At 39.2% G+C, this 1,063,967-nt stretch overlaps 9 protein-coding genes, 1 long non-coding RNA gene, 1 other non-coding gene and 5 pseudogenes across 47 annotated transcripts; 12 read left to right on the forward strand and 4 right to left on the reverse strand.

Moving 5' to 3' along the window:
- Positions 1-9,800: 9,800 nt before the first annotated feature.
- Positions 9,801-51,025, forward strand: PIK3CG (phosphatidylinositol-4,5-bisphosphate 3-kinase catalytic subunit gamma). Of its 3 annotated transcripts, none has more exons than XM_055283609.2 (11): positions 9,801-10,415; positions 12,652-14,658; positions 17,643-17,708; positions 17,819-18,044; positions 19,819-19,922; positions 24,372-24,518; positions 26,971-27,061; positions 27,885-28,015; positions 28,998-29,109; positions 30,961-31,118; positions 50,312-51,025. In XM_055283609.2, the coding sequence occupies exons 2-11, from the start codon at positions 12,664-12,666 to the stop codon at positions 50,588-50,590; spliced, it is 3,309 nt and encodes a 1,102-aa protein (XP_055139584.1). In that variant the 5' UTR covers positions 9,801-10,415; positions 12,652-12,663; the 3' UTR covers positions 50,591-51,025. The 3 variants fall into 3 exon arrangements, with proteins under 3 accessions (XP_055139584.1, XP_055139583.1, XP_063498169.1); XM_055283608.2 differs by lacking the exon at positions 9,801-10,415 and adding an exon at positions 10,418-10,769; XM_063642099.1 differs by lacking the exon at positions 9,801-10,415 and adding an exon at positions 10,438-10,608.
- A 156,876-nt stretch (positions 51,026-207,901) lies between these two features.
- Positions 207,902-328,225, forward strand: PRKAR2B (protein kinase cAMP-dependent type II regulatory subunit beta). The gene is made up of 11 exons (XM_055283637.2): positions 207,902-208,474; positions 235,232-235,267; positions 288,488-288,540; positions 294,711-294,794; positions 307,252-307,358; positions 312,669-312,822; positions 317,643-317,744; positions 319,967-320,041; positions 323,776-323,841; positions 323,978-324,116; positions 326,175-328,225. Exons 1-11 carry the CDS (start codon positions 208,168-208,170, stop codon positions 326,306-326,308), a joined length of 1,257 nt encoding a protein of 418 aa, XP_055139612.1. The 5' UTR covers positions 207,902-208,167; the 3' UTR covers positions 326,309-328,225.
- LOC134737033 (uncharacterized) lies at positions 231,344-233,438 on the reverse strand. 3 transcript variants are annotated; one of them, XR_010121571.1, is made up of 5 exons: positions 233,169-233,438; positions 232,590-232,699; positions 232,344-232,411; positions 232,080-232,199; positions 231,344-231,863 (listed from the first exon to the last, which is right to left on the reverse strand). It is a non-coding gene; the product is annotated as an uncharacterized lncRNA (long non-coding RNA). The 3 variants fall into 3 exon arrangements; XR_010121570.1 differs by having other exon boundaries at positions 232,080-232,268; XR_010121569.1 differs by having other exon boundaries at positions 232,080-232,268; positions 232,590-233,438.
- A 7,652-nt stretch (positions 328,226-335,877) lies between the features above and the next one.
- Positions 335,878-369,825, forward strand: HBP1 (HMG-box transcription factor 1). Of its 5 annotated transcripts, none has more exons than XM_055283619.2 (11): positions 335,878-335,940; positions 346,601-346,784; positions 349,127-349,355; positions 352,564-352,705; positions 353,095-353,206; positions 353,296-353,408; positions 356,024-356,180; positions 356,897-357,041; positions 362,545-362,862; positions 367,217-367,358; positions 368,771-369,825. In XM_055283619.2, exons 1-11 carry the CDS (start codon positions 335,926-335,928, stop codon positions 368,786-368,788), a joined length of 1,575 nt encoding a protein of 524 aa, XP_055139594.1. In that variant the 5' UTR covers positions 335,878-335,925; the 3' UTR covers positions 368,789-369,825. The 5 variants fall into 5 exon arrangements, with proteins under 5 accessions (XP_055139594.1, XP_055139595.1, XP_055139600.1 ...); XM_055283620.2 differs by lacking the exon at positions 335,878-335,940 and adding an exon at positions 335,968-336,098 and having other exon boundaries at positions 368,771-369,064; XM_055283625.2 differs by lacking the exon at positions 335,878-335,940 and adding an exon at positions 336,885-337,042 and having other exon boundaries at positions 368,771-369,064.
- Positions 369,826-369,885: 60 nt separating this feature from the next.
- On the reverse strand, positions 369,886-743,569 carry COG5 (component of oligomeric golgi complex 5). 8 transcript variants are annotated; one of them, XM_055283610.1, is made up of 22 exons: positions 743,383-743,569; positions 737,803-737,942; positions 734,101-734,158; positions 728,864-728,918; positions 728,692-728,761; positions 707,539-707,659; positions 597,699-597,829; positions 548,996-549,161; positions 538,860-538,972; positions 538,585-538,662; positions 498,336-498,417; positions 471,787-471,991; positions 457,268-457,429; positions 454,990-455,089; positions 431,982-432,092; positions 430,445-430,507; positions 421,884-421,987; positions 409,622-409,859; positions 403,764-403,840; positions 378,406-378,532; positions 377,835-377,914; positions 369,886-370,918 (listed from the first exon to the last, which is right to left on the reverse strand). In XM_055283610.1, exons 1-22 carry the CDS (start codon positions 743,567-743,569, stop codon positions 370,804-370,806), a joined length of 2,583 nt encoding a protein of 860 aa, XP_055139585.1. In that variant the 3' UTR covers positions 369,886-370,803. The 8 variants fall into 8 exon arrangements, with proteins under 8 accessions (XP_055139585.1, XP_055139587.1, XP_055139586.1 ...); XM_055283612.1 differs by lacking the exon at positions 457,268-457,429; XM_055283611.1 differs by lacking the exon at positions 430,445-430,507.
- On the forward strand, positions 631,776-635,451 carry LOC134736977 (large ribosomal subunit protein eL43-like; annotated as a pseudogene).
- On the forward strand, positions 656,060-662,304 carry GPR22 (G protein-coupled receptor 22). Of its 2 annotated transcripts, XM_055283636.2 has the most exons (3): positions 656,060-656,573; positions 657,498-658,423; positions 660,145-662,304. In XM_055283636.2, exon 3 carries the CDS (start codon positions 660,171-660,173, stop codon positions 661,470-661,472), a length of 1,302 nt encoding a protein of 433 aa, XP_055139611.1. In that variant the 5' UTR covers positions 656,060-656,573; positions 657,498-658,423; positions 660,145-660,170; the 3' UTR covers positions 661,473-662,304. The 2 variants fall into 2 exon arrangements, with proteins under 2 accessions (XP_055139611.1, XP_055139610.1); XM_055283635.2 differs by lacking the exons at positions 656,060-656,573; positions 657,498-658,423 and adding an exon at positions 658,436-658,520.
- Positions 743,521-802,614, forward strand: LOC129484879 (tRNA-dihydrouridine(20a/20b) synthase [NAD(P)+]-like). Of its 15 annotated transcripts, XM_063642103.1 has the most exons (16): positions 743,651-743,788; positions 744,165-744,253; positions 746,139-746,247; positions 746,632-746,768; positions 750,750-750,871; positions 753,311-753,428; positions 754,789-754,911; positions 755,967-756,193; positions 759,545-759,550; positions 760,389-760,488; positions 763,507-763,607; positions 773,574-773,724; positions 775,482-775,617; positions 779,709-779,817; positions 792,548-792,648; positions 797,545-798,641. In XM_063642103.1, exons 4-16 carry the CDS (start codon positions 746,653-746,655, stop codon positions 797,578-797,580), a joined length of 1,446 nt encoding a protein of 481 aa, XP_063498173.1. In that variant the 5' UTR covers positions 743,651-743,788; positions 744,165-744,253; positions 746,139-746,247; positions 746,632-746,652; the 3' UTR covers positions 797,581-798,641. The 15 variants fall into 15 exon arrangements, with proteins under 15 accessions (XP_063498175.1, XP_063498174.1, XP_063498176.1 ...); XM_063642105.1 differs by lacking the exons at positions 759,545-759,550; positions 760,389-760,488; positions 763,507-763,607; ... (3 more) ...; positions 792,548-792,648; positions 797,545-798,641 and adding an exon at positions 756,914-758,050 and having other exon boundaries at positions 743,521-743,830; XM_063642104.1 differs by lacking the exons at positions 759,545-759,550; positions 760,389-760,488; positions 763,507-763,607; ... (3 more) ...; positions 792,548-792,648; positions 797,545-798,641 and adding an exon at positions 756,914-758,050 and having other exon boundaries at positions 743,521-743,788.
- Positions 782,673-782,815, forward strand: LOC129485616 (small nucleolar RNA U109). Its single transcript, XR_008658746.1, has one exon. It is a non-coding gene; the product is annotated as a small nucleolar RNA U109 (small nucleolar RNA).
- Positions 802,615-810,385: 7,771 nt separating the features above from the next.
- LOC129484008 (WW domain binding protein 1-like) lies at positions 810,386-813,060 on the forward strand (annotated as a pseudogene).
- Positions 813,061-825,491: 12,431 nt separating this feature from the next.
- LOC129484883 (barrier-to-autointegration factor-like) lies at positions 825,492-839,072 on the reverse strand (annotated as a pseudogene).
- On the forward strand, positions 837,811-894,022 carry SLC26A4 (solute carrier family 26 member 4). Its single transcript, XM_063642114.1, has 21 exons — positions 837,811-837,856; positions 838,467-838,633; positions 840,119-840,258; positions 848,931-849,041; positions 850,970-851,154; positions 851,751-851,915; positions 861,194-861,346; positions 861,447-861,529; positions 867,061-867,208; positions 868,128-868,241; positions 872,482-872,559; positions 872,700-872,795; positions 874,011-874,117; positions 876,140-876,209; positions 878,173-878,265; positions 879,220-879,315; positions 879,937-880,167; positions 882,443-882,497; positions 888,160-888,305; positions 890,656-890,739; positions 893,833-894,022. Exons 2-21 carry the CDS (start codon positions 838,470-838,472, stop codon positions 893,854-893,856), a joined length of 2,343 nt encoding a protein of 780 aa, XP_063498184.1. The 5' UTR covers positions 837,811-837,856; positions 838,467-838,469; the 3' UTR covers positions 893,857-894,022.
- A 19,693-nt stretch (positions 894,023-913,715) lies between these two features.
- On the forward strand, positions 913,716-918,993 carry LOC129485410 (uncharacterized; annotated as a pseudogene).
- A 4,870-nt stretch (positions 918,994-923,863) lies between these two features.
- CBLL1 (Cbl proto-oncogene like 1) lies at positions 923,864-942,369 on the forward strand. Of its 7 annotated transcripts, none has more exons than XM_063642115.1 (6): positions 923,864-924,144; positions 929,458-929,625; positions 934,014-934,114; positions 934,485-934,568; positions 936,018-936,091; positions 938,732-942,369. In XM_063642115.1, exons 1-6 carry the CDS (start codon positions 924,012-924,014, stop codon positions 939,765-939,767), a joined length of 1,596 nt encoding a protein of 531 aa, XP_063498185.1. In that variant the 5' UTR covers positions 923,864-924,011; the 3' UTR covers positions 939,768-942,369. The 7 variants fall into 7 exon arrangements, with proteins under 7 accessions (XP_063498185.1, XP_063498187.1, XP_055139616.1 ...); XM_063642117.1 differs by having other exon boundaries at positions 923,869-924,045; XM_055283641.2 differs by having other exon boundaries at positions 923,895-924,821.
- A 3,576-nt stretch (positions 942,370-945,945) lies between these two features.
- On the reverse strand, positions 945,946-984,453 carry SLC26A3 (solute carrier family 26 member 3). The gene is made up of 21 exons (XM_055283640.2): positions 984,278-984,453; positions 975,235-975,453; positions 974,598-974,737; positions 972,693-972,803; positions 971,939-972,111; positions 970,413-970,577; positions 968,270-968,422; positions 967,740-967,822; positions 964,139-964,286; positions 963,914-964,027; positions 963,731-963,808; positions 960,592-960,687; positions 959,093-959,199; positions 957,555-957,624; positions 957,370-957,462; positions 955,696-955,791; positions 954,837-955,070; positions 952,986-953,040; positions 948,233-948,375; positions 948,042-948,107; positions 945,946-946,353 (listed from the first exon to the last, which is right to left on the reverse strand). The coding sequence occupies exons 2-21, from the start codon at positions 975,363-975,365 to the stop codon at positions 946,330-946,332; spliced, it is 2,280 nt and encodes a 759-aa protein (XP_055139615.1). The 5' UTR covers positions 975,366-975,453; positions 984,278-984,453; the 3' UTR covers positions 945,946-946,329.
- LOC129485411 (phosphatidylinositol N-acetylglucosaminyltransferase subunit C-like) lies at positions 976,458-990,716 on the forward strand (annotated as a pseudogene).
- Positions 990,717-1,063,967: the final 73,251 nt, after the last annotated feature.

A 1,063,967-nucleotide genomic window follows, 5' to 3' on the forward strand; every position in this document is an offset into this window, starting at 1 on the left:
GCAGTGAGCCAAGATCATGCCATTGCACTCCAGCCTGGGTGACAAGAGCTAAACTCTATCTCAAAAAAAAAAAAAGAGAAGTTGGCAGCCTGGCTGTGACAGAGATGACTAGTTATTCACCAAAGACCGGCCCTCTGTCTCCACCCCATCCCCACCCCCACCATAGGTAGAGTCACTGCTGAACTGCAGCAGGAGCTGTATTTCTCTGACCCCCATTCTCACAATAGTCAATGAAATGTTGATGGAAGTGGCATTTCCCATGTTAGACCCAGCCCTAAACCTCCTGCACCATCCTCCATTCTCATCTTCTGGCCTGGTATTGATGCCTGAGGCTTTCTTGAAAGCCACGTGTTGAAGAAGGCAGAGCCCCTGTCATCCCAGTCTCCAAATGACTACATCACACAGACCTTCCACCAGTCTCCCTCCCTGCTGACAGTACATATAAACCTATTACGAAAAATAGTTTCATTTTTAAAGTTCACGAAAATAAACTTTTATTATGGTAAACTTTCATAGTGATGGGGTAGAAGAATAAATTGACAAAACACTTCAAAAGTGTGAATTTAAAAAGTTTCTGGGGGCTGGGCACGGTGGCTCGTGGCTATAATCCTAGCACTTTGGGAGGCTGAAGCAGGCGGATCACTTGAGGTAAGGAGTTCGAGACCAGCTTGGCTAACATGGTGAAACCTTGTCTCTACTAAAAATACAAAAATTAGCCAGGCGTGGTGGCAGGCACCCGTAGTCCCAGCTACTTGGAAGTCTAAGATCTGAGAATCGCTTGAACCTGGGAGGAGGAGGTTGCAGTGAGCCAAGATGGCACCACTGCACTCCAACCTGGGCAACAGAACAAGACTCTGTCTCAAAAAAAAAAAAAAAGAAAGAAAAATTTCTGGGGTTTGCCTTGACAATGACAAGTTCTAACAATGTAATCCCGTAGCTACCTATTAATCTCTCTTCATGTTATGTGCACCGTCTGATTAGAACAGAATTTCCTGGTGAGTGAAGGAAGAACTGCATCGTTATAGAACAGTTTGGAAAAGGCAACAGGGTTAGGACTGCCAGTTTCTAGTTTTGTAAAACCCTTTATTTATCACTTCCACTCAACATAGAGACAAGATATAATCATGACATCAATGATTGTCTAATGCTGGAAGGCTATAATTCTAAGTGTCTCATGATAGAAGTAATTCATAACACATGAAATTAGATGTAGGATAGTACTTAAATTTTATCATATTCATAAAGTTCTATTATGTATAGTATTTTCTTGGCAAACATAATGCTATGGGCTTGCCAAACCTATTTTCTTTTCTCTCTAGTCACATAGATAGGCTGTATTTCCCAGCCAATCCCATAGTTAGATGGGTCATGGTGACAGAGTTCTGGCCAATGGAAAATGGGCACAAAAATGTGAGCCATTCTCAGACTGAATGGAGGACTCAAGGCCCAAGGGAAAATCAGAACCACCCACTAGAAGGAGGCAGGTTCAGAATGAATGATTAGAACAGCTCCTCTCCATCCAACCTGCATGGGACTATAGGGTGAAAAAGAAACATGCCACTGAGATTTTGTTACAGCGATCAGCACAGTTAGCATAACCTAATGAATATGTTAAGACTATTTCATTTGTCTCAGAGAACTATGTCAAAGATTAAAACTGGCAGGGGTGGGGGTGGAATGTTAAGTATACTGAATAAAGCCATGATTTTAAAAAGAAAGCAGGGGGTCTTTAGAGATGTACTGCATCCCCTCTTCTACTCCCACTTCCACCCTGTTCAATTTGGTTCTTCGTAATTTTTTTTTTTTTTTTTTTTTTTTTTTTTTTTTTTTTTTTGAGATGGAGTCTCGCTCTGTCGCCCAGGCTGGAGTGCAGTGGCGCGATCTCGGCTCACTGCAAGCTCCGCCTCCCAGGTTCACGCCATTCTCCTGCCTCAGCCTCTCCGAGTAGCTGGGACTACAGGCGCCCGCCACCACGCCCGGCTAATTATTTTTTTGTATTTTTAGTAGAGACGGGGTTTCACCGTGGTCTCGATCTCCTGACCTCGTGATCCGCCCGCCTCGGCCTCCCAAAGTGCTGGGATTACAAGCGTGAGCCACCGCGCCCGGCCCCGGTTCTTCGTAATTATTTACCAATGTCTACAAATGAAGGCCATGTTTCTTGCCATGGCCTTCTCAGGAACACCATGGCTTGACCACAGCCCACCCTCCTTGGGCCTCCTCTCCCATTCAAGGCTACTTAAGTGAATGAATTTCACTCTTCTGAACTTTGGCTGCCTTACACTATTCCCTCTCTGGAATGCTCTTTCCCCTCACCCCTGCCTACCTGAATTGCGCTGTTCTCCCTGCCACTTCTACTGCGGCCTTTCTGCTGAAAGGCTCAGTTGGAAAGGGCAGCATCCTGCTGTGACTCCTGCAGCCCTTTCCCTGTACAGCCCAGAGGACACTTCTTACATGCCATGCTTTGTGATGATGACAAGTGCACATCTTCTCTGCCCTGCTAAGTTTCAAGTTCCGTGCACACAGAAACTCCATGTGCCATTACATAAGATATTCAATAACAAATGCTTAATGAATGCATGAACACAATGCACTCATGGCATTCATTTATTGCATAAGTCAATGAATAATTGAATGGAATGCCACAACATCAGCTCGAATGGGAGACCTCTTTCCCTCCAAATGAGTCTGAATTACCCGTGGCCCCCAGCTAATATAAAGATGGAGCCCCTATGCCAAGGGCAGAGCTTGTGAGAGGCAAACCCAACAATTCCGATCTAGGCTCCACTTGAAACATCAAGGTTCACATGGAAAGGAGTCTGCAAGAATGTAGCAGGAAAAGGAGGGCGGGGTGGGCGAGAAACACTCTTAATTGTTTAAGAAAGTATGGCCAGGTACAGTGGCTTATGCCTGTAATCCCAGCACTTTGGGAGGCAAAGGCTGGAGGATTGCTTGAGACCAGCAGTTCAAGACCAGCCTGGGCAACATAGCGAGACCCATCTCTATGACAAATTTAAAAATTAGCCATGCATGGTGGTGTACCACCTCCAGTCCCAGCTACTTGGGAGGCTGAGGTGGGAGAATTGCTTGAGCCAGGGAGATGGAGGCTTCAATAAGCCCTGTTTGCTTCACTGCACTCTAGCCTGGGAGACACAGTGAGAACCTGTCTCCAAAAAAAAAAAAAAAAAAAAGGTATGGAGAGTAGCTTAAATCTTTAGATAAAACTAATTTTTGACATTCACATACAGAAAAGTGATCACTGAGTGCACAAGCTTTTTATGTGCCAAGCTTCATGAACTTCCACAAACTGATCATAAGCTAGGCCGGCACCCCATCAAGAAACTACCAGCAACCTAGAAGCTCCTCCCCTTCAGGTTGTACATACTATTTTAAAAGAAAAGGAGGCAAGAGGGGAGGAGGAGAGAATGAAAAAGGCTCGAGGAATGGAGACTGCCCAGGCATCTATTTGAAAAGAAAATGAGAAATGCTATGGCAGCAGAGGGGCACACCCGGGGGAACTCGAGCCCTCACTGAGACACACCCTGCAAGGCATTTCCCAATCTGCAGAAAATTCTCACGTGATTCAACAGACACACATGATGGGTAATTCCAGAAAATGCAGGCCAAGCTTTGGAGGCAAAAAGATTCCTCCTAGGTACAGAGCAAGGCAGGTAGAGATCCCTCCCTGTCCCACCCCAGGTCCCTGCAGGAGCAAGTGCCGTTGTCCGCAAGGTCCTTGTCTACCCGTCAGGGAAGAAAGCAGTGCAGAGGCCACTGGAATAAAGTTGATTTTTGCTTGAAAAGAAGAAGAAGGAGGTGCAGGGCTCTGGCCTCACAGCGACCCGGCTCACCCTCCTGGGGGCCAGGAAAGCACTTGGCTCCTGGCCAGCCCCACCACCCGCTTCCCAGCCCCAGCCTGCTTTGCTCCTGTGCCCTTTTTCTGAACCTGGAGAGGCGGGGCACCCTCTTGGCTTCCTTCCAGCTGGATGTGACTCCTGCCAGACTCAAAGCTGAGAACCCAGGGCTTTGGAAGGAACAATGTTCCCTAAGAAGGCCTGAGAAGCAGCTCCTATTATAATCTCCCTTCCAGCCTCAGGACCAGGGATTTGAGAGCAGACTCCAACCAAGCTGGTCTACTCAGTCTTCCTCTCTCCTAGGACCCTCTGCTATGCTCTTGAACAGGGAAAATCCTATGAAGCAAGGAAACAGACTTGGTTCAGAAACTACTCCCTTATTGCAATCAGCTTTGTCTCTGTCAGAATCACGGTGTGTGAGTGAGAGGTGGATGAGACAGTTAGGCAGGTGATTAGATAGGTAGATAAAATTCCTTAGCAGCAAGCAGGTAATTCTGAAGGCAGGGACTCAGGGATGGGTCTGAATATCCATTCTATGGGAGGATTTCTTGCTCACAGGACATGGTACCAATGGTCTTTGGTCTTATATTTCAGTCAATATTAGGAATGGAACAAAGAAAACTACTAAATTGGACCAAATAAGAGCTATAAAGGAGATGTTTCTAAAGCATTGTGGTTCCTTATAATGTCAAACTAGGTTCCCTCCTAAGTTCCACACTCTGCAGACCATTTTCCTCCCAAGTTTCACATTGCAAGGTTTGAAGAGGAGGCAGATTGGAGAGTTTTATGTTACGTGGTTACATGGAAGGGAGGGGCTGTCTGGGTTTTGGTTAGTCTGGGAGGCTTTGGGAATATCACTCAGTACTCCCATTGCTTCTGTAAATACAAAGGAATCCAATGGCTTCCAAAAAGAGAGACTCTATACAAACTAACCATTCCACCAACATTTATCAAGGCCCTAGCTTTGTATGTGGCAAGCACTGTATTAAGCTCTGGGGAATACAGTGAGTGAATACAGAGCAGTCACTCAAAGAACCCAGTCTGGTAGAGGAGGCAGCCCAGTCACCAGCTATCCTCACCCAGGAGAAGTGCTATGATGTCTGCCACTTACCACCTATGGCACCAAGGGCAAGCCACTCAACTTCTCTGTGCCTTGCTTTTAGCACCTGTAAGTGGAGATAATAGCAGTGCCTCTCTCCTTGGAAGGGTGTGAGGATTCAATGAATGAATGTACTAAAGTTCTTAGATCAACGTAAGACTCAAAGAAAGTGCCATAAAAAGAGTTAGTGAGCCAGGCACAGTGGTTCATGCCTGTAATCTCAACACTTTGGGAGGCCAAGGCAGGCAGATCACTTGAACCCAGGCATTCCAGACCAGCCAGGGCAACATGGCGATATCTCATCTCTAGTAAATATACAAAAAATTAGCCAGGTGTGGAGGCTCACACCTGTAGTTCCAGCTACTGGGGAGGCTGAGATGGGAGGATCACTTGAGCCCGGGAGGTCAAGGCTGCAGTGAGCTGAGATTGCACTACTGTACTCCAGCCTGAGCAACAGAGTGAAACCCTTCCCTAAAAAAGAGTTTCCACTTATTGGTGGTGATATTGTTATTGTGGTGGTTACTATTGGGAGAAAGCTTCCCTAACCCTATGCTTTCCTGACCAGAAAGCCCTCTCAGTGGAGGTTACTCACTCTGAATACCAATGAAGCAGGAGCTGGTCAAATGGCTGAGGGGATGAGAGAAGGGGGAGGGAGAGGAGAGAGAATGAGGGGAGGGGATAGGACACAGGGAGTGGCACACAGAGGCACAGAGGTGTGGTGGAACACAGAAGGTATGAGAGTAGAAATTGGTGGAATTCAATCATGGAAGGGAATTGGAAGACGAGAATCTGGAAGAGAGAGTTAAGGATAGTTCATAAGAGATAAATCATAAAAGGTCTAACGTATTATGCAGGCTGGGTGTGGTGGCTCACACCTGTAATCTCAGCACTTTTGGAGGCTGTGGCAGGTGGATAACTTGAGGTCAGAAGTTCAAGTCCAGGCTGGCCAATATGGTGAAACCCAGTCTATACTAAAAATACAAAAATTAGTTGGGCATGGTGGCACATGCCTATAATCCCAGCTACTCAAGAGGCTGAGGCAGGAGAATCACTTGAACCTGGCAAGTGGAGGTTGCAGTGAGTTGAGATCACACCACTGCACTCCAGCCTGGGAGATAGAGCTAGACTCTGTCTCAAAAATAAAAAATAAAATAAAAATAAAGTATCGTGGCTGGGCGCAGTGGCTCACGCTTGTAATCCCAGCACTTTGGGAGGCCGAGGCGGGGGGATCACGAGGTCACCAGATCGAGACCACGGTGAAACCCCGTCTCTACTAAAAATACAAAAAAATAGCCGGGCGTGGTGGCAGGCGCCTGTAGTCCCAGCTACTCGGAGAGGCTGAGGCAGGAGAATGGCGTGAACCCGGGAGGCGGAGCTTGCAGTGAGCCGAGATTGCGCCACTGCACTCCAGCCTGGGCGACAGAGCGAGACGCCATCTCAAAAAAAAATAAATAAATAAAATAAAGTATCACGCAAAGGATTTTGGATTTTTAAAAACCAATTTATAGAAAAATATTTTCCAGAAATTTGTGAAGTGCTTACTACTATGTATTGGCAAAGTTTAACTAAACAAGGAAACAAAAATGCGCTCAATGGTCAGTTTCTGATACTAAGAATGGAGAACGAAGTGGAAGGTCCCATAGGGACCTAGATCTGGCTGTAGGTCCATGTAGTTGTGTTGACTGTGACTGATTTCCCATAGCTTCTTTTCTCAGAACCTGAAGTGGCTCCCCCCCACCCACACGGCATAATAATAGCCTACATTCCTAATGGCATCAAGACTGTAGTACAGTCTCCTACAATCCTCCCTAATCCCATTTGTCCTTACAGTCAGAGCCCTGACATTTGATTCTGGTGTCCACTACTCTCTAGCCAGCCAGGAACTCAGGGGACAAATCCTGATTAGCTTAAACCATTCACATAATTCTATCCCCTTTCCTACTGATTGGCTAAGGTATCGATGGGCCCTAGCCACAGTTCTGGCCAGAGACATAAGGGGACCCAGAAGACCTTTGGGAAAGTCTTCCTCTCTCTGAAAAAGAAACACACAAGATGGCATGGACTCTTCTTCCTCTGTGTGTCGTGTTGGTGTTTGATACCTGGAATTCTGTACCTTCTAGAGTCATCTAACATAATATCTTACATAGTACAGTGAGATAAGTTTTTGTTCCATTGAAAACTGAAGATTTATAACAACTTCCTATGAAATATGTAGGGTGGTTGTTATCCTTTGGTAGATTAGGAAGCCAAAAGAAATGAAGGGGCATATATGAGGCCTAAAGAATGTGCAGGAAAAAACCTAGGTCTCATGAATGTGTGTGTTTCTACAATACCAGGATGCTTCTCTTAAATCTTACCAAATACAGACCAAAAAATATCAGGCACAGCTTCATAAAGGTTTGCCTTTGTGCTCGGACAACAAAGCAAGGTATGAAGGTAAACTAAACTGTCAGATTAGATTAAAATGCCTTTTTGCATTTTTATCACAATGTATAAACCATCTGAAGCTGAGCTAAAAAAAATACGAAAAGATGATCATGTTTTTTCAAGATGAAAGATTCCCTCGAGTCTGAGTGACACAGCTACTCCAACAGTAACTAACCAATAACAGAGTTCCCAGCCAGTATGCCCAAAGCAGTGAGGCCCTTGGGGATGCACCCGTTGTCTCACGCTTTGAGGAGCTTCCTCAGTTCACCCCAGTGTGCCATACACATGTCACCACTATTTACATGTGGCAACACATGAAATACGTATGGGAAGCACACACTTGTCTGGCCATGTCTCTCCCGGTCTCTCGCACTGCTCTCTTTCTCAGACTCTCCATTTCAGTGAACTGATCTGTTCACTGTCCCACAGTTGCCTTCTGGCTTGAGGACTTGCCCCTGTGATTCCTCTTGCCTTGAATCCTGGACCTTCCCCTGCATATTTAAAACAAAAATTTTCAAATCTCACCCAAAGTGAACTCCTCCAGTAAACTGTTGGCTTGCATAATGAAAGTTACATCACACAGTTAAACCGCTTGGACTGCATATGCTAACGCATTGCACATGTTATTCTTTCCTCTGCATGTTCTGTCTCTCCAAGTAGACCATAAATAATCTCTCTGAAGGCCATTGCAAAGAGCCTTCCTCATAACAATTAATTTTTAATGTCTATTAATCAGATACTTCCTACTGTGTTCTTATTTTCTAAACTGTTCTATCTTGTCATTGCTGTGACCACTGATATGATATAGAAGGTCAGAACCTTTGACTGTGTTTTTTTTTTCCCAACCAAAATGATTTCTATGTCCACAGATTCACAGAAGGGAAAAATAATATATTATTAAAACACGATATTAATGAGGACTGAAGGTCTTCTAAATATTCTGGGGATATAAAATATTCTTACTCATAAAGGATGCCTCTGCATGGAGGAAGTATCCACAGAGGAAGGAAATCTTTGCCATTACTTCTGCCTGGGAACATTTACTACAGATAGTCAAATTTTAGTGGCTATATTAAGATTTAGGGAAAAGCAGGGTACTTTTAATCTCAAGCCACCAATAAACCTGACGTATTTGCATGTTTAGTCATAAAACAGAAAATCCTTTGCCTAATCAAACTTAGCTGAATAGTTCCTTCAGAAGCAGGCAGGGCCAAGAGGCTGAGTCTCGTGTTTCTGGAATAATGTGGCGTGTGTGTGTATGTGCAGTGCCAGATTGGGACTTGGCCCCCTGGAAGTGACTGAGCCAGGACAGGGAATGGATCTATTGAATGGTCTGGGGAACACAGCTGGCCTAGCTCATGGTCCCTCTGAGGTCAGCCCTCCGATCCTCAAACCTCCTCCCACTCCACCCACCCCCAGGAACCCTCCCACACACTCTGGGTAAAACACAGCTTGGCAAGCTCTCACATCATGGCTTGGTGGCTACAGCGTGTTGATCTTCCCTCAGGACCAACCAAGAAAGCCAGCCTTGGTGCTTCTAAAGCTGCCAGCCTCCTAAGGGAGTATTCCTATGTAGGAATGTACTTTGAGAAGCTCATAAGCCCCCTCTAAATATTTGGGAGGCAGCCTTTGAATTAAATTATATGCCTGCTGATGTCAACTATTAGAGTGCTATTTACAAGTTAAAACCCAAGAGGCATATGTAAAAGGAGATAAGTCAAATCAATCATTTATCTCGATATCAGAGTAAATCAGAGGAACTCTGAATTATATACCTCCAAGAGACTTGTGAAGTCAGCTCCTTTCTATCTGCTGCCCTTGAAGCTCAGCTGGAGTCCCTCAACACCCCGATTGGAGGATGAACTCTAGCATAGGGAATTCTGAGATGGAGGGAGGGGGCACTGGTTCAGGATGCTTGGAGGTTCTGGAAAGAACTGAGGTCACCTGGAAGATACAACGCTACTCTAAAAATGATTCAGGATGGCTTTTCTATGCATTCTCTACCCCCATAGGAATCAGGACCCAACTCCCAGGATGGAATCTGCCTGATGCTATAACAGTGTTCAGCTCCCCAATTTCCCCATGATACCAGGCAACCTCCTTCTATTTTGTCTACAGTCAATTAATCAATATTGCTGACAGTAAGGCTCCATTGTCAACACAGGATATTTTCTGAAGCATTAATTTTTGTTTCAATAGTTGATCCTTCTTTGGAATATAATGTGTTACAATGTAGTAGTACTTAGTATTAAAATCAAAATACCTTTTTATTCATCTTTCAATTTTAATACTTTCAGCATTTCAACCATTATTTGAAGGGTTACTTACTGCAGTATGTCACATTTATATACACACATGCACATACTGCAGTGCTTTCAGTTTGAGCCAGTGATATTTTAGGCCCCAAACGCTCTGAAAAAATAGAGAAAGCTCTCACCAAGCTAAGGAAGTGAGCTCCCAGACCATGCCTTTAAAAATTTTCAGCTTGATAACTTAGTCCTCAAGATTACTAGGTTTCTCTTCCCCCACCCCTCAGTTAGTGTGTGCGAACAAGAATTCTTTTGAATTCCCAGGAGGAGAATGAGTTTGACTGGTAAAAGTTTTCCTAATAGGATACCTAATACTGTGGCTCTTAGAACTAGCTACAAAGATATTTCATATGTTTATGTCTAATAATGGGTAATTTTGGTTTGGATTTATGTCATTTTGTCTCAGCATCACAATTTTTGAAAAATTAGTTCAAAGAGAAAAAAAAAAAAGAAAAACCATGGTAAACATTGCTCAGTCTCATACTCCTACCCTCTCTATGCTAAAACAGGAAATGCATTTCTGACACTTAAAACGAGCAATCGCACGTATAATCAACTTGGTTAAAACTTCCTTCCTGGTAACTGCAACACTTCCTCTGCATCTGGATATGAAGGGAGCCCCAGAAAAGCGGAAGAATTTAGACGCACACTGGATAGGTTTGAATTTGTTTTGTTTTCAAAAATTAAACAAATGATCCTTCAGCATCATCGCCTCTGCTGCTTTATCAGGTATTGCTTCCTTCTATTTTTTGCTCTTTGTGGGGTCTGACTCGGAATAGTGGCACTTCCTTCTCGGCTAGATTATTTTTATCTGAAACTGTTGTCGGTTCTCGAGATGATACTACCACCGAATGTCTGTGTTTCATTGTCTAGTCCAACCTGTATTGTGGATATCCACAAGGTTCCGGCAATAGTTTTGCAGGTGCATCAGATTTTTGTTTTCATTTTGGGAGGAAAAGGGAGGGCACGGCAGCCAGGCTTCATATTCCTACAAGTGCATGCTTCAAGATTACTGTACTTAGTGTTTCCAACATCTTCTCATAAAAGGGAAAAGCTTCATAGCCTCAACCATGAAGGAAACCAGTGAGTATTAGTCAGCCTGTTTTCCTCTGCATCTTATAAGATCGTTTGGTATCACTGAGGCAGAAGTTATTGCTGTGTATTTATATGCTGCCTAAATTTGGACATGTTTTATTTCAAGTTAGTGTCAATATCAATGTATCTTACAGTTGTCTTCTTTGTTAGTTATTCTATAATGTAGCAAAAGACCAAAATGAATGTTTTAAGCCACAAGAGACAGTTCTTTGGGACAGTTGGTTTCACTTACTAAGTATAACTTCATATTTTAAGAGAGGGAATATTGGTTTTAAAAGTTAAGCCAAGATTTGAACATAAGTTTGGATCAAATGAAATTTTTCTTTCTTATCTTTTTATCAAGCTCTCCTTTTTTGTATACATCAAATGCTCCACTATTTCTTAAGGAAATAATGTAGTTTTAAGTCTAACATTAGTTATTTAAGAGAGTAAATGATATTTTCTGAAACATTAATTTTTTGTTTCAATAATTGATTCTTGTTTAGAATATAATGTATTACAATGTAGTGATACTAAATATTGAAAGCAAAATACCTATTCATCTTTCAGTGTTAATACCTTTCAAATTTCAATTACTATTTGAAGGATTTCATATTGCAGTATGTCCCATTTATACTTAAGTGCTTTGTGAAGGGTAGGTACTTACTGAATTTTGTGGAAAGAGTGAGTAGGTTAATGAGAATAAATTTGTGAATTTGTGTTACAAAAATGAAAATATTAGAGCAAAAAAGAAGTTAAATGATTGGGGGTCTTTTTTTTGAGTTTTTTTTTTTTTTATTATACTTTAGGTTTTAGGATACATGTGCACAATGTGCAGGTTTGTTACATATGTATCCATGTGCCATGTTGGATTGGGGGTCTTAACAGAAGGTCACTGGAGTCCAGAAATCCTGCCTTCCATCCTGTGGCTCCTCCACTATTAAGTAGAGACAGATCAAATTAACTTAATTAATTAAACAATGTTAAAATTACGTAAATGTTCCTATTGGGAGAGTACAGCCTTGGGTGACTCTTCTAAGATACTGCCCTAATATAGCAATGACAGCCAGAATGCTGACAAATTCCATGATTCAAAATTTTACATATATGCAAACGGTTTTGACTGCAACTTTACTAATTCCGACATGTTTTAGCTTTACAAATGAAACGACTTGCTTTCCTAATTAGAAAGAAAAAATGAAACCAAGAGACAGGAAATTTACTAGGGAGTAGATCCTGGGTCCAGGCAGTTTGAAAACAGGCAACGTGAAGCAAGGTTGGGTGAGGTGTCTGGGTTCCAAGAAGTGTGAGACTTAACAAAAAGGAAGTAAGTTAAAGGCCTGTTTTCAAAGTGAGGTTTTTTGGCATCTCGTGTTGCACCTTGTAAACTGGGACTTGATCCTTAACTGTACTATTTTAGACATCTATATGTTTCAGTGTGTTTAAGAACAATTTCCATTCTGAGCCATTATAATGTGTCATGCGCTGTGCTGGATGAGTGTTTTACCTACCTCTTTAAAATTTTCAAAGTATACAAAAGTAGAACGACCAATAAGCCCCCATATACCTGTCACCCATATTGAACAAGTATTACTTTATTTAACTCTCCCTCTAGGGCATTCATTACTAACCCGTTTGAGAGATGAGAAACAGGCTCAGAGATTAAACAGCCCAAATCACCCAGAAAGTAAGTGGCTGGGCCAGAACTCACGGGCCCGACTCCAAAGCCCATGCTCTGAAGGGCTGTAGTGCTTCCAGTTTAAAATATTTGGTTCCTCTGGGTCCCTGTGCACATGTACGCCGCCTATACCTCCTCTTCCCTCATCTCACCATAAAATATAAGGGGAAAGTGCCTTTCTTGTGACAAATCCCTGTGTCCCTCCGCTCCCAGGTCGCATAGGGCATGGAGCTGGAGAACTATGAACAGCCCGTGGTGCTGAGAGAGGACAACTGCCGCAGGCGCCGGAGGATGAAGCCGCGCAGTGCTGCGGCCAGCCTGTCCTCCATGGAGCTCATCCCCATCGAATTCGTGCTGCCCACCAGCCAGCGCAAATGCAAGAGCCCCGAAACGGCGCTGCTGCACGTGGCCGGCCACGGCAACGTGGAGCAGATGAAGGCCCAGGTGTGGCTGCGAGCGCTGGAGACCAGCGTGGCGGCGGACTTCTACCACCGGCTGGGCCCGGACCACTTCCTCCTGCTCTATCAGAAGAAGGGGCAGTGGTACGAGATCTACGACAAGTACCAGGTGGTGCAGACTCTGGACTGCCTGCGCTACTGGAAGGCCACGCACCGGAGCCCGGGTCAGATCCACCTGGTGCAGCGGCGTCCGCCCTCCGAGGAGTCGCAAGCGTTCCAGCAGCAGCTCACCGCGCTGATCGGCTATGACGTCACTGACGTCAGCAACGTGCACGACGACGAGCTGGAGTTCACGCGCCGTGGCCTGGTGACCCCGCGCATGGCAGAGGTGGCCAGCCGCGACCCCAAGCTCTACGCCATGCACCCCTGGGTGACGTCCAAGCCCCTCCCGGAGTACCTGTGGAAGAAGATTGCCAACAACTGCATCTTCATCGTCATTCACCGCAGCACCACCAGCCAGACCATTAAGGTCTCGCCCGACGACACCCCCGGCGACATCCTGCAGAGTTTCTTCACCAAGATGGCCAAGAAGAAATCTCTGATGGATATTCCCGAAAGCCAAAGCGAACAGGATTTTGTGCTGCGCGTCTGTGGCCGGGATGAGTATCTGGTGGGCGAAACGCCCATCAAAAACTTCCAGTGGGTGAGGCACTGCCTCAAGAACAGAGAAGAGATTCACCTGGTGCTGGACACGCCTCCAGACCCGGCCCTAGACGAGGTGAGGAAGGAAGAGTGGCCGCTGGTGGACGACTGCACGGGAGTCACCGGCTACCATGAGCAGCTTACCATCCACGGCAAGGACCACGAGAGTGTGTTCACCGTGTCCCTGTGGGACTGCGACCGCAAGTTCAGGGTCAAGATCAGAGGCATTGATATCCCCGTCCTGCCCCGGAACACCGACCTCACGGTTTTTGTAGAGGCAAACATCCAGCATGGGCAACAAGTCCTTTGCCAAAGGAGAACCAGCCCCAAACCCTTCACAGAGGAGGTGCTGTGGAATGTGTGGCTTGAGTTCAGTATCAAAATCAAAGACTTGCCCAAAGGGGCTCTACTGAACCTCCAGATCTACTGCGGTAAATCTCCAGCACTGTCCAGCAAGGCCTCTGCAGAGTCCCCCAGTTCTGAGTCCAGGGGCAAAGTTCAGCTTCTCTATTATGTGAACCTGCTGCTGATAGACCACCGTTTCCTCCTGCGCCGTGGAGAATACGTCCTCCACATGTGGCAGATATCAGGGAAGGGAGAAGACCAAGGAAGCTTCAATGCTGACAAACTCACGTCTGCAACTAACCCAGACAAGGAGAACTCAATGTCCATCTCCATTCTTCTGGACAATTACTGCCACCCGATAGCCCTGCCTAAGCATCAGCCCACCCCTGACCCGGAAGGGGACCGGGTTCGAGCAGAAATGCCCAACCAGCTTCGCAAGCAATTGGAGGCGATCATAGCCACTGATCCACTTAACCCTCTCACAGCAGAGGACAAAGAATTGCTCTGGCATTTTAGATATGAAAGCCTTAAGCACCCAAAAGCATATCCTAAGCTATTTAGTTCAGTGAAATGGGGACAGCAAGAAATTGTGGCCAAAACATACCAATTGTTGGCCAGAAGAGAAGTCTGGGATCAAAGTGCTTTGGATGTTGGGTTAACAATGCAACTCCTGGACTGCAACTTCTCAGATGAAAATGTAAGAGCCATTGCAGTTCAGAAACTGGAGAGCTTGGAGGACGATGATGTTCTGCATTACCTTCTACAGTTGGTCCAGGTAGGGGATGTTGGTGTTATCAATGGAAGCCTTCTCAAAAGGAATTTATTTGCATATGCACAGGCACTCCATTCAGTTGTCATCAGATGCCCTTTGTTCAGAGCTTCATCATCGGCAAAAGTAGATCTGATGAAGCTGCCTCAAAAAGTAGTAAACTGTTCCATGTACATTTTTACTGTCTTGGAGGGTTTGCTGACAAGCGTTTTGCAGACATTAGTACTTCACGTTTTTAGGAGAATTGGCCATGTGGGAATACTTTGCTCTCATTTACTATTTTAATGATAGATTCCACTTACTGAATGCTTCCTTGTGCCAAGGCTCCAAGTGACTGACGTGCTTTCAGTGTATTATCTCATTTAACTCTTCCAATAACTATGACGGAGGTCAGATTAACATTTGCGCTTTGTACATGAGGAAACTGAGGTACAAAGAGGCTAAGTAATGTGCCCAAGGTCACATACTTTGAAAGAGGTAGACCAGGATTCAAAGCCAGGAGGTCTGCCTCCAGATCCTGCTCTTTTCACTACCCCAAATCCTTCACAAATCCACCACCATATCCTTCATCAGTCTGGTGTCAGGATTCTGGGGCTAGAGATATAGGTCTTACTCTCTGTCTATGTCTGTTACAGTTCACAGAATAGTATCTCATATCTGGGTAGAATCTTGAAAGCTCCTCTCTGCAGATAGGTACAGGACTGTAGGTATTTCTACTCCGTTTCTCATGATGTTCCCTGGGGTCCTGAGAGAAGTGATTTTTCTAAGGTTTAGCTAAGAAGTTAAAGAAAGAAGGGGGAACAATTCCCCTGCTCACTTTAGCAGTTCTCAACTTACATTGTACTGCTTGACAAGGGAAAGGAAGTAAAGGAATTTGAATAGAAATGCTATTTTAGAGCAAAGACCTATTCATTCATTAATTCAACAACATGTACTGAGAAGACTGGCATTAAATGAGTACACACACAAATAGATGTTTAATACCAAATTGTGACACATACTTTAGGGAAAACTATACCGTATTATGAGAAAACAGTCCAGGGGTCCAAGGGACACTTAATTTTGATTAAGAGACCCAGTCACAGTTCTGAGTAAGTGACGTTTGACCTGAGGTCTTTAGGATTAGGCAGACTAAATTTTACACACTAAACTGTCTAATCACTATATGTATTTATAGGAAGTTCTGGAGTTTTCTGATAAGCATTTTGGATAGCCTCAACTTTAACTCTCAATCTTCACCTTCCTGTTAGTCAGATACTTAAAACATTACATTTGGCTTTGTTTTCATCCATTAAATATATTCAGTAGTTTTTTCACTGGTTCAGATATTTGTATAACACTAAAGAATTTTAGAATAATTAAAGAATCTTCAGTTTTCTAGCTCTCCATAACGAAAACAACATGAAAAAAACTTGGATGAGCTCTATTGCAAATCCCAAGGCTAATAGGAATTATTTTTCATTGTCATGTTCACAAGTAAACTTTAAAGAGCTGGAAAATAAATAATGTTCTTTTTAGAAATGTGTTAAATGAAAGAGGTCAATACATAATATTAACATTGAATTTGTGGTCTTAAATCTGAAGAAGAATAGTCATTTGTAAAACTACTTGAGACATTTTCAGCTATGGCTAAATGACTCATTCCTGATCAAAATGGTCTCCTACTTGAGATCTGCACTGTCTTTACAGAAGTGAAACCTGAAGAAGGTCAGAAAGACTCACATCTGGGTTAGAAACTTAAAACATTGCGAAAATGGGTACCGGTGGCTAAAAGACCACATTCTCAGAATTAAGGCCTTTGATGCAGCTACAGTGGCACCTATTTGACCATACTTTTGAAAAGCATTTTTGTAAACACTTGTATAATTGAAACATGATGAAGCCACTAGTGATCATGTCCAAACTGGAAAACGAGAGGAAGAATTATAAATCCTTCCAAGAAGCCTCCAGTTCCTAAAATATAAACTAGAATGTGAATTTCTTCTGTTCCTTAGGAAAAAAGGATACACCGTTTCTATTCATAAAGTGTATACTCTGAGATATTTAATATTAAGTCTCTCTTCATGTTTACATATGATATCTATCCTCTAACTTTATATATGCTTTTATAATAATCTGAATGTTTGTTAGTGTTGCTGCTTTTAAAATTATGAACTATTTCAAACTTACAGAAAAGCACAGAGAACAATGAAACACCTATGCACTCACAGGATTTAATTGTGTTTTTTACATTTTATCGGTTCTTCCCCATCAGTAATGGAGCTGTACTAAGTCAATATTCTCTAACATCAGCCAAGTGATATGAAAATTACTAAACACTAAAAATGAAGATCAAATTATACTTAAGAAAACATAAAATCAGGGACTTTTGGACAGAAAGTTCTGTACACACCACAGTGTGGCAGGGGGTAGTGATTGCTCTGTGTGGATTGATCTAGAGCCACTGTTTACTTGTAGTTAAGGACCTGTGAGACAGTTCAGTGACTTGCCAGTGAGATGCCAAAAAGGGAAACTATAGGGCTTTTAGGACCTTTTCATCTAACAAATATCTTTCTCCTTACGTGTATTATACTATATCTCCACTGTCCATTTTCTTTCTCACATTCTCTCTTACCTTCCACTTTATAGATTGGTTACAGTGTCTCCATCTTTCCCCTCTACCCCTCCAACAAAACCAATAAGACCTAATTAGAGAAAATTCCCTCACCTCTTCACCTTTGAATATATCAACAGCACATGACTGTGAGTCAAGAGTTTCAGCCTCTAATCCCACTTATGTCATCGGCTGCTCTATGATCTTAAGCAAGTGGTTCAGTCTGGTCCTAAGTGTCCTCTAAAAGACAGGGTTAAACTTAAGTGACTGTTAAGATTTTCATCTTTCTAGCCATGAAGACCCAGTAAAGCAGAGCACCAGTTCTTCTCCATTTCCTTTTCCCTGATTCAACAACATAGAGTACAGTCCTACAAATGCCAATGTGTTCTTCCTTTAGGCTGTGAAATTTGAACCATACCACGATAGCGCCCTTGCCAGATTTCTGCTGAAGCGTGGTTTGAGAGTAAGTACTTCCATTTTGATAATAGCATGAAATTTTAAGTTGCCAAGAATTAACTGGTAGACCTAAAGCATTAGTCATAATAATTTCAACTTTCTTGTACCTGCCCTCAGAACAAAAGAATTGGTCACTTTTTGTTTTGGTTCTTGAGAAGTGAGATAGCCCAGTCCAGACACTATCAGCAGAGGTTCGCTGTGATTCTGGAAGCCTATTTGAGGGGCTGTGGCACAGCCATGCTGCATGACTTTACCCAACAAGTCCAAGTAATCGAGATGTTACAAAAAGTCACCCTTGATATTAAATCGCTCTCTGCTGAAAAGTATGACGTCAGTTCCCAAGGTATGGTGGCTATATTTTCTTGGTTCTCTTTCCAAATGCCTTCATCTCCAAATGCCCTTGTTCCTACAATTCTTTTTCTTCCTGGAATCCAAGTTGCATCCTCCTGAAGGCACCAAGAACACATTTTTGAGTCTTCTGTCTGCATGGAGTAAACAAATTTAAAGTTCTCCTTTTACAAGTTCATAATTTTTAACTATATATTTACATATTCTTAACTCTGAAAAATTAAGTAGCATTATGCAGATGTAAGATGTAGTTTTTAAGAACAGTTGCATACACAAAGATTAGATATTTCCAAATCTTTACCTTTTTCTTCACATCTCTGAATATGCACATACAGTTTTCAAGTTTTCAGTCTTATAAAAAGATGAAGTTTTGAGAGGCTATTTTAATTTTTTGGCATTTCTTCGTCTATATATCTCAGAGTAATATATAGAGATACATTCATTCTTCCCTATCTGGGGTCCTACATCGTAAATTCAACCAAGCATGGATGGAAAACATTTGGAAAAAAAATTGCATCTGCATTGAGCATGTACAGACTTTTTTTCCTGTCATTATTCCCTAAACAGTACAGTGTAACAACTATTTACATAGCATTTACATTGTATCAGATATTACAGGTATCTAGAGATGATTTACAGTATATGGGAGGAAGTGCATAGGTTATATGCAAATACTACACCATTTTATATCAGGGGCTTGAGCATTCATGGATTATGATATCTGCAGGAGGTCCTGGAACCAATCCTTACAGAGACCAAGAGACGACTCTGTATCTGTGTGTGTGTGTGTGTGTGCGTGTGTGTGTAAAGGTAATAAACACACACACACACACACACTACCTTCTCTCTCAAGCCGTTTCCAATATCTTATTCCTACCCTAAGAAAACCTGCCTCTGCCCTAGGAAAATTAATCACTCCTTCTCTGTATTTCTGTAGATTTTGGTTGATACTACATTAAATTAAAGTCTTTAACATATCATCCTGGTCTGGTAAACTGTATAAACCTTGAATCTAGAGAATATCTCTTTTTCATTTTTATATACCTAGACCTAGCACTATGGCTCATTACGTAGACACTTCATGTACTCAACCAGTATTTTAAACTCCTGAATATTTAAAATTTCTTTCTCCCTTTGATTCTTACAATGTTTCCTCCTAAAAATGATAATGGTAATAATAATATTTTATTTGTATTTTAAGAAAGGAAAACATTTGTACTGACCCTCATTCTGTCAGTTATCCAGTAATTTTTAATTCACATACTTTGCCTTTAGAATTTTAAGGCTGTCACATCCATCTTCTCTACTTCTCTACAGAACCTAACTTCCTCTTCTGAAAAGAAATTACAGAACCCTAACCAAATTCCATGTATTATTTTCTTCAAATGTCTGTTCCTCAAATCAGATGGTAGTTTAAAGTTTAACGTGCCAGAAAGAAAACTACAGTATTAATTCCTTAGCATCACCCTCAGAGCATCCTTCTCTACTTGGATTGTGTAGGTGTCTATGTGTTATCCCACATATATTCACATATTTCTGTCCCCTGTTGTAGTATGTGTACATGGTTATGTTGCTCACCTTAAGCCCAATGTATCTTGCCACCTCATATGGTTAGTTCCTCAAAGGCAGGGCCCACCCACTTTTCTCCTGCTCTACACCAGAACAAATACATAGAATGCTATGAATAAGTGTGTTCTCAGGAAATGTAATAGATAATATTGATGATTTCTGGAACTCACATAACTCTTGTATACTTTTGACAATTACAGTTATTTCACAACTTAAACAAAAGCTTGAAAACCTGCAGAATTCTCAACTCCCCAAAAGCTTTAGAGTTCCATATGATCCTGGACTGAAAGCAGGAGCGCTGGCAGTAGGTATCACTTGGATGTCTCCGTGTGGTCTTTATGTCTTGAAGATGTCTAACATGCTTGCTGGGGCCCAGTACTTAAAAGCTAATGTTTATGCAGAGACAGGGAAGCTGGAGAGTCTCTAGATGGGTTTCTCATAAGCCCTTGTCTAATCACTGGTTATGAAAGCCTCAATACTGGATAATTTCCCTTCCATATTTTTTAAAATCTGCTTGAGATATTCTTTGTATACAATAAAAATTGTCCATTTAAAATGTAGAATTCAGGGAACAAGCACGGTAGCTCACGCCTGTAATCCCAGCACTTTGGGAGGCTGAGGCGGGCAGATCACGAGGTCAGGAGTTCAAGACCAGCCTGGCCAACATGGTGAAACCCCGTCTCTACTAAAAAATACAAAAGAAAATTAGCCGGGCATGGTGGTGCATTCCTGTAATCCCAGCAACTCGGGAGGCTGAGGCAGGAGAATTGCTTGAACTAGGACCTAGGAGGCAGAGGTTGCAGTGAGCCGAGATCATGCCACTACACTCCAGCCTGGGCGACAGAGCAAGACTCCATCTCAAAAAAAAAAAAAAAAAAAAAAAAAAAAAAAAGTAGAATTCAGTGAGTTTTGAGAAATGTATACAATTATATAACCACCACCACAATCAAGATCTAGAACATTTCCATAGACGTTATAGAAAAAGTTCTGTCATGTCCCATTGCAGTTAGTCCTTCTTCTCCTCCCATTCTCTCTGCTAATGCAACAGATCTACTTTCTATTATAAAATGCCTTTTCTAGACTTTTATTAAGAGGAATCATATAGTACATAGTTTTATATCTGAATTATTTTACTTTCCATAATGCTTTTAATATTCATTCATGTTATTGTATGTATCAGTAATTTGTTTCTTTTTATGACTTAGTAGTAGTCCCTTGTATGGATATACCACAGTTTGTTTTCCATTCATTTTTTGAGTAAATGTTTAACAGTGGGGTAGTTGGGTCAGATGGTGTGTGTGTGTAATTTTACAAGATACCATTTTTCCAAAGTGGTTATACCATTTAAATTCCTAAAAATATACTTCTGTTTACTTAAAAAAAAAAAAAAAATTCCAGCAATGTATGCAATGAGTTCTAGTTGTTCCACATCCTAGCAAGCACTTGTTATTATCAGTCTTTTTAATCTTAGCCATTCAAATGAGTATGAAGTGGTATCTCACTATTGTTTTTATTTACATTTCCATAATAAGGTTGAGTGTCTTTCTATGTGCTCATTTTCCATTAGAGTACATTCTTCTGAAAATTTTCTATTCAAATATTTCACCAGTTTTTTAGGTGGGTTGCCTTCTTTTTTTTTTTTTTTTTAGATGGAGTCTCACTCTGTCACCCAGGGTGGAGTGCAGTGGCACGATCTCGGCTCACTGCAAGCTCCGCCTCCCAGGTTCATGCCATTCTCCTGCCTCAGCCTCCCAAGTAGCTGGGACTACAGGTGCCCACCACCATGCCCAGCTAATTTTTTTTTTGTATTTTTAGTTGAGACAGGGTTTCAGTGTGTTAGCCAGGATGGTCTCAAGCTCCTGACCTCGTGATCCACCTGCCTGGGCCTCCCAAAGTGCTGAGATTACAGGCGTGAGCCACCACACCTGGACCTTAGTTTTATTTATGAGAGTTACTTATATAAACTGGATATAAATTCTTTATCAGATATACATTTTACAGATATTTTCTGTTAGTCTGTGGCTTGCCTTTTTATTTTCTTAGAGGTGTCTTTCAAAGAGCAGAAGCTTTAAATTTTGATTAAGTCAAATTTGCAACTTTTTCTTAAATGGTTTGTGCTTTTGGTGTCTTATCTAAGAAATCTGTCTAGAACTAGCACAGTGTCTCACACCTGTAATTCCAGCACCGTGGGAAGCCAAGGCGGGAGGATCACTTGAGGCAAGGAATACGAGACCAGACTGGGCAACATGGCGAGACTCCATCTCTACAAAAAATAAAAAAGAAATAGCTGGGCATGGTGGCACATGCCATAGTCCCCACTACTTGGAAGGCTGTGGTGGGAGGATCACTTGAGCTCAGGAGTTTGATACTGCAGTGAGCTGTGTTTGTGCCACTGCATTCCAACCTGGGCTACAGAGCGAGACCCTGTTTCAAAAAAAATGAAAAAGAAATCTATCTAATCCAGTGCCTCAGCCTGGGGTAATCCCTCTGTCTGCCAAGGGACATTTGGCAATGTCTGAAGACATTCTTGATGGTTATAACTGGGAGAATGCTATTGGCATATAGTGGGTAGAGGCCAGGGATGCTGCTAAATACCCTGCAGGGTACAGGATAGTCCCCCAGAACAAACACTATCCACCCCAAAATGGCAACAGTGCCAAGCTTAAGAAATTCTGGTTTAACTCAATGTGGCAGATATTTTTTCTTAGAAGGGTTATGGTTTTAATTCTTACATTGAAGTCTGCAATCCAATTTGAGTTAATTTTTGTGTACAGTGTGAGGTGAAGGTCAGAGTTCATTTTTTAATATGAATATCCAGATTTTTCAGCACCATGTGTTGAAAAGACTGTTTTGTTTTGTTTTGGTTTGTTTTGTTTTTCCTGGAGAACTACCTTGGCACCTTTGTCAAGTATCGACTGACGATATGTGTGGGTCTACACCTAGATTCTCTGTTCTGTTTCACTGATCTAAATGTCTGTCCTTACATCAATACCACACATTCTTGATTATGTTTAAATAACAAAGCACTTCATATACGTGTGCTTATACAGGCAACAGTATACTTCCATTAACCCCCGCATCCTTTGCATTATTTTTATTATGATTTTAACTTCTACATATGTTATAAATGGCACAATAAGTTACTATTTTTGCCCTAAGCAGTTAAAAAATAGACTTAACAGACTTAATAGATGAAATAATTTTTAACTGTTCACCTTCATATTTACCATTTTTGGTACTCTTTATTGCCTTATATCGGTCCACATTTCCTTGAGCTTCTAACATCTTTTCTATGCAAGTTTGCTGACAATAAATTCTTTCAGCTTTTGTTTATCTGAAACACTTTATTCTGCTTTCATTTTTGAAAAATATTTTCCCTGAATATGGAATTCTAGATTGACTGGTTTTTTTCTTGCAGTAACATTTTTTTCTGGCTTGCATATTTTCTGATGATGAGTCTTATCTTTGATTCTGTCTGCATAATGTCTTTTTTTTCCCCAGGCTGTTTTTAAGATTCTTTTTTATTTCTGGTTTTCAGCAATTTGATTATGATGTACCTTGGTATGGGTTTCCTTTGTGTTTAGCCTGCTGGAGTCTATGGAGCTCCTTGAATCTGTGAGTTTATAGTCTATCAAATTTGGAAATTTTTCAACCAATTTTTTATGTTGTCTCTTTTCTCTCCTCTCTGAGACTTCAGTTACAGTAATTTAGACTGCTGGACTCTGGGCTCAGTCTGGATTTCCTTCCTCTGTGCTGTAGCCTAGAAACAGCCCCCAGGCAGTAATCTGGGGCAATTACAGGGCTCACTTCATTTGTCTTCCTTTTCTCGGGGATCACGGACCTACACTGCCTGTTCAATGTCTGAAAAGAGTTTTATATATTTTGCATAGTTTTCTGGTTGTTTATGGCAGAACGGCAACTCCTGTAGCAGTGAAGCCACATGAAAAGATGAGGAAGTTCTTCCCCTGAATGTTTAACTTTATATACAATTACCAGCAAACTGGCCCTATAGCAAAAGCACACACTGTCCAGTGTCCATTATTTAGAGATTGGTAGGAATTATGACATATTAATACAGTTTCAAATTGTGTTTGCTTCTTTAAACGACTATATCACAATTTTGATCTGTGGTGAACTCACCTTTGCCTGAAACACCTACCTTTTTTATGTTTAAGTGAGTAACTGCCAAGCCACATTTCCCCTGCCTTGAATTTATTTAGATGTATGAGGTTTAGGGGGAGGGCATGTTGTACCTAAATGCCAGATTTTCCATTTATTTCTGTTAAATTTCATCTTCTTAGATGTAGCCTATTGCATCTGATTCTGCAATAATAGTGGTTTTTTTTTGACATTGTGGTAGCATTAGAATTCTTTTTTCAAATTAAATCTCAGAAGGCGGACAAATATAATAGCCAGGTTGCTGTCTATTAAAGAGGATGTGGGAGTGTCAGAGCTCTGTGTGCGTGGGGAGGGTGAGATCTGCCATACCTCTTAGGCACTTCCAAAGACTCTTGTGGTTCTTTGGAGCACAGTTTGAGAGGTACTGGTTTAAGAGTTGTGAATTCGCTCTCACATGGCATTTACAGATTTGGTGAAAACAACTTCTGTATTTTTACCCGAATATTGAAAATCATTTTCCAACTAGGACTTTGTCCTTGTTGTTTATAGTGATGTTTTGCAAGAGAATTTGTGTCTCCACCATGTATATTCATTATTCATTGTGTGTGGGGAACATGTGACTGCCTCCTTACAGATTGAAAAATGTAAAGTAATGGCCTCCAAGAAAAAACCGCTGTGGCTTGAGTTTAAATGTGCTGATCCTACAGCCCTATCAAATGAAACAATTGGAATTATCTTTAAACACGGTGATGATCTGCGCCAAGACATGCTTATTTTACAGGTATGCTAATTTTAAGATTGTTTTCAATTATCTGAAAACAATTCTATATTCCATCAAAAACATGCTTTCTCCTACTGGCTCTATTCCCACTCTCTTCTTTCATATGATGAATTGTGATCAAATATTACATCATGGAGAGTTTTCACTTGGGGAATATGGCTGCAGACTATAAGATATGCAATCTAATGAGCATTATGGTTCTGTCCAAGTTGCATATCTAACACTCCCAAGTAGCCAGATATACCTCCCTCACCTGATGTCTTTTTTATACACCCCATTCGAAGCTTGATAACATACAAAATAGCCATATTTATCCCCAGAACTCACTTCATTCCTGCCCATAGACATGTCTGCACATCTCTAGGCATTCTTTTAGATACATCTCCTCTGATGCACATAAACAAATCAAGCAAATGATTTGATGGGAAGGAGAAAGATGAACAAGTAGGTCACCACAGAAATCCTGCAGGTAAGTGACAAGAGTGAAGTACTGTTAGGGCAGAAGGTGAATGGTCAATGTATCAGTGCTAATTATTTTCATATTTTCTAACATTTCCAGATAAACTTTAGCTTCACAAGTCTGTAAAGTAATATTCTCCAGATTCTAGTTGGTCAGTGTTGTAGAGGTAATAATTTCTAATACTTAATATGGTTTATTTGAAGTAGACAAATCACATTGATTTCAAGGTAGCCTGTTTAAAACTGGTCATGTTTCCAATCCTAAGTTTCTGTTTTTACTTATTTCTAATATAGAAACAGGAATACCTTTGCTTTGCCTTTGCTTTGCTTTCAAGAATGGTCTATGTTTTGTCCAGGAGGTACCTTAGAAAAGAAAAAGAGAAATCCTTCAAACTTTTTGCAAGTTTATTAAATTTCAAATAAATCTGTAGAATATTTTGAATTGTTTGAAGATGGACACTTTAAAAACACAAAAATTACCCTGTTGGTCCTCTCATTCTGAGTGAAAGTTTGCCTTTGCCCTTTATGTACTTCGTGGTTTGGTTTTGTTTTTTTTTAATTTTTTAAGGTGAGGTCTTGCTTTATTGCCCAGGTTGGAGTACAGTGGCACGATCACAGCCCACTGCAGCCTCAAACTCCTAGGCTCAAGCAATCCTCCTGCCTTAGCCTCTGAAGTAGCTAGGACTATAGGTGTGCACCACCATACCTGGCAAATTATATTTTTTGTAGAGATGGGGTCTTGCCATGTTACCCATGCTGGCCTTAAACTCCTCGGCTCAATGAATCCTCCCACCTCAGCCTCCCAGACAACTTTCACATTCTTCTCCTTTTCTTTCTGTTCCTCATAAGGAAACCAACAGTGTGGACCTGGAAAATAGCTCTCTGGTCAAAAAAAACCTCTCTGCCCTTCACTCAACAAAAATACAGCCTTTCCTTCTCTGGGCCAGGCACTAGCCCACAATCTCCATTAGACTCTTCATCCTTCTATAGGAATGATCAAGATTGTGAAAGACACCATGACAATTGCCAGAATTACTGGGATTCTAGGCATGAGCCAGATAATCACCAAAATTGCTGGGATTCTAGGTGTGAGCCATCATGCCCAGCCTGTCTTGTTTATTTGTTGGGGCACATAGTTTGGCAGCTAAGGGCAAGTTATTTAAGCTCTTTAAGGCTTTGTTCCTTCACCTGTAGAATGGGAATAATAATCCTATCCACATTATAGGGCAATGCAAGGATCATACATAAAGCAGCAATCAGTATATATTCACTATCATTATCATCATTGTAGTTACTGCTGCTTTGGTTGTTGCCTTAGAGTGATAAATATGTGTAAGGATGTTAGAGTTTTGTGGTAAAATAGACACAAGTAGAGCAGAACATTTGAACAGAGAGGTGATGAACCACAGCTAAAACCCACTCCAAAAGAAAAGTATTGGCCAAGCATGGTGGCTCACGCCTGTAATCCCAGCACTTTGGGAGGCCGAGGTGGGTGGATCACTTGAGGTCAGGAGTTTGAGACCAGCCTGGCCAACATGGTGAAACCCCATCTCTACTAAAAATACAAAAAAAAATTAGCGGGCATCATGGCGCACACCTGTAATCCCAGCTACTCAGGAGGCTGAGGCAGGAGAATCACTTGAACCTGGGAGGCGGAGGTTGCAGTGACCTAAGATCACACCACTGCACTCCAGCCTGGGCGACAGAGCAAGATTCCATCTACAAAACAAAAACAAAAACAAAACAAAACAAAACAAGAAATTTATTTATCCTCTTCCCCAAGGTACATTTCGAAACCAAAATTAACAAGCTCACAAAGAAGAGAAACTTTAGAGTACCAGATTGACCAATAAACGTACAGTTGTTACTTATATGTTTTACATTTACTTTTATATTTTGTGTTACTAGATATGATTGCTATTTTTAAGGGAGAAGAAAAATATATTAAGTTAATATATATATAATATAAACATATCTGTGTTTCGATGCCCAGATTCTACGAATCATGGAGTCTATTTGGGAGACTGAATCTTTGGATCTGTGCCTCCTGCCATATGGTTGCATTTCAACTGGTGACAAAATAGGTATGTAGTTACCTCAGGAGATGAATAGACCACTCAGCTCATTTGAAAAGATTATAATTCCTTCAGTGTAGACATTTAATAACTGAAAAATCATAATCTTAATCTGTATAAAAAGGAAGAAAACATTTCCATGCTGGTGAATGTGACTCTCAATTTAATGTGGATATATTGAAAATACATGAATGCATGATTCAAATCCCTGTGACTATACATGGAAATGATTTTAGTAAGAACTTGTTCCCTCCTCTTTCCTTCTCCATCTCTAAACTTTAACTCATTTCATTACACATTAAACTTTTCTCTCACAAATAACATTTAAAAATAGATGGAAAGATCTGTCACTTATTTTAGTATTCCAGAATTCACATTATCAAAGTTATTACACACTCTACTATCAGGTATTTTTATAGACATTCAGCATTAGTTTCAATCAAACATATGTTTATTCAAGTTTCTGATCTGAGAACTCTACAAAACCATTTACATTTAACCCTGTAATTTAAAAAAGGAAAACGCACAGATTGCCATCTGAGGAAGGATATGCTCAGCATATAAATGCTTTTATTTATTACTATTCAAAACCAGCCCTTTCCTCTTGTCATTCTGGGATATTGAAAACATATCCCACACAACTTCCATATCCTCCTTCTTTCCTTTCTATTCCTCATAAGAAAACCAATAGCATAGACCTGGAAAATAACTCTCTGGTCAAAAAAAAAAAAAAAAAACCCTCTGCCCTTCACTCAACAAAGACATAGCCTTTCCTCCTCTGGGCCAGGCACTGACCCCCAATCTCCATCAGACTCTGTGCATCCTTCTATAGGAATGATCGAGATTGTGAAAGATGCCACGACAATTGCCAAAATTCAGCAAAGCACAGTGGGCAACACGGGAGCATTTAAAGATGAAGTCCTGAATCACTGGCTCAAAGAAAAATCCCCTACTGAAGAAAAGGTGAGCTCATGCTTTTTCCCAGTCTAATGGTTCCTTACAAGTTGTCATTTATATAGCAATAGTGGCTTCACGTTTTCAGAGAATCTGCCAGTGTCTTGCCTCCTGACATATTAGTGAAGTTTTTTACTTGTGAAATAATGGAGGTTTTAAGTACCCTCCCATGGTGACAGCATATCTCTGTGAAACAGAGGCATTCAGTTCAGGACTCCATGAGCATTTGCTTCTCTTTTGATTATCAGGCATGCTTTGCTTAAAATTTGGTTCTGTAAAATAATCTGTTAGTACTTTTTATGGCTATTTTTGTTGTTCAGCCAAAATATTTAGTTACCATGTATAAATTCTTATGTACCTGGGAAATACAACATACACAACAAAGTAATTTATAATTTACTGCTGAACTCTAATCTAAATGGTAAATCATGGATGCTGAAAATGTCACTTCCACCATTCCTTGGAAGTGCATATGCTCAGTCCTTCACAAGCTGTGTGTTAGCTGTTTGGCTGTCATTTAAATTTCTGCTGCACAGGATTAGCACTTCTCATTTGCATGGTGAGCAGCCTTTTAGGGAGGAAATATAATGAGTAGCACTTATTAATCTGTTATACATGTGGATCTGTGAACCCAAGCATACTCTTAGTGGTCACAAGCAAAACATGTTCACAAATGAAGGAGAAATTACCATGGGTTCTGTATAGTTGTTGGCAAGTGATGCATGGAGAGGAAATGAACCCTTTGATTAAATTGCTGTTGCCCTTTGACTCCTGTTTCTTCCTCATGCCATTGTGATTCACTGAATCTTCACCTAAAATATAAGCAATGAGAAAGGTGGCAATTCGTAGATATAACGCTAATGAAATCAGGCACAAATAACTTGCTCTCTGAAAATGGTTTCCAGAGTAGTCTCTTTTTAGAAGTCATTTGTAGATTCATGATGTTTTTTGTAGTTAGAAGACAACTAATATTCAAATGCATTTTAATTAGTTTCAGGCAGCAGTGGAGAGATTTGTTTATTCCTGTGCAGGCTACTGTGTGGCAACCTTTGTTCTTGGAATAGGCGACAGACACAATGACAATATTATGATCACCGAGACAGGTGAGTTTATTTAGTGCAGAATAAACTTTTATTGTGGTAAAATATATATAACATAACATTTACTATTTTAGCTGTAATTAACTGTAAGTGTTCAGTTCAGTGGCATTACATATGTTCACCTTGTTGTACAACCATCATTACCATTCCTCCCCAGAATTTTTCCATTTTCCCCAGCTGAAACTCTGTACCCATTAAACACTAACTCCCCATGCCCCGCTCCTTTCAGAACGGAGTAGTCTTTAAATGGAGTTTAAGACTAGAGCACATATTTAGAAGTCATTGTGTAGGGACACTGGTGCTTCAGTTACTCTAGAGCAGTGGCCCCCAACCTCTTTGGCACCAGGGACCGGTTTCTTGGAAGACACCTTTTCCACAAGCAAGGATGGTTTCAAGATCCTTCAAGAGCATTACGTTTATTGCGCACTTTTTTTTCAACTCACTTGCCACTATAAAGCCTGCCACCAGATGCAGCTCAATTTTCACTTGTCACTCACTGAGAGGGTTTTGTTATGTAAGGAATTGATTTATTATGGTCTCTGTGCAGTGAAACCTCTCTGCTAATGTTAATCTGTATTTACAGCCACTCCCCAGTGCTAGCATCACCACCTCAGCTCCACCTCAGATCATCAGGCATTAGATTCTCATAAGGGGTGCACAGTCTAGATCTTCCTTGTGCACAGTTCACAATAGGGTTTGCGTTCCTATGAGAATCTAATACCACCACTGATGTGACAGGAGGCGGAGCTCAGGCAGTACTTCAGGTGATGGGGAGCAGCTGTAAATACAGATGAAGTTGCTCACTTGTCCATCGCTCACCTGCTGTGTGGCCCAGTTCCTAACAGGCCATGGACCTGTCCATGGCCCAGGGGTTGGGGAACTCTGCTCTAGAGAGACCACCTCACTTGAGGACTAAGGTGTGAGTGAAGGAAGAAGAGGCAGGAAATGAGTCTTAAGAAGGCAAAGTTAGAGGGACCGCTGGGAAACTAGGAGAGGGTCATATCCCAGAAGCTGGCGAAGGTCGGAGTGATCACCAGTGACAGATGTTGCAGAGAAAGAACAGAAAGAACTAATAGATATCCTTAAATCTCCCTAACCCACTCCACTTTAGTGGTTCACTGTCCACTCTGACAGTAGTCAGTAGTGGCCACCAAAGCATGAGATTTTTCTCTATGAATTTGGGCCATTTTAAGAGTAGAGTCTGGAAAAAGCATCAGATGGGGACAGATTGCTTACTTCCTATGAGAATTAAAAGAGAAAATGTATTTATGGACAATAGAAATGATAAAGGGATAAACAAATAAGATGATGATTATTGTGGTGGTGATAGTGGTAGTGGTAGAAATTGACCCAACGGAGACTCAAAATGATTTGCTTCTATCATGCTGCCCAAGTTTCTGAGATCAGACAAGCTTAGATACATTCAGGATGGTATGGCCATAGATGGCTACTCAAAAGGAAAAGGTGAGTAACCCCTGCCCCCAAGCAGAGTAAAACATCAGTCTATCCTGAGTTACATAAAGAGCATGAGAGAGTCTTAGGGATAATGATGACATACTGGCCAGAGAGTTTGATTTATGTTTCTAAGAATAATTTTGAGATGAGAATTTTATAGTGGCATCTGGCTGTCATCTAAAGAACACCAGAAGGATATCAAAAACATACTTGGTTCAAAGAATGTTTTGTGGCTATGACTTTCACACACCTGCTAAGACGAAAAATATCACAAACTGACAAACATTGTAAAAAATGCTTTCAACACAAGATAGCTCATTTTTAGGCAACTCAAAGAAATATTTTAAGGAGCAAAGTGCTGTGCCACTGTAATGATGTCAGATACTTTCTTCTCTTAAGGAAATCTATTTCATATTGACTTCGGGCACATTCTTGGGAATTACAAAAGTTTCCTGGGCATTAATAAAGAGAGAGTGCCATTTGTGCTAACCCCTGACTTCCTCTTTGTGATGGGAACTTCTGGAAAGAAGACAAGCCCACACTTCCAGAAATTTCAGGTAAGTCACCTCTTTCTTCATCGCCTGCTGAGAATAGCACCCAAGCAGACAGTGCCTGCAGCGCACCGCAGCCCTCACCTCTCACTCAGCATGGAGGCCGGTCCAGCCTCTACCCCTACCCTCTTCTGGCATGGCCAACCCTACCTCCTCCCTTTCACTTCCATTCATTCCTTTCCCAGGTGCAAAATGACACTTCTCAGTAATCCTCCCACCTAAAACCAAACAGAAGTAGAAATATTGCATAAGCAGTGGGATGGGCAAATGTGGAACACCAGGATGATGCTGGCACTAAAGAGGGCTTTCAGGAAGGGTGACTGCTGAGCAGGTTAGCCACTAGATATTTGTCTATTCAAGACCTTAGCTAGAAGACTCAAATTTTACACATATTTTTCAGAACTCACAAAAGTTGTGAGCTTCTCTTGGTTTTTGCTATAGGTGAATTCTTGATGTGCCAACTGGGCTTATCTCATTTTTATAAGAGAGAATACCAAATATTTCATTTGAAATCTTGTTGGTCTGATCACAGGTTCTGCTAAGACCTCTAGCTTTTCCTGCTTACCTGTAAACAAGCTCTTACATGAGTCTGTCTGTCTCCCTGAGAGTGTGTAGATCAGGGGAGTCCAATCTTTTGGCTTCCCTGGGCCACATTGGAAGAATTGTCTTAGGCAACACATAAAATACACTAGATAGCTGATGATCTAAAAAAAAAAATCACAAAAAAGCCTCACAATGTTTTAAGAAAGTTTACGAATTTGTGTTGGGCCACATTAAAAGCCATCCTGGGTTACATTCGGGTTGGACAAGCTTGGTGTAGATTCTACTGGCTTTCCATTCCTTCCTGGTCTGTAACTAGTTTTGACTATCAAATACTTCAAATACCCAAGAGAATTAAACACTGGCAAAATTAATAACTGTTAATGAACATAATTCATAAGAGTTGTAACTACTACTGTAATATACCTATGTTATAGCAATACAAACACCAAACAAAGACAAAGAATAATTACTTTATATGTACATTTGCCTTGGGTGCCCTTTAAATAGCCACCTCCCTTAGTACATCTTAAACATGATTTGCTTTGCATTTCACATCTCAGACTTGCTGTCTTTTCCCTGAGTCTCTTCTTGAGTCCAAGGTTACCCTTGGGAGACGACATGACCCTTGAAGTTCAGTAGAACAGGAAGTAGGATACACTGTTTTGAAACCTGTCTGTTCTTGTTTGTTCTCCTGACTGATTTTCAATTTGGTGATTACAAGACTTACCCTCCCACAGTTCCAGTGGTGTTGTCAGAGAAACTGAGATCTCTGTGGCCAGATGGTCTTGTGATTTTTAGTGTGTGTTTTTCTGCATAAACTCAATTGAGTTTCAGGCTATTTCCAGGGACTTGACACATTTCAGTCCTGTTTTTCTTTAAAGTTAAAAATCACATGTTTTGACAACTTCCTGGAACAGAAAAATGGTTCCAAAAAAAAAAAAAACCCTGGAAGAATTTCACCATTTAAAGGGGAGAAAACACTCATGTCTTCTCTCCTCTCAGTGGGGTTCATCTGTTTGTCTGTTTGCTTCGGACAAACAGAGCAGCAATAAACTGCAACTTAAAGAATCAGACATACACAAGGAATTTGGCCTCATTGACGGCTCTTTTTTTGTTTTTTTTTGTTTGTTTGTTTTGTTTTTTTTTTTTGAGACGGAGTCCTCCCTGTCGCCCAGGCTAGAGTGCAGTGGCGTGATCTCAGCTCACTGCAGCCACCACCTCCCAGGTTCAAGCATCAAGCAATTCTCCTGCCTCAGCCTCCAGAGTAGCTGGGACTACAGGTGCGTGCCACCATGCCTGGCTAATTTTTGTATTTTTAGTAGAGACAGGGTTTCACCATGTTGGCCAGGATGGTCTCGATCTCTTGACCTTGTGATCCGCCTGCCTCGGCCTCCCAAAGTGCTGGGATTACAGGCGTGAGCCACTGTGCCCAGCCGGCTCTCCTTCTTTTTGTATATATGTTCTCTTCCTTTTTGCCAGTAATTTTTCCTAGAATGACTGCACATCTGTCCTGTTGCTGACAACATTCCCATAGACCCTCTGGTGCCCATGTCACCCTGTCAGATCCCAGCAGTACTTCTCTTTCTTTGCTGTTGTTGCTATTTTTAACTTTCAAAATATTCTTTCACAAAAAGATTTGCAGTATGGGGAGGCCAAGGAGAGGTTTCTTCCCACTATCGGCATCTTCCACCCAAAGCAACAAACCTTTGTGGTGAGCCTTTGTGCAGTCTGTCCTCTCAGTCTGGAATATTTCTCCATCCTTGGTGACCAAAGTTTGTTTCTCAAGCCATTAAAACCTTTTTTGCTAAAGCAACGTTTAAGCAGTGTGCTCCACTAAAAACACACTTTGGTACATTTGTTGTACTTGTGTGTGTCTGTGTTTTGGAGTACTGTTAAACATACGTGTTAAGCATACATGTTAAATGCCTGTGAATCTGTGCACGTTGAGCCTTAAGCACACATATAGCATAACATGGTGGTTGAAAGGATGGGCTTCGTAGCAGAGAAACTTGAGTTTGAATGCTGGACCTGCTACTTAATAACCACATATATGATGATTATTCATCCTTTCATAACATCAGTTTCTTCATCTGTAAAGTGGGAATAATAAGACCTACTTCTTGTGCTTTTTCTAGGGATTACTTAAATGAAATATTCAGAATGCTTAGCCCAGTGCCTAGATCATAGCAGAAAATCAATAAATGGTAGCCGCCATTGTTGTAGTCATCACAGTGTGTCTTCAAACTTTGAAAACTTTTAAGTTGAGAAACCATTTTTGAAATGAGATCTCAGGTAATATATAAAACAAAGTAGCATGCTCTGCTTAAAGAGTAAGTGGAGGCCGGGCGCGGTGACTCACGCATGTAATCCCAGCACTTTGGGAGGCCGAGGCGGGCGGATCACGAGGTCAGGAGATCGAGACCATGGTGAAACTCCGTCTCTACTAAAAATAGAAAAAATTAGCCGGGCATTGTGGCGGGCACCTGTAGTCCCAGCTACTCGGAGAGGCTGAGGCAGGAGAATGGCGTGAACCCGGGAGGCGGAGCTTGCAGTGAGCCGAGATCGCGCCACTGCACTCCAGCCTGGGCGACAGAGCGAGACTCCGTCTCAAAAAAATAAAAATAAAAAAAAGAGTAAGTGGAGTTCCAACTCCACCTGTTCTGCTTCGCCTTCCCCACCCCCTCTCTGCACACCCTCTCCCTGTGTTCCCTCATCCTTCACAACAGGAAAAAAACCTGAACACCACAGCTTTAACTTACATATATGCAGAATTTCCAAAGTTTACAGCATGAAAAAGATGGACGGCAGATTTTTTCATCATTTGATTCTGACCTTGTGGCAATTTTTTTTTCTTTTACATACTGCTGAGCCTTCCAAAAAGATTTTCTGTTTCTTGGTTTTATGTTGTCTTTTAGAATCAAAGTTCTTCAAGATCAGGGACCACATCTCTAAATTCTCCAAATAGTGTCTCAGAATCTTGTATAATAAAGGCTGCCATTTTTAGGGAAGCTGGGAAATGTATACATTTGCATTTTGAATTAAAGGTGTCCTCATTTCCAGTGAATCGCTTATTTTGAATTGATAAGGTTAACTAATACATGCTGTGTATTTGAATAACCTGTTAGGAACAACGGAGAAAAATTGACCCACTTTTTTGTTAAGGGTGAGGTGAGCCTGGTCCACAAAGAAAAGCATACCTAACTAGTGGCTTGAGCATGGAAGTAAGAGGAACTGAAATAAGCTCTACTGCATCCCACCTCTCTGCTTCCCAAGGGAGCTACTTTAGCCTAGGACCATAGTCACAATTACTTCTAGAATAGGGAAGAGTTCAGGAACAAGCTATAATTAGATAGAGAAACACAAAACCAAGGCCCAGCATTTGAACCCAGGAGTATTTGTTAGCCATTGGAGCAGCATCCTACACACAGGTGCTAAACAAACACATTTCAAAGGTGACGATTTTGATAAATTCTCCACAGAAAAATCTCCCTTATGGGAGGAATAAAAAGGAAAACAGTGTTTTTACTCATTGGTAATTTATTCTAGACCACGTCATTTTAAATTTCACTGAACAGTTATAGAATATATATAATAAACAAATATATTTATATCATTGGCAAATGAAATTTGGCTTCTAAGTTTTTTTAAATGTCAAAATGTGTTTTTTGTTGTTCTTGTTTTGTTTTGTTTTGTTTTGTTTTGTTTTGTTTGAGACGGAGTCTCGCTGTGTTGCCCAGGCTGGAATGCAGTGGTGTGATCTCGGCTCACTGCAACCTCCGCCTCCTGGGTTCACACCACTCTCCTGCCTCAGCCTTCCAAGTAGCTGGGACTACAGGCGCCCACCACCACACCCAGCTAATTTTTTGTATTTTTAGTAGAGATAGGGTTTCACCTTGTTAACCAGGGTGGTCTCAATCTCCTGACCTCGTGGTCCAGCTGCCTCAGCCTCCCAAAGTGCTGGGATTACAGGCGTAAGCCAGCGCACCCAGCCCCAAATGTGTTGTTTTTTAAAATTTTAAAACTAGTAAATGTTGTTTATTAAAATCAAGAGCCAGCAAAATATTGAAAATACCAAAAGACATAAAAATTCATTATCCTGCTTTCCAAAGATAATACTGTCAACATGTTAAAGTTTCTCCTTCATTCAATTAATTGTTTAGTCTTTTTAGAAGATTGTAAATTAATCAGAATTTGCTTAAAAACTGAACTTAAGAAATAGATATGTTCGTCTCTTCAAATTGAGTAAGGCTGATTAACATCCATGAGATAGTAGTTTGTCATTTTGAATAAAATCTAAATATCCAGGCTTGGCCTGCTAGGCCCTGTGTGAGGAGGCCCCTGCCCCTCCAGCCTCATGCCACACTGTTCCCCTCATCTGCTCCCTCATCACTGTGGCCTTCCTCCACATCTTTCCCCATCCCAGCTACCCACTGCTTTCTTCCCAGAATGCTCTGTGCTGCCCTGTGGTCTCAGCATAAATGTCATTCTGCAGAGCAGTCTTCTAAGTCAGTTCCCTCCTGTTACCCTTTGCCACAGTCCCTTGCCAGGTCCTTCATTGCATGTATCACAAAATACATTTATTTGTACTGGTTTGCTGTTTGTCTTTCCCTATCCCAACTGTGAGCTCTGTGCAGCGGGGCCACATGTGTCCTGTGTCCCTCACAAGGGGCTGAGCCACAGTAAGCACTCGGTAGGTGTTTGCTGGGTGGAGTAGTGGAGGGACAGCACCTCATAGGGGAGGAGCTGGATGAAACTGGATAACCTCTGGGGTGTCTTCCTTCCATATCATACATTGCATTCTGTGAGTTTCACAGTAACTCAGGACCAGATTGACAGACCACCATCACATGGAAGGTAATAAGCCTTCAGGAGGCAGGTTAAACATGCATACATTGGATGAGGAACTAAATCCAACTGTGAAATTTAATGTTTCATTAAATAATACAAATATGTGAGTGTATTATGGTACATATTCACATTTTTGTAGAGATTTCCTTATTGACATAAATCTTAAATATTTCTTTCCAGTCAGAGCTGTACCTTTTGCCAAGAGAACAGGGCATGGAGTGTATACACATAGTGTACATTCAATACAGGACAGTGGTTAAAGGGCAGGAACAACTTGTTCTTTTATAAACAAGCATTTTGGAGATGCTCTGTGCACACAGTAGGCACCAAACAAATCTGAAGCCATCAAGGAGCCAAATAACACGTCCACAGACAAATCTATGCAAAGCAGGTCATTTGAGGAGTGTCTTTAAAAGGCACTTGCCCCTAGATGTCACTCTTAAGAAGCATTTTACAGGAGAAAAGCCTGGAGCCCATTCGTTGTGTTATTTTAATCTAGGATGACTGTGGAAATTTTGTTGCCAGTTTTATCAGGCCCGCCCTGTTTCCAGTTCCGCAGTCTCATCCCCATGCCAGCGTATACCCAAGCCTCCAACCTGGAGGCTCAGCCACATGCCCAGTCTCTATGCAGGGTCCTGACTCAGGAGGTTTTTAAGAACCTTTGTTCAGAGTCCATCTCTTGTGTGGTCTAGCTCTACTCTTGGGTCCCACGTTGGTTTAACTGCTTCTCTTTCAGTTTCTCCACCAGAGGTCCCTCTGTTTGTTACCCAGCTGCTAGAACCAGGGCCCCAATCCCTCCTGTCATTTTTCTTCTGGAGACTCGAGTATTCTCCCAAGCCCAGCCACAGGGACCACAGAGACCTTGTGATCTGACATTCTTCCGAGGGCTGCGGCCATCTCAGCATCATTTCCGGTCACTATTCTCTACCTCCCCTTCCTTTGTGTGGTAGCCCTCATCCTTGTCTATACTTATAACCTCCTAGGCTGGATTTTCTCAGCCTCCTGCTCTAGCCTGTTGTAGTTACCAGGCCTTATTCACCATATCCAAAATAGGACACTAATTCAACGCACACTGACTAAATACATACTACATCTTAGGCACCGTGCCAGGCATAAAGAAGGGTCAGGTACCGCCTTTGGCAAGGCATGATATTTTCCCAGTTTGGTCCCTTTCAAATACAATTGTTCCCTAATTCATCCTGATTTTAAAGTAGTGAATCTTGTCCAATATTGAACTTGGCTTCTGAACATTAAGCATTCATCCATCTTATATATGCAGATTATCTGTAGTGTATGGGCACAGGTGAGACAACAGAGCATGGTCCCAGAACATGGCAAGAAAGCTACTTACATACAATACTTTGTGCTAAGAGTGTCCACAGTGGTTTGCAGAGGGAGCAATTAATCCTGCCCTAGAGGATAGAAAAGGGCTGTTCAGAGAAGCATGTGTTTTTCTCAGGCCTTAAGGGATGCGTTCAGTTTCATTTTTCCAGGCAGATACAGGGAAGGGAGGGAACATCCAGACAGAAAGAACAACACGAGCAAGTGCATGAAGTTAGAAAAGTACATACAATCAGTATTTAGGAACAAGAAGTATATTTACCTGGTATGGCTAGAAAGTGGGTATTTCTGGAAGTGTGTAGTCGAATTTGAGTCAAGAAAGGAAATTTGGGTCCAACTTGAAGCAGTACATAGGCTGGATTACAGGGGTGGAGGGTAGAGCAGAGCAAAGAAGTCATTTGGAGCTCATTCGATTAATCACAAATAACCATAATTAAGGTCTATTACAGGTCAAGCGGGAGATGACCAGTTCATCTGTCACCCATAATGTACTGAGCTGATAAAGGATTCCGTCTTGGGATCTGCACCCTGACCCACTGACTAGGCCAGGCTCAGCCCCCTCTGTCTTAGTGTGAAGACTTTCAGTACTCACTATCTCTCCATATTATGCATTGGCAGATATCCTCAAAGAAGGGTCTGATTTCAGCCATTTGTAGGAGTTTGAATATGTTGGTGTGATATCTCCCCCATATGCAGACTTGTGGGGCTTGTCAAACTATTAGGACTTTATTAAGCTTGTCAAATTTAAATTACTATTCTGGAAAATATATGAATCCAAAACTGGAAAGATAATAACCTTTTAATTGACATTATTCTCTCAATATTTAGTTTCTTTCAGAACATTTTGTCTAACATAGAATATTGTCAAGGACATTGTTTACCATATTACAAAACATACTCTATAAAGATCTTCTTGTGAAAATTCTATTGGTCTTAGTTTCTAGAAAAGCTGTGCTTCTCCTAAATAGAGATGTTTTCTTTTAAATTTTCTGAACATTGACTAGAGTAACAGATTATGTCCTTTTAGCTAGAGATATATTTGAAGACTTCCTGTAGCAAGTACTCTCATGCATTGCTTAACAGTGGGGATACATACAGAGAAATGCATCATTAGGCAATTTCGTCATTGTGTAAACACCAGAGTGAACTTACACAAACCTAGATGGTAGTCTTCCACACACCTAGGCTATATGATATAGCCTATTGCTCCCAGGCTCCAAACCTGTACAGCATGTTACTTACTGAATACTGTAGGCAGTTGTGACACAATGTTATGCACTTGTGTATCTAAACACATCTGAACAGAAAAGGTACAGTAAAAATATGGAATTATAATCTTATGGAACAACTATGATATATGCAGTCCATGGTTGACCAAAACATTGTTATGCAGTACATGACTGTATATAGGACTTGTGATGTACAGTTTTAAATTAGCCTCCTTCCCCAACCCATTGTGGATTGTTTCCTTTCCTTTTTTCAGCCAGTTCTAACTAATGTTATTTTGACTTTTGTATCTCCAAATAGCCCACCTTAAATCCTTTTTGGAACAAGGCTGAAAGATAAATCATACACACACACACAGACACACACACACACCCCTACGTGCACGCTATCAGAATATTGACTAAAGTAGAATAGCTTATTGTAACATTTAGGTTTCTAATGCACTTCTAGCTAAATATTCGAGAAGATAGCAGTACAGCCCTTCCCCTGGTAAACAGAGCTAGTCTGAGAATCATTTTTCAAGTACTTATAGATAAAAATCCTAATTCAAACTCATCAGAAGCATGGCCAAGTACCAGACACACTCCTCTTTCAGGTTTACCAGAAAGTGTGCTCTCATGCACTATTAGGTCTAATAATCAGTGACCTTCTCTGTTTTGCCAAAATAATTCCTAAAGACTGGCTAGCCAGTGCATTGATTTTTATTAAAAAAACAAAAAACAAAATAAAATTCTCTGCCTTTGACTGGAATGATTTTTATCCATTGTCTCCTTCCTCTAGCAGAGGCAACATTACTATTTAGGAAAAGTAAGTGGAGGTTCCACTTCATTTCTAGATGAAAATGGAGGATTTTGATCTTAAGAAAAGTATTTCATGTGACCTCAGACAGTCTGTAGCAGCCACAGCTCATCAGTGGTTAATAAATTAGTAGATTGTATATAGAAGTAGTTTGTTTTCAGTTTAGTGAACTGATAGTTGGGGCAGTTAGCAAATCAAGTAAAAGTTTGGGCCCTGAAATGATAATGAATTCCTTTGTTCCCAAGACTTCTGAGGGCGGTAGCTTTGTAAAAACAATTCTTTCTGTTAGTACTAGATGCTATAATTAAGGCATTTGAATCAACAATGAAATTGAGAGCAGATGTACTACGTAGGCTCAATCTATTTATTAGCTACTAATGGAGAATGTTCTAGCTAATGGCATTAATAATAATGTAGTGTTCCCCACATTTGTACTCATTAACAAGTGCATTAAACCAAGTCCTCGAAGTCAGATTTTTCCCTTACTCTTCTTCTCTCAATAATACAAATCCTTCAACAGTCAGTTAAGAAGGAGAGAATGAGGATGTTTGAGGTCAAGGAGAGGCAGCCCTGGCAGAAAGGAAAATTACAGCCAGTAACTTCTGTGTTCTGTGTTTTCCCCTGAGCTCTCCAGGCCACATCCTCATAGTCCCTGAAACCACAGGCCTCTAGGCCAAGGTAGTATCAGAACACTCCCACAGACCCTGTGGCTGAGTCCAAAAGGCAGAAATGAAACTTCTGGGGCTGAGTGGGCAGGGCAGGTGCTCAGCTGTGCCCCCCAAGGTGAGAGAACCACCTGCAGGAAGCCAGTGTTGCTGTATGCTTCCATCCTGCCCACCTCAGTGGGCCAGCACCATGACAGCCTCCCTTTGACACTGGTTGGAGTGAGGCTTATCCCTGACTCCAACCTACCTCACCCCCTAGGCCTTTACTAAGAGACCTTGTGGGCAGATGGTCTAGAGGGACAGTGAGCCCCTTAGCATTGAACAGTATGTGTATTCAATAATGCAGCTCCTCGTGGTATTGATTAGTAATCATAGCCAACTACTTATGTAGCACTTAAATCTCACCACAACAACATGAAATGGGTATCATTCTTAATCTATATTTAAAAGAGGTTAAGTGACTTCTCCAGTGATATATAGTTTACCAGTAATAAAGCCAAAATTAGAATTCATTCAGCTTGATGTGAATCTATGTTGTTAACCACCACAACACACTGCCTTTCAGCAAAGGGTGATTAAAGCTGCACCAAGTCTCTAAGTGTGTACAGCCCGTCAGAATCTCGACACTGTGTTTGACAAGCATGGGACATGCAGTTAAACTGGGGAAGAAATTTCTTTCTCATAGAAGAGATCCTTGTGTGTGAAAATTAGAACTATCTGAATAAATTAGAATCAACAGAAATTCTTTATATGAGTGAAGTAGGCTTCGAGTCAACAGAAATTCTTTATGTGAGTGAAGTAGGCTTCGAGAAAAGCAGGGCAGTTATTTCCTTTAACGCATCTCCTTGGGTGCAGCAGGGATAGGTGAATTCCTGCGTCACTGCTTAACGAGTATTTACTGAGCACCAGTGGATTGGTGTTATAATAACTTGGCCTCAGTTTAATTTCCCTCCTTGAAAATTTTCTATTAAAAAGAGTTTGACCACACAGTGGGTTCACACAGCAGGGGATTTGTGTGGATCCCCCAGTGTATGGAAGGATAGAAAATAATTAAAAATCAGAATGTACTCTAATTCAAAACCAAAAGGCGTCCCCATCTATGTCCTTGTGAAAATTGTGCAAGTTGGCAAATTAATGAAGCTGTTGCCTGGGGTGAAGTCTGCACTTAGCCTGTGTAATTACTAAGAAATGAGAGAGACCTCAGTGGGTCCTACGGATGAGCAAAATAAAATAATTTCCGGACATAAGTGGAGTCATTAAGAATGCAAGAGCACTAATGCACTGGGGCCACTTCCAGGGGACAAGTGATGGCTGGGCAGCAGCAGCAACAGCCCACACAAGTCTCCCACTTCTTGGTGAACAGGGAGGAGATGCAGAGTGGATGGTAGGCAAGGGAGAGGACTGACATTTATTGAGCCTTCACTAGGTACCGGCCTCCATGCTGGGCGCTTTATGTATACTGTCTCACTTAGAAAATGCCAGAATATTCCATGGGTTTTGTATCGCATAGGATGATGTGTACACTGCCCAGCCTTGACATACAGAATGACACAAGCCTGACCTTAATTATCATTGCAGTTACCCTGCCACACACAAATGTCACAGACAATATCAGCTAAAAGCAAAAGAAAGCTCACTATTAATTTTTGTCCTATAAATTTATATTCTTTTTTCTATAGAAATATTTTGTGTTAATTTACCAAAATGGGATGCATTGTTTTATACCTACTTCTTAAACACTTTTACATGTTTATTAAATATCCTTCTACAGTATCTTTCTAGTAGTTCCAGGACATGCAATTTTAAGTACTTTTTGTGAATCTTTATTTATCAGTACCCTATTGTAGGACATTATTAATAGACTGCTTTCAAGTTTCCACAATTTTAAACCATGTTCTAATGAACATCCTTATAGATAAATCACTGCAAAATTATTCCGTATTTTTAAAGGTAGATTCCTAGCATGGAAGTTGCTGGGTAAAAGGATATAGATGTTTTTAAAGCCAAGTTTATTGAGGTATGTTTCACATAGAGTAAAAATCACCCTTTCTTTTATTTTTGGCTTGGGGTACACATGAAGGTTTGTTACATAGGTAAACACATGTCACAGGGGTTTGTTATACACATCATTTCGTCACCTAGGCGTTAAGCCCAGTACCCAATAGTTATCTTTTTTGCTCCTCTCCCTCTTCTCATTCTCTCCTCTCAAGTAGATCCCAGTGTCTGTTGTTTGCTTCCTTGTGTTCATAAGTTCTTATCATTTAGCTCCCACTTATAAGGGAGAACATGCGGTATGTGGTTTTCTGTCTCTGCGTTTTTGCTAAAGATAATAGCCCCCAGCTCCATCCATGTTCCCACAAAAGACATGATCTCATTCTTTTTTATGGCTGCATAGTATTCCATGGTATATATGTACCACATTTTCTTTAATCAGCCTATCATCGATGGGCATTTAGGTTGATTCTGTGTCTTTGCTATTGTGAATAGTGCTGCAGTGAATTTTTCTGTACATGCATTTTTATGGTAGAATGATTTCTGTTCCTCTGGGTATATACCCAGTAATGGGATTGCTGGATCAAAATGGTAGTCATGCTTTTAGCTCTTTGAAGAATCGCCACATTGCTTTCCAACATGGTTGAACTAATTTACACTCCTACCAACAATGTATAAGTGTTCCTTTTTCTCCACAACCTCAACAGCATGTTATTTTTTGACTTTTTAATAATAGCCATTCTGGGTGGTGGGAGATGGTATCTCATTGTGCTTTTGATTTGCATTTCTCTAATGATCAATGATGTTAAGCTTTCTTCATATGCTTATTGGCTGCATGTATGTCTTCTTTTGAGAAGTATCTGTTTGAGTCCTTTGCCCACTTCTTAATGGGATTGTTTTTCTCTTGTAAATTTGTTTAAGTTCTTTATAGATGCTGGATATTAAACCTTTGTCAGATGCATAGTTTGTAAATATTTTCTCCCATTCTGTAGGTTGTCTGTTCACTCTCTTGATAATTTATTTTGCTGTGCAGAAGCTCTTAAGTTTAATTAGATCCCACTTGTCAATTTTTCCTTTTGTTGCAGTTGCTTTTGGTGTCTTTGTCATGAAATCTTTGCCCATTCCTACAACCAGGATGGTACTGCCTAGGTTGTCTTCTAGGGTTTCTATAGTTTTGAGTTTTACATGTAAGTCTTTAATCCATCTTGAGTTGATGTTTGTATATGGTATAAGGAAGGGGTCCAGCTTCAATCTTCTGCATATGGCTAGCCAGTTATCCCAGCACCATTTATTAAATAGGGAGTCTTTTCCTTGTTGCTTGTTTTTGTCAGCTTTGTCAAAGATTAGACAGTCATAGATGTGTGGTCTTATTTCTGGGCTCTCTGTTCTGCTCCTTTGGTCTCTGTGCCTGTTTTTGCACCATTACCATGCTGTTTTTGTAGCCTTGTAATATAGTTTAAAGTCAGGTAACATGATGCCTGCAGATTTGTTCTTTTTGCTTAGGATTGCCTTGGCTATTTGGGCTCTTTTTTGGTTCTATATGAATTTTAAAATAGTTTTTTCTAGTTCTGTGAAGAATGTCATTTGTAATTTGATAGGAATAGCATTGAATTCCATTGGGCAGTATAGCCATTTTAATGATATTGACTCTTCCTATCCATGAGCATGGTATGTTTTTCCATTTGTTGGTGTCTTCTCTGATTTCTTAGAGCAGTGTTTTATAATTCTCATTGTAGACATCTTTCACTTCCCTGGTTGGCTGTATTCCTAAGTATTTTATTCTTTTTGTGGCAATTGTGAATGGGATTGCCTTTCCGATTTGGCTCTTGGTTTGGCTGTTGTTGGTGTATAGGAATGCTAGTGATTTTTTACACTGATTTTGGATCCTACAACTTTGCTGCAGTTGTTTATCTAGCTGGAGGAGCTTTTAGGCAGAGACTATGGGGTTTTCTAGATATAAAATCATGTCGTCTGCAAACAAAGATAGTTTGACTTCCTCTCTTCCTATTTAGATGTTCTTTATTTCTTCCTCTTGCCTGATTCCTCTGGCCAGGACTTCCAATACTATGTTGAATAGAAGTGGTGAGAGAGGGGTTCCTTGTCTTGTGCCAGTTTTCAAGGGGAATGCTTCCAGCTTTTGCCCATTCAGTATAATGTTGGCTGTGGGTTTGCATAAATGGCTCTTATTATTTTGAGATATGTTCCTTCAATACCTAGTTTATTGAGAGTTTTTAACATGAAAGAGTGTTGAATTTTATTGAAAGCCTTTCCTGTGTCTATGGAGATAATCGTGTGGTTTTTGTCTTTAGTTCTTTGTATGTGAGAATCACATTTATTGATTTGCATATGTTGAACCAACCTTACATCCTGGGGATGAAGCCTACTTGATCATGGTGGATTAGCTTTTTGATGTGCTGCTGGATTCAGTTTGCAAGTATTTAGTTGAAGATTTTTGTATTGATGTTCACCAAGGATATTGGCCTGAAGTTTTCCTTTTTTTGTGTCTCTGCCAGGTTTTGGTATCAAGATGATGCTGGTCTCATAGAACAAGTTGGGGAGGAGTCTCTCCTCAATTTTTAGAATAGCTTATATAGGAAGGGTACCAGCTCTTCTTTGTACACCTGGTAGAATTCAGCTGTGAATTGATCAGGTCCTGGGCTTTTTTTGGTTGGTAGGCTATTTATTACTGATTCAATTTTGGAGCTCATTATTGGTCTGTTCAGGGAATCAGTTTCTTCCTGGCTCAGTCTTGGGAGGGTGTATGTGTCCAGGAATGTATCCATCTTTCTAGGTTTTCTAGTTTGTGTGCATATTTGTAGTAGTTTCTGATGGTTGTTTTTATTTCTGTGGGGTCAGTAATAACATTCCCTTCTTCATTTCTAATTGTGTTTATTTGGATTATATATATATATGTATATTAGGCTACTTTATATATATATTAAGGATAGTTAAGTCTTCTTGTTGAATTGAACCCATTACCATTATGTAATGCCATTCTTTGTCTTTTTTGATCTTTGTTAGTTTGAAATCTGTTTTGTCTGAAATTAGGACAAACCCCTGCTTTTTTTCTGTTTTCTATTTGCTTGGTATATTTTCCTCCATCTCTTTATTTTGAGCCTATGAGTGTCATTACTCATGAGATGGGTCTCTTAAAGACAGCATTACCATTGGGTCTTGCTTTTTTATTCAACTTGCCGCTCTGTCTTTTAAGTGGGGCATTTAGCCCATTTACATTCGAGGTCAGTATTGATATGTATGGATTTGATCCTGTCATTGTGCTATTAGCTGGTTACTATGTTAGCTTGTTTGTGTGGTTGCTTTACAGTGACACTGGTCTGTGTGTTTAAGTGTGTTTTTTGTATTAGCTGATAGCAGTCTTTCCTTTCTATATTTAGTGCTCCTTTGAAGGTCTCTTGTAAGGCAGGTCTGGTGGGAATGAATTCCCTCAACATTTGCTTATCTGAAAAGGATCTTAAGTCTCCTTCACTTAGGAAGCTTAGTTTGGCTGGATATGAAATTCTTGGTTGAAGATTTTTTCTTTAAGAATGTTGAATATAGGCCCCAAATCCCTTCTGGCTTGTAGGGTTTCAGTGGAGAGGTCTGCTGTTAGCCTAATGGGGTTCCCTTGTAGGTTACCTGCCCTTTCTCTCTAGCTACCTTTAACATTCTTTCCTTCATTTCAACCTTGGAAAATCTGATGATTATGTATCTTGGGGATGATCTTCTTGTGTAGAATCTTGCAGTTCTCTGTATTTCCTGAATTTGACTGTCAGCCTCCTTAGCAAACTTGGGGAAGTTTTCATGGACGATATCCTGAAATGTGTTTCCAAGTTCTTTGCTTTATCCTCCTCCCTTTCAGGGATGCCAGTGATTTGTAGATTTGGCCTTTTTACATAATCCCATACTTCTCAGAGGTTTTTGTTTTTTTTTCATTTCCTTTTATTCTTTTTTCTTTATTTTTGTCTGACTGTCTTATTTCAGAGAACCAGTCTTCAAGTTCTGAGATTCTTTTCTCAGCTTGGCTTATTCTGCTATTAATACTTGTGATTGCATTGTAAAATTCTTATATCGTGTTATTCAGCTCTGTCAGACCCATTAGGTTCATTTTTATACCAACTATTTCATTCTTCAGTTCCTGCATCACTTTATTATGATTCTTATTTTCCTTGGATTGGGTTTTGCCATCCTCCTGAATCTCGATGATCTTTGTTCCTGTCCATATTCTGAATTCTGTGTCTGTCATTCCAGCCAGTTCAGCCTGGTTAAGAACTCTTGTTGGAGAACTGGTGTGGTTGTTTGGAGGACATACGACAATTTGGCCATTTGAGTCACGAGAATTCTTCTGTTGGTCCTTTCTCATCTCTGCATGTGGGTGCTCCTTTAACCAGTTGTAGATTGAGTACAGTCAACAGAATTCTTTTCTGGATGTTTTCACCAGGCCAAGGCTTTGTGCAGGGTCTTTATTTGAAGCTGACTTCTTGTCCCTGGTTTCAGAGGGAGGTATGTTAGTGAGGTATTTTTGGTGTTGAAGCTTTGGGGTATGATCCAGCAGGTGGCACTTAGGCTTATTGGTCAGTTGGTAGACTCTTGCTTGGTTGTGGGGCTCCCCCATGTTACCTCACAGTTGCAGCCATGTTCTCTCTCAATGCTCTGAAAGTGTGGGTTTCTCTCTCCCTTGAGTGCTGTCTGTAGATCATGACTTGGCACTCCTTGGATGCCCACTGCAGCTCTCGGGTAATCTCAGTGTTTATGTTCCTTCCCCAACTTGGAGGCAGCAGAGGAAGGGACTTTGGTATTGGTTGTGGCCAAGTGTCATTTCCTTGTCACCTGGGGACTCCACCCAGAGAGATGCAGGTCAGCAGTGGCTCAGTGCAAGCATCCCAGGATGGAGAGTCTGTGCTGTGGGCCCAAGCCAGGGGTTTCCTGTCTTGTGTCAAGCAGTGCGGGGGGTGTGTGGGATGCACAGGAGACAGACTGGCCTCCTCTCCTTGGGTCAGCTGCAGCTTGCTGGAGGTGTAAAATCACCCTTTCTGCTGGAGGTGTACAGTTCTATGAATTTTGACAAATGCATCAGTCATGTAACCACCATCACAATTAAGTTATATAACATTTATAAGCACTTTAATGCTTCTGATGCATGTTAATCAAATTATCTGCTGGTAACATTATATGTATTCCTATCTACCATCAGCTTATAAAATGTGAACATTGGGTATTGTCCTTAAAAGACTAAAAAAAAAATTCCAGTTTGTAGGTAAATTTTCCATCTCAAGTTACATTTTTTAATATTAATGAGATTGCATTTTTTTCATAGGTTTATCTGTTTTTATGTCTTACAGTGTGAATTTTTTTTATGTTTTTGGCCTGTATTTCTAGCCAACTATCTCTTTCTTATTGATTTTTAAGAACTATTGGGGGCTAGGGTTGAAAGAGTGATCTGTCATGTCACAAATACATTTTCTTTTGTCATTAAGCCTCTTTTAATATTATGTATAGCTTTTTTTCTCTCGAAAGTTTTAAGTTCCTGTAGTCTTACCATCTTTTCCTCATAGAGTCCACCATGGAAGTCATCTTCATAAAGTCCTTTCCCACTCCGTGATTATTTAAATATTTTCCCTTTTTACATTTAATTCATGTGGAATTTATTTTTGGTATATCACATGGAGTAGAATTTTATTTTCTCCCCCAAATGATGAACCACTTGTCCTGGTCCCATTTATCAAATAATAGATCTTTTCCCCACCAATTTGAAAAGTCACCTGTATTATATGTCATATTTATGTACTTAAGTATGTCTCTGAACTTTCCCTTCTGTTCCACAAAATTCCTTGTCTTTTTGGGAGAAGAATACATACTGGTTCACACTGTTTTTAATAATGTAGTTTTATAAAATGATTTAATATCTGGTTTGGCAAGCACTACTTCTCATTATTATAGTTTTTCAAAATGTTCTCTCAGGCCCTAATTATTTCAGATGAACTTTAAACCATATCTGAATTTAAACACCCAATAAGAATTTGTATTGAAATTTTATGTTTATAGATTAATCTAACAATAATTTATATCACTATAAGCAGTCTCGTCACTGAGGGATGTTCAAAAACTGACTCATTGCTCTTCAGAGATTAAAGTTTTATAATTTCTTAAGAGTATAAAAATTATAAATTATAAAAATTATAAAAACATAGGTTCTACATGTTTTATGTGTTCATCCTAGGAATCATGTTATTGTTGTTACCATTGATTTTAGCATCTGTTTTTGCATTTTACTTTCCAACTTGTGGATCCTACTTACAGCATTCTATTTATTAATTTTTATAAAAAGCTAGTTTATTAAAAACTAGTTACAATAATACTTGATTTTTTAAAGACAATTAGGTCATTTGTAAATAATAAGTTTACCTTCACTTTTCTGATTTTATTTTATTTTATTTATTTATTTATTTAGAGACAGAGTCTCACTCTGTTGCCTAGTTTGGAGTGCAGTGGTGTGATCTCAGCTCACTGCAACCTCTACCTCCCGGGTTCAAGCAATTCTCTTGCCTCAGCCTCCTGAGTAACTGGGATTACAGACCCATGCCACCACACCCAGCTAATTTTTTTGTATTTTTAGTAGAGATGGGGTTTCATCATGTTGGCCAGGCTGGTCTTGAACTCTTGACCTCAAGTGATCCACCCACATTGGCCTCCCAAAGTGCTGGGATTACAGGTGTGAGCCACCACACCAGGCCCACTTTTCTGATTTAATACTTCACTTCTTTTTCTGGTATTTCCTTATTTAGAATTATTTTTATAATTTCAAATAATTCTTCACATTGTTATATTTTAATGACATATGAAGTCATATATTTTTTAAATCAAAAATAGATGTTAATACAGTACCTTATGGTGAATTAATCCCTCAGCTTTAGAATAAACCTTATTTGGCTATGGTGTATTAATCTTTTAACATTATGCTCAATATTATTTGAAATATATATATATAAAATCACTAACTTTAGTTTTCTTTAATATACTATCTTTGTCAAGTTATGGTATTAAGGTTGGATTATTCTCATGTTGTAAAATTGAGACTCTTGCATTTTTCTATGCTTTGGAACAATTTAAATGGCATAATCATACCTGTTGCTTAATAAGCAGACTTAACTCACCTGTATCACCTGCTCCAAAGCTTTTTGGGGGACCATGAGCCATAGCATTTTTTAAAGCCCTCTCTCTCACTCAGTGTTCAGAATTTGTATTAAAATTTCAAAGTTCATTTAACAATTTTGATTATCCGAAAGTGAAAAGCTAATTCATCTGTTTTCTTAGACTTGAACAGAGTATAAAATAAACATGAAAACTAAATCTCAAACATTTCCATCAGTTCTTTGGATTTCATTAGTTCTTGGCAAACATTATTTACACTTACATAAAGTTTATTGATTACAGTATGATGTTCAAAAGCTGACTCATTGCTCTTCAGAAATTACAGAAATGTCTAGCCTCAATCTCTTGGGAAAGAAACTGAATTAAAAAGGTAGCATAAGAAATAAGATGAAACTTGTCTGTATCAATTAGTTTTCCTTGAGCACTCCCTGGATATATGCAACTACACGAAAGTATTTAAGAGATTATAAAAACAGTTTCTCATCAAGTTTTTCATCTGAGGCAGGGACCTACTTTGTGATGGTTTCTTCTCATGGACAGGTAACGCTATGTATATTTCAGTACATCCCTGTAATCTTCAGCCTACTTGTTAGTTACCATAACAACAGTAACAGCATTTTCTTCTCCTTTATCCAGGACATCTGTGTAAAGGCTTATCTAGCCCTTCGTCATCACACAAACCTACTGATCATCCTGTTCTCCATGATGCTGATGACGGGAATGCCCCAGTTAACAAGCAAAGAAGACATTGAATATATCCGGGATGCCCTCACAGTGGGGAAAAATGAGGAGGATGCTAAAAAGTATTTTCTTGATCAGATCGAAGTTTGCAGAGACAAAGGATGGACTGTGCAGTTTAATTGGTTTCTACATCTTGTTCTTGGCATCAAACAAGGAGAGAAACATTCAGCCTAATACTTTAGGCTAGAATCAAAAACAAGTTAGTGTTCTATGGTTTAAATTAGCACAGCAATCATCGAACTTGGATTTCAAATGCAATAGACCATTGCGAAAGCTGGCATTTCAGAAGTATAGCTCTTTTCCTACCTGAACTCTTCCCTGGAGAAAAGATGTTGGCATTGCTGATTGTTTGGTTAAGCAATGTCCAGTGCTAGGATTATTTGCAGCTTTGGTTTTTTCTCATTTGTCGGTGGCATTGGAGAATATTCTCGGTTTAAACAGACTAATGACTTCCTTATTGTCCCTGATATTTTGACTGTCTTACTATTGAGTGCTTCTGGAAATTGTTTGGAATAATTGATGACATCTATTTTCATCTGGGTTTAGTCTCAATTTTGGTTATCTTTGTGTTCCTCGAGCTCTTTAAAGAAAAAGATGTAATCATTGTAACCTTTGTCTCATTCCTTAAATGATGCTTCCAAACAGCTCCTTAGTGTCTGCAGGTGTTAGTGGTGTGCTAAAAGCAAGGAAAGTGAGTTAGTCTTTTCAGTGTCTTTTGCAATTCAATTCTTTTGTCATGTATAACTGAGACACACAAACACAGCAGGAGAAATCCGAACCGTTGTGACTTGACCTTCCTCTGCTGGTCTTGTTCCAGGGTTATGAATATGAAAAAACAGAGATGAGACTTTTTGTGTCAACTCTGTCTACAAGAGTGAGTTATCTAGTATGATTAGTATAGCTTTCTCCAGCATGGCAGCAGGAAGTAACTACAGGGCCTCTTTTATGCCTGACATTTCTTCCCTTCCTATTTCCCTGCCTCCCTTTTTCATCAATTGCGATGCTCCCACAACTCTTTACAGACTTGTGAAATCTTCAAGAACACCTTTACTCTACTCTAGAACTCAAAAATTAGTTGAAAAATAATTACTTCTCAAGGATTATTAGAATCTTAGGTACTTATTTGTAAAGACATTTAGTGACTTTTTTTTCAAGTGTCTTATTAAAGGAGGCATTCTAGAAAATATGAATTAGTTTCCAAATGCCTTAATTTTAAACTTTGGCCTGAACAGTTTTTTCTTTTTTTGATAGAAGAAGATATTTAATATCTTAAAAATATTCCAAGTTAGGAAGAACACTACTTGCCTTATCCATTTCCCATTTAAAGGACTTTTAAACTTTGACACATCCTTCAGATTTCCTAAAAATAATTGAAATATCTTACTTTAGAAATATTTTCATCTCTTAAATATCTCGTTATTTATTGGAGGTATTGTTTAACCTTAGAGAGACCATTAAATTATTTATAAAATATTTTGTAATTACCTTTAGTTAATACATTACATAGAAAAAAACTCTATGTTAACAGTGTCTATGTTTAAGTATAATCAGATATAAATATATACTTAATTTTTTAATTTTAAAAATAGATACCTGTTTGACTTTGAGGTAGTCCAGACCTTTTTTTTTTTTTTTTTTAAATGTGTGCAAAAGCCCAATGGTTCCTAAGCCTGGCTGCAAGGAAGAATCAACAGGGACACTTTTTAAAAACACTCATCAGCCTGGGCAACACAGTGAGACCCCATCTCTTAAAAAAAATTAGCTGGGTATAGTGGTGTGTGCCTGTGGTCCCAGGTACTCGGGAGGCTGAGGCAGGAGGATTTCCTGAGCCCAAGAGGTGGAAACTGCCGAGAGTCATGATCGCGTCCTTACACTCCAGCTTGGATAACAGAGCGAGAACCTGTCTCAAAAAAATAAAATAAAAAATAAAAACACCCTTGCCTGCACTCCATTCCCAGGTTATAATTTAATTACTGTGGGATGAGGCCCAGACATCAATATTTGTCTAGATTCTTTAGGTGATTCTAATTCACAGCCAGAGTTGGAAGCCCTGCATGGCCTTTGAAGGTCTAGATGATTGTTCTTCCTTGCCCTTTGAGGTTTTCCCCATCTCACAAGTATCTAGAAAAAAACTCCGCTTCTTTGGCAACCTGTCCTTTTAAAATCACACTCTACCTGCCTGTACAGAGGACCATGCCCTATAATGAAATGTTTATTCCTCTCTATAAATGTAGGATAAACATTTTGTGGCACTTCTGGACCAACTATTCCCTACTATTCTTTTGAAGAAAGGCAGGAAGAGTACTTTCTAATTCAGAAGAGGATGTTTTCACTATTCTGATAAACAATAGCCAAGTTCAGACCTTGTACAGATTCTTCTTTTTATTTGAATTGCTGGAATAATTTCTTGATGATGAAAAAAAGATTAGAGAGGAATATATTTATATTTAGCTTATTGGCACATGTGCATACATATTTCCTCTTCAAATGAACCAGTTCTTTCATTTCATTATGCTAATATATATCACATATATGTGCTAATATATATATATCACATATATATGCTAGTATATATATATGAGATATATATATATATATCACAGTTGGGCTTGATTCTTCCATATTCCAAAGAGCATAATTTCAGTTCTATAGACTTACACATAAATAAAAATCATCTTTGTGGGCTTCCTTCCTTTACTGTTCCCAGTGAATTACATGACCCACAACTTCTATACCTTTGAAAATGTTCTAGAACTAGAATCATCCTGCTACTGGGAACTACCCACAGCTCTATCTTCAATGCCAGATGAAAACACAGATCACAAGTCAGATGAATCAGGCCAAAGCAACTTTTATGTATATCTAGGACTGGCGACGTAATTTGCAGAGCCCAGTGAAAAATGAAAATGCAGGCCCATCATTCAAAAATTATTAAGAAATTCAAGATGGCAACAGCAGTTGTCACACCAAGCACAGTGCCTTTCTGAGCATGAGGCTCTGTGTGACTGCATGGGTTCATGAGACCAGCACTGTGTGCGTCTGAATGATGGCTTTGGTGTTCAGTTTAGCACACACAGTCTACCACGTCTGCATGAGTGGTAAATATAGTGCCTGGGTCAAAATGTTGCTTCTGTTCAAATTGAAATACCTCATCTCTATGGCTGTACATTAGGACCTAGAACAGTGGCCCATTGCTCTTAGACTGGAACCATGTCCACTAAAATAAACCTAAGCAGATGTTGTAGACCTAGCCCCAAAGGACTGCATTTGACTGCTTCAGTGATACTTTGATGAAAGTATGGAGAAGTGGAGACATTATAGATAAAATATATCACTTCCCAAAGAAAACTCTTGACTTAAAAACTTAACTGTAGTAAATATATCTTTTTCAGGTGATGAATTATTGTTTTAAAAAAGGTTACATATAGGAATTCTGCAGTATATTTTGGAGGCTATTAGTGCTATATTAATGGAAATTAATTATTTTTTAATAAATAATAAAAAATAATCTAGAAAGCAAGTTTCCAGAGCAAATCTGACCTAGCATTTGGTATGCTAGGCTCTGCTTTTCATGATTTTGAAATAAATCATAATTAGACTTAACAATATGAAGAAAATAAACTTCTATTTTTAAGTGTTCTGTTGGCTTATTTTCTGTTTCATCCAACCCAATAATTCTGGTAAATAAATTTGGTTCTAGTTTGGTGCTTGTCTGTATATTCTCAAAGATTCATTTCAGGACAGGTATCTGGGGAACATAAAACACACACCTTGGCCAGGCATGGTGGCTCATGCCTGTAATCCCAGCACTTTGGGAGGCCAAGATGGGCGGATCACTTGAGCCCAGGAGTTCTAGACCAGCCTAGGAAACAACATGGTGAAATACTGTACAAAAAATCTCTACAAAAAATACAAAAATTAGCCAGGTGTAGTGGCACATGCCTGTAGTCCCAGGTACTCAGGAGGCTGAAGTGGGAGGATTGCTTGAGCCCAGAGGCTCGAGGCTGGAGTGAGGCATGATTACACCACTACACTCCAGCCTGGGCAACAGGGCAAGACCCTGTCTCAAAAGAAAAATATCACTATTGAGGGCTCACCACCTACCAGACACTGTGCTAAGTACTGGGGATTCAAATACGGAGCAAGATTGACCTAGTCCCAGTTCTTACCATGTTTATAATATGTTAGCGACAGCTGATACTTCATAATGGGTGCATGTTTGTTGTAGGTTGAACTTTGTCCCCCAAAAAGATATGTTGAAGTCTCAACCCTGGTGCCTGTGAATGTAACCTTATTTGGAAATAGTTTCCAAATAAGGTTATAACAGATATAATCAAGTTAAGGCAAAGTTATGAGAGTGGCCCCAATCCAAGGTGAGTGCCATGTGATGGAGGCAGAGATGCGTCTACAAGCCAGGGAACAACCTGGGGCTACTAACAGCTGGAAGAGGCAAGGAAGGATCCGCCCCTAGAAGCCTCCAAGGGCTCATGCCCTGCCAGTGCTTTGATTTTGGACTTCTAGCCTCTGGAAGTGAAAGAATATGTTTCTATTGTTTTAAGCCACCAGTTTGCAGCACTTTATTATGGATCTCTAGGGAACCAAAATAGTGTCAATACCCAATTTTGTGGAGGCTTTTATTTTTTAGTAGGGGGATCACAGAGGTTATGTAAGTACATCTCTTTTCTGCTGTTAACAAAAGATTTAATTGCATGCAAAATATTTGAAGGGCTAATATTCTTAATATATAAAAAGGTCTAATAATTCAATAAGTAAAAGATAAATACCTTATCAGAAAATAATTCACAAGAAAAGAAGTATGTGTGGCCAATAAACATATGACCACAAACCCCAAGTCATGATTGATTAAACAAATGCAAATTAAAGTAAGTTTATTCTCCCTATCAGCTTAGTAAAGACTGGTAAAGTCCAGAGTGAGTACTAATTTTAGAGAAAGGGCACTCTATCAAACTGTTGAAAGCAGTGCAAGTTGGGAAATTCATGCATGGCATTTTGACAAAACTTATCAAAATCAAGGTATCTATTCTCTGACCCAGCAAGTCCATATTTAAGAATGTATCCTTCAGGAATTATTGCACAAGTGTGGGAAGACTTATGGTCAAAAATAAGTTGTCAACATTCTTTATAATAACCAAATTTCAAAATAGCCTAAAAGTCCTTCAGTAGGGGACTGAAATCACATTGAAATTACATCCATACAGTGGACTCACAATGAAGCCTTTGAAAAGATAAATTAGATCAAAATGTATTGAGATCTATGTAGACAGATCTATGACACACTGAGGAGTGAAAAAGGTGGTTACAGGACTGTATTATGCTATGATTATATTTGAGTTAAAATGTAGGCTTATATATGCATGAAAAGGCTGGGAGGATGTTTTTACACCACACTGTTAATAGTAATTTTTTTTTTTTTTGAGATGGAGTCTCACTCTGTTGCCAAGGCTGGAGTACAGTGGCACTGTGTAGGCTCACTGGAATCTCCATTTGGGTTCAAGCAATTATCCTGCCTCAGCCTCCGGAGTAGCTGGGATTACAGGTGCCCACCACCATGCCTGGTTAGTTTCTATATTTTTAGTAGAGATGGAGTTTCACCACATTGGCCAGGCTAGTCTTGAACTCCTGACCTCAGGTGATCCACCCGCCTCAACCTCCCAAAGTGCTGGGATTACAGGCATGAGCCACCGTGCCCGGCAAATAGTGATTTTTTTTTTTTTTTACCTCACATTTATTTTTTTCCATTGAGTTTTAGGAAATGACTTTCTATTATTTGAATTTCTTTATAAGGGGAAAAAGTTATATCTTTTCATTTTGAAAAACAACACAGTCTGCATAATAATTATATCCTTTAGCTTACATCATGACTCATTTAAAGCTCAGAAAATTTGGTTTCTCAAAAGAAAAAAAATTATGTGAAGTCAATAATTATTAAGTAGCAGCATCAAAGCTATTGTCAGAACTTCTTGGTGTAAAAATGTCCATGTAAAAGTTTCCTGCTTTACCAGCCACACCTGGTTTTGATCTGTTGTACTGCTAAGGCTGGCCTTGATTTCTCCCCTAAAATAGCAATGCTTTTGGAGAAGGGCCTCTAAGGATGTTGTCTATTAATCAGTGAGGGATGCCTTGGCTGGTGCAGCTCTTCTCAGCTCTGCAGACCTCATGCAGCCAGTTGGCCATGCTGAGCTCTCTAGCTCACATCTGAGGTCCCCCTTGGAGGTGCAGACAGCCTCATTTTCACTTTTCATGAATGTCAGATTCTTTTCTAAGCATTTGCTCATTAGTATGAGTAAAGCTCATTGCCTGCTGCTTGGGTAAGAATTTTCTCTCTGGGGCTGGACTCTGAGTCTGCATCCATAATGCACTTGGCATCTCTCTTGGGGACTGTAATGGGGCACAGGGATATACCAAGGAATGCAGAGTCCATTTGCAGCACCTCAGTGGCAATTCTCTACCTCTCGCAGCAGACGGACAGCCATCTGAGAAGTTTTATACTCAGAGAATCAAACTCAGAATCTTTTGATTACATGTAAGAGTTAAAATGGGTCCTTACTACCTGGCAGAGATCCACCCATCATTATCACCACTGTGTGCAAGGTCTGTAGCTACACAGCACCTTCCATCACCAGATGTGTATGGTGGCCAAAGCTATGCTGGTCCCCAGCACCCTCCACTCTGCACCTCTCCTTTGCATCACTAAGCACCCTGTTCTACAAAAACAACAACAACAACAACAAAAACAAAAAGAAGAAAAACAGCCCTGTTACTACTGAGGGCTTCCTCCAGTCAAATCCCATGGCCACACATCACTGCCAAATCCCTGACCTCTCCCAGGATCTGCTCTCCCCAATCTATGGTTCAGAGAAGACAGTTCCTCATTTTTGAAGCAACTCCTTGCTCAGGCACTACCTGCTCAAAGTGGCAGGGCACATTCTACAGGCTTTCAGCAGGTAGACGGATTTGATTACTTTAATCTGTGCAGATTTAAAGGCGTATGAGACTCGTGAGATCCTGGAGAAAATGCAGAGTGAGCATGTGTGGCTGTGGACACAAGGTGACCTTAAGCCAGCAATTCGGGAATAATCTATTTTAGAGCCTGAGCAAGACACTGCAGGGGCAGTTAATATGTAAGATAGAAGTAAAGAGTGGTTTAAGTGGCTTTGGCATTAGATCATTCCAAATTCAGGTACCAATTGTCACTTGAACAAGTTGCCAAGTTTCAGCCCTCTCCTCTGTAAACTAGGGAGGACAGTATAGTACCTGCTTTACAGAATTACTGTGCTGATTAATTGAAATAATGAAAATGAAGCATTAAGTAGAATTCTGGCCAAGAGGTAATGCTCAATAAGTGATCACTATCATTTCTATATTCTTTTTAAAGAAGGCTAAAAAATCTCAAGAAATTAAAGCCAAAAGTTCAATGGCATCACCCTTGGAGTGTGACTTTTAGGAGTACTTTAAATGATGAAAATCTTAACAATTTTCTAAGTACAGTATCTTCTCAGTAGGACTTCAAAGGAAAAATAATTTCCATTCTCTGTCAACATCAGATACCAAGGAATCTTCTAAACAGCAACCTTCTCTGATGAGTTATTCTAATCAATGCAAATTAGTTCCTGGGTCTGGGCTTAAAGAAAAATAGAGAAGCTAGAATCAATTGACAATGCTACCAACTCCCATTTGCTTTTTGAATCAGCTTTATGGAACATTGCATGAATAAATTTCACCAATTTTCAATGTAGAATTTGATGAGTTTTAATAAATATATAAACCCATGCACCTACCACTATGTTCAAGATAAAGAACAATTCCATCACTCCAGAAAGTTCTCTCATACCTCTTTGCAGCCAATTCTAACCCCTAAGAACCACTGAATTGCTTTCTATCACTATAGTTTTGCATTTTCTAGGATTTTATATAAATGGAATCCTACAATATGTGGTCTTTTGTGCCCAGCTTCTTTCACATAGCATAATGCTTTTGAGATTCATCTATGTTGCCTAAATAAAACATAATTTAGGAAGGCTCAGTTTCTGGACAGATTTGCTGCAGTTCATTCTAGAGCCAAATGCCAAGTTTCATTTTTAATTGTCTGCTGTGTATGATTATCCATACCAGTGGCTCCTGCTCCATTTTAGAGTATTAAGAGACCTCATTATTATTATACTTACATTGTTGCTATTTATACAAGATACTAATAGTAGGTGATAAGAAGCTTTCATTTCAGAGGCTTTATTTTCTCGGATTTGGTTTGGTTTGGTTTGGTTTGAGATAGGGTCTTGCTCCAACCCAGGCTGGAGTGCAGTGGTGTGATCACGGCTCACTGCAGCCTTGACCACCTGGGCTCAAGCAGTCCTCCCACCTCAGCCTCCCAAGTAGTTGGGACAGAAGCATGCACCACCACACTCGGCTAATTTTTTTTATCTTTTGTAGAGATGAGGTCTCACTGTGTTGTCCAGGCTGGTCTCAAACTCCTGGGCTCAAGTGATCCTTTCACCTTGGCCTCTCAAAGTGCCAGGATTACAGGCATGAGCCGCGATGCCTGGCTCTGCTCTGGTTTTAAAATAGTGTAGGAATAGAACACATTCTTCACTACTGCTAAAAAAAAATCCCCTCACGGGGCCAGCAGACAGAAGAGTACAGGAACACTTGAAGTCAGCAGAGAACCTTAAAGAGACCTTATGGAGCAGTTTCTCAAATTTCATCATGCACATGTATCACCTGGGGTTGCAGACTCTGATTCCACAGGTCTAGGGTGGGCCCTGAGGTTCTACATTTCCAACAAGCTCCCAGGTGAAGCCAATGCTGGCAGTCCCCAGGCCACACTTTGCACAGCAAGGCTCTGTAGGACATTGAGGCAGATTCAGTGAATGAGGAAAATCAAATCAACAAGAGGGCTGAAAATATGTACCAATCTGTGCTTGTGCAATACTACTCGGAGACATGAATTGTCATCATACATGATGAACTACACACATACATGCATCATCAATCTCTTTTTTCAAATGGTGCCTCAATTTTCTCAGCTGTAAAAGAGGCCTGATAATACCTAGCCCTGTGGGAGGTAGACCCCTAATATGGTCCTCATGATCTTAGCCTCCTGGTTCTCATGCCTTTGTGTGATCCCCTTCCTTTGAGTATGAACTGGACCTGTCAACTTGCTTCTAACAAATAAAACATGACAAAGGCGGTACAATTTCACTTCCAAGATTAGGTTATAAAAAGCCTGTGACTTGCATCTTGCAGGCATTCTCTAGCTCTCTTTTGAACCTGCTCAGCTTGATGAAGGCCCTTGCCATGTAGTGAGATGCTCTGTGGAAAGGTCTATGTGGCAAGGAACCCAGGGAGGTCTCCAGCCAACAGCTCGTGAGGAATAGAATTCTGCCAGCACCCGCACTAGTGAGTCAGGGTGGGTATCCTTTCAAGTCAAGCCTTGGGAGAGACCCAGAGCTATATCACCCTGCTAAGCCATCCCTGGATTCCTGATGTATGGAAACTATGAGATAATACTGTGGTTTTAGGCCACCAAGTTTGGGGATAATTTGTTATGTGGCAATAGATAACTAATACATTTCAGAGTTGTCATGAAGATTAAAGAAGACAAACACATTAATGTATGGGAAAGAACTTAGCATAGCGCCTAGCACAGGGTAGTTACTCGATGATGTCAGTCAAATCTAAAAACAGCCAAGTCACAAACATCACCAGTACTTGTAAACAGCACCAGCAGCCAGTAAACTAAGGATAATCCATGTGTATAAAGTTTGCTAGTTTCCCCTTGTCAGGAAACTTTCAGACCCAAAAGTCTAATACACATAAGTACAAAGAAACAACTAAATGTCCACAGGTGTGTTACATATATGTAGACAAACCCACTTTTTTTTTTTTTTTTTTCTTGAGACGGAGTCTCGCTCTGTTGCCCAGGCTGGAGTGCAGTGGCGCAATCTCGGCTCACTGCAAGCTCCACCTCCCGGGTTCACGCCATTCTCCTGCCTCAGCCTCTCCGAGTAGCTGGGACTACAGGCGCCCGCCACCACGCCCGGCTAATTTTTTTCTATTTTTAGTAGAGACGGGGTTTCACCATGGTCTCGATCTCCTGACCTCGTGATCCGCCCGCCTCGGCCTCCCAGACAAACCCACTTTTTTTTTTTTTTTTTTTTGAGACGGAGTCTTGCTCTGTCGAGAAACCCACTTTTAAAATGTAAGATTGGGCCAGGTGTGGTGGCTCATGCCTGTAATCCCAGCACTTTGGGAGGCCAAGGTGGGCAGATCACCTGAGGTCAGGAGTTCGAGACCAGCCTAGCCAACATAGTGAAACCCCGTCTCTACTAAAACAAAAAAAAAACACAAAAAATTAGCCAGGCTGGTGGCAGATGCCAGTAATCCCAGCTACTCGAGAGGCTGAGGCAGGAGACTCGATTGAACCCGGAGGCGGGGGTTGCAGTGAGCCAAGATCGCGCCATTGCACTACAGCCTGGGGGACAAGAGTGAGACTTTATCTCAAAAATAAAATAAAATAAATAAAATAAAAATAAAATAAAATAAAATAAAATGTAAGATTGTTTTTTTTTCCCCTAGATCTTACAGCAGGATCAAGTACCCCAGCAGGTACTCAGGCAATGATGATAATGATGATAATGATGATGATGAAGGTGGAAGGGGAGCTCCCACTCAGCTGTGTTTTGTGAAATGATGATCCCACTTTTTCTTCTTATTTCCCCTCTCCTAACTTCTAGTTTATTCAAAGAAGCAAGTTCAATCGCAAGCATCAAGCCAAATGGAAACTATCAAGAAACATTTAAGGGAAGTCAGTCCCAGGCTTAAAGCTGCTACTCTCTTAACAGCAGTAACAGCCATTCATCCTCAGCTAGAAAGAAAGAAAAGGATCAGCATTCAGACAGCTCATGCAGAAGCCCTCCAAAGGCCTGAATAATTGTTAGCCATGCTTTTGCTTCTGCCTTCATTTAAATTTTAGCAAACACTGCCACAGATCACTCAGAGGTAGCTAAAACTGGCTAGGGTGGCTAATAAGATGGTGCTGAGCGCTGGAGTAAAGTCACAGATGAGAGCATTGAAACCAGTGGTTGAAACTGGCTCAGTACCACCAAAACCTCTATGAAAATCACTGTGAAAGCCTCTAAAACCAAATCCACATTCAGCAGACATTTATTCAGCGTCTATTATGCATGTGGCCCTCACCCATACTAGATCATCCTGTGGAAACAAAAATAAGTCAGGCACTGTCTGGTGGAGGGAACAGGCTCATGCACACTGACTATAATAGAAGAAAATCTGTGATAAATCATGATCTACTGATGCCCATTCTGTTCTAGGCTTGAGCATGGGGGCAGGAATAGAAACAAGACCTCTTGACTAGGAACACATGACAGATTGTGACACGTTATATTCAAAGTATAAATAAAGAGCTCTTACGAAGGTGGTAAGAGCTTTTCCAACTAAGGGACCAGGAAAGGCTTTCTAGAGAAAGTGACATTTGAGGTAGGTCTTGAGGTATAAGTAGGATCTCAACATGTGGGTCAGAGCATTCCAAATGCGGTGAGAATGAGAGCAGCAAGACAAAGACAGCAAGGGGCGAACATGCAAGGTGAGTCAAGAAATACCAATAGAGCACTATGGAAGGAATGCCAACTTAATGTTGAAAAGCAGAAGCAGAGGTTACAAGGGTCTTGAAACTGAGGAGAGGAGGCTGGATTTATTCTGCAATAAATAGAAAGGCATTAATAACTTAAGAACGATAGTGATATGGCCGTTCATTAGTAAGAACACTTTAGGTTGCTAGTAACTGAAACCTAATTCAAATTGGCTTAAGCAACAAAGAATGTATTGGTTCATTTAACTGGGAAGTTCAAAGATGCATCTGGCTTCAGGCTCAACTGATGCCAAGGAATAAAATGATGTCATCTCTTGGCTCTGCTTTCCTCTTCTTGATTTCTTTCTCAAGGGAGTTCTTGCCAAAGATGTGGCAAAGATGGCAAATCAAATCAGCTTGAGGCTTATATCCTAATAGCTTGGATTCCCTTGGGAGAAGAGATTGATTCTTCCCCAATAGTTTCAAGATCCTGGGCTGAGTCTCATGTGATAACTTTGGTCACCCAGTACAAATATGAACACCACGGCCAGGGGAATACATTGCTTACCCTTGGAGACAGAGTAGGGTCAGCACCATCCAAGCCTCATTAACTCATTTACAGCGGAAGGGGGGTGTTACTTAAAGGAAAGTCTAAGTGCTGTTTTCAAAAGAAGAAATGATTGCAAATCTGGCAAAAGAAACTGTTCATTAAAAAATAGAAAAAAACTATTCCAGCAGTAATCTGTTGAAGAAAATTGAGAGAGAGGTCAGGCGTGGTGGCTCATGCCTGCAGTCCCAGCACTTTGGGAGGCTGAAGTAGGTGGATGACCTGAGGTCAGGAGTTCGAGACCAGCCTGGCCAACATGGTGAAACCCTGTCTCTACTAAAAATACAGAAAATTAGCAGGGCATAGTGGCACGTGCTTATAATCCCAGGTACTGGGGAGGCTGGGGCAGGAGAATCACTTGAACCTGGGAGGCAGAGGTTGCAGTGAGCCAAGATCACGCCACTGCACTCCAGCCTGGGTGACAGAGCAAGACTTTGTCTCAAAAAAAAAAAAAAAAAATAGAGAGAGAAGAGTATCCCAGAGGCAAGGAAAACTCTACAATAGAGTAGACAAGAGACAAAATGGTGTGAATCAGGACAGGATCATGGGCATGGCATGGACCAAATAGTTGTTCAGGACTTCACACAGAGTGTCTAGGGATCAAGAGAGAAGTAGATTTGGGAATCGTCTTTGTAATAAATATGGTCTGGGGGGCAATATGGTACAAAGTCAAAACTTGATTTCTTCTACATAGCATGTTTCTACCCATGTTAAATAAGTTCAGGTGACCTTAATGGGTTATCATGGTTTACCGGATATCAGAACAAGCACAACCTAAGACAACTTGGGTTGAAGTCAGACAAACACTATGTACACAGGTCTACTGAAACAAAAAAAATTATTCTTTCATATTGCCTGTGGATTCACATTTCTCTTCAATTTGCTTTAAAAAGAAATGACTTAAATTTCAACACTAGGATTATAAAATCTATAGCCATATATGTGACATAAGAACTCTATTCTATATATTACTACCATAGCCCCAAATGGAAGAATGCGGGATTCTCTTTTCATCAAGAAAGTACTAGAAGCAGATGGGATGGGGAGAGAATCTGGGACATGGGGAGTCCTGGCTCCACCCTGGGGCAAGACATGCCAGCCTCCTGGGCTCCCTGATTCTTATCTGGACAAAGAAGTAGAGCTGGACTTTGCCAAAGGTCCCTTTCTTGTCTACCATTTTATGATCCTAAAACCAAAAGTTCCCCAAACCTAGGAGTTTCCTTCACAGGGAAAACTTTGAATCTCCCTGACTCTGTTTCCCTAGCCAACCTGCTCTGTGTCAGTTCTACAAAAAGCCCCATGGTCACTGTCATCAGAAAAATATAATACCACATGGTTGGGGAGCAGCATTCCTGGATAGGTCAACAGCCACCTTCAGTGTGAAGAGCATGGCCACAGTCATGCCACCCACCCCTCAGATGGCCAGTGCAGGAGGACGTCATCCTTGCAGTCCTATAACATAGAACATGGAGCACAGCACAGCTTAGTTCAGAAATGGCAGGCCCAACAACCAGCAAGCCCTGACCATTTGGAAAGAAATGGGGTAAAGGACGGGTCTAGCAAAGCTCAGTGTTTTTATGAGGGGCCTTTTGGTTGGAAATAACGGAAAATCACTCTCATGAAGAACAAAGTTGGGGCACTGGCTTCCAAGATGGCTGAATAGGAAGAGCTCCAGTCTACAGCTCCCAGCGAGATCGACGCAGAAGACAGATGATTTCTGCATTTCCAACTGAGGTACCTGGTTCATCACATTGGGACTGGTTGGACACTGGGTGCAGCCCATGGAGGGCGAGCTGAAGCAGGGCAGGGCGTCGCCTCACCCGGGAATTGCAAGGGGTCAGGGGATTTCCTTTCCTAGCCAAGGGAAGCCATGACAGACTGTACCTGGAGAAAGGGTACACTCCTGACCAAATACTGCACTTTTCCCACAGTCTTAGCAACCAGCAGACCAGGAGATACCCTCCCATGCCTGGCTCAGCGGGTCCCACACCCACTGATAGTGCAACAGTCTGAGATCAACCTGCAACGCTGCAGATTGGCGGAGGGAGGGGCATCCACCATTGCTGAGGCTTGAGTAGCTCACAGTGTAAACAAAGACGCCAGGAAGCACGAACTGGGCAGAGCTCACCACAGCTCAGTAAGGCCTACTGCCTCTATAAAGTCCACCTCTGAGGGCAGGGCATAGTAGAACAAAAGGCAGCAGACAGCTTCTGCAGACTTAAACGTCCCTGTCTGACAGCTCTGAAGAGAGCAGTGTTCTCTCAGCATGGCGTTCAAGCTTGGAGAATGGACAGACTGCCTCCTCAATTGGGTCCCTGACCCCCATGTAGCCTGACTGGGAAACACCTCCCAGTGGGGGCTGACAGACACCTCAAACAGATGGGTACCCCTCTGGGACAAAGCTTCCAGAGGAAGGATCAGGCAGCAATATTTGCCATTCTGCAGCCTCCACTGGTGATATCCAGGCAAACAGGGTCTGGGGTGGACCTCCAGCAAACTCCAACAGACCTGCAGCTGAGGGGTCTGACTGTTAGAAAAAAAACTAACGAACAGTAAAGGAATAACATCAACATCAACAAAAAGGACATCCACACCAAAACCCCATCTGTAGGTCACCAACATCAAGACCAAAGATATATAAAGCCACAAAGATGGGGAGAAACCAGAGCAAGAAAGCTGAAAATTCCAAAAAAGAGAACACCTCTTCTCCTCCAAAGGATCACAGCTCCTTGCCAGCAAGGGAACAAAACTGGACAGAGAATGAGTTTGATGAGTTGACAGAAGTAGGCTTCAGAAGGTCGGTAATAACAAACCTCCCCGAGCTAAAGGAGCATGTTCTAACCCATCACAAGGAAGATAAAAACCTTGAAAAAAGGATAGACGAATGGCTAACTGGAATAAACAGTGTAGAGAAGACCTTAAATGACCTGATGGAGCTGAAAACCACGGCTCGAGAACTTTGTAATGCACGCACAAGCTTCAATAGCTGATTGGATCAAGGGGAAGAAAAGATATCAGTGATTGAAGATCAAATTAATGAAATAAAGCAAGAAGACAACATTAGAGAAAAAAGAGTGAAAAGAAATGAACAAAGCCTCCAAGAAATATGGAACTATGTGAAAAGACCAAATATACATTTGATTGGTGTACTGGAAAATGACGGGCAGAATGGAACCAAGTTAGAAAACACTCCTCAGGATATTGTCCAGGAGAACTTCCCCAACCTAGCAAGGCAGGCCAACATTCAACTTCAGGAAATACAGAGAACACCACAAAGATACTCCTTAAGAAGAGCAACCCCAAGACACATAACTGTCAGATTCACCAAGGTTGAAATGAAGGCAAAAATATTAAGGGCAGCCAGAGAGAAAGGTCGGGTTACCCACAAAGGGAAGCCCATCAGACTAACAGTGAATCTCTTGGCAGAAACCCTAAAAGCCAGAAGAGAGTGGAGGCCAACATTCAACATTCTTAAAGAAAAGAACTTTCAACCCAGAATCTCATATCCAGCCAAATTAAGCTTCATAAGTGAAGGAGAAATAAAATCCTTTACAGACAAGCAAATGCTGAGAGATTTTGTCACCACCAGGCCTGCCATACAAGAGCTCCTGAAGGAAAGAGTAAACATGGAAAGGAACAACCGGTACCAACCACTGCAAAAACATACCAAATGGTAAAGACCATTGATGCTATGAAGAAACTGCATCAATTAATGGGAAAAATAACCAACTAACATCATAATGACAGGATCAAATTCGCAAATAACAATATAACCCTTAAATGCAAATGGGCTAAATGCCCCAATTAAAAGACACAGACTGGCAAATTGGATAAAGAGTCAAGACCCATTGGTATGCTGTATTCAGGAGACCCCTCTCACATGCAAAAATGCACATAGGCTCAAAATAAAGGGATGGTGGAAGATCTACCAAGCAAATGGAAAAAAAAAAAAAAGCAGGGATTGCAATCCTAGTTTCTGATAAAACAGACTTTAAACCAACAAAGATCAACAGAGATAAAGAAGGCCACTATATAATGGTAAAGGGATCAATTCAACAAGAGCTAACTATCCTAAATATATATGCACCCAATACAGGAGCACCCAGATTCATAAAGCAAGCCCTTAGAGACCAACAAAGAGACTTAGACTCCTACACAATAATAATGGGAGACTTTAACACCCCACTGTCAATATTAGACAGATCAACGAGGCAGAAAATTAACAAGGATATCCAGGAATTGAACTCAGCTCTGCACCAAGCAGACCTAATAGACATCTACAGAACTCTCCACCCCAAATCAACAGAATATACATTCTTCTCAGCACCACATCACACTTATTGTAAAATTGACCACATAATTGGTAGTAAAAAACTCCACAGCAAATGTAAAAGAACAGAAATCAAAACAAACTGTCTCTCAGACCACGGTGCAATCAAATTAGAACTCGGGATTAAGAAACTCACTCAAAACTGCACAACTACATGGAAACCAAGCAACCTGCTCCTGAATGACTACTGGGTAAATAATGAAATTAAGCCAGAAATAAAGATGTTCTTGGAAACCAACTAGAACAAAGAAACAACATACCAGAATCTCTGGGACACATTTAAAGCACTGTGTAGAGGGAAATTTATATACTAAATGCCCACAAGAGAAAGCAGGAAAGATCTAAAATTGACACCCTAACATCACAATTAAAAGAACTAGAGAAGCAAGAGCAAACAAATTCAAAAGCCAGCAGAAGGCAAGAAATAACTAGGATCAGAGCAGAACTGAAGGAGATAGAGATAAAAAATGCCCTTCAAAAAATCAATGAATCCGGAAGCTGATTTTTTGAAAAGATCAACAAAATAGACCACTAGCAAGACTAATAAAGAAGAAAAAGAGAAGAATCAAATAGACGCAATAAAAAATGATAAGGGGATATCACCACCGATCCCAGAGAAATATAAACTACCATCAGAGAATACTATAAACACATCTACTCAAATAAATTAGAAAATCTAGAAGAAATGGATAAATTCCTGGACACATACACCCTCCCAAGACTAAACCAGGAAGAAGTTTAACCTCTGAATAGACCAATAACGGGTTCTGAAATTGAGGCAATAATTAACAGCCTACCAACCAAAAAAAAGTCCAGGACTAGACGGATTCACAGCCCGAATTTTAGCAGAGGTACAAAGAGGAGCGGGTACCATTCCATCTGAAACTATTTCGATCAATAGAAAAAGAGGGAATCCTCCCTAACTCATTTTATGGGGCTAGCATCATCCTGATACCAAAGTCTGGTAGAGACACAACAAAAAAAGAGAATTTTAGGCCAATATCTCTGATGAACATCGATGCGAAAATCCTCAATAAAATACTGGCAAACCGAATCCAGCAGCAAAAATCCGGCAAACCGAATCAAAAAGCTTATCCACCACGATCAAGTTGGCTTCATCCCTGGGATGCAAGGCTGTCTCAACATATGCAAATCAGTAAGTGTAATCCATCACATAAACATAACCAATGACAAAAACCACATGATTATTTCAATAGATGCAGAAAAGGCCTTTGACAAAATTCAACAGCCCTTCATGCTAAAAACTCTCAATAAACTAGGTATTGATGGAATGTATCTCAAAATAAGAGGAGCTATTTATGACAAACTCACAGCCAATATCATACTGAATGGGCAAAAACTGGAAGCATTCCCTTTGAAAACTGGCACAAGACAGGGATGCCCTCTCTCACCACTCCTTTTCAACATAGTGTTGGAAGTTCTGGCCAGGGCAATCAGGCAGGAGAAGGAAATAAAGGGTATTCAATTAGGAAAAGAGGAAGTCAAATTGTCCCTGTTTGCAGATGACATGATTGTATATTTAGAAAACCCCATTGTCTCAGCCCAAAAACTCCTTAAGCTGATAAGCAACTTCAGCAAAGTCTCAGCATACAAAATCAACGTGCAAAAATCACAAGCATTCCTATACACCAATAATAAACAGAGAGCCAAATGATGAGTGAACTCCCATTCACAATTGCTTCAAAGAGAATGAAATACCTAGGAATCCAACTTACAAGGGATGCGAAGGACCTCTTCAAGGAGAACTACAAACCACTGTTCAGTGAAATGAAAGAGGACACAAACAAATGGAAGAATATTCCATGCTCATGGATAGGAAGAATCAATATCGTGAAAATGGCCATACTGTCCAAGGTAATTTATAGATTCAATGGTACCCCCATAAAGCTACCACTGACTTTCTTCACAGAATTGGAAAAAACTACTTTAAAGTTCATATGGAACCAAAAGAGAGCCCGCATAGCCAAGACAATCCTAAACAAAGAGAACAAAGCTGGAGGCATCACGCTACCTGACTTCAAACTATACTACAAGGCTACAGTAACCAAAACAGCATAGTACTGGTACGAAAACAGATATATAGACCAATGGAACAGAACAGAGGCCTCAGAAATAACACCACACATCTACAACCATCTGATATTTGAAAAACCTGACAAAAACAAGCAATGGGGAAAGGATTCCCTATTTTATAAATGGTACTGGAAAAACTGGCTAGCCATATGTAGAAAGCTGAAACTGGATCCCTTCTTTACACTGTATACAAAAGTTAACTCAAGATGGATTAACGACTTAAATGTAAGACCTAACATCATAAAAATCCTAGAAGAAAACCTAGGCAGTATCATTCAGGACATAGGCATGGGCAAAGACTTCATGACTAAAACACCAAAAGCAATGGCAACAAAAGCCAAAATAGACAAATGCAATCGAAGTAAACTAAAGAGCTTCTGCACAGCAAAAGAAACTATCATCCGAGTGAACATGCAACCTATAGAATGAGAGAGAATCTTTGCAACCTACCCATCTGACAAAGTGCTAATATCCAGAATCTACAAAGAACTTAAATAAATTTAGAAGAAAAAAACAAACAACCCCATCAAAAAGTGGGCAAAGGATATGAACAGCCACTTCTCAAAAGAAGACATTTATGCAGCCCACAGACATATGAAAAAATGCTCATCATCACTGGTCATCAGAGAAATGCAAAACAAACCACGATGAGATACCATCTCACACCAGTTAGAATGGCGATCATTAAAATGTCAGGAAACAACAGATAGTAGAAAGGACGTGGAGATATAGGAACACTTTTACACTGTTGGTGGGAGTGTAAACTAGTTCAACCATTGTGGAAGACAGTGTGGCAATTCCTCAAGGATCTAGAACTAGAAATACCATCTGATCCAGCCATCCCATTACTGGCTATATACCCAAAGGATTATAAATCATGCTACTATAAAGACACATGCACATGTATGTTTATTGTGGCACTGTTCACAATAGCAAAGACTTAGAACCAACCCAAATGTCCATCAGTGATAGACTGGATTAAGAAAATGTGGCACATATACACCATGGAATACTATGCAGCCATAAAAAAGGATGAGTTCATGTCCTTTGTAGGGACATGGATGAAGCTGGAAACCATCATTCTAAGCAAACTGTCACAAGGACAGAAAACCAAACACCACATGTTCTCACTCACTGGTGGCAGTTGAACAACGAGAACACATGGACACAGGGTGGGGAACATCACACACCAGCGACTGTCACGGGGTGGGGGGCTCGGGGAGGGATAGCAGTAGGAGAAATACCTAATGTAAATGACAAATTGATGGGTGTAGCAAACCAACATGGCACATGTATACCTATGTAACAAACCTGCACACTGTGCACATGTACCCTAGAACTTAAAGTATAATAAAAAAAAAAAGTTGCAAAAAATACCTAGAAAAATCATCAAAAAAAAAGAATGAAGTTGCATTTATTTTGAGGATATCAATCTGTCTCACAAAATCTTGCAAAAGAGAGTACACCCAGGCTTCCCAGGCAAAGAAACAGGAACTAGAAAGCCAACACAAGTTCTTCCAATCTCTCTTTTCTCTCTCTCCTTCCCTCTGCTGTATCTTTCTCTGTGTGGATTCTAATCTTTCTCTCCCTGCATATCAGCTTTCCTTCTTTGAGTGAGTAGGTGGTTAAGCAGGGATGCCTCTCAGCTCTCCTCTGATTTGATTACTTAGTTTAAACTTCCAGAATCTTTTGTTCGACTTCAAATGGCATTGGCTGAGCTTTTGGTCAAGAGTCCACATCAGGGCCCATCAGTTATGATCAGGGATGTGGGATCGCATGGTGGAGACGTGGCTGCTGGGATCTACCCCATGACACTGGAAACATGGCAGAGTAAGCATAGTTGACCCTTGAATAACATGGGTTTGAATTGCATGGGGCCACTTATATGGAGCTTTTTTTCAACAAAACAATATTCACAAATGCAAAATCCCATATACAGAAGGCTGACTCCCCACGTATCCAGGTTCTGCAAGGCTGATTGTAGAACTTGAACATGTGCAAATTTTGGTTTATGCAGGGGGTCCTGCAGGTACCAAGGGATGGCTATATCTCAAATTCTTTGGTCATTAATGCAGATGTGTAGATATAGAAATATTTCAGCCTAATTTTCTATAATTTTTCTGATTCAAATATTTATTTGCATATTAAATATTCAAATAAATACTTCTTATTCAAATATTTATTTGCATATTTAAAAATGTACATCAGATGGTTCATGCCAGTAATCCCAATACTTTGGTAGGCAGAGGCAAGTGGATTGCCTGAGACCAGGAGTTTGAGATCAAACTGGGCAACATAGTAAGACCCTGTCTCTACAAAAAAATTTCTAGGCCAGGCACGGTGGCTCACACCTGTAATCCCAGCACTTAGGGAGGCCGAGGTGGGTGGATCACGAGGTCAGGAGATCAAGACCATGGTGAAACCCCATCTCTACTAAAAATACAAAAAATTAGCCGGGCGCGGTGGTGGGCGCCTGTAGTCCCAGCTACTCCAGAGGCTGAGGCAGGAGAATGGCATGAACCCGGGAGGCGGAGCTTGCAGTGAGCCGAGATCGCGCCACTGCACTCCAGCCTGGGTGACAGAGTGAGACTCCATCTCAAAAAAAAAAAAAATTTCTAATAATTAGCTGATTACGGTGGTGCACAACTGTGGTCCCAGCTACTCAGGAGGCCGAGGTAGGAGGATCACTTATGCCCAGGAGGTTGAGGGTGTAGTGAGCTGTGATCACCACTGTACTCTAATTTGTGTGACAGAGTGAGGCCTTGTCTAAAAAAAAAACTGTACATCAAGATATTCTCAGGCGCTAGCGGCAGTGGCTCATGCCTATTCCTAGCACTTTGGGAGGCCAAGGCAGGAGGACTGCTTGAGGCCAGGAGTTGAGACCAGCCAGACTCCATCTTTACAAAAAAAAATTTAATAGCATGGTAGCACACACCTGCATTCCTAGCCACTCAAGTGGCTAGGCTGGAAGGATCACTTGAGCCCAGGTGTTCAAGGCTGCACTGAGCTATGATATCACCACTGCACTCCGGCCTGCGTGGCAGAGTAAGATCTTATCTCTGAATAAATAAACAAAAAGCCCAAAGCAATATACAGATTCAATGCTATTCCTATCAAACTACCAACATCATTTTTCACAGAACTGGAAAAAGCTACTCTAAAATTCATATGGAACCAAAAAAGAGCCTGAGTAGCCAAAGCAATACTAAACAAAAAGAACAAAGCCAGAAGCATCACATCACCCAATTTCAAACTACATTACAAGGCTATGGTAACCAAAACAGCATAGTACTGTTACAAAAACAGACACATAGACCAATGCAACAGAATAGGGAAACCAGGAAAAAAGCTGCACATCTACACTCATCTGCTCTTCAACAAAGTTGACAAAACTAAGCAATAGGGAAAAGACTCCCTGTTCAATAAATGGTGCTGGGATAGCTGGCTAGCCATATGCAAAAGAATGAAGCTGGACTCCACCTTTCACCATATGCAAAAATTAACTCAAGAAGGATTAAATATTTAAATGTAAGACCTCAAACTATAAGAATCCTAGGCCAGGCACAGTGACTCACACCTGTAATCCCAGAAATTTGGGGGGCCTATGTGAAGGATTGCTTGAGGCCAGGATTTAGAGACCAGCCTGGCCAACATGAGGAAATCCTGTCTCTACAAAAAATACAAAAAAAATTAGCTGGTGCACTGACACACCTGCAGTCCCAGCTACTCAGGAGGCTGAGGCATGCTCAATGAAATAAAAGACGACACAAACAAATGGAAGAACATTCCATGCTCATGGGTAGGAAGAATCAATATCGTGAAAATGGCCATACTGCCCAATGTAATTTATAGATTCAATGCCATCCCCATCAAGCTACCAATGACTTTCTTCACAGAATTGGAAAAAAAACTACTTTAAAGTTCATATGGGCCGGGCGCGGTGGCTCACGCCTGTAATCCCAGCACTTTGGGAGGCCGAGGCGGGCGGATCACGAGGTCAGGAGATCGAGACCATCCTGGCTAACACGGTGAAACCCCGTCTCTACTAAAAATACAAAAAAATTAGCCGGGCGAGGTAGCGGGCGCCTGTAGTCCCAGCTACTCGGGAGGCTGAGGCAGGAGAATGGCGTGAACCCTGGGGGGTGGAGCCTGCAGTGAGCCGAGATCGCGCCACTGCACTCCAGCCTGGGTGAAAGTGCGAGACTCCTTCTCAAAAAAAATAAAAAAATAAAAAAAATAAAGTTCATATGGAACCAAAAAAGAGCCCGCATCGCGAAGTCAATCCTAAGCCAAAAGAACAAAGCTGGAGGCATCATGCTACCTGACTTCAAACTATACTACAAGGCTACAGTAACCAAAACAGCATGGTATTGGTACCAAAACAGAGATATAGATCAATGGAACAGAGCAGAGCCCTCAGAAATAATGCCGCATATCTACAACCATCTGATCTTTGACAAACCTGACAAAAACAAGAAATGGGGAAAGGATTCCCTATTTAATAAATGGTGCTGGGAAAACTGGCTAGCCATATATAGAAAGCTGAAACTGGATCCCTTCCTTACACCTTATACAAAAATTAATTCAAGATGGATTAAAGACTTAAATGTTAGACCTAAAACCATAAAAACCCTAGAAGAAAACCTAGGCAATACCATTCAGGACATAGGCATGGGCAAGGACTTCATGTCTAAAACACCAAAAGCAATGGCAACAAAAGCCAAAATTGACAAATGGGATCTAATTAAACTAAAGAGCTTCTGCACAGCAAAAGAAACTACCATTGGAGTGAACAGGCAACCTACAAAATGGGAGAAAATTTTCACAACCTACTCATCTGACAAAGGGCTAATATCCAGAATGTACAAAGAACTCAAACAAATTTATAAGAACAAAACAACCCCATCAAAAAGTGGGTGAAGGATATGAACAGACACTTCTCAAAAGAAGACATTTATGCAGCCAAAAAACACATGAAAAAATGCTCATCATCACTGGCCATCAGAGAAATACAAATCAAAACCACAATGAGATACCATCTCACACCAGTTGGAATGGCGATCATTAAAAAGTCAGGAAACAACGGGTGCTGGAGAGGATGTGGAGAAATAGGAACACTTTTACACTGTTGGTGGGACTGGAAACTAGTTCAACCATTGTGGAAGTCAGTGTGGCGATTCCTCAGGGATCTAGAACTAGAAATACCATTTGACCCAGCCATCCCATTACTGGGTATATACCCAAAGGACTATAAATCATGCTGCTATAAAGACACATGCACACGTATGTTTATTGCAGCACTATCCACAATAGCAAAGACTTGAAACCAACCCAAATGTCCAACAACGATAGACTGGATTAAGAAAATGTGGCACATATACACCATGGAATACTATGCAGCCATAAAAAATGATGAGTTCATGTCCTCTGTAGGGACATGGATGAAACTGGAAACCATCATTCTCAGCAAACTATCGCAAGGACAAAAAACCAAACACCGCATGCTCTGACTCATAGGTGGGAACTGAACAATGAGAACACATGGACACAGGAAGGGGAACTTCACACTCTGGGGACTGTTGTGGGGTGGGGGGAGGGGGGAGGGATAGCATTAGGAGATATACCTAATGCTAAATGATGAGTTAATGGGTGCAGCACACCAACATGGCACATGAATACATATGTAACAAACATGTACATTGTGCACATGTACCCTAAAACTTAAAGTATAATAATAATAAAATAAAATTTAAAAAAAAAGAGTCCAGGCGTGGTGGCTCAAGCCTGTAATCCCAGCACTTTGGGAGGCCGAGGCGGGCGGATCACAAGGTCAGGAGATCGAGACCATCCTGGCTAACATGGTGAAACCCCGTCTCTACTAAAAATACAAAAAATTAGCCGGGCGTGATGGCGGGCACCTGTAGTCCCAGCTACGCAGGAGGCTGAGGCAGGAGAATGGCGTGAACCTGGGAGGTGGAGCTTGCAGTGAGCCGAGATCGTGCCACTGCACTCCAGCCTGGGCGACAGAGCAAGACTCCGTCTCAAAAAAAAAAAAAAATTGCTTGATCCTGGGAGGCAGAGGTTGCAATGAGCCGAGATCACACCACTGCACTCCAGTCTGGTTGACAGAGGGAGACTCTCAAAAAATAAAAATAAAAAAGAATCCTAAAGGAAACACCATTCTAGACATCAGGCTTGGGAAAGAATTTATGACTAAGTCCTCAAAAGCAATTGCAACAGAAACAAAAATTGAAGAGTAGGATCTATTAAACTAAAGAGCTTCTGCACAGCAAAAGAAACTGTCAAGGTGGGCGGATCACCTGAGGTCAGGACCAGCCTGACCAGTCTTGAACGACCAGCCTGGCCAACATGGTGAAACCCTGTCTCTACTAAAAATACAAAAATTAGTCAGGCGTGGTGGTGGGTGCCTGTAATCCCAACTACTCAGGAGGCTGAGGCAAGAGAATCACTGGAGCCCGGGAGGCAGAGGTTGTAGTGAGCTGAGATCACACCATTGCACTCCAGCTTGGGTGACAGAGTGAGGCTCCACCTCAAAAAAAAAAAAAAGAAACTATCAACAGAGTAAATACACAACCTACAGAATGGGAGAAGATATTCACAAACTAGGCATCAGACAAAGATCTAATATCCAGAATCTAGAAGGAATTTAAACAATTTAACAAGCATAAAACAAATAATGTGATTAAAAGTTGGGCAAAAGACATGAACAGACACTCTCCAAAGAAGACATATAAGCGACCAACAAACCTGAAAAACTGTTCATCATCACTAATCATCAGAGAAATGCAAATCAAAACCACAATGAAATACCATCTCACACCAGTCAGAATGGCTGTTACTAAAGACTCAAAAAACAACAGATGCTGGTGAGGCAGAGAAAAGGAAACACACAGTGTTGGTAAGAATATAAATTAGTTCAGCCACTATGGAAAGCTGTTTGGAGATTTCTCAAAGAACTTAAGCTAGAACTACCATTTGACCCAGCAATCCCGTGACTGGGTATATAAGAAAACAAATTGTTCTACCTAAAAGACTCATGCACTCACGTGGTCATCACAGCACTGTTCACAATTGCAAAGATATGGTATCAACCTAGGTACTCAATAATAGTGGATTGGAAAAAAAAAATGGTACATATACAGCATGGAATACTATGCAGCCATGGAAAAGAATGAAATTGTTTCCTTTGCAGCAGCATGGATACAGGTGGAGGCTATTCTCCTAAGTGAATTACACACAGGTACAGAAAACCGAATACTGCATGTTCTTACTTATAAGTGAGAGCTAAAAATCGGGTGCTTATGGACATAAAGATGGCAACAGTAGAAACGAGGGACTACCAGAGAAGGGAGTTGAGGGAGGGTTGAAAAACTCATTGTTGGGTAGTATGCTCAGTACCTGGGTGATGGAATAATTTATACCCCAAACCTTTGCAACATGCAATATACTCAGGTAACAAACCTGCACATGTACCCTCTGAATCTAAAATAAACATTGAAAAAAAACACATTCTCTGGTATTCACGTTTTCTGAATAGCCTAGGTACATAGGGTCTCACTGGAAAGACACCACTGCTCAAACTGAACATCACTATCATTCATTAATAGCCATCACAACGACACGAAAGAAGAGCAATTCATCTAACAGAAGTTAATCCTCCTTTCTTTCACCCTTTAAGTGAACTCGGGTCATTAGTTCTCCCCAGTGGAGTATGCAGCTGACATTTAGTGAAGGAAGCATAAAAATGATTTCTGGATATGTGGGTGTGTTTCATGCAAACGCTTTTCTTCAGCAGCTTCTGACTTCAAATGAGAACTCCAGGCACTAGCAGGCACGTTTAGCGCTTAATAAATTTCAGAAAAGAAGAATACAAGTTATATGGTTTCCCTGGAAACCTTTTCTAAAGAGCTTGCACATGCACCTTCTCAAGAAGCAGGTGCTGCAGCTTGAGGACTCTTCCCTGCCCTAGGCTATCCACTAAAGGGTCAAGGCCAGGGTTCCTCAGTTGTAGTTCCAGGAACAGTGGTTGGGCTTATTTTGCTTAAGGTTATTTAATGTCAAGTCTCTCTTTAGCAGCTTGTTCAGTGAGAAAAACATGCTCAGGTAGCTTTTGACATCTTTTGAAGGATTTGCAAGTTCTGGCTTATCAAAGAGAAGCAGAGGAAGTCCTATAGTGTATATCAGAATGGGTGATGAGGATTTCTCAGGGAACAAGAGGAGATAGTTTACTGATTATTAAAAATTATTTGAATCTGAATTCTTAATGCAGTCATGTTCAGACCTCATTGCAGATTAGAATAAAAGTAACCCGGAAAAGGGCAGGTCTCTCAGGGCCTTTTCTAATAGCTGTGACCTTACAGAGTCTTGGGTAAGGTAAGAAAGAGAGAGAGAGAGAGACAGGAGGGAGTGAGGGAGGGAGGGAGGGAGAGAGAGAGGGAGGGAGAAAGACAGACAAAGAAAAGAGAAGAAAAGAAAGAGGGCTGAATGTGGCAGCTCATGCCTGTAATCCCAGCACTTTGGGAGGTTGAGGCGGGCAGACCACTTGAGGTCAGGAGTTCGAGACCAGCCCGGCCAACATAGTGAAACCCTGTCTCTACCAAAAAATACAAAAATTAGCCGGGCTTGGTGGCACGTACCTGTAGTCCCAGCTACTCAGGAGACTGAGGTATGAGAATTGCTTGAACCTGGGAGGCAGAGGTTGCAGTGAGCCAAGCTTGCACCACTCCACTCCAGCCTGGGTGACAGAGTGAGACCCTGTCTGAAACAAAGAAGGAAAAGAAAGAAGAAAAGAAGAGAAGAGAAGAGGAAAGAGAGAGAGAGGGAGGAAGGGGCAAAGAACTATCAAGTTTGCAGAATTTCAGAGATTATTGATTCCTTAATTCCCAAAGTGCCAAGGAAGCTAGGTTGAGAATGATTCTTATGTGGCATAAGGGGATATATTATAGACAGCCAGGCTTATATAAGCATCTAAGTCCATTTGGGCTGATATAACAAAATACCATAGACTGTGTAGCTTATAAACAACAGAAATTTATTTGTTACTGTTGAAAGGCTGGGAAGTCCAAGAACAAGGCACCAGCAGATTCAGTGTCAGGTGAGGGCCCATTTCATAAACGGTAACTTCTTGCTGTGTCCTCACGTGGCAGAAGGGACAAGGGGTCTCTCTTGGGCCTCTTTTATAAGGGCATTAATTCCATTCATGCGGGCTGCACTCTCATGGCCTAATTATGCCCCAAGGGCTTCTCCAAAATCATCACGTGGGGATTAGGGTTTCAAAATATGAATTTTGGAAAGACATAAACATTTAGATCATAGCATTAAGGACCCCTCCTTCCACTGCAATATTTCAGTCATCTTCCTGTTTCTTCTTCACTTCCATCTCCTTAACACCCAGGGTTTTTATCGGGAAGAAATCAGCCTGCCTCTGTGATCTTAGCCTCTAATATAAAGATGCTTATCTTGGAAGCTCCATGTTATTTCTTCCTTGGAAACTCTTGATATGTTTTTTTTATTATTATTATTATACTTTAAGTTTTAGGGTACATGTGCACAATGTACAGGTTTATTACATATGTATACATGTGCCATGTTGGTGTGCTGCACCCATTAACTCGTCATTTAGCATTAGGTATATCTCCTAATGCTATCCCTCCCCGCTTCCCGCACCCCACAACAGGCCCCGGTGTGTGATGTTCCCCTTCCTGTGTCCATGTGTTCTCATTGTTCAATTCCCACCTATGAGTGAGAACATGAGGTGTTTGGTTTTTTGTCCTTGTGATAGTTTGCCGAAATGATGGTTTCCAGATTCATCCATGCCCCTACAAAGGACATGAACTCATAATTTTTTATGGCTGCATAGTATTCCATGGTGTATATGTGCCACATTTTCTTGATCCAGGGCACTATTCACAACAGCAAAAACTTGGAACCAAGCCAAATGTCCAACAAGGAAACTCTTGATATTTTAAGGCATGAGTCCTATATCTTGGTATCAAGGTCTTCTCCCATGTCCAACATCAATACAGCAGATGAAAATCACATAGGACAAGGGAGTATCATTCTAAGATATGGAAGAGACTGCATGACTCCATTTAATAGATCAGAACAGGCAGTACAACTATAACACTGACAAGTCTTGAATAGGCAAGGGAAAGAAATAATAGCCCAAGCAGTGCTTACTCCAGTCTCCCTTACTAATCAAAGCCTCCAAAACAGCATCCCTCTTTCTACTTGAAACCATCCTCAACACTTAGGATGCCAGGAGGTCAAAGCTGAAACTACCCAATCTACTTTCAGGATAATGTCCCTTCTCTTTCAATATGATTTTCAAACATTTCTGTGCCAGACACCATGGAATATTTGGAACTCAGAATAACACACAATTTCTTCAGAGATAGGGTAATTTTATGTCTTCTACCTGTATCTTTTCCTGGCTCACTTTTAGGAAAAATTTAATCATGTTCCCTAATTAGTCTGGATGAACTGTTATTTAGGAAAAACTTTCTCATATAAACTTGGCTTTCTAAATTTTTCTAAAACACAAGAGCTCAAGTTCTTCCAATGTTTATCACTGATGAATGATTCTTATCCTTCCTGGCCTTTGCTCTTCTTAGCCCTAAAGTGAAGCCAGCAATCCAAATGAACATAGGATTTGTGTGAGCAAGAACTGCCATCAACTCTCCTGCAAAGATCAGTGAGGGCTTATCATTCTGTTAGTGGCTCTGCCCTCTAAATTCACTGCTCTGTGTCTGCAAATCACAAATTTAAAATGTGTTGGTTCATAACTAAAAGCTGCATTCCCTTTTTCTCGAAATTTCCAGAATGCTCCGAAAATGTTCTATTTATGGTAAGGCAAATATGTAAGGCAATTTTGAATACTTGGAATATTTTGTCTTTACTAAGTACTTTTTTAAAGATTTTTTGTTCTGTTTTGTTTTTTGTTTGTTTTTGAGACGGAGTCTTGCTCTGTCGCCCAGGCTCGTGTACAGTGGTGTTATCTCGGCTCACTGCAAGCTCTGCCTGCCAGGTTCACGCCATTCTCCTGCCTTAGTAGCTGGGACTACAGGCGCCCGGCTAATTTTGTTTTTTTATTTTTAGTAGAGACAAGGTTTCACCTTGTTAGCCAGGGTGGTCTCGATCTTCTGACCTCATGATCCGCCCGCCTCGGCCTCCAAAACTGCTGGGATTACAGGCGTGAGCCACCGTGCCTGGCCAGGTTTTTTTAATCTATTTATTTATTTTTAAGACAGCTTTTGACTCTGTCACCCAGAGTGGAGTGCAGTGGCACGATCTTGGCTCACTGCAACCTCTGCCTCTAGGGCTCAAACTATCCTCCCATCTCAGCCTCCTGAGTAGCTGGAACACAGGTGTGTGCCACCAGACCTGGCTAATTTTTTCGTACTGTTTTGCAGAGATGGGATCTCACTCTGTTGCCCAGGATGGTCTCGAACTCCTGAGCCTGAGGATTACAGGTGTCAGCCACTGTACCTGGCTTACTAAGCATTTGAATTGACTTGAGAATATTTTGAAGTTACACAGATCTAGATGCAGAAACTATGAAATAGAATGAAAGATTTCTGGGTGTGTAATTAATTGGACTAAATAATCAAATGATTAATATTATTATGACAATTAGAATTACTAGAATCTAAATGTATGTAGATTTTTAAAAACCTTTCATTAACATCTCTGAGACAACCACAAAGTATAGCATAGACACTTGCAGATCTAACAACCAAGAACCCAACTAGTGAAGAGCAAATCTGAAGGTTTGTTAGTACTAATTGATCATTTTTTGTAAGAAACTAACTTAGAATCCAGGCTTTGAGGCTGATGTGAGGGTTGAAGCACTTAGCTAATAGGTGAGTTGACCCATCATATTCATATCTCTACAATTCCTTTTTTTTTTTTTTTGAGACGGAGTCTCGTTCTGTCACCCAGGCTGGAGTGCAGTGGTGTGATCTGGGCTCACTGCAAGCTCCGCCTCCCAGGTTCACGCCATTCTCCTGCCTCAGCCTCCCGAGTAGCTGGGACTATAGGCGCCAGCCACCATGCCCGGCTAATTTTTTGTATTTTTAGTAGAGACGAGGTTTCACCGTGTTAGCCAGGATGGTCTCGATCTCCTGACCTCGTGATCCACCCGCTTTGGCCTCCCAAAGTGCTGGGATTACAGGCATGAGCCACTGGGCCGGGCCCTCATATCTCTACAATTCTTTAGAGTGTACATCAGTCCTCATGAAGTAATGTCTTTTAATTGGGTTTTGTAAAGTTAAAAATTGCCACCTAAAGAATATCAAACACTAGTGCTTGAGGTGAGGAGTAAAAAGTAAAGAGGACTTAAGTAGTGATGGTTCTCATCCAAAATTATAGATACAGATATAAAATTAAATTTAGCATTGGATCAGATATGTGATATGAACAAGTCCATGGCTATATTCGATATTCCACTATTTAAACCTGAATGTGCCAAGGACCTAGCTCTCCCTTGTATTATAGAGGCAAGGTTTCTTTTAGAGGCTTCTAGTTGTAACTCAAATGTTTTCAGATTACTTAATGTGATGATGAATGAGTCAAGTAATATGTAAACTTAGGCTGTGATAAATTGATAGGCTTGTTTACACTCTGTGGGAGAGAGAGACAATAAACAAACCAGATAATTATGGATTGTAATAAGTGTCATTAAAGAAATAGATGATGTGTTACCAAGTAAATACAGGAAGGCAACCATATATAGGTGAGTCAGGAAAGGCCTTCTGGGGAATTGACATCTGAGTTGAGACTTGAAAGGAGAGCATTAGAGTGCCAGTAGTTAAATTATTAACTGCTGCTGGTGAAAATTATGTAAATACAGAAACAGACGATGCTATTCACATATTCTGGGGTACTTGAGCATTAAAAGCTATCTATGGGACTGCTATGATATATTTAAATGCCTTTGCATTATGTATCTGCTTTTTAATTAGGTATTTTCATCCTTAGGACAAAACGAAGCTACTGTTTATGCTATAATATTCTATTTCACAGATTCTATTTCATAGATTCTATAATAATCTATTTAGAACATATTTCTTGCAGCTAGATTTTCTGTTACCAGATTAATTATTACCTTAAAGCAAAAGTAAATCAAATAACAAAAATCAATTGTATTTCTATAGACTTTGCAATGTATAATCTGAAAATGAAATTTTTTAAAAATGAGATTTAAAAAAAATTTTACTTACAATCACAAAAAGAATAAAATACTTAATAATAAATTTAACAAAAAACGTGCAAAACTTATATTCTGCAAAATACCAAACATTATTGAAATAAATTAAAGACCTAAATAAATGAAAAGACGTTCATTTACATGGATCACAGACTCAAAAAGATTCTACATAATCTACATTTTAAAAATCCCAGCTGAAGCGGAGCTTGCAGTGAGCCGAGATCGCGCCACTGCACTCCAGTCTGGGTGACAAAGCGAGACTCTGTCTCAAAAAAAAAAAAAAAAAAAAATCCCAGCTGGTTTCATTGCAGAAATTGACACGCTGATCCTAATAAGGAAATGCAAGGGACCCAGAATAACCAAAACATATTCAAAAACAAAAAACAAAGTTGGAGGATTCAAACTTCCCAATTCCAAAACTTATTTTTAAGGTATGGTAACCAAGACCACGTGGTCCTGGTATAAGGACAGACACATAGATGAATAAACTAGAATTGAGAGTCCAGAAATAAGTGATCACATTTATTTATTTTTATTTTATTTTTTTGAGACTGAGTCTTGTTCTGTCTCCCAGGCTGGAGTGCAGTGGCTGGAACTACAGGTGTGTGCCACCACACCCAGCTAAGTTTTGTACTTTTAGTAGAGACAGGGCTTCACCATGTTGTCAGGCTAGTCTTGAACTCCTTGCCTCAGGTGATCCACCCACCTCAGCCTCCCAAAGTGCTGGGATTACAGGCTTGAGCCACCGCACCTGGACAATGCTCACATTTATGTTCGGGTGGTTTTCAACACGGGTGCAAAGACAATTCCATGAGGAAAGAACAGTCTTTTCAACTAACTATGCTGGGACAACTGGATATCCACAAGCAAAAAAGTAAAGTTGGACTCTACCTCATACCATATGCAAAAATTAACTCAAAATGACTCCAAGATCTAAATCTAAGTGCTAAAATTATAAAACTCTTAGAAGGAATCTTAGATATAATCTTCATGACATTGGATTAGGCAATGGGTTTTTTGGATATGATACCAAAAGAACAAGCAACAGAAGAAAAAAATAAATTGAATTTCATCAAAATTAAGAACTTTTGTGCTTCTGAGGATACCATCAAGAACACTAAAAAAACAACACACGGCCGGGCGCAGTGGCTCACGCCTGTAATCCCAGCACTTTGGGAGGCCGAGGCGGGCGGATCACGAGGTCAGGAGACCGAGACCATCCTGGCTAACATGGTGAAACCCCGTCTCTATTAAAAATACAAAAAATTAGGCCGGGCGCGGTGACTCACGCTTGTAACCCCAGCACTTTGGGAGGCCGAGGCGGGCGGATCATGAGGTCAGGAGATCGAGACCACGGTGAAACCCCGTCTCTACTAAAAATACAAAAAAATTAGCCGGGCGTGGTGGCAGGCGCCTGTAGTCCCAGCTACTCGGAGAGGCTGAGGCAGGAGAATGGCGTGAACCCGGGAGGAGGAGCTTGCAGTGAGCCGAGATCGCGCCACTGCACTCCAGCCTGGGCGACAGAGCGAGACTCCATCTCAAAAGAAAAAAAAAAAAAAAATACAAAAAATTAGCCGGGCGTGGTGGCGGGCGCCTGTAGTCCCAGCTACTCGGAGAGGCTGAGGCAGGAGAATGGCGTGAACCCCGGGGGGCGGAGCCTGCAGTGAGCCGAGATCGCGCCACTGCACTCCAGCCTGGGTGACAGAGCGAGACTCCGTCTCAAGAAAAAAACAAAAAAAACAAAAACACACAGGGCCAAGCGCGGTGGCTCACACCTGTAATCCCACCACTTTGGGAGGCCGAGGCGGGCAGATCACGAGGTCAGGAGATGGAGACCATCCTGGCTAACACGGTGAAACCCCATCTCTAGTAAAAATACAAAAAATTTGCCGGTGTGGTGGCAGTTGCCTGTAGTCCCAGCTACTTGGGGGGCTGAGGCAGGAGAATGGCGTGAAACCAGGAGAGGAGGTTGCAGTGAGCCAAGATCGCACCTCTGCACTCCAGCCTGGGCAACAGAGTGAGACTCTGTCTCAAACTAAATAAATAAATAAAATAAAACCCACACAGAATGGAAAAAATTATTTTCAAATTATATATCTGATAAGACACTTGTATCTAGGATGAATAAAAAACTCTTATAACTCAATAATAAAAACAGAAATAAAGCCAGGTGCAGCGGCTCACACCTGTAATCCCAGCACTTTGGGAGACCAAGGCAGGAGGATTGCTTGAGGCCAGGAGTTCAAGACCAGCCTGGGCAACATAGTGAGACACCCCTACCGCTACAAAAAATAATTTTTTTTAAATTAGCCAGGCATGGTGGCACACACCTGTAGTCCCAGCTACTCGGGAGGCTGAGGCGGAGGATTACTTCAGCCCAGGAAGTCAAGGCTGCAGTAAGCCATGATCATGCCACTGCACTCCAGCCTGGGTGACAGAGCAAGATACTGTCTCTAAAATTAAAAAAGAAAAAAGAGAGAAAAATAATTCAATTTTGACAAGGGCAAAGGATTTAAATAGACATTTCTCCATAGAAAGTATTAAATAAGCACATGAAAGTTTGCTCAACAACATAAGCCATAAGGGAAATATAAATCAACCCCTCAATGACATACCACTTCATACCTACTGAGATGGCTATAATCAAACAGAGAACAATGAGTGTTGGCAAAGATATAGAGAAACTGGGATCCTCATACACTGCTGGTGGGAATGTAAAATGGCACAGCTTCTTTGGAAAACAGTCTGGCAGTTCCTCAAAAGATTAAACATCAAGTTATTATGTGACCCAATTATTCCACTCTTAAATATATACCAAGAGAAATGAAAACCTATGTCCACACAAAAACTGGTACAGTAATAGCAGCATTATTCATAATAGACATAAGCTGGAAGCAACCCAAATGTCCAACTGATGAATGGGTAAATAAAATATAATGTAGTCATACAATGAAATATTAATTAATAAAAGGAACTAGGTACTAATACATGCTACAACATGGATGAACCTTGAAAATATATGCTAAGTAAAAGAAGCCAGTCACAGAAGACCACATATTGTATGACTCAACTTACATTAAATGTCCAGAATTGGTAAATCTATAGAGACAGAAAATATATTAGAGCTTGCCTAGGCCTGGCACTGGGATGATTGAAAGGAAATGGGGAGTGACTGTTAATGGTTATGGGGTTTGTTTTAGGGGTGATACAAATGTTCTAAAATTGATTGTGATGGTTACACAACTGTGTGAATATACTAAAACTCTTCACTTTAAATGAAGATTGGTATGTGAATTATATCTTAAAACTTTTCTACTGAATGTAAATCAGAGACAATACCAGGAAATACCAATTCTTCTATCATTGAACCCTAAGATCAGAAGACTCACCAAGAATTAAATTAACTTATCTATGCTGCTTTCAGCTACAACCTCTGTGTAATAACACTAGATGAAAATCTGCTGTTTGCAGGCCCTTAAGAAAAAGTGAATCCATCAGGTCTTCATTCCAATTCTAACAACTCCCTTAATCAACCCAGTCTTCCCTAAGATGAACCTCGTGTTAGATTTTAAGCTAAGATTAATTGCCCCTGAGGAGAAAACATTAATATAGTAATTACTGTTGCCTATTTTTCTGGGTATTTTTCTTTCTATTCTAAAACTAAGACCCTGGTATTAATATGCTTCTGTTCCCCTGGTCTTATCCTACTGTAAGTATTGATTCAGTCTCACATCTTAATTTAGGACAAAAGTGATGCTATACAAATGAATTAATTTCACCCTGCTTTCATCTCTCCCTACTGTGATTTCTAAAATGAAATCACCTGATCCTATCAATTTCACGGGCTACTGTGTGGTAACTATGTTCATGTACAAAAAGAAAGGTATTGCTCAATATCAACAGCATCTTTTTCAAAAATGGTATGATAGGCCAGATGGGATGTGGTGGCTCACACCTGTAATCCCAGCACTTTGAGAGGCCAAGGTGGGTGGATCAACTGATGTCAGGAGTTCAAGACCAGCTTGGCCAACATGGTGAAACCCTGTCTCTACTAAAAATATAAAAACTAACCAAGTATGGTGGTGCACACCTGTAGCCCCAGCTATTCAAAGGGCTGAGACAGGAGAACTGCTTGAACCCAGGAGGTGGAGGTTGCAGTGAGCCAAGATCATGCCACTGCACTCCAGCCTGGATGACAGAGCAGGACTCTATCTCAAAAAAAAACAGTATGATATTGATTACTATTTTACAATATTGCCAAACCCAAAAGGTCCTTTTCTTCTGTCCGTGGGTGCTTTCATGTGCCTTAATTTAAAGGCATTAACTTCTTGTTGACTGATGCCTTTAGCACTTTGGTACCAGCAGATTTTTAAATACTACAGCCATTTTTTTTTTTTTGAGACAGATTCTCACTCTGTCGCCAGGCTGGAATGCAGTGTCGTGATCTCGGCTCACTGCAACCTCCGCCTCCCGGGTTCATGCGATTCTCCTGCCTTAGCCTCCCGAGTAGCTGGGACTACAGGCGCCCACCACCACGCCCAACTAATTTTTGTATTTTTAGTAGAGATGAGGTTTCACCACGTTGGCCAGGATTGTCTCGATCTCTTGACCTCATGATCCGCCCGCCTTGGCCTCCCAGAGTGCTGGGATTACAGGCATGAGTCACCGCAGCCAGCCTTTAAATACCACAGCTTTCCTGCAGTAACCAAAACAGCATGGTACTGGTACCAAAACAGACACATAGACCAATGGAACAGAACAGAGCCCTCAGAAATAATACCACACATCTACAACCATCTGATCTTTGACAAACCTGACAAAAACAAGAAATGGGGAAAGGATTCCCTATTTAATAAATGATGCTGGGATAACTGGCTAGCCATATGTAGAAACTGAAACTGGATCCCTTCCTTACACCTTATACAAAAATTAATTCAAGATGGACTAAAGACTTAAATGTTAGACCTAAAGCCATAAAAACCCTAGAAGAAAACCTAGCTATTACCATTCAGGACATAGGCATGGGCAAGGACTTCATGTCTGAAACACCAAAAGCAACGGCAACAAAAGCCAAAATTGACAAATGGGATTTAATTAAACTAAAGAGCTTCTGCACAGCAAAAGAAACTACCAGCAGAGTGAACAGGCAACCTACAGAATGGGAGAAAATTTTTGCAATCTTTCCATCTGACAAAAGGCTAATATCCAGAATCTACAAAAAACTTAAACAAATTTACAAGAAAAAAATCAAACAACCCCATCAACAAGTGGGCAAAAGATATGAACAGACACTTCTCAAAAGAAGACATTTGTGCAGCCAACAGACACATGAAGAAATGCTCATCATCACTAGCCATCAGAGAAATGCAAATCAAAACCACAGTGAGACACGATCTCACATGAGTTAGAATGGCGATCATTAAAAAGTCAGGAAACAACAGGTGCTGGAGAGGATGTGGAGAAATAGGAACACTTTTACACTGTTGGTGGGACTGTAAGCTACTTTAATCATCGTGGAAGACAGTGTGGTGATTCCTCAAGGATCTGGAACTAGAAATACCATTTGTCCCAGCCATCCCATTACTGGGTATATACCCAAAGGATTATAAATCATGCTGCTATAAAGACACATGCCCACATATGTTTATTGCAGCACTATGCACAATAGCAAAGACTTGGAACCAACCCAAATGTTCATCAATGATAGACTGGATTAAGAAAATGTGACACATATATACCATAAAATACTATGCAGCCATAAAAAAGGATGAGTTCATGTCCTTTGCAGGGACATGGATGAAGCTGGAAACCATCATTCTCAGCAAACTATCGCAAGGACAGAAAACCAAACACCGCATGTTCCCACTTATAGGTGAGAATTGAACAATGAGAACACCTGGACACAGGAAGGGGAACATCACACACTGGGGCCTGTCATGGGGTGGGGGGAGTGGGGAGGGATAGCATTAGGAGATATACCTAATGTAAATGATGAGTTAATGGGTGCAGCACACCAACATGGCACATGTATACATATGTAACAAACCTGCATGTTGTACACATGTACCCTAGAACTTAAAGTATAATAATTAATAAATAAATACATACATACATACATACATACATACATACCACAGCCTTCTAAAAATCTGAAACCAGTCACTGGAGGGTGTGAAGAAAAGAGCTACAAAGATAGCTTTCCATGGGTAAGAGAAGCTCTCCAAGAAGATAGAAAGAAGAGCAGACTGGAGGAGAAACACTAATATGTGATTTTAAATTTTAAAATTTAAATTTAGATTGGGGTTCTATCAGTTTTTCTCTCTTCTACCCAGCATATTTAGATGGTAGCCTGCTCTCAGGCCAAACTTTTTATTAGATTGTCTCAAAAGCTCTTATAGAAAGTTCTGGCTGAGATATCCCTCTATCTAGAAAAGTTCAATAATGGATAATGGAATAATTGAATTATTTTAATGCAATAAGAGCTCAGCACACTAAGGCTTTTCCCCACTTATATTTAATTTGTGCTTTTTTCATATTTCCATGCTGATGGGATTCTAGTTTCCTTAAGATGGTGAAATTTGTGTTTTTAAATGAAATTTCATTTTGGCACAATGATTACTGAATATTATATGCAGTATGGTGGGGGTTAAGAAGTGATTCAGATACAAATCCCAAGGATCTTAGTCTAATGAGCGGATAAAGGGCATAAATGACTATGTTTTTTGGTTTTTTTGTTTGTTTGGTTGATTGGTTGGTTGATTGGGTTGTTTGTTTGTTTGTTTTAGAGTCTCACTGTGTCACCCAGGCTGGAGTGCCATGATGCAGTGCTGCAATTGTGGCTCGCTGCAGCCTTGACTTCCTGGGCTCAAGCAATCCTTCCACCTCAGCCTCCCAAGTAGCTGGGACTACAGGTGCAAGTCACCAGGCCCAGCTAATTTTTGGTACTTTTGTAGAAATAGGGTTTCGCCATGTTGTCCAGGTTGGTCTTAAACTACTAGGCTCAAGCAACCTGCCCACCTCAGTCTCCCAGAGTGCCGGGATTACAGGTGTAAGCTACCACTCCCAGCTACAAATAACTTTGCTATACCACAGTCTGTGACAAATATCATCCATTAGCATTGGTATTTAGTTGATGATTTCCCAAAGCTTTTCTCATGTTTAATATTCCCAGTAGCTCCTAAGAATTTGAACAAAATACAATTATCGAGCAATCAGCCCTATACAAGGTCTTCTACTCACTGTTACAGATCATTTCCTCCTGTTCGCTGACCCAGTTAAAACAATATTGAAGCCCTAAATATCTTTTCAGTGGAGATTTGTGTCCTCCAAAAGAAAGAACAATGAAAAGCCAGAAAAGCAGGGGAAGCTTGGAAAATAAACCAGAGAGTCTGTTGGAAAATTATTTAATTCTTTATGATCTTAAAACATCTGGGTGTTTTGGCCGGGCGCGGTGGCTCACGCCTGTAATCCCAGCCACTTTGGGAGGCCGAGGGGGGTAGATCACGAGGTCAAGAGATCGAGACCATCCTGGCTAACACGGTGAAACCCCATCTCTACTAAAATTACAAAAAATCAGCCGGGTGTGGTGGTGGGTGCCTGTAGTCCCAGCTACTTGGGAGGCTGAGGCAAGAGAATGGCGTGAACCCGGGAGGTGGAGCTTGCAGTGAGCCTAGATCGTGCCACTACACTCCAGCCTGGACGACAGAGTGAGACTCTGTCTCAAAAAAAAAAAAAAAAAATTCTGGGTGTTTTTAGATTCCCTCAACAGTTGGATTTTTCTTTAAATACCTCTCCACATAATACCAACACCTTAAAATCCACCAATGTAATACATAAACAGTTGAGACACTCACAGACAAATGTAAGATTCCAACTTCCTTTCTGCACCACAGGATTAATGAAGTGTTCTCTTAAGGCAAACAATGAGGTTTCTCTGTGACAATTACAGAAAAACATTGTCTTGTAGAACACAATTGTATATTATTCTAAATAAATGCCTTAATCCTCTAGCTGTGAATGCCATCTATTTTCAACAACGTCAGATCCATTATATTTTCCCACTTTCCTCTAAAGCTTCAGCTACTTACCCTAACATCATACTCATTTTACTTCTTTTTTTTTTTTGAGACAGGGTCTCACTGTATTGCCCATACTGGAGTGCAGTGGCACAATCACGGTTCACTGTTCACTGCAGCTTCAACCTCCTGGGCTCAGGAGATCCTCTCACCTTGGTCTCCCAAGTAGCTAGAACTACAGGTACAAGCCACTACACCCAGCTAATTTTTTTTATTTTTTGTAGAGATAGGTTTCATCATGTTGCCCAGGCTGGCCTCAAACTCCTGAACTCAAGTGATTCGCCCACCTCAGCCTCCCTAAGTGCTGGCATTACAGGCATGAGCTTCTGCATCTGGCCCCCACTTTTTATTAACCCTGAAAGTTAGTCTTTGATAGGCCAACTAGATACAGCTTACTGGTTAGTTTGACTGTCCGGAAAATCTAATGACCCTTTTAAATATTTTTTAGTTAGCAAATAGGGAGAAATATTTGCAACACAAATTAAAGTCTAGGGACTAATTTACATAAAACACAAAGAGCAATTAAAAATAGTAAGTGGGAGGTCAGGCGCAGTGGCTCACGCCTGTAATCCCAACACTTTGGGAGGCTGAGGCAGGTGGATCACAAGGTCAGGAGTTCGAGACCAGCCTAGCCAAGACGGTGAAACCCCTTCTCTACTAAAAATACAAAAAATTAGCCAGGCGTGGTGGCAGGTGTCTGTAATCTCAGCTACTCAGGAGGCTGAGGCATGAGAATCGCTTGAACCCAGGAGACGGAGGTTGCAGTGAGCCGAGATCATACCACTGCACTCCAGCCTGGGCAACAGAGTGAGACTCTGCCTAAAAAGAAAAAAAAAGTAAGTGGCCAGGTGTGGTGGCTCACGCCTGTAATCCCAGCAGTTTGGGAGGCTGAGATGGGTAGATCACCTGAGGTCAGGAGTTTGAGACCAGCCTGGCCAACATGGTAAAACGCTGTCTCTACTAAAAATACAAAAAATTAGCTGGGCATGGTGGTGTGTGCATGCCTGTAATCCCAGCTGCTCAGGAGGCTGAGGCAGAAGAATCGCTTGAACCCAGGAGGCAGAGGTTACAGTGAGCCGAAATTGCACCACTGCACTCCAGTCTGGGCGACAAAACAAGACTCCATCTCAAAAAAAAAAAAAAATCAGTAAGAAAAGACTTGACCCTTCAATGAGAAACATGGACAAAAAAAAAATCAGTAAGAAAAGACTTGACCCGGGGGGAGGGGGGAGGGACAGCATTAGGAGATACACCTAATGCTAAATGACGAGTTAATGGGTGCAGCAAACCAACATGGCACGTGGATACATATGTAACAAACCTGCACATTGTGCACATGTACCCTAAAACCTAAAGTATAATAATAAAAAAAAAAGAAATTCATCATGAAAAAAAAAGACTTGACCCTTCAATGAGAAAAATGGACAAAAGACATATAAATGACTAATAAATATGAGAAATATTCTATTTCTTTACTATTAAATAAATGTAAATTTTAAAGAACAATTAAATATCACTTTTCAACTACCAGATTAACTAAGACATAAATCACAATAATCAGTGTTGCTGAGGATATGGGATAAACAGTTTGATTTACTGTAGGTGGGAACATAGGTGCAGTGGCGATTTGAAAGGCAATTTGGTTATATATACATATATACACAAATTAATATATATGTGTGTGTGTATACATTTATGTGTGTGTGTGTATACTTTTTTTTTTTTTTTAAGATAGAGTCTTGCTCTGTTGTCAGGCTGGAGTGCAGTGGTATGATCTCAGCTCACTGCAACCTCCGCCTCCTGGGTTCAAGTGATCCTCATGCCTCAGCCTCCAGGGTAGCTGGGACTACAGGTGCGCACAACCACATCCAGCTAATTTTTGTATTTTTAGTAGAAATCGGGTTTTACCATGTCAACCAGGATGGTCTCCATCTCCTGACCTCGTGATCCACCTGCCTCGGCCTCCCAAAGTGCTGGGATTACGGGCATGAGCCACCATGCCTGGCCCACATTTTTTTTTTTTTTTTGAGACAGAGTCTCGCTCTATTGCCCAGGCTGGAGTGCAGTGGCACAATCTCAGCTCACTGCAAGCTCCGCCTCCCTGGTTCACACCATTCTCCTGGCTCAGCCTCCCTAGTAGCTGGGACTACAGGCGCCCACCACCTCGACCAGCTAATTTTTTGTATTTTTAGTAGAGACGGGGTTTCACCGTGTTAGCCAGGATGGTCTCGATCTCCTGACCTCGTGATCCACCTGCCTCGGACTCCCAAAATGCTGGGATTACAGGTGTGAGCCACCGCGCCCAGCCCCTGGCCCACATTTTTTTGTAAGAGACAGGGTAGTATTCTGTCACCCAAGCTACAATGCAGTGATGCAATCATAGCTCATGGCTGCCTCAAACTCATGGGCTCAAGTGATCTTCCACCTCAGCCAACCAAGTAGCTAGGACTACAGGCATGCACCACCATTCCCAACTAATTTTTTTAAAATTTTCCTGTAGAGATGGGATCTTGCAGTGTTGTTCAGGCTCAGGCTGGTCTAATTTCCTGGCCTCAAGCAATCCTCCTGCCTTGGCCTCCCAAAGTGCTGGGATTACAGGTATGAGCCACCATCAGTGGTCTGATCATGTATTTTCAATTAGGAAGGTGCATTCCCTTTTACCTAACAATTTTAAATACTTAGTCAAAAATGCATGACTATGTACAAAGTTGTTTTTTGTTGTTGTTTTGTTTTTCTTTTTGGAGATGGAGTCTCGCTCTGTTGCCCAGGCTGGAGTGCAGTGGCACGATCTTGGCTCACTGCAGCCTCCATCTCCCAGGTTCAAGCAATTCTCCTGCCTCAGCCTCTGAGTAGCTGGGATTACAGGCATCTGCCACCATGCCCGGCTAATTTTTGTATTTTTTGTAGAGGCAGGGTTTCATCATGTTGGCCAGGCTGGCCTCAAACTGCTGACCTCAGGTGATCCACCCACCTCGGCCTCCCAAAGTGCTGGGATTACAGGCATGAACCAGCACACCCGGCCTGTATAAAGTTATTAACTGAAACATTGCTCATCAGAACAAAATGCTGGAAACAGTCTAAATGCCCCTTAATAAGGCACTAGTTAAATAAAATCCATACCCTAGAATACTATATAGCCATTAATAAGATTAAGATAGATGCATATATTTATATGTATTGACATGGAAAATGTCCAAGACGTATTTTTAGTGGAAAAAAGAAAGTTACAGAAGAGAATGTTTAATATGAACCCATTTATGTATTTATGTATATAAATATGCATAATATGACCCTATTTGTGTATCTGTATGTACTTTATATATAAATACATAAATGGGGTATAGTATGCATATATAGATAATAAATGAGTCTTATACACAACAGAGCATGTGCATATGTGTTGTTTGTACACACTTGAGGAATGTCGGTGGGGGTACCAAACTGCTAACCTGTGGAGAGTGGGATGGGAGGAGAGGTAGTCTAGAAGGAGGTTGAGAACCTTGATTTTACTGTTGTCTTTAAATTTATGTACTGTTAGAATGTTTTTATGATGAATGTATATTATTTTTATAATTTAAAAAACTCATAAAAATTAGTATCTTCTTAAAAATCCTACTATGGCTCCCTGTGGCCAAAAAATAAAGCCCAATCTCCTTAGCTACCAAAGGCTGCCATGATTTGTTTCTGATCTACCCCTCCCTTGCAGCCTCATTTCCTGAATCTCAACTGCCCTGCCCTCCTTCTTTTGCTCCCCTCATCCACTTGGTGGTAATTTGCTTGTTTGCTCTCACATCCACTCCCTGCCCTTCTCCCTTTGCTCTGTACCCCAGAAACTACACTTCCCAAGCTCGCTTTCCCTCTCTCTAGCTTTGGAGTAGCGTTGGCCAGCGGGTGCTGCGGCAGGAGACTGGACGGCAGGAGTCAGGGAAAGGCCGGAATCCTGCCCCTCGCTCTGCTTCAGGTCAGCATCTTTAACGCTGACCTCCTCCCCTGGCTTGTTCCCAGTTCCCATGCAACATTGTCTTCCTTCATAGACCCCATTCCCTTAAGGAAGGTCTACTGTGATTCCCACTTCCACAAGATGGCCCCAGAACCTGGGCTGTGGTAGCACCACCTTCTTTCCCTCCAGTCCTAGAGGAAGCAGCAGCTCCCTGGTACAGCTGAACTCTGAGCTGCCTCACCGCCTCTGTTTGACTTCTTAGCCCTTCCATCACTTACATACCCTATTCTCTGCATTACATTTCCTCTTCTTGAAATACCTAAAGTGCTGCGTGTTTTTGGGCTAAACTGACAAAGATGCACCACTCCCTCTTCCCACAGTGACAAAAAACTTACACAATAAAAGCATACTTCAATACCTCGAGGCTTCTGTTCAAGTCGTTCTCTCAGCCGGGAATATTATTCTTTCTTTTGTCTGTCAAAACCTTACTTGTTTCTATCTTCTCCAGGAATCTTTCTCTAATTCCCATACATATTCACCCCTAGTCTGCATTCCAACCACTTCTAGGGAGCAAATGGACTACCCCAATGCACTTTGTGTCAAGTGTTGAATAAAATACTCCAAGGACAAGCAACATCTTGAGCCAATCAACTAACATCCTGTTGGCCGTAGGGTTATCTTTTTTTTCTATTTTGAAAAGCTGACAATAGTCACCTTATCATAGAGCCTTCCCAGACCACCCTGTATCAAGTTTCCCTCCTTCCCCCAACTCCCACTTCACCTCTATCTCTTTCCATCCACATATCCAGCTTTCACATCGAGCATTATAAAAGACAGTAATCAAATCAATGTCCCGGGGTTTACTACAATGTAAGAGCCATATGAGCAGGAATTTTGTCTGTTTGGTTCTCTCTCCGATTCTGAGCAGTTGGAATAGTGCCTACACATTGACAGAATAAATGAATGATTGACAACACACTGTGCTTTGGGTCACGGAAGGTGCAGAGCGAGACTGAAATGATAGGTAAGAAGATACCAATTCCAGCCTCATCCTACTTTCTCTCCTCTATCTTACAAAACTCCAACTAGCCTTTCTCAGATTCTGGGACCCACTAAGATCTTGCCCAACTCAAGCTCCTTTTCATCTTTAAAGCCCAGTTTAAATATTTCCCATTTTTTTCTTTCCCTTGTCTGTTTCCCAAATAATGTCCATCAAGATGTGTAGTCATTATTTTATTCTCTCATTAGAATATTCATTTCACTAGGATTAGGACCAAGTATCCCTAGTACCTATGCCTGACACATAATAGGTGTTTGTTTATTTATTTATTTATTTATTTATTTATTTATTTATTGAGACAGGGCCCTACTCTGTCACCCAGGCTGGAGCGCAGTGGCACGATCCATGCTCACTGCACCCTCCATCTCCTGGGCTCAAGCAATCTTCCCACCTCAGCCTCCTGGGTGTCTGGGACTACAGGCACGCACTACCACGCCTGACTAATTTTTGTATTTTTTCTAGAGTCAGGGTTTTGCCCTATTGTCCAGGCTGATCTCGAACTCCTAAGCTCAAGTGATCCACCCGCCTCAGCCTCCCAAAGTGCTGGGATTACAGGCGTGAGCCATCGTGCCTGGCCTACGTGCTCAAAAAAAAAAAAGCTTAAAAGAGTGTTGATGAACAGACCAAGGACAAATTTTGCCTCACAATTTTGATTAAGATCTACTGGGTTGCCCACCATTTAATTTCTGGGGTCAAACCAGAAAACAACATTTTCTAGTAGAAATACTCGAAGCCTTCCACTTGGCCACAGTTGTATTAGGACTAGAAGGTTTCCCTACCTCTACCCTATTTGCACAAATGAGACCCTACTCATCAAATGCCACTGCATAGAAACAGTTCTATGCTATAGCCAGTTCTATCAATCAATGGCTGAATAGTTGAAATAATGGGGAAAGTATTCTTTGAGAATTTTTAGAAGATGCTCTTGAGCAAAATCTCTCTTTCACATGATCTGTATTTTGTGGTGATATTAAAGACCTTCAGGAATTTCAACTAACTAGTTTTTTATTTTATTTTGGGGACTTGGCATTAGCAGCAATTCAACTCTGAGTCTTTCAGAAACCTACAGATTTAGCAAACCGAGGGCCTATTCTCCACTATGAGGTATTAGGACAAATGAGAAAAATACTGAATCCCTTGCAGCCTTAGTCTCATATGCTGAATCTTTTTTCATTCTCACACTTATCGTGCCTTTTTAAAATAAAATTATAAGTGAAGATTCCTACCTTTACTAATTCCATCTATTACCAATATAAGCTTCCCCAGAGCTAAATGGCACCATCCTACTCTCTCTTGTTACATGGGCCATGTAACAATACATTTGCATATACCTGGCACATATTTGATGCTTTAATGAAAGAGGTACTGTAGGGCCGGGTGCGGTGGCTCACGCCTGTAATCCCAGCATTTTGGGAGGCCAAGGCACGTGGATCACCTGAGGTCAGGAGTTCTAGACCAGCCTCGCCAACCTGGTGAAACTACATCTCTACTGAGAATACAAAAATTAGCTGAGCATGGTGGCAAGGGCCTGTAATCCCAGCTACTCAGGAGGCTGACACAGGAGAATCACTTGAACCTGGGAGGCAGAAGTTGCAGTGAGCTAAGATCACACCATTGCACTCCAGCTTCGACAACAGAGCGAGAATCCGCCAAAAAAAAGAAAGGAAAGAAAGAAAGAAAGAAAGAAAGAAAGAAAGAAAGAAAGAAAGAAAGAAAGGGAAAGAGGTACTGTGATTTACCAGTTTTTGTCTTTACGAAGAAAATTGACAAACAATGACATTTTATGATTTTGTAAATAATGCATCCTTTTCTGGGTAATTATTATTGCCAGTACATTATGAAGTCCTTTGTTTTGTTTTATTTTTTAAATGAGTTCACTTTTGCATTTAAGTGCCTCGTAATACCACTTTTTCTCTTCAATTTGGTAATAAATGGGTCCACATTCTTGCTTCAGTTCAGTGAAGGTTCTTTTTTAAAAGCAGTACCAGCCAGTTTATAGTAATGCATGTCCTGCCTTCATGTTGAAGTAGATGCGTTTGCAGAAACCAACCCCCAGGGGTCAGAATTAACCAACTAGAAGTGGCCTTAGGGGTTTTAGTCATTAGCTCAAGAACCCTCAGCTCTATTTCTCTGGAGAGTATCCTCTTATCTGTTGTGAGAGAATTGAAATTTTCTCCAAAGAACTTTCTTACATCTCTTTACCTGAAGATATCAGAGTAGGTCTGGATGACAAAAAGAAGAGGCAATGTCAAATCATTGTGAGTAGGCTAATGAACCCTTTGTATATTGCACAAAAATGTTCCTGACTTGACAATTTAGATAACTATTTTAAGTCTTTCCCAATCCTTTAGCAAGAAATAATGTTCTTTGCTGGTTTTCCAACTTAGACCAAATAGCTTCTATTTTCACGCTGATATAATTCTTCCTCCTTGTCTTGAAACCACTGTATGTATCTTTTTAGAAAAAAAATACATTATGTATATATATAAATTATAATTCACAAAAACTTTTCAGAAAACCATTTCACAGAAGCACATTTGTATCTGACCTCAGATGTAGAGTATGGCAAAGGCAAAAACTAAGAACTAATGTTTAAAATGTTTATGGTGTTAAAATGTCAGGTTAACACTTAATTTTGGGGGATATTCCTATCAGAATTCCTTATGTTACAGTCAAAATTACTTTCTTAAGAGAAAACAAATATCCCAAAGTTTCTTGCAGCCCAGTTGTTTTCACTTTTGTCCTGTGGAAGGACAAAGAAAAGGAAAGGCCACCATTCATGGGTAATGACCAAGCTTGAGCACCAGCATGAACTTAACTTTTGTCAGAATTCCAGTAACACCTCCATCATCCTTGAACACAGTTATCATCTATCCCCTTCCCTATTCTGCTCCCAAAATCCAATTTTCCACAATTTTCCTCCTTCATTCTTATTATCATCTGGATTCCCCATTTGGTGGTAAACAAACTTCTTTATTATTCTCAACCTATTCAAATAAATTCCCTGCTCTCTACTCTCCTTGCATAGAGGGAAGCTCTGCAGTCCCTGTGACACCACATTTCTGCAGTCCTCTGGGACTGGAGTAAGAGCTGTTCTGTATTTTGAAGCTCTGTTTGTGTGTATTGCAAGGAAGGTTGCAGAATTCTCCTGTTCTGCTTCCAAACTATTAATACTTCCTTTAGTCACTCGTTGTCATTCTCATCTCTGACCTCACTACACATTCAACATAAACTCGGCCAATTGGGTCACTACTTCCACCTGGAGGACTTTAAATCTCCATGCATAAGCCACCTTAGGCTTACAGTACCTTGACTCTCATGACCACATCTTGAGTTTAATTACTCCCCAGAATTGCTCCATCTTGGAAATCTTAGACTCCAATACCACTTCCACCTCCACCACCACATTCTGTTCTTCTAGATCATCACAATACAGCCACCATTCAACCAGACTGCTACCGCCAGTTCTGAATCCCACCTAGGACTGGAGGCAGCAGTTTCCTTTACTCTTTTCCATCCTAGATTCCATGCTCACTTCAATCCCTTGTACTCTACCATCTCCAATTTCTCACTAGGTGGACTTCTTTTCTTTTTTTTTTTTTTTTTTTTTGAGACGGAGTCTCGCCCTTTCACCCAGGCTGGAGTGCAGTGGCGCGATCTCGGCTCGCTGCAGGCTCCGCCCCCCGGGGTTCACGCCATTCTCCTGCCTCAGCCTCCCGCGTAGCTGGGACTACAGGCGCCTGCCACCTCGCCCGGCTAATTTTTGTATTTTTAGTAGAGACGGGGTTTCACCGTGTTAGCCAGGATGGTCTCGATCTCCTGACCTCGTGATCCGCCCGCCTCGGCCTCCCAAAGTGCTGGGATTACAGGCGTGAGCCACCGCGCCCGGCCGGTGGACTTCTTTTCTCTTCCCAGCTCTTCTCTCTCCTGTTTTCATATTACATACTCTCCCTGAGTGACTTCATCTACTCCCACAGCTTCAGCTGCTACTAATAAGCTGATGCTTTCCAAATTTCCATCTCCAGCCAGATCTTTTTCCTAAATTCTGGACATAACCGAGTATCTATTGGACATTTCCATAAGCACTTTAAACTCAGCTTGTCAAAACTGAATTACTCATCCCTCCCCGACAGTGGGAGTGGGAAATGTGATCCTCCTCCAATATCCTTCATCTTAGTGAATGGTGCATCATCTACCCAGTCTCAAATCTAAAAACCAAGAGTCATTCTTGACTCCTCTCTCCCTTGGCCACTTGGCCACATGCATTCTTTCTATCACCAAGTTCAGTCAGTTGTACTTATTCCTAAGTATCTATGGAATGGACCCATCCCATATGGACTCTATTCATTTCTTCCTTGAATCTTTTATCAGGATTTTTTGTTGCAAACAACAGAAACTAGTTCTGGAAAACTGGTTATAAGAAAAAAAAAAAATACACAAACACACACACACATATCAGAAAGACACTGGGTAGCTCCCCGAAACTGAAGAAAAACTGACTAACTAGACCTCTCCCTGAGCAACTTCATCCTCAGGAAGGATAGAGGAACAAATGGCTTACAGAGGTAAGAAACCTTCTAAGGTTTACCATTAGCTGATTCAGCTCCAGTCATCTCATGTGCTTATGTACCTCCTAGTTAATCTTGTCTTAACCACCCCCATACCACCTTGACAATCCAGTCTACACACAGTAGCCAATAAGCTTTATATTTTATTTTATTTTTTTTTTTTTTTGAGACTGATTCTCGCTCTGTCACCCAGGCTGGAGTGCAGTGGTGCGATCTCGGCTCACTGCAAGCTCCACCTCCCAGGTTCACGCCATTCTCCTGCCTCAGCCTCCCAAGTAGCTGGGACTACAGGCACCCGCCACCACACCTGGCTAATTTTTTGTATTTTTAGTGGAGACAGGGTTTCACCATGTTAGCCAGGATGGTCTCGATCTCCTGAGCTCGTGATCCACCCGCCTGGGCCTCCCAAAGTGTTGGGATTACAAGCGTGAGCCACCGTGCCCAGCCAGCTTTCCTTCTAAAGTAGAAATCTAACGATGTCTCTCTCTTGCTTAAAATCCTTCAATGGCTAATCAGAGCTTTCAGAATAAAAATCTCCAGCATTCGTGAGTTGGCGTCTTTCAGCCCCATCCCTAACCATTCATCTATCCTCCCTCCACCTCACACCCTATACTTGGGTCCTACTTACTACATATAGTTCCCTGCATATGCAGAAATCCCTGTTGTTCTGGTGCCTGTATCAATAACAGCAGTCCTGGCAGAAATAGAACTCACCTAAGGTGGTTCAAATGAAGACACTTGAATGAAAGAACCACTTTCAGAGGCGTGGGAAGAGTTAAGTGAATCAACAAAGGAAGATGGTGTGCCCATAGATTAGCAATGGTAGGAAACCACCACCACACCAGGAATGAAGAGACAAGGGGAGGAAATAATATCAGAGCCCAGGGAGAGCTGGAGCCATGGGGAGAAAGAGAGTGTCAAGCATTTAAAAGTGTAATTGTTGGGAGATGCCGTTGCTGCCTAGAGGATTAGAACGTCCACACATAAACCCAAGGATTCCCATGCTATCTTGTATAATGCTCCATCATATAATTTTTTGCACATTTTCTGGTTTCCACATAAGCCTGCAAGCTTCCAGAGAACAAAGACTCCTTGCCTCAGCGTACCCGAAGCATACATAATACAGTGTCTGGCATGGAGAGAGTGCTCAAGAAACATTTGCTGAATTAATGGACAAATAATTGATCCAATTGTTTTCACAGTTTTTCAAAGTGAAATCTGAAATGAATAGGTTTACAGGCAGTCTAACAACAATGAAGTGAACATTTCAGGCAGGGTTTAGAGAAGTGTTTTTTTTTTTTTTTTTTTGAGATGGAGTCTCGCTCTGTCGCCCAGGCTGGAGTGCAGTGGCGCAATCTCAGCTCACTGCAAGCTCCGCCTCCCGGGTTCACGCCATTCTCCTGCCTCAGCCTCTCCGAGTAGCTGGGACTACAGGCGCCCGCCACCACACCCGGCTAATTTTTTTTGTATTTTTAGTAGAGACGGGGTTTTACCGTGGTCTCGATCTCCTGACCTCATGATCCGCCCGCCTCGGCCTCCCAAAGTGCTGGGATTACAAGCGTGAGCCACCGCGCCCGGCCGAGAAGTGTTTATTGAGGTAAGAATGTTATCACTGTGTTAGATTCCTTCTGTCTCCAAGATTAGTCTCCCAAAAGAAAGTGTTATTAAATTAAAATGGAAATAAGTTTCCTGAGTCTGATTTTTCATGGAAACAATGAGTAAGAACCCTATATTAACACAATGCAGAAGGTGAGATATAGCATCTGTCTTCCCTGCCGCAAGAAATGAAGAATCTGTGAATATCGACGAAATTACCAAAATAGGATAATTGGAGCAAAAAGAGGAAAAGTCAGCTTAACTGAGAGTAAACAGACCTCTCTTGGCCCTATAAGTGGTACGTGGAAGTGACAGTGAGATGTTCCGTAAGAAACAGAAGTAAGATGGCTCTCTGAGAGTAAATATAAATCAGCACTTAATAGATGAGATTGGAGGTATAGGAAGTTACTAGCTCTTAGAACTGCAACATTTGACCGTAATATGTTTAACTTATCTTAAAAAATGTGCAACCTTGGAGCTTGGATAGGATGTGTCAGCAACCAATACCTGATCATCTCTGGATCATAGACAGGGCTGAACTGAGCTTGTGAGACTTCAGGTCTGAGGACTGGCCAGCCCTTGGGCCAGAGTTAATTCACTAAGATGTATAATGTGTTAGAAGTCAAGCTGATATCTCCTAAGCACCCCCAATATCAACTTAGACTCTGTATTTGAACTTGTATACTCTACTCCAAAACAGTAAGTTTTCTTATGCAAAATTCAGAATCATAATTGAAGGCCAATATTGAAGTTAGATGACCCTTGATGAGCCAGCCAACCTCTGTGATCCTCCATTTCCTCCTCTGTAAAATGGGGATGATAATTCCCACACTGCCAGCCTCATATCATTGTCGTCGTTGTTGTGACAATCAAATGCATGAGAACACACTCTGCAAACGTGCAACCATCCCATGATCGGGCCCCTGCCTCTCACTTTAACCCAGAAGAGAACTGCACATTAAAATATTGGTCCCTAATTTTTTGTTTATTTTCTTTTTAACAAGAACAAAAAGTTAGTATAATTTTTTGGTTGGAATAATTAAATGGGGAAGGGCTCAGAGCAGCAGGAAAATGTCAGGCTGACTTTGCAGGGGAAGTCTCAAGTCAGTCCAGGAAAGAAACTTGGAAAATAACTAAGACAGGGAAAGGAAGAGTAAAACAAATGTGCAGCCTAAAGAAGAAGAGCCAAAAAAACTTTGGCTTCTCTTCCAAAGGCAAGAGTCTATCCCAAAAGTAAATGCCCCTTCCAAGAGCAAGAGCGAGAGGTTCTTAAAGGATAGCATCTTCTGTGGCAGTGTGGGTGGTGAGAGGGAACTGTCTATTTGAAGTCCAAGGGAAGACAAATCACTTGCATGGAGTGTTGGTAAAAATGAAAGAGACAATGAGAGGAAAATGGCTAACAGGCTGAACTTCGGCTAAAGTAAATTCCGTCAAACATGATTAAATACACACAATGCATAGAGCAAAAGCAGGAGCTCAAGTTCGCACATTAGCCAAAAACCCGGTCTCTGGCCAGTGGAGCCAAGACACAAACATGATCACATTGTGAGCTTGCCCAGAGAGCTGGAGGGAAGGGATGTCAGATCGGAGGGCCCAGCGACCTGATCTGCCCACCTGCAGAATTGGTAGGGCCAAATCCAAGGCACTGGAGAGAGAAACAAAAATGAAAAGTGAGCAAATGCCAAACAACTTAAAGTCAGCATGTGTCCAACTCACAGCACTACCACCTACAAGTCCAGACTCTTAGATGATTCATTTCACCTTTGCAAACCCCAGGTTTCTTCCCTATAAAATGGAATTGCTCATATTGGCTCAACTTCCCTTCCAGACTTCTTGTGAGAATCCAAAGAGTTAAAAGGTAAAGTATTTCTTAAAATGGGAATGAGGCACACGAATAATTGGGAATTTATCTAGGTATTTTCACAAAGCCTATATTCCCTCCTCCTGAAGCAGTTTTGTGGGGTTCAATAAGAGCTTGTCTGGAGACCTCAGCTCTGGTCACATGAGCAACACACCACTTTCTTCCTGCTGAGCTTGAGCCATGGCCCCGCTGTGGCCGTGGTGACAGTGACCAGAATGATGACTAGGGCTGTGCTTTTCTTTCCTTTCTTCCCTTTTCTCAGAGCCCTGCCCAGCAACAGCAAAATACAAATCCTCTAGACTCCTGCACTCTCCACCCACTTCCTCCTGCTCAGATTCCTCATCTCCCTGCTTCCCCATAAATGGCATTACTGGTGAAAAACGGGCCTGCTGCAGGATCTGCTGCACACTCCACCCGCCTCTACCTTTGAGTACAAGGAGAAGATGCCCCTCCTTCCTCCTGCCAGTATGGGAGAAATGTGCTGGCCTCAGCAAGGATGGTAAGGATGGGAGGAGGGAGTGGGGATTTTTCTGTGATGGTATAGACAAGCACATCAGGTCCTTAGAGAACTTTTGGGGGCCCTCAGGGAGCTCCCTTAGGGGAGCAAAAGCAGCTAGGTTGTTGCGTGGTATCTCAGAGGAGGCCTAGTCCTGTCTGCATTCTCTCTCCACCCACTCAAGCTGCAGCCCCTTGGCATCCCCATTTCACCTAGCCCCATCCTGGGAAGGCTCGCCCTTGTCCCTGGCCTCCCATGGGCTCCAGTGCACTGACCTGTCCTTGCATTGGTCTCAGCTTTCTCTCAGAAAGAGAGTTTCCAGGCCGGGCGCGGTGGCTAACACACCTGTAATCCCAGCACTTTGGGAGGCCAAGGCAGGCAGATCACTTGAGGTCAGAAGTTCAAGACCAGCCTGGCCAACATGGTGAAACCCTGTCTCTACTTAAAAAAAAAAAAAAAAAAAAAAAAAAAAAGAGGTGGCCAGGCGCAGTGGCTCATGCCTATAATCCCAGTACTTTGGGAGGCCGAGGCGGGTGAATCACCTGAGGTGGGGAGTTCGAGACCAGCCTGACCAACACGGAGAAACCCCGTCTCTATTAAAAATACAAAAAATTTGCCAGGGGTGGTGGTGCATGCCTGTAATCCCAGCTACCCAGGAGGCTGAGGCAGGAGTATCACTTGAATCCAGGAGGCGGAGGTTGCAGTGAGCTGAGATCACACCATTGCACGCCAGGCTGGGCAACAAGAGTGAAACTCCGTCTCAAAAAAAAAAAAAAAAGACAAAAATTAGCCAGGCATAGTGGCGGGTGCCTGTAATCCCAGCTACTCAGGAGGATGAGGCAGGAAAATTGCTTGAACCTGGGAGGCAGAGGTTGCAGTAAGCAGAGATCACACCACTGCACTCCAGCCAGGGTGACAAAGCGAGACTCTGTCTAAAAAAAAAAGTAAGAGAGTTTCGAGCCGTCACAGGAGCTCAGGATTCCAATGAATCCAGCCATGCCGGGCTCATTTTGTTTTCTATCCTTTTATCCCCTTTGTTGGAAAAAAAATTTCACTCTGTCCTCACCATCCAGTTTGGCAGCATCATATTTTGTAAATATGTTTACAAAGAGATTTACTAATCTACAGGTTTGCTCCTGACCCTTTGTTGTTTGAGCCCCCAAACTCCTGGGACAGAGATGGGTTCCAATCTAATGGGGTGATGTCTAAGCACTCAAAAGAAAAGAGGGACTTGAGGCCACTCCATAATAATATAATGAATGTTTCTGTTGAACTTCACAATTTGCAGCGCCCTTTCATGAACACATTGTTTTATTGGAACCTCATAACAATCATTTAGGAAAGTTGTTGAGATTAGAAATATGGAACTCACAGGCCAGGCGCGGTGGCTCATACCTGTAATTCCAGCATTTTGGGAGGCCAAGGCAGGTGGATCACTTGAGGTCAGGAGTTCCAGACCAGCTTGGCCAACAAGTGAAACCCCGTCTCTACTAAAAATACAAAAATTAGCCAGGCGTGGTGGCATGCGCCTGTAGTCCCATCTACTTGGGAGGCTGTGAATCTCTTGAACCTAAGAGGTGGAGGTTGCGGTGAGCTGAGATCTCACCACTGAACTCCAGTTTGGGTGACAGAGTGAGATTCTGTCTCCAAAAAAAGAAGAAGAAATATGGACCTCACAAATAATCAAATACTAGAGCTGATAGGAGATAGTCCTGAAGCCTTAGCCCACTTTCTATGACTAGTTACCCTGCCCACATCGCCTTGCTGTGGTTTCTGCTGGCTTCCCTCTCATGCCTTCCAACCTAGACAAATATTAGCACAGACTACTGCTCTGGAGGAACAGACTCAGCCTGCTCCAGAAGTGGCTGCCCATGGCCACAAAGCCAAACAGGCAGTAATGGCAGATATCAGATCAGTGTAAAGGCAGGGGAATGCCTCTGATGAACTCCTGCTAGATCAGGGATTCCCTCAACTCTGAAAGCAGGCTACTATGGTCCAAAATTCAGATGTTGAGACCCAACCCCCAAGGTAATGGTATTAGGAGTTAGGGCCTTTGGCAAGTGATTAGGTCATGGGATTAATGCCCTTACCAAAAAAAAAAAAAAAAAAGTTGAAGAGAGCTCCCTTGCCCCTTCTGTCATATGAGGACACAGCAAGAAAGTGCCATCTTGGAAGCAGAATGCAAGCCCTCACCGGACACTGAATCTGCTGGCACCTTGATTTTGGACTTCCTATCCTCCAGAACTGTAAACAATAAATTTCTGCTGTTTATAGATTGCCCAGTCTAAGATTTTTTGTAACAGCAACATGAACGGACTAAGACACAGGCTTTCTCCAAGATGTGTAGAAGACTGCATCTTGCTGGCTCCTGTATGACAGCCTACAGAAAGTTTCCTTGGAGGTGATGGAGAGGTGACTCCAACTCAGTGCTCCTTAACCTTGTGCACATTAGAATCACCCGGACACCTTTCTTTGACTTTTATTTCAAGTTCAGGGGTACACATGCAGGTTTGTTATATAGGTAAACTTGTGTCATGGGGGTTTGTTGTATAGATTATTTCATCACCCAGATATTAAGCCTAGTACTCATTAGTTATTTTTCCTGATCCTCTCCTTCTTCCCATCCTCCATCCTCTGATATGTCCCAGTGTGGGTTGTTCCCCTCTTTGTGTCCATGTGTTCTCATCATTTAGCTTCCACTTATAAGTGAGAATGTACAATATTTGGTTTTCTGTTCCTATATTAGTTCGTTAAGGCTAATGGCCTCCAACTCCATCCAAATCCCTGCAAAGTACATGATCTCATTCTTTTTTAGGGCTGCATAGTATTCCATGGTGTATATGCACCACATTTTCTTTATCCAGTCTATTATTGATGGGCTAAATTTAGGTTGATTCCATGTCTTTGCTATTGTGAATAATGCTGCAATCAACATATGTGTTCATGTGTCTTTATAACAGAAAAACCTATATTCTTTTGGGTATATACCCAGTAATGGGATTGCTGGGTTGAATGGTATTTCTGTTTTTAGGTGTGTGAGGAATCACCACACTGTCTTCCACAATGGTTGAACTAATTTACCCTCCCACTAACAGTGTATAAGTGCTGCACTTATATTTCTCTACAACCTCACCAGCATCTGTTATTTTTTGTCTTTTTATTAATAGTCATTCCGACTGGTGTGAGATGGTATCTCATTGCGGTTTTGATTTGCATTTCTTCAATGATCAGTGATTCTCCAGTGATCATTTCTCCAATGATCTCATTGTGGTTTTGATTTGCATTTCTCCAATGATCAGATTACTTTATGATTATCATAAAATAATCTTTTATATGACTGTTGGCCACATGTATGTCTTCTTTTAAAAGTATCTGTTCATGTCCCTTGCCCACTTTTGCAATCACAACTCACTGCAGCCTCAACCTCCCAGGCCCAGGTGATCCCCCAACCTCAGCCTCCCAAGTAGCTGAGACCACAGGCAGGTACCTCTATGCCAGCTATTTTTTTTTTATTATTTTTGTAGAGATAGGGTCTCCCTATGTTGGTCAGGCATGGTGGCTCATGCCTGTAATCCCAGCTCTTTGAGAGGCCTAGATGAGTGGATCACTTGAACCCAAGAATTCAAGACCATCCTGGGCAACATAGGGAAACTGTGTCTCCACAAAGATTAAAAAAAAAAAAAAAGCTGGCATAGTGGCACCTGCCTATGGTCGCAGCTACTTGGGAGGCTGAAATTGGGGGATCACTGGGGCTCACGAGGTTGAGGCAGCAGTGAGCTGTGTGACAACACTGCCCTCCAGCCTGGGTAACAGGCAAGACCCTGGGAAGAAAGAAAGAAAGAGAGAAAGAAAGAGAGAGAGAGAGAGAGAGAGGGAGGGAGGAAGGGAGGAAGGGAAGGAGGGAGAAAGAGAGAAAGGAGAGAGAGAGAGGATGAGGAAGGGAAGGAAAAAAGGAAGGAATACTTACTGCCAGGACCCCACCCTAGGGGAATCAGAATCACTGAGAGAAGGGCCTAGGAATCTGTATATTTAAAGGTTCCCCAGGTGATTCTGCTACACAGGGGTGACTTAGAATTACTGCTCCAAGGCTGGGCGCGGTGGCTCATGCCTGTAATCCCAGCACTTTGGGAGGCCGAGGTGGGCGGATCACGAGGTCATGAGTTCGAGACTAGCCTGACCAACATGATGAACCCCGTCTCTACTAAAAATACAAAAATTAGCCAGGTGTGGTGGCATGTGCCTGCAATCCCAGGCTGAGACAATTCAGGAGGCTGAGGCAGGAGAATCACTTGAACCTGGGAGGCAGAGGTTGCAGTGGGCCAAGAACACGCCACTACACTCCAGCCTGGGTGACAGAGCGAGACTCCATCTAAAAAACAAAAGAACTACTGCTCCAGGTGCTCAAACAAGAGAGGCAGACCTGTGATGATAAGAGGGGTGGATCACAGTAGAGGTACCCCCAAAACCAAACCAGTGTGCTGTTACTTCTTTTCTCCAGTCTTTCCCAAACCATTCCCTTTTTGCCTGAATTTCTGGATCTTTCCAGGGTTCTTCCTAAATGTCCTAAGAAAGGCGTTTTCCTTCTGGTGTTTTCAAGGCCTCTCCTTTCTACCATACCCTACCGCCCAGCCTGGATTCTCAGTGCCAAGAAGTCTCCCTCTCTGCAGCTCAGATTAGAGCCACAGAGCCTGCAAGTTGCCTGAGGCTATGTGAAAAACACTCCTCTTATTCCAGAGGGTCACTCACTGGTGGTGAGTAGTGGCAAGGAGAAATGGTGACTGGCTAGGCCAGAGAAGTGAGGCAATAAGATGAGGAACTGGCTGTGCTGGGACACCAGCTAAGACTTAACACTTTTGGCTGGAGACCAAGGGGTCTCATCATGTCAGTTACAGTCACTTATCAGCTTTCCTTTCAGGCCTTTATCTAAAAACACTATCCAAGCTTCCCCCAGACACCCACTGCATATTGTTCACCCTGGGGCTCAGCAGGTGAAGCAGGTAGGCACCTTACACAGCACCCCAGCCACAGGCACCCCCAAGAACTCAGTCAAAACTCCTGCCACCCCAGAAAGCCCTGCTCCCAGACATATCACAGGAACAAGGAGACTAGAAACATTCCTGCGGAGTGGCTGGAGAGCAAGGTATTTCCTGAACTAATGGAGTCCTCTATGAAGCATATACAGTGCAAAGGGGGAGGTAGATGCTTTTATAAGCTGTTTCATTTGCCCTTACCACAACACGTAAGATAGCAATTAGTATGTCTCATTTACAGCTCGACAACAGCCCAATGGGGATAAATACCCAGGATCTAGAAGGCAATAAAAGTAAAAGCATTTGTATACAGGCATCAAGCTTAGGGGATGGAGGTATAGACTGCTAATGGATGGCAAATCTGTGTGGAAAGTAGGGTGAAGCCTCATCACAGAGGTCTTACAGAAATCCACTGATCCCTGCTGCTAACTAAATCCAGAGGGACCACCCAGTGTGGTGGCTCACATCTGTAATCCCAGCACTTTGGGAGGCCAAGGTGGGAGGATCACTTGAGCCCAGGAGGTTAAGACCAGCCTGGGCAACATAGCGAGAGCTTGTCTGTACAAAAAATAAATAAAATTAGCCAGGCATGGTGGTGTGTGCCTGGAGTTTCAACTACTTGGGAGGCTGGGGCAGGAGGATTGCTTGGGCCTGGGAGGTCGAGGCTGCAATGAGCTATGATCATACCACTGCACTCCATCCTGGGTGACAGAGACTCTGTCTCAAAAAATAAAAATAAAATAAAATAAGATAAATCCAAGGGGAATGTTATTCAGCCATAACAAAGGAAGGAAGTACTAATACATGCTACAATGTGAATGAACCTTGAAAACATTATGCAAAATGAAAGAAACCAGTCACAAAAGGACACATATTCTATGATTCCATTTATATGAAATGTCCAGAATAGACAAATTCACAAAAAGTAGTTTCATAATTGCTGGGGCTGGGGGCAGGAGCAAATGTGGAGAGATTGACAATGTATATGAGTTTTTTTGGGGTGTCTGGGATGAGATATTAGTGATGGTTGTACAACCTTATGAATAGAAGAACCACTGAATTGTACACTTTAAAATGTTGAATTTTATGGTATGTGAATTATATCTTCAAATATATATATTTGCATATATATGTCCAAAGGTGGGGGTTTCAAAATCCAAAAGCTGCCCAGGGTTCCCCGAGGCTTCTAGGAGAGCCTGAGAATAACAGAATAACTTTTGCAAGGTCTCTCAGTTAAAAAGTGGCAAAGGTAAAGCCGGGCGCAGTGGCTCAAGCCTGTAATCCCAGCACTTTGGGAGGCCGAGGCGGGCGGATCACGAGGTCAGGAGATCAAGACCATCCTGGCTAACATGGTGAAACCCCGTCTCTACTAAAAATACAAAAAATTAGCCGGGTGTGCTGGCGGGCACCTGTAGTCCCAGCTACTCGGGAGGCTGAGGCAGGAGAATGGCGTGAACCTGGGAGGCGGATCTTGCAGTGAGCCGAGATCGTGCCACTGCACTCCAGCCTGGGGGACAGAGCAAGACTCCGTCTAAAAAAAAAAAAAAAAAAAAGTGGCAAAGGTGAAATGTAAACCAAAATCTGTCTGACCTTGAATATTCTGCTTTTCTACCATCTAAATGCCAAGTGTAGTCAGTCCCATAACTCATCAGCTTACACAGCACCCCAGCCACAGGCACTTCCAGGAATTCAGTCAAAACTCCTGCCACCCCAGAAAGCCCTGGGTTGTTAGCTCAGGTTGGTTGCTTCCCTCCTAACCTCTCATTGAGATCCTCTGCATTGAGGAGTTGGGGTTGGGATTGAACAAGATAGGACTAGAAGAGGATACCGGCAATTTGGGTCCATGAAGCCTTTTAGGAGGTTGAGGAAGCCAGAGTGGTGCTACAGAGAAAGGTTTCAGAAATATTGGAGGCAGGGAGAGAAGCAGGTCAGCATCTTTGTATGACTCCAGTACCTGGCAGTGTCCCACCCACAGCCTCCTGAGTCTCAGCCCATAAACCTGCAACACCAGCTCCAGCCTCTAGAGTGGCAGCTGCTGTGAGCACCAGTGCAGTGTGCCTTAGGAGCTGCAGCCCCACTTCATCTCAGAGACCCTCAGGACTGGCTCACGGTGCCTCACATCCCTGCTTAGTCACCCCAGAGGTCCAGGTCCCCCAGATACTCATTACCAGAGTCTCATGTCCTACTTTCCGGCCTTTGTACTGGCTGTTCAGTCTACTTGGACCCCTTTCCCCAGTTACCTGTAAGGCTAAACCCCTCACCTTCAATCTCACTGCTATTATTTAAGCGTCCCCTCCAAAACTCATGTTGAAATTTAATTGCCATTGTGATGGTATTAAGAGGTAAAACTATTAAAAGGTTATTAATCCATGAGGGCTCCATCCTCATGAGTGGATTAATGGCATTATCATAACAGTGGGTTCATCATCTCAAGACTGTGCTATTATAAAGACAAGTTTAGCCCTCTCTGTCTCTCACTCTCACCCTCACTTACCCTCTGCCTTCCACCATGGGACAACATGGCACAAATGTCCTTACCAGATGCGAAGACCATGCTCTTAAACTTCCCAGCTTCCTGAACTGTGAGCCAAATAAATTTTTGTTCATTATATATCATCCAGTCTGTGGTATTCTGCAATAGCAACATAAAATGGACTAAGACACTCCCTTCTGACGTGGCCTATGCTGACCATTCTATTTTAAATTAATTACACACAAACATATGTACAATGTGTGTGCAGATACCTTTACCCCTGGCACTCCCAATTCCTTCTTACCTTAATTTACCTTGTCTTATTTTTTTTGATAGCACTTAACACCTTCCAATATTGGACATAATTTTCTTGCATGTTACTTTTGTTAGCTGTTTTCTATTTCCTCCAGCTAGAACACAAGCTCCAGAGTGGAAATCTTTGTTTTGTTTGTTAATGTAGTCCAAGCACTCAGAATAGTACATGACCTATTATAATACTCCATAAACTTGTGGAGTGAAAGAATGACTTAATGAATTAGCATTGTGTTCTGTATACACCTGATCTGCCAGGAACCCAAGGACCCACCCCATATACATATTTCCCTGAGTCCTCTGGGGTGTATGCTCTGAGCCCAGCACCAGCATCATAATCTCAGCCTTTTTCAAAGAACTTTTACCTCCTCATCTCAACCCAAGCCTGGCTCATTGTTAAAAACATCACCTTGCCCACAATTACCTCGCAAAGAGGCAGTCTTTTCTCAGCTTAGGGTCCCACCCATAGCAGCCCCTTCCCTGACCACCCTATCTATTGCAGTACCCCAACTCTCTGATCCACTGTTCTCTTCCTTCAGCCCGTTCGTTCTTTCTTTTTACTAAAACACTTATTACAACATAAAATTGCTTCTTTGTCCATTTCCTTGTTTATGATCATTCTCCCTCTAGAATATGAGTGTCTTGAGGGCAGGACCATGTTTATCTGCTTCATTGTGTGTCATTAGCACTTAGCACACAGGATAGGTACTCAATGGACATATGAAGAAGGGATGAAGAGATTAAGAGGTGAGGGGTTGGAGGCATCAAGGAGAGCTGGATTTTTCCTTGTTTATTCCAAACCCTTCTGCTTTATTCAACTGCACAGGAAGAAATGATTCCATTGAGACATAGAGTCCCCTGATTTCTTTTTAGATAGTAAAAAGAGCTTGACAATAAATGGCTAAATGGCAGATCTTTTTTTTTTTTTTGAGATGGAGTCTCGCTCTGTTGCCCATGCTGGAGTGCAGTGGTGCCATCTTGGCTCACTACAATCTCCACCTCCCAGGTCCAAGTAATTCTCCAGCCTCAGCCTTCTGAGTAGCTGGGATTACAGGCACACGCCACCATGCCCAGCTAATTTGTGTGTGTGTGTGTGTGTGTGTGTGTGTGTGTGTGTGTGTGTGTGTGTGTTTAGTAGAGATGGGTTCTTACCATGTTGGCCAGGCTGGTCTAGAACTCCTGACCTCAAGTGATCCACCCACCTCAGCCTCCCAAAGTGCTGGGATTACAGGCCTGAGCCACTGTACCTGGCCCTAAATGGCAGTTCTTAATATTGAAGAGGCAAGCCACAAGATCTGATAAAGAGATCCGATCATGGAACCTGGGTGTGGAGGAAAGGGGATCTTGGTCGGAAGGAAACAAATGGCTAGCACCAAATTCAACTCTATTGACATGCTTGCTCCCACTTGCTTGTTTAAGGGATTCACAGGGGCTGATTTGAGCATCCATCCCATGAACACAAGATGGCAACCAGAAAGCCAACTCTTCTAGTCCAAATCAGTGATAGCATTGTCTCCCTGATCTTCCAAATAAATCTAGGAGTGTCCACTGAGTTATCACTCCATTGAATAGCACATCCAGAATAGCAAATGTGTACTGGGCCCTGGCTAAGTGCTGGCCCTCCACTAAAGGCAGCTTGTATAATTCTTCCCAGCTCTCATTATTCCCATTTTACAGATGAGGAGCCTGTTGAGAATGCAGTACAGCATGGATTAGTACTCAGGCATCCTGGTTCACAAACTTGCAGGTTTCATCATCACATTTTACTGCTTCTTTTCTCTGCCACTTTCAAAGTAGAGCAACTCCATGTTGTATTTCATTTGACATGGATAATAACTCAGCACCTCTGCACTCACCCCTAAACTGTGACTTGTTTACAAAGCTGGCCCTGTAGTTATTGATGCAAGGGAGGTTCTAGTTCACAACAATGAGTAGAGGTTAAAAAATAAAATAAAAATAAAAGCGGTTGCCAACAATTGCCTACATATTGCAATGGAAATCAGTCATTTTGTTCTCATTTTGTGAAAATGGGAAAAGCTACCAAGTTACCAGCAATACAAGCAGTCATAGTCAACAGGTACTTGCTGTGATTTGGAGCTCTTCCTGAGTCACCTGCTGTAAAGAAAGTGAAGTAATTGAGGATGCTTTCCTATAGAAAGGAGTTTTTACATTGCAAATATCTATCAGGGCATCACTTCTCTTTTCCAAAAATAGGACTTTCATTCCAATCTACTTTGTTCTCCTTCAAAGAGAAACTGCATTTGAATAAAAGCTCAAGTACCACCTGCAGCGCTTTGGCACACGCACGCTGAAGTTATTTCTGAAATGGGGGACGGTGGGGGTTGGGGCAGGAGCAAAGTGTACTTAAGATGCTCTGAATTTAAACTTAAGCCACCATGTGTGATTCCTGTGTACCTTAAATGCCAACTCTGTGGGAAGGTTTCCTAGATGTACCATAGTCTTTTCCAAGGCCATCCCCGGAGGCAAGTGCCTGCAGTAGTCTGTATCTAACAAACACAGTATGTTTAAAAGAGGCATCAGCACAACCTAGACACTAAAAGAGTGGGGAGAGACTTTATCTTAGAACATCTAAAGCCTAGGAGGCTGAAAAATTGAAAGATGAAGGAAGAGAGATTACTACAGGAGGTCATCTTCAAGGTGTGGGGCTCACAGCTTTTTTAAGCATCAGCAAGAAAAGGAATCAAAGAGATGCCTTCTTCTCCCTCCTACAGCTTTGAAGCACCAGCCTTCCTAAAGCTGAAGCCCACACTGACCTTTATGAGAAAGGTAGAGCATGGTTTAGTACTTGATCTTTGTTTTGCCCTTGGAAGTAACAGCCCCACCTGCCTGTTTTCTGAAGCTGGCCTGGTCCTGCCATGGGAATAGTTTCTTGTCTTTTCTATAGATGAGAAAGCAGATGTTAGATACTGCTCTGAGGGAGCCCTGAAAATGAGTTATAATGATCCGAGCCTCAGAAGCAAATCTAACACTCAGGCCTATCCTAAAATGACTTTGCCACCTAACTAAAGCCATATGGCCTGAGTATATTCAAACTAGATTCTTTGCCAGAGAAATTCCTTGAGATTCAACTGTTCTCTTTAAAATCATAAGCTTCTTTAAAATTATGAAGGGGACAGTGTCCAATTCTCTCCTCTTCTGGATTATTTGGAGAGTATCCAAAATAAGGTGTCCCTGACATATTGTCTTGGGACCATCTGTAACTGAATAAACTATGATACCTGTTAAAAATTCAGTCCTCCTCCAGGCGCAGTGGCTTGCGCCTGTAATCCCAGCACTTTGGGAGGCCAAGGCGGGCAGATCACGGGGTCAGGAGATCGAGACCATCCTGCCTAACACGGTGAAACCCTTTCTCTCCTAAAAATACAAAAAATAAGCTGGATGGGGTGGCAGGCGCCTATAGTCCCAGCTACTCGGGAGGCTGAGGCAGGAGAATGGGGTGAACCTGGAAGGCAGAGCTTGCAGTGAGCTGAGATCACGCCACTGCACTCCAGCCTGGCGACACAGCAAGACTCTGTCTCAAAAAAAAAAATCAGCCGGGCGCGGTGGCTCACGCTTGTAATCCCAGCACTTTGGGAGGCCGAGGCGGGCGGATCACGAGGTCAGGAGATCGAGACCACGGTGAAACCCCGTCTCTACTAAAAATACAAAAAAATTAGCCGGGCGTGGTGGCGGGCGCCTGTAGTCCCAGCTACTCAGAGAGGCTGAGGCAGGAGAATGGCGTGAACCCGGGAGGCAGAGCTTGCAGTGAGCCGAGAATGCGCCACTGCACTCTAGCCTGGGCGACAGAGCGAGACTCCATCTCAAAAAAAAAAAAAAAAAAAAAAAAAAATCGGTCCTCAGCTCCACCTCAAACCTGTCCCCCATCTCAGACCTACTAAGTCAGATTCTCTGGAGGTAGGGCCTGGGAATTTTTGGAAATTTAAGGGATTCTGAAACATACTACTGTTTGGGAATCACTGGATATGAGAATTAAACACTACCACTTTCTCAGAAAAATTTGGCCCAGGTGAGATCACAAACATTTTTTTCTAGCACCCTCATGCTATTATGTCAACAAGACACTAGGGAGTTACAGATCCATTACAGAACAAAAGATCTGAACACAGAATGGTGTGAACCAGTTTCCTTAAATGCCTCTGCCTTGCTGATAGTACTGGTTGCGGCTTAATGATAGTTTGCTATGAACAAAAGGAGCAGAGACTGGATGTGCAGGTGAATCTGCAATTGCCATGGAAACAGCAGCCATTATCACCAGAGAGGATCCCCTCTGAGGCAATCCTGCCATTCCGTTCAAAAACCCCAGCTTCTCCTTACTTTAGATTAGAAATCATGCTTTCTTGAGGCATGCTTCTGAGGGCTTATAAATGTGTATCCAAGAAAAGAAGTAAATAGAGAATCATACTGTTTTCTTCTCTTACGTATCTTCCAAAAGCATTCCAGCATAATCCAAACAGGATGGAAATTCTCATCTCTTGGCACAAATCTCATGTCATCCCTTGCATGTAGGGGAATAGGAGGGGTTGAGTTTGGGGTTGAAATAATTCATTTGCCTTCCTCCTTCCCCTACTTAATTAGTAGACCTAGTAATAAATGCATCTGCACTAGGATTTTAATTAAGTTAAAATTTTAAAACATTGTTTATTTTATACTGAGTTTAGAGGAATTTTTAAAAATGTGACTGTGATGGAAACAATGCCACACTTATGTTCTAGAAACCTAGATGTTAATATGGAGCATATCATGCACAGTAAACACTGGATCTTACATTATGCATTGAATATTTTATCTTTGCCTAAAATGGAAAAATAACAGCAACTTGAAGCATATGTGCTTATCACATAGGAAATAAAGCTCAGTAGGCTGTGTCCTCACCAGGAGAACTTTCCACATTCCTGAGCCAGGTTTTCTTCCTTCCAGGCTCAGAAACCCAAGTGCTCTCAAAGTATATGAACCCTCCTCAAGGACAGACTCATATTCACTAAGTCCCCAAAACGGAATACCAGATTATTTATTTATAATGAGAAGCACCTCTCCCAGGAACAGAACACTCATGGATTGTATAACCAGCCCTTCCTCCCCAGGCTGGTGGACCTACAGGGCAGGCCAAATAATATAGTGGTCAAAATGCCATTTTGTTCTTTTACAGTCAGAAAAAGAAAACTATTGTAAGAAATGGAATACTAAAAGCCCTTGTAACAGATCCATTTCTGTAGGCAAAATGACAGAGGAAGTCAGATAATAATCAAAGATTGCCTGGAGAGCAGGAAATCAGAACAAAGAGAGTTCTCCAGATAAATCCAATGCTAATGGCATCAGGCTGAGATGGCCTGAGGCTTCACCTACGTGATGGGATTGGTCCGGCCAATAGAAGGGGGATTATTTCATCTCTGGACAATGGTTTGGAGGGTCCTGCCAACTGTTCCTTATATTTTCTATTCTATCGGGGGAACTGCCCCAATAATCACTTAGGTTCTTTTCTATTTTCCTTAGCGTCGGCTGGCTTGAGAAATAAAGGGACAGAGTACAAAAGAGAGAAAGTTTAAAGCTGGGCGTCCGGGGGAGACATGACACATTGGTAGGATCCGTGATGCCCCACAAGCCACAAAAACCAGCAAGTTTTTATTAGGGAGTTTCAAAAGGGGAAGGAGTATACGAATAGGTGTGGGTGACAGACATCAAGTACTTAACAGGGTAATAGAATATCACAAGGCAAGTGGAGGCAGGGCAAGATCACATGACCGAGGCGAAATTAAAATTGCTAATGAAGTTTTGGGCTCCACTGTCATTGATAACATCTTATCAGGAGACAGGGTTTTGAGATCAACCGGTCTGACCAAAGTTTATTAGGTGGGAATTTCCTCTTCCTAATAAGCCTGGGAGCGCTATGGGAGACGAGTTTATTTCACCCCTGCAGTCTCGACCATAAGAGACAGTACACCCCGGGGGGGCCAGTTCAGAGACCTCCCCCTAGGTGCGCATTCTCTTTCTCAGGGATATCCCATGCTGAGAAAACGAATTCAGCAATATTTCTCCCATTTGCTTTTGAAAGAAGAGAAATATGGCTCTGTTCTGCCCGGCTCACTGGTGGTCAGAGGTTAAGGTTATCTCTCTTATTCCCTGAACAATTGCTGTTATCCTGTTCTTTTTTCAGGGTGCCCACATTTCATATTGCTCAAACACACATGCTGTACAATTTTTGTAGTTAACGCAATTATTACAGGGTCCTGGAACGATATACATCCTCCTCAAGTGACAAGATTAAGAGATTAAAGACAGGCATAGGAAATCACAAGGGTATTGACTGGGGAAGTGAAAAGTGTCCATGAAGTCTTTACAATTTATGTTTAGAGATTGCAATAAAGACAGGCGTAAGAAATTACAAAAGTATTAATTTGGGGAACTAATAAATGTCCATAAAATCTTCACAATCCACGTTCTTCTGCCATGGCTTCAGCCGGTCCCTCCGTTTGGGGTCCCTGACTTCCCGCAACACTATTCCTTGTGATTCTAATCTCCAAGCTGACCACCATGCTCCTGATTTTCACATTATTTCTTTAGCTATGCTTAATATTAGTCAGTTTACTGTCTTGCAGGCTGAAGAACATTGTCTTTGTAACGGCTTTGCATATTCCACATTCCGTATTCTATTCTGTACCATTTCGTGTGGAGTTCATAGTTTAATTCTGTGCCACCTCCTTCATTTTAATTTTTTGAGAACATCCTTTCTAAAGCTCCAGATAGGTGGGCAACATAGCTGCATACAATGTTGTATTTCTTCTGATTTGCAAGTGACTCCAGCAAGTATTTGAAACGATAGTAATAAATTCCCACTTTGTCTCTTTCTTAGCATGGATTTGGTTCAGACTGAGCTATGCTGAGCCACCTTCGAATGCCATTGCAAGGATGTCAGTGGTTCCTTGAGAGATGCTGTCCTCCTTATTGCTTGCCTTCTCCAGTTACTGTTCATTCATCACCAGTTACTCATTAGGTGAATGCTTGTATCTTAAACTGAGAGGGCTAGGGGTGAAAGAGGAGAGTTCCCTTATGCCCCTCTCAGGATGTGCAACAAGGGTGTGGCTCGCTCCTTCAGTAGTCCCACTGCTCAAACTCCTAGGGGGGCAGTACAGAGGCAGTAGGGAGCACTTTTGGGCTCCAGCCCCTCGGCAGTGTCTATGGGTGGGTGTCTGTGACTTCCGAAGCCCCAACAGGTGTGTGTTACAGTGTGCTCTTTCAGCTTAGCCATCTGCAGATGGCTTGTGCTAATCAGTTCAATAAACCCTCTGCCTTATCGCAAGGGCAGGGGGACAATGTGACAGCCTTCTGTATCCCGAGTTCTTGCCCAGTGTATCAGAGAATTAGATCACATGTGGGCTGGAAGGATGAGTGAAAGGTTTTATGGAGTGGTAGAGGTGGCTCTCAGCAAGATGGATAGGGAGAGAGAAGCAGGGGATGGAGTGGGGAGAGTGGTCTTCCTCTGGAGCTGGGCTGCCCAGTGGCTGACTCTTCTCTGACTGCTCCGGGCTGAATTCCCCTAGGCCTCCAGGCATCCTTCCTCTTCTCTGTTTCTCTGCCGCCTTGTTCCGTTGTCACTGGTCTGCTGGTTCCGACATTCAGCCACTTGTGTCTGTGCCCGCTAAGGTCTCAGGTTTATATGGGCACAGTATGGGGGTGCATGGTGGGCAAAGTGGTCTTGGAAAATGCAATATTTGGGCATGAAAACAGGAGTGCCTGTTCTCACTTAGGTCTGCATGCACAGGCCGGAGGGTGGAGCCCTTCCAGGGATCCCACCCTTCTCTACCCAGCACTTCCCTGCCTTCCTCCTGTATCAGGGGCAGAGGGGAATGGGGCAGGGCAGATGGGAATAGGGCAAAGCAAAGCCTGAGCAAGGGAGTGCGGATGGGGACACAGATCTCCAGGACTACAGAAAAGAGGCCGTTAGAGAGTTTTTATTTCAATTTGTTTTATTAAATTTTTTATTTGTTGGACTGAACATCTATTGCATGAATATACCTAATTTTGCACATAATTTATTCATTGTCAGATACATTCTAGCTGTAAAAAGTAAAGCAGAGGTTCCTCTTCAAAGACTTTCCTCCCCATTTAATTAGGAATAAATAGTAACTTCTCTTAGAAGCAAAATGTATTCAAAGACCTGTGCTAACATTCTTAAACATCTGCTAGTCATGGTACAGAAATCAATGTACTTTATGTTCTTAGCTCCCACAATTTAGCCTAAATATTTGCCCTGGCAGGCTTATACTGGTCCAAGAAAGCATTGGGTCATAGCCTGTTCTTCTTCCCTATTTGAAGGTATTTTTACCTTTCTTAGCATTCCACAAGTTTCTTCCTCCTTCCTTTGTTCTCCTCTGCCTTTGCCTCTATTAAAAAGTTCAGGACAAATACAGAATGTGAGGTCCCATTCCAGTCAACGGAAACTGGACACAGCAGTAGGGTGGACGCGTCAGGTTATAAATGACCCTGTCTCCTTTGTTCGGTGTACTCTCGTGGCAAAACTGCTGGCAAGTGTACCCTTTCTGCAGGAAGTAAAAATGGCCTTGCTGAGGAAATTAAATTTATGTTCAAGTGCTATTTCTTTACGGCACTGGGGAACAGGCATTTCAAACATAGCAAAACAGAAGGAAGAACACTTCATATAATCCCTGCGGACCGAATGCCTTCTTTATGTTACTGAGGGAAAGGAGCTTGGGAGTTAAGTTCTTCTGAAAGCTTCATCCTGGAATGAAGCTACCTCCCAGAAATGAAGACCAAAAAATAGAAATAAAATAGTAAACAAACAGGGTCACTCATTCTCTAGATTCCAAAAGATATTTGGGAAATGAGGGGCATGAAGGAGTAGGAACCTATTTGAGAAGTCCAGACCCCACTCCCCACTGCCCTTTGACCCCTTCTCTACTTTTAGCATATGAATCAACTTCACTTTGTGAAGCAGCGCCTGCTAGTTCTTGGCTGCCGGGCCTTCCTTAGGGTTTCTGCAAGGAAAGTGTGAGCACAGCATTCAGCATTCACCCTAGGAGACAGCAGACTTCTGGAGTGGCCATAGCTTTCTCTGTGGAGTATTTGTGGGCCTTGCAGCAATCTAAATGCACAGGAGAATTCCAGCCTGGGCTTCTACTATCTCCAGAAAATTGGAGGTCCGACTTGAATGAGGATGACAAAGGAGTCTTAGGGTTTTGCTGAAAAAGTCTAGGGTTGTTCAACATTATTCACTCTCTGTACTGAGAGCTGTTTTGGTCCAGTCTATACAGGAAGGAAACAACCCCAGAGACTACTCATCAGGTTCCACGGTGACAAGAGAAGGAAAACATATCATGTGCCTCAGGATCTAGCCAGAGTTAAAGCCTACGAATTAAGTAGAGGCAACTCAGACAGACAAAAAGACAGTCTACCAATTTTAGGTCAAAATATGAAGATCCTGCAGTCTTCACAATCTAGAAACAAAATGATGCTGAATAGGCTTCAGGATTCGCATAATGGATGATAAAAAAGTTGAATTGAGGGTCGGGTGCGTGGCTCACGCCTGTAATCCCAGCACTTTGGGAGACTGAGGTGGGTGAATCACGAGATCAGGAGATTAAGACCATCCTGGCCAACATGGTGAAACCCCGTCTCCACTAAAATACAAAAAATTAGCTGGGCGTGGTGGTGTACACCTGTAGTCCCAGCTACTCGGGAGGCTGAGGCAGGGGAATCTCTTGAACCCAGGAGGCGGAGGTTGCAGTGAGCTGAGATTGCGCCACTGCACTCCAGCCTGGCAACAGAGCGAGACTCCGTCTCAAAAAAAAAAAAAAGTTGAATTGAGTACATATTTTCTGAATGATTATTAAACTTCTATGTAGGAGGGAAGGAGAAAGTAAGAAAAAGTGGAAAGACTGGGGAATATTTTATCATTTGGATGTACCAGAGTACTTTCAATTCTTTTTTAATAGAACCATAGAACCATTGGAGCTACCAAATCTACATTGACTGATTGGTGGAGATACACACACACACACACACACACACACACACACACATCTCCTGCAAATTTAGAGAATTTACATATAAATATATGCATTCATATTAATAATGTAAATAAAAATAAATTTATGTATATATACATATATATATATTTAAGTTGAAGGATATAACAAGGCTAGCCTACTGACATATACCATAAAACAACATCCAAATAAAGATGGAAGGTGGGCCAGGCGCAGTGGCTCATGCCTGTAATCCTAGCACTTTGGGAGACTGAGGCAGGTGGATCACCTGAGGTCAGAAGTTTGAGACCAGCATGGCCAACATGGCAAAACCCTGTCTCTACTAAAGATACAAAAATTAGCTGGGCATGGTGGTGCATGCCTGTAATCCCAGCTACTTGGGAAGCTAAGGCAGGAAAATTGCTTGAATCTGGGAGGCAGAGATTGCAGTGAGCCAAGATTGCACCATTGAACTCCAGTCTGGATGACAGAGCAAAACTCCCTCTCAAAAAAAAAAAAAAAAGAATTGGCAGGTGGAAATAACTCCATAATTTGAGTTCAATTGCTTGTAAAATGTCTACCTCAATAGTAGTAGAAGCCCAATATGTAGATAAATCCTTCTTTCTTTAAATAAATCAGTTATAGTGTTGAATTCATCCCTACATCTACATACTCCACTTGTGAAATAGTTCCTATTGCAAGTAAATTCATATTCAAAATTTAGAGAATGGGCCAGGCATGGTGGCTCACACCTGTAATCCCAGCCCTTTGGGAGGCAGAGGAGGGCAGATCACTTGAGGTCAGGAGTTTCACATCAGGCTGGGCAACATGATGAAACCCTGTCTCTACTAAAAATACAAACATTAGCCAGGTGTGGTGGTGGGAGCCTGTAATCCCAGCTACTTGGGAGGCTGAGGCAGGAGAATCACTTGAACCCAGAAAGCAGAGGTTGCAGTGAGCTGAGATTTCACCACTGCACTCCAGCCTGGATGCCAGAGTAAGACTGTCACAAAAACAAAACAAAACAAAATGTAGAGAATGTTTTCAATTCCATTAAAAGAATACAAACAGTTTGTGGCTCCCTAAATTAAAACAAAGCATCAACACTGGAAAAATTCCAAAGGTATCTATTGTATTTTCAAACTTGATCTGTTTGAATCATCCATCCAACTCCACATGAACTAATTGGCAAAACTTAGGTTTCTAGGGTGGACAATGGTGTCCCTGAATAAAGTCCTTTTCATTCATTTGCTTGGAAGGATACCTAGCCTGATAGCCAACCCTTACCTTGCTCACCTGAGAGCAAAGCCTATCATCCCACAGCCCTGCCTGCTTACCCCTTGCAGAATCTCAATCTGAAGAGTTTACAACAAAAGGAAGACAAAAGAAAGCCACATTAGCTACTCAGGCTCTCCTTACACGCGAATAGATAAATTAGGACTGTTCTCTTCCAATGAAGAGAACCAGCAACAAGAGATACCAAGATAAATCATCAGAAACACTGAAATAATTGGGGAAACAAAGCAATTGTAATTAAAATACTCAAATGATATTCATAATCAAGGATATGTTTCTATTAAAAAGGAGCAATCAGAAAACAGAAGAAACCATTAGAAATTATTGACATAAAAAACACACTAGAAGAATGGAAAACTCAAGGAAATTTCTCAGACGTTAGAACAAAAAGACAAAGAGATATGAAGGCAGGGGGTGAGATATAAGTGAAGAGACAATTTAATGTTTTGTATATTTTGCCACAATATTTAAAAACTAAGAGACAAACCAATTCGGCATTAGTCTAACATTAGAGAAATCAAATTTCAAGAAAGGACAGAAATAATGAAGAAGACAAAATTATCAAAGAAATAATGAAAATATATAAAGCCTCTTGTTCACAAATGTTCAGATTGAAAGGATCTATTAAATGCCCAGTTCACAAATTTAAAAATACCTACTGCTAGACACATTACTATGAAATTTCAGAGCACTAAACATATAGAGACTACCTCAAAATCTTTCAGAAAGTAAAACCAAGTCAGACACAAAAGAACAAGCCAGATCGGCATCTGATTTCTCATTGGTTAACAGTGGGTGCTGAAAAAAGTGGACTTATACTTTCAAAAGTCTAAGGAAAAATAATATTCCACCAGTTGTGGTGGGATTATATCTTGAAACATTAATCATGTTTCCCGTGTGTTTCTTTCCCTCTTTACACCCCTAGGTGTAAAATAGATTTATAGATTTAAAGCTAAATAGAGGTGGGAAGACAATTTTTTTTTCCCACTTGCACCCCAGGGTCTTTTTATTCTTCCATTCAGTTCTACTCAGATAGGAATAAGTCACCCACTTTGGAAGCAGTAACAGAGACTATGAAATTAAAAGGGTGAGATATTTAGCCAAAGGATATGTCTGCGCAGAGTTAGTTTTTCCACTCTAAAGACTACATAGGCTGGGCCAGGTGCCATGGCTCATACCTGTAATCCCAGCGCTTTGGGAGGCTGAGGTGGGTGGACCATGAGATCAGAAGATCGAGACCATCCTGGCTAACACAGTGAAACCCCGTCTCTACTAAAAATACAAAAAAATTAGCCAGGCATGGTGGCAGCCGCCTGTAGTCCCAGTTTCTTGGGAGACTGAGACAGGAGAATGGCGTGAACCTGGGAGGCAGAGCTTGCAGTGAGCCAAGATGGTGCCACTGTACTCCAGCCTGGGCAACAGAGCAAGCCTCTATCTCAAAAAAAAAAAAAAAAAAAAAAAAAAAAAAGTCTACATAGGCTGGTGGCAGTGGCTCACGCCTGTGATCTCAGCACTTTGGAAGCCGAGGGAGCAGATCACTTGAGGTCAGGAGCTTGAGACCAACTGGGCCAACATAGTGAAACCTCATCTCTGCTAAAAATACAAAAATTAGCCAGGTGTGTTGGCATATGCCTGTAATCCCAGCTTCTTGGGAGGCTGAGGCGGGAAAATCACTTGAATCTGGGAGGCAGTTCCAGCCATGATGTCTTCTTTATTCCTGTCTCAAAGTGGTCTTGTTACCGGCGGTCTTTGTTCTTGGAGCTCCCAAGATGGTGGCGAGTGGCTCCCAAGATGGCAGCAAGCCTTTTGCTCTCTGACCTGGGGTTCTTGGCCTCACGGATTCTAAGGAATGCAACCTTGGGCCATGCAGTGAGTGTTATAGCTCTATTAGAAGCTGTGGGTCACAGAAGAGAATGGTGGAACCCAGCGACTAGTGTTCAGCTCGATTAGGACGAACCCCAGCACTTAGCTGTGCAGCAACAATGGCGAGCCTTTAGCCCGATCTGGAGCGGCAACGGGTGCCTCTCTGGATCAGGAGCTCAGCGGACACCTGGACAGATCCGAAAGGGTGAAAGTCAATGGCGGGTCTGCAACGGCGGCGACCAGCAGTGGTGGCAACCAGCAGTGGTAGATGGCAAGCAAAAGCTCAGCTTGAGCTGGAACAAACGTGGACCAGAAGAGTGTGCATTTGCAAGATTTAATAGAGAGAAAACAGAGCTCCCATACAACAGGAGGGACCCAAAGGGGGCTGCCCACTCCCGGCTCAAATGCCTGGTGTTTATATCTCAATCATTGTCCTTCCCCCTGTGTTCGCAGGTGATATATGATTTGACTATTTCTTTACCTCCTGCTTTTAGCCTAACTTGTATTTTAGTGAGCCCTCTTTACTACCTGATTGGTCGGGTGTGAGCTGAGTTACAAGCTGCTTGTTTAAAGGTGGGTGTGGTCACTTTCCCCAGCTAGGCTTAGGAATTCTTGGTCGGCCTAGGAAATCCAGCTAGTCCTGTCTCTGTCTCTCTGCCTTTTTCTTCCCTCTGCAATCCAAATTTTATCTAGTGTTTTGTTTGTTTGTTTGTTTGTTTGTTTTAGAGAAAGTCTTGCTGTGTCGCCTGGGCTGGAATGCAGTGGCATGATCTTGGCTCACTGCAGTCTGCCTCCTGGGTTCAAGCAGTTCTCATGCCTCAGCCTCCTGAGGAGCTGAGATTACAGGTGTACACCACCACACCCAGCTAATTTTTTGTACTTTTAGTAGAAACAGGGTTTCACCATGTTGGCCCAGCTGGTCTCAAACTCCTGGCCTCAAGTGATCTGCCTGCCATGGCCTCCCAAAGTGTTGAAATTACAGGCGTGAGCCACCCCACCTGGCCTAAAAAGGTGATATTGATGGAAAAGATGAAATAATCTAACAGATGATATGATGGAAAGGATTTGTTGAAGCCAGGGCTTTAAGAAGAAAACAGAGAGGAGTACATTTAGAAACTTCAAAATAAAACTCGACAAGAAAAAGAAATCTAAATATGTAGCAAGCTCAAATGCATAATTGTTTTAAGACATTTTTTAATTGTAAGAAAAGAAAATTCATTTGACCTTGAGGAAAAGAAATTGTCCTACTGATCCTGAGTGTATCATTTGGACCAGTAAAGAAGTAAAGTGTTTCTAGCATATAACTTGAGCCAGCATTTGCACAGGCCTAATAACACAAAAGCTGCTTTTTTGGCTTGCAAGGAAGACTAGACTGTGGTAGCAGAGCAGAATACAAATAGGTAATCTTGATCATGCAAAAAGGTAATTGACAAAAAAAAAAGGTGGGGGTAGCATAGAAGAAGAAGGAAAGCTAGAAAAAAGAATGGGGGCACCAACATCTTTTTCTTAAGCTAAGACTCAATAGAAAATGCTTAGAGTTGATGGCACAAGAAATAGAGGCATAAATTATTCATACTCACAAAGGTAATCAGTGGAAAAGCTGAAAGAAAAATATGGCACAAGATAGACATCCAGCATTGAAAGGAGTAAAGGAGAACATCAAATATGAGAACAGTTACAACAGAAATCTTTTTTGAATGTTGATTTAGGCAGTTCAGGCTGCTATAACCAGCTACCATAGACTGGGTGCCTTAAACAACAAACATTTATCTCTCAACAGTTTTGGAGGCTAGGAAGTACAAGATCAAGGGGCTCGTAGATCCCATATCTGGTGACAGCCTTCTTCTGGGTTTGAAGAGGGCCATCTTATCATGGCGAAGGCAGAGAGAGGGGAAGCAAGCTGTCTCATGTCTCTTCTTGTAAGAGCATGAATCCCATCATGAGAGCTCCACCCCCACAACTTAGTCACCTCCCAAAGGCCCCATCTCCAAACAGCATCCCACTGGGGACTAGGGTTTCAACACAGGAATTTTGGAAGAATACAAATATTTGCTCCATACCATTGACTATGGAAAATAGATTTGAGGCTAGACAGAGGTGGGAAGAATTTTTTTTTTTTTTTTTTTTTTTTTTGAGACAGAGTCTCACTCTGTTGCCCAGGCTGGAGTGTAGTGGTACGATCTCAGCTCACTGCAACCTCCGCCTCCTGAGTTCAAGCAATTCTCGTGCCTCAAGCAGCTGGGATTACAGGCACGTGCTACCACGTCTGTATAATTTTTTTGTATTTTTAGTAAAGATGGGGTTTCACCATGTTGGCCAGGCTAGTCTCAAACTCCTGACCTCAGGTGATCCACCCACCTCAGACTCCCAAAGTGCTGGGATTACAGGCATGAGCCATTGTGCCCTGCCTATTATTTTTAATTAAAAACTCCTCTATGTTCTTTGATTTGTTTTCTTTTTTTTTTTTTTGAGACGGAGTCTCGCTCTGTTGCCCAGGCTGGAGTGCAGTGGCGCAATCTCGGCTCACTGCAAGCTCCGCCTCCCGGGTTCACGCCATTCTCCTGCCTCAGCCTCTCTGAGTAGCTGGGACTACAGGCGCCTGCCACCACGCCCGGCTAATTTTTTTGTATTTTTAGTAGAGACGGGGTTTCACCGTGGTCTCGATCTCCTGACCTCATGATCCGCCCGCCTCGGCCTCCCAAAGTGCTGGGATTACAAGCGTGAGCCACTGCGTCCAGCCTGATTTGTTTTCTTGAATATATACTTTTTCGACTAAAAAATTGTAAGATGTATTTCAGAAATCATCTCTTCTGTGAAACCTTCTCTGATGTCCCTTCCCCTGCTCCCACCAGCAGCACAGGGCACTTGCTTTTATTTATTTATTTTTTTATTTTTTATTTTTGGAGACAGAGTCTCGCTCTGTTGCCCAGGCTGGAGTGCAGTGGTACCATCTCGGCTCATTGCAACCTCCGCCTCATGGGCTCAAGTGATTCTCCTGCCTCAGCCTCCCAAGTAGCTGGGACTACAGACGCCCGCCATGGTGCCTGGCTAATTTTTGTATTTTTAGTAGAGACGGGGTTTCACCATGTTGGCCAGGCTGGTCACAAACTCCTGACCTCAGGTGATCCGCCCACCTCGGCCTCCCAAAGTGCTGGGATTACAGGCGTGAGCCACTATGCCTGGCTGAGCAGGGTACTTTCATTTATGCCCTAGTTGTACTTATATCAGATGCTATGGACTGAATTTTGTCCCACTCACCCCACCCCCAAATTCATATGTTGAAGCTCTAATACTCACTTCCATGTGACTGTATTGGAGATAGGGCCTTCGGGGAGTGGGGGGTGGATTAAGGGTAAATGAGGGCATAAGGGTAGAGCCTTGATCTGTTAGAACTGGTGCCCTTATAAGAAGAGGAAGAGACACCAGAACTGTCTCTCTACCATGTGAGGACACAGTGAGATGGTAGGTGTCTGCCAGCCAGAAAAAGAGCCCTCACCAGAACCTGACAGTGCTGGCACCATGATCTCAGACTTCTCAAAACTCTGAGAAAATTAATTTCTACTGTTTAAGAAATACCCAGTCTATGATATTTTGTTATGGTGGCCTGAGCCAACTAAGGCACCAGGTTCTACTGCCATGATTTAATATATCTATCTCCCCTTCTAGATTCTAGACTCCTTGAGAGCAAAGGCCCATAATAATATTAATAGAACTGCCATATAGTGAGGGCCTACTATGTGTCAGACACTGCACTAGGCTCTCACAACTATCTTGGGTGACAGAGCGAGACTCCGTCTCAAAAAAAAAAAAAATTCTTCCAACTTCTTAATGTCAGAACTATTATCCTCACTTTACAGGTAAGAAACTAAGGCCATAGAAGGAGGCCTTTTTTTCTTACAGGTAAGGAAAAAAAAAAGGGCCATGGAAGGAGGAGGAAAGCTTAAAAAAAAATGGGGGCACCAACATCTTTTTATTAAGCTGAGGCTTAATAGGTAATGCTGAAAGTTGATGGCACAGGCCGGGCGCGGTGGCTCACGCTTGTAATCCCAGCACTTTGGGAGGCCGAGGTGGGTGGATCACGAGGTCAGGAGATCGATACCACGGTGAAACCCCGTCTCTACTAAAAAATACAAAAAAAATTAGCCGGGCGTGGTGGCGGGCGCCTGTAGTCCCAGCTACTCGGAGAGGCTGAGGCAGGAGAATGGCGTGAACCCGGGAGGCGGAGCTTGCAGTGAGCTGAGATTACGCCACTGCACTCCAGCCTGGGCAACAGAGCGAGACTCCGTCTCAAAAAAAAAAAAAAAAAAGAAAGTTGATGGCACAAGAAACAGAGGCATAAATAAGAGGAGAAATTATGTGATTTGTCTAAGTTCATTAAAATCCATTTATACCTGGCTCCACACCACCATACTGCCCTCCTTATCATCTGTATTTTCTTGCCTCCTAGCAGTTCACACACAGCTGGTTTTCAGAATTTGTTTCTTAATTTTCTGAATAAGTGGAATCCCTATCTCAACAAGGGAAAAAGATGCTGTTTCTCTTTACAGTAATGAAATTCCTGAACTAACATTTTTGAACACTCTTCACCTCCCACAATAATAAATTTTTAAATCCCTCTTTTAGACAGGCCCAGCCACATAATTTGTAGATCTCAGTGCAAAATGAAATTGCAGGACTTACTGTTCAAAAATTGTTAAGAATTTCAAGATGGCAGCAACAGAGTGTTAAACCAAGTACAGGACCCTCACAGGCATAGGCTGCGTGCCCAAGAAGCCAGCCCTCCCCACCATGACATTTTCCTCCATGCCTTTTGAGGTCAACTCTTAGTCTCTAATCATTACATATGACATTGTTATTTCAGGTGGGATGAGAGACAGTGTGGCTGGGAGTGCATCACACGCCTATTTTTCCTTTGTTTCTCTGTTTCCTAGAAATGATCCATTAGCCAGATCAAGAACTAACACTTGAGAGAGAATTCTCAACAGACACACAGAGTTGTGCTCCTAAACAACAAAAGCATTCGTGGAATGTGCAAAGGAGGCTGAGTGCCTATGATCCAAGTTTTGCTCCAGAAAGGGAAAACACATAAAACTCCACATAAATGTATCATAAAATGAGAAGATATCGTGATCATAGGAGATTAAAACACTTGGCCCATTGCCTTGCAATCAAAGTAATCTTTGAATACATTCAAGAGTTAGCACCAACATTGCCAGCCCTAGTAGAATTGTTCCATAAGGAATGCTGCATTCTCAGCTAGTGGCTGTGAAGCTTTAAACCAAGAATTGTAAATCCAGTGCCCTTAGGAGCCAGACAGGTACTGTACATGAGTGAGGTTGGACACGTGCGGACTTGGGCAACTGGAGAGCACATCTGGCTCTCTAGGTGCAGCTCTTCCCCTACCCTAGTCCAGTCCATCTGATTCTATTTTTTTTTTTTTTTTTTTTGAGACAGCTTCTCGCTCTCTTGCCCAGGCCGGAATACGATAGGATAATCAAGCCATCCCCCTACCCCAGCCTCCGAAGTAGCTGGGACTGCAGGCATGAGCCACCACGCCAGACTAATTTTATTTTTTGTAGAGATGAGCTTTCACTATGTTGCCCAGGCTGGTCTTGAACTCCTGGACTCAAGTGATCCACCCACCTTGGCCTCCCAAAGTGCTGGGGTTACATTCATGAGCCACCACGCTCAGAACCGATTCATAGGAGTGTGGGCCCATGTGATCGGATCTTCTGAATTTTCAGGAAAATTTTAAAAATGGATATATCTCAAGTTGCAAATGTTAGCAACTAATTTTAATAATGAACCAAATCTGTTCTGGTCAAATAAAAGTTGTCGGGGGGGGGGGGGGGGGTTGGTAATGGTCACGTGCCCTTAGTTTAAGCTCTAAGTGACAAAGAAAACCCTCATTTTATCATATAGCTTCCTAAGAAAACTAAGTTTGGAGGCTGGGTGTGGTGGCTTATGCCTGTAATCCCAGAACTTTGAGAGGCTGAGGCGGGTGGATCACAAGGTCAGGAGTTCGAGACCAGCCTGGCCAACATAGTGAAACCCCCATCTCTACTACAAATATAAAAACGCACCTGTAGTCCTAGCTACTTGGGAGACTGAGGCAGGAGAATCGCTTGAACCCAGGAGGTGGAGGTTGTGGTAGGCCAAGATCGCACCACTGCCCTCCAGTCTGGGCAACAGAGTGAGACCCTGTCTCAAAAAGAAAAAAAAGAAAGAAAGAAAAGAAAAATAAGTTTGGGACAAGAGCCCCATATACAAATTCATCACAAGAATGCTCGGGTGGCCAGGACATTTGAGTTGGGAAGGACAAAGATTCTAAGGCATTGGTTCTCAAATCCACCACTCCAGGAGATATTTTTGGTTGTCACAAGTGGGAGGAGGATGAAAACGTTAGTGGTATCTCGTGGGGAGAGGCTAGCAGTGCTGTTAAACATCCTACAATGCAGACAACAGCCCTCACAACAAATATCATCTAACCATAATGGTAATAGTGCTGAGGTTGAGAAACTGTGCTCTAAGGTAATGATTTGTCTTCAGAATGCAGTCCTCAGGCCACAGATTAATGCAGATCCTTGATACCCAACCCAGCCTACTGAATCATATACTCTGTAGGTAACACCAGATGTGTGCATTTTAGAAGTCTTCCCAGGTGATGTAAATGCATGCTGAAATTTGAGAGGCATTGAACTGAAACATCAGAATCGAAGGAACTCATTTAAATCTACAGAACATCCATTATGTGTTTAGCAAGGATGCATGTTCAATGATAACAGAGAGAACTTTTACTTTTAAGCTGCAAAATACTGCACAGCCAAAGCAATGATATCAGAATAGTCCGCCCACAGTCACAGCCTGTTCCAAAAAGATAGGGGGAGTTAGAAAGAAGAAAAACTGTCATCACGTCTTTAGCCTCCGAGTACAGAAAGTCATGTCTTAGACTACTGATGGCATTTTTAAAAGTTTATCAACATGAAAACCAAAACAGCTACAAAAAATCACAATTTTAAAGGCAACCTATATTCCTCAATGTTGGAAATCCAGGCATTTGTAATTAACATACATAAAATTAAAGAGAATACATTATAGACATCCTTACTACGACCTTTAGTATGCCTCGTAGCAATTGGAAATCAGTTTAAGCTAAATAAAGTCACCTGTTGTGCCAGTTTATTTTGTTATTTTTCATTAGCACCAAAAATACATATTTTAAAGGGAACATGGCCTGGAGCCCTCCCTCTTTTGTGGAGTGTATTAGAAGCTTCTTTTCTCCAGAATTGCTGTTACTCTTGTCTTTCCGTTTGCTGTGTGAAGTCACCACCAGAATGGGCAGCCATTACTGACAGAAGTGTGTCCGACCCCTGGAAAGATCTGAATGCATAGTGGGCCATTGTCCCTAGTGGACGTAAATGGAACACTCACCCCAGAAGCATAAGCTAAGTGAGACTTTTTTCCCAGAGCCTATGCAATAAGAATTTCCAGGCTGTAAACCCAGACAGATGTGAGAGATATAGCTTCCTGGGTAGTAAAATCATAGTCTTGTATGCTAGTGTATGTTTTTTTCTGACTTGGAGCATAAAAGGCATCTTTGAAGGGCTGGCAAGGTCATGGAACTCCAGAAAGGCCTCCCTAAAATAAAAGGGAGGCAACGGGGAGCCTTTCCATGCTTCCGTGAACTTATCTTGTTTATATCCTTTTTACTGTTTTTTGTTTTTTGTTTTTTGTTTTCCCCATGGCTTTAGGAGAAAGCCAAAGTAAAATCAGTTACGTCTAGGACACATTGTCATGATTGCCTGTGGCCTGGCTCAGAGTGGGGAAAAGTTTGAGAAATATTGCTTAACCTGGCTGCCAGGGTCATAGGGAAGTCACTCTCAGAAGCAGCTTTATTCCCACAGGTCCACAGGGGAGCTAGAGCAATCAAAGGCCCCCGGACAGAAGCCACAACCCTCGGGGACTTTCCCTCCCCTCCCCTCCCCTCCTCTCCCAGCATCATCCTTACCGTGTCCTTGGTAATCACAAAGGGTCAGCCAGCCCTGTGTTAGTCCTTGGGACTAGCATATCCCTCATATCTTCCAAGGCTCTCTACCTCCCTCCCTAAAGATAGAGATTTAGGGCTCGTTTTGCCCAGCTATTTCAAATAGAGGAGGCTGATGTGATAAAACTCACTAATGTGTAAAAAACGTAATGTGTTCCTTCCTTCCAGAAAGTATTTACATTTTAGAAGATGTTAAGAAAGGCAATACTCAATCTAAAGCAATTAATCTCTAAAGGTTAATAGGGATTTTTTTTCTTCCAAATGAAGCAGATCTTAAACCCCTCCAATCATCTTGTGTAGTCAGAATGCGAACCATTGAGAGAGGGGAGGGGAGGCTTATCAGACCTTGTAAATGCAGATCAGCTGCTGAGTGGCCAGTTCTTCATCTTTCAGATCCATCAAGAAATGGAGATGCCCTTGCCCTAATTTCTGGTAGAAAACAGAAAAGTTGGATAGCATTCTACCTCGAGCCTGTAGCGTAAATTCCATTATCTTCAAAAACAACAATGGCAAATTCCCAAAGAGAGTACACACTGAACTGAAAAAGCACTCAGTCATTTCCCATTGCCTTTGCAGGGAATGAGGGGAAGTAAGAGAGATTGTATCTCACTCAGCCTCTTGCTGAATCAACTGGCTCATCAGTAAAGCTGAACTGCTCCTACACAGACATCAGTGGTCTTGATAACTAATTGTACCTCTACTAATAATAACGATGGTTTTAAAGCAGGCTGTTACATAAGGAAGAGATTTTTTGTTATAATAAATATCAAGTCACAGGTCTGAGAAATGTGGCAAAGTCTTTTCAAAATCACAAAGAAAAGGGACATCAGTGGGAAAAAGCTGATGTCCCTTCAGAGTGGAACCGTGGCTGAAATGGTTCAGCCACGGTTCAGCTTCTCCTGCTCTACCTGGCATTTCCTGCCCTTCAGCTTGCGTAGTTCCAGCCAAGATAGGGAAAGGTAGGTTGAACACCCTTAACAGTTGTAGAGGCTCAACAGAGAAGAATCTGGGGTGGCTGGGAGTAGTGAGTCAATGACAAATCTTGAGCCCAATGACTCATAAGAAAATTTAGCCATGTGACATTGTTTGAATCTGTGTCCCCATCCAAATCTCATGTTGAATTGTAATCCCCAATGTTGGAAGTGGGGCCTGGTGGGAGATGATTGGATAATGGGGGCAGATTTCTCATGAATGGTTTAGCACCATCCCCCTTGGTACTGTCCTCTCTATAGTGAGTGAGTTCTCCTGAGATCTGGTCATTTAAAACTGGGTAGCACCTCCCCCCAGCGCTCTCTCTTGCTCCTGCTTTTGCTATGTGACACACCTGCTCCCCTTGCGCCTTCTGCCATGATTGTAAGCTTCCTGGCAAAGGTTGGCACCATGCTTCCTGCAAAGCCTGTAGAACCATGAATCAATTAAGCCTCTTTTCTTCCTCAATTACCCAGCCTCAGTTATTTCTTTTGTGGATGTTGTTGTTGTTATTGTTGTTGTTGTTGTTGTTTGAGACAGAGTATCGCTCTGTCACCCAGGCTGGAGTGCAGGGGCGCGATCTTGGCCCACTGCAATCTCTGCCTCCCAGGTTCAAGCGATTCTCCTGCCTCAGCCTCCCGAGTAGCTGGAAATATAGGCGCATGCCACCATGCCTGGCTAATTTTTTGTATTTTTAGTAGAGACGGGGTTTCACCATGTTAGCCAGGATGGTCTCGATCTCCTGACCTCCTGATCTGCCTGCCTCGGCCTCCCAAAGTGAGGTATTTCTTTTTGTTTTTGTTTTTTTTTTTTTGAGACGGAGTCTTGCTCTTTTGCCCAGGCTGGAGTGCAGTGGCACGATCTCGGCTCAATGCAAGCTCTGCCTCCTGGGTTCACGCCATTCTCCTGCCTCAGCCTCCTGAGTAGCAGGAACTACAGGTGCCCGCCACTATGCCCGGCTAATTTTTTTGTATTTTTAGTAGAGACGGGGTTTCACCATGTTAGCCAGGATGGTCTCGATTTCCTGACCTCGTGATCCGCCCATCTCGGCCTTCCAAGTGCTGGGATTACAGGTGTAAGCCACTGCGCCCAAAGTGAGACATTTCTTTATGCAATGCAAGAACGGCCTAGTACACCATGAGATATAGAATGAGTCCTATGTCTGCCATTAGGGAAACAGGTATAGAAAAAGGACTGTTTTAGAAATAAAGAGATGTAGAGTTGTGTCCCAGCTCTATCACTAATTTGCGACTCTCTGAAAGGTAAGCTGTATGTGAGCAGGGATTTTCTTTTGTCTCTTTTATCACTGCTATGCACCCCGCACCGGAACAATGTGCGGCACATATTAGAAACTCAATACATGTTTGCCTAATGAACACGTGAATGATTGTAGTCTTGGACAAGTCAAATGGCCCTTAGGGACTATTTGTTCATTGATTATTTTCCCAACTGCGTCACAACATGGCTGCTGTGTTGGAAAGCGTAAACTGCTCATGAGTGGCAGGTGTGAAGAAGAGAGGCTGACGGAGTGAACGGTGATGAGGCACAGGAGGAAAGTTGCAAGGTGTGAGGCGTGGACGGGGAAGTTGGGTAGCAGGTGGGCTGGGCAGAAGGTGAAAGATGGTGGAAGCTAACTTATCAGCAGAGATACTCAGAAGCTGGAAGAAAAAAGGAGAGTTGTAAGCACAACAGCAGTAGCAGCTGGCCAGTGGGAGTTTGTTTTAAACAGAGTAGAAAAATTATTTAAGCCTCATTATTTTCTTCTGACTTGGGCCAAGGGGGTAACGAGGGTTAGCTGTCAGCTGCAAATGAAACCACTGAAGGAGAGAGAGTGCAAAGGGAATTTGAAGAATTAAAGCAGACTGGTCAAAAAAAAAAAAAAAAAAAAAAGCAAGCTGATACTGGACTAGCCATTTTGTCTTCCATTTGAAAGAATAAAAGAGGGACAGATAGCTCAAATAACAGAAGACAATCTTATCCCCAAATTAGACATCCTGGATTTTCCATGATTATCCCAATTTTGTGTGATTTTATTGTTTTCACTGAAGACATCTTAGCCTGGGTTCTCTCAGAAATAGAGCCTTTGGGCCAGTCGCGATGGTTCACACCTGTAATCCCAGCACTTTCCGAGGCCGAGGCAGGCGGATCACCTGAGGTCAGGAGTTCGAGACCAGCCTGGCCAACATGGTGACACCCCTGTCTCTACTAAAAATACAAAATTGCCGGGCGCGGTGGCTCATGCTTGTAACCCCAGCACTTTGGGAGGCCGAGGTGGGCGGATCACGAGGTCAGGAGATCGAGAACACGGTGAAACCCCGTCTCTACTAAAAATACAAAAAAATTAGCCGGGCGTGGTGGCGGGCGCCTGAAGTCCCAGCTACTCGGAGAGGCTGAGGCAGGAGAATGGCGTGAACCTGGGAGGCGGAGCTTGCAGTGAGCCGAGATCGCGCCACTGCACTCCAGCCTGGCCAACAGAGCGAGACTCCGTCTCAAAAAAAAAAAAAAATACAAAACTTAGTTTTGTGGTGCATGCCTGTAATTCCAGCTACTCGGGAGGCTGAGGCAGGAGAATCGCTTGAACCCAGGAGGCAGAGGTTGCAGCGAGCCGAGATTGTGCCACTGCACTTCAGGCTGGGTGATAGAGTGAGACTCTTGTCTCAAAAAAAACAAAAACAAAAACAAAAACAAAACAGGAGCCTTTGGAACTTGTGAGCAAGTCATTATTCAGAAATGTGATTCCAGGAGCAGTAGTACAGGATAGTAGGAGGAAAACAAAGGAGGGCAAAGCGACACAAGGATGTGTAACTGAGCTGGCCTTTGCCAAGGGCGTCTCATGGTCCATCCTGCCTGGACCTCTCGAAGAGCTGATGAAAAACTTCCCTGAATTTTTTGTTTGTTTGTTTTGAGACAGTCTCGCTCTGTCACCCATACTGTTTTAACACCACATTGTTTAATGACTACATCTTTATAGTATATTTTGAAATCAGAAAGTGTGGTGCCTCCAGCTTTGTTCTTGCTCAAGATTTCTTTAGCTATTCATGATCTTCTGTGGTTCCATACAAATTTTAGGGTTATTTTTTCTATTTCTGTGAAAAATGATATAGGAATTTCAATAGATATCATTGAATCTGTAGATTGCTTTGAGTAACAAATCACATACGAAAAAAATTGTTCAGGAATTCTTACTTGTTCACAAGAAAAACATTGGTTATTGACTGGTTACATGGTTGACCTATCAGGTAAGAGTTCTATTTGGAACTCTATTCGAGTAGTGTGGACATTTTAACGATATTGATTCTTTTAATCCATGAACACAGGATATATTTTCATTTGTTTGTGTCTTCTATAATTTTATAAATTTCATAGTTGTCTATGTATGATCTTACTCCTCTTTGGTTAAATTTATTCGTAAGTGTGTATGTAAGTATATGTATATACCCAGGCTGGAGTGCAATAGCACGATCATGGCTCACTGCAACCTCTGCCTCCTGGGTACAAGTGATTCTCATGCCTCAGCCTCCTGAATAGCTAGAGCATGGAGCACCATTCAGACCTGGCTCCTGTCTGATCTGCCATGTCTTCCTTCTAGGAAATCCAGTCTGTCACAGAGTTCCCTCAAGGCAATCACTAGTTGCAATCTTTACAAGGATTTAATACAAAAGAGTAGTGGGACAAGCCAAAGCTAGTGTCTAGACTGTTATTGATATGTAATACTTCCTCCTTTTGCACATTAAAACCACCCATGCAGCTTTTAAAAATCCTGATGCCAACCGGGTGCGGTGGCTCACGCCTGTAATCCCAGTGCTTTGGGAGGCGGAGGCAGGTGGATCACGAGATCAAGAGATAGAGACCATCCTGGCCAACATGGTGAAACCCCGTCTCTACTAAAAATACAAAAATTAGCTGGGCGTGGTGGTGGGCACCTGTAATCCCAGCTACTCGGGAGGCTGAGGCAGGAGAATCACTTGAACCCGGGAGGCGGAGGTTGCAGTGAGCCGAGATCACACCACTGCACTCCAGCCTGGTGACAGAGCAAGACTCCATCTGAAAAAAAAAAAAAAAAAAAAATCCTGATGCCTAGGCTATTTTTTTTTTTTTTTTTTTTTTTGAGACGGAGTCTCTCTCTGTCGCCCAGGCTGGAGTGCAGTGGCGCAATTCGGCTCACTGCAAGCTCCGCCTCCCGGGTTCACGTCATTCTCCTGCCTCAGCCTCTCCGAGTAGCTGGGACTACAGGCGCCCGCCACCACACCCGGCTAATTTTTTTGTATTTGTAGTAGAGACGGGGTTTCACCGTGGTCTCGATCTCCTGACCTCGTGATCCGCCCGCCTCGGCCTCCCAAAGTGCTGGGATTACAAGCGTGAGCCACTGCGCCCGGCCCATGCCTAGGCTATTAACTCAGACAATAAATCAGGGCAGTGATCTAAATTAGAAAATTAACTTTGATAGAATAATACTACCTAATTTACAGGCCTTACTCAAATTTCACCACTTGTCCTCTGTCCCTTTCCTGTCTGGAATCCCATCCTGGGTTATGTGCATTTAGTTGTCCTGTCTCCCTCGTCTCCTTCAGTCTGTAATTGTTGCTCAGTCTTTCTTCATGTTTCATGACCCTGACATTTCTGAAGAGTACTGGTCAGTTATTTTGCAGACTGTTCCTCAGTTTGGGTTTATCTGATGATTTCTCATGACTAGATTGAGGTTGTACATTTTTGTCAAGAACATCAGAGAAGGGATGTTGTTCATTTCTCAGTGCATAACCACAGCGTGGTTATGTGATACTGATGGGTCTTCGTGGTGATGTTGACCTTGATCACTTCTAGGATTCGCCACTGTAGAGTTACAATTTTCCCTCTTCATAGTGAATAAATATCTTGTGGGGAGATTCTGTGAAATTATGCAAATATCCTGTTTCTCATTGGACTTTGTCCACTAATTCTAGCATTCATTAGTGGTTTTTTTTTGCAACAGTTATTACTATGGTGTTTGCCTAATGTTGAATTTTAATATTATTTACTCCTTCTGCATTTATTAATTGGAAGAGTAATCTAAGGAAGAGCTGTGTGACTTGCCTTTAAACAACAATGAAAATTTAACAGCCCTCCATAAAGGGCCTGGTTTGAGGCTTCAACTGGAGAATAAGTGAGAAATAGAACTGTTGGCATGAAACTTAACAAAATTAAATAATTGCTGTGGTTTTCATTAGGGATTGATAATTTTACTTGAGATAGGGAGCAGCTGGAGATGAGGCAGCCCTAAACCACCAGAGTGAAATGTGTAGTCAGGGCCGGGTGTGGTGGCTCATGCCTGTAATGCCAGCACTTTAGGAGGCTGAGACAGGCGGATCACTTGTGGTCAGGAGTTCGAGACCAGCCTGGTCAACATGGAGAAACCCTATCTCTACTAAAACTACAAAAATTAGCTGGGTGTTATGGCAGGCCCCTGTAACTCCACCAGCCTGGCCAACATGGAGAAACCCTGTCTCTACTAAAACTACAAAAATTAGCTGGGTGTGGTGGCAGGCACCTGTAATCCCAGCTACTCCGGAGGCTGAGACCAGAGAATCACTTGAGCCCAGGAGGCTGCGGCTGCAGTGAACTGAGATCACACCACTGTACTCCAGCCTGGGCGACAAAGCGAGACTCCATCTCAAAGAAAAAAAAAGTGTAGTCAGGAAGTGTTTTGGATATGAAACATAGCAGAGAAGTGTCTTCTGTATTAAAAAAAAAAAAGTTGGCAGGATATAAGGGGGCTGGTATGTAACATTCCTGTCAAAAAGAAACACATTTATGCAAATGACTCAAGATTAAGATCTGAAGAAAATAAAGACGTAAGGGAACCAGCTGCAGAACAAAGAGTAAAAACTGAGCTGGTTACATCTGCTCAAAGGAAAACGTGGAAGTTGATTGAGGTGATTATAAGGGAGACGGACATTGGAGGGCTGTTGAGAAGAGACTTTGGAAGAAATGAGGAAATAAAGATTGTGGGTCACAGTTGGTCAATACAACAAAGGAAACCAGGAATATTAGCTACAGATGGAAAACTCCTGAACCAAGCCAAGAAGAGAGACAGGTCCTGCAGAAGAGTCTGGCAGTCCCGATTCAGACCAAGGGCCTCATCACACAGGGGCCTGGACAGAGCGGAGTCCAAGGGCAGGAAGGAAAGGGAAAAGAACAAATTTAGTATATAGGGCATATTAGCCATGATTCTTTCAGTTACAATGACAGTAACTCAACTCAAACTACCTTAAGCACAAAAGAGACTCTTCCGATTTCCAAACTGGGAAGTTCTTTGTAAGAGCTGGCTGAGGGTTGCCAGCCCCCAAAACTCAGAGTCATAAGGCCTCTGTCTCTCTCTCTCCTCCCCACCCTATCCCACAACCTCTCCGTTCTTTCTTTTGTGTATTGGCATTACTGCTTCCCATCTCAGATGGGCTTCCTCTTTGTGCAGACAGGGAAGATGGCTGCCTCTATCACAAAACTTTCATTATCTCAGCTTAGCAGCCCTGGCAGACAGATTGACTATTTTAAGCCACATCTGCCTGTCACTGCCAAAGAAGAATTCTGATTGGCCCTCCTTGGATTCCAGGCCCACACTTTGAAACAATAACTGCTGCTAAAGGAATGAAGAACCATAGGATTGTCCCTGCTTGGGTCAAATGCCGATCTGTATGCCCTGGCAACTGAGTAGGACCAGGACTAATGAAACCATGTAGAATGATAGTTCCCCAGAGTAAGGGAATGTGTTATTACCAGAACAAGGGAGGGTAGGCATGCTATGCACACCAACAGATGCTCACTATTGAAGACTCCTACGAAGAATTTCTGGAAATAATAATAGTCCATTTTTCTTTCTTTCTTTCTTTATTTTTTGAAATGGAGTCTCACTCTGTCACCCAGGCTGGAGTGCAGTGGCACGATCTCGGCTCACTGCAAGTTCCACCCCCCAGGTTCACGCCATTCTCCTGCCTCAGCCTCCTGAGTAGCTGGGGCTACAGGTGCCCACCTCCACGCCTGGCTAATTTTTTGTATTTTCAGTAGAGACGGGGTTTCACCGTGTTAGCCAGGATGGTCTCCATCTCCTGACCTCGTGATCTGCCCGCCTCGGCCTCCAGAAGTGCTGGGATTACAGGCGTGAGCCACCGCATCTGGCCATAATAGTCAATTTTTCTATAATAATAGCTAACATTCATTGAGTGCTTACTATGTCACAGGCACTGTCCTAAGCCCTTTACATGTATTAAATAATTTAAACCTCAAAACAATCCTAGATACTGTTATCATCATCATTGTATTACCAAAATGTCAAGGGTTCTCTCTGAATCCTGCGGCTTGTGGCATAGAAAGCCGTTCACTGAAACAATGAATATTGCCAAGGAAGAAAGCTTGAATCAGGTGCTATAGCTGAGGAGTTGGGAGATCAGTCTGAAATCCATTTCCCTGGTCTACTAAAATTAGGGGTGTATATAGCAGAATGTTTATATAACAGAAATGTAACCAAACGTGGGAAAACAGGAATTAGGGAGGGGTAAGGAAGAGGAGTTGGTCAACAGGAAGCAGTTGATCAGCTAGGGCCTAATTGTTAGGCAATCATGAGGGTGAAGGGTCTGGCATCTCGTCCTGGTGTGGTGATCTAGTAAGTTTCAGTTCCTTGATTCTATCTGGGAAGTCTGACTGTTGGTTTTCTGAGAAAGGAACTCAGATAAGAAAAATGTAACTTTGTCGGCCGGGCGCGGTGGCTCACGCTTGTAATCCCAGCACTTCGGGAGGCCGAGGCGGGCGGATCACGAGGTCAGGAGATCGAGACCACGGTGAAACCCTGTCTCTACTAAAAATGCAAAAAAATTAGTCGGGCGTGGTGGCGGGCGCCTGTAGTCCCAGATACTCGGAGAGGCTGAGGCAGGAGAATGGCGTGAACCCAGGAGGCGGAGGTTGCAGTGAGCCGAGATTGCACCCCTGCACTCCAGCCTGGGCGACAGAGCGAGACTCCATCTCAAAAAAAAAAAAAAGAAAAATGTAACTTTCTCAAGTTTCAAAGCTGAGAGGGTCAATTTCAATGTTTATTCAGAAGAAACCATAAACATGCCTGTAAGTCTAGCACTTTAGGAGGCTGAGGCAGGTGGATTGCTTGAGCCTACGGGGTTGAGACCAGCCTGAGCAACATGGTGAAATCCTGTTTTTACAAAAAAAATACAAAAAATACAAAAAACTAACCAGGCGTGGTGGCGTAAGCCTGTAGTCCCAGCTACATGGGAGGCTGAGGTGGGAGGATCACCTGAACCCAGGTGGTTGAGGCTACAGTGAGCTGTAATCACACCACTGCATTCAAGCCTAGGCGACAGAGTGAGACCCTGTCTCAAAAAAAAAAAAAAAAAGAAGAAAGAAAAGGAAAGAAAAAAGCAAGAGAAAGAAGAAAAGAAAAAGGAAAAAGAACCATCAACATTGGCTCTATGGGACAACTGGGCCAGTTTGTCGTATAGAGAAGAAGGCAGAAACAGGTAGGTTAAGTCTTATGCCCATGAGGCCCACAGAAAATAATCAGTAGAGGAAGAATTCAATCCAGGCAGTCTGAATGGAGAGCCTGTGCCCTCAACCACTGACACATGATCTGAGACAGGTAGACATGTGAGACATAAAGTCAAATGGAAAAGGAGAGAGAGTGCAGAAAGCCACAAAGGAGAAACAGTTAAATATCCACAAACGGTGTAAAATCATCACAACCTGGGATATCATAGCACTTACAGGCACTTGGAACTTACATGGCTGAAAACACTGCTTGGAGAAGTCTGAAGGTAAGTTACTGAAAAGGAAAGAAGAGTGGAAAACTTGAGACGGCCATTCTATTGTGTCCATGGGGATGTCAAATGAAGCTATTGAGCTGTTGTTCAGTGGTCCAGAATAGGGAAGAGTGTACAAGATGTTATTGCACTAGAAATAAGAATAAATAGACCTTCAGCCATGTTTTTCCTTGGATTTGCCTCACCTTAAATTAATTGCAATAGGCCAAAAATGGAAGGAAACAAAAACACTAACACTAAACCAGAGCACCCTATGACACACGTAGGTGGCTTGGGTGACATGTATGTCTTTATAATCAACCTGAGAGCATGAGAAGAGTGAATATCTATCCAAAGCCTTTGCAGACATTTACAGTGGTGAAGACGGGCCAAGTATTACCACTCTTCTCGGAAATCAACTGCTTGAAGACTGCTTCAGAAAGTACAATTCAGGGCCGGGCGCAGTGGCTCATGCCTGTAATCCCAGCACTTTGGGAGGCCGAGGCAGGCAGATCACCTGAGGTCAGAAGTTCGAGACGAGCCTGGCCAACATGGTGAAACCGTGTCTCTACTAAAAATACAAAAAAAGGCCGGGCGCGGTGGCTCACGCTTGTAATCCCAGCACTTTGGGAGGCCGAGGCGGGCGGATCACGAGGTCAGGAGATCGAGACCACGGTGAAACCCCGTCTCTACTAAAAAATACAAAAAATTAGCCGGGCGCGGTGGCGGGCGCCTGTAGTCCCAGCTACTCGGAGGCTGAGGCAGGAGAATGGCGTGAACCCGGGAGGCGGAGCTTGCAGTGAGCCGAGATTGCGCCACTGCACTCCAGCCCGGGCAACAGAGAGAGACTCTGTCTCAAAAAAAAAAAAAAAAAAAAAAAAAAAAAAAATTAGCCGGGCGTGGTGGGGGGTGCCTGTAGTCCCAGCTACTGGGGAGGCTGAGGCAGGAGAATCGCTTGAACCCAGGAGGCAGAGGTTGCAGTGAGCTGAGGTTGCGCCACTGAACTCCGGCCTGGGTGACAGAGCGAGACTCCATTTCAAAAGAAAAAAAAAAAGTACAATTCAGAAGAGTCAGCCCAGGAGCCTGTCAGCTGGGCAGCAGCGGCCCCAGGAGGTTCTGCCCCAGCTGTCATTCTCTGGACACTGCCCTCTGCCTTTACCACCAGTGGCTTAGAACCCCATTACTCTTTGCCCCTAGTAGTATGTTGCAAGATAACTCAGATGTACATGTGCCCTCCATCTCTCCATGCTGTTTCCACAGTTTTGAACTTGCACCCAATTTGCCCTTGCATTTGTCATCTGTAAATTTCCCTTGGTATTTTCTCTGTCTCCTCTAGCCCCAAGGCCTCTTTGACCTACTTATGGGCCATTACATTTTCTACAAAGGCCCAGAGGAATGTTTGGGTAGGCACACTACATTCTGCCAAGCATACCGCTCTTCACTTTAGCAATTTGCCCTGAGAAAGACCTTTAAACTTTCATTCAGTCCAGTCTTTTACCTTTTTCTTTTCTGAATATAGACATTAGGGCTGAGACTGAGCATAACCTGTCCCTTTTCTCAACCTATTTCATTATAAATGAAGAATGTCCCATTTAATGACATCTGAAGGCATTTCTCACATTCAGCTATGTTCAGCAACGCTCAGAGAAAATTTCATTATATTCTCTTCTAATTCCATATGTTAAAGTGTGTCTGCTATTTATTGAATCAGAGATTTCTGGCTGCATTCCAATATCTTTTCTCCCCCTTTTATAATGATAGAACCTTTTTTTGGTAGACATTTCCATGGAGGTTTGCTATAAAGACTGCACTGTTAGCCAGGTGCAGTGGTGTACACTTGTAGTCCCAGCCACTCAGGAGGCTGAGAAGGGAGGATTGCTTAAGCCCAGGAGTTCAAGCCCAGCCTGAGTAACATAGCAAGATCCCATGTCGAAAAAAAAATAATAAAGATTGCACTGTTCAGCCTCCCTTACAGTTAAGTGTGGCCACGTCACTAAGAGCTGGTCAATTGCATGTGATGGGAAGTAAAATGTTTAACTTCTGGGATGTGTCATAATGAAAGGGGCATTTCCATCATGCCTCCATTTTCTTTTTTCCTTTTTTTTCTTTTTTCTTTCTTTCTTTTTTTTTTTTTTTTGAGACAGAGTCTCACTCTGTCACCAGGCTGGAGTGCAGTGGCACGATCTCGGCTCACTACAACCTCTACCTCCTGGGTTCAAGTGATTCTCCTGCCTCAGCCTCTTGAGTAGCTGGGATTACAGGCATGTGCCACCACGCATGGCTAATTTTTGTATTTTTAGTAGAGATGGGCTTTCACTATGTTGGTCAGGCTGTTCTCAAACTCCTGACCTCGTGACCTGCCCACCTTGGCCTCCCGAAGTGCTGGGATTACAGGCATGAGCCACCATGCCCGGCCCCATGCCTCCATTTTCTATCCTGCTGCTTGGAACATGGAGATGGATATGATGGTGCACAATATTGGACCATGGAGGTAAGGGCAATATGCTAAATATTGTAGAATAATAAGAAGACACTTGGATCCCTGAATGACCTCATGAAATAAAACCTCCACACCATCTCTCTTACCATCTACTTCTTACTGTAACATAAGAAAGAATTAAATTTTCATCTTATTTAAAACAGTTATTTGGAGTATCTATTACATGTAGCAGAACCTGTATAATAATATATACATTTTTATTTCTGCATGTGAGTTTTATATTTTTTATTAATTATATTATTATTATCCTTGAGACAGAGTCTCACTCTGTTGCCTAAGCTGAAGTGCAGTGGTGATGCTGCAGGATAATTAAGGAATCAGAGAGACCGAGGGGTTGAGGAGGAATTATTTAATTATTTAGGTGCACCGACCCAGTTGGATTAACATCCAAAGGACTGAGCTCGGAACAGAGAGTCAAGCTACCTTTTAAGCATTTTGTGGGGCAGGGGGAGATCTGTGCAGGGGGAAGCATATTACAGAAGCGAGAAACAAAGACAGTTATTCAATTGAGATGCATTACATTATTTCTTACCTTTTAAGGAACAACATGTTTTACGACTTCAGATTATCTGTCTAGCGACCTTGCAGCTGCACAGCTAGAGAAACAGTCTTCACAATGCCTGGGAAAGGGAGAGATAAGGCTCACTAGCCACAGAAAAACAGGCAGTTAGTTTTAAAGGACTCCAACTCTTTCTCTTCCTCAGGGGGAATTGGGTTTTCTTACATACAACTGAGTTTTTGCTTATACATTCTTTAATTTCTTTTAATTTCTGTTTCAGCACAATCTCGGCTCACTGCAAATTCTGCCTCCCGGGTTCAAACGATTCTCATGCCTCAACCTCCCGAGCAGCTGGGATTACAGGCACGCACCATCATGCCTGGCTAATTTTTGTATTTTTAGTAGAGTCAGGGTTTCACCATGTTGGCCAGGCTGGTCTTGAACTCTTGACCTGAAGTGATCTGCCCACCTTGGCCTCCCAAAGTGTTGGGATTACAGGCGTGAGCCACTACGCCCCACCCTGCATTTTCTCTTAAGGCCAAATCACATCTATTCTTTTGACTCTCTCAAAATAAATCTCTAATTTTCGTTGTCCTTGTGACTTTGTAGTAAACTATCCAGGTACTCTCTATTTTTCTTTTTGGGTGAACCCAATCCCTCAAAATTACAAATTGTGATAAAACAATTAGCTTCCAAACTACATGCTCTACCATTTTTCTTTCTTTCCTTCCTTCCTTCCATTTCTTTCCTTCTTTTCTTCCTGTCTGTCTGCAACAAATAGTTTCCATGATGCTACTGGATATCTGGCCGTAGGCTGGATATTTTGAGAGGGTACTAAGGTGCCAATATGTATCAAAATGTATCAATCAGAGTTTTAGTTCCCAGAGGCCTACTCTGGTTTATTTAAAAGAAATACATCATTGGCCAGGCACAGTGGCTCACGCTTGTAATTCCAGCACTTTGGGAGGCCAAGATGGGCGGATCATGAGGTCAGGAGATGGAGACCATCCTGGCTAATGCGGTGAAACCCCGTCTCTACTAAAAATACAAAGAATTAGCCAGGCGTGGTGGTGGGCGCCTGTAGTCCCAGGTACTCGAGAGGCTGAGGCAGGAGAATGGTGTGAACCTGGGAGGCAGAGCTTGCAGTGAGCTGAGATTGTGCCACTGCACTCCAGCCTGGGCAGCAGAGCGAGACTCCGTCTCAAAAAAAAGAGAAAAAGAAAAAGAAAAGAAACAGATTATTAAAAGAGCACTGGGTATCAGAATCACCAGAATGATTGGACAATTAAGATCATGGTTATGCAGCCAGGAAAACCATTTAAAATCATACTGCAGAACTGGCTTACAGAGGACACCTCTTGACCAGTACCAAACATTGGACACCTGTACCACTAACGCCACTGACCCTCAGCACATGGGGCAGCCACCAGTATTATCACCTCTACTGCCCCGCTGCCAGAGAGCCTTCCTCACCATCCCCATCAGTGTCCCCAGCTCCCAGTCCAAGGTCTGGGCAGGCACATCTGGTTGTGGTGTCTACATCATGTGCCCAAGACACATCTGTAATGGAAGCTAAGAAGGGATGTATGCTGAATTTTCAGCTTGTCAAATATTACCAACCTGTGCATCACAGTAAAGCACACAGTGAAGATTTCTGTACAAAGTAAAGAATTCTTGTTTGCAGATATAAGAAGGAAATTCAGAAGCTGGGCTACAAAAACTGAAACAAACATTCACTATTTCTATCCAGACAGACTTAATGTACTCTCCGCATATCTAATGGACTATTAAATTTTAATGCATCAAGAAGCATGTGTTTTCCAGTTCTGTGCCTTTTTAGGAGGTGAAACTCTAAATAAATAGAGATGTTTGCTTCTTCACTTGTAGAATAATATAATGACTTTTAGGAAAAGCTATCTCTTCTCTTCCCACCTCTGGACTGGTAGAGATGATCCTCGGTATGCCAGATGTGGTAGAAATTTGTAGGGAATTTGAAGGGGCCCTTTCTTATGTTTAGGGGAGTTCCGTATTGCATAGGTCTTTGTGGAAGAGTCCGATCCTTAATTTCAACATCCCTGGAAATTTGGGCCCAGGTGCAAAATCAGCTACTCCTCCCTAAAACTTTAAATCTAGAAAAAAAATGAAGCAAAGAAGCTGTGATGCTCAAGAATTCATCTGTGCCTTATGAAGCCAACAGGGACATCCAGCATTGACTGACAATAACAGGCATGTCCCATCTTCTGTTTTGTGGCATAATTTGGGCTCTTATTCCCACCTGAGTCTTGAGCCTGGCTTTCCTGGAAATTCTGTGACTTGTCCAAGTTCCTTTCAATAAATTGCTTTTTTGCTTAAATTAGAATTTTTATTGTTTGCAAGTAAGAATGCTAACCCACAGATAAGAGCTACCCCTGAATTAAATTGTAGATGGTTTTTCATTTACAATCGTTTCACCTTAATAACATATTCACATACAAACCACCAAAAACTACTGAATGTTTTTCAGCCCTGACTATCATATTCATATGGTTTTTCTTCATCGTCATACTCTTAAAGACGAAGACTAGAAGGAACTCTGGGCTCTATCTAGGCCACTTCCCTCAATGTGGGGAAATTGACACTCAAAGAGGTGATTTCTCATTCCAGCAAATGAATCTCATTTCTAAGGATGATTTCTGGTAACTTCTCCTACTAAATCTAAACCATCCCAAATTGAAGGCCTATCGCTTCTCATGCTGAAAATTTATTTTGGAAATGTTAAAAGTTACCTTTCTATTCCACTATGCAAACCACCAAAGGAAATAAGAATACTGAGCCTAAAACCAATTCTATGCAAACATCACTAGTTTTGTTTGTTATTCTGCCCAGGTTTGGCATCTGTTTATCCATTTACTTAATCAAAACCATATTTTCTGAATTTGTTAATGAGCATGTTGATGGGAAGGAAGAAATCAAAAGACTTAAAGAGGCATCTGGTATGAGAGAAGGAAGTAGCTCACACTTCCTTCACAAGCTGGTGCTAAAAATGTTTAAAAATCTCATGAACCAACATTCCTTACAGCCCCTCCCCACGTCCCCAGTATCACTAATGCACATGAATGGAGAATACCCATCTGAATCCAAACACATGCCGTGGTGTGTGGATTCAAACAAAAAATTCCTCTCCCCACCCTCAGCCCCCCACATAGCCTGTGGTTTCACTTATATGACAGTGACTGCTGGGAGGGATTGCATGCCAAGTGTACTGGAGATTTGTAAGGTATCTGAAGGGCCTCTTTCCTATGTTTATGATATTCCCCCTCATATAGGTCTTAGTGGAAGAACCTGATCCTTGATTTACCATCCCTGGAAGTTTTGGCTCATGTGTGTAACTCAATCTTGGCCAATCAGATGCTCCTGCCTAAGATTTTAAATCTGGTATGAGTGAAGCAAAAAAGCTGGAATGGTCAAGCGGCATGGGAGAGCACAGCTTATAAGTGCCCCTCAGGGCATTCCTATTCATACGTGTTAAAAACACACATGGTTTTTGAGTTCACCTAAAATTATCTCCAGTTCCTTGGCAAATATGTTAGTCACCCTGAAATTATATATATATATATTTTTTTAAGATGGGGTCTCGCTCTGTCGCCCAGGCTGGAGTGCAGTGGCAGGATCTCAGCTCACTGCAAGCTCCGCCTCCCAGGTTCACGCCATTCTCCTGCCTCAGCCTCCCGAGTAGCTGGGACTACAGGCGCCCGCGACCACGCCCGGCTAATTCGTGTGTGTGTGTGTGTGTGTGTGTGTTTAGTAGAGATGGGGTTTCACTGTATTAGCCAGGATGGTCTCAATCTCCTGACCTCATGATCTGCCACCTTGGCCTCCCAAAGTGTTGGGATTACAGGCATGAGCCACTATGCCTGGCCAACCTGAAATATTTTTAAGTGGACAAATACATTGAGTTTTCCTCTCTTTCTTCCTTCCTTCCTTTCTTTCTTTCTTCTTTCTCTCTTTCTTGAGACAGGGTCTTACTCTGCCACCTAGGCTGGAGTGCAGTGGTGTGATCACAGCTCATTGCAGCCTCAACACTTTGGTCTAAGCCACTGTTATTTGGGGATTTTCTGTTTCTTACAGTTGAACCTAATCCTAAATAACATAGAAGAGCTGTATACATTTGGGGATATGAGTATCAACTTTGTCATGACAGCTTCATCTCAGTGATCTGGAAGTACAAGGAAGCAGGAAATCATTAACAAACTGAAATAACTTTATGGAGAAGACATATCCAGAGGCTCAAACGATCCTCCCACCTCAGCCTCCAAGGTAGCTGGGACCACAGACCACAGTGGTAGCTTGGACGCACCACTGTGCTCAGCTAATTTTTTAATTTTTTTTTTTTAGAGATGGGGTCTCAGTATGTTGCCCAGGCTTCCTCTCTTTCTTGAGCTGCTCTAGGATATGTCTTCTCCATAAAGTTATTTCAGTTTGTTAATGATTTCCCGCTTCCTTGTACTTCCATATCACTGAGATGAAGCTGTCATGACAAAGTTGATACTCATATCCCCAAATGTATACAGCTTTTCTATGTTATTTAGGATTAGGTTCAACTGTAAGAAACAGAAAATCCCCAAATAACAGTGGCTTAGACCAAAGTGTAAATGTGTTACCTTCTCACATTTTTAAATGGAGTCCGGAGGCAGCTGCCCAAGGTGGGTATGGCACCTCCCTGATCGTCAAGACTGGGGCTCCATTTGTATTACTACTCCTCCACCTTAGCATGCTCCCTCATGTTTCAGAATGGCTGCTTGAGTGCCAGTGATCACATCTGCATGGCGTTCAGCAGAAGAGATAAAGAGCTCTGTCTTTAAGGACACTTCATTTTAAATTTTTTGACGTCCTTGAGTCATAAAGGACATCTTTAAAAGTTACACAGTACTCCTCCTTACACCTCATTGGACAAGGCATGGTCAAACCTCCTCAGTAAAATGGAGACTATAACACCTACTTCATAGTGTTATTATACAGATTAAATGAGATTTTAAAAAATATATGGCAGATTAAAGTCAGCTACAAATTCTTTCATGTCCTTCCCATTGAGAGGTGAGGACTGTGTCCGTTCCTCGACCCTGGATGAACTCTACGACTGCTTCGACTAGTAGACTACGGCAGAAGTGATGCTGTGGTCCCCACTCAACACTACTTAATGCTGGAGGACAACCCAGTCACCCTTTGTTGAGTGACTTTCTGAGGCTTAATATTACAACACAAGTTTGAATTATTCTTCCTTTCTTGTAATTTCTTAGACTGAGTTAGAAAAATATCCATATTTATACTCGATTTCCACTCTTGGAACACTTGCTTTTGGAAGCCAGCTGCCATCTACAAAGTATGACTACCCTGAAACCACCATGCTGTGAGGCACCCGAGCCATGTAGAGACTGCGGCCAAGAAGCACCGAGGTGCCAAACGTGTGAGTGAAGAAACCATCTTGGAACTCCATCATCTAGCAGCTGTCTTAGTGGATACCATGCAGATCCTAGACAAATTGCCCAGCTAAGATCTTTCCAAATTCCTGACCCACCAAATCATGAGCAAAATAAAACAGTTGTTTGAAGTCACTGAGTTTGGGGGCCAGTTTGTTCTGCAGCAATAGGTGACAGAACATTATACTAAGCGTGTGGTGGGCACCCAGCTGTGGCGCTGGCCCTGACTCGGGGTTAGCAGGAGCACTCCCATGAATCTTGGGGAGCTCTGCAGCAGGCACATGCCTCCTGTGAAGAACAATGGACATTAATAAGGAAACACATCTATTACGCTATCAAAATTTTAGATTGTAATTATTTTCATAAATTTGATTTAATCAGCTTCCTTTATAACACTGTATTTTACTTTATCCAGTTGAAAACCTCATGCTGAGATAGGGTCCACAGACTTCACTAAACTTCCAAGAAAATTCATAACAAAAGAAAGGAATCAGAAAAAAAAAAAAGAAATTAGGAATCCCTGCTGGGGATGTCAGAGCCACTCGATGAAAGGAACCTGGATCCCTGGATAATCGCATAAAGCAGGGTCCCCTCCCTACAGTACTCCCTACCTACTTATAGTGGACTGTGATGTGAGTTTATAATACACTTTTATTCTATTAAGTCACTGAGATTTTGGAATTATATGATTTAGCCTACTCTTCCTAGTGCAGTGTGTCTAATTATAGAAGAATACATTTATACCCACCCAAAAAAGCCTACCAAAAAGCCGAATACGAGAACAGAAGTTTAGCTATGTTCATATAAAAAGACAAGAGTGGCTCTGGAAGACAGACTGTAACCTGTCTCATAGACGACCTAAGCCTGAGGCTGTGCTGCTCCAGAGTCCCTCCTGGCCCTGGCTGCACTCTCTCCCCTGATGCAGTCTCTTGGGCTCCTGATCTGTTCCTTGCAGCTGACCCTTTGCCTCTTCTAGGCGTCTTCCAGGTTCTCAGAGGGCCACTACTGCTCAGTGTTGAGCCCTCACTGCCTTCAAGCACTGGCATCTGTCCCTCTTTGGCTCTGGTTGGTCTCCTTGGCTTCACCCTGAGCCTCATTCTTGGCCATGGCCAAGCTTTCCTGGTCTGGCTCCTATCCAGCACCCAGTGCTCCCTGCCCAACATCGCCTGATGCTTGGCATAACCCAGTCACCTTTGGTTGAATGACCTTCTGAGGGTTAGTACAATGCTAGTTTGAATTATTTTTCCTTTCCCCTAATTTCTTTGAGCAGACTAGGTTAGAAAAATATCCATATGTAAGCTGGGGGCGGTGGCTCACGCCTGTAATCCCAGCACTTTGGGAGGTTGAGGCGGGCAGATCACAAGGTCAGGAGATCGAGACCATCCTGACTAACACAGTGAAACCCCGTCTCTACGAAAAATACAAAAAAAAAATTAGCCAGGTGTGGTGATGGGTGCCTGTAATCCCAGCTACTCAGGAGGCTGAGGCAGGAGAATGGTGTGAATCCGGGAGGCGGAGCTTGCAGTGAGCTGAGATCTCGCCACTGCACTCCAGCCTGGGCGACAGTGTGAGACTCCGTCTCAAAAAAAAAGAAAAAGAAAAATATCCATATGTATATTCTCACCTATGCATGTTATCTATCATATATTACATGAAAGAAAAAAGACTAATATTTATAGATACCTTAATATGTAAATATTATAAATGTAGTATCATATATAATTGACACTATAAATACAGTAAGTCAGACAGTGTGTTAAACACTTTTTCATTTCATGTAATACCCTTTGAGGGAGGATTTGTAGTTGCACATTTCCAAAGGAGAGAAAACATGAGACTCTGTAAGATTAAGTTATTGCCTAAGGTCACCTACCTACTGAGAAACAGAGCTGGGAGTCTGAAATAGGTTTCTCACCCAAAGCCCATTCTCTTTTTGCTCTGAAACATTGACTCTGACCACCCTAAACTGGGCTATGATTATTCAAATAGGCATGTAGAGTTCTAGGTGAGCCTGGGAGAAATACAAAATTTGAATGTACAGGATCTGTTCTGAGATTAGAATGTTTAAAATTTCTCTTGACAACTTGAATCATGGAACATACATGTGTTCATCATTTGCCAATGACATTAACTTGAGCAGTGGTCAAAAATAATGATGATGACATTTAGTAATGACAAAACTTCTAAAGAAAAAATGCAAATACAAACTTTAGAGGGCTAATTCTAGTAAGCTTGGCTAAAAATATTTTCACCTTCATGGTAGGCAGCAAGTTAATTGTGACTCAGCAGAACAGCCCTAATATTACATTCTGATGTTGGTGAGTGTTGAATATTGTTTTCTTGTTTTTTAAAAGTATGAATCCAGGAGTTAGTTAGCAAAAGCATGACATGAGGAAACCATGACATCATTTTTTCATCTTTCCATTCTTTTCAGCCCTGGTCAGGACTTCATCAGATTATGTGGCCATTTTGGAGCCACTCATTGTAAGTAATATGTGAAGATCTTGGGCATAGTCCAGGGCAAAGCAATAAAAATGATTAGCTTTGGGTGAAGAGCCACAAGAACAAAGTCCAGGGGAGCAGATTTATGGAGAAGCAGAAAAGGTAAGTGATGAGGATGAAAAGTCAGGAACTTCAGTCCAGTAGCAGTAGTCACATGTGGACTAGAGATCATCTGCATCAGCATCACCTGAGATGCATGTGTGAATGTAGATCTGTGAGAAAATCCCACATCTACGAAACCAAATTTCTTTGGGGTGGTGGACAGGTGGAAGCAAGCCCCCCAAGGATAATGCACACTGAAATTGAGAACCTTTGTGCCTCAGCTGCACTTTGAAATCACCTGAAGACCCACCTCAGTGACTGATTAATTGGTCTGGGATGACCCCAGGGAATCAGACTTTTAAAAGATCCGCAAGTGATTCTAATCTTCAGCTGACGTTGAGATGCTCTGCTCTGTGCTATCAGCAAGCAGCTATCCAACTTCCATTGAATATTCGAGAAATGGTCTTATTCTATTTGTGAAACACTTTAATTAGATAATTCCCTAGCATTCATAGTGAGTCACCTTTCCAAGATAAATGTATTTTATTTTTATAACAGTGATTTGTCTGCTCTGGCAATCAGGACCTGAGTCTCAGAGTCACTGTGAACAAAAGTGTTATTATTTTCTCTAGATTCCGGAGACCACACTGTCCCTTTCAGTCTGGCTTTTCTCACAAGGTGGCTGTGAGGGATGACAAAAATTATAATTATGACTAATTATAGAGTGCTTGTAAACAATGGTGTATGTCAGACCTGACATATGAATGAATGACTTGAGCCCCTTGGTCATAACTAGGTTTTCATTTTCAGCATCTTCATCCCAGGTGCAAAACCTGGTCATTGGGATTGAAGGCTATGACTGCAAGTTTATTTGAGAAACGTTTGATTAGGCTTAAGAGAATGGATACTTTCCCTGATGGGGAAATGCCCTGATAGGGTAACTATTCCACAGCACAAGAGGGGAGATTACTGCTGCAGATATTAGTCATTTGTGCCTTAGATTAAATTTAAATCCATGACTGGGGATCTTTGCATTCTGAACCTTTTCTGATTGTGTAACAATATTAACTGGCCCCTGAAAGTATTCAACTGAGTTTGTGGTAGAAGTTCTTTCCTTACACTCTTGAAACTATACTTAAATAGTTGTATTCTTTCTCTAGGGATGCATGATCTTGTACATTAGTTTTTTGTAAATTGTGGTAAAATACACACAAAATTTACTATCTTTACCATTTTTAAGTGTGAAATTCAGTGGTGTTTTGTACATTCACATTGTTTTGCAACCAATCTCCAGGGCTGTTTTCATCTTGCAAAACTGAAACTCTATACCCATTAAACAATCCCCATTTCTCTTCCTCTCAGCTGCACATTAGCTTTTGAACATGAGAGTTATCAGTTTAATATACTCTTTAGAAAGTTTCCTAAAACTTATATGCCTACAAAGTTTTACTCTGGTGTTAGCTGCCTTTGCCAATCCAGTCTTAAAGTATTTTATTTTTTTTCCCACAGGTCCACATATCACTGCGTTAAGACAACATGTATGTCAAAAACAAGTATACTCTGGTTTGCTTTAGTTAAAATGCCCATCCATTGGCCGGGCGTGGTGGCTCATGCCTGTAATCTCAGTACTTTGGGAGGCTGAGGCGGGCGGATCACGAAGTCAGAAGATGGAGACCATCTTGGCTAACACGGTGAAACCCCGTCTCTACTAAAAATAGAAAAAATTAGACGGGCATGGTGGTGGGCGCCTGTAGCCCCAGCTACTCGGGAGGCTGAGGCAACAGAATGGCGTGAACCCGGGAGGCGGAGCTTGCAGTGAGCCGAGACTGCGCCACTGCACTCCAGCCTGGGCAACAGATGGAGACTCCGTCTCAAAAAAAAAAAAAAAAAAAAAAAGTCCATCCATTAAAAAAAAAAGAATTAAATGAGAGTACTCTAAACTCAAGAGAATTTCTGTTGAGTAAAAATTTAAAATTTGATAATACCTCATCTAGAGAAACAGTAACTCTCAAATACTGTCAGTGGGAGAGAAATCTCACTCAACAAACTGGATAATATCTATAAAATTTTAAAATGTTGACATTTCTTTACAGCTATTCAACTGCTAAGTCTTAATGGATATTCTCACAAAAGTTAGAAACAACTTGAATGTTAGTCAATAGAGAACTGATTATATATTTATGGCACACTGTTTAATGAACTATTTTACAGCTGTTCAAAATAATCTGCCATAAAAATCAAGTCTTTAAAAAATGATGTAATAGCTTTGTGTATGCTGATATGGGAAGATCTGTAAATATATTATTAAATATATAATATTAAATGAAAAAATCAATATACAATGGAATAGCATACCCTTCGTGAAAAAAAAAAATCTCACACACACACACACACACACACACACACAACCCAGCATATATCTTAGGGTATATGCTGATATCCTGAGACATATTCCCTTTTATGCAAGGATAAACAGCAATTGTTAACAATTTCTCCTTTGGAGAAATAGTTTGGTCGTTAAGCAGAGGTAAGGGGAGGGGAGGAACACATCTTTTTTCATTTACACCTCTCAGAACTTACTAATATTTGAATTTTTAAAAATATGTGTTTGTATTACTTTTAATTTTAAAAATATTGACTGGGCACGGTGGTTCACGCTTGTAATCCCAGCACTTCGGGAGGCCGAAGCAGGCAGATCATGAGGTCAGGAGATGGAGACCATCCTGGCTAACACGGTGAAACCCCGTCTCTACTAAAAATACAAAAAATTAGCCGGGTGTGGTGGCGGGTGCCTGTAGTCCCAGCTACTCCGGAGGCTGAAGCAGGAGAATGGTGTGAACCTGGGAGGCAGAGCTTGCAGTGAGCCACAGGGCGAGACTGTCTCAAAAAAATAATAATAATAAAAATAAATAAATAAATAAAAATAATAAAAATAGCAACAGAGTTATCTAGCCAATGGAATTGTGGACCATTTACGTTTTACTCTTTATCATTTTCTCTATATAAAAGGTACATTTTAAAAGAAAATCTCTGTCCATTTGAAAGGCTAAACGAAACATAAAATTTTATTTCATGCCTCACATGTTTGGGCAAATAACTATTCTCATGGCTAGTTTAGGTCACACAGTCTTCTGTGGTCTGTATCTCTACCATAGAAAACCAAACCAAACAAAGAAACCCGCTTTATTTTCTTTTCTGACAAAAGAATAAATGACATTTACTAAAAATCCCCTCCGTTTTCTTTCTGGTGTTCTTTTCTACAGTCTTTGTAGGAGCTTTGTAATTTTATTTCCATGTTTGTTTTAAGCTTTAGTGAAGGATTCATCATTTTCTGTAGATTTTGCTTCAACAGTTTTGCTCAAAGATTCTGTTGTTCCACTGAATAAAATATAACATCTATGAATCCTTCAGGGTCTGAGACACATGAAGGTTCTGTCTTGTAATAAGATTGCCTCTTTTTTTCTTCCAGTCCTGGGAGTTAAGCTTTGCTGCAAGCGAAAACATTCTGCTTTTCTTGGGTTAAACAGACACAGTTTTAATATTTCATATTCTGACACCCCGTGCAGTAGAGCAAGAGGTCTTCCCACCTCTGGGAACAAGCTCAAGCTTTCCATATAAATCATGCTCCAAAAGTTAGGTAAGAAAATATTTCCGTTTTTGTGTTGAATAGAAGGACAAGTGATATTAATTTTCTAGTTATTGTTGTTAACATAATGTTATCTGCTGGTTAGCTCTGTGCATGAACAGACATTAAGCGGTTATACCGTTCAAAGCTGTGGTATAGTCAACAGATAAGACACATTGCTGTAACAAACCAGTTCTTAATGACTTTTATAAAACTTGTTTTTGTCCGAGCACGGTGGCTCACACCTATAACCCTAGCATTTTGGGAGGCCGAGGCGGGCAGATTATTTGAGGTCAGGAGTTTGAGACCAGCCTGACCAGCATGGTGAAACCCCATCTCCGCTAAAAATACAAAAAACCTAGCCGGGCGTGGTGGCACATGCCTCTAGTCCCAGCTACTCTGGAAGCTGAGGCAGGAGAATTGCTTGAACCCGGGAGGTGGAGATTGCAGTGCGATGAGATTTGCCGCTGCACTCCAGCCTGGGGGACAGAGCAAGACTCTTGTCTAAAAAAAAAATAAATAAAAGGTTGTCTTTGTTTAAAATGTATTACTTTGAAAAACAGTAAGCAAAACCCTAACTTACTTTTAGTTAGCAGCAAGTTAGACTTAGAAAAAAGTTCAGGCTACATCATATAATTAAAAAATGGATGTTCCTAATTGAACTCACCCCTACTATGTCCCAGTATGAAAAAGCAGAATGTACTTACTTAGAATTGAGTAATATTCATTGGAAAATAAACTTCTGGCAAATGTACAAACTATGTGTGGTTCCCATAGAATTAAGCAAAAATAGATCTGGTTCAAAATAACAATAAAAATCCCCTGGGTCTGACTAATAAAAGATGGCTGGCACAATTTAAATTCCATTGCAAAGGCTAAAGTAAAATTTTGAAACCTGATAGAGGCTGAGCCAGGAGGTTCGCTTGAGGCAAGAAGTTCGAGACCAGCCTGGGAAACATGGTGAGACCCCCATTTCTAAAAAAACTTTTTACAAAATTAGGTGGGCATGGTGGTGGTCACCTGCAGTCCTAGCTACTCGAGAGGCTGAGGCAGGAGGATTGCTGGACCCCAGGAGTTTGAGGCTGCAGTGAGTTGTGATTGTACCACGGCACTCCAGCCCTGGCAACAAAGCAAGATCTTGTCTCTCAAAGAAAAAAACGAAACCAAAAAATTATAGTAGCAAAGTAGAATCATTTCTCATTCTTTGTAGCTATGGCAGCCTTCTTCGAACTGCCCTGGTGACCATGGCTTTGAATAAGAATTTAGGCTACTGACCACAATGGAGAAAACAAAGTTTGCTTCTTCTTCTTCTGTATTTTGGGGTTTTAAAAACCAGCAGTGGGCTGGCCAGATAGCACAGTTATTAGGCATTGTGCTGATCACAGCAGAATCAAACTTTACATACAACTTCTTATTTAATTTGTGCTAATGTTTCTAAAATGCCGTCACATTGATCAGAAGTTTTTTTTCGCGGTGGCTCAAGCCTGTAATCCCAGCACTTTGGGAGGCCGAGGCGGGCGGATCACGAGGTCAGGAGATCGAGACCATCCTGGCTAACACAGTGAAACCCCATCTCTACTAAAAATACAAAAAAAAAATTAGCCGGACGTGTTGGCAGGCGCCTGTAGTCCCAGCTACTCGGGAGGCTGAGGCAGGAGAATGGCATGAACCCGGGAGGCGGAGCTTGCAGTGAGCCGAGATCGCGCCATTGCACTCCCACCTGGGAGACAGAGCAAGACTCCGTCTCAAAAAAAAAAAAAAAGAAGTTTTTTTTCTTGCTATCAGATCCTAAAATAAGAATAATATAAGAATATATATATATATATTTTTTGAGGCGGAGTCTCGCTCTGTCGCCCAGGCTGGAGTGCAGTGGCGCAATCTCGGCTCACTGCAAGCTCTGCCTCCCAGGTTCACGCCATTCTCCTGCCTCAGCCTCCCGAGTAGCTGGGACTACAGGCGCCCGCCACCACACCCGGCTAATTTTTTGTATTTTTAGTAGAGATAGGGTTTCACTGTGTTAGCCAGGATGGTCTCAAGAATATATTGTTCTTTAAATTTGTTCACACAAGGATCCCATTTTAAGGTTTTTAATTTATTTTGTATCCTAAAATACAGCATAGTCCCAAAGTACTTCCACTTTTCTGTAATTTTTACTCTTTTTAATATGAGAATTTGATTTAAAAACCATAGCTAAATGGCTATACAATTTTCATATCTTTATAAGAATTTTTATATAATAAACTCAGTAATCAGGAAAAAATTATTCAGAATGTGTGTCTTAGAAAATATAGTCATTTTAGGCCAGGCGCAGTGGCTCACACCAGCAATCCTAGTACCTTGGGAGGCTGGGGCAGGAGGATGGCTTGAGGTTAGGAGTTCAAGACCAGCCTGGGCAAAATGATGAAACCCTGTCTCTACTAAAAATATAAAAAATTAGCCGGGTGTGGTGTTACATGCCTGTAGTCCCAGCCACTCGAGAGGCTGAGGCACAAGAATCGCTTGAACTCGGGAGGTGGAGGTTGCAGTGAGCCAAGATCACATCACAGCACTCCAGCTTGGGTGACAGAGCTAGACTCCGTCTCAAAAAGAAAAAAAAAAATATATATATATATGTACATATATATAGTCATTTTAAATATAGTAAAGATTCCAATGTGCCTATTTATTCTCAGAGAAGAGTCTCCTAAGAGACATTCAAAGAAAATGGTTCTAGTAAAGAAGGCATGAAATGTTAGTAGCTGGTGTGCTGATAAGAATGGTTGGATGGAGTTATTCTTCACTCCCCAACCCTTTCTAAAAGAGACAGAGAGAGAGAGAGAGAGACAGAGAGACAGAGAGAGAAAGCCCTGCTAGTTGCTGGTTCTAGGTCAAGATCCTCGCCTCAATGGACTTTGAATGGCCACAGAGGTATCACAGAGTCATGGCTGGTGTCAAGGAAATTGTCTCATTAAAAGTATCACAATTGTTTTGACATCGCTATATTATGTTTTCAGAATGGCATTGTTGGTTGAGCACGGTGGCTCACGCCTGTAATCCCAGCACTTTGGGAGGTCAAGGGGGGCGGATCACGAGGTCAGGAGATCAAGACCAGCCTGGCTAACACGGTGAAACCCTGTCTCTACTAAAAATACAAAAAATTAGCCGGGCGTGGTGGCACGTGCCTGTAGTCCCAGCTACTTGGGAGGCTGAGGGAGAAGAATGGCTTGAACCCAGGAGGTGGAGGTTGCAGTGAGCCAAGATCACACTGCTGTGCTCCAGCCTGGGTAACAGAATGAGACTCTGTCTAAGAAACACACACACACACACACACACACAAACAAAAAAAACAGCATTGTTGCTGAGATGCGATGTGACAGGGTAGAAAGAACATGGCTTTTGATATTAGACAGATCCAAACTCATACTTTGGGTCTGCTTTTTTTCCAGCCATATCACCTTCTGCAAGTCATTTTCTCTGTCTAACCCTCTATTTCTGCATCTGTTAAAAAAAAAAAGTGTATTTGAACCTTTTCAATTCTAAATTACTAAAAATGTGCCAGTATTTCAAAAAGCCAAAATTCACCTTCAAAAAAGCTTATGTAACATATTTCAACACCCATAACCAATGCCAAGACATATTGGCAATTTCAACACACAGAGCAATACCTTTACTGCTGCTCACTACTATTTATCAGGAAACAGATTAGTGCTTCTTTTTTTTTTTTTTTTTTTTTGAGATGGAGTCTCGCTGTCGCCCAGGCTGGAGTGCAGTGGCGCGATCTCGGCTCACTGCAGGCTCCGCCTCCTGGGGTTCACGCCATTCTCCTGCCTCAGCCTCCCGAGTAGCTGGGACTACAGGCGCCCGCCACCTCGCCCGGCTAATTTTTTTTTGTATTTTTAGTAGAGACAGGGTTTCACCATGTTAGCCAGGATGGTCTCGATCTCCTGACCTCGTGATCCGCCCGCCTCGGCCTCCCAAATCCCAAAGTGCTGGGATTACAGGCGTGAGCCACCTCGCCCAGCCACAGATTAGTGCTTCTATGCATTTGTTTATATTTGAAGTTTTCCTATGAAACTTGTGATACACTAATATCATCACCCTCATTATACAGGTGAAGCAGGTGAGACAAAGAAGGTTAATAAATGCCTTCCTGAAAGTTCATTATTCAATCAACAGCAACATTGGCAGAGAATTATCTCCTACTCTCCTCCCCCATTTGAAACAGAACATTTCTGTCTCAAAATGAAGGACTAGTGTACATTGAATAAATAGTAGCTACCATTATTATTGTTACTGTCAATATAATTTCCTCCCCCTTAGAGTTGATTATTTCCTTCTTTCCGTTCCAAAAACATTTTATTCAAATGTCTCTAATGGCATTTATTGTAAACCATATTCCCTCAAAAACAATGTGACTTCTAATTTTTCAACCTGAAGCATCCAAAGTGTCAGTTACGGGGTAAGATTATAACATTAGAAAGAACAAGTGTCCTTGATTGTTAGATTTGTCAGGGAAATAGAGAAACAGGTGTGCAGAGATTCTGATACAACGACTCCATGCAATCTGCACACTCCTTTTGGGGGGCTCCCTCTGATGTTAGTTGACAAGCTTCACAAGGATGCAAAGTAAGACAAATTAGTCCATGATACACAATTAGGGGGGACATTACTATGAAGACAGTCTTGTATTTTATGAATAAATGGAGGGAGGGCAGTTTCATATTTAATGTTGCATTGGTATTCCTTACTATAATCTATGTAATAAAATTTTTTATTTGCTTTCCTTTTTCTTTGAGATAGAGTCTCGCTCTGTCCCCTAGGTTGGAGTAGAGTGGCGCTATCTCGGGTCACTGCAAACCTCTGCCTCCCAGGTTCAAGCGATTCTCGTGCCTCAGCCTCCCAAGTAGCTGGGACTACAGGCATGCACCACCACACCTGGCTAATTTTTGCATTTTTAGTAGAGACAGGGTTTCGCCATGTTGACCAGGCTGGTCTCGAACTCCTGACCTCAAATGATCCACCCACCTCAGCCTCCCAAAGTGCTGGGATTACAGGCATAAGCCACTGCACCCAGCCTATTTGCTTTCTTTATAGCTATCATTCTGAGGAAAGGCAGAGTCCCTCTTCGTCAAGGACCTCTCTCCCAGGTATGATGCCTCCACCCGCTCCAAAGGTAGGCTTCAGCTTGGAAACTGTTATATAATTGCTGTAAAGTCATATTGGCCCCCAACTCTTTTTTTTTTTTTTTTTGAGACGGAGTCTTGCTCTGTCGCCCAGGCTGGAGTGCAGTGGCGCAATCTCGGCTCACTGCAAGCTCTGCCTCCCAGGTTCACGCCATTCTCCTGCCTCAGCCTCTCCGAGTAGCTGGGACTACAGGCGCCCGCCACCACGCCCGGCTAATTTTTTGTATTTTTAGTAGATACAGGGTTTCACCGTGGTCTCGATCTCCTGACCTCGTGATGCGCCCGCCTCGGCCTGGGATTACAAGCGTGAGCCACCGCACCCGGCCTTGGCCCCCAACTCTTAAGAGACAGAGAGGGCATTAGGAAATGCCTCCTCCACTCAGCCATTTATCCTGACACATAACGTAGACATCCAACCGTGATTTCTTTCTTTTTTTTTTTTTCTGAGACGGAGTCTCACTCTGTCACCCAGGCTGGAGTGCAGTGGCATGATCTCGGCTCACTACAGCCTCTGCCTCGTAGGTTCAAGCAATTTTCTGCCGCAGCCTCCCGAGTGGCTGGGATTACAGGTGCCTGCCACCACGCCTGGCTAATTTTTTGTATTTTTAGTGGAGATAGGGTTTCACCATCTTGGCCAGGCTGGTCTTGAACTCCTGACCTCACGATGCACCCACCTCGGCCTCCCAAAGTTCTGGGATTACAGGTGTTAGCCACTGCACCTGGCCCCAGCGGTGATTTCTGAAGGGGCTGTAAGAGAGATGTCTACCATGTTAGCAGGAACCCTTCAGGTCTACCATGTTATGAGGGAGCGGGACGGCTGGGCTCGGTGGCTCACACCTGTAATCCCAGCACTTTGGGAGGCTGAGGTGGGTGGATCACGAGGTCAGGAGATCGAGACCATCCTGGCTAATGCGGTGAAACCCCATCTCTGCTAAAAATATATATATAAAAAAAAAAATTAGACCAGCATGGTGGCGGGCGCCTGCAGTCTCAGCTACTTGGGAGGCTGAGGCAAGGGAATGGCGTGAACCTGGGAGGCGGAGCTTGCAGTGAGCCAAGCCTGGGTGATAGAGTGAGACTCCGTCTCAAAAAAAGTAAATAAAAATAAAAAATAAAAAGGAGAGGGACAATTATGTAGAATGGGCAACGTTTGGCTTGCTGCCCAAATACCTCCCCACTGGGCTAGCTGATGCTTGCAATTCTGTATGCAGTGTTTCATTCCTTAGTCCCTTAATAAAAATGCCCCTGAGAAAGAAAGCACATGGAACCTTTTTCATTATTTGCTTTTTCTGCTTCTTTGGAGAAACGAGTTGATTAAATTATTTCTTGACAACAGTTTTAAAGAGAATAAAGACTATTGAGTAAGAAGAAAACATAAGAAGGAAAAATCACTAGCTAGCTTCTCTTGAGCCATGTGTTGTAGCTAGGTCTCTCAGCCCTGAAAATGTCCTCACTGTGAACAGAAAAGCATTCTATGAGTCCTTCAAAGGAATTCGTGTGTTAGCTAGATGTGGAGATAAAAGGTCATTTTCTGCAAGTCCCTCATAACTGAAGGTTAGTAAATGCCTTCCTGAAAGTTCACTATTCAGTCAACTGTCTTTTCCTAAAAATTCTGACAATGACTCACATCTTAGAGGCTTTGGACAGATATCCCTATGAGATGTCTTAAATTCTTAGTGTGGTCATTCTACCTGAGATAAGAGTGGAAGCTGTTTTTGCTAGAAACACTGGAGATATGAGACCAGTTCATCTTCCATAACATTGTTCTTAAAAAAGTTTTCTGATAAATCCTTCAGAGCTGCTATTTTTCTCTCCTGATGGTAGAGCCAGGGCTTTAAGGCCCAGAATCTCAGGCTGGCCTGCTTCCCCTTGTCTTTATCAGCGCAACTGCAGCAGCAGTTACAACAGTGGCAGCTTTGATAGCCTTCCCTATCTCGGTCCTTCTTCCCCTACTTCTAAACTTGGATGTGATCACAGCTTTTACTTTCAGAGACAACTATGGGAACATGACAGCTCAGGGTGTTATTTTACTGTAATGTAAAACTCATTCAGTGATACTTCCAGCGGTAAGGAAAAACAGTATTGCAATAGTTCCATCATATTTGAAATTTCCATGCAGCTATGTGAGAAAGACCACAAAAATGAAGGTGATACTTGCTTTAAAAAAAAAAAAAAAAACCTGGCTACTTATACATTGTTGGGAGTCAAAAAAATAAAAATAAAAAGGGAATTCAGTTTGTGTTTGAATCATGGTCCATGTGAGATGTTCTGGGTTATAATCTTTAGCTAAAATATTTTTCTCATTTTGCTCAATATCTGTATATAAACTAAGTTGACATGGTTCACAGAACATCTGGAATCTTTTATCTAGTTCTCAGCCTCCATTTAATCTAGAACTGGCCTCCATTTTCCATGGGAACCAAGGAATGCTATGAATACTATGCAGCCTGACAGCTTCATACTGTCACGGGAAGCATGGCAGCTCAGGAAGCCCATGCAACTCCAGCCCACATTTCTCAGGGCTCCTTTCAAGTTCCCCTGCCTTGACGCCTATTGAGCTCTCTCCTCGAGTCACCCATCTTATTCTACCTTGGCTCTCTAGAAACAGACACTTTCATGTATGACCCAGCTATCTCTAGATACTCTAAAAACTTTTTTTTTTTTTTTCATTTTAGACAGAGTTTCTCTTTTGTCACCCAGGCTGGAGTGCAATAGCACAATCTCGGCTCACTGCAAGCTCCGCCTCCCCTGTTCAAGCGATTCTCCTGCCTCAGCCTCCCAAGTAGCTGGGATTACAGGTGTGCACCACTACGCCCAGCTAATTTTTTTGTATTTTTAGTAGCGACGCGGTTTCACCATGTCGGCCAGGCTGGTCTCAAACTCCTGACCTCAGGTAATCCGCCCGGCTTGGCCTCCCAAAGTGCTGGGATCACAGGCGTGAGCCACAGTGCCCGACCACTCTAAGAGCTTTATAGACATTTTCTTTCTTTCTTTTTTTTTCTGCGGCGGAGTTTCTCTTTCTTACCCAGGCTGGAGTGCAGTGGTGCGATCTCAGCTCACTGCAACCTCTGCTTCCTGAGTTCAAGTGATTCTTCTACCTCACCCTCCCTAGTAGCTGGGACCACAGGCGTATGCTACCATGCCCGGCTAATTTTTGTATTTTTGGTAGAGATTGGGTTTCACCTTCTTGGCCAGGCTGGTCTCGAACTCCTGACCTCAGGTGATCCAATCGCCTTGGCCTCCCAAAGTGCTGGGATTACAGGCATGAGCCACTGCGCCCCGCCCTTTATAGACATTTTCTTATTCAATCTACAGCACCTCTAATAGACCCATGGGAAACACAGTTCCATTATTACCACAAAGAAAACTAGGTGCACATAGTCTAAAATATTTGCACATAGCAAGCTGATAAAGCCACTGAGACAAGGAATCAAAGCCTAATCCATTAAAATATAATTACGTTTTTTTGAGGCCTCAAGATTTCTTTTGCTGTGCTGTGGTGAAAGTATGGGTAAATGCGGCCCGGCACAGTGGCTCACGCCTGTAATTTCAACACTTTGGGAGGCCGAGGCAGGTGGATCACGAGGTCAGGAGATCAAGACCATCCTGGCTAACATGGTGAAACCCCCGGCTCTACAAAAAATACAAAAAATTAGCGTGGCGTGGCGGCGGGCACCTGTAGTCCCAGCTACTTGGGAGGCTGAGGCAGGAGAATGGCGTGAACCCAGGAGTCGGAGCTTGCAGTAGGCTGAGATCACGCCACTGCACTCCAGCCTGGGCAACAGAGTGAGACTCCGTCTCCAAAAAAAAAAAAAAAAAAAAATGCTACCAAGGGAATGGAAAAAAGGACTTTAACCTTTCTAAGAAAATTCAGCAAGCATTAGATTGTCACAATTAGAATTGGTTGTCTTTTCCAAATTTAGGTGACCTTTTTTAAGTGGAGCAAGTGAAATCTAATTAAACACAAAGAAGTTGAGGTTTCACTCAAAAACCAATTTCTTTTTTTTTTTTTAGCCAGAGTCTCTCTCTGTCGTCCAGGCTGGAGTGCAGCGGTGTGATCTGGGCTCGCTGCAAGCTCCGCCTCCCGGGTTCACGCCGTTCTCCTGCCTCAGCCTCCCGAGTAGCTGGGACTACAGGCGCCCGCCACCACGCCCGGCTAATTTTTCGTGCTTTTAGTAGAGACAGGGTTTCACCGTGTTAGCCAGGATGGTCTCGATTTCCTGACCTCGTGATCTGCCCGCCTCGGCCTCCCAAAGTGCTGGGATTACAGGCGTGAGCCACTGCGCCCGGCCAAGAACCAATTTCTAAGTTCAGAGATCATTTCAATGCCAAGCTCCTGATTACTTTAAACTGAAAAAATAATTAACAGAGGATTTTTAAAATGTTGGATGTGCATGCTAAAGTGTTTGATATATTCTCATCAAGTGTATCTTCAGTGATTTTATTAGCTACTTTTAGATGTCAAATAAGTATACAAACTTGAAAAATAAAGTCATTGACAATGAATGCTGCAATCAACTTTTTCCTCGCAGAACAAGTCATCAGATTATACAGGGAGATAAAAAGGTTCAGTACCAGATTGTACTTTTCATTTACGACAAAAGAAGGGGTGCTGATCAACAACTGGCTTTATAGCCAATGTCAACACCAAGAACTCCACAGAGAGGATTAGCATAAGAAGATCTGTGAAGGATCCAGCATGTTCTTTTCCCTAGCCTGATAGAAGCAAATGAAAAACAAAACAACAAAACAAAAAACCTCCAGGCCTGGTGCGTCCCTGTTTGCCTCAATGCCTCATAATAAGGAGGGTTTAGGCATAAAAATAAAAACAATTCTTTAACTTACATGAAGCATAAAGTGTTTTCAAAGCACTTTCGTATCCATTCTCATTTTGTCCTCATCCATCCCTATTGACCATTATCTCCATTTTCCAAATGCAAACACAACTCAGTCTCTCTGAAATTCAGACTGCAACTACTCTTCAACACCACAGGATGCATGTTGAGATACAATCCGGATCTGGGGCAGATGGAAGAAAAATACCCTTGGCCCTAAAAAGACAAGAGTCACCAGCATGACGCATTTTTTTTTTTGCACTCTGTCGCCCAGGCTGGAGTGCAGTGGCATGATATTGGCTCACTGCAACCTCCACCTCCCAGGTTGAAGCGATTCTCTTGCCTCAACCTCCCAAGTAGCTGGGATTACAGGCGTGCGCCATGATATCAAGTTAATTTTTGTATTTTTTAGCAGAGACAAAGTTGCACCATGTTGGTCAGGCTGGCCTCAAGTGATCCGCCCGCCTCAGCCTCCCAAAGTGCTGGGATTACAGGCGTGAGCACCACGCCCAGTCCACCATGAGGCTTTTATAAGGATGGACAGACTACTGACTTCTGGGTGGGGATTAAAGACAGGATTCTGTGCCGTCCTGCCCCCAAATCCCTCCTCTACAGACTGAGTCACTGTATCCGATTAAGCAGAATGTGCACTGTTGTGAAATAGGTCCCATGAAAGATGCAAACCTTCCAGTTTTACGCCTCAACTGCCCAAGTGCACGCAATCAAAACCACTGTAGAGAATGTTAGATGACAATCATCATATCTTATAGTGGATCTGTTGAGGTACACAGAATCCATTATGAGGTCTACCATGAGAAACTTTATATTCTGACTTAAAAATGTCCCTTAGTGGGCCAGGTGCGGTAGCTCACGCCTGTAATCTCAGCACTTTGGGAGGCCGAGGCGGGCGGATCACAAGGGCAGGAGATCGAGACCATCCTGGCTAACACGGTGAAACCCTGTCTCTACTAAAAATATAAAAAATTAGCTGGGCATGGTGGCGGGCGCCTGTAGTCCCAGCTACTGGGAAGGCTGAGGCAGGAGAATGGCTTGAACCTGAGAGGCGGAGATTGCAGTGAGCCGAGATCATGCCACTGCACTCCAGCCTGGGCAACAGAGTGAGACTCCATCTCAAACAAACAAACAAAAAGTCCCTTAGTGATTAGTTCCTCCCTGACCTCATTAAGTTAAAACGAGACACATTCAACATTTTCCAAGAAATGAAGCATGAGTCCATTTTACACAGCAAAGAATGCCAAGAAAACTAGGCAGCGGGTTTCAGAGAAATATGCCTCCATTTTGAAATTGAGCCAGAATTCATACCTTATGCTCCTGAAAAAGATTATTTTTACCAAAACTACATGAAGAACTGTTTTGATTTTATTTGGAAAATTCCCAATTTTGTGTTGCAGTGGTTATGTGTGAAACCTAAATGTCTATTGCAAAGAGTAACTTGCTTTATAAACTATGTTGGTAAACCAATATGGTTTGTTGTTTTTTTTTTGTTTTTGTTTTTTTTGGGGGGGATACAGATTCTCACTCTGTCACCCAGGCTGGAGTGCACTGGCATTATCTCAACTCATTGCAACCTCCGCCTCCCAAGTTCAATAGATTCTTCTGCCTCAGCCTCCCAAGTAGCTGGGACTACAGGTGCCCGCCACCACACCCGGCTAATTTTTGTATTTTTATAGAGACGGGGTTTCACCCTATTGGCCAGACTGGTCTCAAACTCCTGACCTTGAGATCCTCCCGCCTTGGCCTCCCAAAGTGCTGGGATTACAGGTGTGAGCCACTGTGTTTTTTGTTTTTTGTTTTGAGGCAGGGTCTTGCTCTCTTGCCCAGGCTGGAGTGCAGTGGTGCTGTCACAGCTCACTGCAGCCTTAACCTCCTGGTCTCAAGTGATTCTCCTGCCTCAGCCTCTTGAGTAGCTGGGTCCACAATATGCCTGGCTAATTTTATTTTTTAGTTTTTAAAGAGACAACATCTTACCGTGTTGCCCAGGCTGGTCTTAAACTCCTGAGCTCCAGTGGTCCTCCCTCCTCAGCCTCCCAGAATGTTGGGATTACAGGCATGAGCCACGGTGCCTGGCCACCAATTTGTTTAGTAATCATGTCGGGGGCAGCATCATGTCTCCAACATGCCCCAAAGGAAGTGTTTTCGTGTTTTATGTACAGGTGTAGATTTCTGCCTATCACTGTAGCATTTTTCATGTTAAAGTTTCAGAACACTTTGATATACTATTGTTTGCCCATTTTTTACAAAAAGGGAAACTGAAGCATAAAAAGATCACACAGTAATTAGAGACAGTTTAGAGCAGCGTAATTGAAGTATTATGGATGGATCATGGGTAGGTCTAAAATATGTCAGCTAAATTAGTATGAGGTCTCACACTGACACATGAATTGATTTTAATTAAAAGGCAATTCAGGACACAATCTAATGTTTAATAATTGTGAATTGCTTCAATAAATTGTGACATCCTCATGATGCTATATTCAGCCAATTATGTTCTGGAAAAATTTTAATGACCTGGAAAACTGCTCACAAATCAAAAAGCAGGTTACAAAACAATATTTGAAAAAATATAAGTATAGAAAAACGATGAGAAGGCTATAAACCAAAATGTTAATATTGATCATTTCTGGATGATGATAATTATTATATTTTTGTGTTTTTTTGTATATTTAAAGTTTCTCCAAATAATAGTAACAATAATATTACAACAAATTTGTTTTTGGTAGCACTGCCTAACATTTCCCATTTTCTTCAGATGGTTGAAAGTTGGAGCCATCTCTTCCTAGACAAGCCATACCCATTGACTCCTCCCTGGTTTTAATACATAGTCCCAGGAAGCCATTCTCTTCCTTCCCCTTACACAGGTTATGGAAGCATTCTGTATTGGTTTTGAACTCAGCAGCTCCAGGGCGTGCTAACTGATTTTATTCTGTGAATTTAGAATTAGGTGGTTTGGAGCAGAATGATGAACTCTCCTTGAAATAATGAATGCAAATTAATGTGAAAGTAGATCCCCAGGATTTCCTGTAAGAATTTTTTATTACCGTGTCAGTTAGGAGTTGTTACACATACTTATAATTTATTGCCTCCAGTGGCATGCTAGATACTTTACATGACTGTTACCATGGGAACATCAATGTTCCTATACGGTGTAATTCTATTCCCAGAAGCTGAAATGAAAGTTGGCATTATCTTAATGTTACAGACGTGAACATTTAGGCATTCAGAAGCTAAGTAGCTGGCCCAAATGCAACAACAAATCAGAGGAAGAGGCGCTGGAATTAGTCTGCTGATACCCAAGCCAGGATACTTGTGGCTAGAGCTGCAAGACTCATCAAATCATGTGCAATGTGAGCTTAGTTTGGCACAGACTCCTCTATAATAGGGTGATACCAGGACAGCCTATCACAAGCTCAGGGTGGGCACTGAGAGTCGTGTTACCTGGAAGTAGTTTACAGGAGAAAGAAGAGGGTGCGACTCCTGGGCCCAGAATTACCCTTAGGAGCGAATGTCAACAAGCCAAGCCATTGAGTAAGTTCCTGCTAGCCAGTGATCTTTACTGAAAGGAAAGTCGGGAAATAATAAGGGTGCATGAATGAGGGAAAGTCCTAAGAACCATTTAGACAAATAAAAGGAGGACTGTTGGCCAGGTGCAGTGCCTTGGTGCCTGTAATCCCAGCACTTTGGGAGGCCAAGACGGGTGGATCACCTGAGGTCAGGAGTTCGAGACCAGCCTGACCAACATGGAGAAACCTCATCTCTACTAAAAATACAAAAAATTAATCGGGTGTGGTGGCACGTGCCTGTAATCCCAGCTACTCAGCAGGCTGAGGCAGGAGAATCACTTGAACCTGGGAGGCAGAGGTTGCAGTGAACTGAGATCGTGCCATTGCCCTCCAGCCTGGGCAACAAGAGGGAAACTCTGTCTCAAAAAAAATAAAAATAAAAAATAAAAGGAGGACTGTTTTGTTTTAATAAATATGGCACAAAGAAGAAACGTAGAGTACATTTAGGAATTTTTAAGTAGTAAAGGCCAAAGGGCATGAGTAATGGCAAATTAACTTCTCTTCTTCTTCCCCCCATCATAGCTTTTCTGGGTCATCTTCTAATCCTCCATAGTAGGTACAGGAAAAAAGAAATAGAAAAACCCCAGAAAAGTTTTATAGAGGAGGTCTATATTGTTTTATTTTCCTTTTTCTTTTTATGAGACGGAGTCTCACTCCGTCACCTAGCCTGGAGTGCAGTGGCATGATCTCAGCTCTCTGCAACCTCTGCCTCCTGGGTTCAAGCGATTCTCATGCCTCAGCCTCCTGAGTAGCTGGGACTACAGGCGCGCACTGCCACACCTGGCTAATTTTTTGGATTTTAGTAGAGACGGCGTTTTGCCATATTGCCCAGGCTGGTCTCAAACGCCTAAGCTTAAGCAATCCACCCACTCGACTTCCCAAAGTGCCAGGATTACTGGCAGGAGCCACTGTGCCGGGCCTGGAAGGTCCATATTTTATGTGGCGGTTGTAGTCAAGGAAAACAAGTTATAGTCAAGTGACTTACAAAAGAAATTCTTTTCTTTTCTTTTTTTTTTTTTTTTTTTTTGAGACGGAGTCTCGCTGTCGCCCAGGCTGGAGTGCAGTGCCACGATCTCGGCTCACTGCAGGCTCTGCCCCCCGGGGTTCATGCCATTCTCCTGCCTCAGCCTCCAGCGTAGCTGGGACTGCAGGCGCCCGCCACCTCGCCCGGCTAATTTTTTGTATTTTTAGTAGAGACGGGGTTTCACCGTGTTAGCCAGGATGGTCTCGATCTCCTGACCTCGTGATCCGCCCGCCTCGGCCTCCGAAAGTGCTGGGATTACAGGCGTGAGCCACCGCGCCCGGCCAAGAAATTATTTTCTTACAAAATTGATATAAAAAGTCTACCCTCCCACTATCAGTCACTTTTTATTCTTCAATACTGTTTAACAATCTTAGTCAATAATAATAATATTTTACATTAATAACAAATTATTAATAAAAATATATTCTAATAGGCATAGGATTAAACCATTTACTCCGGTCTTGATGAATGGCACAGGTCACTCTAAACCAGGAGTCCGCAAATATTTTCTGTAAAGGGCCAATAGTAAATATTTTAGGCTTTGCAGGCTACATAGGACCTCCTTACAATGTAAAATCATCCTTAGCTCAGCTGTACAACAACATACCTTTCTACTCCCCACGCTAAACTACAGCACCAAGGATAAGGGCCAAAAATGGCAGGAAGGTAGGAGGGCAGCGTGGAGGAATCATTCATATTCTTCTGGTTCTTCCCACACACTTGGATTGTCTTGTTCACACTGTATCTCCAGCCCCTAGAACACTGTGTGGCATAGATTAGGCCTGAATATACAATTGCGGATTTAGTGAATGATAGCTAGATTCGGATGGCTGAAAAGAGGTCACAATTTACTGAAAGTCTGTGGGTCCTCCCCTCTTCATCATTGTCGGATAAAAGTGCAAAATAATTTGGTGTTGATTCTTTTCTACAATGAGTCCTTGTGTTGATAATCCACAGTCACTGGCCTTTGCTCTCTCCTGGCCAAACAGAGTCATATCAATAAAGAAATGACTGAGTATTAACAACTTGTAGCACAATACGTTCTGCATGTACGAGCATCTAAATGTAAAACAGTATTTAAAGGGAGTTAACATCTTAGTAGAGTCCTTTTTAAGGTGCAAATCATTATGGATAGAGGAACCTAGGTATTTCCTGGTGGAGTGGAAGGAAACTAACAGTTGCTGAGGAAACTTTGTGCTAATGTGTTCAGTATATTATTTAATATAATCCACATATGTCATTATGAAGTAGAGGATATTCATTTTATGGATAGAAAACTGAGGCTCAAGGAGGCTGAATCATTTGCTCAAGTTCCAAAAATTAGTAAGTAACAAATCAGGATTTAAATCCAAGTCTATCTGTTTGGGCTCTTCATATATACCTGACTGTGGTCCAGGTTGTATTTCTAGCTCTGGCAACAATTTGCCCGTGACCTTTGAGATGATCACTTCACTGCATTCATCAAACTTAAATATCAATAGCTACCTACCTCTCAGAGAGTTGAAAGAATTCATGAATGTTACAAAGAATAGCACATCGTACTACCTTGTACAGCAAATAAGTATTTGCTGAATTCTAATTTTATTGTATATCTGAATTGGCTGACACCTATGAGAAAGGAGAGAGGAGTATGTGGAAGAGACGCCTGATTTATCATCCCCAAGTGACTACAAGAGAGAAAAAAAAAAGTATGAAAGGCAATTAAATGATTGTGTAGTTGGGGATGTAAATATGGCCAAAATAGAATGCAAAGCAGGATTTAGAAAGTAGAAGTTGGGTTTCTGGGAGAACTAACATGAGTGTTGTGTCAATGATTTCCAAAAATTTTTGTTTTTGCTTTTGTTAGCAACAGAGAGATCCTTTCTTCGGAAGCCTTATTTTGAAGCCCAGTACGGAAAATAAATTCAGAACTATTCTTAGCCCAGCTTTCTTATTTCATCGTGGCTCCAAAGGAACTTTTATGGGGCCCCTCAGGCCAGCTCAGGGCATGGCTTGAAACTTCTTACTCTTATATCTGCCTCATCCCATAACGCCCAATCAAATACAGTGTTTACATTTTATGAAGGTAGATGTTCTGTTTCTCTTCATAACAGGGATCTACTCTGTAGAATGCTTTCCTGTTGATGGCTTTCACGTTCAGAGGTTGAGGTGACTTTAGGCACGGTTTGATCCGTCCTTTAATTTACAGGGTCAGGAGTATTTATTTTTCCATTTCTTAATACTGCATCCTCTGTGAGAGCTCCATTCATTGTCAAGCAGGCTCTTTCCACATGTGGCAGAGATGGCCACCGGCAGCTTCAGGTTTACCTCATCCTTGGTACCTGCAATTTCAAGAGTAACTTGCTTGATAGCACAAGTTTCTTAAAGGATTTGATTGGTTCATCATCAGTCATGTAGCCATCCTGATGCAATCACTATGGCTGAAGTAATTGCCATTGGCTAGGCCTGGTTATGTGTCCACTTCCAGCGCAGGGGGTAAGGCCAGTTCCACCAGAACACATGGATTGAGAATGATAAGTGTGAAGGGTAATGCCCCAAAGTGATACTGATCACACAAAAATGTATGTCTACTCTAGCAGTCAGAGACATGAAGTAGTAAGTAAGCCCAAGACAGGAAGATTTGAAGACCAGGTTGACTGAAGTGATGGAACAAGTAAAGGTAAAAGAATTCAGCAACAAAAGAAAAAAGGTGTGGACTTGTGTTTCTACAAGGAGAAGGAAAAGACTCAGTCCCTGGAGGAAAGAATAGACTATGAAGCCTTCTGAAGGACTATTTGTCATCAAGATAAGATGAAAAGCAGTCAACAAGTGCTTGCATGAGGATATTGTGTGGGAACCCAAATTATAAAGTCACTGGGGAAGACTTCAAGAGACATTTTTTTTTTCCTTTTTTTTTTTTTTTTATTATACTTTAGGGTTTTAGGGTACATGTGCACAATGTGCAGGTTTGTTACATATGTATCCATGTGCCATGTTGATTTCCTGCACCCATTAACTCGTCATTTAGCATTAGGTGTATCTCCTAATGCTGTCCCTCCCCCCTCCCCCCACCCCACAACAGTCCCAGGAGCGTGATGTTCCCCTTCCTGTGTCCATGAGTTCTCATTGTTCAATTCCCACCTATGAGTGAGAATATGCGGTGTTTGGTTTTTTGTCCTTGCAATAGTTTACTGAGAATGATGTTTTCCAGTTTCATCCATGTCCCTACAAAGGACACGAACTCATCATTTTTTATGGCTGCATAGTATTCCATGGTGTATATGTGCCACATTTTCTTAATCCAGTCTATCGTTGTTGGACATTTGGGTTGGTTCCAACTCTTTGCTATTGTGAATAGTGCCGCAATAAACATACGTGTGCATGTGTCTTTATAGCAGCATGATTTATAGTCCTTTGGGTATATACCCAGTAATGGGATGGCTGGGTCAAATGGTATTTCTAGTTCGAGATCCCTGAGGAATCGCCACACTGACTTCCACAATGGTTGAACTAGTTTACAGTCCCACCAACAGTGTAAAAGTGTTCCTATTTCTCCACATCCTCTCCAGCACCTGTTGTTTCCTGATTTTTTAATGATGGCCATTCTAACTGGTGTGAGATGGTATCTCACTGTGGTTTTGATTTGCATTTCTCTGATGGCCAGTGATGAGGAGCATTTCTTCATGTGTTTTTTGGCTGCATAAATGTCTTCTTTTGAGAAGTGTCTGTTCATGTCCTCTGCCCACTTTTTGATGGGGTTGTTTGTTTTTTTCTTGTAAATTTGTTTGAGTTCATTGTAGGTTCTGGATATTAGCCCTTTGTCAGATGAGTAGGTTGCAAAAATTTTCTCCCATTGTGTAGGTTGCCTGTTCACTCTGATGATAGTTTCTTTTGCTGTGCAGAAGCTCTTTAGTTTAATGAGATCCCATTTGTCGATTTTGGCTTTTGTTGCCATTGCTTTTGGTGTTTTAGACATGAAGTCCTTGCCCACGCCTATGTCCTGAATGGTATTGCCTAGGTTTTCTTGTAGGATTTTAATGGTTTTAGGTCTAACATATAAGTCTTTAATCCATCTTGAATTAATTTTTGTATAAGGTGTAAGGAAGGGATCCAGTTGCAGCTTTCTACATATGGCTAGCCAGTTTTCCCAGCACCATTTATTAAATAGGGAATCCTTTCCCCATTTCCTGTTTTTGTCAGGTTTGTCAAAGATCAGATAGTTGTAGCCATGCGGCATCATTTCTGAGGGCTCTGTTCTGTTCCATTGATCTATGTCTCTGTTGTGGTACCAGTACCATGCTGTTTTGGTTACTGTAGCCTTGTAGTATAGTTTAAAGTCAGGTAGCGTGATGCCTCCAGCTTTGTTCTTTTGGCTTAGGATTGACTTGGCGATGCGGGCTCTTTTTTGGTTCCATATGAACTTTAAAGTAGTTTTTTCCAATTCTGTGAAGAAAGTCATTGGTAGCTTGATGGGGATGGCATTGAATCTATAAATTACCTTGGGCAGTATGGCCATTTTCACGATATTGATTCTTCCAACCCATGAGCATGGAATGTTCTTCCATTTGTTTGTATCCTCTTTTATTTCATTGAGCAGTAGTTTGTAGTTCTCCTTGAAGAGGTCCTTCACATCCCTTGTAAGTTGGATTCCTAGGTATTTTATTCTCTTTGAAGCAATTGTGAATGGGAGTTCACTCATGATTTGGCTCTCTGTTTGTCTGTGATTGGTGTACAAGAATGCTTGTGATTTTTGTACATTAATTTTGTATCCTGAGACTTTGCTGAAGTTGCTAATCAGCTTAAGGAGATTTTGGGCTGAGACAATGGGGTTTTCTAGATATACAATCATGTCATCTGCAAACAGGGACAATTTGACTTCCTCTTTTCCTAATTGAATACCCTTTATTTCCTTCTCCTGCCTGATTGCTCTGGCCAGAACTTCCAGCACTATGTTGAATAGGAGCGGTGAGAGAGGGCATCCCTGTCTTGTGCCAGTTTTCGGAGGGAATGCTTCCAGTTTTTGCCCATTCAGTATGATATTGGCTGTGGGTTTGTTGTAGATAGCTCTTATTATTTTGAGATACATCCCATCAATACCTAATTTATTGAGAGTTTTTAGCATGAAGGGTTGTTGAATTTTGTCAAAGGCCTTTTCTGCATCTATTGAGATAATCATGTGGTTTTTGTCTTTGGTTCTGTTTATATGCTGGATTACATTTATTGATTTGCGTATGTTGAACCAGCCTTGCATCCCAGGGATGAAGCCCACTTGATCATGGTGGATAAGCTTTTTGATGTGCTGCTGGATTCGGTTTGCCAGTATTTTATTGAGGATTTTTGCATCAATGTTCATCAAGGATATTGGTCTGAAATTCTCTTTTTTGGTTATGTCTCTGCCAGGTTTTGGTATCAGGACGATGCTGGCTTCGTAAAATGTGTTAGGGAGGATTCCCTCTTTTTCTATCGATTGGAATAGTTTCAGAAGGAATGGTACCAGTTCCTCCTTGTACCTCTGGTAGAATTCAGCTGTGAATCCATCAGGTCCTGGACTCTTTTTGGTTGGTAAGCTATTGATTATTGCCACAATTTCAGAACCTGTTATTGGTCTATTCAGAGATTCAACTTCTTCCTGGTTTAGTCTTGGGAGGGTGTATTTGTCGAGGAATTTATCCATTTCTTCCAGATTTTCTAGTTTATTTGCATAGAGGTGTTTGTAGTATTCTCTGATGGTAGATTGTATTTCTGTGGGATCGGTGGTGATATCCCCTTTTTCGTTTTTTATTGCATCTATTTGATTCTTCTCTCTTTTCTTCTTTATTAGTCTTGCTAGCGGTCCATCAATTTTGTTGATCTTTTCAAAAAACCAGCTCCTGGATTCATTAATTTTTTGAAGGGTTTTTTGTGTCTCTATTTCCTTCAGTTCTGCTCTGATTTTAGTTATTTCTAGCCTTCTGCTAGCTTTTGAATGTGTTTGCTCTTGCTTTTCTAGTTCTTTTAATTGTGATGTTAGGGTGTCAATTTTGGATCTTTCCTGCTTTCTCTTGTGGGCATTTAGTGCTATAAATTTCCCTCTACACACTGCTTTGAACGTGTCCCAGAGATTCTGGTATGTTGTGTCTTTGTTCTCGTTGGTTTCAAAGAACATCTTTATTTCTGCCTTCATTTCATTATGTACCCAATAGTCATTCAGGAGCAGGTTGTTCAGTTTCCATGTAGTTGAGCGGTTTTGACTGAGTTTCTTAATCCTGAGTTCTAGTTTGATTGCACTGTGGTCTGAGAGACAGTTTGTTATAATCTCTGTTCTTTTACATTTGCTGAGAAGAGCTTTACTTCCAACTATGTGGTCAATTTTGGAATAGGTGTGGTGTGGTGCTGAAAAAAATGTATATTCTGTTGATTTGGGGTGGAGAGTTCTGTAGATGTCTATTAGGTCCACTTTATGTAGAGCTGAGTTCAATTCCTGGATATCCTTGTTAACTTTCTGTCTCGTTGATCTGTCTAATGCTGACAGTGGGGTGTTAAAATCTCCCATTATTATTGTGTGGGAGTTTAAGTCCCTTTGTAGGTCACTGAGGACTTGCTTTATGAATCTGGGTGCTCCTGTGTTGGGTGCATATATATTTAGGATAGTTAGCTCTTCTTGTTGAATTGATCCCTTTACCATTATGTAATGGCCTTCTTTGTCTCTTTTGATCTTTGTTGGTTTAAAGTCTATTTTATCAGAGACTAGGATTGCAACCCCTGCCTTTTTTTGTTTTCCAGTTGCTTGATAGATCTTCCTCCATCCCTTTATTTTGAGTCTATGTGTGTCTCTGCACGTGAGATGGGTTTCCTGAATACAGCACACTGATGGGTCCTGACTCCTTATCCAGTTTGCCAGTCTGTGTCTTTTGATTGGAGCATTTAGCCCATTTACATTTAACGTGAATATTGTTATGTGTGAATCTGATCCTGTCATTATGATGTTAGTTGGTTATTTTGCTCGTTAGTTGCTATAGTTTCTTCCTAGCCTCGATGGTCTTTACAATTTGGCATGTTTTTGCAGGGGCTGGTACTGGTTGTTCCTTTCCATGTTTAGTGCTTCCTTCAGGAGCTCTTTTAGGGCAGGCCTGGTGGTGACAAAATCACTCAGCGTTTGCTTGTCTGTAAAGTATTTTATTTCTCCTTCACTTATGAAGCTTAGTTTGGCGGGATAGGAAATTCTGGGTTGAAAATTCTTTTCTTTAAGAATGTTGAATATCGGCCCCCACTCTCTTCTGGCTTGTAGAGTTTCTGCTGAGAGATCAGCTGTTAGTCTGATGGGCTTCCCTTTGTGGGTAACCCGACCTTTCTCTCTGGCTGCCCTTAACATTTTTTCCTTCATTTCCACTTTGGTGAATCTGACAATTATGTGTCTTGGAGTTGCCCTTCTCGAGGAGTATCTTTGTGGCGTTCTCTGTATTTCCTGAATCTGAATGCTGGCCTGCCTTGCTAGATTGGGGAAGTTCTCCTGGATAATATCTTGCAGAGTGTTTTCCAACTTGGTTCCATTCTCCCCATCATTTTCAGGTACACCAATCAGACGTAGGTTTGGTCTTTTCACATAGTCCCAAATTTCTTGGAGGCTTTGTTCATTTCTTTTTATTCTTTTTTCTCTAAACTTCCCTTCTCTCTTCATTTCATTCATTTCATCTTCTATCAGCGATACCCTTTCTTCCAGTTGATCGCATCTGCTACTGAGGCTTCTGCATTCTTCGCGTAGTTCTCGAAACTTGGCTTTCAGCTCCATCATCTCCTTTAAGCCCTTCTCTCCATTGGTTATTCTAGTTATCCATTCTTCTAATTTTTTTTCAAAGTTTTTAACTTCTTTGCTATTGTTTTGAATTTCCTCTCGTAGCTCAGAGTAGTTTGATCGTCTGAAGCCTTCTTCTCTCAACTCATCAAAGTCATCCTCCATCCAGCTTTGTTCCGTTGCTGGTGAGGAACTGCGTTCCTTTGGAGGAGGAGAGGTGCTCTGTTTTTTAGAGTTTCCAGTTTTTTTGGTCTGTTTTTTCCCCATCTTTGTGGTTTTGTCTACTTTTTGTCTTCGATGATGGTGATGTACAGATGGGTTTTTGGTGTGGATGTCCTTTCTGTTTGTTAATTTTCCTTCTACCAGACAAGACCCTCAGCTGCAGGTCTGTTGGAGTTTACTAGAGGTCCACTCCAGACCCTGTTTGGCTGGGTGTCAGCACCGGTGGCTGCAGAACAGCGGATTTTCGTGAGACCACAAATTCAGCTGTCTGATAGTTCCTCTGAAAGTTTTGTCTCAGGGGAGTACCCGGTTGAATGAGGTGTCAGTCTGTCCCTACTGGGGGGGTGCCTCCCAGTTAGGCTGTTCAGGGGTGAGGGACCCACTTTAGGAGGCAGTCTGTCCGTTCTCAGATCTCCAGCTGCGTGCTGGGAGAACCACTACTCTCTTCAAAGCTGTCAGTCAGACAGGGACATTTAAGGCTGTGGAGGTTCTCGCTGAGTTTTTGGTTGTCTGTGCCCTGCCCCCAGAGGTGGAGCCTACAGAGGCAGGCAGGCCTCCTTGAGCTGTGGTGGGCTCCCCCCAGTTCGAGCTTCCTGGCTGCTTTGTTTACCTAAGCAAGCCTGGGCAATGGCGGGCGCCCCTCCCCCAGCCTCATTGCCGCCTTGCAGCGTGATCTCAGACTGCTGTGCTAGCAATCAGCAAGACTCTGTGGGCATAGGACCCTCCGAGCCAGGTGCGGGACACAATCTCCTAGTGTGCCGTTTTCCAGGCCCGTTGGAAAAGTGCAGTATTAGGACGGGACTGACCCGATATTCCAGGTGCCGTCTGTTTCCCCTTTCTTTGACTAGGAAAGGGAACTCCCTGACCCCTTGCGCTTCCCGAGTGAGGCAATGCCTCGCCCTGCTTCGGCTCGCGCACAGTGCGCTTCACCGACTGTCCTGAACCCACTGTTAGGCACTCCCTAGTGAGATGAAACCGGTACCTCAAGCAGAAATGCAGAAATCACCCGTCTTCTGTGTCGCTGGGGCTGGGAGCTGGAGACCGGAGCTGTTCCTATTCGGCCATCTTGGCTCCACCCTCGATGCAAAGGAACTTCTATTGAGATTAGGGGTCCTGGTAAAGCCTGTAGTCCACAGATACAGCTATCCTACCCTGGGGAATTTGTGGAGTCGAAGACTAAATTGCACAGGTTTTAAAGAATTTCCTCCAGTCTTTGAACAGCTCCAGGGAGACAGCCTAAGCTCCAGTTCAGTCTGTAGAAGGGTAAGTAAGGGAGGGCCCCGCGCCGAGAGGTCTGGAGGAAGCCGCGCGGCTGGGAAGGAGGCGGTACTCTTCAAGAGACATTTTTGCAGTGATTCCATTGCCAAGGGTGAAAGAGCAAAAAGAGCATGGCTTAAGCTTTAGAAGTAGAGTGATTTCTTATTTATTTTGGACAAAGTTTCTAGAGAGAAAATTTAGAGCTATTGGCTGGACACAAATAGCACTAAGCCAACCAAAGATAAAGACCACTTCCATGGTACTAAGCATAGTGGCTAGATGCTCTAGTTCAGGAATCAAATAGATCTAGGTTTAAATACTGACTCCTTTACTGATTGGTGATATGATCTTGACAAGTTATTTATTCTCCCTGTATCTTGACTGACTTTCTTTCTTCCTCCCTCCCTCCCTTCCTTCTTTCCTTCCTTCCTTCCTTCCTTCCTTCCTTCCTTCCTTCCTTTCTTTCTTTCACAGAGTCTTGCTCTGTTGCCCAGGCTGGAGTGCAGTGGCACAATTTCGGCTCACTGCAAACTCCACCTCCCAGGTTCAAGAGATTCTCCTGCCTCAGCCTCCTGAGTAGCTGGGATTACAGGGGTGCACCACCAAGCCTGGCTAATTTTTATATTTTTAGTAGAAATGGGGTTTCACCATGTTGGTCAGGCTAGTCTCGAACTCCTGACCTCATGATCCGCCTGCCTCGGGCTCCCAAAGTTGACTTTCTTATCTGGAAAATGGAGATAATACAGTTTCCAGTTCATGGGGTTTTGCAATTTAGGATTAATAGAGATAGCATCTGCGAAGGACTTTGTACACTGCCTGGCACATAAGTGCTACATTGTTGGTAAGTATATTATTTAGAGACCAAATGATTGCTATATAGAATGCAGATATTATATCAATGATGATATCAAAACACATAACCTATATCAACTAAGTGAGAAACTGCATTTTTTTCTTTTCTTTTTTTTTTTGAGACGAAGTCTCACTCTGTCACCAGGCTGGAGTGCAGTGGCGCGGTCTTGGCTCACTGCAACCTCCACCTCCCGGGTTCAAGCGATTCTCTTGCCTCAGCCTCCCAAGTAGCTGGGACTACAGGTGCCCTCCACCACACCCGGCTAATTTTTGTATTTTTAGTAGAGACGGGGTTTCACCATGTTGGCCAGGATGGTCTTGATCTCTTGACCTCGTGATCCGCCCGCCTCAGCCTCCCAAAGTTCTGGGATTATAGTCATGAGCTACTGTGCCCAGCCAAGAAACTGCATTTCTTCAGAGAAAAAAGTTGGAAATTAGATAAAGGAGAGTAGACCATTGCAGAGAGGTGACCAGAATAGCTGAATTTTTAAACTTGAAATAGAGATGTCATTGCAGCACAGTTTTTTATTCATTCATTCATTCATTCATTCAACAATGTCTTTGTGAAGGGCCATTAAGTGTCACGCACTGTGTGCCAGGTGCTAGGGATGAAGAAGATAAAACTGCTACCATTAAAGAGTTCATAGTCAAGAAGTGGAGAGAGAAGAAAATTTGTATCAGAACAGCGTGCTGAGAACTCTCCAGAGATTTGTTCAGAGTGTATGAAGGGAGCAGGCAGTCAACTCTACCTGGATATTCCATGGTTCAGGAGGGCATCTGATTATGATCTGCTTCCTACTTGCGGGTTGAAGGCATAGAGACTAGTAGCTTAGTAAGGCAAAAATCTTAGAAGGTCACATCTAGAAACTGGCAAATGTTAATCATGGCTGAAGCTGACAGGAGTTCTATTATTCCCTCCACTTTTATTTATCTTTGAAAATTCGCACTATAAAACCTTTTTTTAGTAGCATATCAAATGAATTTCTCAGATCCAGGAAAGAGCAGTGAGGCATAAAACCACTGGCAGCAGCCGTAACCAGGAACATACAGGCTCTTCGAAAAAAGGGAAGAATCAGATCTCACTTGATATGGATGGAGGAGCAAGTCGAAGCAAAGAAGGGGGAAGGGCCTGGGAAACACAATTCAAGGCAATGAGAGCAAGGGGGAAAGGAATAGAAATGGAAAGAAAATCAAGAGCAAAAAAAGGGGAAACAAAACCCAGAAATTCTGAGCACCTAGTTACTACAAAAAAAGGCAGAAAGAATGGAATAAAAAGAGAAAATATGATCAAAGCAGGCCTAGTTAAGAGCATTATGGGGAAGTGAAATGAAAAAGGCTAAGGCACAAGCGAAAACTATTGTCAGAGATGAAAACGGATTAGGACTTAGCTCCAAATGAGGAATGGTGAAAGATAAAGCAGAAGGATGCTCTATGAGGAAGCCAAGTTCAAGAGAGAATAAGAGCTCCAAATGAGCCACATAGCAGGATGTTAATTTAAGGTGCTGGAGTTTAAATAAAATTTGCAGAATGATTGTTTCCTATCAGGGGTTAAAAAAATGCACAATGAGGTTAGGTAACTTTTGGGAAGATCTGCAAACATACTTTGACAAGTTCATTTGTTCTTTTATTCATTCACTTCAATAAATAGTTATTAACATGGTCTTTGTCCTCACAGAGCTTAGGGCCTAGCAATGGAAACAGACAACTAAACAAGCAATTATAATAAACCATGACAGGCCGGGCATGGTGGCGCATGCCTGTAGTCCCAGCTACTCAGGAGGCCGAGGCAGGAGAATCGCTTGAACCTGTGGGGGCGGAGGTTGCAGTGAGCCGAGGTTGCACCACTGCCCTCCAGCCTGGCCGACAGAGCGAGACTCTGTCCAAACAAACAAACAAACAAACAAACTGTGACAGGTGCCAAGACAGGGTAAGTGCAGGGGCTGGGAAGCACATGGCAGGCACTCACAGGCCGACTTGGATTCCATGCTGGTTGTTCCCTCAATCCAGAGGCTGCCTCTGGGGCTTTGTAGGAGCAGAAATCTGATCTGTTCCCCCATCCATGTATGCCTCTTAGGGATGGACACACCTTAGCCAAGCTCACAATGGCACAACCACCAGAAGAGCAATCTGTTGACTTATATTGAAAAAAAAAAAAGCAATTCTGAAAGATTTGGCTATTTGGATTCTCTGATCAGCACATTCTTACATAATAGACAAATCTAAGTGGGAGCCAGGTTGCCATCAATGGCTTATTCAAAGAGAATGGATCATAAGATTGGTGGTGAGCGACATGATTTTTTTTTTTTTTTTTTGAGACGGTGTCTGGCTCTGTCACCCAGGCTGGAGTGCAGTGGCGCAATCTCGGCTCACTGCAAGCTCTGCCTCCCGGGTTCACGCCATTCTCCTGCCTCAGCCTCTCCAAGTAGCTGGGACTACAGGCGCCCGCCACCATGCCCGGCTAATTTTTTTTTTTTTTGTATTTTTAGTAGAGACGGGGTTTCACTGTGGTCTCGATCTCCTGACCTCGTGATCCACCCGCCTCGGCCTCCGAAAGTGCTGGGATTACAAGCGTGAGCCACCGCGCCCGGCAAGCTACATGATCTTAATGCAGTGTCACCAAGCAGTAATAGCTCAGTGCAATAATCTGCACTGTACAACCATTATCTGCCTCACAGAAGATAGCTGTGTTCATGGCTCAAGGCACTGTCCCTCTGGGCACTGAAAGAGGGACTATCACAGTCCCTCTTTCTCAATATCCATTTTGTAGACCCCCCTACTTACATTTACATATTCATTTTCCAGACAGAGTACAATATAATGAACTAAATATAATTTCTCTTAGGTATAATTACAATTCGTCAATCTCGTCCCCCTAAGGTGGCACACAGATAGATCCTCCAGATTACCTGTGGGTACTCACAACCTATTGGGCCCTCCCTATGTAAGTCTGATTTTATTTATCATGTTTTAATTATTTCTATGTTTATGTTCAAAGTGTAATTTTAACCTTGTTTTGCAGGTGTGCTGCCTATTTTCCATGTACTAGATCTATTCTTTAGGCAGCCAAAGTTGAGTTTGGCCAATCAATGGGATGTCAGAGGTGAAAGGAAAGGAGGAAAATGTCAAGATACTTAATACCTCAGTTCCCTCCTTATGTGATCACTACAAACAGGTTACATCTCCAGACCGAAGATTACAGCTTTTGTCATTAGGGCCCTCTTTGTTTCTGAGTTTCAGTAATAGTTCTCTTCCTTTTCCAGTTTGGGCCTCAGAGTGGTAATATTTCCTTGGTGTTACAGCCTGACGATATTGCAGTGTCCCTTGTTGGTCTCCCTGAACCCTGTCCATATCATTGTAAATAATGTCTTTATTAAAATCTTCTCAATATCTACTTCGCTGTTGCCATCTCTTTCCTGTTGGGACCCTGATATAGGTAGAATATTGATTTTAGACTCATATATCATCATTGGGAGGTAAAGCCAAATAAGACTGGAACACAGTATGTGACTAATTGGATTATATAGTGACTGAGACCCAAAGAACTAGAAATTTCATTTCAGGGGCTCTGAGAGAACAAATTTTAAGTAATACTTCCCTGCAAAATAAGTATAGGATGTAAAATAGAATTTTGGATTTAAAAGGACTCTTAAAGAGGGTCTAGATCTTAACAATGAATACAATTGAGGCAGATAAGGTGAAGTGGTTCACCCAAAATCACAAAGTTCCTTAACTACAGAACTGAGGGTAAATTTGGCCTTCTGGTTCCTAATTCTCTGCTACTGTGTTTCCTCTGGGGACATTATCTTTATTTCTAGAAGAAGAAAGCAGTATGGGTGTTGTCTTACCCCAGTTTTTTTTCATCAAACAAGAATTCCCATAAAGGGAGGGAAAAGAAGGTAGGTGTGGTGATTTTTTAATGTGTAAACCATTTCTTTAATAATTATTTCTCCAGGCCAGGTGCGGTGGCTCACGCCAGTAATCCCAGCACTTTGGGAGGCCGAGGTGGGCAGATCATGAGGTCAGGAGATGGAGACCATCCTGGCTAATGCGGTGAAACCCCGTCTCTACTAAAAAATACAAAAAATTAGCCAGGCGTGGTGGCAGGTGCCTATAGTCCCAGCTACTGGGAAGGCTGAGGCTGGAGAATCACTTGAACCTGGGAGGCAGAGCTTGCAGTGAGCTGACTTCGTGCCACTGCACTCCAGCCTCTGTGACAGTGCGAGACTCCATCTCAAAAAAAAAAAAAAAAAAATTTATTTCTCCAGAGGTGGAGCTGGATTCCTCTTCTTTTGAATATAGGTTGGATTTAATAACTTGCTTCTAATGAACAGTATGTGGTAGAAGAGATGGTGTGTCACTTCCTAAATTAGGGGAGAAAAGGAAATAAGATTTTCTCCTTAGTCGGTCTCTCTCTCTGTCAAACACCTGCTCTGGGGAAAGCCAGCAGCCATGTTGTGAGAACACAAAAGTAAAACTCCGAGCAATGCTGTGGAGAGGAACTAAGGACTGCTACCCACAGCCTTTTGAGTGAGCCATCTTGGAAGCAGATCTTCCAGCCCCAGTCCAGCTTTCAGATGAACACAGCCATGGAAGACAGTTTGACTTTGATTCAGAGCCAGAACAACCTCTCTTATATGCTCCTGAATTCCTAACCCACAGAGACTGTGAGATAATAAATGTTTGTTGTTTTAAATAGCTAAGTTTGAGGGTAATCTGTTATGGAGCAAAAGTTAATTAAGATGGCAAGGAAGGGAAAGAAAGAAAAAAAAAAAAAAGAGAAAAAGTCATTAGAAAAAAAATACTGCTTGTAGAACATTCTTGCACACCACTGCCAAAAACTGTTAAGAGAATAACTAGATAACACAAAAGGCTGATGAGTTGAGGAACTGCCAAATCAACATATTTGGAGCACAGAATGTCATGGTTTTTGTAAGAATCCAAAAAAAAATGTTTTACAATTTAAACACTTGCAAAATGCCACTCTGGTCAGATTATGGTCTATAGAAGCCCAATATTCTATTTATGAAGATGGAAAAAATTTTGTGAGAGAACATGGTTATGCTTTATGCTACTGAGCTTTGAAATCAAGAGCCTTTGGCAGGGCGCGGTGGCTCATGCTTGTAATCCCAGCACTTTGGGAGGCCGAGGCGGGTGGATCACGAGGTCAGGAGATCGAGACCATGGTGAAACCCTGTCTCTACTAAAAATATAAAAAAATTAGCCGGGCGTGGTGGTGGGCACCTGTAGTCCCAGCTACTCGGAGAGGCTGAGGCAGGAGAATGGCGTGAACCCGGGAGGCGGAGCTTGCGGTGAGCTGAGATCGCGCCACTGCACTCCAGCCTGGGCCACAGAGCGAGACTCCGTCTCAAAAAAAAAAAAAAAAGAAATCAAGAGCCTTCACCATTCCTAATTTCAACTCTCACACACACACATACACATACACACACATACAATTTATAGACTTTAGAAAAAAATGCTGACCTCTATCATCTTTTTTTATACTAAAACTGCCTCCAAGCTCCAAGAGTTGATCCTTCCACGTAGAATTCTTGTGACAGTCTTTGCAGGAAGTTCAGGGAGCCTAGAGGCTAAAGGAAGCTCTTCTGGTTCAGTGTCAATATTTGGGGTGGAGATGGCTATCAGAGACCAGTAAATCTCCATAAAATAACCAAAGTTACAGTCACTAACCACCACAACAAAAGTTTTCATTTCAATCAAGAGTAGCTGTACACTTTGTGAAACAATTATTCCTGTGGTTTGAGCCTTCATGAAACACACACACACACACACACACACACACCGCATACACATAGTCCTGCTTGCCAAGTATAGATGTCTCCCTATGAACCCCTCTTTTGTGGCCTCATATTATATTTAATACAGGATGAAGGAGTCCTCTGAAGTTCCTGCTGAAAGGCCCCTAGTTGTTCATGCTGATATTTGGTGGCTATCATTCATTCTAAATGTAGACTTTAAAAAAAATGCTCTTTGATTCCTTTTCCATTCAGCTTTCATCTTCTCACTCTCAATGAACAAACATTAAAAGAGAAAAGTAAAACTAAAGAAGTGTGAAAATCATACCAAGTAAGGAATTTTCTGAACAATGTAGTGTGAAAGATAATAGTGAGAGTAGCTGCTCCTTGTGCTTGCAATCAGAAGAGTTGCTGAGGAAAATGCCTTAGAGTATGCGAAATTGGTGAGGCATGTCAGATCATGAGATAGAGATGGCAATGTGGGGGAAGGCAGGCTGGGGAGGGGGTGATCTGTGTGTGAAACCAAGGGGGCAGCCAAAAGAAGGGGAAGGTATCAGAGAGAAAAAAAAATCGCTGAAATTAAAGAAGAAATGGGCAAACACATTTATGAAAGGTGAAAAATGGCACTGACTCAAGTAAAAGCTTTATTCAGAGATATACTAAAAGATGTAAATCAGATAAAGGAGAAAATGTTTATTTATTTACATAAATAAATATCAGTTAAAAAAAAAAGATGAGGCTAGTGTGGTAACTCACACCTGTAATCCCAGCACTTTGGGAAGCCAAAACAGGAGAATCACTTGAGCTCAGGAGCTTGAGACCAGCCTGGGCAACAAAGTTAAACCCCAAACCCACAAAAAATAAAAAAAATTAGCTGAGTGTGGTGGCGCATGCCTGTAGTCCTAGCTACTCAGGAGGCTAAGGTGGGAGAATCACTTGAGCCCAGAAGTTGGAGGTTGCAGCGAGCTATGATCGTGCCACTGCACTCCAGTCTTGGCTAGAGAGAGACCCTGTCTCTAAAACAAACAAACAAACAAAAAACAAAAGATGAGTCAGCAATTTCTGTGAGTGACCCCAAGACTTCTACAGAATGATGAATGTCCACACCGTCCAGCTCTGCAAGACAGCCTCTTATGATTATGCAAGTAATCTTAAAGCAGGATGAAATAAGATTCCTTCTAATGCTCTGGGATTGTACTGTTTTTATTTTCATAATGGGAGACTGGATTTTAAGTGGCAGAGGCAAACAGCTGAGAGTTAGAAAGCATAATAAAGTTCATGAGGAAAAAGAGAGTTCCTGGAACAGATTGGCTTACCACTGCATTTGCAAATAATTCCCCTACTGTTAAAATAAGCCTTTGCCAGATACATTCTGTTTGATTTTGGGAAAAAGGAAACAATAAAATCCATGACACTCGTGCTTTTTGCTATCTCATTTAAGGAAACTAACAAAAGAATAGTAGAAATTAGAGGCACTCAACATTTTACAATTCAGACTAAAATTTTTTTCATCATTTAACTGCAAAGACTAGTGGTAGCCAGTGACAGGATAATACCTCAGGCCTAAATTATATTACAAGAAGATGACAGACTAGAATTTCCAGTATTTTGAAACCAATAACAGAATGACTTAAAAGAGCTTGAACTAGCGCTTTTGTCTCAGGAGACAGTAGTCAATACAATCAGGCATAAATCATTTAAAAACAGAGCCAGCATATGGGTTGCCTTCTAACTGTGTGAAATATACAAAAATGCTAGGCAAAATGTGATTAGCATTCCGATACATTATGGATAGAGCTTGAAATAAGGCAAGAATATTCATGCAGTCCTCAGCGATATGAATAACAATAGAAACTGAAAATATACTGCATGAGAAAAATGCTAATGAAACATTAATAAGCAAAAATTTCTGTGCATAATCAGTGAAACTGAAGGGTTATTACAGCTTAGGAATCTATTGTTTATGGAAAAGTGAAGGTATATAAATAAAAAGGGGACAGAATTAAAAATGGTAGAGGCAGTCTATTTTGTGTATCTAAGCATCAGGAGAAAAATATAAAATATGATTCCAAATTTATTTTTAAAAAATAACAGTTGTTGTCTCTGAATATTGGGACTATGCAAAATTTCTTGTTTTTCAAATAATTCTGTGATCAACTTTATTATTATTTTAAATATTATTTTTAAAAATTGGACTTCGGGTTTAAGGCCAGTACTGTATATAACTAGAGAAAAGAGCACATGTAAGTTGTAGCCTACAAAAATAATATTATTATAAGGATGACAGGAACAGATGGATTCTATTTTCATTTTGGTGACAAATATGTAGGTCTAGATTCAGTATAAACAACTATAGAGTGATGGAGGCAGGAAAGAGGAAAAAATTTTTTAAAGAATGAGAAAAGAAAAATTAATTTCATTAGAATCTTAATTATCCGATTTTCTGAAAAGATAAAAATGGTGCAAAACAAAAACTGTAAGGGATATTAAAGAGAATATTGAATAAAGTTGACTTCCTGCAGAGTTTAAAATTATGGATATGTACATTGTATTGAATGTGAGGTATTTCTATAGAGACATAAATAGAATCATAGATCTCTAGGCCTAAAAGGAGTCTTAGAGATTATCCGGTATCCAATTCCTTCATTTTACAGAAAAAAACTGAGACCCAGAGAGTCCCAAATCTTGTAAGAGAGAGTTTGAGATTTGAACACAAGACTTCAGTGCTCCTTCTGTCTGATTTCATTGTAATTTATGCTGTATGTGAGCATCACAGTCAACTACATACCATAACTTTCCCAAAGGAGAAGGAACATTCATTAGGGCTGGAACAAGAGATAATAAATGCAATATTTTAGGCCAGTCTCAGTGGCTCACATCTATAATCCCAGCACTTTTGGAGGCCAAGGCGGGTAGATCACCTGAGGTCAGGAGTTTGAGACAAGCCTTGCCAACATGGTGAAACCCCGTCCCTACTACAAATACAAAAATTAGCCAGGCTTGGTGGTGGGCACCTGTAGTCCCAGCTACTTGGGAAGCTGAGGCACGAGAATTGTTTGAACCCAGGAGGTTGAGATTGCAGTGAGTGGAGATCACGCCACTGCACTACAGCTTGGGCAACAGAGCAAGACTTTGTCTCAAAAAAAAAAGCAGTATTTTAAAATGTTATGTCCAATCTGTCTAAAACTGAAAAGTGTTGGGTAACTAAAGGGGAAGGAAGGAAAGAGGTCAGCTAATTTTAAGGTTGAATGGAGGAAATGGGAGTGGTAGGGTGGGTATAGGGGCTGTCAATGAACCCAAACACAACTTGGAAGGCATGAGTAAAAGAGATTAGCCAATTGAGACTGATCTTGACTCAAGGGAGGGAAAAGATAGAATGGGATAGCTCTCTGTAGAGAATTTCCTATAGTGATAGTGAATGAAAATAACGAAACTAGGTATTTAGGTCTAAGTTTGTAGAAAGACTACAGACTCAGAAGTGATTTTTTTTTTAAGGAAAGCCAAATAACAAAGATTTCTGGAAGTTATGAATAGAGAACAGAGGATTAATAGAGTTCTGTTCAGGAACTGTTACTCAAAGAAAAAGCAAGAAGTAAGCTGGGTATGGTGGTACACGCCTATAACACCAGCTACTCAGGAGGCCAATGAGGGAGGATCGCTGGAGCTCAGGAGTTTGAGATCAGCCTGAGCAACACAGCAAGACTCTGTTTCCGGAAAAAAAAAAAAAAAAAAAGGAAGAAGAAGTAGAAAGTAGAAAGAGGATAGATGTGGCTGAGTGCAGTGGCTCACACCTGTAATCCCAGCACTTTGGGAGGCCGAGACGGGAGGATCATGAGGTCAGGAGATCGAGACCATCCTGGCTAACATGGTGAAACCCCATCTCTACTAAAAATACAAAAAATTAGCCAGGCGTGGTGGCGGGCGCCTGTAGTCCCAGCTACTCTGGAGGCTGAGGCAGGAGAATGGCGTGAACCCAGGAGGCGGAGCTTGCAGTGAGCTGAGATTGCACCACTGCACTCCAACCTGGGTGACAAAGCGAGACTCCGTCTCAAAGAAAAGAAAAGAGGGTAAATGCAATCGGGAGACAGGAGTGACAGAGAATGTAACACAAGAACACAGAAATAATTGGATTTTTAAGGAATTATTTGACACAAAATAGTGCAACCAGATTTTAGGAAGAAACTCTCTTTAAGGAGTAAAAATAAAAGTTCACAACAAAAAATACATAAAGAGTAGGTTGAGGATATTTATATTTAGGTTCCCGTTATATTAACAATAAATGCAAACTACAAAAATGAGTAGAAGAAGCCCATCAATAAATAATGAAAAGAGAAAAGATTGGCTTTTGATAAATACATTGCAAATGTTTCAAGTTTTTTCTTTTATTTATCACCCAGAAAAATTTGTTTTAAACGTATTTATGAAGTTTTATGAACACAGCATTGCCAGCTTAAGAGTAAAACAAACAAACAAAAAAGATTGTCAAGTATATTTTTCATGACTAATGCCGACCTGTCTGTCCCACTTCCGCTAGAATCAGAGGCTCCCGCAATTATGCAATAAAGCCAGCTGGGAGGATCAGACAGGGCCCTGCACACTGTGGGGAGATAGATGTGTTTTAGGGAAGGCAACCCTATGGAAAATGGCCACATCTTGCCAACTGCTGTCTCGGGGGCTTTGTCTCTAAACCAAGGATCTGCATAATGGTATCAGCTGCTCTCCTTATTGCAGCCCTGCTGATAACATTCTCAGGCTCTATTTAATAGCAATGATGCGTTTCTGCCCAATACCAGCAAATCGGTAAAAAGGACGCATATCCACTCACCTCTGAATTAAGTATCCCAGTTTATAGGCTCTCAGACCATCCTATATTTCTTCATAATTATGTAATTTGTTTCCTATTTTTGTTTAATGTCAGTTTCTCCAACCAAGATATAAGGACGGGAACAGTTTGCCTCTATCCTAATTGTCCTTTGGTGTAACCATAACTTCTAGCATGGTGCCTTGCACAGAGTAAGTGCTATAAATAATGTTGAGTTCATGGATGAACTCTCTCTCAGACAGTCACTGCAGCTATTAAAGGATATGTTCCTTAATCTATGTCAAACAGGTAACTTTCTACATTTTTAAATCCTGGAGAATGGTTGCATTTCAAATATCTTCGAAGGCTTATTCTTATTCATTTGCTTACTGCAACTCTCAGTGTTAAATGTTTTTGATTCATTGGGATGTGCTCCAAAAATAGAATGTCTAATCTAAGTACATAAATTGGCCCAGGATTGCATCCTGGACATATTATTATTATTGTTGATGATAAACTCAGGTTTCAACTCTCTTCCCAATAGCTTTCCATCCTCCCTGGATTATTTTATGCCAAAAAAGGCATGCTTTATAGAGCTCTTAGTTCCTTAATTGGCAGGTTCTATTTAAATACATAGATAAGCGTTGTCAGGCTGTGCTGCTAAGAGTGAACTACTACTGGAAAGTAACATTACAGTAAAAACAATACTGTTGGAAGCTTTCTATATTTCTTCCATCCTTCCTTGTTTTTTTGAAAACTTGAGAAGGGCCTGGTTTAAAAGAAATTCCAAAGAAGAATAATTCAAAACCTAGCAATAGCTAGAAATGTCATTATAGGCCAGGCGCGGTGGCTCACGCTTGTAATCCCAGCACTTTGGGAGGCCGAGGCGGGCGGATCACGAGGTCAGGAGATCGAGACCACAGTGAAACCCCGTCTCTACTAAAAATACAAAAAATTAGCCGGGCGTGGTGGGGGGCGCCTGTAGTCCCAGCTACTCGGAGAGGCTGAGGCAGAATGGCGTGAACCTGGGAGGCGGAGCTTGCAGTGAGCCGAGATTGCGCCACTGCACTCCAGCCTGGGCGACAGAGCAAGACTCTGTCTCAAAAAAAAAAAAAAAAAGTCATTATAACATTAACTTTATCATATATGCAAGCATATGCAAGCAGTAGATATATTTGATATTATAACTATTGCATGATCTTACTTTAACATAGCCCCTGAGAAATTCTGGGGAATTGCTCAAATCTTCTCTCAGTGCTTGTTTATATTTTAAAGAGTTTACGGCCGGGCGCGGTGGCTCACGCTTGTAATCCCAGCACTTTGGGAGGCCGAGGCGGGCGTATCACGAGGTCAGGAGATCGAGACCACGGTGAAACCCCGTCTCTGCTAAAAATACAAAAAAAATTAGCCGGGCATGGCGGCGGGCGCCTGTAGTCCCAGCTACTCGGAGAGGCTGAGGCAGGAGAATGGCGTGAACCCGGGAGGCGGAGCTTGCAGTGAGCCGAGATCGCGCCACTGCACTCCAGCCTGGGCGACAGAGCGAGACGCCGTCTCAAAAAAAAAAATTAAATAAATAAAGAGTTTATGTGACTTTTTTCTTTTCCTTCTTTTTTTTTTTTTTTTTGAGACAGAGTCTCTCTCTGTCACCCAGGCTGGAGTGCAGTGGCACAATCTTGGCTCACTGCAATCTCTGCCTCCTGGGTTCAAGTGATTCTGCTGCCTCAGCCTCCCGAGTAGCTGGGACTTCAGGTGTGTGCCACCACACGCGGCTAACTTTTGTATTTTTAGTTGAAACAGGGTTTTGCCACGTTGGCCAGGCTCGTCTTGAACTCCTGGCCTCAAGCCATCTACTCACCCTCAGCCTCCCAAAGTGTTGGGATTACAGGCATGAGCCACAGCGAAGGCCTGTGAGGTGTGTTTTTTTTTTTTTTAATTTATTTATTTTTTTTAGCTTATGTCCAATCTTTTAAAACAACACCCTTATTCTATTAGGATCCATGATGAGTAGCACATTTCTTGGGAAAATGAAATTTTTCATAGTTTTGAAGTACCAATGGTGCCTATAAGAAATGATTTAACAAAATTTAACCGTAGGTGTCCTCACTGAGTTACGATGATTTCTTTCTTAATTTTCCCAGTGGCAGGGTAATGTCTTAGAAAAGAATGAGGTCTCTAAGCTGCTCTACAAACAGCTCATTCTAGTTGATATGGTTTATGTATATTCTGCTGACTCTGTTTCTGCTAGTAAATGGTTGGGAAACCTTGGGGTTGTCATTTTTAACCTCCATATGGCCTCGCTTCTCTCAACTACAAACCGAAGGAATTGAATAAGATCAATGGTTTAGAATATTTAGCAACAAAATTCTTTCTTCAAATGAAATATTTTGTCAAAGCCTGAAGTATGGAATAGAATATGGCTCCAATTAATGTAGCTTGAAAATCACTAATCTAAATACTATCTTATGTCATTTGATTATGAATATTATCATTTCCATTAATTGATTCATATCATATTCAGTGAGTATTAATAAATACTCACTGAATGCCTGCTAGGTACCCCTAAGGACCGCTAAGGATCCTGCTGTATCATGTATGCAAGCCAGGTATTTTCCAATACATTATTTCCAAAGGGAGACCAAGTAATTCCCCAAAGAAACAAAAAGTTACAAGTACCAAAGAATGTACAACATAGAGAGCAGTTACTTCTGGCCAAGGGGTGAAATAAGTCTTCATGAGGGGGTGGCACTTGAGCAGGAGGTAGGATTTTTGACTGGGGAGGATGGGTATGGATTTCCAAGTGGGGCAAACATAGTAAGTGAAGGTACGGAGACAGGACATTGAAAGGTATGTTCAGAGAAAGACAAGTGTTCCCGTTTGGTTATAGTATAAATGGTAAGACGGAGACTTTGAGCTAAAGCTGAGAAATTAGGTTGGAATCAGATTATGGAAGTCCTCAGATTTCATGATAATGAGGTTTGCTTTTATTCTCCAGGAAATAGAAAGCCATTGGAGATTTTTTGTTTTATTTTTAGCAGAAAGTGACATAAACAGAAATGTACCCAGAAAAGATTTCTCAAGTAATAATGTGTAACTAGAAATGGGAAAGACTGGAGACAGGATGGTTAATTGGGAGACAACAGTCCTGATGAGAAGTGATGAAGACCCAGCCTAGGATGGTGCTATGGACTGAATTGTGTCCCTTGCTCCAAATTCATATGTTGAAGTCCTAACCCCCAATGTGACCGCATTTGGAAACAGGGCTTTTAGGAGGTAATTAAGGTTAGATTAGGTCATAAGGGTGGACCTTGTAGGACTGGTGGCCTGATAAGAAGAGGAAGAGACAACAGAGCCCTGTCTCCATGCACACACACCAAGAAAAGGCCATGTGAACACACAGTGAGAAGGTGGCCATCTACAAGCCAGGAAGAGAGCTGTCACCAGACCTCAACCACATTGGCACCCTGATCTTGGACCTCCATCCAAATAAATTTCTGTTGTTTAAGCCACCAGTCTATGGTGCTTTGTTATGGCAGCCAGAGCAAACTAAGACAGACAGTGACATTAGAAATGGCAGGAAGAAGACAAACGTCAGCAAGATACCACAGAAGTAGAATTGACAGGACTTGACAACCAAGCTACTTTGGGACAGGAGAGATTTTGGGGCTCAGAAAACAATACCCTAAAACGAACGCTTCAGAAGCGAAAGTGTTCTCTGGTCTCTCCTGTCCTGTCTCTCAGTCCCATTGTCTCCCGAAGCCAGCCATAGAAACTAGAATCCCTCTTCTCCAAGGTAGGTCATAGAAACCAGAACCCCTTTTCCCCCAAGATAGGCATAAAACCTAAAAATATTACTCTAACTTTCACTCTGCCTTTCTGTGTAAAAACTTGCTATAAAGAAAATTATCTGACCTTATTTGACTATAGGTCATAAGACCCCCATTCCACAGAGGGTCTTGCCCTCTACCCAGAAGGAAAGAATGCACGCTCAGGGGCCAGGAAGAATCTAGACAGATAGGCCTTGCTGAGGTTCCCCATTCTGTCTATTCTCATCAGATTCTAATCTTTTTGTCCAGTCATATTTCTATATGGCTGTCCATACTTTGTTGAATTGAACCTAAGCATAAAAATGGACAATTTCTCCTGTATCTGTGGGTCTTCCTTCTGAAAGCTTCCATGTATACATGTTAAGTAAATTTGTATGCCATTTCTGCTATTAATCTGCCTTTTGTGAGCTGAGTTTTTTTCAGTGAACTTTCAGAGGGCCAAGGGGTACTTTCTCCTTTGGCCCCTGCAGACGCAAAAGTCAACTGTGGCTCTGAGAGTCTAAGCTGGTGACTAGAAGGTGTTATGACACCACTTACAGAGATAGAGAATGATAACGGGGAAGAACAATTCTGAGAGCACAGAGCTAGGTTTTTGTTTGTTTGTTTGTTTTGTGTTTTTTTTTTGAGACGGTGTCTCACTCTGTCACCCAGGCTGGAGCGCAGTGACGCGATCTTGGTTCACTGCAAGAGAGCTAGGTTTTTTTTCCTGACAAGTTTGGTTATTGAATTTGAGGTGTTGGCAATGTACCCATATGCAGAGTCTTCTAGGAGGTAAATGAAATTGTGGCTTGGTCATTAAGAGGGAAGATTGAATGAAAAATTTCATTTATTTTGGAGTCATCTGTAGAGGGATAACACCAAAGACTTCTCATTGATGAAAAAAAACATTAATTAATGCACAATATGCTACAGATAGAAAAAGATCTATACATTCACTACAAATCATACCCCTCTCTATGTCTACTAGGTAGGCCTAGCTTATGTGTGATTTTACAAGTTCTAGAACTCACACAGTAAAAGAATTGGAAAATGTAGAATGTCTACCTTTATTTTTTATTTATTTATTTATTTTTTTTGAGACGGAGTCTCGCTCTGTCGCCCAGGCTGGAGTGCAGTGGCGCGATCTCGGCTCACTGCAAGCTCCGCCTCCCGGGTTCACGCCATTCTCCTGCCTCAGCCTCTCCGAGTAGCTGGGACTACAGGTGCCCGCCACCACGCCCGGCTAATTTTTTGTATTTTTAGTAGAGACGGGGTTTCACCGTGGTCTCGATTTCCTGACCTCGTGATCCGCCCGCCTCGGCCTCCCAAAGTGCTGGGATTACAAGCGTGAGCCACCGCGCCCGGCAGAATGTCTACCTTTAAAATGGTAAATAAAATGTACTTTAAACACCCGAAAGTATTCCCTTGTGCTTTGATACATGTACAATCTGTTTCTGTTGGCAAGAGAAAGACTAAACAGAATTTAGCAAACCATACAGTTCAACAAACAAAAGATACTATGACCCTGAAGTAGGGTAAATGGTAAACTGTTCTTCAAATAAAGCACACATTTGCTCTAGGAGGACTGAAAGCAAAAATAGAACAGTCTATGCCATAGGGAGGCTGATTAGCAAAAGAATTCTACACCTGGGAATCTTGCTTCTTCAATTTCACAAGTGACAATGGAGTAACTAAGTTGGAGAGAGAAAATGAGGATCAAGGGAAAAAAATCACAGAAACAGAACAAAACAATATAAAACAAAGACAATAAATAGAGTATTTAGGGAACACTCTGAAGACTTTTCCCTGTAAAAAGTGGCTCTTTGTCTTAAGGGCCTCTGATTTCTAAAACTCACAAAACTTGAAGATGCAGGTTTGGAATTTCCCACTAAATGTTTAACCCACTAAATAGGAACTGGAAAATTTCAGCTATGTGGACCCTTATGCCCAGAAATAAAGGAAAGAGTTGTAAGAAATGCTGAGGCACCTGTAACCTAGTACCTGCTATAGAAATCCATACTCCTCAACTTAAAGTGTTGTGTGCATATCATTCCCATTTCTCAAAGGCACCTTCACTTATGTAAGTGATTTCTCTTGCTATTTAATGACATATTTCTAAATAATACATATGTTTTTATTTCTTGATTCATTTAGAATTTCCATTGACTTCCTGTTACGGAATATCAGAATTAGTGACCCCAGAACATATACACAGATACACACACACAGAAAAATACACACAGTCACACAGACATATGCAATCTTCCCCTTCTCTTTTCTGCTCCTAAATCATACCACACTTCTTTGGTTGTATCGATACTTGTTTTCATTGTTGTGACTACATAAATATTGCTTATTGCTAAGCCACATCGTGTTCTATGACTTTATTTCCGTTTTTTTCAACTTTTGTTTTCCCTGAAGTAGACTGCAATATTTTCAATTGCCTAGTTTTCTTTTCATTTCTTTTTTTTTTTTTTTTTGAGATGGAGTCTCACTCTGTCATCCAGGCTGGAGTGCAATGGTGCCATCTCCAACTTAGTTACTCCATTGTCACTTGTGAAATTGAAGAAGCAAGATTCCCAGGTGTAGAATTCTCTTGCTAATCAGCATCCCTATGGCATAGACTGTTCTAATTAGACAGAGTCTCGTTCTGTTACCCAGGCTGGAGTGCAGTGGCGTGATCTTGGCTCACTGCAATCTCTGCCTCCCAGGTTCAAGCCATTCTCCTGCCTCAGCCTCCAGAGTAGCTGGAACTACAGGCACCTGCCACCACGCCTGGCTAATTTTTTTTTTTTTTTTTTTTTTTTTTTTTTTTTTTTTGAGACGGAGTCTTGCTCTGTCGCCCAGGCTGGAGTGCAGTGGCGCAGTCTCGGCTCACTGCAAGCTCCGCCTCCCAGGTTCACGCCATTCTCCTGCTTCAGCCTCTCCGAGTAGCTGGGACTACAGGCGCCCGCCACCACGCCCGGCTAATTTTTTGTATTTTTTTAGTAGAGACGGGGTTTCACTGTGGTCTCGATCTCCTGACCTCGTGATCCGCCCCCCTCGGCCTCCCAAAGTGCTGGGATTACAAGCGTGAGCCACCGCGCCCGGCCTTACGCCTGGCTAATTTTTTGTATTTTTAGTAGAGACGGGGTTTCACCATGTTAGCCAGGATGGTCTCGATCTCCTGACCTCGTGATCCCCACCCTTGGCCTCCTAAAGTGCTGGAATTACAGGCGTGAGCCACCGCGCCCAGCCGTCAATCGCCTAGTTTTCTCTGAACTATAATTTATTTATTCCCCAAAGTCTCTGCCAGAGGTGTAGTTTTTCTCAATATAATCAAACACGTGAGATAATTTATGAGTTTCTTTCCTTTTTCTTGGGGACTTCCATCTGTATGTCTTTGATTTCCTCTTCCAGTTGGACCTGGATGATCTCTAGACCTGCTGAACCACAGCTATCCCAGGTCCTTCATCATTATCCTGAGAATTATCAGTATATAAATAGAATTTAAAGCCACTAGACTTGATGAGATCACCGAGGGAGTGAGTGCAGAGAAAGATGTCTGGAGTGCTTCAACATTGAGAGGTCAGGAAGAGGAGTCATATTCAGTAAAGAAGATGACAAGATGTGGCCAGGGAGATAGGAGGAGAGCTAAGAAAAGGTGGAATCATGAAAGCTAAGTGAAGAAAGTATTTCACATGGGCTTTTTCAACATGGCTGATTACTTCATCAAACCAGCAAGGAGAATCCCTTCTTAAAAGGGCTTTCCCCTGATTAAGTCAGGACCTGGATAATCTGTCTTTTGATTAACAAAAGAAAAAAAAGGCCGGGCGCGGTGGCTCACGCTTGTAATCCCAGCACTTTGGGAGGCCGAGGTGGGTGGATCACGAGGTCAGGAGATCGAGACCACGGTGAAACCCCGTCTCTACTAAAAATACAAAAAAATTAGCCGGGCGTGGTGGCGGGCGCCTGTAGTCCCAGCTACTCAGATAGGCTGAAGCAGGAGAATGGCGTGAACCCGGGAGGCAGAGCTTGCAGTGAGCCGAGATTGCGCCACTGCACTCCAGCCTGGGCGACAGAGAGACTCCATTTCAAACAAACAAACAAACAAACAAAAACTGCTTTGATACTGCAATTCATTTAATTCATCTGCAAAATCCCTTCAACTTTATTCTTTTTTTACTGGCTAGAACAAAGTTACAGGTATCACTCATGCTCAAGAGAGAAGATTGTGGCCAGGCACAGTGGCTCATAACTGTAGTCCCAGCACTTTGGGAGGCCAAGGTGGGTGGATCGCTTGAGGCCAGGAGTTTGAGAACAGCCTGGCCAACATGGTGAAACCCCGTCCCTATTAAAATACAAAAATTAGCTGGGCGTGTTGGCGGGCACATGTAATCCCAACTACTAGGGAGGCTGAGGTAGGAGAATTGCTTGAACCTAGGAGGCGGAGGTTGCAGTGAACCGAGATCGTGCCACTGCACTCCAGCCTGGGCAACAGAGCAAGACTCAGTCTCAAAAAAACAAAAAAAAAGAAAGGGGATTGCACAGGACCTGAATAGCAGGGAGAAAGCAGTCACCCAAGAGTGTGTTTGCCACAGAGTGGCTCAATTGAAGAGAAACATTGATGACACAGAAGAGAGAGGTGACAACTGCAGGAGCAATTTCCTTGAGTAGGTCAGAGGGAATGAATGGAGTACAGGTAGACAGAACATTAACAGACAGAAAATGAAGTATGTGGGAACAGGTTCGGGTAGGCTACTTGATGTCATGGTGGGAGCATGTCTCAGTTCCCTTCTGCTTACTGGAGCTTATATATTCTTGTTTCTCAGTTTGTCTCCTCGTTTTGGTAAAACTTAGATTCCTGACAAAGGGAAATGGGAATCTATATTATGTAAAACTGACATGTCTGACAATATCTTCAGTTTACCTTTATTTTGCTGAATATAGAATTTTGGTTTGAAAATAGTTTTCCCCCAGCATTTTGAGGATATTAGTTCTATTGTCTTGCAGCTTCCAGTGCCATGTTGAGGAGTCTGATGATGTTCTGATACCTGAGCTTTCAGATGTGATTTGTTCTGGTTTTGTCTCTTTTTGTCTTGTTTTGTTTTTCCTCTGTCTGAAAGCTTCTATACTCTTCTATTTATGATAGTGTTCTGAAATTTCAGCATTCTGGACTTAATAAGGATATTTTTATTTATTGTCCCATAAGCCTGTCCATGGGCCCCTCCAATCTGGAAATTCATATCATTCAATTCTAGGAAAAGAGACTGTATGATTTCTTTAATAATTTTCTCCATTTCTCATTGTCTTCTTTCTTGAACTATTATTTCAATGTTAAAAATTAAATCCTTTAATTTTCTTATTTTTCTCTGCTATTTTCTAGATTTTTTATTTTGTTCTACTTTCTGGTAATTTCTTCAGCTTTATCTTGGATCCTTTTATAATTATATATCTACTGTCATAGTTTTAATTTCTAAAAGTTCTTTCTTATTTCTTTAAAATATAGCACAGTGGCCCTAGAGCCAGACTGGGTCCCATCCCAGTACCATTTGCTAGCTATGTGATCTTGGGCAAATTACTTAACGTCTCTGTGCCTTGGTTTATCCATCTGTAGTGTAATATATCTATCTCTTAGAGTTCTTGTAAAAATTAAATGAGTCAATAGACATAAACTATCTGGAACAGTATCTAATAAATGAATGTTGGGAATTATTGTTATCATTACTGTATGTTAGAGAAAAATGCCTTTTTGACTTTTTCTTCTGTTCACACTTCAGTTTTTACTTCTTTGAATTTATGTATTTAATTCATTTATCTTGATTCTAGTCTTTCATATGAATAACTTTTCTTGGAAGTCAGGATTCTTACATAATTTCATACTTGTAAAGTATGCGGAGGGAAGGTGGTTACCGACCAGTGGACTTCACAATGGAGTGAAAACACAGAGACCTGAGTTTTTCAATGGCGACCCTCCAATGTCAGCAACTGTAGGTCTTGTCTCTTGGGCTGGTCAGTTCCCTAAAAAGGAATTCTCTAATTTCCTGCCTAAGAGGGTATAAATCTGTCTGTCCAAAATTTGGGGAGTCCAGAGGGGAAGGAGGCCACCAGTAAGTAGTTCACCAATCAGGATCAATCTTCCTCTTTTTAGTATAGAACCTCATCCCCACAGTAACCTGTGTAAACTTCTCTAGAAAATAAATTCCTCCACTTCCCGCTGGGAATGAAGAAGAGCAATTACTCGCCTACATAAGGTAGAGAAGGGGCTGGAGGGTGGACAGTGTTATCAGCTCTTTCTACAGCCATTTAACCAATCCTCACCCCTTACCACCACCCCAGAGACACCCAGTGTCTTCAGACTCTGTGCTCCGTAATACAGATGTGATCTTGCTTCTTGTTGGCTTACTCTCACTGACCCTTCACCCAGGCTTAGGTTCCAGCATTCTTCAGTTTGTTGTTAGTTCCAAAATTCTAGTAGACAACTCTCATCTGTTCTTGTCTCTTTTCTTATTCTTTTTTTTAATTAAAGAACTAAATTTCTTTTTAAAATTTGTGATAAAGTACACATACCATGAAGTTTACTATCTTTATCATTTTAAATGTACAGTTTAGTAGTGTTATATATACTCACATTGTTGTGCAACCAGTCCCAGAACTTTTTCATCTTGCAAAACCAAAGCTCTTTACCCATTAAACAGCTTCCTATTCTTCCCTCCCCAGTCAGCCACTGGCAACCACTATTCTACTTTCTCTTTCTATAAATTTTGACTTTTCTAGATACTTCATATAAGTGGAATCATATAGTATTTGTCTTTCTGTGACTGACATTTCACTTAGCATAATGTCTTCTAGCATGTGTCAGAAATTCCTTCCTTTTAATCAAAAAAGGAATAATCAAAAAAATTTTTGATTATTCAAAATTCAAAAAAATTTTGATTATTCAAAATTCAAAAAAATAAAAAAATTTTTTTTGAATAATTAAAAAAATTATTTTAAATTTTTATTGTGGTTCTCCTGTTCTTTTTGTTGTTTAAGTTATCCTTTGTTCCTTTAGCCATTATTTTAGTGGAGTAGAGATAAACTTCTGTGTCCAACCTGGTCCTTAATAGAAAACCCATATTCTATTTATGAAATGTGATGTTTAAGGACATATTCTTTGTTGCTTTTTAAGAATCTCTTTAACTTTGCAAGATTCCTTAAAGGAGAATAATGAGTATACATTTCATCCTGATTTAGCCAAAGAAAAACTTATGCTTTGATATTAAGCAAAAAAAGTTGCTTCAAGCAGCTTCCTATTCAGCATGAATATAAGCTCTTCCTTAGTGAATCTAGCATAGTGGATCTCAAAGTGTGGTCCCCAGACCTACAGCCTAAGTATCACCTGAGTATTTGATAGACAAATTCTCAGGCCCCACCTCAGACTTACTGAATCTGCAACTCTGGGGGTGGGGCCCAGCAACTGTGCTTTAAGTAGCTTTGCAGGTGATTCAGATGCTTGGTAAAATTTGAGAGTCACTAGTTTTCTAGTGGCAACCCTTTTGCAAAGTTGCCCGTAGAGATTAAACATTTTACTCACTCTTAGTCCAAATGTCTGTAAGATTTTCAGGCTATGAGGTGACCATCTTTTAGCAGGCATGTTGTGAAGTATCTGTACCACATCTATAACATTGGGACTATTCCCAATATTCGGGACTTTCCTCTGCTGAAGTGGCAGGCCTTACCATGTATTTACACTACCTGACCACTTCCTTATCTGGCACCCTACTGGCCACACTTACTAGACCACCTCAGTCAAGGCCAGGCAATCTACTAGATGATTCTCTCTTGAGAATATGAATCAGAGACACCAAAACTGTAGTCAGTGTTGAAATGCTAAACGTATGTAAAACTGAGGCTGATGATCATAGTCAGCCTTGGGCAAGAACAGGCCCTGTATCCTCTCAATTGCCTCCTTTTTTTTCCTTGAGTGGGTATATATTTCTTGCACTCCAGAGACTTGATCAGGAAACACCTTAACTATTGACAGGAAATGCTGCATGATTGATTGGTCATAGTGATTATTCTGTACTGCTTGCCCAAGCCATTGACTTTGTTTTTTGGCAGTTACATATAAGCAAGTTGATGTCTCTGTTTAATTTCCCGGTGTGAAAACAATTTGGTAGCACTCTTTTCATTTCAATGCTGAGCTCTCAGAGTTCATTTGCCATTGCTTCCAGTCTGATTCTCTGAGAAATTGGTGTAAATTGCTTTGTAAATCCACAACCAAAGAATCAATATCAGTGATGTTCTTTTAAAGAATATGAGATACATAGTTCCCGTAGCCACTGTTCAAAAGGCTCAAAATGAAATATTCTGAAAATGAAAGCAAAAGAAATCATACAATATTACCAAAAAGGTTATGTGGTAGTGAATAAAAGCCAGAATATGATTTGAGAAGTGAACATTTGTTCTGAGAACAATGCTAACGTAACGGGAATATCAGGACCAAGCTTTACTTTTTCAGGTCATGGTTATTGATTTAAGAACTGATGCAAATGAAAATTACCAAAGAGCTGTTTGCAAAGATGTTTCAAGTCCAATAAGTCTTGTTTTAGTATTATACTATTGTAAATCTCTCAGGATGAAAGAGACTATGTAGGTCATTTAATCCAATTACGCATTTCATGCTTGAAATCATTTCTATATTCCTAAAGAAATGAGAACCACACAGCCTTGGCATTGTGGTTGATGACAGAGAGCTGTCTACCATGCTTCACATAATAAATCTACAAAAAGAAATAAATGAATTTGGAAACACAAAATGGCATTAACAAGAAATGGCTCTTATTAATGTTTGGGAAAGTAGTGCTTTTTTTATTTTGTCATTCCTGGGGAAAAGGAGTTAGACATCGCGGCAGAGATTGATAATTATCTCCAGACTTTTTTTTTTTTTTGAGGCAAGGTCTTACTCTATCACCCAGGCCGGAATACAGTGGCACAACCACAGCTCACTGCAGCCTTGACCTCCCTGGGCTTAGGCGCTCATCCCACCTCAGCCTCCCGAAGTTAGGACCACATGTGTACCACCAAGCCTGGCCAATTTTTGTATTTTTTTTGTAGAGATGGAGTCTCCCTATGTTGCCCAGGCTGGTCTCCAACCCCTGGGCTCAAGCGATCCACCCTCTTTGGCCCTCCAAAGTGTTGGGATTACAGGAGTGAGCCACTGTTCCCGTCCAGACTTGGTTCTTTTTAATCCCCAAATGTTTACTTGGCACATGACTGCTCAAAATAAATATTACATTTCCAAACTTTTCTAATAGCCATGGGTTTCAGTTGCTATTGCTGTGTAACAGATTATCTCAAAACCTGGAGGCCTACAACAACATTTTTATTATGCTCACAGATTCTGTGGAACAAGACTTCAGCTAGGGCATCTGGCACAGGGCTGGTTTCTTCTGTCATGCTGACTTGACTTTTATAATGCTCTATTGGTCAAAGAAATCACAAGCACATTCAGATTCAAGGGGAGGGGAAATAAGACTTCAATTCATTAGTGGGTAGTGGCCACACCACACTGTAGGAGATATTGTTGTAGTCATCTTTGGAAAATGCAATCTGCCACACCAAAGGTGTGGCCATGTTGACTAAGTTCTAGCCAAGAGGATAGAAGAGGAATTGTGTTTAACTTCCTAGAAGTGTCTTTAAAGGGTATGTGTTGCAGGGAGGGGAGGGGAGCTTCCCTTCTCTTTTTCACTTTCCTCTTAGCTAAAATATGACTGGCCCCGGAGCAGCCATTTTGGACCATAAACTGGATCACAGAGCAATGAGCTGGAGGGAGCCTGGGTCCCTGATGATCATGGAGCACCATACCAACCCTGAACTGCCCACATTTAGATTCCAGAGAAATAAATCTTAAGCTATTGTATTTTGCATTTTCTGCCACATGTGAGCAGTGTTAATCATAATTAATACAAATATTATCACAAATTTAGACAGGTGATAACACATGCATCTTAGATTACCAGATCTATAAAAATAATAATGCTTACACGGTAGAGTAGTACTAACATTGTGCTCCAACCGGTGACATGTGAGGCTCACCATATTTTATAAAAGTTTAATTCTTTTTTTTCTTTTTTTTTTTTTTGAGACGAAGTCTCACTCTTGTCCCCCAGCCTGGAGTGCAATGGCATGATCTCGGTTCACTGCAACCTCTGCCTCCCGGGTTCAAGCGATTCTCCTGCCTCAGCCTCCTCAGCTGGGATTACAGGCGCCTGCCACCATGCCCGGCTAATTTTTGTATCTTTAGTAGAGATGGGGTTTCACCATGTTGGCCAGGCTGGTCTTGAACTCCTGACCTCAGCTGATCCGCCCACCTCGGCCTCCCAAAGTGTTGAGATTACAGGCATGAGCCACTGCACCCGATCAAAAGTTTAATTCTTAAAATGTTTGACACAATTAGAAGCACTTAACTACTGTATATTTAAAAACAACGTAACATTATTACTATAAAGTTGTTAAGAAATGAAAATAGAGAAATACATTGGCTCATGGAGTAAATACAGGATGCATCAGTAACAAAGGGTTAACATCAAGATCCATTTTTACCAAAGGGACTAGTTTGTTACATCTCTGATTTCTAGTCTTGGAGTTTCCCCAGTCATGTGTTTACTCCTCCGTGGGTGGGAAGATAAACCAGAATAACCAAGTGAGCTTGCTCTTGAACTATTTTATTTACAATGATATGATAATTGTAGAAAATGAAGTATGCATACTTAAATAGCATTTAATTGACAAAAGACAATTTTCTCTACTTCAAAATTGTAAACATTTGCAAAGTAAGCCTCATTTCAAAGTCAAAGCCTTCTACTTTAAAAGCATACATTAGTAATTCTATTTTTCTTTATACTGAAGTATTTCAATTTTTGGAGATACAAGTCAAAATCATTCAAAGCATAAAGGAAAGTTTCAAAATAATAAGCGCCTCATCCTGCACTATCCTATTTGAAGGAGATCAACTAACTTTGATAGGTGCCTCACAGTAAATGGTGCCTTTGTCTCAATAAATAGTAAATGCGTGTAGTGCACAACGGAATAGCATCAGTAAGAGGAAACATAATCAACAGGATGGATCGGGAAAGGCTGGATAAAATGTGGTAGAAGAAAAAGAAAGACGTCACAAAGATGGGGTAGCATTTCTTTGTCCAAAAGAGAACCAGTACCACCATAAGACTTTAAACAAAGGACATTAACAACACTTATCATGCAACTAGATTCTAGAAGGAAAATAAAATGCCACTACTAAGGTGGAGGCTGAAGTTTCAGGACAAATCTTGTGGCACCACCTCTGCGAGGGTTCACCATGGCGAATGACGCCTGGGAAGCGGGGAGAGTGGCCAGCCCGCTCCCGGACGCGCGGACAGGTGGACACGAAGGCGGCCTCTCTGGGCCTTCCTCCGCCTCACCCAGCTCGGGCGCGCAGCCAGCCAGCGCATTCCACCCTGCGGTGGTCTGACAGGCGGGTGCGCGGCGCCAGCCAGCGGAGGTTGCCATGGTTTCCGGGGGTCACGTGGGCGCGCTCTCCTGCGCCCCCTCCCGCGCACCGCGGCGGGGCGGGGGCGGGGCGCCCGGGCGGGGGAGAGGCGCGGCCGCGGCGGGAGCGGGAGGAGCAGGAGATGTTGCCAGCCCTCCCGGGGCCGCGCTCGCTCAGCCGCTGCCACCGCACGGAGCAGACGCGCGCCGGGAGCTGCGGGCCGGGCCAGCCGGGCCGCCGGGGCCCAGTGCGCCGCGCTCGCAGCCGGTAGCGCCGCCAGCGCCGTCGGCGCTCGCTCGGCAGCCGCGGGGCCCTAGGCCGTGCCGGGGAAGGGGCGAGGGCGGCGCCCAGGCGCCTGCCGCCCCGGAGGCAGGATGAGCATCGAGATCCCGGCGGGACTGACGGAGCTGCTGCAGGGCTTCACGGTGGAGGTGCTGAGGCACCAGCCCGCGGACCTGCTGGAGTTCGCGCTGCAGCACTTCACGCGCCTGCAGCAGGAGAACGAGCGCAAAGGCACCGCGCGCTTCGGCCATGAGGGCAGGACCTGGGGGGACGTGGGCGCCGCTGCCGGGGGCGGCACCCCCAGCAAGGGGGTCAACTTCGCCGAGGAGCCCATGCACTCGGACTCCGAGAACGGGGAGGAGGAGGAGGCGGCGCCCGCAGACACAGGGGCGTTCAATGGTGAGGACGAGACCCCCCCCTCGCGCCCCCGGATCCCCTCGGTGCCCCCCACCGCTTCCCGCTGTGCTCTCGGATCCTACCGCTTTGCGCACGCACCTCTCCTCGCATTCTCCACCTTTTCCTACCTTCCCATCTCGCCCACCCCCTCAGCATCCATTTCTGTCTCTCCCACTCGCCCACCTTCCTACTCCGCTCTCTGTCATACCCTCTTCCCTTTCTCTGGAGGTGGGAGAGCTGGGTTGTTACGCTTCCCTCTTCCCCTTTGCCCCCTCTGACTGGGCCGGTTGGGGTGGGCATCTGCTAGAAAGACAACTTTCGCTGTGGTTGGAGGTATTTCGCTTGGAGGATACCATTGTGCATAAAGAAACTGGCCCACTTGGCGTCTTCTTTCAGCCCTTGTATTTATTAATGGAATGTCGAAAGAGAAAAGGAGAACGGTGTTTAATATGATTGGCTTTACTGTTGTTACGACGGTAGATTCACTAAAAGAAGCATGACATTGGACTCACTGGGGCAGAACAAAATTTATGGCCAGTAGCTCTGACATTCTTGGAAATAAGAGTTATCTATTATTTTCCAATTTACCAATATCGTGTTGTGTTATTTTTGGATACGTAACAAAGGATTCTATTTAGTCTGAAACCCACGGGGGTCTTTGGAACGAGGAAATGGGTTAATGGTTTGCTTTTTGTATAAAAGACATATTGAATGATTTGGTGCTTTATTTTTTTAAAAGTATATGAGAAAAACACTGTAGGAAGTTCTGAAAGCTTGTTGGTTGTCTTTAGAATGAAAAGCCAGTGAGTAATTGTAAGGATTGTGCCAGACAGTAGAGCTAGAAAGAATGAATGGGAAAGAAAAAGGAATTTTCTCAAATAGCTGCTCCTGGCAAGTCCCACCCCTTCTGCTTACAACCCTCTTTCCCTAACACACCCAGACACACACCCTCATTTGCAGCCCCCTGTATTACACAACATGCCCAAATCTCATTTTTATGGCAACCCAAGCTAAAATACCATGGAATGCAATGTGCAAGTGTTTTCTCTTTGTGGTGTAAGGCAAACATGCATGCAGCATTGCACCAGCTTTTATTTATTTACACTGCTTGTGGTTTGTGTGTCCGCAGTGTATTTCATAAAATGAAAACAGTTAAAAGTATCATTTCATTTCCTTGTGTATGCTCCTAGGAAGATGTTTCTTTTCTTTGCAGGATTACATGTTGAAACGGATTATAAAATTATGTATTTTTAGTTTGTCCAAAACAATCCCAGAAACCCTGGAAATTAGTGCTCTGTGAAGATAAAAGTGAAGCTTGTTACTTACAATTTTAATTTTGGACTTTTAAATGTTTCCCCAAGAGGATAAACATAGTCTTAATAATTCTTTTTGCACAAGAATCGAATCAAATACTTTTCCTACCAGAAACGAGAAAGAGAAAAGAATGCATGTTTTAAATAGGTAAGAAGCAGCAGCCAGTAACGGATGACAGAAAGGGCAGAAATAGATCCAATACTTCTTTTATGCTCCTGACATGTTCATGCACACATACAAAGGGGAAAAAAAGGACTCTTACCAGGTTAGAGAAAACTAAGAACTAAGGGGCTTGGTAAAGACCATATATATATATTCTGTATGATATGTTGTTAATATAATGAAAATATTTTGTTTGTATAATGCATTTGTTGAAGTACTTTGCATGGATGATTCCATTTTCTGCTTATAACAATGTATTGCGCACAGAAGAGATTCCATTTTCATTTTGTAGTGAAGAAATAAACCTTTAACTTCCGAACAGCAGGGGTCATTTTATATGGCTTTATATTCTCCAAGGCACCTTTGCTGTAAAAATTGCTCAATGTGACTTAAACAAGTTAAACTTGTTAAACAATTGCACTGTTTACTCCCTAGCCTCACCCCTAAGGACTTTAAAACTTTTTGACTGCAACCAAATACAATTTGATCATTATCCAGGAGGCACATAAATGTGTATAACAGAAACTTTGGCAATAGTACAGGTACTTCCTTCTGTCAGATGCAGTGCTTTTTGATATTTCCTATTCGAATCAATTATTTCTCCCTATTGTAAATTGTTGTTGAGACCTGCGGTTGAAAAACATTTAATTATATGCTACAAAGTGATTGGCAAGGTTTCTTATAAAGGGTCGGATAGTAAATGTTTTAGACTTAGGGCAACATGTAGTCTTGATCACTTCTTCTTCATTTTTTTTTTAAACTCGTACACCTTCTGAGGGTTGGGGTTGTACAAAATTAGCTGCAGATCAAGGCCATAGCTTGCTGACCCCTGGTTAGAAGAAAATAAAAGTCAAAATAGTACCACTGGGGGAAAAAACAGGAGTGATCCTAAAAAGTATGAGCCTATCAGTTTGACATCTATGTCCAGAAATGTGTCTCATTAGAAAAGAACCCCAGATACTGTGCAATTCTGGCATAGTAAAGAATAAGGATTGGAAAACAAGTCTTAATTTACTATGATACAGCACAAGACTTGCTGGGTCAATAATTCTGAAATTTTCATCGATACCTCAAGGAAGTTTGATTCAGAAATGACCATTACCCTGTACCATTTTTGGAGAGCTTTTTTTAATAGGTTGAGATGGGACATGATATCCTTTTCTTCCCCCTCAGTAGACATCCCACCCAGGTCATTCTGATATCGGTAGTTCCATGACTGTACTTTGGAAAACATTAACAGATAGTGATAATACTATCTTCTTCTTAACAAAACATGATTGCCATTAGTTGACAATTGCTGTGTGCTGTCTAAATGCTTTAATTTTTTTGTCTCAGCTTTATGAGAATGATAAGGCCATCACTTGCCCAGTGTTTCACGTGAGCTGCAAAATCAAGATTGGGATACAGGTGGACCTGGCTTCATCCCTGTGCTCTTGACTGCCATATTCTATCTCTACATGGGGCTGGGGATAGCATAACCTGAGTATCCCTTATATGTCAAGCTCTATTTGGGACCCTTAATGTGTTTTATTCTTAAAGCTCTGAAAAATTAACTTGTCCAAGGTCACACATAAAACGAGTAAGTAGTGAAGCCTGAAGTCTTACTCTTATGTATCTAACCTTGAAGCCCGGGATGATCAGGGAGTTCTTAAATGGAATTTGTTCTGTGGGCTGACTCACAAGTCAGGTTTTCCTGGTTATTTTTTAGTAATGGTGATGGATTTGCATCGTTGGTTCATATCCTCTCTTGTGAATGTCTTTAACGTAAGTAATGGTATTTATGAGAGGTAGGAGTTAAAAGGCAAGTTTTTGACCATGCAACTTTTGCCCATTGACGAACGTAGAGATCAAGCATATTACCTTGACCTCATAATGTCGTGGTTTAATCAAATAAGCCAGGCACCTGCAGTTAGCTGGAAAAATGTTGTCTGGCCAGGGATGGGTGATTTTTGAGGCTCAGGTGGCATGGCCGTAGGTGGCGCTAGAGCAGTCAGATGGGTGAAGGTGGTCTTCTTTCCTACCTTTCCAAAGGATCCCTTCCTCTTCTAATAGCTCTCCTTTCCCTCTCCTATTCTCTTCCAGTCTTATCAATTCTAACTGTTACTTTCCATTTGCTGTCAATTCTGGTCGAAAGAGCAAGCTTTAGGTGTTAGAATGATAGTGGCTTATGGTGACTCTTTCTAGGGAAACTCTCAAAGGCCAGAAAGAAGCCATAGTGGAAACCTCTTGGCATCTATTCTGTCTCCCTCTTCCCCGTCCTAGAGAAAGCAAATACAGTTTGACCTGTCATATCTGAAAGGGCAGCGTCCCTAGGCCTTGAATTTCTTAGAAGGTTTATGGTAGGCTATAGCATTGCATCAGTACTAGTTTGGAGTACAATCTGTGGTAATTCATGATTTTATATAGGCATCGTCAGGAGATCTTGTGTTGCCCAATAATTTCTTCAGTGGAATTGCTGAAACAAAAAATGAAGTAAATACCATTCAGATTACTCTGATAAATGGACAAGTGGTCAGAAACAAAATTAACTACACATGGGCACATGCAGAGCAGTCAACCTGGGAGAAAAAATAACTACTGTGATAGAAAATAAAGAGCTGATTTTCTATATTATAGAAGAAAAAGATCTAGAGTTCAAAGTAGATACACATACCAAAAATATAGAATCATACCCCATAAGACAAGCATATCAAATGTAATAAATAGAAATTTACCATGTAATAACTCTGGCTTAATCCTCTTAACTCTGTCCCATGTCCAGTCTTGTTGGAATCTTACCTACCTTTTGGTTTTTACAATTCAGAGGGAATTTGGAGAATTTACAAAACATCCTTAAGGTCAAGCAAAATATTGTAAAGTTTATATCATTGATATAAAATCTTACACAGTTATAAATTTTTTTTTTTTTTTTTTTTTTGAGACAGAGTCTCGCTCTGTCGCCCAGGCTGGAGTGCAGTGGCGTGATCTCGGCTCACTGCAAGCTCCGCCTCCCGGGTTCACGCCATTCTCCTGCCTCAGCCTCTCCGAGTAGCTGGGACTACAGGCGCCCGCCACCACGCCTGGCTAATTTTTTTGTATTTTTAGTAGAGACGGGGTTTCACCGTGGTCTCGATCTCCTGACCTCGTGATCCGCCCGCCTCGGCCTCCCAAAGTGCTGGGATTACAAGTGTGAGCCACCGCGCCCGGCCTATAAATTTTTTTTTTTTGCAGAATAGCAATTTCATTGCATTTTATGGAAATGAATCCAGTATTGCACTTCTTGGTGAGATGAAGTGGGGAATGAGCTTATGTGGCAGTTTTACTTAGGATTTAATGTTATACAGTAATAAAATCCATATCCTTTCAACTCATAATTTGTAGCTAAGAGCTCCAGGATTTTGTAATTAATGAGACTTTATAGTTTTTGGCTATTAGAGATTTACATGGTGGTTTTAAATCCTCCTGAAATGGATTAAATCATTCATGACAATGGCTAAAATATTGAAGCCATTATTTTAGTTATGAGCATAAAACAATAGTGTCAGAAAAGATAATAAAAATTATTTTGAGTTAGAGATGGTGATTGTGATTTTCAAAGCAGAAGTTAAGAACATTATTCATTTTACTAGTAATAGTAAGTGGATTGCTTTAGGGGTTGAAATTGGGAAACTAAAAAACTTGAAATAGTGTCCTTTCTTCTCTTACTATCTATTACTTTCGGCTTTGGAAGAAGGGCAGTAGAGGGAGAAAGATAATGAAGTCAGGAGGGAAAGGGGGAGGGAGAGAGCAAGAGAGAAATAAAACCAGTTGTGAAGGCTTGCTTGAGTAACTTATACTTTGAAGACATACAGTGGAAACACCTAAACACAAATTGAAGCATTAGTACTTTAATTTTTCTACCTATCAAAAACCAAACCATTTAGCTATTATTTTAGATAAGACAGTTACCAGCTTTTTTTTTTTTTTTTTTTTTTTTTTTTTGTGGATGCACATAAACTGATGTGCTGTGTCTGGGTAGAACAGGAGTGAATATTGAATGGTTATTTTATTATTGCAAATCTCATTCCATGGATTCCAGTACATTTCCAGCCGTAAAGATTTTGTTAACAGCTATGTTGAAAAACAATTGTATTTTTTTTTTTCAGTTGTGCAAATCCAAACAGGGGACCTATGAATCCATCAATTTGGGGTTTATTTTTGACCCATTAAGAAAATCGTTTGTCAGTAGTAGTAGTAATAAAGTCCTACAGTGGAGGTTGGGAAATGATGGAATATTTTAAGGTGAAAGATTCAGTGAAGAAGACTGAAGTGACTAATTGCAGGGTCTACTTTAGAAGTGTGGAGAATCACAGAAAGTGCTGAGATCTGGGATGGCCTATTAGAAGGAATGTGTGAAAGTTGGAAGGTAGGATATTTCTTATTTTAAGAAAAAAGAAATGATTAGTCTTACATTTACTCTCTTTAGACTTCATTTTTTTCTGTTTTTGTTTGTTTGTTTTTTGGTAGAGATGGGTCTTGCTTTCTTGCCCAGGCTGGTCTTGAACTCCTGGCTTCAAGCAGTCCTTTTGCCTCAGCCTCCAAAAGTGTTGGAATTAGAGGCGTGAGCCAGTGCTCCCTGCCTAGACTTAAGACACCATCCTTTTGTCAGAGATGGCCTCATAGATAGTATGTGTGATCAATTTTGTTAATAGATGGGGCAGGTGAGAGACAGAGAAGTTCCTTATCCAAATTTGGTAGGTTTTGACCTTGTAAATTTGATTTTGTTCATAGAACTGTTGTCAACATTTTGTGCACTATTTTTTTTTTTTTTTTTGAGACGGAGTCTCGCTCTGTCGCCCAGGCTGGAGTGCAGTGGCGCAGTCTCGGCTCACTGCAAGCTCCACCTCCCGGGTTCATGCCATTCTCCTGCCTCAGCCTCTCCGAGTAGCTGGGACTACAGGCGCCCGCCACCACGCCCGGCTAATTTTTTGTATTTTTAGTAGAGACGGGGTTTCACCGTGGTCTCGATCTCCTGACCTCGTGATCTGCCCGCCTCGGCCTCCCAAAGTGCTGGGATTACAAGCATGAGCCACCGCGCCCGGCTTGTGCACTATTTATATTAACTTACATCATAAGAATTTTTTCTGTCTTCCGTCAATGATAGATAAGGTTTTAAAAGGATGAGCTAAAGAAAAGTACTTTTGTCTTCAGAATTTCCAGGTTTTTTTGTTCTTTGATGCTTTTTCAATGAAGTGAAATCTGATATTAGACTGTATTTTCTTATCACTTGCTTAAGAAGAGACAATGGAAAAGAAACAAGAATGCAGTGATTTTTCTGAGCTGGATGAATTGTTACTGTGTTCTCGATCCTGTTCTTGTCCTTCCTGTCTTATCTATATCATCTAGTTGTGGTTGGGACAGTCACAAAATCCTACTATAAAAACCTCACTGTGATGCTTGTCATTATTTTATGGGAGTGAATTTTGTGCTTCACAAATTCAAAATGACTCAGACTGTTTCATTATGTAATTATTTTATGGAAAGAATTTGAGCTAAAATTTTCAGGTCATGGCTTACATGACAACAAAACAATCAAATAAGAAAATCGGAACTATAAACAGTTGGTGTAACATTTATAAATGTTTTAGCAATAGGCTCTGCCATGTGTAGCTTAATATGTTTGGAAACTAAAAAAAAAGTCTTTCCAGTTGCTGCTGTTTAAAAATGTTTCTTAATTTAAAAAAAGACAAAAGGTCAAAATGTAAACACATGTTCCACATAAAAGTGAAGCCAAGAAGATATACTGTATACAGCTATTCCTGTATTTGTTTGACTAAGGATGACATTGTTTAATTTACATTAGCTGTTCCAAGACAAAATAGTCCATGGGAGTGATGTTGAGGGGAATTTGGGGGGTAAAAAAAGAAGGAAAAAAGCTGTTTGTTCCATTTGTTCTAATACATTTGAGTTACACCCAAAAAGCATCTTTTTCAAAGGTCATGTTGAATTAAAACATGATTCGGCTGTTTTGTTCTCATTATTATAGAAAACTAATGTCTTATAAATGGTGTCCTTTTAGGCCGGGCACGGTGGCTCATGCCTATAATTCCCAGCACTCTGGGAGGCCGAGGCGGGCGGATCACCTGAGGTCAGGAGTATGAGACCAGCCTGGCCAACATGGTGAAACCCCATCTCTACTAAAAATACAAAAATTAGCCAGGCGTGGTAGCGGGCGCCTTAATCCCAGCTGCTTGGGAGGCTGAGGCAGGAGAATCGCTTGAACCCTGGAGGCAGAGTTTGCAGTGAGCCGAGACTGTGCCACTGCACTCCAGCCTGGGCGACAGAGGTATACTCTGTCTCAAAAAAATAAATAAATGGTGTCCTTTTTATTTAATACTATTTATTATTAACATTTTTGACTACTGATGTATCAGATGTGTAACAGTGCTTTACACATTGTCATCTGAACAGATGCTTTACGCATAAGTGATTTAGTCTTCCCCAGAGTAATTGGTGGCATCGAGGTTTGAACCTGGTAATCTGAGTTCAGGGTCTTCCTCTTCAACCACAGTTTATGCACTTCATTTCGGTAATTCTTTTAGCAGTAACGTGGTTGAAAATAACCACATATCAAAAAATAAGCTACCTACTTTTCCCTCTAGAAGTTTGCAGGCTAGCCCTGCATTGATCTCTGCCTTTTACAATTTGCATTCTCCGTCTATTCAACCCAAATTAGCATTTCATGTACCTTCGAAACTCAGTACATTTATTTTATTTTATTTTATTTTGTTTTTGACAGAGTCTTGCTCTGTTGCCCCGGCTGGAGTGCAGTGGTGCCATCTTGGCTCACTGCAGCCTCTGCCTCTGGGTTCAAGTGATTCTCCTGCCTCAGCTTCGTGAGTAGCTGGGATTACAGGTGTGTGCCACCATGTCTGCCTAATTTTTGTATTTTTGGTAGAGACGAGATTTTTCCATGTCGGCAAGGCTGTTCTGGAACTCCTGGCCTCAAGTGATCCCACCTGCCTCAGCCTCCCAAAGTGCTGGGATTATAGGCATGAGCCACCACACCCAGGCTTACATTTATTTATTTTAGAAATAATCATCTCATGTACTGAGCTGCTTAATTCTCTAAATTTATTTTATTATATGCCTTTATTAGCAAAATATATTTGAGTGTACACCCCCAGTATATGTTGATAAATTTTATACATGTGGCAATATATTGACTTATATGTATGCTAAAGCTTCCTACAATATAAATTTTGAAAGGAGGAAGTAAAAAGAAATTCTAAGCAAGTTGTAATTTTCATCCCAACATATAGCCTTATATACTTGTTTTGGCATACATGAACCCCATTTTGGAGACTACAGCTCTAAACAATACCACTTAAATTGATACTCTAGTAATATATAAAGTAGCCATGATCAATTTTGATTCCTTGATTCAAGTTTCTAGATTATAAAGAGCCTGTGTGTGTGTGTGTCTTTTTTAAAAGACAGTCACTCGCTAAATTAATTGACTCAACAGAAGTTGGCAGAATACAGAGGAAAATTCTATCTTATAAAAAGGAAATAAAACTACGTTACCTGAAGGGGAAAATCCAGGCTTTTTCTTTTAAAACCTGTTTTCCTGTATATACTTTGAATTCCAATTGTATAGTAGTAATGTTTTTGGTGCAACATTTGTGGATGGGACAAAGAGAATCATACAGTTTTCTGGTTAGGAATCAGTAAATCATGGAAATACCGGTCAGAATTAGAAGAAAGTCTAAAGTTTAAAATAGTTGAAAAGAAATTTCGTAGAGTATTTTAGGTTATTTGGTTAGGAGAGAGATCGTTCACTATTTGCTTTCTTGTAACTTTTGAAAAAATGTTTAGCATGTGCTTGGATTACCTACTAAAGAAGTGCAAAAATACATGAAAGAAAGGCAATTCTTTTGTAAATATCCATTAAGTAGTAAATAAAACACAGTAGGCTGGGCGTGGTGGCTTACAGCCTGTAATCTCAGCACTTTGGGAGACCCAGGCGGGCGGATCACGAGGTCAGGAGATCGAGACCATCCTGGCTAAGTTGGTGAAACCCCGTCTCTACTAAAAATACACACACACAAAATTAGCCGGGTGTGGTGGAGGTTGCCTGTAGTCTCAGCTACTCGGGAGGCTGAGGCAGGAGAATGGTGTGAACCCGAGAGGCGGATCTTGCGGTGAGCCGAGATCACACCACTGCTTGACAGAGTGAGACTCCTTCTCAAAACAAAACAAAACAAAACAAAACAAAACAAACAAAAACCACAGTATATAGTGGCCCATGACATGATTCTAAAATAATATAGCCAAATATTCTTGTCTTAAGTCATTCTCTTGGTCCTGAATTCCCACTCCCCTCTCCCTATCTTTCTGCTAAATCTCACTCCTTTCCCAAAGGTTTGGTTTATATTTCACCCTACCAAATATTTTTACAAGTTTTCCTCCTTGACGTTAATAGTATCAATATGGTAGGATGAATATGGCCTCCATCAGTCAGCTTTGCAGATGTCAAGGGTCCTCAGTATAGGTAGGCAAGAATGTTCAGGAGTATACCCTCTCTTTCTAAGTCTTTCCTGTATGTGTTGTGCTTTGCTCACAGTAGGTGTGCAAATGTTTTTTTAAATATTGAACACTGTCTAATGTTAATGTGTATGAATCTAAAATGATTCAAAACTTCTTAGGCATGTAAATATTTTAAATAGACTTTTTTTATTATACTTAAAGTTTTAGGGTACATGTGCACAACGTGCAGGTTTGTTATATATGTATACATGTGCCATGTTGGTGTGCTGCACCCATTAACTCTTCATTTAACATTAGGTATATCTCCTAATGCTATCCCTACCCCCTCTCCCCACCCCATGACAGGCCCCAGTGTGTGATGTTCCCCTTCCTGTGTCCATGTGTTCTCATTGTTCAGTTCCCACCTATATGAGTGAGAACATGTGGTGTTTGGTTTTTTGTCCTTGTGATAGTTTGCTGAGAATGATGGTTTCCAGCTTCATCCATGTCCCTACAAAGGACATGAACTCATCCTTTTTTATGGCGGTGTAGTATTCCATGGTGTATATGTGCCACATTTTCTTAATCCAGTCTATCGTTGTTGGACATTTGGGTTGGTTCCAAGTCTTTGCTATTGTGAATAGTGCCACAATAAACATACATGTGCATGTGTCTTTATAGCAGCGTGTTTTATAATTCTTTGGGTATATACCCAGTAATGGGATGGCTGGGTCAAATGGTATTTCTAGTTCTAGATCCCTGAGGAATCTCCACACTGACTTCCACAATGGTTGAACTAGTTTACAGTCCCACCAACAGTGTAAAAGTGTTCCTATTTCTCCACATCCTCTCCAGCACCTGTTGTTTCCTGACTGTTTAATGATCACCATTCTAACTGGTGTGAGATGGTATCTCATTGTGGTTTTGATTTGCATTTCTCTGATGGCCAGTGATGATGAGCATTTTTTCATGTGTCTGCTGGCTGCATAAATGTCTTCTTTTGAGAAGTGTCTGTTCGTATCCTTTGCCCACTTTTTGATGGGGTTGTTTGTTTTTTTCTTGTAAATTTGTTTGAGTTCATTGTAGATTCTGGATATTAGCCCTTTGTCAGATGAGTAGATTGCAAAAATTTTCTCCCATTCTGTAGGTTGCCTGTTCACTGCAATGGTAGTTTCTTTTGCTGTGCAGAAGCTCTTTAGTTTAATTAGATCCCATTTGTCTATTTTGGCTTTTGTTGCCATTGCTTTTGGTGTTTTAGACATGAAGTCCTTGCCCATGCCTGTGTCCTGAATGGTGTTGCCTAGGTTTTCTTCTAGGGTTTTTATGGTTTTAGGTCTAACATGTAAGTCTTTAATCTATCTTGAATTAATTTTTGTATAAGGTGTAAGGAAGGGATCCAGTTTCAGCTTTCTACGTATGGCTGGCCAGTTTTCCCAGCACCATTTATTAAATAGGGAATCCTTTCCCTATTTCTTGTTTTTGTCAGGTTTGTCAAAGATCAGATAGTTGTAGATATGCAGCATTATTTCTGAGGGCTCCGTTCTGTTCCATTGGTCTATATCTCTGTTTTGGTACCAGTACCATGCTGTTTTGGTTACTGTAGCTTTTTAGTATAGTTTGAAGTCAGGTAGCATGATGCCTCCGGCTTTGTTCTTTTGGCTTAGGATTGACTTGGCAATGCGGGCTCTTTTTTGGTTCCATATGAACTTTAAAGTAGTTTTTTCCAATTCTGTGAAGAAAGTCATTGGTAGCTTGATGGGGATGGCATTGAAACTATAAATTACCTTGGGCGGTATGGCCACTTTCACGATATTGATTCTTCCTACCCGTGAGCATGGAATGTTCTTCCATTTGTTTGTATCCTCTTTCATTTCATTGAGCAGTGGTTTGTAGTTCTCTTTGAGGAGGTCCTTCACATCTCTTGTAAGTTGGATTCCTAGGTATTTTATTCTCTTTGAAGCAGTTGTGAATGAGAGTTCACTCATGATTTGGCTCTCTGTTTGTTATTGGTGTATAAGAATGCTTGTGATTTTTGCACATTGATTTTGTATCCTGAGACTTTGCTGAAGTTGCTTATCAGCTTAAGGAGATTTTGGGCTGAGACGATGTTAAATAGACTTTTAATAATAGTTTCCTAGTAATGTTTTTACATGTATTTTAAGATGTTTTCATAAAATATAAAAGCTATAGCCTATCTTCAGTTCAGTCTCATAGATTTGGACTTCGTTGTATTAAAAATACAACGTGAGGCTTGGGCCTGACATTTGAACACTACAAAAATGCACAGAATGCATGTGCACAGGCTTCTCTTGCCTGTAGGATTTCATATTGTAATTGAGGTGACATTCTGGCCCCCCACAAACCACTGATGCTGTATGTCATTGCATGTGCTTATGTGAACCCTGTGCTTAATCTAAAACTGATCTATTGCCCTGAACCTGCTTTGTCCATTTCCATCTTTTTGCCTTTCCTCATCATTCCTGCCACTTTGCCAGGCAAGCTCCCTTCCTCCCTCTGTTGCTTGAATTCTGCTGACCCCTCAAGACTCACTTGCTGTTTGAACTCCTCTAGTTTTTCCTCTAGCTCCAGCACAGACCTGTCTCTTTAAGATTGAAATGGACATATCCACCTGCTTAACAAATACCTTTGCTTGCATGTTCTTCAGGCACCTCCAAACAATTTTATCCTAAACTGAATGTGTTCTCTCCTTCCTCAGTTCTTCTCTCCTGTACTCTGATGTCATTCTTTTTTTTTTCCCACTCCACTAATTTTCATAAACATGGTCACTAGAGCTCCTTTCCTTTGCCTCATACTTTTTAAACCTGGCAATTTGCTTTTATGGAAAAAAGCAAAAATAAACCAGATTGCTTTTAGTTGCCAAAAATTTAAGAGTAATTATGTGAAACATCTGAAATAGTGGAAGCTTTTTTAAGAGTGTGATTTCATTTTGGTATAGACTCTAGATTGGAAGCCTGACTCTGCCATTTATAACTTTTGAGACCTTGAATAAGTTATGTATTTTATGATCAGTGCCTCATTTTCCTCATCTATGAAATGGGAATAAAGATAGTACCTGTCTCAGAGGGATGTTTTGAGAATTAAATGAATTAACAGTACCTGGCATACACTAAGCATTAATGTGTGTTAAAAAAACAAAACACAGCAAAACCCAAAGGAAACAAATACAAGTTTTTTTTTTTTTTTTTGAGACAGAGTCTTGCTCTTTCGCCCAGGCTGGAGTGCAGTGGCGCAATCTCGGCTCACTGCAAGCTCCGTCTCCCGGGTTCACGCCATTCTCCTGCCTCAGCCTCTCCGAGTAGCTGGGACTACAGGCGCCCGCCACCACGCCCGGCTAATTTTTTGTATTTTTTAGTAGAGACGGGGTTTCACCGTGGTCTCGATCTCCTGACCTTGTGATCTGCCCGCCTCGGCCTCCCAAAGTGCTGGGATTACAAGCGTGAGCCACCGCGCCCGGCCGCAAATACAAGTTTTAGAATTCAATGAGAACATGACAGTTAAAAAAAAATGAAATTTGAGTGGAAATAGAAGCTAGAGATTGCTCTCAAGGCAGTATAGTAACAGTACTTTAAAAAAGTTATTAATGAAAAATATGAAAGTAAAGTCTTTAAATCTTTTAGTTAAGTGTTTCAAATCTTTAAAAACCTTGCTTTCCTTTAAATCTTGTGTCCTCCTTTAATTCCATTTGAAATTTGAGGTAAATAGTCTGACTTGGAAAAAAAAGTAAAAAAAAAAAGATGGGATAAAGCTTTGCTTTGTTTTCATACCACCCTTTCCCCTGAGAAACAGTGTTTAACTGGTAGAGTAAATAGATGTTTGTGTACACAGTCTCCAAGTTTATGGTCTTAAATTTAAGGTTTAGCAGGTAATTTTTTTTTTTTTTTTTTTTTTTTGAGACGGACTCTTGCTCTGTCACTCAGGCTGGAGTGCAGTGGCACAATCTCGGCTGACTGCAAGCTCCGCCTCCCGGGTTCACGCCATTCTCCTGCCTTAGCCTCTCCGAGTAGCTGGGACTACAGGCGCCCGCCACCACGCCCGGCTAATTTTTTGTATTTTTAGTGGAGACGGGGTTTCACTGTGGTCTCGATCTCCTGACCTCGTGATCTGCCCGCCTTGGCCTCCCAAAGTGCTGGGATTACAAGCGTGAGCCACTGCGCCCGGCCTAGCAGGTAATTTTTGAACAACTTAGGAACGTGTAGGTAGAAGTATTGAAAATTGTTACTTTATTTAAATGAGGCATATGCTTGTAGAAAAACAACTGTGCGCCTGAAATACAAATTAATTGGAAAACAATTAGTTGGCATTAAATTGACAGCTTGTTGCGCTTTCCTCATGTCATAATATTTATAAAAGTAAGCTCATGATGGGACAAATTTATACCTCTCCAAGTCTTACATTAGTATATGTTTTTATTCTGAAAACTTACAATTCTGTACTTAACTACGAATTACTAATAATTTGTTTTTAGAAGAAAATAAAGACAATCTTTTGAGATCTTTGTTTTTACATGGAGTTGTTCATAGGTCTTTGATTTATTTGACTGATAACAGCAGTTTACCAGCCAAGCAATATTAGGACTTTTGATGCATAATAATTCCTTGAAATACCTTTCTTGTAATTCCTTAAATGGAATCCAAAAGGTATTTTAGTGTTTGAATCTTAACAAAAACCGTTTGTAAAAAGAATATTTTATGAAAAATATTTTAGGAGCACATTTTACATTAAAGTACATTTTGAACTAATTTGGTTGGGCTGATAGTATCGGAGCATAGTGAGAGATTTTTATCTGCCAAAACTGAGTAGACCAGAATTTTTTTTCTCTTTTACTTGTTGTGACGTATTTTCAATATACAGAAGGACACAGATAAATAAGGAACACTCATATAAGCAGTCCTCCAGCTCTGACAGATTTTAACATTTTGTCACCCTTGAAGGTTTTTTATTTTTATTTTTCTGGCCGGGCACGGTGGCTCACGCCTGTAATCCCAGCCCTTTGGGGGAGACCAAGACGGGTGGATCACCTGAGGTCAGGACTTCGAGACCACCCTGGCCAACATGATGAAACCCCATCTCTACTAAAAATACAAAAATCAGCCAGGTGTAGTGGCACATGCCTGTAATCCCAGCTTCTTGGGAGGCTGAGGCAGGAGAATCGCTTGAACCCAGGAGGCCAAGGTTGCAGTGAACTCCAGCGTGGGTGACAAAGTAAGACTCTGTCTCAAAAAAAGAAAAAAAGTTTTTTTTTTCTTTTAAAATATACCACATGTGGAGTAGGAGGAGGCCCCTCGTGTACTCTCTCCTGTCCCATTCCATCAACTTCTCTCTCCAGAGATAACCACCACCATGATGGCATTTAGTGTTTATGTTTCTGGTATGTGGTTTTTGTAGTATTACTACATAGGCATTAGGTTAGAAATCTGTATAAATTTTGCACTTATAAAAGTTTCTTTTATGTAAATTACTATCCATCAACTTGTTTTTGAGAACGGTATTTGAGATGTTACATTGATTCATGTAGTTCTAGTTCTCTAGTTCATTTATTTTAACCTTCTATGTAGTATACCCTTGTATAAATATACACTTTATCCATTCTTTGGTAAATATTTTGGTTGTTAGCAATTTGTTGTTATAGTGCTGTAGTGAATGTGTGTGTGTGTGTGTGTGTGTGTGTGTGTTAGGCAAATGTAGTTTTTAAAGATAGTTTTCAGTGTGTGGTCTGGATACCTCTGAGGGACCATTTGCCTCTCTTCCCAGACTTGCAAGAGTCCATAGGATGAAAATTGTAATAATACTTCTAAGATTTTCTTTGCCTTTTTTTCTCTCATGCTCTCAGCATGATAGCTTATGGTAGAGTTTTCCAGAGGGTACATGATGTATGATATTGCGACAGATCGAATGCAGGAGCAAATATGAGAACCCAGCCATCTTCTATCATACCATATTTGCAAAAATGTAAAACAAAGTCATTCTAAATTTTACTAAGTTTTGTTTGTTTTGGAAAATATTAGTAACATGTAAGTTCTTTTAAATTCATATTTTAAATATTTATTAGTTTTAATTTATAATACAATAAATATCAGTGGATATAACCATATACGCAAATGATGTTTGAGAGTATATAGAGGTTTTAAGATCGAAAAGTTTGTGGACTGCTGCTGTAGGGTAGGTACCTAAGTGTGGAAAGGTTGATTGTAGGGGTGCACAGCTTTGACTTCACCTCACATTGTTGTATCTGCTTTGTAAAGGTGTTGCACCAATTTGTACTCTCATCAGCAGTGTAAGAGTCCCTGATTTTCACATTGAAGCTAACATTCAATATTGTCAGATTTCAACAAGCTTTGACAGTAGGATGGATGTCAGATAGAATCTTAACTGTGAATTGAATTTGTTTTCCTCTTATTGCTAGTGACATTGAACATCTTTTCCTGTTCATTGACTGTATTTGTAGTTTATTTATTTCGAAAATTTTTTGCCATTTTTCCCATCTGGCTGATTGTGTTTTTCTTACCGATTTGTAGAAGGATTTCCCTCCCTTCCTCCCTTCCTCCCTCCCTCCCTCCCTTCCTCCCTTCCTTCCTTCCTTTGATGTTCTTGCTACCAACCCTATGTTGGCAATAGTCATTGAGAAAAATCTCCCAATCTTAGGTTTGTCTTTTCATTTTGTTTACAATAACTTTGAACATAATTTTTAATTTTAATGTAGGCTAATGTTAATCATTCCTTTTGCTTGTGATTTTTTTGCCTTGTTCAAGGATTTCATCATCACTAACCCAAATTAAAAAGATAATCTCCTTGTTTTCCTGTAACAATTTGTAAGTCTTGAGTTTCATCTTTAAGGCTTTAATTAATCTGTAATTTATTCTTATATATGGTATGAATTAGGGAATCTCATTTCATTATTTTAGTATGCATCATGTATTGACTCATTTTTTCCCCCACGGATTTTTAAATGTTAAATTTCCATTTATATGTGAATGTACAAATTTCCACATACATGTGAATGTACTTCAAGCTTCTGTTCTGTTCTATTGGGTTTGTCCTTTCCTCAATGCCTCTTTCCCTTAATTAATGTGACTTTAAAATGGTCTTGATATATGGTATGGTAACTCTCACTTTTTTTTTTGCTTGAAAATGATTGAACTGTTTGTAGGCTTTTATTATTCCATAAAACTTTTAGGATATGCTTCTTCAGTTTTGTAGAAAGTCTTTATTGGTAGTTTTACTGGAATTGCTTGAATTTATAAACAAAGTTGGAGATGACAGACATTTTAATGATACTGAGTCTTCCTATCCATGAACATGATATGTCTCCCTTTATTCAGTCTTCCTTTCATATTCTTCAATAATGTTTTATAATTTTCTCCATAAGGATTTTGCTATCTTTTCTTTTTTTTTTTTTTTGAGACGGAGTCTCGCCCTGTCACCCAGGCAGGAGTGCAGTGGCGCGATCTTGGCTCACTGCAAGCTCCGCCTCCCGGGTTCACGCCATTCTCCTGCCTCAGCCTCTCCGAGTAGCTGGGACTACAGGCACCGGCCACCACGCCCAGCTAATTTTTTTGTATTTTTAGTAGAGACGGGGTTTCACCGTGGTCTCGATCTCCTGACCTCGTGATCCGCCCGCCTCGGCCTCCCAAAGTGCCGGGATTACAAGCGTGAGCCACCGCGCCCGGCTGCTATCTTTTCTTAGGTTTACTCCTATGTAACTTATCACAACTGGGATTTTAAAAATTATACATTTTAATTTGCTGTTGCTGAGAATATATAACAGGAACTGGTAAAGTTCAATAATAAGAGGACCCTAATCAAACTGAGCAAAGACTTGAACACGTCAATAAAGAAGACCTAAGAATGGCTGGGTGCGGTGGCTCATGCCTGTAATCCCAGCACTTTGGGAGGCCTAGGCAGGCAGATCACTTGAGGTCAGCAGTTTGATACCAGCCTGGCCAACATGATGAAACCCTGTCTCCACTAAAAGTACAGAAATTAGTGGTGGCACATGCCTTCAATCCCAGCTACTTGGGAGGCTGAGTTAGGAGAATCGGTTGAACCGGGATGGCGAAGGTTGCAGTGAACCAAGATTGTGCCACTGCACTCCAACCTGGGCGACAGAGTGAGACTCTGTCTCGGAAAAAAAAGAAGACGTAAGAATGGCCAATAAGCACGTGGAATGGTGCTCGGTATTTTTAGTTATCAGGATAGTGAAAATTAAAACCACTGTAAGACACCATTAAACACACACAAGAATGGCTAAAATAAGATATACCTTATGTTGGCTGGAACTTCCTATATGGTCCTTGAGGGCATAAAGTGAAATAAACACTTAGGAAAACTGTGGGCATATTATAAAGTTAAGCATTCACCCACCTATCACCAAGCAATCCCACTCCTAGGTATTTATTTATTTATTTATTTATTTATTTTGAGACGGAGTCTCGCTCTGTCGCCCAGGCTGGAGTGCAGTGGCGCAATCTCGGCTCACTGCAAGCTCCGCCTCCCGGGTTCACGCCATTCTCCTGCCTCAGCCTCTCAGAGTAGCTGGGACTACAGGCGCCCGCCACCACGCCCGGCTAAGTTTTTGTATTTTTAGTAGAGACAGGGTTTCACCGTGGTCTTGATCTCCTGACCTCGTTATCCACCCGCCTCGGCCTCCCAAAGTGCTGGGATTACAAGCGTCAGCCACCGCGCCCGGCCACTCCTAGGTATTTAAGGGAAATAAAAGTAACATTTACAAAATGGTTGTAAACATATGCTTTTATTCAACCAAAGTTATTGTAAACAAAATGAAAAGACAAGCACAAGACTGGAAGTTTTTTCAATGAATATTACCATCAAAGGGTTGAATATTTAGAAGAATATTAAAAATATTTATACAAGCTTTATTCAAAATAGCTCAAACTGGAAACTGAAATGTCCATCAACAGGAGAATGGAGATATATATGTTGTGGTATGTTCATATAAGGGAATACTACTCATCAATAAAAAAGAACAACAGGAATTAATCTTACGTTTGCATGAAGTTCAAAGACAGGCAGAGCTAAACTACAGTGGTAGAAATCTAACAAGTAATTGCCTATGAGATAGTGGGAATTGACTGTAAGGGGGCTCAAGGAAACTTTCCAAGGTATTGAAAATGTTTTATATCTTGATTGGAGTGTTGGTTGTGGATGTATATGTTTATCAAAACTTACTGAATTGTACGTTTTATTGTATGTCAATTTCACCTCTTTTTTTAAAAAAAAATTGGAAATGTGGACACTCTTGAAATCTTTTTTTTCCCACATTTTAATTGAGAAATGCCATTGCCTTCTGCTCTGATTATCTTGTGAAATCTTTCATTATTCTTGTTAGAGACTAAAACCAGGTTACATTTTCATAATTGTGGGGCATAAATGGTACTGTTTTTAATAATACTACTTGAAAAAAAGCCAAAGACTAGTCGAGCTCTAGTGTTAAAAGTCTATTTTATGTTTTTAGCCAGTACTATATACTATATTTTAATTTATGGATTTCAGAAACTTAATACTTGTTTACATAACATTTGCTTTTTTTTTTTGAAACCGTGTCTCACTCTGTCACCAAGACTGGAGTGCGGTGGTACGATCTGAGCTCACTGCAACTTCTGCCTCCCAGGTTTGAGTGATTCTCATGCCTCAGCCTCCCAAGTATCTGGGACTACAGGTGTGTACCACCATGCCTGGCTAATTTTTGTATTTTTAGTAGAGACGGGTTTTACCATGTTGGCCAGGCTGGTCTTGAACTCCTGGTCTCATGTGATCCGCCCACCTGGGCCTCCCAAAGTACCGGGATTACAGGCATGAGCCTCCATGCCTGGCCAAATAATCTTTAGGTGCCACCCCTATTATATTATTTTTTATTAGCGCTATTCCTTCAGCATTTTTGAACCTAACGTATATTGTAGCCAGCAGTGTTCTAAGCCTTGGGGATACAGTAATGAAGCAGACAGACAAGGAAAGACCCTGCCCTCATGGAGCTTATAATGTAGCGAAGGAGGAGACAGACAATAAACATAAAACAGTAGGTCTCTTTAGCCAGCTCTGGAGAAGAGGAAACAGGATGATACCATTGAAAGGAACAAGAGGGGCAACTTTAAACTGGGTATGCAGGGAAAAGCTTACTGAGAGGGGGTCATTTGAGCTGAGACTGGAATGGCAGGAATATCTTCATTCTGGGAGGTGTATGGGAAAGGCTTTGAGTAGGGATATTCTCTATAACCGTACTCTTACTAGTAGGTTACTAGTAGGCCAACCTTAATCACATCGCTGATTGTTCTCTCAGTTACTCTTCATTTCAAAGTCTCCCTCCTGCCTTTTCCCTTTTGTTTCTCCCAAATTACCCTCTCTGGAGCTGTTTTGTTGTGGCTTTATAGACATGTAGCAATTTGAACTCTTTGCAGCTTCCAGCTTTTCCAGTATTCTTAGCCTAGTTTGGATTGTTTACTCTCACAAGCAGAACATTGGTCTCCATAAATCTGCTCTTTACATGAATCTGACCATACAGACTTACAAGAGACAGTTTTGTGTATGGAGAAGCAGAAAGTGAATTTATATGGTCTTGACAGTGGCTTTTCCTAGCCCTTTCTACTTACTCTGAGCCCACATTTAAAATCCTGAAAGTATTTGGGAATGTTTTTCTTGACATTGTTACTGCCTCAACTCTGTGTAGTTTTATAAAAATTTAGTCATTTTAGGACTCTTCTAGCTGAAACTGTATTTTTCTCTCTTTTTCTAAGAGGGCATTGTTGGTAAAATCCTCATGAATTAAGAAGTGGATACTCATGTTCATTCACAGGCAAAAATATGTTTTTTTCTAATTTAATCATTCTATTTTATTACCTTCATATTCTAAAATGTCAGTTATATTTTGAGGAATTCAGTTAGTAAATATAGAGAAAGTCTTTGAAGTTGGCACTTTGTAAAAGCAGAAGGAGCATCGATATTTCGTCTTACTCTGCCCCACCTCCAGCCTTAATCCACATGTCTGAGTGGATTGGACACCTGATCTCTGTGCTTCTTGCTGTATAATCAAAAAGGAAGAAGAAAAGTGGTCTCCCAAATGCTGGCTTCTCAAACAGCTCCCGTTATGTCTCATAAGAAGTGCCTTGAGGTACATGGTTCATAATCTGTGTTTCCTTGAGACCAAGACCATGAAGCCTTGGAGGGTACCCACCAACTATTATTCTGTCCTTGTACCTTTGAGCCCTTCCACAGGCTGAATCTCAACAAATTCCTAGGCACTGTGTATCTAGAAATACATAGTATTTCAAGGGCTTACAAGACAGTGACGAGTAAAGTATCTCTGAGTATTAATAATTGTGGTCAAGGTTCAGTACCTTTTAACAAAAATGTAGAAGATGAAGTGGTCCTTTTCAATACCAGAAATTATATATGTATTAAAAGTTTGCAAGTTGTGTGTGTTAGGTTAATTAGAAAAATTTTCAAGTTTTGTTGTTTGCCTATTTGCTGTTGACCTTTTAAAAAAGTTAATTATTCCTTGGTTCAAGGGTGAGCCTTACTTCACTTTAATTTTTGAAGCACAGGCATAAGAGAAATTAATTTATTCTGCACTAAATATTTACTGTCAAAAATAATTATCTTACATGGTTTCAATTTACACAGTTTCTAGAATATTTTATTTAGACAGCAGATTCAGAAAGTGTTTATTGCTAGAAAAGGTGACTAATGGGAGGATAAGGATGCTAAAATTATTCAGCTGAATCCAGGATTATTGTGTATATTTCACTTAGGGTATATGAACACGTCTGCAAAAGGCTAATTTAACACAGCTCCAGTGTAGATAGGGTAGTTTGTTTTTTATTTTTGTTTGCTTGGTGTGTGTGTGTGTGTGTGTGTCTGTGTGTCTGTGTGTGTGTGTTTATGACTGCAGATCACAGCTAGGGCTCTTGTCTCTTTAACTTGGAGTTTCTCTCCCAGGAGTATGCTCAGAGATGCAAACTGTGTGTACTGCTATCAACCTGACTTTTAGTTTCAGATTATCTTAGGTTTTTTAGTCTTCTACTGGATTTCTCTGTCACCTACATTTTTCTAAATTAGGTAGCTACTTGCAGCATGTAAGTCTTTGAAGCCATTGTATTTTACAACTAGACTTAATAAGCTCTTCAAGGGCAGGGACTCTTAGAATTCCAGTGCCCAGCCTCCACACTCAATACAGCAGCAAAATTAGTGGGGACAGGGAGACTTGCTCTGTTTCCTTGCAGAGTTTATTGATGCATTCTGCAGGTATTTACTCAGCACCTTTATCTGCCAGGCACTGTGATAGGCTTTGGGCATGAAGAAGTGAGCAGAGAAGCACTTCCTGCTGGCCTGGTGCAGAACTCAGTCCAGCAGGTGTGGGAGGCTGTTTTCACTGCTGAGCTAGAGAGACTCCTTCGGTTTATCCAAAGTGACGGAGGATTTTTCTTGTAAAGACACGGAAGGATTAAAGAAGACTTGAATCAGTTACACTTCTGGGTCTCTTGGGAGCGTAGGAACTAAACGAATCTAGTGGAATATAGTTTGGCAACTGAAGAGATCTCTGGTTATACAAGCATGAAGATATTCATAGGAACATAGGACTCAGTGTTCCACTGCAGTAGTGTTGGGGAGAAAGTTAAACCTTATATAAATATTTTTGTCTTTTTTCCTTGGGGATTCACTAAGATCTTAGGTTATATTCTCTTGAAAATGCTAGGATTTTACTCTGTTCTTAAATCATATTGTTTGTTTCTCCAGGCATACAATATGTTCCCTATTTTTTCGTTCTATCCTAGTCTCTTGTTTTCTCTCTATGTGGTGTGTGTGTGTGTGTGTGTGTGTGTGTGTGTGTGTATTTACCAAATATCCACAGAATAAGAAAATCTAAAGGTAAAAACCGAAAGTCTGAGAAAATTTAATTTGACTTGTCACATTTTAAAACACTTTCATCTGTTAACATTTTTTGGGAATTTTTATTGCTATGTATTTTTTACATTTAAAAAGTGGTAATATTAGTTTACAGTAAATAAGCGTCAGTCTCTTAGATTTGAATAGGAATTTATAGTTGACAGGTACATCCAAAGATGTTTAGGTTTTTTTTGTTTTTGAGGTGGAGTCCCGCTTTGTTGCCCAGGCTGGAGTGCAGTGGCACGATCTCCACTCACTGCGACCTCTGACTTCTGGGTTCAAGCAATTCTCTTGCCTCAGCCTTCTGAGTAGCTGGGATTACAGGTGCTCACCACCACGCCTGGCTAATTTTTTTTTAATTTTTAGTACAGAGATGGGGTTTCTCCATGTTGGCCCGGCTGGTCTTGAACTCCTGACTTCAGGTGATCTGCCCACCTCGGCCTCCCTAAGTGCTGGGATTACAGGCATGGGTTACCGCACCTGGCCAGGTTTTTTTCTTCAGAAAAACCCCCTGAAAGAAGGAGGGCAGATCTTACTCTCCATATATCACAAATTGAAAATTTAAGTCAAGGTTACATGGTTCATCTATGCCACGGGAAGGCAATGTGGCCAGTATTAGAGCCCAAGGCTCCTGTCTGCCAGTTGGGTGGTCTGTCCATGCCCCACGCCTCACCCCCTCCCTGCCAGTGATGTGGAAGGTTGGGATGTTGGCAGTGCCCATCCTCACCTGACTTGCGTTCTGAGAGAGAGGACCAAGCATAGCTTGGCCAGATGCACATTTATTTCCAGCAAGGCCTCCACCCTGAATCCCAGCCTTCTTCTGTATTTTGGTAATTAGACTAAAAAACTTAGAAAAATGGTGAAGATGGCTGTTAACTTGCTGCAAGTTTGTACAGGAAACATTTGTGTTTCGCCCCTGCAAGTGGAAATGGAGGGATATGGGTATGAGAGATTGGATTTTTGGTGATTGTTCCCAAAACCCAGTATTTACCTTAACTACTGCATACCACTTGTTTGGTACACCCATCTTCTTAACTGTCCAATTCTATGTCCCATTTACTGTTGGGAAATGAAAATCATAGACTTAAAACCTGTCTACCCACAATTTAGAAATTAATAGAATGTCTAACAAAAATATCAAGGAGAAATAAAGTTAAATAATTTATAGCAAGTAAAATGTATTTCAGTATGTGCTTCAGCATGTACTCAAGAAGACAATGTAGTTAGATTGTCCCACCTAGATGTAGAGGCTCTATGAATATAAAAGCTGCAAACGGAGTCTGATCAAAAAGCATTGTACTAGCAATCCAAATACCATAAGGAGCATTGTAGTAGTCGCATGGTTTTCTGAAATGATGAACATCTGTTAGTAAAATTCCAAACAAAGCAAGAAACAAAACACACAAAAAACCCAAATTTGATTTATGTTGTCATTGTGTTGTAGAAAATTTGATGTATATTAAAACTACATAAATGAATCATGTGTATATAAAGAGCTGTATTAGGATTTAGGCCCAGATGGTTATAAATGGACTTTTTTTGCCAATGTGAATGCCCAGTGGGATGTTTTAAAAGTCATGCAGGACAAAAGTTGTAGGTTGCAGGACAGTTCTTTGTTGTGCAGGATTGTTGTGGAGTTTGCCTGACAAAAGCCAAGGAAGGGTTTTACTGAATTACTGTGACAATCAAAATTGCTCCCACAAATTTAGAAAACATCTTCTAGATAGTGATGCCACCTTTGTGGAAAACCTCTGCCTTAAACACTTCAGAAAGACACAGAAACCTAAGGACCCCAGGAAAACAAAGACTTACCGACCTTTCAAACCAGGAGCTCATAGTCCTGTGGCTTCATCATCTAAAGAGGCTGGAGGGGGCAGAGGGGCAGAGAATGTCTACTATATTTTTGCCCCAAGGCTGAGAGAAGTTTTTAACCTTCATCTTGCCTGTGTCTGCTTGCATTCTCTGTTCTGCTTTCCTGTGGTTGCATTTTTTTCCATTTTGTTTCCATTCACTGTCCTTGTAGCTTGCTGGGGAGGCACTCTTTAGACTAACTTTAATAGTTGCAAAAAAGGGGTTTGAAAACTGATGGGCCTTTATGTGTATGTGTAGTAAAATATATATGACACAATTTACCTGATGCAAGTTTTTAATATAAGTAATTTGTGACTGTGCAAATATATGACTAAAGTATTGTGGTATATAAATAGTAAATATTGTATGTCTTTCAGTCACTTTGGAGGATATAATTTGTTATAAATGATAATATCTTGATAATTGGGTTTATGAATTATTTCACAAAGTTAATCTTTAATCATAATGAAGATCACCAAGGAAGATAATATTCACTTCTTATTGTATGATTTCAGGAATCTGTATTTTCACTTTCTGTTCTCTCTGAGGCAGCGTTTTGATGCAAGATACTCGTAAATTCAGATTCTCCAGCTGTGATGCAGAGTGACTGTGTGATCTAAAACAAATTAATAAATTTCTCTGAGACTTACTGTAAAATGTACTCATCAGTTGTTTGAAGATGCTGATGTTTTTTTTTTGTTTGAGACTGAGTTTCATTGTGTCACCCAGGCTGGAGTGCAGTGGCGCGATCTTGGCTTACTGCAACCTCCGCCTCCTGGGTTCAAGCGATTCTCCTGCCCCAGCCTCCCAAGTAGCTGGGATTAGAGGCACCTGTCACCATGCCCGGCTAATTTTTGTAGTTTTTTAGTAGAAATGGGGTTTCCTCATGTTGGCCAGGCTGCTCTCAAACTGCTGACCTCAGGTGATCTGCCCACCTTGGCCTCCCAAAGTGTTGGGATTACAGGCATGAGCCACCGTGCCTGGCCGAAGATGCTGATATTTGATAGCATGATTGTAAGGATTAATGCACTACACATCTGACATAGTTTTACTATAGTACTTGTTCCTTTGCATACGTATTTTTCATGCAGTGCAATCATACTGCTGATAAAAATTTTGTCTTCTCTTTTTACTTGACCTAGTGTTTCCATAGTGTAAACAAATTTCATAATTACTCTTCTAAAAGTATTGAAGTAGACTCATGACATTCTGTTACCAAAATACTGCATAGTACATTGTGTCCTTTCTTTATATAAGATGAACCAGAAATGTACCTGCTTCGCTTGAGAAGAAATGTTTTTAAAAACCTCATTTCTTCAGATAACAATGTCATCAAAGCCAAGAAGATACAGAGCTGAGTTGAGTCGGAGGAGTGGGCAGATGGTAGGCTTGCCAGCTGAGTGGTGCGCACACCAGGATGAGATTGCAGCTTTCAGTGGGCAGATTTGCGTGTTATGGACATTTGGATTGCACAAAAACTGTCAGAACTATAAATCTGATACTTTCAAGGATATACTATCCTTCAGCTAAAGATGATTTCAACATACATGAGCAATTTCAGTTGTGTTTTCTAATTTTATCATTTAAAAAATGATGCTGCTGAATAGATATTTTCATACATTGCTCTTTCCTTCACTAGTAGTACTTCTTTAGGTTAAATCTCTAGTATATTTACCCTATTAAGTGACACAAATCTTTTATAGTACTTGATGTAATTGCCAAATTGTTGTTTAAAGGTATTGTATTGCTTCATATGGCTCCCAGTTAAGTAGTTTTAGCTGTCTGTAACTAGGGATTTTTCTTTTAATTTAAAGTGCTAATTTAATAGGTCAAATATTGATTTGTTTATATTTATTTGATTATTAATGAATTTCAGCATTTAATTTTTGTATATTTATGGTATTTCCTCTTATTTATTCATCTTTTTCTTTAGTTAAATTATAAGATCGTTTACCAATTTGAGCCTTTTCAAGGTTTTGGGAAAATTAGCCTTTTAATCTAATCATATTATTCTGCTTTTTCTTTTAGCTCCAGTAATAAACCGATTCACAAGGCGTGCCTCAGGTAAGTCTGATTATATTATGGATTTTGTTTACTAATGGTGACATTTAAAAAATAATATTGGACGAGAAGGTACAAAGAATAATTGCTGTATAGTAAACCTTTATTTGTCAGTTATTTTTCCCAGAAAACACAACTATCTGATATAATCAGTATTTAGGAAGCAATTGAAAATGCCCTATCTAGGAAACAATTTCAAATGCAATTGAAAATGTGAGTGGCTACACTGAAAGTCACACTCTGTACTAAACTGGTGGGCCTTTTTAAATGGAGACTCTCAGCCCAGGGTGTTATTCTTGCTCTTGATAGAATTACTCCTGTATGGTTGTCTGATTTACCAGCCACAATCTAGAAGCAGTGATTTAGCAGATGGGTAAAGGACACCTTAGAAACAGTGATGAGTGAGTGTTTGTTTGTTTGTTTGTTTTCGTAAGAGGGTTTTTAATAAGGGACAGGAGAACTCTTAAAATGCAGATATAAGAACTTGTCATTATGGGGCCATTTAGAATAGGAGCAAATTGCTTTACATTTGTTTGTGCCCCTGAGGCTATTGCTGGTGTAAGTATACCACAGTACCCTAATGTAGTCAGCATGATAGGCCTTAGCCATTAACAAGGGCATACATTAGGTTCAATATACTGTGTACTATTTAAACTGCTGGGGAAGTATGAGACAGAATTAAGAGCATTTCTATCCAAAATGGCTTAAGTAAAATGAGTTTGGGCATTGAGATAAACTATTATTTAGAAAATTCACCATATGGCATATCTTCTCTGAATAAGAGGACAAATGAAGTGAGGGTAATATTTGATTTGAGAAAATTACTCTTTAAGTATACCTGGAAATTTTTTGTTAAACCCAAGATAAACATTTCACACAGATCATCTTTGGAATTTATATAATACAATTGAGTCATTTATTTCACAAAATTACCTTATTTCCACCTGTGCTGTAATATTAAAGACATTTTAATGTTGAATTTTATTTTTGATTTGTCAGCAGTTACTGGTCTAATTTACTCTTGTTATGTAGTGACCAGGTCTATAAGGATAATGTGCTACATTGGAATAACATCTACTTTATCATTCTGAGCTTTTTGTAATCTCAAGGCATATTTATTTTAAATGGTGAAAACAAGTGTAGATTGTAATGCCTTTTGTGGAATGAGAGGTTATGTTTATGTCAGTAAGGCATCAAATTTTATCCCAAAGAAGAACTCAAGTGTGATCATATTCTAGTGTAGTTGTCCTTTATGAGCAGTGATGGGAATAGGGGAGGAAGAAGAGAGAATCAGTATTGTGATGCCTTGTCTTCATGAGGTGAAATTCTTTCAATAGAAACACATTTAAGAGTCATAGAATAAATAATCACCCTTTCTACCTCAAACCATATGACATGTGACATTTATTTCTGGGCACGTTCCATTTGTATTTGTTGTACAATATACGTATCATTGGCCGGGCGCGGTGGCTTACGCCTGTAATCCCAGCACTTTGGGAGGCTGAGGTGGGTGGATCATGAGGTCAGGAGATCAAGGCCATCCTGGCTAACATGGTGAAACCCCGTCCCTACTAAAAATACAAAAACAAAATTAGCTGGGCGTGGTGGCGGGTGTCTGTAGTCCCAGCTACTTAGGAGGCTGAGGCGGGAGAATGGTGTGAACCCAGGAGGTGGAGCTTGCAGTGAGCCAAGATCTCACCATTGCACTCCAGCCCGGGTGACAGGGCGAGACCCCATCTCAAAAAAAAAAAAAAATATATATATATATATATGTATATATTTTAATTGATAGATCAGGGGCTCCAGGGTATAGGTTAGTTTTGAAATGCCATTATTTTATACCCCACCCCCATATGTGTCCAATACATTTTAGCAAGACTTGGCCAGAATTGTAGAGATGATGTAATGCCACAAAGAAATACACATTAAAATCAAATGTTGCATTTATTCCCAGAATGACAGGTAATAAGAAATGTCAGTGAAAACAACAGGAAACAATTTGGTATAAATAAGATGATACCAAGTTCAGGAGTCACGCTGTATATAGCAGTAAGCCTTAAAAGGAGTAAAATTGTTATCCCAATAATATAATTTGCTGGAAACCATTAGGAGAATGAATCTTGACATTAATTATAAGAGAAAAAAGAGAACTAATTTATGGAGTACCACTGATGGATCAGGCACTGTGCTAAGCATTTTATATACATTTTTAGTCTTTCAGGCAAGGAAAATAAAATTATTCAATACTTTGGATAAAAAAAGTGGTATAAGAAAAAAGGGAAGAGGATTTATTTAATCATCTACTTGTCTGTATTTTATCTGAGACTTTCTTATTTCTTATAAAAGTTTGTCTAACATGTTTTTGGCAAAGAATATAGAAAGAGTCTTAAGACATCCTGAGGAGGAAATGCTACAGTTTTTTTGTTAATTTAATTTAGTGGCTAACATGAAGTTTAGTAGTAGAGATGTACATTAACTTTTTAAAAAAGTAACATTTCCTGAAAATAAAAAAAATTATTTTCTCAAAATGCAGTCAATTGTATTTGATAATTAAAAAGATTTCTTATGATACCTTTTCTGATTGAGTTTTATTTCAGAGATACTTTTTCTTTTCATAACCCATAAAACTTTAATGTAAGAATGGTAATTTAGGGGAAGAAAGTAAGTCAGGTAAAATCAACTGGAAGTCTGTACGACATGTTTGTTTTTTATTCATCTGTTTTTAAATTAAAGTTACCACAGTAAATGCTATATGTATATATTACAACAATAAATACAAAACATGTAGTGCTAGGTGTTCTATCATTGTTGATTGAAAAGAAAAAATTACTATGAATTATAATTAATAACTCATTAACTTTCCTAAATCTTTTGAGTTTTTGGCTTTTGATATTCATACTGCATCTATCAAACATAAATATTTCAAACCTGAATAATTTAAACAAAACAGTTCCCCTTTGGATACCTTTTTCTTTTGTTATGAAGATGAGAGGAATATTCATGCTTAACAAATACATTCTTTAGGATTATTTTTACACTTTTAAGAACGCTATTTGTGCTATAGTCTCTTGTCTTCATGTGTTCAGTGCTGGCCCACAAACATGTCAGATTTTATTTTTGTAAGTGAAAGGAATCAGTTTCACTCAGTATTTTCAAACAGAATTCCTAGCATCTTAAGTTTGTAGAGGCTTCAGGGTTGTATAAGCCAGCATCCTACTTGGTACAGGAGTGGAAGGCATGTAGAAAGCATGACTAATGGAGAGAAGCGTAGATGGGCACCAGAAGAATAGGACCCAACTTTACTGATTAGATTGGGTAAGTTCCACAAAACATGATGAAAAACTGTCAGATGTCTTCTGAAGTCCAGATGTATTTCTGATATCATCCTGACAGCACCCCATAACCTTATTTTTAAACAGTACCTCATGGTCCCATTTTTAAACAAAAGAGAAATACTGCTTTTGGTCTCTTAAAATGCTCTTCAGCTCTTAATAATCCCTTCTTTTTTTTTTTTTTTTTTTTTTTTGCTGTCACCCAGGCTGGAGTGCAGTGGCGCGATCTCGGCTCACTGCAAGCTCCTCCTCCCGGGTTCACGCCATTCTCCTGCCTCAGCCTCTCCGAGTAGCTGGGACTACAGGCGCCCGCCACCACGCCCGGCTAATTTTTTGTATTTTTAGTAGAGACGGGGTTTCACCGTGGTCTCGATCTCCTGACCTCGTGATCCGCCCGCCTCGGCCTCCCAAAGTGCTGGGATTACAAGCGTGAGCCACCGCGCCCGGCCCAATAATCCCTTCTTATCAGTACCTCCTTAAGACAGAGAGGCCTGGTATGGTGGCTCACACCTGTAATCCCAGCACTTTGGGAGTCTGTGGTGGGCGGATCACTAGAGGTCAGGAGTTCAAGACCAGCTTGGCCAACTTGGTGAAATCCCTTCTCTACCAAAAAATACAAAAATTAGTTGGGCATGGTGGCGCGTGCCTATAGTCTCAGTTACTTGGGAGGCTGAGGCAGGAGATTCACTTGAACCCTGGAGGTGGAGGTTACAGTGAGTTGAGATTGTGCCACTCACTCCAACTTGGGCAACAGAGTGAGACTCTGTCTCAAAAAATAAAATAAAATAACAAATCATTATCCATAATCCATTTTATTTTATTTGTATTTGAGATGGAGCCTTGCTCTGTTGCCCAGGCTGGAGTGCAGTGGCACGATCTTGGCTCACTGCAACCTCTGCCCTCCCAAGTTAAAGGGATTCTCTCAAGTAGCTGGGACTACAGGCGTACGCCACCATGCCCGGCTAATTTTTGTATTTTTAGTAGAGACGAGGTTTCACCATGTTGGCCGGGCTGGTCTCCAACTCTTGACCTCAGGTGATCTGCCCGCCTTGGCCTCCCAAAGTGCGGGGATTATAGGTGTGAGCCACTGCGCCGTGCCACATAATCCATTTTACAATATGGGCTTTTTGTTTTTTTGGAAGATAATTCTTTTTGGTGGAAAATGGAAATAATATATCATTTGTTGTTGTGAGTACTAAAAATTAGTGGTGGTGGCTGGGCGCTATGGTACACACCTGTAATTTTGCCACTTTGGGAGGCTGAGGTGAGCGGATCACCTGAGATTGGGATTTCCACACCGGCCTGGCCAACATGGTGAAACCCTGTCTCTACTAAAAATACAAAAATTAGCTGGGTTTGGTGGTGGGTGCCTGTAATCCAGCTACTTGGGAAGCTGAGGCGGGAGAATCACTTGAACCTGGGAGACGGAGGTTGTAGTGAGCTGAGATTGTGCCACTGTACTCCAGTCTGAGCGACAGAGGGGGAGACTCCATTTAAAATAAATAAATAAAATAAAAATTTAGTGGTGGTAGTAGAAGTAGTAGCTCAGTAAATATTTTAAGAGTAAAGCTTTAATCAAATAATCCTGTTGCTTCACTGTTCACCTAATATATAGAAAATATCCTAGGGTTTGAAGTTGTACTGACTAGAGTTTTCCCATTTTCTTTGTGAATTTGCCTGTAAGTTGTTTACTTCTTTGAGTATTTATTTTCGTTTTCTTTCAGCTTGGGATCTTAACAGCCATATTCAAGCTTGTGGGGGTTAAATAGGATGATTTTTATTATTTTAAAAAATTTTTTTTTTTTGAGATGGAGTCTCACTCTGTCGCCAGGCTGGAGTACAATGGCACGATCTTGGCTCACTGCAACCTCTGCCTCTTGGGTTCAAGCGATTCTCCTGCCTCAGCCTCCTGAGTAGCTGGGACTACAGCTGCACACCACCACAGCTGGCTAATTTTTTGTATTTTAGTAGAGACAGGGTTTCACCATGTTGGCCAGGATGGTCTCAATCTCCTGACCTCGTGATCCACCCACCTTGGCCTCCCAAAATGCTGGGATTACAGGTGTGAGTCACCACACCTGGCAAATTTTTTTTTTTTTTAAGACAGGATTTCACTCTGTCACCCAGGCTGTAGTGCAGTGGCATGATCTTGGCTCACTGCAGCCTCCACCTTCGAGGCTGAAGTGATCCTCCCACCTCAGCCTCCCTAGTAACTGGGAGAACAGGTGTGCACCACAATACCTAGCTAATTTTTATATGTTTTATAGAGACAGGGTTTCACCATATTGCCCAGGCTCGTCTTGAACTCTTGAGCTCTAGGGATCCTCCTGCCTCAGCCTCCCAAAGTGCTGTGATTATAGGTGTTGGATGAGTTTAATGAAGCCCCCAGCAGAGTGTCTAGGCTTTTCAGAACGTTCACTCTCAGCCTTCTTATAAATGTGGTTTAAAACAAAGCAATAAACCCCTCAGCTTTTTGCCTTAGCCTGTCAGAATAAAGCCTTAGAGAGTCATAATACAGTTTGATAGTAATCCTTTAATATGGGCATCTTTTTATTGTTTATACATTATAGGTTTTTTTAAAAATTGTAATGGTTTTCCTCTGTGGTTTTGTCTCTGAATTGGGGAGGGGCTAGAAATGTCCAGTTAATCTTGAGACAGTGCCTTGCATCATGAGGTTGGAACTCTGAATTTTTTTTTTAATCCTAAGATACTGTTTTGAAAAAGCTACCCTTCTAGAACAGTTTAAAGAGTTCAGTGAGTGCTTTTATCTAGGCTCCCCAGATGTTGATATTTTGCCACATTTGCGTGCCCTCTCCTCTCCATCTTTACACAGACACACACTCTTTTTTGTTGAAAGTTTTAGGAATCCTAAATACTTTAGCCTGTATCTCCTAAGAAAAAGGACATTCTTCTAGGTAATATAACACTGAAGGAATTTAACATTGATACAATACTATTATCTCATACGAAGTTTAGAGTCAGATTTCCTCTGTTGTCCTATCTTAAATGTCCTCTGTTCTCTCTCTTAAATTTCAAGCTAATTCAAGGATTTTTTATTACGTTAATTGTCATGACTCAGTTTTTCTTGCCTTTCATAAATTGACTCCCTGAAGTTTTTGAAATTTGCTTTTTCAGAGTTTTGAAGGTTATTCCTAAGCATAAGACAGTTCCTTATACCGTCTGTTAGGCATTCGTAGATGGCATTAGCACAGCTGCTGTTTGGTCAGTATGCCCCACTGACGTCCATGAAATCTTTGCATTGACATTTACTATTGCTTTCAAGGACTACTTGAAAGCAATTACTTGTTCTAATAAGTAATTATTTCTTATAATAGAAGGATTTTCTTTTCTCATATAGTTAACCACTCTTTAATTTTTGCCATAGTATGAACATTGAATTTTGTAGTATATTTTTAACAGAACTAAAATTTTATAATTTTCTCTAAACTATGATGTAGAATAATTCACAGGTGAAATTAATCTTTAAATTTCAATCTCACACGCCTACTGCGTAAAATGTGATATTACAAATCTCAGTGAAATCACCCTGAACAGAAATGATTAGTCCCCAAGAAATTAGCGAAATAGCAGAAGTTCACATCTTGTCTTGAATCTGATTCAAGGAACATACGCTTCCTTGATTCACGGAACATATGCTTCCTTTTGTTTTGTTTGGGAAATATCTTGTAGCCTTGGTGTTCATTGTTTCTACTTTAAGGTTATTTGACGATAACAGCTTTTAACCCCCAAATTATTTTTTTCCAGAGGTCATTTCTATATTGTCAAACCAACTTGCTGGTACAATTATAGTTACATTCGTATTTTGTTTTTTGAAATTAGCTTCATTTTTAATAAGCCTGGTAATCACCAATACTTGGGAATACATATTGGGAGAATACTACTTTAATTAATATACTAGTTTATTCAGCAAACATTTACCGAGTCCCTATTGTGTGTCAGGTACAGTGCTGGCGATGCCACAAATAATAAGATACAGTTCTTACGAAGTGCGCAGTCTAGCAGGGAAGCTGATGATGACTCATAGTGTAGTAAATGCCATAATATCCTCAAAGTGAACAGGAGAAAACATACAGTTCTTCCAGGGCCTGCTTCACAGAAAGGGTACTATTTGTGCTGTCTTTAAGATTTATAACATAGGTTTTACCAGGACTATAAGGAGAGAGACTATTCTAGGTATTTCTATTCAGTATTACTGTAAAAAGTCCATTTTCACCATATGTTGCTATGCGGTTTGCCTCTGCCGTCAAGCATCTATGGCATGGAGTGAGCAGATGCCCATTGGCTATGGATAGCAGGGAGTTAAGGCCAGGAGTTATTTCATCCTTTAATTTACCATTGCTTCAAAATGTTAACATCTGCCTTACCAGAAGAGGTTATGTAGGCTCTGGAATCAGACCAGGGTTAGAGTACTAGCTCTACTACTCACCTATCTACGTATTAAAAGTGTCTGTGTGTGTGTGTGTTTGTGTGTGTGTGTGTGTGTGTGTGTGTATCCTTAGTAACCTTTCTAAGGCTTAGTTTCTCTGGGTATAAAATGGGGATAATACCTAACTCACAAGATGATTGTTGTAATGAAACAGTAGGTAACCCATGAAAAACAGATTCTTGAGGCCTGGCGTGGTGGCTCACGCCTGTAATCCCAGCACTTTGGGAGGCCAAGGCAGGTGGATCACCTGAGATCAGAGAGTTCAAGATCAGCCTGGCCAACATGACAAAACCCCGTCTCTGCTAAAAATATAAAAATTAGCTGGGTGTGGTGGCACGTGCCTGTAGTCTCAGCTACTTGGGAGGCCAAGGCAGAGGAATCACTTGAACCAGGGATGCAAAGATTGCAGTAAGCCAAGATTGCGCCATTGTACACTCCAAGCCTGGATGACAGTGATACTCCATCAAAAAAAAAGAGAAGAAAAGAAATGGCTTCAGGACTGCAGAGCTTGACATGAAGAGTTAGTCAGAAGGATGACACCCAGGGTGAGGCTGAAATCAAGGGTCAGAAAGACAATTTGACTGAGGCAACAGGATGAAACGAGGTGTCAGTCTTGAGCAAGGGAGGTGGGAAGACAGCATGGACGGTGGGACTGGGACCTAAGGAGGTTCTCTGAGATGCCAAGGCACAGGCCTGGGGGCTTTTGTCCAGGCTTGTTCCTTGGGTGGGATGGAAGCCATTTAGGGGGCCTCCAAGTCACTTCATGCCCCTGTTAACTCTCAGTGCCCACACTAGTATTATAATAAAATGGGTTCTCCCCTGTGATTCATTATGAATAATCCAAGTGAACAGAGCAAGCGCTGCTCCTGGCTCATTTCCAGCCACTTGCCCCTCCTGCTCCACACTCTAGCAGTGCTTGTTTACTGATACTTAAGCAACCTTGGGAATTGGAACCCAGTGGAATCTGTGGCAATGTTGAGTCTCTGGTTCTTTTTTGTTAGGCCCTGGAATGCTGATAAGCTACCTCAAGGCTAATGAGAAATTAGATTATCTCTTGAACTTAATTGCATTTTCCCAGAGTTCTCTTAGAGCCCCCCAGGGAAAGGAGAAAGGAAGATAGTGAAAGCAGCTGTTCAGGTTGGGGCATGGTGGGAAGGGAGGATCCTTCTGCGCCTATAGTATCCTCAGACTCTTCACAATGGTGGTTTTGCCAGTAGATGTGGAAGGGCTTGGAAGATAACATGGGAATTACGTAACCCACCAAACTCCATGTGCCTGAATTACAGGAACGCTGCTCCTGCTGGGGAAAGGGATCAGGGAGTTAGATCTATAAAATAGGTATGAGTAGATAGAATAGACATTTAGACATAGTGCAACCATTCTTTAATTACAAGCAGAGTTTAGGTCACTACTTCACCAACTCTGTGTGAAGGAGTAGTTTTTCATTTTTGTTTTCCCAGTGCACTGCAGACCAGCGCTATTGAGAAATACAAATTTGCCACAGCAATATCAAATAGCTATAATTGTATCTAAACACTGTTTTACTCTCTGTACGTATCTTGTTGCAGATTGCCATGGCTTAGGTGATACAGCCATGGTGTGTGCTACATGAGATATGAAAGTTCTCACAAAAAGCTTTTATAAAGGAAGATTGCACATTTATCTAAAAGAAGCGATTATTTAAAAAACCAAACACACATACCTTATTTTGCTAACTTGGCATTTTGTCAGGACAGCCTGCATGAATGAATGGTGCCCTTGAGTTGTCTAATGGTGGCGTTTGGCAGCCCTGCTCCAGGCCCGTGGCGTGCCTGCTCATATTCAGAGCATGCCATGGGCTATCTTATCTAGCCTTGCTATAGCTCACCACATTCCCTGCCATCAGCTTCCTCCCTCCCTCCCTCCCTCCCTTCCTTCCTTCCTTCTTTCCTATACCATTACTGTTACACATTGTTTGATGTTGTAGTTGATTGTCCACGTGTCTTTTTCCCTATGCTAAACAGTGAGGTTCATAATTAATGGACTGAGAAACAAGGACACTCTGGATGAGGTCAAAGAAAAAACAGAATCTGAAGTAAGGAAATGAGAATGCAAGGAGGATGGGAAGATTTCGCCAGGCATGTGTGTAGAGCGGTGTGAGATTCCTGAGGTAGCGTATGCTGGGTTGAGGACCAGTGTGAATATAGTTACAGGGTGAGCCTGCTAAAGGGCAGGTTGAATGACATTTTATAGGAATTAAGGAAGCCAAAATAAGTTGACGATGGGCTCTCAAATGGGTTGTCAATTTGGACATTGACTGCCTGCGATGGTGGCACATTGGAGTGAAATGAAAACTGTGAGCCAGGTACCAGTCAGGAAGGGGCATCTGTATGCCGTGGCTCTTGGAGGAGCACAGAGGTTTCAGTGGGATCACCATGGAGTGGTCCAGATGCCAGTGTGGGGAGCCACAGCGTGCCCTCACTATCTTTCAGATCCCACTGTGTGCAGGGAGTGGTACCCTCTAAGAAAAGGAGTGTTCTTGGAGAAGAATCAAGTTTCAACCAAGGCAGAGAAAAGTCAGTAATGTTTTATAAAAGAATGTGAGAGTGTGGGGAATGTGTTGGGAAGGAGGGTGGTAATGGACAAAAGGAAGCCACAGGGCAGCAATTCATTTGAGGAAATATTTGCGAGCAATTACCATTGCCAGGGACTACACTAGGCACAGCAGTAAATACACTGTGCCCTTGAAGTATTTGAAGTCTAGGGAAGCTTAAGGTGTGGTCACTACAAGAGGTGTCAGTCTTGTAGTCTTGTACTACTCACCTATCTACGTATTAAAAGTGTCTGTGTGTGTGTGTTTGTGTGTGTGTGTGTGTGTGTGTGTATCCTTAGTAACCTTTCTAAGGCATAGTTTCTCTGGGTATAAAATGGGGATAATACCTAACTCACAAGATGATTGTTGTAATGAAACAGTAGGTAACCCATGAAAAACAGATTCTTGAGGCCTGGCGTGGTGGCTCACGCCTGTAATCCCAGCACTTTGGGAGGCCAAGGCAGGTGGATCACCTGAGATCAGAGAGTTCAAGATCAGCCTGGCCAACATGACAAAACCCCGTCTCTGATGAAATTAGGGAAAAGATGGTGGTCTGGAGGGTCTTAACATCTTGTGGATGACCAAGGGTGACAGAGCAAAGAGGGCATAGTTGGATTGATAGTTTTTAGGTTGTAATTTATTCACCGTAAACACTTGTTTAACTACACTTTCCTTAAGGCTAACTCTGTTAGCTTCCCAATGAGAGCACCATAACCTTCTGATATTTATCTTAGGTACAGAAGGCAATATGATGTAGAAGTAAAGAGGCTGGATTTGGAGCTGTTTTTAAATTTAACGGTCAAATATTCAATGAGGGCCTACAATGTGTTGGGCACTGGGCTGGGCCCAGGGCAGGCAGATACAGTTTAGGATCTTAGGTATATCATTTATTAGCTGTGTGACCTTGGGCAACTTACTTAAATGACCTGTAAAACTGGGTTGTGGTTATTCTGGAAGAGAACGCAGGCAAAGCTTTTAGCATAGTGTCTGACACATTCTGAATGCAAAATAAAGTTTTATATATTATTAGATTGGATTTTTCAAATTTTAACCTGATAAAAACACCATAATTTTAGTGCCTCTTCTTTCCTCTTGTAACTTATCACACCTAATATTAATTGGCCAAAGTGCATAATTTTGTGTGTGTATTACAACTAACTCCCCTACTCCAAATTTGGATTAATTTAACATTGTATTGTTATTTGTGAGGGAGAGCTAAGATTTCTCTGAAGTGTAACATCCTTCAGCTTTTTAGATGAAAACAGAAAAGCAACTTCAGTCTCTCATCATAAACTGTATTTGTAGACTATAGTTTTGAAAACAAATTGATCCACTTTTTAAAAATCTAAACTGATATTTTAAACAGTTGTGTGCAAATGCAGTCCCCCCACCCCCACCCCATCAGCATCTTGAACCAGCTACTTCTTTGGAGCTGACTACTAGAGAATGTTACGATCATTGGGTTGTAAGTCTCATCTCTGAGAGCCCAGCAATATATTTTATACTAGCTAATCATTTGATAATGTTTTCTGATATTTTAAAAATTAATATTGCAACTAAAAACCAAAATATGTCTTCAGGTCTTGTCTTCCTTTTACCAGTAAGAATCAGGGTCTTCCCCTTCCCTGCCCCTCCCCGAATTAGTTTTTCTATTTTCTCATGAGTTACTAAAACCAGAGAACACTGATTTTAATGTTGTTTTACAGAAGACAGTACTATAAAATTGACCAAAAATTAAAATATACATTAATGGTACAGTATATTGTTTTCAGAATAGTGGAAAGAAGGGGCCTTTCACTTGAAAGACTGAACAGCTTAAATAATAGTGTTGTTAGACGTGTTTCAAGGAATTATAAAATGTTGTGTTTATTGACCATCAAAAAGTAGAGCTGACCTTCTCCTTAGATATTTTAAAACAGAATTCCAAGTTATAGCTCCCCTTTAAAAACAGGTATAGATACTTTAATATATGCATTGCCTAACAGAGTATATAGGCTACAAATACAGCAAATATACATGGCTTTTATTCAATTTTTGAACAGCAGCTTACCAGATGTGCTGAGTTTTAGCAGGTTGCTGAGTGGTAATCTGCAGTAGAAATGGAAAACTTAGGTTTGCCGTAACTACTCTTGTGGCTTTCTAAAAATGAACTGCTACTTTCAAGTTACCTATTTGGTATTTTCAGTTTATTTAGATTTTGTGGATCTCAAAATTTTCTTTTTATAACGTTGATACATTACTGCTTACAATTTACCTCTGAATTCTGTACCATAAAAATAATGTATTTTATTTTCATGTTACTTTAAAAATGATATTGCTTCTTACTTGCTTATATTTATCATTCCCCCCATTTGTGTCCTTAGAAACATTTGTTTTAATTGCTCTGCTTTTCTTAAGTACATTTAGATGAAGAGAGCTATTTAATGTGTTTTAAATACACTTCTTAGAATTGAAAGCTCTTCTTAGAATAATAAAAAAATTTGTAATTCAGAATTATATTTTATTGACTAAAAAATATAGACAATTAATTAGAAGTTAAGTTAAAATTTTCCTTTAGTTAAATTATTTTTATTTTTTTGAGATGGAGTCTCACTCTGTCGCCTAGGCTGGAGTGCAGCGGTGCAGTTGGCTCACTGCAACCTCTGCCTCCCAGGCTCGAGCGATCCTCCCTCTGCCGCCTCTTGAGTAGTTGGGACCACAGATGCGTGCCACCAGGCTCAGCTAATTTTTTTTGTATTTTTGGTAGAGGCAGAGTTTGACCATGTTGTTGAGGTTGGTCTTGAACTCCTGAGCTCAAAGAATCCATTGCCCGCCTTGGTCTTCCAAAGTGTTGGGATTACAGCTGTGAGCCACCGTGCCTGGCCTAATGATTCTTTTAGAAGGGATCTTGGTGTTAGACTATGTAGTTGGTGGGACTGAAGTGTCTTAGATGGAGATTGTACCTGCAGGAGAGTCGCAATGTGTGTCTCATCTATAACAGAGATTCTGAGGCAGAGGTCATTATAAGTTTTCAAGGTAACCTGTGAGTCTCAAAATGTTTTTTATGAGTTTATAATTCCGAGGCTGGGTATGGTGGCTCACGCTTGTACTCCCAGCACTTTGGGAGGCTGAGGCGTGAAGATCCCTTGAGGGGATCGTGCCATTACACTCCAGCCTGGGCAACAGAGCGAGACTTTGTCTCAAAAAAAAAAAAAAAAAAAAAATAGAGTTTATAATTCCCAAAGCCTTCCCTCCCCTCTGAGGGAATTTTATCAAAGAATACATTTCTCTAATAAGGGAAATAGCTCAAATTTTTGAATAAAGATTATTTTGATTATGAGTCTTAGTAGTCTAATTTGCAAAAGTAGATGATGATGATGATGATAGTACTAATTAAAATGTCAGCACGGTCGACTGTGTGTCAACTGCTGTTTCTCAACGTTGCTTTCCCCGAGATGACCTATGAGAATCACTAGTGCAATATTTGAAGGGAGTTTTCTTATTATCTCCATTTTACAGGTGTGGAAACTGAGGCACAACGAGTTTACTTTTTATTTTTGATGTTATTAATTTATTCCTTAATACGGAGTTAAGCCTAGTTTTTTGTTGTTGTTGTTTTTTTTTTTTTTGAGATGGAGTCTCGCTCTGTCGCCCAGGCTGGAGTGCAGTGGCACAATCTCGGCTCACTGCAAGCTCCGCCTCCCGAGGTCACGCCATTCTCCTGCCTCAGCCTCTCAGAGTAGCTGGGACTACAGGCGCCCGCCACCACGCCCGGCTAATTTTTTGTATTTTTTTTTAGTAGAGACGGGGTTTCACCGTGGTCTCGATCTCCTGACCTCGTGATCCGCCCACCTCGGCCTCCCACAGTGCTGGGATTACAAGCGTGAGCCACTGCGCCCGGCCTGTTGTTTTTTTGAGACGGAATCTTGCTCTGTCACCCAGGCTGGAGTGCAGTGGCATGAACTCGGCTTACTGCAACCTCCGCCTCCTAGGTTCAAGTGACTGTCCTGCCTCAGCGTCCCAAGTAGCTGGGATTACAGGCACCCGCAACCATGCCCAGCTAATTTTTGTATATTTAGTGGAAGGAGTTTCACCATATTGGCCAGGCTGGTCTCGAACTCCTGACCTTGTGATCCACCTGCCTCGGCCTCCCAAAGTGCTGGAATTACAGGCATGAGCCACTGCGTCTGGCCAAACCTAGTTTTTAACTATTTTATTAAATGGAATTATAGACTAGTAGGACCGTCACAGTCTTAATTACTTTAAGACCAGATCATGCAAGTGTTTTTGACTATTCTGCAGGAAATGAAATCAAACCACTTCTACCTATTTTCTCCTGTTACAGTTTTTATCCTGAGTCTGGAAATTATGTTAAATTTTTTTTGCACTAAATTCCAATAAAGCAGAGAAAAGGCAATTGTTAGGTAATTTGTAGTACCAGCATTGTTTTTCTATACGTACTGTTAGAGGTGAAGCATTTAAATTATTGTGTTTTTTTGGTAACAAGTTTTTTACATTTTAAAATTGTTCTTTATATTTTAATCAATTCACCATTCAAAGTTCTGTGCCCCAAGTTACAAAATAGTTCACATTTTAATACTTTTAGCAGTCAATTTGAGTGATTCAGATTAGTTTTGATCTAAATTTAAATGTTATGTTATTATCTTTTCAGCTAGAAATCTGAAAATATCTTGTTGCCAACCAAATTAGTGGATGTATATCTAGAAATATGTAAAGCATAGTATTCATTTATACAAATAGGAAACTTGTACATTTTTAGGAGTGATTTGCTTACAGTTTAGTCCGGTTTATTGTTGCTTTTTGTTTCTTCTTGGATCAGGGAGAAAACCCTTAATACTGGGAAAATCAATTTAACTCCTATTATAATAACTACCATCTATATACTTTTTTTTTTTTGAGAGGGAGTCTCGCTCTGTCGCCCATGCTGGAGTACAGTGGCGTGATCGCCGCTCACTGCAAGCTCCGCCTCCCGGGTTCACGCCATTCTCCTGCCTCAGCCTCCCCAGTAGCTGGGACTACAGGTGCCTGCCACCACGCCTGGCTAATTTTTTTTTTGTATTTTTTTTTAGTAGAGACGGGATTTCACTGTGTTAGCCAGGATGGTCTCGATCTCCTGACCTGGTGATCTGCCCACCTCGGCCTCCCAAAGTGCTGAGATTACAGGTGTGAGCCACCGCACCTGGCCTATATACTTTTGAAGTATCTGTAAGTCAAACAGAAGATTAATATTACAGGTATACGTAAGGGAGATGCTAACAACTGAGAAGTCATGTTTGCTTGGTTCGCAGAATTGTGATTATTAAATACCATATTCCTTTGTAATTATGGATCCTATGAAAAATAAAAGATCTACTTGTCTCTGTTTGTATAACTTGGAATGGATGAGACCTGCCCTCTCAGCCATCTAAAAGCAATAATGTTAGATGCTCTATGATGATTTGGAAGAAGGTGAGGAGAGGGAGGAATATACAAGGGAGGTGGGCATGGATGGAGTGAAGGGTGGGAGGTGATGATTGTACCAATTTTCTGTGTTTTAATTTGAAATCATCTCCAATTTCCATATATTCAGCAAGAGTAAGTCAAAATACTTTTTTGGCCTTTTTGATGATAAGGTCATGTTTCTCACTGTAAGGTTCAGTTACCAAAATTTTTCTAAAATGTAATATTTATGAATCAATCTTTTTTATAGTTGTGATTAGTATATGCATGTATGTTACATCATTAAAAAACTTTTATTGTAAAATTGATAAATGCTTATGGAAAAAAAGCCAAGTAGTACAGAAGAGTATAAAATGAAAACAAAGGGTTGTGTCTCTACAGTGTTCCCAGTCCCAGTCCTAAAAAATAGCCATACCTAATAGTTTGTTGTGTATTTTCTTGGATGTTTTTATGCACATACATATTTAGTTGAAATTAAACTTATATCCAGTTTTTTGAACATTGCCGTTTTCACTTAACAGTGTATTGTGTCCCATTTTCCATGACCTTACCTCTAAAGCTACCTCTTGCTTTTTAATGACTTAAAGCCACCTCTTGCTTCTTAATGCTTCTTAATGGTGTCCCATTATATGTGTGTATTGAAATGTGTGTAACAAGGGTATTTAGGTTTTAGGTACAAATACCTGCATAATTTTGCAAGTAAATCTACAGTATATATTTTTTAGAAGAGGGATTGCTTAATCAAAGCAGCATGAAATTTGAGCATGTGAAATTGGTATAGGCATTGTCAAATTGCCCTCTAAAACAGTATACTGATTCATATTCCCATCTTAGGTTCAACACAGTGTAAAACACTTGATATTACAGAATTTTGAAATGTCTGTTAATTTGCTAGGTTAGTTATATTTCATTTGGCATTTCCTTATTTATGAATGAAACATAGCTCCTTTTAATTATTGTTGACCATTTATATTTTCTTGTGTGAATTTCCTGTTAAATTTTTTTTTCTCTGATTTGTAAGTGTACAGATCTGAGGTTCAATGGCTTTGAGTTCAGATTTGGGCTTTACTACTAACTAGTTGTTTGACCTTGAGAGGGTTATTTAGTCTGAACTTCAGTTCATTATCCCTAAAGTATGGTAGTAAGAGTGCCTAGCTCATGAGGTATGGTTAATTAATGAGATAATGAATACAAAATACTTAACCAATTTCTTTTTTTTTTTTCTTGAAACGGAGTCTCGCTCTGTCACCCAGGCTGGAGTGCAGGGGCGCAATCTCGGCTCACTGCAAGCTCCACCTCCCGGGTTCACGCCATTCTTCTGCCTCAGCCTCTCAGAGTAGCTGGGACTACAGGTGCCTGCCACCATGCCTGGCTAATTTTTTGTATTTTTAGTAGAGACGGGGTTTCACCGTGGTCTCGATCTCCTGACCTTGTGATCCGCCCGCCTCAGCCTCCCAAAGTGCTGGGATTACAAGCGTGAGCCACCGTGCCCGGCCTACCGATTTCTTAAAGTATAGTGAGAATATATGCTTGCTAGTAGCATTGCTAATACTAGTGGGGTTTTTTAAAAAATTAAAAGTAGAAGTTTTCAGAAATGTCTTTTTTTTTTTTTTTTTTGAGACAAACTCTTTGTTGCCGAGGCTGGAGTGCAGTGGTGTGATCTCAGGTCACCCCTAGGCTCAAGTGATGCTCCCACTTCAGCCTCCCACAAGCTGGGACTACAGGTGTGCGCCACCATGCCTGGGTTATTTTTGCATTTTTTTGTTGATATGGGGCTTTGCCACATTGCCCGGGCTGGTCTTGAACTCCTGGAGCTCAAGTGATCTGCCAAGTTTGGCCTCCCAGACTGCTGGGATTAGGCATGCGCCACCTCACCGGACCCGAAAATGTCTTTATAGCATTCATATGATCATTTGGTTTACTTTGTAAACATAATGATATGGTAAGTTTCAATAGATTATCTAATATCAAACTATCCTTATATTCCTGGAATGAACTCTGCTTGGTCATAGCATATTGATTATTAATTATGTTCTTAAAATATAACTAACATATAACAACTATTGTTTAACACAAATTAAAACACATTTTTTAGATTATGTATACTTCATGGCTTTAAAATAATTACAGAATAGTTGTATAAAATTGCAATGAAACTTTTTTACACATAGGAAAATGTTATATGTTCTATTATGTGCCTTTTAAGAACATATGCCTCTCTGAAATAGTATATTATTTTGACAGTCTAAGTCCTCTTACTTAAGATTGATTTTAGATTGAGAATCTAGCAGAAAAGTGAAATAAATACATAGAGAACATTTATGTAATTCACATTTAATTTTTTTTTTCCTGAAAGCATTTTCATCCATCAAATACGGACTTTTTTCTTATTTCCTCCTTTTAAACTTGAAAAGTACTATATTAAGGGCATTAGAAACATGGTGCTGCAAAGGATAAAGATATTTCATTTTGAAAAAGAACTTGGGTTCCATTTTGCATACAAACTTTAATATAAGTAGAACCTGGAATTCCAGTTAGAACCACTTTAAATAATCAAATAGCTACATTTATTTAGAGCTTACTGTGAGCCAGGAGGTTTTCTAAGTGCTTTACATGTATTAAATCATTTTATTATTTAAGTGCAGCTCTATATGACAGGCACTGTTATTGTTCTAATGTTACCAGTAAGGAAACTGATCCAGAGAGGTTAAGTCCTTTCCCAAACTTACACAGTGACTGATGGGCAGAGACTGGATTCAAATTCAGGCATTCTGTCCGTAATCCCAGTACTTTGGGAGGCTGAGGCAGGCGGATCCCATGAGCTCAGGAGTTTGAGAGCAGCCTGGGCAACCTGGTGAAACCCTGTCTCTTTTCCTTACTTTCTATTTCTATTGCCACCACTCCAGTTATCACACACTTAGATTACTTATCTCTCTTGAATTAGTCTTCATCTTCTTTTCTCGCTCACCTGGTACATCTCTGCCCTAACATCCCACATATGATAAAGTTTATACATTTTAACTTAATTTATACATTTTAACTCAGGGGCCTCAAGAATCTACAGTCTCAATTACTCTGTTAACCCCATTTTCTATTACACCAGCCACAAACCGTTTCATATAACCAAGCCGTGACTGCCTACTGTATACTAAACATTCATTGATTTACGGTATGTCATGTAATGCTCTCATCAGCTTTTAGATACTATTATTATTTCCATACTGAGGCATAGAGAAATTAACTGGTCAAAGGAATGCACAGCTTATCAGAGAGCAGTCAGAGTTTGAATCCAGTGAGCTACTCGTTGGACGTGGCTTATTCAGCATGGTCTTTCATAGGGGCGGAAACCTTGTTCACGTATCCTATGCAGTTATCTTGAATCAGAATCTGTGGGGTGATTTATTTATCTAGTGAGTGATGCCAGCACCTATTTACATAGAGGTCAGAGAATGCCTCTCTCAGGAGCTGACATTTCAGCCAAGGCCTGGGACGCACAGGGTGGAGGGTGAGGGGAGAGGAGAGCATTCCAGGGAAAGGAGATGTGTGCAAAGGTCTGGAGCTTATTCCCTCATTTGTCAGCAGTGTGAATGTTTATCTTTTTGACATCATTCTTACGTCTTTTGGCAGCTTAAGCCAAATATATCAATCTATTTTTTGAGATTTACTCCTCATGTGATTCTCATGCAGTTGGCTTTTATTTTATTTTATATTTTATTTTACTTTATTTCGAGACACTCTTGCTGTGTTTCCCAGGCTGGAGTGCAGTGGTGTGATCTTGGCTCATTGCAGTCTCCTCTTCTCGGGTTCAGATGATCCTCCTGCCAAGGCCTCCTGAGGAGTTGGGGCTACAGGCGTGTGTTACCACGCCCAGCTAATTTTTGTAATTTTAGTAGACCCGGGGTTTTGCCATGTTGGCCAGGCTAGTCTTGAACTCCTGGCCTCAACTGATCTGCCTGCGTTGGCCTCCCAAAGTGCTGGGATTACAGGCATGAGCCATTGCACCCAGCCGGAGGTAGGTTTTAATAATCATATTTTGGGAGGCCGAGGTGGGTGGATCGCCTAAGGTCAGGAGTGTGAGACTAGCCTGGCCAACATGGTAAAACCCCGTCTCTACTAAAAATAGAAAAATTACCTGGGCACGATGGCCTGTGCCTGTAATCTCAGCTACTCGGGAGGCTGAGGCAGGAGAAGTGCTTGAACCTGGGAGGTGGAGGTTTCAGTGAGCCAAGATTGTGCCACTGCACTCCAGCCTGGGCAACAGAGCGAGACTCCATCTCAAAAACAAACAAACAAAAAAATAGTCACATTTTACACATGAGAAAAATTGAGATTCATGGTACTTAGCAATGTGTAAAGGTCATATAATAAGTGGCAGGAAAAAAATGGCCGAGATGGGATTATGCTTCAGTCTCTCTGAATTCTGCGCTCTTTCCTCATACTGTTGATCAGTCATTCTAGATGTAACCATGGATAATAATTTATACTGCTCCCATAACAGATGGATTTATCTTCCTAACCAGGTTCTACATTAGTAGAGTTTAGGAACCCTGTTTAGTACTTGTCTCCCTCATAAACACCAACTACTGTGTTATATATAAATGGTCAGTAAATAAAAGTTGTTTTCATTTATCAGTTTTGCTAAAGCCAGAGGCATTTCAGACCATTTTTCCTATGGTAAAATAAAATTTTGATAGTTAAAAAGTTATTTGCAGGGTACATGCATCATTTTTCTAAAAACAATAAAGCTATTTATAAAGAAATACCAGACAGTGGTTCTGAAATTCATGGAACATAAAAACTAAATTAAAGATCTAAGGCCAACCTTACTTGTTTTGCAGATTTATTCATTTGCTCAGCAAAATTTGTTGGAAGAGAATAATTACAGTTTTGCAGACTATCATTTACATTCTCTACTAGCACAGATAAGCAGATAAAACAGTCATGGACACTCCTTTCAGAACCACACATGATCCCTGAATTATGTATTACCCATTTTGTGGTTATAATTCTATTGACTAGTCACTAGCATTTGAATCTGTCATCTTGCAAATACTACTTTCTTATCAATGACTGCCCTATGGTTTTATTCTTAGTTACTTTTGGTAACTGGTTGGATTGTCTTGTTTTCCTTGTCATGATCTCTTTGAACACGTATTCTTAACATCCGAATTCTCTTTGGTTGCAAGTGACTGCAATGTGCAAACACCTTGAATTCAATCAAGTGAAAAGGGAGTTTATTGAGATGGCAGGGGCGTGGTTCACAGAATCACCAAGTCACAGCAAGGGTAGGAGTGCAGTTGGACTTCAGAAGCAACTGGAACCTGGTTTTGAACCCTGTTAGGAATCTCTCCGTCTCTTGCCTCTGATTCTCTCTTGCTGTCAGCTACTTGCTCCATATGGTGAGGAGCATCGCCACTGCAGTTCCACATTTTACAGCTGCAGCAAGAAAGAGGTGGACCTGACATCCCCTCTCATTCAAGGCTTCCCCCAAATCCCAGGAAAGCATTCTAATTAGCCCAGCCATCCTGGGTTGACCTGGAAATTGTCTCATTTGCTCATATGGGGTCTGCTATGGCACAGGGCTCAGAAACCCTGACCTCACCTGGAGCTAATTTTGACTGACCCATGTCAGCTTATGAGAACTGTATCTGCCAGCTGATTTTTAGTTTAGTCTGGCTGCCTGAAGAAGCCCTCTGTCTTTCTTTGCCAAAGGCAGTGTCTCTGTTGGCTCGCTGATCTTCCTTTCCAGCCTAAGGGGACATCTGCAGTTTACTCAGCACGTTTGCAAATCTGAGAAAACTGACAATCCCTGAGCTTCTTGTGTGAGAGAAGCTCAAGTCACCTGTTTCACCACCTGCTGTGCAACTGCAGGTGACCCATTTGGATGTGTCTTTTTCTGTTGAGAAACATTACTGTTTATAACAGAATAATACTTAACATAGAATGACAGGAAATAACAATACTAGAATGGGACCATTATCTTGCATATCAGTTCTTCTAGCTACTAAAGGAAAAGGTCTCAAAAAAGAAATAATACTTTACATTTACACCACAAGTTTTTCAAAGAGTTAAACTGGGAGGCTAAAGGTCACTGTCATCTTTCATCTTATGAACTATTTTTTGATGTTATTTTCTTCAGAACATTAAGAGCAGCCAACCACCTGGTTCCCTCATTATGCAAAATTATTGCATTTTAAGATCAGATTGGATGTTATTTCTAGAACTGTAAGCATTTCTAATTTGTAAGAGCACTGTTTTTTTTGGTGCAAAAAGGATCGTTTTTGGAATGATTATACTGTAATAACTGTAGAAGAGATAGCATTTCTAATTTGTAAGAGCACTGTTTTTTTGGTACAAAAAGGATCGTTTTTGGAATGATTATACTGTAATAACTGTAGAAGAGATAGTTTTATATGTGGTTGGTTGTGCTGTCACTTTAGTTAAATTCAAAAGCATTTATAATTATTCACTCTTTGCAAGACATTCATACGTGCATTCTATGAGATTGCTAAAGGTAAGTAAGGTATAGCTTGTGCCCAAGTCCTGGAGGAGCTAAATGGGTATGATGAATCTCCTCCCAGAGGAGAGTGCATCATGACAAATGTCACCTACCCTGATTCTACTAAACATATCCCACAGAGAGCACAAGCACAAAGGAGCTGCATGCACATTCCACTCAGTGAGTCTGTGCCCTGCAGTAGGTGGACAGTGAGAGCCTGTGAATGTGAATCTGCGGTTCCTGCAGGCTCACTTGGTTCCTGCATGCCTCCCAGAGCATGAACATTTCTAGGGCTTAAAGGTATCCATTTTCCATATAACATGGTGTCTAAATACAAGTCAGCAGTAACTTCTAGTGCTTAGAAGGAAAAGGCAATCAGTTTTTTAATGGTGGAAATGCCACTATTTTGGACTTCTTGTGGGACTATGGGACAGTCTCCAGCAGTGGCTTCCTATGGGATTTTCAAGAATAACCTGGACGATAGAAGATTTTTGCTTCCTATGTTGTTTAGAATTTATCCCCCGTGTAAGATGAGAATCTACTGAAACAGAAACGTAAATAAGGTGCGTTCTGTGTTTCTACATAGAAGAGAGTATTTAATCCTAATTCATGTATTTATTTTGGGGAAAAGTGTCAGGGAGGATGTGGCATTTGAACAGAGATTTGAGGGAAGAGAAGGATTTTTATAGGTGGGAATGGGTAGTGGAACAATAAATTTCCAATTGAGCAAACCATGTAAGTTAATATGATGTTCAAGGAATAGTGAATAGTCTAATAAGGTTTGAATATGTGGGCTTTATTATAGGAAGAAGAGGCCCTAAATATAGGTTTGGATCAGATTGTGGGGGAGGGTAGTCTTGAAAGCCACTGTCACTGTAAGAGTTGGGATTTTATTCTGTATGTGGTGGGGAACCATTAAATGTGTGTGTGTGTGTGTGTGTGTGTGTGTGTGTGTCAGAGAATGAAATCAGCAGATGTATCATTATCAGAAATGGTCAGGATAGAATCCTGAAGTTTCAAAATAGGTCTTTATAGTCCTCCCTATTCCTTTCATGGTGGTCATTATCCAGGAAGCAGCTGAAAGGAGAAGATCTCTTTCAGGGGATAGCGGCATTTAAGGATTAAACACTCTTATTGAAGTGTATGTGGACTAGGAGGAAATGAGGGACATAGACTATCAGCCCACTGTGCTGCTGTTGCCTATATATTATGTATGTTATAAACCTAACAATTCAGTGTTCTGGTTGTTGCTTTATGAAATGTGATGTCTTAAAGAAATTAAGAGAAGAGCAAAAATTTATGTTTAGTCTTTTCTGTTTACTCACATACTTATTTAAAATTAAAAAAATTTGTCTATGTATTTTTATTACAATTTTAAACATAACATAAAATTCACGATTTTTACCATTCTTAGGTGTATGGTTCTGTGATATTAAGTACATGCACACTGCTGTGCACCCATTATCACCATCCATCCGCAGAACTGTTTAATCTTCACAAACTGAAACTCTGTACCTGTTAAATACTTAATTCCTCATTCCCTTCTGTTCCCAGCCCTGGCAGCCAACATTCTTTCTGTCTCTTTCAATTTCAGTACTCTAGGTACCTCATAGACGAGGACTCATGCAATATTTATCCTTTGGTGACTGGCTTCTTCAACTTTGTGTAATGTTTTCAAGGTTCATTCATGTTGTAGCATGGGTCAGAATTTCCTTCCTTTTTAAGATGATATAATTTTCTATTATATGTAAATATCACATTTGTTTATTCATTCATCTGTTGATGGACACTTGGGTTGCTTCTACTTTTGGCTATTGTGAATAATGCTGATGTGAATATGGATGTACAGATATCTGTTTGAGTCTCTGCTTTCAGTTCTTTTAGGTATATACCCAGAAGTGGACTTGTTGAATCATGTGGGGATTCTGTTTATTTTTTTGAGGAACTGCTGTGCTGTTTTCCATGGTGCTGCACCATTTTACATTCCCACTAACAGTGCACAAGGGTTCCAGTTTCTCCACATCTTTACCAATACTTGTTATTTTGGTTTTTTGATAATAGCCAACCTCATGGGTATGAAGTATCTTACTGTGATTTTTACTTGTCTTTTTCTAATGACTTTGTGATATTGGAGAAATGTCTACTTAAGTCCAGTGCCCACTTTTTTTTCTTTTTTCTTTAATTATACTTTAAGTTCTAGGGCACATGTGTACAACGTGCAGGTTTGTTACATATGTATACATGTGCCATGTTGGTGTGCTGCACCCGTTAACTCATCATTTATGTTAGGTATATCTCCTAATGCTATCCCTCCCCCCTCCCCCCACCCCACGACAGGCCCCAGTGTGTGATGTTCCGCACTCTGTGTCCAAGTGTTCTCATTGTTCAATTCCCACCTATGAGTGAGAACATGCGGTGTTTGGTTTTCTGTCCTTGGGATAGTTTGCTCAGAATGTTGGATTCCAGCTTCATCCGTGTCCCTACAAAGGGCATGAACTCATCCTTTTTTATGGCTGCATAGTATTCCACGGTATATATGTGCCACATTTCCTTAATCCAGTCTATTACTGATGGACATTTGGGTTGGTTCCAAGTCTTTGCTATTGTGAATAGTGCCGCAATAAACATACGTGTGCATGTGTCTTTATACCAGCATGATTTATAATCCTTTGGGTATATACCCAGCAATGGGATGGCTGGGTCAAATGGTATTTCTAGTTCTAGATCCTTGAGGAATCGCCACAGTGTCTTCCACAATGGTTGAACTAGTTTACAGTCCCACCAACAGTGTAAAAGTGTTCCTATTTCTCCACATCCTCTCCAGCACCTGTTGTTTCCTGACTTTTTAATGATCGCCATTCTAACTGGTATGAGATGGTATCTCATTGTGGTTTTGATTTGCATTTCTCTGATGGCCAGTGATGATGAGCATTTTTTCATGTGTCTGCTGGCTGCATAAATGTCCTCTTTTGAGAAGTGTCTGTTCATATCCTTTGCCCACTTGTTGATGGGGTTGTTTGATTTTTTCTTGTAAATTTGTTTAAGTTCTTTGTAGATTCTGGATATTAGCCCTTTGTCAGATGGGTAGGTTGTAAAAATGTTCTCCCATTCTGTAGGTTGCCTGTTCACTCTGATGGTAGTTTTTTTTGCTGTGCAGAAGCTCTTTAGTTTACTTAGATTGCATTTGTTATGGCTTTTGTTGCCATTGCTTTTGGTGTTTTAGTCATGAAATCTTTGCCCATGCCTATGTCCTGAATGGTATTGGCTAGGTTTTCTTTTAGGATTTTTATGGTTTAAGTCTAACATGTAAGTCCTTAATCCATCTTGAATTAATTTTTGTATAAGGTGTAAGGAAGGGATCCACTTTCAGCTTTCTGCATATGGCTAACCAGTTTTCCCAGCACCATTTATTAAATAGGGAATCCTTTCCCTATTTCTTGTTTTTGTCAGGTTTGTCAAAGATCAGATGGTTGTAGATGTGTGGTATTATTTCTGAGGGCTCTGTTCTGTTCCATTGGTCTACATCTCTGTTTTGGTACCAGTACCATGCTGTTTTGGTTACTGTGTTCTTTTGACTTAGGATTGTCTTGGCAGTACGGGCTCTTTGTTGGCTCCACATGAACTTTAAAGTAGTTTTTTCCAATTCTGTGAAGGAAGTCATTGGTAGCTTGATTGGGATGGCATTGAATCTGTGAATTACCTTGGGCGGTATGGCAATTTTCATGATACTGATTCTTCCTATCCATGAGCATGGAATGTTCTTCCATTTGCTTGTGTACTCTTTTATTTCGTTGAGCAGTGGTTTGTAGTTCTCTTTGAAGAAGTCCTTCACATCCCTTGTAAGTTGGATTCCTAGGTATTTTTTTCTCTTTGAAGCAATTGTGAATGGGAGTTCACTCATGATTTGGCACTCTGTATGTTATTGGTATATAAGAATGCTTGTGATTTTTGCACATTGATTTTGTATCCTGAGAGTTTGCTGAAGTTGCTTATCAGCTTAAGGAGATTTTGGGCTGAGATGATGGGGTTTTCTAAATATACAATCATGTCGTCTGCAAACGGGCAATGTGACTTCCTCTTTTCCTAATTGAATACCCTTTATTTCTTTGTCCTGCCTGATTGCCCTGGCCAGAACTTCCAACACTATGTTGAATAGGAGTGGTGAGAGAGGGCATCCCTGTCTTAAGCCAGTTTTGAAAGGGAATGCTTCTCGTTTTTGCCCATTCAGTATGATACTGGCTGTGGGTTTGTCATAAATAGCTCTTATTATTTTGAGATACGTCCCATCAGTACCTAGTTTATTGAGAGTTTTTAGCACGAAGGGCTGTTGAATTTTGTTGAAGGCTTTTTCTGCATCTGTGGAGATAATCATGTGGTTTTTGTCTTTGGTTCTGTTTATATGATGGACTGCGTTCATTGATTTGCATATGTTGCACCAGCCTTGCATCCCAGGGATGAAGCCCACTTGATCTTGGTGGATAAGCTTTTTGATGTGCTGCTGGATTCAGTTTGCGAGTATTTCATTGAGGATTTTTGCATCGATGTTCATCAGGGATATTGGTCTAAAATTCTCTTTTTTGGTTGTGTCTCTGCCAGGCTTTGGTATGAGGATGATGCTGGCCTCATAAAATGAGTTAGGGAGGGTTCCCTCTTTTTCTATTGATTGGAATAGTTTCAGAAGGAATAGTACCAGCTCCTCCTTGTACCTCTGGTAGAATTTGGCTGCGAATCCGTCTGGTCCTGGACTTTTTTTGGTTGGTAGGCTATTAATTATTGCCTCAATTTCAGAGCCTGTTATTGGTCTATTCAGGGAGTTGACTTTCTCCTTGTTTAGTCTTGGGAGGGTATATGTGTCCAGGAATTTATCCGTTTCTTCTAGGTTTTCTAGTTTATTTGTGTAGAGGTGTTTGTAGTATTCTCTGATGGTAGATTGTATTTCTGTGGGATTGGTGGTGATATCCCCTTTATCATTTTTTATTGCATCTATTTGATTCTTCTCTCATTTCTTCTTTATTAGTCTTGCTAGCGGTCTGTGAATTTTGTTGATCTTTTCAGAAAACCAGCTCCTGGATTCATTGATTTTTTTTTTTTGGAAGGGTATTTTGTGTCTCTATCTCCTTCAGTTCTGCTGTGATCGTAGTTATTTCTTGCCTTCTGCTAGCTTTTAAATGTGTTTGCTCTTGCTTCTCGAGTTCTTTTAATTGTGATGTTAGGGTGTCAATTTTAGATCTTTCCTGCTTTCTCTTGTGGGCATTTAGTACTGTAAATTTCCCTCTACACACTGCTTTACATGTGTCCCAGAGATTCTGGTATGTTGTGTCTTTGTTCTCATTGGTTTCAAAGAACATCTTTATTTCTGTCTTCATTTCGTTATGTACCCAGTAGTCATTCAGGAGCAGGTTGTTGGGTTTCCACGTAGTTGAGTGGTTTTGAGTGAGTTTCTTAATCCTGAATTCTAGTTTGATTGCACTATGGTCTGAGAGACAGTTTGTTATAATTTCTATTCTTTTATCCTTGCTGAGGGGTGCTTTACTTCTAACTAGGTGGTCAATTTTGCATTAAGTGTGATGTGGTGCTGAGAAGAATGTATATTCTGTTGATTTGGGGTGGAGAGTTCTGTAGATGTCTACTAGGTCCACTTGGTGCAGAGCTGAGTTCAGTTCCTGGATATTCTTGTTAACTTTCTGTCTCATTGATCTGTCTAATGTTGACAGTGGGGTGTTAAAGTCTCCCATTATTATTTTGTGGGAGTCTAAGTCTCTTTGTAGGTCTCTAAGGACTTGCTTTATGAATCTGGGTGCTCCTGTATTGGGTGCATATACATTTAGGATAGTTAGCTCTTGTTGAATTGATCCCTTTACCATTATGTAATGGCCTTCTTTGTCTCTTTTGATCTTTGTTGGTTTAAAGTCTGTTTTATCAGACACTAGGCTTGCAACCCCAGCTTTTTTTTGTTTTCCATTTGCTTGGTAGATCTTCCTGCATCCCTTTATTATGAAGCTCTGTGTGTCTCTGCATGTCAGATGGGTCTCCTGAATACAGCACACTGATGGGTCTTGACTCTATCCACTTTGCCAGTCTGTGTCTTTTAATTGGAGCATTTAGCCCATTTACATTTAAGATTAATATTGTTATGTGTGAATTTGATCTTGTCACTATGATGTTAGCTGGTTGTTTTGCTCGTTAGTTGATGTTAGTTCGTTCCTAGCATGGATGGTCTTTACAATTTGGCATGTTTTTGCAGTGGCTGGTACTGGTTGTTCCTTTCCATGTTTAGTGCTTCCTTCAGGAGCTCTTGTGAGGCAGGCCTGGTGGTGAGAGAATCTCTCAGCATTTGTTTGTCTGTAAAGGATTTTATTTCTCCTTCAGTTAGGAAGCTTAGTTCGGCTGGATATGAAATTCTGGGTTGAAAATTCTTTAAGAATGTTGAATATTGTCCCCCATTCTCTTCTGGCTTGTAGAGTTTCTGCCGAGAGATCCACTGTTAGTCTGATGCGCTTCCCTTTGTGGGTAACCCGACCTTTCTCTCTGGCTGCCCTTAACATTTTTTCCTTCATTTCAACTTTGGTGAATCTGACGATTATGTGTCTTGGAGTTGCTTTTCTCGAAGAGTATTTTAGTGGCATTCTCTGTATTTCCTGAATTTGAATGTTGGCCTGCCTTGCTAGGTTGGGGAAGTTCTCCTGGATAATATCCTGCAGAGTGTTTTCCAACTTGGTTCCATTCTGCCCATCACTTTCAGGTACAACAATCAGTCGTAGATTTGGTCTTTTCACATAGTCCCATATTTCTTGGAGGCTTTGCTCATTTCTTTTTACTCTCTTTTCTCTAAACTTGTCTTCTCACTTCATTTCATTCATTTGATCTTCAATCACTGATAACCTTTCTTCCACTTGATCAAATTGGCTACTGAAGCTTGTGCATGCATCACGTAGTTCTCGTGCCATGGTTTTTAGCTCCATCAGGTCATTTAAGGTCTTCTCTGCACTGTTTATTCTAGTTAACCATTTGTCTAATCTTTTTTCAAGGTTTTTAGCTTCTTTGCAATGGGTTCGAACATCCTCCTTTAGCTTGGAGAAGTTTGTTATTACTGATCGTCTGAAGCCTTCTCTCAACTCGTCAAAGTCATTCTCTTTCCTGCTTTGTTCTGTTGCTGGCGAGGAGCTGTGTTCTTTTGGAGGAGAAGAGGCGCTCTGATTTTTAGAATTTTTAGCTTTTCTGCTCTGGTTTCTTCCCATCTTTGTGGTTTTATCTACCTTTGGTCTTTGATGATGGTGACGTACAGATGGGGTTTTGGTGTGGATGTCCTTTCTGTTTGTTAGTTTTCCTTCTAACAGTCAGGACCCTCAGCTGCAGGTCTGTTAGAGTTTGCTGGCAGTCCACTCCAGACCCTATTTGCCTGGGTATCACCAGCAGAGGCTGCAGAACAGCAAATATTGCAGAATGGCAAATGTTGCTGCCTGATCCTTTCTCTGGAAGCTTCGTCTCATAGGGGCACCCGGCTGTATGAGGTGTCAGTTGGCCCCTACTGGGAGATATCTCTCAGTTAGGCTACTCAGGGTTCAGGGACCCACTTGAGGAGGCAGTCTGTCCGTTCTCAGATCTCAAACTCCGTGCCCGGAGAACCACTACTCTCTTCAAAGCTGTCAGACAGGGACGTTTAAGTCTGCAGAAGTTTTTGCTGCCTTTTGTTCAGCTATGCCCTGCTGCCAGAGGTGGAGTCTACAGAGGCAGGCAGGCATCCTTGAGCTGCAGTGGGCTCCACCCAGTTCGAGCTTCCAGGCTGCTTTGTTTACCTATTCAAGCCTCAGTAATGGCGGATGCCCCTTCCCCAGCCTCGCTGCCGCCTTGCAGTTCGATCTCAGACTGCTGTGCTAGCGGTGATCAAGGCACTGTGGGTGTCGGACCCTCCAAACCAGGCACGGGATGTGATCTCCTGGTGTGCCATTTGCTAAGACTGTTGGAAAAGCGCAGTATTAGGGTGAGAGTGTCCCGATTTTCCAGATGCTGTCTGTCATGGCTTCCCTTGGCTAGGAAAGGGAATTCCCTGGCCCCTTGTGCTTTCCAGTTGAGGCAATGCCCCACCCTGTGCCATGGGCTGCACCCACTGTACGACAAGCCCAAGTGAGATGAACCCAGTACCTCAGTTGGAAATGCAGAAATCACCCATCTTCTGCGTCGCTCACCCTGGGAGCTGTAGACTGGAGCTGTTCCTATTCGGCCATCTTGCATGAAAAATCTTTTTTTTTTTTTTTTTTTTTTTTGAGATGGCGTCTCGCTCTGTTGCCCAGGCTGGAGTGCAGTGGCGCGATCTTAGCTGACTCCAACCTCCGCCTCCTGGCTTCATGCCATTCTCCTGCCTCAGCCTCCCGAGTAGCTGGGACTACAGGTGCCTGCCACCATGCCTGGCTAATTTTTTGTATTTTTAGTAGAGATGGGGTTTCACCATGTTAGCCAGGATGGTCTCGATCTCCTGACCTCGTGATCCGCCCGCCTTGGCCTCCCTAAGTGTTGGGATTACAGGCGTGAGCCACCATGCCCGGCCAGTCCTGTGCCCACTTTTAAATTGGGTTGCTTGTTTTTGTTGTTGTTGAGTTGTAGGAGTTCTTTATATAGTCTAGATATTAATACCTTGTCAGATACATGGTTTATAAATATTTTATATCATTCTGTGGGTCAGATATTTACCTTTTCTGATGTTCTTTATTTCTTCCTGTAGATTTGAGTTACTATCTAGTATCATTTCCTTTTAGCCTGAAAGAGTTCCTTTAATTTCTTGTTAGGTGCATTTGCTAGCTGCAAATACTCCTAGTCAGTGTTATCTATCTGGACATGAGTTCATTTCACTGTCCTTGTTAAAAGATAGTTTTGCTAGTTAGAGAATTCTTGGGCAATAGTTTTTTCTGTTAGCACTTTGAATTTTCTATCTGAGCCTGAGTTTATTTCACTGTCCTTGTTAAAAGATAGTTTGGCTAGATAGAGAATTCTTGGGCAATAGTTTTTTCAATTAGCACTTTGAACACACCATCTCACTACCTTCTGACTTCCATTGTTGCTGATGAGAAGTTAGTAATTGTTTTGTTGTTCCCCTGTATGAAATAAATCATTTTTCTCTTACTGCTTTGACAATTTTCTCTGGTTTTGAGCTTAACAGTTCGATTAAAATGTATGTGGGTGTGGATTTCATTGTGTTTATACTATGCTGAGGTTCATTGAACTTCTAGAATCTGTACATAAATGTTTTTGTAAAATTTGGGAAGTTGTTGGCCATTTTATTCTAATGTTTTTCTCTGCTTCTTTCTCTGTTTCCATTTTTTATGGAACTTCTGTTATACTTAGGCTAGTACACTTGATGTTTCACAGATATCTAAGACTGTCCATTTTTATTCATTATTTTTTTCCATTTTTCAAATTGAATAATTTCTCTTAATCTATCATCACGTTGCTGATTCTTTTGCCAATTCAAATCTCTTGAGCTCACCTAATGAGTTTTTCATCTCAGGTATTGCGATTTTCAACTCCAGAATTTCCTTTTTTTTTTTTTTTTTTTTTTTTTTTAAGAATTTCTCTCTTTATTGAGATTCTGTATTTGTTGAGTCATTGTCGTTGCTCTTTGATTGATTAAACCTGATTTCCTTTAGCTCTTTGAACATATTTATAGTAGCTGCCTTGAAATTGAAGTCTTTGCCAAGTCTAACAACTGGGTCCAATTGTAGATCATTTCTGTTGACTGCTTTTTTCCAGAGTATGTATCACACTTCTTGTTTCTCTGCATGTCTTACAAGTTTGCTGAGGACTGGACATTTTAGATTATATATTGTAGCAGTTCTGGGTTCTGATTTCCTCTCTCTCCAGGTTGTTGCTTTTTTTTTGGTAACTTGTCTGTGCTAAATCTGTATGCTCTGTCTTTGCCATGGTATGTGGCTGCTAATATTTTTGCTTTTTGTTTGTTTGTTTTTATTTTTAACCCTGGACTCTCAAGGTTAGCTCCTGTGTCTTCGTGATGCAGTGGCCAGTGATTGGTCAGGTTGTAAGGGCAATGGGACTTGTGTGAGTTTGGGGGCATATCCAAATTTTAGGCAGTTTTCAAGCATACTAGCTTTTACTTTCTGCCAAGCTAACTCATACCTCCTCTAATTGCGCTGTAGCCACCTGGACAGCCTAGAGATATGTAGAGGGCTAGGGCACTGCCCAGTTTCTCCTTCTTACCCACACAGCCTTCCAGGCAGCCATGAATGCTTGGAGAATTTATCAAGTGTCTCCGTGTCTGCCTCATTTTCTGTTAAATTTCTGGTTAGTTCACTGCAGCCAGGACCAGGTGTCAGGCTATCTAAGCTTCTACCCTTCCTGCTTGTTTGTCGATTTTTTGGTTTTGTTTAGTTTTTGCTTTTCTTGTGTTCTCTTAATCAAGTTAGCCTCTTCCTGCAAAGCTGGTAGAACCACCATGCTGACCAACCTGGCGGGTGAGGGATTGCAGCCCTAGGCAGGAATGCCATGGGCTACCACTGTCCTAACTCAAAATCAGTAGTTATTTTTATGAATAAATTCTTAATTTGTTGTATGCCTTTGGTTGATTTCCAGAGCCCTGATTCTTTTTTTTTTTTTTTTTTTTACAGTTTAGTTTCCTCATTGCCTTTTGAGATGAGGGCTGACCATGCTCCTCATTCTGCTATATTGTACTTCTAAAGATAGTTGTCAAGTAACCAAGGTGAGACAGAGATCAGCAAGACTTATTTTCACCAGTCTGCCGATCAGAACACGATATAGTTAAAACAAACAAACAAAAAAAACAAAACAGGTCGGGCGCGGTGGCTCACCCCTGTTATCGCCGCACTTTGGGAGGCTGAGGCAGGTGGATCACGAGGTCAGGAGTTCAAGACCAGCCTGGCCAAGATGGTGAAACCCCGTCTCTACTAAAAATACAAAAAATTAGCCTGGCGTGGTGGCATGCGCCTGTAATCCCAGCTACTCTGGAGGCTGAGGCAGAGAATTGCTTAAATGTGGAGGGGCAGAGGTTGCAGTGAGCCGAGATTGTGCCACTGCAGTCCAGCCTGGGTGACAGAGTGAGACTCCATCTCAAAAAAAAAAAAAAAACAATAGCTAGAACTAGGAATTATAATATGTTTGCATAAGATACTCCAACCAGCACCAAGACAGTTTACAAATGATGCCATGGCAATGATCTGGAAGTTACCTTATATGGCTCTGGGAACTCCCCACCCCTTTTCTAGAAAGTTTGTGAATAACGCACTGTTTATTTCACATATAATTAAGAGTGGGTATAAATACAGCTATCCTTGCAGGTTGCTTTGGGCCACTGTGCCTATGGGATAGCCCTGCTCTGTCTATGGAGCAGCCATTTGGCTATACGCTGTTGCTCTAATAAATTTGGTTTCTTTCATTGTCAGCTTGCTCTTGAATTGTTTCTTGAGCAAAGCCAAGAGCCCTCCCAGAGTTTCTTGAGCAAAGCCAAGAACCCCCCAATTTTGGGGTTCACCAGCATTATTAGGTTTTCCTCATTTTCATCAAGAATAATCAGAAAGAAAAGATTTTTTTGTTTGTTTGAGACAGAGCCTCAGTCTGTCACCCAGGCTGGAATGCGATGGCGCCATCTCAGCTTATTGCAACCTCTGCCTCCAGGGTGCAGGTGATTCTCCGGCCTCAGCCTCCCGAGTAGGTGGGATTACAGGCGCCCGCCACCATGCCTAGCTAATTTTTGTATTTTTAGTGGAGACGGGGTTTCACCATGTTGCCCAGGTGGGTCTTGATCTTCTGACCTCAAGTGATCTGCCCGCCTCAGCCTCCCAAAGTGTTGGGATTACAGGTGTGAGCCACCATGCTCGGCTGAAAGAAATATTTTTTCAAAAACTGTTACTGCACAACTCCCTTAAACATTCATATCTCAAAAAAAGAGATAATTATAAAATTCTCTGAAACATTCATATCTCAAACATAAGGGATTAAAACAAAAATGTTTTCTTGCTAATAATCAGTCTTTCTTTTAAATGTATCTAATCGCTTTTCAAAATTACTTTTAAAATTTAATACTTTCTAAAAATATACAACTTCTGTAATTATCAGAATCAAGGCACTAAAATTTATTGGGAAATAGGAAAAAATTTCATTAACAATGTTACAGTAAAACTGAGAACTTTATTTCTAATGAAAATTAAAACATTCACTTAAAAAGGAATATTGAGCCAATGTCTACCTCACTCTTGTAATAATATAGTTTCCTCTATACCTTTGATGCAGGCAAACCCCAGGGTTCTACCAGTTTTGCTGCAAGAGGAAGCTGATTTGATTGAGAGAACACAAGAAAAGCACACACATACACACAAATACAGCCCCTGCCCAGCAGCACCATTGGTTACAGTGACCTGGGTGACAGACATACAGGAAATCTAGAAGCTCAGATAGCCTGAGGCTGGGTCCTGGCTGCTGCAAACAGACCAGCAAACTAAACAGAAATTTAACAGGAAATGAGACAGTCACAGAGGCACTAGATAAACTCTACAAACATCCATGACGTGTAATTGTTATGACATGTAATTGTCCCAAGGTAGACTTACTGGCTTTTTCTATCTGTAGAGTGGTGGTGGCCATAGGTTGCAAGCATCCTGGCCTCCCAGCTGCCACCTGGTCTAGCTGTTAAAAGAAGTAAGCCAGTGGTCTAGGATTATTCCTCAGTCTTTCAGTTAGAACACTCAAAGCTGTTGCTTGTTTTTCAGCCACATAAAGATTGCTGGATCAATCCATTAGGAATGCCTGTTAGCAGATTCTGTCTCAATTTAAAGGCTCCTGATTATTCCCTTTTAGAGCTTCATAGAGTGGTTTTGCTATGAGCCCGAACCTGGGAATCCAAATCTGGCAGAATCCAGCCGTTCTCCCCACAATTTTTTTTTCTTCTCTTTTTTTGAGACGGAGTCTCGCACTGTCAGTCCAGGCTGGAGTGCAGTGGCACGATCTCAGCCCACTGCAACCTCCGCCTCCTGGGCTCAAGCAGTTCTTCTGCCTCAGCCTCCCAAGTAGCTAGGACTACAGGTGCATGCCGCCACGCCTGGCTAATTTTTTTTTTGTATTTTAGTAGAGATGGGGTTTCACTGTGTTGCCCAGGCTGGCCTCGAACTCCTGAGCTCAGGCAGTTCGCCCGCCTCTGCATCCCAAAGTGCTGGGATTACAGGCATGAGCCACTATGCCTGCCCTCCCCCCATCAAAAAAATTACTAATTGTTTCTTAGTTTCACGGGGCTGGAGTGCCAGAATGAATTCTTTTCATTCCTGGGCTGAGTCCTTGTCCCAAGGGTGAGAATGTATTTAACTTTTTGAACAGAAATTTGGGCCTTATTGGGGGGGGGTATACTCAATACCCTCATTTCCCCACAAAATTAAGGACCTGTATTGTATTTTTTTCAGAGTCCTCCCTAGTAAGGCTGAAAATTAATACGGTCATTCACATGTTGTAGGAGGGATCCATTTATTAAGCTGTAGTTACCTTATTTCTTTTGCCAATGCATTTTCAAAGAAATGAGGATTATCCCTAAAACCTTGACGGAGGACAGTTCAGGTAAACTGAAATGTAGCATGAGTGTCTGCATTAGTCCATTCAAAAGCAAAAATGTACTGGAAATATAGTGGGAGTCTGGGTGCAAATGTGTACTAAAGAAAGCACCCCTTAAGTCTAATACCATGAATCAGTTAGCATTTTCAGGGGTCAATATTGTGTAAGGATTAGGAGCTATCGGAGCTATTAGGAGCTAGTAGGAGTCCTTGTGTAAGGACTGGGAGTACTGCTTCATTAACTGCCCTCAGATCCTAAAATAATCTCTGTTCTCCATTTGATTTACTTATGGGCAAAATGGGGATGTTAATCGGTACTGACAGGGCCAGTCAGTACTTTAAAGTCTATACTTTAAAAGCTTTACTGTCAGGGGTTGTGTGCCCCATTGTGTTTCTGGTCTCAAAAATTATTGTTTTTTTCCATGGTAACCAACATTGAGTTTTAAAGAAAACTGGACTGGGGGTGCATTAGCAGCTCTACCGGGAAGTTCCATGTCTGAAACAGAGGACTACTTGAGAAGTGATATGCAGTGGAAGACAGGTCTTTTCTTTACCTATATGAAGGCAAGTGCTTAGAGCTAGAAGTAGTATTCCTGCCTGGCCTATTGCATTTTTATGAGGCTCTCCTAATTGAACTGTGGCCTGTAAGTGGGAACTAAGTCTCTTCCCAGTAAAGGAATGGGACACTTAGGCATAAGCAAGAACCTGTGGAAAAGTGTATTGTCCTGCATGGTACAACCAAAGGAGTGTGTGAATCTCCTAATTTTTGTCTGGTTGTCAATCCCAGTTATGGTACAAGATTGGAAAGACAGTATCCCTGAGAAATGGGTCAGCACTGAGAAGGCTGCTCCCTTGTCTAGTAAGAACTCAGTATCCTTGCCTGCTACATCAAGGACTATCTGAGGCTCCTCTGTGGAGATGGTAAGGTGTCTTTGGGAGCTGTGGGGAACCTTGGGGCCTGTCTGTCCTCTATTATCTTGGCCATTATGGGTTTGGGTGGCCTTTGGAGCCTGGGGTAGTCCCTTTTCCAGTGGCCCTCTTAGTGACAGTAGGCACAATGATTCTGGCTACAGGACCAGCAAGTCAGGGGCTCTTGTTTGGGCATTCCAGACACTGATCTTGCAACACTTCCTTGAGATGGATAACCCTGAAGCAGAAGAGTGCTTAAGGCAGTTGTGAACGATTGTACTTTTTGGCCATGTCTTTTGTTTCTTTTTCCGCCTGCTTTTCCTGTCCCTATTTTTGTAAACTCCAAAGGCCATGTTTAAGAGCTCATGGGGAGTTGAGGTCCTATTACTGCCTTTTGCAGCTTCCTCCTAATGTCAGGAGCAGATTGAGTGATAAAATGCATACCAAGGATGGCTCATCCTTTTGGGGAATCTGGGTCTACATTAGTGTGTTTCCTGAGTGCCTCAACCAAACAGCCTTGGAACAGAGAGGAATTTTATTCTTCTGAGTTACTTCTCTAACCTTGTCATAATTAACTAGCCTAACCACACACTTTTCCATACCTTTTGTTAAACAAGTTGCCATGTGATTTCTGCATTTAAGGTCTTGGGAACCCCTCTGGTAGTCCCACTGAAGGTCTGGATCTGGAACTGCATCTCACTGCACAAGAAAAATGTCATGGTCTTGGTTATGAGTGGCCACTCCATCTGCATATTCATGGACAGTACCCAGAATCCTTTGTTTATCCTCTACTGTACATCAGATGGACAATAATATTTGCAACTCATGTCAAGTTAAGTCGAAAGACTTGGCCAACTTAATAAACTCCTCTATAAACTTCTCTGGATCATCTAAAAACTGACCAAATTTCTCCTTGCATAAAGCCAAATCACACATAGAAAAAGGTACATGTTTGTGGACTGTCTCCGTCTCCGTCAGCTACCCTCCTGCAAGGGATGCATGTTTGATTTTGGGGGCTGATATGAGGCCCCACTCCTGGTGGCACTGGTTGGATTCACTTCCTTGGGCAGTGGCGGGGGGTATAGGCTGAGGCTAGCTATAAAAGCTGGAGGGGTGTTTGGTGACTTTGGGGGTAGAATATTACACCGGAGAACTGGCAGGACCCCCCTCAGAATCAAGGGACCGAGGGGGCTCCCACGGGAGAGAGTGTGGCCCTTCTAGGTGGAGTGGCTAGAAGGAGATAATCTAGGATATCTGGTGTGGCTTCTTGGTGCCTGGAAGTAACATGAGCTAGACACATCCTATAGTTGTCCGTTAAGTCAAGATCCTGATAAAATGCCATAAAAGTCTGTACATAAGGGGCCTCTCCTCATTTTTCCTCCTTTTTACAGAATAAGTCCAATTGTAAAATAGTATAATGTAAAGAACCATTTTTAGGTTGGGTGCAGTGGCTCACACCTGTAATCCCAGCATTTTGGGAGGCTGAGGTGGGTGGATCACCTGAGGTCAGGAGTTCGAGACCAGCCTGGCCAACATGGTGAAACCCCGTCTCTACTAAAAATACAAAAATTAGCTGGGCACGGTGGCGGGCGCCTGTAATCTCAGCTACTCGGGAGGCTGAGGCAGGAGAATCGCTTGAACCCGGGAGGCAGAGGTTGCAGTGAGCCGAGATGGCGCCATTGTGCTCCAGCCTGGGCGACAGAGTGAGACTCCATCTCAAAAAAAAAAAAAAAAAAGCCATTTTTAGGCCAAATTTCTTGGTTTCCCAATTTGTATTGGACCCAAGTGGTGTTGCTAAACTAAAGAAAATTAGTTTCTTTTTAAGCCATTTAATTTGAATTTGCTTCAGTTGCCTAAAAAGCACCCTAGCAATGAGTCCTCTGGGATGCTTGCTGTTGTCCCCCTAACAGGGATCTCTGCTAGACAGTAGTACAAATGCCATCAATTCCTGAGAGCGTGAGTACAGTTAGGTTGTGATGAAAGTGAATTGTGAAGTTTGAATGGGTAGTGAAGTGATCACTGCATCCACCAGCAAGCAGAATATAACAAAAGTGGTGTTTTTTTTAAGGCAGTCTCGCTCTGTCACCAGGCTGGAGTGCAGTGGCACGATCTTGGTTCACTGTAGCCTCTGCCTCCTGGGTTCGAGCGATTCTCCGGCCTCAGCCTCCCGAGTAGCTGGGACTATAGGTACACGCCACCATGCGCAGCTAATTTTTGTATTCTTAGTAGAGACGGGGTTTTACCACGTTGGCCAGGATGGTCTCCATCTCTTGACCTCTGGATTTGCCTGCCTCGGCCTCCCAAAGTGTTGGGATTACAGGCGTGAGCCGCTGTGCCCAGCCAAGAGGTGTTTTAATAAGCAAAGTGTGGAAGGATAGGTAAAATAGGGTGACAGGATTCTCATAGTCTGAATTCCAAAAAAAGCACAGAAAGAGGAGGCTGAAAATGATCAGTGTGACAAAGACCAACAACCCCTAACAGGGTGCCAAATGCTGAAAAACCTGGAACATGAAATGGCAAAAAACCCAGAGCATCCAGGAGTTGGCCCATCATGAAACCCAAAGGCACGAGAACTAACACAGTTGGGGCCACTGGACAACGCGACTCTGGCATCCCAAAGTTAGCACAACAGGGGACTTCTGAAAATTACCAAAAGAGGATTCAGAACAGACTAGGAAAGTGTCCCGACTTACACAGAATAGAAACAATTGCTCAGATAGCCAAAGCAAAGACTACAGATGTGAAAGAAAACAAAATAAGCATTAGAGCAAAACAGCCATTTATTAGAGACTAAAGAGACAAACAGATTTGAGAGAAAGGGTGACAAGGACATGGCAGGCATGCTCCTGTCTGGGGCACCCAAATGATAGGGGATAATGAACTACCTAGCCAGAGGCCTTGTTCCCTCTTCTTGGTTCACCCAAAAAGATCAATGTCAAGGGGGAACAGAGGGGAGACTCACCTGTCCTTGGAAGCCATATGGTGTTGATTGGTCTTAATTTGGCATCTGGGTGAAGGTTTCCCTCAGGTTCCCTTAGATTATTAGTCACCAGGAATGATGATTGGCTCTAAAAAGAGCCTTTGGCTCATGTACAGCTCTACAGCCTTATAGAGTTAGAGCTCCATAGTGTTATAGCTCCAGAGCCCCAATTTTTACTGAGCCCCTTTGTCATGTTCATCTTGTTCAGTGTTGTTTATTCCTTCGTGGTTGCCAGGCTGATACAGGCGAACCCCAGAATTGGGGCTCACCCTGGGAGAGTTCTTGGCTTTGCTCAGGAAGCAATTCAAGAAAAGCAAGTTTCTTCCAGCAACAGTGTCCAGCCGAATGACTGCTCCATAGACAGAGCAGAGGTATCCCAGAGCACAGCGGGCAGAGTGGCTCATAGCAGCCCTTGTGGATTGCTGGCTAGCTATATTTATACCCACTTTTAATTACTTGCTAAATAAGGGGTGAGTTATTCATGAACTTTCTAGAAAAGGGGTGAGGAGTTCCCAGAACCATGTAAGGTAACCTCCAGGTCATTGCTGTGGCATCATTTGTAAACTGTTGTGGTGCTGGTGGGAATGTCTTATGCAAATGAACTATAATTCCTAGTCCTAGCTGGTTTGGGCTGGTTTCTTTACTACATCCTAGTTTTTGTTTTTGTTTTCATTTGGTTTTTTTAAGGGACGGGTTTTCACTTTGTTGGCCAGGCTGGTGTGCAGTGACGTGATCTTGGCTCACTGCAGCCTTGACCTCCTGGGCTCAAGCAATCTTCCCACCTCAGGCTCCCAAGTAGCTGGGACTACAGGCATGCACCACCACACTCGGCTAATTTTTTAAAATTTTTTAAGAGATGAGGTCTCACCATGTTGCCTAGACTGATCTCAAACACCTGGATTCAAGCAGTCCTTCCACCTCAGCCTCCTAAAGTGTGGAACTACAGACATGAGTGACTGTGCTTGGCCTACATTCTGTTTTGATCAGCAGGGTCATGAAAACAAGTCCTGTTAATCTCCTATCTTACTAGGAAGGTGAAGAAATAGAATAATCATACTACCGAGGAGTAGCTACCATACAAACTTTGGTGTCTATCCTACCGGAATTTTTTCATGGATATTTTCTGTAGGTTCAAACTATGCATCTATATTGAAACTCTCTTAAAAAAAATAGTAAAAGTTGGTGAACAATTTCCAATGTCATTAGATACTCCTGTAAAACATAATTTTTAGGAGGGGCAAAGCAAGATGACTGAATAGAAGCCTCAACTAGTTGTTCCTCCCCCACCTCACGGAAGGACATTAATTGAACAACTTTCCAAAAGAAACACCTTCTTAAGAACCAAAATCAGCGCAGTGGCTCATGCTTGTAATCCCAGCACTTTGGGAGGCCGAGGCGGGTGGATCACGAGGTCAAGAGATCGAAAAACCCCGTCTCTACTAAAAAAAAAAAATACAAAAAATTAGCCGGGCGTGGTGGCGGGCGCCTGTAGTCCCAGCTACTCGGAGAGGCTGAGGCAGGAGAATGGCGTGAACCCGGGAGGCGGAGCTTGCAGTGAGCCGAGATTGCGCCACTGCACTCCAGCCTGGGTGACAGGCAAGACTCCGTCTCAAAAAAAAAAAAAGAACCAAAATCGGGTGAGCACTCAGTACCTGTTTTAACTCCATAGAACTGAAATGGGCACTGAGGAGGGTGGGAGACAGTCTTGGGTTACCAGCACCATCCCTCCCCTCCACCATCCTCCAGCAGTGGCCGCATGGTGCAGAGAGATAATCCATGTGCTTGGGAGAGAGAGAGAGTGTAGCAGTTGTGAGACATTGTATTGCACTCAGTAATGCCCGGTCACAGCAAAAGGCAAAAGCAAGCTAACTCAGCTGATGCCTGCCCACAGAAGGAATATTTAAACCAGCCCTAGCTAGAGGAGAATCGCCCATCCCAACAGTTGGGAAGTTCCGGCAAGCCTCACCACGTTGGGCTAAAGTGCTCTGGGGCCGTAAATAAACTTGAAAAACAGTCAAGGCCACAAAGACTTGAACTCCTAGGCAAATCCTAGTGCTGAAGTGGGCTCAGAGCCATTGGACTGGAGAGGCATGCGACTTACTGAGACACTAGGGTGGCCAAGGGAATGCTGGCATCACCCCTTCCACAACCCCAGGCTTCGTAGCTTGCAGCTCCAATTGAGACCCTTTTCTTCTGCTTGAAGAGAGGAGAGGGAAAAGTAAAGAAGACTTTGTCTTGCATCTTTGATACCAGCTCAGCCACAGTAGGATAGGGTGGTACCCGTTAGAGCCACGAGGCCCTCTTCCCAGGCCCTCATTCCTGGATGATATTTCTAGACATGCCTAGGGCCAGAAGGGAACCTACTGCCTTGAAGGGAAGGACTCAGTCCTGGCAGTACCCATCACCTGCTGACTAAAGAGCTTTGGGCCCTGAATAACCAGCAGCAATACTCAGGTAGTACGCTGTGGACCTTGGGTGAGTCTTTGAGACTTGCTGGCTTCAGGTGAGAGTTTACACATTACCAGCTGTGGTGGCTACAGGGAGAGACTTCCTTTTGCTTGCAAAAAGCAGAGGGAAAAGTAAAGGGGACTGGATCTTGCACCTTAGGTACTAACTCAGCCACAGAGGGGTAGAGGACTAAGTGGGCTTTTGGGGTCCCCAATTCTAGGACTTGACCCATTCATGACATTTCTGGACTTGCCCTAGGCCAGAGGGGAGCCCACTGCCCAAAGGGAGAGTCCCAGGCTAGGCACCCTTCATCATAATTGACTGAAGAGCCCTCTCTAAGGGAACATCAGCAGTAGCCTGGCAGTACGCCCCATAGGTCTATAGTGGTGGTGGCCATGGGGTGAGGTTCCTCTGCTTATGGAAAGGGGATAGAAGAGTGGGAAGGACTGTCTTAGTGCCAGCTCAGCCACAGTACAGTAGAACACCAAGTAGACTTCTAAGATTTTTGACTGTAGTCCCTGGCTTGCTGATGGCACCTCTGGATCTGCCCGGGGCTTGGGAGCTCACCACCATGAAGGGAAGGACACAAGCCTGGCTGACTTCACTTCCTGCTGATTGTAGAGCCCCAGGGCCTTGAGTGAACATAGGCCATAGCCAGGTAGTAGTCACAGCAGGCCTTGGGTGAGATCCCACTGCCAGCTTCTGGTCTGACCAAGTGCAGTCCCAGTGGTGGTGGTCACATCTCTAGGCAGCTCAAAACACAGAGAGAGGCTCTGTTTGTGTTTGTTTGGGAGAAAATAAGGGAAGAGAACAAGAGTCTCTGCCTGGTAATCCAGGTAATTCTTCCAGATCTTATCTAAAACATAGTTTTTAAATGACTACATAGATAACAGTAGTATATATGAATATTTATTTTAATTTCTTGTTGGGAATTTAGATCTCTCTTTTTTAACTGTCATTTATTCAGATCAAATTACTTGATGAGCACTTATGGAATTAGGCATGAAGAATTTCAAAACTTTTAATAATATTTCTAAACTGACCCCTCCATTCCCAGTTCCACCTCCAATTTAGAATTTCACCAGCAGTACGTAAAAAAGTCTGTTCTAAACTCTGCATCCTGGCCAGGTGAGGTGGCTCATGCCAGTAATCCTAGCATGTTCGGAGGTTAAGGCAGGAGGATTGTTTGAGCCGAGGAATTCATGACCAGCCTAAGCAATATAGCAAGAGCCTCCTCTACCAAAAAAAAAAAAAAAAAAAAAGCCAGGAACAGTGGCGGGCCCCTGTAGTCCTACCTACTTGGGAGGCCAAGGCAGGAGGACAGCCTGAGCCCAGGAGTTTGAGGCTGCAGTGAGCTATGATTGCACCATTGCACTCCACCCTGGGTGACAGAGCAAGACTGTGTCTCTAAAAAAAAAAAACAACCAAAACCAAACTCTAGACATCCTCTCTAATCAATACTGACTTTAATCAAGAAACAAGTAAGTTTGCTAATTTAATAGACTTAAAATGCTTAATTATTAGTTTATATTTCTTGTCTGGTATTGTCTTTATATCACATCATTTTTCTTTTTAAAAGTTCATTTAAATTTATCATTTATCATCTCACAAATCCTGATTTAAGTCTTGATCTGAAGAAATGAAAGTTAAAAAAGAAATCTAAATTTCCAACAAAAAAAAACACAAGATAAATATCCATATATATTACTGATTCCTATGCAGCCACTTAAAAATTGTTTTACAGGAGTACCTAATGATATAGGAAAATGTTTACCAAATCTTATTTTTATTTTTTTAAAGCAGACTTTATAAGACAAATGTGTAGTTTGAACTCACAGAAAATAACGCGTGAAAAAAAGGCTGATGAGTTACCCTTTACAAAATGGAAATGGAACTTTTCAAGAAGAAATGCTCATTACATTATTTACATGGATTTATTTCTTTTGCCTTTAAATAATGAAAAAACCAGTCTGAATTGTATTGTTTTGTAAATATGTGTTCTATATTTTGAATCTTTGGATATTGATTTGCATTGCTCTATCACAATTTGCTTATATTTAATAGCATCAAGAATTTTTTTAGACTTCTGATAATCAGTAGAGAGGCTTGATTGAAATATGTTCCCCTAAAGCCCATATTTGATAGTTTTATTACTAAATTTAGAAGCCAGTAATTAAACTATTTTCTTATAATTATGGCTATATTTTAGTTCAAATTTATCATCCTAAAGCCATCAGGTCAAATGATACTTGTTCTGAAAATATATTAATCAATTGGGAAGGATTCTGTAATGTTTCTGTTCCTGTAATTCTCTGATACGTGTATGCTAGGCAGCATTCACCTCAAAAACAGTAAATAAAACTACTCTGAAGCTTTAAGTAACTCTAGCTTTACTATATCTGAAAGACAAAATTGTATTCTGATAAATGTAGCTATATCATTCATTATCAGTTAGTATTTATATTTAGATTAAGGTGATTCAAGGTCTCAGGCCAAAATAAATGCCAAGAGATGATTGTATTATCTAAACAATTAGAGCATTGGCACAAATTCTTGGGAAGCTGTTTGTTGACTTTTTAACCAAAGAGTTAGGATTCTGTTTTTATTTCACCTTGGCGTTTTAATTTCTTAAAATTCATAATATTCATCAACTGCAATGCTCAGAAATCCTTATCAGACCATTTTCAGCAAAGTACAAATATAGTTTCTATTACAGTTCTGTCCTCTAGTACAAGTTGATCCACTTACTCTCTGCTGCTTTATAGTTCTAGAGAACAGCATTGAAGAATTCTGATGATTAGTCGCAGACAACATTGACTTTAAAAAATAGATAGTTTCCCAAACATATTCTCCTCCGAATTACTCTTCTCGCCCTTTTTATTATATCTGTTTATCTTATTCTTGGTCATTTGTGAGGTTTTATTTTTTGTCTTAAAGAAAATTTACTTTAAATAGAGAATTTGTAAAATACCATGGATTACATGCACCTGTCTTTTCTTGGGTTAGTCTTGTATCTTTATCTAAGGAACACTGGGAGCTAGAGGGGACCACTGTTCCATTGTGAAAGAGTGAAGGTTTGTATGGTGTTTCCTCTATTCTCAGAATCCCACGGGCTACTCATGATGTATGAACAGTAGAATTAAGTAGAATATTTGAGCCTATCCTATTCTGGATTCATCCTCTTAGAAACGTTCTATGTTGATAGGATTCCTTTTATAAACTGTTTGAATGCTGTGTCCTCTTAATTGTGGCATGCTATAAATAAGTCAGTTATTAAAAGAAATGGTTGATGTTTTATAGACCAAATGCATACTTGTAGAGCATGTGGTAGAAAGATACTTTATTGAGGATAGTTCCAGTGATTGAGTACACATACTACAGTTTTTAACTCTTTGGAACCCAAGAGTAGAATAAAAAATTATTTACAAAATGTATGTGGGTTCTGACATGGGGTACTATTTTTTCCTTTGGAGGCATTTTTGAAGAAAAAAAATTACACATTACAAAAACCAGATTTAAGATTTTGGCATGTACAGTTGTGTGTGTGTTTTTTTTTTTTTTTTGGATACTAATTCTTGCTCTGTTGCCCAGGCTGGAGTGCAGTGGCACCATCTCAGCTCACTGCAACCTCCGCTTCCTGGGTTCAAGTGATTCTCGTGCCTTAGCCTCCTAAGTAGCTGGGATTACAGGCGTGCACCACCATGCCCAGTTAATTTTTTTTTTTTTTTTTTTCGTGGAGAGGGGATTTTGCCATATTGGCCAGGCTGGTCTTGAACTCCTGACTTTTGGTGATACACCTGCCTTGGCCTCCTAAAGTGCTGGGGTTACAGACGTGAGCCACCATGCCTGGCCAGCATGTACAGTTTTAATAAGAGGAAAATAGCAAATGATGAGCAAATTTTTATTTGTTTGAAGCTCTCAATTGCTGCTTATATATGTATTTCAGCAATACCCTTCCCAATAGTGTCCTGAACTTGATGTTTACTTGTGGGGTGTGAATATTTCTTAATTAATTATACAGTCCCTTAAAGAGTAGTGGTATACATGTAATGGAAAATCTTTTTAGAAACATAAAAACATAAAAAGGAATTAGTAAATTTGGAGTTTTATTCTAAATACTGCTGTTAAAGGGCCACAAAAAATAATGGGCTTATAATGAATCATGGCAATTTAGTCAAATATTTAAAATATCTAAAATGTTTATGAGACAGCAGAATATTTTATAGTAGAAGTAATAGGAAAAAAGTTTTATAGAAATTTTTTAGGAATAGTAATTACATGTCTGGGATGGTTTAGAACCTACCTAAATAAAGGTCAAAAATACAGTTTTATAGAGAACTAGAAAGTGTTTTGTGAATGGCTAATTCTTAAAGCTCCATTGATAACCTTGGGGAGAGGCAGAACATCCTAGATTTAATGGAAATTGTATTTCTGTTATTTCACCAAGACAGGGTTATACAGTTAAATAACTTGGCTAAAATCTTTATAGTAAAATTTTGCTGACATGAACATCCCTGGTCTGGGAATTAAATATTCACTTAAGTACTATTTCATGAACAGTGCCAAAATTTCTGCCAGAAAGGTAAAAGATATATTTACATTGCATTTTTTGTAGCTGAAATGTAGCCTGTAACCGAGTGGATTATAATAACTTCTAATATTTTGATGCAGGAAGTAGGAAAATATTAAAAATTGAAAGGTGGTTTTAAGGAAATTGTAATGGTTCTGTTCAGAGTTTATGAGACAGCCTTATTCTGTAGATTTTTAAATTATGAACTTCCCCCCATTTTTATGTAAATGGTGATGTCAATTTCAGCCCTTCCTCCATTTGCCTTACGCCAGAGAGAGAGAATAAGAGAGAGAGAGAAACACCTTGTGTTGGGGCCATCAAATGGTTTCTTTAATAGTCATCAGTGGTATTCACAAAATTCTGGTTTTCTTGCCTTCTGAGGTTGTAGTAACACTTGCACTTCCCCATCTTGCTGAAGTTAGGACTGACCATATAACTTGTCTAATGCAATGTGATATATATTCCTTATTGGCAGAAGAGACATCTGTCACTTCCAGGCAGAAGCTTTAGGGACTGGTGGCCTTCCAAATTGCAGAGGCTCCATTAGCCTGCAGCCTTCAGTAAGGAAGTGGAGCCAAGTACTCTCTTGAGGTGGACATACTGTGTGACCAAGAAATACACTTATGTTATTTTGAGTCACTGAGATTATGGCAGTGTTTGTAACTGTTGTGTAAGCCAGTCTAATCTGACATATGCAGTATGCAGTTTCTTTATGCCTAAGGATAAGGAAGAAGATAATAACGTTTCTCATCAACTAAAATGACCATTTATTTCTTCGGTCATTTTTGTTAACATTTACTGTGTGCCAGTCACTGTTCTAGGTGCTAGGAAAATAGAGGGAACAAAACAAAGCAATCTCTTCTTCCCACTCTTTATTCATTCTTTAGGGAATCTCCTTTGTTGTGAAGCCTTCCCCTGCCCTCTGAGCTGCTGGTTGCTCCTTTCTCGTCTGTGTTCCTCCAGCACTTTGTAGATATCGTCATTGTGGCACTGGTGTTATCATGATCAGTCTGTTTCTGTCTTGATTTCTAGACTGTTTCTATAAATGTTTTAAATATAGTACATATATAATATTGAAAGTAATATAAAATATGTAGGCAAAACAAGTTACACATTATATAAAATGTATAACAAAAGAATATGTATACATACACATAGATGCTTTGCATTATCCCTTTATTCCCTTTATGTCATCCCCCACATTTCAAAAAAATATTTTTTGAATGAATAAATAAGGCTTCCTGTGGGTCTTTTGCCTGAATGTGGTTTGGGAACAAAATGTGAACTTCCATATTTTGGGCATGTTCTTCCAATGCCTTTGCTCTGTGAATTCAAATTTAAGAGCATTACTAATGGATGAGAACAGGTCTATACCAAATTACCGGGGCAGAAATGTGAATGAACAGGGGAGGGGGAAGGCTATTAACTTGTCATTGTGCCTCTTCCCTTTACTTAGCTATGTATATATGTGTGTGTGTATGTGTGTGTGTGTGTGTGTATATATGTGTATATATATATATATATGTGTATATGTATGTGTATATATGTGTGTGTGTATATATATATGTGTATATATATATAATTGTTATAGCCTTTTACCAGTGTTTCTCAATCTTTTTTCCAATATCATCCCCTACCCCCCGTCTTTTTGGGCTGTTTCCCCCTAAATGCCCCCAATGAGATTTTACTGCCACAGAAATACTGTATATCTGTTTATGTACTGAATGTATATCTGTGCTTTATAAAAAAATACAGTAAGTCTTTTTGCCCCCTAAGAATGAGTTTTCTTGGTTGATGCATGCCTTTAACTAATATTTGAAAAAGGTAGTTTTTTTCCCTCTGTGGGAGGGCATTTCCCCTTCAATAAGCTAAGTTTAACTCTATTGAGTCACAACTCTGTTATTTAATACACCTGTGCTTTTGTAACAGCTTTATTTTAAGCTGATTATTATTTAAATAAGTACGCTATAATCTTAGTTTATTGAGAACATTGGCAAATTAACTTTTATGTATTATATAGAAGTCAATTTTTCTAGATTGAAGGCCTCTAAACCATGCATTCTGTGCAAACTGTATTTGCCTTTTATTCCTTCAGCATATACTTATTGAGCATCTAGAGTGTGCAAGACTCTGCCAGAGCTGAGGACCCAGTGAATCATGGAGTTCAGTCTGCTTCCTTTAAATCCTTGCTAGCCAGGATGCGAATATGGGTTATGTATACTTGTCTAGTGCAGAGTCGTTTTGACCATGCTGATTTTTAAAACATCAACAACAAAATGTTGTGGGCTTTTAGTGAAAAACCCTGGGAGTTGAATAATCCCTCATCTATCATTCTATATGTATAGCACATGAAAAGGTTGAGGGCCAAGTCCCACAATATGCGAAGTCAGTATAGTTTGTATTTTCCTGTTCTGTGCTGCAAGTTGTGACCGTTGTCTGGCTACACCAGTGCACATTACTCTGTCTGCAATGTGGGAATCTGCTTAAATTCTTGGGCCATTCTGTATAACCAGTGTAGTATATACATATATGCACAACAAAACAGGGAAACCTCAATATAAGATTCACTTAAAGAATAAGGTTCTGGTTCTCACCGCTGTTTAATTGCCAAACAAAAAGGATGAAGTATATAGTTTCAAGCTAAATTTCAGATTGCGTAGGAGGCATGGGGAAAATATGTTTCAGAAAGAATACAAGGCAGTACAAGTTACCTGGAGGCTTTAGTTTGAGTGCCCATCCAGAGATAGAGCCATTAATTCACTTATTTGTTACAGAAATATTTACTGACCTCCTAATCTTTGTGTCAGGACTTTTGGTGAGTAAGACAAAAGGCTCTCATTTTCACTCATCCTCTCTGTCCCCATTTCTTGGACAAATTGTGTAGGACATTTTAACATTGAGCAAGTTTTCATTCATTCATTCGTTCATTCAATGTGTGTTTGAGTGTGTATAATACAAGTACATTATTGTGAGATATTTAAAAAAGACATCTCTGCCCTCAAGGACTTGCAAGCTTGTTTGTTCATCAACCAGTCATTTATTTAAAAAAAAAAAAAGTGCATTGAGCTAGTAGGCAATGTGCCAGGTCAGTGCTAGGGAAATACAGAGATGAACAAGAGCACACAGTCGGTCCCTGGAGGGCTGTATCTCAGCCTGGAGAGGCAAACAGCTTGTAACATCTTTGGAAGCACGCAGTGTGGTAAATGACAATAATGAGCTCGTCCCACTGCATTGTGAGAGTGCGAAGGATGAGCACAAAAGTGGAGTTTCCAGAATTAGTTCTGTGTGGGTGAAAGGTCAAGATGTGACTCTCCATCTCACTTTTTAGTTGAGGATGGAGAGAAGGGTTGGCTTGGAAAGGAGATTGGAGGGAGTTCAATAAGAAGAAACAGTTTAAGTGATGATAAGGAGCTTTATAAGGCTTTATAAGGCACGATGACAGCTTTACTTTATTTTGATTTGGCTGCAGAAGGTGGGGGTAGATGAATTCTAATGTAGTGAAACAATTGCAACAGGAATGCCAAGAACTAAGTCCTTGTAGTATTGGCACAATATATAGTTCAGTGAAACAGCCCAGAAACAGACAAACACACTATGTGATAAAGTGGGTATCATAAATCAACAGGGTATTAAGTAATAATATTGAGACAATTGATAACCTATTTGGAAAAATAGTAGATTCTTACTCCAGATGATTTGTAATTACGACTTAGGGGCTAGGTACTTAGAAATTTGAGAATTAGGATTGCTTTCTGTGAATTAAAATTTAAGATCAACAATAATGGATCAGAGGGTGGGGGTGTGTGTATGTGTAAAACAAGTTAATCTTAACCAAATATCTTGCCTACTGCCTACTGCACCACCTCGTTGAATGTGTCAATCCTATGAACATGGCCAGCTTCATGGGCCCTGCACTCACGAGGGCTGTGCATTTTGGTTTAATGCTCTGCTCTTGTTGTCCTTTGGAAAGTCTTAATTTTTTAAGATGGGGCCCATATATGGTGTTTTTGTTTTGTTTTGTTTTTGCACTGGGCCATACAAATTATGTAGCATTCCTGCCTGTGAAGTTGGCCATCTCTGGGGACAGAAAGTTAGAGAGCCAAGCTTTAGAAGTAGATGTCATTGTGCTCTCTGGAGAGTTGCAGCCAACCCAGTTAAAATGTCCCAGACACATTGTCAGGGCCATCCCTATTGAGTGCCTCAGGCTGTCCAGCCTGATTCCATGAAACATTCAATTTATTTAACAAAGTTTCCTACTTCCCATTTCCTGCTCACCAAGCAGTCTTTCAGTAGTGACTTGGCTACTTCTTTGGTTTTCCAGCAGGGAGAGATCTAGCTAGTTGTGCTGGTCCCATCGTTCATTCAGGAAGGTAGTTACTAAATTGGCAATCTGGTTTCATATGTCAGTGAGGTTCTTTAATGTGAGCCTGCTTCTGCATGACTGGTCCATTTCTGTTACATTTCAGAGACTGAAGGCTGAAGTCCAGGAATTATGCTGGTAAATTCACCAAAGCAGTCATATGTAGAATAGCGGTTAAGTGCAAGAGCTTTGGAGTCAAGACACACAATCCTGGATAAAATGTGGGTCCTGTCACTTACTAGGATGTATGATCTTGGCTTTCCTGTGCCCTGGTCTTTCATCTGTCAAGTGATGACATTAACACCTACCTTAAGGTTGTTGTGAGGTTGAATGAGATGATGTACTTTAGATCAGGGTTTCTCAGCCTCGGTACTGTTGGCATTTTGGGCCAGGTAATTCTTTCTGTTCAGGGCGGGGTGTTCGGTGCATCATAGAATGCTTCCAGCATCCCTGGCCTGTACCCAGTAGATGCTAGTGGCATCCCTCTAACCCCCTATAGTTGTGACAATTAAAATGTCAGCAGAGGTGGAATCACCTCTGTGGAGGAGAGCACAATAGGACTTGTTTAAGAGTCACTGGTCTAGATGTATAGAGTGGTGCCTGGGGGAAAGAAAATGTTTTATGATATAATAATAATGGGAATAGTGGTACCAAAGATGATACTACTTTTGATGCCACCCTGAGGGCCCTAGGAAGACATTTGTCAGCTTTTCATTTATTCTTTGTCCTTAAATTTTTATATCTATACCAGAATAAACTCCATGTAGATTAAATAGTACATGTAGAAAGCTCTACCTTTAAACAACTGAATGAAAAAAGAAGTAAATCTTTAGATTTGCAAATAAGGAAAGGGTTTTCAAGATCAAAAGCAGTGATACTTCTGTGATGTTTAATGTTGAGTTTAAAACACATTGGGGAGTTTTCTTTCCTCACAGATGTCATGACATTAAAAATAAATATGCATAATCTATAAAAACTTTGTAGTTACAATTGAAAAGCAAATTGGATAAAATGATTGTAATACGACAGATAAAGTGGTATGAAAAAACTAATTTAAGTCAAAAAGAAAACCAGGTGTTTCTGGAAATACAGTCATCCTATAAACATTTGCTATTGCTTAAAATCTTTGTCAATTTAAATAAATAATTTAAAATTTTTTAAAAAATTATCAAATAGTTCAAGTTTAATAATTTAAAAAAAATTAAGTTATTTATTTAAATTGACAAAGATTTTAAGCAATAGCATCCAATTCTGTTGTACAGTTAGGGGAGTCTTATTACATAGTTTTTGTAGGACAATCGATAGGTACAATCCTTCTAGAAAGAAACATGGTGATAAATGTGCCCTAAAAATGGTCATACCGTTTAGCCCCCGCAAATAACTTTGGGAATAATGCCTACAGCATAATCTGAAATGTAGACAAATATCGATGCATGAGGGTGTTTATTGCAAAGTTGTTTTAATATAAGCCAGCTAAATATTCAGTATTAGAGAGGTAGTTATTTACAGCATTTGATAATCTGCAATCCTTAAATGCGGTATTTACACAGTGTTTCTAATGACATGCAAAATTCTTACAGTGTTAAATGAAAAAAGTAGGTTTTTAAGTTGCATATGCAATATAAACTCAACTCAGAAAAAAGACTGGAAGGAAATATCCAAAATGTTAATATTTGTTCCTGAAATATGCAAAATGTTAATATTTGTTCCATAATATTTAGATTATGGATAATTTGTGAAAGTCACAACTATATGATTAAATTCATCATTTCATGGCAGACAGCCTTTTCTTTTGTTTCTGTTCCTTTAGGTAATGTTTAGATATTATGCCTTGGAAATGAAAATGAAAGGGTTTAAGCTATGTTTCTCTAAATAGGAGAAATAAAAAAGAAAGTGTCAATGCCCTAAAATACAGCTTTATTTTTAAGTAAATTATAAATTACAATATGAAACCAGTTTTGGGGGGTAGACTGCTTCCCCTGGTTGAGGTGAATTAATGGTTTTTTATACCATGGTACTCTTTTTGTTCATTAAGTGTTAACGATGTACTCATTGTAGTATGGTTTTTGATGAAACAATCTTTAAGATGTTCATTTTTCTTTTTATAGTATGTGCAGAAGCTTATAATCCTGATGAAGAAGAAGATGATGCAGAGTCCAGGGTATGTAATTTACTGAATGAATGAATTTTAAATTGATGCCCTTGTCATATTTCAGGAAAATAATCATAGAAAAGATTTAACAGGCGTGTAGGTTAACAGGATACATAATGGAATTATTTTGACTATTTCTTTTCCTAGTCTCATCTCCAATAGCCTACTCCTGCTGTGAGTCTTGCAGAATTATTTTTATCCAAAGAGTATTTCTCTTTACAAAATATATCCTGGTGATGAAAAATGTTTTCAGCTGTCTTTCTCATAGTAATAATATTATTTTTCTTAGACAGTGTTTCTTGTTTCTAGTAAACAAAAATACTGGGAAAGACCTTCTCCTATTAATTTATAACAACGGAAAGTTACTCTGAAACAAACAAATCATGGTAAAATCACATCCAGTGTGTCAGTACAGCAGTTAGGATTCTTTTTTAAATCTGTGAGTCTTCATAGTTTGCTCAGCAGCTGACTTCTTGCAGGCCCTAATGTTTTTGTAAGAATTTGTCCACTGTGATTTCAGCAGTTTTTAAGCTATGTCTTTCAGCTCAGTTCTATTATTTATTTAGTAAAAAGTAAACTAAGAGATGACTATGCCTGGAAATGGAAAGTAATAATTTCTGCTCCACCCTCCTCCCCCTTTTTTTGAGTACATATGTTGCAAAAGTGCCTCTTGTTTCTTTGGCCTTAAACAGTATAAACAAAAACTTATTTTTGTAGCTCTGAAAAGTACTTAAGATTGAGGTTTCATGTGGAGAAGCAGATACTATGTCCCTAAGTCATTACATCATTAAGCTCATTGAAACTTATGTAAAATCCAGTGGTATCAGGAGCCTTACAACGTGGAAGATCTTGAAATCCCATTTTATTCCTGGACCCATGGGGATTCCCACTACCAGGGTTGTGGAAGCTCATTTCTCACTATTAGAACTTCAGTTATTTTCGTGAAGTTTATAAATCCTAGCCTGGAAATGATGTTGTTTTAGGATTAAGGTATTTTTACTAAAAATCTGCGATGTGCTGTTACCCCGTATAGTCTGAAAAACTAGACCTTGCCTACCGTATACTTTGTGTATCTAGCAGAAACAATACCAGGTGGCAATAAAGACAACATACATTCTTTATATGTGTGTATAAATGAGTATGATAAAATTTAGTAATTAAGATCAGAGCAATCGAGATGAGCTGGTTTAAATTAATAAAAACCTAAATTAATGAACATTTGCAATACAGTTTAAAAACAATATGCAGTATCTCATTGATTCAAAAGCTGTTAGGCCTTGAATTTTAGCTGCCATTTAATTCATGAGATAAATAAAGTGTTTTGGCAGGTTCACTCCAGCTAATTTCTAATAGTTTTGTTGGGGAGGCTATACTAGTTAAGATTCATTTGGCTGTGTAAAACCTAACCCTGTCGAGACAAATGTGAAAAAGAAAACACTGGGGAGAGATTATCAGACAAATGCTTGAGCAGAAAGTGTTCAAAGGCCAAGCTGTAGGCCTGGCAGGCAGGAGCCAGCCTGCCTCTGGGGTCCATCAAGAGCAAGAGTGTAAGACTTAGCGTAGTGTCTTTGAAACGGGTTCAGCTACCCATCTCTATTACTGTGTCTCTCAGTTCAAAATTCCAGTTTCCCAAGAGTTTCTGATGGACCCAGCTTTGGCCCAGGGTAGGGCCAGGATCAAAAAGTCCAACCTACTTGGGAACCACTTCTGTAAATAAGGGCAGTTACTAGAGGAGGAGGAATCTTTGTGGGTTGGGCATTTACCCTAAGAGCTGTCCCCTGTAACACCTTTTAAAGTTATATTCAGTAGTTTTTTTTCTGTTAATGTATTATATGTTTGATTATAGCAAAGTACTTTTAGGTTATCAATTAGGTTGAGTATTCTCTAAATGTGTTACTAAAAATTATACTTCTTTTGGTCTCAAAAACTATGAAGCAAACCACACCACATTCTTGGGAATGATTATTACAGATTTCAAAATTATTTAGATCTAGAAGGATATTGGGAAATATCTATGAGGAAAATGTATACTATATTGTGATAAAATTACATTTCATTTGGGCATTTTGTGTTACTTCTGAGACTCACTAAATCATTGTTTGTAGTATAAATAGAAATTTATCGTCTGATATGAATTCAAAGAAAATGTAAATACTTAAGACTCATTTTGGAAAATAACAGATTTTAGTTGGAATGCCTTTAATAAATGAAAATGTAAGGGTTGTCTAGATCTAGCATGTAGAAAGTGGTAGAGAAGAGCTAATAAACTTAAGGGTAGAGTATTTCTTATGTTTCTCCACAAAAATATTTTGGAGTTCCACCTGTATATCTGGTGCTAGGTGTAAAGTGGTGAGCAAATGGACAAGTCTCTGCCCTTTTGGAGCTTACAGTCTAGTGGCAGAAGCAGACAAGTGAGTAAATTAATGAAAAGTTAAGAAACATGAAATGCTAAAGAAACAGTGAAACAGTGTAGGAATCAAAACACAGCCCCCAAGCCTCTGGGTTCAAGTGATTCTCAAGCCTCAGCCTCCCGAGTAGCTGGGACTACAGGCATGCACCACCACATACCTGGCTAATTTTTGTATTTTTAGTAGAGATGGGGTTTTGCCCTGTTGGCCAGGCTGGTCTTGAACTCCTGGCCTCAAGTGATCCACCCACCTTGGCCTCCCAAACTGTTAGGATTACCGGTGTGAGCCACTGTGCCCGACTGATATACAGTGTTCTTTAAAGAAAATGTCTAAGTTAAAACCTTACTTATTAACTGGTTTTCTAATTTTTTTTTTTTTTTTTAATGGAAAGGCAGCAGAAATTTAGAGCAGAAGTTGGCAAACTTTTTTTGGTAAAGTTTTTTTTTTTTTTTAACTGAAAAATGCACTATTTTCAGAGAGTAAATATTTTAGGCTTTGGGGAGTCATGGGGTCTCCTTTGCAACTACTCAGTTCCGCTATAGTAGCTTGAAAGCAGCTGTAGGTAATACATCAATGAAAAGCACGTCTGTTGTGTTACATTAAAACTTTATGACGCTTGAATTTGAATTTATTATAGATTTTATGTGTCAGGAAATATTATCATTTGTTTGATTTTTCCCCCTAGTCATTAAAAAACATAAAATTATTCTTAGCCTAGAAGCCATACATACAAAAACAGCTTTGCCTGCAGGTGTAGTTTGCTGATCTCTGGTTTAGAATATAGACTCTGTAGCTGGCCTGGCTGGCATGAATCCTGGCTCTGCACCTTATGGACTGGATGACATTGGACAAGTGATTTGGGCAAGTTGATTTCCTTAACTCTAAATTTCTTAACCTGCTTCATGGGATCTGTCACTAGGATAAAATGAGTTTATATTAGTAAAGACTTTAAAATAGTACCTGGCATGTATTTATGCTACGTTTGTTTAACAAATAAAATTTTTATCTGAAATCAGGAATTAATTTTAATGAAAACCAAAGTGGCCTCTAGTACACTAAAATCACACTTTGGGTGTATTGCTGAGGCCTCAGTGATCCAGAGACAGATCCCTTAGGTGGAATCATGCTAAGCCCCAGAGGAAAAATGTAGGAGAGCATCTTCAGAGCAGGTGGCTGCAGTACAGAGGAGCCGGAGTGTCAGAGACCACACCTGCTTTCTGACTGTTTACTCTCCCCAGTGAAGAGGGATTTTACTGACGAGGTTAATTACAGTGAGTGGACTCTGAGTGCTGAGGAGTAATGGCAGGGTGAGGGGAAAGGGAAACAGGAAGAGAGCAGTAGACCATAGTGATGGAGGTGGGGCTGAGAAAAAAAGACTACTTAGAAATGGTCATTGGGCCGGGTGTAGGGGCTCATACCTGTAATCTTAGCACTTTGGGAGTCCAAGGCGGGTGGATCACGAGGTCAGGAGTTCGAGACCAGCCTGGCCAAGATGGTGAAACCCTGTCTCTAATAAAAATACAAAAATTAGCTGGGCGCAGTGGCAGGCACTTGTAATCCCAGCTACTCAGGAGGCTGAGGCAGGAGAGTAGCTTGAACCCAGGAGGCAAAGGTTGCAGGGAACCGAGTACACCACTCACTTTAGCCTCGGTGACAGAGCAAGACTCTGTCTTAAAAAAAAAAAAAAAAAAAAGAGGCCAGGTGCGCTGGCTCATGCCTGTACTTTGGGAAGGCTGAGCTGGGCAAATCATGAGGTCAGGAGATCAAGACCATCCTGGCTAACACGGTGAAACTCCGTCTCTACTAAAAATACAAAATACAAAAAAAAAAAAAAAAAAAAGCCAGGCGTGGTGGCAGGCGCCTGTAGTCCCAGCTACTTGGGAGGCTGAGGCAGGAGAATGGCATGAACCCGGGAGGCGGAGATTGCAGTGAGCTGAGATTGCACCACTACACTCCAGCCTGGGCAACAGAGCAAGACTCTGTCTCAAAAAAAAAAATAAAAATAAAAATAAAAGTCGTCATTGGTAAGAGAGGTAGCAGGAAGAAGAGAGAAGAGGAAAAAGCTAGATTTCTGTGTGAAGGCTTATAGGAATTGAATGGGGTGGGCAGAAAGACTTAAAATTGACCAGAGCGAAGCGGACACACGATACTGATGCCTGATGCACTCTCCCTCCTCTCCTTTCTGAGAACAGAGCTTCTCAGCAGGCAGACATCTCGGTTGCTTCGGTTTGAAGTTCTAGATGGATTTTGTGAAGTGAGAAATGACTTCCTGTTTTGTTTTAGTGTGTTAGCCTTCCTTATTTGAAGTAGGAGGAAGTGAAGTTTGGTTGGTGTGGTTTCGTTAATACCTAAATTTTAAAGGTTTCTTGTGCAGCAGTAAATGAGAAGTCCCTGAGATCTACTTTGTCTGTGTTTGTGTGTCATCTTAGAATCTAGTTTGAGATGAATATTGGGCAGATAGTAAACAAAGGTTTACATCTACCTTACCCTTAGAGGGGAAAGTGCAGTGACCCTTTCTCTCACTAGCTAGTAGTTCTTTCACATAGTCTATACATAATGCAAATAAATGGTATACATATCAATAGTTTACATATAAATAGTATATCAATACTATAAATTTCCCCAATTCTTTTCAGGCTTATAATTTTCATTAACTTTTGGCCATCTGGTATGGTTTTAAATGCTGATTTAAATTTCCCATTGTGAGTTTTGATGTTTGTGGCTATAAACTCCACTGCTGCCTGATTCTGTGAGCTCTGATGCTCTGATGGTAGGGCAGGCTGCCTGAAGAGGCAAGGCACCTGCCCATCAGCTCTCATGGTCACTCTTTGAGTGAGCATTGGAACAGAAAAAGGTAGTATGTAGGTCTTCAGGAAACCAACTCCATGTCTGCTGCTTTTAGAACTACCCCTTGCCCCTCTGACTCATCTTACAGTTCCGAACTGCTCATGTTCACAAAAGAGTGGACCTTTTGGTCCAAGTCAGTTGAGCCTCCTGCTAGTGAAAAGGGACTCGAGAGATGGCAAGCCACGTACACACATGGCATTCTGCCACTCTTCACACTCTAGAATACAAGTTTAGTGAGAATATAGCACACTAGTTTCCTTGAGTTCCTTCTGAAATCAGTGCACCAGCCAGCCTCCTTGGACTCTTTTTCCCTGGAACATACATTCTCTTGGAGTGGCAGTGCATGATTGCTTGCTCCCTTCTAAAAATCACTTGCTCGCTGTGGGGCAGGTACATACCACATGTGTAAAAATATATTTGGCATCTAATGCCGTATACATTTAAACATTTTACTTCTTTCCAGGGACCTTATCAAGATTCAAAAGAAAGAACTACATCCTGAAAGAGTATTAAGCTCAGTAGAAACAGAATGACAGCAGTCCAAATTTTCAGTGTAGCTGCTGGCACCTGTTGTCCTTTTGTATGGGTCTCCACTGGCTGGGAGCTTTGGAGTCTTCCTAGCCAGTCACAGTTCTGTACATAATGAACTTGCTAACCTAGGGGAAAATATGCTTTTGAAAAACATTTCGGTGCTATATTGATGAATGGATACCAACCTGCCCCCAACAAGGTGAATTATGTTCCCCTACTTGGTAGGCTCATAAGTTACCAATCACCAAAAGTGAATCTCAGCACCAACCTGAAGCGAACTTGAGCGCTAACAGTTCTTTCTAATATTGGTTCTGATTTTTGTTAGTTTTTTAAATCTCTGACTGAGATGGTATTGGCTAATGTCTTTGTTTTTTAAATCTGATGTCCTTTTAGATTATACATCCAAAAACTGATGATCAAAGAAATAGATTGCAAGAGGCTTGCAAAGACATCCTGCTGTTTAAGAATCTGGATCCGGTAAGATAAATCTTAATAATAGAAATGGCTTTGTTTTTTCCCCCAGTGACAGTGTCACGAACTGTGCAGGGTCTTGAGTTTTGCCCTCTTTGTAAGCTGACATCACCCTGGGGTGATGGTAAAGGCCCCCTTGCAGATGCTTGAACGCACAGTAGGTTGAACTGCAGTAGAGGAATATTGAGTTTGGGGGAATGTACTGCTGTTGGAGCAAGAAGTAAAGAAGCCTGAGGTGTTTGTCTTGTGGAAGATATTATCTCATCTCTCAAGATATTACCTTAGGGCTACAAACACAGCCCTGAGAAATGGCCCAGGTAAAAAGAGGGTAGGAACTTGCCCTCTTCGTACCCATCAGGAATATGCAGGGATGCTCAGGGCCCATGGAGGATTGTTTCTCTTTACAGCCAGTAAACTCTGTATTATACAGATTAAAAGTAACGTTTCACTTGGCTTTAAGGTGAGGTTTTTTTTTTTGGTCCTTTATAAGGATTTGGAAATCTCTAATTTTTGGGTTTGGTATTTCTAGAATACCCACTCTTGATATGAGTGCGCGTGCTGTTCAGACTTTGTCTTGTACTGTGATGTACATATTCTGCTTCCTTCATGTCAGATTATGCTTAGTCATTGCTGTATAGTCATTTAGGAGCAAACCTCTGCTGCCATATTCCAAATGTGAAAATAGAGTCAACTTTTGTAACTTACCTCGACTTGTTTGTTTGGCCAAACTCAACATCTTTGAGTTTTTGGTGATGTCCTAGAGGAGAAGCATTAAATCAATACCTGCTCTTTTTAAAATGAGGTCTTCTTAAAAAGGACATTTTTATAAAGATTCATGTACTGCATTATACCAGTTCTATACTGCGTCATATTTACACTCTGAAATATTTTAAAAATCTCTTTTGTTTCTAGTGTAATTTATGTTTATATTACATCTTCCGGAACACAGTACATTGTATGACTTTGGAGATTTATGTTAGGTCCACACATTACAAGTTTGTATGTCCATCTCTGAGGCTCCATTACTGGCTTTGAAAGGCCTAAATTTGACCAGACCCAGGATCCATCAGTCACTTCATCTGTCCATTGTCTGAGGGCAGGAACTGTGTCTTTTGTATCTTTGCATCACTCTGTAAGTAGCAGATGGCTCACGGCTCTCTACGCACACTAGGCTCTCAAAAGAAAACATGGGACTGAGACAAGAATGCTTTAAGTTATCCTTTTGTTACAGGAAAGAGGTCCTCATCCAGACCCCAAGAGAGGGTTCTTGGATCTCGCGCAAAAATGAATTCAGGGTGAGTCCGTAAAGTGAAAACAAGTTTATTAAGAAAGTGAAGAAATAAAACAATGGCTACTCCATTGATAGAGCAGCCCCGAGAGCTGCTGGTTGCCCATTTTTATGGTTATTTCTTGATGATATGCTAAACAAGGGGTGGATTATTCATGCCTCCCCTTTTTGATCATATAGGGTAACTTCCTGACATTGCCATGGCATTTGTAAACTGTCATGGTTCTGGTGGGAGTGTGGCAGTGAGGATGACCAGAGGTCACTCTCGTCACCATCTTGGTTTTGGTGGATTTTGGCCAGCTTCTTGACTGCAACCTGTTTTATCAGCAAGATCTTTATGACCTGTATCTTGTGCTGACCTTCAGTCTCATCCTGTGACTTAGAATGCCTTAACCATCTGGGAATGCAGCCCAGTAGGTTTCAGCCTTATTTTACCCAGCTCCTATTCAAGATGGAGTTGCTCTGGTTCATGCACCTCTGACACTTTTACGGTTATCTAAGTATACATATTTAATCCTAAATAATAATTTTTGATAGATTTGTAATAAAATGATGGTGTTTAAGTAATATCTAACTCAAGTCTTGTTAAAAGTTATGCCAGGCTGGGTGTGGTGGCTCACGCCTGTAATCCCAGCACTTTGGGAGGCTGAGGTGGGTGGATCATGAGGTCAGGAGATCGAGCCCATCCAGGCTAACATGGTGAAACACCGTCTCTACTAAAAAAATACAAAAAAATTAGTGCCTGTAGTCCCAGCTACTCGGGAGGCTGAGGCAGGAGAATGGCATGAACCCAGGAGGAGGCGGAGTTTGCAGTGACCTGAGATCACGCCACTGCACTCCAGCCTAGGCAACAGAGCGAGACTCTGTCTCAAAAATAAAAAATAAAAAAAGTTATGCCAAACTCTTAAACATAGTTACAGTCTCATGGTATGAATTCAGTAGTTCAGAGTAGCCCTGATACATCCTTTTCCATTCAAGTTGCTTTGCTCGGTTCATTCAATCCACGTTTGCCGAGTACCGTCACTTACCACCAGTGGGAGTTAGTGCTGAGGAAGCAAAGACCTGGTTCAGTACCCTGAGGTGATATCAAAGCTAGCCTGTGGATCACATGTTCTCTAAGGCAAGGACCAATGTAGTATTTAACTCTTTTGCTCCAGAAGCACACAGAATGCAGTGGTAAAATTAATCCTTAGTTTTACTTAGAGGTAGGCTTTATTCAAGGATTCTGTATTTTTTGACTAGAACTTTACATGGGAGAATTTCAGAGGTCACCAAAAACAGTGCTCTCAAGCTTTAATATGCTGATGTATCATCAGGGGATCTTGTTAAAACGCAGATTTGGATTCTTGTGGTCTGGGGTGGAGCCTGAAAAGTCTGCATTTCTCACAAGCTCCCAGGTAATGTTGATGTTCTTGGCCCACAACATACTTTGAATACCAAGGACTAGAGCTAGATGTGAAAATGTTCAAGTTCAGTATTTGGTTACTGTTACATGTGTTATGTTTGTGTGCTTTCCTATTCAGTGAACCAGTATTTTAATACTTCAGCGGGGACTAAGTCGTGAAATTCTGGTGTCTGTAGGGTTAAGTGACACACAGGCATAAATGAAATCGTTGCTAATTATGCTTCCCTGGGATGTTGTCTCTTCTGTTCTGTCTTCTAAATTAAATTGATCTTCCTTGCCATTTCAACTTTAGCTCTTTAAAAGCATTGTGAAAATTTTGGTTGCATTTAAAATTATTAATATTTAAGAAAGCTTTTGCTAATATAGTCTGGCAAGGAGCATCTTTGCTTAGTGTGATTATTTTGTAAACATAAGAGTTTTTTTAGACTTTTTTTCACTGCTTTGCTGAAGGTCAATATGTATTTTAAAAACCAACACATAGAGGGAAAAAACATCCAGTTTCTGAATTGTCATGATCAAATGTTTTATAGAGAAGAAGCAAATGTATATACATAGTAGTTTTCACAAGACCTTTTTTTTGAATTTGAGCTCAGACCACCTTGAATGACTCCCTTACTATTTAAATCCTTCCAGAGATGATATAGGATGTAAGTAAGTAAAATATATTTTTCTCAGCAAATTACCACCTGGAATAAGACATTTAGCCCAAAACATGGCAGATTGGAGGTTTTAGTTTAAGCTCATATTGTAAAATAGCTTTCTAGTTTTTGGTGGTACACATTATTTACAATAACCCAAATGCGTTTTAATTGAATTACATATTCAGCTCATATAATCTGCTTATCACGCAGCTCCTTTCATTTTAATTTCTTGACTACTCACTATGTTTCAAGACCTGTTTAAGGTGTTGGAGGCCACAAAGATTAGAGATGGTTGTTGTCCTTTTGGAATTTATAATTTAATGAGGGTAAAAACACAACTGCAAAGCATGTTGGGAAAACATGATACATTGCTGTAATATGGTCAGGGCACGGTGAGAAGATGTCTGTCTCTTAGCTTACCCTAATGGTTCAGAAAGCTGGAGAGGTCACTGAGCTGTGCCCTCTGAAAATGAGGAGGGAATCACCAGGTGAGGAAAAGTACCGAGTGTTATCACTAGAGCCTAAAGTGGCAACCGTCCAGTGATGGATGGCCTCCATCTAGTGATGGGAGTGATGGAGCTAAGATGTGGATGCTGTATCGGGAAGGCCCATTCTTTCTCGATTGCTTTGCTGTGGCACTGGACTGCCTTGTAGGCAGTGGGCACAGCTGAAGAGTTTTAGTCAGAGAATGTAACTATCAGATTTATCTAAGGTCACTTTGGTGGTAATGTCAAGGACGGAGTTAAAGAGGGGAGAAAAACAGGGGAAGCAGACAAGAACAAAAGGGTGGAGCCCAGTAAGAAAACGAGGTCATGATCTAGGGAAAAGAAATGGGCCTGAACTCCAGGGAAGGGGGAAAGGGACAGACAGAAAAGAATGGCTTCACAAAAAAGGATTAACAGAACTTGGTACTTGGTGATTGATTTAGTTGGGGATGGAAGGAAGGAATCTAGGATAGCTCCCAATGTCTAGCTGGAGTGACTGCGAAGTTGCTACCTTTTCCTGAAAATGGGAAAACTTGAAGGAGGAAGGGGAAACTAATTAGTAATTAGCAAGAAGAATGATCTTGGCTTTGTGTCTACTATTTCATTTGAATTTCCTGAAGTCATTATTTAGCTTGAAAATCTTGCACTTCCTAGACTTCAGAAAATTTTTCCTTGGAGAGCTGTATATTCGTATGTTGAGCACAGCATTTATAATTATTAATCTCTTTGAAGATACTCTTTTCATGAATATTTTAATGCTCCACTCAGTAGGCCATTTTCCTCCTGAAATATTTCTAATTTGAGGCTAACTGAAATAATTTTCTTAGGCTATATGATAGGCTCTTCCATTAATGAAGAGTAAATTGTTATTTCTTAAGTGAGTCAGAGCCCTTTACTGAGCTAAGTCTTGAATTGGCATTCTGTAGGAGAATTAGATGTGGATTTCCTACAGTAGTTGTCAGTCATCATGATAAGCCTCTGCATATTAAATATTTCCTAAGTTCTTTTCACTCTGTGCATAATTATGGGGAAATTACATTTTGATTGACTAGAACAGACACCTGTCTGTATTTTATCAGGAATTTCTTTTTCATATATCCGTGTATGAATTCTTCAGTTTTATAATGTTTTCAAATGCAGCTAATTCCAACATCACAAAATGGTTACTATAGCAATTTATTTCATCTTTTTTCCCCATTTACATTTAGAGTCAGAACTAATCAATAAAGCTGATGTTCACCCTCTACCTGCCTTAAAAAAGTCAAAATATAAATAGCAAGCAAAACAAAATATCAGTAAATCATTTAATCAACCTTTAGAATTTTGATGGGTGACCATATGTTGCCTGAGTTGATGAACTCATTTGGTTAGAATGGTCCCTGTGGGGCCAATTAGCACTACATCAAGAAAGGTCTGTTTCACTGCTACCTTGGCTTCATCTTCAACCTTGGCTGCAGTTCCACAAAAAGATGCCAGAGCTCACACAGGGACCCAAGGAGGGGATGAAAACCACTTCCTGCAAACCCGTCACCATCATTCTTTCAAAAGTTTTTCTTAGCCCATATGAAGATGTAAAATTATGTTCTCAGTTTAATTAGAGTTGTTTTAATTAATTAAAAAATATAAATCAGTATACATGTAAAACTGACAAACATTCAAAAAGAACAAAAGAGTAGTCAGTGAAAGGAAATCTCCTTTTCACCTCAGCCTCTCAGAAACTCAGTCTCTCAGGAACTATGTTCTTTTATTACTATCTTGTGTATTTTTCCAGGGTCATGCAATGCACATACAAGTGTATTCTTTTTCAAATTTTGGTGGCAGCAGAATAGACACACTGTTACGCCCTGTTCTTTTTTTTTTGAGAGTCTCGCTCTGTTGCCCAGGTTGAAGTGTAGTGGCACGATCGTGGCTCACTGCAACCTCTGCCTCCTGGGTTCAAGTGATTCTCGTACCTCAGCCTTCCGAGTAGCTGGGACTACAGGTGTGCACCACCATGGCCAGCTAATTTTTGTATTTTTAGTAGACAAGGAGTTTCACTATGTTGGCCAGGCTGGTCTGGAACTCCTGGCCTCAAGTGATCTGCCTGCCTCAGCCTCCCAAAGTGCTGGGATTATAGGTGTGAGCCACCGTGCCTGGCCTGCCCTGTTCTTTTCAAATTAAACAATATATCAGTATTTATAGAGGTTCCATATTCTTTTTAAAAAATATTTTCATCGGTATTGTTTATACAAGTTTAAACTAGTAGCTTTTGTGTATTATAAAACTAAATCATGATAACACATTAATGTTTTGCTGTTGCCACTATGTTATAATTGTACATATAACAACAGATTCCAAGTAATCAAAACAATATTTAAAAAGAAGAACAAAGTTGCAGGATTCACATTTCCTAATTTTACAACTTACTGAAAAGCTATGGTAATCAAAACAATATACTGGGCTCGGGTAGACATATAGAACAATTGAATAGAATGGAGAATCTAGAAATAAACGTATATACTTATGGCCAATTGATTTTCCCACAAGAGTGTTAAGACCATTCAATAGAAAATGAATAGTTTCTTCAAGAAATGGTGCTGAATCACTGGATATCCACACACAAAAGAACAAAGCTAGACTCCTTTGCATATACAAGAATTAATTCAGAAGGGATCAAAAGCCAAAGATATAAGAGCTTAAACTATAAAACTCTTGGAAGAAAACAAAGGAGTAAGTCTTTATGGTCTTAGATTTAGCATTGGACTCTTAGACACCAAAAGCATAAGCAGCAAAGAAAAAAGAGATAAATAGGACTTCACACAGATGTAACATTTTTGTACATCAAAGGACATTATTTTAAAAAGTGAAGACAGTGTGCACAAGAAAATTATTTGCCAATCATATATCTGATAAAGATCTAGTATCCAAAATATATAAATAACACAACAATAAAAAGACAAAAATTCCAATTTAGAAATGGGCAAAGTGCTTGAATATACAAATGACTGGCAATCAAAAAATTCTCAACATGGTTAGTCGTTAGAGAAATACAAATCAAAACCACAATGAAATACCACTTCACCCCCACCAGGATAGTTACAATTTTAAAAAAGGAAAATAAAATGGTTAATTTTATGTTATGTGAATTTCACCTCAACAAATTTGTAGTTCCCTCTCACCACTCCTTTTCAACATAGTGCTGAAAGTCCTGGTTAATGCAATAAGACAAGAAAGTGTAGTAAAATGTATTGAGAAGGAAGAAATATGCCTGTCTTTGTTCACAGATGACGTGATTATCTAAGTAGAAAATGGGAAAGGCTTCCAGAGCTAGTAAGTGATTATAACAAGGTTGCAGTATACAAGTTTAATATACAAAAGTTAATCACTTTCCTTTATATCAGCAGTGAACAAGTGGAATTTGAAATTAAAAATACAATACCATTTATATTAACATCCCCCCAAAATGAAATATTTAGATGTAAATCTAACAAAAATACGTATAAGATCTATGCGAGGAAAACTATCAGATTATGAAGGAAATCAAGGAAGAATTTAATAAATGAAGAGATTTCCATGTTCATAGATAGGAAGACCCGGTATTGTCAAGATGTCAGTTTTTCCCAAGTTGATCTGTAGATTCAATGCAGTCCCAACAAACTGATCCTAAAGTTTGGAGAGGCAAAAGACCTAGGAGAGCTAACACAATATTGAAGGAAAAGAACAAAGTTAAAGTACTAGTACTAACTGACTTCAAGACTTAGTATAAAGTGACAGTAATCAAGACAGTATAGTATTGGCAAAAGAATGTATAAATTAATCAGTGGAACAGAACGGAGAACCCAGTAACAGCCCCACTTAAATGCAGTTAACTGATCTTTGACAAAGGAGAAAAGGCAACACAATGAAGTAAAGATAGTCTTTTCAACAAATGGTACTGGAAAAACTAGACGTCTGAAAAATGAATCTAGAAATGGACATTATATTTTTCACAAAAATTAACTCAAAATGGATCACAGATCTAAATGTAAAACACAAAACTATAAAATTCCTAGGCGATAACATGGGAGAAAATCTAGATGACCTTGGATTTGGTGATAACTTTTTAGATGTGACACCAAAGGCACATCCATGAAAGAAAGATTGATAAGCTGGACTTCATTAAAATTAAGTTTCTTTGCTGCAAAAGACACTGTGAGCAGAATGAAAAGACAGGCTCAGACTGGGAGGAAATATTTGCAAAAGACACAGCTGATAAAGGACTGTTACCCAAAATATACAAAGAACTCAACAGTAGTAAACCATCAGATTTAAAAAACGGACCAAAGATGTTAACAGACGCCTCAGTGAAGAAGATATACAAATGGCACACAAGCATATGAACAGATGCTCCACATCACATGTCATCAGGGAAATGCGACTTAAAACAACGAGATGCTACTACACATCTATTAGAATGGCCAAAATTCGGAACACTGACAACACCAAATGCTGGTGAACATAGGTGGTTCAAGAACTCATTGCTGATGAGAATGCAAAATGCAAAATAGTACAGCCACTTCTGAAGATTGTTTAGTGGTGTCTCTTACAACTCAACATACTCTTACCATCCTCTCCAATAGTCATGCTCCTTGGTATTTACCCAAAGGAGTTGAAAACTTAGGTCCACACAGAAACCTGTACACAGATATTTGTAGCAGCTTTATTCAAAATTGCCAAAACTTGGAAGCAACCAAGATGTTGTTCAGTGTGTGAATGGATAAATAAACTGGTACATCTGGACAGTGGACAAATGAGTGATCTAGTTATGAAAAGACATGGAAGACATGGAAGAACCTTAAATGCATAATACTAAGTGAAAGAAGCCAATGTGGAAAGGCTATGTGCTGCATGATTCCAACTATTTAACGTTCTGGAAAAGGCAAAATTATTTGCAAGGCAGCCCTTGTCACTGCTAGACAGCTCTCATTCCTAGGCAGGTCTTTATATTCTGCCAAAATCTCCATGAAACTTCCACCCAACAGTCCCAGTTATGGCCTCTAGAACTACTGATGTCATGGTTTGAACAGAAGATAACTGGTGTATTCTCATATAGGTCTTCTTTTCTGTCACCTAAATGCCTTGTTTCCTGAAATTCCCCCATTGCAGGTTTTCACATTTCTTGATTACCCTTCTTTGAGTGTTCTCTCGCTGCCAGTGACTCCTTTGAAAGACAGATGTCTGAAAATCCCTACATGCCTACAGCAGCAGAGCTTTTTGGTGAATGGATATATGACAGCTTATTTATCCAGTGCCCTGTTGATAAGCTATTAGTTTGTTTCCAGTCTTCTGCTATTGTGATGCAAAGAAAAATGGTGATGCATTTTATAAATACCAGTGTAATAACTTCCTAGAAAAGGAACAGTGAGGTGGAAGATTATGCATATCTGAAATTTTATTAAATTTTGACAAATTGCTTTTTTAGAGTTTGTTCCATTTTACCTTCTCACCGGAAGTCTGTGTGAGAATGCCTCTTTTCCTACACGGTCTCCAACACAGTGTGATATTCTAACATTTGTATTTTTTTGAATCTGGCGAGTGAAAAGTGGCATCTCATTTGGATTTTAATTTGGATTTCTCTTCATTTTGAGAGAAGTTGAGTAGCTTTTCATGTTTTTAAGAATCCCTCTTTCTCTTTTCTGGAAGCTTTGCAGATCTTTTATCTTTAATGTTCTAAAAAATACATTATTTCATCCTAGTGTGGGGATTTATGGTCATTGATTGTGCTGGGCACTTGAGTGTGCCCTTTTGGTCTGAAAACCTGTGTCCTTTGGGTCTAGAAAATTCATCTTGTATTGTTTGTATTTCTTCCTTTTTGTTTTCTCTGTTACTGTCTCTGGCACTCATTTCTTTTCATCTCTTTATTGACTTTTTTTGAGGTGTTTGTTTTTAATTTATCTTCTTACTCTTTTATTTACCTTTAAAAAATTGTAATGGTGGATACATGTCTTTATATATTTGTCAAACCCATAGAATGTACAACACCAAGAGCAAACTCTAATATAAACTATGGACTTTGAATGATAATGATGTCAGTGTAGATTCATCAGTTGTAACAAATGTGCCACTCTGTTGGAGGATGTTTATCGTGGGGGAGTCTGTTTATTGTCGGGGAGTCTGTGTCATGTGTTGGGGCAGAGGATATGTGGAGTATGTCTATACTTTCTGATTAATGTTCCTATGAGCTTAAAACTGCTCTAAAAAATTCTATTTTATTTTTTATTTTTGAGACAGAGTCTTACTCTGTTGCCCAGGGTGGAGTGCAGTGGAACAGTCATGGCTCACTGCAGCCTCAACCTCCCAGGCTCAAGCAATCCTCCAGTCTTGGCCTCTTCTGAGTAGCTGAGACTACTCATTTTTTTGAGACAGAGTCTCACTCTGTTGCCAAGCTGGAGCACAGTGGTGTGATTACGGCTCACTGCAGCCTCAACCTCCCAGGCTCAAGCAATCCTCCAATCTCGGCCTCTCCTGAGTAGCTGAGACTACTCATTTTTTTGAGACAGAGTCTCACTCTGTTGCCCAGGCTGGAGCGCAGTGGTGCGATCACGGCTCACGGAAGCCTCAACCTCCCAGGCTTAAGCAGTCCTCCGACCTCAGCCTCCCAAAGTAGCTGAGACGACAAGTGTGCGCCACCATGCCCAGCTTATTTTTTTTGGTAGAGACGGGGTTTTGCCATGTTGCCCAGGCTTCTCTCAAACTCCTGGGCTGAAGCAATCTGCCTGCCTTGGCCTCCAAAAGTGCTGGGATTACAGCCGTGAGCCACTGCACCCTGCCAAAAAAATCTATTTTAAAGAAAAAAAATGAGAATCATATTTTTAATTTCCAAGCTACCCATTTTTCTCTGATTTGCTCTTTTCCTAACTATCGTATTTTTTTTTGGTCTCATGAATATAATATCATCTTAAATGTCTCTGCAAAAGCTCTCTACAGTTCCTGAAATATCTATCTCATGTATTGTCATTTTGCTGTTTATCTTAGTCTTGTAGGCTACCAGGGAAGCAACATAAAGCTGATTTAGAGCTCTGAGTAAGTAGGGCAGGCCTGTCAACCAGTGCACTGTTTAGCTTGAGCTGACAGGGAGCCAGCTGTTACATTGGGGAACCCCTAAGTCCTACCAAATGAAGGTTTTTGTTCTAGGGCACCAGTGTTCACAGTATCTGTTCTAGTTCTAATTTGTTTAGTTTCTCTCTGATCTTTTGTCTGGGAAGAGCTGAGGGTCCACATTTGGCTGCTAGGCATTCTGTATTAGAGTAGAGGGATTTTGAAGGAAGGTGTCAACTATCTCTGCAGGACTTTAAATCAGTCCGCTTGTCTTTAGCTTCGTGTCTCAGTCCCATGCTGGCAGAACCAGATATTACCCACTTTGGAGCCTCCTGGTGCTCCTCAAGGTATGTTGGCCCCTCCACACTGCAGTCTCACCTGTGTACTTGGAGCAGCTCTCTCTGCCACGTGTTACTTACCTTCGCCCTGAAACTCTGTCATCCATCAGTTGTCCCTTCCTGTACTCTATACTATTGTAGATTCATATCTTCATATGCCTTGTAATGTTTTCATGCGGTCTCAAAAGGGAGAGAATCACATGTGATCTGTTATCCTCTTTATCCAGAATATCTTGTTTCTTCAACCTGTGTTTTCCACTTGCATCTTTTTTCCCCTTTGAATCTATCTTCAACTCCTTAGTTTATGTATAATAGTAATTGATTTTGGCATGGGCAGTTAGCATTATACCTTTTGTATGCCCATAAGGAGTCACCTGACCAAGGGCTCAGAGCTAATAAGTAGCAGAACAAATAACCCTCTAAATCTTTAGACTTTCCCTTGTATTGTATTATTTCCTCATATCCATTTATTCTGTCTTTTCAAAGTTCTTTGAATTATTCCTGTATTTGTTCTGATTAAAGATTTCTTTCACCACCTACTTTATTCTCATCAGTTTGAAATTTATCCTTGAGCCTTGTCAGTCACACTTTGACAGAATAAAAATTTTACATAGTTTAAATAGTTGTTGAATAATATTTTTGATGTTTCTGACAAATCTGCCCTAGTGAGCTCAGTGGATGCAGCTTGAAGCCAACCTTAATGACAGTGAATAGTGACAGAATATTTGCCACAGTCATTTTTGGTTTACTTTGTTGTTTTTCTTTTTTGTTCTGTTTTGATTTTGGTGCTAAAGCAAAAAGAAGATTGGAATCAGGATCTAAATTCACCAAGTATTTAGGTTATCTGTACACAAATTTTAGTGTTGACTAATATAAGGAAGTTTTTAAAAATGGGTATCTTTAAAAGAAATTTGAAGTAATTCCTTACTATCCTGATCCTTTTTAGTTGCTAAGATTATATTTCACAAGGTATATGGTGGTTTTGTGGTTAAATTTTCATTTTAAAGTGGCGATAGTTGCAAATATTCTAAAATAGACTAATTATAATTACTTTCATTCAAATACTGAATATGAGAGTATATAATCATCTTATTTGTATGTGGTAAGAGACTACTGTGTATTTTTCTGACAACATTTAATGGTAGTTATGATATTTCCATTTCTTTGGACTTGTTCACAGAAATATGACTGTGGTTACTTAAGAAAACATGTTCTAGATAAAGATTATATCCCATCTTTTTTAAAAATAGGAGCAGATGTCTCAAGTATTAGATGCCATGTTTGAAAAATTGGTCAAAGATGGGGAGCATGTAATTGATCAAGGTGACGATGGTGACAACTTTTATGTAATTGATAGGTAAGTTTTGCTCAACCTTACTATTGAAATTTAAAGAAGCTTTTGTGTAAAATCTCAACCATTATTATGGCAACTGACAGGTTAATATAGGATAGTTGTTATTGCCGCTACTCTTATTACTACATAATAGGCACTGTAAACCTGTTGTGAGTACATGCAGTGAAACCACAGTGGATCATGAAAAGAGACATAGTTTATAGAGGAACTAATGACTTTTGGTTAGTCTAATCTGTAAATGTTAGTCATTTAACGTGAGCATCTTCATTTGCTAAATTCTAATTGCTAGATATTGTGTAGTAGTATTAGTATGTACTAGATGCCTATTACAGTGAGAACAGCAGTATAATATATTATCTAAGATGTTAATTCACAGTAGACCTCAATTGGTATTTCTTAAAAGGTTCTTTTTTTATAAACTATATAAAACATGCTCATGGTTTAAAAAATTCAAAATTGGCAGAGTGTGGTGGCTCAGGCCTGCAGTCTCAGCACTTTGGGAAGCCGAGGCCAGTGGATCACTTGAGGTCAGGAGTTCAAGACCAGCCTGACCAACATGGTGAAACCCCGTCTGTACTAAATACAAGAAAAATTAGCCAGGCGTGGTGGTGCACACCTGTAATCCCAGCTACTTGGGAGGCTGAGGCAGGAGAATTGCTTGAACCCGGCAGGTGGAGGTTGCAGTGAGCCGATATTGTGCCATTTGCACTACAGCCTGGGCAACAAGAGTGAAACTCCATCTTAAATAATAACAATAAATAAAAAAAAATAGAAAATGCAAATATTTCACAGGGGGATAAGGTGAAAAGTCTTTCTTCCTACTGCTTTAACATCATCCAGTCCATATAGTAAGTAGTTTGGGCATCCTTCCAAGAATTGTATATTATTATATTTGTCTTAAAAAAAACTGTAATTATTTAAAGAAGTCTTGGATTTATGTTGAAAATCTGTTTTCAGGAAATTTAAGTTGTGCTTTACCTCATCATAGAACAATGTGCCTTATGCAATAGATGAATCCTGAAATCTAACAGCAGAGCAGCCTGAGCTGAGTCCTTATTTCTTCACTTTTGTAAAACAATGATAAGTGTTCATGAGACAGTTGGCATCCCTGACCCCTCCCCTTGTGTGTGGAACGCATGTCGTCTCCCAGCCTGACTTAATGGGTTACGTTTGCTCTCTGGGCTGGGTTGTGTTCACCTCAAAGGTCTTGGTGAAAATGACCTGTTTGGTCTCCCGAAGCCTCATTTTGTTATTTTGGCTCTGTGGGTGATATCTTTCATGCGTCAGTCGCACATGCTGTTTCAATCAAGAGTTTTCACTGATTCTCCCATTCCCTCATCCCTAATGCCTGGTGACCTGTGGCTGAAGCACTAGCCAGGATTTTAGAATAGAATAAACCAGTTATCTATATGTGAATCAAAATAATGATTTTTATATCATTAATAGCTTTCATCAGTGAAGCACCTCAGAAATGCACCTAAGTGTGTTTAATTGTAGAGGTGTATGAGAAACCCTAACCCTCTACGATCTTAATCATTTAGTGGGGATTTTTGACTTTCAAAACTGCCTTACATTTGTATATAGTCTATTCGCTTTTCAGTTAGATAGTCACCCATTTGGTAGATGAAAACATGCAGGCACACAGAAGTGACAGCACTTGGTTCAGATCACCCAAATGACTGGCGTAGAGCCAACTCCACAGCCAGGTCTCCTGCCCTGTTCATGCTCTTTCTGGGGGTTCTTGCCTGCCGGAGGCCTTACATTATCAGAGAAGAAACCTGTGTGAAAAAACAGCCCAAGGTTTTTTTTTTTTTTTTTAAAACAGTCTTGCTCTGTTGCCCAGGCTGGAGTGCAGTGGTGCGATCTCAGCCCACTGCAACCTCTGCCTCCCAGTTTCAAGTGATTCTTCTGCCTCAGCCTGCGGAGTAGCTGGGACTACAGGTACCCACCACCACACCCAGCTAATTTTTGTATTTTCAGTAGAGACGAGGTATCACCATGTTGGTCGGGCTGGTCTCGAATTCCTGACTTCAGGTGATCCGCCTGCCTTGGCTTCCCAAAGTGCTGGGGTTGCAAGTGTAAGTCAGTGTGCCTGGCCTAGCCTGCGGTATTTTAACAGACTTTAGACTGATGTGATTTCAACTGGACTGGTAGCTCATTTTACTTCTCCTCAGCACATTTGGCTTTGTTTTACCCTATTCAAAGTAGCGAGTGTAGAGAACAGTTTCAGCGCAAAAGTATAAATAGTGTAAATCGAAGAGTTTAATCTGTATAGCATTGCTAGTCTGAAAATCTGAAATGCTCCAAACTGCAAAGCATTTTGAGCATCAACATGATGGCATAAGTGGAAATTCCACACCTGACCTCATGTGTTGGTTTACAGTCAAAATGCAGGCACACAACAGCTTATTCAGCATCCCGGAAGGGGTTAGTGTGCAATGTACAGTAACTTTAATCAGAATACAGCATTGTAGGTGGAGACTGCAAGCCTGCCATTGTTTGTGGTTGCTCTTGTTTGGCAGCCAGTGCCGGTATTCTGGGGATGCTACTGTGCTGCTTAGTTGCCCCAAACACATTATTTTTTACTGTATTAATGGTATGTCATATTTTTTACTGTTAGGTATTTATGTGTGAATACAAGTAAAAAATGATGGCTTATTGGTAGCATATAAATTCAGAGTCAAGAATGATGGTAATGCTGAACAACCACAGATTGTCCACCTGGGTGGCTGAGATAATGGCCCCTTTGCTTTCTGATGGTTCAGTGTACACAAATTTGGTTTCATGCACAAAATTACTTAAAATATTAAATAAAATTATCCTCAGGCTGTGTGTATAAGGTATATAGGAAACAAATTAATTTTGTATTTAGATTTGGGTCTCATTCCCAAGATACCTCATTCTATATATGCAAATATTCTAAAATCTGAAAATGTGTAAAATCTATAACGCTTCTGGTCCCAAGAATTTTGGATGAGGGAAACTCAGCCTGTACTTGAAAAATGATTATCCGTGGGACAAATTCTAGGAGTTTCCCTTGAAACAGTCATTCTATCCATGAATTACATTGAAAACCAATTCTTTTATTTATTTATTTATTTATTTTTGAGATGGAGTCTCGCTCTTGTTGCCCAGGCTGGAGTGCAGTGGCGCGATCTCAGCTCACTGTACCCTCTGCCCTCCTGGGTTCAAGCGATTCTCCTGCCTCAGCCTCCCGAGTAGCTGGGATTAACAGGTGTCTCCCACCATGCCCGGCTAATTTTTTTGTATTTTTAGTAGAGACGGGGTTTCACCATGCTGGCCAGGCTGGTCTCAAACTCCTGACCTTGTGAGCTGCCCCCCTCAGCCTCCCAAAGTGCTGGGATTACAGGCGTGAGCCACTGCGCCTGGCCACGAAAACCAATTATTTTCTTACTTAATAATATCTACTGTCTGTCATGTTTCTGCTGTTATTGCTTCTTTATTATTAATCCTTTCCTTTCTTTTTTGGAGGGGCAGAGAGTGTGTTTCACTTTCTTGCCTAGGCTGGAGTGCAGTGGCGCAGTCACAGCTCACTGCAGCCTTGAACTCCTGGGCCCAAGCAGTCCTCTTGCCTCAGCCTCCAAGTAGCTAGGAGTACAGGCATGTGCCACCATACTTGACTAATTTTTTGGTTTTTTGTAGAGACAGAGTCTTGCTATGTTGCCCAGGCTGGTCTTGAACTCCTGGCTTCAAATGATCCTCCCACCTTGGCCTCCCAAAGCATTGGAATTACAGGCATGAGGTACCAGGCCTGGCCCATAATAATTTTCTAATGTTAAAAGCCACTTTTTAAAATTTTTTTTAGCAGCACATCCCCACCCTTTGTCTTTGTTAGGGTTTAGTCGACAGAATAAAGCCAAAGAATTTTTTCTATCTGCCCTCACAGGTGCAAGCCTTGAAAGCATGTTCTCTGATAAAATACAGTATGTGGAAAGTCAGTCATCCACACGAAGAATGCAATTTACGTGAAAATAGGGTCTGGGTAATATGAAGTGCAGTGACATGCAAACTGAACCTTATTTGCCTAGAAAAAGAACCCCAGTTAAAAGATAAGCACCAAAAAACTATAAAAAGACCAGAGTTAGATATCTAGTCTGAATTTCTACTTTTTAACTTTAGAATGGGGGTTGATCTAAAGTAAAGGGCCAGAGAGTAAATATTTTCGGCTTTGCAGGCCAATATGTTCTCTGTTGTAACTACTCAACTCTGCAGTTGTAGCATAAAACCAGCCATAGATAACACATAAACAAACAAGAGTGTTTACATTGCAGTGAAACTTTATTTACAAAAGCAGATAGCCAGTTTGTGGGCTATAGTTTGCCAACCTCTGCTATAGATTATAAAGGACCCTAGTAAGTTTTGTAGAGTAGTGGCTAACCAAATTGCTATAGCTAGATTCTTTTTAAAAAGTTATTTTCTTCTGATCACAACAGTAATAATATGTTCATGTTACAAACAGAAACTCTTAAATTAGATAGCCAATGTGCCTAGAATTCCTCACTATTCTTATGCTCTTAGATAACTACAGTCAGTGGTTTGATAAATGTTTCTTCAGATGATTTTCTTTCTTTTTTTTAAGGTTAATTTTTTTTAGAGATGGGATCTTGCTATGTTGCCCAGGCTGGTCTTGAACTCCTAGGCTCAAGTGATCCTCCTACCTTGGACTTCCAAATTGCTGGAATTACAGGTGTAAGTAAGCCACCACACCCAGCCTCTTCAGATGATTTTTTTGTTGTTGTTGAGATGGAGTTTTGCTCTTGTCACCCAGGCTGGAGTGCAATGGCACAATCTTGCCTCACTGCAACCTCTGTCTCCCAGGTTCAAGCGATTCTCCTGCCTCAGCCTCCCGAGTAGCTGAGATTATGGGATCCCGCCATCACACCTGGCTAATATTTTGTATTTTTAGTAGAGACAGGGTTTCACCACGTTGGCCAGGCTGGTCTCAAACTCCTAACCTCAGGTGATCCGCCTACCTCAGCCTCCCAAAGTGCTGTGATTACAGGCGTGAGGCCCGGCCTCTCCAAATGGTTTTTTATGCATATACTATTTGGTTGTAGTCTTTAGTTATAGTTTTATCATTCGTTGTTCCAAATTTTTATTGTTTAGTCCCATTTTTCCCAGCAGGCACATGGTCTGGAACAGATGGCACCGATTGATTCCCCTTTATTGTCATCAGAGGGGATAAACAGGCTGGAAATAAGATTTTTATTTCACAGGGTTCTTTTCTGAAATAATGTTTTATTTTAATGAGATTTTATTTGAATTAACCTCCAATCTACATATGTCCAACAGAGGCACATTTGATATTTATGTGAAATGTGATGGTGTTGGAAGATGTGTTGGTAACTATGATAATCGTGGGAGTTTTGGCGAACTGGCCTTAATGTATAATACACCCAGAGCAGCTACAATCACTGCTACCTCTCCTGGTGCTCTGTGGGGTTTGGTGAGTAAAATATTTATTTGACCTGAATGTTATGATTTGTAGCAATTGCTATGACAGTGTTACAAATTGCCACATGTAGTATTTTAATTTAAACATCATCAGTCATCAGGTAATTTATTAAGCAGCCACTGAATGCTGAACTGTAGGGCACTAAGACTGCACTAAGTCAGATCCTCATGTCATTGCCCCCACTCCTCCAGTCCAGTCAGGAGCTTGGGACCTGGTGGCCCAGGAAAGACACTCAGATTCCGAATGCTCCTGTCTTACCCACTCTTAGAAAATAACCAGCCGTACAAACGCAGCCTTCAGTACTTTTTCTCAGATAGCTTTCTGAGGTAAGTATTATAATCTGATTAAGTAGTGGCTCCCAGAGTGTGGTCCCCTGAACACTGGCAGCTGTATCACTTGGGAACTTTTTAGAAATGCCCATTCTGGGGCCTCACCCACTGATTCTGACCTACTGCATCAGAAATTCGGAGTTTGAGAAACCAGTATAAAAGGATGCTCTTGGTGCTATAAATTGATTGGTAACTACTCTGCATTTAAAAGCAGATGTGTAGGGAAAAAATGCTTGGTGGCTGTGCCCATGTGCCCCACATCAGAATTACCTGGAGTATTTTTTAAAAATCCTCTTACCTAGCCGGGCGCGGTGGCTCAAGCCTGTAATCCCAGCACTTTGGGAGGCCGAGGCGGGCGGATCACGAGGTCAGGAGATCGAGACCACGGTGAAACCCCATCTCTACTAAAAATACAAAAAATTAGCCGGGTGCGGTGGCGGGCGCCTGTAGTCCCAGCTACTCAGGAGGCTGAGGCAGGAGAATGGCATGAACCCAGGAGGCGGAGCTTGCAGTGAGCTGCGATTGCGCCACTGCACTCCAGCCTGGGCGACAGAGCGAGACTCCGTCTCAAAAAAAAAAAAAGAAAATCCTCTTACCTAGACCTCACCGCAGGCAAATTGATCAGAATCTTCAGCACTGGGACCTGAGCATTAGTACTTTTAAATATATTTCTTAATATGGTATTCCCGCAAGGCTTAAAAGCTGGTTTAAAGGTACATTCGGGCAATATTTTCACATATGATAGGATGCAAATTATTAGGCACTGCTGAAGCTGCATCTGGAGGATTGTATTTAAGGTAGTGATTCTCAAACTTTAATATGCTTACAAATCACCTGGGAATCCAGTTACAATGCAGATTCTGATTCAGTGGTTCTGGGGTGAGGCCCATGATTTTTGCATTTCTCATCAGCTCCCAGGAGATGGCAGTACTGCCTGATGTCAGGCCAAACTTTGAACAGCATAGATTTAGGGAAATGTGTACAGTATATGTATTTTCTTTTAAAATTGTTGAAAATAGCCTACCCACTAGTTTTGACATGGATTTATTGGGTTATTTCTCTCAAATCCTTTTGTGGAAAGAGAAGAGGTTGAAGTAAATAAGAAGTCTGTTAACAGTCTCATTTCCAAGGACTACTGTATATAGCATTACAGAAGTCACACATTATTTAGTCACAGTTCAGTATTTGACTCTGAAGTCAATTCAGCTGATAAAAATATCTCTTGATCAAAGAGACGACATTTTACATTTCTTTTAATTGGAACCAGTTATTATATACTTATTTAAAAATGTGATGAGTCACTTTTTTAAGGTTCAGAAGAAAAGCTGAATTGTCTTAGGGAAAAGGAAACATCATCTGAAGTGTTTTAAGAACTGTCAGCGATTTGAATACCCAAAGTCAGCAAAGAAAAAACTTCAAACCAGGACAGTCCTTCACCCACAGAAGTGTTTGTTTGCCTGTCATTAAAGTGGTGGGATAAATCTAGCATCTGCCATGACCTGTTTTATTCAGGAAGGTTTAGTTTTCAAATGTAGTCATTCCAGTGGGGTTGCCATTCAGATTCAGATTGTCAGATTGTCACACAGTGAGGAAACTGCCTCCTTCCACATCTTCAGAATAAGATCAACTATTTTATAGGTTGGCCTCTTTGAATACTGATAGTTTTTAGCCCTTGTAGAAACCTTAATGGGGTATAAAAGACCCAGAATTTCCTAGTGCACGTACTACTTAAGTTCCTAAGATAGGATTAAGCATTTCCAGAGATTTTTAGTAGTCTATACGTTATTAAATTTTATAAAAATGGGCAGTTTGTGATAATCCTCCTGACATATAATAGCTTTCTAAAAAAGTTAGAATAATTAACATAATTACTTAGTATTTCAAGCCTACTTTTTAAGGGTGACTTGACTAATAACTATAATAACTCCTTCTCAGGGAGAGTCGAGTAGAAAATAAATTTTTCTTTTAAGGTCAACAGACTGGAGGTCTGCCTTATAAATACAGGTGTGTAAAGATAAGCATAAAAAGCCCAAGAGAAAAGTCCATTGCAGAACAGTCTCACTCCGTAAATAATATTTGGTCACTGTTAGCCTTAGGGCTAACATGATCTACGTGACTGTACTGATGATTTGGAAAGGTGATTTTTGAAATGGCTTCAGGATGAAAGTATTCGAAATTCTGGACTTTATGTGTCACAGTGGGTGTGAAGAGACAGGTTACTAATGGAAAATTCTTTCTGAGAGATATAACTGATTATGATTAGTTTCTAAATCGTTAAGCTATTTTGAGTCTTCTCTTGTTTTGCAATAAACGCTGTCCATACAATGGTGTTATACCTGATTTCCAAACCTGATTATATATCAGAATCACTTTGGGGGCATTTATGAAATACAGATTATTGAGCCCTACATGCAGAGATCTTGAGTCATTACGGTCTGGTGTCTCAGAAATCTTTTTCAATACTATAGCTTATTCTGATGCAGAGCCAGGCTTGGAAATAATTTCAATATTTGTGCTAATTATCTTGTAAAATTTTCTTTTAAAAAAAGTATTAGGAGTAAAACAAGTCCAAATTATAGCCAATACCAAATTGGGAAACAAGATGTTTAATTTCCTAGTGTCTTAGTCCTTTTGGGCTGCTATGACAGACTGTTACAGAATGGGTGGCTTAAGCAACAAACATTTATTTCCCATGGTCTGGACACTGGGAAGTCCAAGATCAAGGCACCAGAAGATTCGGTGTCTGGTGAGGGCTTGTTTTCTTGTTTAACAGACAGCGTCTTCTCCTTGTGTTCTCATGTGGTGGAAGGGGCAAGGGAGCTCATTGGGATCTCCTTTATAAGGACATTAATCCCATTCGTGAGGGCTTCACCCTCACGACCTAACCATCTTCCAAAGGCTCCACCACCTCATACTATCCTGGGTGATTAGGATTTCAACAGAGGGATTTTAGAGTGATAGAAACATTCAGTTGCAGTCCATCACACCTACAGACTTTCATCTATACTGGCATTTTTCTCCATTGCACTAGTTCATTTAAATTCAGCCTTCTTACGTTGGCATAAGAAAGAATGAATAAGACCTAGTATTTGGTACCACAATAGGGTGACCATAGTCAATAATAAAATTGTATATTTTAAAATAAATGTAATTGGATTTTTTGTAACTCAAAGGATAGATGCTTGAGGGGGCAGATACCCCATTCTCTATGATGTGCGTATTTCATGTTGCATGCCTGTATGAAAACATCTCATGTACCCCATAAATATACACCTACTGTGTACCCACAAAAATTAAAAATAAAAGTAAAAAAAATATTAAAATGTTGGCATAGTAATTTATTAAATAATATATCCCAATTTTTACTTTATTAAAATGGTATAATTGTTTATTAATGAATGCCAAGCTAACATAATTATTGAGGCTTTTATTAAAGAATTAAAATACTTTATGAGAAATTATTTAAAATAAAATTTTGGCCGGGCGCGGTGGCTCACGCTTGTAATCCCAGCACTTTGGGAGGCCGAAGCGGGCGGATCACGAGGTCAGGAGATTGAGACCACGATGAAACCCTGTCTCTACTAAAAACACAAAAAATTAGCTGGGCGTGGTGGCAGGTGCCTGTAGTCCCAGCTACTCAGGAGGCTGAGGCAGGAGAATGGCGTGAACCTGGGAGGCGGAGCTTGCAGTGAGCGGAGATTGCACCACTGCATTCCAGCCTGGGTGACAGAGCGAGACTCCGTCTCAAAAAAAAAAAAAAAAAAAAAATTTTTAGGAAAATAATTTTTTGAGCTGTATCCTTAAAATTTTTACTAGTTCTTCAACTGAGTTCTGTATCTTTGAGGGCATGATAATATAAACAGGAACATTTTAGACTGTGAACATGGTAAACACTGGAATTAGATCTTACTCAAAAACATAGTTGTAGTTTCTCTGTGCCTTCACATTAAAAAAAAATTTTTTTATGAGTACATATTATGTGTAATAAGCTATTTTGATAACAGCATACAGTGTATAATGATCACATCAGGGTAAATGGAGTAGCCATCACTTTAAGCGTTTATAATTTCTTTGGGCATACCTCCACATTTTTAACAAGAAAATTTTGACATAATGTGGATATGAAAAAGAACGTAGAGTACATAACACAGTAAAAGAACACAGTGCTAGTATACATTTTTAAAAATGCTGTGACAGCGCCTCCTTGCGGGCAAAGCCCAACATGTTGATCAGATTTCTGTTATGTATAAAAGTCAACAGATGCTTCCTTTAAAAAAAAAAATGGAAACAGTATTTTATGTGGTTCTGTATTACATTTTGTGCTTGACGAAATAAAAATATCAAATGAGTTGCATTAAAAGTATAATGATGTTAATCTTTTATTTCAGAATCTTCAATCGTTATTTCTTGTAGGGAATAAAATAAAACTATTTGTATAGCTTTACCCCCATAAAATTTACCCTTTAACTGTTCTGCCTGTAGGACAGGGTAACCTTCAGGAGAATAATTGTGAAAAACAATGCCAAAAAGAGAAAAATGTATGAAAGCTTTATTGAGTCACTGCCATTCCTTAAATCTTTGGAGGTAAGTATATGTTTGTGCTTTTATTTTGCTTTAAAAGTTTCTGTTTTGCTAGCAATATTTAGTTCTATAGAAAAATTTCTTTGAATAAAAAAATCTATCCATGTTTTTATTTGAAAAGATTAAATGGTAGTGCTAATTTTTATAACTCATTGTTTCTTCTGCTATCTATAATTTCATTTGTTTTGTTATTTGAAAGTAATACATTCCTACCTAGCATCTATAGCAAATTTATATGTGGTCTTTATCTAATAGCAGACTTAATACAATCAGATAGATGTAGACAAGAGTCACTAGTTGTAACTTTACAGTGAGGCGTTCTCTAGATACAGAATGTCCTCTGTGGCCTCTGCCTCTCAGTCATCTTTGCTGTTTATTCCTCTTTTCTTCTCCTCTTAAAACTGGCATTCCAGGCCTCTGTCCTTGGCCTCTTCTCTTTTCAGGATACACTTATTCACTTGGTGAACATGTCGAATTGCATGGCCTTAAATACAGATGTCCCTTGACTTACTATGGGGTTACCTTACGAATAAACCCATTGTGAGTTGAAAATATCATAAATAGAAAATGTATTTAATACACCTGAACTACGGAACGTTCTAGCTCAGCCTAGCCTACCTGAAACATGCTTAGGACACTCACATCAGCCTACAGTTGGGAACAGTTACCTGGCAGCACAGTGAGAGCATGGGTTGTTGGTTGTTCACCTCATTGTGGTGAGGCTGGCTGGGCGTTGTGGTTCTCTGCCTGGCATTGTACTGCATATCGCTAGCCTGGGAGAAGATCGAAACTCAAAATTAGAAGTATAGTTTCTATCGCTTTCAAACAACTGTAAGGTTGAAAAATCATTAATCGAGCCATTGTAAGTCAGGGACCATCTGTACTGTCCATATATTGATGCTTCTTAAAATTGATATCACTGGGCAAGGCCCCTCCCTTGAAGGTCAGACTTACTTATCCAACTGCAAATGTAAGATCTCCTCTCAGATGTCTAATAGACATCTCAAACCTAATATGTCCCAAATCTACTCCTTTTCCCTTTCCCCGCAGATGGCAACATATCCTTCCAGTGTCTCAGGCCAGAAATCTTCGAATTAGCACTGACTCATCTGAACCACCATCACCTCTTGCCTGGCTAATTGCAGAATAACCTTTTAAAATCCCTGGTTGTGGCACTGCTGTGTTTAAGCTCCTCCTCACATGGCCTCTAAGGCTCTGTACAGTCTTTCCCATTCCCCCACCCATTTTCCCCAACCTCATTTCCTACTGCTCCACACTCATCATCTCTCTGTTGACACATCAGTTCCTTGCCACTCCTCAAACACACCTGTCCCACACCCACTTCGGGGTCTTCGTACCTGCTGTCTGTCTGGAATGTCTTCCTGCACAGCTGCAGGGCTCCTTCATTTCTCAGCCCAGATGTCTTTTCAATGAGACCAGCTCTTAGGTTTTTATCTTTGAAGGTAGAGACTTATGAGAGAGAGAGTAGGTTGTTGTTACTCTCAAAACTCAACTTCATTTTCCATACTTTATCATTAAATGCTTTTCTATTTCACACTCTCATGTTTGAAGTATTTTGAGAGTAATTAAAGACAGGTATATATATATATACCCATAACATAAAATGGCAAGTGTCAAAACAGCAGTGCTTCTCCTTTTGAATGTCTCTGTTGGATTATCAGCTTACACCTGGTAGAAATTTTGTCCACATCACACAGTGCGTGGTAGACAGCTGATCTTTTCCAGCAGCATATTTCTTTAAAAAAAAGTAGATCAGGGATTGGAAGTCTGGTGCCTTCAGAGCTAGGCAGGTAACACAGAGAAGAAAATCAAGCCAGGAAGGGACTTTGGCAGATGGGAGAACGTGTATTTCACTAAAGAAACAGCTGCTATCCCACCATAGTTTTATTGTTGCCATGTGGAAATATGGGCTACGTGATGCTGATTTTTCAAGAGAAGCTGGAGATTCAATTTTTTTTTCCTTTTAATTACATTTGTTTTAAAGGAAGGGATCCAGTTTCAGCTTTCTACGTATGGCTAGGAGATTCAATTTTTATGAAAAATTATTTTAAAATGCTGGCTGGTAATTCATACAACAAACACATATACAACCTACACACTGCTCGATTTATTTGGCCTGTAGGCTACCAGTTTTTTATTTCTGAAATAGATAAGCTTAGCTAGTTAATTTGTTTCTATTTAATATCATCTTTCTTTCTTTGTAGTTTTCTGAACGCCTGAAAGTAGTAGATGTGATAGGCACCAAAGTATACAACGATGGGGAACAAATCATTGCTCAGGTATGATATTTTAAAATGTAATTCAGTTAAGGGTTATATTCCAAAAGGTTTGTGTAGTGGTAGATCTTGATAAACTTTTCATGTTTCTAAAATTAGTATGCAGTGATAGGTTAAATAAATATTACTTCTACCAAATGACCTGTTAAAAATGGTTTCATTTATAGTCATTACTCTATTGAATATTTTTGTTTATATAATTAACTCCTAATGAATATGTATTAAACCACCAAATGGTTTTCTGCATCATTGTAGTCATTTATAAGAGGAAAAAACAGGCAAATGTTCCATGACATTAATGAGGACCCAGAAAGTACACTGGAAAATTCTATAGAGTTTTGCATGATCAGTTCATGATGAAAATTCCTGAGGCTGCTCCTTGATAAAATTCACCAAGAAAGGAACACACTGCAACATATACTGTTTTGGCTTCCAAGACTACATGTGGGTCAACATGTTATTTAATGCCTAATACTTTTCTAAGATCCCGGCTGGAACCAATAATATTAGATACCTGGGTTGGAGTAGGGCTACCAAAAGTAGAATTTGTGAAGACTGTTGAAGTTCACAGGTAAAGCATGCAGATGATAGTACCTTGTTTCCTAGTTATATTTTTGAAGCACTAAGCAAATGATTAAGATGGATTTTTAATAGATTCTGTAATTTTTGTATCACAGCCTTATACTGTTTTGTGCTGTTTATCTGAAATGCAGTCTCTTCCTTTATATGGGAAACAAGATTCAAGGTCTTTGAGACTGAGAAAAAGAGAATTGTTTTAGAAGACAAACACATAAGTAAATCTTTCAGTCAACACGCCTCTCCCACCGCTGAGTGTGTGTGTGTGTGTTTGTGTGTATGTGTGTGTTAGAGCAGTCAGGGATTGGGAAGAAATGGAGTCAAGCAAGGTTAAAGTTCTACTATATAAACTGGCAAATAACAAAGCAAAGAGCATGTTTTAAATGATTTTTTAAAGGTTTTATTTTGAAATAATTATAGATTCACAGGAAGTTGCAAAAATAGTTTTGAGAGGTCCCGTGTATTCTTCACCCAGTTTCTCCTAATGCGTCTTGCATCACTATTAATAACAATATCAAAACTAGGAAAATGACATTGGCATAATTCACAGACCATATTGTTTTCACCAGTTTTACATACACTTAGAGCATGCTTTAAAAATAGTTAAAAATTACTCGGCAGTTAATAGACCTATTATGATTCAGAACACTTGAAAACTTAATATGAAGCTTTTATGAAAACCTGATACAAGAATAAGGGAAAGGAGATATGCTGTACTTAGGGTTTATTAAGGATATTCTTACATATTTGTTGTCTTTAAAGCATTTATAAATATACATATATACGCACTATATTCTAAAAATCTAAATTCAGCATTTATTTTTGTGATAGAATCAGATGCTAAACAACTTGAATTTGTATTAAGGAGTTTTGAAATATCTTAAGTTTTTCCAGAATCACTTTGAGAGGCTTAGAAAAGTCAATGTCTGTATTATTATCTTCCATATTGTATTGTTTAATTCAGACTGCATCATCAGAGATCAAGGCAGAGTTCATTAAGAAACAAAAGCAAGAAAGAACAGGTATATGGGTAGAAATAGCAACACTTCTCTTTTAGAAGTCCTTCCAAAGCCTTGAAATAGAATGTCAGTAGGCTAGCATGTCAGAGTTTGGTCCTCAGTTGACTGTAGTGAAAATGTCAAGGCCCACATCTGCTGCTTCCGGCTCCATTTGGGTGCTTTCTGCTCTTTGCAAGTTAATGGGTTATCTTGGGTCACCGCACCAATGCCTGTGATGTTAGGATGACGCAGGGTGCATGTCTCGGCACTTCCTCAGGAACACAGGATCCACAGACATGTTTCTGCCAACTAAGGGGACGCTGCTGGCATACACAGCAGTGTTGCCATTTCCAACTATGTATGCTGTTATCTAGGCTGAAATTTGGGTGAAATTCTTACCCCAGTGTTGTCACATTTTCTTGATTTTTAGCAGAAATATGGTGGTAGAGAATATATTATTTCAAGGCCAGGCACAGTGGCTCACGCCTGTAATCCCAGCACCTTGGGAGGCTGAGGCAGGTAGATCACATCGAGGTCAGGAGTTTGAGACCAGCCTGGCCAACATGGTGAAACCCCATCTCTAATAAAAATACAAAAAAATAACTAAATGCGGGTTCTAGATCCCTGAGGAATTGCCACACTGTCCTCCAAAATGGTTGAACCAATCTACATTCCCACCAACAGTGCAAAAGTGTTCCTATTTTTCCACAGCCTCACCAGCATCTATTGTTGCTTGTCTTTTTAATAATTGCCATTCTGATTGGCGTGAGATGGTATCTCATTATGGTTTTGATTTGCATTTCTCTAATGATTAGTAATGATCTTTTTTTCGGCTGCATAAATATCTTCTTTTCAGAAGTGTCCGTTCATATCCTTTGCCCACTTTTTGATGGCAGAAATACCATTTGACCCAGAAATCCCATTACTGGGTATATACCCAAAGGAATATAAATCATTCTGCTATAAAGACACATGCACACATATGTTTATTGCAGCAGTATTTACAATAACAAAGACATTGAACCAACCCAAATGCCCATCAGTGATAGACTGGATAAAGAAAATGTGGTACATATATACCATGGAGTACTGTGCAGCAATAAAAAAGAATGAGATCATGTCCTTTGCAGGACATAGATGAAGCTGGAAGCCATCATTCTCAGCAGACTAACACAGGAGTAGAAAACTAAACACCGAATGTTCTCACTCATAAGTGGGAGTTGAACAGTGAGAACACATGGACACAGGGAGGGGAACATCACACACCGGGGCCTGTCACGGGGTGGGGAGTGAAGGTAGGGAGAGTATTAGGACAGATACCTAATGCATGTGGGGCTTCAAACCAAATGACAGGTCGATAGGTATAGCAAACCGCCATGGCACATGTATACCTGTGTAACAAACCTGCATGTTCTCCACATGTATCCCTGATTTAAAGTAAAATTTTTAAAAAAGGGAAAAAAAAATTAGCTGAGTGTGGTAGCACATGCCTGTAATCTCAGCTACTTGGGAGGGTGAGGTGGGAGAGTCGCCTGAATCCAGGAGGTGGAGGCTGCAGTGAGCCGAGATTGCACCATTGCACTCAAGCCTGGGTGACAGAGTGGGACTCCATCTTGGGGGGGGGGGGGGGGAAGAAAGTATTATTTCAAATAATTTTACAAATGAAATCATTACTACATAATTGTCCATCAAAACCTCTTGATTTAGGGCCAGGCGCGGTGGCTCACACCTGTAATCCCAGCACTTTGGGAGGCCAAGGCGGGCAGATCACAAGGTCAGGAGATAGAGACCGTCCTGGCTAACACGTTGAAACCCTGTCTCTACTAAAAATACAAATAAATTAGCCAGGCGTGGTGGCAGATGCCTGTAGTCCCAGCCACTCAGGAAGGTGAGGCAGGAGAAGGGCGTGAACCTGGGAGGTGGAGCTTGCAGTGAGCCGATATCGCGCCACTGCACTCCAGTCTGGGCAACAGAGTGAGACTGCATCTCAAAAAAAAAACCTTTTGATTTAGAAACCGAGATAGCTTGTTCCCATAGGATTTCACTTTTCAGGTGAGTATCTGTACTTTGGGGTTGGATCAATTTTAGGGATATGAAAGGTAACAAGATTGTTGTCAATTAATTTTCATTTTCACTGTCTATTTTTGTTATTTATTCTGATAGGGAGATTCGGCTGATTCTTTTTTCATTGTAGAATCTGGAGAAGTGAAAATTACTATGAAAAGAAAGGTAAGCATTCTAAGTCCTCAGAACCCACATACTGTTAGCAAGGAACACAACAGATCTACTTTTTGATGTTTAGACTGAGGTTGATTTTATTTTTCATAAGCTGAGGAAAAGCTCATCTTTTTAATTGCCTTGTCAGGGTAAATCAGAAGTGGAAGAGAATGGTGCAGTAGAAATCGCTCGATGCTCGCGGGGACAGTACTTTGGAGAGCTTGCCCTGGTAACTAACAAACCTCGAGCAGCTTCTGCGCACGCCATTGGGACTGTCAAATGTCTAGGTAGGGATTGCAACAGTGGGCGTGCTTCTGCTGGTTGAACTTATGTCTGCATTTTATGTATTCATGTTGAGTGAATCATTTTATTGGATTCACAGGTTTTGTGGTCCCCACAAAAGGTAATAAGATTAGGACCCATTGCCTTATAAAATCGATTTGTGGAAGCCATTTTTTCTTTGAAATTTTTACATCCAGATGCATTTTGCTCTTTTGTGTATATATGAAATAACATCCCATATTAGACATTAAAATAAGAGTTCCAAGTACCACGTTTTATATGGAATCTCTCAAATAAGCAACATCTGCTATGTTCCTCAAAAGAGAAGGCTAAGGTACTATTTTTATAAAGTCCGTTATTAAGATCTGTGGGGAATGCTGAGATGTTGTGAGAATCCTTACTCTTACAGTACCGGGACACAAAGGTTCAGGTTTGTCAAAGCACAGTCAAATGTTCTTTGCTGTTTAGTCATTATTACTATTTTACCAGAGTAGCTTGGCAGAAATGTCGTTGTCAGGTGCAGACATCTGTGTATATCTGAGATTGTATATCTGAGAAATCACTTACTTTGATAAGAAAATACAGTTCAGAAGGTGGCAATATGGAGGGTATTTTAAGAAAATTGATCCCACAGTTATTACCCTCTCTGTGCTTTTCATCTGTAATTCAATAGAATAAACTTAGTTTTAATGTTTTTAAGATTTGCAAGGATCCTTAGAATTAACTTCTTAGAGAAGTCATTCTTTAAAAGGTTTTAAATAAGTATATTAATCAAGTGTTAAATTTGGATGGAAGAGAAGACGATTAGAAACTGACAGGTAATTTCCTTAAGTAGGGCTATTAGAAAGAGTAAAGGTGAGTGAGTGAAAGTCTATTAGAGTAAAGGTGAGGTGAGTGAAAGTCTGTTAATTTTTTTTCAATAACAGATTATTATATCCACATCAAAGAAAACCTGAGAAATACAGAAAATGTAGGAAAAAACATACCACCGCCACTCAGTGATTTCTGCTATTATAATTCCTTCTTGTCCTTTTTATTTGTGTGGGCTTCCAGTTGTTAAACAGATTTCCAAACAACTTTTAAAGTTCATTATAGCTTAGGAATGTTCTTATTTTATTACACCAAATTTTAAAATTCTTTTAGGTGAATATATACATGATAAATTAATCATTCCTTAGTGGTAAATACTTTGAAGGTTTTGGCTCCAACTTTTTGGTGGGGAGCAATTTTTTGTGCATAGAAGACTTTTTTGTATTATAGGAGTTTTCCTTAGAAATGGTATTCAGGAGTGGGTTTTTAAAAAATTAACTTTTGACACATATTGCCAATTACTTTTATTTGTACTAATTTACATGCTACTAGCAGTGCCATAATGCCCATTCACCCTGTTCTTGTAAACATTGCCTTGTCTTTGGTAATTTAAAAGGCAAAGAAGATATATTTTAATTTGTACTTTTATGTATAGAGTATGATCATATTTTCTATCTATATATTATAAATCCAGTTTTAAAATCCAGGAGACAGGCAAGCAAAGTGATTTCTAGCATGTACTTACAGAAGTAAACAAAAGCATTACGTCAGCTGCCATTTTTGGATTGCATAGACAATAGTATGGCAGCAAAACTTACAAAAGGTTAACACTTGGCCTTCACAACATGGCATTTTAAACCCTGAGAAGGGAACACAGGATAGAAAACACTCTTATGCCACCTTTGAGGAGTTCACATTGCTAAGGTGGAGACGGCACAATTATTTTTTAAAATTCTAAGGTCTTTCCATGATAGTCCCTCATTCTTTTCTCAGCTTGGACCAGGAACCTCCCACCAACTTGGCATTGCTCATCATATTGCCGAGGGACTGCAGAGCGTGGCCCAAGAGTGTGGCCCTGGCTGCTTCCTTTTTCAAGTGGAACATTTTTATCATTATGCTTTTTCTTGTATTTTATAGTATTTACCTAAAATACCATTGCATTATTGATATATATGGAATTGATACAGTAAATGACTTAGAAATTCTGCAGGTTTGCAAAGAATGTTAATAAAAAAAATCTTCTCTTTTCTTAGCAATGGATGTGCAAGCATTTGAAAGGCTTCTGGGACCTTGCATGGAAATTATGAAAAGGAACATCGCTACCTATGAAGAACAATTAGTTGCCCTGTTTGGAACAAACATGGATATTGTTGAACCCACTGCATGAAGCAAAAGTATGGAGCAAGACCTGTAGTGACAAAATTACACAGTAGTGGTTAGTCCACTGAGAATGTGTTTGTGTAGATGCCAAGCATTTTCTGTGATTTCAGGTTTTTTCCTTTTTTTACATTTACAACGTATCAATAAACAGTAGTGATTTAATAGTCAATAGGCTTTAACATCACTTTCTAAAGAGTAGTTCAGAAAAAAATCAACATACTGATAAAATGACTTTGTACTCCACAAAATTATGACCGAAAGGTTTATTAAAAATGATTGTAATATATAGAAAGTATCTGTGTTTAAGAAGATAATTAAAGGATGTTATCATAGGCTATATGTGTTTTACTAATTCAGACTGATATCATATTAGTGACTATCCCCATGTAAGAGGGCACTTGGCAATGAAACATGCTACACAGCATGGCATCACTTTTTTTTTTATAACTCATTATACACAGTAAAATTTTAATCATTTTTGTTTTAAAGTTTTCTAGCTTGATAAGTTATGTGCTGGCCTTGGCCTATTGGTGAAATGGTATAAAATATCATATGCAATTTTAAAACTTTTTGTATTTTTGCAATAAAGTACATTTTGACTTCGTTGGCATAATGTCAGTAACCTACAAATTCCAGTGGTTTTATGGATAGGCAATGTAGTTGTTACAATAATAAGGAAAACAGTCTTTTAGATGAGAGATCATTAACACATTTTCCCCTCATCAAGCATATATCTGCTTTTTTTTATTTTGCAATTCTCTGTATTCTATATCTTTAAAAATTTGATCTTGACATTTAATGTCACAAAGTTTTGTTTTTCTAAAAAATGATTTAAACTTAAGATCCGACATTTTTTGTATTCTTCAGGATCTTACACCTAAAAAATCTTTCCTATCCCAAAAATAATTTGGGATCCTTATCAGCATGCCCACAGTTTATTTCTTTGTTCTTCACTAGGCCTGCGTAATACAGTCCTATGTAGACATCTGTTCCCTTGGGTTTCTGTTCTTCTTTAGGATGGTTGCCAACCCACAATCTCATTGATAGCAGCCAATATGGGTTTTTTTTTTTTTAATTCTTAAAAACATCCTCTAGAGGAATAGAAACAAATTTTTATGAGCATAACCCTATATAAAGACAAAATGCATTTCTGCCCTTACCGTATATACCATTAGGCCTTGCCATTGCTTTAATGTAGACTCATAGTTGAAGTTAGTGCAGAATGAACTCAGATGTACTAGATTTTCATTGTTCATTGATATGCTCAGTATGCTGCCACATAAGATGAATTTAATTATATTCAACCAAAGCAATATACTCTTACATGATTTCTAGGCCCCATGACCCAGTGTCTAGAGACATTAATTCTAACCAGTTGTTTGCTTTTAAATGAGTGATTTCATTTTGGGAAACAGGTTTCAGATGAATATACATACATGGGTAGAATGACTCTGTGCTAGTGTAGTCTTATTAGAGAATGTTTATGGTCCCACTTGTATATGAAAATGTGGTTAGAATGTTAATTGGATAATGTATATATAAGAAGTTAAAGTATGTAAAGTATAACTTCAGCCACATTTTTAGAACAGTTTAACATTTTTGCAAAACCTTCTTGTAGGAAAAGAGAGCTCTCTACATGAAGATGACTTGTTTTATATTTCAGATTTTATTTTAAAAGCCGTGTCTGTTAAACAAGAAAAAACACAAAAGAACTCCAGATTCCTGGTTCATCATTCTGTATTCTTACTCACTTTTTCAAGTTATCTATTTTGTTGCATAAACTAATTGTTAACTATTCATGGAACAGCAAACGCCTGTTTAATGAAGAACTTTGACCAAGGCTATAAATGCCACTTACATTATTTTCAGTATTGTTGGTTATATTTAAATTTTCCTTATAATAAAGCACACTTTTATAATAAAATACATGAATTATTGTTTTTCATACTTTTTTGTTTGTTTCTTTAAAGTTTTCTGACGTGCATAATGCATAATTCATTGAAAAGCATGATAGCAATGTGGCATGTGGAAGCTAACCCCCAGGGCATAACATAGTAAGAAAGTATGGTTCTGTATGGCAATAGGTTTTTAAAATTATTAGCTATCGTCATGTGTGGGAGAAATAATCGTGGTTTGTTGCAGATTTATTTGGCCATTTAAAATAACCAAATAAATCTGGCTAACTAGGAATTTATGTGTAAAATTATCTGATTAAAACAGCTCAAGTTTGACTTGTGGATGTCATTATTTAATTATTAATCAACACTCTTTACTACGTGAGAATTATCTGTTGACCATTCATTCAAGGACAGAGCCTCTCATGTATCATGCGTGGCTAAGGAAAGCGGTGAGGACTTTTTCCCCAGGAGTGACGGTGCTTTCCCTTGTTTTAAATAAAGGTGTATGTGTGTGTGTATGTGTGTGTGTTGTTTTCTGCATATCCATATTAGGGTTTAGTGCAGGTATTTTAACATACACATTACCTGTGACACAACTTAGGTGAATGTATATGTGTTACCATTAGGATTAGTATTATAAACTCTGGCTAAATGCCATTTAAAATGCTTTAAAAGGCTGGGCACCATGGCTCATGCCTGTAATCCCAGGACTTTGGGAGGCTGAGGCAGGAGGATCACAAGGTCAAGAGATCGAGACCATCCTGGCCAATATAGTGAAACCCCGTCTGTACTAAAAATACAAAAATTAGCTGGGCGTGGTGGCACGCGCCTGTAATCCCAGCTACTCAGGAGGCTGACGCAGGAGAATCGCTTGAACCTGGGAGGCGGAAGTTGGAGTGAGCCGAGATTGTGCCACTGCACTCCAGCCTGGCGACAGAGCGAGACTCCGTCTATAAAACAAACAAGCTTAAGAATTCTCCAAGTGAAACGGCATGAAGCAAGGGACTTCGGATTTTATTGAAACGTAAGATTTAAAAACATGCTGTGTTCTTTCCCTTTCCAAAGCATCTTTAAAGATACTGATAGAATTTTTCCTTTCTCAAAAAATGTTATAAAGGATGAGATGACCTTTGGCACTCTTAAGGAAAATTAATACTGTGTAGGCCTAGAGAAGTGAGTCATACATCTGGATTAAGGCAGTGCTTTGTTAAATTGCTGAAGACGGGATTCTAAAAAAAAAAAAAAAAATTACTACCTAAGAGAAATAGTTTTTAAGGAATGCTGGCTTTTAAAATTTAGTGTTTGGTATAGCCTGACACCCAGTATCAGAAAGAATTTTGACAAAAAAGGAAGAATTGGAATGAGTTCAGACAACCTTACCTGTTCTAGAATACTTCTAAAGGCAGCAAAACTGGTTGAATAGACTATAGAGTTGTTCATCTTCACAGGTATAAAAACCCTTTAAAAGTGTAATGAATTATGGAAATATAAGCAGTAAAGTATACCAGTTATTTGCAGAAGACTTGTGTCAATGAGACCTTAAATCAGTTCAATTTGTATACCTAAGGATAATCAGTGACTTCACAATTCATTTACTTTGTGAGTCAATGGCAGAACTTGTGGAAAATTGAGATCTATTGATTCCTCATCCAATTCATGGCCTCATATATTTTCCCAAATACTGTTAATGAGCCTGGCATATAAATTGGTATATAGTTTCCAATGCAGAGAATAAGATTATTTTGAGAGGAAAACTTTTGATTTGACCAACAGATCTGGGTCTTTCTCTACCTTTTTATGTTCCAAATTTATAAATCTAAAATTGCCTAGAAAATCCTGAAGTATGTATCACATATATAGGAAAATGTGGTGATATATGATAGGGAGGTAATGTCCACCACAAAAATGAACGCTATCTACCAAAGAGGTGGTTTTCCCAGATTTTGATGTAACCATAGCCCGAGTCTCATCATTTTTCCAAATATAAAAACTTCTACTACAAAATGTGTATACATTAAATCATGTTTTGTCAGCACCAATTATAACTGATTCATTATAGCATATAAATTCATTTTTTACTGTCACCGGAAAACAGAAAATGACCTTTTTTTCAGGCACAAGGGAAAGTTTTTTGTGGCTCTTGACTGTAACAACCCAGACATGAAACCCTAAATATTTTCTATTTAACTTGAAAAAAAAGGTTACAAAGTAGACCCTCGAATGAGTTTATGAACAGGAAATATGACCAGTTAAAATCTTAGATAAAGTTGCTATTGATGACTGGTTTTCCATCTTGGTCCTAATTGGAAACCTTCCTAGATCTTGCTGAGGAACAAGAGAATAAACTCTGCATCCTGTAACTTCACCACCTCTCTTAGGCCAAGGGCTGATATTTAATACAAGTGTACTTCCTTTACATAATGACTATATTCTTGAAGTATATACAAATGACATTTTTTAAAAGCCAAGCAATATTTTAAGAAAAGTGCACACTATAAAGACATCTTTGGTAAATCTATTTTCTCATAATTGCACTCTAAAGCTGAACTTAATATCCTCAACATTTTTATTACTTATATTCTGTATAACTTAAAGTAATTGTGGTTTTTGCCACTTTTTTAAATGGTAAAAATCACAATTACTTTTGCAGCAACCCAATAATTTGCCTTTGAGTGACTGACACTGTGAGGGAAACAAAAATGAATAATAGTGCTTATCATATAAACATAGCTGGAAGATGAGACATGTTCTCAAATAATAACAATGACTACATAGAGGAAGTGACAGTTAAAGTGCAAGTTATTTAACAAAGTCAAATATTCAGACCAGCATCCTATATATAGTGCTACACTATGCTGTATATGAGAAAATTCATGCTGCTTGTCTCCCGTAACTTTTCATTTATTTGTTCCACAGGTAGGTATTTTTTTGATAGCTTATTATGGACCAGACAAAAAAAAGCACATGAGATGGTGACTGATAAGGAGAGAATGTAAATGTGGAGGGGGGACAAATGTAAGCAATAATATTCAGTTTAGCACAGTGTGATAAAAGTGACGTGGGTACTATTCCTACATTTATTTTTTTTTTGAGATGGAGTCTGGCTCTGTCACCCAGGCTGGAGTGCAATGGCGTGATCTCGGCTCACTGAAACCTCTGCCTCCTGGGTTCAAGCGTTTCTCCTGCCTCAGCCTCCCGAGTAGCTGAGACTACAGGTGTGCGCCACCACACCCAGCTAATTTTTGTATTTTTAGTAGAGATGGGGTTTCACCATTTCGGCCAGGATGGTTTCGATCTCTTGACCTTGTGATCCGCCCTCCTCAGCCTCCCAAAGTGCTGGGATTACAGGCGTGAGCCACCGTGCCCCGCCCTATTCCTACAATTTTAATTGCCTTTATCCGACTTAATTGTACTTAAAATGAGGTACTTTTTGCTAGCAACTAAACATAGAGAAGGTCCTAGGATACCAAATAGATAGGAGTAGAAAATACTATGTGAGAGTTTGTGTTAAATAGTTCAGGTAACAGTAATGATCTCTAGAAAACTTGCAGGACATGAGAATAGTCATTTGAGCTTGATTTTATACATCGAGAGTGAGATGAAATAGAATTGTTGCCTTCTGTAAATACATTTTCATTTATACCAAATTAGACTTGACAAAAACTTTTTGAGAAAAATTTGGATCAAAAAATGAGTAGTCCTCTCTATGTCCTGAGGATACCCAAGTTTATTTCTCTAGACTTGACTTCCTAAATGCCAGATGAATATATTCAGCTGCCCAAGGACCTCTGGACTCAAATTTCTTACCTGCACAGCATGCTCATCACCTGAGGTTGAACCTATCCTTTCCCTTCCTCCCAGTCCCCAAATCTGCTATCCTCTCCAGCATTCCCTCAGTCAATAACATCAGCATAACCACCCTTCCCCAACATACTGCAATTACCCAAGCCGGAGACACAGTCATTTTGATTCTTCCCTTTTACGTTGATTTTTCTTCCTAATGTTGTCATAGTGTTAAGACATTAGCTTATCATCCACTGAAGAAAGGTCTTGCTTTCTGGTCATCGGAGCAAAATCTAAACTTGAGTTGCATCAAGAACTACAGGAACAGGAGACAGATGACTCAGTTCTAAAATGGCCATCATTAGCTCCTGTGGATTTCATTACAACTTGCCTGAATTACCTGAGTACTTTGAACTAATTAGAAAATTAACTCATCTGAAAGGATAGTAAGGTATATGGAAGGATATTTGTTAGAGTTTAAATATGCAAGACGCTTTCTGAAAACTTTGAGAAGTACTTAGACCATACATGTATTCAATTTCTCCATTTAGTACTTGTTCATGTGATTTCATTTGTTTACCTTTTGACAATTCAAAGTGATTATTTTCAATATCAGGCAATGCATGTACTTGAACTTCTCTTTAGTTCAGCAAAGCAGTCATTGGTGTGTCAAATATGGTGGAATCAGGGAAACACATTATTTCACTCCTAAATAGGATTTATCAGTTTTTTTTCTTCTGTTCGTTTTTTACTATCTCTAACAAATTAGGACTTGATATTTAAGATAACAGAGGTAACTTTACAAACCGCTGGAAAGACATTTTGATTTGACAATTTCTTGACATTTTTTGCATACATTTTATGTGTGTATATGTGTGTATAGATATGGTGACTGTACCAATCAAGAAGAGGTGTTATTTAAAGTAACTGATTTTTTAACGTCAATTTTATCATGGAAACATCTGAAGGATAGTTAAAAACTGTAGTTATATCTGTTTTAGTCTGAGAGCATAATTTGCACGTGTAAAAATTTCCAAGGAGATCTTACTAGTTTCGTACTTTGATCTTTGTCCTGGCTTATAAGTTGGCTAGTTTTATTGGTCACTCAATTAATGATGATGTCTCTGTTAAATACACATAAGGTACTAATGTGGTCATTTAGCCCCCCAGGGAAGTCAGAAGATTGGACTAATTGTCCACTTAAAGGTGTAGCGAATTCTAATAACAGTATTTAATCAGTTGTGACTAAACTATATAAATTTAACTCATATTAAAGACTTGGACAAAAATGAGAAAAAGTGTGCAAAAAATGTTTTCTATCTTTTTATTCTCAATAATTGGCACAGTGGTCAAAAAATGGAACTAAACGTTTCTGAATGAATGGAAAAGGCTTTACAGAGCTATTAAAGGATAAATTATTATTTGTAATGTATTGTACAATATCTGGATCTAAAGTTGAATTTTTTTTCCCATTTCTGGTGTCCCCCGATAAAAGAATATCACCACTAAGGCATTTGGTAAAAATTTTAAAATAGTTTAACTTTTAAAAACAAGGTTTAGCTGAAAGCAGATCTCACAGTTTGTGTACTGGAGAGGGGTAAAGCAGCATCTCAATCTCTTGCCAGCTCTTTTTTTTTTGAGACGGAGTCTCCCTCTGTCGCCCAGGCTGGAGTGCAGTGGCGCAGTCTCGGCTCACTGCAAGCTCCGCCTCCCGGGTTCACGCCATTCTCCTGCCTCAGCCTCCTGAGTAGCTGGGACTGCAGGCGCCCGCCACCGCGCCCAGCTAATTTTTTGTATTTTTAGTAGAGATGGGGTTTCACCGTGGTCTCGATCTCCTGACCTCGTGATCCACCCGCCTCGGCCTCCCAAAGTGCTGGGATTACAGGCGTGAGCCAGCACGCCCGACCTTTTTTTTTTTAAGAGAAAAGTTTTTTAGTTTCCTAGAAGGTGTTAGACATAAATATCCCAAAACAATTTTAAATAATTAGGTGAACTTCACAGATTTTTCTTGTCAAGAAATTACATGTTGGAGTAGAGTTTATACTTTATATTCTAGTACACGATGACCCTCCATTGTTAAAAAAAAAAAAAAAAAGGAAGAAAAGCATACACAAAGTAGCAGAGACATTCATTTCTTTGAGTCACTAATAATTTCTGAAAGATGATAAATTCAAATCCTGTCCTTTTTCCTCAGGGAAAAAATTAAGCATTCTGTTGGCTCTCCTCTGAATTATTTTAATAAAAAATAGAATGCTTTATTACTATTTGTGAACCTAGAAAGTATTTGATCACACGGGAGGACTACTTTATTTTCACTTCAAGGATTCAAATGGGGAATCCTCAAGAATTTTAAATCCGATTTCAACATATGGGGGCTTATTTTGGATTTCTTGATTTGTTACGCGGCTTTGAGGTATATTTAAAAATCCAAGAAATGCAGGAGGTTTTAAAGAAATAACTAGCTGTGTGATTTCTGGCTCTGTCCAAAGGTTTGCTTTTACAGATTTCTTACTAATTTAGGTTTTCCTCATCTGAATTCTAAGCACATATTTAGTGATCTAAAGTTATAAAATCTAAAGCACAATTTAAATGATTAAACACTAAAGGTTCAAAGGGGGGAAAAAGCTTAATCATGCCTTTGTAATGTGAATGGTAAAGACACCAATTATTGACTAGATGCTGCCGACTGTGAATGGACAGCCATGTTTAAAGAGAAGTTAACTATAAAGCAGGGAAGCGTCTCTGGTGAGTCAGAGAATTCGTAACTTCAGGAACTCCTAGTGGAAATGAAGTGGAAAGACAGTTTCTTTCATCAATGAGAAAACGTCTAGAAGGAGAAGAGGGTTAATAAAACTCACCAGAGAAACTTACTGATAATGATTCACAAATTAAATCAGTTTACGTCATACATTACGCCCCTTTGTATTACGTTAACCAACCAGCATACTAATCAGTATGGAAAATGCCGCTTTAACTTGCCTCAATTTCGTAATCGCCCGCCCCCGCCCCCGCTTTGTAAATTCTCTAGACCCCGAGCTTCTCGCTTGCTCACAGTCCATTCCCCATCCTCACTCTTCCTGGCACTTGGCTGGCGTCTCAACAAACTTAGGTGAACTGAACAGAGCTGACAAGGCAATCTGAAGTTGCTGTCCTGGGAGTGGTGAGGCAAGGCACAAGAGAAAGAACTTCTAGTTCTTCCCACTGCCAGTGCAGCCCCCAACATCACTTTCGGCCCCTTCGTGCCTGGGGCCGTGATTTGTGGGTGACCAAGTCCCTCGCTAGCCTGCAGTACTTCCGCTGGTGCAGTCATCTCCTTCCCCTCGCACTAAAACAATACCCTGGCCTCCTGCCAAACTCTTGAGCAGCGAGCAACTCTGGCTGTTTATGGCCCGGATTGGGTGCTGCAAGAGGCTTAGGCCGCTCTAAGTGTTAGCAGAGGCCCAGAGGAAGAGAAGAGGCCCCAGCTTTAAAACACTCCCTTCCTCCGCCCCCTCCCTTTTGTCCCAGACACCAAAACAAACGAGCTGATACACGTGTCCCTATGACTCTTGTTTACTATCAAGACTGGGCTGTGCGAGCGCCTCTGGGATATGTAGTCCAGCTCTTCCCCGGCCAGCAGTTTCACACAGCCAAGGACCAAGGCTTGAGACTACGAACCCACAATCCATTTCGGGGACAAGGTTTGGCTCGGGTCCCCGGCCTCTCGGCAATAGTCCAATCCGAAGCACTTACTCTTGTGATTGACACGCCGTCTTCTCCAGTAAGCACAACACAAAAGTCAATACATGCCCGCCCCCGAGACGGGCCACAGTACCACCCAATGGGAAAGGGGAAGAACCGAATGGCAGTTCTGCAGTCCAATAAGAGGGCGAAAGAGCTGGGCGGGGGCTCAACCCCCAGGGGGTTGAGGGGAGGGGAAAGACGAAGCTTGAAAGACTTGGTAATGGCGACGGGTTTGGTAAGTAGGAAAGTTTCGGTTGAGGAGTAAGAGCTGCCGCGAGAGCAGTAACACGCGCGGGGGAGGCCGACGTCGGTCGGAGAGGGGGTACGAGAGCTGCTGGTGGTGTTGTCGTGGCCGGAGCGGCCCGCGCCTGGGCTGCCGGCACTTCGCGGCAGGTTTGTTGTCTTTCAGTTTGGGAAGAGGTGGGGGTGGGGTAGGGAGGGGCAGGAGCGCGGGGGATTGGGCACCCGGGAGGGCTCGGGTCCTCGTTCCTTCTCCTCGGAGGGTTGCCCTTGGCTTGGGGGCAGCTAACCGTTCGACTGGTGCCCGCGGCGAGCCCACCGGACCAGCGTCTCCCGCGAGCTCACCTGGGCTTCGGGGCGGCGGCGCTAGGGGGTCTCGGGCAGGGGCCGGGCGGAGGCAGGGGGAGGGCGACGCTCGGGGCCAGGTCGCGCGGTGGGTGGCCGGGTCGGGTGTGGAGATGGGGCGGGCCAGGGCGGGGGAAGGGGCCGACGCGGCGCTGGGGCTACCCAGGAAAGTTTGATTCTAACTCCCCTCTTGTGGGCGGAGGGTCGGAGCTTGGCCGGGGTGGGGGCCTGGCCGGAGGTGGGGGACCCCAGTGAGGCGCCGCCTCCTTCTGGACTGAGGGGGGCTCTGGCCGAGCTGAGGAGCTCGCGGAGCCGCTGGGCCCCGGGGCTCATTGTTACGCAGTTCGAATGAATGGGCTCCCAGGCGCCTGCGCGCTGGGTCTGAGCCGAGGGGAAAAACAAGCCCGGAGTCCGGGCTGCGGTCACATGATGGGGGGAAGGGAGGGGAACGCGATGAATGGCGAAAGAGGGTGGGGGATGGACTTGGCGTGAACCGGGAGGCACTGCTCTGTGTGACCCAAAGAGGAGGCTTGGCAGGCGATTCCAGTCTCCGCCTTTCAACCTATGCTGCCACCGCAGGCCGATTGAAACAAAACAAAACAAGCCAGGCGAAGTGGACAGCCAGGTTTTTGTAGCTTTAAATGCTGCGTGCTGTCTAGGGTATTTCACTCTACGCCGTGCACTCTGCACTCGAGTTCATTCTTAGGGAGTTTTCAGCTACAGTCGTTTTTAGAAGGAGCACTGACAGCGAGGTAATACTTAAGTTTTCTGTTTTGTTTTTGGCTCACGGTGCCACTGATGGCAGGACGAGAGGAGGCTTAGAAAAGGAGTTATACATACTGGGAAGCGATGGAGTCTTACAGCTCGGATGGAGGCTTTAGATTTATTAATACTTCCCTCTGAATAGCCGTAACCACTCCTAATAGTGGTTTTGAAATTAAAGGTACTTTTTGAGAATTAGAATAATTTTAACATTTGGAAATACTGTTCTGGTCATTTAACAGTGATCTAAATCTGCAATGTGTGTCGTACTTTTTTTTTTTTTTTTTTGCTATTTTCCTTTATCTTGCAAATGAGTGTGGTAGAGTCGGTCATCTGTTCAGTTGCCTTGGTTGAACTCAGTTCTTGCAAGGTAGACAGTAGTTGACAAAATTTCAAGGAAATTTGAATTATATTGAGAATTAAATCCACTCCCTAAAGTTTTTGGGTTATCTTATACTTTTGAGGAGCCATTTAACCACTTTAAAGCAAAATATTGTTTGTGCTTCCTCGACTGGTATAGAATGAAGTTTTGATTTCACTTTCTAGTTTCGTCTTAGTTTTGTAAACCTACTTATCTTTTCTGTCTTGAAAACCCTTCCTCTTTCTTAACTTCTCAAACTCCTAACTACATACCCTAGTTAAAAGGGTACCTTCTCCCAGGATTGCCCACCTACATGTCTCCGCTATCCTGTGTGCTTCACAGGGCATACCTCTCAGACTTCAAACATGATACTGTTACTGTAAGAGTTGTTTTCTTCACTATATACATATATATGTATATATAAAATATATAATATATACATATATTTTTTTTTTGAGAGGGAGTCTCGCTCTGTCGCCAGGCTGGAGTGCAGGGGTGCGATCTCGGCTCACTGCAACCTCCACCTTCTGGGTTCAAGCGATTCTCTTGCCTCAGCCTCCCGAGTAGCTGGGACTACAGGTGCACGTCACCATTCTCAACTAATTTTTTTGTATTTTTAGTAGAAACGGGGTTTCACCATGTTGGGCAGGATGGTCTCAATCTCCTGACCTCGTGATCTGCCTGCCTTGGCCTCTGAAAGTGCTGGCATTACAGGTATGAGCCACCACGCCCGGCCCACTGTATTTAAACTTTTTTGGATTCTTTCCTCACTAATCGAAGTGTCCAGTGAAGAAGGCATATGGCATGATGGCATGGACTTATTAAACTGCTGTGCGCTGAAGGTTCTTCAGGGTGAATTGCAAGCTGGTGTTTTGTATATGTGTTTGAAATAAAAATACTGGTACTCCCCTCTCCACCCCACGCATACATTATCCGTTAGAAGTTACTATTGTCCCGGCGCTGTGTCTCACGCCTGTCCCAGCGCTTTGAGAGGCTGAGGCGAGTGGATCACCTGAGCTCAGGAGTTAGACTAGCTTCGCCAACGTGATGAAATTGTCTATATTAAAAATACAACAGTTAGCTGGGCATGGTGGCGCGCACCTGTAGTCCCAGCTACTTGGGAGGCTGAGGCAAGAGAATCGCTTGAACCCGGGAGGCAGAGATTGCAGTGAGACAAGATCAGGCCACTGTACTCCAGCCTGGGCATCAGAACAAGACTTCCTCTCAAAAAAAAAAAAAAAAGTCAATGCCAGGAATTTTATGTCTGTTAAGTATGAAAGTGAGTATTTACTTAGAATGGAAAAATAAATCACAACGAATTAAAAAAAAATTAAAGCTGCCAGATACCTGCTTATCACAAAATTCAGGGAAAAATGGTATACTCTAATATTCTTATTAACTGCCTGATATCAGTAACATTCACATTTTTCGTATACTGATCAGCATTTATTTTGGTGCTTCATAATTTCTACTATCATTTTCTATAGAGAAACTAGAAGCATAATTTTCTCCATAATGTGGTTCATTCATTTTTAAAAGTTATTGAACATAGCTTTAAAAAAAAGCTTTTTCCACAGGTTTTTATAGATAATGTAAAAATGTTTAGGAGTTTATCTTATACTTTTGAGGAACCATTTAACCACTTTAAAGCAAAAGATTGTGCTTACTCGACTGATAAATTATAGAATGAAGTTTTGATTTCACTTGCTAGTTTCATCTTGGTTTCGTAAACTCAATGAACCACATTATGGAGAAAATTATGTTTCTAGTTTCTCTATAGAAAATGATAATATAAATTATGAAGCACCAAAGTTTAGGAAAACAAGTTTCACAAGAATTTTTAGATGATGTCAAGTTTTAATATATGACTTATATGACTCATCTTAAATACTTATTTGAATTGACAGTACTCCTAAAACAGTTTGTGGATGGCTGTTTTTGCTATTAATGGGTTTTCTATTGTCTTAATCAATATAGCATTTCATGTTGAATGAGCATGAAATTACTAAGAACTTGTATAGATGAGGATTGGGCAGTGTCTGTGGGATGTAATATCTTTTATACCTACAACAATTCTGATAGGTAGATAGGTGCTAGTCCCATTTTTTTTTTTTTACTTATTTTTAAAAATTTTTTAGAGATTGGGTCTTGCTGTGTTGCCCTGGTTGGTCTTGAACTCCTGGCTCAAGAGATCTTCTTGTCTTGGCCTCCCAAAGTGCTGGCATTGCAGGCCTGAGCGACTGGGCCTGGCCACTAGTCTTATTTAAAAATAAAAAAACAGGTCCAAATAAGAAAACACGCCTAGAGATTTAATTGTTCAGGGCCATGAAAGTGGTAAGTGCCCAAAACGAATCCACTAAGGGTTTTTGTTGTTGTTTTGTCTTTTTTTGTAGCCCAGTGGCAAACTAGAGTTGTAGACAAATATCTGTGAAATCTTTTGAAGTTTTGTTGAAAATACTCTAAAAGAACAGCATTAAGGCCTCTGAGATGCGTTTGGTATAGAAAGTTGCATTTAATATACTTTGTTATGGAGGCTTGTTTTAGCGTATAATTGTGTAATCCATTTAAAATACCTCAGTTTCAGAGATAGAAATTAATTGCAAATTACCTTTTCTTCACCTTCTTTTTGAAAACAATTTGAGCATGTAGTCTGGACTGGGTATGGAAATCCTTCAGGATAAGGGGAGAGCATAAAATCCTCCTGTGGTTTCCAAAATGATGATGGAAAGGTAAGGATTCAGGGAATAATAGGCACTTGAAAGCAGGAAGTAACCCATGCTGGCTTATACCTTTTGTCTTTTTTCCCTCTCAGCTCTCACCTTCAAAAAGAAAATGATCCCATTTAGTCATCATAGTTCTGTTTTCCTCATCCATAATAATACTTTGTTCACAGAGTTGTTCTGAGTTTAAAATAAAGTTAGATGAAGTACATGGAAGTGCTGTGTAGGTAAGCATTTTGTAAAACCTAGTTTCCTTCTTCATTCATTGAGACTTAGCTTTTTCTAGTTCTTTCTCTCGTGTCTTAAGATTTTGTGGATATTTGCTTCTGGAAGTTTGCATACCAAAAGCAATGGGGCCTTCTAAGAAAGTAAAATTTGTAACACTGAACATGACATTTCAGAGTACAACTTCTGGAAAATAGTTACTGAGAATCACTGATCTAGTGAAGAGATGACATGTGCAGAGTTCACTAAAATACAAGGCAAGCTGTCTTGAATCTGATACCAAAGCAGTATACAAAAGCATGAATGAACAATAGGGTTAGCTCTACCAGGAGATATTTGAAAGAGGAGCTTGTTTATCAAAATGAGTATGTAATTGGTATAATGTATGTAGGGGGGGAGTAAGAAATGTAAGGGCTTCTCTGGTATTCCTTTACTGTATTGGAAACCTTGCTTTCTTTCTCCAAAATAGTTGAGAATAGACAGAAGAGACAGAAAACTTCCATTTGTATATAGTTTTGAATTTTGTTTTCATGTATTGAACTCTCAGAATAGCCCTGTGAGGTAAGTAGAGGGACCGTGAGTCTGAGATTGACCTGTCCCGGGTTACACAGCTAGTAAGAGTGAAACTGAAGTCTGCTGTCTTGAAGTATAGCTTCTCTTACTGTATGGTAGTTTTACAGTAGCAGAACTTCAGTTTTCTCAGGACCAAACTTCTGATAGCCTTGAGCAATGAGAGGTGTGAACACATAGAACTTATATTCAGTAAATATTTATTTGGTTCTTTTGGTTATTTATAGGTAGCTCTGTTTTGAAATTAATGTTTTTTTCCAACTTCATTTAAGGAGTTTTGGGATGGTGGTTGATAATTTAGACAAAGTGCTGAAGAAATAATAGAAGTTGCAAAGAGACGTTAGTGTACTATACTTGGTGAATGTTGGAAACTGCAGGACCTGCTGTAGGGAAGAAAAAAGTTCTAGCTGGGAAGAATGAGGAAACCAAAGAGCTCTGCAGAGGGAGGGGGAAGACAAGACAGACTGCAGCTGTGCTTCTGTGGACCCCAAGAACAGCACTGTTCATACACAGAGGATAGCTCTGAAGAGAGATACATGTGTAGTGCAACTTCCAAATTTCATAATAAAGGTAAAAGTGGGAAATGTTTTAAGTTCAGATAGGGTTGACTGTGCAGCTCACATCTGTATGTGAAGCATAGTACAGATATTCATAAGGATTTTTAGTTATCAAAATAGGTTAAATTATATTCTGTATACTTAAGATGCCAGAAATATTTCTATGGAAAGAGTTAAAATCTCCTATCTAAACTGTTAATATTAGCTGTTTAAAGAACTCACATAGTATGACTAGTTTCTCTCTTAAGAGTTACTAAATAAGGAATCTGCACTGAGAACCATTGCAAAGGAAGCTGGAGACGGGTGGCTTAGAGACTGGGAATGTGAGTGCTCTCTTAAAAAAAATACTCTCCTTAAAATATTATAGGTGTTCCTGCATACTCATACAGTATTTCAGTATGATTTTGTCCATAGACTCAAAGAGACTGTTTTAAAGTATAGTTCTGATCATGTCAGACCTCTTTTAAAAAAAATCGTCAGTGGTTCTTCATTGTCTGATAATTGCTCATCATAACAGTAGCCACTGTACATTGAAGGTTTGCTTTGTGTCAGGCACTATTCTGAGCGTTTTACATGATCTCACTGAGTTCTTATAGCAGCCTGTGAGGTAGGTACTTTTATTTCTATTTTATAAACAAGGCATGAAAATTTTAAGTAAGTTATTTAGGGTACATAGCTAATAAGTGGCAAATCTGGTATGTAAACTCAGGCAGCCTGATTTCAGAGCCCCTATTCTTTTCTCTAAATAAGTAAATAGTTTTCCTAAACTACAGTTGAAGACTGTGATCCTAGACCACCTTTCCATAGAGTAGTAGTGTAGCCTCAGTGTTCATGATCACATGACACACAAGGCCATCCTACTTTGTGGTAAAACTAGATTCTATATTCTTCTGATCTCACTAGGACTTTGCCATCTGTATGAGTTTACTCGTGAGTTTCTCTCATTGGGAGACCTCCCTCTCTTCTTTTTTTTTGAGACAGAGTCTTGCTCTGTCGCCCAGGCTGGAATGCAGTGGCACAATCCCGGCTCACTGCAAGCTCCGCCTCCCGGGTTCACGCCATTCTCCTGCCTCAGCTTCACAAGTAGCTGGGACTACAGGCGCCAGCCACCATGCCTGGCTAATTTTTTGTATTTTTAGTAGAGACGGGGTTTCACCGTGTTAGCCAGGATGATCTCTATCTCCGGACCTCGTGATCTGCCCGCCTCAGCCTCCTAAAGTGCTGGGATTACAGGTGTGAGCCATCGCACCCGGCTTTTTTTCTTTTTTCTTTTTTTTTTTTTTTTGGAAACGGAGTCTTGCTCTGTTGCCCAAGCTGTAGTGCAGTGGTGCGATCTCGGCTCACTGCAACCTGTGTCTCCCGGGTTCAAGCGATTCTCTTGCCTCAGGTTGCTGAGTAGGTTGGATTACAGGCATGTGCCACCATACCTGTCTAATTCTTGTATTTTTAGTGGAGACGAGGTTTCACCATGTTGGTCAGGCTGGTCTGGAACTCCTGACCTCGTGATCCGCCCTCCTCAGCTTCCCAAAGTGCTGGGATTACAGCGTGAACCACTGATCCAGCCCCTTCTTTTCTTTTAACCCATTCATAGCCAAGTCCTGCTCTGTAGAACTATGGTCATTTGCTTATATCTTTACACTAAAGTCAGACTCATGATGAATTGTTCATTAGTGAGGTCCAACATTGCAACTAATACAATGCCCTGTACGTAATATTTATTAAATAAGTGATTTTTTTAATAAGTAGGGATTTAGCAACCATTGTTAGCCCAGTGTATCTCAATATTCTGCACCTGGAAACCAAAACTAGGGCACAAAGCCATACCCCAGACCAAATAGATCAGATCCTCTGGGAATGGGGCCTGGACATTTTTTAAAGCATATATATGATTCCGTGTGCCACAGGGTATAGTTGAGAATCACTGATGAATTAAATTTGCTCCTTTTTTTTTTTTTTCCAGGGAGAGAGTGGAGGCTCAAAATCATGATTTCATACTTGAGAAATAGATTTGTGTTACACATTTTCTGTAGTCGCTAGTTCAGTGGGGGAAATTGTTATATCCCAGCATATTTGCAGTAACTATATGCTAAGACTGATTGTGATCAGTACATTGTACTAAACTGGAGAAATGTTAATTTCTTCCAAATTTCATCTTTTAGGGGCCTAAAGTAATGGCATGATACATGATTTTTATGGAGATGTGCTGGATGACTTGTCATAATATCTCCTAGGGAGGAGACTGTTGAAACTGAATAGCTATCTGGTTTCCACCTGTTAACCGTGTATTTTCAGTAACTGTTCTATTTAGGACATTACAAACCCAAAGTATGTTTAATATTGCCCTATGTCTGGGGATAAAAAAATTTCAAAAGACGTCATTTTACACTTTTTCCACTGTTTCATCCTCACAACTACTCTCAGAGGAGAGTAGGGCAGGTATCATTAGCTCTATTTTACAGATGAAGAGAAACTCAGTCACTAAGGTCATGTATTTGGTAAGTGATCAAGCTGGGATCAAAACCTGTTTCCTGTGTATCTAACCCAGTGCCCTTTTTGCTACACCATAATAGTAGCAAATTGTATAGTCAGTATTGAGCAAGGCTCTAAAGCAGTGCCCAGGCTAAGGGTTATTTTTGAGGGATATAGGCAGATAGCATCCAAAATAGAATATTAGACATATAGTAAGGCAATATGCATGCAGTTGGGCTAAGTGTCAAGAACCCTGTATCTAGCAATCTAAAATAATCAGATGTAAGCAAATATTTTTAAAAAATAAGAATATAAATTCAGTGTTTTAGAAGAGTGAAGAAACTGGGAATAGCATATTTAGCAGTAGAGGGGATAAGTGAATTTCGGTACATCCTTATGATGTATATTTAACCATTTAGAGCTTTGAAAAAACATAGGAAAATGCTTATGAACTTATATTAGGCAAAAAGGTATCAAACTATAATATGAAATATGAAGAAAAACATGATTGAGTGTATGTGTACATGAAGAAGAAATTGGATTGTAATACATCAAAATGTTGAAAGTATCTAAGTCTGGTTGGTGGGGTTAGAAGTAATCATGCTCGTTTTTTTCCAAAAAAATTTTTTTCCCATTTTTTTTGCACAGTGATTGTATTTTCTAGTCAGGAATACATTTCAAAACCAAAAAGATCATGAAAAAGCCTTTGTAGAAAGAAATTTATCAGTGTCATCAGTGTTTATTGCTAATTAACATCATGACTTAGAAAGCTTATAAATATTAAGTGATTAACATTTTTTCAGTGCAGTTTTGATCAGCCTGCACTGGGATACTTGACTTTCAGTGACTTTTAACAGCAATATATTTTATTGCTTTATTTTGAGGAAAAATATGTTGTTGCAAAAGTCAGGATTTTTTTTTGTGTTTCATATTCACTCATTAGAACTTTTTCTTTAAGTGGGGAGCGGGGGGTCTTGATACATTGCCCAGGCTGGATTCCAGTGCATAGGCTGAAGTTGTCGTCCCCCTTCAGTCTACCCTAAGTACCTGGAACTATAGGCATGAGCTACTGCATCAGGCTAGAACTTTTTTAAAAAATGGAATTTAGACTAGATCCTGAGAAATCAGAAAAATCTTACCATTGTTGCTTATGTTAAAGAACTAATTTGATCATTGTCCAAAGGGTGGAATAAAAGGTATAACCACATTTTCCTTTCATAATAATATTTAGTTGTTGGATTTTGCTGAGAAATTATTTAAATGTATTAACCCGTATTCTCTTCCTTGTTATAATTTTGTAGGCTTGCAGGTAGATGTACTAGTTGTTTAAATTTCCCATGATTATTATTCCTCTTTCTATACGTAATGTCCTATTCAGAATGACAGGTATCTTTTATTATGGCTAGGTCCCAAATTTTCATTAAGAAAACCTAAGAACATTTTTATTTTTATGAGAATTGTAATATATGACCATTTTAAGAAACTCTTAAATGTTATTTAGAAAATGTATTTTTTTTGGCCAGGTGCAGTGGCTCATGCCTGTAATCCCAGCACTTTGGGAGGCCGAGGCGGGTGGATCACCTGAGACCAGGAGTTTGAGACCAGCCTGGCCAACATGGTGAAACCCTGTCTTTACTAAAAATACAAAAAATTAGCTGGGTGTGGTGGCACGCGCTTGTAATCCCAGCTACTAGGGAGGCTTAGACAGGAGAATCGCTTGAACCCAGGAGGCGGAGGTTGCAGTGAGCCGAGATTGTGCCACTGCACTCCAGCCTGGGTGACAGAGCGAGACTCCGTCTCAGAAAAAAGAAAATGTATTTTTTTTAAGTGTGCTGAAGTAGTTCACTTTCAGAATGAGGAAACAAAAAACACAGTAAATAGAGACATTAAAATAGAATCTTCTTGAAAAAAAAGGACAAAATAGAATGTTCCTCCAGTTTTTTTAACTTTTGTTAAGGAAAGTTTTAAAATTTCCTTTTGAATTTGAAGGTACAAGTGAAAAAAAGAGTCTTATTAGTCTCAGTTTTTGCATCTGAAAGGACAGTTACTAGGTTAAATAAAAGTGTATACGATGCCATTTTTCCTCAGCAGAAAAGACTTTTTTTTTTATAATTCAAGATATTAATCTTTTGGGATTGAGATGTAATTTAGTGCTGAGTATTCAGTTGTAGGCCAAGATGTTACGGAGTCATCCGGGTCTAAAGGATTTGAGGAAGCTATAAATGGCAGTGTATGATTAAGTTAAAATCTAACATTGTGGCTGGGCATGGTGGCTCACGCCTGTAATCCCAGCACTCTGGGAGGCCCAGGTGGGCGGATATCTTGAGGTCAGGAGTTTGAGACCAGCCTGGCCAACATGATGAAACCCCATCTCTACTAAAAATACAAAAATTAGCTGGGCATGGTGGCATGTGCCTGTAATCCCCCCTACTTGGGTGGCTGAGGCGGGAGAATCGCTTGAACCCGGGAGGTGGAGTTTATAGTGAGCCGAGATCATGCCACTGCACTGCAGTCTGGGTGACAGAGTGTGACTATGTCTCAAAAAAACACAAAACAACATTGTTATGTCTCTGATTTATTTTAGGTTTGTGTAATGCCCAAATTGCATGGCTTGACATCATTTCTTAATGTCGTTTTTATTTTAAGTCAGAGCACCATAACATGGTGTGGGAAGTGAAGACAAATCAGATGCCTAATGCAGTACAGAAACTCCTGTTGGTGATGGACAAGAGAGCCTCAGGAATGAATGACTCATTGGAGTTGCTGCAGTGTAATGAGAATTTGCCATCTTCACCTGGATATAACTCCTGTGATGAACACATGGAGCTTGGTAAGCAAAATTAAAAGTTATATAGAAATCTCACTAAGATTCAGATAAATTTTTCTACTTAGCTCGCTTCTCCACCAACCTTGACTGGCTAGAAAGGGATATGAAGTATTTGTATATGAGGAGTTTTCAACATTCTGTTACTGCTTTTAAAATACTACTTAAAACCAACATGAGTTGGGCTATTTATGGTTATCATAGAGACTCATTTACAGATTGTTAAACTACTTTACTTTGTGTATAAAGATTGGACCCCACTTGTGGCTTTTCGAAAGATGCTACTTTTGAAGTATACTCGAGAGAGTTCAGTAAAATATGCTTAGCCACTCTTCATGGCAGATTTGCTGGTATGATGTGGAAATTATAGCGGACCCTTGAAACTTGAGGATCTGACCTTTATGGTTGTCACTGTTGCTAAACTACTCCTGGAGATATGTGACCTGTAGAAATGTGTAAGTTTGTTGAGGTGTGTTTTTGAATTGTATTGCTTCGAGGCTGGTGTTCAGGAGTATGGAGCTAATGAGTGACCTTGGCTTGCTGCCCAGCTTTTCAGCTTGGCTTTGCCCCCATTTAATATAGGGGGGCTTCCTTCATGTTTATAAAAACCCTGGGGAGAAGATACAGCTGTCTTAATTTTACAAATGATGAAATGGAAGAGATTATTTACTGCGGTAATGTTTGGAAATTTGGAGATCTTAAGCTCTTGGGACACATAACCTGCTTGAATGCCAAGGATTTTCTGGGCCCTAGTATTTATTGAGTACTGGTTACTTTTGAGCAAGGAGTGCCATTTTAATCAGGGAGTTGATCTTCCTCAGTTTTTGGTTTAAGGAGGAACTCAGAAACTTAGAGCCCAGGGGAGTAAAATAACATGCCCCTTCCACCTATGACTTCGTTTAAAAAGTAATTTCCTGAACTTCAGAAACAGAAATGAACCCTTTGCAGTAAATAAATGTTGGTCAAAGGCAATGAGGGAAAGGAAATAGCTATATCAGCATGACAATTGTAGGGTAGAATTATTTTAAATTAGTGTGATGTTCTAGAACTTGGCTCCTTCATGACTCCATGAAAGAAGTCAGTTTTTACGAATGGATATCCCGTGTCAGTACTTCTAATTAAAACATTTCAGTTTGGCTTGGCGTGATGGTTCACGCTAGTAATCCCAGCACTTTGGGAGGACAAGGTGGGAGGATCATTTTGAGACCAGGAGTTCAAGACCAGCCTGGTCAACGTAGCGAGATCTCATCTCTACAAAAAATTTCTTTACAAATTAGCTGGGCATGGTAGGCACATGCCTGTAGTCCTAGCTACTTGAGAGGCAGAGGCGTGAGGATCACTTGAGCCCAGGGGTCCAAGGCTTCAGTGAGCTATAATTGTACCACTGCACTCCAGTCTGGGCAACAGAGTAAGACCCTGTCTCAAAAAAAAACCAACAATTTTTTTTTTTTTTTTTTTTTTAAGATAGGACATTTCAGTTTTAGTAGACTGTTCTGGAATATTTGCCTGAATAGGAATTATACATACTTTTATAGTGACATTTAGGAGACTAGAAATTTTCTTGACTTGTATATTTAAGGGACCCAATAGGTTTATGGAGTTTGTAGGTATGTGTTTCATGGAGAGTTTTTTTTTTTAAGCCTTCAAGATGCTTTTTCTTCCCTACTACATACACACATACATACAGACATATATATATAATTCTTTTAAAGAATATGTATATAATTTTTTTTAAGAATTCAGTATTTTGGAATTCAGTGTTCCTTATAGTGCTTGGTGTGTGCATGAGTGGTACTTGGGTAATATTTCTAGTCATCTTATGGGGAGCTGAAAGCGTATCATGAACTGCCTTTTAGGAATGCACTTACAGGAAAAAATAACCAATAAATAACCAGTAAATATTAACAAGTTCAGAATTTATTAGTAAAAAGAAATACTTTAACACAGAGTTGTGTAAGTAGTAGCTCAATATTTATGTGATCTATATTATCATTATGGAAATTATTGTTTTCATTATAGTCTGTATAACAGGTTATTAAAGTATGTGAGTACTAAGTCCATATTGCACACATAAAATGCCTTTTTCTTCATTAACTTATTAATGTAAAAATGTCTCAGTGGCATATGGATCACTCCTAGGTGAGGTACAAAAAACTAGGGGGAATAAAAAGCAGAAAACACAAACCAAACCATGTTTTTCCAGTCTGTGAACAGAATGTTAAATTTATGATTTTCCTCTCTCAAAATTAATTAGCTAAAATTGAAGCCTTCTCTTTTAACTGCAGTTATAATGTTGTTCCTTGTATTAGTAATTTCCTTTTTATGATTTTGAGTGTGCTTATTTGCAGATGACCTTCCTGAACTTCAGGCAGTTCAAAGTGATCCTACCCAATCTGGCATGTACCAGCTGAGTTCAGATGTTTCACATCAAGAATACCCAAGATCATCTTGGAACCAAAATACCTCAGACATACCAGAAACTACTTACCGTGAAAATGAGGTGGACTGGCTAACAGAATTGGCAAATATTGCGACCAGTCCACAAAGTCCACTGATGCAGTGCTCATTTTACAATAGGTAGGAGCATTAATTATATTTTTATTTAAAAATTCTATCATTACACAAAGGTTTTATTTTAAAATTTTTCTAGTTTAAAAGTAATAATGCTGTAAATTATTAGAGTTTAAATTAAGTCATTAGAATTAAGCTCCTTATCTAATGATCAAAGACTGATTTCACTCACTACCATGATTTCCTATTTTGAGAATTAGATGAAGGTGATAATGAGAACCATAGAGTAAAAAATATTTGTAAATGTTTAAAATGTTAGACCATGAAATACTTTTATTATACATTTCTGCATATAGAAATGAAAATTGTATTTCTCTAAAGAAGCAGAGTTGTAATCAAGATTATATTTTAAACTTTTATCAACCTTGAGTTGGGTTCCTTTTGGTCTAGGTTTATTTCTTCCATAGTTATGTGGCCTTATGTTATTTGCCTGTTTGCTAATTCTAAAATTTGCTAATATTAAAATCTTAAACTTACAAAAGTGGATTCCCATTGGTAGAAATCACTGTTTCATATATCCAGACAGAGTTTAAGAAAATGAGTAGTTGTGCTATGAAATTATGGAAGCTTCCAGCTAATATGCCTAGGGAGACCTAAGTGGAAAACACTTCATTATTTATCCCTAAAAAGAAATGGATAAATATGACAGTTTATAAGGGAGAGAAATGCCCATATTTGCACACCTGTGAGTGGAAAATGATAGACCAGAGTTTTATACTAGGTAATGTAGGAATAATTGTAAATTTTGTTAGTGCTCTTGAGTGTAATGCATTGCTAAAGAATAAACTTATCAGGAATGAAATCTCACTTTTCTTGTAACCCGTTAAGTTGTGCTGCTTTTCTTACATTTAGCAGGCTATTGATCGTGACTATAGCAAATTGAATTTACTTAACTTCAGTTTAATTCCATGTTCGTTTCCACAGGAAAGAAAACTTCCTTTCAGAGTTCTTACTTCCTTTATAGTCCTAGTTTTCATTGTAATCTTCATACTCAAAAAGCTAAAAATCCTTTTATTTATTTATTTTTTTAAAAAAACCTGATTTAACTATTGGATTTTTTTTCTTTCTCTAGAGATAATACTTTTTTTCACTTTTTACAGCGGAGTCATAGGATTAGGAATACAGTTTATGGAAAGTGAGTAAACCCTTCAGAAGAAAATCAGTGTAAATAAAAACATAAGACATAAGGAAAGGAGTATCTCCCTGAGGATGTATTATTCTGTCCAGCATTTTGAGTAATGCTCTGCTGTCTGGCTTACCTCCTACCACTGTCTGCTCATGCAGCTTATTGTTGGGTGTTAAACTGTATTACTGAGCTTTGATATCTGAAGTCTTAATTGTATAGTTAAGGAGTTGAGGACAGGTAAAAATTTATATTACCCCTGAATAGATAGAGAGATGAAGAAATCAATGCTGTTAGTGTTTGGACATGTTTAGCATGTTAATTTTCACAGAGTATTTAGGCCATATACATTTTAGAATATCACATTGTTCCTTCATTTTTATTTATTTTTACTTTTCGTTACTTCTATTTTAAATGGTTAAATAGAAGAACTGATAAAACTCACTTTTTTAAAATTAGGGAGTCAGGGATGAACACAAGGAATATTTAGCAGTTTGGCCATTCTCTGATACTTCATATGTAACTAAATGTGTAATAACAGGATGGGCAGTTTTTGGGCAAAAGATGAAACATCCAGCATATAATTTGAAATAAAAAATTGGAGCGTATGCTACAATGCATGGAAATTTGAGGGCCTTTTGATTTAAGGAGTGATATGAACATGAAAGTATAGATCCTTACCTAAAAGTAATTTCTGGAAAGGTACAATGAAAAATGTTAACGAGGATAAAGTAGAAATTGAAGGGCTAATACAATTTCTCAGGAAATAAGGGAAAAATTGGAAAGATGTCCTTTCTCTCTTTTTTGTTTTTGCTTTTTTGAGATGGAGTCTTGCTCTGTCGCCCAGGCTGGAGTGCAGTGGTGCAATCTTGGCTCACTGCAAGCTCCGCCTCCTGGGTTCACGCCATTCTCCTGCCTCAGGCTCCCGAGTAGCTGGGACTACAGGCACCCACCACCATGCCTGGCTAGTTTTCTGTATTTTTAGTAGAGATGGGGTTTCACTGTGTTAGCCAGGATGGTCTCGATCTCCTGACCTCGTGATCTGCCTGCCTCAGCCTCCCAAAGTGCTGAGTGGGATTACAGGCGTGAGTCACCGCACCCGGCCCTTCCTCTCCTTTTTAAAAAGAGTATTAGTACAGACATGTATAAACTTTTTCTGTTAAGGACCAGATCTCTATTTGGCATCTCAGACAATTATCCTGATTTGGGACCTTACCTTCAGATGGTTTTCCCTCCTCCACCTGGCTGTCTTCCTCTCTGCTTCCTTTCTAGACTGCTGACTCCATACACATCATTCGTCATCCTTTATAGGCTTATTTCTTTCTGTTACCCCACCCATGAATATCTGGTCTGTTTGTGAGGGAAGGATCTGGGTATGCTCCTGGAAGCTCCATATACTCTAAAGGGAACATTGTCTGGTAAAAGAGACTTTTGAGGGGAAGAAAAGAGGGGAAGGGATAAATTTTTTTAAGGCGATCTTTGAGGAGAAAAAATGACTAGACCTTATATGTAGTTGCTTTTCAGCAAGTTTGTATTAGAAAACAAGAAATAGTGTCCAGTTACAAGGAGGGTGGATAGGCTGCTCTCTGCTACAAAAAGTTTAAGCATTTTTGCTTAAGGTAGTTCTTCTATCTACCCAGTGATACGTGGTTGGTAGATAAATAGTTCAGAGTTGGTTACACTAAGCTTAAATGCTGCCTTCATACTGAGACTTACTGAGTACATCAAAGTAGAAGAAAGAAATGGATAGGACGCCCTGCATAAGGGGGGGTATTATCATTCACAGATGAAATATACACATGTATACATATTGATAGAAAAATGAATGGGATAAATAAATGAAACTGTAGTGGTAATTTAAAATATATTGTCAAATCTGAAAAAAAACGGTGTCTAAGATGTGTGAGGAGGGTTTGGATAAGGAGTTAAGGAATATAATTATAAAATGAAATCTTGCTGTCTTTACTAGTGTTTACCATAAATGTGTTCAATGTAATAACATTGGCATTTTAAATATGAAGTTCTTTCATTAATAGGAAAGATCTACTTTAAGGACCTATGCTTACGGTTGAAACTGTTGCTTTATTTTAGATCATCTCCTGTACACATCATAGCCACTAGCAAAAGTTTACATTCCTATGCACGCCCTCCACCAGTGTCCTCTTCTTCGAAGAGTGAACCAGCCTTCCCTCATCACCATTGGAAGGAGGAAACACCAGTAAGACATGAAAGGGTAAGTTTATTTATGAGGTTAAACTTTTACAAAGTTTGCACAACAGTTGAAATACATTAACGTTCCCCATAGGAAATAGTCTCACTGTTCTGTTAGTGATCTGGATTTGATTTTATATACAGCTCTACTATGTGTTAGGAAAGCTTATTATTAATGGGAATGTGCATATAACTAAAGCTTCCAAAAACTTTGTGTGTGTCTTTTTTTTTTTTTTTAGCAAATTCTCCCACAGCCTGACAATCTTCAGTTTTTGAAGACATTATATTTTCCCTAAGTTTAGAATTATTAAGTTATCCACCTATAAGCATGGGCCTAAAGACGTGGGATGAAAACAGATATTAAAAGGTATATTTTAAAAACAAAAAAGTTGATAATATTTTTCTCCATAGGCAAATAGTGAGTCAGAATCTGGCATTTTCTGCATGTCCTCCCTGTCAGATGATGATGATTTGGGATGGTGCAATTCCTGGCCTTCAACTGTCTGGCACTGTTTTTTGAAAGGTAAAAAAAAACCAAAACCTTGAATTTTCCACAGCTTACTTGTCTAGTACAGTCATGTGTCTAATACTTGTTTTCTACCTAAACCTTAGGCACACGACTGTGCTTTCATAAGGGAAGCAATAAGGAATGGCAAGATGTTGAAGATTTTGCTAGAGCTGAAGGCTGTGATAATGAGGAAGATCTTCAAATGGGCATTCAAAAGGTTGATTTAAAATTCTTAAAAAATTTTTCAAAATCTTTCAAAATGAAACAAGATTTATTGTTAATCTACAGAAATATCCTCCATTCACTTTCATATTTAAATGATGTCGTACATTTTAGGTAGAGCATTTTTGTGACCACTCATTGCTTAGTCTGATGGGGAGGAGCAATGATTTTAGGTTTGCCTTTCTAACATGCTTTCTTGGATGGGAAATAGTATATTTCTTGGTGCTTCTTTGTGTTTTATACACTTTACAATGGGGAAAACTGCTATTAAAAATAGTAATGAGGCCAGGCACAGTGGGTCATGCCTGTAATCCCAGCACTTTGGGAGGCTGAGACGGGTGGATCACGAGGTCAGAAGATCGAGACTATCCTGGCTAACACAGTGAAACCCCACCTCTACTAAAAATACAAAAAAATTAGCTGGGCGTGTGGTGGGTGCCTGTAGTCCCAGCTACTCAGGAGGCTGAGGCAGGAGAGTGGCGTGAACCCGGGAGGCGGAGCTTGCAGTGAGCCGAGATTGCGCCACTGCACTCCAGCCTGGGCAACACGCTGAGACTCTGTCTCAAAAAATATATATATATTTATATGTAATGAATAAATAAACTAACCAAAGCCTTGCCTTAGGTAATCTACAAAGTGATTAATTCCCCTGTAGATTATTGACAGTCAATTATATTAAATTACTTTATATAAATTGTTTTATATTAAGTTACTAAAACTAGCATTTTCTAAGTTGATGAGCAAAAGCAGTAGCAACCAATATTAGGATAAAGTCGACACCTTCCACTTTGAAATTTTTAATTTCTCCATCTCTCCTGTAGGCAAGAAAATGGGCATGTGAAGTGTGATTGTACAAATTCTTTTTTTGATCCTGCTGTGTCTCACTATTAAGTCTCTTGAGAGAGATTGTCCTGTCTTGGCTGCCTTTAGTTTCCTCCCCTTGCTTTACTCTTCACTTCAGTGAAGTTCACAATAGTCTAACTTTGGCCTCTACTACTCTACAAAACTTGTCTCAAAGGTTACTAGCTTTATTCTGATTTCTAGGATGAGAGACTTCGTTTGTTCTGTTTGACATCTGTACAACATTTGACACATTGGGTTAGTTCCTGACATTGTCTTCCCTTGATTTGTGTAGCATGGCAGCGTCCTGATTCTCAGTCTTTTAGGCCTGGTACTTGACTGCCCGCAATGCTGAATATTAGACAAGATTCTTCCCCCTTCACTTTCTTCACCAGTTCTTCTCTCCTGATAATGTCAGCAGCACCTCCATCACGTCCTGTGGAATGCACTCTGGACTTGGAGTCAGGAAACCTGGGCTCTCTTTATAGCTTCTCCAGCAATTACCTGTGTTACTGATCTTAGGCAGATTGTTAATCCCTCTGAGTATTGGCTTCCTGATCTGAAAAATGGGATTGGATTAGTTTTAAGGTCTCCTGCAGCCCTGAGAATGGGAAGATTTTGTAATTTCGTTATTTGCCAATCTATGTCTATGACCTTCACCTGCACATTTCCAGCTGCATGTTAGACATCTCTGCATGAATATCAGTCAGTTCTTTGAACTAAGCTTAGTGTGAACAAAACTGCCCTTACCTTTTTATTCCTCTTCTTGGCTTACTTTTCTCCTATTCTTTTAAAGTTATTATTATCATCCTTCTTGATTACCAGATTCAAAACCATGAAGTTGTTTTTTACTATTCTGTTTCTTCCCTTTATTTATATTCATTTGATTCTAATTCTGTAAAGATTTTTAAGTCATCCTCTCTTATTCATTACCTTGTTCTTGGATTAGCGTAATTATGATTGGATACTATAGCAAGTTTTTGGCGTTTGTCTCCTTTGTTTTTCTGTGAATGTAAGGGTAAGGATTATGTTTGTTAGTGTTTGTATTTTCAGATCCTACCATGTGGCATGTGTTAAATGCTCAATATTCATTGAATTTAAATGTTTCTGGTTCTATTACTATTGCATTTGTCAATTCAGGTCTATAATAGGTGTCTCTCATTATATCCTCAGGTAATTGAATATGAGATCTTTTCTTCTGTAGAGTCTCTTCTTATTTACCATCATCTTAAAAATTGACAGTCATGCTGATAAAAACACTTTGATTGATTTCCCAATACCTTCTAAGCAAAAAGTGTAAGTACTTTGCCTGTCTTTAAGAGGCCTTTACTAACTGGCCTCTCCTTATTAGCTTTATTTGCCCCAAATCTGAACTCACCTTGTATTTTTAGCAAATACTCAGCACTCCCCAAAGTTGTTGTTAATTACAAATTTGTTGGTGCAAGGCATGTCCTTTCGTCTTTCTAAATTGCATTCTTCTTTTAAATCTCAGTTCCAACTGGAATTGAAAATCCTCCTTAATCTCTCTTTTGGTATTAATAACTCTTTATTAAACTGCATCACCATTATTTATACCTGAGTGAAAGTGCTTATTCCAGTCTAGTTATTTATATATGTGTCTTTCTTCACTACCGGTTTGAAAGCTCTTTAATGGCAGGGATCCTGTCTTGGTTATTTTTACCTTTTCCGCAAAGTCTTACATGTAATGGGAACTTCACAGTGTTTTGAATTGAACATTTCAATTCACTCACGCTATGCATATATTTTCAGGGCTATGGTTCTGATGGTCTAAAGTTGTTATCACACGAAGAAAGTGTATCATTTGGCGAGTCTGTACTGAAGTTGACTTTTGATCCTGGTACAGTAGAAGATGGTTTACTTACCGTAGAGTGTAAGCTGGACCACCCTTTCTATGTTAAAAATAAAGGTAGGGCTTGAATTGCATTTGTAGTTAACTTTTTTTAAACAAAGCTTCTTAAATCTGTAATTATGTCTGTAGCTTTGATGATTAAGAAAAAATAATTTGAGGGGAAAACGTCTTTCAAACTAAATAAAAAACTACCATAGGGAATGCTTACAATAATACCTAATGGTGCATAAGTATCTTAGCAGTCAGGTGGAACTTTATTTCCTGTATGAGAAATTTTTAGATTCATGTAGCATACTATAATAAGCTTTCTATTACCTTGGTATAGTTTGGGGAATGTAGTGATCTGGTAATCACATTTTCATTAAGAGTTACCAAATATGATATAAACCGGAGTCACTCTTCAGAGCCTTATTACAGTAACACCATGTTAAACATAATTTTATAATTCAGAGACTATTTCATGGTCTCAGTCATTTATCACTTATTGTAGACTGATGGAAGTGCTGATTGTCATTGTAGACTGATGGAAGTGCTGATTGATAGAGGAGCTCTATATATAATAAAATGCTGAATGATAAGCTAGTTTTGGAGGGCTTTTACATTGCTGAAAGGAAATACTTATCTAGTACTTTATTGTAAAGATACATGACTTGTGTTAGAGAATCTCTTGAGACTTAGCAATAACTTTTTAAGATATAGAAATGGTATGTCTGTTCTAAAGTAGGGTGCTTTCTGTGAGTCCTCATCCTTTATGCAACATTGTTTAACTTTAGGTTGGTCATCATTTTATCCAAGCTTGACTGTGGTACAGCATGGCATTCCATGTTGTGAAGTTCATATTGGCGATGTATGTCTACCTCCTGGACACCCCGATGCCATTAATTTTGATGATTCAGGTGTTTTTGATACATTTAAAAGGTAATATTGGATTAATTCTTTGTTTTATTTTCCTCTTAAAGTTTGCCCTTCATTTCCCTAATGATTGTTAAGTCAGATATTTAGGAAGTTCAGTCTTTAAAGATTTGAGAATTATAAAAGAATTATTAAGAGGAAAGTATGAAATGAAAACATATTAGGTAATTAAAGTATAATAGTTAACAGAGTTTTGCATATAGTTGTCATATAGGAAAATTGAGTTTATAAAACATTTAGGATTAGATTAGGAAGAATATCACGTTACATGACCAAGAGTTTAATGGTTCATCTTTGATAGTTACATTTAAAAAGTCGTGATATCTGGCCCGTTGTTTTTAAACAGCTTATAAATCTCATGTGTTTTTTGTAGTTAACTGTATTTTTCTTGATATAATAGTTAACTGTATCTTTGTTTAATACTCATTTTGACCAAGGGCATTAGTTGCATGGTTTAACAAATAGTGGAAAATAGCCCAAACTTGACATCTAGAAAGGCTGAGAGAGGGAAGTCGTTATTCCTGAGATCACATTGCTAGTAAGAGGCAGAATAGGACAAGAACCCATGTGTCCTGACTCCAGAAGGTTGGCCAGCTATCTTCATTTATATGGTACTTTCCTCGTTTTTGTGCTGAAAGTCCAGCTTTCAGGAAACCCCTCAGTCCTAGACAAACTGGAACAATTGGTCACCTTGCTCCTAGAAGGAACCCAGAGAAAGTCTGTGTGTAGATATCTGGGATTTAAAGACTCATTCTTTCTTTAAGATAATTATCAAATCCATAGGCATGTACTGGCACTAAGTAGAGAATTCTCAAGAGTCCCTGCTGGCCTGTAGATTTTATTTCATTCAGTTTAATTAGTATGTTTTATGTATCATGAGGATGAGTGAAACTATTATTAAAAAAGCAAATTGCATAGGGCCTGACACAAGCCACATGTTCAATAAATGTCTACAAGCTTATGCTCTTAATGCTGTTTGATTACATCCCTCATATACATTCTTTTTTGAAAAACTAGAAAAATGAGTCAAAATTTTAAGGACTGATATGATACTTAGGATATATAGATTAGTAATAACTCCTATGTTTTGGTGAGACTGTAACCTGATAGAAAAATTTTGGAAGATAATTTGGCTTTATCTTGTAAAGGTGAGTATCAGCAATTTCATTCCACTTTTATATATATTCTAGAGAAGTAAATTCTTGTAGTCATGCTCAAGGAGATGGTGCAAGTAAGTTTGTAGCTGTATTGCTCATGATAGCAAAAATATGGAAACAGTATCAATACGTATTAACTGGAGAGTGAATCCATGAAGTGTGATATAATCATATAGTGGAATTAGTGGAAAATGAATGAACCTTAGCTATAAACTTTAAAACATGGATCAATTTTTAAAATAACGTTAAGTAAAAATAAGTCTTGGAAATATACAGTATGAGTCTATTTTATGAAATCATGTTCCTTAGAAATAAATAAAATAACCCTTATATATGGTTTGTAATACACATTATATAATTATATCAGGGGTCCCTAAAGACTAGCCCCCAGAATTGATGATTTGCTCAGAGAATTCACAAGACTGCACGTAGTTGTGCTCATGGCTATGATGTATTATGGCAAAAAGATGCTAATACGAAGCAAAATTGGGAAAGGGAAAAGATGTGGGGTGAAGTCTGGGGGAAGCCAGGCTTCCAGGGATCCTCTCTCAGTGGAATTAAGGGCATGTTTTATTCCCCAGCAGTGGGCTGTGACAACATAAATGAAATGTCGTCTCCCAGGGAAGCTTGTTAGGCGCACTTGGCACCTAGAGTTTTTATTGAGAGCAGTCACGTAGGTTTCTTCTGCTTGGCACATACCAAAATCCAAACTTACAAAAGGGAAGCAGGCATTCAGAGTAAACTGTGTTCTTTGTACATCCAGTTTAGGCACAGTAAACTACTCTTCTCGGTTGTGGGAATGATGGGACCCCTCAGAATCCAAGTTCTAGATATTAGTCAAGGGTCAACCTTGTAAGTAGACTTTTGAAAGGATAGCAGTCATTTCTGCATAATGAAACACTGTATCTTATATATTAAGAAAGATATTAATATAACCAATGCTACTATAGTATTCATATGTTGTATTTATGAGTAATATTTTCATAATAAAATTGAAAAAGGAATGATAAACATTCAGGAGAGTGGTTATTTCTGGGGGTGGCAAATATGGAACTTAAAGTGATACTAGAAATATTCTTAATTTGGATTGTGGGTTCACTCATTTATTTGTATGCTTCATAACTTACATATATATGTAAAGTTTACATATTATTACTAGCACAAAACTTTTTTAAAGTAAAAGGGAAAACTTGCCTGCCTAATTCCTGTTTTTCTGAGATAGCAAATTCTTACCATTTGATCTCACTGAATAATAATCACTCCCAAGATGATGTTAGTCACTGGTCTCATTTTACTGTTGAGTGACTTCAGTATAACAGCGGGAGCACCCACCCTGCAAAGGAGTGGAAATGGGTGGTATCATCATGGAGAAACCAGGAAAAAATTGAGAAGCTGAAAGTGACTGTATTTTCACTGTGGATTAGACTGGTTAAGGGAGCTGATGCCTGGCCTAGGGGGAGGGCAAGAAGAGAAAGAGGTAAGAAGAGGAAAAAGTCCAAGTGGGACTGCTCCAAGCACACTCTCGGGTCATGATTTACAGAGGACATGTGAGTAGTTTCTAGCTCGGGAAGAATCAGAAGTCAGCAATCAGTTGATGAGCTCTCATACATAATTCAAGGTTCTGTTGTAAGTAGCCCATTCTGAAACATTGAGAATTGAGGCCAACCTTCTAGGCCTCAGGCGGGTTTAAAACAGTCAGTTTTGACTTTCTGAAGTTGACATTTCTGTTCAAGTAATATGATTTAACAAACTTATTGAGTGCCTACTATATATATAATGTTAATTTGTTTAATATTAATTACCCTATTTGTAGATTATATCCTCATTTTACAGGGAGAAGTAAAGTTGAGAGAGGTTAAGGAACATGCCCAAAACAAAGGCAGTTAGTATCAGAATTAAGATTCAAGCCCATGTCTTGTAAAGATTCCAAATTTTGAGTTCCCTAGCTACTCACCTAAGATACTTCTACAATAATAGATACTCCTAATGGCGAAATACACTGTGCCAGCCTCTGCCCTGTGTCTTATGTTTATTGTTCTTTTTGGCACCACTGCATAGCATAGATTTATTTTACAGATAAGTAAACTGAGGCTACAGGGTTTATTTAACTTGCCCAAGGTTATATTACTAGCTGGAATTTGAACTCAGTTAAAATTTTCCATTATTATGTTATTCAAAATTGATTAAAAAATGAGTTAAGAATGGCCATGCCTCTTTGCTTCCAGTCTAGAGAAGGAAATGGATTAGTAAATGTATACAGTAAATGTACATGCTGATTGAGAGGCAGTGTAGCCTTATAGGAACGTGAGCTCGATCTGGACTGCCTGGATTCAAATCCTGGCTCTGCAATTGATTTGCTATGGAAGCTTGAGTAAATTAATATTTCTATGGCTCCTTTAAAATCTGTAGAATGGGGATAATATTGGAAGGATTAAGTAAGTTAACATATGTGACATGGTTAATAGGCACTACATTATTGTGGAGTTTGCCATTAAGACTAATTATTAGACAGTGAAGTGGGAACAGGCATTCTAAGCTTAAGGAATGGCATGTACACAAAGTAGAGCTGTGAAAGGCACATTTGGGTACAGTTGCTTTAGTGAAGAGAATGAATACTTACCTAAGGTAGTATAGCAAAAGATGAAGCTGTTTTTAAAGACTATGTCATTACTGCTGCAGTAATGTTAGTCATTGAATTTTGTGATTGAATATTTAAAACTGATTTAAGTTGTATCCATAATGGAAGTAGATGATAGTTATATTTGTGCCACTAGATGGTGGAGTTTTCAAATTTTAGTAATTTACCCAGTATCTTTTAGTATTTTAAATTGTAATCATTTTCCATCAGTAGAAATGGGTAATTTTGTGTCAGTGCTGAAGTTTGCTATTTTTCTAAATTATGTATGGGAGGGGCTGAAGATATCTTACAGAAACTGCAAACCTAGAAGGCAGACATTGTTTTCCTGACATAATACTGATTGCTAAGCATTCATTAGGTAATTTTGGAGTCATAGTTTAAGTACATTTATTTCATGCAATACTTTCAGAAAAAAGACATTGTGTGCTTGATAATTGGTAGAAGTCATATACTGTGTGTAGTCAGTGGCATGGACCGCCCTCATTCCTTTGGCGGTTTCCATCTATCTTTAGAATTTTGTAATCTCATGTTTTACCTTTAGGCAGATGGTATTCCCATAGCTAATATTAACCTATTTTGATGTATTACTGGAATTTCTGTTTCAGGGAAGGAAGTAGGAGCTAGGTTCAGATTAGAAGCTGAATAAAAGGTTTCCTGCCAAGAAGACAGAAAAGTACTATAGGCAGAAAGAGAGTTAATGCTGGAACAAAAGAGAATTCTTTAGCTTATTTCCATGTCTATGTAAACTGAACATACAGAACAAAATGTGGCCTTTCCTGACAAAGACGGGTTTTTACAATGAACTTTATGTTATTAGGCTATGTTATAGTTCATGGATGGCCTTTCTGGAGACTGATGTATGTATGGCTTTCTTTACCGAAACAAATGACCCAGATTATTGGGCATTTTAAGTTCCTTTATTTACTTTTTATTTTTTTTGAGACGGAGTCTCACTCTGTTGCCCAGTTGGAGTGCAGTGCTGTGATCTGCCTCCCGGGTTCAAGCGATTCTCCTGCCTCAGCCACCCGAATAGCTGGGATTACAGGCATGTGCTGCCACGCCTAGCTGATTTTTGTATTTTTGGTAGAGATGGGATTTCACCATGTTGCCCAGGCTGGTCTTAAACTCCTGACCTCAGGTGATCCACCCACCTCGGCCTCCCAAACTGTTGGGATTACAGGCGTGAGCCACCAGGCCTGTCCTTAAGTTCCTTTAGCCACATTTAACAGCATTTCACTGCCTTTCCCAACCTTTTGTTTTCTCTAGTATTTAGTCCTTAGGCCTGGTATGTTGCCTGCCACTCCATTTTAATTTTCTAGGTCTGGGTGCCTATAGGCCAAGAAACCATATTGTCAAATTTGTCCAGAAATGAATTTAAAGTAAGAATAAGTGGGTTGTGTAGGATTTGGAGGAGTTACTTGCTATGAATCAAGTATGCTGATTATAACATTCCTTTGGGGGGGTTCAAAGTGTTTTTTAAGCTTTTGTATTATCTGCAGAGGTTTTTTTAAAAAATTAATTTTAGTTAGCACATACATAGATTTCATTTTATAAGCAACTGTCAGTGGCAAAAGTTGTTAGTGTTGGTAACATGATACAGGGGGAAATGCACTGAAATTTCCAATCAGATGTTAAGTTTGTTTTTTTAACCTGCTTTTTAGAAATCAGAGAATTCGAAATTGAATTAAAATCTTATTTTTTTTAAATTTTATAGCTATGACTTCACACCTATGGATTCTTCCGCAGTTTATGTGTTAAGTAGTATGGCTCGCCAGCGTCGTGCATCTTTGTCTTGTGGAGGACCTGGTGGTCAAGACTTTGCAAGATCTGGATTCAGTAAAAACTGTGGCTCACCTGGATCATCACAGCTCTCTTCCAATTCTTTGTATGCTAAAGGTGTCAAAAGCCACAGCTCAGGGACTGTGAGTGCCACTTCTCCTAATAAGTGCAAAAGACCAATGAATGCCTTCATGCTTTTTGCCAAAAAATACAGAGTTGAATATACTCAGATGTATCCAGGGAAAGATAACAGGTAAAAATAGTGATAATTCTGATTATAATAAATGAGTAACACTTCAATACGGTTCATGGTAACTGGAATAGTTAAGTAAACTTATTCTTTAATAGCTTTTATTCAACTCTTATGTTGACTTTTTTTTTTGAGACGGAGTCTCGCTGTGTCACCCAAGCTGGATTCCAGTGGTATGATCTGAGCTCACTGCAACCTCCGCCTTCCAGGTTCAAGAGATTCTCCTGCCTCAGCCTCCCAAGTAGCTGAGACTATAGGCACCCACCACTATACCCGGCTAATTTTTTGTATTTTTAGTAGAGACAGGGTTTCACCATGTTGGCCAGGCTGATCTCGAACTCCTGACCTCGTGATCCACCCACCTCGGCCTGACCTCGTGATCCACCCACCTCGGCCTCCTAAAGTGCCGTGATTACAGGCGTGAGCCACCGTGCCCGGCCAGGTTGACTTTAAAGTAAAAAGTTTAAGTGGAATTTTTAGGGTTATATGTAATTATTTTATAATACGTAGACAGGTTACCTACCTTAGTAGTAAGCATCTACCTTTTATTATTTGTGCTGTAGCCCAGGCTGCAGTACAGCGGCGCAACTCACTGTAGCCTCTATCTCCCGGGCTCAATTCTCCCACCTCAGCTTCCTGAGTGGCTGGGATTACAGGCATATGCCACAACACCCAGTTAATTTTTGTATTTTTTGTAGAGATGGGGTTGTGCCATGTTGCCCAGGCTGGTCTCAAACTTCTGGGTTCAAGTGATCTGCCTGCCTCCCAAAGTGCAAGATCTACCTTTTAAAATCATGTTATTTACCTGTTAGTGGACACAGTTCTAACAATTAACTGTTCTATGTTTATGGAACAGCTTTTCACATGAGTAAACTATGGATTGTATGGGGAACTGGCAGTTTGTAGCAAGTTGCCAGAGTTGTCAAAACGCTGAACTTAAGAGCTGTCCTCAGTAGAAACTGGGAATAAAAATCAGCTCAAGTCCTTCCTACTCTGTTGCCTGTACCCTCACTCATCTCCAAGTCCTCTACTACTGAATCCCTCTCAAACCAGTCACGTTCTCCATATATTAATAACGCTGTCTTCTTCCAGTCTTTGTACCCTGAGGATCAGAACTACCATTTCCTTTATCTTGATATCATGAGAAAAGTCAGATGTAACACAGTAATGAATAGCTTTGTTCTAGTTCCTTTAGATACATAAGTGTGTAATTAGTGAGTCAAGAATTCTAAGAGCCTTTTTTTGTTTGTTTTTTTGTTTTGAGGCGGAGTCTCACTGTCATCCAGGCTGGAGTGTAGTGGCAGGATCTTGGCTCACTGCAACCTCTGCCTTGTCGGTTCAAGCGATTCTCCTGCCTCAGCCACCCAAGTAGCTGGGATTATGGGCATGCGCCACTACACCCAGCTACTTTTTTGCGTTTTTAGTAGACATGGGGTTTCACTATGTTGGCCAGGCTGGTCTCAAACTCCTGAGCTCAAGTGATCCGCTTATCTTGGCCTCCCAAAATGCTGGGATTACAGGCATGAGCCACTGGGCCCACTGCTAAGAGCCTTTTTAAATACTATTGAAATTTTTTAACTCTTGGATCTGTCAGTCATTTGTGTGACTTTTGGCAATTAATCTAAGTTGTAATCCATTTCTTCAGTAAAAAGAGTGGGTTTAACTATGTTTTTTAAAAAAAGTTAGTTTGGAAGTCTACTTCTCTGTGACTGACTTTTAGGCTTTAAAGACATTTTAAGAATAATTTGTACCTTTCCCCTTGCTCAGTTTTTGTTTTTCCTGAGAAAATGACTGGCCTTAGATTTAGTGACAGGTACATGCTGCATTTCTCTTTTTGTACATTTCTGGTATTTAATTATTAAACATATCCTTTGACATCTAGAAACAGGATTCACGTCCCTGTAAGTCTCTTCCCCGCCAGTAATTGAGAATGTCAGCTGGGATGCATTCTGTATTTATTTCCAATTCTGGGGAACTGGACTATCCTGATTATAAGGAGTGTAAATCTCATTTTATCTTTAGATGTTTTGTTTTCTGATCTTTTTATAGGATCTCTAAATCAGGTTATACCCTTTATTGCTCAAAAATCTTTTTTTTTTTTTTTTTTTTTTTTTTGAGACGGAATCTTGCTCTGTCACGCAGGCTGTAGTGCAGTGGTGTGATCTCGGCTCATTGCAACCGCTGCCTCCCAGGTTCAAGTGATTCTCCTGCCTCAGCCTCGAGTAGCTTGGACTACAGGCATGCACCACCACACCTGGCTAATTTTTTGTAGTTTTAGTAGAGATGGGGTTTCACCTTGTTGGCTAAGCTTGTTCTCGAACTCCTGACCTCAGGTGATCTGCCCACCTCTGCCTCCCAAAGTGATGGGATTACATATGTGAGCCACCGTGCCCAGCCATATCTGATATTTTCTTTGCATTTTAGCATTGCTCCCATGTGATATACTGGTAATCATCTAACATTGAGGGCCATCAGATGTCACCTATCTCTCAACTGAATGGGATAAATCATAATTTTGAAATTGGATTTTTCCCTGTCTCTAATAAAGCTGCCTTAATTCAGTGAATAAAGAAATTCTCATTTGGAGGCAAATTCTGAGGGAATGGAGACTAGAATAGGTCAGAGACATGTAGCTCATTTTAAGTTGCTATAAATGTCCATCTGGATGTAACATTCACTGCAGAAATAATCTTTAGATGTGTATATTTTACATTTGTTAGGGAATACAGAGTATAGTCTATAGCATTGTGTACATTTCATTACCTGTCATCTTTTAGCTTAAAATAATAAATTTGTTTCCCAAGTGCCACCCCCCTTCAGAAACATCTCATTCTTTCCTACTGTGGGTAACTGAGATGGTGTGAATATTTATTGATTTGTTTAAATGTGTCAACCATTATATGGTACCTTTAACCCAAGACTAAAAGTTTTTTTTTTTTTTATGGGTTCTGCAAATGGAATATAAAAATTGGTTTTCATTTTATTATTTATTTTTGAGACAGAGTCTCGTTCTGTTCCCCAGGCTGGAGTGCAGTGGCGGGATCTCGGCTCACTGCAACCTCTGCCTCCCGGGTTCAAGCGATTCTAGTGCCTCAGCCTCCCCAGTAGCTGTGATTACAGGCATGTGCCATCATACCTGGCAAATAGTAGAGACGGGGTGATGGGGTTTCACCATGTCAGCCAGGCTGGTCTTGAACTCATGGCCTCAAGTGATCTGCCCGCCTTGGCCTCCAAAAGTGCTGGGATTACAGGCATGAGTCACAACGTCCAGCCCAAAAATTGGTTTATAATAAAGGAAAATGCAGCACAATGTTTAACTGCATTAACTTATTGGATAAAAAGACAAATACACTTGTAGGAGAGCTTCTGTGGTTTACTGTTCGAAGGCACAAATGCCTGTTGCTTTGGCTTCCATATCAGTCAGTATAAAAATCACTTGATGTGCTTTGTGCAAAATTTCCAGGACCTTATGTTTTATATGGGTGTCATGAAGTGAATGGTTAAAAGCTCTTAATAGAAGGAAGGTGGTTTACATCTGTGTGCCCTAGGTGAGACTGTTTTAGTAGGTTTCATAGCAGAGTAACAAACAGGAGAAAATAGCTTCTAATATTTGTCATGATGTAGTCTATCAGTTTAACTTCTTACCATTTTGAGTTTATCCAGTTTTCTCAAGTAATAAAAAATACTGTCTAAAGGTTTACTTGGTTTTCTCTTGAGAGAAATAGTAAGATATGCATAGTTTTTTTTTTTTTTTTGAGACGGAGTCTCGCTCTGTCACCCAGGCTGGAGTGCAGTGGCGCGATGTCGGCTCACTGCAAGCTCCGCCTCCCGGGCTCACGCCATTCTCCTGCCTCAGCCTCTCTGAGTAGCTGGGACTACAGGCGCCCGCCACCACGCCCCGCTAATTTTTTGTATTTTTAGTAGAGATGGGGTTTCACCATGGTCTCGATCTCCTGACCTCGTGATCCGCCCGCCTCAGCCTCCCAAAGTGCTGGGATTACAAGCCTGAGCCACCGCGCCCAGCCTAAGATATGCATAGTTAATTCTACACTTTCACTGTGATTGTGTGAATGAAACTTTATCAAAACTATTTGATAGGTGTTACGGGCACAAATAGAGAGTAAGATTAGCTTTTAGTACAAGTTGAATACTTTATGCTGCTGATATGAAACAGTGGATTATTTGATTCGGGATTTTACTGGAAATGACCATTGTGGCCTTGACCTTTTCCCATCTGTATGATAGACAAGATTTTCATCTTCTTTAACTTCACATTTTTCTCCTGAAGTAGCAGCACTTGACATGAGATTTATGAAAAATGTGTGCCTTTAGCATTGTGTAAATATTTATTTTACAGAGCCATAAGTGTGATCCTTGGTGACAGGTGGAAGAAAATGAAGAATGAAGAGAGAAGAATGTACACATTAGAAGCAAAGGCTTTGGCTGAAGAACAGAAACGTTTAAATCCTGACTGTTGGAAGAGGAAAAGAACCAATTCAGTATGTTTCAATAAATAGTGTTAAAAATTATCTTGCCTTATCCGTGTAGGTGTACTGGCATGTTGGGGCAGTTGTTACAACCTTTACGAGGTTGTGTTGATGCTATCTCTAGCATTTTTATACTTCAAAACCTAATAATGTTATATAAAGACTGCCTTTCCTCAAGTGTCATTTACTCTCTTAGCATGGAAAGTCGAAATCTCAGGCAAGCTTTAAAAAGAATGTTTTAAACACTGAATTGGAAAAATAATTTTGGAATGCAGTGTTTCTAGTTAGTTGGGTTGAAAGATAAGCATTATTAATCCATTAATATCACAGTAGAAAATTTCTCTAATTTTTGGTATGTCTCAACAGCTTTTTTTCCTTAATTGGTGAGGGACCAATAAGGCTGGAGGTGTGGGGGTATGTTAGCTGCCATTCATGGGGGACTTGTGCCATTGGCACAGAATTTCTAGATGGAAAAATTTCAAGGAGGAGAAGAAATAGGCCCAGGAATGGTAGCAAACAAGTCTGTATGATAAGCTATCTTGGATAGACTTGTTTCTTATAACTTTTCCATTACTAAGCTAGCATCTTTTAGGTTCAGCGTTTTTAGATTAATTGCAAAAAATTGCATGTGATACAGTGGGGTCAATTTGAAGTATCAATAAAAAATGAAGGGGAGATACCAATAGTTTAGTTTATAGTAGGAGGGCTGGCCAAATATTTAAATTCATTCTGTGTACATGTGCCTGTTTGTTTCTTAGTAAAATGCAGGTCACATCTGTTTAAATGTTTCAACAATTTCTTTAAAAATAGTGGTCAGTAGTCAGATGAGAGGGTGGCTGAATTGAGTTTTGGAAGTTCTTGGTTAATTTAGAATTTCATGTGTTCGGACGTTTCCTGTATCCCTTTTCTGTTCATCCTAGTCAATGTCTTATCATTGCATACATTTTCTGGATGCTTGAGCCATCAGGTATCAGCTAGCTTTTTAAAATCACCTTTAGGCCGGGCGCTGTGGCTCACGCTTGTAATCCCAGCACTTTGGGAGGCCGAGGCGGGCGGATCACGAGGTCAGGAGATCGAGACCACGGTGAAACCCCATCTCTACTAAAAATACAAAAAATTAGCGGGGCGTGTTGGCGGGCGCCTGTAGTCCCAGCTACTCGGAGAGGCTGAGGCAGGAGAATGGCGTGAACCCGGGAGGCGGAGCTTGCAGTGAGCCGAGATTGCGCCACCGCACTCCAGCCTGGGCGACAGAGCAGGACTCCGTCTCAAAAAAAAAAAAAAAAAAAAAAAAAAAAAATCACCTTTAAGAAAGCAGTATTTTCTAATAGTAAATTTATAAACATCTTATACATCTTAGCTTTCATATATAGGATTACTGTGTATTGATTTGTACACATTCACTGAGTTTAATTTTATTTCCACAGGGCTCACAACAACATTAAACCAGGATGCTTATGTTCTTAAGTCTATTTGCATATACATTGACTCTTGATGGAAAGACTTAAGTAAGAAGATCAAGGTCTCACCATTTGTCCTCAATTCGTGTGACCATAAGATACTGATAGCATTGAGTCTTGAAATGATTTAATAATATGAGTGAGGATTTGCTTTCTCCATTAGAGCATTAAGCTAAAACTATCAACATTTTAAACCAAATTGCCTTATTTTTCTTCCGAACTTCATATATGTCTATCAGGTAATATAGGCTTGAAAATTGATATCCTGTGGTGCTAAAGTACAGTAGAAAGAGAGGAGAAGTGTATACATGTTTTATTTTAAATTGTACGAAAGGGGAATTTAAAAAATATGTAACTGCTGTTTATACATTGGCTCCTTACTGCTTATTAATCTGTATTGTACACATGATGGAATGAAGCAGAAGCTGGGAGTCGGCCTTTCCTTGAGTAACCACCACATGGCTCAGCATCTGTGCCAAACATAGGCGCTCCTAGTCTGGTCAGTGCCAAGAGGCTACTAGAACATGTGGCAGGTGGCTGGTGTTGGTGTCCCAGCCTAAGAGCCACCTGCTACAGTTACCATGGCATGCTGAGTTGATGCACCAGGTGGCAGCAGCCATCCGTTATTTCCAGTGGAGACCTAGCCCAGGCCAAGGTAAAGTTAGTTAATAGCATTGGGATATAGTCACTGTAATGGTGCTATTAACAGTCAACACCATTGTATTTTTTAACTTCGTGTTCTGTATCTCCTCAGCCATGTATCTTAAATATATTTTGTCATCATAATCTTTATGGTGGGGGCAGACTTTGCACTTATTGCAGTGCAACACTTGCACTTTAATTTTCCTCCAACTGTCTAAAATTAGAGCAAATACATTGGCAATACAGCTGCTTTTGCTCTGAGCTACAATCATGGCTTTTCATGTTACTTACCAAGTGGTGTTTCTGGTTAGGAATCACAGCTGTAAAATTGATTTCAGTTCATTACACTTCTTCATGATGTTGCCCCTAAATTTTGCACACTATATTCTTGTATATTATTTCAAATAAATGGAAAAAAAAAGTTGCTTATCTCTGACGTCTACTGATTAATCTTGGCTGAATTTTATTTATGAGTTCTCAGAATAACAGGTTCAGGAGATGGAAAACATAAGGCAAATTCCTAACACTGCTAATTAGGAGGCTGCTGATGATGGGATTTTAAAAATTAAAAACAAAAATGTTAATAGTGGAACAAGAGCCATCAGAAAATAAGGACTTAGATTATCTACTATTTATAGAGAATTGCTATAGAATAAAAATTTTTATTTTTCATGTGGCATCTTTGTTACAAGGTTAAACAGCCCAAAGGTCTTCTTTTAATAACATGACTACGTATAACAAAAGCCTTGCTTTATTTAAAGAAAGATCCAGTATGACATACTTAAACAAGGCCATTTAACCTTGTATCTTAGCTTGGGGATGTGCCAGTGGTTCCTCAACTTTGTTGTCTATTAGAATCATTTTGGGGATTTTTTTTTTTTTTTAAATACTGGTGTCAGGCTCCCACTCCTAGACATGTTAATTAATATGGAGTGCAAGTTGGGCATCAGGATTTAAAAAAAAATCCCCTGGTGCTATGAATGTGCAGCCAAATTTGGAAACCACTGAGCTACATGCCCATTTAGTGAAGAAGGCAGGGTTGGGGGAAGCAGGGTACATATTATATAACTTGAGTACCCATAGGAGGACTTGGTTATGGATGGGAAAGAAATTTTAGCCTTGTACAAAAATCTTAAAGAGGAAAACATCTTTCTGGAAAAATCAGGTCCATGGAATTAAAAGGTTGTGATGACTCAACATTTTTATGCTAAAGTATAAGTGCTAAAGAGGTAAACGTCTATAGGAAATACAGATCAATTACATTCTTAAAATAGTAGATAGTAGCTGTCTTTTGGAGTATGTGTTTAACTGCCAACTATGAATGGGTTAGCACAAAGTGGAGATGAACAAAGATATCATTACTGAAGAGCAGACATAGCCTTTTGAAGCAGCTGAACCATTATGGGATAAACTGGTGCAAATTCTTTGCCTTCTCGACTTCTCACTGATTGAACATAAGCTTCCAGGGCTCCCCTGAAAACCAAAATGAAAACAATGTCAAAATATTACATAAATCACATAAAACAGATAAGGGGATACCAATATATAAAAATTATTAATAAGCTCATTTCTGGAACTGTTAATGCTCAGTTTCACAAGCCAAGTGACCAACAGCCTTCACTCATTTACTGGTAGTGTTACTATGGTTACTACGTTTAGTATGAAAAACTATAACCATGTTTTCAGTCTGCATTGTTCTTAGTGGTCTAGTCTTAGAGTCCTCTGGCTGTGTAAATATGTTCTCAATTTCCCTTTTCCCTGCTTCCCTGCTGAAGACACCTGCAACGGAATGGGCATTTGTGCCTACTCCCAGAGCTCATGAGGGGCATCCTGCACCTCTGAAAGGCACGCTCAAGAGTACAAGGGGATAGGGCCCTTTGGCACATTTGGTAACACCAGTAGATGCATTATATTCCTGTTATTTGGTGAACTATGAACAACCAACAACTAGAATAAGTGCTCTTGGGCTGTAATGGCAAAATACATGATCGGGAAGCAGTCTGAATTTAATCAAGGGGATGTGGTACCATTCCATTATTTATGATTATGATCTCATGGATTAGGTTGGGGGTTAGCAAACTGCCTGCAGGCTGAATCTGGCCTGATGCTTGTTCATTTATATATTGTCTGTGGCTGCTGTCACACAATGGCATAGTTGAATAGTTGAGGCAGAGACCATGTGGCTTGCAAAGTCTGAAATATATCTGGCCCTTCTTTTACAGAAAAAGTTCGTTAGTCCCTGAACCAGATCATCTGTTTAAGTGGAGCTAAAAAGACTGGCTACGAGATTAATTTTTAATTATTGGTCTATTTAAGTACCAGGTACACAAATACATTTTTGTCATAATTATATTTTCTTCAAAATTTCAGTTTGAGGTTGGAGCATTTGTATAAAGATGTAAGTTAATACCATTACTCAGCTCACATACAATAGCACTTAAGTGGTTTTCTTTTTGCTCTCAAATACTGAAAATACTAATCTAATTGGGTTCATTCAAGATTTTTCATTGAATTGTGGGGAAAACACTTCCCCAGAGTCTGGCTATCACTGATCAGTTTGTAGTGCCCTTCATCCCACCAGCCACTGTCATATGTAAAGGGATTTCACATCTCTTAAGTTCCAGCCCTCGACCTCCCCCTCCTGATCTCTGCTTCTTCCTGTCCTCTGGACAGTTTTATCTGACTTGCTTCCAGGTAGCCCTCAAACTCACTTGTCAAAAAATTGGGGCAGCGTCCTGTTGGCCTTCCCTTATTTCAACAAAGGGCTCCATCAACTTAAGGTCTCTAAGTTCTTTTCCCCTCCTACACCGAAACAATTACCAAATCCTATTAATTTGCTACACACATTTCCACATCCAGTCCCTCCTCTCCCCCTTGCTTCACTTTGAACCCTTGCTATCTTGTGCCCTAATGATTGCTGTAGCCTCTTAAGGTGGTGAGCATCCTACTGCTGTTTTCTCCCCTGTTCTGGTCAGTCTTCCATATTACAGCAAGAGATCTCTCCGTGAAGTATTACAGCACTTGCCATGCCCTATTCTTTATAGGAAATCTGGAAAGGTCTGACTTCTCTATCAATGGCCTTGACTTGGCAGGATCCAGCATTTTGGAATCCCTGAAGGCTGGTTCTATGCTCTGGTCAGTGCCTAGACTCAACCCAACTGAATACCAGCTTCATCATCAAGCTGCTTCCAGCCCTCTGTGCTACTGCTGGGTTTTAGATAGCCTGATGTGGCCTAAAAAGACCCTCAAATCATTAGTTTCCATTTTTGTGTTACCAAGTAATGTGCAAAGCATATTTGCCCCATTTGTATGGCCCAACCTGACTGCCCACCTAGGGAAAGATCAAGGGTGTTTGTTCATACATTACTATGAAATAAAGCTGTCTCTGCCTAACAAAGTAGGGGGTGCCAAAGGGCCTGTTTATCTTTGGCCATACTGGATGTTTCAGTTAAAGAGCCACATTCTCTTAGCACTTTGCACATTATCTTCCTTATCCTTAGAATACCCTTCCTTGTTTGCTTTCTTGCACAGCTCTTTATCTCTTAGGACTTGGCTTCAAATGCTCCCTTTTAAGAAAAGCCTTTCTTAACTCCAGGCAGCAGGAAAGAATGGAAACCATCTTGGAGTCACACAGGTTTGTGAAACGATCTAACTTCTTTATCAACAGCCTTGACTCAGTAGGATCCGGCATTCTGGAATCCCTGAAGGCTGGCTCCATGCTCTGGTCAGGGCAGGAGTACTTTAAATCAGGTATGTAGGGGGATAGGCAAGCCCTTACTGAGGAAGTGTAGCTTTTTTTTTTTTTTTTTTTTGAGATGGAGTCTTGCTGTGTCGCCCAGGCTGGAGTGCAGTGCCGCGATCTCGGCTCACTGCAAGCTCTGCCTCCCGGGTTCACGCCATTCTCCTGCCTCAGCCTCCCGAGTAGCTGGGACTACAGGCGCCTGCCATTGCACCCGGCAAATTTTTTTGTATTTTTAATAGAGACGGGGTTTCACCGTGTTGGCGAGGATGGTCTCGATCTCTTGACCTCGTGATCCGCCCGCCTCGGCTTCCCAAAGTGCTGGGATTACAGGCGTGAGCCAGAAGATGTGTAGCTGTTTTAAATAACATGTAAGTTCATACCATTACTCAGCTCATATACCCAGTTTCAAGTCCCAGCTAACATACCACTCTCAACTGGCATGCAAGATGGTATTTAGTGCTCTTAGAGAACAATGTTTTGTGAGATGCCTTAGTTCAACCAGAGCTGACCCTGAATGGAGATACGTGTCTCTGAAAAAAACTTGCTTCTTCTAGTAATAGGCTTCTAGTTGGTATGCCATCCTGGGAAATTGTCTCCACTCCCCAAATGTAGTCCCTACAGAATCATACACAGTAAAGAAATCCCCAAGGGCTCATCTGTCTTTAAGACACCGAGGTGTCTTATTCTGGAATAAGAAGGTATAAGAAGTGTTTAAATTCACAGGAACTATAATCATTTCATAGTGAATGGATTAGATATATTTGATGGACAAAAATCAACTTAGTTTTGTTGGCATTTAAAAGGATAAGACATCACGTAAGTTACACAATATGGAGAAGAAAGATCAGAAATGAGTTTGGTTAGATTTTTGGGTAGTCATCAAAAACACCATCAGAAGTATGGGGAAAAAAAGATTAAGCTGCCCTCCTACATGAAATTACAGCAAGATTTTCGAGTACTTATTAAATTACTTCATTTGCTTAAGCAAAACATTAGCTTTCTTGGAAGTCAGGCCAAGCGTTATGTAACAGTCTTAACTCTGGTTTGTAACCAAAATAAGTAGATTATTGAGGTTATCCTTATTGGGAAAAAACAAAACACGATTAGTAGAGGAATGGTGTGTGGTAACATGGCAACACTGCTCAACATGACAAAAACTAGCCAAGTGGAGGTTTTCATAGAAAACAACATTGATTTTTGTCAGGCATTTAAATATTCAGTGTGATTAGTAAGTACTGAAATGCATAAATGACTTAAAGATACACTACAAGCCTCAATAAGCAGTTAAGCCCAGGTTTTTCCCTGGTTCCATCCTCCCTCTTGGTCCTATTTCAGGCACTCCACTCACAGAACTGATAGGTAGCTAGTGACATAGGGGTACCAGGAGGAGAAACATTTCCCTCCATCAATGGAGATCTTGGGAGTTCTACAGAAATACAGAGAAGCTGAGGGAATGGCTTCCAGACTGTGGACCCTGGACCATGGCGAGAGGGCAAGGGATCCAAGGATGCACATGGCACCAAACATTCTCTGATGGTGTAGATAAAAGTACCACTAGGCTAATAAGGTCTGTGAACATTTTTGACATCATAAAAGTGTACTCCTACTCAAAGAGGGCCATAAGAAGAAGAGTTGCTCTCCACGGCAAATATCCAGAGTAAACGGATCTGAGGCCAACCCCACCGCTGTTACAGAGCTTGAGAAATCTTTCCATCAAAGACTCTATCTTTATTGAAAACACATTCAGCACTTACCCACAGGCATGAGCTAGGCGGCTGCCTCTGCATCTGAGGGAGCACACGTGTCTGGAGCACCTGCCTGATGCAGGCTGAACACATAAAACTGCCCCCCTTTACACCACTTGGTCCCATGAGTAAGTCATTACTCTGATTTTCAAATGAACTTGACTGGTATTCATTTAAGCTCCAGAAAGCATCTGGTGTCAGAAGAAAACAGGAAGGCAGGATAGTTCACTATTTCCCATTTATTCAGCAGCAGTAGTTACACTATCCTCAATTTGCCCTATTTTATGACAACCTAACATATTACGCTGGGAGGAACAGAATGAGTATACAACAAGGTTTGCCCCAGAAGCTAAAACAAACTTACTGACATTTAAAGAGCAATACTCACCCTCAGTTTGTCTACAGGGGAAAGAAATTCATCCACTGATGCTTCAGTATGCAAGAACAAAATTGTTTTGCAATAATACATAAGAAAGAACATTCTCTAGGACAAAAGTCCCCTCCTTGCCAAGAGCCTGGGGTGCATCAGGAGTACAGTATTTTTTTGAATCCCTGAAGGACAGCTCAATTTTTTGCTAAGGGCATGAAGGTTCTGGAATCAGCCATGTGTGGAGGGATGGATATGCCTTTTTAAAAAAGCATGACAGTATTTCTGAGCATGATTTTCAGTTGCTAAATATAGGCTTAGCAACAGCACTGCTGATGAAATCACTCAGGAGACATTTTTAAAGAGAAGCAAAAGAAAACAGATTTGTGATGTACCCACAGCAGGATAACTGTTTTGGATGAACTCATTCCAACTTGTTAAGACAACAAAAATGACCAACTTGTTAAGATGAGAAAAATGAACGTGTTCAATTAACTGAATCCTCTTTTTAAGATTACCAAGTGTGTTGCAGCTGAGTGACTCTTTGGGACTCAGGAAAAATAATCCACACAGACATTGCAAATCCCTGTGTTAGCCCAGGTCCAAACTCCTCACCTAAATCCAAAGCCTTTCCCGAGGGCAGATTTTACCAGGAACATTCACCGGGGCTGGTAACCTCTCCCATTTCTGTGTCAGATGTTCATAGCTGAGTAACAGATAAGCAAGGAAAAAGAGCAGAGTCCGAGCTAATCTTTATCCACACATATGCCCAGAGGGCCAGTGGCTCATGTAGGATGTGGGCACCAAGCTTGAGGGCTCAGGGTCACTTCTGGAAACAAAGCTGACAGGCTGATGTTTCCTACTGACCTGTCATAGCTTCCTCAGCAGTCTTTCATCCTAACTGAAATATGACCCACTATGGCAGGGGTGCACGCCCTTGGCTGCACCCTGGACCTTCTTGGGGAGCTATAGAGAAATCCTAATACCAGGCCTACCCCAGAGATTCTGAGGTAGGCAAGGGTGAGAGACCTGGGCACTAGGAATTTTCCAAGCTGTGTAAATGATTCTTGTGTGCACATGTGGTTTAGAACCACCTCATCATATCAGCCCCACTCTGGCTTTAGGGAACTCAACTCATCACCTGGCACGGAGGCTAACAAAGGATCACCGGGTGCAGTGGGCCCAGACCAACAGAATTGGGATCCCCTGGGAGAGTTGAGAATGACTTCAAGAGCTATTTTAGAGGCACAACAGAGTGGGTTTGAGGAATAAGGATGACAGAGGAGTTGAATGATGATATAAAAGTTTTCCGGCTTGGCTACTTAGGTGATTGTGACCTCCCAACCAAGACAGGGAGTATAAGAGAATGAGAAGGTTTGAGAGAAAAGATTAGAATTATTTTGACCATTTTGGGGTTGAGATTTCTGTGGGTGGTGACATATGATAGCAGGTTTACTGGGCCTAGGCCCCATCAATAGGCAGTCACAGACCTATGGGCTCTTAAGTATAGAAGGGGCACTAGAGGCACGGGTCTGGACAAGCTCACCTGGGAACCAAGGCAGACGCAGGACGAGAAGAACAAAATATGGGAAATGATAGCATTTAAGGAATGGCTAGAAGAAGATAATTCAGCAAATGACACAGAAAAAAAAATGGCCAGAGAAGTTAGAACAGAAACAGATGGCTGTGGTGTAATGTAAGCTCTGAGAGGACAGGGCCATATCTCGGCTTACTTCGTATCCTCGGTTCCTGGCCCAGGGCCTACCATGCTGATAAAATGTGAGCTCAGCATCAATAAAAATGTGCTGAGTCCCAGTTTATGAGTTTACAGAAGGAAATGGTGGTCAACTCTAGCTAAAGCTACAGAGTGGTAAGGTAAGAATGGGAATGTTTGGTGGCTGAGAGGTCTCTGGTGATGATGAGAGCAGTTGCAGGGAAGAGTGTTGCTTAATAAGCCATGTATGACAGTTAAAGCACCCCACCCTGGGCATGGTTGGGATACATGGGGGTGTGTGCAGGTGTGTGGGCAAGGGCACCTGCATATGTATGTAAATGCATTCATGGGGCACTACTGGAGGGCCATGGTATCCCAGCGGCTGCTGGGTTGTCCTTGTTTCCTCCTCAGAACTGTTTCGCACTTGGGTATTTTTAAAAGTTCACTCACATCTGTGTTCCACCAATTCAGTAATTGCAGCACACGAAAATGAAGTAAAAGATGTGGAGCTAGGGCAAAACTTTTCATAGCAGATGATGATTTTCAAAGGTACAAATGCATGGTCCTTAGGGTTGCATGGGACACAGGATTGCACATCAGGGATACGAAGGTTTGGAATGAAAGAAAGCAAAAGATGTTGTGGCCAACATTTCCAACTGCTGGTTGCTCCAGCACCTGTGCCTAGGCAGTGAGGTGGCCTGCCACTGGAAGATGCAGTCACATGTCCATGCCCCCAGGCACTGCTCCTTCATCCTCTCCTGCATCCCCACCCTCCTTGGGCTTCCAGCCCAGATGGGTGCCCCTGGAGCACCTGGCTTTACCTGATGAGGAGGAGCCTGTCCTTTTCAGATGGATGGTCATCCAGCCACTGAGAGAAGCGTGCGTGGGACCACTCTGCCCTCTGCAGGGTTGAAACACAATGAGAGACAGTGCATACACGTTCTTTATTAAATGGCAGCAAGTGCTGGTTCGAAAAGCACTCTCAAATATTCCCAAGGTGAAACTGCCCCAAAACCTGTCCAAGGGAAGTGGGAAGGGGGCACAGGCCTTGGTGCACCTTCCTGACTACCAAGGAGCCTTCTAGATTTGCCAATTGACAGTGGGTCAGCAAAGAAAATGGGGCTGACATCAAAAATTCTTTATGAACACAAATTACTTGTGTCATTATTAAAGGTAAATTCTGGATGCATCAGGTAATTTTTTACACTGCTGAGAAAGAAGACACTGAGCAGTGGGAGTTTTCCTTTTCTATTATCTATTCACTGTCAAAGATAGACATCAGCAACTAAACAAAGCAGCAGCAGGCCAGGAATCATTCAGTGAGTAGGGACTCAGGATTCACAAAGGTAATGGGAATTCACAAAAGGGTTCTGGCTTGACTTTATTTGTTACCTGGAAAGGAGATTTCAGCTCAGCGGGTGCTCTCGTGAACAAAAACTGAATAATGATGCTGAACGGAATCACATCCCCCAACGCAGGACTATTGGCTACATGTTCACTTGCCTGGAAGAGCAGAGGTCTAGACGAGAAAAACAGAAGTTATTTCACACTGTTCAATACTGAAATAGGTGATTTGGTGGGAGAATCATTCTTCTTGTAGAATAGCATTTTTCCTAGACTGGCTACTGAAGGAGCCCTCCACTGCTTAACCACCCTATGCAGCCTTGAGACGCCCACACGCCTCCACCCCCACATGCCCACATGCTCACAGGCTGATCTACCCTTCAGCTCCCATTTGACCCCCAGTTCATTGGTCTATGAGTCTGACATCCACTGGACTCAGCAAATGCTCCTTATAAAGTTCATCTAATTACTAGGCTAAAAGCAAAGAACAAAAGTAAAGCCTTCAAGTAGTTGTTATTAACAGATTCTTATCTTCATCAATCATTTCAGCTTTTATTTAAAATAGAATCCTTCTTTGGACCATAATCAAATGTGGGTATACGCAAACATTTTCTACACAACTTTTCAAAAAGGCACATATGTCTTTGTATATACAAAGTTATTACTTTGCTGAACATTCCATCAAAAATTTATGCTTGCTCCCTTATACTATATTACATGTCTGGGTTTCACTGTCCACATTTTATAGAAGGAGCATGCAGGCAAATCCATTCCACTACCAATTATATATCACCTTGTGCAAAAGGCTGGCAAGAATTATCTGAACTGTTACTGGCTTTCAGCTCTTATGCATGAGAGCTGATTAGAAGTGGAGCTGTGGACATTGAATCCCAAGTGGTAAGATGGCAGCAACATCTCTTGACAGATCAGATAATGATTCTGAACCATGTAAAACAGCACTGTATCCTGGGGTCTTTCTTCACCCCAACTTAATTACTCTAATTATGAATGAAGGCCTGTACAAAACAGAGAAGAAAACTTCTTCCCTACACTAATGATAAGGTCAAGAGTCAAGAATGTTCTCCATAGATAGCTGGTTCTCATTAGATACAGAATTATTATTAGTAAAGATGGCTTTATATTAACTATTCTACAAGTAAAAATCTATCTCTATCAAATAACATTATGTTGTAATATATTTTCCTTAGCTACTGGGGAAGCATTTCAGTCATTTATGTTGTCTATCACCAGAAAGCCATAAAGCTCCAAACCAGACATTCCATGAGAAGACGACTAAGGTCTTATGGCCACAGTGAAAACGTGATGTACCTGCCTTGAAAATCTGCAAGGCCCAAATAATTTCACAGTGTTCAATGCTGCAGAGCTTTAGGCGATCATTCAAGTATCTAAACAAATATGAAAACTTTGCTGAGAATATTTCAGATTTGTTTGTAGGCATCTCTGTAAGTCCTCTGTGTGGATGACATTGTGTTCATCTAGGTAAAAGCTCCTAGTTTTAACATAATTGTCATCATCAACAGTAGCAAGAGCTAACAAATATAGCACCTACAGTGTGTCAGACACAGTTTAAAGCTTTATAGAGGGTGAAGTTAGCAAGATGGTAGAATAGGAACTTCCTGGCTTCATTGCCCACCCACAGAAAATCCAACTAACAATTATCCACAGCCAAGAACATCTTTGTGAAGACCCCAAAACTTGCGAATGAGACTGAAACACCTACACAGAACACAGAACCATATAAAAACTGCATTAGAAGAGTAAGAGGCACGGTTTCACCTTGACCATATCACTCCTCCCACTCCTCCAAGTCAGCACAGAGCCATAGGGGGGATTCTGCTAAGCCCACATTTTCTACAGAGGAAAAGAGAACTGAAAGCAGAGATCTAGCTTCCTTAGCATTCTGAGGTGCTTTGAAGGAAGCCCATGACTGTCTTGCCTCAAAGGGAATACTGCAGTAACAGCAGGGCAAGATCTCCTGCTGTCAAACAAATCAAGAAGGTGGAGTTTGCAGTGACTGGTGTGCAGATCTGGGTGGTAGCTCTGTGTTCCTGCCAGCAGTGGCACCTGATCAGAGAGATCAGCTAATGGTCTACCCTACCTGCAGAGCTGAGTCGGCTGCTCCCAGAAGCTGAACAAGAAGTTCAATCTGGCTTGAGTCCCTAGAAAACGAGCCTCTACGCCCAGCCTCAGAGCCCACTCCAAGGCCCTACCCAGGAAAAGAGATGCCCACCACAGTGCATTTTTTTGCAGAGAACAGGGGCTAGACTTGCCCAAACCCTGAAGTCCAAACAGCAGCGCCAAACAGTGGCTCCACCCAGTGTCAGAGCCCATCCCATGGTCCAGCCCAGGCAAGGACTATGGAGCATAACCTCTGGACCTGTCTAGAACAGTGATCCATCTAAACCTAGAGCCCAGCCTGCCGACCTGCCCAACTGCATAACCCAAATAGCAATACTCCCAAACAGGGAAGTACACTTTGTGACCCTGCCAGATATCAGAAGCAATCACAGTTCCCAGCCAGCAGCTCTGCCTGATTGCAGAGGCCAGCCAGTAGTCTTGCTGGAAGGTGAAGCTCAGCCAGCAGCCGCATCCAAACTCAGAGCAAAGTCAGAGACCCAGCCAACTAGTGAAACTGACAGCAAGCTCTGCCTCCCTGGGGTTGATATCAGCTGGCTCATCCAGAATCACAGGCTAAAATAAATAACGAAGTTAAATCTATGCTAAAGAACACCTCTAAAGGACAGAAGAGGTGGCTGTCTCCTCAAATGCACAGACATCAATACAAGGACATGAAGATTATGAAGACTTAGGGGAATAATGATACCACCAAAAGAAATTAATAAAGCTCTAATAATGGACCCTAAAGAGATGGACATCTATGGAATGACTAACAAAAAATACACAACAATCCTCTTAAGGAAGTTCAGCAAACTAAAAGAATATAAAAATAACAAGTTAAATGCAATCTGGAACACAATATATGAACAAAATGAGAAATCTGACAGAAAAACAGAAACTATAACAAAAACCAAATAGAAATCCTGGAAATGGAGACAACAACAACTGAACTGAAAAATTAAATAGCAAGTTTTTAAAATTTTCTTTTATTATTATTATACTTTTAAGTTTTAGGGTACATGTGCACAATGTGCAGGTTTGTTACATATGTATACATGTGCCATGTTGGTGTGCTGCACCCATTAACTCGTCATTTAGCATTAGGTATATCTCCTAATGCTGTCCCTCCCCACTCCCCCCACCCCACAATAGTCCCCGGAGTGTGATGTTCCCCTTCCTGTGTCCATGTGTTCTCACTGTTCAATTCCCACCTATGAGTGAGAACATGCAGTGTTTGGTTTTTTGTCCTTGAGATAGTTTACTGAGAATGATGTTTTCCAGTTTCATCCATGTCCCTACAAAGGACATGAACTCATCATTTTTTATGGCTGCACAGTATTCTATGGTGTATATGTACCACATTTTCTTAATCCAGTCTATCGTTGTTGGACATTTGGGTTGGTTCCAACTCTTTGCTATTGTGAATAGTGCCGCAATAAACATACGTGTGCATGTGTCTTTATAGCAGCATCATTTATAGTCCTTTGGGTATATACCCAGTAATGGGATGGCTGGGTCAAATGGTATTTCTAGTTCTAGATCCCTGAGGAATCGCCACACTGACTTCCACAATGGTTGAACTAGTTTCCAGTCCCACCAACAGTGTAAAAGTGTTCCTATTTCTCCACATCCTCTCCAGCACCTGTTGTTTCCTGACTTTTTAATGATCGCCATTCTAACTGGTGTAAGATGGTATCTCATTGTGGTTTTGATTTGCATTTCTCTGATGGCCAGTGATGATAAGCATTTTTTCATGTGTTTTTTGGCTGCATAAATGTCTTCTTTTGAGAACTGTCTGTTCACGTCCTTCGCTCACTTTTTGATGGGGTTTTTTGTTTTTTTCTTGTAAATTTGTTTGAGTTCATTGCAGATTCTGGATATTAGCCCTTTGTCAGATGATTAGGTTGCGAAAATTTTCTCCCATCTTGTAGGTTGCCTGTTCACTCTGATGGTAGTTTCTTTTGCTGTGCAGAAGCTCTTTAGTTTAATTAGATCCCATTTGTCAATTTTGGCTTTTGTTGCCATTGCTTTTGGTGTTTTAGACATGAAGTCCTCGCCCACGCCTATGTCCTGAATGGTAATGCCTAGGTTTTCTTCTAGGGTTTTTATGGTTTTAGGTCTAACATGTAAGTCTTTAATCCATCTTTTTTTTTTTTTTTGAGACAGAGTCTCGCTCTGTTGCCCAGGCTGGAGTGCAGTGGCGCAATCTCGGCTCACTGCAAGCTCCGCCTCCCAGGTTCACGCCATCCTCCTGCCTCAGCCTCTCCGAGTAGCTGGGACTACAGGCGCCCGCCACAACGCCCGGCTAATTTTTTTGTATTTTTAGTAGAGACGGGGTTTCACCGTGGTCTCGATCTCCCGACCTCGTGATCCACCTGCCTCGGCCTCCCAAAGTGCTGGGATTACAAGCGTGAGCCACCGCGCCTGGCCTAATCCATCTTTTTAGCTGTAGACTTGTACTAAAAATTCAACCCAAAGAGGAGTTCACCAAGACACATAACAAACTGTCAAAAATAAAGGACAAAAAAATTGAGAGCAGCAAGAAGAAACTTGTCACATACAAAGAACTTGCAATATGGCTACTAGAGGATTCTCAGCAAACACCCTGCTGGGGCAGCATAAAATGAGATGATATATTTAAAGTGCTGCTAACCAAAAAAGCTATCCTTCAGAAATGAGAAAGAAATAAAAACTTTCCCAAGCAAAAGCTAATGGAGTTCATCAGCAGTAGGCCTGCCTATTGAAATTGCTAAATGGAGTTCTCTAAGCTGATATAAAAGGCTGCTAATTAATAAAATATATGAAAACACAAAAATCAATGCTATAAATAATATAGAGTCATACTCAGAAAAACCTAGAACTGTAATAGTGGTCTGTAAAATAATTTTATATCTAATAAGAAGTTAAAAATTATTAAAATTATAGCTCAAGGCCAGGCGCAGTGACTTATGCCTGTAATCCCAGTACTTTGGAAGGCTGAGGTGGGCGGACCACTTGGGGCCAAAAGTTCCAGACCAGCCTGGTCAATATGGCAAAACCCTGTCTTTACCAAAAATACAAAAATTAGCCAGCCATGGTGGTGTACACCTGTGGTCCCAGCTACTTAGGAGGCTGAATCACAAGAATTGCTTGAACTGGGAGGTGGTGGTTGTAGTGAGCCAAGATTGCACCACTGCACCCCAGCCTGGGTGATGGAGCAAGACTCTGTCTCAAAAAAAAAAAAAAAGAAAAAAAAAGTATAGCCCAAATTAGGGATACAAATTACAAAATGATGTATATTTTGACATCAAAATATTAAAATGTGTAAGGAAGGGGAATAAAAATGTAGAGTTGTTGTATGTTATCACAATTCACTGTTATCAGCTTGAAATATCCTGTTATTAGTATATGGTTTTTGGAAGCCTCATGGTAAGTACAAAACAACAATCTAGAGTAGAGACACAAAACATACATAGAATTCAAAGCATATCACTACAGAAAACAATCAGACCACAAAGGAGGACAGCAAGAGAGGAACAAGGAAACAAAGCATCCACAAAACAATCAGAGAACAAACTACAAACTAGTATTATTGAGTCCTTACCTATCAATAATTATTTTGATTTTAAGAGCAATAAAATCTCCAGTAAAAGAAAAAATGGCTGAATGTATAAAAAATAAGACCCAGCTGGCCGGGTGTGGTGGCTCATGCCTGTAATCCCAGCACTTTGGGAGGCCGTGGTGGGCAGATCACAAGGTCAGGAGATCGAGACCATCCTGTGAATGGTGAAACCCCATCTCTACTAAAAATACAAAAAATTAGCCAGGTGTGGTGGCAGGCGCCTGTAGTCCCAGCTACTCGGGAGGCTGAGGCAGGAGAATGGTGTGAACCCAGGCAGCAGAGTTTGCAGTGAGCCAAGATTGTACCACAGCACTTACAGCCTGGGCGACACAGTGAGTCTCCATCTCAAAAAACAAAAAACGAAATGAAAAAGACTCAGATATGTGCTGCCTACAAGACAGTCAAATCACTTCTTTTTTTTCTTTTTTGAGACGGAGTCTTGCTTTGTAGCCCAGGCTGGAATGCAGTGGCGCTATCTCAGCTCACTGCAAGCCCTGCCTCCTGGGTTCACGCCATTCTCCTGCCTCAGCCTCCAGAGTAGCTGGGACTATAGGCGCCTGCCACCACGCCCAGCTAATTTTTTGTATTTTTAGTAGAGACAAGGTTTCACTGTGTTAGCCAGGATGGTCTCCATCTCCTGACCTTGTGATCCGCCCGCCTTGGCCTCCCAAAGTGCTGGGATTACAGGCGTGAGCCACTGCACCTGGCCCGAGACTCAACTCATTTCTAAGGACACAAGGAACAAAAGTGAAAGTATGAAGAAAGATATCCCGTGCAAATGGAAACTGAGAGAGGCAGGGCTAGCTATCCCTTTATCAGACAAAACAGACTTAAGCTCAAAACAATAAAAAAAGGCAAAGAAAGTCATCATGATAAAGGTGTCAATTCATCAAGAGGATATAACAACTGTAAATATATCTGTACCCAACATCAGAGCACCTAAATATGTAAAGCAAATATTACATAATTTAAAGAGAGAAATAACTTACAATGCAGTAATTGTAGGGGACTTCAATACCTCACTTTCAACAATGGCAAATCATCCAGATAGAAAGTTAATAAGGAAACAATGAACTTGAACTACATTTTAGACCAAATGGACCCAACAGACACATACAGCATATTCTATCCAACAGCAAGGGAATAGACGTCTTCTCAAGTGCACACGTATCTTGCTTCAGGATATGTCATATGTTAGGTCGCAAACCACGTTTGAACAAATCTGGGAGAAATGAAATCATATCAAGTATCTTTTCTAATCAGAATGGTACGAAACTAGACATCAGTAATAGGAAAAATCATGGAAATGCCACAAATATGTGGAAATTAAACAACATGCTCCTCAACAACCAATGAGTCAAAGGAGAAAACAAAAGAGAAATCAAAAAACATCTTGGAACAAATGAAAATGGAAATGCAATATACCGAAACGTATGGGATATAGCAAAAGCAGTTCTAAGAAGGAAATTTATAGCAACAAATACTTAAATAAAAATAAACATCTCAAATAAACAACCTAATGGTACACCTCAAGAAACTACAAAAGAAGAACAAATTTAAGCCCAAAGTTAGCAGAAGGAAAACAATTCAAAGATCAGAGCAGAAATACAGACTAGAGAACCAGGGGAAAAAAATCAACAAAACAAAGAGTTTTTTGAAAAGTTAAACAAAATTGACAAACCCTTAACTAGACTAAAAAAGAAAAAGAGAAGACTTAAATCAAATTGGAAATGAAAGAGAAGATATTACAACTGCTACCACTGAAATACAAAGGATAATGAGCGATTACTATGAAAAATTATATGGCCACAAATTCAGTAAACTAGAAAAAAATGGATAAAATTCCTAGACACATACAATCTACTAACACTGAATCAAGAAGGAACAGAAAACAGAAATAGAAGAAACAGAAAATCTGAGCAGACCAATAATGACTAAAGAGATTGGATCCATAATAAAAAGTCTCCAATCAAAGAAAAGCCCAGGACCTGATGGCTCCGCAGGTGAATTCTATAAAAGGTTTAAAGAAGAGCTAATACCAATCCTTCTCACACTTGCCCACAAAAACCAAAAAGGAAGGAATACTTCCAAGTTACTTTTAGGAGGCCCTGAAGCTAAAGCCACAAAACGACATAAAAGAAACTTACAGGACAATATCCTTGATGAACATAGATATGAAGATACAAAATCCTCAACAAACTACTAACAAACCCAATTATATGGCACATTAAGAGAATTATTCACAATGATCAAATGAGATTTCTTCCTGGGAGAAATGCAAGGATGTGTCTACATATATACATCAATAAATGTGATGTATCATATCACCAGAACAAAAGACAAAAACCATATCATCATTTTATTAGATGCAGAAAAAGCATTTGACAAAATTCAATACCCTTTTATAATAAAAACTCTCAACAAATTAACGGCCACATACAATAAGCCTACAGCTAACATTATACTCAATGGTGAAAAGTTGAAAGCTTTTCCTCTAAGATCAGGAACAAGACAAAGATGTCCACTGTCAGCAAGCACTTTTATTCATTATCCTACTGGAGGTCTTTGTCAGAGCAATTAGGCAAGAGAAAGAAAGTAAAGGCACTCAAATAGAAAAGAAAGACATGAAATATTACCTGTTTGCATATGATATTATCTTACATATCCAAAACCAAAAAGATACCACCAAAAGACAGAACTAATAAAGGAATAAGGTCCCAGGATACAAAATTAAGACAAATCTAATCAATAACAATGAATGATCTGAAAAGGAAATCAAGAAAATACCTACATATAATAGCTACAAGAATGTAAAATACTTAGGAATAAATGTACTTAGGAATAAATTTAACCAAGGAAGTGAAAGATTTGTACACTAAAAACTGTAAAATATTGATGAAATAAAATTACAAAAATAAATGGAAAGCTATTCTGTGTTCACGGACTGAAAGAATTAATATTGTTAAAATGTCCATACTATTCAAACCAATCTGCAGATTCAATGCAATCCCTATGAAAATTCCAACGTCTTTTTCCCCAGAAATAGAAAACATAATCCTAAAATTCATATGGAACCATAAAAATTCCAGATTAGCTATGGCAATCATAAGTAAAAATAACAAAACTGGAGGTATCACTACCTAATTTTAAACTATATTACAGAGCTACATAGCAATTAGAACAGCATGGTACTGCCATATAAATAGAAACACTAAGCAATAGAACAGAACATACAGCCCATAAATGAACCTACACATTTACAGTCAATTGATTTTCAACAAAGGTGCCAAGAAAACACAACGGGAAAATGACAGCCTCTCCAATAAAGGGTGTTGGGACAACTGGATATCCACCTAAAGAAGAATAATTTGGACCCTTGAGTCATACCATATAAAAAATCAATTCAAAATGGATAAAAGTCAAGGTGTGGTCTTGAAAGGACTTGAAACTGTAAAAAAACTAGAAGAAAGAAAACATAGGGGGAACTTCCATGACACTGGTGTGGGAGGTTAACTTTTTGGATTTGATCCCAAAAGCTGAGACAATAAAAGAAAAAATAGACAAATGGGATTATATTAAAGTAAAAAGCTTCTGCACAGCAAAAGAAATAATGAGAGTAAAAAGACAACTGATCGATTAGAAGAAAGCCATACATCTGATAAGAAGCTAACATTCAAAATCTATAAGGAACACAAAAATGGCAAGAAAACCACCCAATTTAAAAATGTGCAAAAAACCTGAATAGATGTTTCTCAAAAAAAGTCATATAAATGACCAACAGATACATGAAAAAATGCTCAACATCACTAATCATAAGGAAAATGCAAATTAAAACCACAATGAGATATCACCTCATGCCTGTCAGAATGGCTATTATTTAAAAAAATGAAAGACTGTGATGAGAGTGTGGGGGAAAAGGGAACCCTTGTACACTGTTGGTGGGAATGTAAATTAATACAACCATTTTGGAAAACTGTATGGCAGTTCCTCAAAAAACTAAAAATAGAATTACAGTATGACTTAGCAATCCCACTTGAGTGCATATCCTAAAGACTTGAAATTGGCATGTTGAACAGATGGCGCACTTCTATGCTAACTGCAGCATTATTTACAATAGCCAAGTTATGGAATCAATCTAAGTGTCTATCAATGGATGAGTAGATAAAGAAAATATGACATATATACAAAACAGAATACTATTCAGCCTTCAAAAAGAAGGAAATCCTGTCATTCGACAACATGGATGAGCCTGGAGGACATTACGTTAAGTTAAATAAACCAGACAGAAACACGAATACCACACGGTCTCACTTATTTGTGGGATCTTAAACAATAGAACCCATAGAGGCAGAGAACAGAATGGTAGTTACCAGAGGCTAAGGGGGGGAGGAAATGGGGAGGTTTTAGTTAAACGGTACAAAGTTACAGTTAGACAGGAGGAGGATGGTTTTTGAAATCTATTGCACAACATGATGACCATAGTTGGTAGGAATGCATAATACATTTCAAAATTGCTAACAGAATAAATTTCAAATGTTCTTATCCTAAAAATGCTGTTTGAGGTGATGTTTTAGTTTGAATTAATCATCCCATATGGTACACATACAATATCACTTTGTACCCCATAAGTGTATACAATAAACAAATATATGTTAACTCATTTATTCTTCTAAAAATCCTATGAGTTAGGTACTATTACATCCCCATTTTACAGATGGGTAAACAGAGGCATAGAGAAATCCAGTAAAAGCTAGAAGTGGCAAAGCAAGGATTCAAACCCAGACAGCCTGGCTCTTAATTCTGCAATGCAGCCTCTTTTAGAGTATCAACTGTAGCAACTACTCATCCTGTTTCTAGAACAGCTATGCTGATTCACATAATCAGTATATACAGAAACAGACCTCTAGAGAAAGTACAATTTTTTTTTTTATTATTATTATACTTTAGGTTTTAGGGTTCATGTGCAGAATGTGCAGGTTTGTTACATATGTATCCATGTGCCATGTTGTTTTGCTGCACCCATTAACTCGTCATTTAGCATTAGGTATATCTCCTAATGCTGTCCCTCCCCCCTCCCCCCACCTCACAACAGTCCCTGGAGTGTGATGTTCCCCTTCCTGTGTCCATGAGTTCTCATTGTTCAATTCCCACCTATGAGTGAGAACATGCGGTGTTTGGTTTTTTGTCCTTGCGATAGTTTACTGAGAATGATGTTTTCCAGTCTCATCCATGTCCCTACAAAGGACATGAACTCATCCTTTTTTATGGCTGCATAGTATTCTATGGTGTGTATGTGCCACATTTTCTTAATCCAGTCTACTGTTGTTGGACATTTGGGTTGGTTCCAAGTCTTTGCTATTGTGAATAGTGCCACAATAAACATACGTGTGCATGTGTCTTTATAGCAGCATGATTTATAGTCCTTTGGGTATATACCCAGTAATGGGATGGCTGGGTCAAATGGTATTTCTAGTTCTAGATCCCTGAGGAATCGCCACACTGATTTCCACAATGGTTGAACTAGTTTACAGTCCACCAACAGTATAAAAGTGTTCCTATTTCTCCACATCCTCTCCAGCACCTGTTGTTTCCTGACTTTTTAATGATGGCCATTCTAACTGGTGTGAGATGGTATCTCACTGTGGTTTTGATTTGCATTTCTCTGATGGCCAGTGATGAGGAGCATTTTTTCATGTGTTTTTTGGCTGCATAAATGTCTTCTTTTGAGAAGTGTCTGTTCATGTCCTTTGCCCACTTTTTGATGGGGTTGTTTCTTGTAAATTTGTTTGAGTTCATTGTAGATTCTGGATATTAGCCCTTTGTCAGATGAGTAGGTTGCAAAAATTTTCTCCCATTCTGTAGGTTGCCTGTTCACTCTGATGGTAGTTTCTTTTGCTGTGCAGAAGCTCTTTAGTTTAATTAGATCCCATTTGTCAATTTTGGCTTTTGTTGCCAATGCTTTCGGTGTTTTAGACATGAAGTCCTTGCCCACGCCTATATCCTGAATGGTATTGCCTAGGTTTTCTTGTAGGATTTTAATGGTTTTAGGTCTAACATGTAAGTCTTTAATCCATCTTGAATTAATTTTTGTATAAGGTGCAAGGAAGGGATCCAGTTTCAGCTTTCTACATATGGCTAGCCAGTTTTCCCAGAACCATTTATTAAATAGGGAATCCTTTCCCCATTGCTTGTTTTTGTCAGGTTTGTCAAAGATCAGATAGTTGTAGACATGCGGCATTATTTCTGAGGGCTCTGTTCTGTTCCATTGATCTATGTCTCTGTTGTGGTACCAGTACCATGCTGTTTTGGTTACTGTAGCCTTGTAGTATAGTTTGAAGTCAGGTAGCGTGATGCCTCCAGCTTTGTTCTATTGGCTTAGGATTGACTTGGAGATGTGGGCTCTTTTTTGGTTCCATATGAACTGTAGTTTTTTCCAATTCTGTGAAGAAAGTCATTGGTAGCTTGATGGGGATGGCATTGAATCTACAAATTACCTTGGGCAGTATGACCATTTTCACGATATTGATTCTTCCAACCCATGAGCATGGAATGTTCTTCCATTTGTTTGTATCCTCTTTTATTTCACTGAGCAGTGGTTTGTAGTTCTCCTTGAAGAGGTCCTTCACATCCCTTGTAAGTTGGATCCCTAGGTATTTTATTCTCTTTGAAGCAATTGTGAATGGGAGTTCACTCATGATTTGGCTGTTTGTCTGTGACTGGTGTACAAGAATGATTGTGATTTTTGTACATTGATTTTGTATCCTGAGACTTTGCTGAAGTTGCTAATCAGCTTAAGGAGATTTTGGGCTGAGATGATGGGGTTTTCTAGATATACAATCATGTCATCTGCAAACAGGGACAATTTGACTTCCTCTTTTCCTAATTGAATACCCTTTATTTCCTTCTCCTGCCTGATTGCCCTGGCCAGAACTTCCAGCACTATGTTGAATAGGAGTGGTGAGAGTGGGCATCCCTGCCTTGTGCCAGTTTTCAAAGGGAATGCTTCCAGTTTTTGCCCATTCAGTATGATACTGGCTGTGGGTTTGTCACAGATAGCTATTATTATTTTGAGATACGTCCCATCAATACCTAATTTATTGAGAGTTTTTAGCATGAAGGGTTGTTGAATTTTGTCAAAGGCCTTTTCTGCATCTATTGAGATAATCATGTGGTTTTTGTCTTTGGTTCTGTTTATATGCTGGATTACATATACTGATTTGCGTATGTTCAATTTTGAACTGTCAACAACTTGTATAGAAAAACCTGTCTGAGAAAACTAATGTGTACAGGAGCACCATTTGAAGGTCATACAATTATCACCTCTCTGGGTACTCCAAATTCTATCTTTGGGTCAAAACGGACCTCTAGTCACTTAGCTACTTGAAGCATATAATCACAGTCTCTTTTGGAATTATTTTCACATGGTGTGACCTTAAGTTCCTCCGGGGTAATTGGCAGGGTTGTCTTAAAGGCCTCTGGAAACTGACTCTGGGTTGGAATGATGAACGAGGCTATGCCTCAGCTCTGCTCTCCATAGACTGGTCACTATTTGTCCCCAACAGAAAAAGCTGAAATATCTTGCAGCCCTATGGTCCCGGATGCTGAGCAGCTGACATTCCCAGACAGCTCCCTAAACTTCAAATCCAGCCCATGATTCTAACCTGCTCATTGTGATGAGGCTGCTCTCATGTTTGAGCTATTGCAGGCAAAAAGTGTAATAAGAAGTCCCTCCACTGGGTCACAAGTTCATATTGTAGGTCTGGTGTGCCCAGGCCCTGAAAGGGGACTTTGACAGATGCAAAGGATAGCCAGACTCATGCCTTCACTTCTTCTTTTTTTTTTTTTTTTTGAGGCAGAGTCTAGCTTTGTCGCCCAGGCTGGAATGCAGTGGTGCAATCTCAGCTCACTGCAACCTCTGCCTCCCAGGTTCAAGCGATTCTCCTGCCTCAGCTTCCCAAGTAGCTGATGACAGGTGCCTGCCATCACGCCCAGCTAATTTTTGTATTTTTAGTAGAGACGGGGTTTCACTATGTTGGTCAGGCTGGTCTCAAATTCCTGACCTCAAGTGATCTGCCCGCCTTGGCCTCCCAAAGTGCTGGGATTACAGGCATGAGCCACTGCACCTGGCTTCAGGCCCTCACTTCTGTCCTGCTGTCCCTGGTTGTCGTGTTCAGCAGTACATTGGTCCTGTGAGTTTTCCCTTTCTTCATTAGAGCCCATTTTTCGCTCATGCCATGTGACAGAGTAGGGTTGATCTTGAACCCTAGTTTAGGATGTGAGAAGACCCCGGGGATGGGGGTGGGGTTCAGTCCTATATGGCAGTCCTTGATTGTTAACGAAAAGCAGCCATATGTAATCCTATACTACCTCCACAACAGGAAGGTGATCAAGAATTTTGGTCCTCCCATCTCTTAGTACTTCCTGTATGAAGCTCTCTATATAAAAATCCTTATAAGTACTTTAGAATTAAATGCCAAGAAATGCTTAACTTTCTCAGCCAGGTGTGGTAGCTCACACCTGTAATCCCAGCACTTTGGGAGGTCGATGCGGGCAGATCATGAGGTCAGGAGATTGAGACCATCCTGGCTAACACGGTGAAACCGCATTTTTACTAAAAATACAAAAAATTAGCCGGGCATGGTGGCGGGCGCCTGTAGTCCCAGCCACTAGAGAGGCTGAGGCAGGAGAATGGCATGAACCTGGGAGGCAGAGCTTGCAGTGAGCCGGGATCGTGCCACTGCACTCCAGCCTGGGTGACAGAGTGAGACTCCGTCTCAAAAAAAAAAAAAAAAAAAAAAAAAGAGAGATGCTTAACTTTCTCTTAGGAATTGAAGCATTTTCTTCCTTCTGATAATGAGAATGAGATAGCTGATTCTGTTTCTCTCTTATCTTTGGCTTCATGAAGTTTAAAGCCAAGTTTGAAATTATCTATAGCAATTTAAGTTAGTTTTATGGTTTGAATATTTACATTTTTATTTTCCTCCAATATATTCTTGATGCAAACTGTAAATGATACAAGGAAAGAAAGAAGGGCAGAAGGGGAAGGACAAGGAGGAAGACAGACAAGGAGAGGGAAACAATCTGAACAGTACATGCGCGTAACAGCATGTCTAGCAGCCCAGCCCACACAGAGGTTTCTGGCTGAGATGCCTGTCTAAGCCAGGCCTGGTAAGAACCAGCTCATTTTAAAATGGAATCTTCTGGGTAATCACCTGTCCCCCCACCTTTTTTTTTTTTGAGATGGAGTCTCGCTCTGTCGCCCAGGCTGGAGTGCAATGGCATTATCTTGGCCCACTGCAACCTCTGCCTCCTGGATTCAAGCAATTCTCCTGCCTCAGCCTTCTGAGGTGGCTTACAGGATTACAGGGGCGCATGGCACTATGCCCAGCTAATTTTTGTATTTTTATAGAGACAGGATTTCACTATGCTTGCCAGACTGGTCTCAAACTCCTAACCTTGTGATCCGCCCACCTCGGCCTTCAAAAGTGCCGGGATTACAGGCGTGAGCCACCACGTCCAGCCTCACCTGTCCCTTTTAACAGGACTGTCAAAAAATCCATGAAAAGCAAAACTAGATTTTATTCTGTATTGTGCATCACTGTCATAATTACCTGTAAACATCAAACACAGACATTTTGTTTTGGGTGCTTGTTTTAAGAGGCTGAAAGAACACAGCTTGAGCACTCCCTTCTCCCTGATTTCAGGTGGAATTTTAAACACTAGCAAGTTAAAAAATAAATAACCATCTAAAGTGCTTTATGAAACAAAAAGAAATAAGGTGTTATAAAATGCAGATATACCAAATGCCACAGTATCATTCTTAGAGGATAATATTCTAAATATAGCAGCACTTTCAAGGGTAAACTTTACAGGCAGAAGGTAGTGTTAATTTTCCAACTATTAGGTCTCATTAAAAAAAAACTGCTTTTCTACTCAGCAAGATTCACATTTAAACGACTCATAGCTATGCAGCTGTCAGTCTTCTGACAGCTTGTTAAGGCCAATCATGAAGTAAAGTAAGATAAAAATCCTGCTGCTCCTATGTCCACATCTAACATCAGTGGTATCCTGAGACAGATATAGGCATCATTCTCTTCCATGCCACTTGCCACCACTGCATCTCGACCTCCTCTTGCTGAAGGGCCTGGGAAGGCAGCAAGACCATTAAGTAAGTGTACTGAGGTCTGGAACCAGCACAGAAATGAAAGAGTGGGAGAAGGAACATGATTCCCTTCAGGGGGCAGGGCACAGGTGGCCATGCTCCCTGCACAGGACACAATGAGGGCCTTTGAGAGAGAAGAGAAAGTGTTGGAGGCCTGCAGAAGGTGAGCATTTTTATGGAGATTCTTTAGGGAGGCCTAGTTTGTGGCACGAGGGGCCATGTGGGTCCCAGGAGAGAATGAAGCAGGGGGCTGATTTGGGTTCAAAGTAGAGAGGTTAGAAAGGTCCCTGTCTCAGTCTAGATTGTCTATACCAACAGACCAGGTAGGAAAGGAGGCAGGGATTTGGGCAGACGTTCTTTAAGAATAAAGCGTACATTTGGCTGAGTGTTCCTTGTGTACTGTCTGGGAGCCTGAATGCAACAGAAGACAGTGAGATGAGGCATTTCAGCAGCAGGAGGTGGCCACTAAAGTGGGGAGTTTAGATTCTCTTTAAAATTTTCTGATTTTCCTGGATGATACACGTAAGCATTCAAATCCTGTTCCAGGACAATTCAGATAGAAAACAAACAGAAACTTCTGGAATAAGATGTGGGATATGGTGGTTACAAGCACAGGCTTTGGAATCAGGCAGCCTGGGTCTAAAATGTGGCTCCCAGATCCTCCCACTTTGCTGCTGTGGGTTTCAATTACCTCATGGGGATCATACCTAACTTTTAAGTGCTGTGAGGGCTAAATGAGAAAGTATCAGTAAAACACTCAGCACAGGCTTGGTATAAAATAAATAACCAAATAATAGTTGTCAGAAATAATAAAAATGATGATAAACTAAATATTCAACTCTTCATGTTTACCTGGGTGCGCTTAGCACTGCCAAAGTTGTAGTAAAGAGCAACAAAACAACTAAGTCCAAGATGGTGGTTGCCTTCTGGCTGTAACACTGAAATCTGAAACTTAGAATTAAGAATCCAGAAACCTCAGAGAAACAGTTATTTCAAGGGATGGGTTAAGGGCCCCAGATTCACAAGTGGACAGAAACGACAGAATGCATCTGGAGGGTCTTAGTGTTAAAGGTGCTAAAAATGGAAGCTGCAGAGATGGCCTTCTTTCAGTTCTATAAACATTCAGGCACAGAGGTTTGGAATTTCAATCAACAGAGGATCATAAATACAAACTGTAGACCTAGAAAACCCTCATCACTCCTACAATTAAAAACAATTGACAGGAACACTACATTCTAGTTATTCACAGTTTTCTTCTTCCACTGCTCCTCATGCTAAAAGATCCATCAGAACACAGCCCCTATCTTCTGACAGCTTTCATTGCCCTTTCATTAAGCCTAGCTGGAAATGAGCTTCTAGCAGAGCAGACTGTGGACATTATCAGGGACAAGCTGTCCCTTCAGGAGCAAAGGTGGTGAGGCCTGCCTAAAGGCAGGGTCTGTGCCCCTGAGTTGGTGAAGAGCATTTGCTCCCTTTTCTGCCCTTCGCCTCACAAAGATCTATACTGACAATGTCAAGGGTCACAGTTTTGTGGCCTCTGGCCAGGAGGAGCTGAGGTAACAACCTCACAAACACTACTTAGGGAATAATGCCATGCTGCAGAGAGGCAGACAAAGACAGGGTCTCTACAGCTCTGACACGTGTGTCTTGCGTAGAAATACAAATCACCCAGGGGCAAATCACTAATGTCAAAAGCTTTCAGAGGCAGCATTCTCTACTGAGTATGAAAGGATTCTTGCTGCCTGAGAAACTATAATATAGACAATAAAATGTAAATATATGCAAGAAGCTTGCTGGCTTACATAAATAGTCCACTAATATCACCATCAAGAACAAAGTGCCCTGTGGCAGATGGCTGCATGATGGGGGAAGGGAGCACCTACTAAGGCCTGTGTGTATGTGTGAGGGCATGTGCATGTGTGCACACGCTGGGTGTGGTCTGGACCGGAAACTCTGGCTGGCACTGTCATCCTCCATTATGAAGGGGCCCCTGAACTGAGCCCGTTGCCCTCCCCTGCAGCCACTGCCCCTAATTGGAACTGAGGCCCTCTGTGGCTATTGCAACCCACTGGCTTTTGGCTGTTTGGTTGCCTGTTTTTCTTGTCAGCTCACACCTGCTCTTTATTGGGTAATGTTTTAGTAGATTTTTTTATTACTTTTTAGCTCCATGGTTACTTTTAAATGGGAAAAACAATGCAAGAGAGATTTAAAAATAGTATTTGACTTTTCTGACTATAAAAATAAAATAAGGCAGAAAATTAAAAAAAATGGCCGGGCGCGGTGGCTCACGCTTGTAATCCTAGCACTTTGGGAGGCCGAGGCGGGCGGATCACGAGGTCAGGAGATCGAGACCACGGTGAAACCCCGTCTCTACTAAAAAATACAAAAAATTAGCCGGGCGCGGTGGCGGGCGCCTGTAGTCCCAGCTACTCGGAGGCTGAGGCAGGAGAATGGCGTGAACCCGGGAGGCGGAGCTTGCAGTGAGCCGAGATTGCGCCACTGCACTCCAGCCCGGGCAACAGAGCGAGACTCTGTCTCAAAAAAAAAAAAAAAAAAAACCCGAAAAGAAAAACCCCAAGTGACAATCTTACTCAAAGATATTTTCATGTTTTTCCTTTTTGTCTTTTATTCTCCATTCAAACAAACACTTTTATTCATTTATTTTATATTTTGGGACAGGGTCTCACTCTGTCACCCAGGCTGGAGTGCAATGACCCAATCACAGCTCACTGCAGCCTTGACCTCCCTGAGCTCAGGTCCTCCCACCTTAGCCTACTGAGTAGCTGGGACCACAGATGTGCACCACCACGCTTGGCTAATTTTTCTATCTTTTGTAAAGACAGAGTTTCGCCATGTTGCTGAGGCTAGCAAATGCTATTAATTTAAAAATAGGAGAGGTCGGCTGGGCGTGTTGGCTCTTGCCTGTAATCCCAACACTTTGGGAGGACGAGGCAGGCGGATCACCTGAGGTCAGGAGTTTGAGACCAGCCTGGCCAACGTGGTGAAACCCCATCTCTACTAAAAATACAAAAATTTGCCGGGCATGGTGGCAGCGGCCTGTAATCCCAGCTATTCGGGAGGCTGATGCAGGAGAATCGCTTGAATCCGGGAAGTGGAGGTTGCAGTGAACCAAGATCACGCCATTGCACTCCAACCTGGGGGACAAAAGCGAGACATCATCTCAAAAAAATAAAAAAAATAAATAAAAAATAGTAGAGGTCATACCATATACTGCTTAGTCGCCTGTTTTATTTAGTGATGCACTACGGAGTATTTTTCATTTTACCAGATATTAACTAATAATATTACTGTTAATGTCTGCATATATTTGATCTTATGAATTTAGCATATTTTATTCAGGCAATCTCCTACTGACTACCATTCAACTGGTTTTGGTTTGATTGAGAGTCTTTGGTGAGGAGACTCATGAACAAGTGCCAAGGTCTAACTTGGATGATGCCTATTCTTTGTCACAGCCCACAGCACAGATGGAAGAAGTGCACATATTAGTAAGAGTAAGCTCTTCACTGCAACTGCTCAGGACTCATTTTGAAGAAGAGACAGATCTCTAACAAGATTTTGTAGGTAGGTAAAACAGAGGGCCTGGCCGGGCACGGTGGCTCACGCTTGTAATCCCAGCACTTTGGGAGGCCGAGGTGGGTGGATCACGAGGTCAGGAGATCGAGACCACGATGAAACCCTGTCTCTACTAAAAATACAAAAAATTAGCCGGGCGTGGCGGTGGGCGCCTGTAGTCCCAGCTACTCGGAGAGGCTGAGGCAGGAGAATGGCGTGAACCCGGGAGGCGGAGCTTGCAGTGAGCCGAGATTGCGCCACTGCACTCCAGCCTGGGCAACAGAGCGAGACTCCGTCTCAAAAAAAAAAAAAAAAAAACCAGAGGGCCTATAATTAGGTTATTAGGATAAAGATGGCTCTGTACCGATTTACTCCTCTCTAGGAAGGAATTTGTTAGGACCCGCCACATGGGTAAGCTTTCTGAAGTCAATTCTCTTCACGTGACAACTGCAAAGAAGCCGGCAGGGCCAGGGCTTTCCCAACAATGGTGCAGGGCAGAGGCCGCAGCACATGCTCACATCTCTCTTCTTCTCATCTGATAGGACTCAAAACATTCTTTGTAGACCAGGGCTGGATCTGAACCCCTTAATATATTACACTTCTATTTTATTTCTTGATCCAGTTAATCCTAATCCTAAGCTTTTTATAAAATAGTTGTATCAGTCCCATCAAACAACTGAGAAAGTACTAGGATTAATTCAGTAGATTTCTGTAGATTCAATATAACTACAGAAGTATACTGGTATATATAAAAATATCTCTGTTGGAATTTTTCAATTAACTCAAGTTATGAAGGATACTCCATAGGCAAGAAACAATTATTCTTATGCGCCTGAGGCCTTAGGAGCTAAGGGGTCATCTGCAGGAGGAAGCTCAGAGATACCAGAATCCCAAGAGAAAAGGGCATAAATCTTCACAGTTTGTGGAAAGGAAAAAACTTGGCTCCCTGTCACTAGAGCAACGAAAGTTCAAGAGTTAAGGGCCTCGTGAGAAATCTGAGAAACTGCTGGATGCAGGTCATGAGTGGGTCATTAAACTAATTTAGTGGGTTAAAATAATCAAATGAAATAGAAATGTTAGAGGTTATCACATGAAGTAAGGGTAAATACTATTTCATGAACTATACATATGGGTGTCCATGTATATGTATATAGATTTGAGTGTATTCCATGTTTGCATGCAAGTATATGCCAAATTACAATAGAAAGTATCTTTTACTGTGGGTCATGGTCAAAAGTTTGAAAACTGTTACGCCATAAGAAGCTAGATATAAAAAAAAAGTAGAACTATTAAAATTATACATTGATCAATTGATTCTTGATTCTATAAATAGGTACTAGAAGGTGTCACCCAAACTTTAAATGTTCCTTTAGAGATTCTTTTTGTCATGTGAGAATTGGAAAGGGTTGGCAGAAAATTCCCATCTTAAATGGCTTAAAATAGATGTCTTAAGTGAAACTTATCCTCAGACCTTGTATCTCCATACTGTGACACAACTTTAAGAGTGCTTACACGAAGGTCATCCTGCCTCAGCAAACAGGAAACTTAGCACTACTTTTTTTTTTTGGGGGGGGGGGGGCGGGGTGGGCGGTGGGCGGTAAAGGGTCTCACTCTGTCACCAAGGCTGCAGTGCAGTGGCACAATCTCGACTCACTGTAACCTCCGGCTCCCGGGTTAAAGCGATTCTCCCACCTCTGCCTCCCAAGTAGCTGGGACTACAGATGTGTGCTGCCATGCCTGCCTAATTTTTGTACTTTTTGGTAGAGATGGGGTTTCACCATGTTGGCCAGGGTGAATTAGCATTATTTTATACATGCATGTGCAATAATGCAATAAACAACTAAACATGGGACTGGGGCTATAAAAAAAAAATAGTCTAGGCCAGGTGTGGTGGTTTACACCTGTCACACTTGTAATCCCAGCAGTTTGGGGGGCTGAGGTGGGCAGATAGCTTGAGCTCAGAAATTCAAGACCAGGCTGGGCAACATGGTGAAACTTCGTTTCTACAAAAAAGTATAAAAATTAGCTGGGCATGGTGGCACACACCTGTAGTCCCAGTTACTCAGGAGGCTGAGGTGGGAGGATCACTTGGGCATGGAAGATGGAGGTTGCAGTAAGCTGAGATGGAGATTGCATCACTGCACTCTAGCCTGGGTGACAGGCTAGAGTGTCTCAAAAAAAAAAAAAAAAAAAAAAAAAAGGCAAATCTTCCTATAGCAATGCTAACTCAGCTTTTCTCATACCTTTTTCAATAAGGTATGAGATAACTAGATGGTTAATATCCTCCAGTATGTTAATTGACTCAGCCAGCCAGGGCAACGTTTTATTACCCAGCTAGGATTGCTGTGTTACCATCTTACTCAGTGTAAATGACTGTATAGGGGTTTTAGTGAAGTAACTTTTATGGTACAGATGACCAATGGATTGGCAACCTCAAGACCTCATCATCCTTCAACTCGCCCATGTTTAGTAGTGCAGAATTCTATAGCTTCAACAAAATACTTAAAAAGTTTTAAAAAGATTTGAGCTGATCGAAAGAAGGTATCTGAAAGCATTTGTGATCTCACTTTAAGTTTTCCTAAAACTCATCTCTGTACAGATGGGCAGCGATTTTTCATTTCAGAAAAAATAAAATCCAGACTCTTGTGTTGCCATTAAAAAAAAAAAAAGGCCTGTGCTAATTACAAACAGGCGAGGTAAAATACAAGGATCCCCGCTCAATCAACAATATTGGATTCTTATATTTCTTATATTCCACCAGAAGTTCTACTACCAAAGCTTGATGACATAAGAGAGCAAAGCGATCATTTAAAGGACATACTGCTTATTGATCCTCTAGTTTCCAGTACTGAGATGGTTTTTAGAAAGCTGCATACCTGTACTGTTATCTTATCCTTATTGAGAAATCTTCAACCATTATGCTCTTGGATATTATGGACAGTTTATATAAAGGCCTCCCATCTGGTATGCTGTAGTCACAAAATACTATGTTGATCCCCTCAGCCCTCAGGGTTGGCCACCTTTTTAAATGAAAATATCTTCTTCGGCCAGGCACAGTGGCTCACTCCTGTAATCCCAGCACTTTGGGAGGCCGAGGCAGGCAGATCATGAGGAGAGGAGATTGAGACCATCCTGGCCAACATGGTGAAACCCCGTCTATACTAAAAATACAAAAATTAGCTGAGTGTGGCGGCGTGTTCCTGTAATCCCAGCTATTCAGGAGGCAGAGACAGGAGAATCGCTTGAACCCGGGAGGTGGAGTTTGCAGTGAGCCGAGATCGTGCCACTGCACTCCAGCCTGGTGACAGAGCAAGACTCCATCTCAAAAAACAGAAGAAAAGAAAATATCTTCTTCTATTTGTGCTATGATGTAAAAAACTTACAAAGTTCTGGTTTACTAAATAAACAGCCATATGAATAACATCTCCTTATCTTCTAAAAATCGGCTAGTAAAGACCCCAGTCATTACTCAATGTTATTCAATGTTCCTTAAAATCTGAGCTGAAAAAAATCTAAGTGTTCAGCACTGACAAGGACTTTTCTCTCTATTATACTGGTATTCTGTTAGATCATGAATATGAATCAACTCTTGTGTTTCTTTGTTTTTTTATTATTATTATTTTATTATTATTATACTTTAGGTTTTAGGGTACATGTGCACAATGTGCAGGTTTGTTACATATGTATCCATGTGCCATGTTGGTTTGCTGCACCCATTAACTCGTCATTTAGCATTAGGTATATCTCCTAATGCTGTCCCTCCCCCCTCCCCCCACCCCACAACACTCCCCAGAGTGTGATGTTCCCCTTCCTGTGTCCATGAGTTCTCATTGTTCAATTCCCACCTATGAGTGAGAACATGCGGTGTCTGGTTTTTTGTCCTTGCTTGTTTACTGAGAATGATGGTTTCCAGTTTCATCCATGTCCCTACAAAGGACATGAACTCATCCTTTTTTATGGCTGCATAGTATTCCATGGTGTATATGTGCCACATTTTCTTAATCCAGTCTATCGTTGTTGGACATTTGGGTTGGTTCCAACTCTTTGCTATTGTGAATAGTGCCACAATAAACATACGTGTGCATGTGTCTTTATAGCAGCATCATTTATAGTCCTTTGGGTATATACCCAGTAATGGGATGGCTGGGTCAAATGGTATTTCTAGTTCTAGATCCCTGAGGAATCGCCACACTGACTTCTACAATGGTTGAACTAGTTTACAGTCCCACCAACAGTGTAAAAGTGTTCCTATTTCTCCACATCCTCTCCAGCACCTGTTGTTTCCTGACTTTTTAATGATGGCCATTCTAACTGGTGTGAGATGGTATCTCACTGTGGTTTTGATTTGCATTTCTCTGATGGCCAGTGATGATGAGCATTTTTTCATGTGTTTTTTGGCTGCATAAATGTCTTCTTTTGAGAAGTGTCTGTTCATGTCCTTCGCCCACTTTTTGATGGGGTTGTTTGTTTTTTTCTTGTAAATTTGTATGAGTTCATTGTAGATTCTGGATATTCACGCTACCTGACTTCAAACTATACTACAAGGCTACAGTAACCAAAACAGCATGGTACTGGTACCATAACAGAGACATAGATCAATGGAACAGAACAGAGCCCTCAGAAATAATACCACACATCTACAACCATCTGATCTTTGACAAACCTGACAAAAACAAGAAATGAGGAAAGGATTCCCTATTTAATAAATGGTGCTGGGAAAACTGGCTAGCCATATGTAGAAAGCTGAAAACTGGATCCCTTCCTTATACCTTATACAAAAATTAATTCAAGATGGATTAAAGACTTAAATGTTAGACCTAAAACCATTAAAATCCTACAAGAAAACCTAGGCAATACCATTCAGGACATAGGCGTGGGCAAGGACTTCATGTCTAAAACACCAAAAGCAATGGCAACAAAAGCCAAAATTGACAAATGGGATCTAATTAAACTAAAGAGCTTCTGCACAGCAAAAGAAACTACCATCAGAGTGAACAGGCAACCTACAGAATGGGAGAAAATTTTTGCAACCTACTCTTGTGTTTCTTTGTAAAGTGATTTCTCCGCTCAATACTAAATTTTGTGCTCAACTGCATTAGGCTAATTTACCTATTAACATTTATATTCATTCTCTGCATTTCATCATTGAACTAGATTCTTCTGTTTTTTTTTTTTTTTTTGAGATGGAGTCTCACTCTGTCGCCAGGCTGGGGTGCACTGGCATGATCTCGGCTCACTGCAACCTCTGACTCCCTGGTTCAAGCGATTCTCCTGCCTCAGCCTCCCCAGTAGCTGGAACTACAGGTGCGCACCACCATGCCCAGCTAATTTTTGTATTTTTAGTGGAGACAGAGTTTCACCATGTTGGCCAGGATGGTCTTGATCTCCTGACCTCAGGTGATCCACCCGCCTCGGCCTCCCAAAGTGTTGGGATTATAGGCATGAGCCACTGTGTTCAGCCATGAACTTGATTCTTTTAATACTTCATTCAATAGTTTTATCATATCCATAACTTGGAATGTAACTTATGACCTGTTAGAAGTAGATTGGGTTAAAAATGATAAATGAACAAATGAACATTTCAGAAAAACATGTCTATATAATTATGAATTGCCTAGTAAGGCAATTCCCATTTCTAATAATGGGAAGCTAAAAATAAAAACAAATTCTCCCTAAGAAAAGCATAATTTACCAGCTTAATCTTGTGAACTGTGACTAAGAAAATACACATACCCTCTAATTTATTAGTCACTGCATAAGTATCTATATGGGTTTCTGATTTGAATACTTTCTAAGATGAATCATGAAATTGCCATTGTTGTAGATAAAAAATGGTTGAATATTGGCAATTTTATGAAGTTCAACCTGGACAGAAAGGATTTATTTGCCTGGAGGATATGAATGTATGAACAAAGAATTCGGTCTTACCTGAATGATCTCAGCATCCGATAGGACTTTCCTAAATCAGATACTCGTCTACAGAATGGACCCACAGCCAACTCCATCTGAAATATTAAAAGATACTCCATTGTTTTAATGTTGGAATCACTGGGGGAATTTGGGAAAGACCTGGATCACAGAAAGTTGTAGCTTGCAGTAAACTGAATTTTATCTGGACCATAAGGCAAGTTGTGAAGGCCAACTAAATTTATTAAAAGGCAAGCACTTACATAATTTTTGCACTTATTTACTAAGAGGGCCCAAGATGAGACAATTCCTTCATGAAAATAAAAAAAAACATTTTTTGTTATATAAAAGGAAAAAGTTTACATTATTTATCCATTGAAAAATAAGGAAAAGGAAAATTTTCAAGATTGCATGCCTATGCTTTAGGCATTACAAGTCTTTTTACATTCAATATAAATGATGACAATTTTTATCAGTCAGTGCGGCTAAAGTAATTAAAAGGATAAACTCCGGAGCTTTTAGTAGCATACCTGTATCAGCATTCCAAATGCTGACACTCGTTACTAGTTTGTGACCCTGGACAAGTTACTTAACCTCTTGAAGTCTCAGGTCTCTCATCTATAAAATGGAGATAATAATACCTACTTAATAGAATAATGCAAATTAAAAGATAATTCCACAAAGCTTTATGTGCATAGCATATAAGAAGTGCTGTTAATTGTCAGCAATTATTAACAGTGTTTAAAAGTTTTTTCTCTTTTCAATTATTAATAAATTAATATGCTACCTAACTCAAGAATTTAGCAAATCTTGGTTTCACTTCGCTTTATTTTCCTCCTTTGACTGGAAATTCTACTTGTCATTAATTAGGTTACCTGTTCTTTTCTACCAAGTGCATATGCAAACTTTTTGCATATGTGCTACTCAAGTGATAGACTGCTTCTCCACTCTTGCTATAAATAGCACCCTGGTAAAGAATGGTTTAGAAAATGGGTGAGAATAGGCTCCTCCCTGATAGTACAGCACCTTTCTTCAAGAAGCACATATGATGTAAGGCTTCTGTCCTGCTGGCCACCCTTACAAAAAATTGCTTAAAATCTCCTTGCCATGGGTACACTATAGAGACCCAATCGATCATCCATTTGAGAAACATTTTGACTGCCTTAGTGCTAGGTACCAAGCTAGATATGAGGATAAGATGATTAGATGATTAGACTGTCTTGCCTTCACTAAATTCTCAAATTTAATGAAGAAGGGGATATTCATTTATTCAAACAATATGATTATCATCAACAAAATCAAAAGTATTTGTGTATATGTCCACACATACACATATATAAACATACATACATACACACATAATGATTCTTATTTAGCAAAATGATAAGTGCTATGTCAAACTTATGACCTCAGTGTCAAGAGAGAGTTGGAGAAGCTTCCTTGGGATGGTCTTGAGGATGAACAGTAACCAGGTTAATTTCTCTCATAACATATTAAAGACATGGATTACATACTGTATGTCCTACAAGGAAACCTTGTATGGTTGGGAAACTATAAAATGAATAATCATAAATAAATATAAAGATAAAAATGTAAGGAAGAAAAAGGATTCTTGCCAACAATGCAAAACAGAACAGCTGTGAGCCAGTGTGCCCAACTCAAAAGATAGTAGGTGATAGGCTGTTCTTTGGAACCTGTTTCATTTATTCACTGGGTAGGAATTTCTGTTTTCTTTCCATATGTGTCACTAACTTTACACTGAGCACAAAGGAAAAATGTGATTATCATTGTATCTTTGATATAATTCCATTCAAATACCTAACTCTATATATATAATGGTTTTTTACATACTGAAATTATATATTTTTCATGAAGTGTTTTTGTCAAATTCCCAACTACTCTAGTGGAATCACTGTCTTCAAAGACAATCTTTGCCTTAGCACTTGAGCAGGACCAAATGTTAAAACAAATAGATGGTTAGGAAAAAGTTACGATATGAGAAAATATGACCTCGAATGGCTGTAAAATGTATGAGTATGCAAAAGACTTCTATGCCGCAGGACAATTTCAAAATGTTTAATGTTTAAAATAAAATTTTTTATCCATAAAAGACCTCTAGGATATTGTAAATCGTTTTCTTCTTCCAGAATTCCATTAAACAATAAAGGCCATGTTTTAAAGGGCAAGAGTGTTCTGGTAAGAGGAGGTGACTCTGCCATTAGCAGTGGATACAAAAGTGGCATGTGCAACTGCTTCTCTCCAGCCCCCGTTTGGAGAGAATGAGCGGTCAGCTGCAGGCACGGTGAACTAATTACATAGCTGTTCCTTCCCTACCACAGACATTTGGTTAACCACAGGACTTCTCTGGATACTCCTAGGGCACTCCTGCCCTGACATTGTTCAGGAGAAGAAAAGGCAATAGGAATTAGAACAAAAACTAGAATTTTGATTGTCTTGTTTTCTTTTCTAAATTAATATTTTTAGGCACAAAGTGAAAAAGATATAAATGTATACTTAAAGGGCACCAGAAGACCTATAAATAGAAACTGCTAGAAGTACCACTAAATAGTTTAATACCAACTTCAACAGCCACTCTTTCCTTCAGTTAAGAAAATAAACTGAGGGGTGGAGGGGGAGTATGTGCTTCAGAGGACACTGTGGGCAAGATCTCAAAGAGGTTCAGAATCAGCAGAACCCCAGTGTTGTGGACAGGCTTAGTGATTTCAGAACTGCTGTGTGATCAGTGTAGGCACTGAGACCATGTGGTCACAGTGGGGAATTAATTACCTGTAGGAAACCACCTCATGCCCATGACCTAGATTCCTAAGGGGGCTGGATGTCAGGTACTTCCCTCACCATGATCCCTCCAGATGGCACCCTGCAACTACTTTCTCTTTCCTGCACTGATGCCAGTGAGGAGAAGTTAGGATTCTTAAAGAAATCCTGAAAATACGTCATTATCTGTCTTTGCAATTGGACTTTATGGCAAATAACTAGTATTCCCAAACCTGGTCTATAGGTCCCCTCTTGAGCTTTCTCTTTTTGTTATTTATGCTAGAATGGCAGGCACTTTTATCACAAGAACAGTTTTTAAACCCATGGAGTATTTGTGTATTTTTGATTTCAGTGACCTCAATGGCTTTGTTTAATTTTGAATATGAATTGATAGAACTTTCAATAATAAGGCAGTTGAAAAGCCCTCTAGTCCCCAGTTGATGCCTGTCATGAATACAAATGTTAGGGTAATGCTATTTAAATATTTTGACTGACTCCCGAAAAACACTTTCAACCAAATGTGATGCTGAAAGCTGAGGTACAACACATAATTGCAATTGTGGCAAGAAACCAAACCAAATGAAATAAAACCTTGAAATTCAAATTTTAATTTAAAAAGTGGGTGGGGGAGACCATGACATAACGGTAGAACAATATTTGCCAAAGATAATGATCACAGGTATGATTAATTATGATAGTGCTTCCGCCTGTCTTTTCTGTACCCATGATCCACAGGACTGAAGTCATCCCTAAGGTGAGTGCCAGGATGTTTTGAAAATGGGACACACTGTACAGGGGTGAACAAAGGAATCTGTTTTTCAATACCACACTACCTGCTGCAACCAAATGTCACTGCAGGGCTTAACAGTAAGTAAATGCTGTGTGTGTAAATGCTTCTTGTATGTTTAAAAAACAGAAAATAGAGGCTTTTGAGCATAAGTTAGTAATAATGACTGATGAGTTTAATTTACCTTAAGGGAAGGGACTCAGAAAAGTTTGGCTTACTAGACAACATGTCTTAAGAAAAAAGGATGCCAAGTAACATTTTGAATAATGCAGTCTTTTGGAAGGTGGAAGCTCACCCCTGCCTCTGGAAGCTATGCATTTTGAGCAGGTGTTAGCTGCAGTAGCAAGGGTTAAAGGACAATACTTTCCATCTTTCAGGACCCATAAGGGAACATATTAAAGTAAAAAACAAAAACAAGCCTCTCTCCTACAGTACTCTCGTTTTGGCCATCTCCTGCTTGCCTGCTACTCTAATTGGACTTGAAGTGCTGCCTCCAGGAAAGTGACTCAGGAACCAGCTGGAGCAGAATGCAAATAAGCTGGTAGGGGAGAGAGCCCAGGGAAAGAAGATGAAACAAAAAGAAAAACAAAATTAAGGAGGAAAGGGGAAGAGGAGAACAGAGACCATCTGAGTATACTTTACACTTTTTTTTTTTTTTAAACAAATAGGCGGTTCTAGTACATCACCAGGTTTTTAATAAGCAATCTGAAACCCCAGTAAGGGACAAATAAGACACTATTTACAAATAGTTTTCTTTAAGCGAAGTGTACCTGTAAAACAAAGTAAAATGTACGGGTGCCTAAGAATTAAGTTCATAAAATGTAAAAGGTAAAAAGAGCCATATAAATGGTAACATTTAATCTCTCTTTTTATGCTGTGGCTACTACAAGCATATTTTCCAAATGAAGGCTCATTTCTATGGTCTAAAGGCCCCAGGAATATTATTTGGAGATGAAAATGACTAACTGCTCCATCAGTCAATTTGCAATGAAACAGGCTCTTGAAAGTTTAGGTTTGTGTTACCTGTTCCTTTTTTGAAAGTGTATCAAGTCTGAGGGAGCACCTGACAACCAATGACTTGATACAAGCAGTCTGTCCAGGTCCTTTCCTCCATGTAGAAATAATGAAGCAAGACACACTCCCGGATACACACAAGAATAAATATTGACATTAACATTTATCTTTATAAGTGGGGAGGATCTGGCAAATTGCTATGAGGAATTCATTTCAGTAACTATTTAGACTAGTAAAGCTAATAGCTTGGAAAGGCTTAAAAATGATTTTACCCAGCTGGCTCATGCCTGTAATCCCAACACTTTGGGAGGCCAAGGTGAGTGGATCACAAGGTCAGGAGTTTGAGACCAGCTTGGCCAATATGGTTAAACCCTATCTGTACTAAAAATACAAAAATTACCCAGGCGTGGTGGTGCGTGCCTGTAGTTCCAGCTACTCGGGAAGCTGAGGCAGAGGAATCACTTAAACCCGGGAGGCAGAGGTTGCAGTGAGCTGAGATCGTGCCACTGCACTCCAACCTGGGCGACAGAGCAAGACTCTGTCTCAAAAAAAAAAAAAAAAAAAAAAAAAAAAAAAGAAGATTTTACCCTTGGTATGCTATACAAAAGTAACAATCATCTTTGTTTCTGAATCTTTTAATGAAAACATGTTTGGAGTTTTTCTTCATTGCCTACTGAAAGGCTTTAAAAAATCTGTCTAAAGGACAAAGAAAACGCTTTCTATAAGAGCTGATAATGTTTTGCTATTTTAATGTCATTCTATCTCTCACACACATCAGATAGCTTGAAATGATTTCAAGGCTAGCCACAGAGAAGAACTGTACCTGATAGAGAGAGAACAAATAATCAGACTCTATGTCTACCTGGCCCACTGTGCATTTAAATGAATGGGAACACTGCCTTGGAATGGTGACATGGCAACAAGTGGTCTCTTTTCACTGTCTGAAATATGATTTCATTGCCTATATTATTGGCCAGCAAGGTTTGACCTATTGGGACAGTAAAATAGTGAGAAAATCCCATATTAAGTAAAAATGGGAAGTACTGCTTTCCTATGGAATGAGCTATTTCACCTTAACCTTGAAATATCAAAGAGAGGGATAATTATTTTGTTAAATACAAAGAAAAATATATCTGGTATAAAAGTATCTTTAAACTCGTCCTTTTTTTTTAACTATTTATGCTTAAGTGGGCTTACTTTGTGCTGCAACTCTTTAAAAACACTGATGAAAACACATTCTTTCATTTAATAGATAATATTGAGGCCAAAACATTTTTTCTTTTGTAGTAATTCATCAATGTACCTGTGCAAAATCAGCAGCAAGTCGCATTTTCCCACCTTCACCAAGAGGTCTTACGAGACTGGCATGGCGGATGAAAAGTTCAACAGCTCTTTGGGCAATAGCCTCAGTGTTGTCAAAGACAAAATCCAAGCATTCAAAGTGTTTAAAATAGTCACTCATAACTCTGGCAATGAAACCTTGTAGCTCCTTCATGTACAGAGAACAAGGAACATCAGGTTTTCCTGAGCTGGATAATGACCTGTAAAAGAAAAAGCAGCCCTTTTCAGCACCGATGCACTAAATCACACTCTTTGATTTTGTACCCCTCTCCCCACCAATGCTATTTCAATCCTTTGTAATGGCTTCCCTTAATGGTATAAAAGACATTAATTATTTTTTGGTAAGTGTTAGCAGAAAACAATGTTTAAAAATTACATTTTAAAAAGTGGTTTAGATGCCAGGAGGATTACTGAAGGAATTTTAGAATCCATTTACCTAAAGATTATTAAGAATGAAATAGACAACCATCTGTCTTGGATGAATCATACAAGTGCTACTCTCTGGCCTCTCAAGGTCCCTCCCAGCCTCTCAACTCTCCATCCACTCACATGTTTTGCCTGGTAACTGAATGTATCAATAATGGATCCTGAAATAGCATTTTATACTTTGCAGTGGCAGAAAATGCTGCTTTCCCTATACAAATTCTCGGCAAAGATCTCTCTGCTCTTGTGCTATTTAATCAGATCAGTCCAACAAAATTCTGACTGTGGAAATGGTTATGTAACAGTACACATGGTATGCAATTTTTTCCTCTAGATGATGAGGTTTGGAAAGGCTTTAATTTGGATCAACAAATGATACCAGCTGATGCTCCATGAAATACTATTTATAATTTATAAATGTTTATAACTGCTCTTTAAAGAATATATTAAAAGAATGTGAAATATTTATAGGAAAGAGATATACCAAAACTAGCTAACACCTGATATTTTCTAATAAATGAGATCACTGGCTACATCATGCCGAATCCTTTTCAAAAAGCAAGTTAAGTGTTTCCATATTCTGAGAATGACGTAGAGAAATTGCTGATGATCTATAGAAGAACAACAGATATGACTAAAATGCTTAGAGCAAGAGAATGAGTTGAACTTAATTATCTTCAAATACAGCAGTGGTTACTATAAATAGGATGCTAACCAGAGGTCCGTCACTTCCAGAAGCAGATAGAGATAGAAAAAGTAGGCCTATGTTCCCGCAGGAAGGGATTTCATACAGGCATAAGACTGTGCCAACAACGGCAAGGCTGCTGAAGGCTGTATGGTGGAACATTTCTGTTTGCAGTATCATCACATGGTGGAGTGGCGCTTGGGTACAGGGGAGCCTTAGTAAATGATGGCCATCTTCATGTGGGGTTTGGTTTTGCCAGATTCAGACAACTGCATAGCCTAGCTTTACTCTAGGTTTGTCACTCCCCAAGGCCAGGCTGCAAAACCAAACAAATAAAAGAAGCCTTCCTCTCCGAAAATGGTGCCAATCTATTTCATTTTTTTAATATTTATTTTTGATGAATTATAATAATATATAAGGGGATACACAGTAATGTTATATGTATACAGTGTGGAATGACTGAATCAAGGTCATCAGCATACTCATCACCTTAAATACTTATCATTTATTCCTCCTAACTGCAACTTCGTACCCTTTGACCAACATCTCTCTATTCCCTCCACCCCATAGCTGCTAACTGCCATTCTACTCTCTGTTGCTATGCGTTCGGTTGTTTTAGACAACAGATATGTGAGGTCATGTGGTATTTGTCTTTCTGTGTCTGGCTGACTTCACTTAGCATAATGTTCTCTAGGTTCATCTATGTTGTTGCAATTAACAGAATTCCTGTCTTTCTGAAGGCTGGATGGTATTCCATTGTGTATGTATACCACATTTTCTTTATCCATTTATCAATCTAAATGTTGGTGGACACTTAGATTGATTCCATAACTTGGCCATTGTAAGTAATGCTGCAATGAACATGGAAGTGCGTATATCTTTTTGACATACTGATTTCAAGTTGGCTTAGGTTATGTACCCAGAAGTGGGACTGCTGGATCATGTGGTAGTTCTGTTTTTAGTTTTTTGAGAGATGTCCTTACAGTTTTCCAAAATGGCTGCCTAATTTACATTCCAACCACAGTACACAAGGGTTCCCTTTTCTGTACATCATCTTTCACGCTCGGTATCTTTCATCTTTTTGATAAGTCAATTCTGACAGGTGTGAGGTGAAATCTCATTGTGGTTTTAATTTGCATTCCCCTGATGATTAGTGATGTTGAATGCTTTTTCACATATCTGTTGGCCATTTGTATGTCTTCTTTTGAGAAATGTCTGTTCAGGTCCTTTGCCTATGTTTAAATCAGGTTGTTTTCTTGTTATTGATTTGAGTTCCTTATATATTTTGGACGTTAATCCCCGTATCAGATGTATGGCTTGTAAGTATTTTCCCGAATCCATAGATTGTCACTCCACTCATTTTCTTTGCTGTTCAGAAGCTTTTTAGATAAATGTAATCACATTTGTCTATTTTTGCTTTGTAGTCTGAGCTCTTGGGACCAAATCCAAAAAATTATTGCTCAGATTTTCCTGTTTTCTTAAATTTGTTTTAGTTTCAGGTGTTACATTTAAGTTTTTAATCTATTTTCATTTGATTTTCACATATGGTGTGAGATAAGTGTCCAATTTCATTCTTCTGCATCTGGATATCCAGTTTTACTAATACATATTTATTGAAGGAACTGTCCTTATTCCATTGTGTGTTCCTGGCACCTCTGTCGAAAATCAATTGACTGTAAATGTGTGAGCTCATTTCTGGGCTCTCCGTTCTATTTCATTGGTCAATGCCAGCGCACCATGCCATTTTAATCATCATGTAGCTCTGTAATATAGTTTAAAATTAGGTAGTGTGATACCTCTAGCTTTATTTTTGCTCAAGATTGCCTTGGCTATTCAGAGATTTTGGTAGTTCCATATGAATTTTAGGATTATTTTTTTCTATTTCTGTGAAAAATGACATTGGAATTCTGGTAGAGATTGCATTAAATCTGAAGGCTGGTTTGGGTAGTATGGACCTTTTAATGATATTCTTTCAATTCATGAACACAGAATATGTTTCCATTTATTTGTGTCTTTGTTGATTTCTTTCATTAATGTTTTATAGTTTTCAGTGTATAGATATTTTACTTCCTTGTTTAAACAAAATGCATTTTGTTTCCATTTTCATTTGTCCCAAGATATTTTTTATTTCTCCTTTGATCCACTGGTTGTTCAGGAGCATGTTGTTTAAGTTCCACATATTTGTGAAATTTCGAAGATTTCTCCTATTATTGATGTCTAGTTTCATACCATTGTCATTAGAAAAGATACTTGATTTCAGCTCTCTTTAATTTGTTGAGACTTGGTTTGTGGCCAAATATATATAAATAGAAGAATTAAACATACGCATAACCGAGAAGTGAATGTTAATCTTCATGCCACTAACCTTTTGTGTGAGTGCTCTCCCTTCCACAAAGGGGCTCATCTATCACTTCAATAATGTAGAGTTCTTTCACTGCCTTCCTTTCCCTACTCAAAACTGTAATCAGATATGAGTCACTTTACACTGACTGCAACAATTTTAATCAATGTTCTATGTCAATCAGATATTTACATTTTAAACTTTGTCTAATTTGGAAAGAAACACATCAGTCTTTTAAAATAAATTTCAAATACCAAGAAACCATGGTGATGATTACTCTTTACTTATTTATTTATTTATTTATTTATTTGAGATAGGATCTTACTCTGTCGCTCAGGCTGGACGGAGTGCAGTGGCTCGATCTCGGCTCACTGCAACCTCTGCCTCCAGGGTTCAAGCGATTCTCCTGACTCAGCCTCCCCAGTAGCTTGGATTATAGCTGCCTGCCACCACGTCGGGCTAATTTTTGTATTTTTAGTAGAGACAGGGTTTCACATGTTGGCCAGGCTGCTCTCGAACTCCTGACCTCAAGTGATCTGCCTGCCTCGGCCTCCGAAAATGCTGGGATTACAGGCATGAGCCACCACGCCCAGCCCATGATTACTCTTTAAATAGCAAGGGAGTCTGTAACCCCACTACATATAAGTTGGACTTGAAGGTAAACTTTATTCCTTTTACCTAGGAGTAGGTGTGAAGGGCTTGAAGGGTCAGGTTTTCACTACTGTTTTTCTAATTGTTATCCCTGGGGGCTGGCCCTAAAATAAAGGCAATTCCTGCTTCTTGACTAATCCAACTCCACCTCATATTTCACATAAGCCATATATATATGAAATGACATGACATTACAGAATTACTAATCACAAGATTCTACAAAGTAGGAAAATTACTGCCATGGGGCAATACTTTAAATAAAAGCAGCAGTGCTCCATATGCCTGTACTGCTATATATGAATAATTTTCACTGGAATCTCAACTGACTGCTGTAAATATGAATCTCAAATTACTGTTGTATACACTGAGCTGAAATGGAGTCACCAAAGCAACTGGGAAAAAAAATAAGGACAATGTTAGGCACCTTAAAATAATGCTTCATACTCATGGCAACCTATCAGTTGAAGAAACAGTTTGGCTCACTAGTATTTAAGCAAATTAGTAAAAACATATCTATTTGGGAACTAACTTTCAGCTGTTAATGTCTAATGTGTTATCTATAGGCACTAGTGGCAGCTCACCAATTAAATTAAAAGTATGTGACCACTGTTATTATAGAATAAGCCTTCAAAAATCAGCTTGTTTTGGCTCCCTTCTGAGAGGCATTCATGATTGATCTAACTGGGACACTTCAGATCACTTTTGAACAAAAACCATTTCATCTCAAATATTGGTAATCAGCAGTTGTATAGTCCTATGTCATATTGAGTTCCAAATACAGTATTTTTTTTTTTTTGGTAGAATTCACTTTACCCTTCTGTGATATATATATATATATATATATATATATATATATTTATTTATTTATTTTTATTTTATTTTTTTTTTCTTTTGAGACAGAGTCTCGCTCTATCTCCCAGGCTGGAGTGCAGTGGCGCGATCTGGGCTCACTGCAAGCTCCACCTCCCGGGTTCACGCCATTCTCCTGCCTCAGCCTCCTGAGTAGCTGGGACTACAGGCGCCTGCCACCACGCCTGGCTAATTTTTTTTTTTTTGTATTTTTAGTAGAGACGGGGTTTCACTGTGTTAGCCAGGAGGGTCTTGATCTCCTGACCTCGTGATCCACCCGCCTCGGCCTCCCAAAGTGCTGGGATTACAGGCGTGAGCCACCGCGCCCGGCCTTTTTTTTTTGAGACAGAGTCTCACTCTGTCGCCCAAGCTGGAGTGCAGTGGCGTGATCTGGGATCACTGCAAGCTTTGCCTCCTGGGTTCATGCCATTCTCCTGCCTCAGCCTCCCGAGTAGCTGGGACTACAGGCGTCCACCACCACACCCGGCTAATTTTTTTTTTGTATTTTTGGTAGAGACGGGGTTTCACCGTGTTAGCCAGGATGGTCTCGATCTCCTGACCTTGTGATCCGCCCGCCTCTGCCTCCCAAAGTGCTGGGATTACAGGCGTGAGCCACCGCGCCCAGCCTATGCTTCATATATTTTTTTAAAATAGAGACTGATCTTTCCTTTTTTGAAACAGGTTCTGTCTTTGTCATCTGTGCCAGAGTGAAATGACATGATTACGGCTCACTGCAGCCTCAATTCCTTCAGCCTGAAACCATCCCCTTGCCTTAGCTCCCCAAATAGCTGGAACTACGGATGCACACCACCACACCCAGCTAATTTTTGTATTTTTTGTAGAGACAGGGTTTTGCCATGTTGCCTAGGCTGGTCCCGAATTCCTGAGCTCAAGCAGTATGCCCCCCTCAGCCTCTCAAAGTGCTGGAATTACAGGCATAAGCCACTGTGCCCAGCCTAGATTGATCTTTTGACATTTCCCACATTTCCCGTGTGGGAGAGGTCAATATGGCCAATTAGAAGCAGCTAGTGTGCAAAGCTCTCAAGGAAAGGAACAGACACCTTCAACTGAAACATCCAGGTACTCAGGGACTAATCAAGGAAACAAGCTGACCGACAGAGAACGAAGAAAAGCAAAACAGAACAACGGCTCACCCGGGAGCAACACAGAGCCAGGGGGACCCCCACTGCCCAGAAAAGTGCTTTCACCGGTGGTAACTCCAAGCACTGGAAAATCTGAGTCTACCAGGGACTGGAGTGGGCCCCAAGCATACTGCAGCAGCTCTACAGAAAAGTGGCCAGACTGTTACATGGGTACCTGTTCCCATATCTCTTCACCAGGCAGGCCTGGGCCTCCAGCCATCCCCAGCCAGAGCTATCAAGCCAGTAGCAACTTGGCAACTCCAAGGGCAGAGCCTCCAGCGGCAGCTGAGAGCCTCTTTGCCACTGCCCCTGTAATGGAACTGCCCTTGTCACCCTTGGATTAATGAAGGAGCAAAGACCATAAGTACCTTATCCACACCTCCAACAAGCTGCAGTCAACCCAAGGAGAGGAAACCAGTCTGCCTCCCACAGGTCCCCCTGCCCCTCACCCCACTGCTTGTCACCAGGAGAACCCCTGGCTTGGGCCCACAGCATAGACACTCCCTGCTAGGCCTACAGCTTAGACCCTCCCCCACTGGGCTGATTGCAGTGAGTGAGTTCTAACATGCATCTGTCTGGGATGGAGCCCCCAGGAGACAAGCAAATGACCCTTGGCCACAACCACTACTAAGATCCCTTCCTCTGCTGCCTCCAATTTGGGGAAGGAACACTGAGATCACCCTAGAAACCCATCTCATATGTAATGACACTCACAGGCTCCAAATAAAGGGATGGAGGAAAATATACCAAGCAAATGAAAAACAGAAAAAAGCAAAGGTCCTAATTTCAGACAAAACAAATTTCAAACCAACAAACATCAAAAAAGACAAAGAAGGGCATTACATAATGGTAAGGGTTCAATTCAACAAGATTTAACAATCTTATATATATATGGACCCAATACAGGAGCACCCAGATTCGTAAAGCAAGTTCTTAGACACCTTCAAAGAAGTCTCGGCCAGGCGCGGTAGCTCACGCCTATAGTCCCAGCCCCTTGGGAGGCTGAGACAGGTGAATCACAAGGTCAGGAGATCGAGACCCTCCTGGCTAACATGGTGAAACCCCGTCTCTACTAAAAATACAAAATATTAGCCGGGCACAGTGGTAGGCGCCTGTAGTCCTAGCTACTCAGGAGGCTGAGGCAGGAGAATGGCGTGCACCCAGGAGGTAGAGCTTGCAGTGAGCCGAGATCACGCCACTGCACTCCAGCCTGGGGGACAGAGCGAGACTCTCTCAAAAAAAAAAAAAAATCTCAAAAACCTTCAAAGACTCCCATACAATAACGGTGGGAGACTTCAACACTCCACTGACAGTATTAGACAGATCATCAAGGCAGAAAATTAACAAAGATATCCAGGACCTAAATGCAACATTGGACCAAATGCAACTGATAGACCTTTACAGAACTCTCCATCCCAGAACAACAGAATACACATTCTTCTCATCACCACATGTCACATACACTAAACTGACCTCATAATTGGACATAAAACAATCCTCAACAAATGTAAAATTACATCAATCATACCAAACACACTCTCAGACCACAATACAACAAAAATAGAAGTCAAGACTATGAAAATTGCTCAAAACCATGGAAATTAAACAACTTGCTCCTGAATGACTTTTGGGTAAATACATGAAATTAAGGCAGAAGTCAACAAGTTCTTTGGGCTGGGCGTGGTGGCTCATGCCTGTAATCCCAGCACTTACGGAGGCTGAGGCAGCTGGATCCCTTGAGGTTAGGAGTTGGAGACCAGCCTGGCCAACATGGCAAAACCCTGTCTCTACTAAAAAAAATACAAAGATAAGCTGGGGTGGGGGTGGTGTGGGCCTGTAATCCCAGCTATTCAGGAGGCTGAGGCAGGAGAATCGCTTGAACCCAGGAGGTGGAGGCAGCAGTGAGCCAAGATCACGCCACTGCACTCCAGTGTGGGCGACACAGCAAGACTCTGTCTCAAAAAAAAAAAAAAAAAGTTCTTTGAAAATAACAAGAACAATGATACAACATATCACAATCTCTGGGACACAGCTAAGGCAGTGTTAAGAGGAAAATTCATAGCATTAAATGCTGACATCAAAAAGCCAAAAAATCTCAAATTAACAACCTAACTTTACAACTTAAAGAATTAGAAAAGCATGAAGAAATCAAAAAAGTTAGCAGAAGATGAGATGTAACAGAAATCAGAGCTGAACTGAGGAAAATAGAGACATGAAAACCATTCAGAAGATCAATGAATCCAGGAGTAGGCTTTTTGAAAAAAATTAATAAAATAGGCCATTAGCTAGACTAATAAAGAAGAAAAGAGAGAATATCAAATAAACACAATTAGAGATGAGGAAGAAAATGGTACTACTGACCCCATAGGAAAAAAAAAAATCAGAAACCACTACGAACACCTCTAAACACAAAAAGTAGAAAACCTAGAAGAGATGGATACATTCCTGGACACATACACCCTCCCAAGACCGAGCCAGGAAGAAACTGATTCCCTGAACAGACTAATAATGAGTTCTGGGATTGAATCAGTAACGAATTGCCGACTAACTAAAAAAAGTCTGAGGCCTGATGGATTCACAGCCAAATTTTACCATATTTACAAAGAAGAGCTGGTACCATTCCTACAGAAACTATTCCAAAAAATGGAGGAAGAGGGGCTCCTCCCCAACCCTCATTCTATGAGGCCAGCATCATCTTGATACCAAAACTTGGCAGAGACACAGCAAAAAAAGAAAACTTCAGGCCAATTGAGTAGGCTTCATCCCTGGGACACAAGATTGGTTCAACATATGCAAATCAGTAAATGTGATTCATCACATCAACAGAGCTAAAGGCAAAAACCACATGATTATCTCAATAGACCCAGAAAAGGCTTCTGATAAAATTTAACACTTCTTCATGTTAAAAATTCTCAATAAATTAGGTATCAAAGGAACATACCTCAAAATAATAAGCGCCATCCATGACAAATCCACAGCCAACATTACACTGAATGGGCCAAAGCTGGAAGCATTCCCCTTGAAAACCAGCACAAGAAAAGGATGCCCTCTCTCACCACTTCTATTCAACACAGTATTGGAGGTCCTAGCCAGAACAACCAGGCAAGAGGAAGAAATAAAGACCATCTAAATAGGAAGAGAAGAAGTTAAGCTACCTCTGTTTGCAGACGACATGATTCTATATCTAGAAAACCCCATAGTCTTGGCCCCAAAGCTCCTTCAGCTGATAAACAACTTCAGCAAAGTTGCAGGATACAAAATCAATGTACAAAAATCACTAGCATTCCTATACGTCACCAACAGCCAAACTGAAAGCCAAATCAGAAAGGCAATCCCATTCATAATTGTCAAAAAAGAATAAAACATCTAGGAATACAGGTAACCAGGGAGGTAAAAGATCTCTACAATGAGAACTACAAAACACTGCTCAAAGAAATCAGAGAAGACACAAACAAATGGAAGAACATCCCATGCTCATGGATAGGAAGAATCAGTATCATTACAATGGCTACACTGCCCAAAGCAATCTTCAGATTCAATGCTATTCCTATCAAACTACTAACGATATTCTTCACAGAACTAAAAACAAACTATTTTAAAATTCATATGGGACCAAAAAAGAGGCCTGAATAGCCAAGGCAATCCTAAGCTAAAAGAAGAAAGCTGAAGACATCACGTTACCTGACTTCAAACTAAACTACAAGGCTACCATAACCAAAACAGAATGGTACTGGTACAAAAACAGGCACATAGACCAATGGAACAGAATAGAAAGCCCAGAAAAAAGGTCGCACATCTGTGACCATGTGATCTTGGACAATGCTGACAAAAGCAAGCAGTGGGGAAAAGATTTCCTATTCAAGAAATGGTGCTGGGCTAACTGGCTAGTCACACAGAGAAGATTGAAACTGGACCCCTTCCTTACACCATACATAAAAATCAACTCAAGATGCATTAAATACTTACATGTAAAACCCAAAACTATAAAAATCCTGGAAGACAACCTAGGCAATACTATCCTGAACAAAGGAACAGGCAAAGATTTCATGACAAAGACACCAGAAGCAATCGCAATAAAAGCCAAAATTGCCAAGCGGGATCTAATTAAACCTAAGAGCTTCTGCACAGCAAAAGAAATTATCAACAGAGTAAACAGACAATCTACAAAAAGGGAGAAAATATTTGCAAACTATGCATCTGACAAAGGTCTAAGATCCAGAATCCATAAGGAACTTAAACAAATTCACAAGGGAAAAACGAACAACCCCATTAAAAAGTGGGCAAAAGACATGAACAGACACTTCTCAAAAGAAGACAAAGACATACATGCAGCCAGCAATCACATGAAAAAATGCTCAACACCACTAATCATTACAGAAATGCAAATCAAAACCGCAATGAGATACCATCTCACACCAGTCAGAATGGCTATCATTAAAAAGCCAAAAAAATAAGATGCTGGTGAGGTTGCAGAGAAAAGGGAACACTTATACGCTGTGGTGGGAGTGTAAATTAGTTCAACCATTGTGGAAAGCAGTATGGTGATTCCTCAAAGGGCTAAAAGCAGAACTACCATTTGACCCAGCAATCCCATTACTGGGTATATATCCAGAGGAATATAAATCATCCTACCATAAAAACATATGCATGCGCATGTTCATCGCAGCACTATTCACAATAGTAAAGACATGGAATCAACCTAAATGCCCATCAATGACATACTGGATAAAGAAACTGTGGTAGATATACACCATGGAATACTATGCAGCCATAAAAATAACAGGATCATGTCTTTTATGGGAACATGGATGGAGCTGGATGCTATTATCTTCAGCAACCTATAGCAGGAACAGAAAAACAAATACTACATGTTCTCACTTATAAGTAGGAGCTAAATAATGAGAACTTATGAACACAAAGAAGGAAACAACAGACACTGGGGTCTACTTGATGGGGGAGGGTGGGAAGAGGGAGAGGAGCAGAAATGATAACTACAGGGTACTGGGCTTAATACCTGGGTGATGAAATAATATGTACAACAAATCTCCATGACACGTGTTTACCTATGTAACAACCCTTCACATGTGCCCCCAAACCTAATATAAAAGTTAAAAAAAAATAAAAAAAGAAACTTTGTAAATGAAATAATAATTTGAAAAAGTAGAGGACAGTGAAATAATCTATTTTTCTATAAATAGCTAAACTAGTAGAGGGAAATTTCATAAAACAGATATTCTTTCAAACAAGAATGTAAAGAGAAACAGGACTGCTCAAAAATAATAACTATGAACTTGGGAATATAAAATATATATCTACATATTAATATTTGAGTGTTTAGCTTTAATGTGGTTAAGTTTTTTAAAAATCACAGCAAGCATTTGCAAATAACTATTCTAAATGCTCCATAGTTTTCTAATACACTGAACTAAAACCATTTTACTCTATTTTAAAAGATTTCTGTAAATATTGGATTAGGAACTATGATTGTTATTCTCAGGATACCTATGACATGGATGAGCAAGACACACATGAAACAGATTTGGAATAGCACCACAGTGTTTGTGGCTAGGTGTGATGTGAGCAGATTAGATTGTCACATAACCTCCAAGGAAGAAAAATCAATCTTGGAGGAGGTTGGGCTGGAGCTTGCCAAGAGCCAAAGCAGGATTTGGACTAGCACAGTGGCAGAGGCAGGGCATTTTACACAAGGAATACCATGCCTATGACAAGGGGTAACAAAGGGGCTGAAGTAGAGGGTATTTGTGAGAAGTAAGGAAAAAGACAAGCTTGGGAAGGGAAGAGGGTAAAAACTACCAAAAGTCCTGAAGTACCTGGCTAAGTCCCACAGACTCATTTTGTGTTTCAATAAGAAAGAAATGTATGTACATGTAATGTGATACTGTTCATAAAGAAAGTTTTTAAAAAGAGGAGAGAAGTGATGAAAATGAGAACTGAAAAATTTTAATCTGTGAATGGTGCTCACAATGGGTAATGAAGGGGGCTGAAAAATAATGCCATCACAAAAGGAACAAGGCCCTGGATGGCAAGGGGGCAGCTTAGGGAGTACGCATAGAGGTGGGAATACAAAACAAAGGCAGTAAAAGTTAGTAAAAATTTGGTTAAAAGTAATTACCCAGAAAAGTCTTCTTGATGCATGGTGATGATTATGGCCTCTATAGCATCTCCCACAGAAGTGAGTAAGGGTTGCACAGCATTTTCCATAAGAGCATGAATAGCCTGAAAAAAAAAAAAAAAGGAAAGATAAAGAAGAGGCAAGATTAAATAAAAACAACCCAAAGAAATCTGAGATGTGAGAAACACCATGACTAACAGTTTTCATATTATATCAAATGCAGACTAAGTTAACAGAAGTCTGCTCCTCTCCCTAACCACTGTCGGTAATGATTTTTAAAGCTTAAAATATGTGGAACATGGCACTAACAAATTTCAACACCCCCACTCTTCTTATTTTTTCCAAAAGGTTCAGTGGTTAAATAAGCCCATGAAAAAAGGAAGGCATATGCAAGAAGACGGTAGTTCCACTAATAAGGTAAAGGTCAAATGAACACATTTAAGTTTCACAAAAGAGTTAGGCAAGACCAAAAGTAATTAAGAATTGGAACAACATCATATGCTTTTAACCAGAGTGAATATAATAAACAGACATTGATTCTTTTTTTTTTTTAACTATTAGGTTCAAGGGTACATGTGCAGATTTATTATACAGGAGTTTGTTGTGTCATGGGGATTTGTAGTAAAGATTATTTCGTCACCCAGGCACTAAACCTAGTACCCAATAGTTATTTTTTTCTGCTCTTTCCCCTGCTCCCACCTTCTACCCTCAAGTAGGCTCCAGTACAATGTTTCTAATAGGGCACAACAGTTGGGCATTTCATGAATTAGGTTTCAGTTGAGAGTTCTACAGCAGTGATTCTCAACTGTGGGCAGTTTTGTTCCCCAGGAAACATTTGGTATTGCTTAAAGACATTTTTCATTGTCACAGTTGGGGATGGGGGTACAAGTTTGTTACTAGCATCTAGTAGGTAGAGGACAAAGATGTTGCTAAACATCTTACAGAATACAGAACAGCCCCTATAACAAAGAATTACCCAGCTCAAAATGTTGATAGTGCCATGGTTGGGAAACTGTTCAGCAGGGACGTATAAATCATCATTTACTTGATGTAAAATCCTAGGTCTTAGTTATGGGCTTTTAGTGTGAAAATAATGACTGAGGCTCAAAACACGTAAAATCAAAAATGTAAATATATTATACACACTTCAAAGATAATGAAATATAATGAAGACAGTTTTGGCTCATACAAATGATCAAAATCAATGAGGAAAGGTAAAATATAGGACCTTTAATCGTTAAATTCCTAATTTATAACCCTTAATCTCTGCTAAAAATAAAGACAATGTACAGGATTGTATGCATGTGTGTGTGTGCGTGTGTGTGTGTACATGTTTGCCCTCCATACAGGAGCTCAGAGTCTAGTGAGAATAGTTAAAACATTATGCAGGTTGAGTAACCCAAAATCCAAAATCTGAAAAGGTCCAGTGAGCACCTTCCTTTGAGCGTCATGTTGACACTCAAAAAGTTTTGGATTCCCAAGCACAGGAGTTTGGGAAAGCTGAGGCACTTGGGAAACCACAAGACATTCAGCGCATATGGAGTATAAGTGCCTGGAAGAGACAGAGGCAGCAAGAGGTGTACTTTGTATAGGTTACTAACAAGTTAGGAATTTATCCTGAAGGTACCAGGAAACCAATGATGGGTTTTAAGCAATACACAAAATGTGGTTAATGATTTGGATTTAGGAAAAACCATGTTGGATAGTAAACTGGATAAATTAGACTACAAAAAGGAGTACAACTATAAGGCCACAGCAGTGGTACAGAGCTGCTGGAGAGTGAGAGAGGGAGCTTGAAAAGGAGAGAGCCTGAGAAGACCGCCTAATTTTATGTTTAAACTCGGCACGAGTCTTCAGCTAACTATCAACAATGCATGTGCAGAGCAAACTAAATGGGGCTTGCAGTTGAGGCTTAAAGAAGTGAACTGATTGAGGTGTGGCCAACTGAAGGTATGACAGTACACAGTTTGAGTATAACCAAGCTAACTGCCTGTAAAGCAAAATCACTAACATGCTTATAAGAAATGAAAAAAAAAAAAAAAAACAAAATCCTGGTTCTACACAACATAACATTCACAGTGTTCAGGATTTATTCAAAATTACTACACATATAAAATGCTAGGAAATTTTATCAATTCTCAAGGGAAAAGACAATCAAGAGATGCTAACCCTGAGATGAACCAGACTCTAGAATTATCAGGCAAGAACCGCAATGAGGCAAGGAAAAATATGCTCACAATAAATAAAACAATAGGAAATCTCAGTAGAGTGAATGAAAATGTAAAAAAAAAAAAAGGTATATTTAAACTTAAAAATTATAGTAGCTGAAATTGTAAAATTGACTGGATAGGCTTAGTAGAAGAATTATACGTAGAGATGACCGAGGAAAGAGTCAATGAACCTGAAGACAGAATTAATAGAAATCTCTCTGCAGAAGAGAAAAAATACTAAAAAATAATTAGACCTAAGAAACAACTGCAAAATGTCTAATATACTGGTAACTGGAGTCCTGTAAGAAAAGAAAATAATGGGGAAGAGAGAGAATGAGGCAGCAAAACTACTTGGCGGCGGGGGGGAAAGGCCTCACACTTCTCAAAATAATGAAAAGCATGAATTTACAGATTCAGGAAAATCAGCAGATCCCAAACAGGATAATTTTGATGAGAACTATGCCTAGGCACATCATAAACTGCTGAAAACCAAAGATAAACAGAAAATCTTGCAACTAGCCAAAAAAAAAAAGAAGATTACATACAAGGGAACTAATTTTAATAAGTAATGTCTTCTTATCAGAAAGCATAGAGGCCAGAAAACAGTGGAACATATTTTAAGTGTTAAGAGAAAAACATCTTTCAAACCCATATTTCTATTTTCTGTATAAATATCCTTCAAAGATGAAAGTGAAATACATTTCTGGCAAAAGAAAATTAGGAGTGTTCTTTGCCATCACACTCACAAGATAAAATTTAATTTAAACTCATCAGATTTTAAATGATGATTTAAAATAATCATTAAAAATCATCATTCGGCTGCTCTGCCTATGAAGTATCCATTCTTTTGTTTCTTTTCTTAATAAACTTGCTTTTACTTAAAAAAAGGTAAAACCATCAACATTTAATTCTGTTATCAGAATTAAATTAGAAATCAGTAACAAGATATATGCAGAACCCAAAAGTAATTAGACATTTTAAAAACACATTTCTAAATAATCCATGACCCAAATAAGAAATCACAAAGGAAATTAGAAAAATATTTCAAACTGAATGAAGACACAAGTATAACACAGAAAAATTGCAGTGCTTAGTGGAAAATTTACAACGTTAAATGCTTATTTGTGGGGAAAATGGTCTAAAATCAATGATGTAAAGTCTCAAATAAATCTTAAAAAATAGCAAAGAAAACTCACAAATCCAAAGATAAACAGAAAGTCTTGAAACTAGCAAAAAGTAGAAAATAAAAAAAGATAAAAGCAGAAATCAATGAAATAGAAAACTCATAAAGCTAAAAGTTGTTTCACTGAAAAGATTAACACAGTTGCTAAACTCCTAGCTAGATTGATCGAGAAAAAAACAGGAAGAGAACACAAATCAACAATATCAAAAATGAAAAAGAGGTTATTCTTACAGGTCCTAAACACATCAAAAAGATAGTTAAGTGAGCTCAGCACAGTGGTTTATCTCTTTAGTCCCAGCCACTTCAAAGGCTCAGGCAGAAGGATCCCTTGAGCCCAGGAGTTCAAGGCTGTAGCACACCATAATCGTGCCAGTGAATATCCACTGCATTCCAGCCTGGGCAGCACAGTGGAACCCTGTCTTTAAACAAATAAGTCACAAAAGGGTAGTAAGTATTACAGAGACTATTCTGACAAATTAGGTAACTGAGTAGACAAATACCTTCAACGTCACAAAGTATCAAAGCTCATTCAAGAAGAATAGATAATACAAATAGCCCTTTCTCTATTAAATGAATTAAGGTGTAGTTATAAGCCTTTCTACAGAGAAAACTGCAGGCCTAGATAGCTTCACTGGTGAATTCTACTAAACACTTGAGGGGAAAAACAAAAACAAAAACAAATTCTACACAAACTCTTTTAGGAAACAGAAGAGGAGGAAACACTTTCAAACTCAGTGAAGCCAGTATTAACTTGCTACCAAAACCAAATAAAGACACAGAAAATTTTATGACAATATTCCTTATGAATATAGACGTAGGTAAGCATCCTTAACAAAAATTAAGTAAACCAGTATCCAGGACTACGTAAAAGGATACATTAACTATCCAGGAATACATAAAAAGGGTAATACATCATGACTAAGGTTGGTTTGATATTTGAAAATAAATTACTATAATATACTTCATTAGCAGAATAAAAGAGTAGAGCCACATGATTATTTCAATAGATGCAGAAAAAGCTATTTAATGAAACTCAACACCATTTATAATAAAAAATAGAAAACTAAGAATAGAAGGGAACTTGTTTAGTCTGACAAAGGCCTTCTATCAAAAACCTACAGCTAACATAATTATATGATTAACCTATAGCTAATACTATACTTAAAACAGTAAAATACTGAATGCTTTACCCCCAGGTCAGAAACAAGTAAATGAGGTCCATTCTTACCAGTTCTATTCAACACTGTACTGCAGATCCTGGACAGTGAAACAAGGCATGGAAAAACAGGCATAAAGATCAGAAAGTAAGAAATAAAAATCTCTATTTGCATAAGATATGGTGGTTTACACAGAAAACTTTATTGCTGGGTGAGGTTTCCCACTTAGGAAAAATATGAAATAGGAAGAGAAGAGAGCATCTTGGGGAATGCCTTCATTTCAAGGATGGGTAGAAACTAACAACTAACAAGGAAACTGAGAAAGGAGATTAGATTATATTTCCTATGCTCTTTACAAAGCAGGGAAATATGTTATACATTTTAAAAAGATTTACCTAAAATAGTTAAAATTACAAAAATATTGGAGCCTCAGCAATCTGGAATATTCCTTTATATAGAACATCAAACCCACACAAAAAGGGAGAAAGAAGCATTGCCATATATAAATTTGGCAATGTAATCACTATCTGCACAAGACAAATCTCAGTAAAAAATGGATCAGAATTACTGGACCAAGGGGTTTAAATGGTACTTATATAGCTATGGTGGTTACAATGAAATAACTCTAAATGTATACTCAATATTAATTATGTCATTCATGGCATATTAGACAATGCTTAGAATATGTGATGATGGAGACTCTGCATCTGCTCTCCACCCAAACCCTGCTCTGCTCGCTCTCCAACTTCACTCCTGCTCCTTTACTCTCACTCACTCTGCTCCAGTCACTCTGGCCTCCTGGCTGTTCTGTGACTATTACAAGCCTGTCCAATTCAGGGATCTATTCCTGGAACACTTGCCCCAGATGGCTGCTTGGCTCACTCCTTCAGTTCCTTCAGATTTTTGCTAAAATGTCTCTTGATTGGAAAGGCCTATATAAAATAGCACTTTCCTTCCATCCCCATTCTCTATCCTTTACTGTGCCCTATTTTTCATCATAGCACTTGTCGCCACTGGGCTCCTCACTACAATAAAAGCCCTACATGGGAAAGGACTTTATTTGTGACTTTCACTGTGTATCACTAATACCTCGCATATGACAGACAATAAATATTTTTGAATAAATGAAAAAAAGAATACATAATGATGAACCTCAAGCCTAAAATAACATTTAATTTTGGATAAAATCTCAAGGTAGAGAAGAAAGGACTGTTATATGTCTATATCTATATTTTTCAGTAAGTTAAACGTGTTCTCACTCATAGGTGGGAGTTGAACAATGAGAACTCATGGACACAGGAAGGGGAACATCACACTCCGGGGACTGTTGTGGGGTTGGGGGAGGGGGGAGGGACAGCATTAGGAGATATACCTAATGCTAAATGACGAGTTAATGGGTGCAGGAAATCAACATGGCACATGGACACATATGTAACAAACCTGCACATTGTGCACATGTACCCTAAAACCTAAAGTATATATAAAAAAAAAAGTATGTTTAATATCTTCTCTATCAAATCAAATCAAGCAGATTTCTGGTTTGGGCTGCAGGCATTTATACATCATAACTTTCTACCTTGAATTCAAAGTGACTTATTAAATTTCCAACAATTTTATGAAATTCAACATTCCTTTTTATTCTAAGTCGGGTTTTTTTTTTTTTTACCTTTTACTTAATAAGTCATAACAGTTTTTTGTAAGACTTAAATAGCAAAGTTAAAACTTTCACTGAGTGTATTAATATGAGCAATGAAGTCTCTAACTGATGAGGCCACTGCAGGAGGGCCTTGTACTTATTGCTAGTCTTCTGTTATCCAGTTCATAAAGGCAAAATTGGTATGCCTTAGCAAAGTACAGACTCAGCTACACACAGCACTCGTCCTGGTAAGCAAACCTCAGAGTCACGGCTGCAGCCCAAGATTAGGGCAATTTTCCCCGCACTGACTCCAGCTAATATATTAAAAGAATAATCTTTGTTATCTGTTAAAAATAAAGATTCAGAGAAACTACCCTATACTGAAATAGTCTATGAGTAATTTCTATTTTTAACTCTCCAAGTGATTTTTATCATCAAAGTGAAGGCGCTCTGTCTTAATCCAGAGAATGGACCTTCTGAAACTATGGGTTGTGTCTGACCATTAGACGTCAAAAAAATCAATTCAGTGGGTCACTATCGTAATGTTTTAAAAAGTAATAGACTAGCATAGAAAATATTAGAATGCGTACACAAAATAAGGATAAGTATTATTTTGTGAAACTTCTGTATCAATTATAAATGTGTATAGAAGTACACTTTATGCAATTACATATGTATGTAAATATTTATAAATGCTTATGTATTATGTATGAGGGCACAAAGTAAAATATACTTATTTTGGGTAGTTATCAAAAAATGTTTGATAGTTACTGCTAGAAGAAAAAAATGTGGAATTATAGAAGAGTATCCATTCCCTGTCTGGAACCAAGAATGTTAAGACTTTAAGATTTGTTGTATTGATCTGATTTTATGATCATCAATACGTATGCCAACCTTACTAAAAACAATTATTTTATTATGGAAAAATATTTTAAAGCACATTGGGGGAAAAAGGGATATAGAGAAAACATACAAGTATACTTTTAATACATTGGGGGAAAATAGACTGTCTCCTTCTCTTACCCTCAATGAATCAAATCCATTCATACATGAATTTAGTGTCCTTACATTTTGGTGCCTGTTAAATCCTCATTCCCTGTAAATTCTAAAGCATTTGACTTTAGAAGCTCCCTTCCCCTTTAGGATTTGTGACACAGTATTCTCCTAATTTTCTTCCTTCTTCTGATTGTTCTTTCCTTGTTTCCTCTTTTCTCTAAATATGTGTCTCTCCATAGGGTTTACTTGTAGACTTTCATCTCAATTTTAAAACTCTCCCTTAGAGATGTAAATCCAATCTAATAGTTGAAATTTATTACTTTTGTGTAGGTTTATTGTACCATTTTATAGATGCAGAAACTAAGGCAAGAGAGAGCTTATTTACTTGTTTGAGGTCATATAGCTGGTTAAATAGCTCAGATAGGATTCATATACAGGTAGTTTGGCTCCAGAGTCTATGCTTTATGGCCTTAGTTACTTACTCACCAAGTACTAAATAAATATTTCGCAAATAAAGGAATGATGGTGGCAAGGTGTAGCAGACATAACTCTTTAGAGTTAATGAGGTCTGCATTTACCAGCGATATGACTTTGAGCAAGATATTATTTCTAAGATATATAAAGTGGGAATACAAATACATAACTTGAAGGGTTGTAGTAATATTTCAAAATGTGCCTCTCTAGTACTGTTGATAATATGCTTGTTTTTAAAAGAGATACTGTCAACTACATATGGCTCTGAATCTCATACCATTATTTTTTATGAAATTCCCTAAATAATAGAAAGGGGGTATACTTATGTTTGTATATAAAAAATAAGAATATATTCTGGTTTTATGCCTCAGTTTAAAGTAGGGTTTCTCAACCTTGGCATTACTGACATTTTGGACTGGGAAATTCTATTATGAGAGAGGGGTGGGTATTGTCCTATGCATTGCAAGATGTTCAGCAAAATCCTTGGCTTCTACTCACTAGATGCCAGTAGCATCTCCACCTTGTCATGACAATCCAGAATGTCTCCAGATGCTGTCAAATGTCACCTAGGGGACAAAATGATTCTGCTGGAGAACCACTGCTTTACTGGAATAATACTGGGTTGTACTGCCATTAGATAAATACAGGTAGGACTTTTGCTTCCATGTACACAACTGTCATAAGTAGAACACAATCTGTAGACACCAAAAGGGTCTATTTTTAAATTCTAGAAAACATAAACACACTTGTTGTCTATTCTCTTTAGGATAATTATCAACATGCTACTTTTGTATATATAGAGGATTCTGAATTATTATAAAATGTGACATGACACTGCCCACTCAGCAAAACAAATAATCCTAAAACCACTTTGATGTATAGAGTCAAAGATTAAATTCTTTTACCTTTAGAGCTGAAATTATAGTTTGCTCAGCTGCCAGTGGGAATGAGCTCTGACTGGAAACAACCTAGAACAAGGTTTTGATCCCGTTATAGTTTTGCTTAAGTCTATTTCTGTAAATACTAATTTTGATCATAGCATAATAAAGCTGTTTCCACAAAGTACATATACAATATTATCATTGCTTTATAGTAATATCTTATACATGATTTAAAAAATCTGTATTTATTAAGATAGGTTGAAAAATAATTTTGTGTATAAAGCAAACACATACTTAAAATAACATTAATAAATACTAAGAGCTAGGTTTCCTTTATTCGTGTTACATAGGTTTTAATTATAAAGTTTTAACTTGAAAAGGTCAGAATAAAGCCATATTTACACATTTCTTTCACTCACGTCTTTAGGCTGACTCTGATTTCCAACAAGTCTTTAAAATAAAAATGTCAGCATTTCAATTTTTACAAATCAATACAAACATCATGAAAATTTTGAAAATATCAATAAAGACATTTAAAGCAGGCTAGATAGAACACAATCTTTCCTTGCTTGTGGTGCTTTGGAGTAATGATTAAAGAAAATGGAAAATACATCATTTAGTGTTTTTTAATAATTTTTACCCTTCTGAGATTTACCTGTTAATAACTCTTTAACATGTATTTTGTTTAGTGTGTAAAATACACATTTTTAGAAACCCCAATTGATAAAAGGACTTGTTAAAATCTTTAAATAAGTGAGTAATAGTCACCTAGAATTATTCTAAAACACAATCTAGTATATTAAAGCTCATACTATAAATCAAGTTTTCAAGAACATCATTTAACCATTAGCTTTCTTCAGGTCTTCTAAATTATTATCTTCCTATTTATAAAATATTTCAAAAATGACCTATAGAGAATAATTAAGCACAAGCTACTCCAGAGTCACAGATGGACTTGAAAGTGTTGCTTTTTTAGTAATTAACAATACAGTTCACCTTAGACATAATATATGGAGACAAACAAGGTTCAGGCATTTCTTTTAAATGCCTAGTAGAAAAATAGCAAAATGAATACACGTTATCTATGTGTAAGCAGTCATTAGTGATTTTATTATAAAAATTCAGTTTTTAATACAGCTCCTCCCTGACTTTTTAATGCAAAGATATTAATAGAACATTTTTGACATGTTGGAGGGCTTCAGCATTCTTATTGTCATTAGCTTTGCTATAATTTGCTACCATCCACACTGTATCAAATTACATGTTTCAATAAGTATGAAATATGTATGATTTGTCCTCCAATAATTTGCTCAATAAACTTAATTAACTTGAGGAGCTACAGTTCATGTGTTTTAAACTGAATGTACAAACAAAAAGTCATACAAACAATGAAGGCCAGAATAAAAGACTGTTTAAAAGAGTTAACTCCTTAGTTTATTTTATAATCATCACGTTTTCATTGTATTCTTTTCCAAAGTACTAAATAACAATTTGTAAACTGTCCAAATTTGAGGCATGAAGAATTTAAAATTAAGTAAAAAAAACTTAATAAAATAGTTACCTTTGTTACTGATTGGTGCAACTTATACAATGAATTCACTACTGCCACATTTCTTCTCTGTCCTTCAGTAAGAGGCCCAATCACCTGACTTGCATCTCCTTGTGTGGAGAGCTGTAAGAATTCAATATCAAAAGAATGTGTCAAAATAATTCTCTCTCTCTCTCTCTCTCTCTCTCACACACACACACACACACACACACACACACACACACATTTCTTTAACCGGGGAGAAGTTCATGCCCTTCTGACAAAGAGAATGTTAACTGGAAATATTCAGGTCAAGTTAAAGCTTTGGACTTGAGGTAAAGCCAGCAATCTGTGTAGGGAAAACACCATGGATGTGGAAGCACAATTGGTCTTGCACGGGAAGAACAGCTCCATTAATACTTCACAGCTGATGGACTCTTGAGGCAGGTGTGACCCAAATGTCCCATGTGTGCTATTATTATTTTGATATAATAACATAGTAATCCTAAGGAATACCTTCTGGCAACTGCCAGTTGGGCTCTTTCTATTCAAATGCTCAGAAATAAGCCCGCAAAAAAAGGGAGGAGGAAAGGAGAGAAGAGAGAGAGGGGAAGGAGGGGGAAAGGGGATGGCTAGAGAGAGAAATAAATAAAAATAAACCTAAATCTCATGTATATTTGACAGGCATCCTAATACACTAATGAAATGAATCGTGCAAAGAGGGTATTACTATGATTTTTTATAGATTAAAAAAAGCCCAAAATTATAATGTGTATAGATGATCAATAGAAGTGGTATTAAAAACTTTCTACACTTGACCTTTAATTTACTTCTAAATTCATGAGTTTCAGGGAAAGGGACATGGAATGCTTTATTGAGTTAATCTCCTAACTGTCATGGTTCAAATTTAAGAAAAAAATTTATCAACCATTCTCATATTGATCAGATTTTAACTCAATCCTTTATTACAATTATTATTTAAAGATAAATTAAACTTGATCAGGACATAGAAAGCATAACCAGGTTAAACAACTCCAATTTATTTTGACTTTCCTCATGGACAAAGATAATCACAATTGCAATCAAGCTGTGTTCTAAGGTGGTGGCATGAAAATATATTTATTTTTCTGTAGAACTATGTTAAAAAGATAATACTTAGGCACTTAGAAGAGCCCACAAAATGCAACTTAATCAATAGTGTGGTGAACTAATACTAACAGAAGCTCTGACCTCCCAAGAGAAAGCAAATGATGGGCTCTGTGCCAAGGTGAGGAAGGGGAGAGGCTCCTGAATAAGGCACTCTGGAGGTGTAAGTGGCCATGGTGAGTGGCATCAGTGGGTATGGGAGACTCGGGGCAGGAGGAGTCAAATGCTAAACATACATCTGACTATAATGGCCATTTAAAAGTTACAAGCTCTAGATTTACAATTTTAAAAATCCAGTCTCTCTTACTTCTCTTGAGATTCTCTCCAATCAATTTTGAAGAACAAAGAAATGGGAAAGGGGAAGAATTTTTATGTTATTTTATTTCAATTTGTTTTGTGTGTTCAGTATTTAATGAGGAGATATGCTTGCTGCTAGAAAAGGGTGGAGATCCTTTATTATTGAGGACTGATCATATTTTGGGGGTTTCAAAGTATAGACAGGTCCAAGTCACACCCACTAGGGTGCTATAATGAGGAAGACAAGTAATGACAAATGCTGGCCAGGATGTAGAAAAACTGAACCCTCATACGTTGCTGGTGGGAATGTAAAATTGGAGGAGCTGCTTGGAAACAATCTGGTCTTTCCTCAAAGGTAGATACAGAGTGACCATGTGACACAGCAGTTCAACTCCTAGTGATATACATATATATAAGAGAAATAAAAACATATATTTACACAAAAATCTGTACACAAATATTCATAGCAGCACTTATTCATAATAATAAGAAAATAGAAACAACCCAAATGTCAACCAACTGACAAAATGTAGAATATCCATGCAATGGAACATTACTTAGCAACACAAAGGAATAAAGTTCTGATACATACTACAACATAGTTGAATTCTGAAAACATTATTCTACGTGAAAAAACCAACCACAAAAGCCACATATTAAATGGTTACATTTATATGAAATATCCAGATTAGGCAAATCTACATGGGCAAAAGTCGATTGGAAATTGCAGTGGGGCAGTGGGGTATATGAGAAGTGACTGCTAACTGGTATGAGGTTGCTTATTAGGGTGACGAAATGTTCTAAAATTGACTGTGAATATACTGAAAACCATTGGCTTGTACACTTTAATGGGTGAGTTATATGACATGTGAATTATATCTTAATAAAATTGTTTTTTAAGAAAGCATAGAAAGAATCCCAGGATTCCAAGGTTATCGACTGATGCTCTGAGAACCTTGTGAAAATGAAGGTTAAGAGAAGATGACTTAAGTTCAAAAGACCTATAAAGCTAGGTAAAAAGTTATAGTTTTGGGTACAAAACATTATTGATATAAAAGAACTAAAAATGAAACGTCATCATGCCAAAAACAAAGAACAAAATAAAAATATCAAAGTGAAAATGTAAGTTTCCAAAAGATTGGAGATGTAAATAATCTGCTGCTTATCCTGATTTTACCACACAGAATATAATCAGTCCAAGTCCAATACCTAGCTAAGTGGATGACCTTGTGTCTCTCTCCAACACCACTCTTGTCATAGTTTTGTTTTTTTTTTTTTTAGGAAATACAGTCTCCCCTCATTATACAAGGAGGATTGGTTCCAGGACCATAACACCCACCCCCCACCTAAATCCATGCATATTCAAGTCCCATGGTGGGCCCTGAGGAACCTGCGTACAGGAAAAGTTGGCTCTCTATATATACAGGTTTTATATCCCGTGAATATGGTATTTTTGATCTGCCTTTGGTTGAAAAAAATCTGTGTATAAGTGGACCCATGCAACTGTAATCTCAAATTTACAGGAAGTTACAAAAATAAAAACAGTACAAGGAATACTGTATGTTCTCTATCTGGATTTACTGATCATTACATTTTATCCTGTTTGCTTTATCATTTGTATTCTCTCTGTCACATACAGGAATGTGCATAATTTTTTTTCTGAGTTATACACACATTATGGCCCTTTACCCCTAAATATTTCAATGTGTGTATTTTCTAATAAGGATATTTTCTTACAAAACCACAGTTGCTATCAACTTCACAGATTTACATTGATGAAATACTTTAATCTGGAATCAGCCATGTCTCCAAAGAGTTCTGGTTCCTTTTAGTGGAAAATGGAATTAGAGACAAAGATCTGGGCACTAGGTTTGCTCATTGCTGTTGACCCTGCAATACTTCTTGATTAAATCAATATTCAAATAGATTATCCTTCCAATACAACGGACTCTCAGTTCCTTGTCCTCTTCTCCTTCAACAATCTTACTGTTCACTCCAACTCATTTATCTTCTTCCATGGTCACACTCTATAATCTTGCCATTACGATGACTGAACTCTCTCGAATATGAGTTCAAGTACGCTACTCTCAGGCTGCCATTTCAAATATTTCCCTTTGATTTTATTTATTTTTAATTTTAATTTCTGTGAGTACATAGTAGGTAGATATATATTTATGCTTCTCTTTGATTTTTTTTTTTTTTTTTAAGACAGGCTCTCTCTCTGTCACCCAAACTGGAGGACAGTGGCATGTTCTCGGCTCATTGCAACCTTCACCTACTGGGTTCAAGTGATTCTTGTGCCTCAGCCTCCTGGGTAGCTGGGATTACAGTCATGTGTCACCATGCCTGGCTAATTTTTGTATTTTTAGTAGAGATGGGGTTTTGCCATGTTAGCTAGGCTGGTCTCGAACTCCTGGCCTCAAGGGATCCACCTGCCTCAGACTCCCAACATGCTGGGATTACAGGCATGAGCCACCGCACCGGCCGTCCCTTTGATTCTAATTCCAATAATTCAGTAACCCCTTGAGACCTCCCAAATGCACCACCTTCTCATTCTATCTCACAGGAGTCCCTGATACCCATTTCTTTACTTCCTTCCTTTCTGGATTAGATTATGTGATTCATTAAAATCAATTTCAGCAGTGAGTGATATCTTTTCAGCAGTGAGCGGTATCTTCAGAGGAAATGGGATCCAGTGCAACTGTGGAGATACTGGCCTTAAACTGGGGTTTGGAGAGTTCATTAGTTTTCAGAGAGCAAGCGGGGCAGGGTATTAAGAATACATATATTCATGGTCACTTAGGAAAATTCTAGTCCTGGGTGAAACCAAGTCAATGCCTGGGTGTGAGAAGCTGAATGAGCTTCTCACTGGTTGGACTTTAAATCATGATCACTAAACTAAGGTGAGTTCTTGGTGTTGCCTGTCAATACTGTTAAATATCCCATTCATGCTCCTAAGCCCCTAGGAGATTGTTCCTCGCTTTCTCCTCATTTCTCTAATCTCTGACACCTCCTTCCCTCCTCCTTACTCTCAGTTGATGACTTTGCTGTATATTTCCCTGAAAAAATAGAAGCAATCAGAAAACTCCTGTTCCCAGAATGTCTGCTGTCCCTACCACTTGCCAGCTGAGTGACTTGTAGCTTCAATTTCTTAATCTGTAACATGGAACTAATAATACAGTTTATACCAAAGTATGCTATGTAAACTGTAAAATGCCTTAAAAATGATAATACCACATATTTCTATCTCCAGACAATTCTATGTCTTATTCGTATTTTCTTTTCACTTTTCCTTTGCTTGGTTCCTTCCCTCAACCTCTAGTCTATCTCAGTACTGGCTAGAGACCAAAGGAACACATTAGCATTTAGGAATGAGAACCAAATGCCAGTGAAGCTGCCTGGAGTTACAGAGTAGGTTTTGCTCCATTTGGGTTGTGGTAACAAAGCATCTTGTATAAAGTAGGCACCTCAACTACTTCATAATCTTCCACCCATCTTCAGCCACTTTAACCTTTACTATCTCAAGCCATTTCCTGTAAGCTCCTTAAAATTGACATCACTAATTCATGTACATGTTCAGCAAGGCGTCTCAAAGTAGAAGATGCTTATTACATATGGTTGTTTTTTCAAAGCCTATCTTATTTGAGATGAATAAAATTGTACCAAGGTGCAAAAATACAGCTTTGGCTGTAAAGCACTGAGAATGAGGGAACTAGAAAATTGGGAGCAATAAGAGATTCAACATTGTAAAATAGGAGAAATGTACCTACTGGTTAATCATGTTACACTATTCCAATACAATCTGGAAAGATGTTAGAAACAAAAAGAGTTGCATGAGTTTATTTTTAAAACACACACACAAACACACGCACGTGCACACACACACAAGGCATGAGGGAATCCAAATGCTAAACAAATCCTTAAATAAAAATTAAAATAATTATGTGCAAATGACAAGATACACTATTTTTAAAAATTTAATTATCTGAACAAAATATTCTTCAGAAATTCTAATTCCGTACATCTGCTCATTAGGAACAGCATGTGAATTCAATGTGTGAGAAACAACTGATGAGACTAGATAACTGAAACAATAAATTACATAGTTATAATAACATGAAGAATGTTTTTATATAACTGTTAATCTGCAGATGAAATGACCAAAATCTCCCTAATCATCATGCTTGAGGACTAAAACTAAAAGAAATAAAACTGAAAATTCAAAGGATGAGTTGGATGACAACTTTAAGTTTCTATTAAGAAAATCTAAAAATTATTTGTGGGGAGTTATAAAGTTGATGACTCCGAAAAATGTCTAAAAAGAACAAAATAATGTATTATAGATTACTTATAAATTACAAAAGGGTAAGTAAGTTACTTTCCAGATACTATGGAAACACTTCTAGTGGTCTATTTATGCCCACTCCCATGCATATAGAAGACATCAACAATCAATTGTGGCCCTGTTATGGTCTCTCAACATTGCACTCCAGGTAGTGACTACAAATCTCTAAGACTTGACCCAGGGCATAAAATCTATTAGCAATTCCTGATCTACATCATATCAGTTTTTTAGATATACAGTTCAATGATCCTCTAGGTCACGAGATACTAAGGAGCAATATATTCCAAGAGCCTCAAAATTGCCATACCCTTATATATGTAAGAAAATATTGTAAGAAATATATCGTAAAAGAAATCCAGACAATGGAGCGGGACATGGTGGCTCATACCTGTAATCCCAGCCCTTTGGAGGCTGAGGCAGGAGGATCGCTTGAGCCCAGGAGTTTGAGACCAGCCTGGGTATAACATGGCAAAATCCCATCTCTACAAAAAATACAAAAATTAGCTGGGTGTGGTGGTGCGCGCCTATAGGTCCCAGCTACTTGCGAGGCTAAGGTGTGAGGATGGTGTGAACCCAGGAGGCGGAGATTGCTGTGAGTCAAGATCACGCCACTGCACTCCAGCCTGAGTGACAGAGCCAGATCCTGTCTCAAAACAACAACAAAAACCAAAAATGAACCCCAGAAAATGTATCATAAGAAAATAATACAGAAAAGTTTATACACAAAGATTATATTTAAAAAACTGAGAAATCGGAAAACCCTACATGTCTAAGAATAAGGGAATGGTTGGGTCTATTAGGCAATTCACATGATGGAACAAACAATGAAAGTAGCTAAAGTTATACTGTTAACTGTAAAAAAAGAAAGCAGATATGTCTATGCAGCAGTTTGCTTTCACAAAAAGACTGGAAAAAAAAAAGCAAAAATGTAAAGAAACAGTATGAAGCATTACGTAAAGTGGAAGATTAGTAAAATACTAGCAAAAGGCACTGTGGAATTCCATAAAGTATCTAAAAGGTTTACTTGTAGAATATACTTAGAAATTGTTATACAATATAATTTCATAAATTATAAACATTAAAAGGATACAATCTCCATCTCTGAAAGATTTAAGATAATATGACAAGATAAACTGCTTTGGTTATTGTTTACTTGACCAAAGGAAGGATTTGGGGAAGATAATCTCACCAAGGTACTTTTTAATCTACTGATCTGTGACACAGACAAAAATAATTAATTTTTATTTTTTGAGACAGGGTCTCCCTCTGTCTCGCAGGCTAAAGTGCACTGGCATGATCATGATTCACCGCAGCCTCGACCTCCTAATCAAGTGATCCTCCCATCTCAGCTTCCCAAGTAGCTGGGACCACAGGCATATACCACCATGGCCAGCTAATTTTTTAATTTTCTGTAGAGACAGGGTCCACTTTTTGCCCTCACTGATCTCAAACTCTTGGGCTCAAGAAGTCACCTTTGGGATATTCCAAAGATTACAGGTGTGAGCCACTGCACTCAGCCTTAATTTTTATTCATGTTTACTTTTCAAATGCTTTTATCATAGATTACCTGGTTCAGATTAAGGAATATAAGAGTTATGATTAAATATCACTTAGTTTATTATAACATGTCAATTATCCTATAAAAATGTAAAATTATATGTTTAAATATGTATGTGCTCACAATTAAATTATCAAAGATCCTTCAGGCCAAATGTAGTTTGTATAGGCTGGGCATGGTGGCTCACGCCTGTAATGCCAGCACTTTAGGAGGCTGGAGTGGGAGGATCGCTTGAGCTCAGGAGTTTGAGACCAACCTGAGCAACATAGTGAGACCTTGTCTCTACAAAAAATGAAAAAATTAGCTGGGCATAGTGTTTCTTGACTATGGTCCCAGGTCCTCAGGAGGCTGAGGCACCCCAGGAGGTCAAGGCTGCAGTGAGCTGTGACTATATCACTGCACTCCAGCCTGGGTGACAGAGAGACCCTGTCTCCAAATAATAATAATACACACACACACACCCTCACACACACACACACACACACACGCACACACACACGTGTGTGAGAGAGTTTGTAATACATTACAAAATATATTTTATGTGGAATCCAGGGTTAGGGTATGTTTTTGAAAATGTATAGTGAAGGACAAACCTGTAGGTTTACACAGCAATTTGTCACTTTCCCAGCACATCAATCTAACTAAATTTTGACAATAAATGAAACTAATTTTCTTGACTGCTAAAACTATCAGAAAATATTTTCAAGAAAATATTCTCACAGCGTATGTCATACTTTTCTGGTTTCATAAATAAGATACACAGAACATGTACCTGAAGAAGGCAAATTCTACTTAGGTTAACCATTGTAACTGTTCACAAGTGTTTGAGCAATGTTTTTATGCTGTTAAATCTCTTCTCTGCTTTTAGTGACTTTATCCAAGCTTAGTAGGGTATACATAGCTGCATTCCCCTTCATTCATTAAACAAACTTAGATTACTACCTCTTTTAATATTTGGTGTTTCCTATTCTTCTTTAAATTTTGGTGATTTTACGAGTCCTTCCCTTATTCCTAAGGTGTAAACTTTCTCTTTTTTGATCTTTTTTTGATATTCTTCCCTCATCTTGGTCTAACTTGCTTTGAAGTGGGAAACCAGAGGACTAACCATGTTAAAGCCGGGAGACCTTCCTATGAGTTATGTGTGTGTGCTTTAGTATATGGACACTGTAACATCAATTCTAGCAGTTCGGAGAAGGATTTCATTGCCTTCTTGGTTCTTAGTTATATCCCGGACTGTTAAATTTATCAAATATTTGACAACTTAATTTTAAAAAGAGGTTTTTAAATAGCTATTTACAAAATAAAGACAGGTATAATTGAACCATAGAACAGATTCAATGGTAATGTTGTATCTTAACATCAGGCTAAATCTTCACACAAATCTGTTATTAAAGAGATGATAGCTTGAGATGGGATCCAGTTTGAACAGTTTATAACCAAAAAGTAAGAAACAAAATCATGTCTTGTTTATGCATGAGAGATGAGCATGAACAACACACAGGAATAAAATACAGCTTTGTAACTCAAAGCTCTGTTGCTCAAACAGCACCAATTCCTACTACACAAAGCCCCTTTCTCAACCTAACTTTCTCATTAACCTTCTCTAGATTTCCCATGCTCCTGTCAAAATCTCCACCTGGCAATACAGGGGATAAGAAATGCAAACACAATTTGCTAAGAATGAAATCATCTAATCAAATCTATTATCCTCTCTAAGAGCTTTTCTTTTTCCTGAAAGGGTCTTAAGCTTTTGAACAGCAGATAGAATTTCTACCTACCCATGACCTAAACACTGGCCTTATTAATTAAATTTAGAGTCATAAGTCTGCATATTTTTAATTATTTGAAAAAGAAAGAACTGTTCACTTTCAGGTATGCTGAGCTTTTCCCACTTTCCAGTAATGAATACTGTAAGTAATTTATTAACAACTTAAACAATCCTTCATATCTACATGAAATGTAGAGAATAAGGCTTCTTTGATTTACAGTAATTTGATTATAGTACAAACTAAACTTCAAACTACAGAATTTCAAAAAAGAATGACAGTTTATTACTTTGAGGGATACAGAATAACTAAAATCCCAGCTTCCTAGTATTAAGGCCTAATTAATCAATACAATTTAAAAAAAACAATTGGGGTAAGGGCCTGGCATGGTGGCTTACACCTGTAATCCCAGCACTTTGGGAGGCTGAGGTGGGAGGATTGCTTGAGGCCAGGAGTTCGAGACCAGCCTGAACAACATAGTGAGATCCCCACCCCTATTTTTAAGAAATAATTTAAAAAATGTAATTAAATCTATAATCTTACATGCATTATTACTTTTCGTAATAAGAAATTCTTTTTGTTGTTTTTTTGAGACGGAGTTTCACTCTTGTTGCCCAGGCTGAAGTGCAATGGCACGATCTCGGCTCACGCAACCTCTGCCTCCCAGGTTCAAGCGATTCTCTTGCCTCAGCCTCCTTAGTAGCTGAGATTACAGGCATATACCACCACGCCTGGCTAATTTTGTAGTTTTAGCACAGACAGGGTTTCTCCATGTTGGTCAGGCTGGTCTCGAACTCCCCAACTCAGGTCATCCGCCTGCCTCGGCCTCCCAAAGTGCAGGGATTACAGGCGTGAGCCACTGCGCCTGGCCTAAGAAATTCTTTATATATAGTCCAACAATAATATTCAGTTCAGCTAAAGTCCTAATAATAAAAAAGTGTATTAATGAACTCCAAGTTAATTAGGTTCTTTCTGTATATTGGTTTTAATATTAATGTTTATAATGTAAAACCAGGAAAAAAGGTTCATTACCTGATTGAAAGCAGGAATTCAGTTTGCAAAACATGTCACTATTTTATTTGTCATTCTATGATTGTGTTTGCCATAAATGGCTATAACTGTTTGAGAAAGCATCTCAAGAGAAGTAGTTTTAAAGGATGTAATTCCAATGTGGCTTGACTGACCCTCTTCCCCACCACAGTCTCTCATTTTGATAGTGGATTTGTCCATTTCTCTCTATAATTCTATCCACTTGTGCTTTATTAGTCTGAGGCTGTCTTGTAAGGTGTATCATAATTCTTTGCCTTCCTAGTAAATTGTTCCTTTTCTCAATATGTGACCTTCACAATCCCTAATAATGCTTTTTGACTTAAAGTCTATTCTGTCTAATGTTAATATCGTTATGTCAGCATTCTTCTGATTAGTATTTGCCTGAAATATTTTTTCTCCATTCCTTTACTTTCATCCCTTATCTGTCCTTGTATTTTAGGTATGTCACACAAAGGTGAATTCAGCCATTGATTCTATGCAAATTGAAAAGTGGCAGTGGCCAGTTTAGTATATTTATATTTATTGTGATCAGTGATGTACATGTTGGAATTATTTTACTACCTTATTATAAACTTTCTCTTATTTGTCATGATTCAATTTTTGCTTCTTTTGTTTCTGTATATTCTTCAGCCTTTTACTCAACTGATAGTTTCCTTTTTTACCCTTTTCCATTAACTTAATTCTAAGTTATATATTCTATTTCTATTCTTTCAGTAGTCATAATTAAATTGTTAATATTATATTCAATTTAGGCCGGGCGCGGTGGCTCACGCCTGTAATCCCAGCACTTTGGGAGGCCGAGGCAGGGGGATCACGAGGTCACGAGATTGAGACCATCCTGGCTAACTTGGTGATACCCCATCTCTACTAAAAATACAAAAAATTAGCTGGGTGTGGTGGCGGATGCCTGTAGTCCCAGCTACTCGGGAGGCTGAGGCAGGACAATGGTGTGAACCCGGGAGGTGGAGCTTGCAGTGAGCCGAGATTGTGCCACTGCACTCCAGCCTGGGCGACAAAGCAAGACTCTGTCTCAAAAAAAAAAAAAATTATATTCAACTTAAGTGAATGTATCTATGGCTTTACAATCCTTCTGAACAATGACATGCATTTTAAAACGCTTTAAAATCCATCACCCTTTCCTCATTTTATACCTTAATGTGGACTTGTATTTTAGTTCCATCTTACTTCTATGTTCCATATTAGTCACTATTATTTCTTATTTTATGCAATTAAAGATTAGATTTACCTACATGTTTATCAATGTTTTGTGCTTGCTACTTACTATTACTTCCTGCATTCTAATCCTTCCTTTTTGCATTAGATTTCCTCCTTCTGCATTCAACCATTAAATAGCTTCCCTCTCATTCTGAGTGAAGGCCAAAGCCCTTACTATAGCCTGCTAGAGCTGGCAGGATCTGGGATTAAGGTTACATAGTTTCAAGGATGTCAGACTGGGTCACAAGGAATTCCGGAAAAGCAAGAGCATTTAATCAGTTTTAAGTCTGTCAGTATTCAAGAGTCCAGGCTGATAAGCAAGAGGATCTGGGGTTGAAGGTATCATTTTATGGCGGTATAACCAAAGTCCAGAACACACAATGCTTCAGTAATTGCCAGGCTGCTATTGCCTTTTTGGGCACTTGGACTTGCCTCTTCAGTCCCATTCGTTATGATCAGTCCCTCTGAATACTAATCAAATTATTCCTTCTTGTAAAATCTTGCATATGGTAAAAATCGAAACAGAACTGATAGGCATAAAATTTTTCAAAAAGTTCTCTCTCCGGTTCTTAGCAAAGATAGTACTCACATGTGCTTTTTTTTTTTTTTTTTGAGACAGGATCTCCTTCTATTACTCTGGCTGGAGTGCAGTGGCCACAATCTTGGTTTGCTACAGCCTCCACCTTCTGGGCTCGAGTGATCCTTCCTGCCTCAGCTTCCCAAGTATGTGGGACATCAGATATGTGCCATCACATCCTCCTAATTTTGGTATTTCAGTAGAGACGGGGTTTCGCATGTTGCCCAAGCTGGTCTTGAACTCCATGGTTCAAGCGATCCACCTGCCTTGGCCTCTCACAGTGCTGGGATTACAGGCGTGAGCCATGTCACCCAGCCTCACATATGTTTTGAATTACCAAAAGTGAACATAAAAAATCTAGACCCAAGAAAAGAAAGATGTTACAAACACACACACAAACATACACACACACACACACACCCCTTTACTCCTTCATTTTCTCCAAACTTCCAAAATATATACTACATTTAGTTTTGGTAATGTTATTTTAGGCAGTTGATGTTTAAACTGGAGAAAAGTGGCTGTTTGGTAAAATTAATTGTTCACTGTGAATTTTAATATACTGTGACTGTATACGTGTGGGACTGTTTCTCTTTCAATCTTCCATTTTTCTATATTTGTGCTAATACTTTATACTTCATTATCTTAACTAGAACTTTTTTTTTTTTTTTGTAGAGATGGGATCTCACTCAATTACCCAGGCTGTTCTCTAACTCCTGCTCTCAAGTGATTCTCCCTCCTCCGCCTCCCAAAGTTTGCTGGGATTTACAGGCGTGAGACACCACACCTGGCCTTTACTATAACTTTACGAGTCTTCTTATCTAGTAGAGCAAATCGCTCTGCATTGTTCCTCTTCTTAAAAAAACTGTCTTGATTGCCAGGTGTGGTAACTCATGCCTGAAATCTCAGCTACTAGGGAGGCTGAGGCAGAAGGATCCCTTGAGCCCAGGAGTTCCAGGCTGCAGTGAGCAAGGACCACGACATTGCATCTCGCCTGGGGCAACAGAGCAAGACTCCATCTCCTGAAACAAGTGTCTTGGTTATTCTTGACACTTCTGCATTTCCATAAAAATTTAACAATCAATTGATCAAATTTTTTTAAAGTTAGAATTTTTATTGGAATTACATCAAATCTATAGATCACTTTCAGAAGAATCAACCCCCTTACAATACTGAGTCATCCAATACATGCATAGTATATATACCATCATTTAAAAAATTCTTCTTCAATTTCTCTCAATATAACTTATAGTTTTCAGTGTAAAATCGTGCCCATATTTTGTCAAATTATTCCTAGAACTTGAAAATATCAAATTCTGGAATTCAGTATTTTCTGCTGCCACTGTAAATAGCCTTTTATAAAGTAAATTCTATTTTCTGTTTGTAGCTGGTAGATAGAAATAGTTGGTTTTCAGCGATCCCTTGTATACAATGATTTTACTAAGAATCATAATTCTAGAATATGCTTTTGGCTTTAATCATGTTCTCTATTGGTTTTTTGTTTTTAATTTGATGTTTTCTGCTCTCATCTTTATTATTTCCTTCTTACTATGTGTTATGGGTTTAATTTGCCCTTTTTTTTTCCCTCTTTTTAGTTTCTTAAGGTAAAAGATTAGATCCTTGATTGAGATCTTTTTTCCTCCCCAATAAAAGTATTTAATGATTTGAATTTTGCTGAGTTAGCTGCATCCTACAAATGCCAATACATTTGTTCTATTTTCATTTTTATTGAGTTTGAAATATTTTTTAAAAATATCCCTCTTTGGCCTGTAGCTCATTTAAATGTTTGCTGTTTAACTTCCAAATACCTGGGGGATTTTCCAGGTATCTATCAGTTATTTGGGGAGGAAGAATCACAGGCCTCTTTAAAATCTGTTAGAGCATTCTCCCAGAAAAATTCTGTGAAAGGAAAATAAATGTTGGGGCCCCCAAATCACTAAGCTAAAGGGAAGAGTCAAGCTGGGAACTGCTTATGACAAACCTGCCTCCCATTCTATTCAGAGTCACCCCTCTGCTCATTGAGATAAATGTATATCTGATTGTCTCCTTTGGAGAGGCTATTCAGAAACTCAGAAGAATGCAACGATTTATTGCTTATCTACCTGTGATCTGGAAGCCCCCTGCCCGCTTTGAGTTGTCCCACCTTTCCGGATGGAACCAATGTTCATCTTACATATGTTGATTGATGTCTCATGACTCCCTAAAATGTATAAAATCAAACTGTGCTCTGACCACCTTGGGCAGGTGTCATCAGGACCTCCTGAGGTTGTGTCTCTGCAAGTCCTCAACCTTGGCAAAATAAACTTTCTAAATTAACTGAGACCTGTCTCAGATATATGGGGTTCACAATTTCAAAAATATTTTGAGAAATATTTTTGTTTTCATAAAACTTGCAAATGGAATTATGTTTTATAAGTTTTATAATTTCCTAGGATCCACAGATACCCTAAACCATTCCCATTGCTAGATTATCAATTCCTGCCCTAAGATATTGAATATGCTAAGATTTTCTAAGAGATAAAGAGGATTTTCTTAATTCCTGTTACAGTGAGAATCTTTCCATGTCACCAATTTTGCTTTTAGATATGTCTCAGAAAGTACTCTAAACTAGCACAACTTAATACTAGTGAGTTGAGTAAAAGCTGCTCAAAAGTGTGCTACATGTCTTATATAGCAAAGGATAATCAAAGACAATCCATAGCTTCTAAGATTCAAACAAGCTTGCTTATACTCAAATGCAGAGTTTTAGTTTGCATCCTAATTTTTAAAAGGAAGTCTTCTCCCTCATTCTGGGTTTGTGCCTAATACGTGTGTTGGGGGAGGGGTAGTTACAGTTGCCCCATTAATCATGCCTCCCTTCATACCATTACTACAGGTCTCAAGTTCAGAACCCTATCTAATGCCGGTAGCTGGTGTCACACTGGGATACTGCAGATGTAGTTCCTGAGCATGTTTTGGCCTTAGTTCCATTTGCAAGGCAACCTTGCTCTTTGTCACACTAGGTTGATACCTATAGTGGCCCTGGGCAGTAAATGCAGGTTTTCTTTAGATCTTATTATGACTACAGCTATATCTTTAATGTGATATGTATTTGTATGTGGGTGTACGCTAGGAAGGAGGGTGCTCTGAGTAAACCACAGCCTAACCTTGACTAAGTGTTAACAATTTTATCTCCCAGAAATATAATTTCAAATGGTGTTAATTTTTAAGCACACATGAAGGAATTAAATTATAGTCCATACCTTGGAAAAGGGTAAGATTAAAAGCTCTACTTGATCACTAATATGCTTCAACAGATATAAAAGCTCTATAGTGTTAGGACTTCCAATCCCAGTAAAAAATTGACTATGTAATTGACCAATCCTCTCAATGAAAACATCTGGAAAAACTAAATAACAAATTTCAAAAATCTTCTTGACGGTATTGAAGTGATAACATGGCAAGTAAAAAGTTATTCAATTGCTCAATTGAATTCAAGATTCAATTGCTCAATTTCTTTTCAAACTTCTAATACTAATATTTTCTAGGGTGGGTGTGGAGGATTCCATTTACTCAGAGACTAAAAAAACTTCATATTCTGGAATGAAGAAAAAAAATTTTTAAATGAGAAAGATAAAAAAATAGAAAAGGGAAAATGTTTGAATATTATATGCCTGTGGTAATGAGAAGAGGTTTAGGGCAATAAAGATTAGAAAATGTGACAAGAGGTCAACATATATAATTTAAAAGCCATATAGGAAAAAGGCTTATGATTTTTATAGTAATATTAACATTAACTGAAATCATTAAGTAAATTACCATAGCAATGAATTTCTCTCTTCCTTGGCAGTGAAGGTGGTGTCAAATGACATAAAATTTAACAAAAACACACCATTAGGATTCAAGTAGGGAGTGTACATCCTTGGGAATAAAAATAAAAGCTCAGCCAGGTGTGTTGGAGTTGCCTGTAGTTCCAGCTGCTTGAGAGGCTGAGGCAGGAGGATTGCTTGAGCCTAGGAGTTTGGGGCTTTAGAGAACGTTGGTCGCACCTGTGAATACTCCCTGCACAACAGTCTGGCAACATAGCGATACCCTGTCTCTAAATATTAAAAATTAAAATTAAAAAAGTTCACAAGCTCTCTTTTATCATTGTTGCATGCTCTCAATTTGGCTTTATGATAGATGACACAATTCGTCCCAATTCTTCACCCCCTTTGTATCTACATTCTTTGCTATTTAATTTTGCACTGTGGAGGGGTTGTTTTGGTGAGTGAGACTTATGGGAGTATTTTCTCTCCTGTGCCCCGTCTTCACCATGAGATCAGGCCCAGGATAGGCTGCTGCAGGACTAGAGATACGTATAATAGAGCAGAGTTTAATATGGTTAAGGCCAGCCTAGAACAGAAGCCAGCCAGTCTTGTGAGTAAACCCAGCCAACCTCAGTAAAGCCACCTAGCTAGCACCCCATATGACCCGAGAAGCATGAGCAATAAATGCTGTGTGTCACCCATGCCAACAACGGTTGTCGGTTACATGGCATTCTTATGACAACAGGTAACTAATACAGACTTCGACCTGCTTTAACTAACAATTTCAAATTTTTTACCTTCTCTTGAAAATATTATTTGTCATTGCTCTCTGTTTTCAATTTTATCTACTGACCCTTAGTCCTGACAGTTCGTCTAGTATTGACTTGCCACAGCCCCCAGAAAATCAAGCTCTTACAGGTCTGAAAAGCAAGTCAGAAAGCTATCTTTTTTTCTTCTGTTTTTGTAGACACAGTGTCTCACTATGTTGCCCCAGCTAGTCTTGGACTACTGGGCTCAAGCAATCCTTCTATCTCGAACTCTGAAAGTGCTAGGATTATAGGTATAGCCAGTGTGTCAGGCCAGAAAGCGATCTTGAAGAAAGGATGAAGTAATCCTAAAATAGTCCAACGTAAGAAGAGAGGTAACAAAGAGTGCCAGGCTATCTAAAGGATCAAGAGAGCCAGGCGCAGTGGCTCACTCGGGGAGGCCGAGGTGGGAGGTTGCTTGAGGCCAAGAGTTTAAGACCAACCTGGCCAACACAGTGAGACCCCCATCTCTTTAAAAAAAAAAAAAAAAGTATCAAGAGGCTAGCTAGGTAACCTAAAGGGATTGGTGTGTTTGTATCACAGAGAAAGTGCATTTGGTCAAAAAGGCACTATTGATTTGTTTCATCTGTTTGCACATAATATAAAAACTCTTCCAAGTGATTTCATATTTCCTTTGATCTTTTATTTTTTGTATATTAACAACATAAGCTATTACCATATAATAATATATGGGGTGATAATCCATGTAGATGGCATTAAAATCTCCATTAAATAATACTTTTATTTATTTATTTTGAGATGGAGTCTCGGTCTGTCTCCCAGGCTTGAGTGCAGTGGTGCAAGCTAAGCTCACTGCAACCTCCGCCTCCTGGTTTCATGCGATTCTCCTGGTGCGCCACCACATCTGACTAATTTTTGTACTTTTAGTAGAGATGAGGTTTCATCATTTTTGGTCAGGCTGGTCTTGAACTTCTGACCTCAAGTGATCCGCCCACCTCAGCCTCCCAAAGTGCTGGGATTATAGGCATGAGCCACCATACCTGGCCAATACTTTTAAAACTTAAAAAAAAAAAAAAAAATTGAACTCATATTTGAGCTCATATGTCTCTATACCATTTAAATATCACACATGTATGTTTTTTTCCATCATAGGAACGTCAAGTCTCCAACTTACGAAATTATATAAAGAATAAAGTGTATATTTACAAAGCCTTAAAATAAAATCTTAGTGTCTAGAACTATTGACCTCATACATAGCTACTGATCTGCATTGAAGTTGAGACCTCCCCTTAAATGTCATTCCTATTATTGTTTCAAATGGTCTGCAACTTAATTAAATGCCAATCTCCTTTCTCACAGTTCATAACATTTGCCATTTACACTAAGATTCTAGATGCCATTCCCTGAAACCATCAAATAATGGTTACTGTTGGAAAATACTCTTCAGTTTTTAAAAGGGATACTTATTAATATATTTGCCTCCAAAGTTGATATCAAAAAAGTTTACAAGCCTATAAATTTTAAAGGTGCCACAACAGTTCCCTTATGTACTAATATTTTAGTTTCCTTTTAACACACAGAGGATAAGAAAAACACTAATTCAAACTTTCCATTGTGGCTAGGCACAGTGGCTCACACCTGTAATCCCAGTACTTCAGAAGGCCAAGGCTATGGATCGTTTGAGCCCAGGAGTTCGAGACCAGCCTGAGCAATGTGGCGAGACCTCCCCCCACCATCGCTACAAAAAATAAGAAAATTAGTTAGGCATACTGGCATGCCCAGAGGCTGAAGTGGGAGGATACCTTGAGCCTGGGAGGCAGAGGTTGCAAGGAGCGATGATCATCCCACTGTACTTCAGGCTGGGCAACAGAGTGAGACCATCTCAAAAACAAACAAAAAACCCCAAACTTTCCACTGTACAGTCTAGTGACCTTTTCTTCTAAAGGTCACATTTCAGACTATACAAATCCTCAATATATCACCATTAAATAATTTGTTCAGTTTAATCATAAAATATTATGATATTACACCTATAGGTATGTGTGTATTTGAAACATAAAATTCTTAGTAAATTAATTATAACCTCACGATTGCTGTCAAGACAAGTAAGAATTTTTAAATGAAAATCTAAAAAACCTTGATCTCATTTTTACAAAAGAGCATCTAGAAAGCTGATATTCACATGACCCATACTAAGTTAAATACATAATGGAGGAACTAAATCCTATTGCTTAGAACTCAGATGTGAAGCCTCAATGCTAAATCCCTATTATTTCAAAACTAAACTATGAAATCATTTAACTATACACTAAGAGCACAGAAGTAACATAAACGATTCTACACATAAATAAAATACATTATGCATGTATTAACACAGTAAATAAAGATCTTGATATATTGTAAAATGACTGAGCAATTCACAAAACAATACGTATAACACAATGTAACTTTTCTTAAATAAAAAAGATGTTATGTTTATATACAAGCTACAGATCAGAAATAAAGTATTAAAGGTTGGTGCAGAGGTGAACATGGGAGAGAATACAGTCATGGGTTCTTAGTTTCTGTTTCTGGTTAGGCCAGTAAAGCCCCTTACTCATTATACGTTTCTGCTTAGCACTAGAGATAGAAACTAAAAACCATGGCTTCAGGCTGCTAAAAGCCTAAAAAACACAAGAGAACAACAACAGTGAAAAATAAGGCGAGTTGGACAAGCTTGTTTTACAGTCTGGTCTGGATTTGAATGCTAGTGCCAACACCTGCTCCCAGGCATTCTAATTTTAGTAGTCTATATTACTCATGCTATTAAATGTTCTCAGCTTCAATTTCTACATTTTGTAGTGGTGGACAGTAATACTTTCATTTCATAGGACTGCTGTGAAATAAATGAAATAATATATATAAATGGCTTGGTACAATTTCTGATTCACTATAAAGGTTAATGATGGTAGTTACTTTTGTGGCCCAACCTCACTCTTAAAAATAAATACTCTGGTACAGCTTTGGATTCAGAAGGACTGAAGGATTTATCCTTACAGAGATTTAGGTTTGTATAACACATACCTTTGGTGATTAGTAACAGAAAAGCCTTAGGGAAAAAAATATGTAATCATAAAAATAATTTCAGATGTATTATTGTAAGTATAAAATGCACTTACATATAATTTAATGTTATAATCTACTATATCCCAGAATATTAAAAATCAGCTTGAAAAATCCTTTTATAAGCCTTTCTCTTGATATGAATTAAAGCTATAATTAAGTATACTAAAACGTTTCAGTAGCCAAGAAACTTCTATAACTAATCTTTAGGGAAATACATTTCAGATTCTGAAAAGCTGCTCGATGTACATTTCAGGTTGTATTTGCAAGTCACTCTTTCTGAAAACATGCTTATCTTTAAAATTCTAGCTTTCCTTTATCTCACTGCTTGAACATTCTATTAATGATCTGATTTCCCTTCCTTTCTTCCCTCCCTCCCTCCCTCCCTTCCTTCCTTCTTTCCTTCGTTTCTGTTCTGTTCTTTTTTTATCATACTTTAAGTTCTGGGATACATGTGCAGAACGTGCAGATTTGTTACATAGGTATACAAGTGCCATGGTGGCTTGCTGCACCCCTCAACCCATCATCTACATTAGGTATTTCTCCTAACGCTATCCCTCCCCTAGCCTCCCACCCACCAACAGGCCCCGGTGTGTGATGTTCCCCTCTCTGTGTCCACGTGTTCTCATTGGTCAACTCTCACTTATGAGTGAGAATATGCAGTGTTTGGTTTTCTGTTCCTCTGTTAGTTTGCTGAGAATGATGGTTTCCAGCTTCATCCATGTCCCTGCAAAGGACATGAACTCATCTTTTTTTATGGCTGCAGAAATAACGTCACACATCTACAACCATCTGATCTTTCACAAACCTGACAAAAACAAGCAATAGGGAAAGGATTCCCTATTTAATAAATGGTGCTGGGAAAACTGGCTAGCCATATGCAGAAAACTGAAACTAGACCCCTTCCTTACCCCTTATACAAAAATTAACTCAAGATGGATTAAAGACTTAAATGTAAGACATAAAACCATAAAAGCCCTAGAAGAAAACCTAGGCAATACCATTCAGGACATAGGCATGGGCAAAGACTTCATGACTAAAACACCAAAAGCAATGGCAACAAAAGCCAAAATTGACAAATGGGATCTAATTAAACTAAAGAGCTTCTGCATAGCAAAAGAAACTATCATCAGAGTGCACAGGCAACCTACAGAATGGGAGAAAAGTTTTGCAATCTATCTATCTGACAAAGGGATAATACCCAGAACCTACAAAGAACTTAAACAAATTTACAAGAGAAAAACAACCCCAACAAAAAGCAGGTAAAGGATCTAACAGACACTTCTCAAAAGAAGACATGTATGCAGCCAACAAACATGTGAAAAAAAGCTCATCATCACTGGTCATTAGAGAAATGCAAATCAAAACCACAATGAGATACCATCTCATGCCAGTCAGAATGGCAATCATTAAAAAGTCAGGAAACAACAGATTCTTTCATTTCTTAATCTTGTGGACTGGAAGCTTAAATTTTTCATCTTTGAAAATAATCTCCCATTCATTGATATAGTTTTCATACCAAATCTCAAGTCAACATTTCCATTTATAGGCAGAGTAGTTATTCAATTCAAAAATCTGTTTCAAGTCTTTCTTCCACTAAAGACTTACAATTTGGCTATTTTCCTCTAAATGTTTTCAGTCAAATTATTCTAAAAGAATAGGAATATTTGTAAAGATTAAAGAACAAAACAGGTATAATTTTAACACACAGAGGGGTAGAAGAGTTATTAAATGCCAAGAAACGAACATTAACAGCAAGTTGTTACTTAAGACATTAGTCAATATTTTAAAAAATTACGCATATGATGCTTTTTATAATCTTATTTAATGCTTAAGCTTCCCTTATACACTTCAAAATGAAAGTTGAAAAATAAAACTATTTTTAATAAAAAAAGAAATAATCCAATTAAAAACCAAAACATGTCAATGATTTTCTGTTAGCCTTCAACACTGCAAGTACGTTAGATACGCTTAAGTAATTTACAGCCACCGACAATTTGATCAACAGTATCAACTCAGTCAAATGTTTGCAGATATTTTGATTTCGTCTAAGCCTTCTGCCATTACTACGTTAACTGAAGTACATATTACCATTACCACTGTCCCTCCCTACTCTCAATGCAGGGTATTTTCTATACACATGCTGGATCTTTCTTATGGTGTTATCTTCAGATCTTGGCATTGTCAGTAATTACACTATACTCTACTAGATATAATACTGAATTTTATTTATGGCAACAACCATGTTGTTGAAGCAGTGAACATTATAATAAAGATTTAAACAAAGATTGAGAGAAAAATTAGTAATCTAAATTCATAGTAATTTCCCACAAACAGCTTCCATATCTCTGTATGGTTAGTTTTCAATAAAGTTCTTAAAAAGATGCTTCTAAGATGATTTTGTCAAGACTACAAGATCAATTGACTGAAAATAGTACCATATTTGCAAACAAAATCTGGCCATCCATGGGAACTAAAAGAAGGAAGCCTCGTAATATGACTATTACCTCCAAGGATCATTTTATGTAAATCCTTCAGTATGTCACCAACTTACCCTAAAAATTATCACAGAACAAACTGAAACAACTTGGATATGGGTAAAAGTAGATTATTTTGTTTATTATGATATTTCAATTGGGAATGGTTAGAGAGGATAAACTAAAAATGTAGTTAGCTAACATTCTAAAGATAGTGGAGACAATCAGATTTTGACACACTGTCTAAAATTAGTATATCAATAATGGTAAAAAAATATATTGAAGTCTCATTTTGTTTGGATTTCAATTAGCATACATACATACTAGTGAAATATGTGTACTTAACTTTAAAACATTGATGTATAGAATTAAGATTATGATTCAGTTATGTACTTATTTTAAATGCATGCATATAGCTATTTCAAATAGAATAATTTTAGGGTTAAACTCCCAGGTTCTAGAGTTGGAATCTTTAAAAAATAAATAAACATTTTTCTACTAAAATTTTACGTACTTTACTTCCTCCAACAGTTTTCTAACACTTCAAGTCAATTTCACACTAGGTGACCATGCATGAATGATACATGGAGTTAGTGGTCACACAAAAGGGAAAATTTGATTGATCATATATAATTATAATTTATGTAAATTATTTAAAATATTTAAATACTTAAAAATATATAATTAGCCCATTAATTGGCATATGTGTTAAAAAAAGAAACCTTGTAAAACTTGCCTGTCTTCTGAAAGTGTATTGACAATGTGTAGGAGGGCCATTTTTTTAACAGAAATTTTTTTTCTGGTTTAAATTCATCAGGAAGTTACAAACTTTCACTACAGTAAAAATGAAAGTAAGTGAATAGTCAATTCAATATTTATGATTAGTCAAGTATTATATAGTTAGTAATTTTAAATAAAATGATTAAAGTTTACAGATAAAGGAAACCACTTACAAGCTGCTCTGATTTTACACTGTATAACTGGATGGTCTTTGCCACGTTTTTTGACACAGCTAATGTGAGGTTTGTATCAACAGCAGCAACATTTAGTTCACTGGAGAAAATAAAAACAGTTTTTAAATATTAGCAACATTGTTCATCAACAAAGTAAAGAGTGAGATTAAAAACTCAAACCCAATAATCACTGTGGTTATTCTTTTTATAGATTTCACTGCTTCCAAGAACTGGTTGCATTGTTTCATTTTACCCCCTAAATTCAGCACTCGGAAAAAGTGCCTGGAGATAGCTTCCTTAATGACCAGTTTCTCATTAATAAAAGCATGTCATATGTGGGTTCAGTCTGTGATTAAAGGAGTAAATTGTGTACAGATTTTTAAAGTAGCACTCTTGCTAATACTGATAAAGTGCAATTAGAGGCACTGCATATCACAGACATCTGCAAGGAAATGACAGCTCTTGAATGGAAATGATGACCTTGAAGGGACATAGGCTAAAAATATAAATTACACATGATATATAAAGATACTCAGCTTCTGTAGAAATTATGCCAATTCATGCTAGTTTCAATAGAGTAGCTTTTTAAATAATATAAAAGCATAACAGAACTATAATTACAAATTTTTAAAATTCGGATTCTTAAACTATTTTTTTGTCATGCTTCAGCTTTAACATTGGATTAATTGGGGCATTTGATCTGACTGCCACAAAAAAAAAAAAGGTATTTTACAAAGACCATGGAAAGAACACTAGAAATTAAAAATAATATAGAAACCCATGTACAGATGGAAAGCAAGAAAAGTAATTATTGTCCCTGACGCAGTAGAGTAAATATTACCAGATTCTCTTTTTAAAGAAGTTGAAAGAGTTTGAAACAATACTAGTGCATACTACGTGTAACAAAAATGCACTTTCATATAGTATTGAGACATAATTTTGTTAATGTTCACTTTTAAATTTTATTAAACACTAGCATAAGCATGATTCTTCCAGCTGTAGATTATATTTGATTATAGCATTGTCAAGTTGCATAGAGGAATGGGAGAGATTCCTCTTTAACATTTACATAAACAGGTCAAAGAGATCAAGTTACTAAGACCTACAGTCAGAAGGAAAGTCAAGGCAATTGTGGAGAGATTTAGGACCAAGATGCTGGGCAATCTAGACAATTTGTAGGTACATTTGCAGCAAAAGATATGCTTATGTATATTATTATACATGTGGTTTTTTATTTTTATTTTTTGAGACAGGGTCTCGCTCTGTCAGCCAGGCTGGAGGGCAGTGGCGTGATCTCGGCTCACTGCAGCCTTCGCCTCCTGGATTCAAGCGATTCTGATGCTTCAGCCTCCTGAGTAGCTGGGGTTACAAGTGTGTGCCACCAGGCGCAGCTAATTTTTATATTTTTAGTAGAGATGAGGTTTCACCAGGATGGTCTCGAACTCCTGATCTCAGGTGATCCACCCACCTCTGCCTCCCAAAGTGCTGGGATTACAGGTGTGAGCCACCATGCCTGGCCACCTGTGGCTTTTTAGGCTTACTCTTCTACGCCTCAGAATCACCATCTTCAAATCTTTAAAAGAATTTAGACCTCAGTCTCATACTATTTTTTATTCCTTAAAACGTCCATCTCAAATGTACAGATCTACTATTATCACAACTTGTTAGTCATGACAGAAACTGAGATAATTTCAACTGCAAATTAGTCTGGATAACTTTTAAATACGTGTCTAAAGCCAACAGTATATAATTAAATCGTCTGCAGGCATTCAGGTGGCACCTCTGCTAGGATACTTTCCCTTTTTAGTCTTAAAAGCTGTTACATTCACTTAAAAAGCTTAAAATAGCAAACACAAGATAATCAAAGTTATATTCCTATTTCTGCCATGAAGCATTTTCTGGAGTTTAAGACACAAAAAAATTAACCTGTATGTTTTAGTTTCTCAATTTATAAAATTATTTATTATGTTTGACTTCTTGTGTAATGTAAGAAATTTACTATGATATAAAGAGCTAGGTTTACTTTGCATCCTTGGCAAGATACAGAATAATTATAACAGGCTGTTTTTAGACTATATTTAAGGTATTTAAATTATTTTATTAATTGGAATCTCAAGTACTTACTATGTGTGCACTCATTTACTGTAAAATTCTTAATTTAATTGTGGGCCTAATTACTTGAATAATTTGAAAATAAATTAAAAAGGTACTGCTATCATATAACACTAACAAATATGGCAGTCATCTTATGGCATGCCACTATATAAAAAATACATACCTTGCTATAGTTTTAATAATACCATCAAGTTCATCAGAGGAAGGAGGATTACGACCACCCGGGGGAAAAACCAAGTTGATAGGATCGAAGAGTCGAGATAAGGATTTTGATAGATAAGCAGCCTCATAGGGTTGTAGTGAGTCTTTCAAAGCCTTTTCTGGACTGTGGAAACAAAATTTTTTAAAAACTAACGTAAATTGCACAGAGCTAAATGCTATTGTATCAGGCCGTAAATACCTTTTTAAAAAATGCACCTCCCATAAAAATGTAACTCTATATTAAAAGAAAATTTATTTTACAATGTACATATTTACTAATATATTTCATAATTAAACATTCAGTACCATAGTAACCTTTTTTTTTTTCTTGAGACGCAGTCTCACTCTGTTGCCCCGGCTGGAGTGCAGTGGCGCAATCTTGGCTCACTGCAACCTCTACCTCCTGGGTTCAAGCGATTCTCCTGCCTCAGCCTCCCAAGTAGCTGGGATTACAGCTGCCCGCCACCATGCCCGGCTAATTTTTTGTATTTTTAGTAGAGATGGGGTTTTGCCATGTTGGCCAAGATGGTCTCGAACTCCTGACTCCAGTGATCCACCCGTTTTGGCCTCCCAAAGTGCTGGGATTACAGGTGTGAGCAACTGTGCCCGGCCTACATTAACATTTTAATTTCTATGTAAGTCCCCACTATAAATGCACAATAATATGCACCAATACTTACTGTATTATCTATTTCCTTAAACTAAAAGAATAACAGTAAAATCCTATTAATGCTAATGGGGGCTATGCCTTTACTTGCAAATCCTGCCTACAGAGTTATCAAAGCATACAGAAGAGAAACCAGCCTGTAGAGACATGCTCCATTAGCTTGGCCCTATCTATCCATAGCTGCCGCCCCAATAAAGCTCACTGTCTGAGAGGGAAGTGTACAGACTTAGGTTTTTACGTTTTCCATTTTTGTGTTACTAGCAAGAGTGAGACAAAATAAAAAGTATTTATGAAAGTCCTAAAATCACGTAAATACTTCCAAGTGGAGTTCTACGCTACTTTGTTTTATAATATTCTTCACAATATCAAACTTAATCTGAGAAACATTTTTTTCCTGCTTGCACTTCCTGTATCTTTAATAATTCATGCTGATTTTCATTTAGCAGTCAAACTATTTGATCTTACACTTTGCTTTTGACAATTACTATCAAATGTCTATAACCATTATTTTCATGTTTCCTTACTCCTATAATTAATTCAGTGTCTTCTCACATCATTCCAGTTTACAATCCTTCTACCAGCTTTTGCACTGTCTTTTTTCTTTTATAAACAACAAATTTTCCTTCATCTAAAAAGTTAACCTTTAAAACACCTGACCTGCTCCTTCATGTATATGAAACTTGGCTTTCTCTTTTTCTCACCCTTCTGGTCCACTGATACGACCTAGAGATCAGAATGCTCTTGGCTCCAACATCGTAATTCCATAGTTATCTCTTAATGTTTTCTCATTCAGTAAGTATTTCACTCAACACATATTTACTGAGAATACTATGCACCAGGCACTTTGTAAAGTGCTGGGAAGATAGAGATTAAGAGTGCTTTACAGTCTTGTGAAGAAATTGGCAGGTAAAATGTTAATTATAATAATTTCTGTATTAGATGAAGATACCAAGATCATGATGGGAGCATGAAAGAACTTAGTGTCTAAATGTGTCTGAAGCAATTCTCTGTTGAAGTCCAAGCCATCTATTTAAATGTCACTATTTTTACTCATGTCATCTACTGACCTCAGAAGCCTCTTCCCACTTCTGCAGAAATTTTGGCACTGAATTATAAGAACTAACACTTTCCCGTTCTCCAAATCTACCGTTAAAGATCCTTGGTAACTACAGTGTCAAACATCTTTTCTAAAATATGTCCTATATTAAAAGTCTACATTTATAATAACCTTTTTTGACTTTACTAGGGGGCTTCCAAATTTGAGTCATCACTTTGAACTGCTCCACCTCTAAGATCTTCAAGCTTAAAGGAAACTTTCTACATGCCCCACCTTCTATCTCTATTTTTCCTTCCAAAAATATTAAGTCACTACAATATTTGCCAAGTATTTCCTAGGTGCAGAAATATAGTAGAGAACTTGCTTAAAAAAAAAAATTCCCGGCCGGACCTGGTGGCATGGTGGCACGTGCCTATAATCCTGGCTACTCAGGAGATTGAGACAGGAGAATTGCTTGAACCCAGGAGGAAAGGGTGCAGTGAGCCAAGATCATGCCACTGCACTCCAGCCTGGGCGACACAGCAAGACTCTGTCAAGAAAAAAAAAAAATTCCCTGTCTTCTTAAAGCTTACACAGTAACAGGAGTGATACACACAAAAATAAAAATTTAAAATAAGTTAAATATGGAATATGATAATGGTAAGTGCTAAGAGAAAAATAAAGCAAGGAAGATAGAGAATAATGTTTAATCTTTTTTCCTTTTTCATCCAACTTTAGATAGGATGAGGCAAAGGAAGGCTTACTGAGGGGCCCTGAAGAAAAAGAGGGAGCTAGTTGTGTAGATTTACAGGGAAATTCCTTTCTATGAGGAAAGAACAGCAAGTACAAAGGCCCTGAGGAGAGACCATACCTGGCTGTGTTGGCCAGAGGTACAAATCAAGTAACAGGAGGGTAGTACAAGATAATATCAGAGAAAACAGATGGACGTCATGTTGGGCTTTGCATGTCTATAAGGGTGGTATATTTTACTCTAAAGAACTTGTTCTTTGACCTTATTGTTACATGACCCCTTCCTGCTTCCAGCCTCCATCAGCCCACCATGTCTATGTCATCCTTTTTCCATAGCCATCATTTCAAGGTGCTCTCATTAGCACCCTGATTTTTCCAATTCACCTTTCTTTCAAAGTTCTAAGAAAATGTTATTGAGATGTTCTCTGTATCTGCTGCTAAGCTGGCCAAGTACTTCAAGAGAAAAAATGATTTCTACTGGACATTTATACAAACCTCTTTAAAATCAAGAGGCTGAAGGTCAAAGTAATAACCTAAAATTCTACTTGTGCAACTCTTCAATCTTTATAGATGACTTTTGTCTTGGTTTTACCCTAAGAGCAAAACCACTGGCCATGACCTTTCTCAACTTGGCACTTCTCTCTTTTTTTCCCCTCTTACAACTTCATCTATTCTCTGTGACTTTCTTATTATTTCAATGAAAGAGGTAACCTCACTCCTTTTTTTTTTTAAATAAAAAATTCCCAGAATAATTTAATCTATCTCTTCTTATCCCATTCTCTTCTTACACAGATCTGATCGCTACACATTACATGTATCACAGCATCACTCTGTACACCATAAATATGTATAATTATGTCAGAATAAACAAATAAAGGAAAAAGATATGTCAGCATAAAAAATATATAAAGACATCTCTCTAAGTAAAAAGGTTTTATTGGGGAATAACACACAAGAAGCAGGACTGCTATCTTGGACCTACAGACAGAACAGGGTGGCCTCTGGTATGTCTGGAAAACAAAAGAAAGGCTAGAGTTTATTGGGGGAAGAGGAGGTTATGCAAGTTGTTTTCAAAGACAGTTTATTGGCACTGGTAGCATCTTATATAAGAGCTGGTGAGTTCCGATTGGTGAGTGTCAGTAAATTGCAAGGTAGGACTTGCAATTTTAGTGTTATGGTTAGGCCCTTGCAGTTTGGATTGGGCTTGTGGGATAGTGTGTCAGGCAAATGTTCTTGTATAACTGGCTAGCTGTCCCTGTGTGACTTGTGTAGTAAGCTGCAGTTGAGAAAAATTTCTTGTGATAGTTCTTGTTATCAGGCAAATCATGTGTGACAGCTCTCCCTTCATGACCCTCCCCCAGCTCTATTTTGCCAGGCTTTGACACAAGTGACTCCATGTCGAATCTGACAACTTTCATATATATAATTTACATAGCATACCACCACTTGAATTCAATCACTGAAATTACACAATTTGATGAATTTTGTATATTCAGAGATCTGTGCAATCATCACTATAGTCAATTTTAGAACATTTTATCACCTCAAAAAGAAATCTTGTATCTTTAACTATAACACTCCACCTTCCTCACTCCATCCCCCGTCCCAATCGATCACTAATCTACTTTGTGTTTCTATAGATTTTGCTATTCTGGATTTGCATGTGAACGGGATAATACACTGTGTGTATGTGTATGTGTGTGTTTTACTGTCTTCTTTCACTTAGCATAATGTTTTCAAGGTTCATCCATGTTGCAGCATGTACAGTACTTCATTTATTTTTATGGCTAATATTGTATATATTTTAATTGTAATATTTCATCGTATGAATATAGCACATTTTGTTTACCCATTTGTCTGTTGACAGATATTTGGTTGTTTCCATCTTTTGGCTATCAGGAATAATGCTGCTACAAACATTTGCATACAAATGTCTATGTGAACATATGTTTTTATTTCCCTTGGGTATACATCTGGAGTGAAACTGCTGGGTCATATGGTAACCATGTTTAATAGTTTGAAGAGGCCGCACATAGTGGCTCATGCCTGTAATCCCAACACTTTGGGAGGCTGAGGCAGGAGGATCCCTTGAGCCCAGGAGTTCAAGACCAGCCTGTGCAACAAAGCAAAACCTCGCCACTACAAAAAATAAAATAATTAGCCAGGCATGGTGGTACACGCCTGTAATCCCAGCTACTCAAAGGCTAAGGTGGAGGACTGCTTGAGCCTGAGAGTTAGAGGCTGCAGTGAGCTGTGATTGCACCACTGCACTCTAGCCTGGGCTACAGAACGAGACCCAGTTTCAAGAAAAAAAAAAAAAAGTTTGAAGAATTGCCAAACCCTTTTCCAAGGCCCTGTACCACTTTAGATTTCCACCAGCAATATATGAGGATAGTAATTTCTCAACATCCTTGCCAACACTTGCTACTGTCGTTTTGTTTATAGACATCCTAGGGGGCGTGATATAGTAGCTCATTGTGGTTCTGATTTGTATTTTCCTGACCATCTATTTCATGTGCTTATTGGTCATCTATGTTTTCTGGAGATGTCTGCTCAGATCCCTTGTCCACTTTTTAATCGAGTAATTTGTCTTTTTATGGTTGAATTGAAAGAGTTCTTTATATATTCTGAAACAAGTCAATTGCCAGATCTATGAGTCAGAAATATTTTCACCCATTCCTAATGGTAATCCTTTGAAGCAGCAAAGTTTCTAATTTTCAGAAAGTCCAAAATATCATTTAAATATAATTTTGTCTTTTGTTGATTGTGATTTTGGTGTCATGTCTAAGAATTATTTACCAAATCCTAATGCATAAAGATTTGCCCCTATGTTTTGTAACAGATATATATATATATGTAAATATATTAAAAAATTTATATTTTTAATTTTTATATTGATTGATTTATTGAGATGGGGTTTCTCTATTTTGTCCAGGCTGGACTCAAACTCCTGGACTCAAGTGATTTTCTCACCTCAGCTTCCCAAAGTGCTGGGAATTACAGGCACGAGACGCTGTGCCCAGCCTTGTTTTATACTTTTAATCTAATATTTAAATCTTTGATCCACTTTAATTTTTGTATATGATGTGAAGGGCACCACTTCATTCTTTTGCATGTCACTATCAGCTGTCCCAGCACCATTTGTCTAAAAGATAATTCTTTCTCAATTGAAAGAATGGTCTTTACAGTTTTTGAAGACAACTCACCATAGATTTATGGGTTTCTTTCTGTACTCTCAGTTTTATGTCTATCCTTGTGCCAGGCAGTACTATACCATCGGGATTAAAATTGCTTTGTAGTGACTTGTGAGCCCTCCTACATTCTTCTTCTTCTTCTTCAATATTGTTTTAACTATTCTGGGTCCCTTGAAATTCCTTATGAATTTTAGAATCACTTGTTACTTTCTACAAAGAACTCAGCTGAGATTCTGATAGTGATAGCTACTGTACTGAATCGATATATATCAATTTAGGGGGCATTACCATCTTAACAAGGTCAAGTCTTGCAATTCATGAAGATGGGATGATTTTCTACTTAGATATTTCTTTGAACAATATTTTACAGTTTTATGAGTATAAATTTGCACTCTTTTTGTTAAAGTTATTCCTAAGTATTTTATCTTTGTGGTGTTGTTATACATATTACATCTGTTTATGTTAATAAACCCAACAATGAATTGTTATAATTATTATTTTACTATCTGTCATCATTTCCTAGCAAATTTCAGCTTTGTTCCTACCTCTTGTGCCAAACTTGCTATCCAAAGATAAAAGTTAAGCTTGGAAATTGAGTTATCCAAAAAAACTGCCTTTCCTTTGTTCCCAAACAGCTGCAAGATGGAAGGCCACATCCCTCTCCAGGTGGCCTCCCTTACCCTGATCCTGTAAATTAACAGCTTATCTTCACATATAGGCACAATGACAATATTAGAAATAATTCTACTGCCCACTATGAGACAAATGCAGATTTGCTGAACATGAGACAAATGCATAACCGACTGTTCCTGTACCCTCTTCTTTCACATGTAACATGTGGATTCAGTGAGTGCTAATCAAAGCCTCACAAGAATGTGACCACTTATCTCACTACCTACCCTCCCCACTTTTTTTCTTTTCCCCTTCCCTTCCTGCCCACTCTTTCCCCTTTAAATCTTGAAGTCCTCAAAACCCTCTTTGGAAAAAATCCAGGTCTCAGATCCTTCAGTGACTAGAGTCTCTTCTTCCCAGGCACATCTTTAACCTGTGCAAAATAAACCTCTAAATTAATAGAGACCTGTCTCAGACACTTTTTGTTTTATACAGTCGATACATATTATTTTATATAATTGCTTTTTAGGTCAGTTAAGAGAAGAAGAAAATGTGTGTTTATATTGTCTTTTATAATTTCATAATTACCTTTACTTTGTGGGGATTTGAATTATCTGGGGTCACTCGCTTTCAGCCTGAAGAACTTTCTTTAGTATTTCTTGTAAGCTGGAATGCTAGCAACAAATTCTCTTTTTTAAATCAAGGAAAGTATTTTGCCTTCTTTTTGAAAGGGCAGCTTTACTGGACATGGGATTCTTGGCTCATTTTTTTTCCTTTGAGCAATCTGAGCCCACTACCTTTTGGCATCCTTTGTTTCTGCTGAGAAGTCAGCTGTTAATGTTATTGGGACTCCCTTGTAAGTGAAGTGTAGTTTTATTTGGGAAGCAGGCATGGGGAGTGGGTAAAGACAGGGTCTCACCTGAATGTTCCCCAGGCTAGCCTTGAACTCCTGGCCTCAAGCTATCCTCCTTGGCCTCCTAAAGTGCTATGATTACAGGTGTGAACCACCGCACCCAGCCGATTATATAGTTTTTCCCTTGCTGCTTTCAGGGTTTTGTCCTTGACTTTTGACATTTTTACTAGGATGTATCTGTTTGCGGGTCTTTTTGCATTAATCTTACTTGGAGTTTTTTTAGCTTTCTGGATGGATAGGCTATTGTATTTCAATAAATTGGGAAGGTTTCATTCACTATTTCTTCAAGTTTTTTTCTCCATTACATCTCTCCTCTCCTTGTGGTATTCCTATAACATAGATGTTGGTATTCTTAATGGTATCCCACATTTCTTTGAGGCTCTATTTTCTTCATTATTTTCTTTCTGTTTTTTGACTTGTGTAATCTCTATCACCCTAGCTTCAAGTTGGTGAATTATTTTCTCTGCCAAGTCAAAGCTATTCACAGAACTAAAGGAAGGCGTGAGCCACCACAACCAGCCAAAACTGGGCATTTTAGATACAATGTTGCAACTCTGGGTACGGGTACCCCCAGCTCTAAGTCTTGTTATTGTTGTTTGCTTTTTATCTGTTTAGTGATTGGCTGGATTATTTTAATGAAGTCTATCTCTCTCCCACAGTCTTCAATCTCTGATGTTCCTCAGCTAGACACAGCTTTGGGTATGCTAATAGTCACCTTGAGATGGCAGTGCTAATGGCAGGATTATCTTCCTCATTTTTTTCTGACCACATCCAGATACTTAACTCCATTAACTGACTGCTCTACATTTTCAACAATGCCTTGAGGCACAAACTCCTCTACAAAGGCATCTACAAAGGAGCTAATTGTAGCTCCTTTAATAGAACACTTTCTGAGGTCATGTTTGATATTTGTTCTGATTCCAGGAGGGGCTCCTCCCAGCTGTCTTATTCTCGGGATCTCTCCTTGGAGCTAGCTTAGGTTCAGCTATCTTCACTAGAACTACAAGTCTCCTCCCACTGCCTTTCACCACACTGCCAGGGTTTTTTTCAGAATACCCTTAGCTTTAAACTTCTCCAGGTTCAGTTGCAAATGAAGTCACTTACTTGGGGAAGAGAAAAGGGGCTGTTTTTCTCTTTCTTTTTTCCTTTTCCTTTCCCCTTTCCTCCTCTCCTCTCCTTTCTTTGCCTTTCTTTTTCTATATCCTTCTTTTAGAAAGGGTGTTGCTCTGTCACCTCAGCTGGAGTATAGTGGTATGATCCCTGCTCATTGCTGCCTGGACTTCCCAGGCCCAAGTGATCCTCCCACCTCAGCCTCCCAAGTAGCTGGGACTACAGGTGTGGACTACCAAGCCCAGTTAACTTTTTTATTTTTTCTAGAGATGGGGTCTGTTTTGCTCAGGCTGGTCTCAAACTACTGGGCTCAAGCCATCTGCCTGCCTTGGTCTCCCAAATTGCTGACCAACCACCATGTCTGACCCAGGACCTGATTTATTGCTTGCCTCTACCCAAGTAAAAATCTTTATGCCAGGGCTCTCGACCTGAGGGTGGAGAAAATGACAAGCTTCTTTCTGACTGACACCTTGTAGAAGGCCAGGTCTCACTGATGTAGGCCTCCATAACAACTTTCAGCACTAACTGAGTGGTTAAGCTAAATATTAAAAGCTGAAAGAGCCAGGGTCCTTATATAAAGGTTGAGATATAACAAAAGCCTACCAAGAGTTTTGCTTAGGCCTTTCCTGGGCCTTAAAGCATGACAAGGTAACGAAGGAATTCTTAACAGGACCCGTTTAGGATTTAAAAAGTTTTATTCAGGATCTGAAGAAATTCTCCAGGCCTCCACAAACAAGTTTATAGGTAATCTAAAGAACCCCCCAAACCTCCATGATTTAGTAGGAGAAAAGATAAGAGTAATCACCCCAGCACTTGGGGCCCATTTAGATTAAATAATTTACTGAGGCTCCAGAGGAAGGTCTTCAAGACTCAGAACTTAGTTATAGATGAAAAGAAGTTAATCACTTATGTCTTTAGATAAATGCACACTTACATGTAGACATACACTTACATGTAGAAGGTATATAAGCTCTGGAAAACTTTGTAATTTTGAGTTGGTGTGGCGGTATTTTCTGGGCCTTATCCCTGCAACTGGTTACAGAAATAAAAAACTCTCCTCCTCTCCAGTTCATCTGCATCTCGTTATTGGGCAGCGAGAAATAGCAGCCCAACCCTCAGTTTGGTCTGGGAACAACCTCACTCTAGGAAGTGAGCACTTGGTGGAAGGCAATTGCACGAGGTCCTTTCAGTTTATATTTCCTGGTAAAGAATCACTATTTCAAAAGCCCAGGCAAAGGTAATTAGGGCCCCAGTACTTTGAGCCTGCCATGCTCAAGGACCCATTCATTGCGTGGGAATTGGGCACAATATGGGAGCTCCCTACTCCTGACCTCGCTTACCTGAAAGTTAGCCTCAGCAGCTTTCTGCTGAGGTCATTATGAGAAATGTTGAGGCCCTGCTCTTCCCAGGAAGACAGCCTTCCAGCTGGGAGCTAGGAGAGAGGGAGCCCTGTGTTCTTGGCTACTGCAGTATAGAGAACAATCTCCACTTCACTAAGCTGAGGTGGGTAAGACGGGAACAATCTTGACTCAAATACCACAGGCTCCAGTTTTTCTGACCAAATTTTCCTAGACTTTCTTGAATAGATGCTTCTTCATTTTGCTGTTTGCTCTTAGGAGCATTTCTGGACTCCAACTTAAATGAACTCATTCTTTGGGGCTCCACACTGCTTTGAGTTGTCCTCCTATCTCACCATTTTTTTCTGTCTTTGTCTCCTTTGTAGGCTGCCACTCCACTGTCTAATCTATAAATGCTGGTACCTTTCTTGGGCCAAGGCTCTCTTTTCTCTCTATATATACATCTTCCCTATGTAATCTCTTCCAATTCCACGATTTAAAAAAATGCACATGATGATGGCAGGGTGCGGTGGCTCAGGCCTGTAATCCCACACTTTGGGAGGCTGAGGCGGACGGATCACCTGAGGTCAGGAGTTCGAGACTAGCCTGGCCAAAATGGCGAAACTCCATCTCTACTAAAAATACAAAAATTAGCCGGGCATGGTGGTGTGTGCCCATAATCCCAGATGCTCAGGAGGCTGAGGTGGGAGAATCGCTTGAACCCAGGAGGCAAAGGTTGCAGTGCGCAGGTATCACACCACTGCACTACAGCCTGGGTGACAGAGTGAAGACTCCATCTAAAAAAATAAAAATAAAAATAAAGTGCATGATGACTTCCAAATACGTATTTCTAGCCCTGACTCATATTTAATTACCTTTTCAACAACTCTATTTGCATTTCCAATTCGCCAGTTTCAAAAGAAAAATATTAATTAAATATAATGCTTTGAAAAAATTTTTCCTATCTTAACCAATCAGTCTTCCACTAACTAGTCATATCCTTGATTCCCCTGTCTTCTCAAATCCATGGCTTGCCCTCTATATATCCTGCTTCAAAAATACATCTTGAATCAATCTGACCAAATTACCACCTCATCTGCTCATCCTAGTTCAAGTCATTATCATCTCTTATCTGGATAAACAAAACACTTTCCCTCTTCCACTTCTCCAACTCTGTGCTGGTCCCCCCTAAGTTGTCTACATAGCAGTCACAGTGCTAATTTTAAAATGTTTATCAGTTCGTATCATTCCTCTAAATCAATGGTTTCTCACTTTATTAGGATAAACTCCAAGCCCTTTACCATTGCCTATAAAGCTCTACCTGATCTCACATTTCCTTTCCTCTCTGATCCAATCTGAAACACTTCCCTTCTTCGTTCACTATGTTCCAGCTGCACTGGCTTCTTTCTGTTCTTCAAACCTCCTCATCTTAATTTTCTTTCTTTCTTTTTTTTCTTTTTTTTGAGACGGAGTCTTACTCTGTTGCCCGGGCAGAGTGCAGTGGCACGATCTCGGCTCACTGCAATCTCCACCTCCTGGATTCATGCAGTTTTCCTGCCTCAGCCTTCTGAGTAGCTGGGATTATAGGCATGTGCCATCATGCCTGGCTAATTTTTGTGTGTGTATATATATATATATATATATATATATATATATATATATATATATATATAACACACACACACATATATATATACACACACACACACACATATATATATCTATATACACACACACACACACACACACACATATATATATATATATATTTTTTTTTTTTTTTGTAGAGACAGGATTTCACCATGTTGGCCAGGCTAGTCTCGAACTGCTGACCTCAAGTGATCCACCCTCCTCAGCCTCCTAAAGTGCTTGGATTATAGGCGTGGGCCACCGCACCGCACCCAGTCTTAATTTTCCTAAGGCCTCTAAATTTGTTCTTCTGCCTGCAAAAACCTTACTCTAAATTTTTCATGGTTGATTCTTCCACACTATTTAGATCTCAGGTCAAATGTTACCTCCTCATAGAAGCTTTCTCTGACATCCTATATAGTAAGCAACTCTACAGCATTATTTTATTTTCTTCATAGCAATTATCTCTACTGAAAATTTGACACAAGTAATGAATCATGAAAAATGATACCCTGGCTATTCATGTTTTGATTCTGTTCTGATTCTTCTACGGCCTGGTTCCATTCATTCTCTCTTTTCTTTCTTACATCTCCCATCTCTTTTCCTCTCCACTGGCTACTTCCATCTATGAAAACTCAACTCTTCCTTGTTTGTGTCCTTGAACCCTGATGATTTTTTGACATCTTCAAATATGGCCTCCTATATCTCGTTTTCCTCACCAACCACTCAACTGAATTCATCTCCAAAAAGTGACAATAATATCCTATTAGTGAAAACACAGTAGCTTTTTTGCTCTAATTTGTTTTACCTCCATTGAATTTACGGTTTTATTTATTTTTTGAGACTGAGTCTTGCTTTGTCACCCAGGCTGGAGTGCAGTGGCACGATCTCAGCTCATTGCAACATCTGCCTCCCAGGTTCAAACCATTCTTTTGCCTCAGCCTTCCAAGTAGCTCAGATTACAGGCATGCATCACCATGCCTAGCTAATTTTTTGTATTTTTAGTAGAGATGGTGTTTCACTATTTTGGCCAGACTGGTCTCGAACTCCTGACCTCAGGTGATCTGCCCATGTTGGCCTTCCAAAGTTCGTGGCCTTTCTTCTTTCCCTTCCTTCCCTTCCCTTCCCCTTCCTTCCCTTCCTTCCTTTCTCACACAGTGACCTACCTACCTTCCTTCCTTCCTTCTTTTTCCTTCCTTCCTTCCTTCCTTCCTTCCTTCCTTCCTTCCCTTCCCTTCCCTTCCTTCCCTCCCTCCTCTCTCTTTCCCCCTCTCTCTCTTTTCTTTTCTTTCTTTCACACAAGGAACATATATTCATTTTACATAAAAGCAGAAAATACAAAATTAGGATTCCACCTCCTGGAAATAACTGTTACTGTTTGCTTTGTATATTTCTAGACCTTTTTTAGTGCATGCACATAGATTTAAAAATAAAACTAAGGCAGAAATAGAATACTATATTTGCTATTTTATATATACTTTAAAAAAATATGATATATCATTAAATCTTTGTAGATCAACAGACATAGGTTCTGTTCTCTTTTGCCCTCTCCATTAGGCCTTACTGAATCTGCCTATTATAAAAGAGTTATTGAGAAGATAATCTGGTCTCATTCCATGATTCTAACCTATCATGGCCATTTATTTTGCCAGTCAAAACTACTTTTTTTTTTTTTTTTTAAAGAGAGACAGGGTCTCACTATGCTGCCCAGGCTGGCCTCTAACTCCTAGGCTCAAGAGATCCTCCCAAGTAGCTGGGATTACAAGCATGTGTCACACTGCCCAGTACTAGTCAGAACTTCTATATACTGTATTTTGCTAGTCAGAGCTTCTAACTATACTGGACACAAATTCAACTATATGTATTTAGTAATAAAATTAAAGGAGAAACAAACAACTGTTTAAACAGCACCCATGAGTCTATCCAATATTTTTCTTACAAGGTAGGTGATAAGAAACTGCTACTGCTTTAGGCAGCCTTGACACAATAAATATGATTCTAGTGTTTAAAGAAAGGTGTGAAAGCCCATCACTTGATCTGATGCTCAAATTGAAAGTTTCAAATACTCTTTCAATTTTGGAGGAAAGCTGGGCGGGCTAAACTTGCTGAGATGGTATATTGGTTTCCAATATGGCTCCTAAATATGGCTATACTACTATACTTCAAGGATGACCTAAGAGATTTTCAGGGGTAATTTTAACTATACAGTTGGACCTCCATTTCTGCAAATTCTACATCCAAGGATTAAACCAACCATGGATTGAAAACCTAGTTAGGCCTACAATGGTTGTGGCTATAATGAAACATTTATTCACATTTTTTCTTATCATTCTCTAAGCAATATAGTATAATAACTCTATGCATAGCATTTACATTGTATTAGGTATTACAGGTAACCTAGAGATGATGTGCATAGGTTATATGCAAATATTGTATCATTTTACATAAAAAACTTGAGCTTCCCAATGGGTCCTGGAACCAATCCCCTACAAATACCTAAGGGATGACTACACTCTGCCTTTTTTTTTTTTTTTGAGATGGAGTCTCGTTTTGTCGCCCCGGCTGGAGTGCAGTGGCGCGATCTCAGCTCACTGCTGCCTCTGTCTCCCGGGTTCAAGCGATTCTCCTGCCTCAGCCTCCCGAGTAGCTGGGATTACAGGCGAGTGCCACCAAGCCCAGCTAATTTTTGTATTTTTAGTAGAGACGGGGTTTTACCATGTTGATCAGGCTGGTCTCGAACTCCTGACCTAGTGATCCACTCTGCTTTTTCTTAACTCATTGACTGAGAACCTATCCCAGCATAAGATTTATCTCCCCTGTAGTTTCTGAACACCCAAGTTCCTTTTATGTCACATTTATGCAAGTGGTCCATCAATAAATGATACTGTCTGAGGTAATTACAGGTATATTATAACATTGATTAAAATACAATGACCACAGCATGATCATCTTCTAGCTTCTCATCATCCTACTTAGTGTTATACTTTAAAATTGACTCCAGCAGGAGCCAGAAGTGTTCAACTAAGGGTGAAAACTGACTTCTTCAGTTAAAAGTCTTGCAAAGTCTTTTAAGGTATACAAATAAATTACAAATATTTAGAGACTTGGCATATACTTAATTTATAATTTAAAATAAAAATAAAAGATAAAATTTAAAATAAAAATAAAAGATAAAATTTAAAATAAAAATAAAATTAAGATGCCAACTAACAGGTCAAATTAAACAAACATACTCATAATCTGGCTTTTTTGGTATGAATGTATCTTGTGCATCATCTTCCACGTGTTGTAGGTCAACATAGAGGTCTGTAGTTCCACTTGCATTAAAATTCCCTTGGATATTCTGACTGTACTGTTGAAGACGCTTCCATAAGTCATTATAAAGACGTAATAATTTGGGGTATTCTCCTTCAAATGCCTGCTTCAAAAACATAGAAGCTGCCAAGCAAAACAAGAACATGAATTAGAAAAATAATAACATGTAGTAAATGTTTCTTTTGCATATGAAGATAATGTTCCAAATAACCCATACTATAGGGCAAACCAAAGATGTGTTCTAATGAAGCCTTTGACAATAATGCTAATAATAATAATTTTCCACTTTGACTATTCACTGCATTTGATGCGCAAGTCATATATTTTGAAACCTAATCTATATTAAAAAAAAATAGAAAAACCCACAATTGTAGTTGAAGATTTCAATTCCCTTTTTCAAGAATCAAGAAATAAGTACACAGAAAATCGGGACAGAAAACTAGACAGCGCTAACACCCAATTGACTTAATTTACATTCACACAATACTTCATGCAAAACAGCAAACACACATTCTTTTCAAGTGCACATGGAGTATTTACCAAGATCAACAATATTTGGTTCCATTAAACCGGTCTCAATACATCGAAAAGGCTTCAAGCCATACAAAGCTTGTTCTCTAGCCAAAATAGTTTCAGATTAGAAATCAGTAACAAAAAGATACCTGAAAGGAATCCTCAAATATCTGGAACTACAAAATGCTTCTAAATAACCCATGGGTCAAAAAAGAAATCAAAAGGGAAATTAGAAGTATTCTGAACTGAACAAAAATTGTAACGCAACATATCAAAATTTGTGGGATGTCACCAAAGGAGTACTTGGGGGAAATTTATGCAAATATTTACATTTGAAAAGAAGAAAAGTTTCGAATCAATGACCTAAACTTCCATTTTAAGAATATGGAAAAAGGCCGGGCGCGGTGGCTCACGCTTGTAATCCCAGCACTTTGGGAGGCCGAGGCGGGCAGATCACGAGGTCAGGAGATCGAGACCACGGTGAAACACCGTCTCTACTAAAAAAAAATACAAAAAATTAGCCGGGCGTGGTGGCGGGCGCCTGTAGTCCCAGCTACTCGGAGAGGCTGAGGCAGGAGAATGGCGCGAACCCGGGAGGCTGAGCTTGCAGTGAGCCGAGATCGGGCCACTGCACTCCAGCCTGGGTGACAGAGCGAGACTCTGTCTCAAAAAAAAAAAAAAAAAAAAAAAAAAAAAAAAAAAAAAAAGAATATGGAAAAAGAAGGGCAAACAAAAACCAAAGTAAACAGAAGAAATAAAATAATAAAGCTCTGAGAACAGATATCAATGAACCAGAAAATGAAAACAAGAAATATTGAAACCAAAAACTGGTTCTTTGAAAAGATAAGTAAAATTGACAAACTTCTAGCCAGATGGATTAGGAAAAAAGAGTAGAAAGAAATTACCTATATTAAGAATAACAGAGATGATTTCATTACATATTACAAAATATTCTGCAGATACTGAAAGGGTAATAAAGGAATTATGAACAACTTTTTGTGAATAAATTTGAAAACTTTCATGAAATACACAATTTCCTTGAAAGAAACAAACTAACAAAGCTCACTCAAGAAGCAACAGATAGACTCAATAGCACTATACCTGTTGATTCTTTTAGTTAAAAATCTTTCCACAAGAAAAACTGCAGACTTAGATGACTTTAGTGGTGAATTTTATCAAGCAATTTAAGAAAGAAATAAAAGCAATTCTATACCAATTCCCAATTCATTCTGAGGTCAGCACTGCCCTGATATGAAAACTAGATATTAAAGAAAAATAAAAACTACAAAACAATATTCCTTATGAAGATAGGTGCAAGAATTATAACCAAAATGTCATCAAATCTAGTCAAACAATATATAAAAAGTATAATACATCATGACCAAGGAGATCTATGTCAGAAATTCATAGTTGGCATATATATATATATATACACATACACCTGGAATTATATATGTATATAGTCCCACTATATTGTCCAGGCTGTTCTTTAACTCCTAGGCTCAAGCAATCTTCCTGTCTTGGCCTCCCAAAGTGTTGGGATTACAGACATGAGCCAACATACCTGGTCAGCTTAATGTGTGAAAATCAATCAATGTGATTCATATTTTAACAAACTTAAAAGAAAAAGCGTATGCTCCTTTCAATAGATGAAGAAAAAGCATTTGAAAAAAATCTAACATTCACTCCTACTAAAAACTCTCAGTCAACTAGGAACAGAAAGGAACACACCCTTAACCTAATAAAAGGCATCTATGAAAAACTACGGCTAATATAATACTTAAGAGAATAAGTAATACTTTTGCTCAAAAATCAGCAACAAGACAACAATGTTAGCTTTCCCCACTTCTAATATCCTAGAGGTTCTGGCCAGTGTAATGAGGCCTAAGTAAATAAGTAAATAAATAAGACATTCAGATTGGAAGGCACACAGTCTTTTTAGACAGACAATATACAAGCATCTATATGGAAAATCTGATGGAATCTATGAGAAAAGCTACTAGAGTTAACATAATAACTGAATTTAACAAAGTTGCAGGATATAAGATTAATGTGCAAACTCAGTCATATGTCTGTATACTAGCAATGAACAATCAGAAGTTGAAATTTTAAAAGAATACAATTTAGAATAGCACTAAAAATATGAAATACTTAGATATATCTGACAAAATGGGAAATAGCTGCACACTGAAAACTGCGAAAATAATGCTGAGATGAAGAAGACCTACATAAATGGAAAGAGAACATTCATAGTTCCAAGATATTGTTAAATGTAAATTATCCCTAAATTAATCTATATATTAAATGTAATCTAATTTAAAATCAATGCAGGATTTCTTTTAGTAGAAATTGAAAACATGATCCAAAAATCATATGAAAATGCAAAGAACCCAGAATAGTCAGGGCAACAAAAACAACAACGTTGGAGTACTAACACAACCTGATTTCAAGACATATAAAACTATAATAATCAATACACTGATAGTGGGGTAAAGACAGACACATAAATGAATGGTGCAGAATAGAGAGTACAAAAATAGACCCACACATATCTGGCAGACTGAATTTTGACAAAGGTGCAAACACAATTTAGTGGACACAGGTAGAGTTCAACAATGATACTGTAACAATTGAATAGCTATATGCAAAAATATCCTCTTTAACCCACACTCTGTACCTCATACAAAAATTAACTCAAAAAAGATTAAATTTTCTAAAAAAAAGACATCTGAGGCAACTTTTCTGTCCTTGAGTTAGACATGATATGAAACCAAAAGTATGGTCCGCAAAAGAAAATGATAAACTGGACAACATCTAAATTAAAAGTGTCTGCTCTTCAAAATAAATATGCCTAAGAAAATGAAAATACACACCCCAGAAAGGGAAAATCAATTTCACATATATCTGATGAAGCACTTGTATCTAAAACACATAAAGAACTCTCAAGTCTCCATAATAAGAAAATAGCCTAACTTCAAAAATGGGAACTTTATCAAAGAAGGTATATGAATGGCAAATAAACACATGAAAAAAATACTCAACCTGTTTAGTCAATAGGGAAATGCAAATAAAACCACAACGAGATACAACTATATAACTGTTCAAATGACTAAAATTAAAAAGAGTGACCATATCATGGCCGAACACAGTGGCTTGTGCCTGTAATCCCAGCACTTTGGGAGGCTGAGGTGGGTGGATCACCTGAGGTTGGGAGTTTGAGACTAGCCTGGCCAACATGGTGAAACTCCATCTCTACTAAAAATACAAAAATTAGCCGGGTGTGGTGGTGCACACCTATAATTCCAGCTATTCTGGAAACTGAGGCATGAAAATTGCTTGAATCCAGGAGGCAGAGGTTGCAGTAAGCCGAGATCGTGCCACTGCACTCCAGCCTGGGCAACATAGACTCCACCTCAAAAAAAAAAAAAAAAAATGACCATATCAAATATTGGCAGGGATAAACAAACTAGAACTCTTGTATAGCTTGTGGAGATAAAAAATTGTATACTCATTTTGCAAAAGAGTTTAGCATTTCATTAAAATGTTAACTATATACCTAACATATTGTTAAATAATTCTGCTTCTAGATATTTATCCAATAAAAATAACAGTGTGTGTCTATATAAGGAATTGTACCTGAACATTCACAGTATCTTTATTTGCAGTAGCAAAAACTGGAAACAATCCAATGTCCATCAACAGGCCAATGTATAAACAAACTAATATATCCATGCAATGGACTACTATGCAACAACAAAAACATACCACAATATAGTTGAATCTCAATAAAATCATGCTGCATGAAAGAAGCCAAACAAATAAGAATATATAATATATGCTAAATCATTCAATTTGTACAAAATTCTGGGAGCTACAAACTACCATACAGTAACAAAAAGCAGATCAGTGTTTGCCCGGGGATGGGGGAGGGGGATAGTGGAGAGAGTAATTACAAAGCTGTACAAGGAAACTTTTGGGAGTGATGAATATGTTCACTGATTGATTACTGTGATGATTTCAGAGGTGTACTCATATGTCAAAACATATCAAATTGTATACTTTCAAGACGTGTTGTTTATTGTATGCCAGCTATACCTCAGTAAAGCTATTTAAGAGAAATTATCTCAGAGAAAACTTCTTTGGCCTCCCTCCTCCCTGATAAAGCAGCAATGCACCATGGGCCTCAAGTAACACTATATGTTCTTTCACAGCACGCCAATAATGCAAGGCCCTGGGTTTGCTCTTGTATTTGGCAAGAAATCTTGAGAGATATGGTAACATTATCCTGCAGACAGACAGCAGACTTATTTACTATTCACTACAAAAGTGGTAGTTTCTTCAAGCTCAAAGTTCCTTACCTGCCATGCAATCTCTCTGTATATGCACCATCCACATGGGCCCACGTCATATCACCCTATAATATCTGGAGGCATGTGAAACTAAAAAACAATATGCTAATGCTCATGAGTCTTGCTGTGTTGTAATAAAGTTCTAAACATATTTGTTTGAAGTATGTTTCTCCTACTTGGCTGTTAACTCCATGAAGTCAAGGACAATGCCTCTTTTCTTCAAAGCACATTTGGTACCTAGCACAGTGCCTGTAATAGCAGAAGTAAATATTTCTTAAATAACAGAATGAAGTTTTTGTTTTTGTTTCTTTTCTTTTCTTTTTTTCTTAGAGACGAGGTCTCACTTCGTTGCCCAGGCTGGTCTCAAACGATCCTCCCACCTTGGCCACCAAAGTGTTGAGATTACAGGTGTGAGCTATCATGCACAACTGAATATTTTTTTTTTTTAGGGGACAGTATCATTTTCACAAAAATCTTATCTATACAGAACAAATTACTATTGAGGGTTTAAGCCAAACTTTGTCTATATTATCTCAGCAAATGTGATTAACTGTAAGTTACTTAAGTCAATTATATTTAAAGCTTACAAACAAGTATTATATATTTAAATCTTGAAGCTAAGTTTTTTTGCTTGTTTGTTTTTTGTTTTTAGAGACAAGGTCTCGGTCTGTCACCCAGGCTAGAGTATAGTGGCACAATCACGGCTCACTGTAGCCTTGACCTCATGGGCTTAAGCAATCCTACTCAGCCTCCCAAGTAGCTGAGACCATAGACATGCACCACTACACCCACCTAATTTTATTTACTTTTTAATTTTTGTAGAGATGGGGTCTCCCTATGTTGCTCAAACTCCTAGACTGGTCTCAAACTCCTAGGCTCAAGGAATCCTCCCACCTCACTCTCCCAAAACACTGAGATTACAGGAATGAGCCACCACACCCAGCCAAAGGTAAGTTCTACTATAATTTATTTGATACGTAGTTATAAAGTGTTCATATTACCTATACAATTTTAATTATTTGATGAAAATTTATAGTACACCTACTGTACATTCTGATAATCAAATAATTTATACAAGGAAAATTACAGGTTAATTCCCAGTTACCTGGGAATGTATTATTCAGATTATTGCCTTGTGCAAACTTGTTTTTTTTAATTAATCACTAGTGATTACAACACAGGCACAAATGTGGAAATTAAACTCACATTAAACAACCTAGTTACTATTAAAACAATATTTTATAATTTAGAAGATAATTCTATGTATTGTACTCCTACCAGGTAATAATAGCTCTGGGGAAAACCCTCTGATTAAGAAAGTCTGCCTTTGATTTTATTCCCCTACCTTTGTCTTCTTGAATTCACTGCAATAAGAACCTCTACAGCTTCCAAAATATGTAGGGTCAGACCCATCCGAAACCTTGAGATAATTCACATGAAGATTAAAGGATATAAATAGTCTATGTGCTCAATTTCTCTCTTCCCATCTTCTCTATTCCAGTACCTTCTTTTACTTTCTTCCCTAGCCCTGAACACTGTAAGAAGTTACTAGTTTGTATTGACTGTCCTTCCCCTTTAAAATGTGAGTTAAATGAAAGCAGGGTTATTATTTGACTTATTTTCTTCGGTGTTTGTTTTACCTAGATTTAATACTTAGCATTCAATTACTGAATGAACAAATGAATTGAAAGTAGAATGAAAAGGGGGTCTAGGTTTGGAGTTATGTCATTTCCCCCTTGGAATTATATCAGCCCTGTCTTAATCTTCTTACTACCCCTACATCCCTGGTTTAAGGCTTCACAGGACAGCTCTAATGTATCCTTTATCCCAGAGTTGGAGCAATCTTAGGTCTTGTCTTAGTCTTGACTAGCTGTGCCTAAACCTCAGCCTGTATGATGCTGCTTCTCCTGCATCTCCCTATAAAAGGACCAAACATCTCCTGTCTAGGAAACTGGCGGGGTCTGGCCAAGAAAAGGCAGTACTCCTTAAAACTCTGCCAACCTTCAGATGCCCAAATACTGGGCAGTGCCAAATATACCTGGAAGGATTTAAGCATTCATCCATTCAACAAATATCTGCTGACCACTTAGTACATGACAAATACTGTTGTAAAAGCTGGATATGCAATGGTAAACAAAATAAGCAAGTTCCTTTCCATATAGAGATTATACTCAAGTGAAGAAGGACAATAAACAAGTCATTATGTAACATAATGTCAGGAAGTGCTAAGTGACTTGAAGAAAAATAAAGCAAGGTTAGAGAAGAGACAGTAGGATGTGCTATTTCATATATTTACCTGGGAGGACCTCTCTGAATGAAGCAAGGATAGGCTCCATCTGGATATTCAGGGAAAGAGCGATTCAGATAGAAGAAACAGCAAATGAAAAGGACATGGAATAAATTATCCTAGTAGAGGCTGCTCGTCATATTTTAAGAGAACTGCCTGTTGTTTGGAGGATTTGGCCTGAAACAGTCAGCCTTCATAGCTTAATTAAGTGCCGCCTTTGTGAGCACGTTGCTACCCATTTCTTGCTCATTCCTTTTCCTAACTGGCGCAGTTCTCAATCAGCTGCCAGGCCTTCACCTATATCACCCAGATTATGAAAGCAAAGGAAGCCAGTAATCTATTGCCTTTAGGATGTCTTGAATATTTTCTGTTTCAAAACTGTACTAGTTATCTACTTTCATGTAACAACTTGCTATAAACATTAACTGCTTATTTTAAAAACATACATATATTATATCATAATTTCTTTGGGTTGGGAATCCTGGCATGGCTTAGTTTGTTCCTCTGCTTCAGGACCTCTCACAAGGCTGTCATCAAGGTATCAACCATGGGTGGAGTCTCATCTGAAGAGTCAACTGGGGAAGGATCTGCTTCCAAGCTCTTATGGTTGTTAGCAGGATTCAGTTCCTTGTGAGCTGAGAGCCTCAGTTTGTAGCTTGCTGTTAGCTGGAAGCTGACCTTGGCTCTTGCCAAGTGGAATGGTATGACAGCTGCTTGTATTGTCAAAATGTGCAAGCCAAGAAGGCAACAGAGAGAGAGCCTGAGAGCAAAACGGAGGTTAAAACCTTATGCAACCTAATCATAGGAGGGATACCCACTTTGTATGTACAAGTTAGAAGCAAGTTCTGCCTATACTTAAGAAGAAAAGATTACAAAAGTGTGCAAATACCAGTAGACAGATGTCACTGAAGGCGATCTTAGAATCTATCTGCCACAATAAAATATATCATATTTCATTCACATTAATGGGAATTATAGAAAAGTCAAATACTAAAGGCCATACAGCAAACTTGCAAACACCTACTTTTGAAATACTTATATACTGTAAAGTATATTAGTCCTTTCTAATACAAAACAATGACAAAACAAAATCAGTTTTACATAAAAAATATAATTGTCTAGAGTATTATTGGAAAAAAATGCCCAAATATACTAAAAATAGTTCAGACATAAAATAAGAGTACCAGAACAAAACACAGCTAAGTCATTTGCCCCAAGTTAATGAGTTTTTCATCATTCTTTCTGCTTTAGCCACTGAAGTGGGTAATAATTTTTAGAAGCAAATAAACATTTATATGAACTAAAACTAATTGTAAATAAATGTAATTTTCTTTAATTATAGTTCAGAAAAACTCAAGCCAGAATAGAAATAAAACAGACCTTTGTAAAACTCAGAGAAATCTCATTTAAGATTAACAGATATTAAAATGCAAGTTTTATACACAAAATATTGGGATGGAATGAATGAAAATATCTGGCTATAGCCCTAAGAGATTTCTCACATTTTGGTTTTCTATTGTTTCTCCTCCTCATAATGGTAGCAACGCAAAGTTATGGAATCCAATACCAACTAGGTATGCATTCTGTACTGCAATCCTTTCTTTTTTAATGGGATATAAAGCATACACAATCTCTTCCAAACTTCTAACTCTGTAAGCCTCAATCCACTGGTGATATGAAGATGGCCATCTTTCCTATCTCACAGAAAAATAAAGGCTTCTAGGAAAGAAACTCTTCAATTTTTCTACCTTCTTCCCGTCTATCTCTAGTCTTCAGCTTTGACAGGAACATGTGTCCAAGACCTATTCCTCAATTTCTGTTCTCTGGTTTCATCCCAACTCATCTCCTCGAAGATTATTTGTTTCTTTTGTATTTTTAGCATCCCGCTTTCTACTTGCTTCCTCTTAGGATCAATAAAAGATGCCTGAACACGCTCTCTTATGATATAAAAAAGCACAAACAAGATGCCAACACATTCCGCTTTAACTCTATAAACTATTCATTTGCAGCCACTGTCTTGTTGCTCCTTGTAATAACAGTCTGCACACATTTCCTTGCCTCTTCCAGACTGCAGTCAGACTTTCAATTGCCACAACACCACTGAAATTATTCTAGTGAAAATCACACTATCATTCCAACTGCCAACAACAGTGGGCGTTTTTCTGATGTCTCATTTGATTTCTGTTGATCACTCTCTCCTTTGAAAAATACTGTCCATGACCTCATTCTTTCCTGTATTTTCTACTTCTCTAAATTTTTCTTCTTATTCTTCTGTGCTGACTTCCTTCCTCTGCCTTAAGTGCTTTCCTTAAAATTTTGAAAACACTGTTTTTATAGGTTTCAAATATATCATGTAGAGAGAATAGTATAATGTGTATCCATCACTTAGTTTCAGCATTTGTCATCTCACTCTTGTTTTTATCTATATCCTGGCCAATGCCCCTCCATCACTACCAGTTATTTTGGACCCAATAGCATTCTATCATTTCACTCATAATCACAAGTATATCTAATAGTAGGAACTATTTTCTTCATATAGCCACAGGAGGTCATTATTCTAAGTGAAGTAACTCAGGAATGGAAAATCAAATATTGTTTGTTCTCACTTATAAGTGGGGGCTAAGCTATAAGAATGCAAAGACATAAGAATGATATAATGGACTTCAGGGACATGATGGGGGAAAAGGGTGGGAGTGGGGTGAGGAATAGAAAACTACATATTGGGTACAGTGTACACTGCTTGGGTGATGGGTGTACAAAAATCTCTGAAATCACCACTAAAACACTTATCCATGTAACCAAAAACCACCTGAACCCTACAAATTATTGAAATAAAAATAAAAATTACACAAAAATATATAGCCACAGTTCTCTTTTACTTTACAAAATTAACAATCAGTGGTGACATCTGCCTGATTGAGTTAGGAATTTTTTTAATGCTTTGTTTGATTTAGGATCCATAAATAGTTCACCTATTATAACTAGTTGATATATCATCAACCTAATCTGTAGTTCTCTCATTTTATTCTTTTTCATTATTTGTCTAAGAAACTGGGACATTTGTCCTACAGAGTTTCCCATAGCCTAGATTTTGCAGATTCCATCCTTTGATCCTGTATTTCCTGTAAATCAGCAGTTGAATCTAAAATAGTATTTTTCAGCTTGACTGCATCTTGAAATAACTGAGGAGCTTTTAAAAATCCTTATGTTCGGGTCTTACTCTTAGAGACTCTCAGGTAAATGCAGCCCAGGCTTTGGGATTTTTAAATACTGTCCAAGTGATTCTAAAGAGCAACCAAGTTGAAAACCACTGATATAGGTAAGAATTTGATCAGATTCCAGGTTTTATCATTTATAACAAGACTACTGCATATGGAGTGACTGAATTTTTTGAAGTGTTTGCCTTTTTAAATAAAATTAGCAGCCACTAATAATCACCCTTAGGTCTGCTAATTCATTGAAGACTGCAAAATGAAGAGATTCCAACATTCATTCTGCATTTATTAGAGGCAATACTTAAATAAATAGAAATTTCTCTCATGAATTATTTGGTTTCTCTGAGGTATCATTTGTTTAGGAAAGGCAGAAAAACATGTTTGATCGTATTCCTTTTATTTACCAGTTTTCAAAGTTCCATACCGTCATTAATGGTAACCAACCATTACCAATAAAAAAAGTGTATTTCTTTATTTGTATCATTACGAATGTATGGTGGATTTAGACAATCCCTTGCAACTGTTATCTTTATTGTATACTAAAATTATTCCGTCTTTGGTAGATGGTCTATTCAAAGTGTTTTCTGAGCCCCTTCAATACAACCCCAGTACTCTCTGATATCTCCTTGGCTTTCTAATGTAAAGGGTTACAGAATTATTCTATACATTTCCTGCCCCAGACCTGGAATCAGCCATTTCCTCATGGAATTATGGTTTTTTAAAATGGGAAATCATGTGGAAAGACCACAATGTAAGTGATAAAGGGGTTCAGTACTACTGAATGACAATTGTCTCTAGGCCTTTTCGGTGGTCAGAGCAATGAAATATATATAAATCAAATATTTTTTAAAGAAAAAAATACATCATCAGTTCACTTTGATCTCATTCGCGTTGCATCTTCATCATCTTCATTCTCTCATGCTGAAAATGCTGACTATCATATCAATATGATTATTCATTTACTTTATCCCACACTACACACACACCAGTCTGAAAATAACCAGTCTCCTTTAGCATGTAAGTCCATTTTTAAAAATAAAGATTTTTATTTTTACAGTTCGTTTTCTCTTCCGAGTTCCTTCAAGTTAATAAAGACTTTAAATATTTAACACTTTAGGGATCCATCTCAACAGAATGTCTGTTATTTACTGAGCACTGTGTTCTCTGATAGGACTATAGCATGGAACAGAGGTAGGCAGAAGCTTTTTGCAGAGCCCAGTGGGAGACACAGATAAGCTAGTAGGTGTAGTAGTAATGCTACCATCAATATCCTGATTACTGAAAAGAGTTCACGGGTTTTGGGGGCAGTTGTTGTTGTCCTTTAAGTGTATCCCAGTAGGAATACAAGAAACAAATTACTGAGTTTAAAAGTAAAGGCATCAAATAAGCAGAAAGTCAAATCAAAGAGTTGGCTTTGTGTGGTTGTGTCACACATCTACATTCGCTTATTTAATTTTACTTTGTAATTTTATGAATTTTTTCACTTTCATTTTGTTTTATAAATGTGTAAAATACTTACATGGCTTCAAACTTAAATCTACACAAAAAAGTATATTCGTATATTCACAGAAGTCTAGCTTTTATCACTGTTCCTGCCAATGTATTCTTCATACCCAACCCCCTCTCTCCCAAGGACTGGCAACCATTTTTCTGGATTTTATAGTTTATTCTTCAATTTTTTAAAAATATAAGGAAAATGTATATTTATGTCACCTCTTTCTTAGGTAAACAAGTGTCCTCTACACATATTTAGCCATTGATTTTTAACTTGACAATCTTGACCTTTCCAAAGTAGTATGTAAAGATATTCCTCATTCCATTTTTTTTCCCCTCATTTCTTTTTATAGCTGCATGTGCCACTCTCCCAAACTATAGTTAATATCATGTGATTAACTTCCCCAATGAGATCAGCTAGACTTGGGATATTTCCCCAGACAATCCAACGCGAGCAAAGAAAAAGCTCGCTGTAGAAGCGTATTAATATACCGATCACACAGTGCTACTTCATAAAGCCATAACCATGGCTCACCAGCAGTGGAATAAAAAGCTTATAAACGTTATAAAGATGTTTCACAGAATTTAAGCTGCCCACTTTGTCAGACAAATTAGAGAAGCAATGGCTTGCATTTTTTTAAAATAGATCAGTATTATTCTGCTAGTTCTATAAAAACAAGTAAACACAAGTGTTCTGTACAACTTGGTGAATTCACAAAATGCTAAAACAAAAATTAGTGCTGCAGTCGCTAATGGCAGATGCTATGGACACCCCTGAAAGAAGAAGAAACGATAAAGAACATGTGTGGAATACAACCCAAAAGGCTGGACAAATTTCTAAACCAGTTAGAGGACAGTTTCTTAAAAACTAAAAACTGAAAACTGCTTGAAGGCAAAAAAACAAAAATGAAGCAGCTTCAAACTGTGCAGAAAAGCTAGTCATTAGGGAGCAGGTGCTAACACTAAGACATCCCAAAAGAAGAGGCAAGGGCATGCACCCAGGACACACACCCAGGACTGAGACAGCTAGATAACAAAGGCCTGTCAGCAATGGAAAGATGTGGTATTTCCCTCAGTTTATCTTCAACAAAGATGCTCTATATTTCATTAATCTCAACTGGCATCAATAAAAGTTCTCAGCACATATGTAAAAAAAAAAAAAATTCCATTCCATTCTATGGAATTCTATGGATTCAACATAGTTTGTTTAACTAATGCCACAGTAATGAACATTAGGGTTGTTTGCAATTTTTGGTATTCCAAATAATCATGCAACAAATAGCCCGGTGAATGTCTATTTAAAATTTTGCCAGTACATCTATGCGATAGATCCTTAAAAGTAGAATTTCGGGGTAAATGAATAGCTGCTTATATGATTTTGTTGAGAACTCACAAATGCCCCTCCATAAGGTTTGTATGCTAATTAACAATGTGTGAGACTGACTTTTCCCCCACGGGCTTGCCAACAGAGTATGTTATCAAACTTTTTGATTTTTTGCTAATTTGATAGATGAGAAATAATGTCTCCCTGTACATTCTGCATTTCTATATTTATAGGTGATATCGAGCATATTTACACATACTTAAGAGTATTTACATTTTTTTCCCTATAGAGTTTTCGGCTTTTTAATTGCCATTTTAGAAGCTTTTTATATAATAGAGATACTAATGCCAAGGTTTTTTTCCATGCAAAAAAATATTTAACATAATCAAATCATCAAGGTTTTCATCATTGCTTCTGGATGTTGAATCAGAAAATTCTTCCCCGATTCCTAGCTTATTCTAGGCTTGAATGGTTTCATATTTCATATGTAATTGTTTGATCCACTTGGAATTTACCCTGACATACAGAGTAAACTGGGGATTTTTTTTTTCCGTGAACCCATCCTAGCTTCCCATCCCATAATAATCACCACTAATGCTCTTGCAACCACCTTTTCATGTCCCTGTTTATCATGTATACATACTGTTGTTTGTTTTCTAAAAGTATTGCATATTTGGGTCTTCTTTAGCTTATAAGTCCGTTTTTAAAAATAAAGATTATTTTGATTTTTACAGTTCATTTTCTCTTCTGAGTTCCTTCAAATTAATAAAGACTTTAAATATTTAACACTTTAGGGATCCATCTCAACAGAATGTCTGTTATTTACTGAGCACTGTGTTCTCTGATAGGACTATAGCATGGAAAGAGGTAGGCAGAGAAGCTTTTTGCAGAGCCCAGTGGGAGACACAGATAAGCTAGTAGGTGAGCCATTATAATGCAGTGGGCTAAGTGCTGAAATCGGGTACATTAAGAATTCTGTGGGAACTGACAGAAGAGGTCTTGCTCATGTTTGGGTGTGCATGGGGAAAGAGGCGTCAGGGAACACTTCATTTCTACCCTGAGACTGAAAAGACAAGTATGAGTTACAGAGATGATGGGGAGGATATAGACATGTGTTTCAGGTATTTGTAAATGCTGAGGAAAAAGAGGATGATTCATTCAACAATTCAGGCTTAAGTATGAGATAAAGACGTAGAAAGAAAAATAATGAGTGCTGAGGAAATAGGAAGGGTCCAGAAGAGTCACATTTGAATTGCATTTTGAGAGTAATGGAAGAAGAGTGGAGGCAGACCAGTTCACTTCTTGTAACAATTAAAGAAGGCTTATCTATTTAAAAAAATTCATGCTTGACAGAAGCAGAGGACCTCGGCGGGAAAAACTAACAAAGTTTTTAGGGGTTCACAGGACAGGAGTGAAAAATTAGAAACTTAAGGAATCTCAAACTGGATTTCCCATGGAACATTTGCTGAGTTCTGCGATTGTGAGGGAAGCCAGGGAATTAGGTGTAAATCTTCAAAAAGTGGAGTAGAAGTTTCTTCCTATTTGTGAGGCTTAGGAAACAAAAGACCAGCTGTGGGGAAAGGACGTGCCAAAAACACAAGCAAGGTCTTATCTTGAAGACATTCACTAGGTCTAAAGTTTCATGAGGTGGGAAGTCTGTGAACCTTTGGACAGCAGAGCTAGATCAACCTCAGTATTTCAGGGCAAAGACTCTCCAACTTCTCAATTAAAAGCTTGGGAGAAGCATGTCAAAGTAAAAGAGGAGAATCAAAGGCAAAACTGAGTGTTTATTAAAACTGCACCTGCCCCACACCAACCCAATCCTAGAGTGAACTGAAATAATCAGCCTCTATATACATAACTGTAATGCCAGAGGAAGACAATACCGAGTATTAAAAGCATGTGGAAAAACTAGAACTCTCATATACTGCCAAGGAGAGTTTAAATGAGTACAACCACATTGGAAAACTCTCCGACAGTACCTAATAAGTTGAGAAAACAACTAATATGTATTATCTTACAGTTTTGGAGGTCAGAAGTCTGAGATTGGTCCCACTGAGCCAAAATCACTGTATCAGCAGTATAGTCATATTCTTTCTGGAGGTTCTAGGGGGAATTCTGTCCTTGTCTTTTCCACTTGCCTGCATTCCTTGGTTTGTGGCCCCCCTTCAAGCAATTACATTACTCCTACCTCTGTTTCCATTATCACATCTCCTCCTCTGACTCCTGCTTTCCTCTTACTCTTAAAAGAACTATACGATTACACTGGGTCCACTCAGATGATCAGAGATTATCTTGATAATCTCTCTACCTTAAGATCCTTAAATCACATCTGCAAAATCCCTCTTGCTATGAAGGTAATGTAATCATAGATTCTGGAGATTAGGCCATGGAACTTTCTGGAAGGACTATTATTCTGCCTATCAATTTTCCATTTTTGAGTTAATTCCCAAAATTGCACAGAATTGTCATGATACCATTATTTAAAGTAGCACAAAATGGGAAATCACCCAAATGCTCATCAATAATATGAGAGATAAACATATTATGGTATATTCACAGGATGGAATATTTTACCATTTTGAGAATGACTTACAAGTACATGCAACAATATGGGGGACTTTTAGAAACATTTTGAGCAAGAGAAGTCACACAGGAGACACAAGAGTACAAACTAGATGATTTTATCTGTATAAAAGAAAAATAACAATTTTAAAAAATTCCATTAGAAATTAGTGGAAAAAATTCCATTAGAAATCTGTTGTTGAGAGGGGCTGGTAGAAACCAGAAGGGGGCATGAAGGGAACATCTGGACTACAGATAATACTGTTTCTTATTCTTGATGCTGTACTTGATCTTAGTTATACAGATGTTTTAAAATTTGAAAAACTCATCTAGGTGTGAAATTATGATATGCACACTTTTTCTTAATGAGTATTATAGCTTAATACTTTTTTAAAAGATTAATGGAAGTCTGGCTGGGTGCGGTGGCTCATGCCTGTAATCCTAGCACTTTGGGAAGCCAAGGCGGGCAGATCACGAGGTCAGGAGATAGAGACCACCCTGGGTAACACGGTGAAACCCCATCTCTACTACAAAAAAAAAAAAATCAGCCAGGCATGGTGGGCGTGCCTGTAATCCCAGCTACTTGGGAGGCTGAGGCAGGAGAATTGCTTGAACCCAGAATGCAGAGGTTGCAGTGAGCCAAGATCGTGCCACTGCACTCCAGCCTGGGCGACAGAGCAAGACTGTCTCAAATAAAACAAAACAAAACAAAGATTAATGGAAGTCAATGCAGGATTTTAATCGGAAAATGACATGATCAAATTTGTTCTGCCAAATAGAACATCAAAGCACTTACTTGATAGCTAGATTTACTTTCTTCTAAGGTATATAAACTTTTAGTACTTTCCTAAAAGATCCCTCTTATCTCAAGCCCTTAACACAAATTGCGTTTTCTTTTTGTGTTACACGGTGTTAGGATGGTACTTTATAGGCTCATTAGAACTATGTAACAAAATGCTTCCATTGCAAGAATCAAAATTCTAAAAAGTACTTTAAATGAGTATATTAGGTTTATCTCCCTAAGTATATACATATTAAGGTAGACATTAATTTTCAAGAAATATTCACAATATGATCTCAACTTGCATACTATTCTAACCTTTTTTTTTTTTTTTAAAGAACATACATTCTCATGTAGTTTGTTTATCTCCCTAATTCTTGGAAAGATTTGACTCTTTATCACTATATGTTTTAAAAAGGTAAAGATAATGAGCTTTAGTATACAGTATTTCAAGCCTTAAAACTTTTAAAATCTGAAAACACATATATCTCAATGTCATTATCTCTTATTCATTCTTGGTTTGGGAAGCCAAGTATTACAGATATATAACCATGTTAGCACTCTTAATTGTATGAACAACTTCTTTGAGTGGCTTAAGAGTTTTGAGAGACTAATATTGCACAAGCAGTTTCGGACATGTAAAAAGAGATGTACTCGCTAGATTTTTCAAGCATACTTCCAAAAAGAAGTAAATTTATTGTCAAACTCTTGGATTATACCTTCTAATAGAACTTTTTTTAAAAAACTAAGCATGAACATGTATAATCAGAAAGAACATATTCCTAACTAGGAACATTTTCCTTTAGATATACTTTGCCAAAATATTACTTACTTAGACAATCTGTTACATTGTGTGTAATTCTCAACTCTGCAGATGGCTGCACTTCCTTAATATTGCCTGTCTATAATTCTAAGAAGTACTACAGTACACTTCAGGGACTGTATGTGCTATAAAAATTGAAGGTACTTTATAAACAACTTACTTTGGAGTTCTCCCAAAGGAAGTTATTAAAGTAATTATGGTATTAGAAGTAGCAGGCTATTCCTAAGGTGAAATATTAATGGGATTTTCTGTCTACATATTATATGTTTCCTCTCATTAGCTTCTTTCACTATACAAGACAGATAGGTCCCATAAGATAAGAACTGAAAACATACACTGGCAATTAAAAAGTAGGTCATTGCTTCCCTTAATGAGAACAATTTCAATAGAATGATGGAAGACAGCCAGATTACACCTAGTTGAGAAATCAACAGTATGAAAATGAAGACCAAAAAATGCAAACTACTTTTGGAGAAATTTACATAAAAAGAGAGAGAGTAAATAGCAACTAAAGAGGAACTTCCTAGTTTTGTTTTATTTTTTATTACATGGGAGCAACTTGAATAGGCTTATAGCTGAGGAAAAGAAATTAAAAGAGGAGTAGAAATCCAACATAGAAAAAGGAGAAGTATAAATGATGATGCTAGGAGAAGAGAAATAAAGTAGGTGTGGGCACCAGTAAATGGGTGGCCTTGAGGAAGAAGTTAAGTTAACTTCTGAGGCTCAAAGGGAGGAAATAAGGCTCTTATTTGGAAGAAAGGTACAGGAAAAAATTTCTTAATGACATTAATTGTCCTAATGACCCAGGAGATAAAGGAAGACATGTGGAGAATACTGAAGGTTTGTAATGGTTAAGAAAAGAAAAGCAGGCAGGGCGTGGTGGCTCACGCCTGTAATCTCTGCACTTCGGGAGGCCAGGGCGGGCGGATCACGAGGTCAGGAGATCGAGACCATTCTGGCTAACACAGTGAAACTCAGTCTCTACTAAAAATACAAAAAAAAAAAAAAAAAAAATTAGCCAGGCGTGGCGGCAGGCGCCTATAGTCCCAGCTACTCGGGAGGCTGAGGCAGGAGAATGGTGCGAACACGGGAGGCGGAGCTTGCAGTGAATGGAGACTGCACCACTGCACTCCAGCCTGGGCGACACAGTGAGACCCCGTCTCAGGAGAAAAAAAAAAAAGAACAGCAGATAATCACTGACAAGTAAATGACAGTATCACTAAATAAACATACACACACACTCCCATATAATATTCTGAAATATACTTTTAATCATTATTTAAATTTGAATCATTAAATATTTTAATCACTATTTAAATCATTATGACCATAAGCAAAAGTTTCTCATCGAAATTTTAATGAGGAACTTTTGCTTATCATCATGATGATATGATAGGGACCAGATTTACCACCCTATCTGAAACAACAAAAAATAGACGATATATGAAAGATGGCTTTCAAGACATTTAACACGCAACATAGGACGGTGATTCCTCAGAGTCAGGAAACAAATGAGATGAACCCTATGAGTGCCCCAGCGCATTACCTTAAAGGACTTTCTAGGCCATGGCACGGAAAGAGGGAAAATACCCTTCCTTCTATCCCCTCCCTTCCAGAACAGCCAAACAGAAACAACTAGAGTTCACAAAACAGAATACCGGAGAGAACAGAGGCGCATAGACAGAGAATTCCAGAGATGTGCAAAGGGTTTCCCTTGAGTATTCAGCAAAGCACTGATCAGCATTAAACTTCCAGAGTTTGGGGAAAAACTATGAAAAAGGTTTAGAGGGAACATCCTGTTACATTCACATAGGATTGAGAATAGTCCCTATTCTCTAAAGCCAGGCTGGAAAACCTCGTAATTCACAGGGTTAATTTGAGGGTATTAAGAGTGTTGCCTCATAACTGGGAAATAAATAGCAGATTATTATTGCTTTGAATTCACTAATAAATCTTAAAGCAATATTCAAAAGGATCAAACTGTTTTTAAGTAATCTGATGGTATCAGTATTAGAGATGACAAAATTAATCAGCCCCAAACAAGGTTAAGTTCATGTCTAATATCCAATAAAAATTATTAGACATGCAAATAAGTAGAAAAATATCAGATCTGATGGAAAGAAAATTCAACCAAACAAAAACCCAGAATTAACACAGATGTTAGAATGAGTGGACAAGGGCATTTCCATCCCAGTCTTATTCTGTAGAGTTCAACTTACTTATTGTTTCTGTGATTTCCTTAGTTTACCTTCTACGATTTTACTAAAGATGTACTAAAACAATACATAATAAATAATATCGGAAGATATAACGGTTAAAGCCTTGAAAGTTTTCAAGTATGTTAATGGATTTTTTTCTTTCTTTCTTTCTTTTTTGAGACAGAGTCTCGCTCTGTCGCCAGGCTGGAGTGCAGTGGGGTCATCTCGGCTCACTGCAACCTCCGCCTTCCAGGTTCAAGTGATTCCCCTGCCTCAGCCTCCTGAGCAGCTGGGACTACAGACGCGCGCCACCACACCCAGCTAAATTTTTGTATTTTAGTAAAGACGGGGTTTCCCCATGTTGGCCAGGATGGTCTCAATCTCCTGACCTTATGATCTGCCCACCTTGGCCTCCCAAAGTGCTGGGATTACAGGTGTAAGCCACAGCGCCTGGCCGCTAATGGCTTTTTTCTTTGTACATTCCTGTCATATTGACAGAAGAAATATTCAAAGTACAAATTAAATGTACTTATTTAAAGAAAAAAAATAAAATGATAGCCACGCCAACGTTTTAAAAAACTTTTTAGAGTTATAAAGCACATTTTAAATTGATATGTGACAACAGATGCATTGCAACTACAGCCATAAATAATTTTTTTGTTTTTGATTTTTTGGCTTAAACAGCAAAAATTTATTTCTCACAGTTCTGGAGGCTACATACAAGTCTAAGATCAAGGTTCTGGTAGGGCTGAGTTTCTCTTCCTGACTTGCTGATGGCCTCCCTCTTGCTAAGTGCTCTCATGACCTTTCCTTGTGCCTGTGTACATAGAGAGTGAGTAAGCTCTCTCGCGTCACTTCTTATAAGGACAGTAATCCTATAAGATCAGGGCCCACCCTTGTGACCTTATTTAACCTTAATTACTTCCATAAAGGCCCTATCTCCAAATACAGTTACACTGGGGGTTAGGGCTTCAGTGTATAAATTGGAAGAGGGGGCACATAAACATTTAGTCCATAACAAAAATGTTTTAGACATTTTCAACAACTATTTTTTTCTAACTTTTTTCTTTTTCCCTTCCTCTCTTGGCTCTGAAACTCCAGTTACACATATGTTAGATTGTTTGATGTGTCCCATGGGTCCTAAGACTCTAACAATTTTTTAAGTTTGTTTTTAAATCTTGGTCCTTTATTCTGAATTATGTCTATAGCTATATCTTCTAGTTCACTGATTTTTTTTTTCTTCTCAGGGTTAAATCTGCATTTAGTCCTATTTAGTGAAATAATTTCAGATACTATATTTTTCATATGTGGAGGTTCCATTTCATTCTTCTTTATACTGTCCATTTATCTCATTACGTTTATGCTATTTTTAAAATATTTGAGCACACTTATAACATTTATAAGAAGTGTTTTAAAATTCCTAGTCTGCTTATACTACTGATACTTCAGCTTCTCTGTTTCTACTGGTTATGGTCTCATTTTCCTGCTTCTCATGTCCACTCATTTTAATTGGATGATGAATATGTGATATTACATTGTTAAGTGACAGATTTTGTTGTAATCCTTTAAAGAGTTCTCGACTCAACTTAGTAAGAATGGCAGACTATATATTGATTCCCACTTTTTTGTGTGTGCAGCTGTCTGGAAATTGCCAGGTAGAAAGCTGGGGTGATTTTAGCGTTCTATTTGTTTTGCTTTATCTGGGATCACAGTTCTATATTGCCTGTTGCCCAATGTCTGAAAACAGGTGTTTCACAAATTTTACTCACTGTTCTAGTTTATAACGGGAGAACATCTAAGGTAGAAGTTACCTTTCCATGTAGGGAAGTAAAAGTCCATTAAATGACCTTTTTTCTTTCTTTTCAAAATTTAAGTGATTTAGGATCCAACACAACTAATCTTATCTAATTTATTATGCTGAGTGACTGGGTGATAAGAAACTGGTTTTCTCCAGTTTCAAAAAACATCACCTGCTGGGTGTGGTAGTGCTCCTGTAGGCCCTGCTACTCAGGAGGCCATGGCAGCAGGGTCACTTGAGGCCAGGAGTTCAAGGCTGTAGTGTGCAAAGACTGTGCCTGTGAACAGTCACTGCACTTCAGCCTGGGCAACACAGTGAGACTCCATTTCAAAAAACAAAACAACGCCAACAAAAAAACTGAAAAGCATAATTCTTTAGAAAAGAGTGAACACTCTGATGTTGTAGAGTGTGAAATGTTGGAAAAGATCCATGCAGGCAAGCTTAGGGCTAGACAAATGAGAGATAAGGAGAATGAGGTGGCAAGATGGCATAGACAAGACAAAAAATTGTGTCAACACTGAAAAACTGGTGACTCTGTGAAGTTTTCTGATATAAATAGTAGAAGACAGATGTTGATTTTACCTACCTTATGCTGGAATAATTACTTATACTATTTTAAATATTTTTAAAGTGTGTAACTAAAGGTTAGACTATGTGAGCTATGGCTTAATAGCAACAACAGGGATTTCTATCTGTTTACATAAAACTTTGCAATGACAATTTTCCTTTTAGAATATCTTTTCTATGCAAAATGCCATAGATCATTCAAATATCCACAGAAAACTGGCAATGCTCCTGGTTCCCCTCTTAGTGTGAATGGTAGGAAATATAATCTTGTTTTGTTCAACTGAATTTTTATCTAAACATCAGCAACACTAAGAGATCTCAAGATTCAGTAATCAGCACAAGGAAACCCCAACTAGTCTAGGTCATGATGCATATCAAGTGTGTCCTTCTGGTTGTCCAAGTCTAAAGCTGGTTGCAATTGCAGGTTAGGTTAGTCAGTAAAAGAAGATCTATTTCATTGTCTAGTATCTTAAAGGATAAGTATGGAAGGAGAGATCAGAGGGAGGTATAATTAAAGGTATAAATATAAGTCCCCTCTGTCACACTGTAAAATGAGATCTTCTCCATAATTACAGGACTCTCTGAGAGAAAGATGATAATGCTTAAGAAAAACTTCACACTGATTTTTTTGGAAGCTCAGTGAACAGAAAACCATGATTGGTTAAGTAAGACATCCTTTCCTTCCCAGTAAACTGAGTCCAAACAAGGTTAAAACAGGACTTCTTCTACACCCCCACCTCCCAGTAATGATTACCATCAGAAGGCACCTCTTTACTCAACTTAGACATCAGGGTTTCAAAGGGCTTGCATAAGTGAGTTTTACATTTGCTTTCTTTTATTCCAAAAACTGAGACTTTCATATTTGTAAGAAATCACCAATAACTACTAGAACTAATAAGTAAGATTGGCAAAGTCAGAGGACACAAAGTCAAAATACTAGTATCAATTGTATTTCTCTATTTTAAAAATCAACAATTATAAAGTAAAATGAAAAAATAACATATAGAATAGCACCGAAATATATAAAATAGTGATAAATTTAAGAAAAGATGTTAGAACTGCATGCTAAAAACTATAAAGCATTTATAAGAGAAAATGTAAAAGTCCTAAATAAATAGAATGATATAGGATGTAGATCAGAAGACTCAATATTAAACTGTTAATTCATCACATGGATTGATCTGTAGATTCAATGCAATCCTCATTAAAATCCCAGGAGTCAATTATTGTAGGAACAAAATTCTGAAACACATATGGAAATGCAAAAGACCTATGGTAACCAAAATTACTTCGATAAAGAAGAACAAAATAGTAGGACTTTGACTACTGTGACGAAAATCCTGTTGTACTGATGTAAGCATAGACATTCAGAAAAATGGCATCAAAAAGAGTCCAGAAATAGTCTTGCTTATAGATAACCAAATGATTTTCAACAAAAGTTTCCAAGAAATCAATAGGCAGAGAATAATTTTTTGGAGCCATATGTTCTAAAAGAAATGAATGTTGAGATAACTCACAACATATACGAAAATTAACTCAAACCTAGTAAAACTTCTAAAATAAAATGTAAGAGGAAATGCTTCTGACTTTGGGTTAGGCAATAATTTTTAGGTCAAAAAAAGTACAAATTATTTAAAACTTTGATACATTGAATTTGACCAGGATTTAAAACTTTTGTCCTTTGGAAGGCACTGTTAAGAAAACAAAAAGCCAAGTCACTTCCTAGGGGAAAATATCCTCAACACATGCAACTAAGGAAGTACTATGAACCCAGAATATGCAAAGATTCCTTGGGACTCAGTAAGAGAACAAGAAATACAATAAAAACAGAGGGCAATCCTTTAGACAAACATAAAACCAAAAAAGTTATACAGATGGCATCTAAGCCTGTGAAAATGTGGTCAACATCTGCTATGGTCTGAATGGTTTTATCTCCCCAAATTCATATGTTGAAACCTACTCACCAAATGTGATGGGGTTAGGAAGTGGATTCTCTCAGAGACGATGAGGTCAGGTGGAGAAAGTCCTCATGAATGAGATTAGTGCACGTACAAAAGAGGCTCAGATAGCTTCCCTATCCTTTTCTAACACGTGAGGACACAGTCAGAAGATACAGTCTATGAACCAGGAAGCAGGCCCTCACCAAATACTAAATCTTCCAGTACCTTGATGTTGGACTTGCCATTTCTCCAGAAATGTGAGAAATAAATTTCTGTTGTATATAAGTTGCCCAGTCTGTGGTATTTTGTAGTAGCAGCCCAAATGAACTAAGAAAGCATCATTAGTCTAGCGGAAGCTAAAACCCCAATAAAAAAAACTAGTACACACACACTGGAATGACTAAAATTAAAATAACTGACAATATCATGCATTGGCAAAAATGTAGAGCAACTGGAACTATCACACATTGTTGATGGAAATGCAAAATGGTATATCCACTTTGGAATATAGCACTGCAGTTTCTGTAAAGTTAAACAACATTTACCAAATAATTGAGCAATTCTACCCTTACATATTTGCACAAGAGAAGGAACACATATGTCCACAAAAGAGACATATGTATGTAAACAACTGTAACTTTATTCATAATAATCCAATTTGTTTCCCAACTGCAGAACGGATAAAAAATTGTGGTATATATCTACACAATGGAATACAATTCAACAATTTAAAAGGAAATGGACTACCGATATACGCAACAACATGGAAGAATCTTAATTATGCTGATGATTAAATAATGCATACTATATGATTCTAGTTGTTGCCAGGACCCAGGGAGTGAAAGTAGCAGACAAACTGCAAAAGTACATAAAGAAAATTTGGGGATGATGGAAATGTTCTATATCTTAATTGTAATGATGGTTATATGAATGTAAACATTTGTCAAACGTCATAGAATTTTATGTTTAAAATTGGTGACTTTTACTGCATATAAATTATATCTCAATAAAGCTGAGCAAAAACAAAAACCAAGGAAATATACAATATTTATTCCCTCCCAAAATGAGCAGTGTGATTCACAAGTAAACGGAATAGGCCGGGTGCAGTGGCTTATGCCTGTAATCCCAGCACTTTGGGAAGCCAAGGCGGGCCGATCATTTGGGGTCAGGAATTCGAGACCAGCCTGACCAACATGGTGAAACCCTGTCTTTACTAAAAATACAAAAAAATTAGCCAGGTGTGGTGGCACATTCCTGTCGTCCCAGCTACTAGGGAGGCTGAGGCAGGACAATTGCTTGAACCCAGGAGGCAGAGGTGGCAGTGAGCCGAGATCACGAGACTGCACTCCAGCCTGGGTGACAGAGCGAGACTCCGTCTGGAAAAAAACAAAACAAAACAAAACAAAACACAACACAACAAGTAAATGGAATAAATGGATCCTAATATCCAATTAGCTTAAGTTCTGTTTAGCTACAAATGAATGAAGAACTCTTTGTGGTTACTGTCTTACTACATACTTCATTAGAAATAAGTAGAGAGACAAGCAGACTAGTTTATTTAACTCTGGTCAGTGTGGGGAGGGCAGTGACTAAATAATATTTAGCATATAGTAAGTCCTTCTAGTAAATGCTTGTGAATAAAAATTTAAATAGAAATGAACTCCAACACTTTTTTAAAGGTCTAGGTACATTATATACTCTTACCTAAAGTGTTTAGATAAACACACGCATCAGATATTAGCTGGTTTGCATATTTCATTGTATAGACCTACCAGGCCATTATTTCATGATATAAAGAAATTAAGAAAAAGTTTTGTGGAACATATTTGAATGACCAATTTTTAATTCATGATGTAGATATTTCATCTGTTTATTCATTAAATCTTCATTTTTAACAATAAACAATTTGCAAAGTTTCTGTATTTTTATATCTTTTAGTTATAAACTAATTCTTTTTTTTTTTTTTTTTTGAAACAGAGTCTCGCTGTCACCGAGGCTGGAATGCAGTGGCGCGATCTCGGCTCACTGCAAGCTCCGTCCCCCAGGGTTCACGCCATTCTCCTGCCTCAGCTTCCCGCGCAGCTGGGACTATAGGCGCCCGCCACCTCGCCCGGCTAATTTTTTTTTTTGTATTTTTAGTAGAGACGAGGTTTCACCGTGTCAGCCAGGATGGTCTCGATCTCCTGACCTCGTGATCCGCCCACCTCGGCCTCCCAAAGTGCTGGGATTACAGGGGTGAGCCACCGCGGCCAGCCTAGTTATAAACTAATTCTAAAAGCATGAACTAAATTTTTCAACATTAACTGCTTTACACACTCTATGTAGGAAAAATTCAGACAGAGTTCTTCTGATGTCTGAATAATAAGATATTGATTTATTTTTTTGGAGACTTTTATTCTAAATATTAATTACAAAAATGTGTAAAAATTTTGTTTACTGAATATATGTCTAAGAGATTCCAGATTAAACATCTAGACAAAATGACAATTAGCCAGGAATTTTAAAATAGCAATAAAAATGTTTTGTAAACCAATACAGCAAAGCTTCTTGACATCAAATGATAAAATAACTTAAAACTTTGAAATTAATTTTCAAAATAAGTAGTAAACTTACAGTTTGTTGCCATATGAAATTGAGAAGAAAGTGCCTGAGTAACTGAATTCCAAAATGTGTAGAAAATTTCAGGTTGTCCATCCTGTGAACAACAAACAAAAATTTTAAAAAAATAAAAAAAAAATACATTTATTTTAAGAAATCATAATGGGTAACATGTAACCTTGAAAATTTATTTAAAATTTAAATAAAAATTTTAGACATCTAACCATCAAACAATAGAATTATTAATTAAATGGAAATATAAAGATGATTCAAATTATGTCTCATGTTTAAGTAGTCAGTCATTATTCTTCTCTGCCATGTAATAGCTAGTGTAACCTTGGGCATGTTGCTTAGCCATTCAGGGCCTTTGTTCTTCATATGAAAAATGGTGATAACACTGCAAGATAATTATGAGGATTAAACAAATTAATAAAAGTCTTGGGACAATGTCTGAAATACAATAAACTCTCAATGAATGTTAGCTATTATTATTACAATTATTACTGTCATCATCATTTTTTTAAATACAGAGGGCAATTTGTGTGACTATAACAAAATGATAGACAAAAGCATGCTTACATTAAGGATAACTAACAAGAAATAATTCACTATTACAAAAGAGAATGGCTGAAACATAGATATAGTTTTAAAAAAACTCACAGGAATTACTACTACTCAGTTTAGCACGATACTTTCAACTTTGAATATATGTTTTAAAAAGTAAGCACTATAAAGAAAAGACAAATATTAATTAAAGTATCATTTGTTAAAGAAAGACAAAGAACTTTAACACTGTTAAAACAGAATCACACTCTTAGAAATTTTGCCAAATACTTTAAGATACATCCAACATGTGTGGTATACAATATAACACTGCCAATATTCTACTATTTTTGCAGCCAGAAATGCCAACTTCATATGGTTCAAAGTAATATTTTAAGACTGGGCACAGTGGCTCACAACTGTAATCTCAGTACTTTGGGAGGCCAAGGCGGGTGGATCACCTGAGGTCAGGAGTTTGAGACCAGCCTTGCCAACATGGTGAAACCCCGTCTCTACTAAAAATACAAAAATTAGCCAGGTGTGGTGGCGCAGGCCTGTAATCCCAGCTACTTGGGAGACTGCGGCAGGAGAATCACTTAAACCCAGGAGGCCGAGGTTGCAGTGAGCCAAGATTGCGCCACTGCATTTCAGCCTGGGCAACAGACCAAAACTTGGTCTCAAGAAACAAACAAACAAACAAACAGAAAAACTAAGTAAGAGTAAAAATAAAATAAAATATCTCTAATGTTAAAATATTGCTACAGTCCCAAAAATTAAATTATAATTTTGGACAAGTGAATAAAATGACCAATGAAAAATACTGACTTGTAACTTTTATACCTGTGTACACTTTCATTTTCATTATTAATTGTTCCTTTTTAAAATAAGTCTAATGGTTGTAAATTTACTCAAGAACTGTTTATCATAAACAAGGCAAATCAAATCATTGTTGATTTCTTATGCAACGATCAGAAAATACATTCAGATTCCTAAGATTTTATGTATTATGTCTTGTGTATCTTAGTTTAAAGTAGATGCTTTTTATCATGTTAAGGAAGTATAATATACCACATTAACAGAATGAAGGACTAAAACCACATGGTTGTCTCAATTAATGCAGAAAAAGCATTCAACAAAATTTAACACCATCTGATGATAAAAACACTCAACAAACTAGGACTGGAAGGAAATTATATCAACATAATAAAGGCCACATAAGAAAAATCTGCAGCTAACATCCTACTCCATGGTGCAAAACAGAAAGCTTTCCCTCTAAGATCAGGAACAAGGCCAGGATGCCCACTCTTACCACTTCTATACAATATAGTACTAGGAGTACTGCCAGAAGGACCAAGCAAGAAAAAGAAATAAAAAGCATCCAAATTGGAATGGAAGAAGTAAAATTATATCTGTTTCTAGATGATATGATCTTGTATGTAGATAATCCTAGACTCCTCAAAAACGCCTGTTAAAATAATAACTGAATTCAGCCAAGTTGTAGCCTACAAAATCAACACATAAAAATTAGTGTGTTTCTACAAACTAACAATGAAGTATCCAGAAAAAAATGAAGAAAACTACCCTATTTTTATAACAGTATCCAAAAGAATACTTAAGAATAAACTTATTCAAGAAGGTAAAAAACTTGTATACTGAAAACTACACAATATGGTTGAAAGAAATTAAAGAAGACACAAGTAAATGGAAAGCATCCTGTGTTATGGATTGGAAGACGTAATATTGTTAAAATGTCCATACTCCCCAAATGATCTGCAGATTCTCAAAATCTCAATGGCATTTTTGCAGAAATAAAAAAATACTAAAATTTATATAGAATCTCCAGGGATCCCAAATATCTTTCTTGAGGGAAAAAACAAACAAACAAAGCTAGAGGCTTCAGACTTCCTGACTTCAAGACATATTACAGAGCCAGGTGCACTGGAACACACCTGTAGTCTCAGCTACTCGGAGGATGAGGTGGGAGAACTGCTTGAGCCTAGGTGTTTGCAGCCAGCCTGGGCAACAAAGGGAGATCCTATCTCTAAAAACCAAAATAAAACCCATCCAAATGGAAAAAAACATATTACCAAGCTTTGGTAATCAAAACAGTATGGTACCAGCATAAAGACAGACATATGGACCAATGGAATAGAGAGACAAAAAAAAAAACGATCAAGTATACAGTCATACAATCTTGAACAAGGGTGCCAAGGCTACACAATAGGAAAAGGATAGTCTCTTCAATAAATGCTGCTGGGAAAACTGGATATATGCATGCAAAAGAATAAAGTTGAACCTTTACCTCATACCAAATATAAAAACTAACTCAAAATGGATTAAGGACCTAAACCTAAGACCTGAAATTATAACTCCTAGAAAAAAAACATAGGAGAAAAGCTGTATGACACTGGATTTGGCAATAATTCTTGTATAGGATACCATGAACACAGGCAACAAAAGCAGAAATAGACAAACTGGACTATAACTAACTTGAAATTTTCTGTGCAGCAAAGGAAACAATAGAGTAAAAAGGCAACCTACAGAATGGGGGAAAACATTTGCTAACCATGTATCTAATAAGGAGTTAATATTCAGAATATATAAATGGCTCTGACAATTCAACAATTAAAAAAACAAATACCAGGATTAAAAAACAGGCAAAGGACTTGAGTAGACACTTCTCCAAAGCAAATAAATAAATGGCTGGTCAACAAGCACATGAAAAGATGCTCAATATCACTAATCTTCATGGAAATGCAAATCAAAACCATAATGAGATGTCATCTCACATCCATTAGGATGGCTACTATAAAAAACCGGTAAATAATAAGTGTCGGTGAGGATGTGGAGAAACTGGAAACTTTGTGCACTGTTGGTAGAAATGTAAAATAGTGTAGCCACTATGGAAAACATTAGGGAGGTTGCTCAAAATTACCATATGATCCAGCAATTACATTTCTGGGTATATAAGTAAAAGAGCTGAAAGCAGGATCTTGAAGATTTATTTGAATACTCATGTTCACTGCAGCACTATTCATAAGAGCCAAGAGATGGTAACAACCCAAATGTCTATCAAAGAATTAATGGATAAAGAAAATGTAGTATATTCAGTCATGCATTTCTGAATGATAGGAATGTGCCTGAGAAATGCCTCATTAGGCAATTCTGTCATTGTGCAAAAAATCACAGAATGTACTTAACACAAACCTAGATGGGATAGCCTACTACACAAATAGGTTTTATGTGATAGCCTATCACTCCTGGGCTACAAACTTGTACATGTTATTGTAATGAATACCATAGGTAATTGTAACACAATAGTACATTTGTGTATCCAAACATCAAAAAGACACAGCAAATATACAGTACTACAGTCTTATGAGGCCACAGTTGTATGTGCAGCCTGTCATTGACTGAAATGCCATTATGTGGTGCATGACTGTACTTACAATAGAACAATATTCAGTCTTAAAAAAGAAAGAAATCCTATTATATGCTACAACATGAATGAACCTTGAAAATGTTACAGTAAGTGAAACAAGCCAGTCACAAAAAGATAAATGCTGCAAGATTCTACTTATATGAAGTAGCTAAAATAGTCAAAACTCTTAGAAGCAGAAAGAATAATGGTAATTGTCAAGAGATGGGGGAAAGGGAAAATGAATTAGTTACTTCCCTTATTTAAAAAAGTTATTCTAATACATATTTTAGTACAATTATCATAGCCTGAGATTCTTTCCCCCATAAAGCTCTTAAGAAATTTCACTAGTTAAAACAATAGTAAAAATATTTTTAAGGAAACTTTTTGAAAACAGAAAACAATTTATTTTATTTTTACTATTATGTTTTTATTATTATTTTTTTAAGATGGAATCTCGCTCTGTCGCCCAGGCTGGAGTGCAGTGGTGTGATCTTGGCTCATTGCAACCTCCGCTTCCCTGGCTCAAGTGATTCTCCTGCCTCAGCCTCCTGAGTACCTGGGACTACAGGCATACGCCACCACTGAAATGCCAGCTTTTTCTAGGTCTGAGCCTGCAGGCCTTTGGACTGCGACTACATCATTGGCTTTCCAGCTTGACAACTACAGATCTACAGATCTACATACAGACTTGTCTCCATAATCCCATTGGCCAATTCCTTATTTTCTATATACAAATATATAACATTTCCTGTTGCTTTTGTTTCTCTGAAGAACCCTGATACCCTAATACAATTGTTGAATAAGTCAGTCAGTCAATCCCAAGGACTTGTCTAAATTAAGAGCTAGAGGCAGCTACTAAAGAGATGTACTAAGAAGGACACATAGCTGTTGGAACAAGAAAGGATGTGAAAAGTCCTTGGGAGAGATAAAGAGAGAGAAAGTAGAGTCAGAGGGAATGGGAAAGTATGGAAGATAATAATAAAAAAGTGGATTTCGGGGTAAGATAGTATGTTAAAGCAATGATTTTCTATATCTGTATACCCATCTATTTATACAGATATGTATATGCTGTGTATGTATGATGTATCCCTATATATACACATATATAATAGTATATGTACATATACTATACTATATAATAGTATATCTCCTACCAAAATATAAAAAAATAGAATGTTAATTTTAATTATCAAAGGATAGTCAGAAATGTTATTGCCATGTGCAGTGGCTCATACCTGTAATTCCAACACTCTGGGAGGCCAAGGCAGGAAGATCGCTTGAGGCCAGGAGTTCAAGACCAGCCTGGGCAACAGCGAGACCCCCATTTCTACACAAAAATTTTAAAAATTCGCTGACTGTGGGAGCGTGTGCCTGTGGTCTCAGCTACTTGGGAGGCTGAGGCAGGAGACTGCTTTAGCTCAGGAGTTCAAGGCTGCAGTGAGCCAGGATCGCACCACTGCACTCCAGCCTGGATGACAGAATAAGACCCTTTCTTTAAGAAAACAAAAACAAAATTTTATTGTCAAAACTACATCACATAAATATAATTTCCTGCATAAAGAAAATATGAAGCTATATAAAAATCATTGTGCTTGTTTCAAGTCAAGTCAGCCTGTTGCATATCTGCTTCTAAACATTTTGAAACAAAATTAATTGAACTACATTTTGAATAATTCAAGTAGATTTGAACTGGAAGGATATTTGACAATGATCTATTTATAACTGACTCCCAGCATGTCTTACATTAAGTTAAATGGAATCATGTTATCAGATCAATTCATGGAAACATTTGTAATTTAAAATATCTTTCTGGCCTTGTTTCTTGGTTATAAATACAAACAGTGTAATTCTAACTTTAAGAAACAATGAAATTTGGACTTTTGGCTGAGACCAACGTAAGCTGATAATAAAACCAAACAGACACATATTATTACACATAAATAGAACAAAAGTAAAATACACAAAAATGTCAGAGCTTTTTAAAGATAAATCTATTATTTAGAATTATGGCTTGGTCTTTGCTTTAGTCACTGATTTCAACATAATTAAATGTATACAGAGAAACTTAGAATAATTAATACTTAAACAAAACAGCTTTCAAAGCATATATTCTTTAGTTTTTCTCTTTATAACACCAAATTGACCATGGATTTCCTGGCTCAAATATATTTGACAGCTTCTTGCTGCACATAGAACAAGGTCCAAACGTTCATGCTAACCTTATTGTTATTGTGCTGGCTACAGTGAAAAGAGTATGGGCTTTGAAGTCAAATAACCTTGACTCAAATTCAAGGTCTACCACTTGTGCTATGACTTTGGAAAGGTGACTTCATCTTTCTGAGCTTTTGATTTCCTCATGTAAATAGGAGGAATAATATTTTCATGGGATTTATTTTGTTATGAAGAATCAGGATCTCTTGAGCTAGATCTTTTTTTTTTTTTTTTGAGATGGAGTCTCACCCTGTTGCCCAGGCTGGAGTGCAGTAGTGCGATCTCGGCTCACTGCAACCTCTGCCTTCTGGGTTCAAGCGATTCTCCTGTCTAGGCCTCCGGAGTAGTTGGGACTACAGGTGTGTGCCACCGCACCCAGCTAACAGTACACAGAGATGTGAAAAAGTGTTTTCTATCCTCGAATAAAAAGTGAGCATTCAGGAAAGAGAGAGGACATAAGAATGGAAAGTAAGACAACGATCAGATCAAGGTATGTCTACATTCATCATAGATATAATAGTGAACTGCTTGAGAGTTTTAGTAAGATAATACCATGATCAAGCTGTGCTATAAGAAAATCATTCTGGGCTTGGCACGGTGGCTCACGCCTGTAATCCCAGCACTGTGGGAGGCTGAGATCATGAGGTCAGGAGATCGGGACCATCCTGGCTACCACTATGAAACAGTCTCTACTAAAAATACAAAAAAATTAGCCAGGCGTGGTGGCGGGTGCCTATAGTCCCAGCTACTCGGGAGGCTGAGGCAGGAGAATGGTGTGAACCCGGGAGGTGGAGCTTGCAGTGAGCCAAGATCACGCCACTGCACTCCAGACTGGACAACAGAGCAAGACTCCATCTCAAAAAAAAAAAAAAAAAAAAAAGAAAATCACTCTGATAATTATGTGGAAGACGAATAGTGTGTGCGGTGGTATCAAGTCTGCAGGCAAAAAGATCAGTTACAAATTTACTGAAAAAATCTAGGCAAAAGGGACCTTTCTATGGCCATAGTAGTAGAGTAAGAGTGGGCAGCAGGAAAACTGATACAACTTGATGGGCCAGAAGATGTATTTATTAATAACTAGGACTAAATATATTTATGAAGAACTAGGAGGATGAAGATTATGCAACCAAAATAGAATTTAAGAAGGAGCAGCAGGTGGGCAAAGAGAGATGTGCTCTTTTAGACTTATGCTTCTGGAACCTGTGGGGCATCCAAGTGGAGATGACCCTGCTTGCCTCATTTTTTTTCCTGTTTTTTTTTTTTTTTTTTTGAGATGGAGTCCCACTCTGTTACCCAGGCTGGAGTACAGTGGCACGATCTCGGCTCACTGCAGCCTCCGCCTCCAGGGTTCAAATGATAAACGATTCCCGTGCCTCAGCCTCCTGAGTAGCTGGGATTACAGGCGCCTGCTACCACGCCCAGATAAGTTTTGTATTTTTAGTAGAGATGGGGTTTCGCCATGTTGGCCAGGATGGTCTTGAACTCCTGACCTCACGTGATCTGCCCGCCTTGGCCTCTGAAAGTGCTAGGATTACAGGCATGAGCCACCACGCTTGGCCACTGACTGCTTTTCAGCAAGATCTATGCTAAAAAAATAGATTTAAGTGTTATCAGCATTTAGAGGTGGTAGAAACTATTAGCCTGTGCGAGCTTTTCCATATATTGCATGTGGCATGGGAAGAAAATAATGTTGAGGGTGGGCCACAGGGAATAAATCAATTAAAAGTTGGTGGAAGAAATGATTCAGAGTGGAGAGAGAGAGGAGTGAGTGGAGATGATTATAAAATAAATATTGAGCATAAGTTAATAATCACTGAAACTGGATGGCAGGTACATAGGGATTCACTGTCCTATACTTGGGTTCTATAGTTTGGTATATGTTTGAAATTTTACAAATATTTTAAAAGGAAGGGGATGAAGAGGAGGAGGAATCAATAAAGGAATTCTGAAGAGTGAGAATACCTGAGGGAGGAGAGATTTAAGAAGAAGTGGTCAATCACCTCAGATGAGTGAAGTAAACATGGTCTGAGAAGTGGGCAGAAGGATTTGGCAGCTGGGTCACTAAGGTGCACAGACCAACAAGGTTTCACTAGAGTAAAACCTTGACATCAAGGGTGTGGCGCAAAAGAGAAGCAGGGAAGTAGACATACCAGGTAGCTTACTGAAACCCAAGTGTGAAGGAAAAAAGTGTTTAGAAGAAAATAAAGAAAATAAAGGTTTTTGTTGTTTTAAAAAAATATTTAGATGGTAAAACATTGAAAAGAAGGAAGGAGGAAAGAAGTTGATACTGGAGAAAACCAAGATGGGATGATGTGGAATCAAAAAACAAAAGTTGAAAACTAAGCCTGAAAAAGAAGCAGATATCTTTGAGGCAGAAGGGGGAGGTGAAGATAAGCAATACAATTTTTTTTGGTCCTTGATAAATTTTTTCTAAGTCAGTGTGCTTACTGAGAGGAGGTCAGAGAGAAGCAGAGGGAGCTAAATTAAGATCAAAGGAAGGAGAGTGTGAAAGACTTAGCAAAAGGTCTGTGCCAGAGATCTCTGTGGATAAATCATGTTGTGAATAAGGAAGCCTGCTGATTTCATCAAAGAAACCAAGTATGTATTAATTTTAAATTAGTTCTTAATCATTTTCTGGATTCAAAGCAGAGGGACCCTGGCAAAACAAATAAAATACGGCAAAGAAAAATTTCTTTGTTGAAAAATAGCCTTCGGGGGAAACATTTTGCTGTCTCATTACAGAGAAGAAAGCTATGGAAATTAAATAGGAATTTCAAGATGAACACCACAGAGCAAAGTAAGAAACCCTATACATGTACAACCCTATACACACACTACAGAGCTAAATAAGAAACCCAAAGAATTTCCATTAAAATCAAAATATTAGCTTTTACATGTATATTGTTCAGAGAGAAAAAATATTTATAATGCAATCAACTTTTTGTTTTATAAAATAAGAGCTTAGATTAATGAGGCAGTCAAAGATAGTGAAAAGTAGTTAGATTTTAAATACATTTTGAAGGTAGAACAGATAGCATTTATTAAAATATATACAGATAAACACAAAGACTTTTTACAAAATAATAACAGGTGTTGTCTGGATGAAAGGATTAAATATGATGCTTCCAATATTCTTTTAAATTTTTTGGAGGAGCAATAGAGATAATCTAAATGTTAATGCTAACTAGAACAGTAAATTCTGGATGTAAAAATTTCAGTACTAACATACATAGAGTAAAAAGTAAAAGTTCCTCTTAAACTCAAATGCCTAATGCCTAATCTCATACTCTTACCTAGAGATCACTGTTAAATAATGGTGTTAAAGGGTTTAAAACCCCTTTCATATAGTTTACTGCAGTGTGTCTCAACCTTTTTTTTTTTTTTACTATCACTCTCCAAAAATAAAAATTAAACAATTAACTATACTTATACCTATATAATATAGTACATATATTTTGCTTATATTTAATATATAATTATATACTATAATTAGATTTGATTAATAAGGTTTAGTTTCTCCCTAATAAGAGAAACTAAGAAAGAAAAATGAGAACTATTTTCTCTCTCTTGGGGTCAATATTGCGCCCACTTAAGAATGCACGGTTTACTAGTATTTTGAAAATTCCTGCAATCTCAGTACTAGGTATATATCCAAAGGAAAGGAAATCAGTATGTCAAAGAGGTATCTTCATTCTCATGTTTACTGCAGCACTAGTCAAGATATGGAATCAACCTAAGTATCTACAGAGAAATGGATTAAGAAAATGTGGTATATCCACACTATAGAATACTATTCAGCCATAAAAAGAACGAAATCCTGTCATTCAAGGGAACATGAATGAGGGTGGAGGACATTATGTTAAGTAAGATAAGCCAGGAACAGAAAGATAAATGCTGCATGTTTCCACTCATAAGCCGAAGCTAAAGAAGTTGATCTTACAGAAGTATTCCAAGCTTGAAGATTATAAAAAAAACTTCCAAAATTTAGGAAAGCTATGAATATCCAGTTACAGGAAGGTTGAAAAAAATCAAACAGATTAGAATCAAATAAAACTACCCCAAGGCATATGATAATTAAAATCTCAAAGGCCAAGGACAAAGAGAAGATCCTAAAAGCAGCAAAAGAAACTAATACTATATAAAGGAGCACTACAATTGCTCTGGCAACAGACTTCTCAATGGTAACCACACAGGCCAGGAGAGAGTGGGATAACATTTTCAAAGTAAAAAAAAAAAAAAAAAAAAGCTATCCAAAATACTGTATCCAACAAAGCTATGCTTCAAAAAGGAAGAAGACAGAAGTTGAAAGGATTCACCACCATCAGACCTGTCTTACAAGAGATACTAAATGGAGTTCTTAAAATTCTGAAAGAAAAAAAAAAACAGTAATATGCAAATAAACAAAAAACATCTGAAGGTATAAAACCCACCAGTAAAATTAAGTACTCAAACAAAACCAGAATACTCTAATACTGTAACTGTGCTGTGTGATCCACTCATAACTCTAGCATGACACATCTATGAAAAACAATAATAGCTATAGCAATCTGTTAGATATATCATATTGATATTTAAAGATTGACATGTTTTATATTTATAGGCAACACAAAAATATGTAAACTGATTCACAGGTGTTTCTCAGTAAAAAAAGTAAATTGAGCAAACAAAAAGTCAGAATATAGGAGAATGGAGTTAAAATGTAAAGTTTTTAAAGTTTTTTCTTTCTTTGTATCTTTTGTCATCTAAGTTGTCATCTCTTTAAAATAACTTATGTTCAAGACCAGCCTGGCCAACATGGTGAAACCCTGTCTCTACTAAAAATACAAAAAATAGCCAGGTGCAGTGGTGTGCACCTGTAATCTCAGCTACTCAGGAGGAGGAGGCAGGAAAATAGCTTGAACCCGGGAGGTGGAGGTTGCGGTGAGCTGACATTGCACCACTGCACTCCAGCCTGGGCTACAGAGCAAGACTTCAAGCGAAAAAGTAATAAAATAAAGTAAAATAAAACAAAACAACTTATGTTTTTTGTAAGCCTCATAATAATGATTCAAAAGTCTCTAAAACATTTACTAAAAATAAAAAGCAACAAATTAAAACATACTATCAGACAAAAATTACTTAAGCACTAACAAAACACAGTAAGAAAGGGAAAAAGGAAGAGAGGAATTACAAAACAACCAGAAACAAACAACAAAATGGCAGTAGTGAGTTCTTATTAGTAATAACAGTGAATGTAAATGGATTCAATTGCACAATTATAATAAAAGACACAGAGTAGCTGAATGGATCAAGAAACAAGACTCAACTATACACTGCATGCAAGAAACCTACTTCACCTACAAAGACACACATGAACTGAATGTAAAAGGATGCAAAAAGATATTCTATGCAACTGGAAACCAAAAAGAGCAGGAAAAACTATACTTATATCAGATAAAAGAGACTACAAGCTAAAGACTATAAAAAGGACAAAGATCACTACATAATGAGAAAGGGGTCAATTTGGCAAGAAGATTTATAACAATTATAAATATGTATGCACCCAATATTGAAACATCCAAGTATATAAAGGAAACATTAACATATCTAAAAGGAGAGATAGATGGCAACACAGTAATAGTAGAGAACTTCAACACCCCACTCTCAGTAATGGCCAGATCATCCAAAAGAAAGAAAGAAAATATATCAAAAAGATATCTGTACTCCCCTGTTTAATGAAGCACTATTCACAACAGCCAAAGTATGAAATCAACCTAATTGTCCATCAAGGGACAAATAAATAAAATGTGGCATATATACCCAGTAGAATATTATTCAGTCATAAAAAAGAGTGAAATCCTTTCATTTGCAGCAACATGGCTGAAACTGTATGAAAAGTGAAATACACCAAGCATACAAACACAAATATTGCATATTCTTACACTATGTGTGAGCTAGAAATGTGGATCTCATGAAGACAGTGAGTAGACTGGTGGTTACCAGATGTTGGAAAAAATCGAGGGGAGAGAGACACAAAGAGGGGCTGATTGATGACTACAAACATACAGTTAGATAGAAGAAATAAGACCCAGAGTTCGATAGATCAGCAGGGTGATGACAGTTAACAATAATCTATTGCACATTTCAAAATGGCTGGAAGAAAATAATTCAAATTCATAAATAAAATATATACTTAAGGCGATGGATATCCCAATTACCTTGATTTGATCTTTACACATTATATGAATGTAACAAATTATCATATATACCTGAAAATATGTACATCTATTACAAAATAAAAAATTTTACATCAATTTATGAGTTCACAACATTCCTCAATGTCACTGACAGGGTTTTTGAATTGTAATTTTAAACAAAATGATGTATAGCAGGTTCTCAAATAACCCAGCCTACCGCTACTACCACAGCAGTCACTCACTTGCATATGCCACCTGTGGGCCTGGGGAATGACCCAAGCAGCTCATTGCAGCCACAGCCAAAACCACTGCAGACCACCTGGGAGCCAGAGGGCCAAATATCCAGAACATAGAAAGAACTCAGTCAATTCAACAGTAAGAAACAAATAATCCCATTAAAAAGTGGGCAAAGGACAGGAATAGACATTTCTCAAGAGAAGACATACAAACGGACAACAGGTACATTAAAAAATTGTCAACATCACTAATCATCAGGGAAATGCAAATCAAAACCATAACAAGATATGACCTTACCCCAGTTAGAAGGACTACTATTAAAAAAAAAACAAAAAACAACAGATACTGGTGAGGATGCAGAGAAAAGGGAACACTTATGAATTGTTGGCGGAAAGGTAAATTAATATAGTCACTATGGAAAACAATACAGAGATTTCTCAAAAAACTAAAAAGAGAACTACCATATACTTCAGCAATCTCATTACTGGGTATTTATCTAAAGAAAAGGATATAGTGTATCAAAGGGGCTTATGTTTATTGTAGCACTATTCGCAAAAGCAAAGATATGAAATCAACCTAAGCGTCCATTGAAGGATGAACGGATAAAGAAAACATGACATATATACACAATGGGATATTACTTGGCCACAAAAAGAGAATGAAATCTGGACATCTGCAGCAATGCTGATGGAACTGCAAGTCACTAAGTGAAACAGGCCAAGCACAGAAAGACAAAAGATTGCACATTTTTACTCATATATGGGAGCTTAAATTTTTGATCTCATGGAGGGAGTGAGTAGAAGGATAGATATCAAAGAGGCTGGGAAGGGGTGTGTGTTTTAGGTGGGGGAGAAAGTGGGGGTTGGTAAATGGGTAAAAACATACAGTTAGAAGAAATAAGTTCTAATGTTCAATAGCAGAGTAAGGTGGCTATAGTTAACAACAATGTATTTTTTATTACAAAATAGCTTGAAGACAGGACTTGAGATGTTCCCACATGGAAATAGGTACCTGAGGAGATGAATACCCTAAACACCCTAACTTGATCATTATATTCTCTGCATGAAAGAAAATATCATAAGTACCCCATGAATATGTACAGAAATTACGTATATATTTTTAAAAACAGGATCAAAACAAGTATCTTCAGAATTGACATGTATTCCACTTCAGCATTAAAGCTGCATAATGTTACTATGATGCACTGAACAATGGGCTGCCATCAACAAAAACCCACGTTTTTGTCCACAACTACATTTTTCTTCAATAAAAGGAAATCAATTTTTGTGCTGAAGAAATCTCAATGGCATTTTTAGTAGAAATAAGAAAAAAAATCCTAAAATTCATATGAAGTCTCAAGGACCTCAAATATCTTTTTTGAGAAGGGAAAACAAAACTAGTGGTCTCATACATTCTGACTTCAAAATATATTACAAAGCTTCCATAATCAAAACAGTGTGGTACCAGTATGAAACAAGACATATAGACCAATGGCATAGAACAGATAGCCCAGAAATAAACCCTCAAGCATACGGCCATATGATCTTTGACAAGTACACCAAGGCTATAAAATGGGGAAAGAATAGCCTCTTCAATAAATGCTACTGGGAAAACTAGATATACATACACATGCAAAGGAAAGAAGCTGAATTCTTACCTTATACCATACATAAAAGTTAATTTAAAAGATTAGACTTATTATAAGACCTAAAGCCATAGCTCCCAGACCAAAATAAGGAAAAGCTCCATGACACTGGATTTGGCAATTACTTATATATGATACCAAAAGCAAAAATAAATTACACTGCATCAAACTTGAAGATTTCTATGCAGTAGAGGAAACAATAGAGAGTAAAAGCAACCTACAGAATGGGATAAAATATTTGCTAGCCATATATTAGACAATAAGTTAATATCTAGAACATCTAGTAACAGCAAAAAATAACCTGATTTAAAATAGACAAAGGACTTCAATAGATTTTTCTCCAAAGATGATATTAAAATGGCTAACAAGCATAAGAATAGATACTCAACAAGAGATCCTTAAGGGAGTTCTAACCATGGAAATGAAAGAATGATACCTGTTACCACAAAAACACACACACGTTACAGGGCCAACACATCCTATACATCAACCACACAATAGAAACTACAAAGCAACCAGCTAACAACTTCATAATAGCTCAAAACCTCAGATATCAATATAAACCTTGAATGTAAATACCCTAAATGCTCCAGGTAAAAGACACAGAATTGCAAATTGGGTAAAACAAACAAGATTCATCTATCTGCTATCTTCAAGAGACCGATCTCACATGCAGTAACACCTATCAGCTCAAAGTAAAGGGTTGGAGAAAGATCTATCACGCAAATGGAAAATAAAAAAGAGCAGAGGTCACTGTTCTTATGTCAGATAAAACAGACTTTAATCCAACAACAGTAAAAAACAATAAAGAAAGGCATTATATGATGAAAAAGTGCTCGATTCAACAAAAAGACTTAACTATCCTAAATATACATGCACCCAACACTGGGGCACACAGATTCATAAAACAAGTTCTCACAGACCTGCAAAACATATATAGACAGCCACAAAATTATAGTGGGGGGCTTCAGTACCCCATTGAGAGCATCCCATAGATCATGGAGGTAGAAAACTAACAAAGAAATTCTGGACTTAAGTTCAACACTTAACCAACTGGACCTAATAGATATCTACAGGATACTCCACCCATCAACTATGGTATATATGTTCCCATCTGCACCCAGAACAAACTCCAAGATTCACCACATGCTATGCCATAAAGTCTCAATAAATTAAAAATAAATTGAAATACCAATCATAATCTTGGACCACAGTGGAATAAAACAGAAATTGATACCAAGAAGATCTGCCAAAACTCACACAATTACATGGAAATTAAACAACATGTCCCTGAATGACTTTTGGACAAACAACAAAATCGTCAGAAATAAAAAAAATTCTTTGAAAAAAATGAAAAGACATAACATACCAAAATCTCTGTGATGCAGCAAAAGCAGTGTTAAGAGGAAAGTTTTCAGTGCCAAATACCTACCTCAAAAAGAAAGATCTCTCATTAATCATCTAACATCACACATAGAGGAGTTAGAAAAACCAAGAACAAAGAAATTAACAAAGTAACCCTAAAGCTAGCAGAAGAAAAGAAATAACTAAAATCAGAGTGGAACTGAACAAAATTGAGGCCCAAAAATCCAGAAAAAGAATCAATAAAACCAAAAATTGGTTCTTTGAAAGAGTAAAGAAGACTGATAGACCACTAGCTAGATTAACAAAGAAAAAAAAGAAGATCCAAATGAGCACAATCAGAAATGACAAAGGCAACATTACAACCGATCCCACAGAAATACAAAAGCTCCTCAGAGACTATTAGGAACATCTCTACGCATACAAATTAAAAAATCTAGAGGAAATGAATAAATTCTTGGAAACACACAATCTCCCAAGATCAAATCAGGAAGAAACTGGAACTCTGAACAGACCAATATCAAGTTTTGTAACTGAATCAGTAATAAAATCTACCAAGCAAAAAACAGCCCTGGGCCAGACTGATTCACAGCAGAATTCTATCAGACATAAAAAAGAGCTGGCACCAATACTACTGAAACTATTCTCCCCCAATCCCCCTAAAAAAAATTAAGGAGGGACTTCTCCCTAACTCATAATATGATGCCAGCATCACCCTGATACCAAAATGTGGCAAAGGCAAAATGACAAAAGAAAACCACCAGACAACATTCCTGATAAACACAGATGTAAAAATTCCCAACATACTAGCAAATGGAATCCAACAGCACATCAAAAAGTTAATTCACCGTGATCGAGTTGGCTTCATTCCTGGGATGCAAGGTTGTTTCAACATATGTAAATCAATAAAGGTGATTAAACATATAAACAGAATTAAAAACAAAAACCATATGATCATCTCAATAGATGCTGACAAAAGCTTTCAATGAAATCTAATATCCTTCATAAAAATCTTCAAGAAACTAGGCATCAAAGGAACATACCTCAAAACAATAAGAGCCATCTATGACAAACCTTCAGCCAACATCATACTGAATGGAAAAATACTGGAAGCATTCCCCTTGAGAACAGGAACAAGACAAGGATGCCCACTCTCACAACTCCTATTCAATATAGTAGTTGAAGTGTTAGCCAGAACAATCAGGCAAGAGAAGGAAAAAATAGCATCCAATTTGGAAAAGAGGATGTCAAAATTATGCCTTCTCTGACAATATAATCTTACAACTAAAAAATCCTAAAGATTACACCAAAAGTTCCAGGAACTGACAAGTGACTGTAGCAAAGTTTCAGGAAACAAAACCAACGTATAAAAATCCGTAGCATTTCTATACAACAATAATATCCAAGCTGAGAGCCAAATGAAGAATGTAATCCCATTTACAATAGCCACACACAAAAAATGAAATACCTAGGAATACATCTAACCATGAAAGTGAAAGATCTCCATAAGATCTAAAAAATGCTACTGAAAGGAATCACAGATGACACAAACAAATGGAAAAACTTTCCATGCTCATGGACTGAAAGAATCAATATCATTTAAATGGTCATAGTGCCGAAAGTAATCTACAGACTCAACACTATTCCCATCAAACTACCAATTTCATTTTTCACAAAATTAGAAAAAGTATTCTAAACTTCATATGGAACCAAAACAAGAGCCTGAAATAGCTAAAGCATCCTAAGCAAAAAGAAAAAAGCTGAAGACATCACATTATTCAACATCAAACTATAGTACAAGGCTATGGTAAGCAAAACAACATAGTACTGATGCAAAAACAGACAGACCAATGGAACAGAATGGAGAACTCAGATATAAAGCCTCACACCTACAACCATCTGATCTCTGACAAAGTCTACAAAAATAAGCAATGGAGAAAGGACTCTTTATTCAATAAATGGTCCTGGGATAACTGGTTAGCCATAGGCAGAAAAATAAAACTGGATCCCTACCTTTTACTATATGCAAAACTTAACTAAGGTGGATTGAAGATTTAAATGTAGGACCACAAACTACAAAAATTCTAAAAGAAAACCTAGGATATACCATTCTGGACATTCGCCTTGGGAAAAAATTTAAGACAAAGTCTTCAAAAGCAATTGCAACAAAAACATTGACAAAGTGAGGCCTAATTAGGCTTAAGAGCTGCTTTGCAAAAGAAGCTACCAAAAGAGTAAACCAACAACCTACACTATAGAAGGAAATATTCACAAACTATGCATCCAACAAAGGTCTAATATCCAGAATCTGTAAGGAACTTAAACAATTCAACAGTCAAAAAACAAATAATCTCATTAAAAAGTGGACAAAAGAAATGAACAGGTACTTCTCAAAAGAAGACATACAAGGAGTCAACAAACAATTGAAAAAATACTCAACATTCGATCATTAGAGAAATGCAAATCAAAACTACAATGAGATAACCCTCAGAATAGCTATTATAAAAGAGTAAAACAAAACAAAACAAAAAAACACACTACAGGCTGGGTGCAGTGGCTCACACCTATAATCCCAGCACTTCGGGAGGCTGAGGCAGGCGGGTCACCTGAGGTCAGGAGTTTGAGACAAGCATGGCCAACCTGATGAAACCCTGCCTCTACTAAAAGTACAAAAATTAGCTGGGCATGGTGGTGGGCACCTGTGATCTCAGCTACTCGGGAAGCTGAGGCAGGAGAATTGCTTGAACCTGGGAGGTAGAGGTTGCAGTGAGCCAAGATCACGCCACTAAATTCCAGCCTGGGCAACAGAGCGAGACTCTGTCTCAAAAACAAAAAACAAAAAACAAAACCCAAAAAACCCACAGATGCTGACGAGGCTGCAGAGAAAAGGGAATGCTTATACATTGTTTCTGGCAATGTAAATTAGTTCAGCCATTATGGAGAGCAATCTGAAGATTTCTCAAAGAACTTAAAACAGAACTACTATTCAACCCAGCAATCCCATTATTAGGCATATATTCAAAATAAAATAAATCATTCTACCAAAAAGGCACATGCACTTGTATGTTCATCAACTATTCACAATAGCAAAGACAGAGAATCAACTTAGGTGTCCATCAATAGTAGATTGGATAACAAAAATGTGGCATGTAAACACCATGGAATACTACACAGCTAAACAAAGAATGAAATAATGTTTTTTTACAGCAACATGGATACAGCTGAAGGCCATTATCCTAAGCAAATTAACACAGGAACAGAAAACCAATTACCACATATCCTCAGTTATAAGTGAGAGCTAAATATTAGGTACTCATAGACATGAAGATGGCAACAAGAGACAGTGGGGTCTACTAGAGGAGGCAAGGAGGGAGGGGGCAAAGGCTGAAAAACTATTGGGTTCTGTGCTCACTACCTGGGGATGGGATCACGTATACCCCAAATCTCAGCATCATGCAATATGCCATGTAACAAACATGAATTTAAAATCTAAGTAAAAGTTAAAATTAAAGTAACAAATATTAAAAAGAAATAATAAGGCCAGGCATGGTGGTTCATGCCTGCAATCCCAGTACTTTGGGATGCTGAGGCTGGCAGATTGCTTGAGCTCAGGTGTTTGAGACCAGCCTGGGCAACATGGCAAAACCCTATCTCTACAAAGAACACAAAAATTAGTCAGGTGTGGTGGCTCATGCCTGCAGTCCCAGCTACTTGGGAAGCCAAGGCTAGAGGATCACTTAAGCCTGGGAGGCAGAGATTGCAGTAAGCTGAGATCGCACCACTGTACTCCTACCTAGGAGATAGAGGGAGACCCTGTCTCAAAACAAAAAACAAAAAAACCCAAAAATACATAATAAGACTTGAAAGTCAAATTTATTCCTTAATCATGGGCTGTAGAATGGATGTTATGTTAGTATGCATGAAAACAACATTAGTGTCCTTATACATCTCAATCAGAGTTCTTAGGTGAGTAGGTATATTATCAATGATGACTAACAGTTTGAAAGGATTTTTTTTTTTTTTTTCTGAGCAGGTCTTAACAGTAGGCTTAAAATGTTCAGCATACCACACTATAAACAGATGTGCTATCCTCTATGCTTTACTGTTCAATTTATAGAGCACAAGCAGAACAGATTTAGCATCATTCTTAAAGGCCCTAGGATTTGTGGAATGGTAAATTAGCACTGGTTTCCACTTAATGTTACCAGGGGCATTAGACCTAAAAAGAGAATCAGCCTATCCTTTGAAGCTTTGAAGCAAGGTATTGACTTCTGCTCTCTAACTATGAAAGTCCTAGTTGGCATCTTCTTCTAAGGCTACTTCATCTACATTGAAAATCTGTGATTTTAGTGTAGCTACCTTCATCGATGATTTTAGCTAGATCTTCTCAATAACTTGCCATAGTTTCTACATTAGCACTTGCTGCTTCACATTGTACTTTTATGTTATAGGAGTAGCTTTTTCCCCTTAAATCTCATGAACTAATCTCTGCTAGCTTCCAACAAGAAAACGTGCAGCTTCGTCACCTACCTCAGCCGTCACAGAATTTAAGAATTAGGATATTGCTCTTGATTAGGCTTTAGCTTAAAGGAAGGTTGTGGCTGGCTTGATCTTCTATTCAGACCACTCAAACTTTTGTCATATCAGCAATAAGATTGTTTTACTTTATTTAATTTTTTTTTAGACGGAGTTTCACTCTTGTTGTCCAGGCTGGAGTGCACTGGTACAATCAGGGCTCACCACAACCTCCACCTCCCAGGTTCAAGAAATTCTCCTGGCCGGGCGCGGTGGTTCACACCTGTAATCCCAGCACTTTGGGAGGCCAAAGCGGGTGGATCACGAGGTCAGGAGATCGAGACCACAGTGAAACCCCATCACTACTAAAAATACAAAAAAATTAGCTGGGCGCGGTGGTGGGCGCCCGTAGTCCCAGCTACTCGGGAGGCTGAGGGAGGAGAATGGCGTGAACCTGGGAGGTGGAGCTTGCAGTGAGCCGAGATCCTGCCACTGCACTCCAGCCTGGGGGACAAAGTGAGACTCTGTCTCAAAAAAAAAAAAAAAAAAAAAAGAAATTCTCCTGCCTCAGCCTACTGAGTAGTTGGGATTACAGGCATGTGCCACCACACCCGGCTAATTTTGCATTTTTCATAGAGATGGGGTTTCTCCATGTTGGTCAGGCTGGTCTTGAACTCCCAACCTCAGGTGATTTCCCCACCTCGGCCTCCCAAAGTGCTGGGATTACAGGCATGAGCCACCGGGCCTGGCCGATTGTTTTACTTTCTTATCATTCATGTATTCACTGGAATAGCTCCTTTAATTTTTTCAAGAACTTTTCCTTTGCATTTACAACTTGGCTAACTAGTATAAGAAACCTAGTTTTCAGCATTTCTCAGATTTCAACATGTCTTCTCCACAAAGCTTACTCATTTCTAGCTTTTGATTTAAAATGAGAGGCATGTGACCGTTCCTGTCACTTGAACACTTAGAGGTCACTGTAGGGTTATTAGTTGGCCTAACTTCAATATTGTTGTGTCTCAGAAAACAGGGAAGCCTGAGGAGAGTGACAGGTAGGGAGAATGGCCAGTTGGTGGAGCAGTCAGAACACACACACTTACTGATTAAGTTTGCCATCTTATATGGGGGCTGTTCATGGTGCCCCAAAACAATACAATAGTAACATCAAAGATCACTGATCACCTTAACAGAGAAAACAACAAAAAAATTTGAAATATTGTGACAATATTACCAAAAGTGACATGGAGACACAAATAAGCATATGTTGGAAAAATGGCACCAACAGGTTTGCTTGATGCAGAATTGTCACTGACCTTAAATTTGTAAAAACAAAAAAATAAATAAAAATAAAAATGCAGTATCTGTATAGCACAATAGAGGTGAAGCACAATAAAACAAGTCATGCCTATACTGTATCATTCAATTTATATTAGGTATCTAAAGTAGTCGGGCACTTAGAAAGTAGAGTAGTGTTTGCCAGGGGAAAGTAAGGGGTAGGGAAATGGGAGGTGGTGTTCAATGGATACAGAATTTCAGTTTTGTAAGATGAAAAAGATCTAGAGATCTGTTGCACAACCGAGAGCATCAGAGAACATACAGGTAATACAATTTTTGTACTGTACACTTAGACTTAAGTTGATAAGTTCTAAGTAATGTAATTCTTAAACTAATTCTTTTATCACAATTAAAAAATAAACACAAGAAATCACATGAATTAGGTTGGAGTGAAACTATTTATATGCCCACCTAAGAGTATGTCAAATTTATATTGGATTACTAAAAATAAACAAACCATATTTCATTTCAGCATATTTTGCTATCTGAGCAAGCAGCCTAATCTGGTGTTACTTTGCTTTGTATCAGAAAATCAGAATATACATTATATACAATTTTGTATAGCTTAAGTATAATACTCATGCATTAATTATAAAACAGAACCAATAATATCTTTCACTTTTACTTAAAAAAAGTAGTTTTAGTATCGGCAAATTCCTTACGTAAACTAACTGATGCTGTATAGAATTTTGAGGAAGTGAAAGAAAAATTCATAACTGATTGCTAGAAAAGCCTATTACTCTGACAGAATCTTCCATTTTCTACAGTTTCTAAATACCATCTTTACACATCAAGAACAAACATATTATGGAAACATTTCTTTAGGCCTTCCCATTATAAGCTTTTCTTCAGATAATTTAATATTTTACCACTTAAAACTACTGAAGGATATTTTCTGTTAATATTTCCATGGAATATTAAAATAAGTTTTGTGAAGGGTTCCTTGAGGGAAACAACTGTGACTGGAAAGGAAACAAGGGGGGAAAGCAGCTTTTGGAAGGCAAGGACTAGGTCACTTTGTTCAACTTTGTGTCCCAGTGCCTAGGCAAAACTTGTTCAAGAAAATTTTGTAAAACATTCACTTCATTATTAGATATCACTTTTCTCTATGGGTCATACGGTGATTTTTTTAGTCTATTTAAGCATTCCCTAGGAAATAAAGAGAAAAACCAAAAGGAGAAAATAATTGGAGCCAACTTTAAAGACAAGGAACTGTTCACACTTTCATCTAACTTCTACCCCTATGTATCTGCTCACTGTAGGTTTTCTAACATCACATAAACAGGAGGATATTTTTTTCTTTTTTATTATTATACTTTTAGTTCTAGGGTACACGTGCACGATGTGCAGGTTTGTTACATATGTATACATGTGCCATGTTGGTGTGCTGCACCCATTAACTTGTCATTTACATTAGGTATATCTCCTAATGCTATCCCTCCCCCCTCCCCACACCCTACGACATGCCCCGGTGTGTGATGTTCCCCATCAACAGGAGGATATTAACCCATTTGTATGAAAAGGTAAAACCGTTTAAATATTCAGCAAGTTTCTAACTTTAAGACTGAGAAAGTGTTCACCATTTTAATTTTGATGAAAAATGATTGGTATATCATAATGTACTAGAATATTCTAGAAATTTTCACATATATTATATACCCAAGCAATGACTGCATCAAAGAAAGAGAGACAAACAGAAAGTGATTCTGACTATAAATAAGTTGATTCACTCAAATAACTAAACAGTTTGGGGAGAACTTTCCTCCATCCCACCTGACATTCTTTCAAATGTTGTTAAAAAGAGGTATTACATATGATCCTAATCAGGAAAAAACTGTTATACTTTGGGTTGTGTTCATTTCCAGGACTTTATAACTCAAATATGTGATATACAGGATTAAAAATTTATAGGTAAATAATTACCACTGGGGAGGGGGATGACAGAGAGACAATGAATCAGTATAAAAGTTAGAAACAAAGCAAGAAGATATCACCCTTAAATAGAATTATAGGCATTCATAGATTATTTTGATTTTACATGTAGCTTTCTATAGATTTTGATAGGTCTGCAATTTGTTCAAATGTGCAGATAAACAATAGAAATGCATTCCTCTCAAACATTTGAACTCTGTAACAATAATACATTATATAGTTTTGAATGGCTAGAAGGAGGATAGTGAATGTTCCCAACACAAAGAAATGATAAATGTTTGAGATGGATATGCGAATTACCCTGATTTGATCACTATACATTATATGTATCACATCACTATGTACTCTACGAGTAGTACAACTGTTATGTGTTCATTAAAAACATTTTAAAACTTAAAAAATTTTTAACATGTATTTGAATTCTATTATTTCTTATTCTTCTTTTACTATGCTGGGTCAGTCCTCCAGTACAATGCAGAAAATAAGCAAGGATAAAGGGCATTGAGGGCCAGGCGCGGTGGCTCATGCCTGCAATCCCAGGACTTTGGGAGGCTAGGGCGGGTGGATCACGAGGTCAGGAGATGGAGACCATCCTGGCCAACATGGTGAAACCCCCGTCTCTACTAAAATACAAAAAAATAGCTAGGGGTGGTGGCACACGCCTGTAGTCCCAGCTACTCAGGAGGCTGAGTCAGGAGAATCGCTTGAACCTGGAAGGTGAAAGTTGCAGTGACCCGAGATTGCACCACTGAACTCCAGCCTGGGTGACAGAGTGAGACTCTGTCTCAAAAAAAAAAAAAAAAAAAAAAAGAATTTTGTCAAATACTCTTTCTACATCTATTTTGATAGTTATATCATTTATAGATACTGCTGCACTTCTGTGGTAATATTGAAAATTTTTCAATATATATTCCTGAGCATGACTGGACTGTAATTTTCCTTTCTTGTAACCCTCAACTGGTCTTGTTACAGAGGTCATACTAGTTTCACAGAAAGAGTTGGGCACGGGGTCTTCTCTAGAAAAACTTCATAATCTGTTCCTTGAAAGTTTGGTAGAATTTTCTTGAAAAACCATATGGGCCTACTAGTTTCTTGATCTGTAGACTTTAAACTACTGATTGAATTTCTTTAAAGGCCACAGGACTGTGAATGGCTTCTAATTCTACTTGAGCGGTTTTGGAGAATTGTATTTTTCTAGAAATCTGTCCATTTCCACTTGTATTTAAAAATTAGTTAGCATAAAGTTTTTCTTATTGTCCTCTTATTTTCTAATTTCTAATTTGATATAATTTTGAATTTACAGAAAAGATGCAGGAATAGCCCCCCGAAAACTCACTCATTATTTGCATACTCATATTTACCACTGGTTAACACGACCCACATTTACTTAACCATCCTCATTTTATCTGTCTCCGAACCATCTGAAAGTAAGTTGCACACATCATGGCTCTGTACCACTAAATAATTAAGTGATCTCCTAGGAATAAAGACATTTTCCTGTGTAACCATAGTACAGTTATCAATATTAGAATTTTTCTTTCTTTTTTTTTTTTTAAAGAGATAGAGTCCTGCTTTGTTGCCCAAGCTGGAGTGCTGTGATGCCATTATAGCTCACTGCAGTCTCGAACTCCCGGGCTCAAGTGATCCTCCCGCTTCAGCCTGCTGAGTAGCTGGGATTACACACATGTACCAACATGCCTGGCTCTGGAGTTTTTAACGTTGATCAATTCCTGAACAATGGATTGTACATTGTTAATATATAAAAGTACAACTAACTTTTGCATATTATACTGAATTGTACATATTTTTAAACATACATCTTAACTGCACATTACCAATTTAAAGAAGTACAACTGACTTTTATATATTGACTTAGCCCTAATAGCTTTTGTAGGTTCCAATGGATTTTCCATACAGTTAATCATGTAATCTATAAAGATAATTTTCTTCTCTTCTAAACTGGAATCTTTTTATTTTTCTTGCCTATTCCACTAGCTAGAACAACGTTAAACAGAAGTAGTAAAAACAAAAAGAAATCCTTTCCCTATTTTAGGGGAGAAACATTAGGTTTCCACCATTAAATATAATTTTTTTTTTTGAGGCGGAGTCTTGCTCTGTCACCCAGGCTGGAGTGCAGTGGTGCGATCTCTGCTCACTGCAACCTCCGCTTCCCAGGTTCAAGTGATTCTCTCCTGCCTTGGCCTCCAGAGTAGCTGGGACTACAGGCACGTGCCATTGTGCTTGGCTAATTTTTTTTTTTTTTTTTTTTTTGAGACGGAGTCTCGCTCTGTTGCCCAGGCTGGAGTGGGGTGGCCCGATCTTGGCTCACTGCAAGTTCCGCCTCCCGGATTCACGCCATTCTCCCGCCTCAGCCTCCCAAGTAGCTGGGACCACAGGTGTCCGCCACCACGCCCAGCTAATTTTTTGTATTTTCAGTCGAGATGGGGTTTCACCGTGTTAGCCAGGATGGTCTCAATCTCCTGACCTGGTGATCTGCCCGCCTCAGCCTCCCAAAGTGCTGGGATTACAGGCGTGAGCCACAGCACCTGGCCTTTTTTGTATTTTTAGTGGAGTCAGGGTTTCACCATGTTGGCCAGGCTGTTCTCAAACTCCTGAACTCAATTGACCCAACCCGCCTTGGACTCACAAAGTGCTGGGATTACAGGCATGAACCACTGCACTCAGTCTGATTTTACCTGTTCGTTTTTCTTAGATGCCTTTTATTAGGTTGAGAAAGATTCCCTCTATATTTCTAGTTTGCCTAGAATTTTTTATCAGACATAGATGTTGGATTCTGTCAAATACTGTTCCTGCATGTATTGAGAGGATCCTACAAATTTTCTTTTAGAGTTTCCTGGCTTTCTTTTTCCAGTAAGGCTTATATTAAAACCTCATTGGATCCTCCATAATTTTTAAATTTCTCTTTCATATTCTTCATAACCTAGTCTTTATGAGGCATTCTGGATAATTTCACTGATTCTATCTGCCAGACCTCTAATTTGCTCTTTAGCTTTTTGTAATCTTGTGTTTAATGTACCTGCTCTTTTATTTCAACAATTTTATTTTTATTTCTAAATGCTCTATTGGTTCATTTTCAGATCTACCTAGTAATTTTTAAGTCACTTGTTTCTCAATTTTTTATTCCATATTTTAAAGTATTTCATTTACAGACACCTTAGATTCTTTATCAGATAATTCTACTATCTGAAATCCATAGCATCCTTGTGAAGTTCTTCAGGAGTCTAAAAGCCATTTTGCATTGTTTTTATTTTTTCTGCTCTCATTCACAGCTTCTAGTTTATGAGATTGGCAATTTTTTTACTGTGAGCTTATATTTGTCTAACCTTAATATAAGAATTCTGGTGGCTAAAACTAAAAATGTGATCCTCTACAGACGAACTGCATTTGTTTCTTACGGGAGTGACATGTTGTTACCAATTAAGGATCATGTTAGCCACTACCCTAGGTGTTGGTGTAATGCAAGATTCTCAAGTTTCTTCTTCCATCTTGCTACATCCCCAAAGCACAGAGTATTGATCCCATCACTGATGTGGATATTTGACCTCAAGACAACCCCATCTTGTGCATTCACCTATCACTCACAAATCCTCACTACAGGTTCAACTATTTTATCTTTACATGTATCTATATATGTATGGATGCCCCACAAAGATTCTCTTATTTTTTGCAAGCTTAATAGTATATTAAAAATCATCTTTTTCTAATTTACATAGAATTTGTATGTACTGTAGTGACAGAGCCTTTAAAAATATCTGGTCCCTATACAAGTAAAACAAGAAATCCTCTAACCTTTACAGATAAGAGTATTTACTAATAATAAGAGCCCTCAGAAATAATGCCACATGTCTACAACTATCTGATCTTTGACAAACCTGACAAAAACAAGAAATGGGGAAAGGATTCCCTATTTAATAAATGGTGCTGAGAAAACTGGATAGCCATACGTAGAAAGCTGAAACTGGATCCCTTCCTTACACCTTATACAAAAATTAATTCAAGATGGATTAAAGACTTATATGTTAGACCTAAAACCATAAAAACCTTAGAAGAAAACCTAGGCAATACCATTCAGGACATAGGCATGGGCAAGGACTTCATGTCTAAAACACCAAAAGCAATGGCAACAAAAGCCAAAATTGACAAATGGGATCTAATTAAACTAAAGAACTTCTGCACAGCAAAAGAAACTACCATCAGAGTGAACAGGCAACCTACAGAATGGGAGAAAATTTTTGCAACCTACTCATCTGACAAAGGGCTAATATCCAGAATCTACAATGAACTCAAACAAATTTACAAGAAAAAACAAACAACACCATCAAAAAGTGGGCAAAGGATATGAACAGACACTTCTCAAAAGAAGACATTTATGCAGCCAAAAAACACATGAAAAAATGCTCATCATCACTGGCCATCAGAGAAATGCAAATCAAAACCACAATGAGATACCATCTCACACCAGTTAGAATGGCCATCATTAAAAAGTCAGGAAACAACAGGTGCTGGAGAGGATGTGGAGAAATAGGAACACTTTTACACTGTTGGTGGGATTGTAAACTAGTTCAACCATTGTGGAAGTCAGTGTGGAGACTCCTCAGGGATCTAGAACTAGAAGTACCATTTGACCCAGCCATCCCATTACTGGGTATATACCCAAAGGATTATAAATCATGCTGCTATAAAGACACATGCACACGTATGTTTATTGTGGCACTATTCACAATAGCAAAGACTTGGAACCAACCCAAATGTCCAACAACGATAGACTGGATTAAGAAAATGTGGCACATATACACCATAGAATACTATGCAGCCATAAAAAATGATGAGTTCATGTCCTTTGTAGGGACATGGATGAAACTGGAAAACATCATTCTCAGCAAACTATCTCAAGGACAAAAAACCGAACACTGCATGTTCTCACTCATAGGTGGGAATTGAACAATGAGAACACATGGACACAGGAAGGGGAACATCACACTCCGGGGACTGTTGTGGGGTGGGGGGAGTGGGGAGGGACAGCATTAGGAGATATACCTAATGCTAAATGACGAGTTAATGGGTGCAGCATACCAACATGGCACATGTATACATATATAACAAACCTGCACATTGTGCACATGTACCCTAAAACTTAAAGTATAATAATAATAAAATTTTTAAAAAATGGTCATTTGCAAGGTAATTGTAAAAAAAACAAAACAAAACAGAAATCTACCTGGTTTATCCCTATTCAATATTTTAATCAAATTGAGATTCCATAGATAAGTAAGTTGAACATTTATCTCATAATATTGAAAAGATTTCAAATTTGGATGTCCTACATTTCAAAAGATTTCAAATTTGGATGCCCTAAATTTTTGAGTTAGAGTCTTTAATGCTATTTTCAAATCATTTGATATGTCTAAAAGGGCAAAAGAAAACACATTATTTTTCATAGTTATGATTCTCATTAGTAGTACAGCAACCGAAAATGCTGAATGCTCTCCAAATTTAGTTTAATGCATCCTATACACATGATTACAAGATTCTGTTCAATGATAAAAATTGCTGGCTTAGAAAATGAAAGTATCATATCTATAATCCCCCACACAGCTAAGCTGGCTGAATCCTGCAAATAAGAATCTACAGCCTGTTTTCCAATGTGTAGATCCTTAATAGTTTGTCAATAATTTGCTACACTCACTTTCAAGCAAAGTATCATATAGTATTGGTGATTAGACAGTGATAATAAAACTCTTAACTGGTTTTAAAGATACCAACATTGAATTTCTTAATGTCTAATAACCTAAAATTCTAATTTAAAAATGAAATACTACATCCATTCACATAAACCATAGAAAACACAATATAGTAAGAGAAAAAGAATATTCAATGTTAAAAGAATATTCAATGTTAAAATGCCAAAATAATATGGATAGGTATAAATACATCTTTTCAAATTATCATATAAACTGAAAATAACAGGATAATTTTATAAGCTAGCCAGGGCATTTATTAATGTAGAAGCAGAATTAGTTATCTCAATTAAAAAATAGCTTTCAAAAGGCTCTACATTTAAACTAAAATACCGCTTAGGTTATGAGCTGAGAGGAATGAAATAATAATAAACCAAAATGTCCCTAAGATTTGTTACACCAGATATAATTGGTCAAGTTTTATTTTATATTCAGACCATTTATGCCCTCTTTATATTCTGATATATCCTTTATACCATTATAGCCATCAACTGTAAAAACTTCTGAACTAGTAAAGCATTACAGAATCCCACTATCATGTGGGATTTTTTTTCCCTTGAACATTCCTAAGATTACACTTTGAATACTAATCTACACAGTTGTCTCTGTCATCTGAAATCAAAATCTTAGCAAAAACCAAGGCAGATTTGGAAGATTACGTTGAAAACTAAGTTTTAAAGTAAACCCAAATGTTTATTTTTTGTCTGCTAAAAAAAAGTATATACTTTAGAATTAAAAATTCTCACAAGACTCTGCAGAATACAACTAATAAATATCAGTTTCAAATTGTTATAGCAACAAAACTACCACGTTAGGTCATAACTCACTTTAGTAAAGTGAGACATATGAATTTGATACATTCAGAGGAAATCCTTGACATTAGTTTATTTAAGGAAGCATGATCAATAATTTAAATTTCTGATACTCTACATGAATTAATGTACAAGCATATCATGTTATTAGAACTATTGAATAAAACAGACTTTCTCACATGGCAAGATTATTTAACTAGCTAGCATTTGTTCAGTTTATGAACCCTATATAAAAATTCCAGCATTAAAAAAAGACTGAACTAGGGCTGGGTGCGGTGGCTCATGCCTGTAATCCCAGCACTTTGAGAAGCCAAGGCGGGTGGATCACGAGGTCAGGAGTTCGAGACCAGTCCTACTCAAATGGTGAAACCCCACCTCTAGTAAAAATACAAAAATTAGCCAGCATGGTGGTGGATGCATGTAATCCCAGCTATTCAGGAAGCTGAGGCAGGAGAATCGCTTGAACCCAGGAGGCGGAGGTTGCAGTGAGCCGAAACCACGCCACTGCACTCTAGGCTGGGCGACAAGAGTGAGACTCAAAAAAAAAAAAACAAAAAACAAAAAACAAAAACGCAAAACTGAATTAATAATTATGATAGCAAATTGTCAAGTCAGTCTCTGAAATAACTGTAAATTATTTCACTTTCCCTCATAATATCTCAGTTCTGTGGGCACTATTATTATCCTCATCTGATATTTGAGATTACATGACCTACCCAAGGTTGCACAGTGGTGGCAAATCATACCTGTCTGACAGCAGGTCAAAATTCTTAATTACTACATTGTCCTGCCCTTCACACTACTTGAATAACTGTTACAAAAGAAGCTCTTTAAGATTTGGCTTTCCAAATGCTAAAAGCTATACTTACTCTTATGTAAATTATTTTAGACCACTTTTAACATATTTTAGGGATTTGGGCAGAGTGACTATAAAATATAACACATAAGGATTATTAAATAACGAGCGTAGCAGGACAGTTTGTTTTTTCTACAGATGAAGTCTTAGGACATTAACTAATGAAAAATTTTTTCACAAACACAGGTTTAAAAAATCTACAGGAAGACACAAATTTAAAAAATGAGTTACCATGACACACCTATTAGAATAGCTGATCTCCAAAACACTGACAAATCCAAATATTGGCAAGGACGGGGAACAAAAATAACTCTTTCTTTGCTAATGGGAATACAAAATGATACAGCAACTTTCAAAAACAGTTTGGCAGTTTCTTACTAAGCTACATATAGTCTAACAACACAGTCAGCAAGCGCAACTCTTATATATTTGCCCAAAAGAGATGAAAATGCAAAAGGCTGAGCAAGAGGTGAAAACCACACAATAATGTCTACAGTAGCTTTATTCATAACTGGCAAAAACTGGAAGCAACCAAAATATCTTTCAATAAGTGAATGAATAAACAAACTGAGATATATCTAGGCAATGGAATACTGTTCGACGATTAGAAGAAATAAACTACCAAACCAAAATAAGCCATTGAAGGAACCTCAAACGCATATTGCTAAGTGGAAGAAGGCATTCAGAAAAGGCAACTTACTGTATAATTCCAATTACATGACATTTTGAAAAAGGCAAAAACTATGAAGACAGTAAAAAGATCAGTGGTTACAGACGTTTAGAAGGGAATTCAAGTAGGAATAAGTAGAAAGGAATTTTTACGGAAGTGAAACTAGTAAAACCATTCTGTGTGATATTGGAATGGTGGGTGCATGACATACATTTGCATAAAGCATTGTGCATAGTGGTATATTCGTTACAACTGATGAACCACTATTGTTACATTATCAACTGAAGTCCAGAGTTTACACATTAGAGTTTGCTCTTAGCACGGTATAGTCCCATAGTTCTTGCATAATGCATAACATTGTACTTTCTGCTCAATATTTTGTAAACCTAAAGCTGCCCTAAAATAAAAATTAATTTTAAAACAACTCTAGATATTGAACTACAATAAAAGGACAATAATTATAAAAATTATTTAACAAAGGAAAATGTAAAATAAAGGTTTTTTTGGGTAGAAATAAAACAAGCTGGTAAGAAGAAATGAAATACAGAAATTTCATCATAGCTTACAGTGAATTACAGAAGCATTGAAACCAAATGTTTTGAAAACAAATCTGGAAAATATATTCTTAATTTTCCTACTTGATATGAAATTAATAATCTAACTGTTTAAAATCCATTTTCTAAACCAAAGAAAACATATCTATTAATTTAGCTTTCAGTGAATTTCAAGTACAGACTACTGCTTGTACAAATTTTAGCCAAGTGTGGTGGTGCAAACCTGTAGTCACAGCTATTTGGGAGGCTGAGGCAAGAAGATCACTTCAGCCCAGGAGTTTGAAACCAGCCTGGCCAATACAGTGTGTTAGGTAACATGGGGTACCTTAAAATGGCACCGTACCTTAAGATGGGGCCGGTTCCCGGTTCTTCTCCCCTCCTTGACTGGGCACTGTCTGAACCCGCCAAAGGAGGGCCAATCAGAAAGAAGCATCTCCTGCCTTCCCTTGGGCCTGCCCCTAGCCCAATCCACGTAGGCCCAAGGGATATAAAACCCAGCAGCCCTCTCTCTCTTCTCTTCCTTCTCCGCTCGATACCTCCAATAAAGATCTCTTGACCGCGACCGGTGTAGTTTGGTCTCCGCCCAGCCCCTTTCATTGGTGCCGTGACTTGGATCGGGACTCCCCACCCCCCTCGGTGGGACCCCGATCCCTTTCGGGCTCAGTCCAGACCCCGGCCAGTCTTCGCTCATTTTTCTGTTCGCCAACCTCTACGCCCAACACCGGCCTCATCTCATTAAGTCTCCCCTTCCCGTGTCCGACACCAGCGGACCGGCTCCCGCCTCGGCCGCCCACACGGCTGCCATAAATCCTATTTTAGACTCGGCCTCCAGGGAGCAGGGTTCCCTCCTTTTCCTCCTCACTCGCCAGGCCTGGGCCCCTTCCCCTTTCTCGCTCCGAAAATCCTGGTACCAGGTGGCCCACGGCCCTCGGCCTCCTAGAGGCCCTCAGTCCTTTCATTTCGGTGACGACCGACTCGAAGGGTCTGACTCACAGCATGGTCATCGGCTGGTAGGGGACGCCCTGCCCAGCCCTTTGCCATATATTTCTGTAAACCCCCTCTTCTCATAATGGGAGCCTCTGCATCCCTGCCAGCTGACTCTCCCTTACAATGCCTTTTAGATAACTTATCAGCCCTTGGTTTGGCTGCTGATCTCAAACCTACATGCCTCATTAAATTGTGCACTCAAAACTGGCCCACCTACCCCCTAGACAACCAAAACAGATGGCCCACTTATGGGTCCTTTGATCCCAACCTTCTCCAGGATCTCTACAACTATTGTGAGCGAACAGGAAAACAGGTAGAGATCCCCTAAGTTCATGGCTTCTTTCTTCTAAGGGACAAACCCAACCTCTGCCTCCCTTGCAAGCCGCAACACCTTATCGCTGCTCTCAAGCTACCAACCTCTCCTTCCGCTCCCGACTTTGATCCGGCCGACGAACTCCCCCCATACTACCACCCTCCACCTCATCTTCCGGTCGCCGCTCAACCGGTTGAAACCAGCTACCAACCCGGACCACACGAAGAACCAAACTGCTTATGCCCCACTCTCATGTATCTCCTAAGTCCTCTTCTCTGGCTTTCCGCCTCTCACATCTTTACACTTTCCTCCGCCGGCGGGTCCTCTTCCCAGCCCTATTCTCACTATGATAGAAAACGGGCTGGGACCCTCTCTTCCACATGTTCCACTTCGCCGTCTGGCTCCCACATCAACAAACACATCCCCTTCCTATGTTATACCACTAAAAACAACACCTCCTCCCAAGCCATACATATCGACAACCCCGCCGACCTGGTCTGGGGCCAGTCAGTTACAGGAGGCACATATCCCAGCAATGCCTGGGCATATCCAACTCAAACCGTAACTATTTCCCATTCCCTCAAAGAGTCCATCTCTAACCAAACCTTTAACCAGTTTCTCCTCAGAAACTACCAGCTCCTAACGACTTGTGAAGACATGGCAGACTCCAGAGACAGTCTCACACCCTGCTGACCTCTTAAACGGCCAACGACCGGCAACAGATACCCAGGATTGGGAGGGAGGAGGGGGTAGGCCTGCCCTGGCACCCTAAATTAACTACCATCTTCTTTTCTGTTCGGGCAGACCAAACTCTACCCCTAGTACCCCAGATGGCTACAGCAAGCCGATTCTACCAATTCTTAAACACCCTTCGCTCAGACAGCTGGCTCATCGCCAACCCATCCCTACCCCTCAACTGGCTCACTGCTCTGGAGGACAAGGAACATTCATGGACTTCACGTCCAACGAAGTCTTCATGTATAGCGCCCTACTGCTTGGCCTCATACTCATACTGTACCCCATGCACAACCCTGACAGTTCTCCCTGTGCCCCCTCCCCACAGCGCCCCCACTCAGCAGGAAGCAGCCAGATGAACCACGACGCCCATTTTCCCCCATTTAAGAAAACAAAAAGGGAGGAATGTTAGGTAACACGGGGTACCTTAAAATGGCACCGTACCTTAAGATAGGGCCGGTTCTGGGTTCTCCCCTCCTTGACCGGGCACTGTCTGACCCCGCCAAAGGAGGGCCAATCAGAAAGAAGCATCTCCCGCCTTCCCTTGGGCCCGCCCCTAGCCCAATCCACGTAGGCCCAAGGGATATAAAACCCAGCACACCAGCAGCCCTCTCTCTCTTCTCTTCCTTCTCCACTCGATACCTCCAATAAAGATCTCTTGACCGCGACCGGTGTTAGTTTGGTCTCCGCCTGGCCCCTTTCACAGTGAGACCCTGACTCATAATAAATAAAACAAAATAATAAAATAAGTAATTAAAAATTTTACTTTCTCAAAGGCAGCTTTTGAATAAAAAAAGAAAAAAATTTCAGTACTTTTTTTTTTAAGTCTGTTATAGACAGATTCCAGTGTAGAAAAGATACTTGCTAGTAATGATTGCCCTAGGGAAAAAAAGTATTAATTTCTGAACAAATATTATAGAAAGCATATGACGTAATTCTAATATTATTTCATCCTGAACTATTTACACTGTTTTACTTCATTTTTAAAATAAATAAAATTTTATTCACAGGTATAAAAGGCTAAGCCACTAAATTAGAAAGAATTTTCAGTATCAGGATATATCCTTCTTAAATATCTTAAAACTGCAAAAACTTGTAGAGTAAGAACATTCTATTCATAACCTTTACCTTGAAAAGAGGTTACAAAAAGAGATCTTGGTGCATATATCACTCTTCAGTGACTCAAGAGATATATCATTATCTACTCAAGTTTGAAATTTCCTGAAGAATATAAGGGTTATTATTTAGGGTCCCCAAATCATTCTAAAAATCCTGAACTTTTAATAAAGGTTCTATTGCCAATGATAATTATCTTAACTAGAAAAATAATGTTCTTACTTGGTAGTTAACATCCTTAGCAAAAATATTTGTTTATAGCTTTATAATAAAGACGTATTTGAAGAAAAAGACTATTCAAAGAAATTGTGCTAAATATTGAGGACCTTATATGCTGTCTTTTGAGTTTTTTTTTTACTTTTCTCTTGCTCTGGAATTCCCAAGTATGGAGGGAGAAACGTCATTTTGGACTTTTCACTAAAGACTGATCTTTTCTATAGGTAAGTACACTGAATTCCAAGAGACTAAATTTTTTCATAAATATTGCCCTCAAAAAAATTTCAACTAAACTGGTAATTTACATTAAAATTTATATATAAATAGGTATTTGTGTGTGGCATAGGAATATATTCTTCAACAGCGTGAGAATAGTCTCTGAAACAGCAATCTTTAATGGTTTTATTTTAATGAGAAGTTTTTTAAGTACATGAAATAGAGGAAAAGCATATATCCCTATACCTAACAATTCTTTTTAATCAGTAATGATTCATATGCATTTACTTTCTCTCTTTCTCTCCTTCTCTCTCTCTCTCTTTCTTTCTGAAAGGGTCTCGCTTTGTTACTCAGGCTAGAGTACAGTGGTGCAATCTTAACTGACTATAACCTTGAACTTCTAGGCTCAAGCAATCCTCCTGCTTCAGTCTCCTGAATATCTGGAACTACAGGTGTACACTACCATTCCTGGCTAATTGTTTTAGTTTTTGTAGAGAGCGGTCTCCCTATGTTGCCCAGGCTAGTTTTGAACTCATGGCATCAAAAGATTCTCTCACCATAGCCTCCCAAATTGTTGGGATTACGGGCATCAGCCACTGTGCCTGGACTCATACGCATTTAAAATCTGGCCTGCACAAGTTGCCAGTGTTCATTCACCTTAATAATTTACTGTTATCAAGAATTTATATGTGTTTTTATGTAGAAACTCTACCCAATGTAATAATATTACAAACATAAGCCTCCTAAATAGCAGTATTACTTTTGATATTTTCATTAGATTCTCCTGAGTACAGTTGTTTCATTGTAACTGTTCTTATGTTGTTTGTAGAATATTAAATTGTTCAAAAGGAATAACAATATGCAAAGTATTTGATAATAAAAGCTCGAAATGAGGCCACTGCACATAAAGACTAAATAGATTCATTTATGTAGAAAGACAGCCAAAATCAGAACAAATGAATGAAAACACTGCAAGTATAGTTATTTGTCTGTAAATATGAAGGCCCAATATTAATTATCCCATCTAGTAATAAATGCAAAACACGAGTGACTATACACCTTGACAAAAGCATCTCACTGTTTCTTTCACACAATTGAAAGCCAAGTAGAAAGCAGGGTAAAGTAAGCAGTTATGTACTGATATAAATATATGTGCACAAAAGAGTTAACATAACAGGTCTGAGTAGCTATTGTCAGAAAATCCTGATTGCAAGTTTGGTATTTGGCTAGCATCTAGGAACTTAGATTTTGAGAAGGACCTCATAATTCTCTGTTAAGAGTTGTTCACTGTACCTAAACTGTTTGTGACAATATGGTTTATACTGAACAGTTACTTTTCTACTGGGAGTCTAGAATTTTGGTATGTCTTTAGGCATTAACTAACCTCTGATAAAACTCTGGACTCACAAGCTCAAGTTGAGTTTTCCCAGTAGACAGCACTTTTTGCATGCTGTCATAACTTGCTGCCGGAAGAATCAAGGGGGTCATGTCTAACTCCAGTGGGAGAGGACTCCTTGGAAACTTGCATCTGGTCTCCTCTAGACCTTGCCCCATGCATCTTTTTTTGCCTTTGCTGATTTTTCTACGCAGCCTTTCACTGCCACAAATCATAGCCATGAGTACAACTATATGCTGGCGATGGCAGGGGTGACCTGTCTGGAGCAGCCACTGCCATGAGGCTGGCTGCAGTGGAGAGCCGGCAGGAGTCCCACCCACTTCTGAGTTGGAGGGGTGGGACCCTGCCCTCCTGGCTGTAGCTGCAGCGGCCCAGCCACAGCTGTGGACCCAGGCATCCCTGTGTTCTTGGGGACCTGGGAAGCCCCCTACCTCCACAGGCTTGAAAGTGCCTGTTCCCACTGCCTGGCCTCTCCCTGCTCCCAGCACCTACTTTGATTTCACAGCACAATTGAGGCTGAGCCCAGGTGCTGTCACATCTCAGCCGGGTGTGTGCATGCTCAGGGCAGCACACCAGCCCTCTGCCACCTTGGCCCCCTCCAGACTTTGGACACCAACAAGCATGGGAGGAAGACTGAGGGAGTGTTGAGGGCAGCTCAGTGAGGGCTTGCAGGTGCCCCTTGGCATGAACAGCCTCAGTGCTGTGGACGACAGGTTGATGGTGGCAGGAGGCAGAAAGGCTACTGGGCAGAAATGGGTGAGTCTGTGGTGAGGACCTACATTTAAGCCAGGGATCTGAAGCCTGGGGGCTGGACTGCCAGTTCTGCGGACTGGAGTGAGAAGTTATGGTGCTTTTTCCAGGCCTGCCCATCGCCAACCACAGACCAATCAGCACACACTTCCTCCCTTCTGAAGCCCACAAAAACCCCCAACTCAGCCAGACTTGGGCAGATGACAGGACTATCTGCCTGTGGATAGGAGCTACCCACTCTGGGTCTCCTCTCTACTGAGGGCTGCACAAACGACGGGATGACCTGCCAGCAGATACAAGCTAAGCACCCTGGGTCTCCTCTCTGCTGAGGGCTATGAAGATGTCAGGATGACTAGCTTGCAGATGGGACCTACCCACTGCAGGTCTCCTCTCTACTGAGGACTGTACATACATCAAGATGACCTTCCTGCGGAAGGACCTACCCACTCTGGGTCTCCTCTCCACTGAGGGCTGCACAGGTGACAAGATGACCTACCAGCAGATACAAGCTAACCACTCTAGGTCTCCTCTATGCTGATGGCTGTGCAGATGACAGGATGACCTGCCCGCAGATATAAGCTAACCACTCCAGGTCTCCTCTATGCTGAGGGCTGCATGGATGTTGGGATGACCAGCCTGTGGATGGGACCTACCCACTTCAGATCTCCTCTACACTGAGGGCTGCACAGACATCAGGATGGTCTGCCTGTGGAAGGGAGCTAAACACTGCAGGTCACCTCTCCACTAAGAGCTGGACACTTGTGGGGATGACCTGCTTGCAGAAGGGAGCTACCCACTTCGGGTCTGCCACTCAGTGAAGCTCCTCTCTGCCTTGCTCACCTTCCAGTTGTCCACATACCTCATTCTTCTTGGATGTGGGACAAGAACTCAGGACCCACTGAATGGCTGGACTAGAAAAGTAGTAACACAAACAGGGCTGAAACACGCCCCCACTACTCACCACATTCTGCGCAACAAGAAGGAGAGAAGAGCTGTGGCCCTTTGGGGAGCCCACATCTAGGGGCACCCCGAGCCAGAGTTGTGACACCTTCTTTGGGATTCTACAGTTCCTGGTGTCTCTTGAGTTTCCAGGTGTCACTACATTCCCCTCATCTAGATGCGGGTGCCTGCAGCATAAGCTGTGTGCAGTACATCTGATCCAGCTGCAGCCTCACATGGAGCTAGCACCTGTGCTGACACCTGGAGCTGCCTGCCCTGCCACAGCAGCCAGTGTGCCTGGCTGTGCACCGTGGCCGGACCCCAGCTTGTCAATCACATACCACTTGCTGCTCTGTCCTTGGCTCGTGTTTGTCAGTTGTGGGGTCTGGGCCGGTAGTGCAAGCCAAGTGCAGCCTGCTAGGCCAAGTGGGCGGAACGAGCCCAGCAGGCATGAGCAATATTCAGGCAGAAGGCATCACTGGTCACAGGAGTTTCTGGCTGGCGAAGTGACACCCTAAGGATCCTGTGACACTGGGTCCTATCGATCCTCCTAATAAATCATCAAACTTGAGGGATAGTCCTGGAGGCTTTCCACACAGTATAAAAAATATTTAATATTGTGGACTTACAAAGGAAATTATCTATACCATAACACTGGAAACTCAGGAAACTTTTTTCTTTGGGCTACTGGAGGTTAGGATTTAACGATCAGTAGAATCATTATCCTATGAATCATCAAAAACACATCAATATAATGAATAAAATGTAGAATCAGGGATTCCTATGCATAGAAAGAATTCTTATGGCCCATGAGGCTAGTAGATTGGTGGATGACAGAACTCAGAATATGGAAAATGAATATAGCAAAGTACTTTATGGGAAAAATCAATGACCTTCAGTAACACATTATAATGACTTCTATTTAAATGTCGTATTTATCAAAAGTTTTCCCTTATTCTCCAGTGGAAATTTTAAAGCACTTATAAGCTGTCATTTATATGACAGAAAATGAGAAATTAGTATATACATTACAGAAATTAATCTATAAATAATACTATTGCTAGCAGCTACTCCATAAACAAACACGATTACACTTATTTTAGTTTATTTATTTATTTTTGAGATAGAGTTTCACTCTGTCGCCAAGGCTGGAGTGCAGTGGCGTGATCTCAGCTCACTGCAACCTCTGCCTCCTGGTTTGAAGCAATTCTCCTGCCTCAGCCTCCCGAGTAGCTGGGACTACAGGCATATGCCACCATGCCCGGCTAATTTTTGTATTTTTATTAGAGACAGAGTTTCACCATATTGGTCAGGCTGGTCTTGAACGCCTCACCTCGTGATCCACCCACATTGGCCTCCCAAAGTGCTCGGATTACAGGCGTGAGCCACCGCCTGTAATGTAATGATTACATTTATATTGCAAGGAACATTTATAGTTGTCAAGAAATACACTTCTCTATTGCCATTTGATATATAGCCACTCTATAAGGTAGTAACACAAATGATGCTGACTCATACATTCCTGTTTTGTACAAGACAAATATAAAAATATTTTCAATTAAACATACCTTAACTATTTCTTCAATGAAACAAATGTGAGAAACAGGATCTCTCTTCTTGGCCAATACTTTTTGTAGATGTTGTACCTTAAATGAAACAAATGTAAAGCTTAGGCAAGAGAAAAAGCAAGAAAAAGGAAATGGCAACCTTTACGTACATTACCATCAGCTAGTGGAGGTATTTTGAATGCTCATCGGTTAAAAAACCTGCCCAAGGTCACACAACTTGGAATAACCGGGAGTTAATCCATATTAATGTTTTTTCCACTCCTTCAAATATTTACCTGTCCACAAACAGCATAAATATGATCCATAAGTTTCTCCATATTGGTCCAGAGTGAAGCACGCAAAGCTGCAGTATTTCCTGGGGTTGGCATGGTAGATCGTCCAGGTCCCCCTGGTTATGAGTGAGAAAGACAATGAAAAATAAAGTTTTCCAAAGGCAAATATATATATATGTTGTTATGAAAACCATACACAAGCTAAAAAATGAGAAGTTCCTTCTTTAGGAAATAATTTATTATGAGTAAGAATCTTAACCTTTTATGCTTAAGAAAAAAAGGGAAGCGACACATACCCAGGAAGGATAAAATGGAAACTGATGAAAATGGTTTCCTATGAGAGGTGTGAGAATGGTGGGAAATGAACAGGTGAAAGGTATGGGGATGGAGGTGAGTCTTCCTCTGCTTCCTACCGCTCTCATGCCCCTTGTAGGAAACTATCTTCACTAATTTCCCATTTATCCTGTGTATGCACATGTGTGTGTATGTGTGTGTTGTATCCCCTTTGTTAAAAAAAAAAAAAAAAAACCCTAAAACTGAATATAAACACATACCAAAACAAATAAAGTATGTGTGTGTTGTGCCCCCCTTTCATAAAAAAAAAACTGAATATAAACAAATACTGAAACAAATAAAACTAACTGTATATCAAATTGACAATATAACCACACAGGAGGAAAACGATTTTAATTCACAGATTTTTTACTTATAGAACGCTGACTTTAGTGAGATACATTTATGCACAAAAAATTACAAAGAAATACTGAACTTTATTAAACAGATTTTTGCTGGATGTGGTATTGAAGTAGTAATCCTGAAATTAGTTTAGGTATATTTTGGAATGGAGCAAAATAAGGTTCTCAGTGTAAACAGAATAAAGACACAAATATGTAACGGGAATCAGAGGTATTTCCCAACTCTATCCACTGGAAAGTCAGAGAGACAATGGTTCCTCAATAGTAATAAGTATAGGTAGTATCCAAATTTTGATTTCTAAGACCATTCTCCAATAAAAACAAAGCAGGATTCAGTGGAAAAAAGAGTGATTTCATATTTGGAGCAGTGAAAATACAAGGTGAATGTGGTAGATATTGTGCCAGTGAGCAATAAAGTATTTGAAGACAAATGAAATTTTTCAAAAGGATACATCAAGTTGACTGGAGGGGGCTTCCACAACACAAATTTCAGAGAATTTGGCCATCCAAAATAATACTGATGGTAATGAATTATAAAACAATGATTAAAAAATAATTCATGAGTACACAGTGAAACTCAAATGTTTAAAAAGGATGGAAATGCTCTTTACAAAAGAGTATCAGCTAATAAATGCAGAAAGAATGACAGAATTAGAAAAAATATCACCATTTTGCAACTACTTGTTGCAAAGTTAATTAACAGAAAGAGTATGGATGGATACCGAAACACTAAGTGAAATGTTATTGGCCGGGCATGGTGGCTCATGCCTGTAATCCCAGCACTTTGGGAGGCCAAGGTGGGCAAATCACCTGAAGTCAGGATTCAAGACCAGCTTGACTAACATGGAGAAACCCCATCTCTGCTAAAAATACAGAATTAGCCAGGCATGGTGTCGCATGCCTGCAATTCTAGCTACTCAGGAGGCTGAGGCAGGAGAATTGCTTGAACCCAGGAGGTGGAGGTTGCGGTGAGCCGAGATTGTACCATTGCACTCCAGCCTGGGCAACAAGAGCAAAATTCCATCTCAAAAAAAAAAAAAAGTTATCGAGAACAAGATATTCATCACATAGTCTCAAAGTACGCACCTATAAATTACTAATTACAAAGATAAGAGCATAGTATTACAAGGAGCAATCTGGCATATGCCAATTTAATGAAGTGATCTAATTTAGCATCAGCAACAATGAAACAAACTGAAATAATTTTGTTGTTTTCCTGATATGATGTAATAGGAAGTACACAACATCATCTTACCAATAGTATGTTTACCCTGAAGCTAATCATGAAGAAAATATCACATGAATCCAGACAAATTCAGATTATGAGGCTCTCCAAAAAATGTTAATGCCATTAAAAAAAAAAAGCCAGTGGTGCTGTTTTTTATTAAAGAGACAAGACAGCCAACAGAAAAGCATGATCCCTGATTGGTTTCAGTCAGGGGAAATCAACTTACATAAACAACATCTTGGGGAACAATAAAAGTTTGAGTATGAACTGCACCTTAAATAATATTAATGTATCAATACTAAACTTTTCTTGTATATAACACATGCAGGAATCTATATGTAAAGGTTTGAAATGTTTCAATAAAAAAATAGAAATTTTAATCCCAAACCGAAAGGCATACATTTCACTCCAAACTAACGTTTAATACCGGCAGTAGAAGAGCTCATCATTGGTTAGTCAGTCTATATCCCTGCTTTTACGGAGGACAAGATCAAGAAAACCAGAGGTACTGTGTGTGTAAACTACCTCACTCTAGTTTTTCAACAATTCAGAAAAGAATTACATGTACCTTTAGCAAACAGATGCAGTTATTTCTTTAATCTGATAATAGTAGCAAGCAATAAAATAATCTATGAGAAAGATGTTGGCCTTAAAAAATACAGATAATACCTGTTTGAAATCTGCATCTAATGAATTTTTAGAATATTTGCAGTGCTATGCAAAGACTATTAAGGGAAAGTATACAGGAAATGGATAATACTGTAACAATCTGCAGCTGTCTCATATAAAGAATGAACTCATAACCGAGAAAAGGGTATGTAGTACCTTTAAGAATACTAAAAAATATAGGTCAAATTCCTGGAATATGTATGACTTGGTTTTATTATAATTATGAAACCCTTTAACCTATTATTCTTTTAAATACAAGCAGAAATACAAGATATTGCCATTACCAGTTAGCTTTAATAGACTCAAGAAACAAAATAGTCTCTTAAGTTTTATTTAAGTGATGAAATAAACTAAGAGTTCCTCGCAGATATAATACTTGAAAAATGGTTTCTAGTTAGTGATGGTGGAATAAAATCATTTTCTTACTCTCTTCTCTTGAATGCCAATGAAAAGAAAATCAAACAAAAGTAGAAAATGTCAACTTCAAAGAAATAAAGAATCAAACAAAACTTCAAACTTGAGATTATGAAGCATGCATGCCAGTTGCTGTAGATAAGTCAAAATGAAGAAGGAACCAGACAGATGACACCTTAGATCATTAGGAAGAAGTAAATTGCTTTTAAAACCAACTGTAAGAATTTGCACAAGCTACCTAAGGATTCTTTGATTACAGCTGAGATCTACAGATTAGGACAGGCCAGGGAATGTTCAACACTGCAAAATGTAAAAAAAAAAAGAAAAGCTGAAGGAAAATCATAAGGAATTGAATTTATGTCGTTTAAGAATTAGCCCCTAAGTGTGGAGAGACTACTGGAGGTAAAGTGAGATGAAGAAAAAAAAAAATACTGAGAATGCTAGGATTCAACACTGAAATGGCTTAAATAGCTTTACTGGGAGCCATACTGAGCTTCCGAATGATACAAATTTTGAGAACAGATGTGCTCCCAAGGTAAAAAGAAGTAACAAACTGGTCAATGGTTATTGTAGACAACAAACCTAAATTAAACTGCAGACTGCTTCAGGTATCTCCCTTCAGCCATGGCTACACCATTCTTCAATGAATAGCTAGCACTTTTCAATGATGAATAATCATCAGAAACAAAGCAACAATGGACTTAACATAGACACCGGGGAGGGTGGCAGGAAGGAGGAAGAAAGGAATATAAGCTAAAAGCAATGATAAACATAGATCACCAAAGAAACAATAGAAAGGGATACTCAGTTTTCCACTGTCTCAAAATAATTACTGGAATACTCACTGGAAAAATATTATAGAAATTAGGACCATATTAGAAAAAACAAGTTACAATAAACGAGAGTGAAAACACAGTAACACATGTGAAATAGGCAAGAGGAAATAATACAAAATGAAGTAAAATGCAAAGATACTGGAAGCAAAGTGAAAAAACTCCAAGCAAATATCAAGAGAATCAGACTTCCACATCCACGACACCCTCTCTCCCATATTATGCCCAGCACCAAGTGCAAGAAGATACTAGACATGGAAAACAACAAATATCTGATATATGCATAATGTTCCTGAAAAGAACAAATGGAAACAGAAAAACATTCAATATACAATGGAAGAAAACCTTTCTATAAAAGGGAACATACTTTAACACACATACATACACACACAAAAACTGACACACAGCATTCAACTCTGAGACATATCCTAAAGAAGTCACTAAACTTCAAAGATAAAGGAAAAACCATTTGGACAGTCAAGAAAACGCAAGTCAGCTAGTGTGGGATAAAAATCTGATTAGTCTCATAATTCTCTAATGTAACACTAAAACCCAGCAGTTGCTGAAGCAATGTCTGATGGTAGATGGGACACTCCATTTTCCTTTCATATGAAGGGACTTCAGCTAAAGTAACTTTCTTGCCTTCTTTCCCTACCTCTTACTCAATTCTCCCCATGTGAAGAGGAGTGAGTGATGAGTGAATCTCAATAAGAAACTGAGCATAATTGGCTCAGTCTCTTCCTTTCTCTGTTGTTGAAGCTTTGCATATACAAAAGGTGCATTCTGACCAACATTCTACCAGTGGTAAGTATAGTGGGAAAGGCTGAATTGGGAAATAAGTTTAATTTTGAGGTGATATATTAAAAAACCCATTTGGATATAAATCTAAGCTATGCCTTTTGGTGTATTTTTTTTAACAGTAATAAAACTAACATTACAATTGTCATCTTTTTGTCTCCTACATTTGTGTCTCATTTTCCAATTCAGTGGGGTAAGAAAAACGTTATTTATCGGGACACACATGGCTACAAAATTCTAAGGGAAAGAAAGTGTAAATAAAAATTTATACCTGGCCAAATCATTTAAGCGTAAAAGCAAAACACACCACCAACTACGCAAGGACTCAAAAAGCACAGTACCCATAAAACATTTTGAAAAATCAGCGGGATTACGATATCCAGCCAAGGGAGAGAAGAATATAGAAATGGAGAGGTCTGGTACAACCTCTATGGAAAATAGTACGGAGATTTCTCAAAGACCTAAAGTACATCTACCATTTGATCCAGCAGTCCCACTACTGGGTATCTACCCAAAGGAAAATAGGTCATGTATCAAAAAGACACCTACATGTGTATGTTTATCATAATGTAACTCACAATTGCAAAGATAGGGAACCAATCTAAGTGTTCATAAAACAATGAGTGAGTAAAGAAACTGTTGTGTATATTATATATATATAATATATATTGTATATTATATATATAAATATAATATATATTGTATATTATATATATAAATATAATATATATAATATATAATAAATATAATATATAATATATAATATATTATATATAATAAATATAATATATATAATATATAATATATATTATATATAATAAATATAATATATATAATATATAATATATATTATATATATAATAAATATAATATATAATATATAATACATATTATATAATAAATATAATATATATTATATATAATATGTATTATATATATAATAAATATAATAGATATTATATATAATATATATTATATATATAATAAATATAATATATAATATATATTATATATATAATAAATATAATATATATATACATACATACACACACACACACACCATGGAACACTACTCAGCCATAAAAAAGAATGAAATAATATATTTTGCAGCAACTTGGATGGCACAAGCGGCCATTACTCCAAGTGAAGTAACTGAGGAGCGGAAACCTGAATACCATACGTTCTCACTTATAAGTGGGAGCTAAGCTATGGGTATGAAAAGAAAGAGTGGTATAATGGACATGGGAGACTCAGAACAGGAGAGCAGGAGGGATGTGAGGGCTAAAAAACAACATATTGGTACAATGTACATGACTCAGGTGACCATGCACTAAAATCTTAGACTTCACCACTATACAATTCATCCATGCAACCAAAACCCACTTGTACCCCTAAAGCTACTGAAAAAAACAGAAAAGAAATGCAGAGGTCATGTTAAAAGAACCAGAGATTAAAATCATTTAAAAATAGAAGAAAATGTAAAAAACACTAATCATTCAAAAATAACATAATTAACAACAGGCAAATGAGGATGGGGGGCGGGTAGGGAAAAGTTTAAGTACGCCTATTTCTCACATTTAGTAGTAAAGACTCAATAGACTTAGTAACAAATGACTTCAATTTCTTAATTTTTTAAAATCTTTCATTCACTACTATTAAATTTAGAGGTATCAATTAGGATCTTATGAAGAAGCGTTAATTGGAAATTCATTAAGTCCTTGATGTCACATAAATTTCTAATTATTCTGTTGAATGAAAGTAAAATACTTTTTTATTTTATTGTATTTTATTATTATACTTTAGGTTTTAGGGTACATGTGCACAACGTGCAGGGTTGTTACATATGTATCCATGTGCCATGTTGGTTTGCTGCACCCATTAACTCGTCATTTAGCATTAGGTATATCTCCTAATGCTGTCCCTCCCCCCTCCCCCCACCCCACAACAGTCCCTGGAGTGTGAAGTTCCCCTTCCTGTGCCCATGAGTTCTCATTGTTCAATTCCCACCTATGAGTGAGAACATGTGGTGTTTGGTTTTTTGTCCTTGCGATAGTTTACTGAGAATGATGGTTTCCAGTTTCATCCATGTCCCTACAAAGGACATGAACTCATCATTTTTTATGGCTGCATAGTATTCTATGGTGTATATGTGCCACATTTTCTTAATCCAGTCTATCGTTGTTGGACATTTGGGTTGGTACCAAGTCTTTGCTATTGTGAATAGTGCCGCAATAAACATACGTGTGCATGTGTCTTTATAGCAGCATGATTTATAGTCCTTTGGGTATATACCCAGTAATGGGATGGCTGGGTCAAATGGTATTTCTAGTTCTAGATTCCTGAGAAATCGCCACACTGACTTCCATAATGGTTGAACTAGTTTACAGTCCCACCAACAGTGTAAAAGTGTTCCTATTTCTCCACATCCTCTCCAGCACCTGTTGTTTCCTGACTTTTTAATGATGGCCATTCTAACTGGTGGGAGATGGTGTCTCATTGTGGTTTTGATTTGCATTTCTCTGATGGCCAGTGATGATGCGCATTTTTTCATGTGTTTTTTGGCTGCATAAATGTCTTCTTTTGAGAAGTGTCTGTTCATGTCCTTTGCCCACTTTTTGATGGGGTTGTTTTTTTCTTGTAAATTTGTTTGAGTTAATTGTAGATTCTGGATATTAGCCCTTTGTCAGATGAGTAGGTTTCAAAAATTTTCTCCCATTCTGTAGGTTGCCTGTTCACTCTGATGGTAGTTTCTTTTGCTGTGCAGAAGCTCTTTAGTTTAATTAGATCCCATTTGTCAATTTTGGCTTTTGTTGCCATTGCTTTTGGTGTTTTAGACATGAAGTCCTTGCCCATGCCTATGTCCTGAATGGTATTGCCTAGGTTTTCTTCTAGAGTTTTTATGGTTTCAGGTCTAACATGTAAGTCTTTAATCCATCTTGAATTAATTTTTGTATAAGGTGTAAGGAAGGGATCCAGTTTCAGCTTTCTACATATGGCTATCCAGTTTTCCCAGCACCATTTATTAAATAGGGAATCCTTTCCCCATTTCTTGCTTTTGTCAGGTTTGTCAAAGATCAGATAGTTGTAGATATGAGGCATTATTTCTGAGGGCTCTGTTCTGATCCATTGATCTATGTCAATAAATATAATCCAGCACATAAACAGAACCAAAGACAGAAACCACATGATTATCTCAATAGATGCAGAAAAGGCCTTTGACAAAATTCAACAACCCTTCATGCTAAAAACTCTCAATAAATTAGGTATTGATGGGACATATCTCAAAATAATAAGAGCTATCTATGACAAACCCACAGCCAATATCATACTGAATGGGCAAAAACTGGAAGCATTCCCTTTGAAAACTGGCACAAGACAGGGGTGCCCTCTCTCACCACTCCTATTCAACATAGTGCTGGAAGTTCTGGCCAGGGCAATCAGGCAGAACAAGGAAATAAAGGGTATTCAATTAGGAAAAGAGGAAGTCAAACTGTTCCTGTTTGCAGATGACATGATTGTGTATCTAGAAAACCCCATCGTCTCAGCCCAAAATCTCCTTAAGCTGATTAGCAACTTCAGCAAAGTCTCAGGATACAAAATCAATGTACAAAAATCACAAGCATTCTTGTACACCAATCACAGACAAACAGAGAGCCAAATCATGAGTGAACTCCCATTCACAATTGCTTCAAAGAAAATAAAATACCTAGGAATCCAACTTACAAGGGATGTGAAGGACCTCTTCAAGGAGAACTACAAACCACTGCTCAATGAAATAAAAGAGGATACAAACGAATGGAAGAACATTCCATGCTCATGGTTTGGAAGAATCAATATCGTGAAAATGGCCATACTGCCCGAAGTAATTTATAGATTCAATGCCATCCCCATCAAGCTACCAATGACTTTCTTCACAGAATTGCAAAAAACTACTTTAAAGATCATATGGAACCAAAAAAGAGCCCGCATCGCCAAGTCAATCCTAAACCAAAAGAACAAAGCTGGAGGCATCACGCTACCTGACTTCAAACTATACTACAAGGCTACAGTAACCAAAACAGCATGGTACTGGTACCACAACAGAGGGCTAACCTTTAAAAATCTCTTTAAGACCTAAGATTCTTTTATCTCTTTTTATCTATTACAACTTAAAAGTTATATATATTCAGTATTATGTAAGGTCACATTTATATAGCAAATATAAAAATAATAGGCGAGGCATGGTGGCTCATGCCTGTAATCCCAACACTTTGGGAGGCCAAGGAAGGAGGATTGCTTGAGGCCAGGAGTTCAAGACCAACTGGGGCAACACAGCAAAACTCCATCTATATTTTTTTAAATAAAAAATTAAAAATCTAAAAAAAATTAAAAATTAATAAATAGCCACTTTTTTTACTATTAGCTATGGATCAGGAACTGTTATTAATTCAATATGAGTTATTCCATCAACCCTGTGATGGATCAGAGTGCCTTCAACAGAAAAATGGGAGGAGAAAAACCAGAAACATTCACTATAGATAACATTTTGGGGAATTTTCCTAAAGACTGAAGAAATAACATGCAGGTAGTAGAGCTGAAGAAAGAAATTAAGATATATTTATTTAATTGGCTTTAAGCAAAAGGAGATACAATAACACAACTGTATGTGAAGGGAAAGAGATGCAAAGAAAGAAACTTTGTCAACCTGGTGGAAAGAAGGCATCTGCTAAAGCAATACCTTGTAGTGATGGGATCTAATACAACTGCAGAGTGCTTGGTCTTTGCTGGGAGAAAGCATAGTTCATCCTTACCAACAAGAATGAAGAACGAATATAAGGGGAGAAATGGAGAGATGGAGTGGCAGCAAGTAAGTAAGGATGGACATAATCTGTGGTCTTTTCTATCTTCTTTTATGGAGAAGTGTGTGTATATGTAAATATCACCAGGTATGTCTTGGTAGGAAAAGGTTTACAGACTCCTAATGAAAGGCTACTCCTTTCTACGTTGAATTTACCATCCTTTAGTAGTTTTCTTTAGACTTTACTATAGTTGTAAAGTTGCCAAGGATTTTATCAGTTTCTATTTCCACAGTTAGTCATTATTTTTCCTGGGTATCAGAACTATCATAAAGAAAAGTCCAGAAAGCTAAAGTAGAGATTGCATTCCTTAAAAATATATTTTCTGTCTCAATAAGAAGTATATGGGAGGATAAGGATTTTAGGAGAAAAATATGTTCCTTGCCTTTTTATTTTTTATTTTTTGCATCTGTTTCCTCTCAACTAAATGACGCTACAGTTTATGGATCTTTATCCAGAAGTTCTGAATATACCAGTTGGCCAGTTCAACTCACTGATCAGACAAAAAAGATATAAATAAATTCTGAAACATAATTTCTTCTCTCATTTTCTGTCTACTAAGAAATGAGTCATTAGATTGCTTTGAAACATGAGTGTTTCACATACTATTCAAAAGACTTCTCAGTTATAAATAAATAAGGAAGCTAAATATAAACCACATCCATACCTCTCACAGCTGACTGGGAAGGCTGAGTCAAAACTTTTATGTCTAATGCACTGTTGATATTTTCTTCTAAAGTAGCACAATATCCATCCACAACACTGGTAATAGTATCCTTCAAAGTTCCAAGATTATAGAAAACCTGAAGAGCTGTTCCGACTTGAGTTGGATTCTTAAAAAAAGGTGGGATGGGGTGGAAGCAGATATAAATAGGAAAACAAACAAAATCAATATAAATATACAACTTTAAGCAGGACTTCAGCAGTCCTATCATATTTAAATACTACCATATTTTAAAATTATCAAAGACAAGAAAAAACACAATTTGAAGTGAAGATTATTTTTAATCATTATTTATTTCATAAAAGACAAAGTTAAATACTATGTATATTATTTCCCTTACTATTTTTGTCCTCCTTTAAAAAATAACAAGAAGTTTGAAAGTTGAGAGCTGAACCATGCAGACTTATTCATTATATTTCACTGACCCATTAACTCATTCTAACTACAAATATTTATACAGTGCCTACTGTATCTGTCATAGCTCTGAGTGCTGGAAAAACAGTAGTGAAACAAAACCAATTAAGTTCCTGTCTTCATGGAACTTATATTTATTGAGAAATGTACAAAACATAACACAGAATAATGGGTAGTAACAAGTGCTATAAAAACGTGAAGTAGGGAATAAGAATAGAGTATGATGGGAATTATTATACACAGATTAGTCAGATAATGCACCTCTGAGGTACTATTTAAACAAAGACTTGAATATACTGAGGGGGTCAAAGGAAGATATAGGAAAATACAGATCTGGGCAATGGTATTAGCCAAAGTGCTGAAACAGCAATGTGCTTAGTATGCTAGGGAAACAGCAAGGCCATGATGGAGCAGAGTGAAGCAGAGAGGCAGAAGATGAGGGAGGTATTGAAATACCATCAATGAACAGATTATGTCTAGAGTGATATAAATGGGTTGTTGGATTTGTGGCTAAGTTAACGAACAAATTATCAAGCTAGAAGTTGAGACACTGACATATATTTTCAGGCCCAAATAACTCAAAATCCTCTCACACTTTAGTAAGTGTCTGTTATTAGAGACACATAGTTAAAATGTTAAATTATTTCATTAACCTATTTTCTACACTAAGTTTATTTTAGCAGGTTACCTCTGAAATCCGTTGGTGTTATTTTAATAATAGTACATGCTGCAGACATACACATGAACTCACACACAGAGGCAAAGTAGACTCAGCTTAAAGAAAATAACAGGAAACATGGCTGGCGAATAACAATACTCATTTGAGTTTTTTTTTTAATTAAACAAGAAAAAGAACCAAATGGATATTATTTCAAATTAAAATGTTCTAATAAAAAAGCTTAATACGGTCATAATAGAAATTAATTCTATGTTATAAATTCTCAATGTATGGTCAACAAGGAAAATAAGCTATTTCATAAAAAATTATTAACGGAAAACAAGGGGCATAGCATTTGCTTTTACTGTTATTTCCATTTTTTTCCTTTCTCCCAAGACTGTTTTATCTTAAACTTTTTAGTAGAGACCAAAAATCAAAATGAGGCAGCTGTAAAGAAATTTCCCATGTCATTATTTAAGTGTATGTATAATCCAAGAAACCACTACTGGAGCAACATCAAAGAATACTTTCACCTCATAAAACTAGAATACAGATATACTTTAAAACTATATTTATTGCCTTTACTATTATCAGAGGATCTGAAAAGCATAGCTTCTCCACACTCAGTACAGTTTCAGTGTTATCAGCTGAATGTACATTGTAAGATTTATGCATACAACAACTAAAAAACACTTAAATTTTTCACTTAAAACACCTAGCTAAAATAAATCACTCTTCAAAATTCTCCACTCCAAAAATTACTAACTTTCAACTTCTCAAAACATGTTTGAAAAGGTTACTTCTGAAATCTATTGGCGTTATTTTAACGTAATAGTGTATTACATTACAAATATAGCTCATCATTAAAGCATATATTACAGCACTATTTATAGTACTGACAATTTACAATATTTAATAATTCTAGAAGTAATTTTAAACTTGTCAAATAGCATGTTCACTTTTTCAATTAATGGCATTCATATTTAAAGCTTAACACATAGATTATGCCAGTTAAAAAACTGCAAAATAATTATCTGAAATAAAATTCTTTAAGTAACATATATACAGAGGAGTATGCTAATTATGTAAGCACAGCTTTATTATCACAAAGTGAACACACCTAGTTAACTATCACCTAGATCTTGAAGCTAAGTATTATCAGCACCTTTGAATCTTGTGTAGCTCCCCAAACTGCACCTTTCCAAATATTATCACTATCATTACTTCTAACACCAAAAATTTATTTTGTTTTTGAATTTCACATTAATGGAATTATACAGTATGTATTATCTTGTGGCTTGTCCCTTTTACTCAACATATTTTTTTGTGAAATTTGTCCATGTTGTTGGATGCAGCAGTAGTTGATTCATTTCTTACTGCTGTGCAGTATTCCACTGTAGTAATTTGCTTTAGTTTATCTATCCTACTGTTGATAAATAATAGGCTTACTTCTACCTTTAGGTATTTTAATTTATGCCACCATGAACAATCTGTACACCTCTATTAGTGAACATATATACACATGCATTTCTGCAGGCAAGAGAAGAATTGCTAAATCATATTAGTACACTTAGAGTGTGTAGATATTGCCAATTTTACAAAGCTATTGCAGCAATTTACACTCCCACCAGTGATACATGAAAATTGTGGATGCCCCACAAATTTGCCAAAAATTCAAATGATCATTCCTTTAATTTTGGCTATTATTTTGAGTGAGTACTATGATTTTAATTTGTATTTCTATGATGACTAAAAAACTGAATACTTCTTACATGGTAATTACCCATTTGGATATCTTCTTTTGTGAAGAACTTATTCATATCTTTTGCCCATTTTTTTAACTAGTTGTTTTTTGTCATTTACATATAAAGTTGTTTATATATTTTGGATACAACCACTTTGATAATTATATATACTGCAAATATGTTCTCCCACTCTTAATGAAGTATTTTAAGGAAGAGAAATTCCTAATTTGAATGTAGCCCATTTTATCAATCTTACTCTCTACGGTTTAGTACTTTTGGTATTGTTCAAAAAGTGTTCCCCACCCCACATTCATAAAGATATCTTTCATTCATAAAGTTATCCTCCTGAAACTCTATTGGTTTATCTTTCATTCTCAGAAATACAATTCGCCTGGAATTAATTTCTATAGAATGTGAAATAGGAGTCAAGATTAGTGTTTTTCTACATGAATACCCAATTGATCAAAAAAAGAGCAAATAAAAATCACCCGCACTCCCGAAAAGCCACCTTTGCAATAAACCAAGTTTCTAAATATGTGTGGGAGTTTCTGGACTTTCAAATCTCTACCATTTCTCTATCCTTACAATTCACCTATCTAAATTACTGTAGCTTTAAATACCAGATTTGGCAATCCTCTGCCTCTCTTCTTCAATTTGATATAGGCTCTTCTTGATATATGACACTTCCATATAAATTTCAAAATTGGCATGACAAATATCCTTTTTAAAAAAAAGTTTTCAGATATTGTTTGAGATTACATTAACTCTATAGATAAAATTAGAAATAATGGATATCTGTGTAATATTGAGTCCTCAAATCCATGAATATGGTATCGCTTTTCGTTTACTCAGGTCTTTAATTTCTCTTAATGTTTTATAGATAGTTTTCTGTGAAAAAGTCTTATATATCTTTAGTTTAAATTATTTCTATTATTTTGATATAAATTGTATGTTTTTAAATTTTCTGTAAACAATCAGTAAATTGTTTTGACTTTTCTATCTATATAACCATGGTATTTCTGAATAATTTTTATTTCTCCCTTCCCATTCTCCTCTATCTCATTGCTTTTATTACTTTGGCTAGGATCTTCAGTATTGCACTGAGTAGAATAAGTAAGAGTGGTATTTTTGCGTCATCCCTAATATCAAATGGAAAGCCTTAAATATTTCACTATCGAGATTTTTAGAAATGCTCTTTATCAGATTAAAGATACTGGCTTGCTATGACTATTTTTAATCATGAATTGATTTTGAATGTTATTAAGTATGTATTGAGATAATAATTTTCCTCCTTTACTGGAGAAATTATATTTCTGGAATAAAGCCATCTTGGTCATAATACATTATCAGTTTTAGATCTCTGTGGCTACATTTACTAACACTTTGCTTAGTATTTTTGTACAGATTTTAAAGGAAGACAGCTAGTAATTTTACTTCCTTACAATATTCTCGTTTTCATATTAACGTTATCTTGGCCTCATAAAATGAGCAGGTAAATACTTTTGGTCCCTCTTTCTCAATTCTTGGATACAGTTTACGTTACACTGGTTTATTTATTCCTTAAATGTTTGGAAGAATTGCCCCAGTGAAGCTGATTGGCCTTGGAGTTTTCTCCAAGGAAAGGTCTTTTTAATAATAAATTCAATTTTGTTAATAGATATAGAACTAGATAGATTTTATAATTTTCCTAGTGTTATTTTTGATATGTTGTTTTCCAGAAATTTGTCAATTTCATCTAAATTTTCAAATCAATTGGTATGAACTCATACTTAATATTGTCTTAACCTTTTTTAGTTTTTGTTGGGTCTGTTATTAGATCACCTTTTTCATTCTTGATAGTGGTAATTTGTGCCTCTTTTTTCCCTTCTCCTCAACAGTCTTGTTGGAATTTATCAATTTAATTTGTTAATCTTGTTAAGTAACTAAATTTTGGCTTCTATTGGATTTTGTATTCCATTACTAGCTTTTTGTTATTCTTATTTCACAGACTTTGGAGCCAGACCTAGATCAGGATCCAAACTCTACCACTTGGCAGTCAAAACCTAAAGGCAAATTATCTAACCTCTTTAAGGCTTAGTTTCCTCATGTGCATAACAGCAAAAATAAGAGCATCAACCTAACGGGTAAATAAAATAATCTTTACTCTCTAGATTCCTCCTCTCTGGGCAGGGCATCTCTGAAAGAAAGGCAGAAGCCCCAGTCAGGGGCTTATAGATAAAACTCCCATCTCCCTGGGGAGAGCACCTGGGGGAAGGGGTGGCTGTGGGCGCAACTACAGCAGACTCAAATGTTCCTGCCTGCTGGCTCTGAAGCGAGCTCTGCTAAGGGACAGACGGCCTCCTCAAGTGGGTTCCTGACCGCAGTGCCTCCTGCCTGGGAGACACCTCCCAGCAGGGGTCGACAGACATCTCACACAGGAGAACTCCAGTTGGCATCTGGCAGGTGCCCCTCTGGGACGAAGCTTTCCGAGGAAGGAACAGGCAGCAATCTTTGCTGTTCTGCAACCTCTGTTGGTGATACCCAGGCAAACAGGATCTGGAGTGGACCTCCAGCAAACTCCAGCAGACCTGCAGCCGAGGGGTCCAACCATTAGAAGGAAAACTAACAAACAGAAAGGAATAGTGTCAACATCAACAAAAAGGAGGTCCAAACAGAAACCCCATCTGAAGGTCACCAACAGCAAAGACCAAAGGTAGGTAAAACCACAAAGATGAGGAAAAACCAGCGCAAAAAGGGTGAAAATTACAAAAACCAGAATGCCACTTCTCTTCCAGAAAATCACAACTCCTCGCCAGCAACGAAACAAAACTGGATGGAGAATGAGTTTGATGAATTGACAGAAGTAGGCTTCAGAAGGTGGGTAATAACAAACTCCTCCGAGCTAAAGGAGCATGTTTTAACCCAATGCAAGGAAGCTAAGAACCTTGAAAAAAGGTTAGAAAAATCACTAACTAGAATAATCAGTTTAGAGAAGAACATAAATGACCTGACTGCGCTGAAAAACACAGCACAAGAACTTCATGAAGCATACACAAGTATCAACAGCCAAAACGATCAAGTGGAAGAAAAGACATCAAAGACTGAAGATCAGCTCAATGAAATAAAGCGAGAAGACAAGATTAAAGAGTGAAAAGAAATGAACAAAGCCTCCAAGAAACAGCGCACTAGGTGAAAAGACCAAATCTACGTTTGATTGGTGTACCTGAAAGTGACAGGGAAAATGGAACCAAGTGGGAAAACACACTTCAGGATATTATCCAGGAGAACTTCCCCAACCTAGCAAGACAGGCCAATATTCAAATTCAGGAAATACAGAGAACATCACAAAGATACTCCTCAAGAGGAGCACCCAAGTCACATAGTTGTCAGATTCACCAAAGTTGAAATGAAGGAAATAATATTAAGGGCAGCCAGAGAGAAAGGTCGGGTTACCCACAAAGGGAAGCCCATCAGACTAACAGCAGATCTCTCTGCAGAAACCCTAAAAGCCAGAAGAGAGTAGGGGCCAACATTAAACATTCTCAAAGAAAAGAATTTTCAACCAGAATTTCATATCCAGCCAAACTAAGCTTCATAAGCGAAGGAGAAAGAAAATCCTTTACAGACAAGCAAACGCTGAGAGATTTTGTCACCACCAGGCCTGCCTTACAAGAGCTCTTGAAGAAAGCACTAAATATGGAAAGGAAAAACCAGTACCAGCTACTGCAAAACATACCAAATTGTAAAGACCACGGACATTATGGAGAAACTGCATCAATTAACAGGCAAAATAACCAGCTAGCATCATGATGACAGGATCAAATTCACACGTAACAATATTAACCTTAAATGTAAATGGGCTAAATGCCCCAATTAAAAGACACAGACTGGCAAATTGGATAAAGAGTCAAGACCCATTGGTGGGCTGTATTCAGGAGACCCATCTCACGTGCAATAACACACACAGGCACAAAATAAAGGGATGCAGGAATATTTACCAAGCGAATGGAAAGCAAAAAAAAGCGGGGGTTGCAATCCTAGTTTCTGATAAAACAGACTTTAAACCAACAAAGATAAAACAAGACAAAGAAGCGCATTACATAATGGTAAAGGGATCAATCTAACAAGACGAGCTAACTATCCTAAATATATATGCACCCAATACAGGAGCATCCAGATTCATAAAGCAAGTTCTTAGAGACCTACAAAGAGACTTAGACTCCCACACAATAATAGTGGGAGACTTTAATGCCCCACTGTCAATATGAGATCAACGAGACAGAAAATTTACAAGGATATCAGGACTTGAACTCTGCTCTGGACCAAGCGGACCTAATAGACATCTACAGAATTCTACGCCCCAAACCAACAGAATATGCATTCTTCTTGGCACTACATCGCACGTATTCTAAAATTGACAACATAATTGGAAGTAAAACACTGCTCAGCAAATGCAAAAGAACGGAAATCCTAACAGTCTCTCAGACCACAGTGCAATCAAATTAGAACTCAGGATTGAGAAATTCACTCAAAACCGCACAACTACATCGAAACTGAACAACCTGCTCCTGAATGACTACTGGGTAATTAACGAAATTAAGGCAGAAATAAATAAGTTCTTTGAAACCAATGAGAACAAAGACACAATGTACCAGAATCTCTGGGACACAGCTAAAGCAGTGTTTAGGGAGAAATTTCTCACAGGAGAAAGCGAGAAAGATCTAAAATCGACACCCTAACATCACAATTAAAAGAACTAGAGAAGCAAGAGCAAACAAATTCAAAAGCTAGCAGAAGACAAGAAACAACTAACATCAGAGCAGAACTGAAGGAGATACAGACACGAAAACCCCTTCAAAAAAATCAATGAATCCAGGAGCTGGTTTTGTTGAAAAGATTAACAAAATAGACCACCAGCCAGACTAATAAAGAAGAAAAGAAAGAAGAATCAATTAGACACAATAAAAAATTATAAAGGGGAGATCACCACTGATCCCACAGAAATATAAACTACCATCAGAGAATACTATAAACACCTCTACACAAATAAACTAGAAAACCTAGAAGAAATGGATAAATTCCTGGACACATACACCCTCCCAAGACTAAACCAGGAAAAAGTCGAATCCTTGAATAGACCAATAACAAGTCGTGAAATTGAGGCAGTAATTAATAGCCTACCAACCAAAGCCCAGGACCAGACAAATTCACAGCCGAATTCTACCAGAGGTTCAAAGAGGAGCTGGTACCGTTTCTTCTGAAACTATTCCAAACAATAGGAAAAGAGGGACTCCTCCCTAACTCATGAGGCTAGCATCATCCTGATACCAAAACCTGGCAGAGACACAACAAAAAAAGAAAATTTCAGGCCAATATCCCTGATGAACATCCATGTGAAAATCCTCAGTAAAATACCGGTAAACCGAAACCAGCAGCGCATGAAAAAGCTTATCCACCCTGATCAAGTTGGCTTCATCCCTGGGATGCAAGGTTGGTTCCACATATGTAAATCAATAAACGTAATCCATCACATAAATAGAACCAATGACAAAAACCACATGTTATCTCAATACATGCAGAAAAGGCCTTTGGCAAAATTAAACACCCCTTCATGCTAAAAATAATTAATTAGGTATTGATGAAACATCTCAAAATAATAAGAGCTATTTATGACAAACCCACAGACAGCCAATATCACGGCGAAAGCTGGAAACATTCCCCTTGAAAACCAGCACAAGACAAGGATGCCCTCTCTCATCACTCCTATTCAACATAGTATTGGAAGTTCTGGCCAGGGCAATCAGGCAAGAGAAAGAAATAAAGAGTATTCAAATAGGAAAAGAGGAAGTCAAACTGTCTCTGTTTGTAGATGACATGATTACATATTTAGAAAACCCCATCATCTCAGCCCGAAATCTCCTTAAGCTCATAAGCAACTTCAGCAAAGTCTCAGGATACAAAATATATGTGCAAAAATCACAAGCATTCCTATATACCAACAACAGACAGCCAAATCATGAACTCCCATTCATAATTTCTACAAAGAGAATAAAATACCTAGGAATACAACTTACAAGGGATGTGAAGGACCTCTTCAAGGAGAACTACAAACCACTGCTCAACGAAATAAGAGAGGACACAAACAAATGGAAAAACATTCCATGCTCATGGATAGGAAGAATCAATATCGTGAAAATGGTCATAGCACCCAATGTAATTTATATATTCAATGCCATGCCCATTAAGCTACCATTGACTTTCTTCACAGAATTAGAAAAAAACACTTTAAATTTCATATGGAACCAAAAAAGAACCCATATAGCCAAGATAATCTTAAGCAAAAAGAATAAAGCTGGAGGCATCACACTACCTGACTTCAAACTATACTACAAGGCTACAGTAACCAAAACAGCATGGTACTGGGACCAAACCAGATATATAGACCAATGGAACAGAACGGAGGCCTCAGAAATAATGCCACACATCTGCAGCCATCTGATCTTTGACAAACCTGACACAAACAAGAAATGGGGAAAGGATTCCCTATTTAATAAACGGTGCTGGGAAAACTGGTTACCCATATGCAGAAAACTGAAACTGAACCCCTTACTTACAGCTTATACAAAAATTAACTCAAGATGGATTAAAGATTTAAACGTAAGACCTAACACCATAAAAACCCTAGAAGAAAACCTAGGCAATACCATTCAGGACGTAGGCATGGGCAAAGACTTCATGACTAAAACACCAAAAGCAATGGCAACAAAAGCCAAAACTGACAAATGGGATCTAATTAAACTATGGGGCTTCTGCACAGCAAAAGAAACTACCATCAGAGTGAACACGCAACCTACAGAATGGGAGAAAATTTTTGCACTCTATCCATGGATGACAAAGGGCTAATATCCAGAATCTACAAAGAACTTAAACAAATTTACAAGAAAAAAACAAACAACCCCATCAAAGAGTGGGCAAAGGATATGAACAGACACTTCTCAAAAGAAGACATTTATGTGGCCAACAAACATATGAGAAAAGCTCATCATCACTGATCATTAGAGAAATGCAAATCAAAACCACAATGAGATACCATCTCACGCCAGTTAGAATGGCGATCATTAAAAAGTCAGAAAACAACAGATGCCGGAGAAGATGCGGAGAAACAGGAACACTTTTTTTTTTTTTTTTTTTTTATACTTTAGGTTTTAGGGTACATGTGCACAATGTGCAGGTTTGTTACATATGTATCCATGTGCCATGTTGATTTCCTGCACCCATTAACTCGTCATTTAGCATTAGGTATATCTCCTAATGCTGTCCCTCCCCCCTCCCCCCACCCCACAACAGTCCCCGGAGTGTGATGTTCCCCTTCCTGTGTCCATGAGTTCTCATTGTTCAATTCCGACCTATGAGTGAGAACATGCCGTCTTTGGTTTTTTGTCCTTGCGATAGTTTACTGAGAATGATGTTTTCCAGTTTCATCCATGTCCCTACAAAGGACATGAACTCATCCTTTTTTATGGCTGCATAGTATTCCATGGTGTATATGTGCCACATTTTCTTAATCCAGTCTATCGTTGTTGGACATTTGGGTTGGTTCCAACTCTTTGCTATTGTGAATAGTGCCGCAATAAACATACGTGTGCATGTGTCTTTATAGCAGCATGATTTATAGTCCTTTGGGTATATACCCAGTAATGGGATGGCTGGGTCAAATGGTATTTCTAGTTCTAGATCCCTGAGGAATCGCCACACTGACTTCCACAATGGTTGAACTAGTTTACAGTCCCACCAACAGTGTAAAAGTGTTCCTATTTCTCCACATCCTCTCCAGCATCTGTTGTTTCCTGATTTTTTAATGATGGCCATTCTAACTGGTGTGAGATGGTATCTCACTGTGGTTTTGATTTGCATTTCTCTGATGGCCAGTGATGATGAGCATTTCTTCATGTGTTTTTTGGCTGTATAAATGTCTTCTTTTGAGAAGTGTCTGAACAGGAACACTTTTACATTGTTGGTGGGAGTGTAAATGAGTTCAACCATTGTGGAAGACAAGGTGGTGATTCCTCAAGGATCTAGAACCAGAAATACCATTTGACCCAGCAATCCCATTACTGGGTATTTACCCAAAGGATTATAAATCATTCTACTGTAAAGACACATACACACATATGTTTATTGCAGCACTGTTCACAATAGCAAAGACTTGGAACCAACCCAAATGCCCATCAACGATAGACTAAAGAAAATGTGGCACATATACATGTGGAATACTATGCAGCCACAAAAAAGGATGAGTTCATGTCCTTTGCAGGGACATGGATGAAACTAGAAACCGTCATTCTCAGCAAACTAACACAGGAACAGAAAAACAAACACCACACATTCTCACTCGTAAGTGGGAGTTGAACGATGAGAACACATGGACACAGAGAGGAACATTACACACTGGGGCCTGTCGGGGGTCGGGGGCTAGGGAAGGGATACCATTAGGAGAAATATCTAATGTAGATGACGGGTTGATGGGTGCAGCAAACCACCATCACGTGTATACCTATGTAACAAACCTGCACTTTCTGTACATGTATCCCAGAAATTAAAGTATAATAAAAAAGAAATTAAAAAGTAAAAAAGTTAAAACATTTGCATATAAAAACATCCATAATTGCAGCATCAATAACATATTAAGGTAAATATTTATAGCAAATATCAAAGAATAGTATGAACATATATGCATCTTTGATAAAGAAAAAGTTTACCAGAATGTATCAGTAAAAATTCTGACTCCAGTAGATTAAAAATTCAAGGATACAAGTAATTGACAAAGTTTATGGAGTGGGTTCTATGTGCCAGACATTGTGCAAGGAACAGGGAGCACAAAGAGAGTAACTTTCCCTGACTTCAGGGAACTTTCAGACCAATAAACATAAACAGACAATTAGCCAAGATTTTTTTATTTTCATCACTCAATAGAATCATACAAATTTGAAAATTAATTACACATCCAAAAATGCAGGACCTAGTTATGTAAACTCTGGTACCACCAAATGCTTGATATTATTTGGAGAATAGTGCTATGTTTTGCAAGAGCTTGGACGATATAAGATATCTCCATGTAATAATAATAAGAATACAAATAATACAAAGTGAACTCATAGTGTGATTTACCAGTGAAACTGACTTATTTTTTTCCCTAGCCTTAGTCCCTCATGAATCCAGACTGCAGAGGAGAAGCAGGAACAATGAGTTTCTTTGACTACATGTTTTCTTCCTGTAGTCAGGGTCAGATAAAATTTTATTTCAAGCCTAATTCCAAAGAATTTTTCACAAAGATTTTACGAAGTTTCTTTCCAATGAAACAATATGTTTTGCCCTTTTTATTACCCAATAATCTGCATTCTATCAATAAAGAAAGAATGGAAGCATAAAAAAATATAATTTTTATAAACGGAGTTAGCATTAGAAGACAGGAAGAAGAGGCCCCAAACATTACTTCTTTTACCCTGATCCATTAGCATCATGCTATAGTGGAAAGAACATGGGCTTTTAAAATTATTCTTGGGATGAAAACCCAGCTCTCCTAAAGATAAGCTGTGTGACTCTGGGAAAATTACTTTATCACTCATCAAACTGTATTTATGTATATAATTAACGTTTGCCTCCTCATCAGATTTTAGGATCTTTGTGGGAAGGTTCCACATTTGTTTTGTTCACTGCTATACTCCTTGCACCCAGCACAAGTCCCAGATACGTGTTCAAGAAGTGTCAGTTGAATAAGTGAAGAGTGTGTAAATTTCTATGATTTGCTTTGCTAATAAATTCTTTGTGAGACAGTTACAAAGACTATTGAGACAACATATTTACATTATCTGATATTCAGTATAGATATAATAAAAAATATTGGTTCTGACATCATTAATATTCCAAAACTTTTAAGAATATTAAGAATTCGCTTTGTTCCAATTCCAAAGGAATTCTTATCATGCTACTTTACTTATTAAAATAAAGTTACACAACAGATACCATTTGGGTAGCCCTGAGGAAGTCAGCTCTTTCCTCTGTGTTTCAATTTCATAAGACATTAAAATGATGAGGCAAGATGAAAGGAGGGATTCCAAAAGCTAGCTGAAGATCTTTTTTAGAAAAAGGCAGACAATGAAATTTTGATTCACTTGGATAAGACTGAGGCCTGGTTATTTATATTTTTCGAAGCTCTTCAGCTGATTCTGATACAGTCAGCAGCTACCTGAGAACCAGCATTTGGGAACCAACAGACAAAATGACTTCACCGGACTTTAAATGATTGGTGAACAGACTATTGGCTGGAGTGTTGTGTACATGAAAAAAAAAGTTAATTATTTTGTGATTACATAGTTGTCAATTAATTATTTCTATAAACATGGATAAGTCTAAGGTGCCCATGGGGCATTATTTGTTGGAAATGTGAACACTTTTGAAATGGATCATCACAGGAATCTAGTCTAGGAAGCAAACTAAATTGAAGTAATAAATAATGAAAATAGAAAACTGTTAGACACCTGTAATCCCAGCACTCTGGGAGGCTGAGGCAGGCAGATCACCTGAGGTCAGGAGTTCAAGACCACCCTGGCCAACACGGCGAAACCCCGTGTCTACTAAAAATACAAAAATTAGCCGGGTGTGGTGGCGTGTGCCTGTAGCCCCAGCTACCTGGAACGCTGAGGCAGGAGAATCATTTGAGCCTGGGAGGCAGAGGTTGCAGTGAGCGGAGATCCCGCCACCGTGGAGGAGAGGGAAGGGGAGGGGATAGGAAGCGAGAAACTACAAAGGAGATAAATATAAAACAGAATCAGTAGGAATGAGAGAACACAAACGGAATGCTAGAATAATCTAGTCAGAGCCACAACTGGAACATTACAAAAATTAGAAATGAAATAATTTTGTCTAGCTATGATTCAAGTGAAGAACATCTAGTGATACTGAACATTAGTGTCTTTTCCCCACTATTCTGCTTCATTATAAATACCATCGGTTTTGACCACTGGCTCTTACTGAACCCTTATTAATAATGAACTTCAGGCTTTTAGTTCAGTCATCTGTAAAAATAAGGGGACTCGACTAGATGAACTCTAATATCCTTTATAATACTAAAACATAATGATTTTAACATCATTCAATGTATATCATCCACTATGTGCTCACACTGTGTGAGGTACTGTAGACTAAAAAAATGAAGCAAACACTGCAGTGTCTGACCTTTCAATATTTATTGTCTGATGGGAGATAAAGGCAAGTAAATCAGCAATTAGAATGTACTGTGATAAATGAGGGGGAAAATGGAGGGATTAATGAGAACACATAACATAGGAGGGGCAATTACTTAGACTTGGGGAGAAAAGAGGGATGGAGGAGTGAGGTGATGACGTTCCTTAAAGGAAGTAGTCTCAGCTATGATCTGAACTGAAGTAGCTATAGGAAGGTGTCAGGATTGGCAATAAGAAGGTATGGACGATTTAGAGGAGTGGGAAAGCAAAAGGAAAAATGGCTTCAAGCAGAGATACAATATATACAAAAGCCTGTGAATGACAGCACATTGGTGGAACCCAAATCCATTAACAACAACAACTGACAGATAAGAGATCCACACTAATACCTACTACAAATCCAGGTACCTACGTTAAGTGGCTCTCAAACTCTGATATAAGAATTACTTGAGGGAAGCTTATTAAATGAGAACGAGCATGTATGCTTGGGGAATGCTGGAAAGGTGTTTTTTTTTAAATCAGAGTGCGTGTTATACATTTTTGTTTACTTTGTGAAAAATTCATTAAGCGGCACCCTGATGGTGTATGCACTTTCCTATTGATTACATTTCAATTTAAAAATTCTAAAATAAATAATAGGAAGTGCTTAACCAACTAAAACACTCAATTATGATTTATCATTTATTTTAAGGGAAAGAAATTAGATAGAGTAAAACAATATACGAATGCCTAAATTATTAAACATAAATCTTATGTATTTTTAAAAGCCAATGTAAGCGAGATTTATGCTTGTGTGTATACATAATCAAAAGTATATGTCATTGTTTTTAAAAATCACTGACTTCCGAAATATTGCCTAACATGAAATTTGTGTCTTGTTTTTGAATGTTATTATAGACTGAATGTCTGTGTCCCCTAAAATTCACATATTGAAGCCTAACCTGCAATGTATTGATATTTAGAGACGGGGATTTCGGGAAACAGTTAAAGTTGAATGATGTTGAGATAGCCAGGTGGGAGCGGGTCCCTGGAGAAACTCCAACCAGCCTGCCCACTGAGGTGGAGCCTTGGGAAGTTCAGAACCTTTGCAGCAAGGAGGAGCCTGGCCCCTCCTCTTCCTGTGTGGAACCTGGGATTTAAATTGCCTTGCGGGAAGCATTCTAGCAGGGACTCTGGCCTGTGAGAGTCCCTGTTTTCCTGGTTTTTCCCTTTCACCCAATAAAACCCTGCTTCACTCACCCTTCGAACTCCCTGTGAGGCTAAATTTTCATGGCCATGGGACGAACAAGGACCCCATCTTCAGCTCAACTAAGGAAAAGTCCTCCAACAGTTTTGGCATGCAACATGGAACCTCCAGAACAGGTGAGTGAAATGGGGACTCAAAACTTCTCACTGTTGCTCCTGAGTCTTTTCATCCTCAGACTTCCAAGGGCAGGGGAAGCCATGACCCCCACTCCCCCCCGCCCACCCCCATCACTCCTGGTCCTTTTCATGGGCTTTTCCTTCCCTTTTTGGTATGGACCAGTGAGCAGCAGCTGCCCTCCGTACCTCCCTCTGTGCCAGGACTGGGATGCATGGCCCAAGGGTCCCGCACAGCAGGCTAGCTTGTTCCCAGCCAGGCACCACTGCAGCAGCCTTCCCCTTCCCTGGCCAAGGGATTCAGCTCCAGCTCTCCATGGGACAGTAATTAAACTTTTCTCCCTGCTGGAGGAACCACTTGCATAAGAGTAAGACGTTCTTCCCCAAGCATTTTTAAACTATTTTTTTTTTCCCTTTCTCCTTCTCTACCTGGTCAGCAAGTTAACTTTTCTGGTCAGCAAGTTAACTTTTAAAGTTTTTTTTCTTCTAGAAGACGTTTTACTAGGCCAGGCCCTCCAACTATCACTGCTGATACTCTGTGCAAAGCTTTAATGTGAAAAAGGATTTGTGTGGCTAGTCTTGGGCTGTGGCCAATCTGGTGTGCTTTGCATGTCTGTGTGGTTTGTGCTGCCAGCCTCCATCTTGTTTCACATCCTGGGGGCATGGCAGGTAACTGCTTGGCAAGGCTTTGTTTAGCAATCTTGCCTTAGAGGATGACTGCTCTCTGGTTCCACATCTGCATGTTATCCTAGCCCTGTCTCTTAAAGGGCTCCACCCAGCAACTGGGTTTTATTTGGCCTGTCTGTGTGTATACTGTGTGTGATGTCTGTAAAAGGAGGCCTAATTAATTTGGCCTAAAGAAAAACAAGAGCTTGGATCAACTATTTCTGTAAGGGAAGTTAAAAGCTGTGATACCTTTCAATTCATGTGACTTTAATCTTTGAGAAATAAAAGCAGGCTTAAAGATTATTGGTAAAATACAGATGTCATAAAAATGTAAATATGTGAACTAAACTATGCAGGTCAGATGCAAGGTTTACTAAATGTTTTAAGGTTATAAACTGCTTTTTGGGTTTGGAAACTATTGCCAGCTTCACAATTTGTAAGGCCTGGGGACATGGAACTAACCATGCCCTTAATTATGCTGAAGTCAAACCTTAGCGACACTTAGCACACAATTAAAGTTTTACCTTAAAGTTAAAAATTACTAGGAGTTACCACTATAACATGTAATTGAGACTACTGGAAATAGATTTACATGCAAGGGGTGTAAGAACAGTATAATGTGGTTTTTCTCTGTAATGTTATAAGAGGGCATGGAGATACACATTTTTACCTAGGGTTAAAGGATTGTTTTAAATTAGGTAAGAGAAAGCTGAAGGTTCAAACAAGTGGTGGAAAATTGTGGGAATTAATCTTGCAGAAGAGGTTCTCTGTGTGAACATATTAATTAAATTCAAAAGGTTTATAAAAGGTTTTTGCTTCTTTAAAATTTCTGAGTCATTTTGACAAAATCGTTTATGTTAATCTGGAATTCTATTTCATAAAATCAAGTGCTTTAAAAATATTAAAAAGGCTTCCCAAAATCAAACTTCAGTTTCAGAATTGTCTTTCCTGACACCTGGCTTTTCAGATAGTGCAGAGGGCCCCTGAAATGTCTAGAAAAGAGAGGTAAACAGAATTATTTGACATGTTTAGCTACGTGGGATTGCCAAAATGATGTTCAGTCTTCTTTAGGTTATATTTTTGTAAATATTGCTAACATATGTTCCAAATTGTATGGGATTTCTAAAATTGTAATGTCTAAGTATATGCTACTAATCATAATTAAGGTTAAATTATTGGAAACCATGGAGATAACCAAACTTCGTCAATTGTGTTTCTAACTGTAACTACCCTGGACATTTTGCAATTCACAGACAATTGTTGTCTTGTTTTTATCCTTTTCAAAAGATGGTTTATAATCTACAGAACTTTGACAGGTGCTCTCAAATACAGGCTTCTCATAACTTTGGAGATTGTGACATTGGAATAAAGGAAAATGTACAAGACTCACGAAGAGCTAAAATGTTCAAAAATATCAAGCAAAACAATAATTAACTAATTATCAACTGAACTCAGAAAGCTGAAGCAACCTTTTTGACTTTTGGTTGGAATATTGCTGACCTTTGTTTTGTTTTTCAGAGTCAAGGAAACTTATTTTATACATTTATGGCCTTTATTAATTGGGTAAGGTATACCCCCCTTGGAGCATGTTTGTTTCTCTCTGTCTAGTTCCTCTAAAATTTGGAAACTATCTGTGAGTATTCTTATGGCAATATAGTTGTTTGCATCAGTGCAATAAGAATCCATTTTTCTTTTCCAACACGACACAACTGAAAAAACTGGTAATTTACCAAGGCTTTGACTGGAAGGGTATGCTTCTCTTTAAGGGGTCAATCGTGACTTGCAGAGCCCATCAAAGTCCAGTGGGAAAAGTGGCCTCAAACCCTCATCTACTCAGTCCCTGTACAGGGTTCCTGACCTGTGGTCAGTAAAGAATGTCACTTTCTAACAGGTCCAGGAGCTCCAAGTTTATCTCGGGACCTTAACAGGAGAGGATCACCCAAATCACAGGTATTTGAGGATACAAACCCATGGTTGGGCTCGGCGTTAAAGGGTCTTATCCGAGATTCCTTGTGGAACAGAATTCCATCAAAGCCAATCCAAAAGGCCGATGTAGAAATAATTATACTTGCTGCACTTTATGCAAATAATCCAGCCAAGTATAAAACTAAAGTCTGTTTTTCTTTTTTTCTTTCTTTTTTTGAGATGGAGTTTCACTCTTGTTGCCTAGGCTGGAGTGCACTGGCACGATCTCAACTCACTGCAATCTCTGCCTTCCGGGTTCAAGCGATTCTCCTCTGCCTCAGCCTTCCGAGTCACTGGGAATATCGGTGCCCACCACCACGCCCAGCTAATTTTTTGTATTTTTAGTAAAGGCGGGGTTTCACCATGTTGGCCAGGCTTGTCTTGAACTCCTGACCTCAAGTGATCCACCCGCCTCAGCCTCCCAAAGTGCTGAGATTACAGGCATGAGCCATCGCACCCAGCCTAAAGTCTATTTTTCAAAGAACTCAGTCCTGTGATGATTTTTTAACCAACATGAGGACTGGAGAGAGAGAAATTATGTTTCAAAACTCATCATACATTTGTCATTAAATTCTAAATTCACTAATTGTTTTTAAGTTTTCGCCTACATTTTAGACTAACCTTACTTGTTCCTGTAAATCAAATAGCAATCTCCAGCTGCAACTCAGAAAGAACAAGAGGGATGGGTAATGTAAAAATCTGGATCAATTTTCTATTTCTGAGCTAAAATCCTGCAAATCCTGCCAGGTGATGGGAATAAATAGGATGCACATCACTCAGAGGTTTCCTTTTGGGAAAGTAAGACCAAGGGAGCTAACCAAAGCCAAGCACCACACACCCAAATCCTGGCAAGCATGACTATAGCTACCAGTTATCTGGGTGTGTCACAAGACATCATTTTCTCTCCCTTGTTGGAGGAGGACTCAGTTACACAGTTTCACCTTAGCATTCAGCTTATGATAAGGAGTCCATGCAACGAGACACATTTTTGTCCCAGGCTCAATTCCAAGCTTTGGGTCAAAGCCCTAGGAAAGAAAACTGGATCTGAGGGATCCAGAAGCAAATGACAACAGAGGTTAAAAGGCACAGCGCAGGTGAGCGTGGCTCATTCCTGACAATTAAGCCAATCCCAACTTTCCTGTTTCATGGATAAAGACCAGGTTAATATCCATGGCATAAATGAGGTCTAGGGAACTCCAAGATTACTGACAGTAGGTGCTAGAGAGACATAGGTAAGAGTGGATAATTCCTATTCTCTAGGCCCCCCTACCTCAAGGGTGCAAGCTGCTTTTGCGGTGCCTGCCAAGGTTGCTGGAACTTGGGGGTGCAAGGACAGAAGAGGGAAAGAGGACACTCTTCCCTCTCTCCCTCACGTACCCCAGGTATCTGGTAAGAAGAGAAGGGAACCAGGGATGCCTGTTCCTCTCTTTCTAAATGGGCAGCCATTCATCTTCAGTCTGTACCCCTTTCTAATGCATTCTGAACCCCTGGGATGCCATTAAAAGATGCCTTCTTTTTTCTTCTTTTTTCCTTCTTATCTGTCCTCTCTTCACTGATTGGTAACTGTGCCTCTGTACTAGGGGACACTCTCTTCAGATGCATCCTCCAAACTGGAAAGAATTTCTCAAACTCGCTGGCTTAGGGTTAGGCTCAGGGAAAGAGATCCCAGAAGCCCAACATACCACCAAAAGGATAAAGTTTTTTTTGCCAGTCAGGCTTTTGGCCTCCCTCTCCCTGTGCAAACTGGTAGAAGGCCTCGGAATTTCTGAGCTGTCCTTACCCCTCCCCTTGTTTCATTTTGATACATGTCTTCTAATGAGATGGTTTGTCTGTTCTTGCCTTCAAGCCATCAGACTCCAAATGGTCAGACAACCGGAGCCTCTGACCATGGCTCCTTCTGCTGGGAACCCTTATATTGGCCTCTAGGAAGCTCTGACTGCCATTTCCCCCCAAATAGCGCCCCCTGTCAGCAGGAAGCAGTTAAGATCAGTCTTCATCCTTATCCTTCATCTAATGGCAGTTAGATGTACTTCTTTAGAGGGGGGAATGAAACAGCCAGGTGGGAGGGGGTCCCTGGAGAAACTCCAACCTGCCTGCCCACTGAGGTGGAGCCTTGGGAAGTTCACCACCTTTGCAGCAGGGAGGAGCCTGGCCCTTCCTCTTCCTGTGTGGAACCTGGGATTTGAACTGCTGGGCAGGAAGCACTGTACCAGGGACTCTGGCTTTGGTGAGAGGCCCTGTTTTCCCCCTTTTCCCCTTTTCACCCAATAAAACCGTGCTTCACTCACCCTTCAAATGGTCTGCAAGCCTAAATTGTTGTGGCCATGGGATGAACGAGGACCCATTGTTAGCTAAACTAAGGAAAAGTCCTGCAACAATGTCATGACAAGGGGTTGGGAGGGCTGGTCTCATGGGATCAGTGCCCTAAGAAGAAGAGATACCAGAAAACTTGCTCACTCTGTCTGCCATGGCAGGACACAGCAAGAAGGTGGCTGTCTGTAAGCAAGAAGCAGAGCCCTCACCAGAAACTGAATCCTGCTGGATCTTTATCTTGGACTTTCCAATCTCTAGAGCTGTGAGGAAATAAATTTCTGCTGTTTAAACCATCCAGTCTATGGTATTCTGTTATGGTAGTCAGAGCTAATATACATCTTTATATGCTTAACAAATGAATTAAATTGTAGAAGGCATAGTGAGTTGAACAATGTCCTTCCAAAAATCATGTCCAACCAAACCTCAGAATGTGACCTTATTGGAAGACAGCATCTTTGCAGATGTAATTAGTTTAGATAAAGTCATACTGAATTATAGTGGGCCTTAAAGCCAATGACTGATGTCCTTTTAAAAGAAAAGCACAGAGACACACAGCGAAAAAGGCCATGTGACAACAGAGGCAGAGACTGGAATGAGGCAATTACTAAGCAAGGAACACCCAGGATTGATGGGAACCACCAGAACCTCACAAGAGGCTAAGAATTCTTCAAGAATTCAAGGTGTTCTAAAAACACCTTGATTTGACTTACAGCTTCCCGAACTGTGAGTAAATACGTTTCGACTGTTTTAAGTCACCCCAGTTGTGGCAATTTTTTCTTCTTAAATTCTTTTTTACCCTTGTGTAATTTTTAATGACAGCCCCAGGAAACCAATGCATAAGATAAGGGTAACAGAAAACAATACATATGCTTGCAAATCAAGTGTCCATTGATGGATGAATGGATAAACAAAATATAGCATATATACACAATTAAATATTATTCAGCCTTTAAAAGGCAGGAAATTCTGATGTACATTACAACACAGATAAACCTTGAGGACATTTTGCTAAGTGAAATAAGCCAGTCAAAAAAAGACAAATAATGTATGATTCCACTTAACATGAGGTAACCTGTAGTGGTCAGATTCATAAAGACATGAAGTAAAATGGAGGTTTCCAGAGGTTAGGAGAAGAGAGTAATGGGGAGTTATTTAATAGATATATATAGAGAGAGTTATTAACAACAGTGCAGGAAGATTCCAATTTCTTTTTTTTTTTTTTTTTTTTTTTTTGAGACGGAGTCTCACTCTGTCCCCCAGGCTGGAGTGCAGTGGCGCGATCTCGGCTCACTGCAAGCTCCGCCTCCCGGGTTCACGCCATTCTCCTGCCTCAGCCTCCCCAGTAGCTGGGACTACAGGCGCCCGCCAACACGCCGGGCTAAGTTTTTGTATTTTTAGTAGAGACGGGGTTTCACCGTGTTAGCCAGGATGGTATCGATCTCCTGACCTCGTGATCCACCCGCCTCGGCCTCCCAAAGTGCTGGGATTACAGGCTTGAGCCACCGCGCCCGGCTGAAGATTCCAATTTCTCAACATCCTTGCCAACACTTGTTATTTTCTTCTTTTTTTTTTTTTTGATGGACATCTTAATGGGTGGAGGTAATATCCCATTGTGGTTTTAATTTGCATTTCCCTTATGATTAATGATGGTAAGCATCTTTTCACATGATTGCTGGCCATCTGTATATCTTCTTTGGAGAAAATAAGTCTTTTGCCCAGTTTTAAACCAGGTTTTGTGTGTGTGGTGTGTGTGTGTGTGTGTGTGTGTGTGTGTGTGTGTGTGGTTGAGTTCTGTTAGGGTTGAGTCAGGATGCTGGGAAAAACTGTAAAATAACCCTTCTTGGAAGTCCAGAAGGTTTTTGCAAAAGCCTCAGGATAGAGTTACGGTTGAAGGCAGTCTAATCCTCTTTGAGCTATAGAAGGGTAATTAACATAGGAATACAGAGGAGTCTATCTAAATAGCTTCTTTAAAGACTAAACTTAGACCATCCGCGGGTACATGATTGCTCTCTACTGGGGGCGGGGGTGGGGGGCGGTTGTCAAGGAGCTGGGGCCGGGATTGCAACTGTTTATGGCACTCTCCTGAGAGTCTGTAAGCGACCCGGACCCTCAGCCGGACTGACAAGCATAACATCTGTGTCAGTGTACGTTATTTATCTGTCGTTGGGTCAGGGTCTGCCGGACAGACCCCCGCAGCTGGTGCCCTGTGTGAGGAACGCTGTTAAGGAAGCACGACGGACCCCCGAAAACAAGTGAAAAGGACCGCGCAGTCAGTGAGTAATCAATAAGTCATTGGTGCCCACTCGGGATCTCCAAGTTCGCGGGGGATTGTTCAGGCTGAGGGTTCATGATGGGACAACAGTTATCAGCTCAACAGAAACAGTATATAAAAGTATTTAAACAGCTGCTTGAAGCTAGTGGAACCTCGGTTTCGCAGGCTCAATTAAGGGACCTGATGCAAACTGTTGTAACCCAAAGCCCAAGATTCCTGGAAAAAGGCACGCTAGACATAAAGCTCTGGGAACAAGTAGGGAGAAATCTGAAACAACATTATGCACAAGGGCAACAGGTCCCAGCATCATCTTTAATGCTGTGGGCTTTAATTAAGGCAGCCCTGGCTTCGTTATACACCAAAGAGCCTAAAAAAGGGGAAGGAGGAGGAAAGTCACCTGCCTTACCGCCTCCTTTTCCTTCAGCCCCACTATCACCGGGCCAAAATAACAAAGAGGAAATGGAGGTTTTGCCTGAGCCCCCTCCTCCAATAAATAGGTAAAAAAATAAGAGATAACGCTGCAGCTACGAGACTCTGTCTTAAGCAAGTGGCATTAGAAGGGGAGTTCTTAGCTTGCCCAGTAATGCAAGATCGACAAGGCAATCGGGTATTTCTTTTAACGCTTATAAAAAGATAAAGCATTAGAGGCCGGAGCCCCGTGGTCAAGCAGATGGTAAATTAAAAGAAAGGCTCTGCGGCGGGTAAGCTCGCAAACCGGGAGCCAGCAAATGCTCCCGGGAACTCAGCCTGAGCACTGGAGGCAGCAACAGGAAGCCAGGCCCAGCACACCAGAGCTGGCCTGCTGGAGAGGGGCAGGAGGCACAAACGGGAAGGTCCGCCCAGCTAGCAGCAGAAAAGCGGCAGCGCCTAAGCAAGTGCAAAGTGGCTGCCACCCTGGGGCCCACCTGTTCAGCTCTCCAGCTCCGCAGGTAGCCCAGGGCAAAATTTTGTGTGTTCTTTGTAACAAGCAACATCTCAGATTATAATTTGCTGCTAAAATTTAAGTAAAATTTAAGAATTTGATAGACCTATTTCTGACGATGGCCACTGTTATCTCTCTTACCCCTAACGTGACTCTCTCCAAATCCAATTTAAGTAAACAGTAACCTCTGAAGGGAAATTAACAAACAGCCCATGAGTTAGTTAAGGAGCAGTTAAAAGCTAGATAGTAAACATGGAAAAGCAGCAGTCTGGTGGAGACCACATAATTCTATCACTCGATCTGGGTTTACTAGCACTCAGAGAGCTGAGATCAGGGCTCTGATAGTGGCCTTGGAAACTTTTTCCACTCAGCCCATAAATATTGTGAGCGACTCAGCTTACTGTTTATTTATTGCAGAACCTTGAAACAGCCGTAATTAGGTACATTCTTGAGCCCACCCCGTGTGCTCTTTTTCTTCGACTTCAGCAATTGCTAGATCAACATACACAATCTATTTTTATCACACACATTCCAGCCCATGGCTCTCTGCCTGGCCCATTGGCTTATGGTAATAACCAAGCAGACCTTCAGGTTATGACATCACTGCTTGACCAAGCCACCCAATCACATCAATTTTTCCACCAAAATTGGAGAAACTTATTTAAACAATTTCAACTTACCCAGAAACTGGCTAAACAAATTATCCTACAATGCCCAGATTGCCAGCTCACAGGCAGTCCCCCTCCTTCCACACGTGTTAACCCTAGAGGATTAGAACCTAATCAGTTATGGCAAACAGATGTTACACACAACCCTGAATTTGGAAAACTTAGATATGTACATGTATCCATTGATACCGATTCTCACTTAATTAGTGACCATGCTTTGCCTGGAGGATCAACCCGATATGTCATTAAACATCTTCTATTTAACTTTTGCGTTTAAGGGGCGGCCCACAAAAATTAAAACTGATAACGGTCCAGCTTATGCCAGCTCACAATTTCAACAATTTGTCACGCATGGAACATCGAACATTCCACAGGCATCCCATATAACCCCCAAGAACATGCCATAGTAAAACGTGCCCACTCCACCCTTAAAAATATGCTCAGAAAACAGAAAACGGAGAGTATGGGTAAAGACCCTGCAACACTATTGGCACAAGCCTTATTTACCCTTAAGTTTTTAAATTTAGATGACAAATTTCAATCAGCTGTAGAAAAGCACTTTGCTAAAACCTCTCAAGATATAAAACCTGCAGTTTTATGGAAAGATGTCAATAGTAATGTATGGTGTGGTCCAAGTGAATTACTAACGTGGGGAAGAGGACATGCTTGTGTTCACACCCCCTTAGGTCCTCTTTGTGTTCCAGCATGGCGCATCAAACCACACCATGGTGTGCGTAGGACCCAACCTGGTACCAGAGATGAAGGAACTGACCCTACAGGACCCACAGCCCTGGACAATGCGGCTTCCACGGACGACACAAGCCTCAAATGTCACCTGATGCTGAAGAGGATAACTCAGAAGGCTGAATGAATTCTACTCCAGACACAGACACCATTTACTCCAAATAATTTGTTCCTAACTATGCTTTCTGTTGTACATTGCAACTCACGTAGGGTATTGATCCTTTATATGCTCTCACTTTGTCTGCAACCTGTACCCGCTACACTCTATTGGGCTCATATCTCAGATCCACCTTTCTTTCACCCTGTCACCTGGGCAGACACCCGCTTCCCAGCCTATAATAACGTGACTGCTTGGCTAGGAGGGATAGATTTAGCCCCAGTGGGGTCCCTCAATAATGGCACACATTGGACTAAGGTGTCAGATAACACTACATATAACTCCACTATTCTCCCACTGTATGTAAATTATGAAGGTTTTAACCCTTACTGTGTATCTCTGCCCAAACACAATTATGGCTAAATCATGGCAAAGAAAACGCCTTAACAGCCTTAGCTGCAGGTGGCCTCAAACCAGGTAATACAATCAATGCCGCTTTCCCAAACATTCCTTCCTGTGCTAAAGGACAAAGCCGGGCAAGTAATGGATTTCACTTTAGCTGGGAGGTCTGTCACGGGGGACAAGCCCGTGGCCTCCAGTGAGGCAATTATAACATCTTAGACTGGAGCCCCCAAGGCCATTTGCAGGGCAGCCTTACTAATGTCCTCATCTGTCATGGCTCAATCAGCATTTCATTGCCACATCTCATTCCCCTATGATTTGGGCCGATGGGGGGATGGCATATCCCAGACCCCAAGTAAAGTCCATGCCACCCCAAGACACTTTATGGCACCTGGGACATCTTGGCACCTCCCTTAACACCTGGCATGGGACATATCATAATTCCAGTAACGACTATACTATAACCTTTATTCACAATCACACTCATCAGTGCCTAATTTGCACTATCCATCCATATGTTTTCCTTAAGGGAACCAATATTTCTATTTCACCCCAATACTCCGCGTTTGTGACCCGGGTGCAAGAACAGGCTTGGTTCGCCTCATGTATCACTAATTACAATATATTACAATATATCTGTTCAAAATATTACTAGTGTCATGGTATTAAGGAGACAATCTGAGGCATTCCTACCAGTCAATTTGACACGTGATTGGCAAGATTCCTCTGCCCTTGCCACCTTAGAATGTGCCTGTCAGACACAAAAGATTCACAGTTACACTTACGGCTTCTATAGTCTCAGCCATAATCATCCTGGCAACTGCTTGCCTTGCTGTGGCATCTATTACTGAATCAGTACAAACAGCTGCTTTTGTAGGTAATCTGGCCAAAAATGTGTCTAATGAACCTCTCTTACGGCAAGGTATAGATAAAAAAATCTTGCACGTCTGTAAGCCCTCGAGGCTGCTTTGGAATACGTGGGGGAGTGACAAGATGCACTAACGTTCTGACAGCAATTAAACTGAAACTAGTAGCATAAACATAATCCGTGTCACTTCTCTACCATGGAATCAATCAATCCATAGTTGGGATGAGGTGAAACAACACCTCCGGGGAAACTTTCAAGACAATTTATCAGCAGATATAAAGCAACTTAAAAATAAAATTTTAGAATCCGTTCACACTATAGATCTACACAGCCAACAAACAGCCATATGGAAGGGTATGCAAGATCATCTCCTGGTTAGACCCCCGCTCCTGGGGGTCACTCTTTGACTAGAAAAGAATGTTGCTAATTATACTCATGATTGTCTTATCTAGGATGCAAAGCCAGAATAAGAGCAATGACCGCCACACCTGACAATCTGTTCCTGCATATATCTGCACTGTCCAATCAATAAGGCTTGATACAGAAAAGGGGGAGATGTAGGGGTTCAGTCAGGATGGTGGGAAAAATTGTCAAATAAACCTTCTTGGAAGGCCAGAAGGTTTTTGCAAAAGCCATAGAGTTATGGCTGAAGGCACCCTAATCCTCTTTGAGCTATAGCAAGGTAATTAACATAGGAATGTAGAGGAGTCTATCTAAATAGCTTGTTTACTCATGTGGTCCTAAGACTAACCTTTGACCATCCATGGATGCATGATTGCTCTCTACTTGGTGGGGGGAGGGGGCGAGGGTCGGCAACGGTAATTACCTTCTCTTGGTGTTTACTTGAAACTTTTGTCATTCAATGTGAGCTGAATAAATACCCGGAAGGCCAGCGAGTAGGACCCTAGCTGCAACTGTTTATGGCACTCTCCTGGGAGTCTGTAAGCTGTCTGGACCCTCAGCAGACTGACAAGCATAATATCTGTGTCAGTGTATGTTATTTATCTGTCGTTGGGTCAGGGTCTGCGGGAGGGACCCCTGCAGAGTTCTAAGCGTCGTTCGTGTATTTTAGATCTTAACCTCTTATCAGATAACATGGTTTGCAAATATTTCAGCCTGTTCTATAGGTTGCCTTTTCACTCTATTATTTCCTTTGCTGTGCAAACATTTACAAGTTTGATGTAGTCCCATTTGTCTATTTTTGCTTTTGTTACCTGTGCTTTTGGTGTCATATCTAAGAAATCACTGCCAAATCCAATGTCATGACACTTCCCCCTATGTTTTCTTCTAAAAGTTGTATAGTTTCAAGTCTTACCTTTAGGTCTTTAATCCATTTTGAGTTAATATTTGTATATGGTGCAAGGTAAGGGTATAATTTCATTCCTTTGCATGTGGGAGGAATCTGCATTTTTTCAAAGCAGCATCCCAAGTGACATATACACACCAAAGTTTGAGAACCACTATTTACATCATCCCTGAAAGCCAAATTAATAAACATTATTGGTTGGGCGCGTGTGGCTCACGCCTGTAATCGCAGCACTTTGGGAGGCCGAGGAGGGCAGATCACAAGGTCAGGAGTTTGAGACTACCCTGGCCAACATGGTGAAACCCCATCTCTACCAAAAAATACAAAAATTAGCTGGGCATGGTGGTGAGCACCTGTAGTTCCGGCTACTTGGGAGGCTGAGGCAGAAGAAATGCTTGAACCTGGGAGATGGAGGTTGCAGTGAGCTGAGATTGCGCCACTGCACTCCAGCCTGGGCGGCACAGCAAGACTCAGTCCTCGCCCCTAAAAAAACATTATTTTCCTCAGCAATACCATGTTGAACACTTTCCTCCAGAGGTTTACCTGGTTCTCTAACGCCCAGGTGTTCCTTGCACAGAGTATAAAAGGGTATGATCCTTATTCCAAGGACAGAAAACCCAATTTACTAATGATGAAAATTATGGTCTTATAACAATAGTTTCTCTGCTGCAATCATCTAGTGAGCTCCTATTATGCACCAGGCGTTATTTTAGATGTTTTACATATACGATGTCTACTTTTCCCCCCCAAAATGTTCAACATAGTTGCTATCATTTCCTAAAGACAGGGAAACTGAAGTATAGAGAAGTTAAGAGACAAGGAATAGACGGCAGAGTAGGGCTTCAAGTCTGATTTTAAAGTTGATGCTTTTTCCAAATAACAATGCTTATTTGCAAATAACCATTAATACCAATTAAAGAAAGGCCTATTTTTTAGAAAAATTAGTAAAATAAAGCTTAAAAGGAGGTAGAATGACCAATGAACTTTCTATTTCACTAAGAATATTAAAAAACAACTCACTATCTACTATCACTAACTCATGAGGGAAAGAATAATGAAATACCAAAAAAAAAAATAGGATAGAAATCAGAATCAGAGCTGTTTTTATGTAGCATTAACACTGCTTTATGAAAAAGTCACTACCATGTCCTTTTTTTAATTGTAGAGGGGACTGATGAAACCTTGGCATGATTGCCACCAATCTGCAGGTCACTGTTTGGAAACCATTACTTATGTTATTTTTCTATATAAATACACAGGTTAGCTCAAACCTTCTAAAAGGCGACTGCATACCACATGTATTCCTCAACTTTAAAGTCTCCATAAAAACTGTCCATGGAAAAAATTCTTATTTCTTAGTATTCTAGGTCACTGTGCTCTCTGGGGAGCTTGATGGTTTTAAGCAAGCAGAGAACAGTTAATCAACTTCTTGCCTCGCATACCAGACTCCCCATACTCTGCTACAAATTACAATTTTATTACAGTTTAGGTCAATAAAATCATAAATTGTCCCTAATGAAGTCCTCTTTCTCACTGCATAAGAAATATTGACAAATACAATGTGAGTACTTCAATTCACTGCTCATCTTGGAACTGCCTGCTTTGTATACCTATCTTTTCAATGTTCCAGGATCAGCTCTAGGAATTCTACTCTGTTTCCTTACAATCCCTACCAAACTCCCTCTTTACAAAGCCACTCTCATTCTTGGTACTCTGTGCCCCTGGGTGGTCTGCATTCACTGCAATACCCCATCATGATCTGTAGAAAACAGTATACTCCAAGAAGACACTTTCTCCCCATGATCAATAACACCTTATGAGTAAATATTGCTTCCAGCTATTAAAAAGGCCTTTACACCTACTGATTTTATTTTGTCATCACAAGATAGGCATGATAAGTAGTATAACGCTAACTTTATAGTTTAGGAAACTAAGCTACCAAGGGGGTGGGCCCACAGCTGCTTGGTGGCAGGCCAGGCTCAGGTCTTGGGTCTTTCACTCCCATTCTGTACTCTCTCCAACAGGTCATCCTGTCAACCCTTGACTTTACAAGATCTCCAGATGTACCCATTTTGCAGGTGAGATATGTTCTCTGGTAATTGTAAGAGATCTCAAAACAAACAGACCAAAACCATTTTTAAAATACTATGCTAGAAAAAGATAAATTATACTGCAAAAGTTGTGCTATCTTCTAGCCAATGTCTTCTCTTTGGATAATCAATATTCTAAGAATAACTTTTCTATGAATTGTCACTGTAAGTTTCAACAAATCAATCTTCTATGAAATTTCCTAACCTCACAGATTATAATATAAAATTTGATAAAAGACCATGTAACAGGGTAGAAAAGATATTTTTTATTATTATTATTATTATTTTTTTTTTTTTGAGGTGGAGTCTCACTCTGTTGCCCAGGCTGGAGTGCAGTGGCACAATCTCGGCTCACTGCAAGCTCCACCTCCCAGGTTCACGCCATTCTCCTGCCTCAGCCTCCCAAGTAGCTGGGACTATAGGCACCCGCCACAATGCCCAGCTAATTTTTTTTGTATTTTTAGTAGAGACAGGGTTTCACTGTGTTAGCCAGCATGGTGTCGATCTCCTGACCTTGTGGATCCACCTGCCTCAGCCTCCCAAAATGCCGCGATTACAGGCGTGAGCCACCGTGCCTGGCCAGAAAAGATTTTTTTTAAGTGAAAAAGATACTTAAAAGGAAAAACACAGACTTCCTCATCCTCAAAAGCATTTCAGAATATGGCACAATCGTTTTCTTTACAAAACCAAAATATTTCCCCTGCTTTAGAAATAAATTTGATGTGATTTTTTTCTTTCTTTCTCAACCTCTCTGTAGCATTACATGGGAGGAAAATAAAATTCCACAAGAATAGTCAGAAAAGAAGCATAATTGTTTAAGATACCCAAGCTTGCCAAAACAGGAACACTGTAACCAAAGCAACTGCTGGCATAGCTAATGGAACAGAGATGTAGCAAGACTGCTATAAAGATTGTTTCGCGAAATAGCAAGCAATATTTTAGTTTACAAAGCCATAGACTAATATGAGATAACCTTTGTGAGCATAAATACAGCATTAAATCAAGTGTGACAGGATTTTTAAAACTTTATATAATTGAAATTAGAAATAAAAAGTGACAGAATTTGATGAGAAATAAAATGCAAAAATGACATAAATATGCAAGTCCAGGGGCCCACAGTGGATAATACCATTAACACTGAAACTCTGAACGGAAATCCTTGTATCATGAAGACTAACAATCACATTTTACTTTTTCCTCTAATAAAATATTCTTTAGAAGTTAAATTCTTTAAGTGTTTCGTCTATAAAAGAAGGGCAACAAACTGAGGGAAGGAAAAGGACAAATATAGAATACAAATTTAGCTCATGTTGCTCTGCTGTTCTAGTCATGAAATTCTGCAAAGTGACTCAGTTCACAAAACTTTGACTTATGATAAAGTCTTAGTTGAGTCCAACTGATTTTAACTGGAAAACCACACAGAGATTTAAAAATTTTACTTCCAAAATAATTTATTAGTATGGATGTTTCAAAACTAAAATATTTCTTCAAAGTTTAATAAGTGAACCATTTCACACTCAAAATGAAAAATAAGAAACCCCAGAATCACATTAAGAAGACAGGGAAAGGGTGGGGTGGAAAGAAAAGTGGGGAGAAAGGGAGAATGAAGATAGGGAGGGAGAAGTAAAGGGTGGTGGGAAGCAGAAAGAAAGAAAGAAATGATCAACATGTGCCGGGTGCGGTGGCTCACGCTTGTAATCCCAGCACTTTGGGAGGCCGAGGCGGGCGGATCACGAGGTCAGGAGATCGAGACCACGGTGAAACCCCGTCTCTACTAAAAATACAAAAAATTAGCCGGGCGTGGTGGCGGGCGCCTGTAGTCCCAGCTACTCGGAGAGGCTGAGGCAGGAGAATGGCGTGAACCTGGGAGGCGGAGCCTGCAGTGAGCCGAGATTGCGCCACTGCACTCCAGCCTGGGCGACAGAGCGAGACTCCGTCTCAAAAAAAAAAAAGAAAAAAAAAGAAATGATCAACATGTTCCCAACTCACTGTGTTTTCCCAAAGACAGAGGTTATAGTCAGAAAGATGCAAAGCCAACTCAAGCAAAAATTCAAAGTAGCTATCTTTCACTGTATAGACAATCCTAACTGCTAAAAAACGATACAGCTTTTATAAATAATGTGTAAAGGATACAAATCAAATCGTCTTTACCATGAAGCAGATCCCTTTTTTTTTTTTTTTTTTGAGAACGAATTTTACTCGTGTTGCCCAGGTTGGAGGGCAGGGGCAAGATCTTGGCTTACCACAAGCTCTGCCTCCTGGGTTCAAGCAATTCTCCTGCCTCAGCCTCCCAAGTAGCTGGGATTACAGGCATGTGCCACCACGCCTGGCTAATTTTTGTATTTTCAGTAGAGATAGGGTTTTTCTATGTTGGTCAGGCTGGTCTCGAACTCCCAACCTCAGGTGATCCACCCACCTTGGCCTCCCAAAGTGCTGGGATTACAGGCGTGAGCCACTGCACCCGGCCAAAGCAGATAATTCTTTAAACCACATTCCCTGGGTAGAATATGTATTTAATAAAATTAGGCTGATTTTCAGGTAAATTTAAGACAATAAAAAGAACAGTACCTTAATCATGTACAATCATTGAGAAATTATAAAATCCTAATATTTATGAAGAACACTTAATAAATCCATAACACCATACATGTGACAACTATATAATAGGACAAAATATTTAAGGCAGCTTATAATATCTGTGCACATATGCTCTATTATGTTACACACACGTAACACTTTTTCTGGAGATAACACATGTCTAGAAGACTGAAAACTTAATGGAGCTCCATGGGAGATTACAAGAATTAAAGGAAAAGAGAATCATATTAAATACCATAATTTAAAAGCAAGAATTATATTAGCTACCTTGGTTGTGATTCAGAGCTTAGCAGTAGCTTTCCTGATTCAGTAACATGCAACCCATTAATGCTTGATGTGTACTTCTCAGCTAACCTAATATAATTATTTCAGAACCTGTTAACAATCAACAGTCAACAGTACATAATACAAATAAAATTAAGATACTAAAAAGGAAGTTTAATAGTACAATATGATCTCATACACCAGAAATCAACTTTATTCTAGCCTTTATTTTGAAGACAGGCAGAAAAAGAAAAAGGATTATATACAAAGGCCAGGGGGGTGAGGAGTGGGGGGTGAGAAATGAGAGAAAAAAGACAAAAGGTAGAAAGAATGAAGATGAACATGGATTAGAAGAGGAAAGTTCTACAGAAAGTGATACACCGAGTGCCTAAATAAATGAGGAAGAGAGTATAAAAATGATCAATATGGAGAAGAGCAGCTATTTTAATTTCTCAATTTTTAACAAAATATCTGAAGAAGACATTGTAACAAGTCAGTTTGGCATTAAATAAAAGTTTTTAAATAATGTCAATACACAGAATAATATATTCCAAGTCATATTAGATAATAGTAATTAATATTAAAAGGAAACTATTGAAAATGCTTATTCAACAATAAAATGAATTTTATAGGAAAATGGAAGTAATAATGACAAATTAATGTGGCAAGCCATAAAAACATAGCTTATTTTTAAATATAATAAAATGTAAAGTCATTCTGTGCTTTACCAAAGATATTTATGGCAAGCATTATGTATTAGCTATTGCCAAAAACTCCTTTCTTCCTTCTTTTTTCTTGATAAAAACCTAATTTTCTCAGGCAATGGCTGATAAGTAGCCTGAGCCAATGTTGACAATTCTGTTCCTCTTTGCCAGACACTTGTTTTCACAGTCTTCTTGATAGGTAGGCTGGGCATGACTCAAATCTGGCCAGTGAGACAATAAGGACATGTTGGCTTAGGCAATTTGGGGGAAGGATATTACAACAACACCTTTTGACTCACAACTGGCTCTGCCCCACCTCTGTACCTTGAACACAGACATAATGGCTAGTGGCAGGACAGCTATCTTGTGACCATGATAGGACAAGCAAAAGCACACTAAGGATGATGGAATGGAAAAAAGAAAGGCCTGAATCCTTGTTGAATAGTTGAAACAATGTTAGCACCACCTACACCCAGTCGAATCTGTTGGTTTAAGCCACTATTAATCTAGCTTGCTGTTAACAGTTCATACAGCCTCATCCAGCACCAAATTGATTGAAAGACAATATATAAAAAAAATACATGGGCCCATAACAATGATTTTTTAACAGATGAAAAAATAAAAGAATAAAATCACATCTCATTTGCTACCTTTGGTGGTGACTACTGTATCAACTTATTACTCTATAAAGTGGTAATGACAGTGAAATTTCTAAGTATTTATATATAATTTTCAAAAGAAACTGCAATTCAGGGTAACCAAATGTGCATAGTTGATGAGTTAAAGTTCTTTACAAAATAATCGCAGCTAGTAAACACAAGGAGTAACAAAAATAGAAAATCACCCTTTCATAATCCCTAAGTAATTTAAGAAAAAGATTTAGGCAGAAATCGTTAATAGATGTTAAAACCATTACTGGAAAGATTGACAGGAAATTAAATAACCTCAAAACGCAAAGGTATCCACAAATTACAATGAAGGATTAAATGAAAGAAAAAAAGTCTTTTTCAACAAAAGGTGCTCAAAAAACTTTCTCTATAGAAAAAAATTAATTTTGCACTGTACATAAAAATTAAAATGTAAAATTCTAAAACCTCTAAAAGAAAACATAAGACAAAAACTTTGTAACCTTAGGGTAGGCAAAAATTTCTTTCATAATATACAAAAGAAAACATGGATAAACTAGACTTTATCAAAACTAAAAAAATTTTGCTTTTCAAAAAGACAGTATCAAGGGAGGAAAAGAGCATTATTCATAATAAACAAAAGCAGTCTACCAACTTATCAAGACACAAGCAAAACGTATATATCCATAGAACTGAATATTATTCATCAATGAAAAACAATGGACTATTTATACATACAACCAGGAGTTCCCAACGCCCCTGGGCTGCCGACCAGTAAGAGTCGGTGGCCTGTTAGGAACTGGGCCACACAGCAGGAGGTGAGCAGCAGGGGAGTGAGCATTATAACCTGCGCTCTGCCTCCTGTCAGATCAGCAGCAGCATTCGATTCTCATAGGAGTGCGAAACCTATTGCTAACTGCACATGCAAGGGACATAGGTTGTGTGCTCCTTATGAGAATCTAATGCTGATGATCTGAGGTGGAACAGTTCATCCCAAAACCACCACCTCTGCCCCCACCTGTGTGGAAAAACTGTCTTCCATGAAACCAGTCCCTGGTGTCAAAAAGGTTGGGGATCACTGCATACAACAAAATGGATCATTCTAAATAAAACACTGTGCTAAGTGAAGAAGCTAGATACACAAGATTACCTGTCATATGACTGTATTTATATAAAATTTTCAGAAAAAAACTATGAAGACAAATTATAATCTATCAAGATTAGTAACTGCCTGGGTTTGGGGGTAGGAGGAGGAACTGACTACAAACAAGCATGAAGGAACTTTTGTATGATGATGGCAATATTCCAAAACTGGTTATGAGATGGTTGCACATCTGTATAAATTTACTAAAACTTGGCTGGGCGAGGTGGCTCACACCTGTAATCCCAGCACTTTGGGAGGCTGAGGCAGGCAGATCACCTAAGGTCAGGAGTTCAAGACCAACCTTGCCAACATAGTAAAACCACGTCTCTACTAAAAATATAAAAATTAGCTAGGTGTGGTGGCATATGCCTGTAGCCCCAGCTAATCGGGAGGGCTGAGGCAGGAAAATTGCTTGATTCCAGGAGATAGAGGTTGCAGTGAGTCGAGATCGCACCACTGCACTCCAACCCGGGTGACAGAGCGAGACTCTGTCTGAAAAAAAGAAAAATTAAAATAAATAAGTTTACTAAAACTCATCAAACTATACACTAAAAGTGCATGATAACAGAAAAAAAGGAAAGACATAGAAGAAAATATTTATGATATGGTTTGGCAGTGTCCCCACCCAAATCTCATCTTGAATTGTAATCCTCATACTCCCCATATGTAGAGGGAGGAACCTGGTGGGAGGTGACTGGATCATGGGGGTGGTTTTCCCACTTGCTGTTCTCATGATAGTGAGTGAGTTCTCACAGGACTTGATGGTTTTATAATGGGTTCTTTCCCCTTAGCTCCACACACACTCCTCTCTCTTGCCTGCCACCATGTAAGACATTCCTCATCCCCTTCTGCCGTAATTACACATTTCCTGAGGCCTCCCCAGTTCTGTGGAAATGTGAGTCAATTAAACCTCTTTTCTTTATAAATTACCCAGTCGTGGGTATGTCTTTATAGCAGTGTGAAAACCGACTAATACAATTTACAATACAAAATTTGATAAAAGACTTAAATCCAGAATGTAACAAAAATTCTTACAACTCAATAATGAGAAGACAACAATCCCTTTAAAAATTGAACAAAATCCTTCACTATTAAGCAGTTAAAAAGTTTGTCACATCAGTAGTTATTAAGAAAATGCACATAAAAAGTACAATAACAACCTCCTACACACCCAATAAAATGGCTAAAATTAAAAAGACTGCTAACATCAAATGTTGGCAACAATCTGGAGGAACCAGAACCCTAAACTACTGATGTGGAAATGTAAACTAATAGAACCACTTCAGAAAACTGGTATTCTCTTTAAAAAGTAAACATAATAGTCTTTGCAAAAATCTAACCTTTTTTTTTGCCTTAGGTATTAACCTAACAGAAATGAAAATACAAGCTGACACTAAGACTTGTACTTGAGTGTTCATGCAGCTTTATTTACAATAGTCTTAAAGTAGAAATAACCTAAATGCTCATCAATAGGTGAATGTATAAAGATACTTCCATAAGTAATGACATAATAAAAGAGGAACAAATTATCAATGCACATAACGTGCAAGAATCTCAAAATAATTATGTTGAATGTATAAAGCCAGATATGAGAAAGAGCACACTGTATAACTCCAATTATATATAACCATGGAAATGCCAATTAATCTATAATGACAAAAAGTTGCTGCCTGTAATTTTTCTGAATTACAAAATAAAATTCTAGTTTTACTACTATAACACTCCAGCACAAGATTGTTTAAATTAAGTAAAATCATATAGATTTATACAAGTACAAACACAGTTTTGAGAAATTTTTGAGAAGCAGAAAGAATTACATATAGACTAGAGTGACTACCAAATTTTAATCAAACAGCAGTAACAGAATTCTATATGAAATACAATAAAAATTTAGTCCATTATTGAAAAATTATTCACATGAATAACCGAAATGAAATGCATTCAGTAAACTGGAAAACTATGGGAAGTAATAACACCAAAATACCCTAAGTCTAAATGTAGACAGTTAATTAGATGTAAGTCCACAATGCAAGATGGCAATAAAATAAAATAATAAAGTAGCCAATGTTATTGTGGATTGTTCGTAACAAGAGAATTTGTCAAAGAATATGAAAATAACATGACTGCATATAGAAACTAGAATAAAAGTAATACTTTACATTTGGTGTAAAACAAAAGCGTACAGAAATATGTATGGTAATTGATACATCATAAAAGAGGAAAGAGTAGACAGAAAAAGAGTAGGAGAAAAGAAAAGATGAAAGTATCTGCCAAGAAAATCAATTATTTAAAGCAGGGATCAGCATATTTTTTCTTTAAAGTGCAGTACAGCAAATAGTTTAGGCTTTGCACACTACATATGTTGTTTTTGTTTTTTTCCAACCATTTAAAAATATAAAAATAATTCTTAGCACTGGGGCAATATAAAAAACAGGCCTCGGGCTGTAGTTTACCAACCCATGATTTTGGGTGTTATGTAAGAGTTCAAATCAATTTCCATTCAAATTTAAGGATAAAATAAAAAAGACATGTTACACAACTAATATTAAGCTTTAGAGAAAAAAATTTAAATGATTAGTTTTAAAATATCCTTTTAAATTATAAAACGCTATGACGGTACATATTATGTAACTATTATTAATAACAATATATAATGTTATCTTTAAAAAGAAATTGTTGAAGAGTAACTTTTAAAATTATTATTTATACATGTCATAAAGTTTATTTAATTGAATACCAATGTACTCCACATCAGGTCTCCATTAAATCTAATGAAAGCTATACTGATGGGAACAAACAGATAAATATTTGGGGAAACAACAGCAAATTATCATTCGAAGGTCATAAAGGAAATACGAGTGCTCTTACTACAATCATTCTTTCAAGTTGTTTGCTGTGTGACAAGGAACAAGTTTTGAACAAGGGGGAAAAATTACTGAAACTCTAGTCAGTGGTAAAAACAATACTGGGACCAAATATACAAAGGAGTTTACACAGGCCCAAATGATGAGCTCTGTTGTATAATCCATGAGACAAGTCAGAAAAACAGCTAAATATATAAAAGCTGTACCTTTTAAAGCTAGGCAAATGGTGTTTGTTGGGTCATAAGGGAAGGAAAACATCCCAGAACAATTGCTTACTGCCTGCAGAACTACTATCGTTAACTACAAAAGGAATCACTGTGTTCAACTTTGGGAGGACCTTCTTTTTGAAGCTTAAGATAATGCTTAACTTCCATAGAGCCCACTGAACACAACGCATTTGAACTGGTATCCTTGCCATACCAGAAATAATTCAGAATTTTTAAATGCAAAAGTGAAAAGAGCTCATAATATCATAATTTCTTACTGTATACTATATAGATATTTATCTACTGAACTTCAATTCTACATTATTTTCTTAGAGAAGCTAGGTCTAGGTCTAGGTTCTCTAGAGCTGGCTTCTCTTAAGGTTGTCATGGTACTTTTGGCTGACAGTTAATAAGCACCAGGACCCTAGGCTTGACCAAGAAGGTCTTCTGCTTTAGGGAAAAGGCAAGCTCATGAATACTTAGTTACTATCACTAGCAACAATTACCACAGGGTCGAAATTATAGCCAGGTACTAAGCTCTGAAAGAAGTGAACACAGAAATCCTCTTTCCTGATGACCTCTAAAGACAAGTAAACACATTATCTTCCTCCACCTTGAACCTCCAGGAAATCTCATACTTGTTTACTGGGAAAGCTTCTAATTCATAAGGTAAAGTCATTTTCCTAATTAAAATGTCATCATTTTACTGTGGGGGACTGGTATCTATGGTGATGCAGGAACTGATCCAGATCACAATTTCTACCACCTATTTTTGAAAGCTAGTTAAAGCCTGACGTAATGGAGTCTGTTGTAATCCTGAAAAAATAAATAAATAAATAAGGTCCTCTTCCTTTCTTTGCGTGACTTCTGTCAGTGAAAGATTGTATGGTGAGTAGAAAAGAAAGAAATGGGAATCAGGAAGAGCTGCAGATGGATGGTATATCTAGTCGCATGCTGTAACAGACCGCCTATGGAGTTGAAAAATGTTTTTTCTAATATGATCATATCCTGTGGATCCCCAGAAGATGTGCTCTAAATCACCAGTCCTTCCAAATTTTTCCGAAGAAAGTGGTAGTGATATCACTATAAATCTTTCCCATACAGAAATAATAAGGCTTTCGTAAGGTCAGAAGTTTATTTATGTATTTTTCATGTAGAAAAAAATAATAGCTCCTCCATATCTAAAGAGTCATTTAGTTTATAAATCCGGAAATAGACATTTTGCAATATGATAGTATTTCATAATACTACAAAGCTATTTAAAACATACAAATAAATACAAAACACTTAGGCAATTAACTAGGAAAAAACAGTAGTGATGAAGGAGGTTATTTCCATATACTAAAATAATTTTGGCTTGGAAAGTAATGCTAAAAAAAGAAATTGCACTAACTTTCTTCTAATAAATAGTTGCTTCAGATAACAAAGGAATAGCTATTATATTAGTCTGTTCTGGCTGCTATAACAAAATACCATAGACTGGGCTTATAAACAAGAGAAATTTATTTCTTGCAGTTCTGGAGACCGGGAAGTCCAAGTTCAAGGTGCCACCAGTTTGGGTATCTGATAAGGGCTCATGTTCCTAGTTCACACAAAGACACCCTTTTTTTTTTTTTTTTTTTTTTTAATTATACTTTAAGTTCTGGGATACATGTGTAGAACGTGCAGGTTTGTTATATAGGTATACATGTGCCATGGTGGTTTGCCGCACCCATCAACCCCTCATCTACATTACATATTTCTCCTAATGGTATCCCTCCCCTAGCCCCGCAACCCTGACAGGCCCCTGTGTGTGATGTTCCCTTCCCTGACAAGAACACCTTTTTAATGGGATCCCACATGGCAAAAGGATAAGCAGCTCTCTCAGGCTCTGAGTAAAATGAGGGGTAGAAGGAGAGGGGAAGGTAGATACTAAGTGCAAGAAGTCTTTTATAGGGGCACTAATCCCATTCATGAGAGTCCCACCTTCATGACCTGTTTACCTCCCAAAGGCCGACCTCCAAATAACATAATCTTGGCGGTTAGGATTTCAACATAAGGAGAATTTGAGGAGGATGCATTTGGAACATAGCAGCCATAAAAATGAAGTGACAATTTATCTGCAAATTACAGTTAGGTGACTCTATTATTATTATTATTACTATTTTTATGATTTTAGTAAGGGCAGAATTCAATGAAGTAATAGAAACATCATCCATTTCTTTAACATGATTCAATAGAAAGTAACAATTTAGTTTTTAACAAAAGATCTCATTGAATTATCAGTCAATAACCAAAAATCTAAAAATCACTGAACACAATGAAGATGGAGAATTTTTAGTGTTATTAAATACTACTAATTTCACAACTGGTAAAGATAGCACTAACGACTCATGCTATTTTAAGTTTTACAATGAACTGATATTGAAAATGATGGGCATCAACTACATACTCAAAAAGAGAGGATCATCAACATTTTTGAGGAATCAAATTAATGTCAGAAATTATTAAATGTAACTGATAATATGATGTAATTTTTCAAAAGTTCCTCGTTTACTGAACATCTATTCAGGCTAAGAGCCTATAAACTAAGTGCGTAATCATTCATGAATGCAATAGTACTTCTAAGTTAAAATACTGTAATTCTATCTTTTAGTCTATATTTATAATAAACATTATACATTTATTTTAATCTTTGATACATGCGAGAATATAATTTGAGGATAAAATACATATAAGCTGTAGCATCTGTTCTAACAGGGAGCATATTCCAGGCATAAAAAGAGTACCAAGGCCCTAAAGAAGAAAGGAAAATGGGATGTGAACAACTAATAGGAAGCTTGTGAGTCTGAAAAGCAGAGAACACATGAGGAGAGTAGCATAAAATGTGCACATTTACATACTGATGAGAAGGAGACAGTATAAGGGAAATGAGGGATGGAAATGTCAACAAGATAAGGTTCTAAGAAAATAGAAAATAGGATCTAGAGCAGAGGTGGTGTGAGAGGACTCTCAGTCAAGCAGGAATTAAGGACATCTGCTCAGAGTAAAATGGGGGTATGGCAAGAGAAGATGGTTGATGGAAAGTAAAGAGAGTGTAAAAGAGTAATTTCAGAAGATGGAAAAAAAAAAAAAAAACAGTTGGCCAGAAAACAAAAATTCTGAGGAACACTGAAGGACCAGTTTAGATTAGTCATCAAATGGAGACTTCCTAAAAAAATTTTAATGCTATAAAAATTCCCTTTTCAATATAAATTGCTTCACAAATTGTCAAATAATTTTCAATATAATTATTTAATAGTGAGAATAAACTGCATGGTCTTACTAAAGAAGGGGGGAAGCAGGAGCTCCAGATCATGATTCTATTACTTGCCAGCTATGTAATCTTCAGTTAATTTCCTAACCTTTCCATCTCTTTGTTTCCTTAACCATACAGAAAGTGGATAATTACATCTTCTTTACAGATCTGTTATTGCAATTGAGATAAGAAATGTAAAGTGACTAACACAGAGCCTGACAAAGAACAGAGACTGAACAATGGTTCGTTTCATTCTTAATTCCTAAATTGCCTGCTGACACAGCTGGATGACATCTCTGTCTTGTTGCTCTCTGAGAAGAAAAGGCACTAGCTCCCAAACACAGGCTCTTTATACTACCAGAGCCTGCTTCCCAAGAAGCCTTATCTCAGTGACGTGATTATTAAGAGCTTAATCCTCTCAGCTCCACAAAATCCGAAACTTTACTTTGTGAGAAAGCCAGGTCTGAGGAAGACAGACACACACAATTAAACTCAGAAAGATGTTACAAACACAAATATCAATTTATACATAAGAAATACAGTAAATTTCACGAACTGAACCAGAATGTTAATATTGGCAGTTAATAAATTTTCTCCCTTTAGGAAAATTATACAGCAAGCTGCAACAGTCTGAATATTTGTGTCTTTCCTCCTCAATTCATATGTTGAAATCCTAACTGCCAAGGTGACAGTATTGGAAGGTGCGGCCTTTGGGAGGTGACTATGTCATGAGGGCAGGGCACCCATGAATGGGATTCATGCCCTTATAAAAGAAGCTTGAGAGTGCCTTTGCTCCTTCTACCACATGAGGACACATCGGGAGGACATCATTTGTGAATCAGAATGTTGGCCCTCAGTAGATACCCTATCTGCTGGCACCTCCAGCCTTCAGACTTCCCCAGCCTCCAGAACTGTGAAAAATAAATTTCTGTTTATAAGCCACCCAGTTTATGGTGTTTTGTTACAGCAGCCCAAATGGACTAACAGAGGAGCCAAATTATACTCAGAAGGTTACTTTATACATCTAAATAAGACAAATGAATTGGATAATATTAAGGGATAATGTATTTGATAAATCTTTTGCATAAATTTATATAGTCTGAACAGATAACAAAACTATCAATATTTAAGGAATACTAACTTCCTAAAAGTCTGTCAGTCTCTTAATTTTTAATATGAATTTAAAAACCAAAGAAAAGTCAAACTTGACAACTGGTAAAAATGTGCACAAGACAATAAAATATCTAATATATATTTATTTAGAAACTACTAGGCTAGAAAACACTTTCTTACTTTAAATATAAGAGAATTAAATTAAAAAACAAAAGCCTTTAAAAGTAACCATTCCTTTTTGACATGTTAAATTTATCCATCCCTATTGAAGATAATATTTTGGTTTTAAAAACATTGGTACTGTTTCCTTTCTAGAATTACTTGGTTTGAGTCCCATGACTCTAAAATATAGTAAAATTTTAAGAACTGCATAAAGATATAAACAAATGTGTACATCAAAAACATTTCATAGATACAAAATTTTAGGTAGTATATATACATAAGGTTTCCCATTAGATTAATACAAAATTGTCATACATGTGTGCTTGTGACATTGCACTCTCTGAAATATAAATTGCCATCTTTCTCACAACTAAACAAACTATGCTAATATCAATTTTCTGTAGAAATATTCATCTTTATTCAAGGTTGACTTGGAGTTCCTTAAGTATTTCTTTGAGAAGTAATTATCAAAGAATTTGATAATTTGAGCAATCATCCTTCAAAAGAAACATTAGGGCCGGGCACGGTGGCTCACGCCTGTAATCCCAGCACTTTGGGAGGCAGAGGCGGGTGGATCATCTGAGGTCAGGAGTTTGAGACCAGTCTGGCCAACATGGCGAAACCCCGTCTCTACTAAAAATACAAAAATTAGCTGGGTGTGGTGGCACGTGCCTGTAATCCCAGCTATTCGGGAGGCTGAGGTGGGAGAATCACTTGAACCCAGGAGTCAGAGGTTTCAGTGAGCTGAGATCGCGCCATTGCACTCCAACTTGGGCAACAAGCGCAAAACTCCGTCTCAAAAAAAGAGAAAGAAACATTAAGACCATCATCATCATCTAGTGTCTTATCCAATTATTTAATACTTAACAAATACTTACTGAGCAATTCAAAGAATGGGAAAACAGAGATAAAAGACATAGTACTAGGTCTTAATGAACGTCAATCCAGTGAGTACATCAAAACATATATATATACTATAACAAGTGTGATAAATAAAATGCTCAAATATAATAAGTAAGATTATTAAGCATCTTCTTATTTTTTTTTTCAAAGGTGCTATTATAACCCTAAATAGAGGTTCTAAAACCACCCACAAGAATCAGGAAAGGCTATTTGGAGAAGTTAAGGAGGACAAAGTTGGGTAAAGAATGAATACAAAACAAATAGCCAGGTAAATTTGACCAGTAACTGTGTTCAAAGAATATTTAACATTAAATGCAAACCACAGAGGCTGAACAAACCTGTTATTTTCAGGGAAACAAGGGACAGCCGTAAGTGTCATTTGGGGATGTAGCAAGATGGTAAAAAGCAAATGGGGTTACAGTTTGAGAGTTATAAAGAGTAAAGTTGTTGAAGAATTTTAAGTAGTAAACGGACATGACTAGATATGCCTTATATTAAGATCACTGTGGAAGGAGTATGAATGTTAAATGGAAATCAGACACTAATAGAAGACTAATATAGTAATCAGGATGAGAAAGCTAAGGTATGAAACAAGAATACAGAAACAATCAGAGTAGAACAGGAGTCAACAAACTATGCTCGTGGGACAAATCCGGTTCATTGCTTGTTTTTGCTAATAAAGTGTTAATGGAACACAACCACGCTCATTCATTTACATATTGTCTGTGGCTGTTTTCCTGCCTCAAAAGCAGAGTTCAGTAGTTATAACTGAAACTAAATGGCCTATAAAATCTAAACTATTTACTATCAGTCTCTTCGCAAAAAGTGTGCTGGTCCTTAAATGAGCTGATTTCCAAGTTTCCCAGTTGAATAGTGGTGCTCCACAGCAGCTAACAAACACAGGAGAAGATATATTTGACAACTCTGTTTTTTAATATTCTGAGTTACAGAGTCTTTATGATGGTCTCTTGGAACAATGTGGATGGTCTCTTGGAACAATGTGGATGATACTAAGAATGAGTTTGCTCAATATACATTCTGGCTTCCTTTTAGTATGTGTTTGCTGTAAAAGGGTCCAGATATGATAATGTTCCGTTAACTATAAGAACTTGTTTGACATTTAGATGGCAGAGGCTGTACTTTTCCTACTTCTGTTGTTTTCCCTGCCAAGCTTGGTCATAGAGGTGTTTGGATTTCTTCTATCAGCTCTAATGGGGCCTGATGTATAGTCCCTAGCATTACGAGTGCCAAAAGGCAGAACACGGGACATTCATTTTGCTGATCTAGATCTTGTCAGAGGAAATATGGCTCTGAAGCTACCAAATGCAATGAAGTTTATATAAAACACCAGCGGGCAGTTTCCTGACATGGAGGAAGCAATACCTGCCCAACTTGCCCAATTCTGCACAGTTCAGTAGTTCTGAAAGGCTCAGATTATGGTCTTTTTCTTGAGCCCTCCCAACCATATCCTATAATAAACCGCTATCTACTAAAACTTGCTAAAGTAAGTTCTGTTCTCTATAAGCAAACTTTAACCAATACAAGCATCCTGCAGGCAGGGCAGGAAACTATAAAGATTTGGTGTTTACAAAAGAGATCTTGGAAGCAGATTGAGATTTTAAAGTTATGGGAATATATGAGATCATCAAGGAAAAGCACTTACAATAAAAAGTGGTCACACAGAGAGAACACAAAGATTAAGGAAGTAAGCAGAAATTGTTACAATTATGAAGAAACCAAAAAGCAATGTCAAGGAAAAAAAAACAAAGAAAACAGGAGAGACTGAGATAAAGAAATGAAGAGAAGAAAGGTTGTCAAGAAGTTGAAATGGTTACCAATGTAAAAAATTTGAGAAAAGAAAAAAAAAAGTCCTTTGGGAAACTGGGAGGTCATCCAGTAGTCAATAAATCTACTTTCAGAAGATGTCATGTTAGAAGCCACAACAGTGCAGACTGAGGACTATATGAGAAGTCAAGAAAAGGAGACAGTAAAAGCAGCTTATTCTTCCAAATAGTTTGACTATGAAGTAAACAGACTAGGAAATAGTTACATAATAAGATATAACTAAGTAAACGGTTAAAATTGAAGAATCCGTTTTCCTTTTAAGTGAGAGAAATTCTAGTATCTTTGTTTGCTGCTAATAAAAAGGAAAAGGTTGAAGATTCAGGTAAGCCAAAAAGCAAAGTAAAGAAGCAGGGCAGAAAGGATGGTGTGGAATTAGCCTTAAATAGGAAGGTTAGAGATCTGATGGAGTTGTGTCCTTAAGAATGAACTTCGCATGAAGTCAAAAACACGCATGCCTTGTGACCTTGATTTTCCTTGTAAGGAGTGTGACAAGATGATCTCATGACAATGAGAGAGAAGAGACTGGAGGATTACAGTGAATAAAGAAAATCTGAACCAACCATCTGTGAAATGGAAGAGGAAACTGGACATAATAATAAATAATAAAAAACTAATTGAAGCCCAGCTGCATCTCAGAATCATAAATTTTAGTTATATCAATCTTACAGTTGTCTGTTTTGTTTTGTTTGTTTTGTTTTTGTTTTTTAAGAGCAATGAAAACACTAGGCATAGAAGTGAAATAGGGATAAATGTTGCATGGTCCACAGATGGCATTTTGCTGTGCAGGAGTAGTAGAAAGGCAAGGGTGAAGTAATTTGAGGGTATCATCAAGGGGAATGGTTCTTGGTACCAGATCTACTGAATCAGAAATTCTGGGTTTTGGGCTCAGCTGTCTTCTGTGTTTTAACCAGTCCTCCCATCAATTCTGATGCATGGTGAAGTTTGAGAATCATTAGGTGAATAGTTGAAGAGACACATCTTTGATCAATTTAATATAAAAAAATAAGTAGAGCCAGAGAAGGGGACAGACATGAGGTTGACAGAGTAGAAAACCATCGAGTAGTAAAGGCATTTCTGCTGTAGATGAGTTAACAGACTGATGGGTTTGTTTTGTTTTGTTTTTGAGATGGAGTTTTGCTCTTGTTGCCCAGGCTGCAGTGTGATGGCAAGATCTTGGCTCATTGCAACCTCCGGCTCCCGGGTTTAAGCAATTCTCCTGCCTCAACTTCCTGAGTCACTGGGATTATAGGAGTGTGCCACAACACCTGGCTAATTTTGTATTTTTAGTAGAGAGGGGGTTTCTGCATGTTGGTTAGGCTGGTCTCGAACTCCCAACCTTAGGTGATCTGCCTGCCTTGGCCTCCCAAAGTGCTGGGATTACAGGCGTAAGCCACCGTGCCTGGCCAAGAGATTGATGTTTTAGGTTAATAAAAGAATTATGAGTTATAACAGGAATAAGGGAGCGGGAGGGCAGAAAAAACAGGAATCTACAGTCAAAGGAAGAGACACTGGAGACTTAGACCAAATGATACTAATGACAATATTCAACGTTGATAAGAAGGGAAAGATATTGAAATAGGATGGAAGGGAAGGGCACTAGACTCAAGTTTGGGCTGGTAGATGTCAAACTACTGTGAGCCCAACGTATGAGAATAACCAACTCCATAGGTATTGGTAACATACAGGATGATGGGATTTAGAATGGAGAGAAAACAGTACTGCTGAAGTCCTAGATGGTAGACACAAAAGGATTAGGAGATGAAAACAACCATATGAGGAACAGGACAATATGTTATAGAAAATAAATTCCCTGCATAAATTCCCAAAGAAGGCACAATTCATACAGGATGGAGGGCTACAGAGTCAAACCCAGAGGCCACTTCTTAGGAAGGCAACTGCCCTTTCTTGTTTTGAAATTCAGGGCAAAATGTTTGATTAATAGAGTTATCGTTCCTTCTCTTTTGAGGATCTAAAAAAAGGTATCTTCTCTTATTTAATGTAGAGAAATACTCTATTTTTTTAAAACAGTGTAACAGTTTCATCCTTATAGGGAGACCTAGAGTTAAAACATAATTGACCAAACAACTAAAAGTAATCTCTAATGTTAGAAGTTAGAATAATAATTATCTTTGGGGAAGCCAGAAGAGAGTGAAAATTGTGAGAGAGGGAAAGGAAACTCGAGGAGTACTGGTAATGTCCTATTTCTGACCTGGGTTTTGATTTCACAGGTATGTTCACACTGTGGAATTCATTCTATATGAAAGTTTATGATTTCTCCACTTTTCATTTTGTATATGATATTCAATTTTAAAAGAAAAAGTGCCTGATTCAGTTATATTTTTAAAATTACAACTATTTAGGAATCAAAAGTCAAATAAGTACCTTCCTGATTTAGAGGCTAAAGAATAGCACATTAATAACACTGTTTCTGTCCAATATAAATGCACAAAATGAAATTGCTGATTTAGAGAATATGAAAAACTCTAATTATTAATAATTATATTGGGGCCCAATACAAATGGAGAAAATATCTCGGTATAATACAAGGGTAGATCTAAGACCTAATTCTAAGTTGTTGAATCTAATACATCAATACCTTTGAATTTCTTCCAATTCAGAAAATTAAGCATCAGGAAAATGATACCTTAGGAGAAATGTCAAGTCAAAAATTTTTAAAATTATGGCATAACGATTAAGAGTGCAAAGTTCTGGGACTAGAGTGATTAAAATTTGAATCCAAACTAAATAATTTACTAGCTATGTGATTTTCAACAACTTAAGTTCTGTTTCTTCAACTGCAAAATAAAATTAACAATAATACCAATCTTACTCGGTTGTTGAAAGGCTTAAATGAGGAACCGTGCTTTAGACAAAGCAGGCATGGTCAGCTAGTTATCTATCTATAAATGCACATCATAAAAAATACATTTCATGTTATATACATTATACATTAGAAACATTAGGTCTATTTTTAAATTAAAATATATTTTATAAAATATAAAATATAGGTCTATTTTTAAATTAAAATATATTTTATAAAATATAAAATATAAAAAACATATATTAAAATTTCCCTTAACGATGACCTATTCTCTGATTTAAATTGTAGACATACTTTCTCAGTGATATATTACTATAAGACATATATTACTTTTTTGAACTCAAAGTCAAATGTTCACCTGTATTATGACACATTTTTCATATTAAAAAACAGTCTTATTTTTATTACCTGAGTCTCCAAACCCTGCTCTAGTAGGCGCTTAGCTTGATTTTCCACTTCAAGTCGGGCTCTTGCAATAAAAAGTAGATCATTTTCTATCACTTCTATTCCAGAAAGATCTATTCCTTGAGAAAGATAATCTGTTTAAAACAAAAACATACACATTTAAATATTTCAATACTGAATAAATATCAAGGTATCAAAATACGTATAACTTCTCAAAAAAAAAAACAAAAAAGGCTATTAAACAGGGTTGCCATTCAAAATCCATATTTTAAAAAATATAGTTTCCCAAATATTTTCTATTTAATAAGTAATTTATGCTGGAGTTAAATGCTCCAAATAAGACAGATTTGGTAAGGCAAGAATAGAAATGATGATTATTACAAGTTTAAGGAAACGTCAAGAGATCACATTTAAAAGTGTCAAATTTAGTATTTTAAAGTAAATGAATATTCTCACATTTTCAGAAAATTCTCCAGATACAAGTATAGTTTTTTTGCTGATGTTTTTTTTTTTTTTTTTAAGAGATAGGGGAGTCTCAGTACACTGCCCAGGCTGGAGTGTAGTGGCTTGTCACACATGTGATTATAGTTCACTATAGTCTCGAACTCCTGGGCTCAAGCAGTCCTCCCACCTCAGCCTCCCAAGTAGCTGGTACTATCAGTACCTGAAATCACGCCCAACTATTTTCTTTTTTTTTAAGAGACAGGGTCTCACTATGTTGTTCAGGCTGGTCTCAAACTCCTGGCCTCAAGTGATCCTCCCATCTTGACCTCCTGAGCAGCTGGGCCCCAGTATTTTTAAAAGCAAAAAAGTGGCCTTCATCACATTATATAACCACCACCAGCTTCCACCTCCCCAGTTATCCAAACCATATTCACGATCACTCACCTTAAGAAGTAACCAAACAACATGCTAGATGCGCAGTACAAAGGGCTCTAAGAGCTGGGAGGGAGAAAGGTCTATATTATTTTAGTTACTAATTATTCCACAAACCTGCTTTTCAGTAAGAGACATGTAGCAACAGAGGGAACAAAACAACAAAAGAAAAACAGGAAAAAAATGTAGTAACAATCCCCAGCGTCTGCCCTTCACCACAGAAGAATAGAGGGATTATGATACTAAATTTTCCCCTCCCATTTATCTGATGCATACAATCACTATCAGTGTTACAAGTCTTTATACATCTGCTCTTTGTCAAGCACATCTAGAGACTGGAGCCAAGAACAAAATGATGATGATGATGATTCTAATAACAATGACTAACATTTTTGAAGATGTAGCATGTATAATACATTAAGCTAGACGCAAGACATATATTACTTTAATGCATCTGTTATTTGTAATTTTCTAAACAATCTTGCTAGAAATCTCATCATATCTAGATGGAGACACTAAAATCTGAAGAATCTAAGTAATTTGAACAAATTCACTTGGCTAGTAACCAGTAAAACAATTTAAATCCTGGTCTTTCTGACCACAGTCTTTTCAGTAGATAATCCCAGGCCTTGAAAGAATAGAGCTTATATTCAAAGAGATAGTATTCCTCCGATATTCTTCCAATTTGCACATTGAAAGGGTAAAGTTGTAAAAATCATAACAGACATAACTGTTCATAAAATTTGCCCAGGTTAGAACAATGAAAGTATTAAATAACTAGTGTAACTTTTAAAAATATGTAAATGTTTAAAAATATATATAATGCCAAATTCGGAAATATGGCAGCATTACTCACATCATGACAATTAAACCTTAATAAATATGGAATGCACAGCCAGAACTAACTTCCTAGCCACTTAATACAAATATCTCTTGGATCCCTTCATACACCACAACGATGTAGCAGGAAATGAAATTGATCTATTTGAATTTAATGTATTTATCATCTCCTTAGGAGAAAACTATGAGACTAGTGCTTTTAGTGGAAAAGAAATGATATTAATCATCTCTTGGTTTACTTGAGAAAAATTTAATCTACTAAATTAGATAAAAGGGAATTCAAGCACATCAGTCATTTTTACTAGGTTTTCAATATTCTAGTCAATAGTACACATGGCTACCAGAATAAACATTCTGGTTTATTCTAGTTTATTATATTTATATTATTATATTATATATATAATATATATAATGTTATTTATATTTAATATATATTAATTTATATATAATATATATTTATATTATATTATATATATTTTATATATATATTATATTATTATTGCCCTTCCATTCATGAACCTCTGGCTTCACACTGACTAACATGTTCTCCTATTTTGCAACAGAAAATGTCTTTATTGATTCCAAAATCCTCACTGTCCCTTTTTTTTTTTTTTTGAGACTCAGTCTTGCTCTGTTGCCAGGCTGGAGTACAGTGGCGCGATCTCGGCTCACTGCAACCTCCACCTGCTGGGTTCAAAGTGATTCCCCTGCCTCGGCCTCCTGGGTAGATGGGACTACAAGTGCACGTCACCACGCCTGGCTAATTTTTTATATTTTAGTAGAGACGGGGTTTCACCATTTTGGCCAGGATGGTCTTGATCTCCTAACCTTGTGATCCACCCACCTTGGCCTGCCAAAATGCTGGGATTACAGGCATGAGCCACCGCGCCCGGCCCACTGTCCCTTCTTTTACTAGCCTCCTCCTTTGTTTAAACGAAAACAAAAAGAAGTACAACTACAGTTTGCTAAAGAAATCAGCTATGCACTTAATGTTTCACAATAATGTTAGCACTAAATTATTTATTTAGAAGAAACTAGATGAATGAGGAATGCATGTATGAAACTGGATTGGTGCTGGAAGTTGAAAGGAATGTGGAGGGTAAATCTTCATGCTCCATGATGGGGAGTCAAAGAAGTTAAAAACTAAAAAGGGGAAATATAAGCAGATTATTTACAGATATGGAGGCAAATACTAAAATAATTAGCTGAAAAAGACTGAAAAGTTTGCCTCTGAGAAACAGTAAATGAGGCCAGGAAGAGGGCAGAGCATTGCCATTTTAAAAAAACAAGAGCTATTTGAGTTTATTACACATGTATAACTTCCATAATAAATAAAACTATATTCTAAAAAGTAAATAGAAGTCAAGAAAAATAATACCAAAAAATTAAAATAAGGTGGCTAGCCTTCTAGAAAAAAAATCACATCCTCTAAATCAATGATTCTGCTTCTGGGAATAAATAATAATTTTAAAAAAGAAGAAAAAGGTGAATATGTTTGAGCACGAATGCATTTATTACAGTGTTAACTGCAACAGTAACATACATACACAGGGATATATGTATGTGTGCATAAATATATATGTGTATGTGTATGTATATATATACACATATGTATATATGTGTGTATGTATATATACACGTATGTATACGTGTGTGTGTATATATATATACACACACACACATATGTATGTATGTATATATGTGTGTATATACAAATAGCAACATTGTAAGTTAGTAAAAACCAGTTTGGAAAACAATATGGGACTATCTGATAAGGTTTCATATGTGTATCCCCCATGACTAAAATATTCCATTCCTAGGCACATACTCCAGAAATGTTTTTATATATGTGTATCAGAAGAGATGTACAAGAACGTTCATAGTAGCACTGTTAAAAACAAAGCTGAAAATCCAAATAACCATCAATAAAAGAAAAAAAATTTGTAATATATTCATTCCAAGTACTACTATAGAAGAGTAAAAATAGACAAATGACAGGTATATACATATGGTATAATTATCAGTAACAATGAATCTCAATAACATAATGTTAAGGAACAAGAACACGTTTTAGAAAACACACACAGCAACAGGTAATTCATACTGAGAAATATAAGACTAAACGATGTATTATTTGGGATACACAGAAACATTAACAACATTTGGAAAAATTAGCAGAGATAGCAGATACAACCTTATTCTAATACACTAATTCTTAAATTTAGTGGGCAGTATTATAACTTACATATATTAAAAATGTGTTTTTGCATTTTTATATTTTCCCATTAAATACTACGTATGAACCAATGGCACAGAGTATAGCATTTTTAGACAAGGACTTCACAACAGTTACTATAACTGTATTTCATGTTCCCCCATCGAAAAAGACTGACCATGTCAAATAGACATGGATAATAAAGTAAGACAAATCAGTTAAAATGTATAATGTCTAGATGAGATTAACAGCAGATGGGACATTATAGGAAAAGCAGAATATATTACCTCAGGGAGAAGAGTTTAACGCAAAGATTATTAACTGGTAACTGGATAAAAGCTTTTAAGATAATACCGTATTCATTAAAGATATTTTAGAAGTCAGAGAAATATTAAAAAGAGGGGAAATTATATAACCCCATAAAACAGAGGCAACCACTGGCCAGTGGAGCATTGGAATTTGCACAGCAATATCTCAGAAATTAATGAATCTCCAAGTTCTCAAGTAACAGAAAAACAGCATATATCCTCCTCCTGGATATTTATGTGAGAAAGTGCAGAGAAAGGAAAATCTGAGGTACAGGGTCTGGGCAGCTGGCTACAGTCACCAACAAAAGTGGCTCCCTCCTACACACCAACTTTATAAAAAGCACCATACAAATCTATGTCTCAGAAGCAACCTTCAGATGTTTCTAAAATACTTAAAACCTTGATTGAGCTTAAAAGTAAATGTCTACTATATTCTTTTTAAATCTATCCTTTCAAAATTTTACCCATGATTGTTTTGCTCTTATTTGTAATTATACTTATTTACAATGTCTTCTTTATTAACTTAATGTTACATACATTTACCTACCCTAAGACAGTCCTTATAAAAATATCAATTTTTGACAGCTCCCAATATTTCATCAAATTAATGACCAAAATTTACTTAACCTTCAGTTTAAGATGGAGTATTTGTTATCATAAGTGACTACTTTAAACATCTTTATAAAGATTTTCAATATCCAGAATTATTTTCTTGGGAGAGAATCAAAGACAGAATTATTGGATCAAAGTAACACTTTAGCTTCTTGATACAAATTATCAAACTACTTTTCAAAATGGCTATACTACTTTATATGCTTTTTCCAATAATCTATGGGAGTAATTTAACCACAGATAGCACTGGATATTACCACTGTTTTTGAATATTATATATGCTTCTATAAGAAATATGTTCTTATTCACAGTCTAATCTGATTTATGAAGCTGAATACTGTTTACTAACTACATTTCCTCTTGAGAATTTCTACATAATTTTTGCTCCCTTTTTGTCTTAAATCCCTTTGTATTAATTATATAATAATATTCACTGTTTGCCTATCATATTTGCTATTTTCCCATTATTTTGTATTTTCCCAGTCTATTGATTTTTAAGTTATCTGTTTACATATTATTTCTTGAGGCCATTCTCAGAACACCATCATAAAATTATCTAAAAAGCTCCACACACTTGATTCTTCATCACATCTCTGCCCGTTTAAGAAATTCAGACTAAAGTCTGTCTTTTACAAAAGCAAATATCAAAATATAAAACTGTGGTTTATAGAGGGTTATCTAGAAGACTGATGAACAGTAATCTGCAGAGGAAAGACGCTATTTTTTGATCCATTCGACAAATTTCGTATCTTTGAAATTAAAATAAATTGTATTGCAAAGATTAAGGCTTATCACAACAACCACATTTGAACTCTTTCTGAAGCATCAATCTTCTTGGTTACAATCATATCAGATATTCTACAAAGGACACAGCTACTAGAGAATACTGAGATAAATAACAAATTTAAATTAAGACAAAACAAAACAAACAACCATTAAATAACACCTAACAACATGAATGTCGTAGGGTTATAATATTGACAGAACTAATTTATCCAATCACAAATGAGATTTGGGCTTTCCACATACTGAATAATGTTCCAGAAGTCAAAGAGAATAATGTTCCAGAAGTCACTTAAATCTAAGGTAGTCCAGTTTTTAAAAAATTGCTTTACAGATACTTCCACACACAGACACATAAACATACACAGAGTCATGGCTTTTTTTTTTCCAAGTTTCATTAAAGCAACCTTACAGAACACTGAAGTTAGAGAAAAAGTCATCCAAAACTCCAAGGACAACTACATATACATTTGATTTTCAGTTCATTATTCTAGATGCAAATAGTGTTTTATTTTTATTTATTTGTATTTTTAGTTTAGTTTTGTTTTGTCTGAAATGGAGTCTTGCTCTGTCACCCCAGGCTGGAGTACAGTGGCACAATCACAGCTCACTGCAACCTCTGCCTCTGGGGTTCAAGCGATTCTGCTGCCTCAGCCTCCCAAGTAGCTGGGATTACAGGGGCATGCCACCATGTCCGGCTAATTTTTGTATTTTTAGTAGTAGAGGCAGGGTTTCACAATGTTGGCCTCAAGAAATAATATGTAAACAAAAACTTAAAAATCAACAGACTGGGAAAATACTCATAGCAAATATGATAGGCAAACAGTGAATATTATTATATAATTAGTAATTTGTTTTCCTACTTTTCCTCTTCGTTGGTATTACTAAGAGATTACAAATTTTATTGATGTTTTCAAAGAGTCAACTTTTGGTTTGACTGATTTTTCCCTATTTTCCTGTTTTCAATTTCATGGATTTCATCTTCTTTATTAGTTCTGTTCTAATTTTGGATTTATTTTACCTTTTTTCTAGCTTCTTGAGGCAGGAGTTTGTATTATTGATTTGAGACCTTTTTCTAATAACAAAGTTTTTCTTCTAAAAACACACTTAATGTTATTAAATTCCTTCTTAACTGCTGTGTTGGTTGCATCTCATAGATTTTGATTTTGTATTTTCATTTTCACTCAATTCAAAATCAAAGAGAATTTTCTCAGAGATCCTTTGTGACCCCTTGATTATTTAAAAATGTAGTAATTTTCAAAGGTTTAGAAAATTCCCTAATTTGATTCCATTATGATCAAAGAACAATTTTTTTTTTCTTTTGAGACAGAGTCTCCTTCTGTCTCCCAGGCTGGAGTGCAGTGGCGCAATCTCAGCTCACTGCAACCTCCCCATTCCCCACCCCCAGGTTCAAGCTTCCTGCTTCACCCGCCACCACGTGAGGCTAATTCTTGTATTTTGGTAGAGACGGGGTTTCACCATGTTGGCCAGTCTGGTCTTGAACTCCTGACCTCAAGTGATCGGCCTGCCTCAGCCTCCCAAAGTACTGGGATTACAGGCATGAGCCACTGCGCCCGGCCAAAGAACACACTTTGTATTATTTCAATTCTTTTACATTTATAAGGTTTGTTTTGTGACCCAGAACATGGTCTATATTGGATAATGTTCCATGTGTAGTTGAACAGAATTTGTATTGTTTTTGCTTGGTGGAGTGCTCTGTAGATGTCAATTAGATCCTTAGTTTATGGTAGTGGTCATTGTTTATATATTCCTGCTGATTTTACCAAGGGCATCTAAGGAGAGATATTGACAGTTATTTCTAGCTAGGTACCGATTGGAAGGTAGGCATTAAATTAAGGACCTGAAATATCTTTCTGCTGATGATGGAGGGACGAGGTTTTGTTTAAATTCATGTTTTTAAAGTATAATGTCATATCAATAGTATCACAGTTAAAAAGTCAGGAAAAAAGGAAAGATGGTGCCCAGAGGAACAGATAGACAATGTATTTTCTTTCCATTGGCTCTGAGCAATTTTTTTGTGGTAGCCAAGGCAGACACAGAGTGAGACTTAGGAAAGGAAAACTAATTGTCATTTTTAATAGTCAGGTATTTTCCTTCCCCCTTTAGTGAGAGACACAAAAAAGAAGTAAGACTTTTGATTCTAAATTTCCATGAAGCTTTGAAGAACAAGAAAGATGAACATGTCCTGAGAAGTGCTTTAGACTTGACATATAAAGATTCAGCTAAAGTTTACTTAAGCCTGAGGCTATTCTATGCATAGTTTATGTGATGGTATCAATTAAGAACGAGTTAGAAAAATACAAATTTTAGGCTGGGCGCGGTGGCTCACGCCTGTAATCCCAGCACTTTGGGATGCCGAGGCGGGTGGATCACACGTCAGGAGATTGAGACCATCCTGGTTAACATGGCGAAACCCCATCTCTACTAAAAATACAGAAAAATTAGCCAGGCGTGGTTGCACATGCCTGTAGTCCCAGCTACTCAGGAGGCTGAGGCAGGAGAATCACTTGAACCTGGAAGGCAGAGGTTGCAGTGAGCCGAGATCGCACCACTGCACTCCAGCCTGAGCGACAGAGCAAGACTCCGTCTCAAAACAAATTTTAACCTGTGTTTGTTGTCTGTAATACCTGAACTCCTTAAGATTATCTCTACATGTTCTTCCGGGTCCTTCTTCTCCCCATCTCGATCAAAATAATACTACTCTATTATGAAAATAATAACTAATAACTTACATGTAGTTGTTTATGGTCTACAAAACGTACTTCATGCATATTGTCTTACTTGCTCCATACAACCCTACTTGGTTAGCAACATAGGTTTTTTAATCTTCACTGTTGGAGTCTCAGAAAAGTATACTGATTTTTCTCAGGTCATAGAATTGAGCATAATTAAAGCACAGGTGTTCTCATTTCTAGTTCTGTATTCTTTCCATCATATAATATTCGGCCTCTGAAAAGATGTACCTGTTTTCTCTAAAATTTTTGTAAGAAATAACTTTTAATTAAAATATATTTTTACATATTTTAAAGATGTTTCAGTGAATATTTACCATTTCATTTTACGTAAAGATTAATTTCAAAGATTATTAAAAAGGTTTAATAGGTTTTCAAATAAAGACTTAAGGTTATTCGGTTATATGAACGTGTTATTTAATAGTCTTTGATTATCTTCCCATTTAAAACTATAAACTCTTGGCCAGGCAAAGTGGCTCACGCCTGTAATCCCAGCACTTTGGGGGGCTGAGGCGGGCAGATCACCTGAGGTCAGGAGTTCGAGACTAGTCTGGCCAAAATGGTGAAACCCCGTCTCTACAAAAAATACAAAAATTAGCTGGGCATGGTGGTAGATGCCTGTAATCCCAGCTACTCAGGAGGCTGAGACAGGAGAATCGCTTGAACCCGGGAGGCAGAGGTTGCAGTGAGCCATGATTGTGCCATTGCACTCCAGCCTGGGCGACAAGAGTGAAACTCCGTCTCAAAAAAAAAAAAAAAAAAAAATCTATAAATTCTTCATGTGTTTTGATGATAATGCTTTTCTCTATTTCATTTGATAAACATACTTCCTCCATTCTCTTTTTCTTTTTATTTTTTTACTATTAGAAAAAAACAGATAATTAGTGGTAAAATATTTTTTGTAATTCATTCATTCTTTAAAGGTTAAGAAATTATTTTTAGTTGGAATAAGCATTGTATTCATTAAATTTTTTTCAATTATTGGTTTTATATATTGTGAGAAGCTTTATTTATAATTTTTCTATTTGTCTAATTATATTTAGGCTATCATATATTAAAATCTTAAAATCTTAAGCCCACATTACTATGCTGTCTGTTCTCTATAAGCCATTTGTGTTTCTGTGCAAATACCACGACTTTAAAATTTTTGCCTTATAATTTTATTTTACTGTTCTCAATTATATTACACCTTATTAGCAATACTCTGCAACTGTATGTGAAAAACTGTCTTTAAAATATTTTTCTTCAAAGACATGTTTCATCATCAGATTTAAGATCTCTACTTAAATATGATTAAAGTATTCCAAACATAGGCAGGCAGATCACCTGAGTTCAGGAGTTCAAGACCAACCTGGCCAACATGGTGAAACCCGGTCTCTACTAAAAATAAAAAAATGAGCTGGACATGATGGCATGTCCCTGTAATCCCAGCTACTTGGGAGGCTGAGGCAGCAGAATCGCTTGAACCCCGGAGGCAGAGGTTGCAGTGAGCTGTGATTGTGCCACTGTACTCCAGCCTGGGGTGACAGAGCAAGACTCCATTTCAGACAAAACAAAACTAAACTAAAAATACAAATAAATAAAAATAAAACACTATTTGCATCTAGAATAATGAACTGAAAATCAAATGTATATGTAGTTGTCCTTGGAGTTTTGGATGACTTTTTCTCTAACTTCAGTGTTCTGTAAGGTTGCTTTAATGAAACTTGAAAAAAAAAAAAAAAGCCATGACTCTGTGTATGTTTATGTGTCTGTGTGTGGATGTATCTTTAAAGCAATTTTTAAAAAACTGGACTACCTTAGATTTAAGTGACTTCTGGAACATTATTCTCTTTGACTTCTGGAACATTATTCAGTATGTGGAAAGCCCAAATCTCATTTGTGATTGGATAAATTAGTTCTGTCAATATTATAACCCTACAACATTCATGTTGTTAGGTGTTATTTAATGGTTGTTTGTTTTGTTTTGTCTTAATTTAAATTTGTTATTTATCTCAGTATTCTCTAGTAGCTGTGTTCTTTGTAGAATATCTGATATGATTGTAACCAAGAAGATTGATGCTTCAGAAAGAGTTCAAATGTGGTTGTTGTGATAAGCCTTAATCTTTGCAATACAATTTATTTTAATTTCAAAGATACGAAATTTGTTGAACGGATCAAAAAAGGCATCTTTCCTCTCCAGATTACTGTTCATCAGTCTTCTAGATAACCCTCTATAAACCACAGTTTTATATTTTGATATTTGCTTTTGTAAAAGACAGACTTTAGTCTGAATTTCTTAAACAGGCAGGGATGTGATGAAGAATTAAGTGTATCAGTAACAGGAATTAAAAAGAGGATATAACTATAGACCTCACAGGCATATCATAGTGGAAAACTATGAATAACTAAACAACTTAGCAAAATGACCAGAGCTCATACAAGATTATCTGAGTCGATCTAGAACATTAAGGGAACTGAATTTGTAGTTTAAAACATTCTGAATAAGAAATCAACAGGCCCAGATATTTTCATTATCACTGAAAAAAGAAATCAATTCTATACAATGAGAGAGGGAACACTTCCCAAAACTAGGGAAAAAAAGAATGCTACAGAACATTATCCCTCAAGAGATATACACAAAAATCTTCAAAACACTAGCAAATGTGATTACTTTAATACAAAAAACCAAAGACATTACAAAAAAAAAAAAACCTACAAAATAATCTCCCTCAAGAGCAGAGATGCAAAAATATCAAGAAAATATTAGCAAATAGAATCTTGCAACATATGAAAAGAATAATATGCCATGACCATGAGGAATTTCTTCTGGGAATGCAAGGAAGATACACACTGATAATTTAGAGATGTTTACTATGAACCCTATAACAACAAACTAAGAGTTTATAGCTAATAAGTCAACAAATGAAGTAAAATTTAAAAATAATGAAAAGAATGCAGAAAAACAATGAAGAGATGACACAGATTGCAAAGTATTTCTAGAAAACGCAAGGTAGAATGTAGGTTAGTGAGACTGAGCACCGTGGCTCACGCCCATAATCCTGACACTTTTGGAGGCTGAGGCTGGTGGACTGCCTAAGCTCACGAGTTTGAGACCGGCATGGGCAACATCATGAAACCCCGTCTCTATTTAAATACAAAAAATTAGCCGGGCATGGTGGTGCGTGCCTGTAGTACCAGCTACTCGGGAGGATGAGGCGCAAGAATCACTTGAACCCAGGAGACAGAGGTTGCAGTGAGTTGCAATCGTGCCACTGTACTCCAGCCTGGGCAACAGAGCGAGAGTCTGTCTCCAAATAAAAAATAAATAAACAAAAAATGTAGGTTAGTGGTTCCCTGGGGCCTGGAGGGGTTTTCAGAGAGGGGTGGAAGGGAGGTTTCACATGGAGACTGTTGGGAGTGATAAATATGTTTATTATCTTGATTATGTTTATGCTTTCTCAGGCCTATAAATATATAAAAATGTATAAAGTTATATACTTTAAACAAGTGCAGGTTATTGATACCAATTATACCTCAACAAAACTTTTTTTTTTTTTTTTTTGAAAAAAAGAAAAACTGCAAAAGAAATATATCAAACAGAGCTATGGGGTTTATTCAACCCCTGAAAATAGCATTTTCCCTCTTCACTATTCTTATGAAAGACATCAAGAAGGATTTTCTATTTCAAACAGCCATTAAATGCCTATATGCTTAGCACTGTATAAAGATGGAAACAGATATCAATTCTACATTTACATTATACCTTTTTTTTTGACAGACTAGAAAACAGAATTATAAATCAGGCTGTCCCCTATCCAAAATCCTGAATGATACTCTTATATAAAGTGTTTTGTTCCCAAAGAGCTAAAAATGATCACATAATTCTTAATTATGGATACCAGTGGGACTGCTTCACTCAGGTCCAAGCACTCCAGAAAGTTAAAAGCTTAGTGGACACTGACTTTGCAATGTATTAATAAGTGTTATAACTTAAAGGAATCCTAGGGTAAACACAAAATTAAGTAGGTACTTTACCACAATACTCCTCAAAACCATTACTGTGCACAATGAACATCCAAAAGAAGAATATAATATATAACATTTCCCACATCTATTTATCCACAGGATACCATCCATCACCCACTTTTTTCCCTTCAGATTTTTCAAAAGATCCAGTAAGACTAAAACCCATGGAACACACTTAGAAAAACACAGTGACTACTTCATACTGGTTTAGATGCAATACTAAACGAAACAAAATCCATATAAATCCACGATAGAAGCCCTTTGTTTACTCCTTTAAAAATCAGGTCAATAAAGGGTCTTATTAATATAGTATAAAGCACTTACAAGCAATACTACAGGGGTGAGACTCCATCTCCAAAAAAAAAAAAAAAAAAAGATGAGGAAGATACACATCTATTTATATGCTACTCTCCTATGAAGAGTCTCCACCATATAAACATTAATGACCACAGTATCTTCATATACATGATACCATAACAACTTCTAGTCACATTAATTTTTATTCTGTATCTGAATTTTACTAAAAAAAAAACACAAGAAATATTATACAGGTATTATGAGAGTCACATATCCACAGTCAGAAGAGTCCTTACTATGAAGAAATAACATGAAGATTATTGATGGTAATTACTAAGGTTTGTAAATTTTAAGGGCTTAAAGTTAACTCAGAGTATCTACTCTCTAATCTACACATTACGGATGCAATACACTGATGTAAAAGGTTAGAAGAACTACCTGGGGTGATAATACAGTAAGTCATCAGAAATAACAATAATAATGAACATTCATATAATGCTTACTATGTGCTATGAGTTGAATTGTGTCTCCCTAAAATTCATGTTGAAGTCCTAATTCCCAGTACCTCAAAATGTGACCTTATTTAAACATACGGTTGTTGCCCCTAATTCAATATGACTAGTGTCCTTATATTATAAAAAGAAGAAACTTGGACAACAATACCCACACATGGAGAATGCTATGTGAAGACAAGGACAGAGACGGGGGTAAAGTTTCCACGAGCCAAAGAACTCCCAAGACTGCCAGCAAACCAGAAGCTAGGGAAAAGGCATGGAACAGCTTCTCCCTTATGGACCACACAAGGAAGCAAACTTACTGACATCTTGATTTTGGACTTCTAGCCTCCAGAATTGTAAGACAACACATTTCTGTTATTTAAGCCACCCAGTTTGTGGTACTTTGTTATAGCAGCTCGAGCACTACAGACCCTGTGTCTCCAGACACTGTTATAAGAACCTGTACATTACTCATTTAATACAACAACTCATTTAATACATTTATCTGCTCCACTTTACAGATGATCAAACTGAGGCACACAGCAGTTAATTAACTTGCCCAAGTTCATAACTACTAAGGCAGCATTTGGAAAGTGACGCAAATGGTGTTTGTCTTAGTTCAGACTGCTATAACAAGGTACCATAAACTGGGTGGCTTATAAACAACTGAAACTTACTTCTTACAATTCTGGAAGCTGGAAGTTCAAGATCAGGGTGCCAACGTGGTCAGCTTCTGGTAAGGGCTCACTTCTGGGCTGTAGGCTTGTATCCTCATATGACAGAAGAGGGCAAGAGGGCTCTCTGGGATCCCTTTTTCAAAGGATAGCATGCATAAGGACTCCATCATGATGACCTAATAACTTCTCAAAAGCTCTTCCCCCTAATATCATCACATTAGAAGGTTAGAATTTCAACATATGAATTTGGGGGAGACATAAACATTCTGTCCATTGCATTGTTGTTGCTAGAATGGCCCCATAGTGTAGCTGTGTGTTTCAACTGTCTGGGGCATTCAGATCAAAGTTTGATTCCCTGGACCTGTAAAACTTTGTTCTCTTTATACATTCTAAAAACTTATAATAAATCCTTTCTACTTAAATTAGGTATAGTAGATTCAGTTGATCTCAACTAGGAACCCTAACTTCAGTAAGGAACTGGAGTTCTAGAGAAAGATGAAGTACTTAAACTGACAGTGGTTGCAGCCCCAGAAAAATATCCTAGTAATCTGTGACTACTATTCGATGTATGGGTTTCAAGGTTTGCACGACAGCAGTGAAGGGCCAATCTGACAAACCTGGCCACAAAAATCAATTCCTCTGGTCTTGTTCATCTATCCGATCATAAACACTTTACTGACCTCGCTCCAAAAGTAAGGCTATATAAATAGACCACACTGGAGTCCAGTTGAAGAGTGGAGGTCATGAGGTAAGGAAAATAATGGAGGGTTCCAAACTACCACAGACTTCAAGAGAGGTGACCAGAGATCAGCAACTGAGATTTGGCTTTTCCTATACATCAAAATTTACATGGCCCAAACTTGATAATTTCTTCTCTTATTCACTGTTCTTCACTAAACTCCCTTCATGTTAACTCGCTGTGAAAACACTGCACACACAAATTATTTCACAACTTGAGAATTAAATACATTTTAGGACAAAAATATATACTCTTCTGTTATGGATTGAATTGTATTATGCAAAAAAAAGACGTACTGAAGTCTTAACCCTCAGTGCCTGTAAATGTGACTTTACTTGGAAGCAGGGTTTTCCCAGGTGTAATACAGTTGACACTGGATTTTTCTCGGTGACTTTTGCCAGCTGGACCACCTCCAGCTGGTGACGCCTCCACTGAAGCCTCGCTTGGCCCCAGGCCTGCCACAGGAGACACCCTGCCCACTCGGCCCACTGGGCTGTGCCTTGCTTGTGCACCAGCTCAGCCTGTGGCTGGGCTGGGATTGCCCCAGCCCACCCATGTTACAGCTCATACCCACGTTCAGCAGTTCCCAAGTTCTTGTCCTGCATCCAAGAAAAATGAGATTACACTGACCATCAAGGGTTGAGACAGGCAGAGAAGAGTGTTATTAAGCAACAGGACAGCTCTCAGCACAGAGGGGATGTGAGGGTGGTCCCCCACTCAAAGTCAGGTGTCTCTCCTTCAGTGTGGCTGGGTCTGAAGCTTTTATGGGCTCAGAATGGGAAGTGCATGCTGACTGGTTTGTGAGTATGCAAAAAAGACTACAACAAAGGCACCACTCAAAGGTGGGCTCGACAGTATAAAAAACCAATTAGGAAAGGGTAGGTATATGTAAAACAGGTGAAAGGTGAGGATCAATCAGAGGAAAGTGTGCCAAACAGGAAGAGAGGTTCTCAATCCAGTATGTGGATTTATCCAAGACTTGTAGCTTGGCCTTCACACTTTAAATTGTCTTTGATTTGAAGGTGGGGTTTCACTAGGGACCTGCCCCGTCTGCTTAGGATTTGTATGCCTCCTGCTACTATCCTAGTTAAAATAAAGTTAAACTGGATTAGGGTGGCCCCTAATCCAATGACTGGTACCTGTGTAAGACACCTTTTAAGGAACATTTGGACCCAGCTACAGAGAGGAGAATGCCACGTAAAGACACAAAGACTTAGGAGAAAGCCATGTGAAGATAGAGGCAGAGACTGGAATGACACATTTATAAGTCAAGCAACAACAAGAATGGCCACAATCACCAAAAGCTACAGGAGGCAAAGAAGGATTCCTCCCCTAGAGCCTTCAGAGAGAGTATGGCTCTGTTAACTCCTTTACTTCAAACTTCTAGCCTCTAGAACTGTGTAAGAATAATTCTGTTGTTTTAAGGCACTTAGTTTGTAGTAATGTGCTGCAGTAGCCCGAGGAAACTAAAACATCTTCTCTCTGTTATATTCATTTTTTTCTATCTTCAATCAACCCCCAGTTTAGGCCTGAAGCTATAGACCAAATGAGTTAACTGAGAATTGAAGTCAATGAAGGTTCCACATGCAGAGCAGTTGCAGGATAAGCTGTTTAATCTTCTACACAACATTCACTGGCATATTACCAGCAAGTTCTCATATTTTCTTAGCTTAAGAGCTCTTGAGCTACTAAATACAATTTTCATAATGAATGAATATGCTTATAAAGAGGAGTTAGGAAGGTAGAACAAAAACTATATTGGCTTGAAACACAGGCATCAGATATCTTGCTAAATAAAATGGAGGTCACCATGTCAATTCCACCATGAGCATTTCTTGTCTGCTGTTTAAAAAAAGCCAAGAATGAGTGTGTGACAAACCTATTGTACAATGAAAGATACTAAGTAACAGAATATTACTAAGAGTACTACTTAAAATTTTATCTAAAATATTTTAGCTGTCCCTTACTATAGGGAATCTTTATGGAACAACCATATTTTACTTAATCCTTCAAAGGAACTAAATAAAATATCATCTTGGAAGAGTAGCATAATATGGATCTGACAGCTCAGAGGGAGTAGAATGTAACCATATGTCTTTTTAATTTTAGTCATTCTTGGGGGTGTAAAGTGGTATATCATTGTGGTTTGATTTGCATTTTCCTAATGACTAATGATACTGACCACCTTTTCATGTGCTCATTGGCCATTTGCACATCTTCTCTGGAGAAATGCCTATTCAAGTCTTTGCCCAGCTTTTTTTTTTTTAAGAGATGGGGTCTTGCTATGTTGCCCAGGCTGATCTCAAACTCCTAGATCTCAAGCAATCCTACTGTTTCAACCTCCAGAGTAGCAGGGACTACAGGACTGTGTCTGGCTTTTGCTCGTTTTTTAGTTAGTGATATGGTTTGGCTGTGTCCCTATCCAAATCTTATCTTGAACTGTAGCTCCCAAAATTCCCACGTTGTGAGAGGGACCTGGTGGGAGGTAATTGAATTATGGCAACGGGTCTTTCCTGTGAGGACGAATAAGTCTCATGAGATCTGATGGTTTTATGAAGGAGAGTTTCCCTGCACAAGTTCTCTTCTCTCATCTGCTGCCATGTGAGACGTGCCTTTCACCTTCCACCATGATTATAAGGCCTCCCTAGCCACATGGAACTGTGAGTCCATTAAACCTCTTTCTTTTGTAAATTGCTCACTCTTGGGTATGTCTTTATCAGTAGCATGAAAACAGACTAATACAGTTGGGTTATTCATCTTTTTGGAGTTGTAAGGGTTCTTTATATATTTTGTATACAAGTAGCCTGTGTCAGATATATGATTTAAAAACATCTTTTCTGATTCTGTGGATTGTCTTTTCACTTTCTTGATAACGTCCTTTAATGTGCAAAAGTTTTAAATTTTGATAAAGTGTAATTTATCTCATTTCCTTTTGTCACTTGTGCTTTTGGTGTTGTATCTCAGAAACGAAGGTCACAATAATATACTCATGTTTTCTTCTAAGAGAGTGTATGGTTTTAGATCTTTAGGTATATGATACATTTTTAGTTCCTTTTTTGCATGGTATGAGGAAGTGACATATATTCATTCTTTTGCATGTAGATACCAGTTGTCCCAGGACAATTTTTTGAAAAGACTATTCACTACCAATTACATTGTCTTCACATTGTTGTTAAAAAATAATTAACTATAAATGTCAGAGTTTATTTCTGGACTCTCAATTCTATTCCACTGATCTACATATCTATCTTTATGCCATTACCAGACTGTATGAATTATTGTAGCTCTGTACTAAGTTTTAAAATCAGTATGTGTAAGTCCACCAGCTGTGTTCTTTCTCAAGTTGATTTTGGCTATTCTTTTTAGAATTTGTTTTAGCTATTCTGGGTTGCTTGCATTCCAGTATGAATTTTAGGATCATTTTACAATATCTGCAGCAAACACCAATTTGGATTCTGATAAGGACTGCACTGAATCTATAGAACAATTTGGGAAGTGCTGCCATCTGTGCTAGGCAGATTAATGTACTCTAAGGATATCCAACAACCTAATCCTCAGAATTTGTGAAATGCTACCTTACATGCTAAAGGGAACAGTGCAGATATGCCATGGGTCTTGAGATGGGGAAGTTATCCTGGATAGGCCCTAATAAAATCACAAGTGATTTTATAAAATAGAGGCAGTGGGAGATTTGATTACAGAAGAAGGCACTGTGAGAATGGAAGCAGGAGGAGAAAAGGTGGTATGATGCAGGGCCACGAACCAAGGAAAGTGGACAACCTCCAAAAAGAAAACAAACAAACAAACAAACAAACAGAAAACTAACTTAGAGCCTTCAGAAGGAACCAGCTCTGCTGACATTTTGATTTTAGTCCCTTAAAACTCATTTCACACTTCTAATCTCCAGATTTGTAAAAGAATAAATCTGTGTTGTTTTAAGCCACCAAATTTGTGGTAATTTGTTACAGCATCCCTAATAAACTAATACACCCAATACATCCTAAGTGTGTCTACACATAACAGAGTTTGATATAAATGTAGCAAAAATAAAAATGAATGAAATCTGAAAATCTACAATTATGTCAAATAGTTTTATATCCTTTTATAAATAATTGATAAAACAGGAAGACAAAAAATTAGTAAAGGTATCTATAGAGGGAGATAACACAAACATGGCAAAAGTTTTACAACTGGCAAATCTAGGTTATGGGTAAGGGGTGTTTATTTTACTATTCTTTCAACTTTTCTCTAATTTAAAACTTTTTAAAATAAAAAGATGGGGAAAAATCACTGAAGTATACAGAATATATGAAAGATAATCTATTTTTTATCTGGGGCATCATCAAACTCTATCATCTTACTATTAGATTTTATTATTTACTAGAAAAATCCTATTTGCCACATTGATTTTCTTTTTTTTTTTTTTAGACAGGGTCTCATTCTGTCACCCAGGCTGGAATGCAATGGCACAAACATAGCTCACTGTGGTCTCAACTTCCCAAGCTCAAGCCTCAGGATACTGAGGCTCAACTTCCTCTCACCTCAGCCTCCAATATAGCTGGGACCACAGGCATGCACCACCACACCTAGCTAATTTTTTTATTTTTTGTAGAGACAAGGTCTCACTTTGTTGCCTAGGCTGGTCTAGAACTCCTGAGTTCAAACAATCTGCCTGCCCTCAGCCTCCCAAAGTGCTAATAAGATTAAAGGTACCAACCTGCCCAATCAACAATGACTTTTAAATAAAGGTCAGCCTGCAAATACAGAGCCTAAAGAACTGCTATTTTAAACAGGAAGAGTGTGTGTGTGTGTGTGTGTGTGTGTGTGTAACATTTTATTGTAAAAATATCATGAAAGAAGAGAGAATGATCCTTTGTACCCATTACTGAGTTTCAACAATTACCATCATTTTGCCATTCTTATTTTGACCATATCCTATCTCATGTGTTTGAACGCTCTGGCATAAGCATTAAATCTTAAGTACAAAAAGAATAATCAAAAAGACTATGTCAAGTGAAAAGACCATAATGTTCTATAAAAATAACTGCTCTATAGTAAACTAAAGTTGAAAAATTAAACACAGAGAGGTCAGACAAAACATTGCTGGGTTAAAATAAAATTCAAACTGATAAAATATGCCAGGCTGCAAAATATTTTGGCAATTCAAGAGTAATTGATATACAAAAGAGAGAGAGTGGAAGTTAACAAGATAGTACCACCTAATCCTCTGAGGACATGAACCTGGGATACTGAAATAAGAACATGACATAAGTACAGACCAGAGGAAAATACGATAATGCTTAAAAACTCAAACGCAATCATTTCAGTGTAAGAATATCACTTAACCAAAAATTACCATCAATATCAAACTGGCCTTATAAGAAAAGCTGCCTCTACATGAAAATAAAGTCTTTCCTACTTAAAAAATTCAAACTAGGAAGAAAAATGGGGATTTCTGAAGTCATATTCTATTTATAGTACATATATTCTACCATGTGCTATAAAAAGTCCAGGGATGCATCCATTTTCGCAAAAAAAATTCTACAAAAAATTTTCTATTTTTTTCTATTCATCATAGTACTGGAAGTCCTAGCCAGAACAATTAGGCAAGAAAAGAAATAAAAGGCATCCAAATTGGAAAGGAAGAAGTAAAATTATCTCTGTTCACAGATGACATAATCTTAGATATAACAAATCTTATAGATTCCACACCAAAAAAAACTGTAAAAAATAAATGAATTTAGCAAAGTTGTAGGATACAAAATCTACACACAACAATCAGTTGCATTTCAGTACACTAACAATGAACAATCCAAAAAGGAAATTAAAAAAATAATCCCATTTACAATTTTAGCATCAAAAAGAGTAAGACACTTAAGAATAAACTTAGAGAAAACAAAGAGGCAAAAGACCTGCATTCTGAACACTACAAAGTATGGCTGAAAGAAATTAAAGACAGCACAAATAAATGGAAGATATCCCATGATTTTGAATTGAAAGGCTTAATATTGTTAAGATGTCAATACTATCCAAATTGATCTACAGATTTAATGCAATCCCTATTGAAATCCCAATGGCATTTTGTGTGTGCACGCAGAAATAGAAAAAGGCATCCTAAAATTCATATGGAATCTCAAGGGACCCCAAACAGCCAAAACAAAAGATGGAAGTTTCACACCTGCTGGCTTCAAAACATATTACAAAGCTACAATAATAAAAATTGGCTGGTACTGGCATAAAGACAGACATACAGATCAGTGGAATAGAGGGCCCAGATATAAACCTTTACATGTAAGGTCAAATGATTTTTGACAATGGTGCCAACACAATTCAACAGGAAAAGGACAGTCTTTTCAACAAATGGTGGTGGGAAAACGATATCCATATGCAAAACAATAAAATGGTACCATTACCTTAGCTATACACAAAATTTAACTCAGAATGGATCAAAGACCTAAACATAAGAGCTAAAGCTACAAAACTCTTAGAAGAAGCATAAAGGAAAAATTTCATGGCATTGAATCTGGCAATTTCTTGCATATTGACACCAAATCACAGGCAAAATAGTAAAAATAAACTGGACTACATCAAAACGTAAAATTTCCGTGTAAATACCACAATTCACAGAGTGAAAAGGCAACCTACAGAATGGGAGAAAATATTTGCAAATAATATTTCTAATAAAGGGTTAGAATATATAAAGAAATCCTACAATTAAGAAACAAAAAAGCAAATAACCTGATTTTTAAATGGGCAATGAATATAAATAGACGTTTCTCTGAAGATGAGAGATAGGTGGCCAACAAGCACATGAAAAGATGTTCAACATCACTAATCATTGGAGAAACGCAAATCAAAATCACAATGAGTTATCACCTCACACCAGTTAGAATGTCCACTATTAAAAAAATACACAAAACAGAAAATAACGACTGTTGGCAAGGATGTGGAAAAATTGGAACCTTTGTGCATTGTGTCTAGAAATGCAAAACGGTGCAGCTGTTACGGAAAACCATATAGACTTTCCTGAAAAAACTTAAAATTAGAATCACCATATGATACAATAATCCCATTTTGGGGCATACATTCAAAAAAATGGAAAACAAGATCTTAAAGGAATATCTGCATATCCACGTTCACTGCAGCTATTATTCAAAATAGCCAAGCGGCAAAAGCAACGCAAAAGTCCACTGGCAGAGATAAATGCATAAAGAAAATGTGGTATATACGCTGGGTACAGTGTGTACACTGCTTGGGTGATGAGTGCACCAAAATCTCAGAAATCACCACTGAAGAACTTATTTGTATAACCAAACATCACCTGCTTCCAAAAACCTATTGAAATAAAAAATAAATTAAGAGATAAAATTTTTAAAAAAGATAAAAAGAAAAAGAAAATGTGGCATTATAAACCCAGTAGGATATTACCCTTAAAAATGAACAAAACTGGCTGGGTGCGGTGGCTCACACCTGTAATCCCAGCACTTTGGGAGGCCAAGGCGGGCGGATCACTAGGTCAGGAGATCGAGACCATCCTGGCTAACACAGTGAAACCCCATCTCTACTAAAAATACAAAAAATTAGTTGGATGTGGTGGCATGTGCTTGTAGTCCCAGCTACTCAGGGGGCTGAGGGAGGAGAATCGCTTGAATCTGGGAGGTGGAGGTTGCAGTGAGCCGAGATCATGCCACTGCACTCCAGCCTGGATGACAGAGCGAGACTCCATTTCAAAAAAAAAAAAAAAAAAAAGAACAAAATCCTGTCACATATTGCAACACAGATTATGAGGACATTATGCAAAATGAAATAAGTCAGTCACAAATAGACAAATACTCTCTGATTCTACTTTTATGGGGTATCTAAAGTAGTCAAACTCATAGAAACAGAAAGTAGAATGGTGGTTGCCAGCAGGTGGGGGAAAGGAAAATTAAGAGCTGTTCAATAGGTATAGAATTTCCATTTTACAACGGGGAAAAATTCTGGGAATCTGTTTTACAACAATAGAAACATAGTACTAAACTGTGCAGTTAAAAATGACTAAGATGGGAAATTACATGGTATTTGTTTTTTGCCACAATTAAAAAAGAAAAACAGAAAATAACAATTGTTGAGGAGGATATAGAAAAACTGAAATCTGGCCAGGCGTGGTGGCTCACACCTGTAATCCCAGCACTTTGGGAGGCTGAGGTAGGTAGATCACTTGAGGTCACGAATTTGAGACCAGCCTGACCAACATGGTGAAACCTCATTTCTACTAAAAATACAAAAATTAGCTGGGAGTGGTGGCAGGCACCTGCAATCGTAGCTACTCGGGAGGCTGAGGCACGAGAATTGCTTGAACCCAGGAGGCAGGGGTTGCAGTGAGCCAAGATTGTGCCACTGTACTCCAGCCTGGGCGACAGACACTTTGTCCCAGAAAAAAAAAAAAAGAAAAGAAAAAAGAAAAACTGAAATCCTCATATATCACTGGCAGACATGCAAAATGATGCAGTTTCTGTGGAAAATGGTATGGTTGTTTCTCAAAAGACTAAACATAGAATTACCATATGGTCCACCAATTTTACTTCTATATATACCAAAAGATATTTAACAGGGATTTGAATAGGTATTTGTAAGCCCATATTCATAGCAGCAATATTCACAATAGCCATGAGGTGGAAGCGATTCAAATGTACATCGATGAATGAAGGATAAAGAAAATGTGGTATATATACACAATGGAATACTATTCTGCCATAAAAAAGAATGAAATCACATCATTCGTGGCAACATGGATGAACTGGGAGGATATGATATTAAGTGAAATATGCACAGAAAGAGAAACACCACATGTTCTCACTCATATGTGGGAGCTAATTAAGTGGATCTCATAGAGGTAGAGAATAGAATGGTGATAACCAGACAGAAGTTGGGAAGGATGGGGAAAGGGAAGGATGAAGACAGGTTGGTTATTCACAGTAGCCAAGACACTGAAGCAACTTAAATGTCCATGGACAGATGAATAAGCAAAATGTGGTATATGCATACAACGAATTATTCAGCCTTTAAAAGGAAGGAAAATTTGACGCATGCTATATACAACATAAATGAAACTTGAAGACATTATGCTAAATGAAATAAGCTAGTCAACAAACAAATTTATAATCCCTTTGATGTGAGGTACCTCGAGTAGTTAAAATCATAGACACAAAAACAATGGTGGTTGCCAGTGGCTGAGGGTGGGGGAGAATGGGCAGTTAGCGTTTAACGAGTACAGAGTTTCAGGTTGGTACAGATAAAAAAGTTCTGGAGACAGGTGGTGGTGATGGTTGCACAACTATGTGAATGTATTGAATGCCATAAAACTACATACTTAAAATTGGTTAAAATAGCAAATTTTGTTATGCATATTTTATGACAAAAAAGTTCTATTTTATATGTAGCATTCATTTTAACTTTTATTGTAAATAAAAATTCATGAAATGTTAATTTTTGCTTTCAACTGAGGGAAAGAAAACTAAAATTGACTTAAAACGAGAATAAAGGAATATAATAAAAATTCTAAAGCAATAGAGAATTAAAGCAGAGCTGGATCATGAGTGCTCAGCAAATGTCATCAAGACGCAGTGTGCCTTGTTTAAACAAAAAGTGTAGTATTTAATAATAATTGCAAATAGTATGATGTATTTATAAAGCAAATATAACCCTGATATGTCTTTTCAAAGAAGTCAATGTCCATTTACAGTAATACCTGAATTAAGGAAGACATTTCAATGACACTATTTGTGGTCAAACAGCATGTATTGACTAAGTCAAAAATCAGAGATCTAATTTCAAGCACCATTTACAGGCCATGCAAACCTAGATAAGGAATTTAATAAGCCTCAGTTTATTCATTCATTAAATTGGGATCTCCTCTCTGAATTAGTATGAGTTTCAAATGAGATATTTACCAAATCATTTAAAAACCATGAATTTTTACATCAGTGTAGGCATTATAACACATTGTCACATGATTTCTTTCTGACTGCATCACCAAGTGCCCTTTCCTCTGCCTACTCTACTCCAAAAATGGTGAATATCTAGCCCCAGTGCATTCTGCTTGGTATTAATCTATTATGTTAGTAGATAGCACAGCCCTTTAGCATCATTTTAAAACAATAAGCCAAAACCTGAGGTTTAGGCATCTTAGGTTAAGAATCATAGTAACTTCTTTCTAAAAATACAGAATGTTTCCGCTAAAAATACAGAATGCTGGTGCCTGGAAGAAAGTGAATATGTCTTGCCTTTTACTGGACGACTATTATCGAATAGCCACTGTGTGACAGGTGCTCTTTCGATACCTAGAGTCCTTCCACTGGACAACTATTGTTGAATAGCTACTCTGTGACAGTTGCTCTCTTAGATGCTTCAGAAAGGAAGTATATGATTTTAATATACATTTTACATGCCTATTTTTAATTTATTTATATATATTTAGATACGCATATTAATGTGCATCTTAACATGCATTTTTAAACCATAATAAAATCAGACATTCCTCATAGAAACTGAAATTCTTGCTTTCCTACAACAGTGGTATACTAAGTATTTTTTCATTACAGTACCTGCAAGTTTCTAAACCAATATCCATTTTCCCCTTAATCATAACTAACCAAACTATAATTTTGTTCGTGGTAATAAGGTGCCCGGCTAAATAAATCTCCTTTTCTAGCAAAATATGTCCATGAGAAACAGTTAACATGCAAGAAATGGCCAATTAGATATATGTCCCAATCTGTTAAATACTTATGGGAAAGTTTTACTTTCTCAGGTAGTCAATACCTCTTCCTTCTTTTCCTACCTGGAAACTAGATTCAATGCCTGAAGATAAAGCAATCTTACTGAGGCCCTATGGATGAAAATAAGCATGATGGACCAGAAAAAGAGAAGAAACTTAGTTTCTATCACTCCAAAATATGACTTTGACATAAATATTTTTGAGCTAAAGGCAATTAAGAAGCAGTAAATGGAGTAAGGGCTCTTTCTCTCCTCCACTCTTTTCTACCAAGACAGGATATAAATTCTCCTTTACTGGAGACAAGTTTTATCAACTCAGAGGCAGCACCAGAGAAATCTGCAAACAAATCTTACTCCATTAGTTTATTCCCATAAATTTACCTTCCCACGGCTTCCCGCCTCTGGAAGCCTAAAACTGCTTTTCTTTGTCTTGTCACTTCTCTAAAATGTATTGTTCTTTGTTAAAAACGTTATATAAGCTAGAGTTTTAAGCCACTGCTTTATCTTTCGTTGAAGTTTCTCCTGAGTGATGTGCACTGCACACATTAGCAAACTTGCTTGTTTTCTCTTCTTACTCTGTCTTTTGTTATAGGACCCTCTCCCAACTACAAACTTAGGAGGACTGAGAAGTTATATTTCCTGCCCTACAATACCCCTGGACTATCATATGAGAAAGATGCATCTGTTACTGTTAAGCTACTGTAAGGGAGACTTTATACTATTTACAACCAAATAATGGTACTTACAAATAAGTAATTATAAACTAGAGGCGATTTAAGTGCTTGAAAAGACCATGAGAAGGAATATAATTTAAATCAGAGAGAAACAGGCTTTATGAAGAAAATAAATTCATACCTTCTTGTTCTAACAGAAACTTGGCTCTCCTTCTACAGTCTTTCAAGTAGGCAATGTTTTCTCCTTTACCACTTCTACCACATGGTCTGGAGGTTAGGTTGTTGCCCACTTTGCTTCTTACTGACATTTCCAGGCTCTTCTCCCTCCATCCTCTTCAAAATTCCAGCTTTGAATCTCATATCACCAAACTACGCCATTCATCACCACTTCCTGACCTCTTCTCTTCTAATGATTCTGTGTTCAACCCAATTTCTGCTACCCAATCCCATGATCATTACTGTAAGGCCCACCCCTCCATTATGTACACTAGGTTCTATGCCCTCCTGCCTCATCAAGGACATTCTTCCAGGAATGCTCCCCTCACACTCCTACATCATCAATTTTTCCCTTCTCTACGGAATCATTCCCATCAGACATAACTATGATGCAATTCCTACAGCTTATAAAAGAAAAAAAAAATCTTTGAAATTTACATCCTTTTCCAGTTACTACTAGTTTCTCTGCTACACTTTACAGGAAAATTCCTCAGGAAAGTTGTCTGTATTCTATCTAGATTTGCTCTCCCCATTTTCTCAAGCCCATTACAAATAGGCTTTTGTTCCTACCACCACCAAACCTGCTCTTTTCTAAATACATTACTTTTCTGCTGCTAATTTAATGTATCTTTTACTTAGAAAATTACATTTCTAACTTTATATGTAGTATATAGGAAAATAATTTATATAAATTGATCTTATTTCCATAAATTTGGCTAAATTGTATTAATTATATTTCTTAAATATATTTAATATAACCATATTAACTATATATGTGTAACAATTATTATGTAAAATATAATTATAATTAATAGATTATAATTTAATGTAATAGATCCTTTTGAGTTTTCTAAGTAGACTATCATGTCATCTGCAAATAAAGACAATTTTGTACCTCTGCAGGGTCTAAGAGACTGGGCAAAAGGAAGTAGAAGTTTTGTGCCAAAATGATATTTCAAAAATGGGATACATTAGAAAACAGGAGGTAGTGAAGGAGAAGGAGGGAAGGAGTCTAAGTTTGGTAAGGTGAACTTGCACGGAGGAGAGGCAGGCCTATGATTCTGCTGAGAAGGAGCTGAGCTTCTTGAATCATTGTAATCGACACACTGTCTATCCTGAATTTATATCCTCGGCCCCAACATTCTCCATGAATTTCTTGACTAATATATCATTGGGTAGTGGAAAGGTAGGCCAAATTTAATACTTCCAAAATGAACTGTTATTTCTCCCATAAAATGGCTCCTCACTCAGTATTCTCCACATCAGTAAAGGGTACTGTGTATGAATCTACTTGTCTAACTGTCCCTAAAACATTCTTCTAATCTCCTTGAGAGCAGAAATTTGGCCGCTGTATCGCTAGTGCTTAGAGTAATATCTAGGACATAGGAGAACTTCAATATGTACTTGTTTTAATGAATTAATTACCAGAAGATTATTCTGGTCTTAATTCTCAACTCTTCAGAAGAAATCAGTAAAATAACTACAACTTTCAGCAGCTATAGGATAGTTTGGTTTTGGTTGTTTTTCTTGGTGAAAAAAAAAAAAAGCTGAGAGGGATGTTGTAATATAATAAAAAATAAATATTTCATCTTTGTCCCAAATATTGTACCAGGTTCCTGGCACAGCTCCTAAAACCCTTGGAATCTCTGGACTAATAAGACTGTCTTTTGCATGCTAATACAATGATGGTTGCCACTAGATAGCTTCAGGATGAAGGCTGGTCACCAGAAAGATCAATGCATGATTAGAGGATTGGAATTTTCAATCCCACCCCACACCAACTTCTGGGGAGGGAAGAGAGGCTGAAAACTGAGTCAATCACCAATGGCTGATGATTTAATCAATCATGGTTATGTAATAGAACCTCCATAAAAACCCCTAACCACAGGGTTCAGAGAAATTCTGAGTTGATGAATACATCAAGGTGCTGAGAGGTCAACCCATGGGAGAGGGAAGAGAAGTTTTGTGCCCCTTCCCCCATACTAGCTCTATGTATCTTTTCTGTTTGGCTGTTCCTGAGTTGTATCCTTTATTTTAAAACAACAACAACAACAAACAGTAATAATATGTTAAGCACTTTTCTGAGCTCTGTGAATTGTTCTAAAGAATTATTAATCCCAGGCCGGGCGCGGTGCCTCACGCCTGTAATCCCAGCACTTTGGGAGGCTGGGGCGGGTGGATCATGAGGTCAGGAGATTGAGACCATCCTGTCTAACACAGTGAAACCCTGTCTCTACTAAAAATACCAAAAAAATTAGCTGGGTGTGGTGGCGGGAGCCTGTAATCCCAGCTACTCAGGAGGCTGAGGCAGGAGAATGGCTTGAACCTGGGGGGCGAAGGTTGCAGTGAGCCGAGATCGTGCCACTGCACTCCAACCTGGGCAACAGAGTGAGACTCCGTCTCAAAAAAAAAAAAAAAAAAAAAAAATTACCAATCCTGAGGAGGGAGTTGTGGGAAATCCCTTAATCTACAGCAGGTAGATGAGAAATACTACTGATAACCTGGGACTTATAACTGGCATCTGAAGTGGGAACAATCTTAGGGGACTGAGTCCTTAACTTGTCTCCATTCTTTGTTCTTGTCGTTTATGCCTTCTTAGCCCTTCACTGTCATTTTAGTGAACATAAAGGAGAGAGCAGAAATAAAGGTGTGCATTCAATCCAATGTTTGACCTGTAATCCAGAGCTTACATTTTAGTCAAACTAGAAGATCATTCCCCTGACTCCAAGTGTATGCACCTTCCCAATCTCCAAATAGCCCAATAAAATCTTATCTTTCAAAACTCAGTTCAAGTGCCAGCTCCAAATAACATATTTTCTAACCTTCCAAATTGTAAATAACTTATCCATCTTCTGAATTTTCACAGCACATTACTTGTATCTCTTCTGGCATTTACTTAGACCATATGTGCTAAATTTTAATGACTAGTGCTCAAAAATCTCCTCCACCGCTCAAAGTTATTCACTTCACTAAAAGAGTTTAAATTCTATCAATCAGGGATTTATTTAATAAGTCACATTTTAAAATAGAAATATTCTTCAAAATAATAAACCTATTGGTATGCATTAGTTTAGCAATGCTCTTTTCCTTCTAGCCCAAACTACGATCCATGAACTAAGCAAACATGTTATCTAAAAGGTAAGGAAAGAAATCTTAGACAATTTCAAGAACCAGGCATCTGGTGATGTGGTTTGGCTCTGTGGCCCCACCCAAATCTCATATGGAATTGTCATCTTCAATGTTGGAGGAGGGGCCTGGTAGGAGGTGGCTGGATCATGCTGGCAGACTTTCCTCCCCATTCTTGTGATAGTGAGTGAGTTCTCAAGAGATCTGGCTGTTTAAAAGTGTGCAGCACTTTCCCCTTGGGCTTGCTCTCTTCCTTTTGCCAGCCATGTAAGACATGCTTGCTTCCCCTTTGCCTTCCGCCATGATTATAAGTCTCCTGAGGCTTCCCTAGAAGCAGAAGAATGTACAGCCTGCAGAACCACGAGCTAATTAGATCTCTTTATCAATTACTCATTCTCAGGGAGTTCTTTATATTAATAGTAATGTCAAGGCTAATACATCCGGCCTTGACAAAAGAGAAAGCTTGATATGGCTGTTCAGGAGTAACCCGCAGGTTTTTGTTTTTTTTTTTAAATACTTAACGCACTAAAGGTAAACATCAGCCCAACAGTATGTCAATCATGTTCCCTCCCTACTTTCACATATATGCCTCTGGCTACATGTTACCTTCTAGAAATACAGTCTCATCTGAGGTTTAAATCAATTTCGCTTAAAAAAAAAAAAAAAGTCTATAAGAAAAGAGAAACTTGTAGCATGTAATTTGTCACCGAGAGAGATAATTTAGGGTTGCAGACTCTTTGGGTAGATGGCAGACCCAATAATATGCTATAATAGATGTGTTTGAGAGAATACAAATATAAGATTTTGAAAGCTGGAAAAAGAAACACTAGTAAGAAAGAACAGAATTTAGAGATACAGTCTGGAATCCACTGTAATAAAATAGTTGACCTTGCAGTATAACTCTCCATTTCCTTAACTTATACACCCTAATCTCTTTCCAAGCTTGAGAGGAGTCTATAATAATCTTTAAAAGATGCAACATTAAGGGTTTTCCCTTGCTGCAGGTCCATGAAAATAGGATGCTGTATCTCTCAAATTGTATTACCTTTAAACTAAAATAAAATTACTTCAGAAAAGACAATTCACAGAAAAAGAGAAAATATTTGCAGAACCCAGATGTCTGTCAGCTGATGAAAAGAAAAACAAAAGGTGGTCTATCCATACATGGTATATTATCTGGCAATTACAAACAATGAAGTACTGACACATGCTACAATGTGAAAGAACCCTGAAAATATATACTAAGTGAAAGAGCCAGGCATCAAAGATCATATATTATATTATTCCATTTATATGAAATATCCACAATAGTCAAACCTATGAAACAGAATATTGGTTCTAGAATATTAGTTGCCTAGGACTGCATGGTTTGGGGAGGAAAGGAGAGTGACTGTTAATAGGTATGAAGTGGTTTCGGAGAATAATAAAAACCTACTAAAATTAGTTTATGGCTACAATTGCACAACTCTCTGGATACACTAAAAGCCATTGAATTGCACAAGTTATAATGGGTGAATTACATGATATGTTAATTATATCTTAATAAAGCTGTTAAAAAATACCTCAGGCCAAAATAATATCTCTAATGTAATGAAGTGTTATGATAGAGGACAGACTTTAAATTATGCTGCTAATAAACACTAAAAATGTAAATGATATTGCTGACAGCCCAGAAATTTTTTTTTTGTTAAAATCCTAGTCTTAATTTGTGGTGGGCTCAATCTCTTCCTCTATCGGCATAGTTTAGAATTTTTCCTCATGTTTGTGTGCCATGAAGAACTTATGCCAACTGGCATACTTATGTTCCTACCCATCCCACTCACAGTCTCTCCTACAGCCAAAATGATATATTTCACATATTCTCTACCATCTTCTAGGTGAGCTATAAATGAGATCTCTAGTAAGAGGCACAGAAAGCAGGGAAAGCACTGGACTGATTTGTTTGTAGAAATCTACAGATTCTGCACAAATTAAATATTTCAGATTCAGTTACCTTAACAAAAATGAATTAGACGCCTACCTCAAATAGTCCTAATGGACTGACTGTTGCAAGACACAGACTTACACAGGAACAGTTCCATCAGAGTAAATATGTGTAGAAAACTGGGCACTTCTCTCTCTGTTGTTTCTTAATCTTCAAAATGGGGATGATGAATTAACTGGTCTCTCTACATCCCTCTCAGTTCTATAAGTCTCTATATTCTGTATCACCCTCTAGTCTAGCTAAAACTACCACAATTCTCCTATCCTCAGTAAACTGGCTGGTTGCAGGATAGAGCAGCAAATTAATCATATAACTTATTTTTAAAATAGAGCCTAAATTATTCAGTATTTTTTTATAGAGTTTAAATTATTCAAGTCCATCTTATCATCGCTCAGAGCAATAATTAAAAGCAAAAAGTTAGCCATGAAAAGTAGCGCAGGCCAAATGGTTCAGGATTTTATAAGCTGAAAGATACCTGCAGTTTTCTTACAGTTTTCGCCACTCCAACCCTGCTTTTCAGAATTATACCTGTTCTTTCACCCCCTACTTTAATGAAACTTGTTCTAATTCTTCAAACAATATGGTTTCTTTTGAACCTTCACAGCACATTGTTAATATCTCTTTTTGAATACTGATTATATTAAAGTTATTTTTATACTTCTCTTAGTTTTACACATCCCAAATCATCAAATACTATATCATAAACTCTAAAGAGCAAGGACTATGCCTCTCCTGTAATAAAAGAATAGCGATTTTCACATAAGAAACACATCAAAATTGAATGAAGTTGAGTAACACAACTCTTTTGGATGACCAAAAACACAAGTTAAAAAGGCACCAGTCTTAAAGAGTACTTCTTTTTGGATTGTGACACACATACCCTCATAATTTGTTATAACTGAAACTAATAAGTAGAAATGTAGGGCAAGCGTAGTGGCTCATGCCTGTAATCCCAGCACTTTGGGAGGCCGAGGCAGGGGAACTGTTTGAACCCAGGAGTTTGAGACCACCCTGGGCAACATAGCAAAACTCTGTCTCTACAAAAAATACCAGTGGTGACGGGCACTGGTAGTCCCAGCAACTCGGAAAACTGAGGTAGGAGAATCTCAGGAGCTTCCAGGAGCCCAGGAGTTCCTGAGCCCAGGAGCTCGAAGCTGCAGTGAGCCGTGATTAGGCCACTGCACTCCAGCGTGGGCAACACAGCAAGACCCTGTCTCAAAAAAAAATGTTGTAGAAATGTAGCTAATAAATATTATGGAGTTACAAAAACACACTCTTCCTAGATCTTTGTTAAATTTTTGCTTAAAACCATACACATTTCTAAAGGTTTAAGTAAGAGAGAATAGCATAATTCCTCAAGATACAATATCCTCAACTAAAATATTCCTGAAAAGATTCCTCAACTAAAATATCTTGTATACCACCCATAAAATACTTAAGATTATTAAACGTTTCTATACTTATGATGAGCATACACAAACTGAAAGGAATTCTTCAGCACATAAGATACTGCTATTTACAAACAGGTTTACTGTTAATCCATTTTGGACTTATGTAATGAAAGATGAACTGGAAAATTGCCTTAATCTATCAGAAACTAGCTAGCAAGTACTTACCCTTCATTTATTCCACTATCTTACAAATTGTTCTATTTCATTCTTTAGTGTAAATAGAATCTTCTTGGTATCACAATATAAAGTTAAATAAAAAATATTGTGATGACTAAAAGAATGGTACATGATGAAAAGCATTTAAGTAGTTGAATAGTGATATTGCCCTATCAACCATTCACTCATGCACTCATCTGTTCTTTTAAAAAATATTTATTGAGTAATCATACGCTAGGCACTATGCTACAAGACATGCCAACAGACAAAAGAGACACTTATACCTATGGACGTAAGTCCTAAAATTGTCAAAAGTACATAAATACAGGGCCACTGTGTACGGATACACAGACTGCCCACTGCACAACTTGACAAGTGCTACTCACAAAGACCTCATTGAGAATAATGCCCCTTGCAATAAAGGCACCACTCAGCAGCTCTAGGAACAATCCATGTCATTACAGAGGGAGCAGTCATGTTCATATGATATGACAAACTTGACCAGTTCAAGAATAATCTGAGACAAGGTAAATCAGCGACTGATAGTCTTCTATCTTCAACTATTCCTTTAGCTTATCAAAAATATCTCAACATCCTTAATCTTCAAATCGCATATTCAAAAATAGTAAGTCCTGAGACCTTTAAGAAACATCTTATTTGCTTAAACTAGCTAAGTTGACATATAAAACTAATTTCAACTAATTTCAATTTTGAATGAATAACTGGAGTTTTAGAGAGGCTAAATAACTTGCTTAAAATTACACTGCAGACCTGGGATTATATATGGCTAATTAGGTAATACGGAACTGACAGTTTGTCATCTTAGGCACACATACTTGCGGTAACCAGCCTTCAACATGATCCCCCAATGATCCCTGAGTCCTGGTAATCACATTCCTCTGCAATGTAATTATTATCCCAGGGTTAGTCCGTGTGAACAACAGAATATAGCAAACATAATGATACATCATATTAGAGATTTGACTATAAAAAACATTACGGCTTCTATACTGTGTACCCACATGCTCTCACTGTCTCTCTCCCCACTCACACTGGGAAGTCAGCTGCCACATCATGCACAGCCCTAGAAAGAGGCCCGCATGGTGAGGAATGGAGGCTACCAACAACCACGTAAGTCAGCTTGAAAGTATATCCTTCCACCCCAGTCATGCCCTGGCTGACAACTTCGCTACAACCTTATGAGAGGTCCTAAGCCAGAATCACCCAGCTAAGCCACTTCTGGATTCCTACCCCTTTGCATTAGTTAACTATTGCTGCCATGACAAATTACAACAAAATCAGTGGCTCTACACAATACAATTTACTATCTCAGTTCTGTAGGTTAGAAGTCCAGTGGGCTCAATTGGCTTTTTCTGCTCTGAGTGTAGCAAACCTGAAATCAAGGTATTGGCTGTCTGTGTTACTTAATGGAGGCTCTGGGAAAGAACTGCTTCCAGATTCAGCCAGGTTTTTGACAAAGTTCAGTTCCTTGTAGTTGCAGGACTGACTTTTTGGTTTCCTTGCTGCCTGTCAGCTGGGGGATATTCTCAGCTTCTAGAGGCCACCCACATTCCTTGGCTCATAGCTCCCTACTTCCATCTCACGCTTTGAATCTCTCTGAACATCCTTCTGCCTCACCTCTCTGACTCATCTCTTCCAACATCAGCTGGGAAAAGTTCTCCACTTTTAAGGTCTCATGTATTAGACTTAGCCCATATCTAGGTCCATAATTGTAACCATATTTTCAACGTCTCTTTCACCACATAATATAACATATTTGCGGGTTTTGGGAAATAGGACATGGACATCTTTAGGGGGCTATTATTCTTCAGAAATGACATAATTTCATAAATGTTTGTTGTTTTAAACTTTCACTTTGTCACACGATAATACACATAAGAAGAGGAAAGTGTCCTGAAGTTATTAACCAGTATATATAGTTATATATAAGGTGTTCAGTATATCACATATTTACATACAAACACACATACTTGACAGGTATTATATTAGAGGCTATAGGCATTATAGCATTTTTCATACAGTATCTCATAATACTCTGTCAATAACCATATATTATCTATAAGATGAAACTCCAAGTCATTGGTAGTTTAGATTAAATCCCAGTTATTTCAAATTCAAGCTATATTATGACATCTATTTCTCTTTTTCTTTTACAATCTAAAGTTTCAGGTTACAGCATTTCATAAATCAGGCTTTTATTCGGATTATAAAGTCTTCAAAAATAACTTACCACAAATTAATTTTATTCTTACTGACAGTCGGGCACAGTGGCTCACGCCTATAATCCCAGCACTTTGGGAGGCTGAGGTGGGTGGATCATCTGAGTTCAGGAGTTCGAGACCAGCCTGGCCAATATGGTGAAACCCCATCTCTACTAAAAATACAAAAATTAGTTGGGCGTGGTGGCACACAATTGTAATCCCAGCTACGCGGCAGGCTGAGGCAGGAGAATCACTTGAACTCAGGAGGTGGAGGTTGCAGTGAACCAAGAGCATGCCACTGCACTCCAGCCTGTATGACAGAGTGAGACTCTGTCTCAAAAATAATAGTAATATTCTTACTGACACCCTCCTCGCCCAAAACATGGAATGTTATATTGCTGAACAGCTGAAATTTCTTCTTCATTGAAAGAGGCATATGAAAAATGAGTTTACACTAATGTTCACCTTGATCTCAATACTTGTGTGATTACCATATTCCTGATGCTGTCTTGTGGAGGTCACCAATCATGTTTTTTCTTTCTTTCTGTTTTTTGGCTAAATCCTAAGGCTACTCTTCAACTCTCATCTACAATGTTGATATTTCATCCTTAAAACACCATGCTTTCTTAGCTTCCATCATTTCATACCATCCCACCTCTCTAGCTAATGCCTGTTAAGTCTCCTTTTGGTCTTCTCTTCCTACGCTCACCCCTTACATATTAGAATTCCTCAGGATATCTGTCCTATTTCCCCCGTTTTGTGGCAACTCTCAAATCTGTGTCTTCTGCCCCTTTCTTTCTCCAGGACTTCAAATCCACATATACAGTTTCTTATTAGCTGTCTACACTTGGATGTCTAATAAGCACCTCAAATTCAACATGTCCCAGAGTACAGTTGATTCTTGAATAGGTTTGAAATGTGCAGGTCCACATATACACAGATTTTTTTCCCAATAAATACATTGGAAATTTTTTTGGAGATTTGATGCAACAATTTGAAAAAACTTGCAGATGAACCACACAGCCTAGAAATATCAAATAATTAAGAAAAAGATATGTCATGAATATATAAAATACATGTGGATACCAGTCTATTTTATCACTACCATAAAATATACACAAATATATTATAAAAATTAAAATTTATCAAAACTTATGAAAACAGTTGCAGACCATACATGGCACCATTCACAGTTGAGAAAAATGTAAACAAACATAAAGATGTGGTATTAAATCACAACTGCACAAAATTAACTGTAGTACGAAAATCAAACACCACATGTTCTCACTCATAGGTGGGAGTTGAACAATGAGAACACATGGACACAGGGAGGGGAACATCACACACCGGGGCCTGTCAGAGGGTGGGGGGTGAGGGGAGGGAGAGAATTACAACAAATACCTAACGCACGCGGGACTTAAAACCTAGATGATGGGTTGATAGATGCAGCAAACCACCATGGCACATGTATACCTGCACGTTCTGCACATGTATCCAAACCTGCACATTCTGCACATGTATCCAAGAACTTAAAGTGAAAGAAAAAAGAAAAGGAAATTAACTGTAGTACATACTGTACTACTGTAATAATTTGGTAGCCACATCCTTTTGCTATTGCTGTGATCTCAAGTGTTACAATTATCCCCTTAAATGTTAAGTGATGCTAACATCTTCACTTGAGCAGTTTGTCTCTCTCCAGTAAATTGTGTTATCACAATAGAAAGTGATCTCTTGCAGTTCTCACTTATTTTTCATAGTTTTTAATGCAATACCATAAACCTTGAATAACTTCATGGGACCCATATGAAGTGCCCTTGGTGATGTTGTTGGAAGTGTTTCCAAGAAGCAGAGAAAAGACAGGACATTACAAGAAAAAGTTGAATTGCTTGGTATGTGCTGAATTTTGAGACCTGCAGCTATGGTTGCCCACCATCTCAAGATAAATGAATCCGGCATAAGGACCACTGTAAAAAAAGAAAAGAAATGAAAAATTGTGAAGCCATCTTTTTGCAAAATATCTTTTTATCTCGTATTGAAAATGTAGCTTTTATGTAGGTGCATGATTGCTATAAAAAAGGCACACCTATATGATTCAAGAAATAGTGAGGTCATCTGACAACTTAAAGCAAAAAGAAGGTAAAGGATCTAAAGCTGGAGAATTTAATCCCAGCAAAGGATGGTTTAATGATTTGAGAAAGGGGTGTGGCTTTAAAAATATCAAGATAGTCCTCTCTGGGCTTGTGCCTAGTTCACAGCTACATAGCTAAAACTCACCAAGTAGGTTGAAATCATTGGTAAATATGGGATTGCTATGGTGCCTCCCTCTGGAAAACACTGAAGAAAACTGCAATCAGCCATCCTGCCAAGTACACTTGCTCCTTCTGTGGCTAAACCAAGATGAAGAAACAAGCAGTAGGGATCTTACACTGTGGTTCCTACATGAAAACAGTAGCTGATGGTGCCTGGATCTACAATGCCACTTCCACCAAAATGGCAAAGTTGGCCATCAGAAGACTGAAGAAATTGAAAGGCCAGTAGAAGCTCTATCATTTGAGACATCACTAGCCTGGAATAAAGGGTTAATTTATGTAACAAGAACAAAAAACTTAAGGTAACAGGAGAAGCAGCTTCTGCTGCTCAACAGGAAGCAGATGAGTTCCCAGGTGCTATTAAGAAAATCATTGAGGAGAAAGGATATCTGCCTGAACAGGTTTTTAATGTGGACAAAAGTACCCTATTCTGGAAAAACATGTCATAAAGGTCATTTATTAGTAACGAAGAAAAGTAAGCACTGGGATTTAAGGCAGTAAGAGATGGGCTAGCACCACTGTATTGTGCAAATGCAGTTGGGTTTATATGATCAGGAGGATTGTCCTTATCTATTAAAGATACTAACCCCAAGATTTAAAGGAAAAAGATAAACACTACTGCCAGTCTTTTGGTTGTTCAACAAGAAGGCCTGGACAACGAGAACACCTTTTCTTGATTGCTTCCATTGTTGGTTTGTCCCTGAAGTCAGTACCTTGCCTTAACGTTATTTTGATATCAGACAATGCCCCTGGTCACCCAGAACCCCATGAGGTTCAACATCTAGGGCATCAAGTAGACTACCTGCTCCCAACCACAACAACTCTAATTCAACATCTAGATCTGGTGTGATAAGGACCTTTAAGGCTCATTACACATGGTACTCTATGAAAAGGGCTGTCAATGCTATGGAAGAGAACTCCAACAGAGAGAACACAATTTAAGTCTGGAAGGATTACACCATTGAACATGCCATCGCTGTTATAGAAAAAGCCATGAAAACATCAAGCCTGAATCAATAAATTACTGCTGGAGAAAACTGGATCCAGATGCTGTGCATGACTTCACAGGATTTACAGCAGAGCCAATCAAAGAAACCATGAAAGAGATCATAGATATGAGAAAAAAGTGGCAGTGGTGAAGGGTTTCAGGAGTGTTTCCAAAGCAGTGCCAGAAGATGAGGAAGAAGATACAGAAGAAGCAGTGGCAGAAAACAAATTGACATTAGACAATCTAGCAGAATGGTTCCAATTATTCAAGACTACTTTTGACTTCTTTTATAACATGGACCCTTCTACGTTACAGGTGCTGAAACTAAAGTAAATGGTGAAAGGATTGGTACCATGCAGAAACATTTTTAGGGAAATGAAAAAGCAAAAAAGTCAGACAGAAATTGCCATGTATTTCTGTCAAGTTACATTGAGTGTGCCTGCCTTTCCTGCCTACTCTTCTACCTCCTCCATCTCTTCTGCCTCTGTGACCCTAAGACAAAACCGAATCTTCTTCTTCCTCCTACTCCTCAGCCGACTCAACATGAAGACGATGTGAATGAAAATCTTTGATGATCCACTTCCAATTAATGAACATTAAATATACTTTCTCTTTCTTATGATTTTCTTAATAACATTTTCTTTTCTCTAGCTTATTTTACTGTAAGAATGCAGTATATAATACAAATAACATACAAAATATGTGTTAATCAACTATTTATGTTATTGGTAAGGCTTCCAGTCAACAATTGGCTATTAGCAGTTAAGTTTCTGGGGAGTCAAAAGTTACAGATGGATTTTTGACTGCATGGGAGTCAGCATCCCTAGCCCCCACATTGTTTAAGGGTTAACTATGTACATATAATTATCCCTCACAGAACCATTGCTCCTAAGAATGATTCAGTGAGTAGACCTACTATCCATTTAATTTTCCAAGTGAGCCCTACTTCAACCACAACTCACTGCTTCTATATCTCCTTAAAACAGATCCCACTATTTTGTTCCATCCTCAATGCTACTACCTTAATTCTTATCACCATGAACTCTTGCCTGGCATGCTGGACTTCCCTATCTCTAATTATGCTCCCAATATTCCAATCCATTTGACATTGTTGCCAGAGTGATCTTTCTAAAATGCAAGTTCGATTACATTACTCCCTTGGAGTCATCAATGCTCTCCTGTGAAAGTTGAAATTCCCTAATATGGCTTGGATGGCCATATAATATTTGGCCCTATCTCTCAACGCTTCCCTGTCTGATATGGTTTGGCTGCATCCCCACCCAAATCTCACCTTGAATTGTAACTCCCACAATTCCCACCTGTCATGAAAGGAACCCGGTGGGAGGTAATTGAACCGTGGCAGCAGGTCTTTCCCATGCTGTTCTCTTGATAGTGAATAAGTCTCACAAGATCTGATGGTTTTGAAAATGGGAGTTTCTAATGGTTTTAAAAATGGGAGTTTCCTTGCACAAGCACTCTCTTTGCCCCCTTTCATCCATGTAAGACAGGACTTTCTCTTCCTTGCCTTTCTCCATGATTGTGAGGCCTCCCCAGCCATGTGGAACTGTAAGTCCATTAAACCGTTTTTTCTTCCCAGTCTCGGGTATGCCTTTATCGACAGTGTGAAAACGGACTAATACACTGTCCTTCTTTTCTTGCATTCCCCATCTTTAATTTCTTCTAGGAAAGGCTGTCTCTTTGTATGATACACCTTCACCAATCTGAACAAGCACCCATACCCCTGATCTGGCAAATACTTGAGTATTCTTGATATCTAGTTTATCCACTTCCTCTGGAGAGCTTTCCATGATCACTTCCCTGCAGACTAGTGTCTGTCTTATGTGATTGCATAGCACCTTATACTTAATCTTTAGTACTGCACTTACTGTATACTATCATAGTGTATTCATCTGCATCTTTTACTAAACTACAAATGCATTGTCATTGTTCCCTTAGCACCTTATACCGTATTGGACACACAGAATGTAATGAATATTTGTTAAATGTTTAACCAAGCAATCAGACCTTCCTATGGTGATTTTCAAAATAATCTGAACAATAGTCATATGTCTACAAAATAAAAGTGAGTAAGCATTACAACTGAAAGTACAGGAGTTAAATCTCTCATATTAATATAGTACATTCAATAGATATAAACAATAGGAATTTCAAGATTTTCCCAGTTTTTAAATGTGAGTCTTGAGAGTTGCTGCATATGGTATTAATAATGAGAATCTGAGGAATATATAGATAACTAACAAGGATGAAATTGGTAACGTAAGCAAAGCTAAGCTCATACATTAGCTAAATGACTCTCTTCCTGAACATCAGCAAAATCAAATGTATTTTATACTCTTGTCTCAGCAAATAAACAAGTTACTATAAATTAAGAATCTTCTATAACGAGGAAGGAACAATCAAAATCTCAAACGTAAAATCACCTAATGTTTTCACAGAGCAATTTCCCCCAGATTACATCAGTCAAATAACACTTTTGCTGGTCTCCTTTCTAAAGCTAGTAAAACAATGGTATTTTTAACTTATCTGAAATATCTTCATTACATCACATATTCAAAAACAGAGCACAATATGGCACAGATTTTGATTCTACTAGTATAAGAGTTCATCTGTGATTCAAAAGATTCAAATACTTAACACAGCTATTATAATACCAATAAACTGTCTTTATTCTAGGCTAAATGTTTCCAAATCCAAGTGCAATGTCAAATATGAATTTAAAAATATTAAATTATTGTATTACTGATCCTTCAGATGATTCATACCACATTTCTTCAATTTTGAATAATTCTGAGTTATGCTTGTATATGTGAAATATCCAAATCAAAACAAATAAGAAATTTACTCAAATAGATAAAAAAATTCATTGATGATACTATTTTAAGTTCATCAAAAAGGGAAATATTCAACAGTAAAAGACTATTTCCAAACTAATTCAATATGACAAAAGCAAGCAATTAAAATTTAAGACACAAGCAGTTGCCTAGTGTATATAATTGAAAAATAATAAAATTATGCTTAATATCTAAACATAGAATCTAGTATGATGAAACCACTTAAAAGAACAACATGAATACAATCCTTGAAAGCTTAAAATGATTTTAAATTTGAATTTAACTCTGAAAAAATGATATGAAATCTGAAAAGTAAAATCTACAGATGGAAGTCTAGTACTGTGTGTTTTACCTCTGGGAGTTGCAGGCTGCACCATGATTCTATTCTTACATTACAAATCTGTTGTGTGGGGAGCGGGGGAGGAATAACTGTATTACAGGGAAAAAAGAATAGAACAAATTGTTGTAAGAACATGTAGTTTTTTAATGTGTCTTTATTCTTGACAAGTAATCTTATTCTTTAAAGTATTTTTTATATAAATGGACTTATCTATATTTAAAACACCTAATGCCCTTTGTGTTTCTTAGTATAAGGATGATCCTGAAGAGGCCACTGCTACTTAACTCACATTATAGTTTTTTTAAACCCATAGTATCATAAGAAAAATGAAAAAAGAGATTCTTTTGTATTTTTCCTTCCCCAACATAAACCAAAACACCAATGCAAACCACTATCAAGGAGAGGAAAGGAGAGCTGCTGGTTAGGACAGCAGCTGTGTTGAAGCTCAGAAAAGACATGCGTTGGCAGATTTGTGAGGTGACGCCTGCAACACAATGTGCCTAGATCTAGTCTGATTCCTAAAATTAAAAAGAAAAAAAAATCTGTACTTGATATTTTGCCTTTTAGAGAGTATTTCCTTCCCCATCACAGAAGATTTTTGCTTGAGATGTTCTAATATGTCTTAATATGTTGTCACTGGAGGAAAAAAAGCTGTTAATTTATGAAACAAAGAAAATGTGGCCAAGATTGACTCAGAAATGAGTATGTAAAACACCTTATACCTAAGTACTTTATTACAGTTTAAAGACCATTATTTTTTCTATTTGCAATTTAAACTCAACTAAAAGTACATAATAAGATAAGCTGTCGTGGTAGATGGCATGAATACAAAATTTAAAGTAGCAGGAATAAAGTGAGAACAGAGCATGTTAACAGAGTATAGCTGGAAGAGTCAGGGAAGATAATACATAGGAGTGCAAACTAGAACAACGTGTGAATGAATCTGGAAGGGGAATCCACAAAGTGGGTTTAGGCTTAAATGAAAGGACATGCATCTATCTTCCCTCAACACAAGAATAAAATATGGACAAATAATTGAAGGTCTAGATACACTTTTAGATGAGATGCACAGGAAGCAAAAAGTTGATAAAATTTATTTGTTTTTTGCAATAAAGTAAGAGGTAAGGTCTTCCGGTAAAAATGAAAGGGGAAGGCTATGTGAACAAAGTGGTGGTGGTCTCAGCCCTCAAGCTGAGAATGTTTTTACATTTTTAAAAGGTCAAAAAAGAAAACAAAGAATATGTGACACAGACTATTTACAGCCCACAAAGCCTAAAATATTTATTACCTGGCCTTTTGCAGAAAAAGTTTGCTAATTGATGGTATATATAATAACACCTGAGAGAAAGAGAGAGAAATGACGAGATCACAAGGCATAAATTTGTATAGTTTATGATTTTTTTCTCCAGCACATAATCTTTTCCTCCAACAACAAAAAAATTATGGAAGCATTTATGAAAGAAAACTGTCCAGAGCAGATCTGTTGTTTGTTTTGTTTTTGAGACAGTCTCACTCCATCACCTAGGCTGGAGTGCACTGGTGCTATCTCTGCTCACTGCAACCTCTGCCTCCTGCATTCAAGCAATTCTTGTGCCTCAGCCTCCCAAGCAGCTGGTACTACAGACACACACCACCACACCTGGCTAATTTTTTTTTATTTTTAGTAGAGAAAGGGTTTCCCCATGTTGGCCAGGCTGGTCTCGAACTCCTGACCTCAAGTGATCGGCCCGCCTCGGCCTCCCAAAGTGCTGAGATTACAGGCATGAGCCACTGTGCCTGGGCCAGAGCAGATATTTTAAACATCAAGAATCAGACTTGCATGATTCAGAATATTACTAACCTACTGGCTCTAACATAAGAAACAAGGAGTAAAAAGTAAAACAACCACCAAAGATTTTCAATAACTTTAAGACAAAACTTTAAGATACCAGTAAAACAAATGCCTAAAGGTAGTTCATAATTGCTAAAAGAAGTGCCATGACAATTAAGTTTTAAAAACAGATTTAAAACTTCTACTTCCAACCTAACAGAATAATTGGTATAGGATTTAGCCTAGCAACTAGAAAATGGGACAGAATTTACGAAACTACTCTTTTCAGATATTAGACAGCAGGCAATGCAGGACTGTGATCCCTAAAAAAATAGCTTTCGGCTAAATATACTTTCCCCTATAATGTAAGGGGAAAACCTCAGTAAACACAATGAACTCAATTAGTTGAAGGGACAAATTTGAGTTAAGGAAGGCTGAGAAAGCTGGAATTCTCAGGTCAGAATAACAGAAAAAAGGTAAGCTAAGCAGAGAAACAGTACCAGAAAATTCTATATAGGGACTCTTGAATCTTCAAAGAAATACTAAGTTATAAATTTACACAGTGAGACTCAAAAAGGCCAGGCAAAGAACCACTACCAGAAAATGTGCAAAACTGATCAACTCTCAAACTCACAGGATACTGCAAAATATTCTAGCTTGGAATGCTAAAAAGGGAGATACCATTAAATAACAGGAGCATTCAATATGGCTCTATGAAGGAGTATGCCTTAACAGTAGGGCTAAACTAGCCTTAGAATAAATGTTCCTCTAAAGCTGCCCTAATATAGCTTAAAAACAATCGTGAGGCCGGGCGCGGTGGCTCACGCTTGTAATCCCAGCACTTTGGGAGGCCGAGGCGGGCGGATCACGAGGTCAGGAGATCGAGACCACGGTGAAACCCCGTCTCTACTAAAAATACAAAAAAATTAGCCGGGCGTGGTGGCAGGCGCCTGTAGTCCCAGCTACTCGGAGAGGCTGAGGCAGGAGAATGGCGTGAACCCAGGAGGCGGAGCTTGCAGTGAGCCGAGATTGTGCCACTGCACTCCAGCCTGGGTGACAGAGCGAGACTCCGTCTCAAAAAAAAAAAAAAAAAACAATCGTGAAAGGATCAAGCTGATCCACAAGTAACTTAATTGCCTTATAGAACAAAGTACAACATTCACTAATGGATAACAAAATCCATTCATAGTATTCAAATAACACGACCAGCACCCAATAACAAATTATTAGAAATACTAGGATGCAAAAAAGATGACAAAATTACAAGACAAAGATATTAAAATATCTATTAAAAGTACATTCACAGATTTAAAGAAACACATGAACACAATAGAGAGAAATTACAACCATAGAAATTAATCAAATAAAACTTTCCAGAGCTGAAAAACATGATATTTGAACTGAAAAGTTCCTCAGAGGGACTTAACAACAAATCAGACACTATAAAAGATTAAAAAGAGTGATGAAACAGGAACCAGAGCAACCAAAACTACCCAAATTAAAACTATGAGGAAAAAAAAAAAAAAGCATCAATGACATGTGGAAAAATACCAAGTCTAAAATATAAGTTTTTGTTTGTTTCTTTGTTTTTTTGAGACAGAGTCTCACTCTGTCGCCCAGGCTGGAGTGCAAGTGGCGCAATCTCAGCTGACTGCAAGCGCCGCCTCCCAGGTTCACGCCATTCTCCTGGCTCAGCCTCCCAAGTAGCTGGGACTACAGGTGCCCGCCACCACGCCCAGCTAATTTTTTGTATTTTTAGTAGAGATGGGGTTTCACCGTGTTAGCCAGGATGGTCTCGATCTCCTGACATCATGATTCCCCCCCCGCCTCAGCCTCCCAAAGTGCTGGGATTACAGGCCTGAGCCACTGTGCCTGGCCTAAAATAGGAGTTTTTGAAGTCTAAGAAAGAGAATAATGTTCTAAGGAAAAAAAGTATTTGAAGAAATAATGAAATAATTTTTTCAAATTTGATGAAAAAACAAAAACAACAAATAACAATAGCAGCAACAACCACAACAAAAACACTGATCCACGAATATCAGTGAACCCCAAGCAAGGAAGGAGAGTACACACAAAAAATTACACCAAGGTACATCACAATGAAAATTATAAAAACAATGAAATAAAGAGGAACTCTTAAAAGAAGCCAGAGGAAAGAAGATACATCACAGAACTGAGGAACAAAGATAAGAATGATCACAGACTTCGCATCAGAAACCAAGCATGCCATAAAACAACAAAATATTTTTTTAATGATGGAAGAATAAAGTGTATAGAGCTATTATTGAGTGAAAGTCAAAAATGAAGACAAAAAGAACACACGTTGACAAGAAAAACAGAATTTGTTGCAAACAACCCTGCACTACAAAAGCTGTCACAGCAAGTTCTTTAGGCTGATGGAAAATATACCAGAAGGTATCTCTGATGTACAAAAAGAAATGAACAATGCCATTGTAAATATGTGGATAAACATAAACTTTTTAAAAAACTGAAAGATAACTGGCTATTTAAAACAAAAATAGTGACACTGTATTATGAAGTAAAAAACAGCAGAAAAGATGGAAGGGGCCAATAGAAATTATATTGTATTAATAGTAAGGTTCTAACATTATACATGATGTGCTATTGCTTGAAACTAGACTGTGATAAGCATGTATATCGAAAAACCTAAAACAACCATTAAAACAAGAAAACTAAAAAACATAGCTAAGCCAGGTGCAGTGGCTCACATCTGTAATCCCAACACATTGGGAGGCCAACACAGAAGGATCGCATGAGGCCAGGAGTTGAAGACCCCAGCCTTAGGCAACATAGCAAGATTCCATCTCTACAAAAATACACAAAAATTAGCCAGGTGTGGTGGTAAGTGCTTGTAATTCCAGCTACTCAGGAGGCTGAGGCAGGAAGATCACTTGAGCCCGGGAAGTCAAAGTTGCAGTGAGCCAAGATCGTTCCACTGCATTCCAGCCTAGGCAACAGAGTGAGAATTCAGGTACTTCATGTACATAATATATATGTACATATATATATATAATATATAATATTATATAATATATATATTATATATATATATATATGTACATATATATACACACACATTTATATTATTATATATATACAACTAATAAGTCAGCAGAGAAGGTAAAATGGAATTATAAAAATTACTCACTCCAAAAAAGGGTAGGAAAGAGAAAAAATGAACAAGGAATACATGGAACAAACAGAACAAATGAGAGGCAGAAGATGTAACCCTAACCGTATGAAAATTAGATTAAATGCAAATACTCTGCACTCTAATTAAAAGACAAAAATCAAATTGGATTTAAAAAGCAAAAACAAACCATTACTATCAACAGAAAATACACCTCAAAAATGTACAAGTTAGGTTAAAAGTGAAGGTTAAAAAATAACCTATATATATGATGCAAACTATATAGAATGAACCTGGAATAGCTATACTGATAGGAGAAAAGGGTTATCATCGAGCACAAAGACACGTATTTCATAGCAATCCTAAATGTGCATGCGCCTGATAAAAACACATGCAACAAAAACCAGATGAAGTCAAAAAACTAAAACTGACAAATCCGCAATTATAGGTGAGGATTTCACAACTCCTTTTTTCAGTTAAAAAAAAAAAAAAAAAAAAAAATTATCCTCATTTTAAATGTTAATAGAACAGGGCCAGGTGTGGTGGCTCATGACTATAATTCCAGCACTTTTAGAGGCCAGGGCAGGAGGATCCTTGAGCCCAGCAGTTTAAGACCAGCCTGGGCAACACAAGGAGACCCCATATCTACTGGAAAAAAAAAAAAAAGCCAGGTATGGTGGTACACACCTATGGTCCCAGCTACCTGGGAGGCTGAGGCAGGAGGATTGCCTGAGCCCAGGAGGTTGAGGCTGCAGTGAGCTGTGACAGCACCACTGTACTCCTGCCTGGGTGATGCAGCAAGACTCTGGCTCAGGGGGAAAAAAAAAGTTAATAGAACGGTAAAAACAATATCGCTAAGGCTAGAGAAGATTTTACAGTACTATCATTAACTTGACCTGTTTGACATTTATAGAACACCACTCCTAACAATGAGAGAAAGCACATTATTTTCAAGAGTACACAGCACAATCACCAAGATAGATTATACACTGAGCCATTAAACTAACTTAAACAAATTTAACAGAACAGAAATCATACAAATCATGTTCTCTGACCATAATGAAATTAAATTAGAAACCAATAACAAAAAACTTTGAAAAATCACCAAGTATTTAAAAATTAGAAAATACACTTGGCCAAGCACGGTGGCTCATGCCTGTAATCCCTACACTTTTGGAGGCTGAGGTGGGAGGATTGCTTGAGTCCAGGAGTTCAAGACCAGCCCAGGCAACACAGTGAGACCCTGTCTCTACAAAAAATACAAAAATTACCTGGGCCTGGTGGCACATGTCTGTAGTGCCACCTCCTTGGAAGGGTGAGGTGGGAGAATCTCTTGAGCCCAGGAGGTCAAGGCTACAGTGAGCAGTAATCGTATCACCCTGGGTGAGAGAGCAAAACTCTGCCTCAAAAAGAAAAAAAAACACAACATACTTTGAAATAACCCATGTAACAGCAAAGAGATACTTCAGGAAAATTAGAACGCATACTGAACTAAGCGACATAAAATAAAACATCCAAAGTTGTGGAATGCTGGTAAAACAATACTGAACCACATATTAAAAAAAATTAAAATTGATGAAAGAAACTTTTACCAAAGTAGAGAAGAAAGGAAATATTAAAGAGTAGAAATCAATAAAACAGAAAAAGAACATAAAACATTGTTCATTAAGAACAAAGAAATCAAAAACTAATTATTTCTGAAGATTGAGAAAATTGGTAAACTTGTAGGCAAACTCAAAAAGAAAAAAAAGATGATACAAATTGTCAAATATCAGTAACGAAAGGGAAGATATCTGTACAGATCCTATAGATAATTAAAATACAATAAGGAAATATTAAAAACAAGTTGATGTTAATAAATTTAGCAACTTTTAAATGTAAACTGATTATTCAAAAGATACATATCATCAAAACACAGAATAGAAAATATGAATCTATTAAATAATTTGAATTTATAATTTAAAACTTTGAACAACATAAAACCTCTTGGCTCAAATGTCTTCTCTAGTGAATTTTATTAAACATTTAAGAAAGGACTAACTCTGATTTTACAAAAACATTTTCAAAATTAGAGAAAAAGAACATCTTTCAACTCATTGGAGTCCAGCATTGCCCCGATTCCAAAACCAGATCAAAATATTACAATAAAAGAAAATGACAGACCAATAGGCCTTATGACTACATAGGCAAAAGATTTTGAAAAAACAATTGTCGATACAATCATGCAATATCTAAAAAGGTAGTACTACCAAAATAGGTTTATGTCAAAAATGCAAGGTTGGCTTAACATTAAAAAAAATAAATCCATGTAATCTATCATGTTACTAGATTAAATGAGAAAAACCATATGAACTCTCATTAAATGGAAAAAATCTTAAATAATGTAATATGCATTCCTGATAAAAATTCTCAACAAACTAAGAAGGAAACTTTATCAACCTGAAAAATGATATCCATAAAAACCCTATACCTAGCATCAAACCTAATAATGAAAGATTGAATACTTTTCCCCTGAAGACATGAAAAAAAGCAATTATGTCTGCTTTCACCATTTCTACTCAATATTACTTGTGGTCTTGGCTACAACAATAAGGCAAGACCAAAACAGATTTAAGATTGAAAAGGATGACATAAATCTTTGTTTATTCAAATATAATTCTGTAAGAAAGAAACTGTAAGGAATCAAGAAAGGAATAAATAAATGAGTTTGGCAAAATCATATGGTTTAAGTTCAATATTCAAAATTCAACAGTATTTCTTTATATAAACAAAATCAAAATTTTAAAATATTGTTTATAATAGTATCAAAAATGTTATGAGTCCAGCACTACCCAACTTGACAAAATGTGTGAGACCTCTACACTGAAAATTACAAAATATTACTGAGAGAAATTAAAGACAACCTAAATAAGTGGAGAAATATACCATGTTTAAAGATCAGAGGACTGAATACAAAGGTGTGAATGTTCCCTAACAGATAGACAGGTTCATTGTGGTATCAATTAAAATCCCAGCTTCCATATGAGATGCACGAAGCTAGACAGAACATAGCTCACACTGTAACTACAAAAAAGAACAAGGGAAAAACAAATAATCTACAAACAGAAACTTCTTAAACTCATCAGAGTGCTGAGGTTACTGGAAAACCAACCAATCCAAATTCTAATGAAAGGCAGGACACATGGGACATGAGCACTTGAGTACCTAGGGAAGACAATACTAGACACCAGTAAGAATAATTCAGTCAAAACTGTTAATGAATTGCTAAAGGCTGTGTGTGTGTTCGCAAGAAAATACAGAAGTGAGGGAATCTACAGACACAAAGGGAATTCATACCCATTCACGGACTTTTGCAAAGTTCTCACCAGATGTTTACAAGCATACACAAAAAGACTGAGTGTATGGTGAAAGGCCTGAGAAAGCATTTGTCATGGTGCAGGCTTGGGGGAAGCATGAAGTCACTGAGCGAAAGCATGAAGTCCAGGTTGGATCCTTTCTACCATCTTTAATATGGGGGGTAAGGGGTCAGAGGGGAGCCTTAAACCCCAGAGGGAAAGGCAACAACCCCATTATGCTTTGAGCACTGTTGAAAACACATTAGAACTAGGAGAAGAAAAATGCCTAAAAAAAAAAAATCTTTAGCCATGAAGGAGGAAAAGGAATTCATCCTACAGGTGGAAGCAGGGGTAGGACACTGATTGAAGTACCTATTCCCAAAAACCAGGACACAATGATTGCCCAGATTATTGTGGTGGATTTATTACCATATCTGATACAATAACGAATCCAGGTAGAAATGATGGCAATCTGGGAGGTACAGGTTTGAGTAAGCCAGACTGTCTGACTGGCAACTATAACTTGTTTTCACAGTTTGCAGTCCCAAAGAAAAGTTGTTTTTAATCTGTTAGTCTTCTAACAGCAGACCTGAAGGTTAGGCTATTGGCAACAGGCCAGGAGCCAGTAAAAATATAACAAGGTTAATCAAGGGGCATATTGGTCAAAGCTTAAGAATGGAGTTATAGAACCCACTCTCACTTTTCTGTAGCTGGCACTGACCCTGAACAACTCCATCAGCTTTTAATTGGGCTGAACAGTAAGTGAAACAGGCCCAGGCATTTACAAGAAATTCCTTAAATCCAGGGCCGAAATGAGTCAATTGCTTTGCTTCAGGTGGCAAAGTGAGAAATAAGCTTTTCCCCAAAACGGGTAGGTTCTACTTCACGGAAAGCCAAAATGATACTAAGGCCAGGCCAGCTGCATCTGCCTTTTCAAAAGAGATGCACTTGGTAGCTGGGTCAGGCAGGTGGCACTGCTGTACTGGGAAATGGTTGAGTTCTCCAGCAGTCACGGAGCCTTTAACCAAAGTTGTGATTTTCTTTTCTTCCCTCCTGGGATGATACATTATTTTTGCTGAATCACCCAGGGAGGGGAAAGGGGACAGGGGAACACTTCTCTACATGCAGCAGCCCATGAATAGGAGAATCTCCTCTGAATCTATAAGTATTCATAGTGTAAGAACATAAAATTATCAATACCAATTATACATTTAGCAGAGGAACCCAAAACAATAGTACACTGAATAGGCCCAGAGGCTCCATCTACATTTTAGCTTTTTAAAATTTGAGTGTTTTACCCCCTGTGGGAACACAGACCAAGGAATTTAACATATGCACAAAAGGGACTACAGCCACAGCTGCCAGGAGACTACATTATTTCCTAACCAGGAGCATAGGGAAGACAAGGTAGCGGGGGAATCTATCCGGCAGAGGACTGTGGTGGTGGGAAGGCTTTTCTTCTGCTTTGGTTTCTCACTCCAGGGTGACGCTGTGCTCCTGGAAGTGCTTGGGCCTAGGGGTCTCTAATTTGCCCCTGTGCATGCTGCTAGAACTCCACCCTGCAGTCCTCAGTGCCTTCAGCCTACCTTGACAACTACTGTGCTTTTTCCCCACAGGACCACGTAGGATGGTGAATTGAGCATCTCTATTCAACAGAGCTAAAAAAGTCTGAATTCCTCTCCCTCCCTGAGGTTCCCTACCATATTTGGCTTTTATCTTAAGCAGCTAAGGTTAGAATAGAGGGGGGAGAGAAAAATGAGAGTCCACAAAGTGAAAGAGCAGCTATGTACCAGTCAGCAAGACTGCATTTACGTTCAAGTGGCTGCCCACTCAGACTCCACAAATGAACTTATAATATACTTAGTCTACCCAAAGCTCCACATCCTCATTGCTGACATCTTTTATGTCAGCTCTCAGAAGCCCTTCATTCAGCAGCTACAGCCATACTGCCTTTTGCCTTAGGGCCCTGAGGCTTGCTGTTTTGTTGATATAATAATAGTTTTTCCTTCTCCAGCCTACAGAGTGAGCAATAACCAAGGCACTATTTGAGCAGCTTCATTTATTTCCACCCCTCACTGCTTAGCCTCAAAAAATTCATTAACAGGCAGGTCGTTAGGAGACTCTTACTCTGTACTACTACCCCACCACTTAAAGAAGAGCATTTGCTACTGGTCTCCTATCCTCTAAACCAGCCCACACGAGCCTGTCATTTCTCTTACAGGAAACCATATCTCTGTCAACATCATATGCTTGTAGCCAAAAATGTCAAAAACTGTTTAGGGTCTGGGATTCTACCCTATTTATAAGCTGTGAAGCCAGCCTGTTACTGTTTCATGGATGCTAACATAAGATGTAAGATGACTGGGACCAAACCAAAGAACTGTATTACCCATGATGCAGCAAGCAGTATGAGCATGATATCAGTGAAAATTCACCTTGCCCTCCAAGTCCCTGGCAAAGGGACTGTGGATGCTCTGTATACTATGGGTTTTTTCACAGCTGAAGAGCACTGAGCTTGGGAAAGTTGCCATTTTTATAACAAAGAAAAGCAAGTCTGCTGGTATTCTATTTGTCTAGGGTGTCATTACTTCATTCCTCAAGGTTGCTAGCTACAACCCCTTCCTGAGAAATGGATGGGGTAAAGAGTAGTTCTGTTAGGGCTTTGCAGTCTCAGCATATCCAGCAAGAATGTTCAGGGATATTCAGGGCTTATAGGGATTGTTCCTCCCAACACACTCCCATTCAACTTAATACTAGAGGTCCTAGGCAGTACAAGAAGGCAAGAATATAAATAAGTCTCACATGTTTCAGGAAAAAGTAAACTATCTCTATTTGCAGACAATTGTCTATATAGAAAATACCATGGAATTCACACAAAAAACTCCCAAGACTAATATATGAATTTAGTAAAGTTGCAGGATATGAGTTGAATATGATCCTAAGTACATATACTAACAATAAACAATTGGATTTTTTTAAAAATTAGGTGCTACTTCAATAGCACTAAAGAAATAATTAAATACAAATCTAACAAAATATCTGCAGGATCTACAGGCCAAGAACTACAAAATATTGACAAAATAAATTTAAAAAGCCCTAAAAATAGTAGAGATACTATGTTCATAAGTTAGAAGACTCAATACTGTTAAGATGTCATTTCTTTCCAAACTGATCTACAGATTCTCTGCAATACCAATCAAAATAACAGCAGGGCTATTGCACCCCTAAACAGAGATCAGAAGGTAGCAGTAACTGAAGATATACTGCTGAATATACCTGGCAGAAAGACACCAGTGATTACGGTCTTTAAGAATTATTGTAGCCTTGTAGTATAGTTTGAAGTCAGGTAGCGTGATGCCTCCAGCTTTGTTCTTTTGGCTTAGGATTGACTTGGCGATGCGGGCTCTTTTTTGGTTCCATATGAACTTTAAAGTAGTTTTTTCCAATTCTGTGGAGAAAGTCATGGGTAGCTTGATGGGGATGGCATTGAATCTATAAATTACCTTGGGCAGTATGGCCATTTCACGATATTGATTCTTCCAAACCATGAGCATGGAATGTTCTTCCATTTGTTTGTATCCTCTTTTATTTCATTGAGCAGTGGTTTGTAGTTCTCCTTGAAGAGGTCCTTCACATCCCTTGTAAGTTGGATTCCTAGGTATTTTATTCTCTTTGAAGCAATCGTGAATGGGAGTTCACTCATGATTTGGCTCTCTGTTTGTCTGTTATTGGTGTATAAGAATGCTTGTGATTTATACACCATGGAATATTATGCAGCCATAAAAAAGGATGAGTTCATGTCCTTTGTAGGGACATGGATGAAACTGAAAACCATCATTCTCAGTGAACTATCGCAAGGACAAAAAACCAAACACTGCATGTTCTCACTCATAGGTGGGAATTGAACAATGAGAACACACGGACACAGGAAGGGGAACATCACACTCTGGGGCCTGTTGTGGGGTGGGGGGAGCGGGGAGGGATAGCATTAGGAGATATACGTAATGCTAAATGAGGAGTTAATGGGTGCAGCACACCAACATGGCACATATATACATATGTAACAAACCTGCACATTGTGCACATGTACCCTAAAACTTAAAGTATAATAATAATAAAATTAAAAAAATAAAAAAAAGAATTATTAAACTCTTAAAATGCATTCATTTTCCCACATGGATGACTCAAGTAGTATAGTGGACGTTACTCAGTCTATAGTAGAACTATAGCCTATAGTAAAACTCTGCCATTCTCAGGCTCTTTATATAAAGAATGGCAGCCTTCTTACAAAAATGTTATGTATCTAACTAGTATCAATAACAGAGCACTAGATTGTAGACAGTCAGCTATGTCCCCCAGCAGAGCATAAGAGTCATAACAGCACAAAAGAGGGGAATTGACATAGCTTTGTTAAATATGTAATCTAGTTGATCAATGGACTTGGCCTCAGGACACAAAATTAATTTGATTCTGCATAACTTAAGAGTAAGAGAATTATGCAAAGAAAAAAAAGGAAGCAAGAGAAAAGAGAAATCAATGGGGTGATGGAGCACAAACATGGCTTTTTGTGTAGTTCCTTGATGAAAATATAAGAGAAAAACATCAATAAAATCCATAATATTTAGAAATGCAAAGAGGGATAGTAAGCAGTCAAAACAGTAAACCAGAAAACTGGACATGAAGGTAATAATTTGGACAAAGCCCCAAAGTAGACATGCCAACAATTGTGCAACAGAGGGAGGATAAATTGTAATAATAGTCACAGGATCCAAAGTGTGGGTATGGATGGAAAAATGGCAAGAAATGCCATGTATTTACTTTTATAATGTATGTGATACTGGCAAATGACTTACAAACACAGTGTGAAAAATAAAAATGAAAAAAATGTAAATGCCCAATTTAGAGGAAGTAGGGAAGGATGGGAATGAATGGCTTTGGATTTTCTATCTGTTAAGTGTATGCAATTCTGATGCATGTGCTTTATCAGATATAATCAGTTTTCAATTATTCTCATATAGAAAATGAATCACCAATGTTGTTGATTCTCTACGACTTCGGCTACTCCCCACTTGATGGAAGTTCAGTAGACGGTCCATTTCTATTTTTCTGATAAAATATTTGTTGTGAAAGAAATGTAGAGTTGAGAAGCCAAATAAAATCTCTGAATTGGCATTAAAGCAAAATAATCCTTTTTTCTATGGGGTCCAGTATCAGAGAGAGTTCAAGGTTTACTACGCTAAGTATCCATTGAAAAAGGACCCTTGTCGCAATACAGCTTAAAACTGATTTTCAGCAATTAAAAATTGTTTGTACATAGATACCTTAAAATTGTTTCAAAGTACTTTTAGTTATGGTGAATTCCAATATTTCACAAAGCTGAGTTTTTATTTACAAACTCAGAGAATCTTCAAAACTGTGGCATCAGAACTAGCCACAAGCTGGATAAGAATGATTTGATATAAATAGTACAATGTAAATATACAATAAATTACTCTGTCATAGTCACAGCTGTCCAAATTTGAGAAGACAAATACATAAAATTAGTCAGAGACTTCCCATAGGAGGAATTTTTAGGAATTAAAACAGATATGCAATTAAAATACTTATAACTAAAAAGTAAAGCACGACTTTTAAAAAAGGATTTTAATTGAGCTGTATTTTGGGGTTAGAATCATATCTAGTGCTTAGTTATCATTAGGAAGTCAAACTGCTCTCCTAGATTAGTATATAAAGGTTATATTAATGGCACAAAATATATTAAATGCACAAGTGTGAGTGTTACTATGGAAACAAGGATCTTCATAAATTGATAATCTGATATTATTATTATTATTTTTTGAGACCTAGTCTCACCTTGTTGCCCAGGCTGGAGGGGTAGCGGTGCAATCGCAGCTCACTGCAATCTCTGCCACCCAGGTTCAAGCGATTCTCATTCCTCAACCTCCCGAGGAGCTGGACTAGAGGCTTGTGCCACCACGCCTAATTTTTGTATTTTTTGTAGAGACAGGTTTTCACCATGTTGGCCAGACTGGTCTCGAACTCCTGACCTCAAGTGATCCACCCGCCCTGGCCTCCCAAAGTGCTGGGATTACAGGCAAGAGTCACTGCATCCGGCCTGTAATTAATTTTTTTCATGAAAATAATATAATCTGATTCTCAATCAGTAGTTGAGATATTTGCATATTTGTTAAAAACAGGGAAGTTGGAGTTACCTTGTTAAGATTTCGGCATACCTTGTTAATTACCAATTTGTGGTTTTTAAAAAGGAAATAAAATTATACTAAGCATTGTACACAATAAAAAAAAGTTTGTGATATCTTATTTATCCTTGGAGACAAGTTACTCATACAGAAAATAAAGAGCACTGTCTATGCTTGAGCTACCATTATGGCTCAAAAACTCCAGATTTTGTTTTTTTGAAATAATCTGAATATAACATGAAAACACTGTCTCACAAAGAGTTAAACAAAGCACAAAAATATACTTCAACAAAAGGAATCAAAGCTGACCCAAGGGAAGTTTGACTTGCCAAAAGTTATATAGGTAATAAATAGCAACTAAATCTAGATTATCCAATTCTAAGTCCCAAGACCTTCATAATTTACCAAAGAGAGAAGGCCAACCGCCTAGCAGAGTGTGGTTTGCAGTTTTAACATTGACTCTGCTGCTAACTTACCTTGACCCTTTCAAGTCAGTAAATTTCTCTGTACCTTGGTTTCTTCTACTTCATGGAGATATTTTGATGATAAACATAAGCAACTACTTGAACTCTGGCAGAAAAGCACTCTGCTGTGTTAATAATCTCCTCATCCCCATCACGTATTTCCACTGATGCCATGCTTTCTCTGGTCTTAGTTTTAAGCTTAAATGAATGTGTGTGCTGTGGTGTGTGTGTGTGTGTGTGTGTGTGTGTGTGTGTGTTTGTATGTGTGTAAGTTATCTTCATAAATGGCTGGCATTCTAGCAAGATCCTTTTCCCCAACTTTCAAAATGCATGAAGAGCAGCACAACATTTTCATTTTTAGGATTACCAAAGCCTTGCCACCAAAAGTTGTGCAGAAGATTTTAGAAATTCACAACAAAATTTTCCACCATATTACTCTCAACTTCTACAGAAATGCAACTCACAACTCATATTGGTCAGCTATTCCCCTATAAAGCTTCAACACTACCAATGGAAGATTATAAAAATGCATACTGCTTTTCAAAATAATAAGAGAATAGTTCCAATTGCAAATAAAAAACAGTATACCTTTTGAAAAATGAAGGTCACCAAATATTCCTAAAATAATGGAAACAGGTGATAATTAACATTCTAACAGTTTAACCACATGTAATGTCTTCTATTTTGTCAACAGCATCCAACTGTTTTATCTACTTAAGTCTAAAAGAAATTTATCCTCACCATTAAAAACAGAAACTGATTTATAGGTAACTAAAATTAATAGAAATTTAATTTTAAATATTTTAATTGTATTCTTAATATTAAATTTAATTTAAATTTTAATTAAATATTTAAATATTTAATTTTAAATATTCAGTACTTGTACTATTATTTTCATTTTGAAAATGTATCTACCTTATAATGATATGGCTTTATAACTTATAAAGACATGTAACTTACTTTATCCTTTAAAATAATATTTTACTAACAACATTAGCGTGTAGCTACATATAATATTTAAGAAACAGCAATCTACTAAGAAATGTGCCCAGGTCAAAAATAGAATAAGCCAACTGAAATAAAATATTATAGCAAATGATCAGTATACATCTACCAAATAAAAGGGTTATCAAAGGTGAAGACCAAGTAGTAATCTCCAAAAGTAATACAATGATTACTGATTGAAGTTTTATACCCTGAGGCTAAGCTACTACAATGAAATGTTCAAAAAATATTTTAGGGTATTATCACCTTAGGTCAATCGGATTATTATTTTGAATGAATGAATGAATACCCACATGAATGAATACTGAAGTGAAGTCATGACAACGTTTAACACCTTGAGATGCTCACAACAATTTGGAATACCCAGAGAAGATGACTTGAATACAAACAAACTATTTGAAATTCAATGTGGCTCACAGTAAAGATGCAGTGGGTTTCTATTTGTAGAACAAAGAATCTCAATCAAAAGCCTATATATGACTAAAATATTCTCAAATGCAATTATCAAGGCTTTAAAAAGAATATATACTTTTTACTACGTAATTCTTTCCTTTTCCCCCACCTCCTTGCATTTTTTTTAATGTTTGGCATAAGTGACCAACAAACCAGAATAGAATACACATTTTTAAAATACTAATTTACACATATTCTATTTAAGAACAACATACAACCACTCATAAATTTAGCCTTTTTAAAGAAGTGTCCTTTATATAAAACAGTGGGGAGCGGGGGAAATCCCTGCTATACATATGAAGCACAGTTTAAGCCCAATACAACTGACCAATCAAAATTAGTGAATGCACTGCATCTCTCTGCAGTGGAGAGAAGCGACAAGGTAGGCTGTCATTCTGCAAAAGCTGCCCAGAACAGGCTTTCCTCTGAAAAGCAGTGCCGTTCCTTTTTAGAAAGACTGAATCTAAATGTTGTCTCTGGAGACGAGAAGCCTTCAGTATGTTAAATTACTTTCATTATGTATTTTCAGATGCTTATTGATTCCACAGTAGGAAGAGTGAGAGACTGCAGCAGCCTCTAAACAGCACTACATGTTCCATACATTAGCAGTACTGCTGAAACAATGGCACACTACAGACACATATTTTCATTAAGGTCATTTTCGAAGAGATGTTTATGACCCTCTTCCCCCAGTCCTCTACTAACAAGTGAACAAAATGAATCAATCCAAACTGGAAATGCTTCAACTACATCAAGAATTTATCAAATCTTTAGCGGAGGTAAGATTTGTTCCTATTATAGTATACAGCTGCTTTTGAACCGGCATAGTGGGGTAAAAATTACTTTGAAAAATTTCAGCCTAAATTTTAAGAGTTTGTTTAATTCTACTTATTGCTAGACATGTATTTTAAGATCTATTTCTTTTAAGACATGCTACATTTTAAATGTAATTTTTTAGGATGCACTGTTAAATACAAATATTCTTTGTAAATTCACTATGAAGACAGCTTTTAAGTCACTTCAGATATACTAAATATTCTTAATGTAATCAGTACAGTTTTTCTCCAGTGTTCCAAAAATGCTTATGTTTCTTAAAAGTACTAGGTTTACTATTTTGCTGTTACTTATTACTTAATTTTATGTTAAGTTTATTATTGGGCATGTTCGTTGAAAATTAATTTGCAGTTACAATTTTTATTACCTTTTGTACTTCAACCACATGAACAAATTCATCAATGGAAATTTTTAGTATCTTATGAAATCTGCTTTAATGAGTTAAAATTCAAACCATGTGCTAATAATTAGGCAAGTTACAATATTTTTACAGCAAAAAATGTTGTTAAATTATTTACAAAGAAGAAATAACAGTATGTTTAGTGTATACTAATTGTTCATCATCTCTGAAAATACAAGTTAGCTTCTAAAATGAGAGCAGAAATTAGTTTTAAAAAATATAGCTTTTCTCTCACAATTGTATTTGAAATGTGAACTCTATTGTTAATAGATAACATATACAATCTTTATTAGGAAAAAAGACTTCTATTTAAAGAAAATTTTATGCATATAGCTGTGGCTCTAATAATACAGTTTGGTTATTTTGATAACAAATACTGGATAGTTTTTAAACAAAACTAAAGCAACTTTCAATTAATTGCAAATTATTAAAAACCCTATTTCTTAACCAATTTTCTTTTTTTCACAAGGGCCGACAGCAGCTAATTCAGTATTTACAACTGACAATATGAAGAATGCAATTGACTGAGCATCTCCCTAGCTGTCTGAACTACGAACTGCAAGATGTTCTTACAACACGACTTTAAGACATTAAGGAGTTAAAACCAGGGAATAGGTCTACATTACTGATGGAATATAAAAAATCAACTGTATCCTAAGAAGATGCTACATAAAATAACCACAAAAAGAAAAACAATATAACTGTAAAAGCCTGAAAAAAATTTTAAAAGGGGAAGTTTATACTTTCATATACCAGAATTGTGGAAGTTACTGATTCTGGAAGACATAATGAAACATGAATTTCCAAAAAGAAAATAAAATACTTTATCAGCACACAAAAGGAAGATTTAGCAAGTGTTTTCTGCACTAAATATTCAGATATTCCTATCAATTGGTATGACTAATGGATTTTTCTGACTTTTATGACCAATTATGTATCCTCTTCTAATGAAAACAAACAAAATTAAACAGCAGATGGTTTTTATCAAAAGGACATGGCCTGGATTTATAATATAAAGCAAGTTATGTGATCAAGAAATCATTTCAAAATAGTTAGCACTGCTATTAAAAACAGATTTACAATTGTAACAAAAGGATGTCTAAATATATTTTAGAAGCTACAAACATTATGTTTCCTTTTTTGTTTTCACATATTCTGGAAAATAAAGAAATATTATCATGTACTCCATCAAAGGGAAACATAATTCCTATCATCTGAGGAAATTTCTCTTGGCCGTGACTTTTTAAAGCAAAACAAATACAAATATTATGTACTGTTCTTTAGAAATCCATCAGCCAACTAAATCTCATAATGCATGCAGTTGAAGTATTGGAGAGAAAACGAAAGAATTCCTACAAGACATGAAATAAAACACAGCTACTTCACTGTTGTCAGGTAAAAATTCATGTCAAAACCTGTCAATGATATCATGTATCAATTTGTCAAAAACTACCACAGTGAACCAAAAGGCCCATAAGGCAACAGCAAACAGGTAGGTCAGAAGATGCATGCACCCCACCACACTGTTTAACATTTACAAAAGAACAGAATCTTGCTCTAGAGAAAATGTATTTTTCTTAATCATCATTTAACTTGACATTTCTGCTTTATTTAATTATAAATCTAACTGATGTGACAAAGACCTGATGTTTAATCTGTCAGTTCAGAAAATTTGGCACACTTAAAATTTTCCATTTTTATAGGATTTCAATGTTAGCTAAGACCTTAACTTACTCAAATAAATATACCTCTAGTAATACTTCATACTAATTCAAAAGAAATAATGTTACCATTTGTGTTTCTGCAATATTATTCCCAAAAAACATGCATAAATAAAACTGTATTCTAAAACTTGTCAAATATAACATCAAGTAAAAGTTAACATGAATTTTGAAAATTATTAGCTTTTATAATTTATGTTGAATATGATTTTGCAGTTGAAATGCTGTATTTGAAATGTGAAATATAGTTGGTTGTATGAGTTCATATTTTTAAATGAATATACTGATTAACTGACATTTTAGCCCAGAACATTAGACATTATTTTTTACAAATTATTCTAAACCCCTATATATTAAAATATAGATTTGCATGAATTAGCAAAAGCGTTTGTTTTTTTTTAATTTTTCTTCAAAATTAGACAATGGGTGATATATACAAAAGGTTTCACAGGTAATGTGTAACTTTAAAAGCTTCCTCAAAAAATGGGCTTCACATACTCCTTTTCCCTAAAATTTCATCTTTTACTTTAAAAACTGAACAATGTCAACTGATATATTCCTTTAAACTACTTCAAAAATGGCTATTTCTTAATGTGATATTAAATTTCAATTTTCTGTTTCCACAAGATACAAGAGGGTGTGGTCACAAAATAAATCATTTCATAGGCATGATTAATGCTCTTTTACCAAGCTTTGTAGCTTTTTATTTTAGCATAATGTCCCATTTCTTCTAATTTTTAAGTTTGCCAATTGCAAAGTTCAGTGAGCATTGTAACTGTGATATGTAAAATATTTATCATTGGCCTATTTCTGTGGGAAATAACCCCAAATATCACCAAGCACATTGTTGACTTCTGAATATGAATTCAATCAACATGGATAAAGCATCTTAAACTACTGCTCTGTACCATTTGTCATTTTAAATGAACACTAGTCCTGTTCATTTGAAATCTCACAGGAATAATTACACCTACACTCATTATGCTAGAGCATATTAAAATAGCAATTATTTGGTACCTACTCACAACATTTAAATGAAATTTTAAGACACTGGGCTGAAATTAATTTTGTATACTAGGTAGTTTTATCATACAAAAATCCACTTTATCTCAAATAATAAGCTTGAAATACTCAAATGAGTATTTAGCATATTAAGTAACTTTGCACTAAAGAGGAACAATTTTCAGTTATTTCTTCAAAAGGAAAACACAATTTTCTTTTATATCAAAACAATGCAAACTTGATGTTTCTTAATTCTACATTTTCTATTAATAGTTTACAAACTTAAAAATTAAACTAAATACACAATTAAAAGATTTTTTTTTCTTACAAAGAACAAATATACGTCATTTAAATTGCCAAATATCAAATAGTTTATTCTATTTCACTTTCTAGGGAAAAAAACCAACTGCTCCAAAAGAATGTGTTTTTCTCCCATTCTGGAAATCAACATGCAGTCTGAATCTAACATTACAGTGCGAGATGACATTGATGACATCAACACCAATATGTACCAACCACTATCATATCCGTTAAGCTTTCAAGTGTCTCTCACCGGATTTCTTATGTTAGAAATTGTGTTGGGACTTGGCAGCAACCTCACCGTATTGGTACTTTACTGCATGAAATCCAACTTAATCAACTCTGTCAGTAACATTATTACAATGAATCTTCATGTACTTGATGTAATAATTTGTGTGGGATGTATTCCTCTAACTATAGTTATCCTTCTGCTTTCACTGGAGAGTAACACTGCTCTCATTTGCTGTTTCCATGAGGCTTGTGTATCTTTTGCAAGTGTCTCAACAGCAATCAACGTTTTTGCTATCACTTTGGACAGATATGACATCTCTGTAAAACCTGCAAACCGAATTCTGACAATGGGCAGAGCTGTAATGTTAATGACATCCATTTGGATTTTTTCTTTTTTCTCTTTCCTGATTCCTTTTATTGAGGTAAATTTTTTCAGTCTTCAAAGTGGAAATACCTGGGAAAACAAGACACTTTTATGTGTCAGTACAAATGAATACTACACTGAACTGGGAATGTATTATCACCTGTTAGTACAGATCCCAATATTCTTTTTCACTGTTGTAGTAATGCTAATCACATACACCAAAATACTTCAGGCTCTTAATATCCGAATAGGCACAAGATTTTCAACAGGGCAGAAGAAGAAAGCAAGAAAGAAAAAGACAATTTCTCTAACCACACAACATGAGGCTACAGACATGTCACAAAGCAGTGGTGGGAGAAACGTAGTCTTTGGTGTAAGAACTTCAGTTTCTGTAATAATTGCCCTCCGACGAGCTGTGAAACGACACCGTGAACGACGAGAAAGACAAAAGAGAGTCTTCAGGATGTCTTTATTGATTATTTCTACATTTCTTCTCTGCTGGACACCAATTTCTGTTTTAAATACCACCATTTTATGTTTAGGCCCAAGTGACCTTTTAGTAAAATTAAGATTGTGTTTTTTAGTCATGGCTTATGGAACAACTATATTTCACCCTCTATTATATGCATTCACTAGACAAAAATTTCAAAAGGTCTTGAAAAGTAAAATGAAAAAGCGAGTTGTTTCTATAGTAGAAGCTGATCCCCTGCCTAATAATGCTGTAATACACAACTCTTGGATAGATCCTAAAAGAAACAAAAAAATTACCTTTGAAGATAGTGAAATAAGAGAAAAATGTTTAGTGCCTCAGGTTGTCACAGACTAAAGTCTAAGTTTCACCAAATCCACATTCAAATGAGTTTTAAATTTAAATTGTAAAAACTGATATTACTGCCAAATATAAGAAAAATATTTTAAGTATTGGTTATGTTGTAAATTTTCAATGTGAATGTCAATTAGATAAGTCATATATATTCAATTTCTTCATTACTTAATGTATTTGTTGCATGGCAGTTTGTTAAAGTACTATCATATGTATATTTTGTCAATATTATGTCCAACAGAAAATATTCATGTAAGTCACATTTTTTAAAGAATAAATACATAGCCTTAAAACTGTATAACTTTAAAATGTAACTGACATAGGTATCCTTGCTTTATTTTTTAAGTTAAAATGCACTGTTCCTAAGCCACAAACTACAGATATATTTAGATTACAACTGGAGCAGCATTTTAATCTAAAAACCAAAATTATGGGCTCAAAACAATTCAGTATTTTCCATACCACTATGCTATGTTTCCTGGTATAGTGTATTTGCTATATTTGATGCATCAAAAATAATTAAGTACGTATGAAGCTTTATTCTTTTAAATGTAAAAAATCATAGAATTTATCAAAATTTTAAAATTAATGAACCAAAAAAACCTCTGTATACACACCAAGATAGAGAAACTTTAAAATTCATGTTTACTATGAAAAAAAGATTGATTTTCTAAGTTCAAGGACAGTATGCCTATGATATACAAATGAAATGAAAATAAAGGGAAGGAAGAATACTAAAGCACCAGCCTCTTTCTTCCTTCCTCACTTCGCTTAAGTCTAAGCCAAATGCTCTGGATTAATATAGTATACTGATTTTAAAAAAAAAAAACAAAAACAGTACATCAAAATAAACTGACTTCCTAACTTTATTCAACTCAGCCCTTTTGTATAATAGAAAGTTAACTACCCAAATCTGAATACCAGGAATGAAAAAAAAGATTTTAAATCATTATAAAAAAGTCTAACAAAGCCTTTAATTTTAGATACATACAACTTTACAGTAATACAGTTTATATAATGTTCCTACCAAATCATAGCTCCCAAGTAATTCAAAATGTAGTTGTTTTATTTCCACACTGAAATCACTAAGGTAACAATAAGTCTTGTCACTTTTCTACCGTACCATCACTTAATTTAACTTTAGGCATTTTTCTCTCTCACCCTCAATTCACGTGGGAAAATCATGAAATTACTAACCCTAACTATAGATTACAAGGATTGGGAATCTCATATCAAACAAATATTTTCCAATTGTTATAATGTAATAATCTATCAATAAGTGCCAATATCACTATCAGAAATTTAGCAATAAGTTATTTAAAATAGGAAAATACTTACTGCATTGTAACTGGTCGGCTGAACAACTTTTATTCTATTTTCTGAAACTGTATTCACTAAACCAAGTAGCAATTCATTTTTAAAGAAAATATTAAATGTCTAAAAATTCAGTAATATATCACTTTTATATAAATAAATGAGATCTATCCAGTCTAGTTTACTGAATACCCTAATCCTTGAAGAAATGAATACCATGCAATAGCTTGAACTCACTAAGGTTACATGACAAATTAAATAGTAATTTACTTCTGATAACAATGTTAACATAATGTCAAATCTTGGCGAAAGCCCAATTTCCTTCTGTCTTATTTTCTACTGTTTTTTGGAATTAAAAAAAATGGTTCAATTTGACAAAATGTAGCATAAGCAGGTAAGTTATTTTTTGAAACCCTAAAGAGAAATTAACACTTCAGGCACAAAAGGATTAAGAAAATTTTCGTTTGGTAAATATATTTGGCACAGACTAGCTCCTAATCTTCTTTCATTTTATTTTTTACCCCAGGAAATAAAACAAACTCATTAATATCTTCATTTACAAATTTAAAAAATGAATTTTATAATTGGACTCCCAAGCATAAATTAAAATTTTAATATCTAGTTTTATAATCTTAATAAAAACTAGACTATTTTTAGAACCTTCATATTAAGAAAAACTCCCTTGTGTTTTGAATATTTTTATTCTTCAGGTTTATAACTACGCCAAAGAACTCAGTATAAAAAGAGATTTCTAATATATTTGTCTAAACTGCTTTCATGCCTTCTTGTCCTCTGTAATAAGAAATTAAATAAGAAATAAATGGTAAATATTACAATGTTGCCCTTTAAACTGCTATCATTTCTATACTTGACACTGAAGCAGACATTTAACAAGCATTTTTGACCATCTGTAATGATCTTTCAGGTATACAAAAGTGCATCAACTGATCTACGACAAAGAAAACTCATACCTATCAGAAAACTTCTAATAGCTTTTTAATGTGCTAAGTAGTATATAATATGTAAACCAAAATAATATTTATGTGTTAAAAATTTAGCTTCAAGAACAAGTCACAACTATGTTTCCAACTACTGACCTCAGCTTAAATGTGAGAATGAGAAGCTTAAAGACAACTTTTTGTATTAAACATCTGTTCTATGAAAAGATGAAATATTTCTATTTTCTTTACGTTGGTCTTCATTACAATGTGTGACTTTTTCACTTTATTTCAAATAATTTTGCTCAAAAAAGCATTAAGGCTAATTTTTCCTGTTAGAATGAAAAATTAAAAATGCAAAAGCAATAGAGGCAACAATAAACTCAATATGGGATCCTTCCTAAAACTAAATTTTTCTATCCATATATCATAAATCATACGTATTGATATCAATTTCTACAGTTAAGTGGGTCAGTTCTTCCAAAGGATAAAAAGCCCTTAGTAGGGCTTATTCCGCATAGTATTTTAAATACCAACCAAAGAAGAGCTCAACAAGATGTGGTAAATTTTATTTGCTTTGTTTTGTGTGTTAATTTAAGGGAGTTGTTACTCTACCAACTACTACTGAACAAATGTTCAAACTTATTGTGAAGGTAGAATTATTTATAATTACATGTCTTTTAAAATGCCATTCATGATAATTCTGTACTTCTGACCCAAGTCAATTTTTAGTTGTATGTTCTATTCTTTCATCCTTTAACTAAAATAACAGTAGTCTCCCCTTATCCGTGGTTTTACCTGCTGCAGTTTCAGTTACTCATGGTCAGTTAGCATGGGCAACTCTGTGGTCCAAAAATATTAAATGGAAAATTCCAGAAATAAACAATTTACAAGTTTTAAATTGTTATAAACTTATTTATAAATTTATGTATAATTGTACTACTTTATTATTAGTTGTTGCTATATCCTACTGTGCCTAATATATGAATTAAACTTTATCATAGGTATGTATGCATAGGAAAAAAACATAGTGCATGATATACTATATATAGGGTTCAATACTATCCATAGTTTCAGACATCCTCTGGTGGTCTTGGGATGTATCCCTGAAGATAAGAGGGGACGAATGTGTAGCAAAATCTCAGTTCCTTGGGCATTACAAACCAGATTCCTCATTGAACTGAAATTAGACTTGAGGGTTAAAAAATCTAAAATCATTAGAAAACAGGACCTTAGTAGAGCTTATTCCACATAGTATTTCAAGGCTACTTCCCAAAGTAATAAAACTTTTAATTTTATTGCATTTCATGATTATACAATTAAGTAAGCTTTGTGATTCAATTAGCATTTAAAATCTTACAGAAAAGAGGCATTTTGGCAGATACTTTGAATTATATGAAAGAGTCATTACCCTCAAGAGCTTAAAATCTAGAGTCAAGGTATTAAAAAGTATGGCAATACCTAAAAACAGAGGCAGATGCGGTAAATACTACAAAAGAAGAATAAAGTTCTTAATAGACTTTAGAAGAAAGGGATCATGTTGAATTTAAGAACAGTATAAAGAAAAACATTGCTGAATAAAGCTGCTGCAGCATATTCTGGAAGAGCAAATTGTTCTTTGGAAGAAAGGTAATACAGTAGCGAGAAGTTATCTAGAAAGTTAAATTTGGGGCATAAGATAGAAAGCCTTCTTATCTTATGCTAGAAGAGGTATCTGAGCAGGGGAATTACAAGGTGAACAAATGAGCTTCAAAAAAACCAATAAAACAGCAATACATAGACAGAATCGATGAGACACAGAAGATAGGAAGCTGCTGCCATCACCTTCATAGCTAGTGAAAGGCCTGGCAAAAAGTGATGGCACTAGCTTGACAAGGGAGTGTACAGATGTGACAGGCAACGTGAAGGCAGAATCAATATTTACTAACTAGCTAGGAAAGAAAACTGGCATAAGAGACTGAAGAATTAAAAATGATGACCATAAGGAAGACCGTAAGAAACAGATTACCCACAATAATCAAATAACTATTTAATTATGCTTTGCATAAATTACATTGATAACACAGGCAAAAACAAAAAGAATATTTGGCAAGGCAGAAAACTCAATGAAGTAAAATAACATTAAATAATGTTCTAGTTATTAGAAGCTATTCAGAACGAAAATTTCGAATTGATGTTTTAAATTATGTACTTTATATATTTTTCAATTGGTTTATTCCATTTTTTCATTAAACACATATTTTCTAATAACTATTTTAACCATAAAAAATACACAGTGAGAAAATATCAATGTATATGAAGTAAAACACACAAATGTCATCCTTTGCTTTTTTCCCTAAATAATTTATTAAGGGCATCCATCCAACTCTCTATAAACATATCATCCTCATTCTTTGTTAATGGCTACATAAAAATAGTTTTTAATTAAAATGTTTTAAAATAGCAACATTTCTAAAGGATAATAGTAATGAAAGGGCAAATAAAGCTTTCTCTATTCCATTTAAGTGGCTTCAAACTGTATTTCAAAATCATGCTAGAAAATTTACATTTTCAGTTTCAATTAAAAATTAAAATTTTTAATTGCCAAGTTACCTTTGGCAACTGAGAAGGTTATATTTCAGAATGAAGGCAAGAAGCAGTGGGAAAACCATAAACTAATGTATTTCTTTTATCCTTTTCACTAAATAAGATGAGAAATAAGAAAACTAAAGTAAACTTTTACCAACTATTTTCTTTATATCTCAGATGAGCACTTGTATATACTCATGAATGTAAGCCCTCACTCAGGGACTGCAGTGAACTCTAAGAAAATTAAAAATGAGTTGACCAATAATAAATGTTAGAAATTTTAAAAGTTCAGATCATATCGCAAAAGAGAAAGTAAAGAGATAAAAGAACCCAGATGAGGCTGGAAAAAGACGTAAAATATTCAAAGATGCTACGCTCTTAGAGAAATACGAATAGAATACAGAATTGTAGGTTAGAGCTCACAAAAGAAAACTAATTTGAAGATTGACTTTTTTCTAAAAAGCGTTCAAAAAAGCAAAAAACACCCCCATTGACAGGCTGCACATACTAGAAATATAACAACAAACACTGCATCATAACAAGTAGAATAAATATTAAATATTACAATTTATAGATATTTAGAAAATGGCATTGAAATGTGGAAACAAATGGAAAAGTGGCTTATCACTAATACAAAAGCCATCAACTTTTAAGAAATACTAATTTTTTTAGGACAAAAAGAGCCAAGTGAACGTAATCACAATAATATTTCTTCCCTTGCTCATATTAAAACAACATGTGAAAATAATCCTAAGTGTCTCTCCCATTCTATTCACACATTTTCTACAGGCCTCCATAAGCTGTATCCACGGCTTTCAAATATGACAGCTTTGTACTTGCACCAGCAAGTGGTAAAATGTGCTGTCATTCCTGTCACTGACACCAATATCAACTCCCTGCCACTATCAAACCCTGAAGCATCAAGTAAGATAAGGGAGGTGAGCTAAGTCTGTCTGGGATTGAGGTCATTTTCGTCACCCTGCTTCCATGAGAGCAGTATGTCATATTTTTCTCAGAGGTATTAAGCAAGGCAGACTACCAAAGCACATCAACCAATTTCTCAGGATAAAGAGAGAAAGTGGCTAGCGAGGATGACAAGGTATATGGGGAAACTGCTTTTCCCTCAGACAGCTGTGGACACACAATACTCATAAGATTTGAAAAATTAAATGTTTTAAATTTAATATAAAATTTTAAAATGTTAATGCTAACAAATGAGAGCACTGGCCATATTAAACATATACTGTAGGAGTGAGAAATACATATGGGACTGTAGTGAGGTAATAATTATATATTAATATATTTATACTTCAATCAGCCAGTAATATTATACACAATCCCATATGTCATATATTATAAACTGAGTACACTGGTTGGGTATACTGCATATTGATTGGGTAAAGGAGAATCAAAGATATATATTTCATCCAAAATATTGCTAATGCCTTAGGACAGGTTGAAATATAAAATATCAAATTTACATACTCTGTACTTTAAAAGTCTCACTCTCAATTCTTAAAAAACTTTGTCTTTTCTTTTGCTGTTAAATTTTTTCCAGCTATCACTTCTTACAAACAACAAAATGCTAGCAAACTGTAGCTACCTAACAACTTTATAAAAACTGTCTTAAATGCACACAATACAATAATGTTGGTAATACTAATGTACTTTCGCACTACTTTTTATAATACCTTTATACTGCTTTTATAACGCCTCCCAAAAAAGTATCTGATACATACCGACTGATAAGTAAATATTAGTGGAACTGAAAATGAACAAATTTTTAACCTCAGACCCTACTGTTGTATCTTGTTTAGAAGGTTGTTTCTCAAAATGTAGTCCACCTGTATCAGAGATTCTGTGGTACTTTTTAAAATGCCAATTCCTGGGCCCCATCTCTGACCCTCTGACTTACTGAGTCGGAATCTCTGAGGTTGCAGTCCTGAAAAAAAAAAAATCTTTTTTTTTTTTTTTTTTTTTTTTTTTGGAGACAGGGACTCGCTCTCTCACCCAGGTTGGGGTACAGTGGTACAATCATAGCTCACTGCAGCCTCGAACTCTGAGGCTCAAGCGATTCTCTCACCTCAGCCTCCTGAGTAGCCCGGACTACAGGCAGGCACCACCATGCCCAGCTAATTTTAAAAAAAAATTTTTGTACAGACAGGGTCTCATTATGTTGCCAAGGCTGGTCTCAAACTCCTGGTCTCAAGCAATCCTCCCGCCTTGGTCTCCCAAAGTTCTGAGATTACAGGTGTGAGCCACCACGCCCTAATAAGTACTCTCAGGTGATTTGTGTGCTGACGTTTAAGAATTACTACTTTAGATATCAGAAGACAGACTATGTATCAAGGTGATATTCAGGTAATAAATGAAAAGGTACAGAAGCAGCTCTTAATTCAGACTGTACTGCCTTCTTGAAAAAAATTCCATTTATTTCATTTTAACTGATTAAATTTTAGTTGGATTATATATACTATAATCCAGTACATTGGATTTCTAAGAAATAAAATTTTGTTTCTTTAAACGAGGTTATCTAGATGAAAGTTTCCTTTAAGAACCACATACTCTCAGAAGATAAAATGCTACCAAACACAAAACATTCACCATAAACTTATGGACTTCACTGAACCAAACTACTCAATTAATTATAAAATTGCATGGCTATTTTTCATAAAATTCTTACTCAAACCACAAGTACTATTCTTGCACATTTTTGCTCATTTCACTATAAAACTTCTACTAAAACATAACTGACATAAAAGAATTACTTCTAAAATAAACTTGCAGTGAAAATACTTACAAATTGTATTTTGTATGTTTTGAACAAATGCCATTCAGGTTAGGTAGAGGTTTGAATCAAACATTTTTCTTTTGCTATTATTTACTTTGTACCATTAATGCAATTTAGTAAACAGTAACCTAATCTTTGATAATTTTATGACATCCTTTAAATTCCTATTCTGTATTATAATAGTTTAAGTAACACTGATACTTGATAAATGCCGCAAATGGTATTATGGAAACACTACTCTAGGAACACTTCTTATTAACCCTTTCACTAAGAACTTTTTCCAACCACACCAATATTATCTTTTGTTACTACTTTTGGATTTTAGTATTTTCATTGATTTAATCATGAAACTAACCTATCACAACTTACTGAAAATGAGCATTATTGAAAATCAGCTGCTAGTGAATACAACTTAAAGATACAAAGACAAGGCTAGGTGTGGTGGCACATGCCTGTAATCTCAGCACTTTGGGAGGCTGAGGCGGGTGGATCACCTGAGGTCGGGAGTTCCAGACCAGCCTGACCAACATGGAGAAACCCGTCTCTACTAAAAATACAAAATTAACCGGGTGTGGTGGTGCATGCCTGTAATCCCAGCTACTTGGGAAGCTGAGGCAGGAGAATCGCTTGAACCTGGGAGGCGAAGGTTGTGGTGAGCCGAGATCGCACCATTGCACTCCAGCCTGGGAGGCAACAAGAGCAAAACTCCACCTAAAAAAAAAAAAAAAAAAAAGATACAAAGACAATAATTCAGGTGATTGGATAAGGCCACGTTATAGAAAAATATTTGCCAAATAATATATTCCAGATAAACAATGGCTTTAGTATAGGGTTTCCTAGAGTCTCATAAAGTACGCTAAATCAGATGCAAAATGTCACGGGTGTGGCTATGCATTTTTTTTTTCCTAGAACAAAGATTCACAAATTCAATAAGATCCTCCAAAGAGTATGTAACCCAAAACTAAAATAAAAACCATCGTCAGTGTTAGGAAGAAAGCAGGGAAGCAAAATTGGTAAATGTTAGATATAATTTTATTTATATATATATCCTCCCTTATCCTAAAGATAATATAAAGTAACTTTAGCATTTTATTTTTCTTTTTTGAGACAGGGTCTCACTAGGTTGCCCGGGCTGGCCTCGTACTCCTGGGTTCAAGCAATCCTCCCTGCTCAGCCTCTCGAGTAGCTGTGGTGACAGGCGTGCACCATTGCATCCAGCAAGGTGACTTTAAGAATTTTAGACACAACTGAACCAAATGAAAAAATAATAAAATCAGAGCAAAGGGCATGAAAAGAATGAAAAAATACTTGTATCATTAAGTCCTGTATTCTTGCAAGAGGTGAGCCACAAATTGCTCCTTATGATTTCTTTTTAATTTTTATTTTAGGCTCTTTCTTTGAATTCTACATACTTTCTTTTTTTTTTTTTTTTTTTTGAGACGGAGTCTTTCTTTGTCCCCCAGGCTGGAGTGCAGTGGCGCGATCTCGGCTCACTGCAAGCTCCGCCTCCCGGGTTCACGCCATTCTCCTGCCTCAGCCTCCCGAGTAGCTGGGACTACAGGCGCCCGCCAACACGCCCGGCTAATTTTTTGTATTTTTAGTAGAGACAGGGTTTCACCGTGTTAGCCAGGATGGTCTCGATCTCCTGACCTCGTGATCCGCCCGCCTCGGCCTCCCAAAGTGCTGGGATTACAGGCTTGAGCCACCGCGCCCGGCCTAATTCTACATACTTTCTACTAGGTCATTTAAACAGGGAAAAGGAGCTGATTACATGTCTCAGCATTGGTAAGATTAAAAACTCCCTAGATGCTCAGTAGAAGTACAAACTATTGGTACTAAGACCAGAGAGCAGTGACTCTCATGGGCCTTCCCATGCCTCTCATGGGTCTTCTCAATGTTTTCCACAACTATAACGATACCTTAAGTCTCACAAGGTTGTTTCTTATATCCTTCAACGTATAACACTGGCCACAACAACCTTATAGAAAAGGCAACAAGTCTCACATAGCTAATGATTATAATTTTCCTCAATGTACAATAATAACATCAAACTAAAGTGAAATTTAGTAAAAAAGAATTAGATGGGAATGGTTGTCTAGGTATAAAACCCTCTGCAACTCTGGTTTAATCCAGGGATACATTCTAGAATGTTAAAACAGTGGATCTGAATCATTTCGTAACACACCTAAGAGGTCAATCAGACTGTGTAGAAAGGGGAGGGTAGTACTGTGTCCGGAATTGGTGGGTTCTTGGTCTCACTGACTTCAAGAATGAAGCCGCGGACCCTCGCAGTGAGTGTTACAGCTCTTATGGTGGCGCGTCTGGAGTTTGTTCCTTCTGGTGTTCGGAGTTTCTTCCTTCTGGTGGGTTCGTGGTCTTGCTGACTCAGGAGTGAAGCTGCAGACCTTCGCGGCGAGTGTTACAGCTCTTAAGGTGGCGCGTCTGGAGTCGTTCATTCCTCCTGGTGGGCTCGTGGTCTCGCTGGCTTCAGGAGTGAAGCTGCAGACCTTCGCAGTGAGTGTTACAGCTCACAAAAGCAGTGTGGACCCAAAGAGTGAGCAGTAGCAAGATTTATTGCAAAGAGCAAAAGAACAAAGCTTCCACAGTGTGGAAGGGGACCCAAGAGGGTTGCCACTGCTGGTTCGGGCAGCCTGCTTTTATTCTCTTATCTGGCCCCATCCACATCCTGCTGATTGGTAGAGCCGAGTGGTCTGTTTTGACAGGGCACTGATTGGTGCGTTTACAATACCTGAGCTAGACATAAAGGTTCTCCACGTCCCCACTAGATTAGCTAGATACAGAGTGTTGACACAAAGGTTCTCCAAGTCCCCACCAGAGTAGCTAGATACAGAGTGTCCATTGGTGCATTCACAAACCCTGAGCTAGACACAGGGTGCTGATTGGTGTGTTTACAAACCTTGAGCTAGATACAGAGTGCCGATTGGTGTATTTACAATCCCTGAGCTAGACATAAAGGTTCTCCAAGGCCCCACCAGAGTAGCTAGATACAGAGTGTCGATTGGTGCATTCACAGACCCTGAGCTAGACACCGGGTGCTGACTGGTGTATTTACAATCCCTGAGCTAGACATAAAAGTTCTCCACGTCCCCACCCGACTCAGGAGCCCAGCTGGCTTCACCCAGTGGATCTCACACTGGGGCTGCAGGTGGAGCTGCCTGCCAGTCCCGCGCTGTGCGCCCACACTCCTCAGCCCTTGGGTGATCGGCGGGACTGGGCGCTGTGGAGCAGGGGGTGGTGCTCATCGGGGAGGCTCGGGCCGCACAGGAGCCCACGGAGGGGTTGGGAGGCTCAGGCATGGCGGGCTGCAGGTCCCAAGACCTGCCCCGCGGGAAGGCAGCTAAGGCCCGGCGAGAAATCGAGCGCAGTGCCAGTGGGCTGGCACTGCTGGGGGACCCAGTACACCCTCCGCAGCCGCTGGCCCGGGTACTAAGCCCCTCACTGCTCCGAGTGCGGGGCCCGCCAAGCCCACGCCCACCCAGAACTCCAGCTGGCCCGCAAGCGCAGCGCGCAGCCCCGGTTCCTGCTCGCGCCTCTCCCTCCACACCTCCCTGCAAGCTGATGGAGCCAGCTCCGGCCTTGGCCAGCCCAGAAAGGGGCTCCCACAGTGCAGCAGTGGGCTGAAGGGCTCAAGTGCCGCCAAAGTGGGAGCCCAGGCAAAGGAGGCGCGGAGAGCGAGCGAGGGCTGTGAGGAGTGCCAGCAAGCTGTCACCTCTCAGTACCTCCAACTGAAAAGAAGACGTGTTCTTAAAAACAAAAATGGCCTCTAGGTTTTCTAGCAGTTACTTTCTCCTTCCCTTACCCCACAACCTTCAGAGATTCACTAATTAAGAGAAAGGGAGCATGAACTGATAACCTTCAGAAATACCTTCCATAAATATTCTCTCTCAACAAAACTATGGAAAATAATTGACAGAGAAATGGTTAAGTGCAGAACAAAAACTTGAATAGCCACCAGAGCTGAAGCGAAGACTAAAATCTCGAGAATGCCACTCTGTTTTATGCAGAGGTTGCTGTTACCAAATTCTGAAATAAGCTAAAGAACGGAACTTTCATTAACTAATTTTAAGAAAAGTCTACTCTGCCTGAAATTTCTGATTCTCAAAACTGATGATTTGATTCAAAGATACAGTTAGAACAGATACAGTAAGAGCTAAAGAACTGTGTTCTGAACTACACGATAAAAGACACTAAACAAATGTTTTATCACCATTGTCAAATACAAGAAATAAGACACTTTTAAATACAGTATTCTTCTATGGGTATATTTATATTAACACATATGCTTACCAATTTTACAATGTAACTAGCTTCTCAAACTACATAAATGTTTCTAAAAACTTAGTGAATAACATGTCACAGAATCTAGTGACACAAATACAACCAGACTAAATTGTCTGACAACAGTAATCATAAATCCCAGTTACTATAGTATACAAGTCTGTTATCTTGTAAGCACTGAAAAAAATTATAAAAGCACTTTTAAAGGGTCCATTATGATAGCACTTAGCCCTCACTTAATACCAAATTTGAACATTTCATAAAACACTGGGGTTGTACTTGCTTACAGAAGCAGAGGAGATAAGATAAATATGCCAACATCCATGTCACAAAGCAAAATATCATAAGAATATAAGTAAAGAGTAATTGGGCTCAAAGGAAAAGGAGGCACATGTACCTGGAAAAGCTGTAGAAAGCAAATGGCACTTGAAATGAACTCTGAATAAGGGATGAGACCGGCTGATGGCATCAGGGCATATTAGGCAGAGGCACAAACTTGGGCAATTATACAGAAGCAAGAAAAGCAAGTCTCCAGGAAACAATTCACTTTGACTAGTATACTCCACACTCTATGAATGTAGAAGCAGACAGAGATAAAGCTGGAAAATAGGTTATATTCATGTTTGCCAGGCCAAAAAAAAATTATAATTTAATCTCAAAGCCTAGAGAAAGTCTTTCTAGACTTACCAGTATGGAAGTGTATGTTGAAAAACATACATTTTCACTTTCTATTTCCATCATCATAGTTTACGCCCTCAATATCCTAGACCACTGTGAGGTGCAGAAATCAAGTCAGAGGCTAGCAATCTCTTACAATTTCCATTTCCATTTACCTAAAATACAATTCTGCTCATTTTCAACCCCTGATCACAAATCTTCAACCAGATACTCATCACTGAGACTTAAAATACAACATAATATATAACAGAAAATAATTCAAATCCAAATATTGCAGCAATGTCTTCATATTTTTCAATGTAGAATTAAGAGGCCTTATAAATTACTCCAAGACACAGTCTTGGAAAAAAAAATGCCGGTGGAAAATGCATATGTCCAATTATATTTTCCTATTAAAAACTATAAAAAAGAAAACACTAAAAAAATCTAGCTGTAAATAGTAATAAGTGAATAATAACTAAAATGCAACAAAAACCATAATCCCAAGATTTAAAAAAGGAAAACAGACAAACAACTGAACTGCAACAGAAAATCCATACAAGACTCAAGCAAATATAAGAATTTATTACGAAAAATAAGATATTTCAAATTGGTGGTGAAGTAACGGATTATTCATTAAGTAGTGTTGGAAAAGTAACTAAACGATGGAAAAACAGAGTTTAATGCTTAACCATTCCCAGAGTCAGTGAGTTGTACAACTCCAGGAAGCACAGTTCACATTATAGTCTATGTGACAGTAAATGGTACTGCCTAGAGTTGTGAGATGTGGTTGCTATGTGCCTAAGTTATACCAAAAAAATAGCAGATAGATAAAAGTAAAATCATAAAAATATCCAAGAATATGGAGGTGAATATTTTTGTAATATTGTGGTGAGAAACCAAATAAATCCATTATTAAGTAAAAGATTAACAAGTATAATTATAAAACTTCTAAAATTAAACCTAAAACATCAAAGAATAAACTGGGAAACACATTTACAACCTATGTAGCAAAGCAAATTTACCTCTATTGTATAAAGAATAGTTACAAACCAACATGGCAAAAGGAAAATAGGCAAAGAATACAAACAGGTAACTCACCAATAAAAAAATGACAAACACAAAACTGTTCAACCCATACAGCAAAAACAAATCCAAATTAGAATAAATTTTAAAACAAATTAATATACCAATGTTCACATGTGCTTGGCAAACAATTTTTATTTTATTTTTTTAAGAGATGGGGGTCTCACTATGTTGCCCAGGCTGATCTCAAACTCCTGGCCTCAAGCAATCCTCTCACCTGGGCCTCCCAAAGTACCAGGATTAAGGTGTGAGGCACCGTGCCTGGCTAGCAAATAATTTTTAAATGCTTATGACTAATAATTTTGATACACCTGAGTATTTTTCATGTTACTACACAAAATATATTTTCTTTTGAAATATTAAGCAAAAACCTCAAAATGACCTTTGACCAAGAAATTCAACTTCTAAAATGTATCATAAGGAAAAAATTGAACAACTGTGCAAAGATGTATGTTTAAGGATGATCAAAACAGTGTTTATAACATTAAAAAAAGTATGACTAAAATAATTAACAATAGCTTATTACATTAAGTATTGGATAGTTTTTAAATATTATCCAGCTACTAAAATTATGACATAAATTTATGTTTATTAACATGGCATTATGTCCATAATGTAATCTTAGGTACAAAATAGTATGTATAATAAACACAGTAATGCATAAGCAAACAGTTGAGAGGTTAGTTTCTGAAAATGCTGATAATGAATCTCAAGGTTATATCTGTAGTTTTCAGTTTTCAGCAATCAACATATGCCTCAATTTTCCAGTTTTCACAATGAAAATATATTGTTAATATAACTTTACAAATTAAAAATATTTATAAGAAACATTGTTTTATTAAACCATTGAAAGCATTATGACAGTAGTATTTCATTTTAAAAATATACAAAATTGAGCTGATTATTCCAAGCCCATTTATTTTAAAAAATTTTAAAATATAGCACATGGCAGGCCTTCATAAAAATTCCTTCCTCTGTTACATTTTGGGTCTGTACTGATAATTACCAAACATAAGTGTAAAATTATATTATTAAATAAAAAATATATATGAAAAATTGAGACTGTGAAAATCAAATAAATTGGTCATCTGGATATAATATTTAGAAAAGACATTTTCTCACAAAGTATTGTCTAGATTGAGAGTAAGTTGTTGACTAAGACATCCAGGTCTTGTTTCTCTTGTGTTTTGTTTTCTGTTATCTTTTATTTATGAGCATACTATACAACATGCTCATTCCCTTGTAATATTTTGAAGAAACTGAAAAAGATGAGTACATATCATAATTATCAATTATTTGGTTTAAGCCAAAATAATAATAGGCTGGGTGTGGTAGCTCACGCCTGTAATCCCAGCACTTTGGGAGGCCGAGGAAGGTGGATCACTTGAGGCCAGGAATTCAAGACCAGCCTGGGCAACATAGTAAAACCCCATCCCTCCACAAAAAATACAAAAATTTGTTGGGCATGGTAGCACACGACTGTAGTACCAGCTACTCAAGAGCCTAAGGTGAGAGGATCACCTCAGCCCAGGAGGCAGAGGTTGTAATGAGCCAAGATTGCACCACTGCACTCCAACCTGGGCAACAGAGTAAGACCTTGCCTCAAAATATTAATAAATTTTTTTTTTAAAGAATAACAGCATTTTTCTCATTTCTTCCTCCTGCATTCAAAACTATGTATTTCCCCAAAGTTATAATGTTACATATATGAAACCTGCCATTTCCCATTTTTAGAGACCTGAGCAACCAAATGTTGTGATTTTTCAAACCTCTGGAATGTTCCTTGAATAAGTTTTCCTCTATTTTCTTGTATCTGTAATTAGGCCAGGCTATGAAAACTATAGAGGTGAAAATTCATTAGGTTGTACATTTACAGTATATGTACTTTTTTCATACTTCACTAAAATGTTAAAACTGCAGGGACCATTTAAATGACACCTGTTTAATGTCCTTAAATGTTCTCTAAAATACATTTAAGTAAACGGAAGCAAAATATAAACTCTTCACTAAAATGTAGTCTTATTTTCTTGGAATATTAAAAATGAACACATTTAAATCTCAAACCAATCTCATATCTCAGCCGAGATAAATGATGGTTCAAAAGAAAATGCAGACCGCATCAATGGAAGAGGCGCCATCTATCACATTAACTTTAAAAAAGAAAGCTGTATAGTTCATTCAGCTTCCGGTGACAAACAATATTGTTATAACCCTACCCAAATTTTACTAAAGTTCTAAGTTCACATATACTTTTGTCTTACAGAAGTCTGGTCCGCATTACCACCTCTACCAGAGTACAAGTTGAAGAAATAATAGTGAAAGTCCAAGAAAACAAGTTCACCCACTGTTTAAAAAAGAAAAAAATCTATGTTTAGTGAGGAAGAAAACTCACATTGTAACCTCAAATACTTACTTCAGAATGACTATACATGTTAAGTATGTAACCTAATAACTACTTATAAAGGAATGACCCTCAAAGAAAGCCTCCCAGTCATATCAAAAACTTTAAGGGCATATGTATTCAACAACTAACTTGCAAGACAGTAAATAATTGCTCAAGAGATTTTTTTTAAAAAAGAAAAAGAAATCCAAGTCTTCTTCCTACTAGCTGTGTGATCCGGGAATGCTACTTAATCTTATTCTGATTCTCTTTGCCCATCTGCAAAATGATAGCATCTACCTCACAGAGATAAGCACAAACAATGTTCAGCATAATACCTGCCGTACAGCAATCAATGGAAACTTTTTTTTCCAATATTTTAAAATATATTGTAATTATTTTATTTTATTTTATTATTATTATACTTTAAGTTTTAGGGCACATGTGCACAATGTGCAGGTTTGTTACATATGTATACGTGTGCCATGTTGGTGTGCTGCACCCATTAACTCGTCATTTAGCATTAGGTGTATCTCCAAATGCTATCCCTCCCCCCTCCCCCCACCCCCCAACAGTTCCCAGAGTGTGATGTTCCCCTTCCTGTGTCCATGTGTTCTCATTGTTCAATTCCCACCTATGAGTGAGAACATGCGGTGTTTGGTTTTTTGTTCTTGTGATAGTTTACTGAGAATGATGGTTTCCGGCTTCATCCATGTCCCCACAAAGGACATGAACTCATCCTTTTTTATGGCTGCATAGTATTCTATGGTGTGTATGTGCCACATTTTCTTAATCCAGCCTACCGTTGTTGGACATTTGGGTTGGTTCCAAGTCTTTGCTATTGTGAATAGTGCCACAATAAACATACGTGTGCATGTGTCTTTATCATTATTATTCTGAAATGTTATTTAAAAAACAACTAACAAATACATTTTCAATTCAATTATGTGATGTAGTTATTTTTTAAAGGAATAAATTATTTTTAAAAGGAATGATTATGATTTCTTACCTCAGCAGAAATTTCAGAGACTTGATTTTCACTTTTCTTAAATGTTTCTACTCTCTTCCAGTATCGTCCCCCACCCCACCCCTCCAAGACAGGGTCTTGTTATATTGCCCAGGATAACCTCAAACCCTTGAGCTCAAGAGATCCTCCCACCCTAGCCTCCCAAGTAGCTGGGATTACAGGCACATGCCACAGTGTCTTGCCAGTGTCCATCTTTAATGCAGAAATCTTTACAGTAATACTTTAATATCTTGTTCTCAGAAAAATATGCATGAGAAATGTGTGTACAAAAATATCATCTTTTTTCTTTTTTCAAGAAAAGCATTACATGATGTAATGGGGAATGGGGAATAGTATTTCTGAGCACACAGAAGTAGAACACACAATCACAGATCATGATGTATGCTCCAAGTGATCATCAAAATATCACACAAATTTGTTGTTTAGTTTTATTTCTATAGAAAGAAAACAGGAGGAAAGCAATATTTTGAGGACCTACTATATACTGGGCAGGGTCAAAGGAAATCTACTCTGGCTTGTTATATCTTCCTAACAGTCCTCTGAAACCTGAGTGAGAAGTTAACTTCTGGTAATTCACAGTTAGAAACAGGGATGGAAATGGGATTTAAACCAAGATCTAAATGGTTTCAAAGCCTATTCTTTCTTGTCTCTCAATCACAAATTACATAGCAGAAATCATTATAATAGTTTATGATATCACTTTATGATGTTATGAAGCCTCTAAAGTATTAGTAAAGTATTACTTTGATGGAAAAAAAGTTTATGAATACGGTGTTGTTCTCATTATTATGTTAAAATACCTAGCCTCCATATGCCCATTCAACAAGATTTATTCAAAGTCATTTACCCTCAGTAGAAGTCTTCCTAACCAATCCTTTGCAGTTTTTATTGTTGTTGCTACCATTTAACTCACTTTAAAATATCAATTTCATACTTAGTTTTAGGGAGAATGTCTCTAAATCAATTAGGTGGCTATTCTTCAGTATCTTCAAACTTCATCAAAAACAACAACATACAAACAAAATACCTTCTCTCTATCCTCTACCTTCTGTCCTGCAATTATCACAACTTGGCATTAATGAAAAAGACCAAGCAGAGATTACTTTGCTTCTTTATCTTCCAAAGAAGAGATCAATATCCTGGGTACTCTTCCATCCCTGAAGAGTAACTAGATCAAGCTGGAGGATGTGAGTTATCATACAGCACATTCCAATAAAAATGCCATTTATACCACTCACTCTCTTACTCCACATAGACTACTGATACATATGTTAACCATTCATGCTCTCCACTTTGTCCCAAGATGCAATTCTTCCTTAAGTCTTTTCCCAGGTGAAGGCTCATACCCTACAGCTGCCAATGAATGTTCTACTACTTCTCTCAGGAAAAAATATGGCTTCCATTTTCAAAGTCCGTTTAGCAAAGGAACTTTTTCTTTTCCAGATAAAATAGTTTACAAAACTCAAATTTATAAACAAGATAAAAGCAAACTACCCTCAATGAAGCAAAATTAGGGGACCAGAGTGAAACAGCTCAACATTCCTTTCATCCAAATCACAAGGATTCCTCACAACACAATGTGAAACAAACATGATTTTGAAGAAGTAGCCTCAATAGAAAATTCCATGAGAAATTTCCTGCTCACTGTACTAAAATCTTGACTAAATATATTCTTCTGTTAGAAATTAAATAACTACGACTAAGAAATAGACTCACCCTACACCTGTAGCCAGATCTGTGATAATATCCTGTAAGTATCCCAAAGACTAAGAATGAACTTCATTAATCTGCATAATTCTAAAACAGGCACATAAACAGATGGACACATATAAAAGATATTTTATAAGCAATATCCCATTACAGCTGTTTATTTTTAAATCATCAGTTAATATTTTGTATCTGTGTATAAAAAAGTAACTAGTTTCTGGCAATAAAAGGTCTTATAATTCTGGCACTTTTCTGTCAGAAGAGCCAAAACATAGTAAACGAAAAAACAAAAACAACGGGTAGTGTATGTGTGCACGTGTGTGTGTGTGTGTGTGTGTGCAGTTTATTTTGCTTTGTTTTAACTCTAATGTCTTTCTAGAGAAGAACTTCAAAAATCATTCTTCTTCCTCCAAAACAAACAGTCCTCTTTCCATGTAACTGACATGGTACAAATGCTGCATGTATTAGTTTCTTATTGCTACCATAACAAATTACCACAAACCTAGAGGCTGAAAAAGTACAAATTTGTTACCTTATAGCTCTGAAGGTAAAGTCCAAAACAGGTCACAATAGGCTAAAACAAAGATGTTTGCATGGCTGTATTCCCTTCTGGAGGCCCTTAGGGGAGAATCTGTTTCCCTGGTCCTTTAGGTTGCTGGCAGAATTGAAGTCCCTATGGTTGTGGAACTGAGGACCTCATTTTCTTGCAGGCTATCAGCTGAGAACAGTTTCCAGCTTCTAGAAGACATCTACATACTTTGGCTTATGATCTACTTCTTTCATCTTCAAAGCCAACAATGGCAAATCAAGTACTTCTCATGCTTCAAATCTTTCCTGCCTCTTCGTCCATCACCTACCCACTCTTCTGCCGTCGTCTTCCAATCCAGAATAATCTCCCCATCTCAAAGCCTATAATCTTAATCGTACCTGCCAAGACCCTTTTGCAGTGTAAGGTAACATATTCATAGATTCCAAGGATTAAAACATGGACTCTTTAGGGAACCATTATTCTGCCTATTGTGCCATACTTGTTGAGCTGCACTGATTTGAAGTCAGAAAAAAACACCACAGAACATGTCATGATCTGCTGTGGTCTGAATGTGTCCCCCAAAATTCATATGCTGGAAGTTTAATCCCCAATGTAACAGTGTTGGGAGGTGGGGCCTTTTGGGAGATGTTTAGCTCATATAGGCTCCACCTTATGTACACATATAGCAATGCCGCTATAAAAAGGGTTTGCAAGAGTGGGTTCTCTCACTTCTGCTCTTATCCCACATAGGAACACAGAGTTCATCTCTCTTGCCCTTCTACCTTCCACCACGTAAGGATGCAGCATGAAGGCCCACACTGAATGGCAACAACTTGATCTTGGACTTCCCTGCCTCCAGAACTGTGAGATACTACATTGCTGTTCTTTATAAACTATATAATCTGTAGTATTCTTTACATCAGTACAAAACAGAGTAAGATACTATCCTTTAGGCTCAAAAGTTGTTAGGATCAAAAGCATTAGAGTTCAAAATACTGAGCAATTGCATCATTAAATATTACCACTATGAGTAAATCCATCAACTAGAATAGCTATTATCACTAAGCCCTTACTTCTCTTGAAATCAAAGAATATCTAAATATGTGAACATAACTTAAGGATGAATAAATTAAATTTCTCATTGTAAAACAGAACTTATTTATAATTTTAGACTTCTCTCTTTGCTTAACTGCCTGTGTCCCACAAATCTCAATCCCTAAATAATGTTACCACAAGGCTAAAGTCACAATGGAAGACACAGGCTTAGATGATATCTTCTAGAAAGCACAACACTGTTCTTGTCATAGAAACAAGACCAAACTTAAACCAGTGACAAGACCCACGAGTTCAACACATGCAACATCTAGAATCTCTTAGAATCCCCATATTAAATATATTCAAAGACTATGAAAAAGGTGTTGCTAATTCGAATTAGTTTTGGCAAAAAGAAAGAACAACTTCTATTGGCATAGTTTTTCTGCTGTTCTTCTAAATAAGGGAAAGATGTGCCTTAGAAATTAAATTGTTAAATAGCTAGAAAAATAATAACATGAAACTAATCTGAGTATTAAAAATTTCCACAAGACATGTCATCTTTTCAAAACAAAGTAATTTAATAGCAACAGATCCCAAAAACCAAAGTAAAGATACTTGACAACATTATTATATCCATTTGTTCTTTGGGAGTACAGAAATTTTATATACATAAAATTTAAGTTTACATTTAATATTACCTCTAATTTCAAATTAAAAATAATGCATAAGCTCTCAACCTACATAGACTGTTATCAAAGTGATTTAAATTTACAATGCATATCCAACTTTACAGTCTTTGAGTGCCTATGAGAAACACGCAAATACAAATTAGTTTCATCTAGCTTCCACTAATGGCAGAGTGAACTGGTCAGGCATAGTTTCCAGCAGATAAGCTCTAAATCTATATAAAGCATTTTTAAAAACACACCATAGTCAAGTGCCACATAATGATGCTTTAGTAACAGTGGTCCCATAAGATTATAATGGAGCTGAAAATTTCCTATTGCCTATGATGTCACAGCCACAGTAACCTTAGCACAATATGTTACCTTCTCTATGTTTAGATATGTTTAAGTAGACAAGTACCACTGTGTTACAACCGCCTACAATATTCAATACAGCAACATGCTGTCCAGGCTTGCAGCTGGAAGCAATAGGATATACCATATAGCCTAGGTGTGTAGTAGGCTACAACATCTAGGTTTGTGTAAGTACACTCTATGATGTTTACACAAAGATGAATCACCTAAAGACACATTTCTCAGAACATATCCCCATCATTAAATGATGAATAACTGCATTTGAAGGTGACAGAAATAACCAAAGAAAGATTTACTTTTAATTATAGAAATTGCAATGGGTAAGAATTGCAAGTCTGGTCATTTTTGTCTAATGGCACTCACTACCACAACTCCCATTCCAAGTCCCATAGATACAGACTTACATTCTGGAGATGGCAGAGAACAGGAATCAGGGCAGGCAGAGTAGTTATTTCATATAAAGCTGGGGACAAGGGGTTGGTGGGTGGAATCCTGAGAGCCACAGGAGCAAGACCAAATCCCCGCCTTACCATTAAAATATATATGTGTGGGAGATCCAATGGGGATTTGGAGAAAAAAGCAATCGAAAGTCAGAGAGGAATCTACCCTTACAAGATCTGTAAAATGAGTGAGTTTGCTGCCTTTTCAGACTGATAGCATTCCCTAAACAGTGCACAGCTATGATGGCAGAAAGCTGGGGCCTTACTAATTTACAGTGTCAGAGAACTAGGCTCATGGCTGGCAGAGCAACTGAAAGGACAGGGAAGAAACACACAAAGGAAAAAGAGGTAAGGGCCATAATTTTAGTACCAACTTTGCCAGAATCCTTGGCGATAGCTAACTACACAAGTACAGGGAAAACCATAAGGTACTACACTCACAAAGTGGCAGCTGTAAGATTAAAGAACTGAACAGAACCAGCAACTACACAATGCAGGGAATATAATGTACAGTTTAAGACCAGACAAGTTAAATTTGTTCTACAGGCTAGAACAAAAACAACATGAGCAATCCTCAGAGAACATAACAGAATCTACAATCAATAAAATGTACTATCCATAATGTCTAGTTTTCAACCAAAATTTATTTCACATGCAAATAAATGAGGTAACATGATCCATATGCATGAAAAGGAAAAAAAAGTCAATAGAAATTGATTCAGAGTGGGCTAATACGTTGGACTTAGCGAAGACTTCAAAGCAGCTACTATTTCACCTGAAGTAATTCAACACTAAGTAGACTGTGGTAATTAAAGATGCATGTTGCAATCTCCAGTGAATTTCTACGAATTACAGTGTAATTCTTAGAAAAATAGTACAAGCACACAGCTAAAAAGTACACAAACAAAATAAAATAGAAGACACAAAAGTATTTGATTAACATGAAACAAAGCAGAAAATTCCAAGAAAGGAAATCCCAGACCAGATGATTTCACAGGTGAGTTTGGCCAAATACTTTATTTTCATTTATTTTTTGTTTATTTTTATTATTTTAAAAATTCATTTATTCATTATTTTTTTAAGAGACAAGGTCTCGCTATTTTGCCCAGGCTGGTCTTGAACTCCTGAGCTCAAATGATCCTCCCACCTCAGCCTCCTGAGTACCTGAGATTACAGTCACATGCCACCACACCCAGTTGGACTGAACATTTAAAGAGTAAATATCAATACTTCTACAACTCTTCCCAAAAATTAAAGAGAAGGGAGTGCTTCCTAACTCAGTCTATGAGGGCCAGCATTTGCCTGACACCAAAGTCAAAGACACTACAAGAAAACAACAGCCCAATATCCTGTATAAATACAGATGAAAAAAATCCTCAACAATATACTAGCAAACCATATTTAGCTGCGTATTAAAAGGATCATACATCATGAACAACTAGAATCTATCTCTGGAATACAAGAGTAGTTCAACATACAAAAATCAATAAACTGACTGGGCACAGTGACTCACGCCTGTAATCCCAGCACTTTGGGAGGCTAAGGCAGGTAGATCACTTGAAGTCAGGAGTTGGAGACCAGCCCAGCCAACATGGAGAAACCCCTATCTCTACTAGAAACACAAAAATTAGCTGGGTATGATGGCATGTGCGTATAATCCCAGCTACTTGGGAGGCTGAGGCATGAGAACTGCTTGAACCCAGGAGGTGGAGGTTGCAGTGAACTGAGATCGTGTAACTGAATTCCAGCCTGGGAAACAACGAGACTCTCAAAAAAAAAAAAAAAAAAAAAAAAAAAAATCTATCAATATAATATACCACATTAATAGAATGAAAGGAAAAAACACATGACCCTTTCAACTGATGCAGAAAAAGCACTTGACCAAACTCAACACCATTTCATGATAAAAACATTTAATAAATAGAAATAAAAGAAAAACTTCCTTAACACAATAAAGGTCATATATGAAGAACACACAGCTAACAAAATACTCAGTTGTGAAAGACTGAAAGCTTTTTCCCTAAGATCAAAAACAAAACAAGGCCAGACACAGTGGCTCACACTTATAATCCCAGCACTTCTGGAGGCAAACGCAGGAGAATCACTTGAGCCCAGGAGTTCAAGACCAGCCTGGACAACATAGCGAGACTCCATCTCTACCAAATAAAAACTAAAAATTAGCCAGGCATGGTGGCATGCCTGTGTCCCAGCCACTCAAGTGGCTGAAGCAAGAGGCTCACTTGAGCCCAGGAGTTTGAGGTTACAATGAGATATGACTGCACCACTGCCACTGCACTCCAGCTTGAATGGCAAAGCAAGGCCCTGTCTCTACAAAACAAACAAACGAACAAACAAGTATTAGCTTGCACCTGCTCCACCAAAACTTCTATAGTGTTGGAAATCCTAGCCAGAGCAATTAAGTAAGAAAAAGAAATAAAAGGCATTCAAATCAAAAGGAAAGTAGTAACTGTCCCTGTTTGCAGATAACATGATCTAATATTTACAGAAATGCATAAAGACCCCACCAAAAAACTATTAACATAAAAAATTCAGTAAAGTTGCAGAATACAAAATCAACACACAAAAATCAGTTTCATTCCTATGTACCAATAACAATCTATATGAAAAAGATATTAAGAAAACAATCTCATTTACAATTGCATCCAAATAATAAAATACTAGGAACTGACTTAACTAAGAAAATGAAAGACCTGTATATTCAAAACTACAAAACATTGATAAAAGAAACTAAAGAACTAAAGAAGACAAACAAATGGAAATACTTCTAATGTTCATAGATTAGATGACTGAATACTGTTAAAATTTCCCTACTACTCAAAGTGGTCTACAGATTCAATGCAATCCCTATCTAAATCCCAATGTCATTTTTTAGAGAAATAGAAAAAAAAATCTAAAATTCATATGGAACCACAGAAGACCGTGAATAGTCAAAAGAACTCTGAGAAACAAATAACATAGCTGGTATCATCATACTTCTTTATATATACATACACAAAGCTATAATAATTAAATAGTATGGTACTGGCAAAAAGAAAGACAAACTGATGCAACAGAGTAGAGAGCCCAGAAATAAATTCATGCATATATGATAAACCAATGTGTAACAAGGGTGCCATGAATACACAAGGAGGTAATGATAGTATCTTCAACAAATACAAGGAAAACCAGATATATAAATGCAGGGGAATGAAACTGGACCCTTAGTCTTACACCATACACAAAAATCAACTCAGAATGGATTAACGATTTAGCCATTAGACCTGAAACTGTAAAACTCCTAGAACGACACGTGAGGAAAAACTCTGTGCCATTGGTCTTGGCAATGATTTCACAGATGTGACCAAAAACACAGACAACAAATGCAAAAACAGACAAGTGGGACTACATGAAACTAAAGAGGTTCTGCACAGCAAAGGAAACAAGACAATGAGAATGCAACCTATGAAATGCGAGAAAATATTCACAAACCATGTATCTGTATTTGGGAAGTCCAAAACGTATAAGGGACTTTACAACTCAATAGCAAAAATAAAAACCCAATTAAAAATGAGCTAAGGACTTGAATAGACATTTCTCCAAAGAATACATACAAATAGCCAACAAGTATATAAAAAGATCATTAATATCACCAGTCATCAGAGTAATGCAAATCGAAACCACAGTGAGATACCACCTCACATCCGTTAGAATGGTTATTATAAAAAAAAACAAAAACAAAAAAAAACAACAAGCAAAAACAACAAAAAACAGACACGTGCTGGTGAGGTTGTGGAGAAATTGGAATCCTTTTACACTGTTAGTGGGAATGCAAAATTGTACAACCCCTATAGAAAATAGTATGGTGATTCCTCAAAGAAATTAAAAATAGAATTACTATATGATCCAGCAGTCCCACTTCTGGGTTTTTATCCAAAATAACTGAAATAGGATCTTGAGGAGGTATCTGCACTCTCATGTTCACAGCAGCACTATTTACAACAGCCAAAATACAGAAATAACCTAAATGTCCACCAGCTGATGACTGGATTTTTAAAATGTGATATATACATAGAACAGAATATTATTCCGACTTAAACAAGAAAGAAATCCTGAAATATGCAACAATGCGGATGAATCTTATGGATATTATGCTTAGTAAAATAAGCCAGTCACAGAAGGACAAATACTGCATGATTCCACTGACATAAGGTATCTAAAATAGACAAATGCATGGAAGCGAATAATGGAATTGTGGCTGCCAGGGGCTGGGGGAGAGGGAGAAATGAGGAGTTGTTAATCAACGGACATAAAATTTTAGTAAAGCAAGATAAGTAAGTTCTAGAGATTTGCTGTTCAACACCATGCCTATAGATAACAATACCATATTATACATTTAAAAATCTGTTGCCGGGCGCGGTGGCTCACGCTTGTAATCCCAGCACTTTGGGAGGCTGAGGCGGGTGGATCACGAGGTCAGCAGATCGAGACCACGGTGAAACCCCGTCTCTACTAAAAATACAACAACAAAAAAAAAATCAGCCGGGCGTGGTGGCGGGCGCCTGTAGTCCCAGCTACTCGGACAGGCTGAGGCAGGAGAATGGCGTGAACCCGGGAGGCGGAGCTTGCAGTAAGCCCAGATTGTGCCACTGCACTCCAGCCTGGGCAACAGAGCGAGACTCCGTCTCAAAAAAAAAAAAAAAAAAAAATCTGTTAAGAGGGTAGATCTCATGTTAAGTATACTTACCATTCTAAAATTTAAAAAAGAAAAACACCACACTAACGTAAAGTATTCCTATTAACCTATCCAGAAAAGTTTAAAAAACAAAGGGAAGAGGAGTAACTTTTTTTTTTTTTTTTTTGAGATGGAGTCTCGCTCTGTTGTCCAGGCTGGAGCGCAGTGGCACAATCTTGGCTCACTAAAACCTCCACCTCCCAAGTTCAAGCCATTTCTCCTGCCTCAGCCTCCTAAGAAGCTAGGATTAAAGGCGCGCGTCACCATGCCCAGCTAATTTTTTGTATTTTCAGTAGAGGTGGGGTTTCACCATGTTGGCCCAGCTGGTCTCGAACTCCTAACCTCAAGTGATCAGGCTGCCTCGGACCTCCCTAAGTGCTGGGAGGTGTGAGCCACCATGCCTAGCCTGAAATTTTTTAAATGAGATGACAGAATGGAATGTTAAAGAGGGAACTGGAGTCTGTTCATTCAGTGCAAATAGGCAAATAATGTATCTCAATTTCAAAGTTTAGAAGTAGGGATAGTATCCAATCTCCAGCTCTAATTCCTCCTTTGCATCTACATTTTTTTGCAAAGAAAACCTTTCTAAAACATCCCCCAGCTCACTTCTCCTCAAATCTCCTGAGCCCAGATGAGGTCACATGTCCATGTTTAAAACATTACGTAAAGGAATGAAACTATCATGATCAATCGTGATTTAAGCACTGGAACAATTAAGTGGTCCCTTCCTTGAGCCCAAAGATATTATTAGGAAGAAGAGCACTCAACCAAACTGAGACCCGGCCAAAAAGAAAGAATGGAAAGAAAGGAACTGGGAAGTCAATCGGTAATGTATGCTATACTGAATATAGATCCACGTGCTGTGGAAACCAATTTAAGACGTAAGAGTTGGCATCCTGTTTTGAAAAATAAGATTCTATCCAATTGTTCTTTCCTGGAACATATGAAGGGGGTCTTCAGGAACTTTTGCTGGCAAATTCTGCATTCTCCTCACGAAGCGACTGTGGATAAATCTGAGAAGTGAACAACTTATTAGCCCACTTCCAGAGACCTAGATCATACAATTTAGATATGGATTCTTTTTTCAAAGCAGATGTTACTAATCTCTGTAACTGCTACAGAAAAAACTTCATAAATCTCTGTGTACTACCTCATTCTGAGGACCATGCCTTCTTGATGTGCCCACGAAAATAAATTCACCATAAGATATATCCCTATATATCTAATTTGGCACTTTTTAGTTACATTAGTATAAACTGATTGGATTTTAGAGAATGGTTTACCAGATATAATAATTTCAGGGTTTTTTTCAACACTGAAATAACTTTAGTTTTAATATAATTAATAAGGAAATAATATAGATTATCACCACTGGCAACAGGATATATTCCTAGTTATAATAATAAAACCATGTCATCAGCATGTAACTTCCTTTTGGATACGATATTAAAAGATTCATCAAATCACATTTCTGATTCATCAAAAGAGATTTCAAATCTGTAACACAGAAGTTAAAAACAAACGAATAAAACTACAAGCTATTTTACTGAATATGTTTCTCAGAAGATCATGCCTCCCTGCCCTGCTGTTTACACAATATGAAAGTGTAAAATTCTACAGGTACACCTATAATCATAAATTTACATTCAACCCTTCTAATAGCCTTTAGCAATCTTAATTTACCATAATTACCAAAACAAAGACTGATAAAAACTGTTTCACATTGTTATTGGCTTTTCTATACATAAAGGAATAAATTATCTTGGCAATGAAAAGTAGAACAACCCACCTAACTTTCCTGTACAATATTATACTTAGAGACCCAAAGCTGTAATTCATCAAGAAGAAAGCTAGCATAATTTTAAAGGAACAGTCAACAATAGAATAAGCCTGTAGTTCTGAGGCACTTTTAGATTAAGACACATTTTTTTCAAATTAACATTATTAGTAATACATACTAGAAGGGAAAAGAACTTGAGAACTGTTGGTGTAAGCATCCAAATGAAAAAGAAAATCCCTTAGAACCAAGAAATAAAAAACTTTGATACATTACTAGTTTGAAGTATCTTAAGCAAAATAAATTGTTCTCAAACTTTGTAAGTCTTCCAGCAAGGGGTGGTAGTAAGGTAAAATACAGAGCTTCCATGAAGATTATTCAATAACCACATGAAACAGAACACATACCTAGAAATGCTTGCAACTTTGAAATGTATGAAAAACAACATACTAATGTTTACAGTAAAAGAGCTCCTTGCTTTTGTCTAGATGTTACCCTGAATTTTTTACACTATATGATAAAAGAACGAATAGCATCATAAATGTGGTATGGGTATTACCTGTTAAACATAAATTTTAGCAACATTAACTTCAATTAGTTTAAAAAAAGGTCTGTGTGCTTGTGTGTATAATTTCTATATGCTTATCTCTACCACACAGAAACCCATATCTAAGCATAAGCCTTTCTGGCCATTTGGATTTGAGCACAACATCACCCCCATCTGGTGGCGGCTGAACCCAGTCACATACGTAAGCAATTTAGAGACCATTCAAATCAAATGTACAAACTGAAAATGTTTATAATCTGTCATTACACTGTAGATATATACATATACATTACATTAACTATGAAGAAGTTGTCACAAAAAAAATTTCAATGCATTTAAGAAACAAGTCACTTCAGACTTACAATAAAGGGAAACCTAATTGAAAACCAGAAGCAGTTTCATGGTATTTTTTTTCTTTTATTTCAATAGCTTTTGGAGTACAAGTGGTTTTGATTACATACATAAATTATATAGTGATGAATTCTGAGATTTTAGTACACCTATCACCCAAGTAGTGTACTTTGTACCTAATATGCAGTTTTTTATCCCACACCCTCAATACCCTTCCTCTTCTGAATCTCCAAAGTCCATTTTATCACTCTGTAAGTCTTTGCATATTCTTAGATTAGCTCCCACTTATAATGAGAACATTTGACGTTTAGTTCTCCATTCCTGAGTTATCTCACTTAGAATAATGGCCTCCAGCTTAATCCATGTTGCTGCAAAACACATTACTTCATTCCTTTTTATGGCTGAGTAGTATTACATGGCGTGTGCGTATACATATATATACACATATATATACTATACACATATATATATACTATACACACATATATATATATACACATACAAACACACACACACACACACACACACACACACATATATATATCATATTGTCTTTATTCACTCATTGGTCAATGGGCATTTAGGTGGGTTCCATATCTTTGCAATTGTGAACTGGTCTTTAATAAAGATACGTGCGCATGTGTCTTTTTCATATAATGACTTCTTTTCCTTTGGATAGATACCCAGTAGTGGGACTGCTGGATTGAATGGTAGATCTACTTTTAGTTCTTTAAGGAATCTCCATACTGTTTTCCATAGAGGCTGTATTAATTTACATTCCCACCAGTAGTGTATAAGCATTACCACATCCACACCAACATCGATTTTTTTTTGACTTTCTAATAATGGCCATTCTAGCAGGAGTAAGCCGATAATCTCATTGCGGTTTTAATTTGCATTTCTCTAATGATTAGGGATGGTGAACATTTTTTCATATGTTTCTCAGCCATTTGTGTATCTTCTTTTGAGAAATGTCTATTCATGTCATTTGCCCACTTTTTGGTGGGATTATTTATTTTTCTTGCTGATTTGAGTTCCTTGTAGCTTCTGAATACTAGTTCTTTGTCAGATGCACAGTTTACAAATATCTTCTCCCATTCTGTGGGTTGTCTGTATATTTTGACGATTATTTCTTTTGCTGTAGAGAAGCTATTTAACCAGGTCCCATTTATTTATTTTTGTTGCATTTGCTTTTGGGATTTTAGTCATGAATTCTTTGTCTAGGCCAGTGTCTAGAAGAGTTTTTCCTAGGTTTTCTTCTAGGATTTGTATGGCTTTGGGTCTTAGATTTAAGTCTTTGATCCATCTTGAGTTGATTTTGTATAAAGTGAGAGGGATACAGTTTCATTCTTCTACATGTGGCTAGCCAGTTTTCTCAGCACCATTTATTTAATAGGGTGTCCTTTCTCCAATTTATGTTCTGTATGCTTTGTTGAAGATCACTTGGTTCTAAGTATTTGGCTTTATTTCTGAGTTCTCTATTCTGTTTCATTGGGTCTACGTGCCTACTTTTATACCAGAACCATGCTGTTTTGGTAACTGTATACAGCCTTGCAGTATAACTAAGAGTCCAGTAATATGATGCTTCCAGATGTGTTCTTTTTGCTTAGGATTGCTTTGTTTATTTGGGCTCTTTTTGGTTCCATATGAACTTTAGGGATTTTTTTCCCATTCGATGAAAAATAATGTTGGTATTTTGATGGGGAATTGCACTGAATATGTAAGATTGCTTTGGGCAGTATGGTTATTTTCACAATATTGATTCTTCCAATCTATGAACACAGGATGTTTTTCCATTAGTTTGTGTCATCTATGTTTTCTTTCAGCAGTGTTGTAGTTCACCTTGTAGAGATCTTTCACCTCCTTGGTTAAGTATATTCCTACCATTTTACCTTTTTCGCAGACGCAAAAGGGGCTAAGTTCTTGGCCATTGACCATGGGAAAACATTTTAAAAATTTTTGAATTCACATTTGCTTAAGTGCATTCTTTTATTTATTTATTTATTTATTTGACAGGGTCTCGCTCTGTCGCCCAGTCTGGAGTGCAGTGCTGCAATCTTGGCTCATTGCAACCTCTGCCTCCCGGGTTCAACCAATTCTCCTGCCTCAGCCTCCTGAGTAGCTGGGACTATAGGCACATGCCACCACACCCGGCTAATTTTTTGTATTTTTTTGTAGATACGGGGTTTCACCATGTTAGACAGGATGGTCTCGACCTCCTGACCTCGTGATCTGCCCACCTCGGCCTCCCAAAGTGCTGGGATTACAGGTGTGAGCCACTGCACCTGGCCGCTTATGGATAGATATATTTTTTAATTTTATTATTATTATACTTTAAGTTTTAGGGTACATGTGCACAACGTGCAGGTTTGTCACATATGTATACATGTGCCATGTTGGTGTGCTGCACCCATTAACTCGTCATTTAGCATTAGGTATATCTCCTAATGCTATCCCTCCCCCCTCCCCCACCCCACAACAGTCCCGGGTGTGTGATGTTCCCCTTCCTGTGTCCATGTGTTCTCATTGTTCAATTCCCACCTATGAGGGAGAACATGTGGTGTTTGGTTTTTTGTCCTTGCGAAAGTTTGCTGAGAATGATGGTTTCCAGCTTCATCCATGCCCCTACAAACGACATGAACTCATCCTTTTTTATGGGTGCATAGTATTCCATGGTGTATATGTGCCACATTTTCTTAATCCAGTCTATCGATGTTGAACATTTGGGTTGTTCTTTCAACCTGTGACCGCTTCCTGAATTAGCTGGCGGACTTCCATGAGATACACTGTGAGGCAGAATGATGAATGGCTCCCGTTGGTCTACTCTGCAGACTGGGAAAGCACGCAAGGCTGCTCCCACTGCCGTTCCTACTTTTATATACGTCACCACTCCCTAAATCAGTTCCAGTGTTGAGTAGGATAAAGGTCTTCCCCTGTGGGTTGGATTATCAGGTTCCCCTGTAGGGGTGTGTATCCTGGAGGTAGTCTCTTCCTCTCTCACCCTCTGAGGACTTACAGTTTTTCACCTGGCTTACAGTGTAGGCTGTAGCCTGCAGCTTCTTTCAAAGCTCATGGTGTATTTTCAACCTTTCCTATCAATGAACAATTTTAATAGGCTTGACTTTCTTTTCTCTTTCTTTTTTTTTTTTTTTTTTTTTTGAGATGGGAGTCTCGCTGTCGCCCATGCTGGAGTGCAGTGGCACAATCTCGGCTCACTGCAAGCTCCGCCTCCCAGGTTCACGCCATTCTCCTGCCTCAGCCTCCCAAGTAGCTGGGACTACAGGAACCCACCACCATGCCTGGCTAATTTTTTGTATTTTTTTTTTTTTTTAGTACAGACTGGGTTTCACTGTATTAGCCAGGATGGTCTTGATCTCCTGACCTCGTGACCCACCCGCCTCGGTCTCCCAAAGTGCTGGATTACAGGTGTGAGCCACCACGCCTGGCCAAAATAAAACGTTCTAAAATCTTCACCAACTACAACATATTACAGACATCTCAAAAAACATTAATTACTTCAGTAATTAATGGGTCCCTATTGTATGGCAAGATTATACAAATCATACTTTCATCTATACATAAGTCAGAAATGTTTGCCTATAAGTATTGTTTTATCAGATTAAGAAATATCATAGCTACAATAAGAACATCAGCGGATGAAACAAGTTTAAACTACCTCTCCCTTCCATAATAAATGTATCACAATGCTTCTATGACATATTTGGTTTTAAGAATATTCTCTCATGACACATGGTGTTAATATATTGCAGCTTAGCAATAAAAATGTAAAACTCAGAAAATAGACCATAAGCGATTACAATTAGTAGAGGAAATATTTTCTACCATATCCAACTGCTTGATTATACTTTTAAAAAATGATTCTTCAATAATGCAATAAAACTTTAAAATAGAATATTAAGTTACTAACAAGTCAACCCACAATCCTAACATAAATACATTTTCTATATAAACATGGCCTATTTTACACACACACACACACTCTCTTTATATTTTGGTTTATTATGAGGTTATAGCTCAACCAGAAGTCATTTTCTCATTTTCACTGAATTATAATATACATTTAAACCTATTTTGTATAAGGTATTCTTAAAAAGTACAATAAATATGTGATTTTTTTTTTTTAAAAAGGATACTGGGAGACCTACCAATAGCAGCAATCCCTTTTATGAAGCAATTAAATGCAGCCACAGAGTTTAAGAAAAGAGTACAGCATTGGTGGTTTAAGAGCTCAGGCTTTAGAATCAGATTTTTACAGATACACCAGATGGGTGTCCTTAGGACCCAATGGAATATAAATTCTACAAAGGGTAGGGGGTTTCTGTTTTGTTCAGTGTCTTGTATTTTCAGTGTCTAGAATAGCACATAGCACACATAGTAGATATTCAATAAACAATGTCTGAATAAGTAAATGAATTTTTCCAAGTTTTATGATAAAAGAATGACAAAAGTTTTTTTATTGTTACTTCATGGAAAGTGCAGATGAGCCAAAATAGGAAGACTAGGCAGAGACTGGTTTACCCCATGGATATCATCATCATCATCATCATCATCAATATATTGTTGTCATTATCAGTTTTATGCTGAGTTTATAGATAAGGACAGATCTTACACTTCTTAAACACAGAAACTGCATTTTACTCACTCTGTAGGAGATTCTAACAAGCTACAGGGCTTATGTATATTGAAACCTAATTGTTTGATAAATAAATTAAACGAATTATAAATCATGATTTTCATAAACAGACTAAAGAGTATTCAAGAAGGTATGGTGTGGTTACTTTTTTACGGGAAATTTTTCCTCCTTCAATCTCTATTTGTAGGATAAGTCGAAAATAGATCAGATAATACTAAATAGCTACCTAGAATTAATGTTATCATGAGACTCAATATGCGGGATATAGATATATTATTGATGAAAACTAAAAATCTTGCTAGATATATAAGTAGACTTCATAAAACGAAGAGATTGATTCAGTAAAGAATATTAAAAAAAGATTAAAAAAAAAAGATACAAAGTTTATCATAGTAACCTATACATTTGAACCATAAATATAGTAACAATTCTGTTTTCACAAGTGGGATTAGTAGAAAATCATTCTAACATTCGAGAGACTAAATGCATTAATACACAGAATTGGGAAAATTTCAGAAGGATGGGTTGTCATTATGGTGTGTAAGAGATACAGTCATCCTCACCCTCCTGTGAATCCCATATTCCATTTCCCCTCAAAAGCAGAGTATCCATCAGTGGGAGGTGGAGAGGAGAATGACGAATCCTTACTGCCTCAATTGAGGACTTTAATGTAAAAGCTGGGCTGTCAAAGAAACTCCCTACAAATCATCCTTCTTTTACTCTTGTTGCTAGTCTCTTTTTCATTATCTTTTGATTTACTGTTAGTCAAATTAATGCCCTCTTTAGAACAAGTCAGGCAATAAAATATCTATAAACAATTATTAAATCAATTCTCAGTGTAGCAAAATAAAGTTTCTAAGCCAGAAAAAGAAAGAGAACAGATCCTGGATTATGACAAATTTACCCGGGTAAATACTGTCTCTTGGCAGCCATGAATGTAGTAAGTACATTACCTTACTCATGCTTAAATAACATCACCACTTTGTAGTAATGCCTATCTAAATTTTCATCTAGTCCCAATACTCTTCTTAAAGAAAAATCACGAATCTATGTGATATAACTTAATCATTCAATCTACACTGTGTAGTTTAATTTTTTAAACTATTACATAATAACTTGCATTAAAAAGTACAATAAATATGTCTGCACTAAAATAATTCTGCTTATTCTCTGACAATAATAGTATACTTTTCATTTCCCTAATGTCTAATGATGTTGAGCATGTTTACAGATGCATATTTGTCACCATCTTGGGTGAAGTGTCTGTTCAACTCTTTTGCCTATTAAGTGGGTTGTTGGAGTTCCTATTAAGTTTTGAGTCTTTTGATATGTCTGGATGCAAGTCCTCTATCAAATATACTTTGCAAATATTTTCTCCTTGTCCACAGTTTGTCTTTTTATTCTCGTAACAGTATCATTTGAAGAACGTCTTAAATTTTGATGAAATCTAATTTATCAACTTTATTCTCTTGTGAATTGTGCTTTGGGTAACATCTCAGAATCACTGTCTAATTCAAAGTCACAGAAATCTTCTGTTTCTGGGAGAGACCTCCCAACAGGAGCTGACAGACACCTCATACAGGAGAGCTCCAGCTGGCATCAGGCCAGTGACCCTCCGGGACGAAGCTTCCAGAGGAAGGAGCAGGCAGCAATCTTTTCTGTTCTGCAGCCTCCACTGGTGATACCCAGGCGAACAGGGTCTGCAGTGGACCCCCAGCAAACTGCAGCAGACCTGCAGAAGAGGGGCCTGTTGGAAGAAAAACTAACAAACAGAAAGCAACAACAACAACAAGACCCCTACACAAAAACCCCATCCAAAGGTCATCAGCCTCAAAGATCAAAGATAGATAAATCCACAAAGATGAGGAAAAACCAGTGAAAAAATGCTGAAAATTCCAATAACCAGAATGCGTCTTCTCCTCCAAATGATCGCAACAGCTCTCCAGCAAGGGCACAGAACTGGACGGAGGATGAGATGAACTAATTGACAGAAGTAGCCTTCAGAAGGTGGGTAATTACAAACTCTGCTGAGCTAAAGGAGCATGTTCTAATCCAATGCAAAGAAGTTAAGAACCTTGACAAAAGGTTTCAGGAGCTGCTAACTATAATAACCAGTTTAGAGGGGAACATTAATGACCTGATGCAGCTGAAAAACTTCGTGAAGCATACACAAGTATCAATAGCCGAATAGATCAAGTGGAAGAAAGGATATCAGAGTCTGAAGATCACCTTGCTGAAATAAGGCATACAGACAAGATTAGAGAAAAAAGAATGAAAAAAAATGAACAAAATCTCAGAGAAATATGGGACTATGTAAAAATAAAGAACCTATGATTGATTGGAGTACCTGAAAGAGATGGGGTGAATGGAATCAACTTGGAAAAGACTCTTCAGGATATTATCCAGGAGAACTTCCCCAACCTAGCAAGACAGGCCAACATTCAAATTCAGGAAATACAAAGAACACCACTAAGATATTCCATGAGAAGATCAACCCCAAGACATAATCATCAGATTCTTCAGGGTTGAAGTGAAGGAAAAAATGTTAAGAGCAGCCAGAGAAAAAGGTCAGGTCACCTAGAAAAGGGAAGCCCATCAGACTAACAGCAGATCTCTCAGCAGAAACTCTACAAGCCAGAAGACAGTGAGGGCCAATATTCAACATTCCTTTTTTTTTTTTTTTTTTTTTTTTTTTTTTGAGATGGAGTCTCACTCTGTCACCCAGGCTGCAGTGCAGTGGTGCAATCTCGGCTCACCACAACCTCCGCCTCCCAGGTTCAAGTGATTCTCCTGCCTCAGCCTCCTGAGCAGCTGGGATTACAGGTGCGTACCACCACGCCTGGCTAATTTTTCTATTTTCAGTAGAGAAGGGGTTTCACTATGTTGGTTAGGCTGGTCTCGAACTCCTGACCTCGAGATCCGCCCGCCTCAGCCTCCCAAAGTGCTGGGACTACAGGCATGAGTCACCGTGCCCGGCCTCAGCATTCTCAAAGAGAAGAATTTTCAACCCAGAATTTCATATCCAGCCAAACTAAGCTTCATAAACAAAGCAGAAATAAGAAAAGAAATCCTTTCTAGACAAGCAAATGCTAAGGGATTTCATCACCACCAGGCCTGCTTTGCAAGAGCTACTGAAGGAAGCACTAAATATGGAAAGGAAAAACCAGTACCAGCCACTGCAAAAGCACGCCAAAATGAAAACACCAATGACACTATGAAGAAACTGCATCAACTAGTGTGCAAAATAATGAGTTAGCATCATGATGACAGGATCAAATTCACACACAACAATTTTAACCTTAAATGTAAATGGGCTAAATGTCCCAATTAAAAAGGTACAGACTGGCAAATTGAATAAAGAGTTAAGATCCATCGATGAGCTATATTCAGGAGACCCATCTCATGTGCAAAGATACACATAGACTCAAAATAAAAGGATAGATGAAAATTTACCAAGCAAATGGGAAACAAAAAAAAGCAGGGGTTACAATTCTAGTCTCTGATAAAAGACACTTTAAACCAACAAAGATCAAAAAAGACAAAGAAGGGCATTATATAATGGCAAACGGATCAATTCAACAAGAAAAGCTAACTATCCTAAATATATATATACCCAATAGAGGAGCACCAAGATTCATAAAACAAGTTCTTAGAGACCTACAAAGAGACTCAGACTCCCACACAGTAATAGTGGGACACTTTTAACACCCCACTGTTAACATTAGACAGATCAATGGGACAGAAAATTACCGAGTATATTCAGGACTTGAACTCACTCTGGATCAAGTGGACCTAACAGACATCTACAGAACTCTCCACTCCAAATCAACAGAATATACATTCTTCTCAGTGCCACAAGGCAGTTATTCTAAAATCAACCACATAATTGGAAATAAACACTCCTCAGCAAATGCAAAAGAATGGAAATCGTAACAAACAGTCCACAATGCAACCAAATTAGAACTCGGGATTAAGAAACTCAAAACCAAACAACTACATGGAAATTGAACAACTGCTCCTAAATGACTTCTGGGTAAATAACAAAATTAAAGGAAGAAATCAAGAAGTTCTTTGAAACCAATTAGAACAAAGAGACAACATACCAGAATCTCTGGGACACATTCAAAGCAGTGTTTAGAGGGAAATTTATAGCACTAAATGCCCACAGGAGAAAGCGGGAAAGATCTAAAATCGACACCTTAACATCACAATTAAAAGAACTAGAGAAGCAAAAGCAAACAAACCCAAAAACTAGCAGAAGAAAAGAAATGACTAAGATCAGAGCAGAACTGAAGGAGACACAGACACGAAAAATCCTTCAAAAAATTAATGAATCCAGGAGCTGGTTTTTTGAAAAAATTAACAAAATAGAGCATTAGCTAGACTAACAAAGAAGAAGAGAGAGAAGAATCAAGTAGACACAATAAAAAATGATAAAGGGGATATCACCACCGATCCCACAGAAATACAAACTACCACCAAGAGAATACTATAAAAACCTCTACGCAAATAAACTAGAAAATCTAGAAGAAACGGAAAAATACTTGGACACATACACACTCCCAAGACTAAGCCAGAAAGAAGTCAAATCTCTGAATAGACTAATAACAAGTCCTGAAATTGAGGCACTAATTAATAGCCTACCAGCCAAAAAAGCCCAGGACCAGACGGATTCACAGCCGAATTCTACCAGAGGTACAAAGAGGAGCTGGTACCACTCCTTCTGAAGCTATTCCAAACAACTGAAAAGGAGGGACTCCTCCCTAACTCACTTTACGAGGCCAGCATCATCCTGATAACCAAAACCTGGCAGAGACACAACAAAATAAGAAAACGTCAGGCCAATATCCCTGATGAACATCGATGTGAAAATCCTCAATAAAATACTGGCAAACCGAATCCAGCAGCACATTCAAAAGCTTATCCACCACGATCAACTCGGCTTCATCCACGGGATGCAAGGCTGGTTCAACATACGCAAATCAATAAACATAATCCATCACATCAACAGAACCAATGACAAAAAACATAAGATTATCTCAACAGACACAGAAAACGGCTCTGATAAAATTCAATATACCTTCATGTTAAAAACTCAATGAACTAGGTACTGATGGAACATATCTCAAAATAATGAGAGCTATTTATGACAAACCCGTAGCCAATATCATACTAAATAGGCAAAAGCTGGAAGCATTCCCTCTGAAAACCAGCACAAGACAAGGATGCCCTCTCTCACCTCTCCTATTCAACATAGCATTGGAAGTTCTGGCCAGGGCAATCAGGCAAGAGAAAGAAAGAAAGGGTTTTCAAATAGGAAGAGAGGAAGTCAAATTGTCTGTCTGCAGATGACATAACTGTGTATTTAGAAAACCCCATTGTCTCAGCCCAAAAACTCCTTAAACTGATAAGCAACTTCACTGAAGTCTCAGTATACAAAATCAATGTGCAAAAATCACAAGCATTCCTATACATCAACAACAGACAAGCAGAGAACCTAATCATGAATGAACTCCCACTCACAATTGCTACAAAGAGAATAAAATATCTAGGAATTCAGCTAATAAGTGAAGTGAAGGACCTCTTCAAGGAGAACTATAAACCAAGGCTCAAGGCAGTAAGAGAAGACACAAAAGACCCAAACTAATGAGAAATCATTCCATGCTCATGCATAGGAAGAATCAATACTGTGAAAATGGCCATACTACCCAAAGTAATTTATAGATTCAATGCTATTCCTATCAAACTACCATTGCCATTCTTCACAGAGTTAGAAAAAACTACTTTAAATTTCACATGGAACCAAAAATGAGCTCATATAGCCAAGACAATCCTAAGCAAAAGGAACAAAACTGGAGGCATCATGCGATCTGACTTCAAACTATACTACAAGGCTACAATAACCAAAACAGCATGGTCCTGATACCAAAAGAGATATGTAACTAATGAAACAGAACAGAGACCTCAGAAATAACACTACACATGTACAACCAGCTGATCTTCAACAAATTGGACAAAAATAAGCAATGGGGAAAGGATTCCCTATTTAATAAATGGTGCTGGGAAAACTGGCTAGCCGTATGCAGAAAACTGAAACTGGACCCCCTCCTTATACCTTATTCAAAAATTAACTCGAGATAGATTAAAGACTTAAATGTAAAACCCAAAACTATAAAAACCCTAGACGAACACATAGACAATACCATTCAGGGCATGGGCATGGGCAAAGATTTCATGATGAAAACACCAAAAGCAATTGAAACAAAAACAAAAATTGATAAATGGTATCTAATTAAACTAAAGAGCTTCTGCACAGCAAAAGAAACTATCATCAGACTGAACAGGCAACCTACAGGATGGGAGAAAAATTTTGCAATCTACCCATCTGACAAATGTCTAATATCCAGCATCTCCAAGGAACTTACACAAATTTACAATGAAACAAACAAAAAATCACAAAGTGGGCAAAGGATATGAATAGACACTTCTCAAAAGACGACATTTATGCAGCCAACAAACATTTAAAAAAGCCCAACATCACTGATCATTACAGAAACGCAAATCAAAACCATAATGAGATACCATCTCACGCCAATCAGAATGGCAATTATTAAAAAGTCAAGAAACAACAGATGCTGGCAAGGCTGTGGAGAAACAGGAATGCTTTTACAGTGTTGGTGGGAATGTAAATTAGTTCAACAGTTGTGGAAGAGTGTGGCGATTCCTCAAGTATCTGGAACCAGAAATACCATTTGACCCAGGAATCCCATTACTGGGGATATACCCAAAGGAATATAAATCATTCTACTGTAAAGACACATGCACATGAATGTTTACTGCAGCACCATTTACAATAGCAAAGACATGAAACCAACCCAAATGTCCATCAACGATAGACTGGATAAAGAAAATATGCTACACACACTATGCAGCCATAAGAAAGAATGAGATCATGTCCTCTGCAGGGACATGGATGAAGCTGGAAGCCATCATCCTCAGCAAACTAGCACAGGAATAGAAAACCAAACACCACATGTTCTCACTTGTAAATGGGAGTTGAACAATGAGAACACTTGGACACAGGGAGGGGAACAACACACACCAGAGACTGTCAGGGGGCAGAGGGCAGGGGAGAGAGAGCATTAGGACAAATAACTAATGCATGTGAGGCTTAAAACCTAGGCCAGGCGCAGTGGCTCACGTCTGTAATCCCAGCACTTTGGGAGGCCAAGGCGGGCAGATCACCTGAGGTCAGGAGTTCAAGATCAGCCTGACCAACATAGAGAAGCCCTGTCTCTACTAAAAATACAAAATTAGCCAGGCGTGGTGTTGAATGCCTGTAATCCCGGCTACTCAGGAGGCTGAGGCAAGAGAGTCGCTTGAACCCAGGAGGCGGAGGTTGCGGTGAGCGGAGATCGCGCCATTGCACTCCAGCCTGTGCAACAAGAGCGAAACTCCATCTCAAAAAACAACAACAACAACAAAAACACCTAGATGACAGGTTGATAGGTGCAGCAAACCACCATGGCACATGTATAACTATGTAACAAACCTGCATGTTCTGCACATGTATCCCGGAACTTAAAGTAAAATTAAAAATTTAAAAAAAGAAGAAAAGAAAAAAATAAAAATAAAAAAATCTTCTGAGTCTCCTACTTTAAGTTCTGTAGTTTTAGATTTTACATTTAGGACACGAATTCATTCTGAGTTAATATTTTTATACGAAGTGAAGTATGGATACAAGTCCACTGTTTTGCATATTGAGATCCAATTGTTCCTGCACCATCTGTTGAAAAGACTATTTTTTTCTCTACTAAATGTGTCAAAAATCAGTTGTTCATATATATGTGGGTCTATTTCTGGAATCTCTGTTCCATTGATCTTTGTGTCTTGATTACTTTAAAGAGTCTTTGTAATAAGTCTTCAAATCAGGTACGGTTATTCCTCCAACTATGTTTTCTCTTGAAAGTTATTCTAGCTATTCTAGATCCTCTGAATTTCCATATGAATTTTAAAATCAGCTTGTCAATTTCTAAAAGCCTCCTGGAATTTAAACTGAAATTCTGTTGAATTCATAGATCAAGTTGGGAAGAACAGTACATCTTAATAAACAATATTAAGTCTTCCAACTGATGAACAACATTGACTGATCGATTTAGGTCTTCTTTGTTCTCAACAATATTTTGTAGTTTTCAGTGTACAGGCTTTGCACATCTTTTGTTAGACTTATCCTTAAGTCTGTCATATTTTTATGCTGTTATAAGTGGTATTTTTGAATTTCAATTTCCAATTGCTTGTTGCTAACAGAGTATACAGAAATACAATTAATTTTTTGTATATTTATCTAGTATACTGAAATCTTACTCAACTCTTTTATTAATTATAGCTTTTTTTGAAAACTCGAAACAAGATACCAGGACATACCTATTAGAATGACTAAAATTAAGACAGTGTAACATGTGTTGGCAAGCTTGTAGGGGGAAGAAGAACTTTCAAATACTACTGGTAAGAATGTAAACATTGGCTGGGTGTGGTGGTTCACGCCTGTAATGCCAGCACTTTGGGAAGCCGAGAAGGGTGGATCACCTGAGGTCAGAAGTTCAAGACCAGCCTGTTCAACATGGTGAAACCCCGTCTCTACTAAATATACAAAAATTAGCCAGGCATGGTGGCGGGTGCCTGTAATCCCAGCTACTCAGGAGGCTGAGGCAGAAGAATTGCTTGAACCTGGGAGGTGGAGGTCGCAGTGAGCCGAGATTGCGCCATTGTGCTCTAGCCTGGGCAACAACAGCGTAACTTTGTCTCAAAAAGAAAAACAAAAAAAAAGAATGTAAACATTACAACAACTTTGAAAAATAACCTTGGCAATTTCTTAAAAAGCTAAACATATACTTACCATATGATCTAGACATTCCAATCCTAGGTACTTATCCAAGAGAAATGAAAGGATATGTTCCTACAAAGACTTGTACATGAATGTTCACAGCAGCTTAATTTATAATATTAAAAATTTAGGAACAATCCAACTGTCCATCAGCATGTAAATGGATAAACCAACTATGATGTATCAATGGAATACTAGTCAGTAATAAAAAGGCAAAGGTATTAATACACACAACAACACTGATGAATTTCAAATTTACCTAAGACCCTCCCTTTCAAAGTGTACAAAGCAGTGGTTTTTAGTACACTGACAAGGTGGCACAAAAGTCACCACTATCTAATTCCAGAACATTTTCATCACCCTAAAAACAAATCTGTATCCACTAGTAGTCACTCCACACCCCAGTCTCACAGAATATACTTAATTTCCAGATGACAATATATTTCATCTGGGTGTCCCAAATCAAGCCTCAAACCTTTCAAGTTTGAAAGATTGCTTTTAAGTTAATTTCAAGGGTCTGTGGTATAAACACTGTTACTCTTCATCATTTTATTCTTTCTAATGAAAAACAGAACCATACTGATACAGACATTGACAATTTTAGAGAAGTTCCAATCACAGAAGTGTCATTTAGTGTACATGTATGTAACTGTCATAGTGACTGCAAAATTATTACTTTTATTCAAATATTAATTCCAAATATAGCAACTTGTTTTTCCTTGGCTTCTCCTTATTATAAATGCCAGGACTGGTCAAGACTGAACTACAGTGGTGAATAAAAAAGACATGATGTCTTTGCAAATATTAAATCACACATCATCTGCAAAGCTTTTAAAAATTAGATTAACACAATCCACTTTGAGATCATTCCACCATGAACTATATTTGCTCAAAAACTTTTTAACAATCTTTATAAAAACTTCAGGTAAAGCCAACAGCACATTGGAAAGATAATGGTTTTACACTCTGCATTATACTAACGCAGAACATTATGATCAATACTTGTGCCTGTTTTTTTGTGGGGTTTGTTTTTGTTTTTTTGACAGAGTCTCGCTCTGTCACCAGGCTGGAGTGCAGTGGCACGATCTCGGCTCACTACAACCTCCGCCTCCTGGGTTCAAGTGATTCTCCTACCTCAGCCTCCCGAGTAGCTGGAATTACAGGCGCGCACCATCACACCCAGCTAATTTTTGTATTTTTAGTAGAGACGGGGTTTCACCATGTTGGCCAGGATGGTCTCTATCTCCTGACCTCATGATCCACCCGCCTCAGCCTCCCAAAGTGCTGGGATTACAGGCGTGAGCCACCGTGCCCGGCTGTGCCAGTTTTTGTTTTTTTTTTTCAAAGACAGGCCCATTTGTATTACAGAATCTGTCAATTATAGAAGAAATTATAATCATAATCCAATCAAAATTTAGCACTTTTTTAATACTGAAGGAGTGTCAGTGATGACAAACATCCATAATAACCCTTGGAATAATATGCATCTATGTTTAATGATTCCATAATCCTACAAATTATTGTTGGTGCACAGATATTAAACGTGACAGAGGAAAACAGTGGCTGATACTTGGATTTTTACCCTTCTATGTTTAGATAATACTGTGAAAACAACACACAAGCATTACTCACTGTTTAAAGTTAACTTTTTTTTTTTTTACAGTCAAGATCTCGCTCTGTCACCCAGGGTGGAGAGCAGTGGTGCAATAACAGCTCACTGTAGCCTCTAACTTGTGGGCTCGAGTGATCCTCCCATCTCAGTTTCCCTAGTAGTTGAGACTGCAGGCACATGCTACGATGCTCAACTTTTATTTTGTTTTAATTTTCTTTACTTCTCAATTTTTACTTTTCAGGGCCAAGTGGAGATCTGTTCTGTTCACCTAGGCTGGTCTCAAACTCCTGGCCTCAAGCAATTCTGCCTGCCTCTACGTCCCAAGTAACTGGGCCTCCAGGTACCAGCCACCATACCCAGCTTTTAAGTTTAACTTTTTATATGACATTTTCCTAGCCTACTAAATCACAAGTTAGAGATATTCCCAATGATTTTCCTAAGCAAAACCTATATTTCAGCAGTATACAATTGCAATGCTGTTGAAGCATTATTTGTGAAGGATTTCCTTGATTAATAAAAAATATGGAATAAGCATTACAGCACAGCATGACTATATAATCAAAAAATCAAAGACAGGAAAATTCAGAAAGAACATGTAATGCACATTTCTCTGATACTATTCTGGCATAACTGCTTTCAAAGCACAATACCAAGAGTAAGCAGACTCTTGATATCTGAAATGGATACAATTAAAGACTTCTGAGCCTATAAAGTACAAATGCCACTACATATATCCACTTCTGAAAAATTAGTGGGAACCCAGTGAAAAGAAGAAAACCACCAAGCCACATTAAAAGCGTTGGGCAGTTCTATGTGCACTCACTAGCTATTCAAAATTTTGCCTGAAAAATTATGAACTGCTGCATCATGGACTTTGCAGCTGGTTAACAGTCAAAACCATGAACATTAAACTCTTGACTGTCAAGGTCCTGCAATAAATGTCTGAGAAAAGAAATAAATTTTTAAAATCTTCTAAACATAGTATCAGCACGGGATTTGTCATCTTAAAAACAGTATTTCTCTAGAATATTTCCTAGAGAAAAGAAAACTTCACATAAAGACCTGTACACCTATTCATAACCACCAAAAACTGGAAACACCACAAATGTCCTTCAATCAATGAATCAATAAACAAACTGCAGGCTACTCATACAATGGTATTCAGTCAAACACAAAGTAACAAACTATTAGTACACTTCAAAACTTGAATAAATCTCAAAGGTATTATTTTGAGTACAAGAAGACAGCCTCAAAAGGTCACCTACTTTGTAATTCCATTTATAAGTCATTCTCAAAAAGACAAAACTACAATGATGGAGAAAAGATCAGTGGTTGCCAGGATTAGCGGAAGCGGGTACGCATCATCGTGAAGGGATAATGAGGGAATCTGGGGGAGTGATGGAATTGTTCTGTATCATGACTGTAATGGTGCTTACATAAATCTATATATGTATTAAAATTCACAGACCTGTATACGAAAAAGGCCAATTTTACTATATAATTAAAATAAATAGCATTTCAATGAAATCAACTAATTGTACTTATTCATTCTGAGAAGTGTTACAATATTGTATACAGCCAATTATTTAAAAATTTGTTTAATAGTACTTGCTAATGGTGATAAGTCAACCAATCACGTGACTTAAAAATATTTAAATCTCTACTAACTTTTTAATTAAAAAAAAAAAAAACAAAACTTACCAAGTTCATTGAGACTCTGGGCAGCTTTTGTTATCTCTCTACTTCCCCCTTGCAGTTGTCCTTGGAGTCTCTTACTGAGATTCAAGATCCGAATAATCCTCCGAAGCAAATCACAGGCAACCTGTGCAAACATCACAATGTTAAGTTAGTTGATCCATGAAGTTTTATTACTATTAATCAATACTAATAACAAGCACAGTGGGTTGATAGGTGCAGCAAACCACCATGGCACATGTTTACCTATGTAACAAACCTGCACATGTATCCTGGAACTTAAACTAAAAAAAAAAAAAGCACAGTGGCTCACATTGTGCTTAATATGTGAATCTACCCATTCTTTCCAGATGCTAAACATTCACTCATGCTTTTTTTGTTTCCCACCAACCACAAACCTAAATAATCGCAAGTCTTAAAAAGCATCAAATGTCCTAGGGAACTCACGGAAGTACTATATTTACATTTTACAATAAACTCCAATTCATCCCAAGTGGAGAGAACTTGGAATTGAGGCACTGTGAGAGCCAAGGATTCCTTCAGTCCTAAACCAACTTTCTTCTCTAGGCCAGTGGTTCTCAGTCTTGACTACAAATTCAGGTGGGTAGACTGAAAATGTTCCAATGCTCAGGCCACAGCCCTGACCAATTAAAACAGCATCTCTATGGGTTAGAACCAAGCATGAGTTATGTTTTTATGTTTTTAATATTCCCAGGTGGTACCAATGTGCAGCCAAAATTGACAATCACTATGCTAGGCCGCTGAGCTTCCCACTACTGCCTCCTGTTATTTCCAGTCCCAGCTTCTCTTTCCTATATCCTGCAGGAGTAGTCTTAAAACTTCTCTCAATTTCATTATTTTCCTAATCTTTTTTTTTTTTTTTTTTTTGAGAACAGGGTCTCAGTTGCCCAAACTGGAGTGCAGTGGCATGATCACACCTCATTGCAATCTCTACCTCCTGGGCTCAAGCGATCCTTCTGCCTCAGCCTCCCAAGTAGCTGGGACTACAGGCGTGTGCCACCATGCCTGGCTAATTGTATTTTTTGTGGAGATGAGGTTTTGCCATGTTGCCCAGGCTGCTCTCAAACTACTGGGCTCAGGTGAACCTCCCGCCTCAGACTCCCAAAGTGCTAGGATTATAGGTGTGAGCCACCGTGCGTGATGGTTTTTAATCACTAATAAATTATAAAAGAGAAAGTATATAAACAACAAAATAAAACTATTGCATACACTTCCTATTCCTTTTCCCAGATCTAATACTAGGTCTTTACCTATCAAAAGGCTGAGATAAGAAATAAAGGTTCATGTATTTTAGGACACTTTATTATAGAAGCTGGATTCACAGCAGTTGCATGAGGGAGAGTGTGGAAGAGGGTGACATACTGAATAACCAACATGTAGTGATCTTCAGCCTCAGTAGTGATTACAAAGGAAAGAGCGACATTCCATACTGCTGCATCACAACCATTTCTGAATGACTCCAAGGCTAACTGAGAAGCAAGGACATCCCCCCTATTTAAGGAGAAAAATCCTACATGGTGGCAATAAGAATTAAAAGCTCTGAGAAGCCAGGGTCCCTGAACCTTCAGGTATAAACATTCTTTTATGGGTGAAATAAATACATACACCAGAGCCACACACAGCCACACTCGTGCACTCACAAGCAATACACCGTATGTATGCATATACCATACTCAAACATAAAACAAACATATGTTTACAAACACATGTAAGTCAAAGTCAATCAAGTATTAAATATGTTTACCTGACTGCTTTTCAGAGAAACTAGTCTGAAATACTTAAATTTAAAAAAAAAAAACAAAAAACAAAAAAAGGAATGCCAAAGGAGAATTTTTCCCATGGAAATTCACAATTGGGGCATCTTTATCTTTTAATTAAATACTATTCATTTTCTGAAGAGATAATACAAGCACGATTCAAAATTCAAGAAACAAAAAGAAGTAACATTGAAAAGTCACCCTCGTATCTCTGTCCCAACTATGCACTTAAAAACAATCACTGTTATTGTTGCAGGTAGTTAGTCAAGAGTGGGGCAGGAGAGGGCTATTGCGCCACCCACTAGGAACGTCAGTTGATGGTTCAGAAGTTATTACATTGCTTCTCTCTTTTTTTTTTTTTTTGAGACGGAGTCTCGCTCTGTCGCTCAGGCTGGAGTGCAGTGGCGCAATCTCGGCTCACTGCAAGCTCCACCTTCGGGGTTCACGCCATTCTCCTGCCTCAGACTCTCCGAGTAGCTGGGACTACAGACACCCGCCACCACGCCCGGCTAATTTTTTTTAGTAGAAACGGGGTTTCACCGTGGTCTCGATCTCCTGACCTCGTGATCCGCCCGCCTCGGCCTCCCAAAGTGCTGGGATTACAAGCATGAGCCACCGCGCCCGGCCACACTGCCTCTCTAAAACTGATAAATTGGCACCCAGTGCCAGGGAGAGGATATTTCCTGATGGTCCACACCTGGTGCATTAAAGTGTTAATTGAATGCAAATGCCAGGGAGAAGCAACTTCCAGGGCATGTGCTTTAAGACACAAAATGGTGGACCTTCCGGGGGTACTCCACCTGAAAAAGGAAGAAAGCCTCAGGTGGGCATGCACAGAAATTCCTAAACACACTGCCTGTGCTCACCTCTTAAGGGTAAGGAGGGCACTGGACATGTGGGCAGCCCATCCTAACGGAAGAATCTTGGGAAAGGAGCCAGCCTATAAAGTCCTCGGATCAAGGTTAAACACTGCACTTGACCTCAGTGCCCACTTGGGACTTTCCCAAGCGTACTTTCCTTTCTTTCTTTCCTGTTCTAAAGCCTTTTTAAATAAACTTCCACTCCTGCTCTGAAATGTGCCTTGGTCTCTTTTTCTGCCTTTATGCCCCTCAGTCGAATTCTTTCTTCTGAGGAGGCAAGAATTGAGGTTGCTGCAGACCCGTATGGATTTGACACCAGTAACTTGGATATCTTGCACTGGAAATATTATCAGTACCTTCCCTGTTAGAACTGACATTTTTAGATAAACAATTTGGAACGTAAAATCTCATTCCTCTGAGATTTTAAATACATCGTAAGAAGAAATTAAGCTCTTACTCTAAGATTGTGATCCAGAATTCCCTAATCCTACCCAACAAAGGGTATGCTCTCAAAACATGCAATCTTTATTTCTACTGTTTTTATTTTTAGCAACCATACTTAATCTGTCACCAAGTCTTACCAACTATCCTACTGCATAAAACAAGAGTTGTTATTTTACCTCTATTCCTACAAGCATCATCCTAATCCAAATCTTTATCACCATTACCTTAACATAGTGGTTTCTTGGCTAGCTTTCAAGTCTCTCATTGAAATCCACCCAGCCAGATTTATCTTCTTAAAAATGCAGTTTTTGGGCTGGGTGCAGTGGCTCACGCCTGTAATCCCATCATTTTGGGAGGCCAAGGTGGGCAGATCACCTGAGGTTGGGAGTTCGAGACCAGCCTGACCAACATGGAGAAACCCCACTTCTACTAAAAATACAAAATTAGCCGGGTGTGGTGGCATATGCCTGTAATCCCAACTACTTGGGAGGCTGAGGCAGAAGAATCGCTTGAACCTGGGAGGCAGAGGTTGCGATGAGCTGAGATCATGATATTGTACTCCAGCCTGGGCAACAAGAGTGAAACTCCGTCTCAAAAAAAAAAAAAAAAAAAAAAAAAAAAAAAAAAAAAACCCCGTTTTCAGCACTCCAACCCCCTTTTTAGTAAACTTTAATGGCTCTTTACTTACAGATTATGTTGAATCTTCTGGGAATAGCACTTAATAAAATCCTTAGTTAATAAGTCTAACCTATTATAAGTTGATCTGTAAGGCATCAATTCTCACCATTTCCCAATATAGCTGCCTCCCTTTCAATTTCCTTTCCCTCCCTGTTTTTTTTATTTTAGACTTTTACTATTAAATATAACACAAACATGGAAAACCACACTCAGAGATACACAGCTAAATGAACTTAGAAGCAACACATAGATCAGAGACAGGACCATGTGAGCCACCACAGAAGCCCTCATGTACTCCCTTCCCAATGCCATTACCCTTCATGCCAACCAAGAGAAACCACTACTCTTTTACATTAATCACTTCCTTACTTTTTTTTTATTACTGAAGTATAAATACCTAAGAGCTATGGTTTAATTTTTCCTGTTTTTAATCTGTTCTCTCACCTTCTCTTTTTTTCATTGCAATTTGTTGAATATATTGGATCATCTGTCCTAAAGTTTCCCACAGACTGGGTTTTGTTGACTGTATTCCCTTGATGTAGTTTAACAAGCTCCTCTATCTTCTATATTACCTGTAAATTAGTAGTTGGATGTGGGCAGCTTCATCAGATTCAAGTTTAGTATTTTTGGCAAGATTAAACATTAGAGGATGGTGTATTTTAAGAGATGTATGATTTTCTCTCTTTTTGTGTTGAGTATCAGCCACTGATATTCAATGTCAAAATCCATTGAAACATAAGTGACTGCAAAATAGTAATAATCCAATTCTGTCGTTTTGTCTTTAGTTATAAGCATATGAAATTTCACTATAAACTTTACCTCATTGACTATTTGCTTACCTAGGAGTGTTGTTCATACAGAAAACTAAAAATAAATACTTAATCTTTCCCTTATTAGTTTTCAAAATGAAGGAATAATTTCCTAATATTCACCAATAATGAAAAATTAGTCAGTGGTTCTAGGGTTTTGCTTTTTTTTTTTTTTTTTGATATCATTATGAAATGTATTTAAACATAATAAGGGATGCCCAACCCATCATGGCTCTTATCCTTATTGATGCTCAAAGTGTTCCATTTTGGCCAGCAGGAGCCTCTGAGAGTGATTAACTGTACCACTTTGCCTGAGACTGAGAAGTTTCCCAAGTTTCAGGACTTTAAGTAGTAAAACTAAAATAGCTGGTCACCCAAAGCCCCTTCAAGTCAGATCCTGAGTTCCTTTGTCACGAACCGAGCAGTTGTTGGCAGCCTCCTTGGTATCTGGTATAAAAATGTTCCAGGATCATTTTATACATTTCATGCCCCAGAACTGGAATCAAAGATTTCTCAAAGAAGCCCTGGTTTCTTTTAGTAGAAAACAGCATTACTTTTTTTTTTTTTTTTTTTTTTGAGACAGTTTCACACTTGTCGCCCAGGCTAGAGTACAATGGCACCAACTTGGCTTACTGCAACCTCCCCCTCCAGGGTTCAAGCAATTTTCCTGCCTCAGCCTCCTGAGTAGCTGGATTACAGGCACCCGCCACCATGCCTCACTAATTTTTGCATTTTTAGTAGAGATGGGGTTTTACCATGTTGGCCAGGCTGATCTCGAACTCCTGATCTCAAGTGATCCACCTGCCTTGGCCTCCCAAAGTGCTGGGATTATAGGAATGGGCCACTGTGCCGGAAGACAGCATTTCAAGGCCACATTCACGGAACTAGGTTTGTTCATTTCTGGGACTTTTCCACAGACATAGCTAGGAAATGTCAGCATTAAAATATCACATAAATATTCATTTGATTTATGCCACAATACACATAAAACATTCTCAGATTAACATACATATACATATGTACAAATATATATATACACACAAATATAAGGTATATACTATTTTTAAATAACATTAAAGTATCTCAAGTTCATACTGATATTTCTAATTAAAAATCAGAAGTACAGGATTTAGCCTTCTTACATCTATATAAATATAAATAGTATATAATTTCTTCTACATTAAGATTCCTAGCTCTCAAGAATACAGAAGATAATGAAATTAGAATAATGTATAATTATTCATTTGCTTTGCTGCACAATACACAGAAAATACCTGATCAACAAGACCAACACTACAGTCAAAAGTATGATGGCAGAAAATAGTTTTTAAAATTTTTTGCATATGATCTTCCCACTGTTTTTTACAGCTGAATTATATTTCTTTGCCAAAACATATAGTCATTACATACTATTCTTTATAACCTTTATTTAATCCTAGTTCTCATGCTTAACACTAGTCTCACGGTGATTTTTTTCTAGTCAGTCTTTGCTGTTCTGCAGCCTCCACTGGTGATACCCAAGGAAACAGGGTCTGGAGTGGACCCGCAGCAAACTCCAGCAGACCTGCAGCAGAGGGGCCTGACTGTTAGAAGAAAAACTGACAAACTGAAAGCAATAGCATCAACATCAACAAAAAGGATGACCATGCAAAAACTCCATCCAAAGGTCACCAACAGCAAAGACCAAAAGGTAGATAAATCCACGAAGATGAGGAAAAACCAGTGCAAAAAGGCTGAAAATTCCAAAAACCAGAACGCCTCTTCTCCTCCAAAGGATCACAACGCATTACCAGCAAGGGAACAAAAGTGGATGGAGAATGAGTTTGACAAACTGACAGAAGGAGACTTCAGAAGGAGGGTAATAATAAACCCCTCGCCAAAGGAGCATGTTCTAACCCAATGCAAGGAAGCTAAGAACCTTGAAAAAAAGGTTAGAGGAATTGCTAACTAGAATAACCAGTTTAGAGAAGAACATAAATGACCTGATTGAGCTGAAAAACACAGCAGGAGAACTTCGTGAAGCATACACAAGTATCAACAGCCGAATAGATCAAGCAGAAGAAAGGATATCAGAGACTGACAATCAACTTAATGAAATAAAGCGTGAAGAAAAGATCAGAGAAAAAAGAATGAAAAAGAACAAACAAAGCCTCCAAGAAATATGGGACTATGTGAAAAGACCAAACCTACATTTGATTGCTGTACCTAGAAGTGACGGGGAGAATGGAACCAAGTTGCAAAACACACTTCAAGATATTATCCAGGAGAACTTCCCCAACCTAGCAAGACAGGCCAACATTCAAATTCAGGAAACACAGAGAACACCACTAAGATACTCCTCAAGAAGAACAACCCCAAAACACATAATCATCAGATTTGCCAAGGTTGAAATGAAGGAAAAAATGTTAAGGGCAGCCCGAGAGAAAGGTCAGGTTACCCACAAAGGGAAGCCCATCAGACTAACAGCAGATCTCTCTGTAGAAACCCTACAAGCCAGAAGAGAGTAGGAGCCAATACTTAACATTCTTAAAGAAAAGAATTTTCAATGCAGAATTTCATACCCAGCCAAACTAAGCATCATAAGCAAAGTAGAAATAAAATTCTTTACAGACAAGCAGATGCTGAGAGATTTTATCACCACCAGGCTTGCCTTACAAGAGCTCCTGAAGGAAGCACTAAATATCAAAAGGAAAAACCGGTACCAGCCACTGCAAAAACAAACCAAAAGTTAAAGACCATCAACACTATGAAGAATCTGCATCAACTGATGAGCAAAGTAACAAGCTAGCATCATAATGACAGGATAAAATTTACACATAACAATATTAATCTTAAATCTAAATGGGTTAAATGCTCCAATTAAAAGGCACAGACTGGCAAATTGGATAAAGAGTTAAGACCCATTCATGTGATGAATTCAGGAGACCCATCTCATGTGTAAAGACACACACAGGCTCAAAATAAAGGGATGGATGAATATTTACCAAGCAAATGGAAAGCAAAAAAAAAGTGGGGGTTGCAATCCTAGTCTCTGTTTAGACTTTAAACCAACAAAGATCAAAAAACACAAAGAAGCGCATTACATGATGGTAAAGGGATCAATGAGAGAGCTAACTATCCTAAATATATATGCACCCAATACAGGACCACCCAGATTCATAACCAAGTTCTTAGAGACCTACAAAGAGATTTAGACTCCCAGACAGTAACACCCCAATGTCAATATTAGATCAATGAGACAGAAAATTAACAAGGATATTCAGGACTTGAACTCAGCTCTGGACCAAGCAGACCTAACAGACATCTACAGAACTCTCCACCCCAAATCAACAGAACATACATTCTTCTCAGTACCACACAGCACTTATTCTAAAATTGACCACATAATTGGAAGTAAAACATCCCTCAGCAAATGTAAAAGGAAATCATAACAAACAGTCTCTCAGACCACAGTGCAACCAAACTAAAATTCAGGATTAAGAAATTCACTCAAAACCGCACAACTATATGGAAACTGAACAACCTGATCCTGAATGACTACTGGGCAAATAACAAAATTAAGGCAGAAATAAATAAGTTCTTTGAAACCAATGAGAACAAAGACACAACATACCAGAATCTCTGGGACACAGCTAACGCAGTGTTTAGAGGGAAATTTATAGCACTAAATGCCCACAGGAGAAAGTGGGAAAGATCTAAAATCGACACCCTAACATCACAATTAAAGAACTAGAGAAGCAAGAGCAAACAAATTCAAAATCTAGCAGAAGACAAGAAATGACTAAGATCAGAGCAGAACTGAACAAGATAGAGACATGAAAAACCCTTCCAAAAAAAAAAAATCAGTGAATCCAGGAGCTAGTTTTTTGAAAAGACTAACAAAATAGACCACTAGCCAGACTAATACAGAAGAAAAGAGAAGAATCAAATAGACACAATCAAAAATGATAAAGGGGGTATCACCACTGATCCCACAGAAATACAAACTACCATCAGAGAATACTATAAACACCTCTATGCAAATAAACTAGAAAATCTAGAAGAAATGGATGCATTCCCGGACATATACACCCTCCCAAGACTAAACCAGATAGAAGTTGAATCCCTGAATAGACCAATAACAAGTTCTGAAATTGAGGCACTAATAGCCTACTAACCAAAAAAAGCCCAGGACCAGATAGATCAACAGCTGAATTCTACCAGAGGTGTTAAAAAGAGGAGCTGGTACCATTCCTTCTAAAACTATTCCAAACGATAGAAAAAGAGAGACTCCTCCCTAACTCATTTTATGAGGTCAGCATCACCCTGATACCAAAATCTGGCAGAGACACAACAAAAAAATTTCAGGCCAATATCCCTGATGAACATCAATATGAGAATCCTCAATAAAATACTGGCAAACTGAATCCAGCAGCACATTAAAAAGCTTATCCACCACAATCAACTCGGCTTAATCCCTGGGATGCAAGGCTGGTTCAACATATGCAAATCAATAAACATAATCCATCACATAAACAGAACCAATGACAAAAACCACATGATTATCTCAATAGATGCAGAAAAGGCCTTCAACAAAATTCAACAGCCCTTCATGCTAAAAAACACTCAATAAACTAGGTATTATTGATGGAACATATCTCAAAATAATGAGAGCTATTTATGACAAACCCATAGCCAATAGCATACTGAATGGGCAAAAGCTGGAAGCATTCCCTTTGAAAACCAGCACAAGTCAAGGATGCCCTTTCTCACCACTCCTATTCAACATATTATTGGAAGTTCTGGCCAGGGCAATGAGGCAAGAGAAAGAAATAAAGTATATTCAAATAGGAAGAGAGGAAATCAAATTATCTGTTTGCAGATGACATGATTGTATATATAGAAAACTCCATCGTCTCAGCTCAAAAACTCCTTAAGCTGATAAGCAACTTCAGTGAAGTCTCAGTATACAAAATCAATGTGCAAAAATCACAAGCATTCCTATACACCAATAACAGAGAGCCAAATCATGAGCAATCTCCCACTCGCAATTGCTACAAAGAGAATAAAATACCTAGGAATACAACTTACAAGAGATGTGAAGGACCTCTTCAAGGAGAACTACAAACCACTGCTCAAGAAAATAAGACAGGACACGAACAAATGGAAAAACATTCCATGCTCATGGATAGGAAGAATCAGTATCGTGAAAATGGCCATACTGCCCAAAGTAATTTATATATTCAATACTATTCCCATCAAGCTACCATTGACATTCTTCACAGAATTAGAAAAAACTACTTTAAATTTCGTATGGAACCAAAAAAGAGCCCATATAGCCAAGGCAATCCTAAGCAAAACAACAAAGCTAGAGGCATCACACTGCCTGACTTCAAACTATACAGCAAGGCTACAGTAACCAAAACAGCATGGTACTGGTACCAAAACAGATACATAGACCAATGGAACAGAAATACAGACCAATGGAACAGGCCTCAGAAATAACACCACATATCTACAACCAACTGATCTTCAATAAACCAGACAAAAACAACCATTAATAAATGGTGCTGGGAAAACTGGCTAGCTGTATGCAGAAAACTGAAACTGGACCCCTTCCTTATACACCTTACACTGTTGGTGGGAGTGTAAATTAGTTTAGCCTTTGTGAGGCTATTTCTCAAGAATCTAGAACTAGAAATACCATTTGACCAGCAATCCCATTACTGGGTATATACCCAAAGGATTATAAATCATTCTATACCCAAAGGATTATAAATCATTCAACTATAAAGACACATGCACACGTATGTTTACTGTAGCACTGTTCACAATGGCAAAGACTTGGAACCAACCCAGATGTCCATCAACGTTAGACTGGATAAAGAAAATGTGGCACATATAAACCACAGAATACTATCCAGCCATAAAAAAGAATGAGCTCATGCCCTTTGCAGGAACAAGGATGAAGCTGGAAACCATCATTTTCAGCAAACTAATACAGGAAGAGAAAACCAAACACTGCATATTCTCACTCATCAGTAGGAGTTGAACAATGAGAATACATGGACACAGGGAGGGGAACATCACACACTGGGGCCTGTCAGGGGGTGGGGCCAAGGGAGAGAGATAGCATTAGGAGAAATATCTAATGTAGACAATGGGTTGATGGATGCAGTAAACCACCATGGCACATGTATACGTATGTAACAAACCTGCACGTTCTGCAAATGTATCCCAGAACTTAAAAGTATAATAAAAAAAAAGAAAGAAAGAAAGAAAAAAAAGAGCAAAGGATTACTTGAATAGACATGTCTCCAAGGAAGATAGATAAATGGCCAAAAGGCACCACAGAAGATGCTCAATATCATTAGCCATCAGGAAAATGCAAATCAAAATGACAATGAGCTACTACTTCATACCCAATAATGATACGGGAGACAGAAATTATTTAGGCAGATAATAAGGGCAACAGAGTCCTTGGCAGAATTTCCCTTTTAACAAAAGGCAGCTCCCAAATAATTTCTTTTCTAACAAAGAGCAGCCTGAAAAATTGAGCTGCAGACATAGATAAGCAAGCTGGAAACTGAACAGGTGAATGCCAGCAGCTGTGTCAATAGAAAAGGGCTACCTGGAAGCCAGGTATGTTCAACATGGAGGGTCCATCTTTGCTTTTCTTTGTCACCACATGTACAGTAAAGAAGCAGGCAACACGGCACCAGCCAGCCAGAGAACCCATCTGCATAATAAAAGATTAGGGCGGGGTGGCCAGCTTTTTCACATGCTATGCAAGTGGCACACCTAGCCCTAACTAGTTTTTTGCACCTTAGGCAAATAGCACACCTGGTTTGACCAATCTTTCATGCCCTATGTAAATCAGACACTGCCTCCTCAAGCTCATCTATAAAACTCACTGCATTTCACCATAAAAGCGGCAACCCACTTCTCCAGGACCCCTCTCTCTGCAGCAGAGACAGCTCTTCTCTTTCTTTCACCTTAAACTTCCACTCTGACATCACTATTTGTGTGACTGCGTCCCAGTTTTGTGTGGCTGTAAGACAACAAATCTCGGGTATTTACTCAAGACAACCATGCCACTTCAATAAGATGGCAATATTTAAAAAAAAGTACAGAAATTAGAATCTTCATACATTGTTGGTAACAATGGAAAACAGTCCAGTTGCCTTGGAAATAGTTTGGCATTCCTCAAAATGTTAAACATAGAGTTAGCATATGACCTAGCATAATATGCTCTCAGGTATATACCCAAGAATTGAAAAAAAAAAAAAAAAGCACACATAAATATTATTTATGCAACATTTGTTCTTAGCAGTCTATTCAGAATAGTTAAAAAGTAGAAACAACCTAAATATTCATCAACTAATGAAAGGATAAACAAATTGAGTGGATAAACAAAATGTGATATATTCATAAAATGATATATTATTTGACCATAAAAAGTAAAGAAGTCCTAAGTCCTCATTAAACATCATCAACTGGTTCTTTTGACTTTAAGTGAAAATAATGGACCAGGTAGCTCACTCCTGTAATCCCAGCACTTTGGAGGCTGAGGAAGATGGATCACTTGAGTCCAGAAGTTTGAGACCAGCCTGGGCAACATAGTGAGAGACACTGTCTAAAAAAAATTAAAATTAAAAAAAAAAATTAGCTAGGCATGGTGGTGCATGCCTGTTGTCTCAGCTACTCAAGAGGCTGCACTCCAGCCTGGATGACAGAGCAAGACCCTGTCTCAAAAAACAACAATAACAAAGCAACGTATAATAAAACCCAGTTTTTTCCTCCTCAGTGTTACAATGAAATGACGTGTTATTCAAGGACCTGCTGCATGTTCCTTTACCTAAAGTTGCAGTTTCCAAGAACCTATCAATGACATTAAGTAAGAACTTACTGTACTGACATATGCTACAATATGGATGAACCTTCAAAACATTACATTAAGAAGCCAAATACTACATAATGAATGATCCATTTCCATAAAATGTCCTAATAGGGAAATCCAAAAAGGAAGACTGCAAATTAGTGCAGATTAATTGAGAGCTTGGCGTAGGGAAGTGGATAGAGGGAGTAACTGCTAATGGGCATAGAGTTTCTTTTTTGGGTAATGAAAATATTCTGGCATTAGATAATATTATAGTATAATTAGATATTATATTCACAAGATGCAATCTTGTGAATATAGTAAAAACCCCTAAACTGTTCATGTTAAAGTGATTATTTTATGGTACATAACTTATAACTCAATTTTTAATAATGAGTGTGACTTCTAACAATGATGGAATAGGGTCAGACTTACCTTTCCATTTTAAACAACTAGAAAATTGAACAAAATACACGAAATAATTTTAGGACAACAGGAATGAATAATTGGACAATAATTGGATAACAGAAAAAACAGGTCTGTGATCGTTGAGAGAAACAACAAAATGAGCTTAACAATTGTCTCAGATTACCACTGGGAGACAATTTTCATGCCACAGCAAAGGAAAGGGAAGGGAAACAGCATGACAGACTCTGTGAAGTTGGGAAGCAGAGATTACACTTCAAGAAAGCCAAAAAAGCTAGTGTTTGTGGGCAGAGAATTGGAGAAAAAGAAGCTGCAAAAAGAGAGGTTGTGGAGATAGCAGAAAAATAGCTTCCAGTCTTCTGAGTACCAATCTGTGCATGTGTGAGAGGAAGCACAGAAAAAGAAACACTGAAACAACAGCAGAAAGACCTAATAGTAAACAGGGCTAAACTAGCCCTAGGCTAAAGGCTGTTCTGGACCTGTACTAACAAAGATTTAAAACTAAATCTCAAAAACATTAATAGTGGCTCATGCCTGTAATCCCAGCATTTTGGGAGGCCAAGTAGGAGTATCACTTGAGGCCAGGAGTTTGAGACCAGCCTAGGCAACATGGTGAGACTCCCATCTCTACAATAAATTAAAAAAAAAAATTAGCTGGGCATGGTAGTGTGTGCCTTTAGTCCCAGCTACTTGGGAGGCTGGGGCAGGAGGATTGCTTGAGCCCAGCACTTGGAGGTTACAGTGAGTCAAGACTGCCCCACAATACTCCAGCCCAAGTGACAGGGCGAGGCCCTGTCTCAAAAAACAAATAAATAAATAAAAATAAAAATTAAATTAAAAAAAGATCAAACTGATTCCAAGTAACTTAAGCGTGAACCAGAAAAAAGTCCAACATTATTTAAAAGAAATTTTAAATAATCTAGGAATCCTAAACATAAAATACACATTTCTAATATCCAATAAAAAATTATCAGGTATGTAAAGAAGCAAAACACATAAAACCCAAAACAAGAAACAAGAAGAAAAGTAATCAACAAAAACAAACCTAGAAATAATAAAGAATTAAATGTTAAAATATATTTCACAGGCCAGGCGCAGTGGCTCATGCCTATAACCCAGCACTTTGGGAGGCTGAGGCAGGCGGATCACCTGAGGTCAAGAGTTCAAGACCAGCCTGGCCAACATGGTAAAACCCCATCTCTACTCAAAATACAAAAATTAGCCAGGTGTTGTGGCATGTGCCTGTAATCCCAGCTACCCAGGAGGCTTAGGCAGGAGAATCACTTGAACCCGGGAGGCGGAGGTTGCAGTGAGCCAAGATCGTGCCACTGCACCCCAGCCTGGGCGACAGAGCGGGACTCTGTCTCGAAAAAAAAAAAAAAAATTATAAGCATGTATACGTTCAAGAAGGTAAATGAAAACATAAGTGTCAGCCGGACACAGTGGCTCATACTTGTAATTCCAGCACTTTGGGAGGCCAACACAGGTGGAATGCTTGACCTCAGGAGTTCGAGACCAGCCTGAGCAGCGTGACAGAACCCGGTCTCTACAGAAAATACAAAAATTGGCTGGGTGTGGTGGTGCGTGCCTATAGTCTCAGCTGCTCAGGAGGCTGAGGTGGGAGGATAGCTTGGGCCTGGGAGGCGGAGATTGCAGTGGGTTGAGATGGTGCCACTGCACTCCAGCCTGGGCAACAGAGTGAGACCGTGTCTCAAAAAAATATATATATATCTATATATTTATGTGTGTGTGTGTGTGTGTGTATGTATATAAATGAAATTGAAATATAAATGTCATAACAGAAAGAGAAGATATAAAAAGACACAAATATAAACTAGAGATGAAAACTATAGGCCAGGCATGGTGGCTCACACCTGTAATCCCAACACTTTGGGAGGCTGAGGCGGGCGGATCACGAGGTCAGGAGTTCAAGACCAGCCTGGCCAATATGTTGAAACCCCGTCTCTACTAAAAATACAAAAATTAGCTGGGCGTGGTGGCAGGCGCCTGTACTCCCAGCTACTCAGGAGATTGAGGCAGAAGAATCACTTGAACCCAGGAGGCGGGGTTGCAGTGAGCCGAGATCATGCCACTGCACTCCAGCCTGGGCAACAGAGTGAGACTCCATCTCAAAAAAAAAAAAAAACAAGAAAAAAAACTATAAAAACACACAGGATGGGATTAACAGCAGATTAGATACTTAATTAAAAAGATTAGTAAATTTACAAGCAATTCCAGGTAGATTATAGATTTAAACATATGAGGCAAAACAACACATGTTTTTGAAGGCAATATATAATATCTTCATAACTTCAGGGTAGAGAAAGTTATCTTGTGAGAATTTTTCACAAAAGAGAACCATAAAAGAAAAATGGGATAAATTTAACTTCTCTCCAACAACACACAAGAGCAAGAAGGAGAAAAAAATGGGTAGGCAGAGGAATATCTGAAACGCACGTAACAAGTGACTTACAAGAGGTTCAATCTCCTTAGTAATTAGTTCCTAGAAAAACAAAACCACAACGAGATACCACCACACACCTAAAATATTAGCAAAAACTAACAAGTCTGACAACACTAAGTGTTGGCAAGGATACAAACTAAAAGGAACTCTCATATACTGATAGCATATGTGGTATAACCATTTGGTAAAATAGTTTGGCATTATCTAATAAAGTTGAAAATCAGAACTCCTATAACCCAGAAATCTCATTCCCAGGATATAACTTACACAAAGGGGTATTAGCATGAGCCAACATATATTTGTAAAAAAGTTTTCACAGCCATATTATTCATAATGGTCCCAATCTGGAAACAATCCAAAGTCCATAAGCAGAATATTCATATAATGACATATTCTACAGCAATAAAAATGAAACAAAACAACAAACAAGGCCAGGCATGGTGGCTCATGCCTGTAATCCCAGCACTGTGGGAGGCCGAGGCAAGTGGATCACTTGAGGTCAGGAGTTCGAGACCAGCTTGGCCAACATGGTGAACTCTGTCTCTACTAAAAACACAACAACAAAAAAATAGCCGAATGTGGTGGCGAGTGCTATAATCCCAGCTACTTGGGAAGCTAAGGCAGGAGAATCCTTGAACCTGGGAGGCGGAGGCTGCAGTGAGCCAAGATCGCTCCACCGCACTCCAGCTTAGGCAACAGAGCACAACTCTGTCTCAAAAAAAAAAAAAAAAAAGAAAAAGCAATACAGATGAATCTGAAAAAGAATAATACTTTCCAAAAAACAGGGTATTGAAGCATAATTTTTAGTTACAAAAATCAATGTGATATGTTTATGAGTGACATTAGTAAGATGGCAGAGGAAGACTTTCCAGGACTCCAGCTTGCAGACACATTAATTTGAACCACTATCCATACACAAAAACAACTTCACAAAAGAAACCAGGTAAGACATTACAGCACCTCAGTATAGCACAGAAATAAAAAGAGGCACATTGAAGAGAGTAGGAAAGACAGTGTCACATTACCTGCGTTCCCCAACACCAGCCAGCTAGCAAGGAGACAGATGCTCGTTGAGTAGAGAAAAGAGAAGGAATTGAGCACTGGACTTTGCCTCAGCCCCAACACTAGGCCTGCCCCATTAAAATCGTGTTGGGCAGGCTGCCCCCGCCCGACTCCAGGCCAGTACTTTCAGACTACACCTCCTGGCCCACTCCACTACCAGGCTGGTCCCAGTGACCCCAGGCCCCAGATCAGCCCTCAGCTTCAGGCTAATCCCAACTCAGGCTCCAGGCCCAACCCAGCACCAGGCAACCTTGCATAACCCAAGATGTTAGGCTAGCCCTAGTGCCAGGTTAGCACACAGACTTCCAGCACCAGGCCAGCCCCTGAAGCCTCATGCTCTAGACCAGACCACGTGGCCCCAAACACCAGGTCTGCCCCAGCATCAGGTTGGCACCTGTGGCCTCAGACACCAGGCCAGCACACAAGGACACAGGCTCCAAGCCTGCCCTACGGGTCCACTTTCCAAGTCACCCCCTGTGGCCCCACACTCCAACAGACACAAAGTCCAGGCTCCTCTGGCAGACCCAGGGTCCAGGTCCATCCCAGCAGAACCTGGCCTCCTCTGGCAAACCCAGGGTCCAGGCTCATCACAGCAGAACCCAGTGCTAGGCCAGCCCACAAGACCAGAAGACTCACATCTGCCTCACTGGCCCAGTCTCCAGGCAAGCCTTTGCAGACCCAGCCTCCAGGACAGCACTCACTCACCCAGCCTCTAGGAAGACCCTCATGGCTCTAGGCACAAAGCAAGCACCCACAGACCGCAGCCTTCAGTGAACCCAGAGTCCAGGCTTACTTCAGCAGACCAAGGTTCCAGGACCACCCTTGCAAACCCAAGCTCCAGGCTAACCCTGGTAAACCCAGGACCAGGCCTGACTCACAGGCTCCAGGCCCACCCCCATGGTCCCAGGTGCCAGTGAAAGCCAGGCATTGTGGACTCAGGCTCCAGACCCATCCCCAAGGTCCCAGGTGCCAGCAACTGCTTGGCTCCTGCAGATTCAAGCTCAAGGCCGGTCCAAGTGCCAGGTCAGCTCCCAAGGGACCAGGCTTCAGACCAGCTCTTGTGGACTAGGCCCCTAACAGACAACATGTCCACTCCACAAGGGGCCAGCTTGGCACTGTGAACCCTGGATCTAAGTCTGCTCCAGCAAACTCATGACCCACATTTGCCCCAGTAAATATAGTCTGCAGACCAAACCTCATGGACCCAAGCACCAGACCTGCGCACCTGCTAACCTAGGTACCACAACAGCCTGCCTGAAGACACCAGCAGTAAGCCTGCCCACAGACCACACCAGAAAGCCTGCCTAGGATCTCTGGTCAGGCTAACTGGTGAAGAACTTTCCCAGCCAAAGCCAGTCTGCAAAGAGTGGAGTAAGTTCCTACTTCTTCAAATGTGCAGGCACCAATACAAGGCAACAAGAATCACAATCAGGGAAACATAATACCACAAAAGGAACAAACATTAAAGAAACTGAGGTTTATGAGCTGCCTGACAAATAATTCAAAATAATCATCATTTAAAAACTCCATGAACTACAAGAGAATACAACTAGACAAGTACACAAAATCAGGAGAACTAAACAAACAAAATGAGAAGTTCAACAAAGAAACAGAAACCATAAAAATGAACCAAACTGAAATTCTGGAGCTAAAGAACACAATGACTGAACTAAAAAAATTCCAAAGAGAGCTTCAACAGTAGACTCAATCACATAAAAGAATCAGTGTGCTTGAAAAGGGGTTATTTGAAATGATCCAGTCAGAGGAACAAAAAGAAAAAAGAAAAAGAGTAAAGAAAGCCTTTGAGAATTATGGGATGCCATCAAGCAAACCAATTTATATATTATGGGTGTCCCAGAAGGAGCAGAGAGAGAAGAAAGTTTATTTTAAAAAATAGTAACAAAAATTCCCCAAATCTGTGGAAAGTAAAAAATACCCAGGTATAGGAAACTCAATGATCTCCAATCAGGTTCAATGTAAACAAGACTACCCCAAGATATATTACAATCAAATTGTCAAAAATCAAAAACAGAGAGGATCTTGAAAGCAGCAAGAGAAAAGAAGCATATCACATACAAAGGAATCCCAAGATGGCTATGAACAGATTTCTCAGTAGAAATCTTGTAAGCCAGGAGAGACAGGGATGATCTATTCAAAGTGCTGAAAGAAAATAGGCTAGGTGCAGTGGCTCACACTTGTAATCCTAGCACATGGGGAGGCCAAGGCAGGCAGATCACCCAAGGTCAGGAGTTCGAGACCAGCCTGGCCAACAAGGCGAAACGCCATCTCTACTAAAAATACAAAAATTAGCCAGGCGTGGTGGTGGGCACCTGTAATCCCAGCTACTTGGGAGGCTGAGGCAGGAGAATGGCTTGAACCTGGGAGGCGGAGGTTTGCAGTGAGCAGAGATTAGGCTACTGCACTCCACCCTGGGCAAGAGAGTGAGACTCCATCTCAAAAAAAAGAAAAAAAGAAAAAAACCAACAAATCAATACTAAAACAAGAGACCTTAACTACACTCTAAACCAAATAAACCGAACAGACAAATACAGAACATTCCGTCCAACAGCAGCAGAATACACATTCTTCTCAAATGCACATGGAACTTTTTTCAGGATAGATGTTAGACCAGAAAATAAGGCCTAACAAACTTAAGAAGACTGAGATCGTATCAAATATCTTTTCCAACCACAATGCTATTAAACTAGAAATCAATGAAGGATGGATTTCGAAAAATTCACCAAAAAAATTCTCAAAAAAAAAAAAAAAAACATGCTTATGAACAACCAATGGATCAAAAAAGAAATTAAAAGAGAAATTTTAAAATGTCTTGAGACAAATGACACAACATACCAAAAGTTATGGGATGCAGCAAGAGCAGTTCTAAGAAGAAAGTTTACAGCAATAAATGTCTACATCAAAAAAGATTTTAAATAAATAACCTAATATTAAACCTCGAGAACTAGAAAAAGAACAAACAAAGCCCAAAGTTAGTAGAAGGAAGAAAATAATAAAGATCAGGTCAGAAATAAATTAAATATAGACTAGGAAAACAATAAAGATTAATAAAACCAAGAGTTGTGTTTTGGGTTTTGGTTTTTTTTTTTTTTTTTTTTTTTTGAGACAAGGTCTCGCTCTGTTGCCCAGGCTCCAGTACAATGGTGCAATCTCGGCTCACTACAACTTCCACCTCCCAGGCTCAAGCAATTCTTCTGCCTCAGCCTCCCAAGTATCCGGGACTACAGGCGTGTCACCATGCCTTGCTATAAGAGTTGGTGTTTTGAATAGATAAATAAAATCAGTAAAACTTTAGCTAGACTAAGAAAAAAAAGAAGTCTCAAAACCAGAAATGAAAAAAAGAAAACATTACAACTGATATTACAAAAATATAAAGAATTATAAGAAACTACTATGAACAATTATATGCCAACAAACTGGATAACTTAGAAGAAACTGATACATTTCTAGACATACACAACTTACCAAAATTGAATCGTAAAGAAACAAAATCTTAACAGATCAATAGTGAGTACAGAGATTAAATCAGTAATAAAAAGTCTCCTAACAAAGAAAAGCCCAGGACTTGACGGCTTTACTGTTGAATTCTACCAAACATTTAAAGAAAAACTAATACCAATCCTTCTAAAACTCTCCCCAAAAAATCAAAGATGGAAAAATATTTCCAAACTCATTTTATTAGGCCAATATTACCCTTCTGTCAATGACAAAGACATTACAGGAAAAGAAAATTACAGGTCAATATTCCCGATCAACACAGATGCAAAATCTTCAACAAAATACTAGCCAATCGAATTCAGTAGTACATTAGAAGAATCATTCACCATGATCAAGTGAGATTTATCTTTGGGGTGCAGGGATGGTTCAACATGTGCAAATCAATAAATGATATACCACATTAACAGAATGAAAGACAAAAACCGTATGATCATTTTGATAGATGCAGAAAAGGCATTTGGTAAAATTCAACAACACATCATGTTAAAAACTCAAAAAAATTGCTATAGAAGGAATGTACCTCAATGCAATAGAGGCCATATACGACAATCCCACAACGAACACCATAATCAACAGTGAAAAGTTGAAAGCTTTTCCTCTAAGATCAGGAACAAGACAAGGATGCACACTCTCACCAGTACTATTCATCCACATAGCCACTGGAAGTCCTGGCCAGAGCCATTAGGCAAGTGAGAAATAAAAGGCATCCAAATCTGAAGGGAAGTAAAATTGTCCCTGTCTGCAGACAGCATGATCCTTTAGATAGAAAACTAGATAAAGGACCCTAAAGACTCCACCAAAAGAGTGCTAGAATAAATGCATACAGTAAAGTCAGAGGATACGAAATTAACACACAAAAATCAGTAGCATTTCTATACACTAACAACGAACTATCCAAAGAAATAATCAGAAAAACAATCCCATTTCCCATTAACAATAGCTACAAAAAAAAAAGTTAGAAATAAATTTAACCAAGGAGGTGAAGCATCTATACACTGAAAGTTATAAAACATTGATGAAAGAAACTGAAGAAGACATAAGTTAATAAACAATTATATACTGCAATGACAGCGAAAAGAATTCACTTTAGATTTGTATTTTTTGAGCTAGACATCTTAATAAGGCTTTTTAGTATTTTTTTCTCCTTTTCTCTTACCTTCTGTTCCCATTCTCTTACTTCTTCCAAACTCATACTCTTAAATTTTGTCCACTTATGAAAACAAAATGAATAATAAAGTATAAAGAAATAAAAGTAAGAAACTACCTGAAGTCTTGCTAGTTGTGCAGTACGGGCAACTATCTTATTGTATGGTTCAACAATTTTTGCCTTTATCCTAAAGGAAAAGAAAAGAGAGGAGTGAGAATAAAATCATTTTCAAAATATCAACGGATAAAAACATTCCCATTCCATTTATTTATAAAATTAAGAACAGTACCTATCGACAGCTCCCTGTAAAGCCCCAATTCTCGTCTGCATCATCTGAAGAACACCTAGGAAAACATAAGCTTACATTGGCTTTACAAATTTACAGGGCATCCAACCGGGTAAAAAGTTAAATTAAAAGAAAATACATGCGTATATAATTTTAACTTTTTTTGTCACCATCCTAATCCAAGCAACCAGTATCTTTTACCCACACTGCTGTAAAAGCCTGTAACTGGTCTCCCCCTCCAACCTTTGCCTCACAAAAGAAGCCTGACAGGGAATGGGAACTGACTGCTTAATGGATATGGGGTTTCCATCTGGGGTGATGGAAAAGTTATGGACCTAGATACTGAGGATGGTCGCACAACACCGTAAATGTACTTAATGCCACCGAATTGTATGCTTTAAAATGCTAAAAACAAAAATTTTATGTTACGTATATTTTAACACATTACCAAAAAAGTATGACTGATCCTCCATGATATCCTCTTTGCCCCATCACTCCTATATTAAAACTATAGTCCACAGCTTTTAGTCTACAACTCTCTAGGCTTACAACATGAGGAATTTTCACAAAATTGGAAAAATATTTTCAGGAAGATCAAGCTTAAATTTTATTATTTAGGCTTTCAATTAGTACACATATTTAATTATTTTGAATGCCATTCTTTAAAACTCAGTTTCTATATCCAACAGGCATAGTTGTTTTGAAAGCATAGTATTAATAGCTAAATTTAAGTATAGACATGCTGTCATATTTTAAATGAATATTAGAACAAATAAACATTCCTATCAGCATACAAGTATACAATAACAGAGTTCAGTCCAATAGAATCCTCTCTGAACCAAAGATTCCCACTTTTCTGCTGGTTTTGTGGCGTATTCACCATAAACTGCCAAGAATAAACTGCCATTACTTATAACCATTTTCTTACTTCATATTCTCTCCACAACCCAGTCTCAATGGGTTTCCACCAATACTCCACCAAAACAGATGTTACCAAGGTCACCAGAAATCTATGAGTTGCCAAATTCTATCGTTGGTTCTGTCTTAACCTTGTTCAAGCTCTCAGAAATTCACAGCAGTTAACTACTCCCTTTCTAAAACATTTTTTGTCTAGGCTTTCTTTTTCTTTTTTTTTTTTTTTTTTTGAGACGGAGTCTCGCTCTGTTGCCCAGGCTGGAGTACAGTGGCTCGATTCCCCCTCACTGCAAGCTCCGCCTCCCAGGTTCATGCCATTCTCCTGCCTCAGCCTCCCGAGTAGCTGGGATTACAGGCGCCCACCACCACGCCCAGCTAATTTTTTTTTTTTTTTGTATTTTTAGTAGAGATGGGGTTTCACCATGTTAGCCAGGATGGTCTCGATCTCCTGACCTCGTGATCCACCTGCCTTGGCCTCCCAAAGTGCTGGGATTACAGGCATGAGCCACCGCGCCCGACCTTGTCTAGGCTTTTAAATCATCATACTTCCTGGGTCTCCTATTATCTCATTAGTTGTTCCCACTTCTCCTCTGTCAGACCTCTACATGTGCTGGAGTACCCCAAGACATGCTCCTCAGCCATCCGCTCTTCTCCACCTACAATCTTTCAGGAATTTCATTCAATCCCAAAGTTTTAAATAGTATCTGTTCAATAAAATACTGATTTTATACACACACACATATACAGACGTATACACATACATCTATGTAAAAAGATTTTCTTTATATATCTGCCTATGTTCTCGTTCCCTCCCTATCTCTGTCCTCTTTCTCTCTCTTCCCCTGTACTGTTACATGAAATTTAAGATACCCAAGATAGTTTATGCCCTACCCCCCAATCCATCAAAAATCACACTTCTCTCCAGTCTATGACATCTCCATTACTCATACCATCATCTATCCAATTTTTGAGACCAAAATCCTAGGAATAACTGATGGTGACTTTTTTCCATCAGCTCTTTCATCTGCCATCAACAAACCCTATCAGCTTTGCCTACATTTTATTCCATCTGCCACCAGTCTAATCCAACGTACCATCAACTTCAACTATTCTAATAGCTTCCAAACCAGTGTCCCTGATTCCACCACTGCCTTTTTCTACACAGCTATCAGAGTAAACTATTCTGAGTATTAATCTCATCATACAATAACCTGATTAAACTCTTCCAATGGTTTACCATTGCATTTAGAATTAAATCCAAATTCCTTCCCAAGACCCTTATCTACGATCCTCTCCCTCCTTCACTAAACATCAGCTATTCTGGGCTACTTTCTTCCCCTCAAAAATGCCAAATTAATTCCTGCTTTCCCATTTATTGTTCAGTCTTCTCCTCAAATCTTCACATGATGGCTCCTCCTCATCATTAGATCTTGGCTCAAATGTCATCTTCTCAAAAAGGCCTTCCCTCTCCTTCATCCATCCCCATCACCTGTTTTATTTTCTCTACAGAATTTACAAATAAAATTTTTCTTTCTGTTTTCTGAGATACAGTCTCACTCTATTGCCCAGGCTGGAGTGCAGTGGCATGATCTCGGCTCACTGCAACCTCTGCCTCCGAGGTTCAAGCAATTCTCATGCCTCAGCATCCCAAGTAGCTGCGATTACAAGCATGATCCACCACGCCCAGCCCTGTTTTCTACCTGTACTTTTTTTTTTTTTTTAATCTACCTCCAGGACCAGAACATAGTTCCAAAAGGATACTGACTTTCTCTATGGTTCACAAGTGCCTAGTACTTAACAAGTTATTAATTACTATTTGATTGCCTGAATGAAGAAATAAATGAATGAGGCTACCTTTGTTTTTTGTTTTGTTTTGTTTTGTTTTTTTGAGATGGAGTCTCGCTCTGTCGCCCAGGCTGGAGTGTAGTGGCGCGAGCTCTGCCTCCGGGGTTCACGCCATTCTCCTACCTCAGCCTCCCGAGTAGCTGGGACTACAGGCACCCGCCACCACGCCTGGCTGATTTTTTGTATTTTTAGTAGAGATGGGGTTTCACCATGTTAGCCAGGATGGGAGGCTACCTCTTTTTAACAAAAAGAAGCTTAATAAATATTCCTCAAAATTCCATGAAAACAAAAACTCTACTGCTATAGCTTTCTGAAACCTAGCAAATTCTCAAAGTAATATTTGGAAGAATATTTTTAAAAAGAACATTTTTAAATAAAATAGGCTTAAACATACCTCTAAACTACTTACATGCTAAAAATTGTACATATTTAAGAGAATAAAGCAGATGAAGTAGAAGCTAGAATAATATTCAATTTTTCTAATATGTATATACACCGCACTTACTTTTCAGCATCTCAAAATAACATCTACACACATCATGCTAAAATGAATGCTAACCAATTCACATTTAAAGTTTTTTATTTATTTTTTGAGACAGGGTCTAGGGTCTTGCTCTGTCACCCAGGCTGGAGGGCAGGGACACGATCACAGCTCACTGCAGCCTCAACCTCCTTGGTTCAAGCGATCCTCCTAAATCAGCCTCCCAAGTAGCTGGGACTAGAAACATGCACCACCATGCCAAGCTAATGTTTTATTTTTTATAGAGATAGAGTCTCATTATGTTGCCCAGGCTGGTCTTGAACTCTGGGATCAAGTGAACCTCCCACCTTGGCATCCCAGAGTGCTGGGATTACAGGCGTGAGCCACTGCACCCTGGCCTACACTTCAATCTTTTATGTTCAAATAATCTAGTGAATATTCTGAGATAATCATAGGAATAAAGTAGCCAGCCTTTGTACTCTACACACTCATACAAGAGATAATCATTCTAATTCAGTCTAGCAGTGTTATTTCAAATATTTCAAATATTTTAATCTTTGAAGATCATTCTGGGAAAAAAAAGCACATTATAGAACTAAAACACATATCTAAAAACCACAATGAGAAATATTTCTGTTGTGGTGATTCAACTAGACCTACACACACTCAATGTACTACCATGCCATCATTATTAATAAAAAACTAGCATGTTTTAAAGATTTCCATTAAAATATTACTTGCTCTCAAAAATGCATAAAAATATTATGAGATTTAAAAACATAATTAAAACTAGTGAGCTTCTGCACAGCCAAAGAAACTATCAATAGAATAAACAGACAACCTACAGAACGGGTGAAAATGTTTGCAAACTATGCATTTGACAAAGGTCTAATATCCAGAATTTATAAGAAACTTAATTCAACAAGCAAAAACACAACTCCATTAAAAAGTGGGCAAAAGACATAAAGAGATATTTCTCAAAAGAAGGCATACATACATAAAAATATTAATTTCCAGTACAAAGTCAATCGGTACTTAGAGCTTCTTAATCTTCCTAAGAACCTAGTCAGATATGTAGCCCAGATTTTAAATAACAAACTATTATTTCCAAAAATACTAAGTTCTTCATCAGGGTATCTTAGAAATATTGTACATGCTGAGAATAAGTTAGTATCTTTGAGTACATGAGAAATACTGGGGGAAGCATTAAAGAATACTGCATCACAGAAAACAATATCCTCTCTCCTTAAGAATTTGATCAACATCGAGAAAAACCACTTACCTTTCTTCTGATGTACAATGATTAATAATAGCAATCACAAGTAATAATGTAAAACACAATTTCATATTTATGAGATGTAGTTTAATTTAATCAAGAGGGAATGAAAAATTCATAAAAGATTTAGTCAAACAAAAATAAGCAGATTTGTAAAAATAAAAATCCAATTATTATTCGACTACATTTTCATTAAAAAGAGTTGCAAAAAAGGCTCCAAGAAAGGCAAAAATAAGAAAAAAATTCATGGCTTCTTCCACTATTACTTACTCTGGTATTGTTGATGTTTTTATTGTTTTAATTAACTAACACAGGTGCACTAAATATGTGCAGACATTGTTCTAAGTATCTTGCTAATTCATTTAATCCTCAGAATAATGCTATGTTAGTACACATTATACTGCCGTTTTACAAATAGGAAAACTGAGGCAGAGAAGGGTTAACTAACTTGCCCAAAGTCAAACACCTAGTAAGCAGTAAAACCAGGATTTGAACCCAGATCATTTAGCTCAGGAGCCAGCAAAGTTTTACTGAAACATAGCCACACACATTTGTTTTCATATTATGTGGCTACTTTCACTCTACAATGGCAGAGTTTAGTAGCTGCAACAGAGACTGTATGGCTGGCAAAGTCTAAAATACTTGCCATCCAAAGTAGCTTGCCAAAGCTTGCCAATCCCCGGTCTAGCTCTACATAATCTCTAGCAGTTAATAGAAATATACCTTCCAACGACTCAATCCCAGTTGCTTGTGCCAGTAAATCTTCATGTCTTGCAACAACCTGAAAATCAAAAATAAATGATTAGCTTTTGCTCTGTTAGGTATTTTTCCTTGTAACCACAATGTAGAATGGAAAGTCTCTCTTGGTGTAGAAATGAGGCAAATACAAATACAAAAGAAAAAAATACAGGTTTTTAAGGTGTGTCTGAGATGAGTTATAAGCGGGAACACACATACATTTACAGTTCAACACAGAGCAAGAGGAGTTACAGCCTTTTCTTGGCCCTGTCTTAGTCTGTTTGGACTGCAAACACAAAAGACCTTAGACTGGGTAATTTACAAACAGAAGAAATCTATTGCTCACAGTTCTGGGGGTTGGGAAGTCCAACATCAAGGCACTGGCAAATTCAGCATCTGGTGAGAACCCATTCCTTACAGATGGTACCTTGTATCTATCTTCACATGGTGGAAGGGGCAAACAAGCTTCCTCGGGCCTCTCCCATATGATATGATAGTATTAAGAGCCCTGCACTAAACCCTAATAAGAGCCCCGAGCTCTTAATACTATCATATTGGAGATTAAGTTTCAACATATGAATGTTAGGGGAACACAAACATTCAGACAAGCCCCTTGCTATCTTAATGAGATGTACAAATGGAGTTGTACCAAAAAATGTAAAAAACAGCTCATTGTTGCCACACCATTATTATGTTTTCCCTTTAAAGAATATTTTCAAACATCAGGTTCTCTTTATTCTTGAATTTGATTCAGCACCACCAAGGCTATATCCTACTCTGGAAAGATACAGCACTCAGTGCTCACCTATACCTGAACATCTCTCTGCTTCCAGTTTCCCAGTGTCACACACCCACAGCAAATCCTTTTCCCTATAGATGTTTGATACTTTTATGAAAATTAGGGCACTGCAGATGGCCAGAACAAAAAAACCAAGAAGGTTACTAAAGGCCACATGCAAGACATTCCTAGAAACATCATGAAATCATGCAAATCTTTAGAATAATGCAGGAATCCTTATTATTGTGTGCCTTTTATTCCAATGAACACAAAGTGTCACGTCTAGTCTGCTGACTGAAGTTTTTAATCACCAAAGATTAATTCACTGGAACCCCTAAATCCTCCACTTTGTCCTGTTTCAGATATCACTGTCATTCTGTCAAGTTTCTATCATATCTACTCAAAGTATTACTCTTGGTCATCTAGGTCTTTAATTTGTAAGGTTGCCAGAAGATGTCTGAATTTTTCCCAGCCTACTGATACAGTCATCAATATGTCCATCTTAACAAGACAAACTTTTAAAAAATTATCTATTCTCCTTTATCACTAGTAATACTTTGGTAAGGTTAAAAAGCCTAAAACTATAGTTTCATAGACTCCTTTGCAACCAATTAAATAATTTTTCCAAGAGTTGTGGAAGACAAGAGAGAGGAAAGCTAGGCTGGGCACAGTGGCTCACACCTGTAATCCCACCAATTTGGGAGGCCGAGGTGGGTGGATCATTTGAGGTCAGGAGTTTGAGATCAGCCTGACCAACATGGTGAAATCCTGTCTCTACTAAAAATACAAAAAAATTAGCTGCGTGTGGTGGTGCACACCTATTATCTCAGCTACTCGGGAGGCTGAGGCACAAGAATCGTTTGAACCCGGGAGGCAGAGGTTGCAGTGAGCAAGACTGCGCCACTGTACTCCAGTCTGGGTGACAGAGCAAGACACTGTCTCAAAAAAAAAAAAAAAAAAAAAAAGGGAGAGAGGAAAGCTTACTGTTTCAGCTAGTTCTGAGAACTGAGAATTTAGAGACAGTTAAGAGAACCACATTGATCACTCCAGTATTTATTTAGTCATCAGGTATCTAGAAGCAGAATTTTAGCACTGGCATGGAAGGTAAGAACAGGTACTTCCAGGCCTCTGTATTGCATCTGTGGTAGTTCCTTCAACTCAGTCCACTAGCTATTCACCCAACAATTTCATAAGCATCCAAACTCTCTGTATGAAATGTCTTTCTTAGAGTGATTTCTAGTTCCTGCACTAAACCCTAATAGTAAATGTTTTACAATTTTAGTCATCTCACTGATACAGACTACTGGGACTCAGAGACTTCCTTTACCTCACATCCTAGCCTACTATAACTTCTCCCCTCTAAGTGATGGTAAATACATTTTAAGTTCTTATTGATTCCTGCAGAGTAGATGCTGCATACAAGGAATAAGGAAAATACCGAGCATAAAAAGACTGAAAGAATTTCAGGTGGTTCTTGCAAAAAGCCACCCCCTCAGAACTCTAGACAAAACTAAATACATTCTCCCCTGCTCTCATAAACAACTTACACTATTCTATTTAAAACAGGCCTTGCTTGCCTGCCATTATTTCTGTCTGTGTCTGCCACTGCTCTGTGGGTCCTTGGAGAGCCAAGAAATGCATTAAATTTATTTGGCTATCCCCACAGTCTAACCCAAAGTTTGACAATTAAAATTAAACGTGTTTTCTTTCTTTCTTTCTTTCTTTTTTGAGATGGAGTCTTGCTCTTGTTGCCCAGGCTTAAGTGCAATGGCACAATCTTGGCTCCCTGCAAGCTCCACCTCCCAGGTTTAAGTGATTCTCCTGCCTCAGCCTCCTGAGTAGCTGGGATTACAGGCGCCCACCACCATGCACAGCTAATTTTTGTATTTTTAGTAGAGATGGGGTTTTGCCATGTTGGCCAGGCTGGTCTGGAACTCCTGACCTCGTGATCTGCCCGCCTTGGCCTCCCAAAGTGCTGGGGTTACAGGAATGAGCCACTGCACCCGGCCTAAATGTGTTTTCTAAATATCTGTCAATAAAGATTGAAATCAAATGATATATAATCAGAATTTTAGAGTTAAAATAACCTTAGAAGGCATCCCAGTCCTATCTAAGCCACTCAAAGAAACTAAGACACAAAAAAGATCAAGTGGGTATGTCTTAGGTTATACCAAATCTATCTTTTCTGGTAAACAATCTATGTTTCATATATATGTTCATTCATTTAAATATGTATTAAATACCTAGTCAAAGGCAACACTAGAAATTATACCATAAAATCGCCCTATAAAAATTACAGAATTTTAGTAGAGGAAGGAATCTTCAAAGTTATCTACTACAGTCTCCTCTTCCTTTTGCTTATTCCAACCCATCTGATAGATTAAAAAACAAAAAAGCAAGACTCAAAGACATTAAGTGATATTAAAGTCAGTTAACAGCATAACTGAAATTAGGACCCGTCTCCTAACGTCTCATATTGTATCCTACTCACAATAACATTTATCAACTTTCTGTAATTTCAGCAAATGCTACACTTTGTGCTTATAAAGTATGAATTGCCAATGTAACATCCCAATTTTTCTTATTCATATTGTTTTACTTATAAAATTCCATTTTCTATTATCTTTATTGAACACATCCTATTTTTTGCCCACTATATTCGTTGCACATCAGTTAAGGTGGTGAACGGGAAGTATGAACGAAAGGCTTTGGTGAGGTGGTATATTAGTTTTTCAACAAACAAAAAGTGGTTTACGGAAAATTTCAAAAATTTACTTTGAAAAATAAGTCACACTGGTAAGTATGCACTTCTTCATGTAAATATGTATTTGTATTTAATAAGATTACAAAAATGCTAAATTATCACTTTAGGCTGAATAATCCATAGGGACCCTGAAGATCAGAATTACCTGTAAGTGTAGTTCTTTGTCCAACTGACTGATTCCTTGGGCAAGTTTTGCTAGTTGTTCAGCAATTACAGCTTGATGAATAGATTGAGAAGTATAAGTCTTTACATCAAAGTCTTCATTTAAAAAGTCACTATAACACTCTAGATTGGGGGAAAAATAAGGAAAAGTCCTTAATTACCCTGTACTAAACCAGTTATTAAAACAACAGAACAATTATAATCATAATTAACATATTTTGATCCCATACTCTGAACCACTCCACTATACTGCTTAATGCTTACTTTTATCATGACCCTAAAGGAAGTATAATATTGAGAAAGAGATTAAAACCATAACGACTAGCCAGGCGCACTGGCTCACACCTGTAATCCCAGCACTTTGGGAGGCCGAGGCGGCTGGATCACCTGAGGTCAGGTGTTCAAGACCAGCCCGGCCAACATGGTGAAACCCCATCTCTGCAAAAATACAAAACTTAGCTGGGCATGATGGCGGGTGCCTGTAATCCCAGCTACTAGGGAGGCTGAAGCAGAAGAATAGCTTGAACCCGGGAGGCAGAGGTTGCAGTGGGCCAAGATCGTGCCATTGCAATCCAGCCTGGGTGACAGAGCAAGACTTCATCTCAAAAAAAAAAAAAAAAAAAAAAAACAACTACTAGCTATAACTATTAATCCAAGAAAACAAGATCATTGTCAGTGAAAAGACAACAGGAAAATTGGCTATATATATATATATATATATGTATAACATTTATGGCCTCAGATATCTCTACATCAATACACAAATACTGCTATAGCAAAGTGAATCTGGAATTTTAGTAACAATAGGAAATATAAATTTATAGGTGTTACTGAAATTTAGGATTTATGGGTGAAATACGTTAATGGAAAGAAAAGCTGTTTAAAATAGGCCCCTAATAGACAGAAAACAGAAGTAACACTAGATGTTAAAAAGATACCCCTCAATATAGAAATCCACAAATCTGTGGATGAAAGAAAAATTAAGAGAATTGAAAGTTAAAAATAGATACCCAGAAGGGAGCTCATGGTAACCATGTACCAAATCTCCTAATGATACAGTAGATACAAGTAAAGCTGCCTTGAGAGAGATTATGAAACAAACAAAATAGAGTACTTGTAAGAAAACCTAAATTGTCTACATCCGCTATAACGTATGCTCCAAGAAGGGAAGGTCTTTGTTTTGTTTGCTAACTCATCTCCAGTGTCTGAACAATACCAGACACATGGCAGTTTCCATGAATTAACTAATCTATACATCAAGCTGATAGTATCATTCTGGTAACAACCAACAACAAAAAGTAAAGGCTCATACTCTTGATTACTCTTAAAATGTAGTGGAATGAAAGAAGGAAACTGCTACTTTGGCTACTTTTAAGTCTGAGAACCACATTTCCTTCTAATTTGCCAAGTGCTTCTCAGAATTAAGAGTCCTGTCAGTCAGACAAATGAAAAAAGCCATTCCAAACAAAGGGAAGGTTTAGCAGTGGCAAATGCCATGGCATATTTTGAGAAATAAGGGGAATACTGATTTCAGTGTGTCTAGATCATAGCACGTGTATATTGGGCAGAAATGGTAAAGAATGACAGATGTGGTTCCAAAGGTTGGAGCACAGTTTGAAAAGAGGTTTGTAAGACATTCAAAATGTTTAACCATATCTCATTTAACCCAAGAAATTGCACTATCAGCTTTATGTTACAGAACAATAATCCTGGCAGCTGTATAGAGGATGATGGAAAAAGGATTAGTCACACAGCAATGTGCTGAAGTTGCCTCTTACTGGCTCTCAAGCACGGACTGTTACATTTTCAGGAATTCTGTGAGCCAGTTGACCTTTCACACAGACATCTTAAAATCTACGATGGTGAGAGTATTTACACCATGGTAATCAGCAAACACTACAAAATCAGGGCTTTTTCTATTTTCCCACAAAGCCAATTTACCAATACACCCAAGAAATAGAACCCATTTACACCATGGTAATCAGCAAACACTACAAAATCAGGGCTTTTTCTATTTTCCCACAAAGCCAATTTACCAATACACCCAAGAAATAGAACCACAGAGGCCAGTAAAATACTATGTTATCAGCCTAAGTGACATAATGAAGGCCTGAATAAGACCTGAATAAGTGGCACTAAGAATGTCGAAGTGACAAATTTGACAAATATTCACACTGCACAGGATATAGGACTTAGTGACAAGCTGAAAACGGGTGATTAGGTAGAACAAACAAGGATTCCCAAATTTCTTGATTAAGAAACTGATATAGGAAATTTAGTTTTATACTCAGACCACTAGACACTGAATATACAAAGATGAACATAAACTTCTGCCTCCAGGGAATTCATAATTTACAAGGGGAACAAGCACACATTTACCTAACCACATAGTAAACACAGATAATAGAAACTACCAGAGGAAAAGATTAGGAGAGAAGAATAGAAAAAGTGAAGTCATTTCATTTTTTCATATGTAAAACTTGTACTATTTGTTCATATGTAGGTTTTCATGTGTATTACACAACTAGCACTGCTTGTTTACTATCGAAATAGAAATGTCCATACAGGTTATGGAATGGCATATCATTAAAAAATTAAGATAGAAATGTCCAGTAGGCAGTTAAAAATATAGTTTTATAATTCAGAAGACAGGTAAGGATCATACTGAAACCACAGAAAAGACCAGATGGTTTAGGAAAAAAAAGTTTTAGAATGCACAAAAAGGCAGGAAAATGAGGAAGATAGGGAAGTTGGGGGTGGACAGAGAAAATGAAAGCAATCAAAGAGACTAAAGAGTGCTCAGGGAGAAAGAGAAACAAAAAAGAATGGCAAAAGCCAAAAGAAGGGATAAAGAAAGTATTAATATTGTCATAGAGCTTACAAAGATCAAACACAATGGGATGTGGCATTTGAAGGCTGACAGCCTTTAAAGAGATGAATTATATAATGCTTCTCTTTTATACTTTCCTCATTCCCATAGGAGGCAGATCAGAAACACCTCACCAATTTTCATACTATGCATCTGTGCTCACCAAGCCTATCAATCTGGTACTCTGTCATTGGCCAAATCCCTGATATAGTAAATCAGTTTCTGCTGGAAATGCTTAATTCCTTAGGAATGTTGGGGGTGGAGGGGCAACAGAGACCGCTTAATTCAGAACAAACTGAACTGACAAGTATCTACAGGAACTTGGAAAAGAGCACCTAGAGAATTAAGAATTTTTAAAAAGCACGGCACCCATAAACCACACGAGGAAAGTATTTCAAGAAAGGAATCAAATGCTGTTACAAGTTAAAGGAAAGGACCAAAAAAGTGTCCATTTGTCGTATGTGCAAGAAAGTCACTGGAAGCCTTGCAAAATTATTTCAATGGCATAGATTGAGGGTGACTGAGTCCCTAGGAAACAGGAAGAAAAAAATCCAGAGCAAAGTTGGAGGCATATCCTTAGAATGGAGCAGAGACTTGGCCAGGCGTGGTGGCTCACGCCTGTAATCTCAGCACTCTGGGAGGCCAAGGCAGGCAGATCACGAGGTCAGGAGATCGAGACCATTCTGGCTAACACGGTAAAACCCCCTCTCTACTAAAAGTACAAAAAATTAGCTAGGCATGGGGTGGGCGCTTGTAGTCCCAGCTTCTCGGGAGGCTGAGGCAGGAGAATGGCGTGAACCCCGGAGGCAGAGCTTGCAGTGAGCCGAGATTGCGCCACTGCACTCCAGCCTGGGCGACAGAGTGAGACTGTCTCAAAAAAAAAATAAAAGAAAGAAAGGAGCAGAGGCTCCACTTCTGTTGCAATTGAAAAAGCAAGGGAAAAAAGGTGCAACAGATGGTTATAGGTTGAGGTTAAATTTATAGGTGTGATGGGCAAGAAATGGAGAAAGTTCACATCTGATGGATCCTCTTTTTCTCCCCAGGGAAGCTTAAAGTCATTTGTTGAGCTTGAAGGGAAAGGTTTGAAAAGGGTAAAGAAGATTTAAATAATCACTGTGGAGAATGGCAGAGAACCAAGGAGGAAAATACAGAAGGCAGAACTTAAGACTATTTACCGTCCAAGAACTGATTACAATTCCTGAAATACATCCTACTGAAACATATATCCAGTGTTTGGACTGTATTGTCCCTTCCACTGTTCACCTGGGGAAGTCCTATCTACAGTTTAAAACGTCTCCACCTAGAAAGCCTTTTCTGACATTTCCTAACCAGTTTCCAACCCCTAGTTATCATTCTCCTCTGTATTAATGCTCTACTTTATATGCTATCTTACATCACTATATTATAGCACCTACCTTTATAGCTCTACAAGATTATTTCCTCTACTAGATGGTGAACTACTTGAGGGCAAGAACTGCACATGTATCAGGAGCAATTGCAAATATATCAGGGTCTCTGCCTTGTACCTAAAGTTTAAATTCAGTTTAGCCAAGTTTTAGACAGAGACCCTGACCTAGAGTTTCCAACACAAAATAGTTTAGAAAACATCATTGCTTTTGACAAAAGTACATAAATTATCATGAAAAGGCATGTAATTCAGGACGACAATAAAATATTCAACAGTCAGAAAAAATAAACAATAATTTGGAACTTCCTTTATTACCCACTTCGGTCTTCAAATGTGTGCATGTGCTTCTAACTGCGACGATCAATTTAAAAAACATTCTGCACCTACTGTATGCAAGATACTGCTATTCACACTGTGGGATATTAAAAAAAGCTTACAATACGAAGAGATTAAAACAAGTACACAAATGATTTTAGTACAAGGTAGAATGCGATGGCCACTAAAGAAAAAAATTAAGAACAGGTGAGAAGTGCTTTATTTTTATGCTTATAAATGTGAACTTTATTCTTAAGGATAAGAGATTCGGGACATGGTAACTGGATTGACACAACTGAATATGCTTTTCAAGTATATTATATCTAACTTTTCTTATTTTGGTCAACTTCTCTCCAAACTGACTAGCAATAAAATCTGACCGCTAGATTCTGTACAAATGGTTAATCCCAACCTGAATGAATGCCTCAAACCCTCCCCCACGTGTCACTGTAGATAACTGCCTCATAAAGGAGGAAAAAAAAAAAAAACAGCCTGCAAGACGGGTCACCTGTACAGTCCATTTGTTAAAGGAGTAGGCGTTTCCAGTTCTACTTTAAAACAAGGCCCTATTTCATTACGCGTCTGCCGTCTGTTCTACAGCTTACACTTTTGAAGAGCTCGAACGCTACACCCCTTCGTCAAGAACTGCGGCAGCAGCTGGTGGCTGCCAACGCGGGCCACAGGGTTTGGGCTCCCGAAACTTCAGGGAAGCTGGAGGCATGGGGGGTCGAGTTGAAATGAAGAGCACACAGAAACCAGGTGTCCCCAGGACACCAAAAAAGAGGGAACCAGTCCCAGAGCAAACAGGTTGGCTAGAACAGTATCCACGCCAGGGGGCCGGGCAGAGGGGAGTGGTCACATCCAGACTGGAAAACTTTCTGCAAAGCAACGGGTTGGGTCCACCTCGCTGTCCAGGTGCGGAGCAGCGCAGACCCCAAACCCCACGACCTGGTCAGACCCCGTCTCCTTACCGTCCTGCAGAAGTTCCCGGACTGTCGCTGCAGCCGCTCCAGAGCCTCGAGCTCCGAGGCCAGCCACAGCGACGCCGCCGTCGCCACCTTCCATGTTGGCAGGTGCCGGATTGATGTCGTCAGGAGCAGAACGGCTCCGCCCAGGTGGTGACGCAGAATCCCGGCGCCGCCCGCCCAGCCAGCCCATGGCTCCCGGCCCGCCGGGCGAACTGACTGTTAGCCCGCGCCTGGGCTAAGGTTGGCTAGGAGCCGCGTAGTACTCGAGCAGTGAGCGCCCAGGGGTCGAGTGCTCTGCGCCCAGCGCACCAAGGGAGCCAAGGCCGTCGGGCTGGCGCTTTCCGCTGTCTCTCGCAGCAGCTCAGGGCCGCGCCCCCTGGGCTGGCGTCGTGCCCTGGCCAAGGAGAAGGTGGGCACCGGAACGTGGCCGCAGCGCTTATCTGTGAAGCAAGTATTAAACCTCAGAACAGGGGCCGCGCGGCGTAAGGCAGGAGAGCAGAGCGGAGGTTTCAGGGAGCTTCGTTTGCCCTCCACGCTTATAAGAGTCACGCGTTAGTTGCTACACAGCTTTATCTGTTCCACGCCTTGATTGGCTCTCCTGGGGTAATAAAAGCTTGCAGGAAATGCTTGGGAAGAAAAGTTGCTGGGGATGAACAGTGAAGAGAATTAGGGAGAGTCGATGAAGAAGGAAGACTGAACCATAAAAGGACCAATAAAACTCACTGTCTCTACCCTTTCCTTCCCATGAGACCTTTGACCTTTTGCCTTTTCTACTTCTTCCTCAGTTTCAGTCACGTGCCAGACTTTTTCTCAATTACAAACTGATAGATGGTCCATATCTCAACTAACAGTATTGACGCTGTAAGAGCATCAGGTTGGTTCCCATTGTATCTTCTTTACTAATACGTTCGCATTTTTGACCTAGATTTCTTTCTTCTAAGATAAATACTGATAAATTAACCGGGTCAATCAACCACAAGTATGCAAGACAGTCTTATGCTTCTTCGCAAAAAGAAGCTGTAGGATGACTTTTTCATTTTGTACAGTAGGTATGTATCCAGGAAACCAATTTTGTCCAGTTCCAGAGCTACGTGGTTTTCTACATTCTGTTTCAAAAAGGTGCTATTACTTATCCTGTGCTTATCGCTGTTCTAAGTATTTTGTAAATCTAAATGCATTTCATACTCATAACACCTCAGGTAAGCAAGTCTTATGCCACACTGCGTTATGCTCTCTTTGTCTCAGAGGATTTTCTCTAGTATGTAAGATCTTAGTCATGATGGGAATAGGAGTGATTCATTCGTTACTTGCGAATTAGAAATTGTTTTTCCTTCCTTGGCTTTATTCCCCCCAGTGGAAGATTTTAAAAGAGTGAATAATATTCATTCATATAGTGAAAGTTTTGACCCCCCTACTCTGCATGCTGTCATGAGTTTACAAACATAAGACTCAATCCATATCCTAAAAGGAGCCAATAGGTAAGGTAGGAACCTATTTAAACAAACAATTGTACCAGGTGCTTTGGAATCTTTGGATTTACTTATTCCAGTAATTCCAAGCTTAGCTGCACATTGAAATCACCTGAAGAGCTTTAATAAAAACACTGATGCCTGCATCCTGAGCCCAGGCATTTGGATTTAATTGGTCTAGGGTATGGCTTGGGCATCCTAATTCTTAAAAGCTCCTCGGGTCATTGTAGTGTACAACTAAGGTAGAAAGCTACTGATTGTTTTGTTTTGTTTTGTTGAGTTGGGGTCTACCTCTGTCACCCAGGCTGGAGTGCAGTGGCAGGATCATGGCTCACTGGACCCTCAACCTCCTGGGCTCAGGGGATCCTCCTGCCCAAGCTTCTGGAGTAGCTGGGACCACAGTCGCTTGCTGCCACGCCCAGCTAATTTTTATAATTTTTTTACAGATGGGGGTCTCACTATATTGCCTAAGCTGGTCTCGAACTCCTGGCCTTAAGCCTCCCACCTTGGCCTCCTAAAATGCTGAGTTTACAGGTGTGAGCCCAGCCCCCTGAAAGCTGCTGATTTATTCTTTCAGCAAATAAATATTGAGGCCTTCTGTATGCCATTTACTATGACTGCAGGAGTGGATAAAAATGAAATAATTATTGCTAAAATCACTAATGACCTTGTTGCCATTGCACACTTTATTTTTGCCTTACTTTTCTCTGATGTTTAATATACCTATCCCCTCCTTCCTTCATAATGGTCTCTCTCTTGGTTTCTGAGTATCACTCTTTAGGTTTATTCCTCCCAGCTCCAAAGTTCATCTTCAGTCTCTTTTGCTCTCCCCTTTTCCTCTGTTACTTAAATATTGGTGCTTCCAGCGGTTTCTTGTAAGATCCTGACATCCTTAAGTACCTTGGCTATTTTTAATTTCAACTCCATGCCTAAAGGTTAAAGACTCTAAAGTTTGAGCAATTAGACCATTCTAAAGTTGGCCCATATCTGATTCTTTTTTGTTGTTGCTTTTTTCTGCTTCATTTTTCCTTCATACATACCTGTTTCTAAGTTACTAAGGCCAAAGACTGGAGTATGAAAAGTAGCCAACACTGTGAAATGGTAGGATTTTAAGTATAGCAAATGTAAAACATTTATAAACTCCATAATTTCATCACTCGTACCTGTACCTCTTGGGGTATAAAAGTGATTTACAATGCAATTGTAGAATTATAATTGAAATTTTCGCTAGATAATATCGCATTAAAATTTTTAAAAATAATTAACGTTTGTTTATCTTCTGATTCACAGACAGAACAGGATTCAAGAATTACAATAAAAGCACCAGGATATCTTTCAAAACACTGACTACTTAACAGTTGCTCTATTAATGCCATTTAACTTTCCTGAATAAAACAAGGTATTTCCAAATGCCAGTCGAGTATCATATATAAAATAATTCAAACCAAATTTGTGGGCTTACCAATCCCAACAAAGTAACATGTAAAAAATTTTTAAATAACATGAAAACTTACGACATGGTAAACTAGGGAAAAAATTCTCGTCTTCTACATCTTGTTTTTCCACAACTATCTTGGGTAGTTTTCCACATCTATTTATCTTACAAATAGAGGCAGCATTCTATAGTATCATATTGGATACTGTGAAAATAAGCTATTAATAAAAAAATTTCTGAACCTACAAGCCTGATAAAAAATATATGTTGTTAGCAGTTAAAACTGTTAGAATGGAATTAATATAGTGAAAGCATATTTTCTCTATACAAGCTTATTGTCTTTTTCAGATTTGAAACATATCTGTATTAATGAAGAGTGACTGCATGCAAACCACAATATGTCAGGAAAGAAAAAAAGATCCCATAGAAATGTTTCATTCTGGACAGCTGGTAAAAGTCTGTGCCCCAATGGTTCGATATTCAAAGTAAGTGTTGCTAAATGGTTAATGAACTAAGATGAAATTTCCCTTTTATGCTCTGACTTTTTAAAAGTACTATAAGACTACCCACCGTATGGGAACTTCAAACTCCTAGCTTTGGAATCATGATTTAGAATTGAGACATGATGCTACTACTTGCCTAGTATATATGTGATCTTGAGTAAACAGTTAACTTCTCTGAGCTGCACTTTTTATATCTATAAAAATGGTGGTGGTTGTAACTCCTACCTATAAGTATATAATGGATATTAAATAGATATAAGTATTGATGTATAGATTTTTATGTGAACTTAAGTCTTGGGACAAATAGGAGTGCAATTATGGATCCTGAGGTAGTTGTGTGTTCAGTTTTCAAAGACATATTTCTTCGTATCTTTTGCTCATCTTCTAATTGGGTTGTTTGCTCTTTTACTATTGAGTTTTTTTTTTTTTAAGTTTGTTATAAAATATACGTAAAATGAAATTTACCTCTCAATCATTTTTAAGAATACAGTTCAGTAGTCTTAACTACATTCACATTGTTGTGCATCTGATCTCTAAAACTCTTTTCATCTTAGAAGATGGAAATTCTATCACATTAAACTATGACTCCCCATTCCACTGTTCCCCACAGCAGCCCCTGGCAACCATTATTCTACTTTCTCCCTCCATGAATTTCACTACTCTAGGTACCTCATATAAGTCTTATACGTATTTGTTCAGAACTGGATTTATTTTGCTAATATTTTATGCAGCATAACATCCTCAAGGTTCATTCATGTTGTAGCATATATCAGACTGTTGTTCCTTTTTAAGGCTGAATAATATTCCATTTTATGTATATTTTGTTTATCCATTCATCTGTTGATATCCATTCATATGTTGATAGAACACAAGATAACTTCCACCTTTTGGCTATTGCAAATAATACTATCATGAACTATGGGTGTACAAATACCCATATACAAATACCCATGGTACATAACAGGTCTCTGAGACCCTGCTTTCAATTCTTTTTGACTATGTACCCAGACGTAGAATTGCTGGATCATATGGTGATTCTATGTTTAATTTTTTGAGCAACTACTATACTGCTTTCCATAGCAGCTGCACCATGTTACCTTACCACCACCAATGAACAAGAGTTTTAATTTCTCCACAACCTCATCAACACTTGTTATGTTCTGGGAGTTTTTTTTTTATTATTATAATCATCCTAATGGGTATGAAGTGGTATCTCATTGCAGTTTTAATTTGCATTTCCCTAATGATTAATGATGCTGAACATCTTTTTGTGTGTTTATTGGCCATTTGTATGTTGTCTTTGTAGAAGTATCTATTCAAGTGCTTTTGTCCATTTGTTTGTTTTCTTGTTTTCTATTGAGTGCTGAGAGTTATTTATATATTCTAGATATATATTCTGCTTTGTCAGATATGTGATTTGCACATATTTTCTCCCTGTATATGGCTTGTCTTTGCATGCTCCTGACAGGATCTTTTGCAGAACAAAAGTTTCATTTTAATGAAGTCTAACATCAATTTTTCCTTTTGTAAATTGTGCTTTTGATGTCAGGTATAAGAAACCTTTATGTAGCTCCAGATCCTGAATATTTTCTCCTAAGTTTTTTTCCCTAAAAGTTTTATAGTTTTATGTTTTGCATTGAAGTCCGTGATCAATTTTGCATTAACTTTTATGTAAGTGTGAGGCTTAGGTTAGGTTGCCTGTGGATGTCCAATTACTCCAGCACCATTTTTGAAAGGCTATTGGCCAGGCACGGTGGCTCACGCCATCAAATCCTAATCCCAGCACTTTGGGAGGCCGAGGTGGGCAGATCATTTGAGGTCAGGAGTTCGAGACCAGCCTGGCCAACATGGTGAAACCCCGTCTCTACTAAAAATACAAAAATTAGTCAGCGTGGTGGCTCATGCCAATAGTCGCAGCTGCTGGAAGGCTGAGGCAGGAAAATTGCTTGAACCTGGGAGGCGAAGGTTGCAGTGAGCCGAGATCGCGCCACTGCACTCCAGCCTGGGCAACATGAGTAAAACTCCATCTCAAAAAAAAAATAAAAAAAGAAAGGCTATCTCTCCTCTAATTCTTTGCTTCTGTGTGAGAAATCAGCATTTTCTATTTTGTTCCATTGATCTTGTATCTTTTTCCCCACCAATACCACACAGTTTTACTATATAGCTCTATAATATGTCTTGAAATCAGGTAGACTGGCTCTTCCCAATTTATTTACTTTTTCAAAATTGTTTTAGCTATTCTAGTTCCCTTGCTTTACAAATAAATTTTAGAATGACCTTGTCTATCTCTGCAAAAAACCTTGCTGGAATTTTCATAAGAACTGTGTGAAACCTATACCTCAACTTGGGAAGAACTGACTTGCTTACTAGGTTGAGTCTCCCAATCCATGAACACAGTATATCTTTCCATTGATTAAGATTTTCTTTGATTTCTATCATCAGTATTGTGTAGTTTTCAGCATACAAGTTCTGTACATGTTTTGTAAGACACCCAGGTTTGTTTTGAGCATGTTTGTAAATAGAATTTTTAATTTTTGGTGTTCACATGTTTATTGCTAGCACATAGAAATAGATTTTTGTATGTTGATCTTATATCCTGAAAACTTGCTAAACTCACTTGTTGGTTCTAGTTTTTTTGTAAATTCCTTTAGAGTCTATATAAACAACCATGTCATCTGCAAATAAGGACAGTTGGATTTCTTCCTTTTGATCATATACCTTTTGTTTCTTTATCATGCCTTATTGCCTGACTAGAAGTTTCAGCGCTGTGTTGAATAAGGGTGATAAGAGCAGACTTCCTTACCTTGTTGCTGCCTAAGGCAAAAGTGTGGATACACTTTATCAAACTGAGGAAGGTTCCCTCTACTTCTGGTTTTCTGAGAGTTAGCTTTTTTTTTTAACTATGAGTGTATTTTGTCAAATGCCTTTTCTGCATCTGTATGATCATGTGATTTTTATTATTTAGCCTGTTAATATGATGGATTACATTAATTGATTTTGACTATTGCACCTTCTGTTTTAACTGGCTTTTTCTGACAACACACCGGCAGGGAATGATGTAGGGGAGTGGTGCCACCTCATTGCTATCTGATAGAAGTCCAGGTTCTCCACTTGGCCTCCTTCGACATCTGGTGGGTGAGGAGCTCCTCATTACTGCTGGGCAGGGATGACAGTTCCAGTTCCCCATGGTGAGGGTAGCCTCATATATGCTGGGCAATAATGAAAGTCCTGGCTCTCCACTATGCCTCCTCTGATACCACACCAAGCAGGGAGGGAGAAGAGTGCTTCATTACTGCTGGCAGGCATGGAAGTCCAGGCTCCCCTTGTGGCCTCCACTGATACCACTGGGCTGGGAGTGACCTCACTGGCCACCAGAGATGAAAGTTTCAGATCCTTACCTGGCCTTCTCGGACACCATATCAGTAGAATGTTGGAGCACCTTGTTACAGCCTTTGGAGGGTAGAAGTCTAGGATTCCGACTTGGCCTTTGCTAATGGAGATAAAGCCATAGCTTTTTCTACAGTATTTGCCTGGAGTAGAACTGTCTAAAAGTTTTCTGTCTTACTAGGTCAGACAGAACGTTTTCCTGGTCCTTTGGTTAGAGAAGGCTTTTGTTGGGGCTGGTTTTGTCTGCATCCGTTGTTGTTTCCAGGTGGCCAGCTTCTTCAAGTCTAGGATATTTGAGACAAAAATAAAACCCAGAGAACTCACCACCCTGTCATTCCTCAGGTCCTGAGGTCACTAGCCTGTCTGGACATCTTTTCTTCACCTTTCAAAATTTCCTTGTGTTTGTTTTATATATAATATCCAGGGTTTTTAGTAATACTTAGCAGGAATAATAGGGAAGAGTAAATCTCCTCCATCTCCCCATAGGTAGAACTTTCTCTGACAAATATTTAACAATGCACTAAAATATATTTGTGGTGTTTCTAAATGCATAATTAAGGTTTTATATGCTCACAGGTTGGCTTTTAGGACACTAGTAAGAAAATATAGTTGTGATCTGTGTTACACACCAATGATAATTGCTGCTGATTTTGTCAAATCTATAAAAGCCAGAGACAGCGAATTTACCACAAATCAAGGTATGTGAAACCGAGTGTACTGACTTTGTAAAACTTTTAAATTTGTTTACAAACTCAACTATTGTCTAATCAGAAACACAATTTAGAGATTTTATGTGAAAAAGCTTTAGTTCTTCAGTGTTTTTAATAAGTATTTTTTACATGTTATTACTGAATGCCTTGTAAACTATCAGTGTATATACCAAAGTGTAAGGTCACTTTGAAACCCTCTCCTCTCACTAGGGCTACTAGAGTAGATTCCTGTCACACTGCCTCTAGTCTTGTACCATTCCAAACGATCCTCCAAGGAGACCAAAGTGACCTATTGAACATGTAAATTTTTCTCTCACTGTTCTCAAAGTGTGATCCCCAGACCAGCAGCATCAGTATTATCTGGAAACTTGTTAGAAATGGAGATTTACAGGTGTACTAAATCAGAAATTCTGGATATGTGGTCTAGCAATCTGTGTTTTAAAAGCTCTCCAGGTAATTCTGAGCTTGTTAAAGGTTGAGAACTACTGGCTTAAAGACTAAAATTTCAGCACCTAAAGATAATACACAGTTTTTCATAATCTGACCTCTGAATACATCTTCTGCAGCCTTATCTTCCTTCAGTTTCTCCCCACAGCCCACTGACTTTATCCTTCAAAATTCCTAAGTTATTTTAAGTCCTTGAACATACCCTGTCTTCTCACACCAGACCCCTCTCTCTCTCTTGCAAACTGTAGTTTATGTTTCTTCATTCAGCTCTCAATATTTGTAGCCATGAATCTTTTTTTTTTTTTTTTTTTTGATCATCCTCTACTCATGTCCTCCCTGCTAAGCACAGGCTCTTATGTTGCACTTAATTCTACTGCACTATGATTTCCTCTTTGTATGCCTGTTTCTCCCATTAGGTTCGGCCTCCTTGAGGGCTGTAGCTTTAGAAATAGCTTGATTTGTATCCTCAGCATCTAGTACAGTGTTGGAAATATATTAGACCAATAAATGGTTATTAAATTGAAATTCTGTAACTCTCTTGAGTTACAAAAGGGAAGGCACCTTACATCTCCATAAAGAATAAAACAAATTCTCCTAAACCATCATAATCCTGTAAATCAGTGGATTGCCATAGGAATCTTGAATCAGTGCAACTAGGATGATGCCCAGAAATCTGCATTTTTATAAACACCCAGTGAATCTCATACAAGTATTCCTCAAAACAAATGTTGAAATACATCTAAACAGAGTTTATAACACCGACCCAAGGATAAGAAAAATATGTTCTTTAAAACCTAGGAAGCTTTAATACATTCGGCTATATTAAAATTTAAACCTTTGGGCCAGAGGCAGTGGCTCATGCCTGTAATCTTAGTGCTTTGGGAGGCCAAGGTGGGGGGATCGCCTGAGGTCAGGAGTTCGAGACCAGCCTGACCAACATGGTGAAACCCTGTCTCTACTAAAAATACAAAAATTGGCTGGCCATAGTGGCAGTCGCCTGTAATCCTAGCTACTTGGGAGACTGAGCCAGAGAGTCACTTGCACCCGGGACGCAGAGTTTGCAGTGAGCTGAGATTGTGCCACTGCACTCCAGCCTGGGTGACAGAGACTCTGTCTCAAAAAAAAAAAAAAAAATTAAACCTTTATATGTAAGAGCACAAATATACTCAAAGACAAAAAACTGAGGAGAATATTTATAACACATGATAGATAGCAATACTAATTTCTTTGTTTTATAAAAAAATTACAAATAAAAGGAACAACTAATGGAAAAATTATATACGGAAAAATACAAAGAATATGAAGAGAGCTCACAAATTAGAATATTCAAATGTTGGATATACACTGTATGATAAGTTATGAGGAAACAAGAACTTTTATCCATATTGGTATATGTCTATATTGGCAAACTCTTGGAAGATAATTTTGTAATGTCTATCACAATGTTGTATGTTAAATGCCTATTAACAATTCTCCTAAGAATTTACCCTATGAATATACTCAGAGCATGTGAAACAGTCTAAAAATACACTATATGGTCCATCCATACAGCAGAATATCCCACTATAAAGAAGAAAATAGGTCTGAGTACATCTCCCAGATACATGAGGAAAGAAAGGAACGGTAGGCATAGTGGTATATATAGAATGTTCACACTTGTTTAAATTTTACAGGTATACAAAAAAATTGTTCTGGAATGCAATAAACTAATTCTCACCTTTGGGAAGAGGGTCTATTTTGTCAAAAGTATTAGAATTGTTTTCATTTATCAAATTTTGTACTGTTTGAATTTTTTACCGAGTGTAAATTGCTTTTAATTTTAAATATTTTAAATTTTTTAATGTTATATTATTTGGACAGATGCTTCTTAGTCTAAAAATCGTTATTGCTATTTTATCCTGTACAAACATTAAAGTTTGGTGTGTGTGTGCGCGGGGTTTTTTCCTGTGAATTTTAATGTTGAGCTATTCATTTTGTCAGGTGATTGCCCATTGATTGTTCAGTTTGCTGCTAACGATGCAAGACTTTTATCTGATGCTGCTCGTATAGTCTGTCCTTATGCGAATGGAATAGACGTTAACTGTGGTTGCCCTCAGAGGTAAAGCTAAAAGAAGTTGGAAGAATTTTCCAAAAGAGTAGAAAAAAAACTATGTGAACATGGTAAAATATCTTTCTAGTTTTCCAAAAATTAAAAAGAAAATAGAGTTACAGTCCCAGGGCTCAAAACAAGAAGGAAGAAAATATAGGGAAATGTAATTTAGAAACATAAATTCAAAGGTCTTTTCTGATGACTGAAACGATATGTAGACCTTTGACAGGTGTTTTGTCTCCCCTCACCAATAGAATTTTTATGTGGCTGTGCCTTGAATCTCATCCGTAAGTAGTTATATGAGAATCTAATGTTTACAGCAATCCCTAAAATGTGTTTTTACTGTCATGTCAGATATACTTGCTCTGAAAACAGATTGTTTGACTTAGGAAATCACCACATATTTTCTCCTAATTAATTCTTCTTATAAAAATACCTTATTATAATCACCTTTTCTTTCTATACCACAGTTACTTGGTTGGGTTTAAGTAACTGGGTGTTGATAGGGTGTACTTAATTTGACAATAATACTGCTTTTTTTTTTTTTTGAGACAGAGTTTCCCGGGTTGGAGTGCAGTGGTGCGGTCTCGGCTCACCACAACTACCGCCTCCCAGGTTCAAGTGATTCTCCTGCCTCAGCCTCCTGAGTAGCTGGGATTACAGGCATGCACCACCACGCCCGACTAATTTTATATTTTTAGTAGAGACGGGGTGTCTCTATGTTGGTCAGGCTGGTTGCAAACTCCCAACCTCAGGTGATCTGCCCGCCTCGGCCTCCCAAAGTGCTGGGATTACAGGCCTGAGCCACTGCGCCCAGCCTGACAATAATAGTTCTACTTTACTGGCACTGTAGTAGGTTATCAGTAATTCAAAATGTGTCCAAAGAATAAAAGCAAAGTTGTTAAGTATAGTGTAATCCAAATCAGATTAGACATACTTGTATACTCATTAGGAGGGTTAAATAAGCTGTTTAGTGGTATTGGAATGCTGTTAGCCAAAAATATCTTTCCACTATTGAGACTAATAAAACCTCTTGTTATACACAATAAACGTCAAATTTGGAATTTTTAAAATCTGAAGTCATTGCAATTACTTCAAATATTTAAACCTGTTTTGGTTGAATGACTTTTAACTTAATATTCTCACTTGCCAATGAAAACCATTTCTCCTGAGTACTTTTTGATCTGGGAACATGTTTTCCTAATCTTATATTGATCCACTTAGAAATGTTGAATCTATGAATTTTTAAAATCTGCTTCTATTCCAGATCACTAGAGAAATGGATGCACTTACATTTCGGTGCTTTCAGAATTTTGTCTTCTCTTCCAGTTATTTATAATTCACTTGTTCATGTGTTTGCTTTACAAAGGTGGGCAATGGCAGAAGGTTATGGGGCTTGCTTAATAAACAAGCCAGAGCTTGTTCGAGACATGGTGAAACAAGTAAGAAATCAAGTGGAAACCCCTGGATTTTCAGTTTCTATTAAAATAAGGTAAAGACAATATTTCAATTTATTGATAGGATAATCCATTACTTAGGAAGTGAAAGATTATTGCTTTTGTCTGATGCCGTTGGGAGTGTCTATCCTAAATAAATTGGTAGCTGGTGTATGGAAATGTTGAAAATAAGACATTCAGTAAAAGAATATATACCATAAATTTCATTTATAGTCCTGAAAAACTTACTCTTTGTACTTTTAACAAAAGTTAAAGCCTCCATTTAAGTTTCACAAAACTTTCAACTTTGGCTATGTAGTATTTAATGTTAAGAAACATTACTGGTGCCAAGTTTAGAAAATAGGAAAAATATTTGCACTAAAATTTCACAATGAAAAGAAAATAAACCAGGAATCAGTTTTTCCGTGACGGGTTGAAAACATATTTCTTTTTTTGAGACAGAGTCTCACTCTGTTGCCCAGGCTGGAGTGCAGTGGCACGATCTTGGCTCACTGCAACCCCTGCCTCCCAGGTTCAAGAAATTCTCATGCCTCAGCCTCTCAAGTAGTTGGGATTACAGGTGTATGTCACCACACCTTGCTAATTTTTGTATTTTTTAGTAGAAACGAGGTTTCGCCATGTTGGCCAGGCCAGTCTTGAGCTCCTGGCCTCAAGTGATCCGCCTGCCTCAGCCTCTCAAAGTTCTGGGATTACAGGAGTGAGCCACCGTGCCCAGCCTGAAAACATATTTCAAGATAAAGTATTATGTTCTCCCACTTGGGGATGGGGGCATGCACAGCAAATATTAAGGTTTAAATTCATCTGTGACAGTACTTTCATGGCTCTTTCATTTATCAAAGCCAAAACATAGAAGCACTAGGTCTAAGATAAAACTTGTTTTTTGTCCTTTGTTGTCAATAGTGAAATAGCTAAATTTGAGGTCTTGTGTAGGAACTGATCCCTGAAGAAAACCTTGCTGATAATGACATAGAGTAATAGTATGATATAGCAAAGCTAACTAATTTAGTAGATGAAATATCATTTTAGTCAGTTAATGTTAGCATTAAGATTTGTGGGCTGTGAACAGACAAATGTAATTTTGAAATTGTAGGATCCATGATGACCTTAAAAGAACTGTAGATCTTTGTCGAAAGGCTGAAGCAACAGGAGTTTCCTGGATTACAGTCCATGGAAGAACTGCTGAAGAAAGACATCAGCCAGTGCACTATGATTCCATTAAAATAATTAAGGAAAATATGTCTATACCTGTAATTGCTAATGGAGACATCAGAAGCTTAAAGGAAGCAGAAAATGTGTGGCGGATTACTGGGACAGATGGTAAGAAATAAGTACTTGGGTTCTTTTAATTGGGGGGGAAGAAATGAGAGTGGGGAAGTAATGTTAATTTGATTTTCATTTGTTTTGTTTAACATTAAGCCATATTTTCCCACTGTACTGTTTTAAGCTAAGCGATTTATTAAAATGATGTTAAGTTTTCTACCTAGAAAAACATGGATTATCTTAACTGGGATAAATTAATTCAGTTACTTTTCTGACACCATCATATCTAGTGACCAGTGAAGAATTTTCCAGATAGCCTACTAGTAAAATAAAGCACCTAGAAATGAGAGTAAGTGAACTCGAGAATTATAAGAGCTAAAGGAACCCCAGAACTGCTATGCAGTTTCATTATTCCCTTAAATTATTGGCATGCCAAGCCCTATGATTGCTAGATGGGAGAATATAGATAAACTGAACTTTAAGCAGCCCAATTTATGACAATCCAGATTTACCCTAAAGAAAAACTAAAGACTAATTGTTTAATGTAGAAATCTTTAAAAAATAAAGATTTCTATAAGTACATTTAAACTTTCCTGGTTTACAAAAGGTACCAAAATTAATTCTTTTGTAATCGAATTAAACATACTAATGTAATAAAGGCATTACAAAACCTTGTGATAATACTTTTTAAAAAAATATTCTGTTTGCTTCATTGAGCTTGAACTAATAACCGGGGTTTTTAATGTATGGACAAATATGGTGTGCTTTAATTTGTAGGTGTGATGGTTGCAAGAGGACTCTTAGCAAACCCGGCCATGTTTGCTGGATATGAGGAAACCCCACTGAAATGCATCTGGGACTGGGTTGACATTGCTCTTGAACTCGGGACTCCTTACATGTGTTTCCATCAACATTTAATGTACATGATGGAAAAGATAACTTCAAGGCAGGAAAAAAGGGTATTTAATGCTCTGTCAAGCACATCAGCAATCATAGATTACCTTACAGACCATTATGGCATTTGACTAGACTTCCCAAATAATTTTAATATATACTTTTAGACCCACAGTGAAACCACAGAAGGTCATATTTTGTACCTTAAACCAGTAGCTCTCAAATTTTAGTATAAAAACAATCCCTGGGAGCATTTTTTAAAAATCAGTCATAGACACCAGGCTCGGAGATTCTGATTCGGTAGATCTGGGGTAGACCCAGAAATATACAGTTTAAGAAAACTCCTAGTGGTTCAAACATCCTGATCATCCTAGGCAAACATTGACAAATACTGCTCAGAATCCTGTTATATAGATATTGGGGGGGATGGGTAGAGTGGGAATTTTTTCCTAATCATGTTTTTAACATTTTAAAATAAAATTTAATACTAAGAAAGTATGGCTCATAGTATCTATAAGTTAACAAGAAGTATGCAGGTGCAAAAAAGTGGTGGAACAAATACCAACATCCATCCAAAATGAAAAAGAACAGGAAATTCTGAATAGAATTGCACTCAGAACTTACCTTAAAAATTCCAGTTGGTTAATGACATTAAATTTGGCACATTTCAAAACTTCTAGATCCTCCAAAGATTGCAAGCTTAATAAATATACCTGCTACCTAAAAAAATAAAATTAACTGCAATCTACCATATCTTAAGTATAGGAAATTTGGTGGCCAACCTGAGATTATTATATATTTGAAATATTTCCTAGAGAATAGTAACCAGGTTTTGTTTTTAATTTTAAAACCTAATTTTCATACTCTGTGTTTAATGATATTACGTTTATGCCTCTCAGCCGTTGACTGTAACTTTAAAGTCCCATGGTTTGGGAGTGTTATTAATAGATTTTGTTATTGGTGGGCATGCACTGCAAGAATTAAGTATCTCAGACTGAAATAAAACCGTTCATAATTAAAGTATTATTTTGTTTTGCCAACATGAAAACTGTTATAAGGAAACAATTATGTAAAACTGTTTAATTCACGTTTGGGAATATTGAATGAATCCATTTTAACATAAGCACTGTGGTGCCATCTTTCTTCTCAGTACATTCTGTTTTCACTTTTCAGTTAATGCATTTTTTTTTAAAGATAACTGGCTTTTTCATTTTCTATGAATACTGTACAAAATAGGGAGGTATGGTCAGAACTCTGAATTGAATTACCCTAGTGTTGTGAGCACAGCATCATCACTAGAGTAATGTGCTCGGTGTTTGGAAGGAACCATTGTGGATGGGCAAGAAGTTCTAACACTTTTGATTAAAAGTAACTTCCTGGCCGGGCGCGGTGGCTCACGCCTGTGATCCCAGCACTTTGGCAGGCGAGGCGAGCAGATCACGAGGTCAGGAGATCGAGACCATCCTGGATAACACGGTGAAACCCCGTCTCTACTAAAAATACAAAAAATTAGCTGGGCGTGGTGGTGGGCGCCTATAGTCCCAGCTACTCGGGAGACTGAGGCAGGAGAATGGTGTGAACCTGGGAGGTGGGGCTTACAGTGAGCTGTGACTGCGCCACTGCACTCTAGCCTGGGCGACAGAGCAAGACTCCCGTCTCAAAAAAAAAAAAAAAAAGTAACTTCCTGGCTGGGCGCGGTGGCTAACACACCTGTAATCCCAACAGTTTGGAAGGCCAAGGCAGGCAGATCACTTGAGTCCAGGAGTTCGAGACCAGCCTGACCAACATGGTGAAACCCTGTCTCTATTACAAATACAACAATTAGCTAGGTATGGTGGCAGGTGCCTGTAATCCCAGCCACTCTGGAGACTGGGGCCAGAGAATCGCTTGAAACTGGGAGGCAGAGGCTACAGTGAACCGAGATCCCACCACCACAATCCAGCCTGGGCGACATTGGGAGACTCCATCTCAAAAAAAAAAAAAAAAAAACTTTATGGTTAATTTATGTTCAAAGTCTATTTTTCTGTTTTTTCTGTTACATGTGCTCCAGAATATTTGTGATAAATTAAGAAAAAGCACCAACTTAAATGTGTTTTTGAATGTTTTATAGTCTATAATTATCCATTTTCAATATTTGTTTACTATTCCCCGAATAATTGTCACCAGGATAGTACTTTTATTAAATTCCTGATACGTTGTCAATATTGAAAAAAACTCAGCAACTTAAATGTACACGCACAGTTTGAAAAGCTGGAAAATAGTAATTGAAAGAATATCCCCATACCCACCTTTCGTACCAGTCCCCAAACATCACGGTAAATAAAGTTTACTGTCTCTTCCCAGCCCATGGACGGGAACGGGAACGCCTACGGAATATGTTGTGACATACAATTGATCCTAGCTTCTCCAGAACAAAATGCTGCACGACCACCTCATCCTGGCCCTTTATTAAATATAGCTTAATTCTGGACACAAACGGTTCCCACCATGAAGAGAGAGGAGGTGACCGGAAAGGAGTGCGTCTTAAGCGCGTTCGCTGACTTTGCACCACCCAATCTAGCCCCGCCGCTCGGCGCCGCTCCTTAGACCTGGACCCGGGCACCCTCCCGCCGGGGCCGCACTTAGCAGTGGAAAGTCTACCCTCCTGAAGAAGTTGCGCTCCGACCCCCAAGCATCAGGTCAAAAGTCTAACTCATTCTCTGACCCGCCGCCAATTAGAAAACAATTGTTGCCAATAAACGTGGTCGCGCCGCCTGTGATCTCAGCTGGGAAGAACCCGCGGGCGGGGTGGGGCCCTGGCTCCCCTCCCCCGCCCGGCCGCGGCGTCTGACGTCCCACGCGTCGGCGGCCGCAGAGCAGCGCGGGGAGCCAGGCGGGCTGTCGGCGGGTAAGGGCGGCCGCGACCCGGGGACCCGTGGGGCGCTGGGTCGCGGAGGGAGAGCGCCGCTGCCTGGTCTGGAGAATCCCGCGGAGCTGGCTTGGCCCGGCCCGGCCCGGCCCGGCCCGGTCCACGGCGCGGTGGTCGAGGGCCCGCGGCGCCTTCTGGGAGCGGGAGGACCGGGAAGCCGGGCGTTGGTGGAGGGAGGTGTTGGGCTTCTGTCGCCGCGAAGCTGGCGGAAAAGGCAGTGGCCAGCAGGCCGCCTCGCCAGTTCCCACGACTCACAGGGAGGTGGCGACACCCGCTTCCCGAGGCACCCTTTCCCCCTTCCTGACCGGGGTCAGTGCCGGCCTCCCCAGGTGGGGGAAGGTGGGACACGGTCCATCCCCTGGACAAAAACGCTGCGCCTCGGGGCCTTGAACCCGGTTTTGTTTGAAAGGAAGCAAGATAAAATAAGTGTTTCTCCATTTAGGTGTGAAGAAAAAAAAATGACACTCCAATGGGCGGCAGTGGCAACCTTTCTTTATGCCGAAATAGGACTCATTTTAATCTTCTGCCTACCTTTTATTCCTCCTCAGAGGTAGGAAACCTTCAAATCGTTAACTGTGATAAATATTGGATCGCTCCTAATGTAAAATGGAAAAAGGTTTCTGAACATTAAAAAGTTTTGAAAGTCTTTGAAAATAAACTCACCTAACGAATTAGGTAGTATATAATGACAGTATTAAAATAACATTTTATATAAAACTCTGTTACGTGTACAAGTGAAATAACTTTTTCTTGCCTTCTAAAAGAAAAGGCGCCTATACTTTTGATTCTGTTGATTACAGATATAATAAAGCAACGATTATACTTTTAACACCTGTCCTGCCTCGTCTCGGGTTTTACCTTTGTTTTATTGCCCTGAATTGGAGCCGTGAACTAAATAAATATAAGTGGATAAATCATGTTTACAGTACAGCATGGGTGCAAAAGTGTTTCATTGAGGCACTGGAACAGCAATTTAGAAACCAAAGCCAATAAATTATTTTTAGTTTTCGCCTTTGTAACCGTTAGTTTCATTAATGTTTAATGACAATTTTACTACTTTTGATTTCACATAAAATTAATGAATGTATATTAAAAGTGCTGAATGTGAAAAGTATCACAACCATGTATTAGCATTAGTTCTTTAGTGACGGAACTTCTAAGGTCTTGAAGAACCAATTACAGTGTTTCAAGCCAAGCAGTGGCTCATTTTACCCTTGCAGTAATCTACTTTTTAGTCGTTTAGTTTTAGATCCAGAAATTTGATAGTATGAATGGGGAAATACACATGTAATAAAAATGTTGCAAGACATTTGTTCATACTCCTGGCATAAAAGAAAATATTTCATAAATGAGATCCTAGAGATAACCTACTAAAGTGTAGTAAAATCCCAGGACTGGGAGAAACTTCTTAAAGTTTTACCTTAGCTCAGGGTCCAGATAGTCTTTCACAACTCCTAACTTGCTCCTTACCTGCCTGGATTTCTACTCTCTTCTGTCCTTCTCTATCAGCTAAGCTAAGCTCAGTAAGTTGTTTCTTACTAAAGAAAAAAAAATTGAATCATACTGTAGGGTCTTTGATCTTATTTGATCCATTCCACCCATGTTCTATATATCACGTACTGAGACCTAGGAGAGCAAGTAGCCTAAGGTTACCTAGCTGGTAAGTGACAGATTCTAGAAAAAAATCTGGCTCTTAGTCCAGTGTTCTTTCTACTCCATCATGCCGCCTCTCATCCTGTAGGTTTTGTTTCAAACCCACTAACACCCTGTTTTGCTTTTCGGTAATATTTGCAATGATAGACTCCTATATACTCAAGAGAAAGATCTTGTATATAAACATCTAATTTATAGATAAGGCTTAAGGGTTTGCAAAGAAGAAAAAATTGTCAGTTGATCTTTTCTCCATCAGAGTGATCTATAACTTACGGATCAATATTTTTCTTCCTGCCAAATAAAAATTTTACCCATCCTGATCAAGTAGCTGTTAGATAGATGTGTGTATATTTGCATATGATATATAAATGTATTCTCATATACAAATATAAAGAAAATACGGTATGTATGCACGCAGATCATTTACAATATGTCCTATGTGTGTATCCACATCTTTTTATCTCTTATATTTGTATCACCATAATCTTTAAAGAAAATATTTCATCGTTTAGTCGCTATTATTTTCTTACATAACCCAATGGTTAAAGGCACATGCTCAGAAATCAGGTCACCTGTAACTGCATGTTACTAACCTTGGGCGTGCCCCTGATCCTCTCTGAACTGTTTCCCCATCTGTAAAATGGAGATAGTACTAGTGTCTACCTCTTAATGGTAGTTGTTGTAATTAAATGAGATAAAACATGTAAAAGTACTTAGAACCATAATATAGTGAGAACATAATATGTATTAGCTATGATAAGGTGCTCAACTGCTAGTTGTTCCCTGTGAGAGGTCTCTTACGTTCCCTTTTACACCACACCAAACCTTGAAGAAATAAGTAAATTTACATTTGGCCCTAGATCAAGGTATTACCACTTATGTTCTCTTAAAAATATAAAATTTTATATTGCATGATTTAAATATTGGCTATATAAAATGCTTGGACTTGGAAGCAGAGACAAAAGGAACCGATTCATCTGTGTGAATCTCCCTCACCCCACTAATTTCAAGTAGTTACTTAAAGTTGTCCTAATCTTAAATCTTAAATGTGTCCTAATCTTAAAGTGAAACTGTTTTTTTCAAGTTGTAACTGCTTGAAGCTATTTAAGTGCTTACTACATTTTTCTGCCTCCTTTCGACTAAAGTGTTACTCATTTAAATTGCCCTTGTACAAAGTTTGTTACCTTTCCTATTGCGTGATGGATTATTTTGTCACTTTGCCGTTTATAACCCATGCTTTCTTACCACTGTCTTTGTTTACAACTGTTCAATCCATCTAGACTATTTCCCCATCTCATTTCCTCTATGTTCACATCTTTATCTGTAGTAATTACATGGTTTTATATATATATAATATGTGTGTGAAAATTATCAAACTACATATTTAAGATTTTTTCAATTTATGTATATAATACCTGGGTAGTTTTTATAATTCCCTCATGGTTAAAGTAGAGAAACTTTTACTTGGAGTATATGTTAAAAGTGTACTATATAAAAATCAGTGTGCAGAGTTAGACCCCACTCCTGAAATGTTGCCAATTGTTAGAACAATATATCTTTATTTCTAAGTCATTGCTCTGACCATGAAAAAGATACAGAGTAGTAGCTTCTATCAACAATATAATATTTTACTACTGCAAGAATTCCTTTTTAAGGTTTTGCTCATGTATGGTTTACTTTTAGAATATTTAAGCCACCAGACAGAGGATAATCAAATATCAGGTTATTATTAAATTTGAAAGAGTTGTTTTTTAATTCATGAGATATTCTATCATGTCAGATTAATAAATTTTAAAATTAAATTTCTGTAATTTTCACTTGCTACACAATTACTAAAATGTTACTTCAGTATTTAAAAATACTTCAAAACTTTTTTTAGTTTTTTTATACCTAATATAATTGTATTGCTTTACAGATGGCAGAAGATTTTTTCATTTAATGTCTGGGGTAAAATTGCAACTTTTTGGAACAAGGCTTTCCTTACCATTATCATCCTATTGATTGTTCTATTTCTAGGTAAGTACTAGATCCCTTCTTTGAATAAATATAACTGTATTGTTTTTTAAATCAATTTCTTACTTTTTAATTAATAGAGTTGATGTTACAATTGGTGTACTGTTGACTTTATATAGTATATTGATAGTACATAGAGTGGATACTGATATATTGATACACAGTTGATAGATACTACCGTTCTATATGTTCAAGCTTAACTTTCAACAGGGCACAATGATTCTTAACCCCTTCTGGGTTATTTTAAGATTTAAATGCTGTATATTAATGCATACCTTGCTGTTCAGAGTTACCAGACTTTATTTTTCATGGTGTTGTCTCTCCTTTGTTACTGTGATGTCCTAGGCACCCAGGAGCTTAGCTGTTAGAAAGGCAAATAAAACAATAGAATCATTAGGCTCTCCAAAGGAGTCTTAGATGCAGGGTGTGGATTTGGACTGGATTAAAAAATAAACATGGCCGGGTGCGGTGGCTCATGCCTGTAATCCTAGCACTTTGGGAGGCCAAGGCGAGAGGATTGCCTGAGTCCAGGGGTTTGAGACTAGCCTGGGCAACATAGCAAAACCTTATCTTTACAAAAAAATGTAAAAGTTAGCCAGGTGTGGTGATGTGCACCCGTAGTCCCAGCTACTCTGGAGGCTGAGAGACTGGAGGATTGCCTGAGCCCGGAAGTTCAAGGTTGCAGTGAGCTATTGCACTCCAGCCTGAGCAAGAGAGTAAGACCCTTCCTTAAAAAAAAAAAAAGAAAAAGAAAAAACTGCAACATAGATTTGGGGACTACTGCAAAAATTTGAATATGGAGTGATTGTATAATATTAGGGAATTTTTGTTAACTTTAGTTGTGATAACAGCATTGTTACATAGCAGGGTCAGCAACCTATATAGCCTGTGGGCCAAATGCCTATTTTTGTAAATAAAGTTTTATTGGGAAATGACCATGCCCATTTGTTTACATAATGTCTGTACTCATTTTTCAGCATGTTTTAAATTTTCACGGTAACAATATTTTAAAAATTAAAAGTAGACCTTTAGGTTCTCGTCAAACCAGAAGTTCCATGAGTCTTAATAATCACCATGTTTTTCCAGTTGTTACTGAGCTCAGAGAAATTGTCTAAGATTACCCAGCTACTTCTTGAAATGCCCCTTCTTGCACAGAGTATGTTTTCCCTCAGAATTCCCTCAGAGTTGTTGTGTTGTTGGTTAAACAGGATTTAGAGAGGCGAACTTGGGACCCTAACCGCTATCTTTGACACTGTTTTGTGAGAAAATGTCTTCCATGTTCCAAACCACCAATCTCTCAATAGAATCCTCTTTTTAAAACTAAGAACATCTGGTATGAGAAGGGATGGTATTGTCAAAAACAGAAAGGTATGAATGATTTGTGCCTCTTTTCAAAATGTAAATATTTGTCTCATGGTACATTATTAATGTTATGGGTTGAATCTAGCCATATAACTGGTTACGAGAAATCAGTAAAGAACAATAAGGAAAACTGGTTCCAGTTCTGCCACCAGCTAACTAAATGACCTTTGAAATGGCTTTTATTTCTCTGGGTTTGATTTATTCATCTTGTGAAATGAAGGGAGAGATGGAGATAATCTCTGCAGCTCCTAATTTTATGATCTTCTAACTCTAAAATTATCACAAAAATTTCTACTGAAAACTGTCACTTATCATATAAGGGAGGGGAGTTGTAGTATAAGTTCTTTTGGTTACATTAGAAGCAAACTTGGCCAGGCACAGTGGCTCACCTCTGTAATCCCAGCACATCGGAAGACCAAGGCAGGTGGATCAACCTAAGGTCAGGAATTCCAGACCAGCTTGGCCAACGTGGTGAAACCCTGTCTCTACCAAAAATACAAAAATTAGCTGGGCATGGGGTCACGTGGCTGTAATCCTAGCTACTCAGGAAACTGAGGCAGGAGAATTGTTTGAACCCGAGAGGCAGAGGCTGCAGTGAGCCGAGATCGCGCCATTGCACTCCAGCCTGTGTGACAAGTGAAACTCCGTCTCAAAAAAAAAGAAACCAGCTTGAACTCACTTGACTAAAAAAGGAAAAATTTGTAATAAAATATGGGGTTGTTGCAGAGTAGCCCAAGAAAGGAAGGAAGCCACATTCCAGGGAGGGATCAGTACTTGGAACTGAAATGTCCTTTTCTTGGCCATACATTTTCCCTATATATACTTCATTCTTTTTTATTATGGACTCTGATATTCTGTCTATCTCCAAGGCAGTAAATGGGTACCACACAGCTGCCAGGTGTTACCATTCCAGACATATGCAAGGATTAATTCATCATCTCTGAATCCCAATTCCATATTAAAGGAAAAAAAAATTGGACCAGCTAGCACCAGGTATCTACTCCTCATCTCCTATAACCAGGAAGGTCACAAGGGAGAATCATGACTGCTGGTGGAAGCCTGCATCTTTGGGTAAACAGGGTAATTAATTCCCAGAGAACAAGGACAGCATGGATAGTTAATGCAACCAGATAGGTGCTTATCTTCTAGGTCTCCATCCAAAATGGAGTAATGACACCTACTTTCGTGTTTTAAGATTTAAACGCAGTAACATGTAAAGTGCAGAGTCTGATGTTCGAGTCCACAACGATGTAAATAATGCAAAACCAGTGGATTACTCATGCTTGATTTATATTTTACTTTGAAATTTATTTCCTTTTTCTTGGTTGTCTCTCTAAATAAGGTAACTTTTTTATACATTTTCTTTTTATATGTATTTATTCTTTTTTTTTCGTGATGGGGTCTCACTCTGTCACCAAGGCTGAAATGCAGTGGCGCGATCTCGGCTCACTGCAACCTCCACTTTCTGGGCTCAAGTAATTCTCCAGCTGCAACCTCCCAAGTAGCTGGGACTACAGGCGAGAGCCACCAACCCCTGGCTAATTTTTGTTTTTTTTTTTTTTATAGAGACAGGGTTTTGTCATGTTGCCCAGGCTGGTCCCAAACTCCTGAGCTCAAAGCGATCCGCCCACCTCAGCCTCCCAGAGTGCTGGGATTATAGGCATGAGCCACTGCACCCAGCCAAAATAAGGTAGCTATTAAGAAGTATTTATATTCTTAGAGCCATCACTATCTGAATGTGTGCATACAAGTGTGTGTGCATGTGTGTGTATTTTAGGTGCTGGTAAGAGACAGAATGGAAGTGGGAATTTCAAGAGTATGTTTAGTGTTAGCAGAAATGCATCCCAGGAATTTGAAAGTTTCCATAACTGATCTAAAATTGGATCATCTTCAGATGGTTTATAGAAAATTGACTATATGTCACATCCTTCCCTTATTGTTGACTCCATTCCATTTTTCAGACATAGTTGCCTTTTTAGTATACAGATGATGTATTCTACAGGTAGGTTTACATGACCATTTACATTAATAAGCCTTTTTAATATTATTGGTTAATCTTCAGCTTTTCTGCATAATGGATTCAGGGTATTATTCCCATTTAATTACCAAGGAAGATGAATCACAAAGAAGCATAGCGATCCTTCATAGTACTCACTATTTGCCTATTCAAAATAAGTCATAAATATATATTATCTTTGTTGGTTTTTTGGTAGTGGTTGGCATGGTCTTACTATATTATTGAGGCAATCTGAGAAATGACAAAGGGGAAATAGCCATTAAGATACAGGAAATTTTCTAAAGATCATTTAAGAGACTACTTTATATAACTATGCAAATAAATTGGAAAACCTAGATAAAATGTATAATTTTGTAGAAAAATATAATTTACCAAATGAACACCAATAGATATAGAAAATTTAAGCAGACTAATTTATATAGAAAAATTATAGAAAGTTATCAAAAAGGACCCCTATTTCAAAAAAAAAGCAAAAAAACAGATAGTTTTATAAGAAACCCTACTGCTTTCAGAAAACAGATATTACTACTGCTTTTTAAACTATTCTAGAATTTAAAGAAAGAAAACTTCAAATTGTACAGAGCTAGAAAAAAAGCAAGCTCTAGAATTGAAAATAAGTCCAAACAAATGGACTGAATAGTACATCAGATTGCAATACACAACACAGAGAAAAATAATTACTCTTGAACATAGTACTCTTAACTTTTTACCTCCGTGGTAGGGTACATTTTAAGAACCAAGAGCATTACAATGAAATCTGAAACTTTATAATAGTTTTATTGTTGGTAATTTAAAAGCTGTTTTATGTATAGTGCAGCATCAAGCAAATGAGTATGTTCATGGTATTAGAAACTAAGACTTTCAGGAATAGATATGGCATACAAATATAAAGTCAAAAATTAAGAATTTTTTAAGTTTTAGAGTGATTTATTTGGGTTTTATTTTGGAGTCTGGAAATGTGGAACTAGATAGAGGTGGTAGTTGCACAGCATTGTGAATATACTAAGCACGACTGAATTGTTCACTTTAAAGTGTTTACTTTTATTGTTATATGAATTTCGCCTCAATAAATTAAAACAATTTTGTTAAAGACATAGGAGTCTGGCTTTGGTCATAGCAAAACGGGTTGTATTAGACTTATTTCTCCTGTGTTAAAAATTATGAACCCTCGATAAAATATGAAAAAAGGTATTTGAAGGCCTTGTAGAGCAACCAAAAGCAGGCAGAAACTAGAGGGACGTCAACCCTTAAAAGAAGGGAATCATACTGGGTGTGATCACATTTATATAGCCTTTCTTCCAACCGCTTTCCAGTCATGTAGCATAGACAACTATATAGAACTCAAAGCAAAAAGACAGTCTTACTGACTTAAGGGGTCAGAGGTCAGATAGATTCGAAAATAAGAAGGATATCTAAGAAAGAGAACCCAAAAAGGGAACCCCAAAATCCACATGTAAACTCCCCTTAAATTCTTGGTTGACTCTTCAACCATGGATGTGTAGGAAAGATTCCAAGGAGATCAATGAAAAGGAACAGCCAGCAGAAAGCAGCAAGGCTGAGAAGAAATTTTGGCTGCTGGCCACCAAGGAGAGACAGAGTTTGGAGTATGAGCCTCATCATGTTATAGGGGCTTGGTAAAGACCTTGAACCTTTCCACTAAAATCACAGAAGGGCTACTCCTTAGGAATAAAGACTATATCCCAGGAATTAGAAATTTACTATAACTAAGGCCTAAAGCAAAACAGACTTACCCTAAAAAAGTATAAAAATCAAGCCTCTCCAAACAGCTGTAAACCGTACATCAGCAGTCCCCACCCTTTTTGGTGCCAGGGACCAGCTTCATGGAAGACAGTTTTTCCATATGCAGGAGCAGAGGATGGTTTCAGGATGATTCAAGCACATTAAATTTATTAGGCACTTCATTTCTATTATTATTACATTGTAATATATAATGAAATAATTATGCAACTCACCATAATGTAGAATCATTGGGAGCCCTGAGCTTGTTTCCTGCAACTGGACATTCTCATCTGGGGATGATGGGAGATGGTGGCAGATCATCAGGCATTAGATTCTCATAAGAAGCGTGCAACCTAGATCCCTTGCATGCGCAGTTCACAATAGGGCTTGCCCTCCTATGAGAATCTAATGCCACCACCGATCTGATAGCTTGGGCAGTAATGTGAGCGATAAGGATTGGCTGTAAATACAGATGAAGCTTTGCTCACTGGCCTGCCAATCACCTCCTGCTGTGCAGCCCAGTTCCTGACAGGCCATGGAGCAGTACAGGTGCATGGCTCCAGGGGTTGGGGACCCCTGCTGTACATAATCTTTGCAAGGGCACATGAATATACTAAACTCTCTTCACCAAGATACACTATATTCTGGGCCATAAAACAAGTCTCAATAAATACAAAGGATTGAAGTCCTACCAAGGATTGGAATCATATAGAGTATAGGGGTTTTGTTTTTGTTGTTTTATAGAGACAGATTTTCGCTTTGTTGCCCAGGCTGGTCTCAAACTCCTGGCCTCAAGTGATCCTCCCCGTTCCCAAAATGCTGGGATTACAGATGAGAGCTACTGTGCCCAGCCCCTACAGAGTATGAAAATAGAAATCAGCAACAGAAATCTGGAAAACCTATATATGTTTGAAAATTAAACAAGACTTGTTAGTAATCCTTGGGTCAAAGAACTCACAAAGGAAATTAGAAAATATTGTAACTGAACAATAATGAAAATACAATATATCAAAGTTTTAAGATGCCATTAAAGCACTGCTTAAAGGAAAAATTATTGGTTTGAATGTTTATTTTTAAAAAAGATTTAAAATCGGTGATTTTAGTTTCTACCTTAATAATATCTACCCATTATATTGAATATTGACAGTGAAAAAAAAATATTCACTCAGTTTTTTTTTTTAAAGATTTAGAAGAAGTTTTCTCATTCTGATGAAGATCTACAAAAAACCTCAAGCTAGCGTCATACTTAAATATCAAAGGCTTCCCCCATAAGATTGGAAACAAGGCAAGGATATTTACACTCTGTTTATTCATTTGAGTAATAGATGTCCTAGCCAGGGTAATAATAAGTCATGAAAGCAATGAAAGGCGTAAAGACTGCAAAGAAAGAAGTAAAATATCCTTATTTGCAGATGACACGATTATTTATATAGAAAATCGTGGCCTGGCACAGTGGCTCACTCCTGTAATCCCACCACTTTGGGAGGCTGAGGTGGGCAGATTGCTCAAGCTCAGGAGTTCCAGACCAGCCTGGGCAACATGGCTAAACCCCGTCTCTACCAGAAAGTACAAAAATTAGCCAGGCATGATGGCTCACGCCTGTAGTCCCAGCTACTCAGAAGGCTGAGGTGGGAGAGTTGCTTGAGCCCAATAGGTCGAGGCTGCAGTGAGACGTGATCACATCACTGCCCTCCAGCCTGGGTGACAAAGCGAGACCCTGTCTCAGAAAAAAAAAAAAAAAAAAAAGGAAATAATCCTAAAGTATCTACAAGAAAGCTATTGTGTCAAAGAAATTAATATAGTGGGGTCACAAAATACAGGTGGGTCAGTATACAAAAATTCAGTATATCACTAACTGTATTTCTATACTATAAGCAGTAAACAATAGGCAAATGACATTTTTAAAAATTCCTTTTCTAAGTACACCAAGAAGCCTAAAAACCTTAGAAATAAACTTTATAAAAGAGGCACAACAGCTCTATACAGAAAACTACAAAAACATTGCTGAAAGAAATTAAAGAAGATCAAAATAAATGGGGATTTTTCATCAGTTGGAAGACTCAATATTATTAAAATGTTTGTTCTTCCAAAATTCTACGGACATAACACAGTCCCAGTCAGAAACCCAACAGGCATTTTTGTAGCAGTTGATCAGTTGCTTCTAAAATTTATGCAGACATGCAAAGAACTCATATAACAGTCAAAAAATCTTTACAAAGAACAAAATTGGGAGACTCACACTACCAGATTTCAACAGTAAAGGGGAAAATAGAAACAGGTTAGTGGGCTTTATCTAATCAGTTGAAAGCCTTAATAGAACAAAGATTGACCTCCTCTGAGCAAAAAGGAATTTTGCCTGCAGATTGCCTTTGGACTCAAGATGTATTTCTTCCCTGGATCTCCAGACTGCCAGTCTACCCTGCAGATTTTAAACTTAACAAGCCTCTACGAGCATATGAGCCAGTTCCTTAAAATAAATCTCAAGCTCTCTCTCTCTTTCTCTGTCTGCCCCCTGTACCACTCTTCCCCATACACACACACACACACCCCATTGGTTCTTTTTCCCTGGAGAACTCTTACTAATACACCATCTTAACTAAGTAATCGAATTTAGCATCAAAAAGTATGAGACAAACTAACATTACACAGCATAAATTACGAGGGATTCTTGCCGAAAGTATTAAACCTTATCCAATCAAGTATTTGTTTTATTTTATTTTTACTTTATGAGGCCTGGCAGAACCAATCAAGTCTGACTTCTAGTTTTCTAAAAATACAGGAGTTAGAGAAAGAAATTGGACTACACTCAGACAAATTCAGAATGTGAGAACTTTCTTTGTGCTTATTTATTTTTTAATATTTAAAAAAAGAGACAGGGTCTCGCCATGTTGCCCATGCTGGTCTTAATCTCCTGGCCTCATGCTATCCTCCTGCCTCTGCCTCCCAAAGTGCTGGGATTACAGGTGTTAGCCACCACACCCAGCCAGAATGTGAGAACTTTCTAGAAAGCAGTTGGCCTGGCACCTTTTTAAAAAAGTATTGTATGTCAAGAGACTACAGAAACATAACTGTATGTAATGAGTATCCATTATAAAATTCTCAGTTTGAAAAAAATTCTGTGAAAGACATTTGGGAGACAAATAAAGCAAATAACCCAATTTAAAAATGGGTAAAGGATCTGAATAGATATTTTTCCAAAGATGATATACAAATGATCAACAAGCACGTGAAAAGATGTTCAACAGCATTAGCTATCAGAGAATGCAAATCCAAACCACAAAGAAATGCCACTTTACACCCACTGGGATGACTATAATCAAAAATATAATAACAAATGTTGCCGAGGATATGGAGAAATTGGAACCAACATACACTGCTTGTGGGAATGTAAAGTAGTACAGCTGCTTTGGAATATAGTTTGGCAGTTCCTCAAAAATTAAACATAGAGTTACCATATGACCCAGCAGTTCATCTCTTAGATATGTACCAAGAGAAATGAAAATACATGTCGATATAAAACTTGCACATGAATGTTCATAGCAGCATTATTCATAATAGCCAGAAGGTGGAAACAGCTCAATGCCATCAACCAATGAATAGATAAACCAAATGTTACCACATTCATACAATGGAATATTATTCAGCCATAAAAGTAATGAAGTACTGACACATACTACAGTGCAGATGAACCTTGAAAGCATTATGCTAAGTGAAGGAAGCCAGACACAAAAGAGCAGATAGTATATGATTCAATTTATAAGAAATGTCTAGAACAGGTAGTTCTGTAGAGACAGAAAGCAGATTGCTGGTCACCAGGAGCTGAGGGATGTGTGTAGATTTTCTTTGTGGGGTGACCAAAATGTTCTGAAATTAGATACTGGTAATGGTTATACAACTTTGTGAATATACTAAAAACTGCTGAATTATACATTTTAAAGAGGTAAATTTTTATGGTATGTGAATTATATCTCAATAAAGCTGCTAAAAATAAAATAGTAGTCAAAATGGCCCCAATTTTCTAACTGGAGTCTCCTTGTGTGGCAATAACTCCTACTCAAGACTTCTGTTGGTCACATGAAAGGGGAGCATTCAAACTTGTTCATATACTTTCATTGGCTTTTAAGACCTCATAAGGCAGATGCCTTCCCTAGTACATACAAGAATCCAGGAACTAAGAATGCACTCAGTGTAGACCCTTATAAGCTGATACCTATTTTCCACTGGAAAGAAGTGGTTCCCCTGCATCTGAGACTTCCCAGAACTGAAAGCATCAAAGGAGCAGCTGTCTGAACATTTCCAGTAGCAGCTGCTATTCACTAGTCGGAGGAGTGTATGCCACCACAGATCAAATCCCACTTTAACAAATTTATGCCTGTGAAAATTTCAGTATAACCAAATATTTTGAAAATCTCAGTCATTTAAAGTAATAATATGTAATAAAATGCTAGTATAGTAAGAGAAATGGGATAGTCTCTTGGAATTGATTGTAATGGGATATGATATCTGTCATTATCAATAGGCTGAATTTTAGTCATCTTAGAGACAAAATGTAAAGGATAATAGTTTGCAGTGTAGTTAGAGATGAGAAACAATAAAATGATGGTAAGTACTAGATGAATAATTTAAAAAATGCTACAGTAATTCAAAATTTGCTACTAGTGTCCATTTATAGAGCACCTACTTTAAGCATGAAAACTTCCTGGGTACTGTAGACAGAATGACATAAAGGTCGCGTCTGCCCAAAGTCCATTATTTAAAAGTTTGGTCAGTTTTTCTAAAACTGCTTTCCATTTTTAACAAGTTTATATTCGTAAAAGCCAAAAGTACTGTTTTCTTTTCTTCTGTAATAGATGCTGTGAGAGAAGTAAGGAAATATTCCTCAGTTCATACCATTGAGAAGAGCTCCACCAGCAGACCTGATGCCTATGAACACACACAGATGAAACTTTTTAGGTCTCAAAGAAATCTTTACATTTCTGGATTTTCACTGTTTTTTTGGCTGTAAGTAAAAAATCATAATAATAATAGAAGCACAGTTTAAAAACATGATTTATGCTTCTCTTTCTCATTTTGTCCACCTTTACTGTAGATTTTTTTTTTTTAAGAGAGACAGCCTTTTGCTCTGTTGCCCAGGCTACAGTGCAGTGGTGCCTTCATAGCTCACTGTAACTTCAAATTCCTGGGTTCAAGTGATCCTGCCTCTTCAACCTCTCATTTCTAGGACTACAGGCACATACCACCATGTAGGGCTAATTTTTAAATTTTTTGTAGAGATGGGGTCTCACTGTGTTGCCCAGACTGGTCTCAAACTCTTGTCCTCAAGTGATCCTCCCACCTCAGCCTCCCAAAGTACTGAGATTACAGGCACAAGTCACTGTACCCAGCCTACTGTAGTTTTTTTTTTTTTTTTTTTAAGATGGAGTCTCGCTTTGTCTCCCAGACTGGAGTGCAGTGGCGCGATCTCGGCTCACTGCAAGCTCCGCCTCCTGGGTTCACTCCATTCTCCTACCTCAGCCTCCTGAGTAGCTGGGAGTACAGGCGCCCACCACTGTGCCATGCTAATTTTTTTTGTATTTTCAGTAGAGACGGGGTTTCACTGTGTTAGCTAGGATGGTCTCGATCTCCTGACCTCATGATCCTCCCGCCTAGGCCTCCCAAAGTGCTGGGATTACAGATGTGAGCCACCGTGCCCGGCCTGTAGATTTTTTTATAACATCTTTGTAAAAGAATTCAGATGACATACCCAAATAACAAACAGTCGTTAACAGCTTGTAGGTTTGCCCAGTCCATAAGGCCCTGAATGATTAGGCTCCTGCCTCTCTGTGGAGCCTTGTCTCATACGTGTCTCTGACATGTACAATACATTCCACCCTTACAGACCTTCACCATTTATTCATTCATTCCATCTTGCAACAGATATTGATTGAGTTCTGTAGTGTACCTCTTTCTCATCTTAGGGTCTTCACACAAGCTATTCCTTTTGCCAGAACACTCTTTCTTTCCTCATTTCCTGGCTGACTCTTACTCATCTGTTAGCCTCTTTCTCAAAGCCATCTGTGGCCATCACTACCCACAAAGTAGGTAGGTCTTCTCTTACAGGTGCTCAAAGAATGTATATATACTTCATTTTCTAGTGTCATTCATGGTTGTAATTAAATACTGTTTTAACTTTTGCTTCCACAACTAGGGGCTAAACCCTCGAGGGCATGGACTTTGCTGTTTTCTGCTGCATCTGCAGTGCCTAGCAGAGTGTCTTAATACTTAGCAGTTCCTGAGTAAAGGAATGTCTGCTGAATGAATAATTGAAGATAGTAGTCACTACTTCTTCTAATAATGGCAGTTACCCATAAACAGATGTGAATGAGCTGTTCTTCGGCTTGTTTGACCTTACACAATGTTCCTTAAATAGCAGAATTTGAACTGGGCCAAAAAAAAATAATTCTCTTACTGGCCCTGCCACACTGTCTGAAATTTTCCTGTTTCTATTCCTCCAAGCTAAAGCCTTCTACAGGAAAACAAGTAAGTACCACTGAACTGTATTCTAAATGCTGGTCTTCTAACAAAGATTCCAAAGGAATGAGACACGGGCCTGTTTTTACTAAGAGACTTGAAGTAAAAAAAGAATAATGGGTTCTGCCTAAACATTATCTGCCACCACCACACCTACACCTAATGGGGAGTAATTTGGCAATGACTGTTTTAAAATAAGTTTCTTGTGATTGGCCAGTAATACGTTATTCTGATTTTTTTTTTCTTAGAGTGTTGAGACGTCTGGTTACGCTTATTACTCAACTGGCAAAAGAACTGTCAAACAAAGATGTACTTAAAAGTCAAGCAGAAAATACCAACAAGGCTGCCAAAAAATTTATGGAAGAAAACGAAAAACTGAAACGGGTATTTAATTTTCTTTGTAAAAATTAAACGTTGTTGGTGTTCCCAAGGAGTAATATATTTGTTTTCAGCATCAAAAAGAGCATTTTTATATTTTATAAGCAGAAAATGACCATAATGAACAATATTTTATGTAATGATTATTTCAAGAATAGTTTTAGTGTTCTTTAGAAATGCTTGTTCCCACTAATATTTTCACTGTTATTTAGATTTGCTTTTTCTCCATAGTGGATTTACACCATTGGACCTATTTGCTGTGATTTAAGGAGAAAATAGTATTCTGGGAATATGAATTTTAATTCCTTCATTACCGTTAAGTTTACTTTATAATCTAAAGCAAGTCTTTATAACTCTGTTTCTATTTCTTTTTCAGTTAAAGTATTTTTAAGCCTAGATTTTAGTTTTCTTTTAAATGATTTGTTTATAGAAAGCAGAGAAACATCACTGATGCTAGATTGATAATTGCATATAATATTTTAAATCTTTAATGTTATTCCTTTATTTTCTATCCTTTGATCTCATTTCACAGTGGTAAAAATAAAAACACAGTCATTAAAGCTTTGATTGATACATAATAACTAAACTCGAAAGCACACAGCCTTGTATTTATAGAACAACTGATCGTGTACATATCTTAATTTAAAATTATACACATCATTTTGGAGTAATGATTTGTAACCATCAGAACACCGCTTTTTTTCCTCTTCAGTTGTTTTCCTCTTATTCTTTAGCTCTAAGAAATGGAAAGTGTTATTTTTCTCATACATACCATAGTTAATACACTTAAATTAGTCTTGCCGTTTTAAAAAAAAAGCACCTTCCTCAAAATAACTTTTGCAACTTTTCTCTTGGAAGTGTTTTCAGAACCAGTTACCCATGCAAGGAAACTTATGTCATGATTACCAATTCCTTGACCCTGCATGATTTATTCTTTCTGTTTGTTTGTTTCCTCTCCTTTGGTTCCATACTGTTCTGATTTGCTGCTCCTGCATAGCTGTGACCCAATCAGAGGAGGCACAGATATGCTGGGCTAAAGCCAGTACACAGTGGGGAGAAAGTCTTTGAGCAGCACATAAAAGCAGCTGTCAGTGCCCAGAGTATAACTAATTGACCAATAAAGTGACCAATAAAGGCCATAAGTGAGAATATAAAAGATGACATCTGTTTCAAGGTACTTCATGTAGGTTTTGAAAAATAAGCTAAGGAAAGATAAGCTTGTGAAAACACCCCCTTTGTTTTGTCCTTCCTTCCTTTCCTTTCTTTCCTTTCCTTCCTTTCCTTCCTTTCCTTCCTTTCCTCTCCTTCCCTCCCTTCCTCCCCAGACTGATCTCAAACTTTTGGCCTCAAGCAGTCTTCCCACCTTGGCCTCCAAAAGTGCTGGGATTATAGGCAAGTCACTGCGCCCAGCCATACCTCTTTATTCTCTATAAGAGACACATTATCCAGTGGAAACTGCATTACCCTGAGATCCAAGAGACTTAGGTGCTAGTTCCAACATGTGACCTAGCACAAATCACCTATGTTAATGGGCCTCAAAGTTCCTTAGCTATAAATAATAGTTAACATTGTGCCAGGTATTGCTTCAAATGCTTCACACCAAGGTTTTTAACTGTTAATTTTCACAAAAGCCCCATGAGTTTGGTATTGTTATTACCTGCATTTTATAGATGAGGAAACGGAGGCATAGAAAGATTAAGTGACTTGTACAAGATCATTCAACTAATATGTGACAGAACTAAAATTTGAACCTAAGCAGCCTGACTCTAGAATCCACATTCATAACCACATTATTTTGTGCCCTCCTATGTTATCCGATAGAACAATTTCCACGTGGTACCCATGACCCCTTGCTGTTCTGATATTCAGTTAAAGAAATGAAATAATTATGAAAGACCAATTAACTTTTAATTTTACTTTGCCCTGATTTTTTTTTCCAGCCACATAACTTACCAAGGTGGGATAATTCAGATGAGACAGTGAACAGTTGCGTTGTTGTAGCTGGTAATCATTAAATTTCAGATTTCAGTGTTCTTGGTCTTTCTCCAGTGTCAAGTTACACATCATAAATTTAGGCAAGTTTACAGGTACAGTAGTGAAAGCTTATTTGCAAGACTGACACAAATCCAACTTTTCCAAGTCAATGGCATGAAAATTCAAGCAGTCAGCAAAAACATTCCTGCAGCTCAATGATTCTCTTCTAATTTTCTAAATCTCACTGGAGATTTTATGAACTGAATTCAGTGAAGTAATAGCTGGAGTTGTTTTCAACTTGAAGTAGGCACCACATTAAAAGAGATTTGGAGAAACTTTTTTCTTGTGCTGCTCTTTACAAAAAAGAAAAACTTTTTTTTTTAATTTGAGAAGATATGAGGCTTCTTTAGTTTCAGAATGTATTTCAATCCTCCTGTCCCCAAAAAACAGTCCTTGGGATTATATAATATATGCATTAGAGCTTTAATTCCTCCTCCGAGCTGCCTAATCTCTATATAGCACAGTAGTACTGTATTTGGTCTTGTGCTACAGTTTTTATGCTCGTTTCATCCTTTCTACTAGAGTGAAGTTACTCGACAGTAGAGACCATGTTTCTCTTATATTTTTATCTCTTACAGCACCTTGCATTGTAAAATATTTGTGTGTAGTCATTGCTCAGTGGAACTTTGTGTTTTGATGAATATATTGGCTTACATTAGAAGATGAATCACCCTGCAGTAGAAATTCCTCTCTTATGTCAGTCTGTTTAAAATTCTCCTGTGTTCCTTTTTTACCTGACTATAGAACCTGTCAGTATCAAGTTGTTGCCACTGGCCAGGTGCAATGGCTGATGCCTGTCATCTCAGCACTTTGGGAGGCTGAGGTGAGAGGATTGCTTGAGGCCAGGAATTGAAGACCAGCCTGGGCAATACAGTATATATATATATATGTGTGTGTGTGTGTGTGTATATATATGTGTATATATATATACACACACATATATATACACACACACACACACAAACATACACATATATATGCACATGTATATATATATACACACACACATATATATATATATTTATATATATACTTTTTTGTAAAATTAGCCTGCCATGGTGGCACATGCCTATAGTCTCAGCTACTCAGGAGGCTGAGATGGGAGGATCACTTCAGCCCAGGAGGTCAAGGCTGAAGTGGCTATGGGTTGCACCACTGTACTCCAGCCTGGGTGACAGAGTGAGACCCTGTTTCTTAAAAAAAAAAAAAAAGTTGCTGCCTCTTTATTTAGTCTGTTGACCCACAACAGTATACATATTATGTTTTTCAAACATTTACTTTGTCTTTCTTGGTAATTTAAATTCTTTATCATTTCTTTAAGTCAGCTTCTTAGTTCTGATGATAATTATAGTTTCTGTTCACAATACGGATTATGAAATTTTTATTCCATGATAATTTTATTTTGATCAGTTGTTTTACTACTATATGGGTCTTAATTTTTCTTGCCTAGAAAAGATAAGCTACAAACACTAACATTTTTAAAGCCAGAATCAATTTTAAAATATAAAGAACATTATAAAGGATTAATGGAATAACAGTAATTTGGAAACTATTCAATGAAAATTAGAACTTTTCAGCTCTAGAAATGGCCCTGTCATTTCCTACTTACCCGTTTCCACTCTGACATATTCTTCTCTTACAAATTTATCTGTATAAAAATAGGCTGAGTAGATAGCTCTACAATCAGAACACAATGGTTTTCTAATTAATATCATCCTCAGAACTGGTTTTTTCCCTTAGATTTACATTTCTTATTAATTGAGGGAGAAAGACTGACGTTATTTACCTAAATACTTTTGAGAACATTATTTTAATCATAGCAACTAGAAATTCTTATGTTCATTTTAGAGATTTCAGCCATAATAAGAAATCTTTTTTGTATGTTTCCCAAATATTAAGTTTCTAAGCAAAAGCACATTGTAGAAAACTATAAAATTCTGAGAAGGACAAAGAATAAATTATAAACCGGTAATTTTAAATAGGTTACTCAGCTTATTTTCTGTAAGAATGTCTGGCTATTGCAATCTAAGCTTATTTCTTCCTGTATCTCCTTTTTGCAATAGATTTTGAAAAGCCATGGTAAAGATGAAGAATGTGTTTTGGAAGCAGAGAATAAAAAACTAGTAGAAGACCAGGAGAAACTGAAAACTGAATTAAGGAAGACTTCAGATGGTAACTTTGTGTACATGTGAAAAAGTAAAAAGACTAGCATGACATTATATGCTGTACACTTCACTGTTTTTCCTAAAACAAAACTAATGCCTAAGTGTTCTTCTAAGATACCGAGAATGACCTATTTATAAATTCTTGTTCAAATATGAAGATAAAACATTGTGTCAGCCAAGAGAAACATGCTCTGTTATACAGAAAAACATGTAGGTGTTTCAGATCTGTGTTGTAAATACAGATGTTCTTGCCTTAGCAAAAGAGCTATGTTCCTAAAAAGTTGTTTATAAATGTGTTTTTATAAAATGAATCACATTTTTCCATCATCGTATATTCCTCCTCTCAGAGAAGCAATTGCAGAGGAACAGTTTTCTTACAAGAAAATATATTGTTTATTTCAAGCACTAATATATTCTACCTGTTACACATAAGGAAAGCGTTCCTTGAAAGAGATGGGTAGGCACAGAGTAGGCAACAATATATGGGATATCAGCTAAGAATTTGAGTGCCTCCTTCCAACATAACATTGCATTGTAGGCTTGAAGTGGAGCATCCCAACTCCATTTTCCTGAAGGCAGCAATTTCTTCTACATTAAAAAAAAGTTTTGCTAGTGTTTTTTTCTTAGTCAAAGAACAAATTATTTTTGTTGCATCTGCACAGCACAGAAAAGTAGATACCCCAAATTCAGTGTCATCCAAGAAAACTCTGAGTGTAAGTTTGTGGCTTGATGATTTGCAACATTTCTGCATACAACAGATAGTTTTTTATGTTGGCCAGACACTGAGAAACCTCACTGTCAGTTGGTGTTAAGGTACGTTGTTTGGATAGGGTTTACTTCAATCAGGATGTATTTGAATTTGAGATGGAAAACATAAAAATAAAAGCTAATTCTGTGAAAAGAACAAAAATCCACCGGAGAATATTTATGTAATACAAAATTCTTTAGTCACTTTCCTACTTATTATTTCAAGTGAAAAAAGAAGACAGTTCAGAAGCAATAAGTTAAAAAATAAATTACCCTTATAGACAAAGTGGTATATTATGTAGTTGGCATAGTATAGCCCAAAATTCAAGAATCTTCTAGTTGGTATTGTTGCCTTTTCTGTAATTCCGAAAGATTTCGAACGTGATCAAGAAATGTTATTGTTTATATGAAAATGAATTTAATAGTTATCTGCCATTTACAACAGACATTTCAGAAGACAAACTAGTGTTCTTTTTTAACCCTGCATAAAATATTGCTACTAATTCTTCTGAAGAATGAAACCGTCTATTTCCAAAACACAAAAATATTCTTTCAAAATCCTGCTTTCTTTTTTCTGTATCCACCAAGGATCTCTTTTCTTATGTTGTAAGCAGAGTGGTGCAAAAATAAAAGATAGACAAGAGTGTATGTGTGCTACACTTCTCTTAACCCTGCTGAATTTAGTTTCTCCTTTCACCTTTCAAAAATTCCAGCTCTGAGATATTTTGAGCTTTAACTCTTTAAATGTGTCATAAAACTTAACTTAGTATTACATGAGCATTTCTTTAAAAGACAAAATCAGATTTTAAAGAAAATGAACTCTGACAATGTAAGCATTGTGTTTACAATCTGATAACAACTGATACCAGCTTCTGTGTTTGAAGTGTAGACTGCAGAGCTACTTTCAAAGTGAATTAGTGTTCAGGTAAAGGCAGATTTTACCTGTTTGAGTGTGTCCTGTTTGGTTCCGGCAAGATGTATAATATTTTATGAACACATTTTATTTACCCTAAGTTTTTTTAAAAAATAACATTTGTAATGACCTTGAGAAGATCAAAGTTCCATTTCTAAAGAAGGTGTTTCCTTGGTCATGTTCTGTTGACCTAAACCAGTTAAATTCAGTAAGGTAAGCACTAAGAAAATATATCAATTAATAGTGCATGATTTGGATGAATTCAGTGGTACAATGCTTTTGTGCACAGTACCACTCAAAAATATTCATTGATTTCTAAATATTGAAGGTGTTAAGGTGACAAGGCTTAAGAAAGATTTAGGAAGAGATCTTACATTTGAAAATTGAGTAAAAAAAAGCAATGTTTTTTTTTTTTAGAGGAAAATAGGGGGTTTTCCATATGAATTTTCTTATCCTTTGTGTTACTTAAATTCAAGTGAAACATTTTCTCCCAAGCGTATTAGTGGAAACAAAACGTAAATACAAATGTTTATTTAAGCTAGTTAGCCCCAAATTTAAAAAGTGGCATTCTGAAGGCAGCTACTAAGAACCCTCTATCAGTAGTGGCAAACACCTTCAGTTTTTAACCTCCAACTTCTGTTTTGACCAGAGTTTGTAAACTATTACCGTTGCTTCTGTGCAGTAATATCACCCTAGCACAGACATTGCATTTAGTGGAGAAACCTTCTGATGTCCAAGGAGATTGGCTTTTTTCTAGGAAAACTACTTATTTTCATAAATGAATACCTTCCTTTGCTCTTTTTTTTTTTTTTTTTTTTTTTTTTTTTGAGATGGAGTCTCACTCTGTCACCCAGGCTGGAGTGCAGTGGTGGGATCTGGCTCACTGCAAGCTCGGCCTCCCGGGTTCACACCATTCTCCTGCCTCAGCCTCCCAAGTAGCTAGGACTACAGGCACCTGCCACCACACCTGGCTAATTTTTTTGTTATTTTTAGTAGAGATGGGATTTCACCATGTTAGCCAGGATGGTCTCAATCTCCTGACCTCATGATCTGCCCATGTCGGCCTCCCAAAGTGCCGGGATTACAGGCGTGAGCCACCGTGCCCATTCTCCTTTATTCTTATAACTAGAAATATGTAGCATTCAGTCATTGTATGCATCCAGGCAATGATAGAAGTAAATATCGCTTAAAAAGTGATTGAGCTGCATGTGGAAATGTCTGTTCTTCATTCTTTTAGGAGCAGGAATGCATATAGATATAAAGAAATCCCATATTTTAAAATGAATTCTTAGGGCTGCCAATCTTGTAGTAAAGGTTGAATTAGCAGTATATGTCTCCTACGTAAAGGAAAAGAGAAAACAGTAATTGGGGGAAATTTCTTGACCGTGCCTTTCTTCTCTTTGTTCCTGCTTTCTGTTGTTCCTTGTTTCATCAGCAATTTTTTTTTTTTTTTTTTTGGAGACAGAGTCTCACTGTCGCCCAGGTGGGAGTGCAGTGGCACAGTCATGGCTTACTGCAACCTCGAACTCCTTGACTCATGAGATCCTCCCGCCTCAGCCTCCTGAGTAGCTGGGACTACACACGTGCACCACCATGCCTGCCTAATTTTTTAAATTTTTTGTAGAGACAGGGTCTCGCTTTGCTACTTAGTCTGGTCTTGAACTTCTGGCTTCAAGCCCTTCCTCCTCAGCCTCCAAAAACGCTGGGATTACAGGCATGAACTGCTGTGCCTGAGCCTCAGCAATATTAAAAGAACTTTTCAGGTAATTCAGTCATTGTAAAGTCATTTAATGTGGAGCATAATTAACACTTTCCTTAAAAAGTGTGCCTCTTGAGGATAAAGCAAACTTTAAATAAATTTCTTAAAGCATATACTAACAATCAGAAACTGAGTGTAAAGACCTATTATGGGTATCTAAGTATTAGCAGCATGCAATAGAGATACTAGATTTGGACCAGGAAACAGAACCCTTAGTCCCCTACTTAAAATAATGATAATTCAACTCTCTTCCTGGATAAATGCTTTCATATCACCTTGACTTACCTTGAACAAGACTAAAATTACCTTTTACAGACCAACTTTAATACCCTTGAAGATGTTAAGTTTTTTTTACTTTTTATTGCCAGTTAACATAGGGACCAGATAGTGAAAAATAGCTGAAGTGCTTTTCCAGAGAAATTGGAGATCAAGACAAGGTAGAAAATTACAGGGGAATTGCTGTTCTGTATACCCAAAACCCTAAATTCCTGCCTCTTCAGTGTTAAGAATAAGACATAAGCTTTGTATACAAGTTTAAAGCCATAGGATTTCCAGTTTCTTACAAATGAACCATATATTCATCTAAAAATAAATTCTGAAAGTTTACTCTCAGCATGTTTTACAGTTGTAAATTTTTGTGGACATGAACTCAGTTATCTTTTACCTACAGTTATATCAAAGCCACTAGCTTATTTAAAAATTATTAATGCTTAAAAACAGTTTGCTGTTTTTGGTCATATTTTTTTTTGGTTTTCGTTTTGTTTTTTGCTTTGTTGCCTTTTAATGCACTTTCGTTATTTAAATAAGTAAAAAACATATCATTTGTTTTCATGTCTGGAAGTTTCTGCTTCTTTGACACCTTTGTCCCTTCTTGTATCAACTGAAAAAAAAAACTGTATTAAGAAAGTATAGTTTATTTGATGGTTGTGCCAATAGGCAATATATAATTAACAGTATTTTAATTATTTAAAGCAAATAAAACTCATGACCAATCGTTTTAGTTAGGTAAATAAAGGATTTATTAGTATTTATTAGTTCATCTCTGTGTGATCTTCACATATTGATGTTATTGTCAAAACAGAAAAAAGGGTTTGCTTGCTATTGGAGTTCTTTTCTTGGACTAATATATAATGGTGATATTGCATCCTGTTTGGTTCCCTGTTACATTCGCATTTAGTTGTGATGTTTCCCTTTCCTGTGAGCTTCTTATCTGTTATCAAGGCCTATACTCATAAACTATGTGTCTTTCAGTAACCAGGAGGAATAGCTATAGGGAAGATATTAAGACAGAAATTCAAAGATACCTTATATATTATTCATAGTACTAGCAAACATAACAATGTCTACCCTTAGAAAAGCTTTTATAATCTCTACAGAGGGACATTAAAGTAAGAGAAAACAGTTTCTTCTCAGAAGAGCTTGTAGTCCAGATGGTGAACCAAACATATGTACATAAAGGGATTCATTTCCTCCCCAGTGTGAAACATGGGCTAGTCTACCAAAAACATGAGTGGAGAGTGCTAAATGCATACTGAATCAAGGAATGTTCCAGGTGATAAAGATGTAATCAAGCACAATTCTCTAAATGTGTTGATGGACATAGAATGGCAGAAAAATGAGTGAAATGATACTACGGTTCTGAGTGAGAAGAGCAAAGCAAAAAGCAGAGTGGTCTGTTAGAAGTCGATGTGTCACACTAGGCGCAGTGAATGATAATGCTGTATGGTTGAGGGGTCCATTGATGTAGCCCCTAAAAGATCGAAGGAGATAATTACTTTGAATGCCTTGGTGTTCTTTTCTACTGTCTTATTCCATACCTAGATATGCATGTTTACTACAATCCTTCATGGTAAATACTTTTCTAAGTATTCAGCTTTTGGCAGGTTCATGTTTATGGCCAAGTGAGGTACAGAATTAACTGGACAACTCTAGTTTTAAAACACTTTCAATTAGGAAAAAACACTAAACTATTAATAGTCGTTTTCCTTAGCATGTACAACAAATGACTTTTTCTTAGAGTTTAAATTATTTTCTACAATGAATTTCTTTTGCTTAATGAAAAAGATAGCTTTTTATTGTAAAAATAATTTAAAAATAAAAATAAAAAACCTCTTCCAAATATCCAGGTAATCTAGGGCGGTAGTTTTTTGACTTGAATTATCTAATTAATTGGCCGTATTCCAACTTTACTTTGTTGGTAGACCCTAAATATTAGAAGCTGTTCATATAGCTTTTGCTAAGTTATATGAATTACATTGCAAAATCTGAGGATACACTGGGTAATCTTGGTGAAGTCATTGACTCTTTTTAGGCATAGTTTTCTCTTTTGTAAAATGAAGGACTGAACTAGTTAAACTTTAATGTCTATTATATAGCTCCAAATGATGTAATTAAGCAAAACTGACTATCAAGAACTATTTTCATCGTTGGCTTTTTGACCCTTCAAATTATATTTATTTTTCATTAGAAAAATCTTTTCACAGTAACTTCCCTTTCTCCAAACTTAGTAAGTTCAGCAGGTGATTAATTAAGCCATATTCTTCACTTTTGAAGAATGTTTCATGCAATCTTAGGATCTTTAGGACAGGATCTGGCAGGTTTTATGCATCTGTTAGCTCACAACACAAGTGTGCTATGTGAAATGAGGCCACAAGTCTTAAATGTAGGGCATTGGGAGAAGAGAGGATATGCCAGTAAACAGAACCAATTCTCATTAGTGTTAGAGCGTGGCTGTTTGTTTAGAACATTTATGAGAACCATTGATATGGAATAATAAAACTTTGCAGAAGAAATGATTTGAGTAAAGAAATTAGCATGTTCTTTTCATTATAATTATGTTAGGGAAATAAAAAATGGAACTAGATCTCTAGAGGTCTTCCCAGCTCTGAGAGCCTTTGTTATAAAGGGAGTATTATCTGGAGCACCTTTTACTTTTTTTTATTTTATCAAAGTTTTACATATACATATTTTTAAAGCAAAATAGTAACACAAGGCTTATAATGAAAAAGAGCAGTCTCCTGAGGCCCTATCCCCAGAAGCAACTACATTCAACTCCTTTAGAAATGTCCTCTGAGGCCGGGCGCAGTGGCTCACGCCTGTAATCCCAGCACTTTGGGAGGCCGAGGCAGGTGGATCATTTGAGCTCAGGAGTTTGAGACCAGCCTGGCCAAATATGATGAAACGCTGTCTCTACTAAAAATATAAAAATTAAGTGGATGGTAGTGGCACGTGCCTGTAATCCCCACTACCCGGGAGGCTGAGGCAGAAGAATCGCTTGAGCCTGGGAGGCACAGGTTGCAGTGATCCAAGATAGTGCCACTGTACTCCAGTCTGGGCAGCAGAGTAAGACCCTGTCTCAAAAAAAAAAGTTCTCTGATATGTGTCTCCAGGTTTCTAAATGCAATGTTTAGGTAGTTTTTTCTTGATCTTTCAGTATGGGATATTATCTTTGACTTTGTTATAGGGAAGACGAGGACTTAGATCTCTTATCTCACTCAGTTTCCCTCCTGGCTCCTCATACCTCCCATCCCCCTCCATCCTTTCAATTTAAATATAACTTTTACTATATCATATTACAACTATATATTCATCATCATTATGAGGATTTCCTTCGCCTCTTTCGTGTATTGATACCCTCTTTCCTTGATTCCATGTTTTCTTTTTTTTTCTTTTTTTTTTTTTTCTGAGACAGATTATCCCTTTGTAGTGCAGGCTGGAGTGCAGTGGCATGATCTTGGCTCACTGCAGCCTCTGCCCCCCGGCTCCCGGTTTCAGCAATTCTCCTGCTTTAGCCTCCCGAGCAGCTGGGATTACAGGCACACACCACCATGCCCAGTTAATTTTTGTATTTTTAGTAGAGACGGGGTTTCACCATGTTGGCCAGGCTGGTCTTGAAATCCTGACCTCGTGATCCGCCTGCCTCGGCCTCCCAAAGTGCTGGAATTACAGGTGTGAGCCACTGTGCCTGGCCTGGATTCCATGTTTTCTACTTTTGTATAGGTTTTGAAAGTCACAGAGGTAATGTGGCAGTTTTAATCACATTGTATCAAGAGTACATATTAACATAACTTACCAGTTTTGATGTTGACCTTGATCACCTGGCTAAAATAGTGCTTGTCTAGTTTCTGAACTGTAAAGTTCCTCTTTTCCCTCCTTTTTCCATACTGTAATCTTTGTGAATCACTGTTCACAGTCCACACTTCAGAAATGGGGATCAGTGTGCAAATGAGTGGATTAAAAAAAAGAAAAAAAAGAAGAAAGGGAATTTACACTCAACCTCCTTGCAAGTAGAGTATCTGTGTAAATTGTTTGGAATTCTTCTACATAGATTTGTCTGTTCTCTACCATTTGTTTGTCAGTATGGACTTATAGGTATTTATTTTATAATTTGGGTTATAATTTAATACTACTTTAGTTTATTGTTCAGGTTGTCCAGCTTTCACCATTGGGAGCTCTTTCATTTGGCTCCTGTGTCCCTTTGACACATTTCCATTTTTAGATATTTGTTTGTTTGTTTGTTTCATTTTTGGAGCACTTCCTTACTTTCTGGTATTACAAGATACTCTAGGCTTATCTTGCACATTTCCTGCCCCATTCTTAGAATCAATGTTTAGGGTTTTTTTTAATTGGGCTGGATTCTGTGGTACTATTTATTTATATTTTATTTTTGATTCTGGAGTAGTATGAGATAATTCGTAACATGAGTATATTTTCATCAAAATATTTCAAGAATGGTCTGTTTGCTTTGTTTTGGCTATCCTGAGTATTTTGGTTTTTGATTGAAGATGTTTTTATCTTGTTTCAACCAAGATTCCTATCAGGTGACTAAAGTAACACTTTGTATTGTTCACCTGACATTTATCATTTCCAAGTGAACTGTTTACACACAAGTGAATTTTTCAAATGCTTAAAGCTTACACTTTTCATTTATTCATTCTTTCATTCCTTCAAGGAGCATATTTTAAGCACTTACCAATACTAGGCAATATGCGAGGTACTCAAACAGACAGATAAGACACAGCTCTGTTTCTTGAGTAGTCTATAGTCTAGTAAGGGCATAGTTGCCCTTCAATTCAATACATGCTATGGTGAAACTTGAGTTGTAGTAGAAGCCAACACTGGAGATCGACACTTTCTTGACATTTTAAAGGATGACATTAATTAGCCAGATGAAGTAGGAGGAGATGGACAAGATGTTATAACAAAAATGAGCAGCATGTAACCAAAGGAGTATGGCACTTTTGAGGTACTACAAGGAGCTCAAGGCAACTGGAGTTGGAACCAGTGAAGAGAGTTGAGCAGTAGGCTTAGAAGCCATCCTGAAGGGCCTCATATGCCATGTTTGTATGTTAACATTTTCAGGGCACTCTTAGAGGGTTTTTAGGCACGAGAGCAATCACTTTGACAGCATTATAGACAATGGATTAAAGTAGCCGGGAAACTACGTGAGAAATCCACTTAATAATCTAATCTGGAAATGAGGACAGTGGTCACAGAGCTGGAGTGGAAGGTATGGATTGGAGAGCTATAAAGGAACTTTATAGCTATCAACAAACTTTATCAACAGATGGGTTTGAGGTTAAAAGAGATTAGGTGTTGATTGAAGTGATTAATAAAACGTAAACCTTTACTTACACAGACTTGACAATATAGGCGTGTACAAAAGAATGACAATATAATTAAACCACAATTTATGTCCTTACTGAACAGAAGTTTGTGTGTCTACTTTCCAAGTATCTTGGAAGCATTACTATAGATTAACAATCCAATAAGTGGTCATTGGCAAAGGAGTAGTACATGTGAGGATTAAATACTGAATAGCTCCAGGGTATCACACTCTTGAATTCTCAAAAAGAGAACCAAATAAATTGGAAAGAAACCAACACTAGACATATGGAAATTTTTCAAATAAAATATGTTTTCCTCTGGCTCAATCCTTACAGCTATTGTACAACAGTCCAACTTTAGCTGTCATGCCAATGCCTCTAAAAACTTCCGTTTCCTGGCAGAGCTTTACTGGCAGTATTTGTTATCTCTGGTGGAAATCACAGTGATACAATACATTTACACGGTACATTAGTCTCACCAGCTCCTCCCACTTTTGCAAATAGTTCCATAAGTGAGTGTTTGACACTTGGAAAGACAATAAATATTTTTGCTATGTGTCACTGTAACATTAGTTGAAGTTATTTTCTATATTAATAAATGATGCATGTGCCTTTAAAAATATCTAATGGACCATAACCTAGGACATAACAGTCTCTTATTGAATCTAGCCAGTATTCTTAGGAAATATCTCAGTATTTCCATAAAGCCACTGGCAAGTGATAGCAGCCCATTTTTGCAGTTAAGAATATTGCAATAGCAACTTAGATCTATCATCTAAAGCTTCCTTGTCCAATAATATTTTTCTTATATATGCTGTTTCCAAAATAATATGGCTCAAAATAAAATAAGCATATTCACATGTCAGATAACAAGTTTATATAATCCCTTGGTTACACATGCAGTTGCAAAAGGAGGTGGAAGGCATCCAAAACACAATAATTTTTATAAAATGAGATAAAGGACTAGGAAACAGTCCAAGATGTGTCTAGACAATAATAGCCTCCCCTAATTAGAGTGATAGTATTCATTAGATTTATTAATATCCACTGAAATACAAAATGAAATAAGAAACACAGTTTAAACCTTGGCTTAATAAGTGGCAGAAAAACAGTATTTGTCTGCATTTGTTCCATTAATAGCTTTATACCAGTAGTAACCAGAAGAAACTCCTAGATAGGCTGTACAAGTGGTTTTCTAGCATCTTTTAAAAAGGAACTACTGGGTTGATATCTAAGGTATATTAAATTTATTAAATAACTTATTAATGTCAGAAATTCAAGTATAAATCATTTTTAACATTAAGACCAACTCCTGTTCATTACAAGCGCCTGACCAACTGTCTTAATAGAAAGTACTCTAAACTCAGTAGCTTATAAACAACAGAAATTTATTTCTCATAGTTCTGGTGGCTAAGAAGTCTGAGATCAAGGCCCCAATAAATTAGGCCTCTGATGAGGGCCTGTTTCGTGATTCATAGATGGTACCATCTTGCTATATTCTCACATAATGGAAAGGGAAAGGCAGCTCTCTGGGGCCTCTTTTTATTAGTGCACGAATCCCATTAATGAGGGTCCCACCCTTATGACCTAATCACTCCCCAGCCACGCCTCCCAATACGATCACATTGGTAATTAGGTTTCAACATATGAATTTTGTGGAGAGACAAGCATTCGGACCATAACAACAACATTCTTAAAACTACCATTGTAGGCCAAGGGCAGTGGCTCACAACTGTAATCCCAGCATTTTGGGAGTCTGAAGTGAGAGAATTGCTTGAGGCCAGGAGTTCAAGACCTGCCTGGGCAACATAGTGAGAACTCATCTCTACAAAAAATTTAAAAATTGGCTGGAGTGGTAGAGCAAGATGTTGTCTCAAAAAAAAATAAACACCATTGCAGGCTAGTCAGCCACTATTAGGTTGTGGAATCTACTGTGTATTTTATATACCAGAAATCCAGGATCTTAAACTTTTTTGCTGAGTTCTGAAGATACCACCACCATGCATCATATTTTCAAGTAGCCTCTAGGAAATGCCTTGTAGAACCCAAATTGAAAACTAACATATAACTCTTTATGTTGTGAAGGTGGTCCTAATGAAATCTAACCATCCCCTAAAGTGTCTTCCATACCTGACTCGTACCTTTAGCAAGTGACATCACATTAAATTTGTCAAAATCAGTCTTTAATACCTTATTTAGAATTATGCAGCTATAGAAGGAACATGGAGGAAATTATAGAACTGTGCTGCCCAATATGGCTAGCCACTAGCTACATGTGGCTGTTTAAATTTAATTAAACTTAAATTGAAAATATAAGTCCTCACTTAAACTAGCCGCACTTAAAGTTCACAATAGCCACATTTAAGTAGTGGCTACTGTATCGACAACACAGATATAGAACTATGTAGAACATTTGACAATACTGTCTGGAAAGTACTGATACAAAAAGCACTTTAGTTGATAATGGCTTATATATTGATATAAAAATGCCTATATGATGACTTCTCAAGAGAAAAGATTGTTTGTAACTGGAACCTATAATTTTATTTCATTGTGCCAGAAAAGTAGCTTTTAAATTTATAAATTCTACTTGTTTCCCTTAAACTCCTACCCTAAAAGACTTCCAAATGTAGAACTTCTGAAGGCTACATGTGATATAGAGCTACTTCAGGATTCCCAGAGTTTGGAAAAATGACTTCTGAAAGCACTATATGAGATAAAAGTTTCAAGTATGACAACTTTAATTTTTCTAACCCATTTTGTACTGCTCTTCTACATATTTTGCTCATTAGCACCTTCTTCACAATGTATTGTTATATATATATTTATTTTACTTCTATCTAAGGCCATGAATCTGCTGACATATGACTTGTAGCTCCTTGGTAGGCAAAGGTCAATATATAGTAATTCTTGTGTGCCATTATCTTGAGGAGCAGGATGTTTGCATAGACTAAATTGTCTTCCTATATATTGCTGCTTTAGTTACAAAGGTTACAATTGTAAGTATAAAATGGAAAAACCAGTGAGGGACAGAGAAACTCTGGATGTAATGGGCCTCTGGATGCCCTGAGAAGATTTAATATCACTTATATTCATATGCAAGTGGATGCATGACCTGAATTTATTCATGAGGAAACATCAGACAAAAACAAAGTGAAGAACATTCTATCTAAAAAGTGGACTGTATTCTTTAAAATGTCAGTGTCATGAAAGATGGGGAGAAGAGGGCTGTGGTAATGGTGGGGAATCATTCCAGATTAAAAGAAATTAAAGAGATACGATAACTAAATGCAATGTGTGATCTAGCACTGTATCCTGGACTAGCAGTGGAGAAAATGCTAAAAGGACATGATTAAGACAGTTCCAAAAATTGGCATATGGATGATAAATTAAATTTAAAGTATTGTATTCATATTGTTTCCTAAATTTGGTGACTATATTATGGTTGTGTTAGCTAATATCTTGTTTCTGGGAAGTACATTCACAGAAATGTATTAAAGAGTAGAGGGGCATGATGCCTGCACCTTATTCTCAAATGAGTCAAGAAAATAATAGTGTGTGTGAAGAGAGAGAATATGATAACAAATGTAGCACAATGTTAACAGTGGATTTGAGTGAAGACTATACAGGAGTTCTCTATTTAAGTCTTGTAACTTTTCTATAAATTTGAAATTATTTTGAAATAAAAATAAAACTATTTGATTTTTTCTAGCCCTTTCTAAGGCACAAAATGATGTGATGGAAATGAAGATGCAGTCAGAGAGACTTTCGAAAGAATATGATCAACTCCTGAAAGAACACTCTGAACTTCAGGTGGGTGTGACATGCACTTTATGCGCCTAAATGTTTTGAAATAGTAATTACCTAAGTAAATTATTTGGGTTATTTGTCCTTAACTAGTCAAGATGACGTACTTAATCCTGGCTTTGTTAAACGATTTAAAGAAGCCAGATTTTTACCTAGAGGGTGAAGATTAGGACATTGCAGGAAAATACAAGATAATTTTAAGGAATTGCTGACGTGCATACTTACAGCATTCCAGTTTTGGTGAATTTTTAAGCAAAAGAATTAAGCCACAAAAATGGCAGCATTGGAAAACAGACTGGTTCTAGAAAAGATGAGTTTTGCTCTTTGGGATATTTGCCATATTCATGCCAAAATGAGGCCAGAATTTCAAGTTCCACATCACACTACTCTTGTCTCAGTGTTTTAGACATATTAGGACAAGACTTTAGCATTCACATTTATTATTTACCTCCAAATGTTGATTTGAAAGATGGAAATGGGAAAAAAATGTTTCATTGTTAAAGCCACAAAGTCAGATCTGGGCTATCTAGGTTTTCTTTCTCTTTCTCTCTAATTCAATAAAAGAAGCGTTCATCCCTGTTAGGCCTGTCTTTCCTCCCTCCCTTCTGCTGCCAGCCAGTAACCTGAATTGATTTCCCAGACATGCTTTGATCAATTGGGGAAGAGACCATTCCAGAGACAGCCCTGGCCTTCCCTCCCAGTTTCTCCCAAGACAGACTGGTTGGGCTTGTCTTCAAAATTTGGCAGCCTTTGTGGCTTTCAGTCAGGGCTTTTTACAAATGATAGCTTTTTATTTCACTGTACACATTTCCCTGCATCTTAATGGTCATGGTATCTCCAAGGCTCAGCACTGTTCCTGGCACAAGGCAAACAGACACTATACTCATAGACTTTGTAGTCAGACCTACCTGGAATACCTACCTATACCTGGCTGCATGCTAGGTTTTTTATCTTAGGCAGGTTACAGCATCCCTTTGGGGCTCACTTCTTTCATCTATAAAATTGAAACAATAATGATGCCTGGCTCACTGGATTGTTAAGAGAACTAAATAAAATGTGTAGGTTTTTTAGCCCTATGCCTAGCTGACAGTAAACACTCAAGAAATGATAGCTATTATCATCATCATCTGTATTACTTCCTCTGTAGGAATTTTGCTGAAAGAATGACTTATTCTCAACCAACCACTTTGTCCTCGGTTTAGAGCCAGTGATTAAGTAATCCAAAGCACATGTTTATAATCTGATAGTCCCAGTTGGTTTGCATGTTTGGTTTAACTAGCCTACTTTGACAATAGCAAAAGACAGGGTAGCCAGAGAAGGGTGAGTACCCTGTATGCTCCAATCCCAGGACACTGAGGGCTCAATTCACATGGCCTGGAGCAGATAGGTAGATTGTCAGCAAGACCACTCCTTCCCCATCTCGAAAATAGAGACCCTAAAATGCTGACCTCATCGGGGCATGATGATTATTCTGTGGTATCTTTCAAGGTCCACCTTGGAAAGTGAAGAAGTCACTTCAGAGACCTCTTGCCTAGAAATACAACATTTTCTCCCTATTTGTGAGATTAGGGTTTACTCAACCAGGTTGAGTATCAACATTAATGGACTCTGCCATGATGTCAGACATGCTTAGATCTTTGAATGGAGAAAGGAAAACCAGAAGTATGCCTTCAATTTCTTATGGCCAGTGTCCATTGTTGAATGTGTCCATTGTTGAATGTTTCCATTGTTGAATGTCTCCATTGTGGTAACAGCCATTGGTTCTCTTAATTCTGAAGAATATATATAACAGTGAGATTTCCTCAACCCATTTCTTCCCCACAAAAAAGCCACAGTCAGCCTGGAGCTGCTGCGTTCTTGGTAAAGGAAGTAGCAAGCTTTTAAGAGTGATTCCTGGCTGAGTGTGGTGGCTCACACCTTTCTTTAATCCCAGCACTTTGGAAGGCTGAGGCGGGCGGATCACGAGGTCAGGAGATCAAGACCATCCTGGCTAACACGGTGAAACCCTGTCTCTACTAAAAATACAAAAAATTAGCCAGGCACGGTGGCAAGTGCCTGTAATCCCATCTACTCGGGAGGCTGAGGCAGGAGAATCACTTGAACCTGGGAGGCAGAGGTTGCAGTGAGCCGAGATCGTGCTTTTGCACTCCAGCCTGGGTGACAGAGCGAGACTCCCATCTCAAAAAAAAAAAAAAAAAAAAATAGTGATTCCTTCCGAAGAAAATAGTTTTTATACCTGTTTCTGTGGAAAAGACCCCATCCCAGATTATGTCAGACACCATGCCGAGAGTAGGGCCTTGTTTGATAGCACTTTAGGACTTGATCTAATTTCTGCTTGTATCCAGTTTTTGAAATATTTAATATATGACATTTGTTGAGAGTATGCTCTGGACTAAGCACTTGGCCAAGGGCTTCATATATGTTGTTTTGTTTACTCTCCATGACAGCTCAATAATTGAAACTATTTTAATATCCCTATTTTGTGAATGAGGAAACTGAGACGCAGAGATGTTATATAATTTATCCAAAGTAACTAGAAAGTGATAGCATTCAAAGTCAGAGAATCTTTCGCCAGAACCTCCGTCATTAACCACTATGTTCTTTGGCCTTTGCTGGTCATTGGATTGTGTTCTTGGATCCATTCTCCTCTCACCACTGCTTTACTCTGTATCTCTGGGAGGTCCATTTCCAAGGCTCTCTTGCTGTCTGACTCAGTCTGGGCAGGTTTAGCCAGTGGCAGGCACTAGAAGACTGAAGGCAGGAGGAAGGGGAAAGCCAGGGATTTCTTCTACTCTTTCTGCTGTAGAGGCCTTCTCCTTTATGGCTCCAGTTCCTTCCCTCCAGGTCCCACTGGGCAGCTTCTACATACTGGCCTTCGCACCTGGGCTCCATAACCCTCATCCCTCCAGCCCAAGAAGTGGTGGTGGCTTTTCTGCTATTGATAATCCCAGAGGTGCCTTACCACCCTGTTTGCTGTGTGTGTACTTTTTCATCACCTATAAAACCAATTTCCCATGATATCTCTGTTTGAAGGAAAACAAAATCTCAGCTCCATAGTTTACCACTTCTGTAACCCACAGGTGACTCATTTGACATCTATGCTCCTCAGGTACTTTACTACTTAAATAAAGGTTGTAATACCTTATGAAAATTAAACCAGATCCTGTATAAGAAAGCACCTTATATATTTATGATCAAGAATGCTATTTATTATGTCCTGATTGGTTACATTTTTTTTACTTCAGCTACCCACCCCCCCACCATTGTCCAATATGAGACTGTGTGTAAGATTCTCAGATTTAGATATCATTAAGAGCCCCATTTTGTTTGTTTGTTTGTTTTTTGAGACAGTGTCTCACTGTCACCAAGATGAGTTCAGTGGCACAATCTCAGGTCGCTGCAACCTCCACCTCCCCAATTCAATCGATTCTTGTGCCGCAGCCTTCTGAGTCACTGGGACCACAAGTGCATGCCACCATGCACAGCTAAGTTGGGTATTTTTAGTAGAGACAGGGTTTCACCATGTTGGCCAGGCTGGTCTCGAACTCCTGACCTCAAGCGATCCGCCCACCTGGGCCTTCCAAAGTGCTGGGATTATAGGCTCGAGCCACGATGCCCAGCCGAGAACCCTTTTCTTTAACTCTTGTGCTTTAATGTTTGTCTGAGCCCTGCTTGAGAAGCAAAAGATAGTTATAGACCCTCTGTGGTAAAAAGCTGTATCAAATTGTCCTTATGAATTTACTTCCGTTGTCAAACTAATCTTAGATATTGAATTATATTCTAAGGTTCTTTGGAACTAGCTTTCTGAATTTTACATAGTTGACATACTTTCATTGGAACAATCATAAAAGATCGTTAAAATATTAAGGAGACAAAGGTTAAAGAGGGAAATGCTGATTTCTTTACTGTAAATAGATCCCAATTTGCATCTTTTAAATCCTTTTGGATTTCCCCATCTGGTCTCCTCCCTGTTATAGACACTAAATAAATATTAGGAAACAGTCCCTTCAAAACATGTAGTCCTTTCCTTATTTACCCTGCCTCTCTTCTAAAAAAAAGAAAAACAGAACTAACTAGAGATTATTGGCTGCACAAACCCATCAGCACCTGCCAGTTTTTAAATTTCATTTTGGAAAATCAGCCATCACTTAAGGGACTTGTCCATAATAGCTTCATTAAAGCTTTGTTTTTTATCAGAAGGGGCCACATATGTAAACATGTGAAAGTAATTTACCTCCTCTACTCTTGTCTTCTTATTTGATTGCAAAAGTTAACGTTATTAAAGTTGCCATGGAAGCATTAATGTTCAGCCTGAACAAGAGCTTGACGAACTTCTTTATACAAGTGATAACACTCTGCAACCCCATTTTATGAGATGTTTTTCTTCATGTAGACATTTAGTTTCTTAGCACAAGTGATCTCTTAAGATTAATTTCTATTCCATTTTCCTTCAGTTTTAAATGATGTAATATAGTCATCTTTATAACATGATCAGCCAAGTATAATTTGAGAAGTGTTCTGTTGGCAAATATCTGAAGGACAAAACCAAAGCCACCCTAGCTGAGGTTTTTGTCCCTTCCTTCTTTCGTTTGCCAAAAACCTTAATTGGGTTTACAGTAGGGGAATTTTAGAAATCATGTTTTCCTAATATAACCTGTGAAACAAAAGCAAAATAGATTAAGGCAAGGGGGAAAATGAACTTTCCAAGAGTGTTCTTTTTCCTAAGTAAAAACCACAAATTTTGTAGTTTTTAAAATTTTAGACTTTCTCAGTCCTTTTTTTCACATTTAATTATTCTCATAAGTATACATAGAAGAGAGAATGTTTTTTAAAAGTCCTTGTCATGTCTATGAATCTGTTTCTCTTTGCTGTACTACATAAATCATATTTTTTTCCTTACAGGATCATTTAGAAAGAGGCAACAAGAAAAGACTGTGAACTTTATAAAAGACGTTTGCAGTATACTGTGTCAAAATGATAATTTTGTTATGTTAGCCTCTAGAAAATTTAAGTTCAGAAAAATGCACTATGATCAGTTCATAATTTTTTTAATGCCACACATAGGTTGTATTGTAATGGCATTATCAAAATATTTGATGATGTTTGAGATATATTGCAAAGTCTGTATTCCAGCTCTTAAGAAAAATATAAGCATGTTAAATACCATATTTACATATTGATAATGTCACTGGTATATGGTGGCTGTTTACCAACAAAAGGAAAAAATTCATTAACCAGTTACTTCCAAAATTAGAAGTTTTAAGTTGCATGAAACCATTAATAGCCTTGAAAGCTTTGATAAGTTATCAGTAATAATAACCTATTTAATCAGATGATGATGTGTTTGAAAACAGTGTTCAATATCAGCAAATTTGTACACAGGAATGCAAATAAGGATAACTGATAAGCGTTATCCACTGTATTTATAAGGAAGAGTCGGAAAAAACAATGACCTTAGTTTTTTTTAAGCCTGATGATACTATGGTTTACTCTAATAAGATACGCATATTGATAATTATATTTTTGTTACTGTGCCCCTGCACATTTTGGTCTGTTTTTTGTTGATATTTTTATTAATAACACATAATTAGTAACCACTCTACTGTTTCAAGTTAATCTAGTAATAGAGCTTACATATATTTGTATAACTGCTGTACCACTGAACTGAATTTATTTTACAACAGTGTAGAATTCTTGAAAAGTTAACTTAGAACGTATCCAAAAAACAGTATTTCTTTCCCTTGGTTGTGAGAGTAATTATATAAATATTACCTCAAAAGTACATACACTGGTATCACACAGTCTTTCTACAATGTTTCTATATTCTGAAAGCTAAATATTAAGTACTATTTTTCCATTCAAATATTCATTTAGAATTTCCTTTAGAAGATGGCAGTGATTATAATATTAATATGATTTCAGTTGTTCCAGTGTTTAGACATGAAATCATCTTCCTTGTCTCATGAAAACCTAAATATTAAAAAAAGGAAAATACTGGAGTTTTTCTCTTGTCTTTCTTTCGTCATCTGTTTATTATAATTTTAGCACCAACTTCACACCTAGCTAATTTTTTCATCATAAAGTGGATGAAATGAGCAAGTACATAAAAATTTTATTTCAGATAAAAGTCAGGAGTTACTGCTAAAAAACAGACATGTAGGAGACATTCAACAGGAGTAAGAAATGGGAGTTAGACCATATGGGCTGACAACACCATAAATAACAAGAAAAGGGAGTGCTGAAATAGGAGAGAACAGAGCAAATGTTAGCTCAAAGTATAGACTTAGAAATATCAAAGTAAGAGCTATCTGGGTAAATATATAGATATTGAGTGCTTGGAATCCTAGCCTACTATGTGAAAATTAAGTCTAATGTCAGAATAACTTACAGAAAAATAGAAAATGCATGGCTTTAAAATGGGCAGAGTTAAAATCTAATCCCAGCCTTATCGCTTATTTAGCCAGGCTAGCCTAGGCCTCTATTTCCTGGTCTCCAAAATGGGAATAATAAAATTTAGATCAGGATTACTATATAAACTAAAATAATACAGTGATTCTCAAAGTTGTTCAGACTGTATAGCAAGGAAAAAGTCTGGGTGCACTTTGAAGAGCTTGAAGATTTGAAAGATTCCCAAAAAAGCATTTTAAAGTTTACATTTAAGGCACCTTGGACCTCAACCCTCTTAAGTTTACAGGTCTGAAACTTTAGACCTCAAAAGTTTGAGCAGTTTTTCCAAGGCAACATTGATAGTTTCAGGGCCAGGATGTAAGTCTAGAATGTAGGTATCCTGATCCCCCAGATATCGCTCTTCTGTTTATACACAGACCAGCTGTAATTTGCTAAACATAAAATATTGTAGTGTATTAGTCAGCTGTGGCTCCAGTCTGTGCGCTTTACCACCGTGCCCAGCTGTTTCACATGCTATGTTTGTTAGCTTTTCCTAGTACTCTCCTTAATAATGGTGGTGGTTAGCAAATTGTATTATATAAGTAAATATTTATTTCATGGATTGAGTTATGTTGCATATTAAATTACTTTCCTTCCCATTGTCAATAATGACTTCTTTATGTCTTAGGCTGTATTATAAATTCAAACACAGGAATGTTATTCTTGCCTTTTTCGATCAGAATTACATAAAGTTTTATTAGACTTTTCCCCTACTTGCAAATCTGCCTGGAGGTTCTGGTCTTTAGGAAGCAGCACTTAGCAAGTTCTGGATAAGCGCTCCAGAATTTGGGATGAGTTATCCTTGTTGTTTGTCCAGCTCTATCTTGGACCCAGTGCTGCTGATTAGATTCATGCCTTGTTCTTTAGGGCATAAGTTCCTCTCTTGGCTATTTATCCTAGTATGCTGAGAACTAGGATTCCCTTTCAGTGACAGGGTCCTGCCCTGGAACCCCAATCAAGAGCCTTAAGTTTACTTTCTGAGATATTAGCCTGATGCCAGCAGCCTGCCTGGATCTCTAAATATTACCCATTCTGGGAGTTGTTAGTGGTCTCTGCTTTCCTGCAGTGTCATTCCTGCTTCCTCATTGGACCTGCTAGCCGCCGCTACTTGGATGTACCTGAACCTGTTGCCTTGCCCTACCTCTGTGGGCTGGTTCAGTTCTGCATTCCCATTCCAGTGTCCACTGCCTTCTCGCTATCCCTCCCATCTGTGCGCCACAACCAGCTTATGCACAGCCCTACTAATATGACAGACTATTGTGCATTTGAGTGCCCACTATACAATGTGTGAATATAACCATGCTTTTAAGCATTGACTTTAATGTCTGGGATGATCTGTCTAGAGTCCATGGAACCCTCCTGTGTTTTTTCATCCCTTTCTTAGTAATCTTGGAAATCCACTTATGAAATTTTTTCTTTTTCTGACATTTCTTTACTGAACAGCATTTTAAAAATTACTTTCACAGTGTTTCTTTCCACTTTGATCTCTACACAAACACAACTTTATTACTTGCACCAGAAATGATTGCAAACACTTTAGGAACTGTGGTAGGCTTAATTATGACCTCCCAAAAGATATACCTATACCAATCCCTGGAACCTGGAAATGTTCTCTTCTATAGCAAAAGATGTGATTAAGTTAAAGTTTTGAGATGGAGAGCTTATCCTGGGTAATCTGGGTGTGCCCTAAATGCAGCTACGTCTCTGCTTATATAGAAGCAAAGGGAGATGCTACCACACAGCAGAGGAGAAAGCACAGTGACCACAGAGGCAGAGACTGGAGTGATGGAGCCGCAGCAAAGGAATGCTGACAGCCACCAGAAGCTGGAGGAGGCACAGAACAGATTCTTCCCCAGAGCCTCTTCCAGCAGGAGCATGGCCCTGCAGATACCAATAAAACTGATATTGGACTTCCTGGCCTCCAGAACTATGGGAAAAAATTTATTGTTTCAAGCCATCAAGTTTGTGATTATTTGTTACTGCTGCCATAGTAAATTCATACAGGAACATACAGGACAGATCTGTAATGGCCTGAACTGAATTTCAAGGGGTGTGGAAAACAATTACTCTTTAACACCACTCCGTCTTCCCCATTAGCCATTTGGGTAAGTCAAAGATAGCCTTAGCCATCTCCTATCTTAGTTACTTTTCTCCTTCAATTGTATTTTGCCATTGCCATTGCCATTGCCTCTGCCTAACTGCAAGCCATCATCATCTCTCATATGGACTATGGCAACCTCCTCATCTCCCTGTATCTTCTCTAATGCTTCTCTCATACACATGCTCTCAGCAGCCACCTGGTTTAAAACAAAAACAAAACAAAAAAACACTAACCATGTCATTCCCTGCTTATCTTCCAATTCTTTCCAACTGTCATTCCCTGCTTGTCTTCCAATTCTTTCCAACTGCAGTTAAGATCAAACCACCAAGACCTCACTAGGCTCCCATCTACTCTCCAGCCTCAACTCAGTCCACCTGCTCTGCCAATCACACCTGTTTCTTTTTGTTGTTCTTTCCCTAGGATATAGATCCTGACATACCTGCATTCTGATTCTTCTTGGAACAAGCCAAATTCTTTCCCCTGTCAGTACATTTGCATGTGTAGTAAATGTTGCATCCCAGGCCTGTCTGCCTTCTTACCCTATTTTATTTTCATCATAGCACTTATTACCATCTGAAATGATCTCATTTATGGTTTGTCTCCTCAGTGATTAACACAGTTCCTGCACACAGTAAGTCAGTGGTTCTCAACAGGAAGTGGAGAGGTCATCCTGAGGGGAACATTTAGCAATACCTAGAGACATTTCTGGTTGTCATAACCAGGGGACTGCTCCTAGTGGATAGAAGCCAGGGAGGCTGTTAAACCCATGCCAAAATGCACAGGACTGGAACAAAGAATGATCTCACTCAGAATGTCAGTGTTGCCAAGGTGGAGACGTCCTGCAGTAGATGCTTGTGGCAGAGGGCACTGGTTGTCCCCCAGTATCCATTCTTTCATTCACCTGTGTTAATAACATGCTCCAGTTTTGTATTTTTTTATAAACAGCTGTCAAGCATAAAGATAACATTTTCCATCTCCTTGTATGTAAGTGGAAATAGGTAGGACTGTCATGTGGGGCCAGTTTCTTTTTTTTCTTCCTCTGTCCTGCTGCTTGAAACATACATGCTGCTATCTTAGATCATGAGGTTGAGGCCATGCAAAGTGGAGCAACAGGAAGGAACTGTGTCCCTGACGCCATAAGCACCACCCCTGTCCTGAATTGCCGTGAATGACACCAGATAACTGCAATGCATTGTCTCGACGTCCTAGACATAATAAAAAGCCATAAATATGTTTGTTCTATGCAGCACAAAACCTTTGTATCTTTGCCTTTTATGTTGGGATCTTAATTTAAAATTACATCCTCTACTGTCTCTGCATGCTCAACTTTTTATATTTGACTTAACCATTATTAGTTAATCAGCATCATGAATCACACCCCCACAATAGCTGTGCATTTCACATTATAAAAGTTTACAAATCTCTTCTCCCTCTTTGTCTTTAGTATGGTGTACACCACAACAAGAACAAACACCTCAAGAACATTCAGGCACATTATATATACAAAGATAGCACATAAGAGCTTGATGTGTAAACAAGGTGTGTAAACAAGTTAGGAAAAAGTTTCCAACTTTTTCTTGGCGATCACTTCTTTTCTCAAATTTGAGCAAAGAATGTGTTTGAAGTGTTGGCTTTGCCCCCTACAGTAAGTGTCTTCCTGGTTAGCCAGGCTTCTCTGAAGTCTGTTTCCTTCAGAAATCGTTGTTCTCCCTGAAGCACCACCCATGGTAAAGAATTTGGGTCTCCCCCAAGGGCTGTCAATTTCCCGGAGCACAAAAGACTCTTAGAGCACCACTTCTCAGCCAAGGGCTTCCCGGAATAACCCTCCATAGAGGTTTACTTGCTGAAACCTTCTTTTTTTAAGTTTGTTGATTTTTTTTTTTCTCTTGAAACAAAATTGATACATAGTAAATGTAGAAATGAAAGAAAAAATAGCTGTTTGTCTAATTTTCATATATGTATATATACACACAAATATTTACAAAAATAAGATCACACCTATTTTTATGCATACTGTTTTATGACCTGCTTTCGTTCCCCCTACATCCATAAATATGCTTCTCCAACAGAATTCTACAACCAACTTCTCATAGGTCATATACACATCACCTGGGGGGTTCGGTTTGTTTGAAGCACAGGGACTCATATGCCCTGTTTACCACTACCACCCGTGAGAATTCCTGCCCCAGGCAACAGTGTTAGTAATGAGACTGCCATAACCATCCAGTATGTGAGAGCAGAAAAGGTGGATGAGACCCATCGTCCTATGATAAGGTATTTACCTTATCCCCTGTTGATGACATTTCATGAGAATCTTTATTGGCAGAAAATGCTCTGGAATCAATAGAACATAGTGGTTACATATGTAGATTACCTGTGTTCAAATCTCATCTGCTTTATTTATTACCCATTCTGCATCTCAGTTTCTTCATCTTTAAGGTGATTTAGAATCTCCCTCAAAGTCTTGCTGATGGGACTAAACGAGTTGACACATGTTAAGAACGTTTAACAGTTTCTCATCGTAAACTATTCTGAATATTATACAAAGACTGATGCCCAGTCATAAATTTCCCCATCTAAAAACAATAATCTAATGGAATTTTAAAATGTCTTAAAAGTAAAAAGTGTACTGGAGATGGATGGTGGTGATGGTTACACAACAATATGAATGTAGTTAATACCACCGAACTATACATTTAAAAGTGATTGGTTAGTACAACCTCTTTGGTATTAACTACTAGTATTAACCACTTTTAAGTGTATAGTTAAGTGGTATTAACTACATTCATATTGTAGCATTAACCATATTAACCACTTGTAAGTGCATTTTACATCATTGAAAACATTGGGAAACAAAAGGTGGACCCCCCTAGTTTTCTGGAATGAAAATGCACAGTGTTGAAATTGGTAGATAGTTAAGGATGCCTATTTTTTTTTTTTTTTGAGACAGAGTTTTGCCCAGGCTGGAGTACAATGGCACGATCTCGGCTCACTGCAACCTCTGTCTCCCAGGTTCAAGTGATTCTCCTGCCTCAGCCTCCCAAGTAGCTGGGATTACAGGCACCTGCCACCACACCTGGCTAATTTTTGTATTTTTAGTAGACACCAGGTTTTGCTACGTTGGCCAGGCTGGTCTTGAACTCCTGACCTCAGGCAACCCACCCACCTCGGCCTCCCAAAGTGCTGGGATTACAGGCGTGAGCCACCATGCCTAGCCTGAGGATGCCTATTCTTAACTGTGATCAGTCATTCCCCTGCCACCCCTCTTCTTCCACCTCAGAGAAAGCACAGAGCCCCATTTGCTCAGGTATGCAACTAATGTTTGCTTATCTGGTTTGAATTCAGTTCAATTCTAGTGTGTCAGATTCTCTTCAGATGACTCTTCCCATTCCCCATCTTCAGAGTGTGTCCCGTTGTCTTAAGATTATGATAGGATCAGATGCAATTTTGACCAACGTTCTTAAAATACATCCAGACATGGATGTATTTCACTTCAGATCCCATTGGCAGATTTGATATTATGAAAGGGCCTGGGTCTGGGGTGTTTTGTTAGTCACTTGAACCTTAACTGCAACTTTTTTTTCCTTTCTCAATGATTAAAATAATTACATATATATGTATATATGCACATATATTATGATGTTTTTACATTTTTTTTTTTTGAAATGGGGTCTCGTTCTGTTGCCTAGGCTGGAATGCAGTGGCACGATCACGGCTCATTGCAGCCTTGGCCTCCCAGGCTCAAGTGATCCTCCCACATCAGCCTCCTGAGTAGCTGAGACTACAGGCATGCGCCACCAAGCCTTTTTAAATTTTCTCATTTCTTGTAGAGATGTGGGGGAGGCTCTCACTTTGTTGCCCAGGCTAGCCTCGAACTCATGGGCTCAAGTGATCCTTGCACCTCAGCCTCCCAAAGTGCTGGAGTTACAACGTGAGCCACCAGGCCTGGCCTACATCTATTTAAAAAAGAAAAATGCAGCTAGGCACAGTGGCTCATGCCTGTAATCCCAGCACTTGGGAGGCCAAGGCAGGTGGATCACTTAAGCTCAGGAGTTCGAAACCAGCCTGGGCAACATGGTGAAGCCCCTTTTCCACCAAAAATTAGGCAGATATGGTGGTGGATGCCTGTAGTCCCAGCTACTCAGGAGGCTGAGGTGGGAGGATTGCTTGAGCTTGGGAGGCAGAGGCTGCAGTGAGCCGTGATTGCACCACTGCACTCCAGCCTGGGTAAAGGGGTGAGACCCCATCTCAATAAAAAAATTAAATAAATAATTAAAAAAGAAAAAGGCAAGGGCAGAGTGGATCTCAATATTTGGGGCCTAGAGCAGATACAACTTGGGGAGTTCTCTATAAGAAAAACAATACAAAATTACCAAAACAAAATTAGGTATGAATTTATTCAGAATAGGAACACAAATTGCAACAAATAACTGGAGCTTTGGAGATTCAGATACCTTTCTCCTAAGATCTCTTGGGACAATTCACCAGGGATGCTTCCCGACTGCAACCTAGCTTCTCCTTTCTACCTAGGACACTCTACAACTCCGGTATTCTTGATACCTGTGTACCAAAAGCCCTGAAGCTTCATTATCATTACTTCCATATAAATCTTCCTCTAGATAAGGAATGGGAGGGCAGAGTTAATGTAATCAAAAGCCCTGAAGCTTCACTATCATTACTTCCATATAAATCTTCCCCTAGGTAAGGAATGGAAGGGCAGAGTTAATGTAATCAATCTGTTGAAAACCTCAAAAAATTTTTGGAGTTCTTTTTTTTAATTTTTTTTTTTGGTTTTTAATTTTTTGTGGGTACATAGTAGGTATAGATATTTATGGGGATACATGTGATGTTTTGAAACAGGCATGCAATGTGTAATAACCATACCATGTAAAACAGGATATCCATTCCCTCAAGCATTTATCCTTTGTACAAATAATTCAATTATACTCTTAGTTATTTTAGAATATACAATTAAATTATTTTTACTATAGTCACCTTGTTGTGCTATCAAATACTAGGTTCTATTCATTATTTCTATTTTTTTGTACTCATTAATCATCTCCACCTCCCCTCTACCAACCCCTACTACCCTTCCCAGCCTCTAGTAACCATCCTTCTACTCTCTATCCCTATGTGCTTGTTTTGGTTTTTACATCTCACAAATAAGTGAGAACATGTAACAGTTGTTTTTCTGTGCCTGGCTTATTTTCACTTAACATAATGACCTCCAGTTTCATCCATGTTGTTGCAAATGGCAGGATCTAATTCTTTTTTATGGCTGCATAGTACTCCATTGTGTATATGTACCACATTTTCTTTATCCATTCATCTGCCAATGGACACTTAGGTTGCTTCCAAATCTTGGCTATTGTGAACAGTACTGCAACAAACATGGGAGTGTAGATATCTCTTTGATACACTGATTTCCCTTTTGGGGGATTATATACCCAGCAGTATGATTGCTGGATCATATGGTAGCTCTATTTTTAGTTTTTTGAGGAACCTCTAAACTATTCTCCATAGTGGTTTTACTAATTTGCATTCCCACCAACAACGTCCAAAGGGTTTGCTTTTCTCTACACCCTCTCCAGAGTTGTTGCCTGTCTTTTGGATATAAGCCATTTTAACTGGGGTGAGATGATATCTCATTGTAGCTTTGATTTGCATTTCTCTTATGATCAGTGATGTTGAACACCTTTTCATATGCCTGTTTGCCATTTGAATGTCTTCTTTTGAGAAATGTCAATTCAAATCTTTTTCCTATTCTATAATTGGATTATTAGATTTTTTCCTATAGAGTTGTTTGAACACCTTATATATACTATTAATCACTTGTCAGGTGGATAGTTTGCAAATATTTTCTCCCATTCTGTGGGTTGTCTCTTCACTTACTGATTGTTTCTTTTGCTGTGCAGAAGCTTTTTAACTTGACGTAGTCTCATTTGTCCATTTTTGCTTTGGTAGCCTATGCTTTTGGGGTATTACTCAAGAAATCTTTGCCCAGTCCAATGTCCTGGAGAGTTTCTCCAATTTTTTCTTGTAGTAGTTACATAGTTTGAAGCCTTAGATTTAAGTCTTTAATCCATTTTTATTTCATTTTTGTTGTTGTTGTTGTTGATCTAAAGTATACTTACTTTAATGTTATTTTAATATATACAACAGTCTAATGTTGAGAGTGGGGTCTTAAAATCTCCCATTATTATTGTGTGGGAGTTTAAATCCCTTTGTAGGTCACTCAGGACTTGCTTTATGAATCTGGGTGCTCCTGTGTTGGGTGCATATATATTTAGGATAGTTGGCTCTTCTTGTTGAATTGATCCCTTTACCATTATGTAATGGCCTTCTTTGTCTCTTTTGATCTTTGTTGGTTTAAAGTCTATTTTATCAGAGACTAGGATTGCAACCCCTGCCTTTTTTTGTTTTCCATTTGCTTGATAGATCTTCCTCCATCCCTTTATTTTGAGTCTATGTGTGTCTCTGCAGGTGAGATGGGTTTCCTGAATACAGCACACTGATGGGTCTTGACTCCTTATCCAGTTTGCCAGTCTGTGTCTTTTAATCGGAGCATTTAGCCCATTTACATTTAAAGTTAATATTGTTATGTGTGAATTTGATCCTGTCATTATGATGTTAGTTGGTTATTTTGCTTGTTAGTTGATGCAGTTTCTTCCTAGCCTCGATGGTCTTTACAATTTGGCATGTTTTTGCAGGGGCTGGTACCGGTTGTTCCTTTCCATGTTTAGTGCTTCCTTCAGGAGCTCTTTTAGGGCAGGCCTGGTGGTGACAAAAATCACTCAGCATTTGCTTGTCTGTAAAGTATTTTATTTCTCCTTCACTTATGAAGCTTAGTTTGGCTGGATATGAAATTCTAGGTTGAAAATTCTTTTCTGTAAGAATGTTGAATATCGGCCCCCACTCTCTTCTGGCTTGTAGAGTTTCTGCCAAGAGATCAGCTGTTAGTCTGATGGGCTTCCCTTTGTGGGTAACCCCACCTTTCTCTCTGGCTGCCCTTAACATTTTTTCCTTCATTTCAACTTTGGTGAATCTGACAATTATGTGTCTTGGAGTTGCTCTTCTCGAGGAGTATCTTTGTGGCATTCTCTGTATTTCCTGAATCTGAATGTTGGCCTGCCTTGCTAGATTGGGGAAGTTCTCCTGGATAATATCTTGCAGAGTGTTTTCCAACTTGGTTCCATTCTCCCCGTCATTTTCAGGTACACCAATCAGACGTAGGTTTGGTCTTTTCACATAGTCCCAAATTTCTTGGGGGCTTTGTTCATTCCTTTTTATTCTTTTTTCTCTAAACTTCCCTTCTCGCTTCATTTCATTCATTTCATCTTCCATCGCTGATACCCTTTCTTCCAGTTGATCGCATCTGCTACTGAGGCTTCTGCAATCTTTGCGTAGTTCTCGATACTTGGGTTTCAGCTCCATCAGCTCCTTTAAGCCCTTCTCTCCATTGGTTATTCTAGTTATCCATTCGTCTAATTTTTTTTCAAAGTTTTTAACTTCTTTGCTATTGTTTTGAATTTCCTCCCGTAGCTCAGAGTAGTTTGGTCATCTGAAGCCTTCTTCTCTCAACTCGTCAAAGTCATTCTCCACCTAGCTTTGTTCCATTGCTGGTGACGAACTGCATTCCTTTGGAGGAGGAGAGGTGCTCTGCTTTTTAGAGTTTCCAGTTTTTCTGCTCTGTTTTTTCCCCATCTTTGTGGTTTTATCTACTTTTGGTCTTTGATGATGGTGATGTACAGATGGGTTTTTGGTGTGGATGTCCTTTCTGTTTGTTAGTTTTCCTTCTACCAGACAGGACCCTCAGCTGCAGGTCTGTTGGAGTTTGCTAGAGATCCATTCCAGACCCTGTTTGGCTGGGTGTCAGCAGCAGTGGCTGCAGAACAGCGGATTTTCGTGAGACCACAAATTCAGCTGTCTGATAGTTCCTCTGGAAGTTTTGTCTCAGAGGAGTACCTGGCCAAGTGAGGTGTCAGTCTGTCCCTACTGGGGGGTGTCTCCCAGTTAGGCTGCTCAGGGGTCAGGGACCCACTTTAGGAGGCAGTCTGTCCGTTCTCAGATCTCTAGCTGTGTGCTGGGAGAACCACTACTCTCTTCAAAGCTGTCAGTCAGACAGGGACATTTAAGTCTGCAGAGGTTCCTGCTGAATTTTTGTTTGTCTGTGCCCTGCCCCCAGAGGTGGAGCCTACAGAGGCAGGCAGGCCTCCTTGAGCTGTGGTGGGCTCCACTCAGTTCGAGCTTCCTGGCTGCTTTGTTTACCTAAGCAAGCCTGGGCAATGGTGGGCGCCCCTCCCCCAGCCTCGCTGCCGCCTTGCAGTTTGATCTCAGACTGCTGTGCTAGCAATCAGCGAGACTCCGTGGGCATAGGACCCTCTGAGCCAGGTGCGGGACACAATCTCCTGGTGTGCCGTTTTCCAGGCCCATTGGAAAAGCGCAGTATTAGGGTGGGACTGACCCGATTTTCCAGGTGCCGTCTGTTACCCCTTTCTTTGACTAGGAAAGGGAACTCCCTGACCCCTTGCACTTCCCGAGTGAGGCAATGCCTCGCCCTGCTTCGGCTCGTGCACAGTGCGCTTCACCGACTGTCCTGCACCCACTGTTTGGCACTCCCTAGTGAGATAAACCCAGTACCTTAAACGGAGATGCAGAAATCACCCGTCTTCTGTGTCGCTCAGGCTGGGAGCTGCAGACCGGAGCTGTTCCTATTCGGCCATCTTGGCTCCACCAAACCTTATTTCATTTTTGTATATGGCAAGAGATAGGGACCTAGTTTCTTTCTTCTGCATATGGTACCCAGTTCTGCCAGCACCATTTATTGAAGAGACTGTCCATTCTCCAATGTATGTTCTTGGCACGTTTGTAGAAAATGAGTTCACTGTAGGTGCATGGATTTGTTTCTGGGTTCTCAGATTTTAAGGTAATATGAATCATACTTTATTTTTTAATTTATAGTGAGTGTATTCATTTCCTATTGGTGCTTTCACATATAACCACAAACTTAGTGACTCGAAACAACACAAATTTACTATCTTACAATTCTAGCAGTCAGAAGTCCAAAATTAGTCTTACTGGGCTAAAGTCAAATTGTCAAACAGAAAAAAGCAGGAACGAGGAAGAAGAAGGTAGAGGAGGAGAGGGAGGAGGGAGGTGGCAGTGCTGTGGCAGAGGGACAGGAGCAGGAGGGGGATGGAGAGGAGAAGGCTCCTAGGTGGCATGGCGCTCCTGCTCCTCCCGGTGCTGCCCAGCCCCCTGTCAGCGAGAGCTGAACCCCCACAGGATAAGGAAGCCTGAGTGGATACTATTAACCAAAGCTACATCTGTGACACAGGACACTGCTGTGGACAGTCTCAGTGCTGCAACTACTGCTAGGAACTCTGGTAGCTCTGGCTGGTGTGGACTATCATCATCATCCTTAGCTGCTGCTACATTGGCCACCACCACCAAGCCAAGCACCGCCTTCAGGCCCAGCATCGGCAACATGAAATCAACCTGATCCCCTGCAGAGAAGCCTTCAATCACTCAGTGCTGCCTTTTTATTTCAGGCTTTTGCTAAACTACTTAACTACCTCCTTATGAGGAAATGGTGAGCCAGCCTCCATCTCCTCCTCCAGCATACTGTGCCTTCCAGCTACGCAGCAGCAGCAGCTCCTGCCTCCACAGTGCGGCCTGGCAGGTGGCAGTCCTCCGGCGCCAATCCCACCAGGGGATCCAAGGGAATCCCTTGTCTGAGCCCAGCAGAAGCATCACAAGACCCCCAAGCATCACTGATCCTGAGCCCTCTGACCTACCAGGTGACCGAGTCGCCACCAAAGCCCTGGGGATGCAGCCCAGTGGCTCTGTAGCCAGCCTGGGAGAGCTGGACCCAGGGGCCTTCCTGGACAAGGATGCAGAATGTAAGGAGGAGCTGCTGAAAGATGACAGTTCTGAACATGGCAGCGCACCGCCCGACAGCAAAGAGAAGATGATCAGGAGACATCACCACTTCACTGGTGACTCGGGCATTGAAGTGCGTATGCCAGGGCCACCATGGTCATCACCTTAAAGAGTTCAACATGCTCATCGCTGATGCACTGGATGGGCCCCTGGACTTCTGTGACAGCTCCCATGTGCAGCCTCCTGGTGATGAGGAGGAAGGCCTCTTCTAGCCCTCCGAACAGCAGGCTTGACAGCCTGGGCACCTGCACCTGCCACAGCTACCTGCATGCCTGCTGCTAAACGCCATCAATGAGCAGGACTCTCCCAACTCCCAGAGCAGCAGCTCCCGCAGCTAGATCAGGCTCTGCCAGCACCCAAGAACTTGGCAAAGCAACCAGGGTAGGGGAGAACCATGAGAGAAGCATTAAATGACTTTCAGAGAAAGTGGTACAGCCACTTGATTCCTTCTTTTTTTTTTTCTTTCTCCTCTCCTGCATTTTCCTCAATCTCCAGGTACAGTTTGGGGTGTGGATGCCTCTCGCCCTACAAAGGCACAATGTTGTGGAGGGCTGAGAAGTTGGTTCTGTTTCTCATTCCTCATACCCCATCCCTATCCCCTTTATTTTCTCTTTAAAGTCCTATCCCACCCACCTGTTTGGGTCAGAGGGATGGGTTTTAAAGGCCCCCAAGGAAGGAGGCTGGGACTGTTCCCTGAGATGATTCTTGGTGACAAAGTGGATTTGTGCTCTGAGTTTAGTTTAAGAGAATGTCACTGTGACTCAGTCCCAGAGAGGCAACCCATCTTAGCCCTGAGTGAAGAAGGAAGCCTGCAGAGGCCCAGGCTTTGTCACCTGTGGCTCCCAGTGTCTGCAGAGCCAGCCCTGAGCTAATCCTGTGGGAGGATGAGAGCTGATGGGCAGTTGTATGATAGGTTGGTAGGGGGCTTGTTGATCTGTCAAATTCCAGGTGATGGGTGCACCCAGCGTGCATCACTAAGAGGCCCTTTCCCAGTGGCCTCTGGCTGGCTGCAGGCTGGTTCCAGTGTGAAAGATTATACTGCCTTTTCTTTTTTTTATTTTCCCTTTGAAAACAGACAACAAAAGACAACTGAAAATAACGTCACCAGTGAGCAGGCAAGAATTCTCTTCTGAAAAATGACGTTTGTGCCAGGCGCGGTGGCTCACGCTTGTAATCCCAGCACTTTGGGAGGCCAAGGCGGGCGGATCACGAGGTCAGGAGATCGAGACCACGGTGAAACCCCGTCTCTACTAAAAATACAAAAAATTAGCCGGGCGTGGTGGCGGGCGCCTGTAGTCCCAGCTACTCGGAGAGGCTGAGGCAGGAGAATGGCGTGAACCCGGGAGGCGGAGCTTGCAGTGAGCCGAGATTGCGCCACTGCACTCCAGCCTGGGCGACAGAGCGAGACTCCGTCTCAAAAAAAAAAAAAAAAAAAAAAAAGAAAAATGACTTTTGTAGCTCTTTCCCAAGTTGGCCTTCAAAGAGCCTGGCTGCAGTTCAGCCAGAAGGAGATGTCTTGTATGAAGGCTAAAGTGGAGGCTGTCTCTGAAACCTCCATGAGCAGGTGGCCCTAAGCCATGGTGGTGGATAGATGTGCAGCTTTCTGCATCTCTGCCCCTTGGTCTGTGCCCACAGGTGGCCAGCGTCAGCCTCCATCCTGAGCACATGCTCCGCGGGTCTTTATGTCTCACTATTCCTCACACATAGGAGGAAAGAGATAGGAGACTGCGGAAGGGATGGACCCTGAGGAAGGGCCCCTCCAGCCTGGCTCTCACACAGTATTTTGTCTTTGATTCTGAATAAATTTTTTTTTGCGGTTTGTCTTTCGGTTTTTTTGCAGGGCTGGATGGCTGGTCGTTGTCTGTTTTAAACTGACCACTTGGAAGAAACACCTTGGTTATCTGTGGTTTTCATGTCCTGTCCCTGCCCCTGTCTCCACTCCTTTTGAGTGGGGCAACTCATTTTTTGTGTAAAGAGTCTCTCAGTTAGGAGGTGAACACAGCCATCTGGAAGACCCGCAGGATCCTTGTGCCTGTTGCTTAGCTTCGGGTCACCAGCTAAGCTGTGATAGGAATAATCTGAATGGAGGTGGCAAACAGCTGAAATGAACATTCCTCGGGCAGCCCTGTTCATATGAAGAGTCTGATGTCCCCCCACCCTTGAACAATGATGATAGTCAGACAACGCATTGACGTTATGGTAAGAATATATAAAATACATGTCCCCAAACAGACAAATCCAAGGCTGTGAGGTAAATTAGTGCATTTGGATTCCACAAAACCAAAATCCATGTTGAACAGAGTGAAGTCCGTACACCGTAACTTTTTGGGTGAACCCTGCCTGCCTATCCATTGTATGTGAGCCTGAGTCCTGTTTCTCTGGGAAGATACTTGGAGTGACAGCCATTCTCCTCATGCAAACCGCATGTCTGGAGCACAAACGGCCCTCTCTAAGTAACTGATGTTACGCATTTACTGTTTACGGGGCAAATGTCTGACTAGGTACTCAGGTGTAACTGACTACAGGCCCCTGTGTTTGCCAGAGATAACTGCGCTCAACATAGAGGTTTTACTCTACTCACCACTGCAACTTGCACATTGTTCCGGGGACACATGGGAGCCTGTGTTCTGTTCCTTGTAGATGGAAATGTGCTCTGAGCCTGTCTGCCTCCCTCGGCTGTGCCTGGTCCTCTGTACCAGCCCCTAGGGGTGTCCACAACCACCTGGGACAGAAGAAGGTGGAATTTCAGACAGAAGCGTGATTGAGTCTTCAAAGACTGTCTTGGACTAGCTGTGGCCCAGACCTCAGCCCTGCCCAGAATTGCCAGGAGGAGGCTTTGAGGGCACTGGGGGCACTGCAGGGCTTGCCTCCCTCTGCCGAGTCCAGTGGGCACAAGCAAGCTGGCATGTGGCCAAAGGAGGCTGGATTGTGTCATAACCCTCAGACGCCTTTCCTTCCACCTTTTTAAAGAATCCCAGATAACTCACTGAAGTGTCTGAAAGGCAAACAAGTTCTACCAAAATGAATCCTTTTTCAGTGAACAGATGAAATGGATGAATTCTGACTCTCTCAAGTTCCTTTCCCCAGTTAGAGTGGAGAAGTGGTGGAGTGCTAACTGTGGGATTCATTGCAGTGTCCTACCCTAAATGCACAAGAAGATGGAAATGCAACCTGTGGAGCTGGGCTTGATTCTCAAGTCGCAGTCTGGCCCCCGCTACAGGAGGCTACCCCGCTCAGGGAGAGATTTAATAAGGAATTGGTTCCGGGGCCGGGAGATGTGATTCAGACTGGTTTTCCAGGTGAATGAGATGGAAGGGGTTGGTGGAGGGTTTGATGCTAGAGCCAGTTGAGAGATTTGCAAATGCGAACACGTTCCTGCGTGAGGCACTTTATCATTTGTCAATTATTGTGAATATGTGTGTTTTAAGCAGTAAGGTGCTACTGGTCAGACTTTTCTTTTTTTTTTGAGACGGAGTCTCGCTCTGTCACCCAGGCTAGAGTGCAGTGGTGCGATCTCTGCTCACTGCAAGCTCCGCCTCCTGGGTTTACCCATTCTCCTGCGTCAGCCTCTCCGAGTAGCTAGGACTACAGGCGCCCGCCACCACGCCCGGCTAATTTTTTGTATTTTTAGTAGAGACGGGGTTTCACCATGGTCTCGATCTCCTGACCTCGTGATCCGCCCGCCTTGGCCTCCCAAAGTGCTGGGATTACAAGCGTGAGCCACCACACCCGGCCAGACTTTTCTAGGCAGTCTCGGTGATGCATTTCCTGTGCTGAGATTGTTCTGAAGAGTGACTATAACCACTGTGAGGAGCCGAAATAAAAATTGATCCCCCTCTCCCTGCCAAAAAAAGCTGTTAGCAGAGCTGGTTCCCTTCAGGAGCTTCTGGGGGAGAATCTGTGTCCTTTCCTGCTCCAGTGTCTAGAGGCTACCTGCGTTCTTTGGCTCATGTTCCCCTTCCATCTTCAAAGCCAGGAAGAAATGGTCAAGTCTTTCTGACATCGTATAACTTTGACAATAACTCTTCTGTCTCCCCCGTCCACAATTAAGGATCCTTGTGACTACATTAGGCCAAGCAGATGACCCAGGTTAATCTCCCTATTTTAAAGTCAGCTGATTAGCTACCTTAATTCCATCTGCTACTTTGATTCCCCTTTGACATGTAATTTGACATACAGATTCTGGGGATTAGAATGTGAATATCCTTGGGAGACCATTGTTCTGTCTATCTCAGTGGGTAAGTTATTTGAATGCTAAATGCTTTCGAAAATGCTTTCTGCAATCAGAGTCCCATAACTGTTTCTTGATTCTTGATTTGGAGAGTTTTTATTTTTAATTGGACTGTCTGTGAGGGAAGCAGAGGCATAGTTCTAAATTTAAGAATTGAAATGGAGCAAGTAGCCCCAGTTCAGCATGCCCAGAGTCTGCTGCCTTTGGCTTTTCCAAAAGAAGGCAGCTGCAAAAAAATCTCTAAACACTATAAAATATACCATAAAAAAAGCAGAATTGCAAAAAGATGGCTAATTGAACACACACTTTCACTCTCTCCTAAACTGCACTGAAACTATGGTATGGTAAAGGGTTTTTTGTTTTGTTTTGTTTTTTAAGCATAAACCTATAAGGATACAGTGAACATGAGAAGAAATAGCACCAACTTTTTGAAAGCTACAAAACAGATAACAGGTGGTATGGACTTGGTAAAACTGATGAAAAATTGAACTCTTTTTCCTCCTGGGGAAATCCAAGAACCAAGTCAATTTAAACCACCAAATAATCAAGGCTCAGGTATTGAAGGCACAACTACTCCTAGAAAAGAGGGGCAAGGCTGTGATGGAAGAAAGAAGGTTGGTTGAAAGCTGTTTGAGAAGCAGTTATATCCCTAGATGCCCCCTCTCTTCCTCCAAATGCTGGGTGATTTCCTTCCCTCACCCCAGCAGAAGACAGTCTTCCTCTTTGAAGAAGGTAAAGCAGAGGGCGTGTTTTAACAAACAAAAAACAGGAGGGTTAAGTAAATGATGTATGCCTACTAAATGCAAAACTTCCTCCTCATCTCAGAATGATGGCAGCAGTTATTTACTTCCAGGCAGAACACCAAATAAGTCTTTTGTAGGTGGGAATCTATCAGACCCAAGAAGAAAGATCCAAATACACTCACATGGATGTTGACATCAGGGCTTCCCCAACCAAAGGCCCAGGCAGCTCACCCTACAGGAAATCTCACCATGATCAAGCCTCACACACTTACTCAGGTTCCAGGCAGCTCTTGAAGCCTCCACTTTTAAATATGAGCAGGTAATCAAGCATGAGAGATTCGAGAAACACCTGAACAGGAAAAATATATATATAGTGAAAACAGAAAGTGTGTGGGAAGAACAACAAAACTCTCAATATCTTCAGAAACATCATGAATTTTTATTACAATGCACTCATCAAATCAGAATTGAAAAGTATAAAAAAAAATTTCAGGCCAGGCATGGTTGCTCACACCTATAATCCCAGAATTTTGAGAGACTGAGGCAGGAGGATCGTCTGAGTCCACGAGTTCAAGACCAGCCTGGGCAACAGAGTGAGCCCCCCATCTCTACAAAAAAAAAAAAAGAAAAATAATAAATTAGCCAGATGTAGTGGCACATGCCTGTGGTCCCAGCTACCCAGGAGGCTGAGGCACTTGAGCCCAGAAGGTCGAGACCACAGTGAGCCAAGATCACACCACTATACTACATCCCAGGCAACAGAGCAAGACCTTGTCTCATAATAAAAATGAAAAAAAAAAAAAAAATCGGAAAGTTAAAAAGAGCCCTCAGGAAAAAATAGGTCTCACTAAATCCTCAGCCCAATGCCTGAAAATAAACTGTCTTATTTTGCTTGTGCTGCTATAACAACATTCCTGAGACTGGGTAATTTATAAAGAACAAATTTATTTTCTCTTAGTACTGGAGGCTGAGGCATCCAAGATCAAGGCACTGGCAGGTTTGGTATCTGGTGAGGGCTGCAAAAAAGGACAGACTTCCTCCATCAAGCCCCTTTTTCAGTGTACCAAATCCCATTCACAAGGGAAGGAGCCCTTATCACCTAAGCATCTCTTAAGGGCCCCATCTCTTAACACCATCACCTTGGCCATTAAGTTTCAACACCTGAATGTTGGAGGGGAGGGGACATATTCAAACCATAGCATAAAACCCATACTGATGAATAATGCACAAAGAGAAAATTCTACACATTTCCAGAAAACACAACACGCAAAGGTTGAGGCATCTGAACAAGTTCAGATTTCCCAAAACGAACTCTGGAAAATAGAAGACAGTAAAACAATGTGATATGATTTGGCTGTGTCCCCACCCAAATCTAATCTTGAATTGTAGCTCCCATAATTCCCACGTGTTGTGGGAGGGACTTGATGGGAGATAATTGAATCATGGGGGCTGTCCCCCCCATACTGTTCTCATGGTAGTGATTAAGTCTCACAAGATCTGATGGTTTTATAAGGCGTTTCCCCCTTTCATGTGGCTCTCATTCTCTCTTGCCTGCCGTCACATAATACATGCTTTTCGCCTTCCGCCATGATTGTGAGGCCTCCCCAGCCATGTGGAACTGTGAATCCATTAAACCTTTTTTTCTTTGTAAATTACCCAGTCTCAGGTATGTCTTTATGAGTAATGTGAGAACAGACTAATACACAATGCTTTCAAAACTATCTCCAACCTAGTATTCTATGGGCCAGTCAAGTTGCAAATCAAGTATGAGTGAAGATTCATACTTCAGGCTTGCAAGTTCTGAAAAGCTTTACCTCCCTCGTACCCTTTCTTGGGAAGCTAGTGGATAGAGGATGTACTCCACCAAAAGGATGGGAAAATATTTGAGAAAGGAGATCTACACAGGGAGAGGCAGAGGTCTACAGGATGTTGGTAAAGGGAGATTGTTAGCTGTGAAACAGCTCAGACAACTTTGGGTGGGGTTTTTTTTCTAGAACATGAAGTTGATTAGATACCTGATGTGAATCAACATACTGAAAGACGTAGGGATAAGCTGGAAAATTGGGGTTGAATAGTGATAGATATTACTGGTCTCAGAAAAGAAAGCAAGTAACGCAAGATGAAAAACCAAACAAAAAACAAGACAAAACTCAAAAGAACACCCCCTCACCCCAAAAAATGTCTAACAAATAAAAAGTAGTAGTGGTTTACTACACACCTTCATTTTTTTTTTTTTTTTTTTTTTTTTTTTTAAGCAATAGAGACAATGTCTCACTGTGTTGCCAGGGCTGGTCTTGAATTTCTGAGCTCAAGTGATCTTACCTCCTCAACCTCCCATTGTGCTGGGATTACAGGCATGAGGCACCACACCCAGCCCCTCCATTTTGAATAGAAAGCATATTATAATAATCCAAATACCATTAATACCATAATTTGATCTGACCAAAATTATGACCCTGTATTAAGGAGGACGGAGGAATAGGGGGTGTGCAGAGGTTTGGTAGTGGTGGGCACACAAGAAAGAGAGCCAAATCCTCATCGCGAAAAGTGAGAAAAAATAAACAGAAATGCAGGAGTATTAATTACAGTTATAGAGCGACCTGTCAAAGAATCAGCTAAAGCATTTGAGAGTGGTTACCTTTGGGAAAAGAAGATCTTTGGGAGAAGGGGCTGAGGACTGTGGTTTCTCTTATTCATCCTTTATAGAACTAGTTGATTTCTTAAAATATAAGAATGACGAATTTTTTAAAAAAATTTAAAGCAATATGACTCAATTAAGTACCTTATCTTTTCTAGAAACACTGAACAGATTAATGAGATGTTTATAATACATTCTGAGCTCTTTGGAAAGAAAAAAAAAGCCTTATTTTGACCTCTTTCTTTTTATTTATTTATTTATTTATTTTTGCCCTATTGCAATCAGTGTGCACAGGCTTCTTTATTTATTTATTTTTTTTGAGATGGAGTCTTGCTCCGTCACCCAGGCTGGAGTGCTGTGGTGCAGTCTTGGCTCATTGCAACCTCTGGCTCCACGGTTCAAGCGCTTCTCTTGTCTCAGCCTCCTGAGTAGCTGGGATTACAGGCACACACCACCATGCCTGGCTAATTGTTGTAATTTTAGTAGAGATGGGGTTTCACCATGTTGGCTAGGCTGGTCTCGAACTCCTGACCTCAAGTGGTCCTCCTGCCTCCACCTCCCAAAGTGCTGAGATTACAGGCAGGAGCCACTGCCCTGGCCCTCAGTCTTCTTTATATAGGTCATCAGTCTGTATTCACATTTCCATCCATTTCTAATGTAATTACATTAACATTACTTTAGCATGTGACTGCCTTTTCCAGAACTCTAATTAAGATTTTAAATAAGATGTATGCCACTGGGAATCTCTCATTCACGCTTGTTAAACACCTTTCCTGTTTGATTGTAATTTCACTTGCTAATTATTTCTGACTTTGGTTTTCCAAACTTCTCCTTTTTGTGACTTAAACACAGTTTGAACTGGTGCAGCAAATCATTTACAATCCAGGTGTAAGATAGATTGGCAAACTAAATAGAAAAGAAGACAGTCATTGGGTAGAAAACAGTGACCAAGTTTACCTCAGTCAATCCATTTATTAAAAGAACTCATAGGCCGGGCACGGTGGCTCACGCCTCTAATCCCAGCACTTTGGGAGGCCGAGGCGGGCAGATCACAAGGTCAGGAGATCGAGACCATCCTGGCTAACACGGTGAAACCTCGTCTCTACTAAAAATACAAAAAAAGTAGCTGGGTGTGGTCGTGGGCGCCTGTAGTCCCAGCTACTTGGGAGGCTGAGGCAGGAGAATGGCATAAACCCGGGAGGCAGAGTTTGCAGTGAGCTGAGATCCAGCCAGTGCACTCCAGCCTGGGCGACTGAGCGACACTCTGTCTCAAAAAAAAAAAAAAAAAAGAACTCATACTGCTGGGCATGGTTGCATATGCCTGTAATCCCAGCTACACAAGAGACTGAGGTAGAGGGATCACTTGAATCCAAGAGATTAGCCTGGGCAACATAGCAAGACCCCATCTCAAAAATATAAATATGTAAAAATAAATAAAAGGACTTGTACTTTTTAATAAGCACTCACCATGTGCTAGGTTCTGATTGCTTTATCTACTTCTATGCCATAAACTTTTTTCAAATTTATTTTACATATTTTTAGATGCCTACTATACACTGATCCTGTGATAAGAGCAGCCAAGGTTCCTTGAGCACTCACCATGTGCTAGGGTCTAATTGCATTACGTACTGTTTGTCATTTAAATATTGCAGCAAGCCCATGAAGCAAGTAGTAATATTACCCCCAATTTTCAGATAAGAAAAATGAGTCTTAGAGAATGTGAAAATAAAATTTGAAAGCTCTTGGAACCCCAGAGAACACATTAAGTCTTGAGAGATGTGACTGTGATCTCAGCCATGGAGCATGGAGTTGTAACTTCTGCTCCTTAGATTATAGATTAACTCTCTTCTTCAGTGTTCTTCTTCTGTAAATGACGAGGAAAGACAAGAGACCAGACCTCCTTCTAATCACTGATCTTTGTGATAGATTAACTGCCTCCTTTTTTGTACCCATATTAGTCTGTTTTCACCCATTATAAAGAATTGCCCGAGACTGGGTAATTTATAAAGAAAAAAGGTTTAATTGACTCACAGTTCCACATGGCTGAGGAGGCCTCAGGAAACTTATAATCATGGTAGAAGAGAAGCGGGCACATCTTACATGGTGGCAGGCGAGAGAGAGAGAGAGTGTATGAAAGGGAAAGAGCCCCTTATAAAACCATCAGGTCTCATGAGAACTCACTCACTATCACAAGAACATCATGGGGGAAACTGCACCCATGATCCAATCACTTCCCACTAGGTTCCTCCCTTGATATGTGGGGATTGTGGGGATTATAATTCACTATGAGATTTGGGTGGGGACACAGAACCAAACCCTATCAGTACCTAACTCAGTCAAGGTAGCACTAATTACCTCCTGAATTTTATATCTTCAGTGTGGAATGTTAAATAGACCTTTCCTGAAAAGAAAAATATTACCTTGTCTAATTGGATTACTATAACTATACATTCAGCCATATACAGAAAAATATTGAAATTCTGTTAAGCTTTCTAAACCTTATCTATGTAAGTGACCTCAAACTTCTACACTTCAAAGTGCTGACTTCCATTCTTTGGAATCTGTGTCTCCCAGGAGGCCATCTTCAAACTTTGTACTTGAATAAACTCTCTTCAAAATTCAAAATAAACTCTCTTCAAATCAAACTAGATTCTGATGCTTATTTCAAGTTCACATTTTGGCAACTATGAAAGGACCTAAAGCAAGCCTCTGTTGATTCCCCACTGCATTGCCCACAGTTAGGATCTTGGTACCAGCATGAACAGTTTTCATTCACCTGACTTCACTGGAGCCAGCAGAGGGTCTCCAGTGAAGACCCTCTCAGGTTTTGAATCTCCCTGATTTGGGTTGAGAATCAGACTTTACTCAAGTGACCCAATTCCACACTTGACGGAGCTGGAATTGAAGCTCTGCTTTAAGGTAAGAGTTTTTGTTTGTTCTCTAGATATTCTTCTGTTCACAGATTTGTGGTTTTCACTTCTTTCTAAGGTTAAGTGTTATTTGTAACTGCTCATTAACATTTGTACAGCTTTTTCTCTCATTTGAATTTTGGTCAGGGAAAGAAAGTTTCTCTCTCTGAAAAGAGGAAGTGAATGTGGCTTAAGCAAAATTTGCATTAAAAAAAAACCTGGCTAAACTCTGAAGCTTGGTTCATTTGACATATCTAAAGGTGTTTTGTTTGTTTTTGAGTGACCAAAAAGAAAATCTTTCTATGAGGATGGCCAGATGCGGTGGCTTATGCCTGTAAACCCAGCTGTTTGGGAGCCCTAGGCAGGCAGATCACTCGAGGCCAGGCATTCAAGAACAGCCTGGTCAACATGATGAAACTCTGTCTTTACCAAAAAATACAAAATATTAGCCTGGGGTGGTGACATGTGCCTGTAATCCCAGCTACTCAAGAGGCTGAGGCAGGAGAATCACTTGAATTTGGGAAACAGAGGTTGCAGTGAGCCAAGATCATACCATTGCGTTCCAGCCTGGGCGACAGAGTGAGACTCCGCCAAAAAAAAAAAAAAAAAAAAGAAAGAGAAAGAAGGAAGGAAGGAAAAAAGAAAGAAAAGGAAAGAAAGAAGGAAAGAGAGAGAGAGAGAGAAAAGCTTTCTATGAGGATGAATGTAAGTACCAAAGATAAGGGACACTGTTTCTCCTGGACAAAAGGCATCTTAGGCTAATAAGGTCTTGTGGGAGTGTCTGAACTCATTACTCATAACATGCAATAGTCTTGTAGGGAATTCTCAAAGAAGAACATACAGGAAATCTTGCTTAACCCGGTGGTCACATATGAAGGGCTGATCTTCTAGTGCCTTAAGTGCCCAGGATTCCTGGCTTTCACCAAGACAGGTAAGAAGAGAGAAGTGATTCACTGGTGTCACCTCAAGGAATAATCCCCATTAAGCAACATACCAGATCAAAAACACCTTTCCCATTTCATCTTTGATCACTTAAAAAGAGAATCCAAATTATGGGCAATCATCCATCTAAAACTGAGTATTCCTTTTTAAGGAGAGATCCACCTTTAGAAATTCAAGCTGGATTCCTGTATAATATTGTGGTGCAACCTCTAGTCAATATCTAGAAAAATTGTCTTTCTTAACCCATGAAGACCCCAAACAACAAAGTGGGCTATCTTTGAAATACCTAAATTAGCTTATTTATGTGCACAATTAGAAAAAGCTATTTCTAAAATTAAACAAAATAATTGGGAGAGTTACTTCTAACGGTACTTAGAAGCATCTGAAAAGCGCTCTGACAAAGTTCTTCTTCTACAGGAAGAAAATTAAAAGCCCTCTAAAACCATTTCTAAATAAATTTTAAAAAAACCTGCCAAATCTTCTTTTACTCCTGCTTCTGCTTCCCCATCTCTTTATTCCCCATCTCTTCCTCATCTGAACGACACTGCCCAGCCTTTCCTTCTTTTCCTCCCCTTCCCCTTCTTCCCACTCCTGTTGTTTTAGCTACATTTTGTGAATGGCTGGTGTCTGGTAGAGGAGAACCTGCCTTAACTTATCAACTATGATCAAAGGTAGACATTAAAGGCATAATTAAGGAATTTCCTCATCCCCACCAGGACCCTATTGGCTTTGTCAGGAAATTTGAACTAAATATTCAAGTTTACAACCCTGATTTTTCCAATTTGTATTAAGTAGTTCACATGTTAGTATCAGAAAATAAAGCTAAAGACTGGAAGAGCTAAGGTAAATTGGAGAAACCACTTGGAGGACTTTCAAACATTTTCAGAAGACCACAAATGTGACCATGAGGTTTCAAAGGCTTTGCTCAAGCCACCCCTTCAGCTGCCCTTCCAAAGAATGGTCGACTGGAATAAAATACCACAATGTCAACAAAATTCAGATGAGTCAGAAATGACATATTTTGAGAGATTCGAAAAAATATTTAAACCATATTCAGGATTATCCAAAGAGAGTTCGGCTAATCATCAAAATGATACTCTCCTCAATTTTGATTTCATAAGTGGGTTACTTAGATGAAGAATTAGGACTAACAGTAGAAGGACAACACCGTAGTTGGACAATTGCTCACATTCATGATTTGGGTAATTTTGCTGATCAATTATCTCATGCCTTAACTAAAGATGAGAAAAAGAAGCCAAACAAAAGAATAAGGCTAATAAGATTATAAATTTATAACTAAAACAATTATCTACCCAGTCTGAACCTCCAAAATATACCCCAAAAACCTCAGAATGAATTTAACCCTCCGTTTTGTCAAACACACCCTGGTCACCTTCAGAAAGATTGCTGAAAACTAAAATGGAGGCAACAACAACAGGCAGAGGAAAAAAAGAAAAGGAGGATGCTCCAAGGAACTTAAAGAGACCTTGCCTTTCCTCCATATTAATATTCTGGGAGAAATAGAAAGTATCTGAAATGGAGAACAAACATAAGCTCTTATTGACACTGAGCTGCATTATCTGTAGTAAATCCCACCTTATTACAAGGTCCCATTCCTTAAAATAAACCATTTAAATGGTGGGTGTCACTAATACTCCTGTATTGGCACATAAATCTTAGCTTACAGCTTTTCAAGTAGGTCCTTTACAAGAAACTCGTATTTTTCTCTTCGTTCTCTAAGCCACTATCCATTTGATAGGAAGAAATTTCTTAGAACTATATAATACCTGTATTTCTTTTTCCCAAAAGGGTAAAATATTTTTAGAATTAGAAGACAAAGTTGAATTACTAGACACCATGAATTTTTCAGAATCTGATCCTTTTAAATTCACAAGCCACAATTTATATTGCCATAGAGGAGACCAAATTATTGATTGATAAACAAATACAAAAATTGTTAAAGGCAATACCTGATTAGCTGTGGTCAAAGTCTTTCACTGATACTGGAAACATTATCCTGACTTCCCCAATCAAAATTTAAATAAACTCATCAAAACCTCTTCCAAACCTTAAAGAGTATTCTTTAAAGCCAAAGGCTTTAGAAGGAATACAACCTATAGTTCTAGACTATATAAAAACAGGTCTGATTATTCCCTGTAGAAGCCTGTGTAACACTCCAACCCATCCTGTAAAAAAAACAGATGACAGAGGATGGAGGTTTGTACAGGATCTGAGAGCAATTAACAACATAGTTATTCCTTGCCATCTGCTAGTGTCAAACAGTCATATGTTGTTGACTACCATCCCCACTGAAGGTGAGTTTTTTACTGTGGTAGATTTATGCAGTGCATGTTTTAGTATTCCTGTGGATAAAGACAGTCAATTTCTCTTTGCCTTCACTTGGGAGAACAGACAGTACAATGGACAGTCATGCCTCAGGAATACACTGAGAGCTCAACTTACTTTTCATATATATTTGTGATATCTGAGATCTCCCAGATATTGACTTCCTTAAGAAATCCAATACCGCCTCAGTATGGAAGATAAAATCCTAGGAATGAGCCTTCCTAGTGATGGGGGATGAAACTCCTGAACATAAAAGCAGTCAAAACTATTGAGATCATCTGCAGTGCTTTCTTCGAAAGATCTTGATGAAAAGGGGGAAATGTGAAGATAAATAAAAGTTAAAACGCTGTTCAAACCCCATAAAACACTTTAAGCTTTGAGTGAGATGTGACTGTGGTCTGTGTCATGTAGCTTGTGGCTGTACCTTCTGTTTTTTATTTTTTTATAGCCACTGACTTTATTGATCTAAAAATCTTCACGGAGACCATGACTGTTCTGTGAAAAAAAGGAACCAAATGGCGTGAAACACTAGAAGTGAGGGTAGGGGTGAGGGACGGGGCCAGAAATCCATCAGGAAAGTTGGCAAGTGTCACCAGGGAACTGGCAGAGGAAAAGGAAGGGAGGTGCATGAAAGAGTTAGAAATGCAAAAAAGTTGAAATGGTTAGGGGAGAAAACTCTCAAAACACCCCTGGAATCCATTGGACACAAGCACAACAACAGCAATCATTTCCTTTGTAGAGGACAGAGGAGGAGTCCGCCACTTGGCTGCAAACTCTGGAGACGCAATGCTGGGGCTGGGCATTGAGGGCGTCCCAGAAAGCATCACAAGAAGGCGTCACACCACTCTTGAAGGCATCCAAAGCAGTCCTGGGGATACTTGGCTTTGGTGCTACATGTGTCCTTCAGCCATACCTGGGCAAGGTCTTCCTCTTTCTTTAGCACCGGCCAAGGACAACACAGGCCTTGTCAAAGCCCCTTTTCTCCAGCTTCTTGCCCAGCACTTCGCCAATACCGGCCAGGCTCCCCACTGCTTTTCCCCCATAGGCTCTGCTGTGAAGCCTCAGTGCTTTCGGAAGGTTGTCATCTTAATCAAGCTTAATCAGCAGCTCCAGTTCCCATAACGGTACCTTCTACAAGAGGCCTCTCCGGCCAATATGCTTTTTACACTATGGATTAACTTTGTTCCTCATTGTTTGTGTTCTGTAAATGACTAGGAGAGACCAGAGACCAGATCCTCTCTCCTTCCGATCACTAATCTTTGTTATAGATTATCCTCCTCTTTTATTGTCCTGTACCTAATTCAGACCAGATGGTGCAAAAGACTCCATGACTGTTACATCTTCAGTGTGGAATGTAAAATTACCTTTCCTGAAAAGAAAAAGACTGCTGTAACTAATAAGATAAAGCCTTATATAGAAAGGGTTGAAATTTTGTGAAGCTCCCCAAACTTATTTATGTAAATAAGCCCAAACTTCTACACTTGCGAACACTGACTTTCATTTTTTGGAAGCTGTGCTTCGCAAGCGGCCATCCTCAACTTTGTGCTTGAATAAACTCTCTTTAAACTAGATTCTAACCCTTTTGATTACTTGAAGTTGACAAGAGACTGAGTATGCTTCCTAAATTCCTTAGGGAGTGACTAAGCTGGGAATCAAACTCCAGCCCATATTTTGAATCAGTGCTCTATATCACCTCCCACTGGATGGCAATGGCACCATGGAGGAGACCACAAAACGAAGGAGAAAAGGGAAAGGATTTAACTTTATTGAGCTCATTACTATGGCCCAGAAAGTTCTATCATGGTATTTCATTATTATGACAATGTAATGAATGACTATTACTTACTAATACTTGTAAGAAAGGTTAGAAAACTTGCCCAAGGTCACAGATAAGGATTAGCCCTCAAGAAACTTATTTCTGCTAGGAATTAACATAAACCCAGAAGGAACTGGCATAACTAGAAGATAATATCAAATCTGTAGTAGAAATAAAAATATAGTAAAATCTCTGAGGAAAGAGTGTTCAGTCCAGGGGAGATGCTGGTGATACATCCTGGAGAAAAAGGAGGTTGTGATGTAAGGCTTGATGAATAGATTTGGATAAATAGAGAGGAGGAATAAACAGCATTGTTCCTGACTTTTGTTCTTTTTCTATACTTGTAATTTTTTTTGTAAACATTTTATTGTTTTACAAGATATAGGCTTTAGGGTTGACAAAAGGTTATTTCCTGATTTACATCATTTTATAGGAACTTCTAAGCAGGGACAGATGCCTAAACTTAGAAAACCATAAGATATGTAAGAGAAAGACCAAATAGGGGAAATCAAGAGCAAAGAGGTTACTCTCTTAAGGTTACAGTAAGGCAGCAAGAAGTAGACGTTGGAAGCGAAAAGAAAGAAAAGCTTAGAAAAGAAAAGTGAAACGTAAGGAAGAAAAGTGAAACTCCCATAAGGAAGTCTATTTTGTAACATGGCTTGGGTTCAAAACTTTCATGGCCCAGGCCACTGACCTGCATGGTCTTATGAACCTTGCATAATTAAGATGCTGCACTCTGTGTGTGTGTGTGTGTGTGTGTGTGCACATGCGCATGCACGCACGCTCATTTTTAAAGAATTTTAGAGATATAAAAGAGAAGAAAGGTTTTCTCAGCCAAGACTTTTGCCAGCCTTCTCAGATCAGTAACATGTTGTCTCAATCCAGGGAAGTATTGCTACTGCTTAGCATTTGGCATGAAGCCAACTGCGATGTTCAGCAAATATGAGTTTCATCCTCTTGAAAATAATTGCTTTTACATCTTGTGACATCTTTCATGGACTCTGCAATGAAAATAAATTATAATTTCTTTGGGTGGGAGAAACTAAATTAGAAAGGAAAATGATTAGAAACAGAAGGCAGCTTGACGCTTGTGATGCCAGATTTGTTCAACATGTGATTCGAAAGCTGTGGATAAGTTTTTCTGGCCATTCTCCCAATTAACAACCTTTAGCTTACTTAAAAGCCAAAATCCGTGACTCAAAAGAGTGTGCTAGGAAGAAATTTTTGACAGATAAAATTAGCTATTCCTGGCAACATCAAATAGCATATACATATACTCATGTACCTTTTTTTTGGAATGAAGCTCAAAATATACCAAGATGTAACTTAAACTGCTCCCAGGGCTCCAGACCTCAATTATAATAGTTAGCATTTATCAAGTACTTACTATGTGTCAGGCATTGCAACTATTTTTTACACCAACATTATGAGATAGGTACTATTCTCACATAGTCTTATTTAAAAGATGATAAAATTGAGTCAAGGGAAGCTAAATAACTTGCTCGAGGTCACTCAGGTAGAAAATGGTAGAGCTAGGACTGAAACTGAGAAAACATGTCTCCACTATATTCTTTAAAAAGTCCTTACTAGCTGAGGGTGGTGGCTTACGCCTGTAATGCCAGCACTTTGGGAGGCTGAGGTGGGAAGCTTGCTTGATTCCAAGAGTTCAAGACCAGCTTGGGCAACATAGCGAGACCTCATCTCTAACAAAAATTTAAAAGTTAGCCGGGCACAGTGGCATGTGCCTGTAGTCCCAGCTACTCAGGAGGCCAAGGCAGGAGGATGGCTTGAGCATAGGAGGGCGAGGCTCCAGTGAGCTAGGATCACACCACTGTACTCTAGCCTGGGCAACAAAGCAAGACCCTGTCTCTGTAAAAACAAAAAACTCCTTACCTTCAGGAAGTTTATAGTCTAATACTGGATTCAGACAAGTACCCTTCAGTGTGGTAAGTACACACATAGTTAAGAGTGCTAAGGTTATATGTAGGAAGGTAATCTAAACTTGCCTTTGGTTATTAGGGAATTAACTATCAAAGGGACAGCTAAACTAAGAAGCGAGGGATGGAGAAAGGGGGAAAGAGTTCCAGGCAGAGGAGGAAGCAAGTCACCAGGTCCAGAGATAAAAGAGAGCTCAGTGCCAAGGGTGCATAGAAAGATGGGGCTAATGGCAATGGAGAGCCTTTGAAAGATTTTAAACTAAGGAGGAACATGACCTGATTTGCATTTCTTAGACTTTTGGAGGCTGCTTTGGAGAATAATTTGTGAGCAGAACAAGAGAAGAGGCAAAGAGGAGGCTATTGCTTTGGGGTAATCCTAAGCTGACCCTAGGCAGTAGCAGTGGAAAGGGACAGAAGCAGACAGAACTGGAGAGCTATTCAAAATGTGGACTTGACCATAGATGACATGAAAGATAACGGAGAAGAAGGAATCGAAGTGGCTGCTACATTTCTGGCTTGGGCAATGGGATGGATGGGATGCCATTCACCAACACGGGAAAGCCAAGAAGAGAAGTAGGTTAAAAAATGGGGTTGGAAGAAGGAACTAATTCATTTTTTACCGCGTTGAGGTGTCATGCAGCATACGAAAGCATGTGGTGATCATTCTTTTTTTTCTTTTTTTTTTTGAGACAGGGTCTCACTCTGTCACCCAGGCTGGAGTGCAGTGGTGCGATCACAACTCACTGCAGCCTCGAACTCCCAGGCTCAAGTGGTCCTCCCACCTTAGCCTCTTCAAGTAGCTGGGACTACAGATGTACCCCACCATGTCTGGCTTATTTATTTATTTAGGATTGAGGTCTCACTATGTTGCCCAGGCTGGTCTTAAACCCTTGGGCTCAAGTAGTCCTCCTTCTGAGCCTCCCAAAATGCTAGGATTATAGGCATGAGTCACTGGGCCTGGCCTCATTCTTTATTTAATAAAAGAATAACTCATGTGAGTTATCTTAATCATCTAATTCTCCTAACATATTTAAAGAAGTTTGATTCACAAAATTTTTATACAGGGGCAAAGCGCGGTAGCTCACGCCTATGAACCCCAGCACTTTGGAAGGCCAAGGTGGAAGGGTCACTTGAGACCAGGAATTCAAGACCAGCCTAGGCAACATAGTGAGACCCCATCTCTACAAAAAATTAAAAACTAGCCAGGTATGGTGGTGTATGCCTGTAATCCCAGCTATTTGGAAGGCTGAGGTGGAAGGATCACTTGAGCCCAGGAGATCGAGTCTGCAGTGAGCTATCATCACACCACTGCACTCCAGCCTGGGTGACAGAGTGTGACCCTGTCTCTAAAACAAACAAACAAACAAACAATACCAATAGACCATTTGTTTTGCATCTAGTAATCCACAACTATCAAGACATACACATATATAATTTATCTTATTACTAGGGCATTTCAAACATAATTTCTTTTAAAATGACTGACAAACTAACAAATTGACCTATTAAAAAATCACCTCAAATAGTACAAAATACTATAAAATAAAAATATCTCTTAATTAGTATGAACTTATGTTTAATTTAATAGAGATATAGATGATTAGATATAGAAATATTATTGATGTGCGTATATGTCTTGGTTAATATACACACATATTTCTTTGCTCTGTCAGCTGAAAGGGCCTAGAGCAACAATTCCCCTGCAGCAAGACACACTCTATCACCCAGATCTTGGTTGCTGATACCATTCACCGATAAAAGGAGCAAGTGTTCCTTTGAGAAATGGCTGATTTTACGACAGGAAATACACAAGATCAGCCTAGAGCATCTTACAGTGCCAAAAAGTAAGAAAATGCTCCAAAACCAAAAGACAAACCACCCTACATTGGTGGGGCTATGTCAAAGGGCACAGAGGTCCTAATGGCCAAGCCTGGAACAACTTGATTTCTTAAAAAGTACTGTTGGTTTATAATGCAACATATAAAATAAATATTCATGATTTTATTACATAAAGAAATAATTGAATAAAGGAATAAATGGAGGAGAAGAGACAAATCTCTCTTGCAGAAGAATTCCAAATCATTTATTTAGGTATTCCGCCCTCAAGGATGTGGAATTCAACTCCCCACTCCTCAAGCGTAGGCTGCATATAGTGACTTCCTTCCGAAGATTGCAGAATGGGCTGGGCAAGGTGGCTCATGCCTGTAATCCCAGCACTTTGGGAGGCTGAGGTGGGAGGATCGCTTGAGCCTGGGAGATCGAGACTGCAATGAGCCATGAAGGTGCCACTGCACTCACCCTGGGCAACAGAATGAGATCATGTTTTAAAAAAAAAAAAAGGAGTAAGAGAGATTATAAAAGAATGGCAAAGGGGAGAGGTAAGGGGAGTTGCTTTATAGTAGTGAAACCTAATAAACACTACCTCTCAGGTGATCAAGGTTAATATCAACAATAAGTCATGTTGACTATGTACCCTTGATAATATATGAGGAAAATGGCACTTTGTATGGTTTTTCTCCCATAAAACACTAGTCTAGTAATGAGAAAGACCAGGCAAATTCCAAAAGAGGAACATCCTATAAAATACTTGGCCAGTACTTCTCAAACTGTCAAGTTTATGAAAAGCAAGAGAAGCCTGAGAAACTATCACAGCCAAGTGGAGCCTAAGGAAACAGGACAACCCAGTGTAATGTGGTAACCTGGATGAGATCTTGGAACAAAGTGGCTCATGCCTGTAATCCCAGCTACTCGGGAAGCTGAGGCAGAAGAATCACTTGAACCTGGAGGCAGATGTTGCAGTGAGCCAAGATTGTACCACTGAGGCAGGAGAATCACTTGAATCCAGGAGGCAGACATTGCAGCGAGCTGAGATTGCACTACTGTACTCCAGCCTGTGCAACTTTGTCTCAGAAAAAAAAAAAAAAAAAAAGGAGGGACAAGTTTCAAATGTTCAGATTTTTTTCCCCTTTACAAGTGTCATTAAAAGATACAGGTACAAAAGAAATTTTATTGAGAGAAATATCTCCAAGAAGTTCAAAACATTTTAGAGGTGTTTTTTCCTCACCACCTGGGTTCAAGGATTTTCAGTATTTTACAGAAGAGGCCCCTCCTCTTCTCCTATAAATGACCTCTAAATGTTGGACTGTCTGAGGGCTTGGTGCTCGTCTTTTATCTGCCTCTCTCCTCATCCTAAATGCCTGGTTTCAGTTGCCACATATATACTGAGGACGTCCAGTTTGCTGTGCCCGTGTCTGACTTACATGGATTTCAGTCTTGCTGGCCTTCTTTTTGTTTCTCAAGTGCATCAAGTTCTTTCCTAACTCAGAGTTTTTGCATTTGCTGTTTCCTCTTCCAGGAAGGCTGTCTCTTTCTCATCCTTTAGTCTCTCTTCAAATGTCATTTCCTCTGAAAGAGAAAGGCCTTCCCTGAACACCCCCTCTAAAGTGGTCCTCCCCCTCCCTTTGCTGTGTGTTGCTCCACCAATAATTCCACAAGACATCTTTCTGTTTCTTTCTCCCATAGCTTTTCATCACAACAGAATGTTATCTGATTTAATTTTGCTGATAGTCGCTGTCTCCCATTAGAATATAAGTACTTTGAAGGCAGGAACTTTGACAAACTTGTTCATTGCTGTATCCCCAACACTTAGATAGTGTTTGATACAAGTTAAGGGCTCACTAAATACTCAGGGTGTAAGTCAATAAATGTATGAATCAATGAATGAATAATTAAACGAATGAATGGAATACTTAAACATCCAACTCGTGGTAACACAGCACATCAGTGTTTACTTGAAACAATCCTCAAGCTTCCCTTTTCTCCCTCCATTAACGAACCACAGATTTCATGAGATAAGATATGCAAGGATAACTTTAAAAGTGCAATACACTTAAATAATAAGAAATTTGGAAGGGTCCTCAAATTATTCTTTCCCTAGAAAACTATGCCATTATTGGCTCGACATAGTGGCACAGGCCTGTAATGCCAGCTACTTCAGGGACTGAGGTGAGACCCCCATCTCTAAAAAAGAAAAACAAAGAAAACATCCAGGCCAAGTGCGGTTGGCTTATGCCTGTAATCTCATTTTATAATCAGCATTTTGGAAGGCTGAGGTGGTAGGATTATTTGAGCCCAGGAGTTTGAGACCAGCCTGGGTAACAAAGCAAGACCCCATCTCTTGAAAAAAAAAAAAAAAATCATCATTAAAATAAACATTCAAAGAAACCCAGCTGGGTGTGGTGGCTCACACATGTAATCCCAGCACCCTGGGAGGACGAAGCAGGTGGATCGCTTGAGCACAGGAGTTTGAGACCAGCCTGAACAAGATGGCAAAACCCTGTCTGTACAAAAAATACAAAAATTAGCCGGGTGTGGTGGCACATGCCTGTAGTCTCAACTACTTGGAAGGCTGAGGAGGAGAATGGCTTGAGCTTTGGAGGTGAAGGTTGAAGTGAGCTGGGATAGTGTCACTGCACTTCAACCTGGGTGACAGAGCTAGACCCTGTTTAAAACAAACAAACAAACAAACAAACAAACAAACACACACACACACACGGAAAACCCTTCAAAACCCAAAACTATGCCATCATTTCATTCTAGCAATTTACTAAACCACATATGAAGTTTGCATTCACATTAAAGAAGAGGCAGGTGGGCTCTGCCTGAGAAATTTATTGAGTTATAGTTTTATTGACACTGTAAGTTGTTTAAAATTGAATGGATTGCCACATAATATTTACAAATAATTCATTTTTTTGATGTTTTAAGGGTTGGATTCTCTTCTTTTAAAACTAGTTTTATTTCTACCCAGTGATTTCTCAAAATTCCATTGTTAAACAATCAATTGATCAATAATTTAACAAGTCTGGTACCTATTATATTGTCATAATTTGTCAAGGTATTGTGTAGGGAAATAAGGAGACTAGCATTATAATTTTACTTTAATAAAAATGTACACCTATGTCTGCATAGAAAGAATAAATAAAAAAAGAAATAAGCAAAACAGTGATTATCTGGATAATGAGATAAAATGTGATTACTATATTATACATTAATGTAGTTTCCAAATTATTTACTATGGGCATACCTTATTTTTGTAATACCATAAAAGACATATATTATTTATGTCCCTAGGGAGCATATCTTATAACTGGAGAAGAAAATAAAGTAGCGTACAGTAAACAAATAGAAAACAATTGAGTGCAAGATAAAAATAACAACAAAAAAACAAGAAAACAATTGAGTGCAAAACTGTATGATTACTGAGAATAAGCCCAATAAGTTGTTCAGAGAAGAAGAGATCAGAAATATGGAAAGAAAGTTCAGTTCAGTTCTCTTTTTGTATAAGTATGGCGAAAATTTAGCATCTGCTATCTTGAGAAAATTAACACGCATAATGAAATAAAAGCTCAGGATTAGGCCTGGCTCAAGTGATCCTCCCGCCTCAGCTTCCCGAAGTGTTAGGATGACACTGTGCGCCGCAGCGCCCAGCCAACATGTTTGCATTCTTTTGCAATTCTTCTGATTAGAGAACATTTTAAATTGTAAAAAAAAAAAAGAAAGAAAAAATTTATACCAAAATATTTGCTCTCAGACAAAAATAATGTAGCAAGATTGACTGCTCTTAAGTTAAATAAACGAAGGATTCAATTAAATCATTCTTGTAGCACATGTGGTCACTCAAAAGCGTAGATACTCTGCCAGGTGTGGTGGTGTGCGCCTGTAGTCCCAGATATTGTGGAGATTGGGAGTTCAAGTCCAGCCTGGGCAAAACAGCAAGATCCCATCTCTAAAAAAGAAAAAAAAGACATAGATATACTATAAATTTATGTAAATATCTATATTTTATTAATTATAGAATTCTATTAGACAACTCATAATTATTTTATGAATCACAAAATACTCTATCAATTAAACTATAATATATAGTAGATAATCAATTATAACATGAACCCTGATAAAATGTGAAAAATCCATATTTTATAATCTTATAAAAAAATAAGATACACATTTTGTGACCATTTGATGAATGTCTACTGCACCCATAAATATGAGGCCAGGATACAAGCTTTTGTTCATCATTGTACCCACAGCCAGCACAAATAACTTCCTAATAAATCCTTGAATGAATGAATGAATGAATGAACAAGTGAATGTATAATCAAACAAGGGAGTTCGTCTTACACTGCAAATGCCTAAATGATAAATAAGAAAATGCCTTTTTAAAAAGTATTAACTGCTAAATAAGTACTGTAAAGTAACAATAATATTGTCTGACATTTATTTTTAAGTGATGCATCTATTTCTTTGGAAAGAAGTCCTGAATATTTTAAAAATCTAATAAATAAGAACCACCCACCTCTGTGTGAAACAGGTGAAGGTTGCCTTGTAAAGCCCAAGTGAGTAATCTAAGGTGTTTAATATCACAATTCAATAGGGTGGGGAGAGCAAGCTGTTTTTTCCTCCTACTCTTCTGATTTTAAAATGGCCAAATTCAAGCGGTCTGCCTTTTACCTATGAGAAAAGCAGTTCTACACCCTTATAGAATCCTGTAACAGAGATACCATTCTGTTCTACCCTAGCTATTTCTGCTATAGAAAAGCATTGAACAGAAAAAAGCAATTATATTCATCCAGATACATGCAGGACTTATTATAGTGTGATCATTGAACCAAACTCTTATATAGAGAGATGCATTTCAAATAAGAATTCTATTAGCCAAGCGAAGTTACTCTTTTGCCTCCTGTTGTTATTCAAGTCTTTTCTCTTCTGTCCTGCCAGCCTTACCCCACTCCTTAATCTTCTGAACCAGCAAACCATTGCCAAGTTCTGATGCAAAGTGGTTTATAGGCCTGACTGGACCAGACTAAAAGTGTTCAAAATAGCAAGCAACAAGGAGCAGAAATCCATATTAGAATGGGATATGGACTATATTTATATTGGTACAGAATGCCTTCAATAAAGAGTTGTGAGTTGTGTAGGTGAGTTGCCATGGAGCTACAAATATGAGTTGATATTCTGAAATCCTAGACAGCCATCTCCAAGGTTAAGAAAAATCCTTATGTGCTCACTTGCAAAGATATCCACAGCATGGTCTTAATTGAGAAAAACAAAGCCTTAGATCAAATATGTAAAGTAATTTTTAGTTTTTTAAAAAGGTATGTTTGGGCTATAGATAAATCTGTTCAAAAAACATGAGAGAAGATAATAACGGTTGAAAGGAGACACAGTGCTTGCCCTCAAGAAGTTTTTGTCTAGTGAGGGAGATAGGACTTGTATGTAAATAAAATTGTGTTACTAAGGTAGATAGTGAGAGGTAACTTAAGAGAGGATCAGATAAGGTATTAAGAGAATACAGAAAAGGGACTGGATTAATTCTGAACTACAGCATCAAAGAATGTTCATGCAAGAGATAGTGTTTTCACCAGATCTTGAAGGTATGGATGAGGGTATATAGAGTGAGTATATTCAGAATCTACTTTAAAACAAATATTTTCCTCTATTGTAGTGGAGTTGAGCTGTACATCCAACAATAATGAAAAAATACACACATATATACATATATGGAGAGAGATACATATTTTAGTACATGTAGCAATTTATTAATAAATGTACAGTTTAAGTCACATGCAAAACCTTTGAGTGATAGCAAACTTCATTGTAGGATGTTTAGCAGCATCCCTGGCCTCTACTTACTAGATCCCAATAGCATCCCTCTAGGTGTGGCAACCAAAAATGTCTCCAGGCATTGACCTCTGGGGGCAAAAAAAAGCCCTTTATTAAGAACCACTGGTATACATAAGTAAAACATACACAAGAGATTCCTCCCCTCTTCTCTGTATGTGAATAAAAATTGCAAATTTCATGACCTGGATTTTCTTTTTAGGTTTCTTCTTTAGTGGTTCTTAACTTCATTGGGTGAAGTAAGCCTTTGAAGATCTGTTGAACGCTGTTGACTCATTCACTTCTCAGGAAAACGCACATGCTGACTACCATTTCAGAGAATTCGCATCAGTGTTCTCTGGGGAGGAGTTCTGAGTTCTGTTTCCAGGAGCTCATAGAATTGTCATGGTCTGTATATTCAAGGTAGGTGGATAACGGAAGGTTGATGTACAGAGGTCAGTATTTTGGAGCCTCTTCTGTATTTACTTCAGAACGCTAGTAATCAGGTGAGAATGTTCTGGTTTATCAAACCCTTCCTTCTGCCTTTCATCTTAACCATGCATTAGTTTTAGCAAAGTTCATCCCTACAGAAGACAAAACACTGATGAGGTAGGATAGCTCTGGCTCCTCCTCCCTCTCTTCTAGTCTTGATTTCCATGTAGTCCAGTTTATTCCTTCCCTGATTGTCCAGGAGAATGAGAAAAAAGAAAAAACAGAGCCTGGCGGGTAAGAAAGGGCCACCTGGACGGCTTGATTTGGATTGTGAAATAAAACACACACACGTGCACACGTAGAATAAGGGGCTAAAATCTGAGTAAATCGTGATCTCTCTGTATCCTCCACCCACTGAATACTCCTAAAAGACTTTCTAGAAATTCAAGGACTTATTAATATAGTAACCTGGCCACTGTTCCTCTTCTCCTCCCCATGTGGTATGAGAGCACCTGTGGCACACTCCCAGAGACCACGGACCACTTCCTCTAGGCGGGCCCTGCTCTCCTTTGAGGAGTCCCACAGGGCCTGGCCCGCCCCTGACCTCGCAGCCCTTGAGATTAGTAACGGGATGAGTGAGGATCCGGGTGGCCCCTGCGTGGCAGCCAGTAAGAGTCTCAGTCTTCCCGGTTCGGGAAAGGGAAAGAATGCAGGAGGGGTAGGATTTCTTTCCTGATAGATCGGTTGGGAAAGACCGCAGCTTGTGTGTGTCTTTCCCTTCGATCAAGGTGTCTGTTGCTCCATAAATAAAACGTCCCACTGCCTTCTGAGAGCGCTATAAAGGCAGCGGAAGGGTAGTCCGCGGGGCATTCCGGGCGGGGCGCGAGCAGAGACAGGTGAGTTCGCCCTGAAGATGCCCACACCCCCCGGCCCGGGCTCCACTCCCGGGGAGGCCTCGAGGGTTGCAGATGGGACTCCTGAGTGGGCACGGATCAGGCGGGCAGGGGGCAGTACAACTCTCTTTCTGAGACTCCGAGAGCGAACAGGCTGCTCGGAAAACAGGACGGGGTGAGAGACTTGCTCAATAAGCTGAAAGTTCTGCCCCCGGGAGGGCTGCGACAGCTGCTGGAATGTGCCTGCAGCGTCCGCCTCCTGGGGACCCGCGGAGCGCGCCCTGAGGGTTCCACGCCTGGCCCGGGGGCCTGCACCTCTCCTCCAGTGCGCGCCTGGAGCTGCGTCCCGGGTCAGGTGCGGGGAGGGAGGGACTCTCAGTGTCCCCTTCCAGCCTTGCACGCGCCCTTGGCCCCTGCCCCAGCCCCTTGGTTTGGGGGAGATTTCAGGACGCGGACAGCGCCCTGGCTGCGGGCCATAGGGGACTGGGTGGAGCTCGGGAAGGCCCCAAAGCAGGGCTAACTCTCTTCAAGTTTGGGGAACCCCGGGCAGCGGGTGCAGGCCACGAGACCCGAAGGTTCTCAGGTGCCCCCCTGCAGGCTGGCCGTGCGCGCCGTGGGGCGCTTGTTGCGAGCGCCGAGGGCTGCAGGACGCGGACCAGACTCGCGGTGCAGGGGGGCCGGGCGGCAGCCAACAGGTGATCCTCTTCTTTCTGTTCCTCGCTCTTCACCTCCGATCGTCCTCCCTCACCGCATCTCCTCCCTCCTCGCTGTCCTCTGGCTCGCAGGTCATGGCAGCACCGGGCGGCAGGTCGGAGCCGCCGCAGCTCCCCGAGTACAGCTGCAGCTATGTGGTGTCGCGGCCGGTCTACAGCGAGCTCGCTTTCCAGCAACAGCACGAGCGGCGCCTGCAGGAGCGCAAGACGCTGCGGGAGAGCCTGGCCAAGTGCTGCAGGTAGCGGCCCCGCGGGCCCGCGTAGGGAGAAGCGGAGCGGGGCGTCCACGGCTTGGGGTGGGGAGGGCGTCCCCAGCGGGCGAGCGTGGGGTGCGCGCGGCGGAGCCTCTGGGCGCCAGCTGCTTCTCCCAGAGGCCCGACTTTCGGTCTCCGGTCCTCCACGCCGCCCTTCTGGTCGGAGGGTGGCTCCATCAGTCTCGGGCCCGAAATGAACTTACCTGGGAAACTCGCCTTTGGGGAGAGTGGGTTCTGGGAGCCCCATCTCTCTTTTTCCTCTCTGAAGGAAACTTGGAGTGCCTCTTGGGGTACAGTGGGTCCCTGTTGCCTTCTTGGGAGCTCGTTTAAATGAAATGAATAGGGAAATCCAGCTCTTGACTAGGAGGAGTTCTTGAAACCCTCAAGCTAAGTAGGCGGGCTACCATTCAGTTAGAGACCAGAATGCGAGCTAGAACCCAGGGGAGCGCGGGGTGTGCCAAGTACTTCACCAGCAGGCGGTGGGACCCCTAGGGAGAGCCACCCTCAGTCTCTAAACCCAAACGTGCCGTAACTAGATGTCACAAACATGAAGAAATTAGAGTTTCTAAAACCTTTCATTATAGAACATTTCAAATATATGCATAAGTAGACGTAGTAGTATAATGAACTCCCCACCCCCACCGTTTTTAACCCATCACTCGGCCTCAACTGTGATCAACTCCAAGTTACTCTTGTTTCTTGTATCGACACCTACTTGCTCCCTCCAGTATTATTTTTAAGCAAATCTCATATAGCGTACTGTCTTTATATATTTTACTGCGTATCTTTAAAGACTCTTAAAAAATATAACCACATTTCATGATCACACCTTAATATCTGAAAATAACTCCTTAATATCAAAAACTGAGTCATTATTAAAATGTCCAATCGTCCCATAAATGCCTTAATTAAAAAACAATTTCTTCAAATCAGGAGTTATACCACCTACTTTTGATATTTTTCTTTTATCTATAGGTCATTGAATTTAAAAACTACTAAGTAGCAAGGTATAAGGTATACATTCCTCATGCTAAGATTTTTGTAAAAACTAGCTCCAGGCTTGTATTGCCAAAATATACTCAGTGTGTTTCTTTAAAGAAAATAATAATAATAAGGCACCTGGATTACGAGTCTGAAAATTAATCTCCATTTAGAGACTCCACATCCATCAGTCTCTGGCTGGACCAGAAAATAGGTTTTTGTGTAAGAATATTTTCTCAGAGGATTAAAAAGGTGAGCGAGGGGTGAGACACTTAATCCTGTGTTCTCTCGAAGAGTGCATTTAAAAGGATAGATACAGGTCTGGGCAAAAGCATGGTAAGCACTTCAGGGTTATTATTTTCCAGGAAATTCTTATTCTTTTTCTAAATAGTTATAAACATTAGCAGAATCCAGTTCATAACTTTGTGATTTGCAGAATGGTTGTGGCTGAGATTGGATTGAAAACCCAGTTTTCTTGCTTTTTGACAGTTGTTCAAGAAAGAGAGCCTTTGGTGTGCTAAAGACTCTCCTGCCCATCTTGGAGTGGCTCCCCAAATACCGAGTCAAGGAATGGCTGCTTAGTGACATCATTTCGGGAGTTAGTACTGGGCTAGTGGCCACACTGCAAGGTAAGATGTTGGCGGATTGAGAGTTCTGATCTCCAGCAGGAGTTTAACACTTCTCCCCAGCGACCATAGGTCTGTGACAGATGTTTGCTTACCCTTCAAGGCCTTTGTCTTTCCTGTAGAGCCCCTTAGTGGAGAGAGTCACCTCTTTTCTCCCCTTCCTTAGAGTTCTCTTCCTGGGAAACTGCTGCCCCACTAGGTGCAGAGGTCCAATTTAGAGGCATATACTAGGCAGTGGCTTCTCAATTTTTTTAAATTTTATTTTATATGAGATGGGGGCTCCCTCTGTCACCTAGGCTGGAGTGCAGTGGCACAATCTCGGCTCACTGCAAGCTCCATCTCCCAGATTCACACCGTTCTCCTGCCTCAGCCTCCCCTGTAGCTGGGACTACAGGCGCCCGCCACTATGCCCGGCTAATTTTTTGTATTTTTAGTAGAGACGGGGTTTCATCGCGTTAGCCAGGATGGTATCGATCTCCTGACCTCGTGATCCGCCTGCCTCGGCCTCTCAAAGTGCTGGGATTACAGGCGTGAGCCACTGGGCCCGGCCGGCTTCTCAATTTTCATTGACCACAATTCAATAAGAAATGTGTAAAGAGTTTCAAGTCAAGATTAAAAAAAAAAGAAATATGTGTTACATCCTGATATATACATATATATCTAAAGTTCCTGTAAAATATTTATTATTACAATATGCTAATCTTTCACTTTGTTCTATTATGCTTAGGTTTTTTAAATGATGATTGCAGCACATTAAATTATTTTATATCCACACATGGATCTTTTTTGTTTGTTTGTTTTGTTTTGTTTTGCTTTTTAGAGACAGAGTCTTGCTCTGTCACCCAGGCTGGTGAGCAGTGGCACGATCTTGGCTCATTGCAATCTCCCTGCCTCTCGGGTTCAAGTGATTCTCGTGCCTCAGCCTTCTGAGTAGCTGGGACTACAGGCATGTGCCACCATGTCCAGCTAATTATTGTATTTTTAGTATAGATGGGGTTTCGCCATGTTGTCAGGGTGGTCTGGAACTCCTAACCTCAAGTGATCCGCCCACCTTGGTATCCCAAAGTACTGTGATTACAGGCATGAGCCACCACACCCAGCCTCCCACACATGGATCTTAAGCAGTTTGAAACTGGCTTAAGGAAAAGTGAAGGGAGCTTCCTAGCCTGGACTCCACATGAATGTTTTGCCTGCCCCTCATCCCCTTTTAAAAAAATTCATCCTCTTTTTATTTTGTGGGAAAATGTGCCAAGATAGATGGTTATTTGTTCTTTTATAAACTGAGTTCATACCATAATATTCCCATAAGCATCTTATAAATCTGTTGTATAGTTGGTGCCTAGCAGTATGGCATTCTTCTCTGTCCCCTATCCCCACCATCTCGTTTCTGCCCCACCCTCAACACCCTGACCAATTTCCCAAAGACCCTGAATCATGAAAACAGAAGTTTCGTTATTTATTATAATTTGTGAAACACCTAATACGTTCCAGGCACTAGGTATGCTGACATGAATAAGATGCATCCTCTGCTTCCAAGGAACTCATAGTCCAATGGAGAAAGAGATAACAATTCAATGTGATAAGGGCTGTGGCAGGGGAGTGCAAATTACTTGCTAAGGGAGTGCAAATGAGGTTCACTCAAAGCGGGCTTAGGGGATCTTGAATAGCTTCCTGGAAGTTGAATGTCAAAGCTGAGTTTCCCTGATGGCTAAGTCTGAGTTTGCCAAGTGATGGGAAGTAGGGTAGGGGGGGATGGCTTGAAAATAGACTATTTCAGAAGCTAGTAATGAATGTTGAGCAATATTGTGAGCTAAAATTTGGCTATGGAGCTTTCAAGATTGCTCAGATCAGGCCAGGTAGATGCCCGCAGAGAAGGAGGATGGCCTATGAACCCAGGGTGGAGCCTCAGCCTGATCAAGCATGTTCTTAATCACAAAGGTGGACGGAAGAGAGACTAGAATGGGCTGTGCGGTTCCTAAGTTAAACAATGCCAGGTATTCTACACTGTGCTCTAAGGGCTGTGACATGGTGACACCCTGTGACTCCGGGGGGGGCAGGAACCATGCTTAATTCATGTTTGTTCAGCAAGTGCCTAGCACAGAGACAGGCACATAATAGATGGTATATTTAGTGAAAAAGATTGAATTGCATTCCTGATAATGAATCTTCTTTATATATGAAAAATGGTGGTTCATGCTCCATGTCTCCCCAGTTTTCATAGACAAGTATCTTATAAGAATTCATTTTGTTTATAAGCATGAGACACTATGCTAAGTAAGAATGTTGCCAGTTATCTCATTTAATCCTCATAACAATCCTGCTAGGTAGGTCTATTATTATTTCATTTTCAGTAGGGGAAAAATCTATTAAATCTTGCCCAGGGTCATGTGGCTGGTAAGTGGTACAGCTGGGATTTTAATCCAGTGTCTATTGTGTAGTTCCTTACTTTATGGGTAATATGCTTTTCTAGAAACATTATCTCTATAAAGTTTTCTGTGTAAGGTGAATTTCTGGGAGGTTAATCTGGCTCACTTATACATTCGTTTATCATTCATTCACTTAATAAATATTTATAAACTAATTCTGTAGGCCAGGTATCCAGCCATGTGGACGCAGTGGTTCATTAACAGGCACAGGTGCTGACTTCATGGAGCTTTGTAAAATTATTTTGAGGGGAGTAGATAAATAGAAAAATAATTATAGATTGCAATATTTATTGTGGTGGATTAAATATACTGTAATAGGGATTAATTTGAAAGGTGGGTCTTTATTTTTATATTTTTTTGAGACAGGGTCTTGCTCTGTTGCTCAGGCTGGAATGCAGTGGTGAGATCACAGCTCACCACAGCCTTGGCCTCCTGGGCCCAGGTGATCCTCCCATCTCAGCCTTCCCAGTAGCTGGAACTACAGGCATATGCCACCATGCTTGGCTAATTTTTGTATTTTTTGTAGAGAAAGGGTTTCACTGTGTTGCCCAGGCTGATCTTGAACTCCTAGGCTCAAGTTATCTGCCTGCCTCGGCCTCCCAAAGTGCTGGGATTACAGGTGCGAGCCACTGTGCCCAGCTAGGAATGGAGGTCTATTTTAGATACAATGGTCAAGGAAGACCTTACTGAGAAGGTGAAATTTAGTCAAAGACAAGAGAATGAGAAGGAGACAGCCATGTGATAAGCAGAAAAAAAGAGTGTACCAGGTAAAGGTGCAAAGGCCCTGAGGCCAGAAAACTTAGTATTTTCCAGGGAGGAAGAGGAAGAATTGTAGTGTGGGTGAGTGCAGTGGGGGAGGGTGAGTAAACCATGAAATAAATTGAGGCACGACTGGGATTAGGATGAGGTAAGGGAGGCACTCACTCTCAGAATGCCTCTTTAAATATTGTATCCTAGGCACCTCATTTGCCTCATCCTATTCCTGGCCCTGTGGGGATATTGCTGTGAATTAAAGGGAGAACAGGTGTGTCAGCTTGAACTAGATGAGGCAGGCTATGAAGAGACCTGCAAGATCTAGAATATATTGTACAGCAAGAATCACTGACACATAGTGATGAGTGTGGATGAAAATCACAGATGCCTCCAAGGTTGTTGGCTTGAGCAACCGGATAGATCATTACATCATTTATCTAAATGGCAAAGACAGGCTGAGGAGCAGGTTTGGGATAGGAAATCAAGTTTCCTTTTGGATATGCTAAGTTTGAGATGCAGGGGTGAGACATCTAAGTGGAGATGCCACATAGAGAAGTGGGAGCTACTGCAAGTGTGAAAGTCAGAGGGGAGGTCTAGGCTAGACATAAAAATCAGGAAAGCATCGCTGAAGAGGTGATACTTACAAGAGTGGGAATGCCTGTGATTACCTAGGAAGAAAGGGCAGGTGTAGAAGAAAAGGGAGCCAGAGTACTTAGAAGTTAGGAAGGCAAGGAGAGGGGCAGCCAAGAACCTGAGAAAGCTGGGCGCAGGAAGTTGAAGACAAAGAACAACCAAAGGAATGTGGGATCAGAAGCCAAGAGAGAAGGTTAAAAAAAAAAAAAAAAAGCATAGAGGGGCCGAGAGTGTTGAATTTGCCTGAGGGGTGGGGTATGATGAAGGATTACAGACTGCTTTTAAGAAGTTTTGCCATGAATCAGAGGCAGATAGGAGATGAAAATAGAGTGAAGGGAGAATTTGTTTTTCTCAATATGGGAGATACTAGAACTTATTTGTGAACCGATAGGAACGACCTAGTAGAAAGAAAGAGATCTGTGGTGCAAGAAGTACAAGATAAATAACTAGAAGCAAAGTAGTAAAAAGGGGCAAACGTGAAGGGGTTTGAGAACAGAACTAGGAGAATTACTCCTTAAAAGCAGGAGGGATATTTCTTCCATTTTCAAAGGAAGATAGCCCAAATGGTGCAGATGCAGACAGGTTTGAAATTTTGATGAAAAGCAACTTGGGAGCATCTCATGGATTCTGTGTTTTCGATTAAATGCAAAATATGTCTCTTAACTTTGAGTCTGGTGGAGAAGGGTTTGGGCAGATTGAGGTAAGTATGGGAGGTTTGAATAGTTGTCTCAAGGAGAGGAAAGACACACCGCCTGAGGAAATGTAATTGGGTCCCCAGGCAGTGTTGAGTGTCCATCTAGCACTTGTGGTCACACATTTTACATGAAATTGGTTAGCCCAGATGTAGATGCCTTCGGTCCAGTTTATCTAGCTGCTCGAAGGCTGTCATGGAAAAGGTGGATGTTTGAGGTCAGCAAACTGGAGTTTTGCCAGACAAGAAAAGGAAGGAAGGGGAGAGCGAAAAAAGGGAGTTAAGAATATTTGCAAAATTCCGTGGAATCTCTGTGGGCAAGGGTGGAAGTGAAGACAGGAAGGTGTGGAGGATAGGGAGAAAGTGGATCGGTTAATTGATCAGAAGCCTCGTGAGCGCAAATAAATGTTGCAATAAGGATTCTGCAGTAGGTGAGCTGGAAGGCTTGGAGGCTGTAGCTGGAGAGAGGCTCAAAATTCAGATTTTGGAGGTGGTGGTGTGGTTTCCAGTGATGACAATGTCCATGACGTAACCACTGGCTGAGCAGCTGAGGAGTAGTAGAACGACTCCAAGAAGACCAGCTCAGGTTACTGGGAAGCCAGGAAGTTGCTAAGGATGATGGGATCTTTCTGATTTTTGTTATTAAAACAAATTCCCATCAGACAGCAAAAGATAGATGCAACCCTTGTAGTGCTATTTTTATTCACAACTTTAAGGAGTCTGCTGTCTGCTTTCTCCTTTTGACTTTTATTTATTTGTTTGTTCAAACAACAGAAATTTATTTCTGCAGCATGAAGGTGCCTGCAGATTCAGTTTCTGGTGAGGACCCATCTCCTTGCTGCGTCCTCACATGGTGGAAGGCTTTACCTTTAGAAGAAATTTAAATTTAATATAAATTTCAACTGTTTATTAGCACCTGCTTTGTCAGTATATGTCACCATCCTATAAATCATGACTACCAACAGAGAAATTCTATCATTTAAATCAATGGCTCAGATTTCTTTTAATTTTTTTTTTTTTGAGACTCTCTCTCATACAAGTTGGAGTGTAGTGGTGTGATCTTGGCTCATTGCAACCACCGCCTCCAGGGTTCAAACTATCCTTGTGCCTCAGCCTCCTGAGGAGCTGAAATTACAGGCATGTACCAACACCCCCAGCTAATTTGTGTATTTTTAGTAGAGACGGGGTTTCACCATGTTGGCCGGGCTGGTCTTGAACTCCTGGCCTCAGTGATCTTCCCACCTCAGCCTCCCAAAATGCTAGGATTACAGTCATGAGCCATCACACCTGGCCCCAGATTTCTTTACAAATTGTGTAATTTTAAAACTGTTGTACCAAGTTTCTTTATAATAAAGATGATTCCAGTATATTTGAGTAGTAGTGGTCCCTAAATGGGACACTCTATATCAAAACTGAAAGGTTCCCCTTTTCCAGGCATATTAAGAACTGCAGAGCCTAGTTTGGGGAAATGGAAGTTTTAGAAGGACTTGAAAAATGTCCATATGAAATAGACAAGTTGTGCTTTCATCCCCTGCTCCTTCTTTTCTTGTCTTCCTTCTGTGGAGTCACCTTCCTATTTTATTCCATGCTCTTGGGACTACTGACTATTGCAATTCCTGTTTGTAATTTATATATTAAAACAATTGCACTAATAGATATATTTTCTGGAAGACAAACTCCACAAGGGCAGAGACTTTATTTTAACAGTGCCTGACGCATCGTAGATGCATAATCAACTGTTGTTGAATGAATGAATGCTCATTGTAGAAAACTAGAAAATACATATAAGGAACATGAAAAAATACCTTCACCACAAACTAGAAGTCTCCTCTGATCCTACCATACAGATAACCCATTGATATTTTAGTAAATATCTTATTAGACACATAAATACTTATCTATATAAAAGTCTAACGAAATGTCTGGAAATAATAAGCCCCAAATTCAGGATAATTGTTGCCTTCTGAGGGTGGAGGGAGGAAAGAGGATTTGATTGAGGAAGAGTATACTGAGAGTTTCCACTGCAATGGCAGTAATTTATTTCTTAAGCTAGATGATGGATACATGAAAGTTTATTATATTATTCACTGTGTATTGTGTTTCTTGTATATGTGAATTACTTCATATTTTATTCAAAATACCTCCAGATTTTTTTTTAACTTTTTTTGAGATGGACTCTTGCTCTGTTGCCCAGGCTGGAATGCAGTGGCACAATCTCAGCTCACTGAAACCTCCGCCTCCTGGGTTCAAGCAGTTCTCTGCCTCAGCCTCCTGAGTAGCTGGGATTACAGGTGCCCACCCCCAAGCCTGGCTAATTTTTGTATTTTTAGTAGAGACGCAGTTTCACCATCTTGGCCGGGGTGGTCTTGAGCTCCTGACCTCATGATCCACCCACCTCAGCCTCCCAAAGTGCTGGGATTACAGGTGTGACTCACCGCGCCCGGCCCCTCCAGATTCTTTAATGCATACACTCCCACAGGCTGGAGTGAGAGTGTATTTTTTATAAAAGTAGGAGCATACATACCTATCAGTTTTGAATCTTGATTTTACTCACTTTTTTCCCTTTATCCCATCTCTCCATGTTAGTGAATATACTTCTGAGCATCACATCAATTTCATTTCATAGAATTACGAGTATGAAGCATAACTTAGTTAACCACATCCCTGCTTGGGGACATTTATCTGATAAGTAATATTGAGTGCCTGGGGGCCAGCATATTCAGGCTGTTGCCATTTTTAATAAACTACTATAAATGTAATTCCTTATTAATGACTCAAGGGTCAAAAGGCTTGATTTTCTCTCATTGTGAGTGAGTGAAGGGTGAGGAGGTAAAACAGAGTAAGATACGCTGACTACCTAAGTATTTAACCAAGGAAAAGAATGTCATTATCCTCTTCTAACCCTCATGTAAACTAGAATGTTGATTTCTCTATAGCCAGGCATTAGTGGGTCTGGGGGCTGCTGCCATTGCCTAGTGGAGGAGTTGGTCAACTTCACCAGGGTAGAGTTGTCTTGTCTGCTGCTGAGTATGATTATCATATTTTTGCTTTGGGTCTAACTTTTCTTCCTCACCAAGAAAGGAGAAAGGGCAGTGTAACAATGACTCTGTCCCTCAGAACGCAGAGAAACACTGAGCTCAGACACAACTACTTCTGTGCAAAACTGATCTGAGCCTTTGGAGTGAATTGACCAAAATTTTTTTTTTCTTTTTTAGACACAAAGTCTTGCTCTGTTGCCCAGGCTGGAGTGCAGTGGCACGATCATAGCTTGCTGTAACCTCAAACTCCTGGGTTCAAACAATCCTCCTGCCTCAGCCTCCTTAATAACTAGGACTACAGGCGTGAACCAATATGCTGGGCTCATTCATTTTATTGTAGAGATGGAGTCTTGCTATGTTTTCCAGGCTGGTCTCAAACTCCTGGGCTCAACTGCTACTCCTTCCTATGGCTTCCCAAAGCACTGGGATTATAGGCGTAGGACACCGGGCCTGACCAAGTTTTTAATCAACATTTGACTTGATTTTTTTTTTCCCGCTGATCTGATTAGTGGAAGACTGAATTACTGATCAATTGAGTCAATTCATTTGAGCAGGTGATGTTTGTAGATGCAATCATTGTTCCAGGTGATTTGGATCCTGTTCTGCATCCTAGCATACCCAGTGTGCATGCAAGATAAGGAGACCAACTCAGGACAGGCTGATCTGTTGAAACTGTAAATTGAGAGTATCTGTGTAAAGGCCCTTCTTTACGCAGTAGAAAGACAGATGCTCCTCTACTTATCATGAGTTACATCCTAATAACCCATTGCAAGTTGAACACATTTTAAGTCAAAAATGCACTTAATACACCTAACCTATGGAACGTCATCACTTAGGCTATCCTACCTGAAAGGTGCTCAGAATACTTATAATAACCTACAGTTGGGCAAAATAATCTAACACAAGCCTATTTTATAATAAAGTATTGAATATCCCACGTAATTTACTGAATAATGTACTGAAAGTGAAAAACAGAATGGTTGTATGGTTACTTACAGTATGGTTTCTACTGAATGCATATTGCTTTTGCACCATCGTAAAGTCAAAGTCATAAGTGGAACCATTGTAAGTTGAGGACTTTCTGCATACTATAACTTTGGTTTGTGAGTGTAATCACTTTGGATGTGCTTTCAGGGATGGCATATGCCCTACTAGCTGCAGTTCCTGTTGGATATGGTCTCTACTCTGCTTTTTTCCCTATCCTGACATACTTTATCTTTGGAACATCAAGACATATCTCAGTTGGTAATTATAAGCATATTTTACAATTATATTTTCTCATATTTAAAGTGTTTTGGCTATATTAAGTGCATTATACCTCTATTATATTGGTGCAAAAGTAATTGCGGTTTTCGCAATTATACTTTTAATTGTGAAAACCACAATTACTTTTGCACCAACCTAATATATCTGTGTTAATGTTCTCAGGGAAATGGGATTTCAGTGTTTTGCCTGCTTTTTATATTCAATGATGTTAGGTAACTTTTTTAATGAAGGGGGAAAAATCGAAAAACTGAAAATGACAGCCTGACTTAACATTTTAGCATGTTTTGGTTTTTAAAAACGTAGTAAATTTGACTCCATTTTTGGAGTCATAATGACTGGGAAAAAATGACACAAGGTCTTTGAACCAACCATTTTACTAGATTAACTTAGAAATTACTAAGTATGCTCATCAAATACATGTTCATGATTTAATTAAAGAGCATACTTATTTTAAATCACTAATATTAAAAGACTGGCAAAATCTTACCAAAACAATTTAGAAGCTAAGCTTGGCTTTCTTTTTTGGTATGGCTTATAATAAGTTTTCCTGCTATTCCTAAAATTTGAATTCTCGCTTGTTAGAATGTCCTAGTAAATGAGTGTTTTAATGCTATTTTGTGACTTTGACATTTATACTAGAGAAAATTTTGCTCCTACATCCATCTGCTGGCTAGACATGTCTACCTCGATGATCCTCTTGAAATAAATGCAACCATCTACTTTATCCCCAACCCATGTTTTCGTCCTTACTTGTATTTCCTCAGAAGGAAATCAGAAAGAGGTTATTGATTGAAAGAACTTCCACACCTTGGACAATCAATTAGTGTTGAGTGCTTGACTAGATGAGGAACATGGAAGCTGATTTTTCTCTTTGGTATTCTATACATTGAGATATTCCAGGTGATTGGGGTTGGGTTTTGAGACCTCAAAACCATAAAGCCTTCCATAATGAAAGGGTAGAATCATCATCATCATCATGGATAAAAATAACAGTAGTGAACGGAGCAGTTGCTGGAAAAACATAATATTTTTTAAAATATAAAATCTTACAGATTGACATTTGATATGAAAAAATGTTTTCTCTTACAAAAAGGGAAAGAAACTTCATACTCCCTTTGCTGTTTTTTTAATCCTAACTTGGACCCTGTGATATTGATCAAGGTACTCAGATCCACAGAGATCATCAGGACATTGGACACTCTAGGAAATTAATGAGATTATATGAAATAAAAGTTGAGTGGAACAAGTAAACACTCAATGTATGTGCTACCTTTGCCAGAAAACCTTTCCTGACAGCTCTCATCCCCGTCCCCACCACCCATACACATGAGGATCACACATAGACAGGTTAGACGACCTTTTGATATACCCACGAAGCATCCTGAATGTTGTATTACAATAATCTACCTACATGTCTCTTTCGCCTATTTCTAGGTCATGAACGCCTCGAGATATCTGCTTTTTTAGCTTCTTTTTGTTGTTGTTGTTGTTGAGACAGAATCTGGCTCTGTCATCTAGGCTGGAGTGTGGTGGCGTGATCTCAGCTCACTGCAGCCTCCACCTCCCCAGCTCAAACAATCCCCCCACCTCAGCCTCCCAAGTAGCTGGGACCATAGGCACTCAGCACCACACCCAGCTAATTTTTGTCTTATTTTGGTAGAGGTGGGGTTTTACTGTGTTGCTTAGGCTGATCTGGAACTCCTGGGCTTAAGTGATCTTCCCACCTGAGTCTCCCAAAGTGCTGCGATTACAGATGTGATCCACTGTGTCCGGCTCAACTTCTTTCGTGAACAAACAATATTTTCCTAGTCACAGCTAAATCTTTTATACATTTTTAAATCCTATGCAGACACATTGAACATTTGTGATTAATAACTGATTAATTGTTAGAGACTTTTTTTCCCCAGGACCTTTTCCAGTGGTGAGTTTAATGGTGGGATCTGTTGTTCTGAGCATGGCCCCCGACGAACACTTTCTCGTATCCAGCAGCAATGGAACTGTATTAAATACTACCATGATAGACACTGCAGCTAGAGATACAGCTAGAGTCCTGATTGCCAGTGCCCTGACTCTGCTGGTTGGAATCATACAGGTAATGAACTTACAAGTAAAATATAGATTGGTGTAATTTTTATTTGAAATTAACTTTAAAGCATATGGACTTAAGATTCTTCTAAAAACAAAACAAAGTAATTTCCTGGAACCCAAAATTATTTTCTAAATTACGTTGTTTTAGGTCAGATGCTAAAATAGTCAGCAAGACCCCACTTATTAAGGCTCACTTATCATCAAAGTCAGAGACAGAAAAAAAGCTCAGAAGAACATGTGTGATTCAATTGAGGATGAGAGAAGGGAAATATACGGGAATCCACAAAGGAGAAAAAGTGTTCTGGTGAGCGGAGACACAGGACCGAAAGCCACAGAAATAAGCTATGGATTTTTGCTTTTCTGAGTACATGTATGGAAATACTTCAAGGTTTTTATTACACTTAGTTTTCAAATTTTAGAGTGGTGGAGGGAGGGGAGTGATAGGGCATTAAGAAATTCATATTTTTTTCTACCAGTATTTTTGTGCTACAGGCAGGCTACTAGTGTTTTCATTGGTATTAAGCTTGATTTAGTATCTCCAGATAGTAGGTTTCTATCTCAGGCAAACGTTTAATTTTTCTTTCCTTTTCCTTATCGTAGTTGATATTTGGCGGCTTGCAGATTGGATTCATAGTGAGGTACTTGGCAGATCCTTTGGTTGGTGGCTTCACAACAGCTGCTGCCTTCCAAGTGCTGGTCTCACAGCTAAAGATTGTCCTCAATGTTTCAACCAAAAACTATAATGGAGTTCTCTCTATTATCTATGTAAGTGTTGCTTCTTGCTCCAGGGATGGGTCACTGTTCATTCCAGAAACAATTGTATTCATTCTCTGAGCCTGGGCCAGGCGTAGTGGCTCACACCTGTAATCCCAGCAGTTTGGAAGTCCGAGGTGGGCAGATCGCTTGAGTCCAGGAGTTTGAGACCAGCCTGGGCAATATAGTGAGACCTCATCTCTAAAAAAAAAAAAAGAAAAAGAAAAAGAAAAGAAAAGAAAAAAAAGAAAAAATCCAAAAATCCGAAAATTTGCCAGGTGTGGTGGTGCACACTTGTAGTCTCAGCTGCTTGGGAGGCTGAGGTGGGAAGATCTCCTGAGCCCTGGAGGTTGAGGCTGCAGTGAGCTGTGATCGCCCCACTGCACTCCACCCTGGGTGACAGAGCAAGAACCTGTTTCAAACAAAAACAAAACCAAAACAAAACAAAACTTGAGTCTGGAGCACCCACATTTCCCTATGCATACTTTGGGAGCCATTGAAAACATTTGGTTGCTTCTGTCAGAAATATCATTGTACTTAAAAACATTAATGAAAAGAAAGTGGTCTAATGAAGTAAAGGCTGCTCTGGAATGTAACAGACTTGATTTCTAGCCTCAGCTTTGTCTCTAACAGGTAAGTGACCCTGGATACATCATGTAGGGTGCTAATTGAAAGCTCAGTTTTAGAACTGGATAGACCTCGATTCAAATTCTGGCTCTAGTGTCTACTAGCCATGTGAGCCAATCACCATGCCTCAGTTTCCTTCTCTGCAAAATTGGGTTAGTAATAGTATATGCCTCATTGGATTGTTAAATAAGAATAGATAAGCACTTGGCCCAGGGGCTGGTACATGACAAGTACTCTAAATAAAGGAGTTATTTTGAAATGATTATTTCAAGGCATCTTTTCTTTTTTATTGGTGAAATGAAATGATTGGAGATGTATCTCTAAAAGCTTTTTCTAACCATGAGGGTCCATAAAATGCATAATGTAAATGTCTCAACAATTATGGATGGAAAGGAACATTAGATTCAGAGATGATTCACCATGCAAAAGAAATGCAAAAGCAGGATGTAGATCACACTAATTAGATTTGAAAAAGGTTTGGGATCTAAAAATGTGTTCTAAATAAAGCATGTTATTGATGCTTGAAAAATGGTGATAATAGTAACATGATGTCATCCTAGCTTGGGGGGAATGATACCATACAAAAATAATGTGTCAACATTAAGAATGGAGTTTGAGTCTTTAAAGACCCACCTATTAGCTTCTAAAACAATGTAAGGCCATGTACACATATCTGAGAATTGGTGAGTATGTCAAGAATTGCTCAATTTTATAACAGTGCCATAATCCCATACTATTACACTCCATCCATTCAACAAATATTACCAAGTGCTTACTACAGGCCGGGTACTACGCTAAGCAGTGAGAATAGACAGAGGAGGCAGAATAACATAGTGATTAAGATCATGAGGCTAGGTGTGGTGGCTCATGCCTGTAATCCCAGCAGTTTGGGAGGCTGACACAGGTGGATCACTTGAGCCCATGAGTTCGAGATCAGCTTGGGCAACATGACAAAACCTTGTCCCTACTAATAATACAAAAAAAATTAGACATGCGTGGTGGCACACACCTGTAGTCCCAGCTACTTGGGAGGCTGAGGTGAGAGGATCACCTGAGCTCAGGAAGTTGAGGCTGCAGTGAGCCAAGATCATGCCACTGCCTTCCAGCCTGAGTGATTGGAGTGAGACCCTGTCTCAAACAACAATAACAGCAACAACAAACAAAAAAACAAAAACAAACAAAAAAGATCATGGACTTTGAACTTCAATAGACTTGAGTTGGCGTCTTGGTTCTCCACCCACTACCCATGATGTTTATACTCAACTTCCCTAAGCCTCAGTGTCCTCAATTGTAAAATGGGAGTATTAATAGTAGCTACCTCTTAGAGCATTGAATTAATAGTAGCTACCTCTTAGAGCAATGAGGATTGAAAAAGAATATATGTGTAAGGCACTTAGCACAATATCTGGCACATAGTAAGAATTGAGTTTATTATTATTATTATTATCACAGATGAATAGACCTCATGAAGCTCGCCGTTCATTTCCTCTGGACCCAGCCTATTATGAAACATTAGCAAAAGCTTTTGATTCAGCATTATATGGGTCATTCTTGATATATTTTTCCTGTCAAATCCTCAGTTTTCTATTAAAAAGGAAGTTTTTTTTTTGAGACAGGGTCTTGCCCTATTGCCTGGACTGAAGTACAGTAGCACAGTCATAGCTCACTGCAACCTCCATCTCCCTGTGTCAAGTGATTCTTCCCCCTCAGCCTCATGAGTAGCTGGAACTACAGGCGTGCACCACCACACCTGGCTAATTTTCTTTTTCTTTGTTGAATTTTAGTGGAGGCAATGTCTCGCTATGTTGCCCAGGTTAGTCTCAAACTCCTGAGTTCAAGTGATCCTCTCACCTTGGCCTCCCAAAGTTCTGGGATTACAGGAGTGAGCCACCATGTCCAGCCCATATTTTAAAATTAAAATTAAAAATTTTAAGATTTTATTTTGGTAGAGACAGGGGTTTTGCAATGTCACCCAGGCTGGTCTTGAACCCCTGGCCTCAAGCAATCCTCTTACTGCATGCCTCCTAATGTGTTGGGATTATAGATGTGAGCCACTGCACTTGGCCAATCCTTAGTTCTTTTTGAGCCTCTGACTGCCTTACTTTGACAGGCTCTGTAACTTTTGCAGCCTCTGGCACATCTTTCTTTTACTTACTTTTACATTTTCTCCATCAAATGTTCACGCATTTATTCCTTCATTCTCAATCATTCAGTTTATCTATTCAATAAACATATATTGAATACTTACCACGTGCCAGGCACTGTTCACTCCCTATACAAACCCAGTGACTCATTAACCTACCAAGACATCTCTTACTGAGTATACTCACCTCATTGGGCAAACATTGCTAGGCCTTCATCTACACAGATCACAAGAGGTCCAAACTAATTGTTGACCTGGGTCCATGGCCATTGCAGGACCCCTGCAGAACAGGAGAAATAGTTCTTCTGGTCTTGTGGGATTATGTTTAATAAGAAACTTTCTGCAAATGATTTCACTTTGACAGGGACAAAAGTGACCAGGAAACACTAGGCCAAGGTCAAAAATAGTTTTTAAACCAAGTGCAGTCATTATGTAACTTATTTCCTGTTGAATATTTTTCTTGAAGTCTCAGTTTAGCATACAGCGTAGAATTTTGCAAGAAACTCCTCACAGGCCACCCAAGTTGGAGAAAGTATTTCAGTCATCTCTATATGGTGGTGAATATAAGTTTGCTCTTCTGAAAAAAAAAAAAAAAAAAAAAAAAAGCAGGTCTGAAAATGATTGCGTAGGGTTAAATGAGCTGCTTAGTCCCTGAACAGAGAATTTTGCTTATGACATCACCATTACAATTATACATGAAAGAATCCTTCAATAAAGGCAGAGTAGTAGAGGATTCTCCCAGGAAAGATTGTAAGATTGTTGCAAAATACTTTACCTAGAATGTTAACTTATCTTTGTTCTAAGGTTGCACTTTGGTTTGTCCTGGCCTCTCCCCCAAAGAGGCACTGACAGCTAGAAATAATGAATGCAAAGAAATAGGGGAGAAAATATTAGAAGAAAAAGAAATCAGTTAATTTACAAATGTCAGAGATACTGGATGTAGGAGGCAGAAGGGAGAATGACAGGGTATTGGCAGCAATTTAGAGTTAGTTAATACCCTTGATGCTACCATGTAGCTACTCAGTTATCTAAGCAAATCCCAGTCCACTTAGGGGTTGATTTTCCACCGTTCAATTTGAATGGTTTGTCTCAGTAGACAAGGGTGAGAGCTTTGAAAGCCAACACTAAGCTTGATTAGATTTGTTACTTTGTACCTACTTCAGTATGTAAAATTTATACCATTATATTAAAGTAACACTTTAAGGATTGATCTATACATGTATACACAAAAGATATGGAAGGAAATGTGTGACAGCAAAAGGTGGTTGTGAAGGGTTGGTGATATTCATGGAGATAAAAAACAAAAATAAATTCAGCTCCAATAGTAAACCGATCAATTTTCTCATACACATTATTGGGCATAATTTTTTTCTCATGGCTTCATAAACCCAGGTAATCCTGGGCAAGAACAAAGAAATTATCTAAATGAAATTGCCCTAAAATTTTCCAAACACAGCAGGAAATATGGTAAAATATTATCTATTATGAAAAAGTTCATTATCATAATTTGAATTACTTGGAATAATAAGTTAAAATACAGAATCATATGTGTATCCATACTATTAACATATTTTATGGTATTTTAACAGTAAAGTAAATTAGAAGTACTGTTCAGTGTTTTTGTAGAGTCTAATTGCTATGTCGTTAAGTATAATCTTATATTATTAGATAATCTTATCTTATATTATTATATAATATAATCTTATCTTATTATATAATATAATCTTATATAATATAATCTTATCCTATTATATAATCTTATATAATATAATCTTATCCTATTATATAATCTTATATAATATAATCTTATCCTATTATATAATCTTATATAATATAATCTTATCCTATTATATAATCTTATATAATATAATCTTATATAATATAATCTTATCTTATATAATCATATATAATATAATCTTATCTTATATAATCATATAATATAATCTTATCTTATTATATAATCTTATATAATATAATCTTATCTTATTATGTAATCTTATATAATCTTATCTTATATAATCTTATATAATCTTATCTTATTATATAATCTTATATAATATAATCTTATCTTATTAATCTTCTCTTATTATATAATCTTATCTTATATAATATAACTTTATCTTATTATATAATCTTATATTATATAATATAACCTTATCCTATTATATAATATAGTCTTATCTTATTATGTGATATGACCTTATTATATAATATAATCTTATCTTATTATATGATATAATCCTATCTTATTATATAATGTAATATTATCTTATTATATAATATAATCTTATTATATAATATCTTATCTTTTATTATGTGATCTTATATTATTACATAATATAATCTTATATTATTATATGATCTAATATTATCACATAATATAATCTTATATTATTATATGATCTTGTTATTACATAATATAATCTTATATTATTATATGATCTTATGTTATTGCATAATATAATCTTATATTATTACATGATCTTATGTTATTGCATAATATAATCTTATATTATTACATGATCTTCTGTTATTACATAATATAATCATATGATCTTATGTTGTTACATAATATAATCTGATATTATTATATAATCTTATATTATTACATCATATAATCTGATATTATTATATAATCTTATATTATTACATCATATAACCTGATATTATTATATAAGATTATATTATTACATCATATAATCTGATATTATTATATAAGATTATATTATTACATCATATAATCTGATATTATTATATAATCTTATATTATTACATCATATATTCTTATATTATTACATCATATAATCTTATATTATTACATCATATAATCTTATATTATTATATATTCTTATTACATAACATAATCTTATATTACATAATATAATCTTATATTACATAATACAATCTTATATTATTACATAATATAATCTTATATTACATAATACAATCTTATATTATTGCATAATACAATCTTATATTATTACATAATACAATCTTATATTATTACATAATACAATCTTATTACATAATACAATCTTATATTATTACATAATACAATCTTATATTATTACATAATACAATCTTATATTATTACATAATACAATCTTATTACATAATACAATCTTATATTATTACATAATACAATCTTATATTATTACATAATACAATCTTATATTATTACATAATACAATCTTATATTATTACATAATACAATCTTATATTATTACATAATATAATCTTATATTACATAATACAATCTTATATTATTACATAATGTAATCTTATATTATTACATAATCTTATATTACGTAATATAATCTTATATTACGTAATATAATCTTATATTATGTAATATAATCTTATATTACGTAATATAATCTTATATTATGTAATATAATCTTATATTATATAATCTTATATTACATAATATAATCTTATGTAATCTTATATTATGTAATATAATCTTATATTATTATATAATCTTATATTATGTAGTATAATCTTATATTATTATATAATCTTATATTATTACATCATATAATCTTATATTATATAACCTTATATTATTACATAATATAATCTTATCTTATATAATCTTATATCATTACATAATATAATCTTATATAATCTTATCTTATTACATAATATAATCTTATCTTATTATACAATACAATCTCATATTATTATATAAGATAATCTTATTATATAATATAGTCTCATATTATTATATAATCTTATCTTATTATATAATATAATCTCATATTATTATATAATCTTATCTTATATAAGATTATATAATATACATATAATCTTATACTGTATTATTATATAATATTATTATTATACAATAATAATGTAAACTATTTCAGTTTACATGGTGAGTTTTATTTCTGCAGAGATTAAACTTTCTATCATAGAGCTCTTCTTAAAAGATTCTGAATGATTTCTCAATATGTAGGCAACTTATTTACATACTCAGATGCCTTGCATGATGCAATTGTGTAATATAAACTGATTTTGGTTTTTGAACCTCATGTTACATTTTTAATCCACCAGACATACTTTTTATTCAAAGGTCTAAGTGATTCTCATGGATTAAACTGGAATCCTGTAGTGATTATTTTTGTAAGGTAAAAATGTTTGTGTGATTGGGATAATGATTCTAAATGTTTTGTTTTTCAAGTTTCAATTTTTGCATCTTGAGTTGAAAAGTACACCTTTAATGAATAGACAATTCATCAAAATGTTATACCTAGCTCATGAATTAATCAGGGTCATCCATCAGAAAACTGATTATGTAAAGGACCAAACAGCAATGATAACTTTTAAGCCTCTGGGATAGGTAGGGCTGTTTGCTCCTGTGTTAAATGCCCTAAGTTCTTGTTATTGTGTCTGCTGGTGGTAGTTATCCCATTTTCTTTTTCACTCTGCTGTCCCTGGCATCATCTTGTTTCTGTCGGTGTATCTGCCTTTAGCAATTTTCAGTGACTCTGAAAACCAGACAAAGTGAATTTGTTAGTACTGGGTTTCAAGAAAGAGCAAAAGTACCCTCTGAGTGAAAGTTCAAGAGTCTTCCTACAAGTTAAAAGCCTGAACTCTAGTCCAAGTGTTTGGTGGGAGGTATTTTGCTTGCATAATAACTTCTCCCCCATTCCCTTACTCTTCTTGAATGTGTTCCAGTGAGTTGAGGTTGCTGGCAAAGTGACTCCTAGATTACTTAAGGTTCATTAAGTACTTAGAGTTCATTAAGCTCATACATAATTATCACCAGATTATCATCCTTATAATTATTTTAAAAGTAGTTTATCTGTGAAAATAAGTAAAATACATGTTATAAACTATAAGATGCTCCATTCTTTTATCTTCCTGTAAAAATATGTTTATAAAAAAGCTCATTTAAAGAAAAGTTACCTTCTTTGAGATTGTCTCAAAGAAATGTCTCAAAGATACCTTCTTAAATCATGCCTTCTACAGGACTGAAGTTAATATAACAAAGATATTAGTGTTCTTCCTTGGGATTCTTCCTTGCTAATTTCCTTGAAAACACCCTTGATTCCCAGAAGTCTCCTATTTATAAAACAAAACGAGTTTTTCTTGAATTGATTCATCTGTCTACTTAAAGATTTTTTTTTGGCCAGCTGTGGTAGCTCATGCCTGTAACCCCAACACTTTGAGAGGTTGGGCAGGAGGATTTCTTGAGGTCAGGAGTTCGAGACCAGTCTGGGCAAAAAAGTGAGACACTGTCCCCTGCCCCCACTGCCTCCCGCCCCGATCACTACAAAAAATAAAATAGCCTATTTATTGTACTCTCTACAATAAATAAAATAAATATAGATGCCCGCCTGCAGCCCCAGCTACTCTGGAGGGTGATGTGGAAGATTGCTTGAGCTCAGGAGTTCGAGGCCACTGTACTGCGGCCTGGGCAACAGAGCTAAAAAAAAAAAAAAAAAAAAAGTTTTTTTTGTGTTATCTTAGTTCAAGTTTGAGAAATAAAATTAAGTACCAAATTTATTTCAAAAAATGTACGCTTGTTAGGAGATATACCTAATGTTAAATGACGAGTTAATGGGTGCAGCACACCAACATGGCACACGTATACATATGTAACAAACCTGCAGGTTGTGCACATGTACCCTAAAACTTAAAGTATAATTTAAAAGCAAAAAATGAAAAACAAAAAACTACAGATTCAATTCAGCTTTAGTAATTTAAAAAAAGATTTGATATAATTATATCATTATAAAATCAAATTTTTAAAATAAAACATGAAATTGTTTTAATTTTAAAAAAAAGTATGCTTGGCCTATATGTCATTTCAATAGCTTTTCTTTGCCAGAAAGAATGAAGTCAGTCTACCTGTGTCCACATATGAAGTATTTTAGGATTTTTTGTTATTTTTTGTTGTTATCTATATCATTCAGGTTTAGGAAAGAACTTTACCTAAAATACTGGCTAATTGTGCCAAAAAAAAAGAAAGCTAGAAAGAAAACACACACACACATATACACACACACATATACACACACAAAAAAAACAACCAACTGATCAACTGGGAGTTTCAGGTTTATCAGCCTTTAGTCTCAATGCTGTATCAGTGTAGTAAAAATCAGGCTACTTGATAGCACCTAGAAACCCATTTTAAGATATAAACTTGTAAAGCATTTCTGCAAGTAAAACTCAGTATGTTTATAATGACATTTTTTCTTTTAAGACATCTTTATTATTATCATAAAAAATACAGAGAAGCAAAAATAAATGTAGAAATCACCCAGTTTTTCCTTTCCAAGTAAACAATCATAAAAAACTTGGTGTATATATATATTGCAGTAATTGTATGTATGTAATGGTCTCTGTATCAACCAACCATTTTTATCATTTTACTGAAAATTTGAATGTTGTTTGACGCTGATATCATGGTTTTTCATGTGGAAAGATTCATATGAGAATTCATTGTGTGTGTGTGTGTGTGCTTGTGTCTGTGTAGCAGCAGGAAGTATATAAAATTATTTTCTTTTTATAGACACTGGTTGAGATTTTTCAAAATATTGGTGATACCAATCTTGCTGATTTCACTGCTGGATTACTCACCATTGTCGTCTGTATGGTGGTTAAGGAATTAAATGATCGGTTTAGACACAAAATCCCAGTCCCTATTCCTATAGAAGTAATTGTGGTAAGTAGAATATGTAGTTAGAAAGTTCAGCATTATTTGGTTGACAAGCAAGGAATTATTAAGACCAATGGTGTTTTTAACATCTTTTGTTTTATTTCAGACGATAATTGCTACTGCCATTTCATATGGAGCCAACCTGGAAAAAAATTACAATGCTGGCATTGTTAAATCCATCCCAAGAGGGTGAGTGTGCTGTTCCTCTTAGAGAGTACTAATACATTAAGTCAGTAAGTCAGTCCTTTTTATTTAAATGAAACCTTTTATTCAAGCTACATTTCACTGATGGTCCTTCAATAGTCCTATTTGTGTGTGATCTTGAAGAAACAACCATAAGACACACAGTATGTGTGTAGATAAACGTCAAGCCATTTGTTTAAAAGCAGCCCGTGTATGCTCTTTTTTCTTCATTTTCTTAAAACATGGCAGGACATGTACAGTTAACACCAGACTCCTGATTTAAACTTATACATAACGTTATAATATAATATAAATAGAATCATTTCTTAGTAACATCTATTGCACTGTGAACAATCTGCTTAAGGAATCAGGGACATCTGGCCTAAATCCTCTATCATTTAGTTTAATCAATTTTGGATAATAATTATATCCCTCGTACCTATAAGTAAAATGCATTATCTTCAAGGGAAGTTTTAGAAACATTTGGTAGTTTGGTGAATTAGAAGAGTAAAAGACCAAGGTCCTGCATTCATCTCTGTCACCTTCCAGTTTTGTGACCTGAGGAGATTCTCTTATATAAGACAAGGACAATGAAAACAGCTGAAGCCTCAACTCAAGCTTATTATGAAACACCAGTGAGATCTCTCATGAAACGAAGCGTAGTCAAGATACCCTACACCACAATCTTCTCATATGGGGTTACAAAGGAAGCCTAGATGTTTATCATATTTGTAACTTTCACTCATAACATTTAAGACCAGACTTGCTATTAATCAAGAAGTACTAGTTTTCCCTAAGACTAGAAGAGTTTGGTACCAGTGTTTCTACCAGGAAAAGGAGTGGAGGAAAGGGAAGGGCAGGGAGCCACTGTTTGGTACCAGTGTTTGTTTTCCATGCTCTTAGTAGAAACTTCCTCAGGCAAGCTTATTCCCAGAGCTTATTCTACAGGGAACCGCTGTATTCCCATTTGATGAATCTTATAATTTCTTCTAATAATCTGTTTCAAACTATTTGAAAAAGCACAGCTGGGTACATGGGACTTAATTGACATGCTATCCGTTATAGTGTGTCTCAAACTTACGTTTTTGTAAGAATCACATGGGATCCTTTTTCACACAGATTCTTGGTTCCTACCCCAAACCTGTTGAATCAGGCTTTCCAGAGGAGGGGCTCTGGAATTAATATTTTTCAAAAGTGCCTCAAGTGATTCTTGCCCTCAAGGAAACTGGGGAAACTCTTTAAGAGAGGATCAACAAATCTAATCTAACAATTAGATAATTTCATTAGTTAGAAACAATTACAGAGAAAGATACTTTACAGATCTCTTTTGTCAGGCTTCCTAGGATCTATCAAGTTATAGGTGGTCCACAGAGCAGGCCCTGTCCCATCCATCCGTGTTCCATTAGTTGGTTTGGGGAACTCATTTCTTCTGCCCTAAATTATCCTTCCAGGTCCTCTGCAGAGCTTTCCTGTGCGCTCCTCCTGAGAACAGATTTCTAGCCTCTGGCCCTTGAGTTTAATGAAGCTGAATGCTTTGACAGACCACCTGGTCAGCTTGGTCAGCTAGTTTAACCTGCCTGGCCCCAGGGACTTTAAGCTCCTCCACGAGGGCAGTGACCCCATTGGTGTTGTTCAGCTCTGTCCCAGAGCACAGAGCTCATCTCACAGTAAGCTCTCAGAAAACACTTGTTGAAGGAATAAAATACCCAAGCGTATGTCATTATAAACAAGCCACAACAAAGGCCTTGGTTATCTGATCTCACTTGGTAGCACAGAAGCAATTCTGACGATATTAACAAACCTGAATAAGAAAGAGTGGAGTGGAGAGATTGGAAAAAAGCAAGCAGAGTATTAAAGTGGCCCTGAGGTGAGCACAGTGAAAGGAAGAGGGACAGAGAGATTGCGATATGCCCCCTTTTGATCTCCTCCCTGCTTCAGTCCTCCATTAAGGCTGCTGCTGGTAGTTCCCTTTATCCTACTGAGGGTGGGGACCATAAATTAGGATCACTCCTAACCTAGGACCATAGGTTAGGACCGTAAGTTAGTCCCCAATAACAACGCCCCATTGGACAGCCAAAAACAGTGGCTCCATGCCCTTCTCTCCACTCCCTTTCCTGGTAGAAGCATACAACTTTTCCTTGTCCAGTCAACATCTAAGCGCCCCACTAGGATTCACTCATTCTCTCATCCTGAGTGCTTTCTTAACCAGCAGACACTATGAGGGCCAGTCACGTGCCTCTCTTCTCATGCAACTGGTCCTTATCTGCAACTCGTAATCTGCCCAGTTCCTCACTCATCCTGCCCAGGCTTCTCTTTTACCTCTTCTGTTACAGTGATGTGTGTGTGTGTGTGTGTGTGCACGCGTGCGTGGACGCACATGTGTATGTGTAAACCCATAAGAAGATTGACAGCTCTGTCCTTTAAATTTTAATCCCTATTCACTCTCTTGCCTCCTGTCCTTGCCAGTTCCAGAGGTCCCCTTGTTGTCATGTTTGTTACTCTCTTTTTTCTTTTCTTTAGCAGAGTCTCACTCTGTCACCCAGCCTGGAATGCAGTGGCATGATCTCTGTGGTGTGTGTGTGTGTGGGTGCGTTGTGTGTGTGTGTGTGTGTAAACCCATAGCAAGATTGACAGCTCTGTCCTTTAAATTTTAATCCCTATTCACTCTCTTGCCTCCTGTCCTCGTCAGTTCCAGAGGTCCTCTTGTTGTCATGTTTGTTACTCTTTCTTTCATTCTCTTTCTTCCTTCCCTTCCCTCCCTTCCCTCCTTTTCTTCCCCTTCCTTCCTTCCTTCCTTCCTTCCTTCCTTCCTTTGTTCCTTCCTTCCTTCGTTTGTTCCTTCCTTCCTTTCTCTCTCTTTTTCTTTCTCTTTCTTTTTCTTTCTTTCTCTTTCTTTCTTTCCTTCCTTCCTTCCATCTTTCTTTCTTTCTTTTTCTTTCTTTCTTTTTTCTTTCTTTTTCTTTTCCTTTCTTTCCTTTTCTGAAACAGAACCTCACTCTGTCACCCAGCATGGAATTCAGTGGCATAATCTCAGCTCACTGCAACCTCTTCCTCCCAGGTTCCAGCAATTCTCCTGCCTCAGCCTCCTGAGTAGCTGGGACTACAGGCACACACTACCATGCCTGGTTAATTTTTAGTAGAGACGGGGTTTCACCGTGTTGGCCAGGCTGGCCTCAAACTCCTGACCTCAGGTGATCCACCTGCCTCAGCCACCCAAAGTGCTGGGATTACAGGCACTGTTATAGATCCCTTTTGTCAGGTTTCCTAGGATGTATCAAGTTATAGGTGGCCCACAGAACATGCTCTGTCCCATCAATCTGGGTTCCATTCATTGGTTTGGGGAACTCAGGCCTACTGTTGTTTTTAAAGTATGTGCTTTGCAGTTGTACTTGAAAGCATGGCACAGGGGCAAAGCCAACAAAACCACAGGGTTTTTTTCATGGCTGCTTTCTGAGGGCTACTCTTCTCCTCTACCCAGAGGGGTGGTGCATTTGCCAAGTGTTCAGACCCAGTCTGAAGTACTCTGGTATTCTGTTTGGTATTCTGTTTATGACGCTGGCCTGTCGTTTGTGGAATTTTGGGCCCTTCAGGGTTCACTTCTCCCGATCTTCATCTTTTCAGATAAGTGTGTGTTCACATGCTCATTCCCTTGGGCTCTTCATAGTGTTGTCTTATGATCAGGCCTGACATGCTTGGCTGGATCCAAACAGGCCCACTGAGCAAAAAATTTGGAGAGTTATATCCACAGAAGGAGGGCAAGGGCAAGGGCAAGAGCAAGGAAAAAAGGCTTACTTACAGGTCATGAGAAGATATCCAGATGGGACTTCAATTGGTTTGGGGCAAATAATTGGCATACTTAGGGTTCAGCAAGACAGCAGACATGAGTGGCAGGAGTATGACAGACTTGGGTTCTCCCAATATATACCAAGAACCTACTATATGTGTAGGCACTAATTACTTACACGAGTGATTCCTCATTGAATCTTATGAGAAGAGTATATAGTCCCCATTTGACAGCTGAGGAAACCGGGACGTGGTGGGTTTAAATAACATGCCTAAAGTCATTGGAGAGTGATTCTGGTCCTTTGCACTTTACACTTTGCAACCATGGATAATCAAGGATCAGGTCATATTTGGAGAACTAGGCAGCCAGGCAGGCAAAGTGCATTAGGCTGCTATCAAAACTAAACTGTATGTGAAACTGGAAATTTACCCTGACAAGTCCTAGTGACCTGAAATAGGGTTGACTGGGTCTCAGGAGCAAGTCAGGAGCCTGTTTTGAGAAGTGTGGTCCCAAGTCACATCCCAACTAGCAGGTGATGTGATGCTGAGTCACCCAACTGTTGGATCAGGGTTTCCAACATCCTGTCTGTCTACAGATGGGGTTCATTCCAGAGTCTCGTTGTGGTGTAGGATGGGATATAAGGAGAAAAGGAGTCTGAAAATTAACCTCACTGGTAGGGAGAGTAAGGCTACAAGGGCAGAGAACCAGACAGATCTTGTTAGGCAGGAAATCGTCTAATATCTAACATTTAGACCTGGACCCACTAACTGACCTCAAGCAAATCACTTCATGTTTCCAGGTCGAAGTTCCTTTATCAACAAGACAAGACAAGAGCGGTGGATTCAACAATACCTAGGATGCTTGCTAGGTTAACTTTCTCTATGGTTTTCTCTCAGAACCTTATTTCTATTTTATTTTTACCGCTCTTCTCTAATTATAGGCGAAAATGTAGTTTCCTTATTAAAGAAACTTTAGGCATAAGTGAGGTAGGTCAGGGAGATCTTTCATGGCTGGGGGCCTCTGGAATTACACCATATGGATCGTCATCAAGATATAGGTCTAGCTCCCAAATTTTCATATTTGAAACAACCTCATGGTATAACGTGTAGGTTAATTTTTTTATATGGTTTGTAGGGTAGCTCTGGTTTTGTCAAACAGTAGTCATTGGACCCCACAATCATTGAGATATTTTAGTCACTATGGAGCATTGTGATAATTACATTAATTTAATCTTTTTTGCCTTAAGAAGATTTTAAATGTCCTGGCTCTCAAAAAAAGGATTTTCCACTGAGCTCTTTTAGCATCATACATTCTTTGTCTCTTTAACAGACCTGATACCTCTTCAAACGCAGTAAATCTCATATTATGGCTAGAATCTCTTTTAAATTCAAAGACCTCCTTTAAGATGGAATTGTGGAAGAAGAAACACTAACATGTGAAATGGCACAGATGGGGCTGTATGATATTAAAGAATCAGTAACAGCAGATTTATTCATGTGAGAGATAGAGAAGAGTCAGCATGGGTAGGCTCGAAAATACAGGACAAAGAAATCAGCCAGTGAGATAACACCAACTTCTGATTAAACATTATAAAAGCTGCTACTACCATGTATGTATTTCATGTGCTTTTTGTTCTTTTGGATCAAGTACTTTCACGTCTAATATGTGACTGAGCAGATATAGCATTTGATGAGACGGGGAGAAAGAATGGTGGTCAAATCTTCACAGCATTTTTCACTTAAAAACTCACTAGGTTTTTGCCTCCTGAACTTCCACCTGTGAGCTTGTTCTCGGAGATGCTGGCTGCATCATTTTCCATCGCTGTGGTGGCTTATGCTATTGCAGTGTCAGTAGGAAAAGTATATGCCACCAAGTATGATTACACCATCGATGGGAACCAGGTATGGGTGCCCTTTTGCTGAACTGGTTTTATAGGGCTGGAAACGGGAAAAAAACATAAATGGAAAAGATTTTGGTGTCAGCTAAAGAAGGGGTTGGATTCTTTCACCAGACCTTATTGGGTTGGTTTTCCTCTTGTGTTTGCTAATTAGAAATTATTTTGGAATAGGCACACTGCATCACTTTGCTTTTTTAAGAAATAAGTTGAAATAACACTAATTTTAAAAGAGCTAATTCAGTCAGGTCATAAATAACATTCAAAGTGAACATATTAGGTCAGAAAGAGAATTCATCATGTAACCCACTACCTCTTGGCAATTATTTTTAATGGCAGTTATAATGTGACAAAACAGTGCAACAAACATTAATAATAGTTGTGACCACTTTAAATTGAGGTGGTTCACTGTGCAGTTAATATATACAGGCAATTTTTGTAGGCATGTGATACATTGCCAGGTAAGCTGATTTCACACTGCTTGCAAATTTGCAAGTTCTGTGTCTGTTTCTGAAAATACGGTATAGCAATGACAGTGGTTAAACGGTTAGTAATCAAGCAGAATAACAGCACTGCTAGTAGTAATATGCTTCATAGCGAATATTCAACCACAGAAAAACACTTTAGGTGAGAGCTGCAGACATTCCATTCACTAGGCAGTGAAAAAGCTTAGCAAACGATCAGGTGCTATTTCTTGTCAACTTTAAAAATTATCGAGAGCAATGAGACCTCTCTCAGATGGTATGGAGTCCAAACTCCTGATGTCGTAGAAGGACCCCAAGTACCTATCACGGTAAAAATTAAACTAGACCACCACGCAGGGTGGGCATGGGAGTTTTTGTTCTTAATGTACTTCCTGAAATACTCAGCGAAGGTCTTGCAAAGATTCAATTTGTAGGATCGTTGTCATCCAGTCTCTCCCTTAGGAATTCATTGCCTTTGGGATCAGCAACATCTTCTCAGGATTCTTCTCTTGTTTTGTGGCCACCACTGCTCTGTCCCGCACGGCCGTCCAGGAGAGCACTGGAGGAAAGACACAGGTAGGAACAACAGCCTTATGATATCCATCTCAGAGAACAAGTCAAGGAATGGCAACCGAAGAAGGCTGGCACAGAGCTTAGCAGGACAATTTGCCTTTCAGACTTGTACTTACTAATCTGATTCACCGCAGGCCTATTCCTCTTGTTCCACTCCCTCACCTGAAATCTCTTAAAAAACAACATGTATGGTTTTCTGATACAGTGATTCTCAAATCTATTTGTCAGTGCTTACCTGACATGTAGCTACACTTACCTGCTTCTCCATGGTCAATAACAACTGACAAGGAATCAGTAATGAAGGATGCTGATTTTTGTTAATTTGTTACCTGGGGAGACAGACGGCCCTAGTAAAAGCACTTCCTGGCTTTAGGAGTTATTCTATTTTCAGGAAAGTGAAAAGCTCTATTCACATTTCCTTTACAAGGATCAGGAACTTCCTCCAGGGGTATTTGGTCCCAAAGAACAACAGTTTGCTAGCCAAGAATATTTTTGTTGTAACATTTTCGGCATTTCTTCCTGAGTAAGATTTATGTTCTTGAAGTTCTACATGTGGGTTTAATCTTATCTTTTGAATGTGGTTTGCAGTTGTTGCCTTTACAAGGTGGCCAAAAAGCCAGCATCCTAGTTATTCTCTGGATAATCCCTCCTTCAGTGTTCAGAAAGCTCAGGAGCCATGCTCAACGGCCACTCTTTCCAGCAGGACACAGTCGAAGAGACCACACCAAGCAGATGGGCACAAGGGACAGACTCAGGAATTGTGCTTCTGTCTCTTATGCCTTGAGGTCTTTATCTTCCCAACACAGAACTATTATTTAGGAGTAAGAAGTGCATTGAGACTACAAAGAACAACAAACCCAAACTACGTAGTGCAATACACACACACACACTCATGCACGCACACACACAGAGTCTTCGCAGTCTTCAAATGGGTTTTACTAAGGTGGGGACACTTAAAAAATAAATATAAGTCGGGCATAGTGGCTCATGCTTGTAATCCCAGCACTTTGGGAGGCTGAGGTGGGCGGATCAGTTGAGGTCAGGAGTTCGAGACTAACCTGGCCAACATGGTGAAACCCCTTCTCTACTAAAAATGCAAAAATTAGCCAGGTGTGGTGGTGGATGCTTGTAATCCCAGCTACTTGGGAGGCTGAGGCAGGAGAATCGCTTGAACCTGGGAGGTGGAGGTTGCAGTGAGCCGAGATCATGCCATTGCACTCCAGCCTGGGTGACAAGAGCTAGACTCTGTGTCATATATATGTAAATATATATATATACACACACAAATATATATATATATTCTCATATATATATATATATACACACACAAATATATATATATATTCTCATATATATATATATACACACACAAATATATATATATATTCTCATATATATATATATATATATATATATATATGAAAATAACTGAAAAAACTAATGACTCCAACAGTGACTTGCCCAGGGAGAGCTTTAATTGTCCCCAATATGCATGTGATGCTCCTTTCCTATTTATAATGGATCTTGTGACAATCTTGGAAGAATTGGCCTCTTCCAGTTTTTTGGCTGCTTTTCAACGGAAAAATTTATTTTCAGAATTTTTCTTAATTTTTTTTTTTTTTTGCAAATATTTCCAGCTCTGAGGGAGCAGGTAAAATAATACAGCTCATATCCGGAGGCATAGCCAGAGATCTGTGGTCAAGGGGAAGAGGTCAGAGCCAATTTCCAAAGCTGTGCCCATTTCAGGCTGCAGCTGTCAGCAGCAGGAACTTCTGCTGCTTTCGTTTGAGACAGAGCACTGACAAGCTCTCCATAGCACATGGTCTTTAGCGGGTGCAGGCAAATCTCAAACTGCTGATGTCCATTCTCCTGATGTTACCTCCAGGCTCAAATGAGGCATGGGCTGGCTGTCCCAGTAAGAATGCCCATGTAAAGTGACCTCCTTGGCAGAGGGTTTGGGGGATAATGGTATTCTGGTAAGCTAATACCCCATGCCACATACTGGCATGTATTATATTTAGGAATGAAGGATGCCAGGATTTCAGCATTAAAGAATGAAACGAGTAAAGAAATGGCTTCATGTTTAATTATTGAAATGCATACTAAATTCTGGGGTTAAAAGTCTAAGTGCCTGAACTGAAATCCAGAGACTGATGGACAAATAAACTGGCAGGGCTTCTCTTGTGTGGCTTCTCGTGTTTTCTCTTATGTTGGAACTTCGATTTCAGCATCTACAAAACGGAAATGATAGTTGCATCCATCTAATAGGGATATTGTGAGAATTAAACAAGAAAATGTAAAGTCTTAGCACATACTTGTAAATGCTCATTGTTTCACTCCTTTAGGCAAGAATAGCATCTTAGCATCTATGATACATATATTGTGCCTGGCACATAAGAAGCACCTGGCATATATTTGCTGTATGAATGAATGGAAGAATGAGTATTGGTGGACACGAACTGTTTTTAGCACATCTACAGATTGTAGAAGAATTAAACATTGGAACTTTTTCTTTCCCTCACCCCCATTTGACTTCCACTGACTCACGGAAAAGTAATTCTGATTACAAACAACTCTGTAGCTCTGATTACCCCCTCCCTTAACAGAATAATTTTTTAGTAACTGAATCTGCTTGTAGATTTGAAGGCTACAGAGTTTCTCACAAACACGCCTTATCAAGTAAGTACAAATAATTGATCACTCACCGATTTTAATATAGTGGCCAAAATGAGCCTTGGCCACCTATAATTGGAAACTCATTATGACATATACTTGGCAAGTAGGTGGCCACTCTCCTGGCATGAGTTTGGCAGCTGTCTGTGGTCCTTGTCCCCGAATCTCCGTATCTTTCTGCAGTTCACAGAGCTCCCCATTCACAGTGAGATGCAAGTGGCTCGGTAAATACTGGTTGAGTAATTGCATCCAAGGAAGGAAGGGAGGGACAAGGGAAGGAAGGAAAGAAGAAAATGGAAGGAAGGACAAGGGAGAGGAAGGGAAGGAATATGAAGGAAAGCGAAGAGAAGGGAGGGAAGGAGGATATCAGCTTCTCTGCTTAGTCAGGAGAAGGGAAAGAGCACCAGGGTACTGGGAATCTAGGGTGGGGATAGGAAGAGCACAGAAAAGGCAGCCAGACGTACAAAGCACGCTTTTTAGTACCTCGTACACATCACATTGCCTCAGGCTGACCCAACTATAATCTAAATATAAATGATCAATCTGCCAGGTAGAGCGAGTGCTTTCTAATTTTCTGTTTATATTTGCTGTGTCTGTCTCCCCTAACTCAGACCTCTTGCACTAGGCAGTACTTGTGCTCAACGCAATCTTCCCAGTTGCTTCCTCTCTGATTGCTTTGCTTGTAGTTCCCTGTCTCCTTTTCTTCTTTGTTTCAGAGCTTCTAATCTTCATCTTGGCTCTGCCCCAGCTGTCTCAGCAGAGAATTCACTGGTCATCTAATCAAACAAGAGAGTAGTCCCCACCCCCTCAGCCTCTCTCGTAACTATTATGGATCTTAGGAGAGCTATTTTTGCCAGCAAAGGTAAAGTTTCTGAAGCTTCCTTTTACCCCTGCTATTGCCCCATCACTCCATAGCCACTGTTTCAGGCTGCCTTGGGGCAAAGCTCTGAGCCTGCCTCCGTGGAACTGTCAGAGGAAGCAGCAGACACAATCCCACCTCTCAATGTGCAAATGTGGCATTTTGAATTTGCAGTAGGATGAGTAAATTTATTTTCTCTGAGACTTTAATGAGACCATGTGCTACAAGTACGAAGTGTCATCAGAGTTGCTATTATAGCTGCAGCTTCAATAATGCAGAAGAATGAGCTATGTGCCATGAGAATTTATTTCCCAAGAATATGACAATGATCTCTGTTGTTGGGAAGGTTGCGGGGGGTTGGTCCATGTTTCCTGCCATGGCAAATAACTAGAAGGTTGGCCTGAATGGACGCCGAAACCGCAGGTGTGTACTATCTCCAAATAAAATCCCTGTCAAACTGGCTTTAATTTCATAGGATCAGTTTCCATATTTTCTTTAACTTCTCTGCCATAGCATATATAGATGCCATTTTTGTTCAGTTTTGTAGCTTGAGCAAATAACTCTCACTTTTCTCGACAGTATGGAGCAGAAGGGGGAGGCAGGGAAGTATGAAGTGTGTCTGTGAACAGCTGTCTCATATACACATCCAGTGAGCTGGAAGACACAAGGGAGAAGGAAGAATCCTTTTCATGGGAGGTGTGTGTCTTTCAGGTTGCTGGCATCATCTCTGCTGCGATTGTGATGATCGCCATTCTTGCCCTGGGGAAGCTTCTGGAACCCTTGCAGAAGGTATAACCCTGCTTCTCTGCATACTGATTGCGTAATTTCCCTTCACTACTCTGCTACCAGATAAATAACAGGAGATTTAACCATCGTCACATGGAAAACCATTCCCCGAATAACACAGCCTTCGCTGTCTCTCTTGGCAGTCGGTCTTGGCAGCTGTCGTAATTGCCAACCTGAAAGGGATGTTTATGCAGGTGTGTGACATTCCTCGTCTGTGGAGGCAGAATAAGATTGATGCTGTAAGTCACCTACCACTCATTTTTATCTGAAATAAGATTTGGTTCTTATATGCTTCCTGCCATATCACTATATTCCCCCCATCCCCTAAGTCTCACTTGCGCTTTGGGAACTCCAGAGGAGAAATTAGAATTGTGGGGATAAATCATAGCCATGAAGTCTTCCATGTGAGCTGCATTTTGTGAAGATTATGAATCTCTGGGAGGGTCAATTTCCAGCAAGAATCCCCTATGAGGCTCATTCATACACCTTTGGCCTTCTAAACGCAAAAAGCAAAAAAATGTTTAAACACCCTTGTTTAGAAGGACAAACAACATACAAAACAATGCAAAAACAAAATACAAAATGTAAAAACCCATGCTGACTTTAACTCTGACTAACATAACCTTCACAACTATTCTGAGAAACTAAAAATCAGAAGCTAAATCCTTCAGAGTTCCTCTCTAATTTAAACCATAAAAAGAATGAGAAGACTTCCTACATATTGATATGGAAAATTTTCCAAGACAAATCGTTAAGTGAAAAAGAGACCAGAATAGAAATGCTGGGGAAAAGCACAGACACAGGCAGAAATAAAAGCGGATACAAAGAGGGAGGGAAGTTGGGAATGGGTGGAGAAGGGGGAGGGTTGTGAGCAAGAGTTTTCTCCTTTTTAATGATAATTCCCTTATGAACCATGGAAATATATTAGCTATTCAAAAATTTAGAAATAAATAAAATGGGACAGTTGGTCTTAATTGAGAAGCCCAGTTTCTACAGCTACTTAAATATAAAATGAATGATGTCACAATATTTTTAAAAAGCTGTGATTTGGCCAGGCACAGTGGCTCAGGCCTATAATCCCAGCACTTTGGGAGGCAGGAGGATCACTTGAGCTCAGGAATTTGAGACCAGCCTGCGTAACAGAGTGAGACTTTGTCTCTACTACAAATAAAAAATTAAAAATTAGCCAGGTGTGGTGGTATGTACCTGGGGGTAGTACCAGCTACTTGGGAGGCTGAGGCGGGAGGATCACTTGAGTCCAGAAGATGGAGGCTGCAGTGAGCTATCATGGTGCCACTGCACTCCAGCCTGGGCAACAGAGTGTGACCCTGTCTCAAAAGAAAAAAAAAACTGTAATTTGTTTGTGGATAATTGATCTTATTTTTATAGGTAGTTATCACATGATGGTACCTGATACATTAATATAATTCTTTTCATTTCTATTTTTTCCCTAGGTTATCTGGGTGTTTACGTGTATAGTGTCCATCATTCTGGGGCTGGATCTCGGTTTACTAGCTGGCCTTATATTTGGACTATTGACTGTGGTCCTGAGAGTTCAGTTGTGAGTAACGTAAAACCCAGATTTCCTATAAACAGAACAACACATTCTGAGCTTTCTTATACCATTTTGATAAATATAGTGAAGCCACTTTCTTTTGTTATAGTTACTGTATATTGAGTGCTTCTATGCATTAAGCACACAGTGTTTTACAGACATACTTAATCTTCAAAAATAGCCTATGAATAGGTTTGATTAGTCTCATTCTACAGGTGAGAAAAGAGAAAAAAAGGCTAAGAAGCATCCCTAAGATCACACAGCTAGTATGTGGCAGAGCTAAGATTTGAACCTGTGTACCTACTCATGTCCTCCACTGCTGTGCTCTCCTTTTAGTTGTGGTAAGACTAAAAAGTACATAGTTTAGCTAAAGGCTGAAGTTGCTTTGTAGTTTCTTCTTTAAATGAGATGAGGAATGCAAGGCGCTGGGCCCCAGGCTTGGGACAAGACAGCTGTTATATATTATAGTTAATTTTATTTTTTAAAGCTAGTAACCAAAAGTTACATAACCCAGAACAGGAGGACTTTAAAATAGCTGATGACAGCCAAAATTCATTCAAATCTGTCATATAACCAATAAGGCATATAACCAATAAACCACACAATTATGTGAAGGAAACAGTTAGCTCATACGCAGAGTGAAGGCAGCAAAGACATGATTTAAATAATGGAAAACAGCCTGTGAGGGAAGGTGAGGAGACTGAAGGTGGTTTTTGGGTTGGTTTTGTTTTGATTCTAGAGAGGCCTTAGTTAAGTGCCCTACTGGGCCTAGAGGGGAACAGAGTCTTTCTCTCCCTCCTCAGTGTGCCCATCGTCTTTCCAGACTTCTGACCCTTGCTCTGCCTGTGCTTGGGCCATGAAAGAAGAAGACACCTGGAAAAACGTCAAGATAGATGTCTTCAGCTTAGCATCAGCTCACCTCTCCTGTTCCACCAGCCAGTTCTCCTTCCTGCCCTCCTTCCCTACCTTGGCATATTGGTGCCTACCCAAAAGGCTACCCTCCTTCCCTATCTTGGCATATTGGTGCCTACCTCAGCACCCTAAATGATTGCCCAAGGGCCTGAGAAGGTTTGCAGGCTCCCAAAGTGCCCAATTTGCTGCTAGGACACATCTCAGAAACCCTCCTTAGAAGATGCTGTCTCTCATGCTGTATATGCCTCAGTGTCTATTTTTTCTTGCTTGGATGTGGTTGGAAAAGAAGGGTTTTACAGAGAGGGATTAGCTTATGAACTTTTAAGTTAAAAATCAGCACAACCCTGCAAGCCAAGGAATAACTGGTGGCACATTTTAGATGCTAGTTTGGTATCTAGGCTTTTAGCCAACAAAAAGCAGTATCCTCCACAGTATTTAATTTCCAGTAATTATCATGCTGATCCAGAGAGTACAATGCTGAAAGTACACTAAACAGATACTCTTTCTTCAGGAATTGTATTTAGCATGTCTCTAGTCACACAAGAAGAATCACGGAATTTATCTGATTGCATCAGGAACAGGAAATCAATAGTCTGGTTGACAGGAAGGACTTATTTCTGGTCCTCCCGGTCTCCTATTTCTATAAAAAATGACAAAGCCACAAAGAAGTGCCAGGCACTGGAAGACCCAGGGGTTAAAGACAGAGGCCCTGCTGCCCTTTACCTCCAGGCCTTTTCTCACTTCTCTTAAGAAGTTTACTTAACAATAAAAATCAGGATAATACTGATGACCTTTCAGGGTTATGGCAGGGCTTAAATAAGATTTCACATGCGTGAAAGCTCTTTGCTAATCCTATAACGTGTTGTGCACGTGCAAGTATGATGCTCATTATTTCTCTCAGCCATCAGAAGAGAGGCACAGTTCTCCCCTCCCCTGCCGATTCCACACAAACACCAGCTGTTCATTTCAGAGTTAGCTACAGGAAAATGTCATCTGCAATAAAGACAGAGTCCAAAACACCAGAATGATGGGCTTTTTAGTAGCTGTTGTTTTTAACTTTTTATTCCAAAATATGGCTGTTCCAAAAAATCTTGACCTTGATATTTTTTCTTCTAGTCCTTCTTGGAATGGCCTTGGAAGCATCCCTAGCACAGATATCTACAAAAGTACCAAGAATTACAAAAACGTAAGTGCCTTTGTGAGACATTTGCTAGACTTGGGTTTACTAGCCTGAAATTTCAGCAGCTCCGTTTTACGTACAAGGTAGCCAAAGGGAGAAATGCCTATTGGGAAAGTCTGTTAGTCCACAGGGAGTGTCACCAAAACTTTTGATCCAGTGCACCTTCTGACACCCATGGCTTATATGAATTTTGTTCATGCTAGCTGAATGTCTTTTTTTTTTTCTTTTTAGATGGAGTCTCACTCTTCACCCAGGCTAAAGTGCAGTGGCACGATCTTAGCTCACTGCAACCTCTGCCTCCTGGGTTCAAGTGATTCTCTGGTCTCAGCCTCCCTACAGGCAGGTGCTACCACGCCTGGCTAATTTTTGTATTTTTAGTAGAGACGGGGTTGCACCATGTTGCCCAGGCTGGTCTCAAACTCCTGAGCTCAAGTGATTTGCCCATCTTGGCCTCCCAAAGTGTTGGGATTACAGGCGTGAGCCACCACACCTGGCCAGCTGAATGTCATTTTAATATAAAACCGTTGTAAGAGGAATTTAAAAATAATAGGCAATTTCTAGATGTTCATCCAAAATTTTATTTATCTGGTATATAATTCTTACCTTCTGTAAGATTTTTTTTATTCAGTTCTAACAAGAGATTATCAAGTTCTCTACGACCAAGACCTTATTATTTGACACTTTGCTTTATCCTTGGAATTAGAAGAAATAAAATATGACACAGGAAATGAAAAACAAAGAAATTAAACATCCCATTGATGGACTTGTGTCACCTGCAAATAAAATTGCTTAGTGGTGACTAGGGGACACAAAGATAAAAAAGCAGAGAAAGTAAATTAAGAAAATACAAATTTAGCAAATAATAATAATAATAATGTGAACCCTAGTAAGTTGTAGTCTAATTTTACCTTAACATTAAAAAAAAAGTTGGACATTGAACCTGGGATTTCAGTAGCTGCTACTAAATTTATTTCTGTGATCTTTCTGTTATGTTGAGCCAAGTGCCATTAAGAGCTAAAATGATTTAGAGATTTTTTTTGGCTTTGGGGCAGGAGCTCTAAGCTGAGTTAGGGAATTCTGACTTCTAGGCTGCGTCTTGGTGACACTTTGCCCAAGTCATTCAGCCTCTCAGGACCTCAGTTTTCTCATCTGAAGCAGCTAGACTAAAATTGCTGATTCCTGAAGACTAGAAAAGTCTATGATTCTATGATTCCTGGGTTCTATTTTGGGTGTGGCCATTGTATGTCAGGGTGAGAACAGCAGATGATATTATAGTCCTCAGTTCTGCAAATCCCCTCGATTTTGCTTTTTTTCTTTGCTACTTTTAAAGAACGTTAGCAAAATCAGGAGGGTCAGTGGTATGAACTTCAGGCAAATCATGGCGCTGTTCTAAGCCTCAGTTTCTTTATCTGGAAATCAGAGGGCTTAATAAATTGCTTTCTAAGGCCCTTTCTAACTTTGACCTTCTATGAGACTGTAGAGGTCTAAGAGTTTTTGTAACCCGTTGCCTCCCTATTCAAGAAAAGTTGAAGAGGCGGGGCACGGTGGTTCACGCCTGTAATCCCAGCGCTTTGGGAGGCTCAGGTGGGCGAATCACTTGAGGTCAGGAGTTTGAGACCAACCTGGCCAATGTGGCGAAACTCTGTCTCTACTAAAAATGGAAAAATTAGCTGGGTGTGGTGGCAGCACATGTAATCCCAACTACTCGGGAGGCTGAGGCAGGAGAATCACTTGAACCCAGGAGATGGAGGTTGCAGTGAGCCGAGATTGTGCCACGGTACTCCAGCCTGGGCAACAGAGTGAAACTCCATCACAAAAAAAAAAAGAAAAAAAAAGAAAGAAAAGTTGAGTGCTGCTACCCAGCTCCTCTGAGCAACTGTAACTTGGCTCCTTGCTAAGTAGCCAGAAATGTAATTAAATACTTGAGGCTTGAAATTATTTAACCCCAGACAATTTCTTTTAATGCCAGATTGAAGAACCTCAAGGAGTGAAGATTCTTAGATTTTCCAGTCCTATTTTCTATGGCAATGTCGATAGTTTTAAAAAATGTATCAAGTCCACAGTAAGTATTTTATCTCTAGAAATTTGTTTTCCAACCTCTTTTGAGACTTTATTCATTCTACAAGTATTTATTGGGCTCCAACCAGGAATAGGCCCTAGACCCTCTTCCCTTTGTGTAGGGCAATGAGAATTAAAATATAACATCCTTGCCTTCAAACAATTTATAGTCTATTTGGGGATTAAAAAAACACATATGTTAAAATCCAGGTAGCAATAACTATGCCAGACAAAAACATTAGAGATGTTTCTAGGCGGAATTTGAGTAAGTTCCAAATAAGTAGTATAGACAGTTGAGAGTTCATAGAAGGAAGAGATCCAGATTAGTTGGACTAACAGGCTTTGTGCGGCAGTTGGCTGAAGGAAAGAAATCATATCAAGTGTTTGAGAGCTATGTGAGCTGAGAGACAGTGGAAACATGTATTAGAGGTAGGGTTGCCCAGTTGCAGCAAAAAGTAAAATATACTAGTGGAATAAATAAGTAGAAAATTCTGGTACTGAATGCCATGCTGTGCTTTGAACTTGGAGTTTGCCTCTAAACCAGTGTTTTTCTAAGTGAGTTCCAGGGCAAACTGATTCAGAGGAATATTCACAGATAATAACAAAAGAGCTCTGTGATACCAAGGGAATTTGGAAAACCCAGACTTAAACTGAAGAGGGTATTTTGGTGTGTGTGTATGTGAGGTTTTTTTTTTTGTTTTTTTGGGTTTTTTTTTGCTGTTTTGTCTTTTACTGTCTTGGAGCCTTTAATATGCTACTGTCTTCTCAGAGCTTCTGGGTAGGAGTAGGGTAGCCTGGGAGTAGACAGAGATCTTCTCCATCAGACCTTACAATTTCTTTTTTGGCAGGATAGCTCAAAGAATTATACCCTTTGAGAAATAGCCTTTCCAGATAACAGTTGCCATTAATAAGCTTTAGGTGCCAGGCATTTTAAGTAACTTGACATTTATTTCCAAAGGTTGGATTTGATGCCATTAGAGTATATAACAAGAGGCTGAAAGCACTGAGGAAAATACAGAAACTAATAAAAAATGGACAATTAAGAGCAACAAAGGTGAGAAGACATCTTTCTTTTCCCCCTTAAATTATTTCCTTTCCCAGAGCAGTTAGATGGTCTAAAATTAAATCTATTGCCTTTAGTATCCAGATGTGAATGAACAAATGACATGTACGTATCAAAGAACAACTGAGCTATTCTTATAGGCAAGAGGGAGTGGAAGGGAATGAAGTAAAATCAGCAGTGCTGCCTGGAAACACAGGATGTGATTTTTTCCGCACCATGAACAGTGTCTGCATTATTTTCTATACTTTATTTTTACTGAAAGAAACAAAATAAGTGCAAATTCAATGCCAGAAAATTACCCACCATAGAAGGCAGTAAGTCCATAAACTTTTGGAGCTATTAACTTTTACTCAGACTCTCTGGCCAGTGTATTTCTTGGCAAAGTTCCACAATCTGCCAGGAAACAAAAGTTTCCTGACTCCTCTGTTCTCCCAGTTTTCTTCTTAGACAACATCAAAGTTTGGGCTGAGGTGTAACCCATCCTTAAAAATTCATCTCCTTGATGTCTTGCTTACCAAGGAACAGTGTGTAGGTCTTTTGGATAATTTGATATGAATGGTTGAAAGATTTCAAATCTTTGACAATTAAGTTGACAGTGTTTTCTTTGTTTAGAATGGCATCATAAGTGATGCTGGTTCAACAAATAATGCTTTTGAGCCTGATGAAGATATTGAAGATCCAGAGGAACTTGATATCCCAACTAAGGAAATAGAGATTCAAGTGGATTGGAACTCTGAGCTTCCAGTCAAAGTGAACGTTCCCAAAGTGCCAATCCATAGCCTTGTGCTTGACTGTGGAGCTATATCTTTCCTGGACGTTGTTGGAGTGAGGTCACTGCGGGTGGTAAGGTTCTGGTTTTCTGAATTATACATTTGGAGCTTTGGCAATAGTAAAATGATATGGGTTGTCCAGTATTGCAACAGGGCAAATGCATAGGCTTTGTAGTTTTTCTAGGTGAATGCTTTTGTAAAAAAGTGTAATATTTTAAAGCATAGGCTCTGGAGCCAGACTACCTGGGGTAGATACTGGCTTCACCACTTACTAGCAGTATGACCCTGGGCAAGTTGCTTAATCTGTCTATATCTCAGTTTCTTCATCTGTAATATGGAGGTAATGATGGTATCTACCTTCACAGGTTGTTACAAGGATTGAATAAACTAATACATATAAGGTGTTTAGAAGAGTATCTGGTTCAGGCTGGGCGTGGTGGCCCACACCTGTAATCCCAGCACTTTGGGAGACTGAGGCAGGTGGATCATGAGGTCAGGAGTTCGAGACCAGCCTGGCCAATATGGTGAAACCCCGTCTCTACCAAAAATACAAAAATTAGCTGGGCATGGTGGCGCACACCTGTAGTCCCAGCTCCTAGGAGGCTGTGGCAGGAGAATTGCTTGAACCCGGGAGGTGGAGGTTGCAGTTGAGATTGTGCCACTGTAATCCAGCCTGGGTGACAGAGTGAGACTTCATCTCAAAAAAAAAAAAAAAAAGAATATGTGGTTCAAAGATACTCCCCAGTAAATTAATTCACATTTGTTACGTTTTATCTTTCTGAGAATGTATTGCACATGGAATATGAAAAGAAGAAAAAATGGGCAAAAATTTATTAAGTATTACATTTCTATTTGTTATGTCAACAGCAACAGGATAAGGAATACTAGTTGTATGGTAGGACTGGAAAAGCCAGGCATTATTAAGAGGTTAGAGTAGGAAGCAGGTCAGGCATCTAGAAAGTCAAAGCAAGAGTTGAGGAGTATGCAGGATAGAAACATTAATGATATCACAAACCAGTTATGCAAGCTGAAGTTCATTAACTCTTTAAACAAACAGATATGAAATGCCTAATATGTGCTAAGCACTCTGCCAGGCACAAGAGACTAGTGATGAAGTAGACACAGTTTCTACCTATGTGGGACTTAGCAGTCTGGAGGAGAAGGCAAACATTAAGTCATCTTATAAATAACAACTGTAGTAAGTACTCCAAAGAAGATGAATAGGACATCACCTGAACCATCAAGTTTAGTGAAGCTTCAGGTAGGTATCAAGAGGGTCAGGCAGAAAAGTAAGCAGGTCAAGACATCAACAATCAGATGTAATAATATAAAGCTGACTCCTAACTGAGGTTCCGCTTAGCTAAGTCTTCTTTGCTACCTCTGTAAGGGGAGGAAATGATTCCAGGATGTGGGTACTAGGTAGGTAAGGTAGAGAAGTGGTTGTGCTTGGCAAAAGAGTATGAGAATATGCTGACAGGTTCTGTTCTAGTTCTCTTAGCAGATTTTGTTATTAGCTCATTTGAAAGCACTCTTGTTCTTTGTTGTACATTTCACTCTAAGCGTTGGCTGAGATCCATTGTAGACTATATCGGCCAGAGAGTTCAATGAATTACTTTTGGGGAGAGTCTTAACATATTTAATGCCAGAATATTTCCCACACAACAAATATTTACTTTCAAATATTATAATGACAGTTATGATAGCTAAAGAAGACTCCAAACTTTATACTTGAACAGAAGTCTTGATTTGTTTTCCTCCACAGTTCTCAAATTCTCTTTTATTATTGACCATGGGTCTTGTGTCTTGACTTTTTAAAATTAAATGTTTATTTTGACATAATTGTAGATTCACATGTAGTTGTAAGGAATAACATTTAGATCCTATGTACCCCTTACCCAGTTTCTCCCAGTGAGTAACACCTTGTAAAACTGTAGCATAAAATCACAGTCAGGACACTGACATTCAAAATAGAGGCCTTGACTTTTAGGTCAATAGTAACATTTTGAACCCGATGAGCATAGCCACACCCATATCTCTTCACCAATCAGCAGGGCCTATGTTAAGAAGCCTCCTGTACTCTCTTCTTTCCACAAATGTTTATTTAGCACCTCCACGCTATCAAGTACTGTGCTATTGAGCGCTGGATGTTGCCATCTCTTGAGATATAATCCTAATTATACCATCACTGTAGGTTGAAAACCTCCATGGTTTTGCAATAATAACCTTTCCTTAAAGTCCTGATTAACCATGAAAGTAATAATGTTTCTCCTGAGCAAGTAACTGAATGCTACTGAATTATGGGCAGATAAGGTTATTAATTGTTACAAACTCTCCTTTTTTATTTTTAGATTGTCAAAGAATTCCAAAGAATTGATGTGAATGTGTATTTTGCATCACTTCAAGGTAAATACATATATCTACATATCTACCTGTAAGACTTTCCCATAAGCCCTTTCTCCTACCTGGGACTGTGGGCACATTATGTCTGAAGGCCTTTTTTTTTTTTTCTTTTAAAGACCTCAATTGTCATTATTTGCAATTCTAGAATCTGGCACTGCTTCATTCCATAAAACAGAATAAGTGTTCCAAGGAACTAAGCGGGAGGTTGGTATTATAGACAGAAAAGGCCAAAGACAGCAAACCCAAACAACAAAGAGTATATCAGTCCATTCGAAGTTACTTTCTTGTAAGTCAGAGACAGTGAGACAGAACAATAAGAAAATAATGGATTAGTTAACATGAGGTCATGTCAGGATACTTTTTTGTATGAGGATTATTGCAGAGGAAGCTTTATTATTATGCCAACTGGAAATTTAAACTGGCCTGTTTTGGGAAATTTGCTATTACCTCTCTCTCCTGATTTCTTCAAGCATCAGATAACAATTTAGTTTAGGTTTGATAACTTGAAACTTTAGCATGAGTGACTCCATTTTGATTTTTAGTCTTGTCTGTTGGGGCCTAGTGCAGGAGCTTAGTCTAAAACAATGGCCTTTTATTTTTATTTTTTATTTTACTATGTGCCTGTGCCTTGCATGACCCCAGGATGAGCACAGCTGCTTGGCCCTTGAGCCACTGAAGGCTGCTCTACTCCTTCGTTCTGGCTACTAGAAGCTGCAAAGTTTTGGGAGGGCAAAGCTCAAGAGGACTAAAACAATGGCCTTTACCATTTTTATTTGATGATTTCCCCCCTTTTGATCAGGCTCTCACCTAGGTAAGAGTGAACGAAATGTAGGACATCAGCGCTACTCTGTTACCATCATTTTGGGTTTCTGGTCTCAGGAGGTCATGTGTAGCTTATGGTGCCCTCCTCATTATCATGTATTTCTCTGAGTCTTTGTTGTCAGAGACAGACCATTTGATGTCTGACAGGTGGCTTTTTGGAAACGTTTAAAACTTTGAGAGGGCATAATGTACCAGGAAGACTGCTATTATGACTATCAGGAAGATAACACCAAGGGTTTATAGTATGCTCCTCAGCCAGGATTCCCATGAACCAAACCAACTAAAATTGAATAGCCTGACAAGGAGACTACCTATTTTAACCAAGAAGTCTTCTCTGTAGTACCTGATGTATTTATATATGTGCAACAAGAAGTGTCACTCAACTGCACAGATGCTTCCTTGTTGAGTTAGCAGGTAATCTAGCATTCCATGACTGGTTTAAATTAAAGCAGAAAGTGTAAGTTACCCAAAGAAGCTACTGATTGTGAAATTTTAACTACAGCACTATCCTGCCAAGTGAAAGAGGTAGGCACAAGTAAGGGAAAATTAAAAGGGATGAGAATCTTATGATAGGGTGTCTTGTCCTGACAGTCTTGGAGCTGTCTACAGCATGAAGTTGGCAACTTCTTGTTTTGGTTTGTAGTTTTGTTGTCTCTAGCTGTGGCATCCAGCATTCTGGTGAACTCTCTATGTGGCCCACAGTTTAAGCATTAGATTCATCTCTTGAAATTTACACTGAGTTGTTCAGCTTCAGCTTATAGAGCTTTAGGAACTGTGTAGTTCTTGGTCTTCATTGGAGTGTTGTAGCCAGATATTAGTGAAAGCTAAAAGAATTAAGAATCCAGTTCAGTCTACAGGTAGATAATAAAAACTCATAAACATTGAACAGGGCTACAGTCTGAGAACAGTTTTACTACGCTTTTCTTTTGAACCATATGTTTTTCTTTCTATAGTCGCCTTCCTTTCTATCAAAGACAATCATGGTAGACCAATTTGTTTACAAAATAAGTTTAGTCTCAAACTTGGCCTGATTGATTATTTACACAGTACAGCAAGAATAACTACATAGGTGACTCCTTTTAAATTTGCTTTGCCAAGCCAGGCGAGGTGTTGTGTGCCTGTAATCCCAGCTACTTGGGAGGCTGAGGTGAGAGGATTGCTTGAGCCCGGAAATTCAAGGCTGCAGTGCACTATGACTGTGCCTGTGAATAGCCACTGCGCTATAGCCTGGACAACACAGTGAGACCACGTCTCCAAAAAATAACTGCTTTGCTAGAAATTTTGGCAAGGAATCTCAGATTGGACTTTTTAAAACGTCTTGATGCTATGAAGTCAAGACATTAGACTTTGCCTGATGTATCTAATATCTTGAAGTTACTGGGCCTCCCAAGAAGGAACAACTTTTTGTTCACTCACTGTAAGGCTAGGAGCCCTTGAAGCCAGGAATTCTGTGCACATTTTCAAATATGATATTCTAGACAAAGCCTTGATAATATAACCAATGTTTTCCAATTATATTTAAAAGAACAGATTCTTATTGAACTTTATGGAAATAATCACATTGCCATAAAAATAAGAATACTCACGAAGAGTTTCCAAATTCTGGAAGGATCAGGTAGAGAGGAAAAGCAAATGTTTCAATTTTTGTTTATGAAAGTATGCTTAACCAGGCTGGGTGCGGTGGCTCACATCTGTAATCCCAGCACTTTGGGAGGCCAAGGCGGACAACTTCTTTGAGCTCAGAGTTCGAGACCAGCCTGGCAACATGGCAAAATGCCGTTACTACAAAAAACACAAGAAATTAGCTGGGCATGGAGGCTGAGGCTGAGAATCACTTGAGCTGGGGAAGTGGAGGTAGCAGTGAGCCCAGATGGCGCCACTGCACTTCAACTTGGGTGACAGAGTGAGACCCTGTGTCAAAAAAAAAAAAAGTATGCTTAACCAAGTGGCTGTAAACTACAGATAGCTTTAGAGAAAAATTTTCTTTAAATCTGGAAAACAAATATTAAAAGAACCAGCAATGTTTCGAATAAAAAAGCCATAAAACCCGTAATTCTTCTCCATCAGTTCATTCAGTCTCATGTAATTAATTCTTGCTCTGTTTGATCTTGGCTGGCAGTTTAATTCCATCGAATGGTATGAATTCAAAGTTATTAGAAACCTGTATTTGTCAGGGTTCTTTTCATTCTTCCCATATAACTCTTTGAAGTCACAGCACTTTAGAATTATAATGGCTTACAAAGAACTTTCAGAAAAAGTATCAGAACAAGACAATTAACTGCGGACAACAAGCCTTAAAGTGGCTATATTTAAAGATCTGATGTGAGTTACCCAATTGACAAGGATATTTGGATATTTCTGTGGCACACGACAATTTAAAATAACCAAAATTATGACTGGTAGCATTTATACCAAGACCTATCACATTTCTAGGAATGTTATATAATTTTGGAACATATTAATAACATATCTATAAAAATATAGCACAAAGAAGGTTAAACATCATTTCTTATTTTAACAGTGCTTCCCACATAATTTAACCTATCAGATAAGGCCATTTGGTTTAACATCTCTCTTTTACAGATTCTTTAAGAAATTCTAGGGTCCTCTGGAACATCCCAAAGTTAGTTCAAGGTCAAAAAGAATTAATTTTGATTTTTGAGAAGTTTGTCAAATACCGAAGGCTTAAAACATTTGATCAAAATAGGATCATAGGTCACTATGAAATAAAACCAAAGTGAAAAAAGAGTTCAAAGACACAAAGCACAAGAAGAGTTATATTGATGAAACATGAAATCCCTGTTTTCTAGGCCAGTTACCTAGAAGAGAAAATCCTCTCACAATTTTCCATTAAGAGCAAACCAATCCTCTGAGAAAACTCTATTGTTCCAACACATAGGCCCAAACTTTAGCCTTCCATCAGTGTACTTTAATATTAATGCTCAATTTTTAGAAAAACTTATAAATAATTCCCTTCTACTTTTAGCCAACTCAATCACATAAAATTTTTCATGATATTTATCTTCTACAAACCTTCTACAACTTGTTTAAACCTTCATTTTGTCCTACACTTCCTTTTTTAAAATTGGCATTGTACCTTAGGACAAAGATTTACTTTTCTTTTCTCCTTATCGTTTTGACCATATGAGGTTCTCTCCTACACAAAAGAAAAAATTACTCTCTTTTCAATTTTCTTTATCTCTTCATACTTGTAAATTTCTTCCCACATCTTTCCTACCTACCGGTTCCTTTCTGCCTTGTTTTGATTTCCTTCCTAAGTCCATATTTAGAAACAACCTTTAGATAACCTCTGACTGCCAAGCTAGAGTTAAGATTTAAATAAATAAATAGGCCAGTCATGGCGGCTCACATCTGTAATCCCAGCACTTTGGGAGGCAAAGGTCAGAGGATCACCTCAGGCCAGGAGTTTGAGACCAGCCTGAGCAACATGGTGAGACCCCATCTCTATTATTATTATTTTTTTAAAGAACAAAAAGCATAAAAACTCTGAGAACATTTTTGAACCCAGAAAGATATTACTTCCAATTTGTGCCACAGAGCTGGTAATGTATGGAAATGTGTGTCTTGACAGTGGGTGGGGGTGGGGTGGATATTGACAATGGGGGGGATATTGTTATGAGGAGAGCAAAGCTGGAGATTACTTAGATTCCTTAGAACAGGAGGACTCTCAAGGGTGTGAGTCTCTGTGTCTGTTTCTTTATGGATGTATGTGTGTAGGAAAGTGCTAATGCTTAGGTTTAATTCTCTAGCAGCAGAGCCCAAGATGGGTATTCTTGCACAAGCGATTTATTGAGAGTACACCTGAGGAAATTTATGAAGCAGTGAGGGGAGCAGGATAGGGAAGGGGAAGAAGCTGATCAAAGACATGGTTTCTGAAGTCCAGCGTAGATCCCTGATTTCACAGGGAGCACCACCGCAGGAAGAGTACCAGAAGGTTATGCCTCCTTGAGGCAAGGGGACCTGCTTTCTCCCCCAATATCAGTCAGTCAGTGGCCGCAGGCCAGCCATGCGTGGGGATGAAACCTTCCAGTTCTCTTTATTTACTTATTTATTTGAGACAGGGTCTTGCTCTGTCACCCAGGCTGGAGTGCAGTGGTGCAATTGTGGCTCACTGCAGCCTCGAACTCCTGGGCTCAAGTGATCCTCCCATCTCAGCCTCCTGAGTAGCTGAGACTATAGGTGCACACAACCACACCTGGCTAATTTTTGTATTTTTTTGTAGAGATGGGGTTTCACCATATTGCCCAGAACTCCTGGGTTCAAAGTGATCCGCCCTCCTTGGCCTCTCAAAGTGCTGGAATTACAGGCCCAGTCCTCTTTAGATGACACAGCTCCCAACGGGCAAGGGAAAGTCTCCAGAGAAGGGCACAGCTGTGAAACATTAGCAGCCTAGCCCACAGCAGCAGGAGGATGGATACACTGGCTTGGCCAAAGGGATGTGATCGTCCACAAGGTTGACTACAACCAGTTATGGGATAACCATTCTATATGCTACTGGAAAAGAAACTATCATTTCAAATCTGGGTCACATTTTGGATAAGAGAAAAATAAATAAATAAAAGGAGGAGCTACAAAAACTTAGTATAGGTTGATGATTTAAAATTTCTTTTCTTAGCTGGGCATGGTAGGGTGTGCCTGTAGTCCTAGCTAATTGGGAGGGTGAGGTGGGGGGATCACTTGAGTTTGGGAGGTGGAGGTTGCAGTGAGCAATGATGCCACTGCACTCCAGCCTGGGCAATAGAATGAGACTCTGTCTCAAAAACAAACAAACAAAAATTTCTTTTCCTAGGAACTAACAAAACATTGTGTTTTTCTTTTGAAGATTATGTGATAGAAAAGCTGGAGCAATGCGGGTTCTTTGACGACAACATTAGAAAGGACACATTCTTTTTGACGGTCCATGATGCTATACTCTATCTACAGAACCAGGTGAAATCTCAAGAGGGTCAAGATTCCGTTTTAGAAACGGTAAATATTCAACCTTTCTACAGATCTATCTTTTCTAAACTATCATGATTTCTATAAATGGCAAACATTACACAAGTCTAGTCTAGCTGTTGAATTTTAAGCTATCTATATAACCTCTTGGAGCCTCAGTTTTTTCATCAGTGAAATGGAAGTAAAAACATTAACCTTGCTAGGTAGATATGAAGACTAAATAAGATAGTTTATAGGAAATTACCTGGTAGTACCGAGTACTGAATAGTTCTACAATGTGTAGGTTTATTAATAAAAGTGGGCATTAGCTATAATGCCTTTTTAGAATATCAAATCTTGAATCTTCTGTGATCTGTGATTTGTGTACATAAATTCCACTTAAATTCTCAGCAATCTGGAAAACTTTGAATTATAAATGTCTTTAAACAGGATCCATCGGGCCATAAGTGATCTTTGAAAAAGAAATTAAAAAATCAAGCCACAAATAAGCCCAGGGTTAATTTTTCCCTACAAAATAGAATACGCCCTGATGGGAGGCTTCATGGCACAACAGTAGCGCATCTGGCTCCACAATAGGCCCTGATTTCCCATGGGGATTATTTTGTTAATTCTTCTGTCAAATACCCAGAAAAAGTGAGCATTCTGGTCTGGTTCATTGGGCTTGGCCTAATGGTGCTGCTGGTGGTACAAGAATCTCATTTCTCATAGTGAATTTAGGAAACTAAAGCAAATACCTATTAAGATGTAATAACAATAATGATTCCAGTGACATAGTGGATATTTTAAATTGCTTCCCATTTTTCTAAAAATAGAATAAATAGATCTTTATTGTAGATTGGCAGTTGATTGAAGAAAACTAACTTAGGAAATGATATTATATTATTCTTTTTAGGCACTAGTAGTGGAGAGATTGTTCTATTTAATGTTCCTTGGTAAAATACTAGTCCTAACTACCAAGCTGTGGATCTTAAATATAAAATAGGAAAAAAAAAAGAGTAAAGCTACAAATCTAAAGAAAAAAACTGCTTATTGTTGAAAATTCATAAACCTTTTTCTATCCAACTTAAAATTCTCTAACCCATAGGTGATAAGAAAGCAGGATCATATGAAGTATCTTTAAGAGACCCACATTAAAAGTAAAACAGAACCAAGGTATCAAGTCCTTTCTCAACATGAAAACAGTTATTTTATTTCTTTATACCCATTCTTACTAAGATTTTAGGCTATGAATGTCATAAAAACCACTAACCAAGAGTGTATCTACTAGGTTAGACTCAATTTTGTTTGCATTCAGAGAGGCATTGTGAGTGGCTGGGATGGATTTTTTTGGACCTTAAACAAATAGACTAAGCATAACGGAATGCTTGTATTATATACTTACTGGTCCACTAAAAGTGGGTTGGACATTCCTGGTGGCCTGTGAAATCAAGAGGCTTATATTTCTGTGTCTTCTCAGAGTCTAGCACAAAGCTTTATATGTGATAAGTAGGTGAATGATGATAAACCTCACCTGTGGTGCTTTCCTTCAAGAAGAGTCCCTCTGTATCACAGATACTGTGACTGCAATGACACAACCCTCCTCCTATACCTTTATTTTACCATCACAGGACTATCTCAGGACACAACTTGTAGTTAGGCTTATCCTCTACCTTTCCTATTATGTCATACCATTTGCAAAGGGACTTAAACCTCTAATTCATTCTCATACTAGCTAAGAGAATTGGGCTATTTGTGAGTTGAAAAGTAGCTAAGTAGCATTTCAAAATGTCATTTTAGCCTGGAAATGTATTTGGAGTTGCTTTGAAAATGTCCTTTTCCATGCAAAACACAAAGGCAAAATTGTTGTAGGTTTCCTCTGTGTAGAAGATTAAATTACATGCTACCTCTAAAAAGTAGAGCTTTTCTGAATAACCAACTTGGTCCGTAGACATTGGTTTCCATCTCCAATAGAATTAATTTCCATCCAATTCCATTTGTGACTGTTTTTCGTCATCAGTCACAAGCTCTTCACTGTGCATTCATTGCACACGCAACGCTGTGCTAAGTGCTCTTAGCTTAGCCATTGAGAGATGCACTATTGACTGCTGAATCATTTAGGCAGAGGGGGTGACTTGTTAAGAGGCATACACTCGAGAGATTGGGGAAGAGAGCTGAAAAGGAGTTTAGACAATGGAGAACTATACCAGTTCCCCTTTGAATGTGCAAAAAAATGATATACAAAAAATTTTAGTTGGGAAATATAAAAGAACAATACAGCTGAAGAGGATTCTGACGTATATAAAGATAGATGAGAAGCACCAGGAAAGCTTCAAATCATTTTCAGTGGAGCATCAGGTGGGTTGATACTACTCTATTTCTACCCCGTGTCCTCTTTTTCAAGATCACCCTCATTCAAGACTGTAAAGATACCCTTGAATTAATAGAAACAGAGCTGACGGAAGAAGAACTTGATGTCCAGGATGAGGTATGATCATTTTCTTTTGAAGAAAATATTTGGATTACATTTTGAATAATTAGAGCAATACAAATAGTGAATATATGTGATTAAGAACTGTCAGGGAACATAATTCCCCAAAATGCAAAAAAGATGGCTTCATAGCAGGGAAAAAGAGAAAATAAAAATTCCCCCTTGAAGACGTTAAGTACCTGGGGATCTTTTGTCCCAGGCATTTGGGGATGATCAGCAACTGGCAAGAGCCAACACACTGCTCCTGATTTGATACCTACACCTCTGCATACTGCTCTTCCAGAGATGTAAGGCCGTGGGATAGGAAAAAAATGAGTACAGGAAATTTCTTTTTTTTTTTTTTTTTTTTGAGACGGAGTCTTGCTCTGTCGCCCAGGCTGGAGTGCAGTGGCGCAATCTCGGCTCACTGCAAGCTCCGTCTCCCGGGTTCACGCCATTCTCCTGCCTCAGCCTCTCCGAGTAGCTGGGACTACAGGCACCCGCCACCACACCCGGCTAATTTTTTTTGTATTTTTAGTAGAGACAGGGTTTCACCGTGGTCTCGATCTCCTGACCTCGTGATCCGCCCTCCTCGGCCTCCCAAAGTGCTGGGATTACAAGCGTGAGCCACTGCGCCTGGCCAAATAGAGGAAATTTCTAAGCCAGGAACTTTATAAGCCTCAGGAATAGTATGTGAGGAACAGAAACCCTATGACCTTCCTTCATATGACTGATAAAGGCTTTAAAAACACACTCTCCCCACCCTAGACTGATTCTGTGTATTTCAGATGCTCTTGTGACATCAGACTATTCCTAGGAAACTTGCCTGAACTTGTAGCATCTGAGTAAATCTTGCAGCTTCACCACTGGGTAAGAGGTGAACACTGAAGGAAGATCACAGAATTGTAAAAAGTTGAAAGATTTCTTAGAATCAAGTAGTCTAACATTCTAGCCCACGCAGAAGTCTTTCCTACACCATCCCTAATGAATGTTCATTCAGCTTTTATGTGAACATTTCCAGACATTGGCCACTAGTGGCTTCTCAAGGGAGTTTGTTACATGGTTGGAAGTCTCTAAATGTTACTTGTGCTTACAGAACTGAATTTGGCCTTTCTGTAGTAACCACCTAGTGAACTGAGATCTGCCTTCCTTAGCAACACAAACCTTCCCACTGAACAGCCCTTCAAATATTTGAGAATAGTTCTCATGTCTCCAGCAGACTCTCTTCCAGTTGAGACTCTTCTAGTTCCTTCTATTCCTTACAAACATGCAGTCAATGCTTCTCTGGTCACGATGGGGACACAAAACCCTAAATGTGGCCAGGCCAGCATGGAGATTATTCAACCATGATCTACCTTGATCTCATCAAGATACTCCTATTACTACAGCTTAAAAATGTGTTTCCTTTCATAATAGCAACATCAGAATTTTGGCTTCTATTGAGCAGGGGCCAACTAAAGACTGGGGCATTTTCATACAAGCTATGGTCTAGTAGAGTTCCCTACTTATATTTATTTGAGTTTTGACCCTAATACAGAACTACACCTATTTCTGCTAGATTGCATCTTGTTGGTTCTTGTTTACTGACACAGTTTTGTATTATTATTATTTATTATTTGTGACTGAGTCTTACTCTGTCACCTGGACTGGAGTGCAGTGGTACAATCTCAGCTCACTGCAACCCCTCCCTCCCGGGTTCAAGAGATTCTCACATGTGCCTCAGCTTCCCAAGTAGCTGGGATTACAGGTGCTCGCCACCATGCCCAGATAATTTTTTTTTTTTTTTGTATTCTTAGTAGAGACAGCGTTTTGCCATGTTGTCCAGGCTGGTCTTGAACTCCTGACCTCAAGTAATCCACCCGCCTTGCCCTCCCAGATTGCTGGGATTACAGGCGTGAGCCATCACATTGGCCAGTTTTGTGTTTTGAATGTATTATCCAGGATACTGTCTACCCCACTACCTGTTACCTGGTGTCATAATCAAATCTGATAAGCCTGCCTTCTCTGCCTTTTTCTAGGTCTTGGAAAAATGTTGCAAAGAAAGACATTCAACCCCCTATAGTGAATTCAGGCAGTAAGGATGACAGGCAGAGATTTCTGTGGAGGAAATACATTGCTAGAGTGAAAATCACAGTACTTGCATCTTGGCCCACCAGCTTAGCCCAGGAAAGTCATTATGGACCTGAGAAGTCCTTTTAGCTCTAGTAGTTTATGACTCTATGGATATAGGGTGCCTTAGTTTGAGTAAAAACTCATATGTCAAAATTAGAACCTAAGACTGCTATATTATAGGATATTTACTGGTTGCCACGTAAAAGAATAATTCAGGGAGGGTTTCTATAGATGGTAAAACAATATAGCACAATAGTTTCAAGGGCATGGACTTTAGAACGAGACAGACCTGGGTGCTAGTCCTCAATCTGCTACTTACTGGCTGTGCACCCCAGGACAAATTACTTATCCTGTCTTCATATTAGTATCTTCATGTAAAGTAGTAATAATACCACAGAGTTGTGAAAATTAAAGGATACATGTAAAGTAACAAGAGCAGTGCCTTGTACATAGTAAGTGCTCAATAAATAGTAATCATTGCTCTTAAATAAATCTAATTAAAGTATGATGAATACAGGCCAGGCTCAGTGACTCAAGCCTGTAATCCCAGCACTTTGGGAGGCTGAGGCAGGTGGATCACTTGAGGTCAGCAGTTTGAGACCAGCCTGACCAACATGGTAACCCCCCCGACCATCTCTACTGAAAAAAAAAAAAAAAAAAAATTAGCTGGGCGTGGTGGCGGGCACCTGTGATCCCAGATACTCAGGAGGCTGAGGCAGGAGAATTGCTTGAACCTGGGAGGCAGAGGTCGCAGTGAGCTGAGATCGCACCACAGCACTCCAGCCTGGGCAACAGTGAGTGAGATTCAGTCTCCAAAAAAAAAAAAAAAAGTAAAATGAATACAAAATTAAGTTTTTACTCTATTTCTAATGTGATGATATACACGTAAGATGAGTGGCAGTAAGCAATCAATACTATAAAAACATATTTATAAAAAATATAATGCAGACTTTAGGAAAATTCAGTTGTATCAACACTGTTTTCTCCTTGCTTCCGCAGGCTATGCGTACACTTGCATCCTGAAAGTGGGCTCAGGAGGTCTCTATGAGCAAGGAATACAAGACAAAACTTCCTCACTGCATTGACTATTTCTTCAGACTCAAAACACTCATTATTTTTTCTATTAAGCCATTGAAAGAGAAGTACTAAGACTGTTTCTAGGCTTTATTTATAAACACCTTATCCCTAACATGTACAAAACGGCAAGAATTATTCGGACGATTTGGCAGTGTCCAGGATAAGCTGGTGTTATAATACGCTGCTGATCCACATCACAGATTTGCTAATAATGTTCACGTGGGTACTGGCATATCTCTGTTCAGTTAGCGTGAGTGCTGACCCAACAGCCTCTGTGGTCAGGTGAGTCACGAATGATTCATCATAAAGAAAAATCAGTTTTTGACTGACCTGGATATCCATGAGCTGCACTGATCACCATGTAAGGTGACATTTAGTAAATGCTGAAATAAAATTATTAATGCGTTTATCAATAAAAGCCTTTGAAAATAACTTTGGATAATAAGTTGGAGTTTTAAAAATGCAAATTTGCTTAGTATCTAATAATGAAGTGTTGTTACATATAGCCAGAATTGAGGATCTCTTTGATCCTGGAAATGGTTTACCTAAAAGCTACAGAACCAGGCCAATATATTTTGAAACATCGATGCAGACAAATGAAATAATAAAGAGATTTTCATGGTTTATAAAAATCATTTTTTTGATATGATAATAATCATGATCACAACTGAGATCAAAGAAAAATATATGACAGATTATTTTGTTTAAAAATGTAGTTTTAATGATCTTAGTCTATAGAAATGATCATTGCATGGAGGCATATATAGGTATGATCTATGTAAAATCTGACATAAAAACAGTGCTATTTTGAGTGAAAATTTTTTTGATGTGCTTATGTAACCATGGTGATTAAAATGAGTTTATATTTTTTCTCAAAAGTTTTAGCAGTATATAAAGTAAGTAATCTTTATCTGAACTCTGACCACTTAAAAAGAAATCTAAAAATTGAACGGCCTATAGTAGTCTATGTTTAAAGTGAATTTTTAAAAACAAAGCATTCTAAATGAACTCAGTATAAAAACATTCATTTGGAATGTACATACTGAAAAATACAGGTTTTTTTGACCAAAAGTTTTTATATCTTTTCTTTTTATTTATTTTTTCCCTAAGTGCCAACAATCTTCTAGGTATTATGTATAACACAGGCTTTGGTCTTGGGGACTTTTCCCATATATTTCACACTGGAGTGAATGAAGTTGTACCTCATTTCTAGAGAAAAGTAATACCCAGGTCCCCAGTTGAGAATGTCTTGCTTGATTGAAAACTACATCATCCCTTGGTATACTCCAGGGACTGGTTCCAGGACCCCTGCATTTACCAAAATTTGTACACACTCAAGTCCTGTAGTCACCCCTGTCCAAAGGTAGAATGGCTTCTCTGTTTTTCTTCTGAAATACAACCAGAAACAATGTGTCTATTTCTGAAAGAATATGATTAATGATTATACAAATTGGTTAATCCTGAATTCTGGTTGTAAATCTGGTTACAGCATAACTAGGATTATAATGCTGTCTCCTTTTGACAGCACTACCTGCTTATATTGACAACAAAGCATCTCTCTAAAGAGTGAATGTAGGCTGGGCGTGGTGGCTCATGCCTGTAATCCCAGCACTTTGAGAGGCCGAGGCAGGTGGATCACAAGGTCAGGAGATCGAGACCATCCTGGCTAGCATGGTAAAACCCCATCTCTACTAAAAATACAAAAAAAGAAATTAGCCGGGCGTGCTGGTGGGTGCCTGTAGTCCCAGCTACTTGGGAGGCTGAGGCATGAGAATGGCGTGAACCTGGGAGGCAGAGCTTGCAGTGAGCCGAGGTCATGCCACTGCACTCCAACCTGGGCAACAGAGCGAGACTCCATCAAAAAAAAAAAAAAAGAGTGAATGTAATAGTCTTGCAGAAAATGAATGAATACCTTTGTTCAATAAAGGAAATATGCACTGCTCACTTTTTTGAAGGAAACGCCAAAGTTACATTTTACAACAAGGCTAGAGTTTGTAAATTCTGGGTTCATTTGTGATGACATAAGTCAGTAAACTGTGGGAATACTGTCTCTTCTATGTATTTTATGAATAGTAAGCATAATTTTAGTTTTGTGTTATCAGTGGAAATTTCACTTGAAATTAAAGCTGCCTTTTGTTATATTTTTAACCTATAGATTAAGATTCCAGTATTGCATATGAGTTTTAATAAATTAAAAAATCAAATCATGTACATTTGAAAATATTTGCAACATTTAAAAATAAATGTAAAGTGTCTTTTAAACTACTCGGATGTGTCCTTTCTGAACAAAACTATTAAATATAATAAAGAATGTGCCAGGAGCAGTGGCGCATGTCCTTGTAGTCTCAGCTACTTGGAAGCCTGAGCGGAAGGATCCCTTGAGCCCAGGAGTTAGAGTCTCAGCCTGGGCAACACAGCAAGACCCTGTTTCTAAAAATAAATAAATAAATAAATATAATAAAAATACTTCATTCTAAGTTTGTCATTGCTCTTATCAGTCGTCATTATGAGGCATTCTTTATAGCACCACTTCTGTTTGTAATTTCTTTTTGTAGATTTATCAGTGCAATAAACATTACTCACAAATATCACAGTTAAACCTTGTGATTCTTATCCAAATATTTCCAGTTTATTTTGTGCAATGGTTATTATTATTTTAAGCAAACTTTTCATTCTGGCACAACATACGTAAAAGAGGATACAAATCACAGTGTACTGCTTGAAGAATTTTCACAAAACAAGCACACCAGGGTGGCCTGTGCCCAGATCAACAAGCAGAATGCCACCGGCACCGCATAAACTCTTTCATGCTCCCTCTTAGTTGATTGCCGGGGGCAATTACTGTCCTGACTTCTAAAATCTGTTTTTTTGAATTGCATAGAAATAGAGTCAAAAATTATTTCTTTTTTGCCTCTTTCTTTTGTGTCTGTCCTCTTTCACTCAACATTATAATCAAGAGATTCATCCATCTTATTCAATATAGCAATTATTCATTCATTCTCCCTGCTGTATAGTATTCATTGCATTGTAGAATTTATCACCACTTATCTATTCATCCTACTGTTTGTGGATATTTGTGTGGTTTCCAGTTTTGGGCTCTCATGAATAGTGCTACTATGAACAATCTTGTGAGGCATCCTTGCACATTCCAGAAATATTTGGCGGGGTAGGGTTCCTCTATCTGGGGCTTAGATCTGTGGGGTGAGAATCAATGAAATTAGGGTTATTTTCCATTTGCATCAGGTTAGGTGTCTGAAGAAGGTTGGATTTCAGTTACAGTAGCATTTATCATGCAAACAATTTAACAGTGTAACAAAAGCCGCACGAACTTATTTAAATCACATGAAGTTCAGTTCTGTAAGAAAGTCACATAACGACAAATAGCTAGAAAAAGAATGGAAGAGAGAAAAAATAGAAACAATGAGGGGAGAAGGAAAGGAAGGTCAGAGGGGAAATTAAGGGAGAAAAAGGTAAGAGAACCACAGAGAAAAAGAATGACAATTAGGGAAGGAAGAGAAATGAGAAAGAGAAAATTAATGGAAAAAAGATAAAGAGGAAGGTAAAATAGAAGAAGGAAGAGAAAGACTAAGAAGAAGAAAGGAATGGTGGGGTAGAGAATTTCATAATGGGAAAATAAAATCCAAATAGAGGATTGATTTCAATATAATCACATCCTTCAAGAACTCAGAGAAGTGAGCAACACTCCCTCCCCCACATGCCACACCATCTCCTGAATTCTTGGTCCCCCTTACCCAGCTGTTTTCATTAATATCAGCTTCTAGTATGCTCTGTAATTCACTTATTACTGTTTCTCTTCCTGCCGCCTCGCTTATACTAGAAATAAGCTCCACCAAGGCAGGGTTCTTTATTTTGTTCCTCAACATATCCCAAGTATTCAGAAAAGTAAAGAGTGTCAGACACACAGTAGAGGAGCAATAAATATTGTCGGATGAATGCATTAAGCTAAAGTCAATGATGCTGAGTAAGGTTAACGTAATTTGAGAATGGCAGTCATTAAGTACATGAGACATTCAGAGTTTCCTGAGCTTGCAGGCCTATTCCAAAGACTTACTGTGACAGCTCACCTGCTTGCCTGTCTGCCTTACCTATTGGTCTCCAGAAAAGGGGCTGGGAATTCATTTGTATGTTAACAGAGCTTCAGGGAATTAAAGGCCCTTTAATGTCTATATCTATTTTGAATATGCCAACCAAGTCAGCCCACTTCATCCTTTTCTTCAGGAACATTTTTGGGCGTGAACATTGAGGTACTGTCTTTGCATAAGGTCTTCTAGTTTCAAGGTGATTCCCAAAGCATTGTTTTAGATCAAGTGCTCCAATACTCTGAGTCCCCTTCCAGCTCCTTTAAAACTTTTTATTTTGAAATAATTATAGATTCACAGGAATTTGCAAAGAAATATATGGCAAGATTCCCATGCACCCCTCACCCAGCCTCCCACAATGTTAACATCTTGCCTAGCTACAGTACAGTTTTAAAAAAAACAGGAAATTGGCATTGGTATAAACCATAGACCTTATTCACATTTCACCAGTTATACATGGACTCGTGTGTGTGTGTGTGTGTGTGTGTGTGTGTGTGTGTTTGTGTGTGTGTGTGTGTTGGGGCACTCTATGCAATTTTATCCCATGTATAGCTTTGTGTAAACACCACCACAATCAAGAAGCTTAACTATGCCATCAGCACAAGACTCCTTCTGGGGACCCTTTTAAAAATGCACTCCAAGTGCAGATATACCTCTCCTTCTGACACCATTCCCAGACTTATGACTGAACAAAGACATTCTGAATTAGAGGAATAGCTCTGATATTAGACTTTCTATAGTCAGGGTAAGTTGAACACTGAATATTCTGTTGTAGAATTCATTTGCAATGACTTCTGGTGAGCCTCCAATGAGGACATACTCTTTCTTTGCAATTTCACTTTTGCCCACAGCCACCTCAGCCATGGAGGAGCTCTAGGTGATACTGGGGAGCATGTAAAGATCACCCTTTAGATGTTAAAGAATTTTACAAGTCCTTGGCCAGCCAGTACTGCAAGTTGGGAGAGACTCTTCACAAGAAAGACCAGGTATGACTCTCATCAAGGCATTTGTAAACTAGTGGCACTGCCCAACACTTGAGGATGGCTCTTATTTCCGCATGTTGACCAAAGTAGTCAAGCCTACTCACTCCAGTTGCATTCACTTCCTAGCTCATCGATTTGCAGTAAACCAGCACAGCAGGATCATTTAACCCATTCCTTCAAGCCTATGTCATATACAAAAGAAGGAGGTCTGGACATCTTTCTATTCCCTGACCCGGAAGTATTTGGTTGAGTAAGAGAGGGCTAGACCTTTAGAACACACACATGAGCCCATGACCTATCTCCAGTAAGTTCCCAGTTAAGTGGGTAAGGGAAGAAGGTGGTAAGAAATGAGGCTGGAAGGTGGCCTGGGGCCAGCTAACGAGAAGCCTTATATACTACATAAAGGAGCCTGGGTTTTATCCTCCAGTGTGGTAAGAGATAAAGACAAATGGCTGGGTTACATTACCTCGCTAATCCAATCAGGTGATCTAGGTATCTAGAAATAAATTCAGAAGGTGAAATTAAAGTGGACATGAATGAGGCTTTTGTTTTTTAGTTTCCAAGGAGAGTAAGAGATGAAAGCAGACATACTAGCTTTTGTGATTCAGAAATAAAAGGCTTGTTCCATGGACGTGATTTTTATTTTCATAGCCTGTCCTTTAAAGATAATTTTAGTATTCTATTATTTACAATTATAGGAAGCACTACTTTTATGAGTAGAAAAAGAAATATGTGCTATTTAAAAACATATAGGTAGAAGTAGATATTGATTTGAGATTGTGGAGTTAAAATTTCCTTATAAACATGTTACTGTTTCTATGTGGGAGTCATTGTTTCATCTGATTTTACTTGCTTGTAATAAAGAAACTTTTGGTCCCTTAAACAAAGCAAGGAGTGATTGCTCAATATTTCTGTTTAAACCAGTTATTAAATGTTTACAACAAAATACAAGCTGTGGCAAATGAGCATTCTGTGCTTACTGCCACCTTCTCCCAAAGAATTAAAGGGCTTGAAAGTGTGGGAGTGATTCTCTGCTCTTCTTTCTCCCCAGCCCTTCTTCTGCATAGTAAGTGGCTGGCCTAACCAGAGGCAGAGCCAGCCACATGGTGTAAGCAGACATGGGATAAAAACCTACACTCAGGGGAGAAACAATATGGAGGCCAAATTTGCCTGCTTAAATAGTTGAGGCTAGTTTCTCTTTTTAGTTTCATCTTCCTCTGCCCATCTGCATTCCTACCCCAAAGTATTAGATTTTCCATTAGTTCCTCATTCATTCATTCATCAAATGTTTAATGTGTACCTACTTTGTATTAGACACAGAACTAGGGGCTGGGTATCCAGGGAATGATTAAAACAAAACAGTTTCTATTCTCATGGAACTTATAGTTTAACATGGGAGATGGTCAATAAAGAAGCAAACATACCAATAAATATATAATGACTACTTACATAACCATAGCCATTATAAGGAGGTAGAGACTGAAGGCGACAAATGGAGGGCAATAATAGAGAACGACAAGAATAGCACACTCTTTAAAGAGGTAACATTGAAGGAAGGAATTGGCATGTACAGGTCTGGGGAAAAAGTTTTCAGGCAGAGGGAACAGTATAGGTAAACACCCTAAGTCAGGATAGAACTCAATGGGAGAGAGGTTGTCTCAGAAGCGAAAGACCAGCAGGACTGGAGGGTGGTAAGAGAGAGGAAAGGCAAGCAAGTCACCAAAGCAGGATGCTAAACAATCAAAAGATTGTAATGGGAAAGCGCTGAAAGGCTTCAGACTGGGAAAATATGGTCAGATTTGTATTTTTAAAAGATTATTCTGGCCAGGCGCAGTGGCTCACACCTGTAATCCCAGCACTTTGGAAGGCCGAGGCAGGCAGATCACCTGGGGCCAGGAGTTCGAGACAAGCCTGGCCAACATAATGAGACCTTGTTTCTACTAAAAATGCAAAAATTAGCAGGGCCTGGTGGCACGCGTCTGTAAACCCAGCTACTTCGGAGGCTGAGGCAGGAGAATCACTTGAACCTGGGAGGCGGAGGTTGTGGTGAGCTAAGATTGTGCCACTGCACTCCAGAGCGAGACTCCATCTCAAAAAGAAAAAAAAGATTATTCTGAGAGAAGTGTAGACTGTTTGTTTCTATGTGCAGAGCATATCTCAAAGGATACAAAAGGAACTGGTCATTTTGGTTGCCTACAGGAAGGAACTGGGTACCTGGGGACAGGGATTCGAGGCAGAATTTTTACTGTAGACCCTTTATTAACTTCTGATTTTGTACCACAAGAAGGTATTGTAATATATATATATATATAAAATACATGTATATATAAAATATTCCAAGACCAGAAGTAGGAACAGGAAGAAGGCCATTGCAGATGTTCAGGATCTATTTGAGACAGACTTAGGAAACTTAGTGATCAGACTGTGAGGGGAAGAAGAGGGAAGAATTAAGATAATCCCTGTTTTTGAATTCTGGATTGAGTAACTAAGTGGATGGTGATGATAATTACTGAAATATGGGAGACTTGAAGAGGGTCAGTTCACAAGCATTGGCAGCTCCATAATTTCTGTTTAGGGAGGCTTATGGGTGGCCAGCTAGTTGGAAGTGGGGGCTAAAATAGATGTATTTAAAATATGTGTCTGCATAGCATTTATATTAGTCAGGATAGGTTTAATTATGCTACAGTAACCTAACACATTCATACCTCAGAACTAAAAAGAGCAAAAACTTTAGTGACTTATACAAGAAAAGTTTGGGGTGGTTTTTTCTTGCTGAATGTTTGCTGTGGGGGTCAAGGCAATTTTTTTTCCATGTGATGACTTAGCATTCTAGGCTGCTTTGATCTTAGACATCTATTATCGCAACACAGGATCACCTTTCTTGAAGGCAAGGAAGAACAAAACAAAACAATAAAGAAAGCAAGAATTGTGAACCTGCTTCAAATATTTCCACCCAGAAGCAACATGTAACTTTCACTCACATTTCGGTGGCCAAAGTAAAAAAAGTGGGCAAATATAATACTTCCAAATGTCTAAGAAGGGAAGGAAAGCTAAAAATATCGGTGACCACTGATACTATGTTCTTTTTTGAGAAAGGATCTCCCTCTGTTGCCCAGGCTGGAGTGCAGTAGCACAATCACAGCTCACTGCATCCCTGACATCTCGGGCTCAAGTGAACCTACCACTCAGTTTCCTGAGTAGCTGGGACCACAGACTTGCCACACTATGCCGGGCTAATTTTTGTATTTTTTGTTTTATAGAGACAGGGTCTTGCTATATTGCCCAGGCTGGTCTCAAACTCCTGGTGCTCAAGGGATCCTCCCACATACATACATACTTAGAGAGTAGAACTAGTAATGAAAGAAGAATTGAAAATGTACAAAAGGAAATAGATAACTGATGGTGTGTGGACAAAGACAAGAGGGGATCTAACTTGTATAGGATGAATACTCCCCTTTCTCTGGGATGAAAGGAATTCAGGACGGGATGGGAGTGGGGTATCAGGAAGGTGAAGGAATGGTTCTGCCACAGGCCTCTCTTCTATTTCTTTCTAAGACAGAAAGGCCAGGACAGATCGACTTCCCAAAATGCTCTTTTCAACTTCTTCTACCCAATTTAATTATGTTCCAATTTGCTTACATCTCCTCTTCACTTTTACCCTTTTATGTTTTTTTTCTGTCAACTTCTTCCCATCTGGGATCCATCTCCAGCCCCTAGGTCTTCTGCTGATTTAGAGTATTACCATGGTCAGTCTTCTGGGATCACCTTGCCCTCTGATACCCAAATGACAAAACAGTCCATCCTATGTAAGAATTCCAGGCTTTTATTCAATTTCTCTATTAATAAGTGCATTCACATTTTTAAAAGTTTGTCACCTTAATTCTATAACCCAGTTTCAACTGGTATAATAATACATCTCAAGATGGACACAGCCTTACTTCCCTTAAACATAAGTAGGATATGTTTAATAAGATTTTGCTTGAAGGCTTAGGGATAACAGAAAGGAGTCAAGACAGAAAAGTTAAAAAGTATTATAACTCAAATCTCCAGGCATTTTGTTCTTGCTTTACTAAGAGTTTCTCAGATATCAGAAAAACATCCAATTACAAAAGGATTGAGGATATTTACTTGCCATGTAGAAAAACTTCCTAAAAACCTTATTTGAACTCTTGCTCTTCCAAGTTCTTGTCCCTGTGTCAGCTGTCTACTCTCCTCCCTACTGCCCACAAAGAGTTTCCTTCCACGGAATGTTAGGTACAAAATCTCTGACCTTCAACAGGGTTCTTCTCCAAATCACAACCTGCTACAACATAAGTAGGAGGAACATATTTCTGCAAAACAAAAGCTCCAGTTGTTAGCCAAACCTGACCCTATGGTGAGGTTTAGTATCATACCATCATACCCAGCTACAGAATAGGAGAGTTTCTTAAAGTTTGTCTGCTGATCCCTGCATCAGAATCTCCTGGGGCCTGGGAATCACAAATCAGAACATGTTTGCTTGTAAGACATCCATTAGGTAACTATTTTGGAGGAAATATCTAGTTTTGGGGCCACAATATATTTATATATCTCTCTATATATAGTATTATTGCCATTGCAATAATGCAATATATTTTACATCTCTTCATGACTTCCAAACTTTTGGTGAAACGTATGTGGGAGACTTTATTTACCTGTGGCTGGTGCCACCTAGTGGACACCATCTCCTAAAACGGTTTCTGTCTAGGATTTTTGTCTACCTGTCAAATTTGAGAGTGATGAAGACAAAGATGAAGATGACTCACAGTCCTTAAGTGTTTATTATTTGTTAGGCATTGTGAAAGTTGTGATGCTAGTTATTTAAATTCATTGGCTAATTTATTTTTTATTTACTTACTTATTATTATTTTTAGGGTCAGGATCTTGCTCTGTTTCCCAGGCAAGAGTGCAGTGGCACAATCACAGTTCACTGCAGCCTCAAACTCCTGGGCTCCAGCAATTTTCCCACCACAGCATCCCAAAGCATTTGGATGACAGGTGTGAGCTACCACACCTGGCCTCACTGGCTAATGTAATTGCCACAAAAACACTACAGGTGGGAGCAAGTATCCTCATTTTAAAGATAATGGAAATTGAGAAAAAGAAAGGTTAAGTGAATTGCCTAAGGAAGGCCACTCGGGAAGTAAACTGCTGAGCTAAAATTCCAGAGCCCAAATCCTTTAACTACTATTCTAAAACACTGAGTCAATTCTACAATTAAAGAAATCAGTACAATTTCTTTTGATAAGTGAATGTTGATGGTGTGGTTTAACACCCCAGAGACAGCTGAAAAAGATTTAAATGCTAACGGGGTCCAAGGAAGTACATAGATTGTTCCCCGGGGCATTAAGAAAGGGCCAAAGAAATGTCCTGAATTGGACACTGGGCAGACAAGATTCATTCTGAATTCCTCTAGTGCCCTAGGTAAAGGTTAAGGAGAACTAGGCTATCATTTGTATTGCCTCTTATTGCAGGAGATAAGCAAACAGTAACAATAAATAGAATAGCTAAAGTTAGGTGAAGACTGACACTCTCCTCCCCCTATAGCAAATTAGATAGAGAGCTCACACTCTGTTCCGACAATCTGGAGTGTTTATTCCTAACAAAGAAAGAGTATATTATTCTCTAGCCTCTCAGTGAGAGATTCACTGCAATTAAGTACCAATCTTTTCTCTTTCTAGTATATTTTATCTTCAGGGTACTACAAAGGATTTTCTGTGCAACTCAGGGAAATTAGGTCATTCCCAGGTATATTGGTCAGCTTGGGCTGCCATAACAAAATGCCATAGACTGGGTGGTGTAAACAACAGAAATTTATTTTCTCATAGTTCTGGAGGCTGGAAGTCAGATCAGTGTGCTGGCATGATTGGGTTTTGATGAGAGCTCCCTCCTTGGCTTGCAGACAGCAGCCTTCTTGCAGTGTGGCTCACAAGACCTTTCCTCAGGGCAGGCACATGCAAGCTCTCTGGTGTTTCTTCCTATAAGGAAACTAATCCCATCATGAGGGCCCAATCTTCATGACCTCACCTAATGCTAATTACCTCCCAAAGGCCCCATACCCAAATATCATCACTGAGGGTTACAGTATCCACATGAATTTGGGGGAGAATACACTCCATAATATTCTGCCCCCTGGTCCCCCAAATTCATGTCTTTACTGCATGCAAAATACATTTATTTCATCCCAACAATCACCAAAAGTCTTATTCCAGGATCAATTCTGAAATCTAAAGTCAAAAGTCTCATTTAAATATCTAAACCAGGTACAGATAAGATTCGAGGTATGATTCGTCCTGAGGCAAAATTCCTCTCCAGCTATGAACTTGTGAAACCAGACATGTTACGTGCTTCCAAAATAAAATGGTGAGACAGGCATAGAATAGACATCCCCACTCAAAAATAAAGAAATAGGAAAGAAGGAAGAGTGATGGGTCCCAAGCAAGCCCAAAACTTAGCAAGGCAAATTCCATTATATCTTAAGGCTCAAGGGAAATTCCTCTTTGGCTCAATGCTTGGCCTTCCAGACTCACTGAGGTAGTAGCATCACCCCCACTGCTAATGTGCGGCCACAAACATTCAGCTTTGCCGAGCAGAGACCTTTGAAACCAAGGTGGAGGCAGTCTTGCCCTACGTGGTCCCCCTGGGCCCATGCACTCTTAGCCTCTGGTAGGAGTGGTAGTCCTGATGATCTCTCAACTGCCTTTGGGGTCCTTTTTTCCTTTTTCTTGAAGAGTAGCTCACTTGCACAGCTGAATAGCTCTATGGACCTGTCCTATAAAATCCAAGAAGTCAGTCATACCTCCCCCTCCCCTCCCCTTCCCTCCCCTCCCCTCCCCTCTCCTCTCCTTTCCTTGACAGGATCTCCTCTCCTCTCCTCCCCTCTCCTCTCCTCTCCACTCCCCTCCCCTCCCCTCTCTTTTCCTTTCCTTGACAGGATCTCCTCTCCTCTCCTTCCCTCTCCTCCCCTCCCCTCCCCTCCCCTCTCCTCTCCTCTCCTTTCCTTTCCTTCACAGGATCTCCTCTCCTCTCCTCTCCTCTCCTCTTCTCTCCTCCCCTCTCCTCCTCTCCCCTCCCCTCCACTCCCCTCCCCTCGCCTCCCCACTCCTCTCCTCTCCTTTCCTTTCCTTGAAAGGATCTCCTCTCCACTCCCTTCCTCTCCTCTCCTCTCCTCTCCTCTCCCCTCCTCTCCTCTCCTCTCCTCTCCTCTCCTCTCCTCTCCTCTCCTCTCCTCTCCTCTCCTCTCTTCTCCTCTCCAACCCCCTCTCCTCCCCGCCCTTCCCCTCCCCTCCCCTTTCCTTGACAAGGTCTGGCTTTATTGCCCAGGCTGTAGAGAAGTGGCATAATCATGGCTCACTGCAGCCTCAACTTCCTGGGCTCAAGCAATCCTCCTGCCTCAGCTCCCCCAAGTAGCTGGGACTACAGGTGCATGCCACCATGCCTGGCAATTTTTTTTTTTTTTTTGGTATTTTTTGTAGAGACAGGGTTTCACCATGTTGCCCACACTGGTCTCAAACTCCTGAGCTCAAGTGATCCGTCTGCCTCAGCCTCTCAAAGTGCTAGGATTACAGGTGTGAGCCACTGCACTGGGCCCTCTCTTTCTTTGTCCCCTTTAGTTCAAACAGGTGGTGTCTCTGCTGGTATAATCCCATCTCTGTGCCTGCTTTCTTTTGAAATGGCTGATTGTGTTCATGAACTGCACTCACGATCTTTTTATCAAATGGATGTTCATCCACACCCTTAGTATTCTTTTCAGGACAAGCTTTCTTATTTTTTGCAATATGGATAGGCTGATAATTTTCCCAAATCTTCAAGCTCTGGTTCCCTTTTGCTTAATTCCTTCTTCAGTTCACCTCTTTCATTTCACATTTTGCTATGAGCAGTCAGGAGGAACCAAGCTACTCCTCAGACACTTTGCTTAGTAAAATATCCAATTCAGCCTCACAAGTTCTACCTTCCACAAAATACTAGAACACAGTCCAGCTAAATTCTTTGCTACTTTATATCAAGGATCACCTTCCCTCCAATTAATATATTCTTCCAATGACATGTTCCTCATTTCTGTCTGAGACCTCACCAGAATTGCCCTTAATGTTCATATTTCTAGTATGCATCTCAAAGCTCTCCCAGTCTTTCATTATCCAGTTTCAAAGCTGCTTCCACATATTTAGGTATTTGTTACACAGCACCCCGTTTCTTGGTACCAAAATCTGTATTAATCAGCTTGGGCTGCTGTGACAAAACACCGTAGACTGGGTGATGTAAACAAAAGAAACTTATTTTCTCACAGTTCTGAAGGCTGGAAATCTGAGATGAGGGTGCCAGCATGGCTGGGTTCTGGTGAGACTTCTCTTGCTAGCTTGTAGACAGCTACTTTCTCACTGTGTGTTCTCATGGCCTTTCCTAAGCATGTGTGTGTGGAGAGAGACAGAGAGAGGAAAGCTCTTCAGTGTCTCTTCTTATAAAGGCACTGAAACCACCATGAAGCCCCACCCTCATGACCATCTAATCCTAATTATCATCCAAAGCTCCATCTCCAAACACCATAAACATTGGGGGTTAGGGCTTTAACATGTGGATTTGGGAGGATACAAATATTCAATTTATAGCACCAGATATCCTTTATTTTAATTTCTTTTGTTTACATTTATTTTTGTTACAAATGAATCTGTCTAGAGTTTTTTTCCCCAACTTTTAATTATACAGTATTTTCAACACCAGAAATGTTGAAAGGATACAATAGTATACCCCCCGCACCAAGATTCACCAATTGTTAACATTTTGCCATCCTTGCCTTATCTATGTGCCTATCTACCTGTATATATTTTGAAAGTAACTTGCACATCACGAAATGCTACCTCCTACTGAGTCAGCATTCATCTCCTAACCAAAATACCATTATTACACTCAAGAAAATAATTCTCTTATATCATCTTCTGGCCCATCTATATTAAAATTTCTCCAAATTTTTATAGCTATTTTCCCCTGAATTGGGATCCAATCAGTTTCACTGCATTTGAAAAAGTGCTGTCATCTTCTATGATAACAATGCTTTTTTCTGGAATACCTCCTGAAGGACCCACCTGAGGCTGTCTTACAGTTAGCATTTTTAAAAAACAAGTAGTAGTATACTCTAAAATAATAATGATTAAATGTCTTTAGTTTTATTAATCCAAAAAAGTCTTCCTACCCTTTCCTCCCCTCATGACCTTGACTTTTTGAAGAGACAAAGGTGTGATAATGGCATTGTCACTATGTTATATTTTAGAGATTCATACTGAAATTCTTACCAATGAAATGGGGGGAAAGCTGTTACAAAAATACAGTGCATAATTAATTTGCCTCAGATTTAATTTAAACTTCTTACCTAAGTGGAATCGGAAAGCTTATCAATTTCACAAGTAAACATATTGGATTGACTTATGTGGTGATAATACTGGAAAACACTGTATATTTATGATTCTAGAATTCTACCTCAATTTAGCATAGTTTTAAACTTAAGTTCATTAGTGATTTAGCTCATCAAAATATGTGGGTGAAAAACTTTAAAACTCCAACTAAAAAACCCCTCAAATGATACTAGAATAAAATTCTAAGAATCACGCTAAATCATTCTACTCAGGAATAACTTTTGCTATGGTCTGAATGCTTATGTCTCCCTAAAATTCATATTTTGAAATATCACCCCCAATGTGATGGTCTTAGGAGGTGGGACTGTTGAGAGGTGACTAGGTCATGAGGGCAGCACCCTCATGAATGGGATTAGTGCCCTTAGAAAGAGGCTCCAGCCGAGCGCAGTGGCTCATGCCTGTAATCCCAGGACTTTGGGAGGCTGAGGCGGGCAGATCACGAGGTCAGGAGATCGAGACCATCCTGGCTAACACGGTGAAATCCCGTCTCTACTAAAAATACAAAAAATTAGCCGGCTGTGGTGGCGGGCGCCTGTAGTCCCAGCTACTCGGGAGGCTGAGGCAGGAGAATGGCGTGAACCCAGGAGGTGGAGCTTGAGGTGAGCCGAGATCGACCCACTGCACTCTAGCCTGGGCTACAAAGCAAGACTCTGTCTCGAAAAAGAAAAAAGGCTCCAGTGAGCCACCTTCCCCTTCCACCATGTGAGGACACAACTAGAAAACCATCTATGAGCCAGGAAAAGGGCCCTCACCAAAACTGAATCTGCCAACACCTTGATCTTAGACTGCTCAACCTTGAGAATTGTGGGAAAGGCATTTTTGTTGTTATAAGCTGCCCAGTCTATGATATTTTGTTATAGCAGCCTGAATGGACTAAGACAACTATCACTGACAGGTGAAGAGCACACCCAACTATCTCTCTGTATATCTATACGCGTAGCTAGGTAACAAAACTTCTAAAGTACTACAGTACTGTATATTCAATCCAAGGCCTACATGCCCGTTCCTTGCCCTGCCTCTGCTCTACCAGTACTGCAAGGAGTTTCATCTCTGCAGTCTGCCTTTCCCAGGCTTCTGTGTGTCAGCTGACATCTGTCTGGAAGCAGTCAATGAGAGACTCGTGGAAACTGCAGGGTGTGAGAAAAGGAGAAGCTAGGGGTATAGTCTTCATATGATCTGTTCTTTCTTTTTTTTTCTTTTTTTTTTTTTTTGAGATGGAGTCTCGCTCTGTCACCTAGGCTGGAGTGCAATGGCACGATCTCGGCTCATTGCGAGCTCCGCCTTCCGGGTTCACGCCATTCTCCTGCCTCAGCCTCCCGAGTAGCCGGGAGTACAGGCGCCCGCCACCACGCCCGGCTAATTTTTTTTGTATTTTTTTTTGTAGAGACGGGGTTTCACCGTGTTAGCCAGGATGATCTCGATCTCCTGACCTCGTGATCCGCCCGTCTCGGCCTTCCAAAGTGTTGGGATTACAGGCGTGAGCCACTGCGCCTGGCAGAGCTGTGCTTTCTTTGGGCCCCTGTGGTTCAGGTGAACACGGCTTTCTTGCTTTGTCCTTTCAGTCTCAAAACGGAGTGGCTTCTGGCTCTTACTAATCACCACATTAACTTACTATCATGCTTTGGGTTTTTGTTGTTATTGTTGTTTGTTTGTATTTTTGTTTGCTGTGTTGCCCAGGCTGGTCTCAAACTCCTGGGCACAAGTGATCCTCCCATCTCAGCCTCCCAGGTAGCAGGGATTACAAGCAAGTGCTACCACACCTGCTACTATTATGTTTGATTTAGCTCTTCCATTACCTGAATAACTAATTCCATGTATTAAATTCCCCCATTTAAAATACTTGAAGTAGTTTCTAGTTAGACCCTGACTGCTCTACAATAGATGCTCTTTAATTTAAATGTTCTAATTTTAATTAATTTTATTTAAATTTCATACAACAAAAGGACATGAAGTAAAAAAAAAAAAAAAAAGTTCAGGCTGGGCGTGGTGGCTCACATCTATAATCTCTAGCATTTTGCGAGGCTGAGGCTGGCAGATCACTTGCGGTCAAGAGCTTGAGACCAGCCTGGCCAACATAGCAAAACCCCATCTCTACTAAAAATACAAAAAAAAAAAAAAAAATAGCCAGGCATGGTGGCGCATGCCTGTAGTCCCAACTACTCGGGAGACCGAGGCAGTAGAATCGCTTGAACCTGGGAGATGGAGGTTGTAGTGAGCCAAGATTGTGCCACTGCACTTCAGCCTGGGCAACAGAGCAACCCCATCTCAAAAAATTTTTTTTTTCTTTAACATGGGAAGTATTTTTTCCAAAGGCTCTTTCTAGGTTAAGAAATTATGAAAATCTCCAAGAGGCTGAATATTTTTTATTCTTGATATTATTCTTAATTGTCGTGCATCACTTAATGATGGAGACATATTCTGAGAATTGTGTTAGGTGACTTCATCATTGTGCAAACTTCATACAGTGAACTTACAGAAACCTAGATGGTACAGCCAACCACACATCTAGGTTATATGGTATAGTCTATTGCTCCAAAGCTACAACCCTGTACAGAATGTTACTGTACTGAATACTGTAGGCAACTATAACACAATGGTATCTATGTATCTAAACACAGAAAAGGTACAGTAGAAATATGGCATAAAAGATAAAAATCATACACTTGTATAGGGCACTTACCATATATCGAATGAGTCAGTAAGAGAACGTGAAAGCCTAGGACATTACTGTATATGCTACTGTAGACTTTATAAACACTGTACACTTACGCTAACTTAAAATTATAAAATATTTATTTCATCAACAATTAAGTTTACTGTAATTTTTTAACTTTATAAACTTTTTAATTTTTAACTCTTTGACTCTTTTGGTAATAACACAGCTTAAAAACACAAACACATTGTATAGCTGTTTGTGTTTTTGTTGTACGGGATATTTTTTCTTTATATCCTTGTTCTGTAAGTTTTTTTCTATTAAAAAATGTTCTTCACTTTTAAAACCTTTTGTTAAAAACTAAGACAAACATACACGTTAGCACAGGCCTACTCAGGTTCAGGATCATCGGTATCACTGTCTCCCACCTTCACATCTTGTCCCACTGGAAGGTCATCAGGGATAATAACATGCTTGGAGCTGTCATCTCCTATGATAACAATGTCTTTTTCTGGATACCTCCTGAAGGACCTGCCTGAGGCTGTCTTACAGCTGACATTTTTAAAAAACAAGTAGTAGTATACTCTAAAATAACAATAAAAAGGCCAGGCGTGGTGGCTCATGCCTGTAAACTCAGCACTTTGGGAGGCCGAGGCTGGCAGATCACGAGGTTAGGAGTTTGAGGCCAGCCTGGCCAATATGGTGAAACCCCGTCTCTACTAAAAATACAAAAATTATCTGGGCATGGTGGTGCGCGCCTGTAGTCCCAGATACTCGGGAGGCTGAGGCAGAAGAATTGCTTGAACCCAGGAGGCAGGGGTTGCAGTGAGCCGAGATCGCACCACTGCACTCCAGCCTGGGCGACCAAGCAAGACTCCATCTCAAAAATAATAATAATAATAATGATAAAAAGTACAGTAATACATAAACTAGTATAATAATTTATCATCAAGTATTATGTATTGTATATAATTTTATGTGCTACACTTTTATATGACTGGTAGCACCAGTTTGTTTATGCCAGCATCACCACAGACGTGTGAGTAATGAGTTGCACTATGATGTTAGTTTGGCTATGATGTCACTAGGTGCTAAGAATTTTTCAACTTCGTTATAATCTTATGGGGCTACCTTTGCATGTGCAGTTGACCAAAACATCATTATATAGCATATAACTGTATTTTAAACTGCTTTTCAATTTTAAACAGTAAAAGTAGACACTTTGTGAAAAATTAGTACCTAGTAGCTTTGTTTCCTCTCTCCACAACAATTTTTCAGTTACATGGTATTTATTTTATCCAGGTTTGAAATATTTGCCTTTTATCCTGTAATCATAATTTCCATAGTTGTTTAGTATTAGTAAAGTTACATATTTAAACCAGCTATACTTTACTAAAATGTAAGTTTCATGCAGGCATGATGAGTTATTTGCTTTGTTCACTGATGTATCTGAAGTGTCTAGAAGAATGTCTGGCACATAGTAGGCACTAATAAATACTTGTTGTTCAATAAATTATTTTCCCAATTTTTTACTTCCTGAGTTTAAAATTTTCTCCAATTGTATTTGATTGTTGCATATGGGTGTATAAATAAACATACACGTATACACAGATGTTTCCCCCCGTCCCAAGAAAAACTCAGGCATGTTGTGTTAGCTTGAGTTTCTTCATGTTTGAAAATGACTGTCTTTTGCCTGTATGCCTATGATAGTTAATACTGAGTGTCAACTTGATTGGATTGAAGGATGTAAAATATTAATCCTGGTTGTGTCTGTGAGGGTATTGCCAAAAGAGATTAATATTTGAGTCAGTGGGCTGGGGAAGGCAGACCCACCATTAATTTGGATGGGCATCATCTAATCAGCTGCCAGCACATATAAAGCAGGCAGAAAAACGTGAAAATGTTAGACTGGCCTAGCCTCCCAGCCCACATCTTTCTCTCCTGCTGGATGCCTTCTGCTTTCGAACATGGGACTCCAAGCTCTTCAGTTTTGGAACTCGGACTGGCTCTCCTTGCTTCTCAGCCCGCAGATGGCCTATTGTGTGACCTTGTGATAGTGTGAGTTAATACTGAATAAACTCATATATATATATATGAGATTTTGGTACCAGGAATGCGGTTCAGAGGAACAGAATATTAAGAATGGAGTAGTTAGGTTGGTTTGGGGGTTTCTGGAGGTGGCTGCTTAATATGATTAGACCCCAAAATGCTAAGGACTCTACTTCTAATAGTATAGAGAACACTGATAGTCCTTGGTGTGAACTGTTTAGAGAGTTATGCAAAATAAATGCATTTGACACTCCTGATTCATTGCTCGTGGGAGGCAAGGAGTTTAGTGACTCTATACGTAATACCTTTGACCATATGTGGAGAACCAAGGAACATAATGAAGCTGGTTAGTTGGTTGCTCCTAAGTTCAGTGGACAAAATGATGAAAGAAAATAATGAACTCAGGGATTCTGTCCCCCAGTTTCAGAAACAGACACTGAGCCTCAAATCTGCTGAGATTGCCCTGAGTGAGAGTCTTACCTCCTGTAGAGAAAGAGCTGAAATTGTGCAAAAACAGACACAAGCTCTTATCACGTGAGTGGCCGACCTGCAATGAAAGGTGCATGCACAGCCTCGCCAGGTGTCTACTGTTAAAATGAAGGCATTGATTGGAAAAGGATGGGACTCTGAAACTTGGAATGAGGATGCGTGGGAGGACCCTAATGAAGCTGGGGACACTGAGCTTGTAAGATCTGATGAACATTTTTTTGCCAGAAGGAACAGCTTCCCCATCCCCAGTAGTGGCAACATCCCCTCCCTGACCCATGCTGCCATCAGTCTTTCCACCTTTGTCTGAGGAGACACCTGTGATGCTTGAGGCAACAGTGATGGCCTCCCCTCAGGCAGTTGCCAGGCAAGATAATGTTGATTCTCCTCAGGAGACTCCCCCAACACCTCTCTTTGCTTCTAGACCTATAACTAGACTGAAGTCCCAGCAGGTGCCCAGAGTGTGACCCATAAGGAGGTGCACTACACTCAAAAAGAACTGCTTGAGTTTTCTGATTTATATAAATAGAAATCTAGAGAACTGGCATGGGAATGAATATTAAGGGTGTGGGATAATGGTGGAAGGAACATAGAATTGGAACAGGCTGAATTTATTGATTGGGCCCACTAAGTAGGGACACTATTTAATGTTGCAGCTCAGGGAGTTAAAAAGGTTCTAATAATTTATTTTTTTGGTTAGCTAAAACATGGATTAAAAGATGGCCCACTGTGAGCAAGCTGGAAATGCCTGATCTCTCTTGGTTTAATGTAGAGGAAGGGATCCAAAGGCTTAGGGAGACTGGGATGGTGGAGTGGATTAGTCACTTTAGACCTACTCATCCCACCTGAGAGGGTCCAGAAGCTATATCCTTGACCAATGCCTTGCCAAATATATTTGGGAGGGCAGCATCTGCATCTTTGAAGAGCCCTGTAATTGCTCTTCTCTGTATGTCAGAGCTAACAGTGGGAACCACAGTCACTCAACTACAAAATTTAAATACAATGGGAATAACTGGATCCCAAGGTGGCAGGGGCAAACTGGCAGCACTCAACTGTAAAAGGCAAGGTGGGTGTAGCTACTGTAATGGACAGCAGAGGCAAAGTGGCAATCAGAATAGTCTGATTCATGTAGAGCTCTGGCATTGGCTAATTAATCACAGTGTTCCTAGAAGTGAAATTGATAGGAAGCCTACTGCATTCCTACTTAATTTATATAAGCAGAAAACTTCTAGGTCAAATGGATAAAATATTAATTTAAATTATAAAAACAGAGAATCATGCCCCCTCAATCAATTTCCAGACATGAGCCAGTTTATAGACCCAGAACCCCTTGAATGAAGGGGAGGCTGGGTCCCCTTGATGAAGGACCCCACTACATTACCAACAGTATCTTTCCCCCATCCTTTGCCAAGGAGACTTCTGGCCTTTTACCAAGGTAACTGTATCTTGGGGAAAGGGAAATGATAAGACATTTCAGGGACTACTGGACACTGGCTCTGAGCTGATGTTGATTCCAGGGGACCGAGAACATCATTGTGGTTCTCCAGTTAAAGTAGGGGATTATGGAGGTCAGGTAATTAGTGGAGTTTTAGCTCAGGTCCAACTTACAGTGGGTCCAGTGGGTCCCCAAACTCATCTTATGACTATTTCCCCAGTGCCAGAATGCATAAGTGGCGTAGACATACTTAGCAGCTGGCAGAACCCCCACATTGGCTCCCTGACTGGTAGGGTGAGGGCTATTATGGTGGGAAAGGCCACATGGAAGCCATTAGAGCTGCCTCTATCTAGAAAAATAATAAATAAAAAACAATATTGCATCCCTGGAGGGATTGCTGAGATTAGTGCCACCATCAAGGACTTGAAAGATGCAGGGGTGGTAATTCCCACCATATCCCTGTTCAACTCTCCCATTTGGCCTGTGCAGAAGAAAGATGGATCTTGGAGAACGGCAGTGGATTACCATAAGCTTAACCCAGTGGTGACTCCAATTGGAGCTGCTGTATCAGGTTTCATTGCTTGAGCAAATGAACACATCTCCTTGTACCTGGTACGCAGCCATTGACTTGGCAAATGCCTTTTTCTCCATTCCTGTCCATAAGGCCCACCAGAAGCAATTTGCCTTCAGCTGGCAAGGCCAGCAATATACCTTTACTGTCCTACTTCAGGGGTATATCAACTCTCCAGCTTTGTGCCATAATCTTATGCAGAGAGACCTTGATCACTTTTCACTTCCGCAAGATAGCACGCTGGTCCATTACATTAATGACATTATGCTGATTGAATCCAGTGAGTGAGAAGTAGCAAACACACTGGACTTACTGGTGAGATATTTGCATACCAGAGGACCAGAAATAAATTTGACTAAAATTCAGGAATCTTCTACCTCAGTAAAATTTCTAGGAGTCCAGTGGTGTGGGGCCTATCGAGATATTCCTTCTAAGGTGAAGGAAAAGTTGCTGCATTTGGGCCCTCCTACAACCAAGAAAGAGGCACAATGCCTAGTGGGCCTATTTGGATTTTGGGGGCAACACATTCCTGATTTGGGTGTGTTACTCCAGCCCGTTTATTGAGTGACCCAAAAGGCTGCCAGTTTTGAGTAGGGTCCAGAACAGGAGAAGGCTCTGCAACAGGTCCAGTTTGTTGTGCAAGCTGCTCTGCCACTTGAGCCATATGACCCAGAAGATCCAATGGGTGCTTGAAGTGTCAGTAGCTGATAGGGATGCTGTTTGGGGCCCTTGGCAGGCCCCCATAGGTGAATCACAGCAGAGGCCTCTAGGATTTTTGAGCAAGGCTTTGCCATCTTCTGCAGATAACTACTCTCCTTTTGAGAGACAGATCTTGGCCTGTTATGGGGCTTTGGTGGAAACTGAATGTTTGACTATGGGTCATCAAGTCATCATGCAACCTGAACTGCCTCATGAACTGGGTGCTTTCTGACCCATCTAGCCATAAAATGGGTCCTGCACAGCAGCATTCCATCATGAAGTGGAAGTGGTACAAATGTGATTGGGCTTAAGCAGGTCCTGAAGGCACAAGTAAGTTACATGAGAAAGTGCCTCAAATGCCTATGGTCTCCAATCCTGCCACCCTGCCTTCTCTCCTCCAGCTTGTACCGATGGCCTCATGGGGAATTCCCTATGATCAATTGACAGAGGAAGAGAAGACTAGGGCCTGGTTCACAGATAGTTATGCATGGTATGCAGGCACCACCCAAAAGTGGACAGCTGCAGCACTATAGCCTCTTTCTAAGGCATCCCTGAAGGACAGTGGTAAAGGGAAATCTTCCTGGAGGGCAGAACTTTGAGCAGTGCACCTGGTTGTGCACTTTGCATGGAAGGAGAAATGGCCAGATGTGTGATTATATACTGCCGAGACCAGCTCGGTCAGGGAGACCCTAACCCAGTGGTGCTGGAGGAATTAAAGACACACACACAGAAATATTGAGGTGTGAAGTGGGAAATCAGGGGTCTCACAGCCGTCAGAGCTGAAAGCCTCATGCAGAGATTTACCCATGTATTTATTAACAGCAAGTCAGTCATTAGCATTGTTTCTATAGATATTTGATTAATTAAAAGTATCCCTTATGGGAAATGAAGGGATGAGCCAAAATAAAGGGGTGGGTTTGGCTAGTTATCTGCAGCAGGAACATGCCCTTAGGCACAGATCACTCATGCTATTGTTTGTGGTTTAAGAACACCTTTAAGTGGCTTTCTGCCCTGGGTGGGCCAGGTGTTCCTTGCCCTCATTCCAGTAAACCCACAACCTTCCAGCGTGGGCGTTATGGCCATCATGAACATGTCACAGTGCTGCAGAGATTTTGTTTATGGCCAGTTTTGGGGCCAGTTTATGGCCAGATTCTGGGGGGCCTGTTCCCAACAATATACTGATTAGTGGGCTGTAGCCAATGGTTTGGCTGGATGGTCAGGGACTTGAAAGAAGCATGATTGGAAAATTGGTGACAAAGAAATTTGGGGAAGAGGCATGTGGATGGACCTCTCTGAGGGGTAAAAAACAGTGAAGATATTTGTAACCCATGTGAGTGCTCACCAGTGGGTGACCTCAGCAGAGGAGAATTTTAATAATAAAGTGGATAGGATGACCCACTTGTTGTGTAGACACACCTCAGTCTCTTTCCCCAGCCACCCCTGCCATCGACCAATGGGCCCATGAACAAAGTGGTCATGGTGGCAGGGATGGAGGTTATGCGTGGGCCCAGCAACATGGACTTCCACTCAACAAGGCTAACCTAGCTACAGCCACTGCTGAGTGCCCAATTTGCTAGCAGCAGAGACCAACACTGAGCCCTCAATATGGCACCATTCCTCAGGGTGATCAGCCAGTTACCTGGTGGCAGTTTGATTATATTAGACCTCTCAAATCATAGAAAGAGCAGAGGCTTATCCTCACTGGAATAGACACTTACTCTGGATATGGATTTGCCTATCCTGCATGCAATGCTTCTGCCAAGACGACCACTCATGGACTCATGGCATGCCTTATCCACCGTCATGGTATTCCACACAGCATTGCCTCTGACCAAGGCACCCATTTTACAGCTAAAGAAGTGTGGCAGTGGGCTCATGCTCATGGAATTCACTCTTCTTATCATGTTCCCCATTACCCTGAAGCACCGTTCTATCAATAGGATGGTGGAATGGCCTTTTGAAGTCACAACGCCAACTAGGTGACAGTACTTTGCAGGGCTGGGGCAAAGTTCTCCAGAAAGCCATAGATGCTCAGAAGCAGTGTCCAATATATGGTACTGTTTCTCCCATAGCCAGGATTCACAAGTCCAGGAATCAAGGGGTGGAAATGGAAGTGGCACCACTCACCATCACCCCTAGTGATCCACTAGTAAAATTTTTGCTTCCTGTTCCTGCAACATTACATTCTGCCGGCCTAGAGGTCTTAGTTCCAGAGGGAGGAACGCTGCCACCAGGAGACACAACGATTCCATTAAACTGGAAGTTAAGATTGCTACCTGGACACTTTGGGCTCCTACTACCCTTAAGTCAACAGGCTAAGAAGGGAGTTACAGTGTTGGCTGGGGTGACTGACCAGGACTATCAAGACAAAATCAGTCTACTACTCCGCAACAGAGGTAGGGAAGAGTACACATGGAATACAGGAGATCCATTAGGGTGTCTCTTAGTATTACCATGCCCTGTGATTAAGATTAATGGGAAACTACAACAGCACAATCCAAGCGGGACTACAAATGGCCTAGACACTTCAGGAATGAAGGTTTGGGTCACTCCACCAGGAAAAAACCATGACCTGCTGAGGTGCCTACTGAAGGCAAATGGAATACAGAACGGATAGTAGAAGAAGGTAGTCATCAATACCAGCTACGACCACATGACCAGCTGCAGACACAAGGACTGTAATTGTCATGAGTATTTCTTCCTTCTTTTGTTAAAAACATGTTTGTGCATGTATACACTTGTACTAAGAAAATATCTTCATTTTATTTCCTTTTTCTGTTACCACGTGACATAAGATTTATTGACTTCACATCAGCATTTAAATATTAACTTTATGTAATAGTATTTGGATAGGGAATTGGTGCTTTTCCGTTTGTACAAAGGATGGTTGTATTATGTTAGATGTAATTATGACCTTATTATTGTCTTTATTTGAAGATTATGTATGATCTTGGGAGATGTATATGGGTTCAAGCTGACAAGAAGTAGACTTACGATGGTTTGTACTAAAGGTCAACTTGATTGAAGGATGCAAAATATTGTTCCTGGGTGTGTCTGTGAGGGTGTTGCCAAAGGAGATTAACATTTGAGTCAGTGGGCTGGGAAAGGCAGACCCACCCTTAATCTGGGTGGGCACCATCTGATCAGCTCTCAGGGCGGCTAGAATATATAAAGCAGGCAGAAAAATGTGAAAAGACAAGACTAGCCTAGCCTCCCAGCCTACATCTTTCTCCCATGCTGGATGCTTCCTACCCTCAAACATCAGATTCCAAGTTCTTCAGTTTTGGGGCTTGGACTGACTCTCCTTCCTCCCCAGCTTATAGATGGCCTATTGTGAGACCTTGTGATTGTGTGAGTTAATATTTAAAGTCCCCTTTAATAATAATAAGATATTTAATAATTTAATAATAATAGGATCTATCTATCCTATTAGTTCTGTCCCTCTAGAGAACCCTGACCAATACAAAAAGCTCTTCAAAACATCATAAGAGATATAAAGCAGTGGTTTTCAAACTTGAATTATAACCGATTAGTGCACTTTGACATTATTTTAGTGTATTATAACCAACATTTTTTTAAAGGGACAGAATAAAAATAGAGAGAACTGCATATAGAAAGGGTAAGTATAGTTTCATGACACTTAAATATATGCTTAGGTGTTGTGAGTTTATGTACTGGACTATGACGTAGAATGTATTTCTGACAGAAACATTTATTTAACAGTAACAGGATCTACTTACAAACCAAGTGGACCAGGTGTTTTAGTCTGTTTGTACTGCTGTAACAAAATACCTGAGACTGGGTAATTTATAAACAATAAAAATTTATTTCTTACAGTTCTGGAGGCTGGGAAGTCCATGATCAAGGTGTCAGCAGATTTAGTGTCTTGTGAGGGCTCTCTGCTTCTGAGATGAGCACCCTGTTGCTTATATAGTGGAGGGGATGAACGCTCTGTCCTCACATGGCTCACAGGCAGCTCTCTGAAGACTCTAATGGCAATACCATTCATAACAGCAAAGCCCTCACGGCTAAATCACTTCCCAAAAGGCCCCACCTCTTAATATCACCACTTTGGGGTTGAAGTTCCAACATATGAATTTTGGAGGAATACCTTCACTCAAACCATAGCACCAAGGAAGGCTGAAAGCCTTTTTCAACTGGCATGGAGTGGCAGCCGAGGTTAGGGTCAGGGGCCCTTGAACAAAAGCCTTCTTAAGTTTAGGAAACAATATACAGACTAGTTGCTTACTATAGAGCAGTTTAAAACCCTAAGCATTATTTTAGTAGTGAACTGGAGGCAATTATATTAGCCAAGAAGCTGTAGGGAGGGGCAGGTCTACCCAGCTCAAAGGATATCCACTGCAAAATTTTCCTTCTCAGAAAAGAAGGAAGGCTGCAGGACCTCTCTAGATCAAAAGGTTCCTTTTCAAATGAATACATATATTGCCAGGCCTCAACAAGAATGTAATCTCCTTCAAGACAGGAATGGGACAATGCCTTCAATTAGCAACATTCTGTTTTTACAGTCTATTTCCCTCTTATTCTCTGAATCCGTCTCTTGCCCAGTTTTTGATGGTATTTGAAAAGCTGGCTGCCATAGCTTGATAAGGCATATATCTAACCAGGATATTTTACTGCCTTTTCCATTTCTGCTTATTGAATGTATTAACATATACTGGACACTATCTGGATCTTTTTTTTTTTTTTTTTTACTAACAATTCATTCATACTTCATGGCATTTAAGCCATCATAGGTATCTCTGGCTTCCTGGTCAATTGTTCTTGGTCTAGGTGTAATAGTATTACACCTCAATTCTGACTGATTGTTCATCAACTGATTCATCTCCCCACCCCAAAGTTAAGATTTGCTCATTGTTTTTGAATATATCTTGCTGGATTATATTGTTTATATGAATATATTACGATAGGTTTTCTTAACTGCTCTATTTCTTTACTGTTACTCTGAAATCTTACTTTTTCAAGGTGCTCCATAAAAACTTATTTTTTTAGAACTCCCAAACATGGATCAAGAGTATAAATAAAGCTCTTCACTGTCCTCTATATAAAACATACAATTCTCACATCGGTGCCCTTGCTTTTCTCTGTGTGATATGCCTTTTATTGCTCTCCTCCTCTCCAAATTTTATCCATTCACATAAGGCTCAGCTTAAATCCCTCCATAAAGCCAATCTAACTACCCTCACTCCCACTACTTTATCTAAATGTAGGTGGCACTGAATTTCCTCTCAACACTTAGAACTAAATTATATAGATCTTCACATATTTCTATAAATGATATCCTGTAGGATCCTTGAAGTAAGGGCTATTATTTATACAGCTTTTGCCTTATGCAGTCCTAGGCACTCAGTGGGATACAGTTGAAAGAGTGTTAGGAGATGAAGGTTTTTGTCCTTACTTGGTACTGAGGAGTCTGTAACAGGCTATTGGGGAAAACAAGCTCTCTGATACCCCTCTCTTACTTTTCTCATAGCATAAACAGTAACTATGTAAATGGGAGGCTATCAAAACATCTTGGAGACCACTACCTTATAATTCATACGTAGTAGATTGCCTTGCCAATAAGATAAAAAGGTGCGCCTCAGTGCTTCAGACTGCCCATTACAATAAGTTTTCACTTTTATAAACCTTAGGTCAGCACCTAAACTATATATAGCTTATATATAAGCAATATAAACCTTATGCTCTATAAATATAAACCTTATGCTCTATAAATTAATGGCAACTCGATAAAGAAATTATGACTGGTTATAGCACGCTGGTCACTGAAAAGAGATACTAGAGGGCAGTAATAAAACATATGTAAAGAAATGAATTTATCACACTGCTACTGCATTGGTAATTCAAGGCAACCACAATTAAGGGGGTAAATACAGACCACAGATGCTAAAGCAATGTCTGCAAGAGATGTCAAATCAAATCAAACAAATGTTTAACATTTTATCAGATCTAAAATAAGTACATCTTCTCTCAGTAAATTTTCTTGATGCACCATAAAATGCCAACAAAACTTCTAACTTACAGGTTAAATTATATAAAATACAATTTGAAAGCTCTTTTTAATTCTAATTATTTAAACATCAGCATCAGCAGACATCAACAATACTATTCTGAACCTGGATTTGTATGAATCTGAAGGTTAAACGTTAGCTGATAGGCTAAGTATGATAGAACAAAAAAATCAAAGCCAGTGGTGGTGAGCATCTATAGCCCCAGCTACCCCGGAGGCTGCTGCATAAGGACCCCTTGAGCCCAGGAGTCCAAGGATGCAGTGAGCTGATTGTGCCATTGTACTCGTTTGGGCTGCCCCATCTCTAAAAAAAATTTTTTTAATATGAAAAAGAGGCCAGGCGTGGTGGCTCAAGCCTGTAATCCCAGTACTTTGGCAGGCCGAGGCGGGCGGATCACGAGGTCAGGAGATCGAGCCCATCCTGGCTAACACAGTGAAACCCCGTCTCTACTAAAAATGCAAAAAATTAGCCGGGCGTGGTGGCAGGCGCCTGTAGTCCCAGCTACTCGGGAGGCTGAGGCAGCAGAATGGCGTGAACCCGGGAGGCGGAGCTTGTAGTGAGCCAAGATCGCGCCACTGCACTCCAGCCTGGGCAACAGAGCAAAACTCCGTCTCAAAAAAAAAAAAAAAAAAAAAAGAAAGAGAAAGAAGTACTAAGTGAAAACTTAAAAAAAAAAAAAAAAAAACCCAAATTGGTGAAAAATGCCTGACTATATCAACAGTGTATTTAGAAAAATAGGGAGGTATGGGAAAAAGGTTAGGCAAGCCCCAATGCCCAAAACAATAATCCCGGAAACTGAAAGCATCTTGAAAACCACCTAGCAATACAGAACTTTACATTTAAAAAAAAGCAGGGATAATTTTGATTCACAAATGTCCTTAATTGTGAATGTACCTAAAAACTTGTTTATAAAGCTGCATATATATAGCGGAAAAATCTTTTACAAGATCTCAGGAAAATAATCACCAAATAACATGGTGCACTTAAATCGCACTGATCATCACAGTATGATTCACAGCTAATACCGTACAACTACAAAGACATAACACATTGCTACATATACTTTATTTGCAATTCAGTACCATGAAAACATTTCTCTAAGAGATCAATGTAATACTCTTTTATTGATATAGGAACTCTGGCACTGAAAGCTTGAATAACCCAAGGTAATGATGTCGTCACCAAGGGAGGACAAGAATAGAACCCAAATCCCTTGACTCCCAAGCTTGTGTTTTCCATTAATTGTGCTCCTTTCTATTCATCCAAGAGCATCAAGTGTAAAAGGTTGGAGAAAGGAGTGGACACAAATGAGCCAAGTCCGCAAGGTGGAGACTGCACCGAAGGTCCTAGGAATCGCCCCTTGGCACTTTCCTTTTGTTTTGGCAGAGGAAGATGAAAGCAGCAACAACCACCAACTCCTGGGACCAAGAACTGGAACTAGGTACTGCCTGTTGTGGTAACTCTCTTCCTTATTTTAGGCCCTTCCTTTTTAACCTCTCCTTCCGGCCAAGCCTTACGCGCTCTCTTTTCCCCTCCCTCGGTTTCCATCCGCTTCCCTTAGCTCCACTCGGCACACTCCTGCTAGGTGTCCCCGTTAACAGGAGGCAGCTGCGCGGCACTAGCTCTCCACCCTCCATCCGGCCCTGGCGCCCAGTCCTCAGGTGTTTTGAGATGTTCGTAGCGTCACAAGCGCTCTCCGTAGAAAGTGAGTGGCAGTCAAGCATTATAAATGTGTTTCAACTGTTTAAGAGACTTAAGAGATGGGAACCGGGGCATATACCAAGTCAGCTCTGCGTGGGTCTAGGTAAGCTCGTCACGACAAAGCAAAATTTAGACAATAAGCGTTGAGACTTTCCTTCTAGCTCCGAGTTTCACAGCTCCGCCATCCCCTGAGCAACCTCCCACTGGAGGACGCCTTCCGGAGCGCGCGTGTTTACACTTTTCCTACACCAGGCGGAGGAAACAATCGCTCGCTGACCCCGGGGGATTCCAAACCGTTACTCCGCCCACCGGGGTGGGGCCAGCGCAACGGCCGAGCCTGCGCAGCCGACCGGCTCCGGGGCCCCCGCGCACTACAAGTTCCAGAAGGCAGCTCTCCGCGGGGGCGGGTGGGCAGTCGCCTTATCTACCTCAGGCTCATTTTTACCACCGCTCTCCCCTTCCCCAGCCCCCCTGGCGTCCTTTCCACAGTTAAAGTCTACTTTCTCTTGAAGCACATGAGGAGAAGCCTTAGCAACCTCGATACCGAAGTTCTTCGCGCGCTCGCTCTTTCTGCCTCTGCCCGAACTATGCCTGAGTCCCTCACTGGAGTTGGGTAGTGGAGGCGAGAAAAGGAAGTCTTTGCAGGCCAAAACTGGGACAACCTGCTCGGACTTCCGCCTCCCGGCCTCCGGAAGGCAGTGCGCACGCGCTCGCTGCGACTCCGGCGCGGTTGACTTCCGCTCCCACTGTGCTCTGCGAGCCGAATCATGGATCACACTGGTAAGGAGGCGGAGGCAGTGGGGGTCCCGGTTCCATGCCCCCTTGGCCGGCCTGGGGCTAGTCGCCCAGCAGGGAAAAGGGATTACGCTCGCCCCACAACACTAGGGTGTGGCAGTGAGAAGAAATCTCACAGATGCCTTCCTGTGCCTGGCAGGGGCCTGCCGTTTCCTGGCCTACCCTCTGGTGTGGTACCTATCTCCTCCGTGCCGGCAACAACCGCTCCTTCTCTGGTTCTGCGGAGCTCCGAGCCCGGACCGGTGGGCGATGTAGGCCTTTGGGAAGGGAGAGCGCCGGCTCTGTTTTATTCAGCCCAGCTGCTCTGGCCTACGTTATGGAGACTGGCGGGTAGATTGCGGTTTCCGAGTCGCGGAATCCTCTTTACGCTGGGAATGGACGGGCGAGAATGGGTTGGAGACTTCCTGCTGTCTCAGTCAGCTTTGGGCGGGTGCTGCAGTGTCGTCTCTCCGATCCTTTATGGACTAGAGAGTTGAAAGAAGGAAGTCTGATAGAGTTTTTGGAATCAAACTCGGAGCAGCTTTTCTACCTAAACCAAAAGCATGCCCCGCGCTTCGGCTGAGGTCCTTACTCATCATTTGAGGGTATTTACAAAGAGGAGCTTAAAATCAAGGCATTCTCATACTTTTCTCCAAGTAAGAGTAGCTCCACCCTTTGTTATGTATTTTCTGGCTTTTGCTTCTTTGTGGTTCTTGGATATTGAATGAGTGCTCTTGGAGTTAACATGTGCCCCATACATTTATAGCGACCATATCACAAATAGAGAAAAAAAGGCCTTTTCTTGAGTATTGAGTTGTCCTCACTCATCAGATATCTACTTGATTTATAATTAGGTGTGTATGTTTATTTATGTAGGTGTGTATGTTTATTTATGCCAGATATATACAGATATCTGTAGGTCGGGAGATGGAAGATGGAATGGTAAACGAGACGGACCAAGTCCGTGATAGAACTTCTGTTTTATGGAGGAACACAGACAAACGTTCTTTTTATTTATTTATTTATTTTTTAATGTTTGCGAATTATAAGTATCTTGAAGAAAATAAACGAGTGCTGTGGAGAGATTCATAGGACGAAATTTCAGAGAGCGTTGTTAGGAATGGTCTTTGTGGAAGCTAAGATCTGATGGATGAGGAGAACCCAGCCCTGGGAAAAAAGCAAGAGGAAGAGCATTTCCAGCAAGTGCAAAGGCACTGAGGTAGGAAGATATAGTGAAGTCAGCTGCAGCCTAGTAATAGCCAGAGGGTAAGAGTCCTGAAGTGAGATTGGAAAGGAGGGCGGCAGACACATCATTCAGGTCATTGAAAGCCATGGTAAACGTTTGAATTTTAATTTAAGTGAATATGAAGCCATTGAACAGAAGTAGAGGAGGAACACAATCTCTTTAAAAAAATATAATAGGCTGTTCTATGGAGAATGGTGTAACAGAGGGAGGTAAGAATGATGGAAAATAGCTGATTGCAGTAGACGGGAAGGGAAGGTTGGTTTGGTGAAAATGAAGGAGAATGGGCAGCTTCAGTAAATACTTTGGTGGTGTTTGAAGGAATGTGAGAGAAAGGAGAAATGCCTAGGTTTTTGGTTTGAGCAACTAGGTAGTGTCCATTATTCAGTTGAGGAAAACTTGGGGCAGAAAACAATCTTTTTTTTGTAGAGGTGAGACGGGAATTTGGGAACAAGTGTTTGGTCTTGGACTGCTAGTGTGAGATAACTATTGAGACACGGGAGAGATGCCAAGTGGAGATGAGAGGAAAGATCTGCACTGAAAATACGTATTTGGAAGTTAGTACCTTTATCTATAGCTGGTATTTTAAAGCATGAGGACAGATGAGACCACTTAAGAAGGGTGTGTTCAGAAGAAAAGCCGGCCTAGAACCAGGCTGTAAAGAATTCCAGTGTTTGGGAATTTATAGAGTTGAAACTGGGATTTTGATGTTAGAATAGCAAACATTCAACTTTAGGAAAATAATTCTTATTTGAGCCCACTACTGGAATTGTGAGTCAAGTTCCTGCCATAGTTTGGAGGCTGTTATGTTAGGAAATCATAATAGGGGTGGGTGTAAATAGTGTTTATTATCTTAATTCTTGAAGTGTAGAGATGGCCTGAGGAAGTAAAACTCATCGTAACATGAAAATACTCACGAATGAGCTGACCACTTAAAAAATTAGTTCCCGCTCAGATGTCCCTTCTGCTTAACACTAGCTTCTTACGTATTTAATTTTTTAATGAATCAATCTCTTTGATGTTTAGTATCAGAAGACAGTATCAAATACTGTGTATTGATTGTGAAATAAAATTATAAACCTTGCAGATTCTGGTTTTCATGAAATTCATAAACATGAATTTGATAATTGTTTAAATCACAGAGCCTTTGACAAAGAGGAAATGCCACTTAGCTAGATAATTGAAGAATCATGACAGGATAGGCATCTCAAAAGAATAATTTCAATATTAAAGGATTAAGAGGTCCTTGGGGAAATTGATGAAACCCTTGAACATTATGCAAAAATGACCCATTTTATGATCATACTGAAACATTCAAATGTAAAAATGAAGGTGTTCTAATAGAACCTTGCCAGAAAAATTACTCCAAGCGGCTTCCAATTAACACTAGATTTATTCTTTGGTCATTCTAAGCATTAGCACTTCTGTAACTGTATCCCAGATTTGTAGAAGATCCTAAACTATATAATATAGAAGTGTTGTGCCTTTTTAAAGTGAATTTATCTTAAGTGGCCAGTAGTCCTTAGTCACTTTCTATGTAATATCTAAGAAATTTTTGTTGTTAAGGACTTTATAATTTATTACTGTATTCAAAAGGAAATAGTGCTTTGTGTTCTGATTCTTAATTTAAAAACAACAAAAAGCAAAAAATTCCCAAAGAAACCCAGAATGTTATCACTATTAAATGCTGTACCTCATGAACTTGAATCTGAAGCAAAGTGGGAAGGGCCAGCCAGCTCTTGAAGGTGGTAGACTATGCAAGCAACAGTAGAGACCTCAAGTGTTCAGGATGGTGTGAAAAGGACTTGTAATGAAGTGTTGATATTTTCATTATTCACAAAGGTAAAACGATTAAGCCATTTTGATATTTGAATATTTAATATTTGAGGGACAGCATTGAACTGATTATATGTCTACAACGACTTGCTTTTTAGTTCATTGGAATGTCAGGAATACTTTTTGAGCAAGGAAAAAAGTCATTCATATTTTGGCCAGTGCATTGCTTATAAGTACTTTTACATACATAAGCAACTACAATGAAAACAGATCAAATACATTAATCAGCTTGTGAGTCTATTTAATGGTGTTGAAAGCTGATCAAGTTGAGTTTACCCTAACTCAAGATTCTAGCTAACCATGTTATTCCGCCCCCACTTGTTTTAGGATTAGCTGTTATAAGAGTAGTAAGTAGACTGAAAGATAATTAAAATAATCGTTAAGGACCCATTTTTAATTTTGTTTGATATATTGTTCAGAAAAAGTGCAAATGAATGTGAACTTAGTGTGTGTCTGTAATCCTAGTAGCCTTGGAGGCCATCGGTACTAGCTTACCACTTCCAAATTTGGCTTTGCTGAATTTTATGTGGATGGTTTGGCTATCAATCTTGACTGTAATATTTTCTGCAGGGGCAGTTATACAACCTTGTTCAATAACTTGTCATGTTTAAAACACTACAGATTTAAAAATACGTTATTTGTATTTCCTATTTTAAATATTTTCCTTTTTGTCTTTAGTAGGTCAAGTTAAGTATTTTCTGTATTATATCTTTTCATCTACTTGAAAAAAGGTAACTCTTAAGCTTTAGATGGAGTCAGTTCTATGAAATAATACTGTTACTCATGGGACAAGAATTAATTTATTCTATAGACAATAACAAGCAAAGACTCCAGGGACTAGAAAGTGACAGTTGTTTAGACCTAGTTGTAGTACAGGAACTTTGCATCCTCTTAAATTATAATTTTCCATTGCAGTGCCGACTAAGAACTCAGTCACATGTTATAGCACAAATACATTATTGCATGTTTTTACTACTAAATAGTATAATGATTTTTACTATATTTCTGAATGATTTTTAGAATAATTATTTTACACTTAAGGAATAATCACATTTCTAAACTTCATTTTCAAATGCATTATTTAATTTTGCCTTCATCAGTGTTAGTAAGTTCAGTTTACTAAATTTATTTTCTGCTTTGCATGCTTGACGATCAGACATGGAGATAGGGATGGTTTTCTTTCTTCTTCTCCTTCTTACTCTTTTTCTTTCAAAAAATTCTATTGTAGTTCAAGACAATGGTTCTTGGGTTCGTGAATGGTTTCATGTTTCTGTAAACTTCTCTGGAATTATATGAAAAATTTTATTCATTTTTCTAGGGAGAGGTCCTATAACTTTTATCAATTTCTTAAAGGATTCCATATCTCAAAAAGGGTTAAAAAGCATTGCCTTAAGTGTTGATCCAAAATAAATAAAATTAGCAGTTAAACTTAATGTAATATTGAAAATCAGAACCCAGATCTTTAACCTTGATAATGTTAGTTATGTTGTTTTAATACCTGTGGCAGAATAATCTTTAAAAAGAAAAACTAAAAGAAATTACAACTTTTTTTTCCTAACATAGACAATGAGTTACAAGGCACTAATAGTTCTGGATCCTTGGGTGGTCTTGATGTTCGCAGACGAATTCCTATAAAGCTCATCTCCAAACAAGCAAACAAAGCGAAACCTGCACCGCGAACTCAAAGGACTATAAACAGGATGCCTGCAAAGGCTCCACCTGGTGATGAAGGTAATTTGTTTAACTAATAGGTCCAACACTCTCTGTTTTATCTGATTGCTCCGGACAGTCTGTGTGATCTTATAGCTACCTCTTTTTATCTTACATATTTTATTCATTCTTCAACCTTCTTGTTTGACTTCTCATTGTAGCACATTGTATTTTTATTTTCTTTTATAAATATTTTTGATTTGGTTCTTTTGTTGTTGAAAGCAATACTGCCCATTGTTCAATAATCTCAACAGTATTGCAGAAAGCATAACATTAAAAGTAAAATCCTTCTATCCAGATTATCCCTGTTGTCTTTTTTATACAGAAGTATTAATTTTTTATGTGTAGTTGCCATTTTTTCATGTAATATGCATTTTAGATTTTTTTCTTACCAGTACATACAGATGTACCTCATTAAAAAAATAGGTTTGGGTATTTATAGATATACCATAATTTATTTAACAGTTTCTCCAGTTTTTTCTGTTACAAGAAACGTTGCACCAAATATTCTTGGGCATACAGTTTAGTATGTATACGTTGTAGAATTTGTTCTTTGCACAGATTTGGCCTTTTTTTTTTAATTCCAAAGACTTTAAAACTACAAATTTGGATATTTTAAAACTTGATAGATACTGTGGATTTTAGAGTTTGACAAATACTGTCAAATTGCTCTTCAAAAAAGGTATGTTAGTTTTTACTGCCACACACAAATAGTGAGTACTGGAAACCTTTTAAAATTTTTGTTTTGATGTAAATTTATTTTAATTATGAAAGAGCATATATTTTTTCATAGTATTGGTCATTCTTGTTTAGATCCTTTCTTCTGAGTTCTTTGTAAATTAATAGAATTTTTGTTATGTGTTACGTATGTGCGTGTGTGTATATTTAAATATTTTTTGTTTGTTTTTGTTTTTTTTTTGAGACTGGGTCTTACTCTGTTGCCCGGGCTGGAGTGCAGTGGTGGCATCATGGCTCGATATTCCAGGCTCAAGTGATCTTTCTCCTCAGTCTCCTGAGTAGCTGGGTCTACAGGTGCACCACACCTGCCTGGCTAATTTTTTGTATTTAATTTTTGTAGTGATGGCGTCTTGCTATGTTGCCCAGGCTGGTTTTGAACTCCTGGGTTCAACAGTCCTTCTCCTTAGCCTCCCAAGGTGCTGGGATTACAGGCGTGAGCCACTGTGCCTGGCCTATATTGTATATATTCTTCATTTGTCTTTTGAATTTTGTATACAAAATATTTATTGGAGGGAATCTTTTTTTTTTTTTTTTTTTTGAGATGGAGTCTTGCACTGTCGCCCAGGCTGGAATGCAGTGGTGTGATCTCGGCTCACTGCAAGCTCTACCTCCTGGGTTCACGCCATTCTTCTGCCTCAGCCTCCCGAGTAGCTGGGACTACAGACGCCCGTCACCACGCCCGGCTAATTTTTGTATTTTTAGTAGAGACGGGGTTTCACTGTGTTAGCCAGGATGGTCTCGATCTCCTGACCTCACGATCTGCCCGCCTCGGCCCCCCAAAGTCTGGGATTATAGTTATTGCAGAAAATCTTGAAGATTCTATGTAGTCAGATATCCAGTTTTTGCTTTCATGACTTCTGGGTTTTGTGACGTTATTTGAAAGGCCTTCCCCTATTTCACCAGTATAAAAGAGTTTTTCCATGTTACCCTTGATTACAGGTTAGCAAACTATGTCTGTGGGCCAAATTTAGCCCTGTTTTTGTAAACAATTTTATTGGAACACAGCTATGCTCATTCATTTAAGTATTATCTATGGGGGCTTTCACACTATAATGGTAGAGTTGAGTAATTGTGATTGAGACCATACGGTCCACAAAGCCTAAATATTTACTAGTTAGCCTTTCACAGAAAAAGTTCACTGATACTGCTTTAGAACATTTATGGATATGTATTTGGTTATTAAGGAGAAAAAAGGTGGGGTCTGGCTTTTTTTCCCCCCGAAATATTGTCGCAACTCTTTTCCTTGCTGAATAGGAATTTTACTGTTATCATATATATGTTAAAGCAGCAGTCCCCAATCTTTCTGGCACCAGGACTGGTTTCGTGGAAGACAGTTTTTCCACAGACGGAGAGTGACGGCAGGGTGCGAGGAGTGGTTTCGGGATGCAACTGTTGCGTTAGTTAGATTCTCGTAAGGAGCACCAACCTAGATCCCTCTCTTGCATGGTTCACAATAGGGTTTGTGTTCCTATGAGAATCTAATGCAGCTGCTGATCTGACTGGAGGCAGAAGGAGAGGTCAAGTGGTAATGCTCCCTAGCCCTCCCGTCACCTCCTGCTGTGTGGCCGAGTTCCTAACAGGCCAAGGGTACTGGTCCAAGGCCTGGGAGTTGGGGACCCCTGTATTAAAAGTATTTTTTTGTATTTCTAGACTTTCTATTCTATTCCAGAACTAGAATATTCTATTCTAGAACTTTCTGTTCTATTGTCTGTATTTATTTTGTAGAATCAAACTGCTTTAGTTACAACATACATTATGGTTTCTTTTATTGTAGGGTTCCTCTCCCATCTAAACAAGTATATTTGAAGTCAAAATGTTAGAAATCGTGTTAGTAATAACCTAGGGCTGCTGTTGCAGTACCTCTAATTTAGGGTCACTCCTGCTTTGGCTTTTTTTAAAAAAATAGTTTTTTAAAACAACACGGTAGTGTACAAATACATTCTTTAATAGTTCAAACAATGCAGAAAAGCCAAAATCCTTTTCTCCCCTTTCCCTCTCGGATTTTGGAGTAAAATAAATTTGTTTTTGATTGTTATTTTCTTAGGCATCAATCAAAATATATATAGTTTAATGATGGGAGTACAGGTGGAACTACTCTGAAAAATGATAATGTGCTCCTAATTTCCTTGGCTGTTATCTCAATAATTTTCTGGTTTGAAAAATTGAATTTCTGCCGGGGGTGGTGGCTCACGCCTGTAATCCCAGCACTTTGGGAGGCCGAGACGGGCGGATCATGAGGTCAGGAGATCGAGACCATCCTGGCTAACACGGTGAAACCTCGTCTCTACTAAAAATACAAAAAATTAGCTGGACGTGGTGGCGGGCGCCTATAGTCCCAGCTACTCGGGAGGCTGAGGCAGGAGAATCGCTTGAACCTGGGAAGTGGAGCTTGCAGTGAGTGGAGATTGCGCCACTGCACTCCAACCTGGGCAACAGAGTGAGACTCTGTCTCAAAAAAAAAAAAAAAAAAAAAAAAAAGAAAGAAAAATTGAGTTTCCTTATTTTGAATTTTATATCACACCATCTTTTCTAAGGTGTAAATGGGTGATATAGGAGCCTAGGAACACTCAGGTGTAACTTAAAAGAGCATTCTGACTTTGGATTATGCATTCGTATTGGCAGTAATTAAATAGTACACTGAAGTGTCTATCAGCTTCAAAAACTTCTTGCATCATTATTTGTGTGTTAATGTGAATGTGTCTCTCTGTGTGTGTGTGTCTATGTCTGTGTATAGGTGCTGTAATTTAGTCATGTGGGTAAAGTTAAAACTTGTGTGCTTGGCTACTCTGTTTACCAGTTCTAGGGCCAAAAGAGTCGTGAGAAGCCTGGCTCCTTGGAGGGATATATTTGTCTGCTCAGCTTTACTTTAGGTAATTGGATTCTACCTAGAATTGCCATCAGACTGTTGATTGGTTTTTTGTTCTTTTGTAGGAAATGAGAAGATTGCCATCAACTTTTTAATTAGGCCAGAGAAATTGAGCCCCTTTCATCTTCATATATCTTAAGTTTATTGATATTGATAAATGCATTGTAGGAAAGGATACATAAGATATGATATGGCTCCTGTTGTTTGGGTAATTAATCAGGGAGTGGTTTTAATTGACAGGATGAAATATGAAATGTTAAAGTGTCTAAATCACTCATTTGAGGGCTAAAGAAGAGGATAACTTGTTGGCTAATAAAATCCATAGAATGCTTTATGTTTTCATTATACTATTGGCAATAAAATCAGTCTCTTAGCATACCATTTTTGTAGGTAGACTAGAATAAATGGTGATCAATATCTTAAAAATTTGTGCAACAAGCATGATAGTCAGTAAAGTTTTACACTAGAAATAGTTTCATGAATTGATAAGAGCATTTGAATGGGAGTCAAGAGTTCTGAGGTCTGTTCCTGGCTTTGTCACTTATCTTCTATATGTTGAGTTATTATGGGTCTCCATACAGTAATATTCTCAATAATGAAGTAAAAGAGTTGGACTAGATCACCAAGATCACTTCTAACTGATGTTTTTAACTAATCTTGATTGTCTTATTCTTAGAAAAGCTTTGAAAGGCATCACATGGGCTTTTTAGTGATGAAAAGGTCTATTTTGCCATGTATATGTGCTTCCAAAATGAAATTTGAGATTTGGAAAGTTAATGGGCAATACTTTTTTTTTTTTTCTCAGAAGGATTTGATTATAATGAAGAAGAACGGTATGACTGTAAAGGGGGTGAGCTGTTTGGAAATCAACGAAGATTTCCTGGACACCTTTTTTGGGACTTTCAGGTATAATTAAAAATGAAAAATTGTATTATAACAATAAAACATTTTAAGTATTAAATACTTAAAATGTTTTATTGGAGTAATGCACAATACATAAAGAATGTTATGAACTTGTTATAACTATGATTTTCAGCACATACAAATCATTTAATACTCCATTTGAAGTAATTTTCAGTAAAATCAATAGCTATTAACACTAAGAAGAAAAATTAATGGTATCACAGCTAATGGTGGGGAATAAACGGAGATGATACCAAGAAGCTTCTATTTCTAATTGTTTTAACAACTTTTATAAAATATTGACCAATTCATTGTGTAGATACAATCTTTAGAATTGTGTAAGAAGGTAATTTTAATTATATCATTTCAACAGATAAACATCTTAGGTGAAAAGGATGATACACCGGTTCATTTCTGTGACAAGTGTGGATTGCCTATTAAAATCTATGGGAGAATGGTAAGTATAATTAAATATTGTTTTTGTAAGTAAGTATTTGCATAGAGGTGGGGTTCTGAAATTTAACTAGATAGGTTTATCACTGTTTAATGACTAAGTTTGCGAAATTTTAAATAAGTATGAAGTAACTGAGGGAAGTATTGGAATACTATGAATTTAATATGATTATCTTGACAAATCGTTGAATTCTTGTAAAATATTAAATAAAACTGAAAATTAGAATAATTTCTGAAAACTAAATTCTTTGGAGTGTTTGATACCAGTTTACAGTTATTCTAGTTTATTAAGGAAAATTTTTTTTCTTAATAAATAGAACAAGACTGCTCATTTTTGAAGGCCACAATTTTTTCCATAAAACTGCATTAATAGTATTTATAATTTCTCTTTTTTTCCTGAGGCTCAGAGAGGTTTAATAGTAATTATTATTTCTGAAAATTGAATTCTAATCATTAAAAAATTTTACAATCCTAACTGTAATTTTATAGTAATTTTCACATTTCTTCCCTCCAAAAAAGATAGTTTTGCATTTGCCTTTAGAAAAAAAATTTGAATTCAGTAACATACCTGTGATGGTAGATGGCGTGGATTATGCAGTTGCTTTGCTCTACATCATAGTAAAGAAATAGTAACAGGCTGTGAATTTAAAAATGTGGTTCTAACATCATTTAATGTATCCTTCTGATTGATTTTTATTAGTCAGTTAACTTAAAACTACCAGAGGAAGATGCTGCTTATGTTAAATATAGGACTTACTTGTCCTATAATATTTTACTGCGTTGGAATAGTTTCAGGAGAAACAAGATTAAAAAAAAAAAACACACATAATTAAAGTATTCTTCAGGAGCTTTTGACCTGCAGGGGGCTGGGTATGGTGGCTCACACCTATAATCCCAGGGCTTTGGGAGGCTGAGGTGGGAGGATTGCCAGAGGCCAGGAGTTTGGGACCAGCCTGGACAACTTAGCAAGACCCTGTCTCTACAATAAAATAAAATAATTAGCCTTGTGTGGTGGCACACACCTGTGTTCCTAGCTATTCTGGAGGCTGAGGTGGGAACATCAGCCAGGAGTTCGAGGTTACAGTGAGCTGTGATCACACCACTGGACTCCAGCCTGGGCAACAGAGCAAGATCTGTTTCTTAAAAAAAAAAAAAAAAAAAAGGAAAAAAACGTGTGGGGACCATAGGTGAAATTTATAGGGTTTACACCTCCAGAAAGTATAAGCAAATGCGTATGTGTACATTTATTGGGAAAAGAGCCATAGTTTTTGTCATGTTCTCAAAAGGCTTTGTGACTGAAAAAGGTTATTATAATTAGTACTTAATAAATGTTCATTTTAACAGGTATTCTCAAGTGTCTTCTAAGCCTTATGTATAGGTCACTATATATATATTTTTTTAAAAAATATTTTAAGTTCTTATATGCTTAACTGTAATATGTCTTTGTTTACAGATTCCATGCAAGCATGTTTTTTGCTATGACTGTGCTATTTTACATGAAAAAAAGGGAGATAAGATGTGTCCAGGGTAAGAAAAGATTATCATTACCTTTTTTAAATAATAAAGTTTTAGTGCAATGATTTGTAAGTTGGATTGAAGGTTAGGGAGTGATATAAATCAGGCAGGAGATCAAACATACAGACATGGCTAATCTTTTTCTGTGAGCCCAGCTTGCTTTAAGTTTCTCTTTAATATAGGGCAAGGTAGCCACTGTCAGTCAACTCAGTTGGTCAAAATGAAATCTGTTTGCCATTATAGAAGTATTACTATAAACAAAAAGTTACTTTTTTTGGTGGGACATTAAAGAACTGTTAAGATATATTGAGAGCAAAGACTCCAGAATTAGAATTCCTGGGTTCGAATCCTTGTTCTGCTATTTATTAGCTGTTTTACTGTCATAGGCTATTCTTTATTGATAAAATGAGCCTGATAATAGTATCTACCTCCTTGAGGTATTTTTAGGATTAAATGAGGTTTTATATATATATATATATATAATATGTACACACATACACATATCTAGTAGCTGGCGTATAGTAAGCACTGTATATATAAGCTCTTGTTACTTTCAAATCTGATTATTTCGAGTATATCTTAGAACACCATCATTACATAGTCTCAAACAAGTTATAAAAAGCTAGATCCATTTTGGGATGGTCTTGAAGAAAACAGAATAAGAATTTTTATATCAGTTCAGAACCCTTGATAAGGAAGGCTTAAGAAAGAATGGGAGATACTTGCTTGGGTTAGCCATAGGCTTCTTAGATCACTTATAACCTGTGCTTAAAGCTACACCAAGATTTGTGGTATTGATTGATAGCAAAGCTGTGGACACTTGTCAGCAATGATTCCCTTTTATGATGTAGGAAAATTTGACGTCACCAGGAGAGAAAGGGGTGATTTATTGACAGCTCAGTGACAACTAATTCTCTTGGCATGTTTTTATTAGCATTTTGAAGTAACAGATTATAACATTTGTTCTATGAGTTTAAAAAATATTTCGTTTATAGAATTATAATTCAGAAGAGTTAAGACATTAGAAATATATATCACTTGTTTTTTGGGTGTTTTCTCTCAGGTCTAATTTTTCAACATGGTATACATTCATTTTAAGTTACATAGTAAATTTGATTGCTTCATCGGGATAAAGGATTTCAGATGTGATAAAACATTATTTAGAGGACTTTTAAAGGTTTCCTCTTTTGTATAAGTATTAAAAGGAAATTAAAAGGTACTTATTGTTTAAAGAAATTAGTTCTCAAGGTACTAAATGTAACTAATGTACTGAATATGCTAATCCTTACTAATGGACTAAATGTAACAAAGTACTAAATGTCACACCTCACTTACATGGTCCTCAGTAGCAATTTTAGGACAGAGGCCTATCTGGATTAACAGACCCAGATCAGGAAGCGAAGAAATGGCAATCAGAGTTAAACAGTATATATTACTGTTTTTAAGCACCACCCAAGAGAAAGTGCTTCACATCTTGTTAAGGTGGAGACAGTTCAGTGTTTACAGTGAACTAGAAGCAAGAAGTGTGCCAGATGGCCACTAAAGGGAAGCATAATAACATCAATAAGGAGTGCCAGCCTTATAGTAAGGATGGAAAGATAGACACAACTCAAAATCAAGAGTATAGAACCATTTAATATAGTGTCAAATGATCTGACACACATATTCAATGATAATTGCTTATATATATATACACACACATATTTTTATATAGTGCTTAATTGGGGATTAAATACTGTCACTCTCGTTTCATTTGATATTAAGAATATTCTTTTAAGTAATATGAAATAGATATAAAAACATTGTGAAGTAGGTAGATACTTTAACCTCATTGTACAAATGAAGAAACAAACTCAGAAATGGTTCAATGACTTCAAATTACTGAGCCAATACCAGATCCAAGATCTTCAGATTCCTATTTCAGTCCTCTTTCTCCACTGTGTCAAGAAAGCTGTAATGGCAAGTATGGATTAAATATGGTAAATGAAAAATAGTTATAATTTTTACCCTGAGTTTTTAAGAAAATGTTAAGTTAAATTTAGTGCTCACAAATTAGAAAGTTAGGAAAGTGTAAATTTGTCTGACGGTTCAGAAAAAACCCTTCTTTAAAGGACTTTTAATAGTCAAGGCTTGGATTGAAATTGTTTATGTTTAATGTTAAGAACCCTAATGATGAGGCTGATGTTACTTGTTGTAGTCCTTGCAGTGTCTTCTACTTACTGTTTTCCACTTAGTATTATTTACTCAACAAACAGTTATCACTCAATAATACCATACAAGTTTGAATTCCATGATTGTAAGTAATCAACCCGTTGGTTTTTTTCTTGCTGGTTTTTTTGGCAAATGGATGCAAAAAGTACAATTGTTTGAGAAAATTGGATAAATTCTAGGCCTTGGAAGAATGAGGTCTCTTCTTGAAACATACTGTTTGATGTTAGGAGTTCTGAAGTTGACAGAAATGCCTATGCTTAATGGCTAATAGATAACAAAGTAGGGAAGATTAAAGGTTCACATAGAATAACTAACTTCTAATTGTGGACTTTTGCTATGTTTATGTAACAGTCAAATTTTAAAAACAGGCATATTTTTGAAAATTACATACTTTTTTATATTCTCTTTTAGTAAATCACGTTTTTCTCCCTTCTAATTTAGCTGTAGTGATCCTGTGCAGCGAATTGAGCAGTGTACACGAGGTTCTCTCTTCATGTGTAGCATTGTTCAAGGGTGCAAGAGAACATATTTGTCTCAGAGAGACTTACAGGCTCATATCAACCATCGCCATATGAGAGCTGGAAAACCTGTTACCCGTGCTTCACTTGAAAATGTTCATCCTCCTATTGCCCCACCACCAACTGAAATCCCTGAGCGTTTTATAATGCCACCAGACAAGCACCATATGAGCCATATTCCGCCAAAGCAGCACATCATGATGCCACCACCTCCTTTGCAACATGTTCCACATGAGCACTATAATCAGCCACATGAGGATATTCGTGCTCCTCCAGCAGAATTGTCCATGGCTCCACCTCCACCTCGATCGGTCAGTCAGGAAACCTTTCGTATTTCAACAAGAAAACACAGCAATTTAATAACTGTCCCTATTCAGGATGACTCAAATTCAGGTGCTAGAGAACCACCACCTCCTGCCCCAGCACCTGCTCACCATCATCCTGAATATCAGGGTCAACCAGTGGTATCGCACCCTCATCATATTATGCCTCCACAGCAACATTATGCACCACCCCCACCTCCTCCACCACCAATAAGCCATCCAATGCCACATCCTCCCCAGGCTGCAGGTACTCCTCACTTGGTATATAGCCAAGCTCCACCTCCACCAATGACCTCTGCTCCACCACCAATAACCCCTCCCCCTGGACATATTATTGCCCAGATGCCACCTTATATGAATCATCCTCCTCCAGGACCTCCCCCACCTCAACATGGTGGTCCACCTGTAACTGCACCCCCTCCTCACCATTATAATCCTAACTCATTACCCCAGTTCACTGAAGATCAAGGAACTCTGAGCCCTCCATTTACACAACCAGGGGGAATGAGTCCTGGTATATGGCCTGCACCAAGAGGGCCACCTCCTCCTCCACGATTGCAGGGTCCGCCTTCTCAAACCCCACTTCCTGGACCACATCATCCAGATCAGACGAGATATAGACCGTATTACCAATGATAATAGTATTTTGAACTGAAGATATGAGGAGGAAAAAAACTTATGTATAGTCAATCTTTTAATTAAGCTTTGACTGTTTTGGGAAGGAAGAGTACCTCTTACTGAGGTAGTATAAAACAAATAGGGTCTTGTTTCTTAAAATGGTTTTAAATCTTGACCTTAAGATTGATTTCAAGTACCATACTGTAGTACAGATAAGGGGCTCAGTTGAGCACAGCTATATTTTAACATCTCTTTGTTCCCCTAGTTTAGTAAATTGACCCAGAGGTGACCATTTGTAAAAAATTCAAAAAAATTTTTCATTGTTTTACTTCAAAAGTATTGTTTTGTTAAACCCAATGTTTAGTTTTTCTTGTGATACATTTTGTTAACCTGTGTAAAAGGATTAAATTTCAATATGGTTGTAAAAATGCTATTTTTATGTGAATTTAAGTGCAGCCACATACTGTTTTTTAAACCATATGTTTTACCACTAATTTCCCAAAGTTATAATAAAATCCTAAAAGTAAAAATCTACTAGAATTTGCTGTAAGGCAGACTGTTAAATGACAGAGAATTATTTCACATTTTAGGCACTGAAATATTGAGGTTTTGAGGTATAGTAAGTATACAATGCACTTCACTTGGATGCCTTTTCATTTTTAGGCAGCCTCAGGAGCACCAAAATACATGGGAATTCTAGTACTAAGATATATTTGTAATGTTAAAAGACATTACTAATTATTTGGAAAGAGATGGCCAAAGTAATCAACTCTACAGGCTTCAAGCTGGGGGGGGAATGCTGTTACTTATTAATGCTTTTTTACTGAATGATCGGAATCACATATGCACCACACATACTGATCTTAAGTAACATTATTTTATAGAACTGATTAAATGGTGTTATTTAGATGAAATGTGGTCTGTTCATTGTATTAAACTGAATAGGGCTGAATAGGCTTTATGTAATTCTTCATTTCATGGTAGAGTTTGATGCTGTGTTTAAGTGGGTTCTTGTTTATAGGATTTTCAACTACAGTTTGAATGCCATGGAGGAATTTGAATAATGTATTAATGAAGGACATATTCTTGTAATCACAAATTTGCATTTGCTCAGGTTTCATTGCTGTGTGATAGGATTTTTCCTCTAACTTGAAATTTAAACACTTTTATTTCCTACTCCTTTTGTCGGTAAAGCAGTCTGAATTTGGAACATTTTAGCATGGAGTCAACAGTGAAGACTACCAGATAATTTTGTATTGGAGAAGAGGAAATAACAGCTAAATTGTGGATTTCAGTGCTTTACATGGTGCCTTTAGAGTCAGCTTTTACATTATAGGGGCTTGTTATAGTTCAGCTAGGATGACCACTTAACAATTTATACAGAACTGATAAGTATAAATCAACATTCTTAGGATATTATTTATATCCTTTGAATAAATCCCTGTGAAGTTTTTCCTCCCCACTAAAATGGTGCATAATAAAACATGAAATGTGTAGTATGCAGATATCATTTATTAGATAGTTTGTAGTGTATACATTTAGAACATACTTCTTTTGACAAAGGGTGATCTGTGCTAATTTACCATTTTATTCTGTCAGGTACAGGTGAAACAGATTCTCATCTTGAATGATCAGATGCAAAAACATTTCTGAACCCTAGAGCAGAAGTTAGAAATAACAAAATGGCCGTTTCAAGCTTGACTGGCCAAAAATAAGTAATAAACTTTCTTGTTTTAAGTCAGGCAAGTGATTTTCTACACTTAGCAGTTTGAAAGTCCAGTGTTAATGCAATATTTCTAGTGAGAAATGCTTGTTATTAAAAGCATGGGAGTGAAATAGTGTGAAATGTTGGTGAGTGCTTCTATCATATTACTGTAGGTACTTGGACTGGTGCAAACTTGATTCCTTTTCATGCCCCTGTTTAGGAGCTATTAAAATATTACTGTTAAAAATCCAAACCATTTGTTCCATGTAATAAGAAAATAGCCAAGATCACGTTAGAGCTTCTCAACTATTTATGAAGAGCTGTCCTGCTTTTATTGAAAGTCACTAGAATTGAATGTGGTAAGAAACCACTTAGCCTATGTATTGGATGAGAAAATCAGTATCATGATAAAATTTTGAATTAAGAGAACTCTTGTAGAGTTTTAAAAAAATGATTTATTTTCAATTAGGTTTAAGAAATCTATGTTATGCAGGGAGGCATATCAGATGAATGTTGTAGCAGACAAGTTTTAAATCGTGTTAGACTTGAATTCATCAATTGTTTGAATGAGGGTGGGTGGGTAGAAGGATAACAAAATTACTGTTAGTGTTTCTTTCCTTACGGAAAAAGATGTGAATCCCAGCCTTATTTCAGGGAAGCCTTTGAAGCTATGATGGACATAAGTCTAAATTAAATGTATGTATGTTTCATTATATTGCTCTTAAGACTACTGAGGTGGCAGTTTAATTCTTAAAAACAATAAAATGGAAGCATAAATACTATTTTGCCTAGATGAATTTTTATGTATTGGCACATTTGGGAGAATGCAGAATTTTCCATGTTTATGTTGATACAACTTACTACAGTAAAATTAAGTTCACTTCTAAAAGATTAAAACCATCAAGTTGAACGTTACATTTCTTCAGTGGCATGTTTATTCAGAGTATAATACAGTATTTTGGGAAATATCTGTTGCAAAGACTGTAAGAAACTATATTCATTTTGCCCTGTAAAAACTACTTGCTCAAAATTATCGTGTAAATACTAGTTAGATACCACTGAAATGTAAATAGAAGAGATATTTGAACATATCTTTAAACTCAGTAAGAGGCTGTATGAAGTATACAGAACTGCCAAAGGCTTTGTTCTGACTAATATATTGGAAGAGTATCTTTTGTAATCTTTTTGGGAAGACTCTACAGTTCCGTCTTTCATTTTTTGAAAATGCCCCATATTATGAGTACATGAAAAAAGTGCATGAGTACTCAAAGATAGTTCTTCATTAGATTAGCCGTCAAATTAGTATGTGGTGTTAAACATATAAACATACTGTATTCTGATTGAAGTGTACTTACTTTTCTTCACTGGTTTGTAATTTGCTACATTATGGCCTGGAAACCAATCAGTTTGCTTAATACAGTATATGTGTAATCAAAGCAATATCAGATATACTAGGCTTAACAAGAAGTGGAGATAAGCCAGGTAAAATACTTGGGTGTGATGCTAATAAAACCTAATTTGGATTTTTAAACATCTTGTTTTGATTCACGTCCCTTCAGTTTTCCATCACTGAGGGAAAAAGTTTTAAAGCAGAATTTTTAACACTTTAGTGCTTAATTTTCCCACATCCCCATCTTTAAAAATTTTGAATTTTTTGGCACTGTAGAAGCACAGGGTTGAAACGAACAATAATAAGTCATGGGTTTAGTTCTCACAATTGTGTAGGACTTCTTTAAAAAAAATCTGTTCACTTAAAAATGTTAAAACTTTTTTTTTTTTTTTTTTGGTAAAAGGATTATTCTGGCTGTGTGATAAGACGAAGGAGTCTAAGATGGAATCGGAGGGACCAGTCAGAAGGGTGTTTTAATAATTTACACAAGAGATGATGGTGGTAACATTACAGGTATCAAGAAGTGGGAAGTGGGTGACTTGTGGAAGGATATACATAAAGATACATATATATGAATTATTGATTTATAAAGTTAAATATCTATTATATATGTTAGATGTGGGTGTATGATAATGAACAAAATAGATGGTCTCTGCCCTTTAGGAGCTTACATTCTAACTTACCTAGGAATTGTTCTTGATAGTCGTCCTTAAATTTTCTTCAGAAATTTTCCTTATATTCAAAGTATTGTGGCCAGGACATAAATCTTAATGTTTAAAAATACATTACCAGAATACATACAAAACCGTGAGAGAAAATGTATTTAATTCTGAACATTAGTATTTCCTAGCAGCTTTTCTGGATGTAATTGTACAATGCTAAATTAGTGACTTTGGAACAAATCTGTGGAATGCACCTATAATTATTCCTGAGTTTAGTCCTGTCTTGTAATCAGTTTTTAGTTAGGTTTTAATTTCTTTTGAGAAGTGATGTTTTCTAATATTTAAAAGCCTGGGTTGTGTAGAGTTAGACTGTCCAGACAGATTTCTGGCTTTACCACCTGTGACTATCTAATTTAGACTAGTTACTTGCTCTTTGAGTCTTCATTTACTTTGCTTTTTTAAAAATAGGGGAAATCATAGTACCGACATTACTGGGGCTGTTTTGACAGTTAAATGACTATAGTTTAAAAGAGAGTCAGTAGGATTTCCTGGTGGATTTTTTGGCTTGATCAGCTTAAGAAAAATGGAGTTGTCATTAACTGAGGTAGAAAAAATGCTGTTAGAGCAGATGAGGGGAAGATCAGATCAGCCTTGACATGTTGAAATCCAGATGAAGATGCTAGAAACATGAATTAAATATCCCTCTTTTATATTCTTGTTCATGCAGTGTAGGGTCAGCCATTTAAAAAATTTCATTTACATTTCTAAGTGGTAAGTTCCTGTGTGTAGACAAAAATATGTATCAAGTGCTTAAATAACTTATAAAATAATTTTAAAGATAAACTGCTCAACATGTATTACTTTCACACTTTCTGAATTTCTGTAATGTATTTGTCTCTTCACAAGTTGTTCTGTCTCCCAGTTGCATCCTCTCCCCTCCAATCTTGTTCTGGTTTATATAAGTTTATTTTTATCTTCCAACATGGTCTCTTGACTTCTTCCTAAATTAGGGATCGATTTTGGTACTAGTCAGTTTCCAATATGTGCTCTGAGGCAGGCAAGTAGAGGCTCAGCCCCATGTATTCCCATTACTAGAAGCATACCCAACCTTAGAGGCCTACAAGAAAAAAACATTTAAGGATAAGGATAAGTAAACCTCTAAGGTGTTAAGGTTGAATGTACTGTGATGTGGGCACAAGAGTTGGAGTGCTTGTGCCTGTTCCGTGAGTTTTTGTTTTTGTTTTTGTTTGGTTTGGTTGGCAAGAAGAGTGCAGAGGGCACCTTTGCTTGGGAAGATGGAGACCTCAGCGACAATCCTATATATAAGGCATTTGCCTCAACTTCAAACCAAATGATTGAGTAAATAGGCTCCTGTTTTCAATTTCGACTTCCTGCCCTCTTTAGAGAAGTTCTTAACTCAAGATTTGTGAGGCATTTTATATGTAAATTGTGTGTGTGTGTGTGTGTGTGTGTGTTTCCCCCAAAGTCCATAGGGTGTATGAGACTCTATAAGGAGTCCATGACTCAAAAAGTTAAACACTGTTATAAAGAGTGCTGTGGCCGGGCACAATGGCTCACACCTGTAATCCCAATACTTTGGGAGTCCGAGGCAGGAGGATTGCTTGAGGCCAGGAGTTTGAGACAGCCTGGGCAACATAGATCCTATCTCTACAAAAAAATGGGAAAATTAAAGAGTGCTGATATTCTGCTTTTAAGATTGGCTGTGTAAATAACCTTTATCTTACCTTTGTGTATGTAGTTTTAAGTCCAATAGACAAGCCCTCTCAAAGACACTAACAGAGAGTGGAAAGGTACTTTGACAACAATGTTCAGAGGTAAGATCTAAAACAGTTGGGGCAACTTTTCCCATTGACAAAGTTGTTTCATGTTTAATAAAGGGCATTGAATATTTTTCTGCTGGTGCTGATGTTTAATTTCTAACTATTACATAAATACAAATTTGCACCAAGAGCCATGCCAGTGGAAAAAGAGAAGCAGGTGTGCTGAATCTCCTCCTCCAGATAAATTGAGCTCTAGAGCTGTTATTCTGCCCTGTGAGTTACAAATAATAAGCAGCAGTGAAAAAAGAAGAGAGTCGTATTACTTCCTGCCATCTGTTTTTCTTCTTCCCACTGAGACCCGGAAGAATTGGCTACCCATCTTTTCACCTTCCTTGCTTTCTCATTTTTTAGCTTGTATAGTTTTCATACTAAATCTATATAGTTACAGATATTACATTAGAAGGATTGTGTTTAAAATCTGGATAGGAGGTTGGATGCTTTAAAAAACTGGTAATCAGAAAATCTGAGCAAAGAAGCCTGATGACAGGGATTCTGTTAGAAGATTCTCATGTAGCAGGTTTCCAGCCAGACCACTATATAACAGGACCCACAGCAAGCATGTTTCAGAAAGCTAACAAATTTAACAAAACAAGACATCCACTGTACAACTGATTTTTTAATGGAAATATATTAGTATGACCTGTATAAATTATGAGATTCAAAACAGTGGCGCCACTATACTGCTAAACCTATGCATGAAGGTAGTGACTAGGATGGAAATCTGTCAGTGCTACAAAAATATGTATGAACAAAATAATTTTCGCCCTTTGATAAATGTACAAGATATAAAATTAGGAATATTTATATAATTTCATACTAGATATGTGAAAAATATGCCATGCTAGAACATTCTTGTTCCAAAGTTTGAAACATATTCTGTCAAAAATACTCTTCATACAATGTATGAACTTATCAATAACTTTCTGGGTATAAAGTTGTTTATGTCATAGGCAGATGAAGATCCTTCTGAATTATATGTTGATTAGAATTTTGTTTCAATTGGCACCTGGAAGAAGACAGAAAGTTCTTGTTTTAAAATACTCATCAAGTTCTGTTACAATAATCACATCTTAGAAGCTAGAATTTACCAGAGTTATCAGGTTTTTTTTATCTTGAATTTTAATGATCAAGTACCTTCCATCACTGCTTGTTTAACATAGATCCATGTGATACCACATTGTAATTCAAAGGCCTAATTTAACTTAAAGTAATGGTACAGTGTGTTGTAGCAATATCTTTCTTCACATTTATTCCAAAGGACTATGTGTGTTGGCCTGGTACATTCAGCTTTTACCCCAGTCACCACTGGCGGCCTATCCACAGCTGGTGATTTACCTTCCTTGAGGCCAAAGAGCTGGTGTTAAATGTTCCTTTTTTTTAATATGAGGAAGCCAAGGTCCACCACTGTGCTAGTTACATTTGTTAGACAATTGGTTCTAGTGTTTGGGTCAGACATGAGGTAAATGCTGTTCCTACCCTTTATCCTCCAATACTTGGTGACAATTCTGAATACGGTTACTGAGGAGAGGGTTTCTGGTGCGAGACTTTTCTTATAAGGTACTCAGGCAAGGTGCCAGTTTTATTGGGTTTCTCTGGAATCTAGTCCTGGGAGACAGAATCATGGTGCTTATGTACATTCACCTCTAACCTCAGGTCTATCAAATTTTCTGGAATGGCCTTTTCATCTGACCTTTGTTGCTGCTGTTCCAGATTTATCTTATGCTATACATTTCTTTTTCATTTCAACTACAAATTCCTTTTTTGAGACCTTTCAACTAAGAGAAATACCACCAGCCGCCTGCCATGCTTGAAGACAATCATTAAATTCTTTCTCTGGTCCCTCAATCCATTAAGTCTTTCACCAGAGAATAGAGATGGTGTACTATAGTGAACAGAAGACAGTTCTTGTCATCAGAAAGATCTTAGTGCAATCCTGTTGGGGTCACTTGGTGTGTGACCTCAAGCAAATTAGTTAAGCTCTCTGAGCCTGTTTCCTATTTTTTTTTTTCATTTGGAAAATGAAGATGTTTTCTTTGTATATTGTTATAAGGATTGAGATAATGAATGTAATACACCTGCCGTCTACCTGGCCTACAGCAGAAACCCATTTTAATTTGTGATTCTACTTTTCCCAAACTAGAAACATTGCTTTAAAGGACTGAATGTTCTAGAAATGAACATCTACAATGAAATGGGACTCTCCAGTTAAATGCTGAATTGGCAACTCACTCTAGTAAGGAAGGATAGAAACTTGTTTCATTGCTTGACTGGGCACTGTGCTAGGGACTTCTCAAGCATCTGGCTATTGGGAGGTGTGTATTAGCTTATCATTTTCATCGCTAATTCACCTGTAAATGGAAAGAGCAATACCTTCCCTGCTACGTGGATTATTACAGGGCCAGAATAAGAGCATTGTTGTAAGTGGTTTGAAAAACAAAAGAAGATATGCTCAATATTGCATTAATGGAGATCTATTATCACTATTTTTTCATCCTGTTTTTGTACGGGTCTGAGTTTCTTTTCCTGAAAACTCCCTGTGAGATTGGTTAGCATTGCTTCAATTTTCTAGGGATGAGGCACAGAGGCTCAAGCAAGTGCTGGACTTTCTGCCACATGCAGGAAGTGGTCTCACTACTTTGAAGGTTTTTTTTGTTGTGATGTCTGGGTGAAGATAAACCTGTTGAAGAATCTTACCTGATATACCCGATTACGTAATCCTCCATTTGTATTTATGGTAAAATCATTTTTTCCATATTTTTCCTGAGAAAAAGAGAATGGAAATATGGATTAGGGGCTGATTTTTTTTAATGTTGAAAAATAAAGATAAATTTAAGGAGTGCAGATGGCTACTTATGCAATTGTGAAAGTCACCAAAGAGCTGGTACCTGACTGGGATTAAACTTTGAAGTACTGTAATCTTTCTTCATCAAAATATGCAAAACAGCATCATGGATTGTTAAGAAAAATATTGAGTTTTTCACTTCACCATCAAAAAATTCATACCGGTTAAGCTTCTCAATGAAGTCATCTGAAGAGAAAAAAACAGTAACTTTTAGGAAGAAACAATTGTTTGGCTACCGGTTTCCCCTTGAGGCTAGTAATTTTACCTTCTATTTGCAAATGTGCATTTCATTGACGTTTGGTTAAGTATTTGTGGGTTGCAGTGGTATAATACTGGTCTATCTTTAGTACAATGACTTTTGGAACTAACAAATACCTTTCTAATAAAAAAAAAAAACTTTAATGCCCTCATGTAAAAAGGAGGAAGGCAAAGGAGCAAATGAAAAACAGTAGTTCCTAGAAGAAAATTCATTTAGGCAGGAGCCTAGTGAATTGATCTCCCTGCTTAATGATTAGAGTATCAAGTGTGGCTTCTTATTAAAGTTTGGGATTCTGCCAAAATGGAACATATGTTTATGGACCAGTGATATGCTGTGGTTCTTTATTGTAGCCCATTTTCCCAAAGCTGCTGGGTTTTATGAGAAAACATCTTCCTTACCACTTACCTCTAATCATCTTTGAGAAATCCCATTTTTGTAGGCACTAAACAGCATTCATTTACATAGATTACTCAACCAACTATTACGTTATGTCTGCCATGTACAAAACTCTGGCTGAGTAATAAGAAAGATCAAAAGATAAATTAGACCTGAATCTTTCCCTCAAGGAAGATAGAACATTTATATATTCCTGTGGTACTGACAGAAAACGTGTGGTATAATAATGAGGGAAAGGAGCAATCTAGTTTTTTTCCTTTATTGTTTTCTTAGTTTTAAAATAATTCCCAGCACATAGTATGTCTTCATATTTTTTGTTGAATATATAAGAGAGATAAAGATTATGTACTACGAAAATTCTGAGAAAATTCATTTAGGCAGGAGCCTAGTGAATTGATCTCCCTGCTTAATGATTAGAGTATCAAGTGTGGCTTCTTATTAAAGTTTGGGATTCTGCCAAAATGGAACATATGTTTATGGACCAGTGATATGCTGTGGTTCTTTATTGTAGCCCATTTTCCCAAAGCTGCTGGGTTTTATGAGAAAACATCTTCCTTACCACTTACCTCTAATCATCTTTGAGAAATCCCATTTTTGTAGGCACTAAACAGCATTCATTTACATAGATTACTCAACCAACTATTACGTTATGTCTGCCATGTACAAAACTCTGGCTGAGTAATAAGAAAGATCAAAAGATAAATTAGACCTGAATCTTTCCCTCAAGGAAGATAGAACATTTATATATTCCTGTGGTACTGACAGAAAACGTGTGGTATAATAATGAGGGAAAGGAGCAATCTAGTTTTTTTCCTTTATTGTTTTCTTAGTTTTAAAATAATTCCCAGCACATAGTATGTCTTCATATTTTTTGTTGAATATATAAGAGAGATAAAGATTATGTACTACGAAAATTCTGAGAAATTTTCCTCTTGGTAGGTATCTGGGAAAACTTGAGCAGATTCCATCTAAAAGTGCCTAGGATTTGGAGAAAAGTGGAGGAAGAGAAGGTACACAATTAAGAAGATGGATTCTTCTGTTTACAGGAAGCTTTCAGTGACAGAGGGAGAGGGAATGTGGAGGGCATTGTGGCCACCAGGATCTGGGTTGGAGTGAGTGGTGTGCAATGAGAAGGAAGGTGATAATCTTTGATAAAGACTGAAAAGAATGCCAGGCAACAGAGACAGCAGGAACAGATACTTTCCAAAATATCTGGGATGATGAGGAAAGGGTAAAATTGTTAGTAAATTAAAGGTTTCTGGGATCAAGGGGATATTTTTAATTATAAGGAAGACTTGACAATGGTTGAACTAATTTTCACTCCCACCAACAGTGTATAAGCACAGTGTGGCGATTCCTGAGAGGGCTGAAGACAAAAATACCATTTGACCCAGCAATTCCATTACTGGGTATATACCCAAAGGAATATAAATCATTTTGTTATAAAGACGCATGCATGCATACATTGATTGCTGCACTATTCACAATAGCAAAGACATGGACTCAAATGCCCATCAGTGATAGACTGGATAAAGAAAATGTGGTACATATACACCATGGAATACTATAAAAAAAATTTTAAAAAAGTATCCTTTGCAGTTACATGGAGTTGGAGGCCATTATCCTTAGCAAACTAATGCAGGAGCAGAAAACCAAATACTGCATATTCTCACTTATAAGTGGGAGCTAAATGATGAGAACATATGGACACATGGAGGGGAACAACCCACATTGGGGCCTATCGGAGGGTGAAGAGTGGGAGGAGGGAAAGGATCAGGAAAAATAACTAATGGGTACTAGGCTTAATATCTGGGTGACGAAATAATCTATACAATAAACCCCCATGACACGAGTTTACCTATGTAACAAACCTGCATGTGTATCCCTGAACTTAGAAGTTTTTTTAAAAAGTCTTGAAACTAGAATATGTCTGTATATTTTAGGGACAGGATCCAGTAGAAAGGGAGAGATTAAGGATGCCAATTTTATACTTTTCGAAGGACCTGTGTACCACTTGTCTCCTCTCCCTAAAAAGCTCCCCCTAAGTACTGTCAAGGTTGACTGCCTCACTTCGTTCTAGTCTCTACTCAAAATGTCATATTGCTAGACATCCCTGATCACCAGTTTTTCTTTCTCCCTCCCTCCCTCCCTCCTTTCTTTCTCTTTCTTTTTCTTTCTTTTCTTTTCTTTCTTTTTCTTTCTTTCCTTTATTTCTTTCTTTCTCTTTTTTCTTTTTCTTTCTTTCTCTTTCTCTTTCTTTCTCTTTCCTTTTTCTTTCTCTTTCTTATTTCGTCTTCTTTCTCTTTCTTTCTCTCTCTCTCTCTTCTTTCTTTCTTTCTTTTTTTTTTTTTTTTGATTTGAGATGGGGTCTTGCTCTGTCACCCAGGCTGGTGTGCAGTGGCACAATCACAGCTCACCACAGCCTTGAATCCCCAGGCTCAAGCGATCCTTCCACCTCAACCACCTGAGTAGCTGGGACTACAGGCACATGCCACCACACCCAGCTAATATATATATTTTTTTCTTTAGTATACAGGGTTTCACCATGTTGCCCAGGCTAGTCTCAAACTCTGGGGCTTAAGTGATCTGCCTGCCTCAGCTTTCTGGAGTGCTAAGATTACAGGCATGAGCCACCGCTCCCAGCCTCTGTTTCTTAACTCTGCTTTTTTCTTAGCACTTATCACTACCTGAAATATGCTTTTGTTTGTTTATTATGTGGCTTTCCTATGAGGCTATAAGCTTCATGAGGACAGGGGCTTGTCAGATTCACTGCTGTATTCCCAGCACCCAGAACAGTGCCTAATAAATAATAGGTATCCAATAAGTCTTTACTGAATGCCCATCATGTCCTAGGATCTAGGGAAGAGACAGGGAGAAGGTAAGCAAGAACAATACCTGCCCTGGAAGAGATATAGTCTAGTAGGGACAGAAACTGAACTGCAAAATTATGTGATATGTGCATATTCTGTAGATACAAACAGTCTGAAGACCCAGTGCTCTGCCTGGGGAAGCAAGGATGTTTTCAGTTATTGTCGGAAAAAGTCTTGAAGAAGACTTCTTTCAGAAAATGGGATGGGAGAGCATTATAGGGATGGACAAGGATATTAGTTAGAAAGTCCTTCTAGAAGGCCTAGTTGAGAAATAAGAAGGGTCTAGATTAAAGTTCTGGAAATGGAGAGGAAGAGACTGATTTAAGAGGAAATATTTATAGGACCCGGTGACTCACTGACTAGAGTGAAGGAGAGGAGAAATTGGTGATGGTTTCAGGGTTTCTATCTGGAAAACTAGGTAAGCAGTGATGCAGTGATGGTGATAGGAAAGAAGTATTTTTGGGAGGGGGAGTCATATACGTAGTTTTAAAAACGTGTATCTGAGGTGCCTGGGGGACGTCCACAGTCGAGTCCATTGATCTGCAGCTCAGAAGAAAGGTCTGGGCTGGAGGTATAGTTTGGGGATTCATTAACAAGTAGATACACATGAAATCATAAACATGTAGGAAATTGACCAGAAAGAGTCTGTGGAATTAGAACTATGGTATAGAGTGTAAGGTTGAAGCTTGGGGGAGACTGAAAGTGGGAGAAGAACCAATGTCAGACCCTGAGGAGATGTTTGAGAGGTAGGAGGTGAATCAGAACTGTCCTGCCAGAGTTAGGGAGGGAGAGAGTTTCAAAGACAAATGCTAGAGAGAGTGCCAGATGCTCGAGTAAGCTGCTGCAGAGGGACCTGAGACGAAGGCAGTTAATCCTGACAATCTGGACATCGCCGATAACCTTGGCAAGGATGGTCTCATCAGCAGGTGAAGCTAAACCAAATTGTTATGGGCTGGAGAGTGCAAGGGAAGGGAGGAAGAGAGACAGAAAACAAGACTACCTTTTCAGGAAGTTTAGAGGGAAAAATAGTTAACATATTCCTCCTTTGTTGCCTATGAAATCAGGATTCAAATTGTAGAATGTATTTAATTACATATCAACATAACTAAAATACAAAGATGCTGTTTCCATAGGGATTTTTATTGGGTTGGCTGCATATTAGATTTTCATCATGATTATATAAAATACTCATTCTTTGGAGAGGCTGTCTAGATTGAGAGTTGGCAGTGAGCCTGAAGTGATTGTCAGAACATAAAAATAAAGCCACTTACCATCAGTTCCAACGATATACACATCTACCTTGATCCTGATAAATTCTTGCAAAATCTGTTAAAAAGTATATCTTCCTTAGGGAACAGTTTCACTTGTCAGAAATATAAAGAAAACAATCAGAATTATACCTTATGGGTGATATATTGCTTTTAGAAGCTTTAACTTTTTGAAAAGAGATAATAGTGTCAGGAGATACTAAAGTTAAAAACAAGGCTCTATGACAGAAATAAACCCAAATAAAGGAGCCCTTCTCCTCAGTAAGAAGTTAAAAATGATCATTCTTGAAGGAAGTATTATGGGAAAATGTTCTGTCTCAAACTCATAAGAACAACTCTGATTTAATTTTAAAATAGTGTCTTCTTTGGGATGATCTCAACTAGAGCTTTCTTGCTACATAAAAGTTTTAAAAAAGAACCTATGAACCATGAGTTGCTAATTATTCTTGTCCACAATGAATGGATGTATCTAGCACCAATGAATCTTTATACATTTTTCTGGCCTCTAGGCTAAGAATAAATACCAGTAGTGATATGAGTACAATCATGTAAGGTAAGAAAAGAAAAGTAGCTTAGTTTGATCAGGTTAGATGATCATTAATATCATTGCCATCATCAGTAAACACTTTCAGAACCTCTTCTAGGCACTTAACTAAGAATTAGAGCCCCTGTCCTTTGTGTCATACTGCTAGAACCAAAAAATAAATGTGTGTGTGTGAGAGTGAAAATGCAGAAACAAAAGCTAAAGTAATCAAAAGCTAAAATAAACAAAAACCAAAACCAAAAAAGAAAAGAAAATGCAAGTAGACTTGAGAGTTACATGATGTTAACATTTAAAAAAAATTCTTCCATTTTCTAATTTTGTGTCCAGTTCACCCATGCTTAATAGGTCTTATCTTAGGTCAGCTCTCACTTGGGCAGATTTTTGTGAAAACCCAAGAAAAAGAGAGAAAGATGTAGAATTTCTTAAATTTTCTTTTTATATGTTTCTGCATTTCTGTTAGAAACTAATTTATTTTAGAAATGTGATTAATCTGTGGAAAGAAAACAGACTGCAATCTGATTGTTTCAGTCGTGTTTTGAAATCACATCTGACATTTATTCTTTCATATATCTATTTGGGTTTTAGCCAAGTGAAATTTCATCAGCTTATAATGGATGAGGATAAAACAAAAGGATCCACTCTTACATTTTTTCCCAGGACCTTTCCAGATCTTCTCTGATTTCAGAATAATTTAGATACAATGCCCACAAAGATTTGAAAACACCACAGAATTGAAATTTGAAAGAAATGTGAGCATAGTTGTCCACCAGCAGATTCAGCATACATTAGAACTGTAGATTTGATTCACCAATACAGTACTCAGTCTCATGGAAAATGCCCTTTTCAAGAGTCCACTGAACGCCACCTTTCCCTCTATGGAATAGTGTAAGATTGTCGTTTGCTTCTAATGTACGTTACCTAAAGGAGCATCCTTCCACAAATACAGTTTTTTTTGTTGCTGTTTTTGAGGCAGAGTATCACTGTTGCTGGAGTGCAGTGGTGCAATTTCGGCTCACTGCAATTGCCACCTCCCAGGTTCAAGCCGTTCTCCTGCCTCAGCCTCCTGAGTAGCTGGGATTATAGGTGCACGCCACCACACCCAGCTGATTTTTGTATTTTTAGTAGAGACCGGGCTTCACCGTGTTGGCCAGGCTGGTCTCGAAGTCCTGACCTCAGGTGATCCACCCACCTCGGCCTCCCAAAGTGCTGGGATTACAGGCATGAGCCACTGTGCCCAGCCCACAAATACAATTTTTTTTTTTACCTTTAGTCATTGATTGGTTGTTTCCATTAAGAACAAAAGAAATTACCGATTTAAGGCCCCTCATTGAAGAAACATCAAGAAAGGACACTGCTGAAAAGTCGAGAATGAGGCTGTGGAGGCTGATTTTGGGGACCTCAATGTTGAGAGGAAGATCATCATTCCAGTCAATCTGGAAAGGCAGGTCTGTGGTATTGATTGGCTGGTCCAGTACTTCTATCTGATTGTTGTCCAGCTCTTCATCGGAATCTTTTATGGTGTCAACAGTACATATAAATCCTTTCTGCAAGAGAGGATAACAAGCATGAAAACTGTGACCAAGAAAAACATTGTGTATGTCAGAGATAGCCAGTGAGTTTCAGAAGCACTGATTCTGAGTTGAGCCAAACGATGGGATTGGACTAGGTCTGGTGGCTCATGCCTGTAATCCCAGTACTTTAGGAAACTGAGGTGGGAGGATCGCTTGAGCCCAGGGGTTTGAGACCAGCCAGGGCAACATGGTGAGACTCCATCTCTGCAAAAAATAAAAAAGTTAGCCAGGCGTGGTGGCACATGTGCTTGTAGTTTCAGCTACTTGGGAGGCGGAGGTGGGAGGGTCACTTGAGTCTGGGAGGTCAAGGCTGCAATGAGCTGTGATCGCACCACTGCGCTCCAGCCTAGGCCACAGAGCGAGACACTGTTTCAAAACAACAACAAGATTGAAGACAGTTGTGTTTGGTACTTTTCCCAGGAGAATAAAAATTTTAGGGAGACCCTCAAAAGGATGTCATTTTAAAATTTAACACTCATTGACACATGAAATCCCTTGTTTATCTGGCATTTCATTTAAAGGAATGGAACTAACACCTTGAATCATCCTTTACTAAGCTTTTAGCTATAATGCATAGAAATGTGGTCAAGGAACTTACTGGTGTCACTTGTAGCAAGCCTTGCTTCTGCAGTTTTCGGATTTTCCTCAAAGCTTTGTTGCGTTTGCGTAGAATTCGAAGTGGACTAAAGCCAACCTGAGAAACCCATTGATGTGTTACAAGAGTACTGAATATTCTGTTATTTCTATAGCATAATTCTAACAACTTTAACTGGAGTGATTTGAGGGATTGGGACAGATAATAAAAATATTTGTGACAAAATTTAAAAGTGGTTTAAACAACATCAGCAACAATATTGGGTCAGACCCATGGTCTGCTCCACCTGTATGCAGTTATCAACAGTCAAAAGCTTTTGTATAACACAGTCCAGGATTCATCCATAAATTATCCATGAATGGACATAAACTCTATTTGAATCTGTTTGTGTTTGGAACCTACACAACTCTTAGGGAATTTTATTTTACTTATTTTCTATTTATTGAGTACGAGTGGCACCTACATAAGTATTCTGCTTGTATGTAATTTTTATCTTATTAAAATTTATAATTGTATGTTATTTATTATTGTATAATTTTATTTCATAATTTTAGTATTATATTTGAGGCTAATCTTTGTTTTTTCAACACTAATGAATTCTTATTGCTGTAATATTTAGTTACAGATAAATAAGAGAGGAGGATCAAATTATGTAATAAAAAATCCTTGGCCAGGCATGGTGGCTCAAGCCTCTAATCCTAGCACTTTGGGAGGCCGAGGTGGGAGGATTGCGTGAGGCCACGAGTTCAAGGCCAGCCTGGGCAACAAAGCAAGCCCTCGTCTCTACAAAAAATTTAAAACTTAGCGGGGTGTAGTGGCACATGTCTGGAGTCTCATCTCCTTGGGGGACTGAGGTAGGGGAATTGCTCAAACCCAGGAGTTTGAGGTTGCAGTGAGCTGTGATCATGCCAGCCTGGGTGATAAAGCGAGACCTTGTCTGAAAGAAAAAAAAAAAAAGTCCTTGACAAAAAATATAGTTAGATGGACGTTTTCTAGAGTAATCAAAAAGGGCAGTACAGAAAACCAAATATACAATATAATCTCATTTTGCAAAAACAACAAAAAACTCGGTAGAAAAATATCTGATGCATATCAAACTAATAATAATAGTTAAGGTTTAAGGCAGAGGCTCTATGCAAGGTACAGAGTAGACCAAAGGCGTGATTCAAGAGGGAGGACTGAGCTTTTTTTCTTAACTGTCAAGAATGCTTCCTTGTCATCATCTCTCCAGTTTGCCAGGGACACTCAGTATTTATTGTTATTCAATATTAACTATTCATTTACAACTGTTATACTGAATCTCTTTGAGGATGCGGTCAAATATTAAATGCTCCTTCATTGTTTGTGAAGTTGATACCCAGAGAAAATCTGTAGGATGATACCTACTAAAAGCTAGCAGCCCACAACTTGGTAAATTTCTTTTACTCTACATCAGAATTTGAGAAAAGGATTCTTCTATATTAGATGTCATCTGAAGAGGCTTCTTTCCCAACCTATTAACAAACTCCCCATAAGGTAGTTTCATCTGCTCTGGGACATGGGACAAAAAATACTGACACAACCCCACCTCAACATATGTGACACAACCCAGCCTCAACAATGACCTTACAGAACAATGACATTCCCAGATATTCAGTAAGATTACAAGGAAAAAAAATAAATAACCCCAAACCTTACAGCATCAATAAGTTTCTGCCTAAAGAAACCAATGTTTGCAAAGTAGATAGGAGATGGACATCTGAAAATTTTCACTCCTTCTGGCTCATACATCTATAAGGCAGAGAAGCAGTGTTAGGTGGTGCCCATTAGATCCATAGTTAATATCATTTAGCAAATCAAAGAAAAAAATGAATCTCCCTTACATCATAATAATCTTTTTTATTCTTATAGATGTTGCTTCTTCCAATATTAGCCAGCGTGCTGCATTTTGGACTGTAGGGAGAAAAGCACCGAGTAAATCATTCATGTATGTTTGTTAAGCCTATAAGGCTAACACTGATTTTTTCCCAGCATATCAAAGCAGTCTCACTTTTCAAAATGTAAAAGGTTGGGGAATCATCATGCCGTCAGAGACTCTGGGAGGTGAACACCTTGTTTTACTTATCTTTGTGTCCTCTCACAGCACCTAAAAAGTGCCTCCCATTTGTCATGTTACAGTTTACAAAGCATTCCATATGCTTTTGCCATTTTGATTGTGAATATCACAGTTATTCCATGAGGTGAGGCAGATATGATTACCCAGTTGTATGGATGAGGACATGGAAAAGTAAAATGACTTGCTTATGACCATTCAGTTTGTCTCTATGTTTGATGGGTTCCCAGTAAAAACTGGAGTGAAATATAAATAAATGAAAGAGTTCAGGAGTATTTCACTATGGATGTATTCCATCAGTCAGGGATTGACTTTGTGATAACAATTTCTGTTCTAGAACTCCTTAGTTCCCAAGGAAGCCTCTTTTTCTGTCACACCAAGTAATTCAAAATAGGCTCAGCAACCACATGATAGTGATGTTACATGGCAGAGATTTTAAAAAATCAAGGCTGGTCGCCATGGCTCATGACTGTAATCCCAGCACTTTGGCAGGCTAAGGCGGGCGGATCACCCAAGGTCAGGAGTTCACGAACCAGCCTGGCCAACACGGTGAAACCCTGTCTCCAGTAAAAATACAAAAATTAGCCAGTGGCAGGCACCTATAGTCAGCTACTTGGGAGGCTGAGGCAGAAGAATTGCTTGAACCCAGGAGGCAGAGGTTGCAGTGAGCCGAGATTGCACCATTGCACTCTGGCCTGGGCGACAAGAGCGAAACTCTGTCTCAAAAACTAATAAATAAATAAATTAAAAAAAATTAAAAAGATGCTTGGACTGAATGATTATTAAAAATCAAGAATTCCAAATGGCTTTTGCGGAATTTTAGGGTAAGAGGGGCCTTTGAGAAGTTCTCTAATCCAGCTCCATATTTTAAAGGTACGAGTGCAATCTAACAACCTATAAAGAGGAAATCCATCCACTAGATGGAAAGAATCTCACAATGTCAGTAACACATTTCCATGTTTAACAAGTACAAGGCAAAGACATTAAACTTGCTTGGAATAGAATTACTTCTGGTTTATAGCTGGGCGAATAGACTCAGAGATTTATATGATTTATTTGAACTGGAGTCAAAGCCAGAAGCAGACCAACAGCAGGTCTCCTCCCTGGGCCGATGTTCTAAAGCTGGGCCATGCTATTGCCCTTCAGGCCTTGAGATGAGCAACTGGAGGGAGGATAAACTGCCCCATCCTGATAGAAATGCACACCTATCAACCAACTACTGTTCTCTTAGCCAGTGACATTTGTTTTTTCTCTTCTGATTTGGGCAGGTCCAAGCCTGCCAGGATGCAGAGCACTTTGAGCACTCACAATTGGGTCCTGAACACGATGGTTAGCAGTTGAAATGCCACACTAGCTGCCAGGCCTAACCCGAGTCCCAGGACAATGGTGAAGATGAAGGTCACGATCCAAATTAACTGTGAAAAGAAAGCAACACATACACTACAATTTACTTTGATTAAAGTACAATGTCGAGACGGGGTCTTTTAAAAAAACTTTTTTTTTTTTTTTTTTTTTTTTTGTAGAGACAGTGAGACCTTGTCCCTATAAAAAAAAATTTAAAAATTTGCCAGATGTGGTGGAAGTTGAAAGTTGTCATCTTGGGCCAGGGAGCAAAGTGCACAGAAGACACTTTTCCCAAGAGGTCATTTCTGCTGACTCAGGTTCTGGACCACAGAAACACACACAAATATAAGAGGATTCGAAGAAAGTATATTTATTTCTAATCCCATCTCCAACTCATTTAGGAAATGGAATTATCTGTCACAGTGATAATTATAATTGCAAAAACCGCAATTACTTTTGCACCAACCTAATGGAACCAGCTGCTGTTCATTAAAATCAGCAAATTAGACTGGGCGTGAAGGCTCACACCTGTAATGCCAGCACTTTGGGAGGCTGAGGTGGGAGGATCACTTAAGGCCAGGAGTTCAAGACTAGCCTGGGCAACATAGTGAGAATCTGTTTCTACAAAAAATAAAAAAAAATAGCTGAGGATGGTGGTGTGCAGCTGTAGTCACAGCTACTCAGGAGGCTGAGGCAGGGGGATTGCCTGAGCCCAGGAGTTTGAGGTTATAGTGAGCTAGGATGGCACCATTGCACTCCAGCCTGGGTGACAGAGGGAGATCCTGTATCTTAAAAAAAAAAATCAGCAAAGTACCCGGTAGAGCTTATACTAATGTTTTACTCTTGGTCTGCTGATTTAATTAATGGTTGCTATCTTTATAAGAATTTTAGCATGCCAAAAGGGTGTTAAAACGCCCCACAAAAGTAAACCAAGTGTAGTTTACTAGTTATGATCTCTAAATACTTAAGGGTATGTTAACAGGCATTTTTACACCACAGACTTTGACCCTGTTAAAATAGCAAAGCATGTGAGAGCAAGGGGGAGCCTTTCCAAATGAGAGTATTTCCAAAAGGAATGTTCAGAAATTAAGTTCTTCACAGATTTGTGGAAACAAACACATTATGTAATGAACAGAAGCCATGCATACCCTAAATTCAGAGAGTTTCTGTGGTATTTGGGATTACTGCAAGAACTTTTAGAATAGGCCTAAGGAAGTTCTAGACTAGTTTTTCATGGAGTCCATTCTTTTAAATTAAAAGTAGCCCATTTAAAAAAAAGTAAAGTCCCAGAAAATGATCATTAGAGTATGCAATTTAAAAATAGCAAATCAAACAAAGGTTTTTTTGAACAGACATATAGAAACAATATTTCACTTAGTTTACAATATAAACATGTATTTCACATTAGCGTTAAAATGCTATTGTGATTTATCTCTCTTTCAAATACTATTGCCTCTACTTACACAATCATATTTATCCTTTCGCCACAATCTGCCTATTTCAGCAAACTGCATCAGCATTCCCTTTAAGTTTCCCAGTGCTAAAGCTGCCAGGACGGACTGTGAAAAACACAAACATCAGATGTACTTTAAGTTAATGAAATAAACCGTATGGAAGCAAAGGTGAAGGCTCTAGATTAAGTGTGTGCTTTAAACGGCCTCAAAGCAAATCAAAGCATTACATCCTTTTCCGGTGTGCGATGCCACACAAGACACACCAGAACTGGGACTCTGACCTGTTCCTATGAATGACTTTGTCCCCACAACAGTGACAAGGCCTAGGCTGCTCTTGTGATTATGAGATAGATGATCTGATGGCGTTTAGTAGCCTGCACCTTGGGACAGAGAAAGGCAGACCTTCAGACCTATGACAGATAAACACTTGGAATAAATTCCTCCCAAGCAGAGCCAGTCTAATGTGTGTTTGTTTATTGGAGTCAAGGAGATGGGGGTTGCTCTTTGTTAAAAAAAAAAAAATAATAGCTTGGGGAGCTTGAGGTCCTGGAATGAGATGACTTGAGGAGGGCTTTCTGGGACAGCATGAAACATATCTATCTAGTTCCTGCTATATCCCCAGAACCTACTATGTTAAATGCATACAGGAGGGGCTTTAAAATTAGTCAGTGAATGAGTGGCTGAGCCAATGAATGAATATTTCCCAGGCCAGTACTAATCCCTATAGCCACGCTTCAGGCTTCCAATTCTTCCACAGCCAGAATGTGATCTTTTGTCTTGCAGGAATTGTGATAGTTAAGGTGAAAAATGCTGAATAGCTAAGTATATTCTCTTCATTCTTTGGATTTTAACATAACTGTAGGAACATGCCCCTCACCCTCTCGTTCCCCCTGCCAGTTTAAGTTATTTTATTCTGAATGGACTGTGGAATTTGTATACTGCTATACCATGAAAACATAGTGTACAAAGAAAAGCCAAACACAGTTTTTATTTTTATATCTTAAGGACAGTTGAACTGATCTGCCTATTTCTCATTTTCACAGGTAATCCTTATAATATCCTATCTAAGCAACTAATTTTACTAACTGTGAGAATAGAGGTCACAGTTTAGAAGAAATATGGTCTTAAGTGACTTTTAAAAAATTTGGCACACAAGTGAATACCAGTTAAAAAATGGTGAAAATTGAATAAAGTCTGTAATCTACTTAACATACTATACTAATGTATAGTACTGATATTGTACGACAGCTATGTAAGATGTCACCATTGTGGTAGCTAGGCGAAGAAGTCAGAGGACTGTACAACAGGCCTCTCCATTTTGCAGGACTTTTAATTCTCTAAGTATAAAATATGTCAAGAGACACCTGTGCGAAGAGACGTTTTTTTTTCACTGGGCATTATTTCCCCCCAGTCAGTATTCTACAGAAAAACAATTTGAAATAATTTACGATGACATACATATACAACAGAGTACTTTTAAAGTAAAGATTACAGAGCATTAAGAAATCATAGAAAGGAAAGGGGGATAATTTCCGCAGGAACCTGTTATCTGTACTGCATTTGATATAAAGGATTAAATGAAGAGAAAATGCTTAGAGCTCTGCTGACATGCAGTGAGCACTCAACAAATATCTATTATGAGCTTTTATTATGGGTTATTTTGCCTTCATATGATAAAAAGAAGCAAAATAGTTATTTGGGTGTTTGAAACAAAGACATTCCTGACCACAATGGCCTAAAAAGAACATATCACAGGACCCTTTATAAAACGGGCTTTGATTACATCTTAGACAAGATTTGGTAATTATTTCTTTAGTGTCTCCAAATTGATGTGAGCTAGGTAGAACTCAAGTTTACACCCGGGGAGAAGCATGAGAGGGTGGAGTTCTCTCTGTAGGAGTGAGTGTGTGTGCGTTTATTTTTATTGAGATACATTCTTCTATTTCTTTAGTGGTGACTTTTTCATTCCTTTTATGCCACTTGTTTTGAAATCAGAAGTATAGCCTATGGAGAATGCATATTTTTGGCAAATTGTTCTCTGCCCTGCTTGAAGATGGATTTGGCCAGTGAGCTTTTTGAGATGACCACACTGGGAGTCCAGAAACCTGGGACCAAAGTCACCGTTCGGCTACCAACCAACAAGGAAAAAAGGCCTAGGTAACAGCCAATAGACATTGGTGGGCTGTATCATATCTCTATGTCCGTTGTAGCCAGGAGTGTAATACAATGTAGAATAATAATAATATTAACAATAATGACTATCATTTATCAAGTATTTATCATATGCCAAACCCTCAGCTAAGTAGTTCACATACATGATCTTATTTATTTTTATAGTCACTCTGTGTAGTGGGTATTATTTCCCTTTCTATTTTACAAATGTGGCGCTTGAGGTTCAGCAAGGTTAAGTAATTTGCCCAAAATCACACAGATAATAAGTACCAGAGCTAGGATTAGAAGGAGGTCAACAGGGCTCCATGTACCACCTCAAAATTATATTAAAACCACAAGGAACAATATATTTACTGTCATCTTGTTTCCTAGAGAGCCTTTGCTTTCCAGGGTCTGATGGTACGTTTTATATCTGAGTGCTGCAGCAGTTTACAAAGTATTAAACTAAACCCTCAAGCTTATAGGTGGAGGAGCATGACAGTAGGGCTGGGAGGTCTGTGCTGGCTGTTCACTCCCATCCCACAATCCAACAGTGTTGGTCTTGGAGTTAAACCAAAGTTCTAGAAGCTTCAGGGTGTGTTCCTAAGAACGAGTTGTGTGGCTGGTAGCGCCGTTCTCTGAATTAGATAGAGGGCCTGATTACTTTAACCTTTAAGAAAACCTCTACTCAGTCCATGCATGTTGAAGGTGCGGTGCCAGGGTGCCCTCCTATTTCAACATTAATTCTACTTGGGACTATGCACATGCAAAGTGTAGAGGAGATAAGGCAGGTTGGGCGTCTGTGTTCCTAACATTCACAACACGTTGCCAGGGGAAAATAAATATTTTTGGCTCACACAGAGTATTGGCTAAGAAGAGTACTTGAGAGTTTGTCATTACCTCATTTCCCCTAGTTTAGTTTGTGCTTTCAGAATTTAATAACCGGGGTCCTTGATTTACCACCAAAAGTAGAGATGCTATCCAAAGACAGTGTTACCTTTTGTAGAGGCGCCAGGAGAAATCCAATGGCTAGAATGACAATCAGCACGATGATGGCACCAATAAGCCCAGCAATCTGGGAGGATAAAAAAATTATCATCACCAACTCAACTTTTCCCCTGGCTTGAATTTCCTAGTTACTAACGCTAGGACAGTGCTTGCAGCAAAGATCTTGACATACCTGTGTTTTGCCTCCTGTGCTCTCCTGAACTGCTGATCTGGAGAGGGCAGTACTCCCAGCAAATCCTCTGAATATTCCACAGACTATGTTACCCAATCCCAAGGCTATTAACTCCTGACAGGAAAACAAGAAGGAACCTTTTTCAGAAGTGGCACCATTGATATTATGTGTGCAAAATATTATTTAAAGTTGCCCAATGAGACCCAGTGTAGTTTGTATACTTACCTGGTTACCATCAAGTGGATAATCGTATTTGAGGGAATAGACGCTGGCAACTGAAAAGGCCACTGCAAATGCAACCAATGCGATGCCAAAGCAATCTCCTATGGTTTCTTTGAAAATCGTCACGTTAGGTGTAAGAGGGGGCTGAAATCTAAAATTGAAATTAAGCAAGTCTGAATGTCACCAATTTGTAAACTGATATAACCATTGGGCAAATCAATGAATGAATGCAATCTAGGCTGAGTTGTGTCTCACTTTGGAGTATGATTAACGAGAATTTAGCTCCACTGACAACTTTGGAATCTGCTTTCTTAATGCTGAAAAGCAACACTGCCTGAATTTGGTAAAAGATTGCAAATTCAATCCAAGGATAGTGGTAAATCAGATATGATTTTGCCAGTAAAACCACACTATAATGTGTGTGTGTGTTCTTATAAGCTTCCTGCAAAATGTCTTCTATTCCACTTGTATTGTTACACTGGGTTGCAAAGCATCACTCATAATGCTCCCAATAGTTATCCATACATGAAGTCCTTTGAGCAAACACAATTGTGAGACAAGGAAAGCAAAAAAGTCTTCTTTCCATTGATGATAATAACCTTTCATGGAAAACTCCTAGCAAATAGACGGGCCTTGGACTCTGCCCTGCACTTCACAGAAATGCTACAGCCAACCATGACCCTAATGGAGAGTGGGTTTCTCTTTAAGGTGATATATGTCAGAGGAACCTTCAACTCACAGGGCATACTTCTGTGCTTAAGCCTCATGAACGTAGACCAGTTCAGTTATATTTACTAATTGTATCATAAAAGGTGCATGTATCTCAAACTCAACATCAATTTACTAAAATGTTCCACTCCTATGAGCATCTATTTCTGACATCAGACTTATTGGAAGTGGGTTAATTAGGTCCAATCAACTCTTTCTGAATTGCTGTTCCACATTTTGTGAATATTTATGGTAATACATTTTTAGTACTAATTTTGAAGAAGTACTATTATACCATAATTTTGAAGAAGTACTATTATATCTGATGCCATTATAAATCCAAAAGTTAGCTTGGAATGTTTTTGTTTTTTAATAACCAGGATCTTATTATTCTTTTGTTCTGGTCTCTGAACACCATAGACAGAATGACGTGATGAAGATTTACAGTCTAAAGACTTAGGTTCATTTCCTGGCTCTGCCACTTGCCCTTCCCGAGTCACAATTTCCTCATTTGTAGGGCGAGGATAATAACGCTTGTTCTCTGTTTTTTTGAGATGGGGTCTCCTCTTTCCTAGGCTGGAGTGCACAGCTCACTGCAACCTCCACCTTCCAGGCTCCAGAGATCTCCCCGCCTCAGCCTCCCAAGTAGCTGGGACTACAGGTGTGTGCCACCACGCCCAGCTAATTTTTGTATTTTTAATAGAGACAGAGTTTTGCCATGTTGGCCAGGATGGTCTCGAACTCCTGACCGCAAGTGATTCACCCCCCTCGACCTCCCAAAGTGCTGGGATTACAGACGTGAGCCATGGCGCCCGTCCTTGTTCTCTTTTCTTCACAGTTTAGTGGGAGGGTCAAATAATAAATGCAAATACTATTTACACACTGTAAAACACAAAGTGCCTGTTAGCTATTATTATAGGATCCCTCTGGAATCTGAATATACTCCTTGTGTTTCCTTTACTGTTTCAATGAGCACTTTTCTTCAGCCAAATTATTTGTATTTAGTGTATGAGAGTTTGCAAAATAACTTCTAAGGTGGCATACTCATGAACAGTAGGTTAGCAATAATTAATAATCACTACCTTGCAGTTGTAGTCTATTTGCAATCAACAAAAACTTAAAATACCTACTCAATCATCACCCAGAAAAAAAGTGGAGCATAAAAAGCTCAAGTGCTTGCTCCCTAATTTGGGTGTTAAACTAGTAACAATAGTAGTGTAATTTGAACATTTATTGTAAGTCAGGCACTTAAGCATGTTACATGTATTAACTCACTCAACTCTTAAAAGAATCCTACTTGATAGCTATTATTTTTAGCCTCATTTTTACAGCCAAGGACATTGAGGCACAGTTTTTGGTAATGTGCTCAAGCTCAAAAAGTGAGTCAGAATCAAATCTCAGGTACTTTGCTTCTAGAACACTGGAGCTTACCTACTAGGTTACACTGCCACTCTGTTGAATGTAATGGTTACCCGTTTCCACACCCCACACATGTGGAGAGGTACACTGACATTGAAAATACACTCACTAAATAAGACTGTTGTTGAGGTATTTAAGGTGTAACTCAGTGATCTTAAGTTTATCTTTTATTTTCCAAGCCCTTCTGACAAGATCCTGTTTGGTTTTGCAAGTATTAATTTTTTCTGTTTGGTTTATGTCTCCCAAGACATTTAAGTAAAGTGAAATCACTTCAAAGTGGCAGAATAGAAGGAAACCCTAGAAACAGTCTTTCAGTTTCAGCCTAATTTCCACTTTAAAACTTTAAAAATTAAAAGTGATGCTTGAGATTCATGAAATGTAACACACCAAGATCTGGTAATAAACAAATTTTTTTTCTTTAAAAAAATAAAAAGTACATAGATTTGTCTTTTAAAGAATTTGGCTGTTTTAAAGTAAAAAAATGCATATAAATGTTGATTTCCCGAATTCTCAAATATTTGTTAAGCATAGAGAGGGAGAGAAGTCTTTTGAAAAAACAAAACAAAGCAAAACAGGAAAACAACTTTTCCTTGCTAAGTTGGAGGAAACTGATGCTGTGGTTAGAAGAAACAACACAAAATGATCTTCCTTCTCAATCCACTGAATGTAATGAAATACATTTTAAAATTCTTGTACAAACTGGACTTCTCATCCTTTTGCAGTGGGAAAAGTTGCTCTGCCCTTGTTTTGAATCTGATTGGGAGAAAGGACAGAGTGTGCCTATCTGGAGTGCTCACGTGGAGTGCCTGTGTTCCTTCAGTGTCTTCTTTGAACTTTCAGAACTTGGCTCCAGTAACTTCAAACAAAGCATTACATATTGTTTATAGTAATTTATGGACAAGGAAATCTGGTTTCACTTGATGTTTCTTTATGAGGCGAAGCAGTTTACTTTGCCTATTTTTCTTTATTGTATTATTTATATAGTTTAAAAAAAACAAGAGATGGGGGTCTTGCTGTGTTGCTCAGACTGGTCTTGAACTCCCGGGCTCAAGTTATCCTCCCACCTTGGCCTCTCAAATTGCTGGGATTTCAGGCATGAGCCATCGCATCTGGCCTTACTTTGCTTATTTTTATACTTTCACTACTTTGCTAACTTTTACTTTCATGTGAGTTTCTACTGGTCTGTGTCCCTGCTTGTCTTGTTTGTGAGTTCTTCCACAAGCAGAAGCCTTCTGATATTAAGAACTGCATTCACTGTGAGGAGGCTGAAAAAAAAAAAGAACTGCACACCCCGCCTTTCTTTGTAGCTCCTTCCTAGAAGGAAAGCAGTGAGCCTTCCTTAGGGATGCAGGGTGCAGGGAGGATTCTGATGAGGGTTACCTGCAGGGTGACCTGCAGTTCGGATTGTACCTCTCCTGTCACTACCGCTAACTCTCTGCTTAGTGCATGGTGATGCCATCATCGAAGACACACTTACCCAGGATTCATGTCCCCAACCACAGTCACATTAAACCTGTTTTTAAAGTCAAAGCCATAGGATACACCTGCTGCGATCACGGTCTGCAAAGTTGCAAATGGCCCAAGTTAGAAATGTGAGATGCAAGTAAGAGTCTTGCTTTGAAAAAAAATAAATTGCCAAAACCCACTTCTGTACCTGTTAAGTAAGAACTCCAGCCCAGGCTTTGTTACTTTTTAAGAAATTCGGAGGCAATTCTAACATGCCGCCAGGATCGAGAACCACAGCTAAATTCAAATGGCTCTAACACAACATTTTGTCAAAGGTCTTGCTCTCTGCACTCTCCTTGTCTCACATGGAAAAAATTAACTCAAAATCATAAGGGGAAGTTATTAAATTCTGAATGAAAATAAAACCATGCTAAACGTTATGCCCAAAAACTGCAGAGATGGCCTCTGCCCCACTAAAACCTTCTGAGCTACAGATGGTGAAGGACTTACAACATATAAACAGTAGAGTAACTATGACAGAGTCTGAAAATGATCAATTACCATAATGAATTCGATTGGAATAGGCACTGGAAGTTTGTCTTTGAAGCGCTGATTTATTTCTTTAACAATGGATACAACCAAAAGGATAATCAGAGCTGTCACCATGTCTGCAATATTAGTCTTCTCTATTTGTGAGAATACAGACACTAGTACCTACGATTACAAAAACAAAAACCACCAAAACACTGTATTAATGCATAATTTGGATACAACACAACTCCAAACAAATAAAAATAAACATGGAAGCAAAAAGACTGATAGAGACTGATAGTGATTTCCTGTTCTGCCCCCGTTTAATCATGAATGTGAAATTGTAGAGAGTAGCGATGGAGATACGAGAAGAGTAAGTTAGCATAGTGTAGGTGGCACACTAGTTTAAGAATGCTTCTGGCATTTTTCTATTTTTCTGGGAATCTCTTTGGCTAGTGTCAAATTTTGTTGGATACTTTTCACATTTTTACCACTGGTCTCCTGCCTTTATTAGGTCTCTTTGGTCATCATTTTTTATTTCACAGCCATCACTACTCTATCCAGGGAATAACTTCTGATCTTTGATAGTTTTGCTTAGTATGCTCAATTCCTGGCCCTTTTTTGGGGGCTTATACCCCCTCACATTTCTTAGCTGACTCTCTATGTCACTTTTGGAAAATAGTTTTCTGGTTAACTGTGCACTATGCATGGTCTTACTTCTTGAAGCTAGTTGGGTTCCACATCCACGTACCCCCAAAAGCCCAAGCAGGCCAAAACTGGATCCCAAATTGCTTCTAGAACACTCCACTTCTGGAATGCCTCTGGACGGAAGTGAGAGAGTGTTGGTTCCAATTGGGAGCAAGTTCTGTCTCAACTCCCAAAAACTGTTGAGAGTTGTTAAAAATCAAACACATCTACCATCGAGCTAATGTTAACAACAAAAATTAAGTAACACCTCTCCTATATTTGACTCAAGTATTTTCAAAAAAATAATCTATGTTATTAAAAGCTTTACCATTTTGTCCCAAGTTTTAAAACCAAGAACACTATCTGTTCTGCTTTGCATCCTCTGGAGGAGGGGAGAACTGCTGCCCTATCTACATACCGGTAAATTTTCTTTTGTTTTCTAAACAGGATGCAAAAAGGACCCAAGAACTTCAATTCTAAAAGAATGAGACATGCTTTTCAAGAAACAGGAAAACGTCATAACTCAATTAGCAAATTTCTTTCAAAATAAGATTTTAAGAAACATTTTAAAACTTGGAAAAAAATGGTAAAGCTTTTAAAACATAGACTTTTTTTTTCCTTTTGGAAAATACTTGAGTCAAATCTAAGGTAAGCGTTCCATAATTGTGTTGTTAACATTAGCTGTATGGTAGATGTGGTTGATTTTCAGTATTGTTCCCTTGCTACTTTTTCTTTTCTTTCCTTTCCTTTTTCTTTTTCTTTCTTTTTTTTTTTTTTTTTTTTGAGACTATGTCTTGCTCTGTTGCCCAGGCTGGAGTGCAGTGGTACAATCACAGCTCACTGCTGCCCCTAATTCTCTGGCTCAAGAGATCCTCTGCCTCAGCCTTCCAAAAAGCTGGGACTACAGACATGCACCACCATGCCCAGCTAATTATTTTATTTTTTGTAAAGGTGAGGTTTCACTTTGTTGCACAGGCTGGTCTTGAACTCCTGGGTTCAAGTGTCAAGTGATCCTTCCTGCCTCAGGCCCCCAAAGTGCTGGGATTACAGGTATGAGCCATCATGCCTGGCTTTACTTTCTTTTTCTTTTCTTTTTTTTTGAGACAGAGTCTCACTGTGTTGCCAAGGCTGGAGTGCAGTGGTGCGATCTCAACTCACTGCAAGATCCGCCTCCCGGGTTCACACCATTCTCCTGCCTCAGCCTCCGGAGTAGCTGGGACTACAGGCGCCCGCCACCATGCCCGCTACTTTTTTTTTTTTTAATTTTTAGTAGAGATGGGGTTTCACTGTGTTAGCCAGGATGGTCTTGATCTCCTGACCTCATGATCCGCCTGCCTTGGCCTCCCAAAGTGCTGCTTTTTTAATATGAATAAATTTTACAACCTGTAGGTAAACCCCATGGCAAAGGCATTAAAGGAAAGCTCTCTAAAAACACAGTAGTGAGTTTCATGTATTTCAGTATTTTTTAGGTGAAAGAAATACTTACTTTGAAAATTGAAAGTGGATCAGTGTGTGACGGGACTGTCAGCTGAAAAATGAATTTGAGTTGGGAAACCAAAACATGAACAGCAGCAGCAGTAGTGAAGCCACTGATGAGGGACTCAGATAGGTATATCACTACAAATCCAATCCGCAGAATCCCAAAAGCCAACTGGAAAGAGAACAAAAGCCTTTGTCAGCATAGATTAGGAGTATACCTCAGCAAACTCAAGGATCCGCAACTGAAATAATATTACACAAAACGTAAAGGCTTAACCTGTATGTACATGCCTTGAAGAAGCAAATGTCCCTGCCTCCTGGGACACCTCCCATCCAGGGCTCCTCACTCTCCTTCCCTTCCGCCGCATCATCCAGGTGGAACGGTACATAGTATTCACATAGGACATAAGTCTAGTTTGCCCCCAAGAAGTAACAGGCTTATTCGCACTTAATTTATTTTTAAGTGTGCTGTCTTTGGAAGACTCATAGGCCTTTTCTAGTAAAAACTTACCTAGCATCAGCCCTCATACATTTGCTGATGTAATTTTAAGTTGTACTTTCTAGCTGCTGGAGCATGCATGAGCGAGTGTCTATCCTATTTCCTCAAAGTTGCTCAACTTGCGTAAGAAATACATAACTGCATATTGGACATCAGAAGTGCTTGGTTCTAGCTGGGGGAAAAGGATGGTTAATTCACCCCTAAAGCATCATTGTTTTGCAATAAAGTGAATTGGATGGATTCTCCTTCCCTTGGATATTTGGCCTGTCTTTCTGCTCATGTCTCCAGAATGCAGCCAGAGCTGTGGCTGCCCAAAGCCCAGTTGGGTTCCATTTCTATACCAGGTTCAGAAATGTATTAGAAATAACAAACCAAATTGTCAATAAGACACATGCTTATGTCCTTGTAGAAATTGACTTTTTCTTTCTTTAAGAAATGGTCTTAACCAATAATATCATTATCCATAAACTTAGGCAACATCTCAAAAAGTCGATGACATTTTCACTATTCGGCAGGAGTGTCAGCATATGGCTTGGGAGCGAGACTTTAGGCTCCACCATAATCCTCTTCAGTTTTCCCCAAAATTGACATGAACAGTTCAAAGCCCCCGTCCCTTCCAACTAGATTATAGTTGCTGAAGAATTAAAGAAAAAAATTCCCAAGCCACCAGTATGATGATTTCTTGTATACAGTTATGTTTCTTGACTCTATCAATTCCCAGATATGATGTTTCTTGACTCTATTAATTCCCAGATATATGTTGAAGCATTTCACTTGTCACTGTTTGTGCCTCTCCATTCCCCTTCTTCCTTCTGTCTAGACCCACATTCATTCGTTTTTGTACTGTTGACCCACACCTCTCCCTCTGGTTGTGGTGAGTGACCCGTCTTACAGTATTTCCTATGGGCCATGAGGGAGAGACACAAACCAAAGGGAAGATAGAGGAGGAGTGGCAGGGGGAGGAAAAATAGAGAGATGTGTAACAGTCAAGATGAACAGATTGAGGTGGGCAAGTTACATGAGAAGGTGCTCACCTGGATGATTCCAGAAAGCACTGTGACTGCTACCGCAGCCATCACCCTCTCGTCATCCAGTGATGAAGAATTATTACTCCAGCTGTTAGACGATCCCGAAGTAGTTTCATTGCGAGCTGTGACTGCTCCTGAAACTGCTAGTCCCACCATCATACTCAGAATCGGAAACGGACCTATTTAACAGTGGGCGAATCGCGGTCAGTATATGCCTCTCTAAAGCATATTGTCTTTCAACCACAGAATAAGAGCATATAAAATGACTGGTGAGGCTGGGCGTGGGGGCTCATGCCTGTAATCCCCGCACTTTGGGAGGCCGCGGTGGGCGGATCACCTGAGGTCGGGAGTTTGAGACCAGCGTGACCAACATGGAGAAGCCTCGTCTCTACCAATAATACAAAAATTAGTCAGGCGTGATGGCACATGCCTGTAATCCCAGCTACTTGGGAGGCTGAGGCAGGAGAATCACTTGAACATAGGAGGCGGAGGTTGCAGTGAGCCAAGATCGTGCCATTGCACTCCAAACTGGGCCACAAGAGCAAAACTCCATCTCAAAAAATAAAAATAAATAAATAAATAAATAAAATGGCCGCCATCTGTGACCCTGACCTCCTTCTCAAACCCTGGTCCTAATTCTCACAGGAGACCATGACTCTTCTCCTGGATTATGTGAAATTTGGAATTGATACAATGTATGGCTAATAAAATTCATTAAAAAAAACAATGTGAGCATTAATCAGCTCAGTAACTGACTTACCCACGGATATGTGTCTGGAAGTGCCGAAGAAAAAGTAGATTATGGCTGGGAAAAAGGATGCATACAACCCATAGACTGGGGGGATGTCGACCAGCAGAGCAAATGCTAAACCTGTAAACATACAAGCAGCAGAGTCCTTACTTTGTGCAAGAGGAATCAAAGACATTCTCTGGTTCTTATGGTATTTAGAATTGGATCCCAAAAATAAGTTACCTCATTAATTCAAAATGTATTAAAGATGTAGATGCAAGAACTAAAACTACAAAACTTTTAGAAGAAAGCATAGGTATAAATTTTTGTGACCTGGATTTGTCAATGGTTTCTTAGAAATGACACCTATGGCATAAGCCAGCAGTCCCCAACCTTTTTGGCACCAGAGACTGGTTTTGTGGAAGGTAATTTTTCCACTGGCTAGGGAAGGAGAGATGGTTTTGGGATGACTCAAGTGTATTACATTTTTTGTGCACTTTATTTCTATTATTATTACATTGTAATACATAATGAAATAATTATACAATTCACCATAATGTAGAATCAGTAGGAGCCCTGAGCTCGTTTTCCTGCAACTAGATGGTTCCCTCTGGGAGTGATGGGAGACCGTGACAGATCATTAGGCATTAGATTCTCATAAGGAGCACACAGCCTAGATCCCTTGCATGCACAGTTCACGATAGGGTTTGCACTCCTATAAGAATATAATGCTGTCGCTGATCTAACAGGAGGTGGAGCTCAGGAGGTAAAGAGAGCAATGAGGAGCGGCTGTAAATACAGATGAGGCTTCATTTGCTCACCTGCCACTCACTTCCTGCTGTGTGGCCCGGTTCTTAACGGGCCACGGACCTGTACTGGTCTGTGGCCCAGGAATTGGGGACCCCTGGCATAAGCAACCAATGAAAAAAACAGATACACTGGACTTAATCACAATTTAAAATGCGTATTTCAAAGGATACTGTCAAGAAAGTTAACCAATAATTCACAGAATAAAAAAGTTATTTGCAAATTGTATATCTGACAAGGGTCTGGTACCCAGAATATAGAAACAACCTTTGCAACTCCATGACAAAAAGACAACCCAATTTAAAAATGGGTAAAAAATTTGAATAGACATTTTTCAAAAGATACACAAATGGCCAATAAACACCTGGAAAAAATATTCAGTATTGTTAGCCATCAGATAAATGCAAATGAAAACCACAATGAGATACCACTTCACACTCACTGGGATAGCTAAAAGAAAAAAGATGGACAATAACAAGTGTTGATGATATGGAGAAATTTGAACCCTCATACACTGCTAGTGGAAATGTAAAATGGTGTAGCTACTTCAGAAAATAAGTTAGCAGTTCCACAAATGATTAAATATAGAGTTACCATGTGATCCAGCAATTACAATCCTAGTGATATACCCAAGAAAATTGAAGCATGTTCACACAAATATTTGTACACAAATGTTCAAAATAGCATTACTCATAACTCATAATAGCCCCCAAGTGGAAACAACTCAAATGTTCATCAACCGATGAGCGGATAAAAAAATTGTGATATGTCCATACAATAGAATACTTATTTGTCCATAAAATGGAATGAAGTGCTAATACATGCTACAATATGGATCAACCTTGAAAACATTACAGTGAGTGAAAGAAACCAGACACAAAGTGCCATGTATTGTATTATTTCATTCGCATGAAATATCCAGAATAGGCAAATCCATAGAGAAAGGGTAGGGGGGGATGTGAAGTTAATGGGTAAGGAATTTTTAGGGGTTGGTGGTGGTGAAAATGTTTCAGAATTAGATAGTGGTGACAGATGCACAACCTAGTGAATATACGAAAAGCCCCTGAGCTCTACACATTCAAAGGATGAATTTTATGGTATATAAATTATACTTAAAAAAAATTTTACCTTGTAGTACGGCCACAATCCCTGTGCTGATACCAGAAACAATATCACTGAGCAACCATTCTTTAAGCCGGTATGCTGGCAACCAAGATGCTATGGGGAACAAAGAGAGGACAATTCTCTTGGCCTTTTGTGTGGAACAGCTGAAAACGTGGAAAGCCACAGGTCAGTCAATTAATATCAAATTTTAAGTTTAGTGCCTGTCGGTGGGAAATTGGTAAAGATGGTAATATGCTAAAGATTAAACTAGTAATTTCACTCCCAGTAACATTCTTTACCCATAATCAGCTGCCCTCTGGTCACCAACAAAGGATTTTTTTAAATGGTTGCTTTTCTTTACCCATAATAGACCTATTTGTCATCCTCAGCTCGAATCATGCAATATTTCAAATGAGAATTTTCCTCTGTCCCCATCTGTTAGTTGTCTGATTTGGAAAGACCGTGTTGATAAGCCGAGATGGGGTTCATTTTAGACACTACCTTTCCAACTCTGGCAGGGAGTAGGAGGTTTGGAAACTAAAGAGGAAAGGACTGTAGGCTGTGGACTAGAGCCAGAAAGGAGAGTTGGAAAGTTAGAAAATTTAAGGGAAAGTGCTTCAAAAATGTATTCCTAATGCCAATACCTTAAAAAATATCTTACCTACAACACGCTTTGGCATGATCCAGAAATCCCTTATGATGTCTGTCTCTCTTTTTATGATTTTCCTCAAAAGCATTTGTAGAATACACTGGTCTGGCCACAATATACTGATTCCCAAAGGGTTCAATCATTTTGATTTTTCTGTTGGCTGTGGCAAGTTGAAGACCTTTGGAACTATGTGGTGAACACTTCCTCTTGCCTTTAGCAGGTTGAAAATGCCTGGAACCAAACAGAGCTTGCTTCTTAAATAACTCAGAGATAATGTGACGCAATTTACAGATGAGTGAGCTCCGAACTGAATGTTACCACCTTTTAAGATCAAAAAAGGCAGGATTAAGGGACCTAGATTGTGTTTTGCGACAGCGATATTTTATTCCAGTGAGCTGGACATGGCTGTTTTAGGTAAGTAAACAAGAGCTTTATTTTATTTTTTAATTTGCCAAAAAGTAACAAAATTGATTCAGTTTATGAATTGGTCAATTTTTTACTTACAAGGCAAGATACTCTCATCAACTTTTTTTCCCAGAAATATTTCCGAAGTTAAGACATTGAAGTGTTGGGACAGATTAGATTTAAAGTTTATTTATTGCCCCTAACTCCAGTCCAGACTGTTCCAATTTACCCAACAGAATTTTAAAATTTGATGTTTTTACCTTGTAAAATTAAAAAATTGTGAAATTCAAAGGTATTGCCTATTTCAGTTATTTCCTTATTGTTTCTGGGAGTTAGAGTTTTACAATTTATAGTTAAGGAAACTATGAAACAAACTAAATATTATTTGTTTACTTCATTTGTGAGTAATAAGGTCTTTTTAAAGAAATGATCCTCGGCAAGTTCCTTAACCTCTCTGAGCCTTGCCTGCATAATGGGGATAAAGATATTCAAATTTCAGGTGATTGTGAAGATTAAATAAGATTTCCAAAGCATCTAGTTTACATCCAACACACTATAGGCATTTACTAAATGGTAGTTATTATTTTAATTATTAGCATTTTCTACACAAAATGTTTAAGTTTTTAATTCTTGTCTCAATCCTGTTTCTATTATGTTTAAAAGATCAATTTTACAAAATGTTTAAATGCACATTATCAAGTTAGCCTTCACAACTCTTTGGGGGCAATTACTCTTATTATTTTATTCTTACAAATGATAAAATAATCATACACACCCCAAACCCACACTAAAATAGAAATACTTTTTCTTGGGACATACAGCTTGTAAAAATGGCAGAAATGGTACCTGCATTTTGAGACCTCTTTGCTATCTTTTCTATGTCATGGCAGCTTCTCTATTGTTCAATATGAACATAATTGAAGAACATTCCAACTAACTGCTAGCATTTTTTCCCTCTAATCTTGTTCTGTATTACTACTCATAATGCCCAAGTTTTGTTCCTCAACTTCAATCACAGTGATTAACTGAATTATCTCACACTAGATAGTGTCTCGTTACACCGTGCCCTCATATACATAATGGGATTTTCAGCATGTTTACAGAGCTCAAGTTATAACCAGGAATCAGATGCTGGCCTCTATTGCTGGCCCCACTTGACCTCTCTTTGATCACCCATTTTTCTCTCCCACCCCATTTTCTAGTTTCCTCTAAAGTCCTCTGTACTCACTTTTGACCACAATGTACTGCTTTTGCCCCACATCTCTGGTTTGACCTACAGAATTTGAGCTCCTTTGAGCTCAGTTATGACTCCCTTGTTAATATTATTATTATTAGAGACAGGATCTCACTGTCGCTTGGGGTAGAGTTCAGTGGTGCAATCATAGCTCACTATGGCCTCTTAACTCCTAGGCTCAAGCGGTCCTCCTGTCTCCTGAGTAGCTGGGACTACAGGTGTGGGCCACCATGCCCTGCTAATTTTTAAAATATTTCAGCAGAGGCAGGGATCTTTCATATGTTGCCCAGGCTGGCCTCAAACTCCTAGGCTTAAGCAATCCTTCAGCCTCAGCCTCCCAAGTAGCTGATAGGTGCACCACCAGGGCCTCGGTTATGACATTTAGATCCTCCTTTGCTATTCTTTCTGGGCCTCTCCTCCCCTGCCACTCCCAAGTGCTTGTTTTCTCTTTTGTTTCCATTCCCTCTTCCATCTCTCCACCCACACTTCAGGGGTCAAATCCCACTGACTAGACAGTACTTCCCATTGTCAGAAGAACTTGCTCACAAAGTGGAGGTGACTTGTGCGTTGCTGTGCAGAGCATGGATTTTTGTCTTTTTTTTGCTGATTACCAACAACATGGTTGGAGCATTAATAATTAAGATCTAATCCATGGTCAATTACTTCTGACACCTTGGATTTCTCACAAAGGGTATCTGGAATATCTTAAAAGAACAGCTTTCATCCCTTGAAGGAACCAACCTAGACAACCTTAGGATGAAGAAGACTTCAGCACTGGGTATTTGTATTTCTGTCAGATGCTGCTATGGACAGGAAAAAAAAAAATGATTCTGCTCTTTGCTTGCTTTACTCATGCTTTCCTCAAGGAGTTCATAGAAATTTATTAGTTATCTTCCCTAAAAAAGATCTTGAAGGTACTTATATTCTTCTGGCTGTTGTATTTGTTTTATTTTTTATTTTATTTTATTTTTTTTTGCCGATGACAGTGATGGGAGAAACACAACTTCATTTCTAATCAGCTTCCTTCTCTGAGGATGGCTATGGCTGTCTCTTTAGTGGGCTTTCTTATACCTCCAGCTGGATCAACAGGCTGAACTCTGGCTGTCCTGCCAGTAAAAGCCTCCTCCTCACACCCAAGCACTGCCTGCAAGGGGACTGCTCAGGGTAGGAATGAGGAGAGCTTAAGAAATCTTTCCTGGCCGGGCGCGGTGGCTCACACCTGTAATCCCAGCACTTTGGGAGGCCGAGGCAGGTGGATCACGAGGTCAGGAGATCGAGACCATCCTGGCTAATACGGTGAAACCCCGTCTCTACTAAAAATACAAAAAATTAGCCAGGTGAGGTGGCGGGCACCTGTAGTCCCAGCTACTGGGGAGGCTGAGGCAGGAGAATGGCGTGAACCCGGGAAGCGGAGCTTGCAGTGAGCAGAGATCGCGCCACTGCACTCCAACCGGGTGACAGCGAGACTCTGTCTCGAAAAAAAAAAGAAAAGAAATATTTCCTGCCAGGCACGGTGGCTCACGCCTATAATCCCAGCACTTTGGGAGGCTGAGGCAGGAGGATCACTTGAGGTCAGGGGTTCAAGACCAACCTGGCCAACACAGTGAAACCTTGTCTCTACTAAAAATACAAAAATTAGCCAGGCGTGGTGGCGGGCACCTGTAATCCCAGCTACTCGGGAGGCTGAGACAGGAGAATTGCTTGAACTCGGGAGGCAGAGGTTGCAGTGAGCTGAGATCATGCCCCTGCACTCCAGCCTGGGCGACACAGCAAGACTCCGTCTCAAAAAAAAAAAAAGAAAAGAAAAGAAATCTTTCCAGACTTTAGAGAGAAATCTTGAGGGCCACATTCCAGCCTTTCTGTTTTCCCCTTGCACCCATCCCTGCTTCCAAAAGCTATGCCTCCATGTGTAACATACAATGTGGGCCTCTAAACCATCTACCCCAATGGTGCCTCTGCTGAAGAGATGTTCCAGATAGTCATAAATTAATGACATTCTCCATGTCATCATTTCTGAGATTCTTGACCATGACCTTTTTTTTTTTTTTTTTTTGAGATGGAGTCTTGCTCTGTTGCCTAGGCTATAGTGTAGTGGCACGATCTCAGCTCATCTTTAATTAGGAATTCAAAAGAGATTTTTTAAACTTTTTTTTCACCTGAACAAGTTACATTTTTGCCAGAAATTCTTGGAAAACACTTTTTTTCTGGTTCCTGGAATCACAATTCCAATTTCAAATATTACGCCCATATTAATGTAAAATCCTTTTCATGTTCTATCTTCATGGATCTCTGAGTTCCTTAGGGTATCAGTGGATTTGGGGATGAAAATTCATTCGCAGAGTCCCTTCCTCTTACTAATTGTAGAATCCCAAGCCTTGTTTGTATATATTTCCACTTTTACTTGCTTCCGTATGATGTGCTTTTTATTATTTTTTTGGCCTTTATGATATATATATTACATACATAGACACACATATGTAGACATTCATATACCTACGTATCTTGGTGCTGTGGCTTAGTCATACACATGTTGTTCTCTGCTTTTTTTTTTTCTTTTTGAGCAGAAGTTTAATCCTGGGATTAATTTCTGAAGTTCAGTTTCTCAGTTTAACTATTCCCATGTATTAACAACTTTTTGATGTTTCTAGGGATTGTCATGTACATACCTCCCCACCACTCCAAGTTCCGCCCATTTCCAACCTGCAGATTGGCCTCCAGTTACGAAAACCTCCACTCTGCCTGCCCCGCTCTGCTGAGAAGTGTCTTATGGCCCTGACCTTTCCACTCAGTGTTTATCTATTCTGTGTTTTAGTCTTTCAGAGGTCTGCCCTTTTTGCTGGGAAACAACTAATTTGAACCAAGATGCTGATGAGCGGTCCTAGGATTTGTCTTTAATTAGTGGTCATTTGAAACCAGTAGACAAGCAAGGGTGCAGAATACTTCCCAGCCCCTCCGCAGTCACATTTGATGCCTCCACTCTTGGACAAGGCAGCTCCTAGTAGCATCACCCCTCCATAGCTGTTCAAGCTGAGGAAGGCCTTCAATGGAGACATCACTGAAAATGCCATACTGTGCCTGAAATCTGCTGAAAACACGACTCACCTCATGGATCTCAAAATATCTCTGAGCCAGTCAGTGCAAAACCAGAGGTAAGCCAGCCCTATTTCATGAATTAGTCCTTGGTCAATGGGAAATACAGCAGCGTCCTGATAACTATACTTGGGGGAGCGGGTGAGAGATGGGGGAACGAGCAGAATAATTGCTCCAATGAGCACCTTCAGAGGGATCTCCATCAGCAGCCAGAGGAATCAGAAATCAAGCGCACAAGAAGCTCCACATTCTGGTTAGTGCAAGGCTGGATAGAAGCAGGGAGATGATGGCATCAGAATGGGAGAGGGCTGGAGTGGTGAATGGAGGGGAGGGGTCTCAGCACTGAGGTTCGTTAAGAGAGCTCAGAAGGGGTCAGAGGCTGAGGTGGGCAATAACTGTTACTATTATTTTTCATCAATTCTATTACTACATTGCCCAAGATGGTAAAGAAGGAAGTCAAACCTAATTTAATTGGGAGGTACAACAGAAAATAGTGAGACTTTGGCAACTAAGCACACCAGGTTTCAAATCCTTGCCTTGCCATATCTTAACTATGTTTGCTATGAGCCAGTGATTCAAGCCATCAATTTTCTTTTCTTTTCTTTTTCTTTTCTTTTCTTTTTTTTTTTTGAGACAGAGTCTTGCTCTGTCACACAGGCTGGAGGCTGGAGTGCAGTGGCGCGATTTCGGCTCACTGCAAACTCCACCTCCCGGGTTCAAGTGATTCTCCTGCTCCAGCCTCCTGAGTAGCTGAGACTACAGGCACCTGTTACCATGCCCAGCTAATTTTTTGTATTTTTAGTAGAGACGGAGTTTCGCCATGTTGGCCAGGCTTGTCTCGAACTCCTGGCCTCAAGTGGTCTGCCTGCCTCAGCCTCCCAAAATGCTGGGATTACAGGCGTGAGCGTCCGGCCCAAGCCTTCAATTTCCTAATAGCAAAAGGAAGAGACCATTATTTTCCTTCTAGGGCTGTTCTTAAAACTGAAAGCAGGGTATACAAAGGGAGACTTCTTAGCCTTAAGTTCACAGGTAGCAGTCTCAGAAGTGAGTTTAATATTGACTGTTTAGACTGAATTTACAACTGGTCCACATGACAAAAGTCAGCTGGAACCTGTTGGGAAAATGCTAGTGCTGCCAACTTTTCTATGACTTTATGTTTACTCTGAGCTTATCTTTAGAAGTAGCAGTTTTCCATTTTTATCCCAGTTTGTTTTAACATAGTTTTAAAATAATCTATCTATCCGAGCTTCCTAGAATGGCATACAAGGTCCTTCATGTTTTGGCTCTGGTCTATCTCACAAGCTTCTTCACTCCTCCTTCACAATTGCAGCAGGTTCCTAACACACTATATTTAACAGTTCCGTATCTTTGTACACATGATTTCCTTTGTGTTTTTCTTCTCCAATACCTGGTAGATTCCAATTCATTCTTAAAAATACTCAGCACAGCTGGGCGCAGTGGCTCATGCCTGTAATCTTGGCATGTTGGGAGACTGAAGTGGGAAGATTGCTTGAGGCCAGGAGTTCAAGACCAGCCTGGCCAATATAAAGACACCCTGTCTCTAAAAAAAAAACAACTCAGCTGACCATTGATTCATTTCTTCATTCCTTCAACAAACATGTATCAGCCTATTATTTGTCAGGAACTCAGTTCCTAACACAGTTGTAGAAGATAAGAAAATGATGTAAAGCCTTCATGGAATCCCTAGATAGAGTTAATAATTTCCTTCTTGTAAGTACCTTGTATATATGTCTATTCCATGTCATACATTATTTGTTTATGTTTTCTTCCCTTTAAGACTGAGTTTCCCAAGGGCAAGGCCCAAATCTTAACCATTTTTCCCTCTTTTGCTAGGTCCTATGACGTAGTAAGTACACAAGAAAGTTCGTTGAAATAAGCTGAACTATGAGCAAGAGATATATAAATGATGTAGACCTAAACTCCAAAGTTTACATACACAGGAGAAGTGCCCAAAATAATTGGTGCAGATAATAAATTGGAAGAAGGGATTTAAATGTGGGTTGGAGTTAGGAAGGTTTTGTGAAGGAACTGTGAGTCTTGGGTTAGACTTTAAAGAACGGATAGGTTTGGCAGGGGTGATGACAAAGCAGTGGGCAATAAGCAAATCATGTCAAGGATATTGAGAGTTGCAAACACTGAAACAGAAGGCTTTGTTGGCCCATAGGCTAAACCATTAGAGAAATGTTGGGATGCACCATAGCAAGGGGTTTCACACCCAGTAGGCTCACGGAAGGCGAAAGAGAATCCCTGGCCATTTCTATAAGGCTTTGGGATTTTCTGAGCACTTTCACTTTTCTTCCTTGAGTATTACTGTGTGATGGAGGCAGACAAAATAGGCTGTATTGTCGCTAATTTACAGATGAAGAAATGGAGATGAGAGAAGATAAATGACTTTCTCAACTTCCCAGGGCCAGGATGAGAAGCCACATCTTGTGAATAACTGATTCTCTCTGCTACATCTTCTTCTCTACTACATATTGAATGTCAGGGGGCTCAGCCTCTACCCCCAAGAGAGACAAGGCAAAAGAACAAGGTGAGGCACCTTCAGGGTCCTTGCTTTTGAGCATGAAAGCCTCACACTCCTACACTCAATATCCACAACACAAAACATGAGCCTGGTGGCCTGGGAACCAATCTCCTTGAGGTGACTTGTTTTATTCTTCCCCTTGCTTCTCAACAAAGTGACACAGAGGCTAGAGGAGCCTCTTCTTTTCTCTTTGGAGAATCAAAGACCTTTATTGTAGAGAAGAGTTAGACTGTGTTATTATATATTTATTCTTGTAATTGAAAAATACTCATTCTCATTTTCTGAACGATTTTGTTTCTTAGTCAAATATGAGCTGTTTAGGAGGTATTAAACATTTGTTCATTTCTTTATATACTCAGTTATTCCCTTATCCAGAGGGAGAAGGCAAAGTATGTATTGTGTTACTCCATTTTACTTGTTTCTGAAATCAAATTAGTTGCTTCCTAACTTTTCATTAGGAATAATCCTTGGCTGGTAAGGGGTGGCACACGCCTGTAATCCTAGTACTTTGGGAGACTGAGGTGGGTGGATCACCTGAGGTCAGGAGTTCGAGACCAGCCTGGCCAACATGGCAAAACCCCGTCTCTACTAAAAATACAAAAAAAAAAAAAAAAGGCAGGCACAGTGGAGCGTGCCTGTAGTATCAGCTACCTGGGAGGCTGAAGCAGGAGAATCACTTGAACCTGGGAGGCGGAGGTTGCAGTGAGCAGAGATTGTGCCACTGCACTTCAGCCTGGGCGACAGAGTGAGAATCCGTCTCAGAAAAAAAAAAAAAAAAGGAATGATCTTTATGCAGTTAAATTTCATGACACAGTTTTTCCAAATGACTAACTTACTTCAGAAAAGAGAATTATTTAGTCCAATAATTTGATAAATTGTTCCTCACTTGCATATATAAAGAAAGTTGTGTAATCTTTTCCTGACATTTTAAAGAATAAAATAGATTTTATCTTGATAGAGTTAGTAATGTATGGGATAAGTACCCATACATTACTAATATATTATATTATATTATACTACTTGTGGCATAGGGCATTCTGCTACTTTCCAGTGACCATTTTCTCCCCATCTCTCTTCTCTTGCCATTCTCTATCCTTCTTACTCCCATTGCCTTTTCTTCTCTCCCTGTTTCCCTTAGTCTTGGACTTTCTAGGAGGTCTAGCAGGTAAATCTCTCACTTCTAGACCATATGTCCCCCACCCCCCCCTTTTTTTTTTAAGAGACAAGGTCTTTCCATATTGCCTAAGCTGACCTCAAACTCTTGGGCTAAGCTATCTTCCTGCCTTAGCCTCTTGAGTGGCTAGGACTATAGGTACATACCCCTATGCCTGGCTGGGACCAGATGGCCTTTCTGAATCCTTTCTAGTAAGTGATTCTGTCTCCTAGAGAAACTCTTTCCTTAAAGTTTGCTTTTTTTTTTTTTTTTTTGCCAACCCTCAGAGCAGACAATCTATCTATAAAGTCAGATTTGAGTGGAGAATTAAAGGAATTATCTGAATAATTAAAACAAGAATGCTAATATCTTTGAAAAGGCTATTTAAGACTTAATGATGCCTACAACAATTTACTTGTTAAATTAAAGTCTACTTAAATATTTATTCCACATTGCTAGTGCTCCAGACATACATGCATAGCTTATTAGTGGATTCATTCAAAATATTCACACACATGGAATAAACTCAAGAACATAATAACTCCTAAACAGGCTTTGATCAGAAAAAATACCATTTTCAAGGAACAGAAAACCAGTTTGAATATATCATAAATTTGGTTCCTACCTGACACATACTCTGTGAGGAGCTTCTGCAACAGTGGTACATTTTCAAGATAAAGTTCTAAGTTCTAGTTCTAAGAGGCAGTGTCCATCCACTCAGGTCCACAGGCTCTGCATGCATCCATATGCATAGGGATGTCTATATATAGGCTATGTAACACAGTGGACAAATTACCTTTCTGTCAGCTTTAATAATTAACTTTCATTAACTTTTACAACAATGAAAAGACTGCAATGTGGTCTTGACCTTTGAGACTTTGATCAGCAGAAGTGATGATGAAAATTGCTTCCTCAAGTTCCTTGTGAGATTAAACCACCCATTGCACTTGTTTGTATGTAATTTCATTGGTTTGCAGAGATTTGCACAGCAGATGCGCACATGGACTTAAAAAAAAAAGAATCTTCTCAAGGGTTATCTCCTTGACATTTTACCAGCCTGTTTAGATGAGAGTTTAGTGGTGGTGTTTTTTGGCTGGATGACTCCATGGAATCTGTCATGAGCTACGAAAGTGTGGTGTATAGGTTAACTCCTGGTATGATAAAGGCCCTCATTAGGAACACTCACCTAACTCCCAGCCACAGGCCATATCTGCATTCCAATTTCTGCCCCCACCACAGCTCTTCCTAAGAGCAATAAACCCTATGTTGCTAAACATAATGAATACTTTCAACTCTCATCTTACTTAAAAGCATTGGCCTTGCTGACTACTCTTTAATGAACTCCTCTTCTTATTTTAAAAATTATTTAACTAATTAGTTAATTTTAGAGATGGGGTATTGCTGTGTTGCCCAGGCTGGTCTCAAACTCCTGGCCTGAAGTGATCCTCCTGCTTTAACCTCCTGAGTAGCCGGGATTACAGGCCTCAGCCATCATACTGGGCTAAAATCTTCTCTTCTTAAAATGCTAAAAAAAAATTTTAACACACTTGTTTTTTACCTCATCCTTTTTGCCAATTTCTCCTTTAACTCTTTCTTTGGCATTTCCTAAGATTCTGTTCTGAATTTCCTTCTCCTCTCTTGCTACCCTCTTGCCCTAAATAAAAGTCCCATGGCTCCCAGCAACATTCAGATTTCTAACCCCAGCTCTCTGGGTCCACATATTTAACTGCCTATTCCACATCTTTGCTTGGATGCCTCACAGGCATCTCAAACATGACACATATCGAGATTAAGACCTCTTGATCTTTCCTCCAAAATGTTCTCCATCTCTAGTCTTCCCCATTTCAGAAAAGAATATTCCCATGTCAGAGACCTGGGAACCATCTCTGACACTTCCTCTTGCAGACCTTCTCCCCACCCGCAGCCAATCCATCCTTAAGCCCTATTGAGCATGCCTCTAAAATACATCCCAAAGCCATCACTTTTCTTCATCTTCACTCTTACCTTTTGCTGCGCTTCTTGCTTCGTCTTGCAGCCCTCCCTGTCTCTTTACCACTCATTAATCAGAATGATCTTTTCACACTAGTCCTCTTTGTGGGGCTGATGATTATATGGAGGAAAACAGGCCTCCAAAGTCTTTGCATGATCTCCCCCTGCACAACTCTCCAACCTCATCTGACTCTGCTCTTACTTTTGTTTTCTCCACTCCCACCATGGTGGCCTCTCGTAGTCCCAAATTTGCCCACTCTTTGCAGACATCATTTTCTCTGCTTAAATGCACTTCTCTCTCTCTCGGGTTGGCTGTTACTTAGCTTCAACATCACTTTCTCAAAGAGAACCACTTTGACTTCCTAATCTCAATTAGCCCCTCTTGTGGCATTCTCTCAGAGTATTCTTTTTAAGTCCCTTGGTTAATTTGCATTTACTTTTTAAAATATAGAATCATAATTTAAAAATATACAATTATTTACTTGGCTAATGTTTGGCTTTCTCATTAGAATGAAAGTCCCACGCAGGCAGGGACTTTGGTGAATTCACTGCTGTATGCCCAGTACCTAGAATGAATCTACCACAGAACAATGACTCAATAAATAGTGGTTCAATGACAGTTCAACCAATGAATTATGTTTGATATAAAACAATTCCTAAAAGAATGTGGACAGGTCACTAGCATTTGTTAGAAATTAATCTAACCTGTGTTTTTAGATCTGGCTCACACCTGTGCTAACTGCATAATTGAATGAGCCATGGTGCCACTTATCATGTTTTTATCAATATTAGCTAACTTTAATTAGTGTTTAGTATGGGCTAGGAACTTTGCAATGTGTTTTATTGGGTTTATCCCATTTAATCCTCATAACAACCATAGATAGCTTAGTATTTTTATTCCTATTTTACAAATGAATAGATTGAGATTTCATTTGTGGTGAAATCTCAATTTTTAATTTTTACTGGCTTTTATTGAAGCCAACTAGAATCCAGAAAACCTAACTTTGTTGTGTCTTTAACTACTGTATAATACTGCTTTTTATAATTTTAACAGATGTACGGCACATTTATTCAGAACCACTATACACGGATTAAATTTTGTATTTATGTATGGTTGATGGAAGAACTGGAAAATATTGCACTTAAAGGTAGAGGCTCAGAATTATTGATCAGCACAAAAATGATTTATTTTAGAACAAATAAGAGAGTTTTGCAAGATTGATGGATACAAGCTGAGCAAAGGCAAATTATTACACTATATATATTACATAGTTTATAGCCTTCTTATATACTAATAATAACCATGTAGTAAATGTAATAAAAAGAAAGATATCATTGTTAATAGCAACAAAAGCTACAAAGATTAGTAGAAATAAATCCTTTTTGTTTTTTATTTTGAAGAGACACGGTCTGGCTCTGTCACTGAGGCTGGAGTATAGTGGCTCAATCATAGCTTCCTGAAACCTTGAACTCCTGGGCTCAAGTGATCCTCCTGTCTCAGCCTCCCAAGTAGCTTAGACTACAGGCACATGCCACCACACCTGGCCAATTTTATTTATTTATTTGTTTTGAGATGGAATCTCACTCTGTCGCCCAGGCTGGGGTGCAGTGGCGCGATCTCAGCTCACTGCAACCTCTGCCTCCCGGGTTCAAGCAATTCTCCTGCCTCAGCCTCCTGAGTAGCTGGGATTACAGGCACATGCCACCACACCTGGCTAATTTTTGTATTTTTAGTAGAAACGGGGTTTCATCATGTTGGTCAGGCTGGTCTTGAACTCTTGACTTTGTGATCTGCCTGCCTCGGCCTCCCAAAGTGCTGGGATTACAGGAGTAAATTTTTTAATTTTAATTTTATTTTGTAGAGATGGGTTCTTTCTGTGTTGTCTAGGCTGGTTTCCAACACCTGGCCTCAAGCTATCCTGCTACCTCGACCTCCCATAGTGCTGGGATTACAGGCGCAAGCCACTGTGCCTGGCTGAAGTAAATCTTATGTAAAGCTATATAATGATGAACTTTATAGAGAGAATTACAAAACATTATTAAAGGACAATAACAAAACCTAAGAAAAATATAGCCGGGCGCAGTGGCTCACGCCTGTAGTCCCAGCACTTTGGGAGGACAAGGCGGGCGGATCACGAGGTCAGGAGATCGAGACCATCCTTGCTAACATGGTGAAAGCCCGTTTCTACTAAAAATACAAAAAATTAGCTGGGCGTGGTGGCAGGTGCCTGTAGTCCCAGCTACTCGGGAGGCTGAGGCAGGAGAATGGCATGAACCTGGGAGGTGGAGCTTGCAGTGAGCTGAGATAGAGCCGCAGCACTCCAGCCTGGGTGACACAGCGAGACTCCGTCTCAAAAAAAAAAAAAAAAAGAAAAATATAAAGCCATAAATCTTCATGAATGTGAAAGTTCAATATCACATAGATATTTTCTTCAAATTAATCTATTACATAAATGCTATTACAATGAAAAAGCTTTTCTTTTTTTTTCATAGAACTGGACAAACTTGTCCTAAAACTTGTATGGAAGGACAAAAGGCCAAGAAAAGTCAAGACAATTTTTGAAATTGATGCATAATAGTTGTACATATTTATGGGATATATGTGATATTTTGATAGATGCATACAATGTGTAATCATCAAATCAGGGTAATAATGATATCTATCACCTCAAACTTTTATCATTTCTCTGTGTTGGGAACATTCCAAATTTTCTCTTCTAGCTATTTTGAACTATACAATAATTTATTGTTAACTATAGCCACCCTACCATGTTATCAAATACTAGAACTTATTCCTTCTATCTAACTGTACGTTTGTACCCATCAATCAACAGCTCTCCATCCCCCCTCCCTGCTACTTTTCCCAGCCTGTGGGAATTCTACTTTCTCTCTCATTCTACTTTCTCTCTCCATGAGATCCACTTTTTTGGCTCCCACATATTAGTGAGAACATGCAACATTTGTTGACAACTTTGAAGAAGAAAAAATGGGGAAACTTATTTTGCAGATATAAAGCCTTATTATCAAGCTATAGTAATTATGGCAGTTATGTGTTTGTGCTGTGGGAAATAAACATACCAATGGAACAGGACAGAAGGCCTAGAAACATGTATTGAAACTTGATATATAATAGAGGTTACATGGCATTAGAGAAAAGATGGACTATTCAATAAATGGTACTGAGACAACTGGCTATCCATGTGGAACAAATAAAATTTAGATTTCTATTTCACAGCAATCACACACACATTTTTTCAATTGACTAAAGGCCTAAACAGAAAAGGTAAAATTTTAAACTTTTAGAAGAAAAAGTATGCTGTTATAACCTTGGAATAAAAGTATTTCTTCAACAAGTCACATAAATGTGCATATCATAAAGGAAACGATTGACGAATCCAACTTTATTAAAATTAAAACATGGAAGACACTACAACAAAAGTGAAGACAAGCTCTAGACTGAACAAGGTATTTGCCCAGTTAAGTCTTTAAAAAGATTAATATCCAGAAGATATCAAGAACTACAAATCAATAAACAAAAGGCAAAATTCACAGAAAACTTGAAGTGACAATTAACATATGAAAATATGTTCAAGTTCACTAGTAATCAGGGAAAAGTAAGTACAACCATATACATTTCACATCCATCATTAGCAGGGCTGTAACTAGCTTCAGTGGAGCTTGAAGATTATGCAATCTGTGGATCTCGTTTTAAGAAAAAGATTACAAAATTTCACATATAAAATTAACTACAGGGCCTTTGAAGGGGCCCATGCGAATGAAACGTCTTGAAGCCTAAACCTCATTTGCTTTATGGTAAATCTGCTTTTGTCTATCAGATGGTAAAAATGAAATGCCTGAAAATACCCAGTGTCACAGAGGCTGTGGAGCAATAGGAACCCTTATACTATCGTTGTGAGTTGTAAATTGGGGCAGTCATTTCTGATAGCAGCGTGTGACTGTCTTGTCAAATTGAAGGTATATATCTTCTAAGACCTGGCAATTCCACTAGTATGTATCCTTAACAAATGTTGACTCATGTTAATGAATATTTCTAGCATATATAAATATGCAATATTTATAATAGCAAAAAAAAGAAAATAAATATCCTCAATCCATTAGATAGTCTGGTTGATAGTCTACTCACCTTATAAATAGCCTAATATCCTTTATCTGCTATCTACTCTTCATTAATAGGACAGTAGACAGTGCATAAAGAAATCATGCCAACCTGTAACTAACACTAAGGAGGCCAAGTGGCAGAAGGCCTTATGTGAGTGACAGCCCTTCCCTGATAAATATGTGGACCTGAAAGAGCTGTGCTCAGAAATGCCAATATTGGACTGGGGTATTTGAGTTGAGTGTGGTGATCCATCAGCTGGGTGGTGTCTATGTTTTTGTGGTTATCTGATGTTACTTGGACAAAGGGTTTCTGGTCTCCCACTGGCCTTCTGGGACTAGCCTGGCTTCTTCACTGACTGCATATGTTTTATTTGATCTTGATTAGAGGTGAAGGGTGGAAGTAGAGTGGGCATGTCCAGTGGGCTGACTTGAAGAGCCTGTAGTCTTCATTACTTTCATCTATGGCTGTTTGCTAGTGTCGAAGACCCTGACAGTCTGTCAGCACTGACACCATCTGTGCTGTGTCAGTCTTCACGCTGTTAGGCCACCTCATCTGCTTTCACTGTGGCACCAATGCTGCCGTTGTATCCATCACATTGTCCTTGAACACGGCCATCATTGCTTCTGTCTGCCTGTCCTCATGCCTTCCCTGGTCCCTGTATGCCTTCATCATGGTGACATTTGCCATCCAAATTTTTGCCCCATGGCCCATGTTACAGGAGAAACTGAAGGCATGTGCTCTCCCCAGCTGTGTGGGTGTCACACTGTTCTTTGAGTTTTCAGCCTTGAGAGGCCTGTGGTCCTATGGCGCTTGGAGTCATCCTCTTCATCCTTCTCTAGTTTCCATCTTATGTCTCTGTCCTTTCTACCTCATTCACCTGCAGCTTTTTCAAGAAACCAGTCATGGGCCTTAGGATGAAGTTGAAATCAAATTCTTGTCCAGGTGCCTCAGCTAAGTTAAGTACCTCCATTACATTATGAAGGCAAGTTGATGGAGTAGCATCTTAGCTCATGTAAAAGTTGAAGGCAAAGTTCTGTTTTGGAAGCAGCATGCCAATGTGGGTGAGAGAACAGGGATCAAAGGAAAAAATTAACCAAAGGCTTGGGTGCTTATCTTTTCTGTTATTTTGTTGGATGAGAAAGCTTTTTGGATCCCTTTTGAATTATTGTGTCTCATTTATTATTTGCTGTAACAAATGAAGTGATGTGGTTTCTATTAAAAAATAACAGTACAGGCCAGGCGTGGTGGCTCACACCTGTAATCCCAGCACTTTGGGAGGCCAAGGCGGGTGGATTGCTTGAGCACAGGAGTTTGAGACCAGTCCAGTTTGAGACCCCATCTCTACAAAAAATTTTAAAAATTAGCTGGGCGTGGTGGCACACGCCTGTCATCCCAGCCACTCAGGAGGCTGAGGTGGGAGGATGGTTTGAGCCTAAGAGATGGAGATTGCAATACATTAAAACAAAAACAAAAACAAAACAAAGTTTGAATTCATAAAAACAGAGAATAAAGTGGTGGTTTCTAGAGGCTGGGAGTATAAACTTTCAGTTATAAGATGAATGAATTGTTGTAATCTGTTGTATAGCACAGTGACTGCAGTTAATTATACTGTATTGTATGCTTGAAATTTGCTGAGACAGTAGCTCTTAAGTGTTCTCACCATATATGTACACAGAAAAGGTAACTGTGAGGTGATAGAGGTGTTCATTAGCTTCATTGTGGTAGTTATTTCATAATGTGTACACGTATCAAATCATTGTACCCATACACTTATCAAAAAAAGAAAGAAACGAGGAGTTTCTATTTTTGTTCCAATAAATGAAAAAATAAAAACATGCAAAAATGCTTGATTCATAGGTATATAGCAAATGTATAAAAATAAGCAATGGAATGATAGATAAGAAATTAAGGATAGTGGTTACCTCCATGGAGAGAGGGAAGAAGTTTACTGGCAGGACTATGAAAGGGGCTTCAACTGTACCTGTAATATTTTATTTCTTTTTGTTACTCCAGATTTAAACAAACTTTTGAGACATATATTAATTTCCTAGGGTTGCCATAACAAAGTGTCACAAACCGGGTGACTTCAAACAATAGACATTTATTCTATAGTTGCAGAGACTACAACTCCAAAATCAAGGTGTTGGCAAGGCCATGCCCCCAGCAGACACCGAGTGGAATCCCTGATTGGCTGTTTCTAGTTCCTGGTGATCACTTCTTAGCATTTCTTGCAGCTGCATCACTTGAGTCTCTGCCCCTGTCATCGCATGGCATTCTTACGGTATATCTTTGTCTTTCCACTTCTAGTAAGGACATTAGTCATTTTGGGTTAAGGGCCTATCCCACTCTCTGGTATAACCTCATCTTTACTAATTATATCTGCAATGACCCTATTTCCAAATAAAGGCTTTCTGAGGTACTGGGGATTAGAACTTCATCATATCTTTTTGGGGAACACAGTTCAATCCATAGCAAGGTATAATTTACATGCAGTGATATATATAGATCTTGAATGTACCTTTTGATGAGTTTTGACAAATGCATATACCTATGTGTGTTAGTTCTCTATCGATCCTGTAACAAATTATCACAAATGTAATAACTTAAAACATCACAAATGTATTATCTTACACTTCTGTAGGTCAGAAGCTTGATACGGATCTCACTGGACTAAAATCAAGGTGTTGACAGGGCTGTGTTCCTTTCTGGGGGCTCTGAAGGAGAATCTATTTCCTGGTCTCTTCTAATTTCTAGAGACCGCCCACATTCCTTGATTCATGACCCCTTCCTGCATCTTCAACACCAGCAATATTGTGTCTTTTTGCCCTTTTTGTCCGATACCATTCTCTCTGCCCACAGCCAGGGAAAGGTCTGTACTTTTAAGGGCTCATATGGTTAGATTAGACCCACCCAGATAATCTCCCCATCTTAAAGTGCTTAATTTTTTTTTTTTTTTGAGACAGAGTCTCGCTCTGTCGCCGAGACTGGAGTGCAGTGGTACGATCTCGGCTCACTGCAACTTCCACTTCCTGGGTTCAAGCAATTCTTCTGCCTCAGCCTCCTGAGTAGCTAGGACTACAGGCATGCACCACCATGCCTGACTAATTTTTGTATTTTTAGTAGAAACGGGGTTTCACCATATTGGTCAGGCTGGTCTCGAACTCCTGACCTCGTGATCTGTCTGCCTCAGCCTCCCAAAGTGCTGGGATTACAGGCGTGAGCCACTGTGCCCGGCGAAGTCCTTAACCTTTATCACATCTGCAAAGTCCTTTTTGCCATATAAGGTATCATATTCTCAGGTTTGGAGTATTAGGATGTGGGCATATTTGGGAGCCATTATTCTGCCTACCACATCATGTAACACTCACCCTCCCGAAGTGGAGAATGTTCCTCTCTCTGAAAATTCCTTCATGCTTCTTCTCAGTTCATCACAGCCAACTGCCAGAGGCAACTTCTGTTCTGATTTCTATCATCTTTCATTAGTTTGGCCTGTTCTAGAACTTCATACAAATGGGACGTACAGTACATTCTCTTTTGTGCCTGGCTGCTATCTCACAGCACAGTGTTTTTGAGGTGCATCTATATTGTTATGTGTACTAGTTGCCCATTCTTTTTATTGTTGAATAGTCTTCCATTAGTATGAATATGACAAACTCTGTTCATACAATCTCTTGTTAATGAACGTTTGGATTGTTTCCAATTTGCAGCTATTACAAACTTTCTTATAAAAGTCTTTTGTGAACATATTTTTATTTCTCTTGGGTCCTGGGAGGATTGCTGAGTCATGGCATAGAAATATGTTTAACTTTATATGAAACTGCTAAATAATTTTTGAAAAGTGCTTTTACCGATTTAAATTCCTACACTCAACATATGAGATTTCCAGTTGCTCCTATCCTTGCCACCATTTAGCACTATCAGTCTTTTCAGTTTTAGCCATTATAATGGGTGTTCATTTTATTTCTTTAAAAAAAAAAAAAGCAAAAACTTTTCCTCAAACACCAAAATAAGGAATATCCTTTAAAAGTTTAGCCCAAGTTAAAGCTTTGGTAGTATATGTTACTAAACTATATTTAAAGCCATTGTATTATTATAACTTAGAAGCACACTTAATAATTTAATATTTAAGGCTTAATACAACAAATGTATTGACTTACCCTTATATCCTAGAAAACAGTTCTTTTTTTAGCTTGTCACACTTTATCCCTGTAATTGACATTATACTTTGCATTAAATACTCTTGCTTTCTAACCATTCTCCCAGTTCTTGGAGATGGACTGTGTTTATTTATATATCTTTCTGTCCCACGTGCCTAGCATAGTGCTGGGCACATAGCCAGTGCTCAATAAGGTTATTGAGTCAATAAACAAATAAGCAAGCATATTAATTTAAAGCATAAATATGATAGACTAGAATCACCAATCTTTCTTTTAAAAGATTTCAAATTTATACTGAAATCTTAATGTGACCCCATTTACAAATTTGGATTGAGGTAAAAAATCCTGTTTCATTCTGTTCTTCATTTATGGTGGAAGGAAGTGTACTTAATTTTTTCTTCTCCTTTTTTTTTTTTTTTTGAGACTGAGTCTTGCTCTGTCACTCAGGCTGGAGTGCAGTGGCGTGATCTCGGCTCTCTGCAACCTCTGCCTGCGTGGTTCAAGCGATTCTACTGCCTAAGCATCTCCGAGTAGCTAGGATTACAGGCATGTGCCACCATGCCTGGATAATTTTTTGTATTTTCAGTAGAGAAAGGGTTTCACCATGTTGGCCAGGCTGGTCCTGAATCCTGACCTCAGATGATCCTCTTGCCTTGGCCTTCCAAAGTACTGGAATTACAGGTGTAAGCCGCTGCTCCTAGGCTAATTTTTGTATTTTTAGTAGAGATGGGGTATTGCCGTGTTGGCCAGGCTGGTCTTGAACTCCTGACCTCAGGTAATCTGCCTGCCTGGGCTCCCAAAGTGCTGGGATTATAGGCGTGAGCCACCATGCCCGGCCTGGACGTGTACTCGATTTAAGAAGAAAATTAGCACTTGTTTAAAAAAAGGGATTTTGGAGGTCCATCCATGTTCTCCCAAGCCATCAAGTTTTCCACCCACAGGGTTGTTCCAGATGTGATAGCACATTACTCATATCACTTTTGAGAGGGATATTTTTATATTTAGTAGTGTGGTATCACCCTACTCTATGGCCTGAAAGGCATGGCCTCTTGGCTGTGCTGAATTTTACTAGAAGAATCTCTGGATAAAATTTTCCTGACTCAAACTCATTTAAAGGTAACAGAAGTGCCTATCTGGACATCCCCAGGGATATGTGGTTAGAATTCAGGGTATCTATTAAAGCTCTACACAAGACATGTGTGTGCATGTTTGTGTGTCGGAGGGTGGGGTGGGTATGCTAATGTGAATTTTTCAGGGGAAAGTGTCCATAGTTTTCATCAGACTTGCATATGTGAAGAAATATGAAAAGTTATAAAGTTAAGAGACTTAATATTGTGGCTAGACTGACTGGCCAATTATGACAATTTGTGTGTAACAATTAGTGGACTACATTTAAATAATGAGCTTGGTTTTCCTTCTCCTGAGTTGACCAGTCAGTGTTTGACTGCAGGTGCATCCCCAAACACCACTGACAAAATGGGCAGAAATTACACTGGGAGGCAAATCTCTTGGTCATGGAGGGAACAAAACTTCACCTCCCCTAGACTTACTATTATGCCTTGACTTCAAATCATACTGATTTTTTTTAATAGACTCCAGGCTTCATTTTCAAGGACCCAGTGTGTCCATTCAGAGCATCTCTTTCTGTTTCCCTGAGAAGTTGGAAGTGAGACAGTTATTCTTTTGTTTGTTTGTTTGTTTGTTTTTGTTTTGAGACAGAGTCCCGCTCTGTCACCCAGGCTGGAGTGCAATGGAGCCATCTTGGCTCACTGCAACCTCCAACTCCTGGGTTCAAGCGATTCTTTTGCCTCAGCCTCCCGAGTAGCTGGGATTACAGGTGACTGCCATCACACCCGGCTAATTTTTTTGTATTTTTAGTAGAAATGAGCTTTCACCACGTTGGCCAGGCTGGCCTCGAACTCCAGACCTCAGGTGATCCACCTGCCTCGGCCTCCCAAAGTGCTGGAATTACAGGCATGAGCCACTGCACCCCGCCAAGACAGTTATTATTATACACTTCATAAAGATTGACCCCCAAAGGAGTCTAACGCAGCAAATATATAATTCCTAAATTTAATATGAATTTCTACTAATCCCTCTCAGTTTCAAGATGAGTCCAGAGTCAGCCACTATGGTGTGTGCCTGTAGCCCCAACTGTTTGGAAGTTGAGCATCACTTGAGCGCAGAGGGTTTGAAGATGTAGTGCACTATAATTGCACCTTTGAATAGCCACTGCACTCCAGCCTGGGCATCATAGCAAGATCCTATCTCTTAAAAAACTAAAACAGCAGCAGCAACACCACCACCACCACAAAGATGAGTCCAGAGACATCAGATGAAAACTCATATTTCAGAATAGAGAGCAAAAAGTAAAATCAGCGAGTAATCACCAGTCGGAAACAAATTATATTTTCTGATGTCTTTTATCTTGGTCAAACTTGAGTCTTGAGAGTACAAAAGGAAGACAAGAAATAATCCTGTAGAATACAATTATAAGGCATTCTTCTTCCATTGGAAGAGCTTGGATTAGAGTGGCATAGTGGAGTTGAAGTCATCTTCAGATATATATGGAGGGTGTGGGTGGTTGAGGAAGGGAGTGGGAGGCGATGCCAAGACACTGGCAGGAAGTACACTTTGCACAGTCTTGACATTAGTCACCTAGGGTTCATGATTCTCATGCCAAGAATAAGTCATGATTTCTTTATTGCTTCTTATTTCAGTTCATTTTATCACATGTAGCAGTATGAATAGACTTCTTATAGCAATATTGGAATAAAGATTACATTTTATATGTTTGAATATAACACAATAACCTTTATTCTCAACCTTTCAGGCCTCCCTTGCATTGCTAGAGTCTTCATTTTAGAGGTGCAACTGCTAGTAAAACAATGGGTGTGCAGGGTACATTGGGATGGGATGGCGAGAATGGTCATTTCAAAACTACCCTCCATTTTATTGCCAGCATTATTTAACATTCTGGAAATGGGCCAACTTCATCTCTGGAAAAATTTAAAGAGCTGGCTGGGTTTCTCGTCCGTCATGTTATGGTGGAATTTTCTAATAAATAGTAAAGGTTTCAACCATAGATGTGGCTCACGTGAGTTCCAACATATGGATAATAAAACTGAATAAACCTGTTTTCATTTATCTGACAAAGCAAATAACTTCTTTTTTGGTTATTTTCCTAGTTCTTGATGCGACATGTGACATGTCTCACTTCCTGGACTCTCCTCTTTTGCCTTCTGTAATCTTAAATTTCTCCAAATTTTCCTAGGCCTTATAGTTTCCTTATAGCTGATTCATCTTCCCCTTGCTGTCATCACTTGTCCCCAGAGCTTAGTTTTGTTCCTCTGCTCTTTTCACCATACACTTACTCTTTTAGAACACTTTAGTTTTTCATGGACATGATTCCAAAATCAACATCTATACTCCTCGTTCATTCAAATGTAGATCCTATACTTCTAACTACCTACAATAAATATATATATATATATATATTTTTTTTTTTTCTAATAAAAGTGTGGAGAATCAGGCCCCCCTGTGTTCTGTAGGTATGGCTGTTTGTTAGTATGTTTATTTGGTAATATTTATCAACATTTAAAAGACATTTATTAAAACTTAAAAGAAATTATTTGACCTAGCTCTTCCATTTCTTTTCTTTTCTTTTTTTTTTTTTTTTTGAGATGGAGTTTCACTCTCATTACCCAGGTTGAAGTACAGCGGCACAATCTCGGCTCACCACAACCTCCGCCTCCTGGGTTCAAGCGATTCTCCTGCCTCAACCTCCCAATTAGCTGGGGCTACAGGCGTCTGCCACCAAGCCTGGCTAATTTTTTGTATTTTTAGTAGAGACAAGGTTTCATTATGTTGACCAGGCTGCTATCTAGAACTCCTGACCTCGGGGATCCGCCCACCTCGGCCTCCCAAAGTGCTGGGATTACAGGCATGAGCCACCGCACCTGGCCAGCTCTGCCATTAATATGAATTTCTCTTAGAAATACATGTTCATAGGCTAGGCACGGTGGCTCATTCCTGTAATCCCAGCATTTTGGGAGTCCGAGGTGGGCACATCACGAGATCAGGAGTTCGAGACCAGTGTGGCCAACATAGTCAAACCCTGTTTCTACTAAAAATACAAAAAATTAGCCCGGTGTGGTGGTGTGTGTCTGTAATCCCAGCTACTTGGGAGGCTGAGGCAGGAGAATTGCTTGAACCCAGGAGGCAGAGGTTGCAGTGAACTGAGATCGCACCATTGCACTCCAGCCCGGGGGACAGTGGAAGCGAGACTTCATCTCAAAAAAAAAAAAAAAAAAAAAAAAATGTTCATAAATATGTTTTAAAATTGCATAGAATACTACCCAAATAAATTGACAGATTCAGTGCAATCTTGATCAAAATACCAATGACATTCTTCACAGAAATAGAAAAAAAACTTAAAATTTGTATAGAACCCAAAAAGATCCCAAACAGCCAAAGAAATTCTGAGAAAAAAAAGAACAAACCTGAAGGTGTGACACTACTAGACTTCAAAATATACTACAAACCTATAATAACCAAAACAGCATGGTACTGGCATAAAAACAGACACATAGTCCAATGGAACAGAATAGACAACCTATAAGTGAATCCATACAGCCAACTGATTTTTGATAAAGGCACCAAGAACACTCATTGGAGGAAAGGACAGTCTCTTCAATAAATGGTGCTGGGAAAACTGGATATTCATATGCAGAAGGATGAAACTAAGCCCTCATCTCTCATCATATACAAAAATCAACTAAAAAGGATCAAATGCCTAAACGTAAGAGCTGAAGCCATAAAAATACTAGGAGAAAATACAGGGGAGATGCCTGAGGATATTGGTTTGGGAAAAGATTTTATGAGTAAGACCTCAAAAGCACAGGCAACAAAAGCAAAAATAAACAAATGGGATTATATAAAACGAAAAAGCTTCTGCACAGCAAAGGAAATAATCAACAGAATAAAAAGCCTACAGGATGAGAGAAAATATTTGCAAACTATTCATCAAACGTGGGATTAATATGCAAATATACAAGGAGCTCAAACATCTTAACAGAAAAAAACCCAAACAATCTGATTTTTAAATGGTCAAATGATCTGAACGGGCATTTCTCAAAAGAAGACATATAAAAGGCCAACAATATGAAAAAATGCTCAACATCACTAATCATCAGAATCAAAACCACAATGATCCATTTAGGATGGCCATTATCAAAAAGACAAAAAATAAATCCTGGTAAGGTTGCAGAGAAATGAGAACACATACATTGTTGGTGGGAATGTAAATTAGCACAGCCACTATGGAGAACAGTATGGAGGTTCTGGAAAAAACTACAAAGAGAACTACCTAAAGATCCAGCAATCCCACTACTGGGCATTTATTTAAAGGAAAGGAAACCAGTATATCAAAGAGCCATCTGCACCCCCAAGTTTATTGCAACACTATTCACAACAGCCAAGATATGAGATCAACATAGGTGGCCCAAAACAGATGAACGAACCGTAAAGAGCCATAAAGAAAATGTTTACATACACAGTTGAATATTATTCAGCCATAAAAAGAAATCCTGTCATTTGCAGCAACATGGATGGAACTGGAGGTCATTATGTTAAGTGAAATAAGGAGGAACAGTAAGGTAAACACTGCATGTTCTCATTCATATGTAGAAGTTAAAAAAAAAGTTGATCTCATAGAAGTAAAAAGTAGAACAGGAGATACTAGAGGCTGTGAAACGTAGAAGGAAGACGGGTATAGAGAGAGACTTGCTAGAGGATACAAAATTACAGCTAGGTAGAATAAATAAGTTCTTGTGTTCTATGCCACTGTAGAATGGCTATAGTTAACAATAATATACAGTTTCAAACAACTAGAAGGAAGATATTGAATGTTCCCAACACAAAGAAATGATAAATGTTCAAGATGATAGATATGTTAATTACCCTGATCTGACCATTTTACATTATTATTATGTAATCCACCAATATGTAAAATTGTTATATGTCAGTTAAAACTGAAGCTGGGAGAGCGGCACACACATGAAGTCCCAGTACTCAGGAAGCTGAGAAGGGAGGATTGCTTGAACCCAGGAGTTTGAGGCTGTAGGGCACTATAATTGTGCCTGAATAGCCACTACACTCCAACCTGGCAACATAAGGAGAGACCATCTCAAACATAAAAATTAAAATTAAAAAAAGAAAAAGAAAAAATTTCATACAAGAATTTGCATTGTAGCAATGTTTTGTAGTTGTAAGCGATAATAGTGGCAAAAACAACACCACAAACAATCCTACTAAATACAGCCAAAATACTTATCAGTACAGAATTGGTTGAGTATAAATGAGTACAGAAATTGGTTAAGGATAAGTGAGTACAGTGAAAAACTATGCAGCTTTTAAAAAGAATGAAGCATACCTGGAAAGCTCTAGCTTAAAAATATACTATTAATGGCAATGTAAATAAAAGTTGGTAGTGTATGATCATTATTTGTGTAAAAGAAACTTTTAAGGAAGAATACACAAGAAGCAGTGAATAGTCACTAAGATTTGAGAGTGGGAATGGGAAAAGGAAGAAGATTTTTACTTTTCAATGTAAATCATATTGTATTGCTGAATTTTAAAAAATACTTATAGTTTTATTGTTAACATTAGAAAAAAACTACTCCTTTCTTTCCTACAAATTTATCTCCTGGTTTCCCCAATTTCATTCGCATTACTCTTTTAACACCATGGCTCAGGAGTTTGAAATCAGCCTTGATTCCTCTTTCATTTTTGACTTTCTTGTGGAGTCACCAAATCCCCTTCCTCCTCCACGGTGTCTCTTAAGCGTCATCCTTCCATCTCCATTAAGGTTGCCTCTGCCCTGATTCTGAACTTATTTGCAGTGAGAACGTGGGTAAGCCACTTAATCACCCTTTAATTTGCTCATATGTAAAATAGGAATAATAACTTCTACATAGTGAAGAGGGGTTATTTTAGGATTAAATTATGTAAGAAAACCAAATTTATGGCATAGAGTGTGTGCTCAATAAACACCATTTTCTACTTTCTCTCTAGGGTTTTTTCCTATTGCTACTATATCCTCTAATTCATACTACATGCTGCTATCAAGTTTAATTTTCTGAAATACTGTTTTCATCATTGAATTCCTTTGCTAACTCCCTTTTGTGCTATGACCCTACTCTGGAATCACAGATTGACAAGATTGGCATCATGACAGCTGGTGAGCTGGTGAGGGTCTTGGAGAATTTCTTCTGAAGGAGAAGAGATGATTGTTGCTGTCACCATGGATCTGGACTAGCAGAGTTAGGGGCTACCCCTGGAACAAGTTTTCCCACAGTCAAACCCCTTAACTTCCATCCTTGAGACCCTTTTGTAAACTCTCCTTGCTGTAATTTGAGTAGAAAGTAACCAGTAAGCAGGGGAAGCCTCAACTGCTCTACTTATTACCCAAGATCTTGCATCAATCAGCTTTACCGTATCTATTTTATTTTCTTTTCCACTTTTCTTTAATTTGATTCAAGTCAATCCATTTCTCTACGGTCTTTCCCATGCTCATTGTCAAAACAGAAAACTTTTTTTGGTGCAAAAGTTACACATGGTCATTGTAAAAAAAAGTCTTTTTTTCAGGGTAAAATGGAAAGTTCCCTTCTATCACGCCAATTTTACTTGTTAACAAAAAAGCTAACCGAGAGTTATTGAAGATAGAAATTTTGGTAGTGTTAGTACGCTTAGATGAGAAGAGAAACTGTAATTGTTCACCTTTTGTACCTGTTTCAATAGCACTGATCTTTTATTTTTTTTTTAAGTTTTGGTAAATGTGAGGCAAAAATGCCATTCTCTGGATGTGCTCATAGGACAGATTAAATACTACTATTCCAATTGCTGAACAGAGAAGCTAGAAACAAAGAACATCTAAATTGAGCAAAACAGATAGCTTTGTACAGGAGATCCCCAGAGCCAACCAAAGCTTGGGTAAAAGGAGATACTATATTCAATATTTAAGTCCTCAGACTCTCTCTTCTCTGCTCATAGACCACCCTCAGTTTCTCCCAATTGAAGTATGTAAGAATGAACTGGGGCCTACCTTGCCTCCATTGGCCTTGAACCTTCAGGGCCCCGGTTTCTTCTGTATGTAGATCATTTCCTAGGAACTGCTCTGCCTCCTGAGCCCCAGATACAATATTTCTTGGGATGATCAACGATCTTACAGATCAGCACTGCTCCTGCCACCAAAATTCTCCATAGGTGCCCTTAAATAAATACAATTCTTACACTTGGTTATGCAACTGAATTTGTCATTGATTTATATACACATTAAAAAGTGTATTACTGTGTGGCATATAATTTAGAATTGATTAAATGTGATAGTATGGTCATTAAAACAATACATGGCATCAGACGTTTGGTTACAAACATAACCCAGTTATTGCAGCATTGTTCCTATGCGAAAATCACAATATTTTAATTTATTATACCTTTTTGACTAACGCAACCCATTGTAAGTTTAAGTACTTCTTGTCCTTGTGTTACTATTTATAGTCATTGAAAGTCTGTTGAATTCATTATGAAGAGATTGAATACGCAAATATTGCCAACTTTAATGTATTCTTTGTCGGGTAATCAAAATTTTAAAAACAGAGAGAGGCCGGGTGCAGTGGCTCACGCCTGTAATCCCGGCACTTTGGGCGGCTGAGGCAGACGATCACGAGGTCAAGAGTTTGAGACCAGCCTGGCCAATATGGTGAAACCCTGTCTCTACTCAAAAATTAGCCAGGCATGGTGGCACGTGCCTGTAGTCCCAGCTACTCAGGAGGCTGAGGCAGGAGAATTGCTTGAACCTGAGAGGCAGAAGTTGCAGTGAGCCGAGATCGCACCACTGCACTCCGGCCTAGGCGAGAGAGTGAGACTCTGTCTCAAACAAAACAAAACAAAACAAACAAACAAACAAACAAAAACAAAAAACAGAGAGAGACGAACAGATACATTATGGGCAGTAGAGTATGAAAAGGAAGGAAAAATGACTCCCTTTATTGAAAAGAGAGAAGTTTTTCCTGACCATATTAATAAATACTAATTAATAATTGACTTTTATGTACTTGCAGTCAGTACTACATTGCCCTGTTTTAAAAAATAGAAAACAGTATTCCCAATGGCTTTTCTCTTTTGTTCTGTAACATTAAAAATATTTTACTTTGACACCCTGCTGATCCAATCTAATCCAGCAAGGAAAGGCAGGCAAAGTCAGAGGACAGACCATTGTGAATTCTATAGCCCTTTCTAGACACACAACTGTAAGCTCAAAAATTCATTCTCTTATACATTTTACTTGAATTAGTTATCAACTCCAAATTTCATGTTCCACCTCTTTGCATATTTATAGAGCCCTTAAAAGTCTTCAAAACAGGTTCAGTCCTATTGGCTTGTCCTTTCATTTTCCAACACTATGTTGTCACATACGAAGTTCTGACTATACAGTGTGTCTTCCAGAGCATATTATTAAGACGCTAAGTGATACCAGGCTCAACAGTGAAGGCTAAGACCACTTTGGTAACCCTTTCCTGATGGCAAATATTCCTTTTTGTCTTTCCTGTTGGTTTGGAAAAACTCATTTCCTTATGTTCAAGTTTTTAGACACTTTTTCTCTGAGTCTGTAAGAGGAAAATTTTTGACAGCAGAAAAAATGAATTGAAGATTCTCACATCTATTTTGAGTTTGGGCGTACCAACTTAAGATCTCTGGTTTATATAAAAGAAATAAGCATCTCTTTTGATGCAATTTTCTTAGCAAGTTTGCTGTGATTGGTCTTTTATCATCCATTCATTCAACATCGATTGATGACCTAAAATGTGCCTTTACCTCAACATTTTCCTAAATCCTATTGTGTCCGGAATTGGTGGGTTCTTGGTCTCACTGACTTCAAGAATGAAGCCGCAGACCCTTGCGGTGAGTGTTACAGCTCTTAAGGTGGTGCGTCTGGAGTTGTTCATTCCTTCTGATGTTCGGATGTGTTTGGAGTTTCTTCTGGTGGGTTCATGGTCTCGCTGGCTCAGGCGTGAAGCTGCAGACCTTCGCGGTGAGGGTTACAGCTCTTAAGGCGGTGCATCTGGATTGTTCGTTCCTCCCTGTGGGCTCGTGGTCTCACTGGCTTCAGGAGTGAAGCTGCAGACCTTGGCGGTGAGTGTTACAGCTCATAAAAGCAGCATGGACCCAAAGAGTGAGCAGTAGCAAGATTTATTGCAAAGAGTGAAAGAACAAAGCTTCCACAGTGTGGAAGGTGACCTGAGCGGGTTGCCACTGCCGGCTTGGGCAGCCTGCTTTTATTCTCTTATCTGGCCCCACTGACGTCCTGCTGATTGGTAGAGCCAAGTGGTCTGTTTTGACAGGGCGCTGATTGGTGCATTTACAATCCCTGAGCTAGACATAAAGGTTCTCCACGTCCCCATCAGATCAGTTAGATCAGAGTATCGACATAGAGGTTCTCCAAGGCCCCACCAGAGTAGCTAGATACAGAGTGTCAATTGGTGCATTCACAGACCCTGAGCTAGACACAGGGTGCTGAATGGTGTGTTTACAAACCTTGAGCTAGTTACAGAGTGCCGACTGGTGTATTTACAATCCTTGAGCTAGACATAAAGGTTTTCCAAGGCCCCACCAGCGTAGCTAGATACGGAGTGTCGATTGGTGCATTCACAGACCCTGAGCTGGACACATGGTGCTGATTGGTGTACTTACAATCCCTGAGCTATACATAAAGGTTCTCCACATCTCCACCAGACTCAGGAGCCCAGCTGGCTTCACCCAGTGGATCCTGCACTGGGGCTGCAGGTGGAGCTGCCTGCCAGTCCCACGCCGTGCGCTCGCACTCCTCAGCCCTTGGGTGGTCGATGGGACTGGGTGCCGTGGAGCAGGGGATGGCGCTCGTCGGGGAGGCTCGGGCCACACAGGAGCCCATGGAGGGGGTGGGAGGCTCAGGCATGGTGGGCTGCAGTCCCGAGGTCTGCCCCATGGGAAGGCAGCTAAAGCCCGGTGAGAAATCAAGCGCAGCACTGGTGGGCTGGCACTGCTGGGGGACTCAGTACACCCTCCGCAGCCACTGGCCAGGGTGCTAAGTCCCTCATTGCCCAGGGCCGGCAGGGCCGGCCGGCTGCTCCCAGTGAGGGGCCCGCCAAGCCCATGCCCACCCGGAACTCCAGCTGGCCTGCAAGTGCTGCGAGCAGCCCCGGTTCCCACTCACGCCTCTCCCTCCACACCACCCTGCAAGCTGAGGGAGTGGGCTCCGGCCTTGGCCAGCCCAGAAAGGGGCTCCCACAGTGCAGCAGTGGGCTGAGGGGCTCCTCAAGTGCTGCCAAAGTGGGAGTCCAGGCAGAGGAGGCACCGAGAGCGAGCGAGGGCTGTGAGGACTGCCAGCACGCTGTCACCTCTCACTATGATAATTTGGTGTTTTGTTTTATTTTACGGCTTTGGGAATAAAGCATTGTTTTAAAATTCAAAATAAATTATGTAAATGATAACCCTTATTTATGTTCTTTTTTTGGTAAAACCTAAAGGATTATTGATAGATGATTTCTCTCAATAAAAATTTATAAATACCCCTCAGTGGGCCTTGGAATGACCTTCCTTTCACTTTTCCTGCTGATGAAACTTCAGATGTGATGGTGCTATTTGAGATCATATGCACACATGTAACCACTCTAAGGGGATATAGAACAAGATGGAAGGAGCCAGAGTCCATGAATCATGAAGACCCCATATTAGCCCCAATAAGATATTCTTAGTTTTGTGTTGAATGATACTACCTTCGATTGTAGCCTTGCAACTTGTGCAATAAAGAAGTTAGACTCATTAATCCACGGTGTTCAAGACTTCTCAAAAAAATTATGGTTGAATTTTTAGCTAATGAGGAATGTAACTCAATATTAAAACTACATAGTGACTATTTTTCCCCCAAACGTTCTGGGTGGTTCCAACTTTAATTAATTTATGCTATTGTCCCTGTATTACATATAAATGGGTAAGACCCTGTAAGATGTTTTGATTGGAAAAATACTATACAGTTACTGAAGCAGATAGCTTCAGTTGCAAATAACTGAAACGGCAAATCCAGTAGGTTTTTTTTGTTTGTTTGTTTGAGACAAAGTTTTGCTCTTGTTGCCCAGGCTGGAGTGCAATAGCATGATCTCTGCTCATCGCAGCCTCCGCCTCTCGGATTCAAGCGATTCTCCTGCCTCAGCCTCCTGAGTAGCTGGAATTACAGGCATGCGCCACCATGACCGGCTAATTTTGTATTTTTAGTAGAGACGGGGTTTCTCCATGTTGGTCAGGCTAGTCTCAAACTCCTGACCTCAGGTGATCCACCCGCCTCGGCCTCCCAAAGTGTTGGGATTACAGGTGTGAGCCACTGCGCCCGGATCAAATAGGTTTTAAAATAAAGAAAGTGTTAAGTCTCAGGCAACTGAAAAGTTCAGAGGTAGGCCTCAGGGAAGGCTTGGTCTGGCTTCATTGCTTTGAGAAATGTCTTGGCTCTGTTATTCTCAGTAATCTCCATCACCAGGTTAGATTTTCCTCATGAGAACCAAGGTAGGGACTTCTATTGCTTCCAGTAGAATTTTTAGCTAGATCCATGATTGCCCAGTTAAAGGCTACCTTTCCAAATCCCATTGCAGTTGGGTGTGAACACATGCCCAGGTCTGGCTAACAGGATATGTGCAGAAATAAAGTAGGTAGTTTCTGAGTCTTTCCCTAAAGAAAAAGAGCGTGCCCTCTTTTCACCATTTTCCTCCTTCTGATTGGATAGAATTTAACCATGGGTAATGTGTCACCTTGAATCATACAGATGAAGGTGATACCTTTTAAGGCAAAACCATCCAAATCCTACAGATTAAGGCAGAGGAAGAGGAAAGGATCCTAGGTCCCTGACACTGTAGAACTGCCATGACAGCCATTCTACAGTTTATGCCTTAACAGTAATGTGTGAAAGAAATATGCATTTTGTTTAAACCACAATTATTTTGGGTGTGTAGAGTAGCCAGCCTGGACCCTGGGAGTCTCTGAGACTTTTTTAGTGTTCCCTGAGGTCAAGACTATGTTTACAATAGTACTGTGATTGGCTGAATAATGCTGCCCTGCAAAGATGTCCATGTTCTAATTCAGGGGACCAGTGGATGGATATGTTACTTTACTTGGCAAAAGGGAGTTTGCAAATGTGTTTAAGTTAAGGATCTTGAAATGGGGAGATACCTTTGGATTATCTGGGTGGGCCCAGGGTAATCACATGGTCTTTATAAGAGAGAAGCAGGAGCATAGAGTCAAAGAAGAAGCTGTGATGACATTACGTTGCTGACTTTGAACATGGAGGATGGGGCCACAAGTTAAGGAATGTGGGCAGCTTCTAGAAGCTGGCAAAGGCAAAGGAATGGATTCTCCCCTAAAGCCCCCTGAAGGAACCCTTCATGCTGACACCTTGATTTTAGCCTAGTGAGACTGATTTTGGACTTCTGACCTCAGAAGTGTAAGATAATAAATTTGTATTGTTTTAAGCCACTAAATTTGTGTCAATTTGTTACAGCAACAATAGGAAGCTAATGCAGATATTTGAATGCTGTTTGTCTTTTTCTCTCTCATTTTCTCCCAAGCATAAAGGGTAGTATTCCAAGGGCTAGATGATATATTCTAACAACACAATGAGTGTATCAGATATTAGAATCTAGCTGTCTTCTGTTACACTAGATATTAAAGGGATTTACAAAAATATGAAACAATGCCACTCTTCTCACTAATTTTTGGGGGAGAGAAGACCATTCAGCTGCAGACACCAGCAAAATATCTGGGGACTGGTCCAGTTACCCTTAGCAGTCATCAGTCCAGAATAAAACATTTGAAGGAGAGGATAGGGCTGGGAATGTCATTGTTTTTTCATTTAAAACTATGTTGTTTATATTAACCTGTAAGGGGTTTATTATTGTTATTTGTTTTTTAGAAACAGATTCTCATTCTGTTGCCTATGCTGGAGTGCAGTGGTGCAATCACAGCTGCAGCCTCAAACTCCTGGACTCAAACGATCCTCCTACCTTAGCCTCCGGGGTAGCTAGGACTACGGAGATGCATCACTATGTCCAACTAATATATATATTTTTTGTAGAGATGGGATCTCACTATGTTGCCCAGGCTGGTCTCAGACTCCTGGCCTCATGGGATCCTCCCACCTTGGCCTCCCCAAAATGCTGGAATTATAGGCATAAGCCACCATACCTGGCCTAATATTATATTAAATGAAGTAATAGTTTCACAATTCCCAGTGTTAATTTAAATAAAGTAGATATTTATAACTATAACACACATAAATAAAAGTTCTTCGTGGTCCTCAATAATTTTTTTTTTAGACAGAGTCTCATTCTGTCACCCAGACTGGAGTACAGTGGCACAATCTCAGCTTACTGCAACCTCTGCCTCCCAGGTTCAAGCTATTCTCCTGCCTCAGCCTCCTCAGTAGCTGGGACTACAGGCACACACCACCAGGCCCAGCTAATTTTTGTTATTTTAGGTAGAGGCAGGGTCTTGCCATGTTGGCCAGGCTGGTCTCGAACTACTGACCTCAAGTGATCCATCCTCCTTGACCTCCCAAAGTGCTGAGATTACAGGTGTGAGCCACTGCACCCGGCTTCTGTCCTCAATAATTTTTAAGGGTATAAAATGATCCTCAGATCAGAAAATTTGAGAATTGCTAATACAGCCTAAACAATATAGTGGCAAAATTGGCTACAGTAATTTTAGATAACAAATTCACTCACCAAATCCTATAAAAGAGAGAGCTTTCTCCCAAAATGTCAAATAGAAGTAACAGCTTTCACTCTGGTTGAACCAATTTAGGATCTGTGCCCACTCTTTGCACCAATCATTGTGACAAGGGGCTGGATTACTCAGATGAGTAATCACACCTGGAGCTGGGGTGGCTCAGTCCCGCTTACAATACGTAGCTGCTACCTGGTGGGAGAAGAATTATATGAATGCCAGGGAGTTGGCCATGTTCATTACAGTTACTAGGAAAATAATAATAATGACGACAGTAAGGACATAGCACTTATTGTCAGGCTCTATTCTAAGCTCAATTTTCACAACCACCCAGTGAGAAAAGCAGTATTATTATTTATTGTAGCATGTGAGATATCTTCTGCCACCACTTTGAATATATGCTTGAGGAACATCAAAATGTTTAACCTCCCTAAGGTTTTGACTGCAGCCTTACCATTAGCATATGCTAGTAGTAGAATGCAGTGGTTAGAGCACAGGATCTGGGTTCAGACAAATTTACTGACACCGCCCAGATTTTGGCTGAAGACCTTCGCTAAGAAAATGAAGTGGTTCTATAACTGCATAGTACCCTTTATAATCTCCCATGGTATTTTTTAGTGAGGATAAATTGGATTTTAATTTAATAGTCTAATTTAAGTCAGTAGTTAAGTTGTCTCTTTAGACTTAAATTTCCGTTTCTTTGGAGGCAGTGCTCACTTTGTCAGATTTCTGGCCCCTCTGGTCCTGATGGTGCCAAGTGTTTTGGGGGACAGGTAGGGAGGTGAGTGATGTGAACATCTGTGGTGAAGGATAGTGAAGTCGTAAGAGTGACATCCTGAGCTGGTGACCACTAAAGGTGTCTGAACCAGTCCCCAGGTATTTTGCTGGTGTCTGCAGCTGAGGAAGGGGAATGGTTTTTTCTCTTGGCTTGGTTAGGTTGCCCTTCTCTTCCCTAACACCTCAATCCTGCCTTGGCCTTCACTGGGCCTGAGGGCACCTTGGACATGAATACTTTTGGCAAATTTTCCAGCCAGACCCTATACTCACATCCATGTCATGCTCCCCCAACCTCAAATATCCCATGTGGAAATTGATATCCCCCTAGTGCAACTAAAATGAGGCCCCTCCCCTGCCTAACCATGCTGTGTTCTGAATTTACTTCAACATGGCTGCCTCCATGTTGGCACAAGACAGTTCATGCGGGTGATTCCTTCCCAGAGTCCTCAGCAGAAAGGGGAACAGAAGCCCCTTTAATTTAGACTTCCTCTCACCTTATCTATAACTCCTCTTCTCTCAGGGGTATTGGCACAGAGAGGGAAGATTGGGATACATATCTCATCCTGTCAATCTAACTCTGCTCTTCTCTTCACAGACCATTGAGAGAGGAGAGAGGAGGCTTTTTCATGTTATCTAGACCTCTCCTCTATGAAAGTCTCTGATCAAGTCTTCCATGTATGCTTCTTGATATGGTAGAGGAGGAGATAAGAAAATTTAGAAAAATCCTTTTCTTTATTGACAAAGCCTGGTGATTTCAAGTCTATTGCTCTGCTAAGGCATTAAAAATCTCAGTTTGGATGTCAAAAGCTGAATATTAACTCTCTCTTTTTCTTTCTTGTTTTCTTTTCCGCTGTAACAATCCTAAACTCACACACTTACCTGCTCCCCAGCTCATCCAAGTCCCTCAGTATGCCCCAGGCTCTGTAGGGAGAAGGTTGTATACATATGACAGAAAAGTAGAAAACATGAAAATACATATGTGTAAGAAAAGGGCACATTCATACATTTTATAAGGTTTTCCTGTGACGTGGATAAACTAGCTTAGAATCCTGGCTTTGTTACCTATTAATTGTATGCCCCTGGGCAGGGTAACATCTCTAAGCTTTCTTTAGCTTCTTTGCATGTAACACAAAGAAAACAAAAAAGTATCTACCTTATAGATTTGTGGTGAGAGTAATATAAATGTAGATAGATTACTTAGCAGAGTTCTTGGTTCTTGGTCAGTGTTCCATAAATGTTATTTATTATTAACACATATGTTTTATCACATGACTGCCAATATCAGTTACATACACACTGGATATAACACTTGCAATGTGAAAATACATGCTGATGATTCTATATGTATTGTTCTTGAATTAGCAATTTAGTCTATGCTTGGGATTAAGTTGAACTAAGTTTGTATTGTGAGAAAATGTTACTCAATGGCTTGTTAAACCACTTTATCAGCATTTTGCTTTCTACCAGTGCCTTCTAGTTTTTATAAACTATGCAAAATAAGATTTCAAAATGTGCTCTCCATCTCTGGATTTACTTATTCTGGATATTTCATATAATTGGAATCATGCAATATATGACTTTTTTGGTCTGGCTTCTTTCACTTAGAATAATGTTTTCAAGATTTATCCATTCTTCTGTTGATGGACAGTTGGGTGTTTCCACCTTTTGGCTACTGTAAATAGTGCTGCTGTAAATATTTCTGCACCAGTATTTGTTTGAATATGTGTTTTCAGTTCTTTGGGGTCTATGCCTAGGAGTGGACATACTGGGTTATATGGTAATTCTATGTTTAACTTTTTCAGGAACTGCCAAATTGTTTTGTATAGTAGCTGGACCATTTTACATTGTATAGTAGCTGGACAATTTTACAATGCACAATAATTCTAATTTCTCCATATCCTCATCACCACTTGTTGTTTTCCATTTTTTTATTACAGCCATCCTAGTGGGTATGATGTGGTATGTCATTGTGGTTTTGATTTATCTTTCCCTAATGACTAATGATGTTGGTCATCTTTTCTTTTCATATGCTTTTTGGCCATTTTTATATCCTCTTTGGAGAAATATCAAGTCATTTACCCTTTTTTTTTTAACTGAGTTGCCTTTTGTTATTGAATTATAAGAGTTCTTTATATATTCTGTATACTAAGTCCTTACCAGATAAGCTTTCTCCCATTATGTGGGTTCGCTTTTAACTTTATTAATAGTATACTCTGATACACAGAAGTTTTTAATTTTTATGAAGTCCAACTTATCTAATTTTTTTGCTGTTTATGCCTTCTATTTTTAAGAATCCGTTGCCAAATGCAAGGTTATAAAGATTTACCCTTATGTTTTCTCCCAAGAGTTTTACGGTTTTCTCTCTTCAATTTCAGATATTTGATATATTTTCAGTAAATTTTTGTATATGGTGTAAGGTAGGAGTCCAGCTTCATTCTCTTTCCTGTGGATATCTAGTTGTCCCAGCACCATTTGTTAAAAAGACTATTCTTTCCCCATTGGATGGTCTTGGTACTCTTGTCAAAAGTCAAATAACTATAGGTATCTACTTCATTGACTTTTGCACTTTCTCTACCCAGACCAGACCAGATGGACATGTGAACTTAATCATTTTTTAAAGGCATTTCTGATTTAGCGTGTGGAATCTATCCATTCTACTTCCCAAATACATCTCATGTATGCACTTTTCCCCATATTAACTGCTACCACTGCAGTCCAAGTCTCCATCAACTCTTATCTGGACTCCTGTATTGACTTTCCACGAGGTCTCCCCTTTCCTCTCTTTACCATTCCAATTAGTGCTCAAATGAGCAGCCAGAGACATAATGTACAATTAAAATCTCATAATGTCATGTCACTCACTGGTCTTAAATCCTGAATGTTTCCAGAATAAAATTCAAAATCTGTAATGATCCCAAGCCTGCATGATTTGCCCTGACAGTACTTCCTCATTTCTCATTTAGAAAAATTAGACTCCAGCCTCTCCAGACGTCTTTCTGTTTCTTGGACTCACAAAGCTTTTTATTGCCTTAAAGCCTGGAGTAATGATCTCTCCTGGAATATGTACTTCTCTCCACTCTTCACTTAGCAATAATGCATGCTTTAGCTCTGGGCTTACAAAGTTACTTCCATGAAGAGGCTTTTGCCGACTTCCACACTTTTATTCTCGCTCATTGATCTTTGCACTTTTATTTTCTAACCCTTATTATATCATGTACTTATATATTTGTTTGTGTGTGCTCCTTTTAAATGTCTGGTTTCCCCACTAGAATGTAGGCTCCCTGAAGACAGAGCCATGTGTGTTTTGTGTTGTTACTGTATGTTCTATGCCTAAGGCAGTATCTGGTACATTTAAAAACGATCAATAAATGACTGTTGAACAAATACATAGTCAATACCTGCAAAATAAGAGTGTTTAGTTTACTTGTTCTCCAACTCTTCATTAAACATTTGTTGAATCCCTATTAGTCCTAAATGCTGGGAATAAAAATATGAACAAAACCCTGTCCCTGCCCTTTAGGAGGTCCCAGTTTATTGGGACAGTGTAGTGGACTGAATGGTGGCCAAAATATCAGGCCCTAATCCTCCCTAGAACCTGTAAATGTTACAATATTTGGAAAATGAGTCTTTGCAGATATAATTGCAGATCTTGAGATGGAGAGATTATCCCTGATTATCCAGGTGGGCCATAAATGCCAATCCTTATAAGAAGGAGGTGGAAGGAGAATTTGCACACACACACACACACACACACACACACACACAGAAAGAGAGAGAGAGAGAGAGAGAGAGAGAGACAAGGTCATGTGAAGATGGAGACGGAGATTAGACTGAAGCAGCCACAAGTCAAAGAATGCCAGCAGCCACAAGTCAAGGAATGCCAGCAGCCACCAAAGGCTGAAAGAGACAAGGAACTGTTTCTTACCCTAGAATCTCTGGAGGGAGTACGGCCCTGTTGATACCTTGATTTTAACACACTAATATTGATTTCAGACTTCTGGCCTCCAGGACTGCAAGAGAATAAGTTCCTGTTCTTTTAAGTCACCCAGACTCCAGTAATTATTACAGCAGCCATAGGAATTGAATGCAGACAGTGACGCAAGTAAATCCTTGCAGAACAACATTAAATATGGAGATAAGAATCAAGGTGGTGGATGGTTGCAGAGGAAGGAACTGTCTGGTAGGTGTCTGGGAGGGGTCCCAGAGGCAGAGACACTGAGCTGGTTTTCAAAAGGTAAGCCATCATTTTCCAGGCAGCGTTGGGGTCAGTGCACAAGGAGGTGATTCCTGGCAGGTGCCACAGCATGTGTAAAGTCATGGGGACACATAGAGCATGGCCTCTTCAGAGAAACGGAACATCTGGGTTCAGTTGGAGAGTCAGGAAGACAGAAAAAGTATTAGGCTGTTTTCACATTGCTATAGAGAAATACCTGAGACTGGGTAATTTATTTAAAAAAAAAAAAAAAAGAAAGAGGTTAAATTGGCTCATGGTCCTGCAGGCTGTACAGGAAGCATGATGCCGGCATCTGCTTGGCTTCTGTGGAGGCCTCAGGAAACTTGCAATCATGGCAGAAGGCAAAGGGGAGAAGGCATCTGACATGGCAGGAGTGGGAGCAAGAGAGAGAGCGACGGGGGAAGTACAGCACACTTTTAAACAACCGGATCTCGGGAGAACTCTGTCACAAGAATAGAACCAAGAGGATGGTGCTAAGCCATTCATGAAGGATCCACCCACATGATCCAATTACCTCCCACTAGGCTCCAACTCCAACACTAGGGTTTACAATTGGACCTGAAATTTGGGTGGAGTCACAGATCCAAACCATATCCGAGAAGAATGGTGGGAAATGAGGGAGAGAATTAAGTTGTGACCACGCTGTGAAGGGCCTTGTGTGCCATGGCAATGTGCTTAACCTTTCTTCTGTAAGTAATAGGAAACTGATGGAAATAAAGGGATGACTGATTTGTGGAAAGTGAAGCTCTGCAGCAATATAAATAGTGGACTAAAGTGAGGTGAGTGCATCTCAGTTCTGGTAGGAGTTAGATCTAAAGATAAATAAGACATAGTTCTTGCCTTTGAGTAGCTTAGAGACTGCGAAGGAAAACAAATAAGGAAGCAAACACGTATTCTATCCCAGATACTCCTTATAAGCCTGCAGCAATCGTCTTGTAAGAGATAAGGGACTAAGGCAGTCATAGTAGGGATAGAGAAATGAAGGTATTTGGAAGTCATCTCCATGGTATAAACTAATAGAACTTGGACACCTACTGAATATGGGGTGTAAGAGAAGGAGAACTCAAGGACGAATCAAAGATTTTAGCTTATGAGGCTGAAAAATACCATTAACAGAATTGCACGGGGAAAGGTCGAGGAACTCTGGTTGAATTTAAGATGGCTGAGGGATAGCCAAGTGGAGGCTTCAGGAAGATTGTTGGAAACATCAGTTGAGAGTCTAGTCATCAGCAAGAGAAAAGGGAATGAGTAGGCAGACAAGTAAAAGAAAAAGATCTGGGTCAGAGTCCTGGACAGCACTAGAACTTGAATAGAAAATGTATAGACGATATCATGTACCAAAAGAATTGTACAAATGAATGAATGTTCAGGTTGTTGAGGCATTGATGACTTTTTGTTGTTTTTGGAGACATGTTCTTGCTCTGTCACCCAGGCTGGAGTGAAGTGGTGTAATCATGGCTCACTGCAGCCTCAAACTCCTGGGCTCAAGTGATCCTCCCACCTCAGCCTCCAGAGTTCCGGGAACTACGGGCGTGCACCACCATGCCCGGCTAATTTTTAAATTTTTTTTTTATTTTGTACAGATGGGTTCTCGCTGTGTTGCTCAGGCTGGTCTCAACTCATGGCCTCAAGCAATCCTCCCATCTCGACCTCCCAAAGCTCTGGGATTACAAGCATGAGCCACCATGCCCAACAACATTGAAGACTTAATCGCTTTATTTGAAAAAATGTGTGGTCTCTTATAAATCCATATTGTCCCCAGGCCAATAAACTGGGAAGTTTGTTGGCAGCCTATACTTTTGTGCCTGCTGGCCTCTCTAGGACCCAGCTAAGGGTAAGGTTATGTAATTTGGTGAACCTGAACACTCACGTCAATAACCAAACCCTTGATCAAATTATTAAACAATTAATCCAGTGAGCACTTAATGATCCGATCTAATTGGTCAATAGGCTGGCCATAATGAAAATCGAAATGCTCCTTTGTCACAACAATTGGACCAATTCATCATGTCAGTGTTTGTTGAGATAAGCATTCACTGTTTCAGGTATTAACAGGCTTCTGGGAAGATTGGCAGTTACTCTGAAGCTAAATGAGTCTGCTTAAATTAACGAGTGCCAGAACTCATTAACCTTTTCAGCCCTCATTGCCTATTCTGGGTGTCACTGGCAGACTTGAGACATGAGCAAGGGAGGGAAAAAGAAGGAAGTGAAACAAAGAAAAGAAAGAAGTTAGGAGAAAAGGAAGAGAAACTGAGACAGGAAAGAATGAAGGGGAGAATTAAGGAGAGAGGAGAAAACAGAGAATCAGAAAAGGAAAAGATTTATCTGAATTTGTTCCTAAAGGGTAGGATGAAGTAGTTCAGCCATCGCAAGAGGAAGACAGTAGTAAAGTGCAGTGGGAAGCAAGACTGTTGTTTTTTTTTTTTTTTGAGACAGGATCTACCCCTGTTGCCTAAGCTGGAGTGCAGTGGCATGATCACAGCTCACTGTAGCCTTGACCTCCCCAGCTCAAGCAATCTTCCCGCCTCAGCCTCCTGAGTAGATGGGACCACACACAGGTGCACACCACAACTCCCAGCTAATTAAAAAATTTTTTTTGTAGAGACAATATCTCCCTGTGTTGCCTAGGCTGGTCTCAAACTCCTGGGCTCAATCAATCCTCCTGCCTTGGTCTCTCAAAGTGCTGGGATTATAGATATGAGCTACTGCACCTGGTTGAAAGCAAGAATTTTGATGTCAGACAAAGCAAGGCTCTGAGCCCTGGCTCTGCGCACTCTAATTGTGTGACCTTGGACCAGATAACCTCTCTGAGTTTCATTTTCCTCCTCCTGAGATGTAGTATGGTGCAGAGGTAGAGGTCAGTATTTATGGAGCTAGGCTGAAATCTTGATTCTGCAATATACCAGCTGCATGACCTTGGGCAAATTATTCTTAACCTCTGTCTGACTCAGTTTCTTCATGTATTAAAGAGGGGATAATAAATAGAATCTGCTTTACGCAGTTGTGACTCTTAAATGAATTAATACTTGTAAATCACACAGCACATTGTGCTTGATAATGTTAGCTATCAACTATAAAATTGAAACAATTAGATTGTAAAGTATTTGTGAAAGCTCCTAGCACAGTGCCTGGCCTATGGAAGGTGCCCATAAATTGTGAATCCCCTTCCCTTTTCTCAATTTCTCACATGTCCTAAATGGAGCTGATGGTAGAAGAATGACTGTTCTTTAACTCTTCTTTCCTCATCAAGTACATCTGAGCCCACTTGGACCAGGCTATTCTGACCCCCATCTGTGTTTCGGTCTCACTTAGCTCTGGGCCAAACAGAGCAGAAGCGAGAGAAGGGTTATATAATAGGTTGCTTTTTTTCCAAAGCAATCTTAGGAGTAATTACAAATGGCCTGATAAGTTCATAGTTAACTTTGCAGCAGCTTCAAAAGCTCAAGACTTTTTGGACAGTAAACTTGGTACATGCGTGGAATGTTGACTAAAACAGTAACCCAGACGAGAGATCTAAGAAAACAGAAATTAAAATCAATACTGGTAAAACTCAGTAACTAGAAAACCACCGCAATGTTCATCCCTTTGTGTGTGATTTGAGAGCAGAATGTGGAGGGAAAGAGTGAAGCAAATATTTGTGACCCTTTTCTTACTAATGGAAGTATATACCTTTACAGCGTGCACACACGCACACACACACACACACTTCCTTTTCACACAATTCATTAGCTATGTGAAACCAAACTGTATGTTTTTTTTAAAAGTCATTCTTTCCATATTTAGCACAATCTTTTCACCCGAAACCTGGGCAGGTATAATAAATGCTAAAGAGACACATCCATGAATGAGTATGGAGAAGTGTGCATGGCGATTTTACTCCCACAATGAGGGGAGCACAGAAACCACTCTCTCCACTTCCCCTGGCCTCCAGATCACATCTAGTCTCCAGTGGTTTCCATTTACTTTCTTTTCCAAAAAATGTGATTGACACATAATAATTGTACATACTTAAGGGATACAGCGCAATAGTTCCATATATGTATACAATGTGTAATGATCAAATCAGAGTAATTAGCATATCCATCGCTTCTCACCTTTATCATTTTTTTTGCACTGGGAATACACAAAATTGTCTCTTCTATCTATTTGAAAATATAGAATAAATTATTAATGATAATCACTCTACAATGCTAAAGAACACTCGAACTTATTTCTCCAGTTTAGCTATAATTTTACCCTGATCAGGGGACTATAAGAAACCATTGTACCTGACAGGTACCCTGTGGTGCCAGCAAATATAGACAATACTAAATGGTTTACAGGAGTATCTGGAGTCAAACTACTTGAGTAGGATCCCCACCTCCAGCACTTATTAGGGGTATGAATTGTCCAAATTTCATACCTTCTTCTTGTCTATTTTCCCCCATCTCTAAAACAGAGATTTTCCCTGTCTCTAGTACCTACCTCATACCCTGCTGTGGAGACTAGAGAGATGAGTAAACTCAATAAATGGTTAGCCCAGGTTCTGCCTCATGATAAGCAGTCAAAAAACAGTTGCTATTCTTTTCAATAGCTGAGGAGGAAGCCCAAATACCAGGCAGACTGTGGAGAAAATCTTTTGCCCGTTGGCAACAGATGAACTATTTTCCCAGTGTGTGGGAGATATTGAGTTAGTTATAAATGCAGCAATGTGTTAATCATGTTGACATTATCAGGATACGGCTATCTTTTTAAGTGTTTGCTGTGTGCTGGGTTATCTGTCATGAACTGCTGTCAAGGTCACATGTCAGTTGGCTTGGAAATACTGATAAATGTTATTATTAAGTATCTGCTTCTTCCACATACTATGTGGAAGCCTGAGCAGCCTAAGGGATGTGAGGCACCCTGACAAATATTTTCTGGAGAGAAACTTCAGGGAGAAGGATTGTTAACACTTGCCAAGCTCGAATTAGGGTGTGGGCAACGGTGGAGCCATTATGCAGTTGCTCCTACATTTCTGCCACCTGGATGGTCTCTGAAGGATTTAGCTAGCGGAGCATCTCTTCTTTCTTAAATTTGGCCTCTGCTTCTCACCTGGTGATATCCTTCAGCAAGGTCAGCTAGAAGGGGAATAAGGATTTTTATGTATTCAGGGCTGACCTCAGCAGGGCCCACCAACTTTTACATGACACGGCATTTAGAGATAAGATATAGTTAGTGGGGGGAGAAAAGAAAAAGATATTTGTTGGGAGTGTGGAAAGCGCCTGCAGGTGCAGAAAGGGAGAAATTCAGGTGATAGGTAGTGGCACCATGGCAGATCACTAGTTCCCTGGAGCCAAGAGAGTTTTTTTGTTTGTTGGTTGGTTTTGTCTAAACAGGTTCAAATTGGTTTTAACTGGAATTGAAGTGATGCTTCAACTTTATACATCAAAAATGCCTCTTGCGCATTTCTCATCATTCTGTACTCCTTTGTCCTCACCAAATTAATAAGTCATCATGGGAACTTCATTTGCAGGGAAAAGATCAATGTTGCCCCCCAAAAAACCAGGGTGGTGCAGAGCTCAGTGTCCCGCCATACTCTCCATCCCCTAAAGGTGCTGGGGGGACATCAGTTGGCTTGGGAGGAACTTTGGGGAGTCTGCCTACATCCTTGCCTGATCCCACCTCTTCCTGTCCAGCCAGGACTCTACCCGTCTGCCCCACTTCCAGGGCTTCAGTCTCACTGGCCCCAACTCTCATCCTAGAGCCTTCATAACAAGACTCTAAGTCTGAAGCTTAACACCTGTTCCCTTCACCTAGATGACTCCACTTACTCTTCCCCTGAGGCCTTGTCTCATTCCCCCTCCCCAACTTTAAATAAGCTCCTCCTGCATTTATTTTTCACTGCCCCATGCTTTTCCCCTTCTCAGCACTTAACATAATTTAGGTTTGTTTGTTTGTTTTCTTTATTTATTGCCAGACTCCTGCACTGAAAGTTCCCGGAGGGCAGGTACCATGTCTGTCTTAGTCACTCTTTTATCTTCAAGTGCATGGAAGACTTCAATTAATTTTCGTTGAAAGAACGAAATAACTTGGGTTTTAAGACTCTATGTATCAAGATTACACTTTGTTGGTACCAGTCGGAAAGTCTGGATGGAGGATGAGGTTCAAAAAATTTTTTTTAAATTCTTTTCTCCCATAAGCAAAGTCTTAGAGGCCCAGAGAGGAGATAATACATTTTTTCCCCGAAACCTTTCTCTCAGGGGAAGTCTTAGAAGACTTTGGCCCTAACTATTCTGTGAAAGATTAATAAAGGACAAAGATGCACATCACAGACCCACATCAGATATGTTCCTTATGAAGCACAGACTGAACTGGCCAAGAATGCAATAAGCCCAGCCCCAAACCTTAACACCACACACAGTCTATGAGTGTTTTTTTTTTTTTTTTTTTTTTAGAGAGGCAGGGTCTTGCTATGCTGCCCAGGCTGGAGGGCAGTGGCTATTCACAGGCTCCATCACAGCACACTACAGCCTTGAAGTCCTGGGCTCAAATGATCCTCCTGCCTCAGCCTCCCAAGTAACTGGGACTATAGGTATGTGCCACTGTGCCTAGCTGATTCTGTGAGATTTTAACAGACATGCGGTTTGACAATGCATAATGAGTTTAACTGCACCCACCACCACCACCACCACACCATACTCCTCCCAGTATAAATCAACTGCCAACCTAGATATAAACATGAGGGAAGGAGAAAAATAGCCAAAAAGAAAGGGGAATCTGATATGACACAAAGGACAGGAATGCAGAAGCTAGTAGGTAAATTTTAACTTAAGTATTTTCAGATGTGTAAGGACAGTAGTAGTATTCCTTGGGATTGGAGACAGGATGGCTATCAATCTAGAACAAGCTTGTGTGGCTGCATGCAGCCCAGGATGGCTTTGAAAGCAGCCCAGCACAAATTCTTAAACTTTCTTAAAACATTATGAAATTTTTTTGCCATTTTTTTTTTAGCTCATCGGCTATCATTAGTGTTAGTGTATTTTATGTGTGGGCCAAGACCATTCTTCTTCTTCTAATGTGGCCCAGGGAAGCCAAAAGATTGCACATCCCTGATCTAGAGACAACAATGAGGGTTTGTTGAGGAGGGGGGAAGGGGTTCCTCTCCTAGGTGCCTTGTGTTTTGCTACTTTGTATCAAGACAGTGATGGAAGTGGCACATCAGAGAACATGCACATGTAGCTGACGTAAGGTAACTGGCTGGAGCCACCAGTTCACCGAGTACCAGGTACATAGCAGGTGCTCAGGACATTTCCTGAATTGCAAAATCCAATCAATAATTCTCCAGAGCCTGTAGCTATTTTTCTCTGGATCAGTCTGAAGTCCTATCTAGTGCATGTCAAAAGGAACATCACCCCCCTAAAAAATGAACTGCCACCTCCATACTCTGCTTCATACTTGGCTGAAATTCTTACCTTCAGAGTTTGTCTGAAATTGTTCTTTCAGAATAAGTCCAAGCGCTCCCTAAAATCTCCATTAATTTTTTTTAAACCCATGTACATCAGCCCATTAATACCCATTAGCTCTGGTGAGTTGATAAGACTTCTGCAACAGAGTAGGACCCAGAGGGTAGGGTAAGCAGTGAGTAATAGGGAAGTGGAGAAAGACTTCTCATTTCACCCACACTTCAGCCTGATAAGGGAGGGAGGGCAAGTACTGCCTCCATTTTACAGTTGAGGCAATTGAGGCTCAGAGAGTTAAGTGACTGGGCTGACACCACAGAGATATAGAGTCCTGAAGCCCAGAACAGTGGTATTTCCATCATGTTGCCTCCACCTGATACTTGCTTGGTTTGTGCTGAGAATTTCAGAGAAATACGTAGTGATTGTCCATAGCTCAAGAGCACCCAAGAAGTGTTAGTTCCCCCTGAAACCTTTGCAGCTCCTGAGCTCTGAATGGCCACTTGCCAACAAGAGCTAACAGAGAAACAAATGAATATTGTCCAGGCGGGATTGGACACATGATATGATGATTGCCATTAATTTTGTATTAAGTGATTGATATAATAAATTGCATCAATCTGTTAAATATTCATCCAGCACATATTTAGTGATCTCCTACTGTGTGCCAGGCACTGTTCTAGGCCCTAGAGATATAATAGTAAATAAAAGAGTTTAAAAAACCATCTTTGATCTCCTTAAGTTTATATTCCAGTGAGAGCAGACATCAGGTAAACAAAACAAATAAGTTACATTTAAAAATGGCAGATGGAGATAAGCGCTATGGATATAAGTGAAGCAGGAAAGAGGAATGCAGAGTATGGGTAGGGGAGGATGATGGAAGTGATTTTATATTGCGTGATCAGTGATGGGTCTTTAATATGGTGATCTTTGAACAAAGTCTGGTGGGAAGTGGAGGAGTAAGCCACGAAGAGATGTGGGAAGAGTGTTCCAGGCAGAGAAAACAGGAGATACAAAGACTGCACTCCAAAAAAATTAATGACGGCCGGGTGCGGTGGCTCATGCCTGTAATCCCACACTTTGGGAGGCCAAGGCAGGTGGATCACAAGGTCAGGAGATCGAGACCATCCTGGCTAACAATTAGCTAGGCGTGGTGGCAGTTGCCTGTAGTCCCAGCTACTCGGGAGGCTGAGGCAGAAGAATGGCAGGAACCTGGGAGGTGGAGCTTGCAGTGAGCCAAGATCGAGCCACTGGACTCCAGCCTGGGTGACAGAGGGAGATTCTGTCTCAAAAAAAAAAAAAAAATCACAGGCATTCTTATACACCAATAACAGACAGAGAGCCAAATCATGAGTGAACTCCTATTCACAATTGCTTCAAAGAGAATAAAATACCTAGGAATCCAACTTACAAAGGATGCGAAGGACCTCTTCAAGGAGAACTACAAGCCATTGCTCAATGAAGTAAAAGAGGGCACAAACAAATGGAAGAACATTCCATGCTCATGGATAGGAAGAATCAGTATCGTGAAAATGGCCATATCGCCCAAGATAATTTATAGATTCAATGCCATCCCCATCAAGCTACCAATGACTTTCTTTACAGAATTGGAAAAAACTACTTTAAAGTTCATATGGAACCAAAAAAGAGCCCACATTGCCAAGTCAATCCTAAGCCAAAAGAACAAAGCTGGAGGCATCACGCTACCTGACTTCAAACTATACTACAAGGCTGCAGTAACCAAAACAGCATGGTACTGGTACCAAAACAGAGATATAGACCAATGGAACAGAACAGATCCCTCAGAAATAATACCACACATCTACAACCATCTGATCTTTGAGAAACCTGACAAAAGCAAGAAATGGGGAAAGGATTCCCTATTTAATAAATGGTGCTACGAAAACTGGCTAGCCATATGTAGAAAGCCGAAACTGGATCCCTTCCTTACACCTTATATAAAAATTAATTCAAGATGGATTAAAGACTTAAATGTTAGACCTAAAGCCATAAAAAACCCTAGAATAAAACCTAGGCAATACCATTCAGGACATAGGCATGGGCAAAGACTTCATGACTAAAACACCAAAAGCAATGGCAACAAAAGCCAAAATTGACAAATGGGATCTAATTAAACTAAAGAGCTTCTGCACAGCAAAAGAAACTACCATCAGAATGAACAGGCAACCTACAGAATGGGAGAAAATTTTTGCAATCTACTCGTCTGACAAAGGACTAATATCCAGAATCTACAATGAACTCAAACAAATTTACAAGAAAAAAACAAACAACCCCATCAAAAAGTGGGTGAAGGATATGAACAGACACTTCTCAAAAGAAGACATGTATGCAGCCAACAGACACATGAAAAAATGCTCATCATCACTGGCCATCAGAGAAATGCAAATCAAAACCACAGTGAGATACCATCTCACACCAGTTAGAATGGCCATCATTAAAAAGCCAGAAAACAACAGGTGCTGGAGAGGATGTGGAGAAATAGGAACACTTTTACACTGTTGGTGGGACTATAAACTAGTTTAACCATTGTGGAAGACAGCGTGGCAATTCCTCAAGGATCTAGAACTAGAAATACCATTTGACCCAGCCATCCCATTACTGGGTATATACCCAAAGGATTATAAATCATGCTGCTATAAAGACACATGCACACGTATTTTTTTTTCTGGCACTATTCACAATAGCAAAGACCTGGAACCAACCCAAATGTCCATCAATGATAAACTGGATTAAGAAAATGTGGCACATATACACCATGGAATACTATGCAGCCATAAAAAATGATGAGTTCATGTCCTTTGTAGGGACATGGATGGAGTTGGAAACCATTATTCTCAGCAAACTATTGGAAGGACAAAAAACAAAACACCGCATGTTCTCACTCATAGGTGGGAATTGAACAATGAGAACACTTGGACACAGAAAGGGGAACATCACACACCGGGGCCTGTTGTGGGATGGGGGGAGTGGGGAGGGATAGCATTAGGAGATATACCTAATGTAAATGACGAGTTAATGGGTGCAGCACACCAACATGGCACATGTATACATATGTAACAAACCTGCACGTTGTGCACATGTACCCTAGAATTTAAAGTACAATAAAAAAAAGAAAAAAATTGATATATGTTGAAGAGAATCCTGAGTAAGAAATGTTCAGTTTGGTGGTTCCTATGGATGTAGTTTTTGATGAAGAGGAAAAAAAATACTTAGTTAACAGATAAGACTACAATTTAAACATTTGGCCTACAATTACCAGAGAAGAAATAAATATGTGAGTCTTGGACTATGATTTAAATAGGAAATTTTCTTTTTAAATCACATTTTCATTAGGAAAAGCTTTAACTTACTAATTAATAATTTACTGACTGAGAAGGTGTTGCATAATGTATTGATCAAACCAATTCTTTCATATTTTAGAGGTGTTTGCATTCATCCTGCAGTATTACATAGGGCAAAGGTATTGTGAACATACACAGATTTTGTGATATAATTGTTTATGTCTCAGTGTATGATGGACATGATTTAGTTCCATCCAAACCCCAAGGAACTCACCCCAGCAGTCTTCCAACTTGGAGAAGAAATGCATCTGCGAATATTATTTCACACATCTTGGGTTTCAGTGCAGCTCAACAAGGTACAGACACCACTGTGTCTTAATGGCTGGGGGATAGCGACTGCAGGTTTTAAACATAACCTCAATGCTTGGTCAACTTAGGCTGCTGTAGATTCGGTCGGCTTGCTCTAGACAAGGCCTCCTGTCTCCTTGGTTTAACAAACATTTACTGAGCACCTACTCTGTCTAGCAACTGTGCTGAGTGTTAGGGATACAACCAGAGACAAGGCAAAAATGGTGCTTGCTTTTACAGGGCTTCCATCTCCAGGAAAATATAGGCAATAAACAAGTCTATCAATGAACACACGAGAAAAAGCTGAAGACCATGATCAGTGAAGCACACAAACAGGGCATGGTGATAGAGAAAAACAGTGGGCACGCAATCTAGCTTGGGAAAATGAGGTAGCACCTCTTTCAGGAGGTGATTTCAGCAGAGACCCGCAGGTACAAGGACACTACCCAAACGAGGAGCCAGAAAGAGCAGCCGCAACAGGTGGGGAGCGCATGCGCAGAGGGGCGGTGGTGGGACGCGACTGTGTCTGGGATTGAGCGAGGCCACCTAAGGAGATTGCGGTGAGCGAGCGCGGAATGACGTCTCTGACCTCCAATCAACTGTTACATGAAAATACCAAAAGCAGCAGTGTTCCTTTAGTCATGTGGATCACACGGATCCAAAATGATTTTACAAGAGCTAAGAATGGGGTTTGCCTTTACCTTATGAAGATCATAAGATACTTATGATCACAGGTTGCTTAGGGATGTAATTTACACACAATAAAATTGAGGTATTTTATTGTACAGTTCTATGAGTTTCGACAGTCATATACAGTGTTGTAGTTACCACCACAATCGAGATTCAGAATGTTTGCCTCACCCAGAAAAATTCCATTTTGTGGTTGCAAACTCTGTCCTCTGCCCCCAACTTCTGGCAACCGCTGATCTGTTTTCTTTCCCTAGAGCTTTTGCTTTTTCCAAGAATCTCATATAAATGAAATCATATATTACAGAGTGCTTTTTGAGTCTAACTTCTTTCACTTAGAGATTTATCTACGCCCTGTGTGTATCAGTAGTTTGGGCCTTTTTATTTGCTGACTAATTAATATTTCAGTGTATGGATGTATCGTATCAGCCTCCTGTTGAAGGACATTGGGTTGTTTTTTTTTTTTGGCAATGATGAGTAAAGTCAGTATGAGTATTTGTATTGTGTGTGTGTGTGTGTGTGCATATACATTTTTTTTTTCTAGGCTAAATATTTCGGAGTGGGATTGCTGGGTCATATGGTAACATATATATAACTTTATTTAAAAAGTGCCAAACTGTTTTCCAAAATGGCTGTATCAATTTGCATTCCCACCATTAATGTATAAAGTTCAGGTTAGCACTGGAACGAATCCAGTTAGCACAAATCTTTTTTGTTTGGCTTGTTTTAAAGGTAATTAAGATTTCCTTTCTTTTCTGTATCTCTTATTTATTAAATTTGCAACATTCACTTCTCTCTTTCTTTCTTTTCTTTTCTTTTTTTTTTTTTGAGATGGAGTCTTGCTCTGTTGCCCAGGCTGGAGTGCAGTGGCGTGACCTCGGCTCACTGCAACCTCCACCTCCCTGGTTCAAGGGATTCTCCTGCCTCAGTCTCCCTCGTAGATGAGATTACAGGCTCCTGCCACCACACCTGGCCAATTTTTGTATTTTTAGTAGAGATGGGGTTTCACCATGTTGGCCAGGCTGGTCTCGAACTCCTGACCTCAAGCAATCTGCCAGCTTCGGCCTCCCAAAGTGCTGGGATTACAGGCGTGAACCACTGTGCCTGATCTGCAACTTTTGCTTCTGGATTGGCAGAAGCAAGGGGCCTTCAGCTGATACCATCTGCTTTCAGTTTCTGATGCCATTTTAATTTCTTCTACTGTTATTCACACAATGTGTTACCTTCTTTACCCGTTTCCTGACAGCATAGACTCCAGTCCAGAAGTGAATATTGCATTGAATTCTATGCTGTCTGGAGATGCGTAGAGAATGCAAAATATTGTGTGAATAACAGTAGAAGAAATGGAAACGGGATCACAAACTGAAAGCAGACAGTAGGAGCCGAAGGTCCCTTGCTTCTAGCTCAGCCACCCCTGAGTCCTGGCCTGGTTTGCAGTAGGCGTAGGGTGCCAGCCTGGCAGGTGGTACTTTGGGCTGCTCCAGCCACAGGGTTCAGGGTCAGACTAAGACAGATGAGTAGCGCAGCCCAGGAGACTGGAATTTGATGGCCCAGGCCTTGCATAAGTACCTGTCATTGGAGAGCAGATCTTGGCCGCTTGAGGACTCAGCTATGCTGTTTGGGAGTCTCTAGGATGACAATTGTGTGGCTTTAAACATATATCTTGAATGCCTGTGCACTGAAATGTCCTATGCTGGGGAACTAGCTCCTAAACTGTGTATCTGGAGTTGCCATCCAGTTTGAGGTGCCCTACTGATCACATGAACTGGATTATTGCTTAACCTACCCTTCACTTTATGCTACATAAATTAGCTTCCCTAGGAGGGTGGAATTTAATGGATACAATAGACATCAAATCACCATGACATGTCTAAGGGACTAAATGACGTAGCGGTATTTGGGTCAGATTATCTGAATCACAAATAAGGAAACACGATTTGAAAATGATTTTATGTATTTTATGATTTGAAAATGTATATTTTATTACAATGTTTATTCACTTACCATTTTGAGGAAACATTTGAATTTCTAGGACATTGTGGTGACTTTTTGATAACAAAGAGACAATATTTTAAATTAGCAAGACAGTTCTGGAAAAATCTAAGGTGTATGCTTGTCCTACAGGACAGGTCTAGAGCTGCTTGTCCTGCTACCTTTATGGCAATGGTAGGGCTAGAGGAAATACACAAAGCTCTGGGGTAAACTGGATTAACCAAAGTTATGGTCATTGTTAACCTTACAGGCTTTGGAGTCACAGGAACTTGGATCCCAGTCTTGGTTCTGCCCATCTCTACTAGTCATGTTGGGTAATTTTCTTTACTTTTAAAGGCTCAGTTTCTTCATGGAAGTTAATGTGAGGGTATAATGTGACAAGAGTTGTAGTACTTAGTACAGTGCATGGTAAAAGCAAGAGCTCAGTTAATGATAGCCATGATAATGATTTTTTTCCTTCTGTAGATACTACAACCCCAAATAATTCTGTGAGTTTTGACAGTCATACACAGCGGTGTAGTTACCACCACAATCAAGATACAGAATGGTTCCATCACCTGGAAAAATTCCATTTTGTAGTTGCAAACTTTCTCCTTCACCCCTAGCTTCTGGCAACCACTGATCTGTTTTCTGTCCCTAGAGCTTTTGCCTTTTCCAAGAATCTGTAGATATAGGGAGAAAGGAATATGAAATTTAAAACTAGCTGATTTAGATGACAAGGATACAGAGGATTTCTTTTTTCGGACCATTAAAATCTTTTATATTTTGCACTTGTTCCTGCAATTTGACAGATGAAGATACTTGGAATGCCATTATTGAAATTGCTAGCTTTATTAATTTTCTTTCTGAAGTGTGAATTACCACAACTAGTGGTTTAAAACAACACAGATATATTATCTTACAGCTTTGTATGTCAGAAGTTTGACATAGTTCTCACTAGGCTAAAATCAAGGTGCTGACATGGCTCTGTTCCTCTCTGAAGGCTCTAGGAACAATCTGTTTCCTTCCCCTTTCCAATTTCTAGAAGCTGCCCACGTTTCTTGATTTGTGGTCTTTTCCTTCATCTTCAAGGCCAACCATGGCAGATCAGGTCCTTCTCATATTGCTTCTCTCTGACCTACTTTTTTCTGTTTTCTAATTTTAAGAACTCACGTAATTAAATTGGGTTAGCCTAGGTAATCCAAGATAATCTCCTCATCTCAAGGTCCTTAACCCTAATCACCCCGGAAAGTCCCTTTGCAATAAATGGTTATATGTATACAGATACATTATCCATACCTATGTATTAATCCAAAAATGAGAATGATACCCAAGTAACCATAAAGGCTGACATTTTTTTAACTCAACAACTCTTATTAGAGAAATCTCAAATAAGAGTGATTTTATTATGTTTCCCATTTAAATAACCCAATCATTGAAACACTTAAATAGCCACTTTAAATTATGCTTGAAAGACAAACTAACTGACCACTCCGAACTACATTAAGATAAAAAATTCGTTGTCTTGGAGTTCAAGACCACCCTGGGCAACGTGGCGAGACCCCATCTCTACAAAAAAATACAAAATTTAGCGAGACATGGTGGTGTGCACCTGTAGTCCCAGCTACTTGTGGGGCAGGGGTGGGAGGATGGCTTGAACCTGGGAGGTAGAGGCTGCAGTGAGCTGAGATTGTACCACTGTACTCCAGCCTGGGCAACCAGAGTGAGACCTGTCTCAAACAAACAAACACACACACACAGAAACCTACTCATTCACATGTACAACTTCTGCACACATCTGTCACTGTACACATACTTGTGCTATTTTTAAAAACTGTGAAAAGAAGAGTGGGCTGTTCCCATGGTGTTGCACTTGAGGAGTCTTGCTCAACTGCAGCTGGAGAGCATAATCCTCCAGTTGATAGAATTGGAGAAGGCTCAGTTGGAGTTGTCAAGGAGGTATAAACGACACTTTTTAATTTAATTTAATTTTATTTTATTTTATTATTTTTTGAGACACAGTCTTGCTCTGTCACCCAGGCTGGAGAGCAGTGGTGTCATCTCAGCTCACTACAGCCTTGACTTCCTGGGATCAAGCCATCCTTCCACCTCAGCCTCCCAAGCAGTCGAGACTACAGGCACACACCACCATGCCCAGTTAATTTTTTAATTTTCTGTAGAGACCGGGGTTTTGCCATGTTGCCCAGGCTGGTCTTGAACTCCTAGACTCAAGGGATCTACTTGCTTTGGCCTCCCAAACTGCTGGGATCACAGGTGTGAGCCACCGCACCTGGCCTACTTTTATTTTTGAATATTAGACTTCTTTTCTCTCTTCGGCTACTTTATCAAAACTTCAAAGGAGTTCCCACTTCTTTTGATAGTCACAGCAACTTGATTCATGGAGAAAACAAAAAAGATTAAGGGAGGTGAAGTGGTGATTATGGGAAGGGGCACATGTGAATAAACTTATTGAGTAATCCCACTTCTTAAGACAAAATCATCCAAAATGCATATTCTTTTCCTTGTGTACCATTCTTTACTATGCTAATAAATACATACATAAATAAATAAATGTGTTGTCAACTACTTTCTCTAATCTGCATCTTGAATAGTTTTTCCAAGACTGATATATTTGAACTCATATCTTTCCCAATACTCCATGAGTCACAGAACCTGTATTTGTATCATGGCTGGCCAGAGGGGATTTGTAGTCTACAGCTGAAGAATGGAGTGAAGATTACAGGTAAATTAAATGAGGTCAAGTAAAGCCCCTATATTAGAAAAAGGTATACTGCAATAAATATAAGTTATTTTGCAGCTGGGTGCAGTGGCTCACGCCTGTAATCCTAGCACTTTGGGAGGCCAAGATGGGCAGATTGCCTGAGCTCAGGAGTTCGAAACCAGCCTGGGCAACATGGTGAAACCCCGTCTCTACTAAAAATACAAAAAAATTAGCCAGGCGTGGCAGCATGTGCCTGTAGTCCCAGCTACTTGGGAGGCTGAGGCGGGAGAATTGCTTGAACCCTGGAGGCGGAGGTTGCAGTTAGCCAAGATCGTGCCACTGCACTCCAGCCTGGGTGACAGAGCAAGACTCCATCTCCAAAAAAAAATATATATATATATATATATATGTGTGTGTGTGTGTGTGTGTGTGTATACATATATATGTATGTGTATATATATTTTATTTTGCACTCCTGTTGCCCACCATTTATCACCCACGGCAGATCAGATCTGGCCTTACATGGGGTGCTTGGGGATTGTGGTCCTTGGATTAACAGCTGCTGGCAGAAGATAAATGCAACTTCCTTCCATTAACATCTGAATGGCCAGACCTGGGCTCACTTGACACAAACATTTCCCAGTAACATAGAGGTTTTTGGATCACCCCAGGTCTTCCACAGCCAGCCCCCAGATCTTGGGTGCATCCGTGGGCAGTGGAGCCCCATGCTTGGAAATGTACTGCTCTGGGGGATGTGAGCATGTCAGCATCGAAGACATCATTGCTGTGAGAGTAGAAGCTGGAATAGAGACCAGTTCAGATGGCTCCTGGTTTTTCCTACTCGTATTTTTCCTTCCTGGGCCTATCACATCGAGAAGTGAGCCTTACTCCAGCTGATGACTGTAATAAAATGTAACTATACAGGAAAACTTGCCATTTCATCATTCCCCTCTGGAATCTTTCCATGAGGCCCCATGGTCTGGGATGTTTGACTTTTTCACCTTTCAAATCACTTCCCCCCCTCTAAAACCCCAACCTCTCCAGTATGGGTAGGGCAGTATGGTGGGTGTGGACCAAATGAACTTTAACATGGGTGAGGTCCCTGTCTAGAAGCTTAGTATTACTCACTTAAATGATGTTAAACTGGAATTAGGGTTGGGAAAATTGAAAGGTGAGGATGAGGAGGAGAGAGTATAAGGATGCATCTTTATACTCAAGAAAACAGAGGCATAGTCCTGAGTTTTTGCACTGGACGTCAATAAGGTTGGTTTATGGAGAGCATGCACTGATGCTCTAAGTGCCAGTCATTCAATAACTATTTATTGGGTACTGACTTAGGGTCAGACTGTTCTATGTACTAGGGAATAAAACAGATGGAACTTTCAAGTTTACATTCTAGTGAGGGGCGCCGATGAAGCATAAATAAGTTATGAACAGAGCAAAGTGATTTAGACTGTAGAAAGAGAAACTCAAGCTGACATCTGCCTGTTAAGAAGGAGCCATTTATGTGAAGTGCTGGTAAATAGTATTCCAGGAAGACAGAAGAGCAAGCAAAGGCCCTGGACTAAGAGAAAGCCAGGTGGTCTTCAGCAACAGGAAAGGGCCAGTGAACTGGAAACCTTTACACCTGAGACTCTGTTTTGTTTTGTTTTTAAATTGTGGTAAAATATACGTAAGATTTACCATTTTAGGCTGGGTGCGGTGGCTTATGCCGGTAATCCCAGCACTTTGGGAGGCTGAGTCAGGCAGATCATCTGAGGTCGGGAGTTGGAGACCAGCCCGGCCAACATGGTGAAACCCCATTTCTACTAAAAATACAAAAAAAAAAAAAAAAAAAAATTAGCCAGGTGTGGTGGTGGGCGCCTGTAATCTCAGCTACTTGGCAGGCTGAGGCACAAGAATTGATTGAACCTGGGAGGCGGAGGTTGCAGTGAGCCAAGATCATGTCACTGCACTCCAGCCTGGGTGACAGAGCAAGACTGTCTCAAACAAAACAAAACAACAACAACAACAAAAAGATTTACCATTTTAATCATTGTTAAGTATATATTAATTATATATTTTCAGTGGCATTAAATACATTCACATCATTGTGAACCACTATCTGTCTCCAGAACTTTTCCACCATCCTAAACAAAAACCACCCATTAAATGGTAACTCCCCAGTCTTCCCTCTCCCCAGCTCCTGGCAACCACTATTCTACTTCCTGTCTCTGTGAATTTGACTACTCAAGGTAGGTGGAATCATACAAATTTGTCCTTTTGTGTCTTGCTTATTTTATTTAGCATAATGTTTTCAAGGTTCGACCATGTTGTAGCATGTGTCAGAATTGGATTCCTTTTTAAGGCTGAATAATGTTCCATTGTATGTTTATTCCACATTTAATTTATCTATTAATGGACATCTGGGTTGTTCCTGCCTTTTGGTTTTGTGAATAATGCTGCTATGAACATTAGTGTTGAGACTCAGGTTTACATTGTTAGACTCAGTAGTCTCATTTAACTCTTGCAATGAATGTATGGAATTGAAACACAAGTGAATCATGTTTTTTTTATTATTATTATACTTTTAAGTTTTAGGGTACATGTGCACAATGTGCAGGTTTGTTACATATGTATACATGTGCCATGTTGGTGTGCTGCACCCATTAACTCGTCATTTAGCATTAGGTATATCTCCTAATGCTATCCCTCCCCACTCCCCCACCCCACAACAGTCCCCGGAGTGTGATGTTCCCCTTCCTGTGTCCATGTGTTCTCATTGTTCAATTCCCACCTATGAGTGAGAACATGCGGTGTTTGGTTTTTTTGTCCTTGCGACAGTTTACTGAGAGTGATGATTTCCAGTTTCATCCATGTCCCTACAAAGGACATGAACTCATCATTTTTTAATGGCTGCATAGTATTCCATGGTGTATATGTGCCACATTTTCTTAATCCAGTCTATCGTTGTTGGACATTTGGGTTGGTCCAAGTCTTTGCTATTGTGAATAGTGCTGCAATAAACATACATGTGCATGTGTCTTTATAGCAGCATAATTTATAGTCCTTTGTGTATATACCCAGTAATGGGATGGCTGGGTCAAATGGTATTTCTAGTTCTAGATCCCTGAGGAATCGCCACACTGACTTCCACAATGGTTGAACTAGTTTACAGTCCCACCAACAGTGTAAAAGTGTTCCTATTTCTCCACATCCTCTCCAGCACCTGTTGTTTCCTGACTTTTTAATGATGGCCATTCTAACTGGTGTGAGATGGTATCTCATTGTGGTTTTGATTTGCATTTCTCTGATGGCCAGTGATGATGAGCATTTCTTCATGTGTTTTTTGGCTGCATAAATGTCTTCTTTTGAGAAGTGTCTGTTCATGTCCTTTGCCCACTTTTTGATGGGGTTGTTTGTTTTTTTCTTGTAAATTTGTTTGAGTTCATTGTAGATTCTGGATATTAGCCCTTTGTCAGATGAGCAGGTTGTGAAAATTTTCTCCCATTTTGTAGGTTGCCTGTTCACTCTGATGGTAGTTTCTTTTGCTGTGCAGAAGCTCTTTAGTTTAATTAGATCCCATTTGTCAATTTTGGCTTTTGTTGCCATTGCTTTTGGTGTTTTAGACATGAAGTCCTTGCCCATGCCTATGTCCTGAATGGTATTGCCTAGGTTTTCTTCTAGGGTTTTTATGGTTTTAGGCCTAACATTTAAGTCTTTAATCCATCTTGAATTAATTTTTGTATAAGGTGTAAGGAAGGGATCCAGTTTCAGCTTTCTACATATGGCTAGCCAGTTTTCCCAGCACCATTTATTAAATAGGGAATCCTCTCCCCATTTCTTGTTTTTGTCAGGTTTCTCAAAGATCAGATAGTTGTATGAATCATGTTTTAAAAAAACAAAGTGGGGCCGGGAATGGTGGCTCACACCTGTAATCCCAGCACTTTAGGAGGTCGAGGCAGAAGAATTGCTTGAGGTCAGGACCAGTCTGGACAACATATTGAGACCCTGTCTCTAGCAAAGTAGATAAATAAGTGACTTGAGTGTATGTTCCCCATCGCTAAGATTTATAGTTTACATAGTTCTTTGACTTATTTTGTTAGTTGACTTAGTATCTCTATGCATTTCTATGTATTGACTGGGTATACTTATAAAGAATATTCATTAAGTCTAGGGATTGCACTTTGAAATCATTGTAATTATTTTCTTTCTTCAAGTGTTCAATGTAAAGCATATAATTAAAAAATAAACATTTAAAAAATTGCCTAATGTGGAGAAGTGCCAGGAATGTCTTAGTCTCTAAACTGACCCAGAGCACATCACTCAAGCTCAGCCAGAATTCTCCAGTGTAAGAGGGTAAGAGTATGGCTCTTACTGTAAGGAAACCGGAAAAAAAAAAAAGAAAAGTGAGTTATATTCATGTGACTGTGCTTGTATCTACAAAACTGTGACTCAGTTGAGAAAATATGCTGTTGGCCATGTTTTCCCCAAAATCATTGTACTGTGTTTTGACAGTGGGGCTGAAATTTTCATAAGCCCCACTCTACCTCACACCCAGGAGGATGAGGAGGAGAGATGCCCATTTCACCATTCACATATGGGTGGTTTTCCAAGGCACTCCTCAAGAAGTACATTTAAGTCTACATCTGATATTTTTCTAATGAATAATGTGGTTTACATAAAGAACCGAGTGATTTATTCCCTAGCTCCCCCAAAATGCTTTTTCTTTTCTTTTTTTCTTTCTTTCTTTCTTTTTTTTTTTTTTTTTTGAGACAGAGTCTTGCTCTATTACCCAGGCTGGAGTGCAGTGGCAGGTCTCGGCTCGCTGCAACCTCCTGCTCCCGGACTCAAGCAATCGCTCCATCTCAGCTTCCTGAGTAGCTGGGATTACAGATGCACGCCATTACGCCCAGTAACTTTTGTATTTTTTGTAGAGACGGGGTTTTGCCATCTTGCCCAGGCTGGTCTTGGACTCCTGAGCTCAAGTGATCCACCCACCTCGGCCTCCCAAAGTGCTGGGATTACAGGCATGAGCCACTGCGCCCAGCCTAAAAAATACTTTTTGAAATCTCAGCTAGATTAATTGGCTAACAAGGTAATTCTGTCAGAGCTGAAGCTATTAAGGCAGGGAAGATTCTACTCACTTTTAAAATCCTAGTTTATGTATTTTTATTATTATTATTATACTTTAGGTTTTAGGGTACATGTGCACAATGTGTAGGTTTGTTACATATGTATCCAAGTGCCATGTTGATTTCCTGCACCCATTAACTCGTCATTTAGCATTAGGTATATCTCCTAATGCTGTCCCTCCCCCCTCCCCCAACCCCACAACAGTCCCCGGAGTGTGATGTTCCCCTTCCTGTGTCCATGAGTTCTCATTGTTCAATTCCCACCTATGAGTGAGAACATGCGGTATTTGGTTTTTTGTCCTTGTGATAGTTTACTGAGAATGATGTTTTCCAGTTTCATCCATGTCCCTACAAAGGACATGAACTCATCATTTTTTATGGCTGCATAGTATTCCATGGTGTATATGTGCCACATTTTCTTAATCCAGTCTATCGTTGTTGGACATTTGGGTTGGTTACAACTCTTTGCTATTGTGAATAGTGCCACAATAAACATACATGTGCATGTGTCTTTATAGCAGCATGATTTATAGTCCTTTGGGTATATACCCAGTAATGGGATGGCTGGGTCAAGTGGTATTTCTAGTTCTAGATCCCTGAGGAATCGCCACACTGACTTCCACAATGGTTGAACTAGTTTACAGTCCCACCAACAGTGTAAAAGTGTTCCTATTTCTCCACATCCTCTCCAGCACCTGTTGTTTCCTGACTTTTTAATGATGGCCATTCTAACTGGTGTGAGATGATATCTCACTGTGGTTTTGATTTGCATTTCTCTGATGGCCAGTGATGATGAGCATTTCTTCATGTGTTTTTTGGCTGCATAAATGTCTTCTTTTGAGAAGTGTCTGTTCATGTCCTTTGCCCACTTTTTGATGGGGTTGTTTGTTTTTTTCTTGTAAATTTGTTTGAGTTCATTGTAGATTCTGGATATTAGCCCTTTGTCATATGAGTAGGTTGCAAAAATTTTCTCCCATTCTGTAGGTTGCCTGTTCACTCTGATGGTAGTTTCTTTTGCTGTGCAGAAGCTCTTTAGTTTAATTAGATCCCATTTGTCAATTTTGGCTTTTGTTGCCATTGCTTTTGGTGTTTTAGACATGAAGTCCTTGCCCACGCCTATGTCCTGAATGGTATTGCCTAGGTTTTCTTGTAGGATTTTAATGGTTTTAGGTCTAATATTTAAGTCTTTAATCCATCTTGAATTAATTTTTGTATAAGGTGTAAGGAAGGGATCCAGTTTCAGCTTTCTACATATGGCTAGCCAGTTTTGCCAGCACCATTTATTAAATAGGGAATCCTTTCCCCATTGCTTGTTTTTGTCAGGTTTGTCAAAGATCAGATAGTTGTAAAATCCTAGTTTAAATTTTTAAAAAATCCTTTAAAATTCATAAGTTCTAAATCTGCATAGAAACATGTACAGATATAGCTATCCAAAGCATTCTCACTGTAAACTTTTGTGAGACCTCACAAAGAAATTATAGAGTTTTCTAGACTCAAAATCACAAAACGTCTGGCATCCTTTGCTGTCAAGAACTGTACAAGAATCACCCTCACTTACTGAGATGCTGTTATCTGTTCCAACCAAGGAATTCCAGACATTAACAAACGCAGTGAAGGACCTGGGAAGCAGAGGCAGCTGGGGTGGGGCTCACTGAGAAGATGTCTTAGGGTTTGGGGGTGTTCCTAGCCTTGCACTCATCAACCATGTACCCCTGAACAGCACCTCTTCCTGAACTAGGGTACTGGGGATGATTTTACAGAGATTGCTGTAATGGTTCATTCTGCGGGCTGGTGTGATTGGGCAGGTAGGGGAGAGATGGTGAATTGGAAGGACATGTTGAACTGAGTCTGAATTAGTTTCTTTCTTTTGCCCCCTATGAAGATGGAAATGGGTTTCCTCTTTGCCTTTTCACACAAGTGCTGCAGACAACAACTTCTGTGACTGCACCAACTCCTGGTGCCTCACCCAGAGCATGGCCTCCCCAGATGTTATTCATCCTCGTGTTTTCTCCTGGCTTGAAAGCCAGACAGCTTTCACTCTCCAGGAGTTGGGAAACTAGTTTTCTACTAAGTTCCCATTCTAGCCTACAAATTCCTATCAGAACAACAGCCCCCAACTAACCGGATTGTTGTTACGCCTCCACTTTACTGTGTGACACCTGCAGACATCTCTATATTGTACTTTTTCCTGGTGAATTAGGATCACAAGAGGATATCCGCTTTTCACAATTTGCCTCTGTGTCTTAGTGCAGCGTATATACTATTGTGAAAATATAGATGTAGCTGAGAGTTTGTGTTGGCTCAAAACAAATACAGTTCTTGCAATCCTGGCCAGTTTCCACCTGTGTCTACATATCCCTCAAATATAAGAACAATGCATAGCCCAAAATCAGCCTGATAGATGCAATCTGGGGAAGGTGAAATTAACTTATGACACAAAAAGGCAGAATGGAAAGCCATGGTTGGCAAGATGATGACAAAAGCTAAATAAATGTCCTTGACCTAGAACTACAGAGAGAAGACTTGTGAGCGCACATTTCAAATTTCAAAACTCTGATCTTCCTTGCCAACCCCTACCCCACCTCTATTCCCCTCCAAAGCCCTAAACATAAATCACTATGTCTTCATTCACAAAATAAAGACCAAACTCCTCGTCAGGCACAGAATATACAAGGCTTTTCTTTGGTCTAGACTCTCTACCTTTCCAGCTTCCTCTTCGGTTATCTCCCTCTCATACTCCATGCTCCAGTCAAAGTGAGTTATTGTCCTCATCCTGCATTATGCTGTGTCTTACCCCCAACACCCCCAGGTCATGTTCCCTCTCCACTAGACCCTTTCCTCCCTGCTTCACCGGGTGGAGAGTCATTGGCACGTGTTGCCTTATGGCCTCTGAATCCTCTCCAAATGTGTGAGGACATTCCTCACCTGTGAGCCTTGTTGGGAGACAGTGCTTGTCTTCCTTTACAGAAGTTGAAAAGACCCAGCACTCAATCTGCCGCTACCTTGGCAGCTAAGATGTGGGGAGGTAGCCTTGGCTTGGTCCATCAGCTGCACCTATTAGCAATATTGAATCTGGAAGTAATGGTACAAACAAGCGGGGCAAGGAAGACTCCCTTTGGCCGTGGTGGTTGGCAGGAGTAGGAGGCAGCAGCATGTGATTTCCAGCGGCCAGTCTGTGATGCCACACCACCAATGGCATCCTCACCTCACTGACACCACTTTCCCAAATCTTGTTCTCCAAGTTTCCTAGAAATTGTGTGATCATCTGGTAGCCTCTCTATACATTCTCTGCTTAAAATGGCCAGTCTGTTTCTGTCACTTGCAATGAAGACTCTGACTGGCTGGGCACAGTGGCTCATGCCTGTAATCCCAGCACCTTTGGAAGGCCAAGGTGGAAGGATCACTTGAGGCCAGGAATTCAAGATCAGCCTGGGCAACATAGCAGATCCCATCTCTACCAAAATCATCTGGGCATGATGGTGCATGCCTGTCGTCACAGCTACTAGAGAGGCTGAGGCAGGAGGATCACTTGAGCCCAGGAGTTTGAGGCTGCAGAACAAGACCCTGTTTCTTAACAAAAAGAAAGGCTCTGATATACCTGGCCAGTTTCTATTTGTCTTTTGAGACTCCTCTCAGTGACTATTTTCTTGGAAAGCAGTGCTCATCCCTGCCCCACTCCTAGCCGGTGTTTCTCCTGTAGACTCCCATAAAAGTCTGGTCCATTCTGGCTCAGCATTTATGCTGACATTAATAGCGTTAGTCATATTATTAATGCTGACATTAATCACAGCATTTATTAACACTGTGTCAGGACCTGCCACTAACTCACTTGTCCCCCTTCTGGGCTGTAAGTTCTTGAGGACACAGACTAGGTTTTGCCCCTCTCTATCCCTAGAACCCAGAATAGTATGTTAACATGGCATGCAGTAATAGTATTACAGCAACAGCACTAATATCAGTAATAACAATAACTTTTATTGAGCACCTATTATGTGCCAAGGTGCAAAAAAAATGCTTATTTGGTAAATAATGTACACTGAAATTTGCTCACCGAATATTTTTGAATACTTTCGTATTCACAGAGTGTTTTTGTATTTTGAATACAGGCAACCCTGAGGAAAAATTGGTACATTCCACTTCACCAGTTAATTCCCTTTTCATTCTCTCTCTCTTTTCTCCTTCCGCATATGTCTCTTGTGTTCCACTCTTGCCCTCAACTAGATGTTATTTAATACCTAGAAAGATGAATAGCAGTGGCTACAGTGTTAGTTGCTAGTGACTGTGCTTGCCTTTCAGAAGAAGCTTCTTACAGTGTGAAAAGTTTTCAGAAGGAATGAGGTCTTTATTGTGGAATGCCTTACAGTAGGCCATACTTGTTTTTATGGCTTGGGTGCAGGAGCTGGGAATAGAGGGAGAATGCCTATGTACAAGTGTGCGAGGGAGAGGGAGAAGCTGCTCTCACCCCGCTCCTGACTTCTCGTCTGCTCTCGTCTCAGCGAAGTCCTCTTCTGGGGTCTTCCTAGGCCTCACAGAGCTGCTCCCCAGGCCTTGGCCAACCACCTTCCCTGGAGCGGGCTCACGGTGAGAAAACCCCATGGAGACAAGAGGCTAGGAGTCCATGGCCACTCCTGTTTACTTTCCCATTCCCATCCTGCGTGTTCCTGCCTCCTGCCTGAGTGAGCACAGATTGACACGCCCTCTGTGAATGGCTGCAGACCCTCGTTCCAGTTCAACTCTGCCCAGCACCTGTCATATGTATTACCTGTAAGAAAAACCCGAGACGAGCAGAAGATCCTCAGAGCAGACAAAAATTTTTCTTAAAAACAACAAGACAAGTGAAAAACAGGACAAGGGTGGGGACAGGACAACAGCAAGCTGCACCCAGAGAGTGCACCCAGGTCATCGGCTATTCTTCATTTCTGACTTCCTGCTGGCTGTCCTGTGAGGTTGAGGTTATGTGGTTAGAGAAAGCCGGTTACTTGTTTCAAAACAAACAAGGTCCTCAAATCCTTTGAACAGCTAAAGGAATACAGCACTCCTTGAATATGTATTCTTTCATATCCTCTGAACAGATCTTTATTTACAAGGAAGGCTGGTCTTGGCTGGAAAAATGGTAGTCAGATGTAGATCAAAATGATAATCTCAGAACACAGCACCAAGTGTCTTTTGCATGGGCCATGGGCCTTAATGTCTTGATAGAACAGAGGATGTCAAGGAGAAAAAACTGAAGGCCACAAGAAAATGTGAATTTTTAAATAGCTTACTCTGGTTGGAGGTTTGCCATATTCCTGACTCAGCTTTATAATGTTTCCCATTTCTAAGCCAAATGGCTCAGAAGTGTGGCTGGGGTGTGACCTTGACCAAGTACAACCACGGCAATGAGTCTCTGTTGTTTTTACTTTGGAATCCAACCAACACATTAAAGCTCTTTGAATGTGGGTGTCATGTGAGTCAGTGCATGTGTGCTGACTGCCTGCTGTCCTCATAACACAAAGTGGAGTGGGGGCTATGGAGGCTACTGGATTATTTCTGTCAGTGTATACAGCAAAACTAAATGAATCCCCAAGTTTAGGCTTGTTGACCTTGAGTATCAAGACTAGCTTACCTGCATTGTGCAAATTAGTCACCAACCTACTTTGTATTATAGAGAGTTTTAAACTTTTGTGTATTTCTGCAGATTTGCATCAATGAGATTTTTAAAGTCAGCTTTTAAAATAAATACTAAAATGTAACTGCTTTTGGGATTCTTTTTCTTTATCCACCATACCATGAAAGTAGTAAGTTCTAACACTTCTCACCATTTGCAGTGCCACAATCTGGTTCAAGTCACTGTCAGCTCCCCCTTCAACACTGAGGAAGCCTCCAGGCCCATCTCCCTGACTCCAGTCTTATCCCAGCCTCCTCCCTGTCAAGCACAGTCCATCCAACACGCAGCAGGCAGAGGTATCTTTACCAAGTGTAAATCAGGTTACATAACTCCCTGGTTTAAAACTCTCCAAGGCTTCCTCTTACAACTAGAACAAAACTTACCCTCCAGCCTTGGCCTACCAAACCCGCCCGATCGGGCTCCTTCCTGGCTCTCCCAAGTGACCAACAACTCGCTTCCTGGTCCTCAGCACTCCAGTCCCTTCGGCTTTCTGTCTCTTGAACGAATGCACCAAGCTCAGCCCTGCTCTGGGCCTTTGCACTTGTTCTTCTGCTGCGTGCCTCTTGCCTAGATCCTTGCACGGCTGTCCCCCTCTCATTAGCTGGGTCTCAATTCACATCCACTCATTAGAGAGTTCTCAACAAACCACTCTAGATAAATCAGCACTCTCTGCCCACATTTTTTTTTTTTTTTTTGAGATGGAGTCTTGCGTGTCACCCAGGCTGGAGTGCGGTGGCGCAATCTCGGCTTACTGCAACCTTTGCCTCCTGGGTTCAGGTGATTCTCCTGCCTCAGCCTCCCGAGTAGCTGGGAATACAGGCGTGCACCACCATGCCCAGCTAATTTTTTCTGTTTTTAGTAGAGATGGGGTTTCACCGTGTTGGCCAGGATGGTCCCGATCTCCTGACCTCGTGATCTGCCTGCCTCAGCCTCCCAAAGTGCTGGGATTACAGGCGTGACCCACTGCACTTGGCCTCTCTGCCCATTTCAACCACTCTCTCATTATCCTATTAGAACCGCATCTGGCACTTAGCAGGACTTGAAATTAAATTATTTTAAAGGCCTGTTTATGTGTTTTTTGCTTGTTTTCCCCCAACTCACAACCCAGCCCAATATGAGAACATGAGCTCATTGAAGGCAGGAACTCAAATCCTTGCGGTCCCTGCTGTTCCCACTCCTGGCCCCCCATACCTGGAGCAGTACCCAACCTCATACATATTTATTGACTGTCTGATAACTTAACAAATTTAACATTCAGTAAAATTTACCCAGTAAATGAACTAATGATCAGCGAACCACATGCATGACTCTCAACTACATAGCGTAAAATTCCACCTACATGGCATTCTGGAAAAGACAAAACCATAGGGATAAAAAATAGATCAGTGGTTACCAGAAACTGGGGTTTGGGATGTCAGGGGCTGACTATAAAGGGACATAAGGGAACTTTTTTGGATGATGGAAACCTTCTATATTTTGTTTTTGATGGCAGTTTCATGTTAAAAATCATAGAATTGGTTGGCTAAATAGGATAAATTGTGTGTATGCAAGTTATACCTCAGCAAACTGGATTTTATTTAATTGCCTGACAGATTTTTCACTTACCCTGGAATAAGCACTGAATGGTTTGTAGAAAAGCTCTCATATTGGCCCTTTGTGAACAATCTCCATGTACACATATTCTGAGTGCAGAAACCCTGGGAGCAGCATGGTGGAGTAGAAAAGTATGAGCTGGGCATTAGACAGTCTGGGGTTTGAGTTTTGGCTTTGTTGCTTGTGTACTTCAGTTAGGATTTCTTAGTTGCAAGCAGCCCAAAACAGCTCTGGCCAGCCTCACCATGCCTTGACTATAATAAAAGCCATAAAGAGGAATGGCATGGCTCCTTGATGCTTGTTGGCAGCAGGTACCTGGAATTATGCTTCCACCAAGACTGCATGCATGGGAGGGATGGGATTCCCCCAAAGAAAACCAGGGTGCTCTTAGGATGCTAGGCAGCCCAAATCAACAAACATCTAATGTATTGTGTGACCTTACATAACCTCTCTGAATCTCAATTTCCTCATATTTAATACCTACCTCTTAGAGTTTTAAGAATTTAACAAGATAACTATGTAGAAGGCCTAGAATGTAAATGTTGCTTTATAAATGTTATTTCTCTTTTCTTCTTTCTTTTGGTCTACATGTCTGAAACATCTACCTCTAAGCACTTCTAAATTCAGTTAAAAGCTTAGTAATTTACCTACCTCTCCAAGCTAGAAGTCAGGAGTGAGTGTCTCAATTTTCTCATTGTTTTCACCTCCTAAATATAGCATATCCATCTCTCCTGGACTATTACATAAGTTTTATGACTGATCCACCTGCCTCTCCTCTCTGACTCTCTCTGCCGCTCTCCGTGAGGCAGTATAATATAATGACAAAGTGCATGGACCCTGTAGCCAAACCAACTGCATCTAAATCTTGGCTTTGCTCCTTAACTACCGTACAACCTCAATCAAGTTGCACAATCTCAGTGTGCCTCATGTGTAAATTGGGAATAATAGTTCCTACCTCAAAGAGTTGTTCGGGGATCAAATGATTTGCTATACGTAGGCACTTAGAACAGTGCTTGGGTCATGGCAAGCGCTATCCATGCGTTTGTTCAGTAAATCCACCTTTTTACTGCTTCCAGAATTACCTTGCTAAAATGTAAATGTGAACCTTCCGCATAGAGAAGCCATGTCCTCCTGTCTAACCCCTTTTACTTTTTCCAGCAACCTTCTCCAACTACCTGCCTCAAGTTGGCACTGGGTCCTTATCTGTGCACTTTGTGCTAAACCCTTTTATTTCACCCGGCTCATTGTGTTGTGACTATTTCTATCAGTTTTCTTCACTATCTGTGAATTCTTGGAAACATAGATATGTATCTGATTTACCTACATATGGCCAGTACCTATCTGTCCAAAGGAGGTGTTTAGTAAATGATTGCTGATTGAATAAAATGAGCAAAATGGTTGATACTGTCCACTGAGCAAAAGACAAGCTATTGATTTCAAATATAGTTTTACTTAAAATCAGAGGGCTGATATTTCTGTGACTACTCCTTTTACTAACTCGCCGTAAAAATCCAAAGCCATAATACTAAAGGTTACCATTGTGGTGACATAAAAATAGAATCTAAAGTACTAGCACAGGTGTGGCACTATCTGGCTAGCTCCATGCAGAGGGATGGAGCATGGAATTGAGCCAAGAGGATGATTCTCGTGGACCTTGAAATTTGATTATGATTTCAACCAGATTTTATTTGGCACTGAAGAGCAGAGAGTTCCAGGCTGTATTGCTTAGCAGGCCCTGAAATGTAGAAATTCTGTTATTAATTGAAAATAGACTCATCTGGTTTAAATTCCAGGGATGCCAGTGGGCAAAGTTTTTACCTTGTTGTGAAATATAGAGACCGGAATTCTTGCCTAGATCTGGAGTCTTCTCACATCATACAGAGGGCACAACAGGAAGCCAGAGCCAGGGCTGGTGTTTTATAAAGAGGATCTCTGGAATTGGCTCAAATGTCTGAGCAAGTTCTCAGCTGGAGGCCCAGAGTTCAGCATCATTGAGCGTGGGAGAGATGGCGCTGGCCAAGACCACTGAGGGCCATGAAAGTACTTTGATAAGGGGGGAGGGGGGTAATGTTTGCTTCGGGGAATAACTGTGTCCTGTAGACCCAAAAGAAGTTGGTTGCCTAATGCAGCTCCAGACAGTTTGAATTTATTAATATTGCATCGCCTGCAGAGTCTGAAAAAATATCAATATCCAGGTGCCAGCTGAGACAATTTAACTCAAAAAATCTCTGCGGGTTGGGCCCAGGCATCAATATTTTTTTAGAAACCTCTCTAGGTGATTTTAATGTGCATACAGGACTGAGAACCCTTGGTGAGGAGGGAAGGAAGAGGGCCCTTTCCTATTTGTTGTGGCAGGGGTGTATCTATCCAGTTCATCAGAAAGCTCCGTCAGGTTACTTAGACTAACATGGGAGAGGAGAACTCTGGAACCCCCTACCTCCATTTTATATTACTAGGATTGAAATTCAATCTGTCCAGAGTTCATTATTGCTGCTCTGATACTAGCAAGGCTATGGTAAAACTCACCAGACGTAGCAATTGTCCGGGATCAATATCAGGATCATGCACCTCAGCTCACAGAAAGTTCCTGCCAACAAAATCAAAAGTTGATAACAGATCAATACATACTAGAGGGGAATAAAGTGTTAAATTACTCATATTTTCTCTAATAAAACAGAGGATAGCATAAATTAAAAATAGAATAACCTTTATTCAAGATGTTCAATGCATGCAAGAAACCTACAATTTAACAATAGAATTTTAAAGGGATAGCCAACACTCCAATAACATGTTTACAATAATTACCATACACTCCAATAGTCTATATAATATACATAACATATGTATATAATCTGCAGTTAAGGTAGAAAGTTGTCATTTTGGAAATGATTTGGTGAACAGAAGAGCAGTTGGGTTTAGAGAGAGGACCAGCATCTGATGTTCATAGACCTCTCATAAGCCCTGAATCCATGATTTAGAGTTTACCTTGAAGGTGTTTCTTCCTTTATGAAATGTGGTTACTCAGCTGGGCACGGTGGCTCACACTTGTAATCCCAGCACTTTGGGAGGCTGAGGTGGGTGGATCACCTGAGGTCAGGAGTTCGAGACCAGCCTGGCCAACATGATGAAACCCCATCTCTACTAAAAAAAAAAAAAAAAAAAAAAAAAAAAAAAAAAAAAAATTAGCCAGGCGTGGTGATGGGCGCCTCTTGAACCTGGGAGGCGGAGGTTGCAGTGAGCCGAGATCGTGCCATTGCCTGGGCAACAAGAGCAAAACTCCATCTCAAAATAAATAAAATAAAATGTGGTTACTACTACAACTAATATATTCATCACTAGGTTGTAATGGGATAATGTATGTGGAAGTGCTTTGGAAACGAAAAAGTACTATGCTAATGTTAATTATGTTTTTAATTCATCATGAGGGAATAACACCTGTGTTAATTACTCTAGCTTCCTAAGAACTGAAGTCTATAATCCATAAGGGGATACGTAAAGGGACATTTATTAACAATAAATTAACTAGTATTTTTTTTGAAAATAAGTAACATACGGCTGATGGCAAAGAAAGTTAAATAACATGAGAGGATATTTATTAAAATGTAGATTTCCCTTCCAGTCTCTATCTTCTTCCCTGAGAAACAATCATTAATAGGTCATGAGTATACTGAAATTTTCTATACATCTATATAAATGCAACTTCTATATTATAGGAATAGGAACACAATCTACTACACTTCTTCACCTTGCTGTTTTCATTTAGTAGCACAGTTTGGTGGCCATCAGATTAGCAGAGTCTTCCCAGAGTGCTTATAACATACCACCAAATAGTGCCCAGGATGGATAAGATCAACGCAAGCGTCTTCCCAGCAATAAGTGGTGGTGGTGCCCCCCACTTTCTTCTCTCCCCTCCATCTTTCTAGTTCAGTTCCATTACCATCAGTCTAGATTCTTGCCATAGTCGCTTAATTGGTCCCCTATATTTTATTTTAATTCAGCAATATCTATGGAATATTCACTGTGTGCCAGGGACAGTGCTAGGCTCTGCAGTTGGAAGTGTTGATCACAAGATAGATGTGCCACCCACACAGAGTTTGCAGTCTCCTGGGGTGGAGGTGGGGGTGGGGTGCAGAGAAGTAAGCAGGTATTCCTTCATTCATCCATTCAACACATATTTAATGAGTGCTTTCTAAATGCCGGGCCCCATGCTAGTAGTTAGAGACAAAAAGATAAACAAGATATTCAAGGTCCTCAACTTCCTGGGGCTTACAATTTAGTGAGCAAGACAAAGATAAAATAGGAAACCCATAAATAAAATAATTACAAATGGTCACAGATGCTACAAAGGAAACATGTTGCTGACATAGGATGTAATGTGTCATCATGCTTTTAAAATGGTAGTCAGGAAAGTCTCCCTGAGAAAGTGCCATTTAAGCCAACACTGAAGATGAGAAGGAGCCAGCCACTGGAATAGTGGCAGGAAAAATAGTTCCAAGCACAGGGCTCAGCCTGTGCAAAGATCCTGAACTGGAAAGAGCTAGGCATGCTGAGAAAGTGAAGAGTTGGGGAGTAAACAATAGACAGGCTTAAATTAAGTTTGGGGAGTTGGTGGTAACATAATTCAGGATCATAGTAAATAGTTTGACATTGACTTTATTCTAAGCAGAGTGAGAAGCCAGGGAAGGATTTTGGTGCAGAGAAATAACCTGCTCTAATTTGTGTTTGAAGAAATCACTCTTGATGCTTGTTTGTGAATGAACTGGAGAGGGGCATAGAATGGAATGAAAGCAGAGAGAACATTTAGGAAACTTTTACAGTACAACCGGTAAGAGGTGAGATGGTATGGCTTGAAGTGGGGCTGGCAAAGGAGAGAAGTGGGTGAATTTGAGATACAGTTGGAGCTAGGTTTACCAGTGCCTTCTGAAGGATTGAAAGTAAAGGGGAAATGAGGGATCGAGAATGTCTTCTGGGTGTTGGGCTCAAGCAATCTTGGAAGGCTGGTATTGCCATTTTCTGAGATGAGTGAGATTTGCAGGAGGAGACCGAGGGCCAAGGCGAAGATGAGGGTGTATAAGTTACATTTGAGACATTTTTGGGACACTTTGTTGGAGTTGCTAGGTACAAATATTTTGTAGTTAAATATGTTTTGTAGTTAAATATATTTTGAAGGGATGATGGTAGATATACTTTGAGAATTGCTTAGCCTTTGTTTTTTTTAAATGTATTTATGTAGAGACGTCCAACAGGCAATGAAGGATCTGAGCTGGGAGCTTGGGAGACAGGCTAGAGCAACAGATGATGCCAGGCACATGAAGAATTCAACAGAAGGGAGTGAGGAGTTTCCTTGGTCGGCTATACCTCTGCATAGCTCATGCTGACCACAACCAACCACCAGCCTCCTCTTTTCCTCCCCGTATCACAGTGCGCAGCCCATGTTGACATGTCTTCTAAATCTCTCCGAACGTCTTAACTCTCAATGTTAAAGTTGAATATGGTATTAATGAGAATCCCGTCATTTAGAAAATGCCTTCAAGTTACTTAGCAGGATGGCGACACATGAAGTTTCAGAGTGAAATACAGAGCTTTCCTGAGATATGGTATATTTGCCATTGTAAAGTTTCCTTATGCTGATTCCCCAATTCAAGGTAGTAATGCTACCCATATGCTCATCTGAAATGATAGGGTAAGTTCTTTTTTTTTTTTTTTTTTGAGACGGAGTCTTGCTCTGTCACCCAGGCTGGAGTGTGCAGTGGCATGATCTCAGTGCACTGCAACCTCCGCCTCCAGAGTTCTAGCAATCCTCCCACCTCTGCTTCCCTAGTAGCTAGGATTACAGGCACGCACCACTATGCCTCGCTAATTTTTTATTTTTATTTTTAGTAGAGATGGGGTTTCACCATGTTGGCCAGGCTGGTCTCAAACTCCTGCCCTCAAGTGACCCTCCCACCTCAGCCTCCCAAAGTGCTGGGATTACAGGCGTGAGCCACTGCACCCGGCCTAGGGTAAGTTCTTTAACTGACTTATAGCCAGTAATTGACTGGCTATAAGATCTCATAAGCAAGTCACTTTATGTTTCTGATGCTCAATTTCCTCAATTGTAAAAGAAATAGAGCAGATTAAACAACCTATAAAGGCTCTTACCACCTATAATGTTCCATGATTCAATTATTCCACCCATTTACCATGGGCCCCAAACACTCACATGGAATCATTGTTTACATCCTTTTCCAAGGCAGAGCAACAGGAAAAAGAGAGTTCAGATGTCCACTGAGGGCCAGGCAGTAAACAGGCAGAGGTCTAAGACCCCAGTGGCCACAAACACCACTTTCGGGGTCACTCATCACCAGTCCCACTTTGTAAAAAAGCAGATTACCCAAACATCTTAGGGCAGCTGGGGCTGCCAAAGAAGTGAGACAAAATGGAAGGGGATGGCTTAATGTTCTTTTGTGTGATTTTATTTGAAATCTGTTTTATGGGATTTGTTCTAAAGGCTTTTCTGTGATCATATTGAATCCCAGTCACAGTGCTGAGAATACCCGTGTCTTCAGAATCAACTAATTCAGCAAAGACATGGGCTATAACTCATCTGTCAACTCATTTAGTAAAGACACGGGACAAAGGTACACATTTATTGATTATGAAAAGAAGTTTACCATAATGATGAAACCCAGCCAAGGTGAATCTACTGTGTATCACTGCAAATATTTTGTGGTCATATTTGAGATGTTTTGGGGATATTTCATTGGAGTTGTTAAATAGGTAGTTAAAGATATAATTTCAAGACTGAATTATACCCTAAACCATAATACTTTTAGTACTTTGTCAACAGGATTAACCTGAACAATTACTAAAGAATTGCTGTAGGATATTTTCTTCTGCTCTAGAAACATTTCTACTCATCCACAGCTTGCTTCGTTTTAGGCTAAATCTAACATGGTTTAAATTCTTTACTTATTGGTCTAATTTCTTCACCTTCATTCTATAATAAAGTTTTTTATTTATTTGAATATCCATAATACAAACTCAAACAATTGTCAACTTAAGAATATGACTAGAAGAATTTTAGGCAAGAATTATATTTATGGGCTAGGGAAGAAGCAGTGGGATGAATAGGCAAAGCACAGGGGATTTGTAGGGCAATGAAAATAATTTGTATGATACTGTCATGATGGATACATGTCATTACACGGTTTTTTTTAAGACAGGTTATTGCTCTGTCACCCAGGTTGGAGTGCAGTGGCACGATCTTGGCTCACTGCAGCCTCGACCTCCCAGCCTCAAGCAATTCTCCCACCTCAGCCTCCTGAATAGCTGGGACGACAGGCATGTGCCACCATACCCAGCTAATTTTTGTGTTCTTTTTTTTTTTTTTTGAGACGAAGTTTCGCTCTTGTTGCCCAGGCTGGAGTGCAGCAGCGCCATCTCAGCTCACTGCAACCTCTGCCTCCTGGGTTCAAGTGATTCTCCTGCCTCAGCCTCCTAATAGCTGGAATTAAGGCATGTGCCACCATGCCTGGCAAATTTTTTGTATTTTTAGTAGAGATAGGGTTTCACCATGTTGGCCAAGCTGGTCTTGAACTCCTGATCTCAGGTGATCCACCCACCTCAGCCTCCCAAAGTGCTGAGATTGCAGGCATGAGCCACCAACCCGGCGTCGTTATACATTTGTTCAAGCCCATAGAATATACAACTCCAATAGTGAACCCTACTGTAAACTATTGACGTAGGCTGATAATAATATCAATGTAGGTTCACCAATTGTAAAACATGTACCACTCTGGTGGGTGATGTTGATAATGGGAGAGGCTGTTCATGCGTGGGGGCAGCGGATATATGGAAAATCTCCATAACTTCATCTCAATTTTGCTGCAAACCTGAAACTCCTCTAAAAAATAAAGTCTTAAAAAAATTCAAAATATTTAACAACCAGTACAATATGGTGCTAACCAATCAGAATGATCATTGAGCTTAAACAAGAGATGCTGCTGCACCACTGTGTATGGGCCGAATAGCGACCTGACTTCAGTATGGTATTAAATTAATACATTTTGATTTCTGTTTTAAGATAGCTACTTCAAATTTGAAAATTTTCAGAGACCAAGCAAGTGATGTAAACAAGGAAAGGAAGCTAGGGGTCAGCAAAATACAGATTATTGAGATTGGGTCAGATGTTAAAGCTCAGCAATGTCAGTACTTAATGAGCCCCAGCTGGTTGTTGCTATTGGCGATGTAGATTGAAAATGATTTTTCAAAACAATTTCAAATTTGAATTTTTGGCAAAACAACTGTATAGGCTGGGGCTGACCCAAAGAATACCTGTTTGCTCACCTGTATTCTAAGCCAAGCCCATTCGTAAGCTATTGCTGGACAAAGTACAGAAATTTCTAATTTGTTTTGAATACTCTTTGCCAAGATTGACTCAGAAGAAGTCAGTAAACTCAGAACTCTTGCTTCTTTTGAAAACGTAATTACATTTCTATAATAAGCGTTTGTTTATTTAAGTGTGCAATAAGCAAATGACTTTTTTGGATGAATGTTTATCAATCCTATTTTAAGGAAATGAACTCTTCAATAAACATAAACCTGCATTATACTATACCTTATATAATTTTTAATCTTTGGCCTTTTCCTTACTCTCAACTTTTATTCTCTGTCTGCAGAATTTGAATTTTTTCCTAATTAAATAAAAGGCAAATGTAAATGTAAAGGAGTACAAGTCATCCTGGATGTCACCTGCATGCATTTCCTTCTGCATTCCAGCTGGAACCATTCCCAATTAATTGGATTTAATTCTTTTTTTTCTGCGAAAGTAGAAGAGGAAGAAATGGAGAAGGGAGGAAAGTGGAAGGAAGCAGTGAAATTAGGGGAGAGTCTGCGATATATAAAAGCTAAAAAGGTATTTCTGGAAAAACCAGAGATGCAAGATATTTAGCTCTTATCTCTCATTGTCTATTTATTCAGTAAATATTTATCAAGTATCTACTCTTTGACAGGTACTATTCTAGACTCTGGAAGTAGAACAGACCAGGTCTCTGCTTTCTTAAAGCTTCAATTCTAGTGAAGCTAATAAAGTAAAGGAGAAATAAAAATAAATAAGCAAGAGCCTGGCATTGTGGTGCCCACGTGTAGTCCCAGCTGCTTGGGAGGCTGAGGTGGGAGGATCGCTCGGGCGGGGGAGGTCAAGGCCACAGTAAGCTGTGATTGTACCACTGCACTCCAGCCTGGGTGATAGAGTGAGATCCTGTCTCTAAAAAAAAAGCTTCCTAGTTTTACATTTGCCTTTCAATATTGTTTATGACATTTATCCCATACAGAAATTTCAAAGGTTTATGTATTTGATCTATTCCTGTATGATTTTAGTTGTTTAGTCTTACAAGGCATAAGAATACTTTTACATACGTACACCTATATTTTTTCTAATACTTTTTATATTATATTATCCAAATCTTTGCTTCAAATAGTACCTTTTTTTTTTTTTTTTTTGAAGAGACAGGGTCTTGCTCTGTCACAGAGACTGGAGTGCAACGGTGTAATCGAAGCTCACTGCAGCCTCAAACTCCTGGGCTCAAGCGATCCTTGCACTTCAGCCTCCAAGTAGCTAGGAATATTGTCATGCCACCACTATGCCTGGCTATTTTGTTTTTAAGTTTTTGTAGAGATTAGGTCACGTTATGTTGACCAGGGTGGTCTCTGACTCTTGGCCTCAAGCAGTCTGTCTACACTGGCCTCCCACAGTGCAAAGATTATATGTGTGAGCCACTGTGCCAGGCCCCAAATGGTAATTTTTTTATAGGAGCACTTTGATAAATAACCTTTCAAATATCTTTTGATACATAAATATATACTTATAAATATAAGTTTATAATTTTATACAAATGAGATAATAGTATGCATGATTTTCTGTAACTTGATTTTTTCATTTAGTGATACCATAAACCTATTTTCATGTACATAAATATAAATGTATTCCTCATCTTAATGTTTCCATAAAATTGTATCTTTATTCCCTACTTTACTTATTAATTGATGGACACTTACTTTATCTTCCCAATTTTCCTATTTTGTTACAATGAATATCCTTATTTATAAATCTTTTCACACCTGCAAAAATAACTTGTTAGTATAAATAACTGGAAATTCAATTGCTGGATAATTTACATGATGATAAACATGTTGAAAAACTCTTCTGCAGAAAGGTCATATCAATTTAACCACACCAACAGTGTGAGAAAACGGAGTAGTGCCATTTTTCAAATATTTTGTCAGCCTTTTAAATATTTGGTAATCTTATACATGAAAAAAAGTCAAAATTGTTTTATTTGCATTTTTGTGATTATTGGTGAACTAAAATATTTCTTCATATGTAGGTTCACTGACTCAAACAGGGACGGCCATGAAATTAGACAAGCCTCCTAAACCAGACAGACACTAGAAGGGTAGAGCCAGGGAACAAAAGCTGGTATTCACAGAGAGCCAAAACTCAAGATCTGGGGGCTGTTGACAAGTAATGGGTCAACTGAGAACAGGGTAACTTCAAGAAGACACAGCAAGTGATAACTGGATGGGTTGGAGACTATATGTGACAAATTAAAGCAGTGAGTTAAGGTACAGTAAATATTTGAAAACTCAGGGAGGAATGGAAACAAGGGTAATCATTCCAGCCGCAGGGCTGGAGTTCAGAAGCAACAGTGCCTCCAATAAGGCTTGTGTGAAGAACAGATGATCAGCTGGGTGCAGTGGCTCAAACCTGTAATCCCAACACTTTGAGAGGCCGAGGCAGGTGGAACACTTGAACTCATGAGTTTGGATCAACTTAGGTGACATAGGGAGGCCCCCGTCTCTACAAAAACACAACAATTAGCTCTACAAAACAACAGGTGTGGTGGCCCCGCTGCTCAGGAAGCTGAGGTGGGAGGATCACATGAGCCTAGGAGTTCAAGGCTGCAGCGAGCTATGATTGCACTACTGCACTCCAGCCTGAGTGACAAAATACAAAACAAAAAACAAAACAAAAAACAGATTATCAACACAGAGACAGAAAATGCGGGAGGACGGTAGGATGCAATGGACATTGTGCTATACCACCCAGATACCCCTTCAAAATTAACATACTAATTCCTCCAGCTGCCAGGGCTGCCAGCCCTCTCCAGAAATTGCCCTAGACTGAAGAGAGCTGCCATGCCCAAGGTCATTGCCTGTATCCGATGACTGGTCACTGTGGAGGTTTAAGAAACTTGCAAAGTAATTTAATAAGGTAACTAATAAAGATAATAGGAAGGGAAAGGAAAAAGCCAGTCCAGATAGAAGTAATTCTATGTCCAAAGACACACGTAATGAAGCAGCATTGTGTTCAAAAAATAAAAATGTAAATTGATTTTGCCAGAGTATGGCAGTTTAAAGATGACCACAATTCTTTCTCATTCTTCCCATCCAGACTTGGGATATTGACTCTGGGCTGGTCATGTGACTTGACTTATTAGTAGAATGCAATGGAAGTGATCTTGTGAAATTTCCAAGGCTAGGAAATTTAGTTATCACCTTTATGGAAGCCAGTTGCCATGTAAAGTACTTGGGTCAGACTATTGACCAATGAAAGACTGTGTGGAGATAAAGGCCATGGGCAGAAGCACCAAGACAACAGAATTGTCAACAACCAAGCCCCAGACATGTGAATGAGGCCATCTGAGACATTTCAGCCTCAGCTAAGCTTCCAGATGAATGAAGCTATTCACATAACTGCACACCTATGTGAATAACTACATGGCACACATGAGCCACCTAGCTGAGTCCAGTCAACCCCAGACTCATGAGATATAATCATTGTTGTTGCAAGCCAGTGTGTTTTGGGGCAGCCTGCTATGTAGCAATAGAAAACTGGTGCTCAGAAGATAGGGTGGAAAATGCATTGATGGACAAGGGCAAAGACAAGTAGATGCAATTTCCTCAAGATCCTTATAGGTTGTGCTAAGGATCTTGGGATGTGTGCCTTCTTCTGATCTTTAAACATGCTGAGACATTTTCCACCTTGGGGTCTTTGCATTGTTGGTCCTTCTGCCTGGAATCTTCTTTCCCCAGCTCCACCGGGTTTGCCTCATTCATTCCTTCTAGCACTCTGGTAATTGGAACCCAAGAAAAAAACAAAAAAGCTCTGATTCCCAGCATTCTGAAGAAAACCACTAAAAAATGTGGTAAGATTCTTCCCCCATATGCAGAAGTAGCCATAAACAGCCCTACTGCCATCTACTACCTCCCCTACACTACTTGCCCTCTAAATAAGGAGAGGCCTGGCGAAGGGGATGTTATTTGTGGTGGAGTAGGAGTCGGGAGTTCTTGAGCTTTCATCCACCGGGAAGTGGCTTCCCCACCCCACCCCCATGCAATGCGCTGTGGGTCTCTGAGGGAATCACTCACAAAGACCGGAGGTCCTACAAGAAGGGGAGACTGGCTTCTTGATCCCAGGCTGGATACTAGCTGGGCAGCCAAATGTGCGGCTGTGGGTGGAAAGTTAGCTGAGCGTGTTTAGGAGAGATTGATGAGTGTCCCCGAGGGTGAGGGATTTTCTATATCCATGAAGACTGCTGTCCAGTTCTTGTCTGGAGATCTGTAGAGAGTGAGGATTTGTTGGAGTACCCCTTGAATAAAGAGAAATGACTGGCCGGGCGCGGTGGCTCACGCTTGTAATCCCAGCACTTTGGGAGGCCGAGGCGGGCGGATCACGAGGTCAGGAGATCGAGACCACGGTGAAACCCCGTCTCTACTAAAAAAATACAAAAAATTAGCCGGGCGTGGTGGCGGGCGCCTGTAGTCCCAGCTACTTGGAGAGGCTGAGGCAGGAGAATGGCGTGAACCCAGGAGGCGGAGCTTGCAGTGAGCCGAGATCGCGCCACTGCACTCTAGCCTGGGTGACAGAGCGAGACTCCGTCTCAAAAAAAAAAAAAAAAAAAGAGAAATGAAAGAAAAGGTTAGGGGGCATCCTCAGGCCAGTTCCAGTGACCCTAGGAGAGCAAAGAGATGAACTGGCATGCATAAAAAAAATACTCCGCACCTCCATCATACCTGCTCCTGCTCCTGTACTCCATTGTGGGTGAAAGGCATCCCCGGAAACCAAGTATCCTAAGTCAGGAAACTGAGGGTCATTTTTGTCTTTCTCTTTCTCTCTCTCTGTCTCTGTCACCAAGGCTGGAGTGCAGTGGTATGATCATAGCTCACTACAGCCTCGGCCTCCTGGGCTCCATCAATCCTCCCATTTCAGCCTCCCGAGTAGCTGAGATCACAGGCATCTATCACTACATCCAGCTAATTTTTTAAAAAATTATTTTGTAGAGATGGGTGTAGTGGGGTGGCAGGGGCAGGGGTGTCTCCCTATGTTGCCCAGACTGGCCTTGAATGCCTGGGCTCAAGTGATCCTCCTGCCTTGGCCTCCAAGAGTGCTGGGATTACAGGCATGAGCCACTGTGCCCAGCCATCTTTCTTTTTTATATCCCCTACATCTAGTAAACCACTAGCCTTTTAACTGTGCATTCTTTACTGCCTCCTCAATTTTTTTCTTCCCTCCACCTCTATGAACATAGTTCAGGAATGTATCACTTGTTGCTTGGGTTACTTCAAGAAGTCTCTCTTCTAGGATAAGGAAAGCCTAGACTTTAATGCTACATTTTTGAGAGGGTGATGAGAAGACATTCCTTGTTTCTTTTTTACCCCAAACCAGGGAAAACTGGGCATTGAGGATATTCCAGATCTCCCCAAACCAACAAACAGAAAACCTGCTTCGTTTGTACCAATACTCCTTTGAGCAGACCCTGACTTAGCTATCTCTATTTATTTTTGGAGACAGAGTCTCACTCTGTCGCCCAGGCTGGAGTGCAATAGTGCAATCTCAGCTCACTGCAAGCTCTGCCTCTTGGGTTCAAGCGATTCTCCTGCCTCAGCCTCCTGAGTAGCTGGGACTACAGGCGTGCACCACCACACCTGTCTAATTTTTGTATTTTTAGTAGAGATGGGGTTTCACCATGTTGGTCAGGCTGGTCTTGAACTCCTGACCTCGTGATCCACCCACCTGGGCCTCCCAAAGTGCTGGGATTACAGGCCTGAGCCACCTTGCCCGGCCTATCTTTCCTTTTACCACCAAACATCATGTTTACATTTTCTGCCTATATTTCCATATCACTCTGTTTTCAATCCCTTAAATTATGGCTTGTTTTTAACTGAAATTTGTTCACAAAGCTCACTCACTAATGCCAATGTACTGATTTAGGCATCTTTCTGTTAGAGGCAATAGAAATCCTAACCAAAATTATATTAAGCAAAAAGGAGAATGTATCAGCTCATATAACTGGGGAGTCCAGAAATAGAATTAAGGACAGGCACAGCTTCATCCAGGACTCAGTATAACTGTGATGCCATTTCTCTCCTTGATTACCTCTAATTCTTTAGAGTTTGCTCCATCACAGGACCACGCATGGGGGCAATGCAGTTACAATGGCTTCAGTTTCTATATCCACTCAGATGGACATCTCAAAGGAACAAGGGTGTGTTTCGTTCTTTCTTATTCTGTCCTAAGTCCCTAAACCAATTCCTGTGGCCATGGGAATGTGTTGCTCTGATTGGCCAGGCTTGAAGTCACATCTCTACAGGGCAGAGATGTCCAATAGAAATATAAGGGGAGCCATAAATGTGAGGCACAGATATAAGCCACATATGTAATCTTACATTTTCTGGTAGCCACACTTTAAAAAGTGGGAAAAAAAAAGGTGAAATTAAATATAATGATACATTCTATTTAACCTAGTATATCCAAAATATGATTCTTTCAGCATATAATCAACATAAATGATGACTAAGATGTTTTATATCATTTCTTGTACCAAGTCATCAAAACCCATCATTTTAACAAGGCTTACAACTGATGATAATGTGTGTGGGGGGGGTGGAGGGCCTATGAGACATACTTTGAGAAACACTAACCTACAGGCGCACTTTTATTTTTTCTGTGTTCCCAAAATTACCTTTAGAGTGCTCAGAGTACTGAGACATCTGCTGAAATATGCTGGAGCAATCCAGAGTGAAGCAGGGTTGTTTCTGGATAGAGCAAGACAGGAGCAGAGACGTTTAATATTGCTGCCATGTTGCCGCCATCTATTGGTTGTGTCACATATTACAGCTTCATAACCAAAAAAATGAAGCTGGTCATTTGTGGGCCCCTTTATATTTCTGGCAAGACACCTCCTCAACTGCATCTTGAAATGACTTTTCTTTAGAATTCTTATTTATCACAGAATACAGAAAAATCTTAATAGTTGTGCATTATGGATTATCAGGCCTAGGTCTAACAGAATGTTGTTGTTGTTTTGTCAGCTACAGAACAGATAGATTTCCTTTAAACATAACCCTATTATTCTAAGTCAGCAATCCACTGTAAGTGACCCTGGTTTCTGTTTCTGCAGATTTTCTTCACCTTCTGAAGGCATTGACCAGAGAAAATTTCTTAACGTCTCTGAGCCTTAGTTCCTTCAGCTATAAAATGTAGGATAATAATGTTACCTTCTTCATAGCGTTATTGTGAAGATTAAATTGCATAGTTTTTATAAATTATTTGGCACAGTGCCTGATGTATATAAAGAATGCTGTCAATGTTATTGTTAAGAATAACAAGTCTTAATGGAAATTTGAACAGCGACTGGAAATTTGATAACATTATGGAATTAAATTTTATTTTTTTAATCCTTATATTTAAAAAAATCCTTATCCTTTCAGATACACACTGAACTAGTTGTAGGTGAAATTATATGACTACTGGGATTTGTCTCAAAATAAAATGGAAGGGAAGCGAGCAGTAAAGCAATATTGGCCATAATCTGATCATGGTTGAAACTGAGTGATGGATTTATGAAGGTTTATTATGCTACTTTGCTTTGTGTATGTTCGAAATTTTCCATAAAATTTAAACAAACAAACAAAATTGCCAGGTGCGGTGGCTCATGCCTGTAATCCCAGCACTTTGGAAGGCCGAGGAGGGCGGATCGCCTGAGGTCAGGAGTTCAAGACCAGCCTGGCCATCATAGTGAAATCCCGTCTCTACCAAAAATACAAAAATTAGCCGGGTGTGGTGGTGCGTGGCTGCCTGTAGTCCCAGCTACTTGGGAGGCCGAGGCAGGAAATTGCTTAAACCCAGGAGGCGGAAGTTGCAGTGAGCCGAGATTGTATCACTGCACTCCAGCCTGGGTGACAGAGCAAGATTCCATCTCAGGAAAAAAAAAAAAAAAAAAAATTAAACAAAGAACAACATGTTTTTATATTCTTCACAGCAGCATGTATAGTGCTGGACGTACTGTGGGTACTACATATTGATTTGTTGATTAATTGCTACCATGGGATAGAATTTTGTCATCTTAGGGAGAAGAACTTAAAAGATGAACTTAAAAGAATTGACTTCACATGCCTACAGAAAAAAATTAGTTGGGAACATGTTTTAGCTTAACATGCCAAAGGTGATTTTGTCAGAAAAATCATGATAAAGTGTATCACTGTTGGCGTAGTGAAAATTTGCAATTCTTTAAGAGATGCAGAAAGGAGGAATTGTAGAGATTATGTCTTTGAGCATCTCTCTTCTTGACTTAAGTAAATAAATAAGAAATACCTACTTAGTTTGTGGGTAGGAATCAAAGAAATATCCAATCTGTGGCAGATAATAACTATGTTGTTATAGCACATCAGAGAACCCACCTGTAATAGTATTGGTAGGGATAGCTATATTTGTATGGTAGTTACAGCTCTTGCATTCAAACTTCATCTAATCCCATTACATCTAGTTGATTCTTTTTTTTTTTTTTTTTTTTTTTTTGAGACGGAGTCTTGCTCTGTCACCCAGGCTGGAGTGCAGTGGTGCAATCTCAGCTCACTGTAACCTCCGCCTCCCGGATTCAAGCAATTCTCCTGTCTCAGCCTCCCGAGTAGCTGGGATTACAGGTGCACACCACCACACCCAGCTAATCTTTGTATTTTTAATAGAGACGGGGTTTCACCATGTTGGCCTAGCTGGTCTTGAACTCCTGACCTAGTGATCCACATGCCTCGGCCTCCCAAAGTACTGGAATTACAAGCGTGAGCCACCGTGCCTGGCCACATCTAGTTCATTCTTAAACCCGCCCGTATGTACCTCTTTATACCCTGTCATGTGAAGGGCAAACTCCAGTTCCTCTCTGCCTAATAGATTTTCTAACGCCCTACCGCAATTTTCTCCTACATTATTTCATGCTCTTTTCATCCTTGGATATAGCAATAACTTTTCCACTTCAGTGTGGATTTATTCACAGATCTTGAATGTTTGGGTCATTTAACTTCTTGTTTTGTTTGTTTCTTAATTCTTTCTTAACTGGAAATATTAAATGAAATATGTTGAAAGAGATAAGTATTTTCCCTCAAGTACCATTTCCACCTGAAGGGGTTTAAATTCTGTGAGAACAAAGATCATGAAGAGGAAATCCTTCATAAGCTGGCAGAAAGTGGCCTTTAAGAGATACACTCCAGTTCTCCCATTCCTCTTATCTCGGTCTCAGTTAGAGAGAGAGAAAGGAAGCAAGAAGGCATCTATGGGTTTCAGAGGCATTTAGATTTTTTTCAATTGATTGAACAGATCAACAGTATAATTGTGTTGGTTCAAATCCCATAAAAATGGTTAGAGGCAGAGAGTCATTTTATAAAAAGAGTGAGGGACTTGGGATCAGAAATTCTGGATATGAGTTCTGTCTTAATCACTTGTCAGACTTGTAAGCTTTGACCAGCAACTCAATCAGATTAAAGCAGTAGTTTCATGCTTTATTATCAGAAGTAATGATAATAATAATATCTATGTCAGGATCACTACTAGGTAGACCAGTACTGGTAATGTCTGTGACAGAATTCTATAAAATGTAAAGTGCAATTAATACTTACACTTAGAGCTCATTAAAGACTCATATTTCATGGCAACTACTTTAATCCATTGTATGGAAGGTTCACTATAGAATACCTGTGGAGACTCAAGTGACTTAAAATGTACTCTGAAAGTGAATTCCTTTGGGAGGCTGAGGAAGGCAGATAGCTTGAGCCCGGGAGTTTGAGACCAACCCGGGCAACATGGTGAAACCCAGGCTCTACTAAAAATACAAAAAATTAGCCGGGCAAGGTGGTGCATACCTGTAGTCCCAGCTACCAGCTACTCAAGAGGCTGAGGTGGGAGAATCACCTGGGCCTGGGAAGTCAAGGCTGCCGTGAGCTGTGATTACACCACTGTACTTCAGCCTGGGCAATGGGTGTGAGACCAGGCTCAAAAAAAAAAAAAAAAAAAAAAAAAGTTAATTCAACAAACCTGCTTGATAAGTGTTCAGTGTGTTACAGCAGTATAATAATTTACCTTTTTAAGGACATACTGTGAACCAGGTGGGTTATTTACAAGTTTTCTCTAATTCTCCTAATGGTCTTCGATGAAAGTATTATCTCAGTTTCAAAGATGAGGAAATAATTGAGAGGTCAGCAAATTTGTCCAAGGGCACAAAGGAATTGCAGAATGAGATTCAAACCTCTAGGCACTACCCTAAGGCCCTTTTCCCTCTACTACTTGGAAGATTATTATGCCTTTGTCCTTTATTCCTCTTTGCCCAGATGTCTCTAGGCCTCAGGAGTCACATTCTCCCTGACTTTTCATCTCCCTCTATCAAAATCCTACTCACCTTTCAAAATCCAATTTAAGTAATTACGTCTTGCACAAAGACATCGCCCAGGTCCCTGGCCCCTTACCATCTCCCCATCACCAAATTCCTGTAGCACTTGTCTTTCCTACTGACTTTCATTCATTGAACAATTTTTTTTGAGTCTCTATTACATGCAAGGCCTTGTTCCAGGTCCCAGGGATGTATCTGAACAAAACAGATGGAAATCTTAGTACTTGTGGAGCTTAGATTCTAGTGGCAGGAGAAAATGTTATAAAACAAACACAACAAAGTAATTATATAGAATGTTAGAAGATGATAAATGCTGTGAAAAAAAAAAAAAAAAAAGCCAGGTCAGGGAGAATGACAGTGCAGGGCAGAGATGGGTTGTGTTGCGATTTTCATTAGAGTGGTAAGGACAGATTTCACTGAGAAAGTAACTTTTGAATAAGGACTTCAAGGAGGCAAAGGAGTGAGTCATATGCCTACTGCTGGTTTGAGGAGAAAGGTGGAAAGGGGTGTGTGTGAACACAAATCCAACCCAGGATGGCATGTTGTCTGATATTTCTTTTCTTTTTCTTGCTCTATCACCCAGGCTGGAGTGCAGTGGCATGATCTTGGCTCACTGCAACCTCCGCCTCCTGGGTTTGAGCGATTCTCCTGCGTCAGCCTCCTAAGTAGCTGGGATTACAGGCATGTGCCACCATGCCCGGCTAATTTTTGTATTTTTAATAGAGATGGGGTTTCACCATGTTGGTCAGGCTGGTCTTGAACCCCTGACATCGTGATCCACCCTCCTCGGCCTCCCAAAGTGCTGGGATTACAGGTGTGAGCCACCATGCCCGGCCGATATTTCTTTACTGCTTGCGTAGATGCCTGATTTCCTCAACTAAATCACGAGCTTTATAAAATCAGGGAGATGTGCTGATAACTTTTTTGTGTTTTCTTCAGTGTCCTATGCAATATTTTATATCCAGTAAATGCTCAACAAACACTTGGTAATTGTTGATTTATTGATTATGGCACATCATGGCCTAATAACTTTGTATTTAGAATGATTTTGAAGCATTAATGGTAAATCCTTCAGTTCCTACCACAGTATACATATTTCCTTTTTGGAGTTCCCAGCTTTTGCAGATAGCATAATGAGAGAACATTGCCCTCTTCTGGGCAGAAGGTGCTGGTGTCTTTTGACTCTAAAACTCTCTGCTCACTTATATACTGTTAACACTATGACTCATTATTATCTACTCAATCAACCACAATTGATTAGATTAGCATTTTGATACAATTTTGTTGTTGTTTAAGCACCATCTAAGAAAATGAAATTTCTCAGGAAAAAGATGATTAGGAAGTGAATTACAGTTATTCCCTAAACAAAACCCAGAGCTGTGAGTTGTATGGCAATAATTCTGAAATCCATTTGGGCTGATTTTTTTCCATAATGAAGAGGAGAATTCAACTCCAGGAAACCTGGGTTAAATAATCAGGACAGGGGAATGCCAGGGATGAAGTCTTCCACGGTAAGAATATGAGGTGGTAAAAAGGAAGAGTCAGGGACACTATTCTCTGCCAATTAGTACTGTGTCTGGTGATGTAGTGTACAACTGAGGAAAGACTGGGGCGGATGAAGTGGAGTTGGTCACCTTTTGGCTACGTGACCTTAGATATGCTATTTAAATTCTCTGAGCTTCTGTTTCCTTGCCTATAACATAGGCTTAATCATACCGGTTTTGCAGTGTTATGAGACTTCTAATAATACTTCACTTAAAGTGTCTGGTGTGTGGTGGCTTTTCAATAAATGGTAAGGTACCAGTCAGAATTCTGGGTTGCAAATAGCCTGAGAAAAATCTCTTTTGCTTATGCAGAAAAGGAACTTATTGGCAGGCTATCCAATAGCAACAGAATCAATATGAAGTTTTGAGAAATGAGCTTGGCAAATTGGCAGAAAGCTAAATGGCCCCGGCTGAGATTTTCCACAGGAAGGGTATGAGTAGGACACTACCTTGCCACCACTGGCCACTGACACTAGAGTCACTGCTGCTGCCAGTAGGGTGCATTCTAAGTTGTCACTGTTTCTTTGTGCCGCCCATTTTGATTCGGGTCCTGGTGAATGCATTTGATTGGCAGAGCTTAGGTTCCGTGCCTGCTCTAGCTGCTAGAGGCCGGGAGAGCCAGGGGTGGCCAGTTGGGCTTGCTAATGGAGTCTGGTCTCAAACTGTAGTGGATTCCTCAAACATGGAAAGGGAGATCCCATAAAGCAGCGGTCCCCAAACTTTTCAGCACCAGGGATTGGTTTCGTAGAAAGGGGGGATGGTTTCGGGATGAAACTTCTACCTCAGATTATCAGGCATTTAGCTAGATTCTCGTAAGGAACAGGCAACCTAGATCTCTTGCATGTGCAGTTCGCAGTAGGGTTCATGCTCCTATAGAATCTAATGCCTTGGCTGATGTGACAGGAGGCGGAGCTCAGGCGGTAATGTTCACTCGCCCTCCACTCACTTCCTGTGTGCCGCCCAGTTCCTAACAGGCCAAGGACTAGTACTGGTGTGTGTGTGTGTGCATGTGTGTGTGTGTGTGTGTGTGAAGAACACTTAAGATTTACTATCGGCCGGGCACGGTGGCTCATGCCTGTAATCCTAGCACTTTGGGAGGCCGAGGCAGGCGGATCACGAGGTCAGGAGATCGAGACCATCCTGGCTAACACTGTGAAACCTCGTCTCTACTAAAAATAAAAAGATT

The sequence above is a fragment of the Symphalangus syndactylus genome, chromosome 6, assembly GCF_028878055.3.
Source record: "Symphalangus syndactylus isolate Jambi chromosome 6, NHGRI_mSymSyn1-v2.1_pri, whole genome shotgun sequence".
Classification (NCBI taxonomy): Eukaryota; Metazoa; Chordata; class Mammalia; order Primates; family Hylobatidae; genus Symphalangus; species Symphalangus syndactylus.

Coding starts and splice junctions, on each gene's coding strand:
- PIK3CG (XM_055283609.2), top strand. CDS start 12,664: ATGGAGCTGGAGAACTATGAACAGCCCGTGGTGCTGAGAGAGGACAAC. Junction 14,659..17,642: donor ACCTTCTACAGTTGGTCCAG/GTAGGGGATGTT, acceptor TTCTTCCTTTAG/GCTGTGAAATTTGAACCATA. Junction 28,016..28,997: donor AATCCCCTACTGAAGAAAAG/GTGAGCTCATGC, acceptor CATTTTAATTAG/TTTCAGGCAGCAGTGGAGAG.
- PRKAR2B (XM_055283637.2), top strand. CDS start 208,168: ATGAGCATCGAGATCCCGGCGGGACTGACGGAGCTGCTGCAGGGCTTC. Junction 312,823..317,642: donor CTGGTGCTCTGTGGGGTTTG/GTGAGTAAAATA, acceptor TTCTGCCTGTAG/GACAGGGTAACCTTCAGGAG. Junction 317,745..319,966: donor CATTCCTTAAATCTTTGGAG/GTAAGTATATGT, acceptor CTTTCTTTGTAG/TTTTCTGAACGCCTGAAAGT.
- HBP1 (XM_063642101.1), top strand. CDS start 343,813: ATGTTTAATATTGCCCTATGTCTGGGGATAAAAAAATTTCAAAAGACG. Junction 346,785..349,126: donor TGATGAACACATGGAGCTTG/GTAAGCAAAATT, acceptor GCTTATTTGCAG/ATGACCTTCCTGAACTTCAG. Junction 353,207..353,295: donor CTGGCACTGTTTTTTGAAAG/GTAAAAAAAAAC, acceptor CCTAAACCTTAG/GCACACGACTGTGCTTTCAT.
- GPR22 (XM_055283636.2), top strand. CDS start 660,171: ATGTGTTTTTCTCCCATTCTGGAAATCAACATGCAGTCTGAATCTAAC.
- COG5 (XM_055283610.1), bottom strand. CDS start 743,569: ATGGGCTGGCTGGGCGGGCGGCGCCGGGATTCTGCGTCACCACCTGGG. Junction 707,660..728,691: donor CACAACTAGCAAGACTTCAG/GTAGTTTCTTAC, acceptor ATGTTTGCACAG/GTTGCCTGTGATTTGCTTCG. Junction 432,093..454,989: donor GTGTAAAATCAGAGCAGCTT/GTAAGTGGTTTC, acceptor GAATTCTTACAG/CTCTCCACACAAGGAGATGC.
- LOC129484879 (XM_063642103.1), top strand. CDS start 746,653: ATGAAGAGTGACTGCATGCAAACCACAATATGTCAGGAAAGAAAAAAA. Junction 746,769..750,749: donor CCAATGGTTCGATATTCAAA/GTAAGTGTTGCT, acceptor ATATGCTCACAG/GTTGGCTTTTAGGACACTAG. Junction 773,725..775,481: donor TTTTCACTGTTTTTTTGGCT/GTAAGTAAAAAA, acceptor TTTTTTTCTTAG/AGTGTTGAGACGTCTGGTTA.
- SLC26A4 (XM_063642114.1), top strand. CDS start 838,470: ATGGCAGCACCGGGCGGCAGGTCGGAGCCGCCGCAGCTCCCCGAGTAC. Junction 849,042..850,969: donor ATCAAGACATATCTCAGTTG/GTAATTATAAGC, acceptor TTTTTTCCCCAG/GACCTTTTCCAGTGGTGAGT. Junction 874,118..876,139: donor GTGGTCCTGAGAGTTCAGTT/GTGAGTAACGTA, acceptor TTTTTCTTCTAG/TCCTTCTTGGAATGGCCTTG.
- CBLL1 (XM_063642115.1), top strand. CDS start 924,012: ATGTTCGTAGCGTCACAAGCGCTCTCCGTAGAAAGTGAGTGGCAGTCA. Junction 924,145..929,457: donor TCAGCTCTGCGTGGGTCTAG/GTAAGCTCGTCA, acceptor TTCCTAACATAG/ACAATGAGTTACAAGGCACT. Junction 934,569..936,017: donor TTAAAATCTATGGGAGAATG/GTAAGTATAATT, acceptor CTTTGTTTACAG/ATTCCATGCAAGCATGTTTT.
- SLC26A3 (XM_055283640.2), bottom strand. CDS start 975,365: ATGATTGAACCCTTTGGGAATCAGTATATTGTGGCCAGACCAGTGTAT. Junction 974,738..975,234: donor CATGCCAAAGCGTGTTGTAG/GTAAGATATTTT, acceptor CCACGTTTTCAG/CTGTTCCACACAAAAGGCCA. Junction 953,041..954,836: donor CAATGAGGGGCCTTAAATCG/GTAATTTCTTTT, acceptor ACTTTTTAACAG/ATTTTGCAAGAATTTATCAG.